This window comes from Pseudophryne corroboree, chromosome 8 (genome assembly GCF_028390025.1).
Source record: "Pseudophryne corroboree isolate aPseCor3 chromosome 8, aPseCor3.hap2, whole genome shotgun sequence".
Classification (NCBI taxonomy): Eukaryota; Metazoa; Chordata; class Amphibia; order Anura; family Myobatrachidae; genus Pseudophryne; species Pseudophryne corroboree.
In genome coordinates, this window is record NC_086451.1 from 348,963,981 (window position 1) to 350,117,413 (window position 1,153,433).

Here is a 1,153,433-nt window from a genome sequence, read left to right on the forward strand (position 1 = left end):
TTTCTTTTAGGATCCGGCGTTCAACCGCCATGCCGTCAAACGCAGCCGTGGTAAGTCTTGGAACAGACAGGGCCCCTGCAGCAGCAGGTCCTGTCTGAGCGGCAGAGGCCATGGGTCCTCTGAGATCATTTCTTGAAGTTCCGGGTACCAAGCTCTTCTTGGCCAATCCGGAACAATGAGTATAGTTCTTACGCCTCTTCTCCTTATTATCCTCAGTACCTTGGGTATGAGAGGAAGAGGAGGGAACACATAAACCGACCGGTACACCCACGGTGTCACTAGAGCGTCCACAGCTATCGCCTGAGGGTCTCTTGACCTGGCGCAATATTTTTCCAGCTTTTTGTTTAAGCGGGACGCCATCATGTCCACCTGTGGCCTTTCCCAACGGTTTAAAATCAGTTGGAAGACTTCTGGATGAAGTCCCCACTCTCCCGGGTGGAGGTCGTGCCTGCTGAGGAAGTCTGCTTCCCAGTTGTCCACTCCCGGAATGAACACTGCTGACAGTGCTAACACGTGATTTTCCACCCATCGGAGAATCCTTGTGGCTTCTGCCATCGCCGTCCTGCTTCTTGTGCCGCCCTGTCGATTTACATGGGCGACAGCCGTGATGTTGTCTGACTGGATCAGAACCGTCCGGTTTTGAAGCAGGGGCTTTGCTTGACTTAGGGCATTGTAAATGGCTCTCAGTTCCAGAACATTTATGTGTAGGGAAGTCTCCTGACTCGACCAAAGTCCTTGGAAGTTTCTTCCCCGAGTGACTGCCCCCCAGCCCCGAAGGCTGGCATCCGTGGTCACCAGGACCCAGTCCTGTATGCCGAATCTGCGGCCCTCTCTGAGGTGAGCACTCTGCAGCCACCACAGCAGAGACACCCTGGTCTTTGGAGACAGGGTTATCAACCGATGCATTTGAAGATGCGATCCGGACCATTGGTCCAACAGGTCCCACTGAAAAGTTCTGGCATGGAACCTGCCGAATGGAATCGCTTCGTAGGAAGCTACCATCTTTCCCAGGACTCGCGTGCAATGATGCACCGACACCTGTTTTGGTTTCAGGAGGCCTCTCACTAGAGACGACAGCTCCTCGGCTTTCTCCTCTGGGAGAAACACTTTTTTTCTGGACCGTGTCCAGAATCATCCCTAGGAACAGTATACGTGTCGCCGGAACCAGCTGAGACTTTGGAATATTCAGAATCCAACCGTGCTGGTGTAGCATCTCCTGAGATAATGCTACGCCGACCAACAACTGCTCTCTGGACCTTGCCCTTATCAGGAGATCGTCCAAGTATGGGACAATTAAAACTCCCTTTTTCCGAAGGAGTATCATCATTTCGGCCATTACCTTGGTAAATACCCTCGGTGCCATGGACAGGCCGAACGGCAACGTCTGGAATTGGTAATGACAATCCTGTACCACAAATCTGAGGTACTCCTGGTGAGGATGGTAAATGGGGACATGCAGGTAAGCATCCTTGATGTCCAGAGATACCATGTAATCTCCCTCTTCCAGGCTTGCAATAACCGCCCTGAGCGATTCCATCTTGAACTTGAATTTTCTTAAATATGTGTTCAAGGATTTCAAATTTAAAATGGGTCTCACCGAACCGTCCGGTTTCGGTACCACAAACATTGTGGAATAGTAACCCCGTCCTTGTTGAAGTAGGGGCACCTTGACTATCACCTGCTGGGAATACAGCCTGTGAATTGCCTCTAACACAGCCTCCCTTTCTGAAGGAGTCGTTGGTAAGGCAGATTTGAGGAAAAAGGCGGGGGGGGGGGGGGGATGTCTCGAATTCCAGCCTGTACCCCTGAGATACTACTTGAAGGATCCAGGGATCTACCTGTGAGCGCGCCCACTGATTGCTGAAGTTTTTTAGACGGCCCCCCACCGTACCTGCTGAGCCCCAGCGTCATGCGGCGGACTTAGCAGAAGAAGCGGGTGAGGACTTTTGTTCCTGGGAAGTGGCTGTATGCTGCAGCTTTTTTCCCCTACCTCTGCCTCTGGGCAGAAAGGAGGCGCCTCTACCCCGTCTGCTCTTTTGGGGGCGAAAGGACTGCACCTGATAATACGGTGCTCTCTTTGGTTGTGAGGGGACATGTGCACTGCAGGGGAGGCAGATATAACATGTGCAGAGAGAGTTAGATTTGGGTGGGGTAAATTCAATCTGCAATCTAAATTGCAGTGTAAAGATAAAGCAGCCAGTAATTACCATGCACAGAAACAATATAACCCACCCAAATCTAACTCTCTCTGCACATAATATATCTGCCTCCCCTGCAGTGCACATGGTTTTGCCCAACTGCTAACAAAGTTTCTGCTGCGATCAACTCGGAATTACCCTCCATGTGCAATGTGATTGGTGTCCCTATCATTAAGACTAATTAAGATGTCCCTAATTAACATAAATATATTATTTCTCCATTATTTAATTTATAATTAATATTCTAACCTCAATATTTATTTAATATTAAAATGTACCTAGAATTCAAATATTATTATTATTATTATTATTATTATTATTATTATGCCCAATAAACAATTAATTTAAGGATTGTGCCTCATAAATATATTCACAAAATATCTAAGTATTAAAGACATATATGGCTCTCTATTCTGTTTTGGGCAGATTACAGATTAAACTGAATGCATCTTGAGCAGTCTTGCTATCCAGATACACCTTTATCGTTTTACTTTTTTTTTTTTTGGGGGGGGGGGGGGTTTGACAGATTTGTGATCTTGTATCTTATTACATCAACAAGAAGTTTGGTAACTGCTCTTATCCAATTAGTAATGTCATCCGGGTGCATGAAAGGGAGGGGGTTATTCTGAACAAGGAACATTGGTATCCCCAGCACACTGGATGACATCAGCAACAGGATTTGATAACTACATGGTGTAGTTGATGGATGACATTACAAATTGGATAAGAGCAGTTACCAAACTTCTTGTTGCTGTTCTGAGAGGCACGGATGGGATCAGCATTAGGAGGGCATTCTGGTTCCTGCAGTGCCACAGGAGAATATAGGGGTATCTCCAGGTAATCTTGTGCCCAATTAGTTGCATTTGTGTATGTGCCAGTATCTATGGCCATGTAACAAGCAAATATATATGCTGTTATTAGTTTAGAGGATGAGTTTGGGGAGTGGTGCTCCCTGGACTGGTGGGGCTGGGCTGCTTTGGGGTAGCACACTGTAACATTTTATTTAGCAATTTATATATCACTTTCATACAAGTTTCTACTAATACCACTTTTTTAATTACACTTTTCATGTGTATCTTCTTTTATATATAGCCTCTGCTTCCTAATATTCACTTACACTTTAACCTCACACTGGTGTGCTGCCCTGGGGTGTCTGGCCCCTGCCTGTTTGTGGGGTTAGACTTAGACTTAATGTTAGGTACCCCCAGTACTCGGAGATGTCTTGAAGCGGCCTGGGGGCTTCCCATACCTTTGCAAATGTATGCAACTGAGATCTCTGAAAATTCTACCACCGTGTAGTTATCAAATCCTGTTGCTGATGTCATCCAGTGTGCTGGGGGATACTAATGTATCTTATTACATCCAAAGATGTGTATTCAGAACACCGAAAAAATTGGGAGGGCAAGACATGTTTGAAAATGACAGTTTTCTGGTGATTTTCCAATGATTTTACCTTTAATATATCATGCGTTTAGCAACTTGCATTTCCTCCTACATCAAACTGTCACAACTGATTGGTGGATAGTGGATGCTTGCCCGTACTTCAAGATGGCTAAGACCAAGAAGAGAGGCACAAGTCTACCGGTGGTATTCACCAGGGTCCCCCACAAGGAGATTTGGCCTTAGCTGCACCCGACACACAGGTCTCGTCTCTCTGTCTAGGTTTCCTTGTACAGGTGCTTGTATACACAGGATAGAGCTGGGGGAAACATACAGGGGTAGTTGATAAGCCGGGTCAGAACCAAATAGACAGTGAAGTACCAGGGAGAAGGCAGAATTAGGTCACAAGAAAGCCAAGGTCGAACCAGAAATCACCAAACGCAGTACCAAAGGATCAAGTGGAATCAGGTCACTAGGAATAGCCAAAGTCAAACACAAGTAGCCAATGTCACAAGGGTCAGGTACGCTGGAGATAGGTATGAGGCTATAATATGGCACAGGAGTGCTCCCAGGGACTTCAAATCTGGTGCAAGTCGGAACTCCACCTTTTGGCACACCTAGCCATTTACATCTCACATAGAACAGGGCACGAATCTCTATGGGAGCCACGGCCGCCTGTGCATTGAAGCTGATGGAGGGAGCCAGAAGAGGAGACACGAGCAATGTGCAGCAGGAACTTCTCACCTGCTGCCCTTCGCCGGCTGTAAACCAGCACCACCGGACACGGTAAGTGGGCGCTCGGTTTGGTCGCACTGTGATACAATCAGAGTTACCATTAGCCAAATGATTACTTGTACTACTAGGAGATGTTAATTAGAACATGAATTTGCTAAGAACACAAACAAAACCTTACTAAATTTTGTTTTTATACGAGATCATATTCACAATGCTTAAGATTAAAAAGGAATAATAAATGGAGAGAAGGGCAACAGAAAATCACTTGCAGAGGGCCAGGGATATTTTAACAATTTGTGGTTCCGATCTGTCGGAATTGGGCAAATCATTTAGAGAAAATGTGGCAACCATGTCTATGGATGAGGAAAGAAAGCAGTTCTAATAGAGAGAGTTGGGCATGGTATGATATCAGCAAGGAGTGGTTTAAGTGTGGAAGAAAAGAGCACAGGTTTGAGAGCATCAAGATGATGCTAAGGGAAGGGAGGTAAGGACATTCCACATCACCAAAGATAATTGTACTTGTGTTATACAACACAGACAGGTAAATGAGCAGTTGATAAAGTTCATAACGAGATGGGTGCTTCTAAACCCTTCATATACCCCTTGCCAACCTTGCCTATCCTACTTCTTAACTTTCATCTGCTTTTTCCCCCTCTTTTATTTTTCCCAGTTTACTCTAGTTATTCTCATATCATTCCAAAAATCTTAAATCAAGACCCCATCGACATAAAGGGCCATATTCACGGGCAGATGTGGGGAGAGATGCTTGCTGAGCGGTCCGCTCAGCACACATCTCTCCCCCCCGCTCAGCACAGCGCGATCTGTGCTGAGCGTGCGGGGGGAGACAGGGGGGCCGCTCATTTCACCCAGCGGGTGAAGTGAGCGACCTGCTAGATTGGCCTGCATGCAGGCCAATCTAGCACCAGCGATAGCGATGTGCAGGGCTGCGCATCGCTATCGCTGTGAGGGGTACACACGGAGTGATCGCTGCTTAAAACCTAAGCAATCTAGTCAGATTGCTTAGATTTTAAGTAGCGATCGCTCCGTGAGTACCCCCCTTAAGACATACCTATTAGAATTGTTTTAAATATGTTATTTTGATGCAGTTTGTGACGTTACATGATGGACATGTCTTTGTTGTCTTCACATAAAATCTTCGCTAAGTGCTCTTCTTTGAGTAAATATGTTATTCAAATACATTTCTACTCTTTTTTTTTTTTTTTTTTTTTTAATCAATGGTTACTGTAGTTTTGAGACTTTCACCTACAGTATATTAGTACATACTAGTGTACTGTTTGCTTAAGCATCGTAAATCTGGCCTGTTTTTGTAGTTCATGTGATTTCAGGGGATGGCAGTATTTGTATAACAAAGAGCAGGCACTTATTAAATGGTTTGTATGTTTACTTTTGTTACAGACCATGTTAGTCAAAGATCATTAAATGAACCCTGCAGTCTAAGACGTTACAATGTTTGGGATAAAAAAAGAACATTTTCCAAATAGACTAGAGAAACAGCGGCTGAAATAAAGATGTTTTAGGAGAAGCCTTTGACTAATGACCCTGTGTCACGGGTCAGTTCTCCAAGATAATTTTGTACCCTGCTGAAAATGAACTTTCAGCATTCATTGTCTCCAAAAGACACAAAAGAAAAGTTGTTGATTACCTTTAATGGAGATCGGTGGCCTTCAAGCACTATAAAGAGAAAAATGTGTATGTGGGGAGGGGTGGGGGGGAAATCTTACATAGAGTGAGTTACAAAAGCCAGATTTAATTCCAAGCCTTCGTATGGCTTTATCAGCAACACAGCGGAAGATCATCAACGAAAAGCCTTGTGCCGTATAGGTTTATATTATGACTAAAATTATTATTAATTTTTTATGAATTAATTGCTTTCATTTATTCTGCACGTTTGCAGCCAAGTTTTCAAAATGGCAAAATGGTGAGTAAAATTGCTGCATTTGAATGCTGTATCTAAATGTGAGCTATTATTTCTATAATTTGCTTCTAATTTAGGAATTTCATTTTAAAACTGAAAACTGGGGCACAGGTGACATGAAGTTTTGTCATTGCATAACTCTGAATTCTGAGTTGTTTAAAATAAGTGTTAAAATAGTTTTTACATTTAAGGTGGCCCAAGGATGTGACATATTCCCATAAAACATTAAAGCAGACCAAAAATCACCTTAAATATTAGTCATCAGGGCCACATTTATAACGATCCCCATAAGCACAAGGCTACAGATGGCAGTGTTTGAGATATGGATTACAATGAAAAGACTACCAGATGCAAACTCAAACAGGGATCTGAAGTACATTTGCCTCCACGCCACTACGATTTGTACTGCCTTGGGCCAATCCGCACAATTCTTAGCCATTCCTGGCTGGGTGGCAGAAAGAGAATGCTACCAATTCTTTCCTGTACAATTGCTTGCTTCTGCACCCGGGGCCTAATTCAGACCTGATCGGTGTGAACTGTGCCGACGGCTGTCTCAGCCCTGCGATGGCCTCGGCCTGATTGACAAGAGGGGGCGGACTGGTGGCATTTGGCTGCCGTTTAGGGGGCGCAGTCCGGGCAACGTTGGGCCTGACATGCGGGGCGGACTAGCCCTGTGCTGGGCGTCCCCCGCATGTCTGTGTGACTGATCGTAGATGTGCTAAATTTAGCACATCTACAATCAGGTCTGAATTAGGCCCCAGGTGCAGCCATGTCCTGTACAGTGTGTTACAAAGTAAATGTTCTGCCCATTAATCGTCAGAGCAGTGAGTGGTTCCCACATACTGTACTGATTGATATATTACTAAATCTATCCCCACCTTAGAGGTCTGAGAGTGGTGTACTGAGTAAGATAACAGCACAGGACAGCCAAGCTTCATCTACAGCAAATCAAAAGACTCTAGGGGGGTACTTACGGAGCGATAATCTAAGCAATCTGACTAGATTGCTTAGATTTTAAGCATGATCGCTCCGTGTGTACCCCCTACAGCGATAGCGATGCGCAGCCCCGCGGATCGCTATCGCTGGTGCTAGATTGGCCTGCTATACAGGCCAATCTAGCAGGTCACTCATTTCACCTGCTGGGTGAAATGAGCGGCCCCCCTGTCTCCTCCCGCACGCCCAGCACACATCGCGCTGTGCTGAGCGGTGGGAGAGATGTGTGCTGAGCGGTTCGCTCAGCATACATCTCTCCCACATCGGCCCATGAATACGGGCCTATAGACTATGGAGGACCACGGGAGCACAAAGTACGTTTATTTGGGTTGCCGCCATAAAGGTGGTTCTGCATTACAAAGAGATTACCAGAGATTAGACAAGATTCAAGTGGATCTGGGACCTGAATAGCAGAAACACTGTAGATTTGGAACATGTACAAGCAAGAAAGGAGAATTGGCTTATCTTGAATAGTAAGGCTTTACCCCTGCAGTGCAAATCATGCATTATTGATAACCATGAATATGAAACAAAACAAAGTATAACGTGCAATTGTGACTTCATCATCTACATACTTGAGTGGATATAATTAAGTAGCAAAGAGCAACTTGAGCACTTCAATATACAATTCAAGAACATCTTTCAAACATACGGATTGGTTAGCAAGAGCTTTTCAAATGTAAGTAGAGAGCAGGGTTGGACTGGCCCACAGGGATACATGGGAAACCCCCAGAGAGACCCACTTTCTAGGGGCCTACTTCCTCCTCTAGGGATCAGGTTCCAAACTGTGCACTTGAATTACACAGTACATTATACTGTATACATGTTACATTATACTGCACATGTCTGTGGTATACTCTACAGTGTTCTCTACAGTGTGGTGCTGTTATTAATCTGGTACATTATCATGCATGTACTAGCAGTATTATTTACTATATATATTTATCAAGGGGCCCAGACCATGCACTCTCTGATGGTTAGCCAAGCCTCTGTGGCATCTGGCTACACCTCCTCTGGAGACAGAGACCACACCCCTAAACATGGGCCCCTAGCACTGCATTCCCCTGGTGGGCCCTTCATGCCCCAGTCCGACACTGGTACAGAGAGTTTTCTTAGATACAATTCAGTAGTGAGCGCCACATAAGATCCTCACAACACCTTTTCCACATTGCCTAATGGTGGATATAGACTTGGCAGCCCTTTTATACTCATTTTTGTTTAAAAAAAAAATAATTTGTTTACAAATTTAATTTCCTACACTTGATCCTTTTTTAAACCTGTTACGGTCTCATTTTCAGATATTGAATATCTATTCACACATTATCCAGAATGTTGGATATTTAAAATTTTTGCTAAAAAATGACCTTCTCCCATTTAAATTTTTTTAACATAACTCCTCATATATGTGCACAGAAGCTGTGACGGATGTGCCTTAATGCTGCAGGGCTCGAGTGCGCTCTCCAAGCAGCATAAAGAAAACACAACTTATCTGAATATACTGGAGGGTCTGCCCACAGATGTTTCCAGCAGGGGGGTGCAGTTGTACAACCAGTGACACTGCACTGTGCAGGGTGAGCGCGGGGGACACACTGGCTCTACCCAGAGGCCGCTCTCACAGAGACCTTCTTTTATAATGGTGACATGCTGCAGCTGTAGCTGACTGGCTGTGCTCCGTGTCAGTGTGCTGTGTGGAACTGTTAGCGTAGGCCCCCACCCCTGATGTCAGTCACACCCTCAGCCCTTGCTCCGCCCCTTCTCCCTGAGGCTCCACCCCTTCTCACCATTAACTTATCTCTAGCCTCCTTTCCCTGAGGCCCCACCCCCTTCCCTCCTATAGAGGTTCACTATTCCTGCTCAATCTCCTCCTCTCCTCCACCCATGGGATGTCTCCAGGCTTCTGAGCTTCATAGTGTGCCCTCTGCAGAGATCAGAGAGCTTTCAGGTTCTTCCAGCTGATGTAAGCATATAGGGTTGGGGGAAGTGTCTTTTAATGCAACTTTTAGTTGGATTGGGGGATGTATGGGTATTGTGATGTTATTTTAGTGCTATCAGTGATATGTACTCTGTAGTTTGCATTTTTAACTTTTTATGTTTTAAGGTGTAGTCAAGGCTGGTGCAACCCACTCAGCAGAGTATAAAAAGCATTGAGAGCGCCAGGCAGGAGCGGCGCTCTCCCTGCTCTGCTACTCTGCTGTTGCTGCCAGATGCTGTTGCACCTGTCAAACTGTATCACAGGCAGCAGTGCCGGCAGCATGAAGCGCAGCTCCTCCGACGTCAGCTACTCTCTCCTCCCCCTCTCCCCACTACCTGCTCCTTTATGACGGCAGTACACCAGAAGCATAAAAGGGCTGTTCCGGCATAAGCTACCTCCCTCCCTCCTCTCTCCCCCCCCCCCCCCCCCCCCTACTCCCTGCTGCCTGCACCAGTATGATGGCAGTGGCGTTGGTAGTGCGAAAGGGCTCTTCTGGCATCAGCTACCTCCCTCCCTCTTCTCTCCTCCCCGCTTCCTGCACCTGTATGATGGCAGTGGCACCAGCAGCATGAAGTGGCTCTTCAATCGCAAGTCCAACCGGTGCTGATCTCCCGAGTGTGTACCGCACTCCTCCCTCTCTCCCATCCTGTAGACATATGTGTAAGGGGCACTACTACTGTGAGCATTATGTGTAAGAGGTACTACTACTGTGGGCATTGTGTGCAGCACTACTAACGTGGGCATTATGTGTGGAAGGTGCACTACTACTGTGGGTGTTATGTGTAAGGGTTACTGCTGCTGAAGGGCATTATGTGCGGTACTACTGTGGGCATTATTTGTGTAAGGGGCGCCAATACTGTGACAAAATCAGTTGTGCACATGTGTAGAAGTGATTTCCTCTCCCTTTTCGCAGAGGGCTAGATGATAGTGCTCAAAGAGAAGGGCTCTGACATCCCAAGTAGCAGTGAGCTCAACAGTACATTGCTGTGGTCACAGACATCGCATGCCCTTTGCGCGTACAAAAATGCCCAGCGATTGGCACTTAGTATACAATAGGAGATAGAGGGCAACTCAAATTACCATTAGAGAACTGTGTAGCTAATCCCACTCCATAGTGCTGAGCTCTGCGCCCAGAAGGGACTGATATGTGGTCATCCTCCCATCCGAGAGTAGGACTGCTTTCTGCTCTGAAGGCAGTGATTTGTTCCTCTGCACTTTGCATATTTATGGGGGGGGGGGGGGAGTGCTGCAGAGGAGATTTTACCGTCAACAGGGGTTGGAGACTAATCATAGAGGGGGATTTTTGGCTATTGAGGTGTGCACCTGTGCATTTGGGTGTGTGCTTGCTGCCCAGGGGTCCCTCCCCCAGCTCTTAAAATTCAGCAGATGGGAGGTTATAATGCTACATAACGGTAGGATAAGGCTACAGGAGTATTACTGGCTACAGGAGTTGGTGGATAAATTGATAATTCTGCAGGGGATAATGGTTACAGGAGCGTCATTTTCTACAGGGATAATGCTACAGGTGATACAGGGTATTAGTGACTATGGGGGGTTAGGTTACAGAGGGATCAATGGCTACAAATGAGGGGGCTACTGCTACAGGGGGATAACGTGTGTTGGAAGCAAAAGAGGAAGGCAGAATAATCTGCCACTGTAATGTACATTATTACTTGAAGTAAGGTAAGTATGGAGGGATGGAGAGCTCTTAATGCAGAGGGGATTGGGGTGTTAATAATTTATTAATAACTAGTGACTAATTAGAATAAGCCCAGGACTGTAACTAGGGTGTGTGAGCAGTGCCATCTCCTAAGCTGCAAGGCCCTGGGGACAGGCCCTTCGCTGCCACACAACACCTGCATTTGGCTTGTAGGACTCAGCCTGAACAGCCGCACTGAGTGTCCTAAGGATGCTGTGGGTAGTTCTTTACATCCTGACGCCAGTGGCACCGCCACTTTGGCATAACCTCATGATGTTAGTCTTTCAAAAGCGGAACCATATTAGAGTACAAAATCGCCATGCTTTGCACTGTCTCTCCCAACCCCCACCCCCTTCCATGCAGTGCTATGTGATATGCTAGCCCCTCCACAGGCGTACACTCTGATTAAATGATCTGTGCTCACCTATGGAACACTCTAACACAGGGTTGGGGAACCTTTTTTCTAGCAAGGGCCATTTGAATATTTATAAAATCCTTTGACGGCTATACAAAAATGATCTTAAAAAATTAGCCTGCCCCCAGTAGTTATGCCCCAATAGATATTCCCCCAGTAGTTGTGTCCCAGTATATGTGCCCCCAGTCAGTAGTTATGGCCCCAGCCGGTAGCTATACCCCCTGTAGATATGCCCCCTGTAGTTATGTCCACCGTAGTTATGCCCCTAGTAGATCTGCCCCCTGTAGATATGCCCCCTATAGTTGCGCCCTGAGTAGATGTGCCCCCTGTAGATATGCCCCCTGTAGATATGCCCCCAGTAGTTGTGCCCCAGTAGTTGTGCAACCAGTAGATAGGCCCCCTGCATTTATGCGCCCTGTAGTTATGCCCCCAGTAGATGTGCCCCCTGGTAGCGCTGCTTACACACACATGCAAAAAAACAACAACACAATACTCACCAGCCCCACTCCTGCTTTCGGACCGTGCTGCTCTTTGTCTGGTCACCCGCTCTTTGTAACGTCATGACGTTTCTCCCATAGTGTACAACTGCACACTGCCTGAGCCGAAAGCAGGAGCTCAGGAGTGAGCTCCTGCCTCCGGCTGCTGCTGAGGGGAAGGATTCGTGTGCCCGCTGGTAACACAATTTCAGCGGGCGCCCTGCATCTCCCTCCTGGGTTAGGTGAGCCGCGGGCCGGGTGAAGAGGCTGTGCAGGCTTTATACGGCCTGCGGGACGGACGTTCCCCACCCCTGCCCTAACTTGTGTACTGTACCTTTTTTCTGCAGTGCCATTGTTTTGGCCACTGTGGTTGATCAAGCATAAACACGTTAACGTTTGTTTTGATTATGTATTTACTGCTTCATCTAGTAAGCCTAAGTATGCATGCCCGAGCTATTGCAAATTATTATTATTATTATTATTATTATTATCCTTTATTTATATGGTGTCACAAGGGATCCGCAGTGCCCAATTACAGAGTACATAAACAAATAATCAAAACAGGAAAACATTGAGTTACAGTTGAAGACAAAATAGGACAAGTACAGGATAAATAAACATAGCTACATCCAGGGGCGGATTGGGATGGAAAACCAACCTAGGAAATTTATGGAGGCAGCCCTAATGGAGGTGCAGTCTGATGAGGTGTGGGGTCTGTTGAGTGGGGCAAGATCCGTCCTCATAGGGACTGATTGTACACAATGGCAGCCTTCCTTGTGTCTTTTGCTGTAGTTGTGTCTGAGACCAGGGATGGACTGGTAACTAAAAGTGGTCCTGTAAAATTTTGTATAAGTGGCCCGAAATGGGCAGCACAAGAGGTGTAACATACCGTGTAGCCATGGTAGCATCACTGGATGGCAGAGTTGTTGTACTGCAGACTGGAATAACAGAATTAATTGGAACAATGCAGTGTACTGAGTGCGGTGGGATGCCTGCCATGTAGGGGGTGGGGCCACATGACAACACACAAAACAGGCCCCACAGACACATTGGCCTACCAGGAATCTACCTGGTGAGCCCTATAGTTAATTCACCCCTGGCTACAGAATATCAGCCGATGACACTGAAATAAGTATCAGGGTGGCAGAAAACCACAGGATTTAGTGCCGTTGAAGATTATTAAAGTAAGAAAAGGATAAGCACATGAGGAAAGAGGGCCCTACTTGTGGGAGCTTACATTCTAAAGGGGAGGAGCAGACAGACAGGGGTGACAAAGATGGTGTAGACAGACAGCATGGAAAAGAAGGTTAGGATGAGATTAGGATGGGTTTGGTGAAGAAGTGGGTCTTGAGGGCCCGCTTAAAATGTTGTAGAGCGGTGGAGAGTCTGAAGAGGAGAGGTAGAGAATTCAATAGAAAGGGAGCAGCACGTAAAAAATCTTGGAGGTAGGAAGTAATCAGTAGGCAGGAGAGGAGGCGAGCATTAGCAGAGCGAAGAGGATGGGTAGGAGTGTAAAGGGAGATAAGGTGAGAGATGTAAATGGGAGAGGAGTCGGTGAGGGCTTTGTAGGCGAGAGTGAGAAACTTGAATTGGATTCTGAAAGGGAAGGGGAGCCAGTAAACGGCTTGTAGGAGAGGGAAGGTGAACATAGTGCATTTGGTGTGGAAGATGAGCCAGGTCACAATTTTGAGTGAATAGAGGCATTTGTCGGGGATGCCAGTTAGGAGGATATTACAGTAGTCTAGTCTGGAGATGACCAGTGAGTGGATAAGGGTCTTAGTAGCTTTGTTGGTGAGAAAGGGTCTGATCCTGGTAATATTTTTTAAATGAAAACGGCAGGTTTGTGAAATGTGCTGAATACATGGTTTGAAGGAGAGGATTACTCCAAGACAGCGCACTTGGGGCTAGTGGAGATAGTTGTGCCATCAATAGATAATGACATTGTGGGAGGTGAGGTTATTGTGGAGGGTGGGAAGATGATCAGCTCAGTCTTAGGGTGCCCATACACTAGACGACCTGCAAATTATGATTTCTTGTTAACGATTTCCCTTGAACTCCCCCGGCAGCTCCACAGCAGTCCTGGGAAAACGATATAGTACAATACACATACAAATTATATATCTTTTAGATATATCTGAAGATTTGGGAGTGGCTACATCCAGGAGCATGCTTTAGTTGACTATAGCTTCAGATCTTTCCTGACCAATGACCAGCACGACCGCGCATTGTGATCGTTATCATCCACACTGAACGATCTGCACTATTATGAACGATTTGTAGTTCCGATCCGTCGGAAATGGTCAAATCGCTCATAATATCATCTAGTGTATGGGCACCTTTAGACATGTTAAGTTTAAGAAAGCACTAGGACATCCCAGAAGAGATAGTAGAGAGACAGTTTGAGATATGAGTGAGGAGAGTTGGGGAGAGGTTCGGGGAGGAAAGGTAGATTTGAGTTTTACCAGCATAGAGATGATATTGGAAGTCAAAAGAACTAATGAATTGACCTAAAGAGGACATATAGAGAGTGAAAAGGAGAGGACCGAGAACAGAACCTTGGGGGGACACCTACAGTTAGTGGAAGTGTGTGGGGGTGGGGGTCATGAAGGGAGACAGAGAAGGAACGGTCAGAGAGGTAGAAGGACAGCCAAGAAAGAGCAGTATCACGCAGACCAATGGAGTGAAGGATTTGCAAAAGGAGAGGGTGCTCCACAGTGTCAAAAGGAGCAGAGAGGTCAAGAAGAATAAGCAGAGAGTAGTGACCCTTAGATTTGGCAACATGGAGGTCATTGCAGACTTTTGTGAGGGCACTTTCAGTGGAGTGGAGAGGATGGAAGCCAGTATAAAAAGGGTCAAGCAGTGAGTGTGAGGAAAGAAAGGCAGTAACGTTGTTATAGACAATATGCTCAAGGAGTTTGGAGGCAAAAGGGAGGAGAGAGATGGGTCAATAAAGCAAGGGTGCTTTTTTTAAGAATAGGGGAGACAAGTGCATGCTTCGAGGCAGAGGGGACAATGCCTGATGAGAGGAAGAGATTGAGAAGGTGGGCAAGATGGAAACAGGCAAAGGAGAGAGGTAGTGGAGGAGGTGGGGGTGGATAGGGTCAAGTGGGAACAGATGAGGTCCATGGCTTCCTTACCATATACAGTACATGGGAGAAAGATGTCAGAGGTGGTGAAAGAGATGGGGAGGGGTGGTAAGGGATATGAGGTGGCTGATTGCTGATGGTCTGGTGGGATGTGATGTCCTGAAGAATGGAGTCAATTTTGAATGTGAACTAAGTGGCAAAGTCAAGAGCAGAGAGTGAGGAGGGTAGACAAAGTGGGGGTGGGCAGAGGAGGAAGTTGACAGTGGCAAAGAGGCACTGGGGGTTGGAAGACTGAGAGGAGAGGAGATTCTTGAAGTATGACTATTTAGCGAGGGAAAGGGCAGCATTGAAGGACAAGAACATAAGTTTGAAATGGAGGAAATCTACCTTAGAGCGTGATTTCCTCCAGTGTCGCTCAGCAGTACGTGAGCATTTTTGCAGATATTTGGTAAATTTGGTGTGCCAGGGTTAAGGTGCTAATTTGCGAGGGTGAAGAGTGGTTGGTGGAGCGGAAGTAAGGGATGCATTACTGTATATAGGGAAGTTGCTTGTTCATGGCATAAGAGAGAGAGAATAGCAGAGAGAAGTGAGTCTAATGGTGCTTTGCCAAAGTTTTAAACATGTTTTGCTTGTCTGTGCTTGATGTTTGTTTTTTATTTGATCTTGTTACTTATATCTTTATTTTGTCTTTTGGGGTGTCAGTGCTTGTTGTATATTATTTATTTCACATTGTGATTATTATCTATAGTGATGTCATATTCTAGAGTTATCATATTTAGTATTACTTCTTGTGTTTTGTTAGTTTATATCTTTAAGAGTTCTAGTTTGTTTTAGCGTTAATTGTTCAATAAAAATGTTCAATAAATGTTCTCAAGCTTATAAGTGAAAATTACTGAGACTATGATGTAGCTTGAATAAGAGGTGTGTGTGTGTGTGTGTGTGTGTGTGTGTGTGTGTGTGTGTGTGTGTGTGTGTTTAATTTTGTCTGCATACAAAAAAATATTGTGTTACAGTAAGTGAGAAACAAGTTTAATATGTAATGCATGAACTGAACGTTTAAAAGGAAACCTATAGCCTATATCTATTTCATCTAGTAAGTAGAGTGTATCTAGTGATTAGACGTCTGCAGCTTATTCCATCTTTGCACTACATGACATCAGCAAGATGAAAAATGTGCACGAATATGCATATTATTGTTGGGGATAGCTTAGGGCACAAAAACATTTGTGCCTACAGCAGTGGTGCAAGTAGAATTTTTTTCTTAGTGGTACTGATAGTAAAAATGGGCATGGTCATGTGTCATGAGGGAGCGTGGTCACACAAAACTAGGGGAGTGGCTACATGACAATAGGGGCATGGCCACATTATGCCACACACCAAAATGCCCCTTATACTTTATGCCAAACACCGTAATGCCCATTGCACATTATGCCACACACTGTAATGCTTATTACACATTATGTGACACACTGTAATGCCCATTAAACATTATGCCAGTCACCAAAACACCTATTATACATTATGCCACACACTGTAATGACCATTAAACATTTTGCCACACCGTAATGTCCATTACACATTATGCAACACACCGTAATGCCTTACATATTATACCACACACCGTAATGCCCATTACATATTATGCCATACACTGTTATGCCACTGACACCATTTTATGTCCCACACACAAAAATGTCCCGAAATCATGCCCCAGCGGTGGGCTAGTGATACTGAGTACCACCACCATATTTCTTAATGGTACTCCGTACCACCCTACTTTCAGCACTGGCCTACAGCCACGACAGTTGGTAACATACAATCTTGTATACATATGTGAAAGACTGAAAAACAGCTAAAAACAAAAATCCCATGTGGTTGTTAATCTGTCTATTAGTGTGTACAGAGAAATTAGATAACTGTAAGAATGAAAATATTTTGAAAGAGAAAAGAGAGACTCTGTGTTGGGGCACGCTTAAATAAAACTTAACTTTTAATTAGAATAAGATAAGACTGTAGTACACCGACAAACACACATAAAGTATTTTAGGAGGAGGGCAAAAAGAATTTGAACCTCTCTCCACTCATATTTTAAGAATCTGGGAACAGATTCTGAGAGAATAATATAATAAATGAGGTGACAGTGACACCTAAGATGAAAGTATAAGAAATTAAATTTCTACATAAGAAGAAAGATTTCCAATATATGTCACAATGGCATTAGATATAAAAAAAATTATTTTTTGACTAGAAGTATGTGTCCATTGACCTATGCCAATTGTGATAATATATCCTGGTATCTTGGTAGAGGTTAAACTGCTAATTCTGGGTTTCTGGTAAATATATGGGATCAGAGATATAAGCTGTATGCAAGTCTGAGATCAGACAAATTTAAAGAAAGAAATCAGTAGAGTAAAAGTTGCTCCAACACTCCTGCTCTTCCTAGGAGGATAAAAGTATTTATTTGTGAGTGCTATGGTTTGCAAGTCTGAGATCAGACAATTTGAAGAGGAAAAAGATATGAGATCAGTAGGGTCAAAGGTTGCTCCAACACTTCTGCTTTTCACATAAGGATAAAGATATTTATTACTGCACCTGAGATTCCCTAGCGGTCTCCCATCTAGGTACTATTCAGGCTCCTCACTGCTTAGCTTCCAAGATCAGGCGAGGTTGGGCGTAACCAGAGAGATATGGCAGTAATATCACATAAGTTGTAAATGAGAGAGTGTGTGGTTATTGGCACATACCAAGAGTACTTCTGCTGTCCATTAGTGTGCACAGTCTCTCTGTTACTTGTGTATTGCAGAGAAATTATATGACTGGCATTTGGATAAGAGAGTACTGAATAAGTAAAGTATAGGAAACAAATAAGTACAGGGCCCGCCTTCTACTGTCCACTGTCATATAAAGTATAGCGGACAGTGGATGAGAGGGGCAGGTTACCTGGACTTAATGAAAATAAGTGTGGAATTACACAGATATCTTAAAGTAGAAAAAAAGACTAAATAACATTCACAAAATACATTGAATATTTGCCATTAAGGTCAAACAAACTAAAAGAAAATAGCAGATTACCAGATATTAGATCAAATGGGTATCTAAAATTACATAGATTGTACGATACCAGGAAGTAGGTGGGCTGAACCGTGCACTGTTCAGCACCACTTAACACAGACGGCCGTTTCACCTGAAGGTGGCTTGTTCACTGTGTGAGGTGATAGTGGAAGGCTGTCTATTTAAGGCCAATGAGGGGGAGTGGTCTTGTTTGGGGACCAATCACAGAAAGAGAGAGGTAGATCATGTGATATTCATGAGGTATTATGTGCCTCACTTCCGGTTTAGAATGAAAATATTGCAAATTGTAATCCAGCATTTTACAGAATCTCTAACAGTTGGTTACATAAATATTTGTGATTTTTTTTTTAATTATTATTTATAGTGATATAGATACTTTTTCACCTGACATTTTAATCAAGCAGTGTAATTTGGTTACCAATGTAGTTTCTTCAAAGGACTATCAATATCTATCCGCTACATAGATTTGGGGAACCTTGGCACTCCAGCTGTTGTTGAACTACATATCCCTGCATGCCCTGCTACAGTTTTAGCATGGCCAAATAGCAAAACTGTAGCTGGGCATGCTGGGATGTGTAGTTCAACAGCTGGAGTGCCAAGGTTCCCCACCTGTATCTGAATTCTTGTTGGGCTACATTATGGTGGGCAGCAGTCATGTTCAATGTACTTTTGGACTTCGCAAGTTGCATTATGTGGGCATATATATGGGTAAGAACCTAGGATCCAGTGACCATCAAGCCAAGGGCGCAGCTACCATAAGTGCAGGCAGTGCAATTGCTATGGGCCCAGAGCTGAGAGGGGCCCACCGTCCCTGTCAAAAATACATATGTTGTACAGTATACATTTTTCACCATTGGTAGATACATAGGGGCACTTACAAACGTTTACCTTGGGGCTACAATATATCTAATTATGCCACTGGACCTGCTCATTGTAATGTGGAGGGCATTATACTGTTACATAATATAAACTAAAGCAGTGTAATGTGGCACAATCTAAAGTTGAGGCACTATAGTGTAGCACAATATGAACTGTATCATAATGTTAATTGGGGGTACTGTGTGGCATAATGTGTACTGTCATCCCTACAATGTGACATAATGTGAATCAGAGCACTACTGTGGTTCATAAAATATACTAGCACACTACTATGGGGCATAACATTAAGGCACTATTATTTATTTATTTATTTATTAACAGTTTCTTATATAGTGCAGGAACTTCTGTTGCGTTTTACAACTGGACACAATAATAAGACAAAACTGGGTAATAACAAACAGTCATAGAGGTAGGAGGGCCCTGCTCGCAAGCTTACAATCCACTATTATGGTTCAGAAAATGAACTAGGGCACTATTATGGGGCAAAAAAATAACTGCTGTGGAGAGGTATCTCTCTTGAAGAATTAGGACAGGGGCCCTTCAAAATGTTGCTATGGGGCCCATTAAGTTATGACTACACCCCTGCATCAAGCAGTATGGTTTAGTACAGGGGTGGGCAGACTTTTGGAGTTGGCGATCTACTTTGAAAGCTGAAAAGCTTTTGTGATCTACATAGGTGGAATAATAGCACGTGCCGCAGGCGCCCCCCCCCCAAAAAAAGGGGTGTGGCATACCAAAAAGTGGGCGTGGTATAACAAAAAGTGGGCGTGGTATAACAAAAAAAGGGACGTAGCCTTGCTGCACAGAGTGTAATGACTGTCTCGCACGAAATAACACATTGGCCCCCACAGGTAAAAATCTCAAACACATATGCCCCCACAGTGCCAGATACACATATGCCCCCACAGTGCCACATATGACCCCACAGTGCCAGATACAGATATGCCCCCACAGTGCCAGATATGCCCCCACATTGCCAGATATGCCCCCACAGTGCCAGATACAGATATGCCGCCACAGTGCCAGATATGCCCCCACTGTGCCATGTGCCCACAGTGCCAGATATGCCCCCATATTACTGCTCACCATGCTGTGTGTGGAGAGCGCAGCGCGCGCTTCTCCTGCCTGCCGCCCTGCCTCTCAGTCTGATCTCCGGCGGTGACGGCAGCGTGTATATCTCAAATCAGGCACTGGTCCGCGAGCTCTGAATGGCTAACGAACCGGCGCCTGATTTCAGCTATACACTCCGCCGTCACTGCCGGAGACCAGACTGAGGGGCAGGGCGGCAGGCAGGAGAGGCGCGGCTTCGGGTGGATGGGCGGGGGATCGCGATCTACTGGTCGCATGTCCGCGATCGACCAGTCAATCGCGATCGACTGTTTGGCCACCCCTGGTTTAGTATAAAGACACAAAAACAAAAGTGTTGGATTTTAGGAAGGCTTACTTTGCAAAAATGGGAAGATGCATACCTCCCAACTGTCCCAATTTTGGCCAGACAGTCCCGTTTTTCTGGGACTGTCAAGCTGTCTCACCCGCGGGTTGCAGTGTCCCGCGGTGGGGGGCACTAGGAAAAGGGAAGGCAGTGTGGTTTACAAAAGAGATATCAACTATTGTGAAAGCAAAAAAGATGGCCTTTAGGAAATATAAGCAGACTCAAAGTAATGAAGACAAAGAGGTGTATCTGATCAGACAGAGATGGAGTCTAAGATATAAATCAGATGTGTAAAGGCACAAGCTGAGAAGAACTTGGCCCAGTCAGTAGATAAAGGGGGCAAAACTTTTGAAAATCAACTGGAGGAATAATAAGACTTAAGACAGAGAGTGAGAGTTTGGTTGAGGGAAACAAGGCAATAGCAGATCATCAAAATAATTATTTTTGCTCAATATTCACTATAGAGGAAGAGGGGAAGGGGCAAATGATAAGTTGCAAGGACATTCATAAAAATGAGTTAGAGGAAAGTACATTCACAGAGGAGAAGGCCCTGACAGAATTCTCAAAACTGAAAGTGGAAAAATCAATAGGACCAAATGGGATAGATACTGCCCGCGCCGCGTGTCACTGTTTTCTCCTTTATTACTCCTCTCCCTGATGTCACATTGAGATAATACATACCTCAGTTTCTTTCTAGGTGATTAAGCTATACAACAGTGAAAATGCAATCCAAGAAAGACAAACAAAAATTCTGGAAAAAAAAATTAAATAGATGAATAGTCTCCATAGTTCATACACAGTCCCAGGGAATAAATTTCTTCCCCAAAAATTCTATTTACAGACACACCCATTACAACCTTATTATAAGTATAGCCAGGGTCGGCGCTACCTGCTCAGCAATGGGATGCAAAGCAGGGAGACACCAGGCTTTAGAGGTACTCTCCCTGCTCTGCATCCCTACTAATGTTCCCTTCTGCTGCTGTGCTGTCATATTTTATGACAGGCAGCAGCACTGACAGCTTTAAGCCTCCTCCAACCCCCCCCTGTGAAAGCAGCAGAGCCCACATATGAAAAGTGGGCTGGGCTACATGGGACTGAGGGGGTGGAGCTACACGAGACCTGGACTGCTGTGTGTTACAGCCAAGGGAGAGGAAGGATGAGCTGCTACAGATTCAGTCAGCCAAACTGAAGGGGTCATTCAGATCTGATTGCTGGGCTGCAAATTTTGCTGTCCCGCATTCAGATAGTCGCCACCTACAGGGGAGTGTATATTTGCTATGCAAGTGTGCGATGCTATGTGTATGCCGGGCTGCTAAAATCCACTTTGTGCAGTCTCTGCGCAGCCCAGGACTTACTCATCCAGTGCAATCACATCAGGCTGATTGGGGCCAAAGCTGACATCAGACACCCCCCCTGAACACGCTTGGGCTCACTACTGTGGGCATTATGTATAAGGGCCTCTACTACTGTAGGCATTATGTATAAGGGGTGCTACTACTGTGGGCATTATGTATAAGGGATGCTACTACTGTGGGCATTATGCATAAGGGGCACTACTGTGGTCATTATGTATAATTGCACTACTACTATGGCTATTCTGTAGAAGGGGCACTACTACTGTGGGCATTATGTATAAGGGCACTGCTACTATGGACATTATGTATAAAGGGTGCTACTATTGTGGACAATATGTATGAGGCGCTACTACTGGAGGCATTTTGTGTATAAGCAGCACTACTACTAATGTATAACTACTGGGGGCATTATGAGTCTAAGCGGCACTACTACTGTGGGCATTATGTATAAGCAGCACTACTACTTGGGGCATTATGTATAAGTGGTACTACTATGGGCATTATGTATAATTGCACTACTACTATGGCTATTCTGTAGAAGGGGCACTACTACTGTGGGCATTATGTATAAGGGCACTGCTACTATGGACACTATGTATAAAGGGTGCTACTATTGTGGACAATATGTATGAGGCGCTACTACTGGAGGCATTATGTGTATAAGCAGCAATACTACTAATGTATAACTACTGGGGGCATTATGAGTCTAAGCGGCACTACTACTGTGGGCATTATGTATAAGCAGCACTACTACTTGGGGCATTATGTATAAGTGGTACTACTATGGGCATTATGTGTATCACAACGCTACTACTGTGGGCATTATGTGTATAAGCAGCGCTACAACTGTGGACATTATGTGTATATAAATGTCTCTGCTACTGTGGGCATTATGTGTATGTGTCACTACTATGGGCATTATGTATAAGGGGCACTACTACTGTGAGCATTATGTATAACAGCACTACTACTATGGGCATTCTGTGTAAGGGGCACTACTACTGTGGGCATTATGTGTATAATGGGAGCTACAGTACTACTCTGTGCATTATGTGTATAAGTGCCACTACTACTGTGGTCAATATGTGTATAAGTGGCACTACGGTGGGCATTATGTGTATAAGTGGCACTACTACTAGGGGCATTATGTGTATAAGCAGCACTACTACGTGCGGTGTAATGTAAATAAGATTGTGCTACTGTGTGGCATACTTTGAAAAGGGAGTACTATTGTGTGTCCACGCCCCTTCCTTGTGAGACCACCCCCTTTTCTCGGTATGCACTGTCCTTTTGTAAAGTATGGGAGAGCGCAAATTTATAGTTTGCAGGGGGGCGCCGAACACACTAGCACCGGCCCTGAGCGTAGCTAATAGTAATAACACTAATAGTAATAATTGTTATCAGAATGTATACACGTGTCAAGTTAACACTAAACTGGTTGGAGCAGTGATGCATGAATAGATGTACAGTACGTGAATTTAATATAATACATATATGTTGGATATCACATTAATGAGCTACGTATATGTTGGAGGCTTTTTACAAAAGATGAGCTTCACCAGGTGTGAGCAATAATGATAAAGTACTCACATGATTTTAGAACGAAGGGTAAATGTTCTGATTCATAAATGACCTCCAGTGACCTTCACATTACCCAAAATGGTATTCCATCAGTTATAAATCAATCTACATTACACTCTCCATGTATTCAGCTCAAGAAGAGGATATGTTTCTACTGAGTACTTTGCACACTGCTCTGTAATGTATGAGATAATGATATTAACAGACTTAAATAAATAACACCAAAGGAACATTATTCTTTATCCCTGGGAATGGTTATTGAACACAATGATTAAATAGAAGAGCAAATGAACTAAGCAACATTTATTTATTGTGAATAATTTGCAGAGAACTATTTTTTACATACGTATTCTGTAGAACATAACAATCAGACAGTGATATTAAATAAGCCTCAAAATGTTAACAAGAACATATGTACAACATGCAGGAAAGCCTAGATATAGCTACAGTTATCACAATCATATTATCCAAGACATACAGAAATAATAATGCCAAGAGGTCTTGAAGCTCACTTGAACTGCATCAAAAATACATACTTTCAATTTGGTAACTGTAAGCTATAAATAAACCATTCACAGCATTCCTCTACATTTGTATTCTAGACGTAAAGGTCCTGTAAATCTTACAGCCCTCTATTCCAAGGGTCTTTAATACCTTACTAGCTGTGTACTATGGGCCTAATTCAGAGTTGTACGCTATGCCGATGCTATCGCAACTGAGCGATTATCAGTATACTGCACATGTCACTGCCGCAATGATTGATTTGCAATTACGCTTGCAATGAGGATTGATTAGCAAGTGATTGGCAGGAAGTGGCATTTTGTGGGAGGTAACAAGGATTGGTGGTAAAAGACGGGCGTGTTGGGACCATTTTTGGGTTCTGGATCAGCCGCTGACTGTGATCCGGTTTGCAGGAATTATGTCTCCGGCATGTCACTTGCAGCAGCCATTCTGAATGACCATAGATGTACGCAAGAAGTTGATGTATTCCGAATCTGTGTTGATGCTGTGAATGTATAGGCAGTGCGGCCAGCTACGAAAGCTCAGGTGGTCATCTCTATAGAAATCCCAGTGGCTGGCAATAAGCAGATTTTTCGCACATCCTATGATTCAAAAATCGCATCTGCAGCACCATTAGGGTACAGCTATAAATCAGGCCCTAGGCTTATTAGTAAACAAACAAATGAAGCAAATTTCTCTATCGTCCTAGTGGATGCTGGGGTTCCTGAAAGGACCATGGGGAATAGCGGCTCCGCAGGAGACAGGGCACAAAAAGTAAAGCTTTTCCAGATCAGGTGGTGTGCACTGGCTCCTCCCCCCATGACCCTCCTCCAGACTCCAGTTAGATTTTTGTGCCCGGCCGAGAAGGGTGCAATCTAGGTGGCTCTCCTAAAGAGCTGCTTAGAAAAAGTTTAGCTTAGGTTTTTTATTTTACAGTGAGTCCTGCTGGCAACAGGATCACTGCAACGAGGGACTGAGGGGAGAAGAAGTGAACTCACCTGCGTGCAGGATGGATTGGCTTCTTGGCTACTGGACATCAGCTCCAGAGGGACGATCACAGGTACAGCCTGGATGGTCACCGGAGCCGCGCCGCCGGCCCCCTTGCAGATGCTGAAGTCAGAAGAGGTCCAGAATCGGCGGCTGAAGACTCCTGCAGTCTTCTAAAGGTAGCGCACAGCACTGCAGCTGTGCGCCATTTTCCTCTCAGCACACTTCACACGCAGTCACTGAGGGTGCAGGGCGCTGGGGGGGGGCGCCCTGGGAGGCAAATGTAACCTATATAAAGGCTAAAAATACCTCACATATAGCCCCCAGAGGCTATATGGAGATATTTAACCCCTGCCTGGATTCACTAAATAGCGGGAGACGAGCCCGCCGGAAAAGGGGCGGGGCCTATCTCCTCAGCACACGGCGCCATTTCCTCTCACAGCTCCGCTGGTCAGGACGGCTCCCAGGTCTCTCCCCTGCACTGCACTACAGAAACAGGGTAAAACAGAGAGGGGGGGCAAATTTATGGCGATATTTTGATATATATAAAGCAGCTATAAGGGAGCACTTATTATAAGGCTATCCCTGTTATATATAGCGCTTTTGGTGTGTGCTGGCAAACTCTCCCTCTGTCTCCCCAAAGGGCTAGTGGGTCCTGTCTTCGTTAGGAGCATTCCCTGTGTGTCTGCTGTGTGTCGGTACGTGTGTGTCGACATGTATGAGGACGATATTGGTGTGGAGGCGGAGCAATTGCCAAATATGAGGATGTCACCCCCTAGGGAGTCGACACCAGAATGGATGCCTTTATTTATGGAACTACGGGATAGTGTCAACACGCTAAAGCAGTCGTTTGACGACATGAGACGGCCGGACAATCAATTAGTGCCTGTCCAGGCGACTCAAACACCGTCAGGGGCTGTGAAACGCCCTTTGCCTCAGTCGGTCGACACAGACCCAGACGCAGGCACTGACTCCAGTGGTGACGGTGACGAATCAACCGTATTTTCCAGTAGGGCCACACGTTATATGATTTTGGCAATGAAGGAGGCGTTACATTTAGCTGATACTACAGGTACCACTAAACAGGGTATTATGTGGGGTGTGAAAAAACTACCTATAGTTTTTCCTGAATCAGAAGAATTAAATGACGTGTGTAATGAAGCGTGGGTTGCCCCTGATAAAAAGCTGATAATTTCAAAGAAATTATTGGCATTATACCCTTTCCCGCCAGAGGTTAGGGAGCGCTGGGAAACACCTCCTAGGGTGGACAAGGCGCTAACACGCTTATCTAAACAAGTGGCGTTACCCTCTCCTGAGACGGCCGCACTTAAAGATCCATCAGATAGGAGGATGGAAAATATCCAAAAAAGTATATACACACATGCAGGTGTTATACTACGACCAGCTATAGCGACTGCCTGGATGTGCAGTGCTGGGGTAGTTTGGTCAGAGTCCCTGATTGAAAATATTGATACCCTGGACAGGGACAATATTTTACTGTCGTTAGAACAAATAAAGGATGCATTTCTTTATATGCGTGATGCACAGAGGGATATCTGCACACTGGCATCACGGGTAAGTGCTATGTCCATTTCGGCCAGAAGAGCTTTATGGACGCGACAGTGGACAGGCGATGCGGATTCAAAACGACATATGGAAGTTTTGCCGTATAAAGGGGAGGAGTTATTTGGAGTCGGTCTATCAGATTTGGTGGCCACGGCTACAGCCGGGAAATCCACCTTTCTACCTCAAGTCACTCCCCAACAGAAAAAGGCACCGACTTTTCAACCGCAGCCCTTTCGTTCCTTTAAAAATAAGAGAGCAAAGGGCTATTCATATCTGCCACGAGGCAGAGGTCGAGGGAAGAGACAGCAACAGGCAGCTCCTTCCCAGGAACAGAAGCCTTCCCCGGCTTCTACAAAAGCCTCAGCATGACGCTGGGGCTTCTCAAGCGGACTCGGGGACGGTGGGTGGTCGTCTCAAAAATTACAGCGCGCAGTGGGCTCACTCGCAGGTAGATCCCTGGATCCTGCAGATAATATCTCAGGGGTACAGGTTGGAATTAGAGACAGATCCACCTCGCCGTTTCCTGAAGTCTGCTTTACCAACGTCCCCCTCCGAAAGGGAGACGGTTTTGGAAGCCATTCACAAGCTGTACTCTCAGCAGGTGATAGTCAAGGTACCTCTTCTACAACAAGGGAAGGGGTATTATTCCACTCTTTTTGTGGTACCGAAGCCGGATGGCTCGGTAAGGCCTATTCTAAATCTGAAGTCCTTGAACCTGTACATAAAGAAGTTCAAGTTCAAGATGGAGTCACTCAGAGCAGTGATAGCGAACCTGGAAGAGGGGGACTTTATGGTATCCTTGGACATCAAGGATGCGTATCTCCACGTTCCAATTTACCCCTCACACCAGGGGTACCTCAGGTTCGTTGTACAAAACTGTCACTATCAGTTTCAGACGCTGCCGTTCGGATTGTCCACGGCACCTCGGGTCTTTACAAAGGTAATGGCCGAGATGATGATTCTTCTTCGAAGAAAAGGCATATTAATTATCCCATACTTGGACGATCTCCTAATAAGGGCAAGGTCCAGAGAACAGCTAGAGATGGGATTAGCACTGTCGCAAGAAGTGCTAAAACAGCACGGGTGGATTCTGAATATTCCAAAATCCCAGTTAATGCCGACAACTCGTCTGCTGTTCCTAGGGATGATTCTGGACACGGTTCAGAAAAAGGTTTTTCTCCCGGAGGAAAAAGCCAAGGAGTTATCCGAGCTTGTCAGGAACCTCCTAAAACCAGGAAAGGTGTCTGTACATCAATGCACAAGAGTCCTGGGAAAAATGGTGGCTTCTTACGAAGCAATTCCATTCGGCAGATTCCACGCACAAATGGTCAGGGTCGCATCTTCAGATGCACCTGCGGATAACCCTGTCTCCAAGGACAAGGGTGTCTCTTCTGTGGTGGTTGCAGAGTGCTCATCTATTGGAGGGCCGCAGATTCGGCATACAGGATTGGATCCTGGTGACCACGGACGCCAGCCTGAGAGGCTGGGGAGCAGTCACACAAGGAAGAAACTTCCAGGGAGTATGGACGAGCCTGGAAACGTCTCTTCACATAAACTAAGAGCAATATACAATGCTCTAAGCCAGGCAGAACCTCTGCTTCAGGGAAAACCGGTGTTGATCCAGACAACATCACGGCAGTCGCCCATGTGAACAGACAGGGCGGCACAAGAAGCAGGAGTGCAATGGCAGAAGCTGCAAGGATTCTTCGCTGGGCAGAGAATCATGTGATAGCACTGTCAGCAGTGTTCATCCCGGGAGTGGACAACTGGGAAGCAGACTTCCTCAGCAGACACGATCTTCACCCGGGAGAGTGGGGACTTCATCCAGAAGTCTTCCACTTGCTGGTAACCCGTTGGGAAAGACCAATGGTGGACATGATGGCGTCTCGCCTCAACAAAAAACTGGACAGGTATTGCGCCAGGTCAAGAGATCCGCAGGCAATAGCTGTGGACGCGCTGGTAACGCCTTGGGTGTACCAGTCGGTGTATGTGTTTCCTCCTCTGCCTCTCATACCAAAAGTATTGAGAATTATACGGCAAAGAGGCGTAAGGACGATACTAGTGGTTCCGGATTGGCCAAGAAGGACTTGGTACCCGGAACTTCAAGAGATGATCACGGAAGATCCGTGGCCTCTACCTCTAAGGAGGGACTTGCTTCAGCAGGGTCCCTGTCTGTTTCAAGACTTACCGCGGCTGCGTTTGACGGCATGGCGGTTGAACGCCGGATCCTAAAGGAAAAAGGCATGCCGGAAGAAGTCATTCCTACTTTGATTAAAGCAAGGAAGGAAGTAACCGTGCAACATTATCACCGAATTTGGCGAAAATATGTTGCGTGGTGCGAAGATCGGAGTGCTCCGACGGAGGAATTTCAACTGGGTCGATTCCTACATTTCCTGCAATCAGGATTGTCTATGGGTCTCAAATTGGGATCTATTAAGGTTCAAATTTCGGCCCTGTCGATTTTCTTTCAAAAAGAATTGGCTTCAGTCCCTGAAGTCCAGACCTTTGTTAAGGGAGTGCTACATATACAGCCTCCAGTGGCACCGTGGGATCTCAATGTGGTTTTGGACTTTCTAAAATCTCATTGGTTTGAACCACTAAAGAAGGTGGATTTGAAATATCTCACATGGAAAGTGACCATGCTTCTAGCCCTGGCTTCGGCCAGGAGAGTGTCAGAACTGGCAGCTTTATCTTACAAAAGCCCATATCTGATTTTCCATTCGGACAGGGCAGAACTGCGGACTCGTCCGCATTTTCTCCCTAAGGTGGTGTCAGCATTTCATCTGAACCAGCCTATTGTAGTGCCTGCGGCTACAAGTGACTTGGAGGACTCCAAGTTACTGGACGTTGTCAGAGCATTAAAAATATATATTGCAAGGACAGCTGGAGTCAGAAAATCTGACTCGTTGTTTATATTGTATGCACCCAACAAGATGGGTGCTCCTGTGTCTAAGCAGACGATTGCTCGTTGGATCTGTAGCACAATCCAACTTGCACATTCTGTGGCAGGCCTGCCACAGCCTAAATCTGTAAAGGCCCACTCCACAAGGAAGGTGGGCTCATCTTGGGCGGCTGCCCGAGGGGTCCCGGCATTACAACTTTGCCGAGCAGCTACGTGGTCAGGGGAGAACACGTTTGTAAAATTTTACAAATTTGATACTCTGGCTAAGGAGGACCTGGAGTTCTCTCATTCGGTGCTGCAGAGTCATCCGCACTCTCCCGCCCGTTTGGGAGCTTTGGTATAATCCCCATGGTCCTTTCAGGAACCCCAGCATCCACTAGGACGATAGAGAAAATAAGATTTTACTTACCGATAAATCTATTTCTCGGAGTCCGTAGTGGATGCTGGGCGCCCATCCCAAGTGCGGATTATCTGCAATAATTGTACATAGTTATTGTTAACTAATTCGGGTTATTGTTGAAGGAAGCCATCTTTCAGAGGCTCCGCTGTTATCATACTGTTAACTGGGTTTAGATCACAAGTTGTACGGTGTGATTGGTGTGGCTGGTATGAGTCTTACCCGGGATTCAAAATCCTCCCTTATTGTGTACGCTCGTCCGGGCACAGTACCTAACTGGAGTCTGGAGGAGGGTCATGGGGGGAGGAGCCAGTGCACACCACCTGATCTGGAAAAGCTTTACTTTTTGTGCCCTGTCTCCTGCGGAGCCGCTATTCCCCATGGTCCTTTCAGGAACCCCAGCATCCACTACGGACTCCGAGAAATAGATTTATCGGTAAGTAAAATCTTATTTTTTTAAAGTTTAGGGTAAGCTTAGAACAAGGCCAGGTATGGTAGGTACGTACTGAAGCAATGTTCCCAAAAAGCAAATAAAAGTCATACACCTGTGTTTGGCTTTAAATTGTTAGTTGGTTGTTCACTGTTGGAAATGAGTGTACAGGTGGTGGGTTTAACTGAGTTATGTACACACCAGCAAATAGTGTCGGACTGGGGCATGAAGGGCCCACGAGGGGAATTCAGTGGTAGGGGCCCATGTGTATGGGTGTGGCCAGTCTCCAGAGGGGTGTGGCCAGCCATCACATTGGATTGCCTTACAAGCAGAGAGGGCATGGTCTGGGCCCCTTGATAAATATATATATATATCTATATATAAAATGATAATAATAATAATTTTATTTATATAGCGCATATAATGATAATAATAATAATTTTATTTATATAGCGCTCTTTATCCAATAGGACTCAAGGCGCCTAACAGATACATAGCATAATATAGTACAGAAACAATGAAGTACAGAAACGCTTTTCATAAAATACAGAAGCATGTAGATAATAAAGGGACATTTTGGAAATGCTTGAGTAAACCGGAAAGTCATGAGTCTACTTTTGAAGGATTGTATAGTTGGGGCCTCTCGCACTGTGCGGGGAAGTGAGTTCCATAGAGTCGGAGCCGCATGACAAAAGCTCGACCCCCAGATTAATTACGGGAGATTCTAGGCACTGCTAAAAGCAGGGCCTGCAACAGAAATCTTGGGGCCCGATACACTGATATCTATGGGGGCCCCCCACAACCGCCCTCGAGCCCCCCCTTATCATCTCCTCCTTCAAATATCCCACCCCTGCATGTGCATATAAGGTAGCATAAATATAAAAGAGGTAGAAGATCATGTATAAAATCTGTATTTAAGATGTATATAAATGTGTATGTATATATTATATTAAAAAATGTATAATGAAGTATAAAATGTGTACCAATTGAGTGAAAATATTAAAATACTTATAAAATGTAATAAACAATGTTTAGGCTCTTTAAACAAAAATTTGGACTCCAGCCCGCATGTAATGTGGCAAACTGTCCCTATCTTACCCTACAGATGTCTTCTCATACCCCACGGAGAGATGGTTCAGCGCTGCAGATCTCAATTTTTGCGCTCTCTGTGTGACAGTCTGACTGCCCTCAGTTAGATCTGCTCACTTAAGAGGCTCCCCCCAGCAATGACCTGTGCCTGATGGAATGCACAGTTTCCACGCAATGCGGGGGTCCTCTGTGTCGGTATCCTGCTGCAATACAGGTGTTGGTGCCACTGCCGTCACTATAGTGGCTCCTTCCAGCAGTAGTTGTACACAGTTCCGATGCTGTATGGGGGTCCACGGTGCCTGGTTCCTGCTGCCAGACAGGTGGAAGTGCCGTAACTGCTGCAACTCCTTTCAACAGAGCGGCTCCGAACGGTACTAGTACAGATCAGGATGACACAGCAGGGCATGGTGTACATTATACATAATAATGCTGTAACAGAAGGGGCATCATTTTTGGCAGGCAGGTTGTTGTGTGACTTGTGTGGTGCTGCTACATGTGGGTATAACTTGGTGCACACTATGACCCAGGACGGCACTGAGTATATCAGATCACTGTAATGGAAGAGGCATTATTACTATTAATATTACCAGGCAGGTTGCTGTGTGGCTTGTGATGCTGCTACATGTGGGTATAACTTGGTGCATAGTGTGCACCAAGTTATACCCACATGTACAGTAGCTGCACCAAAAGACACACCTTTAATTTAATTTTTACCTTTTTCATACTTAACAATCCACGTGGACTACAATTGGGAACGGTAACCTGTGCCGAGCGCAGCAGTAGTGGAGCGAGGCACCTTGCCCGAAGCCATGCAAGGGGACATGGTGCACTAATTTGGGTTCCCCACAACACCAAAAAAAGTAAAAAAAAACTCATGTCGACCTTTTCCCATGTCGACCTAGCACATGTCGACATAATGACCATGTCGACCTAGTGATCATGTCGACCTAATGCATGTCGACCAAACGTGGTTGACCCAATGTATGTCGACCTAACTCATGTCGACCTAATGAAACAAACACCCCTGTGGGCCAGTCCAGCCTTGCCAGTAGTCTGCAAGATAACCCAAGCAGTCCAGTATAGAGTAACCAAAGCAGTGTAGTTTATTGTGTAAGTACTTTTTTTAGAACCTTTGTTTCAATGGAATGGCAACACAACGTTTCTAAACCCTGTATAAACTTTATATACTCATTCTGAAAACCAGATCTTCCTTCAAGTTTCATATGTTAATGAGACAGGGTGTTGTCATGTCAATACCAAGAAACCTTACATTACAAGTGCCCTATGTTTGTGTTAGTGCACTGTCCCACACTCACAAACGACACATAACCATTCCCCTATTCAACCACTAAATCCTACCTATTTACAAATATTTCAAAGCATAACTTCTTCTTTTGTACGTTGAAATAATGACAGCCATTTTCACACTTTATTCAGATACAGTATGATGTCATCATACGCAGCAAGTTTTACACTGAGCAGTAATCATGGACTGCTGTTAGCTTCAATACTCCTGTCCATGAGGTCCTCGCTTTCCTACCATCCTTAGAACGCTACCCACTGTAAAGCAGACAAAAAGGCTTTAGAAAGAGTTAAGACGCAATTCCCGGGCCCTCACATACAGTAAGATGTAATGGTAAATAGAGGCACAAGGACAGTGAGTAAAGAGACAGCAAAGAAAGATAGACAGAAACTCTGACTCTGGCATGGGAGTTATGAAGTATCAAGTGAAGGCCAGATGCAAAAATAAGCTCATTCCTGTAATGCAGTCGGAAGCCCAAATTAGAGAGTTTTTGAAAAAGACCACAAACAGAGCTCAGTTTTATTTTTCTGCCAAGAGGAATGATACACAGCATGGGAGAGCCGTATCCTTCCCAGGACTGTCACTGCCACGACAAGGAGAGAGCATCTACATTCCCGGCCTCTTCACAGAATGCTGCTGGATTTCCCTCTCAGGTGCCAGTGAGCAGAACTAGAGTGGCACTTAAAGAATGTTAAGAAGGTTAAGAGGACAAAAGGAGAATTACATAAAGGTATTGTTAGGATGATAGCATTTGCCTTTCATGGCTTCTTTTGCAGCCAAGATTAGAGGCGTCAGGCTGGACAGTGGCTTAGCAAGTTTCAAGAAAGGGTGCTGTAGGAGCTGCCTGGTTGACCCTCACTTTTCTACCTCCCTCTCCAAGGAATGATTCAGGAAGTCTCGGAAGATTGGAGACAGGATTCTGCCGCTCTGGGATGCTGTTAGTAGCAATCAAATACAAAGCCCTTAGAGGGGCTCTCACTGAGGTAAGTTGGTTCACCTTGCACCATTTCAATAGTGACCAGATGTGTACCTTAGGACCAAAAGCTTTTCTTGTCACCATCTCTGATGCCATCCAGTGTGGGGTGCCCACCATATGGCTATGATTGCTCTGCTCAAGGGTGATATGAGAGCAGAAGCCAAAGTCAGTGAGTTTGACAGACCCATCCATTCCTAGGAGCACATTCTCACTTTTAATGTTTCTGTAAGTTACCTGATTGGTGTGTAAGAATTCCAATGCTTGCACTCTCTACACACAGCAGCTATCTGGGCTTCTTCCATGCAGTGGTTTAGGGTCCTCTGGAAAGGGGTCCCAGAGGATAATCATGTCAACAATTTGAAGGAATATTTTCTTACTAATCTTATTTAGTAAAGGAAAATCTGCTAGGCAACCTGTTCACCTATAGGTACAGTCACGCAGAAGGTGTCACCATGCAGATAACATGTGTGCCAGGTGCATCAGTATTCATTAGTGATCGCAGCAGGATTTTTGTTAGCAGTTGGGCAAAACCATGTGCACTGCAGGGGGGACAGATATAACATGTGCAGAGAGAGTTAGATTTGGGTGTAGTGTGTTCAATCTGCAATCTAAGTTGCAGTGTAAAAATAAAGCAGCCAGTATTTACCCTGCACAGAAACAAAATAACCCACCCAAATCTAACTCTCTCTGCACATGTTATATCTGCCTCCCCTGCAGTGCACATGGTTTTGCCCAACTGCTAACAAAATTCCTGCTGCGATCAACTCAGAATTACGCCCATAGGGACCCATTTATCAATAATTGCATATGCAATGCGATGTGGGCATGACATAAGCGCCCAATATCGCATTGCAGGATGTGATTACACAGGCCAGATGTATGAAGTGGCAACTGCAGGAACAGGTGATCCACTCACATGTGCGCCAGCCATTGCCGGGGCGTTCTGGTGGAACCCTCGCTCTCCCTGTCTTTTTTTCCGATCTATAGCCCATGCAGGGCTACAAAGGGCTAATGTCATCTTCGGGGTGCCAAGCTCGGGAATACCTTGCACTGGCAAATATGACAGCATTGCATACCCCATAAAAACCTACGGGGGTTGCGGCTGCTGGGAATAGAGGGACCGCAGCAGATACTTCATATGAGATATCTGCTGCAATACCGCCTTCATTCACCCCCCTCCCCCCCAAAAAAAAAAAATTACTGATGAATTACACCCCCCCCCCCCCCCCCCATTCTCATTGTTATAATGTTATAATTAAGCAAGTACAGTGCAGAACAAGCTCATGGCAGCATAGGTGCAGGGGCTGTCATACTCTAAGAGAAGGAGAGTAGCATTGACATAACAGGCGCAGGCTCATTTGGATCAGGAAACAAAAATAAAACGTTATATATTTCTCTAACATATTATTATAAAAATAAGACAGTGACAGATCCTATTAAATGGCTGACCTGACAGGTTCAAAATGATTTGTTGAGAGGTACTGCATGTGGACAGAGCACGTCTACAAGGTCATTATATATCATGTCAACTTGCAATATGTTGACTTTCACATTTTCAACATGTTCACAATGGCCCTCATTCCGAGTTGTTTGCTCGTTAGCTGCTTTTAGCAGCATTGCACACGTTAGGTCGCCGCCCTCTGGGAGTGTATCTTAGCTTAGCAGAATAGCGAACGAAAGGTTAGCAGAACTGCTACTAAATAATTATTTGCAGTTTCTGAGTAGCTCCAGACCTACTCCTAAATTGCGATCAGCTCAGTCCGTTTAGTTCCTGGGTTGACGTCACAAACACGCCCTGCGTTCGGCCAGCCACTCCCTCGTTTCTCCTGCCACTCCTGCGTTTTTACCTGGCACGCCTGCGTTTTTTTAGCACACTCCCTGAAAACGCCATGTTGCCGCCCAGAAACACCCACTTCCTGTCAATCACACTACGATCACGCGAGCGTTGAAAAAACGTTGCACGAGCCTGTGTAAATCTACTAAGTTTTGTGATAAATAACTAAGCGCATGTGCGCTGCGTACCATGCGCATGCGCATTTTCTACCTAATCTCTCTGTTGCGTAAAACGACAATGAGCGAACAACTCGGAATGACCACCAATGTTACCACCTTTTTTTTTAACCGTAACTTTAACCCTAGCATTTGTATTGTCAAAATCCTGACTAGGTAGTTTTGTCATATGTTGATATTTTAAGTGCATCGACACATAGCATATGTGTCAACATGCTGACTGATGTCATTTTAACAATTTCGACATGGTAACATTGGACTTTTTATATATATGGGTGTGGATCATAGCATAGACAGTAACTAGGTCGACAGTCACTAGGTCGACCATGATTGGTTGACAGTGACTAGGTCGACACCTGAAATAGGTCGACATGGTCATTTGGTCCACATGGACAAGGTTGACATGGAAAAAGGACGACAGAGTTTTGTAAGTTTGGCACAGGTTACCATTCCCAATTGTAGTCCACGTGGATTGTAAAGTATGAAAAAGCTCAAAAAAGGAAGAAAAAAAAAGTTAAAAACTTAAGTTGACCTTTTTCCATGTCGACTTTGTCCATGTCAACCTATAGACCACGTTGACCTAAGCCATGTCGACCAATAGTGGTTGACCTAATAAGTGTCTACCTAAGTACTGTCGACCTAAGGACCGGATACCACATATATATCTAGTCACTGTGTACTTTCTGACTGCATACACTGCTAACATGGGTGTGGATCATAGGGTCGACAGTCATTAGGTCGACCACTATTGGTCGACAGTGACTAGGTCGGCCAATAGAAATAGGTTAATGCGTTCATTAGGTCGACATGGAAAAAGGTTGACATGAGTTTTTATATTTATAGGGGGTCATTTTCTTTGTAAAGTGACCGTGAATCCCAATTAGTGCACAATTAGCTGCGGATGCTGGTGCTGGACTCTGGAGGGGTGAGTATTTTAAAAATGGGTGCAGCATGTGTGGTGGGGGCCCCCTCTGGACTCAGGGGCCCGTGTGCACTGCACACACTGCACCCATTATAGAAACGCCAGTGAACCCGCCTCATATTACCTGGGAACCACATTATTGGCCAGATTCAACTAACCACAGGCTCTGTGTCTGTTCCGTAGTAAGCAACTGTCATTCCGCATTATGTGACATGTATAGTAGAGTACTGATGTGGACGGTCACATGTGGGAAACATTAGTGTGTGCGCTTAGGGGATCATAGAAAACTCAGGGTTTTATATGGGGCATATGCACTACTTTAATGTTATTTTTGCTTAGGGGTGACAAATAAAACAGCTGTCATTCCATAGTAACAGCCGTCATTACGCATTATGTGACATGTATAGTAGGGTATAGATGTGGGCGGTCACATGTGGAAAAGCATTAGTGAGTGCGCTTAGGGGATCATAGAAAAATCGGGGGTTTATATGGGGCATATGCTCAGTTTTAATGCTACTTTTGCTTAGGGGTGGCAAATAAAATGGGTGTGGTATGTTAGGTAGATTAGAGTTAGGTTGACAGTGTCTAGGTCAACCACTATTGATCGACAGTAAGTAGGTCAACATGGTTTCTAGGTTGACAGGGACTCTAGGTCGACATGTACTAGGTCGACATGAGAAAAGGTCGACATGAGGGTTTTTTTTACTTTTTTTTGTGTCGTTTTCTCCGTACAGTTACAGGGAACCCCCATTAGTGCACCATGTCCCCTTGCATGGCGAGCAAAGGCATGGTGCCTCGCTGCGTTCGGCACAGGTTACCGTTCCAAGTTGTAGTCCACGTGGATCGTAAAGTAGGAAAAAGTAAAAAAATAAACAATTTTTGAAAAACTCATGTCGACCTTTTGTCATGTCGACCTAGAACATGCAACCGAGAGTCCCTGTCAACCTAGAAACCATGTCGCCCTACTTACTGTCGGCCAATAGTGGTCAACCTCGACAGTATCTACCTAAAGACCGGATCCCAATAAAACAGCAAAACAGCTGTCATTCCATAGTAACAGCCGTCTTTCCACGTCATTCTGCATGTAACATATGTGACATCACCTTAGGAAGATGTGTGCTGAAGATACAGTGCATACTGCAAGTTTAAGATTTTTTTGTAATATTCATAACACTTCAATCTGCTCCCATTATAGTCAATTGGCATTCCGTTTATGCAGACCGAAGTGTCATTCATTTTAGTATCTCCTAGGACAAGTGCCAAATTGTTAAACCTGTATTATCACTTAAACTCAACCTATGTGGTAATATTGCAGTATACGGCATCATTAGGTGGCATAAACTAGGAATTTTATTTGCAAAAGCACAAAGTACACCAGCCAGCTTTTCTCTGTGACAGGAATAATGTATTGGCTGGGCTGTTTTTCTTAGATTCACACTACAAAAAGCTATCAGAAAAGAAACACACACGCAGTGCTGATGTGAGAGTCCCCAGCAGCAGCTTTCTCCTGTGCAGACAGTGGCCTGGCACTCCATTTACCAAGGAGGCTGGGCACTGATGCTGAGGAGGGGCTGCCAGATACTGGAGGAATGAGAGGAGGGGAGTGTACTGAGTGTATGGATGAGTTGTGAGATAGGGGTGTGCACATTGCTGCTGCTGCTGCCTCAGTCTCCAGCCGTGTGTGCATTATTGTAGAAGGGACTGAACGCCTGGGCTGCTGCTGCTGCTGCTGAGAAGAAAGGGAAACATGTCCCAGTCTGGGCTTATTGTTCTGGAGCCATGATGCAGACCCCTCTTGCACCTTCCCAGCCCCCATGTAACCCAGCTTGGTCGTAATGCTCTTAGACCTCCGCTGGCACCAAGAACATGGATGACAAGTCCAACAAACTGGTGCTGGCCCTGGTGATAGTCTTTCTGTTCGCAGTGATCGTCCTGCAGTATGTGTGCCCGGGCACGGAGTGCCAGCAGCTGAGGTTGCAAGCCTTCAGCTCGTCTCTGGTGGACCCCTACTGGGCAGAAGATGACAGCCCCAGCAAATTCCTCCCCAGGTTCAATTTCACCGTGGACGACTTGCTAAGGAAGGTGGACTTTAATATCAACGGGGACGACCTGATTGTCTTCCTGCACATCCAGAAGACCGGGGGCACTACGTTTGGCCGCCACCTGGTCAGGAACATCCACCTGGAGCAGCCCTGCGAGTGCAAGGCAGGCCAGAAGAAGTGTACCTGCCACAGACCGGGCAAGAAGGAGACCTGGCTCTTCTCCAGGTTCTCTACTGGATGGAGCTGTGGGCTGCACGCAGACTGGACGGAGCTGACCAACTGTGTCCCAGCTGTGGTGGACAACAAAAAGGAGATCAAGCTGAGACCTCTGAGGTGAGTGTGACTTATCTCTCCCCTAACCCAGTGCCACCCCTTTGAGGGATCACCCCATTACCTGGAACACAGAGGGGATCACTGACCAATAGAGCATCTGAGGAGGTCGCCCAGGTGCACCCACACACTGGCTGACCCCCTAATTCACAGCCACATCACCAGTGTGGGGGGCACTGTGGCATAATGTGGATTTGGGATTATGTGTGGCATAATGAGAACTGGTGGTTCTGTGTGGCTTGAAAACTGGTGATTCTGTGTGGCATGAGAACTGGGGGTTGTGTGTGGCATTATGAGAACTGGGGGTTCTGTGTGGCATAATGAGAACTGGGGGTTGTGTGTGGCATTATGAGAACTGGGGGTTGTGTGTGGCATTATGAGAACTGGTGGTTCTGTGTGGCATGAAAACTGGTGATTCTGTGTGGCATGAGAACTGGGGGTTCTGTGTGGCATTATGAGAACTGGGGGTTCTGTGTGGCATAATGAGAACTGGGGGTTGTGTGTGGCATAATGAGAACTGGAGGTTGTGTGTGGTATGAGAACTGGGGGTTGTGTGTGGCATAATGTGATCTGGGGGTTCTGTGTGGCATAATGAGAACTGGGGGTTCTGTGTGGCATAATGTGATCTGGGGCACTTAACAGTGTTCAACACATTTACAGTGCTAGGAGTATTTTACACATTATACTTTTTAATGATATGACCCCTACCAATAAAATAGTCTATAAAACATGACCATTTTATTTTATTGACCATCTTATTGGTAGGGGCCCCTACAAATTAGTTCCCATAGGGCGCCCACACACCTTAACTCAGACCCTGCAGGGGATCCAGCCCCTCTCTGTAGTATTAATATAGCCATACTGTATGTACTGTATGTAAAATAAATGAGGCTGCAGCAAATGCATGTGAATGTGAAAGTTTGCATTATAGAGCAGGTGTCACAGCTATATGAATTGCTGAGAAAAAGGATTTCTCACTTGGATTGTCTCAGAACAAGCATGTTGTTAACCCACAGTGCTGCTGCCTACAGTCATTTTGTGATCACATAAAGTTCTATTGGTGTTTGGTAAAATATAACGCAATATGGAATGTCACACAATAACATATGTATACTGCGCTGTGAGAAATGTGATCTTTTTGTATCCGTATTTTTTTTCATCTTATTATGTATGTGCCCTAAACATTTTAGGCAGCGTTGTAACAGGTTATGTAGCAATGTACTAAATACAGCATTGGTATGATAGACCAATATGATTTTACAATCTTGTGGGTTGTGCTTCCAAAAAAAAAAAAAAGTTTCTATAAAGTCTTATGTATGCATTTATATTATATTGTTACGTTTGTAAATAAGTAAGTAAAAAATATCTTTGCAAATTCACTGCATGATGACACCAAACCTTTTGGATGCAGAGGCACATCGTTATATAATGCTGGCACCCAGATTCTCAAAGCATTGTTACCGTCTTTTGCCTCTTTATATGTAATCTATACGGTTAGTCCATATGCATTCACTATGCCTGCCAATTGTTCACTAGAACCGTAATCTGTTCTCCCTGTCAAAAATATTTTACATTTCCCATATAAATTCTATATTGCTGTTCTAGTTTTTGATATACTAAATTTCACCTCTTATATGTGGAACATTTTTAGTCCCTTTTCCTACCTTGCTAATTATACTTTGTCCTGCACAGCTGGGTCTACAAGGGTTAAAACTCAACTTTCATTACATCGTGTTAATGTATCAGTCCACAAATCCCCCGCTTTTTATTATCCCTTCATTTAGAATCCATATTGTTTTTACATAGGAAAATTCCAGATTTTCATTTGGCACTGCTAAAGAGAATAACTTAAGGTGCAGCAATTTCTTGTATGTATAAAAATAAATCTTAAGGGGCTTTTACAAAATAATGAAGTAACCTTAACAGTAGTTTGTGCACTATTATATGATCTTGAGGTGAGCTAATTAACACCCATGATAATAAACATTTCATCTCCCGCCATAAATGCGTAGGTCTGTGCACTGAATATTAAATTTTACTGGAACGTGCTTTGCAGATTAAGGACACATTGGCTGCCAGGAGTCTGTGCAGAGGGTGCAGGTGTGCTAGCATGCTGCTCAAATCCTCACATACGGTATCTGCACCTTTACTGTCTATGAGAAGGTTTATTGTCTGGGATGTCACTATTTAAAAGATATCCCACAGGCAGTTGTTGACGCTTATATAATCGCAGATTCTTAATGATCTAAATTACAATGAGTAGCATTATCTTCACCATGTACACAGTAAACATCTACCATCGTTAGTAAATAATATTGTGAATTTCTAATCTACCTCAGTTGTCCTGTAATTGGATATCATAGACTATAGTTGACTTGCGGCTGCCTTTGTGACATTGGTCTTGCTTCAGGTACTGAAATGAATGTTGATTTCTAAAAGGCGATTATTTGGAAATCCTTAGCAGTTTAAATCTGTGAAATACTCTGGTTATAAATGAATAAGGATAGAGGTTTCATGTAGGCATGCGTTTCTGCAAGTTCGAGTCCATACAACCTCTTACTTTTAGGCATCTCTTTGTTTTTTTCACCAAAAATTAAACATTCAAGTAGTAGCACACCTATATGCTGTTGTAATTAAGAGAGAAAATTACATTGAACAACATATATGGAAAATGCTCAATCGGTTTATTTGGTGTGGAAATATATATATATATATATATATATATATATATATATGAACAAATTTTGTTATTGCAGAATTCATGAACGCCTTGGCTTACTTTGATATATGAAAAACCAAAAAGTTTTCTGTATTTGCATGTAGATTTCAGTGGTGATAATATATACTGTACATAGAAAGTGTGGAACACGTCTGTTTGCTGCAGTAACATCATTTGTTTAGTATACAGATGTACTGTAGGAAGATACTTTTAACATCCTTATGATTTAAACTAGGAGTTATGTGGTATATGTATGTACAGTACATATACTTTTCAGCCATAAGTTGTGCATTGTACGAGTCCTAAATGTAATGAAGCAAATACAATAGGACTGTGTTTAGCTATCCTACTGTATGTCAATCCAATTCCACTTGCTTCAATAGACTGCTCACATTGAATGTACATCTCTGCGTTTATAAATACACACTTGATGTTTGCATTATATAAGTAAGGGTATAATGCCAGTATGTACAGTAAAAGAGAAAGCACAATGGCATGCAATGATATTACGTAAATGCATAATGTCAGATTTGCACAGTTTAACTGAAATCAGGCATAAGAGATGTCCAAACATATTAGATACTTAAATAGGCCATAGTCCATTCTGAATATGTTAACAGCTAACTTCCTCTGTATTGTATTGTATTGTATTGTATTGTATTGTATTGTATTGTATTGTGAAGCATACATACAGTATCTGTCTCATGGTTACGTTTTTTAATTATTTTGTTTTGTTTATTTCATTAGTGATGGCTTGAAGATATTTTTGTAAAATAATTGCTAGAAAATAGGAAACAGTAATGCAAACTAATATTAAAATATGTATATTATCTTTTTTATAGCGCCAAAATTATTGTATTAGTTGTAAGTAAAGTAAAAATGGGAGGGTATAGTGACGAACTATAATGAAATAATGCTTTGGGAATCATTTCTTGTGCGACCATCCAGACTTTAAGTGCATTAGTGTAGCATTGTCTTTGTTTGCTAATAGTATATGTATGTGGTGTTGTTGTTATTTTGTTGTTGTTGTTTCTGCTGATTTTTGTTTATTTTAGTGCAGGTCACTTTTTTCCCATGTTTTACTCCTGTACAGCACAAGTGAATTGTTTCGGCCTTAACCACAAATTTTATATTCTCTTCTTTAATATTTATTTCTTATTGTTGACAATATTTATTTTAACATGCATAAATATTGCTTGTTTTGTACCCATCAACTTTTGCAGTGCTGATAGGCAACTTGCGTGGGCCGCATAGCGTTGCCCAATAAGCTTCAAGAGGGCAGCCCGATAATCTTCAAAAGAACAGCACATATTTTTTTGTCTCAGTAATAAGTTCAAATAGTATCTTTAATAAAAAAGATATCAATTAGTAATAGCATATAAGCATGCATTTTATACAGATGTTACGATGTATAAGAAACTCATCTGGGTCATTCTCCAGAAAGTGAACAGAAAGTCCCATGCATCACATGCTTTTAATTTTTTTTCCTTTTAAACTGGTCTGTTAAGAAATTGCTCTTATATGAAAACTCAATTGTTTAGTAGCAATGCCTTACCCTATAACTTAAGACCCACTAAAATCTTGGTATTTTGGAGAAGTATGTCGCTTGAATTTGTGTAGCTGTTCCGTGCAACACAGAGAATCGCCCATCTGACAATAAAGCAGGAAGGACCTAGGGGCCGCAGGTGGAGGCTCAGAGTGTCAAATGTGGCCCTAGGGTCACCTGTTGCCATCACTGTTTTACATTAAGAGCATTTAACTTGTTCTAAGCCTTTTAACAGGAACTGAAATAAGAAGTTTATTCTGTGCATTATATATTTTTTCCAAGTTGTTTGCAATTTACAGGCATTTATAATTATAGATGTGCATTAAGGTAGTCACAAGAAATGAGCAACCTTAATGTTCGATTGTGATATTAAATGTTTTCATCTAATTTTCTAGTATTAGATATCTGTAGAATTACAGCAGTAAGGCCAAATGCAGACATATTATTTTTTCTGCATTGTACTTACATAGTTGGGTAGTATATATACCGTACTAGTATTTTGAATCAAAGTATACTGTAACTTTGGAGATCTTTTAGCGTGACTGCAGGATTGTAGTGTACTCTTGGCTTGCTTGGATGACCACATATCCAATGTCACTATCTCTGCTGGAAGAGGTTCATTTCACTCTTTAAAATCCAAATAAAAAATTTCTATGGCTCCTTTAGTTTTCCTTTATATAATTGAAAGGGGTGGTATTCAGTATGCTGGCTGTTGGGATCCCGGCGCTCAGTACACCGGCGCCGGAATCCCGACACCCGGCATATCAACAACTATTCTCCTTCTTGGGGGTCCACAACCCCCTGGAGGGAGAATAGATAGCGTGGGGTGCCACCGTGCCCGCAGATTGGCGAGTGCAGCGAGCCTGCAAGGGGCTCATTTGCGCTCGCCCAGCTGCCGGAATGCCGGCGGTTGGGATCCTGGCGCCGGTATGCTGGCCGCCTGCATAACATACTACATCCATTGAAAGCATGTGTCTTTCTTGACAGCAACTGATCCTAGACCGGTGTTGGGTGTACATGCCAGAAAAAAAAACTAGTCAATAATTTTAAATGTAAAGAAAATGTGAGACAATCTTATGTATGAGTATATATAATTTCTCTGACGTCCTAAGTGGATGCTGGGACTCCGTAAGGACCATGGGGAATAGCGGCTCCGCAGGAGACTGGGCACAACTAAAAGAAAGCTTTTGGTCTACCTGGTGTGCACTGGCTCCTCCCTCTATGACCCTCCTCCAGACTTCAGTTAGAATCTTGTGCCCGGCTGAGCTGGATGCACACTAGGGGCTCTCCTGAGCTCCTAGAAAAGAAAGTATATTTTAGGTTTTTTATTTTCAGTGAGATCTGCTGGCAACAGACTCACTGCTACGAGGGACTAAGGGGAGAAGAAGCGAACCTACCTGCTTGCAGCTAGCTTGGGCTTCTTAGGCTACTGGACACCATTAGCTCCAGAGGGATCGAACACAGGGCCCGACCTCGATCGTCCGGTCCCGGAGCCGCACCGCCGTCCCCCTTACAGAGCCAGAAGCATGAAGATGGTCCTGAAAATCGGCGGCAGAAGACTTCGGTCTTCAACAAGGTAGCGCACAGCACTGCAGCTGTGCGCCATTGCTCCTCATGCACACCTCACACTCCGGTCACTGATGGGTGCAGGGCGCTGGGGGGGGCGCCCTGAGCAGCAATATTAATACCTTCGCTGGCAAATAATCACAACATATAGTCCCAGAGGCTATATATGTGAAAAATACCCCTGCCAGAATCCATAAAAAAGCGGGAGAAAGTCAGCCGAAAAAGGGGCGGGGCTATCTCCCTCAGCACACTGGCGCCATTTTTCCCTCACTGCTCCGCTGGAAGGATCGCTCCCAGGCTCTCCCCTGCAGTTTCAAGCTACAAAGGGTAAAAAAGAGAGGGGGGGGGGGGCACTAAATTTAGGCGCAGCAATATATATATTAAGCAGCTATAAGGGAAAATCACTCAGTTACAGTGTTCATCCCTGTGTTATATAGCGCTCTGGTGTGTGCTGGCATACTCTCTCTCTGTCTCCCCAAAGGGCTTTGTGGGGTCCTTTCCTCTGTCAGAGCATTCCCTGTGTGTGTGCGGTGTGTCGGTACGGCTGTGTCGATATGTTTGATGAGGAGGCTTATGTGGAGTCGGAGCAGATGCCGATAAATGTGATGTCACCCCCTGCGGGGCCGACACCTGAGTGGATGGTTATGTGGAAGGAATTACGTGACAGTGTCGACTCCTTACATAAAAGGTTTGACGACATACCAAATATGGGACAGCCGGCTTCTCAGCCTGTGCCTGCCCAGGCGTCTCAAAAGCCATCAGGGGCTCTAAAACGCCCGCTACCTCAGATGGCAGACACAGATGTCGACACGGATACTGACTCCAGTGTCGACGACGATGAGACTAATGTAACTTCCAATAGGGCCACACGTTACATGATTGAGGCTATGAAAAATGTGTTGCACATTTCTGATGTTACCCCAGGTACCACAAAAAAGGGTATTCTGTTTGGAGAGAAAAAACTACCAGTAGTTTTTCCTCCATCTGAGGAATTAAATGAAGTGTGTGAAGAAGCGTGGGCTTCCCCCGAAAAGAAACTGGTAATTTCTAAAAGGTTACTAATGACGTACCCTTTCCCGCCAGAGGATAGGTCACGTTGGGAAACATCCCCTAGGGTGGATAAAGCGCTCACACGCTTGTCAAAGAAGGTGGCACTACCGTCTCCGGATACGGCCGCCCTAAAGGAGCCTGCTGATAGAAAGCAGGAGGCTATCCTGAAGTCTGTTTATACACACTCAGGTATTATACTGAGACCAGCTATTGCTTCAGCATGGATGTGCAGTGCTGCAGCTGCGTGGTCAGATTCCCTGTCGGAAAATATTGATACCCTAGACAGGGACACTATATTGCTAACCGTAGAGCATATTAAAGACGCAGTCTTATACATGAGAGATGCACAGAGGGATATTTGCCGGCTGGCATCTAAAATAAGTGCAATGTCCATTTCTGCCAGGAGAGGGTTATGGACTCGGCAGTGGACAGGTGATGCAGATTCTAAAAGGCACATGGAAGTTTTGCCTTATAAGGGTGAGGAGTTGTTCGGGGATGGTCTCTCGGACCTCGTTTCCACAGCAACAGCTGGGAAGTCAGCATTTTTACCCCATGTTCCTTCACAGCCAAAGAAAGCATCGTATTATCAGGTACAGTCCTTTCGGCCCCATAAGGGCAAGCGGGTTAAAGGCGCGTTCTTTCTGCCCAGAGGCAGAGGTAGAGGGAAAAAGCTGCAGCATACAGCCAGTTCCCAGGAGCAAAAGTCCTCCCCCGCTTCCTCCAAGTCCACCGCATGATGCTGGGGCTCCACAGGCGGAGCCAGGTACGGTGGGGGCCCATCTCAAAAACTTCAGCAATCAGTGGGCTCGCTCACGGGTGGATCCCTGGATCCTTCAAGTAGTATCTCAGGGGTACAAGCTGGAATTCGAGACGTCTCCCCCCCGCCGTTTCCTCAAATCTGCCTTGCCAACAACTCCCTCAGGCAGGGAGGCAGTGCTAGAGGCAATTCACAAGCTGTATTCCCAGCAGGTGATAGTCAAGGTGCCCCTACTTCAACAAGGACGGGGTTACTATTCCACAATGCTTGTGGTACCGAAACCGGACGGTTCGGTGAGAACAGAAAAAAGTGTTTCTCCCGGAGGAGAAGGCCAAGGAGCTGTCATCTCTAGTCAGAGGCCTCCTAAAACCAAAACAGGTGTCAGTGCATCACTGCACGCGAATCCTGGGAAAAATGGTAGCTTCCTACGAAGCAATTCCATTCGGCAGGTTCCATGCAAGAACCTTTCAGTGGGACCTGTGGACAAGTGGTCCGGATCACATCTTCAGATGCATCGGCTGATAACCCTGTCTCTAAGGACCAGGGTGTCTCTGCTGTGGTGGCTGCAAAGTGCTCATCTTCAAGAGGGCCGCAGATTCGGCATACAGGACTGGGTCCTGGTGACCTTCGAGGCTGGGGGGCAGTCACACAGGGAAGAAACTTCCAAGGACTATGGTCAAGTCAGGAGACTTCCCTACACATAAATATTCTGGAACTGAGGGCCATTTTCAATGCCCTAAGTCAGGCAAAACCCCTGCTTCAAAACCAGCCGGTACTGATCCAGTCAGACAACATCACGGCAGTCGCCCATGTAAACCGACAGGGCGGCACAAGAAGCAGGACGGCGATGGCAGAAGCCACAAGGATTCTCCGATGGGCGGAAAATCACGTGTTAGCACTGTCAGCAGTGTTCATTCCGGGAGTGGACAACTGGGAAGCAGACTTCCTCAGCAGGCACGACCTCCACCCGGGAGAGTGGGGACTTCATCCAGAAGTCTTCCAACTGATTGTAAACCGTTGGGAAAGGCCACAGGTGGACATGATGGCGTCCCGCCTAAACAAAAAGCTAGAAAGATATTGCGCCAGGTCAAAAGACCCTCAGGCGATAGCTGTGGACGCTCTAGTGACACCGTGGGTGTACCGGTTGGTTTATGTGTTCCCTCCTCTTACTCTCATACCAAAGGTACTGAGGATAATAAGGAGAAGAGGAGTAAGAACTATACTCATTGTTCCGGATTGGCCAAGAAGAGCTTGGTACCCGGAACTTCAAGAAATGATCTCAGAGGACCCATGGCCTCTGCCGCTCAGACAGGACCTGCTGCAGCAGGGGCCCTGTCTGTTCCAAGACTTACCGTGGCTGCGTTTGACGGTATGGCGGTTGAACACCGGATCCTGAAGGAAAAGGGCATTCTGTAGGAAGTCATTCCTACGCTGATTAAAGCTAGGAAAGAAGTGACCGCAAACCATTATCACCGCATTTGGCAAAAATATGTTGCGTGGTGTGAGGCCAGGAAGGCCCCAATGGAGGAATTTCAGCTGGGACGTTTTCTGCACTTCCTACAGTCAGGGGTGACTATGGGCCTAAAATTGGGTTCCATTAAGGTCCAGATTTCGGCTCTATCGATTTTCTTCCAGAGAGAACTGGCTTCACTACCTGAAGTTCAGACTTTTGTTAAGGGAGTGCTGCATATTCAGCCCCCTTTTGTGCCTCCAGTGGCACCTTGGGATCTCAACGTGGTGTTGGATTTCCTAAAGTCACATTGGTTTGAGCCACTTAAAACCGTGGAATTGAAATATCTCACGTGGAAAGTGGTCATGTTGTTGGCCTTGGCTTCGGCCAGGCGTGTATCAGAATTGGCGGCTTTGTCATGTGAAAGCCCTTATCTGATTTTCCATATGGATAGGGCAGAATTGAGGACTCGTCCCCAGTTTCTCCCTAAGGTGGTATCAGCCTTTCATCTGAACCAACCTATCGTGGTGCCTGCGGCTACTAAAGACTTGGAGGCTTCCAAGTTGTTGGACGTAGTCAGGGCCCTGAAAATTTATGTTTCCAGGACAGCTGGAGTCAGAAAGACTGACTCGCTATTTATCCTGCATGCGCCCAACAAGTTGGGTGCACCTGCTTCAAAGCAGACTATTGCTCGCTGGATCTGTAGTACGATTCAGCTTGCACATTCTGCGGCTGGACTGCCGCATCCTAAATCAGTGAAAGCCCATTCCACGAGGAAGGTGGGCTCTTCTTGGGCGGCTGCCCGAGGGGTCTCGGCTCTACAGCTTTGCCGAGCAGCTACTTGGTCGGGGTCAAACACATTTGCTAAATTCTACAAGTTTGACACCCTGGCTGAGGAGGACCTAGAGTTTGCCCATTCGGTGCTGCAGAGTCATCCGCACTCTCCCGCCCGTTTGGGAGCTTTGGTATAATCCCCATGGTCCTTACGGAGTCCCAGCATCCACTTAGGACGTCAGAGAAAATAAGATTTTACTCACCGATAAATCTATTTCTCGTAGTCCGTAGTGGATGCTGGGCGCCCATCCCAAGTGCGGATTGTCTGCAATACTTGTATATAGTTATTGTTTAACTAAAGGGTTATTGTTGAGCCATCTGTTGAGAGGCTCAGTTATTGTCATACTGTTAACTGGGTATTGTATCACGAGTTATACGGTGTGATTGGTGTGGCTGGTATGAGTCTTACCCGGGATTCAAAATCCTTCCTTATTGTGTCAGCTCTTCCGGGCACGGTATCCTAACTGAAGTTTGGAGGAGGGTCATAGAGGGAGGAGCCAGTGCACACCAGTTAGACCAAAAGCTTTCTTTTAGTTGTGCCCAGTCTCCTGCGGAGCCGCTATTCCCCATGGTCCTTACGGAGTCCCAGCATCCACTACGGACTACGAGAAATAGATTTACCGGTGAGTAAAATCTTATTTTATACAGGGGGCCACACTTAATGCTGAGGATGTGTTCCTCGGTGATGCAGTGCTATCTAAATCAGCGATATGCAGTGTCATTTAGACACGCACACCCTGAGCCATAACTAGACTTCTTGGTGCCCCGTACCAGAAAGAGAATTGGCTACCCCCCCCCCCCAAAATAAATAATTAAATAAATAAATACATTTAAATTAAGCCCAGAGAAAGCCCATGCTATGATGCCCCTTCCCACATAAATATATATATATATGTATATATATGTGTATGTATATATATATATGTGTGTATATATATATATATATATATATATATATATATATATATATACAAACAAAGAACCCAGCACTCACCAAAGTAAACTCACTTATCCTCAACAATTCAATAAATAAATGATGGGGGTTTAGTTGGTGGATTGGCCAATGCACGGAAGCCTGCATACCGATTTTCAAGGTACCCCACCTTCATGCAGGTCCTACACTATCACAGAGTCTTAAAACCTGACTACTTCACTGCTGTTACACAACTCATCTGCCTGCTAGATTTAATGTGTACCTGCCACAGACTTTATGGCTTTTAAAGACACACTAGTCACCTATTGCACTGGCTCAAAGATGATTGCTAAGAAACAGCTGAGACAGGTTCAGGATAATAAAGTCCACACAGGGGTGCATGAGAAAGCTAGTGGCCACGGTTAATAAGAGCTAACCATAGATTAACCCCATCGTATACACACAGAGAAAAAACCACAGCACTCACCACACCAGAAGCGGGGCACAGCTATGCACTTACCACTCACAGGGTGGGGTGCATGTAACACAGCACTCTCCACCACAAAAGCGGGGTACACAGCTGTACTTACCACTCACAGGGCGGGGTGCATGTAGCCCATGACCACATCGCTCTAATAAATACAAACAAAGAACCCAGCACTCACCAAAGTAAACTCACTTATCCTCAACAATTCAATAAATAAATGATGGGGGTTTAGTTGGTGGATTGGCCAATGCACGGAAGCCTGCATACCGATTTTCAAGGTACCCCATAAAAGCCATAAAGTCTGTGGCAGGTACACATTAAATCTAGCAGGCAGATGAGTTGTGTAACAGCAGTGAAGTAGTCAGGTTTTAAGACTCTGTGATAGTGTAGGACCTGCATGAAGGTGGGGTACCTTGAAAATCGGTATGCAGGCTTCCGTGCATTGGCCAATCCACCAACTAAACCCCCATCATTTATTTATTGAATTGTTGAGGATAAGTGAGTTTACTTTGGTGAGTGCTGGGTTCTTTGTTTGTATTTATTAGAGCGATGTGGTCATGGGCTACATGCACCCCGCCCTGTGAGTGGTAAGTACAGCTGTGTACCCCGCTTTTGTGGTGGAGAGTGCTGTGTTACATGCACCCCACCCTATGAGTGGTAAGTGCATAGCTGTGCCCCGCTTCTGGTGTGGTGAGTGCTGTGGTTTTTTCTCTGTGTGTGTATATATATATATATATATATATATATATATTACACATTTATAGAACACTGTAAGAAAATGGATTTGGACACAAATCCTCTCTATACCACATGCATTCACTCAACCCGAGAGCTTGCCGCCATTCAGTCACAATACCTCTCGCATTTCAGTATACTGCCACACCCAGGTCTCAAACACACATCCCGCTGCATCCCCAGCCAAACACACCACCCACCAAACCACTTGATCCCACATAAAAACAATGTGGTTTATAACTATATGAAGCTACCTGTACCCCAGTAAAAAATAACCAGCACCATAATCGAGCAGATCTATGTAGTGTGCAGCCACACATCCAATCCCTTGCAGCCACACACTACATAGATCTGCCCAGCCACAACGCTGATCACCCCTTCACAAAGTACAAGGTAAGCTTCAAATAGTTAAAACTCTCCAGCTTGTAATTCTCTGCCTTTCTATGCAATGGCAGATAGCTCAATGAATAGAGTGTCCGACTGCAATGTAATGGGCAGTGGGTTTTTATCCTGGGCACATCAGCATCCTGAAATGTAATAAAGGACAGTGCAACTGAACAACACAGAGCTATCAAGTCAAGTTCATGAATGCTGTATAGGTATTAGTGACGTAAGGGGTGGGGGTAGGAGACAGGGGAGGTCAGGAGATACTGGTCTTCAGAAAGGGGGGAAGTTGCAAGTGAAAGTAATTAGATAATTCATAATTGACAAGTGTTGCTAACAGCGCCCCCTACCTTGCAGCACTATGGGCAGAGCACACTCTGCACACACCTTGCTATGGCTCTGCGCATACCTTAATGAACAATAATCCTGTACATCAGCAGAGCAGCAAGTTCTTAGAGTCATGGGTGTAGGTATAGTGGGAGCAGGAGGTGCTATTGCTATGGGGCCCAGAGACATAGGAGCCTACCTCTGGGGCATGACTCAACTGCACCCAAATCATAAAGTTGTCTACCACGTTCCCAGAAATACCTGCCAAGCGCTGTGTACCGCAATGTGAACTGAGTGCACTGTGTGGTATTATGTGAATTAGGGCACTACAATGGTGCACAAATTTAGCTTGGGCACTACTGCTGTAGAGAAAAATGTCTCTCTAGAAGGTGGAAAGGGCTATTTCAAAATGTTGCTATGGGGCCCACAAAGTTCTGGCTCTGCCCCTGCATTGAGTTATAGATATCAACCTGATGGGGAGGGAGCATGCTTAGGAGCAAGCAATAGAATAAGAGTGAGCGAGACAATAAGTAAGAACATGTACACACATGCGGAGGAGGCAGAGCATGAAGTTAGAGTATGTGCATTCTCATTGCATGATTTCATTATGGACGCAAATGTTGAACCAAAGCTATGCAAGATAGTGTTAGGCGGGTTCTCCCTCTGTACTTTGTAGATCATCTATAAGGGCAGGCATATACATATACATACACATACATATACAGGCATCATTAACTCTTTTACAGATTTGTGCCATGTTGGGCAATATTATTATTATGTTCCCATGTGCTTATTTGTGTCTAGTAACATACCAAATGTTTCACTGAAGTCCATGGAAAACACAGTTATACCGCACAAAGGACCTAATTCAGACCTGATCGGTGCTGCGCGTTTTCGCACAGCAGCCGGTCAGGTCTGAACTGCGCCAGTACCGCAGTGCGCCGGCGAATGCCAGACAGCCGCTGGGCGGGCCGGCGGCGTTTGACCGCCGTTTAGGGGGCGTGGTCTGGGCAACGCGGGTGTGCGTTTGGGGGCGGCCCACGGTGGCTGCGTGACGTCACACGCAGCCGCTGCGACCTTCACAGTAACGAGTAGCTCCTGCCAGCGCGCAGGAGCTGCGCTGGTAGGGAGCTACTCCTAAAGTACAAAAGCATCGCCGATGTGCGATGCTTTTGTACTTGTGCGGGGGATTGGGCCTGACATGCGAGGCGGACTAGCCCTGTGCTGGGCGTTTCCCCGCATGTCTGTATGACTGATCGTAGATGTGCTAAATTTAGCACATCTTCGATCAGGTCTGAATTAGGCCACATTATGCACCTGGCTTGGTATTTTGGTCCAACTGACACATTAAGCGGTAATGCTGGAGTTGCCCATTTAGTTATGTTGTAAAACACATGCTGAAAAAAATCCATTATGTGATCTAAGTATATTATGAGGTTGGTTCAGTAAATAAGGTGACAAGACTCTCATTTTGTAAATGTATTCAACTTGTACATGTACTGTACATATGATCAATAGTATGAACTTGGGCCCTCATTCCGAGTTGATCGGTCGCAAGGCGAATTTAGCAGAGTTACACACGCTAAGCCGCCGCCTACTGGGAGTGAATCTTAGCTTCTTAAAATTGCGACCGATGTATTCGCAATATTGCGATTACTAACTACTTAGCAGTTTCAGAGTAGCTCCAGACTTACTCTGCCTGTGCGATCAGTTCAGTGCTTGTCGTTCCTGGTTGACGTCACAAACACACCCAGCGTTCGCCCAGGCACTCCCACCGTTTCTCCGGCCACTCCTGCGTTTTTTCCGGAAACGGTAGCGTTTTCAGCCACACGCCCCTGAAACGCCGTGTTTCCGCCCAGTAACACCCATTTCCTGTCAATCACATTACGATCGCCGGAGCGAAGAAAAAGCCGTGAGTAAAAATACTTTCTTCATAGTAAAGTTACTTGGCGCAGTCGCAGTGCGAACTTTGCGCATGCGTACTAAGCGGATTTTCACTGCGATGCGATGAAAAAGAACGAGCGAACAACTCGGAATGAGGGCCTTGGTTCAGATTATTTTTCCACATAGTCCCCATACTTGTCTAAGCATTTGTTCCAATGGTACACCAATGCATCTATTCCAGCATAGGAGAACTCAGTGTCAAGCACCTAAAGCCAGGACATGCCATCTTGTTGAACTCCACTGTCTGTTTCGTATCGCCCTCCACCCAGGTGCTTCTTCAATGATCCAAAGAGATTTAAAAATCAATTGGTGCCAGGTCAGGGCTGTAGAGAGGGTATTTCAGTATCTCCCAATAGTAGCGCCATACCAGATCACGTGTGCAGTTGGCTGAGTGTGGCCTGTCATTATTGTGCAGCAATACAATGCCTGTTTGCAATAACCCAGTTCATTTTCAACTAACTGCCCTCCGCAATCTCCTCAATTGGGGGGAATTCAATTGTTATGTTTGGGCACCCTTTGGAGCTTTTCAAATGTCCCCCCTCTCCTCCACCGGGCACACATTCCACATGTGCGCTTCCATTAGTACCGGTTTTAGTTGTGCAAAGCCATCTAGTGGCAGCCAGGAAGGTGGGGTGGGGAGCAATTGAATTCACCCCAGTGTGTCATAATAGCGATCAGCATTCACATTATCTCCCTTGGTAGGAAGTCAACAAGAAGCATTCCTTTTTGGTCCCAAAACACGGTGGCCCTGACCTTCTTTGCTGGTGTTGTTTTTAATTTCTTTGAAGGTGGGGACTATGCGTGTTTGCAATTTATGGATACTTGCTTCATCTCCGGTGTCACATGATGCACCCATGATTCGTCGCCTGTAACTAACGTTGCAGAAACTGCACTCCCTCCTCATGGTACCGCGTCACACAAGAGATAATCCCATCCTATTGGTTTTGTGAACTTCTGTGAGTTGCTTTGGTACCCAGCATGAACACCTTTTCCTGCACCCCAGTTGCTCATGTTGTGCACAGTTTATCAGCAGTATCCGTAACTCGAATCTGTTCTCCTGAATCAGACCTTCAGTGTGGCACAAATTGTCACCTGTGGTGAGGTGCTTGGCCGGCCAATCACTGCTCACCTTGAACGTCTGTCCTGCTGTTATCAAAGGCAGTGCACTAAACCCAAACCTATTTCTGTGTCATTACGTTATCACCGTACACCTTGACAAGTTGACAATTAATTTCAGCTGCTGATATGCCTTTTAGACTCAGAAATCTGACACACTATGCACCTTAATGTTTGACCATGTTTCTGTCAGCCCCGCCATCTTACACCTGATGATGGGACAGTATGAATGATATGAAGTGCAGGCTAATGGCCGTGAGGGGAAGCAGTGGTCTACCTGCTCTGGCCTGGCAAAAATTAGAATGGAATAAAGAACATTGCAGACGTGAGATGTCTTCTTACCTTACTTTTTAAGCCACCTTTGTATAATCCCCTAGGACTACATCTGTCATTGCTGCTATTCAGTATCTGTATATAAAGGGTGACTCGTTTAAAACAGACTACCCTAGGGCTTGAATTTGTTCGCCTTTATGTTTGATTAAAAAAAATAACATTTAGAAGCTGAAAATGAATTTTGTTTACCATTTTAAACTGGGGATGGGAGATGGTTGGTGTGAGCAGGATGGCCAATCACAGGCCGCAATATCTGGATTGCGGCTTACGATTGGTCCTCCATTCAGCAACCACCTGGATTTGCTGGGGGTATAGGAAGTAGTGGAGGAACCCTGGGAGAAAAGGTGGTATGGTAGCGTTCCAGCTATGGAATTGAGTATCTTTAGTGAGTCACACACAGTGGAAGCTGCTCAATCAGATTGGCAGCACTATATCAGGAGCATGAAAGAGAGGGGTCACAACTAGTGATGAGCGGCTTCGGTTTTACATCACAACAAAAAGAAAACTCTCTCTCTCTCTCTCTTTCTCTCTCCCAATCTTTGGATTGTGTCCCGGTTCCAGTGAACCAAATAATGGGAGGTTTGGTGCTGTAATATGCATATTCATTTATAAAACACCATGGGCGGGATGTATTAACATACATCGCAGCATTGTTGATCGCATATCTACTAACATATGCGATCAACATTGCAATGCGGTGACGGAGGCCCCCCGCGATACCTGGGAGGTGGTGTGCGGGGGGGTCTTCATCATCTCCCAGGGGTCTCCACTCTCCCTGCACGCCGGGATGCAGCAGCAGGATGTCCCCAGCACCTCCTCCTCCCCCCTGCAGCTGGAAGGACCTCTGACTGCGTTGCTAGGGGGAGGAGGGGTTTACCTTCCGGGTCCAGGCTGCCTGGAGGAAGGTATGCCGGGGGAGGGGGGTCAGCATCTGCGGCGGGGGACGGTGGAGGCGGCGGGTTGCAGTGGTTGGCGAAAAGAAGCCCATAGGCTTCTATAGGGTATCGCCATGCAAAGATTGTGATACCCTGGGCGGCGAAAACCCGGCAACCGGGTCTTAGTACATTTGAAAATGCGGTAAAACCCCCGGAAACGGGGGTTTTACCACATTTTTCCCTTAGTACATCCTGCCCCATTTGTTAGGGGGGGGGGGGAGGGGGGATTTGTGGTAAACAGTAAGGACAATTCCCCAAATTTACTGGAATCTACAGTAACTCTTCACCCCAAATTCACTTTGTTTTCTCATGCTCATGCTTTTACCACTGGGTGTGAGTGGAAAAGTATCTGCCTCCTTCCAGTATAGAGCCCAGGCTGCTATCCAGATCAGTTGCCAGTGGCAGAGGTGCCTTTTTGGTTAGCTCTGCATGGTTGGACTACAGAATAAGGAGAGTTAATCTAATACTTGTCATGTAACCTCTTAATTACAATGACAACTAACCTGCTGCCCATTCCATACGCCCTTGTAGTGACTGATCAGCTCGTTTTTTATTTTTTTTCCAGTTCACTTCAGTTTAGCAAATTCCTGAGCCCGTCTTGCTAATTTTTCAAAGAACTTAGTTGTCTTAACATTGGCAGCGTAATGTGTATGTTTTTATATGTAATTAAGTAGCTTAATTTTATTGCACTTAGCACAGACTTTCCAAGAGAATCAGTCCTTTGCATTAACTGCAGTACGTGACTCGCATACTCTGCAGGCCTCTCAGAATGACACTGTGGCCTAATTACACAAACATCACTGGTGAAAGAAATGGGACTGTTATAGAGAGACACCAGGTGATGCATGGAAAACAGGGACTATAATTCCTTAAGGTACCTTGTTCTACCTGTCATTATGAGTGTTCTGGGGGCTGCATACGTCAGCAGAGCATTGCTAGACGGCTCCTGGGCTTTGAATTATCAGCGTTTAATAGTAGAGCAGAATACAGAAAATGTAAATGTTTTTCATGTATCCATCTGCATATATTGGATGATACAACATTATAATAATAATCATAATAATAATAATAATAATAATAATTATTATTATTATTAGTATGATGCACTGCAAGCAGTAGATGAGGTTTGTCTAGATGGCACCTTTTGACTTTATATGGCGTAATATAAATCTGAAAATTAAATTAAACATAAATAAAACACCTCTGTCCTGTTGTTTTGTGTTGGACGAAATCCTCCTTGACCCAGCAAAACAGTATATCCTGCCTATACTAACAAATCATTTTTGAAATGTAAGAAATCATTTAGTTTAGTCAATTTACTAGGCCATATGTTTTTTTTCTTTCAGCTCTTAGAACTGCAACCGGTTGATTGCTGTGACGCATTGTGTCCACTAACCTAAAATGAAAGTTGTTTTAGATTAAAGAGCTATTAGCATCATTCACAAACGTATATGTTTGCATTTCGGGGAGCTTATTAGGTTTGTAGGTATTTGACAGAGACAGATGTGATTGTGGGGCAATGTTATTTTTCCCGGGAACAGTAGGCTTCATGTCTCTAATCATATTGTAGGACACACTGTAGTCGGTCTTTTAGGTAAAAAATGGATTATAATGTTCCTAATGAAATAAATGTAACTAAATGTGGGATTTTGAATTTACTTGTGATTCATAGATTACAGGAGAATCATTATTTTGCTTCTAGAAAAATAGGTAACTCAATCTATTACTACTGTAATGGAAACATTTATACTGATCATGTTACCTTACTCTCAGTTGTCTTCCTTGGAATCTGTTATTATTGAAGAATATACAGTATAATACCCTTTATCCTGTTTACCCCTCGCCTGCCCCTCTCCTTTAAACTATGTGTCTTTTCCTCTTTTCCTTCTCCACCCTTTTTACACTATTAACGAAAAGTGCATTTTACAAAAACACATGTTGCTATTTAAAAAATAAATAAATACAGTAACTATAGCCTGACCTATACTGCATACTAATTTTCTTTGCCCTATTCCCTTGTGAAATACAAGGGAATATGAATAACATTTATATGAGTTCAAAAAGACAAACAAAAAATATTCTCAGGAGTTTCTCCTTTGTGTGTTGGTAAAATAATGCTTTCAAACAGAACATTATAACAACATTTCCAAGTTTTTATATTTTGTATAATATTAATTATGAGCATTACAATTACGATACAATATTTACTTGTGTCAAATGGGTCTATTCATGAAGCAATGAAAAGAGTGGAGAACTGAGCCCCTGGAGAAGTTGCCCATAGTAACCAATCAGTTTTGAAGTAACATGTATCAAGTGCAGTCTATAAAATTGTATGTACTGTAGCAGCTGATTGGTTGCCATGGGCAACTTCTCCACTCTTTTCATTGCTTCGTGAATAGACCCCATAATATTTATGCTATGATGATATGCTTAGAAGTCCTTCTTTACATGTGAATGCTGGAGATACACTTGCTCCTCCTGGTTAGTGCACCACAATCAGATACCCTTACAGCCTGAATAAATTGTTCAAGAGTTTTTAGTCACTGACTAAATATTTCCCTCCTTAGTAACAGTGATGCCTTTAAGCTATGAGATGGTGCTATCCAACAGGTAAGAAAAAAGGTACAAAAATATCTACAGTTAATGCAACTTTTTGTGCTGAGATTAGTGACAAGGTTCAGTACTTTTTCATGGTGCATAAAATAGAAATTATGATATTGTAATTCTCCCTAAAAATATTTGATAGGGTTTTGTTTTGTTTATTTGCTATTATACTGTAAATGCTTTAACATTTTTTGTTTGGGTACAACCAATACACAAGTGCCCTGTTTTCCACCTTAGTTGCATCAGCTATGTGTTGGTGACGGGGTTATTTAAATGAAAATATATATTCAGAGATGTTTGGCATCAGTCTTGTTTATAATTATGGTGAATTGTGTTTGAATTTAATTTTCTAGACGTTTATTTAGCAGAATAAGACTTGCCAAGTGAACGGGTAGTGCTATGTCTGACAGATGTACTATTGATACAATTTGATAGATACTGATTTGTAATGCAAAGCTACTACTACCATTTTCAATGATTAATTTTAAAATTGGGGACACTGTTCTTATATAAAGTCTTTATAGAAATAAATATGCAAGAAATTCTAGTTCTCTGTCCAAAATGACGTATTTTGCAGAACATATATAGATTCAATAAAGCTTGGTTCAAAAAGGAAGTCATATATTCCATTTAACCAATCTGTCAGTCCTCATTTTGTGGAAGGAGTGTGCGCTGTAGTCTGAATGTAAATAGTACATTAATTGTTCTGTCCACATATCGTGATATAATTAAAAAATTATATAAAACCTATTTAAACTCCAGTATTAAAGCATTATTATGGAACCATATTTAAAAATGCTTTATGACTAGTGTTACTTACGTGCTATAACCCATGGTATCCAAATGATGCAATCAAGGATTTGTGATTGTCATGTACAAGATATGTGTAGTATTTACCAACAGATAAGCATGTTGCTCTATTAGCCTATGGAAAGAGTAAGTCTACTTACCACTTAACTGGCAAATATATATTTTCTATAAAACATAAAATGTATTTTTATTAAACATTAATGAGCTTAATAATATGTATTTAAAAACTTGCCAACATTGAGGTCAGTCCAGTTTGCTGCAATGAACTCGGAAGTGCTAGTCATTGTGGTAGTGGCAGCACTTTATGGCGGCCTGAATTTGCACAAAAGTGCTCGCTGCCCCATATGGCTCCGGGCAAATTTTGTGTGAATTCAAGCTGAAACCAGCCCGCAAAGGGTGCAAGATCGGGTGCCGTTTGTGGCATTGAAAATCAGTGGCTAATTGGATTGACTCCATTATCTTACAAAACAAATTGGGTGTGTCTAGCAGACCCTTGCACCGCCCTACCTTACCACTTAAGTACCTAATAAAACCATTCTAGATGGCAAAATGCTAATCTCAGATCGACAAAATAAAACTATGCAATTTGTTGATTTTAAATTAATAAATGAAAATTAATATCAAAGTATAAAACAATGCTTGGATTCCCTTAATAGTAACACTTCACTTTTCTGTTTAATTATTTTAATTATTTATTTAAATATTTAAAACGTATTAGCCAATTATTTAACTAACTAAAAAGAAGCACAAATACAACCAACTTCAAAAGAGGTTAAGTTTTTGTTTTTCTCAAAAGAAATGTCTCTGTTCAAGCAACTGAATAATTTTAACAATGTCAGCATGTAAGTTACATGATATAAGTTCATAACATAATTTATTCCACATCAGTTGTTAAAATTAAATTTTTCGTACCTACATGAAATCTATACGGTACCACGGTGTGAAACACCTGCGCTGAGGGTTCCTACTACTAGTCAGATACTCGCTAAGTGCTTCACAAATAAGTCAGTGGAGTGACAGGAGTGTATCTCTCTACTCCGGCATTACTCTTCTGTAGTATATCACCCCAGAAGAATTTGACCCTCATTAATTTAATCGGAATTGTCAAGAATCATGTTCTCCACTGATGTAAATGCCAGCAAAAAGGACTTATTAGTAGATCTGATTGCTGTTTAAATTTGCCTAGCAGAGATGCAGTGACGTGCCTTGGAGAATTGGTCTATTTCTCGTGAGTAGTTCAGTGGCTAATGAATCACTTCAATATACTTTTCTGAAGGAAAGCAGGGCAATTTAAATGTGCAATGCATTGATTTACATCAAATGGATTAGACCTCAGTGTGCAATCCCTTGCATTAATTTACTTTTTGCTGCAACTGTAATAATGAAGATGACACTTCAGTACAGTATCCTCTCAAATTAACTCTTGTGGATCATTTCTGCATTGCAAAAAAAATAAATCTAACTAGATGTCGTGTGTGTGTGTGTGTGTGTGTGTGTGTGTGTGTGTGTGTGTGTCAACGAAATCAAATCCAGCTTAAGCACCTAATGTTCACAGAATAGTCACCAGGCAATGTGGGAAGCTGTATGCAATCATTGTGATGTATTTTGTGTCTTTCCCTCTAAATACATGTAAACTCATCCTTGCAGTGTCGAACTGGGGCATGTAGGGTCCACCGGGGGAATGCAGTGGTAGGGGCCAATGTTAGGGGTGTGGCCAGTCTGCACAGGGGGTGTGGCCTGCCACCTCATTGGTTTGAATAGCCATTAGAGAGTGCAACATCTGGGCCCCCTTCATAAATATATACAGTAAATTCAGCTGCTGCATGCATGGTAATGTAAGAGATTAATAACAGATTAATAAACAGCAATGCACTGTAGAAAATTCACCATAGTCCAGTATAAACTAGTAATATATGTATAATGTATAATTCAAGTGCACAGTCTAGAACCTGATCCTTAGAGCAGGAGGTGGGCCCCCAGGCAGTAGGGCCCACCGGTGGTTTCCCCTGTACGCCTGTGGGCCAGTCCAAGCCTGTATCCTTGTATCTTATATTAAGCGCCCTGTTGTTGACACACCACAGTATGGAGCTATCCTCCTCTATCTTGTCAGTCTTGTTCAGTACGCTTACAATAAAAGATGCTATGTGGACAAGGTTCTAGGCATGGTACCAGGCTTGGGGATTCTTTTATCATCCCGATGGTCGGAACACAGATAGGCAACATCCCAAAGGTAAGTATTGGGGTTCTGGTTAGGTTTATTGGTGGAAGTTAGGGTTAGGCAATAGGGGGATGGCCCTAGCCACCCCCTTCGATGGTTAGCACTAGCTGCCACCCCCCAAAGGGTTAGCCCCAGCCGCCACCCCTAGGGGGTTAGGGTTAGAGTGGGGGGTAAAAATACTTACCCCCTCTGATGTCAGGATCTTCATTGTCGGGATGCCGCTGTCAGTCATGTGACCGCCAGCATCCCGACCACCGACATTTAATACTGAACCCCGGGATTGTTATTATTGTCTCTTTATGTTTTTCTATAAATAGATTTATATTTAAATTCTGAAGAATCTGTTAAGTATTTATTGCTTTATCACTAGAGCTTCCTACTGTGAGTTTCATCCATATCTTTATGTCCTTTTATATAATTGTTTATTCTCTTTGGCCTCGGATAAAAGTGGGAGAGGACACATTTGATATGTCTATTCTGTGGCAACAAAGAAAGGAAAAGCAGTGAAGTAGAGTAAGTGATGTAGTGAATGCTATATAAAGACATGTACAAGTCCATAAATGTTATTTTAAAACACCTAATAACTAGTTTATTATGGGAAACTGTCACTTTCACACCTACGGACAGGTGTAGTCATCCAATTAGATCGCCTCTACTCACTGTACAATTTCTAGGAATTAACACCTGAAAGAAAAATGATGAGGTTACATTTTGGGAAGAGGGATTTCATTGTCCAGGCACTTACCCATAAGCATTCTCTCCAGCCTTCTCCCCAATAAACTGAACGGAGAATACTGAAATTACATCTACTCTATTAGTTCTTTGTGTCAAAAATGAAGTTTCTGTCCAAATTGACTTCAAGGTTTCTCATCCAGAGACCCTGTTCTGGATTTGACCCTTCTCTGCTGAAGAATATTTGCACTTTCAAAGTCTTATCTGGTGATGCTCCATTGTCTAAAAATCTAAGCGTTCTGAGATGGAACTGGAACTCGTGTCCTCTGGCAACAATAGGACCCTTGGAGCGAGTAGATGATGAGTTCAAAGAGACCACTGCTCAATAGGCATTCATACCTTGTGAAATGCAGACGTATAAATGGCCTGTTCTGTGTACATGAGAGAGTTTACATTACATTGAATGGATACTGATTTGTGCCTAGTAGTTTTTATTTTTTGGATCCACTGTGGTTTCAGTAGCAGGCACAATGCCGGAGTCTACAGCGCCGAGCAGAGGAGGCGGCCCACCCGGAGGTGCACACGGGCCCCCTCCTCTGTAGAAACGCCCCTGTATGGGGTAAATGTATTATTTACCCCATAGTACCTTGGAGAGAATGTGTGCTATACCGCTTCTCCCCCATGTATGACTCTGGCGGTGCAGGCTTGTCCATATCGGCACTGCTATCTATAAGATAACATGCCGACATGCATTGGCAATGTATGAACAGTCAGCAGCACTGACTGTTCCGACACATGCAGCTGTCGATATCGACAGCTTCATGGTGTCGATGCCCTATCTCCACAGCAGTGTCAGAGCTGTCCTTGGCTGTGGCGGGCGCCGTCTCTGGACTGCGCAGGAGATATCATGTGAGTAGAGAGATTCCGCACATGTGCAGTCGAGCAGGCCGGGCATGGAGACACAGAGCGTCAGCACTGAGCTGATGCTCTGTGTGCTCTTGCAGGGATTGCTGGAGGGGGGAGGTTACACCTCCCCACTTTGGCAGACAAGATGTTTGTACATCTTGTCAATGTCCCATCCTGCTTCGCCTTGTAATGAGGCGAGGCAGGAAGTGTTATAGTGGCACGATCCGTGCCACAATTATACATTTACCCCTATTTATGTGGCATTTGTATGCTCTTCCTATGTTTGTGTGGGTTTCTTTCCACAATCTAAAAACGTACTGGTAGGTTAAATTGCTTCTGGCAAAAATTAATCCTATATGAAATATGGAATATATTAGAATTATTATTATTACTACTACTACTACTACTAGTTGTTTATATTGTGCACACATATTCTGCAGCGCTTTACAGAGAAATTTGGCCATACACGTCCCTGCCCCAGTGGAGCTTACAATCTATATTCCCTACCACAGGTAAGCACACATACACACTAGGGTTATTTTTTTTGTTGGTAGCCAATTAACCTACCAGTATATTTTTGGATTGTGGGAGGAAACCCATGCAAGTATGGGGAGAATATACAAACTCCACACAGTTAGGACCGTGGTGGGAATGGAACTATTACACCATCCGTACTGCCATTGTAAGATCCATGTAGATTGTAAAATCCATATAGATTGTAAGCTCTATTGGAGTACAGACTGGTGTAGATGACTGAAGACACTCTTTAAAGCACTGTGGTATATGTGTGTGCTATATAAATAACTGTTTATAAATAAATATTTATACAAATAAGACAGAACAAGATCAAGGTTTATTTACAATAAATATAGGGCCTAATTCACACCTGATCGCTGGGCTGCTAATTTTGCTGTCCTGCGATCAGATAGTCACTGCCCAAGGGGAGTGTATATTCGCCGTGCAAGTGTGCGATCGCATGTGTATGCCGAGCTGCAAAAATCCCTCAGTCAATGGATCGCTGCAAATCCGTTCGCACCACACTCACCATCTAATGATTTTTCCACTGTGTGCAGTCTGTGCGCTGCACACAGACTGCACACAGTGGAAAAATCCTCCATTGCGATGAGAGCAGGCTGATCGGATCCGGAGCTGACATCACACAGCTGCCCTGAAAACGCTTGGGAATGCCTGCGTTTTCCCTGACACTCCCAGAAAACGGTCAGTTGCCACCCACAAATGTACTCCTCCTGTCACTCAGCTTGCGAATGGCTGTGCGATAAAAAATTTTCGCACCAGCCTGTTGCTGTTCAGCCATGTCTGTTGTTGTTTGGCGACATGCGAAAATGTACAGCCGCGCTCAGGTCTGAATCGGGCCCATAGTCTCTCTCTCTACCGATCGATATATACTATACACGTAGAAATGCAACCATAAATCCAATATCTAAACATGGTGTATTTCCTGTTTAAATAGGTGCACCTAAAATACATTGCTTGAAGAAATAAAACACCTCTGGTCAGGCATTAACTGCGACACATTCTGTCCATTTGTGTGACCAATTATAGAGCTCCTTGGACCGAAAACCATAGTTACAGATGCTGGCTGCCAGGGCACAATATGTTACCAAAGTAAAAAATGGTGTTGTTGCTATGTATTCTAATCTAAGTGTTCTTAATAACTAGTTAGCCTTTGTACCTCTGTTCATTGGATCCATATTTCATTTTGTAGGAAGCATCTGCTGTACATTACATTACTGATGAACACCTGATCTATTAATATCCTTGCGGGGTGCTATGGTAATGGCCTCATACTGAGAAAGCTATACAGTACTTACACTTTGGATCTGCTGCATTAAAATACAGTGGCCGTACATTTCAGTAATACACTTGGACATGTACTAAGCAGTGATAAAAGTGGAGAAATGAGCCAGTGGAGAAGATGCCCATGGCAACCAATCAGCTGCTCTGTATACTTTTATTATATGCAAATTATAAATGTTACATCAATGCTGATTGGTTGCCATGGGCAACTTCTCCACTGGCTCACTTCTCCACTTTTATCACCGCTTAGTACATGTCCCTCTTACTCTGAGAGTTTACATAATCTGCGTGCAAAGTTTCCACCCAGCCATGTAAAAATCAGCAATGTTTCCTTATTCTCCAGTTAGCTGGAAAAACTTCCTTCTTGCTTCTTGAGGGATCTCGCGTCAGGGCGGATGTGGAAGTGTCAGTAAATCCCAACTAGCAATTACCCAATCCCAAGAGATCCTGCGTATTTATCTGGGAAGTGCATGGCTGTACTTTCATTTTTTATACCGTCTAAATAATCATTTGCAAAGGTGATTAATAAATATATTTATGTGGGAATTAAAATAAAAATAAATAAAAAAGAAACTACATCAAAAGGTATACACTTGTTTTCATAGAAACTCGTCAGTGATTGCTAGGTATTTAGCCCAATAAATGGAATTCTACTTTAAAATAAAGCTCTGTTGAAATAAATGGCATGTGATAATTACCACACAGTATGATGATTAAACTCTAAAGCTGAGTACACACTGTCCAATGTATCGGCCCTTTCAAGCGAACAGCCAATATATTGTGAGCCCGTTGGTGTTTGTGTATTTCCTCCGATATGTCTGTGAATGACATCATCCACAGACATATCGCGTCTGCTGTGCAGCACAACCGATTGCTGATATATCTGCAGATATATCGGACCATCTGACTGTGTGTACGGGTACCCGTACACTGGCTGCAGGGGCTAACGTCACAGTTAAGCTGACAAATTCTAATGCCCACCCATTGGGTATTGTATCACTTGGAATAGTGGTTTCTAGAGTCACCACTTTTACCTGCATTGTACTAAGATTACAAATGCTAGTGTGATGTTTTACCGGAATGTCATTTGCTGTCATATGTTCATGCACAAATCAGGCCACACCCCCAATCTATACAATCTGCACCCCCTGTCTCCATGCCATGATCATTTCCACTGAGGCAACTCCCCTTTTATGACTGGCCACGCCCCTTTGTCCTCTAAAAACTGACCTATCTTTAGGTATATTGGCCCTTATTCAGTATACTGAACTATTAATGCCCAGTGCACACGCAGTGAGATGTGTTCGCGGGATGGTCTGGGGTGGCAACATGGCATTGGGCGGCTGTGAACTATTAATGTCCAGTGCACATGCGGTGAGATGTGAGTAGATCTCACATATGCGAATGCCTCTGCCTGATTGACCGGCAGAGGTGTTCGCGGGGTGGTCGGGGGTGTCAACATGGTGTTGGGTGGGTGTGTCGGAAACGGGGGAAGGTTCGGGGTGCTGCATAACATAACACTTGGCTGCTACAACATGAATAATGCCATCTCTGCGCATACTTTCACAGCCTGGCTGCGGAGGCAGGGGGCATTCACAATTCAGCGCTCACATCGCTGCCGGGTATTTGCATGCAGGGCGGCCTTGCCATGTGCTGGGCGGCCCCCAGCATGCGATCGCAACCAGCTGCAGTTTTGCTAAAATAGCAAAACTGCAACTGATGCTGAATAATGTCCCTTGGCTTTCATTACTAGTTTGTTTTCGACTGACCAAGATAATGGCTAATTGGTGGATGACTGCACATATGCACTGCATTGATAAATCACTACTGTTGTATGCACCAGAAACGTAAAATAAGTTGAATATCATAAACTGTATCATATTTATTTGTTGGTTTTGGCCTTCTACCATATTTGCCTACTCCCTAAATTCATGGAGTTTGCAGTAGCGAATTTCCTATTAGGCACGTGAGGCACGTGCCTAGGGGCAGCACTTGTTTGGGGGCAACACTTGATGCTTATGTTGGTAATGTCAGCCCAAAAAGTAGCAGTAACTGCAAAATATTTCCACTGTACTGCACCATATGTCGTATTGAATGGAGTGTAAATGGGTAGGACATGCACACACTGCCCCTGTAAGCTGTCCTATTTAGTAAGTATGTATATATATATAATAAAAAGAAAAAACGAAAAAAGAAAATCATAGTTAGTGGCTTTTTTTAATCTATTAATTTGTCTATAATCAAATGAGATCTTATAACCAATCAATAAAAATAATACAATTATGTAGGGGGGGGGGACGGGACGTTACTGTTGTGCCTAGGGGTGCCCTCACCCCTAAATCCGCCCCTGTGAGTACGTACTTATCTCTCTAGTGATGTGATGTACTGTAGGTAAGTACGACTCCCATGGTCCTAGACATCCCGGGTATGCTTTGTTCATATGTTACTTTTTATTTTTAAACTTACCGCAGTGCATTTGTATCTGTTATATTATTCTAAGTTTCCATAGAAACGATTTACGGGCAATTTGCATAGACTCCGTGTTAAAATGTTCTTCTCTAGGCGAACTTCTACAGTCCCCACTTTTCACACTGAATGATTTAACTCCAGACAATTCAGAACAATTAAAATACCATTAGTGATGTCTTTTTTTTTTTAGACACATTTTGTTGTTTAATCCTTTGTGTCAGTATCGTTCAAAATCTCCATGATGTTTATAAGAAGCTATGGAGTCTATTTACTAAGCTTTGGATGGAGATAAAGTGGACGGAGATAAAGTACCAGCCAATCAGCTCCTAACTGTCATTTTTCAAACCCAGCCTGTGGCATGGCAAGTTGGAGCCGACTGGCTGGTACTTTGTCTCCGTCGACTTTATCTCCATCAAGGATTAGTAAAGAGACCCTTATATAACTGAATCAGTTGTGTGTAATTAATCCCATTGAGTTTACCAAGGGCTAGTGTATAAATGTGAGTACACTGTGTCATTGGTGTATCCTTAATGGGTGCAGTGTGTGCAGTTTACACGGGCCCTTGGGTCCAGGGGGGGCCACATCGCACACCCTGCACCTATGTTTAAATACATACCTCTCCAGAGTTCCATGCTTGCACTGCTGCAGCAGCAGAAATCACTCGGAAAATTGGGCAGCTGCCATTTTCCCGGTGATTTGCGCATGCACAGTAGTGATTACTCATTAGTCATGGTGCCCGCCATGTACCCGGAGACCTACGCATGCCCTCTCCCCTGTTAAACCACCCCTACACTGTGTGTATATGTGCATTAGCAGGTACAGGATACAGTGCACACAGGTTAACTCCTATAATATGCTGGCACCTCCACAATTTACTCTCCAGTGATCAATGTCCTTTACCGTTATGGTCCCAATGAAGCATCTGCAGTTGCCATAGTGACCAGGGGAGCAGTATATTTCCAGATGGGATGATAGCAGGCCCTTGTAAGTCATTAAGGGTAGTGGGAATATTTTAAATAAAAAACAGGATGGTGAAAATGATCATGTTGAAAACAATATTTAGGTGGCATGAATAAAACAAGGTTACTTCAGTGTCTTTGAATTTCAATAAAAATAAAGTTTAAAACATGCACCTATTTGTCTTCCTAGTGCATTGGTTTAGTCATGTGAACTGCCCCTGGAAACTCAGTCTGTGTCAACTTTTGTGGGAATGAAGGTATGACTGGATATATAGGTGGTGAGAAGAGTGAGAGTGTTGTTTCACCCCCGTGAACTGAAAATGCAAATGGGATTCTTCTGAAATTATAGGATGTCTCCAGATTACTTGCCCCACCCATAAGCATTGACTCATTTTTTTTGGAGAAAAAGAGGGATCATACCCAGATGGTTAAGAAAAAAAATATGAACTTAAATTGGGCAGAGGACTCTCTTTGTACAATACTGTGAGCATAATTTAGAGAGTTGGTCACATCTCTTGTCCCCTAGAGCCTGGGCATGTCCCATGATAAAGGCTTCGCCTACCAATGTCCTAGCTACTTATTGCTATGGGGAAACATCCCCAGCTATTGCATTGTGAGAAGAGTATGGAGAAGTTGCCCATGGCAACCAATCAGCTGCTTTCTATACGTTTTAGTATGCAAATTCTAAATGTTATGTCAATGCTGATTGGTTGCCATGAGCCACTTCTCCACTTTTATCACCGCTTAGTACATGACACAGAGCAGCTGATTGGTTGCCATGGGCAACTTCTCCACTGGCTCACTTCTCTGCCTTTATCACTGCTTAGTACATGTACTCCTTAATGTGTTAAAAAGTGGGTTTGCAGAGCTCACAATTTAGTATTTAGATATTCTTTTCCACTATCGCCCAATAATACCTTTATCTGCTCCCTGAACAGTTCTGTCAATCTAATTGATGTGTGATAATCTTCTCACAATGCAATAGCTGGGGATGTTTCCCTTTATCATGGGACATGCCCAGGGCCTAGGGGACAAGAGATGTGATCACCTCTCTAAATTATGCTCACAGCATTGTACAAAGAGATTCCTCTGCCCAATTTAAGTTCACATTTTTTTTCTTAAACATCTCGTAAGTAACATAGAAACATAAAAACATAAGAACTATTTGGCCCATCTAGTCTGCCCTTTTAGGGTGTGGTTATTAGGTTAGGGGTAAAATGGATAAGGGGTTTGGTTAAGGTATTAGTGTTAAAGTCTTAGGGTCAGGGTCAAGTAAATAGTCTGGAAAAAGTCTTGTTATATGCATATTATTATTTTATTTATAAATATTTCAATTTCAAAATACATTAAAAAAAAAAATCAAAGTCAGTGTTTTAGAATGCCTTAAATAAAAGTCTGCCAATCTAGAATTAGGAATTAGCTTTCCATTCTTCAAATGTTATATCGTGTCAGTTACTAATATTATTGAAGTACATACAAATTTGCAGCAGTGTTTTTTTATTTTTAGTAATTACATCTCAATAGTAATTTATGCGGGTGTACTTTGAATGTCTTGCCCGATGAAGTCACTATTTTTTTTTTTGCCTTTTCTTTTGATCAATGCATGAATCAATTTTGCTAACAGGTTTTACTGAAATGGAAACGTAATCTCCTGTTTTTCAGTAACATTTATTATCTCCTAATTTATGAACTTGCAGGGAGTGTTAGCGCCGATTACTTCAAAGAAAGAAATTGTACTGTATGGTGTGTTTTTTTTGTAAATTATCATCTCCAAGTCCACTGTGTATGGCATTCGAATAAGATAATTGCAATTATTGAACGACTGTAGCTGTCCCTGCAGGGGGATTTATTTCTGTTCTTTTATTTTTAACTCCACATTAAGATTTTGTTGTCTTAAGACTTATCATTTATGTTCTGTTATAGCCGTATACCCACAAGAGGCTGAGGGTACTGATGACTTTTGTTCAAACCTTACAGCAAGCTCAGAGTTTATTTTAGACCAGTTTTTATGGGCAATTGCTTTTGCTATGGAAGGGACATTAGGTCTGGCAAGCTGGGATTGTGATACTGGGCTGTCAGTGACACAGAGGCCACAGCTGTCAGCATCACAGCACAAGGTAGTGAACACACAGAGCAGGTCGTGAGCATATAGAAAGGATAGTGAATAGATAAAGCGGAGTGAACACATAGGGGTCAATTCAATTTGACGAGCAGGGGCATGCTGCTGTTGCAACGGTGTCGAAATTCCAGCAACAGCAGCTGAACTTGCCCCCCACACAGGTCAGTCTCGCCCATGGAATACACAACGCCCGGAGAGTACCGGCCCACTTAAAAAAAAGAACAGCAAACCATAAAAACAATTCTGAATAATTTGGTTCAAAATTCACAAGAGGATTTTAAATATTAAACTATTTACACAATTGCTGTCTATGTGAAAGACACTGAAGCATGGGGATGCAGTCAATTTGCCGAAATCCCGACAGCCAACAATGCAGCCAGCCGGAATCCCGGCGCACCAGGGCTATTACCACTCATAGGTGTCGACGGCACCCATAGAGTGGGAATAGATCCTGTGGCGTGTGCAGCGTGCCACCAAACCCGCAACGTGGTGAGCACAGCGAGCCCGCAAGGGGACTCTTAGCGCTCGCCCCACTGCTGGCATTCTGGCAGGCAGGATGCGTGCTGTTGGGATATGGACAGCCGGCATCCCGTCCGCCGGTAATACACACCGAACCGGAAGTAGGAAATGGGAAGCAAAAGCATGGCAATTTGGGTATGAGCATAAGTTTAAACATTTAGATGAACATGTGAAGTTCTGTCCTCAAACATCTTCTCTGCATTGACGCCAAACATCTCGCCACCAGGTGCCATGAGACTTTGATAGCGCTGAGCATCATTATTGCAATGCAATGTGACTAGGATGCACCAGGAGACTGTGCTGATTAATACGCGACAATTTGAATATCTGTGTGCGACTGAGTCTCTGAATCTGCATAAAATGCTACGATGCTGCAGCTTTATTCCATGCCAAGTTCCGTTGGGCTTCATTTACAGACTCAGTCACACACAGATATACAAGTATCACATTTCAAATGAATTTAAAAAAAGACGCCCAATGCTAGCGGAGTTGCAAGGAACCTGTCAGCTCACTCACGTCAGGCATCTCCCGCTTCATGTTGTGTTAAGGCTAGATGTATTGAGGACACATCTGTATCATGTACCACTATGTTGCAACATCTTCAGGGACAACCTTTAACAGTCGTCTTCCAGCAACAGGAACAACTGCTAGAGATCTGCTTGTGAATGTATCGTTGAATGACCTATAAGGTTGATGCTTTGTTGTTGCATCCTCAGGACTGATCTCAGAGCACTCTTCTTGTTTTATGTTCCTGTAGAGCTTTTCTTTTTTTTTCTGGTCTTAGTTATTAATCACTGCTCATGAGAATGTGATCTATGGTTTAACTCCGCTGTGACTTAATTGGCACATGGACGAAGATCTGTCATCGTCAACCAGTCCGGAAAACCTAACTCAGTTATTGAAACTGTCTCTGTTATTAAGTTGCTTGTACTTTTTCATACAGTAGGAGATGGTCAAGAAGATTGGAGATAAAACAAAGGCGGCCTGCTATCATTAACAGTGAGATTGTGTGAAGCCTCACTAGCTGTTTCATGGGCCTACTGTATAGTGGAATATAATTCTTAAACTGCCTCAACTGCTTGTGTTACTTTGAGACAACAAGGAAAAAACTTTGTGTGCACACTTCGGTGTGTGCGTGTGATATAACCTGCGTTTTGTGAGGTATCGCTTTCACTGGTGCCCAATGTGGCTATGGAGGCTGCGGGGAACCGATGCTGCCGGAAACTACACACCCCAGGATGCATTGCAGAAGCTCAGAAAACAGATTAGAACTGACAGAGGGAGGACGGGAGAGTCAGTTGGAGGAGAGAGGCAATCTCTATGGGAGTGGAAGTGCCACAAAGTGATACAGAGAAAACGCCAGACAGTGAAACCAGAGAGATATGGGTGCAGATTAGAGTGGTGCTGGAGTGTTTAGACCACATCAGGCAACCAGTGTCAGGCAACTGAGAATGGGCACTTTGTATGGTGGAAACAGAGACTTACAGACTGCATGTGAAAGCCTGAGCCAAGCTATAATGAGTTGAGCTTTAGCAAGGGAGACTGCTGAGACTTGTAATTCTATCCATATTACTGCAGCATACTTCCCAACATGACTGTCTCCAGGAATGCTATGCTTCTGGACTTTTCTCTTCTTTTAAGATTGCTGTCACCTGTGTTGAACAGGTTAATTGATAAGAAAGGTGTTTCAGCACAGGTGATGGCAATCATACATTTAGAGGGAAGTCCAGGAGCAGAGCATTTTGGGGCAGTGTTAAGCCTGGAGGCAGCATAAGGAAGTGATAAACCAGTGATAAGTTCAAGGTGATAAACCCACCAGCCAATCAGCTCCTAACTATTAATTTTAATATTGGAGCTGATTGGCTGGTGCGTATATCACCTTGAACTTATCACTGGTTTATCACTTCCTTATGCCTTCTCCAGGTTAATACATCTACCCATCCGTCCCTCCTGGAGAGGGTCATGTTGGGAGGTATGCTGCAGGTAGTCCTACAGAGTACATGTGCTTATCTTTCTTGAGGTGAGCCTGTGCCCCTCTTTAGATTGGGTGAGAGACAACCATTTGTTCATTCACACACGATCATTCAGTTGGTGTACAGACATAGCTGTTATTTATTCACGTATATCAGTGCTGCAGCTTTCAGGAAAGACTTTATATTGTTTTACGCATGTTAATGGCCCCAGCTGTGCACATAAGACCCAAAGGGTTTTGGATATTTTAGTTTTGTTAAGGGACCTTCATTTGTTATAACGAGTCCTCTTTGAGCTCACCGGTATGCACATTGTGACAGTACTGTTGGTTGCTAAATATATTTGTATGGTTATTGCTGTATTATATGCATTTGTGCAGTCAGTGAGATTTTATTTATTGCAGATGAAGAGATTATACTGTATATGTGACTGTGATATTGCTGTATTATATGTATTTGTGCAGAGTCACCGAGATTTTATCTATTGCAAGCAAAGAAATTATGTATGTGATATTACATTTGCTTTGTTCAGCACTGTCATTTGAGAAATCCTTGCTATTTACTTCTTTAAAACAAGTTTGCCATTTCAGTTCTCACGTGGGATCATTAGTAAAATAATAGATAAAAATACTTACATATGTTTTGTCACATTGTTGTGATTGCTTGGGGATCACTTGCCTCTCTGCTGGGGTGTGGTCTGAGTTGAGCATCATTGTCAAAGAAAAAAGTAAGAAAATGGATCCCCTGTGGATGTAACTCCAGCTTAAACCAGCATCACACCATCTATATCCTTACCTCTAGTCTACGGGCTATTACATATGTATATATAGAGCATACAAGTGACTACATACTGTATATCATATATTTGGAGATTAGCGTCGCATAGCTCCTTCATGAATTCTAATATTGAATATTTTACAATAGGGGGTACATTATTTCTAATATATGAAAAAGAGACTGTGGCCTCTATATTCCAGTATGAAAAGAGTTATAAAAACAAAAAATTTTACACCAGAGATAGGGCCTATTCACCAAGACCCGTAGCCGGCAATGACCATAGCCTTGTATCATCACCATTAGCCATCACTGGGGAGCTCTTGACAAAGGCTTCCCCATTCAAAACATGGCGAAGTTGGTTATCACATAAATGTATTTGCCAAGGGCAGCTGTGGTCACTGCTTGTCAATGGGAAAATAGCAGTAAAAACATATTTTTTCACCTTAGTAATCTAAGCCTGCGGCTGGCGATGGCAACTGCCAGGTAACGTCAGTAGTAGACAGACAAAATAGCAGAAGTGCTAGTGTGTGGCTGATTAAACAAGTTGCCTGCTGCCGTTGAGGTATGAGGTATGTCTTCCTCAAACTATTAAAATACAAAAGAAAAAACTCCAATGGCGCAAAGGCAACTTAAGAGTCTGACAACACGAATGTATAATACAAAACAATTTCTTAAAATAACACAATAGAAACTATTTTATCTCCGGAGTTACTAAGACATATTATAGACTGTATAAAAAAATGTAATGCTTCTCTTGTAACCATTTACCGTATATACTCGAGTATAAGTCGACCCGAATATAAGCCGAGGCACCTAATTTTACCACAAAAAACTGGGAAAAATTACTGACTCGAGTATAAGCCTAGGGTGGGAAATGCACAGTGCCAGGGGTTTTCATGCTCAGGGTGTCATGCTCGTTGCCATGGGTTTCATGCGGTAGGTGTTATGCTTGTTGCCAGGGGGTAATGCTTGTTGCTAGGGTTGTGCCCCCAGTGCCATATATACCCCCAGTGACCGATATCCCCCCACAGTGCCAGATAAAAACATGCCCCCGTTGCTTTGCCCCCAGTAGTTATGTCCCTTCTTTGCCCCCAGTAGTTGTGCCCCCTCTTTCATTGCCCCCAGTAGTTATGCCCTCTCTTTCTTTGCCCCCAGTAGTTGTGCCCCCTCTTTAATTGCCCCCAGTAGTTATGACCCCTCTTTCTTTGCCCCCAGTAGTTGTGCCCCCTTTCTTTGCCCCCAGTAGTTGTGCCCCCTTTCTTTGCCCCCAGTAGTTGTGCCCCCTTTCTTTGCCCCCAGTAGTTGTGCCCCCTCTTTCTTTGCCCCGTTGCTGTGCCCCCGTCGCCGCTTACAAACACACAAACACACACAAAAACAATACTTACCACTGCCCCGCTCCTGCTTCCCGACCGCTTCTTCTGCTGCTGCGCTGCTCCGCTCCGTCTATCCGCCCGCTCCGTCTGGCCACCGCTCCGTTTCGGCCGCCCGCTCCGGCGCCCGCTTCCCGGCACCCGATCATCGCTATGGGAGAGACATCATGACGTCTCTCCCATAGCAACGCCGCACAGACACTAGAGGTCAATAATGAACTCTAGTGTCTGTCCCTGGAGCCGGCTGCAGCGGACGCCCACACAGCCCACGGCGTCTGCTGCAGCCGTTGACTCGAGTATAAGCCGAGGGGGGCTTTTTCAGCATAGAAAAATGTGCTTAAAAAGTCGGCTTATACTCAAGTATATACGGTAAATGTTACTTAATAAAAATGTAACAGACTAAATATGTTTCAATACAAAACACAATGGGGGTAATTCCAAGTTGATCGCAGCAGGAAGTTTGTTAGCAGTTGGGCAAAACCAAGGCCCTCATTCCAAGTTGTTCGCTCGCAAGTGAATTTTAGCAGATTTGCTCATGCTAAGCCGCCGCCTACTGGGAGTGAATCTTAGCATCTTAAAATTGCGAACGATGTATTCGCAATATTGCGATTACACACCTCGTAGCAGTTTCTGAGTAGCTCCAGACTTACTCGGCATCTGCGATCAGTTCAGTGCTTGTCGTTCCTGGTTTGACGTCACAAACACACCCAGCGTTCGCCCAGACACTCCTCCGTTTCTCCAGCCACTCCTGCGTTTTTTCCGGAAACGGTAGCGTTTTTTCCCACACGCCCATAAAACGGCCTGTTTCCGCCCAGTAACACCCATTTCCTGTCAATCACATTACGATCAACAGAACGATGAAAAAGCCGTGAGTAAAATTCCTAACTGCATAGCAAATTTACTTGTCGCAGTCACAGTGCGGACATTGCGCATGCGCATTAAGCGGAAAATCGCTGCGATGCGAAGATTTTTACAGAGCGAACAACTCGGAATGAGGGCCCATGTGCACTGCAGGGGAGGCAGATATAACATGTGCAGAAAGAGTTAGATTTGGGTGGGTTATTTTATTCCTGTGCAGGGTATGTACTGGCTGCTTTATTTTTACACTGCAAATTAGATTGCAGATTGAACACACCACACCCAAATCTAACTCTCTCTGCACATGTTAAATCTGCCTCCCCTGCAGTGCACATGGGCCCTCATTCCGAGTTGTTCACTCGCTAGCTACTTTTAGCAGAAATGCAAACACAAAGCCGCCGCCCTCTGGGAATGTATCTTAGCATAACAGAATTGCTAACGAAAGATTAGCAATTCTGCTAATATTAGCAGAATTGCTAACGAAAGCAATTTCCTTGCAGTTTCTGAGTAGCTCCAGACCTACTCCTAGATTGCGATCACCTCAGTCCGTTTAGTTCCTGGTTTGACGTCACAAACACGCCCAGCGTCCGACCAGCCACTCCTCCGTTTCTCCAGCCACTCCTGCATTTTTACCTGGCACGCCTGCGTTTTTTAGCACACTCCCTGAAAACGGGCAGTTTCCGCCCAGAAACACCCACTTCCTGTCAATCAGCAGAGCAATTGAAAAGCTTTGTTCGCCTGTGAGTAAAATAGCATAGAACTGCCGGATTTTAGCCTATTAGCAATTCGGCTAAAATTAGCAGCGAGCAAACAACTCGGAACGAGGGCCATGGTTTTGCCCAACTGCTAACAAAATTCCTGCTGCGATCAACTTGGAATTACCCCAATGTTGCCACCATTATTCTCATATATCTTTGTAAGAAATATTAGATATATTGGGTGACATGTAATAGGATGAGATTTTTAGTAAGATTCCAAAATCGCCCCCTATTGCATGTTTTGAAATCGTTAATTTGTTGTCGAAATCGCAAATGTAGTAGCAAACGATTTCGGGACTGAAACATGCGATGTCATGCAATTTGACACGATATTATGGCCCGGTAAAGTGCGCTTTTCTGACCAACCAGAATGCAATTTCCAACACCACCATTACACACAAGCAAAGAACCCCACCTATTTCAGCACCCCAAAAGTGCGTTCCACAGTATTGCGGGTGGCAATGTGTGCATCGTTATATTGGTGCTGTGAAGGGCCTTGTGGATTACGCAGAGGTGTCATGAGCCACGGCAGACACCTGAATCCCCTGCAAAACATAAGTTGCGGTTGTGAATGATTAATTACATTTGTTTTCAGGTATTTGTTACACACTAAGATATAGTTAATTACCAGACCCTAACAGTCACTTATTACTACACATAAGCACACTCATTAGAGTAATGTAAGTTGACTTCATGGCACAAATAAGTGTGTTACTGACCAAATAAGCACACCATTATGGGTCAGGGTCATGCTGCATTGTTTGGCAGTAAAACAGTACTTTTAAAAGGACATATTAGGAAACACAATAAAAGATAACTTGAATGTACCTACCAAGTAGCCATCCGTCAGGCATGGAGTGCTGCTGGAAGCGTTCCCAAAGGGATGAGTGACGCAGGATATAGGCATCATGGCAAGACCCTGGGTAACCTGCAACCACACTGAGAGTTCTAAGGTTAGCGTCACACACCACCTGCACATTGAGGGAGTGATGCCCACGTCGATTGACAAAGACATACCCCATCACATGTGGTGCCCGAATCCCAATGTGGGTACAGTCTATGGCCCCCAGCACATTATGGAAAGCTGAGAGCCGATAGAATGCCACCTTCAGGTCCTGCCACTCGGACTCAGAACTTGGGAATGTGATATATGTGCACCACAGCTTCTTCAAGGCATATAACACTTGAGTCCTTGATATAGTGGCTTGTGTAACCCTCAGCGACCAAGAGCCCACAGACTGAGTGGTGCCTGTGGCAAAAAAGTGCAGGGCACACATTAATTTTTGCAGCCCAGACACTGCATAGTTGGCAGAGCCATATGGTTCCAAATCATGTCTCATCTGCTCAAATAAGCTCAAGATGTTTGTGCGGTTCAGCCGAAACACCTCCACCACCTCTTGATCTGAGAGGGAGTCCAGGTACACCCTCGCACGGTACCTACGTGAAGCATGAAGTGGTCTGGGGACCTGGATCTGGTACGCAGCCTGCGCCCTCCTCCTGCGCAGCTCCTCCAAACGTGCAATATCACATACACACAGCTCAACTCCTGACTGCAAAAACTCCATTGCTCAATCTCTCACAGGTGCCCTGGATGATGTAAGGGTATTTGTAGGGGTGTTTCTGATGAAAGTATGGCTCACCTGTGCAAAAGGTAACCCTTTTTTGGGGGGTTAGGGGGGATGGTGGAAGTACTCCAATTGTCCTAGCTCTACCTGGTCTGTTTTGTGTGCAGTTTTTAGTAAATTTTTAAGTGCGATTTCCAAAATTGCATCCTATTACATTTGCGATTTGTATACTTTTGAATGGGAAAACATCTGGATGCAATTTTAAGTGTGAAATAAAAACGACAGGTGAAAATGTGCGATTTTCTCTGGGAAAAAAATGCGAATTAGAGTGCAATTCGCATCCTGTTACATTTGCGAATTACTCAAAACAGGCGATTTCGGCAGTTTTTTGACTAAAAGTCTCAAAAGTCTAAAAATCTCATCCTATTACATGTCACCCATAATGTCCTCACAATGATGGTATTATACTTGCATAGTAAATAGTCCCAAAGGATCAGTACACATGCGGGTGTTAAGCGGAAAAACCGTGTAGGCTGCAAGGCACTGTTGGATCCTCCGGCTTGCTCAGTCCCTCAAGCCCCTTCTCCACAGTGAATGGTGGGTTTCTCAAGAAGCAAGGATCCTTGCTTCTTGAGAAAGTCACCCTTCAGTGTGGAGAAACCAGTTGAAGAGAGATGTTTCCTTGTTTGTTGGCCACCATTTGGTTAGCATCATTTTGCCACACGCACTGTGCCAGCTGTCTATTATTTCTATCCATTTATAACCAGCACCAAGTCCGGGATCACATAATGCTCACGCTCAAGAGCATCTGATGAGGAAAACTGCAAGGAGTGCAGCAGCGGCTGCGAGCAGATCAATGTACCAACATTTACCACCTTGCTGTCAGTGAGGAGATTCTGAGTCAGCCGGGCCGCCACATATTTACAGTGGGTGGGCCCGATCTCTCCCCTACTCATTTGCCGCTGTCTCCATTTTAAATTGTGAGCAAAGAGGCTTGTGGGACTGCGCAAGCTGGGGGATCCAACAGTTCCTTGCAGCCTACCCGGTCTTTTCACTTAACCCCCACATGTGTACTGATTCTTTGGTACTATTTACTATGCAAGTATAATACCATCACTGTGTGGACTGGACATTATATATCTAATATTTCTTACAAAGATATATGAGGATAATTGTGGCAACATTGTGTGTTTTGTATTGACACATATTTTATCTGTTACATTTTTATTAAGTAACATTTAAATGGTTACAAGAGAAGCATTCATTTTTTTATACAGTCTATAATATGTCTAAGTATCTCTGGAGATAAAATAGTTTCTATTGTGTTATTTTAATAAATTGTTTTGTTTTATACATTCGTGTTGTCAGACTCTTAAGTTGCCTTTGCGCCATTGTTTTTTTTTTTCTTTTGAACATCAGTAGTAGCCAACACTGGGGCTCTCGTTTTATAGCTGCTCTATGCAAAACATGGAATAGCTAATTACCCCACATTTCCCTAGGACAGAGGTAGTACCACCAGCTGCCATCCTATACTACCGACTTCTCCAGATGGCTATAACAGCGCGCTTTAAGAGTAATCTTACAGTCTTGTGCTAGTACTGTGTCTATTCCAAGTTAGTCAAGCACTGTGGAGTATGCTGGCAAATATGTATGTGAATGTTAAAAAAATACTCTGAATTTAGAAATATTGTCCCTTGTAAAAAAAAAAAAATATTTTGTTTGTACAAAATTTTACGATTTGGGCAAATTGTTTATAGCAGGCATTCCCAACCACGGTCCTCAAGGCACACCAACAGGACAGGTTTTAGTGATATCCAGGCTGCAGCACAGATGGTTAAATCAAAATAACTGAGCTACTAATTAAGTCACCTGTGCTGAAGCCTGGATATCACTAAAACCTGCACTGTTAGTGTGCCTTGAGGACCGTGGTTGGGAATGCCTGGTTAATACATTCTAACTCTCTAAAACAGTGGTTCTCAACCTCGGTCCTCAAGTACCCCCAACAGTTCATGTTTTCCAGGTCTCCTCACAGGATTGCAAGTGAAATAATTTGCTCCACCTGTGGGTCTTTTTTAATGTGTCAGTGAGTAATGAATACACCTGTTCAACTGCTAGGTGATCTGGAAAACATGAACTGTTGGGGGAACTTGACAGAGGTTGAGAACCACTGCTCTAAAACATCAGATTGTCCTATACAATAAAAGGTTAACAATGCTCCTCACCTTTCTGGGGGAATTCAAGTGTTTTGCCCACTGGTGGCCACTAGATGGCACTCAACAGAACAATTCCAGTGTTGCTACGTTCTGGGCTTGCACTTTTGTTGTTCCGTCATTTTGACGGGCTGGTAACTAGTGATAGATATAATGTAGTCATCTCAGTCGCAGCTACTGTTCCAGTAGGAAATGTTTACTCAGGATGAACAGCTGTATTTCATTCACTTGTAATCCAGTGTATTACAGAAAGATTTTAGTTGAACCAAAATTCTAAGTAAATAAGTTATATTTGACAATTATATGAAGACATGTTGCTGTAAAAGAATTGCCGCACTGATTACGGAATCCCTGCAATATTTCTCCCTGATCCTGGCGGCTCTGCTCTCATGCCCTTTTGATTCTTATTAAGCTCTAAAACTGGCTCCAGCCTTAGATGCCTGAATTTTGTTACCTGCAGGTCACAGGGCACCCAGCAGATGCTTCTCATAAACAAAATGAGCAAAGGGTAAAATAATTGGTTGGCTTTCGTTTACAGGATGCTGGTGGGAGGATTTAGCGTTGCAATTGACATTCCTGGATTTTGTTTTAAAAAAAACTTTTACATTTTTGCCATGTTTTGTCGGAGACAAAGAGGCACATTTTTATTATCCCATTACAGATATTCTCAACAGGACCAAAATAGCATTCTACGATTTTTTTTTGGTGTATATTGCTGAAATGACGCATCGTATTGCTGATAAGCATATCTCCTAATGCGGGTTGGTATCAATATCCTAATGACAAGGATCCCGACGGTCAGAATGCCAACAGTGGCATACCAACGGTCAAAGTTGTATTTCGGTATTTTAGCCTTAATTCTAACTAGAGATGAGCGGGTTAGTTTTTACTCGGATTTACTTAGATCTCCTTATTGGCTCACGGATGTCACGTGTTTTGGTTAGCCAATAAGAAAAATCCTGAAAAAAATAACTTGCGATAATTCTTGCGTTAAGAACCGAGTAAATCCGAACCCGCTCATCTCTAATTCTAACCCACCCTCCCATAGTCTAACCCTAACCATCCCCTCCCGCAGCCTAACCCTGTTCCTTGCAAACTTACTATAGGAGTCTATTTACCAACTATGGGTGGAGATAAAGTGAATGGAGTTAGAGTACCAGCCAAACAGCTCCTAACTTTCATTTTTCAAACACATCTTGGGACATGTCAGTTAAGAGCTGATTGGCTAGTACTATATCTCCAGCCACCTTATCTGCATCCAAGGCTTAGTGAAAAGAGAATATACATCTTTTACATTGCATCATTGTATTCATTATAGACCATAGTTATGTGACACAAATGGTCTACTTAAAGCCAAACTAGCAAATAAGTTACTGCAGACATAAAACAGACATCTGGATTATGTCATTTCCATGGCAGCTGCTTATAACAAAATTTTAACCTGCTGGGTTTTTATCTACTGACGAGTAAAAAAAAGAAGGAACAGAGGGAGGCGAAGACAGAGTTGAGAGTAACATGGCTGGAAATTGATGAAAGTACATGGCACAATAGCATATTTTCACACGTGTGCAGAGCTGTACATATTTAGAGATGAATACAGTATGTCTCCATATCAGCAGCATATTAACCTAGTTTATGACAAATCAGCTTCATCTGCATCTTTCTGCAGGTGCAAGTGATATACCTCCTAATAGTTGTTCTTGTTCAAACTGGCTACAATTTGCATGACCTAGACCTAGATTAGAGCGCCGCTCCCTTCCTGCTTCTCCAGCTGTAAGGAGTATTACTGTAAGTGTCAGATGCGGGCGGGGCAGGTCTGCAATAACACATATTCCTGCCTTGGATTTCTGAGCATCATAGAGTGAACGGAAGCAGGACCCGCCATGCAAAGTAGCCTAATGCTATCTCTGCATCCGCTCCAGGATGTCTAGAGATGTATAATCTTTTTGCACCACATGCCATTGCCATGCACTAAGAACCCTAGTGGGTAAATAATTCAGAGCTTGACCACCCCAATTTGTTTTATTGCAGTTTTTATGATTTAGTAAACACGTGAAAAGCACTTTTAAAAAATGAGTTAGAATCAGTGGTATGGTTCCTACTATTGTATTCTGACATTCTTATACTGCATGTAAAATTTGAGAATGCAACACAACTTATTTTATAATGCGTTAATGTGTGTTCCAAGAACAATAGGTACAGTATTGTATTTGTAAGAAAGCAATGCACTAAACGTGCATGGGAACAAAACTTTTTCCTGCCGTATACAAGTGAATGAGCTCAGTATTTTTATTATTAACCATACAATGGGCCTGATTCAGATTTGTATGTAAACCTAGTGGATTACGTACTAACCCAATGATGGATGCACTGCACATGCCCAGAACTAGTCCTGCATGATTTCTCGCAGTCCACCATTAGCCGGAGCATGAATGACATGCTGCAATGTTTGGGGGAGGCGACAAGGACTATTCTGCAGAACGGGGCATGTCACCACCTTTTTGTAGGCGTGTCGATCCCAGGGTCTGCATCGTCAGATATAGACTTCATGGAACCGATAGAGAAGTTCCGACGTCCAGTCTCAGTAACCTTCGACTTGCGCTGAAGGATCAGGGCTGCGACCATCACAACGCAGCTCTCGGAACACAGATTCTGTCTTTTCCCTACAGACACCTCTCGCAGCGTTACTATATTAGTTGTACAGTATTACATATCCACTTCCCTGCGGGCCCAATGTTTTTTTTGTTATACAGTGTGATTATTCAGAAGCAAAGAAACAAAAAAGATCTGACATGAACTCAACCTAAACATAATAATTCTTGACCTCTGGTCGTAAGAAATTGTACAGAGAGAAAAAAAACGGACTGCGGCTAAGTAACTAAAGTTTGAATTTATTTTTTTTTTTGGAGGTGGGGTATTACTCAAATGCTAACTTTAACTTTACATATTGCAGTGTGAGGGATTCTGGGTACTGGCATTCCACTGTGAGTATCTACAGTACCAAAATTCAGTAGATCATACAGCTATCCAAATAGCCTGAGATATATCTTTCTCTTACCACTGTTTTTGACTGATAGTCATTGACGTTATTCCACTGTTTCTATTTATAAATGTATGAAAATTCTAGTTTACATTGTGTACAAAGTGCAAGACTGGTTATCACTTGGAAATGATTAGAAAAAGAACCCAGAATAATTATTTTTATGTGTCTCACTTGCTATTGATACTGTGGTGCATAAGATGTAATTTAGCTTAATGATGCAATCCAATTACTGTTTACTCTTTAGAGAGGTATTGTATAATTCTTCAAAACTGGTTTACTGCAGGTAGTGCCGCGGTAATGGAAATTTACAAATTATCTTCCTAGATTACAGCGATAACCATAACATTTAAAATGAAAAAAAAAAAAAAGAAAGAAAACATACTGCGTGTCAGGGATATAAAATAAGGCATTGGCTGAACTATGGTAACTAGGTTTTTTTCAAGCATTTTGTGCCAGTGAAAATTGATTTACCGTCCAGGTTTCTTACATAAATTACAGCTGCGGCATAACTTATTTACACCTTTTGTCTAACTTTATTGCAGCTTCAATCAGCAATAAATTCTCAGAGTTTTTTGGACATCAATGTGTAAGATTTCTCTGCGCACTGTAAATTATCGTCAGTACAGTCATTCATAAAATCGTAGAGCCTGGAAAGTGCAGTATGGCTACAATGTAGGCATGACAGGGTTAAAGAGCTGTCATTTTTTTACTTACAGGTAATATATATATTGTTTTTTAAATTAGTGCTTAATGTAGTCAGGGAAAGCCAGGAAAAACAGTGAGCTTTGTATGTAATCAGTGGCGGAACAAGCAAGCGGTGGGCCCAGGTGCGACAAAATGCTTTGGGCCCCCCCCATCCAAGTCCACCCCAGGGGCAGTGCGCGCCGTAGGCGCGCGCAAAAATACATAGTGGCGTGGCTTCGTGGGGAAGGGGTGTGGCCACAAAATAATACCAACACAGTAGTCTCCATTATTCAAATTACGCCGCACAGTAGCACCACTACACCAGGTAGAGACCCTTTTACACCTTACAGCGAACAGATTCCTCTTTTTACACATTACAGCAGACAGCGTGCCCTTTTTACACATAACGGCAGACCGCGTGCCCTTGTTACACATTACGGCAGACAGCGTGCCCTTTTTACACATTACAGCAGACAGCGTGCCCTTGTTACACATAGCGGCAGACAGCGTGCCCTTTTTACACATTACGGCAGACAGCGTGCCCTTGTTACACATTACGGCAGACCGCGTGCCCTTGTTACACATTACGGCAGACAGCGTGCCCTTGTTACACATTACGGCAGACAGCGTGCCCTTGTTACACATTACGGCAGACAGCGTCCCCATTTTTACACATTACGGCAGACAGCGTGCCCTTGTTACACATTACGGCAGACAGCGTCCCCATTTTTACACATTACGGCAGGCAGATTCCCCATTTTTACACATAGCAGCAGGCAGATTCCCCATTTTTACACATAGCGTCAGGCAGTCCCCCTGTTTTACACATAGCGTCAGGCAGTCCCCCTTTTTTACACATTACGGCAGGCAGTCCCCCCTTTTTACACATTGCGGCAGGTAGTCCCCCCTTTTTACACATTGCGGCAGGCAGTCCCCCCTTTTTACACATTGCTGCAGGCAGTCCCCCCTTTTTACACATTGCTGCAGGCAGTCCCCCCTTTTTACACATTGCGGCAGGTATGCCCCCCTTTTTACACATTGCGGCAGGTAGTCCCCCATTTTTACACAGTGCGGCAGGTAGTCCCCCATTTTTACACAGTGCGGCAGGTAGTCCCCCATTTTTACACATTGCGGCAGGCAGGCACAAGAAAGAAGGAAAGAAGGAAAGAAAGAAGGAAAGAAGGAAAGAAAGAAAGAAAGAAAGAAAGAAAGAAAGAAAGAAAGAAAGAAAGAAAGAAAGAAAGAAGAATTATACTTACCCTCTCCGCTGGCTCAGGCTCCTCGGTGCAGCGTCAGAGACGATTCCCGGGCTGGAGAGAAGGAGGAGGAGGGAGGCTGAGAAGGGAGCCGCAGCAGCGCTGTGTTACTGGTGGAGGCGCTGCTGCTGCTGCCCCTCTGCTTCCCTATAGGCTGTTCTCGGAAGACAGCCTATAGGGAAGCAGAGGGGCAGCAGCACCAGCGCCTCCACCAGTAACAAAGCGCTGCTGCGGCTCCCTTCTCAGCCTCCCTCCTCCTCCTTCCCCCGTCTGTAGTACCGCTGCTCCTCTCCTCTCTTCGCCGGGCGGCTGTGCGCTGCGGGCAGCGGTTGCCCGCAGCGCACAGCGGCATGTAATGAGTCAGTTTGACTCATTACATGCTTGGGCCCCTGGACAGAGGCGGGCCCCAGTGCAGTGCACTGCCTGCACTGCCGGTAGTTCCGCCTCTGTATGTAATGTGATCAGAATCAGGTTGCATGTTGCTTTACACTAGCTCCTGGATGCCTTCCTTCCTTCGGCTTATAAGACATGAGAGCACTTGGGAGACAGAGGCATAGCTCCCACCTGTCTCGATTATCAAGGGATAGTCCTGTTTCTCAGGCACTGTCCCGTCATCACACCTGTGGGCCACAGTGCTTAACAGAGCAGCGGTGAATAGATGTGTCTGTTCATGGGAGAGAGGGACTGGGGGCATGGCCAGCAGTTCCCAGAGCGATGGTCATTCCCCCACAATGACGGAAAGCAGGGGCATGTCTCACGATCGTGGCATTCCTGTCAGGCCACGTCCCTAGCCACAACTGTCAGGCCACGTCCCTAGCCACAAGGCCATGTCCTCTATTTTCCAAGACGTTGGGAGATACGAAGGGGAGCTGTGTGGTAGGGAGGAAGGCTTCTTGGCCTGGGGCATAGTGCCATTCAGCTGCTTGCAACCATGATTGTCCTTTTACCATTTACAATAACCAAAACTCCTTCTTTCCTTGTTCTGGAAATGACTTTTGTGTATGTACTGCATGGACACTCTTATCCTCTTCAACAGTCACAATTGGCAGATGTGCGCGCCCTCTGGGATAATACGTGATGTAATGTGTAGTCTCACACAGGACCTTCTTCCAGGATTCGCCAACATAAGAATTTTCAGTTCTTCCGGAGAATTTTCATAACAATCCCTACTCCACTTCTTTCCCTCCAACAAAACAGAGATGGTGGAGTATATATAGTGAAGTACAGATTTATTTCCAATGTAACAACAACATTAATTCCAATAGAATGGACAATCACCAAATTATGGGGCAAGTATGCGTAGAGACGTTCACCCTTTAGCATATGTGTGATGTTAATACAGGTACCTCCTGGGATATCAGCACCGTCTCACCACTGGTTTGGCACCTTCTCTCCCTCACTCCTTGGTCTGCTACAGTCTGTCCCAGCAATCACCTAAGGTCTTCGTTTGTTGTCACCCCTCTTGATCTGGTACGCATACTTGCCCCATAATTTGGTGGTTGTCTATTCTATTGGAATTAATGTTGTTGACATATTGGAAATAAAACCAGAAGAACTGAAAATTCTTATGTTGGTGAATCCTGGAAGAAGGTCCTGTGTGAGACTACACATTACATCCCGTATTATCCCAGAGGGTGCGCACATCTGCAAATTGTGACTGTTATTGTGGACTAAGTGGAAGTGGGTGTGACCACTTCAGCAGTTGTTGCAGCACTATTGATTTGGAGCGCTGGTTTGAATATTATTTTTTCATTTATTTACTCTTATCCTCATCTGCCAGCTTAGAGCAGCTGTGTGCCTGCTATTTTGATTTAGCATCATGCAGGGGCTGGAGGGGCACGTGAGTAGCGGGGCCACCTAGTGTAGCAGGTCTCCCCATACCTGTTCCGGCACCTCCATCTTTACAGTGATGTATTTGGGAAGATAGCACATGCACAGTAGAGAGTGACAGCACTCCTCTGGCATCCCTGTAACGCGACAAAGCCGTCTTCTGAATATATCACCAAAAAGATGGCACCACTTAACGAGTATAGAGAGGATAGTACTACACAGGCATCCACAGTGGCAGAACCCGCAGATAGCACCGCACACCCTGCACCCATGACAGATACTAAATATTATAAATATTGCAAAATCGGCATCCACTATATGGGTTGGGTATGAGTGACCAGTGTTTGGGATCCTGCCAGTCACCATACCTACGCCAGGATCCCGAGGTTTAGATTGTTGGTGGAGGGGGTGCAATGATGCCCCTTGGAGGCTCGCTGCGCTCGCCACAGGTTCTATTCACACTCTATGGGTGTAGTGGAATAGTCCCTGGTAGTGGGCATGCCAACTATCAGTCTTTCAATTGTTCAGGATCCCGGCATCGGTGTAGTGAACGGTGGTTACATAACTACATCCCTATTATATGGCTGTAATGCTTTGGTTTGAATAGGAGATTATATGGTTTTCTCTCTCACATAGGCTTTGGCCTTAGAGACATATTCTACTTATGTCTTCAAAAATATTGAGTAATAAAAACTGAGCAGAACACTGTATAATGACTTCTCCTGATTTATATGCTAGATACGCATTTGTAAGCACTAGAGAGTATGAAAGACATTGCCTATCTGTTACTCGTCCAGCAGTTTACATTTACGTTGGGCTAAATGGACAGTTTCCATCTTTACCTGCCCAGTATGTGACAAGCTCGGTGTGCTATCCTTTGGATGACATTTCAAACAGATGCTCTTTTCTCCCTTGTAAAACTTAATGCTATTTTCAACATTTGATTTCCCGAAGGTGATAGTGAGGGTTTGAACATGTGCATTGTTAGTATTCAGGTGGAGAAAGCTTGTCACTACAGTGATATTATAACCTTACTTGTTGATGTTGTTGGAGATCATGCTAATCATTTATTGACTTGGTGCTGAGCAATGCTTAGGAGACTCCTGTGGTGTGGTGGCAAATATCAGTATAGAAAGGAGGAAAGCTCTCCAGCTCCCTCTGCACATATCTTCTGATATTTATTTCACAAAGCACTGATGCTTGATGCAGGCAGCAGACAATTTTGTCATCATATTGTTTTATTTCTTCTTCTTCTTCTTCTTCTTCTTCTTCTTCTTCTTCTGAGACCTTTAATGACACCACCTGCCCCATAGTTGTGCAGTCACAAATGATTCCTGGTCCCATGAATGTCAGGAGTAATGGGGGTTGCTTTGTTTCTTGGGATTGCTTAATCATTAAATGAACTGCAGATGACGCCAATGCCACTAGAAGGGGGACTGCACCTGAAGTTATCTGGCACTTGTTAGCAGAACTCTAATAACATAAAACACTCAATCAGAGACATAGGGGTCTATTTACTAAACCTTGATGGAGATAAAGTCTCTGGAGATAAAGCACCAGCCAATCAGCTCCTAACTGCCATGTCACAGTCTGGGTTTGAAAAATGTCAGTTAGGAGCGGATTGGCTGGTACTTTATCTCTGTTGACTTTATATACATCCAAGGCTTAGTAAATAGACCCCATAATGTCACTTGAGGTTTTTATTGTTCCTGTAACTCCACCACACTGAGCACAAGAACCACCTGCTGGCTGCTTGGCACCTGGCGTTCCTGCGTGCTTCACTTTCTTAACTGAGGTGCTGGAAAATTATGTCACTGCCAATCGCCACATTACCATTCTGAGGGAAGTCCTCCTGCCCATCTGCAGGGTTAAGAAGCGAGGGTAGGGGCAAACACACAAGAAGCTGGAGGCCTAAGGTGTCCACAAACATTACGCACTAATGACAACAGGTCATGATCCATGCAGCCACAGTGTACTATAAGGTCTTGTAAGCATGAGCATTGATATCTAGCCTTCAGCAGGCAACAACAACAAAGGCTCCTGTCTACACATACTGTATATGCATGGTAGTTATGAGATGCGTGCATAACTTCCTCTCAAAACTCTTCTGAAATGAGGTCGGTTTACAGAGGCTTCAGTAAGCAGTTTTACAATACCTGTGTTTACGTAGCCTTGCATGTGACTTGCTAGGCCATTTGTAATCACCAGCACCTATACTTACATCTGACTATAGGATAGTAATCCATCAGACACTCGGTTGAAGTATGCAGTATCTTCTCATTCGCCAGATGTAATTATAGCAGGCCCAGTATGTGACTGGCAGTTACATAAGGGCAGATAAGCTCTTTGCAACCCATCACAGGGCCCTGACTCTAAGCCCTTATCTGGAGTCCTCCATAAGATTACTCAGGAGCAGAACGTTATTTATTTATTTATTACCAGTTATTTGTATAGCGCACACATATTCCGCAACGCTTTACCGAGAGTACTTTGACCATTCACGTCGGTCCCTGCCCCAGAGGAGCTTACAATATATATTCCCTACAACACGTACACACACACACACACACATTCACGCTAAGGTTAATTTGTAGGGAGCCAATTAACCTGCCAGTATATTTTTGGGTTTGTTGGAGGAAACCGGAGTACCCGGACGAAACCCACGCAAGCACAGGGAGAATATACAAACTCCACACAGTTAGGGCCATGGTGGGAATTGAACCCATGACCACAGTGCTGTGAGGCAGTAATGCTAACCATTACATGTCTGTGCTGCCCAACATTGGTGAAATACATAAATAATATCATGGCTGCACTTATAAAGAATCATAATGTCCATTATTGTAACTAACTAGGTAATCTAAATGTCACTGGTAAAATAAGCATTCTCTAAATACTTCACTGTTTAAATAAGCCATAAAACATGATGGCATCAGAGGTAAACTTGGAGCAGACTTTATTGCAGCGTTTGGTACAGACCACTAGCCTTTGAAAAGGGAAATTATAGAACATGTCACTGGTAATTTCCCTATGTGTAGCTCTCTAATTGTACACGTCAGTGGAATTCTACAGAGACATGCATATTCAGGTTGTAAACATTTTCTTATATTCTCAGTAACAGCTACTTTTATAGGTGGCACTGTTGCTATTATTGACCAGTTTAAAAAAATTTCCAATGAGAAAACATAAATGCCTCAGTTTACTGCATTTGTGTAAATAAGCATATCAGGCAGGGATCAGCCAGTATATTTTACTGTGTAAATCCAAACTAGATATATTTGATAGATGAATTAATGAAGTGCCAAAAAAACAAGCAATATTATGTGTAGGTTCAATTTATGTTCTCTTACCAGATAGTCCAGAATCCTTGTCCAAACCATTGACCTCAGTTATACCACAAGATGCCAACATACAGTAATGGCTGTTTATTTATGTGTCTGAGTGTGAACATGGAGACAGATCTAATTATAATTTAACTTATTTTCTAATTATTCTTTTTTTTTTAAACTAATTAGGAGAGGCACTTTGGCTGAACAAACAAGGGCTAATTTTCTGAGTTTTCTGCTGCAGAGGTCAGTAATTATTCTACTGAAATTAACGTGGCTAATTTTGCAGCTGTTCTCCAGGTGTATCAGATGCTAGACAATGACTGGAAATGTATTTCTGCAGCTGGATGTTGTCCATGTTTATTACTGAGGATGGAGGGTGGCGGTTATGGATATTAAAAAGCAAGCCTTTTGGAAACCACTGTAGCTCAGTGTAGTGCAGTGGTTCTCAATCTCTGTGCCGTGGCACCCTGGGGTGCCACAGGACAATTGCAGGGGTGCCGTGGATTGATGGCCTAGGAGCAATTAAAATGATTTAAAGTCAATATAATAGACTAAACAAGTGCTGGTGGCTGCCAATCATAAAATATGTTGACAAACAGTAGCAAACCTTGTCCCTCACCCCACAATTGAACCTAAGGATGGCATATAAACACAGTTTACTTAATTTAATATTTCTTTCTAAATTGTTCAATAAGAACATTTTGGCCCAGGGGTGCCATGAATTTTTTTTGGATACCCTAGGGTGCTGTGATTAAAAAAAGTTTGGGAACCACTGGTGTAGTGCATTTTTTTTTTAAGATTATCAGGTTATTTTACAGAACTAGAGGTGGACAAGTCGCTTCCTGAAGTTATCAGCCATGTGCGTTCTTAGAAGGGAAGTACCAAGTCAAAAGTGTAAGGGGCTTGGTAATGTGCTTTGCATCCTTATGGACCCGGGCAGCTCACTTTACCGGTTTGAAGTGAGCAGGATCCAGTTGGAGGTCTCTCAGAAATTGTGAAAGAGTAGGGAATTATACTCACCTCAAACGCACTTTATCCGGCACAACTTCATTGTTTAAGTAATAGGCTGATTAAGTGGGATCACCATACCGATGCCGGCACCCCAATGGTCAAGATCCTGACAGGGGCATGGTAAGTATCCTAAACCCCCCCCCCCCCCCATCCCTCACTTACAGCAGCCTAACCCCAACCTCTGCCCTTAGTGGCTAACTCAACCTCCCCCTTGGTGCCTAAACCTAACCCCAAGCCCCCCTCCCCACAGCCTAACCCTAACCTAAAGCCACCTCCCCCAACCCCTCCCCCGACTGCCAAGATCCTAATAGCCGGGATATAGAACGTATACTGTTTAAGTTCCTCTATGTGATCACTTCCTGTTCTCCATTACAATAAATAATAAAGCTTAGTCATCCCAAAGATGACAGCTTAGACATAGGTGCAGAGTAAAGTGTGGTAGGTGGATGGTCTTAATGCAACAGTACATGAACTATAGTCACGTCTTGTCATGTAGTAAGAGAGAATTTCTAGCTCACAATATAAACAAGAGAAATAGTATTGCCGAGGCAATTAATTATCACTGCCTTCTTTATATTTTATTGATGAATTACGGTGATAACCGATTTTGAATCATCATAACAAGGGGCCATGAAAGAAGTAATTGTTATTGCCACTTGCAAATAAATAGACTTCACAGTCCTGGTTCTACCACAGATGAAAGGCTTGGTCTAGCAGAAGGAGGTACAGTATGGTGTAGCATGTCAAGTGTATATATTCCACTTGTTTTTTTTTAAACATGGAATTTGAGGAAGAGGACCCTCTTTGTATATATATATATATATATATATATATATCTTCCAAGTGTACATATTTTGGAAGCAGTCATCTCTGTTGAACCCAGATTCCCTGCCCCCCTTTTTATTGCATTTTTCTACTGACTTATTCTAGCTGTATGGATACGCTCCTTTTGAGGCTTCCGTTAATGGTTATTCTGATTCCTACTTTTAATATATTTTGCTTCTTGTGTATTTATCAATACTGTTTGCACATTGTGAAGAAAAAGAATTGTGATGGGGGATCACGTTGATGAATAAGGAAGGTCTACTGTTCTGTTTATGGCTTGACTTATAATTACATTTCTTTCTTTTTTCTCTTGGCATGCATTTGTATATTCCAGACCACTGCAAATGTTCTAGCCTGAGAGGATAAGAGGGAACTATTAATCTATATTATCAATTTACTGCATGGCCTGTGTTACCGATGTCAGATGCAAATTAGAATGCTACACTAGCTTCGTTTCGAAGGATGCAGTTGCTTTACTGTGGTCATATAATTAAGTAATCTAATTTTCCAAAATGGCCAATAAGCAATAACCAGGGTGCTAAGGACAAGGTCATCACTGACAAAGGTGTTAAGTCAATTGCTGGCTTGTCATTAATTTAATTCTCATCAGGAAGCCTGGGTTAAGGGGTGCAGTGTGGCTTTCAGCAGTGACGAGGTTAACTAGATTTGCAGCCTTAGGGCAAAGTAGTTTTAATTGCGGAGAAAGGTTTCGATGGCATGAGGAAATTGCATGAAAGGGTTTTCAACAGAAATGTATTTAATTTTTCTAATTTTGGTAGAACAAAACGACAGTTTATAAATTGTGCAATATAAAGGGGGAATTTTATTTTAAGCAATGTGTTGTTTCACATCACTGCGAAGCCCGTCAGGTTCCCTTAGCACCACTATAGGGTGTGAGGAAACATGACCAAAGATTTTTTTCGGGGAGTGTTTGTCAAGGCATTCCACGCACATCATTAAGAATTGAATTCCTCCATGTGTATGGGCTGGTGAACACCTGACTATGGTACATTATCCTGTAGTGTCACTAGTGGCACATATGGACAGCTTAAATACAAAAATAGTGATAACTACATAACTAGATACCAGGAAAGTACCAGTTTCCTAAAACAGTTAAGACATTTGATCACTATTCTAGAAAGAGATTATACATTTCTATGTGTATACTGCAGGGTAAATACAAATGGGGCTGAGATCCACATGAATAAAAAGCAAAATACATATACACAAAGTTCAAATGGGGCATGTACCTTCTGCACAAAGAGTATGATCAAGCACCTTCCATATTGATCAAAGACCATACTAATATTTATCTTATCTTCTTTTTTTTCCCACTAAAATAATGTGAAAACATTTTGGGTTTTTTTTTAAACCCTTTGCGCATTATTTCAGTATCACCTTAATATGTCAAAGGGCTGTAATGGGAAATAAGATATGTCCAAATTTGCTAAAGCCAAATTCTAAAAACAAAATTGAGGGAGCCTTGCGATAATAATGCCATATTCAGATGGCATTATGCAGGTTTACGTCCATTTCCCTACTCCTGCTCTGCCCTTTCTGCATGATGGCAGGCAGAGCAGAGCCCCGAGTCAGCTTCTGTGATCAGCCTGTGTCTTACAGACCACAGGCTGATCACAGAGAAAATAAATAGAAAAAAAATTGGTGATTGGTGGGCTCCTTTTGTGATCCGGTCAGCTGAGGTCTGGGCTGGGACTTTCACTGAACCTAAACTAACCACACAGATCAGTTAAAGGTGTGAGAGTAGCAGATAGGGGTAGCCACATAGATAATTGGGACAGGGAGATCTGAAACAGATGCATCAGGGAGGGTGGCAAAGCGGATGATAGCCAACATATGCACAGGCTCATTTTCACAGTCACAGTATATTTAAAATAAATAAAAACCTTAGAAGTATGGGTAGGGCATTCGCAGGAACAGAGCTTTCTTGCAAGCTCTGTTCCCTCATGCGGATTCTAATACACTCTTACGATACAGTTATTTGCAAATATCGTAATGCGAATGTAATTGATTTTTTAACAGTTGCATTTTATTTGCAAATATAGATAATATTGATGAAACAAGCAGTTAGCGTAGGCTGAGACAGTGGCTTTATAACAGAGTTTCCCTTGAAATAAGGCATATTGCACGCAACTGTCAGGAATGTTTGTCCATAATAACCGCGTTCTGTGGGGCTTATTTAGCAAATACAGATTTTCTATTGCTGCAAATCTTTTTTAGAACAGTTTAAAAGAATAGGCCTTGAGGCAGTTGAAGCGACGCTCAGCTCCCTGGTGACACAAGCCGGCAGTGGTATGGGAGTCTCAGGGGGGCATCCAATTATCCGCGGTCAGTGACTGAGGGTTATTGTATCACCAGGGGCTATCCTGATAGCTCCGATGCAGCATTCTCCTCCCCCTACCCTCCCTTTACCCCCACCCAGATGCCGGCACTTATCAGGGATAATGCTTCAGGCACCCAAAACATAATCCATGATAACTGGCCTACTGGAGCCACGATAACACATAGGATCGGGGAGGCAGGTCTAACGGACCCCTCTGAAAAGATTAGGGTAAGTCAGGGACAGCTCCCTTGCAGGGAAAACCTACTATATATGGACTTTGAAACTGTTTCAGCTCTGTGTGACCAATCGTCTCCAAGTCATCACCAAAAAGGCTGAAAACATTACTGTTTTTATCTAATTTATGCTTTTCTCTACCCTTCCCCCATCCAGTCTGTTTAATTTAAGTTTATTTTATTATTTTATTTATATTTTATTGGTCACAAACACATAACACACACCAACGTTTGGTTTTCAGGCCAATCAGTTGTTGAACAGCATATGTGAGGGCTGGCTTGGTCTTGGGCTTCCTTTCCCAGAGTTCACATAAAAGGCTACTTTCATCACCTTGGGCCAAATGTAACAGAGTGAGAGTTTCAGAAAGTGAGAGATTTGGTAAGGTTTTGCAGTTTTTTTTTTAAGTGGCAATCATTTACACAGCAAGATCAACCTGGTTTTGCAGTGTAAATGATTGCCACTTTAAAAAAAAACTGAAAAACCTTACCAAATCTCTCACTTTCTGAAACTCTCACTATATTACATTTGGCCCCAGGAGTGGGGCTTTGATAAACAGACTAGAATATCTAAATCCCCTGAAAATGCTCAGTGCTTTTGATAAAAATACCATCTCTATGTACATCATAAAATCAGCGACCAGATGAGCAATTCCTTTTTTGTCTTCAGGCAGTATCCAAGAGCTATGAACATAATCCAAATTCATACTTGCCTACTCTCCTGGAATGTACGGGAGACTCACAACTCGTGCGTGATTCTCCCAGACCCTAAAAAGAGTAGGCAAGTATCCCTGAACCTGTGCCCCGCTGACCGCCTCCGGGGGGTTTAATGATGCCATTCACTTTGCAAGGCCAGCAATCACAACATTGTGTAAAGAAGGGCAGGGTCAAATAGAGGGGGCAGCTAGGAAATTGGCATTTACAGTATGTCTAAAATGCACCAACACTAAACTACTGTAGTTGTTATCTACACCTGCCTCATACAGCATTTCGATTATTCATATTTTACAATTGCATGGAACACTGCTATAAGTGAGTGTCATCCTGCATGTCAGTTAGTAGTATTGTGGTCACCTATCACAGCCACAATTAAAGAACATATTTGATGTCCTTGTGGTGACTACAGTGTTTTCCTGGAGGGCGGATTATTGCCCACTCCTGGCATAGAACCTCCCCTGTTATCTACAGCTAGGAGCCGGATTATACCGCTTGCTCATGTGTGCTGCTACTGCTATCTGTCTCAGCTTCTAGCATTTTCGAGAAGAAAGGATGTATTGTGTCCTTCAGCACCGCTAGTTAACTCCCTGTAACATGGAAGTTGCCTGGGTTTGGTGCCTATGAAGTGTCAATTTATATTAAGGGTTTTACTCATACGTACCGACTTTCCAGCTACCCCATGCAGGAGCGGGCAGCCAGGTCTGTAGAAGAAGGGGCATGGCCTCATCATGGGTGGGCGGTTACGGGTGTGGATGCGTGATCACGTCATCATGCCCCCCCGCCTCGCTGACAAGACTCAGTGTGAATTGCGTCATCGGCCTCCCTGGACTGCCCACTTTCAAGGATGGGGGAGGTGGATGCAGGAGGCTGCAGGGAGTGAGGCCATATCCAGGAGACTTGCCTACCTTTCCGGGTGAGAAGGGGAGCGCCATCCGACTTTTGGAAGCCTCCCAGCCGATCGGAGTAGAGTAGCCTTGTATGCTGTTACTAATGTAAATTGAAACATGCTGTAAAGGCAGCATGTTTATAATTGTACTAGCTGCGCTGATAAAATACTCTAAGTAGCATTTACACCTTGTTAGCATAATAGTGCAGCAGCTTGGCTCCGATATATGCAGTGCTGACCTAATGAGTGTCGATTTCCCCACTACATATACATATGTGGGAGACTCCTTTTTTTTAGTGATGAGCGCCTGAAATTTTTCGGGTTTTGTGTTTTGGTTTTGGGTTCGGTTCCGCGGCCGTGTTTTGGGTTCGACCGCGTTTTGGCAAAACCTCACCGAATTTTTTTTGTCGGATTCGGGTGTGTTTTGGATTCGGGTGTTTTTTTTCAAAAAACCCTAAAAAACAGCTTATATCATAGAATTTGGGGGTCATTTTGATCCCATATTATTATTAACCTCAAAAACCATAATTTCCACTCATTTTCAGTCTATTCTGAATACCTCACACCTCACAATATTATTTTTAGTCCTAAAATTTGCACCGAGGTCGCTGGATGACTAAGCTAAGCGACCCTAGTGGCCGACACAAACACCGGGCCCATCTAGGAGTGGCACTGCAGTGTCACGCAGGATGGCCCTTCCAAAAAACACTCCCCAAACAGCACATGACGCAAAGAAAAAAAGAGGCGCAATGAGGTAGCTGACTGTGTGAGTAAGATAAGCGACCCTAGTGGCCGACACAAACACCGGGCCCATTTAGGAGTGGCACTGCAGTGTCACGCAGGATGTCCCTTCCAAAAAACCCTCCCCAAACAGCACATGACGCAAAGAAAAAAAGAGGCGCAACGAGGTAGCTGTGTGAGTAAGATTAGCGACCCTAGTGGCCGACACAAACACCGGGCCCATCTAGGAGTGGCACTGCAGTGTCACGCAGGATGGCCCTTCCAAAAAACCCTCCCCAAACAGCACATGACGCAAAGAAAAAAAGAGGCGCAATGAGGTAGCTGACTGTGTGAGTAAGATAAGCGACCCTAGTGGCCGACACAAACACCGGGCCCATTTAGGAGTGGCACTGCAGTGTCACGCAGGATGTCCCTTCCAAAAAACCCTCCCCAAACAGCACATGACGCAAAGAAAAAAAGAGGCGCAATGAGGTAGCTGACTGTGTGAGTAAGATAAGCGACCCTAGTGGCCGACACAAACACCGGGCCCATTTAGGAGTGGCACTGCAGTGTCACGCAGGATGTCCCTTCCAAAAAACCCTCCCCAAACAGCACATGACGCAAAGAAAAAGAAAAGAAAAAAGAGGTGCAAGATGGAATTGTCTTTGGGCCCTCCCACCCACCCTTATGTTGTATAAACAAAACAGGACATGCACACTTTAACCAACCCATCATTTCAGTGACAGGGTCTGCCACACGACTGTGACTGATATGACGGGTTGGTTTGGACCCCCCCCAAAAAAGAAGCAATTAATCTCTCCTTGCACAAACTGGCTCTACAGAGGCAAGATGTCCACCTCATCATCATCCTCCGATATATCACCGTGTACATCCCCCTCCTCACAGATTATCAATTCGTCCCCACTGGAATCCACCATCTCAGCTCCCTGTGTACTTTGTGGAGGCAATTGCTGCTGGTCAATGTCTCCGCGGAGGAATTGATTATAATTCATTTTAATGAACATCATCTTCTCCACATTTTCTGGATGTAACCTCGTACGCCGATTGCTGACAAGGTGAGCGGCGGCACTAAACACTCTTTCGGAGTACACACTTGTGGGAGGGCAACTTAGGTAGAATAAAGCCAGTTTGTGCAATGGCCTCCAAATTGCCTCTTTTTCCTGCCAGTATAAGTATGGACTGTGTGACGTGCCTACTTGGATGCGGTCACTCATATAATCCTCCACCATTCTTTCAATGGTGAGAGAATCATATGCAGTGACAGTAGACGACATGTCCGTAATCGTTGTCAGGTCCTTCAGTCCGGACCAGATGTCAGCATCAGCAGTCGCTCCAGACTGCCCTGCATCACCGCCAGCGGGTGGGCTCAGAATTCTGAGCCTTTTCCTCGCACCCCCAGTTGCGGGAGAATGTGAAGGAGGAGATGTTGACAGGTCGCGTTCCGCTTGACTTGACAATTTTCTCACCAGCAGGTCTTTCAACCCCAGCAGACTTGTGTCTGCCGGAAAGAGAGATCCAAGGTAGGCTTTAAATCTAGGATCGAGCATGGTGGCCAAAATGTAGTGCTCTGATTTCAACAGATTGACCACCCGTGAATCCTTGTTAAGCGAATTAAGGGCTCCATCCACAAGTCCCACATGCCTAGCGGAATCGCTCCGTGTTAGCTCCTCCTTCAATGTCTCCAGCTTCTTCTGCAAAAGCCTGATGAGGGGAATGACCTGACTCAGGCTGGCAGTGTCTGAACTGACTTCACGTGTGGCAAGTTCAAAGGGCAGCAGAACCTTGCACAACGTTGAAATCATTCTCCACTGCGCTTGAGACAGGTGCATTCCACCTCCTATATCGTGCTCAATTGTATAGGCTTGAATGGCCTTTTGCTGCTCCTCCAACCTCTGAAGCATATAGAGGGTTGAATTCCACCTCGTTACCACTTCTTGCTTCAGATGATGGCAGGGCAGGTTCAGTAGTTTTTGGTGGTGCTCCAGTCTTCTGTACGTGGTGCCTGTACGCCGAAAGTGTCCCGCAATTCTTCTGGCCACCGACAGCATCTCTTGCACGCCCCTGTCGTTTTTTAAATAATTCTGCACCACCAAATTCAAGGTATGTGCAAAACATGGGACGTGCTGGAATTTGCCCATATTTAATGCACACACAATATTGCTGGCGTTGTCCGATGCCACAAATCCACAGGAGAGTCCAACTGGGGTAAGCCATTCCGCGATGATCTTCCTCAGTTGCCGTAAGAGGTTTTCAGCTGTGTGCGTATTCTGGAAGACGGTGATACAAAGCGTAGCCTGCCTAGGAAAGAGTTGGCGTTTGCGAGATGCTGCTACTGGTGCCGCCGCTGCTGTTCTTGCGGCGGGAGTCCATACATCTACCCAGTGGGCTGTCACAGTCATATAGTCCTGACCCTGCCCTGCTCCACTTGTCCACATGTCCGTGGTTAAGTGGACATTGGGTACAGCTGCATTTTTTAGGACACTGGTGACTCTTTTTCTGAGGTCTGTGTAAATTTTCGGTATCGCCTGCCTAGAGAAATGGAACCTAGATGGTATTTGGTACCGGGGACACAGTACCTCCAACAAGTCTCTAGTTGGCTCTGCAGTAATGATGGATACCGGAACCACGTTTCTCACCACCCAGGATGCCAAGGCCTCAGTTATCCGCTTTGCAGTAGGATGACTGCTGTGATATTTCATCTTCCTCGCAAAGGACTGTTGGACAGTCAATTGCTTACTGGAAGTAGTAAAAGTGGTCTTACGACTTCCCCTCTGGGATGACCATCGACTCCCAGCAGCAACAACAGCAGCGCCAGCAGCAGTAGGCGTTACACGCAAGGATGCATCGGAGGAATCCCAGGCAGGAGAGGACTCGTCAGAATTGCCAGTGACATGGCCTGCAGGACTATTGGCATTCCTGGGGAAGGAGGAAATTGACACTGAGGGAGTTGGTGGGGTGGTTTGCGTGAGCTTGGTTACAAGAGGAAGGGATTTACTGGTCAGTGGACTGCTTCCGCTGTCACCCAAAGTTTTTGAACTTGTCACTGACTTATTATGAATGCGCTGCAGGTGACGTATAAGGGAGGATGTTCCGAGGTGGTTAACGTCCTTACCCCTACTTATTACAGCTTGACAAAGGGAACACACGGCTTGACACCTGTTGTCCGCATTTCTGTTGAAATACCTCCACACCGAAGAGCTGATTTTTTTGGTATTTTCACCAGGCATGTCAATGGCCATATTCCTCCCACGGACAACAGGTGTCTCCCCGGGTGCCTGACTTAAACAAACCACCTCACCATCAGAATCCTCCTGGTCAATTTCCTCCCCAGCGCCAGCAACACCCATATCCTCCTCATCCTGGTGTACTTCAACACTGACATCTTCAATCTGACTATCAGGAACTGGACTGCGGGTGCTCCTTCCAGCACTTGCAGGGGGCGTGCAAATGGTGGAAGGCGCATGCTCTTCACGTCCAGTGTTGGGAAGGTCAGGCATCGCAACCGACACAATTGGACTCTCCTTGTGGATTTGGGATTTCGAAGAACGCACAGTTTTGCCAGCTTGAGTCTTTTCATTTTTCTAGCGAGAGGCTGAGTGCCTCCATCCTCATGTGAAGCTGAACCACTAGCCATGAACATAGGCCAGGGCCTCAGCCGTTCCTTGCCACTCCGTGTGGTAAATGGCATATTGGCAAGTTTACGCTTCTCCTCCGACAATTTTATTTTAGGTTTTGGAGTCCTTTTTTTACTGATATTTGGTGTTTTGGATTTGACATGCTCTGTACTATGACATTGGGCATCGGCCTTGGCAGACGACGTTGCTGGCATTTCATCGTCTCGGCCATGACTAGTGGCAGCAGCTTCAGCACGAGGTGGAAGTGGATCTTGATCTTTCCCTAATTTTGGAACCTCAACATTTTTGTTCTCCATATTTTAATAGGCACAACAAAAAGGCACCTCAGGTAAACAATGGAGATGGATGGATACTAGTATACAATTATGGACGGACTGCCGAGTGCCGACACAGAGGTAGCTACAGCCGTGAACTACCGTACTGTACTGTGTCTGCTGCTAATATAGACTGGTTGATAAAGAGATGTAGTAGTATGTATAAGTATAAAGAAGAAAGAAAAAAAAACCACGGGTAGGTGGTATACAATTATGGACGGACTGCCGAGTGCCGACACAGAGGTAGCTACAGCCGTGGACTACCGTACTGTACTGTGTCTGCTGCTAATATAGACTGGTTGATAAAGAGATGTAGTAGTATGTATAAGTATAAAGAAGAAAGAAAAAAAAACCACGGGTAGGTGGTATACAATTATGGACGGACTGCCGAGTGCCGACACAGAGGTAGCTACAGCCGTGGACTACCGTACTGTACTGTGTCTGCTGCTAATATAGACTGGTTGATAAAGAGATGTAGTAGTATGTATAAGTATAAAGAAGAAAGAAAAAAAAACCACGGGTAGGTGGTATACAATTATGGACGGACTGCCGAGTGCCGACACAGAGGTAGCTACAGCCGTGGACTACCGTACTGTACTGTGTCTGCTGCTAATATAGACTGGTTGATAAAGAGATGTAGTAGTATGTATAAGTATAAAGAAGAAAGAAAAAAAAACCACGGGTAGGTGGTATACAATTATGGACGGACTGCCGAGTGCCGACACAGAGGTAGCTACAGCCGTGGACTACCGTACTGTACTGTGTCTGCTGCTAATATAGACTGGTTGATAAAGAGATGTAGTAGTATGTATAAGTATAAAGAAGAAAGAAAAAAAAACCACGGGTAGGTGGTATACAATTATGGACGGACTGCCGAGTGCCGACACAGAGGTAGCTACAGCCGTGGACTACCGTACTGTACTGTGTCTGCTGCTAATATAGACTGGTTGATAAAGAGATGTAGTAGTATGTATGTATAAAGAAGAAAGAAAAAAAAACCACGGGTAGGTGGTATACAATTATGGATGGACTGCCGAGTGCCGACACAGAGGTAGCTACAGCCGTGAACTACCGTACTGTGTCTGCTGCGACTGGATGATAAATAATGATATAAAAAATATATATATATCACTACTGCAGCCGGACAGGTATATATTATATAATGACGGACCTGCTGGACACTGTCTGTCAGCAGAATGAGTTTTTTATAGAATAAAAAAAAAACACCACACAAGTGAAGTCACACGACGAGTGTTTAACTTTTTCAGGCAATCACAATATAGTATACTACTAACTATACTGGTGGTCAGTGTGGTCAGGTCACTGGTCAGTCACACTGGCAGTGGCACTCCTGCAGCAAAAGTGTGCACTGTTTAATTTTAATATAATATGCACTCCTGGCTCCTGCTATAACCTATAACTGGCACTGCAGTGCTCCCCAGTCTCCCCCACAATTATAAGCTGTGTGAGCTGAGCACAGTCAGATATATACATAGATGATGCAGCACACTGGGCTGAGCAGTGCACACAGATATGGTATGTGACTGAGTCACTGTGTGTATCGTTTTTTTCAGGCAGAGAACGGATATATTAAATAAAACTGCACTGTCTGGTGGTCACTGTGGTCAGTCACTAGTAAACTCTGCACTCTCTACACTTCTACAGTACTCCTAAGCTCCAGTAAATCAGGTCAATCTCTCTCTCTCTCTCTCTCTCTTCTAATCTAAATGGAGAGGACGCCAGCCACGTCCTCTCCCTATCAATCTCAATGCACGTGTGAAAATGGCGGCGACGCGCGGCTCCTTATATAGAATCCGAGTCTCGCGAGAATCCGACAGCGTCATGATGACGTTCGGGCGCGCTCGGGTTAACCGAGCAAGGCGGGAGGATCCGAGTCTGCTCGGACCCGTGAAAAAAAACATGAAGTTCGGGCGGGTTCGGATTCAGAGAAACCGAACCCGCTCATCTCTACTTTTTTTGGGCCTGATCACACAATTTTGTTGTATTTTAAATGCTCCCCTTTGATCAATCTTGTTGAAATGACATACAAAATCTTAATTAATGCTGATAATTATATCTTACATATGGATACTGTATAGTGTTGGGTAATTTGGAGGCGATCGATTTTTTAAAAACTGAGACTATCCTTTGAAATTAGAGACTGCTAAATATTGTGCCTTAAATGCTCTCCATTTACCAAACAGTTGCAGATTCCAGCCACTGGAAATTATAATAACATAAATTAATTCATGTTGCTCTTGGATTCTCTGTCAGCGAAGAGCTTTTGTAGTAAAAATTCTTTGTTTTCTTTGTAAGCAGGATTTCTATAATGTCCTTTCATTCCTAATGCATTTAGAAAAGGACTGATACGCTTCTTTGCCTAAGGGAATATAATTCAAATCTTTCTCCTTTTTTTCCCTTCTTTCTTTTTTTTCACAATCATAAATCTCTATATGAAATATATTACACATTATGGTTTCAAAGGACTGCATGTAGCAGAGATTTCTCCGCATCCCTTTTGTTTCCTCTTTTGATGTGATGCCGTGCTGTGTCTTACCAGCAGGTTTTTAATGAAGAAGAAAGCGAAAAATGAAAAACGGAAAATAACTTATCACAATCAATTTGTTTTGCTCTTATCCAACACTAATCTCATCTTAAGTTTCTTATCGGGGGGAAAAAAATAATACATCAATTTTGCTCATCGGAATATATTAATAAATCATTTTTTGTCATAGTGGATGTCTGCAAAAGACAAGTGTTTGAGAGAACGCCAGAATTCCACTTGATGATGATGCAAATCACAACTAGAAGTGACTTAAAACCATGCCATGATTTCCTGTCACACAGATTTGTGGTTCGAAGATGCTGCACCGTAAACTATATGTTATTAATATTGCAAACTACTGTCAGTGTAAAATCTGGTGTGGCTAAATTAAGAAATGGGTTATTACGTTCTACTACAGGAGCGCCCCTCTCTTCATTGTTCCGCTAATACAGAGCTGTTCGATGTGAGCTAAGATCATTATTTTCGGTGCTTGATCCATTTATTCACCAGCTAGTCTGTCTGACGGCGGATGTCAGAGAAGTGTGCCATTACAGTAGAGCACTGCACAGAATTTCAATGGCATCTAGTGCTGAATAAAGAGCAAGAATAAAAAGGAGACACAAGCCACTTACCTTAGATACTAAGTGTAAGCATCCCATTGAGAAGCGGCAATTTGCTTTTTGTTGGCGGTTTTCGTTTTCTGTGCGGAAGCCTCCTGCAACTAAGGGGGAGATGTACTAAGCAGTGATAAAAGTGGAGAAGTGAGCCAGTGGAGAAGCTGCCCACGGCAACCAATCAGCACTGACGTAACATTTATTATTTGCATACTATAAACATATACAAAGCAGCTGATTGGTTGCCATGTGCAGCTTCTCCACTGGCGCACTTCTCCACTCTAATCACCGCTTAGTACATGTCCCCCTTAATCACTTATACTACCTTGCCCAACAATCCTGATTTCGGATGGGACATACCCGATTGGAGGACTTTGTGCTGCCTTCCATTTGGGACTGCATATTCTGGACAGTTGGGGAGGTACTGTAGATAAGGGATATTCTAGCACCATTTTGTTCAAGACATAAGCCTTGGGACGTGGCTCTTCACCTATATTATGCAGACACGCACCGCTGCCTAATGGGCCTAATTCAGACCTGATTGCTAGGCTGCGTTTTTGTACAGCCTGCAATCAGGTCTGAACTGCGCATGTGTATGCACCGCAATGCACAGGCGCGTCGGCCCACAGCGACGGGGAGCACTGGGCAGCGACGTGATGGTGCGAGAAAAGCGATCGTATGGGCGATCGCAAGGTGACTGACAGGAAGAGGCCGTTTGTGGGTGGCAACTGACTGTTTTTAGGGAGTGTCTGGAAAAACGCAGGAGGATCCAGGTGTTTGGAGGGAGGTGTCTGACGTCAGGTCCGGCCCTGATCATCGCACTGGAAGAGTAAGTCCTGGGCTGTGCAGAGACTGCACAAACTCCTGTTTGTGCAGGTCTCTGCACATGCGATTGCACACCTGAACAGCGAATTCCCCCTCCCCCTGTAGGCGGCGACTACCTTATCGAAGGGATGCAAAAATCGCACCCTAGCGATCAGGTCTGTATTAGGCCCAATGTGCTATCCTCTTCCTCCATTATGTTAGGAGGTATTTCTATACATGCATGCATGCATGCATTTAAAAACAACACTGTTTTAAAGCCTTGGCTTTGTCTTTATTTTTAGCAGAACATTATTTGTACCTTGTCTTTATTGTTAGTCTACTAAATGTTTGATACATCTCCTCCTATGTACTTAAAACTACATTACCACCTAGGACTAACTACAGTAGTTTTTTTTGCCGGGTCATAGTAACATAGTAACATAGTATCTAAGGTTGAAAAAAGACAATTGTCCATCGAGTTCAACCTATTTGTGGTCTCCTATGCACAATTATTTAGTAGAAAATTTTGACTGAAGTTGATGACTGCCGTTACGTTTTACCCCTCTTTTTTATTGGATTATCTCACAACCCAGCTGTAAAAAAAAGGAATGTGAAATATATAAGAGGCTTTTGAGTGGGAGAACCAATTTCATTAAACTTATCCATAGAGATGACGGCCTCTGATTGGGCATCGCACTCACCTCTTTCCCCATTGGTGCATTTCTAAAGTGTCAAATTCATATGTTCTCCACATTGGATGGCAATCCAGTTTTAATGAGCAGTTCCATAAAGTTCCATGTTGTACCAAGCATTATTGCCAATGAACACTTAAAGAAGCATTGAAATCATACTTATCTACATTGTTGTCCTCCCTGGGAGTAGTCCAAAGACAAGATGCAGGTTATCATTTCAGTCAAGCTCTTCATGTCATTAGGCCCTGCCCCAGTTGTGGCGAATCATGGGTCCGTCGGGAGGAGGCAGGGCTAAAATGATGCAATTTGCATTGAATCACTTCATGCTAGCCACAACCCCTTCCTATGGACCCGCGATTCGCTATATTATTGTCCCCATCCTGCCCACTTCTTTAGGAAGTGGACAGGATGCGGGAGATCTACCCACTGTGCTGGGGTTCTGGGGAATTACTTGAAAAATCGGGAGTCTCCCACACCTTCCTGGAGAATAGATAAATATGGTTGAAATTTACATAAAGCAAACATTTGTCCTAAAAGAGTGTTTGTATGGATTCATTCTCCTACACAGAAGTGGTGCTTCTGTACTTTCTAGCAAGGGCTTCCTATCATCATTCATAATATTTTATTGTTGTTGTGGGATTAGACGCAAAGGGCTGATACAGAGTTGAACATATACCCATTTGTGGAGTGTATTTTATGTGAAGTAGCACTGCAAATGCTCAGAAACGGGTCACGCAAGTATGGCAAATGCAGACAAGTCCATATTACGATGTCTTCTACGCTTATGGCTGAAGAACTGGGTTTTAACTAGTTATGTGCACCGGAAATTTTTCTGGGTTTTGGTTTTGGATTCGGTTCCGCGGCCGCGTTTTGGATTCGGACGCGTTTTGGCAAAATCTCCCTGAAAATTTTTTGTCGGATTCGGGTGTGTTTTGGATTCGGGTGTTTTTTTACAAAAAACCCTCAAAAACAGCTTAAATCATAGAATTTGGGGGTCATTTTGATCCCATAGTATTATTAACCTCAATAACCATAATTTCCACTCATTTTCAGTCTATTCTGAACACCTCCCACCTCACAATATTATTTTTAGTCCTAAAATTTGCACCGAGGTCGCTGGATGACTAAGCTAAGCGACCCAAGTGGCCGACACAAACACCTGGCCCATCTAGGAGTGGCACTGCAGTGTCAGACAGGATGGCACTTCAATAAAATAGTCCCCAAACAGCACATGATGCAAAGAAAAAAAGAGGCGCAATGAGGTAGCTGTGTGACTAAGCTAAGCGACCCAAGTGGCCGACACAAACACCTTGCCCATCTAGGAGTGGCACTGCAGTGTCAGACAGGATGGCACTTCAAAAAAATAGTCCCCAAACAGCACATGATGCAAAGAAAAAAAGAGGCGCAATGAGGTAGCTGTGTGACTAAGCTAAGCGACACAAGTGGCCGACACAAACACCTGGACCATCTAGGAGTGGCACTGCAGTGTCAGACAGGATGGCACTTCAAAAAAATAGTCCCCAAACAGCACATGATGCAAAGAAAAAAAGAGGTGCACCAAGGTCGCTGGATGGCTAAGCTAAGTGACCTAAGTGGCCGACACAAACACCTGGCCCATCTAGGAGTGGCACTACAGTGTCAGACAGGATGGCAGATTTAAAAAATAGTCCCCAAACAGCACATGATGCAAAGAAAAAAAGAGGCGCAATGAGGTAGCTGTGTGACTAAGCTAAGCAACCCAAGTGGCCAACACAAACACCTGGCCCATCTAGGAGTGGCACTGCAGTGTCAGACAGGATGGCAGATTTAAAAAATAGTCCCCAAACAGCACATGATGCAAAGAAAAAAAGAGGTGCACCAAGGTCGCTGGATGGCTAAGCTAAGCGACCCAAGTGGCCGACACAAACACCTGGCCCATCTAGGAGTGGCACTGCAGTGTCAGACAGGATGGCATATTTAAAAAATAGTCCCCAAACAGCACATGATGCAAAGAAAAATAGAGGTGCACCAAGGTCGCTGGATGGCTAAGCTAAGCGACCCAAGTGGCCGACACAAACACCTGGCCCATCTAGGAGTGGCACTGCAGTGTCAGACAGGATGGCAGATTAAAAAAATAGTCCCCAAACAGCACATGATGCAAAGAAAAAAAGAGGTGCAAGATGGAAGCTGTGTGACTAAGCTAAGCGACACAAGTGGCCGACACAAACACCTGGCCCATCTAGGAGTGGCACTGCAGTGTCAGATAGGATGGCACTTCCAAAAAATAGTCCCCAAACAGCATATGATGCAAAGAAAAAAAGAGGCGCAATTAGGTAGCTGTGTGACTAAGCTAAGCGACCCAAGTGGCCGACACAAACACCTGGCCCATCTAGGAGTGGCACTGCAGTGTCAGACAGAATGGCACTTCCAAAAATACTCCCCAAACAGCACATGATGCAAAGAAAAATGAAAGAAAAAAGAGGTGCAGGCATCGCAACCGACACAATTGGACTCTCCTTGGGGATTTGTGATTTAGAAGAATGCACAGTTCTTTGCTGTGCTTTTGCCATTTTAACTATTTTATGTTTTCTAGCAGGAGGATGAGTGCTTCCATCCTCATGTGAAGCTGAACCACTAGCCTTGAACATAGGCCAGGCCCTCAGCCGTTCCTTGCCACTCCGTGTCGTAAATGGCACATTGGCAAGTTTACGCTTCTCCTCAGACGATTTAGATTTAGATTTTTGGGTCATTTTACTGAGCTTTATTTTTATGGATTTTACATGCTCTCTACTATGACATTGGGCATCGGCCTTGGCAGACGACGTTGATGGCATTTCATCGTCTCGGCCATGACTAGTGGCAGCAGCTTCAGCACGAGGTGGAAGTGGATCTTGATCTATCCCTATTTTACCCTTCACATTTTTGTTCTCCATTTTTTAATGTGTGGAATTATATGCCAGTAATATATCAATAGCAATGGCCTACTACTATATATACTGCGCACAACTGAAATGCACCACAGGTATGGATGGATAGTATACTTGACGACACAGAGGTAGGTAGAGCAGTGGCCTACTGTACCGTACTGCTATATATTATATACTGGTGGTCAGCAAACTGTGCAAAACTGAAATGCACCACAGGTATGGATGGATAGTATACTTGACGACACAGAGGTAGGTAGAGCAGTGGCCTACTATACCGTACTGCTATATATTATATACTGGTGGTCAGCAAACTGTGCAAAACTGAAATGCACCACAGGTATGGATGGATAGTATACTTGACGACACAGAGGTAGGTAGAGCAGTGGCCTACTGTATCGTACTGCTATATAGTATATACTGGTGGTCAGCAAACTGTGCAAAACTGAAATGCACCACAGGTATGGATGGATAGTATACTTGACGAAACAGAGGTAGGTAGAGCAGTGGACTACTGTACCGTACTGCTATATATATAGTTATACTGGTGGTCAGCAAAATTCTGCACTGTCCTCCTACTATATACTACAATGCAGCACAGATATGGAGCGTTTTTCAGGCAGAGAACGTATAATACTGGTGGTCACTGGCCAGCAAAACTCTGCACTGTCCTCCTACTATATAATACTGCTGGTCCCCAGTCCCCACAATAAAGCAATTAGCACACTGAGCACAGATATTTGCAGCACACTGAGCACAGATATGGAGCGTTTTTCAGGCAGAGAACGCAGATATTTGCACTTGCAGCACACTGAGCACAGATATTTGCAGCACACTGAGCACAGATATTTGCAGCACAATTTGCAGCCCACTGAACATAGAAACTGAGAGGACGCCAGCCACGTCCTCTCACGATCATCTCCAATGCACGAGTAAAAAATGGCGGCGACGCGCGGCTCCTTATATAGAATACGAATCTCGCGAGACTCCGACCGCGGGATGATGACGTTCGGGCGCGCACGGGTTAACCGAGCAAGGCGGGAGGATCAGAGTCTGCCTCGGACCCGTGTAAAATGGGTGAAGTTCGGGGGGGTTCGGATCCCGAGGATCCGAACCCCCTCATCACTAGTTTTAACGGGACATTCTCATGTAGGAAAAGTTCAGTAAGGGCGTGTCTGCGCAAATGTGGGCTATGCAGAGCTGGATGTCCACTCTGATGTAGTAGTAACTCAGCTGCACACACAGATGCGGCATTATCATAAGATACATACAACTCATACGGGCAACATTTTCTTCATGCATGATTCTTTTGAGCAATAAAAGCCCTATTCACTTCCAGCTCACTATCAGGCCTAAAATCACCATCAAGATCCAACTAAGGGCCTGGTTCAAAGGTGGACACTGTTTTTGCAATATCGGTTGCTGTCGGAACAGCAGGAGTGATAATAAGAAAATGTTAATGTCAGCCTTCCACTTGTGCACCAGCGTGCGATGGAGAGTACAAATGCTTAGATGCCCACTTTCAGGGTCTTTGGACAGTGCAACTGTATCAGTGGTTCTGTACATTCCACCATCACTCGCATCACTGACACTTGCAACAGCCTATGGCCTGCTGAGTATTTCCATCTCAGATTCCTCTAAACATGGTTTCTGTGGCTGTGGAGTTGCGTTTGGGAATGACTGACACGCCCATGAGATGGGCTTTTTGTAGGCCACCCCACAGTCACCACCTAGGAACACTCATGGTTGTGCACAGCCAGCTCTATTGCAAGTGACTCCGTATGCACCAGCGGTCTCCGCGTAGTCATGGGAACACACCGTGGGGTTTTCTGGAGTTTTCACGCATGCACAGTAACAAAAAATTAGTAAACTGCGCAAACATCAGCATTGGGTCCACCTATGAAACAGGCCCGAAATCATTTGTTGAGAGCTCAGAAGATCTGTGTCATACTCAGTAATATAAATATTGAAGCCATACAGATATAGATGGGAAAAAAAAACAATCAAACAATAAAAAGGATTGCAATGCCTGTACCAGGTTAATAGATAGATAAAGCAAATAATGTATAGTATTTATTCTAATTCCAGTAAAAGCATTTACAGCACAAATCAATAAATGAATCTGAAGGTGAGAACCCATTTAGTGCAACGTAGTCTAAATCTTCTAACATTACTCTCTGTTTCTGTGTATGATGATGATAAACGTTTTCAAACACATTTTAAGCTGAATTAACTTTTATGTTTATAGGCTTATTTATTTCCCCTAAAGTTGGGTAATTCTTGGCAGAAACAGAAAGCAGTGGCTGAATTTGCTGGCCCTGTCATATTACTCTAATTCCTGAGTGATGCTTTCTGTAAGATCTTATGAATACCCCTTTGCCTTGTCCTATCCAATCATTCACTGATGTCCATATTACAGCACATATCGACATTTTGTCTCCTTTTATTACAGAAGCTGAATGCCACTGTGGACACCAACACAAAAAAAAAGAAGAGAATAGAAAGGATTGGTGCAAAGTATAAATTAGAGTTTTATATGTGCCTCATGCCTTCTGTGATTCCGTTGATTCTCTGTGAATTAATACTATACTCACCTACTCTTTGCTGCTCACTGACAGGAGATTCCTGGCGGAGGTCCGGGGACAGGTATGGGGGGCTGGGGGATGCAATTCACTTCATCACTACTCCCACCTTCCCCTGCTGCAAAAAGCCATGGTTCACTGGATTGGACTATAATGATGCAATTTGCAGCAAATTGTGACAGCTATTTGTGTCATTAACACCCTTCCCCCGACATCCCACCACACACACACACACACACACACACACACACACACACACACACACACACATTGCAATGCAGGACTGAGGTCAGGAAGACGCGATTCAGCACAAATCGCATTATCCGACCTCCACGTCACGTCACGCACTTCACTGGGAATTTAGGAGACTGACATTTTTCTTCCCGCACATTCCAGGAGAATAGTCAAAGCATGAAGTAATATATTGCCGCTGAGCGTCACCCAGCTCCAGTTTTAAGTATGAAGAATGCGAGCTGCTTTGCATTTATGAGTATAGATTTCACAGCTTGCATTGTTGAGCACATGGAAATGTGATTAATGTAAAAATTGTCAAACAACATTAATCACACTGGATTTCCTATCGATTTCTCCATACCTAGAATCTTCCGCTTGCTTTGTAGCAAAACCAACGCCTAAGATTTTGTAAACTGAGAACAATAATATTGGCATTTTGAAAATCTGCTTAAATGAGTTTATATAATGGTATTATTATTTTTATTATTGCTATTGATTTATAGAGTGACAACATCTCCTGCTGGGCTGCACATGGGACAGCAACGACAAGCGATGTGGTCCCTGTTCATAAGAGCTGACTATATGGGTAAGGGGATTGAAATGTAGGTTGTGGGAGACCTGTCAGTCAGCACACAAATGCATACCTCCCAACTCTCCTCCGTTTGTGGTCCGTTTTGCACAAGGCACACTACCGCTTGTGTCTATTGGAAGGTTAGAAACTATTAGGGGTTAAAAGTGAAGCTGGTTGTTATTGAATCAAGTCTGAACGTCAGCAGAATAAGTGCAGCACGAGAGAAGTCCTCGTGGCATGAATTTAAAAAGGTGATCCTAGGGGAAGAGGAAGAGAGGTCATGCTTGGAGCAATGCTTGCAGAAAAGAGAAGACATTTAAAGATGACCGACCACTGCGCTCCCTGGATCTCTGTTAGAGTTGACACTAAGGGCGATATCCTATTAGGTGCGGTGATATACCTAATACTATCCAATTACAGCCCATTTTTACTGGGTGGTAAATCACCTCTTATCGGGTGATAGCACATGGGATCCATGATAACTTCACAGAACCTTGTGTTACCATCCGATAATGTGTTTTTTTAGGCTGGTTATCGGGGATTGTGCACGCGAAGCAAAATCACGATAAGTGCCGGACTATGGGGCTAATAGGATAGCCCTGGGGGAATCCTTTATCTGCGGTAACTCACTGCAGCTAATACGATACTGCCCTAAATGTGTATGAGTGAGGATGAATCTGAAAGATTCGTTCATGTGGTGCTTGGGGCGATTGGCCGGTTCAGCTCAGCATCTTTAATCCTATATGACAATGACAACCATAATTGTGACTTGTTTTCATCTGACTGCATCTGTCCCTACTAACATCTGATCCATGTTGTTTGGGATTGTTGGTCCATGTGAGTCCAGCCAGTTCTGTACAAAATTACACCTTTACATGAAGTGACATTGTAAAGGGCTTTACAGTATATGCTGAGATTCAATAACATTTTGAAACGTATTCTGCACCACTTTAGAGACATAGGGGAGAGATACTGATCTTCAAATTGCACCAAAAAGCCTAATTTACCACGTTATGGACTTTGCTACTTAGCCACGCCATTACACAGATACTAAGTACCCAGGGCCCGATTCAGACCTAATCGCTGGGCTGCTAATTTTGCTGTCCTGGGTTCAGATAGTCGCTGCCCAAGGGAAGTGTATATTCGCTCTTGCAGTTGTGCAATCATATGTGTACACCGTGCTACAAATATCCCTCGGTCAGCGGACAGCTGCAAATCCGCTCGCACCTCACTCACCATCAAATGATGTTACCACTGTGTGTGCAGTGTGTGCGCAGCCCAGGACTTACTCCTACAGTGCGATGAGAACAGGCTGATCGGGTCCGGAGCTGACGTCACATACCCTCCCTGAAAATGCTTGGGGACGCCTGCGTTTTCTCTGACACTCCCAGAAAACGGTCAGTTGACACCCACAAACGTTCTCTTCCTGTCAATCAGCATGCGAATGGCTGTGCGATTGAAATTTTCGCAACAGCTTGCCGCTGTTAGGCGATGCCTTTTGTTTGGTGACGCGCGTGTGCATTGCGGTGCATATGCATACGCAGTTTATCGATAATCGCCCACTGTGCAAAAACACACAGCAGCGATCAGGTCTGAATCGGGCCCTTAGTACACTGGAAGCTAACTTACATTCAAAATTGAGACAAAGGGGGTAATTCCGAGTTGATCGCAGCAGCAATTTTGTTAGCAGTTGGGCAAAACCATGTGCACTGCAGGTGTGGCAGATATAACATGTGCAGAGAGAGTTAGATTTGGGTGTAGTGTGTTCAAACTGAAATCTAAATTGCAGTGTAAAAATAAAGCAGCCAGTATTTATCCTGCACAGAAACAAAATAACCCACCCAAATCTAACTCTCTCTGCACATGTTATATCTGCCCCCCTGCAGTGCACATGGTTTTGCCCAATTGCTAACAAACTTTCTGCTGCGGTCAACTCAGAATTACCCCCAAAAGTAGAACAATAGAGGAAAAAGTAGCAGCAAAAAGTAGCAAAGTTAAGGAAAAAGTAGCAAAATTGTACACAATCCATGTTAAACTTACAAAATATACTTTATGTCCTATGTGAGTGACCGCCATGTGTCATTATGTAGGGTGACCAGACTATCCCTTTAACCTGGGACACTCATGAATTACACAGGTTCCGTGGCTGGCTATAAGCCGCCTATATTTCACCTGGTTTTAATTTAGCCACAGAACCTGTGTGAATAATGAGTGTCCCAGGTTAAAGGGATAGTCAAGTCACCCTACATTATATTTAGTTTGCGACTTTATACAAATTCCTTTGCAACAAACTAGTACGCTGCATGGGACTTGCACCAGGCAACCCTGTAGTGCAAAAGTAATAGGTATATACAGGGCCGGCACCACCACTAGGCAGCTTTAGGCAGCTGCCTATGGGCGCCGGCCACTTGAGGGCGGAGCTCATGCTGCTGATGAACGCTTCTCCGTCCTCTTCCTTAAGAGGAATATTACAGGCGTTAGCGCGGCGAGGAGCGGAAGACAGTTGCTATAGCAACTGTAACAATATCCGACAGCACACTGCTTACGCTATGTGAATAGAGTATTAGAGCCGCTGCCGATAGGTCACACTGACACTGTCCGTGCAGCCGGCTGATAACAGATGGGCGGCCGTGTCATCCCTTTAGCACGGGCAGTGTCAGTGTAACCCATCGACAGCGGCTCTAATACTCTATGCACAAAGAGGAAGCAGCGTGCTGCCGGATATTGTTACAGTTGCTGTAGCAACTGTCTTCCGCTCCTCGCCGTGGTAATGCCCATCATACTCCCGCCCTGGCTGCACCATGAGGAGAAACTGCCACGAACTCACCCCGCACATTACACCCCGCCCCGTGCAATTGTAAGAGCTCCATTTAATATATAAAGGGAGGGGGGAAATACTTAGGGGGTGGGGGAATCATTAAATCTATATATCATGCACTTGGGTCTCAAAAACCCAAAGGCTAAGTATAGTATCAAGGGTACTATAATGGAAACTACTGAGGAGGAAAGGGATTTAGGAGTCACTATTTCAAGTGACTTGAAGGCAGGAAAGCAATGCAACAAAGCAATGAGGAAGGCAAGTCAGATTCTTGGTTGCATTGGGAGAGGAATCAGTAGCAGGAAAAAAGAAGTGATAATGCCACTGTATAGGTCATTGGTGCGGCCCCATCTGGAATACTGTGTCCAGTTCTGGAGACCATATCTCCAGAAGGATATAAATACATTAGAGCAGGGGTGTCCAACCTTTCACCTTCCCTGGGCCACATTAGAAGATGAAAATTTGGTTTGGGCCGCACATAAAATAAAATAACAGTAACGATACCTGATCGTCCAAAAAAACCATAGAAAACACAGTTAACATATTAAACTTACTTGTAGCTGTGCCCCTGTAGCTGCGTCCCTTGTAGTTGTGCCCTTGTAGCTGCGCCCCTTGTAGCTGTGCCACTATAGCTGCGCCCCTTGTAGTTGTGCCCCTGTAGCTGCCCCCTTGTAGCTGTGCCACTATAGCTGCGCCCCTTGTAGTTGTGCCCCTGTAGCTGCGCCCCTTGTACTGTGCCCCTTGTAGTTGTGCCCCTGTAGCTGCGCCCTTGTACTGTGCCCCTTGTAGCTGCCACCTTGTACTGTGCCCCTGTAGCTGTGCCCCTGTAGCTGCGCCCCTTGTAGTTGTGCCCCTGTAGCTGCGCCCCTTGTAGTTGTGCCCCTGTAGCTGCCCCCTTGTACTGTGCCCCTTGTAGCTGTGCCCCTGTAGCTGCGTCCCTTGTAGTTGTGCCCCTGTAGCTGCCCCCTTGTACTGTGCCCCTTGTAGCTGCCCCCTTGTAGTTGTGCCCCTGTAGCTGCCCCCTTGTAGCTGTGCCACTATAGCTGCGCCCCTTGTAGTTGTGCCCCTGTAGCTGCGCCCCTTGTACTGTGCCCCTTGTAGTTGTGCCCCTGTAGCTGCCCCCTTGTACTGTGCCCCTTGTAGCTGCCACCTTGTACTGTGCCCCTGTAGCTGTGCCCCTGTAGCTGCGCCCCTTGTAGTTGTGCCCCTGTAGCTGCGCCCCTTGTAGTTGTGCCCCTGTAGCTGCCCCCTTGTACTGTGCCCCTTGTAGCTGCCCCCTTGTACTGTGCCCCTTGTAGTTGTGCCCCTGTATCTGCGCCCCTTGTACTGTGCCCCTTGTAGCTGTGCCCCTGTAGCTGCGTCCCTTGTAGTTGTGCCCCTGTAGCTGCGCCCCTTGTAATTGTGCCCCTGTAGCTGTGCCCCTTGTACTGTGCCCCTTGTAGTTGTGGCCCTGTAGCTGCCCCCTTGTACTGTGCCCCTTGTAGCTGCCCCCTTGTACTGTGCCCCTTGTAGTTGTGGCCCTGTAGCTGCCCCCTTGTACTGTGCCCCTTGTAGTTGTGCCCCTGTAGCTGCGCCCCTTGTACTGTGCCCCTTGTAGCTGTGCCCCTGTAGCTGCATCTCTTGTAGTTGTGCCCCTGTAGCTGCGCCCCTTGTAGCTGTGCCACTATAGCTGCGCCCCTTGTAGTTGTGCCCCTGTAGCTATGCCCCTCGTACTGTGCCCCTTGTAGTTGTGCCCCTTGTAGTTGTGGCCCTGTAGCTGCCCCCTTGTACTGTGCCCCTTGTAGCTGCCCCCTTGTACTGTGCCCCTTGTAGTTGTGGCCCTGTAGCTGCCCCCTTGTACTGTGCCCCTTGTAGCTGCCCCCTTGTAGTTGTGGCCCTGTAGCTGCCCCCTTGTACTGTGCCCCTTGTAGCTGCGCCCTTGTACTGTGCCCCTTGTAGCTGTAAAAAAAAAACACACACACGCACAGACACATACTTACCGCTCCTGCAGCGCTGCCTCCGTCTCCGTCCGCCGCTCCACGTGTTCTTGTACAACCAACTTCTCCGCTGGGCTCCTCTACTCTCGCGCTGCTCAGTCACGTGTGCCGCTATGCAGCGGAGGAGGGCTACATTGTGACTGACAGCGGAGAGGGCGTGAGCTGGTGCTGGTCCCAGCAGCAGCAATCCAATCAGGATGTGCTGACAGCCTGCTGGGGCCGGCTCAGCCTCACATGTGGTGTCCGTACTCGGGAAAAAAAAAAAAAACCTCTGCTGCAGCGCTGCTCCTGGGCCGCATTACTAGCCGACTTGGGCCGCATGCGGCCCGCGGCCCGCGGGTTGGACAAGCCTGCATTAGAGAGTGTACAAAGAAGGGCAACTAAAATGGTGCATGGCCTACATCACAAAACTTACCCGGAAAGGCTAAAAGATCTTAACATGTATAGTTTGGAGGAGAGAAGGGAAAGGGGGGACATGATAGAAACTTTCAAATATATAAAGGGTCTTAACAAAGTTCAGGAGGGAAACATTCTTCAAAGGAAAAGAAGTATTAGAACTCGAGGGCATACATTGAGACTGGAGGGGGGGGAGGTTCAGGGGAAATTTAAGGAAAAATTACTTCACAGAAAGGGTAGTGGATAAGTGGAATAGCCTCCCATCAGAGGTGGTAGAGGCTAAGACTGTAGGGCAATTTAAACATGCTTGGGACAGGCATATGAATATCCTTACAAAGAATCAAGGTTAAAAAAGGGTTGAGATTGCCTAAAGGATAAAATAAAAAAGGGGCAGACTAGATGGGCCAAGTGGTTCTTATCTGCCATCAAATTCTATGTTTCTATGTTTTATATAGTAAAGGGCGGGGGTGAGGGTGTATATTTAAATATATAAAAGGTAGAGGTGATGGGTTGCTGGAAGGGGGAAAGGAATGACACATATATATATATATACACGCACATATATATATATATATATATATATATATATAATAAACTAGTTACCGGCCCGTCAAAATGACGGAACATCGTAACAGTAATGTCAGTGCTGGTGACTGTGTGCGCCCAAATGGAGCAACACTTGAACTACTCGATCGGGCACCATATAGTCACTGCCAGCACACAAAACACTTGAATTCCCCCCATACAGATGAGGAGCAGCATTAGTCTTTAATTACATAGTGGGTGTATATATATATATATATATATATAAATATCCCAAATGGGACTGGCACTCTCCTGACTGGCGTGAAGGTACCCCGGTGCCTTCTGTGGTGTAGATGTGGCTATCCAGAAAAAACAGCGGCACTCGAGGATTTAGTGAGAGATACAAACTGTATTCAAAAAAAGTTACAAGAAGCCGACGTTTCGGGGCTTACATGCCCCTTTGTCAAGGATAGCTATATATATATATATATATATATATATATATATAGTGGTCGAAGTAGCTGGTATGCGGCGGCATGGCATACCGGCACTTCTCCACAGACCCGGAAGTTTTTTTGTTTTTTTTAATGGCTGAGCGTGCTCATGTTCCCCACACCGCTGCTCCCAGTCATGACGGTCGGTGCCGGAGCTCTGAACCACACTACTCCCCAGCAGTTACGGCGGACACACACTCCCCCTTCCCTCCTCCAGCAGCCGCCCATGCACAGTGCAAAGATTCCTCCAATTATTCAACCGGGCGGCCACGTCACCATCGGTCTGCATAGACGCTGGCGCTCGAATCCTCCTGCTGCCGGCCTCCTCTTCGGGCTCTGCCTGGGTCCGCGCTGCGGGACTCCCTTGTTGACAGTGACAGCCCGCAGCTCAAGCTAAGGTTGACTGGACATGGCGGCGGTGAGTGACTGATGAAGAGCCCTGTGCCCTTCTGCCCCCCCATTCCCCATGTGTGTGGACCCTCCCTCTGTGTGCGTGACACCATGTGCCCCCCTGTCCGTCCCCCCACTGCCTTTGTGTGTATGTCACCCAGTGCTCCCCTACCCCTGTTGCCCTGTGTGATGACCCTCCTGCCCATGTATCGTGCTCTGTACACCCCCTGCATGTGACACCCTTTCCCCCATGTTTCAGCTCATACCATATAATGTCAATTTTGGCTCATTCCGTGTACTATAATGTGAATTTCGGCTCATTTTGTGTACTATAATTTGAATTTCGGCTCATTCCGTGTACTATAATGTGAATTTCGGCACATTCTGTGTGGTATAATGTGAATTTCGGCTCATACTGTGTGCGATAATGTGAATTTCGGCTCATACCGTGTGCTATAATGTGAATTTCGGCTCATTCAGTGTGCTACAATGTGAATTTCGGCTCATACTGTGTGCTATAATGTGAATTTCGGCTCATACTGTGTGCTATAATGTGAATTTCGGCTCATTCAGTGTGCTACAATGTGAATTTCGGCTCATACTGTGTGCTATAATGTGAATTTCGGCTCATACCGTGTGCTACAATGTGAATTTCGGCTCATACTGTGTGCTATAATGTGAATTTCGGCTCATACCGTGTGCTACAATGTGAATTTCGGATCATACTGTGTGCTATAATTTGAATTTCAGCTCATACCGTGTGCTATAATGTGGATTTCGGCTCATACTGTGTGGTATAATGTGAAAGGAGCACCAGTACTAGATAGTATAAGGGGTACTACACTGAAGGACACGCCCCCTTTTGAGTGGCCACTCCCCCTTGTGTGCGCATAATTCCAACCTTTGCTTTTCCATACACCCACTTCAAAATTTGCACTTCGACCACTGTATAGATAATACTGTATATAGGCTGCCTGAAGGCTTAATCCGGCACTGGTCTAGTAGTTCTCGTGCACCCTGGGTAGAACGCTTACAGCATTACAGCAGCAATCTGTCCTGAAGTTCCCACTAAGAGTCAGCTGGATGGGATGTATTAACATTAAAATGCAATAAAAAAACCTGTTTTCTGGGTTTTACCACATTTCCTGTATGTATTAAGACTCGGTGTGTGGTTTGGGGGGGGGGGGGAGGGAGCAGGCTGAAATTTTGCCTAGGATGTGGAGAAGCCTTGTACCGGCACTGGGTATATAAGGACACAGCTGTACAAAGCTGGCTGGAGTATTCATAGCTTAATGGAGTCAGTCAGTCCTTGGAAGAGGAGGGAGTCAGAGCGAGCTACATGGGAGATAAAAGCAAGAACGACTATATTTGTGAACATTCTTAAGTGCTTAACTAATCTACAGTACTGTGGGATGGTTATGTGCGTTTTTTTGTCATCTGATTTTAAATATATAACGAAGAAAACAGAAAATAGTTTTAAATTATTCTTGCTCCTTTAGAAATATATCCAGGGGCATTATAATTAAAGACTTTGGGGGCAAAGGTGACCCACCACCACCATGCATTGGACCTCCCCATAAATGTACCAGCAAGCCATCTCACTGTAATGAATTCTGAAAGATGCCTTACAGTATGCACAGAAGAGAGCAAAGACTCTGGCATAATGGCATAATACGTGAAAGTAGAAAAAATAAAATCCAATCATTTTGTGCCAAAAATAGAAATACAATATTAATACTAAAGATTTATGGCCAACTGTGTGGGCAGCTGGTCACCATTTGTCTGCCGTGATGATGGGCCACTTTTTAAATAGAGGCCTGGGGCTGTAGGCCCATTCAGCTCATTGCTAATCTGGCCCTGACTGGGCCGTTGCCTTTCCATTAGAAATAACACAGGAATTCTTTGCAGCACACATTCTCACAGTCTCATACAGGCGCTGTTTTTTTAATAACGCATTTCACTGGCAGCACAACATAGAAATAATACGTTCCCAGCATGAGCCCAGCTCTTGACCCGTAAAGATTGTGATTAAACAAGGGCTTATTTGCTCTATATGTTTTTAACCAGAATACCCTTTGTAAGACACAAATTATAGAAGGTGAGCAAACTGCTTATTAAAGCACGACAAAGAAGGGCAGGATTTATTTTCTTATTTTTTTTTTTTAAAGGTTAAGATGTAGTAAGAAACCTTGGTGCATCCTAAAAGTTATTAACATTACTCTAGAATTCACCAAGTGTGATATTTTTAAAGGCCATTGTAACCTTTTCAAACCCTGAGAAAGCTAAAGCAAATTTATTTCCACCAGAAAGTATAAAAAATTTTTATATATCTGCAATCATAAGGGCCTCTGAATCCTTCTAAACACCCCTCGTCCTTCCAGAAAATACAATAGAGTGTCTTCTCTTGTGGTTAGTACACAAATAGGCCTCAGTCTTGTGGCTAGTGTATGAAATGTGAGTCTATTCTGCTGGCTGTTGTGCAAAGCTGCATCAGTTTTGGTGAGTAGTTTACAAGGAGTAGCTCATTCAGGATGCGTTTAGCTGTCGGGATGCCGGCGGTCATGTGACCTACGCTGGAATCCCAACACTACTCGGGACACCGGCACCGTTTCACCGACAGCCAACATCCCGTAGGTGAGTATTGGGGTGGGGGTTAGGGTTAGGCACTGGGGGGTTAGGCACTAGGGAGGGGTTAGCCCTTGCCGCCATCCCCCGAGATTTAGCCGTAGTTGACATCCCTGGGAGGTTAGCCCTAGTGCAACACCCGAGGGTTAAGGTTATGGGCCGGGTGGCCGGGGGAGAGAGTTAAAATACTTGATAATCACAACAAAGCATATTTCTTATGGACAAATATTTACTAAACATCGCAGGATACCAAAGAGTCCAATTTCTAAAATGGAAACCACATGATCATCCAATAGCAAAAGGGAAGAGAGCTGAGCCACCAAACAATGTTCTTTTTCATTTTTGTTTTTCCTTAGTTTTTCATAACTGGGCACAATGGCAGGTCTAACAACTGACAGTGCAATGCCTTGTAGCCCTGCATTGTGGCTGATGAAAGTCTTGGGGGCTGAGGTAACTTGCCCCCTGTGATCCATCCTTACTGGCTCCCCCTGACACCCCCTGCCTCTGCAGTTGAAAGGAGCCGGACGCACTGCAATGCTGAAAGTAAACTACAACCCCTGCAAGGGCTGCTGGGAACTGTAGTTAATTTTCAATTTCTTCACTGCAAGGAGCTGGCCACATTCCTGTGAAGAAACTGAAAATAAACTACAGTTCCCAGCGGCGCTTGCAAGGTCTCTAGTTTACTTTCAGTTTAGTTCAGTGCAGTGCGTACGGCTCCTTGCAACCAAGGGGGAGGGGGGTGTTAGCTGGTTTAAGTGACTTACTGGAGCCCCCTTTGATCCAACGACCAGGTCATATGCCCCCTAGCCCCCCCCCCCCTCCTTCCCCAGTTGCGGCCATGACTATAGGATGTGCATTATGTCGCGCAGCTGCATTTTCTCTGGGCCCCACAGTTGTCCAGCTCTATAAATGACCTTTAATATGCACTGTATGACTCTAGCTGAGTACAAGGATACTTAGACACATCCTGTTGTTAGGACAACTTGGTAACCAGATGCAAAGTTCTATTGTGCTTGTTTTATATGTTTCTTCTGTAGATGAAACCATATGGACATACCAATTAATATGAAAAGTACAATTGGGTCTATTTATCATTGTCAGTACGCCAGAGAATCCTAATGGGAGTTTTTTCACAGGATTTGGGGATTCTGTCCATTTTTCAAAGCCTCCCCCCTGGTTGTGATCAGGGCTGCCAAGAGAAATCCTGGGCCCCAGTACAACAACTTTCTGGGCCCGCGCCTTCCCGGAGGGGGTGTGACCACAGCAGGTGGGGGTTATGGCCACACCTCTTTGAGGCGTGTCTAGCACATGAGAAGCACCCACTCACAGGAGCATGGCATGCCTCCCAGCCAGGGCAGTAGAGAGCCTGGCTGGGCCCAGGTACTTTTCAGGGGGCATGGCCTAATCACAGGAGGCGTATTCCTGGACGCCCACTGGGCCCCTCCATCAGACCTGTGCCCAGGTAATTTGTACCCTCCCCCCCCTCTCTCGGCACCACTGGTTGTGATTATCATCGCTGATAACTTTCACCTCTTGTGAAACCTATTGGGGATTCCCACTGAAAAAAAAGATGCCTTCTTTTAAAATAATGCAATTTTAAGTTGTTTTTTTTTCTTTATTTTTTTACAAACTAAATATTTTTTTTCCGTTATGAATGTGGCACTAAAAGCCCAATCCTGGCTTCCAGTTCCAAGGTGCGTGAGGAAACCGGAAAGCTAACACACATGACTGGCCTGGATACTTTTGCCACTGCAAGCCAGTGTTGTCAGGCAGATGAGCATCACTTATCTGTCCCTCCCAGTTACCTTTTTTTTCTTTATAAATAGCCCAAACAATAATTTCCGTTAATAGAAAATATTTAGGACTTGATGGATCGTGATATATATGCTCCTAAATCTGTATCTGGTGCTGCAAATCGATATACTAGCCAGTAAAAGATACCTTAAAATTACTGCTTTAAATCTCGCAGCTAAATCACTTTAATGCATACCTGACCCTCTCCATGAGGGAGAAAATGCTCTGTTCCTGGACTTTCCTGGTAATGTAGGATTGCCATCACCTGTGGTGAAACACCTTTCTTATCAATTAACTAGCTCACCACAGGTGATGGCAATCATACATTACCAGGAAAGTCCAGGAACAGAGCATTTTCTCCCTCATGGAGAGGGTCAGGTAGGCAAGTATGATTTAATCTCTCAGCTACTAAATTTAGCACCTAGTCTCTGTTTAGTTTAGTCTTCTTTATTCTGTATTTCCATCTTCTGGATTGTTTGCTTAGCTCGTTATGAGTTTACCTTATTACAGTGTTTCCCAAACTTGTTCCTCAAGGAGCACTAGTGGTTTAGGTTTTCAGTAAATCCATGGCTCAGCACAGATGGTTAAATCATATTGACTGCGGTGCTAATGAAGTCACCTGTGACCAAGTATGGATATACTTAAAACCTGGACGTTACTGCTCCCTGAGGACTGCCTTATTACATGATGTGGAAAGTGTATAAGTACATTCTACAAATATATATATATATATATATATATATATATATATATATATATATATAGCATTACTGCAGCAAATAGAGGATACCACTTAAGATTTGCCCAAATCATAATGGCCTTTGCAATCAAATCCTGATTTTCCTGCAATTTATAGTGTGCAAGACACATTTGGATGCTTAAGCCAGTGGTTCCCAAAGACGGTCCTCAAGTCACCCCAACAGTGTGTTTAAAGGATATCCATGCTAAGGCACAGGTGACTTAATTAGTACCTCAGTCAGTTTGATGATAACATCTGTGCACAAGCAGGGATATCCCTAACACCTGGACTGTTTGGGTGCCTTGAGGACGGTGTCTGGGAACCACTGGCTTAAGCTCATGGTAGGAGTAATGGGGGAATTCAATTAACCACAATAAAGCGTTGTTATGCAAGTTAGCTTAACCCACATATCACCCGAAAAATTCAGCTTTTCGCCTGTAAGCACACTCCCGTTTTTCGCATAATCCAATTAGAGATGTGCAAAAATGGAAATCGCCCAATAATCTTCACTAACAGTAAAAAGTCTAGGTGAAAATGGGGAAGTCTGCCTATACCCCCAACAAAATTAAAACTAATAAAGGATGACTGTGGGGGTGAGACTATGGGGTAAATTTGCTAAGATGGGAGTTCTATTTAAGATGGGATGTTGCCCATAGCAACCAATCAGATTCCAGGTATTATCTTCTAGAAGGTGCTAGATAAATGAGAAGTAGAAGCTGATTGGTTGCTATGGGCAACATCCCATCATAAATAGAACTCCCATCTTAGTAAATTTACCCCTATGTGTTCCATTTCAGCAGGGAAAAGGGATGGTAGCAGCTGGACCCTGGGGTTACCAAAAGTGCCTATTAGCAAGCATACAGATGTGCCCTCTTATATCTTTGGTTCGTGCACTACAAGTCACATTACACTTAACGCGTGAGTGCCGTGTGTCTCGGTAGAGCAATCGTTTTTTGTGGAGAGGGGTTCTGTGAAAATGTGTCTTAGACACAACCTAATGTAATATGACGCTCACATACTGTACATGCTATAACTGTATTAAATGGTACAAAACAGTTGTCCTTGACAGTAATAAGATTCAGTGCTGCAAGCTGCAAGTAAACTATTGTCAATCAGAGTAAGCGTTAGAGGTGGTGGTAGATCGCAAATGTCTATGATGTGACCATATACAGGTCTCTAGAAAATGGGTTCTTAGGTCTTGTATACTGAGGGGTCGGTGTCCCGTAGCCCACAGGTGCACAAAATATACCCTTTCAGTGCCCTCTGCGGGTGCTGGTCTCCGTGTGTCCACTCCTTTAATCCTATCCCCACTGTGGTCCAATTTTTGACAGTGTTCAAACCTGCACACTGGTTGGTAGCTACGGGGACTGCCAGTGGCCACACGACTTCCAGTCACATGGCTATGCGTTTTCATGAGTCGCAATAAAAACTATTTTTTAACACAAAAACTGTTTTTTTGCGGCTGATTGAATTCATCCTATGGGGTATATTCACTTCAGAAGTGAAGATGTTGCCCATGGCAACCAATCAGATTCCACTTAAGATTTATCTAGCACCATTTAGAAGATAGTAGCTAGAATCTAATTGGTTGCCATGGACAAGATCTCCAATTTTGAAAACCCGCACTTTAGTAAATATACTGTATCCCTAAGAGTTTATTATGCAGGGTCTGGTTCTTCTGATATATAAATCAGGGTATGGATTTTATTTATTATTTAACCATTTAAAAAAAAAAAATATTTAGTTGAATTTTAAATATGGATTTTAGTGCATGCAAAGTACATAACATGTATCAATATTTTATCTGCATATCAGTGCATCAGTCCTCTGACATTGTAAGCTGTGAGTGTCTATGAATTTCTATGTAGATGTCTGGTAAGTGGAATACCAGTAGAGTGCACTTGTTTACAATCACTGGGGGAGATGTACTAAGCAGTGATAACAGTGGAGACGTGAGCATGTGGAGAAGTTGCCCATGGCAACCAATCAGTTGCTCTGTATACTTTTTTAGCATGCAAATGATAAATGTTACGTCAATGCTGATTGGATGCCATGGGCAACTTTTTCACTGGCTCACTTCTCCACTTTTATCACTGTTTAGTACATCTCTTCGATTGCCCCAGTTTGGAATATCATGCTGTGTGTCAAAAACACTCTTTGGGGGCTTGATAAATACTTATTTTTTCTCTGGTAATTTCCCCCCACATTATTTTACAATATAAAATGTATAGTTTTGGACTCTGCTACAACCACTCAAATCCTCTGATGATCCGGGAAGCTTGAAGTTTAAATAAATGCTAGAGGTTATGCACACAGGACAATAGGTTGAGCTAAGATGGACTTTGCTAATTGAGATAATAAATCACAATTACTGGGCACACTAAACAGCAGGTGAAGTAGTTTGGTTCTGTTGGTACAGTTAATTGTTGTAACATGACAGCATCAGCTTTGAAAGTCTATTTTGATGTTAATGTGCATTATTTAGTACTTTTGTAAAACTGTCTTGTAGCTGAACTTTGAATTGAAACAGAGACTGCATGCAGCGTAGCAGTGTTTTATTCCATTTGTAATGGGCATTTTAAACTATTTATTGTAAACATGAAAAAGTCTTCCTAGAGTTGCATGTTATCCACTGTCTTCAATGTAAATGTATCTAAACTATAGGGGATACTTTTGTTTGTTAGCAATTATTGTTCAAGGTCATTTCTAGCTATCTTTTTTTAACATCAATAATATTTATTAAATTTTTTTTTTGTTATGCAAAACAGGGGTACAGAAAGAAGAAAAGGGAGGGAGGGGAAGGGAAGCAGTAAATACATAGATGAGAGAATGGGGGTAATTCCAAGTTGATCGCAGCAGGAAATTGTTTAGCAGTTGGGCAAAACCATGTGCACTGCAGGGGGGGCAGATATAACATTTGCAGAGAGAGTTAGATTTGGGTGGGTTATTTTTAGTGATGAGCGGATTCGGTTTTACTCGGTTTTACTCGGTTCTCAAAACGGCATCTTATTGGCTCACGGATGTCACGTGTTTTGGATAGCCAATAAGATGCCGTTTTGAGAACCGAGTAAAACCGAGTAAAACCGAACCTCGCTCATCACTAGTTATTTTGTTTCTGTGCAGGGTAAATACTGGCTGCTTTATTTTTACACTGCAATTTAAATTGTAGATTGAACTCACCACACCCAAATCTAACTCTCTCTGCAAATGTTATATCTGCCTCCCCTGCAGTGCACATGGTTTTGCCCAACTGCTAAAAAATGTCCTGCTGCGATCAACTTGGAATTACGCCCAATATGTATACTTATACATACAATTCAAAATCAATCAAACATGTGTATCAGGAAAACTACAATGGACGTAATGTAGTAAGGGGTACATAATAAAGGAGAGCAAAAAAACAAACAAAAAAAAACACTGAGTCCACAATAATACAAATTGCAACCATGAGCACAGAGCGATCCCAGACTCAGGAAGAGGAGGGGTCTCCATCTGGGGGAGGGGCGTGAGGGTGAATGTCCGGGGAGGAGGATCGCAGTACTAAATTGGCTCCCTCACCCTCCGTGGCAAAGATCAGCCAAGGCTTCCAACGCACTAGAGGGGACTTGACAGAAAAGGAGCAAGGCATATACTCAGTCTCCATCAAAAATTGCTTCTGAGTTTTATGTATGACTTTCATTAAGGGGGGGGGGGGTATGGATTGTTTCCAATTCTGGGCTAAGGCCGCACAGGCTGCAAGGCAAATATGACCTAAGACGTACTGCAAATTAGCACCTACGGTGCGCGGGTAGACATTTAGTAAAGCAATGAGGGGGGTGGGGGACAGAGTGAGTCCAAGTACTTTATTAATCAGCCCAAACACCTCAACCCAGTACAACTTAATAGAGGGACAGGAACAAAAAATATGAAAAAGATGGCCCACCTCACCGCAGAGGCGCCAGCAAAACTTCGAGCATGCAGGCCAAATCGTGTGCAACCTATCGGGTGTGAGATATAACCTATGCAGTAGCTTGACGTGCACTCGAAATGATTTAGGCATTTAGACATACAGATGTGTCCACTTACATCTTTGCTATTTTGCTAAATTTGGCACAACATGCAAAACACGGCTAAGCTGTTATCACGGGTAGCGAGTGGATGGATTTAAAAAAAATTATTTGCCATAATAGGATATGTATAAAGTAACATATTAAAGAAGTAAGTTAAGAAAAATCACAAAGCATGGCTAAATCTCTGAGTCTATGGCATGCAAAACCAAGCCATACATGGTGGGATATAGCAAAGATGTATGTGGACACATCTGTAGTAAAGGATGATATAAAAATGTGTTGCCATTGGGGGTCGGTAAGGGTACAGCCAATATCCACCTCCCACCTGATTTGGGCTCTAGTTTTAAGAACGGGAACCAATGCTAGTAGTGTTTTGTACCAGAAGGAGATCTCACCTGCAGAAGCATCCTTAGAAAGACGACCTAGGACCTGAGACATAGAAGGGTGCAATGGAGAGGGGGCAAGGTGGAGGCTGTTCCACCAATGTTGTATTTGATAGTATCTGAGCCTCTCAGATTCAGGTAAAGCAAAGCGTTCTTGAATGGCAGAGAAGGAGCTAAGCACGGGCCCATTAAACAGGTCTCCCAGTAGACTAATCCCCCTAGAACGCCAACCTGCCAAATTGAGATTAGGGACTAGGGCGGCTACTGTGCAAAGGGAAATTCGAGGCAAGGTATGAAAGGGAGAAGAGAAGCCCATGGTCAGTCTGTCCTAGACCTGTAGAGTGGCTCGGGTTGAGGGGAGAAGGCGTAGGTCTGAAGGTCGCATAGATTTGGGTACCCAAAAAAGATCCCTCAAGGGGAACCTGGGGCAGGCTAGTCCCTCCAAACACGTCCACTCCGAATGGGCATCACTAGAAAGAGCTTTGATCTGGGCTAAGAGGCAGGCTTCTTGGTATAGGGAAAGATTAGGCATGTCGAGGCCACCAACTCTCCTAGGCAATGACATCCTGGTGCGGGACAATTTAGGCGGTCGCGAAGACCAGACATAATTGGTGAGGATAGTAGTAGCCTTATCTAAATATTTCTTGGGGAAGACAAAGGGGATTGTGCGAAACAGAAACATTAATTTGGGAAGCAACGACATTTTAAAGGCGGCCAGACGTCCCAGCCATGATATCCCATAATTAAGCCACGATTTGGTGGACAATTGTAGCGCGGTCAGTAAAGGAGGGAGGTTAACGTCAAATACAGAAGAGGAGGATGGGGGGATATAGATACCCAGATACCGTATTGAGGTCGTTTGCCAATTGTAGGGATATTTGGCACGCAAAGGGACCATGGAGTGAGTGAGATTAATAGGTAGGGCATGTTTTAGTTGTGTTTAATTTGTAATAGGATGCTGCAGAGTACCTATCTAAAATATCGTGTAAATGAGGGAGTGAGGTGGAGGGGTCGGTTACTAATAAAAGAACATCATCGGCAAATAAACATAGTTTATGGGAGACGGTACCGAGTTGGAGTCCTGGGAACTGTGGGTCCGCCCGAATCTAAGCTGCCAAAGGTTCAATCGCCAGGACAAAAATGAGAGGGGAGAGGGGGCAGCCCTGACGCGTGCCTTTGTAAATTGGGAAGGAGGAAGACAGAAAACCATTACTAAAGACCCGGGCCGAGGGCGAGCTATACAGGGCTAGTATGGATGACAGGATACGGTCGCGGAAGCCAAATTTCAATAATACTTCCCGTATGTAGGTCCAGTTTATGCGGTCAAAAGCCTTCTCCGCATCTAAAGATAACAGGAGAAGGCCCTGGTCACGGGCTATGGAGTCTACGAGGTTAAATACCCTACGAGTATTATCAGACGCTTGTCGACCAGGGATAAATCCGACCTGGTCGGGGTGTATCAAAGAGGGAAGGAGGGCGTTCAATCGGTAAGCTATTAATTTAGCATATATTTTAATGTCTCCGTTTAACAGCGCAATGGGGCGGTAGTTTTGGCAAGAAGTCAAGTCCTTACCTGGTTTGGGGATCGTGACAATGCGAGCCTCCAGCATCTCCGTTGGGAGAGTGCCCTGAGAAGTGATTTCATTATAAACTGTCACCAGAGATGGGGTCAGAAGGTCCTGGAGTGAAACATAAAAATCATTAATAAAGCCATCTGGGCCTGGCGCCTTATCTTTAGGGAGGGATTTAATCGCCCTTAGCGTGTCCGTGGTGGACCAGGGGGCATTCAGCATTTCTAATTGGTCGTCGGTAATGGAGGGAAGTTTCAAATCAGCGAGAAAGGAGTTGATAGAGGAAAGAGTGGGCTGCAGGGTAGAAGGGTCAGTCGAGAGATTATAAAGCTGGGAATAGAAGTCAGCAAACTGATTTGATATCTCCAAAGGTTTGATATTTTGGCGCCTGTTGGGGACATACTAAGCTTAATTCTATTCCTAGCTTGTTGCGCTCTAAGCTTACGAGCAAGCAATTTTCCCGGTCTATTCCCCGCCAGGTAAAATTTCTGACGCATCCTGTTTAATGAAGCCTGGGTGTGTACCATAAGCAATGTCTGAAGCTGGGACCTAATGTCAGCTAACTCTTTCTGGAGGGATCTCGAGGGTCGAGCTTGATTTTTCTCCTCCAGTTCCTTTAATTTACGCTCCAAATCATTCAAACGTTGTTGATGTAGTTTCTTAAGCTGGGCTCCTGCCTGTATCGCCGCCCCTCTAGCAACGGCTTTCAGCGCGCACCCGAAATTTAGAGTGGACGTGTCCGAAGGAGAATTAAATTCCAAGTAGGACATGATGCTGTCTACTATAATTTTTTTAGATACGGGGTTGGCCAGTAAGTGAGGAGAGACTCTCCAAGGTCGGGGCGGGGCATGCTGAGTATTAAGATCCCATTTAAGAATCAGCGGGGCGTGATCTGACCAGGTTATTGGAAGGATATCTGCGGATCTAGCAAATTGGAGGGTCCATTTATCAGAAAACAAAAAATCAATACGGGAATAGGAGTTGTGAACGGGAGAATAGTATGTGTACTCACGGCCTGTAGGGTTTTGGACTCGCCAAATATCGTAGAGGTCAAATTCAGCCAGGAGATTGCGGAATGCTAAGCATGAGGCGTTAGAGGAGGCTAAAGGGGAAGGGAAGGGCCTGGGAGACCTGTCCAACCTAGGGTCAAGGACCAGATTGAAGTCCCCCACTAGGAGGAGCGAGCCTGTACGGTTCCTCTGGATAACTAAACATAGTTTACGTAAAAAAGCCACTTGATTTGAGTTAGGGGCATAAGCTGAAACCAGGGTAACCGGTTTGCCATTTAAAAGGCCACTCAAGAGAAGATAGCGGCCATTTTTATCGGCAACCTGGGAGTGTAAAGTGAAGGAGACGGAGTTTTTAAACAATATAGCTACACCATTCCTCTTAAAAGGGCCGTTTGCAAAATAACCGATAGGGAACCTGCGGTCTTTAAACGTAGGGGGCGCTAAGGACGAAAAGTGTGTCTCCTGCAGCGCAACAACATCTGCCTTGTGCCTAGCAAAATAGTCCAATGCTAACCTTCGCTTATTAGGGGAGTTTAATCTCTTAACGTTCATGGACAGAACCTGGAGCATCGAGACGGTCTAAAGCACGCCATGAGTGGTGAGATATTTCGGTATACATATAAGAATTTTTTTTTTGTCTCATACAGTTAGTGTTGCGAGAGGGGGGGGGGAATAACGGGGGAAGAAAGGGTAAGAACAAACCAAAATGACCCAGTGCATCGGGTCGGTATAACTACTGAAAGGAAAGCAAAAAAATGCAGTAGTACATTAACGGGGGGGGGGGGGGGGGACACATGTGGCCTAACGCCACCACCACCTATGAACCTAGATGAGGAGAGAAAAAAAAAAAGAGACATGTACAGATACAAATATGCCTACCAACCATGTAAAGAAATCAGAGAACATATACGCATGAACTAAACCATGAGCACGGAGCCGGGACTCCAGCAATATAACTACTAACAGGGTAACTCACGTGACCGCGTCAAAACGAATAGCTAAGACCCATCCGTTAGAACGGTACACAGTAACGTCCATATTCAAAGTCCAAATTCAAAGTGACGACTTCAGGCGACGAACCACTCCAATTGAAGAGTTGACTGTTTCTTGGATCCAGGCGGCATCGTGACAGGCATATCCCACTCCGATAGCAGCTTGACTCCAGCTTCCAATGAGGCAACTGTGTAGGATTTATTTTCATACGAGATGATGAGCTTTACCGCAAAACCCCATCGATAATTGATCTCTTGGTCACGGAGCGCCAGGGTAACAGGGATAAACGATCGTCTTTTAGCCAAAGTCAAAGCAGAGAAATCCGGAAAAAGTTGTAATCCACCAAGCGCATCAGAATCCGAGTCTCTTGCCGCCTTCAGGATGCGTTCTTTCGTCGTGAAGAAGTGCACTCTTATGAGCGTGTCTCGCGAGAGCGAGGGAGGAATCGAGCGTGGTTTAGGTAGTCTATGGATCCTGTCTATAAGCAGCTCCCTGGGGTCAGCCCTGGGCAAGAGCTTCCTAAATAACGCGGTGGCGTAATCTTCCAGCTCAGAATTTTGCACGGAGTCGGGAATGCCTCGGATCTTGATATTATTGCGCCGAGATCTGTCCTCGATATCCGCAATCTTGAGTTTAAATGCCTCAAGGTCATTCTGCTGTTGATCATGTGCCGCTATGAGGTCGTTGTGAGACAAGACCAATTCCTCGACTTTCCATTCCAGATGGTCTGTACGTTCCCCTATCTATAGCATGCAATTCCGTCTTAACCTCTCGGACAGCCGCTGTGAGATCTTGAGTCAGCTCTGTTTTAAACGCTGATAGAGCCTGATACAGAGTTTTGACCGTGAGAGGGGCGTCGGATTCCGGGTCAAACCCCAGGACAAAAGCAGGGCTGCAGGGAGGGTCTGTCGCAGAAGTGGCTACAGAGGACTTCTGTGCAGTAGAGGGGGCAGTAGCCGCTTTCTGAGACGGAAAAGATACTCTAGAAGGCAGCACCTCTTTAACCTTTTTCGGAGGCATTCTGAAGAGATGTAATTCTGTAGGCTAGGCAAGAGCGCTGGAGAGACCCCGGATCCCGGAGAATATATGGCGAAAGGTTAAGTAAGCATAGAGGCCAAAGGTGGTGGTGGTGTGTAAACGGTCTGGACTACATCAGAAGAACGGCATCACCAGAGGCCCGGCATCCGGTCATCACCCTCCAGCAGTGCCCAGGGGGCAGATCTTCAGCGAGCAGGGGAGAGGGGGAGCCAGGCACCCAGACAACAGCCAGCAGCACAGCGTCACAGGGGTCGGGCAGACCGTGCCTCCCTGGGCAATCACTCACCCCTCCAGGGATATTCCCACATTACTGTGCAGGGTTGAGGAGTATGAGGGAGAGCACAGAGAAGGAGCCAGTCCATCCACAGCTGCAAGTGGGGGTAGGTGGCTATTAACAGGCCTCCACACTAGCAGGGCTCATCAGGCGGGTGTGTGCAACTAATTTAGGCCCCGGATCCCGGATCTAGTGTAGGCCTCAACTCCCTGAGGCTTCAAAAAGGGCAGCAGACCCCTCGTTTTCCCTATGGAGGGGGTATTTATGTGGCAGGGGGGCTCAGGGGGATCAGGCTATGCCATTGGGAGCGGGGGAGTGCAGCCGACTGGCGGGTCGGGTGTAGTAAGATGGCCGCCGCCGGGAGGGGTGCAGGGGCAAGGAGGCCGCAGCCGCGGCTCCAGAGGGCAGGGAGCGGGAGCCTGATCCCCGCCGCTGTCCCGATTGGTCTGGGGCAGGTGAGGGGCCGTGGATGGGCCGGTTTGGAGGCAGGGGGGAGCCGCCAGGGGTCCCGGTGCGGCCGCGTTCCGGTTCCGGAGCCCGCGCCCGGGTAGGCCCCAAACTCGAGGTCCCGGCTTCGGGACGAGATGTAGGTCTCAGCTCTAAAACAGTGCCAGGGGGCACCTCTCCAGCCTCCCCGGGTCTCGGACGTGATCGGCACCCGCCAGGGGAGAGAATCAGGGGGGAAAGCCAGAGATAGATCCACTTTAAGTTTAAATGCAGGGCCGGCAGGAGCTCATGGAAGGCACGTCTTCTCAGGTTGCAGGTCAGGCCACGCCCCCCATTTCTAGCTATCTTAAGACCTAGCGTGAGCAGCAACCTGCCTCATTGCCATATGTTAATATAAGTATGTATTGCAGGGATGGCCATCTGTTATTAACATCGATGACATGAAACCACTGATGGTAAACTATCGATGGTTTGCACTATTGTATGCTGTCCCTGATGTAGGGAAAGTCAGGCAGCGGGCCAATCATGGAAGGGGGTGGGGCTTAGTGGACTATGGGGGTTGGAACTAAGGAGTCTATTTACTAAGCCTTGGATGAATATAAAGTTGCTGGAGGTAAAGTACCAGCCAATCAGCTCCTAACTGTCATATTACAGGCTGTGTTTGAAACATGGCAGTTAGGAGCTGATTGGCTGGTACTTTATCGCCATCCACTTTATCTCTCTCCAAGGGTTAGTACATAGACGCCTAAGCACCATTCAAAATAAATAGAGGTTTTCAGAAAGTGAAATTTGCTTCTTGATTATTTTAGTGAAGAAACTTAGTTTGGTTCATTAAAATTGTAAAGTCGGGGAAAAATGCAAAAAAAGATTATGGTTTGTTTATTTTTCTTGGGCATTTTTTTTTTATATTGTGGGATATTTTCTGCACTGTACAATTTCTTTTTATTTATTTATTTATTGATGTTCTGTAAATATAACATTGTTGCAATTTAAAAAAAAAAAACATTCCCAATAAATATTATTGATATATAGGACCCTATAGGTGTAGTTGTCTATACATTTTTTCTGCAGTATATAGTTTAAAAAAAACTAGTAATCCATTGCCTGTAAACTTCTAATATGACTGTACAAGGTTTGGTAATGCCACACAGATGTCATGAGCATATTGGGGTAGATGTATGAAAGGTTATTATGGGGGAGAAGTGGTATCAGTGCACATTATGTGTACCGATACCGCTTCCCCTCCTCCCCCCAAGTATTACAGAAGCAATGCGTGCTGAGTAACTAGCCCCTGTCTATATTTGCGCAGATATCTAAAAGATAGAATGTCAATATGTAGGGCAATGTATGACCGGTCAGTGGCACTGACCATTACGACACCTGCAGTTATCGATTTAAACAGCTGCAGGTGTCGCTGGCCATACACTACAGCCAGGGACAGCGCTGTTCCTGGCTGCTGCAGCAGCCGGACTCCGGGTTGCATGTGAGATCTCACGTGATTAGCAAGATCTTGCACATGCCCAGAGGAGCCGGACAGGGGAGAGACAGAGGGCATCAGCACTAAGCTAATGCGTTGTGGGTACTGGCTGGGATCGCTGGAGGGGGGGAGCTTTCACTCCCCCGCTTTGGCAGACAAGTCTTGTCAGTGTAGCTTCCTGCTTCACCTCAGTAATGAGGCAAAGCAGGAAATTATAATACATCTCCCCCAGAGACACTATTTTCACATACTAAAAGGTGTAAAAATTGGGGCACAGTTGGACAGCTCAGGGACATGGGTAGATGAGTTGCAGGGTGAGAAGAATGCCCATAGCACTCTATAGTAGTAGATGTTTTTACAGCACATTTCACATTATAACGAAACAGTATTAGATGTTCTAGTATCATAATAATAACTCAGGTTGGCGTGCTGATGGCAGGCAGAGACAGCCCCGCCTCCCATATTGTTCATCTTCTGACAAACATAAAACAGATATAAATGTGTGAAGCCAGTTGGAAAGTACATTGTGGCACTGAGGGGGTCATCACACCAAAGATAGGGAGGTTTTGAAGATCTACTGGATGCCATCTCACTTCAGCTGCTTGATCCAGTGAGTTCAGCTGTTAACTGCTGCTGCCATCTCTGCTACTCCTTTAGTTATCTCCTCTGCCTCCTGCAGGTATGTTTAACAAGTGTTCTAGATCATTTTCAAGCAGTGAGCATGATACCAAAAGAAAAAAACCCATAAAAATAACTGCAGGACAGCCCATGCAGTACCAAAGCCTTTTGCAAGAACCGAAAGAGGAACAAGATTCAGTTGTGATAAATGGAGGTGGGCACTTATGGCAGTAGTTTACTGTTTTGACAGTTCTACAGTGATTGGTTCATCTAGGCTTTCTATGATCTTTCCTCGTTCTCACCGGACCACAGGACCTAGCTTTGCAGTTCCTAATGGTTGCTTTAATATTGGTGGCTGGTAATTCTTCTACCTTACAGTAGTCATGCACAATCGCATCTACCAATGTTATTCCACTTACCTACATATCAATTGTACCCAACACCTCTTATATTGTAAGATTGTTTGGGTGGCTTTCTGTTTCATTTCCTAGTATGTTATTTGTTTTCATTATGATCTCTCAACTTAAGAGTACTATGTAATATGGTAGTTCTGGAGATAAGTGGCGTAACAGGGAGTCATTGTAGCATGTGTGAGCTGGGGTACTGACTGACCCATTAGTGAGACACGCTGTAAATAATAAAACCCTTTGTGACATTATTAGGTTATACAAAAACGTGTGTAACTTTTAGTTTGGATATGAATGTAGGTTGGCGTCCTACAGTTCCCAGGGCTGGGTTTAAGCCTTAAGGTGGGTACACACGAGGCGATGTGCTCGGTGTCCCCCTCCCGGGCCGGGCCGTCCGACGGCCGCATACACACTGTGCCATATCACTAGCGATATCGCAGTGATGTCACGCCGCGGCCGGCCGGAGCATGCAGCTTCGGACGATTAGTCCAAATTGAGCTGCATGCATAGTCGAGACCGCGGGTCGTTAAAGACCCGCAGGGCCGCGCATCGCTTGTCGTTTACAGCGTGCACACTAGTCGATATAGTAAACAACGTCACTCAGTAAGGGTCAAAATGAGCGATGTCATTTTTTTTTCCGACTAGTGTGTACAGGCCTTTAGTAGCATATTTATCAATATTATTTTTACTTACATAATGTAAAAATTGATGTTTTCCATCCCTTTCCTAATATTTTAGCATCACAAGAATGTATGAAAGGGCTATTGGAGGAAAATTCGCAAAATTCTCCTTCAAGTCCTTAAATTTTGAGTTTTTTTAATAATCAGATCAGTAATAATCAGATCGCATTTCCTATATTTGTAATGAAAATAGCGATCTGGCAATATTGACTAAAATGAAATTAAAATTAAGCTGTCGCTGGCGGTCACAGTCTCAGGGTATTTTTGTGTGTCTTGGAGAGGAGGATTCTCAGGACAGAGATTTCTCGCAAGCTCTGTCCCTGCATGTGATATATGATGCAATATTTTAATACATTGCAATCCTTACAATGTATTAAAATATTGCAATGCGAATTTGGCTGAATTTATCACATCCCAACAACATCTGAGATGCGGATTGTGATAAATACACCCCTTAGTCTTTCTCTTTTGTAACCGAGAATTGCACAAGAGTCTCAAGCAAAGTAGATATTTGCAAATTATAAATGTAACACCTGAAATGCTAGTAACTATCATTTGCTTACATTGGGTGGATCAATCAGTGATAATACACATGCCTCCCAACATCCTAAAGGGAGAAAACAGGACAAAATGGACTTAAAGGGAGATGTGTCAAGCCTTGGAGAGAAAAAAAGTGGAGAGAGATAAAGTACCAAGCAGTTAACTTCTGACATTTAGCTAGCACAGTCTTTGAAATTATAGGATCTTATTGGGTGCTTTGAGCATCTGCTCCACTTTGGCCGGTATCCAATTAGCAGCGGAAATTTGCTGTGGCTAATTAACTCGCCCGGGCTATTCAATTATCCTGGAAGCCGGCAGATATCGGAGACTTTATTCTGCCCGCCTGAGGCAGGTGAAATATAATCTGCGCTAACCAGCCCTATCAGCCCCGTTTTTCTTTTTTTTCACAAAAACATATAGGTTCTATTCTTATTCTGGATCCTATGTGTTTTCGCATGAAAATTGGGTAAAAGGTGTAGAATTGAATAGGCCAAACTAAAACATTGGGAAAATATTGCGATAGTACCCTGGGTTGTTTTTTTTGTGCAAAAATTTGTCAGGGACAGTTGAATACCCCCCTTTATCTCTCTCAAAGGCTTGATACATTTCACCTTTAGTCCCTGATTTACAAAGGCATATTTTATATGCAGCTTCACCCTTTTTCCATTGGTAATCTGGACTATCCAGTGAAAATCTGGATTCTTGGCTGGCATGAAAAATATTTCAATTAACATTAAGACTTTCTAGCTCTGATGATCACCATAGTAAAATAAAGCAAAATGTAGCAATGTATTTTTGCTGGTTCTCTAATAATTTAATTACATGGCAATTCCACCTGCTGTGGGTGCAGAGGCGATAAATCATAATGCTTCAGGGGTCTGCAACACATTTCTTTCTCAAGTATGTTTACACCTCTTGTGATAATGGTGAGGTGCAATATTGTGAGTGAGCTTATTTAAGTAATGCTGACTAGTAAAGTGCTAATCCTGTCACCTCCTAATAGTTATAAAGCAGTTTCTGAGCTGTTTGATCAGGGGATGTAAAACAAGCTGCCTAGTATGATGCCCTCTTTATATATTCTCTGCTTTTACATCTTGAAGAACAACATCAGGCCAAGCAAATTTATTGTCAAACATATTTGGCTATTACATGAAATATGTGGGACTTTGGCCTTTCGAGTCCACATGTCTTTATGTTTTCAGCAGACATGCTGATTTAAATATGACAAAATCCTTCTAAATTCCCCGATCTAGCAGTACACAAAAAATGGATAAATTTATTAAGCAGTGAGAATCCATCTCGACAATTTAAGGGGTTATCTTGGCTTTCTTCATAACATTTCACTATGGGCACTGGGCAATGGGGCAACCAGCAAAGCTGGAGAGGCTTTTCAAGATCCCCTCTGGGATCGCACATGTCCATATTGCTAGGCTGTGGGTGAGAAAACCTCCAAGAACAGCCCCTGATTGTTAGAATGTGTTCTGTACCTATCACTGCAGTGCTGTAAGCTACTAACCCACCAATAGTAAAAAGACCTTTCAGTATCTAAACATTAACAACAGCACAGAGTAGTGATACGGTCGCTCAGAAAGTCAATCGCAAGTAAACTCACGAGACGTTTGCGGCACTCATGCATTTGTCTTGCCACCAACCCATTCCTTCCCACCCATAAATGCTTGCTAGCTGTCTGTCACCCTGCAAACAAAGGGGGTAATTCCAAGTTGATCGCAGCAGGATTTTTTTTAGCAGTTGGGCAAAACCATGTGCACTGCAGGGGGGGCAGATATAACATGTGCAGAGAGAGTTAGATGTGGGTGGGTTATTTTGATTCTGTGCAGGGTAAATGCTGGCTGCTTTATCTTTACACTGCAATTTAGATTGCAGATTGAACTCACCACACCCAAATCTAACTCTCTCTGTACATGTTATGTCTGCCTCCCCTGCAGTGCACATGGTTTTGCCCAACTGCTAAAAAAAATCCTCCTGCGATCAACTTGGAATTACCCCAAAAGCTCAGCTGCACAAACATCGGCATTGCGAACGCTCTGTGTCCACCTCTGAATCAGGCCCAAAATTCATACAGTCAACCCATATATACTGTGTGTGTATATATATATATATATATAGAGAGAGAGAGAGAGAGAGAAAGAGATTTACACACTTTATATTCAGTTATGGCTGTGATGTGCCATTGTAACAGTGTTGAAAAGTCTTTAAATTACTCATTTGAGTTTGCAGATCCATAAGGATGCATATTAAAATGAGCAATATCGGGGCTACCATGTGTACGGCTGATCCCACATTGCCTGCATTGCACGTAACTGAATTGACCCCGTTTCATGTGCACATTTTTAATAAGACAGCCACTGAAGGCTCAACCTAATTTAGCAGTGAGTATAAATGATAGATGATGTCTACTGTTATAATGAATTACTTTTTATTTTTTTATTCATCATTAGCTCTTTTCATTAGTGGGAAAAACTTTTTATATGCTAGATAAGTTATCTTTGTATACATCCTATATACTGTGAATATCCTTTAAAGCAAACGGTTGCAAAAAAGGGAATTGATCAATCATGTGCTTAATAAGCAACAGCTGAAGACATCAATACGAACAGTAATCTGAAATATCATACAGAAAAGCAAATCCTTCAAGTTCTTTGAAGGGTGTGACTAATAAATAACAATCTCATTCCTCATTTGTGCAGATCAGTTGTTTTGTGGTCTCTTGGTCATTTTATTCCATAAGCCACAAGAAAAGGATCATAGGCAGATTTATTCGCATTAATATCTAAATGTCAAATCAGATTGCTGGAGGGGTTAAACTGGGAATTCTAGAACGTGCAGGGAAGAAACCGAACAAGCCACTTGGCATTACAACCAATTTGCTATCTCTTCTGGCTGAGGTTTGTTGGCATCCAGTTACAATCCTGTGTGGAGAAACAGAGGTTTAGTGTTTGATAGTGATCAGATGGGAAGAGAGGCTGAGCTCCATGCATCCGACAGGACATCAAAACTATCACTTTCCTTCACTCTTCTCCTGTGACAAGGTTACCCAGTGACTGACAAGGATACCAGTAAAGGCACAGGAACATTCCTGCAGGAGACTTTAATATGTTTGTTAGCCTGAATAACATCCCTTTCCCGTTCATGTCCATAGACAGGCATGCTCGGCAACTTTCAGGTTATTTTTAAATATCACAGATTGTGTTTGATGACATTTTGTATCTGTTGTTTTGTCTTTCCATGGGTCAGCTTTCTAAAGGTGTTTTGCTGCAAGTGTATTCCTTGACGGGGTTTTTCTAGTAAATGTCTACATGCTTTCACTATTACAGTATATAAAGGCTTTATGGCTCTGTTTGAAAGCAAAGACCACATTACTCAGGCACAAACCTATCTCGCAGCCTCATTGTAAGACTATTTGTGTCATTGTGTTGGTCCTCCAGGAGAACATTGCACCTGGATAGAAGGCAATGCAAGGATTCTCAGGGAGCTCATACATCCAGTGGCCTATTTGACATCAGGTGTCAGCTGCTGTCAGATCTTCTCTTCTCTCTCTACCTGATGAACTTCTTCCACCTCCGTCAGAGGCATTGATTTGACCTGACCCTTCTCATCGGGGAGACATTCGTCAGCTCCCGAATGTAGAATTGAATTTGTTACTGAATGAAGCTGAGCTCTATGAATTGGCAAAAAAGGCTCGTTTTCTAAAAAATAATCAAGGGAGCCCACGGTAATTCATAAAAAAAAAAAAATCATTGCTGATTTAGGGGGTAATGTATAAAACCTTAGAGAGAGATAAAGTGGGCTCTTTCCTGCAATATCGCCTATGGGGTCACTAAAGGCTTTTTTGCAATATAGATGAGTCTGGTGATGCCTGAGTCCAACAAAGGTTTATAGACTCTTTAGGTGAGATGTATCTAATCATCTTCCAACTGTCATTTTTAGACTAGACGTTTGATAGTTAGAAGACAATTAGTTGCTATGGTCAATTTCTCCACTTAATTTTTCTCAGATGTTTGATACAGCTCCCCATCAGTTTGGGAGTAGATACATATCTCCTGGATGAAATAAGACAGGTTGACGTGTGTGTTGGTAGAATATCTACCAACTGTAATGTAGGCTCTTGTGTACCTTTAGATGGGCTACTCTAAGGTCCTGTATTCAGGTATTTGCCAAAGGATTTATGCCCATCACACATAGTGCAGAAGGATATATAGACTAATATCCAACTAGCCTTGTCATGTGCACATTATACCAAGTCTACACTCTGACTGCCAGTTCAGATGAGAAGTTACTCCAAGGCTGGTTTGCTGACTCAGAGTTTAAATATCCGGGGGTCCACTTACATGAAAGAACACTTGGAGACGAATATTCCCACACACTTCTGTTCCTGAGACATAACAAAGTGCTTCTAAAACCCTTTGGCGTTCAGGCCATTTCTCTCACTAAGCCCACACCGTGGAATTTACAATTTATGTCCGTGTTGAATCCCAGAGGCACCATCCCTGGATTTATTTGCAAGCAGGCTAAAAACTCACCTGCTCGCTGAGATTTATGAGTGCACCTAAAGATACCTGAGAACTGTAATTCTGTGTAAATAGATCTCTAATTCTGTGCAATATGTTCTCTAAAGCACTATGTGTCCTAGGGGGCAAAAATGTGCTATACGAGAAGGTATTATTTTTAGTGCTTTTTTCATGTGTAGAAAATAAAGTCTACCAGTGTTTCAGTTAGAAGATTTGATATTTACAAAGTGATACAGTATACCTGGAATTGCCCACCTTTCCAGGTAATTTTCTTACAAAATAATTTTTTCACTTAGTGAAAAGTTTTTGTCTTGCATTAAATTACAGGTTATCAGAAATGAGTATCCAGCATATATTCTCCCACTTGGTAGTGAATTATCTACAGATAAAAATAAAAATTAATAAAAAGCAACTTTTACTTTTTCCAGTAATTTATTTGACAGAATAGCTGAGAAATGTATACTGTGTACACACATACAATCTCCATTTATTGTAGATCAATCCGTCTCATATCATGATTGGCTCTTCAAGTATGCTTATGGTGGGTACACATGGTATGATGTGTACCCATTGATGCGACGGATGATCCGAGGACCGACATATCGGTCGGCAATGCACACGACCGCCCACTATGCTGCCCCCTGCATAGCGCTGCATGGGATAGTCAGCCATATCCCCTGATATTTTGAACATGCAGAAAGATCAGAAGTGACGTATGACCCCACAGGAGCGCACCATGCACAATATCGTGTTTACACACAGAATGATTGGTCGTCTGATCGATCGGGAACACCCACATCGTTTGATAAATCATTCCGTGTGTACCCAGTTTTTGAAGATGAAATGCATTTGCTCATGGTATTGTGCACATCTTAAGCTTGGCATACACAACACAATTATCTGGCAGACCAGCTGTCCAATCTGGCAGGTTGGAATGAAAATCTGGTAATGCATGGGAGCAAATGACAATCGACCCTTTGCTCCCAAACACTGGAAATCAGACAAATATGGTCGTTCAGACAAACTGATTAAATCATGGATTTTAAAAATGTGTCTGAACAACAGTTTTTGTCTGTTTTCCAGTGTTTCGGAGCAAAGGGTCAATTGTCATTTGTTCTCATCCATTACCAGATTTTCATTCCAGCCTGCCAGATTGGACAGATGGTCTCCCAGATAATTGTATTGTGTATACCCAGCTTAACAGTGTGTATGGTCTGACCACCAACTTGCCAACAGATCCTCCAGTAGTTGTGAGCGTGTATATTTAAATTTCTATTCCTTCCGATCATTAGGACAGATAAATGATTGGAAGGAACAACTGAATAGTATGTACCGTACGCACGATACTGGATGTTTCCTTAGAAGGAATAAATATCAAGTTACATCACACCTTAAGTGAGCATTATATAGTGTGGGCTCAGCTTTAGACTTCACCCATTGATCCCATCCATGTTAACCCATGAAAAACATGAGATAAAAGACTTTTAACCCTTCATGTTTCTAATCTATATAGAGTAATACAATGTTTGTCTTCCATACTAGTGTGCATGTTTTCGGGAATTTACAGTGAAAATTAGGAATGCTGATGTCAACATAACATACCTCCCAAATTGGGACAGTCCCGAGTTGAGGTCACTGTCCTGGTGTCCTGTGATTGGGTCCGATTTGCACATTCTTGTATGCTGCTGCTGCCCCATGTCCCATTCCGGGATCACTATAGTTGGGAGGTATGATATTGTAATGCAATGTTGTGATGGGTTTGGGCTGTAATGCTGGTGGTCGGGATTCCGGAGATCAGCGTCCCGGCCGCCGGAATGCCGGTGGGGGGTGAGCGCAATGGAGCCCCTTGCCGGGCCATGCAGCGGGCTCGGTGGCTCGCCACAGGTGCTATTCTTATTCTATGGGTGTCGTGAACAATAGCCCCTGTGAGCCGGGATTCCGGCTACCGGCATTGTAAGCGGTCCGGATTCTGGCGTCGGCATTCTGACCACCAGAATCCCGACCGCCGGTAAAGCAACTACATCCCGTTATGATAACCTCAAAGTTGTCTTCTTAACCATTCTAGAGCACTTTTAGGGTTTTAGAGAATTCTATTCATTTTCATATACATAGGGTTTATTGGCAAAATAATATGTATGCTCAGGCCGTGCTTTGTTTTATTTTAAATATCTTTTTATAAGAATTTTAAACAGTATAAAAGTGGCAGGGTAATAGCGAGTGAGTGTTTCTTGATTACCTGTTTATTACTGTTTGTGTTTATTTATGACCATTTTTGTTAACTATATTTTTCAATTACTGCCAGTTGCTGAAACCTTGATGTTGGTTCTTACCAACAAAAAATAACTACTCATTTGATGATATTAGAATGACAGATTTTTAGGATCAAAGAAAATATTATATGTTTAGGGGTCAACTAGTTAGAAACTTCTTGGCTATGCCCTTCACACCCCATTTAACCACTCCGTTGGCTGGGGGCATGCTGGACCCAAAGACAAAGAATATTCAAATTAATTGGGCTGTATCTGGTGGAGAACATGACAAGAGAAAAATGACCCAATATAGAAATCTTACCACAGAAGCCACCGGGACATGAAATGCTTTTCTACGGAAATCTCTGTAGTGCCCGACAGGAGAGCAAAACACGACACATGCAGACAGTAATTTATTAGGCAGCTGGAGCTGATGTAATACATGGCCCTGGTAGGAAAATGTCATTTGAAAGAGTGCTTAAAAAAACCCCCAACAAAACCTTAATCAGTATAATACATTTATGCATCTGTTAGGATGCTATGGATTCCACCGCTAGCTTTAAAAATGTATGTTCACTTATTGTGACATTTTGGCGGTCATTCCGAGTTGTTCGCTCGCTAGCAGATTTTAGCAGCATTGCACACGCTAAGTCGCCGCCCTTTGGGAGTGTATTTTAGCTTAGCAGAATAGCGAACGAAAGATTAGCAGAATTGCGAATAGAAATTTCTTAGCAGTTTCTGAGTAGCTCCAGACCTACTCACAGATTGCGATCAGCTCAGGCCGTTTCGTTTCTGGTTTGACGTCACAAACACGCCCTGCGTTCGGCCAGCCACTCGCCCGTTTCTCCAGACACTCCCGCGTTTTTCCCTGACACACCTGCGTTTTTCCGCACACTCCCAGAAAACGGCCAGTTTCCGCCCAGAAACACCCACTTCCTGTCAATCACACTCCGATCACTTCAACGATGAAAATTCTTCGTTCGGACGTGAGTAAATCTACTAAGTTTTGTGCTAAAATACTCACCGCATGCACACTGCGTACCATGCGCATGCGCATTTTTGCCTTAATCGCTCCGTTGCGAAAATCGGCAACGAGCGATCAACTCAGAATGACCCCCATTATTCCTAAATTGTTAAATATAATAGTCACAGGCGTTTTTATTTTACTGCAAACGTGAATTAAGTGGGAGCAGTAGCAGAGAATTTTGTACTTGGTGGAAGGGGTCATGTCGGATAATCCAATTTGTCAAAGGAACTTGTGCTATACCTTATGTCCCTATAGTGTCCTACCTACCTACAGAATGTTGTTTTGACAAGAGTGTATCGAATGAATATAGATTGGTAGGTTGTGTCATTTTGTAAAAAGAAACCAAGGCTCTTTTTAGTTTAGTAATGATAAAAGTGAAAAAACAACAGCGTTATTTAATAAACCAGTTTCATATTATAATGCTGCAGTACAGTCATGAACAATATAAATACGCAATTATTTATTGGCCTCAAACATGTTGTAGATGGTATAAATTCTGTCTTTTATTATTACTGTAAATCTTTAGTATAGATTTCTCCTATCGCCATAGTAACCTCAGGTTAAGGGGCAAAGGTCACCATTCTTTGCAGTTTGCACACTGTCAGGAATAGAAAGCTGGATTGTTATATTAACATGTAACTGTTCTGTAGCCCCAAACCATCACCACGGTCTTGTGCTTTGACAGTTATGGTATTTAATGAGGGGAAAGTGTTAGCTCTGAGAACTTATGCCATTTAAATGCCCTCTTTTAGTGGCACATTGGGGGTGACGGAGACCGTTAGAAATGCTACAGCTCTCTGGTGATAACTAGTTATATATAAATATGAAGTAATTATTTCTATATTTCACCACACTCAAAAAGAGGTATGGATAGGTACATGTGACTGGATGTATTGTCATGGCTGAACAGGCAAAAAGACGGTACTGTTTGTTCCCTTACACATCATAATACATATGTGTTTTACATTGTACACCATAAAATGCTAATATTTTAATTTCTATCATTTGTTCAGTTAGCAGGGTACATGGTAGAAACCCATGTTTAACATTTTGCTGTGGGAAAATAATATATTTTTAAATTGATGCAGTTTACACTGCTCAGAAGTGCACATCTATTCTAACCGACTCTAAATTCAACAAATTACATCTTTGCTTTTTATAATCTATAGTAAGTGGCACAATACATATAACTTAGTTCTGAATGGCTCCTATTGTTGAGATTTGCCCCTATGAGCAATGTTAGTAGATAACCTCTGCATAGCTGCTAACAGTCCCATTATTTCAGTGACAGTCCAGGGGCTTCATCATATAGTTCCAAAATTGGCAAGGCTTGAGATAATTGAGCAGTAGTTTGGGATGATTAGGCATATGGTCTAATTTTCCAGTTGGGAATGGTGGTCCTGAATCATAGATGGTGGGTAATGCAGCTGAGATTGCAGCCACTCTCTCAGTAGCGGTTGTGGAATTATGCAAATGCTAATCTCAGTCTTCCCTTTGTTCTCCACCGTGCGATGGAGTGTACGATCGCTGTGAGGCCCACTTTCAAGATCTGTGGTCTGTGCCGTTGCAATGAAGATTGTAAACACTCCGACATCAGTTGCACTATAGGCAGTTGTGGTAGCTTAGGGTCTACTGTAGCTACTCTCCACAAACCAAACTAATCATGGCCTCTGAAGCAGTGGATTTGCAATAGGAAACATAGCATCTCAGGGATCGCAAACCCCTGTTCAGGCGTTAGCGATGCCGTACACAATTGCATACACCATCAGACACTTGGGTTCATGCATGCGCGGTACGGATTACTAGGACTTTTCGTGCTTGTGCAGTAACAAAAAAAATCATTAAACTGGGAACATCGGCCCTGTGTCCATCTCGGGGTCAAAGACAGTGACAGGTATGCCCATGGTGGACCTCATTTGTGAAACACCCTGTATGTGAACCTATTTTCCCTGTTTTTGGAAGCATCTCTGCAAACTTGATGTGTGCCTAAGTATGCAAACAAGAGCATCAAAATGAAAATACAATTTACCTTTTTACTCTTGATCACCTGTGCGACTAATCTGTGTTTACGGTGAAACACCATGCCTCTACCCAATTCTGCACGGGTGTGGTGTTGAAGGTAGATAGTAACTAGGTCAACAGTGTCTAGGTCGACCACTATTGGTCGACAGTAACTAGGTCGACGGGGTCTCTAGGTCGACAGGGTCTAGGTCAAAAGGTCGACATGAATTTTTTATGTTTTTTGGTGTCGTTTTCTTTGTAGAGTGACCGGGAACCCCAATTAGTGCACCATGTCCCCTCACATGGCTCGCCATGCTTCGGGCAAGGTGCCTTGCTCCGCTACCGCTTCACTCAGCACAGATTACCGTTCCAATCGTAGTCCACGTGGATCGTTAAGTATGAAAAGGTTCAAAAAAAGAAAAAAATTGTGAAGAACTCATGTCGACCTTTTGACCTAGAACCTGTCGACCTATAAACCCAGTCGACCTAGTTACTGTCGACCAACCGTGGTCGACCTAGAAAGTGTCGACCTAGTTACTGTTGACCTAGAGACCGGATCCCTTCTGCACTGCACCTGTTTTGCCCATCTTAAATTTACTCCAGCGTGTTGTTTTTTTTATGCTGTTAAATTGCCGTTATCTATTTAAACTAATAGCGAGAAAAGTTCAAGTAATGCTGTTTACAAAGCAGAGAGCCTTATCTCTCACACATATGGTTTGTGCTGGATTTTGGTTGCTATTTTCTGTTACTTAGTAAATGTGTCCCTAGTGTGTTTCTGTGGCTATGTATATAAAGTACTGTTATGATTAGTTTAACTAAACTCCCAACAGACTTCAAGAGTGTGTATATGAGGGTATAATTGGGTAAATAATAGGAGTGGCTTGGCCCAGAGCCGGATTAAGGGGTGTCTCCGGGGGTAAGTACCCCGGGTTCCCAATGTCTGAAAGGGCCCCCGACACATGCCGCAAATCGTATCTCTAATACGATCCACGGCGCTGCGCTCCCAGCTGACTGCCCAGCAATGACGCTCACAGCCGCCGGCACTGCAGACTGGGCTGCTTGCTGAGCGTCGGCTCAGCTGCCCAATAGTATGTCACGCTGCAGCCTGCGGCACAGTGACTGGCTAAGCACGCAGGCTGCACTGAAAAGGAGGTTCCCTGGCAGCATGTGGATTTGACCTGGGTGCCGATGGAAGTATTGTTTTTTTTGTTTTTTTTTAATGTTATAGATTCAATTTGGCACTGGGTTTTAGATGTACACAGTGTGTGTGTGTGTGTGTGTGTGCGCGTGTGTGTGTGTGTGTTTGTGTATATGTATATATATATATATATATATACTGTGTGTGTGTGTGTGTGTGTGTGTGTGTGTATATATATATATATATATGTGTGTGTGTGTATATATATATACACATACACACACACACACACACACACACACACACACACACACACACACTATGTATGTAAGTGTGTGTATATTTATTATATATATTTATATATATATACTATATATGTCTGTGTATATATATATGTATGTGTACACAGTATATATATATATGTGTGTATATATACAGTATATGTATGTGTATATATATATATGTACGTATGTATGAATGTGTTTGTGTATATATATATATATATACACACACATACTATGTATGTATGTATGTAAGTAAGTGCGTGTGTGTATGTGTGTATATATATATTCCCTGCACTGACCCCCTGCCTATTTTTAAAGTTAAGTCAGATCTCCTACCTTTTAAATAGAGATTTCTATGCTTTTACTAGTGACTAAAGTTTTTTTGTGTTTTATTAAACTCTTATGTACTATTAAAAACTTGTTTGTATTTTTAAATATTTTTTGGCTCATAAATTTTAGACATAGTGAATATTTTAACAACACAGGTCGCTGGTACCCTTATCCCCTCATCTTATATGTATACATATATACACTATATGTATGTATATATATATATATATATATACTGTATATGTGTGTGTGTGTGTGTGTGTGTGTGTGTGTGTGTGTGTGTTTGTGTGTGTGTGTGTATCTGTGTATGTGTATAGATATATGTATGTGTTTAGATTTTTCTAGCATCCATAAGGGATATTGGGGACAGATTTGTACGATGGGGTATAGACACTAGACAGGTCCAAAGAAGCCAGTGCACTTTAAATTTCTTCAACTAGGTGTGCTAGCTCCTCCCCTCTATGCCTCCTCCTACTGCTCAGTTTAGAAAAAAGTGCCCTCAGGAGAGGATGCACACTCTGCAAGCTGCAGAGTTTTTTCTTCAATTTCTTTTAAAGTTTTATTTATTTCGGTATGCTGTTTGGACAACAGCATACCTGCGCCGTGGGAGTTAGGGGCTGGGCGGTCACCGGCCTCTTGATGTGCAGAGCCGCTTCCCCGCTGCAGGACCACTGTCCTGAGGGGCTGTTTGTTCAGTGGGGCATTGCGCCTTGGCTGTCGCAGCCGCAGCATGCCGCACACCCCTAACGCTGCCTGAAGATGATCATCGGGAGTGAGTACCAACTGAGAGCCCCGCTAGGGGGGTCCCCCGGTTTAATGTGCGGCTGAAGCGTGGGTGAGGCGTATGGGTCCCTCCTGGGGGGGGACCCGCTGTAGCACCTGCGTGAGACTGGCTAATATCAGTTGGACCAAGCATTTATGTAAGGCTACATACATTGAGAGACATGGCCATCATAAATATTCAACGGTAGCTCCGGTGCCATGATGGGGAGCGGAGCTACATGAGAGCAGGCTAAGTGGCATTTTGGCGCCTTCCTCTGCATAGCAGCAGCCTCAACATCTCTTCCATATCAGTCCCTGGATCGCTGGTACCGGGTGTAGAAGGGGAGAGCCGCTATATTTGTGCATAAGTAACATCCCTCTGAGGAATTTTTAATATTACAGTTTCACTGTTGTTTAGACAAAAAACGCTGACAGCCTCACTGGGCTGTGCAGCGTTGGGTGCACTGGGATCCTCTCTCCTGTGTCTCCTCTCACATGCAATAGGGCAGGCTTGTAATATATATAAGGCTGTGTTCTGTGTGTATTATTCCTGTTTTTTCTGCTTCACAATGGTAAAACAGAAGTTATGCATTGTATGTAATGCTAGATTCTCTCCTAGTTTATCTGGCTCAGTATCATGTGAACAATGTAGTCAGTCATCTCAGAATGCTGATATCAATGTGAGGGAGAGCCCTCCTGGTTGGGGGCTATCAAAACTATGATGTCTGATATGTCATCTCATCTCACTGCAAATGCCAATAAGACTCAGGAACTGCAACAAGCAGTGGCTAGCCTAACTGCTAACCGTCTCCCCCTGTCTGCTTCAGGTGTACAAAAACGTGCTCTACCTGCACTCCTCTCAGACACTGATGATGATATACAGGATGATGGGGATGATGTGGACCCCATAAGTGGGGATTCCACCCCTGCCCAGGGTATTGAACCCCTCATATTGGCTATTAGGGATGTGTTAAAGCTCCCCCTGGAGGACGCTAATACTCAGCAGTCATTTTTTCCTCCCACAAGAAAAACTGACAGTCACATTTCCTGATTCCAAGGAACTGGATGACTTATTTAATATAGCCTGGAAAAATCCAGATAAAAAATATCCGATGTCAAAGCGGTTTTTGCATACATTCCCCTTTGCCCCCGAAGGCAGAAAATTCTGGGAAGAGTCTCCAGCAGTAGGCGTCTCAGTCTCTCACCTTTCTAAAAAGGCGGTACTCCCTGTTCCGGGCTCCTTTACAGTAAAGGACCTGGCAGATAGGAAAATTGAGACCACTCAAAAATCTATTTACATTGCTGCAGGTGTTGCTCAAAGGCCGGTCATTGCAGGTTGCTGGATGACACATGCAATTTATTCCTGGGCTAATCAAATTAAGGTGATATGACCTTAGTTAATACTGTTACTTTCCTGAATCACATTCAGGACATGGCAAGAGTCCTCTGTGACTCCTTTAAAGAGGTTGGCAATATTAATGCTAGGACCACGGCTATGGCTGTGTCTGCGCGCAGAGCCATATGGTTGCGTCAGTGGATTGCTGATGCTGACTCCAAACGTAATGTGGAATCTCTTCCCTTCACAGGTGAATGGCTCTTTGGAGGTGAATTGGATGCATGGATTTCCAAAGCTACTGCTGGGAAATCCATGTTTCTCCCTTCGGGGGCTCCACCTGCTAGACGTACCTACCCGGGACCGTCTACTCAGTCCTTTCGGTCCTCCAGATTTTGATCTAGGGCAGAGGGGCCTCCAATGCAGCTAGAGCCTCCAGAGGAAAACCTAAGAAACCAGCCAGTACCAGATCTTAGGACCAGAACACCAGTTCTACAGCAGCAAAGCCTTCGGCATGATGGTGCCCTCCCACCCTGAGGGAATCTCGTGGTTGGAGCTCGGTTACGTCACTACAGCCACTTCTGGGACGGTTCCTGCCAAGATGCTTGGGTAAGGGACCTTGGTGGTCACTCCGAGTTGTTCACTTGCTAGCAGTTTTTAGCAGCCGTGCAAACGCTATGCCGCCTCCCACTGGGAGTGTATTTTAGCTTAGCAGAAGTGCGAACGAAAGGATCGCAGAGCGGCTACAAAATATTTTTGTGCAGTTTCAGAGTAGCTCCAGACCTACTCAGCGCTTGCGTTCACTTCAGACTATTTAGGTCCTGTTTTGACATCACGAACACGCCCTGAGTTCGCCCAGCCATGCCTGCATTTTTCCTGACACGCCTGCGTTTTTTCGAACACTCCCTGAAAATGGACAGTTGACACCCAGTAACACCGTCTTCCTGTCAATCACTCTGCGGCCAGCAGTGCGACTGAAAAGCTTTGCTAGACCTTGTGTGAAACTACATCGTTCGTTGTAATAGTACGACGTGCATGCGCATTGCGGTGCATACGCATGCGCAGAAGTGCCATTTTTTTGCCTGATCGCTGCGCAGTGAACTAAAGCAGCTAGCGAACAACTCGGAATGACCCCCCTTATCTCTCAGGGCTAAAAGCTGGAGTTCGACGGTACTCCTCCCCAACGATTTTTCAAATCAAGCTTACCAGCTTTGGAAAATATGCATGGTATGCTACTACTGGCCATAAACAAGTTGGTCCAGTCCCAGGTCATTGTTCCAGTACCCCTACAACAACGAGGACAGGGTTACTACTCCAGTCTGTTCGGAGTACCAAAACCAGAAGGGACTGTGAGACCCATTCTGAATCTGAAGTCCTTGAATCCTTACCTGAATGTTTTCAAATTCTAGATGGAATCTTTGAGAGCAGTGATCGCAGGCCTGGAACAACAGGAATTCCTAGTGTCTCTGGATATCAAGGACGCTTACCTACATATCCCAATTTGGCCTCCTCATCAGGCCTACCTGAGGTTTGCCCTACTGAATGATCACTACTAGTTTCAGGCATTACTCTTCGGCCTGTCTTCAGCTCCGAGGGGGTTCACGAAGGTGATGGTGGAAATTATGTTTCAACTCAGGGTCCAGGGGGTCAATGTCATTCCATACCTGGATGATCACCTGATAAAAGCGAGTTCCAGAGAGCTTATATTGCTCCACATAGATCTCACTATCCAACTTCTGTCACACCACGGGTGGATCCTCAATCTGCAGAAGTCCCACCTGGAACCGTCTCAGTGGCTCCAGTTTCTGGGGATGCTACTGGATACTGTAGAACAGAAAGTGTTCCTCCCAGAGAAAAAAGTGAGAACACTTCAAGAAATAGTTCGCATGGTTCTCCGACCTACTCGAGTCTCCATTCATCTTTGCATAAAATTGTTGGGAAAGATGGTGGCCACGTACGAGGCGATTCAATACGGAAGGTTTCATGCCAGACCATTCCAATTGGACATCCTGAACAAGTGGTCTGGTTCCCATCTTCAGGATGATTTGGCTGTCACCTCAGGCCAAAATTTCTCTCTTGTGGTGGCTACAGTCCTCCAACCTGGTGGAAGGACCTATAGATTGTAAGCTTGCGAGCAGAGCCTTCCTACCTCTATGCCTGTCTGTTTTTACCCAGTTTTGTTCTATTACTGTTGTTCTAATTGTAAAGCGCAACGGAATATGCTGCGCTATATAAGAAACTGTTAATAATAAACTGTTAATAATAAGGTTGACACTTTGGGATTCAGGATTGGATCCTCCACACGACGGATGCGAGTTTGAGAGGATGGGGAGCTGTCACCCAAGGGGTGCAGTCCCAGGGCAGGTTGTCTGCTCAAGAGGCCCTACTTCCAATCAACATTCTGGAACTTTGGGCTATCTACAATGCTCTGATTCAGGCATCCCCTCTATACTGGGATCAAGTGATCCAGGTGCAGTCGAACAACGTCACGGCGGTGGCGTACCTCAGTCGACAAGGAGGGACAAAAAGCAGGGCCTGCATGCAAGAAGTGTCTAGAATACTCCTCTGGGCAGAAAGAAATGCAAGAGCACTGTCCGCAATCTTCATTCCGGGAGTGGACAACTGGGAAGCGGACTTCCTAAGTCACCACGACCTACATCCGGGGGAGTGGGGACTATAACCTCATGGCTTTCAACAGATCATCAACAGGTGGGGATGCCCATAGATCGACTTGATGGGCTCTCGTCTCAACAAAAAGCTTTGCTGCTATTGCTCACGAACCAGAGACCCTCAGGCAATCGCAGTGGATGCGCTGACATCGCCTTGGCCTTACCAGCTGGTCTACCTGTTTACTCCGATTCCGCTAATCCCAAGTTTCTCAAGCGGATCAGACATCAAAGAGTGGAAGCAATCTTGATTGCCCTGGATTGGCACCGAAGAACGTGGTACGCGGCTCTTCTGGACATGTCCATAGAGTACCCTTCCACTAAGAAGGGATCTTCTTCAACAAGGACTGTTCGTCTACCCGGACTTACGGCGGCTTCATTTGATGGCATGGAAGTTGAGCAGAGGTCATTGCCACTATGGTGCAAGCCAGAAAACCTGTGACGTCAAAACACTATGATCATATCTGGTGGAGATATGTCCTTTGGTGCGAGGAACGCACATATCCCTCTGCAGAATTCAACTTGGGAAGGTTCCTACGGTTCCTGCAGGCTGGAGTGGATAAAGGCTTTCGTCTGGGATCCATTAAGGTCCAGATTTAATCTCTTTCCATCTTCTTCCAGAAGAAGTTGGCTCTCTTGCCGGATGTTCAGACCTTCTTGCAAGGGGTGCTTCACATACAACCTCCATTCATGCTGCCTACCGCACCTTGGGATCTGGCTGTAGTGTTACGCTTTCTACAGTCCTCCTGGTTTGATCCTCTGATGATGGTAGAAGATAAGTACCTCATGTGGAAAATGGTGATGTTACTGGCCCTGGCTTCTGCTAAGCGTGTCTCAGAATTGGGGGCCTTGTGCAAAAGTCACTTGAAACCTATTGTGATTCCGTCCAGTTCTGACACCTCAGTTCCTCCGGAGGCATTGGATGCTGTGCGAGCCTTGAAAATCTATGTCAAGAGGACGGCTCGGATAAGAAAGACGGATTCCTTGTTTGTGCTCTATGATGCGCAGAAAAAGGGTTGCCCTGCTTCTTAGCAGTCCATTGTTCGTTGGATTAGGCTTACTATCCAATAGGCCTATGCGTCGGCAGCCTTACCTGTTCCACAGTCTCTGAAGGCCCACTCTACAAGATCGGTGAGCTCTTCCTGGGCGGCTGCCCGTGGAGTCTCGGCCCTACAACTATGTCGAGCTGCTACCTGGTTGGGGAAGAACACCTTTGTGTAGTTCTACAAGTTTGATACCCTGGCCGTTCTGGAAGTTTTGGGACATCCAAATCGTATTAATCTGTTCCCAATATCCCTTATGGACTACGAGAAAAGGATTTACCGGCAGGTATTTAAAATCCTATTTTATATATATATATATATGTATATATATATATATATATATATATATATATATATATATATAAATCCTGATAACAATGTACCCACATTGAAACGTTGATTCATTGACAAATTGCCTCCAGTGTTTTATTATGATGGAGTGCCGCACCGTGGTCTATATGTAAGTGTGAGGATTCATTTCCACATATGTGAAGGCACCCGCAGCAGTTCTCATAGTTAAGGGAGTGCCGAACACCACTGTCTGTGTGTGTGTGTGTGTGTGTGTGTGTGTGTGTGTGTATGTATATATATATATATATATATATATATATGGGATCCGGTCGGGAACCCGGCAGTCGAAATACCAATGCCAGAGTCCCGACACTTCTTTGAAAGCCAGTGCCGGAATCCCAACTAGGATCACAATCCCGACCGCCAGAAACCCGAACGATTGTTTGTCGGGCCGCCGGAGTGGTAAGCCGAGCGGGGAAAATGGGTAGGTTTATGCAGCGAGGAGGGGGGTTAGGGTTAGGCTGCGGTGAGGGAAAGTTAGATTTAGGCTGCAGGAAAGGGAAGTAAGGTTTATGCACCACCGGGGACGCTAGGGATAACAGCCCATTGCCTATATTTATGTGTGTATGTATGTATATATATATATATATATATATATATATACGTATATATATATATATATATATATATATATATATATACTTATTTTTATATATATTTTTTAATTTTAGATTTTAGGGCCCCCCTGTCTTAAGTACCCCGGGCCCCCCAATGCCTTAATCCAGCTCTGGCTTGGCCAGACCAGCACTGGATATTACTAATTTATTTATTAACAGTTGGGCATTACGGTTTTTAGTTGCCTTATGGCATTTTGAAATATTGAGAAGTGTGTAAAAGCAATTGCGTTTTGTTGTCAGAATATCTGTCAATACATTTTACACAGATTTGCTTTTCTATGGAGCCAACTATATATTTTCCCTCCTCTAAGGCAACAAAGGTGGTATTCTCACTGCCTGGGTGAATACAGACAAGCTGCATAATGACGACACATTGTTATACAGGTGCTCTGATTAGAGTAAGTTGTAGTTTTACATGTATTGTTGTATGCCCTGCCACATTAATTTCCAAAGCATTAGCAACTCCAAATCCAGACCCAAGGAGAGAAAGCATTTTGGTTATGTCTGATCAAGAACTTAGTTGCATGCCCAGGACTCGTCAGTCAGGAATCGGAGGTCAGAACTTCATGATCAGTGTTGTTTAGAAATGCTCTAAGCTCGGACTGTACAGCGCTGACGGCAGAGTGGAGGGGGCCCGGACAGAGGAGGCTCCACATGGGTCTCCTCCTCTCTTGAAACGCCCCTGGAAGGCGTATATATACTGAAGTGCGGATTTACAAAAGTGGAGATTTTGCCCATAGCAACCAGATTCTAGCTATTATCTTCTAAATTCTAGACTCTAGAAGGTGCAAGATGATAAGTAGAATTTGATTGGTTGCTCTGGGCAACATCTCCACTTTTATAAACCCGTATTTTAGTAATAGCAGAGTGGTTTCCAAACTGGGTGCCATGGCATTTGCATGGGTGCCATAAATTGTTGGTCCAGGACCTAATCAAATTCTTTATTGTTAATGTGACAGCCAAAATTCTAGAATAAATTGACAAACAGAAGCACAACCCTTTCCAACACCATACAGTTCAGTCTATGCATGACATAGAAGCAGGGACAGACTAGGGCCTTGAAGCAGCCCTGGCACGATAAGGAGGGCCGTGGTCACAGCTCACAGAGGTGAGCCATGAGTCAGGAAGCCTGGACTCGCAGCACACCCCCATCTATCTGTATACCTGCAACAGGTGGGGAGGGTGGAACTGCTGGCAGCTGTGCAGAGAGCCGGGAGTGTGAGCTGCTCGGCCAGCCACACTGTCTGTGGGGCTGTACCGGAAGGGGCAGATGACCAGTCCTACCCTGCATGGAATCACAGTTCACTTAATTCAATCAGCATGGTTTTGTCTTGTAAGTGATTCCTCTTTTAAAAAAAACATCCAAGTTCAACCGGCATCCTGCACGACCGCCGGACTCGGGCGGATTACATCCCACAGAATATGTTTTTCTAAATTTCTCAATAAGAAACTTTTGATCTAGGGGCGCTGTTAAAAAATGTTGATACTATAGGGGTGTCGTGATTCAAGAAAGTTTGGGAACCACTGCCTTAGCCTCTTAATACTGCTGCTATATGAGTTACGATCAGTGCCCCATCTTCCCTTTAATGCCTCCCCCAGTGTTCTAGATACTTGGATTCTGATTCAGTTTGAAATTCACATTATTACGCAAGGATAAAAACTAAAGTGTTGGTGTGGCTGTATGCATTCACCTACTGATTATTCTGTGTCAGTGCAATACAGGCTGATTGCATTTTCAGGTATTTATTGTCACACTGACACATCTCAGTGGGCAGATTTAAGTCTGCCAGCAGCTGCCCTAGTTTCCTTTGGTGCCTGGGGTGGATGTTTCATATTCATTAGGTTTCTCTAGGCACTGCATGGCAGGTGGGTGATCCCATTGTGAAGAGACACATCTCTTTAAGCCTACCTTAGCTAAAGGCTCCCTTTCATGCCATTGACAGTTTAGCTTTCAGCTATAAACTCTTTGTACAATGCCGCTATGTCACGTTGACGCATCAATGAAAGCAATCAATACAAATGCTGAAGGTTCAAAGCTATTGGATACTCTAATGTTACAATGAAACCACACATATCGATGAAGTGACAAATAAGTAATGACTTCAGACACCAAAGAAAGTCAGGTTGATAAAAAATAAAAAATAAAATCCTTTCTGTCACATGGACATTAATAATAGCTTGTTGGGACTGTTTTTGTACTACAGGTTGAGTATCCCTTATCCAAAATGCTTGGGACCAGAGGTATTTTGGATATGGGATTTTTCCGTATTTTGGAATAATTGCATACCATAATGAGATATCATGGTGATGGGACCTAAATCTAAGCACAGAATGCATTTATGTTACATATGCACCTTATACACACAGCCTGAAGGTAATTTTAGCCAATATTTTTTATAACTTTGTGCATTAAACAAAGTGTATGTACATTCACACAATTCATTTATGTTTCTTATACACCTTATACACACAGCCTGAAGGACATTTAATACAATATTTTTAATAACTTTGTGTATTAAACAAGGTTTGAGTACATTGAGCCATCAAAAACAAAAGTTTCACTATCTCACTCTCACTCAAAAAAGTCCGTATTTCGGAATATTCCGTATTTCGGATATTTGGATATGGGATACTCAACCTGTATATAAAAAAAGAATTAAATTAGTTGTATAAATTTCCATTCATCTCCTGTTTTAAAGTTACCAAGGGATTTATCAGCAGCACATAAGTGTGAATAAGCCTTTTGAGCATGTTTGATCTAGGAACAGCATAATAATTTATGGGTTATTTCTGCCTGGTATGTAAAAACAAACAGGTATCGCCAATTGCGCTATTCTATCTTGGTATACTGCCAATCTGTAAGTAAGCTGTTCCGTCTGTATATCAGGTGTATTATTCTATGTACACATAGGGGGTCAATCCGACCCATTCGCACGCAGCTGTTTATTGCTGCGGTGCGAACGGGTGCGGAATGCGCAGTGCGCGACGTTGCCCGGTGACAGGGGTCGCCGGGTTACGTCGTGACTTACAGATGAAGCGGTCGCAGAGCCGACCGCAAAGAAGATTGACAGGAAGGAGGCGTGCCTGGGCGGATCCGGACCGTTTGGAGCCGTTTTCGGGGACTGGTGAGTATAACGCCGGTGTGTCCAGCAGAACGGAGGGCGGAGGAGTGACGTCAAAGCCGGGCCCATCATAGCTGGATCCATGGCACAGGGTAAGTAGGTATAGGCCTAGTCTACTTCTGCTTGAAATTTTTTTAGCTTAGCAGGGCAGCACAAGCGATCGCAGCCCTGCTAAGATAAAATACACTCCCCCATAAGCGTGGACTAGTTGATCGCAGCAGCAGCAGCAAAAAGTTGCCGGCTGCGATCAACTCGTAATGACCACCATTTTGCAATCCCATACAATACAATATCGTATGATTGATATTGTATAAGATATCATATCGGATCGGATCGTGTGTACACACTACAAACGATGTCTAGAAACAAAGTCATCACTGGAGTACAAAACCACACAATATCACCTCATCAAGACTGCATGCAGTCCGACGTACGATGTTGCATGCGACCCGCGGGAGCGCGCATCGTACGTCAGATGCTGCGTACACATTATACAATATCATTCAGAAATGAACAATATCGTTCAAATCGTAAATGATATTGCATAGTGTGTACGGGCTATAAGTCTAAACATTGAAAATCCCTTCTCAGCAGAGTTCTGTGACCTGTGACACATTTTAAAAACAATTTCATACATTTAAAAATCATTATTTTCAAATAATAAATATCTGTAAATGGTTTGTATCTGTTGTGATTATAGAATGTGGGTGGACTCCTCTTAACCTTAAATCTGTGTGTGTATACTCAGCGCTAACAACCTGGCAGTGTGCAATGTGGGCCGTACATCTGATGGGTGATTCCCTGTTGACGATCTGATTTGCCATTCGGTGATCAGAAATGTAAATTGGTGGACATCGGTGATCAGTGATCCATAGCGGAATTGGGAAAAACTGCATGTTAACAATCCCAGACTCGCCGTTCCTTATCATTTTTTTGGTCGAAATCAGTACAACCGAGAATTTCCAACATATTAGATTTGGATCCAAGGACCCAAACATGATGCCTGGCGTGAGTGAGCCTGAAGTTCCCGGGCAGCTCTGCTAACTTCGGGCGCCTTTTTATGCAGAAAATGCGTCTTATTTGCATTACTATGTGAATAGGATGACCACACAGTTTATTCCAGGAAAACACTGTAACGCAGAATTTCATATGCAGATACAGCCGTAGTCACACATAGAATATAGGCATGCTCCACATCATTTTAATGAGCAAAAACTGCTTGTGCATCCTATACGTTCGGCGAGTCACGTCACGGCATGGCGTGAGTAGAAGGGCTGTTAAACGTTACTGCAGCAAGGATGTAGGAGGACACCTCTGTATGGGCCTCTTAAGACTAAATTAAAAATTAATGTAAGTGCAGAGAGTGTATGGGGAAATATAATTATAAATATGTAAATGTAGAAAAAAAGAAATTAAACGTATTACCAGCTCTTAAGGATGTGTGAACAATAGTCTTTATTATAAAACAGCAAGTACAGAATATGATGCAAAGCACAGTGTTACTTCTTTGAGCTTTTTTCAGGAACGTTTTGATCCAATTTTAGTCAGTAGTATTAACAATGATTTTAAGTTTTAATCACTCCACATGTCTTCCACACACTTGTAGTACTATTTCACTCGAGCGCCACAGGTTCTATTTCCACTCTATGAGTGTCGTGGACACCCAGGAGTGGGAATAGACCCTGCTAGTCCTCATGCCGACCGTCGGGAGTCTCAGTGGGCGGGATTTAGGGGGAGGTGTGACAGGCGGTCTCCTGACCGCCGGTCACATAACTACAACCCCTCTTTACCACCTTTGCTTGCTTCCTCTTAACCTTAGTTTGTCAAAATAGTAAACTGTTGTGTATTAAAAGTATAGGATGTGTTCAGCAGTACGTATTCCTAAAAGTATACAATGGAAGTGATGCTGATTTGAACCTATGCCTGCTGATAGAGGATATCGTTAGTTTCTCCACAGTATACATGCTGCGGAGTTGAGCATTTACAATTACGGTTATGGGCAATTCATTTCAATGGTACCTATACTTATGACTGAAGAGGAGTAGCTGGGCTGTAACGAGGTGTCCGCAAGATGATGCAGCTGCATGGTATGTGGAGTTTGACGGAAGTAAACATGCCTGTTTTCAGTTGTTTCTTTTGTAGCTAGCATTGGGGTGGCGCAGGTGTGCACTTATGAGTACACGCAGAGGTCAGGTATATAACTCTGCATACTGCTAAAATATATTCATATTCTCCATGCACTCAGTCACATACATCCAGTTACTCTCCATCAGGCAAAATGTGTGGACATTCTAAGGCAGGCTCTAAACATTCTAAGGCAGGCTCTAAACATTCTAAGGCAGGCTCTAAACATTCTAAGGCAGGCTGGCTCTAAACATTCTAAGGCAGGCTGGCTCTAAACATTCTAAGGCAGGCACTTTCAGTTATTATATTTGGATGTAGTACAAGTGGCCAGGTTTCGGGATGCCGGCGCACAGCATACTGGCACCAGGATCCCAACCGCCGGAATGCCAGCAGCGGGGTGAACACAAAAGAGTCCCTTGCGGGCACAGTGGCTCGCTACGCTGTGGGCTATTGTGACAGTATTTATTCTCCCTCCAGGGGTGTCATGGACACCCCAAGTGGGAGAATAGTTGTCGGTATCCTGGCAGTCGGGATCCCAGTGCAGGTATGATGAGCACCGGGATCCCAACAGCCGGTATATCGAGTGCCACCCATTATATTTCTGTAGTGCAACTGATTCATTGTCTGAATTACATATGATCGGCTATTTCTGGTAAGTGACTGACTTGACAAACTCATGGAAATTGGGGTTTGATAAAGGTCACAGCTGGAGAATGCAATGCTCTGGTCTAAAATAGCTCTAGAGAATAAACACTATATTTGACAGCAGAAACCTTAGAAGCGGGGTCTTATAAATATAGTGCATTACTTGTCTGAGTGCTCGCAACACCAGGTCTGTTTGTAGAAAGTCAGGTAAACGGATGAAACACTGGCGTCTGATGAGAGTACAGAAAATAATGACCTTGTACTGTAACTCAAATACAGCTGTGTCTTTAACTTGGTTAATGATCAATTTATTTTTCAAACCACAATTAGAATTCAATTAATTTGCCACTTACATTAAATATTTATGGAGCTACCAATATGATTGATGGTGTGCCCAGTATTCAAATTAAGTTTTAGTTTAAAATTAGTCTGTCTGTTTATTCATCTATCTATCTATTCATCTATCTATCTATCTATCTATCTATCTATCTATCTATCTATCTATCTAGCATAACCTTCCTGTGTTTTTCTTCCCCTGAAAGCACACAGCATTTTCTACATCGCCATACTGACTCACAACTGCCTCGCGTATGGCTTATTAGATATTCCCTCTAGAAGTAGAAACCGTTACGTGCATAGACAGTGAATTATTAACCAATCTATATTGCATTGTAAATAACGGATCTACTGAATTATGAATTAACCCAACTGCCAGAGAAGTAATTCCAGTCAACAGAATTCTGCTTTTTGCTTTTCATACTGTATATGGAGTTTTCTGTCCTTCTTTTTTTTTCTTTTCTTTGTGCACAACAGTGGACCAGTCACAGAGTTATCAAAATTAATTTAGCTTGACGCCAATTAAAAATTGCAAATGATATCAACAAGAAACAAATTCTGAAGGATGATTAATAAGTAATAATGAAAAAGCTGACAAAAAAAAGGGTAAGTTCTGCCGCTGTGCTATAGATTCATTAAATATTTATCATTATTTGTGAGATGCAACTTTTATCTTAAATCCTAATGTTTCATTCGAGATGATGTTTGTGCTCAGAATGGTGACAAATAAGGAAAAGTTTAAGCTGTAAAAAGTTTGTGACAGAAGAATGACTTGTTTATTTAGAAAATAAATTGTGTTGCCATTATCCATTGATTGGGTCTATTTTCCTATTCCCATTATTCTGAATTCTCCTTTAAGAAGATTCCTACAATTTCATGTTAATGATGTTTGTAAATTATTGTATTAGTAATTCTCCCTGTGAGTGTTGCCTCTCCATCTCTGCCCCCAACCGTTGACAGCATGTCATCACGATTTGGTGTCTGGGGCACCGGGAGCAGCGTTGCAGCTCCCGGATCCTGTGCATGCGCAGATCCAGAAACATAGGAGATGTACGTAAATATCAGAGATCTCTGAATTAGGTCCCCAGTGACCGATACCCACCAGCACTGGTGTTTAATACAACATCAGTGGGTAAGCAGTCTTACCTGCTCTGCAGCGATAAGAATTAATTGTGCTGCAGATGCCGAGTTGTTTTCTACTGGAAGGTTGCATAAAAGTCAGTAACAAGAATTTGCTGATTTTTTTTTTTTAATGTCAAGCAAGGACATGAGTTTCTTAAACTGTGGAGATGTCTTTTAGGATTTAACAACAATGTCTGACTTATCTGACACAATTCATTACTTTATTTTCTACCTGTAAGCAGCCTACATAACTGCACATGGATGTGACCACTTTGCTGCAGAGTATGTGCTGGTAAACTTTCTATATCTATGGAGGTTGAATTTCCTTTATACAGATGGGTCCACCTTTATCTTGACTTCTGTGCTGCGCCTAGGCACACCATGGTTTATTAACATAAACCCTTCATCTACTGTTCTCAGCTGCAATACAATACAGAGAACAATACATCAGGGGATTAAGTCATTACAGCAGGGGATTAAGTCTGACTGACCTGGCTCAGTTATTCCTATTAAAGGCCAAGATAAACGTGGACCCATCTGTATACTGGGAGAGAGAGAGAGAACACCAGGACACCTACTGTATCTGACTCAAGGTTGGCTCACTCCATAAACCCTACATTACTCTTCGGTTGGGTTACTGAGTTGCCACGCATTAGTTATAGGAATGTATTTGATTGTATCCTGAAGAGGTACACTGTATCTCTCCGTACCGCATGTACCAGTTTTAGCCAACCATTTTCACATTTCTAAACTTCTTGATATTGAACTAAAAGCTCTTAAAGCATCAATGAGTGAGCATCCATCTTACATTAATAGAGCCACTCTAATTTTGTCCTTTATTGGACCATTATCCATTCTTCGAGATAACTCTAATTGCTATTGACTGCACAACTAATATTCACCTTTCTTATGTCTTTTGCTAACTTTATATCAGTGTCAAATTAAGACTACAATCCTTGCAAACATATGTTAATGCATAAAGCGAGACCAGTAAATGGAACTTAACCCATTGCTGTATGGTAATGTATGATGCACTGTTAAATATAAAATGAGAGTTTAATTCTGTTAATATTTTGTAAGCCTATTGTTGACATGACCTATTGGTGTATAATCTGGGTGGTTGCACAAGGTGCCAACGGAATGTGTAATGGAGAACAGTTGTCCTTAACCAGGCTTGCAGGTTCATTTAGTAACAGCGTACACAGTGGTAAGGTAAATACATAGTGGTGGCTATATTAGCGGAATAGCAGGTAATATAAGCGGCATATGGTCTCACCTCTGAGGAGCTAGGTATGCATAACTGTGGAACACCGTGACGCTCAACGCAGTGATTTGCATCTGCTCTTGCATGCACAGTAACATCTTCCTGCCAGGGTCACTACTCTGAGAAGGAGTAGGAGACAGCGCTGGAGCCCCCTCCTCTCCAACATCTATTTCTCAAAGGGGGTATGGGATTATCTAACCCTGTTCCTGAGAGTTATTTATTAATCTTGTTCACCGTAGCAATTTATCAGCTACCGGCTTTCATTGTGTAACTTGCATTACATGTACAGTATAATAGCTGCCGATATACATTCTGCTAGCACTGTGAGCAGAAAGGGATCCAAAATATATCTATGCATGATAGCTGGATCCGGACTAAAGATGTAGCCACGCTCATCGTGGCTACATCTAGACGCCAATTACTGCTCATTTTACGCACACATCTCCATATGCGTGCATCTTAGTCGCGTGGTGCGGTGAAAGAAGCAGCTCAGCCGCGCCGGTACTGCACGTGCTGGCTAGATGTAGCCACGGTGAGCGTGGCTACTCCTGTAGATGAAGGTCGTCCTTGTTAATTTAAGAACCATTTCTCATTCCAATCCAGCTTCAGGCCCCCTCCTTCTTTTGGCACTCACTGAGCACTATGGGCCTAACTTAGAACTGCGCGCTGCCGCAAATTTGTTCTCTAATGGGCAAAACCATGTGCACTGCAGGGGGGGCAGATATAACATGTGCAGGGAGAGTTAGATTTGGGTGGGGTATATTGTATCTGTGCAGGGTAAATACTGGCTGCTTTATTTCAACACTGCAATTTAGATTTCAGTTTGAACACACCCCACCCAAATCTAACTCTCTCTGCACATGTTATATCTGCACCCCCCCACACACACACACACACCCGCTGTGCAGTAGCGGATCTTGCCACGGGCAAGCAGGACTTTTGCCTGGGGCGCCGCCTTCCGGAGGGCGCAGGGCGCCCTCCGGAGGGCGCCGCACCAGGGCAAGATCCGCTGCTGCTGTGTGCCCCCCGCTGCCCCCCTGCTGCCGCTGGCCGCTGCCGCTGGGAAGGGAAACTAGACGCGTACACGTCTAGTTTCCCTTCGTGGAGAGGTCCTTTACTGTGCGGTGCGCGATGACGTCATCGCGCTCCGCACATCATTTCAGTCTGTACAGGGGGCGTAAATGACCACGCCCCCTGTACAAAGTCACGCCCCCTAATGCCGCCCGGGGCGCCAGAAGCCCCGGAACCGGCCCTGCCGCTGTGCATATGTTTTTGACCATTAGAGACCTAATTTGCTGCTGCAATCAGGTCTAAATTAGGCCTTGTGTACTTACATTGCTTATTTGTGCTAATTTGCTCTAGAACTATAATGGCCAATCAGCATGGGCAAGTTATACGATGAAAGCAAATGTCTGATTAGATGGTTTGAGTGCCAATCAGGGTACTTTATTCACAAATATTGCCCAGTGTTGACATTTCCTCTGGCACTATGATACAGTGCTCTTAATATCCTAGGATGAGTTGTTGGTTGGCAAAGATTGGTATCTTCCGTTCCGCACCATCAAGAGTAAAAGGGTATCGGTGCTGTTAAGGAAACAAATGCCATTTTATTATGCACCATCCCTGGACATCTTCAAAGAATAGAGTTGTTGTGTCTTGGAGGTACAGTATGAAGATGCTAGCAAAGAATTTAATGAAAAGCTAAAAAAAAATCTCTTAAGTATTTCTAAAGCTTCAGTCAATAAATAATGCATTTTACTTTTCTTTTAAGAATCTTCTTGACATTCTGCTTCAGAGTGTTGCAGGGCAGAGAGTTTGAGATGCAGCTAGTGAGTAAAAGGCAGTGTTGCCCCATGCTGATATAGTGGCCTGGGGATGGGAGGACCTTTCTCTCAGATTGACTTATTCTTTAGACATGAATCGGAGGAAAAAAAGTGCTCCGGGATGCAAAATGGGGTTTTCTGTTATCACATTTTTCAAAAAATGTTTTTTTTTTTACGGGCGATGTAAATAAAAAGGAAAAAAATAACTATTGCTAAGAAACGAAACAAATGACTGGAAATATTTTGGTCTAAAAAAAATGGAGATTTGTATCATAAATTAGGGGATTGTGCAAAAAAAAAAAAAAGTCGGCAGGCGCTGCTTGGATCTCTGTCATGGAAAATATTTTCTCTAGAAAAGAAATGTTTCTGCAGGCAAGTGAGTATATTCCTGCTGAAATATTTATATTTACAATTTATGGCTGCTAGGCCATTTTCAATAGACATTAACACCTCGAGAATCCTGATAGGAGAATAATTTTACACCAGCAACAGGAAATAGATGGAATTAGATTTAGTGATCTGTCCTTTAAAATCTTATATGGAACTTGATGATTTTAGGACTCTCGGGGCAGATGTATTAAGCCTGGAGAAGTGATAAAGCAGTGATAAGTGGAAGGTGATAACGCACCAGCCAATCATTACGGGTTTGAAAAAGTACAGTTAGGAGCTGATTGGCTGGTGCGTTTTCACCTTCCACTTATTACTGCTTTATCACTTCTCCAGGCTTAATACATCTGCCCCCTTGTTGCTTACAGTTGTTTCCATGAGTAATACCCCTTTCACATGAAAAGTCAAATTACCGGGTGAAGAATTTATACCCGGTAATTTGACGATCAACATGGGTCCTTTTTCTGTCTGAAAAGGTCAAACCAGGTTGAAATTCCCGGGACTTCAACCCAGGAATATACCAGCGTCGGAGACCTGGCAATTTTGACCTAGGTTTACCCTTTCACACAGAAGAAATACCCGCGTTGATCTGCAAATTACCGGGTACAAATTCTTGACCCAGTATTTTGCTTGTCTGTGTGAACGGGGGTCAGGCAGGGACCTGCAAAATGACCTGACACTCACATGCTCCACAGCTATTTATAATAACTGCAGCTGTCTTTTGGCTCCGTGTCTCTTGTACAAAGTGGCGTTTTGTTAATGAGAGTAGGGCCCAGCGCTGCAAGTATGGCGGTACGGGGCGGTACGGCGTACCGGTGAGAAATTCCCAAGCGGTACGACGTACCGCCGGGCTGTCCACCATACTGCATCCCGCTGGCTTTTGTATGAGGGCAGGAGAGCGCAGAGCCTCTCCTGCCCCTCAATTCTCTGTGATGCCCGGTCTCACCGTCTCACTCTCCAGCGGCGGATCAATCTCAATAAGGCACCGGTTTGCTAGCCAATCAGAGCTTACGGACCGGCAGCCACGGCTCCTGATTGGCTGCCGGTCCGCAAGCTCTGATTGGCTAACGAACCAGCACCTCATTTGAGATACCGGCCGCCGGAGACCTCACCGGACTTCTGGAGCATTGAGGGGAAGGAGAGGTGCTGAGCTCCCCTCCCCTCACATAGCAGCAACAGAGGCAGCGGTGAGTGGGGGAGGTAGGGGGGACGACGTACACAGTGGGGCAATGTATATCTGGAACAGTGGGGCATTGTATATCTAACAAAGTGGGGCAATGTATATCTGGCACTGTGGGGCAATATATATCTGGCACAGTGGGGCATTGTATATCTGGCACAGTGGAGCAATGTATATCTGGCACAGTGGGGCAATGTATATCTGGCACAGTGGGGCAATGTATATCTGGCACAGTGGGGCAATGTATATCTGGCACAGTGGGGCAATGTGTATATGGCACAGTGGGGCATTGTATAGCTGGCACTGTGGGGCAATGTATATCTGGCACAGTGGGGCAATGTATATCTGGCACAGTGGGGCAATGTATATCTGGCACAGTGGGGCAATGTATATCTGGCACAGTGGGGCAATGTATATCTGGCACAGTGGGGCAATGTATATCTGCCACAGTGGGGCAATGTATATCTGGCACAGTGGGGTAATGTATATCTGGCACAGTGGGGCATTGTATATCTGGCACAGTGGAGCAATGTATATCTGGCACAGTGGGGCAATGTATATCTGGCACAGTAGAGCAATGTATATCTGGCACAGTGGGGCAATGTGTATCTGGCACAGTGGGGGCATTTGTGCATCTGGCACTGTGGGGGCTTTTGTGCATCTGGCACTGTGGGGGCATTTGTGTATCTGGCAATGTGGTGGCATTTGTGTATCTGGCAATGTTGTGGCATTTGTATATCTGGCACTGTGGAGGCAATGTATATCTGGCACTGTGGTGCAATGTATATCTGATACTGTGAGGCAACATGTATCTGGCATTATTGGGGTCATATGTGTATCTGCCCCCCCATATGTGTATCACACACCCCATTTTCATTGGCCACGCCCAGGTGGCATTTGGCCATGCCCATTTTTGCCGCGCACGCCTTAGGCGTGCGCACACAGTACCTATAAGACATTTTTTTCTACTTGCACCACTGGTAGGGCCACACATAGCGGCCAAGCGGGTCCCATTCAGCAGGACCAGCTTGACCGCAAGGAGATGCCTATGTAGGCACCCACACATGTACGGCAGTCCCGCCGCCGGCGGATCCAACTGTAGCATGCTGCGGTCAGGCCGGATGACAGGACGGCGGGATTTCAATGTGAACACATACATTTCAATGTATGTGTTCACACAGTGCGGCTGTCCCGCACTGTGTTCCATTGAAATCCTGTGTGTCACCGGCCGGATCCTGTTCAGGGTTCAGCGGGACTCACTTGGCTGCTATGTGTGGCCGTAGCCTTAAACTATAATAATTTCTGTGTCCTTCCCACCACATTCAGGAGGCTGGTACATCTTATTTATGTTTCTATAGAGAGCTCCATGCATTAGTGGCAATGTATAGATACATATCCTGCTTGTTTTTTTCAATCACATTGAGTCCACTGTGCTGCTTCAAGTCTTTTAAGCATAGTTGTTCACAGTTGTCAGTTTCTGACAGCTGAGTGATGGAAACACTCTGTAAAATGCTACGTTATAAATGCCATGTCTATTTTATATATTTTAAAATGTCTTGGCCACCTGGGAGGAATTTTACTTTCAGAATCAATAAGAACAATTTTCAAATGGAAAGGGAAAAAAATTACCCCTGCTCCGCTTTAGCTTGTCACTCAGAATTCCTACTACTATGCAACATGTATTTAATCAAGTGATTTATCTGTTCAGTACTGTGTGTACAAATGGGCACAGTTCTTTCTGCTGTGCTATGCCTGGTAATAGTGACAGCCTGCTTAGAAAACCCGGGTGCCCAGTGCAGTATGATAGTACATGTCTCTTCAACGTGTGCGTGTGCGTGTGTGTGTGTGTGTGTGCGCGTGTGTGTGTGTGTGTGCGTGTGCGTGTGTGTGTGTGATTATAGAGAGATTACAATAGATCTATCTGCAATAGATGTTGCTGATGAACGTGCACTGCATCGAAAGCAGTGGTTCTCGGGGCACTTGCAGGGGTGCCCTGGGTTGGTGGTTCAGGACCAATTCAAATTTATTCATGGTCAATATATAATAGGCAAAACCAGTGCTGGTGACTGTCAATCATAAAATACATGGACAAACAGAAGCAAATCTTGTCCCTCCCCACACAATTGAACCTAAGGATGACATATAAACACAATTTACTTATTGAGAAATGTAAAATTAAATATTAAATTAAGAAACTTTTGGCCTAGTGGTGCTGTGAAAAAAATTCTGATACTCTAGGGCGCCATGATTCAAAAAAATTTGGGAACCACTGGTCTAAAGCGGGATGCGGTTATGTGACCAGCAGTCAGGAGACCGCCGGTCACTATACCGACGCCGGGGGTATAGGTCGTTGGGTCAACAGTCATTAGGTCAACAGTCATTAGGTCGACCACTATTGGTCGACATGCATTAGGTCGACAGGGTCATTAGGTCGACATGTGCTAGGTCGACGGGTCAAAAGGTCGACATGAGTTTTTTTTTTTAGTTTTTTTGGTGTCGTTTTCTTCTTGAAGTGACAGGGAATCCCAATTAGTGCATCATGTCCCCTCGCTTCGCTTGCCATGCTTCGGGCAAGGTGCCTCGCTCCGCTACCGCTGCGCTCTGCACAGGTTACCGTTCCCAATTGTAGTCCACGTGGATCGTAAAGTATGAAAAAGTCCACAAATTGATTTTTTTTTTAAAAACTCACTGTCGACCTAGTACACGTCGACCTAATGACCCTGTCAACCTAATGACCCTGTCAACCTAAAGCATGTTGACCAATAGTGGTTGACATAATGACTGTCGACCTAAGTGGTGTCGACCTAATGACCGTATCCCGACGCCGGGATCCCGAATAGTTCCCAGCTCACGATCAGCATACCAACCAGCAGGGACTATTCCCACTCGTGGGTGTCCACGACACCCACGTAGAAGGAATAGACCCTGTGGCGAGCGAAACGAGACTGCAATGGGCTTCGTTGGGCTCGCCACCCCCCCGCTGGCCACCTAACAACCGGGATCCAGGCGTGGTGACCGACGGTCATCCGAAACCAACCCGTCTAAAGCATGTTTTAAGTTTCTGAATATTTGCCTCAATTCAAAGTATATTCTGCACAGTGTGTAGTACAATTATTTCATTGTTAGGCAAATAAAACAATTGCGTACTGCATGTGTTATATATGTGTGTGGAAATGTACAATAATGCTTTCATGCAAATATATTTTTATTTTTACTTTATAGGGATATAGGGGAGCCAGCTGCTATTGTGCAATTCAGCCAGAGAGCACTGTCTGAGATCACAGAGATGTGACCTTGGGCGAGGCAGCTGGTCCCTTTGTGCCTCAGTTATTAAATATGAGATTGCAAGCTCACGTCCTAGAGACACTGAATGTCTGCTTTGTACAGAGAAGTGCAGCCTTATGTCAGAATTAAAGGACCTGAATTGGTGATAATTGCCAGTTACAAACCGCAAAATAGCTTTGTAATGGAAAAGGACTGCTCTTAACGAGTGGCGTTCAAAGTTTAAGGTCTGCAGAAATGTGTGAGGGCTGACACTTTGCTTGTCTGTGTACCCACAGAAGAGGGGGGAGAGGACACTGTGGTGGGCAGACTGCCAGCAGGTGAAGGAGATAGGAGACATTAGTGGCCTGGCCAGGAAAGCTTAGAACTTGCTCTAAATAAGATGCTCTGATATATAATTTGCTAAAAGTACTGCAGTGGACATGCCTACATGGGAAAACAATAGCTTGTGCTATAAATGCCACCGTACTGCAAACAATGTATATCTTCCAACAGTCCCATTTTAGGTGAGACAGTCTGATTCCTTTCAACAGTCCCGCAGTTCCAAAAGTCACGATTACTGCTTGCGCAATGCAGGTGTGGTCCCCCCCCAATGCAATAAGGAGCATGTCATGGCCTGGTGCTTCACAATCTTTACACATGCTTCTGGGAACGTGGCCTGCCCCAATGTGACGCTTTGTATGCTTTACTTATGTAGATACTTACATCTATGCTTTACTTATGTAGATACTTACATCTATGCTTTACTTACGTACATACATATGTCTATGCTTTACTTATGTAGATACTGTACTTACATCTATGCTTTACTTACGTACATACTTTACTTATGTAGATACTTCTTACATCTATGCTTTACTTACGTAGATACATATGTCTTTGCTTTACTTATGGAGATACTTACATCTATGCTTTACTTACGTAGATACATATGTCTTTGCTTTACTTATGGAGATACTTACATCTATGCTTTACTTATGTAGATACTTACATCTATGCTTTACTTATGTAGATACTTACATCTATGCTTTACTTACGTACATACAGATGTCTATGTTTTACTTATGTAGATACTGTACTTACATCTATGCTTTACTTACGTACATACATATGTCTATGCTTTACTTATGGAGATACTTACATCTATGCTTTACTTACGTAGATACATATGTCTTTGCTTTACTTATGGAGATACTTACATCTATGCTTTACTTACGTAGATACATATGTCTTTGCTTTACTTATGGAGATACTTACATCTATGCTTTACTTACATAGATATATATGTCTATGCTTTACTTATGGAGACACTGTACTTACGTAAGTAGGGCGTGGTGAATGGTGTCATTATGGCCCCCTCCCCCGTTTTCTCCCATACTCCAAAGGCATACTGCTACTGGTATGTTTGGCTCCTGTGTGTCCGTGTGGTATGGAATATAGGAATAATCAAATCTATGTAACAGAAATATGGCTTTATAGCTGTAGAAAGTGATACTTTTATTTTCTATATATATAGCTATATGAATAGAGCGGAGCGATCAGTAATTTCTCTGCATTTTCAATTCTTCTGTCACATTCCTGTGTTCTTTAAATAGACCCCATAGCATAGATCGTATGTTCCAGCTGAGCAGGGACTGATGCTAATGACTAAGGGGCCGATTTATCACCATGTGATACAATCAACCGAATCCACACTGCGATAATTGATTACATCGCGCGGATGTATCAATTATCCTTACGATGATAATCTGCACAAGTACCGGGGTTACATTGCACAGATGTATCAATTATCCCTACGATGACAATCTGCAAAAGTATAGGGGTATATAATACCCTGATATCCTGCTGCGCATGCGCCACCACCGCCGACACAGCTGACACCGGATCGACGCTCCCGTCGTTACTACCCCCTCTGCACCGCAGCTTTCCCCTATGGTAAATATACTTACCAGTCCAGAGAGGCGGTGATTGCTGCTCCTGCAGAGTAGCCAGGCATCAGATCCTGGGCGCTGCTGTGACCATCGGTGCTGTAAAGTGAGCTGCCATTCTGCAGCTATACTTTACTGCACCGGGGATCACAGCATCACACAGGAGGACCCGCTGACCGGCAGCCAGCACCGGAGTACTGATCACTGACTCCTGGGACTGGTAAGTATGTATTTTTTATTTCTCTGACGTCCTAGTGGATGCTGGGAACTCCGTAAGGACCATGGGGAATAGCGGCTCCGCAGGAGACTGGGCACAACTAAAAGAAAGCTTTTAGACTACCTGGTGTGCACTGGCTCCTCCCACTATGACCCTCCTCCAAGCCTCAGTTAGATTTCTGTGCCCGGCCGAGCTGGATGCACACTAGGGGCTCTCCTGAGCTCCTAGAAAGAAAGTTTATTTTAGGTTTTTTATTTTACAGTGAGACCTGCTGGCAACAGGCTCACTGCATCGAGGGACTAAGGGGAGAAGAAGCGAACCTACCTGCTTGCAGCTAGCTTGGGCTTCTTAGGCTACTGGACACCATTAGCTCCAGAGGGATCGACCGCATGGAACTGGCCTTGGTGTTCGTTCCCGGAGCCGCGCCGCCGTCCCCCTTACAGAGCCAGAAGCAAGAAGAGGTCCGGAAAATCGGCGGCAGAAGACATCAGTCTTCACCAAGGTAGCGCACAGCACTGCAGCTGTGCGCCATTGCTCCTCATACACACTTCACACTCCGGTCACTGAGGGTGCAGGGCGCTGGGGGGGGGGGCGCCCTGAGCAGCAATAAAAACACCTTGGCTGGCAAATATATCACAATATATAGCCCCAGAGGCTATATATGTGATAAATACCCCTGCCAGAATCCATAAAAAAGCGGGAGAAAAGTCCGCGAAAAAGGTGCGGAGCTATCTCCCTCAGCACACTGGCGCCATTTTCTCTTCACAGTGCAGCTGGAAGACAGCTCCCCAGGTTCTCCCCTGTAGTTTGCAGGCTCAAAGGGTTAAAAAGAGAGGGGGGGCACTAAATTTAGGCGCAATATTGTATATACAAGCAGCTATTGGGAAAAATTCACTCAATATAGTGTTAATCCCTAAATTATATAGCGCTCTGGTGTGTGCTGGCATACTCTCTCTCTGTCTCCCCAAAGGGCTGTGTGGGGTCCTGTCCTCAGTCAGAGCATTCCCTGTGTGTGCGCGGTGTGTCGGTACGGCTGTGTCGACACGTTTGATGAGGAGGCTTATGTGGTGGCAGAGCAGATGCCGATAAATGTGATGTCGCCCCCTGTGGGGCCGACACCAGAGTGGATGGATAGGTGGAAGGTATAAACCGACAGTGTCAACTCCTTACATAAAAGGCTGGATGACGTAACAGCTGTGGGACAGCCGGCTTCTCAGCCGCGCCTGCCCAGGCGTCTCAAAGGCCATCAGGGGCTCAAAAACGCCCGCTCCCTCAGATGGCAGACACAGATGTCGACACGGCGTCTGACTCCAGTGTCGACGAGGTTGAGACATATACACAATCCACTAGGAACATCCGTTACATGATCCCGGCAATAAAAAATGTGTTACACATTTCTGACATTAACCCAAGTACCACTAAAAAAGGGTTTTATGTGTGGGGAGAAAAAGCAGGCAGTGTTTTGTTCCCCCATCAAATGAGTGAATGAAGTGTGAAAAAGCGTGGGTTCCCCCGATAAGAAACTGGTAATTTCTAAAAAGTTACTGATGGCGTACCCTTTCCCGCCAGAGGATAAGTTACGCTGGGAGATATCCCCTAGGGTGGATAAGGCGCTCACTAGTGATGAGCGGGTTCGGTTTTACTCGGTTTTACTCGGTTCTCAAAACGGCATCTTATTGGCTCACGGATGTCACGTGTTTTGGATAGCCCATAAGGTTCTGTTTTGAGAACCGAGTAAAACCGAGTAAAACCGAACCCGCTCATCACTAGCGCTCACACGTTTGTCAAAAAAGGTGGCACTGCCGTCTTAGGATACGGCCACTTTGAAGGTACCTGCTGATAAAAAGCAGGAGGCTATCCTGAAGTCTGTATTTACACACTCAGGTACTAGACTGAGACCTGCAGATAGTGCTGCTGCAGCGTGGTCTGTGACCCTGTCAAACAGGGATACTATTTTGCGAACATAAGAGCATATTAAAGACGTCGTCTTATATATGAGGGATGCACAGAGGGATATTTTGCCGGCTGGCATCCAGAATTAATGCAATGTCCATTCTGTCAGGAGGGTATTAGAGACCCGACACTGGACAGGTGATGCTGACTTTAAAAGGCACATAGAGCCTTATAAGGGTGAGGAATTGTTTGGGGATGGTCTCTGGGACCTCGTATCCACAGCAACAGCTGGGAAGAAAATTTTTTACCTCAGGTTTCTTCACAGCCTAAGAAAGCACTGTATTATCAGGTACAGTCCTTTCGGCTTCAGAAAAGCAAGCGGGTCAAAGGCGCTTCCTTTCTGCACAGAGATGAGGGAAGAGGGAAAAAGCTGCACCAGTCAGCCAGTTCCCAGAATCAAAATTCTTCCCCCGCTTCCTCTGAGTCCACCGCATGACGCGGGGGCTCCACAGGCGTAGCCAGTTACGGTGGGGCGCCGCCTCAAAAATTTCAGCGATCAGTGGGCTCGCTCACAGGTGGATCCCTGGATCCTTCAAGTAGTATCTCAGGGGTACAAGCTGGAATTCGAGGCGTCTCCCCCCCGCCGTTCCCTCAAATCTGCCTTGCCGACAACTCCCTCAGGCAGGGAGGCTGTGCTAGAGGCAATTCACAAGCTGTATTCCCAGCAGGTGATAGTCAAGGTGCCCCTACTTCAACAAGGACGGGGTTACTATTCCACACTGTTTGTGGTACCGAAACCGGACGGTTCGGTGAGACCCATGTTAAATTTGAAATCCTTGAACACATACATAAAAAAATTCAAGTTCAAGATGGAATCGCTCAGGGCGGTTATTGCAAGCCTGGAGGAGGGGGATTACATGGTATCCCTGGACATCAAGGATGCTTACCTACATGTCCCCATTTACCATCCTCACCAGGAGTACCTCAGATTTGTGGTACAGGATTGCCATTACCAATTCCAAACACTGCCGTTTGGACTGTCCACGGCACCGAGGGTCTTTACCAAGGTAATGGCAGAAATGATGATACTCCTTCGAAAAAAGGGAGTTTAAATTATCCCGTACTTGGACGATCTCCTTATAAAGGCGAGGTCCAAGGAGCAGTTGTTGGTCGGAGTAGCACTATCTCGGGAAGTGCTACAACAGCACGGATGGATTCTATACATTCCAAAGTCACAGCTGGTTCCTACCACACGCCTACTGTTCCTGGGGATGGTTCTGGACACAGAACAGAAAAAAGTATTTCTCCCGCAGGAGAAAGCCAAGGAGCTGTCATCTCTAGTCAGAGACCTCCTGAAACCAAAACAGGTATCGGTGCATCACTGCACACGAGTCCTGGGAAAAATGATAGCTTCTTACGAAGCAGAATTCCATTCGGCAGGTTCCATGCAAGAACCTTTCAGTGGGACCTCTTGAACAAGTGGTCGGGATCGCATCTTCAGATGCATCGGCTGATAACCCTGTCTCCAAGGACCAGGGTATCTCTACTGTGGTGGCTGCAGAGTGCTCATCTTCAAGAGGGTCGCAGATTCGGCATACAGGACTGGGTCCTGGTAACCACGGATGCCAGCCTTCGAGGCTGGGGGGCAGTCACACAGGGAAGAAATTTCCAAGGACTTTGGTCTAGTCAGGAGTCGTCCCTACACATAAATGTTCTGGAACTGAGGGCCATTTACAATGCCCTAAGTCTGGCAAGGCCTCTGCTTCAAAACCAGCCGGTACTGATCCGATCAGACAACATCACGGCGGTCGCCCATGTAAACCGACAGGGCGGCACAAGAAGCAGGATGGCGATGGCACAAGCCACAAGGATTCTCCGATGGGCGGAAAATCACGTCTTAGCACTGTCAGCAGTGTTCATTCCGGGAGTGGACAACTGGGAAGCAGACTTCCTCAGCAGACACGACCTACACCCGGGAGAGTGGGGACTTCATCCAGAAGTCTTCCAACTGTTGGTAAACCGTTGGGAAAGGCCACAGGTGGACATGATGGCGTCCCGCCTAAACAAAAAACTAGATATTGCGCCAGGTCAAGGGACCCTCAGGCAATAGCTGTGGACGCTCTAGTGACACCGTAGGTGTACCAGTCGGTTTATGTATTCCCTCCTCTGCCTCTCATACCAAAGGTACTGAGAATAATAAGAAAACGAGGAGTAAGAACGATACTCGTGGTTCAGGATGGGCCAAGAAAAGCTTGGTACCCAGAACTTCAAGAAATGATATCTGAGGACCCATGGCCTCTACCGCTCAGACAGGATCTGCTACAGCAGGGGCCCTGTCTGTTCCAAGACTTACCGCGGCTGCGTTTGACGGCATGGCGGTTGAATTCCGGATCCTAAAGGAAAAGGGCATTCCGGAGGAAGTCATTCCTACGCTGATAAAAGCCAGGAAAGAAGTAACCGCAAACCATTATCACCGTATTTAGCGAAAATATGTTGCGTGGTGTGAGGCCAGGAAGGCCCCAACAGAGGAATTTCAGCTGGGTCGTTTTCTGCACTTCCTACAGTCAGGAGTGACTATGGGCCTAAACTTGGGTTCCATTAAGGTCCAGATTTCGGCTCTGTCGATTTTCTTCCAGAAAGAACTGGCTTCACTGCCTGGAGTTCAGACATTTGTAAAGGGAGTGCTACATATTCAGCCCCCTTTTGTGCCTCCTGTGGCACCTTGGGATCTCAACGTGGTGTTGAGTTTCCTAAAATCACATTGGTTTGAGCCACTTAAAACTGTGGATTTGAAATATCTCACGTGGAAAGTGGTCATGTTATTGGCCTTGGCTTCGGCCAGGCGTGTGTCAGAATTGGCGGCTTTGTCATGTAAAAGCCCTTATCTGATTTTCCATATGGATAGGGCAGAATTGAGGACTCGTCCCCAGCTTTTCACTTGAACCAACCTATTGTAGTGCCTGCGGCTAATAGGGACTTGGAAGATTCCAAGTTACTGGACGTAGTCAGGGCCTTAAAAATGTATATTTCCAGGATGGCTGGAGTCAGGAAAACTGACTCGCTTTTTATCCTGTAGGCACCCAACAAAATAGGTGCTCCTGCTTCTAAGCAGACTATTGCTCGCTGAATTTGTAGCACAATTCAGCTGGAGCATTCTGCGGCTGGATTGCCGCATCCTAAATCAGTAAAAGCCCATTCCACGAGGAAAGTGGGCTCATCTTGGGCGGCTGCCTGAGGGGTCTCGGCTTTACAACTTTGCCGAGCTGCAACTTGGTCAGGGGCAAACACGTTTGCAAAATTCTACAAATTTGATACCCTGGCTGAGGAGGACCTTGAGTTCTCTCATTCGGTGCTGCAGAGTCATCCGCACTCTCCCGCCCGTTTTGGAGCTTTGGTATAATCCCCATGGTCCTTACGGAGTTCCCAGCATCCACTAGGACGTCAGAGAAAATAAGATTTTACTCACCGGTAAATCTATTTCTCGTAGTCCGTAGTGGATGCTGGGCGCCCATCCCAAGTGCGGATTGTCTGCAATACTTGTATGTAGTTATTGCCTAACTAAGGGTTATTGTTGAGCCATCTGTTGAGAGGCTCAGTTATATTTCATACTGTTAACTGGGTATAGTATCACAAGTTATACGGTGTGATTGGTGTGGCTGGTATGAGTCTTACCCGGGATTCAAAATCTTTCCTTATTGTGTCAGCTCTTCCGGGCACAGTATCCTAACTGAGGCTTGGAGGAGGGTCATAGTGGGAGGAGCCAGTGCACACCAGGTAGTCTAAAAGCTTTCTTTTAGTTGTGCCCAGTCTCCTGCGGAGCCGCTATTCCCCATGGTCCTTACGGAGTTCCCAGCATCCACTACGGACTACGAGAAATAGATTTACCGGTGAGTAAAATCTTATTTTTTTTTATCAGTGATCAGCTTTTGTGTCAGGGGGCAGAAAAAGCTGTGCAAAAGGCTGCATATCGCAGTGCTGCTCCGTGATTTTTCCAGTCTGAGCTGGCACACTGGAGTGTTTTTTAACATTTTTTTTCGTAAATTCGGGAAATGCGGTGTGCATTACTTAAAAAACAACAATTAAAGGGTTTGGAACAGTTTTTCAAAAAAACTGCTCCAAAAGCCCTTTAACCCCTTTAGTGGTATGTCTGGAAAATTTTCGGGGCCAGCTGCGCTGTGCAGACTTGAAAGCTCAGGAATTTTCCGGGGCATGCCACTACTCCTACTCCCTCCTCCTTGCACTTCGATCGGCCGGTGGACTTTGAAGAATGACGTGATTGCGTTGTAACGTCATGACACGTTTGCATCATTCCGCAAAACTCTGCCAGCCAAGCGGAGTACAAGGGAGGAGAATATGGGTTCACTACGATATGCCGGCAGTCGGGCTCCCAGCGACCAGCATACCGGCGCCGGGAGCCCGACCGCCGGCTTACCGACAGTGTGGCGAGCGCAAATGAGCCCCTTGCGGGCTCGCTGCGCTCGCCACGCTACGCGCGCCACACTATTTTATTCTCCCTCCAGGGGGGTCGTGGACCCCCACGAGGGAGAATAAGTGTACGTATGCCGGCTGTCGGGATCCCGGCGCCGGTATACTGTGCGCCGGGATCCCGTCAGTCGGCATACTGAAGACCACCCGGAGAATATTTCCGTGCTGGCAGGCTAGTGCCTGCCAGCCAATGCTACCCGGGGTGTGGCCATCGGTGGCGCATGCCATACAGCCTAAGGACGTCGTGCCACTATGATTGCCTCTGCCTGATTGACAGGCAGAGGTGGTCGCTGGGCGGGGGGGGGGGGGGAACGGAACGGTGGCGTTTGGCTGCCGCATCGTGGGCACGGTCCGGCCAACGCAGGCGTGGCCAGACCGAACGGGGGGGGGGGGGGCCCGCAGCGGCTGCGTGACGTCACACGCAGCCGCTGCGGGCCGGGGAGCGATGAGTAGCTCCCGGCCAGCACGCTAAAAGCTGCGCTGGTCGGGAGCTAATCTTGAAGTGCAAAGGCATCGCCGCTGTGCGATGCCTTTGCACTTCTGCGGGGGGGCCGGCACTGACATTTTGGGCGGGATAGCCCTGTGCTGGGCGTCCCCCCGCATGTCAGTGTGAATGATCGTAGCTGTGCTAAATTTAGCACAGCTACGATCATCTCGGAATGACCCCCCATGTACACTGCAGGTGTGGCAGATATAACATGTGCAGAGAGAGTTAGATCTGGGTGGGTTATTTTGTTTCTGTGCAGGGTAAATACTGACTGCTTTATTTTTACAGTGCAATTTATATTTCAGTTTGAACACACCACACCCAAATCTAACTCTCTCTGCACATGTTATATCTGCCACACCTGCAGTGCACATGGTGTTGCCCAACTGCTAACAAATTTGCTGCTATGATCAGGTCTGAATTACCCCCATTATTTGGTAGGGGTGTAGTATGAGTGGACAGCGGCCGGGATCCCAAGGGCCAGCATACCGGCGCCGGGATCCCGACCGCCGTCATACCGACAGCCGGGCGAGCGCTAATGATCCCCTTGCGGCCTCGCTGCGCTTGCCACACTGGCGCCACGCTATTTATTCTTCCTCCAGGGGGGTCGTGGACCCCCAAGAGGGAGAATATGTGTTGGCATGCCGGCGGTCGGGATCCCGGCGCCGGTATGCTGGTCGCCGGGATCCCGGCCGGCGGCATACTGAAGTCCACCCATTTGGTAGATGTTAGTGATGAGCGCCTGAAATTTTTCGGGTTTTGTGTTTTGGTTTTGGGTTCGGTTCCGCGGCCGTGTTTTGGGTTCGACCGCGTTTTGGCAAAACCTCACCGAATTTTTTTTGTCGGATTCGGGTGTGTTTTGGATTCGGGTGTTTTTTTCAAAAAACCCTAAAAAACAGCTTAAATCATAGAATTTGGGGGTCATTTTGATCCCATATTATTATTAACCTCAAAAACCATAATTTCCACTCATTTTCAGTCTATTCTGAATACCTCACACCTCACAATATTATTTTTAGTCCTAAAATTTGCACCGAGGTCGCTGGATGACTAAGCTAAGCGACCCTAGTGGCCGACACAAACACCTGGCCCATCTAGGAGTGGCACTGCAGTGTCACGCAGGATGTCCCTTCCAAAAAACCCTCCCCAAACAGCACATGACGCAAAGAAAAAAAGAGGCGCAATGAGGTAGCTGTGTGAGTAAGATTAGCGACCCTAGTGGCCGACACAAACACCGGGCCCATTTAGGAGTGGCACTGCAGTGTCACGCAGGATGTCCCTTCCAAAAAACCCTCCCCAAACAGCACATGACGCAAAGAAAAAAAGAGGCGCAATGAGGTAGCTGTGTGAGTAAGATTAGCGACCCTAGTGGCCGACACAAACACCGGGCCCATCTAGGAGTGGCACTGCAGTGTCACGCAGGATGGCCCTTCCAAAAAACACTCCCCAAACAGCACATGACGCAAAGAAAAAAAGAGGCGCAATGAGGTAGCTGACTGTGTGAGTAAGATAAGCGACCCTAGTGGCCGACACAAACACCGGGCCCATTTAGGATTGGCACTGCAGTGTCACGCAGGATGTCCCTTCCAAAAAACCCTCCCCAAACAGCACATGACGCAAAGAAAAAAAGAGGCGCAATGAGGTAGCTGTGTGAGTAAGATTAGCGACCCTAGTGGCCGACACAAACACCAGGCCCATCTAGGAGTGGCACTGCAGTGTCACGTAGGATGTCCCTTCCAAAAAACCCTCCCCAAACAGCACATGACGCAAAGAAAAAAAGAGGCGCAATGAGGTAGCTGTGTGAGTAAGATTAGCGACCGTAGTGGCCGACACAAACACCGGGCCCATTTAGGAGTGGCACTGCAGTGTCACGCAGGATGTCCCTTCCAAAAAACCCTCCCCAAACAGCACATGACGCAAAGAAAAAAAGAGGCGCAATGAGGTAGCTGTGTGAGTAAGATTAGCGACCCTAGTGGCCGACACAAACACCGGGCCCATCTAGGAGTGGCACTGCAGTGTCACGCAGGATGGCCCTTCCAAAAAACCCTCCCCAAACAGCACATGACGCAAAGAAAAAAAGAGGCGCAATGAGGTAGCTGACTGTGTGAGTAAGATAAGCGACCCTAGTGGCCGACACAAACACCGGGCCCATTTAGGAGTGGCACTGCAGTGTCACGCAGGATGTCCCTTCCAAAAAACCCTCCCCAAACAGCACATGACGCAAAGAAAAATAAAAGAAAAAAGAGGTGCAAGATGGAATTGTCCTTGGGCCCTCCCACCCACCCTTATGTTGTATAAACAAAACAGGACATGCACACTTTAACCAACCCATCATTTCAGTGACAGGGTCTGCCACACGACTGTGACTGATATGACGGGTTGGTTTGGACCCCCCCCCCCAAAAAAGAAGCAATTAATCTCTCCTTGCACAAACTGGCTCTACAGAGGCAAGATGTCCACCTCATCATCATCCTCCGATATATCACCGTGTACATCCCCCTCCTCACAGATTATCAATTCGTCCCCACTGGAATCCACCATCTCAGCTCCCTGTGTACTTTGTGGAGGCAATTGCTGCTGGTCAATGTCTCCGCGGAGGAATTGATTATAATTCATTTTAATGAACATCATCTTCTCCACATTTTCTGGATGTAACCTCGTACGCCGATTGCTGACAAGGTGAGCGGCGGCACTAAACACTCTTTCGGAGTACACACTTGTGGGAGGGCAACTTAGGTAGAATAAAGCCAGTTTGTGCAAGGGCCTCCAAATTGCCTCTTTTTCCTGCCAGTATAAGTATGGACTGTGTGACGTGCCTACTTGGATGCGGTCACTCATATAATCCTCCACCATTCTTTCAATGGTGAGAGAATCATATGCAGTGACAGTAGACGACATGTCCGTAATCGTTGTCAGGTCCTTCAGTCCGGACCAGATGTCAGCATCAGCAGTCGCTCCAGACTGCCCTGCATCACCGCCAGCGGGTGGGCTCGGAATTCTGAGCCTTTTCCTCGCACCCCCAGTTGCGGGAGAATGTGAAGGAGGAGATGTTGACAGGTCGCGTTCCGCTTGACTTGACAATTTTCTCACCAGCAGGTCTTTCAACCCCAGCAGACTTGTGTCTGCCGGAAAGAGAGATCCAAGGTAGGCTTTAAATCTAGGATCGAGCATGGTGGCCAAAATGTAGTGCTCTGATTTCAACAGATTGACCACCCGTGAATCCTTGTTAAGCGAATTAAGGGCTCCATCCACAAGTCCCACATGCCTAGCGGAATCGCTCCGTGTTAGCTCCTCCTTCAATGTCTCCAGCTTCTTCTGCAAAAGCCTGATGAGGGGAATGACCTGACTCAGGCTGGCAGTGTCTGAACTGACTTCACGTGTGGCAAGTTCAAAGGGCAGCAGAACCTTGCACAACGTTGAAATCATTCTCCACTGCGCTTGAGACAGGTGCATTCCACCTCCTATATCGTGCTCAATTATATAGGCTTGAATGGCCTTTTGCTGCTCCTCCAACCTCTGAAGCATATAGAGGGTTGAATTCCACCTCGTTACCACTTCTTGCTTCAGATGATGGCAGGGCAGGTTCAGTAGTTTTTGGTGGTGCTCCAGTCTTCTGTACGTGGTGCCTGTACGCCGAAAGTGTCCCGCAATTCTTCTGGCCACCGACAGCATCTCTTGCACACCCCTGTCGTTTTTTAAATAATTCTGCACCACCAAATTCAAGGTATGTGCAAAACATGGGACGTGCTGGAATTTGCCCATATTTAATGCACACACAATATTGCTGGCGTTGTCCGAGGCCACAAATCCACAGGAGAGTCCAATTGGGGTAAGCCATTCCGCGATGATCTTCCTCAGTTGCCGTAAGAGGTTTTCAGCTGTGTGCGTATTCTGGAAAGCGGTGATACAAAGCGTAGCCTGCCTAGGAAAGAGTTGGCGTTTGCGAGATGCTGCTACTGGTGCCGCCGCTGCTGTTCTTGCGGCGGGAGTCCATACATCTACCCAGTGGGCTGTCACAGTCATATAGTCCTGACCCTGCCTGCTCCACTTGTCCACATGTCCGTGGTTAAGTGGACATTGGGTACAGCTGCATTTTTTAGGACACTGGTGACTCTTTTTCTGAGGTCTGTGTACATTTTCGGTATCGCCTGCCTAGAGAAATGGAACCTAGATGGTATTTGGTACCGGGGACACAGTACCTCCAACAAGTCTCTAGTTGGCTCTGCAGTAATGATGGATACCGGAACCACGTTTCTCACCACCCAGGATGCCAAGGCCTCAGTTATCCGCTTTGCAGTAGGATGACTGCTGTGATATTTCATCTTCCTCGCAAAGGACTGTTGGACAGTCAATTGCTTGGTGGAAGTAGTAAAAGTGGTCTTACGACTTCCCCTCTGGGATGACCATCGACTCCCAGCAGCAACAACAGCAGCGCCAGCAGCAGTAGGCGTTACACGCAAGGATGCATCGGAGGAACCCCAGGCAGGAGAGGAATCATCAGAATTGCCAGTGACATGGCCTGCAGGACTATTGGCATTCCTGGGGAAGGAGGAAATTGACACTGAGGGAGTTGGTGGGGTGGTTTGCGTGAGCTTGGTTACAAGAGGAAGGGATTTACTGGTCAGTGGACTGCTTCCGCTGTCACCCAAAGTTTTTGAACTTGTCACTGACTTATTATGAATGCGCTGCAGGTGACGTATAAGGGAGGATGTTCCGAGGTGCTTAACGTCCTTACCCCTACTTATTACAGCTTGACAAAGGGAACACACGGCTTGACACCTGTTGTCCGCATTTCTGTTGAAATACCTCCACACCGAAGAGCTGATTTTTTTGGTATTTTCACCAGGCATGTCAACGGCCATATTCCTCCCACGGACAACAGGTGTCTCCCCGGGTGCCTGACTTAAACAAACCACCTCACCATCAGAATCCTCCTGGTCAATTTCCTCCCCAGCGCCAGCAACACCCATATCCTCCTCATCCTGGTGTACTTCAACACTGACATCTTCAATCTGACTATCAGGAACTGGACTGCGGGTGCTCCTTCCAGCACTTGCAGGGGGCGTGCAAATGGTGGAAGGCGCATGCTCTTCACGTCCAGTGTTGGGAAGGTCAGGCATCGCAACCGACACAATTGGACTCTCCTTGTGGATTTGGGATTTCGAAGAATGCACAGTTCTTTGCGGTGCTACTGCTTTTGCCAGCTTGAGTCTTTTCATTTTTCTAGCGAGAGGCTGAGTGCCTCCATCCTCATGTGAAGCTGAACCACTAGCCATGAACATAGGCCAGGGCCTCAGCCGTTCCTTGCCACTCCGTGTGGTAAATGGCATATTGGCAAGTTTACGCTTCTCCTCCGACAATTTTATTTTAGGTTTTGGAGTCCTTTTTTTACTGATATTTGGTGTTTTGGATTTGACATGCTCTGTACTATGACATTGGGCATCGGCCTTGGCAGACGACGTTGCTGGCATTTCATCGTCTCGGCCATGACTAGTGGCAGCAGCTTCAGCACGAGGTGGAAGTGGATCTTGATCTTTCCCTAATTTTGGAACCTCAACATTTTTGTTCTCCATATTTTAATAGGCACAACTAAAAGGCACCTCAGGTAAACAATGGAGATGGATGGATGCTAGTATACAATTATGGACGGACTGCCGAGTGCCGACACAGAGGTAGCTACAGCCGTGGACTACCGTACTGTACTGTGTCTGCTGCTAATATAGACTGGTTGATAAAGAGATGTAGTAGTATGTATGTATAAAGAAGAAAGAAAAAAAAACCTCGGGTAGGTGGTATACAATTATGGACGGACTGCCGAGTGCCGACACAGAGGTAGCTACAGCCGTGAACTACCGTACTGTACTGTGTCTGCTGCTAATATAGACTGGTTGATAAAGAGATGTAGTAGTATGTATGTATAAAGAAGAAAGAAAAAAAAACCTCGGGTAGGTGGTATACAATTATGGATGGACTGCTGAGTGCCGACACAGAGGTAGCTACAGCCGTGAACTACCGTACTGTACTGTGTCTGCTGCTAATATAGACTGGTTGATAAAGAGATGTAGTAGTATGTATGTTTAAAGAAGAAAGAAAAAAAAACCACGGGTAGGTGGTATACAATTATGGACGGACTGCCGAGTGCCGACACAGAGGTAGCTACAGCCGTGGACTACCGTACTGTACTGTGTCTGCTGCTAATATAGACTGGTTGATAAAGAGATGTAGTAGTATGTATGTATAAAGAAGAAAGAAAAAAAAACCTCGGGTAGGTGGTATACAATTATGGACGGACTGCCGAGTGCCGACACAGAGGTAGCTACAGCCGTGAACTACCGTACTGTACTGTGTCTGCTGCTAATATAGACTGGTTGATAAAGAGATGTAGTAGTATGTATGTATAAAGAAGAAAGAAAAAAAAACCTCGGGTAGGTGGTATACAATTATGGACGGACTGCCGAGTGCCGACACAGAGGTAGCTACAGCCGTGAACTACCGTACTGTACTGTGTCTGCTGCTAATATAGACTGGTTGATAAAGAGATGTAGTAGTATGTATGTATAAAGAAGAAAGAAAAAAAAACCACGGGTAGGTGGTATACAATTATGGACGGACTGCCGAGTGCCGACACAGAGGTAGCTACAGCCGTGGACTACCGTACTGTACTGTGTCTGCTGCTAATATAGACTGGTTGATAAAGAGATGTAGTAGTATGTATGTATAAAGAAAAAAGAAAAAAAAACCACGGGTAGGTGGTATACAATTATGGACGGACTGCCGAGTGCCGACACAGAGGTAGCTACAGCCGTGAACTACCGTACTGTACTGTGTCTGCTGCTAATATAGACTGGTTGATAAAGAGATGTAGTAGTATGTATGTATAAAGAAGAAAGAAAAAAAAACCACGGGTAGGTGGTATACAATTATGGACGGACTGCCGAGTGCCGACACAGAGGTAGCTACAGCCGTGGACTACCGTACTGTACTGTGTCTGCTGCTAATATAGACTGGTTGATAAAGAGATGTAGTAGTATGTATGTATAAAGAAGAAAGAAAAAAAAAACACGGGTAGGTGGTATACAATTATGGATGGACTGCCGAGTGCCGACACAGAGGTAGCTACAGCCGTGAACTACCGTACTGTGTCTGCTGCGACTGGATGATAAATAATGATATAAAAAATATATATATATCACTACTGCAGCCGGACAGGTATATATTATATAATGACGGACCTGCTGGACACTGTCTGTCAGCAGAATGAGTTTTTTATAGAATAAAAAAAAAAACACCACACAAGTGAAGTCACACGACGAGTGTTTAACTTTTTCAGGCAATCACAATATAGTATACTACTAACTATACTGGTGGTCAGTGTGGTCAGGTCACTGGTCAGTCACACTGGCAGTGGCACTCCTGCAGCAAAAGTGTGCACTGTTTAATTTTAATATAATATGTACTCCTGGCTCCTGCTATAACCTATAACTGGCACTGCAGTGCTCCCCAGTCTCCCCCACAATTATAAGCTGTGTGAGCTGAGCACAGTCAGATATATATACATAGATGATGCAGCACACTGGGCTGAGCAGTGCACACAGATATGGTATGTGACTGAGTCACTGTGTGTATCATTTTTTTCAGGCAGAGAACGGATATATTAAATAAAACTGCACTGTCTGGTGGTCACTGTGGTCAGTCACTAGTAAACTCTGCACTCTCTACACTTCTACAGTACTCCTAAGCTCCAGTAAATCAGGTCAATCTCTCTCTCTCTCTCTTCTAATCTAAATGGAGAGGACGCCAGCCACGTCCTCTCCCTATCAATCTCAATGCACGTGTGAAAATGGCGGCGACGCGCGGCTCCTTATATAGAATCCGAGTCTCGCGAGAATCCGACAGCGTCATGATGACGTTCGGGCGCGCTCGGGTTAACCGAGCAAGGCGGGAGGATCCGAGTCTGCTCGGACCCGTGAAAAAAACCATGAAGTTCGGGCGGGTTCGGATTCAGAGAAACCGAACCCGCTCATCTCGTAGATGTAACAGTCTTATAACGTTTTCTTGTATGTTTATGATGTGTGATGCTTGTGTTATTCATGTCTAATTTCATATTCTGGGTTTTTTTTATTTTTCATTTTACACTCTAATCACTTAAATGATGGCGTGGAGCACATGCTGACTTGGCAATACTGAATTTCATGATCAATTTGCACTGTATCCTCAAACCAGTGTTTACCCAATTTAGTTTTCACACCAGCTGTATGAATGTTTAATACTCTGGAGCTTTGTTTGCGATCAGGAGGAACATTGCGGGTTGTTTACCTAGACAATTTTGAAGTGAAATATTTGAATGCAAGAGGTTTTAAAGCAAATAGGTATTTCCACACAAATAAAAAGGTGTTGTCTACTGCAGACAGCTATACTTAATCAACTACACCCCTCATATATACACAGCAAATAGAGGTTCCATCCCAGAACATTCTTGTTACCTGGAGCCAAGAACCAGATTGTGCGACTTCTCTTGATGCTGAGGGATTTGTTCTCTCTCTCTGTATATGTGGGATGCAGTTATAATGCCGGCTGTCGGGATCCCGACGTTCAGGAGCCTGACGCCGGAATCCCAACACCCAACATAAAGCCAAGACCCGTCCGTAATTCCCACTTGGTTGGTGGGTCCACGCCACAAACCCAGTGGGAATAAAACCTGTGGTAAGCATCAACGGGCCTGGAGGGTAGTGAGTGGAGCGAGCCCGTGAGGGGACTCGTTGCCGATATACCGTTAGACGGGATGCCGCTGTTGGTATACTGACAGGCGGCATCCCATCAGCCGGGGTATATCATGCCCATTCCGTATATTTGTTTAAAGAGCAGTTAGCCATAAAGTACTTGGGCAACACATCATATCAGAACTGGTATTGGGAAAGTTATGTAAACCCTTAGGTGTCTATTTACTAAGCTTTGGAGAGAGATAAAGTGGAGATCAATAAAGTATCAGCTAACTGTCATGTGCTTGAAAAATGACAGGAGCTGATTGGTTGGTACTTTATTTTCATTTTTATTAATTATAATTAAAAATGCTGATTAACATACTCTTATCTTGTCCTATTTCCTAGGTCACAGCACTCACTAGCGCACTGATTGGCTGCAGTTTGGTTTCACTTGCATCCATTTTAGAGTTGCTGACATCGAGGCATTGCTTATACAGGTTGAGTATCCCTTATCCAAAATGCTTGGGACCAGAGGTATTTTGGATATGGGATTTTTCCGTATTTTGGAATAATTGCATACCATAATGAGATATCAAGGTGATGGGACCTAAGTCTAAGCATAGAATGCATTTATGTTACATATACACCTTATACACACAGCCTGAAGGTCATTTTAGCCAATTTTAGCCAATATTTTTTATAACTTTGTGCATTAAACAAAGTGTGTGTACATACACACAATTCATTTATGTTTCATATACACCTTACACACACAACCTGAAGGTCATTTAATACAATATTTTTAATAACTTTGTGTATTAAACAAAATTTGTGTACATTGAGCCATCAGAAAACAAAGGTTTCACTATTTCACTCTCACTCAAAAAAGTCCGTATTTCGGAATATTCCGTATTTCGGAATATTTGGATATGGGATACTCAACCTGTATAATGAATACAATTGGAGGCCCATGCCCTGCTAATAACAGTAATGGTCTGTATAATATGAAGCAGTGATAACAGATTTTCTGTCATCACTTAGTGCAACGATAGGAAATCTTTTCTCATTGCATTAACTCAGAAAACTTCCACGGAACAGCTGAGTGATACTCGTCTCCCAGGCAATACTGTCTGGCAGCAATGATTCGAGTCTTACTACTTCACCAGCCAGTCCTGCACGCACCTGCACATGCATGACCCAGCTTTGCTTGTTCATCCATATGCAGGGATTGGAAGCCAAATGCTTTATTTTAATATAATGCAGTTTTCTTCTAAAGATCCTAGATTTATGAGAAGGGGATTGCAAAAAGAGGGTTGCGCCAGTACATTTAAAGCTGCAATCCTGACACTGACAGGCAGGTGTGTCAACAGAAAGTCTAAATTGGAGCTTTACTGTATGTCTATAAGGAGATTTGGTCATAGACTAAAACAGAGACTTGTCATTTGTTTGTCATGGGGTGCCTCTGGCTGGGCCGTCATCAGGGGGGACAGCCGGCACTAGAATCCTGGACCCAGACAGAGAATGGGGCCTGCCCCTGGCTACTACTGCTGGAGAGCTGCACCAGGTTACTCAACAACAGCGGGCTGATGTGCAAGGAGGACTTCTTAAAAGCAAGCTGGCCCTTTGCATTGGCCCTTTGTGATTCGTTCCTGCAGGTCAGCGGCGCTCCCCTTATATGTAGCATCATGATTTGTGACGTCACATAGGGATGGAGCATCGCAGCAGAATTGTTTTTGAAGGGGGTCCTTGCCATTTTGTTAGTCCAGGGCCCCACAATTTCTTATGGCAGACCTGGCCCCTGGTATGTGTCCTGGCTTAATGTATGCATTGCAAATTCTGTTTAGGTACTCTGGGAAGCTTGGCTACATGTCCATTATACATGCATGCCTAATATTTTTTCTTCTTCCCTTCGTGAGATGCGACACTTCGAATCATGTTAATAAAGAACAGACTGCTCGCTACACTGGGGAAGTGGGTGGCATTTGGGAGGCTGATCTACTGTTCTGAAAATGTGGGAGACTATCTCTCAGATAGTCATGGAAAGTAGTCCAGTGTGACCTAAACGGCCCCATACACTACAACGATTTGTCTGAGGCTGAAGTCGGAGGCGATTTCCCTTGAACTCTCCCAGGAGCTTCCCGGGAGTGGTTCCATACGATTCCATATGATTTGGTACATTTTGCATGCGATTTATAGTATGCGATCCCAGCCATGCCTGCGGGAACCGTCATATCACGAGTGCAGCACTAATGATCTAGGGGAGCCGATCCGACCCTCACGGGAACGCGCATCGGATCGGAAACACCTCCAAAATGTCTGATTTCACCCAATATATCGGCCCGAATGCCCGAAATTGGATGAAATCGGGCATTATCGTTCTAGTGTATGGGTCCCTTTATAGGGTCATATTTTAACTTTTTATTGTTTGTTTGTTTGTTTTTGTATGGCCTACTGTAATAATGTTCCCCAGTACCAATTCAGTTATTTCATTAACATGTTTGCAGTTTCCTCAATAACCTTTCAAGGATACTTCTCTCTGCATCAAGTACAGTCCACCGGTCTATTGTTTTACATATCCATATTATTTCACCTTTTACTGTCTCTGTGTGGTTATTTTAAAGTCTCCTTTTCTTCTTTTTCCTCGCAGTCCTGACTGGTATTAAATCCACAAAGTGGAGTAGCCAGAAAAATGAAACCTCCTATTACTGAGGTTGATGGATCATTATAAAGATGTTTTACTTAGTTAATATAAGTTTTAAGTGCTCTCCCTTCCCCCCCTATACCTCTGTAAGACGATCGTCTTCTGATTGCACGAGGTTAGCTGTCTGATTTAGTATCTTGATTCCTGGTGGAATAGTTAATGTGTAAAGTTTGAAGGAAGCTCAGCACATTTTATGACATCTGGCAACCTTGTCTGGGTTTCCTGAAGACATGTGAATGAGTAATTGCTTTGCTCAGGATATAAATTTCTACCCTAAGACAACCACGACCCATTTGAATTTTGTAATGAGATATTTTTTTTTTATTACTATCTAACTTGTATTTTATCTAAATTGCTAACACGTATTATTATTCTAAAAAGGAGAAGATATTATACAGCGGTGCTCTGACTGTCTGCGAAGACGTAAGTCCATCCATGGTAGCTAACTTGGTCGCACTCAGTGAATCACATCTTGCCCTTCAATATGTATGTGGAGGGGAAGGATGATTTCTTGCTGCCTGCGCAATGGAGCACTAGAGCCTGTTTTTTAATAGAGCTGTTTCCTTCATTTCCCCACTCTGTGGTGCATACACAGCCTGCTCACTGGAGTTTTAACAGTCAATTATACCTACTTCTGATTAATTTAACTTCTGTCGCTGCCTAACAAAATGCTTTACACGCTGCAGCAGGTATTCTCACCTTGCATGTGTTTGCTGGAATGAAAAATAGAGTCACTGTAGTGTTGCAGAGACCTGAGCAAGTGAGCTTTTAGATTTTTCTTAAAGAAGAACTTCTCAATCTACAAAATGGGGTCTATTTATCTTCAATTAATATATACGAAAGCAAGTGGAAATGAACATTTTTACTTTCCCTTCTATAAATTAATTGTCAGGGCCATTCATTATAAAGGTAACACATCTCCTGCTTACCTTTCACCCCCCGGCCTAATTGCAGAGAGAGTTAGATTTGGGAGGGGTATGTTGAAATTAAAATCTAAATTGCAGTGTAAAAATAAAGCAGCCAGAAACAACATAACCCACACAAATCTAAAACTTTCTGCATATGTTATATACATGGTTTTGCCCATTAGAGAACAATTTTGCTGCTGCGATCAGGTCTGAATTAGGCCCTTGGCCCACTGTCCCCATACCCTAATACGCGGACCTAAATTCATCAAGCTCTGAAAATATTGTACTTACTGTAACTGCGGGAACATTTGCAATCTCCAGATGGTATTTGTTCTCAGGCATTGCTCCTTACTTATTGGAAAGAGTCTCAAATGCAAAGAGAGATCCATTCAGATCCCTCTGCCACTGGCCAGCTCCTTCTGCCAGAAGTGACGCATGCTTGAACCCAAGTCAGATTGTGCTAAATTTCAAAAGATTTGCAGGGACAGCTGATTTTCGTATGTGGAACACCATGGGGGAAATGTAATAGGGTCCGAGTTTGCTGAGGTCCGGGATTCGGCCAAGATTGCACATATTTTTGAAGCGTCAGTCGTTTACAAGGCAAAACCAACCTGATTTTGCCTTGTAAATGTTTGCTGCTTTAAAAAATATGTGCAATCTTGGCCGAAATCCCGGACCTCGGCAACCTTGGGCTATTTTTCCCCCATATATTAAACATATGAAATTCCATTTAGAATGACCTATGGTGAGGCAGAAAAATGCATTGTCAGCCCCATAGCACAATTTCATTATGCCACTGCAGCCTCCTGAGCCCGCTACTCTGCTCCAAAAGTTTTTTGCTGAGCCTTCTCACTTCTTCTCATCATTGCAGCTGCACCTCTGGAAGTTCTACTCATGGTCCCTGGCATTTCTTTCCTCACTGAACGGACTTCAGGAGGCCCCTGGTGATCCTGTCTGCATCTATGACGTCTCACTGGGAACAGCAATGAATGACTTTCTATTCTGTCTGTTTTCAGAACTTCCTAGATAACACGTTTTTTTCATACTTAATTATATTGCAAAATTTTATTTACATAGTATGAAAGGGATGCGTTTAATATGCCTGCTGTCGGCATCCCGGCAGTCAGGATACCGACACCGGAGTCCTGCCAGCTGACAATGGCGTCAGCCAGAATCCCGACGCCCCAGGGCTATTCCTGTTCGTAGGTGTCCACCGAGCCCGCAAGGGGACTTTTAGCACACGCCCCGCTGCTGGCATTCTGGCGGACGGGATGCCGCTATCGGAATATTGACAGCCCGTCGCCAGTAAAACATACTGAATCCGTACAAAATATGTGTCCTTACCAGTCCCAAAATAAAGCTTCCACAATTGTTTACAACCTAACAAGTAGTTTTACTCTGTCAAATGACATAATTAACAAGTGGGATTGTAATCTAGAGCTCTGAGTAAATTCAAGGATGATTATCTAATGCCTAATTAACCCCAGTTATGTACAAGTTTAAAACATGCATTCTTTGTCATATGTTACATATATCTTGAACAGATTCGTACCTTGATATAGACATAAATGTAGATAATTTTCTTTGGTAATTGTAATGAGATGATATAACATTATCTTTAATGGTTTAAGCAAATGTTTTCCCTCTCATGTCGCAATTTACTTAAAATTGCCTTATAGTCCCAAGCATATCTCTTGTAGTTTTGAGACTAATTTAAGTCAGTTAATTAAATATTCCTATGATGCAATATTACATCCATACCTTACTGCCTAATGCCATAGTCCATTAACTCATAAAGCCTTTACAATCGTATATTGTAATTATCATCTGTGTTAACGTAGGAAAATTCTGAGTTATGTATTCAATTAAAATCCCTTGATTACATATAACATACATGGCAATTTAATGCTAACTAATTGTAATTCTGTGTGAATGCTTGTGTACAAATGTGTATACTATTCCATTGTTAATCCACAGCCTATCATGAACTCTGTAACAACATGTCATGTACGATTAATAAGGATTATTAATAGTATAAATAGATTTTTTTTATTTCTTTAGTTTGAAAGCAGAAAATTTTTAAAATTGCAAATTAATTTTAAGTACAGAATATTCGTCCATATATTATTTATGTTTAACTTTAATTAACATTGCATTGAAAATATACTTCTAGGATTTATACCATGACATGTGAACATACTGTAATTTACTCTGTACAGAAAACATAATTTCCTTGTGCAATTGCATTTTTTATTAGGATATAAAACTGTCATGGTTTTGTTACCTGACATAAAATGCCATGTCATGTCATAGAGTGCAATCTAATTATAAATTATTCTAAAAATACGTTTTTACTAGCAGTGATGGAAAATAACTGTGTTAATGCAATTCGAAGCATTAGATTATACATATACTATGGGGATCATTCTGACCCGTTCACTCGCTGCGTTTTAACGCAGCTGAGTGAATGGGTCCCTACTGCGCATGCGCCGGCAGAGGCGATCGCTGGGCGGGAGGGGGCGGAACAGCGGCGTTTGGCCGCCGTTTCGTGGGTTTGGTCTGGCCAATGCAGGCGTGGCCGTACAGAACGGGGGGCGGGCCTGGGAGCGATGTCACACGCAGCCGCTGCGGGCCTGGGAGCGATGAGAAGCTCCCGGCCAGCACGCTACTCTTGAAGTGCTAAGGCATCGCCGCTGTGCGATGCCTTTGCACTTCTGCGAGGGGGGCCTGGACTGACATGCGGGACGGGCTAGCCCCCCGCATGTCAGGGAAGAAGATCGCAGCTGTGCTAAATTTAGCACAGCTACGGTCAACTCGGAATGACCCCCTTTATCAGGGCATTTGCCATAAACAAGCTATCACAAGTTAATACTTTTAAAAATAATGGTTGTGTGTTTGCCCATGTTGTTGGTGATAGCATATGCAGTACAGTATTATTTAGAACCAGAGGAGAGAGTGCAATATAGGCAGATATGAAACATTGGGGCAGATGTATTAACCAGGAGAAGGGATAAAGAAGTGATAAAGCAGTGATAAGCGCCATTCATTACGGATTTGAAAAATGACAGGAGATGACTGGCTGGTGCGTTATCACCTTGCACTTATCACTGCTTTATCACTTTTTTTATCCCTTCTCCAGGCTTAATACATCTGACCCATGATGAGGGAGAAGTATCAAGCAGGCTCTGGATGATAGGCCGACAGTCAGTAGGTCAACAGTCACTAGGGTTGACCCCATATGGTTGAGGTTGACATGCATTAGGTCAACAGGTACAAAAGGTCGATATGGTCAAAAGGTTAACATGTAACAGGTTGACAGTGCTTCAGGTTGGCTCAAATGGTCAACATGACAATGGTTGACAAAAGTCTTTTTGTTTCTTTTTTTGATTTGTTTAAACTTTTTCAACATTTACCATCCACCTGGACTACGTTTGGGAATAGTAACCTGTGCCAAGCGCAGAGGCAGCGGAGTGAGACACCTTCACCAAAGCGTGGAGAGCGCATCATTACACTAATTGGGGTCACATGTGGTTTAACATAGAAAATTACACCCCCCAAAAATATTGTCGACCATTTCCATGTCAACCTTTTAACTGTGTCGACCTTTTGTACCTGTCGACCCTTTCAAGTGTCTACATTTTACATGTCAGCATATTGACCGTCGACCTTTTGACCCTATTGACCTATTGCATGCTGACCACATGGGGTCGACCATTGACCTAATTCTGGTCGACCCAATGATCCACACCCATGCCCAGCCTTCTAAAAAGGGGAGAAGTGAGCAGTACTGACATTGCTTTCAAGGGCAGTATGGAACTCAGTAGTGATTGTTGCAACCGAGGACAGAAGATATTTATGGGGGGATGTATGAATCAGTGGAATGAGTGAAGTGGACAAAAGGAGAAATTGTCCATAGCAACCAATCATCTTATACCTATCATTATAAAGAATGTGCTTGATAGGTACTACCTCAAAGCTGATTCGTTATTATGGACAACTTTGCCACCTGTCCTATTCTACACTCTTTTCACAGACTGATACATCTTGCCCTATAAGCTATACTTTTCAACATTCAACAGCCCTGTTCTGTGATTTTGTGTGGCCCACCGCTTCACAGCTCAGGAGCTGTTGCTCTTAGATACTTCCATCTAACAAGAAGAGCACTAAAAGTTTATCAGGACAGCTCTAACAGGGCAGATATCTGACAAACCTAGAAGCTGATTGATGGATATACTGTAGGCAAATTCTCTCGCTTGATACATGTCTCTGTTGGGGATGGTACTCCATCAGAGGGCAAATTCAAAGCACAGTGTGCTTAATATCATTATCCACAGCAGCCTTGTTTGTCATTTAACCATTGCCCTTGTGTCTACTGTTTGTGTAGTAGACATTAACATCTGGTGAGAGTCCAACTTATCTATGTTATGAGTATGATTTTATATGTCATTTATTTGGAATAAAACTGTATTTGGAGAGTCCTATTTATTTCATATGGCTATACTGGAGGAGTTTTGGGAAGCTTAACTCTGAATATGGAATAAATAACTTGGATTTGGGTTGACCCTGCTCCCTCCGATGTGCGTTTGTCTGCTATGAAACATGGACCATCATATCTGGTAGGAGACTTACTGCAATATGAGTTTTTTTTCCTGTGTTTTGAACTAATTAACAGGATAAAGATTGGATTTGATCAGAGGAATTGGAGGTCAGACAGAGGTTGTTTCATTGGAGTATACATATACGGAACATCCTCCGGAGTTTAAGCGCCCATGGACTCTATTGGTGATATTTTTGATACGTATTGTTCTCATTGGGAGTGCTGGGTGACACCGCTACACCAAGAGGCCTATGTGGCAGCATTCAGTGTGCATTGTCCATTATACTGTACATTCTTTCATATTGGACGCCTGCATTTAGCATGCTAGCCATTTAATTAACATGATAAACAGCCTGATTAACATTCTAAAGGGAGATGTATCACAACTTCTGTGGTTGACTGTGACAGGGGTGGATTTGCTATTGACCTGACTGGGACTTTATATCAGTGTGCCAATGGCTTAAAGAGGCTGCCTGGAGCAGTGACAGGTTGTGCGCAGGTTCATTTAATCAGACCTGTAGAATGGCCTCTAATGAAGGCATTTTAGTGACAAGCAGATATTCGACATGCCCCTGAGTCTCCCATATCACACTGATAAAATGGTCCATTTTCAGGCATCTGAATAGCTACCACAAAGGCTTCGCCCAGGAATGCCCAGCATCTCTCCAGCAACTCACCGGAAATGTATTTCCAATACATTTTTTATGCTGTGCGTCTCAATTGCAGCATTGCACGTGACTCAGAATCAGGCCCATGGTGAGCGAGACAGACTGAGAGCTGCAAAAACAGGCTGAGATACACATAGGCTAGGGATGGACATTGACTATCAGTGGTTAACAACCATCAGTAGTTTGTCACCAATGGCCAGTGGCAGATATATGATAGCTCTAAGCCATCGATGGCTGACAGGCCTGTGAATTAGACAAAGTATGTAATCAATTTTAAACACACTATTACAGGTACAATATCAGACTCCTATTATCCTCTGGTATGTTCTTACTCTTTCTCCTGTAATGACCCTAATGAAGTGTCACTTTAAATGGAGAAAGCAAATGACATCCACAGCCCCCAAAGCAAACGACACCTTAAAGTTGAGCATAACACAAACACTTGGTTGTTTCATCACTCACACCTACACATATCTAATAAGTAAATACTGAGAAGATGTCAAGATTAGCAACAAGGTAAGCTATACTAATTTCCTTAAATCCTTCATGGATCACCTAGTGCTGTGCGGCTGTGTACATTACAGATGAAAGGTACAGTAACATGAGTGATATGTCCCCGTCACAAACATTACCATGCCGTTCCGACGGTACAACACCAGCATGAATTGATTTTCCCCTGAGAGTCTTACTGAAAACTCAGTTTATAATCATTTTGTCTTTTTTTTTTGCGGACAATTCACTGTCAAATATATCCCTTGTAGCAAAAATAGATTGTAAGATTGGTTGATCAAAGAAACTTTGAAAAGTTCTGTTTACATGAACATGTTAAAGGAATACGCACAGTCTAACATAAAATCTCAAGTATTATATGCTGTAGAAAGTGTAATAAACTGTTCAGAATTCTATTTTTTCCACAGGACCATCCTGATTTCTGGCATAAAAAGTTAGCGCTTCCCAGTGCTCTGGAGGTATCAGCTCTAGATTTTGTGAATGGTTTAAGTGGAGCTGGGTGTGTCTTGCTCAGATGCGGACAGTGATGATATTGCGCTGATATAAGGGGCCCATACATCAGGAGAGTGTTGGGCCAATTTGCGGTTCTCCCGATTGCTGGGGTTGGGGGATTGGCAAAATCCAACGTGTTGGAAACATGTGGAAACAACAGTGAGCCTGCAAGGGGCTCTTTTGCGCTCGCCCTGCTGCCGGCATGCCGGTGGTCGTGATCTCGGCACTGGTATGCTGGGCGCCGGGATCCGGACAGCCGGCGTAGCATAGTAGAACCCAAAAAATAGCTTCTTTAAGTCTAGTGACTATGGGGCAGATTTATTAAGCTGGTGAAGTGATAAAGTGGAAGGTGATAAAGGACCAGCCAATCAGATCCTAACTGCCATGTCACATGCTGGGTTTGAAAAATGTCAGTTAGCAGATGAGTGGCTGGTGCGTTATCACCTTCCACTTTATCACTTCACCAAGCTTAATAAATCTGCCCCTATATCTCAAAAATCTCAGCGCTGCCCGCATCTTGCAGGCTATTACATTTGAGCAAAGAGGCCCAACATTAAACATTAAACATGAAATATAACTTGTGAAAGTTAGAAAACCCAAGCTTACAGATGTGACACCCAGGAGCAGTATGGGTGTGGGATGGTTGTATTAGTGGGTGCCACATACAATCTCGCTAAAATTATGCGTGTCCCCACGCATTTTATACCTGCAACAATTCCATGAATACATTAATTCTTCAACATCTATATCATAGCATTTACTTTAAATATATTTTTCTATGAAATAAAATAGATCACACTTACTTGCAACTACCAGGAAAGTCTAGACCTTGCTATACTGTAACAGTGGCATAAAACATTTGTTTGTTGCATTTTCTTTATGAACTATCTACACGTAGTATGACTGATTACTCCATTTGACACCTTTGTTCCTCTTTCCTGACTTTCTCAATGCCTGTTGCAATATTGAAGCTACTTCTCTAGAGTCTATCGTGGTGTATTCACAGCCTGGGCGATGCCACTCTGGAAAAACATACGTCACAGTCTCTTTAGCTACACTAGGGGATTCCATAGAAATGTTAGATTTGGACTTCAATATAACTGAATCTGGGCCACTGGGTTTAGGGAGTCCCAATCCTGCCTTGGCCGTATCGATCTCTTCTTCAGCGTCTCTTTCCTGGTCAGCAGCACTTAAACCTACTTGATTGGGGTAGGTTGTGTTGGAATCAATGTCATCTATTATAGGTCCACACTGAGTCAACTCTTGCAGATTCTGTTGTATACATCCATTCAATACCACCACATTTTGGCCATCTGTTCTTCCCAATGGTTCACTTTTCACTTGACTATCAGGATATAGTTGTCTGTGTTCATATGGTCTCTTTAAATGGTATGGTGGGTAGCTATTCGTCTGATAAGACTGTTGTTGACTTGTACTTTCTTTTTCTTCAGACTCCCCTCTATCTTTGTGGAATTGGTAATTTTGCTGGTAATTATGTGGGGAACCTTTGCGATGTGGATAGTGCCAATAAAGCTTGTGATCTGCTGCATATTTGCTGCCTTGAACTGGAGCACCACCAGGACCTGTAACATTGGCAGCTTCCACACCTCTTTCTCCCTTTATCACATCAAACTCAACAATCTCTCCATTTCCCAGGCTGTGAAAGTTCTTTCTGGGATTGTTCTTCTTAATGGCAGTACAATGTACAAACACATCTTTCTTGGTGTCATCCCGATTTATGAATCCATAGCCATATCGCAAACTAAACCAAACGACTCTCCCCATAACTTTTCTTGAGCTTTTAGTCTCTGGGTCTGTAGCTGGTGTGGCAACCACTCTAATTTGTTTCTGGACTACTGGAGGAGGGTCCACATCTCTGGGCAGTCCTTCATATGATGACCTCTGAACCTCTACATTTAAAGACTCCAACTGATTGCAGGCACTTTCCATATTACCACTTCCATTGCAATGCCCACATACAGGGTGGCCATGATCTAAGAGGTGTCTTTTGCTGCTCTGTGGGTAGTTCCACCAAGAATCATTTTGCTGCCATCTCTTGAAGGGTGAGTCTGTCTCTTCTATACACTGGGCTTGTTTATTCATAAAATTCCACAATTGTTGTGACATTTCAGTTATCCCATGGGTCAGTTCAGCGACTTGCACACCTATAGCACTTAATAGATCAGTCCTTGGGGCCTGAGAACTCTGTACAGCAACTTCTTCCGGTGTGTGCATACCCATGATTTCATTCTTAGCGGTCTTTGGAGGAGATTTGTTTTCTTTGTACCCCATCATCTCAGGACAGGACATTTCTTGCCTCTGTAATGTTCCTACCAATTTAATGGCAGCATCTTTGAAGCACAAAAATGAGCTATTTGGTAACTGTAGCTGAAGTAGGCATAAATGTGCCTTCACAATCTCACTGTGGGACCCTTCTATAAAATGTTTAATCAATACATCATCGGTTGGTTGGACTTCTGTTGGATCAATGGCCTGTAGTGCTCGAAGTGCCTCCTGTAAACTGAGTGCAAAGTCACGCAGTGTTTCTCCTGGCTGCTGCTTTCTTGCATAAAAGTTCACTTTAAGCTCAGACAATGTTCTTGTATCAAATATAGTAGCTAATCGACTCAGGATGAGGCCAACTGTTTTCCTTTGATCCCCTGGCCATGAAGCCACCTCTCTCAAGGCTGTGCCTTTCAACTGCCCGATCAGAATCTCCACTTGTTGTGTCTCTGATAGCGGGTACAGATGGAACATAGACTTCATTTTGTTCTTAAATTCTTTCAGACAATTGCCGTCGGAATCTGAATCATCTCCACTATATGTTGGAAGCCATGGGGCTCCAAAGTAGTAGGGCAGGGTAATCTGATTTATACTAGCCATAGTTGGATGTGTACTTGATGAATCCCCAGCAGCTTGCTTGTTCGTTGGCATAGTGTGTTCGGATCCTGTTCTTAGTGACGCCAAATGTGACACCCAGGAGCAGTATGGGTGTGGGATGGTTGTATTAGTGGGTGCCACACAGACTTTCCACTTGCATTATTTTGTCATTTTACAGTTAGCTCATATATATTTCCTCAGAAAGTAAACTCTATGTAATCACCACACTGTGTTCAGTCTGTTGAAGCCGCACTTTAAATACTGTACATAGGGCCATATTAATTTCTGTGTGAGCTTGCAAAAAATCTTGCACCGCAGGGGTTTTCCCACAGGTGTGATATTTTTGGTATTCAAATGGGTAAGAGATTTCTATTTATTAAGGGGCACTATATATTTATTTTTTTATAGCACCTTTATAGCAAGTCCAATTTCCTTAAAATCGTTATTTTTAGAAAAAATTGTCGGGACTTGCTTTAGAACCCCTAAGACACCCCCCTAAATGACTAATTATGCATTTGAAATTTCCAGTTAGCTTAATTAGTGCAATTACATTACCTTACTGGTAGCCCTGTCCTCCTCTTCCAACATCCCGGCATGCTGAAGATCTTTTCTCTCTTCTTCTAGTGTCCACTTGTCAGGCTGGACAGCTCTCTACATCCACAGGCATTGGATTGGATCCCTGCACCCCTCTGATACCTGCACCTGGTCCCCACACCCTCCAGTCCTTCCACCTGGTTCCCGCACCCCTCCGTCCCTGCACCTTGCCCCCGCAACCCTCTAATGCTTGCACCCAGCCCCCAGTGACGTGCGGTGGGGTGAGGCAGGTGAGGCAGAGCTTTTCCTGTCATACTAACGTCCATGCCAGTTTTTTCACTGTATAAAGTATATGAAAAATACAAACAATATGTTAGAAATATCTTCTTTGTATTATTCTAATCATTTTTATAGTCAAAACTCTGGAGTTAAAAGTCTATGGTCTCACCTGCTTATCTTTTCCGCACATCACCCACCAAATTTCCAGGAGTTTATACCTCTGCACCTGTGTATAATACCCACATGCACCATTTGGCTCATATATTGTGTGTAAATCTGGCTCTGGTACTAACCAGTGCCTCCTGAGAAATTTACCTCACCGCACGTCCCTGCTGGCCTCTATACCCCTCCGATCCCTGAACCTGGAACCTGCACCCCTCAGATCCTTGCACCTGTCCACCACACTCCTCCGATCCCTGCACCTGGCCCACGCACCCCTGATTCTTGTACATGTCCCTGACCAAGTTTTGTTTTTGTGTCCTCAGCGTGATTTTTCCCACAAAAAAAATTGCGCCAACTTCTTTAAAATTGCTTACCGTGGATTTTGGGAGCACACATAGCCGTATTTGAAAAATGGTCATGCTGACCACATAACCTCTAGCTGTGAAGATTACACAGGCAATTTATTATGCCCCATAGTATCATGTTCCTTAGGCAGCCCGTTGTTGAAGTGCATTTCAAATGTTGCTCTGTATGATGTGACTTTTGTTGAATATTCTTTTGATTTTATTTTTATTACACAAATTGCATTGTTTTTTATTTCTTATTTGGCTGTTCATGTATAATGTGACAGTGTATGTAAAGAACTCAGGCTATGTTACTGAAAAGTCTATCTCCTATAAGATTTGCACATTTACAGTATAAGTAGGAAAGTATGAGATTAGATTAATAAGATAATTGCAAAACCAATAGCGTTTAATGTAACGCTGTTGTGCTTCAGGCGTTTCAATTAGATTCTCATGACATGGCAATTAATTAAAAAGTGATATTTTTTCTTATCTAGTATTTTGATTTTTTTCAGTTTTTTTTATTCTTTTTTTTTTTTTTAACCAAATATAAATATTAACAAGATCTAAATTAATTACATAGAGCTTGTATTTGTGTGAATAGATGTCGGCAGACACTGTGGAATGTTTGTTTATGCTACTTTAGTGTTTGCATCTTTTAGTACAGGAGAAGGTGCAGGTGCTACTGGGAGCCTTTCTTGTACTGTATGTTAAACTGGTGCTTTGATTCTACCGGAGCATATTTTATGTACTGTAGGTGCAGCTTAAAGAGGGAATCTGCTAAATATTGACTCTTTCTTCCCCCCACTAGCCTTAAATATATCAAAATCTCCATAAATCGTTAAAATAATATATTAATATTTTCAATTATTTGTTCAAGCAATTTTCTGATACTTTTTTAGCAAAATCACTAAAATAAAACTGCATTTTGCTTGATTGTCCACCTCAATTGAGGTCGCTCTTGGATGGCTTCCCTGCATGACATATGATAACATCAGTCAGGGACATCATTCATCGTAGCATTAAATAATAAAGATTTTATCTCATTAAATAATTAAGATTGAATATTATTAAATAATAAAGATCATATATCATCAGATAACTCTTGTACATCATTAGATAAATATTGTATTTTTTTCCGCATACTAGGATTATCTGGAATAAATAGTAACTGTTAATAAAGAATTTAGTAATCCCATTTTCAGTAAAAAATGATTTTGGTGCACGCTGCAGAATTTCTTGATCTTTAATTTAATCCATAATAATCTCTTTTATAGTAAATAATGCAGCAGCTTGCATTGACATCCCTGCAACACCCCCATAACACACCCATTGAATGGGGTTTGGTTTGTGATCCTGGCAGTCGGTATGCTGGTGGTCACATGACTGACAGTGGCATCCCAACACTGACAATCCCGACATCGGACGGGGTAAGTATTCTACCCCTCTCCCGTCTCCTACACTAACTTTTCAGGGGGGGCTACGGCTAACCCTCGAGGGGTGGTGGGTATGGCAAACCACCCCCCTAGTGCCTAAACCTAACCCCCCCATAGTGCCTTACCCTAACCCTCCCCCTCGTGCCTTAACCCGTACCCCGATACTCACATTCGGGATGTCGGCTGACGGTGTTCCAGTGCCAGTCTTCTGAGTGGTGTTGGGATGCTGAACGCATCCTAGTGAAGGTACCATTTTATAGTCACCACCCATGAACGCCTATCTCCTCATAACATTTCTGATACCATGTCTCCCGACTGCAGTAGCATCTTTGTGCTCTGTAACACATCTGCTGTGGGACTTTAAATAAATATTTCTGCATATCATTTAGAGTAAAAAATTGTTTTCTGGTGCAGTGCAGAATTCATAATAATCTATAATGATCTTTTTTTAATAATAAATAATATAACTTGCAGGATACAATGTGCATTATACTATTATTATGTTTAATGATTTAGGTGTTTTTGAGTTTGTTTTTTATTTTCACTAACATGAAGCAGGGCTTTTTAAGAAATGAGGGGGCTCGTGTTTTTCGTTTGTAAAGTCTCTGTGCTTATCTGCTGTGCGTGCACCATATTTCCCGCAATTTCTTTGGAAATTTAGCACTGGCGCCATATTTCCTGTGATTTCTTATAGTGCCATATTTCTATGCAACATTGTGTTTCTGATGTTATTGCAGCCTGGTTCCGTGTTGCTGGACAGACCTTTCTACTAAGTGCTTTCACCATTGCTCTGATAAAAACTGATGGTGATCAAGTGTACTGGTGGATTCGTGGTCATTTGTGATTGTTTCAGTCGCTACAGATACCTCAGAGCCTGATTCAGAGGTGGATGATAATCGCATCACAGCTGTGTCTGTTGCATATGTGAGAAAATATGCAAATGTCGCATCTGCTCGCTTTTGTATAGAGATGCCCGCCGCCGGCGCAGTGCGACTCTGACACATGCACAGTAGAAGAAACATCGGCCAACTGCACAAACATCAGCATTGCGTCCACCTCTGAACCATGCCCTCGGGCAGAAATGGAATGACCCTCATTTGATCTTGGCAAGGCGCTCTTTACTTCAGGGGGAAACTGAGCAAAATGCTATCCGGGCTATAGGTCAACCATGAAAAGGTCAACAGTCATTAGGTCGACCACTAATGGCCAGCATGCATTAAGTCGACAAAGTCAAAAGGTCAACATGGTCAATAGCTTTACATATAAAAGGTCGACAGTGCTTATGGTCAACAGGTACAAAAGGTCGACAGGTTCAAAAGGCCAACACAACTTTTTTGGGGGGTTTAGCATTATAATCAACTTTTTCATACTTTACCATCCACGTGGACTACGATTGAGAATAGCATGCGATGGAGGCGTGACGCGATACACTAACTGGGGTTCCACATGCTTTGATGGCTAAAATAACACAAAAAAACTTTAAAAAATGGTGTGTCGACCTGTTGTCACGTCAACCTTTTTCATGTGTCGACCTTTTTACCCTGCCAACCTTTCCTACTGGCTACCTTTTGTCATGTCAACATTTTCATGTGTCGACCTTTTGACCCTGTCGACTTAATGCATGTCTACCATTAGTGGTCAACCTAACGACAGCAGGCTTTTTTTCATGTAGAACTGATGATCCATACCCGAACAAAACAAATCTCCCCTGACAAGAGCTTATCTCCATGTGTGTTTCTGTTACCAGAGTTACTGTATGAAGAATAGGAGGGTGCAGTCAGAAGTTACTAAGTAGTGCATTGTAAGGTAACATTTGGAAGACAATACCAGAATCAGGCTTCAGAGAGTTCTAGAGCTGCTGTCAGTGTTCTCCGAACTTGGGAGAAGAAAAAAAGATTCTTCACTTCATAATTTCCACCCAATTTCACGCTTTACTGGTTCTTTCCAGTCTCATCATCCAAACACCGGAGGTTCAACGAGGACCCTTAATAATAACTTGTGTTTATAAAACACCTCTCAGCCCCTCGGTGTGTTACAACTATACTCCTCAGGCATTCATACAGACGGATCCTGTGGTGTTTTCTATGTTTTGTGCCCACATGCGGAATTGAAGTATGGAACTCATATAACATCTGTGACAGAGAGTGTAATATAAATATTCATCTATACATCCTTACAATGGAATTTGTCCATTCATGGAACTATTAATCTAAGTGCAGTGGAAGTAACTATTCGTATATTACTACAGCATTACAGTTGATTAGAACAGAAACGTGCAATATATATATAAATATTGATAGTGATGATATTCGGTGAGTATATTCCAGCAGTACATCCCAAGTGATGTGGACATGGCCGATTGCTACTGTTGCTTAGTAAATAACTGAATTCACAATGAAAATACCATAATTTGTATGTACACTTCAGCAGAAATGAGAACGCTTTGTAAATTAAATAGATTTAAATTCAAGCTATTAACTTTCTAAACGATTTTGTGGTTGTGTTGGAGAGGTGGGATGCTTTTGGCTGCAATAACGGTGATTGCCCACTATAAACGCTCATATGCACAGATGGACATGAAATGATACATCTGATTATAAATGAAGCCTAATTATTAACAGAATATATTGTAAATGAATGAAGCTCTTAGATACCTGTTTTTTTTTTCCACGTATGGAGATTTGCTATGGAACCTTGCTTTATTACCCCAGAGTGGGTTTCATTGGGCCTATTGGATGTGGTACTGTATGTTATGTCGACAGTGACCATGTCAACATTCATCAGATAGAATTAGAATGTTGACATAATGTCCCTGATAGCCCAGTGGGCACTTACCTGGTCCCTGTGGCAGCGTTGTCTCTAGCTACGTTTTCTGTGTTCCGTCAGTCATACGACAAGCTGTTTCGGTGCAGATTTTTGATGAGCTGCGTTCCAGTGAGTATTCCTTCACTATCACTAATCCTAGCTCTCCCCAAAGTGCCTTAGGGACCCCCCCCCCTTCCCACGCAGCCTAACACTACTAACCCTATCCCCCTCCTAGTGCCCATCCCTAACTTTCCTGTTAGTCAGGGCCGGTGCTAGGATGTTCAACGCCTCCCTGCAAACTATAAATTTGTGCCCTCGCTCCCATACTTTGCAAAGAGAGAATGTGCTGCAAGAATTGGGTGTGGTCTCACTAGGAAGGGGCATGGCCACATAATAATACACACATTTCAAATTACGCCACACAGTAGCACAATCTTATTCACATTACACCACATAGTAGTGTCCTTTATTCACATTATGACACACAGTAGTGCCCCTTATTCACATTACGCCACACAGTAGTGCCCCTTATACGTGTTACGCTACACAGTAGTGCCCCTTATACACAATGCTCACAGTAGTAATGCCGTTTATACACATAAGCCCAGCACCCTTATACACATAATTCACCTGTAGTAGCGCCACTTATACACATAATGCCCCCAGTAGTAGCGCCCTTTATACACATAATGCACATGGGTAGCAGGTCCCAGGGTAAGGCATGCCTGCCATCAGGAGACCAGTGCCGGAGTCCTGACACCTATCAGAATGCAGGCACTGGAATCCTGAATGTAAGTACGCTAGGGAAGGTAAGGGTTAGGCTGCGGGAGGAAGGGTTAGGGTGTGTTGAGTTAGGGTTAGGCTTGGACTGCGGGGGGAGGTTAGGGTTAGGCTGAGGGAAGGTTAGGGATAGGCTGAGGGTAGGGAGGGTTAGAGGGTTAGAGCTAGACTGCGGGGGGAAGGGTTAGGGTAAGGCTGCGGGGAGGGAGGATTAGGGTTAAATTGAGGGAGGGGAGGGTTAGAGTTAGGCTGCGGTGGGAAGGGTTAGGGTTAGGCTGTGGGAAGGGAGGATTAGGGTTAGGCTGCAGGTAGGGAGGGTTAGAGTAAGGCTGTGGGAGGGGAAGTTTAGGCTGAGGGAGGGAAGGGTTTGGGCAGTGGGAGTAGTGGGCGATGAGGGGGGTTAGGCAGTGGGAGTAGTTTGGGTTTGTCTGCGGGGGTGGGCTAGGATTAGGGTTACACTGCAGTACCTTCTGTCTGTTGGTGTCCTGGAATCTTCCATCAGCCTGAAGTCCTGGTACTTCAGGTTAATCTTCCCGGGCCGACTGTGAGCTGCTTAGCTGCAGGGTAAACCCACTCTGCAAACTACATCCTCTTTCACCCGCAGCCTCAGCTCCAGCAGAGTCCAGGCCAGGGCAGTGAACGACATCCCACCATGGGGCCTCTCCGGCCAGAGAACTGTCTCTTCCCCACTTACTGCATCCTTTGATGCTGCTCAGGGCTCCGTCTCCTGTACACTACAGGCAACCCTGCAGCGGCACTGACAGCAGCCTGCTAACTAATTAAAGTACTGCCCGGGCTACATATATGGAGACTTACAATGAAGCCCTACATTGCATCCAGCTACGGCTCCGCTGAACAATGCCTGCCTCCCTCCACATACCCGATAGTAGCCAGCAGTGTGGGAGAGGGGACCGCTCCCTGTCAGCAGAGTCATCCAGGGAGTGGATGATGGATGAGAAAGCCATGCAGTAGCAGGCTCCAGCAAGTCAGATGCCGATGACACAGTAAGCAAGACCGCTGCCAGCAATGAGGAGGTGCCGCTCTTCACATTGCCAGCATCACCGCCTGTCAGTCTAACTAGCGCAGCAGCAGCCGGCAGAAACGGTGGACCCAACTGCAGGGTAGCAGAGCGGGGAGAGCGCCTCTACTGGCCAGCGCCTCCCTGCAATGTATGCCGCTGAGCGGGTTCTGCCACTTCTGCTGGTGGTGTCTAAACAATCGGTTTAAACTGTTTTTTTTTTCTTTTTTCTGGTTTAAACCAGTTTTTTTCTCATTAATGTCTTAATGAATGCTTTCTAACATTAATAATATTTTTAGACTTTGATTTGATTTATTTTACATCTTTCAATAAAACCAATTTTTTTGCAGCTTATTATTCCTATTACATCTGAATATATGTGGATAGACTAAACATATTAATACATGCAAAGAGATAGATGAAATTTAAAATAGGAACAACAAGTTAATGTTAAGCATTAGTCAGACTTATTACTTATTATAATTAAATAAATCTAAATAGTAATACAAAATGGAAAATGCAAAAGCATTTTTCAGAGAAACACACACACACACACACACACACACACACATGTTAAGGCGATCGGTATGTGATCCCGCCGCACGGACTGGGCATGCCACTGGCATTAAACATTTAAAAAAATATATTTAAGAAGTCCAGCAAAGTGCCAGTAATCACAGCATTATAAAAAAAATACAACAGAGTGTTTTTTTATTTTGTTTTGTTAAAAACCATGTTTAATCCAAGGTTTAAACCAGCTAACCCTGTGTGAACAAGTTAACATTCTCAGGATGTTGACACAGTGCCTGTTGACAATGTGATTGGACACCATACATTTTACCCTAAGACCTGAGAGTTTCCTGGGGAGGGAAAGATTTGGTTATGGCTATCCCAGCTGTGCCCAGAAAATGCATCCACCATGTGCAAATCTAAATTTCCCCTCCTGCTCTTGGAGGTGCTTAAAATACTGTTTTTTTCAGTGTTTTTTTAAAGGGTACATGACCACACCTCCTGTGATTAGGCCACGCCCCTTGAAAAGTACCTGGGCCCAGCTCTCGACTGCCCTGCCTGTCAGATAATTTGTTCTGCATTCTCGGTCTCCTCCTATTCTCATGTACTACAATATTTCCCTCACTTGTTACTACTGTATATAATTGCGTTTTGTTTAATGCAGCTATGTTACACTTTATGATGCAGACGTCTTGTCTCTCTTGATTCCACTGTCTCCAGTTTTGCTGTGTATTGTATGTGAAATTCTCAAATAAAAATGTAATTTGAAAAAAAAAATACATATTTTTTTTTCCAACAGTCTTGTTTCTTCTTCATGGCATGAATATCAGAGACATGATCTACAATGCATGCCTCTGTGTAACCATTATACTGTACAATGCAAAAGGCATTGATTATAAGATCTGTTAACGACTGCTTCCAATAGGTGTCATTAGCGCATTCAGGTGACACAATATGTGTCCGTTTAGCATAAATAAGTAATGGAAAGTAATTAGGAAATCTTCAATATCATGATGGATGAAGCCCAAATGGGAAGTAGTCCATGCTTCAACCTGAGAAGGACTATGCAAAACCAAATAAACCAGATAGGACATGTTCAGAGCCGGATTTCCCACTAGGCACATGAGGCACGTGCCTAGGGGCGGCACCTGCTGGGGGCGGCACTTATTCCTTCCCCCCCTCATTAGTCTAGCTGATGTCCCACTGGGGGCTGCTGGCTGCTCCTGGCAGCCCTGCTTAGTAACGCAGCGTCGCAGCCCTGGTAATGATAATGTCCACCCATGAGCGGCACCGCTGTTGCGGGCGCTCGCTGCTCTCTCTTCTGCAGGCTCTGCTGCTGTTAATGTCCTCCCTGAGGCTGAGCCTGTGAGCAGCGCCTCCGGCGCGGGGCGGGTGCTTGCTGCTCTCTCCTGCTGTCATTGTCAATTCGAATCACCACAGTGTCAGTGGCAAATTGACAGCAGAGTAGGAGAGAGCAGCGAGTGCCTGGCGCGGGCGCTCGCCCCGCACTGCACTTCACATCATCCTAATAATTCTTCTACACAGCCTGTGTATAAGAATAATTAGGATGATGTGAAGTGCAGTGTATTAGAATAATTAGGGTGATGATGAGGGCTGTGTATTAGAATAATTAGGGTGATGGTCAGCCTCAGGGGAACATTAACAGCAGAGCCTGCATAGGAGGAGAGAGCTGCGAGCGCCTGACCGCTCCAGCTGCATTGCTCACAGCCTAAAGGGGACACACATTATTTACGGTGGGGGGGGGGGGAAATATTTTGCCTAGGGGCGGCCTGACCCTTAAATTCGCCACTGGACATGTTACATTTTTTTTGTTCCATATTTGAGATATTGTGAACATGTCGACAATCATCATGGTGCTCGTTGACATGTTGATCCATGTTGACATTCTAGGGTTGACATTGTTGTGTTGACATGGTAACTGTGGACAATGTGACCGGGATTTTGTATACAAGAAGACAAAATAAGATTTGCCACTTTACTCAGCGTTGTCTGGTCATAAATGAATCGATGTGCGCTATACACCACATTTTCCATTTAAATGCATCAAGTCTACAGGGGGTTCTTGTTCCGCAACAACCAGAGGGCCCCTATCTCATCAAATCCCAGTTAACAGGCTTAATGAGTGGCTTGCAAGGTACATGTCCAAGATATTCCCCCAAAGGGTTATTGCTGAAGCCATCTGTTTTAGCCTACACAATGTTTGTATCCGATTGCACAGTGCAGTCATTTATTCCCTGGTGGTTTTGTCGCTGCGGATGTTTACAGGATGTTTTCTGAGTCCATAAAGTTGAGTGCAGTCTCCCTGTAGAAAACACACCATAGCTTCCACTGGGACCTAATTAGGCAGCAGCACAATACAATTGTTTTCGAAGAGAAGGTTATCACACTATGAGTATCAGTCCACATATATTGACAGGATAAGAATATAATAAGCGTGATGCAATTTACTTGTCTGTATAAAAAGTTCTATTGATGGAAGTATGATGTGAGCTGGAGCACTCATTTAGGTGTATGGCCTGATATGTGACAGCGTGAATCGCATATGTTTTCAGAGGTGTAACAGGCCAGCCCCACCCCCTGAGCGCATGGCATCACTCAGAGGGGGCAGGGCTGCCAGCACCGGAAAGCGCAGCACTGTGCAGAGCATCTCTGACTACCGGGTATGTGGTTGGAGCGTCCAAAGGATGCCCGTGTGGCACTGCAGCAGCGATACTGGCTGCATAGTGCCATTCCAGTTACCCTGGTGGCCAGAAGCAAGGGCCAATGGGCAGTGACGGTGCCACGCCCAGAGCCCTGCCCACACACCCCTAGTTACAGCCCTGATGTTGTTTTATGTGTTTGTTCCACAACATTTGCCATTCTACATGCAAGTTTCTAATTATATCTGTAACTTAGTGTCCAGGGGTTTAGGTGGATTATCATATAAATATGGCAACGTGTAGTGAGCTATGTCAGTAGTACTATCTATACATAAAATAAAACTGTAAGGGTTGTGTCTGTACATAGCAATTTTTTTTTTTTAATAAATTTACTTCTAGAGACTGTTTCTGAACGATGGAGACGAAAAAATAATAATTCAGAATTTTTGCCTGTCTGCGCATTCCGGCATCACGCAAAACTACTGGATGAATTTGGACTGTGTTTTCACTATTGCATAGCTTAGTGGCCTAGAAAGAAACTGAGGTATGCATGATCTCAATGTGACATCAGGGAGAGGAGCAATAAAGGAAAACCAGGTGCTTGACACTCAGCGCTCTGAAAGTTGATGTTCCTATCATGCTTCTGCAGAATATGACTCCACCCAAGTTATGCAGCGGAACCTGACTTAAAGTGACTGCTCTGCAGGGGAACCTGATTGAGGCAGAGATTCTAACGGGATGTGGCGCAGGTGAGACTGTGTTTATACCTCGTATATCTCTTATCCCCAACGATTTTCCTTTACAGTTCAAGCACCTGCAGTTTCCTGTAAGCATCTGCTTCGCTATGGCGATCAGCAAATCACAGGGGCAAATGCTCAGGGCTGCAGGCATCGATCTCAGGACCAGCTGCTTCTCCCATGGGCAGCTTTACGTGGCTTGCTCACAAGTTAGTAGCCCCAAGCATCTTTTTGTGTAAATCCCTGAAGGAAAAAACTGCTGAGCAATAACAGACATTCCATGAGACCGAAGACGCAGGCAAACACTATTTTTTTTAATACAAAGCTGTCTATAACCAGTCCTCACATAATACCCTTCCTGCCACCCTGCCTTCCCCAAAAGCCAGATAGTTCAATTCCTGATACACTAACATAGCGGAGATGCCCAGTGAATGGTCAGAGGATATCATGGTTACTGTGCATTACTTCCTGTATCAGTATATAAGGAGCCAGTCGCAGATTTTATTCTAGAATATATTGTATAATAAAATATTTAGCTATAGACAGATTACAGTACACAGAAGGCACACATTGGAACACAGCCTGTGGGAATGAAAAAAGGGCTGGCCAATGTGACAGCGGTGTTCCGTTCAGTATACGTTCAGAATCGTGGCTGTTGGGATCCCTGCACCCGTAATACCAACATCGGAATCCGACAGCCTTCAGAACACCGACGATGGATTCCCAAAAGGATCAGAATCCCAACAATGGAATCCTGGAAGTCAGGATCCTGAAGGTAAGTATTAACGGGCGCCTTAGGTTTAAGCTGCGGGAGGGGAGGTTAGGTTTATACACATTCCAGGGGGGGTAGGGTTAGGGTTAGGCTGCGGGGTGGGGGAGGTTAGGGTTAGGCTGCTGAGAGGGGGGTTAGGCACCACCGGGGGAGTGTTAAGAATAGGCACTAAGGGAGGAGGGTTAGGTTTAGGCTGCAGGAAGGGGGGGGGGGGAGCTTTAGGCACTACCGGGGAAGAGTTTAGGGTTAGGCACCTATAGGGGAGATTAGGGTTAGGCACCTATAGGAGAGATTAGGGTTAGGCTGCAGACAGGGAGGGTTAGGGGGTAGGGGAGAGAGGTTACGGTACCTACAGTAATGCACCCGTCAAAGTGGGGATTCTGACTGCCGGCATCCGATTCCCGACCACCGGTTTTTCATATATAGTAATGTTTTAGGTATGGGGAAACAATGCAGAATCATCCATTTACACGTGTAGCATACCCTACTTGCTTGATGACATGTTCTCTTCACCATACACTAGGCTTCTTATTAAATAGCTGTTCGCCAAAATGATCATTTCATGTGTTTGTGGTCTTGTCATCCTGTATATTCTGCTGTCAGGCCACCTACTAAATCCTAATGTGAAACCATAAATAGTTATTCATATTCTTACTGCTGCTCATTGATTTAAAACACTAAAACAAAACCCTTATTCAACACTTCAAATAGGCATAGGCAAGAGAGTTATGGATATGCTATGGAGGAATATCTGCAAGTATTAATGTGTTAGAAATGAATGCACAAGAGTCACAGGCTCATGCAGACTCATTTAGGACCTTCCCTTTCTGGGGTCTGAACACCGCGCAGGTACTGCAAAACTGAGAGCACAGACTTTATTAATAAAAATAATAATACCAAAACCGAAAGTTTACAAATACTAAAAATAGAGTTACATTTATTTATATTGACCAAAGAAAATAAAGAATAGGATTTATTTATTCTACTCTTCTTCTGTTATCTCACTATTATTAAGATTAAGCAGAGGGCTTTCTCAATATATCAAAGCCACCAGCAAAGTACAGGGAAGCCTATTTAATAAGGACAGCGGCAGAGCACCTTAGGGTGGCAATAGCAAAGAACCTTACATGGAATAATGCTTTATTATTTCTATTTACACTTATACTAAAACCACAAACAAAACTTTCTGCAGAATGAGTGTAAATATTCAGAAAGAATTTTCCTAGCACTGTAAAGGTGTCCATACACTAGACGACTTGTAAACGATGCAATCTCATTAAAAGATTTCCCTTGAACTCCCCGGCAGCTCCCCGGCAGTCCTTGACAAACGATATAGGTGGTCATTCCGAGTTGATCACAGACAGCAACTTTTTGCTGCTGCTGCGATCAACTAGTCCACGCCTATGGGGGAGTGTATTTTAGTTTAGCAGAGCTGCGATCGCTTGTGCAGCCCTGCTAAGCTAAAAAAAATTCAAGCAAATGTAGACTAGGCCTGGACATACTTACCCTGTGCGACGATCTCTGCGATGCTGGGGCCGGCTTTGACGTCAGACAACCGCCCTCCGTTCTGCTGGACACGCCTGCATTTTCTTCTCCACTTCCTGAAAACGGTCTCCAACGGTCCGGATCCGCCCAGGTATACCTTCTTTCTGTCAATCTTCTTTGCGGTCGGCTCTGCGACCGCTTCCTTCGTAGGACGCGACGTAACCTGGCGACCCCCGTCGCCGGGCAAAGTCACGCACGCGCACTGCGGCCGCCACGCATGCACATTCCGCAGCGACAAACCACTGCTTGCGAACGGGTCGGCATGACCCGCATAGTGTAATACACAAAACACAGATCTAAAGATCTTGCAAAAGACCTAGGAGTGGTCACATCCAGGAGCATGCTGTTGTTAACGATATCTTCAGATCTTCCCTGAAGCAGGAAGAGCAGAAGCTCTGACCAACGATTCACAGGACTGACATCGTTATCATTCATAGACACTGAATGATCTGCACTATTAGGAACGATTTGTCATTCCGATCCGGCGGAAGCAGCCGCATCGCTCATAATATTGTCTAGTGTATGGGCACCTCAACACTCACCAGATCTGCAATGTAACAGCTATGGGGCCTATTTATGAATGTGCAGCAATAGGGCTGGTTCTCTGTTGTCACTTACCATGGTGATAAGTAATCGCTACGACTTATTAGGAAGAGCTTATGTCTTTGGGAATTTGGCTTCTCTGTGCTTTGCTTGGGGAAGCTATTACTAGATATCTGGCTATAATATTCTTTCATCGGTGGAAGGGGAAGGGGGGGGGAGGGGTTGATAGGAAAAAGGCTGAAAACACCCATTTTCTTGAGATTCAGGACTTTTATTCTGATAAGAAATATACCCCTAAATCATTCAGAACTGCGCTGATTGCAGCACCAATCTGTTAATTCTCATGATTCACGTGTTTTACAGGCATCACTCGATAAATATTGATCTGTTCAGCCAGGATAGTCCACCCATGCTGACTAGCATCTCATTTACATACTACAGCCATAGGCAGAATGAACATTGGTCATCATGACAAGTACACTTTAAGGATTATTTCTAAGAAGTAGAGATGTGCGAGTTTGGATTTACCCGGATTTACTCGGATTTTCCCGGATCTCAAAACGGCATCTTATTGGCTCTCGGATGTCACATGTTTTGGTTAGCCAATAAAAAAAATCCTGATAAATCCGTTAATTCTGGCGTTAAAAAACGAGTAAATCCGAACCTGCACATCTCTACTTAGAAGTAAAACTCCATTCAGATCTCTTTCTAGATTGCCGAACGGATTAGTACTTTTCTTTCCACATTTTATTATTTATCAAGTTTCTTATATAGCTCAGCATATTCCGTTGTCCTATACAATTAGAACACACATGAGAAATGGTCATGTTAAGTAGTCCTGCTATTGGCGGATTATAGTCATGATGTGTTTAGAATGAGAAATAAAATGCCAGAAAAGGTCTTGAGATGTAAATCAAAATTATTGTTACACTTGGGCTCCCTGATTTCATTTACTGTTTATTCACCTACTTAATCCCTGAATTGCAAGCCCAGTGACGTACTTAAAGTCTCGAGGGATCAGTTGGTGTTTCAGGTGCACCTGTTCATGTCTTCGGTGTAAATTACTCCTACTCATTAACCCGCTGAACTCCATAATGTAGTGTGCAGCAAACAGTAAGGAACCTATTCTAGACAGAAACCTCATACTTTAATTATAAACATTCCCTGTATTTTGATCTTATTTTTATATTGTGTCTATTGTGCTATTTTTTTTATTTTTTTATTATTTTTTAGGAGTATTTGATCTCTATACTCAGTGTATAACGAAATGCTGTTACTTCTCCTCCACCACCATCAGGCTAACAAACCTAGTTCTTGACATTGGGGAATGACACTGCTGGACTCCCAATGGAGGGGGTTATACAGGTTTGTTAGCAAACCAAAAAAAGTACACTAATATGCAAAACCATGTTGCACTGCAGGTGGGGCAGATGTAACATGTGCAGAGAGATTTAGATTTGGGTGGGTTATATTGTTTCTGTGCATGGTATATACTGGCTGCTTTATTTTTACACAACAATTTAGATTTCAGTTGGAACACACCCCACCCATATCTAACTCTCTCTGCACATGTTACATCTGCTCCACCTGCAGTGCAACATGGTTTTGCCCATTAGTATGCTTTTTTGGTTTGCTAACAAACCCAAATAGGGCTTAGAGTCCAGTACTAACAGCCACATATTTTCTCATATCCTTTTCATATTAAGGCACAGATATGTCAAGCCTTGTAGAGTGATAAATTGCACGGTGATAACACACCAACCAATCAGCTCCTGGCTGTCATTTTTCAAACACAGCCTGTAACATGGCAACTAGGAGCTGGTTGGTTTGTACTTTATCACCATGCAATTTATCACTTTCCAAGGCTTGATAAATATGGGCCTTAGTGATATTTAATATTATAAAATACATCATTGAGTAAATTATTAGAAACACTCACATTGTTTATTTTGTGCTTACTGTTTTGGTCCAATGCTCAGTCATTGAAAATCTGGGCCAATGGACCCAACTCTTTTGAACATAAAATTTCTATACATCATGAAAAATATATATTTATACTTATAATCATTGTTCATGTTGATGTATTTTTCTGTAGGTGTAGCATTAATTTTCTTCATTATACAAATCTTTAAAGCAATTACTTTCTGAGACCGTGGGTTGGAGTATAGAATATAAGTTCAATGCCTTTTAAATATTTTAAAATGCATAATTTTACTGAACATAATGGTTTATTTTGACAAATGCTCTTCCTGATAACATTACTTTAGAAATCCATTAATTAACCATTTTCTTTTTTCATTTGAAATATAATACGGCAGGTAATCTTTCCATGCGTATGATCAGCGGACATGAAATTACAGGTTTTATTGTTCTCTGTATACTGATATAATAAAAAAAGTCTTTGTTATTGGTAAAGATTACTATTTTTAGAGGTGTTTTAATCCTTTGGACTAGTTGATTTCTACTCATTCTCTAGTTTGGTTCATGGTTTTATGTTGGAGTTATGATTCATACACACAAGCAATAAAAACTGGGCTAGTTATAAATGTAGACAAAACCTTGTTCTTTATCCATGTATAGCACTGGAAGTATGTTAATTACCACAGCTATAAGCTTCTGTGCATGGTTGGTTCTAAATCAGAGTGGGAGAAGGGACCTGCTGATGTCACTAGGGGAGGAGACACGTCACCAGGGGGAGGAGCTACGGCCGAACAGGGTACCCGAAAAGTACCCTTGTGGGCTCGCTTTGCTCGCCACGCTTCGGGCTCGGTGGCTCGCTTCGCTCGCCACCTGATTACTAAAGGTAATAGTTGGTGGCGTGGATAGTAGAGGAACTATCCCGCTGGCCTAGCTCCTCCCCCTTGTGTCGTGGCTCCTCCCCCTGATGTAAAAGATCCCTTAGGCCACTTAAATCTAGCATCAACCTTCTGTGCATGGGCCTGATTCATGTTTGCAAGTAAAGCAAAAATAGCAGGTAACTTTGTGTTTGGAACAAACCTTATTGCCATTCAAGGGGAGCAAATACATCTATATTGTTTCTGTGTAGGGTAAATACTGGCTGCATTGCATGTAGCCCACAATTGTTAGACGGCTTTATTTTTGCACTGCAATTCAGATTTCAGTTTGAACACTCCCCACCTAAATCTAGATCTCTATGCACATGTTACATCTGCCCCTCCTGCAGTGCAACATGGTTTTGCCCAGTTGCTTTTTTTTTTTTTTGCTTTACTTACAAACATGAATCAGGTCTTATGTACTTGATGATTTTTCCCGTAGAATATTATTATATTGTACCAAGTGTCTTTGTAAAGCCTCTTTTTAAGTCTACTTTATTCTTGTGAGAGAATTTATATTTAATATTAAGGCACGTTTGTTTTTTTATTCATAGAAATATTTATTACGTTAATATATAAAAGTAATATAAGAGTACAGAATAATTATTTCTGCTCATACATAAAGCTACCTTACTATCTATTACTAATACAGTATGTTCCTTACCCTCCCCGGGCACCAGTGGTAGCTCTATGTAGTGCTCAGTGACCCATCCTTCGGCCCCAGTTTCTGTTATGATGTTGAGGGGAGAAGATGGGAAAATGGAAATGGGAGGACTAGTCAAAAGCTCCATCCTAGCTCACAGGCCCTATAACTCTCACAAAGTTCTGCCACTTAGATGGTATTGTGGTCATACCTCCCAACTTTCTTCTTACTGAAAGAGGGAGAAGGGGTGTGGCCTATGAAAAGGGGCGTGGCTTCACATGAGGACCCGCGATCTCGAGCCACGCCCCGTTTTCGTCAGTGAGGGGGCATTCCCAGCGCTCCGTGAGCTGCTGGCATGCCCCATCTCTTCCTGTCTCCACTGAATAGACGCTGTGCGCATACGCACAGCGTCTATTCACTGCTGCTCTGTTCAGAGCAGCGAGTGCAGGAGCCTCCCAACTGCCCCCCCCATCGTGGGACACTGCGGCCTGTGGGTGGGACAGCAGGAGAGTACAAAAAAAAACGGGACTGTCCCACGAAAAACGGGACAGTTGGGAGGTATGTTGTGGTTTTAGAACAGGGGATATTTATTAAAGCCTACGGAGAGATAAAGTGGAGAAAGATATCACCCTTCTAATGGCCATAATTCAAACACAGCCAGTAAAATGACTGGAGGGAACTTTCTTTCTCTTCAAGCTTTGATAAATCTCCCTCATGTTAGCAAATGTTAAAGAAATGTTACATTTCTTTAACCTTATAATTAAAAGCATATCACATTTAGATTTGATTCTGTTTTTTTTAATATATGTTGTTGGTTTTTTTTTATTACCACAATTTATATTTTTAGTTACTATATTTTTTGAAATCCACTCCTCACATACAATTTTCTGTTTCATGAAAGTCCTAAGTAATGGTAGCTCTTATAAAATTATTTCTCATTTTTATGTCTTATTTACGCCTTCAGATATCATTAGAGTTGGCTTTCCGTTAACAATCTCTCCTGGTGCTCAGGGACAGGTACAGTCTTGACAGAGGTTACATGACGATTAAAACCAACTGTTTGTGAACTTCGTCTTAAGGCTTGCTGGTACAGTACATTACCCATGCTTCTTAAATGCTATGGTGGAACGTACCAATAATACTATCCTGTGTGGAATATAGCTGGTTCGTTTTCTATCTGTGATTTTTTTTCTTTCTTTCTACAAAATCAGATTTGACATTTCTGATAACAGAGGCCCTTGCTAAGATTCACATTGCATATAAACACAATACTGCAATGTACATCCCGATTAAGACCTGTTTTGGAGAAAATGTATCTGCTGCTATTAAAGTGAATAGATATTGATTTTAATCCTTTGGGTGAGCTCTCTTTCTTGTTTCTGATGGATGACAATTTACAGTGTAACATAATCTCCCATTTGTGTGGAAATTACACTCAGGTGCTGAAGCTTTTTCTACGAGCCCACTCTCCTCCTCTGTTCTCAGCAATTAGCAGTAACAGGCTGAAAGTTATGCTTTCAGCTTGTGTGGTGTAAATCGTGTGCAGTGCATTGCTGATATATTCTGAAGTCAAGACGCTAGATGAACGACAAGGAATAAAAAATATACATACACATAGGCCTGCAAGTCTAGGCTGCTTTACCCCAGTGACCACCTGGATTACTTTCATACTCCGTCACTGTCATATTTTATCAAACTCAAAGGCGTACTATGCAAGGCATTCAGCTTTGTATTTAAGGAGATGTTATGCTGAAAATTACTTATTTTGAATTGTGTTCAGTGTGCCATAACTGCAAGTCTCTGGTGCAAAACCTTAGAAGTTAAATGTTAAAACGGTGTCACGACACATTTATGGATTAAAAAAACAAAACAAAAGCGCCAACAAAACACAAATGAGAAAAAAACTAAAATGAAATTATTTGTTTAGAGGTTTTTTTTTAATCTTTCCATGTTCCACTTAATAATTAGCTTACATCATCAAAAATGGCAATAAACAGACTATTTGATGAACATATATAGAAAACATACTGCAGCAACACAACGGAAAATTGTAGGAGCCAATGGCCTGTGAATGAAGTGAGAGGTGTTGGGGATAATGGTCTAGATTATAACAAATAGAAATGCAACGGATATATAATGCGTGATTGGAGAGGTTATGGAACACTGCTTATAGCTTTGAATACCAATTAAAACTACGAATGACCTCGTTTAACACCGTTCCTGCTATTTTGCCATGGTGCCCATAAATTATTGTGTAGTAAACTCTGGCCAAAGCTGTTGTGTGCTGTTTAATCTAAATCATGCATTCAGTGGTCATCTGTTAAATTGGCTTTCTCAGCTCCAAAACCTCATTTAAATTATGATTTGGTATTGAAAAATATTGACATCTGTGAAACAACTTTTGATTTTATTCCTGAAACACAATGTTTTATTTTTACAATGCTGGAACATAATACGTTTTTTCCCCCCCCATTGTTACACATAATGAAAGAAGACATTTAAAATATAGTTAAGAGTCATTTTAGACATAAGGCCAATTGTTATAGGTTTTGATATGAGAAAAGCAGTAACTTTTTGTCAATTTTGCTGTGGGATTTAAAGCAGCGATTTATAAAGGCAAAACCGTACGTTTTCTCAATAACCTATTACATTTGGCCTTGGCACATAGGGTCAATTATAGGATCTCATATGTACAGTATGTTTATTGCAAACTTTACTTAAATATTAATATATTTATATATTCAATTACAGAAATTGAACTAGGTCTAAGGGTTACATGATTATTAACATATTTTGAACCTCAATATCTTTAATTAATGACTTATTGTTTACTATCATTTCTGTTCAATAAAATAATGATTGTTTTAGGTCTAATCGGCTTTTAATGTCTTTTCGTTGAATTCCTTATATAATATATAATATTATATGTTAAGGTATTTAGATAGATTTCTCAAAGTTGATTTTCAATTCCTGCATAGAACTTCTGATCCTTAGGTTTAGTCCATAGTTTAAATAAAAAGACTGTTCTGTCGTTTTATAACTTGCAGCTAAGCACAGAACACTGTCTAACAATTCTCACAGCAACTAATGTACTCTTTAATTTGTTCCGAATAATAGCAATAATAAATATTGTGTTGTTGTATCTTTCTTTTTTCTTTTTTTTGTACTTTACTTCATTACAATATTGTGACATCTATTCCTTGTACTATTGTGGTTCAAAATATCACACCACAAATCATTGCGTATTTATACCTTTGTAAGAGATGCAAATAAACTACATACAAAAATTTGATTTAATAGAACATAAAATTTATTTGCTGATTTTTTTTTTCTTTTCTTTATATTTACCTAAGAGACATGAAAGTAAAATTACGTGCATGGGGAACACAATAGCAGAGTTTGAAGCTAGTGAAACACTATGATCACAGGGGTCTGATTACACTTCTCGCAGAGGTGCTCCAGGTTCCCAGCAGTTTCACCACTCTTCAGTTACACTGCATTGTAATCTTTTGTTATTCACCTCTTGTCTGCGGAGAAAAATGATGAATAGTATCACATATTTCAGACGATGGCATGCTCCAGGGTATGGTGTCCTAATGTCATCTTGGCTTGATTCAACTTGCAAGAACGTATAAAGTGTTGTTTTTTGTTTTTTAATTTAACGTTCTTGATTTTTGTTCTACCTCACTGTGAATACATTGTCATAATTGGATATAAATGCAGTGGTCAGGTTATTCCTATCCGATCCTGTACATGGTTGATTCAGGAATATATTCTCCAGTGTATCGCAAGCTCCTCCGATCTGGCAATGAGTAGGATGAGGAAGCTATATTTTATACGGGGAACCTCATGCCAGAGTGGACTTTTGCCAATAGGTATAATTCTGTGCTCGTTATTATACCTGGGAGAGCATTGTTTAAAAAGCAGCATCTTGGAGCAGAACCAGTCGACGTGTAAGGCATCCACATTGTTACGCTACCCCCAGCCGTATTATTATTAGGGCTGCAGAAGTTGGAACTGTAACAAGCAAAGCTAGACCGAGCACAATGCCAGCTTTCCACCTCTCCCCGGTCTGGTTATTATAGCACATTCTGTTGCTAGTTAGAGTGAGACAGGTGGTGCTCTATTACAGTTATTAACATTTGGACAGGTTAACTAGCTGATGTAAATGATGCTTTCCAGTGAGTGACTATGATTTTATGGGTGACTTTATTATTTTTTTTGTAGCAACTTTCAGTTTGTATTCTTTCCGTCTGTGGGAAGAATGTGCTGGCACAGTTCGGTTTTTCTATATGTACCTGTCTTTACCTATATTATGCTTGCAAAGCAGATGATGCATTACAAAAGTGTTTTCCATGTGTTGAAGTAGGCAGGAACCAGGGGCGGATTGGCAATAGTTCTCACCAGGTAGATTCCTGGTAGGCTGACATGGCTACACGGTATGTTGTACCTCTTGTGCTGCCAATGTCGGGCCACTTCTACAAAATTTTACAGGGCCACTTTTAGTTGCCAATCCGTCCCTGGTCTCAGAAACAACTCTGCAGCAAAAGACGCAAGGAAGGCAGCAACTGTGTACAACAGATTTTATGCATACTTACCGACTTTGTGGCTGCTCTCTCCGGGAGAGAGCAGCCACGTCGGCTCGGCAGGGGGCGGGACAATGAGGAACAGAGGAGGCGGAGGCAGAATGGGGGTGGGACGGAAGTGGTACGGGGGCGTGGTTGGTGAGGAGTGTTATTTAAGCCACACCTACTGGGGCGTGGCTATGATGACATGATTCAACAAGAATCGCGTCATCGACTGCCCGGACTGCCCACTTTACTCACTAAGTGGGCGGCCGGGCAGGGGGGACTGCAAAAATCGGGAGACTTGCCTGCTCTTCCGGGAGGGCAGGAGAGTCACCCGATTTTCGGGAGCCTCCCAGCCATTCCGGAAGAGTAGGCAAGTATGGTCTTACGAGGACCGATCATGCCCTCCTCAAAAGACCCCCCAACCCCTTATCAGACCACTCCCCTATTAGCGCTGCTTCCATAAATTTCCCGGGATGGTTTTTCATACCAGTCCACCCCTGGAAGGAACTATTATGATTGTTGGTGCGTTAATAATAATAATAATAATAATAATTTTATTTATATAGCACTCTTTCTCCAATAGGACCCAAGGCGCTTAACAGATACATAGCATAATATAGTACAGAAAATAATGAAGTACATTTTCATAAAATACAGAAGCATGAAGATACTAAAAGGGACATTATGGAAATGCTTGAGTAAACAGAAAAGTCTTGAGTCTACTTTCGAAGGATTCTATAGTTGGGGCCTCTCGCACTGTGCGGGGAAGTGAGTTCCATAGAGTCGGAGCCGCATGACTAAAAGCTCGACCCCCAGATGAATTACGGTAGATTCTAGGTACTGCTAAAAGTCCTTCATCTACAGATCGCAGTAATCGAGTGGGGCAGTATGGGGTCAGAAGCTGTTTCAGGTACCTTGGGCCTTGGTCATGTAATGCTTTGAAACTCAGTAAGCCAATCTTGAAGATGATTCGCCATCGTACAGGCAGCCAGTGAAGGGAGTAGAGGATGGGTGTTATGTGGCTAGAACGGGGCTGGTTGGTTAATAGCCTTGCAGCTGTGTTTTGCACCAGCTGTAAGCGCTGCAATTCTTTTGCTGGTAGACCAAGGTAGAGGGCATTACAGTAGTCTAAACGAGATGATACAAATGGTTAAAGGTTTCCAAATTAATTGATTCTGCTTTAAAGGACTATCACAATGTAATTTTCTGCCCCCCTATTTTCCGGGGAAGCCATGGTAGGGCAACATTATTTTACCATTAAAAACCCCTTATTTGGCCATTTCAAAACTATAATTTTTTAAGACAGGAGAAGAGTGGTGGTGAGTGTGGCCGTGATGGTGCAAGACTACAGCATACCTCCTGTTAATGCTGATTAACATACAGGACAGAAAAGCTATACCTTTTACACTAAAACCCTAGCCGCTGCGGCTGCTGGATGTAATCCTTAACCTACGTACTTTTTACCCAGTTAGCGTACACAGGCCCGTACCGTGTAAGCACTTTGCGTACACACGCCGCAACGGTCGTACAAAGTACACACTTTGCGTACACACACCGACACGCTGTAAGCACAATGCAGCTACACGTGTGGCTGAAATACACCTTAAACCTTAGCAGGAAAGGGACACGACACCAATTGTATTTAAATATGTTGGGATCCGACCCACCAACAGTTATTTACTAGCAGGGGGTTACAATAGTAATACAATTCACAGTAAGAGATACAGGCTACAATCAATGATACATACGTTTGTTCGGAATGCGCTACCCGGTCCCGGTCCTCGGTCAGTCAAGATAGATGACTTTCAGAGAATGTGTGGCTGGCCAGGCAGCTTGGCTTTTTATACATTTGTCCATTTCATGATACAATAGAAGCTGTAATCTCTTCACCCATAGGTCACAGGGCTGGTCATTTACAGTACAGGAGGGGTCATAGGTCGGTTTGAATAGGTGGGCGATGCCTGGCTCAGGTGCACTTGCAGATGGTCTCCACTGGGTTCCCGCCGAATATCAAAGTACAGTAAATACAGTGTAATATTAATATTCTGTTCCTGCGCATATTATTATTATTATTATTATTATTATTATCCTTTATTTATATGGCGCCACAAGGGTTCCGCAGCGCCCAATTACAGAGTACATAAACAAATAATCAAACAAGAAAACAGCAACTTACAGTTGACGACAATATAGGACAAGTACAGGGTAAATAAACATAGCTACATCAGCAGATGACACTGGAATAAGTATCAGGTGGCAGAAGACTGCTGGATTTGGTGCAGTTGAAGATTATTAAAGTAAGAAAAGGGTAAGCACATGAGGGAAGAGGGCCCTGCTCGTGAGAGCTTACATTCTATCGGGGAGGGGTAGACAGACAGGGGTGAGACAGATGGGGTACATAGAGAGCGTGGAACAGAGGTTTAGGATGAGATTTGGCTGGGTTTGGTGTAGAAGTGGGTCTTGAGAGCCCGTTTGAAGTTTTGTAGAGAGGTGGAGAGTCTGAGGGGGAGAGGTAGGGAATTCCAGAGAAGTGGTGCAGCGCGTGAAAAATCTTGGAGGTAGGAGTGGGAGGAAGTAATCCGTAGGCAGGAGAGTCGGCGAGCATTAGCAGAGCGAAGAGGACGGGTGGGAGTGTAAAGCGAGATAAGATCAGAGATGTAGATGGGAGAGGAGTGGGTGAGGGCTTTGTAAGCAAGTGTGAGAAGCTTGAAATGGATTCTGAAAGGGAAGGGGAGCCAGTGAAGGTCTAGTAAGAGAGGAGAGGTGGACGTAGTGCGTTTGGTGAGGAAAATGAGCCGGGCAGCAGCATTGAGGATAGATTGGAGTGGAGAGAGGTATTTGTCAGGAATGCCAGTCAGGAGGAGATTACAGTAGTCCAGTCTGGAGATGACCAGTGAGTGGATAAGAGTCTTAGTAGCATCCTGGGTCAGAAAGGGTCTGATCCTGGAAATATTTTTTAGATGAAAACGGCAGGTTTGTGAGAGGTGCTGAATGTGAGGTTTGAAGGAGAGGGAGAAGTCAAGGATTACTCGAAGACAGCGCACTTGGGGGGTAGAGGAGATAGTAGTGCCATCAATAGATAATGAGATTGTAGGAGGTGAGGTTATGCGGGAGGGAGGGAAGATGATCAGCTCGGTCTTAGACATGTTAAGTTTAAGAAAGCGCTGGGACATCCAGGAAGAGATAGCAGAGAGACAGTTGGAGATACGAGTGAGGAGAGTAGGGGAGAGGTCTGGAGAGGAAAGATAGATTTGAGTGTCATCAGCATAAAGATGATATTGGAAACCAAAAGAACTAATGAGCTTACCTAGTGAGGACGTATAGAGAGAGAAGAGAAGAGGACCAAGGACAGAACCTTGGGGTACCCCTACAGTTAGTGGAAGTGAGGGGGAGGTGGAGTTATGAGAGGAGACAGAGAATGAACGGTTAGAAAGGTAGGACGACAACCAAGAGAGGGCAGTGTCACGCAGACCAATGGAGTGAAGGATTTGCAGTAGGAGAGGATGGTCCACAGTGTCAAAAGCAGCAGAGAGATCAAGTAGAATAAGTAGAGAGTAGTGTCCCTTAGATTTAGCAGCATATCTAGCGTGCTATCTTCTGCAAACTGCTACCGGAATATTGCTCTTAAAATACTGTACAACTGGATACCAAACACCACCTCCTAACCTAATTCTGTCCCCTCATATCCTGTAAAGGTGAATTCCTTTGTTACTGTACCTTTTAAGCAAGTGTAACTCGCTGGTGTGGTGCATGTAGGCTATGTGTAAATCGTGCACTATGTGAATTAAATATGAAATGTGTCTTTGTGGCTTTTCCATGCAAATACATATGCTACCGTAATTACTCATACTGCGCGCTAATACGCACCACTGTGTGAGCGGTCATACACAACCTGCGAGTATGTGCATGCACGGCAGAACAAGTACGTGCACGGAGGCCATCTGTGTGGTGTTTGTACTTGGTGCGTGTGGCTGCAATATTTTCGACTTCGACACTCCCAACTATCCTGATTCCAGTGGGACAGTCCTGCTATTCGGACACTGTCCCGCTGTCCCATCCACGGCCGGCAGTGTCCCATGGGCAGAAGAGAGGTTGGAGGAGCCTTTGATCACCCACTGCTCTGCAAAGCAGCGATTGATCCCTGAATAGATGCTGTGCGTATGCACACGGCATCTATACAGTGAAGAGAGGTGATCCGGGGGCTGTCCAGCTGCACAGAGAGCTCTGGGCACCCCCCCAAAAATGCTCAAAATGGAACAGTTCTGTGACCCCACTTCCACTCACATTAGGCCACAACCCTCCCATCCAAGGCCACACCCCCTTTCTTGGTTATGCGTGCCTACGTTGTGCGAGGGTTCCGATCTATGGGAGACATACAGTATGCTACAATGGGCTTGCCATTTGCTTTAATACTCAATAATCAGGACTTATCATAGGGAGGATGGTAATATCTGTCACGTCGCAGGCATGGCAGCTCATGCTTTGGAAAAGATTTGCTGGGGTTTCCTTATGCAAAGTTTGGGGCAACTTATTTTAACATGGATTGTGGAGGGAAAAGTACTGTCTCCATCCTTCTTATGTTATCACCAGCTCAGGATTGCAATGCTAAAATCACATTTTAGTATTTTGCAAACTTTTTTTTTTAAGCAAGTGGAACTGAAAGCATAATTCTAGTTTTTGGTTCCTCAACAATTGTGTATTCAATAAATATTTTTTTTTGTTAAGGAAGAATATTAAAATCACATTTTAATAATTTCTATTCATTTCTAAACTTTTTTTAAGCAAGTGGTCCTGACAGCCCAAGTTTATGTTTTCAGATCCTCAGGACATGTGTGAGCGGTCTAACCATGTTGCAAAGCCACATACCCATGGAGACAGGACTGGCGATAGGGTTAACTGCTGCTGATGTTGTCAGCAGCATCACCTGCCTTGGCAATGTTATTTTGATAATTTGCATTTATAGGAGGTTTTCTAAATGAGTATAGAAAACCAGACATGACACCTAGTCTTGACAGTCATAGTATAGCAAACCTAATGCTGGGTACACACTTAGCAATATATGTCGGCCGATGTATCGTTCCACCACGGATCGGAATGATACATCGGCAACATCAGTAAGTGTGTATGCTCTATTTGTGCGCCCCCGCAGTCAGCAACATCTTATGGTCGGCCCCGCTGGTCACCCGAAGACATCGCTAATGAGGGCCATGCTGCCAAATGCAGAATGCCCACCACCGTCACTTCATCGCTCCTGGCATTGGCAAGTGTGTTTGCACTTGCCGATGCCGGCTCCTGGCACGCATCACCATGGTTGGGTACATACATCTAGCCCTGACAGTCACAGTACTCATATAGTAGTTATGGTGGAAATTACTAGATAATGATCTGCATTCATATTTAATTCACCACTGTCCAAGTATGTCTGATTAAGATGTCTAAATAATGTCAGTGTCAGCCCATTATCTTACTCTAGCCATTACACATATAAGGCATGTATGGAATTATGGAATCCATTTATTTAGTAATCCGTCCCTCCCCTGTACTCTGTGCCTTTTTTTATTAATCCACCATTCCCTGGGATGAATTCATAACAGTTGAATTTTCTCTTCCCATCATTTTGTTTTTAGATGACTTTGTTTTGTATGTGGGCAATTGGCATGAAAAGAGTCATCTCCCTATTCTCTCACCTTTAAGCACAGGCTTAACATGGTTAATACTAAACTTGTCCATGTATTATGTATTCAATTTTATTATTATTATTATTATTAATATTATTACCAGTTATTTATATAGCGCACACATATTCCGCAGCGCTGTACAGAGAATATTTGCCCATTCACATCAGTCCCTGCCCCAGTCGAGCTTACAATCTATATTCCCTATCACATGTACACACAGACACATTCACACTAGGGTTAATTTTTGTTGGGAGCCAATTAACCTACCAGTATATTTTTGGATTGTGGGAGGAAACAGGAGTACCCGGAGGAAACCCACGCAAGTACGGGAAGAATATACAAACTCCACACAGTTAGGGCCATGGTGGGAATCTAACCCATGACCTCAGTGCTGTGAGGCAATAATGCTAACCATTACACTATCCGTACTGCCCTGCAATGCACATTTATCCTCGAGTCACTTGTAATTCTTGGTTTACATTTTAGTTTCACGCTAAAAAATTCTGACCCTTCTACCAATCTATTTACCCTGGCCCACGGGCGCACCGTGTAAAGTGTAGTTTGATAGACTGTTTATTTCTGTTTACACTAATCACAACATGTCTAATACAACATAGAGCAATTATAGTAGTACAAGTCCTTTTGTAACATAAAATGAGATTTTAAAATATAAAGTGCAGGTAATGCTTAAAGGTTAGAGAAGAAATGATACTCCTATTACTAGGAATGCAATTTTCACTTTGTATCAACCCTTTTTGAATGTATGAGCGAGCCAGATGAGGTGAAGGTCAGTAATTATCTAATGAGAACATTTAACCACAAAAGCTTTCCTGATTGCTGCATTCTTCAAACTTCACTTCCTTTTCTTCTTTTCTCCTTTATTTTTTTTTATCCTCAAAGTTCAAGAAATAAATGAGCATCGATAATAGACTTCAGGACATGAAAGGCTTGCTGATGAGAAACAAGAGTGATAATGGCTCTGTGGGCTCCTCAGGTGTCAATAGGGCTTGGTACAGAGTAAGAGAGGCTCTCGTATACTTTGTACACGCATTTTGATCTCTGCGGTAGACTTTATTTAGTCATGAATGGTAAATGAAAATCTAGCCGGGAATCCATCTCAATACTCTCCTATGAATATTTGAACAGGGCACATGGATTTCTGGATTCATCACAACATTAGGAGTTGGCAGGTGTTTTGTTGTGTTATTTATTTACCGTATAGCATATGCTACTCCAACAAGAAAATAAATATTAACTTTTTGTTATTTTTTTTTGTGTGTGCATCTTCTTACTGGAATAGGAAACGGATGTTTTTTTATACGACACTGTATATTAAAGTGTCTGTGTATATACATTGTTATCAGTGAAAAGAACTGTGTAGAACATTTTTTTAATAAAATCAGCAAGTTTCTATTTTGTATCAGAAACAGAGATTTCTATTGGAGAACATCAATGGTGTCACCCTCAAATGATTTTCAGTTAGACCGCGGCATATATTTTGTTCTGCAGATGAATGCATGTGGCAGATAATATTGCAAATACTATGGACTAATTGTAGTAGTCTGCGAGAAGCAGAAAGTGCGGATTTCGAGTGAGTCTGGATGGATTTTTAAAGCGGCAATCATTTACCCAGCAAAACCAGTTTGGTTTTGCTGTGTAAATGATTGGCGCTTTAAAAATGAGGTGATGGGCATACATGGAAGTAAATAAAGAGATTTACACATCATGCAGTGCGCATACACCCAATCTGTATGTTTTTAATACATCATCAGGGTACACATGCAATAGTCTATACTTATGACACGCCTGGAGTCAGGAGTATTTTTACTTACAGTACTTCCAACTCTTCATAACCTGCATTTCTCACAACAAGCTTTTGGCTATGTGAGTACGTCCCATTACAGTTCAGTTATGCCTGCTCATTAGCAACTGAATATGCAGTTCCTGAGCATATGTAGTTTGAAAACACGCAAAAGTGCTCCACAGACAGGTGTAAGCTCAACTAAGCATCAGGTCTTGTGTATTTTGATAATAAAAGACAATTTTGAAAGCATGGCGGGGTATACTTGCCTACACTCCTGGAACATATGGGAGACTCGAATCTCGACTGGTTCTCCGGGACACCTGGAAGAGTGGACAAGTCTCCCAGAGGCTGTCCGCATCATTGTAGCCCCACCTCCACCTCACAATGCTTGTGATTGCAGTGTTGTATTGCAGGGGGCAGGGGTCATGATGACACAAGTGCTATATTACCCACACACACTGCCCACTTGGCAGCTCCACACCGTTTGCCACCAACCTGGCTGCCGTAGATGCAGTTTTTTTTCCTGCTGTTACATACCTCCCAACTTTTGTGTGAAGGGAGTCGGGACTATCACGCTTCTCAGCAGCACGCGATACGGAAATGGGGCATGGCCTCACCCGAGCAGGCATGGCCTCCCAAATAGGACCCATTTTCCAGCCTGGAATCCATCTCAATATTCTTCTATGGATATTTGAACAGGGCACGTGGATTTCTGGATTCATCACAACATTAGGAGTTGGCAGGTGTTTTGTTGTGTTATTTATTTACCGTATAGCATATGCTACTCCAAAAAGAAAATAAATATTAACTTTTTGTTATTTTTTTTTTTTGTGTGTGCATCTTCTTACTGGAATTGGAAATTGATTTTTTTTTATATTACACTATATTTTGAAGTGTCTGTGTGTATACATTATCATCAGTGAAAAGAACTGTAGAACATTTTTTTTTAATAAAATCTGCAAGTTTCTATTTTTGTATCAGAAATAGAGATTTCTACCAGAGAACATCAATGGTGTCACCCTCAAATGATTTTCAGTTAGGGCAGCCCCTTGCTCCTCTCCCAGTACTGAATAGATGTGCACGGCATCTATTCAGAGATCACTCGCTGCTTTGCAGAGCATAACAGTGGGTGATCAAGGCTCCCCCGCTTGCGGAACACTGTGACCCACGGGAGGGACAGCGGGACAGTGTCTGAATAGCGGGACTGTCCCACTGGAATCGGGACAGTTGGGAGGTATGCTGTAATGTACTTACATAAGGAATCTAAATAATGATTCCATTGTATTATAGAGAGATTAAACAATATATGGTATGTAGCTAAAGCTACGATGTATGTAAGAGAATAGAATGTGGAGCTTTGTTCTTCATAATATAAGAAAAAGACTGTGGTTCATCAGTTTTCACATTTCTACATGTGAGACAAGATGACAAAGGCCTAAACAAAATCTTGCAGCGCTAACACTTGTGTGAGTTAGTGAGACTGGTTGGAGAAGGACAGATCTCTCATGGAGATATTATTTAGAGCAGTGTGTCTGCCACTTTCTCTGAGTGTTTAAATTTAATGTGGAGAAGTTTAACAATTTAATAATGTGCTTTTACTCAAAGAAGTATTCACTGACTGAACAAAGCACCTCTCTTTAAGCACTAAAAATCATTTCAGTTCCAGATGCTGTAAAAGTGCTTACAATTGACTTTAGAAAGCAATCAAGACGGTGGAAAAAAATCAAAGAACACTTTAACCACAATGAGGTATATATAAGTGGTATGGTTTTAGAATTGATTTTTTTTCTTACTGATTGGAATCCCATAACCTTCCTACTACTGCAGTATAAGATGCTCAGGATAACGCTTCTCATTCCCACTACTCCTGTTCCAAAGGGGTTAACTGATTTAATACATAAATAATGGTTGCCTAAGTAAGTATTTGTTACTAAGTTAGAAGATTGCAGTGTATTAAAATCATTATGTACATTTATGGCAAATACAAATGATAAAATACAGATTGGCATAGTAATTGTGTGAATAGAATTTAAGGAAGTTTTCGGTGCTTGATAGATACCTGCACTATCCCAATATTTTTCCCCTTTGTATCTGTGCAATACAATTATTGGGTGATTAATGCATATTATTCTTCTTGCTAGATTGTGTGTCACTGCAGGGGGGGGGGGGGGGGGGAGTAGTTGGGTACAAAATACTGGCTCCTGGGCATGCCATAAAAGATACAGCATTGCTCTTGACGTGGTACAAAATCACCAAAATTTTGTGACCACGCCCCCACACAGCATGGACATGCCCCCCCCCACACACACACACACCCTTCTTTCATACTGTATGTGACCCAGCATTTCATGGTGAAAATCTAAGCACAATACAATGGTCTAGGTTTGTGTCTTGTATGTTCTGGTTTCTAGAAGGGTGTCCAAACCAATACTGGTTCTGCCTGCAATGTCTGACTATCGTAGTTGAGAGGTTGCATGCTACAATTCCATTGTTTAGTGGAACAAACTGTGGATGTGACTGCTACAGGGCTGGAGATGAGAAGTCCTGGGTTTCCTCCCCCACTGATGCCCACGCAGTACTCCCAGAGGCCCCCTCACTGCTCAAAAAAGGAGTACAGATTAGACGGGCTCAAAGGTTCCTATCCTCTCAGCAGTCAGAGAAGAACTGGTGGACTCTGTAGGCTGCAGCAGCATCTCCTTATTACCAGAAACTCCACTGTCTGGCTCCTGACAAAGCTCACATTGCTTCTTATGGATATCTACTCTAATCTAGCTCCTACTGTCTTTTATCATATCTGAGGTCTTCCATATCCATTATTTTAGCATCACTATTCAGTTCTTGGAGTATTTGTGAATGGCACCTAACATTAGTGTTTTTAAGATAAGGTCTCTAGAAAGAATAGTGGGAAAATAATTCCTCTTTGAATGTATCTATGAGAGTTGTACATATATTTTTACCCACCATACCACATGTTGAATCAGTACTCAGGGGTGTATCTAGGGGTCCGAGCACCCCATGCAAAGTAAGGGACTGGAGCTCCCCCATATTTGATATAGGGAAGGTGCGTGTAACTATGTGTGTACATATATATATATAGAAAAAAGATTCTCATGGGAGCTAAACCACCTCAGATGTCACGAAACGATGTATTTATTTTTAAAATTTAAACAGTAAAAACTGTAGCATTATATAAAAACATCAATAAAACATGCAAATGGCTTTGTACCATAAATGAACAATACAGACTAATAGTTATCTGACGAATTTTGTATTGGTAATATCCACAATGGGATCGAATATCAATTCTTCCAATAAAGCGTTCAGATGTATGTTCAAATTCATAAATGCGTGAATACACGCATTTATGAATTTGAACATACATCTGAACGCTTTATTGGAAGAATTGATATTCGATCCCATTGTGGATATTACCAATACAAAATTCGTCAGATAACTATTAGTCTGTATTGTTCATTTATGGTACAAAGCCATTTGCATGTTTTATTGATGTTTTTATATAATGCTACAGTTTTTACTGTTTAAATTTTAAAAATAAATACATTGTTTCGTGACATCTGAGGTGGTTTAGCTCCCATGAGAATCTTTTTTCTATTCCTAATTCTGTGCCTTGTCTGACAGGAGGCATTTCTCAGTGGTACGAGCTTCAATTTATATTAGCGCAAAAAAAAGGGTACTTTATTTTTTTGGTTTACATATATATATATATATATATATATATATATATACACACACACAAACGTAGAGGCGGCACTCAGATAAATAATGCAACAACAGCCAGTTGTAATTTCGACGTTTCGAAGTAAAAGTTACTTCGAAACGTCGAAATTACAACTGCCTTTTGTTGCATTATTTATCTTGAGTGCTGCCTCTACGTTTGTACATTGGACCCGCAGTGGTTTCTAGGAGCGCACCAGCCGGTTAAGTGATTATTGGGAGTGCTGATTTCTACACTAATATATATATATATATATATATATATATATATATATATATACACATTCAGGTCGGCTCCTAGAGCCGGATTAAGGTTACGGGGGGCTTGGGCACACAGGGGTGCCCCTAATAAAGAGGCAGACATATAGCATATAGGTATCCCACAGACAGGAAGAGGTGTCTGTCGGCGGACTTTTTAATTAGTGTAAATCTGTATTAATAGTTACTGACAGGAATCTTTCCCGCAGGGTGCAGATTTACACTAATTTAAAAGCAGGTTAGATATAGAAACTAGTCACTCAGAGTAAACTTACAGCAGTATTGCCAGGTGCCTTCCAAATCGCAGGTATATGTATAGAATAAACAGGAGAGCCCACGGACCTCACATGAAGGAACAAGACCACAATAACCATTCAACAGTTTAAAATAAAAGTTTAATTACTTACAGCACTGGCTATACGTTCCCTTATCCAGTCTTCATCGTCCCTCCTCCGGGTGTGGCTATACCCAGTGCATTATGCCCTCACTTTCTCCCACCCCTTACTTCCCTGCAGCCTGCGCGCCGTTCCAGTCAGTCAGTGAGAGCCGCAGGCTGCAACTAAAGAGGCTATTGGACAGCCGCCGACAGGAAGTCAAGCACTGCTATGCAGGCGGCAGCAGCGGTGGCTGTCAATGACGGCTGTCAGCGCTGCTGGTGCAGGGTGGCGGGGGCCCTATCAGCTGGGGGGCCCAGGGTTACTTGACTCCAGTGCCCCCCTTAATCCAACTCTGCCGGCACCGCTCCGCATTACAATAAAGAAACACTGCATAAACGACAGCTCCCACTAGCCCTTGCTTCTGTGAACTCCTGCAGCAAGGGCTGCTGGGAGCTGTAGTTTATGCAGCATTTTCTTTATTGTAATGCAATGTGGCGCCGGACCTCGGCGCCTTACAGTGGCTCCATCTGTTGCCTGCCGTGGCTGATGCTGGGGCAGGTGAGGAAATGCCAGGGGAAGGGGGAACAAAGCCGCAAAGTGTATCTACATCCTTGCCGCGGGTGGCACTGTCGGGTGGCGCCCCTCCTTGGCTGGCGCCCCTGGCGAGTGCCTTCCTGGCCAATAGGTAGATACGCCTCTGTCAGTACTATCATTTCCTCATCCAGAATCCCTTCATTACCATATGTAGAAAGCTGGTAATGATCAGCGCAATATGTATGTCTTGTCCTCCAACCTGCACTAGAGCCACCTATTACCTTTAAGTTGATGTAAAAAAAAAATGCCTTGGAAACCCAACATTGCTCATTCCAAAATACCCCCACACCGTATCACTGTTAAATTCCGCCATGTGCCCTCAGGTTCTGACGTGTCACAAAATTGTGCAAATGCTACTCAAACTTCTCCACATCCCTTTTACATACCACTAAGACTTCTCCAAATACGTCACTCTGACGTCCCTACATGCCACTCAATCTCTGTTCATGCCACTAAGACTTTGCCCGCCAGCCACTGAGATCTCCCCATATACCAATCGCATGCATCACCGGTTGCAACTTGACCTCCCTAAGTAGGGAGAGCAGGTTGTGCAAAATACACAGCTATAACTCCTCCCCTGATTGTGTGTGCTGCGTGAGCTCCCTGCAATGTGCAGAATTCAGCTACATTCTCATACAGATCTATAACACATCAGAGAATAAGTTAGATTGGGAGCGTGGAATTGGGAAGGCCGATCTGCCTGTTACCTACCCAGTGTCAGACTTGGCCATGAAGGGTCCACTGGGGAAAACAGTGGTCAGGGCCCATGTTTAAAAGCTTGGCTAACCATTAGCGAGTGCATGGTCTGGGCTCCTTGATAAATATACTGTATATAGTAAATACTGCTAGTGCATGCATGATAATGTATCAGAGTAATAACAGCAATGCCCTGTAGAAAACCACCATAGCCCTGTGCAGTATAATGTAATATAACATATGTATAATTCAAGTGCACAATCTGGAACCTGTTCCCTAGAGGAAGGGGTGTGGCCCCAAGGAGTAGGGCCCACCAGGGGTTTCCCCTGTACGCCGGTGGGCCAGTCTGACCCTGTGCCCACCACGGATTTAAACCATCAATATTTGAATATAATATGCCTTTTGCATTACATCTTGTCTTCTGTGCTATGTGATGTATACATGTGTATTTAAAATTCTTTAACCACCGTAATTTAACCGCCATAGACACACCTTGAGGAATTACCATAGGGTCTGATTCATGTTTGTAAATTTGTAAGTTAAACCTCATATAGTCTGAGGATTGTCCGTAACATAAACTATAACATCTTAACACTTAATTATAATAAATAAAGACACGGAGACTTGAATTTGGCAGAAAATGTTAGTTATTTATTTAAGTGAACCATTAACTGTGAATAATTAAAGTAAAGTATGGTGGCCAGAAAGAACGGCTAAACAACCCTATCCCATAGATAACTATCTTATAAAAAGAACTGACGTAAACCTTCCAACATACAAATAGGTATCCGCTCAACCTCCATCCTGACTACCCACCCGTGAAGGTGATAAGGCTGCCACCCGAGAAGGCGGTCCAGCAGATGTAAAACCAGTCAGCGAAGGAGAGCGCACCTAAAAATCAACCACCAAACGACCTCCAATCCACTCTTTAATACAACAAATGTTAACTTGCCGTTCTTTCCCGCCACAACCAAACCGTGACAACCCACATCACGAAAATAGCCAACGCAACAGCATAAAACAAACACCACCAGTAGGGAGGGAGGGTGGGACGACAAAAGCAGAAGAGGCTGACCCAGCCCCTTTCCCAGGCTTAAGAACCCATTCCACCTACCCCCAACATTCATTCCCATTGACTAACCATAAAACTCCCATAATGCCTTACCGTCCTGCCCCCAGACTAGCTGAGGTTTAACCCACTCCTCTCCTATTCTGTCAATTCGTTCTCCAAAGTTAAAAAAAAGCAAGTATCTGGGCTAGACCATGTTGCACTGCGGGTGGGGCAGATTTAACATGTGCAGAGAGATTTATATTTATATTTTTTCTGTGCAGGGTAAATTCTGGCTACTTTTGCATGTAGCCCACAAATACTAGACAGCTTTATTTTTAAACTGCATTTAGATATCAGTTTTCACACACCCCATTCAAATGTAATCTCTGTGCATGCTACATCTGCCTACCTGCAGTACAACAGCCCAGTTGCTTGCTTTTTGCATTACAACAAAAAAACATGAATAGTTCCCTCTCTCAAACTCCTTCCTGAGCTATGTCAGTATAAAAAAAAACACTTCTAGAGACTAAATGGTCTTGTTTATGTGAGTAGGGAAAGGATATCTTGAGATGTATTTGGATGTTCTGTGTTACCTCTATTAAAGTAAATAACACATGAATCAAACATTATGGTCAGCCTCACAAGCTTTCTTTAGGGAGAGCCGTAATCTCAGACCGGTTCTGAGTATGTATTTTATACTGCCCAGTAAAGGCTCCAAGCTCCCTGCTCACAGAGCTGTTTATTGAGCCCTTTGAATTACTGCAACCTCAGGTGTCATTTTTATTGGACATGCGTATCTGATAAATCAGGATCACTTTCGCGGAACACGCGCACACAAACTGCAGCACTGTTCTTTATATGAACAGGCTATTTTTGGTTCTGCTGTACAGTAAAAGGAAATCACCATGAAGAACACAAATGTTAACATGGAAAAAGAACAGAAAATAAGAGAGGAACTTGTATTGTCTGCCTCATTGACCGCTGTATTATTTCCCCCTTTGTGTAGGACTTTGTAGTGCATTCTTGTGTGCACGATGCTATAGCGCAGCTAATTCCGAAGAAGGTGACAACCACTTAGGGATTTCTCCAGATAACATGAGGGAGTGGTAACAAAGAAAATGTGAATATAGAACATTATCTACAGAATCCGCGCTGGTTCTGACACAGAGCAGTTAGTACAAAAGGACAAGGCACATGACTGCCATGATAAATAACTTACTGCAATTACTATGAAAGTTGATGACATTTGATCGTATTATCATCATCGTTTTGAGATTAAGGGGTACATTTACTAAGCAATGATAAGAGCGGAGAAGTGAGCCAGTGGAGATATTTCCCCATCAACCAATCAGCAGCTCTGTATCATTTTATAGTATGCAAATTATAGATGTTACTTCAGTGCTGATTGGTTGATGGGGCAACTTCTACACTGGCTCACTTCTCCGCTCTTATCACTGCTTAGTAAATGTACCCCTAACTCATGTTACTTAATTTTTTTAATTTTATGTCTGTAGTTCATTATTATATTTTATATAAGGGTAGTGTTTGAGTGGCTCCTGAGTCACTTAAGCATTACGTCATGTCTGCATAGAGAAACGGCAGCTCCACCTGGAGGAGGGCAAAGTCACAAAGGGAGATAACCAATTACACCACATCCACCCCGTCACATGAACCCCGTCCGACCAGGGGATCATGTGACGGGGTGGATGTGGTTTATGTTTATACGGTGGGCCATACTGGGGGCACTGTGGCATAATGTTTATTATACTGGGGCACTGTGTGACATACTGGTAGCACTGTGGAGCATGAGGTTTCTATTGCTGGCACTTTGGGGTAATATGGGGTCACAAATGGCATACTGTGGGAACCGTGTAGTATAATATTTATACTGGAGCACTATGTGGCATGCATGGGGGGGGGGCACTGTTGGCATAATGTGTATTATACTGGGGCAATGTGTGGCATAATGTTTATACTGTGGGCCATACTGGGGGCACTGTGGCATATTATTTATACTGGGGCACTGTGTGACATACTGGTAGCACTGTGGAGCATGAGGTTTCTATTGCTGGCACTGTGGGGTAATATGGGGTCACAAAGGGCATACTGTGGGCACTGTGTAGCATAATATTTATACTGGGGCACTATGTGGCATGTATGGGGGGGGCACTGTGGGACATAATGTTTATACTGGTGACACTATGGAGCATAATATTTCTACTGGCGGAACTGTATGGCACAATGTGTATACTGGGGGCACTGTATGGATAATGTTTATATTGGGGTCACTGTGTAGCATAGTGTGCATACTGGTGGCACTGTATGGCATACTGCGAGCGTGTAAGTACTGTTTGTATGGAATAATATTCTTTTATGGCCAGTTTCCCCAACAAATTAGTTGCAGTGGATCCCCCACAAACTTTAATCTGGGCTGGCACTGAAGTAGCTGCCTCTCTCATCCTTCCCTCACCCTTAGGCACAGGCTTACTGTGCCTAATACTGAATCTGGCCCTGTGACACTATAGACATGGAAGAAAGTCATTTTATCTGCTAGAAACATTAGTTCTCTGGTTCCATCATCATATCCATATGTTTGTTATTCCTGTGTTTGCTTAGCTTTCCTACGGGTGTTCCAGTTTACCACACACTCCAAAGACAATTGGCTTCTAGGTTAATTGAGTTCTGACAAATAAATTATAGTCTGTGCCCACACATACATGCATATTCTCTGTAAGGAACAGTGTATTACGTAGGTTTGTGTGTTGGCCTTGGGCATGTCAAATCAGGAGCATTTAATGTATTGTTTGGTTGGATATTCTGCAGAGAGTGTGAGGACACCATACGAGAAGCTAGCCTAGGATGGGATGAGAAGTAACCCCTGTTCTCGCTGTAGCAGTAAGCACAGTATGAAGCAAGCAGAACAAAGACAAAAAGAACAATGCAAAATATGAACATTTCATGACCACCTGGTATATGCAGTCAGAGCCACCAATTCCCTGTACAGCAGATGTAATGATAACAAAAACACAACGGCATCTTGATTTTGCAATTGCGCATGTATTTAATTTAATTTACCTTAATGTACTTTTAATTGAATTACAGCTGCTGTATTTTAAATGACCTGGAGGTGCTATGTGGAAAGAATAAAGATAAATAGCACTTCAGGAGTATATTTAAGAAATTAAATTGATTAGTCATCTAAAGTGGAACATATTGACACAAATGAGAGAGATTGTCTCCCATTGGCGAGTTGACGAGAGCACAATTAACTACTGTGATAGAGGAACAGCTATATTTCAACTGAAGGGAAAAGACACGTTTGAGGTTTTATTGCATTTAGCTGTTATTATTGTAATTAACCTAAATCCAGGCCAAGAATTAACTGGTTTCTGCCCAAGGCTGCTTTTGCTGCTGTTCACTTATGGGGCAAATGTTGGCCTAATGATATTTAAGGTCTTCTGCTTGCTTGAAGTGGAGGCAGCCATTCTGTGGGACAGGCAAATGGGTATATGGCTGCAGCCTAAGCTGCAGATGTGTCCTCATACATCCTGCATCAATACGCCATACAGCGGGAGATGCCTGGCGTGAGTGAGCTGACAGGTCCTGTGCAACTCCATTAGTGTTGGGATTTTATTTTTGCCGAAAATGTGCCTTATTCACAACACTATGTGAATAGGACCCACAAGCAGGCTCTACTAATTAAAATAATTCCTATATTCTCTGTGTGTCTGCAGCTGTAACTACATATGATATGGTATATTACAGTATTTACTAGAAAACACTGTAACATTGCATATCGTATGCAGTTACAGCCGTGGTCACACACAGAATATAGGCATAATGCATATCATTTTAATCAACATAAGCTGCTTGTGCTTCCTATCTGCATAATTTTGTGAAAACGTTGCTTTTTAATGAAAAAAGTTGCACGTAAAGATGCTCGGTACTACCAATTCACACCACGACATGTGTGACTAGACAGGTCTATTTACTTAGCTTTTGATGGAGATAAAGTGGACGGAGATAAAGGCCCAAATGTACTAAGCTTTAACAAGAGATAAAGTGGCGACGGATAAAGAGTGATAAAGTACCAGCCAATCAGCTTCCTAACCACCATGTCACAGTCTGTTTGAAAAATAACAGCTAGGATCTGATTGGCTGGTCATTTATCACTCTTTATACGTCCTCCACTTTATCTCCTGTTAAAAGTACCTATGAACCAACTCTTCAAACAAAGCATATAACATGGCAGTTCGGAGCTGATTGTCTGGTACTTTATCTCCGTCTACGTTATCTCCAAGGCTTAGTAAATAGACTCCAAGAAGGGCGGTTTGACATGCAGGGAGGCTAAATGAATGTGGACACAACTGTACCAGACACTGGGCTCCTCCCGCTGGCAGTGGGTGCTGTGTCTCTGTAACATATGGTAACCTGAGCACCCAGGATGTTTAGGCTCCGTACACCAGCTTCCGGCACCCTGCAGCCACAGTCATGCAGGATCCTGCCCTCTCTCTCCCCTGTATTAATGGTCACCCGAGTGTGCAGCGGTGAGGGTAGGGGAGGTGTGTCTCCTGCTGCTGGTGTGGTCTGTGCTGAGAAACAAGCTGCAGTGAGAGTCCCGGGGAGGCAAGCTAGTATGGAACGACTGCATTGTGTGTACTGTGTCTGCTCCCTGCATGAGTTTGATATGAACTGTCAAACCCATGACAGCCAAAGTCTACCACAGCATGCTCTACTCATGGAAAGAGGTGCTCCTTACCTGCCTGTCCGGGAGTGACCCCAGGAGGAGGAAAGGGAACCTTGTACTAGAGGAGGTGTCCTCTGTATGTATATAGGATTATTTCACCTAACTATCCTGTGCTAAAGGCACACAAATCAGTCACACAAACATTATCTGTCTGATGGGCGTTTTATGCATGGTTTTGGACTCAGGGTATTAACCGTGCACATTGGAGGCCATGATCTGACAGAGATTCTGCATCTAGCATGGGGCTGGTGCAAGTTCCGGTGTTGGTTCCAATGACTGCGTCTGAAGACGCTAAAAGTGGGCCTCCCAGTCCTTGCACATTCAGATGCACATTGATTTTAATAGTATTAGCATAAGGTCAAAGATGCATCCAGCAAAATATGCTAAAAAGACCCCTGAGTGGCAATAGATACACGCCCATGGGTGAGCTAGACACTTTCTTTGGGCGGAGCATGGCACAAAAGCTTGACGGCGTATAATACTACCAAAGTAGGCAAGTTTGCTGCATTGTACATATGGCTCTTCTTCAGAGGTAACTAATGGGGGTATCAAAGTGGCATGTATTGGGGGAAAAGGGGCTTGGTAATGCAATTCACTACATCACGCAGTAGGGTGTGGACCTTAATGAATCGGATAACAAGTTCCCACACCACCTACTACTTCACTGGGGAAGTTTAAAGGATCCAGGTGGTTGGTCTATTATCCAGGATGTCTTGTTGAATCTCATGAGTCTCCTGGACATTACCAGATAGCGTGCTAGTACAATATGCTGCCATAGTAGCTAGTGAGTTGATAGGCAGCATTCTAATGGGTATTAGCCCGGCACACAAAATGCCTCCACTGAGGTGAGGGGAATCACATCCTACTGAAATATGAATTTTCTAGAGATGAGCGCCTGAAATTTTTCGGGTTTTGTGTTTTGGTTTTGGGTTCGGTTCCGCGGCCGTGTTTTGGGTTCGAACGCGTTTTGGCAAAACCTCACCGAATTATTTTTGTCGGATTCGGGTGTGTTTTGGATTCGGGTGTTTTTTTCCAAAAACACTAAAAAACAGCTTAAATCATAGAATTTGGGGGTCATTTTGATCCCAAAGTATTATTAACCTCAAAAACCATAATTTACACTCATTTTCAGTCTATTCTGAATACCTCACACCTCACAATATTATTTTTAGTCCTAAAATTTGCACCGAGGTCGCTGTGTGAGTAAGATAAGCGACCCTAGTGGCCGACACAAACACCGGGCCCATCTAGGAGTGGCACTGCAGTGTCACGCAGGATGTCCCTTCCAAAAAACCCTCCCCAAACAGCACATGACGCAAAGAAAAAAAGAGGCGCAATGAGGTAGCTGTGTGAGTAAGATTAGCGACCCTAGTGGCCGACACAAACACCGGGCCCATCTAGGAGTGGCACTGCAGTGTCACGCAGGATGTCCCTTCCAAAAAACCCTCCCCAAACAGCACATGACGCAAAGAAAAAAAGAGGCGCAATGAGGTAGCTGACTGTGTGAGTAAGATAAGCGACCCTAGTGGCCGACACAAACACCGGGCCCATCTAGGAGTGGCACTGCAGTGTCACGCAGGATGGCCCTTCCAAAAAACATTCCACAAACAGCATTATGACTGACTATGACGGTATAAAGAATGAAAAAAAAACCACGGTTAGGTGGTATATATTGTAATACAATTATGGATGGACGGACTGCCTGCCGAGTTCCGACACAGAGGTAGCCACAGCCGTGAACTACCGCACTGTACACTGGTTGATAAAGAGATAGTAGTATACTCGTAACAACTAGTATGACTGACTATGACGGTATAAAGAATGAAAAAAAAACCACGGTTAGGTGGTATATATTATAATACAATTATGGATGGACGGACTGCCTGCCGACTGCCGACACAGAGGTAGCCACAGCCGTGAACTACCGCACTGTACACTGGTTGATAAAGAGATAGTAGTATACTCGTAACAACTAGTATGACACTATGACGGTATAAAGAATGAAAAAAAAACCACGGTTAGGTGGTATATATTATAATACAATTATGGATGGACGGACTGCCTGCCGAGTGCCGACACAGAGGTAGCCACAGCCGTGAACTACCGCACTGTACACTGGTTGATAAAGAGATAGTAGTATACTCGTAACAACTAGTATGACTGACTATAACGGTATAAAGAATGAAAAAAAAACCACGGTTAGGTGGTATATATTATAATACAATTATGGATGGACGGACTGCCTGCCGACTGCCGACACAGAGGTAGCCACAGCCGTGAACTACCGCACTGTACACTGGTTGATAAAGAGATAGTAGTATACTCGTAACAACTAGTATGACACTATGACGGTATAAAGAATGAAAAAAAAACCACGGTTAGGTGGTATATATTATAATACAATTATGGATGGACGGACTGCCTGCCGACTGCCGACACAGAGGTAGCCACAGCCGTGAACTACCGCACTGTACACTGGTTGATAAAGAGATAGTAGTATACTCGTAACAACTAGTATGACACTATGACGGTATAAAGAATGAAAAAAAAACCACGGTTAGGTGGTATATATTATAATAATACAATTATGGATGGACGGACTGCCTGCCGACTGCCGACACAGAGGTAGCCACAGCCGTGAACTACCGCACTGTACACTGGTTGATAAAGAGATAGTAGTATACTCGTAACAACTAGTATGACTATGACGACGGTATAAAGAAAGAAAAAAAAATACCACGGTTAGGTGGTATATAATTATACAATTATGGATGGACGGACTGCCTGCCGAGTGCCGACTGCCGACACAGAGGTAGCCACAGCCGTGAACTACCGCACTGTACTGTGTCTGCTGCTAATATAGACTGGTTGATAAAGAGATAGTATACAACAATATACTACTATACTGGTGGTCAGGCACTGGTCACCACTAGTCACACTGGCAGTGGCACTCCTGCAGCAAAAGTGTGCACTGTTTAATTTTAAATTAATATAATATTATGTACTCCTGGCTCCTGCTATAACAACCTGCAGTGCTCCCCAGTCTCCCCCACAATTATTATAAGCTTTTATACATTGATGTGCAGCACACTGGGCTGAGCTGAGTGCACACAGACTGAGTCACACTGTGTGACTGCTGTGTATCGTTTTTTTCAGGCAGAGAACGGATATAGCAGAGAACGGATATATTAAATAAAAGTTAACTTAACAACAACTGCACTGGTCACTGTGGTAAACTCTGTCTGCACAATCTCTCTCTCTCTCTCTTCTAATCTATTCTAATGGAGAGGACGCCAGCCACGTCCTCTCCCTATCAATCTCAATGCACGTGTGAAAATGGCGGCGACGCGCGGCTCCTTATATAGAATCCGAGTCTCGCGAGAATCCGACAGCGTCATGATGACGTTCGGGCGCGCTCGGGTTAACCGAGCAAGGCGGGAAGATCCGAGTCGCTCGGACCCGTGAAAAAAAAAGTGAAGTTCGTGCGGGTTCGGATTCAAAGAAACCGAACCCGCTCATCTCTAATTTCTATTAGTTTGGGAGTCTTGTGTTCTCCTTCTCTACTGTGTTCCATTAGTTTGTGCTCATCTAAACTTTTTTTTTCAATGGTTGACACAACAGTCATGCAATGAACAGTCTTGCTTATGTTAATTATAGGTATCTATCCCTAATTTCCTAGCAAAGTCCCAGGTTTTAATGGCCTTAAAATGTTATTAAATTTGGAAATTTAACAACTATACAGCATGATTCTTTAATATACAGTATAGAATACATTTTTCGCTACCTGCTCTTTTTTTGTGCTTTGTAAATGAATATTTATTAAAAGAAAGTATCTAATATGGTATTATATGAAATTATAGCTATGTGCAGCTTGGACTGTACATGAATAACATACTGAATTCCTTTTCTTACCAGCAACATAATTTCACAAGCTAAATGCACAGTTCATGAGGAAAAAAGCATTTATTACCTCTATTGCCTTACAGTTATCCCCGTCTGTATGTTACTGTACTCAGTGGAGGATTGTAATAGGGTTGTATGGGGCGACTACCCAGTGCCCAGGACAGTAGGATGGCCTGTGGCTTCAGCCCCATCACGCCTCTCTCCTGCCACTAAACTCTCTAACCTGCTGTGGTTGTTCAGTGGGGAAGGGGTCAGAATGCTGCACCTCAGTGCAGTGATGTGGGCGGTCTGTACACAGTGTGGATGGCATCACTAGTTACATACACAGAGAACTTCCCCACATGGAGCAGCGGTGGTAGTGTTCCTACAGCAGGTAGGCACATGTGATTGGGGGACGTAGGAAGTACATGACAGGAGTGAATGTTTGGGGGAGCATATGTGACAAAAGGAGTCATTTTGACATATTTGCCACCTCCATGCTCCCCTTGTCACATATGATCCCCAGCCACAGTTAACAATGTGGGGGTAATGAGTGACAAGAGGAGAGACGGTAGAGGACATAATGGGATAGATGGCCATGGCATGTTTACAGATCATTCATACCCCACACCAACCCTTCCTCTTCGCCCAGAGCTCCATGGCACAGCTCTGCCACATCCCATAGACATCAGATAACATGGTATGTATTCTCTCAATAGTTGTGATTTCTTTTATCTGTGTGTTTGATTATGCAATGCCGGCACACGCAGTGACTAAAGGTCACCTTCCTGCTATTGCTATTCCGTTTTGAAAGCAGGGTGTGGGGCACATTGACAAATAAAGGATCCCCCCACTTGGCATCCACATTTCGACATTAGTGCTATGAAATAACATGTATGATTTCAAATATGTGTTTTAAATTTGCACTGTTCCCTACATGGGAGGAGCAACTAGTACTAGAGGGCATAGAGATAACTATCTGACCAGTGACACCTAGAGGAGCAAATCTGTTATACAATTTAGAACATTCTTTCAGAGGGACTCCTGTGTACAATGAATGGTCTGTGACTTGTAGAGAAAAGCTGTAATCTATATAATATTACACAGATAGAAGACAAGTTAAATAATAGAAAACAGGGAAACAGTATGTGGGTTGTTACTCTCTTCCTCTGAAGTGTTTTCAAAGTAAAAATCACAAAATATAAACCAATTTACCTTTTTTTTTTTAAAAACATTCTGTAAAATGTTCATTTTATTTTTATTTTCACGTTGTGTCACTAGCATGTGAGGATCATTTACTATTTCTACTCCAATCTCATTTTTTTTTCTCTGTACATTATCTTAGCCATATTCCTGCACTAATCATATTATGCCCTTCAGGGAACCACAGTAAATTTGCAGAAGATGACTAGCATACCCAATAAATAAGGCGCATCTTCCATTAAAAAGTCCATTAATCTTCTTAAATTGTGCTTGTCACACTTAAAGGCAAAGTGCCACATACAGTAGTCACAACATGAACTCATGGCAATAACATATCAGGTTATTTCAATCTGTAGGCGATTAATGCATTTATATAAAGGTCTTATTTATATAGTATCTATGTTCTATTATCCATTGTGAGAATTTGTTACATAAATTAGGTCTACGCTTTATAAAAATATATTCTAGTGTCAGACATGCTACCTCGTTCATTGTTTGACAGTGTGATGATAGGGAACAAGTTAGCATAGCCACATATAGATGGATTCAGTATGATTGATCACCGGACGGGATGATGGCGGTCACAATACCGACGCCAGAATCCCGATCTGTGTAATCCCGATAGGGGCAAGGTAAGTATGTGCCCCCCTCTCCCCTACGCCCTAACCCTCCCTTTCCAAAACCTAACCCTAACCTTCCCACTTAGTGCCTAATCCCTAACCTCCCCCCCCCCCCCCCCGGTGCCTAAACCTATCTCCCCCGTCCCCGCAGCCTAACCCTCCCCCCATGGTGCCTATACCTAACCTCCCCAAGCCGCAGCCTAACCCCCCCCCCCCACCACCACCACCACCACCTCCGCGTAGCGCCTAAACCTTGTGCATGTGTCACCTGGCAGTGCTGGGCTACACATACGCAGTAGGAACATGGCCTGGCCAGGGGAGCGGCATATCTATTACCACTGTCGTCCAGTACTGCCGTGTAGCTGAGCATCATTTAGCTGCCTCGTCAAAGTATTTTTGATAGCTAATAAAAGATTTTATATCATTGTGATAAGCAGCAATCGATAATCAGTTCTATTCTCACACAATGATAAATACACATCTTAGACTAAAATTAGTAACAGAGCGAGTATTGAAGTGCCCAGCGTGTAAAAACTATCCTCAGAAATGCAAATTTGGTCAGCCTTGTCCTAAAACCTTGTGTGCAGCCTTCTCAGAAGAAGGTTGTTAGCAGCAAATGTTGGAAATGATGTGTGTGAGTGTTGATATTGCAGAATTTTATAGGCACACGCCGGTGGATGGCTGAAACTATGAATAGTCCAGTTACATTACCAGTGGCATTGGTTTATTTAAAGATACTGTAGCTGCTGCGGCTGTACTCACTGTTACACTCTGCTTTTTTATGGAGTGAAGCTTCCGCGTAGCAGGAGGTCATACAGCTCACCGACCAGTGAGTGATAGTGGTACTGGAATCATTGTGGATTGCAGGTAATCGCATATCTCTCTGGATCTGTGATGCTCTTACACAGTTAAAAGACAAGACGGCCCCTGCACAGTGGAGCTCTTGATGGCCATCATAGAATAGGGCATAAAGCCTCCCTGGAGAACAGTAAAGGGGCACCTTTAATGCCCCTTAATTTGGAATGAAAAGTTGGGTGTCCACATACTTCTGGCCATAGAGTATAATGGGGGTCATCCCGAGTTGTTCGCTCGCAAGCTGCTTTTAACAGCTTTGCACACGCTAAGCCGCCGCCTACTGGTAGTGAATCTTAGCTTCTTAAAATCGCGAACGAAAGATACGCAATATTGCGAAAATACATCTCTGTGCAGTTTCTGAGTAGCTCCAGACTTACTCTGCCAGTGCGATCATTTCAGTGCTTGTCGTTCCTGGTTTGACGTCACAAACACACCCAGCGTTCGCCCAGACACTCCCCCGTTTCTCCAGCCACTCCTGCGTTTTTCCCAGAAACGGTAGCGTTTTTTCCCACACGCCCATAAAACGGCCTGTTTCCGCCCAGAAACACCCACTTCCTGTCAATCACATTACGATCACCAGAACGAAGAAAAAGCCGTGAGTAAAATTCCTAACTGCATAGCAAATTTACTTGGCGCAGTCGCAGTGCGAACATTGCGCATGCGCACTAAGCGGAAAATCGCTGCGATGCGAAGAAATTTACCGAGCGAACAACTCGGAATGACCCCCAATGTGTTTCCAGATTATACATGTACTTTTAAAAATAAATTAAGGCTTTCGAATGGCGTTCCCAGTCCCCATACTGTAATATTATTGAAAATCTGTGGGAAGTCCTCAACCATGCACCACATACAAGGAGGTCTAAGAATATTTCTGAGCAACAAAAGTTCTGCAAGGGCGAGTAAGAAGTAATTTCTGAAGAAAGAATAGAAAGAAAATGTTTTTGAAGCAGTCCTTTCTGGCAAAGGGTATTATGATATTGGCCCTCATTCCGAGTTGATTGCTCGCTAGCTACTTTTTGCAGCCATGCAACTGCAAACGCATAGTCGCCGCCCACGGGAAGTGTATTTTCACTTTTCAAGTGTGCGATCGCATGTGCAGCTGAGCGGGACGAAATTTTTTTTTGCAGTTTCAGAGTAGGTCTGAACTTACTCAGCCCTTGCGATCACTTCAGCCTGTCCAGTTTCGGAATTGTTGTCAGACGCCTGCCCTGCAAACGCCTGGACATGCCTGCGTTTTCCCTACCACTCCCAGAAAACGGTCAGTTGACACCCATGAACGCCCTCTTTCTGTCAATCTCCTTGCGATCACCCCTGCGAATGGATTTGTCGATAGAAGCATTGCCCAGCAACGATGCTGTTTGTATCTGTACGATGAGCGTGCGCGTTGCGGTGCATATGCATGCGCAGTAGTAACCTGATCGCTGTGCTGCGAAAATCAGCAGAGTGCGATCAACTCGGAATGACCCCCATAGTGTCCAGACAGGGCGCTTTGCCTTATGCACATTTCATATTTGCTATGAAGTTTGTCTCTAAATGTGTTAAATTCAGAAAATATATAGTAAATGTGAATTAGAAAGCTCATAAATATGTTTGTTTGTACTCTGAGTTTGTTTTAACTTAATTTCTATTATATACGTATACACTCTAGAAAAACGGGTGTGGTAGAATGTTGACATTCAGAATGTTGACATGGATTGGAGGTCGACATGTCAAATTGCTTAATATTGACATTGTGATTGTTGACGGTCGGCATGTCAACTTTGCAGATTTTCATTGCTGATTTGAGTACGCCTAATCCTAACCCTAAAATCGTAAAAATAAAAATAAAAATCGACTGTTGACATATTGGGTGGAATTCAAATGTTTGAAAAGTCGGTTGGGTGTCTGTTTTTTCCTGTCTATTAGAAAACAGACTCCCAACTGACTTTACAAACATTTGAATCTCCGCCTCTGAATGTAAACATTGTTAATGTTAGCATTTTGAACGTATACCAGTGTATCATAGTGCTTATAGTGTATCAGTTTATAAACTCAAAACGCCTAGAACCGAGCCATGTACATGCATACAATAACTAATCACACTATGTGCTTACCTAAATAAACCAGTATTCAAAATCGTCACCATGTTTCACCTCATAATGATATACCAGAAAAAAAATGATTAAAAAATATGGCCACCAAGATCACAACTAAGCAAATAAGTGCAGGGGCATCTTGTCTTTACTATGCATAGTGACATGGTAGGAGACAGAAGTCTCCTGCTTAGCTCCTATAAGAGACCTGATTAATACATCACCCATTGGTAAGCTTTATATAACCTCTCTCCTCTCAAGCTCCACTTTATCACCAGTGTACATGTAACAGTGAGTACTGCTGTACCTGCTGTCTATCAACAAACCAACACCACTGGTTAAGTAACTGGGCAGGCTCTGCCAAAGACAAACCAGACAAAATGTATTCATCGCTCACTGACAGCATCCTATTTACATACATCCCAACTTTTTAATGGAAAGATGCGGGACACTCAGAAAGGGGGCATGGCGGGATGGGCGTGGCTTCTGCATAGTGGGCGTGTCCTTGTTATGCGTACCCTTTTCCCTTAATTTTGGGTCGTGCCCAGCACTCCCCGAGAAGCTGGGCAGCCCCCTTCTCACCTCCCAGCACTGAATACATGCCATGCGCGTGCGTATAGAGCAGCTGGTGATCAAAGGCTCGCCCGCTGGATACTGCGACCCGCAGGTAGGAGAGCAGGACAGTGTCCAAATAGCGGGCAATGGAATCGGGACAGTTGGGAGGTATATATTTAAGAATCAGCTCTAGAAAGGAATTCCAGATGCAGACAAAGCAGCCACACAATGTGGGAGGACATCCCTTTGAATCCAATGCCTTTAGAAGGATTCAGTTTTTCTAACTGTAGCAGGGCGATAGAGGGGGTAATTACTAATTAAGAGTTGACCGCAGCAGTAAATTTGTTAGCAGTTGGGCGAAACCATGTGCACTGCAGGTGTGGCAGATATAACATTTGCAGAGAGAGTTAGATGTGGGTGGGTTATTTTGTTTCTGTGCAGGGTAAATACTGGCTGCTTTATTTTTACACTGCAAATTAGATTTCAGTTTGAACACACCCCACCCAAATCTAAGTCCTGCCCCACCCCTGCAGTCCTGCCCCACCCCTGCAGTGCACATGGTTTTGCCCAACTGCTAATAAATTTGCTGCTGCGATCAACTCTGAATTACTCCCATAGTCTCTTGTACCCTTGTAATGACATTGGTGGTATTTAGTGTCTCTAAGCGACTGTATTGGCGCATAGTTGGAAGTGCAATACTAATGTTTTGCATTGTTGATAAAGCTAAATATTTATCTTATTTAAAACCCTTTAAGAGGCCTAAGAACACTGTACGCTATTGACGTATGGAGTACCGTAAGGGTACGCACGTTGCGTAGCAATTGCTTAGCCGAGGTCGAGACGCTCAAGCGTCACGTTCGCTCACGGCCAAGAGATCACAGGCAGGCACGCTATTGGCTGCCGACTAACGTAATGGTTCGCTATAGCGTAGCGGACGCTCGGGACCACGAGGAGATCACCAGCGGCGCAGACGCTCACAATGTTAAACCTTTATATCTAAACCATAAACAATGTAATATGCTGTAAAACCTTAGTGTAGAGATAGGGTGTAGATGCAACACAGTGTAACCTTATTAACTTAAAAGCTGTTTGAGCGTCACCGACGCTCTGTGAATACTTAACACTATAAGAAATACACAGATACCGTGCTTAGGGTCTAACGCCTTATATGAATGTTATACTTGCAAAAAGAAATAATACAGTACAAGTCACACACTACAATATAACATAGACTAACTAACCAGGTAACTACACAGGAAATACAATACAATACTATTACGTTTAAGAGAATACGAGAGAAAGAGAAGAGAGAGAGAGAGAGATATGGCCCATAATAACAAGAAAGACAATATGATTGCGGAGAAAACTTACGCACAAGGGGAACGATCGCATGCGCCTCTGGACATCCAGCTCCCGATTTTCAGCAATGAGAACCGTTGAAGAGTGAGAGCTGGATGTGATCGGCTTGTCTATTTATGCCCCACACACAATACAATTCAATGGTCCCTACAATCTCATTGTTCATTGGACACAGGAATTCCTCCTCGCATTATAACAAAAGGTCATAGGTTGATTCATACAGGTGGGCTGTGACAATTTCCAACTGCTCAGGTGGGTGGGAAACTAGGTTTCCCGCCGCATGGATAAGTAAGTGCAAATAATAGTAAATGGACATAAACTTCTTATGTCCATAACTATTCGCACGAGCGATTAATCCGCTTCAAACCAACACCGGAATATTGCTAATTAAATACTCTTCCGATGGATACTAAACACCACTGTATTACTCCTGTCTGACCCTTCGTATCAAACAAAGAGGGATTTCTCTGTCCATGAACATGCTACATTAACTAAACTTTCAGATTCTATCAAAGGGACCATTATCTACAAAATACATTATATAGTGAAAATATGTAACGATTGAGTCGCACGCTACGAACACATAAACTCTACCGTAAATGCACATACCGCGCGCCCGCGGGTGCCCGCAACAGCGAGTATGCGCACGCACGGGAGAGCGCACGCATGCGCAGCGCGGACCTGTATGAGGTGCAAATATGGCAGTGTGCATCGTGATATTTTTCTGACTTTGACATTGTTATTAAGTACAGTTTAATCTCGTGGGAGCTTTCTCTCTTTGTTGTATCCAGCTCCTTCAGTAATGCTCTGATTACAAGATTATCACACTACTGCAATGGCGTGTTTGTTAGACTTCACTGCTTGTAGTGACGGTATTCTCTATTATGTTGGTGCAGCTGATTTTGCTATCGAATTGTTATCCTCTACATCAGGCATTCCCAACCACGGTCCGCAAGGCACACCAACAGTGCAGATTATAGTGATATCCAGGCTGCAGCACAGATGGTTAAATCAAAATAACTGAGCTACTAATTAAGTCACCTGTGCTGAAGCCTGGATATCACTAAAACCTGCACTGACTGTGTGCCTTGAGGACCGTGGTTGGGAATGCCTGCTCTACATAATGGGTCTTCAACCTGCATCCCTCCAGCTGTTGTGGAACTAAACATCCCAGCATGCCCTGCACAGTTTTGCTATTAAGGTATGCTAAAACAGACAGAGCATGCTGAGATGTGTAGTTCCACTGCAGCTGGAGGGCCGCAGGTTGAAGACCCATGCTCTACATTGTTTTTTGTTATACAAGTTGAGTATCCCTTATCCAAAATGCTTGGGACCAGGGGTATTTTGGATATGGGATTTTTCCATATTTTGGAATAATTGCATACCATAATGAGATATCATGGTGATGGGACCTAAATCTAAGCACAGTATGCATTTATGTTTCATATACACCTTATACACACAGCCTGAAGGTCATTTTAGCCAATATTTTTTATAACTTTGTGCATTAAACAAAGTGTCTACATTCACACAATTCATTTATGTTTCATATACACCTTATACACACAGCCTGAAGGTCATTTAATACAATATTTTTAATAATTTTGTGTATTAAACAAAGTTTGTGTACATTGAGCCATCAAAAAACAAAGGTTTTACTATCTCACTCTCACTCAAAAAAGTCCGTATTTCGGAATATTCCGTATTTCGGAATATTTGGATATGGGATACTCAACCTGTAGCAAAAAAATAAATATATGTATTCTGGGATAAGAGATCATCAACTTACATAACTGTGGCTTTGAATTCCTACATTTATAGCCTCACAGCACCAAAACATAAACAGCATACAGCCCTATACATGGCTGTAGATTGCTCAGATGCGGCCCAATACTGAGGGAGAAAGGGGCCTGCCAATGGGGTAATTCAGAGTTGATCGCAGCAGGAAATTTTTTAGCAGTTGGGCAAAACCATGTGCACTGCAGGGGAGGCAGATATAACATGTGCAGAGAGAGTTAGATTTGGGTGTGGTGTGTTCAATCTGCAATCTAGATTGCAGTGTAAAAATAAAGCAGCAGGTATTTACCCTGCACAGAAACAAAATAACCCACCCAAATCTAACTCTCTCTGCACATGTTATATCTGCCTCTCCTGCAGTGCACATGGTTTTGCCCAACTGCTAACAAAAATCCTGCTGCGATCAACTCAGAATTACCCCCATGGTTTTGCCCAACGGCTAACAAATTTGCTGCTGCGATCAACTCAGAATTACCCCCATGGTTTTGCCCAACTGCTAACGAATTTGCTGCTGCGATCAACTGAATTACCCCCCAGGTCCCTAATTCATCACCAAATATAATAAACCACACCCTCTTTGTCTGTGGGAATTCCAGACTGTCAAGAAAGAATGGAACCAATTGATATTTTAAAAATTATAGTCAATTACTTGTTTACTTAGGGGTGAATATATGGTGTTTAAGTAATTACATCTTTCATTAATGTACATAAACTTGGGCATAGCCTTAAATGCTGTGTCATTTTCATAAATAACCCACCAAGGGTATCTGCTTATTGTCATCTGTTGTGTGACAGATGTCTGTAGCTGCACTGAATGTTAATTTTCACCTTTCTGCTTCAATTTATTACAGCTAGCTTCATAGGAATCCCCCTTTCTCCCTCTTGCTTCTTCCGTAACGCATAAACAAATGATCAGCCTCCTCCAGCTTTCAGATTTACTCTTTAAGGTCTGCTTTGCATATAGCATCATTTATTAATGCTAAAATGTTGCACTGCCGTCTGCCGTAATATTAGTAGCATGCAATTATAGTAATTCTTTTCCAAAGCAACACATGGAGACAAGTGTGCAGTAAACACATCCGTACCGTACGCACAGTTTTAATAGGACTATAAGAAGCAAGCACAAATTATACAGTTACCCAAGACGTATCACAATCCTCGGAGCATATTTAAGGCTTGTAATTCTTCACAATGTCATAAGAGCCGTTAGTATTTTGTCTTAGTAATTATACACGGGACAGATTCCTGTGCTGAATGTTAGCAGAGGGAACCATAGAAAAGCGTGTTGTGTGTGTGTGAGCTTTTTTTGTTTAAATTGCTGTGTTTGCAAAGAAAATACACACTGTAGCATTATTTGTCTTTTATGGAATATTCTGAGAGCTAAGCATTGCTAAATATTCCATTATTTCTCCCAAAATACGCTATTTTAGCCTAGAGGGAATGTGGTAACGTTCTCATTACAAGTAATCTCCTGCGACATTTGTTCTAAGCTAAACGTCTTTAACGTCTGTCATACTAGGGAGGAAGTTAAATACCGCAATCAGGAGATTTTATATATATATATATATATATATATATATATATATATATATATATTTATTATAAATAACTTTATATAAACACAGTGTATATATAAACACAGTGTATATATACACACACAGTATATATATATATATATATATATATGTATATATTCTTGTGGAAATATTTTTACTTGCAATGGATAACAGCATTCCACTTCCTTGCTTTATTGGAACAGACCTAATAACCTATAATCTCAAATCCTTCCTCATTTAACTCGAATGGTTATTATTGGTGCCCTGGGGTCTAATGGATATAATAGGGTAGATTTTATCTTTCACTCAAGGCTGCAATCACCTCAGGTGGTCACCAGATTAGAGATCAATCCATCTGTTTGGCTTTACAAACTCTTTCAAATGTGGAAATCCCAACTAGATAAATCGATTATATCTGTTTCTGGATGTTTTTCAGGAGTATCAGAGAATTTTTACAAGGGGATGGGGGGGATTCCAAGATCATTGCTATAGTCATAATATAGATCCCAACATGACCCTCTCCAGGAGGGACACAATGCTCTGCTTCTGGACTTTTCTCTTAATGTATGATGGCCAGCACCTGTGTTGGACAGGTTAATGGATAAGAAAGGTGTTTAAGCACAAGTGATGGCAATCATATATTAAGAGAGAAGTCCAGGAGCAGAGCATTCTGTCCCTCCTGGAGACGGTCATGTTGGGATGTATGTCATAATTATGCGCTGAAACTTCCTCACAATCCCCGCGAAGCAGATTTATATTTTGGTCACTGCTGACTTTGTAACAGTAAAGGTGTTTGCCTCTTATAATGGGACCATTGTTATAGGATATAGGGGTATCAATGTAATTCGTCAACTTGTTTTTGAAATACAATTGTTACATTTTATGTTACCCTAATCACATCCATGCCCTGTCCCCTTTAGATGAAAATGGTAAATTTCCTGTATTACCTTTGCAGGTGGTGGCAATACATGTTACGACACATCCATATGGACACAGATTTGGGGCACAGCCTGATCATTGAATAGCTAAATCTGTATACATTTATCCAGTGGCGGCTCCTACTTACGTTTGGTAACGGGGCTGCTGCTATCCCCATGCCCAGAGAGGAGACAGCCTCTCCCCGAGTCCCGGCACCTGCGCAATGGATCCAGCAGGTTCTGGGACCGACTGTGCATGGGCAAACCCTTGGCTTTTATGGACTGTACTGACTGCAGCCCCCAGGAAGGTAGGGAGTGGCTTCCTACAGGAAGCGATATCTTTGCTTATCGCAGACCGGTCTGGCATTTCCAGAGGGAGGAAACACCTCCCAATGGGACTGTCTTGTGTGTCTGTTACTGACAGATAGGACTTCCAATAGGAAGTCACTGCCAGTCACAGTGAAGCCTTTACAGTCACGGACTGCATCTGGCGATACATCTTTGGTGGTCTGTTCATCCACACATGGAGAATTTAGGCCAGCTTGTCTAAGATAGCACTGCAAAAAAAATCATCCTGTCACCCTGATTCCAAATTGCCTCAAACACACTGGCTACTAATCAGAAAACATATTATTCATCTAAATATTTATCTGAATACCATTAATATGTTCATGCAGAATGCAGTCAGCTTCCCGACGGACGGGATCCCGATGCTCGAAATACTGATGCCGGAATCCCGTCCGCAGGAGGAACACTGGCATCTAAATCCCGACAGGACTTGGGATCCCGGCATCTAAATACGAACCCGGAATCCTAATCCTTCTTTCGGCGGGACTTGCAAGGGGGATGGTTAGCCATTAGACTGTGGGGTTAGGGTTAGGTTTCAGGGATGGGAAGGTTAGGGTTAGGTACCGGGAAGGGAGACTTAGGGTTAGACACTTAGCAAGGGAGGTTAGGGTTAGGCACCAAACAGGGAGGGTTAGGTTTAGACAGCGGGGAAGGGAGGGTTAGGGTTAGGCACCAAGCGGGGAGGGTTAGGCACCACCGGGGAGGGTTAAGGTTAGGCACCACCGGGGAGGGTTAAGGTTAGGCACCCACAAGGGAGGGTTAAGGTAGGAAACAGGTGAGGGTTAGGGGGCTCAATAGGGTGCTGTTGAGATTCTAATGGACCGGATGCCGCTGTCTGTATTCTGACCGCTGGCATCCCGTCCATCGGGAAATCATACTGTACCCGTTCGTATTCTAGTTCTGAGCCTTATGCAGAGATATACGGTAATATGTTAGTGACACTTGTGTAAATGTAGGGTAATATGTTAATGATCTTGTGTAAATAAATGCCTCATGCCAGTTTCTCAGATCTGCTGCTGCGTCTGAAGATGCAGCGTAGGATCATCTGCAGGAACAACGGGTGTTTTCAATTTGGCGGGACCAGTGAAGCTACATCCAAGGATGCAGCCACCAGCTTCGGCATGCCCAAAAAATGGGGCTGACACGCCCCTGTCTTCTGAAACGCTGACTGTTGCCGCCCTTTCCTTGCCCAGAAGGGCTGCAGCATGTCAGTACGAGCGTCGGTGGAGACACAGATCTGTACACAAGCAGTACGGACTATGCGCATGCACCAATTGCCAGACACCATCGGCTTTGGGTATATGATATCTCTGAATTAGGCCCTCTAACCATTGACAACTAATAAAGAAGGTAAATAAATTTCTTCAGAAATTGGACAAATTGTTGTTCTTTCCCTCGACCTGCCTGATAACACACAGTAACATGACGCATCTAATTATTTTTTATTTATGCTTTAAATGCTTTTCTCATGTGTTTGTACTATAGTGCACAGGTTCATCCATGTTGTGTATGACATGTAATGTAGACAGGAATAGGGTCCTTTCCTAACTCTCCTCTCATTATCCCATTGCAAACCTTTACTAATTATCATTGTCTAAAGGTTTTATCTGTACCAGCATGGATTTTTTTTCTGTCTCATTAAGGAAGATGTTAAGTAAATTATTGATTTTCTTTTTTAATCTGACTCTACAGTGTATTGTCAGAATTAGAGGTACAGTAGCCCAAAGGGAATAGTAAAACAGGCAATTCATATGTAAACCTGTCGGTATATGGTGTACTTTTTTTTATATATATATATATATATATATGTATATATATATATATATATATATATATATATATAGTTAAACTTTGCAAAATAAGTTTGCAATAAATAAATAAATGAATTGGCCCTGGATCACCATCCTGAAGCACCCCTGCAAGTGTCTCGCGGCACCCCAAGGGTGCCACAGCACATAGTTTGAGAACCACTGCCCTATACTATTTAACCAAGGTAAACAAACCGAATTACGATGAAATTTCAAGATCCCCCCCCCCCCCCCCCCCCCATGGTAATCCAGAGATTTATTTTGTAAGGGTTGAATGTTATGAGTTCTACAGTAACGTGTAATACAATAACTTTTTGTCTACAGCTGTCCTCCCGAGCTTCCTCCTTCTTGGGATACCAGTCCACTTTGGGGTAGATGCAGGCATCTCCCTAGGTACTTGTAAGGGAACATCATAATTTTGATTGGATAATGCTGCTTACCAATCAGAAATTAACAAGGGGTTTCAGCTCTTCTGTCATATTAACATACTGTAGTAACATAGTTTTTGAGGTTGAAAAAGACAATTTGTCCATCGGGTTCAACCTATTTGTTGTCTTCTACTCTGTATTCATTTTTAGGATTAATTTAGTCTGTTGCTAATGTCGGCCGTTGTGTTTATTCCTCTTTTATTTTGTTTTTTAAATACGCACCATAACCCTGCATATCCTAATCCATTAGGTACTTATCTAGCCCATTACTACTCTCTCAGGCAGGGAATTCCAAACACGTATTGTCAATGAAGCAATGAAAAAGCAGTGTTTTAAGATGAACCACTTGTATATATTATCGTTGTTTCTTATGGGACCACTAAGAGGGGTGTTCTGGCCTTGGTATCATGTCCTCAATCTGCACATTCACTCACCCCAGTTATTCCTTCTGCTTTGCACAGAAAATATGGGGTCAGACTTGTAGACCCCCACGCTACTATGGCAGCAATATATACGGATGTAGCCACACTCATTGTGGCTGTGCCTAGTCTTGGTTGCGAGGCTGCCGCGATGCGCGTGTGTATATTCACAGCCGTGATGCATAAGCAGTTGCAGGTGCAAATAGGTGCAGCTAGTCATTGTTACGATGTGTATGCACGTCCGTATGCAGTGTGGCAACGATGAGCCTGGCTACATCTGTACTACTACACTACTGTGGGCCATTAATGTAGAAAAACAGTACCCCCAATCTTGTCACCATTTAATAACTTAATCTTTTCTTGTTTTGAGAAAATAGGTAACATTGGTGTAAACTAGTGTTTCTCAAACTGTATGATTTGGCACCGGGGGTGCCTCGGGATACTTGGACTAGTGGTCTAGGTCCAAATCAAATTATTTATGGTCAATTTGATAAACAAAACCAGTTCTGGTGGTTGTCAACCATAAAATATATAGACAAACAGAAGCAAATCCATTCCCTCACCACACAGTTGAACCTACAGTAAGGATGTCACATAAACACAATTTGCTTAATTTAATATTTTTTACTATATTTCTCAACAAGGAATTTTTGGCCTAGGGGTGCCATGAAAAATATTCTGATACTCAAGGGCGCCGTAATTCAAAATGTTTCGGAACCACTGGTGTAGATCAAAGCTTTTTTAGAAACAACAGTCAACAGAAACAGTATACAGTACATCGGAAGAAATCATTGGAAATTACCAAAACATATAGTAAACCATAATACAAGTACCATACATAGTATGCATAGAGACGAATTCCTTCATAAATTAAATATAAGAAAAGAAAAACCAAAAGTAAAAGCGAAAGAACATTTGGCTACAGACAGATTTTATTGTGGAGTAAATCAGGAAATGAAGAATGAAAAAAGAGAAGCAAAGGAACTAGAGTGAAGATGAGCGGAATCCGGAAGGGGTGGGGGGGCTAGGATTGAAAGCAGGGGGACCACATGATATGAAAAGGATTAAATAGGCACTCATATAAAATCTGATCGTCTTGCCACTCTGACCACTTATGGTAATACCTGAGTGCCCTACTTGGATGAATGTATACAAACTATTTTCCTGAACCTCTTGCATGGCTCTGCTGGAAAAAAAATTGGGGCGGCACTCTACGGATTTGTAGCAAAAAACATGTATTAAAAATTCACATCTAAGTCTTGAAACGTTATTGTGATGTAACCCTTATTTTGAGCATGTTTTCAGAGATGTGAATTTTCAATACAAGTTTTGTGTGTGTGTGTAGATAGATAGATAGATAGATAGATAGATAGATAGATAGATAGATAGATAGATAGATAGATACTGTGTATATACATACTGTATAATAGAGATGAGCGGGTTCGGTTTCTTTGAATCCGAACCCGCACGAACTTCACTTTTTTTTTCACGGGTCCGAGCGACTCGGATCTTCCCGCCTTGCTCGGTTAACCCGAGCGCGCCCGAACGTCATCATGACGCTGTCGGATTCTCGCGAGACTCGGATTCTATATAAGGAGCCGCGCGTCGCCGCCATTTTCACACGTGCATTGAGATTGATAGGGAGAGGACGTGGCTGGCGTCCTCTCCATTAGAATAGATTAGAAGAGAGAGAGAGAGAGAGAGATTGTGCAGACAGAGTTTACCACAGTGACCAGTGCAGTTGTTGTTAAGTTAACTTTTATTTAATATATCCGTTCTCTGCTATATCCGTTCTCTGCCTGAAAAAAACGATACACAGCAGTCACACAGTGTGACTCAGTCTGTGTGCACTCAGCTCAGCCCAGTGTGCTGCACATCAATGTATAAAAGCTTATAATAATTGTGGGGGAGACTGGGGAGCACTGCAGGTTGTTATAGCAGGAGCCAGGAGTACATAATATTATATTAATTTAAAATTAAACAGTGCACACTTTTGCTGCAGGAGTGCCACTGCCAGTGTGACTAGTGGTGACCAGTGCCTGACCACCAGTATAGTAGTATATTGTTGTATACTATCTCTTTATCAACCAGTCTATATTAGCAGCAGACACAGTACAGTGCGGTAGTTCACGGCTGTGGCTACCTCTGTGTCGGCAGTCGGCACTCGGCAGGCAGTCCGTCCATCCATAATTGTATAATTATATACCACCTAACCGTGGTATTTTTTTTTCTTTCTTTATACCGTCGTCATAGTCATACTAGTTGTTACGAGTATACTACTATCTCTTTATCAACCAGTGTACAGTGCGGTAGTTCACGGCTGTGGCTACCTCTGTGTCGGCAGTCGGCAGGCAGTCCGTCCATCCATAATTGTATTATTATAATATATACCACCTAACCGTGGTTTTTTTTCCATTCTTTATACCGTCATAGTGTCATACTAGTTGTTACGAGTATACTACTATCTCTTTATCAACCAGTGTACAGTGCGGTAGTTCACGGCTGTGGCTACCTCTGTGTCGGCAGTCGGCAGGCAGTCCGTCCATCCATAATTGTATTATAATATATACCACCTAACCGTGGTTTTTTTTTCATTCTTTATACCGTCATAGTGTCATACTAGTTGTTACGAGTATACTACTATCTCTTTATCAACCAGTGTACAGTGCAGTAGTTCACGGCTGTGGCTACCTCTGTGTCGGCAGTCGGCAGGCAGTCCGTCCATCCATAATTGTATTATAATATATACCACCTAACCGTGGTTTTTTTTTCATTCTTTATACCGTCATAGTCAGTCATACTAGTTGTTACGAGTATACTACTATCTCTTTATCAACCAGTGTACAGTGCGGTAGTTCACGGCTGTGGCTACCTCTGTGTCGGCACTCGGCAGGCAGTCCGTCCATCCATAATTGTATTATAATATATACCACCTAACCGTGGTTTTTTTTTCATTCTTTATACCGTCATAGTCAGTCATACTAGTTGTTACGAGTATACTACTATCTCTTTATCAACCAGTGTACAGTGCGGTAGTTCACGGCTGTGGCTACCTCTGTGTCGGCACTCGGCAGCCCGTCCATAATTGTATATACCAGTGACCTAACCGTGGTTTTTTTTTCTTTCTTTATACATACATACTAGTTACGAGTATACTATCTCTTTATCAACCAGTCTATATATTAGCAGCAGACACAGTACAGTGCGGTAGTTCACGGCTGTGGCTACCTCTGTGTCGGCACTCGGCAGCCCGTCCATAATTGTATATACCACCTAACCGTGGTTTTTTTTTCTTTCTTTATACATACATACTAGTTACGAGTATACTATCTCTTTATCAACCAGTCTATATATTAGCAGCAGACACAGTACAGTGCGGTAGTTCACGGCTGTGGCTACCTCTGTGTCGGCACTCGGCAGCCCGTCCATAATTGTATACTAGTATCCAATCCATCCATCTCCATTGTTTACCTGAGGTGCCTTTTAGTTGTGCCTATTAAAATATGGAGAACAAAAATGCCACTCCTAGATGGGCCCGGTGTTTGTGTCGGCCACTAGGGTCGCTAATCTTACTCACACAGCTACCTCATTGCGCCTCTTTTTTTCTTTGCGTCATGTGCTGTTTGGGGAGGGTTTTTTGGAAGGGACATCCTGCGTGACACTGCAGTGCCACTCCTAGATGGGCCCGGTGTTTGTGTCGGCCACTAGGGTCGCTTATCTTACTCACACAGCGACCTCGGTGCAAATTTTAGGACTAAAAATAATATTGTGAGGTGTGAGGTATTCAGAATAGACTGAAAATGAGTGTAAATTATGGTTTTTGAGGTTAATAATACTTTGGGATCAAAATGACCCCCAAATTCTATGATTTAAGCTGTTTTTTAGTGTTTTTGGAAAAAAACACCCGAATCCAAAACACACCCGAATCCGACAAAAATAATTCGGTGAGGTTTTGCCAAAACGCGTTCGAACCCAAAACACGGCCGCGGAACCGAACCCAAAACCAAAACACAAAACCCGAAAAATTTCAGGCGCTCATCTCTACTGTATATATATATACTTTTTACTCTTTAAAAGACCTCTCTTCTAACGAACTATCCTTTTGTCGTCTAGGAAAATATCTAGCTTTAATAAGATGTGTGGACCTGTAAAAAGCATAATAGTGACCATTGTCCATAGGGGAATGACTGGTGCTGTCACTGATCTGCAGTATTAATGTAAATTTATTCCAGGTTATGTTTCTGACAACTTCTTGGGAAAAATCACAGAAATATCGAGAAATATCACGGAATTCTGACACCTCTCTCACATTTGTGCTTACAACATAACACCTCATCTAGCTGTGTCAATGTGTCAAACTGCGTAGATATTTATATACAGATACATACGTGTCATTATCAGCAGTTACTCAGTAGATATAATTGCATGTTTTGTTTGTGTATTTTAGAATTGGGGAATTAGGAATGTAACAATCTGTAATGCCGCTGTAATGTGAGTTATGTGTGTAACTGAAGTATAATCATGGTACCAGTATAGCTGCAGGTTGTCTAATTTCCCTACATTCTCGCTTCTGTTTGCTATGTGCACAAATAAAATAAATACTGGAAGATTTTCTGTTTTTTTGTTTTATTTTACAGTTTTTATTAATAGGGTAACCTTTTTCGAAACGAGTTAATGTAGATCATTGTTTACTATTATTTATTTTTTGTTTAAAGCAGACTGTTAGTCTCATATTTTTGAATTAAACACCTTATGTTTTGTCTTTCTGTTTTTTTTCCGGTTCATATTGAATATTTACTTAACTACAAATTGGATGATTCCTGTTTCTCCATTCTCTACTCTTTGTAAAGGTAAGTGCGTGTCAATTAATATTAATATTTTCAACATATGTTGCAATGCAAAGATTGGTAAATTTACTGACATTCAGAAAATATTGAAAGATTTGTCCAGCATTAAAAAATCTATGGTCATCAGTAAGGATATAACATCCTATGATGGTGTAAAGTATACATGAAAATTACCCCATATCTGGTGATTCCACTATTCTATACTCATGTGAAGCCACAGCTAGCCTTCTGTATGCCTCTGGAATAACATGTGATAAAAAAAATGCAGTCTGTAACTTTTTGAAAATTGGCTGTAAAATAATATTTTCAAGGGTGGGGGCGACCTTGGTCTCTTAGCTGAGGTTCTTGCCTCTGTCTATACATGTAGGGGCTGATGCAGAGATGAACACTGATTACAGGTGTCTTGTATGTTTCTGCGCTGCGCACTCTCTTGAGCTGTAGGGCGGGGGATGTAGTTAGCATTCTGACACTCACAGAAGACCGGCGCTGGAATCCCGACACTGCAGAATTTTGACAACCTACATCCCGAACATAAGTATCAGGGAGAGGTTAGGGTTAGTCTGGGAGAGAGAGATGTGAGGTTAGGCAGTGGGAGAGGAGGGTTAGGCTGCCAGGGGAAGGTTAGGTTGTGGGAGGGAGGGTAAGGATTAGGCTTATGTTTCTTATGAAGAAATGTCGGGATTCTCACTGTCGGGATGCTGGTGTCGGTAAACTGACACCGGCATCCAGAACGCCGGGATCCCGTATCACACCCCGTAGGGGCTATGAAGTGTCATGGTCATTTAGCTTACATCTACACTTACAAATGAAGCACAGTAGTAGGCTTTAACAAGGCTTCTCTCACATTGGGGGAAATGTATCAAAATTTGAAGGGAGATAACATGGAGAGAGATAAAGTACCAACCAATCAGCTCCAATTGTCATTATTTAAACATTCAAGCAGAGCCTGTAAAATGACGTAAGCTGATTGGTTGGTACTTTATCTCTTCCACTTTATCTCACTCCTAGCTTTAATAAATCTTCCCCATAAACAGAGTGCAGTAATAATTATTATTTATTACCAGTTATTTATATAGCGCACACATATTCCGTAGTGCTTTACAGAGAATATTTGGGCATTCACATCAGTCCCTGCCCCAGCGGAGCTTACAATCTATATTCCCTGCCACATGTACACACACACACACACATTCATGCTAGGGTTAATTTTGTTGGAAGCCAATTAACCTACCATATATTTTTGGATTGTGGGAGGAAACCGGAGTACCCAGAGGAAACCCACGCAAGAACGGGGAGAATATTCCACACAATTAGGCCCATGGTGGTAATTTATCCCATGACCTCAGTGAGGCAGTAATGCTAATCATTACACCATCTGTACTGCCCTGGATGGTGTGATGGTGCCACTGTGGACCATGCAGAATCAGACATAACAGGAAATACGCCTTTTTTCAGACAATTTTGTCGCACCAGGATAAGGGTAGGTACAAGTGTACTCTAATCATGATGACTATTAGCAATTGTTACCTACTCTCCTTGAACATCTAGAAGCCTTCCAAGTTTCACAAAACGCTCAAGGACTCCAATGTGGGTGTCCCTCCTACATTCTTCTGATGGAATTCAGCGGAACGGAGTGCATAATGCCTCAAATTTGTGTCACATGGGGAGGAGGCGCAGTCAATGTGACACCATTCTTTGAGAATCACATCATTTTGGCTTCAACCCTCTTCTGGCACCAGGGGCGTATCCTTGGAGAGGATGGCACTTGCTAGGGAGCCTACCCGGTAGTGCCACCCGTGGCCAGGCGGTATAAGCACATAGAAGCAGATTACACTCACTGTGTTTTGTAATGCTGTCTGTGCAAAAAATGTGTAGTAGAACCTGGGCTTTCCCTCAGGGTCAGATATTACATTGTATTTTCTTAAATCACGGCATGTAGATTGTAAGCTTGCGAGCAGGGCCCTCCTACCTCTATGACTGTTTTTTTTTTTTTACCCAGTTTTGTCTTCTAATTGTGTCCAGTTGTACAGCGCAACGGAATTTGCCGCGCTATATAAGAAACTGTTAATAAAGAAATAAATAATGTGTATAGTTCATTATATCCGGGCCGCCTTGTGACAATGGTTCCAGCTTCCAGGGTAAATGTTTCAAAAGTGGAATACATATGAATAATGCGATGTGTAACTTTCAACTGAGTCTCACTATATTAATGTGTTCCTGAGAGCAAACAAAGTATGTTTTTCCTTAACGTTCTCACAGGTACATATTACTCTGTATTCAAGCCCACCTCAGTCGAGAGACTTTCCCTCTTTAAAGACTTTTATCTTCCATGGACACCAGGGGGAACTAGAGATACTATCGCTTTTATAGTTTCTTCTATCCAGATTCCTTTATTACAATGTTTATTGATGGGCCCCCTGTTCTGCTGAGCCTAAGGCCAAACATTTTTTGCCTCTTTATTAAAACAATCCTGCATAAGACCCTACATGATGGTAAATGTTTACCTTCCAATTTATTAATAATATTTTGCAGAGGCTGCCCTGGTAATTGTGGTCCAGAGTGCTAAGGGTTAAGTTAATCCTTCATTGCGCCAGTTAGAAGGGATAAACGTATACGTAACACAGCTAGCCGGTTTACGTATGTGCTGTGGAACTGAAAACCAATTTTCTTATGAATATTGACCATTGAAAAAATGCTGTGTTCAGGAACTATTTTTTTCATTGTCTTCTGTTATCATCATCCTGTGGTATATTTTATATCTATGTGACCCCTTGATGTATGGGGTGAAGTCTATCACTGACAATAGCAGTCATTTTTGACAACTGTAGGGCTTTTCGTCCTATAGTAAATGGATAAATATGTTCATATGATCAATCTGCCCTCCCTTATATTCACCCTATTCATGTTAGAGAGACCCAACCCATTGCTGTCACATGACTAGTTTTATAATGTGCCCAAATCACTTATTGGATTCACGGTAGTTATATCACCTAACTTTTAGTTTGTTCTGTATCATCAAATGAATTATTACGCAGTGTGATTAAAAAAATAAATTAAAAAAACCCAATGATCGTTTTTGGAGTCACCTTGTCTATATTATTAGTTGCTGGTTCGGAGTAGCTCTCTCAGACCAGATCCTGCAGCTGAGAAATTTCTACACATTCCTTCTATTGTTCTTTCAATCAGCTTTTTCTATTTCCATGATACAGCATTTTTTTTTCATCTGAACACGGATTGTCGTCCTTCTTTGTGAAAGGAGATTTAATTACAGTTCGAGTGAGCAGCATCCATCATTTCCAGTTCATGGCCCATCTAGAGCCCTTCCCATTACTTAGGAGACAGTGTCACATTCCATTTGAAGTCTTGTTGTAGTGGACTTTCTTCTTATGCTGTAACAGTACTTTGTGATAAGGAGAAGAACATTGCAGTGGATACAGCTATTTTAATAGAATTTGTTCTGTAAAGGGCACGTAGCATGAAAGGATAGAAGGACAACTGCCCATTAATATCTGTGATGCAGGAGTCCTAAAACTCTTCATTGCAAGTTTCAATGTGATCAGGTAGGCAACCATATTTCTTCCAGTAGCCATCTGGGGCACTTTGCTGGGGTAATTCTCTTTTTTGTGTACAGTAGAAGTTAACATGAGTAGTCATGTTGTGAGCAGGGGGCAGAACTCTTTGATGATTGAGCCACAATCCAAAATAAAATGTACCCGTGAGGTTAAAGGCACACACACATTACCATTATTACACACACACACACACACACACACACACACACACACACACACACACTGCCCATATAGCCTATATACAGTGGGGCAGAAAGGGAGGGTGGGTATTCTTTACCCGTGCCTGTTGGAGCAGCCTGGGGGGGTACGCTGCCAGGTCCCACTGCCCCTCCCCTTCCCCGATATAGACAGCGCCGGCATGGAGCCGAGAGAGAGAGGATACGCGCTGCTGCGTGCTGGGCTGGGGAGAGAGGTGGCTGCAGAAGTGTCCTCTCTCTGAACAATCGCACCCGCAACCCCCTTCCCCCCCGAAACAGCCATCGCCCCCCTTGCTGCTCACCCGAGTCACAGCTGTTGACTCACCTGCTCACACATTCACTGCCCCATAGCCTCACAAACATACACACACTGCCCCATAGGCTCACACACAGACCCACAGATACACACACACACACTGCCCCCAGAGCCTCACAGACACTCTGCCCCAATAGCCTCACACACAGGCTTCCCCCATAGCCTCAAATACACTCGCTGCCCCCACATACTCACACACAGACCCACACACTAACTGCACCCATAGTTACATACATACACACTGCCGGGATAGCCTCACAAACACACACACTGCCCCCATAGCCTCAAACATACCCATTGCTCCATAGACTCACACACACTGCCCCCAAAATCTCAAATACTGAGTGCACCCATAGCCTTACACACTCGCTTCCCCCACAGCCTCACACACAGACCCACACACACTGATTGCACCCATAGCTTCACACATACACACACTTCCCCCATGGCCTCATACACACACACTGCCCCCAGAGCTTCACACACGCTGCCCCCATATACTCACACAGACCCACACACTAGCTGCACTCATAGTTTCATACATACACACTGCCCCGATAGCCTCACACACACACTTCCCCATAGCCTCAAACATACCCACTGTCCCCATAGACTCACACACACTACCCCCCCCCCAATACCTAAGCACCCCTTAATGGGCACACTTAGCACCTCCCGCTACTGGGCACATTTAGCACCCCTGTCCCTTACTGGACACATTGGGTGAAATTCAATTGTTTGAAAAGTAGGTTGGGTGTCTGTTTTTTCCTGTCTATTAGATAAGAAAAAACAGACTGCCAACTGACTTTTCAAACATTTGAATCTCCCCCATTGAATACCAACAACCTCCCCCTCCTTTTTGGCACTTACAATTGTTCCCTTCCTCTATACACAGTTAGTCAGACAGCTGTAGAGCCACCAGTTGCTGGCCGCATCTCTCTACGGATCCCACTGCCAGCCACACAGCCACCACACAGCACGGACCCCCCGGAGCACCTTGGATTTAGATTGAGTCCTCTCCAGTCACCACCACTCTGACTCCCGCCGCTTTCTTTGGCCCCAACTCCTGGCTCCGCCCAGCACCTAACGTCAAGTAGGTCCTTCTGGTGAAGTGGATCTTGCAACAACTGTTCAGCCGGTGGTCGGGGGCACAGGACCATAAAGTGTTACAAAATGGGTAGAATGGGTGTTCTGGGTCGGTCACCTGGTGGACTCTGGAGGAGTGCATCCTTTTGATGACACTCAAACCATATGAAACTTCCCCCAGATGGAAGAGTGGATATGCTTACATGTTCAGCAATTCCTTAGCACAAAATATATATTTTGCTTAGAAGTGACCTCACCTCTTGTGAACAACCATGTTTATGGACCTAAAAGTTCTTGCTAAAGATGTCAGTCCCAAGGTCATGATTCCATCTGATTGCGCACGGGATGTACTACGCATTGCATTTTGAATGAGATCCATTCCACCAGTGATAGCATGCATACTAACACCATATTCATGTACAATTATGATTAAAAGGACAGCCGCACGCAGATATACAAAATAATCAGTACACTCTCCAGGTGTGTCCAAGTTGCTTCGCATTGTGACTAAGTCACATTTTTGGGAAAATAAGGCGCCCAACACTAGTTGTACCAGCCAACTCGTGCTGTGTGGCGAATTGAGGCTAGATGTATGAGGACACATCTGTAATAGTAATAGAGAATCTGGGGCTGTTGTTCAGCACATTAAAGTGCCACAGTACATACCTTGAGAAACAATGGTCTAGAATGATCCACTTGCAAATAAACACAGATCTCATCTGCCCAACAATAGATTTCATTCCAAGGATTTCTATTAGTAGTGAACTAAAAGTTGCCATTTCTCCATGATTTGCATCATTGATTTCTTTCCTGAGAGATAACTGCCATAGGCAGCAATATAGCAATGGTATCCATTGTTCAAATCATTGTAGAATATTGCCATATACTAGCATGGCATTCCCAGAAAGTCATTCTGCAACAAATAGTCTCTCTGCTATAGATATTCTGCTTTGTGCAACATGGAAACAAATATCTAAAAAACCTATTTCTTTTTTACATTTAAATAGACTTTGTTTATCAGTATAAATCACATTTAAATGGATACAACTCCTTATTTATAATTTCTATTTTACTGTCTTGCTGGTAAAGCATAAGTAATATAAAAACTCCATTTGTGATTATGACCAAAACTAATGAATGTTTACTAAAATGCCCATGATTTGAATTCATTTTATGTGCTATGTAAATATGTGTGTGTGTGAAATTCTGAATTGTTAAAACCTCTTCTGCCTAGGCTAGGCAATTTTGTCAACGAAATCATAACAGATTTGCTGTCAATTCATTTGTACAATTGCATGAATGTTTAATCCAGTCAATTTCATAGTGGCTTCTATCCACAGTATAAATGATTGATTAAGATGTTTTCATTTATTTCTGTACTTGATGCAGTACTACATAGTAAACAACTGTGACTTTTCCAAACAATTGATGGAGCGAAGGTTCATAATTAATAGCATCCGATTGATCACAAGCAAAAGAAAATATCTCTCCCTGCGTCATTACTGAGCACCTTGTCGAATCAGTTATTAGTATTAGCATTTTAACAATGATCATATGCAATGTACAGAAGAGATTTAAAGCATAAGTACGAAACAGTTTGGAGGCAATCCATTCTCATTGTGTGTGTGATTGCGCATGTGCCTGATAATTACAATAGAGGAAGATTGGAGATTTTTTTTTGTGCATCTCTTTTGACTGCAAAGGAAATATCTGATGTTTGTGGCTGCGAGTAGCCGGAGAAACGGTCAGAATGCTGGCAATATCAGTCGATGTTTCAGCACCACTGCATTTCTTACTACCATTGGATATATTTACTAAAAGTCGATTTTGGCCGATGTTTGGTCGATTTGTGATCGATTTTGGAACGATTTTGTGTTTCAGGGCCTAAATCACACATTTACTAACAGATTATTTTTGACGTTGTTTTAAAAAAAAAATGACAAAAATCATCTGTTAATAAATGTGAAATTTAGTCCCTGAAAAAGAAAATCGACCAAACATCGATCCAGATTGATTTCTAGTACCGCTAAATACCACAATTACTAACATATGATTTTTGACATATATTTTCTTAAAGGATTTCAAAAATATCCTGTTAGTAAATGTGTGATTTAGACCCTGAAACACAAAATCGATTAAAAAAAATATATAATTTTTTTTTACCAATCATTGTCCAAAAATCGCTCAAACTCGACCCAAAACGGCTTTTACTAAATATAACCCTGTATCTCTTAAACGGATCCTTGAAGAAAGCTGAGTTGGTGCAGTCACGCTGATTTACTGTTCTGTGTCCTTACAGAGATCAAGTCCTGTAGGGCCTGCTCAATGATTGGTTTGTGATGATTCACAAACTCCTATTAACTTAAACTCAACTGCAGTGCCATTTGGGATCAAAAAGCTGATTTTGCCTTAACTTCTGCCACTGTTTTCTTGAGACATTTCAAAGAATTATCATTTACGCTCCCCATAGGATATCTGCCCGCCAAGATAACGCCTGTAAAAGTCTTGTCAACACACTAACTCTTCTGAAAGATATTAAATGGCAGGTCAGCATTGAGGTTCACATCAAGACCTTTCATAAGAGCAGGTTCAAGCCGGGGCTGATCCATCGACCCGCTATTAAACATTTTGGTGAACCATGATCACCTGCAATGTTCTATTCTGCTTAGCGCTGTGACAACAAAATGATCTTTAAATGACCCACTTTCATATTCTCATTTCAACACCACAAAGGTTACTGGACAATTTGCTGCTTTTGTTGAAAGCGGGATTCTACAGTGAGCAAATTTGGCCTGGAGGCAGCTAAAAATAGGTTGATCATCTTATTGTCTGTGCGAAGGTAAAAATAATAGAGGCGCAATGAGCGACACGACTCATTACACAAATAGTTCCGCTTTTGTTTGCGAGTTATAGCGTGTTTCCGTGCCCTGTGCTAGTTATTATTGAGCACTAGATATGAAAGATGTTTGAGTCTTTTATCTTTTGCTGAGTTCATATCTGATTAGAGTCAGTTGAAGTCTCAATATAAAAAGGGCAACTTTAGAAGAGCAGAAAATGTCAGCACAACGAACCTGGCACCTGTTGCTGTAACCTTGCCAACAAGGACAGTAATTCAGTAATGGGCTTGCATGTGCCAATTTCAAACAGCATGGTTTTTTATTCTTAACTACAGAACAATGTCAGGCGCTGATTTAAAGCACTGTTGTGAATATATGCCTTCAGCATTGAAACAGCTCTCTTTTCATAATAATATAAAAGGGATTCCTTTGTAATACTTTCTTTTACGTGTTACCAATGACGTTCCTCCTGACTTACTGCATGTCAATTCATTTTTATTTTAATTAATAACATTTCTTTTTTTTCTGTTGGCATAAATAAATCCAAAAATGCACTTTATTAATGTGTAGGTTCTATGTTAAAACAAAATGTGATCTACATACTGTAGTTGTAGAATTGCATTGAAACGGGGCCTGGACTGCACACCCTAGCTTATTATAATGGGATGTACTACCTTGCTGGGACTAAGTACTGTAATACTACAACATAGGAACAAAGGGTGCAGGTGCACCATACACCATTAAAATTATTATAACCATAATATAATATTTGAGGTTCTTGGCATATATTGGCCAGTATATGAGCCTGCCCACCTGCTTCACGGTGACCTCATCGGACAGGTCCCTAACACTATAGGGGTTCAGTTGTAGAATTGCCACTAATACATTTATGCAACACAGCCCACCCCCCAATTCACATTGTGACAGTGTCTCCAGTTTATATTATGCCACATCAGAGTGTCCTCTAGTTCATATTGTGTCACATTACAGTGCCCCCTTACCATTATAACATCCACTACACACTCCTCTAACTGAAAATGTAATGTCACACAATTCAGGCTGAGCAATGGATCAGACCCAATTGCTTAGCAGGCAAATCTGAGAAATGCAACTTTATAACCTTGGTAAGTCTCTAGGCCCATAACAATGGCACCTCTTGCACCAACTATAGTTAAACCCATGCACGCAGTTCTGGTGGAACTTTTCCCTGCCAGCATTGGCCATACCCATCTGACAAATTGGGCAAGTCTGAATGAATACAAAGTTGAGCGCTATGTGTCAATAAAGCTGATTGTCCAAAAAAGTCAGCTCTTCAATCAACTTTATTAACACATGTCACTGAGCATGGCATTACTTATCAGATTCTTGTGTTTTTTTCTGTAACTGAAAGAGGTCTGATCATGACACCTCCATGGTTCTGCCAGGTAAAGGGGCAGTGCACGTGGGATGGGGGAGGGGTTCTTTCATTAGAGAAACATGTTTGCAACATATTAGCAGATATTACTATTCACATACAAGACTTTTATACAGGTATTATCTTACTTGAATAGTTTCATTGGTTCCTAATGAGATGATAGGTTGGATACTTATACATTGGTTTATCCCACAATTATTATTATTATTATTATTATTATTATTATCCTTTATTTATATGACGCCACAATGGATCTGCAGAGCCCAATTACAGAGTACATAAACAAATAAGCAAAAAATGTAAAATGGTGACATAGCTGAAGACAGTATAGGACAAGTACCTGGTGCATAAACATAGCTGCATCAGCAGATGATACTAAAATAAGTATCATGGTGGCAGAAAACAAAGAATTTGGTGCCATCGAAGATGGTTTAAGTAAGAGAAGGAAAAGCACATGAGGGAAGAGGGCCCTGCTCGTGAGAGCTTACAGTACATTCTAAATTAGCTGCTTCTACTGCATCTAGGCCATAAGTGCACTTTAAGACCATAAAATAAGTTATGAAGTATATATTTTGGGCTTGTACCTGCAAATATCTTTACATCAACTTAATGAAGTAACTCAACGACACTCACCCTTAGACAATGACATCTGGAATTCTATTGGCTTCAATGACTAATTACACTGTCTAAGCCTAATTGAGTTCTTCAAATAGCCATTAACACAGTAAAGCAGAAGAAGGGAAACTGAAGTGATTCTTTAAAGTTAATATTGATCCTGCTCAATACTGACAGCATTGTATGACTCAGGCTGTTCCAACAGAGCAGACATGTTTTTTTCTCAAAGAAAATTGACATTTGAAAAATGCAGCTACATTTGTAATAATGCCCTAATTTGAAAGAGTTGTAGTGCTTGGTTATCAATGGGGTCTTATACGTAAAGAAAAAGATATTTATTCCGAACCATTTCCTCTTCGAGAAGTCACCCACCTCGATTTGTGCTCCTGTTTGCAGTATGGCACAGGTGGGCCAATGCAGATTTTTATGCAACTATATTTTGCAGACAGAACTTGCAGTCATGTAATTTGCAGGCATTTATTTTGTTCTGTACCCGAGTATATGCATGGATAGGCTATTCATATGTCTCATAGTCTCATCTCCTCTGTGGCGGAGAAGGGGTCGCACATTGGGTGTCATTCAGATCTGATCACTGCTGTGCGTTTTTGCACAGCAGGCGATCAGGTACTAACTGCGCATGCGTATGCACCACAATGCACACGCGCGTCGGACTGCAACAAAGGGCATCGCTTGTCAGCAACGGGATGGTGCGAACAATCCGATCACACAGGCGTTCGCTAGGTGATTGACAGGAGGAAGCCGTTGGGTGGTAACTGACCGTTTATTGGGAGTGTCCGGAAAAACGCAGGCATTCCCAAGCGTTTTCAGGGAGGGTGTCTGATGTCAGCTCCGGCCCCGATCAGCCTAATGTGATTGCACTGTAGGAGTAAGTCCTGGGCTGCGCAGAGACTGCACAAAGGGCATTTTAGCAGTTTGACGTACATATAGGATCGCACACTTGCACGGCGAATATACACTCCCCCTGGAGGTGGCGACTATCTAAACGCAGGACAACAAAATTATCAGCCCAGCGATCAGATCTGAAGGATCCCCATAATGTTCTAAATGCAAGAGCCATGTGATTTTGGATGGATCTCTTGCACCAAATATAGCACTGGTACAATGCATTCTGATGCAAGTGGATGGATTGGAACAGCCCAGCCACATATACTGTATGTGAGCAACTCTGCATATGGATAAATGTGTGCAATTATTTCCATGTATGCAATGAGGCCCCTTGTGGTCAACTTGCATGCAACTGTAAATTCTTCCCAGAGATGGCATTCCTTGTTAAGTACGAAGTATACACTGGTGCACTGTGTAGTGCCTAGTGCACAGTCCAGAGACCTGGGTTGTTCATTTTTAAATACCTGATAATGGTATAGAAATAGCCTTCCATCATACATGCTTTCATACACTTTGGCAATTTAGGTGGCGTCTTTCATGCAAGGAAAGATAAAACTTCCGTACACATTATTTATTAGACACTGACAGAGAAATATAGATCAGTAATAAGCTTATGCTGATGTTTTATGGAATATTTATAGAGAATAACTCCGTAGAGATATAAATAATGTTTACACGCAGGATGAATTCTTCTACCTGGCTATCAGTGGCTGTTCTCTCAAAATTAAGTAAACAATATATTTGAATGTTTACAGTACATTTAGGTGTAACATAATATACCACTCTATAAAGTTATATTTAGTGTTCACTCAAGGGACAGAGGACTACAGTGTTTCTCTACAGAGAAAGGAAAAGTGACCTGATCTCCTTCTGTCCACATCAATATCAGTTAGCCAGTCAATATCTAGCAATAAATGCTATATTTAGTTAATGTTTATATCAGGGCTCAAAAAATCCCAGGGACCAGGTCGCCATGGCCCCTAGATTTTGCTGCCTGGCTACCAGATTATGCAGGGAGGGAGGGAGGAAGCAGATTCTCGTTAGCCCTACTGGAGATTCGTGGGCTTGCCTGGATTGCGGTGGCCATTTCATGTACAAGAGTGCATGTGCTGAGTGTCTGTCCCAGCCTGCGCTGACTGCTGTGCCTGTCCATCCTGACCTGCACTAACTGCTGTGTATGTCTGTCCCGGCCTGCGCTGACTGCTGTGCCTGTCCATCCTGGCCTTCGCTAACTGATGTGTATGTCTGTCCCGGCCTGCGCTGACTGCTGTGCCTGTCCATCCTGACCTGCTCTAACTGCTGTGTATGTCTGTCCCGGCCTGCGCTGACTGCTGTGCCTGTCCATTCTGACCTGCACTAACTGCTGTGTATGTCTGTCCCGGCCTGCACTGACTGCTGTGCCTGTCCATCCTGACCTGCACTAACTGCTGTGTATGTCTGTCCCGGCCTGCACTGACTGCTGTGCCTGTCCATTCTGACCTGCGCTAACTGCTGTGTATGTCTGTCCCGGCCTGCGCTGACTGCTGTGCCTGTCCATCCTGGCCTTCGCTAACTGCTGTGTATGTCTGTCCCGGCCTGCGCTGACTGCTGTGCCTGGCCATCCTGGCCTGCGCTAACTGCTGTGTATGTCTGTCTCGGCTCGCGCTGACTGCTGTGCCAGTCCATCCTGAACTGCGCTAACTGCTGTGTATGTCTGTCTTGGCTCGCGCTGACTGCTGTGCCTGTCCATCCTGGCCTGCGCTAACTGCTGTGTATGTCTGTCCTGGCCTGCGCTGACTGCTGTGCCTGTCCATCCTGGCCTGCGCTAACTGCTGTGTATGTCTGTCTTGGCTCGCGCTGACTGCTGTGCCTGTCCATCCTGGCCTGCGCTAACTGCTGTGTATGTCTGTCCCGGCCTGCGCTGACTGCTGTGCCTGTCCATCCTGGCCTGCGCTAACTGCTGTGTATGTCTGTCCCGGCCTGCGCTGACTGCTGTGCCAGTGCATCCTGACCTGCGCTAACTGCTGTGTATGTCTGTACCGGCTTGCGCTGACTGCTGTGCCTGTCCATCCTGGCCTGCGCTAACTGCTGTGTATGTCTGTCCCGGCCTGCGCTAACTGCTGTGCCTGTCCATCCTGGCCTGCGCTAACTGCTGTGTATGTCCGTCCCGGCCTGCGCTAACTGCTGTGCCTGTCCATCCTGGCCTGCGCTAACTGCTGTGTATGTCTGTCCTGGCCTGCGCTAACTGCTGTGCCTGTCCATCCTGGCCTGCGCTAACTGCTGTGTATGTCTGTCCTGGCCTGCGCTAACTGCTGTGTATGTCTGTCCCGGCCTGCGCTAACTGCTGTGCCTGTCCATCCTGGCCTGCGCTAACTGCTGTGTATGTCTGTCCTGGCCTGCGCTAACTGCTGTGTATGTCTGTCCCGGCTCGCGCTGACTGCTGTGCCTGTCCATCCTGGCCTGCGCTAACTGCTGTGTATGTCTGTCCTGGCCTGCGCTAACTGCTGTGTATGTCTGTCCTGGCCTGCGCTAACTGCTGTGTATGTCTGTCCTGGCCTGCACCGACTGCTGTGCCTGTCCGTCCCGGCCTGCGCTGACTGCTCTCTCGAAACTCCAGCTGTATAGAGCTCTCCGGTAAGAAGATCAGTGCGTGGCTGAGGATTGCAGCTTCGGAGGGGAGTAATGATATGGTCACAGGATGGATGGAGATTTTGTCTGGGGGTACTCCCCTAATTGTGTGGCTGTTGGTTTAACGGGGGGTGGGGCGGCTACGGGGAAGCTGCTCAGTAATGTGGATCCGAGTTCAGGGTTTCATTTTTTGGGGGAAGCGGGGTAGGGGGCGGTGGTCTGGCTCCTGCACTTATCCTGGCTCCTAGATATTAGAAGCATTTGTAAAGCCCAGGCTTATAAATAAATGTTAAAACATTCTTGGATATTACCTATTCTTATTATGATGAACTCCGCTAATTATGCTGTCTCGCATCAATGTAATTTCATTGACAGCACGTCTTAAAAGAAAATTACAGTACCATGAACAAAGAGGTTGTTTTTTTTATGTAGGACACTATCTGCTCTTGTTGTTCCAAACATAACTAACAACTGTCCGATTAACTAGGAATGGCTATACAGCCTTATTGTGTTTATCCAAAAGAACTAGGGTCCGCCCACTCAACATGGTGAGTGGGGATATGCTTCTAAATTTCCCAGCAGTTGGGGCAATTATCATCTTCCAGATATGGCTGGTTGGAATGAAAATCTGGTAGAGCAAACGATAAGCGACCATTTGTTCTCAATCACTGGAAAACGGACAAAACTTGTTGTTCAGTCAAACTGGTTAAATCTGTGATTTGCATAAACAACAATTTTTGTCCATTTTCCAATGTTAGGGAGCAAATGGTCGATTGTCATTTGCTCTCATCCATTACCAGATTTTCATTCCAGCCTGCCAGATCTGGCAGATGATCTGCCAGATAATTGTATAGTGCATGCCCAGCTTTAGTTATGCTAGCCTTCCGAATGTCCAACAACAGTCTGAATGAAATTATGGGGTCTATTAATTATCCCTTCATTTCTATGGGGGGAAATTTTACATTGTCCCCCACTTTTGTAGAAATTAAGTGATGGGTCAATTTTTTTATAAAGGTAATGTAGGAGATATCATGAATATCTTCAGTTTACCTTTCAATCCCGGTCTGGCCTGCAGTCCCCATACTATTGTACAGTGGCGGTACTTGTCAGTGGTGGGCCCAGGCACAAAAATATAATTTGGGCCCCAACTCAAGTTCATTATATGCCACATGGCAGTGGGTGACAGGTAGAGGCAGAGGGTGACAGCTAAGGCAGGGGGAGGCATAGGGTGACAACGGAAGGTGGGTGTCAGGGGGAGAAACTGGGTGACTGGGATACCACCATTATGTCCTACATGGGGCGGAGAACAGGGGCCATGTACCTTGCTGGTGGCAGGAACACGACAGCTTCTGCTCTGTCTGTGACAGGGGCCCCCGCCCCTTGTGCTTTCCTCAGTTTGGCCCTTGGCCACACTGCACCCATAGAATATGTTGACCCCTCCGGAAATCCGCGGCAGCGGCTCTGCAGTGCGGGCACAAATCACTTGGAAAAATGGCCGCCGCGGCCATTTCTGAGTGATTTACGCATACGCACTGGAGGTGTCCCCGGGAACAAGGCACAGGCGCCATGTTCCCGGAGACCTGCACATGGCCAGAGTCTACTAGCTGCTGGAGAGTAGGGGGCCGCGACGGAAGCTACACGCTGGTCCCGTCCTTTCTTAAAATGTCCCTGGAGAGAATTAACCATATAAATCAGCTTCAGTTCAAACAGGAAAACGGTAAATATTAAGTCCTTTCTTTGTGCTAAATATTTTCCACACAAAATAAAATATGGTATACTGTACCTCTTTACGTCTGTACTCCCAGAGAGACATGAGCGTTATTTCTGTGCAGCTTCTGATTGGTCCTGTCGCTGAAACGCTTCTCCAGTCTCCACAGTGTCACACTCTGATGCCTGAGGCAAAACATGGTAAAATCCTGACCGGAGCACCCTCCTGGGCTTTGGTGAATTTCACCCAATCTGAAAGTACAACTTTAAACATAAAAAGAAAGGACACTAGTTTGAGGGTAGTACACCTTTAACATGTATGGGCTGTAGCTAATGATAGGATCCTTTGAAATGTCTTTATCCAGTTTATATGATTGATTAAAAAATGTTACTCTTGGGCATTTCATAGTATGATTTTCTGCCTACAGAGAAATATAACCAAGAAAAAGGTCTGGGTTATAGCTGGCAAAACCTTCCACCAATCGATATTGTAGTTTTTTATATATATATATATATATATATACAGTATGTGTATAGACTATTATAAGATTAAATTCATCATCTTTATTACAGGTCAGGCTGCTGATATCAAGCACTATTTAAAAATATACAGCAAATGAACAAGATAGTTTTAAAGTTTAGCAAAATACAAAATCTCAGTTTTAACGGTCAGAAACCGGAGCTACATAAACATAATTTATGTATTTTATGTGAGTATTAAAAAGACATTGCAACAGTCCTTATAAAACATGAACTATTAAGACTTCTTTTTTTTTAATCCAATTCCCATTTATTACAAGTTGAGTGCAAACGATAAATTGTCATAGTCGGTGGGATATTAGGTCTAAGTCACTGCAGAAAATGCTTGTAAAATGTGCACTTACAGAAAATCCTACTGCCATAAAAAAAGACTTCATATATTTTTGCTTTACTGCTTCAGGCAGATTCTATTGGAAAGCACCTTGCAAAAGAGAAAAAAATGCTGCTATACTTTAACAATTTTGGCTGCAAAATTAAATTCTGGGCATACATCAAAGTGTTTCTGTTTGATAAGCTCCATTGCCGCAGTCCCCATTCAGGATAAATAAGCTAGTGCATTATTTAATACCTCTTTTTCTTTCCTTTTTGCTCCTTCTCTGATTGGTATTCGCCACAGGAGGTACTTTTTTTTTTTTTAGATTCATCTCTTCTGTTTCTCTTCTTTAAGCAGCTCTAATTAGGAACAATTAAACATTCATTGTGGAAACAATGATTATTTTTTCGAGGTTGTGAAAGACTAATGTATATGGGAATTATCCATAGTGTTTGAAATGTCCTTCGGTATGTGGTTTCCGGGTATGAAAAAAGTAATATAAATCTCACTGTATACAATCAACATTAATATCTGGCTCCAAAGTAGTTGTGCACAAATATTATTTATTGACACACAAGAAATGTGATTTTTTTTAGTACATTTTACTGAGCTTACTGGGAAGCGTGTGACTGATTGCTACAGGTTTACAACTTTTTGAAAACCATCATGATATACAGTAGTGACATCACCAAAGCAATAAAACCTTTTTGTACATAAAATGTCAATTTTCAAAATGAGTAACATTTGTAAAACATTAATAATAATAATAATAATAATATTTATATAGCACTTTTCTCTTAAAAGGACTCAAGGTGCTTTACATTTGTCTTTAAAGCACAAAATACAAAACAATCTTAACAGTAGACATTAGTAAAATGCTGAGTAAGTAGGTAAGTCTTTAGTCTATTTTTGAAGGATTCTAGAGTGGAGGCTTCTCGCACTGTACGGGGAAGAGAGTTCCATAGAGTCGGAGCCACAAAGTTGAAAGCTCGAGCCCCAGATGAATTGCGGGAGATTCTAGGTACTGTAAACATCTTAGTGATAATTGGTGGACCCCTTTCTTTGAAAGTAAAGCATTCATAACCATAACCAGAAATAACGACACTGAGACTTGAATTTGGCAGAAAATTGCTAGCTATTTATTTGTCCCTAACCATTGGGAAACCTGTAATAAAAGAGATTAATTTAATATGCCGCTCCAGCTGGCATATGGTGGCGGCCCAAAAGAACGGCTCCTTAATCTAACTTAACTTAAATAACTAAATCCTATAAATTTACCAAAAGCTTACCATAAACCGGTAATAGGTGACAACTCAACCCCCACAGTGACTACCCACCGCTCCTGGGTGCCCTGCCGCTGCCTTCCCGGATGGGTGGTCAAGCGGCCATAAGTCGATGGAGGTGAGTGCACCTAAACCAACAACAAACTGTAAAACACTACAGTTTTCTCTACCATACGAAACTGCCGTTCTTTTCCGCCAATAAATAGCCAACGATAAAACAGCCAACAACTTAGAGCCAAAGCACCACGTGCCATCATTTCCAACTACCAGGGCGGGTGGGTGGGAAACCGAGTCACCAAGAGACTTAAAATGGCTTCACCTTCCCTATATATATCAAGCCCTCCCCCTTAAAGAAGGCTGCACTTTCCTTACAGCTAGGTCCACCCCTCCCCAGATGTTTAACCCTTTCCTCTCCTATGCAGTCAATACTCTCTTCTAAACATCTTAGTGATAATTGGTGGACCCCTTTCTTTGAAAGTAAAGCATTCATAACCATAACCAGAAATAACGACACTGAGACTTGAATTTGGCAGAAAATTGCTAGCTATTTATTTGTCCCTAACCATTGGGAAACCTGTAATAAAAGAGATTAATTTAATATGCCGCTCCAGCTGGCATATGGTGTCGGCCCAAAAGAACGGCTCCTTAATCTAACTTAACTTAAATAACTAAATCCTATAAATTTACCAAAAGCTTACCATAAACCGGTAATAGGTGACAACTCAACCCCCACAGTGACTACCCACCGCTCCTGGGTGCCCTGCCGCTGCCTTCCCGGATGGGTGGTCAAGCGGCCATAAGTCGATGGAGGTGAGTGCACCTAAACCAACAACAAACTGTAAAACACTACAGTTTTCTCTACCATACGAAACTGCCGTTCTTTTCCGCCAACAGCGAAAGACTCATCCCCAAGATCTTTCGCACCGCCACCATAAACCTACCCTAACTCCTGCAAAGCGAAACCTAGATCCTCCAGAAACAACATCATCCCCTCATTGGATAGATGTACTCCATCGCGCCGGAAAAGGTGGCTGTCTCTGAACCGTATCCTCGGGTGGCGAACCACCCTCCCACCGTGGGACAGCACCCACTTTGCCACAGCTCCGTTCACCTTTTTCCGGGCCTCATCAATCCGGCGACCATCCGCCACACCCCTCCAACACAATCTCGGCACCATCATGGAAAAAACCAACACACAGTTGGTCCATTGCGCGGTCACACTTGCCAGATCCTGTATCATGGCCCACCGCAGCTCCAAGGATGTCCTCTTCCCCAAGTCGTTGCCACCTAGATGGACAACCAAAACCCTAGGGACTCCATGCTCTCTGGCCTGACTCACTAACTTACTCCTCAGCTCACCCCACATCATTCCTCGCCAGCCGAGCCATCTGACACCCTGAGATCCAAACAATGCCTGAGACCCTTCCGAGGCCACAAACCTGGCCGCCCAGTAAATGTAAGAGTGGCCAACCACCCAAATGGGCAAACAGTCTTCGAACCATCCTGAAGGGAAAAAAGAGGGGTAGAATTGATTACTAAGAGGCTTATTTAATGTTTATACTGAAGGATCTGCCAAAAAGAAAAACTGTAGATCTCGCCATTGCAGCAGTCACGGCCTAGCCGACTGCACCATGTTTCGTTGCCAATTTTAAAACGCAATTAAAGACACGAAAGGGAAAATCAAATAAAACAAACGAAATAAAAAAGGGGGGGGGGGTATAAAAGGGAAACACATGTAATAACTCAGCTGGAGGTGAACGTAAAGACCTGCTGAGGGACTCTGATTAGACCAAATTAGCCGAATTATAGATTAGAATTCAGTCCGTCAAGTCAGGCAAAAAATCGCAAATAACTCCAGACCCCCGTTGCCGGCTCATGCCAGCAACGGCGAGTAGCTAATCCCTGAGTAGGATAACAAAACGGGGGAAACAAACATTAACAAACGCACAAAGTCATGAAAACACAGAACTGAAACAGCATAACAAATTGCAATTAACAATGCCCCCAGCGCCGGGTGCCCTCTCAAGTGACAGGGCGAATATATCGCTTATAACTGGACGACTTCCATCGCCCTACCGCCTGGATCTCAGTTCTGGAGAAACCCGCCGCAGCTGCCGACGTCGCCGCGCCTATCCGAAAGGAATGGGTACCGAAAGCAGCAGGCGAGAGGCCCAAGCCCGTCAGACAGCGACCCAGCATCCACCGGAACTGGTATTTTGTGACTGGCAGCCCGTCATAGTGCAATAGCCATGACCCCTCCTTAGCGGGTCGTACTCCCAGATATTGCATTGCCAGACCCACTGGGCAGACGCTTACCTCTAGCGCCGGAACCATCGTAACCCAGCGCCCTCTGCCCACTTGATCCGTCTTGGATCGCCGCAATCTGCACAGCAAGGACCTCTCACCCACTACTACGTCCCCGACCAGCATGCGCGATTCCGACCTCTTGGAAGGCGCTACCAATTCCGAAACTCGAAAAGCCCCGTGGTAAGCCATCGAGAAAGCTAAACGGAACAAAAGCGCCTCAAACCTAGACGACGCTATTCGCCCCACCGCCTCGATGACGGCCGGCAACAAAGCCGCATCGATGGGCCGCCTCTTATCCGGCGGCGTCGGCGCAACTCGCGCCCAACCTTTCATAGCCTTCCGTAGAACCTCGCTTTTCGTTACATCCGGGACGCCTCGCAGCTTGCAGAAGAATGAGACGCCCGCCAAGTATCGGGACACCACCGCTCGTGACCTACCGGAAACGTAGAGCTGCCACATAAAAGAAAGCATCAGCCGATGCTTGCTCTTACCTTGGTGTTGACGACTCTGGACAAACTCCTCCCACTCGCTCCACGCTTGCCCGTACGCCTTGAGCGTGGCCGGCGCTACTGACCGCAACGCTAAACCTTCCAATCCGGCCCGATCACCTGCCAAACATAATCAGGACAGTGAAAACCCTGCTTTTCGGCTTCGGGTGCCAAAACCCAAAACCTCTCCCACTGTCCCCGCGACAATGCATCTGCGATTTCGTTTTCCAAGCCGGGAACATGCTGCGCCCGGAACCATAGATTCCTACGCAAGCATGTCAAAAGCAAATGCCCGAGCACCCTCAGAACCACTAGCGATTTTGCCCTCTGGTTATTAATCGCATGCACTACGCCCAGATTGTCGCATCTAAACACTATGCTGCGATTAGCCAACCGGTCTCCCCAAACTTCCAGGGCTACCATAATGGGAAACAGCTCCAGTAACAACAGATCCCTCGTAAAACCCTCGCTATGCCAGCTTTCCGGCCAAGATGCCACACACCACGATCCCTCCAAAAAACAACCAAATCCATAGGCACCTGCGGCATCGGTAAACAGCTGCAACCGGTCGTTGTCTACAGCTGGCGCTTGCCATATGCTCACACCGTTGAAATCCTCCAGGAACGAAGCCCATACGGCCAGATCCCTTTTTAATTCGGAGGACAATCGAACGAAATGATGAGGCCTGGCACACCCCGCCGTTGCCCTTTCGAGCTTCCGGCAGAAAACCCTGCCCATCGGGATTACCCGACAAGCAAAGTTAAGCATGCCTAGCAAGGACTGCGCCTGCCGCAGCGTGACCTTACGCGAGCCTTTGAACCGACAAATGGTTTCGCGGAGCTTCGACACTTTGTCCTGAGGCAAACGACACTCCCCCGCCACTGTGTCGATTTCAATCCCCAAGAACGATAGACAGGAGTCAGGACCCTCCGTTTTGTCCTCGGCTACAGGAACACCGAAGTGGTGAAAGAGAGCCTGTGTGCTAAACAACAAATCCGCGCACCTCGTGTCGTTCGCCGGACCTGCGCATAGGAAGTCGTCGAGGTAATGTGCCACCCCGTGGCCGCCTGACGTCGACTCCACACACCAATGAAGAAAAGTGCTAAAGCGCTCGAAAAATGAGCATGAAACGGAACATCCCATCGGCAGACATTTGTCGATGAAATACTCCGTCCCAATCCGGAAACCCATGAAGCGGAATGAGTCAGGATGTAATGGCAATAATCGAAAGGCTGACTCAACATCGATCTTAGCCATGAGGGCCCCGCTCCCGTAGCTGCGGACCATCTCTAGCGCCTCGTCAAATGACTGATACACCACCGAGCAAAAAGCCGGTGGTATTGCGTCGTTGACCGAAGCCCCCGGCGGGTAAGACAGATGCTGTATGAGCCGAAAAGCGCCCGGGGTCTTCTTTGGAACCACCCCGACCGGGGAGATGACTAAGTCCTCCACCGGGGTTGATCTAAAAGGCCCCCCCATCCTGCCCAACCTGACCTCCTTATCTACTTTCTCCCGCAGGACGGTCGGCAATGCCCGTGCAGACTGGAGGTTTCTCTGCGCCCGCACTGATACCTCGCTTGCAACAGGCAAGCGGAAACCAAACTTGAAACCGTCTAACAAAAACTTTGCATCCGTCCTATTTGGATACATATAAAGCCACTTTCCCATCGTTTCCAACTTAACTGGTGTTGGGGCTCTGCTGAGCGGTCCCGCTCGCGGCCTGTTTCGAGTACGCCTGCTTTCCTTTGCTTCCCTGTCGCCCCCCTTTAAAACAAGAGGAGGCTGGGTGGGCTCCCCCACAATGGTTGCAGGAGTGACGAAACCGACACTGCTTGCCATATGAACATGCTCCGCTATTAAACGCGAAGCATTTCCCCCTAGCAGCAGACCGTCCGCCCCCGCGAGCGGCCGATACGCTTGTCCTGGCCATTCCTACGTCCGTCGACGCCCCCTGGGCTGATGACCCCGCGCGACGCATACCTGCTCCCTGTTTCTGGGGCTCCACCTCTTGTTGCGATGCCCGGGTCACTTTAAGCCAGACCTCCACATCTTTAAAACCAAAATCCATGACCCGCAGCCCGTCCTGTTTCTCCCGAAACTCTTGGTCATATTGCCGCCATTCCGATCCCGCGGACGTGCGCTGCATGTCATGTACGAGATGCAGATACCGGATAATATTCATATGTTCTTCCGGCCTATCCTCCAAATAGCATGCCGCAAACACCCAAAAACCGGCCAGCCAATTATCAAAAGACCGGAAAGCTTCTGTCCCCATGCCCGTCTTAGCGGCCGCCGCTTTGTAGTCCCTTTTCATGGCCCTAGTTAAGACGAACAGGTCTACGAGGTCACCCCTACGTATCTTCTTGCGGCAGCTATCACGCAGCCCCCTCATGACTGCGGTGTACTCGCAGCGCACTACCCCCGGCAGGTCGCGCCGCTTTTTTGCCCTACGCTCCTCTACACTCATTCGCCTGCGTCGCTTGCGCCTCTTCTGCTTCTTCGCCGCCCTTTTGGCAAGTTTCTCGGCCTCCCTCCTTGCCCTAACGGTACTATCCGCGTCGGACGCTTGCGACACCAAAGAGGAGGATGAGGAGGAGGATGAAGAGCTACGCGAACTCGAGCTCGCGGTGGAATTTGAAACAGACTGCACCAACTCACCGGATGCCGTCGACCTCTCCAACTCGGATTGCTCGTCGTCTTCATTCCACTCTTCGTCCACTGCGAAGTCCACCGAGTCCCCTTCACCTTGGTCCCCTGTGGAAGACAAAACAGAAGAGGGCCCGGCCCCCACGTACGACGCAGGCCGGGCACCCCGTGTGGAATACGCAGCGCCCGAGCCTCCCTGCCGCTCGCGGTCTGGCTCTAGATCCAGCTCCGCCGCTGCAGCCCCCAGCTCTTGGCAGGCTCTTGATATTCGCTGCGCCGCTGACGACCTGCCCTTGTCCGAACCCCTGCGCCCTGCAGCTCGGCCGGAATCCGCCGTTGCTCTGGGGGAGGCCACTGCAGCTAATGGCACCAGAGCCTGCGCAACCGTGGCCAGTGCCGACGCTATGGCCCCGGGGGAATCCCATGCGGCACGCCCCCCGGAATTGTCGCCCGAAGGGCGACCGGTCCTTGGATGGGCGCGAGCCCGCGCCCTTTGACCGCCCGACACTCCCCGGGGGACCCGCCCCTCCTGTTCTGACCCGAAGGCAATATCCCCTCGGCCTATACGGAGGCTCCCCCTTTCCGATCCTTCTTCTTCCCTATCCAGGGAAGGAGAAGAATCCCCTGATCCGGGGGAGGACCCGCTGGCTTGTACCGCTGCCCGGGCCGCGGCCCTGCGGCCGCTGACCCATTCTCTGTCACTCCGCCTGCCGCGGGATCCACCGCGTCCGGCGTCAGTGACAGGGACCTGCTGCCCTCCCCTGCGTGCTCCCCCGCGCGTCACCTGACCCGCGGAGGGCGCACCCGGATGCCGTCGGTGGCCGCCCCTTGTGACACCTGCAGTGCCCCCTTCGTTCATATTTCCCAATATGCCCCCAGCGTTGCCTCCCTGAGGCACACGCCGCACCCCCCTCAACCTGCCTCTCCCCCGGCCGGACTCCGGCATCCGGGGAGAAGACGAGGTTGCTGACATGCTTCTCTGCCCTTCTGGCGTCGCTGCGCGCGCACGTGCGCGGCAAGCGGCGCCCGGAGCGAGCGGGGGCGCGCGCGCACCGCGATCGCGTGCCCCACGTCCACCCGCCAGCTGCCTCCCGGCCTGTTCCTCCTGCCCGGCCGCCGCGCGAGGCTCCTGACTAGTCCCCGCGCGGCGACCGCCAGCTCCCTCCACCCTCCTCGCCCCCCGCCCGGCCCGAGCAGCCGTCTGCGGCGGGGAAGGAGAGCGTGCCTCGGTCGTACCTTGGTGTCCCCTGTCGCGCGCCCGCGCGCGCACCCACCATGAAAGCGGGCTCGGCGGCTCCCGGCGGGGACGGCCGCCGCCCGCCGACCCTAGAGCGACTAGCAGGGACCTCCGATCCCCCACGCCGCCCCCGTCTAGCCGGAGTGTCCGACCCGGCACCCGGCGGCGAGTCCGCCCGGGCCCCGCCAGCGCTGCCTGTGGGCGCACCCGATGAGGCCCTAGGGGACGGAGCCCCGTCCCCCACACCGCCCACCGCCGCCTCAGGGCCCGAACGGCCGTCCGACCCACGGAACCGAGCCGGGGCCCTTAGCAAGCGCTGGGGGCGAGAGGACATAGCAGCAGCCTTGTATTCAAAACAACAAGGGACACCCTGGGCACTGGAGAGGAGAGCACACTCAAAGGGGGGGGGGGGCAGCCTATCTCTGTGACACAGCAGGGAATATAAATGAAACAAATTTTGCTGGCACTGCAGCACTCACCAAACCGAGTCACCAAGAGACTTAAAATGGCTTCACCTTCCCTATATATATCAAGCCCTCCCCCTTAAAGAAGGCTGCACTTTCCTTACAGCTAGGTCCACCCCTCCCCAGATGTTTAACCCTTTCCTCTCCTATGCAGTCAATACTCTCTTCTTAGTAGTCCTTCATCTACAGATCACAGTTTACGAGTGGGACAGTAAGGAATGTAGGGCTTTGAAAGTCAGTAAGCCAATCTTGAAAATGATTCGCCATCTTACAGGCACCCAGTGAAGGGAGTAGAGAATGGGTGTTATGTGGTTGGAACGGGGCTGGTTGGGTAATAGCCTGGCAGCTGCATTTTGTACCATGTGCAGGCGGGCATTGTAGTAGTCTAGGCGTGATGATACAAATGGGGATGTAGTTGATTTGCCGGCTGTCGGGATCCTGGCGGTCAGGATACCAACGCCGGTATCCCGACCACTGACAATGGCGACAGCTGGAATGCCGGCTAACAGGGTCTAGTCCACGACACACATAAAGTGGGAATAGAACCTGTGGCGAGCCTGCTGCGTGGCGAGCGAAGCAATCCTGCAAGGGGACTCGTTGCACTCTGTAAAGCGCTGCAGAATATGTGTGTGCTTTATAAATAACTTGGATAAATAAAAATAAATAATAATGTTTTCAAAGTCTGAAATCATCTTTTTTTTTTTTTTTTTAATAGCAGGTATGCTAGGGGTGTGATCTGTGAGACTGCAGATTGCAAAACTGCAGGTCATATCTCCAGACAAATGTATTTTTTATTTTTAAACATGACTTTTTAGATGCTGTTTGACCTATTTGCCTATAAAAGGGAAAAGGTGGCTGAGACCCTCAGCAGCAGTTATACAGCCAGAGTCTGTCTGAAGTACCTGGCGTTGCACGGGTTTAAATGTTCAAGTACTTAAGTTATAAATGAGTTGGATGTAACAGTCAACATTTAAAAAAGTAATTAGCAGTTTAACAGCTCTTCCAACACACCCATGAGGTGGCTGCCTAATGTCGTTTTTTTGGGGGGGTCGTCGCCAGTAGCCATAATACCCAGCTTTCCTAACGGTTTAGTTATATTGGTTATCTTTTTTCTGTGCAGGCTAAATACTTGCTGCTTTTGTATGTAGTGCACAAATGTTAGACACCTTTATTTTTATATTGCAATTCAGTTTCAACACACCCCACCCAAATCTAAATCTGTCTAAACATGTTACATCTGCCCCACCTGCAATGCAACATGGTTTAGCCCAATATCTTGCTTTTTTGCTTTACTCACAAACATGAATCAGGCCCTTTGCATAGTTTCATAAAGGGCCTGCAGAAATAGTGCCGACTGTAATCTTGCCAGTTCTGATGCGTATGTCACCTCAGAGAGGAGAGAAAGCAGTGACTGGAGGAAGGGAAATGCTGACGCACACTACTAGCATATCTCAAACCAAAGTATGATTCCGCACCAGTCCAAAGATCAAACAGAATTGTATGCAACCAGAATTATAACAATATACGGGTACAATCCCACTATAGTTACCTGGTGGTGCACCCAGAGTCAGAGAGAAACTTAGGAGAAAATTGGCTTGCAGAAGACTCTTGTGTGGGTGCACTCTTATGTAAATTTGTTTATGTAAAAATATTAAGACATAACTTTTAATAAATAATTAATTTAAGAAAAAGCTCCACACTATCGTATTCCACCACCGTTGATCAGTAAGGATACACTGGTATCTATGTACCCACAAACGTGCCAACTTATCTATATCTCTTAGGAGTAAGACAACACCAAAGGTGTGACTGCGTTAATCTGAATAGTGAGAACCATGCAGATTATAGTGTGAACCAATCAACTGATTGATGGGTTGAAAAATTGGAAATGTTCTGGTTAGTCTAAGGTATTAAACTTGTAGGGGGATGTAGACACTGGCTCTACACCCCAATCCTCTCCAACCAGCACAAGCTAGGCTTGTTTTAATGAGACCTCAATGGGTCACTGGACCGGACTGATATTAGGAGTATAAATCCTAACATATAGGTACGAGATCGACCTCTCTGGGACCGTGTACAAGTAAAAAAATATATTTAAATTGATCAGCTTCCCTGATTATTCAGAGACAGTGATATCTGAAAACAATTTACAGATTGAAACGGGGAAAAGATAAAGGGGTATATGCAATTCACGGCGAATCGCGGCAATTTTTCGCCGTTTTTTAATTCGACTTAATTCGACAGGTGAATTCCGGAAGGTGGCTGCCGGAATTCACCATATTCAATGAAAAACGGATTCGCCAGAACCGCGGGCGAAAATCGGCGGATTTGGCGGATTTTGCCGCGATTTTAAAAAATGGGAAAAACCCGAAAAAAAAATGGCGTGGGGTCCCCCCTCCAAAGCATAACCAGCCTCGGGCTCTTCGAGCTGGTCCTGGTTCTAAAAATGCGGGGGGAAATTGGGCAGGGATCCCCCGTATTTTTAAAACCAGCACCGGGCTCTGCGCCTGGTGCTGGTGCCAAAAATACGGGGGACAAAAAGAGTAGGGGTCCCCCGTATTTTTAACACCAGCATCGGGCTCCACTAGCTGGACAGATAATGCCACAGCCGGGGGTCACTTTTATGCCGTGCCCTGCAGCCGTGGCATCAAATATCCAACTAGTCACCCCTGGCCGGGGTACCCTGGGGGAGTGGGGACCCCTTCAATCAAGGGGTCCCCCCCCCAGGCCACCCAAGGGCCAGGGGTGAAGCCCGAGGCTGTCCCCCCCCATCCAATGGGCTGCGGATGGGGGGGCTGATAGCCTTTTGTGATAATGAAAAGAATATTGTTTTTTCCAGCAGTACTACAAGTCCCAGCAAGCCTCCCCCGCAAGCTGGTACTTGGAGAACCACAAGTACCAGCATGCGGGAGAAAAACGGGCCCGCTGGTACCTGTAGTATTACTGAAAAAAAAATACCCAAATAAAAACAGTACACAGACACCTTGATAGTAAAACTTTATTACACACTACCGACACACACATACTTACCTATGTTGACACGCCGACTGCCACGGTCTCCGACGATCCGAGGGTACCTGTGAAAAAATTATACTCACCTTCCAGCGTCCAGAGGTACATCCACGTCCAGAGTATAATCCACGTACTTGTTAAAAAAACAAACTGCAAATACCCGCTCCATACCGGACTGAAAGGGGTCCCATGCTGACACATCAGACCCCTTTCTCCCGAATGCCGGGACATCACGTGACTCCTGTCACTGAAGTCCCTTCAGCCAATCAGGAAGCGCTACTTCCGTGGCGCTCACCTGATTGGCTGTGCGCTGTCTGTGCTGTGACAGCGCATCGCAAAGCCGCTCCATTAGTTTCAATGGTGGGAACTTAGCGGCTAGCCGGGGGGTTACCCGCGGTCAGCCGCTGACCGGCGGGTGACCTCACCGCTAGCCGCTAAGTTCCCACCATTGAATAAAATGGACGGGGCTGTGCGATGCGCTGTCTGAGTTCAGACAGCGCACAGCCAATCAGGTGAGCGCAACGAAGTTGCGCTTCCTGATTGGCTTTAGAGACCTTTGTGTGACAGCTGTCACTGACAGGTCTCATTCGTGGAAAGGGGTCTCATGTGTCAGCATGGGACCCCTTTCAGTCCGTGTGGTCGGTTGTCCGGTTTGTTTTTTTCTCCAAGTACGTGGATTTATCTCTGGACCCTGGTTGAGGTGAGTATATTGATCTTTTATTTTCAGGTACCCCTGGATTCTACATGGAGAAGAGGACCGATGTCGGCGTGTGAACATAGGTAAGTATGTGTGTGTCGACGTATGAAATAAAGTTTTACTATCAAGGTGTGTGTGTCCTGTTTTTATTTGGGTATTTTTTTCCCAGTAGTACTACAGGTACCAGCGGGCCCGTTTTTCTCCCGCATGCTGGTACTTGTGGTTCTCCAAGTACCTGCTTGCGGGGGAGGCTTGCTGGGACTTGTAGTACTGCTGGAAAAAACAATATTCTTTTCATTATCACAAAAGGCTATCAGCCCCCCCATCCGCAGCCCATTGGATGGGGGGGGACAGCCTCGAGCTTCACCCCTGGCCCTTGGGTGGCTGGGGGGGGGACCCCTTGATTGAAGGGGTCCCCACTCCCCCAGGGTACCCCGGCCAGGGGTGACTAGTTGGATATTTAATGCCACGGCCGCAGGGCACGGCATAAAAGTGACCCCCGGCTGTGGCATTATCTGTCCAGCTAGTGGAGCCCGATGCTGGTGTGAAAAATACGGGGGACCCCTGCTCGTTTTGTCCCCCGTATTTTTGGCACCAGCACCAGGCGCAGAGCCCGGTGCTGGTTTTAAAAATATGGGGGATCCCCTGTCAATTTTTTCCCCGCATTTTTAGAACCAGGACCAGCTCGAAGAGCCCGAGGCTGGTTATGCTTTGGAGGGGGGACCCCACGACATTTTTTTTAAGGATTTTACCGTTCCAGCAATAAAATTTTTTTTTTTTTAAAAATAATATTTTAAAAAATATATAAATAATATTTGTGCCTCCAAAATAAAAATAAAAAGTACCTAATCCCTTCTAATATAAATAGATATGCTATTCCTAAAAAAAAACCACCAAAAAAAACATGTTTAAAATTTTTTTTATTGTTTTCACCCTCCAAAGTGTGGCGGATTGAAAATGACGAATTTGCTGTCTAAAAGCACTGCTGTCGAATTTCCAAACTTGAATTGAATATGCTTTGGTCGAATTGCAGCACTTGTATCATTGCAGAAAAGTCGAATTTGCAAAAATTCGAATTTCAAAAAGTCGTATTTTGAAAGTCCGTTTTTTGGTCGGAAAGCACTGAATTGCATAGGCGAATTTTTTTTTTGGGCGAAAATGACCCGAAATTCGACAATTTCGGGAATTCGACCGCAATTGCATATACCCCAAAGAGATTATTGTAGAAAAAATGTGGTGATCCTGCTGTTGGTGTAAAGTCGAGATAGGTCATAAATTACAACACCGGGTATTCTCTGGGGGTCCCCCTCACAGATACTGACCCAGCCCACCACCATTTTGCTTCCAAGATCGGACGAGATCGGGCTCTGTCGGTGGGGTATGGTAGTAATTTCCTGGACACAGGTGTAATCGACTTACCAATGAGAGTGCACCTAAGGAAGGTTTGCAAAGAACAGTAAACGAAAAAAGGGGGAAGAAAAAGGGAAAAAAGGAAAAAACTTGCGGATCTACTATCTACGTTGGACACAGGATTACCCTTGAATCATAGATGAGAGTCCGCAGATGTAGATAGGTGGGAAATAAGAAGGTAAGTAATAAGAGAGAATTAGGCCAAGGTGTGTGCCTGGGAAAAATATGAAGGCACTGGGTCAAAATTTGGACTTACAAGTCTGGATAAGGGTTTACAGTATTAAATGTATTCAATTGCTCTAAATTGTGAGTAACCACACACTGGCATTTTGGCCCATAGAATGTCAGATGGTCCCAACTCCTCACACACGCATATGTATTCAAAACTTCCTATTACTGGGCTGTCCAAGTTCTAATGGCCAGCTACCAGGGGAGTATGTACAGGACAGAAACGGTGTAGGTGGGTGCTTTAGATGCGGTAATTCCTTTTGATGCTGCCCCGTGATGTTTAATCAGTTCTCATTGCCTCCTGCTGACTGATATCGGCATACCGTGTCCAATAGACAAGGTATAATAAACTAGAGATGAGCGCCTGAAATTTTTCGGGTTTTGTGTTTTGGTTTTGGGTTCGGTTCCGCGGCCGTGTTTTGGGTTCGACCGCGTTTTGGCAAAACCTCACCGAATTTTTTTTGTCGGATTCGGGTGTGTTTTGGATTCGGGTGTTTTTTTAAAAAAACACTAAAAAACAGCTTAAATCATAGAATTTGGGGGTCATTTTGATCCCATATTATTATTAACCTCAAAAACCATAATTTCCACTCATTTTCAGTCTATTCTGAATACCTCACACCTCACAATATAATTTTTAGTCCTAAAATTTGCACCAAGGTCGCTGGATGACTAAGCTAAGCGACACTAGTGGCCGACACAAACACCTGGCCCATCTAGGAGTGGCACTGCAGTGTCACGCAGGATGTCCCTTCCAAAAAACCCTCCCCAATCAGCACATGACGCAAAGAAAAAAAGAGGCGCAATGAGGTAGCTGACTGTGTGAGTAAGATAAGCGACCCTAGTGGCCGACACAAACACCGGGCCCATTTAGGAGTGGCACTGCAGTGTCACGCAGGATGTCCCTTCCAAAAAACCCTCCCCAATCAGCACATGACGCAAAGAAAAAAAGAGGCGCAATGAGGTAGCTGACTGTGTGAGTAAGATTAGCGACCCTAGTGGCCGACACAAACACCGGGCCCATTTAGGAGTGGCACTGCAGTGTCACGCAGGATGTCCCTTCCAAAAAACCCTCCCCAATCAGCACATGACGCAAAGAAAAAAAGAGGCGCAATGAGGTAGCTGACTGTGTGAGTAAGATTAGCGACCCTAGTGGCCGACACAAACACCGGGCCCATTTAGGAGTGGCACTGCAGTGTCACGCAGGATGTCCCTTCCAAAAAACCCTCCCCAATCAGCACATGACGCAAAGAAAAAAAGAGGCGCAATGAGGTAGCTGACTGTGTGAGTAAGATTAGCGACCCTAGTGGCCGACACAAACACCGGGCCCATTTAGGAGTGGCACTGCGGTGTCACGCAGGATGTCCCTTCCAAAAAACCCTCCCCAATCAGCACATGACGCAAAGAAAAAAAGAGGCGCAATGAGGTAGCTGACTGTGTGAGTAAGATTAGCGACCCTAGTGGCCGACACAAACACCGGGCCCATTTAGGAGTGGCACTGCAGTGTCACGCAGGATGTCCCTTCCAAAAAACCCTCCCCAATCAGCACATGACGCAAAGAAAAAAAGAGGCGCAATGAGGTAGCTGACTGTGTGAGTAAGATTAGCGACCCTAGTGGCCGACACAAACACCGGGCCCATTTAGGAGTGGCACTGCAGTGTCACGCAGGATGTCCCTTCCAAAAAACCCTCCCCAAACAGCACATGACGCAAAGAAAAATAAAAGAAAAAAGAGGTGCAAGATGGAATTGTCCTTGGGCCCTCCCACCCACCCTTATGTTGTATAAACAAAACAGGACATGCACACTTTAACCAACCCATCATTTCAGTGACAGGGTCTGCCACACGACTGTGACTGATATGACGGGTTGGTTTGGACCCCCCCCAAAAAAGAAGCAATTAATCTCTCCTTGCACAAACTGGCTCTACAGAGGCAAGATGTCCACCTCATCATCACCCTCCGATATATCACCGTGTACATCCCCCTCCTCACAGATTATCAATTCGTCCCCACTGGAATCCACCATCTCAGCTCCCTGTGTACTTTGTGGAGGCAATTGCTGCTGGTCAATGTCTCCGCGGAGGAATTGATTATAATTCATTTTAATGAACATCATCTTCTCCACATTTTCTGGATGTAACCTCGTACGCCGATTGCTGACAAGGTGAGCGGCGGCACTAAACACTCTTTCGGAGTACACACTTGTGGGAGGGCAACTTAGGTAGAATAAAGCCAGTTTGTGCAATGGCCTCCAAATTGCCTCTTTTTCCTGCCAGTATAAGTATGGACTGTGTGACGTGCCTACTTGGATGCGGTCACTCATATAATCCTCCACCATTCTTTCAATGGTGAGAGAATCATATGCAGTGACAGTAGACGACATGTCCGTAATCGTTGTCAGGTCCTTCAGTCCGGACCAGATGTCAGCATCAGCAGTCGCTCCAGACTGCCCTGCATCACCGCCAGCGGGTGGGCTCGGAATTCTGAGCCTTTTCCTCGCACCCCCAGTTGCGGGAGAATGTAAAGGAGGAGATGTTGACAGGTCGCGTTCCGCTTGACTTGACAATTTTCTCACCAGCAGGTCTTTCAACCCCAGCAGACTTGTGTCTGCCGGAAAGAGAGATCCAAGGTAGGCTTTAAATCTAGGATCGAGCACGGTGGCCAAAATGTAGTGCTCTGATTTCAACAGATTGACCACCCGTGAATCCTTGTTAAGCGAATTAAGGGCTCCATCCACAAGTCCCACATGCCTAGCGGAATCGCTCCGTGTTAGCTCCTCCTTCAATGTCTCCAGCTTCTTCTGCAAAAGCCTGATGAGGGGAATGACCTGACTCAGGCTGGCAGTGTCTGAACTGACTTCACGTGTGGCAAGTTCAAAGGGCATCAGAACCTTGCACAACGTTGAAATCATTCTCCACTGCGCTTGAGACAGGTGCATTCCACCTCCTATATCGTGCTCAATTGTATAGGCTTGAATGGCCTTTTGCTGCTCCTCCAACCTCTGAAGCATATAGAGGGTTGAATTCCACCTCGTTACCACTTCTTGCTTCAGATGATGGCAGGGCAGGTTCAGTAGTTTTTGGTGGTGCTCCAGTCTTCTGTACGTGGTGCCTGTACGCCGAAAGTGTCCCGCAATTTTTCTGGCCACCGACAGCATCTCTTGCACGCCCCTGTCGTTTTTTAAATAATTCTGCACCACCAAATTCAAGGTATGTGCAAAACATGGGACGTGCTGGAATTTTCCCATATTTAATGCACACACAATATTGCTGGCGTTGTCCGATGCCACAAATCCACAGGAGAGTCCAATTGGGGTAAGCCATTCCGCGATGATCTTCCTCAGTTGCCGTAAGAGGTTTTCAGCTGTGTGCGTATTCTGGAAACCGGTGATACAAAGCGTAGCCTGCCTAGGAAAGAGTTGGCGTTTGCGAGATGCTGCTACTGGTGCCGCCGCTGCTGTTCTTGCGGCGGGAGTCCATACATCTACCCAGTGGGCTGTCACAGTCATATAGTCCTGACCCTGCCCTGCTCCACTTGTCCACATGTCCGTGGTTAAGTGGACATTGGGTACAACTGCATTTTTTAGGACACTGGTGAGTCTTTTTCTGACGTCCGTGTACATTCTCGGTATCGCCTGCCTAGAGAAGTGGAACCTAGATGGTATTTGGTAACGGGGGCACACTGCCTCAATAAATTGTCTAGTTCCCTGTGAACTAACGGCGGATACCGGACGCACGTCTAACACCAACATAGTTGTCAAGGCCTCAGTTATCCGCTTTGCAGCAGGATGACTGCTGTGATATTTCATCTTCCTCGCAAAGGACTGTTGAACAGTCAATTGCTTACTGGAAGTAGTACAAGTGGGCTTACGACTTCCCCTCTGGGATGACCATCGACTCCCAGCAGCAACAACAGCAGCGCCAGCAGCAGTAGGCGTTACACGCAAGGATGCATCGGAGGAATCCCAGGCAGGAGAGGAATCGTCAGAATTGCCAGTGACATGGCCTGCAGGACTATTGGCATTCCTGGGGAAGGAGGAAATTGACACTGAGGGAGTTGGTGGGGTGGTTTGCGTGAGCTTGGTTACAAGAGGAAGCGATTTACTGGTCAGTGGACTGCTTCCGCTGTCACCCAAAGTTTTTGAACTTGTCACTGTCTTATTATGAATGCGCTGCAGGTGACGTATAAGGGAGGATGTTCCGAGGTGGTTAACGTCCTTACCCCTACTTATTACAGCTTGACAAAGGGAACACACGGCTTGACACCTGTTGTCCGCATTTCTGGTGAAATACCTCCACACCGAAGAGCTGATTTTTTTGGTATTTTCACCTGGCATGTCAACGGCCATATTCCTCCCACCGACAACAGGTGTCTCCCCGGGTGCCTGACTTAAACAAACCACCTCACCATCAGAATCCTCCTGGTCAATTTCCTCCCCAGCGCCAGCAACACCCATATCCTCCTCATCCTGGTGTACTTCAACACTGACATCTTCAATCTGACTATCAGGAACTGGACTGCGGGTGCTCCTTCCAGCACTTGCAGAGGGCGTGCAAATGGTGGAAGGCGCATGCTCTTCACGTCCAGTGTTGGGAAGGTCAGGCATCGCAACCGACACAATTGGACTCTCCTTGTGGATTTGGGATTTCGAAGAATGCACAGTTCTTTGCTGTGCTTTTGCCAGCTTGAGTCTTTTCATTTTTCTAGCGAGAGGCTGAGTGCTTCCATCCTCATGTGAAGCTGAACCACTAGCCATGAACATAGGCCAGGGCCTCAGCCGTTCCTTGCCACTCCGTGTGGTAAATGGCATATTGGCAAGTTTACGCTTCTCCTCCGACAATTTTATTTTAGGTTTTGGAGTCCTTTTTTTACTGATATTTGGTGTTTTGGATTTGACATGCTCTGTACTATGACATTGGGCATCGGCCTTGGCAGACGACGTTGCTGGCATTTCATTGTCTCGGCCATGACTAGTGGCAGCAGCTTCAGCACGAGGTGGAAGTGGATCTTGATCTTTCCCTAATTTTGGAACCTCAACATTTTTGTTCTCCATATTTTAATAGGCACAACTAAAAGGCACCTCAGGTAAACAATGGAGATGGATGGATACTAGTATACAATTATGGACGGACTGCCGAGTGCCGACACAGAGGTAGCCACAGCCGTGAACTACCGTACTGTACTGTGTCTGCTGCTAATATAGACTGGTTGATAAAGAGATGTCGTAGTATGTATGTATGAAGAAGAAAGAAAAAAAAACCACGGTTAGGTGGTATACAATTATGGACGGACTGCCGAGTGCCGACACAGAGGTAGCCACAGCCGTGAACTACCGTACTGTACTGTGTCTGCTGCTAATATAGACTGGTTGATAAAGAGATGTCGTAGTATGTATGTATGTATGAAGAAGAAAGAAAAAAAAACCACGGGTAGGTGGTATACAATTATGGACGGACTGCCGAGTGCCGACACAGAGGTAGCCACAGCCGTGAACTACCGTACTGTACTGTGTCTGCTGCTAATATAGACTGGTTGATAAAGAGATGTAGTAGTATGTATGTATGAAGAAGAAAGAAAAAAAAAACACGGGTAGGTGGTATACAATTATGGACGGACTGCCGAGTGCCGACACAGAGGTAGCCACAGCCGTGAACTACCGTACTGTACTGTGTCTGCTGCTAATATAGACTGGTTGATAAAGAGATGTCGTAGTATGTATGTATGAAGAAGAAAGAAAAAAAAAACACGGTTAGGTGGTATACAATTATGGATGGACTGCCGAGTGCCGACACAGAGGTAGCCACAGCCGTGAACTACCGTACTGTACTGTGTCTGCTGCTAATATAGACTGGTTGATAAAGAGATGTCGTAGTATGTATGTATAAAGAAGAAAGAAAAAAAAACCACGGTTAGGTGGTATACAATTATGGACGGACTGCCGAGTGCCGACACAGAGGTAGCCACAGCCGTGAACTACCGTACTGTACTGTGTCTGCTGCTAATATAGACTGGTTGATAAAGAGATGTCGTAGTATGTATGTATGAAGAAGAAAGAAAAAAAAACCACGGTTAGGTGGTATACAATTATGGACGGACTGCCGAGTGCCGACACAGAGGTAGCCACAGCCGTGAACTACCGTACTGTACTGTGTCTGCTGCTAATATAGACTGGTTGATAAAGAGATGTCGTAGTATGTATGTATAAAGAAGAAAGAAAAAAAAACCACGGTTAGGTGGTATACAATTATGGACGGACTGCCGAGTGCCGACACAGAGGTAGCCACAGCCGTGAACTACCGTACTGTACTGTGTCTGCTGCTAATATAGACTGGTTGATAAAGAGATGTAGTAGTATGTATGTATAAAGAAGAAAGAAAAAAAAACCACGGGTAGGTGGTATACAATTATGGATGGACTGCCGAGTGCCGACACAGAGGTAGCTACAGCCGTGAACTACCGTACTGTGTCTGCTGCGACTGGATGATAAATAATGATATAAAAAATATATATATATCACTACTGCAGCCGGACAGGTATATATATTATATAATGACGGACCTGCTGGACACTGTCAGCAGAATGAGTTTTTTATAGAATAAAAAAAAAAACACCACACAAGTGAAGTCACACGACGAGTGTTTAACTTTTTCAGGCAATCACAATATAGTATACTACTAACTATACTGGTGGTCAGTGTGGTCAGGTCACTGGTCAGTCACACTGGCAGTGGCACTCCTGCAGCAAAAGTGTGCACTGTTTAATTTTAATATAATATGTACTCCTGGCTCCTGCTATAACCTATAACTGGCACTGCAGTGCTCCCCAGTCTCCCCCACAATTATAAGCTGTGTGAGCTGAGCACAGTCAGATATATAATATATACATAGATGATGCAGCACACTGGGCTGAGCAGTGCACACAGATATGGTATGTGACTGTCTTGTACTCCTGGCTCCTGCTATAACCTATAACTGGCACTGCAGTGCTCCCCAGTCTCCCCCACAATTATAAGCTGTGTGAGCTGAGCACAGTCAGATATATAATATATACATAGATGATGCAGGCATGCAGCACACTGGGCTGAGCAGTGCACACAGATATGGTATGTGACTGAGTCACTGTGTGTACCGTTTTTTTCAGGCAGAGAACGGATATATTAAATAAAACAACTGCACTGCTGGTGGTCACTGTGGTCAGTCACTAAACTCTGCACTCTCTTCTACAGTATCAGCCTCAGGTCAATCTCTCTCTCTCTCTCTCCTAATCTAAATGGAGAGGACGCCAGCCACGTCCTCTCCCTATCAATCTCAATGCACGTGTGAAAATGGCGGCGACGCGCGGCTCCTTATATAGAATCCGAGTCTCGCGAGAATCCGACAGCGTCATGATGACGTTCGGGCGCGCTCGGGTTAACCGAGCAAGGCGGGAAGATCCGAGTCGCTCGGACCCGTGAAAAAAAACATGAAATTCGTGCGGGTTCGGATTCAGAGAAACCGAACCCGCTCATCTCTATAATAAACGTTCCCAAATCGTGGGTCTGCGTTAAATGGTCAGGTTAGCTGTCAGTATAGTCATATAGTCAGTTTACTTTCAGTATGAATCTTGTTTTGGGCGACCTCCTGGGGACAAAATATGTCCCTTAGTCCCTTGATTTGCACTGCTAGTAATTAGGCAGTTGAAGAGTAATGTACATATACCAATACCAATGCATTTGGTGTGTAAGAATTGGATAAAGCGATATGAAAATACCGGTCCCTGCCCAGGTCCCTGGGTCAGTCTGAGGTTGATAGGATCTGGAAAGTACTCCTAGCGTCCTTGGTCCACAATGGAAACGCTGGAAAACGCGTTTCACCCATCCTGCGGGCTTGTTCACTTCCAATGCTGTTGTGTAAATGATAGCTCAGGTTTAAAAACCCTGTTAGGCAGTCACCAGCCAATCCCTGAATGTGTTTAATTGAATGACTGTGTCGTCATAGCTCGGCTCGGCGGAAATGACGCGCTTAGGCTGGTTGCACACTACTAGCACTAAGAACACTGACAGTAAAAATTATTTAGATAAACCCTCACAATTAACATTTGCGCAAATATGTGGGCCCATGTAACACAACCAGGTGACTTCATCACATGGGTCCCTAACATCTCTAATACTATCATATTATATACATTTATCTAGGTCTTACTGTCATGGACCGGGGACTCACCTCCGGTGATGGTCTCCGGGGGCTCTCTGTCAGATGACTAGCGATGCAGCGGAGGTCTGTGAGGGTCGCTGGTGTGCTGCAGCTGAGAGGGAGCTGGTGACTGTGCAGTTTGCTGCCATTGGAGCTCTGTGCAGGGAAGCTGCCTGTGTAAGATCCCATGCCATGCCGGAGCAAGGTCCCCTTCTCATGCGTGTCTGCAGTACTGGGGGCCACCATGTTGAAGACCAATTCATAGTATGCCAATGGGATTTGGTCTCTGGTCTCTTCCAGCCAATCACAGGCTATGCTCTCTGGTAAAGGGGGGCAGACCGGTTTCAAACTTTGCCAATGCTTTATGTTTCTGTCCCAGTACAGGTGTCTTAGCGCTGCACTCCCACAGGTCCACATGTGTGCCTTTGCAGTGTCCCTTGGATTTTCTGCTCCACGGAATTGTCACCTCAGCTGTCATTTGCTGCGCAACTGTGCAGTGGTTACCCCATCCCCACGGGTCAGCCTGCCATTTAGGACAGTGTCTCCTGGAGTCCTATTCGTAGAGGATTTCCCAGCAGTCCTGAAGTGCTATTCAGCCACTTCTAATAATCATCCGCTCTGCAAAACTCCTTCAGCGTTCTTCAGCCATGTCTAATAATCATCCATTCTGCAAAACTCCTTCAGTGTTCTTCAATCACGTTAAACAAACATCCATTGGGGGTAATTCAGACATGATCGTAGCAGCAAATTTGTTAGCAGTTGGGCAAAACCATGTGCACTGCAGGTGGGGCAGATATAACATGTGCAGAGAGAGTTAGATGTGGGCGGGGTATGTTCAAAATGAAATCTAAATTGCAGTGTAGAAATAAAGCAGGCAGTATACTATTTACTCTGCACAGAAACAAAATAACCCACCCAAATCTAACTCTCTCTGCACATGTAACATCTGCTACACCTGCAGTGCACATGAGGGGTCATTCCGACCCGACTGCACGCTGCAGTTTTTTGCAGCCATGCGATCGGGTCTGGAATGCGCAGGTGCGCCGCTGCTCGGTGAAGGGGAACGCCAGGTAGCGAATGTTCTAACGAAGATTTCGATTGCAGCTGCGATCGCAAGGTGACTGACAGCAGGAAGGTGTTCAGGGGTGGCATCTGACCGTTTTCTGGGAGTGGAGAGGAAAACGCAGGTGTGTCCAGGCATTTGCAGGGCAGGTGTCTGACGTCAATTCCTGGACCTGTCTGGCTGAAGTGATCGCAGTAGCTGAGTAAGTTCAGAGCTACTCAGAAACTGCACAAAATGTTTCTGTACAGCTCCCCTGCACAAGCGTTCACACACTTGTTATGCTAAAATACACTCCCCTATAGGCGGCGACTATCTGATCGCACGGGCTGCAAAAAGTTGCAGCGTGCGATCAACTCGGAATGACCCCCATGGTTTTGCCCAACTGCTAACAAATTTTCTGCTACGATCAGGTCTGAATTACCTCCATTGTACAAACTCTTTCAAGTGTTCTTTAACCACATCAATAATCATTCATTATACGAACTCTTGCAATTAACCCTGCCTCACAAATATTCTGCATTCAGGTCTTCCGGAATTCTTCATCTTTGTTCTTCAAATATATGCTCTTATATGTCTTTTCTTAAATAAAAGTATATGAGAAGAAATTACATTCGTCCTCCTCAGTTTCTCCTTGTAGAAGCATCTACTACTTCTGTTAGCACTCACTCAACGGATTTACAAACTCTGCAGTTTGTGACACTTACCTTCAAACAGAGCCCTTATTAATGTGTGATCTGAAACCTATGCTAATTAAAACACCTGAGGGTAAAAGGAAGGGGTGCCAATGCCAGAGTGAAAGATCCTCACCTTCAAGTGTACAATATATACATACATACAGAGGAAAGGGGGGGGGGGGGCCTAGACTGCACACCCTATTACTAAAGATATTAAGAGGTGCTATAATACTGAGGCTTCTAATACTATGCTGGAAGAAGAGAAATGCTGATGCACACTACTAGCACTAAAAGAACACTGTTAGTAAAAATAATTTAGATAAACCCTCACAATTAACATGTTACTGTATAGAAGCATGGAGAGAGATGGCACAGGGCCGCATAAGGGGTTTTGATATTTTTTTTTATTTATTCCTATGAGTGGGTGGTTAGAGGCCTCAGTACATTGCTTTGCCCAGGGCCTACAATGCTGTTAAGATGGCTCTGACACCATCGAAGATGTAGACAAACCATCTGTTTTGCGCAAACCTCTGGATTAGGCACTTTTTCCACACAAATGGAGTTTTACTTTGAATTATGATGCATATTATTCAGGTGCACTTTATAATGGTAATGGAAATCACCCATGACATACTGGGACAGTTTAGAGAATGGAGAACTGGAAGCTGTATCATATACAGGAGAAGATGCCAACTGCACAGCTGTTCAACTGGAACACAGTACATACTGGCCAGGAATGAGAACATAGCAGTATCATAGGTGGGAACAGCTGGACAGCAGCCATCCCTTTCTGGAGAACAAGATGATGATGTGGCTGCTTAAAGGGGTTGTCCACTGTTAGATACTGTAACTAGGATTGGACGGCATATACAGTATCTTCCTGTAACGTTTACTACGTACTTTACTTTATATGGCTTCATGTTGGGCCTTTCTAATATCACTTAACATGAGAATGCAGTTGTCCAGCAATACAACTCTATGAGTTTGCAGTTCTAAATGTCCGTTTTAGCGAGCAAAGAATGGAGTTTTCTAGCATAAAAGGACACTCAGATATGCATACTATGCTGGGCCTGGACAACCACCGGCTCTCCAGCTGTTGTGATACTACAAGTCCTAGAATGTTCTACCCAATCAATGGTAGCATATGCTGGGACTTGTAGTTTCACACCACCTGGAGAGCTACAGGTGGTCCATGCCTGTACTACACTGAGGACTTGGAATGACAATTGTCACTGTTATGTCCTATCTCATTTCAGGAGATGTAGCATAATTACAGGTGGATGGCAAAATTGAAAGACTTGAGATTATGTCCTGTTATATATGGTAATACTCCCACTAAAATGATGACACGAACAGCAATAATATCTACCCTTAGCTGGTGTTGGTCAGAAACACACAATCAAAAAATAATGTAAATATAGCTCCAGGACATCAAACACATGTAGGGCTGTCCAAGCGGTGGTCACTCCATGTTCTCTGACCTCAGAAAGCTTTGTTGTATCACTTTTTTTTTTTAACGCTAACAGCATTTGGTCCAACACCAAAGGTTTAAAGCAATATTAAAAGACATATTTTTTAGTCCAGTCCAATGGTAAGTAGTAGCCTTAACCTAGCTGTGATGAAAGCTATATTTGGATAAACCGATGAGCCAGCCATTTCCTCTTGTTGGTATTACTGCATTTTGAGTGGGACACTCGCTGCCAGATAAGGGCCTAAGTTAAACCTGATCGCTCCTCTACGAATTTGCAGAGGTTTGAGATCAGATAGTCGCCGCCCAGACAGAGAGAAATTCCACCCTTTGCAAATCTGCGTACTCCCTGCGTAAAGCTTTGCAAACGCCAGTCAGCTGCAAATCCGTTCACATCTCAATCACCATTGAATGTTTTTTTCAGTCTGTGCAGTCTGTGCGTAGCCCAGTACTTACTCCTACAATGCGAAAGACACAAGTTGATCGGGCCGGAGCTGACGTCACACACCTCCCTAAAAACGCTTGGGAACGCCTGCATTCTTACTGACACTCCCAGAAAACGTCCAGTTACCACCCCCAAAACGTCCGCTTCCTGTCAATCAACCTGTGTTCGCCTAGCGATAAAAAAAGATGCTGATTTCTTTTACAGTTTAGCCTAAATTAAAATCCAAGCTTCCGGTGGTACCGTAAGTATAGCTGCTCCTACACGCACCGATACAGGTAATTGGATTGTGTCACAAATGCACTAATCTTCACTTAGGAACTATTGGATTTAAATATGGATCGTGCTTTGTCCTTTCAAAAAAATAAGATATGTTTCGTACTGAAATTTATATTTTTTTATTTTTTTAATATGCTTTTTTTAAATTTTCCTCATTTTAGCTTTTTGTTTTGTTACATTAATCACAATTTTAGACAACCTATTTTTTTTACAGTAATATTAAGTTCTTTATACCTCTGGGAAGAGGCCATCTGCTGACAAACAGATTGATGCGTTTTTGTTTTTTTTAACTAACACAAACAACAGGAATGAACTGAAACATACAGTGAGACTGTGAAGACATGAGCTAATGCGTTAGTTTATTTAACTATTAAGCAATAGAGTCACTTCAGTAATACCCCTTTCGAACCGCACAAATATCCCGGTATATTGCCGGGTCAACACGGGTTGCTGTGCTGTGTGAAAGGGCCCATGGCGAATTCCCGGGTTGCCTGACCTGGTAATTCAACCCGGGAATAAAGCAATGTTATTCCTGGGTTGAATACCGTGTCAAGGGCAGTGTAAACGAGTTTCCAGGTCGATTCGACACAGGATCCGTTCACTACATGTTGAGAGACGGTGCGGAGATGATCTCATCTCCCAGTGCTACCTCCGCCCCCGCCCCCAATGCTGGCTCTGTCCTCCGCCACTATGGCAACCTGACTCGGCATATTGCTGGGTCAGGGAGCCAGTTGTTAGGGTCCAATCCCGGGTCCCACCCAGTAAGGACCCGTTTCCAATTCCTCGGGTGGGACCCAGCATTTGCGATGTGAAAGGGGTATAAGTAAGTATACCAATAGCAACATTTATTGACACTCAAAGTCCAAAATACAAAACAATGCTATGTTTTACTTCTAATGTGGCAGCTGAAGAGTAATACAGTCATGATTTATGTTCTCCGAATGAAATAACCCTATTTAATAAAAATCAAGCACAGGAATCATTATGACATCACTATTATACAGTATATAAAAGTGTGTGTATAATTATTAATGAGCAAATTATGCACATGAAACAAATACAGATGTCCTGTGCCTTCTGGAATGCCAGATCTGTTTGTAACAAACTGGTCCCCACTCATGACCTGTTCATTTCCAACTCCTTACACCTACTAGCCATTACTGAAACTTGGATTACGCCCTCTGACACTACTTCTCCTGCTGCTCTCTCTGCAGGGGGCCTCACATTCACACACACACCCCGACTTGGGGGTCGCCATGGGGGTGGTGTTGGGGTCCTTTTACCTTCTAGTTACTCCTACCAACTCATACCACCAGAACCGTCCCTTACATTCTCTACATTTGAGGTCCATGCCATACGCCTCTTTCAACCAGTCCATCTTAGAGTAGCTGTCATTTACCGCCCCCCTGGCACTGCTTCCAAATTCATCGACAACTTTGCCTCCTGACTTCCTCTCTTCTGACATTCCCTCCATTATCCTAGGCGATTTCAACATCCCTATTGACATCCCCACACAATCCCCTGCCTCTAAACTCCTTAACCTCACTTCTTCACTTGGTCTCTCCCAGTGGACCTCCTCACCCTCCCATGTGAATGGGAGCTCACTGGATCTGGTCTTCACTCACCGCTGTGATATTTCTGATTTTTCCAACTCCCCATTTCCCCTCTCTGACCACCACCTGCTCTCCTTTAACCTATCTCTCTCGACTTCCCCATCTCTACCTCCTAAGGCTACCATCACTAAGCGTAACATTGAAGCTATTGACACCACATTCCTTTCCTCCCTGTTTGACTCACTTCTCTCTCCTATTCTCTCTCTCTCTCTCATGCCCTGAACAAGCCACTTCCACATACAATGCATCCCTTACTTCTGCTCTTGACTCTGTTGCTCCACCAACCACTATTCACCCTCGAAAATTAACACCTCAACCCTGGCTCACCAAATGCACCAGATATCTGCAAAAATGCTCACGTAATGCTGAGCGTCAGTGGAGGAAATCACGCTCTAAGGCAGACTTCCTCCATTTCAAACTTATGCTCTCATCCTTCAGTGCTGCCCTTTCTCTTGCTAAACAGTCATACTTCAAGAACCTCATCTCTTCCCAGTCTTCCAACTCCCGGCGCCTCTTTGCCACTCTCAACTCACTCCGCTGCCCACCTCCACCTCGTCTCCCTTCCTCACTCTCTGCTCTTGACTTTGCCACTTACTTCACATCCAAAATTGACTCCATACGTCAGAACATCACATCACACCAGTCCATCAGTAACCAGCCTTCTCCCATCCCTTACCAACCCTCCCCATCCCTCGCACCTACTCTGACATCTTTCTCCCATGCATCTGGAGACGAAGTCATGGCCCTCATTCGTTCCTGTTCCCTTTACCACCTCCCCACTTGACCCTATCCCGTCCCGCCTCCTCCGCTACCTCTCTCCTTCTGCTTGTTCCCATCTTTCCCACCTTCTTAATCTCTCCCTCTCATCAGGCACTGTCCCCTCTCCTATTCTTAAAAAACCTACCCTTGATCCAAACACTCTCTCCAACTACTGACCCATCTCTCTCCTCCCTTTTGCCTCCAAACTCCTTGAGCATATTGTCTACAACCGCCTAACTTCCTTTCTTTCCTCACACTCACTGCTTGACCCATTCCAGTCTGGCTTCCGTCCTCTCCACTCCACTGAAACTGCCCTTACAAAAGTATGCAATGACCTCCATGCTGCTAAATCTAAGGGACACTACTCTCTACTTATTCTACTTGATCTCTCTGCTGCTTTTGACACTGTGGACCATCCTCTCCTACTGCAAATCCTTCACTCCATTGGTCTGCGTGACACTGCCCTCTCTTGGCTGCCCTCCTACCTTTCTGACCGTTCATTCTCTGTCTCCTCTCATGACTCCACCACCCCCTCACTTCCACTAACTGTAGGGGTACCCCAAGGTTCTGTCCTTGGTCCTCTTCTTTTCTCTCTCTATACGTCCTCACTAGGTAAGCTCATTAGTTCTTTTGGTTTCCAATATCATCTCTATGCTGATGACACTCAAATCTATCTTTCCTCTCCAGACCTCTCCCCTGCTCTCCTCACTCGTATCTCCAACTGTCTCTCTGCTACCTCTTCCTGGATGTCCCAGCGCTTTCTTAAACTTAACATGTCTAAGACCGAGCTGATCATCTTCCCTCCCTCCCGCATAACCTCACCTCCTACAATCTCATTATCTATTGATGGCACTACTATCTCCTCTAGCCCCCAAGTGCGCTGTTTTGGAGTAATCCTTGACTCCTCCCTCTCCTTCAAACCACACATTCAGCACCTCTCACAAACCTGCTGTTTTCATCTAAAAAATATTTCCAGGATCAGACCCTTTCTGACCCAGGATGCTACTAAGACTCTTATCCACTCACTGGTAATCTCCAGACTGGACTACTGTAATCTCCTCCTGACTGGCATTCCTGACAAATACCTCTCTCCACTCCAATCTATCCTCAATGCTGTTGCCTGGCTCATCTTCCTCACCAAACGCACTACATCCACCTCTCCTCTCTTACTAGACCTTCACTGGCTCCCCTTCCCTTTCAGAAACCATTTCAAGCTTCTCACACTCGCTTACAAAGCCCTTACCCACTCCACTCCCATCTACATCTCTGACCTTATCTCCCTTTACACTCCCATCCGTCCTCTTCGCTCTGCTAATGCACGCCGACTCTCCTGCCTACGGATTACTTCCTCCCACTCCTACCTCCAAGATTTTTCACGTGCTGCACCACTTCTCTGGAATTCCCTACTGTCACGTTTGAATAGAGAAAGGAGGATCACAAATTATATGTGATCTAAGGTGTGGTGATTACCTGCAGGAATAATCACCAATAATGTTTTCAAGTGACTGTATATATATATTTTTGTATTCTTTTCAACCGAGATGTGACAACATGGCTGACATGCAATGTCCTGCATTTGACCCCCATAAATCCAGGCCAAGAGAGATCTGCAGACCATAAAGTTTGAGATGACATTCCTACATCAAAAGCAGAGATTTGCAAGCTCTGGACATTGAGGGCTGATAAGGCCATTTGTTGTTGTGTCTACAGAGGGGCTGTAAACAGACCAGGAATCCTGTTTCCTGGCTAATATCATAAACCTTGCTTTCTTTGAAAGAGATTCCTACAGTATACCCACTACCTCCCCCCTTGGCTGTTGCCAAGCACCAAGTATGTAAAACCTGGGGGGCGTGGCTTGGACAGGCATGGAGTAGCAGTGGGAAGACTCAGCTCTCCATAGAAATCCTACTTAAACATCCGTTTCTCCCCTAACCCGTGGCTACTGTGACCTGCCAGCTGGCACAAGTAGGTGTACTGCACCTGTACATACCCGCACTGGTCCGGTGTGCGGCGCGGCTCCCTGCATCTGACACCTCCGACGTGCCGCCCCGGCTCCCTGCCTCTCTGTCCGGGAGGACGCGTGACGGCGCTCACAACAGCGGCGGACTTGCTGTGATCCTCCGGCCGGGGGACCGAGACGGGGGAGGCTCTGACTGGTGGGCATATCGTGGCAGCACTTGCCTGGAGCCCTGCGGAGGTGCTGCGGACGGGTGAGTGCGGGCAGGAAAGCCCGCGAAAACCGCCATCTTGCAGGCTCGCACATTTCTCCCTGCACCTGATATCCTCTCTGTCCTGTGGTGCCGTACGGCGGAGTGAGCTGCGGCTGGGGCTGCCCCTCTCTCTCCCTCCTGGGCTTAATAGACATGTACAGAGAGGTTCCCTGTACGTGGTTCCTCCCCACATATATTCAGAAATATATATAGCTGCAGGGGAGGGGTGAAGAAGGAGAAAGGGAGAATACTCTCTGTGAACGATTCCTGCATCTCTGCAATAGCCACACATGTGCCCATAAACTAGCTACCGTGCAGAAATACTCCTTGTACACAGAATACTCTGCAGTGTACCCATAAGCCCACTCTGCTCTGCTATATTATTGTTTATCATATCTGCCTGACCCAGGTGGCCCCCTGTGCTGACCCCATACTGATTGGAGACTTTTTTGCTGTAATATCCTTGGGGCCCTGACTCCGCGCCCAGTGCTGCAATGGTGAAAGGAGGTCATAACGCGGCTAACGCCGCTGCGAAACTGGAGAAATATGCTAGGTCGCAGCAGCCGTCTCATTCGGCAAAGCAGGGTGACACTGACCCATCCTCGCCTGCAACAGAGGTTGCTGCCTCTGATCCCGCTGAGCAAGTTCACTCTACACAGCAAATACTACAGGCCATTTCTGCGTCTGAACAGAGGGTCACAGACAAGATTGGGCAGGTGCAGACGGACGTCTCTCTGCTTAGACAAGATCTACAGAAAATCCGGGAAAGAGTGGGTGAAACTGAACATCGGATATCGACTCTGGAAGATAATACGTCACCCCTACAGACGAAAGTGGCCGACTTGTCTACCCAAATGGTGTCTATGCAGGCTAAAATTTCCGATATAGAGGGGAGACTGCGGCGCAACAACATTCGTTTTGTTGGACTCCCTGAAAGAGCGGAGGGCACCTCCCCGGAATTATTTCTGGAAACCTGGCTTATTAGTTTATTGGGCAGAGAAGCATTTACCTCTCAATTTGCAGTGGAAAGAGCACACAGACTCCCGCCTAGAATGCCGCCACCCGGGGCTCCGTCTAGAACATTTATTGCCCGTTTCCTACATTTTAAGGACCGTGACGCTATACTCCGTCTGGCCCGGACGCAGGGCCCTCTCCAACTGGATGGACATAATATATCCGTTTTCCCTGATTTTGCCCTGGAGGTACAAAAGAGTAGATCACAGTTTCTGCATATCAAACGTCAACTCCGTGACCGTAACATACAGTACTCTATGCTGTTTCCGGCCAGGCTGCGTGTGGTGTTTGATAACACCACTCATTTTTTTTCAACTCCTCAAGATGCTGCTGCATGGCTGGAACGACAGCCTCACCCTCCTCGATGACGTGTTACTGCACAATTGTTGGTTTATTGCTCTCCTAATGCTAAGCCTAATTGTCTCATATTCTTATTATGCTAGTCACACTGTGAGTGTATAAGCAATGCTTTGATGGGGCAATGTCGGGCAACCTACTATCGATGTGGGTTCTTGTGTTTTCCCTTTTTTTTTTTTTGATTATTATTGTTGAGGTACGCTGCTAGATATGTTTTTTCAGGGTTAGGGCACTACTTCTATCGGTATTCTATGGAGAGCCTATGCCGAAGATAGTGTAGGGGCTTTTCTCTGGGCTCTTGGTTAGGCCCCTATCCCTTAGTTTAGTTAATTTGGAAGGAATTATGGGATCCAGGCATACCTTAAGTTTCCAAGGTGATACAGGGTGGGAGTGGGGGGGGTTAGTTTTTTTTTTTTCATGCCATCAATTTTTGTTTATGTGTGTGCTCTGTTGTGTTGCGATGTTTACGAACGATATTGCTTTGATTTCCTCTGTTTCCAGGGACATGGGGGGACTGGGTGTCCCTATTCACAGCCTACACTGCTCTGCGACCCGGAACGGCCGGGCTCTGATATTTGTCTCTCTTTTATATCCTGCCACCCTTTTCTCGCCTACTTTCTATGTCTGCTGTATCTAGGGAGCTTCGTCTGCTCAGCTGGAACGTCAGGGGTTTGAACGAAAAAATTAAGAGATCGTTGATCTTGACTCAGGTCAAAAAATACCAGGCAGACATAATTTGTCTTTCTGAAACCCATTTGGTTGGAAGTAGGGTGTTGGCACTCAAGAAACCCTGGATTAGTCATGTTTACCACTCCACTTTCTCAGGTAGCGCTAGGGGTGTCTCTGTACTAATTAGAAAATCTATACAATTTCACCTAGACTCCTGTGAAACAGATCAATATGGCAGATACGTCTTTCTGCGCGCACATATTAATCGTAGATTATTCCACATATTAGCTGTCTATGTCCCCCCGCCATATAACAATGAGGTTCTGCGGCATGCTGCCCGATTTCTAGCCCAATCCCCTGCTGCCCCAGTGATATGCTTGGGGGATTTTAACAATGTGATGGATCATGCCCTGGACAGATGGAGAGAGTCGGTTGCTTCTCCCTCCCCTTCTGTATCCCCTACTCCATTTGCACGACTGGTGGGGGAACTGGGGTTGGTGGATGTATGGAGGAGTCGCAATCCCACGGCTACTCAGTTTTCCTGCCACTCCGCTACCTATCATGCCTTCTCTCGCATTGATTTGATCTTGATCTCTCCTGACTTGTCCCCTGATGTGTTGGCGGTGGACTATCTTCCTAGGGGTATATCGGATCACTCTCCTGTATCACTTACAGTTAGTGTTGGTTGGGAGCGCGGTGCAAAAATGTGGAAACTTAATCCCTTCTGGTTAACCTTATTAGGGGAGGGTGCGGATTTGGTTGATGCCTGGGAGGGGTTCCAGGTTTGTAATCTGTCTTGCACCGAACTGGCGGTCAAACATGACGCTTTCAAAGCGTTCCAGCGGGGCTCCTTTATAAAACGAATATCTGAGGTTAAATTATCTAGTAAAAGGGAGGAAATAAGACTGGAGGCCCTATGTCAGCAATTGGAATCCCAATATATAGCTACACATTTACGTTCTGATGAACTGTTGTGGCGAGACGCGCAGGGAGAGTGGTCCGATTGCTTATATGAGAAGTCCAGGCGTAGACTCCTTTTTGCGGGACATGCACACTATTTTCAGGCGGAGATGAATGGCAGTTATTTAGCTTTTTTGGCTCGGTCGGAATCTACTAGAACAATGATTCAATGTGTGAGGAACTCTGACGACCAAATGTGTTACTCTGGCTCGGCGGTGTCTGAGACATTTCGTAGTTACTATTCCTCGTTATATACATCCCGAGCCACTTACTCCAATGATCAATTGAGGGACTATTTGGCTCGGTTGGATTTGCCCTGTCTGTCCCGGGAAGACTCTGGGGCTCTAGATGCACCAATTACTCTGGAGGAGGTGAACGATGCGATCCTGTCCCTTCCAACGTCTAAGGCACCGGGTAGTGATGGACTTCCGGGTGAAGTTTATAAGAAATTTAGCAGCTTTTTTGCCCCCTATCTTTTACAATTATTTGACCTGTTGTTGGAGGGCGGGACTCTCCCTCGCTCTATGGCCGAGGCAAATATAATTGTCTTGCTGAAACCGGGAAAAGACCCCCTACGCCCCGAATCTTACAGACCTATTTCCCTCCTCAATACGGATGTCAAGATACTGGCAAAGATCTTGGCATCTAGATTGAACTTAGTTATCACAACAATCATTCACCCGGACCAGACGGGATTTATGCCAGGTAAGTCAACTGCCCAAAATTTACGTAGACTGTTTTGTCATCTACAGAGGCGTGATCTGGGGGAGTTGGATGCGGTGGTGGTGTCCCTAGATGCAGCCAAAGCATTCGACTCAGTGGAGTGGACATATTTGTGGGGGGTACTGGAGAAGTTTGCTTTTGGCCCTCGTTTTATTAAATTTCTCCAGTTATTGTATTTTTTGCCTGTGGCCCGTGTGACGGCCAATGGTTTCACGTCGGAGATGTTTGCGTTGGAGAGGGGCACTCGACAGGGTTGCCCCCTATCCCCTGCGCTGTTCGCAATTGCCGTGGAGCCGTTGGCCGCCTTGCTACGATCCCATGACGAGATAAGGGGTATTAAGGTTGGGGGTCATGTGGATGTTGTGGCCCTGTATGCAGACGATATGCTCCTTTTCTTGCAGGACTCTGAGGGCTCCTTGCAGACTATGCTGCGGGTAGTGGAGGAATTTGGAGTTTTTTCTGGTTTATTAATCAACTGGGATAAATCGCATATTTTTCCCTTGTCTGGTTCTCTCCCTGAAAATACCCGGGGAGTGTACCCCTTGCAGTGGACGCTGCGGTTTAAATACTTGGGTATCTGGATTACCCCTATGGCACGTAGTTATGTGGCCCAAAATATCGACCCCATCACGATGTCATTTAAAGAAAGGGCTCATAGCTGGAAAAAACTACCACTGTCTATCCTGGGTCGGGTTAATTTATTCAAAATGATAATGCAACCAAAGTTCCTATATGCCCTACATAACTCTCCGGTCTACCTCCCGAAAAAAGTCTTCACTATAATTGAGGGCGTTATGTCCTCATTTATATGGGGTAATAAACCAGCAAGAGTCTCTATTAAAACGCTGAGTAGGTCACAACTCTCGGGGGGTGCGAGTCTTCCCAATCTGAGACTATACTACGTAGCAGCACAAATGTCCCATCTTGGTGAGTGGACTGGAGATTCCTTGGATCCAACAATGGGAGGTCTTCTGGCTGAGCGGGCGAGGTGCTCTTCTGCTTTCTCCTTTTCTCCTCTTCAACTCCTTCTTTCTGGCCGTGCGGCTTCTGGTTTGCCTCCCTTGTTACGCCAAGCCTTGCTAATCTGGCGCTATGCACATACTCTATATGATTGGGAGGGGCAGGATGCCAGTACTCCGCTATGGTTTAATAGTACGTATTCAGAGTTGTACAAGATATCTCCAGATAATATTTGGATAACTAAGGGTGTAATCTCTCTAAAACAACTCTACCAAGATGGAGTGCTCAAGTCTTTTCAGCAATTGAAACTCGAATTTGATATACCTAACACTGCCTTGTTTCGGTACTTCCAACTTAGGCATGCTGTGCAGACCCAGTTTCCTCATGGCCCACCTCCAATTGCAGATTCGCCCGTTAAGTCGTTGCTCACTTCTCTTAGTCGAAGGGGAAAAATATCTGTCATATATACTGCTTTGAATAATAAATATGGTCACGACCATTTGAATACACTTCGCATCAAATGGGAGACTGATTTGGGACCTCTATCCCAGGAGCAGTGGATCCAGATCCTGGGCTCCATCAAATATACTACGCCATGTATACGATATAAACAAGTTTTTTTTTACATTCTGCACAGGGTGTATCGAACTCCTGTCACTATGCAGAGGGCTGGTATTAGAGATAACTCTTGCTGCCCCAGATGCCGGGAGACCGATGCCGGATTCTGGCATTTGTTATGGGACTGCCCTGCAATTTCCCTTTTCTGGCGTAAGGTATGGGGTGATATAACCATGACTGCCCCATCCCTCCCCGTATTAGACCCCGGCCTATGTCTGTTTGGATTAGATCTTGAGGAAACACACTCTGTGGTACTGTACAAGTGTGTCCTGTGTCTCACTACGCTGGCGAGGGTTGTCATTGCCAGGGTTTGGTTCTCAGCTGACATGCCTAGGGTGGAGCAGTGGAGGGCGTTGGTAAACTCAGTAATACGACACGAGAGATATATGTATAAGATAAGGGGTTCCTCCTCTCAATTTACAGAGAAGTGGGACCGCTGGTGCAGCACAAGGTTGGGCAGACCGATACTGGACACCTAGTCCTTCTTTACACAGATATCGTTTGATAAGAAACTTTAAGTGAATATAATTGACGCACACACTGCATGTTGAATTTTAACATATAATTTTATTGATGGCAATTGTTACAGTTAATAGAATGCTGATGTTTGTTTTGAGTTATGCATAAATGTCAAAAAAACAAATAAAAAATTACTTGATTTAAAAAAAAGTATGTAAAACCTGGTGTAGGTGTTTTGTCCAGCAGGAAAGTGGTTAAAAATCCCAAGGGAGGGGGCCTGATGAAGCTGGAGACTATATCTGTCCCACTCATGAAAATAGGAGTTGTGATCTCTTGGGGACAGCTAGTATGCTGGAGATGACCTGAGTTATTCTGTGAAGCCCCCACGGCAGAAATCTAAAATTTGCTTGCGTAAGTGAGTAAGGTTTCTTTAAGTTTTTATTTCCTTTTCATTTATTGAGATTGCTGTATTCTGTGTGTTTTTAAACTATTCTTAATAATCTTTGTAACCTTTTTGTAACCAAAGCTCTGAAGTATTCTTGAAATTAAAATCCTAATTTTAGTTCTGATTCTGTTTTTCTTATGAACTCCAACGCCTGTGTGTCTCACGCCTATCTATTTTTCTAAGTATTGCAGTGTGTGTGTGACAGGTAAAGCTAAAGACGCCTGTAACGTCCGTAATACGTTGAAAAGTCTTTGCTGGTGGCAACTGAAAGTATTTAAATAATCCCGTGTGTCAAAAGTGACCCCCGTACGGCGCATGCGGCAATTCTCAAATTGTCGTATTTGTGGAGTAGGCCGGCAGCGTCGTCACAAAGTGGTGGTAAGCGGTGGGATGATAATTGTTTGTTTTTATCTAAGAATTTAAGTGAAGGTGGTAATAATTCCGTGAGCGGAACATCCACTTCACCAGAATCAGAACTCAGAGCTTTATTATAATTTTAAAATCCACACAGTGAGTGGCAATCTCTGTTCCCCTCCCCTTCTCTTGTTTTTCTTTTCTATTATTTTATTTTGGCGAAAATGAGATCTAAGATGACTAAGTCTAAACATCTGATGAAGGATGATGGCAAATTCGTGTGTGGGAATGATGCATCGCCCTGTGCTGCCGAGACAGTAGGGGATGTAATGCGCACTGGACTGTTACGTACTGCGGGTAGTAATGGTGCCATGCTGATTTCTGATGTGGACTCTGTTATCGATGCAAGGTCTGTGCATATGGCCTTGGATGAATATTCGCCGACTGATATCAAGTATGGGAAAGATACAGAGTATCATGATGGCTGCAAACCTGTGCGTGGGAATGATACATCGGCCTGGGCTGCTGAGACAGTAGGAGATGTATTGCGTACTGGACTATTATGTACTGCAGGTAGTAATAGTGCGACGCTGGATTCTGATGTGGACTCTGTTATCGATGTGAGGCCTGCTGTGGCTGCCTCAAATGTGGATCTTATCCCCCCGTTCCTGGAAACTGTCGGAGCTGCGTGCTGGACAGGGAAAAAGTGTTCCAGTGCACGAGAGGAGAGAGAGATAGGGCCTGCCAGTGCTGCACACCTGGTGCAGAGGGAGAGTTCTATGGCAGAAACGACTTCTGCAAACCGAGTAGCTAAGAGAGAATGTGAGCTACAAATTGCATCGCGACAAGAAAGTGATTGCTCGCGATACCATGAGACCAGGGAGGTCACTGTTAAACCTTGCCTGGATCAAGCCCCTAGTATGACGGACTATGTAAACGTGGACAGTACTGCAAATACCCAGTGGAGGTCAGGCACCTCTTACAGCTACACTGAAGATTCTGACCTGGATAGGTATTTACAGAGTGCAATTGCATCTACGAAAACATACCCAGACTGGGCAACCCTTATGCAGCTGGTGCGACAGTTCCTTGCCGACCGCCAAGCAACTCTAGAACGTGAGGCTGCAAGGGAGATGGTAGAAAATTCCTGGCAACCATCCGAGACAGCGTCAGAAGAGCAATGGTGGGATGACCCAGCTGAACTGTTTGCCAGGATGAGTACAGATGAGCTAATTAGAGAATGTCTGCTGCAGGGTATCCCCTGCTGCAACCCTTCCCGCAGGGAGATGATCACGAAACTCACCTCTGCACAGAAAGATGAGAGCAACGCCTTCAGCCAGTATAGAATCTCATTTCTGTGGTTAGGACCAGAGATGAATCCTGGGTACTTGCTGCAGGTGCTGGAGGAAAGTTTTGAAGATGCATGGAGAGAGGCACACAGTTTGAGGAAGCTCGATACCCCATTCTGGCACGATCAGTGTCGCAGAGTGGATGATGAAAGACAACGTCTGCAAAAGCTTGTTTTATCAGCGGAAGAAGCAGTAGTCCAGCCTGCAGGGGTTCCCCAGGAGGAACAGGTACCCCCATCATCTACAGTCGGTGTGGACTATGTTACGGAGTTCTCGCTTCCAATGGTGCAGTGTACCCTACTGGGAGGAGATGTTGGTGCGAACAGCATATCACCACCGTCTGCGCAGAATTTGCAGCTGGAAGAAGCTGATTTTGCAGGAGAACCTGATTGTGGAGGAGATTATGTCGACAAGAGAGGTGGGAGTGTCAGGTATTATTCCCAAGAATGTGTTCGTGAGAACTGACTTTGGACAATTGATAGCACAATCTGTGCCTGGCATTTCTAAGTCTGTTGAAATATGTGAATCATCTCAGGTAGTATGTGATGATGCTAAACCTTGCAATGGTATTGCTCTGTGTACAGTACCTGTAATGATATGTGATACTGCTGGATCTTGCACAGAAGTGACTCTGGGTCAAAACGTAGTGCCCCATGAACATGTTGCATTTCCTACTGTGACAGAGACTTGTGATAATACCAGTGAAATGAACTGTATTGCTGCAGGAAATAACCCTTCTTTTCCTCAGGGGACCCCTGCTGATCCACACAACATTAATGCCAATGTATGTGATGCTGAGAATGTTACCAACCAGTGTGAACTAGAAAATAACATGCCAATGTCTATGTGTAGGGACAAAGAAATGACTCCCTGTATTGTTGAAAATGTTCAAATTGATTTGCAGGTACTGAGGGGCCCCGAAAACAGGCAAATGTCTATGTATAAAGGAGGGGCAATGATTCCTTGTATTGATGATAATACTGTGTTGAATACTTTATGTAATACCATGCCTGGGGTAGCAGTAATGACACGCAGTGCAGCAGCACAGAAAATCTGTGATTTAACCCCTGCAAGTGGGGAGGGTGGCTCAAAAGCCAGAGATTCCCCTCCGCCCCCCTCCCTCCCTGTGAAAGTTGCAAGCTCAGATACTGGCCTAGGGAAGGGAGTCAATGAGGATGATGTATTGTCTTGTATCCATGTTACCACCAGTACTTCTGATGATGCATGTATCAATGTAGGAAATAATGTGTCTGTCGGGGGTGCTGCCAGCATGTTAGGTACCAGGGTTGTGTCAGAGAAGAGGGCTGTGTCAACAGCTGAGAAGGGAGAAACACACATTGCTGTCCCTCCCCCTCAGACCCCCCTTCCTACCCTGCTCTTGCATGCAGACACCCAGCAGGGATTCCCATACACTGAGGCTTAAGTGGAAAACTTACCTCTCCAGGTTGAACAGAGAGCCAGTTCCAATACAGCACGAGGGCAGGAAGAAATTGTTTGGGAGAAGTGTCTAGGTGTATTTTCCCCAGTATGTGTTAATGAGGAAATTTCTCCCCATTGTGGTACCACTAGACCCACCGAGTTACAGACACCTGGGAATGATGTGGGCACACTGTATAGAGATGTGCCTGATGTGAGGTGTGACCTAGCTATAGGTACCAAGCAGAGGGCAATGCAGAAGGGCTGCACATTAACCCTTGGAAAGGAATCAGAAAGTATTTCTGCTGATAAGAGACTGTCTCCTTTCAACTTAGCAATGAAAGTAGAAAACTTATCAGTGTCAGGAATGGCTGTGCTTGACATAGGCACTGATGTATGTAAAAAGCCTGAAATTGTGTGTAATCAGAATGAGAATTCCCATTTACAAGTGCCAGGTGATAAGATGAACAAAAGGTTTGGACAGGAGTGTGATGCAATTCCTGCCATGCAAACCAGCCTCTGTCCTGACAGAGAGCAGCCAGGGATGGGCGGGCCACAGTCAGAAGCTGCAGAACCTCTGAGGGCGAGGGCCTATCAACCTTCTCCTGGGGCTGAGCCAGGAAAGGAACATGTTATTCTCTCTCCAGGTGTAGGTAACAGGAGTGTAGAAATATACAGTGGTTATTCACAGAGGTAGCGTATGGAGGTGGGCGACCCCAGTCTTGTGGAGATGGGGCAGAGTGAAAAAGGCTGTAGCTGTGATGCAGCTATAACACATACACTAACAACAGAGATAGCAACACAGGGAGCACCATGTACGAAAGAGTGTGTTCCCATCACAAAACACATATTTGCCCACTATACCAAGGAAGGGCAACCAGCTGATCCTGACTTAGCCTCTGTAAGGACGCAGATCAGTCAGACAGGCTGGGGAGATTAATCAGGAAGAATTTATCTCAGAAAGGGACATTTAGGTGAGGATCCCAATGTCCTAGGTATACCCCCAAATGATGTGCAGGGAAACCTGTCCAGAGCATCCTGTAGGACAAGATGCCCTGACCTCAGGGCCCATGTGTGTGAGGGGCAGGCCACCATATCAGGAAAGGGCACAAGGTGAGATTATGACTTTGCGGTCAGCGGTGAGGTTACTTTCGGTCAACCGCTGACCGCAAAGTTCCCACCATTGGATACAATGGAGCGCATAGGCGCTACATTGTATCTCTGCCGTGTGCAGCCTCACAGACACTAGAGGAGCACACAGCCAATCAGGAGAGTGCCACGACGTGGCGCTCCCTGATTGGCTGAAGGGACCCTCTTTGACAGGAGTCAGGGGGGGTCCTGGCAGTCGGGGAAAGGGGTCCCATGTGTAAACATGGGACCCCTTTCAGTGAGTGGTCGGGTTTCCGTTTTTTTGTTTTGCCAAGTACGTGGATTATACAAAGGACAGAATCTACACTGGATTATGTGAGTATAATTTTTTTCACAGGTACCCCGAGGATTCTACATAGAGAAGAGGACCGAGCCTCGTGGGAACATAGGTAAGTATGTATGTTTGGAGGTGTGCATGTATGTAATAAACTTATACTTTCACGGTGTGTGTGTCCTGTTTTTTCAGGGTATTTTTGTAGTAGTAGTACTACAGGTACCAGCGGCCCTGGTTTGCCACCGCATGCTGGTACTTGTGGTTCTCCAAGTACCAGCTTGCGAGGGAGGCTTGCTGGGACTTGTAGTACTGCTACTAAAAACAATATTCACATTTTGTAAACAAGGCTATCAGCCCCCCATCCGCCGCCCTTGGATGGGGGGACAGCCTCGGGCTTCACCCCTGGCCCTTGGGTGGCTGGAGGGGGGGACCCCTTGATTTAAGGGGTTCCCACTCCTCCAGGGTACCCCGGCCAGGGGTGACTAGTTGGGTATGTAATGCCAGGGCCGCAGGGACCACTATAAAAGTGTCCCCCGGCTGTGGCATTATGTACCTAGCTAGTGGAGCCCGGTGCAGGTTTTAAAAATACGGGGGACCCCTACGCTTTTTGTCCCCCGTATTTTTGGAACCAGGACCTGGCGCAGAGCCCGGTGCTGGTTGATGAAATATGGGGGAACCCCTGTCATTTTCTTCCCCATATTTTGTCAACCAGGACCGGCTCAAAGAGCCCGAGGCTGGTTGTGCTTAGGAGGGGGGACCCCATGCAATTTTTTTCAGATTTTTTAAGACTTTAAAAACCTTTTTAAGGTACACAATGAAGCCCTGCACGGATCTCACAGATCCGGCCGGGATTCCTTGTGTTTTGTCAGGCAGTGTTTTACTCATCACTCCCGTAAAACACTGCCTGATATTACGAATCACATCGACATCGGAAAATACGAATTGGGAAAAGTCGGCAGCTTAGTGAATGACCGTATCAGGATTAAAAAAGTTGCAGTAAAATGACCCGATACCATTCGAGATCAAACACCCTTCAAAACGGCCAAAACACGAATCTTTGTAAATATACCCCCTGGTGTAGGTGTTTTGTCCAGCAGGAAAGTGGTAAAAAATCCCAAGGGAGGGGGCCTGATGAAGCTGGAGACTATATCTGTCCCACTCATGAAAATAGGAGTTGTGATCTCTTGGGAACAGCTAGTATGCTGGAGATGACCTGAGTTATTCTGTGAAGCCCCCACAACAGAAATACTTAAAACTTGTTTGCGTAAAGTGAGTAGGGTTTCTGTAAGTTTTATTTCCTTTTCATTTATTGAGATTGCTGTATTCTGTGTGTGTTTTTAAAATATTCTTAATAATCTTTGTAACCTTTTTGTAACCAAAGCTCTGAAGTATTCTTGAAATTAAAATCCTAATTTTAGTTCTGATTCTGTTGTTCTTATGAACTCCAACGCCTGTGTGTCTCACGCCTATCTATTTTTCTAAGTATTGCAGTGTGTGTGTGACAGGTAAAGCTAAAGACGCCTGTAACGTCCGTAATACGTTGAAAAGTCTTTGCTGGTGGCAGCGGAAAGTATTTAAATAATCCCGTTATTGATTTATGGAATCTTATTTATGAATATTAATATTCAATATAACATATATGGTTATTAATATATGGATATATTTAAATTAATATGCGTTATCATATATATCTGCAAATATATTATGTCAGGCTTACAAATTAATTGGCTGATAAATATATGCAGTCCTTATATATATATGACTTATGAAATTATGAAGTTAAGATTCCTTAAAGAGAGTTCAAGCTTGAATATTACCGCTCTTTTTATATGATTCTTTATTTACAGGCAGATCAAATCGTACAGAATAAGATATACACAGTAGTGATATATATACTAATTATAATTATATTAAGCTATGCTATGTTTCCTTCGTTACATAACATAAAACAACATGACATAAGTTTCACAAACAGTTTCAATTATTATCATATTTATACTTGCAAGTTAAAGATTGCCATCCCAAGAATCATTCCTTCTGCATGTTCTCCATGACTTCTCCTCCTGACTGACTTCCTTCCTTCTCCTTCTTCTTCTCCCTCTCCCTCTTCCTTCTAACTCCTAACTACAAGTCTGGTCCTTTTATCTCATATTTTACCAATTCAAACTATCATATTCTCATAGTTTCCAATGGAATAGGTAATTATAGGTTTGTCAGATTCCAAGGTGTAATAAAACAAACATTGAACTGGGCTGTCGTGTCCTGTTCACGGAGGCATGGTGTCATAAAAGTGTGGTGTCCACACTGCCTTAAGCAAGTATAGTATTGTAAAATCTGGAATGTCTTTTCATCCAAAGTTCTGTTGTATTGACAAGTTTTCCTGGGGTCGGTTACACAATGTTTTATCAATGGATGTGATCTCTTTTCATAGTAGTTAATTTATACTCCCTAGCTTTTAACCTTCACTGGACAATAGACAAACCAGTAGATTCTGATCTACTGTAAGCACACCTGTGAATTCCAATGACCAACAGAGCTCTGTCACATACCTATTATCATTTATGGCCTAATACCTTTTCTCTACAATGACTCTTGATCTTACTGTAACCTCTCTGGCCTTATTTATGACTAGAGCAGAATAAACCTGTTCCCTACACTATTTTTTACCATCTTGCTGTAAAACACAAATATACAGTATATCTATATAAACACATACACAAACCTAATCTCTTAAATCAGCTAAACATTACCTCATACATTCAAACTTATTTCATATCTATTCCTTACTATATATATCCAGTATACTGTCCACTATGGTAACATCGCCTATTTATAATGAATTATATTTTGATTCAGACAATATCCATTGCCCTAATATTATACTAAGTGCAGACAATTACCTATAAGGCAACAGTCGCCCCCTTGTGGCCATGAGAAATTCTTTTGATTGGCCACACATTAAACTAGCGTAATTGCTTCCAAATACATTTCAAAATATTCCTTCAAACATAACTTTCGTTGTAACCATAATATATACCATAAGTGTAATAATAATAACCATTATGATTTTAAAAATCTCTAAAAATTCTTAGCTTACCTAACCTTATTCTACTTTTAACTAAAGCAGACAAAACTGAGGTTTTTATTCAGTATTCATGAGGAAAACTAATTTCTACAGACATTTGGAATACCATAGCCCAATTGTAGACCTTTTTTCTGTATCTGGATCAGTACGTTTGGACATTTTTGCTGTTCTTGTATGTAGCAATTTACTGGGATAAGACTGTCATCTGCGTGGTTTGCTTGCAATTGGAGATGCCTTGCGTTTGCATTATGGCCTTGCGTTTGCAACATTTGCACCATTACTAGAAGTAGAATTCTTCGTAGCAGCTGCTCCTTTGCTTGCCATTTCGCTGTTTGAGGCAGAGGGCTGTGTACGTCGAGTGCTGTGTCTTGAACATTCAGTACTTGTGACGACCCTCAGTAATAGTAATAGTCTTTATACAGTCTTTAGCAGTTCTGTTTCCTTTGCGTTTATCCAATGCCGCAGTTGTGACCAGTGTCCATATTGCTTTTGCACAAACAGGTTGTGATTTTGAATAGAACAGGCATATATGAAACAGTCTTTTTTTTTTTTTCTTTCTTTCTTTCTTTCCTTGCTTGTTAATAGTAGGTCTTAATTGTCTTCGGGCAATAGTACCACAAATGGCTGTGAGTAGTACACCTACTCTGTTCTGTATTTCCTCACTGAATAAATTACCATGCAGTCTTAAATCTCCTTATTCTACCTTGTACCTATTTATACATCTCAATCTTACATAAACTTATACCAGTTTAACCCATATAAAGGCGTTTTCTATCCTACCTATATTTTGACTAATAATTATTTAAAATGCTTTTGATGTGTATATAGTAACATCCTATCAATACAATAAATGAATATAATTTTGCTTCAAACAGATATTAAATATCATTTAGGAATGGCTTTAAATATATCTAATTCCATCCAATATTATTTTATATGCAGCCATGTGCATATACAGTGACCCTGTTATGCTACAAATAATTATCTTAGACTTGTGACAGTCTTTATTAAGAGAATTATTCATCCCACTTAATAATCTCGGCCCAATTTGTTATAACGCGGTATACCATCCTGTATTAGATATTTAATTACTTTTGAAGCTTTTACGAAGGAAGCATAGGTAGTATCTACTGTGTAATATTAAAAAAACATAAAATATTTACAAGGTATATAATACAATTACATAATATATATATATATATCAGACAAATGTTTACATATATGTGATTAAGGTATATGAAGGGATGAGACAGTTCTGTATAATCACAGTGATGAGATGTGCTGTACACTGTTTTGGGAGTGTACATGTAGTTTGAAAGACAAGTAATGATTACTTGTGATGAAAAGGTTAATGAAAACATTCCCCTTTCTTGTGAAACTAGAAAACTCCTTGAGGATTTGTCCATATATCAGTCTTTAGGGATGCTATGTAGATTTTGCTGGATAGCAGCGATGAAAGGGTTAATGAAGACCTTTTCCCTTGTAAATTGGAGTCTTTTTGGAGTCTTGCACCATTCTGTATACAGGTTGCCAGGATTACTATGAATCAAACAAAAATACATACAATGACTATCACAGATATTTATACAGTGATTTAACATAGCTTGCTATGCATTCTGTCCTATCTGCTGCATGTTATCAGGTACAGAATTTACAAATGTGTCTTTTAACGATTGAATAACAAACAAACAATTGTTTCTGGCCTGTGCCAATCTTTCCTGTCACATTGTGTGTCAATGACAGCACAATTGTCGCTGCAGATATGATGCAGGTTTAATTTGGAAACTGTGGCTGTTTGAACATCAAAGCAAACAATGGCTTCATTGGATCTAACAAGTAAAGGAATGATACTACCGTATTCACTTGTGACCATACTCCCTTGTGATGCAGCCTGGTCCCAGACTGTCTTTAACCATAGCGTTTGCTGCTTGGTGTGGCTCCTTAGTTTGGAAGAATCTTGGAGCTTCTGAAAAAACCTACTTTTGTGGGGAGAGAAACTTGTTAAACTTTGCCAAATATGTATTGCAGGTCCCAGGGCTTTCTGTCTTTCCACACCTGTAATAAAATGGTTATGGCACCAGGGCATAAAAACATTTTCATCCTGGTGATCCTTTTTGTCATTGTTAATTGGTGTGTGGTTTGCAGAATGACACTCTGCATGTGGTCTCTCTGAGAGCATGCAAACATTTGCACCATCACTAGAAGTCTCTGAGTGCTCTGTGGGGGTTACATAAGTTTGGGAACTTTGTTTGTAAACATGCATTCCTGAATTAATTTCATGGATTTTCCCTTTAAACATGTTTCCAGGTGAATACATTTCAAGGTTTGCAACTCTGGTTGCCATGGGAGTTTTCACCATGGGGAACTTCCCCACCCCTGTGTGCACTGTACTGCTGCTATCAGTGTTTAAATCTGCTGACAATTCACCTTTGCCTAAGGGCATAACAAATTCTTCATTTACATTGGGAACTCTGAGAGTGTATTCAGCAGAATACTCATAATCTGAGTTACAATGATCTTCCCCCTTACTAGACACAGTATAGGGGACATCTCCTATTGCTGCTACCTCCTTTACATTAATGTGCTGTCTGATGATAGACACATCCGGCACATTGCTACTTTCTTCCTTTACCACAGAGGCTGTTCTGCTGGTGGTCTGTGTGACCATAGCAGACTCCATGCGCTGCACATTGATGCAGTCCTGCAACATGTAACTTTCCTTAATTTTAGGATCTTGACTGATTAAGTCATTTCTGACTCCTGTAGACTCTGTGTACAGAGTTTCACATACCTCAACACTATTCCTGTTTGGTGTTTCTATCTCAGCTTGCTTGCTGGATGTTATCTCTTCATCAGAGATCTTGACAATTTGATTACAAACTGTCAGGCTTTTCGCTTCTGCCCCAAACTTTTTCTGTTTATTTTTCTGTTTAAGGGACTTAAATAACGAATGCATTTTTGCATTAATGGTCAGGCACGCCTTACGAAGACGTGAACCTGATTCTTCTTTACATTTCTGTTTGGCTTCTAGAGCCGCAGTTCTGCGCATTTTTCTAAATGCTACAGAAAACTTTTGCATTTTTAACATTTCAATGCTAAATTTATATATTCTTTGTTTTTAGTACTGAAGGTATCCTCTCCTTAAGATTGACCGGTGTCTTAAGGTTAAACTCTAATACCTGGTACATTTATACATTTATTTGGAAATACTCTTTTCCACTGTGCACATTTTCTATTCTAGGCCTTTAAATTCTTTATTCTCATTTGTAACCTATTCCACTGTGATCTTGTATTTTGCCAGCAGGCTTATAGCCTTTGGTGCTGCTTCCTAATAGATATTATGTTAGTTAAAATAACGTATATTGCACTAACACATTTATCCTAGGTTATACAGAATACAAAATTGACATTACACAATGGTAATAAATTTTCATAGATACATCCCCACCGTGATTCTGCAGATTTGGTAGCCAGCTTATAGCATTTGCTACTCCTCATAAATATTATAAATCAGATAATCAGATTCAGTAATAACAAGTCCAATTCGTGGTCGCCAATATTGATTTATGGAATCTTATTTATGAATATTAATATTCAATATAACATATATGGTTATTAATATATGGATATATTTAAATTAATATGCGTTATCATATATATCTGCAAATATATTATGTCAGGCTTACAAATTAATTGGCTGATAAATATATGCAGTCCTTATATATATATGACTTATGAAATTATGAAGTTAAGATTCCTTAAAGAGAGTTCAAGCTTGAATATTACCGCTCTTTTTATATGATTCTTTATTTACAGGCAGATCAAATCGTACAGAATAAGATATACACAGTAGTGATATATATACTAATTATAATTATATTAAGCTATGCTATGTTTCCTTCGTTACATAACATAAAACAACATGACATAAGTTTCACAAACAGTTTCAATTATTATCATATTTATACTTGCAAGTTAAAGATTGCCATCCCAAGAATCATTCCTTCTGCATGTTCTCCATGACTTCTCCTCCTGACTGACTTCCTTCCTTCTCCTTCTTCTTCTCCCTCTCCCTCTTCCTTCTAACTCCTAACTACAAGTCTGGTCCTTTTATCTCATATTTTACCAATTCAAACTATCATATTCTCATAGTTTCCAATGGAATAGGTAATTATAGGTTTGTCAGATTCCAAGGTGTAATAAAACAAACATTGAACTGGGCTGTCGTGTCCTGTTCACGGAGGCATGGTGTCATAAAAGTGTGGTGTCCACACTGCCTTAAGCAAGTATAGTATTGTAAAATCTGGAATGTCTTTTCATCCAAAGTTCTGTTGTATTGACAAGTTTTCCTGGGGTCGGTTACACAATGTTTTATCAATGGATGTGATCTCTTTTCATAGTAGTTAATTTATACTCCCTAGCTTTTAACCTTCACTGGACAATAGACAAACCAGTAGATTCTGATCTACTGTAAGCACACCTGTGAATTCCAATGACCAACAGAGCTCTGTCACATACCTATTATCATTTATGGCCTAATACCTTTTCTCTACAATGACTCTTGATCTTACTGTAACCTCTCTGGCCTTATTTATGACTAGAGCAGAATAAACCTGTTCCCTACACTATTTTTTACCATCTTGCTGTAAAACACAAATATACAGTATATCTATATAAACACATACACAAACCTAATCTCTTAAATCAGCTAAACATTACCTCATACATTCAAACTTATTTCATATCTATTCCTTACTATATATATCCAGTATACTGTCCACTATGGTAACATCGCCTATTTATAATGAATTATATTTTGATTCAGACAATATCCATTGCCCTAATATTATACTAAGTGCAGACAATTACCTATAAGGCAACACCGTGTGTCAAAAGTGACCCCGTACGTCGCATGTGGCAGTTCTCAAATTGGCATATTTGTGGAATTGGCCGGCAGCGTCGTCACACCTACCTCTCCCCCTCAGACTCTCCACCTCTCTACAAAACTTCAAACGGGCTCTCAAGACCCACTTCTTCACCAAACCCAGCCAAATCTCATCCTAACCCTCTGTTCTACGGTCTCTATGTGCCCAATCTGTGTCACCCCTGTCTGTCTACCCCTCCCCTTTAGAATGTAAGCTATAACGAGCAGAGCCCTCTTCCCTCATGTGCTTATCCTTTCTTACTTTAATAATCTTCAACTGTACCACATCCAGCAGTCTTCTGCCACCTGATACTTATTCCAGTGTCATCTGCTGATGTAACTATGTTTATTTACCCTGTACTTGTCCTATACTGTCATCAACTGTAAGTTGCTGTTTTCCTGTTTGATTATTTGTTTATGTACTCTGTAATTGGGCGCTGCGGAACCCTTGTGGCGCCATATAAATAAAGGATAATAATAATAAAATAAAGTGGCATATGCCACTTGGGGCAGGGATACTACTGTTACAGTATAACTGCAGTTTAACTTACAGATATGTTGAATTTCATGTTGTTATTGCTTTCCTGATTCAGTGCATGCCTGGTACTGAAAATCACTGTCCTGTTTGCTTGAGTGACTGTCAATACAGAACTTCAGTAGCATACAGTGATCCACAATGTTTTTTCCATGTAAAAATGGTACAAAGTATGCCTCACCCATTCCCTGCCACAATTCTCACCCAGTCATGTCCGCATACTGACCGGCAACCACACACATTTTCTGAAGTCCCACTCACTTTCACATTAGCCTTTTTTCTTTTTCAAGGTCTGCTAATTGAGACCTTCCCTTTAACAGGTATGTTTTAGCCTCTTCTGTCTAACCCTAGTTATCGTTCGGGCTGGTGATAGGTTGTTGGAGAAACCCCTGCCATAGTCCAGGCAAAGTGTCAGGAAGCCCCTTCATCACCTCACTGCTCATGTGTAAAAGAAATGCCACAGTACTTGTGCCATCGCTAGATCTGATACCGCTGTTCCACTCTTTCAGAGCGGAGGATTTGCAGGGTGGAAAAGCACCCTAGCTGCAAAATGATATACTGACCAGCATAGAGTGCCCTCCTTAGAGGCCAGTGCATCCAGCTTCCTCAGGAGCATGTTCCTGAGGAAGCTGGATGCTCTGGGGCCAGCAAAAGATGTAGCGCTTGAGAGCCTGAGCCTATTCCACTCTGCTGATATTTTGGACTCCTGCTTTTTACCTTGGCAATATTTGGACACTTGCTCCAACACTGGACTCTGTACCAAAGTACTTTATATCCAGATTTTCCCTTCAGCCATCTCTGGACTACTCCTAAGGCTGAGATAATGACAAGGGACAGGTACCAGCATATTTCCGGTAAACTATGCTTGCATACTGACTGTGTCATATTGGAGGAGGTCCTAGCCAAGTCAGAGAAATTGTACTTAGGAGCATTTTGAGTGGATTGGTAAAAAACCTAATATTTTAATTGGTGGCATTAGCTGTTTTTTTATTTGTCTTCTACACCAACAACACACGCATCTTTTTAAATGTTTTTACTATTTATCTTATAGTGAATAAATTGTGATCATTATATATTTTTTATATAACAAACCATCCATCTTTTTGATATATTCAATCTCAGCCAGCACTGGTATATCTACCTTTTTCTACATGCTGTAGCCAAGCTATCAAGTGTACTTTAGGTTATTTGGAATTGGTACACAGGAAACGGGATATAAAGCATAAGAAGTATATAGTCCCATAAGAAGAATATAGTCCTATGTCTGTCGAGGAAAGGAATGTCACAAACTGTAATTCCATGAACAAAGCTAAGTAACAATATATGGCCGCAGTGGAGCTTTTTCTTTGATAGATATGGAATTCTTTTTCCACATCATTAGTTCAAGCAACAAGTTTCCTTGTCCTGTATTTTTTTTCTGGTAGCTTTGCTCATAGTTTGCACTCCTCGCTCCCACTAATGAGACATTTCAAGCCTCTAGTTGTAGAACTGTGCTCCTGGCTACTTGCTCAGTCTGGCTATGTGAGCTGCTGAACTGGGTAAAAGTTGCAGATAAGATTGGCCTTCCCCTGAGTTCTTTCATTACACTATTGACGGGAGCAGTAAATCCTGTATTTCTTTTACAGCACATTGAAGGTCACTACTGCAGTCTGGTCATAATGAGTCTCATAAGCTAGTGTCTCATCTCAGCGTGATGCTCAACACATTGTCAAAAAATACCATTCATTTCTTAACGTTATTAGGATGCAAGAACTGAATGCATCTTTTGGGCTTAGAAGCTGTTATCTAAAAGAGGCTATTGCGCTATTTTTCCAAACATAATAAGAAGATAGACTAGCGTACTAATAGACATTGGGAACAGTGGGCATCTTAACAGAGTAAAAGCCAAGTTAATTGTGACGGTAGTGTTATATGTAGTGCAGTGTTATATGATGGCATAAGTCAAATAGGTTCTTGTGTCATATTTTTGTGAGTATTTATGTTTTTCAAATATTGTAATATATAGATATAAATGCAGAAAGACAAAGGGATGGATTGAATTAAGCGTGAGTGGACTTGTGTGTTCTTCTGCATGGTATGTATGTCGTGAACTTTACTCCTACACTGAGCAATGCTAGTATTACCGTAATTGTCGGTTTCTGGACATAAACATAGTGGATAATTGAATTACCTTACCACCATATTTTGATTCGATTCTGCAATATTTAAGTTAATTGATGTAACTTCTTAGCTCTTTTTCTAATTTAGTATATCTCACCTTAGCTTGCATTGTCAACAAAGAACTTACCTTAAGAACGATTCAGCTAGCGATGATGTGAACATACACTATATGGACAAAAGTATTCGGACATCTGACCTTTACACCAACAGGGACTGTAATGACATTGTATTCAAATACATACTATTTCATCCTTTTGCAGCTATAACAGCTTCCACTCTTCTTGGAAGGCTTTTTCCGCCATTTTGGAGTGATTCTGTGGGAATTTGTGCTCATTAATTCTGTAGATCATTTATGAGGTTAGGCACTAATGTTGGACGAGTAGGCCTGGCTCGCAGTCCCCATTCCAGTTCATCCCAAAGGTGCTTGATGGGGTTGAGGTCAGGGTTCTGTGTGGGCCAGTCAAGTTCTTCCACACCAAACTCCCTTGCTTTGTGCACTGGGGCACAGTCATGTTATAATAGAAAAGTGCCTTTCCCAAACTATTGCTACAGAGTTAGAAGCATAGCATTGTCCAAAATATATTGGTATGCTGAAGCATTAGGATTGCTCTTCACTTGGCTTAGCCCAAACCCTGAAAAACAGCCCCATACCATTGTCCCTCCTGCACCAAACTTCACAGTTGGCATAATGCAATCAGGTAGGTAACGTTCTCCCAGCATTCGCCAAACCCAGACTCACCCATCTGACTACCAAACAGAGAAGCATAATTTTTTAATCCACAGGACATGTGTCGAACGCTCCACTGTCCAATGTTGGTGTGCTTTACACCACTTCATCTGATGCTTGGCATTGGACCTGGTGATGTGAGGCTTGCATGCAGCTGCTCTGCCATGGAAACCCATTCCATTAAGCTCCTACCGCACAGTTTTTGTGCTTACATTAATGCCAGTGGAAGTTTGGAACTCTTGAGCTATGGAACATTGGCTACTTTTACGCACCATGCGCATTAGCAGTTGGCGACCCTGCTCTGGGATATTACGTGGTCTTCCATTTCATAGCTGAGTTGCTGTTGTTCCTAAACGCTTCCAAATTCTAATAATATCACTTACAGTTGACCGTGAAATATCCAGAAGGGATGAAATTTCACTCTCTTTCACTGGGCAGAGTAGTTGTGAAGGGATGCTACTGGCTAGGAATGCCCACCTCATGGTGTATAATGGGGGTGTGACATGTAGTCATGCCCCCAATGTGACACATAAATTCCCTATCCCCCCCTCCCAAATGTTAGGAGATGTGTCTTACTCATCAAGTAGCCGACGAGAAGTCTTCCAAATTTTTGAGTCAAATAAACAAGTATGAGTTCATATGTCGTGCTAACGAACAGCTTAAGCTACACTCTTAATGCCTGTGAGTTAAAGTGTATTAGCAAGACCACTATGCCAGCGTAGTCTTGGGTGTCCACATATAAACATGTGTTTCCAGCATCAGTAGTCACAATGACAGACGGTAACACTAAAGGTTACGTTTGTTATACTTTTTGACTTTGTGATGTATTTTGGCAATTTATTTATTTCAGTAAGTCCTGTAGATCTACTGGTTGCATAAAATGGAGGAACAGATATTGGGGCAATTTGCGCAGTTAAACGTGGCTTCTGGTGCCAACTTCAATAATTACCTACCGCTGCCATTCGTTGTTATCAAAGGCTTGGTATGGGTATATCTGACATTTTCTCCCGATAAAAATGTGCTGATTATGATCAATGGTCATTATTGAGTTATTCAATTAAAGCCTGTGCAATAACACATGGGATCCGTGATAAGTATTCGGACCCATGAGTTATTGCGGCTCCAAGGGCTGCTTATCGGGGATTATGCTTGAAGCACTCGAAGCATAATCCCCAATAAGTGCAGAGTATCAGGGCTAATTGGATAGCCCCTGCAAATCAATTCGATGCAGTAAATTACCACAGCGAATGAATACCCCCCACATGTATGTGTGACGTTTTGTAGAAAGTAGTGTTATGTGTATACAGATGTAGAAAAGGGAGTTGTTTTGTGTGAATGTATGATGTTAGTATTGGGGATACAGTATGTGCTTGGTATTATTTCTATGTTAATATACAATGTAGTAATATTATGTGAATGGGCTGTGGATATTTGTGGAGAGGGATTCTGTCTGTTATTGTGATATGTGTATAAGTGGATGTTATGGTTATATAAATATATACAGTATATGGGAGATTTAAGTTGACAGGTTAGTAGTTGTAGGTTTTCACTGTATAGTTATTGTTACTGTTATCAATTAATAATGAAAGTGTATTGGTTCATTTTAATAAAGAACATTTTAATGTAATTTTTCTTTTTATCTTTTTATAAACAATTTTATTAAAATTTGTTTAATACAGAAGCAATATGAGAAATTTACAATTGAAATATCATATATCTATAAAGTATATCAATATAATAAACAACTACAGTATATAACGTGTAGTTTAATTTTTCGTTTTGAGTCTGAAATACAATAACAGTGGAAATAAAAGAATGTTGAAAACAGTAAGGGGAAGGGAGGGAAGGGGAAGGGAAGGGGTTGGAGGGGGGAACAGAACTAGAGCATACAAAAAGTTCAATGTGTATATCTATAAGTGAATCGCTAAGAAAAACTCTGTAAGAGTGACCAGGTAGTATTTTCATGATAGATAATGAGATGTCTGATGGTAAGTAATTTAGGTATAATTACCGCGATTTTAATGGATTTTTAAACATTAACAGTAGCACTCAGCACATCAATATAATATTTTGTTCTTGAAATAAAATGTAAAATAATGTTTTACCTGATGTAAAAAATATTTTGAACAAACTATTGACCCAAACAGTTAAATCTGACAGTAATTAGACCATACCCACCTTTAGTGAGATATTTATAAACAGACCGTTCTGTTTAAAGATACCCCCAAACCCTTCAATTATACTTCCTAAAACCTCACCTATCCTCCTTCCCTTCTACTTCATCAACCCCATCATATCTCCCCAATAATCCCACTCCTTCTTCTCCCCTTTGCAAGGTAAGATCTCGCGAGCAGGGCCCTCCGTCTTCTAGTTTCATTCCTGCCTTTTGCCTAGATATGTAATTATGTATATATTAGTGATGTGCACTTGAAATTTTTCGGGTTTTGTGTTTTGGTTTTGGATTCGGTTCCGCGGTCGTGTTTTGGATTTGGATGCGTTTTGGCAAAACCTCCCTTAAAAAATTTTGTCGGATTCGGGTGTGTTTTGTATTCGGGTGCTTTTTTTCAAAAACCCCTCAAAAACAGCTTAAATCATAGAATTTGGGGGTCATTTTGATCCCATAGTTTTCTTAACCTCAATAACCATAATTTCCACTCATTTCCAGTCTATTCTGAACACCTCACACCTCACAATATTATTTTTAGTCCTAAAATTTGCACCGAGGTCGCTGGATGACTAAGCTAAGCGACCCAAGTGGCCGGCACAAACACCTGGCCCATCTAGGAGTGGCACTGCAGTGTCAGACAGGATGGCACTTTAAAAAATTGGCCCCAAACAGCACATGATGCAAAGAAAAGAGAAGAAGAGGTGCACTGTGGTCGCTGGATGGCTAAGCTAAGCGACACAAACACCTCAATATCGCAGGAATTATTCGTTCTAATCAATGGTATTATTGGGTCCAAATCACTGGAAGAAAATGACAAAATCACAGGAATTATTCGTTCTAATCAATGGTATTATTGGTCCAAATCACTGGAAGAAAATGACAAAATCACAGGAATTATTTGTTCTAATCAATGGTATTATTGGTCCAAATCACTGGAAGAAAATGACAAAATCACAGGAATTATTCGTTCTAATCAATGGTATTATTGGTCCAAATCACTGGAAGAAAATGACAAAATCACTGGAATTATTTGTCAAGATCACTGTAATTAATAATTATAAATCACTGATGTTAATTGGTAAAATCTCGCTATCTCCTGCCTAGTGAAGTGGAATCTAGATGGGATTTTGTACTGGGGACACAATAACTTCATCAATTGTCTAAATCCCAATGCACTAATGGCGGAAAACGGGCGCACGTCTAACAGCGCACTGATTATAATGAGAACTGATTATACTGATCACTGATGATACTACGGAGAACTGACACTGAGCAGCGATAACAGCACTGGACTATACTGTAGTATACTGGTCACCACAATGCAGCACTGACACTGAGCACAGATATTAAGCACTGATCAGGATACTAGAAGTGACACGGTGCAGCAAGATACAGCAATGGCCTACTGTACTGTAATACTATATACTGGTGGTCACCACAATGCAGCACTGTACTACTATATACTGGTCACAACAATGCAGCAGATATTGAGAAATGATCTGGATACTAGAACTGAGTCTGACATGGAGCTGCAAGATACAGCAATGGCCTACTGTACTGTACTACTATATACTGGTGGTCACCACAATGCAGCACTGGACTACTATATACTGGTCACAACAATGCAGCAGATATTGAGCACTGATCTGGATACTAGAACTGAGTCTGACACGGAGCTGCAAGATACAGCAATGGACTACTGTATTGTACTACTATATACTGGTGGTCACCACAATGCATCACTGTACTACTATATACTGGTCACAACAATGCAGCAGATATTGAGCACTGATCTGGATACTAGAACTGAGTCTGACACGGAACTGCAAGATACAGCAATGACCTACTGTACATACTGCACTACTATATACTGGTTGTCACCACAATGCAGCACTGTACTACTATATACTGGTCACAACAATGCAGCAGATGTTGAGCACTGATCTGGATACTAGAACTGAGTCTGACACAGAGCTGCAAGATACAGCAATGGACTACTGTACTGTACTACTATATACTGTTGGTCACCACAATGCAACACTATACTACTATATACTGGTCACAACATTGCAGCAGATATTGAGCACTGATCTGGATACTAGAACTGAGTCTGACACGGAGCTGCAAGATACAACAATGGACTACTGTACTATACTACTATATACTGGTGGTCACCACAATGCAGAAATGTACTACTATATACTGGTCACAACAATGAAGCAGATATTGAGCACTGTTTTGGATACTAGAACTGAGTCTGACATGGAGCTTTAAGATACAGCAATGCCTTCTGGACTGTACTGTACTACTATATACTGGTGGTCACCACAATGCAGCACACTGAGCACAGATATTGAGCTTTTCAGGCAGAGAACGTAGCCACGTTCTCTCCCCTCAATCGACAATGCACGAGTAAAAATGGCGGCGACGCGCGGCTCTTTATATGGAATCCGAATCTCGCGAGAATCCGACAGCGGGATGATGATGTTTTTCCCCGTTCGGGTTTTGCATGTTTGGCGGGAAGAACCGAGGCTGCCTCGGACCCGTATAAACCATGTGAATTTCGGGGGGGTTCGGATCTCGATGAACCGAACCCGCTCATCTCTAGTATATATGTCATTTTGTTACTTTGATGACCCGGTTTGCGCGTCCCTGCTCTGTGTGGCTGAACTTTGCAGCACATTTTAAATAAATACTAATAATAATGAAAGGTACTTGTTATTTGTGAATTATGTGTTAAAGAGAAAAACTGCTTAACATGTGTTAAAACACATTTAATAAACACTTCCACTATATTTACCGATGGCTCAAAGTAAAACTAATTTGAAGCGCTAAAAAAATTGCTTTGCATATTCTAATTATGAGATTCTAATGAAGTGTAGGTCAGTCTAAATAACAATACAGAGAGAGAGAATGAAAAAGATGATTATTTAAAGTAATTGTTAGTTATCTTTCAAGGACTTTCTGTGAATAGAGAAGCAAAAAACTCCCTGCAAATCCTCTTTCACCCATTTGTTTGTGTATGAACTGCTGTACACTCGCATCCCATTAAAATAATAATTTCAAGCTTGAACAGCTATGCTCTTGTGTTGCATTTCTGCCTTGATGTCATGGGAATCCCAGACAATATGCTTGTTTGATGTCTGTCTAAAAGTGATTTGACATCCAGAAGAAGCTGTATCGCAAACATTTATTATCTTGTAATTTAAGCACATGCTGTATAATTAATTAACACAACCAAGAAATTACAAACTGGGACGGATTCTACATCTTCATTTGGTTAGTGGGATGGAGGAGACAGCCAGTGAGTATAGTCTTGGCTAACGTATTTAAAGGGGGCAATTCAGTTTATAGCAAGGTTCCACTGAACATCACCGCCATGTCCAACTGCGCATATTACAGTCTGTTACAGCAGAAAATCCTAACTAATAGGGGTGTGAGGGGATGTTATGGAATATACAGGTAGTGAATTACTTTCTCTTGACTGTTTTAATCTAGAGGCACTTCACAGCCATCTCTGTGAATTTAATTACCCCAAAAAAGTACCTGCAACATAACACAATGCTCAACGTGACATAGAAACATAGAATTTAAAGTGACATATATTTAAAGCTTAGGTAACTCTAGGACTTCAAGTTCTCTTTACTCTTGTGGCCTGCCTCATGCTCCCATAGGTGGCATGCTTCATGCTTCCATTGGTGGCCTGCCTTATGTTTCCATAGGTGGCCTGCCTCATGCTCCCATAGGTGACCTGCCTCATGCTCCCATTGGTGGCCTGCCTCATGCTCCCATAGGTGGCCTACCTCATGCTCCCATAGGTGGCCTGCCTCATGCTCCCATTTGTGGCCTGCCTCATGCTCCTATGGAGACCTGTCTCATGCGCCTATAGGTGGCCTGCCTCATGCTCCCATAGGTGGCCTGCCTCATGCTGCCATAGGTGGCCTGCCTCATGCTCCCATTGGTGGCCTTCTTCATGGTCCCATAGGTGGCCTGTCTCATGCTCCCATAGGTGGCCTACCTCATGCTCCCATTGGTGGCCTGTTTCATGCTCCCATTTTTGGCCTGCCTCATGCTACCATAGGTGGCCTGCCTCATGCTCCCATTGGTTTCCTGTCTCATGCTCCCATAGGTGGCCTGCCTCATACTCCCATAGGTGGCCTGCCTTATGCTCCCATAGATGGCCTCCCTCATGCACACATAGGTGGCCTGCTTCATGCTCCCATAGGTGGCCTGCCTCATGCTCCCATAGGTGGCCTGCCTCATGTTCCCATAGGTGGCCTGCCTCATGTTCCATGTTGGTATATAATCTTTATTTTTAATGCACCTTTTTATGCAACTTAAGCACATTGGTGTGAGCAATTCCTTTCATTTTTCAAATTGGTCTGACCAACATTCTTTAACAATGGCTTAGTTATTCTGTCATTAGACAGTTTTGGAAACACTCTGGACTATTCTATAAATCATGGACTTTGAAGAAAATGTGCTACTGAATAATACATTTTTGCACAAAATTCTCTCAAAATTATTTTGTTTTAAGATGTAAAGATATTACTTTCTTAATTTTGTTTTGAGTCCTTGTCAGCAAACAGTTGCTTTTATAGTCTTTTGCTATACTGTTCAGATACTTGCCTACTCTCTTGAAATGTCCATTAGATTCACAAATCTAAGGGAGTTTCCCCAGCCTACAGCAAGGATAGACCAGCATCCTGCATTGCACCCACATACCCATTAAAACAGTTTGCAGCAAATTGCATCATTGTGTCCCCCCCCCCCCCCCTTCTCTCACTGCACAGTAGCATGTACGGTGGCATTGCACTGCAGGGGTTATGGTTGCGATTATACAAATCGAATTGCCACCATTCACCCTGAGCAGGGCTGTAAGTTCATCCCAGTTGCCCGGAGGCAAGTTGGAGTTTGGTGCCCCCCTCCTAAAAAAATCCACACACTACTTACAGAATTATATGGATAGCTTTCTCAGCGGTCCAGAGGCACCAGAGCTTGAAGTTAATTGGCAGGGCTCCAGCTATGCTGTGATTCACCCATCTGCATCATGCAGAATCAGCATTTACTGGTGGGTCCCATCTTCCAGTCCAGCAGTAGTGGCAGGTGTACCATTGCTTGCTGCAGCGCAGGCTGAGCAGTACCAGCCAGGAGCTGTCCTGTCCCCTACTGCAGGGATTAGCAGGGTTCCTGGGACATAGCCAATTAACTCTGCAGCAGCAGCGGGTGCGCCACAGAGTTCCGTTGGAAGAGCAGCAGTAACACTTGGATCCCGTTGTGAACCACACAGGTGCTGCTGTACATGCAGGTGCCCCTTCAGGGCTTGGAACCCAGAGGCATCTCCATTGCCTCTGGGAGTAACGCCCCTGACCCTGAGAAGGGCTATACAGAGTATTAATCTCCTATATATTAGCCCTGTGACTCGGTGCCTGGCCCTCTAACGCTGGGTGGAGTCACAGCGGTGGGCGGAGTCACACAGCCCGCCCACCACATGTGCAGCAAGTCTCTGCTCCTGCTGTCTGTCCATCTACCCCCTCCGTCATCAGCAACTCTGACTCCCTGGCTGCGGCGCCGGGCGAACAACTGTTGCTGCCGCTGGCATTCACGTTAGTAGGGACAAGTGGCGCAGTAGAAGGCTTCATAGCCCTCCCTGCGCCGCGTACACAGACCCGCCGCCTCCACGCTCATCCAGACACGGCGACAGGGGGGTCAGAGGCGCCCCGGTGATGAAGTATACAGTATTACAATTACCGCCCGCCGCCTCACCTTAGCCTCTCACTTCATTCGGGTCGTGCCGCTGCCCCTGCCCTTCACCACCGGAACTACTGCAGATGCCAGCCCTGCGGTGTGCACACTACCCGCAGCATCCCGATCCCGCCGGCGCCGAACACGGGAGGGGGGAAAGTACACACACCAAAGTACCAGCGTTTCTGCTGAGACAGGAGCCGAGTGAGATAATCCTCTGCAGCACTCGGCTCCTGCCATAGAGAAGAGCCGGCACACGCACACTCCAGTCTCCGGGGGCTGCCAGCATCTACAGGCAAGCTGGACACACCCCCGGAGCAAGAGAGAAAATACCTGTGAGGCCACGCCCCTTTCAAATTAAGCCACACCCCCTTTTCAGCCATCGCACGGCATGAGTGTGGGGGGGATGCATATATAAATGCATGTGTATGTATGTTGAGGAGGGGGCTAGGGTGGTATGGAGGGGAGGGTCCCAAGCTATCACTGTACAGGGCCCCAAGTATTCAGTTGCCGCCCCTGCGCACGCCACATTCCAACGCTGCCTCCCTCCATCCCCAGAGGTTCTAACTCCACAACACACGGCCGGCCCGACAGCCCAGAGACGGGGGATTAAACGGACAGAGTGCGTGATACTGTGGAGGGAGATATCTCTGGACGCTGCACCAATTTCACAGGTGAGAGTGCACTGCTGTGAGTGTCGGGGACAAACTGGGAGCCAGGAGAGAGCAATGCCACCCCGGTCTACCCTTCTGGTGTCCACCCCCTCCACTACTTTCCATGTTCTCTTCATCAGCTTCCTCACTGGGGACTCCCCTACCTACTGCCCTGCGTTTCAGTGTCCCCTCCCTGCCACCCTGCGTCTCTGTATGCCCTCCCTACCGCCCCGCGTCTCTGTATGACCTCCCTACCACCCGCGTCCCTGTATCCCCTCCCTGCCGCCCAGCCTCTCTGTATCCCCTCCCTACCACCCCGCATCTCTGTATCCCCTCCCTGCCACCCTGCGTCTCTGTCTGCCCTCCCTACCGCCCCGCGTCTCTGTATGACCTCCCTACCGCCCTGCGTTTTTGTATTCCCGCCCTGCGTCTCTGTATCCCCTCCCTACTGCCCCGCGTCTCTCTGTCCCCACCCTACCACCCTGCCTCTCTGTATCCCCTCCCTACCACCCCGCATCTCTGTATCCCCTCCCTACCGCCCCGCATCTCTGTATCCCCTCCCTGCATCTCTGTATCCCGTCCCTACCGCCCTGCGTTTCTGTATTCCCGCCCTGTGTCTCTGTTTCCCCTCCCTACCGCCCCGCGTCTCTTTGTCTCCTCCCTACCACCCTGCCTCTCTGTATCCCCTCCCTACAACCCTGCATCTCTGTATCCCCTCCCTACCGCCCCGCATCTCTGTATCCCCTCCCTACCGCCCCGCATCTCTGTATCCCCTCCCTACTGCCCTGCGTCTCTGTATTTCCACCCTGCGTCTCTGTATCCCCGCCCTACTGTCCCGCGTCTCCGTATGCCCTTCCTACCGCCCCGCGTCTCTGTATGCCCTCCCTACCGCCCCGCGTCTCTGTATGACCTCCCTACCGCCCCGCGTCTCTGTATCCCCTCCCTGCCGCCCAGCCTCTCTGTATCCCCTCCCTACCACCCCGCATCTCTGTATCCCCTCCCTGCCACCCTGCGTCTCTGTAGGCCCTCCCTACCGCCCCGCGTCTCTGTATGAGCTCCCTACCACCCCGCGTCTCTGTATGACCTCCCTACCGCCCCGCGTCTCTGTATCCCCTCCCTACCGCCCAGCCTCTCTGTATCCCCTCCCTACCGCTTTGCATCTCTGTATCCCCTCCCTGCGTCTCTGTATACCCTCCCTACCGCCCCTCTGCATCCACCCCCCCTCTCCCGCATCTACAGACTCCCTGCCTCATCTGCGGTCCCCCCGCCCCACCTGCTACATTCTGTACATCGTGCCCTGCAGCCACTCTTCACGCCATCGCAAGGGGCTACGCCCCCCTCACCATCGGACGCCCTTTCGTTATGCAATTTTTAACCACTAACAAACCTATACAATACAAATATTGAACCCCAGCAAGGCGGGCTGGGGTTAAGGGGCGTAGCCCCATTCGACGGTGTGAAGAGCGCCCGTAGGGCGCGATGAAGCACCTAGTGTATTAAATAAAAGTGATACTTTATTATAACAGTAGCTAAACCACTCTCACTTTGTGTTCATTAACATGAGAAGAGCCAAAAAAATAAAAAATTGTAACCACACAACATATTTTAAGCTTAGGGTGACTGTTTGATTTGTATTATTTTGTTAACACATTGATTAAGAACACACTTCCTCTAAACTTCAAACAGTCACTCTGAAACTATAATTTTTTTTTAGTTGCCAGTGACAAAGTTCCATCGATCTGGAAGTAGACTGATTGGTTCCCTGGAGACATTTGGTTTCTACGTTTGTTTAATGTTGTTGAACATTCAATAAATTAGGTTTTACGGGGGCAACACACACGCTCCAAACATATATCCAAGCAGTAAAGAGTGGCATAAAACTTAATTTTTAGCATATTTATAACGCTGGGTGACTGGTGCAGCACTGCAGCAAAATTAAGATGATTAATAAAAAATAAATGAAAGGTATGAGCTCATTCTTTATGGCAGATACAAACCTGAAACTGACAGTAATATCATCCATTTAAAGACTTCACTCAGTGAATAATTGTTGGCAATTATATTGCTGAGAGTCATTTATAAACCCATCTCTCTTTTTCTACTAACATGAGTGCATAAAAATGTTATAGTACAGCAAGCATATGTCTGTACAGCTATGTTTCATACAGTGTATGTGTTATGTTCACCAGGCTTTCTGTGATATATTGCTGCTGTTATCCGGCAACTGGCCCAATATTACATCGCAGCCCAATACAGTCCATAATGGACAATAATAATTCCATCAATTTACAATGCTTCATTATTGGGCATGTTGGTAAATGCAGTTGGCATATGGCAAATTACTAAGTGCACCGCGAACAGGCCACGGTCTTGTCAGAAATCATACTGTGAGGCCAACATTGACACCATTCCAGATTCTGAGCCGTAGTTATACAACATAGCTTATTTTAAAATCCTCTGTTTAGGAGAGACTTGGTAATGATATAGATAAAAGAATATACTCGGCTGCTCTACTGTAATGTCTGGGAAACTCCCAAATCCCGGATGTCTCACAGCCAGCCGAGAGAAGAGACCAGCCTTCTGGATCCCGCCTACCTCACTGTGGCCGATTACATAGATGTGGCCAAACTTTGCTGTAGAAGGGCACCAGTCATGCGATTGCACAATGAGAGCGGTGTCAAAATGATCCAAATCATGTCTGTTCTATCCCGTGACATCTCACTTGGACCTCCCATCCAGGATCTCCAGGAGGGGAGACAATAAAAGTTGTCAAGTGTGACATAAACATGTTCCAATTCAGTAGACAGAGAGGTTTAAGATTAATAATCGCCAATGTTTCATCAGGTTGGGATTGAAATGCCCGCTGACAGGATGCCAGCGGTCAGAACACCGACCGCGGCATCCCGATGATCAGAATTCCGACAGGGGAAGGTAAGTGTACTTACCTTCCCCAAATGGCCCCCTAAGCCTAACTGTCCCTCCCCGCAGCCTAAACCTAACCCTGCCACGCAGCCTAACCCTCCCGTTGGTGCCTAAACCTAACCCCCCCTTCCACGCAGCCTAAACCTAACCTCCCCCCTCCCTACAGACTAACCCTAACCCTCCCCGGGGGTGCCTCAATCTAATTCCCTGATCCTGCAGCCTAACCCTAACCCTCCCCGTGGATGCCTAAACCTGACTCCTCGGTCCCGCAGCCTAACCCTAACCCTCCCTTCACAGCCTAAATCTAACACACACACCGGCTTACCTCTCCAGCGGCCCGGCTGTGCATCATTCAGGATCCCGGGTGTCGGTATGCCAGCGCCGGCATTCCAATCAGTGTCGGGATTCCAGTGTGGGTATTTTGACAGCCGAAATCCCGACTGCCGGGATCGGTGACTGGATCCTGTTTTCTCATGCGAGGGGACGCAGTACACTTATACAGTGTCCATGTCATCCTATGTCAACATACACACGCGGAAAAAAATAAAACCGTGTGTCAACTTTTGACCTGTCGACATTTTAAATATCGGAATTTTGACCTTGTCGGTATTTTAAATGTCTGTATTTTGACCTTGCCGGGATTTTGAGCATCGGTCAATTTTTGTCAGGATTTTGTTTGTAGGTATTTTATACTAAACCCATTTTGACATTATCCATGGAGGAAAACTGAGTATCAACATAAAGCCAAGTTTTCTTGTCCATTTTCTTACTTATTTATTCATTAGCTATTTTTTCAGTAGCACATATATACAGTAGTTACAGAGAATGGTCATTGCCCACTGGAGTTTACAATCTCTATTTCCCTACCAAACGGATGCAAACCCCCCCTCCCCCAAATCTTTAATCATCAGAAGCCAATGCCCCAGCTAGTATATCTTTGGCATGTCAGATGAAACTGTAGCACCAGGAGGAAACCACCACAAACATGGAGAGAATATAAAAGCTCACTAATATAGGGCAATGGAAAAAGTAGAACTCATAACCCCACTGCTGTGATGCAGCAATGCTAGCCACATTGCTACAGTGCAGTGCATTTCTTTCTGTGCAGTGAGGAAATCAGAATTCTAATAACAGAGATAACATTACTTTTTTATGTACCGAATATTGGGGGTAATTCCGAGTTGATCGCAGCAGGAAATTTGTTAGCAATTGGGCAAAACCATGTGCACTGCAGGGGAGGCAGATATAACATGTGCAGAAAGAGTTAGATTTGAGTGGGTTATATTGTTTCTGTGCAGGGTAAATACTGGCTGCTTTATTTTTACACTGCAATTTAGATTGCAGATTGAACAAACCACACCCAAATCTAACTCTCTCTGCACATGTTATATCTGCCCCCCACCCCCCCTCGCTAGCTTCTTTTAGCAGCATTGCACTCGCTAAGCCGACGCCCTCTGGGAGTGGGAGCCTAGCAGAATTGCGAACGAAAGATTAGCAGAATTGCGAATAGAAATTTCTTAGCAGTTTCTGAGTAGCTCGAGACTTACTCAGCCATTGCGATCAGTTCAGTCAGTTTCGTTCCTGGTTTGACGTCACAAACACACCCAGCGTTCGCCCAGACAATCCCCCGTTTCTTCAGACACTCCTACGTTTTTCCCAGAAACCCCAGCGTTTTTTCGCACACTCCCAGAAAACGGCCAGTAGAGATGTGCACCGGAAATTTTTCGGGTTTTGTGTTTTGGTTTTGGGTTCGGTTCCGCGGCCGTGTTTTGGGTTCGAACGCGTTTTGGCAAAACCTCACCGAATTTTTTTTGTCGGATTCGGGTGTGTTTTGGATTCGGGTGTTTTTTTCAAAAAACCCTAAAAAACAGCTTAAATCATAGAATTTGGGGGTCATTTTGATCCCAAAGTATTATTAACCTCAATAACCATAATTTCCACTCATTTTCAGTCTATTCTGAACACCTCACACCTCACAATATTATTTTTAGTCCTAAAATTTGCACCGAGGTCGCTGGATGACTAAGCTCAGCGACCCAAGTGGCCTACACAAACACCTGGCCCATCTAGGAGTGGCACTGCAGTGTCACGCAGGATGGCCCTTCCAAAAAACACTCCCCAAACAGCACATGACGCAAAGAAAAAAAGAGGCGCAATGAGGTAGCTGTGTGACTAAGCTCAGCGACCCTAGTGGCCGACACAAACACCTGGCCCATCTAGGAGTGGCACTGCAGTGTCAGGCAGGATGGCCCTTCCAAAAAATACTCCCCAAACAGCACATGATGCAAAGAAGAAAAAAAAGAGGCGCAATGAGGTAGCTGTGTGAGTAAGCTAAGCGACCCTAGTGGCCGACACAAACACCTGGCCCATCTAGGAGTGGCACTTCAGTGTCACGCAGGATGGCCCTTCCAAAAAACACTCCCCAAACAGCACATGACGCAAAGAAAAAAAGAGGCGCAATGAGGTAGCTGTGTGACTAAGCTCAGCGACCCAAGTGGCCGACACAAACACCTGGCCCATCTAGGAGTGGCACTGCAGTGTAAGGCAGGATGGCCCTTCCAAAAAATACTCCCCAAACAGCACATGACGCAAAGAAGAATAAAAAGAGGCGCAATGAGGTAGCTGTGTGAGTAAGCTAAGCGACCCTAGTGGCCGACACAAACACCTGGCCCATCTAGGAGTGGCACTGCAGTGTCACGCAGGATGGCCCTTCCAAAAAACACTCCCCAAACAGCACATGACGCAAAGAAAAAAAGAGGCGCAATGAGGTAGCTGTGTGACTAAGCTCAGCGACCCAAGTGGCCGACACAAACACCTGGCCCATCTAGGAGTGGCACTGCAGTGTCAGGCAGGATGGCCCTTCCAAAAAATACTCCCCAAACAGCACATGACGCAAAGAAGAAAAAAAAGAGGCGCAATGAGGTAGCTGTGTGAGTAAGCTAAGCGACCCTAGTGGCCGACACAAACACCTGGCCCATCTAGGAGTGGCACTGCAGTGTCACGCAGGATGGCCCTTCCAAAAAACACTCCCCAAACAGCACATGACGCAAAAAAAAAAGAGGCGCAATGAGGTAGCTGTGTGACTAAGCTCAGCGACCCAAGTGGCCGACACAAATACCTGGCCCATCTAGGAGTGGCACTGCAGTGTCAGGCAGGATGGCCCTTCCAAAAAATACTCCCCAAACAGCACATGACGCAAAGAAGAAAAAAAAGAGGCGCAATGAGGTAGCTGTGTGAGTAAGCTAAGCGACCCTAGTGGCCGACACAAACACCTGGCCCATCTAGGAGTGGCACTGCAGTGTCACGCAGGATGGCCCTTCCAAAAAACACTCCCCAAACAGCACATGACGCAAAGAAAAAAGAGGCGCAATGAGGTAGCTGTGTGACTAAGCTCAGCGACCCAAGTGGCCGACACAAACACCTGGCCCATCTAGGAGTGGCACTGCAGTGTCAGGCAGGATGGCCCTTCCAAAAAATACTCCCCAAACAGCACATGACGCAAAGAAAAAAAGAGGCGCAATGAGGTAGCTGTGTGAGTAAGCTAAGCGACCCTAGTGGCCGACACAAACACCTGGCCCATCTAGGAGTGGCACTGCAGTGTCACGCAGGCTGGCCCTTCCAAAAAACACTCCCCAAACAGCACATGACGCAAAGAAAAATGAAAGAAAAAAGAGGTGCAAGATGGAATTGTCCTTAGGCCCTCCCACCCACCCTTATGTTGTATAAACAGGACATGCACACTTTAACCAACCCATCATTTCAGTGACAGGGTCTGCCACACGACTGTGACTGAAATGACGGGTTGGTTTGGACCCCCACCAAAAAAGAAGCAATTAATCTCTCCTTACACAAACTGGCTCTACAGAGGCAAGATGTCCACCTCATCATCATCCTCCGATTCATCACCGTGTACATCCCCCTCCTCACAGATTATCAATTCGTCCCCACTGGAATCCACCATCACAGCTCCCTGTGTACTTTGTGGAGGCAATTGCTGCTGGTGAATGTCTCCATGGAGGAATTGATTATAATTCATTTTAATGAACATCATCTTCTCCACATTTTCTGGAAGTAACCTCGTACGCCGATTGCTGACAAGGTGAGCGGCGGCACTAAACACTCTTTCGGAGTACACACTTGTGGGAGGGCAACTTAGGTAGAATAAAGCCAGTTTGTGCAAGGGCCTCCAAATTGCCTCTTTTTCCTGCCAGTATACGTACGGACTGTCTGACGTGCCTACTTGGATGCGGTCACTCATATAATCCTCCACCATTCTTTCAATGGTGAGAGAATCATATGCAGTGACAGTAGACGACTTGTCCGTAATCGTTGTCAGGTCCTTCAGTCCGGACTAGATGTCAGCATCAGCAGTCGCTCCAGACTGCCCTGCATCACCGCCAGCGGGTGGGCTCGGAATTCTGAGCCTTTTCCTCGCACCCCCAGTTGCGGGAGAATGTGAAGGAGGAGATGTTGACAGGTCGCGTTCCGCTTGACTTGACAATTTTCTCACCAGCAGTTCTTTGAACCCCTGCAGACTTGTGTCTGCCGGAAAGAGAGATACAACGTAGGTTTTAAATCTTGGATCGAGCACGGTGGCCAAAATGTAGTGCTCTGATTTCAACAGATTGACCACCTGTGAATCCTTGTTAAGCGAATTAAGGGCTCCATCCACAAGTCCCACATGCCTAGCGGAATCGCTCAGTGTTAGCTCCTCCTTCAATGTCTCCAGCTTCTTCTGCAAAAGCCTGATGAGGGGAATGACCTGACTCAGGCTGGCAGTGTCTGAACTGACTTCACGTGTGGCAAGTTCAAAAGGTTGCAGAACCTTGCACAACGTTGAAATCATTCTCCACTGCGCTTGAGACAGGTGCATTCCACTTCCTATAACGTGGTCAGTTGTATAGGCTTGAATGGCCTTTTGCTGCTCCTCCAACCTCTGAAGCATATAGAGAGTTGAATTCCACCTCGTTACCACTTCTTGCTTCAGATGATGGCAGGGCAGGTTCAGGCGTTTTTGGTGTTGCTCCAGTCTTCTGTACGTGGTGCCTGTACGCCGAAAGTGTCCCGCAATTCTTCTGGCCACCGACAGCATCTCTTGCACGCCCCTCTCGTTTTTTAAATAATTCTGCACCACCAAATTCAAGGTATGTGCAAAACATGGGACGTGCTGGAGTTTGCCCATATTTAATGCACACACAATATTGCTGGCGTTGTCCGATGCCACAAATCCACAGGAGAGTCCAATTGGGGTAAGCCATTCTGCGATGATCTTCCTCAGTTGCCGTAAGAGGTTTTTAGCTGTGTGCGTATTCTGGAAAGCGGTGATACAAAGCGTAGCCTGCCTAGGAAAGAGTTGGCGTTTGCGAGATGCTGCTACTGGTGCCGCCGCTGCTGTTCTTGCGGCGGGAGTCAATACATCTACCCAGTGGGCTGTCACAGTCATATAGTCCTGAGTCTGCCCTGCTCCACTTGTCCACATGTCCGTGGTTAAGTGGACATTGGGTACAACTGCATTTTTTAGGACACTGGTGAGTCTTTTTCTGAGGTCTGTGTACATTTTCGGTATCGCCTGCCTAGAGAAATGGAACCTAGATGGTATTTGGTACCGGGGACACAGTACCTCAATCAAGTCTATAGTTGGCTCTGCAGTAATGATGGATACCGGAACCACGTTTCTCACCGCCCAGGATGCCAAGGCCTCAGTTATCCGCTTTGCAGCAGGATGACTGCTGTGATATTTCATCTTCCTCGCAAAGGACTGTTGGACAGTCAATTGCTTGGTGGAAGTAGTAAAAGTCGTCTTACGACTTCCCCTCTGGGATGACCATCGACTCCCAGCAGCAACAACAGCAGCGCCAGCAGCAGTAGGCGTTACACGCAAGGATGCATCGGAGGAATCCCAGGCAGGAGAGGACTCGTCAGAATTGCCAATGACATGGCCTGCAGGACTATTGGCATTCCTGGGGAAGGAGGAAATTGACACTGAGGGAGTTGGTGGGGTGGTTTGCGTGAGCTTGGTTACAAGAGGAAGGGATTTACTGGTCAGTGGACTGCTTCCGCTGTCGCCCAAAGTTTTTGAACTTGTCACTGACTTATGATGAATGCGCTGCAGGTGACGTATAAGGGAGGATGTTCCGAGGTGGTTAACGTCCTTACCCCTACTTATTACAGCTTGACAAAGGCAACACACGGCTTGACAAATGTTGTCCGCATTTCTGTTGAAATACTTCCACACCGAAGAGCTGATTTTTTGGGTATTTTCACCAGGCATGTCAATGGCCATATTCCTCCCACGGACAACAGGTGTCTCCCCGGGTGCCTGACTTAAACAAACCACCTCACCATCAGAATCCTCCTGGTCAATTTCCTCCCCAGCGCCAGCAACACCCATATCCTCCTCATCCTGGTGTACTTCAACACTGACATCTTCAATCTGACTATCAGGAACTGGACTGCGGGTGCTCCTTCCAGCACTTGCAGGGTGCGTGCAAATGGTGGAAGGCGCATGCTCTTCACGTCCAGTGTTGGGAAGGTCAGGCATCGCAACCGACACAATTGGACTCTCCTTGTGGATTTGTGATTTCGAAGAACGCACAGTTCTTTGCTGTGCTTTTGCCAGCTTAAGTCTTTTCATTTTTCTAGCGAGAGGCTGAGTGCTTCCATCCTCATGTGAAGCTGAACCACTAGCCATGAACATAGGCCAGGGCCTCAGCCGTTCCTTGCCACTCCGTGTGGTAAATGGCATATTGGCAAGTTTACGCTTCTCCTCCGACGATTTTATTTTAGATTTTTGAGTCCTTTTTTTACTGATATTTGGTGTTTTGGATTTTACATGCTCTGTACTATGACATTGGGCATCGGCCTTGGCAGACGACGTTGATGGCATTTCATCGTCTCGGCCATGACTAGTGGCAGCAGCTTCAGCACGAGGTGGAAGTCGATCTTGATCTTTCCCTATTTTTGGAACCTCAACATTTTTGTTCTCCATATTTTAATAGGCACAACTAAAAGGCACCTCAGGTAAACAATGGAGATGGATGGATACTAGTATACTTATGGATGACGGGTGACTGCCGACACAGAGGTAGCTACAGCCGTGGACTACCGTACTGCGTCTGCTAGTATAGACTGGATGATAATGATATAAAAAATATATATATATCACTACTGCAGGACAGGTATATATTATATAATGACGGACCTGCTGGACACTGTCAGCAGACTCCTAAACTACTAGTATGAATAAGATAGAAAAAAAAAAAACCACAACAGGTAGGTATACAATTATGGACGAGCGCTGCCGACACAGAGGTAGCTACAGCCGTGGACTACCGTACTGCGTCTGCTAGTATAGACTGGATGATAATGATATAAAAATATATATATATATCACTACTGCAGGACAGGTATATATTATATAATGACGGACCTGCTGGACACTGTCAGCAGACTCCTAAACTACTAGTATGAAGAAGATAGAAAAAAAAACCCCACCACAGGTAGGTATACAATTATGGACGAGCACTGCCGACACAGAGGTAGCTACAGCCGTGGACTACCGTACTGCGTCTGCTAGTATAGACTGGATGATAATGATATAAAATATATATATATATCACTACTGCAGGTATATATTATAATATAATGAATGACGGACCTGCTGGACACTGTCTGTCAGCAGAATGCGTTTATAGAATAAAAAAAAAAAACACCACACGAGTGTTTAACTTTTTCAGGCAGACAATATACTGGTGGTCACTGGTCAGTCACACTGGCAGCAAAAGTGTGCACTGTTATGTACTCCTGCTATAACTGCTCCCCAGTCTCCCCCACAATTAAGCTGTGTGAGCAGTGAGCACTACTCAGCACAGTCAGATATACATAGATGATATTATCATGCAGCACACTGAGGCTGAGCACAGATATGGTATGTGACTGTGTATCATTTTTTTTCAGGCAGAGAACGGATTATATTAAATAATAAATAAAACTGGTGGTCACTAGTATAACTATCAGCAAAACTCTGCACTCTCTGAGTACTCCTAATGCTCCAGTAAATCAAGTGTCTCACTCTCTATCTAAACAGAGAGGACGCCAGCCACGTCCTCTCCCTATCAATCTCAATGCACGTGTGAAAATGGCGGCGACGCGCGGCTCCTTATATAGAATCCGAGTCTCGCGATAGAATACGAGCCTCGCGAGAATCCGACAGCGGGATGATGACGTTCGGGCGCGCTCGGGTTAACCGAGCAAGGCGGGAAGATCCGAGTCTGCCTCGGACCCGTGTAAAAAAGCTGAAGTTCGGGGGGGTTCGGATTCCGAGGAACCGAACCCGCTCATCTCTAACGGCCAGTTTACGCCCAGAAACACCCACTTCCTGTCAATCACAGTACGATCGCCAGAACGATGAAAAATCCTTGTTATGCCATGAGTAAAATACCTAACTTTTGTGTAAAATAACTAACCGCATGCGCTCTGCGAACCTTGCGCATGCGCAGTAAGCGACTAATCGCAATATAGCGAAAATCGTCAATGAGCGAACAACTCGGAATGACCCCCATGGTTTTGCCCAACTGCTAACAAAGTTCCTGCTGTGATCAACTCGGAATTACCCCCATTGTTCAGAAGAACTTAGTTTTGCGATGAAGCACAAGAAATGTCACAGGCTGCACAATGTCATTTGTTGGAGATGTTTTTTTTCTCTTAGAACCTTTTTTCCAACCTGTGTTTTAGCCTCTCTGCTGTAGAGCCTGCTGGGAAAGAGATCCGACGGAAGATGAGTCAGGACTCACCTGCATCAAGACACATATCTGCTGTCTCAGCTCTCGTGGCGCAGTCGGGCATGCAAAGCGGCAGCAGGATTATAAATCTTTCTCTGATAGCCATCACTGAAAGCTTTAAATACATTATTCTTACAGAACAGCCCATGTTAGCATTCCAGTGTAATGCAATCCTTAAGCGTGAAGCCCAGCTAAGGAATTTCATTATAATAGCATAGTAAGGAAAGAGATCCCTGCGATTGCCATGTATACGTTATTACAGAAAGCAGCGCATCACTGTACAGCTTCTTTTTCTGATACAGCTAATTATCTCCAAATTCTTACCATAGGGGCTGATTCAGAGGTGGACATTAATAGCACTGGCATTGCATCTTTTTAGCAGAGGCTGTGCGTAACTATGCAAATGCCACAGGAGGCGTCTTAAGTAATAAGGCTCCCACTGCTGGCTTACCAGATCTGCTGGCTGCATCCAAAGGTAAAGCATCAGATGCACTGTGTGACCATCAGAGTAACCCTCAGCTGGCATAATCCAACTGCCGGGGCCCCTGAAGGCTGTAACACACGCGACGGCTCCCGCCGCCCGGCAAAATCCCGGACAGCTTTTTGACGCGGCCGTGCTGCTGAGACACGTTGAGAGCAATGTGTCCTTTCATACGGCACGGCTGCCGGGTTGCAGCCAGAACTATCCACTGGAAGCCGTGCCGTCTTTAGAGGCAGTAAACCGTGTGTGTGAGGGAGAGCTTTCACACACAACGGTTTTTTTAGCCGCCGCTGCTGCTGCGCATGCATACAGCATTACACACGGCTCAAAGCCGTTGTGTGTGAAAGACCCTACCGGATGGCAAAAAGCCGGACAAAGTTTGTCCGGCTTTTTGCCATCCGGGGAAAACCGGAGCGTGTGTTACAGCCCTTAGGCTGCATCGCCCCAGTGAATGCCCCCGTTTTCCGGGAATGCTCTGTGTTGCCGCTCACAAATGCCAGCAGTGCAGGACCAGATCTACACAGGCGCAGTGCGGCTCCTGCACATGCGCCGATCATGAAGCATCTCTGAATCAGGTACATTGTCTTTCATGTCTAAAAAATGCGAGAAAACAGGTAAGTGTCCAGTTACAATCCATGGTCATCTCTCAGATTGTTTACATTTTAAATCATATATAATAAAAGTGACATTATACTTACCTACTTTCTTCATAGAAATGCGAGCGGGCACTATGGGGTGCATGCATTATTTTGACTGTATCCCCTGTGCATTTACGTATCTATAATGGGGGCAGTTTTAATTACTTAACCAATCTCGAGTTCCAAGTCACCGCTGCAGCTGCTGCAAAATATTACCGGGAAAATGGCCACCATGCATATGCCTAGTCACCGAAACATGCTTCAAAGGATCTGCGCATGCGCAGAAGGCTCTGGCACAATGCCAGAGTCTAATGCACCATAGAGAGGAGTGGTTGCAATGCCATGAGGCCTCACACATGGGAGACAGGTACATGATGAAGCAATTCTGCAAGAATCATGAACCCAATCCCATCCATTTCAGTAGGAAGTGGATGAGTTGTAGGAGGGTGAAATCTCTCCTGTGAGTCCAGGGGACTCCCCAAAATGTGGGATTCTCCCAGGCATCCAGGGAGAGTAGGAAAATATGATTGACATTAAAAGACAATGTGCAAAGCTGCACAAATGCAGTCCACAATGCAAAAAATGTAAAGTGATGCCTTTGTTAGCGTCTTGCACATATGTTTTTTTGTGCATACACCTGTTCTTATGGAAAAACTGTGTTGGCAGTATCTGTTGGTGCAAATGTTAGCATCTTCCAAGGCGTAGCTGGCTGGATCTGGGCAGATGTGTCCACATGCAGGGATAATGTTTCAGGTCGCAGTACAAAATATTTAAGGGAGTTTCAAGGGATGTAGACTTTTATCCTCCACAAAGGCCAGATTCTTCTTATTCTGATGCAGATTTCCGGTTGCCCAGAAACCCCCCCTCTGGCTGACAGAATGATAGACACTCTGGTCAGCCTATCAGCAGCATCACATGAGTGACAATGTCAGTCACGCACTGAATGTGCTGGATAGATAGATAGATAGATAGATAGATAGATAGATAGATAGATAGATAGATAGATAGATAGATAGACAGACAGACAGACAGACAGACAGACAGACAGACAGACAGACAGACAGACAGACAGACAGCCCTCATTCCGAGTTGTTCGCTCGCTAGCTGCTTTTAGCAGCATTGCACACGCTAGGCCGCCGCCCTCTGGGAGTATATCTTAGCTTAGCAGAATTGCTAACGAAAGATTAGCAGAACTGCTAATAAATAATTCTTTGCAGTTTCTGAGTAGCTCCGGACCTACTCACAGATTGTTATCAGCTCAGTCCGTTTAGTTCCTGGTTTGACGTCACAAACACGCCCTGCGTTCGGCCAGCCACTCCCCCATTTCTCTAGACACTCCCGCGTTTTTCCCTGACATGCCTGCGTTTTTTAGCACACGCCCGGAAAACGCTCAGTTACCACCCAGAAACGCCCCTTTCCTGTCAATCATTCACCGATCAGCAGTGCGACTGAAAAGCGCCTCAGAATCCACAGCAAATCGACTCTGCGTGCCTTGCGCATGCGCATTTTGCAACAAATCGCAGCATAGCGAAAATTGGCAATGAGCTAACAACTCGGAATGACCCCCGATGTGCTGCAGCAGGGGTATGTTTAGTGATGATGAGGGTGTATATATTATATATAGATATAAACTAGGTCATCGGACACAGCATATGCTGGGTCACTTCAGTCTTCGACACTTATTTTGCACCGCCCTGCCCTGCATTGTGCTGTTCACTCCCAACTCTTTGTCCTGCATTGTGCCACCTCTATGTCCTGTATTGTGCAGCCCCCCCATGGACATGTTCTGCATTGTGCTTTTTGACCCTTCCCCATCAGTAAGTCCTGCATTGTGCTGTCTGCCCACTTCACATCAGTGGGGTTCATTCAGGTGAGATTGTATCTGCACCCATCATTGCAAAGTACTGATTTTCATTACTTTGCGCTGTGTAGGACCCATTTTACTTGTGCGTAAATGGGTCCTGCAGCATAGGACTCAGGGTCACCGCAGACTGTCATTGATTGGCAGTCTGATGCCATCTCAGGGGTGGTAATAGACTTCATTTGGAAACACGGAGGCGTGCCACTGCCGTTTGTGGTGTGAGTAGCAGCCAAAGATCCCCGTAGGACGGAGACCTGTGACAGGCGGCTTGCGTGGCACTGTGGGTGCCGCAAGCTGCCCGATGGTGGGTGCTTTGATTCCATGCTGTGTCCCAGTATGCATGTCGGATTGCTACTGTAGCAGGCAGCGTTTCCTTGTAATAGACACCTCCTCTGCATCACCATACAGCGCTATCACTGCTGCTTCTAAGGAAGTAATAGCAACTCCAACCACACCTGAATGACACCAAGTATGCCCTTCATTGTATGTACCCCTCCATCTGTATATCCTGCATTGTGCTGTCATGTGTGTGCTCCACAACACAAACTGTAACTGATTGGCACTGGCAGTTCCTGCACACTACTATCCTTGACATCCTGGCATTGCCATACCTCGCTGATATGTCACCTCTAGGTATGGTTATTTTTGCTCCCTGAGGTCCCTGTTTTGAATTGTCCTTTCCCCCCTATGTTTTGCACCCCACTCCTCTCTCTGTGGATAACTTACCTTTGCATGCCCAGGTCCTCTAAAGCTCCACTACTGCTCCAGGTTCTGCCACTAATAGCCATCATACAACGTCTATGCCGCTGCCTGTGAGCACAGTGCTAGCCTCCCGGTCACGCTTCTTGGGGACTTTGGGAGGAGAAGTAGCGGATCACCATGGTGGCCCACTGGATACAGCGACACTTGCCAGCCGGGCGGCAGGTACCTGTGTGGCCAGGCCAGTAGGTAATATGGTATGGTGTACCACTGAAATTATGTGGGCCTATATTAAATTGCGGGCCTGGCAATGTAGCTTCACCTGCCCCTTTGTTAATCCAGCCATTTGTGTGTGTATATATATATATATATATATATACTGTAAACATAATTGCAGGATAGGATGATTTCATAGGGTTATTAGTGTATTATATGCTTAGGTAGTCAGTTTATTTAAAACAAATAGAAACATTGGTTAACATCGGCTTCACAGAACAATGTTTAGGACTAACCACTGTTAGTTTTTTTTTAACTGAGTTTTCTTTTGATGTCCCATCCCTAACAAGAATCCATCGTCCAGCATTAGTGTATTTACACATAGCAGCTGCATCCAGAAACATTACATCTCATTGAATCAGGCCTATTCACATTGACATGGATAATTTCATTTCTCAATGTCTAGTGGTCTATCCTCATTAGGAATTGTTATTGTGAACCCATTCTCCAAACAAATGAACTGATCATATTACACTATTGCCATGATGGACAGACTTCTGGTCTGATATACCAGTAGCAGAATAACTAATGTAACAAGGTATGCATTGCTAACATTCAGATCTGTCTATAGGCTGCAGCTAGCTCATTTTAGAAATAAATGCTTAATACCTTCTGGCGCATAACAGTTAACAAGAATAAAACTAGAGTAGGCTGCAGTTAGATAATGGCTATAATCTATCTCGTCTTGGCAACTAGAAGTAAAAATAACCATTTAAAGTAGGACACAAAAAGACCTTCTTAAAGTAAAAAACAAACCTGTTTATTATTATTTATTATTATTATCCCTTATTTATATGGCACCACAAGCATTGCAAACGCTAGGCCGCCGCCCTCTGGGAGTGTATCTTAGCTTAGCAGAATAGCGAACGAAAGATTGGCAGAATTGCTACTAAATAATTCCCTGCAGTTTCTGAGTAGCTCCAGACCTACTCCTAGACTGCGATCACCTCGGTCCGTTTAGTTCCTGGTTTGACGTCACAAACATGCCCTGCGTTCGGCCAGCCACTCCCCCGTTTCTCCAGCCACTCCTGCGTTTTTACCTGGCACGCCTGCATTTTTTAGCACACTCCCTGAAAACGGCCAGTTTCTGCCCAGAAACACCCACTTCCTGTCAATCACACTACGATCACTCGAGCGATAAAAAAACGTTGCTCGAGCTTGTGTAAATCTACAAAGTTTTGTGTGAAAGTACTTAGCGCATGCGCGCTGCGTACCATGCGCATGCGCATTTTTGCAGTTTTTTCACTTGATCGCTGCACTGCGAAAATCGGCAGCGAGCGAACAACTCGGAATGACCACCATAGAGATAAGTTCCAAGGTGGCCAAAAAACTGCGGGATCTGGGCAGTTGAGGATTATCAAAGTAATAAAAGTATAAGCACATGAGGCCCTACTCGTGAGAGCTTACATTCTAAGGGGAGGGGTGGACAGACAGGGGTGACACAGATGGGGTACATAGAGAGTGTCGAACAGAGGGTAATGATGAGATTTGTCTGGGTTTGGTAAAGAAGTGGGTCTTAAGAGCCCGTTTGAAGTTTTGTAGAGATGTGGAGAGTCTGAGGGGGAGAGGTAAAGAATTACAGAGAAAGGGAGCAGCACATGAAAAATCTTTGAGATAGGAGTGGGAGGAAGTAATCAGAAGACAGGAGAGCCGGCGTGCATTAGCAGAGCGAAGAGGACGGGTGGGAGTGTAAAGGGAGATAAGGTCAGAGATGTAAATGGGAGATGAGTGGGTGAGTGCTTTGTAAGTGTGTGAGAAGTTTGAATTGGATTCTGAAGGGAAGGAAAGCCAGTGAAGGGCTTGTAGGAGAGGGGAGGTGGACGTAGTGCGTTTGGTGAGGAAGATAAGCCAGGCAGCAGCATTGAGGATAGATTGGAGTGGAGAGAGGTAATTGTCAGGGAGGCCAGTTAGGAGGAGATTACAGTAGTCCAGTTTGGAAATAATCAGTGAGTGAATAATGATCTTAGTGGCATCCTGGGTTAGAAAAGGTCTGATCCTGGAAATATTTTTCAGATGAAACTGACAGGTTTGTGAGAGGTGCTGAATGTGTGGTTTGAAGGAGAGGGAGGAGTCAAGGATTACACCAAGACAGCGTACTTGGGGGCTAGAGGAGATAGTCATGCCACCAATGGATAATGAGATTGTGGGAGGTGAGGTTGTGTGGGAGGGTGGGAAGGTGATCAGCTCAGTCTTAGACATGTTGAGTTTAAGAAAACGCTGGGACATCCAGAAAGAGATAGCAGAAAGACAGTTGGAGGTACAAGTGAGGAAAGCGGGGGAGAGATCAGGGGAGGAGAGGTAGATTTGAGTGTCATCAGCATAGAGGTGGTATTGGAAGTTAAAAGAACTAATGAGTTCACCTAAAGAGGACTTATAGAGAGAGAAAAGGAGAGGACCAAGAACAGAGCCTTGAATTCCTTTGTTAGTTTGTAATAACAGAATACAGTTCAATTAAAGTTTTGCAAACGACTGTCTCTCAAAGTATCAGCAAGCATCCCGCATGATAGCGAATGCAAGTTCTATTCTGTGTTGAACTGTACAAGAGCTGAAAGCGAAGTATTGCTTAAGAAACTGAACTGGAAGAACTGTAGGTGGCGCTGGGTCCTAAGTTGTCACGGTTGTAGTTTCTCTTTGTTTTGTAAGTTTACTCTTTCATACCTCTCACAGATGCTTAAACTGTCTACTTGCAGTTAAGCTGTTTTGACATCACTGATTCCTCCCATGTGTAGAAATTCACCAGTACACAAAGTGCATTTCTAGAAAGCTACCTTTTCGTCAATGGGTGCCTGATTGGTTAAAGAAGGTTAGATATATGGTGTATCTTATTCGCCACAGTAATAGCAAATCTTTTATAAGTATTCATGTCAAATAGTGTCTTTTCTTGCTCTTTAAGTATAAATTTTAATTTCTCAATTTTATATGTAGTATGCATATTACAAACACCATATCCACCTTAATTTAAAAAATCATTGTGTACGGCAGTTGAGGAAATGGATTTGAAAGCCAAGAAAATCCAAGAGTATCAAAATAATGTCTGGAGTTCACCATGCATTATCCCAGTATGAGGCCTTCATAAGTCCGTCATCATTTCAGCTGTAACACTATGGATTGGAATGTAATTAGGTGCAAGATTCAATTATGTGCCCTTTGGAGTGACCTGGAGTACACCCAGACTTCAGAGAGGTAGCGAGCAATTTTCGCTTTGCATGCTGTTTAATAGCCTGGTTGGTATTGATTTGCTGAAGGCAAAGTCTTTATGAGGTAGTCAGCATTCTAGTAAAAGAAAAAAAAATGTTGAACATATTAACAAATTAAGTTTCAATGCTAGTCAAAAGTTCATGTGTTAATTACTAAAAAAATAATCAAATTTCAATTGGATTTTATGGATTAATGACCCTACTGATGGAAACATGAGTCATGATTACTCATAAAGGCAGACTTGCTAATTTAATTGCCAATTTGAAACTGGGGCACTATGGTTTGGGAGGCTGTGGATGTAGAAAAGCAGAGGAGTTCTGCAATCCGTATATTAATGTGTTTTGTGTATTCCAATTTCTGACCAAAGATTTTAACAACAGGACAGAACAGTATTAATTTATTATCATTCATTTATATAGCACGACCATATTCCACAGTGCTTCACAGAGACAGCTGTGACTGCCCCATTGGACATTGCAGACTAAATTCTCCAGCCGTATATACTGGGCTGCATATTTGTTAGCAGTGGTATGTTTTAGGACTGTGGAAACAAACATGAGGATAACAAACATAATCCACATAGATAAGGCCCTGATTGAATTTGGTGCCATGACCCCTGTAGTGCTAATTACTGTATTATCATGCTGTATCCGGTAAGAGCATCCATGTGGTTGTACTATCCCAGTGCAACAGCCAAAAAGAGGTTTTTCACCTTTGAGGTTGATGAATGTTTACACTCTCTTCCTTACCACACTGGTACTTTTTGCTTGGTATAACAGCGTTAGACAATTTACTGTCACTGGTTACATAATAGCTGACTCCTGACTGGATGCATCAAACGTCAGCTGCATTTCTAACAGCCCAACGCCTTATATAGGCTGTCCAGCAGAAGTCCCGCAGTCCCATGAAATAACGATGCACTGAGCAAAGAGTGGAGACCCAGGGAAGGGCCCCTGACAGTAATATAGACAGGTTATGAATTGAGTGGGAGCAATGGGAAAACATAGGTGCCATTCACACTTTGGATCCTGTTGTCTCTCCTGAGTCTCTCCTTTTCTCACAAGTTGGGGTCTTTTTATTTATGTTTCCTTTCTGTCATATGAGTTGGCAGGATCTCTCTTCTTGCACTTCTTGGGGAGGACCATGGTTGGAAACAATCAATGTCCCCAATACAATGGAAATGCTTTGTTTGATGCCAAGACTGCAGTGCTTACCACCATCGCATGCTTATTTGCAGTCTCATCTGATGTTTAATTATGTCCTTCAGCTGTAGACATCCAGAAGAGGTGTCCACAGCATGGCTCCAAATTTCCAGGTTCCACTGCGCATGTACACTAAATAAACAATGAAGGATAAAACCCATCAACTGTTTTCTATGCAATGACTATGTACCATCTCAAGGCATGTTGCAATGGGAGTAATGCAGCCACTGTTCAATGGCTATCCTTACTTTGTAGTAGTCGCACTGTCACTCCTTTTCTTATTTCCTCTTCACACTGGTCACCAGGCTTAACGAGAGACGCACTTTCTCCCCTAATCCAGTCAATGCTGACATCTTGGTATAGCCCGCAGAAGGTGCCATCATACTGTTGGTGGTGGTGGGGGGAGGCAGATGTAGCCTCCCTGGCAGCCCTGACTCACCTCTTGGTGCCCCTGAATCTGCATACCCACATTAATATTCCTGCTACGTTCGTAAAGTTAAATAGCAGGACGGCTCTGATCATGCATGCCAGATCATCCAGACTCATCCTAGACAATGCTTCTTCATTGTTTTATTTTAAACCATATCCATAATTATCACCCGGATCCACCTTGGCCATAACCTTACTTGACCAATTCTTATTATGCTGTGTTTTGTAAGGAGCAGTACTCTGTACACTTTTGGATTATTTTGCATGGTACACCTATGTATATAATTCATCAGCACAAACTATCCATGCAATTGGACAGTAGTCACAGTTTTCCCCTGGTATCTTGTAATATAGATCTAGACAGAGTTCTAATTGGATGATTTGCAAGACAATCTACAGTATATTGCATGATACAATCAAGTCTTATTGCAAATGCAAAAAACTCCTATCTGATTTCCTTAAAATACATCTGTAATTATTAGCCTGTCCAAACAGAATGCTGCAAAACAAGGTAAAAATCTAGCTTTGGTAAATTTTAAACGTTTAACAATTTTGTAAAAAAAAAAAAAAAGAGAAGAAAAACATGTGCAGACGCCCACTCCCTGGTATTTTTAGTTTTAATTATTTTCCACCAGAGTTGATACAAGTTCTTGATTAAGCCTGTCTATTACAGCATAATTGCACATTGGGAAAAAAAAAAACCAGGTTTATGTACCGTGTTTCAGAAAAGCCTTTGTTAAAGGAACTCGTCTATATCTTGATTGAAAAGACATTCAGAAAACAACCTGGAAAATTGTGACATACAGCTTGCTTGATTATAATTTAAACAATGTAACTACAGTACTTCTTGTAATTATGCCACTATTTGTGTATTATCCTGGGTTTGCAATTATACTTATTTCTTGATGTGAATGTCCTTACATATTAACATAGGGGGTCATTTAGACCCGATCGCACGTTGCATTTTTTTGCAGCCGTGCGATCGGGTCTGAACTGCGCATGCGTTCGGGCCGCAATGCACAGGCATGCCACTGTCCGGAGACAGGGGTCGCCGGACAGCGACGGTTTCTACGACAAAAGCGATCGCAGGGGCGATCGCAAGAAGACTGACAGGCAGAAGGCGTTCCTGGGCGGCCACACACCGTTTCCTGGGAGTGTTGGGAAAAACGCAGGCTTGTCCACCCATTATGGAGGAGGGTTCCTGACGTCACCAGCGGCCAGGATCGTCGCAGCAGCTGAGTAAGTCCTGGGCTGTGCAGCCGTTCACACCTTCACACCTTGACAAAGGGACCAAAAGTCCAGAAACTTTGGAATTTGATGTGACTACTTTTTATGTGTAATATACAGTTTTTCACCATAAGACCCTGAGTGCCACAGCATTATATATATATATATACATATATATATATATATATATATATATATATATTTATTTTAAATCCAAGGGCAATTTCTGCATTTCACCTGGGTTTAAAATTCCCTGCAAACGGCATTTATTCTTTTCCCTAGTTGGGACATTACCCTTATCTAGTGCACATATGCTCCATTTTCAGACAAGATTTATGTGTTAATGTTAACATCTGTGTTAGTATGTTAGGTATACAGAAAGGCAAACTGAGCAATAGATTAGGTTTGAGATCTCGCTCTAAATCATTGTGGGGGTAGGAAAGCTGTGCCTATTAATTATGCTAATTATTAATTGGATTTTTATCAAGTAGAGGCATATGAACTTCGTTGCACTGTTTAAAAAAAATGTTTTGGAAGAAAAACAAATTGGCTGACAGTTAGATTAAAAAAAATCCTGCATGGTATCCCAGAGATACTGATCATCAAAACTAGCAATGATTAAAGAGATGTTAGCCCTATCTGTATAGCCCAGGCTGTACAAGCTCTTTATTAAATCGGGGGTGCAATGCAGTGATAACACGCAGTACAGGCTAAGATTGTGTTCTTCAACCTTACATATTTAAATCAAGCTGCTTCTGCCAGTTACACCGTAAATTTTCCGATGAACTTTTGGTTGTGTGTTAGTGAAAATGAACTTCCATAGTGAAACTGTTTGGTTTGTGGAGCATTCTGTAAACAGAATATGATGATAATAATAATAATAATAATAACAAAAGAGAATGACAAAAATAAAGTTAGAATTTTTTTGCAGCTCACCTTTGTTGTAGTCTGGCTCTTTAAATTTAGCATGGTGAAATATTTTTTACTTTTTTTTTGTATTGCAAAATATTAAGGCTCTGCACAATACAATCGAAAAACATTTGAAGTATATGGATTGACAGAAAGTTTATAGGCTAATATAATCATAGAATGGACAAAATTACATAACCATCCTAGGCAAAATACTGTAGTAGAATGCAGAATGGAAAATGTGAAAAAGGACGAGGTATACAGTATTGCAGCAACCTAAAGGTGCATACACCACTTGCCGAGAAAATGAGCGTCGCCGCTCATTTTCACTTTTCCTGAGTGATGTTGCTCATTTTCTCTGCAAGTGTGTATGCCGCTGGTGACCATCGATGTGCGGGCCCGCGGGTTTGACCCTCAGGAGAGAGCAATGGACACTGTGGAACGCATTTCTGACATCATTTCCGGTCAAAACATCCTTTGAATGGACCGCAAACGTCACTTCCGGTCCAGACCGGAAGTAACCTTTTCCCGCCATTTACGGCCGTTTTTCACTGGATAAGAGACATTTAAAAGGATCCCCATCAAGCCACAAAGGTATCTTGCCTTGAAGAAGGGACCAACCTGTCCCAAAACGCGTTGGCGATACTTTGTGGCGCTGCCCACCGCCTGGACGTTTGACGGACTGTTTTCCTGATTGCCTGGAAGGGAATTCGATCAGAGGAGCCACCAGCAGGGTATTTCCCGGGGTACCCTGCCTTTATTTGACACCTGCGGCTCCTCCACCTGCATCAGTAGGATCACATTCCCCCCATGGCCTGTTCCCAGTCCACTTGTTTTTTTAATGTATTGCTTGTTTTTAGATATTGCATGTTAGTATTGTATTAAATTCCATTTTATTTATACCATACCAGTGTGTTTCAACATACCCTTTCACACCTGGGTATTATCTACATACATAGGTGACCATAAGAGAGACCGGCGCCATTGTAGAGAGAGCACAACCCCTTTTTTCCTTTGCACTTTTGTACTGAGCCCTTAGGGAGCTCTAGCACTCTCCACACGGCCAGCTATCTCAGTCTTATACAGCGCAGACTTGCTACCCCCGCCCTCCAGTTTGCATTGACCCTCACTGTTGGCCGTACAGGCAGCTCAATCTGGACTTTCGTCCAAGAGCTGCCTGCACGGCCTGGCCGCTGCGTGACGTTAGTGAGCGATATGAACGTCATATCGCTCAGTGTGTACGGCCGGCCACCGACCACCCGGCCCAGGAGGGGGAAATGCTAGGCGACTCGCTCATAGAGCACATCGTCTAGTGTGTACCCACATTAAGACTGTATGGACAGATAAGTAACATTAGCCAAAACAATAGAGAAAAAAACAAATAGAAAATTGAGAAATATAACAGATAAACACAACTGGTATTTACCCATGGTCCAGGAGTCCATCCATGGAACAGACCAAAGTTATATAGGAAATTAAAAGAGGAAAAAAGGGAATCAGAATAAACTTGTGAGAGAAAAATGAGAGTTATTGATTAGAGTTAAAGAGTGATGGGAACCTGGTTGGCCAATAGTTTGCTGGAATACCACGTAGTATGCTCAGGTCCAGATTAACAATGGGGTGGATGGAGCTCCAGCTCCATGCCTCCACATAAACATAGGCCCATCATGCTGGCAGCAGGATGATTACAGCTAGCCATACAATTATAAATCATTAGCATTAAAATTGTTTTTGTAGTTTTCGGACAAAATTATCCAATTTTTCTATGTTTATGTATTCAATGAGACATTGGGGCACATAGTGTACTGGGTGTACACCCACACATTACTCGTGCCACATCAACACAGCACTGGTCACAGCTCCGCTCCATCTCAGTATAGGCCCTGGAAAGTTTTCAGCTCTAGGCCCATGTAGCCCTTAATTCGGCCTGGAGTATGCTGGACGCATTGCTTGACAGCTAGTTTGGTAGGTAGTGGATGCATCTGGATGTATTTGCTGCAGCATTGAAACAATTTGGGTGTCCATAACTCTTTAACTCTCCAGCCAATCCATAGTAAATTAAAAGAGTAATCTAGGAATGGCCATAGCTAAATTGGGCTCAGAATCATGGATCCATTGCTGAAGTATAGCCTTCCGGCCCAAAGCTGCCAATAGGAGTAATCATTTTTTTTATCAGTTCTGAGAATACCAGGATTGGAGAAATCTTTAAAAAAAAAAAAAATGTAATAAATAAACGTTCTAACCCTTTAATATGTTTATCTTTATTTTGTATATTTGGCAAGTGATTTGCCTGAGGCATGATGCAATTAAAGTATACAATGGAAAACCTCCCACTCAAGAATGGTACTTCCAAAGTATATATTAGTCCTGTAACATGTGCACATAGATGAAGCTAACGATACCTACCTGGTGCAGTCCAGTGCTGTCTGATGTGCAGCTGTGCCACATCAGACCACATTAACCCTACCTAATACATTGTGTCACCATAAGTGTGCAGCAGATTGATGCAAGGTGGCTATTCGGCACTCCATTACATGGATGCCCAATGGTGCAATTAAGCTAAAATAAATTAGCTCCTTCTGTACATTGGGGGTAATTCAGACTGCTTTGCTGCAGCGGCAGCGATCGCAGTTTGAATTACTATACGCAGCGCACACGCGCAGCCAGTGAGATCTCACTGGAGCGATCGCCTCTGCCTGATTGACAGGCAGAGGCGGTCACAGGGCGGGAGGGTGCGTGCCCCCCAATGGAGGTGTGTCCAGACCGTTGGGGGGCAGGCCGCGGCGGTTGCATGATGTCACATGCAACCGCTGTGACCCGGGGGAGTGGCGGTTATCCTTCTGCCAGCGCACAGGAGCTGCGCTGTGTGTGTGGGGTGGGGCAGGGCCTGACATGCGGGGCGGACTAGCCCTGTGCTGGGCGTCCCCCCGCATGTCAGAGAAACTGATCGTAGATGTGCTAAATTTAGCACATCTACGATCAGGTCTGAATTACCCCCATTGTTAGGAATCAGATTACAGGCCATGTATCATGCTGATGATAATGTACAGAAGAACTTAAAAGGTTTGTGATGTGGACCGACGTCATGGAGCTATAAAAGAAACCCTCAGGTAATTAAATTACAGAACAGTGACTTAGACTATAAGGTTGGCCAATCTGGATCTCATAGCATCCGGATCTTTACCATATTTGACCATACACAGCAGGTCAGTAGGAGCTCCTTTACATGGCCAGACAATGACTGCATACATAGTCAAATTGCATCTATCATCCATCTCGTTTGGCATCTGGTGGCTTCCAATAAACCATAGATCAGGGACAGGGCTTTATTAAGTCCAAATTGCATAATATAAGGGCTTCGTCTACCATATCTAAACACTTTGGTCATTGTTTAATATTGGGAATAGTAACATGTTTTATACTTATTGCAGAAGACAGGAACTGATTGTTAGAGAATGACAGGCCGCAACAAAGGTGCGGAGTAGAGAAAGTGAGACTATTATCTGAGTGTGGCTGCATGGAATAGTGTTCAGGGAGGCAATGTCATTCAGACATTTGTGAAGGAACAGGACAGTGCAAGGATGGGAATATCCCAGAACTAGGAGACTTGTGGGGACAATTATAGGCTTGTGTGTGACCTCAGTGGACTATAGTGTGAGCCAGAGTAACACACTCTGTAAGGCGCGACAACTACCAGAAAACTGTTCACCTGAAAATCTCATAGTTAGTAATAAGGACTTTATTTTTTAATCTTATGTTACATTCACCTAACATCACTGCAAATCAAGATGCCTGACGCAGAGAGAATGAGATGGTTTAAAAATAGACATTACAGCCTTCCCTATTCCTTTTTCTAGGCAAGTCTGGAAAAGTGCCATAATTATTTGTTCTTTTACAGTTAAGAAATTGAGCTTTTAGTAACACTGTTGTCTGTGTTTAATGCCTTAGATTATTATTGATGCACTCTCTTTCTTTAAAGGCAATTATTTTGCAGTAGGGTGACTATCCCTCTATATAATAAGGAAATGATAACTTATCATCACAGTACTAAGATGACATACTCAGGCTTTGTATGATTTTGTAAAAAAAAAAAAAATCAAACACAGGTGATGTGTGCCTGTAGGAAGTCATTTGTAGGGACAGATTTCTGGAGATGTTCAAGAGGTGTTGGGTGAAATAAACTGTCAGACCTCCTTCCATTGTTAGTCTGCACATATTATTAGTGTCTTTTGTGGTTATACTGTAGGAACAGGGCAATACGATCTATATAAGATGTAAAGACTGCACTGCAAATATAGTAACCTACCTTAGCTAATTATTGCTTGTGTATGATAACTCTGCAACCATGGCTTTTTTATTGGTGCGACCAGAGATCTATCAGACCCTGGTACAAGGGGGTGTTGCCAGGGGCGTGGAAAGAAGCAGCATGGAGCTAAACAGCTACCATGGCATTCATATAATTCACAAGTACCAAAAGAAAAAAATAAACTTTATTATTATTTTTTTATATATTTAAAAATATTCTGAAGCTGAAATGCTATTATTATGCTCTCTGGACATTCAGGGTATTGTTCACGATGACCAGCCAAGTGGGCAAAGAGCCCGATATTCCTCTGGGACTTTCCAAAGACTTCTTCCAAGGAACTCCGGATCTCCTGGACAAGTTACCACAGGTTATGTATATAAGGACATTGGCAAATAACGTTGGGCAAATTACAGAATATTCTTGTAGAGTTCTAAGATCAATGCCTTAATGGGGCTTGGCTACTGCTTATATAACTACAGTATATCCACTTCTCTCCCTCATCTGGTGTTGGAGTTTCTGGTTTCCAAATAAGAATTATGCCTAGCATCAGTCACCATCTGCTAATATGGTTCAGCTCCTTCCTTGATGTAACCAAGGCTAACTGAAGACATACTTTACTATCGCTTACTCAGAAGTGTCGTTTAACATATTTGCTCACAAGTCATAATGCACTTGGGGGGTAATTCAGACCTGATCGCTAGGATGCGTTTTTTGCATCCCTGCGATCAGATAATCGCCGCCTACATGGGGTGAGTATTGTGTGTGTGTGTAGGTGTGCGGTAGCATGTGTTGCAGAACTGCACAAACATCAGTTTGTGCAGTTTCTGCTCAGCCCAGGACTTACTCAGCCGCTGCAATGAATGGGGCCGGAGCTGACGTCAGAATCCCTCCCTCCAAACGCCTGGTCCCTCCTGTGTTTTTCCGGACACTCCCTAGAAATGGTCAGTTGCCACCCACAAAGCCCTCTTCCTGTCAATCTCCTTGTGATCGCCGGTGCATTTGGAATTTTTGCATCATCCCGTCGCTGACCGACGCTCCCCGTTGCTGCGGTCCATCGCGCCTGCGCATTGCGGTGCATATGCATGCGCAGTTCAGACCAGATTGCAGCCTGTGAGAAAACGCGCAGCAGCGATCAGGTCTGAATTGGCCCCTTAGTCCTCTGAGCATATATTTGCCAAGCATTATTGGAGACCACCAATCTGTAAAAGATTGCGTTTCTCCGAATAATGGCCAGGTATGCGGTACTCTGCCCACCAGCTGTTGCTAGGTGACAAGCCTCCCAATGTTGCTCGACCCAGAATTGATACAAGAAAGGATTGCCTTTATTGTTCTCTCCTGGGAAGACCAAGGTACCATAAGAAATTAAAGGCATCAACAGTTATATATCAATTGATTTTTTTCTTTCTTACCATCTGGTTGTCTAAACAATGGTCATGTCAACCGTTCTTTCACTTTTATATCATTTAACCTTATGCTGTGCCTAGTTTGTGATAGGCTTTTCAGGCTGTTATGTTTTTCTGCATCATTCCAAACTATGCTGTTGTTTACAGTTCAGTAAACTGTTCAGCTTTTTCTTTTTTATAAATTTTTGTTTAGAATTTTTTTCCGTAAGCAGAAGTTGTGGTGACACGAAGTGTTCATAGCCACAACATCTTGGAAGTGTGGTTATAGCTCCTTGGCAGGCATAGCCCCTTGATGGACCCCCAGGCAGGGGCGTAAACTTGGGTTATTTCTAACCCAACAACTCCCTATTGGGACTTCTGTCTCTTTTAGAAGGATATTTCCTCTTTTGAATCCAAAATACACTATTCATCATTCCAAATAGTCCTCCTTTTGGGTCTGGTGGACAGATATATATGAATGAAATCCTCAGTTTGTTCCCAATAGTGGCTCCTAGATTTATTACCGCACATTCCAGATATATGATGTTTTTATATTCTTTTTTGCCTCATTCCCACCTGCACTCATGCTGTGTTACCACTGTGAGCGGTCTTACAATTAACTACAGTAGCATAACATGGAGTGAAAATGATTTCAGATGAAACTTGAAAGAGGGATCATACATCCTTATGAACGCTACAGGGAATGTACAGAAGGCAACACTGAAGGATGCTGGGACATCAATAGACAGAAAGAAAGAGTATTGTTTGTATTAATGTTTTATCTGGGGTTCCTATGTATAGCCCAGCCCATCTGGGTCTGTTGCCTCTGTGATCCTCATAAAGATTCATTGTGTATTTTTGTAGCCCCGTCTGATGTGTTTTTTTGTTCAAATGGAGAGTCTTTTGTGGTATGTGGGGTTTCTATCGGTACGTTTGTAATCATTTGTACCTAGGGCAGTACGGATGGTCTAATGGTTAATATTACTGCCTCACAGCACTGAGGTCATGGATACGATTCTCACCATGGCCCTAACTGTGTGAAGTTTGTACATTCTCCCCGTGCTTGCATGAGTATTCTCCAGGCACTCATCCAAAAATATACTGATAGGTTAATTGGCTTCCAACAAAAATTAACCCTAGTGTGTAATTGTACATGGGCAGACTAGATGTTTCTATGTTATGTACATTTGTGTATGATTCCATGAAAAAAGTTGTATTAATTTTGGCAATTTTTAGTTATAGTTGTGTACAGTAGCTAATATTCCTTGTTTACTCAGTTCTATGAAACATACAGAAATGACTGGATTCTTATTCCAGCAGTCAGTTTTCAGCAACTGGAGAGGTAATTTATAGGCTTATGTGAACAAGAGACACTCTCAGCTTGAGGTTTGCACATCCTTCATTGTGTTGAGATACGAGTTGAGACTTCCAACCTGTGTCTTTTAGCACAATATGTGTTGTAGGGATGGAAAATGTGTTTCTGTTGTTTTTTTTTTGTAACACCAAAAATTGTGAACATGAGGCAGCGTTTACACAGATGATAATTGCTAATTTCATTTTAGTGTGCATAAATCACAGTGGCCTTATAAAAAGTTCTTAAATAGTCTCTTTAAGGCTTCATAGACATGTCTCTTCCTTTAAATGCATTCCTATCCTAAAGCCTATTGAAACAATTTGACACAGACATGCTTTAAAATAAAGTAAGTGACTGTACACCGACAAATGCTTGAGCAAAATTTTTAAAACTGTTGAGTCCTTATTACACATCTGGGCACAGAAGTCCATTGGTCAAATTCACCTTAGTTTTGTTTCCCCAAGAATTTTTTTATTTTATTTATATATTTGTAAACAAATAAATATTTTCCCCAAACATTGGAACATCGGTCGGCACCATTGAAACATTATGACTTTCATTTTCACTGCCATGCAGCCACCAGGTACACACTAGGAGGGGGGTTAATTTACATTTCTCCATCGCCTGCTATTGTCTGCAGACGCTGGGTGGGGAGTCCTGTTGTGATGACTGATCAGCAGTGATTGGCTGCAAGGCAAACGCTGTGGGAGGCAGAGGGACCAACCAGTCCCTCTGAGAGTAGCAGCTGCGGGAAGTTTCTCTTGCATGCAGATGCACACACTGTGTATCTGACTGGACGCATCCTGTGCGACCAGATCAGATAAGGCACTTGCTGGTGTGGTCACATCTGATGCAACCAGGCCAGGCAAATGGTTAAACCAGAGTTCCCAAACTTTTCTGAATCATGGTGCCCTAGAGTATCAGCATTTTTTCCACGGCACCCTAGGATAAAAGTATTTTTATTGATAAATTTGGAAAAAAAATATTAAATTAAGTAAATTGTGCCTACCTGTCATCCTTAGGTTCAGTTATGTGCTTGTGTAAAGTTGTGCTTCTGATTGTCTACATGTTTTATGAATGGCAGTCACCAACACTGGTTTTGCCTATCACTTTGACCGTAAATAATTTGATTTGGTCTGGACCAACAACCTGAGTTACCCCTGCAAGAGCCTCGGGCACCCCAGGGTGCCTAGGCACACACCTTGGGAACCACTGGTTTACTTTAAACTATAGAAATGGCATTGAAATTCTGGTCAGAACCCACTGAAAGGTGTCATCTGTTGGCAGAGCCGGATTATCCTAGGGGCAACAAGGGCGGCCGTCCCAGGGCCCGCACACATTAGGTGCCACCACAGACTGCTTTATAGATCGGAGCAGTCTCCCTCAGCATCAGCCGAGGAGCTCCCTGTACAGAGTGTACACGGAGCTCCTCGGCGGCTGCTGACAGACTGCTCCGATTTAAAACGCAGTCTGTGGGGGCCCCTAACGTGTGACTCAGTAACGCACGCCGGAGGCTCAGTCAGTGTCTCGCAAGATTTCACTTCACTACCCCGCGAGACACTGACTGATCCGCTGGCGTGTGCTGCTGTAAAGCTGCTGCTCCGTATGTTGGTGAGTATGTGTGTGTGAGTCATTGTGTGAGTGAGTGAGTGAGTGAGTGTGTATGTATGCTAGTGTGTGTGTGAGAGTGCCTGGCGACCTGCCCACGCACGGGGGGGGGGGTTTCTTTGGCCGCAATTTTTAGTGGTGGGGGCCCCCACATGTTTGTTGCCCGGGGCCTCCACCAGCCTTAATCCGGCCCTGTCTGTTGGCAGAGAGGCATCAGCACTTTGATTCTGCCCCCCTAATGGCCATCCCTGGTGCAGCATGTTATTAAAGAGGATCTCAAAGATTGTGTACAAGCTAGAACTGCACAGCCCTGCCAAACGCCGGATCTACTGTCCCTTTCTCAAAAGTCATTGTTTTGCATGGAATTATACGTTTCTCAGTTGCTCTGTTCAGTTCCTATAAGAACAGAATGCTAATTCGTCATACTACAGCAGGGAGGCTATTACTAATAGCCTCCCTGCTGTAGTATGACGATGAACAGTAGTTGGCGGCTTAGTCATACGACCACACTTACCCTATGGCTGTGTATCCGCTAGGCATTACTCTACATCTTTGCTTTGGTGTTTCACCTGACGATGTAGCAGATGCATCTCTGCAGTGCTGTAATAGCCTCCTAGGTACCTCACTATGTATCATGTACTATACAATACATAAAACAGAGCGCAGCCCCTATTATTTATACCCTGCACAGTCACCTTTGTGGTTCTTTCTGGTAGTGCGAGAGTTAAGCCTGGATCCCCTGCTAGTTTGAAGTTTGGCAGACAATTTTACCTTCATATTTCATCTTTAGAACTCATTAGCTGTTATCCCTGGTGTTGTTATTCGTAAAGCTTTTATCCTATGCCTCTGATAAGTTGTTAATTAACACAAGAAAGTCTAGGCAAATGTTGGGAGATAGCCAGCTCAAGAATTATAATGTACTTGATCAATTTGGAAGTTGTATTCATGGCACAAAAGGGAAATTCTCTGCATCTGATAACTGGAGTGGTTCATTTTTTGCATATGTACACACTTCTATACCAATTAAAGACTATTATTATCATTATTTTATTTAATGTAGTTTAACCCCCAGGTGCAATATGCAATACTTCATCTTCATATCTATAGAGGAAAAGCTCAATTCAGTCTTTCTTTTATGTCTCCAGTTTGTTATATTTATTATTATTACATGAGTGCTTTGAAGCACTGAGCTCTGCAGAATAACGTAAAGTGTGTTGATCCACTTACTGTTATTCTTTCCCATCAGAATATGTAGTGCATTGTATCTTTACATCTGTACAGGCAACCTTGTTTGTTGTTGAACGAGAAAGCAAAGGGGGTGAAGAGCGTAATTGATTTCCATGTTTATGCTGTTCAATAAAAGCTGTGTTATCACAAAGCAATCCAAGTTATTGCAAATATTTTACTTTTATGCGCTTTATAAGTAATGAGCTGCCTCAATTATGCCTGTAGTCAAGAAAAGTAGTTGCTTGGAACAGTGCTAATTTTAGCAAGTTCGGGAACACATGCCTAAAGATTTCAGACTCTCTGTGCATAATGTTAAAATTAATTTTCACTGTTTGCAGTTTTCGGTAAATACTGACCAATTTCTATCAGATCCAGAGCTATAATTTGAAGTGATTGGGCCCCATAGCAACTTTGTGATATGCTTCATTGCCTCTAAGCTTAAAAGCTGCCTATACAGTGTAAGGTTTATGTTGGTCAAACAATCGAACCAACTGTTTTACTTGGCAATGATCATCACACAAGTGCAAAAGGGACACGTACTGCTGCCAGCCCATTGTGCCAGTGTTCAGCTGCCCTGATGATGTTAAAAATTGCTGTAATAGAACTTTTTGTATTGTTGCAATAAGTACTGGGGAGGGGTATCTATGTATAACACCCTACCCTGGATCTGCCCCTTTGCAGTGGTGTCACATATATATATATATATATATATATATCGTGAACTGGATTCCCGGCACTCACATGGACCAATAATGGAGTACTTGCTGGGGTGCCTTCCAAGTGACCAGAGTCACAACATACAGTGCAGGAATACGGCGGCACTCATCAGACTGGCAAGTTAAATTCCAAGTGATGTAATTTTAGTGACCAATACGTCAGACATGTTTCGGGGAATGTCCCCGTCCTCAGGGCCAAACAGCAGTGTTGCTTGGCCCTGAGGACGGGGACATTCCCCGAAACATGTCAGCCATATTGGTCACTAAAATTACATCACTTGGAATTTAACTTGCCAGTCTGATGAGTGCCGCCGTATTTCTGCACTATATATATATATATATATAGATATATATATAAGAATTTGTGGAACTTCCACATAAACCAGCACACCATAGGTAGCAGCAAATTCAATTCATTTTAATCCATATTGGTTTTTCCAAAAGTGCAATGTGCAAGCATAGACATAGATAATAAAGAGTGATACTTAGCAGTTCAATGCATCAAAACGAGTGGCAGCTCCTACAGCTGTTTCGGTGCCGAAGCACCTTCATCATGGTAATAGCCATCAGTATATTCTGCCATAGCCAAACACAACATATATATACACATACAATTAACAAATAGAGTGCACACACCTGTCCATTCAACCAGCGCCCAAGTGCTCACCAATCCCATGTAGAGAAGAGGGTAATCCCGCACCTCCCCCGCCGCTGCATTCCGCCATGGGTCCCCAGCATCTCATGTAGTGCCGGAACCAACATCACAGGTCAGGCTCTCAGGGGCAGCAATGCGTGTCGCGCCGCCCAGAAGTGACGCGGCATCCACTCCGTCATCACCCACGTCATACCCTGTTCATCTCCGACCACACTAACGTTGCTAAGCAACTTGGTTACACCCACCGGTGCTCACCGGCCAATAGCGTTACTACAGCGGCGGGGAGGTGTAGCAGAGCTCAAACTTCTCATGTCCACAATAAACAAACAAGTGCACTGTATAAACAGCGGATCTATAAATTCAAGCACTTGGAAGTTAATACATTCTAATATGGTTGAAATGGAATAAACCATGAGATCGTGTCTCATGAAGGAATTAGTAATCATGAACCACACTGATAATATTAATAAAGGAGGATGTGAATATTCATGAGGAGTTTGAGCTCTGCTACACCTCCCCGCCGTCCACTACATCTTATATATATGGTTGTGGGTATATAAGATGTAGTAGATTTGTGGTAAATATGCATGGATGGCTTCTAGGACATTTGCATGGCTCCTGGACCTTGATGAAGGTGCTGTGGCACTGAAACAGATGTTGGTGGAGCTGCGGACTGGTAACATGCATTTGGAACCAATATTCTTTTGTTTATTGACTGCCTATCCATTGAATTGCACAATTGCACGATGCACTTTATTTTCAAGATAATTATGGATTAACAATAAAAGGAACTTTTTCTGCTACTTCAGGTGTGCTGGTATAAGTGGATTTTCTACTTTTGCTATATATATATATATATATATATATATATATATATATATATATATTATTTATTTTTTTGTATTATTATTATTTTTGTATGGGGTATGGCCACCCCTCTGCACTTAGGCCACACCCCTACATCACCTGGGTCCAGCCCTCTATGGCCCTGATAAGCTGTGATACTAAATTGTTCTATTGCTGCACAAGTATGCCACACAATCTTGTTGTGGATTGAGGCCTCTGTACTGAACATTTTCTTGGGCCCATGCTAGTTTTAATTTCACCACTACGACCCAGCTTCTCGGGATGCAGTGAACCAGCCCTGAGGCCACATGTGCAGTGTAATACAGTTAGAGTATCCTCACAGGAGAACACGTAGCAGCTCTGCAATAAAGCTGAAAGATGCGGATGCAGATACATACATGCCTCGGTGTGAAGAGCTGGAAGACCTGCCGGCACTGTAGAGCTAGGGTTCTGGGGACAGGCTGGGACACATGAAGTGTACTTTGCAGTATTTATCTATAAAACCACATCCTAGTTGTTCTAAGTGCCTCAGTAGACCCATCTTCGCATATCGTATACATTGGATCAATAATCAAAAGATGAAAACCAGCCAGAATCTTATTTCTCCCTCTAAGGCAGTGTTCTACGTGAACTGGAACATGGCAGACCGGCTCAATGTCGATGGTGCATTAAATCGCCAGAACGCTAACTCGGCAGAGCTGTGGAGCAGAGCATCATCCTTCAGATGAGAATTATAGCTCCGACACGCATGAAAACAACTCGGCCCAGTAAATCTGCCACTATGCAAAAGCTGAATCTTTCCAATAAAGAAACAGCACACAAAGCTTCCCGAACAGATCAAAAAGAGAATTCTCCTTTCCATATGTTCCTTAACCCTGTACTGTAAGTACCTCTATGTAACCTCCTGTGTCAAAATATAGGTATTTATCTCATTTTAAGGATTATCGCAATCAGTATTGTTACTGTGATACTGATCTTTTATGGAGTCTTTATTAAAGTGAATATTTCTATTTCTTACTGCAACCCCAGAATAACCCTTTATTATATTTATTTCCCATGAGCCCTACACCTTTACCTGGCACTAATCTGCCTGCACCTCTAGGCAAGTGGAAAACCTGAGGCAGCTCTGTACTGCAAATGCAGACTGCATGATTCAATTAATTCAAATCATCTTCGGGAAGGGGTGGGGGTTAGTTGCAGTGAATCGGGCACCTGATTGGTCAGCAGCCCTGGCCATCCAATCAGCTACTGTATTCCATATTATATCCTCAGCTGTCAGTTTGGAAGGGTGATTATTACATTGTTGGATGATATCATAAAGTAGTAGTAACTCCTTATAATATTACTGTATTATATCTACCTAGAGGCTTTGAAAGGGTTTGTTTTGGGTCTCAGTTAGATAAGCCTTATCTGGGCAGTTAACAACATGCTTATATATTGAGAACAGTTATGTGACATCATTAAATTGTAGTAAGTGTTAGACCCTCTCAATTCACTAGAAAGTCTGACATCACTGGGACATAAAGCACCAAAAGGCTCATGTGTCTGAAGCAGCACTAGTTCCAGGTGAACGAATAGGCTGTATACTGGTACAGCCCGCAAAATAACTATAAATACCCTTTAAATCAATAGCAAATGTCACTTTATATTGAGTTGTGAAATGGAATTGACCAGTCAATCACAGGTTAACATCGATTAAATATTTTTCAAGGGCAGAGGGTTTTGTTGTTGGGCTCCCTGCTTGTGTTAAAATAGACTAGATGTATTCAGTTATTGAAACGTTTTAAAGTCAATTGGAGCTTGAGAAGTGCCTCTCAGCCTGGATGGCTGAAAGCGTAAGGCTGTCATTCAAGAGCGAGATGTTTTGTCTGCGTAGCCTGGAATTCAGAAAGTCTCTTGCCGGAGTATTTTAGGGAACCCATAACGTATACTGTTCACCACAACTAGTCCCCAGTTGTGAATTTTTAATTATGCCAGATCATTTTCAGTAAATGGGACTCTGGGCTCAATTAGTGCTGTCAGATCCAATTTTTCACTCACCTGCTATTGAGCTCCATCCTGTGTTGTTTGCAGTAATTGCCAAATCCACAGGATGATGAGTCTTGTGAAAGATGAATGGCTGCCACATTTCCCATCCTCCTGGCTTGTCTCTTATAGAGTAATAGGGATACTTAATCCTTGTGAAATTAGGACGCTGAGGAAAAATAAAATAAACATTTAACAGTCCAAAAATATTTTCACTAGGTAATTGTTCTGATGAATGTGTGCAGGGATTCTGGGTACATAATAATGTCAAATGATTTGCTAGTGTTGAAATTGTGGTTTAATTCTTGTATTCTTAGTTTTTTTGAATGTTCCGTTGAATATTGCAACAGAATTGGGAGTTTTAGAATAATGTCTAGAATGAATCATGTTGAAGGTGATGTAGCAATTTTCTCTTTCATTAACATACATCTGGTTACCTACCAATGTACGTATAATTTGTATGTTATGTGTGTAGAACAATGGCTTATCTATAATGGGTGCAGGACGTACAGTGCATTCACTCCCATCAGTCCAGGGTGGCCCACGCAGATCACATTGCACACCACAAGGCACAAATAGCTATACTTACCTCTCTGGAGTCCCATGTCGTCCTGTGGTCCGGCACTGCAGAGCAGCAGAAATCACAGGAAAAATGGAGTGGCGGCCATGTTTACAGAGACTAGTGCATGTGTAGTAGCCAGATCTTGCTACGGGCATGCAGGATTTTTCTTCTGGAGGGCGCCGCCGCCGTGGCAAGAACCGCTACTGGTCGTGCCCCCCGGTGCTGTGCGGTGCTAACTGTGCAGTGTGCGATGAAGTCATTGCACACCCGCACTGCATTGTGGGAGCGGCACATAGACACTAGAGGTCATGATAACTGGGGGCAATACTACTGGGGGCACAAACTAGGGGGCACAACTCTACTGGGGGCAATACTACTGGGGGCACAAACTAGGGGGCACAACAACTCTACTGGGGGCATAACTGACCATGCCCCTTCATGAAGCCATGCCCCTAGTTTTTTTGCCCGGGGCGCCACAAGGGCTTGCAAAAAGCGCTGACAGAGAGGTCTCGCATGGAGTCTCAGTACAGGCTCTCTTAAATCACTGATATTGAACTATGTACAGATGTGTCGACTGACATTAAGTCTCCCTGCACATTAAATAGCTAAATAGCCCTTCTAGTCACGAAGTGCCTTTTCCATAAAAATGCATCTTATTTGCAAAGTGATGCAAATAGGACTCACAGGCAGCTTATGCTGAGTAAAATTATATGTGGCATGCTATATTCTGTGTGTGACTGTGGCTTTATCTACATACAAAATGCTATGTTAGTGTTTTCCTAGAAAACACTGTAACGTAGCATTTCGTAAGCAGTTACAGCCGCAGACGCACAGAGAATATCGGCATGCCTCATATCATTTTAATCAGCAGAGTCTGCTTGTGCGCTCTATTTGCATAGTGATGTAAATAAGAAGCATTTTCAGCAAGAAAAGATGCCCAATGCTAACAAAGTTGCTCAGGACATGTCAGCTCACTCACACCAGACATCTCCTGGTGTGTGGCGTATTGAGGCAAGATGTATGAGGCCACATCTGTAACTGCTTTGGGGCTCATTTAACTTTGGATATAAGTGCAGTACAGGCCCTGCATGCATAGATGTTGCTTTTACAACCTCTCAGAAATACTTTTTCAGAATTAGGTAAGTATGAAAAATAGTCATTTTTTATTGATAGAATAACTGTCATTTAGTAAATAGGCCTCCAAGGCTGTATTTTCATAAATGTTCAGCCCATGAAGATGCTGCCTCCACAGGAGCAATTATCACAGCAACGTAAACATTATGGGGTCTATTTTTCAAATAGTTCTGAAAAGTCTTATTTCCTACGGCCACTCATAATGAAAATATTTTTCAGGCCACATAACATATGGCAGCAGTAGGCAGTACTTTACCACATAATCGGCCAGTCATGGTTCCTTCAGTGATGTATGTAGGGTGGCAGTGCTCCCTGTGCTAGCCCACCCCCTGAGCGCATGCCATTGCATCAGAAAGTGCAGCACTGCTCGAAGCATCCTGAGGATGCACAGATTGCAGGGAGCTGCACTACAGCTGCAATAGTGGCTGCAGGGCAATGTTCCGGCTCCTGCTAGTCAGAAGCAAGAGCCATGGGGTACAGTCAGTGCCGTCCCCTAGTTATGGTTCTGCTTTTGAGCATGCATAACCAGGTTAGACGTAAGTGCTGCATATTAAGCCTAGTCTTGAGCTTACAGGCTTTGATTCATCCACCATTACAAATCAAATATTTATTTATTTTAAATAGGGAAAAATATTGTTACAGTTTTATCGTAACTAAGTAACTCTGAGTCTATATTGGAGCCAAACAGTCACTGGGCACTAGGACCCAGCACCTTGCCAGAGGCACAACCTGTGACTTACTACTACTGTGCGTGCCCAACACTCTGCTGCATCTTTCCTCCTACCCGTGTGTAGCCTATGATTGTGATTCCTACTAAATAGCCAAGGGCTCTGACGAGCAAGTAGGTGGAGAGGGTGAAGGTATGTTACTTTTGACCCAATTCTTCCTAGTGCTGATGTATTCTATATACAGATTCTCACACATGGCCTGCCCGAGTCCTTCTCATCTCTCTCTGTTTCTCTCTCTCTCTGTTTCTACAGACATCTTCCAATTAATTGCTACCTCTCCAACAGTACTTTCCTTAGGTAATATACTGGGATATGGTTTGCCCATTTCATTTTACCTGCATATTGAAGCTTGGGTGGCCCCTTGACCCTGTGTAGCCATGTGTGTGCATTCACTGCTGTAATTCTGTATTTATACATGAGAATGCCATTCATTGCAGTGGGCATTCTCATGTATAAATTAACGCCATTCATTGCACTACTAGCACTTGCTGCCTGTCTCTCCTGATGGAGCAGAGCAAAGCACTGTTCTCACTTCCGATGTTAGAGATATGTCAATGTATCATTATGTCATCAATGTATCTATACATTCCAATGTCTCAGGTTTTTGTTTTCGGAATGTAGCAACCCTATACCAGAACGCCATGTGATGGCCTCCACCGGCAATAACAGGTGATTGCATCCTGCAGGCTTTGATAAAGAGAATCCCTAAATAAAGTAAAATGTGCCATTTACCCCAGATTTCAAAATCTTCTTCCTTTGATAAATAGGCCTGTATGTGTCACTTGCTGTCCCTGTCTGTGCTGAACATCTGAAAGGACATCTGCAAGAGCAAATGAAAAAAAAAATGCTTTGAAATAGACTCCTATACCTGCTGCGCACTTCTGGTGATATCATTCACATCCTCTAAATAGCAAAAAACATCAGCTTAATTTCCAATTCTTTGTAGGTCTCCTGTTACAAATACTTCAGAAACCTTGCTGCTAAGCTCCAGTTCTCTGTGGTCTTCTCCAGGACTGACAGGAGTTAAAAAGAAAACAATTTCGCAGCTCCAAAAAAAATCATTGCCTGTTGGCACTGCAGCTCTGTACTCATGTCCCCATTTTCTCTTGTTTACAGAGCTTGAACAGGAATTCATGCAAGTTGAAAGGTTGTAAATGGCTCGCTAATTTGTAGCCATCCTATGGGAACTCCTATGCTCCTGATAGCCACCTTCATAGACACTTTTAAAAATGACCTTGAAATGGGAATGCAAAAAGTGTGAAGCGGTAGAATTAGGAAGCTGGAGACTGCACAGTAAGCTCAGGCTGCATCACATAATACACAGCCAGTAACACTAACTGCACCTAGTGCTTACTCTGGCTGGGGTTAGAGATTTTATTTTTTTAAATTACTTATTGAACAAGGTATTTTTATAGGGGGTTATTTAAAAACTATGTATATTGAAAAGGTATACAATAGGATTCTAATACTATTGTTGATGGACAGATCATTTAAAGCAGGATGAGGTTATGGACATGATTCTGAGTTGGAACGTAGAAATGCACGTAGCAGTGTCTATTGGTGGACGCCCCTCTGTGACTTTATGCAGCTGCCACTAAACTCCCTCCATCCGTGTGGCTGAATGTGCCAGGACTGGGACGCACACTGTCAGCATCTGTACATATAGTCATGCAGATTGTCGCAGCCTTAGACACCGCCATCGCTCGTACCATTGAAACTTGTATCAGCCCTATGGCAGGTGTAGTGTCTGACTATGGCCTAGCATGCCTGTGTTTGTGCGTCTGTGTATGCAGTCACTGTCTCTGGCTCACCCGCAGGGGTTAAAGTGGTCCTGGTGAGGTGCTGGAACTCTTGGAGGAGGACCATGAAGGTACCAGGACCTGAGGAAGGAGTAGGTGGCTGCAGCAGATCAGCAACACTAGTGCCGCCTGTATCATCAATTGACGCAGATGATGGGGTGGGCTTTTCTGTTGGAATTACTGTGCAGGGCAATGAAGGAGGTGGTACTAGTTCCCCCTACCATTACAGGTGGTGGAACTCGGTTCCACCTCGTTCCCCCCCACTTTAACCCCTGCTCACCCGCGACACTCAAATGCATTTTTCTGTAAGCCTGAAAGGTGGCTTGCCACTAACTTTACCTGCCTAGCCTGTACTCAGCAAGGAAGACCATCGCCGTGTTGCCGCATGGGCTTACAAACCATTCTGCTTTCCCATATAGATTTCCCGTACCAGTCAGCTATTGTTTTCTGCCATATAACAAAGTTCTATTTAAACAGAACCAGGCAGGAAATCTGACATAATGAGTATGACACCAGAACTTTTTTTTACAATACATTTGCATAATTTACCTTTTTTGTTTATATAAAAGAGTATTTTGTTGTTTTATTTTCCATTAACTACTACACATATATTCATAATACTGCTGGGCAGAAATTTACAGTATGTCATAGTTGCTCTGTTCAACTACTCACAGCAAAAAAAAATTAACAATTACAGGGCTTGGCAGTAATTAACACTTCATTAATCAAACATTTAGCCTGTCATGTAATTGACACAAATCAGGAGTATTAGAGATTAAAAAAAGACACTGATTTCATGGGAAAGTCATATATTATGAGATATTGGCTGTGCTGCACAAGCAGAATAAGATTTGTTACTTATAAAGGTAGATTTCTGGGGGGGGTTTGTCAAATACTTAAATGGCATCTGTCACCGACATGTGGAGGAAGTCATTTTGTGGGCTGAAACCATATTCCATATAAATGCCAGGAATTTGTTCACTGTGTACCGGTATACCATGCCATGCCGTGCCAGCCTTTGGGAGCCTGCGCTGCTGAAGAGCCGGAGGATGCCTAAATCTTGTTCAGAGAGTTACAGTATCATCCAAAAGTGAATCATGGGAATATTGTGTATGTTTTGTGTAGTATTACCTCTTTCAGACCGCATTGCAGGGTCGCCCGGCAGCTGTACACGGGTGCTTCTCGGGTGCGACCATGCAGGAGAATCCTTCAGACTGCATCCCCAACCTGGCAATATGCCGGGTTGGTGATGCCACCGGAAACACGTCCCAGAGGCGGCGCTTGGGGCTCAAATGATCTCAAAGCGCTGCCTGTTCCCATACAGTGAATGGGTAATGGGTTGCATCGACCCGGCTTACCCGTTCATACCGCACAGTGATTCGGGTTGAACACAAGTTCAACCCTGATTGCTACCACAGTTGGGATACTGAGTCACTCGACCCGGATTATTCCAACTGGGCCCTTTCAGACCGCACAGCAACCTGGGTTATGCGCACTAATGTGCAATAAACCGGTTTACAAGTAGGCAGTCTGAAAGAGGTATTGCTCTAGCCTGCATATATGGATATTTTCTCCTTCCAAAGTCATTGATGTTTGCCAGTCAAGGCCCTTACCAGGTATATGATACTTAGGTCACTGGATGGCACTGTACTATGCCGCCTATGGATCTTAATGCATTTTATGTCAGCACTATAATTGCTGAAGTATGGTGTATGTGGATGGGGATGCGGTCAGCATCTCGGTGGTGTAGATGCCGGTACTCAGGTGACCAATACCAGAATCCCGACACTACACGGAATCCTGGTGCCGGAACCCCGAACACCGACATCCCAAAGGTAAGTATTGGGGTGAGGGTTAGGGTCGGGGAGAGGGTATGGATTTGAGGGTGGGAGGGATAAGCACTGCAGCTGGAGGTTAGCCATAGCCACCACCCACCAAGTCTTATCCCTAGCCACCACCCAAAGTGATTAGTCATAACCGCCACCCCCAGCTATCTTAGCCCTAGCCGCCACCCCTGGCATTAAAGTAGGGGATAAGTATGCATGGCTCATATTTTCCTGGTGGTGATTTTGAACTGATAATCTTCTACTGTATACTGTATTATTAATGTATATAGAGATAATGGGATGTTGCAGGGTTCGGTGAGACCCTAATATTTTTTGACTTCTATTCTATGTTCTGACTCTTTCCACGAGTGTTATTTTTCATTGACTCTCCTTAAGCTGGGGGTAATATTCTGTAGCAGATGAGCACCTCCTATGGGGTAGTCATTATATCTTTTGCTTCTGTCAAGTTCCCGTAGTGTGGCAGCTGTATCATACAGTCTACCTGTTAGCATTTGCTAGTTTGTGTATACTGTAGGTGTGGGTTGTTAGTTAAGGATTTGGGATTAGGTGTGTCAGTGTTGGGGTTCGACATGCAGAGAAGGACGGGGGACATGGTTGGGAAGTGTGTAGGTTGGGGATTTGGTTTGTTGTTTTTCTTGTTTCTTTTTTTTCATGTTATATATCAGCGGTGGCCAACCAGTGGCTCTTGAGCCACATGAGGCTCTTTCTTTATTTAAATGTGGCTCCCAACACTCTAAATCATGTGACCACAACAGATACAGAAACTGCTACACTCCAGCCAACATGCAGCAGCACTACAGGGACTGAAATTGAAGGAGCCAGATACTAGAGGCGAGACACCCACTGGCAAACAGAGAACACATTAGGGGCTGCAGCAATGGCACGACTTGGTGGGGGAACTTTATTGACACATGAGGGTGGGCTAGAGTGACACAAGGCAGAGCTAGCTGGAGTGACACAGAAGGGTCCTGGCAGGAGTGACACATGGATGAGCTGACTGGAGTGACATAGGAGGGTGGTAGCAGGAGTGACACATGGGAGAGCTGGCTGGAGTGACACATGGGGGAACTTAAGTTTATAATGTGAATCTGGCTTTTTCAATTATTTTATGTGAAAGTGGCTTTTTCAATGGATCTGACTTTAAAAATTTTTATTTGATGTCGTTCTGACTTTTTCAATGTATTTTATACCAGGGGTGTGGTCTAGCAGGCACAAGGCCACATTCCATTTTTGCATGCGCGCCTTTGGCTCCAGGTCGGCTCTTTGACGTACCTAACAAGGGTTTTTTGGCTCTTTGTCACTGACTGGGTGTCCGCCCCTGTTATATATGGTGTGCTTTATCTTGTTATATTTGATACCTGCATATATGACCTCCATGTTGTGCTCAGGATGCTCGGGACGGACATTCTATGTTTTCTTAGGCTACATTATGGCCTCTAATTCCCTGAAATTTTAGGGGGTTGAATGACAACCTTAAAAGTTCCATAGTACTTAGGCATTTCAAACAGTATAGTGCGGATATTATTTGTCTCACGGAGACTCATTTGGTTGGATGTGGGTGGGATGGTCTTACCACTCCACTCATACAACTCATTCTCGGGGTGTCTCGGTGCTAGTCAGGAGAACAGTCCCGTTTATCCTTGACCAGGTAAAAATAGACCAGTGGGGCAGATATGTCTTTTTGAAGTATCAGATATACTCAATGTCTTTGCTCGTGCTTGCTACTTATATACCCAGGGGTGTATCTACCCATTGGCCAGGATGGCAATGGCCAGGGGTGCCAGGCAAGGAGGGGGCGCCGCCTGGCGGTGCCACGCATGGCCAAAGGGTAGAAGAGTAGTACTGTCAGATTGTACCTGGTGAGAGTCTGTTACTGCCGGCACGGCACGGCACTACAGCTCCCAGCAGCCCTTGTTGCTGGGAGCTCCCGGCAGCAAGGGCTGCTGGGAGCTGTAGTTTTTTTTTAGTCTGATTACAACTGCGGTGCTGCCGGACACTAGTCTGATCACTAGTGCAGTGCAGTGCTGACAGACACCGGCAGTAACACACACTCACCCAGAGCTGGCCCTAGCCAATAGGCATTATAGGCAAATGTCTAGGGCATCTGAAATGCCCAGGGGCATCCGTTCCTAAGGCTAGGGCCAGCTCTGTTATCGCAGCCAGCCAGGAGAAGAGAGGAGAGTTAAGGGCCCCATACACTTATACGACATGACGGTCCATCATTTCGTCTAGGATTTCCCTTCAACCTCCCGGCAGCAGGATAGTAAAAGATACATTGTATGCAAAAGGACCGCATACAATGTATCTTTTAATTTCCCAGCCATTCCGGCGGGATCCGACATGTTACGAGTGCAGCACTCGTGATATGTCTGATCTAGGGTGATCCGATCCGATGCTCACGGGAACGCGCATCGGATCGGGTCGGGTGTAAAGCACAACGAAAATGCCCGATTTCACCCAATATATCGTCCCGAATGCCCGAATTGGGGTGAAATAGGGCATTATGATTCTAGTGTATGGGGCCCTTTAGGACGGAGGCTGCAGCAGCAGAGCCGTATTTCTGCTCACACAGGTAGGAAGTGACTTTACTTTCACTTTCTGCCTGCCCTGTGGCTGAGCACAGACGGCAGCTGCAGAGGAAGCCAGGCACTGAGCCTGCGGAGCCAGAACCCTTCCCCAGCACTGCAGCATCACAGCACAAAGGTAAGATATGGATGGGCTAATGGGGGAATTATGGGGAGAGGAAGGTGGCTAATAACTCGGTAATGGGGTGGGGGGGGGTGAGACCTATGAAGAGTGGGGGAAGGGGGGTAATGACACTGCTATTAAGGGGTAGGGCATGAGGCAGAGACACATGGGGAGGGGGGGCTCGGGGCTAATTGCTCTGCTATGGGCGAGGGGGCATAGGCATGAACACGGTGGGTGGCATGTGTGCACAGGCACACCCTGATGTTGGGCACCCCCCACATGCCTAGTCAGACACTGCACAAATATTTAATATAGAACCAGCCCTGGCCAGCACTTGCTGACTAATTACACATAATACACTATGATGTCACAATGTGCGGGTACCATCTCTTCCCTGCTCCCACTGTGACACTGTCCGCCGTGATTCCTAACCTACCAATGGATCGGACACCGCATACCAGGAGAAGGTTCTGTGTGTGAGCTGTACTGGCTGATAGGGGGAGATCTGTCTCAGGGGGATGGGGGAATCTTCTATATTGGGAGGAGGGGGCTATTCTGTGCTAAGGGAGATAATGTGTCTGAGAGGAAGGGGGATCCCTGTATTAGGGGGTAATAACCTGAGGGAGCAAGGTGCAGGTGTGAGAGATGGAAAGTGGGAGTGGGGTGCAGGGGAGATGGAAGCTGGGAGCAAGGTACAGGTGTGAGACATGGAAGGTGGGAGTGAAGTGCAGGTGTGGGGGATAGAAGGTGGGACCAAGGTACAGGTGTGAGACATGGAAGGTGGGAGTGAAGTGCAGGTGTGGGGGATAGAAGGTGGGACCAAGGTACAGGTGTGAGACATGGAAGATGGGAGCGAGGTGCAGGGGAGATGGAAGGTGGGAGCGAAGTGCAGGGGAGATGGAAGGTGGGAGCGAGGTGCAGGGGAGACGGAAGGTGGGAGTGAAGAAGAGGTGTGAGAGATGGAAGGTGGTAGCGAGGTGCAGGGTAGATGGAAGGTGGGAGCGAGGTGCAGGGGAGGTGGAAGGTGGGAGCCGGTGCAGGGGAGACGGAAGGTGGGAGTGAAGATGAGGTTTAAGAAATGGAAGGTGGGAGCGAGGTGCAGGGGAGATGGAGGGTGGGAGTGAAGAAGAGGTACAAACTACAGGGCTAAAGAGAGGTGCAAGGGGGTAAGTAAGGGAAGGAGGAAGTTCAGGCAAGGGAGACATATGAGACATTAAGGTGTTTGGCATCTTGGCGGTCGGAAAGCTGACGCCAGCATCCCGAAACTGCTTGGAATGCTGATGCTGGCATCCCAACATAGATAGCAATGCAGAAAGCCAAAATCCGGATCAAGTTGGTGCCAAAGTCTCCACTGGCAAGCCGTGTGGGAGGGTTAGGCTGCGAGGGTGGGAGGGTTAGGGTTAGGCTGCAGGGAGGCAGGGAGATTACTTTGCCAGGGGAGCTCGGACCCCTAGATACACTCCTGTATATACCTCCCCCTTTTTCTTCAGATGTTCTTAAAAAGCTGCAGATTTTATGGCGTTGTACCCTTTAATACACTTTAATAATGTCATAGACCCAACCATGGATAGAGCAAGTCTGTCTTCTACTACCGCTACTATGTGCCAAGGTACTTTTGCATTGCTGCTGGACAGTTTGGGCCTGATAGATTTGTGGAGAGTATGTTATCCGGACGTACGTCAATACTCTTGTTTTTCCTCTACGTACTCCTCCTTCTACAGGATTGACTTAGCTGTAGTGACAAACATTTTCTATGACTCTAGGGGAACTCAGATCACTCACCGATGGTTTTATGTTTGGACATGGGAGCTAGTAGGGGTCAGCTGTTTTGGAGGTTTAACCCCTTTTGGCTGACGCAATTGGGCACTGGTGCAGAGCTGGAACAAATGTGGACCGAGTTCATGACATTGAATGAGGATGCAGTATCTGTTCCTGTATTGTGGGACGCTTTTAAAGCTAACCAATGCGGAACACTAGTTAAAGCGGTTTCCACCTTGAAAACTAATTATAAACGTCAAGAACAAGAATTAGAGGCAGCATGCAGGATGTTGGAGATACAATACCTGACTGATAGACTTAGTACTACTAAGGAGAGATGGCTGAGTACGCAAACTGACTGGTGTACATACTTAACTGATAAAGCTAAATATTGTCTCCTTTATCATTATGTACAACACACTTACTACGCAATGGGTGACAGGCCTGCAAGTTTTATAGCAAAACTGGTGGCTACCGACAGGGCCTCTAACACTGTGATAGCTATCCATACTGTTGATAATGTAACGCACTCCACTACCCCAGGCATTGTGGAGGAATTTGCAACATACTATAGGAATTTATATGACTCCAGGTTAGTCTATAATACTTCTGAGGTGCTAGATTACTTGGATGATATCACTATGCCTTTATTGTCAAATGAAGCGGTAAACTTTTTAGAATCTCCCCTGACACTTCTTGAACTATAAACTGTGATTAAATCGTTCCCTGGAGGGAACACTCCTTGACTAGATGGGGTACTGTTGGAGCTTTATAAGAAGCATTTTCAATTTCTATGGCCCCAGACTTCTTAAGTTATTTAATGATTTATTTGAAGCAGGTACTTTACCCGATTCCATGTCTGAAGCCCTAATTATTGTCCTCTTGAAACCGGACGAAAACTCAGAAAAGGTGGAATCTTACCGCCCTATTTCCCTACTACCCACAGATATCAATATTTTGGCTAAAATGCTGGTGACCAGATTGGGCTCAGTGGTCACGCAAATGATTCATGAAGACCAAACGGGATTCATGCCGGGGCGGTCTACCTTGCTGAATTTGAGACGCCTTTATACTCACTTGCAGTCCCCTCGCGAGGACTCCTGCTCCTCAGTTATTGTTTCACTGGATGCAGTTAAAGCATTTGATTCAGTGGAGTGGGGGTTCTTGTGGGGGGCACTGGATAGATTTGGCATTGGTCCAAAGTTTATAAAGTGGTACAAATTACTTTATTCGGTACCTACTGCTTGAGTTTCAGTGAATGGTCATGTTTCTGCAGCTTTTCCTCTGAAAAGAGGTACGAGACAGGACTGCCCTCTGTCTCCACTCCTCTTTGTTATTGCAATAGATCCACTGGTTTGCATTATATGGTCTTCCCCGCAGGTGGTGGGGTTCCGACTGGGTAGCAGGACTGACAAAGTTGCACTTTATGCAGATGATAGTTTGCTATTCATATCTGACAACTCGAACACTATGATTTATGTGTTGGATATTATTAATACATTTGGAGGATATTCTGGGTTATCTATTAATTGGGATAAATCCTGTATCCTTCCTTTTTGAGGCTTATGTCCTGCTGAGCCGGTTGGGACCTGCCACTTCGTTGGGAGGACTCTTAAATATTTGGGCATATGGAAAACTAATAAATCCGTGCAATTTATTCCACTAAATTTACAACCACAAATAGATTATTTGAAATCACGTATTGGAGTCTGGGGAAACTGCCACTTACTGTCACAGGAAGAATTAACCTCATTAAAATGGTTGCCCTACCCAAATTGCTTTACATATTCCTACACTCCTCTGTAGATATTCCTCAGAAAATATTTGATAACTTGAGGGTCTCCTGTCTTCCTTGGTTTCGTCTCACCGCAGAGCTAGAATTAAATTGGATACTTTGACTATGCCTCGTGACTCGGGTGGTCTTGCTCTTCCCAAATTTAGGCTGTATTACTTAGCAGTAATATACAAATAATATACTCCACTTAGGCGCTCCCCGGATTTAACATGTCACTTAAATGATCCAATTCTTCAAAAAAAGCAACCTATATAATGTATGTCCTTATTGGCAATTACCACTAAGGTACATACACAAGAAACAGAAAAAACACAATAGTGTAGTGTAATAGTGTAAGGTGATAATGGATTCTGTTTTCAATACATCTCACTCACAAAACTCCAAATGGTTTTAGACACATCTTATTATCTTTGTATTATCCAATTCCACCGGATTGGTATTCAGACTTCTTCTAACGGCTCAATACCCAGCCACTTCCAATACACATATAACGAAAAAGAAAGCAAAATAGTGCAGTACACCCTTGGACAAACGGATATTTATTTTTACATAGGTGCACTCACATGATAGACAGATAAAAAAGGCATATCACAGAACGTCATCCCTTCTTTCCCAAAACAACACTACACTGGATCGCTGAGATGATTTTTACATCAGGTGTAGTCAGAGTCCCGGTAACTCACGGCTTTCCTTCCAGGAGGTAGATGAAGAATGTAGTGGGAAACGTCAGGATAGACAGCACAATCCCGCTTAACGCGTTTCGGTTGTAACCTTTCTCAAAAGCGGATTACTTAGCAGCTCAATTGTCGCATTTGATATCCTGGGTTAAGGATGTCAATGGTGATACGCTTCTATCACAACTTTTGACCATCCAGCACATTGGCCTTACTCCATTACAGTTATTATTGAGCGATAACACAACTGTTCTTGCAATGCCGCTAGTTAGACAAGCTGTTATGGTGTGGAGACAAGTTCATATAATGCTGCAGGGTGAGGGGTGGGACCCTGACACACCTTTGACTCATACTCGTGCTTTTCATTAATTTACTTCTTTACAAATTGGGTCAGTATGGGGACATTGGGGTGTACGCTTCATAGGCCAGTTATATTTGTTGGGTGCTTTTAAATCTTTTGACCAATTATGTACAGACTTCACTTTGCCTAGGTCGCACTTTTATACAGTAGGTATCTCCAGCTCCGTCATGCATGCTCATCTCAGTTTGGCACTACACCACCTGTACTACAATCCTCTCCGGTAAATTCACTTTTAGCGACTACAGGACAATCTAGAGCCATTTCTGTGCTCTATTCTGCTCTGCTCAGTGCCCATCATACTGAAACATTTACTGGCCTTAAATCCAAATGGGAATCTGATTTAGGTCCTATACCCTTAGATGTCTTGGTCGAAGCTCTGGGAGCCTCCCATTTGGCTACGACATCTGCTCGCTACCAACAAGTGCACTTGTTTATTTTACATAGGGTATATATTACCCCAACTAGATGGCTCGCCCTTGGATGGCACACACGGGCCTTGTTAATTTATGGATACCTCTGGTGAACTCAGTAGTTTCCCATGAAAAATTTGTATACATTTCCAGGAAAGCACCTGATAAATTTTTTCAAATATGGGACAGATGGCTTACCTCTCCATACGGACAGCCTCTTTCTCTCTTCAGGGTGTAATCTACCCTGTCAATAACACTTAGTATAATACTATATGCAGCTCCGTATCATTCTTCATGATAGTATATATTACATGCAAATGTTTTCATGCCATACTTCCGTAGATTGTCCACCATGAGTGTCCACGTTTCGATGCTACTGCGTATCTAACGTCCTTATCTATAAAGATTTAGTCCACACCGTGTTTATTTTCATATGACGCATCTTTTTTTTAAAATTGTTTTATTGTTTGCTTATATATATATTGTGTTGCATACATATTCGATTGTAGCAAATGCAAGTGATCTGTTGTGACAAAGCAAGTGTTTTTATTACTGTAATTGTTTGCTTGCTCTTAAAATACAATAAAAGCTATTGAATAAAAAAAAAAGTAGGGGATTAGTGAGGGGTAAATGAATTACCCTGTATGCATTAGAAATCGAGATGCCGCGGTTGGTCATATGACCACTGGCATCCCGAACGCTGGGATTACCTATCAAACCCGTTACAATCATTGCCATCCATTTTGTCATACAGGAAGTGTCTGTTATACAGGAAGTGTTTGCCTCCGCAACCATTGTTCACTTTGATTGCAGTGAATGAAGACACACTTCTCCAGAATCCTGTGGTGCGTTGCACATAGACCACTTTACAACAATAATTAGCACAGCTATAAATTGTATGCAATAATGCAAATATCTGGGGATATACAACTATCTGGTAACAATGTATCCCATTGCAAACAACTTGCCAACATTAGTTTTATTTCTTATTTTGAAAAAAAAAAAATGTGTGTAACCTATTTCCACAAGTGTAATTAGTGCGGATGCACCACCATATTGGTGCTTTGGCTTGCTGCACCTACCTCCAGCTCAGGGTACGTCTGGGCTTGTCAGTCTTTTTACTTTACTAGGCCCTGTGGTCTGGGATGTGGAAAGGGCTCTTGCACATAGAGTTTAAAATCCAGCCTGTATATAGGACACCTTAGATTTGACAATGTAGAGGGTAATTCAGAGTTGATCGCAGCACCAAATTTGTTGGCAGTTGAGCAAAACCATTTGCACAGCAGGTGTGGCAGATATAACATTTGCAGAGAGAATTAGATTTGGGTGGGTTATTTTGTTTCTGTGCAGGGTAAATAATGGCTGCTTTATTTTTTCACTGCAATTTAGATTTCAGATTGAACACACCCCACCCAAATCCAACTCTCTCTGCACATGTTATATCTGCCCCCCCCTGCAGTGCACATGGGGGGTCATTCCGAGTTGATCGCTCGCTGCAGATTTTCGCAGCGCAGCGATCAGGTAAAAAAAATGGCAAAACTGTGCATGCGTATGCACTACAATGCGCAGGCGCGTCATACGGGTACAAAGAGGATCGGTGCTGGGCGATGGATTTAGCGAAGATTCCATTCGCACAGTCGAACGCAAGTTTATTGACAGAAAGAGGGCGTTTTCTGGGAGTGTTTGGGAAAACGCAGGCGTGTCCAGGCGTTTGCAGGACGGGTGTCTGAAGTCAATTCCGGCACCAAAAAGACTGAAGTGATCGCAAGGGCTGAGTAAGTCCAGAGCTACTCTGAAACTGCGCAAAATGTATTTGCTGCGCTCGGCTGCACAGGCGTTCGCACACTTGCAAAGCGAAAATACACTCCCCCGTGGGCGGCAACTATGCGTTTGCACGGCTGCTAAAAGTAGCTAGCGAGCGATCAACTCGGAGTGACCCCCATGGTTTTGCCCAACTGCTAACAAATTTGCTGCTGCGATCAACTCTTAATTAGGCCCATACTTCAGTGTTAGTATAAAATTTTCACTAGACAATCTCTTGAATTAGACTCTTCTTTTAGTTCAGCGTACTATTGATTTATGGAATCATATTTATGAATATTAATATTTAATATATCATATATGGTATTTAATATATGGATATATTTTAATTAATATGTGTTTATCACATATATCTGCAAATATATTATGTCAGGCCTACAAACTAATTGGCTGATACATATATGCAGTCCTTATACATATGACTTATTAATTTATGAAGTTAAGATTCCTTAAAGAGAGTTCAGGCTTGAATATTACCGCTCTTTTTATATGATTCTTTATTTACAGGCAGATCAAATCGTACAGAATAAGATATACACAGTAGTGATATATATACTAATTATTATATTAAGCTTCCTTCGTTATATAACATAAAACAACATGACATAAGTTTCACAAACAGTTTCAATTGCTAACATAAAATGTATACTTGCAAGTTAAAGATTGCCATCCCAAGAATCATTCCTTCTGCATGTTCTCCATGACTTCTCCTCCTGACTGACTTCCTTCCTTCTCCTCCTCCTCCTTCCTTCTTCCTCTAACCCCTAACTAAAAAGTCTGCTGCTTTTTATCCTATATTCTACCAATTCAAAACTAGTATATCCCCACAGTTTCCAATGAAGTACATAATTATAGGTCTTGACAGATTCCAAAGTGTAATAAAACGTTCTCTGCTAACTCCGTCCCACGGTGGTGAGCATGTAGGGAATTTGGGATCATAAAATTTGGTATTTCTTTATCCATCAGAGATCTACCTTTGTATGGATGTGTAAACGATCTATTTCGCCTAGGCCCTAGGGTGTTAGCATAAATGATTGTGACCTGTTTATAGTGGGTTTGATCCTATATTATCATTGCCTCTGGCCAGCAGTATAACTGGACAATAGGCCAGCTGGTTGATATACTTTCTAAAGGTATGAAGATCTTTGATTGTGAATTCCAATGCACCCTGTTCATACCAGTAACTGTTTGCATATTATGAGGCCTGAGCTAGGTGACCTATTGACTTTATCCACCAAGTTATAATTATTTATTTGCTGTGTGTGAATCAAGTATACAGTATACATATATCTACATATCATGTAAACTTTGATTTAATTGTACTTGGTATAGCGCAGATCAGACATTAATCCTTTGATTAATACAGATATGAATAATGGCATGGAAGGGATGAATTTGTGTAATGCTCAATGTATTGTGTATTCTGGCTATATGGCTTACACAGAGAAAACCTGTCTCTTACATAATGACCCATAATCTTGCAGTAAAACACACAGAAATACATGCTACTAAATTCTCAAAACATAAGACTAATACATTCAAACCTATTTAAGTTATACCTTACAATATATATATCCAGTATACTGTCCACTATGGTAACATCGCCTATTTATAATGAATTATATTTTGATTCAGACAACATCTATTAGCCTAATATTATACTAAGTGCAGACAATTACCCATATGGCAACAGTCGCCCCCTTGTGGCCATGAGAAATTATTTTGATTGGCCACACATTAAACTAGCGTAATTGCTTCAAAAAACATTTCAAAATATTTCTTCAAAACATAACTTTTGTTGTAACCATAATATAAACCATTATGATTTTAAAAATCTCTAAAAATTCTTAGCTTACCTAACCTTATTCTACTTTTACTTTTAACTAAAGCAGACCAAGACTGAGGTTTTATTCAGTATTCATGAGGAAAACTAATTTCTACAGACATTTGGAATACCATAGCCCAATTGTAGACCTTTTTTCTGTATCTGGATCAGTACGTTTGGACATTTTTGCTGTTCTTGTCTGTAGCAATTTACTGGGATAAGACTGTCATCTGCGTGGTTTGCTTGCAATTGGAGACGCCTTGCGTTTGCATTATGGAGGCAGTTGAAGTAGAATTCTTCATAGCAGCTGCTCCTTTGCTTGCCATTTCGCTGTTTGAGGCAGAGGGCTGTGTACGTCGAGTGCTGTGTCTTGAACATTCAGTACTTGTGACGACCCTCAGTAATGGTCTTTAGCCTTGTGCGTCCTTTAAATGTTTTTCCAATGCCGCAGTTGTGACAAGTGTCCATATTGCTTTTGCACAAACAGGTTGTGATTTTGAATAGAACAGGCATATATGAAAGTCTTTTTTTTTTCTTTCTTTCTTTCTTTCTTTCTTTCTTTCTTTCTTTCTTTCTTTCTTTCTTTCTTTCTTTCTTTCTTTCTTTCCTTGCTTGTTAATAGTAGGTCTTAATTGTCTTCGGGCAATAGTACCACAAATGGCTGTGAGTAGTACACCTACTCTGTTTACTGTATTTCCTCACTGAATAAATTACCATGCAGTCTTAAGTCTCCTTATTTTACCTTGAACCTATTTATACATCTCAATCTTAAATAAACTTATACCAGTTTAACCCATATAAAGGCGTTTTCTATCCTACCTATATTTTGACTAATAATTATTTAAAATGCTTTTGATGTCTATATAGTAACATCCTATCAATACAATAAATGAATATAATTTTGCTTCAAACAGATATTAAATATCATTTAGGAATGGCTTTAAATATATCTAATTCCATCCAATATTATTTTATATGCAGCCATGTGCATATACAGTTGACCCTGTTACGCTACAAATAATTCCCTTTGACTTGTTACAGTCTTTATTAAGAGAATTATTCATCCCACTTAATAATCTCGGCCCAATTTGTTATAACGCGGTATACCATCCTGTATTAGATATTTAATTACTTTTGAAGCTTTTACGAAGGAAGCATAGGTAGTATCTACTGTGTAATATATAAAAAAAACATAAAATATTTACAAGGTATATAATACAATGATATAAAATATATATCAGACAAATGTTTACATATATGTGATTAAGGTATATGAAGGGATGAGACAGTTCTGTATAATCACAGTGATGAGATGTGCTGTACACTGTTTTGGGAGTGTACATGTAGTTTGAAAGACAAGTAATGATTACTTGTGATGAAAAGGTTAATGAAAACATTCCCCTTTCTTGTGAAACTGGAAAACTCCTTGAGGATTTGTCCATATATCAGTCTTTAGGGATGCTATGTAGATTTTGCTGGATAGCAGCGATGAAAGGGTTAATGAAGACCTTTTCCCTTGTAAATTGGAGTCTTTTTGGAGTCTTGCACCATTCTGTATACAGGTTGCCAGGATTACTATGAATCAAAACAAAAATACATACAATGAATATCACAGATATTTATACAGTGATTTAACATAGCTTTGCTATGCATTCTGTCCTATCTGCTGCATGTTATCAGGTACAGAATTTACAAATGTGTCTTTAAAGATTGAAGAACAAACAAACAATTGTTTCTGGCCTGTGCCAATCTTTCCTGTCACCTTGTGTGTCAATGACAGCACAATTGTCGCTGCAGATATGATGCTGGTTTAATTTGGAAACTGTGGCTGTTGGAACATCAAAGCAAACAATGGCTACATTGGATCTAACAAGTAAAGGAATGATACTACCGTATTCACTTGTGACCATACTCCCTTGTGATGCAGCCTGGTCCCAGACTGTCTCCAACCATAGCGTTTGCTGCTTGGCATGGCTTCTTGGTCTTGAAGCATCTTGTATTTCCTGAAAAATATTCTTGTGGGGAGAGAAACTTGTTAGACTTTGCCAAATATGTTTTGTAGGTTCCAGGGCCTTCTGTTTGTCCACACCTTTAATAAAATGGTTATGGCACCAGTGCATAAAAACATTTTCATCCTGGTGATCCTTTTTGTCATTGTTAATTGGTGTGTGGTTTGCAGAATGACATTCTGCATGTGGTCTCTCTGAGAGCCTGCAAACATTTGCACCATCACTAGATGTCTCTGAGTGTTGTGTGGGGGTTACAAAAGTTTGGGAACTTTGTTTGTAAACATGCATTCCTGAATTAATTTCATGGATTTTCCCTTTAAACATGTTCCCAGGTGAATACATTTCAAGGTTTGCAACTCTGGTTGCCATGGGAGTTTTCACCATGGGGAATTTCTCCACCCCTGTGTGCACTGTACTGCAGCTATCAGTGTTTAAGTCTGCTGACAATTCACCTTTGCCTAAGGGCATAACAAATTCTTTATTTACATTGGGAACTCTGAGAGTGTATTCAGCAGAATACTCATAATCTGAATTACACTGATCTTCCCCCTTACTAGACACAGTATAGGGGACATCTCCTATTGCTGCTACCTCCTTTACATTAATGTGCTGTCTGATGATAGACACATCCTGCACATTGCTACTTTCTTCCTTTACCAAAGAGGCTGTTCTGCTGGTGGTCTGTGTGACCATAGCAGACTCTGTGTGCTGCACATGGACAATGCTGTCCTGAGTCTCACCTACATCTACAATGTTCTCCCTTGTACTTTCTTTTATCTCCTCCTGAGAGGTCATGACAGTTTGCTTACAATCTGCCAGGCTTTTTGCTTCTGCCCCAAACTTTTTCTGTTTATTTTTCTGTTTAAGGGACTTAAATAATGAATGCATTTTTGCATTAATGGTCAGGCACGCCTTACGAAGACGTGAACCTGATTCTTCTTTACATTTCTGTTTGGCTTCTAAAGCCGCAGTTCTGCGCATTTTTCTTAATGCTACAGAAAACTTTTGCATTTTTATCATTGCAATCATTTACAATGCTAAATTTTTATATTCCTTGTTTTTGTACTGACGGTATCCTCTCCTTAAGATTGACCGGTGTCTTAAGGTTAAACTCTAATACCTGGTACATATATTCATTTATTTGGAAATACTCATTTCCACTGTGCACATTTTCTATTCTAGGCCTTTAAATTCTTTATTCTCATTTGTAACCTATTCCACTGTGATCTTGTACTTTGCCAGCAGGCTTACAGCCATTGGTGCTGCTTCCTAATAGATATTATGTTAGTTAAAATAACGTATATTGCACTAACACATTTATCCTAGGTTATACAGAATACAAAATTGACATTACACAATGGTAATAAATTTTCATAGATACATCATTATGAATATTAATATTTAATATATCATATATGGTATTTAATATATGGATATATTTTAATTAATATGTGTTTATCACATATATCTGCAAATATATTATGTCAGGCCTACAAACTAATTGGCTGATACATATATGCAGTCCTTATACATATGACTTATTAATTTATGAAGTTAAGATTCCTTAAAGAGAGTTCAGGCTTGAATATTACCGCTCTTTTTATATGATTCTTTATTTACAGGCAGATCAAATCGTACAGAATAAGATATACACAGTAGTGATATATATACTAATTATTATATTAAGCTTCCTTCGTTATATAACATAAAACAACATGACATAAGTTTCACAAACAGTTTCAATTGCTAACATAAAATGTATACTTGCAAGTTAAAGATTGCCATCCCAAGAATCATTCCTTCTGCATGTTCTCCATGACTTCTCCTCCTGACTGACTTCCTTCCTTCTCCTCCTCCTCCTTCCTTCTTCCTCTAACCCCTAACTAAAAAGTCTGCTGCTTTTTATCCTATATTCTACCAATTCAAAACTAGTATATCCCCACAGTTTCCAATGAAGTACATAATTATAGGTCTTGACAGATTCCAAAGTGTAATAAAACGTTCTCTGCTAACTCCGTCCCACGGTGGTGAGCATGTAGGGAATTTGGGATCATAAAATTTGGTATTTCTTTATCCATCAGAGATCTACCTTTGTATGGATGTGTAAACGATCTATTTCGCCTAGGCCCTAGGGTGTTAGCATAAATGATTGTGACCTGTTTATAGTGGGTTTGATCCTATATTATCATTGCCTCTGGCCAGCAGTATAACTGGACAATAGGCCAGCTGGTTGATATACTTTCTAAAGGTATGAAGATCTTTGATTGTGAATTCCAATGCACCCTGTTCATACCAGTAACTGTTTGCATATTATGAGGCCTGAGCTAGGTGACCTATTGACTTTATCCACCAAGTTATAATTATTTATTTGCTGTGTGTGAATCAAGTATACAGTATACATATATCTACATATCATGTAAACTTTGATTTAATTGTACTTGGTATAGCGCAGATCAGACATTAATCCTTTGATTAATACAGATATGAATAATGGCATGGAAGGGATGAATTTGTGTAATGCTCAATGTATTGTGTATTCTGGCTATATGGCTTACACAGAGAAAACCTGTCTCTTACATAATGACCCATAATCTTGCAGTAAAACACACAGAAATACATGCTACTAAATTCTCAAAACATAAGACTAATACATTCAAACCTATTTAAGTTATACCTTACAATATATATATCCAGTATACTGTCCACTATGGTAACATCGCCTATTTATAATGAATTATATTTTGATTCAGACAACATCTATTAGCCTAATATTATACTAAGTGCAGACAATTACCCATATGGCAACAGTACCCCCATTCAACTCTCTATGGGCTGTAGCTCAACTTGGATACACTCACACTTCAACCAGCCGCCTGGAGCTCCATAGGAATAGTTTCATTCATAGATTCAAGTTTGGTATGATGTGGGGATACATCTAACCCCATAGTATTCTAAGTGGCACCACTATGATAAGAGGGTAATAGTGGCAAGCTCTCTGTATACCTGCCAACAGAAGAATGAGGTAAAAATAATGAATAAGTGGAATTGCAAGGGCGTAACAAGTGTATGCGGCAGCCTAAATGTGTCCTAGTCCTGTCACCGGCTAGGATTAATATAATTACATTGAAAGAAAGAAGGATACTATCTGGGTGCTAAACACTTGATTATATACTATGAGAGACTAAATAACCTTTAGACTTCATGGTAGCATATAGTCAGAATACCATTTTGATATGAACTTGGGCCCTATTCAAGTCTTTATTGCTCCAGATCCCCTGTCTAAAGTGTGTGTGTATGTGTGATGGGGGGGGCGGAGGGGGGTTGGGTGCCATATTCAATTGTGCTTTTTTATTGCACTTGTCACCCCAAGGGAGGTTGGGTCTAGCTGCAAACTAATGGGCGTGGCGCGAAAAGTCCCATTCAAAACAATTGAATAGCTCTGGCGGGCACCATCTACTGGCTGACAGTGGGGCTAACAATTGACTCTCGCCCAATGACTGTGCTAAAATGTGAGAAAGCAGACTCATTACACTTATGATCAGTGAGCCAGGTGGTCTCAGCAAGGGGGCGTGTCACAGGAAAGTGGACAATGTGAATGAAGGGCAGCTGAGGGTAGATGGCAGCCAGCTTTGGGAGACTTGCCCACTCTTCCAGGCGGCCAGGACACAATGATAATGATGATGACGATGATGATGAAGACTAGTAGTACACTTGGCGCATAACTGCCCATGCCGAACATTTTATATTTTGCTGTGCATCTGTGGAAATGCGTTTTTTCCATGCAGTAATGTAACTAGTTTTAGTTCCAATTCTGCATCGTCCCCATTGTCAGGCATTGTGACAGATGACTCCCAGTGGCCAGTTATGCTACATACTATGAATGGCGTGTGATCCCCTGACTGGAGTAAACTGTAGCCCCTACATTACAGCAGGTAGAAAAAGTGTGGTTACTGATGGGAAAGTTGCGATTGATGTTCGGTTTTGATTTGTTACAGCTGAGAGACAAATGCTACCCTGATCAGAAGAAGCAAATCTATTGGCATTTTTTGTATAAGAGTCTGTGATGATGTACTGCCTTGCTTGCATTACCATGGGACGGACATTCCAAGGCAGGCAGAAATCCTTTCATGAAATACTGCCACGAGATTGTTACTTGTATCTTATGCTTTCCAAACATCAGCGACTTACGCATCAATCCTGCATACATAATGCAGGATAGAGACGTAACTGCTGACCATATTGTATAGCTATGCAGAAAACACAAAGCAAAGCACGGGTACTTCTGTGGTCCCTACATTTATCCTGGAATCTCTTTATTCATTGTCAGTCAAAACACACAGAGTGGTATGTACAGTATGCAAAAATAAAATGTAACCAATGAAAAATGGTAATTGGAAAAGATACAATATATTCTAAAGAACCAAACATTCAATTTCACTAGTCCTCCCCCAACATTGCCTGCAGAATGTTAGAATAAGTTTTGTTTGGGAGCTTTACAAGTGGAGAAGTAACCAAATCAGCTTCTAGATATCATGTAATATAGGGGCAGATGTATTAAGCCTGGAGAAAGCATAAAGATGTGATAAAGCGGTGATAAGTGCAAGGTGATAATGCACCAGCCAATCAGCTCATAACTGTCAATTTACATATTGGAGCTGATTGGCTGGTGCGTTATCGCCGTGCACTTATCACTGCTTTATCACTTCTTTATGCCTTCTCCAGGCTTAATACATCTGCCCACAATGTAATTTATAAGTGATAGCTAGAATGTTTGATTCATCTTCCCCTAGCGTGATACGCTCTGCGGGGCCAACAAGGAAACTGTCATGTACCAATACTAAGGGACATGGACAAGCATATGAGGGCATAGCCACACCCCTTAATTATATCGTAGCCCAATGCAGAAGCTGCACTCGGCAACATGCTGAAAGGGATGTGCCCAAGCCATCTTGAGTGAAGTCTCTCTGGCATGCACAGTACTAATGGTAGGGGCTGGTTCACTTTCGTAGGCATGAGCAGGCCTCAGTGGGTCATGGCTGCTAGGATCAGAGGTGTATCTAGGGGACCGGGCGCCCCTGGCACAGTAAGGGACTATCCTTCCAACCCCCCACCCCACCACCATATTTGAAATAGGGAAGGTGCATGTGCAAAAAAGGGGCATGATCTTGTGGGAAAGGGCATGACCACACAATAGTACTCCCAATTCAAATTACGTTACACATAGTACACCTTATACTCATTATGTCACACACTAGTGCTCCTTACACATCATGCCCACACAGCAATCCTTGTCACACTGTGGAGAAATCAGCAGTGCCTGGCGCGGTCAAGGAGGGGCACCACCTGGCGATGCCACCCGCAGTCAGGGGGTATAATCAAATATTAATGGCAGTGGAAAGTTATCTCTGCGCGCTACCTAGTAGTGGTGATGTAGTGATATATTAAGAATAGCATTCTAGTAGTTTATTTTGAGTTTCTTCTCTGTGGTGCATTGTGGTGCCGAACACCGGTGGCAGCTCTTGGCTGCTGTGTGACCCACCAGCCCAGGCACTGCCACTACTAAGTGATTCCACTCCCTGGCCAAGGGTGGCACCAACAGGCTGAGTTCCCTCCTCTGCCAATGCACCTGGTGAGTGTCATCCTGGCCAATGGGTAGATAACCTCCTGTCCCCAGCACATAGCTGTAGTCCCCGCCCCCTCCCAGCACATAGAAATAGTCCCCATCCCGATCTCAGCACATAGCCGTAGCCCCCATCCAACTCCCAGCATATAGCCATGGTCTCCCCCCTCCCTGCACATAGCAATGGTCTCCCCCAGGGCCGTAACTAGGTATGTGCAGACGGTGCATTGCCCACCGTGCACTTTTCGTGTGGGCGCATTGTGCGCAGCCATCCCTCTAATTGCTGGCTGCCATATGAAGCGCTTCCCGCTCTTTGCTGTGCGCTAGAACGCTGTTTAGTGAGAGTGTTAGGTGACCATGCTCCCGTGTGGCCGTCCCGCCTTGTGATGTCCTGTTCAAGCGTAGGCAGAATCAAGGAGGAGAGGGTTTGCACGATACGGATGTACACCTCTCCCCGTCGTTTATAGGAATTTTTTTTTTATTATTATTCATAATGCAGCTGCCCCGGTGGTTCAGTGGATTACGCGGCTGCACCGGCAGCCATAATCTGCTATCACTGTCTGGGCAGCCGCGAGCATGTGATCATACTCCCAAGGGGGCCCCAGCCGCAGCGTACATACAGTACTGCCGAGGCCGTCGCGATGCGGGAGCAATGCTGGACTGTGCTGGGCTGAAGAGGCGCCGTCCACGCTCCGCTGCGTCTGCCTCAAACTACACCCCGCACACCTGAGCCCAGAGAGAAAGGAGCAGCAGCAACTGCAGCCAAGCCGGAGAGGGACATTGCCCGGCTTCTTGTCTCCACTGACTCCTGTCAATGCTCTTGGCCAGATTGGGAGACACACTCCAGAGCATGCATGTGCTCATTGCCATCTGCCGCTGTTATAATGTACTGCCAAAGCTCCTCTCTACATGGACACTGTCACTGCAAACTCAGAGGACCCTCAAGTCAAGGTTTAATATTTCATTTAAATTGCAGCCAGAATTTTTTTAAACGCATACAACATCCGTGTGATCTACTATAGTATTTTCTCTAACGTCCTAGTGGATGCTGGGGACTCCGTCAGGACCATGGGGATTAGCGGCTCCGCAGGAGACAGGGCACAAAAGCAAGCTTTTAGGATCACATGGTGTGTACTGGCTCCTCCCCCTATGACCCCCCTCCAAGCCTCAGTTAGGTTTTTGTGCCCGGCCGAGAAGGGTGCAATCTAGGTGGCTCTCTTAAAGAGTTACTTAGAAAAAGTTTTTAGGTTCTTTATTTTCAGTGAGTCCTGCTGGCAACAGGCTCACTGCATCGAGGGACTTAGGGGAGAGATTTTCAACTCACCTGCGTGCAGGATGGATTGGATTCTTAGGCTACTGGACATAGCTCCAGAGGGAGTCGGAACACAGGGCTCGCCCTGGGGTTCGTCCCGGAGCCGCGCCGCCGACCCCCCTTGCAGACGCTGAAGATGAAGAGGTCCGGAACCAGGCGGCAGAAGACTCTCAGTCTTCATCAGGTAGCGCACAGCACTGCAGCTGTGCGCCATTGTTGTCAGCACACTTCACACAGCGGTCACGGAGGGTGCAGGGCGCTGGGGGGGGGGCGCCCTGGGCAGCAATGTATAATACCTGTATGGCGAAAAATACATCACATATAGCCCTTGAGGCTATATGGATGTATTTAACCCCTGCCAGATATCTAAAACTCCGGAGAAGAAGCCCGCCGAAAAGGGGGTGGGGCCTATTCTCCTCAGCACACAGCGCCATTTTCCCTCACAGAAAGGCTGGTGGGAAGGCTCCCATGCTCTCCCCTGCACTGCACTACAGAAACAGGGTTAAAACAGAGAGGGGGGGCACTGATTTGGCGATATGTATATATATTAAAATGCTATAAGGGAGGAACACTTATATAAAGGTTGTCCCTGGATAATTATAGCATTTTGGTGTGTGCTGGCAAACTCTCCCTCTGTCTCCCCAAAGGGCTAGTGGGTCCTGTCCTCTATCAGAGCATTCCCTATGTGTGTGCTGTATGTCGGTACGTGTGTGTCGACATGTATGAGGAAAATATTGGTGAGGAGGCGGAGCAAATTGCCTGTAATGGTGATGTCACTCTCTAGAGAGTCGACACCGGAATGGATGGCTTATTTATGGAAATTACGTGACAATGTCAACACGCTGCAAGCCGGTTGACGACATGAGAGGGCCGGCGAACAAATTAGTATCTGTCCAGGCGTCTCAAACACCGTCAGGGGCTGTAAAATGCCCATTTACCTCAGTCGGTCGACACAGACCCAGACACGGACACTGATTTCAGTGTCGACGGTGAAGAAACAAACGTATTTTCTTTTAGGGCCACACGTTAAGGGCAATGAAGGAGGTGTTACATATTTCTGATACTCCAAGTACCACAAAAAAAAGGGTATTATGTGTGAGGTGAAAAAACTACCTGTAGTTTTTCCTGAATCAGATAAATTAAATGAAGTGTGTGATGATGCGTGGGTTTCCCCCGATAGAAAATTATTGGCGGTATACCCTTTCCCGCCAGAAGTTAAGGCGCGGTGGGAAACACCCCTCAGGGTGGATAAGGCGCTCACACGCTTATCAGAACAAGTGGCGGTACCATCTACGGATAGGGCCGTACTTAAGGAGCCAGCTGATAGGAGGCTGAAAAATATCCTAAAAAGTATACACACACATGCTGGTGTTATACTGCGACCAGCGATCGCCTCAGCCTGGATGTGCAGAGCTGAGGTGGCTTGGTCGGATTCCCTGACTAAAAATATTGATACCTTTGACAGGGACAGTATTTTATTGACTATAGAGCATTTAAAGGATGCATTTCTATATATGCGAGATGCGCAGAGGGATATTTGCACTCTGGCATCAAGAGTAAATGCGATGTCCATATCTGCAAGAAGATGTTTATGGACACGACAGTGGTCAGGTGATGCAGATTCCAAACGGCACAAAGATGTATTGCCGTATAAAGGGGAGGAGTTATTTGGGGTCGGTCCATGGGACCTGGTGGCCAGGGCAACTGCTGGAAAATCCACCGTTTTTTACCCTAAGTCACATCTCTGCAGAAAAAGACACCGTCTTTTCAGCCTCAGTCCTTTCGTCCCTATAAGAGTCATATCTGCCCAGGGATAGAGGAAAGGGAAGAAGACTGCAGCAGGCAGCCCATTCCCAGGAACAGAAGCCCTCCACCGCTTCTACCAAGTTCTCAGCATGACGCTGGGACCGTACAGGACCCCTGGATCCTACAAGTAGTATCCAAGGGGTACAGATTGGAATGTCCAGAGGTTTCCCCCCTCGCAGGTTCCTGTAGTCTGCTGTACCAATGTCTCCCTCCGACAGGGAGGCAGTATTGAAAACAATTCACAAGCTGTATTCCCAGCAGGTGATAATAAATTTACCCCTCCGACAACAAGGAAAGGGGTATTACTCCACACTATATGGTGGTACTGAAGGCTAGGTGAGACCTATTCTAAATCTGAAAAATTTGAACACTTACAAGGGTTCAAATCCAGATGGAGTCACTCAGAGCAGTGATAGCAAAGAACAAGGGGACTATATGGTGTCCCGGGACATCAGGGATGCTTACCTCCATGTCCCAAAATTTGCCTTTTCTCACCAAGGGTACCTCAGGTTCGTGGTACAGAACTGTCACTATCAGTTTCAAGACGATGCCGTTGGATTGTCCAAGGCACCCCGGGTCCTTACCAAGGTAATGACCGAAAGGAGGATTCGTCTTCAAAGAAAATGGACGACCTCCTGATAAGAACAAGGTCCAGAGAACAGTTGGAGGTCGGAGTAGCACTATCTCAAGTAGTTCTACGACAGCACGGGTGGATTCTAAATATTCCAAAACCGCAGTTGTTCCGACGACACGTCTGCTGGTCCTAGGGATGATTCTGGACACAGTCCAGAAAAAGGTGTTTCTCCCAGAGGAGAAAGCCAGGGAGTTATCCGAGCTAATCGGGATCCTCCTAAAACCAGGAAAAGTGTCAGTGCATCATTGCACAAGAGTCCTGGTAAAAATGGTGGCTTATTACGAAGCGCTTCCATTCGGCAGATTTCACGCAAGAACTCTTCAGTGGGATCTGCTGGACAAATGGTCCGGATCGCATCTTCAGATGCATCAGCGGATAACCCTATATCCAAGGACAAGGGTGTCTCTCCTGTGGTGATTACAGAGTGCTCATCTTCTAGAGGGCCGCAGATTCGGCATTCAGGATTGGATGCTCGTGACCACGGAGGCCAGCCTGAGAGGCTGGGGAGCAGTCACACAAGGAGTGTGATCAAGTCTGGAGAATTCTCTCCACATAAATATACTGGAGCTAAGAGCAAATTTATAATGCTCTAAGCTTAGCAAGACCTCTGCTTCAAGGTCAGCCGGTATTGATCCAGTGGGATAACATCACGGCAGTCGCCCACGTAAACAGAAAGGGCGGCACAAGAAGCAGGAGGGCAGTGGCAAAACTGCAAGGATTTTTCGCTAGGCGGAAAATCATGTGATAGCACTGTCAGCAGTGTTCATTCCGGGAGTGGACGACTGGGAAGCAGACTTCCTCAGCAGGCACGACCTCCACCCGGGAGAGTGGGAACTTCATCGGGAAGTTTTCCGCATGATTGTGAACCGTTGGGAAAGACCAAAGGTGGACATGATGGCGTCCCGCCCGAACAAAAAAATGGGACAGGTATTGCGCCAGGTCACGAGACCTTCAGGCGATAGCTGTGGACGTCCTGGTAACACCGTGGGTGTAACAGTCGGTGTATGTGTTCCCTTCTCTGCTTCTCATAACCAAGGTATTGAGAATTATAAGACATAGAGGAGTAAGAACTATGGCCCTCATTCCGAGTTGATCGGTCGCAAGGCGAATTTAGCAGAGTTACACACGCTAAGCCGCCGCCTACTGGGAGTGAATCTTAGCTTCTTAAAATTGCGACCGATGTATTCGCAATATTGCGATTACTAACAACTTAGCAGTTTCAGAGTAGCTCCAGACTTACTCTGCCTGTGCGATCAGTTCAGTGCTTGTCGTTCCTGGTTGACGTCACAAACACACCCAGCGTTCGCCCAGGCACTCCCACCGTTTCTCCGGCCACTCCTGCGTTTTTTCCGGAAACGGTAGCGTTTTCAGCCACACGCCCCTGAAACGCCGTGTTTCTGCCCAGTAACACCCATTTCCTGTCAATCACATTACGATCGCCGGAGCGAAGAAAAAGCCGTGAGTAAAAATACTTTCTTCATAGTAAAGTTACTTGGCGCAGTCGCAGTGCGAACTTTGCGCATGCGTACTAAGCGGATTTTCACTGCGATGCGATGAAAAAGAACGAGCGAACAACTCGGAATGAGGGCCTATACTCGTGGCTCCGGATTGGCCAAGAGGGACTTGGTAACCGGAACTTCAAGAGATGCTCACAGAGGACTAATGGCCTCGGGAGCTAAGAAGGGATTTGCTTTCAGCAAGTACCATGTCTGTTCCAAGAGGAACCGTGGCATCGGCCTTTAAGAAAGGACCTGCTCCAGCAGGGACCTTGTCTGTTCCAAGACTTACCGCGACTGCGTTTGACGGCATGACGGTTTGAACGCCGGATCCTAAGGGAAAAGGCATTCCGGAAGAGGTCATACCTACCCTGGTCAAAGCCAGGAAGGAGGTGACCGCACAACGTTATCACCACATGTGGTAAAAATATGTTGCGTGGGTGAGGCCAGGAAGGCCCCACGAAAAAATTTCAACTAGGTCGATTTCTGCACTTCCTGCAAACAGGAGTAGGTCTATGAGCCTCAAATTGGGGTCCATTAAGGTTCAAGTTTCGGCCCTATAGATTTTCTTCCAGAAAGAATTGGCTTTAGTTCCTGAAGTCCAGACGTTTGTCAAGGGAGTATTGCATATACAGCCTTTGTGTGCCTCCAGTGGCACCGTGGGATCTCAACGTAGTGTTGGGATTCCTCAAATCATATTGGTTTGAACCACTCAAATCTGTGGATTTGAAATATCTCACATGGAAAGTGACCATGCTGTTGGCCCTGGCCTCGGCCAGGCGATTGTCAAAATTGTCGGCTTTGTCTTACAAAAGCCCATATTTGATTTTCCATTCGGACAGGGCAGAACTGCGGACTCGTCCCCAGTTTCTTCCTAAGGTGGTGTCAGCGTTTCACCTGAAACAACCTATTGTGGTGCCTGCGGCTACTAGGGACTTGGAGGACTCCAAGTTGCTAGACGTTGTCAGGGCCCTGAAAATATATATATATATATAATTCCAGGACGGCTGGAGTCAGAAAGTCTGACTTGCTGTTTATATTGTAGGCACCCAAAAAGCTGGGTGCTCCTGCTTCTAAGCAGACTATTGCTCGTTGGATTTGTAGTACAATTCAGCTTGCACATTCTGTGGCAGGCCTGCCACAGCCAAAATCTGTAAATGCCCATTCCACAAGGAAGGTGGGCTCATCTTGGGCGGCTGCCCGAGGGGTCTCGGCTTTACAACTTTGCCGAGCAGCTACTTGGTCAGGGGCAAACACGTTTGCTAAATTCTACAAATTTGATACCCTGGCTGAGGAGGACCTGGAGTTCTCTCATTCGGTGCTGCAGAGTCATCCGCACTCTCCCGCCCGTTTGGGAGCTTTGGTATAATCCCCATGGTCCTGACGGAGTCCCCAGCATCCACTAGGACGTTAGAGAAAATAAGATTTTACTTACCGATAAATCTATTTCTCATAGTCCGTAGTGGATGCTGGGCGCCCATCCCAAGTGCGGATTGTCTGCATTACTTGTACATAGTTATTGTTACAAAAAAATCGGGTTATTATTGTTGTGAGCCATCTTTTTTAGAGGCTACTTCATTGTTATCATACTGTTAACTGGGTTCAAATCACAAGTTGTACGGTGTGATTGGTGTGGCTGGTATGAGTCTTACCCGGGATTCAAGATCCTTCCTTATTGTGTACGCTCGTCCGGGCACAGTACCTAACTGAGGCTTGGAGGGGGGTCATAGGGGGAGGAGCCAGTACACACCATGTGATCCTAAAAGCTTGCTTTTGTGCCCTGTCTCCTGCGGAGCCGCTAATCCCCATGGTCCTGACGGAGTCCCCAGCATCCACTACGGACTATGAGAAATAGATTTATCGGTAAGTAAAATCTTATTATTAGAGATACAATATATACATGTAAAATGGTAGTCTGTGTGTAGCATTGGGTAGGAAATGTCGGCAGGTGGGATGCCGGCAGTCAGAAGACCGACTGCGGCATCCCGATGCTTAGAATCCCGACATGGGGAAGGTAAGTATACTTACCTTAACCCAATGCCGCCCTAACCCTCCCTCCCCGCAGCCTAAACCTAACCCTCTCCCCAGGGCTGTAACCCCAATTGGCCCCTCCTCATTGACTGATGCAGCAGTGCAGTGTCCCTGTACCATACAGGCCAGGCTGGAGACGTGCCTCCTCCGGGCAGTGAGCCGCTTAGGGGATGCCAGGAGGACGGAGTGGCGGTAGCTCCAGCAGCAGCAGCTGATCTGATTCCATAGTGTACCGCAGATATAGCAGTCACCAGGACAGGGACATCCCCCCGCCGCCATGGCTGCCTGCACTCCAGTCATCATCACATAGGTACCGCTGTGTGTGTCTCTCCCCCCTCTCTCTGTTTCCTCTCTCACTCCTCCCACCCCTCTCTACCCCTCCCACCCATCTCTCTATGTCACCTTCTCACCACTCTCTCTCTGTCTCTCTACCTGCCACCTTTATTTCTCTCTCCCTCCCAACCCTAACTCTTCCTTCCTTCCTCCCTCTATCTCTCTTATGACTCTACCTGCCGTAATGTGTAAAAGGGAACTCTACCTGCCGTAATGTGTAAAAGGGAACGCTACCTGCCGTACTGAGTAAAAGCGTAATATGAATTGGTATTATTTTGTGGCCACACCCCTTCCCCATGAAGCCACGCCCCTATATAGGTTTTTTTTGGGGGTGCCAATGCTATTTCTTGCACACTGCGCTAAAATGTCTAGTTACAGCACTGGTCTCTCCCCTCCCTGCACATAGCCATGGTCTCCCCCCCTTCCGGCAGATAGCCATGGTCTCACCCTTCCCTGCATATAGTCTTCTTCCCTCCCAGCGCAGAGTCTCCCCCCTCCCTGCATATAGTCCTCTCCCCTCCCAGCACAGTTCCCCCCCTGCATATTGTCCTCTCCCCTCCTAGCACAGAGTCCCCCCCATGCATATAGTCCTCTCTCCTGCCAGCACAGAGTCTCCCCCTGCATATAGTCCTCTCCCTTCCCAGCACAGAGCCCCCCTTCCCGCATATAGTTCTCTCCCCTCCCAGTACATAGTCTTCCCCTCCCTGCATATAGTCCTCTACTCTCCCATTACAGAGTCTCCCCCCTCCCTGCATATAGTCCTTTCACCTCCCTGCATATAGTCCTCCCCACTTCTTGCATATAGTCCTCTCCCCTCCCTGTATATAGTCCTCCCCCCTCAAAGCACATATCAATTAATATATTGCAGTACCTAGTGTGATGAGCTGGGCATCGCCTGGGCTGGAGGATTGCACAGTAGGCAGAAACACCACACTTCAGCACCGCACCACACTTTGTGAAGAAAGTAAAAGTAAACTACAGCTCCCAGCAACCCTTGCTGCCAGGAGCTCCCAACAGCTGCTGGGAACTGTAGTTTACTTGCATGTTCTTCACTAGTGCATTGCGGTGACGAACACCGGCGCCTGTTCTTGCCTACTGTGAGATCCTCCAGCCCAGGCGATGCCACTACTAAGTGATTCCACCCATTGGCCGAGGGTGGCACTGCCGGCCTGCGCCCCCCTCCTCGGCTGGCGCCCCTGGCGAGTGCCATCCTGGCCCCTGGCTGGGAGCTTCGGAAAGAGGGTTGTATAAAAGCATGGTTTAACTCTCTTTAATAAGCTGCTGCGCAGCTCGCCGTGTCTGTAAATCCCAGTCGTTGCTAAGCGACTGGGACGTCACTTCTACCAAAGGTCCCAGGGATGCTGGGCGTGTGTGAGCTGCACATGCTTGATAATTAAATCCTCCTTTGTGCGCTGCTGATTTTCTCCAGTATGTCTTTTAAGGCATTCTGACCAGCCGTGCCTTGCTGAGTGTTGGGCATGCCCCTGAGTAACAGAAATGGGAGTGTTATGTGAGTCACGCCCCTTCTGACTAGACTACTCCCCTTTTTGGGCACACACCTCTGGTACGTGACAAGTCATGTTTTCGAAGATACATTTTTTGGGAGATATGCCATTGTATTAGTTACCCTCGGACTCTCCTGCTATTGAATTACATGTCTCAGCATGCTTGGACTCCACACCAGCTGGTGAGCAGTAAGTTATCTGTGTTGCATAAATAACACAATACTGTTCCTTGCCTTCTTTTCTATCCAAATGCTTTTAAAAACCTTCTTGCACGTCAGTATATGGCACCTTTTTATTGACGAGCTGTGCGATAGGCCAGGTACAGTATACAGTAACTAAGAGCTGAATTATTCTCCCCATCACTGTATGTGTAGATGACATGCTAGCAGACAGCAGTGTGACCCGCTGTGCACTGTGAAGGAAGATGTTGCTGGTTTCCTGACTTTCACAAAGATGACATTTAAATTACATAAGGAGCTTTTGTGCTGTCTCTTTTGAAAGTGTGGCCTTCCTGTGTTAATAATATGCGTACAAAACAATAATAACGCTGATGATATCTCCCTTAGGCTTTTAAAGGTCAGTTAGCATTGGCACTATTTAGAAAAAGTCACCTGTCGCTGTAATTGAAAGGGGCAGACGGATGAAGGACAATGAATTTCAAGGGCAATGGCAACAGACTGAAGATGGGTGTTTTCTTTGACCAAATTAACATAATTTTCTATAGGAAAACAATGCAGCTGTCTACTGTAAGAAGCCATTTAAATATCCATGGACTTCTTCTGCGTTTCTAACAAAAGAGTACAGTACACGTTTATATACGTGTGTGCCAAAGTCTTGGAGACTCATGAACTTACTGTAAGGTAGGTCTCCCAGGCTCTCAAAGAGAATAGATCCTATCCATTGCCAGTGAATTGCAGCATTTTATAGCTGTGATTAAGCAAAACGCGTTGTCACACCCTCTGCACCTGCTTATTGGACGACCCTTCTAGAGTCTCCTGGAGAGGAGTCCTACAAAGTATACAAGTATGGTGTTATATAGTGCGCAAGGGAAACAAATATACACAAATATTTTTATTGCAATGATAGCTTTGTGATGTTGGAATATTGCAGACAATTCCTTCAGCTGTGTGATTTAGGTAAGGTAAGATTGGGAACTCAAGGTCACAATTTCAAGGGTGGCCCATTGTGGAATGAGGTGAATTTTCTGAGAAACAGTTTATAAAATGTAGCTCACCTATAATCATATTCAGGATTAAACTCTCTTTTGAGTACTGTTACTTTGAGGCTTCAGACAGTCAGAGAGCCCACTGACGCAACACAGTTGTCTTGTGCGTTTCATGGCTATCAGTTCACCAGTTTTGCTGATTCTGAGTTGCAGGCAATGTCAGTCTTCATGGATGTTAGCAAGTGTTTCCGACTCTGCATGCATGTAAATCACTAAAAAGTCACATGGAACATGCTTCCCGCAGTATCTATATCTGCTGTGGCAAAAGGGGCAGTGTGCTATAAAGGAATCAGGGGTGTTTAGCTATTAAGCCCACGGCATTTGGAGGATAAAAAAATGTGTTGATTTCAGTGTCTTTACCCCCTCCAGCCTAGCACAGCTGAAGGCGTGTGACTGATCAAAACAGAATAGTTGTGAAAAGCTTCCTATTAAAGGCAAGATGGAAGTGCCATTTGTCTGGGAGTGGGAGGAGGAGTCTAGGGTATATAAAGTCTGTTTGGGATATTTGTCTGGATGACCAAATAGCTGGCCGGTGGCTAGACAGAAGGTCTCAGTTAGTGACAGGGCCATGAACTTTTTCTGTGAAATGGTTACTGGTCTGTGGTCATCCTAGTTAAATAAAGCCATAGTGGAGAACTCCTGAGTCAGTGTGTGCTTCCACTACACAGCTTCTGTTTCACACTGCGTACAGAGACGCAGGACCGAGTGAGCTGCACTGACTGATAGGTGTGATATGGTAGTGTCGCAGGAGTGATTGCAAACTCGCGATTTATCGCACACATTGGAGGTCGTGCACGGACAGATTCTGCTCCTAATATGGGACTGGTGCGAGTTCTGATGGTGCTTCCGATAGCAGCATCTGCATAAAGTAGGTGCCCGAGCTCTTGTGCATTCATATGCATGCTCGTGCACCAGGGAAGGTCTTTTACGGACACAAAGTCACAAGCGCGACTGCGACAAAAGACACTGATCACAAATATGCTCTCAAGTAGTGAGTTGCAGATTTATTTCCAACGTGTCTCAGTCTAGCACTGTGCACCCCATCTAAGAGCTTTTCACGTATGTCCTTGAGAACAGCACATCTTTATAAGAGAGTCTACCAGACCAGCCATCTTCCCTTTGATTGGCAGTTTTATGAGAAGTGACCTAATGCCTTTATCTTAGAAAATCATCTCTGCACCTACACGGTTCCTCTGGTAAGTACAAGGCACTTTCTCCATCAGAACCCACGTGATTTCTCCTTGGAAAGGGCTCTAATACGTATTTATTGTTCTGCCTGTACACGGACTCATTACATCCTGACAGGACTTTTAGTCCTTATTTTCCACATCAATGACACATCTACACCACGCTAGATTCCAGAACAATAGCCTTCATCTCTGACTTGATGTGTAATGTACTGAGGGATATTGCACAATTGATGCTGTATTAGGGGACATTGTGTAAGTAAGTAATGGAATGTGTCACAGTACAGCTTATGGCGTTCATAGATTAGCATGTGTTAGCCACCATCAGCTCATTAGATTGCATGCTTCACTATTAAGTATGAAATTATTTATGGTCTTGTTGTGACCTAACACATTTATAGCATAGTACTGCGTAATCTGTTTATTTACCTGTGCTTGCCATAGACACAAATCGCCTTTTTATGTGTTCCTCTCCCACGTTCATTATTTTTAATCTTCCAGGCAGATTTGCTTTATTTCTGTTTATGGAAATATTTGACTATAACAAGATATGGACGTGTCCTCTAATTCCTAGCCTCAATACGCCATATGGCGAGACACCCTGCGCACCTGAGCCGCTCCGAGAGGTGTAGCTTACAGTCTTTTTCTTTACATTTCGCGTCTTATTATCAGGTGTAGCGAAACACCACTAAAATTGTACTAGAGAGACACATTCTGAAAGCCCCCAGCAGGTCAGCTTACACTAGTTATATATTTCAGGGTGAGCCATACCAGCTAGGCTCCTCATATTTGTGCAGATAATGCCCTGTATAAGAGCACTAGAATCACTAAGCTAACATCGGTATTCAAATCTCCCGCTGACTTGCTTATGACATCATTTATTCACTGCACTCAGCTAGGAGATTTGAGTAGGAGCTGTCATCTTCTTACCGACTGTTATACTTTACATTGAGGGTCATTCAGATCCTGAAGGACCTGCAACATAATGTGCAAAGTACCGATGTTCTGTACTTTGCACATGTACAGGACCCATATGATGTAGGAAGCAGGACGGCAGCAAACTATCAGTGATTGACAGTCTGTTGCCATTTGGTGGATGAGCAAGGGGTGTCGCCATCATTTAGGGGGAGGGAAGAGGCCTCTGCAATGGGTGGCTTGCACATCCCATCGGTGACTCAAGTCGCCCAATTGTGAGTGATCCAATGCTTGCGTCCTAAGATGCAGGTCGGATCACTACTGCAGCAGAAGGCATGTGCTTGTAATAGATGCCTCCTGCTGCATTAGCATACAGAGCAATCATTATTACAGAAAGCCTTGTTCTGTGATCAGGAGGATAGGCAGCAGGATCTCCTACTCACCTGAGCCCAGCGTAGCCAGATTTTTAAACACACATGGAAACCAGGCAATGTGATCAGAATTGGTGGGACCTGTGTTCAGTGGAGCATATGGGATCCGGTCTCTAGGTCGACAGTGTCTAGGTCGACAGTGTCTAGGTCGACCACTATTGGTAAGGGTTTCTAGGTCGACAGGGCCTCTAGGTCGACATGTTCTAGGTCGACAGGTGAAACGGTCGACATGAGTTTTTCAAATTTTTTTCTTTTTTTTAAACTTTTTCATACTTGATATCCATGCGGACTACGATTGGGAATAGTAACCTTGCCCGATCGCTCGCCATGCGAGGGGACATGGTGCACTAATTGGGGTTCCCGGTCACTTGATGAAGAAAACAACACCAAAAAAAATCAAAAGCTCATGTCGACCTTTTCACCTGTCGACCTAGACACTGTTGACCTAGTTACTGTTGACCTTCCATACCACACCCGGAGCATACGTATATACGCTGCTAAAACCTAGACACAGCAGACAGAGTGGAGGCTTTTTACGAGACCCAAAATGATCTAGGCGCAATGCAAAATGAGCTTTAACCCTTTCTGTGTGTACCCAGCTGGGTCTAGATTTCTGACAGAGCGCAGGTCAAGAGGAGAAGCTGGATGAAAACAGGTTTTAGATTGTTAAACTGAGATCATGGGTGAAGAGGATGATTTCTAAATTGTGACAAATTTTAAGGCACATTCCAAGATATTTAAAAAAAAATAAAAAAAAAATATATATATATATATATATATATATATACATATATATATATGCCAGCAGTTAGTGTACAAGTTTTTTATTGTGGTAGGAAATTTATCTTGTTCAGCAAAATGAATGATTTTGTGATTTTATAGTGGTAGCACACAACTTTTCTGTTCCATATACACTTTTGCACAGTGCACCTATTCAGATTTGCCACATTCCTGCACACTTCTAGATTGCGGCCTGTTTCCCAAGAGCAGATTAGGCACACAATGGGGTTGATTCAATTCAGCAACAGTTGAATAGCGCCGGGAATTAGCTCCCGACGCTATTCAATTCAGCTAAAGTTAAGTCGGAGAATGGCCGTTCTCGCGGACTAACCAGGTTGTTTTGTCGGGAGAACGGGCATTCTCCGACTTAACCACCCGTGGCGATGCTGATTCCCGACAGAAGGCAGCGGCAGCTCTTTTGTCGGTTTTCTTCTCTTCCCTCCTCCCCCCCCCCCCCCCCCCCCCGGGGCTGAGAAAGAATTCCCGACAAATGAGGGTAGCTACTAGCTAGTCGCTGTATTGAATAGCGCCGGGAGCTAATTCCCAGCGCTATTTAACTGTTGCTGAATTGAATCGACCCCAATGACATACTGTTAACCCCCCAACCTCCACCCCCCTCAAAAAAAAGGTGTTTTGCAATGCACATGATAAGTGGTAAGCGGTGCTTACGCGAGGTCCAGTGTACTTTGTTATACGCTAGTTATTGTTGTGCTGTTCAGGCTATAGCGTTGCAGCAGCACCCTTGAGAAGATATAACTAACTTCAGCTTGCGAAATCCATCCAAAAGGATAAGTTACATTTTGCATTTGGGATCTGAAAAAGCAACAGCTATTCAGTGTATCACAAAGAGTGCTGTGAACTGTGGCTCTGCTTGTTGGTTTGAGACGTAAACTCATGAGAACGTTATCGACTTGCTTTCAGAACCCTATAGATTATGTCTTTAGTTCAGTATTTTTCTGCTGCAACAATAGTTTAAAATGCAGCCGTGTCGCCAGCTACACTGGAACTTTGCTGGAGCTTGTTATGAACAGTAACATTAACCATTTCAGCAACGCTTACAAGTGCTGTTTATAGTTTACCATTGATAACATATTTGATATTCTGTTCATTTTGACTCCATGGCATTTGACAAGTGAATCCAATTTGTTCAGATTTAGATGACATACCTGCTGTTGTGTAATTCCATTAGGAGGTGCCTGCAGCAGTAGCTACGTAGCCAATCTCCGAAGACAAAACTGTAATAGGACATGTGGCGGCATTACTGTGTGGTTGCACAATGCTGATAGAGAGCATGACCTGTCTCAGAGCTGTGTTTCTGCCAGCTGAGAGGAGCAGAATTGGTTGGCTCTTCTCATTCAGAAGCCTTAATCAGGATATGATACACATCCATAGCAAGGCACGACAAGATAGGGGATTTATATGGGTTTTCTACATGGTTTATTAACTGAAATTAAAGTTGTTTTGAATATTTGAAAGTTGTTTTGAATATTTTATATTTGTGATGGAGAACAAGAATATAGTAGGATAATTTTAGACAATAGGGACTGGTAAATATTTCATGATACTGCAAATGCTTTATATCTGCATGAAATAAATATTATTACACTATTACAGTACACAGGCTTTATTTGTCTGGAAGGCACTCCTGAGGGCCACCGGGAAATGTGCTGCATTTTGTGCTGTTCTTGGTTCGGCGGTAGTAGTTACAGTACCCCTTAATCTAATCATGCTCTTAGGTTGTTGGGTGTAAATTATTAATTTAGGACTTGTGTATTCCCGAAGGGTTACGGCAACGCAGCTTTGATTAATACATTATTACCATTTACACACACTGCAGCGTGATCAGCAATAGCGGGTAATTAACCGGATTTAGCGGCATATGAGGCAACAGAATATCAGTGAAAATCGATTGAACTGTTATTATAGAACATGTTGGTAAATGCAGCTGGAAGATTGAAATCTGGGGCTCATTCTGCATCACAAGCTGCTGCAACCGTTGCAACGTCTGATGCTTTATGCTAATGCCAATGTCACCCCCTGGCATTTGAATGTACAAGGACTGAGAGCATCTGCAGACGCTGTTATACTGCTTGGCGCGTGTATAGACTCCATGCTACAGTAGGTGAAGATTCTCAAATTCTGCAAGTATGGCCTCCAATGTGAGCGATTGAGCATCTGAGTTTGCAACCAGCTCAGCGATACATCCGCAACACTCCCATTATACAACCATGAGAGGAACCATCTTTTTGCATCTAAATAACCACCTCCCATAGAATGCGTCTCAATCACAACTGTGACTCAGCGTCATACAACCCATTTGTTTGCTAATAGCAATGTGACTAATGGCTATTTATATTTCTGTCCATTTACATAGTTATCATCCTCCTTTTAGGAACAATAGATACAGCAGATCACCATATTTTGCTTTAATTGCTTTATTCAGGGAGAAAGTACAAAGCTGGTTGTCTTGAGTTTCTCCTGGGTTTCTGTTTTAAAAATTGTCCTCATCTCTTATTCTGTAGCTGTACCCCCAATATTGTCTCGGAACATCTTCTCTTCTTCATTCACACATTCCAGTAAATCAACATAGTAGTTATTTATTCATAAAAAAATCCCTGTAAGTATCAATGGATAATAGACCTCTCACATGACATGTCCACATATTTCTACCCAAGCTATCACCTTCAATGTATTTTCCTTTTGTGGTCAATAATATAGTATATAATTCTACTTCACATCCATAGTGTGTGCAGTTAGAAGATTCCCTTCTTATTTTCTCAACGCATTTCGCAGCAAAATCTCGATATTTCCAATTAAATGCAAAGATTCTACCTGTTCTGTGTTTTCACTATTTTCAGACTCTTTTTTCTGTGTTAATTGTAGTACAGTCCTCCATGCTAACCTGTCCATCTGCCCTCTTTACATTGTAAGAGCTAGTGATGTATTTTTTGTGTAGTGTTCCAATGGAGCATTGCACAAGACCTATAGCATAACCCACGCGCAAATATTTATTAATTTGCCAATTTTACATGGCACACAATAAACAACAATACAGACAGTAGACACAAACAGTGTCGGACTGGGACATGTAAGGCCCACCGGGGGGATGCAGTGGTAGAGGCAAATGTTTAGGGGTGTGGCAGTCTGCAGAGGGGGTGTGGCCTGCTACCACATTGGTTTGACTAACCATTAGAGAGTGCAACATCTTGGCCCCCTTCATTAAATTCAGTAAATTCAGCTGCTGCATGCATGATAATGTACCAGATTAATAACAGCAATGCACTGTAGAAAATACACCATAGTCCAGTATAAGGTAACATATGTATAATGTATAATTCAAGTGCACAGTCTGGAACATGATCCTTAGAGCAAAAGGTGGAGCCCCATGCCGTGGGGCCCACCGGTGGTTTCCCCTGTACCCCTGTGGGCCAGTCCAAGCCTGGACACAAATCTAACGAAGCAATAAAATGAAGTCACAGCATTCCAAGTAGTGATAGGCAGAACTTTTGGTAAACTACACACAAGGTAGAGAAAAGTGTCCTTATGGCAGTCAGGGTCACAAAATCCACCCAGATCAACAGGAGTGTTACCTGGATTAGCAATGTCACATAAGGATATGGCTCACTCAAGTTACTAACAAATATAAGGATGCCATACCTAAATTAATCCAGAGGAATCCACACCACACACCCTGCACACATTTTTTCAATACTTACCTCTCCGGAGTCCCGTTGCAGCAGCAGTGACTGAGCAGTGCACTAGGTGGTATGCAGGTCTACGGGAAAATGGCGTGGTGTCCATTTTCTCAGCATTCTGCGCATGCGCAGTAGGGGAAACTACCGGGAAAATGGGCACTACACAATTTTCCCAGAGACCTGCTAGAGTGGAGGGGGCCCAGACGCAGACTGCACACGGGCCCTCTCCTCTCTTAGTAGGCCCCTGCCCCTGTCTGTCACTCACTTTGCACCAAAATCCTCACAGCAGCCACCACTAAAGCCCAGTACCCATGGGCCGATGCAGGAGAGATGTGTGCTGAGCGAACCGCTCAGCACACATCTCTCCTGCCGCTCAGCACAGCGCGATCTGTGCTGAGCGTGCGGGGGGAGACGGGGGGGGGGGCGCTCACTTCACCCAGCGGGTGAAGTGAGCGACCCGCTAGATTAGAATCTAGCAGCAGCGATAGAGATGTGCGGGGCCGCGCATCGCTATCGCTGAGGGGGCTACACACGGAGCGATCATGCTGATATTCTAAGCAATCTAGTCAGATTGCTTAGAATATCGCTCCGTGAGTACAGGGTGCAACAAATTGCTCTACAGTGTACAACATCACCATTGCGTCCATTTCTGAATCAGGCCCCAAGCCCAGATCTGAACAGACAAGCCAGAGAGTAGCGAGAAGACTAGAGTTATTAGAACATTATAAAGTGACACTATTTGTTCACAATATAATAAGGTATTAAAGTGTCAGATATAAAGAGAGAATAGTAATTTCTCTGACGTCCTAGTGGATGCTGGGAACTCCGTAAGGACCATGGGGGAATAGCGGCTCCGCAGGAGACTGGGCACAAAAGTAAAGCTTTAGGACTACCTGGTGTGCACTGGCTCCTCCCCCCATGACCCTCCTCCAAGCCTCAGTTAGATTTTTGTGCCCGGCCGAGAAGGGTGCACACTAGGGGCTCTCCTGAGCTTCTTAGTAAAAGTTTAGTTTTAGGTTTTTTATTTTCAGTGAGACCTGCTGGCAACAGGCTCACTGCATCGAGGGACTAAGGGGAGAAGAAGCGAACCTGCCTGCTTGCAGCCAGCTTGGGCTTCTTAGGCTACTGGACACCATTAGCTCCAGAGGGACCGAACACAGGCCCAGCCTCGGAGCTCGGTCCCAGAGCCGCGCCGCCGGCCCCCTTACAGAGCCAGAAGCAAGAAGAGGTCCGGAAAAATCGGCGGCAGAAGACATCTGTCTTCAACAAGGTAGCGCACAGCACTGCAGCTGTGCGCCATTGTTACTCAGGCACACTTCACACTTCGGTCACTGAGGGTGCAGGGCGCTAGGGGGGGGCGCCCTGAGCAGCAATGTAAACACCTTGGCTGGCATAAATACACCACATATAACCCCCAGGGCTATATGGATGTATTTTAACCCCTGCCAGAACTCACCAAAAAGCGGGAGAAAAGGCCGCCGAGAAGGGGGCGTAGCCTATCTCCTCAGCACACGGGCGCCATTTTCCATCACAGCTCCGCTGGAAGGACGTCTCCCTGACTCTCCCCTGCAGTCCTGCACTACAGAAAAGGGTAAAAAAGAGAGGGGGGCACTAATTTGGCGCAGTTTTGATACTAACAGCAGCTATAAAGGGAAAAGCACATTTTATAGTGGTATTCCTGTCTATATATAGCGCTCTGGTGTGTGCTGGCATACTCTCCCTCTGTCTCCCCAAGGGGCTAGTGGGGTCCTGTCCTCTATCAGAGCATTCCCTGTGTGTGTGCGGTGTGTCGGTACGATTGTGTCGACATGTTTGAGGAGGAAAATGAGATGGAGGCGGAGCAATTGCCTATTATAGAGTTGTCACCCCCTAGGGAGTCGACACCTGAGTGGATGAGCTTATGGAAGGAATTGCGTGACAGTGTCAGCTCTTTACGACAGACAGTTGACGACACGAGACAGCCGGCTACTCAGCTTGTGCCTGTCCAGGGGTCTCAAACGCCATCAGGGGCTTTAAAACGCCCGTTACCTCAAATGGCAGACACAGACACGGATACTGACTCCAGTGTCGATGATGAGGAGACAAACGTGACTTCCACTAGGGCCACACGTTACATGATTGAAGCAATGAAAAATGTATTGCATATCTCTGATAATACAAGTACCACTAAAAAGGGTATTATGTTTGGTGAGAAAAAACTGCCTGTAGTTTTTCCTGTATCCGAGGAATTAAATGAAGTGTGTGATGAGGCGTGGGTTTCCCCCGATAAAAAACTGATAATTCCTAAAAGGTTATTGGCATCGTACCCTTTCCCGCCAGAGGATAGGGCACGTTGGGAAACACCCCCTAGGGTGGATAAAGCGCTCACACGCTTGTCTAAACAGGTAGCACTACCCTCTCCTGATACGGCCGCCCTAAAGGAACCTGCCGATAGAAAGCTGGAGAATATCCTAAAATGTATATACACTCACACGGGTGTTCTACTGCGACCAGCAATCGCCTCAGCCTGGATGTGCAGTGCGGGCCTGGCGTGGTCGGATTCCCTGACTGAAAATATTGATACCCTAGATAGGGACAGTATATTACTGACTATAGAGCATTTGAAGGATGCGTTTCTATATATGCGTGATGCACAGAGGGATATTTGCCGGCTGGCATCAAGAGTTAGCGCGCTGTCCATTTCTGCAAGAAGAGGTTTATGGACGCGGCAGTGGTCAGGTGATGCGGATTCTAAAAGGCACATGGAAGTATTGCCTTATAAGGGGGAGGAGTTATTTGGGGTAGGTCTATCAGACCTGGTAGCCACAGCAACTGCTGGAAAATCCACATTTTTACCCCAGGTAGCTTCTCAACCTAAGAAGACGCCGTATTATCAGGCGCAGTCCTTTCGGTCCCATAAGGGCAAGCGGGCAAAAGGCGCCTCATTTCTGCCCCGTGGCAGAGGGAGAGGAAAAAGGCTGCAACAAATAGCCAGTTCCCAGGAACAAAAGCCCTCTCCCGCCTCCGCAAAGTCCTCAGCATGACGCTGGGGCTTTACAAGCGGACTCGGGCACGGTGGGGGCCCGTCTCAAGAAGTTCAGTGCGCAGTGGGCCCACTCGCAAGTGGACCCCTGGATCCTTCAGGTGGTATCTCAGGGGTACAAATTGGAATTCGAGACATCTCCCCCTTGCCGTTTTCTAAAGTCTGCTTTACCGACGTCTCCCTCAGACAGGGAGGCAGTATTGGAAGCCATTCACAAGCTGTATTCCCAGCAGGTGATAATCAAGGTACCCCTCCTACAACAGGGAAAGGGGTACTATTCCACACTATTTGTGGTACCGAAGCCGGACGGCTCGGTGAGACCAATTTTAAACCTAAAATCCTTGAACACTTACATACAAAGGTTCAAATTCAAGATGGAGTCACTCAGAGCAGTGATTGCAAACCTGGAAGAAGGGGACTATATGGTGTCTCTGGACATCAAAGATGCTTACCTACATGTCCCAATTTACCCTTCTCACCAAGGGTACCTCAGGTTTGTGGTACAGAACTGTCACTATCAGTTTCAGACGCTGCCGTTTGGATTGTCCACGGCACCCCGGGTCTTTACCAAGGTAATGGCCGAAATGATGATACTCCTTCGAAGGAAGGGAGTTTTAGTTATCCCTTACTTGGACGATCTCCTGATAAGGGCAAGATCCAGGGAACAGTTGGAAGTCGGGGTAGCACTATCTCAGGTAGTGTTGCGCCAGCACGGTTGGATTCTCAATATTCCAAAATCGCAGCTGATCCCGACGACACGACTTCTATTCCTAGGGATGATCCTGGACACAGTCCAGAAAATCGGCAGATTCCACGCAAGAACCTTCCAGTGGGATCTGCTAGACAAATGGTCCGGGTCGCATCTTCAGATGCATCAGCGGATAATCTTGTCACCAAGGACAAGGGTGTCTCTCCTGTGGTGGTTGCAGAGTGCTCATCTTCTAGAGGGCCGCAGATTTGGCATTCAGGACTGGGTCCTGGTGACCACGGATGCCAGCCTGAGAGGCTGGGGAGCAGTCACACAGGGAAGAAATTTCCAGGGCTTGTGGTCAAGCCTGGAGACATCACTTCACATAAATATCCTGGAGCTAAGGGCCATCTACAATGCTCTAAGCCTAGCAAGACCTCTGCTTCAAGGTCAGCCGGTGCTGATCCAGTCAGACAACATCACGGCAGTCGCCCACGTAAACAGACAGGGCGGCACAAGAAGCAGGAGGGCAATGGCAGAAGTTGCAAGGATTCTTCGCTGGGCGGAAAATCATGTGATAGCACTGTCAGCAGTGTTCATTCCGGGAGTGGACAACTGGGAAGCAGACTTCCTCAGCAGACACGACCTCCACCCGGGAGAGTGGGGACTTCACCCAGAAGTCTTCCACATGATTGTGAACCGTTGGGAAAAACCAAAGGTGGACATGATGGCGTCCCGCCTCAACAAAAAACTAGACAGGTATTGCGCCAGGTCAAGGGACCCTCAGGCAATAGCTGTGGACGCTCTGGTAACACCGTGGGTGTACCAGTCAGTGTATGTGTTTCCTCCTCTGCCTCTCATACCCAAGGTACTGAGAATCATAAGAAGGAGAGGAGTAAGGACTATACTCGTGGCTCCGGATTGGCCAAGAAGGACTTGGTACCCGGAACTTCAAGAGATGCTCACAGAGGACCCGTGGCCTCTACCTCTAAGAAAGGACCTGCTCCAGCAGGGACCCTGTCTGTTCCAAGACTTACCGCGGCTGCGTTTGACGGCATGGCGGTTGAACGCCGGATCCTGAAGGAAAAAGGCATTCCGGATGAAGTCATCCCTACCCTGATCAAAGCCAGGAAGGATGTAACCGTACAGCATTATCACCGTTTTTGGCGTAAATATGTTGCGTGGTGCGAGGCCAGGAAGGCCCCTACAGAGGAATTTCAACTGGGTCGTTTCCTGCATTTCCTGCAAACAGGACTTTCTATGGGCCTGAAATTAGGGTCCATTAAGGTTCAAATTTCGGCCCTGTCGATTTTCTTCCAGAAAGAACTGGCTTCAGTTCCTGAAGTTCAGACGTTTGTCAAGGGGGTACTGCATATACAGCCTCCTTTTGTGCCTCCAGTGGCACCTTGGGATCTCAATGTAGTTTTGGGGTTCCTAAAATCACATTGCTTTGAACCACTCACCACTGTGGACTTAAAATATCTCACATGGAAAGTGGTAATGCTGTTGGCCCTGGCTTCAGCCAGGCGTGTCTCAGAATTGGCGGCTTTATCCTATAAAAGCCCTTACCTAATTTTTCATACGGACAGGGCAGAATTGAGGACTCGTCCTCAATTTCTCCCTAAGGTGGTTTCAGCGTTTCACTTGAACCAGCCTATTGTGGTACCTGCGGCTACTAGGGACTTGGAGGACTCCAAGTTGCTGGACGTAGTCAGGGTCCTGAAAATATATGTTTCCAGGACGGCTGGAGTCAGAAAATCTGACTCGCTGTTTATCCTGTATGCACCCAACAAGCTGGGTGCTCCTGCTTCTAAGCAGACTATTGCTCGTTGGATTTGTAGTACAATTCAGCTTGCACATTCTGTGGCAGGCCTACCACAGCCAAAATCTGTAAAAGCCCATTCCACAAGGAAGGTGGGCTCATCTTGGGCGGCTGCCCGAGGGGTCTCGGCTTTACAACTTTGCCGAGCAGCTACTTGGTCAGGGGCAAACACGTTTGCTAAATTCTACAAATTTGATACCCTGGCTGAGGAGGACCTGGAGTTCTCTCATTCGGTGCTGCAGAGTCATCCGCACTCTCCCGCCCGTTTGGGAGCTTTGGTATAATCCCCATGGTCCTTACGGAGTTCCCAGCATCCACTAGGACGTCAGAGAAAATAAGAATTTACTTACCGATAGTTCTATTTCTCGTAGTCCGTAGTGGATGCTGGGCGCCCATCCCAAGTGCGGATTGTCTGCAATACTTGTACATAGTTATTGTTACAAAAATCGGGTTATTATTGTTGTGAGCCATCTTTTCAGAGGCTCCTCTGTTATCATGCTGTTAACTGGGTTCAGATCACAGGTTGTACGGTGTGATTGGTGTGGCTGGTTTGAGTCTTACCCGGGATTCAAAATCCTTCCTTATTGTGTACGCTCGTCTGGGCACAGTATCCTAACTGAGGCTTGGAGGAGGGTCATGGGGGGAGGAGCCAGTGCACACCAGGTAGTCCTAAAGCTTTACTTTTGTGCCCAGTCTCCTGCGGAGCCGCTATTCCCCCATGGTCCTTACGGAGTTCCCAGCATCCACTACGGACTACGAGAAATAGAATTATCGGTAAGTAAATTCTTATTTTCTCTTTTTTTTTGTAAAAGTTGCATGTTCAATAAAAAATGCAATTACTGTAAATGCAAATCAAATGAAATATAAACATATGCTGTTTTGTTTTTCAAAATGAAATGTGAATGTTCGTACCTGCAGTATTCCAAATGGAAAAGGCATTTAAGTAATGTTAATAAACTTCAGCAATGTGATAAAATATAGCCGCCATGCAAATGACGTTAGTACTGGAGGGGTCAGTGTACAATCAGCCAATCAGAACTGTCTGATAATGCTGCTTATCATTATCATAATCGTGTATCGTTGTATCAGCCCCCCAATACCCAGAAGACTTGCCTCCTAAAAGGTGTATCTGCTGATGTCACCTGTACATGAACAGCCTGCTTGCTCTGGTCCTGCCTCTTCCTGCTTGATCCAGTGGGATTAATATACAAGCCATACTCCCAACAATAAAATCCATATCTCAGTATTAGTTTTTGACTGCCTTTTTTTTTTTTATTCAAATAATCATTTTTATGTGCCCGGCATCTGACTGTTAATGTAGCCATTAAAGTATGTTCCTTTATTATTTTCCATAAATGACTTGTATACGCTTCTCTCAACCGCTATCAGCTCCCATTTAATGTGTGGTTTCAGATATTTATGGCAATATAAAACAGTGATGAACAGTGCAGATTATAGCTTATCACTGATTGTTACTGGTTTATGTTATTAAACTTTTACATCCACACTAGAAACCCATTTTCAGGGGAAGTGTTACAGAAATACTGTACAGTTATGCAAAAGTAAAACACATACAATGGAGGTTAAAAAAAACCAACATTTTAATGATACACAGTTTAAGTTGCTAAAACAATTAGCAATTACTCCTGTAAGTGAGGTGAGAAGTTCTAAGACGTTGTGTGCGATAATTATATTGAATGTGTTATATGACGTGAACAGTTTTAATACAATTTAATCCCATTAGTATACATTCACATCTGGGATGCTGTGTAATATGGGGAGACCATTAATTGGCGTGTAGCAAATACAGGCATGGGATGTATTATCTCAGAATGCTTAAAAATAGAATTTAAAAAAATTATAAACAATTGTTACTGCTCCTTAATAGTGTCATACGAACAGTTAATACTTTGGTGCACCTGCGCACTGTGCCTTTGTGGATTGATCTGGTTAGCTGCTGCACACAATAGGTAATAACCAACCTGTATATAGACAAAGATTATAAATTGTGCTTAGCCTAATATGAGTGGTTGTGGTTCTCTTATGCTAATAACTTTCTGACAAATTAAGATAACTCAATTAATGGTAAATAACTTTTACTTAAAGTCAATTTAACAATTTGTATGAATTATTACATGTCCATGCTGAGTATTCGTAAACGAAAATTATGCAGGTATCGATAATATAATCTTTGAGTGTCATACGAACAGCCATTATCACAGCGCACTACCTACAATATATCCACTGGGAGTAACCCTAGGCATTGGCGATTTCAGTCTACCTTGGGCTGTGGCTGGTGTTCAGAGGTCGATTGGCCAAAGGGTTTACAGGGAAGATCCCCGGTGGGCCGACGCACCATTGGGGCCTATTTTGTTTGAGGACATGTGGTCCTTTTTATAGACATAATGAATAAGATGCAAAATAATTTGCATATAAGAAAATGACTTTGCCACTTAGCCTGTGATTGCAGATGATCTAGTGTATGCTCTCTCTGCCTGCTTGGCTGACATATAAGATTGAGTGAATAGTGATTGGGATACGGTTGGTGTAATAAGCAAGAAAATATATCTTTCTAAAGAATTATATAGTTTCCTAAATTCTGAAGGTGTATCATATAATGTGCTCATAATATTTAATTGTATTTCCTTTTAACTTCCCCCTTGATGCTGGACATGCCCACTATCTGGAAAGTCTTGGGGGGAGGGTGCTGCTGCCATGGCCCATGGCTAGACCTTACACCTCTGGTGCTGCCCATGTGGGGCCACTAGTAGAAATTTTTCCAGGGCCGCTTTTTGTTCCCAATCCGCCCCTGCTGGTGTTAATACATTTGTACAGTCATTGCAGGCCCCCCTACAGTTTTCCTATGGGGTCCTGCAATGTAATGCTACAGTATGCTTTTGCACCTAGGTGCAACATTTCATTCAAATACACAGTATACTGTATACCCTCACCTTTATATATGCAGCAAGCCTCATGCACCATGCAGTACACCAGAGGTTCCCAAACTCGGTCCAAAAGTCACCCTAGCTGTCCACGCTTTAAGGCTAACCATGCTTGGGCACGGGTGACTTATTTAGTACCTCAGTCAATTTGATTAGACCATCTGTTCTCAGCCATGGATAGCCTTAAAACTTGGACTGTTAGGATGTCTATAAGACCAAACAACTGAAATAAACTGTAATATCTATGCCCTCGGATATACAGCAAGGCCCTCAACCCAAAGTCACTGGACATGTCAAGTATGTATTTGCAACCCTCAATGTATGGTAAAAGACTGTTCCCTCTTAATTCCATAAGCCATTTTGGGGCCTACATATCAGAAAACAGTGCTGGGGCAGATGAGCGATACATACTCTCCGCCAATACTTTATGGAAATGATAACCAAAGAATTGTCACTTCGCTGGCCTGTGTAGCTTGCTCCTGTGCGCATGTAACCTGGCTTTGCCTAACATGTCCAACCTGGCCTACGTCAGATCATACCTGCCCTCCGCCATTCTCCCCACTAGCAAACTGGTGCAAGTGTCAAGTACAAGCAAAGCTGCATGCAGGCATATGGGTGCACCCTTTTTATGGGCGTGCACAATAGAAATATGCTTATTTTATGTTGTATTCCAACTCAGCATCACAGTGTTTATTTGGTTAATTAATTCCTTTTGATGAAATGTAATAGACATTTCATAATAAAATTAAATGACACAGAATGATCTCTGAGTACATCTGTTCAGGCCGGAATCACTATGCGGCAAGTACATCTGTCCAGGCTGGAATCATTATGTGGCAAGTACATCTGTCCAGGCTGGAATCATTTTGCGGCAAGTACATCTGTCCAGGCTGGGATCACTATGCAGCAAGTACATCTATCCAGGCTGGAGTCATTATGCGACAAGTACATTTGTCCAGGCTGGAATCACTATGCAGCAAGTACAACTGTCGAGGCTGGGATCACTATGCAGCAAGTACATCTGTCCAGGCTGGGATCACTATGCGGCAAGTACATCTGTCCAGGCTGGGATCACTATGCGGCAAGTACATCTGTCCAGGCTGGGATTACTATGCAGCAAGTACATCTATCCAGGCTGGAGTCACTATGCGACAAGTACATCTGTCGAGGCTGGAATCACTATGCAGCAAGTGCATCTGTCCAGGCTGGAATCACTATGCGGCAAGTACATCTGTCCAGGCTGGAATCACTATGCAGCAAGTACATCTGTCCAGGCTGGAATCACTATGCAGAAAGTGCATCTGTCCAGGCTGGAATCATTATGTGGCAAGTACATCTGTCCAGGCTGGAATCATTTTGCGGCAAGTACATCTGTCCAGGCTGGGATCACTATGCAGCAAGTACATCTGTCGAGGCTGGAATCACTATGCAGAAAGTGCATCTGTCCATGCTGGGATCACTATGCAGCAATTGCATCAGTCCAGGCTGGGATCACTATGCCTCAAGTGCATCTGTCCAGGCTGGAATCACTATGCCTCAAGTGCATCTGTCCAGGCTGGAAACACTATGCGGCAAGTACATCTGTCCATACTGGGATCACTATGCGACAAGTACATCTGCCAAGGCTGGAATCACTATGCAGCAAGTACATCTGTGGAGCTGGAATCATTATGTGGCAAGTACATCTGTCGAGGCTGGAATCACTATGCAGCATGTACATCTGTCCAGGCTGGAATCACTATGCAGCAAGTGCATCTGTCCATGCTGGGATCACTATGCGGCAATTGCACCAGTCCAGGCCAGGATCACTATGCGACAAGTACATCTGTCCAGGCTGGAATCACTATGCAGCAAGTACATCTGTGGAGGCTGGAATCACTATGTGACAAGTGCATCTGTCCAGGCTGGAATCACTATGCGACAAGTGCATCTGTCCAGGCTGGAATCACTATGCGACAAGTGCATCTGTCCAGGCTGGAATCACTATGCGTCAAACACAATTGGTCCAAGCAAGGTAGCACAACACATCTCAGTATATTTGCTTTGGAGGGAATTTTGCTCACTGCTCTTCAGCACTGCAGAGGTTAATGATTCCATCAGGGTTTTGTTTCATTGTAAATCACATCTTTGCATTCATTCAGTCTTTTATGCCCATGCACAATACATTATGAAGGCCGTTGCTATCTGTGCAAAACGTTTCCCAGTAAAGTGAAGGACAGGTTTTCATACAGTTCACTGTTCAGTTCAAGTCAAATGTCTTCATTATGTCATTTATTTGAGTGTGAGAATCCTCAGCAAACACAATTGTCCCCCTCCCTCCAACCATGTAAGGGACCCATCATCACTTCTAGTGCTGTTCTTGAAACACTTGTATCTACATAATTAGATAAAAGCCACTTTCCTGACCCATTTATTAACACGCATAAATGGTTTTACAGACACGCCTGTGATAAAACAAGCCTGCGGAATATGAAAAATATGTCCATACTATGCTTAGAAATGGCACAACATGACGCTACCCACTGCACCCCCCTGGAGTGTAATTGCTGCACTGAGATCTGCAGGCATAGATATATGTAGCACAGACAACATTTATAGCAAGTTTTAGCAGTATGATTGCTCCAGATGTAAGGAAACAGTTAACTGAGTTTAGGCTTCCCTGCTATGTTCTGTAATTTACCACTACCTGCCTATTACTTTTTTATTAGCTCTTTCATGGCTATGCAGCTGCATTGCAGTTATCCCTATTGTATTGTAAGAGCTGCATAGAAAGTGCCCAGTTAGATTTGTGGATACATAGTTTTGTTAATGAACATGAGCTAGTGTGACTAAACAGATTCACAACGTGTAAGAACCGGGTCAGCGCTGACAGGATGGATCCAAATAAAGTTTTCCCTATTCTAAACAAAATCAGCTGCACCTCCATTCCGGCTCACAAAGACAGACTATGGAGGGAATTCAATTGTTTTGGGCATTTTATTTTCCCGTCTAAATGGGAGAGTTTAGACGCCCAAACAAACGTCACTATTAAATTGCACATCGCGCATGTCTCCCCCAAACAGATAGGGTTTAGCCGCATAAAACGGCTAAAGCCGTCTAAAGTCTAGCTTTGGGTGTCCAAATTGCCGACTTAGCACACATTTCTCCTTACACATCAGGGGGCTGCGAGAAATCTAAATGCCCGGTAGCCACAGGTAAAAACAATTGAATCGGTCCCCCTATGTACGAATGCACGGGACAGAAATAGCGCAGTAGGCCACAGCTAAAGCATTTAGCATTTGTTAAGAAGTAGAAAAAAATAAAGCTACAGAATGAAGATGATATAAATAACATGTGAGCACTAGGCTGGTCCCCATGGACAGTATCAGTGGACCAACCAATATTACGCACTATGACTACGCATCTTGATACTGTCTCCCACTTATAAATCTAATATGACATGAAAGTACTAAGGGGCTTATTTCTCACAATCCACATTTTTAATGCGCATGTGATAAATATTTCTCTATCGTCCTAGAGGATGCTGGGGACTCCGTAAGGACCATGGGGATAGGCGGGCTCCGCAGGAGACATGGGCACTTTAAGAAAGACTTTAGTTCTGGGTGTGCACTGGCTCCTCCCTCTATGCCCCTCCTCCAGACCTCAGTTTGATACTGTGCCCAGTGGAGACTGGGTGCTTTTCAGGAGCTCTCCTGAGCTTTCTGACAGAAAGTATTTTGTTAGGTTTTTTATTTTCAGGGAGCACTGCTGGCAACAGACTCCCTGCATCGAGGGACTGAGGGGAGAGAAGCAGCCCTACTCTCTGAGTTGCAAGGTCCTGCTTCTTAGGCTACTGGACACCATTAGCTCCAGAGGGATTGGTACGCAGGATCTCACTCTCGCCGTCCGTCCCAGAGCCGCGCCGCCGTCCCCCTCGCAGAGCCGGGTGAGTATGAGAAGAAAAGAAGACTTCAGAGGCGGCAGAAGACTTCATGATCTTCACTGAGGTAACGCACAGCACTGCAGCTGTGCGCCATTGCTCCCATACACCTCACATACTCCGGTCACTGTAAGGGTGCAGGGCGCAGGGGGGGGTGCCCTGGGCAGCAATATAAACCTCTTTTTGGCAAAAATAACATATAAACAGCTGGGCACTGTATATATGTATGAGCCCCCGCCAATATTACAGTTTAAGCAGGACAGAAGCCCGCCGCCGAGGGGGCTGGGCTTCTCCCTCAGCTCTCACCAGCACCATTTTTTCTCCACAGCACCGCTGAGAGGAAGCTCCCCGGACTCTCCCCTGCTTATACCACGGTAGACAGAGGGTTGAAAAGAGAGGGAGGGGCACATAATTCGGCGCAAATTACATACATCAGCGCTACTGGGTAAACATTAAGTTACTGTGTTATTCCTGGGTTATATAGCGCTGGGGAGTGTGCTGGCATACTCTCTCTCTGTCTCTCCAAAGCGCCTTGTGGGGGAACTGTCTTCAGAAAGAGCATTTCCTGTGTGTGTGGTGTGTCGGTACTAGAGATGAGCGGGTTCGGTTTCTCTGAATCCGAACCCGCCAGAACTTCATGTTTTTTTTCACGGGTCCGAGCGACTCGGATCTTCCCGCCTTGCTCGGTTAACCCGAGCGCGCCCGAACGTCATCATGACGCTGTCGGATTCTCGCGAGGCTCGGATTCTATCGCGAGACTCGGATTCTATATAAGGAGCCGCGCGTCGCCGCCATTTTCACACGTGCATTGAGATTGATAGGGAGAGGACGTGGCTGGCGTCCTCTCCGTTTAGAATCGATTAGAGAGACACTTGATTTACTAATTTTGGGGAGCATTAGGAGTACTCAGTACAGTGCAGAGTTTTGCTGATAGTGACCAGTGACCACCAGTTTTATTTATAATCCGTTCTCTGCCTGAAAAAAGCGATACACAGCACACAGTGACTCAGTCACATACCATATCTGTGTGCACTGCTCAGGCTCAGGCCAGTGTGCTGCATCATCTATTATCTATATATAAATAATATTATATATATCTGTCTGACTGCTCAGCTCACACAGCTTATAATTGTGGGGGAGACTGGGGAGCACTACTGCAGTGCCAGTTATAGGTTATAGCAGGAGCCAGGAGTACATAATATATTATATAGTGAGTGACCACCAGACACACAGTGCAGTTTATTTAATATATCCGTTCTCTGCCTGAAAAAAGCGATACACACAGTGACTCAGTCAGTCACATACCATATCTGTGTGCACTGCTCAGGCTCAGGCCAGTGTGCTGCATCATCTATATATATTATATATCTGTCTGACTGCTCAGCTCACACAGCTTATAATTGTGGGGGAGACTGGGGAGCACTACTGCAGTGCCAGTTATAGGTTATAGCAGGAGCCAGGAGTACATAATATTATATTAAAATTAAACAGTGCACACTTTTGCTGCAGGAGTGCCACTGCCAGTGTGACTAGTGACCAGTGACCTGACCACCAGTATATATAATATTAGTAGTATACTATCTCTTTATCAACCAGTCTATATTAGCAGCAGACACAGTACAGTGCGGTAGTTCACGGCTGTGGCTACCTCTGTGTCGGCACTCGGCAGCCCGTCCATAATTGTATATACCACCTAACCGTGGTTTTTTTTTCTTTCTTTATACATACATACTAGTTACGAGTATACTATCTCTTTATCAACCAGTCTATATATTAGCAGCAGACACAGTACAGTGCGGTAGTTCACGGCTGTGGCTACCTCTGTGTCGGCACTCGGCAGCCCGTCCATAATTGTATATACCACCTAACCGTGGTTTTTTTTTCTTTCTTTATACATACATACTAGTTACGAGTATACTATCTCTTTATCAACCAGTCTATATATTAGCAGCAGACACAGTACAGTGCGGTAGTTCACGGCTGTGGCTACCTCTGTGTCGGCACTCGGCAGCCCGTCCATAATTGTATATACCACCTAACCGTGGTTTTTTTTTCTTTCTTTATACATACATACTAGTTACGAGTATACTATCTCTTTATCAACCAGTCTATATATTAGCAGCAGACACAGTACAGTGCGGTAGTTCACGGCTGTGGCTACCTCTGTGTCGGCACTCGGCAGCCCGTCCATAATTGTATATACCACCTAACCGTGGTTTTTTTTTCTTTCTTTATACATACATACTAGTTACGAGTATACTATCTCTTTATCAACCAGTCTATATATTAGCAGCAGACACAGTACAGTGCGGTAGTTCACGGCTGTGGCTACCTCTGTGTCGGCACTCGGCAGCCCGTCCATAATTGTATATACCACCTAACCGTGGTTTTTTTTTCTTTCTTTATACATACATACTAGTTACGAGTATACTATCTCTTTATCAACCAGTCTATATTAGCAGCAGACACAGTACAGTGCGGTAGTTCACGGCTGTGGCTACCTCTGTGTCGGCACTCGGCAGCCCGTCCATAATTGTATATACCACCTAACCGTGGTTTTTTTTTCTTTCTTTATACATACATACTAGTTACGAGTATACTATCTCTTTATCAACCAGTCTATATATTAGCAGCAGACACAGTACAGTGCGGTAGTTCACGGCTGTGGCTACCTCTGTGTCGGCACTCGGCAGCCCGTCCATAATTGTATATACCACCTAACCGTGGTTTTTTTTTCTTTCTTTATACATACATACTAGTTACGAGTATACTATCTCTTTATCAACCAGTCTATATATTAGCAGCAGACACAGTACAGTGCGGTAGTTCACGGCTGTGGCTACCTCTGTGTCGGCACTCGGCAGCCCGTCCATAATTGTATATACCACCTAACCGTGGTTTTTTTTTCTTTCTTTATACATACATACTAGTTACGAGTATACTATCTCTTTATCAACCAGTCTATATATTAGCAGCAGACACAGTACAGTGCGGTAGTTCACGGCTGTGGCTACCTCTGTGTCGGCACTCGGCAGCCCGTCCATAATTGTATATACCACCTAACCGTGGTTTTTTTTTCTTTCTTTATACATACATACTAGTTACGAGTATACTATCTCTTTATCAACCAGTCTATATTAGCAGCAGACACAGTACAGTGCGGTAGTTCACGGCTGTGGCTACCTCTGGGTCGGCACTCGGCAGCCCGTCCATAATTGTATATACCACCTAACCGTGGTTTTTTTTTCTTTCTTTATACATACATACTAGTTACGAGTATACTATCTCTTTATCAACCAGTCTATATATTAGCAGCAGACACAGTACAGTGCGGTAGTTCACGGCTGTGGCTACCTCTGTGTCGGCACTCGGCAGCCCGTCCATAATTGTATATACCACCTAACCGTGGTTTTTTTTTCTTTCTTTATACATACATACTAGTTACGAGTATACTATCTCTTTATCAACCAGTCTATATATTAGCAGCAGACACAGTACAGTGCGGTAGTTCACGGCTGTGGCTACCTCTGTGTCGGCACTCGGCAGCCCGTCCATAATTGCATACTAGTATCCAATCCATCCATCTCCATTGTTTACCTGAGGTGCCTTTTAGTTGTGCCTATTAAAATATGGAGAACAAAAATGTTGAGGTTCCAAAATTAGGGAAAGATCAAGATCCACTTCCACCTCGTGCTGAAGCTGCTGCCACTAGTCATGGCCGAGACGATGAAATGCCAGCAACGTCGTCTGCCAAGGCCGATGCCCAATGTCATAGTACAGAGCATGTCAAATCCAAAACACCAAATATCAGTAAAAAAAGGACTCCAAAACCTAAAATAAAATTGTCGGAGGAGAAGCGTAAACTTGCCAATATGCCATTTACCACACGGAGTGGCAAGGAACGGCTGAGGCCCTGGCCTATGTTCATGGCTAGTGGTTCAGCTTCACATGAGGATGGAAGCACTCAGCCTCTCGCTAGAAAAATGAAAAGACTCAAGCTGGCAAAAGCAGCACAGCAAAGAACTGTGCATTCTTCGAAATCCCAAATCCACAAGGAGAGTCCAATTGTGTCGGTTGCGATGCCTGACCTTCCCAACACTGGACGTGAAGAGCATGCGCCTTCCACCATTTGCACGCCCCCTGCAAGTGCTGGAAGGAGCACCCGCAGTCCAGTTCCTGATAGTCAGATTGAAGATGTCAGTGTTGAAGTACACCAGGATGAGGAGGATATGGGTGTTGCTGGCGCGGGGGAGGAAATTGACCAGGAGGATTCTGATGGTGAGGTGGTTTGTTTAAGTCAGGCACCCGGGGAGACACCTGTTGTCCGTGGGAGGAATATGGCCGTTGACATGCCAGGTGAAAATACCAAAAAAATCAGCTCTTCGGTGTGGAGGTATTTCACCAGAAATGCGGACAACAGGTGTCAAGCCGTGTGTTCCCTTTGTCAAGCTGTAATAAGTAGGGGTAAGGACGTTAACCACCTCGGAACATCCTCCCTTATACGTCACCTGCAGCGCATTCATAATAAGTCAGTGACAAGTTCAAAAACTTTGGGTGACAGCGGAAGCAGTCCACTGACCAGTAAATCCCTTCCTCTTGTAACCAAGCTCACGCAAACCACCCCACCAACTCCCTCAGTGTCAATTTCCTCCTTCCCCAGGAATGCCAATAGTCCTGCAGGCCATGTCACTGGCAATTCTGACGAGTCCTCTCCTGCCTGGGATTCCTCCGATGCATCCTTGCGTGTAACGCCTACTGCTGCTGGCGCTGCTGTTGTTGCCGCTGGGAGTCGATGGTCATCCCAGAGGGGAAGTCGTAAGCCCACTTGTACTACTTCCAGTAAGCAATTGACTGTTCAACAGTCCTTTGCGAGGAAGATGAAATATCACAGCAGTCATCCTACTGCAAAGCGGATAACTGAGTCCTTGACAACTATGTTGGTGTTAGACGTGCGTCCGGTATCCGCCGTTAGTTCACAGGGAACTAGACAATTTATTGAGGCAGTGTGCCCCCGTTACCAAATACCATCTAGGTTCCACTTCTCTAGGCAGGCGATACCGAGAATGTACACGGACGTCAGAAAAAGACTCACCAGTGTCCTAAAAAATGCAGTTGTACCCAATGTCCACTTAACCACGGACATGTGGACAAGTGGAGCAGGGCAGGGTCAGGACTATATGACTGTGACAGCCCACTGGGTAGATGTATGGACTCCCGCCGCAAGAACAGCAGCGGCGGCACCAGTAGCAGCATCTCGCAAACGCCAACTCTTTCCTAGGCAGGCTACGCTTTGTATCACCGCTTTCCAGAATACGCACACAGCTGAAAACCTCTTACGGCAACTGAGGAAGATCATCGCGGAATGGCTTACCCCAATTGGACTCTCCTGTGGATTTGTGGCATCGGACAACGCCAGCAATATTGTGTGTGCATTAAATATGGGCAAATTCCAGCACGTCCCATGTTTTGCACATACCTTGAATTTGGTGGTGCAGAATTTTTTTAAAAACGACAGGGGCGTGCAAGAGATGCTGTCGGTGGCCAGAAAAATTGCGGGACACTTTCGGCGTACAGGCACCACGTACAGAAGACTGGAGCACCACCAAAAACTACTGAACCTGCCCTGCCATCATCTGAAGCAAGAAGTGGTAACGAGGTGGAATTCAACCCTCTATATGCTTCAGAGGTTGGAGGAGCAGCAAAAGGCCATTCAAGCCTATACAATTGAGCACGATATAGTAGGTGGAATGCACCTGTCTCAAGTGCAGTGGAGAATGATTTCAACGTTGTGCAAGGTTCTGATGCCCTTTGAACTTGCCACACGTGAAGTCAGTTCAGACACTGCCAGCCTGAGTCAGGTCATTCCCCTCATCAGGCTTTTGCAGAAGAAGCTGGAGGCATTGAAGAAGGAGCTAAAAGGGAGCGATTCCGCTAGGCATGTGGGACTTGTGGATGCAGCCCTTAATTCGCTTAACAAGGATTCACGGGTGGTCAATCTGTTGAAATCAGAGCACTACATTTTGGCCACCGTGCTCGATCCTAGATTTAAAGCCTACCTTGGATCTCTCTTTCCGGCAGACACAGGTCTGCTGGGGTTGAAAGACCTGCTGGTGAGAAAATTGTCAAGTCAAGCGGAACGCGACCTGTCAACATCTCCTCCTTCACATTCTCCCGCAACTGGGGGTGCGAGGAAAAGGCTCAGAATTCCGAGCCCACCCGCTGGCGGTGATGCAGGGCAGTCTGGAGCGACTGCTGATGCTGACATCTGGTCCGGACTGAAGGACCTGACAACGATTACGGACATGTCGTCTACTGTCACTGCATATGATTCTCTCAACATTGATAGAATGGTGGAGGATTATATGAGTGACCGCATCCAAGTAGGCACATCACACAGTCCGTACTTATACTGGCAGGAAAAAGAGGCAATTTGGAGGCCCTTGCACAAACTGGCTTTATTCTACCTAAGTTGCCCTCCCACAAGTGTGTACTCCGAAAGAGTGTTTAGTGCCGCCGCTCACCTTGTCAGCAATCGGCGTACGAGGTTACATCCAGAAAATGTGGAGAAGATGATGTTCATTAAAATGAATTATAATCAATTCCTCCGCGGAGACAGTGACCAGCAGCAATTGCCTCCACAAAGTACACAGGGAGCTGAGATGGTGGATTCCAGTGGGGACGAATTGATAATCTGTGAGGAGGGGGATGTACACGGTGATATATCGGAGGGTGAAGATGAGGTGGACATCTTGCCTCTGTAGAGCCAGTTTGTGCAAGGAGAGATTAATTGCTTCTTTTTTGGGGGGGGTCCAAACCAACCCGTCATATCAGTCACAGTCGTGTGGCAGACCCTGTCACTGAAATGATGGGTTGGTTAAAGTGTGCATGTCCTGTTTTGTTTATACAACATAAGGGTGGGTGGGAGGGCCCAAGGACAATTCCATCTTGCACCTCTTTTTTCTTTTCTTTTTCTTTGCATCATGTGCTGATTGGGGAGGGTTTTTTGGAAGGGACATCCTGCGTGACACTGCAGTGCCACTCCTAGATGGGCCCGGTGTTTGTGTCGGCCACTAGGGTCGCTAATCTTACTCACACAGTCAGCTACCTCATTGCGCCTCTTTTTTTCTTTGCGTCATGTGCTGTTTGGGGAGGGTTTTTTGGAAGGGACATCCTGCGTGACACTGCAGTGCCACTCCTAGATGGGCCCGGTGTTTGTGTCGGCCACTAGGGTCGCTAATCTTACTCACACAGCTACCTCATTGCGCCTCTTTTTTTCTTTGCGTCATGTGCTGTTTGGGGAGGGTTTTTTGGAAGGGACATCCTGCGTGACACTGCAGTGCCACTCCTAGATGGGCCCGGTGTTTGTGTCGGCCACTAGGGTCGCTAATCTTACTCACACAGTCAGCTACCTCATTGCGCCTCTTTTTTTCTTTGCGTCATGTGCTGTTTGGGGAGGGTTTTTTGGAAGGGACATCCTGCGTGACACTGCAGTGCCACTCCTAGATGGGCCCGGTGTTTGTGTCGGCCACTAGGGTCGCTAATCTTACTCACACAGCTACCTCATTGCGCCTCTTTTTTTCTTTGCGTCATGTGCTGTTTGGGGAGGGTTTTTTGGAAGGGACATCCTGCGTGACACTGCAGTGCCACTCCTAGATGGGCCCGGTGTTTGTGTCGGCCACTAGGGTCGCTAATCTTACTCACACAGCTACCTCATTGCGCCTCTTTTTTTCTTTGCGTCATGTGCTGTTTGGGGAGGGTTTTTTGGAAGGGCCATCCTGCGTGACACTGCAGTGCCACTCCTAGATGGGCCCGGTGTTTGTGTCGGCCACTAGGGTCGCTAATCTTACTCACACAGCTACCTCATTGCGCCTCTTTTTTTCTTTGCGTCATGTGCTGTTTGGGGAGGGTTTTTTGGAAGGGACATCCTGCGTGACACTGCAGTGCCACTCCTAGATGGGCCCGGTGTTTGTGTCGGCCACTAGGGTCGCTTATCTTACTCACACAGCGACCTCGGTGCAAATTTTAGGACTAAAAATAATATTGTGAGGTGTGAGGTATTCAGAATAGACTGAAAATGAGTGTAAATTATGGTTTTTGAGGTTAATAATACTTTGGGATCAAAATGACCCCCAAATTCTATGATTTAAGCTGTTTTTTAGTGTTTTTTGAAAAAAACACCCGAATCCAAAACACACCCGAATCCGACAAAAAAAATTCGGTGAGGTTTTGCCAAAACGCGTTCGAACCCAAAAAACGGCCGCGGAACCGAACCCAAAACCAAAACACAAAACCCGAAAAATTTCAGGCGCTCATCTCTAGTCGGTACGCGTGTGTCGACATGTCTGAGGAAGAAGGCTATGTTAGAGAGGAGCGGGAGCAAATGAATGTGGTGTCTCCGCCGACAGCGCCGACACCTGACTGGATGGATATGTGGAATGTTTTAAATGCTAGTGTAAACTCATTGCACAAAAGATTAGACAAGGCTGAAGCTTTGGGACAGCCAGGGTCTCAACCCATGCCTGATCCTATGTCGCAGGGACCGCCAGGGTCTCATAAGCGCCCACTATCCCAGGTTGTTGACACAGATACCGACACGGATTCTGACTCCAGTGTCGATTACGATGATGCAAAGTTACAGCCAAAATTGGCAAAATCCATTTGATATATGATTATGGCAATAAAAGATGTTTTGCACATCACAGAGGAACCCCCTGTCCCTGACAAGAGGGTTCATATGTACAAGGGAAAGAGGCCTGAGGTAACCTTTCCCCCCTCACACGAGCTGAACGAGTTATGTGAATAAGCTTGGGAATCTCCAGATAAAAGACTGCAGATTTCCAAAAGGATTCTTATGGACGGATAGGTTACGATGGGAATCCTCCCCTAGGGTGGACAAAGCATTAACACGCTTATCCAAGAAGGTAGCCCTCCCGTCCCAGGATACGGCTACCCTCAAAAATTCTGCTGACCGCAAACAGGAGATTACCCTGAAGTCCATTTATACACATTCAGGTACCTTACTCAGACCGGCAATTGCGTCGGCCTGGGTGTGTAGTGCTGTAGCGGCATGGACGGATGCCTTATCTGAGGGGATGGATACTCTAGATAAGGATACAATTTTATTGACCCTGGGGCATATAAGAGATGCTGTCCTATATATGAGAGATGCTCAAAGAGACATTAGTCTACTGGGTTCTAGAATAAACGCTATGTCGATTTCTGCCAGAAGAGTCCTATGGACATGGCAATGGACAGGTGATGCCGACTCAAAAAGGCATATGGAGGTTTTACCTTACAGGGGTGAGGAATTGTTTGGGGAAGGTCTCTCGGACCTAGTCTCCACAGCTACGGCTGGAAAATCAAATTTTTTACCTTATGTTCCCTCACAGCATAAGAAAGCCCCGCATTATCAAATGCAGTCCTTTCGGTCACAAAGAAACAAGAAAGTGCGAGGTGCGTCCTTTCTTGCTAGAGGTAGGGGCAGAGGAAAAAAGCTGCACAACACAGCTAGTTCCCAGGTACGGAAGTCCTCCCCGGCCTCTACAAAATCTACCGCATGACGCTGGGGCTCCACTGGCGGAGTCCGGCCCAGTGGGGGCATGTCTTCGGAGTTTCAGCCACATCTGAGTTCACTCCCAGGTGGATCCCTGGGCAATAGAAATTGTTTCTCAGGGTTACAAGCTGGAATTCGAAGAAGTGCCTCCTCGCCGATTTTTCAAATCGGCCGTACCAACTGTGTTATATGCAATACAAAAATTGTATCTTCAACAGGTGGTGGTCAAGGTTCCCCTCCTCCAACAAGGAAAGGGATATTACTCGACCATGTTTGTAGTCCCGAAACCGAACGGTTCGGTCAGACGCATAGTAAATCCCTGAACCTATACTTGAAAAGGTTCAAGTTCAAGATGGAATCGCTAAGAGCGGTCATCGCAAGCCTGGAAGAGGGGGATTTTATGGTGTCCCTGGACATAAAGGATGCATACCTTCATGTCCCCATTTATCCACCTCATCAGGCGTACCTCAGATTTGCGGTACAGGACTGTCATTACCAATTTCAGACGTTGCCGTTTGGTCTCTCCACGGCCCCGAGAATTTTCACCAAGGTAATGGCGGAAATGATGGTGCTCTTGCACAAGCAAGGTGTCACAATTATCCTGTACTTGGACGTTCTCCTCATAAAAGCGTGATCAAGAGAGCAGTTGCTGAACAGCGTATCACTTTCACTGAAAGTGTTACAGCAACACGGCTGGATTCTCAATATCCCGAAGTCGCAGTTGGTTCCTACGACTCGTCTGTATTTCTTGGGCATGATTCTGGACACGGACCAGAAGAGGGTTTATCTCCCGATAGAAAAGGCCCAGGAACTCATGACTCTTGTCAGGAACCTATTGAAACCAAAACAGGTGTCAGTGCATCACTGCACTCGAGTCCTAGGAAAGATGGTGGCATCATACGAGGTCATTCCCTTCAGCAGGTTCCATGCGAGTACTTTCCAATGGGACCTACTGGAGAAGTGGTCCGGGTCACATTTACAGATGCATTGGTTGATCGGTGGGAACTGCCCCAGATAGACATGATGGCGTCCCGCCTCAAAAAAAAGCTACAGAGGTATTGCGCAAGGTCAAGAGACCCTCAGGCAGTAGCTGTAGACGCCCTAGTGACACCGTGGGTGTTCCGGTCGGTCTATGTATTTCCTCCTCTTCCTCTCATACCCAAGGTGTTGGGATAATAAGACAAAGAGGAGTGAGAACAATCCTCATTGTTCCAGATTGGCCACGGAGGACCTGGTATCCGGATCTGCAGGAAATGCTCACAGAAGATCCGTGGCCTCTTCCTCTAAGACTGGACCTGTTGCAGCAGGGGCCCTGTCTGTTCCAAGACTTACCGCGGCTGCATTTGACGGCATGGCGGTTGAACGCCGGATCCTAGCAGAGAAAGGCATGCTGGTTGAGGTCATCCCTACGCTGATAAAGGCTAGGAAGGATGTAACGTCAAAACGTATATGGCGAAAATATGTTTCTTGGTGTTTGGCCAGGAATGCTCCTACGGAAGAATTCCATCTGGGCCGTTTCCTTCACTTCCTACAAACTGGAGTGAATTTGGGCCTAAAATTAGGCTCTATTAAGGTCCAGATTTCGGCCTTATCCATTTTCTTTCAAAAAGAATTGGCTTCTCTTCCAGAAGTTCAGACTTTTGTAAAAGGAGTGCTGCAAGTTCAGCCTCCTTTTGTGCCTCCGGTGGCACCTTGGGACCTTAACGTGGTGTTAAGTTTTCTAAAATCACACTGGTTTGAACCACTTAAAACGGTGGAGTTGAAATATCTCACTTGGAAGGTGGTCATGTTGTTAGCCTTGGCTTCGGCTAGGCGAGTTTCGGAATTGGCGGCTTTATCACATAAAAGCCCATATCTGGTTTTCCATATGGATAGAGCGGAGTTGCGGACCCGTCCTCAATTCCTACCTAAGGTGGTCTCATCCTTTCATATGAACCAACCTATTGTGGTGCCTGTGGCTACGCGTGACTTGGAGGATTCCGAGTTACTTGATGTGGTCAGGGCTTTGAAAATTTACGTGGCCAGGACGGCTAGAGTCAGGAAAACTGAAGCGCTGTTTGTCCTGTATGCAACCAACAAGATTGGTGCCCCTGCTTCAAAGCAGACTATTGCTCGCTGGATTTGTAACACGATTCAGCAAGCGCATTCTACGGCTGGATTGCCGTTACCGAAATCGGTCAAGGCCCATTCCACCAGGAAAGTGGGCTCTTCTTGGGCGGCTGCCCGAGGGGTCTCGGCATTACAGCTGTGTCGAGCTGCTACTTGGCCGGGTTCAAACTAGAGATGAGCGCCTGAAATTTTTCGGGTTTTGTGTTTTGGTTTTGGGTTCGGTTCCGCGGCCGTGTTTTGGGTTCGACCGCGTTTTGGCAAAACCTCACCGAATTTTTTTTGTCGGATTCGGGTGTGTTTTGGATTCGGGTGTTTTTTTCAAAAAACCCTAAAAAACAGCTTAAATCATAGAATTTGGGGGTCATTTTGATCCCATATTATTATTAACCTCAAAAACCATAATTTCCACTCATTTTCAGTCTATTCTGAATACCTCACACCTCACAATATTATTTTTAGTCCTAAAATTTGCACCGAGGTCGCTGGATGACTAAGCTAAGCGACCCTAGTGGCCGACACAAACACCTGGCCCATCTAGGAGTGGCACTGCAGTGTCACGCAGGATGTCCCTTCCAAAAAACCCTCCCCAAACAGCACATGACGCAAAGAAAATAAGAGGCGCAATGAGGTAGCTGTGTGAGTAAGATTAGCGACCCTAGTGGCCGACACAAACACCGGGCCCATTTAGGAGTGTCACTGCAGTGTCACGCAGGATGTCCCTTCCAAAAAACCCTCCCCAAACAGCACATGACGCAAAGAAAAAAAGAGGCGCAATGAGGTAGCTGTGTGAGTAAGATTAGCGACCCTAGTGGCCGACACAAACATCGGGCCCATCTAGGAGTGGCACTGCAGTGTCACGCAGGATGGCCCTTCCAAAAAACACTCCCCAAACAGCACATGACGCAAAGAAAAAAAGAGGCGCAATGAGGTAGCTGTGTGAGTAAGATTAGCGACCCTAGTGGCCGACACAAACACCGGGCCCATCTAGGAGTGGCACTGCAGTGTCACGCAGGATGGCCCTTCCAAAAAACACTCCCCAAACAGCACATGACGCAAAGAAAAAAAGAGGCGCAATGAGGTAGCTGACTGTGTGAGTAAGATAAGCGACCCTAGTGGCCGACACAAACACCGGGCCCATCTAGGAGTGGCACTGCAGTGTCACGCAGGATGGCCCTTCCAAAAAACCCTCCCCAAACAGCACATGACGCAAAGAAAAATAAAAGAAAAAAGAGGTGCAAGATGGAATTGTCCTTGGGCCCTCCCACCCACCCTTATGTTGTATAAACAAAACAGGACATGCACACTTTAACCAACCCATCATTTCAGTGACAGGGTCTGCCACACGACTGTGACTGATATGACGGGTTGGTTTGGACCCCCCCCAAAAAAGAAGCAATTAATCTCTCCTTGCACAAACTGGCTCTACAGAGGCAAGATGTCCACCTCATCATCATCCTCCGATATATCACCGTGTACATCCCCCTCCTCACAGATTATCAATTCGTCCCCACTGGAATCCACCATCTCAGCTCCCTGTGTACTTTGTGGAGGCAATTGCTGCTGGTCAATGTCTCCGCGGAGGAATTGATTATAATTCATTTTAATGAACATCATCTTCTCCACATTTTCTGGATGTAACCTCGTACGCCGATTGCTGACAAGGTGAGCCGCGGCACTAAACACTCTTTCGGAGTACACACTTGTGGGAGGGCAACTTAGGTAGAATAAAGCCAGTTTGTGCAATGGCCTCCAAATTGCCTCTTTTTCCTGCCAGTATAAGTATGGACTGTGTGACGTGCCTACTTGGATGCGGTCACTCATATAATCCTCCACCATTCTTTCAATGGTGAGAGAATCATATGCAGTGACAGTAGACGACATGTCCGTAATCGTTGTCAGGTCCTTCAGTCCCGACCAGATGTCAGCATCAGCAGTCGCTCCAGACTGCCCTGCATCACTGCCAGCGGGTGGGCTCGGAATTCTGAGCCTTTTCCTCGCACCCCCAGTTGCGGGAGAATGTGAAGGAGGAGATGTTCCGCTTGACTTGACAATTTTCTCACCAGCAGGTCTTTCAACCCCAGCAGACTTGTGTCTGCCGGAAAGAGAGATCCAAGGTAGGCTTTAAATCTAGGATCGAGCACGGTGGCCAAAATGTAGTGCTCTGATTTCAACAGATTGACCACCCGTGAATCCTTGTTAAGCGAATTAAGGGCTCCATCCACAAGTCCCACATGCCTAGCGGAATCGCTCTGTGTTAGCTCCTCCTTCAATGTCTCCAGCTTCTTCTGCAAAAGCCTGATGAGGGGAATGACCTGACTGAGGCTGGCAGTGTCTGAACTGACTTCACGTGTGGCAAGTTCAAAGGGCAGCAGAACCTTGCACAACGTTGAAATCATTCTCCACTGCGCTTGAGACAGGTGCATTCCACCTCCTATATCGTGCTCAATTGTATAGGCTTGAATGGCCTTTTGCTGCTCCTCCAACCTCTGAAGCATATAGAGGGTTGAATTCCACCTCGTTACCACTTCTTGCTTCAGATGATGGCAGGGCAGGTTCAGTAGTTTTTGGTGGTGCTCCAGTCTTCTGTACGTGGTGCCTGTACGCCGAAAGTGTCCCGCAATTCTTCTGGCCACCGACAGCATCTCTTGCACGCCCCTGTCGTTTTTTAAATAATTCTGCACCACCAAATTCAAGGTATGTGCAAAACATGGGACGTGCTGGAATTTGCCCATATTTAATGCACACACAATATTGCTGGCGTTGTCCGATGCCACAAATCCACAGGAGAGTCCAATTGGGGTAAGCCATTCCGCGATTATCTTCCTCAGTTGCCGTAAGAGGTTTTCTGCTGTGTGCGTATTCTGGAAACCGGTGATACAAAGCGTAGCCTGCCTAGGAAAGAGTTGGCGTTTGCGAGATGCTGCTACTGGTGCCGCCGCTGCTGTTCTTGCGGCGGGAGTCCATACATCTACCCAGTGGGCTGTCACAGTCATATAGTCCTGACCCTGCGCTGCTCCACTTGTCCACATGTCCGTGGTTAAGTGGACATTGGGTACAGCTGCATTTTTTAGGACACTGGTGACTCTTTTTCTGAGGTCTGTGTAAATTTTCGGTATCGCCTGCCTAGAGAAATGGAACCTAGATGGTATTTGGTACCGGGGACACAGTACCTCCAACAAGTCTCTAGTTGGCTCTGCAGTAATGATGGATACCGGAACCACGGTTCTCACCACCCAGGATGCCAAGGCCTCAGTTATCCGCTTTGCAGTAGGATGACTGCTGTGATATTTCATCTTCCTCGCAAAGGACTGTTGGACAGTCAATTGCTTGGTGGAAGTAGTAAAAGTGGTCTTACGACTTCCCCTCTGGGATGACCATCGACTCCCAGCAGCAACAACAGCAGCGCCAGCAGCAGTAGGCGTTACACGCAAGGATGCATCGGAGGAATCCCAGGCAGGAGAGGAATCGTCAGAATTGCCAGTGACATGGCCTGCAGGACTATTGGCATTCCTGGGGAAGGAGGAAATTGACACTGAGGGAGTTGGTGGGGTGGTTTGCGTGAGCTTGGTTACAAGAGGAAGGGATTTACTGGTCAGTGGACTGCTTCCGCTGTCACCCAAAGTTTTTGAACTTGTCACTGACTTATTATGAATGCGCTGCAGGTGACGTATAAGGGAGGATGTTTCGAGGTGGTTAACGTCCTTACCCCTACTTATTACAGCTTGACAAAGGGAACACACGGCTTGACACCTGTTGTCCGCATTTCTGTTGAAATACCTCCACACCGAAGAGCTGATTTTTTTGGTATTTTCACCAGGCATGTCAACGGCCATATTCCTCCCACGGACAACAGGTGTCTCCCTGGGTGCCTGACTTAAACAAACCACCTCACCATCAGAATCCTCCTGGTCAATTTCCTCCCCAGCGCCAGCAACACCCATATCCTCCTCATCCTGGTGTACTTCAACACTGACATCTTCAATCTGACTATCAGGAACTGGACTGCGGGTGCTCCTTCCAGCACTTGCAGGGGGCGTGCAAATGGTGGAAGGCGCATGCTCTTCACGTCCAGTGTTGGGAAGGTCAGGCATCGCAACCGACACAATTGGACTCTCCTTGTGGATTTGGGATTTTGAAGAACGCACAGTTCTTTGCGGTGCTACTGCTTTTGCCAGCTTGAGTCTTTTCATTTTTCTAGCGAGAGGCTGAGTGCTTCCATCCTCATGTGAAGCTGAACCACTAGCCATGAACATAGGCCAGGGCCTCAGCCGTTCCTTGCCACTCCGTGTGGTAAATGGCATATTGGCAAGTTTACGCTTCTCCTCCGACAATTTTATTTTAGGTTTTGGAGTCCTTTTTTTACTGATATTTGGTGTTTTGGATTTGACATGCTCTGTACTATGACATTGGGCATCGGCCTTGGCAGACGACGTTGCTGGCATTTCATCGTCTCGGCCATGACTAGTGGCAGCAGCTTCAGCACGAGGTGGAAGTGGATCTTGATCTTTCCCTAATTTTGGAACCTCAACATTTTTGTTCTCCATATTTTAATAGGCACAACTAAAAGGCACCTCAGGTAAACAATGGAGATGGATGGATACTAGTATACAATTATGGACGGACTGCCGAGTGCCGACACAGAGGTAGCTACAGCCGTGAACTACCGTACTGTACTGTGTCTGCTGCTAATATAGACTGGTTGATAAAGAGATGTAGTAGTATGTATGTATAAATAAGAAAGAAAAAAAAACCATGGGTAGGTGGTATACAATTATGGACGGACTGCCGAGTGCCGACACAGAGGTAGCTACAGCCGTGAACTACCGTACTGTACTGTGTCTGCTGCTAATATAGACTGGTTGATAAAGAGATGTAGTAGTATGTATGTATAAAGAAGAAAGAAAAAAAAACCACGGGTAGGTGGTATACAATTATGGACGGACTGCCGAGTGCCGACACAGAGGTAGCTACAGCCGTGAACTACCGTACTGTGTCTGCTGCTAATATAGACTGGTTGATAAAGAGATGTAGTAGTATGTATGTATAAAGAAGAAAGAAAAAAAACCACGGGTAGGTGGTATACAATTATGGACGGACTGCCGAGTGCCGACACAGAGGTAGCTACAGCCGTGAACTACCGTACTGTACTGTGTCTGCTGCTAATATAGACTGGTTGATAAAGAGATGTAGTAGTATGTATGTATAAAGAAGAAAGGAAAAAAAACCACGGGTAGGTGGTATACAATTATGGACGGACTGCCGAGTGCCGACACAGAGGTAGCTACAGCCGTGGACTACCGTACTGTACTGTGTCTGCTGCTAATATAGACTGGTTGATAAAGAGATGTAGTAGTATGTATGTATAAAGAAGAAAGAAAAAAAAACCACGGGTAGGTGGTATACAATTATGGACGGACTGCCGAGTGCCGACACAGAGGTAGCTACAGCCGTGAACTACCGTACTGTGTCTGCTGCTAATATAGACTGGTTGATAAAGAGATGTAGTAGTATGTATGTATAAAGAAGAAAGAAAAAAAAACCACGGGTAGGTGGTATACAATTATGGACGGACTGCCGAGTGCCGACACAGAGGTAGCTACAGCCGTGAACTACCGTACTGTGTCTGCTGCTAATATAGACTGGTTGATAAAGAGATGTAGTAGTATGTATGTAGAAAGAAGAAAGAAAAAAAAACCACGGGTAGGTGGTATACAATTATGGACGGACTGCCGAGTGCCGACACAGAGGTAGCTACAGCCGTGAACTACCGTACTGTACTGTGTCTGCTGCTAATATAGACTGGTTGATAAAGAGATGTAGTAGTATGTATGTATAAAGAAGAAAGAAAAAAAAACCACGGGTAGGTGGTATACAATTATGGACGGACTGCCGAGTGCCGACACAGAGGTAGCTACAGCCGTGAACTACCGTACTGTACTGTGTCTGCTGCTAATATAGACTGTTTGATAAAGAGATGTAGTAGTATGTATGTATAAAGAAGAAAGAAAAAAAAACCACGGGTAGGTGGTATACAATTATGGACGGACTGCCGAGTGCCGACACAGAGGTAGCTACAGCCGTGAACTACCGTACTGTGTCTGCTGCTAATATAGACTGGTTGATAAAGAGATGTAGTAGTATGTATGTATAAAGAAGAAAGAAAAAAAAACCTCGGGTAGGTGGTATACAATTATGGACGGACTGCCGAGTGCCGACACAGAGGTAGCTACAGCCGTGAACTACCGTACTGTGTCTGCTGCGACTGGATGATAAATAATGATATAAAAAATATATATATATCACTACTGCAGCCGGACAGGTATATATTATATAATGACGGACCTGCTGGACACTGTCTGTCAGCAGAATGAGTTTTTTATAGAATAAAAAAAAAAACACCACACAAGTGAAGTCACACGACGAGTGTTTAACTTTTTCAGGCAATCACACAATATAGTATACTACTAACTATACTGGTGGTCAGTGTGGTCAGGTCACTGGTCAGTCACACTGGCAGTGGCACTCCTGCAGCAAAAGTGTGCACTGTTTAATTTTAATATAATATGTACTCCTGGCTCCTGCTATAACCTATAACTATTAACTGGCACTGCAGTGCTCCCCAGTCTCCCCCACAATTATAAGCTGTGTGAGCTGAGCACAGTCAGATATATATACATAGATGATGCAGCACACTGGGCTGAGCAGTGCACACAGATATGGTATGTGACTGAGTCACTGTGTGTATCGTTTTTTTCAGGCAGAGAACGGATATATTAAATAAAACTGCACTGTCTGGTGGTCACTGTGGTCAGTCACTAGTAAACTCTGCACTCTCTACACTTCTACAGTACTCCTAAGCTCCAGTAAATCAGGTCAATCTCTCTCTCTCTCTCTCTCTTCTAATCTAAATGGAGAGGACGCCAGCCACGTCCTCTTCCTATCAATCTCAATGCACGTGTGAAAATGGCGGCGACGCGCGGCTCCTTATATAGAATCCGAGTCTCGCGAGAATCCGACAGCGTCATGATGACGTTCGGGCGCGCTCGGGTTAACCGAGCAAGGCGGGAAGATCCGAGTCGCTCGGACCCGTGAAAAAAAACATGAAGTTCGTGCGGGTTCGGATTCAGAGAAACCGAACCCGCTCATCTCTAGTTCAAACACCTTTGCAAAATACTATAAGTTTGATACCCTGGCTGAGGAGGACCTCATGTTTGCTCAATCAGTGCTGCAGAGTCATCTGCACTCTCCCGCCCGTTTGGGAGCTTTGGTATAATCCCCATGGTCCTTACGGAGTCCCCAGCATCCTCTAGGACGCTAGAGAAAATAAGATTTTAAACCTACCGGTAAATCTTTTTCTCGTAGTCCGTAGAGGGTGCTGGGTGCCCGTCCCAAGTGCGGACTACTTCTGCAATACTTGTATATAGTTATTGCTTCAATAAGGGTTATGTTATAGTTGCATCGGTCCTGCACTGATGCTATGTTGTTTTTTCATACTGTTAACTGGGTAGTTTATCACAAGTTATACGGTGTGATTGGTGTGGCTGGTTTAAATCTTGCCCTGGATTAACAAAATCCTTTCCTCGTACTGTCCGTCTCCTCTGGGCACAGTTTCTCTAACTGAGGTCTGGAGGAGGAGCATAGAGGGAGGAGCCAGTACACACCCAGAACTAAAGTCTTTCTTAAAGTGCCCATGTCTCCTGCGGAGCCCGTCTATCCCCATGGTCCTTACGGAGTCCCCAGCATCCTCTATGGACTACGAGAAAAAGTTTTACCGGTAGGTTTAAAATCTTATTTTTTCGCTTACATTTGCAACATGAAAATTACTATTTTCATGCAGACTTACAGTTAAGATCTCTAGCTGTCCTGGCAGATAGCTAGAAGCAGAGAAAAAGCTTAACATTTGCAGTATATAAGCTATAGGCAGTGGTTAAAGTGGGCCGGAACGGGGCGGAACTACGTTCCGTCACCTCTAATTGCAGGCGGAACCAGTTCCGCCTCCGCCCGGCCACAGCAACAGGTCCCTGCTCCATTGTAAAAGTGGCAGCGGCCGCCAGCCAATCCCGGCTCGCGGACCGGCTGCAACACCAATCAAAATAAGGGGAGGCTTCTTTAAAATCTGGCGTGAGCCAATTACGGCTCGCGGACCGCCAGCCAATGAGAAGCTGCCAAGTGGCAGCTTCTCATTAGCTGGCGGTCCGGGAGTCGTGAATGGCGCACAGTAGGCGCCAGATTCAAAGTGCTCTCTCTCCCCCGTTGCCTCAGCCGCCGGAGTGTGAGCCGCGGGTTTTCACACCCGATCCCCACCACCACAGCTGCCGGAGTGTGAGCCGCGGGCTTCAACACCCAATCCCCCCCGCAGCCGCCGGAGTGTGAGCCGCGGGCTGTAACGCCCGACCCCCCCCGAAGCCGCCGGAGAGTGAGCCGCGGGCTTTAACGCCCGATCCCCCCGCAGCCGCCGGAGTTTACTGTGAGGCTGAGCAGCGGGCATCCTGCAGGAGACTCACGGTTCACTGTGGAGGGAGGAGAGGGGAGGGGTGGGGGACTGACGGTACTGTAATGGTGGTGACAGAGGCTGTGCTGTGTGACACAGAGGTGGAGCAGTTCTGTGGGACACAGAGGGATGTGCTGAATGCTTAGTGACACTGAGGGCCGCTGGATGCTGTGTGACAGAGGGGGTGTAGTGCTGGGGCAAACAGGAGGGTGCTGGATGCTCTGTCTCTCTTACTGTGTTATGGGGGACTCTGCCTGCCGTACTGTGTTATGGGGGACTCTGCTTGCCGTACTGTGTAAAAGGGGGCTCTGCCTGCCGTACTGTGTAAAATGGGGCTCTGCCTGCCGTACTGTGTAAAATGGGGCTCTGCCTGCCGTACTGTGTAAAATGGGGTTTTTCCTGCCGTACTGTGTAAAAGGGGGCTCAGCCTGCCGTACTGTGTAAAAGGGGGCTCTGCCTGCCGTACCGTGTAAAAGGGGCTCTGCCTGCCGTACTGTGTAAAAGGGGGCTCTGCCTACCGTACTGTGTAAAATGGGGCTCTGCCTGCCGTACTGTGTAAAAGGGGGCTCTGTCTCTCTTACTGTGTATAAGGGGACTCTGCCTGCCGTACTGTGTAAAAGGGGGCTCTGCCTGCTGTACTGTGTAAAAGGGGGCTCTACCTGGCATAATGTATGATAGGGGCTCTACCTGGTGTACTGTGTGTAAGGGTGTAGTATGGTATGCCGGCGGTCGGGCTCCCGGCGACCAGCATATCGGCGCCGGGAGCCCAACCGCCGGCATACCGACAGTGTGACGCTGCGGGCACGGTGGCGCTATTTTATTCTCCCTCCAGGGGGGTCGTGGACCCCCAAGAGGGAGAATAGGTGTCGGTATGCCGGCTGTCGGGATTTCGGCACCGGTATACTGAGCGCCGGGATCCCGACAGCCGGCAAACTGAATACCACCCTGTGTGTAAGTGGTGCTACTGTGTGGCGTCATTTGAATAATGGAGATTACTCTGCAGCGTAATATGAATTGGTATTATTTTGTGACCACGCCCCTTCCCCCTAAATTTTTGTCACTGGTCCTATTTTAAATATGGGGGGGGGCGCCGATGCTGTTTCTTGCACACAGCGCTAAAATGCATGGACTTATGAGGAGAGTGACAGTCAAAGGAAACAAGAAAGCAGAAGGGACACATAGAAGACATGAGAGAGGTGAACAAAGGTTGTTCAACATATACTGCTATATTGTGAACCAAATCTAAAATTAGGAGGGGGAGGACACTGCTGTGGGCATTGTGTGTGTAAGTGGCACTGCTATTGTGGGCATTGTGTGTGTAAAGGGCACTAGTATGTGGGGCGGGCAATGTGAATAAGATTGTGCTACTGTGAAGCATTATTTTTACTTGGTGGTACTTTTGTGTGGCCACGCCCCTTCCTTGCGAGGCCACACCCCTTTCTGCTTCGCGCGGGCCTTCGGCGCGCACTAAGCAGTAGGGATTGCGGGCAAGGTGAGTTCCCCCACCTCTCCAGGACCACTTTAAGCCCTGGCTATAGGCTACTATAGGCTAATGCCATCTGCAGATGAAGGACTATAAGCAGGATCTGGAAACGCCCGATCCCCCTCCCCCGTAGCCGCCGGAGTGTGAGCCGCGGGTTGTAATGCCCGATCCCCTTCCCCGCAGCCGCCGGAGTGTGAGCCGCGGGCTTTACCAAACGGATTTCCCCCCCCCCCGCAGCCGCCGGAGTGTGAGCCGCGGGCTTTAACGCCCGATCCCCCCGCAGCCGCCGGAGTTTACTGTGAGGCTGAGCAGCGGGCATCCTGCAGGAGACTCACGGTTCACTGTGGAGGGAGGAGAGGGGAGGGGTGGGGGACTGACGGTACTGTAATGGTGGTGACAGAGGCTGTGCTGTGTGACACAGAGGTGGAGTAGTTCTGGGGGACACAGAGGGATGTGCTGAATGCTTAGTGACACTGAGGGGCTGCTGGATGCTGTGTGACAGAGGGGGTGTAGTGCTGGGGCAAACAGGAGGGTGCTGGATGCTCTGTCTCTCTTACTGTGTTATGGGGGACTCTGCCTGTCGTGCTGTGTTATGGGGGACTCTGCTTGCCGTACTGTGTAAAAGGGGGCTCTGCCTGCCGTACTGTGTAAAATGGGGCTCTGCCTGCCGTACTGTGTAAAATGGGGCTCTGCCTGCCGTACTGTGTAAAATGGGGTTTTGCCTGCCTTACTGTGTAAAAGGGGGCTCTGCCTGCCGTACTGTGTAAAAGGGGGCTCTGCCTGCCGTACTGTGTAAAATGGGGCTCTGCCTGCCGTACTGTGTAAAATGGGGCTCTGCCTGCCGTACTGTGTAAAATGGGGCTCTGCCTGCCGTACTGTGTAAAAGGGGGCTCTTTCTCTCTTACTGTGTATAAGGGGACTCTGCCTGCCGTACTGTGTAAAAGGGGGCTCTGCCTGCTGTACTGTGCAAAAGGGGACTATACCTGGCATAATGTATGATAGGGGCTCTACCTGGTGTACTGTGTGTAAGGGTGTAGTATGGTATGCCGGCGGTCGGGCTCCCGGCGACCAGCATACCGGTGCCGGGAGCCCAACCGCCGGCATACCGACAGTGTGACGCTGCGGGCACGGTGGTGCTTTTTTATTCTCCCTCCAGGGGGGTCGTGGACCCCCAAGAGGGAGAATAGGTGTCGGTATGCCGGCTGTCGGGATTTCGGCACCGGTATACTGAGCGCCGGGATCCCGACAGCCGGCAAACTGAATACCACCCTGTGTGTAAGTGGTGCTACTGTGTGGCGTCATTTGAATAATGGAGATTACTCTGCAGCGTAGTATGAATTGGTATTATTTTGTGACCACGCCCCTTCCCCCTAAATTTTTGTCACTGGTCCTATTTTAAATATGGGGGGGGGGCGCCGATGCTGTTTCTTGCACACAGCGCTAAAATGTATGGACTTATGAGGAGAGTACGGATGGTGTAATGGTTAGCATTACTGCCTCACAGCACTGAGGTCATGGGTTCGATTCCCACCATGGCCCTCACTGTGTGGAGTTTGTATATTCTCCCCGTACTTGCGTGGGTTTCCTCCGGGTACTCCGGTTTCCTCCCAAAATCCCAAAAATATACTGGCAGGTTAATTGGCTCCCAACAAAATTAACCCTAGATTGAATGTGTCTGTGTGTACATGTGGTAGGGAATATAGATTGTAAGCTCCACTGGGGCAGGGAATAATGTGAATGACCAAATATTCTTTGCAAAGCGCTGCGGAATGTGTGCGCTATATAAAATAACTGGTAATAATAAATAAGGAGAGTGACAGACAAAGGAAACAAGAAAGCAGAAGGGACACATAGAAGACATGAGAGAGGTGAGCAAAGGTTGTTCAACATATACTGCTATATTGTGAACCAAATCTAAAATTAGGAGGGGGAGGACACTGCTGTGGGTATTGTGTGTGTAAGTGGCACTGCTATTGTGGGCATTGTGTGTGTAAAGGGCACTAGTATGTGGGGCGGGCAATGTGAATAAGATTGTGCTACTGTGAAGCATTATTTTGACTTGGTGGTACTTTTGTGTGGCCACGCCCCTTCCTTGTGAGGCCACACCCCTGCTTCTGCTTCGCGCGCACCTTCGGCGCGCACTAAGCAGTAGGGATTGCGGGCGAGGTGAGTTCCCCCACCTCTTCAGGACCACTTTAAGCCCTGGCTATAGGCTACTATAGGCTAATGCCATCTGCAGATGAAGGACCATAAGCAGGATCTAGAATCATGCTACATTGATTTGGGGATCATACTTTTTGCTTTGTGGCTCCGACTCACAGTGCGGGAGGCTTCCACCCGAGAAACCTTTCAAAATAGGCTCAAAAAGTACCCCTCTACTCAATCATTTCATTCATGCACCTTTATTTTTACTTTTTTTAAAGTGCTTAGCTCTGTTCTGTATTCTATTAATACTAAAGAAAGTTTATTTTGTATTGTGTGGAATTTTTTTTCAAATACAAATGTAAAGCACTATCAGGAGAAAAGTGCTATCTATATATTGTTATTGTTATTATTTGAATTTGCTATTTCTCTTACGTCCTAGAGGATGCTGGGGTTCCATTTAGTACCATGCGGTATAGACGGGTCCTTCGGGAGCCACTGGCACTTTCAGAGTTTAACAGTGTGGGCTGGCTCCTCCCTCTTTGCCCCTCCCACCAGACTCAGTTTAGAAAATGGGCCCGGAGGAGCCGGTCACAGCTAGGGTAGCTCCTAGGAGTTTTCTTAGTTTTATTGTTTTCTAGAGTTTGTTATTTTACAGGCAGGCTGCTGGCAACAGGGACTTAGGGGGGGAGTAGGATCCAACCCTTGAGGTTAATGGCCCCTATCTCCGCTGACAGGACACAGAGCTCCTGAGGGTGATGATCGTTAGCCGCCCAAGGCGACCGCTCACTCCCGCAGCATGCCGCCACCCCCTAACAGAGCCAGAAGAAAGAAGATCCGTGAATCTGACGCCGGAGTCCCGGTAAGCGGGTCCCCGGCGAGAATGGTGGCACAAGGGTTAGACCACAGTTCTGACAAGCTGCGCTCCGGAAGGCTCAGCGGCACACTGTGCACAGCGCTGTGAGGGGCGTCCTGGGCCAGCGCGATACCCTACACTGGTCAAACATAGCTTTCAAGGTCTAACTCACTGTTTGCTGCAAAAATTACCTCAGGCCAGTATAATCTCTAAGTGCGGGAAGACGCGCCGTTACAGGGGGCGGAGCTTCTCCTCAAAGCATACCCAGCACTAACCAGCGCCATTTTCTCCCTGCAGACACACGCTGACAGGGAACGCTGTCCTCCACATAATTACACTGAGGTAAAAGGTGTTATAAAAGGGAGGAGTGATATTATGTACTAGCTACCCTGTTAAGGTTACGCTAGTCAGCGGGGGTTTTATCTTTATAAAAGCCTATAAGGGCGCGCTGTGGCTGGCTTCTTGTGCTATGTGACTCTCTGAAGATATACCTGAGGGAGGGGGAACTGTGTTGACATTTTCCTGTATATGTGTAATCCACTTTACCATGTTTAAGGGGCTTTGTCCTGTACTGCAGAATGTATATCTTCTCTTGGGGAGTCCATACCATGCTCAAAACTGTACACATCTCAGGCTTCGGTGGCAGATCCCCCTGGGGTTGCCTCCATAAGGTGTACTTTAAGAATATATCGCTTCCGCAGTTTTGAGAAAAGTGGGGTTTCAAATCCCACTGCTGTGACTCTCACCCCAACTCCGTACCCTAGAAAGCGTACACTTGCCCATATAATGCATATATATGAGGGGTCCAACATATGTTTGAGGCTATTAGGGATGAGGAATATTATTACATGTATATAATGAATGCCTTCCCACTGTGTAGGGCGTTGAATCCTTATTTGGGAAAACCTGAGTACACCCAGAGTCATTATCCACATCCCTATAGAGTGTCTAAATTGTCAATTATGGTTGTTTTACCTGTCCCTGGTACAACCTCCATAAAGGCTGATCACCTATTGAGACTAATCTCTAATACTGTACACTGCTGCAGGTGTGACTCGGAGACCCACTTTTGCGTACATCTCTGGGGCTATTGTAACATGGTCAGGCTCCTTACTTGATGGTTTAGATTCTATGTGTAGAAGTGACTTGTACTTGTTTCTATGTCACATACAGGATTCTACAGGCTTCACGCCAAGACGCCATAAAGGAGATTGACATGCGTAACGCAGGGACCGCTTCTCAGGCAGTATCGACATGCAGGGGACGGTGGCTACACCAATGGACTGCGGATACAGAATCCGAGTAAGGTATGACAGGTCCGCCCTTCACAGGTAAGACCCTATTGGGACGCACGGGATACGTGTTTATCCATGTCAACTGCGGGTAAGTCGGAATGTTTTCCTTCCGCAGCTGCAAAGACCAGGAAATTATTTCCTACACCTACACTGCAATTCCTTAGAACATGGGGAAATTCAGAAAACCTGCGCCGCTAGGTTCCCGGGGACGGATTTCAAATTCGGCCTTTTTCAAACCCTTCGGTTTGTCGATGGACCTCACTGCCTGGGGCTCAGGCAGGTGGGAGCGGGACTAAAGAAATTCCGTAACACATCTGGGCGATATCCTGCCTAGACCCCTGGAAACAGTTGGGTTGCCCAGCGGTGCAGACTAGCTTCTCAGGCAGAAAGTGCACTACTGCTGGAAGCTATCATATAATTTGTCAAACTAATGTCATTATTCCAGTTCCACCTCATTTACATAACAGGGGCTACTATTCAAACCTGGGGTCATTGATTCCCTACTGGTGGGTGTTCAATTCAGGATGGAGTCTGGGAGTGGTGACCTCTGCTTGAGATATAGAGGAATTCCTGGTATCCCGGGATATCAGGGGTGCGTACTTCACATTCCAATCTGGCCGCCTCTCTAGGCTTATCTAAGGTTGCACTACAACTATGTCACTTCCAGTTCCAAACACTGAGCTTGGCTTCTACGCAACACCGGGGGTGTTCATCAGTGCCATGGCAGCCTTTATACTCCCGCTCCACAAACCAGAAGTGGACATAATTCCTTATCTGGGCGACCTTAACATCCTCCAGGGAGATGTTGTTACAGAGTGTTGCTCTCTCAGATCAGCTGTCCCGGGATCTCGGGTGGATCCTGAAGCTTCCAATTTCGCATTTGAAGCCGATAAGGAGGCGTTCCTTCCTGGGGATGATTCTCAACATGAAAGTGCAGAGGGTGTTTCTACCGGTGAAGAAAGTGTTGGTGTTCCAATCAATGGTCCGGGATGTCCTGATGCCAGCCCAGGTATCGGTTTATCAGTGCATTCGCCTTCTGGGGAAGATGGTTGCCAACTAAGAGTCTCAACGGTACGGAAGATTCCTTATACATTTTTTCCCACTGGATATCCTGGTCTTATGGTCAGGATCTCATCTTCACATGCACCAGCGAATACGTCTGTTGCCGAAAGCCAGAATTTCACTCCTCTGGTGGCTGCAAACTTCTCACCTACTTGAGGGCCGCAGGTTCGGGATTCAGAATTGGATTAATCTAACCACAGATGCAAGTATCAGGGATTGGGAAGCAGTCGCTCAGGGGGAAAACTTCCAAGGAAAGTGGTCAGTTCAGGTATCCCTACTACCAATAAACATTCTGAATCTGAAGACCGTGTAACAGCGGTGTCCTACATAAACAGGCAGGGCGGAATGAAGAGCAGGGCTGAGGTAACAATAATCCTCCTCTGGGCAGAGAAACATGCCCGGTCGCTGTCAGCAGTCTTTATTCCGGGAGTGGACAATTGGGAAGCAGACTTCCTTAGCAGACACGATCTCCATCCAGGAGAATGGGGCCTCCACCCAGAGGTATTCGCAGAGGTAACAAGCCGATGGGGTGTTCCTCAGATTGACATGATGGCCTCTCGCCTCAACGAGAAGCTTCGGAGATACTGTTCCAGGTCACGAGACCCACAAGCAGTGGCGGTGGACGCTCTGGTAACTCCGTGGGTCTCCCAGTCAGTGCATGTGTTCCCTCCACTTCCACTCATCCCATGGATTCTCAAGCTGATAAAAAGAACAAGAGTTCAGGCGATCCTCATTGCTCCAGACTGGCCAAGAAATGCTTGGTATGTGGATCTTCTGGAGTTACTGCTGGAAGATCCGAGGCCTCTTCCTCTTCGCAAGGACCTTCTGTAACAGGGCCGTTCGCTTATCAAGACTTACCATGGCTACGTTTGACGGAATGAAGGTTGAACGCCAGATCTTAGCTTGGAAGGGCATTCCGAACAAAGTCATTCCTACCCTGATACAGACTAGGAAGGGGGTAACGTCTAAACATTACCATCGCATTTGGAAGACGTACATGTCTTGGTTTGAATCCAAGAAGTTTGCTACGGTGGAGTTTCAACTAGGACGGTTTCTCCTCTTTCTGCAAGCAGGTGTGGTTGTGGGCCTATACTTGGGCTCCATAAAGGTCCAGATTTTGGCCTTGTCCATTTTCTTCCAGGAACAATTGGCTGCTCTCCCTCAGATTCAGACTTTCTTGATAGGGATTCTGCACATCCAGCCACCCTTTGTGCCTCCTTCGGCACTGAGTGATCTTAATGTGATGGTGCAGTTGGATTGGTTCGAGCCTTTACAGGAGGTGGACGTCAACTTTCTAACTTGGAAGGTGGTCACACTGTTGGCATTGGCATCTGCTCGACGGGTGTTGAAATTGGGGGCATTGTCATGCAAGAGCCCTACTTGTTTTTCCATGAAGAGGGAGCCGAGCTCAGAACGCGTCAGCAATTTCTTCCAAGGGTTGTGTCAGTTTTTCATATCATCAACCTATTGTGGTGCCAGTGGCTACTGACTCCTCAATTATCTCACAGTCCTTGGATGTTGTGAGGGCTTTGAAAGTTTCTGTGAAGAGTACTTCTCATCACATGTAGTCGGACGCTCTGTTTGTCCTTTATGGTCCCAACACGGTTGAGTGTCCTGTTACTAAGCAGACATTTGCTCACTGGATCGGGTTTACAATCCAGCATGCTTATTCTACGGCAGGCCTGCCGTGTCCAAGATCTGTTCAGGCCCACTCTACTCGTACAGTGGGTTGTTCCTGGGCAGCTGACCGGGGTGTCTCGGCTTAACAGCTTTGCCGGCCAGCTGCTTGTTCTAGGTTGAACACGTTTGCTGAAGTTCTACAAGTTCGATACTTTGGCATCTGAGGACCTAAAGTTTGGTCACTCCGTTCTGCAGGATCCTCAGCACTCTCCCTCCCCTACTGGGAGCTTTGGTACATCCCCATGGTACTAAATGGAATCCCAGCATCCTCTAGGACGTAAGAGAAAATAGGATTTTAATTACCTACCGGTAAATCCTTTTCTCGTAGTCCGTAGAGGATGCTGGACGCCCGCCCAGTGCTTCGTGTTCCTGCGTTGCTACTTGGTTAAGTATTGTTTTTTCTGTTGCTGTTCCTCTTTCATGTATGGTTACCATGGTTTCTTCAGGTTACATGCAGATTGGCATGGTTGCTTCATGTTTCATGCTAGATGACATGGTTTCTTCGTGTTGCATGATGGTTGGCATGATTTCTTCATGTTTCATCCTGGTTGGCATGATTTCTTCATGTTGCCTGCTGGTTAGCATGGTTTCTTCATGTTACCTGCTGGTTGACATGGTTTCTTCATGTTTCATGCGGTTTTGCATGAATTCTCCATGTTGCATGCTGGTCAGCATGTTTTTTTCAATTCGGTGCAAGCTGGTGTGAATCTCACCACTATCTGTGTATTTCCTTCTCTCGAAGTATGTCCGTCTCCTCGGGCACAGTTTCTAGACTAAGTCTGGTAGGAGGGGCACAGAGGGAGGAGCCAGCCCACACTGTTAAACGCTGGAAGTGCCAGTGGCTCCCAAAGGACCCGTCTATACCCCATGGTACTAAATGGAACCCCAGCATCTTCTACGGACTACGAGAAAAGGATTTACCGGTAGGTAATTAAAATCCTATTTTTTTGTATCAACTATCATATTTTAGACCTGATAATTGTCATTTCGTATAGCCCCTATGCATGGCAAAAAGAAACTAAGTTTGCCCATGCTAATATATTATACACATACAGGAACAGGGGAGCCATAGGAAGGCCTCGCTGTGTTTAATCCATTATAGTAAAAACCTGGCGGACAGTCTTTGTGCTGGAAGCATTTTCAAGTATTCATGATCCCATCTTGCCTCCTTTAGGGATATATGTACATATATCATTGGGAAAGGGAACTATTTTACAGCATGGGGTAAATTTAACAACCAGACACAACCAGTAAAGTGCAGTCAGGGGAGGCATACTCCAGTATAGTCCAATGATCTGTATATAAAAATGATTAGAATAATACAAAGAAGAATATATTATAGCTTATAAATATGATCTTTGTATTATTCATACATTTTTTGTGTTATTCTAATCATTTTTATATGTGTGAGTAATATGTCTCTGATACTAGCCAGTGCCTACCCAGGCATTGATCTCACCTCACTGCACCTTACTGGACACAACCCCTTTAGCACTCACTAAAGGGGTGATGTCCTCCATTCAGTATATAACATTACAAACAGCAGTAAGCTTAGCTAACCTCTGTTTGTCACTATACCGCTCACGCCATCTATATATAGCAATAGTGATACGATCCCTACTGCTGGCAATGGGAACCAGCAACAGATATTCCAGCTTCAGCAAGTCCCCACCGGGTGAAAGTGCCATGCGCAGACTGGCCGTCAGTCATGGCACATCAGCCCGTCATGGGCAGCGGTAGCCTGCCAGCGATAGTGTGGAGGATGCCTCGCTGGAGAGGAGGGGGGCGCTGCTGGACCTCGCTGGAGAGGTAATTAATGTTAATGTTTTTGTTAGTATCGCTGAAATACTAAACAAAATACAGTATGCTGCTGGTTCTAAAGGGCCCCATACACTAGAACGATTATGCACAATTTCAGCAACAATTCGGGCATTCGGCCCTATATATCGGCCCGATATATCGGTGAAATCTGGCATTTTGGCTGTGTATCCGATCCGATGCGCGGCCCCGTGAGCATCGGATTGGATCCTCCAGATTGATTGTGATGCACATTTAATCTGGTCCGACCCCGCATACGATGTATCTTGGGCGATCCTGCCGCCCGGGAGCCTGCCGGGGTGATTGCCAGCGATCGCCTGCGACATGTCAGATGGACATGTCACAGTAGTGAATGGGGCCCTTAAGGATCGTTATTAAATGGGGCCCTGTATGTCTTGGCAGTACACCACAGAGATTATTTGTAGACGGGCTATGGACAGAAACATAATAAAATCTCACAGGGCGGCTGTATCTAAATCACAACTAGCTCCAAACCCCCCCTCAATCACTACAAACACATTCATTACAGTATCTCTTGAATGAGTCCAGGTTTAATCCATAACAAAATAACATAAAACATACACATATAGTACAAGTATGATAAAGCTGTAAAATAGATATTTATGATGAATTCAGATAGCTTTATCCTTGCAGCTATATTCCTATTATATTCATTAGATGGCCTAAACGTAGCAGTGCCTGCCCTTGTCATACAACTCGAATGTATGCTGGCATAGTAAGGCTTGGTACACACCTGACCGACAACTGGCCGATCCAGGTAAGTATACACACACTTACCAATCGGCCACGACGTGTTTGTGGCCAGGACACCCAGCTGGGTAGCCATTTGAATTTGCCTGGCCAGTTGTGACGGTTACCCCCTGCAGCAAGTGTATGGCTGATATAGTGAGCAACTCAGCGGGTGTGTACCCCCCATATGTCTGTCAAAGATGTCATTCAAAGACATATCGTGGGGTACACACCCACTGGCGGGCTCGCAATATATCGTCCGTTCGCTTGAACAGCGGATATATTGCCCATTGTGTACCCTGCTTGACACAATGGGGGATATTCAATTGTTTGAAAAGTCAGTTGGGTGTCTGTTTTTTCCTGTCTATTAGAAAGGAAAAAACAGACACCCAACTGACTTTGCAAACAATTGAATACCCCCCAATGACTTTGAGAAAATGCAAAAGTGCATCAAGTAAAACATTTCATACATTCTACATGTATTGTTCCAGAGTAAGGCAAAGAAAACTCGCTGTATCAATCCTCCCAAATGCTTCATTATAACTACTGTATTGATACCATTGATTGTAAGAACGGTCATCTATTTTTAAATACATATATAACAACCCTCACAGTGGAAAGTCTTGCCGTAACAACCAGGCTGCCCATAATCCCCTACTAAAGGCCCATACACACGGTGAGATTCAGGCTATGCCCGATTCTCACTATGCGACAGGAGTTAGGTCAGCATCGCAAGCACATAATGACTGTGCTTGCGATACTGACTATGGCCCTCATTCCGAGTTGTTCGCTCGTTGCCGATTTTCGCTATATTGCGATTAGTCGCTTACTGCGCATGCGCAAGGTTCGCAGAGCGCATGCGCTTAGTTATTTTACACAAAAGTTAGGTATTTTACTCACGGCATAACGAGGATTTTTCATCGTTCTGGTGATCGTACTGTGATTGATAGGAAGTGGGTATTTCTGGGCGGAAACTTGCCGTTTTCTGGGCGTGTGCGAAAAAACGCTGGTGTTTCTGGGAAAAATGCGGGAGTGTCTGCAGAAACGGGGGAGTGTCTGGGCAAACGCTGGGTGTGTTTGTGACGTCAAACTAGGAAGCTGGGTGTGTTTGTGACGTCAAACTAGGAACGAAACTGACTGAACTGATCGCACTGGCTGAGTAAGTCTGGAGCTACTCAGAAACTGCTAAGAAATTTCTATTCGCAATTCTGCGAATCTTTCGTTCGCAATTCTGCTAAGCTAAGATACACTCCCAGAGGGCGGCGGCTTAGCGTGTGCAATGCTGCTAAAAGCAGCTAGCGAGCGAACACCTCGGAATGAGGGCCAATATGCGATTTTGGCTAAGTGTCAATTTTGACTATCTGCTCTATACAGATAGTCAAAATTTACATGCCTGCACAGTCTATCTAAGCTTGAGATGCCGACCGCACAGGGGCCGCGCATCGGCATCGAATCGGGATCGCAAGGTGACTTTCACCTTGCGATCTGCACTAACTTTTCCTACGATTTTGACTGTATAGTCAAAATCGTAAGAAAATATCTCACAATGGGGGTCATTCCGAGTTGATCGCTCGCTGCCATTTTTCGCAGCATAGCGATCAGGCTAAAAATCGGCTGTTCTGCGCATGCGTATGGGGCACAGGGCGCACGCGCCAAGTAATTTCACACATAACGAAGCAATTTTACACAGTGGCGAGCGACGCTTTTCAATCACTCTGCTGATCGGTGAATGATTGACAGGAAGTGGGTGTTTCTGGGCGGAAACTGAACGTTTTCCGGGAGTGTGCTAAAAAACGCAGGCGTGTCAGGCTAAAACGCAGGAGTGGCTGGAGAAACGGGGGAGTGGCTGGCCGAACGCAGGGCGTGCTTGTGATGTCAAACAAGGAACTAAACAGTCTGCAGCGATCGCAATCTAGGAGTAGGTCTGGAGCTACTCAGAAACTGCAGGAAAAGATTTTCGAGCAATTCTGCTAATCTTTCTGTCGCACTTCTGCTAAACTAAAATACACTCCCAGAGGGCGGCGGCTTAGCGTTTGCATTGCTGCTAAAAGCAGATAGCGAGCGATCAACTCGGAATGAGGGCCCATGTGTACGCACCGTAACACCCATTCATTGCCGTGCACGCACCAATGGCAAGTGTGCACAGCACCCGTTCACCATTACTCTGCTACTCTATGCAAAACAGCAGTGAACTGAATATATTTCCCAGCATTCCAATTGTGGGGTCATGTTGTCTTGCTCAGGAAGGCAATACATCGCCCTCAAACAGGAGTATCATGCGTAAATTGGGACATTTAGGGGGAGATTCAATTGTTTGAAAAGTCAGTTGGGTGTCTGTTTTTTCCTATCTAATAGACAGGAAAAAAAGACACCCAAACGACTTTTCAAACATTTGAATTCCCCCCTTAGAATGTATATTTAAATCAATTTTGCAGACTCTATTGATTTCCAGAGGGGATAATCTATTGCAGTAGGTGGGATTATGAGGTGAGGTGGCACCGCATTCTTGTTATTGTGGCCTCATTCCCAGCTGTTTAAAGCCACAATTCGCTGCATTTTACACCACGGGGTGGGGGCAAGTAAGATGAGAATTAAATAGTCATCCAGTCCACCGGGTGACCACTTTAGTCGGGAAGTGAGTGGCACCAGGAGATGGGCAAAATCTATCGGGAGACCCCCCCCCCCCCCCCCCCCCCCCCAAATTCAGGTCTCTTCTGAACCTTACAGGAGCCTTGGCAAATATGATTTAGATAGTGTATATAATGTCAAAGCATAATAACATTGAGACCATTAGCAGTGCTTCACTGATGTTATACTAAATGTGGTAGGCTGAATAAAATATAAGATGTAATACCTAATTTGGTAGGCTGAATAAAATGTTTAGATTTAATGAAAGCCTGCCAAGGAGAGAATCACTTTACCCAAGAAAAAGTGAAGTTGAGATAGAGAAAAATTAGCTGTTCAGTATGTGTATATGAATTGTCATGACTTTTTACTTACGGCCTTCATTTAAGACTGTACTGTATGTTATGCAGGAAAGTGGTGGCTGACTGGGGCTTGAGTGAGGCAATGTGTGGCAAGAGTATAATAATCTATTATAACTCCAAATATTCTGAGTAAAGGCCCCATACATCGAAAGTCTGTTAACTCCGGTTCCCCAATCTGATGGCACTGCCAATTCACCTGTCGGTGGCCATCGATGATCAGTGATACGTTGATGATATAGGGGCAATTATTCTTTTACAAAAATCCCAGATTTGCCGATCCCGTCTGAAATAAGACGGGGAATTGAGATTTTTAAATGTTTAATATTCCCGGTTACCCAACCTGCCTGACGAGGATTGGGAAATTGTGTCAATCCAGCGCTGATGTATGGGGGCCATAACATGAAAAAATGAAAGCTCTCATGTGGCTCTAGGCCAGGGGTGGGGAACCTTTTTTCTACCAAGGGCCATTTGGATATTTATAAAATCCTTCGGGGGCCATACAAAAATTATCAACTTAAAAATTAGCCTGCCCCCAGTAGATATGCCCCCATTAGATATGACCCCTAGAAGCACCGCTTGCACACACACCTTAAAAGAAAGAAAAAACACAATACTCACCAGCCACGCTCCTGCTTCCGGACCCTTGCCTGGCTGCCCGCTCCTCAGAACTATGGGAGAGACGTCATGACATCTCTCCCATAACACCGCATAGCAGCACACGCACACTGCCAGAGCCAGAAGCCGGAGCTCAGGAGTGAGCCGGGCACCCGCTAGTAACGAAATCTCAGTGGGCGCCCGGCATCTAGCTTGGTTAGGTGAGCCTGGGAGGGCCAGATCAAGTGGCTTTGTGGGCCTTATACGGCCCACGAGCCTGAGGTTCCCCACCCCTGCTCTAGGCAATTGCTGTCTAACAGATGAGACATTATTTCTGCCCTAGCATGGTAACTCCAGATCCTTTTGTGTCACAGTGCTTCCATATGTATCTTGTTCTTTCATGAAGGTTGGGAAAAACAAGGGTCCTACATACTGTAGGCAAATAAAACCTGGTATGTTTTCTTTACTACCATTGAATATAATGAGCTACAGTGTATACCATATCCTTAAACACATGTGATAGTAACAATGCTGATGACAGATTGCCTTAAACACGAGTAGGTTAGTCTAGGGAGAACAGTGACTGACTGTCCGCCTCTATCTCTTCAACCTTACTAAATATGTAACTTAGTAGATATGAAAGCGGGAGCGCGTTATTCCGCCAGGGTTTGGATTGAGCAGTCATGTAGCAAACGCTACATTCTCAGTGATATGAGCCATGGTGCCAATCTGGGAAAGATAGTTTAAATCTTAACTGTGTCACATTTTATATTGTGTCATTTACTGTAGCAACTTCAAGATGAATACTTCCCATTTCCTGCTGAATCAAATGCTTTTCTATAGAACCTAACTAATGGGCTTTAATAGATTTCCTTTTATTATCAGAGGTGATTATCTCTATCTGTGTCTGCTACAATTCAGTCTGAAAAAATAAAAAATAAAAAAAGTATGAGCGACCTGAGCGCTTACTGATGAGTAAACAGTAAATTTAGCCTGGGAAATGCTGGCAAGGCTATAAAATTCAGGACACCATCTGTCTCCGTGCTTGCAGCAAGACTTCTATGTGATAATTAAAATGTCATGCACATTTTTAACCGGAATAATCCTTACTAGTAAAGATTGGATCAGACTTGTTTACATTATAAAGATAATCAGACATGAGCATATTATGTCGCTTGCTTTATTGCCCTCATGTACTGAAGATGCATTTATTAGTTTTTATGCCGGGATCTCAGTATCTGCGAGACGTTGGTCATATCCCCATAGAGCTTACGGTTAGCGTTGTGTTATATTGCACAAATCCTAATCAAGGTCACAGGAGAGAGTGAAGGAATTTTAATTTTGTTGAACAACAGACGTAATACTTTAAATGAGTATATTTCTGTGTACGGGGGTTAGCAAACGTTACTACTTAAAATGCAGGTGGACTATAACTCCCAGAAAGACCACTGATTAGATATAGTTGATGCGACAATAACTCTTAGGCCAGTAGTTGCCAACCATTTTGGTGTCTGTGACCATAACAAATACTTTACACATACAAAAACATTTAGAACAAGAAAAATCTTGGCTGATTCTTTTAACAGGCTGCAAGACCAAAGGGATGACATGGTTGCTGTCCCAGCTTGCGGGGTTCCTGTAGACATACCCAGCTGCCTGGACAGACATTGGGGATGTCATTAGATTACGTCTGGTACATAGTTTGTTACTTCCTGTCCCTTCTTTCAGGCCTACCTGACATGATGATGTCACATGATTCACATCACATATACTGGTAAGGGCAGAGGGGCCCTACGGGATGTAGTTATGTGAACAACGGTCACTATACTGTCAGTCACAATACCGGCCCCTACACCTCGCCCCCATCAGAATCCCGACAGTCAGCATGCCGACTAACAGAGACTATTTCCACTCATGGGTGTCCACAACATGCACATACTCATTTCAATATTGTTTAAAATGTATCTCAAATTTGTACAGATTTTCCAGAACATACTTGTTGGGAATTGATGCCCATAAGGATTTGTTCACAAGTATGTATTCTCTTAAAGCTACCATTACTATTATCATTAAGTTTTATTTATAGGGCGCCACAAGTGGTTCACAGCGCCATACATACGGCAGACATTAGAACAGTACAGGGTACAAAGAACTTAACATTACAGTAACTTAAATACTAAAACAGAGCACAGGTAACAACAATTAGCAACACAGTTCTCAGAACACACTACGGCCAAGATGAAAGGAAGCAGAGGAGTAGTCGTCATACTCCTGGGGCAGGCAGCCACTGGAAGAGATAAACCGTAATGAGCGAGATGAGATTCAGGTATGTAAGTGAAGTATGAGAGAAGAGGGTTGTGGGAACAGGAAGGAAGAGGGCCCTGCTCCAAGGAGCTCACAATCTAGGGGGTGGGGGTAGACAGGCAGGTGACATGAGGTGCGTGCAAGCAAAAGGAAGCCTGATGGTAGGAAGTAAGTGAGGCATAGATGGCCAAGGCATGAGTAGTGGATTGGGTGAATGGCCTCAAAACTAGGTTTTGCGGAAGGGTATGCTTTGATAAACAGGTGGTTTACCATAAAAAGAATGAATAAAAGATGGTTTGTATAAAGAAACATATGGTTGAAATGGCAAATGCCCCCCCCCCCCCCCCCCATGCGGTCACACAGGAGCACTATAAATATTTCCTAGGGAGGGGGGCTGGCCATGCCTCCCTGCATTGGCCATGCCCCCTCCCCGTGCCTGGGCCCGGTATGGATATTGGTGCCCCTGCATGTGTATTGGCTACAAACAATATATTTGAACAAGACTATTGGTGAATGGATGACTTTCACAATGGGGCCACTTGGCATATTGTCATTTAGCCAGATAGGGGTGCTTTAAGAGAGGAGGAGGCCCGTGTGCTGCCTCCTCCATTCAGGCCCCCTCCTCTCTGCCTGCAGCGCTGCAGAGTCTGAGCACTAGAGGGCTCAGACTCCATGGTACTCAGACTCTATGGTACATGCGCAGATCACCGGGAAAATGGAGCAGTGGCCCAGTGATTTGTCTACTGCACATGCGCAGAACACCAGGAAAATGACTGCTGTGCAATTTTCACGGTGTTTCCATAGTGTTGCCGATGTTGGGCGCGGGACTCCGGAGGGGTACAAATTTAAAAAATGGGTGCAGCCTGTGCGGTGTGGGCCCCCTCTTTACTCACACTGCACCCATTATAGATACACCAGTGAGCGAGACCAATAAAGCACCACAATCTGATCCTTCCCGTTTGCAGCTAAATGGACTCAGATCAGCTTATGTGCCGAAAGACTACAATAACACGTGTGACCAGCCTTTCTATATCTATCAGTGACTAATATATGACCTAAAGGGTTAAACCAATCAATATTTCTTAACGTAGACTTTAACAGCAAGCACCATATTGAGGATGATGAAACGATGATAAGAAATGTTTACACTAGGGTCATGAGGAAATTGTTTAAATGAAGATAAGGAGCAAGACCATCCATCATCTCTAAACATGGGATTAGAGACAATGCTCAAGAATATGGTGCTGAACAAGATAAAGCTTCACATTGCACTGTAATTACACAGAGACTTGAAGTAAAAAAAAATTGTGAAGCTTCAACTGGTATCTATGGACTGTAGAGGCAATTGGAGTAAACAGAACTCATGGTCGTGTTCTTGTAACCTGCTTGAGATGACGTGTTTTGTGGCATGGCATGTTTCTTGCTGGAAGTAACCATTAGAAGTTGGCTAGACTGTGGACATAAAGAGATGCACGTGGTAAACAACAACCACACAGGCTATGGCATTTCTACGATGCTCAGTTGGTTTTAAGGGACATACTGCAGAGGTATATTTATCATTAGATTTTTTTTTATAAAATAATGTGAAAACAGGTGTTTTCACCCCATTGTCACATTATTTTAGTTTCACTGAAATGTACGAATGGGCTTTGGGAGACTTTGTAAATTTCTCCTCTAAGCTTAATATCACTTTTTTTGTAATCTTTTCCATTTCCTATACCTATAATGGGAATGTACTAAAGTTAAATTGTTAAAAAATGAGATAGTTGCTTTAGCTAGCAGGTGTACAAGTGTAACTAACAAAAGTGGTAACTCTGTATATATTAACAAAGGATCACATCATCTCTCTGTACCTTGTTGTGACCCATTGTTGTGCCTTTACTCATACGTTAGGAATGCTTGAAACTGCACATTGTATAAATGTCTGAACAGTTATAAAGGGGGCTGGCACTTGATATACCTGCTGTCGGGATCCTGGCGCTCAGCATACCGACGCCCGGAATCCCGACCGCCAATATATCGACAAGTATTCTCCAGCTTGAGGTGTCCATGGCACCCCTGGAGGGAGAATAAATGGTGAGCGCAGAATGGTGAGCGCAGCGAGCCCGCAAGGGGCTCTTTTGTGCTTGCCTCGCTGCCGGCATTCCGGCGGTCGGGATCCCGATGATGGTATGCTGGGCGACGGGATCCCAAGCGCCGGCAAATCATACCACACCCGTAAAGGGGTCTGTTCATCATCCCTTAATTTCTACAAAAAAAGGTAAAATTTTACCTTTTCACCTACTTTTGTAGAAATTAAGGGGGTCATTCCGACCCATTCGCACGCAGCGGATTATCGCTGCGGTGCGAACGGGAGCAGAATGCGCATGCGCGGCGGGCGCAGTGCGCATGCGCGACGTTGCCCGGTGACAGGGGTCGCCGGGTTACATTGCGACTTCCAAAGGAAGCGGTCGCAGAGCCGACCGCTAAGAAGATTGACAGGAAGGAGGCGTGGCTGGGTGGATGCGGAGCGTTTGTAGCCGTTTTCGGGGAGTGGTGAGTATAACGTAGGTGTGTACAGCAGAACGGAGGGCGGAGGAGTGACGTCAAAACCGAGCCCATTATCGCTGGATCCATCGCACAGGGTAAGTAGGTACAGGGCTGATCTTGTTCTGCGTGAATTTTTTTTAGCTTAGCAGGGCTGCACAAGCGATCGCAGCCCTGCTAAGCTAAAATACACTCCCCCATAGGCGTGGACTAGTTGATCGCAGCAGCAGCAAAAAGTTGCTGGCTGCGATCAACTCGGAATGACCACCTAAGTATGAAGGTAATGCAAAATATCAAAAAAATTTCCTGCTTACCATTTAGCCCTAATCTGGCTTGCTGTCACCATACATATTTTTGTTTCCTTTAAGTTGCTCTTTACTAGGCGTAAGCCGGCTAGCCTGATCTTAAAACAATAAAATGTGGTGAGAAAATAAAGATGGCCCATACTAGTCTGCTATGTGTGTAAGCAGGCAGTGTTTGCACTTCAGGCAATAAACAACAAAACGGCTTTGTACCGTTTGCATCAACATGATCTGTCCAAGTACAAACTTTAACTGGATTTGTCCGTAGGCTGCTGATGGCATATTCTTTATTGCTGTGCTTTCAGTCATCTATATTATGTTTAAGTGGACCATTCCTAGAGGAGGAATGCGGTTTTATTTAGTTGTCAGCTCTCTTGACAGATAAGAAGCACAGAAGATCTGATGCACAGGTGGGAGACTGATGCACAGGTGGGTGGCTGGCGCACAGGTTCAGAGGCTAGCACACATGTGGGAGGCTGGCACACAGGTGGGAGGCTGAGGCACAGTATTACTGGTGCCTCCTTGAGGTGGCGAACAGTCCCCCCTTAAAGGGCAAGACAACTTGTCCCACTTCAGTAGGGCAGTGCACCACGACCACATCTCACACTACCTGTGACTGCTTCATCTGTCCTACAGCTTAGCTCTCAAATATAAACCCCATGTAATGCAATATTTCAGCCACATACCTGGGCAGATATGTTCTCTCAGGTTTATGCAGCCCCGTTATCTTTAACTACAAACTGATTACATCACTGCACAAGCAACTCTACAGTATATACAGTAAACCAGTTGTAAGCTCAGAAAATGGCTGCCTACCCTGTCTGGAGACAACAGGTAAGGTACATTTTCAGTAAGCCTCTGAAAGTTCCTAACAATTATTCAATATTTGCATATGTCTAAATTAATTTGATATGTCAAAGTGCTCCATTTCAATTTTATTGTCCTGATTAACTTTCTTTTACTAATATATGTTGCATATCCAGTTCAATTAAATTGGAATCCTTTTTTCATTATTTAGTTAGGATCTGTGTGCTCCACTGAGCAAAACGCACAGTACAATGTTCATTTGAGACCGGCTCTGTGATTATATCATCCTACCAAATTAAATACAATAAGCTTGAGCTGAAATTATTATTCTGCCTGGGGTGAGAGGATGTGATTCAAATACATTTTTTTTCTTTTAGCTAAAAGGGAGGGTTATTTTCCAACGACTGAAAAGCAGACTTTAATATTAAAAAAAAAAAAATGTAAAAGGTTTGGCTTATGCAGTGCATGTCAGATACACACATAGTGGTATACCATGCTTCGCTACAGATTAGGCAAAATAAAACAATTAAATTGACTTAAAATGTATGTGTACGCCTTAAAATCCACTTGATACCTACACATAATGGTGGCTGCCATTTTGAGGATGAACCAGTACCTCATGAATATTCAGTCATGTGAATGATTCAAAATGAACACAATGGCTGCCTCAGCTGTGGGTAGGTGGCCTGCATTTTAAGTGTACCAAATAGATAACACTCTGCAACAATGTCAGACATTTTAATGCCACGTAAGAAGAAACATTTCAGTCAGGTCACACCCATGCACATTACTAATTACCTAAGTAACTGACCATTCCACTGTGTGTCACCTCATAGTGCAAAAGAAGATCCAGTTAGATCCAGACTGGTTTGTCAGGACAGTATATGTCAGTGGAGGCGATCTGTTGACCCTGACGTGGCGCAGAGCACAGAACAGTAACATACAGTAGATGCAATTAAATCTGGTCACCTGAATGGCCAGCAATTTAGCCAATAATATGATGTGGCCAATTTAGGAATAGATTGGTTCTATACAACTGATGTCTTATGTGTAGTCACCTTTCAATTAAAACACAGTGGTGCTGCAAAGAAGTGCCAGTAACTTTGCACCTTGATAAAGCCATATTGCACTATTTCCAACTATTTTTTAAATTCTTTCTAGTTTTTTAAATATTATTGATATCCTGGGCACTTCAGTGGGGTGGTGAGATGAATGGAGCTGTATGGAGCATACTTGCCAGGAGGGAGCAGTCAGGTGGTAGATGGTAGCTGCTGGGAGCGTGATGCCATGATCGTGTCATATATCAAATTAATCAGCACAGTCTCCTGATGCGTCCTAGGCAAATCACGTTGAGAATAAGACGCATTTTTGGCAAGAAAAATGACAACACTAGCAGAGTCTCACAGGACTGTATGGTGCGATGGCAGCAATGATATACAGTATAAGGGCACAGTATAAGGGCAGTTTCTCTCGCTGACATTTTCTTATATAGAAAGGATGGATATACAGACCATACTATATACCATCTAGCTTTAATTACATTTTAGCGTGGTGGTTTGTTCATGAAATAAGTAACATGTTTTTATAGAAATGGTGCTTTGGAATGACAGCTTCCCGTATGAGTAGAGGTTTCTCTGGGGCTCAGGATGGCAGAGACTGGGAAGAGATTTATTTATTTATTTTTGCTCCTCAATTTCCATGGTAAAGCGCAAGTCTCTGTTCCACCTAGATTATTGTCTTTTCTGTCCTCTCACTGAGTCAGCTGAGAGTAGAAAGTCAACATTTTAGAATTTCTATGACTAAACTTTATTACCGTTCATTAAATCCTACACAGTGCTTACAATAACTGTTTGCTCTAGAGAATTGTACATTTGTCATGGGTACACATGAAGAGATGTTAGATTAGACACGGCTGTGTTCAATATTTCTTCTGCAGAAAACACCCATTTCTCAAACCACTAAAAATAAAGTATGTTCATGTTCACCATTTTCCATAGGAAGGAGAGTCAGATTTATAATGAGGGGGAGATGTACTAAGCCTGAAAAGTGATACATTTCACAGTGATAAACTGCCAGCCAATCAGCTCCTAACTACCATGTCACTGGCTGTGTTTGAAAAATGACAGTTAGGAGCCGATTGGCTAGTACTTTATCACCTTGATATTTATCACTTTTCAAGGCTTAGTACATCTGGCCCAGAAGAGAGAAACACCAAAGTAAATGACAGACATCAAGCATATTGAAAGCTAGAGCTTCCACGGAGGTGTGGTCATATCTCCCAACTGACCACAGTTCCACTCCATGGCCCTACAAAGGAGTGGAGTTTCAGGGCAGAATGTGGGCGGGGTTTATTTTGTCCTGATTCAACAGGACGGAATTTTAGGAGGCATGGTATAGCTCATGTGTCGATCATATTAAATTGCTGCGCTCTTCTGATAATGTATGAAAATGTTAGATTGCCTTGGTTGCCCACATTGGCGGATCCTACCTTTGTTGAGTAGGGAGGAGGAAGGGGGAGCACAGGCTGTGCTGCCTTGTCTGGAGGAGGAGAGCCCCTGCCTCCGGCTGGGTTCCAGCACCTGCACAATGGATGTGGAAGGCCCCCGGGACTGGCGCATGCGCACAAGCAGCAGCTTAACTTCACATACGCAAAGCCCTGGCTTCTATGGTGCTTCTGTAGCCCATAGAAGCCTGGTAGGGCTGGTTATCAGGCAGGGAGTGTCTTTCTACAGGAAGCATGTTCTCTGTTAATCACAGCAGAGGGTGGAAATACCTCCCAATGGGACTGTCTGTACTGTGAGTGACTGCTGGCAGCCTGGATTTCCAATAGGAAGTTACTGCCAGTCAGTGTAGCCAGTGCAGTCACAGACTGCAACTGGCTCACTGCAGTGGTGGATTTTAATGGGGGGCTGCAGCCCTGAAGCCCATAGGTAAAATCCGCCACTAGCTACCCATAATTATGATGTTCTTGGCAAAGGGTTGTACCATCCAAATAACGCTTCAGCCCTAAGTGCTTGTTTCCAACGTGAAGGATTCCAGTGTTTCCACAATACTGTTGGATACATTTTCCTGGCATGGTTTCAGTTCAGCTATCCCTTGCAGAATACAAGGTTAGTGCTAAACACTACTGTATTTATTTTAATAGCACTGAGTAGCAATCCAGTGTTACATTCCTACAAGAGGGGTGTCTTCCAGGATATCAGTGCACCATATCTGGACATTTAGATAACAGGTACACAGATATGAGATTGCAAAGAGATAGGTACAGTAGATAGAAATAATAGAGACAATGACAATGGGGAAAGGTACTGTAGCAAGTCCTTATAATTGTAATTCAATTTGCATTTTGTAAATGCTTTAGAATTGCATAGTTGGATCATCACATGCTTTGCTTTTGAGTTTATGGTATCTGTGTTATGATACTAAGGCCCCTACGTATTATGCAGCAGCTATAACATTGATGTTACACTGATTAAAAATCAGTTATTTCCATTTAACAATAAAATATTGGCTGAGAAGCAGAGTATCACATGCCAATACTGTCTAGCAGAGGCATCTGTAATCTTACCAAATCGCCAGCCGGTCTTTAGTCTATCCATTCATGTATATATATATATATATATATATACATACATACTTTATTGTCCAAAAGTAGAGTGCACTCACCAGGGTCTATGCAAAAGAGAGAGAGAGAGTTTAATTACTCACACATACTTTACATATCAGCCTGACTGATGTGTATTTGTGAATAATTAAACTCTCTCTTTTGCAAAGACCCTGGTGGTGAGTGCACTCTACTTTTGGACAATAGAATTTGTGGATGTTGCCTGTTGAGGAACATTGAGTTTGCAACCCAGGCAGCTGGACATTATTTATATTTATGTGTGTAACCTGCGTCACTCTGGACTATATATATGTCTATTTATATAAACGAAAAATAATAATTTGTTTTATTAATAATAATAATAATGAGCTATTTTACCCTATAATAAATAGAATTCTTAGTCACAGTATGGTGATAGTGGTATTGAGACAGGTAGCAGTTGATTTACCGACGGACACAATACCGACGGTTATAATCCCGACAGCCATTGACCGACAGCCAAAATACTAACATTCATTATGCTGACACGATTCAAATGCTGATATAGTCAAAATACCGACATTTGAAATGCTGATATGTCAAAATGCCAACGTGCGTTTTTAAGGAATTTTTGCCCCAAAACAGACTTGTTCATACTTTACCATCCCAGTGGACCTGGAGGGGGAATATAATAGTGTGCCGAGCGCACCGAGGGGATGCGTAACACTTAGATGGTGTCCATGTTGACCTATGTTGACATTGACAAAAAAAACAGAAAAACTCATGTTGGTATTTTGAAATGTCGGCATTTCAAATGTTGGTATTCTGACTATGTTGGCAATTTAAACATGTCGGCATAATGAATGTTGGTATTTTGACCATGTCGGTATGTTGACTGTAGGTCAATGGCTGTTGGGGTTATGACCGTCGGTATTGTGTCAGTCGGTTAATTATACTGAACCCATTGAGACTTTCGGAAATCTACAGTATGCAAAACCATTGTTTCCTGATAATGTAGGTACAATGTGCTTATATACTGTAATTTTCCATTCATAGTCGTGGGCTTGAGCTTTCAATTTAAAGCCTAATGAGTACCTAAAATTAAAATGGGTTAACCTTTTATCCTGCTAATATTGTATTCTACCCCAGCAGTACTAAAATGTATTGCTTTAATACAAAGCCACACACACTAATACCTGATAACTGTGATAAGTGAACACACAGAGTGACATTGATTAGATTTGCCCTAGTGATCAGATCACAAGTAAAACAGATTACAACAGATATAGCAGTGACAATAACAAGCTATTTTTAGATATGAAAACCCAACCCAGGATCTCACTTACCATCTGACCTTGGAATATTCTTTCCCAACCCTCCATCTGTAAATCATAAGATTATAATTCCACCTTTAAACATACTGCTAGTCTGCAACTGTATTTTTTATTTAATCGGAAGTTAACTAAATAAGGTATTTTTTAATTTTCCGCTACCTGTAATATGCAAGTTATTAACTGATATATTTAACAGTGGTTCCATTGAGAGCGAGTGGCAATATCTACTTATTCAAAACGACAGCACACTATAATATTGTACCGCCTTTATATACTGTATATATTCAGTGATGTCACCAGATGCGATGACACGCAGTGCGTGGTGTGGCCCCCTAGTGTCTGCACACCTGGGGCCGTGGCCTCGTGCCTGCAAAGCTTCTCCCCCTGTTGTGCTTCTTGCCTGCTACTGTCCACGACATTGAAGCAGTCCATCTCCTCTGTGGCCATCCGCCTCCTCTGTGGAGACAACCAGGGCCTTGAGCATGCCTGCGTCTTATAATCCTCGTTTTATAATCCCCGGTGGGCAATGTTGCTGTTCCTGTCTTCTGAGAAAGGGAGGGTGGTCTGGTGTGCCACTTTGGGGGCGTGACTTCCCATATTGCCCAGCTCTCCGGCAGCCCCCAGGACTCCTGGACGATTGGTGACACAATTAAAGGGAGTGGCATCATAATAGCGGAGCAGCTCTGTTATTTTGGTGTCACCCGTTTAGATGGGGTCACCCAGTGCGGCCCACCATAGCTAGTCACAGTTGTGTCGTCCTCTGTGCAGGTTAAGGGTAACTTGAGGGAGATGTTGCTGCCACATGCTGACTGCAACATTTTCTGAGGTCTCTGAAACTTGCCATGACCCTAATGATATCACATATGTGACCACTTTAGACCACACCCCCAAGGTATTGTATTGTGGGAGGACTATTGAACCCATTAATTAGATTGATGAGAGCTCTGAAAGGAGGTAAAGAGTGTGGGCCTGATTGAGAGGTGGATGCAGCAACAACATTGGCTGCAAACTAGAGATGAGCGGATTCGGTTTTACTCGGTTTTACTCGGTTCTCAAAACGGCATCCGATTGGCTATCCAAAACACGTGACATCAGTGAGCTAATAAGATGCTGTTTTGAGAACCGAGTAAAACCGAGTAAAACCGAATCCGCTCATCTCTACAAGTGCAAACAACCAATTTTTCCCGTCTCTGTGTGCATCCAAGTCGCACTGGTTATCGCACAAAGATGCAGATACATGCAATTGCGGTGGGTGCTTCTGGGTGGTAATGGTGGTGGTGCTGGGGCCCATATGGGCTACTAATTCACATAAATTACTGGATGTGGGTTCTCTGGAACCCTCCCACACCAAAGGCCGCCACACATGCATGGTCTGCTGACCGTGCATGCGCAGAATGTCCACGGCTCCCAAAATAGAAGGGTAGTTATTACTTTTGTGATAATTTCACTTCTTTACACATTGCGGAGATGAGCTACTATCCCTATATGTGATTTTTAGAACATTCAGCCGAACGGGAATTTCTTATTATCGCAAATAGTGGCAATAAGAGATTCTAATTATTATGTCGGAATTCCAGTAATTAGTAAATAGGCCCCTCTGCCTCGCCAGATACATTATATTGTGAATGCTGTTGGGACGTATTAATGGCTAATCTATATCATAGTGTATTATTGTACTAATATGAGGTTTAAAAAAGATGTTATATTTTGCCTTTGATAATGATCTACATAAGCGTTCTGCATAGATGTAAGAAAAGACATCAGGCAAGTTGTTTTTCTTTTTAAGTGGAATTAAAGTGTTCAATTTCATCTATTATTAAAGCCTAATTGTGTAACTGCTAGTTTAGGAACAAGTGGATTCTCTTGATAAATTATTATCCTGACCATTAACATATACTTCTTAGAGCAACAATATATTGCCGTGTGATAGACTCATTCAGCGCTGAGCACGTGTGACTAATGCTAGTCATTACTGAGAGGGACAGAGACCTGAGGGGAAAGATCAATAGAGTACAGTGGTGAGTCTAAGGACATATTCTGCGGTAATCCAGAGATGTGTAGGATCTTTTATTATTAATCCACTTATCATGGTTTTGGCAGATAGAAGATAATGATGATGATGATGATGATGAGATAAGAATTACGAGACGGGCAGTATTACACATATTTAATCTCACATTATTGCTCTGTGAGTTCTGAACGACAAACACTAATCATAAAATAAAAAAGACAGAGCTCAGAGTACTCCAGCTAATGAAATTTTACACTGGGCTCAAGTCACAGTCAGAGGTGGCAGGAGATGGTGGAGTGGCTACTAGTTACCTAGGTCTGGCCTGCATCTGCTGGCTCCCCCTGTGCATTGTGCAGCACTGACTATTTTTTCTAACTTTTTTTGAGGGGGCAATGGTGACGCCTCCCTGGATTTGGCCATGCCCCCTGCAGCACCCGGGCACTTGGCCTTTCTCTGTGGCCCTGGCACTGTTCTGTCAGATACAGGGTAGACTTGGAGTTATCATTACCAGCATCTTCGTCAACAACACACATTGCGCCAGCCCTACCCCTCCTGCAAAAGATCTGACTAAAGTTGGACAGATCTCTGCAAACACTGAACTCTCATCAGCCTATGTATCTGTGAGATATGCCCACATTACACCTAAAACATGCCCACAGCAAACGCAAGTGTGAATTCCTCACTGCTGCCCAATTACAGGTACAAAGTCACAAGAGATCCGTCTGTAATCACCCAATGCCGGGCATACACAGACAGACCGACCGACAGGCATTATATCTGACCCTGCTGATATCCGGGACATACACCGCGAGATATTTTACAGATAATTTACCGCCACCGGGGAGGAGACATTTCCCAAATCCTTCCTATGTGAAGGAACAGCGAAAATGTCTATTGGTCGTCTGTGGTAGGGCCCAATGCGGCCGACATGACACGGGCGGATCTGCCAGATAATTGTAGCGTGTATGCCCAGCGTAAGTTGCGTAGGCAGACTCCAATGCATTTGTTTGCTAATAATCGTGGGTTCCGTAAGCAGACGGTATTGCATGCATGTCTGAACCAGGCAATAAACCTATGCTATGCACCTTGTCTCAGTGGCATATTCAAGGCAGTGGCAGGTTAATCTTCCTGTTCACCATCCTTCTTCCCAAATTCTAGTGGAGAGTGGCAGCCAGGGTCGGACTGGCCCACAGGGGTACCAGAGAAACCACCAGTAGGCCCCAATGCTTGAGTGCCCACTCCTTCCTCTAGGGATCAGGTTCCAGACTGTGCACTTGTATTATGCATGGTAGATATGTTGCATTACACTGCACTAGACTATTGTGTATTTCAAGCCTCTGTGGAGGCTGGCCACACCCCCTTTGTAGGCTGGCCACACCCTTAAGTATGGGCCCCTATCACTGCATTCCCCCGGTGGGCCCTTCATGCCCCAGTCCGATACTGGTGGCAGCTGTCTAATAGTAGTCGTCTACAAAACTTTAGACATTGCTTAGCAGATGCTGATGACTGCTGTGGGGTTACTAAGTGGACACTGTGTAATTGCAGTGTGGAAACAAGGTGTTAGAAATAACATCAGAAGCCTTTGCTTCAGTAACCGTCATTTTCCGATCAATGCTACCTTTTCTGTCCTCTGTGTCCTTGACAGTTGTGAATGGACACCGGTGGGCGGCTGCAACAAACCTAATGAAACCTAATGAAATATTTAGCACTTTGTAGGGTGCGAATTGTAATGCTTTCATTTACAATCTGACATTTTCTTTGTAGCATTTTTCAACTGAGTGTTTTCTCTCTTGGTGACAGACCTATTATTTAATAAGGGGATATCTTCCAGATGCTGTGCATAATCCATTTAAAGGCTCATGCCACTCACAACTGAAAATGGTTTTCAGAAGAATTAGATAAAATGAGTTGACATAAATACCTTGAGACCAGGGGCGTAGCTACTATAGGTGCAGGCAGTGCAGCTGCTATAGGGCCGAAGCTGAGAGGGGTCCACCTTCCCTGTCAAAGTTACATGTGTTATATCCATTTTTTGCCATTGGGTGGTACGTAGGGGCCCTTTTAAACTTCTTCCTTGGGGCCAGCAATATATCTAGGTATGCCCCTGGACCTGCTCATTGTAGTGTGGTATAAAATGAACTGGAGGGCATCTTAATGTTATATAATATGAACTGGGGCACTGTAATAATGAGGCACAATATGAACGGGTAGCACTATATATCATAATGTGAATTGGGGGTACTGTGCGGATAATGTGTACTGGCCGCTCTGAAATGTGACATAGACTGAACTTAAGCACTACTGTGATACATAAAAGAAACTAGAGCACTACTATGGGGTATAACATTAAATAAGGCTCTACTATGGAAATGAAAATGAACTAGGGCACTATTATAAGGCATAAAATTAACAACTGCTGCAGTGAAGTGTATCTCTAGAACAGGGGTGGGCAATTATTTCAGCTGGGGGGCCGCTTAACACTTCCAGCGAATATTCGAGGGCCACACACAAAATAGTCAAAAAGAGATCCCTTTTTACACATTACGGCAGACAGCGTCCCGTTTTTACACATTACGGCAGACAGCGCCCCCTTTTTACACATTACGGCAGACAGCGTCCCCTTTTTACACATTACGGCAGACAGCGCCCCCTTTTTACACATTACGGCAGACAGCGCCCCCTTTTTACACATTATGGCAGACAGCGTCCCCTTTTTACACATTACGGCAGACAGCGCCCCCCTTTTTACACATTACGGCAGACAGCGCCCCCTTTTTACACATTACGGCAGACAGCGCCTCCGTTTTTACACATTACGGCAGACAGCGCCCCCTTTTTACACATTACGGCAGACAGCGCCCCCGTTTTTACACATTACGGCAGACAGTGTCCCCTTTTTACACATTACGGCAGACAGCGTCCCCCTTTTTACACATTACAGCAAACAGCGCCCCCTTTTTACACATTACGGCAGACAGCGCCCCCTTTTTACACATTACGGCAGACAGCGCCCCCGTTTTTACACATTACGGCAGACAGTGCCCCCGTTTTTACACATTACGGCAGACAGCGTCCCCTTTTTACACATTACGGCAGACAGCGTCCCCTTTTTACACATTACGGCAAACAGCGTCCCCTTTTTACACATTACGGCAGACAGCGCCCCCGTTTTTACACATTACGGCAGACAGCGTCCCCTTTTTACACATTACGGCAGACAGCGCCCCCGTTTTTACACATTACGGCAGACAGTCCCTACCCCCTTTCCCCCCCTCCCTTAAACCCATATTGCAGTTTTTAACTCCCCTCCCTGCCCACCCCTAAACCTATATGGCAGCTTAAGCAGTGATCCAGGGGCTGGCTGGACAGGGGGTTTACCTGTTTGTCACAGTGGCAGACGATCCCCGCTGTCCGATGATCTGCGCTGCTGCCGGCCGGAGTCACTGCTGATGTGGCCTCTCCTGCTCCCGCTCGCTGCCCGCCGCTTCCTCTCCTCACTGGCCGCCGCTTCTCGGCCGCCGCTCCTGCTCACTGCAGTGCCCGCCCCCCGTGCTGCCCAGCGCATGATAACAGAGGAAATCCCGGTCAGCTGACCCTGTGACGTGACCGGGATTTCCTCAGCGGTGCCGCGTCTGAGAGCAGTGCAATGACAAGCGGCATGTCGGGCCGCTTGTCATTGCACTCTGGTGGGGCACATCGGGCCAGGCAGGATCGGTCCGTGGGCCGCATCCGGACCGCGGGCCGCCTGTTGCCCACCCCTACTCTAGAAGCATTGGGATGGGGGCCTCTTCAAAATGTTGCTATGGGGCCCACAAAGTTCTGTCTATATCCCTGCTTGAGACAGAAAAACCTTACCTGTTCTCAGCAGGTCTCCCATTGCCTCTAGCAGTCCCCAGCAGTATGTACTAAGTCCTGCTCAGGTGGACTTCTTTTCTTCAGGACCATGTCAGGGCCCGTTTGAATTATAGGATCGCAGGAGCTCAGTTAATCACATTTTCTGTTTTCAGTAACATAGCCAGATTCCACCAATACTTCCAGTTTCAGATTAAATTGGTTCTTCTCATTACTAACATATAGGGGCCGATTCAATGGTGCAGACAATTTCATGTGCAGCTGCAATTTAGTTTAGTATATACTAATGACTGGGTTAGTATCTTTATACCAGCGCCCGTCATCCCGGCAGTCAGAATCCCGACCACGGGATGCCAGGTGTCAGAATGCCTGCAGCGGGGCGAGCGCAAAAGAGCACACAATTTATTCTCCTTCCAGGGGTGTCATGAACACCCCAAGAGGGGGAATATGTGTCGGTATCCCGGCGGTCGGGATCCCGGCCCCGGTATGCTGAGCACCGGGATCCCGACAGCCGGGATATTGAATGCATCCCCTAATGACTCATCCGTCATCTTCTGCACAGAGACGGCCGCTGCAGGTGTCTTACATCTGCAGCTCAAGTACAGAAGCAGACTGCAGACAGGACCCTCTCTTCCTTTACACCACCTGGAAATTACTCTTCTGTTAAACTAATGTGGGAAGAATGTGGTACACTTTCATGCATCCAACGTTTAGATGCTCTTTAATTCAATACAAGGTAGAAATTTACCATTTTCTTTACATTGTGTGATAGAAGCACTGGTAAAGTAATAAACGGGATATATGTTTGATTAAGGTTTCTAGCCTATGTATTTTAAACCCCAGGAAATGTCTGTTTGTGCTAAACATACTTGATTAGAGTTTGGGGTTTTACTAAAAGCAAGATAAGGGGTCCTGGGGGTATGGGGGTGAGAGAGAAGGAGGGCTCCACCCATAAAGCCCATTTTAGGTTTTTAGGACTTCTGTATGAGAGCAGGCTAATTAGTGCCTGCGCCTGTAAGGGGCTGATATAAGCTGTGTCAGAGCTTGGCTCAGGGGCTCACTACCTGGGGAAACAGGCAGCAGGCCTATTATGAAATACTGTGATTCACTGGCTGTAAGTACTGTGCATGTGCTTGTGGTATGGGCATTAGGTCCTGCCACTCTAAGAGAGGGAAAATATCATGTTTAGTTAGTTCCCAGATGGGCTAGGATTTATTTTTATGTTTTGTTTTTATACTGCACAATAAAACTAGCCACGGCTAGATTGCACGAAAACCGTGGACTGGTGTGCTGTTTTCCTGGCTGCTGTGTGTTTGGAGGTCCTACCCTGATCTCCTCACAATTGGAATAGAAGGAATTTGTATGTATCCTTGGCAAACAATTGTTTCTTAGACATAGACCTGGTGCACTAACATAAAAAGAAAACATGTTTATCTTGGTTTTATATGTAATGCTGTTTAAGGATGGTAGTAATTCTGTAAATGTCAAACCAGCAGGATTTTTTTAATTTATTTTCCTTGGCAAACTTTTATTTATGTGACAAAATGCATTGTCTTCCTAATCTATCACTGTGTGCAGAAAAATGAAATCTCATGTACTGTATTATGAGTCAATGAGGCATTAAGATTCCTGTAACAGGGTGAGTGGACATTAGAAAATTAAAAACTGCCATAGTTCCACCTCTGTAGACCCTCTGTTACAAAGGACGGTCCCTTAGTACTCAGCTTATCTGTGACAGGAAGGCGCCAGGCTTGCTACACCATGCTGCAGTGATGTAAGTATCTGTATAAATCAGATGGCCGAGCGTCACTACTGTTGACAGTCTTCATCATAGTAACTGTAAGATGTTTATGGAAATGAATAATGCAGATGTTTCTTACTGCATTACCCTATAAGCTGAACTAGTTGTTAGAGTATCACTTTAGTGGACGTGACAATGATGAGAGACTTAGCGGCTGTACTTTGCATTCATCTACTCTAATCTCCTAGCCTTAATCAATGACTGGGTGGTTCTTGCCAAAACACAGATGAGACTTTATAAATGGTTACAATGAAAGTAAAATTGGTTTTCTCACTGCATTTTAAAAGCTCTCTCAAATATGTGTGTGTGTGCGTGCGTGCCTGCGTGCGTACGTGTAACATACATAGTAACTAAGGTTGAAAAAAGACAATTGTCCATCGAGTTCAACCTATTTGTGGTCTCCTATGCAGTCTTATTATAGGACTAGTTATTTTTATGTTAGGACTAGTTATATTAACTATAATGCGTGCCTACGCACCATTGAATAACCCTGAATAACTTTATCCAATAACCCTGAATATCTTTATCCAATAGGAATTTATCTAACCCATTCTTAAAGGTGTTGACTGAGTCCGCAGTTACTACTCTCTCAGGCAGGTGTGTGTGTGTGTGTGTGTGTGTGTGTGTGTGTGTGTGTGTGTATGTATGTGTGTATATATATATATATATATATATATATAATTACAACTAACCTGATGCCATCCACAATGTAAAATGCACAATCTTAAGTTAAGTGTAACTCTTGGGAAATTTTTTTAGCAGATAAAGAACAGCACTGCAGCCAGTTCCTGTGTGCAATCTGACGTTTTGGTCCTTCCTCAAAGACCAACAATTCATACAGAAACTCACCTTATAAAGAGACAAACACCCCTGGTTGTATGTTACAGACTAGCGTGCTTCCAGATTCAGCACAGAGCACGGCTGCCTGTAACGCACAACCTGGGGTGTTTGTCTCTCCATGTTTCTCCAGCCAAATGCACCCCTTGTATCTCTCCAAACTCATGCCCCTGTGTCCCTCCAGTCCCATGCCCCTTGTGGGTTCAGGAAGTCTGCGTCTGATGTCTCAGTTGCTGGGCTCACCATATAACTACAAAACGGGGACGATGTGCCCATATTTTGTAGAGGGGTCCCGGTGGCTGTATCCCCCCCAAATGCAGCAGCATGTCAGCCATGCTGCGACTTAGAGAGGACTGCAAGTGAACACGCAGGACCCGTTCTACACATGCACAGAGTGGGTTGTGCGCATGCGCAGTTCTCAAACATCTGATTTAAATGTAAACCATTCATTGTTAAAAAATGTATTAATAATGGCAAAAAAACTATTGATTTAGCGACAACCTGCTCTCACATAGACATACTGGACACTCATCATATACAGGTACACCACCGATTTTCCGGCAACCGATGATCCGGAACCTCTTTTAATCCGGACAATTTTGATTTGTCCGGATTAAAGGGGGTTAGGGACATCCTTTAATCCGGAACATTTTCTGCGCATGGGTGTAACACGCAATACGCGCAAGTGTCAGTGGGTACAGCTTCCACGGACACTGCAGGTGACACAGCAAGCATCAGTGGGGCTGTTATGGCGTCCAAGGTCACAGCAAGTACCGCACATGGGCGGAACACACAGCCTGAGCCTGATACCTGTTTTGCTTATTAACAGTTTTGCATACACTACTGTGTTTATTCATTAATTAATATTATACTGTAGCATATATTTTACTATTTATTGCTTTAGAAATGTTCTGAAGGTGCAAAATTAGTTTCCTCCGTTAATCCGGCAAAATCGATAATCCGGCACAGCACTGGAACCGAGGATGCCGGAAAATCGGTGGTGTACCTGTATTTATAATAGCTACCCAGGGGTACATTTACGTCTGTTTTAGCCACAGGGTTTGCAGTGCACGTACCCTTACCTTTGGAGCTTAACACACAGAGAAACCCATAGATTCCAGGCACTTAGCACTGAATCTATGGGTTAACGTGTTTTTTTACCTGCAGGATTCCCATGCAGGGAAAAATGCTAAATAATTGAATAGCTCCAGGCATTAAACTTGGAGCATTATCTGCCCCATAGTGTATGGCTGTTTAGAGTCAGAAAATGGACTATGCAGAGATTGCCAAAATGGTTTAGAATAATGGCCCTCATTCCGAGTTGATCGGTCGCAAGGCGAATTTAGCAGAGTTACACACGCTAAGCCGCCGCCTACTGGGAGTGAATCTTAGCTTCTTAAAATTGCGACCGATGTATGCGCAATATTGCGATTACTAACTACTTAGCAGTTTCTGAGTAGCTCCAGACTTACTCTGCCTGTGCGATCAGTTCAGTGCTTGTCGTTCCTGGTTGACGTCACAAACACACCCAGCGTTCGCCCAGGCACTCCCACCGTTTCCCCGGCCACTCCTGCGTTTTTTCCGGAAACGGTAGCGTTTTCAGCCACACGCCCCTGAAACGCCGTGTTTCCGCCCAGTAACACCCATTTCCTGTCAATCACATTACGATCGCCGGAGCGAAGAAAAAGCCGTGAGTAAAAATACTTTCTTCATAGTAAAGTTACTTGGCGCAGTCGCAGTGCGAACATTGCGCATGCGTACTAAGCGGATTTTCACTGCGATGCGATGAAAAATACCGAGCGAACAACTCGGAATGAGGGCCAAAGTCTTTGTATTGTTGTGTTGTTACATATCCTACTGGGAGCTACTAGACAAGTGGCACTGTGAATCGAACACATTCATGAAAGTTATTGGCAATAGAATAGTTTTGCCACTGACCACATTTTTCCCCAGGGACCTATATTAGTCCCTATCCTGGCAGACTATTATAATAAGATGGTCCTTTTTATTCTACCTATGACACTAAAGGCCCGTATTCACGGGCCGATGTGGGAGAGATGTGTGCTGAGTGAACCGCTCAGCACACATCTCTCCCACCGCTCAGCACAGCGCGACGTGTGCTGAGCGTGCGGGGGGATACGGGGGGGGGGGGGGGTTGCGCTCATTTTACCCAGCGGGTGAGCGACCTGCTAGATTGGCCAATCTAGCACCAGTGATAGCGATGCGCGGGGCGATCATGCTTAAAATCTAAGGAATCTAGTCAGATTGCTTAGCTTATCGCTCCGTGAGTACCCCCCTTTAGAACCAAGAAACCACAAGGGTGACCAACAGTTAATGATTAAGTGCATCTGATGTATGCAAGTCCATGGCTTTCTTTATTGTTGTAATTGTGGAGCAAATATACTGGTACTGAGTGTTTTTTGGAGTCCCGGTGAATACCCCGCTCCTACAGTATGTGAGGTTTTCTCACCCTCACTGCCACCCTATTGCTGCTGCACATGGGTAGTGGCATTTGACCCTAAGGTGATCCAGCAAGCCTCCCTGGCTTTAACATTTCCCATTGGCAGGTATAGGTAATAACTAACGGTATAAAATAAATCTTGTTAAATTGAACATGGCAGTCTATGGGGACATTGTTAAATGGAATTCAGGGACTTCTAGAGAAATCAGAGATTTTGCTTTCTCTTGTTAAATAAAATAAATCCATGATAAACCCTTTCCCTGACAAAAAATGCCACAGAAAGGCCTTACCACTGCCTCATAGTCAGACCTCTAAAGAAGCCACCGTTTCATTTCTAGTTAAAGCACCTGTTAGGCTTCTCCTAAAATATAGCTTTTCTGTTTCTAGTCCCCCATGCACTGGATGCAGTCTCACAACACTGAACAGTTTGTAATCGAACTTTGCAGCCAACATTGCAGTTTAAAGTTGAACAAATATCTGCAATGGAAATTCTCTCACCTGGGACTCTGAGCAGAACTGGGCTATATTTGCATTGCACTCACAGACATGACCAAGATTTACATCACTAACCATGCATGAAGATACATCTCTGCGTTGATATATTAATTCAAATAAGCACTGAGATTAATTATGCTTTCTATATCAGCTATAGCATACTGAATGACTGCAGCAGCAGAACCGTGTCTTTTTTATAGGTATGGATTGCGACTTGAGCAATCTCGCCTATCGGGGCCACATCTAGAATTAGTGCCTTTTATACTTGTGGTTTGATGCTTTATACATGGCTTGTGTAAAACTCTGCATGGCGGTTCCTGGCTATAATGTGCTTTGATGATGCAGTACAGCCATTAGTACATTGGGGGTAATTCCAAGTTGATCGCAGCAGGAAATTTTTTAGCAGTTGGGCAAAACCATGTGCACTGCAGGGGGGGCAGATATAACATGTGCAGAGAGAGATGGATTTGGGTGTGGTGAGTTCAATCTGCAATCTAAATTGAGAAACAAAATAACCCACCCAAATCTAACTCTCTCTGCACATGTTATATCTGCCTCCAACTGCTAAAAAATTTCCTGCTGCGATCAACTTGGAATTACCCCCATTATGTAGTTCACAAACTGCACATACATAAACCCAGGGATGCCAAGAGAAATCCTGGGCCCCGGTACAACAACTTCCCAGGCCCCCTGGAGTGGGTGTAGGCATAGTATATATATTTATCTATTTCAATATATAGGTGTATATATATATATATATATATATATATACCGTATACTCGAGTATAAGCCAACTTTTTCAGCACTTTTTTTTGTGCTGAAAAAGCCACCTCGGCTTATACTCGAGTCAGTGGCAGTGCAGTGTGACAGGCAGAGCAGTGTGAAGGAGGGACACGGAGCGCACAGCGCGCGCCTCTCCTGTGTCCCTCCTGCATCTCCGGCGGCAGCGGCGGGTCTATTAAAGGAAGTACCCGTTCGTGACCTCTGATCACGAACCGGCACTTCCTTTAATAGACCCGCCGCGGCCGCCGGAGATGCAGGAGGGACACAGGAGAGGCGCGCGCTGTGCGCTCCGTGTCCCTCCTTCAGAAGACAGCGCAGGATCGACGGAGGGGTAAGTAACAGGCACTGGGGGAGCATATTTGGCACTTGGGGAGGGGGCATATGTGGCAGCATGAGGGGCATATGTGGCAACATGAGGGGTATATGTGGCAGCATGAGGGGCATATGTGGCAGCATGAGGGGCATATCTGGTAGCATGAGGGGCACATCTGGCAGCATGAGGGGCATATCTGGCAGCATGAGGGCATATCTGGCACTGTGGGGCATATCTGGCAGCATGAGGGGCATATCTGGCAGCATGAGGGCATATCTGGCAGCATGAGGGCATATCTGGCACATCTGGCACTGTGGGGCATATGTGGCAGCATGAGGGGCATATCTGGCAGCATGAGGGCATATCTGGCAGCATGAGGGCACATCTGGCACTGTGGGGCATATGTGGCAGCATGAGGGGCATATCTGGCAGCATGAGGGCATATCTGGCAGCATGAGGGCATATCTGGCACATCTGGCACTGTGGGGCATATGTGGCAGCATGAGGGGCATATCTGGCAGCATGAGGGCATATCTGGCAGCATGAGGGCATATCTGGCACATCTGGCACTGTGGGGCATATTTGGCCGCATGAGGGCATATCTGGCACATCAGGCACTGTGGGGCATATTTGGCAGCATGAGGGCATATCTGGCACATCTGGCACTGTGGGGCATATCTGGCACACCTGGCACTGTGGGGCATAGCTGGCACTGTGGGGCATATCTGGCACTGTGGGGCACATCTGGCACTGTGAGGTCTGTGTACGGGTAGAGCTGCATTTCCCACCCTAGGCTTATACTCGAGTCAATAAGTTTTCCCAGGTTTTTGTGGTAGAATTAGGTGCCTCGGCTTATATTCGGGTCAACTTATACTCGAGTATATACGGTATATATATATATATATATATATATATAAAATGATTTATAATAATTACATTTTTTTTATCCCACACAAAAATGGCTACTGGTGTGCTCTGGCCTGGGCCCCCTGGCATGCCTGGGTCAGGGTAATCTGTACCTCCTCCCCCACTCTCTCGACACCACTGCATAAACCGCACTTAAATAAATCTCCCGCTTAGGCCTCCAATTTAACAATGAATATATGGATTCATTTACAGAAACGTTCACTTTTCTTTTCTCACAAAATACTATGGCCTTTGTTTTTTAATGTTGTCGCATCCATCTGGAAAAAGAAACCCGTTTTACACTTGCACCTGGCATCTTCTAAAATAAAAATAAATAAAAAAGGAAGACATGTCACTGGTGTTTATGAGCGTTTTATTGGTAATTCTATTTAGAGACATCATAAGAGCATATCTGCATCTTAAAACACTTCAACACAACACCAGCCTGATCTTAGTCTTGGTCTCCAAATACCGTGCAGCAATTCTGATTGGCTGATTTACCTTTTACTGTTCTCCTCTGCCACCTCTGTAGCATGGAGGGTGCTGTCAGAGCTTTGCTTATGATACTGATCAAGTGACAGCTGAAAAGAAAAAAAGGAATAATCAGTAGAACAAAAGGTTACGCTACAATATAGCGACGAGCAGTGACTGGCTCAGAATACAGATGTAGTTCTTTTAAGAAATGCAACACAAGCTTCCTCCTAAGGCTTGTAGAGACAGAATGGCAAATGCTTGTAACTCGCATATGTCCCGGTTTACCAGGTCAGTGCCAGTTTTGACCACTACAGATCATGAACTCTGTTTTGGGTCCTAGAATGCAGATTCCCAGTACACCTACTGTACATTATCAGGATTAATGGGAAAATTCACTTATAATTATGATTTTATTTAGGGTTTTTTTTTTCTAGAGTATTCTGTATAAAGAGTAGAAGGGGGGGAGGCAGTAATAATCTTACCTGCTTCCACAGAGAGAAATTCCCAGAACATGACATGTTGAGGGTACTTGAGAAGTGGAGTTGTAAACCACTGTACTAGACATAGAGTTTGAAAGTAGAGTGCTTGGTGGGGCTTATTATCAAAAAAAGGGACAGATCCTAAAAAACTCCTTTAGACTGAAGAATGGAAATGCCCCACTAAGTGGCAACAGTCAACCCATCAATGTATATTCAAAAAACAGACTCAACGGGATCCAGACTATAGATCTACAATGTCTAGGTCGACAGTCGATAGGTCGACACCATATGGTCAACATGCATTAGGCTGACATTGACAAAAGGTCAACATGGACAAAAAGGTCGAGTTATGAAAGGTGAACATGGCCAAAGGGTTGACAGGTTCAAATGGCCAACATGGCATTGGTTGACACACATATGGTCGACGCATGTTTTTTTGGGGGGGTTTCATGTTTTTGGACTTTTTCCATCCTTCACTATCCATATCACAAATCATAACCTTTAGTAACCTTGTGGTGAGCAGAGTGGAGCAAGACACCGTGCCCGAAGCATGGTGAGCGAACCGAGCCCGCAAGAGGGCACTTTTTTTTTTTACAAATGGTGGTCCCAGATGTAAAAACTATACACACAAACCCCAAAAATGCAAAAAAGTGTCAACTATTGCCATGTCACCCTAATGACTGTTCACCTAGACATTGTAGATCATCTGGACCAGACCCAGACTCAACTCCCTACCCTCCACCACCACCTATATGCTGGTTGTTCTTGTATCTATATTAGAATCTGTAACTAAGCAAATGCAACTCGCTGGCATCTACTGCCTGAGATTATGGCTGCTTGACCTTGCAAAAACAGCCACAAAGTGATGAAGATCATCCTGACACTGAAAATTTCCTCTGGGTATATTAACAAATGGTGTTATTAGGCAGGAGTGTATTAATTATGAGACACTGACGCTGAGTGGAGAACAGTCTTAGCTGATGTTTCCGGATCTGTTTCTTCATGTATTCTCTGTAGATTCACATTAAGCTCCAAGCAGTTTAAGCTGGACAGAGTCATTTTACTAAGCTGAAATTAATGCAACGCTAAAATTATTCCTTTGTAAAATAATGGCTGCGGATTTCAGCTCCCCGTGCGTGTGAGGATGTGCGCCGTGCCGTATTTTGATGAAAAAGGAAAATGTAAAGGTAAGGAGTTTCTGTGTGGTAGTCTCTGGGCACACAACAATATCATCACAAGTTTAATGTCTCGAGGTACACTTCTTAGAAGCTTGATTTATAACCTTACATAAAATACTTCCTGCGAGTGAGGCTGAGGGGTTTAATTGAAGTGGGTCAAGTTTCCAAGGCAATATTTTATTTAAGGTTGAGCTTGGAAAAACAAAGCATAGGAACAAAGCAGGAGATTACCATTTATCTTGGTCGTGTTTTTACAGTTGAGAACTTATAAAATAATATTGAAGGTATAAAAGTGTGACCTCTGTTACACAGATCGCCCAGCCTCAGCGACCTTTGTCCCAGCAGAGGTCATAATGTATAGTGCTCAGGGTTGACATGTACAGATCGTAAGTGTGTGCACTAAATCATTTTTCTAAAAATAAGTAGAATGGAAATTGTGCCTGCATTTTGTAAATAAATATTAACACCCCATCAATTGGTATGGGCCTAGAAAAGTAACACATTATGTAGCAAAGATACACTAAAATATCATTTACAAATAATAAACCATACTTGGTATTTACAATTTTTGGCAGATGATATAAAAAGAGTTTGGTAATATTCTATGACCACTTGGCTCACACAAGATGACTACCATGAATTGCAAGGGCTTCTCCACAGCAAGGGAGTGGCCATCTTGCTGCATTTAGAGGTGCGTTCCCTTTTAATACATGGGGTAGGCTGATTAAACCCTACTGGGGTTCGATGTCCTAACTAGGGATGTGTGAGTTGTGCTGCTGCAGAGCCCTGTGGGTTGCACAGACGCTCTCCCAAGGTCCCGTGCATCTGGCTAGCACCCTGCAGCCAGAATTGCTACTGCAACTCTTACAGCTCCCCTCCCCAAGCACCGTGAGGTAACTCCGGTCAGTGCTGTAAATCCTGGAGCTGCTGCCCCCTCAGCATGACATCATGGGCTCATGAGTGCAGAGCCCTGTGGGTGGTACAGATGCTCTCCCAAGGCCCCTGCATCTCCCAAGGCCCCTGCATCTAGCTAGCATCCTGCAGCCAGAAATAATACAGCAGCTCTTAAAGCCCCCCTCCCGGAGCATCCTGAGGAAGCCCCGTTCAGTGCTGTAATTCCCGTAACTGCTGACCCTGCACCCTCCTACACATGACATCACAAAGTCATGGACTCGGAGGTGTGGCCGGCACAGGTTGCTGAAAAGATCTATTGCGGCACTGCTGGGGTCAGCAGCACCGTTCGGCTGAATGGGCGTTATATGTACTAGTAAGTGTATCAGCCAAAAGGTACCTCTGACCCCTGTAGGCTGTAATCAGCATACTCCATGTATTAAAGAGGAGCACACCTCTAAATGCAGCAAGATGGCAACCAGTAGCGGATCTTGCCACGGGCAAGCAGTACTTTTGCCCGGGGCGCCGCCTTCCGGAGGGCGCAGGGCGCCCTCCGGAGGGCGCCGCACCAGGGCAAGATCCGCTACTGGTGTGTGCCCCCTGCTGCCCGCTGCCCCCGGCCGCTACCGCTGGGAAGGGAAACTAGACGCGTACGCGTCTAGTTTCCCTTCCTGGAGAGGTCCTTTACTGTGCGGTGCGCGATGACGTCATCGCGCACCGCACAGCAAAGGTCCTCTCCACGAAGGGAACTAGACGCTACGCGTCTAGTTTCCCTTCGTGGAGAGGACCTTTGCTGTGCGGTGCGCGATGACGTCATCGCGCACCGCACATCAATTCAGCTGTACAGGGGGCGTAAATGACCACGCCCCCTGTACAAAGCCACGCCCCCTAAAGCCGCCCGGGGCGCCACAAGCCCCGGAGCCGGCCCTGATGGCAACTGCACTGCTGTTCTGACCCACCAACTAAAGGGCAAAATTCAGACCTGATTGCAGCAGCAAATTTGTTAGCTAATGGGCAAAACCATGGGGGTCATTCCGAGTTGTTCGCTCAGTAAAAATCTTCGCATCGCAGCGATTTTCCGCTTAATGCGCATGCGCAATGTCCGCACTGCGACTGCGCCAAGTAAATTTGCTATGCACTTAGGAATTTTACTCACGGCATTTTCATCGTTCTGGCGATCGTAATGTGATTGACAGGAAATGGGTGTTACTGGGCGGAAACAGGCCGTTTTATGGGCGTGTGGGAAAAAACGCTACAGTTTCCGGAAAAAACGCAGGAGTGGCTGGAGAAACGGGGGAGTGTCTGGGCGAACGCTGGGTGTGTTTGTGACGTCAAACCAGGAACGACAAGCAGTGAAATGATCGCAGATGCCGAGTAAGTCTGAAGCTACTCAGAAACTGCTACGAGGTGTGTAATCGCAATATTGCGAATACATCGTTCGCAATTTTAAGATGCTAAGATTCACTCCCAGTAGGCGGCGGCTTAGCATGAGCTAAAATTCACTTGCGAGCGAACAACTCGGAATGACCCCCTATGTGCACTGCAAGTGACGCAGATATAACATGTGCAGAGAGAGTTAGATTTGGGTGGATTATATTGTTTCTGTGCAGGGTAGATACTGGCTGCTCTATTTTTACACTGCAATTTAGATTTCAGTTTAAACACATCCCACCCAAATCTAACTCTCTCTGCACATGTTATATCTGCCCCATCTGCAGTGCACATGGGCCCTCATTCCGAGTAGTTCGCTCGCTAGCTGCTTTTAGCAGCATTGCAAATGCTAGGCCGCCACCCTCTGGGAGTGTATCTTAGTTTAGCACAGGGGTGGGGAACCTGCGGTCCTCCAGCTGTTGTTAAACTACACATCCCAGCATGCCCTGCAACAGTTTTTGCATGGCCAAATAGCAAAACTGTATCAGGGCATGCTGGTATGTGTAGTTCAACAACAGCTGGAGGGCCAAAGGTTCCCCATCCCTGGTTTAGCAGAATAGCGAACGAAAGATTAGCAGAACTGCTACAAAAAAAAATCATGCAGTTTCTGAGTAGCTCAAGACCTACTCCTAGACTGCGATCAGCTCGGTCCGTTTAGTTCCTGGTTTGACGTCACAAACACGCCCTGCGTTCGGCCAGCCACTCCCCCATTTCTCCAGCCACTCCTGCGTTTTTACCTGGCACGCCTGAGTTTTTTAGCACACTCCCTGAAAACGACCAGTTTCCGCCCAGAAACACCCACTTCCTGTCAATCACATTACGATCACTCGAGCGATGAAAAAAACGTTGCTCGAGCTTGTGTAAATCTACAAAGTTTTGTGTTAAATGACTGAACGCATGCGTGCTGCGTAACATGCGCATTTTCCACCTTATCGCTCCGTTGCGAAAAACGGCAACGAGCGAACAACTCGGAATGACCACCATGGTTTTATCCATTAGCTAACAAATTTGCTACTAGGATCAGGTCTGAATTATAGAGATGAGCGGGTTCGGTTCCTCGGAATCCGAACCCCCCCGAACTTCACGCTTTTTACACGGGTCCGAGGCAGACTCGGATCTTCCCGCCTTGCTCGGCTAACCCGAGCGCGCCCGAACGTCATCATCCCGCTGTCGGATTCTCGCGAGGCTCGTATTCTATCGCGAGACTCGGATTCTATATAAGGAGCCGCGCGTCGCCGCCATTTTCACACGTGCATTGAGATTGATAGGGAGAGGACGTGGCTGGCGTCCTCTCCGTTTAGATAGAGAGTGAGACACTTGATTTACTGGAGCATTAGGAGTACTCAGAGAGTGCAGAGTTTTGCTGATAGTTATACTAGTGGTGACCACCAGTTTTATTTATTATTTAATATAATCCGTTCTCTGCCTGAAAAAAAATGATACACAGTCACATACCATATCTGTGCTCAGCCTCAGTGTGCTGCATGATAATATCATCTATGTATATCTGACTGTGCTGAGTAGTGCTCACTGCTCACACAGCTTAATTGTGGGGGAGACTGGGGAGCAGTTATAGCAGGAGTACATATTTAACAGTGCACACTTTTGCTGCCAGAGTGCCAGTGTGACTGACCAGCAGTGACCACCAGTATATTGTCTGCCTGAAAAAGTTAAACACTCGTGTGGTGTTTTTTTTTTTTATTCTATAAACGCATTCTGCTGACAGTGTCCAGCAGGTCCGTCATTTATTATATTTCTATCTTCTTCATACTAGTAGTTTAGGAGTCTGCAGTGCTGACAGTGTCCAGCAGGTCCGTCATTATACAATATATACCTGTCCTGCAGTAGTGATATATATATATTTTTTATATCATTATCATCCAGTCTATACTAGCAGATGCAGTACGGTAGTCCACGGCTGTAGCTACCTCTGTGTCGGCAGTCGCTCGTCCATAATTGTATACCTACCTGTGGTGGGTTTTTTTTTTCTATCTTCTTCATACTAGTAGTTTAGGAGTCTGCAGTGCTGACAGTTTCCAGCAGGTCTGTCATTATACAATATATACCTGTCCTGCAGTAGTGATATATATATATTTTTTATATCATTATCATCCAGTCTATACTAGCAGACGCAGTACGGTAGTCCACGGCTGTAGCTACCTCTGTGTCGGCAGTCGCTCGTCCATAATTGTATACCTACCTGTGGTGGTTTTTTTTTTTTCTATCTTCTTCATACTATACTAGTAGTTTAGGAGTCTGCAGTGCTGACAGTGTCCAGCAGGTCCGTCATTATACAATATATACCTGTCCTGCAGTAGTGATATATATGTATTTCTCTAACGTCCTAAGTGGATGCTGGGGACTCCGTAAGGACCATGGGAAATAGCGGCTCCGCAGGAGACTGGGCACAAAAGTAAAGCTTTAGAACTACCTGGTGTGCACTGGCTCCTCCCCCTATGACCCTCCTCCAAGCCTCAGTTAAGATTTTGTGCCCGAACGAGAAGGGTGCACACTAGGTGGCTCTCCTGAGCTGCTTAGTGAAAAGTTTAGTTTTAGGTTTTTTATTTTCAGTGAGACCTGCTGGCAACAGGCTCACTGCATCGAGGGACTAAGGGGAGAAGAAGCGAACTCACCTGCGTGCAGAGTGGATTGGGCTTCTTAGGCTACTGGACATTAGCTCCAGAGGGACGATCACAGGCCCAGCCATGGATGGGTCCCAGAGCCGCGCCGCCGACCCCCTTACAGAGCCAGAAGACAGAAGAGGTCCGGAAAATCGGCGGCAGAAGACGTCCTGTCTTCAACAAGGTAACGCACAGCACTGCAGCTGTGCGCCATTGCTCTCAGCATACTTCACACTCCGGTCACTGAGGGTGCAGGGCGCTGGGGGGGGCGCCCTGAGACGCAATAAAAACACCTTGGATGGCAAAAAATGCATCACATATAGCTCCTGGGCTATATGGATGCATTTAACCCCTGCCAGAATACATAGAAAAACGGGAGATAAGGCCGCCGATAAGGGGGCGGAGCCTATCTCCTCAGCACACTGGCGCCATTTTCCCTCACAGCTCCGTTGGAGGGAAGCTCCCTGGCTCTCCCCTGCAGTCACTACACTACAGAAAGGGTTAAAAAAGAGAGGGTGGGCACTAATTACGCGCAGTATTAAAGATACAGCAGCTATAAGGGGAAAAACACTTATATAAGGTTATCCCTGTATATATATAGCGCTCTGGTGTGTGCTGGCAAACTCTCCCTCTGTCTCCCCAAAGGGCTAGTGGGGTCCTGTCCTCTATCAGAGCATTCCCTGTGTGTGTGCTGTATGTCGGTACGTTTGTGTCGACATGTATGAGGAGAAAAATGACGTGGAGACGGAGCAGATTGCCTGTAATAGTGATGTCACCCCCTAGGGGGTCGACACCTGAGTGGATGAACTGTTGGAAGGAATTACGTGACAGTGTCAGCTCTGTATAAAAGACAGTGGTTGACATGAGACAGCCGGCTACTCAGCTTGTGCCTGTCCAGACGTCTCATAGGCCGTCAGGGGCTCTAAAGCGCCCGTTACCTCAGATGGCAGATATAGATGCCGACACGGATACTGACTCCAGTGTCGACGGTGAAGAGACAAATGTGACTTCCAGTAGGGCCACACGTTACATGATGGAGGCAATGAAAAATGTTTTACACATTTCTGATAATACGAGTACCACCAAAAAGGGGTATTATGTTCGGTGAGGAAAAACTACCTGTAGTTTTCCTGAATCTGAGAAATTAAATGAGGTGTGTGATGATGCGTGGGTTTCCCCCGATAACAACTGATAATTTCTAAAATGTTATTGGCATTATATCCTTTCCCGCCAGAGGTTAGGGTGCGTTGGGAAACACCCCCTAGGGTGGATAAAGCGCTCACACGCTTGTAAGGGCTCTACCCTCTCCTGAGATGGCCGCCCTTAAGGATCCTGCTGATAAAAAGCAGGAGGGTATCCTAAAATGTATTTACACACATACTGGTGTTATACTGCGACCAGCAATCGCCTCAGCCTGGATGTGCAGTGCTGGGTTGGCGTGGTCGGATTCCCTGACTGAAAATATTGATACCCTAGATAGGGACAGTATATTTTTGCCTATAGAGCATTTAAAAGATGCATTTCTATATATGCGTGATGCACAGCGGAATATTTGCCGACTGGCATCAAGTCTAAGTGCGTTGTCCATTTCTACCAGTAGAGGGTTATGGACACGACAGTGGTCAGGTGATGCGGATTTCAAACGGCATTTGGAAGCAACATGAGAAGACGCCGTATTATCAGGCGCAGTCTTTTCGTGGACAAGCGGGCAAAAGGTTCCTCATTTCTGCCCCGTGACAGAGGGAGAGGAAAAAGGCTGCAGAAATCAGCCAGTTCCCAGGAACAGAAACCCTTTCCCGCCTCTGCCAAGCCCTCAGTATGACGCTGGGGCTTTACAAGCAGAATCAGGCACGGTGGGGGGCCCGTCTCAATGAATTTCAGCGCGCAGTGGGCTCACTCGCAAGTAGACCCCTGGATCCTTCAGGTGATATCTCAGGGGTACAAATTGGAATTCGAGATGTCTCCCCCTCGCCGTTTCCTAAAGTCGGCTTTACCGATGTCTCCTTCTGACAGGGAGACAGTTTTGGAAGCCATTCACAAGCTGTATTCCCAGCAGGTGATAATCAAGGTACCCCACCTGCAACAGGGAACGGGGTATTATTCCACACTGTTGTGGTACCGAATAGAGATGAGCGCCTGAAATTTTTCGGGTTTTGTGTTTTGGTTTTGGGTTCGGTTCCGCGGCCGTGTTTTGGGTTCGAACGCGTTTTGGCAAAACCTCACCGAATTTTTTTTGTCGGATTCGGGTGTGTTTTGGATTCGGGTGTTTTTTTCAAAAAACACTAAAAAACAGCTTAAATCATAGAATTTGGGGGTCATTTTGATCCCAAAGTATTATTAACCTCAAAAACCATAATTTACACTCATTTTCAGTCTATTCTGAATACCTCACACCTCACAATATTATTTTTAGTCCTAAAATTTGCACCGAGGTCGCTGTGTGAGTAAGATAAGCGACCCTAGTGGCCGACACAAACACCGGGCCCATCTAGGAGTGGCACTGCAGTGTCACGCAGGATGTCCCTTCCAAAAAACCCTCCCCAAACAGCACATGACGCAAAGAAAAAAAGAGGCGCAATGAGGTAGCTGTGTGAGTAAGATTAGCGACCCTAGTGGCCGACACAAACACCGGGCCCATCTAGGAGTGGCACTGCAGTGTCACGCAGGATGGCCCTTCCAAAAAACCCTCCCCAAACAGCACATGACGCAAAGAAAAAAAGAGGCGCAATGAGGTAGCTGACTGTGTGAGTAAGATTAGCGACCCTAGTGGCCGACACAAACACCGGGCACATCTAGGAGTGGCACTGCAGTGTCACGCAGGATGTCCCTTCCAAAAAACCCTCCCCAAACAGCACATGACGCAAAGAAAAAAAGAGGCGCAATGAGGTAGCTGTGTGAGTAAGATTAGCGACCCTAGTGGCCGACACAAACACCGGGCCCATCTAGGAGTGGCACTGCAGTGTCACGCAGGGTGTCCCTTCCAAAAAACCCACCCCAATCAGCACATGATGCAAAGAAAAAGAAAAGAAAAAAGAGGTGCAAGATGGAATTATCCTTGGGCCCTCCCACCCACCCTTATGTTGTATAAACAAAACAGGACATGCACACTTTAACCAACCCATCATTTCAGTGACAGGGTCTGCCACACGACTGTGACTGATATGACGGGTTGGTTTGGACCCCCCCCAAAAAAGAAGCAATTAATCTCTCCTTGCACAAACTGGCTCTACAGAGGCAAGATATCCACCTCATCTTCACCCTCCGATATATCACCGTGTACATCCCCCTCCTCACAGATTATCAATTCGTCCCCACTGGAATCCACCATCTCAGCTCCCTGTGTACTTTGTGGAGGCAATTGCTGCTGGTCAATGTCTCCGCGGAGGAATTGATTATAATTCATTTTAATGAACATCATCTTCTCCACATTTTCTGGATGTAACCTCGTACGCCGATTGCTGACAAGGTGAGCGGCGGCACTAAACACTCTTTCGGAGTACACACTTGTGGGAGGGCAACTTAGGTAGAATAAAGCCAGTTTGTGCAAGGGCCTCCAAATTGCCTCTTTTTCCTGCCAGTATAAGTACGGACTGTGTGACGTGCCTACTTGGATGCGGTCACTCATATAATCCTCCACCATTCTATCAATGTTGAGAGAATCATATGCAGTGACAGTAGACGACATGTCCGTAATCGTTGTCAGGTCCTTCAGTCCGGACCAGATGTCAGCATCAGCAGTCGCTCCAGACTGCCCTGCATCACCGCCAGCGGGTGGGCTCGGAATTCTGAGCCTTTTCCTCGCACCCCCAGTTGCGGGAGAATGTGAAGGAGGAGATGTTGACAGGTCGCGTTCCGCTTGACTTGACAATTTTGTCACCAGCAGGTCTTTCAACCCCAGCAGACCTGTGTCTGCCGGAAAGAGAGATCCAAGGTAGGCTTTAAATCTAGGATCGAGCACGGTGGCCAAAATGTAGTGCTCTGATTTCAACAGATTGACCACCCGTGAATCCTTGTTAAGCGAATTAAGGGCTGCATCCACAAGTCCCACATGCCTAGCGGAATCGCTCCGTGTTAGCTCCTCCTTCAATGCCTCCAGCTTCTTCTGCAAAAGCCTGATGAGGGGAATGACCTGACTCAGGCTGGCAGTGTCTGAACTGACTTCACGTGTGGCAAGTTCAAAGGGCATCAGAACCTTGCACAACGTTGAAATCATTCTCCACTGCACTTGAGACAGGTGCATTCCACCTACTATATCGTGCTCAATTGTATAGGCTTGAATGGCCTTTTGCTGCTCCTCCAACCTCTGAAGCATATAGAGGGTTGAATTCCACCTCGTTACCACTTCTTGCTTCAGATGATGGCAGGGCAGGTTCAGTAGTTTTTGGTGGTGCTCCAGTTTTCTGTACGTGGTGCCTGTACGCCGAAAGTGTCCCGCAATTCTTCTGGCCACCGACAGCATCTCTTGCACGGCCCTGTCGTTTTTTAAAAAATTCTGCACCACCAAATTCAAGGTATGTGCAAAACATGGGACGTGCTGGAATTGGCCCAGATTTAATGCACACACAATATTGCTGGCGTTGTCCGATGCCACAAATCCACAGGAGAGTCCAATTGGGGTAAGCCATTCCGCGATGATCTTCCTCAGTTGCCGTAAGAGGTTTTCAGCTGTGTGCGTATTCTGGAAAGCGGTGATACAAAGCGTAGCCTGCCTAGGAAAGAGTTGGCGTTTGCGAGATGCTGCTACTGGTGCCGCCGCTGCTGTTCTTGCGGCGGGAGTCCATACATCTACCCAGTGGGCTGTCACAGTCATATAGTCCTGACCCTGCCCTGCTCCACTTGTCCACATGTCCGTGGTTAAGTGGACATTGGGTACAGCTGCATTTTTTAGGACACTGGTGACTCTTTTTCTGAGGTCTGTGTACATTTTCGGTATCGCCTGCCTAGAGAAATGGAACCTAGATGGTATTTGGTACCGGGGACACAGTACCTCCAACAAGTCTCTAGTTGGCTCTGCAGTAATGATGGATACCGGAACCACGTTTCTCACCACCCAGGATGCCAAGGCCTCAGTTATCCGCTTTGCAGTAGGATGACTGCTGTGATATTTCATCTTCCTCGCAAAGGACTGTTGAACAGTCAATTGCTTACTGGAAGTAGTACAAGTGGGCTTACGACTTCCCCTCTGGGATGACCATCGACTCCCAGCGGCAACAACAGCAGCGCCAGCAGCAGTAGGCGTTACACGCAAGGATGCATCGGAGGAATCCCAGGCAGGAGAGGACTCGTCAGACTTGCCAGTGACATGGCCTGCAGGACTATTGGCATTCCTGGGGAAGGAGGAAATTGACACTGAGGGAGTTGGTGGGGTGGTTTGCGTGAGCTTGGTTACAAGAGGAAGGGATTTACTGGTCAGTGGACTGCTTCCGCTGTCACCCAAAGTTTTTGAACTTGTCACTGACTTATTATGAATGCGCTGCAGGTGACGTATAAGGGAGGATGTTCCGAGGTGGTTAACGTCCTTACCCCTACTTATTACAGCTTGACAAAGGGAACACACGGCTTGACACCTGTTGTCCGCATTTGTGGTGAAATACCTCCACACCGAAGAGCTGATTTTTTTGGTATTTTCACCTGGCATGTCAACGGCCATATTCCTCCCACGGACAACAGGTGTCTCCCCGGGTGCCTGACTTAAACAAACCACCTCACCATCAGAATCCTCCTGGTCAATTTCCTCCCCAGCGCCAGCAACACCCATATCCTCCTCATCCTGGTGTACTTCAACACTGACATCTTCAATCTGACTATCAGGAACTGGACTGCGGGTGCTCCTTCCAGCACTTGCAGGGGGCATGCAAATAGTGGAAGGCGCATGCTCTTCACGTCCAGTGTTGGGAAGGTCAGGCATCGCAAACGACACAATTGGACTCTCCTTGTGGATTTGGGATTTCAAAGAACGCACAGTTCTTTGCGGTGCTTTTGCCAGCTTGAGTCTTTTCAGTTTTCTAGCGAGAGGCTGAGTGCTTCCATCCTCATGTGAAGCTGAACCACTAGCCATGAACATAGGCCAGGGCCTCAGCCGTTCCTTGCCACTCCGTGTGGTAAATGGCATATTGGCAAGTTTACGCTTCTCCTCCGACAATTTTATTTTAGGTTTTGGAGTCCTTTTTTTTCTGATATTTGGTGTTTTGGATTTGACATGCTCTGTACTATGACATTGGGCATCGGCCTTGGCAGACGACGTTGCTGGCATTTCATCGTCTCGGCCATGACTAGTGGCAGCAGCTTCAGCACGAGGTGGAAGTGGATCTTGATCTTTCCCTAATTTTGGAACCTCAACTTTTTTGTTCTCCATATTTTATAGGCAGAACTAAAAGGCACCTCAGGTAAACAATGGAGATGGATGGATTGGATACTAGTATACAATTATGGACGGACTGCCACGGTTAGGTGGTATAAAAAAACCACGGTTAGGTGGTATATATTATAATAATAATACAATTATGGATGGACGGACTGCCTGCCGACTGCCGACACAGAGGTAGCCACAGCCGTGAACTACCGCACTGTACACTGGTTGATAAAGAGATAGTAGTATACTCGTAACAATTAGGATGACACTATGACGGTATAAAGAATGAAAAAAAAACCACGGTTAGGTGGTAGGTATATAATAATAAATAATACAATTCTGGTCGGACGGACTGCCTGCCGTGTGCCGACACAGAGGTAGCCACAGCCGTGAACTACCGCACTGTACACTGGTTGATAAAGAGATAGTAGTATACTCGTAACAATTAGGATGACACTATGACGGTATAAAGAATGAAAAAAAAAACCACGGTTAGGTGGTAGGTATATAATAATAAATAATACAATTCTGGTCGGACGGACTGCCTGCCGTGTGCCGACACAGAGGTAGCCACAGCCGTGAACTACCGCACTGTACACTGGTTGATAAAGAGATAGTAGTATACTCGTAACAATTAGGATGACACTATGACGGTATAAAGAATGAAAAAAAAACCACGGTTAGGTGGTAGGTATATAATAATAAATAATACAATTCTGGTCGGACGGACTGCCTGCCGTGTGCCGACACAGAGGTAGCCACAGCCGTGAACTACCGCACTGTACACTGGTTGATAAAGAGATAGTAGTATACTCGTAACAATTAGGATGACACTATGACGGTATAAAGAATGAAAAAAAAACCACGGTTAGGTGGTAGGTATATAATAATAAATAATACAATTCTGGTCGGACGGACTGCCTGCCGTGTGCCGACACAGAGGTAGCCACAGCCGTGAACTACCGCACTGTACACTGGTTGATAAAGAGATAGTAGTATACTCGTAACAATTAGGATGACACTATGACGGTATAAAGAATGAAAAAAAAACCACGGTTAGGTGGTAGGTATATAATAATAAATAATACAATTCTGGTCGGACGGACTGCCTGCCGTGTGCCGACACAGAGGTAGCCACAGCCGTGAACTACCGCACTGTACACTGGTTGATAAAGAGATAGTAGTATACTCGTAACAATTAGGATGACACTATGACGGTATAAAGAATGAAAAAAAAAACCACGGTTAGGTGGTAGGTATATAATAATAAATAATACAATTCTGGTCGGACGGACTGCCTGCCGTGTGCCGACACAGAGGTAGCCACAGCCGTGAACTACCGCACTGTACACTGGTTGATAAAGAGATAGTAGTATACTCGTAACAATTAGGATGACACTATGACGGTATAAAGAATGAAAAAAAAAACCACGGTTAGGTGGTAGGTATATAATAATAAATAATACAATTCTGGTCGGACGGACTGCCTGCCGTGTGCCGACACAGAGGTAGCCACAGCCGTGAACTACCGCACTGTACACTGGTTGATAAAGAGATAGTAGTATACTCGTAACAATTAGGATGACACTATGACGGTATAAAGAATGAAAAAAAAACCACGGTTAGGTGGTAGGTATATAATAATAAATAATACAATTCTGGTCGGACGGACTGCCTGCCGTGTGCCGACACAGAGGTAGCCACAGCCGTGAACTACCGCACTGTACACTGGTTGATAAAGAGATAGTAGTATACTCGTAACAATTAGGATGACACTATGACGGTATAAAGAATGAAAAAAAAACCACGGTTAGGTGGTAGGTATATAATAATAAATAATACAATTCTGGTCGGACGGACTGCCTGCCGTGTGCCGACACAGAGGTAGCCACAGCCGTGAACTACCGCACTGTACTGTGTCTGCTGCTAATATAGACTGGTTGATATTTAAAGAGATATTAGTAGTATACAACAATACTATACTGGTGGTCAGGCACTGGTCACCACTCCTGCAGCAAAAGTGTGCACTGTTAATTAATATAATTGTACTCCTGGCTCCTGCTAACAACCTGCAGTGCTCCCCAGTCTCCCCCACAATTAATTATAAGCTTTTAATTTATACATTGATGACTGTGCAGCACACTGGGCTGAGCTGAGTGCACACAGACTGAGTCACACTGTGTGACTGACTGTGCTGTGTATCGTTTTTTTTTTCAGGCAGAGAACGGATATAGCAGAGAGAAGTGAACGGATATATTATATTAAATAAAAGTTAACTAGCAACTGCACTGGTCACTGACTGTGGTAAACTAACTCTGTCTGCGACTCTGCACAATCTCTCTCTCTCTATCTAATCTATCTCTATTCTAATGGAGAGGACGCCAGACACGTCCTCTCCCTATCAATCTCAATGCACGAGTGAAAATGGCGGCGACGCGCGGCTCCTTATATAGAATCCGAGTCTCGCGAGAATCCGACAGCGTCATGATGACGTTCGGGCGCGCTCGGGTTAACCGAGCAAGGCGGGAAGATCCGAGTCGCTCGGACCCGTGAAAAAAAACATGAAGTTCGGGCGGGTTCGGATTCCGAGGAACCGAACCCGCTCATCTCTAGTACCGAAGCCGGACGGCTCGGTGAGACCGATTCTAAATCTAAAATCTTTGAACACTTACATACAGAGGTTCATATTCAAGATTGAGTCACTCAGAGCAGTGATTGCGAACCTGGAAGAAGGGGACTACATGATGTCTCGGGACATCGAAGATGCTTACCTTCATGTCCAAATTTACCCTTCTCACCAAGGGTACCTCAGGTTTATGGTACAGAACTGTCACTATCAGTTCAGACGCTGCCGTATGGATGGTCCACGGCACCCCGGGTTTATACCAAGGTAATGGCCGAAATGATGATATTCCTTCGAAGGAAGGGAATTTTAGTTATCCCTTACTTGGACGATTCCCTGATAAGGGTAAGATCCAGGGAACAGTTGGAGGTCGGTGTAGCACTATCTCAGGTAGTGTTGCGGCAGCACGATTGGATTCTCAATATTCCAAAATCGCAGCTGGTTCCGACGACTCGTCTTCTGTTCCTAGGGATGATCCTGGACACAGTCCAGAAAAAGGTGTTTCTCCCGGAGGAGAAAGCCAGGGAGTTATCCGAGCTAGTCAGGAACCTCCTAAAACCGAGCCAAGTCTCAGTGCATCAATGCACAAGGGTTCTGGGTAAAATGGTGGCTTCCTACGAAGCAATCCCATTCGGCAGATTCCACGCAAGAACTTTCCAGTGGGACCTGCTGGACAAATGGTCCGGGTCGCATCTTCAGATGCATCAGCGGATAACCCTGTCACCAAGAACAAGGGTGTCCCTCCTGTGTTGGTTGCAGAGTGCTCATCTTCTAGAGGGCCGCAGATTCGGCATTCAGGACTGGGTCCTGGTGACCACGGATGCCAGCCTGCGAGGCTGGGGAGCAGTCACACAGGGAAGGAATTTCCAGGGCTTATGGTCAAGCCTGGAGACATCACTTCACATAAATATCCTGAAGCTAAGGGCCATTTACAATGCTCTAAGCTTAGCAAGACCTCTGCTTCAAGGTCAGCCGGTGTTGATCCAGTCAGACAACATCACGGCAGTCACCCACGTAAACAGACAGGGTGGCACAAGAAGCAGGAGGGCAATGGCAGAAGCTGCAAGGATTCTTCGCTGGGCGGAAAATCATGTGATAGCACTGTCAGCAATTCCGGGAGTGGACAACTGGGAAGCAGACTTCCTCAGCAGACACGACCTCCACCCGGGAGAGTGGGGACTTCACCCAGAAGTCTTCCACATGATTATAAACCGTTGGGAAAAACTCGACAGGTATTGCGCCAGGTCAAGGGACCCTCAGGCAATAGCTGTAGACGCTCTGGTAACACCGTGGGTGTACCAGTCAGTGTATGTGTTCCCTCATCTGCCTCTCATACCCAAGGTACTGAGATTGATAAGATGAAGAGGAGTAAGCACTATATTCGTGGCTCCGGATTGGCCAAGAAGGACTTGGTAACCGGAACTTCAAGAGATGCTCACGGAGGATCCGTGGCCTCTACCTCTAAGAAGGGACCTGCTCCAGCAAGGACCCTGTCTGTTCCAAGACTTACCGCGGCTGCGTTTGACGGCATGGCGGTTGAACGCCGGATCCTGAAGGAAAAAAGGCATTCCGGATGAAGTCATCCCTATCCTGATCAAAGCCAGGAAGGATGTAACCGCAAAACATTATCACCGCATTTGGCGAAAATATGTTGCGTGGTGCGAGGCCAGTAAGGCCCGACGGAGGAAATTCAACTGGGTTGATTCCTACATTTCCTGCAAACAGGAGTGTCTATGGGCCTAAAATTGGGGTCCATTAAGGTTCAAATTTCGGCCCTGTCAAATTTCTTCCAAAAAGAACTAGCTTCAGTCCCTGAAGTTCAGACGTTGTAAAAGGGGTACTGCATATACAGCCTCCTTTTGTGCCTCCAGTGGCACCTTGAGATCTCAATGTAGTTTTTGGGTTCCAAAAGTCACATTGGTTTGAACCACTTAAATCTGTGGAGTTAAAATATCTCACATGGAAAGTGGTCATGCTGTTGGCCCTGGCCTGGGCCAGGCGCGTGTCAGAATTGGCGGCTTTATCCTGTAAAAGCCCTTATCTGATTTTCCATTCGGACAGGGCGGAATTGAGGACTCGTCCTCAGTTTCTCCCTAAGGTGGTTTCAGCGTTTCACCTGAACCAACCTATTGTGGTGCCTGCGGCTACTAGGGACTTGGAGGACTCCAAGTTGCTAGACGTTATCAGGGCCCTGAAAATATATGTTTCCAGGACGGCTGGAGTCAGAAAATCTGACTCGCTGTTTATCCTGTATGCACCCAACAAGCTGGGTGCTCCTGCTTCTAAGCAGACTATTGCTCGTTGGATTTGTAGTACAATTCAGCTTGCACATTCTGTGGCAGGCCTGCTACAGCCAAAAATCTGTAAATGCCCACTCCACAAGGAAGATGGGCTCATCTTGGGCGGCTGCCCGAGGGGTCTCGGCTTTACAACTTTGCCGAGCAGCTACTTGGTCAGGAGCAAATACGTTTGTAAAATTCTACAAAATTGATACCCTGGCTGAGGAGGACCTGGAGTTCTCTCATTTGGTGCTGCAGAGTCATCCGCACTCTCCCGCCCGTTTGGGAGCTTTGGTATAATCCCCATGGTCCTTACGGAGTCCCCAGCATCCACTTAGGACGTTAGAGAAAATAAGAATTTACTTACCGATAATTCTATTTCTCGTAGTCCGTAGTGGATGCTGGGCGCCCATCCCAAGTGCGGATTGTCTGCAATACTGGTACATAGTTATTGTTACCAAAAATTCGGGTTATTGCTGTAGTGAGCCATCTTTTCTAGAGGCTCCTCTGTTATCATGCTGTTAACTGGGTTTAGATCACGAGTTGTACGGTGTGATTGGTGTGGCTGGTATGAGTCTTACCCGGGATTCAAAATCCTTCCTTATTGTGTACGCTCGTCCGGGCACAGTATCCTAACTGAGGCTTGGAGGAGGGTCATAGGGGGAGGAGCCAGTGCACACCAGGTAGTTCTAAAGCTTTACTTTTGTGCCCAGTCTCCTGCGGAGCCGCTATTCCCCATGGTCCTTACGGAGTCCCCAGCATCCACTACGGACTACGAGAAATAGAATTATCGGTAAGTAAATTCTTATTTTTTTATATCATTATCATCCAGTCTATACTAGCAGACGCAGTACGGTAGTCCACGGCTGTAGCTACCTCTGTGTCGGCAGTCGCTCGTCCATAATTGTATACCTACTTGTGGTGGGTTTTTTTTTTCTATCTACTTCATACTAGTAGTTTAGGAGTCTGCAGTGCTGACAGTGTCCAGCAGGTCCGTCATTATACAATATATACCTGTCCTGCAGTAGTGATATATATATATTTTTTATATCATTATCATCCAGTCTATACTAGCAGACGCAGTACGGTAGTCCACGGCTGTAGCTACCTCTGTGTCGGCAGTCGCTCGTCCATAATTGTATACCTACCTGTGGTGGGGTTTTTTTTTTCTATCTTCTTCATACTAGTAGTTTAGGAGTCTGCAGTGCTGACAGTGTCCAGCAGGTCCGTCATTATACAATATATACCTGTCCTGCAGTAGTGATATATATATATTTTTTATATCATTATCATCCAGTCTATACTAGCAGACGCAGTACGGTAGTCCACGGCTGTAGCTACCTCTGTGTCGGCAGTCGCTCGTCATCCATAAGTATACTAGTATCCATCCATCTCCATTGTTTACCTGAGGTGCCTTTTAGTTGTGTCTATTAAAATATGGAGAACAAAAATGTTGAGGTTCCAAAAATAGGGAAAGATCAAGATCCACTTCCACCTCGTGCTGAAGCTGCTGCCACTAGTCATGGCCGAGACGATGAAATGCCATCAACGTCGTCTGCCAAGGCCGATGCCCAATGTCATAGTACAGAGCATGTAAAATCCAAAACACCAAATATCAGTAAAAAAAGGACTCAAAAATCTAAAATAAAATCGGAGGAGGAGAAGCGTAAACTTGCCAATATGCCATTTACCACACGGAGTGGCAAGGAACGGCTGAGGCCCTGGCCTATGTTCATGGCTAGTGGTTCAGCTTCACATGAGGATGGAAGCACTCAGCCTCTCGCTAGAAAAATGAAAAGACTTAAGCTGGCAAAAGCACAGCAAAGAACTGTGCGTTCTTCGAAATCACAAATCCACAAGGAGAGTCCAATTGTGTCGGTTGCGATGCCTGACCTTCCCAACACTGGACGTGAAGAGCATGCGCCTTCCACCATTTGCACGCCCCCTGCAAGTGCTGGAAGGAGCACCCGCAGTCCAGTTCCTGATAGTCAGATTGAAGATGTCAGTGTTGAAGTACACCAGTATGAGGAGGATATGGGTGTTGCTGGCGCTGGGGAGGAAATTGACCAGGAGGATTCTGATGGTGAGGTGGTTTGTTTAAGTCAGGCACCCGGGGAGACACCTGTTGTCCGTGGGAGGAATATGGCCATTGACATGCCTGGTGAAAATACCAAAAAAATCAGCTCTTCAGTGTGGAAGTATTTCAACAGAAATGCGGACAACATTTGTCAAGCCGTGTGTTGCCTTTGTCAAGCTGTAATAAGTAGGGGTAAGGACGTTAACCACCTCGGAACATCCTCCCTTATACGTCACCTGCAGCGCATTCATCATAAGTCAGTGACAAGTTCAAAAACTTTGGGCGACAGCGGAAGCAGTCCACTGACCAGTAAATCCCTTCCTCTTGTAACCAAGCTCACGCAAACCACCCCACCAACTCCCTCAGTGTCAATTTCCTCCTTCCCCAGGAATGCCAATAGTCCTGCAGGCCATGTCACTGGCAATTCTGACGAGTCCTCTCCTGCCTGGGATTCCTCCGATGCATCCTTGCATGTAACGCCTACTGCTGCTGGCGCTGCTGTTGTTGCTGCTGGGAGTCGATGGTCATCCCAGAGGGGAAGTCGTAAGACCACTTTTACTACTTCCACCAAGCAATTGACTGTCCAACAGTCCTTTGCGAGGAAGATGAAATATCACAGCAGTCATCCTGCTGCAAAGCGGATAACTGAGGCCTTGGCATCCTGGGCGGTGAGAAACGTGGTTCCGGTATCCATCATTACTGCAGAGCCAACTAGAGACTTGTTGGAGGTACTGTGTCCCCGGTACCAAATACCATCTAGGTTCCATTTCTCTAGGCAGGCGATACCGAAAATGTACACAGACCTCAGAAAAAGACTCACCAGTGTCCTAAAAAATGCAGTTGTACCCAATATCCACTTAACCACGGACATGTGGACAAGTGGAGCAGGGCAGACTCAGGACTATATGACTGTGACAGCCCACTGGGTAGATGTATGGACTCCCGCCGCAAGAACAGCAGCGGCGGCACCAGTAGCAGCATCTCGCAAACGCCAACTCTTTCCTAGGCAGGCTACGCTTTGTATCACCGCTTTCCAGAATACGCACACAGCTGAAAACCTCTTACGGCAACTGAGGAAGATCATCGCAGAATGGCTTACCCCAATTGGACTCTCCTGTGGATTTGTGGCATCGGACAACGCCAGCAATATTGTGTGTGCATTAAATATGGGCAAATTCCATCACGTCCCATGTTTTGCACATACCTTGAATTTGGTGGTGCAGAATTATTTAAAAAATGAGAGGGGCGTGCAAGAGATGCTGTCGGTGGCCAGAAGAATTGCGGGACACTTTCGGCGTACAGGCACCACGTACAGAAGACTGGAGCAACACCAAAAACACCTGAACCTGCCCTGCCATCATCTGAAGCAAGAAGTGGTAACGAGGTGGAATTCAACCCTCTATATGCTTCAGAGGTTGGAGGAGCAGCAAAAGGCCATTCAAGCCTATACAACTGAGCACGATATAGGAGGTGGAATGCACCTGTCTCAAGCGCAGTGGAAAATTATTTCAACGTTGTGCATGGTTCTGCAACCTTTTGAACTTGCCACATGTGAAGTCAGTTCAGACACTGCCAGCCTGAGTCAGGTCATTCCCCTCATCAGGCTTTTGCAGAAGAAGCTGGAGACATTGAAGGAGGAGCTAACACAGAGCGATTCCGCTAGGCATGTGGGACTTGTGGATGGAGCCCTTAATTCGCTTAACAAGGATTCACGGGTGGTCAATCTGTTGAAATCAGAGCACTACATTTTGGCCACCGTGCTCGATCCTAGATTTAAAACCTACGTTGTATCTCTCTTTCCGGCAGACACAAGTCTGCAGGGGTTCAAAGAACTGCTGGTGAGAAAATTGTCAAGTCAAGCGGAACGCGACCTGTCAACATCTCCTCCTTCACATTCTCCCGCAACTGGGGGTGCGAGGAAAAGGCTCAGAATTCCGAGCCCACCCGCTGGCGGTGATGCAGGGCAGTCTGGAGCGACTGCTGATGCTGACATCTGGTCCGGACTGAAGGACCTGCCAACGATTACGGACATGTCGTCTACTGTCACTGCATATGATTCTCTCCCCATTGAAAGAATGGTGGAGGATTATATGAGTGACCGCATCCAAGTAGGCACGTCAGACAGTCCGTACGTATACTGGCAGGAAAAAGAGGCAATTTGGAGGCCCTTGCACAAACTGGCTTTATTCTACCTAAGTTGCCCTCCCACAAGTGTGTACTCCGAAAGAGTGTTTAGTGCCGCCGCTCACCTTGTCAGCAATCGGCGTACGAGGTTACTTCCAGAAAATGTGGAGAAGATGATGTTCATTAAAATGAATTATAATCAATTCCTCCATGGAGACATTCACCAGCAGCAATTGCCTCCACAAAGTACACAGGGAGCTGTGATGGTGGATTCCAGTGGGGACGAATTGATAATCTGTGAGGAGGGGGATGTACACGGTGATGAATCGGAGGATGATGATGAGGTGGACATCTTGCCTCTGTAGAGCCAGTTTGTGCAAGGAGAGATTAATTGCTTCTTTTTTGGTGGGGGTCCAAACCAACCCGTCATTTCAGTCACAGTCGTGTGGCAGACCCTGTCACTGAAATGATGGGTTGGTTAAAGTGTGCATGTCCTGTTTATACAACATAAGGTTGGGTGGGAGGGCCCAAGGACAATTCCATCTTGCACCTCTTTTTTCTTTCATTTTTCTTTGCGTCATGTGCTGTTTGGGGAGTGTTTTTTGGAAGGGCCAGCCTGCCTGACACTGCAGTGCCACTCCTAGATGGGCCAGGTGTTTGTGTCGGCCACTAGGGTCGCTGAGCTTAGTCACACAGCTACCTCATTGCTCCTCTTTTTTTCTTTGCGTCATGTGCTGTTTGGGGAGTGTTTTTTGGAAGGGCCATCCTGCCTGACACTGCAGTGCCACTCCTAGATGGGCCAGGTGTTTGTGTCGGCCACTAGGGTCGCTGAGCTTAGTCACACAGCTACCTCATTGCGCCTCTTTTTTTTCTTCTTTGCGTCATGTGCTGTTTGGGGAGTATTTTTTGGAAGGGCCATCCTGCCTGACACTGCAGTGCCACTCCTAGATGGGCCAGGTGTTTGTGTCGGCCACTTGGGTCACTGAGCTTACTTACACAGCTACCTCATTGCGCCTCTTTTTTTCTTTGCGTCATGTGCTGTTTGGGGAGTGTTTTTTGGAAGGGCCATCCTGCGTGACACTGCAGTGCCACTCCTAGATGGGCCAGGTGTTTGTGTCGGCCACTTGGGTCGCTGAGCTTAGTCACACAGCTGCCTCATTGCGCCTCTTTTTTTCTTTGCGTCATGTGCTGTTTGGGGAGTATTTTTTGGAAGGGCCATCCTGCCTGACACTGCAGTGCCACTCCTAGATGGGCCAGGTGTTTGTGTCGGCCACTTGGGTCGCTGAGCTTAGTCACACAGCTACCTCATTGCGCCTCTTTTTTTCTTTGCGTCATGTGCTGTTTGGGGAGTGTTTTTTGGAAGGGCCATCCTGCGTGACACTGCAGTGCCACTCCTAGATGGGTCAGGTGTTTGTGTCGGCCTCTTGGGTCGCTGAGCTTAGTCACACAGCTACCTCATTGCGCCTCTTTTTTTCTTTGCGTCATGTGCTGTTTGGGGAGTGTTTTTTGGAAGGGCCATCCTGCGTGACACTGCAGTGCCACTCCTAGATGGGCCAGGTGTTTGTGTCGGCCACTTGGGTCGCTGAGCTTAGTCACACAGCTGCCTCATTGCGCCTCTTTTTTTCTTTGCGTCATGTGCTGTTTGGGGAGTATTTTTTGGAAGGGCCATCCTGCCTGACACTGCAGTGCCACTCCTAGATGGGCCAGGTGTTTGTGTCGGCCACTTGGGTCGCTGAGCTTAGTCACACAGCTACCTCATTGCGCCTCTTTTTTTCTTTGCGTCATGTGCTGTTTGGGGAGTGTTTTTTGGAAGGGCCATCCTGCGTGACACTGCAGTGCCACTCCTAGATGGGTCAGGTGTTTGTGTCGGCCTCTTGGGTCGCTGAGCTTAGTCACACAGCTACCTCATTGCGCCTCTTTTTTTCTTTGCGTCATGTGCTGTTTGGGGAGTGTTTTTTGGAAGGGCCATCCTGCGTGACACTGCAGTGCCACTCCTAGATGGGCCAGGTGTTTGTGTCGGCCACTAGGGTCGCTTAGCTTACTCACACAGCTACCTCATTGCGCCTCTTTTTTTTCCTCTTTGCGTCATGTGCTGTTTGGGGAGTATTTTTTGGAAGGGCCATCCTGCCTGACACTGCAGTGCCACTCCTAGATGGGCCAGGTGTTTGTGTCGGCCACTTGGGTCGCTGAGCTTAGTCACACAGCTACCTCATTGCGCATCTTTTTTTCTTTGCGTCATGTGCTGTTTGGGGAGTGTTTTTTGGAAGGGCCATCCTGCGTGACACTGCAGTGCCACTCCTAGATGGGCCAGGTGTTTGTGTCGGCCTCTTGGGTCGCTGAGCTTAGTCATCCAGCGACCTCGGTGCAAATTTTAGGACTAAAAATAATATTGTGAGGTGTGAGGTGTTCAGAATAGACTGAAAATTAGTGGAAATTATGGTTATTGAGGTTAATAATACTTTGGGATCAAAATGACCCCCAAATTCTATGATTTAAGCTGTTTTTTAGGGTTTTTTGAAAAAAACACCCGAATCCAAAACACACCCGAATCCGGCAAAAAAAATTCGGTGAGGTTTTGCCAAAACGCGTTCGAACCCAAAACACGGCCGCGGAACCGAACCCAAAACCAAAACACAAAACCCGAAAAATTTCCGGTGCACATCTCTACTGAATTAGGCCCAAAGTCAATACAGAGAAACACAAGCCTTAAAACGTATTACAGGTTCAGTATCCCTTATCCAAAATGCTTGGGACCAGACATATTTTGGATATTGGATTTTACCGTATTTTGGAATAATTGCATACTATAATGAGATATCATAGTGATGGGACCCAAATATAAGCACAGAATGCATTTATGTTACATATACACCTTATACACACAGCCTGAAGGTAATTTTAGCCAATATTTTTTATAACTTTGTGCATTAAAGAAAGTGAGTCTACATTCACACAATTCATTTATGTTTCATATACACCTTATACACACAGCCTGAAGGTCATTTAATACAATATTTTTAATAACTTTGGGGGTCATTCCGAGTTGTTCGCTCGCAAGCTGCTTTTAGCAGCTTTGCACACGCTAAGCCGCCGCCTACTGGGAGTGAATCTTAGCTTATCAAAATTGCGAACGAAAGATTAGCAGAATTGCGAATAGACACTTCTTAGCAGTTTCTGAGTAGCTTCAGACTTACTCGGCATCTGCAATCAGTTCAGTGCTTGTCGTTCCTGGTTTGACGTTTTTTTCACACACACCCATAAAACGGCCAGTTTCCGCCCAGAAACACCCACTTCCTGTCAATCACACTCCGATCAGCAGAACGAAGAAAAAACCTTGTAATGCCGTGAGTAAAATACCTAACTGCATAGCAAATTTACTTAGCGCAGTCGCACTGCGGACATTGCGCATGCGCATTAGCGACTAATCGATCCGTTGCGAGAAAAAAATAACGAGCGAACAACTCGGAATGACCCCCTTTGTGTATTAAGCAAACTTTGTGTACATTGAGTCATCAAAAAACAAAGGTTTCACTATCTCACTCTCACTCAAAAAAGTCCGTATTTCTGAATATCCCTGTTTCGGAATATTTGGATATGGGATACTCAACCTGTATTCTAAAATATGGTTTCTCAGCAGTTTAGCTTCAGTTTTGAGCTTAAGGGCCCTATACACACGGCAATGTGCCGCTGAAGTGCCCGACCGCCGATATGGGGAGGGGGGAGTAGCGGGGGGAGTGAAGTTTCTTCATGTCCCCGTCACCCGGCCCCGTAGCCCTGCATGCTAATATGGGCGAGATTGTCCATATTGGCTTGCATGCATAAGCGACCCGGCACCAACGATGAGCGAGCGCGGGGCCGCGCATCATTCATCGTTGGTGCCTACACACTGAACGATATGAACGAGTTCTCGTTCATTAATGAACGAGAACGTTCATATCGTTCAGTTACATCTTTAAGTGTGAAGGGCCCTTAAGTAAATCTGTGGGTTGCAAATCTGTCAGTAAATCGCCTCTTAGTAAATTGTCCAACAAATGTTCAGTAAAACATATACTCATGTATTATTCTAAACAACAAAGATTATTTACTGTATATTTGCAGGTGTGTTTACCTGCCTATGCTTCCTATGGAGGTATACAATAAAATGTGTACATGGTTTCCTGCGGACACGTGACAGAGATCAGAAAATGGTGGCATATTTAGTAGGCAGGAAATTTGTGGGCGGAGACACAGTTATTGTTTTAGCCTACAAACACCTACCTGCACTGTGTGTGTTTGTGACAGGTATTCTTTAAAACTGACTAAAAAGACTTCAAATAACATTAGTTATTAGTAAATGAATACTAATTGTTTAGGATTTTCCTATTTATGGCCAAATCCACAGACATTTCTGAATATGGATTATAGTGTTACAGTTTAAAATTAAAGGGTCCTAAGTCCTAACCCCAAAAATGTTGTTTTCCTGGTGCAGTAGAGCAATGTACAGATGTAGCTACACTCCTCTATCGTCCTTATGGTGTGTAGTGGGAAAAACTAGTTGCATTATGTATGCCTGCGTCTGGTCTCAGGGTGGTGTTTTGAGTCGCAGTGTGGCGTATGCAGTCGCAGTGTAAAGAATTGAGTCGCCAGCAAGTGCAATACCGGTGTTCATCCACCAAGAGTCGCTTTTGAAAACTGACATTGCGCATGCGTGAAGTCTCTAATACTTGCAGGTAAGAACTACTTTTGTTTTTAGATGCTATTTTATTTCATTCTCATATGTACAGTATAATATAGCATGTTATAGGATATAGGGTTTTTTATATATATATATATATATATATATATACAAACAAAAAACCCAGCACTCACCAAAGTAAGCTCACTTATCCTCAACAATTCAATAAATAAATGATGGGGGTTTAGTTAGTGGATTGGCCAATGCACGGAAGCCTGCATACCGTTCATGCAGGTCCTACACTATCACAGAGTCTTAAAACCTGACTACTTCACTGCTGTTACACACATCATCTGCCTGCTAGATTTAATGTGTACCTGCCACACCCTTTATGGCTTTTAAAGGTACAACGGTATGCAGGCTTCCGTGCATTGGCCAATCCACTAACTAAACCCCCATCATTTATTTATTGAATTGTTGAGGATAAGTGAGCTTACTTTGGTGAGTGCTGGGTTTTTTGTTTGTATTTATTTGAGCGATGTGGTCATGGGCTACATGCACCCCGCCCTGTGAGTGGTAAGTACAGCTGTGTACCCCGCTTTTGTGGTGGAGAGTGCTGTGTTACATGCACCCCACCCTGTGAGTGGTAAGTGCATAGCTGTACCCCGCTTCTGGGGTGGCGAGTGCTGTGGTTTTCTCTCTGTGTGTGTGTATATATATATATATATATATATATACATAGGATATTGGGGGTTATTCAGAGATGAACGCAGATGACTACATATGCAGCCAGATCTGCGATCAGCTCTGCACATGTGGGGGCCACCCAGCACAGGGCAAGGCTGCCCAACAGGTGTGAGGCTGCACCCTGATGCGTTAGATTGTGGACGCATTGGATCGAAGGTTGACCCCTGGCATCGCAGCCATTGGAGCAGCCGCCTGAAAACGGTCCTGGCCTGCCCCCATTCGCCCCGCCTCCAAAACACATGCCTCTATCAATCCATCGGGGGTGCGACCGCAATGTGTATGGCCATGCAGCCGATGTGCAGGTGATGCGCATGTGTAGTTTACCACCACCGGCAAACTGCGATGTGGGCCGCATCACTCAGATTTTTTACATGTGCAAGCCTTACCACGATACCAGTTGCTTTATTACACACTGCAACTTGTGGCGTGCTTGTGCTGGGGCGCTTGCTATTACTTACAGTAGTTACAAGTATAAGCACAAAAAAGGTATTTTTGCATTGAGCTGACTGTGCGTATTTTGCCCATGAAAATGACAGTGCACAATTACCGTACACAGTCACAGCAAAATAAGATAAAAAATCATTGCAATCAGGACATCACTATGTCACTGAAGGTGTGCATGGCTTGACTTGCGTGTATATACTATCACTCTATTCAGGTTACAAGTAACCCAGGAGTATGTGTCTGACACTCTTTTCTTGCCCCAGCCCTTCTCGCATTCAGCTACACTGGGCTTCAGACTATTTTACTGTCTGAGGATTATCACGCGGCTCTGGGAAGAGATAACAGGATCATACGGAAGAGAAATGCAGCGCCATGCCAGGCACTAACACCATCCTCCTATATTTGTATGTATTTGGCAAATAAAAAAAGGGAAATGAGAAGTATAGAGTTGATGTCTAATTTGTTCACAGTTATAACATTTTAATGCTACTTTAGGGACTTTGAAAAGCCTAATGACAGAGCACTTAAATGTACACCCCTCATCCCTTAATCCTATGTTCAATACACATTTGTCTCAGAACAAAATACAATATACAGCACAGTGATACATCCCCTACAATGTGTTATAGGGCTCCTTAATGAAATCCCCCTATTTTTTTGGAGTCTGGCAGATGGTGACCCAGCTCTCTCACACTGTCTTCACAGAATCATCATTTCTCTAACGTCCTAAGTGGATGCTGGGGACTCCGTCAGGACCATGGGGTTTAGCGGCTCCGCAGGAGACAGGGCACAATAATAAAAGCTTTAGGATCAGGTGGTGTGCACTGGCTCCTCCCCCTATGACCCTCCTCCAAGCCTCAGTTAGATTTTTGTGCCCGGCCGAGAAGGGTGCAATCTAGGTGGCTCTCCTGAGCTGCTTAGAATAAAAGTTTAAGTTAGGTTTTTTATTTTCAGTGAGTCCTGCTGGCAACAGGCTCACTGCTACGAGGGACTTAGGGGAGAGAAGTAAACTCACCTGCGTGCAGGATGGATTTGCTTCTTAGGCTACAGGACACCATTAGCTCCAGAGGGAGTCGGAACACAGGTCTCACCCTGGGGTTCGTCCCGGAGCCGTGCCGCCGACCCCCCTTGCAGATGCCGAAGTTGAAGAGGTCCAGAGGTCCAGAAACAGGCGGCAGAAGACTTTCAGTCTTCATAAGGTAGCGCACAGCACTGCAGCTGTGCGCCATTGTTGTCAGCACACTTCATACCAGCGGTCACTGAGGGTGCAGGGCGCTGGGGGGGGCGCCCTGGGCAGCAATGTATTATACCTTTTTTATGGCTAAAATACATCACATATAGCCCTTGAGGCTATATGGATGTATTTAACCCCTGCCAGATCTCACAAACTCCGGGAGAAGAGCCCGCCGTTTTAGGGGGCGGGGCCTATTCTCCTCAGCACACGGCGCCATTTTCCTGCTCAGCTCTGCTGTGAGGAAGGCTCCCAGGCTCTCCCCTGCACTGCACTACAGAAACAGGGTTAAAACAGAGAGGGGGGGCACTTATTTGGCGATATGATTACATATGTGAAAATGCTATAAGGGAAAACACTTGTATAAGGGGTTGTCCCTGTATAATTATAGCGTTTTTGGTGTGTGCTGGCAAACTCTCCCTCTGTCTCCCCAAAGGGCTAGTGGGGTCCTGTCCTCTATCAGAGCATTCCCTGTGTGTGTGCTGTGTGTCGGTACGTGTGTGTCGACATGTAGAAGGACGATGTTGGTGAGGAGGCGGAGCAAATTGCCTGTATTGGTGATGTCACTCTCTAGGGAGTCGACACCGGAATGGATGGCTTATTTAGGAATTACGTGATAATGTCAACACGATGCAAGGTCGGTTGACGACATGAGACGGCCGGCAAACAAATTAGTACCTGTCCAGGCGTCTCAGACACCGTCAGGGGCTTGTAAAAACGCCCATTTACCTCAGTTGGTCGACACAGACACGGACACTGACTTCAGTGTCGACGGTGAAGAAACAAACGTATTTTCCTTTAGGGCCACACGTTACATGTTAAGGGCAATGAAGGAGGTGTTACATATTTCTGATACTACAAGTACCACAAATAAGGGTATTATGTAGGGTGGGAATAATCTACTTGTAGTTTTTCCTGAATCAGATAAATTAAAGGGTGTGATGATACGTGGGTTTCCTCCGATAGAAAATTATTGGAGGTATACCTTTTCCCGCCAGAAGTGAGGGCGAGTTGGGAAACACACCTTAGGGTGGATAAGGCGCTCACACGCTTATAAAAACAAGTGGCGTTACCGTCTCCAGATACGGCCGCCCTCAAGGAGCCAGCTGATAGGAAGCTGAAAAATATCCTAAAAAGTATATACACACATACTGGTGTTATACTACGACCAGCAATCGCCTCAGCCTGGATGTGCAGCGCTGGGGGGGCTTGGTCGGATTTCCTGACTGAAAATATTGATACCCTTGACAGGAACAATATTTTATTGACTATAGAGCATTTTAAGGATGCATTTCTATATATGCGAGATGCGCAGAGGGATATTTGCATTCTGACATCAAGAGTAGATGTGATGTCCATATCTGCCAGACGATATTTATAGACACGACAGTGGTCAGGTGATGCAGATTCCAGACGGCACATGGAAGTATTGCCGTATAAAGGGGCGGTCCATCGGACCTGGTGGCCATGGCAACAGCTGGAAAATCCACTTTTGTTACCCCAAGTTACATCTCAGCAGAAAAGGACACAGTCTTTTCAGTCTCAGTCCTTTCGTACCCATAAAGGCAGGCGGGCAAAAGGCCAGTCATATCTGCCCAGGGTTAGAGGAAAGGGAAGAAGACTGCAGCAGGCAGCCCATTCCCAGGAACAGAAGTCCTCCACAGCTTCTGCCAAGTCCGCAGCATGACGCTGGGGCCATACAAGCGGACTCAGGTGCGGTGGGGGGTCATCTCAAGAGTTTCAGCACGCAGTGGGCTCACTCGCAAGTGGACTCCTGGATCCTACACGTAGTATCCCAGGTGTACATTGGAAATTCGAGACGTCTTCCCCTCACAAGTTCCTGAAGTCTGCTTTACCAACGTCTCCCTCCGACAGGGAGGCAGTATTGGGAAAAAATTCACAGGCTGTATTCCCAGCAGGTGATAATCAAAGTACCCCTCCTACAACAAGGGAAGGGGTATTATTCCACACTATATTGTGGTACTGAAGCCAAACGGCTCGGTGAGATCTAAAAGATTTGAACAATTACATACAAGGGTTCAAATCAAGATGGAGTCACTCAGAGCAGTGATAGCGAACCAGGACGATATGGTGTCACTGGATATCAGGGACGCTTACCTACATGTCCAAATTTTGCCCTTCTCACCAAGGGTATCTCAGGTTCGTGGTACAGAACTGTCACTATCAGTTCAGACGCTGCCGTTTGGATTGTCCACGGCACCCCGGGTCTTTACCATGGTAATGGCCGAAATGATGATTCTTCCTAAAAGAAATATGGACGCTTTCCTGATAAGGGCAAGGTCCAGAGAACAGTTGGTGGTCGGAGTAGCACTATCTCAAGTAGTTCTACGACAGCACGAGTGGATTCTAAATATTCCAAAATCGCAGCTTTTTCAGACGACACGTCTAATGTTCCTAGGAATGATTCTGGACACAGTCCAGAAAAGGATGTTTTCTCCCGGAGAAGAAGGCCAGGGAGTTATCCGAGCTAGTCAGGAACCTCCTAAAACCAGGAAAAGTATCAGTGCATCATTGCACAAGGGTCCTGTGAAAAATGGTGGTTTCTTACAAAGCGATCCCATTCGGTAGATTTCACGCAAGAACCTTTCAGTGGAATCTGCTGGGAAAATGGTCCGGATCGCATCTTCAGATGCATCAGCGGATAACCCTGTCTCCAAGGACAAGGGTGTTTTCTTCTGCGGTGGCTGCAGAGTGCTCATCTATGAAAGGGCCGCAGATTCGACATTCAGGACTGGGTCCTGGTGACCACGGATGCCAGCCTGAGTGGCTGGGGAGCAGTCACACAAGGAAAAAATTTCCAGGGAGTGTGATCAAGTCTGGAGACTTCTCTCCACATAAATATACTGGAGCTAAGGGCAATTTACAAGGCTCTAAGCTTAGCAAGACCTCTGCTTCAAGGTCAGCCGGTATTGATCCAGTGGGACAACATCACGGCAGTCGCCCACGTAAACAGACAGGGCGGCACATGAAGCAGGAGGGAAATGGCAGAAACTGCAAGGATTCTTCGCTGGGCGAAAAATCATGTGATAACACTCTCAGCAGTGTTAATTCCGGGAGTGGAAAACTGGGAAGCAGACTTCCTCAGCAGGCATAACCTCCACCCGGGAGAGTGGGGACTTCAGCGGGAAGTCTTCCACATGATTGTAAACCGTTGGGAAAAACCAAAGGTGGACATGATGGCGTCCCGCCTGAACAAAAAACTAGACAGATATTGCGCCAGGTCAAGGGACCCTCAGGCAATAGCGGTGGACGCTCTGGTAACACTGTGGGTGTACCAGTCAGGGTATGTGTTCCCTCCTATGCATCTCATACCAAAAGTACTGAGAATCATAAGAAGGAGATGAGTAAGAACGATACTCGTGGTTCCGGATGGGTCAAGAAGGACTTGGTACCCGGAACTTCAAGAGATGCTCACGGAAGAACCGTGGCCTCTACCTTTAAGAGAGGACCTGCTCCAGCAGGGGCCTTGTCTTTTCCAAGACTTACCGTGGCTGCGTTTGACGGCATGGCAGTTGAACGCCGGATCCTGAAAGGGCATTCCAGATGAAGTCATCCCTACCCTGGTCGAAGCCAGGAAGGATGTAACCGCAAAACATTTTCACCGCATTTGGCGAAAATATGTTGCGTGGTGTGAGGCCAAGAAGGTCCCTACAGAGGAATTCCAACTGGGTCGTTTCCTACATTTCCTGAAAACAGGACTGTCTATGGGCCTAAAATTAGGGTCCATTAAGGTTCAAATTTCGACCCTGTCGAATTTCTTCCAGAAAGAACTGGCTTCAGTGCCTGAAGTTCAGACGTTTGTAAAAGGGGTACTGCATATACAGCCTCCTTTTGTGCCCCCAGTGGCACCTTGGGATCTCAATGTTGTTTTGAGTTTCCTAAAGTCACATTGGTTTGATCCACTCACCACTGTGGAATTAAAATATTTCACATGGAAGGTGAAGATTCTATTAGCCCTGGCTTCAGCCAGGCGTGTGTCAGAATGGGCGGCTTTATCATATAAAAGCCCTTACTTAATTTTTCATTCTGACGGGGCAGAATTGAGGACTCGTCCTCAATTTCTCCTTAAGGTGTTTTCTGTTTTTCACATGAACCAACCTATTGTGGTACCTGCGGCTACTAGGGACTTGGAGGACTCCAAGTTACTTGACGTTGTCAGGGCCCTGAAAATATATGTTTCCAGGACGACTGGAGTCAGAAAATCTGACTCGCTGTTTAGCCTGTATGCACCCAACAAGATGGGTGTTCCTGCTTCTAAGCAGACGATTGCTCGCTGGATTTGTAGTACAATTCAGCTTGCACATTCTGTGGCAGGCTTGCCACAGCCAAAATCAGTAAAAGCCCATTCCACAAGGAAGTGGGCTCATCTTGGGCGGCTGCCCGAGGGGTCTCGGCTTTACAACTTTGCCGAGCTGCTACTTGGTCAGGGGCACACCCTGACTGAGGAGGACCTGGAGTTCTCTCATTCGGTGCTGCAGAGTCATCCGCACTCTCCCGCCCGTTTGGGAGCTTTGGTATAATCCCCATGGTCCTGACGGAGTCCCCAGCATCCACTTAGGACGTTAGAGAAAATAAGAATTTACTTACCGATAATTCTATTTCTCGTAGTCCGTAGTGGATGCTGGGCGCCCATCCCAAGTGCGGATTGTCTGCAATACTTGTACATAGTTATTGTTACAAAAATCGGGTTATTCTTGTTGTGAGCCATCTTTTCAGAGGCTCCTTCGTTGTTATCATACTGTTAACTGGGTTCAGATCACAGGTTGTACGGTGTGATTGGTGTGGCTGGTATGAGTCTTACCCGGGATTCAATATCCTTCCTTATTATGCACGCTCGTCCGGGCACAGTATCCTAACTGAGGCTTGGAGGAGGGTCATAGGGGGAGGAGCCAGTGCACACCACCTGATCCTAAAGCTTTTATTATTGTGCCCTGTCTCCTGCGGAGCCGCTAAACCCCATGGTCCTGACGGAGTCCCCAGCATCCACTACGGACTACGAGAAATAGAATTATCGGTAAGTAAATTCTTATTTTTTTCTAGCTACACATTGCACACTGAAATCCCATGGCTGCAATCACAGATCATCTGTATGATTGAGTTGAAGAGGTTAAAATGTTTTCTTTCTTGTTTTTTTGTTGTTGTTTTGTTTTGTTTTTTTAAGTAAATGATGGAGAACACCACAAAATAATTAATCTGGTCTTTAATGAAACAGCTGTCCATCTTAATAGGTTGGCTTAGCACTAGCATTGCTTCTGCTACCCCTTCCTCCTGCTTCCTGCAGTTTTCTGCCAAGACTCACTCTTACAGGCATTTAAAGGCATGCAATCTGCCTCTCATGACAGTCCAGAACAGAACTCCAAAAATTCCTGGGGAGGGTTGCAGGGTGGAGTTGGGGAAAATAGTATTGGATTTTTACATTGCAGCTCTAGAGAAATAATTTCTTATGAAATATATGAAGGACGGGATGAAGCAGTCATCGCATCCCACCACTCTCCGCATGTATAGTGGCATTTACTACTGCCATATGCATGAAGAAAATTATGAAGGGCAGCTCTTGCGGTATGAGCTGTCCTTTGCGATGTGTGGTTTATGACCCGGGAGTCTGTCTGTACATGCGTCTAGTGCCTCGGGGGTTGCTGGGAGGGGTCGGTGGGATCCCTTTCAGTAGATACATTGCAATAGAAGCCCACGGGCTTCTATAGGACAATGCCATCTGAAGATGACATTGCCCATCGCATCCAAGCCCTCCAGAATCTATTGCATTCCGGGGCTTGGTGCATATGTGGTACCCGGACAAACCTCCGCTATTTTCAATGGTTTGGTTGCATTTCTCAGCTTGCTGCATCTCGCCCAATATCTGGTGAGTGCCCTGCTCTGTTCAAATACGTAATGGAGAATACTCACCACTCTATGGCTATACCAACATGCCAGAGGCGGAACTACCGGCAGTGCAGGCAGTGCACTGCACTGGGGCCCGCCTCTGTCCAGGGGCCCAAGCATGTAATGAGTCAAACTGACTCATTACATGCCGCTGTGCGCTGCGGGCAACCGCTGCCCGCAGCGCACAGCCGCCCGGCGAAGAGAGGAGAGGAGAGGAGCAGCGGTACTACAGACGGGGGAAGGAGGAGGAGGGAGGCTGAGAAGGGAGCCGCAGCAGCGCTTTGTTACTGGTGGAGGCGCTGCTGCTGCTGCCCCTCTGCTTCCCTATAGGCTGTCTTCCGAGAACAGCCTATAGGGAAGCAGAGGGGCAGCAGCAGCAGCGCCTCCACCAGTAACACAGCGCTGCTGCGGCTCCCTTCTCAGCCTCCCTCCTCCTCCTTCTCTCCAGCCCGGGAATCGTCTCTGACGCTGCACCGAGGAGCCTGAGCCAGCGGAGAGGGTAAGTATAATTCTTCTTTCTTTCTTTCTTTCTTTCTTTCTTTCTTTCTTTCTTTCTTTCTTTCTTTCTTTCTTTCTTTCTTTCTTTCTTTCTTTCTTTCTTTCTTTCCTTCTTTCCTTCTTTCTTTCCTTCTTTCCTTCTTTCTTGTGCCTGCCTGCCGCAATGTGTAAAAATGGGGGACTACCTGCCGCACTGTGTAAAAATGGGGGACTACCTGCCGCAATGTGTAAAAAGGGGGGCATACCTGCCGCAATGTGTAAAAAGGGGGGACTGCCTGCAGCAATGTGTAAAAAGGGGGGACTGCCTGCAGCAATGTGTAAAAAGGGGGGACTGCCTGCCGCAATGTGTAAAAAGGGGGGACTACCTGCCGCAATGTGTAAAAAGGGGGGACTGCCTGCCGCAATGTGTAAAAAGGGGGAATCAGCCTGCCGCAATGTGTAAAAATGGGGGACTGCCTGCCGCTATGTGTAAAAAGGGGTAATCTGCCCGACGCAATGTGTAAAAAGGGGAATCTGCCTGCCGTAATGTGTAAAAAAGGGGGACTGCCTGACGCTATGTGTAAAACAGGGGGACTGCCTGACGCTATGTGTAAAAATGGGGAATCTGCCTGCTGCTATGTGTAAAAATGGGGAATCTGCCTGCCGTAATGTGTAAAAATGGGGACGCTGTCTGCCGTAATGTGTAACAAGGGCACGCTGTCTGCCGTAATGTGTAAAAATGGGGACGCTGTCTGCCGTAATGTGTAACAAGGGCACGCTGTCTGCCGTAATGTGTAACAAGGGCACGCTGTCTGCCGTAATGTGTAACAAGGGCACGTGGTCTGCCGTAATGTGTAACAAGGGCACGCTGTCTGCCGTAATGTGTAAAAAGGGCACGCTGTCTGCCGCTATGTGTAACAAGGGCACGCTGTCTGCTGTAATGTGTAAAAAGGGCACGCTGTCTGCCGTAATGTGTAACAAGGGCACGCGGTCTGCCGTTATGTGTAAAAAGGGCACGCTGTCTGCTGTAATGTGTAAAAAGAGGAATCTGTTCGCTGTAAGGTGTAAAAGGGTCTCTACCTGGTGTAGTGGTGCTACTGTGCGGCGTAATTTGAATAATGGAGACTACTGTGTTGGTATTATTTTGTGGCCACACCCCTTCCCCACGAAGCCACGCCACTATGTATTTTTGCGCGCGCCTGCGGCGCGCACTGCCCCTGGGGTGGACTTGGATGGGGGGGGGCCCAAAGCATTTTGTCGCACCTGGGCCCACCGCTTGCTTGTTCCGCCACTGCAACAAGCATCTATCCGGGTGCCCTCCAGAGTATCAATCATATCACGACAGGCAAGTGATGGCACTCTCAAAGGTATATTTACTTAAGTGCGAGTTTTTAGAAGTGGAGATGTTGCCCAAAGCAGATTCTAGCTATTAGCTTCTAGACGGTGCTAGATAAATGATAAGCAAAATCTGATTGGTTGCTATGGGCAACAGCTCCACTTCTAAAAAAAACTAAATTTAATAAATATACCCCTGCATCTCCAAACCAGATAAACGGGTACATAGACCTCTAAACTGTTCAACATTCCTATTTACATCAAATTTGAAATGTTAAACAGTTTGGAGGTCTATGTACCCGTTTATCTGGTTTGGAGACCGAGGGTGCCACCACTTGCCTATTGTGAGAGAGAGATAGAAAGAGAGAGCGAGAGATGGCATTGATCCACTGTACTCACGACTCCTATATCTGGGGTACATGTGGTATGTGACCACATTGTTTTATTGTTTAAATACAAATCACAGAAGCTCTGCACTCACCATATATATTACTGTATAAACACTCCAGTCTATAACACTCTAAACTATATTCTCTATAATTTATAAACAGAGAATGTTAGTTACAATTGTAGCAACATTTGTTAAGCTGACCAACTGCACCAAAGTCTTCTCCATCTGGTCAGTCCTACCCTGTCACTCATAATTACAGTATAAACACTGCAATTGCTATCACTTTAGTGTTAAACATAAAACTTGCTTCCTTGTTTGAGGCTCACCTGCACGCAGGCTTTTAAAGGTGTGACATTCACCAAGCATATCAGCTATAGTACACCTAGGAAGGCAACTGGCACAAGTTGGATTAAACCAACACTGAGGTATATTAGAAGATGTCATCATAAAAAGATTAATTTAAAAAAATCAATCAAATGCATTTAATCGCTGTACTTACCATTCATATTTGGAGTGTATGTAGTATGTGACTGCATTGTTTAAATAAAAGTAATAGAAGCTCTGCACTCACCATGCAGTATATATGGCAGACACTCCAACATTAATTCTCTATAATTTATATACAGGGTATGTTAGTTACAGTTGTTGCAACATTTTTTATACTGACCAACTGCGCCAAAGTCTTCCCCTTATATATTTATGTGTAAACTTAACAGTTAAACATTGAACATCTGATAAACTGATAACAGGTAATTTTTGCGTATAAATCACTTAAATGTGCTTTATGGCATGCTTGCTTTGTCTGTAACAAATTAACATCCATCCATGACCTCTTTATCTCAAACAACCATAACCTTCTGGCAGTAATACACACATGGCTCACACAATCAGACACTGATTACCCTGCTGCACTTTCCGATGGTGATCTTAACTCACACAAACACACACACACACCTGCAAATAGTAAAGGCGGTGGGGATGGAATATTACTGTTGCATTACTATACATTCATAGTTCTACCACAGGTTCCATCACTCTCATTTACATCTTTTGAAGTACATTATAATATTACTGTCGCATTACCGCACATTCACAGTTATACCACAAGTTCTATCACTCTCATTTACATCTTTTAAAGTACATTCTATCAGGATTTTAAACCCATTTTTTCTGCATGCTTTGTTATCTATCATCCACTTGGACCACACCAACAATTCCTTGAATATTTTTCTGCCTGGCTCCTTCACTTCTTACATCCTCTCTATTCTCATTGGTAATTTCAATATCTTTATTTATAGTCCGCATTCTCCTTGTGCCTCCAAACTACTCTCTCGGCCTCTCCCAGTGGTCTGACTCTTCTACTGATCAGGATGGCCACTGCCTTGATCCTGTATTCACCAGACTGTTATCAGTTTATGAATTAATTAACACTCTTTTCCCTTTCTCTGATCACAACCTTATCAACTGAATGCTCTCCTCCATAACTTCAAGCTCACTGTTACTGAAGTCTACCAAAGCCGCTAAAATATTAACTCTTATTCATTTTCAAAAACTTTCCACCTGTTTGCAGCAACTGCTCTTACTGCCTTCTACATTCATTCCTTCTGAGATTGCTCTATCACATTATACCCAAACTTGCCCAAACTCTAGAAATAGCCCTCGATGAAGTGGCTCCAGCTACCCATCATACTTCATGTAGACTTATATGTCAACCATGGCATTCCAAAGTAACAAAATACCTACAAAAACTGTCATGTAAAAAATGTCAGTGGCGCAAATCTCATATTCTGAGTGACTTCCTCACATATTACATTATCTACTACTCCTATCGAAAAGCTGGGGTATGGAAGGTGCACTGATATCACCCCACAAATATGGTGCTTAATTATGTAAAGACTGGTTTAAAGCTAATTATCTAAATGCCAATAACTAGCCAGATATAATTTGTGATATAAAGTACTGGTGGTGCTCCCTAGAGTAATATAAATCTGAATTCATACAAGGCAGAGAAAACTCTTTTGGTTGGTGCATGCTTTATACAATTAAAACTTGACACACATAGGCCCTCATTCCGAGTTGTTCGCTCGGTATTTTTCATCGCATCGCAATGAAAATCCGCTTAGTACGCATGCGCAATGTTCGCACTGCGACTGCGCCAAGTAACTTTGCTATGTAGAAAGTATTTTTACTCACGGCTTTTTCATCGCTCCGGCGATCGTAATGTGATTGACAGGAAATGGGTGTTACTGGGCGGAAACACGGCGTTTCAGGGGCGTGTGGCTGAAAACGCTACCGTTTCCGGAAAAAACGCAGGAGTGGCCGGAGAAACGGTGGGAGTGCCTGGGCGAACGCTGGGTGTGTTTGTGACGTCAAACAGGAACGACAAGCACTGAACTGATCGCACAGGCAGAGTAAGTCTGGAGCTACTCTGAAACTGCTAAGTAGTTAGTAATCGCATTATTGCGAATACATCGGTCGCAATTTTAAGAAGCTAAGATTCACTCCCAGTAGGCGGCGGCTTAGCGTGTGTAACTCTGCTAAACTCGCCTTGCGACCGATCAACTCGGAATGAGGGCCATAACACACCGTAATAATCAATAATCACTAAACACAAAAGGGTAAATGAAACCTCTTGGAATTATAGAAAAATGCTTGGTTGTAGGTTTCCAATTTCTTAGTGAAAAAAAGAAATCACTGTGGAACCTCAATCACTATGGATAAGGTTATTCTGCTTGGAAATGTAAATATCCTCAATAGTTAGATCTTAAATGATCCAAATATATACTGTAAATGTAGTATAAGGGTAATTTTCACGTAGAAATTAGAAAACTACAACCAAACAGTGCTCTATAATTCACAAAGGGTTTATTTACCCTATTGTGTTTAGTGATTATTGTTTATTACTGTGTTATGTGTGTTGTTTTTTTAAATTTTATATTATTAAAAGTTAAGTTTTAATTTTAGAAAGCATGCCCCAACCAAAACAGTTCTCTCTTCCTTGTATGAATTCAGATTATTACTCCTGTCAAAAGGTTTTGGACAACTTGGTTTTGCCTTGTAAATGATTGGCACTTTAAAAATATGGACATACAGTACCAGAATTCCCACACAGCATGCAGTTTTGTTTTTGTTTTAACTATGTGTCAGAACCACATCACGTAGGCTCAAGTGAGTGCTAATCTTGACAAAGCTAAGGACAGCAGTTAGAGATTGGATTGGATATCTTAGAACTGGGTCCGTGACAATCTGTCTGATGCATTTGACACCATTGACCACTCTCTTCTCATACAAAGACTACAGTCTCAAGGTCCTAAGTACACAATGTTATCCTTGTTCTCATCCTACTTTTTCAGTGTCCGCCTCTCTGAATCCACCTACTTTTGGTTTCCTCTATCAGTTGGAGAACCACAAGGCTAGATCCTAAATACTCTGCTTTTCTATATCTGTACCATGTCCCTTGACAAACGTATCAGCTCTTTCATATTTAAGTATCATCGGTATGCTTATATTACTCAGATCTACCTATCCACTCACCACCAGATTTGTCATTTCATCTTGGCTGTCGGCTCGCCACCTCAAACTTAATCTTTCCAATATAGAATTAATATTTTCACTGATCTATAGTAGTTACCAGAAACAAAAAATGGATTGAAACAATAACTTGCGCCCTAGCTTCAGCTCGGCAGATCCCCAAAAGAGGAGCACCACTCCTCTATGAATACAATATACACGACAAAAGAGGTGATCTCCCAGCGACGCTATGTATGACTTCCTGATCCGTATATGTTCCTGTTCCTCAGAGAGAAAACACAATACGCAATATGTCCATTAGCATATGGTTGTACTTTGATGGACTTCTAAAGTCACTCCTCTTAGTGACTGACCTGGGTTAAATGAGATGCATTCACGTAACAGTTTCTTTAATACTGCATGCACTTGACCTTCATCAGCTTATCTACACCAGGCTTACCTTTCTTATAAGCCCTATGTGCGTTGAAAGGTATCTTTTCCGATCTTTATATCCACATCTTTGTTGTCTCCACTCATTTGGGATCCTTTTGAGTGGAGACAACAAAGATGTGGATATAAAGATCGGAAAAGATACCTTTCAACGCACATAGGGCTTATAAGAAAGGTAAGCCTGGTGTAGATAAGCTGATGAAGGTCAAGTGCATGCAGTATTAAAGAAACTGTTACGTGAATGCATCTCATTTAACCCAGGTCAGTCACTAAGAGGAGTGACTTTAGAAGTCCATCAAAGTACAACCATATGCTAATGGACATATTGCGTATTGTGTTTTCTCTCTGAGGAACAGGAACATATACGGATCAGGAAGTCATACATAGCGTCGCTGGGAGATCACCTCTTTTGTCGTGTATATAGTAGTTACCAACCTGATATCTCTATCACTGTTGATAACTTGATAATCAACCATACCCCTCAAGCTCACTGCCTTGGTGTCAGCCTTGACTCTGATCTAACCTTTGTTCCTTACATTCAATATGTTTCAATACTGTATGTTACATACATCTAAAAAAAACTTATCCAGAATGCATTCACATCTTACACAAGGCACTGTACAAACCATAATTCATGCTCTCATTTTATCCTGCATTAATTATAGCAATAGTCATCTTAAAACAGACTTTCACCACTATAATCCATTCGGAATGCAGCTGTGAGGCTGATCTTCCTCGCTATATGTTCATTGTCTGTCTCTCCGCTCTGTCAGTCCCTCCACTGGTTATCTGTATTCTACCGAATTCAAAATAACATACTTTTACTTACACATAAGGCTGTTACCCGAACTGCACCAACATACATCTCTTCGCTTATCCTAAAATATCTCCCAGCTCGACCTCTCGGCTCGACACAAGATCTGTGTCTCTCATCCACACTCATTATCTGCTCCCATTCATGGTCACATTACTTTTTTTGGGCTACACCTACTCTGTGGAGCATCCTCCCACGCACAATAATACTTTCCTCTAATCTCCAAACCTTCAAGCCTCTTCAGACAAGCTTATCAAATTCTAGTCTCCTTTGTCAGTCTGCCCAGCCTGTGCTATCCACATTCATCTGCGGCACCCTGTTTACATATAAACCTGGTCTGTTATGCTGGGATCATCACAGATGACAATGATTGCAGAGACACTCTCAGTGCCAGCCTATCTTCTATTGCACTCCTGTTCTCCAGTATGCTCCTGTGGTACCTTGTTCTCTGCCAATTGACCAAGTACTTCAGTTTGCAGCTGGTACCCGACCTTTACAGCACTCTCTACTGGTGAGCATTGTTCAGAGACTCCTGCCTTCATCCTGGCATCACTCCATGCTGCCAACTACACTATCTGCTGCTGAAGCAGCCTAGTGTTTCACTATCTATCCATTGGTAACTTCTTATCAAGGACTTCGGTTACCACAGAGATGACTATAATAAGTCCTGCTGGGCACTCTTCACAGTTCCCTGAGGTGATTAAATTCACCAGTGCCATTGGTAATCAGAGACTGTTCATTTTGCCCTATTTGAGATCTTTATCCATTGTGTTTAATTAACAAGTTCCATTTATCAGCTACAATATGAGGCAAAACCTTTTTAAACCTCCTAGAGTCTCTTACACGGCTGCCAGTCATATATCAACCTCCAATCTGATCCAAATCCAGACAAATCACAGATACTGACACTCCATAAGCTATCCCACCCAATTATAGCTCTTCTTTACAGTACACACATAACTTTATATATATTCTCTTTCTTCACTTTCACACCCTACTTTCCTCAGGCCAACATTTCTGTATGACTGGCTGATACAGCCCACCAAGATCCTCTACAATATGGCTGGTTCCATGTGCAATATGTAACACTTATCCTTGTGTATCAATACCAATTTCCCTATAGATTGTAAGCTTGTGAGCAGGCCGTCTTACCTCTTCATCTGTTGTTACCCAATCAATCTATCTATTATATATATATATATATATATATATATATACTGTATATATATTTATATACTATATATGTCTACATATTGTGTAGCTTTGTCTCATTGAATACTGAGAATGTAGCAATTAAATTAGAAATGTAACACATTATGAAAAGTGAGATTCTTCAGCTAATTATTTTAGACATCACCTTAGCATAACTGCGATTTTTTTTTTTATCACATGTTTGAGAGCATCTATACAATACCCATCCAGCATTATGCAGCTGAATAACTGTATGAGGTTTGCCGAGTGGAAATTTACTGCTGACATAATGCAGGTTGATAGCAAATAGAACCAAGGACAGCTCCTGAAATGTAGTGTGATGAAGAGGCTTAGAGGCCTATTTATTATAGAGTTGTAAGCCATGAATCCTTTAGTACTATGGCAAAATTGTGCAACAGAACTATTTATTACTGCTTTAGCGCCGATATATCATACATATCGCGCCATTCACAGAAGTACCCTCTTTCCTATAATTCTTTATAGGAACAGCTAAATGGGGTTATTTAACAAGCTCTGAAAAGCGTAACCTTTCGGAGCTTGCCTCCAATAGCGACCACAATCTGAATATGGTGTTAGCCTGTAGCTATGGGTCATACACAGTGGTAGAATAATCTTCTGGTTCCACCAAGGCCGGCTGCATGCTCCTCCCTTTCTACCCAGGTGTAAAGTAGTGCTAGCTATAACATCAGGACAGCCTCTTCATGCAATTCATCTATTACTGCAAATATAGATAATACGAAGCAGAGCCAAAGGATGAGGAGTCATAAATAGAGCCGTTAGAATTAAGCATTGTATTTATCACTAATTTACATTTTCTGCAATCTAGTCCCTGATTGTGTGAGTTTCATACCTTCTAGTTTTGTATTAGCTTTATAGGTTGAATTGAAGTTTGCTATACTTTCCAACAAATTAAGTTGGCAACACTGACTAAATACTGGTTCGCATACTGCACAAGTCACATCAGTGTGTTTAATGAACTATATGATAGCAAGAATATTGGACTTTTGTTACTGGACTGGCTCAGTAGTCAAGAGTGCTGGTAATGTAATCACACTAAGAACTGGCTCAGTAGTCAAGAACGTAAAATGCAATGCCACTGAGGATTTTTATAGACTTCTAATACCATTGTCAGCTTATTGTGACTATAGTCAAGTCTATGCCTCTAGTGCCAGCAGTTTAAAAAAAAAAAGCTTGGTCCTATAATTTGCATTTATTTAAACCTGGACACTAATGACATTAGAACAACACCTTATGCCAGAAAATAAATTGGTAAATTTATTTGCTTTTCGCTCGATCAACAGAAGAGGATTCTGGCAAATGTTCAGCTTGGTGTAATCTTTTTCAGCTGTAGTGTCCTAACTATTTTGGCTTGGAGAATACAGATAATGTCACAATTAAAATTAAAAATTGCACTTTATCTGTATATTACATTCTGTTTATTTTCTCAATAAAGAGATGTAAAAAATAATAGCACTTAATGAAAATATGAATTTTTTCAGAACATTTTTTATAAATCCCAGATATTTTACATCTATTTTCTTGTGACATATAAAGAGACATTTAAATACTAAAGGCCTAATTCAGGTTGGATCACTATTGTGATCCCCTGCCAGTTTCCTGATAGTCGAACACCTTTGTCTGATTGATAGGCAGAGGCGTTAGTGGGGAGTGACGGGGACGGCCGGCACTGCCAGAAATGTTGTCGCCCCTGTTTTCTGGGAGTGACGAGGCCAAGGACTGCATCGTGAGACACAGTTTCTTTGGTCTCGCAAGCCGCCCTGCAAATGAACATCACAAGAGATGGTCTCGATGTTCAGCCCTGACTGCGGCTTTGCAATTGCAATCCATGCTGATTTAGGCCCTAAATACACATTCCACTTTCTTGGTGCAGACATATTTTAAGTCCTACTCTGAGTCAATCATCGGGCCTCATAGCAAAATTTGGAAAAGGAGGGCGGGTGTGAAGATGTTGGTCTATATACTGTATAGGCCTCTGCTTTACTCTTCTAATCATGTTATTCACATATTAGCATATCATTCCCCCATAGCTGCTGCGTGATCTACAATAGCTGCGGTCTGTACAAAACAAAGGTACAAAACATTGTGATATAGGCAGACACTGTCCCCACTATGCTGTTGATACAAAGGGATCTAGTTAGCTGCTCTGAAGTTTTAAGACAGTTCTCCACAGATGACAAGGTCATCTATGGAGAAGAGAGGAGTCAGCAGGTTGAAGACATTTTCAGTAGGCAAAGGCCCTATCATACAAAAAGGGTGAACACAGCAAACTACAACACAAATTTGACTATCTATCTACCATTTTTATTAGTAGGCAACATATAAAATAAATCTGAACAACATAATGGCACAACCTCCCTAACCAGTAAGTCATCCTGCTCACTTATTTTGTTTATTGACGATGATTACTGTATGTTCAAACAAGTTGCTGATATTTCAGCACAAGCTTTACTCGGGCCAGATGTCTCCTCAACATGGCTTGCTCAATGCCTTCACTTGTAATCCAGACTATGTAGAATGGTAGAAAGAGAATGTTATAAAGGGTGAGAATTGTCTTTCCAAAATAATGTGTGTGTGTCCCACCTTCCAAACTAATGTTAAATTGCTATCCCAGAGCACATCAATGTCCCATCTCATTATTGAACTTTTGTTCTGAGCAGATGACTCCAGTGGAAGGATATTGCTGGAGATAATTCAACTCTGCAGTCTCTGACTGATTCCAGTTCTGAGTGAGCAGAACAGCTTTGAGCTCTATTTATCTGATTTTCCTTATCATCGGCACTGAAAAGTTTAAATACTCCAGCAGCCTGTGATAAAATTTATGCAGTATTGATTTTAGCAAAGGGTTTGTTTCCCTTTTTACATTAACTCCATATTGATTGGTGTTTTGACCTTAGAATGTAAGGTTTTGTTGGCCTTGACCATGCAGCCGAATTTTGGCATGCCTCCCTATGTAGTAGCCTTTCTGTAGCTTTTAATGAACTACTGGAAACTCTGCAAAACAGATTATATGTAATGTGTTTGAAGAAGAGAAGTATTTTTCCAAATGGCCTTAGTGAAATGGATAGCTTTTTAATTTTCTGTAAATGTGTGATGGACTTGCAGAATGTAGTGTACACAAAGCATCCACTGAAGATGCACTTCAATATTCCTAAAAGATCATTTTTTAGAAACAAGTGACTGAATGAAAGACAATGTTCCTCCTAGTTGCAGAGGGATCTGGTGTATGGGAAATCATTCTTACATTTATATTGTTACTGGTATCATACTTCTTCTGAAATTAGGGCAGTTTTGAAATAAGCATATTCAATGTTTAAGGGACCAGCCACTACTAGGGGTCACATTACCTGCTGTGTAATTTGTTGTTGGCTACATATGAAAATGCCTAGACTAGCTGTTTACAAGAGGGATTAATAGTCGTAGACTGGTGGTAAAAATAGGAAACTCCACTCCAACCATACACAGACACCACCTCAATGGGGTGGTCTTCAGTTTGCCGGCTGTCGGGATCCCGGCGCCGGAATCCCGACATCCGGCATACCGACACTTTTGCTCCCTCTTGGGGGTCCACGACCCCCCTGGAGGGAGAATAGATAGCATGGCGCACGTAGCTCGCCACCGTGGCCGCAGTGTGGCGAGTGCAGCGAGCCGGCAAGGGGCTCATTTGCGCTCGCCATGCTGTCGGTATGCCGGCGGTCGGGATCCCGGTGCCGGTATGCTGGTCGCCGGGAGCCCGGCCGCCGGCATACTCTATTACACCCCCTCAATGACCCACTGACATTCCCACAATTTCCACCAATTAGTACTCACCACAGACCCAACATTGAAGGAAGGAGTTATTACTGCAGATCCCATAGCCTGCAATAGGAACTGCAAAAGGACTTAATTTAACAAGCTACAAAAAGCACTATTTTCATCACTAGGTATTGCGTTCTTGCGATGGAGTTATCTTTTAATTGTCAATGGGGGTCCAGGATGAAAGATCAATGCGTATGAGCAGCCAGAAGCCATGCATACGCATTCTGCAGGAACTTCTCATAACTTAGCAATGGGGATTTCTCCAGGGTGCCAAGAAGACCACAGTATTGATAAATTGCAGCTGTAATACAAGATACGGCAATATGGGACAACACAGTGTCTCACCAACATTAAATAGACCCCTTAGTCATGTGATGCCCACACCCACCCCTTGTCCCTCACTGAACCACGCCCACAGGCTTCAAACTGCTGTGCGATATGGGTAATTTCTGACAGCAGTGCACACTGTTGAAGCTCTATGTGGGGAAAAACCAAAGGGCAGAGGACTCCTGCTGATGATGTCATCAGCCCTCTGCACAGAGTGGGTGTGTAGCCTATCCCCTCTGAAGCCATGTCCATTACCTTATACACACACCTACACTGTACATAACGGCTGTGGTGGGCGAGCCTGTATAGAGGGCCAAACGTAGATGCTCGCAAATTGCGGATCCGCCACAGTACCAGCGAGGTAGTCATTAGATTTAAAGTGGCAATACATTTTAAGGCAAAACTAGGTTGCTTTGCCTTTAAACTGATTGCCACTTTAAATCTAATGATCTCCTCAGAATCTCACCAGCTACCACAGATTGTGGGCCATTATGTCTGGCCCTCTGTAGATGAAAAGTGCTAATCCTAATAGATTGCAATTTGCTTATAGTGGCAACCTCATGGATGTTGAGTGTAGACTGAATGGATGAAAATGGCAGAATTGAGCCAACTACTGAGTCCTTAGTGATAGTTTTATGACGGTTGCTAAAGTCTGTATCTAGGCAGAAATGTGCAGATACTGTAAGGGCTACACACAAAATGATCTCTGATCTGTGCACCACAAGTCTCCTGGAAATCATTTTAAAAGCCATGGTCCGTCTGCTCCTATTTATTTATTTATTTCTTTGTGTGTAGCATTTTGTGTCTGGCATTAAGATAATTTATGTCTAGAGCATCATAAATTTCTGCTAAAAGCAGAGTCTCCAGTTTGACATTCAGTAATGTGCATGAGGGGAAAGTGCATGTCCTGGTCTGCTCATGTTTCCCTGTGCTCAGATGACTTGTGTACCCAACAGCCAATAAATATCACCAGTAGCCTGCTATTACGCAGTGCTAGAAAATGATAGGCTTTGTAAGGGTAAAGCTCTCTGCTCTCGTGTCCATCAAAGCCAGGCCATTGTACGTGAGGAAAGACGGTAACAGATGATGGAGGAGCACAAGAAGATGTTTGACAATGGCGGTCATAATGCCTAATTCAGAGTTGTGTGGAAACCCAATGGTTTGCTTCAACTACAATGGTGGGTGGTGTGTGCATTTGCCACAGCCGCTGTGCGCACATGGACAGTGTCAGGGAATGACAGGCTGCGGTCATTTGTGGGCGGGGAGGGTGACCATTTCAGAAAACGTGGGCTTGTTGGCCCCATTTTTTGGGTGTGCCAAGGCCACTCAGATTTACTGGCCTTAGCTGCAGAGTATGGGCTGACATTCTGAGTAAGGCTTATTTAGATCTCCGATGGTGAGCCAATGCTGCGTCTTCTGATGCAGCCTTCGATCTGCAATGCCGGCAGTGGGCGCCTACTGCAGAATTACCATATTTTCTCATTACCGCTGCGTCCAAAGACACAAATAGTGTACAACTTAGAATCAGGCATATAGGGCCTGATTCTGATTTGCAAGCTAAGCAAAAAAAAGCAAGCAACTGGGCAAAACCATGCTGCACTGCAGGTGGGGCAGATATAACATGGCAGAGAGACTTAGATTTGGGTGGGGTGTGTTCAAACTGAAATCTAAATTGCAGTGTAAAAATAAATCTGACATTTGTGGGCTACCAGAAGCAGCCAGTATTAACCCTGCACAGAAAAAAATATAAATGTATTTGCTCCCCTTGCATGGCAACATGGTTCATTCCAGACAGAGTTACTTTTTCTTTTTTGCTTTAATTACGAATCTGAATCAGGCTCATAGTATGAACTGTGAGAGCTGTGTTAGCAGAATGAATGGGAAAACACTTGTTATTAATGAAATACAATATACTGATTTATTTTGAGGTTTAAAGCCTAATCCACAATCGTGGACTATTATACATTTCCCCTTTTTGCTGGAGCTGGGTGCTTGCAATAGCAAAGGGGGTGGGCTATGTTTTATACTCCCAATCAGGGGTGTAGTGAGGGTGGCTCAGGTGGAGCGAGAGCTCCAGACGCCGGCAAGGTTAGAGGGCCCCATTGTGCCGCGGACCATTGTACAGGAAGCCGCAGAGCAGGAGGAGGAGGAGGAGTATAGGGGGTGCACACTGACTCGGACTCTGAGACTAGGTAGGGAACAGGGCAGACCAGAAACAACAGCAAGAGATACTGAAAGCTGGCACATGTTTCTACTTCAGATGTTGCAGCACCTCTCTCTGCTGTAGTTGCTGCAGCATTCTTTCTGTCCCTGCTGCTGCAGCACCTCTCTCTGCCCCAGTTGCTGCTGCTGCAGCACCTCTCTCTGCCCCAGTTGCTGCTGCTGCAGCACCTCACTATGTCTCTCAGGCAGCTGCAGCACCTCTCTCTGACCCTCAGGCAATTCTGGGATATTATTTTAATTGAGTCATAGTGGGATTATCAGGTCTGGGATTGCAGCTCTAGGGTATTATTTTCATTGAGGCATTGGGGAAATATCAAGTCATGGGGGGGACTTTTGGTGTATTATTTTCTTTGAGAGTTTGGGGGGAGAGTTCAGGTCTGCGGGAGAATCACATATTATTTTCATTAAGGAATTGGGTTGTTGTAAGGACAGGTGACTTGGGGCATACATAATGTTTTTAGTTTATGTGAATTAAACAAGTAAATAGTTAAATACAGTTACTTCCATAGTGACTCTACTGTGGTGTAATGTGTATAAGGGGCTCTACCATGGCATAACATGTATAAGGTTCTCTACCATGGTGTGGCATGATGTGTATAAGCAGCTCTACTGTGGCGTAACATGTATAAGCAACTTTACTGTGGCGTAACATGTATAGACACCTCTACTGTGTGACGTAACATGTATAAGGTGTAATACTGTGTGGTGTAATGTGAATAACGGACACTACTGTGGTGTAAAGTGTATAAGCGGCTCTATTGTGGTGTAACGTGTATAAGCAGCTCTATTGTGTGGCGTAACATGTATAAGCAACTCTACTGTGTGGCGTAACATGTATAAGAGGTACTACTGTGCAGTGTAATGTGAATTGGTACTATTCTGTGGCCACACTTTTATATTTTAGATGCGTGACTTCGGCACATACTGTCCATGCTTTTAACATGGAGGTCACACATAGGAAACCTTAACCCTTAGCTCCACAAAGGTCTACAACTCACCCTGTCACCAATTTTAGGATTTTTACATATTTTTTCTTTTCAAATGTAACATGTCACCATATGTTGGCCAGGCCCCCAATTCAGTACAGGTGAGGGGGTGCAAAAACATACCCTCCGGGCACCATGACAACTAGTACACCTCTGCCTCCGATGTCCCCTAGCATTATTGGGTACAATGTTAAATGCACTTTGTCCAATTACTAGTAGATTGCTGTTTATAATTACTATAGCTAAAACCTGAGAACTGATACACAAACACACAACAAACATTAAGTGCAGAATCTTCTGTGCCCTGTGCTTTTCCTATATTGTTACATTTTATCATGAATGGATGACATTTTTCTTTAAAGACTATATCAAGTCTATTACAAAAGCAAGCAGATCAATGGATAAATTCAATCATAAGAGGTAATATAAGCAAGTAAAGCAAAGTCAATTTACAGAAAAGAATGAAAAACCTAGTTCAGCGGATATATAGTATTTCCATTGAGAGAGGATGGATTTGTTACTCCTACTTCTAATGCTACAGAATAAGGGAAATACAGTCAGTCTCCTGCTGAACTCCATTGTCTTACTCATTGATTGTCCTCTTCTTTGTGACCCACTCTATGTACACAGACAAAGTAAAGCTTACTTCTGCCAAAGCAACTTATGTTAAAAAAATAGCTGATCACAGGAGAAATGAACTTCATTTTTGGCCAGAACTGATCCGCTTGTGGCAGTGAGGTTGCAGGTCTTTGTTTGTGCCTACGCTCTACATTTTGAATCTAAAGGTATAGATTGTAGCACAAGACTGGAAAATAATGGATCAGCGGACAGCAATGGGAAGAGTTTCCCAAAACATAATCATGTGGCCTCCATTTTGTGGGAGTGCCGAGGCTAATGTCCGCCACAGATTTACTGGCCTCTGCAGCGTGAATAACCTGGCCATCCTAAATAACCAGAGGGTTACTTAGATGACTGATGTTTACGCAGAGTGATCCAATGCTTCATCGTAGATGCTGGGTCACCTCAGTCTGCCTACTGCCCTGTCCTGCCCCCCTTGCTGCTCCAACCCCTGTGTCCACCTTGCCCACTTTCTGCTCACAACGGCCCTCGCTCTACCTACCCCTTCCTTCCTGTGTCTGCATACTGTTGCTTACCTGTTCCCAGCAGGTTATTCGCCTCACTGGCAAGGGTTTGTCCCATCACTCATTGGAGGGGTGGCATACACCTTGTCATCCACTGTGCAAAAATGTTGGAGACAGAACAGATTTTATCAGATTATTATATAGATATATACATATACAGTAGATATATCATACTTAACTACTCTCCCAGAAGGTGCGGGAGAGTCCTGACTATTCCAGTAGTTCCCCAGACCCCCTGTTGAATCCCCTGCATCTCACCCAATTCTAAGTGAAATATGCAGGACGGGGACATAACACCAGGAATCACCTGTCCATAGGGAGGGGTTGGGGCTAAATTAAACAAATCACATTGTTTTAGCAGTGCCTAATGATGTGAATAATCTGGCCCCACCCCCGAAGTAGGCAACTGCATCTCCTCTACAGTCCTCTCCCATAAACATAAAGTAGGCAAGTATGATTTATATACAGTATATACAAAAGAAGAGACTTTAATAGGAGGTCACCTGGCAGTACAGTAACACTTCTGTGCTTCATAAGCATGCAGTAACTAGCAAAACATGGAGAAGCTTTGGCAGAAGAGACACCTCCAGCCATACCCAGTGATGGCCATTGCAGACTGCGGGGAAAATCACTAAAATGGCCATTTGTGGTGGGTTTAGGGGTATTCACACTTTGACAAATAGACTCATTGTTCTTACTAATTGGAACCCTTGTCAGTACATTTCTGGGAAGTTTATCTTGCTCCTCTCAGACTGCATTGTCAATCAGCACTTGTTATATACAGTGGGACCCATGCATTCTTGAGCATAAGGCATCCATAATTGCTCCCATATTGCATGCATGATGTTCGCCCGTAAGCAGAGATTTCTGACCTCTGTGGCTGGACCACCCCTGTCTGTGTGCTTGGTATCGTAGATGTCATCAGTGTGCACTTGTACCAACTCTTTCATTGGTGCAAAGGATAGGTCAGGTGTATTCATGCTTCTGGCCCTCTCTACATAGCCCGCCAATCCTGCTGACATGTCCTCACTGACCTTTACCTATGAGTCACTGCCCTGTTAGAGACCAGCTTTGCCCCTTCAGTGATGATGTGACTGAAATACGTACCATATTTCACGTTTTTGCGGATGCTCGGCTCTGCGGCATGCAGTATGAAAACATGAAGGATACGCTCCAATAACTGACTTGCACCTAACTCTGCTTTCGCCATAGTATGTGATTTTATACACATAACTAGACCTTATTGTCTGTCATACCTGCTTTCTGTAAAATGTGCCTAGTTTCCATCCATCTGTGTATAGTAAGTTGTGTTTTCCTCAATGCGGGAACGCCCCTTACTGATTCTTTGAATACAGCTCACTGATTTAGTTTGTGTGGTTTTAAGTAACTATTAGTGAGGTTTCAGATTTTCTCTGCTGGGAAGATCTGTTATTTCAAGTTACATTGTCCATATTACAAAATGTGCAATTTTCTTATACAAAAGATCCTTTTGTAGAAATATCATATTTCTTTGGACAAGTATTGGGAATGTGAATTATATGTTCTTTCCAATCCTGTTAAATACATATCAGCTGTCTTATTTTAGCGTTTAATGAAAATGAATGGGTGAAGCCACAGACAAAAGATTAGATTGTTCAGAGAAGTAAATCACAGGAAACCTGATTCATGTTTGTACAGTAAGTAAATAAAAAAGTAAGCAACTGGGCAAAACCATGCTGCACTGCAGGTGGGGCAGATGTAACATGTGCAGAGAGATTTAGATTTGGGTGGGTTATATTTTTTCTGTGCAGGGTAATTACTGGCTGCTTTTGCATGCAGCCCACAAATATTCAACAGCTTTATTTTTGCAATGCAATTTAGATTTCAGTTTGAGCATATCCTACCCAAATCTAAATCTTTCTGCACGTTACATTTGCCCCACCTGCAGTGCAATATGGTTTTGCCCAAAGTATAAATGCCAAGGGCTATATTTACCATAGACAATTGTAGCTGGTGGTATGTTCAGTCTAGTATGGCTGCATCTTGCTGCAGGCAGTGTCATGCTGTGCCTTCTTCTGTGGCGTAGTCCTCCTCTAACGCGCCCTGCAAAGGGTTAATGTGAATTCCCATGCACGTAGCTCTTCAACCCAGTGGTTATATATAGATGGCTTTATCTAGCAGTGGAAAGCTAGGCTTTCTGCCATTTGGTAAATACAGCTAAGCCACTGTCCCCATAACGTCTATAGGGATGGCAGTAATTGATGTAAGTAGGGTAAGGCTCTTCTGATAACTGGTCCAAAGCAGTGATATACCTACAATATTTCCTGGAGGTTTGACCATAAAATTGGCTTTTCACTAAAAATGCAGTCATGCACATTATAATGAATGTGTACTAAATAATGTTTGCGTACATACTACTACTACTACTACTACTACTACTACTACTACTACTACTAAATGTGTAAGGCATAACAATAAAGCAGATGACGACATAATAATAAAGGTTGTGGTGTCAAGTTTCATAGATTGATTGATACAGGTTGAGTATCCCTTATCCAAAATGCTTGGGACCAGATGTATTTTGGATATGGGATTTTTCCGTATTTTGGAATAACTGCATACTATAATGAGATATCATGGTGATGGGACCTAAATCTATGCACAGAATGCATTTATGTTTCATATACACCTTATACACACACAGCCTGAAGGTCATTTAATACAATATTTTTTTATAACTTTGTGCATTAAACAAAGTGTGTCTACATTCACACAATTCATTTATGTTTCATATACACCTTATACACACTGCCTGAAGGTCATTTAATACAATATTTTTAATAACTTTGTGTATTAAACAAAGTTTGTGTACATTGAGTCATCAAAAAACAAAGGTTTCACTATCTCACTCTCACTCAAAAAAGTCCGTATTTCGGAATATTCCGTATTTCGGAATATTTGGATATGGGATACTCAACCTGTATACCAGTATTATGATGAAGTCATTTGCCAGGTTGCTAGCTGTCGTACCCAGCTTTCCTTTACCCTTTGCCATCTGACTGCCCCTCTTTGATCATCTGTTTGTTTCTCCAACCCCTCTTCTCTTCTTCCCCCCCCCCCCCCCATTTCACATGCTCTCTCTGTCTCTAGCCCTCCAGTCTCCAGTGTTCTCTTCTCCTCCTTTTTTTCCTCTCCCCCTCTTTTTTGTCTACCTTCTTTTTTCTCTCTTCCTTCCTTTTCTCTGCACTGGACAGTATCGACTCTGTTAGACGTTCTTTTATTCCTTTATACCCCTTACATTAAGTATCACACTGTACAGCAGAAAGGTCATTGTACACTGAATCCAGGTGTCTGGCCAGATAAAGGGCCCATGGACCAATAGACAGCATAGAAGAATCACAGTTGTACAGATAGCCAGAGACATTTGAAAGAGATGTAACATTCTATTTTATAGATGGTTGAAAGTAACTATAGTGGCATTTTGTTAGAGCATATGTGCTTTGTACTCTAGTCAGCGGCGGAACTACCAGCGGTGCAGCCAGTACATTGCACCAGGGTCAGCGGTAATGAAGAGGCCCAGAGCCAGCGATATATGGTGTACTAATAATGAGTCTGTGACTCATTATAGTACGCTGGCCTGCCAGTTGCTATAGTCCTGTAACCAAGGTAGCGGCAGTCCAATTGGTGGAGAGAGGATGACGGGTCCCCTCCCCTCATGGATCAGCTATTGTAGACCCAAACCCATCCCCTTCATCCCCTAGCCGGTCCCTTTCTTCCCTGCTGCTTCATGTCCATAGGGCCAGGCCCGCCCCCTTGAACCTCTGTAATCTGCTTCTTGGTGTCCCTAGAGCCTGGCCCACCCCTTTATTCTCCTCAGCCCGCCACCTAAGTGATGACGGGGCCTGGCAGTGACAAGATGGACCCCTGGATGCACACCCCCAGTACTCACAGGGCATCGGCCATTGCTGGTCACACACAACAGGGATACAGTGCAGGCCAGATACAGCGCTGTTTGCTGGGGAACTTCCTGTCTATGTAGAACCAGCTGCTGCTCTTCCTTGCTGGTTCTCCCATGTCCCGTGTTCCTCCTACTTAATGGGTCAGATAGCGCTACAAAAGCCATCCCTCGTCATCTCGGGGCCAACACAACTGTACATATAGCAAAGCCTGCCACATTCATTACCTCAGCCCGCCCCCTTCTTCCCTGCTCACTTGTGTCTGCCCCCTTCTTTCCCTCTGTCCTGCTCTTTCTCAACCTGGGGACAAGGTGTGCCCCTCCTTCCACTCTACCCTACTGCCTTCCTTCTATTCTGGAGTTCTGTTTGACAGATGAGTAATTCATGGTGCGTTCATGTGGAGGAGGAACTGGGATGTTTTATGGTGCATACACACGATGCGATGTAACCTTACGATTTTTACTATATAGTCAAAATCATAAGGAAAGTTAGTGCAAATCGCACCATGTGTACACAGCTTGTGATACCGATGCGCGCTCTTGTGGGGTCGGTATTGCATGAAAGGATAGACTGTCAGGCAAGTCAATCTTGACTATGGGTTCATTCAGACCTGATCGCTGCTGTGCGTTTTCGCACAGCGTGCGATCAGATCTGAACTGCGCATGTGTATGCACCGCATTGTGCAGGCACGACAGACTGCAGCAACAGGGATCGCTGATCAGCGACGTGATGGTGCGATAAATCCGATCGCACAGGCGTTCGCAAGGTGATTTACAGGAAGAGGCCATTTGTGGGTGGCAACTGACCGTTTCCAGGGAGTGTCCAGACAAACGCAGGCGTGTCAAAGCGTTTGAAGAGACAGTGTCTGACGTCAGCTCCGGCCCCGATCAGCAAGAAGCAATCGCAGCTGCTGAGAAAGTCCTGGGCTGAGAAGAGACTGCACAAAATCAGTTTGCACATTTGCACAGCGAATTCACCCTCCCCCTGCAGGCGGCGACTATCTGATCGCAGGGCAGCAAAAAACGTAGCCCAGCGATCAGATCTGAATTATCCCCTATATTGTATACAATCTAGTACATAGTATAGTCAAAACTGGCACTTCAAAATCTCACATAGTCAAAATCTCTAGTGAAGATAGTCAGTATCGGTGGTTCAGGGGAAATTGCAAAGTCAAAATCGGAGACAGTCAATATCCCACCATGTGTAGGTACCTTTAATGTTATTGTGGGGAATGTATGTCAGTGCAATTATGCAGTGTGGCGTGTAGGAGGTGTAGAGTAGCGATATAGTGTGGCATATAGGGTTGTCTACTGTAGCATAGTAATGCAGGTTGGCGTATAGGAGGGTCGTACTGCAGCGTGTAGGCAGTGTTGCGTAGTGATGTAGTGCAGCATGTAAGGGGGGTCATAGCGTAGTAATGTAGTGCATGGAGCGGGTGTAGTGTAGTGATGTAGTGTAGCGTATAAGGGGGGGTCATAGCGTAGTAATGTAGTGCATGGAGTGGATGTAGTGTAGTGATGTAGTGCGGTGTATAGGAAGGTTATAGCATAGTGATGTAGTGCAGTGTTTAGGGGGTGTAGCGTAGTGATGTAGTGCAGCATTTGGGGGGAATGTAGCGTAGTGATACGGTGTGGGGCATAGGGGGGTCGTAGTGTAGTGATGTAGTGTGGTGAGTAAGGGGGTCGTGGTGTAGTGCAGCATATGGGGGGATGCAGTGTAGTGATGTAGTGTGGCATATAGGGGAGTCATAGCATAGTGATGTAGTGCGCTGTGTAGGGGGGATATAGCGTAGTGATGTAGTGCAGAATATGGGGGGGTGTAGCACAGGGATGTAGTGTTATAACGAAGTACAGCATATGGGGGGGATGTAGTGTAATGATGTAATCTGTAGTGGGGATGTGGGGAACACGCTGCTGTGGAGGGGGTGTCAGGGAGACACCGGGAGCAGTTAGAGGAAACACTGCTGTAAAGGGGGCACAGGCACTGATAGCAACTTGTTACTATCTGCCTCATTTTTCTTTAGTGGGGAAGGGAGGGGTGGGCAAGAGTGTGTGTGTGTGTGTGTGTGGGGGGGGGGGGGGGGGGGGGCAAAGAATATTTTTGCATCTGGGCCCACCACTTGCTAGTTCCCTAGTTCCGCCACTGACTAGCTAGTAATCATTGCAACCACAACATGATAATATAAATACATAAAGGATTACAACCCATCATCGAAATAATCATGTATTTCCCCCCTTCTCCTCTCTGATTAAAATATGCACATGTGCATGTCAGGGAAAGATATTTTAGGACAATATATAGTAGGTGTTCCTCAAATAAAGGATAACAAAGAAAGACATAGCTACAGATGTGTCCTCATACATCTAGCCGGAATATACCATGCAGCACGAGACGCCTGGCGTGAGTGAGACGTCAGTTTCCATGCAACTTTGCTAATGTGGCCATTTTTTTTGCTGAAAATATGTCTTAGTTGCAACGCAATGCAACTAGGACACATGAGGAGACTGTGCTGATTAAAGTGATGTGATATATGACACTTGTATATTGTGTGTGACTGAGACTGTATACGGAGCAGAACAGAACTTGTATTGGAAAAAAACTGCTGCTACATTGTAGCACTTCATATACAGATTCAGAGACTCAGGTAAACTTACTAAGATGGGAGTTCTATTTAAGATGAGATGTTGTCCATAGCAACCAATCAGATTGTACGTCTCATTTATCTAGCACCTTCTAGAAGATAATACCTGGAATGTGATTGGTTGCTATGGGCAACATCCCATCTTAAATAGAACTGTCATCTTAGTAAATTTACCTCTCAGTCGCACACAGATATACAAGTGTCATCTATCAAATTGATCACCACACTCTCCTTGTGCTTCCTAGTCATATTGCGTTGCTACTAAGACGGATTTTCGGTAAAAAAAAAAAGGTAAAAAAAGATTCCCGATGCCACCAATGACTACTTTTGATATATCATCTCTTTCAATATTCTTGACTACACTCCATTTTCTTTGACACATTTGTTAGGAACGTTGAACACACTAATAATTACAACAACAATATTTTGAAAGAGTGAGGTTCACTGTGGCAAACTATAAGAAGCAGCTAACTTATTACTGTACCTCTTTGCTTTGTTTGTCATAATTGCTGTAAATAATTTATAATTGCTGTAAATCATTTAGAATATTACAAAGTCAAGGGGACTACCATGGCAACCACAGCCACGTGACACATGATGAAGCATATGAGGAGAAAGGGAGTGCCCCTTTGAGCTTTATTTTCACTGTAAAAGCCTCTCCCTCCTTCTCCATGCTCTGCTATCACATGACAAGACGAGAGAGAGGCTGTGTTTGTCTAGCCTGGCAGTCATACTTGTATTCCCTCCACAGAGATTTTGAAAAGGAGTCATTTATTTGTAGGATAGCTAAGAAAATTATGATTGAAAGGAGCTGAACTTGTGATTTGAAAAACAAACAAAAAACAATGGAAGATTGTTGTTTTAATGGTTGTTTCCCACAAAGGAGGCGATGGATATGATAAAGCAATTACACTTGCCTCTTGGATCTCCCTTCTAGAATATCCTAGAAGGGAGATCCAAAACATAGGTGGGCAAGATGGTGTCCCTTGTAGTTCAGCATCCAGGGACAAATGCCTTCATTTATCTCTCCCTTACCCTTACTGATTTCAGGTATCCTTGGCAAGTAAATAGAATCTGGAGGAGAGATTGTTTGCAAAGTACTTCTGTCTGTCACTGTAATTTAAACTCTTTCAAAATGTATGGAATACAAAGTGCATTATAAATGTTAGTAATGAGACTTTCATGCGGAGGGGTTCTTATCTGGTTTAGGAAAGTATGTCAGCTGACTAAATTCCATCCTCTCACTGCTGTTGTGTAATAAACACGATAATGCCTTTGTGCCATAGGTTAATGGCTTGTGCAGTGTGTGAGGCAGTGCTGGGAAGGCTCACAGTCAAATAAGCATTATATTGCAAAAAATTAATATAATGGTTCATTTTGTGCTTGATTCACAGCAGAGATGTGACATCTAGTGGGGATTTTAAGAAGATGAATGGTCGTTTGGCAATAACAAATCATTATTATTGCACAGTGTACTCATTCTCTAGGTTTTATACACAATACTATAAGAATTATTAGTATTATGTTTGTGCAGTTACAGTAGGGATAATAACAATTAGATTACATACCACATAATTATTGTTTTTAGGGTGAAATCTAGCGAAGATGAAATATCATAGCACTGACCTGCAGGCGTTGCAATAGAGTTTAACATTATTCAGCCTCCTTTGCTTTATTTCAGCTACTGTAGTTGTTTGCTAGACACAATCATTCTACGTGCAAGGCCAGAGTCTGAGGTGGCTGCAATACTGTAGCTGCAGTCTCTGTGTCTTTGTACACAGCAGCTGTGCTGAGTTATGTAACCAGCAGGAGACATCTGTAGTAGAAAGCCGGCTTCAGTGATCTGCATGCAAATACGCAGCAAAGGCTCCTCTGCGTGACCATCGGTCATTGAATAACCCTCAGGTTACTCAGGACGGGCGGGAATTCACACTGCTGAAGCCAGTGATGTTGCGTTGCCCCGTCGTCACCCCCTATCATCAGCCGCATGTCAATCATACTGCGCCATTTGGGGCACTGCTAACGACATCGCAGCCCTGAATCTGCAAATGCACAGTGCCCATGCTGCACATCTGAATTAGGCCTCGTGTCATGTGGAAAACTATCCAGTACAGGGCTGTAGAACTGTGGGGCAGATTTATTAAGCCTGGTGAAGTGATAAAGTGGAAGGAAACAGCCAATCAGCTTCTAACTTCCATATTACAGGCTGGGTTTGAAAAATAACAGTTAGGAGCTGATTGGCTGGTGCTTGATCACCTTCCACTTTGTCACTTCACCAGGCTTAATAAATCTGCCCCCGTGCGCCTTACTGGCCCTATAATACAGTATTTTTGGCCCATCATTTTTCTGACAATATTGAAAATTGTATAACATAGAACCAGTGATATCTTCATCTCCTGCTGGTCCAGTTGACCTGAGCTTTTACAGCAAACAGATAGCGCAAACTGCATCAAACAAGATGACTGGAGATTTAACAGCACAGAGTATTTGAGGAGATGAGTGTCCTGATCTTGAAGGAAGCACTGATTTGTTCACTTATGTGATTGATTGTAGGGCTGTTTGTTACAGTGGAAGTGTGTCATGATGGGAAATGGTTACTTACACAAGATAGTACAAAAGGGAAAAGATTAGGGGAAGAGAGGAAGATATGGGTGCTATCATTGTAGAGGTGGGCGTGGGGGCTAAGGGAACAATTTATATCCCTAAGAGAATAAGTGTACATTGAGAAAGGCATCGGGCCAAGAAAAGAGCTTAGTGGGACTACATAGATGGAAGGGAGGATGTGCCAGATGTAGATACACCAAAGGAGCTGTTATAGCAAGAAATGTGTCATGAAGGCCAGTGAAGTGAAGGTAGTACATGAGCCAAGGGTGAAAGCAGCAGAGAAGCCCAGCAAGATGAGTATGGAGAAGTGACCCTTGGACTGTTGGTGTAAGTAGATTATTGATCTCTTTTGGGAGTGGAGTTTCAGTTTAACTTTGGGAGTAGAAGCCCAACTGCAGAGAGTCTAGAATGGAGTGAGACAAGCTATTGTACACAGCAGTTTGAGGCAAGGCAGAGGAGATAAATAGCACTCTAAATGGGTAGATTGGCTGGGTCAAAATAGGTTCTTTAGTATTGGTTAATACAAGATGGAAACGCACCAGGGGAGAGAAACAGGTTGAACAGGTGGGCTAAATGCAGTGGGGGAGGGAGAAGAGAATTTATGAAGGAAAAATTATAAGGGGGCAGGTTTGTGGGTAATATAATGACATGAGGGCAGATACTTTGTTTCTGTTTACTAAAAAGAATCACCAGGAGAAAGTGGGTGGGGTGTACAGCATGAGGAAAAATCCCAGTATCGAACTGGTCTTCCAAATATAGGCGGCAAAATCTTGGAATTTGAGGGAGGAAGAGAAAGAATGTGCAGTTGGGCAGAGAAGGGAGTTGCAGCTGACAAAGAATATAGACTTTCTCATAAAACAGAGTTCTCCCCCTCTCTAATTTGTATTGATGTAAAAGTTTGTGGGGGCAACCCAATTAAATAACATATCCCTTTTATGGTCCCTCATACTCGCTCCAGTCCATTTGATAGCATCCTGCACTGATTGGTGAATAGTTCTAGCCATTCACCAGACAGAAAGCGGAGACCTCCTAGTTCTAGGAAGAAGATACTGCCTGGTTGATCCGATTGTATTCAAAACACAATTGGTGTGCCCACGTAAGAAACTCTACTACCTCTCAGCTGCCGGGCACATTTACGAAGTGTACAGGCATCAGCCACCACCGAGAGTTAAGTGGATTTGAGGGACTGCACCCTATCCTCCAATACAAACACCCCCCCTAGATCCACCCCTAAACAGATGATGGGATGTTAGAAGACTGAGTGGATATTAGGGAAGTGAAGCTTTTTATGTAGCTGAAGCAAGTGAGGATAAGGAAGGTCAAGGTAGAGTAAATCATATTGGGTGTGAAATGAAGTCCACTGGGAGAGACCAAAGAAGCAAGTAAGATAACAATGATTTCTGGCAGCAGATACAAAGGATATGAAATAATAAGCCAAGCATCAAAGCTATTGGGAAGTTGGGCATCATATGAAACATCATTAAAGGCTGGAGAAATGCATCAGAGGATAGATCTGGTCACATGTGACCATATGTACAATGGATCAGAAAACTACAAAATTCCACACCTAGAAACTGATATCTGTGCTTCTTGAGCTGCTGTGTTGCTTCTCAAAAGTACTGGTCCATTCCATGGTAACTGATCACCGACACACTGTGTTTCATCTCTGTGCTGCGGTTATCTAGCAGGTACATGAGAGCTGGCAAGAAAATGTTTACGCCACTTGACACAGCAGAGTGAGATTCATCTGCTAACAAGCCCTGTTGATAGGTGTAAAATGATGTTATTTATGTTAGTGCTTTGTATACATACATGTCTTTATGATTGCTTATTACATTTGCTTACTCTTTATAATCTCTGGAACGTATCATTTTTTTAAACTTTTTTTTTAATGAAGGGCCTTATTCCAAGTTGTACGCAATGTAGATTGTGTACGCAGTGTAGGGATTGTTTGCCACTGCACATCCGTCAGAGTTGCACTGCGATGGTGGTCACAGAGAGAATATATTCACAGAATGATTGACAGTAAGGGACAGTTTTTGGCAGACAATGGGGCGTAGTGTTTTGCAACCGTTACTGGGGCCTCTCACAGCTTGCAGCTGCCATCCTTTACGCAGTTACAATGACTCCGATATCTTCCTTCCAGTGGCCAAGCTGCATGACCATAGGTCGACGTTTGACCGATGTGCTTCTGATGTTTGCATCCTTATACACAAGCAACGGTTCAGAGGCATCTTCTGTGGGCGCCTCAATATGGCACCTGGAACATTTGCATATTTTTACACAGCCACTGTGTACAAACTAGCTGATGCGACGGCATCTGCGTACAGCTCTGATTCAGGTGCTAAGATCTGTTCTCCTCTGTTTTATATTTTTATTCTTTAGGGGTTTGACAGTTTTCTGTAGGGTTGGGGGGTTTGGGAGTATGAAGTTTTAGCATAAATCGAGGTACGTGAGCAGCAGAGCTGCCAAAACCTCTGATGGGCCCTGTTGCTAGAAAGGGTGTATCCTAGCATGGATTTGGCTACGTCCACTCATCAAAAGCTTATCTAAGATGGTTGTGTATGCAGAGAAGAGGGAAGCTTCTCCGCTTCAATGACTGGGCCTGAACCTGGGCCTGGGTAATCAGTACATGCCTCTCCCTCTTCATCCATTGCTGCAGGGCACATCGCACCTTATAATGGGCCTAATTCAGACCTGGTCGACGTGTGAAATCGCAAAGCGGACAATTATCGAACAGCTGTGCATGCGTATGGATCGTAATGCACAGGCGCAAGGCCAAACTGCAAAAAAATCCTGCATCTTTTTTGATCGCTATGTGTATGCAGATTCATTAACAGGAAGCAAATGTTGGGGGATGGTAACTGAACGTTTTCTGGAAGTGTCAGGAAAAATGCAGGAGTCCCCAAGCGTTTTCAGGGAGGGTATGTGACATCAGCTCCGGCCTGATCAGCCTGTTTTTCCTCACTGTAGGAGTAAGTCCTGGGCTACCCACAGACTGCACAGACAGGAAAAATCATTCGATAGTGAGTGAGTTTCGAACGGATTTGCAGCTGACAGTTGTTTGCAAAGCTTTTCGCATGGCGTACGCAGACTTGCACAGGGCGGATTTTCACTCTGGCTGGGCGGTGGATACCCGATCGTAAACCTCTGCAAATTCACAGAGGTGAGATCAGGTCTGAATTAGGCCCAGTGTGCATTGTGCACATAGTGGGAGCTAGGGCACTTGTTAGGTCATACTTACCGACAATCTGGCTGCCCCCTCCGGGAGGAGGCAGCCAGGTCGGAGCAGCGGGGGTGTGGAGATGCGTCTTGATGATGCTTAGGGGCGGGGTTGGGGGCATGGCTGCACGATCACGTCATTGTGGCCCCACCCCCTGTCTAGCAATGCCGTTAATATTGACATTGCAAGGCAGGGGGCGGGGCCAGGATGACGCGAATCGCGTCATCTGACTCCCGGAACGCGCACTTTGAACTGCACCGCTGGGGGTTATGCAGGTGATGCGGGTGGGTTGCGGGTGGTGGGCACTCGTCCGGGAGACTTGCCTTTTCTTCCGGGGGGCCGGGAGCGCCACCCGATTTTCGGGAGCCTCCCGGCCATTCCGGGAGAGTAGGCAAGTATGTAGGTGTTACGCACACACTGCAATTAGGTCATCATGCAAATGTGCATTATTACCTCATTTCTATCAGACATGTTCCATTTTATAACAACAGAGTAGCAGAAGTCCATTAAAGGTAAAAATAGAATCAAGAATTTTGCATGTCTCGATGCTGCGATTTAGAGTGTGATATTTATTGATATTACAGTGTAGATATTTTCTCAGCAGCGTGAGATTTACATCTAGAGCAGCCCCTGCAATAGATAATACCTTATAATGGTAAGTATAGGTTGGATGCTTTGGGGTAGGGCTGCATTGTTAAAGATTAATGATGCAAGGAATCTCACTAATGCTGTTAGACATTGCATGGTGTGATGCTCCAGTTATATCTCACTAAACCTATCTAGCATTTCTAATAAAAACTGAATGTGCTTATCGTGCACAAAGAACCACTCAATATTGTGCTGCATAGGTGAACGGATTGTACTGTAAATTAAAAATTAATCTAGGGTTAGCTGGCGACATCTAGTGGAAAGAAAGCTGAAGTACAAGCTTTTATTTTTACACAAAATTGCTAAACTCAAATGTTATTCTTATATTAAATTAGCATATATTGTCATAATATACTTGGCCTATTTTTTTTTTGTGCTAATGTGTTATATTTTGTTAATTTGTGTAATGTGAATATGGCTGTATTACACTGATTATGGAAACCTAATTCTACCCGAATCTATAACGACCATAAAAAATAAGGCAATATATTTTAATTTCAGTTTTAAATCATGTCAATCTACTAATCTATAAATACTAGATTACAACACAAGAGTACTGCTATGTGTAGCCACCGTGTCTATTCCAGCTGACACTATTTATTATTCATTGTCCTATCCTAGTATAGGCTGCACTTTAAAATGAATTATGCTAAAGAATATATTGACGGCAGGGACATAAATTCTAATAAAGCTAATTATTGTTATGGGCATGTATAATCACGCTGATTGTAAGTAAGTGCTTTCAGGATATGAACAGGCAAACCAGTGTGGTTTGTAGATACCACTAAATGATGATTGCAAAACACAAGTTTCCAGCTACAGTATAATAAGAGATGAAAAAAATTATGTTTTGAAGAGCACAGCTTACATGGAGATAGCAGCTTACATGAAGAGCACAGCTTATGTGGAGAGTGCAGCTTACATGAACAGTACAATTTACATGGAGAGTACATCTTACATGAAGAGTGCAGTTTACATGAAGAGCACAGCTTACATGAAGAGCATTACATGAAGAGCACAGCTTACATAAAGCGCACAGCTTACATGAAACGCACAGTTTACATGGAGATAGCAACTTACATGAAGAGCACGGCTTAAATGGAGAGTGCAGCTTACATGAAGAGCACAACTTACATTGAGAGTACAGCTTACATGAAGAGTTCAGTTTACATGAAGAGCACAGCTTACATGAAGAATATTACATGAAGAGCACAGCTTACATGAAGAGCATTACATGAAGAGCACAGTTTACATGAAGAATATTACATGAAGAGCACAGTTTACATGAAGAACATTACATGAAGAGCACATCTTACATAAAGCGCACAGCTTACATGAAGAGCACAGTTTACATGGAGATAGCAACTTACACGAAGAGCACAGCTTAAATGAAGAGCACAGCTTACATGAAGAGCATTACATGAAGAGCACAGCTTACATGAAGAGCATTACATGAAGAGCACAGCTTACATGAAGAGCACAGCTTACATGGAGAGTGCAGTTTATATGAAGAGCACAGCTTACATGGAGAGTGCAGTTTATATGAAGAGCACAGCTTACATGGAGAGTGCAGTTTATATGAAGAGCACAGCTTACATAGAGAGTGCAGTTTATATGAAGAGCACAGCTTACATGAAGAGCACAGCTTACATGGAGAGTGCAGTTTATATGAAGAGCACTCTTTGCCTATGCAGACTAGCTGTGAAGGCAGGTGACTACCCGCCATGTTTTTGACTGCAGCGGGTGCGCGTGACGTCACGTAGCCATCACGGCCTGCTCCACAAACGCAGCTGACACGCCCCCCCGATCACCTCTGCCTGTCATTCAGGCAGAGGCGATCGTAAAAGTGAGATGCCTTTGCATTGTAATTACTGGCTAGTTGTGCTCTGTAGGTGTCTACACTAATTTCTAGTGCACGTCTTGTGATGTTAATGCTCAATGCATGCTAAGGAGAGGTTTTTTTACTCTGTTTTATATTTGTTTATACCTAAATAGTCATATATGATAAAATATCTGACATGATCCCTGTAAGCATAAGAAGACATTGTTACTTGTTTTTTTCTCTGTCCATTACAAGAAAACGATTTGGGAGATATCAGATAGCTGAATGCGCAAACAATTATTTTCTCCAGTATTTTGTAATGGTGTGCATTGTCCTAATTTGTATTTAATAAACATTTACAAAAACGATTGTTAGTGTTGGTCCTGAGAGTTTCTAGTGACAGTTATTTGGGATTGTACCAAGTACAAGTCCTATGACACATTTACTGAGTAAACTGAATAACCCCTTGCGCTATTTAATTAGAGGCAACATGACATGAATACACTCAATAGAATAATTATAAGATAATTTTAATATCTATAAAATCAATCATGTCTAGGTTACATAGACATAATCATAAAAAATTGAGTTAATTAGTATGCGCATACAAGTAAAAAAGCTGAATGCTAAACCTACTAATTGAGCATAAGAGGTGGATCATATAGCTACTAGTGACCACATAGGGCTAATTCAATAATCATAAGTTGACAATGTCCTTATTTTTGTTCTCAGAATAGGACAGTCCCATTAGATGTGCTCATAGATATTTCATGATTAAATATCATGTGGTGTGATAAAAATAAATATGGAGCCTTTGTTTAGGTATATACCAATAAATGAGTTTAACCAATTGCTCATATATATGAATAGTTCTTTACATGTGGAAAAGCTATCCAGAATACATGGAGGAAATTTGTATATCACCCGGGGCTTGGTGCACAGCAAGCACCTGTAGGAGAAAGCTCCCGTCTTCCACAGTCCGTAAGTGGCGTCCTCCGTCTCCCACTGTGTCTGGCTCTCGTGCACACACCTTTGATCGCTTTGAGAGAGAGAGGTTGGTCCGGCTCCCGGAGCTCTGCGCACCGCAGGCGCTGATCAGTTGATTTTGCTCCCGTCTTCAAGCCGCCGCATATAGCGTCCTCCCGTCTCCCGCTTGTCAATCTCGAGCAGCGCTGCACATCAATGTGGACCTATAAGCAATGTCCACTGGGTCACATAGTGGACATTGCTTATAGGTCCACATTGATGTGCAGCGCTGCTCGAGATTGACAAGCGGGAGACGGGAGGACGCTATATGCGGCGGCTTGAAGACGGGAGCAAAATCAACTGATCAGCGCCTGCGGTGCGCAGAGCTCCGGGAGCCGGACCAACCTCTCTCTCTCAAAGCGATCAAAGGTGTGTGCACGAGAGCCAGACACAGTGGGAGACCGAGGACGCCACTTACGGACTTTGGAAGACGGGAGCTTTCTCCTACAGGTGCTTGCTGTGCACCAAGCCCCGGGTGATATACAAATTTCCTCCATGTATTCTGGATAGCTTTTCCACATGTAAAGAACTATTCATATATATGAGCAATTGGTTAAACTCATTTATTGGTATATACCTAAACAAAGGCTCCATATTTATTTTTATCACACCACATGATATTTAATCATGAAATATCTATGAGCACATCTAATGGGACTGTCCTATTCTGAGAACAAAAATAAGGACATTGTCAACTTATGATTATTGATGTGGTCACTAGTAGCTATATGATCCACCTCTTATGCTCAATTAGTAGGTTTAGCATTCAGCTTTTTTACTTGTATGCGCATACTAATTAACTCAATTTTTTATGATTATGTCTATGTAACCTAGACATAATTGATTTTATAGATATTAAAATTATCTTATAATTATTCTATTGAGTGTATTCATGTCATGTTGCCTCTAATTAAATAGCGCAAGGGTTTATTCAGTTTGTTTTTGGTACACCTGGTTTCAATCAGGTGAGATTTGGTTGGCTATATCCACAGGCCATTATACCATGCTTGCGGCTATCTAGATTGCATGAGTTGCGAGAGCAAGTTTAGATTTTTGTGTGGAGTGGGTGTGATTACAGATATAGACACCCATCCGCAACTGTTCAAATTTAACCAATATTAATAGCGCCTGACATTAGTATTAGTATTTTAAACATTTACTGAGTAAACTGTATATCCAGGGCCGTCTTAACAGCATTGTACTGTAGGCCCTGGGGCCCCTACACATCACACATTCATGGGAACCAATAAAATCATGCCCCTCCTGCAGTACTGTGTCATCTCTCCCCATGCTTCAATACAGTAATGTACTGACAGCACTCTGAGTGGTGGATAGCTTCAGCCATCCACCAATCAGCAAGCTGACAGCCATTCAGTGACCTGCTGCAGGCTGGGAGCCAGGTAGCAAATTCTGCCTTGCCACCATGATTGTGTGTCCACCATCCACCCCTGCTCAGAGGCCGCTAGAATTGTGGGGACCTGGGCAACTGCCCATTGTGCCATTAAAACTTCCAACTACAGCAATAGTAACTCCTCTCTTGGTCCCCAAATATATGTTATGTTCGCAGATTTCAGTATTAGTGTCCATATGTTGTTTCTTTACTTAGACTCAGCAGCAGACATCTAAATATTGTTTTATTTTTATGTTTCACAGGAATTTTTACTACATAACCATCCTTCGTGATCCCGTTTCTCGATATCTGAGTGAATGGCGACATGTTCAGAGAGGAGCTACATGGAAAGCTTCTCTGCATGTATGTGATGGAAGATCCCCAACTTCTGATGAGCTGCCTAGTTGTTACACTGGAGATGATTGGTCAGGCTGCTCATTGAAAGAGTTCATGGATTGCCCATACAACCTGGCCAATAACAGACAAGTCCGCATGTTGTCTGACCTGAGTTTGGTTGGATGTTATAACCTGTCTGTTATGCCAGAGGATCAACGGAACAAGGTTCTCCTAGATAGCGCCAAAGAAAACCTAAAACGTATGGCTTTCTTTGGTCTCACAGAATTCCAGAGGAAGACTCAGTATCTCTTTGAAAAGACTTTCAACATGAACTTCATCTCACCGTTCACTCAGTTCAACAGCACGAGGGCCTCTAGCGTGGAGATAGACGATCAAACACAGAAGCGTATAGAGACATTGAATTTTCTAGACATGGAGTTATATGAATATGCAAAAGACCTTTTCTTACAAAGATACCAATTCATGAGACAAAAAGAACACCAGGAAGCACGGCGGAAGCGTCAAGAACAACGTAAAATCTTACGTGCCAAACACGCTAATCACAAACTGGAGATGGACAACTCAACCTCTGATTACATAGGAAATGTGGAAAAATGGCGGTAGTAGATTTTACAGGCTTAGTCTACTGTGTGAACTGTACACTGACATCTAAAAAAACTAAAGGAAAATAAACTAAAAAAAAAAATATATAGGGGATGGTCTATTTCACAAGATTTAAAGATTTGAATAGACTTGGAGCCGGATATGTTTATCAGTTGCCTTTGCAGATGCCTTTGCATTACTTGTAATTGTTGTACATGGGGATAGTTTAATCTTGGTGTGTTTTAGTTATGACAGGTTGTAAAACTAATGAGCGTCTCTAGCTATAGACCTGCTTATATCTCAAAAGAGCGTCAAGCAAATATGGAATCCAATATTAATTTTAACTAATTAGAATGCCCATACAGCTAAACTTTACGCTCTGTCTTGGTTTAGAGAACCAGAACCAACATTGTAGGTCTTAAAAAAAATCTTACATCTGTCTACTCTCAGAAGGCAAATTTGATTCTGTATTTATTTCAAATTAACATTTTTTAACCTATTGCTATTCATTAGACTAATTTACGTTTTCATGCAGAGTAGAATTATCTACACTTTATTCTTCAATCACCATAAAATCTATTTAGTCTAAAGAAGATTGAAGATTCTATGAAACAACTGATGTTACAATAACTGTATGGCCAGCTAAACTGTCTCCAGATTGGTAATGACTGATTTGGCTATGTTGTGCCCAGATAGGTAATGGTGTATGGATGGCTATGTTAAGCTCAGATAGGTAATGGTGTATGGATGGCTATGGTATGCTCAGATAGGTAATGGTGTCTTTATGGCTATGTTATGCTCAGATAGGTAATGGTGTATGGCTGGCTATGTTAAGCTCAGATAGGTAATGGTGTATGGCTGGCTATGTTATGCTCAGATAGGTAATGGTGTATGGCTGGCTATGTTATGCCCAGATACTGTAGGTAATGGTGTATGGCTTGCTATGTTATGCCCAGATAGGTAATGCTGTATGGATGGCTGTGTTATACCCAGGGAGGGTATGGCTGGCTATGTTAAGCTCAGATAAGTTATGGTGTATGGCTGGCTGTGTTATGCCCAGATACTGTAGGTAGTGGTGTATGGCTGGCTATGTTATGCCCAGATACTGTATGTAATGGTGTATGGCTGGCTATGTTATGCCCAGATAGGTAATGGTGAATGGCTGGCTATGTTATGCCCAGATACTGTAGGTAATGGTGTATGGCTGGCTATGTTATGCCCAGATGGCTGGCTATGTTATGCTCAGATAGGTAATGGTGTATGGATGGCTATGTTAAGCTCAGATAGGTAATGGTGTATGGCTGGCTATGTTATGCTCAGATAGGTAATGGTGTATGGATGGCTATGTTATGACCAGATAGGTTATGGTGTATGGCTGGCTTTGTTAAACTCAGAAAAGTAATGGTGTATGGCTGGCTGTGTTATACCCAGATACTGTAGGTAATGGTGTATGACTGGCTATGTTATGCCCAGATACTGTAGGTAATGGTGTATGTCTGGCTATGTTATGCCCAGATAGGTAATGGTGTATGGATAGCTGTGTTATACCCAGGTAGGGTATGGCTGGCTATGTTAAGCTCAGCTAAGTAATGGTGTATGGCTGGCTGTGTTATGCCCAGATACTGTAGGTAATGGTGTATGGCTGGCTATGTTATGCCCAGATAGGTAATGCTGTATGGATGGCTGTGTTATACTCAGGTAGGTAATGGTGTATGGCTGGCTATGTTATGCCCAGATACTGTAGGTAATGGTGTAAGGCTGGCTATGTTATGCCCAGATACTGTATGTAATGGTGTATGGCTGGCTATGTTATGCCCAGATAGGTAATGGTGTATGGCTGGCTATGTTATGCCCAGGGAGGGTATGGCTGGCTATGTTAAGCTCAGATAAGTAATGGTGTATGGCTGGCTGTGTTATGCCCAGATACTGTAGGTAATGGTGTATGGCTGGCTATGTTATGCCCAGATACTGTATGTAATGGTGTATGGCTGGCTATGTTATGCCCAGATAGGTAATGGTGTATGGCTGGCTATGTTATGCCCAGATACTGTAGGTAATGGGTGTATGGCTGGCTATGTTATGCCCAGATGGCTGGCTATGTTATGCTCAGATAGGTAATGGTGTATGGATGGCTATGTTAAGCTCAGATAGGTAATGGTGTATGGCTGGCTATGTTATGCTCAGATAGGTAATGGTGTATGGATGGCTATGTTATGACCAGATAGGTTATGGTGTATGGCTGGCTTTGTTAAACTCAGAAAAGTAATGGTGTATGGCTGGCTGTGTTATACCCAGATACTGTAGGTAATGGTGTATGGCTGGCTATGTTATGCCCAGATACTGTAGGTAATGGTGTATGTCTGGCTATGTTATGCCCAGATAGGTAATGCTGTATGGATGGCTGTGTTATACCCAGGTAGGGTATGGCTGGCTATGTTAAGCTCAGCTAAGTAATGGTGTATGGCTGGCTGTGTTATGCCCAGATACTGTAGGTAATGGTGTATGGCTGGCTATGTTATTCCCAGATAGGTAATGCTGTATGGATGGCTGTGTTATACTCAGGTAGGTAATGGTGTATGGCTGGCTATGTTATGCCCAGATACTGTAGGTAATGGTGTAAGGCTGGCTATGTTATGCCCAGATACTGTATGTAATGGTGTATGGCTGGCTATGTTATGCCAAGATAGGTAATGGTGTATGGATGGCTATGTTATGCCCAGGTAAGTGGATTGAGACGTCACACAATTGCGTGCATGTTGTCTCAACTTTTCTTACAAGATATGTAATGTGTAACTTTGCCCCAAGTGATGTGTAATACCAATGCAGATTTCACTTATTTAATACAGTTAGGTAAACATTGCACACTTTACTTTATTATAATTCAAGAACCTACCTGTACATTTATCTGACTCAGAAGGTCAAGTCTAATAATGAAATAAGACAGGGCTGACCTACTCAAGATACCTTGCTGTCTCAAGCATTTATATGGCTACCATCTGCCGTTAGAACCCCATAACCTCTAATGAATATCATCATTCTCTAGCAGTCATGAGCCGCATGTAATGGCTTGTGAGACAGCCAGAGCTCCGAGGCTTTGGCCAAACTCGGATGTTTTTTTAAAGCAGCAAACATAGATGTATGATCCTGGCACACATCATGCCGGTATGGCCCTACCCGCTTTGCCTCTTTACCAAGGCAAAGCAGGAAGCACTAGTTGAAACTCCCCCTTCCCGGCAATCCCTGCCAGGCCCCCAGCAGCGCATTAGGACTGGTGAGCTGTGTCTTTCTCCTTGCTGGATCACTGAGCATGCGCAAGAGCTCACATGCAGCCTAGAGCCGGCAGCTGACGCAGCCAGGGACAGAGCTGTCCCTGCTGTGGTGAATGGGCAACGACACCTGCAGCGGTCAAATTGATAGCTGCAAGTGTCGGAATGGTCAGTGCCAATGATCATAAATACATTGCCCAGCGTATCAACGCAATCAATCTTCAGGATAGCAAAACCGATAATGACAGGGGGCATAGCGCCTCTGCCATTAGATGGTAATTACTGCAGTCATACATGGGGGACAAGCGGAATCAGTGCACATACTGGGACAGATGTATTAAGCCTGGAGAAGTGATAAGTGCAAGGTGATAATGCACCAGCCAATCAGCTCCTGTCAATTTACATATTGGAGCTGAGTGGCTGGCGCGTTATCACCTTGCACTTATCACTGCTTTATCACTTCTTTATGCCTTCTCCAGGCTTAATACATCTGCCCTACTGTGTGCTGATACCACTTCTCCCCCACAACGAGTGTTCATACCTCTACCCCAGAGGGTCTTGTAATACAGGCAATGTGCTAAGGCTGATTGCAGAATCACTGGGGACACATCTTACACAAGCTAGTGACAACATAATTATCATTTACAATATCTGACAAAGCTCTTTGAAAAAAGCCCAATTAGTTAATACATTTCTTTTCTTCAGTCTCTATACGATAGTAGTTATACAGAGACTGCATATGGAAACATCAATGTGTTCCCATTGCCTACACATTGTGGAGACATCCGCCGCGTGTTGGCAACAGGGTACAGATCAATTACTATGTCAGACGTAGAGGACATAATTGTTACAAATGTAAATGTACAGTGTAAATTATGAAAATGGCCATACTGTATATATGAACCTATGGTATGCAGTTACAGTGACTGACAGAAGAACCTGCCGAGATGTGAGTGTTGGATCCATACGTAACATTAAGGCAGGCAGAGAGGAAGAAGAGAACAGCAGGAATAAAGATGAACTCCATGTAATGATGATCTTTATTGCTGAACTGGAATTATCAACTACGTGCATTGAAATAAACAACTTCATTTGTTTCTTAAACTGTTGTATTGTCTTTTATTAAATTATAAGATTTGGTAGCAAAATTGTGTAAGCTTTACCATGGTTTGAGATAGGGTATTTAGTGATCTTAGTGGGCCTGTGGGCATGGGCAGTACCTGATTGTGCCCATCATAAGTGATAAGGGGAGAAAGTCCCTTTCTCACATATTGGGCTGGATGTAATGATGCCCAAGATTGCCTGTGGTGCGAGAGCCAGGGAATCTCTAAAACATTTTTAAAGGGTCAATCACTTACAAGGGAAAACCACGCCTTTTAAGTGATTGTCCCTTTGAAAAAAACATCCGAGATAGGCCGGCATCTCGCACCTCCGGCGATCTTGGGCATCAATACCTCCTGGCCCATTGTACCGTATACGGTGGCCCATGGAGTAGGGCTCTGCTCTTCACAGCAGTTTCCAACACAGCTACTTAATGTGAGAAGGAACCATGTGCCTCATTCATGTTTATAAGTGAAGCAATTTTATCAAGCAACTAGCAAAACCATGTTGTACTGCAGGTGGGGCAGATGTTAACATGTGCAGAGAGAGTTAGATTTGGGTGGGGTGTGTTCAAATCTAAATCTAAATTGCAGTGTAAAAAGAAATCGGCCAGTATTTACCCTGCAGAGAAAAAATATAACCCACCCAAATTTAACTCTCTCTGCACGTTATTTCTGCCCCACCTGCAGTGCAACATGGTTTTGCTCAGTTGCTTGATAATTTGATTTACGTCCAAACATGAATAAGACCCCATGTGCAGAGCGCTAGTACTACCAATGATGAGGTGCTCTGCACAGGTCACTCACATGATGGGGCAGTAGTGTGAGTGCTCTGACTCCTCATACACTGGACACGATAGCAGGGTAAGAGTTACAAGAGTAAAAGTTAAAAACTGCACCACCATTTATGGCCTCCAATGTGAGCGGCTGGGCATCTATGGGAGTTATTCAGGTTTGCTAGCAAACCAAAAAATTTAGCAATTGGGCAAAACCATGTTGCATTGCAGGTGGTGCAGATGTAACATGTGCAGAAGGATTTAGATTTGGGTGGGTTATGTTGATTCTGTGCATGGTAAATTCTGGCTGCTTTATTTTTACACTGCAATTTAGATTTTAGTTTGAACATACCCCACCCAAATCTAAATCTCTCTGCACATGTTACATCTGCCTCCCCTACAGTGCAACATGGTTTTGCCTAATTGCTAACTTTTTTGGTTTGCTAACAAACCTGAATAAGGTCTTTATGTATGTAAACACACTCTCACCAACATTCACAAAACGAGCCCATAAGATGGAATATGTCAGTGAGTGCACAAAGCAACCTCCCTGCAACCACTCAGGATCACCCACTACATTTTCATTGCACTTTTCCATGTGTGCATCTGAAATCACAACTGCGATTCTGTACGGACTTTGTACACAATTATACAATTATAATACATGAGCGGTGCAACTTAGATGGATGCACAGTAGTCAAAAATCGCTTCACTGAGAAGGAACTTAAATACCGGGAAGGAGCATTAATGCAAGGGACTGAAGTTGCCCAGCTCTGGCTAGTACCGGTGATAGCAGGTGCTGAGAGGTCAGCGGATGTGCACAGAGATGGCAGAGAGAGAAGCAGCCAGGAAGGTCAGCACAGGCTGCAGGCAGGATCGGAGAATATAATCTGGTCTTGCTCCCTGTACAGTCAAGCATCTGCAGTGCAAGCAAAACAGCTTGGTGAGGGGAGGATTGTGCACATGTCCCATTTAGAACCCACCTGTCACAGGGCCTGGTTGCGCCATGTAGACTCCCTTATACACTTTGCGCCAGGTAGAGCCCTTTATACACGTTATGACAGGTAGAGCCCCTTATACACGATACGCCCCATAGAGCCCCTTACACTCAATGTGCCAGGTAGAACCCCTTACACACATTGAGCCAAGTAGAGCCCCTTACACACATTGCGCCAGGTAGAGCCCTTCTATATATAGAGAGAGAGAGATTGAGTGTGTGTGTGTGGCCCCCATCACTCACCAGGTCTGGCCGTGGGCAGTAGGTCCCCCGGCTTCCAAACATCTCTGTTGACACATCATACCTCACTTCCACCCAACGTGAAGCTGGGTGAAAGTCATTAGCGGGAAGCATCCAGCGGGGTTCGCCCAGCAGGAGGCAGCAGCGCAGGAAAATAAATCAAGGGTTCCCTAGTACTTGTTGTTAGTTATAGTTTGGTTTGTGTGTCCCTGGTGCCCTTGGTGAGCAAATGACAATTGCCAAAGTGGTATGTAAATAATAAAACTAGTTTATTTTATATGAAGATGATATCAAATCTTTCTTAAGAAGACATATGTAAAATAATTCATAAATAATAGAAGCAAATGCAATTTGGAAGATTAAATTTAACACAGGTATTCTGCGGGTGAAAAATAGGAAAACTCTGTAATTAGAATTTTAATAAACCTCCCATAAGGGGATAAAAAGGGGATTGACATAATGACATCATTACCGATGTGTGGCTTGCGCTGCGTGAACAATAACACCCAAATGAACAATCGGATGAAAATTTGGATTGCACCTCCAGTGTGTAGAATTTAATAAACTACAAAAAATGGTCCTGTCACTTTTTACCGTATCTGCTACGGGTGATCCTCAGGTAATGCCAAGAACCATGGATTAATATTTACTTACATTAAGACTTCTCAAATTTACATCTCTATAGATTTACCAAATTTGTAACACTCATATAAATTTACCACCGTTAAAATCAGAAACTCCCGTGCGAAGAAGGCAAGAAAACTCTGTACTAGGGCATTCTCATCTAAAACTTAACTCTTAGGAATGTTGATTATAATAAGGCATAAAGGAGACTTCAATAGGCATAAATTATACAAACATGAGACATATGGGTAATTAATGCATGATCCGTGAGGTTGTGTTTTTTTCTATATTTACATATTTGACTTTAGGGAGCATCACGTGTACCTACCTTATACCCACTGGTGCAAGTAGAACATTTTTCTGAGTGGTACTGATAGTAAAAATGGGCGTGGTCATGTGTCATGAGAGGGCATGGTCACACGAAACTAGGGAGTGGCTACATGACAATAGGGGCATGGCCACATTATGCCACACACCATAATGCTCCTTACACATTATGCCAAACACTGTAATGTCCATTACACATTATGCCACACACCTTAATGCCCATTACACATTATGCCAGACACCATAACGCCCATTACACATTATGCCACACACCGTAATGACTATTACACATTATGTCATACACCGTAATACCTATTACATATTATACCACACACCGTAATGCCTATTACATATTATGCCACACACAAGTATGCCACTGACACCATTTTACAAAAATGCCCCTTATAAATGATGCCCCAGCGGTGGGCTGGTGGTACAGCATACCACCACATTTCTTAATGGTACTCCGTACCACCCTACTTTCAGCACTGATTATACCTCTGTTTTATTTAATAGCCAGATATTTGGGTGAGATCATTATAAACATCTCTCTCTGTCTATACATATGTTACTGGTTATCTATTTTCTCTCTCAGATATCCAGTGCAGGAATTAAAGGGAATAGTCCTGCTTTAATTATTTATTATTTATTTATTTATATGTCACCACATGGGATCCGCAGCGCCAATTACAGAGTAAACAAACAAGCAAAACATGAAGACAGTGACTTATAGTTCAATACAATATAGGACAAGTAGAGGGTATATAAACATAGCTGCGTCAGTGAACAGCACTTATCAGGGTGTCAGAAAACCGAAGGATTTGGTGCCATAAAAGTGAGTATTGAAAAGAAGATAGGTTAAGTAAGAGACGTAAAAGCACGAGGGAAGAGGGCCTGCTCATGACAGCTTACATTCTAAAGGGGAGGGGCACACAAACAGGGGTGACACAGATGGGGTAGAAAGTGAACGAGGGCCACAAACATCAAACAAAAAATACCAACGGTTTATTCCTTTTTTTTTAAAAACATTAAAAACTTTATTTTGCACCAATATATGTCCGGACTTCATAAAGTGCAAATAAAAGTAGAAATACCTCAATGGTGGTCTTTGAAGTTAGAAGAGGTTTAAACAGTGCCCAGTGGTTGTCGACGCGTTTCGGCTCAGCAGGAGCCTTCCTCTACTTTTATTTGCACTTTATGAAGTCCCGGACATATATTGGTGCAAAATCACGTATTTAATGTTTTTTTTAAAAAGGAATAAACCGTTGGTATTTTTTGTTTGGATGTTTGTCGATTTCTTGTCTGTATTTTTCTATACATCCCAACTATGGGAATTTTTGTATAAATAAACTTGTAAGAGATACGGATTAAGTGGCACATCCTTTCTTTTGTTTTTGGGACCATCAAAATATATGCTTGTTCTTGAGTTTGAGACGGGTGTGGATCCAAACGAAACCCAGATGGGAATGTCTCCACTTTCTTTCCTGTGAGTGTGGCACGCACTTTGTTTTGCTGTAATAATAGAGGAAAAAGATACCTTTATATATTTGACTCATCTATATCTTTAAGTGAGTTTAGATATGCTTTTCCTTGCATACTATTGGTGAAGGCTACACGGAAAGGGTGAAGCAGTAAAAAGAAACCTTTACACGCACAAACACTTACCTTGAATGTGAGTTGGGTACGCACCTCCCATAGGCCTTCATCTATCTATCTTTTTCTTCCATTATGATGGGATAAGGATAGTTCTAAACAAGAAAGATTGCTATATATAACGATACTACACATTGCATGTTTATCTACTTTTTGTCTTCGCATAAAAACTGTTGAGAACATCAAATTATGTGTCTGGTTTCCAAGTTTGAGACGTTAGTGGATTCAAAAAAGAAACCCAGATAAGAATCTTTGCTTCATTTCTCGTGAGTGTGGTACGCACCATTACCATTGCAACTATAGAGGAAAAAGATACCTTTATGCACTTGACTTGACTATACCTTTAAGTGAGTTTAGGTATGCGTCTCTCTGTATGCTAGTGTGGTGAAGGTCCCACAGAAAGGGTGAAGAAATATAAAGAAACCTTTACACGCATGAATACTTGCTCCTAGTGTTGAGTTTGCGGTACGCACCCCACATAGATCATTCTTTTCTGGTGTTCCTTCACTTTAATTGGACAAGGACTGTTTTAAACAAAGGACTATACAAAACGACATTACACATTGTACGTTTATTCATTTTTGTCTTCACATAAAACTGCTGAGACCAAATCATCAAAATTGAAATTCCAGACGATCAAGAAATTGAAGAAACCAACACTTCTACATTGAAAGGGACGTATATATCACATATGTTTTGTTGTATATTAGGGCGCTTATACTGGGAAAGATTGCCTTCTCTTTTGCAATTTCTGTTTCAGTGGGGTGTGGTGACACCCTGTTAAACAATCATCACCGGTTAAAGCTGCCTTGCGCACATTTTGAGTTCCCCACTCCTTTGCTGCCATTGTGTGAGGGCCACAGAAGGCTTAGCAAGAGAGACGGCTGGGTTTAGTGAAGAAGTGTATCTTGAGAGCCCGTTTGAAGTTTTGTAGAGAGGTGAAAGTCTAAGGGGAGAAGTTGAGAATTCCAGAAAAAGGGAGCAGCACGTGCAAAATCTTGGAGGTAAGAGTGGGATGAGGTAACCAGAAGACAGGAGAGGCGGCGTGCAGAAGAGGACGGGCGGGAGTGTAAAGGGAGATAAGGTCAGAGATGTAACTGGGAGTTGAGTGGGTGAGGGCTTTGTAAGTGAATGTGAGTAGCTTGAAATGGATTCTGAAGTGGAAGTGGAGCCAGTGAAGGGCTATTAGACAGGGGAGGTGGATGAAGTGCGTTTGGTGAGGAAGATAATCCGGGCAGCAGCATTGAGGATAGATGGAGTGGAGAAATGTATGTGTTAGGAATGCCAGTTAGGAGGAGATTACAGTAGTCAGTCTGGAGATGACCAGTAAGTGGCTAAGGGTCTTAGTGGCATCCTGGGAGAGAAAGGATATGATCCTGAAATATTTTTGAGATGAAAATGACAGGTTTGTGATAGATGCTGAATGTAGGCGCACTTGAAGGCTAGAGGAGTTAGTAGTGCCATCTATAGATAATGAAATTGTGGGAGGTGAGGTTGTGCGGGAGGGTGGGAAGATGATCAGCTCAGCTCTTAGACATGTTAAGTTTAAGAAAGCGCTAGGACATTCCAAGAAGAGATAGCAGAGAGACAGTTGTATACACGAGTGATGAGAGCAGGAAAGAGGTCATGGGAGGAAAGGTAGATTTGAGTACCATCAGCATAGAGATGATATTGTAAGTCAAAAGAGCTAATGAGTTCTCCTGGAGAGGATGTATAGAGAGAGAAAAGGAGAGGACCAAGAACAGAGCCTTGGGTACACCTACAGTTAGTGAAGTGGGGGGGGGGTGGAGCCATGAGAGGAGACAGAGAGGAATGGTCAGAGAGGTAGGACAGCTTGGAGAGGGCAGTATCACGCAGACCAAGGGAGTGAAGGATTTGCAGAAGGAGAGGGTGGTCCACAGTGCCAAAAGCAGCAGAGAAGTCAAGGAGAATAAGCAAAGAGGTAGTGACTCTTGGATTTAGCAGATAGGAGTTAATTTCAGACTTTTGTGAGGGCAGTTTCAGTGGAGTGGAGAGGGATGGAAGCCAGACTGGAAAAGGTCAAGTAGTGAGTGGGAGGAAAGAAAGGCATTAAGGCGATTATAGACAATACACTCAAGGAGTTTGGAGGCAAAAGGAAGGAGAGAGATGGGTACAAACCAATGTGACTAGTTTGTGGGGGTGGGAATTAGTAATGTACCTACTAGCTCAGGTGATGTAAATCAGCTGTAGCCCCTCACAAACCACATTTGCTCGTACTGTATAAAAGGGAGAATATATCATGTACTAGGGAATAAGATGATGTGTTTTACATTGCTGAACCAGCCACTAATACAGGTCTTCTATGGCATAATTCAAAACATCACAGGCTTTGGTAAAGTACAAGAAGAAGCAATTACTGGTTATCCCAGTCTACCTAATTGAACCTCACGTTGATAGATCGCTAAACTAAACCACTCATTATGCTAATAGCACAAAATATTCATCTCACACGCACCCCAGGTGAATTAGCTGCTCCCATTACAAAATGGTCTGTAATATTTAAGTTTCCACATTAATAGAAGAAATGGCTGTGTTGAAGAATCATATTACAGCTTTTGCAGCTAAGTCATGTACAAATGTTTAATGATCAATCCGGCAGTTTTAACAGAAAATCTAATTTAAAAAGGAACTGCCTTATAATTATGCAATAAGAAGCAATCTATAGGTAATTGTAGACATCATTTCCATATACTATTATAACGAGTGTTAACATTACCACAGTTTAATCTAATGTGCAGGTCAGGCCGATATTTGGAAAGGAATGCAATAGATGGGCTTGCTACTTTATCTAGCAACTTTTGGGCCAGAGGGATGTAAATTCCGGAGTACGATTGAATAATCTGTAGAGGAGGCATGTCTAGCTTAGACTGCCCTCCAATCCACACCCTCCTCTTTTCTCCCAACAGAAAAGCACACACTAAACAATGCACCCTCTCCACATGATATAATTTTAATCTCTTTCTGCAAAACTAGCACTGGCACCTGCACCTGACACATGCTAGGTCCAAGAGCTGTGTCAGAAACAGGCTTCCCTCCTCCGTACATGTGACTCAGAACCAGGGCTGGTGCTAGGGTGTTCAGTGCCCCCCCCCCCCCCCCAAACTATACATTTGCACCCTCCTTTACTTTACATAGGTGCAGCACTCGTCAAAAAAAGGCGTGGCCACACAATAGTACTCCCATTTCAAATTACGCCACACAGTAGCACAATCTTATGCACATTACACTGCAAGTAATAAGGTTGTGTATACACATAATGCCCCCAGTAATAGTGCCGCTTATTCATAATGCTCCCAGTAGTGGCACCACTTACACATCGCCCCCAGTAGTGGCGCCGCTAGCACATAATGACCCTAGAAGTAATGCTGCTTACACATAATGCCCCCAGTAGTGGCACCGCTTACACACATAATGCCTCCAGTAGTGGCGCCGCTTACACATAACACTCGCAGAAGTGCATCCTATCTTCTCTGCCCCTACACTACAGTGGCAGTCTGGAGCAGCCTCTCACAGCCACAGTCGGTGATGTGTCGAGCAGTGACTGTGGTGAGTCATCAGATCTAATTCTAGTCAGTCTAGTGAGAGCGTGTGAAGCTTTTGGTTGGGCAGGAAGTGTATCTGACTGAAAAACGTGACAGTCTGCAGTTAGTGTGTGTCTGTGTGGGGGAAGTGACAGTCTGCAATTAGTGTGTGTCTGTGTGGGGGAAGTGACAGTCTGCAGTTAGTGTGTGTGTTTGTGTGGGGAAGTGACAGTCTGCAGTTAGTGTGTGTGTCTGTGGGGAAGTGACAGTCTGCAGTTAGTGTGTGTGTGGGGGAAGTGACAGTCTGCAGTTAGTGTGTGTGTCTGTGTGGGGAAGTAACAGTCTGCAGTTAGTGTGTGTGTATGGGGGAAGTGACAGTCTGCAGTTAGTGTGTGTCTGTGTGGGGGAAGTGACAGTCTGCAGTTAGTGTGTGTCTATGTGGGGAAGTGACAGTCTGCAGTTAGTGTGTGTGTCTGTGTGGGGAAGTGACAGTCTGCAGTTAGTGTGTGTGTATGGGGGAAGTGACAGTCTGCAGTTAGTGTGGGTCTGTGTGGGGGAAGTGACAGTCTGCAGTTAGTGTGTGTCTGTGTGGGGGAAGTGACAGTCTGCAGTTAGTGTGTGGGGAAGTGACAGTCTGTGTGTGTGTGTGTGTGTGTGTGTGTGTGTGTGTGTGTGTGTGTGTGTGTGTGTGTGTGTGTGGGGGGGGAAGTGACAGTCTGCAGTTAGTGTGTGTCTGTGTGGGGGAAGTGACAGTCTGCAGTTAGTGTGTGTCTGTGGGGAAGTGACAGTCTGTAATTAGTGTGTGTCTGTGTGGGGGAAGTGACAGTCTGCAGTTAGTTTGTGTGTGGGGGAAGTGACAGTCTACAGTTTTAGTTTGTGTCTGTGTGGAGAAGTGACAGTCTGCAGTTAGTGTGTGTCTGTGTGGGGAAGTGACAGTCTGCAGTTAGTGTGTGTCTGTGTTGGGGAAGTGACAGTCTGCAGTTAGTGTGTGTCTGATTGGTGGGGAGTCCGTTTTCAGTCCAAGTGTGTGTGGGGGTAAGAGCGGTCCTGGTGAGTGCGTGGGATGGGGTAGTTTGCTATTTGAGTGAATGTGTGTGTGTGTTGGGGGGGGGGACATTGAAGGGACTGGTGGGCGAGGGGGTATTGTGGTTATTGAAGGGGGGGTTATTGAAGGGGGAGTGCTGTGCGCTGGACATTTCTTTTTAACTATGCTGTCTCCATTTTATTTTTACAACTGACTATAATGCACAGGCTGTGAAAAGAAGGGGCTAGGCTGACATCACTTGGAACAGTCATCCGGAAAGGATTGGTCATCGACTAGGAGACAAAAGACCCACTGCATGGCAAACACGTAAGTGAAATGGCCTTGTTTTTGTATGTACCTCCCAGTGTGACTATAATGAGAGGTGCGGTTCATGGGGATGGCATATCTTGTGAGGCCATGCCCCTTTTAGTGAGTCCACCCCACTTTTCTGTGAGCACGCACACAGAAAGTTCGTGCAAATACAACTGATACCACAGACATTCTCCTCTTCCCATGTCATGGTGCCCCCCCTTTCATTTTTTTCTGGATCCGCCCCTGACCGCTTACACATAACGCCCCCAGTAGTAGCACAGCATATACAAAAAAGGCCCCAGTAGTGGTGCCGCTTATACACATAACGCTCCCAGTAGTAGAGCTGCTTACACATAACACAGAAGCGCAGCTTACGCATAACACCCCCAGTAGTAGTGCTGCTAATGCATAATGCCCCCAGTAGTTGCACCACTTACGCATAACGCCACCAGTAGTTGCGCCACTCACACATAATGCTCCCAGTAGTAGGGCCATTTATACATAAAGCTCCAGTTGTAGCGCCACTAACACATAACACCCCAGTAGTAGCGCAGCTTATACAGTATATAACACTCACAGAAGTGAAGGTTACACATAACGCCCCAGTAGTAGCTCAGCTTATACATAACACCCCCATTAGTAGCACCACTTACACATAATGCCTCCAGTAGTTGCACCACTTACGCATAACGCCACCAGTAGTTGCGCCACTCACACAAAATGCTCCCAGTAGTAGGGCCATTTTATAAATAAAGCTCCAGTTGTAGCGCCACTAACACATAACACCCCAGTAGTAGCGCAGCTTATACAGTATATAACACTCACAGAAGTGAAGGTTACACATAACGCCCCAGTAGTAGCTCAGCTTATACATAACGCCCCCATTAGTAGCACCACTTACACATAATGCCTCCAGTAGTTGCACCACTTACGCATAACGCCACCAGTAGTTGCGCCACTCACACAAAATGCTCCCAGTAGTAGGGCCATTTATAAATAAAGCTCCAGTTGTAGCGCCACTAACACATAACACCCCAGTAGTAGCGCAGCTTATACAGTATATAACACTCACAGAAGTGAAGGTTACACATAACGCCCCAGTAGTAGCTCAGCTTATACATAACGCCCCCATTAGTAGCACCACTTACACATAATGCCTCCAGTAGTTGCACCACTTACGCATAACGCCACCAGTAGTTGCGCCACTCACACAAAATGCTCCCAGTAGTAGGGCCATTTTATAAATAAAGCTCCAGTTGTAGCGCCACTAACACATAACACCCCAGTAGTAGCGCAGCTAATACAGTATATAACACTTACAGAAGTGAAGGTTACACATAACGCCCCAGTAGTAGCTCAGCTTATACATAACGCCCCCATTAGTAGCACCACTTACACATAATGCCTCATTAGTAGCACAGCTTACACATAATGCCCCAGTAGGAGCGCAGATTATACATAACGGCCCCAGTAGTAGCGCCGCTTACACATAATGCCCAGTAGCAGTGCAGCTTATACATAACAGTCCCGATAGTAGCGCTGCTTACACATAATGCCCCCAGTAGTAGCGCTGCTTACATATGATGCCACAGTAGTAGCACAGGTTATGCATGACACCCCCAGTATTAGCACTGCATATGCATAACGCCTCCAGTAGTAGCACCGCTTACGCATAACACCCACAGTAGTAGCGCAGCTTATGCATAATGCCCCAGTAGTAGTGCAGCTTACACATAACGCCCAAGTAGTAGCGCCGATTACACATAATGTCCTAGTAGTGCAGCTTACACATAACACCCCAGTAGTAGCGCAGCTTACACATTACACCTCAGTAGTAGTGCACCTTACTCATAACACCCATAGTAGTAGAGCCACTTACACTTAACACCCCAGTAGTAGCACTGCTTACACATAAAGCCCCAGTAGTAGTGCACTTACACAAAATGCCCCAGTAGTAGCGCTGCTTACACATAACACCTTAGTAGTGCAGTTAACACATAACGCCCCAGTAGTAGCGCCGCTTACACATTACGCCCCAGTAGTAGCACAGCTTACACATAACTCCCACAAAATGGGAACTTATTCAAATCCCCCCCCCCCCATCCTGGCACCCGGGATGCCTGGCTGCTCTGCATTCCTTTGGTGAGCGGGTGGTGCCGGGCCTGCTCAGAATAGCACAGAAGTATACCTAAGCAGCCCCACATGAGTTCTCTTGAAGGCAACTGCAAGATTGCTGCCCAGATGCCACCCCAAAATGCCCCATTTCACACAAAGAAAGATCCAACCAAGATCCAACTGAATCAGAATCAGCTAGTGATACACAGCCCCTAAAATATATTAATAGCCCTCACAAACTCTACAATAATACCACCAGCTATTAACCTCCCTACACAAGTGCCAAATAACATTAACCTCCCAACACCACTAGTGTAGATGTATGTTGTGATGCTTTGGAGGACAGAAAGTTGTATCACCGCTCTCTACTTGTGATTCAGGAAGTGGCTCTGTAGCCATTATTCAGCATGATGCTAACATTCTCCCCAATACTTACCTTCGGGAGGTCGGCGGATGGTCTTCCGGTCCAGTGCTGGTCTACCGAGTGGTGTCGGTCTACCGAGTGGTGTCGGGATCCCGGCGTGGGTCAGATGATTGTCAGCATTCCGTACATTGTACTGATTTAATGCTTTAATGTGAAGTTGTATCGCTGCTCTCCTGCTCTCCACTTGTGATGCAGGAAGTGTCTCTGTAGTAATTTTTTAGCAAAATGCAGTGAGTAAAAACACACGCCTGCCGCTCTCCAGAGTCTTATGATGATTTGCACAGGAACTACTTTACAACCAGCCTTAGATAACATTAATTCTCCCACCACTTACCAGCTCTGTAAAATAAGTGAAGAGGGTGGAGATGGAATGGATGTTGGGAAGATGTACAATAAAGTGGTTGGATCTAGTGATGGGTCCAGCCACCGGGAAGTGCTACAACGGAAAGTCCAGTCAGCCAGGCCCCCTTCTGATTATTGAAAATAGACATAAAGATTGAAAAACCCTTGTTCTGTCAGGGTCCCTTGCAGCATCACACTCCACTAAAGGGCAGGCCCAGGGAGCATACGTCACCCTGCCCAGCTAACCACTAGGGTGCTGTGACCAATTACTCATTATGTTTAAAATAAACTATTTTAAGAATAGAGTGGGCTGATTTTAGATGTTCTAAATCAGGGGCTGTCATCTATCTTGCATAAATCCCAACAATGGGAGGTCACACTAGGGGTGTTTCCAAGTCATAGTGGCCACACCTATGATCAGCAATCTTAATATAAAACCACATATTGCTGTGGAGTACCTCCCTTAACTCCTCACCACAATTCAGAAATCTTGATCTCGGGACATTGGGACAGTCCTCTCAGGAGATCAGGACGATTGAAAGGTATGTATCCTGTGAAGTAAAAGAAAAAAAGAGAGGCAAAAAGACATTTTGTACAGATCTGCAAGAGAAATGATTGACAGACATATCAGACTGCAGGTAAAACCCACTTCCCAGAGAACTGAAAAAGGTGACATCAAGTAAAGCAGGCAAAGAAAATGATATACACAGTTCAAGCACATTACTGTGATTGGGTCCATTATACATGTGGACAGGTTTCTGCATGTTTTAATTAATGGACCAAATCAGAATGGTTGCAACACAAGAGATATCACTGATCCCGATATTGCACGATGCCCCCATAGACTAATATGAGGGCGTAGAATGTTTAAGTTCCAAACATGGACCTGGAGCCTGACAGCAGGAAACCAGCTTCTTACAGGCAGGGCCGGCGACAGGGGGGGTCAAAGGGGACAACTGTACCGGGCCCCAAGGGTCAGAGGGGGCCCCAAGGATATGCCACTTAGTGACCGTCAGGGATGTGAGTCGTCTTGTCCAAATAGGGCAGCGAGCTGTAGGTGGTGTGGGCGCAGCCTCAGAGTAAACAGGAGGGCGGGGGTAGCAAGTCTGCGCTGTATAGGACTGAGACAGCTGGCCATGTGGAGAGTGCCAGAGCTCCCTAAGGGCTCAGTACAAAAGTACAAAATGAAAAAGGGGGTGTGCTCTCTACAATGGCGCCTCAGAGTGACAGGAGCCTCTTACACACAGTCATGCGGCACAAGTGTGCACCTGCTATTCCGGGTCCCTATCTGTTGCAAGCAGTTATGGGACATGGCAGCAGCTCCGCTGGGCAGGATTCCTGTGCCCTGTGCTGGCCTCTTCTAGTGGGGTGTGAGGGCCGCATGGTACCTGCTGTGTGGTGTGCGGGTCTGGATAGTGGAAAGTGCAGCGCAGGTGAATCTCTCCCCGGGGTAAGAGTGGATTGGTGAGGGTATATATTGCTTTGGCATAGAGTAGGGGAGCTGGGAATGCAGCATGTAGTCATTTGGGACAGACAGACTGAGGGAGCCACAGCTGGGTTGGACACATGTCCCCAGCATGGACGTTATTTGTGAGAATATTCCAATATGCCATATGCTGACTTTGCACTAGTCGTGTCTTGGATGACATTAAATAACTTTATGCTATGAATGGAGTGCTGGTCTTGTCTGCAGCATAGCCCCTGCTGGAGCCTCTGTGTGTGGATAGATAGATATATATATATATATATATATATATATATATATAAAATTAGATGGGGCCCCACAGATATCACTGTACAGGGCCCCGAGATTTCTGTTGCCGGCCCTGCTTACAGGAAGTAGATTTCATCTCTCGCTGCATGCATGCATAACCTATGGGCTTCCATGTGCGGTAACACAGGGCCGTCTTTTCGTATGGGCTCAATGGGCTCTTTCCCAAGGGCCCCAGGAGTTTAAGGGCCCTAAGCTGATAGCTGAGGGTCCCCTCTTTCCAGGGATACCAGATTTTTGAAAATCGGACCTGGGGAACCAGAGTTATTGACTTCAAAGCAGTGGTCCCCATCTGAGCCTGTTAATTGCTCATCCCAGACAGATAACTCAGGTTCTGTCTTACTTAGAGTTTGTTTGAGGGTTTACTCCAAATGCTGGGACTCTCCCCTTTCGGTAGACACTGTCAACCTGTCTCTACCTTGCCCAGAACCAGAGATATCAGCCTTCCAGTAGCTGGACCCTGCTCCAGCTCCACATGCCTGGGATGCGGTTTTATAGATTTATCTAAGGATTGCTCTGGCTCCTGAACTCTGATCCCCAAGTCCCCAGTACCCCCTGGAAGGTGGGACTCTCTAGTTTTTTATCCCATTGAAAGCTTAGTAATCTATTTCCTGGAACTAGAGATAACTACAGTCAGGCAAGCTGCACTCCCACTGGAAAATGATGAATATTAAGCCCACTCCACTATCCACCCCTCCCCTACATATTAAACGCTGCCTACCACCTTGTAAGTTATGTACCAGGGCCCCTTCATTCAGCCCATTGCCCCCTTCTACAGTTTAGTGTTCCTCCTCCTGCTCCATCTTCCACCATCTGTGCAGTAAATGAGCAATTATCAGAAATTACTGCTCCAGGTCCTATATGCTGAGAAGAAGATAAAACACCCTCTACTACCTGCGGGACATTAAAAGCTGCCACTGATAGAACGCCCCCCCCCCCCCCCCCCACTCCTACCGCTGGAAGATAAGTAGGGGCCCCAGTGCATTGCTTTGCCCAGGGCCTACACTGATGTTAAGACGGCCCTGGTAACACTTCCTACTAGTATAAACTTTTAGAGCTAGCATTATCAGCAAAGGTGGCAGTTTTAGAGCTTCACAAGGCAGCTGCTTTTTGGAGCAGCTATACTCATTGTAAACAATACTGAATTGTTCCATAAGAAACAAATTGCAGCAAGTCAGATACATACTGTAAAGGGGAATTCAATTAAACGTGACAATTTACCTGAAGGGGTGTGGGAAGGAGTGTGTAGCCTTGGGTTATTCAATTGGAGCCCAGTAAATGACCCCGCTAACATGCATTAGCTCATAGAATCTGGAATAAGTTTCCAGACCTTTGGTTTAACACGTTCGTAGCACCCACGACCAGGCCATTTAACATAGATTTCTTTTCAAGCTTGCTCGGGCTCGAAAAGATATCCTTATTAACTGCAGCCTGCGGGCTGTCGCCAGCCCTAATTACATAGTCCCGCTGCTTCAATTAGGCCATATTGAATGACTGCATATAATTGAATTCCCCCCTTCATTTTCATGTGCCATCGCAAGAATTAATGAATAGGCCCTTGAGAGAGATAAGGACAAAGAAAATACCTCATAGAGGGGTCTATTCATCACTTGACCCTGATAATTAAGGGGTATATGCAATTGCGGTCGAATTCCCGAAAATGTCGAAAAACGGAACATTTTCGCCCCCAAAAAAAATTCGACAATGCAATTCAGTACTTTCCGTCAAAAAAACGGACTTTCCAAATTCGACTTTTTGAAATTCGACATTTGTCAAATTCGACATATCTGCAATGGTACAAATGCGGCAATTCGCCAAAAGTATATTCAATTGAAGTTTGGAAATTCGACAACAGTGCTTTTAGACAGTAAATTCGTCATTTTCAATCCGCCACACTTTGCTGGCGGAATCTAATAAAACATCTTTAAAACATGTTTTTTTTGGTGTTTTTTTTTTATTGGTAATAGCATATCTATTTATATTAGAAAGGATTAGGTACTTGGTTTGTCTATTTTGGAGGCACAAGTATTATTTATATATTTTTTTAAATATTATTTTTTTTATTTTTTATTTTTTAAATGGAATGGTAAAAATCAGAAAAAAAATGTGTGGGGTCCCCCCATCTAAGCATAACCAGCCTCGGGCTCTTCGAGCCGGTCTTGGTTCTAAAAATCCGGGGGGGGAAATGACAGGGGATCCCCCGTATTTTTAAAACCAGCACCGGGCTCTGCGCCTGGTGCTGGTGCAAAAAATACGGGGGACAAAAAGAGTAGGGGTCCCCCGTATTTTTTACACCAGCATCGGGCTCCACTAGCTGGACAGATAATGCCACAGCCAGGGGTCACTTTTATACAGCGCCCTGCGGCCGTGGCATTAAATATCCAACTAGTCACCCCAGGCCGGGGTACCCTGGGGGAGTGGGGACCCCTTCAATCATGGGGTCCCCCCCAGCCACCCAAGGGCCAGGGGTGAAGCCCGAGGCTGTCCCCCCCATCCAAGGGCTGCGGATGGGGGGCTGATAGCCTTGAGAAAATTGAAAGAATATTGTTTTTTCCAGTAGTACTACAAGTCCCAGCAAGCCTCCCCCACAAGCTGGTACTTGGAGAACCACAAGTACCAGCATGCGGGAGAAAAACTGTCCCGCTGGTACCTGTAGTTCTACTGGAAAAAAATACCCAAAGAAAAACAGGACACGCACACCGTGAGAGTAAAACTATATTACACACATGTCGACACATACATACTTACCTATGTTCACACGCCGACCTCTGTCCACTTGTCCATGTAGAATCCACGGTGTACCTGTGAAAAAAATTATACTCACCTGATCCAGTGTCCAGATTATAATCCACGTACTTGGCAAAAAAAAAAAAAAAAACGAACACCCGGACCAGGCGGACTGAAAGGGGTCCCATGTTTACACATGGGACCCTTTTCCCCGAATGCAGAGACCCCCCCGTGACTGCTGTCACAGAAAGGTCTCTTAAGCCAATCAGGAAGCGCTACTTCGTGGCACTCTCCTGATTGGCTGTATGCGCGTCTGCTGGCAGACAGCGCATCGCACAGCTCCCTCCATTAGTTTCAATGGTGGGAACTTTGCGGTCAGCGGTGGGGTTACCCGCGGTCAGCCGCTGACCGCGGGTGACCTTACCGCTGACCGCAAAGTTCCCACCATTGAATATAATGGAGAGGCTTTGCGATGCGCTGTCTGACAGCTCAGACGCGCATAGCCAATCAGCAGAGTGCCAGGACGTTGCGCTCGCTGATTGGCTGAAGGGACCTTTCTGTGACAGCAGTCACGTGGGGTCCCGGCATTCGTGGAAAGGGGTCCCATGTGTAAACATGGGAACCCTTTCAGTCCGTTTGATCCGGGTGTTCGTTTTGTTGTTTTGCCAAGTACGAGGATTATTTTAAAAGATCCGGACACTGGATTGAGGTTAGTATAATTTTATTCACAGGTACACGTGGATTCTACTTGGACAAGTGGACAGAGGTCGGCGTGTGAACATAGGTAAGTATGTGTGTGTGTCGACATGTGTGAAATAAAGTTTTACTCTTATGGTGTGCGTTTCCTGTTTTTATTTGGGTATTTTTTTCCCAGTAGAACTACAGGTACCAGCGGGCCCGTTTTTCTCCCGCATGCTGGTACTTGTGGTTCTCCAAGTACCAGCTTGCGGGGGAGGCTTGCTGGGACTTGTAGTACTACTGGAAAAAACAATATTCTTTCAATTTTCTCAAGGCTATCAGCCCCCCATCCGCAGCCCTTGGATGGGGGGACAGCCTCGGGCTTCACCCCTGGCCCTTGGGTGGCTGGGGGGGACCCCTTGATTGAAGGGGTCCCCACTCCCCCAGGGTACCCCGGCCAGGGGTGACTAGTTGGATATTTAATGCCATGGCCGCAGGGCGCTGTATAAAAGTGACCCCCGGCTGTGGCATTATCTGTCCAGCTAGTGGAGCCCGATGCTGGTGTAAAAAATACGGGGGACCCCTACTCTTTTTGTCCCCCGTATTTTTTGCACCAGCACCAGGCACAGAGCCTGGTGCTGGTTTTAAAAATACGGGGGATCCCCTGTCCTTTCCGCCCCCGGATTTTTAGAACTAGGATCGGCTCGAAGAGCCCGAGGCTGGTTATGCTTTGGAGGGGTACCCCACACAATTTTTTTCCGGGTTTTTTACCGTTTTTCCCGGTTTTTAAAAAATCGGATAAAAATCCGTCAAATCGGCCGTTTTTCGACAGCGGGACTGTCAAATCCGTATTTTATTGAATAGGTTGAATTCCGGCACCCACTTAAAAATTCGCCGGTAATTCCAAGTTGATCGCAGCAGGAATTCTGTTAGCAATTGGGCAAAACCATGTGCACTGCAGGGAAGGCAGATATAACATGTGCAGAGAGAGTTAGATTTGGGTGTGGTGTGTTCAATCTGCAATCTAATTTGCAGTGTAAAAATAAAGCAGCCAGTATGTACCCTGCACAGAAATAAAATTACCCAGCCAAATTTAACTCTCTCAGCAAATGTTATATCTGCCTCACCTGCAGTGCACATGGTTTTGCCCAACTGCTAAAAAAATTTCTGCTGCGATCAACTTGGAATTACCCCCCATATGTACTTATTTGTAGTTATGTATGTATGTATGTGTGTGTGTTTGTGTCTATCTGCTTGTGTATGTATGTATGTATGTTAGTGATGAGCGGGTTCGTTTTCCGAGAAACCGAACCCCCCCGAACTTCACCCTTTTTAGACGGGTCCGAGCCATACTCGGATTCTCCCGTATGGCTCGGTTAACCCGAGCGCGCCCGAACGTCATCATCCCGCTGTCGGATTCTCGCGAGATTCGGATTCTATATAAGCAGCAGCGCGTCGCCGCCATTTTCACACGTGCATTGAAATTGATAGGGAGAGGACGTGGCTGGCGTCCTCTCCGTTTATATAGTTATATACTACACAGTTGATCTGATTGCTTAGCTTATTGTGGGGAGAATTGGGGAGCAGCTGTTAGGAGGAGTACAGTGCAGAGTTTTGCTAATAGTGACCACCAGTTTTTTATCCGTTCTCTGCCTGAAAAAAACGCTCCATACCATATCTGTGCTCAGTGTGCTGCATGATATATCTGTGCTGAGTGCTCACACTGCTTAATTGTGGGGACTGGGGAGCAGCTATAGCAGGAGTACAGTGCACAGTTTTGCTGACAGTGACCACCAGTATACGTTTGTCTGCCTGAAAAACACTCCTGTGGTGTCTTTTTTTTTTATACTATAAACGCAGTCTGCTGACAGTGTCCACCAGGTCCATTATACTGTATATAGCAGTACGGTAGGCCACTGCTGTACCTACCTCTGTGTCGTCACTCATCGTCCATAAGTATACTATCCATCCATCTACATTGTATACCTGTGGTGTCTTTTTTTTTATATACTATAAACGCAGTCTGCTGACAGTGTCCACCAGGTCCATTATACTGTATATAGCAGTACGGTAGGCCACTGCTGTACCTACCTCTGTGTCGTCACTCGTCGTCCATAAGTATACTATCCATCCATCTACATTGTATACCTGTGGTGTCTTCTTTTTTTATACTATAAACGCAGTCTGCTGACAGTGTCCACCAGGTCCATTATACTGTATATAGCAGTACGGTAGGCCACTGCTGTACCTACCTCTGTGTCGTCACTCGTCGTCCATAAGTATACTAAGTATCCATCCATCTACATTGTATACCTGTGGTGTCTTTTTTTCTTTATACTATAAACGCAGTCTGCTGACAGTGTCCACCAGGTCCATTATACTGTATATAGCAGTACGGTAGGCCACTGCTGTACCTACCTCTGTGTCGTCACTCGTCGTCCATAAGTATACTAAGTATCCATCCATCTACATTGTATACCTGTGGTGTCTTTTTTTTTTTATACTATAAACGCAGTCTGCTGACAGTGTCCACCAGGTCCATTATACTGTATATAGCAGTACGGTAGGCCACTGCTGTACCTACCTCTGTGTCGTCACTCGTCGTCCATAAGTATACTATCCATCCATCTACATTGTATACCTGTGGTGTCTTTTTTTCTTTATACTATAAACGCAGTCTGCTGACAGTGTCCACCAGGTCCATTATACTGTATATAGCAGTACGGTAGGCCACTGCTGTACCTACCTCTGTGTCGTCACTCGTCGTCCATAGTATACTAAGTATCCATCCATCTACATTGTATACTTGTGGTGTCTTTTTTTTTTATACTATAAACGCAGTCTGCTGACAGTGTCCACCAGGTCCATTATACTGTATATAGCAGTACGGTAGGCCACTGCTGTACCTACCTCTGTGTCGTCACTCGTCGTCCATAAGTATACTAAGTATCCATCCATCTACATTGTATACCTGTGGTGTCTTTTTTTTTATACTATAAACGCAGTCTGCTGACAGTGTCCACCAGGTCCATTATACTGTATATAGCAGTACGGTAGGCCACTGCTGTACCTACCTCTGTGTCGTCACTCGTCGTCCATAAGTATACTATCCATCCATCTACATTGTATACCTGTGGTGTCTTTTTTTTTTTATACTATAAACGCAGTCTGCTGACAGTGTCCACCAGGTCCATTATACTGTATATAGCAGTACGGTAGGCCACTGCTGTACCTACCTCTGTGTCGTCACTCGTCGTCCATAAGTATACTATCCATCCATCTACATTGTATACCTGTGGTGTCTTTTTTTTTATACTATAAACGCAGTCTGCTGACAGTGTCCACCAGGTCCATTATACTGTATATAGCAGTACGGTAGGCCACTGCTGTACCTACCTCTGTGTCGTCACTCGTCGTCCATAAGTATACTAAGTATCCATCCATCTACATTGTATACCTGTGGTGTCTTTTTTTCTTTATACTATAAACGCAGTCTGCTGACAGTGTCCACCAGGTCCATTATACTGTATATAGCAGTACGGTAGGCCACTGCTGTACCTACCTCTGTGTCGTCACTCGTCGTCCATAAGTATACTAAGTATCCATCCATCTACATTGTATACCTGTGGTGTCTTTTTTTTTTATATTATAAACGCAGTCTGCTGACAGTGTCCACCAGGTCCATTATACTGTATATAGCAGTACGGTAGGCCACTGCTGTACCTACCTCTGTGTCGTCACTCGTCGTCCATAAGTATACTATCCATCCATCTACATTGTATACCTGTGGTGTCTTTTTTTCTTTATACTATAAACGCAGTCTGCTGACAGTGTCCACCAGGTCCATTATACTGTATATAGCAGTACGGTAGGCCACTGCTGTACCTACCTCTGTGTCGTCACTCGTCGTCCATAGTATACTAAGTATCCATCCATCTACATTGTATACCTGTGGTGTCTTTTTTTTTTATACTATAAACGCAGTCTGCTGACAGTGTCCACCAGGTCCATTATACTGTATATAGCAGTACGGTAGGCCACTGCTGTACCTACCTCTGTGTCGTCACTCGTCGTCCATAAGTATACTAAGTATCCATCCATCTACATTGTATACCTGTGGTGTCTTTTTTTCTTTATACTATAAACGCAGTCTGCTGACAGTGTCCACCAGGTCCATTATACTGTATATAGCAGTACGGTAGGCCACTGCTGTTCCTACCTCTGTGTCGTCACTCGTCGTCCATAAGTATACTAAGTATCCATCCATCTACATTGTATACCTGTGGTGTCTTTTTTTTTTATACTATAAACGCAGTCTGCTGACAGTGTCCACCAGGTCCATTATACTGTATATAGCAGTACGGTAGGCCACTGCTGTACCTACCTCTGTGTCGTCACTCGTCGTCCATAAGTATACTAAGTATCCATCCATCTACATTGTATACCTGTGGTGTCTTTTTTTTTATACTATAAACGCAGTCTGCTGACAGTGTCCACCAGGTCCATTATACTGTATATAGCAGTACGGTAGGCCACTGCTGTACCTACCTCTGTGTCGTCACTCGTCGTCCATAAGTATACTATCCATCCATCTACATTGTATACCTGTGGTGTCTTTTTTTTTTATACTATAAACGCAGTCTGCTGACAGTGTCCACCAGGTCCATTATACTGTATATAGCAGTACGGTAGGCCACTGCTGTACCTACCTCTGTGTCGTCACTCGTCGTCCATAAGTATACTATCCATCCATCTACATTGTATACCTGTGGTGTCTTTTTTTTTATACTATAAACGCAGTCTGCTGACAGTGTCCACCAGGTCCATTATACTGTATATAGCAGTACGGTAGGCCACTGCTGTACCTACCTCTGTGTCGTCACTCGTCGTCCATAAGTATACTAAGTATCCATCCATCTACATTGTATACCTGTGGTGTCTTTTTTTCTTTATACTATAAACGCAGTCTGCTGACAGTGTCCACCAGGTCCATTATACTGTATATAGCAGTACGGTAGGCCACTGCTGTACCTACCTCTGTGTCGTCACTCGTCGTCCATAAGTATACTAAGTATCCATCCATCTACATTGTATACCTGTGGTGTCTTTTTTTTTTATACTATAAACGCAGTCTGCTGACAGTGTCCACCAGGTCCATTATACTGTATATAGCAGTACGGTAGGCCACTGCTGTACCTACCTCTGTGTCGTCACTCGTCGTCCATAAGTATACTATCCATCCATCTACATTGTATACCTGTGGTGTCTTTTTTTCTTTATACTATAAACGCAGTCTGCTGACAGTGTCCACCAGGTCCATTATACTGTATATAGCAGTACGGTAGGCCACTGCTGTACCTACCTCTGTGTCGTCACTCGTCGTCCATAGTATACTAAGTATCCATCCATCTACATTGTATACCTGTGGTGTCTTTTTTTTTTATACTATAAACGCAGTCTGCTGACAGTGTCCACCAGGTCCATTATACTGTATATAGCAGTACGGTAGGCCACTGCTGTACCTACCTCTGTGTCGTCACTCGTCGTCCATAAGTATACTAAGTATCCATCCATCTACATTGTATACCTGTGGTGTCTTTTTTTCTTTATACTATAAACGCAGTCTGCTGACAGTGTCCACCAGGTCCATTATACTGTATATAGCAGTACGGTAGGCCACTGCTGTACCTACCTCTGTGTCGTCACTCGTCGTCCATAAGTATACTAAGTATCCATCCATCTACATTGTATACCTGTGGTGTCTTTTTTTTTAATACTATAAACGCAGTCTGCTGACAGTGTCCACCAGGTCCATTATACTGTATATAGCAGTACGGTAGGCCACTGCTGTACCTACCTCTGTGTCGTCACTCGTCGTCCATAAGTATACTATCCATCCATCTACATTGTATACCTGTGGTGTCTTTTTTTCTTTATACTATAAACGCAGTCTGCTGACAGTGTCCACCAGGTCCATTATACTGTATATAGCAGTACGGTAGGCCACTGCTGTACCTACCTCTGTGTCGTCACTCGTCGTCCATAAGTATACTAAGTATCCATCCATCTACATTGTATACCTGTGGTGTCTTTTTTTTTATACTATAAACGCAGTCTGCTGACAGTGTCCACCAGGTCCATTATACTGTATATAGCAGTACGGTAGGCCACTGCTGTACCTACCTCTGTGTCGTCACTCGTCGTCCATAAGTATACTAAGTATCCATCCATCTACATTGTATACCTGTGGTGTCTTTTTTTCTTTATACTATAAACGCAGTCTGCTGACAGTGTCCACCAGGTCCATTATACTGTATATAGCAGTACGGTAGGCCACTGCTGTACCTACCTCTGTGTCGTCACTCGTCGTCCATAAGTATACTAAGTATCCATCCATCTACATTGTATACCTGTGGTGTCTTTTTTTTTTATACTATAAACGCAGTCTGCTGACAGTGTCCACCAGGTCCATTATACTGTATATAGCAGTACGGTAGGCCACTGCTGTACCTACCTCTGTGTCGTCACTCGTCGTCCATAAGTATACTAAGTATCCATCCATCTACATTGTATACCTGTGGTGTCTTTTTTTCTTTATACTATAAACGCAGTCTGCTGACAGTGTCCACCAGGTCCATTATACTGTATATAGCAGTACGGTAGGCCACTGCTGTTCCTACCTCTGTGTCGTCACTCGTCGTCCATAAGTATACTAAGTATCCATCCATCTACATTGTATACCTATGGTGTCTTTTTTTTTATACTATAAACGCAGTTTGCTGACAGTGTCCACCGGGTCCATTATACTGTATATAGCAGTACGGTAAGCCACTGCTGTACCTACCTCTGTGTCGTCACTCGTCGTCCATAAGTATACTATCCATCCATCTACATTGTATATCTGTGGTGTCTTTTTTCTTTATACTATAAACGCAGTCTGCTGACAGTGTCCACCAGGTCCATTATACTGTATATAGCAGTACGGTAGGCCACTGCTGTACCTACCTCTGTGTCGTCACTCGTCGTCCATAAGTATACTAAGTATCCATCCATCTACATTGTATACCTGTGGTGTCTTTTTTTTTATACTATAAACGCAGTCTGCTGACAGTGTCCACCAGGTCCATTATACTGTATATAGCAGTACGGTAGGCCACTGCTGTACCTACCTCTGTGTCGTCACTCGTCGTCCATAAGTATACTATCCATCCATCTACATTGTATACCTGTGGTGTCTTTTTTTCTTTATACTATAAACGCAGTCTGCTGACAGTGTCCACCAGGTCCATTATACTGTATATAGCAGTACGGTAGGCCACTGCTGTACCTACCTCTGTGTCGTCACTCGTCGTCCATAAGTATACTAAGTATCCATCCATCTACATTGTATACCTGTGGTGTCTTTTTTTTTAATACTATAAACGCAGTCTGCTGACAGTGTCCACCAGGTCCATTATACTGTATATAGCAGTACGGTAGGCCACTGCTGTACCTACCTCTGTGTCGTCACTCGTCGTCCATAAGTATACTATCCATCCATCTACATTGTATACCTGTGGTGTCTTTTTTTCTTTATACTATAAACGCAGTCTGCTGACAGTGTCCACCAGGTCCATTATACTGTATATAGCAGTACGGTAGGCCACTGCTGTACCTACCTCTGTGTCGTCACTCGTCGTCCATAAGTATACTAAGTATCCATCCATCTACATTGTATACCTGTGGTGTCTTTTTTTTTATACTATAAACGCAGTCTGCTGACAGTGTCCACCAGGTCCATTATACTGTATATAGCAGTACGGTAGGCCACTGCTATACCTACCTCTGTGTCGTCACTCGTCGTCCATAAGTATACTATCCATCCATCTACATTGTATACCTGTGGTGTCTTTTTTTCTTTATACTATAAACGCAGTCTGCTGACAGTGTCCACCAGGTCCATTATACTGTATATAGCAGTACGGTAGGCCACTGCTGTACCTACCTCTGTGTCGTCACTCGACGTCCATAAGTTTACTAAGTATCCATCCATCTACATTGTATACCTGTGGTGTCTTTTTTTTTTTTATACTATAAACGCAGTCTGCTGACAGTGTCCACCAGGTCCATTATACTGTATATAGCAGTATGGTAGGCCATTTCTGTACCTACCTCTGTGTCGTCACTCGTCGTCCATAAGTATACTAAGTATCCATCCATCTACATTGTATACCTGTGGTGTCTTTTTTTTTAATACTATAAACGCAGTCTGCTGACAGTGTCCACCAGGTCCATTATACTGTATATAGCAGTACGGTAGGCCACTGCTGTACCTACCTCTGTGTCGTCACTCATCGTCCATAAGTATACTATCCATCCATCTACATTGTATACCTGTGGTGTCTTTTTTTCTTTATACTATAAACGCAGTCTGCTGACAGTGTCCACCAGGTCCATTATACTGTATATAGCAGTACGGTAGGCCACTGCTGTACCTACCTCTGTGTCGTCACTCGTCGTCCATAAGTATACTATCCATCCATCTACATTGTATACCTGTGGTGTCTTTTTTTCTTTATACTATAAACGCAGTCTGCTGACAGTGTCCACCAGGTCCATTATACTGTATATAGCAGTACGGTAGGCCACTGCTGTACCTACCTCTGTGTCGTCACTCGTCGTCCATAAGTATACTAAGTATCCATCCATCTACATTGTATACCTGTGGTGTCTTTTTTTTTATACTATTAACGCAGTCTGCTGACAGTGTCCACCAGGTCCATTATACTGTATATTGCAGTATGGTAGGCCACTGCTGTACCTACCTCTGTGTCATCACTCGTCGTCCATAAGTATACTATCCATCCATCTACATTGTATACCTGTGGTGCCTTTTAGTTGTGCGCATTAAAATATGGAGAACAAAAATGTGGAGGTTAAAAAAATAGGGAAAGATCAAGATCCACTTCCACCTCGTGCTGAAGCTGCTGCCACTAGTCATGGCCGAGACGATGAAATGCCATCAACGTCGTCTGCCAAGGCCGATGCCCAATGTCATAGTATAGAGCATGTAAAATCCAAAACACAAAAGATCAGTAAAATGACCCAAAAATCAAAATTAAAAGCGTCTGAGGAGAAGCGTAAACTTGCCAATATGCCATTTACGACACGGAGTGGCAAGGAATGGCTGAGGCCCTGGCCTATGTTCATGGCTAGTGGTTCAGCTTCACATGAGGATGGAAGCACTCATCCTCTCGCTAGAAAAAAGAAAAGACTTAAGCTGGCAAAAGCACAGCAAAGAACTGTGCGTTCTTCGAAATCACAAATCCCCAAGGAGAGTCCAATTGTGTCGGTTGCGATGCCTGACCTTCCCAACACTGGAGGGGAAGAGCTTGCGCCTTCCACCATTTGCACGCCCCCTGCAAGTGCTGGAAGGAGCACCCGCAGTCCAGTTCCTGATAGTCAAATTGAAGATGTCAGTGTTGAAGTACACCAGGATGAGGATATGGGTGTTGCTGGCGCTGGGGAGGAAATTGACAAGGAGGATTCTGATGGTGAGGTGGTTTGTTTAAGTCAGGCACCCGGGGAGACGCCTGTTGTCCGTGGGAGGAATATGGCCATTGACATGCCTGGTCAAAATACAAAAAAAATCAGCTCTTCGGTGTGGAATTATTTCAACACAAGTGCGGACAACAGGTGTCAAGCCGTGTGTTGCCTTTGTCAAGCTGTAATAAGTAGGGGTAAGGACGTTAACCACCTCGGAACATCCTCCCTTATACGTCACCTGCAGCGCATTCATCATAAGTCAGTGACAAGTTCAAAAACTTTGGGCGACAGCGGAAGCAGTCCACTGACCAGTAAATCCCTTCCTCTTGTAACCAAGCTCCTGCAAACCACACCACCAACTCCCTCAGTGTCAATTTCCTCCTTACCCAGGAAAGCCAATAGTCCTGCAGGCCATGTCACTGGCAAGTCTGATGAGTCCTCTCCTGCCTGGGATTCCTCCGATGCATCCTTGAGTGTAACGCCTAGTGCTGCTGGCGCTGCTGTTGTTGCTGCTGGGAGTCGATCGTCATCCCAGAGGGGAAGTCGGAAGACCACTTGTACTACTTCCAGTAAGCAATTGACTGTCCAACAGTCCTTTGCGAGGAAGATGAAATATCACAGCAGTCATCCTGCTGCAAAGCGGATAACTGAGGCCTTGGCAGCCTGGGCGGTGAGAAACGTGGTTCCGGTATCCATCGTTAATTCAGAGCCAACTATAGACTTGATTGAGGTACTGTGTCCCCGGTACCAAATACCATCTAGGTTCCATTTCTCTAGGCAGGCAATACCGAAAATGTACACAGACCTCAGAAAAAGACTCACCAGTGTCCTAAAAAATGCAGTTGTACCCAATGTCCACTTAACCACGGACATGTGGACAAGTGGAGCAGGGCAGACTCAGGACTATATGACTGTGACAGCCCACTGGTAGATGTATTGCCTCCCGCTGCAAGAACAGCAGCGGCGGCACCAGTAGCAGCATCTCGCAAACGCCAAATCGTTCCTAGGCAGGCTACGCTTTGTATCACCGCTTTCCAGAATATGCACACAGCTGAAACCCTCTTACGGCAACTGAGGAAGATCATCGCAGAGCACTACATTTTGGCCACCGTGCTCGATCCTAGATTTAAAACCTACGTTGTATCTCTCTTTCCAGCAGACACAAGTCTGCAGGGGTTCAAAGACCTGCTGGTGAGAAAATTGTCAAGTCAAGCAGAACGTGACCCGTCAACAACTCCTCCTTCACATTCTCCTGCAACTGGGGGTGCGAGGAAAAGGCTAAGAATTCCGAGCCCACTCGCTGGCGGTGATGCAGGGCAGTCTGGAGCGAGTGCTGACATCTGGTCCGGACTGAAGGACCTGCCAACGATTACTGACATGTCGTCTACTGTCACTGCATATGATTCTCTCACCATTGAAAGAATGGTGGAGGATTATATGAGTGACCGCATCCAAGTAGGCACGTCAGACAGTCCGTACGTATACTGGCAGGAAAAAGAGGCAATTTGGAGGCCCTTGCAGAAACTGGCTTTATTCTACCTAAGTTGCCCTCCCTCCAGTGTGTACTCCGAAAGAGTGTTTAGTGGGCCAGATGTTTGTGTCGGCCACTTGGGTCGCTTATCGTAGTCACACAGCTACCTCATTGCGCCTCTTTTTTTCTTTGCATCATGTGCTGTTTGGGGAGTATTTTTTTGAAGGGCCATTCTGCGTGACACTGCAGTGCCACTCCTAGATGGGCCAGATGTTTGTGTCGGCCACTTGGGTCGCTAATCTTAGTCACACAGCTACCTCATTGCGCCTCTTTTTTTCTTTGCATCATGTGCTGTTTGGGGAGTATTTTTTTGAAGGGCCATCCTGCGTGACACTGCAGTGCAACTCCTATATGGGCCAGGTGTTTGTGTCGGCCACTTGTGTCGCTTAGCTTAGTCACACAGCGACCTTGGTGCGCCTCTTTTTTTCTTTGCATCATGTGCTGTTTGGGGAGTATATTTTTTTGAAGGGCCATCCTGCGTGACACTGCAGTGCCACTCCTAGATGGGCCAGGTGTTTGTGTCGGGCACTAGGGTCGCTTAGCTTAGTCACACAGCTACCTCATTGCGCCTCTTTTTTTCTTTGCGTCATGTGCTGTTTGGGGAGTATTTTTTTGAAGGGCCATCCTGCGTGACACTGCAGTGCCACTCCTAGATGGGCCAGATGTTTGTGTCGGCCACTTGGGTCGCTTATCTTAGTCACACAGCTACCTCATTGCGCCTCTTTTTTTCTTTGCATCATGTGCTGTTTGGGAAGTATTTTTTTGAAGGGCCATCCTACGTGACACTGCAGTGCCACTCCTAGATGGGCCAGGTGTTTGTGTCGGCCACTTGTGTCGCTTAGCTTAGTCACACAGCGACCTTGGTGCGCCTCTTTTTTTCTTTGCATCATGTGCTGTTTGGGGAGTATTTTTTTGAAGTGCCATCCTGTCTGACACTGCAGTGCCACTCCTAGATGGGCCAGGTGTTTGTGTCGGCCACTTGGGTCGCTTAGCTTAGTCAAACAGCTACCTCATTGCGCCTCTTTTTTTCTTTGCATCATGTGCTGTTTGGGGACAATTTTTTTGAAGGGCCATCCTTTCTGACACTGCAGTGCCACTCCTAGATGGGCCAGGTGTTTGTGTCGGCCACTTGGGTCGCTTAGCTTAGTCACACAGCTACCTCATTGCGCCTCTTTTTTTCTTTGCATCATGTGCTGTTTGGGGACAATTTTTTTGAAGGGCCATCCTGTCTGACACTGCAGTGCCACTCCTAGATGGGCCAGGTGTTTGTGTCGGCCACTTGGGTCGCTTAGCTTAGCCATCCAGCGACCTTGGTGCAAATTTTAGGACTAAAAATAATATTGTGAGATGTGAGGTGTTCAGAATAGACTGAAAATGAGTGGAAATTATGGTTATTGAGGTTAATAATACTATGGGATCAAAATGACCCCCAAATTCTATGATTTAAGCTGTTTTTTAGGGTTTTTTGAAAAAAACACCCGAATCCAAAACACACCCGAATCCGACAAAAAAATTTCGGTGAGGTTTTGCCAAAACGCGTCCGAACCCAAAACACGGCTGCGGAACCGAACCCAAAACCAAAACACAAAACCCGAAAAATTTCCGGTGCACATCACTAAAGTATGTATGTATGCATGTATGTGTGTATGTATGTGTGTATGAATGTATCTATGTATGAATGTGTGTGTGCACGCGCGTTCAGCGGTCTTTGTGAGTAGATTCATGTATTAAAGTACAATAGGCATAGTGTACCGACGTTTCAGCACTGTGCAGGGCATTTTTTTCAAGGTGCTATGCTGCATCTATATATATATATATATATAGATATATATATATATACACATACATATATATATATATATATATATACACATACACCCACGCACCCACCCTCCCACGGAAACCCCCCTCATTAAATCCTGCGTTTGCCCCTGGAGGGGACTAGTCCGCCCCGCATGTCAGGGCCGACTCCCCCCTTCCATCCCCCCCACCCCCCGCACAAGTACAAAGGCATCGCACAGCGGCGATGCTTTTGTACTGTAGAAGTAGCTTCCAGCCAGCGCAGCTCCTGCGCACTGGCAGGGAGCTACCCGTTGCAGCCCGGGTCGCATCGGCTGCGTGTGAGATCACGCAGCTGCCGCGGCCCACCCACTAATGGTCTGGGCACGCTTGCGTTGCCCAGACCGCGCCCCCTAAACGGCGGCTAAACACCACCGGCCCGCCCCCTCCAGCCCAGCAACCGCCTTTGCCTGTCAATCAGGCAGAGGTGATCGCTGGGCTATGACAGCCGTCGACTGTCTGCCATGCGCTGGCACACTGCGGCGCCGATGCAGTTCAGGCCTGATCGGTGCTGTGCGAATACGCACAGCACGATCAGGTCTGAATTAGCCCCATAGTCAGTTGACTATGGAAGGCTGTGACAATCGCTGCGTGTTTGTATGCAGTTTCTGTATACGCTTCCATTAGCATATTGTCACACATTACTGCGCTTGGGATCACAGCTGTGAATGCATTAGAGCACCTCTGAATCAGGCCACTGATGGAACTACCCTTTAACTGTTCCTCTGGCCACTTCTATCCTTATTGTCTGGCCATTTTGGAAAGGACACGTCAATAGGATCGAATAATTCATTGTACACACTGGAGGCAGGATGTACTATACAATTTTTAAATGACGCTGCTCTATCCATTACCTATTTTAACTTAATAACGTTTTTTTATAATTATTTTTGAGTGGAGACCATAGGTGGCGTCAGAGACCGCATTATAGTATGTGTGAAAACCATTTGATTGCATTGGTGTCAATCACGCGGCCACGTCACTGGAAGTGACGTATCGAAACATACATCGTCACCAACGTGCACCCTGGGCACTGAATAAATATGAAATATAATAGAAGCCTAGAAGAGATGATGTTGTGGAGTTGTGTACTACAGAGCTGTGCAGCAAGCGGGACATGATTGCAGTGGCGGCTGCGGTGTACGTTCAGTGACCAGAAGTGACATAGAGATACCAGAGATCTCTGGTTGTCATGGTTTCCCTGGGACAAAACAATACAGGAAGTCCGGAGTGCACTATAGGATCATGGGACTTGTAGTGATTATGTGTATAGGATCCAGCTGCGCTCTGGAGGTTAGGATTGGACAATAGGGGTTTAAAACACCCGGTCACAGCAGCATAGCATTTAGATCATTCACCTTGATAAAGTACCCAGGAGGGGAGGAAACGCTTCGGTGTACAGGATCCACTGGCACAATTGCAGGACCAGACCCAGAATACTATCTGTATACATTGGATGGAATAACCGGGATTCCACCTGATTTATGCCTGTTTTGTACTGTATGCTAGCAGTTCCAGCTGATCTGGTAATTGTCCTAATTACATGCCATATGTGGATACCTATTTTTTGTGGACTGTGGATTATTCAAACATAAACAGTTGCTACACTATGTTTATGTAAAAATAATTTTTAATTGCATTTTATATTAAAAACTATACTTCACTATATACTGCACCTCTTACTCTGTCTATATACCATATGATTGGAGATTCATTGATAGAGATGAAAGTGAAGGAGATCCTCTATAAGCACTGGTAAAGTTTACTGTTGTCTCGTTGTGTGTGGATTATTCAGGTGAGAGGTGGAGGAGACCTCTTTTTGGCAACTTTTCTAACTAGCAGCTTTTGCACACCCATTCTTACTTCACATATTCTCTAATACATAGGATGTATTCAGCATCGCATCCGCTATGCGTGCATCCTGCCAGTTATCAGGTACATAACAGCATAAATAACTCTGGTATGTACCAAGAAATGGGGAGGGGGGGTATCGAGGGTATGTGCTGGGTGTGATATGATTGGATCCCTCTCAGGGGGGAATTGTGATAGTAGGCTTCTATTAGGCAATGCCACTGAAGATGGCTTTACCCTCTGGGACCAAGCTCCGGAAAGCATCGCATTCTGTGGCTTGGTATATATGGAAAATGCAATAAAACACCAAAAACTGCATTTGTGGGATAGCAACACTGCTATGATTATACTGTATTATAGTGGTGGTGGATGCTGATGGTGCACCCACAGCGCAAATGCGCTGTGTGCTACGCACCATCCGGCTACACCTAGTTACGGCTTTGGCCGGCTGACACATACTATATATATATATATATATATATATCTGCTGGAAATCCTGCACTCTCATCCAAAGTATAAGTTCATCAAATGGTGGGTGCTGTAGGTCCACACGTATATAACAAAAGTTCCAAAGATTTGGAGGTGCACTCTCGCAAGGAAACACTCACGATGGCTTCTTATTGAATCACCAGTAACTTTTATTGTCGACGTTTCGGTCTGGTCACAGGCCTTTATCAAGACAGGTGATGTAATTTGTCACATGTTCAAAGGTTTTGAAAAATGAATATAATCTGCAAATGGACAGTAATTACAATTACAAACAATACGCCTCACCGGCCCCTATAGGTGTCGACTAATCACAGAGACAGACCCACTACTAACATCCCCGTAGGGATGATGACAAGCAAAATAAGTGAATCAGACTCTCAAAAGTTGTCCACAGTTACCTTGAGAACATGCTGTTGTCCACACGTTCCTTCATAGGTCAAAGATTCCATACTATTAAAATTGCACTTGGAACATAGTCCATACTGTCAAGAAAATGACCACATAAGATGTACTAAATATCACCACGTGATTAGCAAACTACCACAGGTATATAGACAGGTATCCGTTCAGATGGTCGACCATGTTATGGTCGACAGTCATTAGGTCGACCACTATTGGTCGACATTGACATGGTCTACATGGACACATGGTCAACACATGAAATGTCGACACATGAAAAGGTCGACATGAGTTTTTTAACTTTTTTTTCTTTTGGGGAACTTTTCCATACTTTACGATCCACGTGGACTACGATTGGAACGGTAATCTGTGCCGAGCGAAGCGAAGGCACCATGCCCGAAGCATGGCGAGCAAAGCGAGCCATGCGAGGGGACGCGGTGCACTAATTGGGGTTCCCAGTCACATTACGCAAAAAACGACACCAAAAAAAGTAAAAAAACTCATGTCAACCTTTTCATGTGTCGACCTTTCACGTGTCGACCTTTTTCATGTGTCAACCATGTGTCCATGTCGACCATGTCAATGTCGACCAATAGTGGTCGACCTAATGACTGTCGACCATAACATGGTCGACCATTCATACCGGAACCATATAGACAATCTACATTACTAAAGACACATATAAAATCACACTCAATACCTGGCTCTGGTAGCCCTGAGATATAGATGCAGCGGTGTGGGTGGTAAAGCAACTAGTATAGCCATCCAACTACAGACAACAAACCTGTGCAGGGAACAATAGCATATATATCTCTGTAATACCACATTATTATTCATAGAAGCATAACCCAAAGGACAACTGAAGATACATTACTTACATCTGACAGGAGGCAAACCTGGGTGCTTTTCATGCGACAGTTGCACCACTTGCAGGTCCATGATCACTGGACCCATATTTAATCATCCGCATACAGGAAAGGTGATTAAACTTAAATATAATTTGCACTGCTGCCTTGATTTCGTCATATATATGCTGAAATGCCCGTGTGGTCTGTGCTATGTGGGACTCACCACACAGGTATTCCGCGACCGGATGGCCAATCATAGGTCATCCATCCACACGGCGATCCTCACTGGCCAGACGGACAAACCGGTAGCCCGCCATTTCCTGAAAGCCAGGCACCAAGTGGCGAGCCTCAAGTGCAAACTCATTGATTGGATTCCCCCGAATCCTATTGGTGGGGATCGCATTTTGGCACTCAGACAACGAGAGTGTTATTGGATCCATACCCTGGATACTGTGGCGCCTAGGGGTCTCAATGAAGCCAATCCGTTGAATATATTTCTTTGATGGGTTGGCTTCATTGGGAAACCAGCGTAAGAATTTAGATTAATTTAATTTACTTTTCTATAATATGTTGTAAATGGGTGTGAGTATTTGTTCTGATACTCAAGGATTGATGGTTTGCCCTGTACTGGCAGAATTCACATGCACAGATTTGTTTTTTTAATATGTATGTCATTATGTTTTGTGATGTTATGTTGGGACCTCCTATGTGATTGCCCCACCGGCCTCTTGGGTGTCTGCTTCGCAGCACAGACCTTGCTGATGACTGATATATGTAGTTTATTTATAACAGAATAATAATGGGTCAGCTGATGTCCCCAGAGGAAGGGGGGTGACCCACTATAAGTTGATTAAGTATTAATAAACAATTTATGTTCTTTTTGTTTTTTGATATTATAATATGTAGATATACTTTGCACCCTGTCTTGTGTACTTGAGGTATTATTACTATCTAGGGTCCTTTTATATTGGGAGTTGTAAGTCCAGGTACTTAATTATGGTTAGGTAAACTGGTGGTGCGCCGCTGAATGTGTCCCCGCTATTGACGGTGGAACGCACAGTGACGCGCTTCCGGGAGCTGACACACACGGAACGGAAGTGTCAGTTTTGTGAGATGGCCACAGTGATTGAGATATTCTCTGTCGGTGCACCGCAGAGCGTGTCCCCGCCAACAGCGGTGGAACGCATGGTGATGCGCTTCTGGGAGCTGACACGCACGGAAGTGTCAGTACACGAGGGGCGCTCGGTAAGCAGCGCTGACTTTTCGCGCTGCTTGCATTTGGCGCCGGGCAGCGGCTATGGCGTGGGGAGCCCTGACCACTATTATGTTTAATAGGTAGTAAACATTAGGCTATAAGACGTGTTTTGTACTCCGGAATATAGTGACTTCCGGAAACGGACGTCACTTCCGGTCCGGGGAGTTTAAATAGAGCATTCTGGCAGTGAGGCAGCATGCAGCTGTGTGTGCTTATGCCTCCTGTCAGATGTAAGTACTTGTATCTTCAGTTGTCCTTTGGGTTATGTTTCTATGAATAATAATGTGGTATTACAGAGATATATATGCTATTGTTCCCTGCACAGGTTTGTTGTCTGTAGTTGGATGGCTATACTAGTTGCTTTACCACCCACACCGCTGCATCTATATCTCAGGGCTACCAGAGCCAGGTATTGAGTGTGATTTTATAAGTGTCTTTAGTAATGTAGATTGTCTATATACCTGTGGTAGTTTGCTAATCACGTGGTGATATTTAGTACATCTTATGTGGTCCTTTTCTTGACAGTATGGACTATGTTCCAAGTGCAATTTTAATAGTATGGGATCTTTGACCTATGAAGGAACGTGTGGACAACAGCATGTTCTCAAGGTAACTGTGGACAACTTTTGAGAGTCTGATTCACTTATTTTGCTTGTCATCATCCCCACGGGGATGTTGGTGGTGGGTCTGTCTCTGTGATTAGTCGGCACCTATAGGGGCCGGTGAGGCGTATTGTTTGTAATTGTAATTACTGTCCATTTGCAGATTATATTCATTTTTCAAAATCTTTGAACATGTGACAAATTACATCACCTGTCTTTGATAAAGGCCTGTGACCAGACCGAAACGTCGACAATAAAAGTTACTGGTGATTCAATAAGAAGCCATCGCGAGTGTTTCCTTGTGAGAGTGCACCTCCAAATCTTTGGAACTTTTGTGATATATGTATATATATATATATATATATACATACACAGTACATATATATATTTTAGAGATGTGCACCGGAAATTTTTCGGGTTTTGTGTTTTGGTTTTGGATTTGGTTCTGCGGCCGTGTTTTGGATTCGGACGCGTTTTGGCAAAACCTCCCTTAAAAATGTTTGTCGGATTCGGGTGGTTTTTTTTTTTTAAAAACCCTCAAAAACAGCTTAAATCATAGAATTTGGGGGTCTTTTTGATCCTATAGTATTATTAACCTCAATAACCATAATTTCCACTCATTTCCAGTCTATTCTTAACACCTCACACCTCACAATATTATTTTTAGTCCTAAAATTTGCACCGAGGTCGCCGGATGACTAAGCTAAGCGACCCAAGAGGGCGGCACAAACACCTGGCCCATCTAGGAGTGGCACTGCAGTGGCAGACAGGATGGCACTTAAAAAAATTGGCCCCCAAACAGCACATGATGCAAAGAAAAGAGAAAAAGAGGTGCACTGTGGTCGCTGGACGGCTAAGCTAAGCGACACAAACACCTCAATATCACAGGAATTATTTGTTCTAATCAATGGTATTATTGGTCCAAATCACTGGAAGAAAATGACAAAATCACAGGAATTATTCGTTCTAATCAATGGTATTATTGGTCCAAATCACTGGAAGAAAATGACAAAATCACTGGAATTAAATGGCAGTAATGTCGGGAGTTATATCAAATGGCAGTACCACTGGACATATACGGAAGTGTCAGACAGGATGGCACTTAAAAAAATAGTCCCCAAACAGCACATGATGCAAAGAAAAGAGAAAAAGAGGTGCACTGTGGTCGCTGGATGGCTAAGCTAAGCGACACAAACACCTCAATATCACAGGAATTATTTGTTCTAATCAATAATATTATTGGTCCAAATCACTGGAAGAAAATGACAAAATCACTGGAATCATTTGGCAAGATCACTGTAATTAATAATTAATTATAAATCACTGATATTAATTGGTAAAATCTCGCTATCGCCTTCCTAGTGAAGTGGAATCTAGATGGGATTTTGTACCGGGGACACAATAACTTCATCAATTGTCTAAATCTCAATGCACTAATGGCGGAAAACGGGCGCACGTCTAACAGCGCACTGATTTTACTGAGCACTGATTTTTGCTGAGCACTGATTATACTGATCACTGATGATACTACGGAGAACTGACACTGAGCAGCGAGAACAGCACTGGACTATTGTACTGTAGTATACTCAGGGCCGGTTCAGGGGCTTTTTGCGTCACGGGCAGCAATAGGGGCGTGGCTTCATACAGGGGGCGTGGTCAGTTATGCCCCCTGTACAGTAGTAGCGCCGCTGAAATGATGTGCGGTGCGCAGTGACGAATAGTTCCCTTCGTGGAGCGGACCTTCGCTGTGCGGTGCGCGATGACGTCAACACGCACCGCACATCATTACAGTAAAGGTCCTCTCCACGAAGGGAAACTAGATGCGTAGCGTCTAGTTTCCCTTCACAGCGGGCAGCGGCAGCGGGACAGCGGGCAGCGGCAGAGGACAGAGCGGACATCGGGGGGCACAGCAGCAGCAGATCTTACCATGGTGCAGCGCCCTCCGGATGGCGCCGGTGCCCTCTGGAAGGCGGCGCCCCGGGCAAAAGTCCTGCTTGCCCGTGGCAAGATCCGCTACTGAGTATACTGGTCACCACAATGCAGCGCTGACACTGAGCTCAGATATTAAGCACTGATCAGGATACTAGAAGTGACACAGAGCAGCAAGATACAGCAATGGCCTACTGTACTGTACAACTATAAACTGGTGGTCACCACAATGCTGCACTGTACTACTATATACTGCTCACAACAATGCAGCACAGATATGGATACTTGAAGTGACACAGAGCTGCAAGATACAGCAATGGCCTACTGTACTGTAATACTATATACTGGTGGTCACCAAAATGCTGCACTGTACTACTATATAGTATATACTGGTCACACAACAATGCAACAGATATTGAGCACTGACCAGGATACTAGAACTGAGTCTGACACGGAGCTGCAAGATACAGCAATTGCCTACTGTAATATACAACTACATACTGGTGGTCACCACAATGCTACACTGTACTACTATATACTGCTCACAACAATGCAGCACAGATATGGATACTTGAAGTGACACAGAGCTGCAAGATACAGCAATGGCCTACTGTACTGTACTACTATATATACTGGTGGTCACCAAAATGCTGCACTGTACTACTATATACTGCTCACAACAATGCAGCACAGATATGGATACTTGAAGTGACACAGAGCTGCAAGATACAGCAATGGCCTACTGTACTGTACTAATATATATACTGGTGGTCACCAAAATGCTGCACTGTACTACTATATACTGCTCACAACAATGCAGCACATCTATGGATAATTGAAGTGACACGGAGATGCAAGATACAGCAATGGCCTACTGTACTGTATTACTATATATACTGCTGGTCACCAAAATGCTGCACTGTACTACTATATACTGCTCACAACAATGCAGCACAGATATGGATACTTGAAGTGACACGGAGCTGCAAGGGTTCCGGTATGAATGGTCGACCATGTTATGGTCGACAGTCATTAGGTCGACCACTATTGGTCGACATTGACATGGTCGACATGGACACATGGTCGACACATGAAAATTGTCGACACATGAAAGGTCGACACATGAAAAGGTCGACATGCGTTTTTAAACTTTTTTTGGTGTTGTTTTTTGCGTAAAGTGACTGGGAACCCCAATTAGTGCACCGCGTCCCCTCGCATGGCTCGCTTCGCTTGCCATTCTTCGGGCATGGTGCCTTCGTGCCGCTACCCGCTTCGCTCGGCACAGATTACCGTTCCAATCGTAGTCCACGTGGATCGTAAAGTATGGAAAAGTTCCCCAAAAAAAAAAAAAGTTAAAAAACTCATGTCGACCTTTTCATGTGTCGACCATTTTCATGTGTCGACCATGTCAATGTCGACCAATAGTGGTCGACCTAATAACTGTCGACCATAACATGGTCGACCATGTGAACGGATACCAGCTGTAAGATACAGCAATGGCCTACTGTACTGTACAACTATATACTAGTGGTCACCAAAATGCTGCACTGTACTACTATATACTGCTCACAACAATGCAGCACAGATATGGATACTTGAAGTGACACGGAGCTGCAAGATACAGCAATGGCCTACTGTACTGTACAACTATATACTAGTGGTCACCAAAATGCTGCACTATACTACTATATACTGCTCACAACATTGCAGCACAGATATGGATACTTGAAGTGATACGGAGCTGCAAGATACAGCAATGGCCTACTGTACTGTACAACTACATACTGGTGGTCACCAAAATGCTGCACTGTACTACTATATACTGCTCACAACAATGCAGCACAGATATGGATACTTGAAGTGACACAGAGCTGCAAGATACAGCAATGGCCTACTGTACTACTATACTGGTGGTCACCAAAATGCTGCACTGTACTACCATATAGTATATACTGGTCACACAACAATGCAGCAGATATTGAGCACTGATCAGGATACTGTCTAGAACTGAGTCTGACACGGAGCTGCATGATACAGCAATGGCCTACTGTACTGTACTACTATAATATACTGGTGGTCACCACAATGCAGCACACTGAGCACAGATATTTGCAACACACTGAGCACAGATATTGAGCTTTTCAGGCAGAGAACATAGCCACGTCCTCTCCGCTCAATCTCCAATGCACGAGTGAAAATGGCGGCGACACGCGGTTCTTTATATGGAATACGAATCTCGCGAGAATCCGACAGTGGGATGATGACATTCGGCCTCGTTCGGGTTAACCGAGCAAGGCGGGAAGATCGGAAGCTTTCTCAGACCCGTGTAAAACACGTGAAGTTCAGGGGGGTTCGGATCTTGATGAACCGAACCCGCTCATCTCTAATATATTTATTTACATGTACTAGCTGTTCTACCCGTTCTTCGCACAGGAGTTTCTGGATTTCATGGTTGTAAATATAAATGAGATGTAAATTTGAGACGTCTTAATGTAAGTAAATATTAATCCATTGTTCTTGGTGTTACCCGAGGAGCACCCATAGCAGATACGGAAAAAGTGACAGGACCATCTTTGCAGTTTATCAAATTCTACCCACTGGAGGTGCAATCCAAATTTTGATCCGATTGTCCGTTTGGGCCGTGGAGGTCATTCCGACCCATTCGCATGCTGCAATTTTTCGCAGCCATGCAAACGGGTCAGAACTGCACATGCGCGCGGGCGGCAATGTGCAGGCACGTCGCTGCCCGGCTACGGCCGTCATCGTGCAGCGACGAAATGGACAAAGAAGATTGACAGGAAGAGGCCAGCCGGGGGTGTCTACTCACCGTTTTGAAAGCGTGTCAAACTTTTGTTTGCACAGCGGTTCGCAGCCCTGCACAGCAAATCCCCCCTCCCCTGTAGGCGGTGACTACCTGATCGCAGCAGTGCTAAAAGTAGCCTACTAGCTAGCAGGTCAGAATCACCCCCCATATCGTTCACGCAATGCAAGCCACGCATCTGTAATGACGTCATTATGTCAACCCCCTGTTCATCCCCTAAGGGGAGGTTTATTAAAATTCTAATAACGTTGTTTTCCTATTTCCCACCTGCAGAATACCTATGTTACATTTAATATTCGGGAAGGAAAACAATTAGTGATGAGTGAGTGAGTGAGTGAGTGAGTGAGTGAGTGAGTGAGTGAGTGAGAGATACAGTAAAAAGTGACAGGACCATTTTTGTAGTTTATCAAATTCTACACACTGGAGGAGCAATCCAAATTTTGATGTAATTTTGTCAATCCCCTTTTCATCTCCTTAGGGGAGGTGTATTAATGCTAATAATGTAGTTTTCCTATGTTTCACCAGCAGAAGACCTACAGTATGTTATATTTCAGCTTCCTAACATACCGGAAAGTAAAAGAATTAGTCATGAGTTAGTCAGTGAGTGAGTGAGGGCTTTCACGTTTCCAGTCTGTCCCTCCCCAATGACGCCATGCTGCATTCCTAGTTCCCCCAACCTATCCCAAAACTCTGTATCTCCTCACCAACCCACTCTTACGCCAGGGAGAGACTTGCCTGCACTGCACTCCTCAGAATCCAGACCCGAACACCACACAGCAGGTACCATGCAGCCCTCTCACCCCACTAGAACAGTCCGGCACTGGGCACGGGAATCCAGTCCAAGGCAGCTGCTGCCATGTCCTGTAACTGCCTGCAATAGAGCTGGACGGTAGAGAGGGTGCACACACACGCCGTACAGTCACTGTGTGTGAAAGGCTACTGTCACTGTGCGGCAGCACTCACACCTTCTACAGCTCGCTGCCACATTTGGACAAGACAGCTCACATCCCTGCCGGGCACTAAGTGGCATATCCTTGAGGCCCTTTTGATCCTTGGGGCCCGGTATAGGTGTCCACTTTGACCCCCCCTGTCGCCGACCCTGAGTGGACTAGTTGGTTTGATTGGAATGTCACCTACAGTTTCCTGGGAGTTACAGAGGGAGATGTAGCTAAGTGTGTGTGTGTGTGTGTGTGTGTGTGTGTGTGTGTGTGTGTGTGTGTGTGTGTGTGTGTGTGTGTGTGTGTGTGTGTGTGTGTGTGTGTGTGTGTGTGTGTGTGTGTGTTTGCACCGTATAAGAATGACCAGGGCACAAGTGCTGCAATAACACTGTTTGATATATTTTTAGAGACATATTTGTGTCTGAAAGATCCCATAAAGATGTGAGAACAGTAAAATATTGCAAATACAACAAATCATTCCTCCAGGATGTCCTCCCTGGGATTGCCTATGTGCAGCGTATAGACTGCTATCAGTATTTCTTAGTGAGCCCGGCTATGACTTCTTGGGATAATGAGGGTTGTTACCTCCTGTATAGTTATCCTGTCTTATGACAGCAAAAGCTTTTCCTGGAACAGGGCATTAGAATTTCCAGTTATAGCTTTACATTCAAGTATACACTACCTAGAGGGGTTGTTCTGGATAATCACATTTGTTCTTTACTTCTTTCTGGAGTAATGTAATGTGGAGATCTGATGATTATATTAACACTTAATGAAATCCCCAAGTGCAGGCATTTTCTTCACAAAACCTCTGATTTTACTATTTTGGATTCTGTACTATATATTTTTTTTAATTAGTTTTTTTTACTTCATTGTACAATACATTTCTTATGTAGTGATACTCAGAGGTGAATTTCCCATGAGGCATGTGCCTAGGGGTGCCACTTGGGGGGAAGGGCAGCAAAGCCATCTTAAGGTGTGGGCACACTAGGCAGCTGCCCAAGGGCCCCACAATTCTAGGGGCCCTCGGGCAGGGGTGGGCTAGGTCATGGGGCCTTCGCCTCCTGAGTGGTGCTTCCACAGCTTCTTGAGAGGCCAGTGAAGAATGCTGTCCGGCCGCTCTGATTGTGTGTAATACACAATCAGAGTGGCCAGGGAGCAACTTTCCCTACCTATCTCTCAGCCAGCCGCCAGACAGTGAATCACTGTCAGCATGCTAAGTGGTTCTGTACATGGCTGGAGATATTCACCAATCAAGAGTGCTTACAGCCATTCACTGTATGGGAGCATGTGGAGAGATGGTGCAGGACAGCAGGAGGGATAAGTTACTATTTATTTTTTTCTATTACTTATTCCCATGAATGGGTAGGTAGGGGCCCCAGTGCATTGCTTTGCCCGGGCAGGTCTACAATGTGGTTAAGATGGCTCTGCTTAGATGCTTGTTTTATTACTGGCAATCCAAAATTTACCAGTAACTACAAAATATTTCCACTGTAGCACTCAGTATGGGTGGGGTAGGACATGTATGAGCTGCCCCTGTAATCTGTCCTACTAGGTAAATATGCCTACATAATTAAAAAAAAAGTAAAATCATATGTCGTAGCTTGTGTTATTATTGTATTATTATATTATCTTACACTTCCAATAACCAAATGAGGGCTTAAACCAAACAACGAGAATAATAAAGTTGGGTTAGGTAGGGAGTAGCACAGGGGCGACCTGAACCCTAACTCCACCCCTGGTACTATCACAGGAAAAACAGTTTACTTTGCATTTCAGTGATGGGGGGGTTAGCACAACTGCCCGTATTTATGGATGGGGTCATAGGTGTGCGCAGGGGGGGTGCCTGGTGCGCACAGGCACCCCCTAATGTCCGGCACCCCGATCTCACATGCCTGATGCAGCGATCGCCGAGCAGGCTGATTACTGTCCCCTCTGCGCTGCACCCTGTCAGGATTGCATTACTGACCGGACGTCTGGGTTATTCAAGGGTGCCACTGCCACCGGCTTTCAAACTCCCGGGTCCACCTCCATGTACAAAAACAGCGTGGTGTGACGTGATTACGTCATACTGCTCGCACGCCCACCCATCACACGCGCCCACCTCTCTCCTTCTATGCTATGCCAACGCCAGCCACTGATGAGGATCAGCATGCAGCCAGCGTTCCTCTTAGGAAGACAAATTCAATACTGGCAGGCGGTCGGCAGCAACATTGACACGTCACTCGTTTTTCCAGCAGCGTCAGTACTAGTCTGCGACTGTCAGTGTCAGTGAGTGACTGACTTGTAAGTAAGCTGCTGCAGCTTGCAGGGGAAAGAGAGAGGGGGCCAGACCAGGCTGAGGAGGAGCAGTGTAATTGCAGTGAGTGCCATCAGGGATGTTTGTTTGGTGCACACAACATCTGACAATGTATCTGCTTTATTAGGATTGGTACAAGGGTGGATATTTTATATTGCGTTGACCGTCAATAGATGGTGCTAGACACGGCCCTCCAACAGTGCACCCCCTAATAAAATGTGCTGCGCACGCCTATGGATGGGGTAGGTAAATGCTCTATAGGAATGGGACCATAAATCTGTGGGGTACATTTATTAAGGTGCTGTTTGTCAAAGTCGCTGATCAACGGTGGCTTTAACTGATAGTTTTAAAACGGTAATATATATAACTCAATGCTAAACAACCCTGGGTATGTATTTCTATTGCCTTTTTAAAACTATCAGTCTTCTTAACTGAGGATGATCAGTGACTTGGGCAAATAGCACCTTAGTAAATCTAGCCCTAGTACTCTGAAAGATAAAGAGCAACAAGTCTGCACCACATACATGTCATTATACACAGAAATAAGTATTTTATACCATAACAGATAATCCAGTGGGGATTACTCGGTTTCCTTAAGCATGATGTTTTTGTGGCGTCATGCAAATGAAAATGTAACAACGTCTTCCAAAATTACAGTACAGATCATTCACAAATAAGTTTTATAGGAAATTATTTCTAGTAATCCAGGATCTGTCATATCAGTAATGAATCATTGCCTGCAGCACTTACACTACTAGCCAATATCTGCTTTGCATTCACCATCACTTCCAGCCAATGCCTGCCTTGCATTCACCTTCATTACTAGCCAATGCCTGCCTTACATTCACCATTACTACTAGCCAATGCCTGCCTTGCATTCACCTTCACTACTAGCCAATGCCTGCCTTGTATACACATTCACTACTAGCCAATGCCTGCTCTGCATTCAGCATCACTACTAGCCAATGCCTGCCTTATATTCACCCTCTATACTAGCCAATATCCACCTTGCATTCACCATCACTTCTAGCCAATGCCTGCCTTGCATTCACCTTCCCTACTAGCCAATGTCTGCCTTGCATTCACCATCACTTCTAGCCAATGCCTGCCTTGCATTCGCCATCACTTCTAGCCAATGACTACCTTGTATACACATTCACTTCTAGCCAATGCCTGCTCTGCATTCAGCATCACTACTAGCCAATGCCTGCCTTATATTCACCCTCTATACTAGCCAATATCCACCTTGCATTCACCTTCACTACTAGCCAATTTCTGTATTGGATTACACTTTCCAGTGCTCCTCTCCCCCCCCCCCCCCTCCAGTATGGCTTTGGCTGACAGAGGGCTGTGAGCGGCAACGGTTAGGTTTGTGTACACTTATGAATTAGGCCCATTGGCCCGCAATACAACAAATATCCTGCAAGCGCTATAAGTGGTCCACAAATTCAATATAGATTTTCACTGGAATTTCATTCATTTAAATGGATGAAAGTAGTAATCTGCAACACGGGCGTCACGCAAGCTTTTATTCTGAAGATGACAGACTCCTTTTTTGTGCTATTTAAAAATGACATTTAAAAAGAAATAAATCGATACAACAAACATATTAATCATTTTTGTATAAAGATGACCTTTGCGCAATGCTTTGTATCTCTCAATCACCACGTCTCCTGACTGCAAATGTTTCTTTATGTATTCTCAGAATAGCTGGATGATCTCAGTCCGCCTACGATGCTATCTATTACATGCTATCAGTATGACACTACACTCTTCTGTATCCAGTTCATCGCTAGTTTGTGTTTCTAATTAATTTCAGATATGTAGATTCTCCTGGGACTGAGGAAGAGTCATTATTTTATAAATATATTGAAATAAGTGAAATGTAGCTGACCTTTCCATGTTATTCCTGGGCAGAAAAGCACAGATTCATTATTATCACTATAGTTTCAGTATGCTGGGTTGTAGATTTATCTAAGTGTGACTTTTGCCTGGTGGTCTATAGAAAACATTTCGTCATGGAGAAAACCTGTCTATACAAGAAAGCAGTAGCTGGTAGGACACCTACTGGCTATAAGAAGGTAATGCACAAAAATATTTATTTTATGCAACAAGATGCTCCTATACATCTTGCCATGTTATGTACTATTGAATTTCAGTGGCAGTCACTGTAAAATAGGTGGGAAACACAGAAAGTTGTCTCTGGCCATTAGGCAGCTCTTACACAATATGTATTATAGAAGGGCATATTAACTGATGATCACTCGTACACAGCAATACTGTATTGCATTGTACCTGTACCACAACAATACAGTATGAGGTACCACTGTAATTTGAGTGAAGATCACGCATGCACAGTGGGGGTCATTCCGAGTTGATCGCTCGCTAGCAGTTTTTAGCAGTCGTGCAAACGCATTGTCGCTGCCCACCAGGTAGTGTATTTTCGCTTTGCAGAAGTGCGAACGCCTGTGCAGCAGAGCGCCTGCAAAAACATTTTGTGCAAAACAAGACCAGCCCTGGACTTACTCTTCATGCGTTGATTCCAACGTTGGAGGGTTGGCTTTCGACCTCACACACCCGCCCAGCATTCGCCCAGCACCGCCTGCATTTGCACTGGCACGCCTGCGTTTATCCAAACACTCCCAGAAAATGGTCAGTTGACACCCAGAAACGCCCCCTTCCTCTCAATCTTCCTGTGTTGTGCCGTGCGACTAAAAGCTTCACTAGAACCTGTGCAAAACCACAACGGACTTTGTACCCGTACATCGTGCGTGCGTATTGCGGTGCATACGCATGTGCAGAAATGCCAATTTTTAGCCTGATCACTGCGCTGCGAACAACGCAGCTAGCGATCAACTCGGAATGACCCCCAGTATACAGTAGCTGAAGAATACGTTGGATGCAGGAACTCATGGTAAGTATACATAATGCTATCCTGAGTTGATGTTACAGTATGCTTTTATCAAAGTTTGAGATAAACAGAGCTTAACGTAGTATGATACATCACAGTCCCCATACCAGGCTATGGGACCGCAGGAGAAACTAGTGTTTTCTCTGCAGTCCATTTCTGGACTGAAGCAATAGTTTTGAGCATGCAGCCTACTGTATTAATGTTCTAAAAACTAGTGACATCAGTGATGCATTTCTTGCATCAATATCCATACAACTACAGCCTTTCCTTTCACCATCACCAGTGACAACCTTATTACACAGACATCCCCAGCTTATTTCACATGAAACAGGCCACCTACTGCACAGGTGTCTCATTGAAGATAACTTTTATAGTAAACCAAATATTATGGAGCTGTATGGTGCATCCCAGCAGTGTTATGTGCTACACTTCCAGTCTCTGCAGAGAGAGGCATGGGATACTACAGATGTGTCCTCAGACACTGTGGCTCTAGTCGTGACAAATAGTCAGCCCTGCAAGTGTGGCGGTACGCTTGGGTACGGCATACCATTAAGAATCTGACCACCGATACGTCTTCTGCTCACACTATAGCCGCCGTTAGCGGCTATTAAAACCGGCGCCGAGCTCCCGGGACTTGCTCGGTGGCAGCAGCTCTTCTTATTTCAGTGCTGTTGGAAGCGCAGCAAAACAGCAGGAAGGAGGAGCCTGCTGCTTCCTCCTGCTGCATGCTGCCTGGCTTGCTGTTCTCCGTCTGCCGGCACCTGGAGCCAGGAGGGTTAGTGAGAGAGACAAAGAATGAAGGGTGGGGGTGGGGGAACACAGGCTGAGAGGCACAGAATGAAGGAGGAGTGGAACGCAGGCTGAGAGACACAGAATGAAGGAGGGGGAGATGCAGGCTGAAAGACACAGAATGAAGGGGGGGGGATGCAGGCTGAGAGACACAGAATGAAGGAGAGGGATGCAGGCTGAGAGACACAGAATGAAGGGGGGGAACGCAGACTGAAAGACACAGAATGAAGGGGGGTGACACAGTCTGAGAGACACAGAATGAAGGGGGGAATGCAGACTGAAAGACACAGAATGAAGGGGGGTGACACAGGCTGAGAGACACAGAATGATGGGGGGGGACGCAGGCTGAGAGACACAGAATGAAGAAGGAGGAACGTAGGCTGAAAGACACAGAATAAAGGGGGGACGCAGGCTGAGAGACACAGAATGAAGGAGGGGGGAGACGCAGGCTGACAGACACAGTACGAAGGGGGGGCGCAGGCTGAGAGACACAGTGAAGAAGTGGGGCACAGGCTGAGAGACACAGTGAAGGGGGGGGGTCAAGCTGAGAGATGCTGAGTGACTTGGGGGCAGGCTGAGAGACACAGAATTAAAGGGGGCAGGCTGAGAGATGCAGGCGGAAGATGATGGTGTGGCTGAGAGATGCAGGGGGAAGATGATGGTGTGACTGAGAGAAGCGGGGGGAGAAGATGGTGTGGATGCAGGGGGGACATGATGTTGTGGCTGGGAGACGCAAGGGGTAGAAGGTGACACAGCTGGTATCAATCTGGTTGAAGCTCTATTGCGACCATGTGATTTCCTACATGAATAGTGAATACCAACTAAAGATGCTGTCTGACCAGGTTTTTGTGAGAAACCACCATAAAGGTAAGGTGTATATGGAATGTAAATGACCATGTGCATTTGGTCATGCCCAATTTTTCTACGCATACCTACAGCATGTGCACACAGTACCACTAGAATTTGTTTCTACTTACACCACTGCAAATAGCTCTCATGGCACGGCAGGTCCCAGGCGACTCGGTCATGCCGAGCATCTTTTTGATGAAAATGTGCCTCTTATTTGCATAAATAAAACAACTGTGGGGGTCATTCTGACCCGATCGCATGCTGCGTGTCTCCACAGCCGTGCGATCGGGTCAGAACTGCGCATGCGCGGCAGCCACATTGCGCAGGCGCGTCGTTGTTGGGCGACGGCCGTCGCCAGGCAGCGATGCCACTAGCGGAGAAAGCGGTCGCAGCGGCGACCACAAAAAGATTGACAGGGGGAAGGCGGATCCGGGCGGCAACTCACTGTTTTCCAACGCAGGTGTGTCCAGGCGTTTGGAGGGCGGATGTCTGACGTCAATTCCGGGACCTGCATTGCTAGATTGATCACACAGGGTAGGTAACTTTTACCCTGGTCTTCTAGTTTTCAGGAAACTTTTTTTGCATAGCAGGGCTGCACAAGCGTTCGCAGCCCTGCTATGCAGAAATACACTCCACCCGTAGGTGGCGTCTAGTTGATCACATGGGCAGCAAAAAGTTGTTACGTGCGATAAACTCGGAATGACCCCATGTGTGCGACAAAACTACATTGCTAGCTTACACTAACCGTTTGATGAGTGAGTGAGTCTGTATCTGTATAAAAGTGATACAATGCAGTGTCTGTGGCTTTTTCTCATGTAAGATACCGTTGTGCTTCATCTGTGACTTTGGGCCTGATTCTAAGGTGGGAATAAAAAACAGCATATAACTGTGCACCGCAGCTATCCACCAATCACAGTGCTGACAGCCACTCCCTGTATGGAAGCATGTTGGACTGCAGGAGGGGTAAGTTTTGATTTCTTTTTTATTTATTCCCCTGAGGTGGGTAGGGGCCCCAGTGCATTGCTTTGACCAGGGCCTCAGCCCTGGTAATGTGTGCATATTATTTGGCATATTAAACCTCGTTGAGCTTATTACTTAGCATGTTACATCTTGAGTTTATGATTTAGCACATAACATCTTATTTGATTTGTTTTAACATGTGCCAATCAAAACATTATTCCTGGGAATAGAGGTAGCCATGTTCATCTTTGCTGCGATGTGGCATGCTGCATCGTGTGCCGAGCTGCGAATAATCGGAGCCGGCAATCGATCTGATAGCCGTCTGTGAATAGTCGCAGCTCGCCACGCGATGCAGCATGACACATGGCAGCAAAGATGAACATGGCTATGTCTGTATGTATATCTTATAATAATATTATTTTTTTATTGAAGCAATGTACAAAATTTAATATAATAGTATTGTCAAAGTCAGAAAAATATCTCTATACACACTGCCATATTTGCACCTCATTCTGGTCCGCGCTGCGCATGCGTGCGCTCTCCCGTGCGTGCGCATACTCACAGTCGCGGGCACCCGCAGGCGCACGGTATGCGTATTTACGGTAGAGTTTATGTGATCGTAGCGTGCGACTCAATCGTTACATATTTTCAGTAATAATGTATTTTGTAGATCATGGTCCCTTTGATAGATTCTGAAAGTTTAGTTAATATAGCATGTTCCTGAACAGAGAGATCCCTCTTTGTATTGTACGAAGGGTCTAACAGGGGTCATACAGTGGTGTTTGGTACCCATCGGAAGAGTATTTAAATAGCAATATTCCGGTGTTGGTTTGGAGCGGATTAATCGCTCATGCGAATAGTTATGGACATAAGAAGTTTATGTCCATTTACTATTATTTGTTCTTATTTAGTCATGCGGCGGGAAACTCAGTATCCCACCCACCTGAACAGTTGGAAGCAGTCACAGCCCACCTGTATGAATCAACCTATGACCTTTTGTTATAATGCGAAGCCGAATTCCTGTGTCCAATGAACAATGAGATTGTAGGGACCATTGAATTGTATTGTGTGTGGGGCATAAATAGGCAGGCCGACCATATCCAGTTCACTCTCTTCAACGGTTCTCATTGCTGATAATCGGGAGCTGGATATCGAGGCGCATGCGATCGTTTCCCCTTGTGCGTAAGTGTTTCTCCGCAACTATACTGATCTTCTTGTTATTGTGGGCCAATTTCTCTCTCTCTCTCTCTCCTCCTCTTTTTCTCTTATTTTCCCTTAAATAGTAATTGTATTATATTTCCTGTGTAGTTATCTGGTTAGGTAGTCTATGTTATATTGTAGTGTATGATTTGTATTAATTCTTTTGCAAGTATATCATTCAAAATATATACATATTAGGCGTTGGACCCTAAGCCCAGGTATCTGTGTAATTCTTATAGTGTTAAGTATTCTCAGAGCGTCGGTGACGCTCGAACAGCTTTAAAGGTAATAAGGTTACTCTAGGTTGCATCTACACCCTATCTCTACACAAAGGTTTTACTGCACAATACACTGTTTATGGTTTAATATAGTGAGCGTCAGCACCGCTGGTGATCTCCTCGTGGTCCCGAGCGTTCGCTACGCTATAGCGAATCATTACTTTAGTCAACAGCCAATAACGTGCCTGCCTGTGATCTCTTGGCCGTGAGTGAACGTGACGCTTGAGCGTCTCGATCACGGCAAAGCGATTGTTACGCAACTAGCGTACCCTTACGGTACTTCATACGTAGATAGCGTACAGTGTTCTTAGACCTCATAAAGGGTATTATATACGATAAATATTTAGCATTATCAATTGCGGGCTCGTCCTGTCCTTCACATATCTGCACTAGGTAATTTCAGCAGACATTATCCAGCAGCAAAGGGCGGGAGATCATATTCCTCGTAGTGCTGTTTGGATAAGCGTCTGCTTCTCTTAGTAAAGGGTGCTGAAGGAATCCGGGAACCGGAGGTAAGAACAAAACAATAGTGTCTTTTTAAAACTGTTTATTTTTCTGTCTTGCGTACACACGCACACATATCTGCATTTCTTTTTTTCATTTGTGTATTTTCGTATGTCACTCTCCTGTTTGCCAGTTCTATAGTTGATAAACGTGCTTAGAGAGATTTGTCACTATTTCATAGTTTAAGAGTAAAGGTAATATAGTTAAAGTATAGACAAACACACAGCTGTGCCTGAGAGACAAGGCGAAGTCAGTGTGGTGCGCGGTAGATGATAAAGGATCATCTACATTGATAAACGTATAAATTGTGTTACGGTGGATCTTTGCTTTGCGTACACGTGTCTCTAACAAAAGACTGAGACTTGCGTACGCAATCCAAGGGCCGACGCACGCAGCGTATATTACGCAACGGAGCGTACGGGTACGCCCACGTAACTCAAATCACAAGTTTTTTTTTTCTCTCTCCTCTCAACGCGATAAGTAGCGCCACGCGGTAAATAACGCCAGGCGATAAATCGCGCAAATCTATTTTTTTTACATTCCAAATTTAAATTAACAGATCCTTCTCCTAATTGGTAACACATCTGGTCTAAAGAAAAAAATTTCTGCGCAGAAATAGAAATAGAAACAAAAGTGTATATGCGGTGAATGAGTGTTTGTTTTTACAATTTTAAAGGTTGAACCACAAGAAAAGTCGAGTACTCGTGAGGTACATGCGTGTAAGTGACGTACACGGTGGCTAGGGAGGCATCCCTGGTTAAATATACAATTTGAGCATTAGAGTGTAGCAGACCAGGAGGTCATACTGTAACAGACCAGGAGGTCATAATAGACCAGCAGGTTCAGGTACAGCAGACAAGGAAGTCCGCTATACAGTCCACAGGCACAACACCAAGAAAGGGTTGGTGCAACACCCATATAGGCCATATAAGCTCTGGCTGAAGGAATTCGCAGCCGAAATTTTCGATTCCGTTGGTCGCTCAGTACATAAGATTAGTTGCTTGTGTACTAAACGATTGTACCGCACGTAATTGTGTGCATTAGTAAACCTGACCGGTACTATTTGTGTACGAAGGTCATAAACGCTATTTGTACATTCTAACGTGATTTGTGTAATTTTTTTTTATTTTAAGGGAAGTTCACTGCTCACTCAGGAACTATCCAGCAACCAATAGTTACTGGAAAGAGTAAGTGTTCTTCGGATCACCCTCACAGGTTCCAGTAAATAGAGGTTCAGGTCGCAGGGGCCCTAGGTCGAGTACGCCAGCACCATATCGGTGTGATCAGGTCGTATTGGTCGGCGTGGGCGAGTGAGTGGGGTACTCGGTAAACCGCCACCGTCAGCCTATTTTGGACATTTGGTTTGCGTAAGGGTTGGCTGGATAAAGCAACACTTTCGAACTATGGGGGCCACTTGTTCAGGTAGGGGGCGATCAACCTCGGTTCGGTTGATTCAGTGAACCAACCAATTGGGTCGGCAAGGTATGTAATGTGTGAGAAATACGGAAGTCACACAGAAGCTTTATGTGATGAATGGGAGAGAATGACAGTACATGACGGGGAGAAATTCCCAAGAGTAGGTAGCTTCAGCTCAGAAGTGTTACAAAATTTAAGGAGGAGGATATGTCTCATTAAATCAACAAAGAGACGAATCAAACATTACGATTATTTGCAGTTGTGGCAACAGGAAGGTGACATACAGAGAGGATTGGCTCAAGCGGCGGGATCTGGCTCGATCAGAAAACTGATAGCCACGGCCCCACCGCCACCATATATATCAGGAGAAAAATTGGTTGCGGAGAATGACGCATTAAGGTGTAACAAACAACAAACTCTTAGCAACTGTGTAAATGTTAAAGATAATGTTAACCAATTAACCAATGCAAGTATTAACCCGTGCAAGTTGTACCCTGTTTTGAACTTTCCTCAGGAGTGTGATCAAGAGGACGAATCGGCAACAATTTCAGCGCTCTCTCTAGCAGCCACCATAGCAGAGACCACAGTAGGCACAGCTCAACCCCCGAGATTAGTAACAAAAGCCCCTAGCGGAGGGATAGGTGAGGTCGTATCAACGGGTAAGTACGGCACCATACACTATGCTGAAACTATTTCACCACAGCCTGTAGAATCTACACAGGATGAGGTTGTTAGAGTTAATCCCGTTAGAGTAATAGCAGTGCCAAATGGGAAAACAGACACATCAGGAGCCACTCCCATTAGAAACATTGCCATGTACACCCCATTTTCCCGAATGGAATTAAGGACCATAGTGTCTGAATTCCCTGACCCTAGAAAAGACTTAGTTGCCAGTCAAAAATACATCAGAGACTTAGGTAACACTGTAGAGCCCAACAATAAAGACTGGCAGATATTGCTGAGAGCATGTTTACCCTCCAATGTTGACGCAACTCAATTTTTAGCTGATTGCGGATTAGATCAGGATGTACCTCTTACAGATGTGTACAACAAAGATAATGTAAAAAGAATAAGCTTACAGTTAAAAGAGTATTTCCCAGCGGTAGTCAGATGGAACAAGATATTCTCCATTAAACAGAAGGAGTCAGAGACAGCTGCAGAGTATTTTCACAGAGCATTATCAGAAATGGCAAAATACACAGGCATAGAGGACATTAAAACAAACACAAACCATCGAGAAGTAGCAGTATCGGTACTGATGGATGGTTTAAAAGAGTCATTGAAGACTAGGGTACAGACCACACAACCATGTTGGCGAGGTCTGTCTGTGGCTACTTTGAGAGAGGCTGCTATTGATCACGATAGGAACATCACCAGACACAGGGAACAACAAGGTGATAAATTAATGGCCGTAAGTATACAGGCCCTGACCACAAGGCAGCCTTTGTTTGTATCACCAAACCCTGTGGGTAAGTCAAGTGTGGTTACTTGTTATTCTTGTCATAAACAGGGACACATGGCACGAGATTGTAGAATGAAGAATTCACGAAACTTATACCAACCCCCTAGACAACGGCACGACACACGACATTGGGATCAGGGTCCGCAGAAACGGAGTTATGAGCCACATACAGGGGAAACAAAAAGATACCCCCCGAACAGAGACTGGCAAGCCTCTGGTAGCTCCCAATTAACTCCATCACAAGTAGTTGCTGCCAGCGGGATTCAGGGAGGTCACCATACCCAATAGGGGTGTGGCCATACCTGTAATCTGCAGCCAGTAAAATTGATTGCAAGCCTTGGAAGTGAACCAGAAATTGCAATCAATGTAGCTGGTAAATCATTAAACTTTCTTGTAGACACAGGGGCGGCCAAATCAGTGATAAATTCGACAGTGGGCATGAGAACCACTGGTAAGACAATTCCAGCCATAGGGGTAACGGGAGTAGTCCAGCACTACCCTGTTAGCAAACCAGCCGAGATTACAGTAGGGCCTTTACATACCAAGCATTCCTTTCTGCTGGCTGCATCGGCACCGACTAATCTCCTGGGAAGAGACTTACTGTGTAAAATGGGGTGCGTCATTTATTGTACTCCTGAAGGTGTATTCTTGAACATACCTGAGAATCACGCTCAGGAAGTGCGAGACATGTTAGACTCCCCGTCAAAATTAATGTCACATACCGTTATGACAAATAGGACTCCCTCCCAAGTAGAAGAAATGACATCTCAGATACCAGAGTCACTTTGGACTAAAGATGGACAGGACACTGGATTAATGGCAAACGTAGCTCCGGTAGTTGTACAAGTAAAAGATGGTAGGATAGCTCCAAAAATCCCACAGTACCCTATGAAGCCAGAGGTGGAGTTAGGAGTTTACCCAGTAATAGAGCGCTTGCTACAACAGGGCATTCTGGTAAGAACGTCCAGCACTGCTAATAGTCCCATCTTCCCTGTGAAAAAGAGTGGGGGGAGGGGTTACAGGCTAGTGCAGGATCTAAGGGGGATTAACAAAATAGTTGAGAGCCAGTTCCCCGTAGTGCCAAATCCGGCTGTCATCCTAATGCAAATCCCTCCCACTGCGAAATTTTTCACTGTTATTGACCTCTGCTCCGCTTTCTTTTCGGTACCTCTGCACCCTGACAGTCAATATTTGTTTGCATTTACATACAGAGGAGTCCAATACACATGGACTCGATTACCACAAGGATTCATAGATAGCCCAAGTATATTTTCTCAGGCTTTGCATGATTGTTTACAGTCTTTCCAACCAGTGAGTGGATCAGTATTAATACAGTACGTGGATGATCTACTTAGAGATGAGCGCCTGAAATTTTTCGGGTTTTGTGTTTTGGTTTTGGGTTCGGTTCCGCTGCCGTGTTTTGGGTTCGACCGCGTTTTGGCAAAACCTCACCGAATTTTTTTTGTCGGATTCGGGTGTGTTTTGGATTCGGGTGTTTTTTTCAAAAAACACTAAAAAACAGCTTAAATCATAGAATTTGGGGGTCATTTTGATCCCAAAGTATTATTAACCTCAAAAACCATAATTTACACTCATTTTCAGTCTATTCTGAATACCTCACACCTCACAATATTATTTTTAGTCCTAAAATTTGCACCGAGGTCGCTGTGTGAGTAAGATAAGCGACCCTAGTGGCCGACACAAACACCGGGCCCATCTAGGAGTGGCACTGCAGTGTCACGCAGGATGTCCCTTCCAAAAAACCCTCCCCAAACAGCACATGACGCAAAGAAAAAAAGAGGCGCAATGAGGTAGCTGTGTGAGTAAGATTAGCGACCCTAGTGGCCGACACAAACACCGGGCCCATCTAGGAGTGGCACTGCAGTGTCACGCAGGATGGCCCTTCCAAAAAACCCTCCCCAAACAGCACATGACGCAAAGAAAAAAAGAGGCGCAATGAGGTAGCTGTGTGAGTAAGATTAGCGACCCTAGTGGCCGACACAAACACCGGGCCCATCTAGGAGTGGCACTGCAGTGTCACGCAGGATGGCCCTTCCAAAAAACCCTCCCCAAACAGCACATGACGCAAAGAAAAAAAGAGGCGCAATGAGGTAGCTGTGTGAGTAAGATTAGCGACCCTAGTGGCCGACACAAACACCGGGCCCATCTAGGAGTGGCACTGCAGTGTCACGCAGGATGTCCCTTCCAAAAAACCCTCCCCAAACAGCACATGATGCAAAGAAAAAAAGAGGCGCAATGAGGTAGCTGTGTGAGTAAGATTAGCGACCCTAGTGGCCGACACAAACACCGGGCCCATCTAGGAGTGGCACTGCAGTGTCACGCAGGATGTCCCTTCCAAAAAACCCTCCCCAAACAGCACATGACGCAAAGAAAAAAAGAGGCGCAATGAGGTAGCTGACTGTGTGAGTAAGATTAGCGACCCTAGTGGCCGACACAAACACCGGGCCCATCTAGGAGTGGCACTGCAGTGTCACGCAGGATGTCCCTTCCAAAAAACCCTCCCCAAACAGCACATGACGCAAAGAAAAAAAGAGGCGCAATGAGGTAGCTGACTGTGTGAGTAAGATTAGCGACCCTAGTGGCCGACACAAACACCGGGCCCATCTAGGAGTGGCACTGCAGTGTCACGCAGGATGTCCCTTCCAAAAAACCCTCCCCAATCAGCACATGATGCAAAGAAAAAGAAAAGAAAAAAGAGGTGCAAGATGGAATTGTCCTTGGGCCCTCCCACCCACCCTTATGTTGTGTAAACAAAACAGGACATGCACACTTTAACCAACCCATCATTTCAGTGACAGGGTCTGCCACACGACTGTGACTGATATGACGGGTTGGTTTGGACCCCCCCAAAAAAGAAGCAATTAATCTCTCCTTGCACAAACTGGCTCTACAGAGGCAAGATGTCCACCTCATCTTCACCCTCCGATATATCACCGTGTACATCCCCCTCCTCACAGATTATCAATTCGTCCCCACTGGAATCCACCATCTCAGCTCCCTGTGTACTTTGTGGAGGCAATTGCTGCTGGTCAATGTCTCCGCGGAGGAATTGATTATAATTCATTTTAATGAACATCATCTTCTCCACATTTTCTGGATGTAACCTCGTACGCCGATTGCTGACAAGGTGAGCGGCGGCACTAAACACTCTTTCGGAGTACACACTTGTGGGAGGGCAACTTAGGTAGAATAAAGCCAGTTTGTGCAAGGGCCTCCAAATTGCCTCTTTTTCCTGCCAGTATAAGTACGGACTGTGTGACGTGCCTACTTGGATGCGGTCACTCATATAATCCTCCACCATTCTATCAATGTTGAGAGAATCATATGCAGTGACAGTAGACGACATGTCCGTAATCGTTGTCAGGTCCTTCAGTCCGGACCAGATGTCAGCATCAGCAGTCGCTCCAGACTGCCCTGCATCACCGCCAGCGGGTGGGCTCGGAATTCTGAGCCTTTTCCTCGCACCCCCAGGTGCGGGAGAATGTGAAGGAGGAGATGTTGACAGGTCGCGTTCCGCTTGACTTGACAATTTTGTCACCAGCAGGTCTTTCAACCCCAGCAGACCTGTGTCTGCCGGAAAGAGAGATCCAAGGTAGGCTTTAAATCTAGGATCGAGCACGGTGGCCAAAATGTAGTGCTCTGATTTCAACAGATTGACCACCCGTGAATCCTTGTTAAGCGAATTAAGGGCTGCATCCACAAGTCCCACATGCCTAGCGGAATCGCTCCCTTTTAGCTCCTTCTTCAATGCCTCCAGCTTCTTCTGCAAAAGCCTGATGAGGGGAATGACCTGACTCAGGCTGGCAGTGTCTGAACTGACTTCACGTGTGGCAAGTTCAAAGGGCATCAGAACCTTGCACAACGTTGAAATCATTCTCCACTGCACTTGAGAGAGGTGCATTCCACCTAATATATCGTGCTCAATTGTATAGGCTTGAATGGCCTTTTGCTGCTCCTCCAACCTCTGAAGCATATAGAGGGTTGAATTCCACCTCGTTACCACTTCTTGCTTCAGATGATGGCAGGGCAGGTTCAGTAGTTTTTGGTGGTGCTCCAGTCTTCTGTACGTGGTGCCTGTACGCCGAAAGTGTCCCGCAATTTTTCTGGCCACCGACAGCATCTCTTGCACGCCCCTGTCGTTTTTTAAAAAATTCTGCACCACCAAATTCAAGGTATGTGCAAAACATGGGACGTGCTGGAATTTGCCCATATTTAATGCACACACAATATTGCTGGCGTTGTCCGATGCCACAAATCCACAGGAGAGTCCAATTGGGGTAAGCCATTCCGCGATGATCTTCCTCAGTTGCCGTAAGAGGTTTTCAGCTGTGTGCGTATTCTGGAAAGCGGTGATACAAAGCGTAGCCTGCCTAGGAAAGAGTTGGCGTTTGCGAGATGCTGCTACTGGTGCCGCCGCTGCTGTTCTTGCGGCGGGAGTCCATACATCTACCCAGTGGGCTGTCACAGTCATATAGTCCTGACCCTGCCCTGCTCCACTTGTCCACATGTCCGTGGTTAAGTGGACATTGGGTACAACTGCATTTTTTAGGACACTGGTGAGTCTTTTTCTGACGTCCGTGTACATTCTCGGTATCGCCTGCCTAGAGAAGTGGAACCTAGATGGTATTTGGTAACGGGGGCACACTGCCTCAATAAATTGTCTAGTTCCCTGTGAACTAACGGCGGATACCGGACGCACGTCTAACACCAACATAGTTGTCAAGGACTCAGTTATCCGCTTTGCAGTAGGATGACTGCTGTGATATTTCATCTTCCTCGCAAAGGACTGTTGAACAGTCAATTGCTTACTGGAAGTAGTACAAGTGGGCTTACGACTTCCCCTCTGGGATGACCATCGACTCCCAGCGGCAACAACAGCAGCGCCAGCAGCAGTAGGCGTTACACGCAAGGATGCATCGGAGGAATCCCAGGCAGGAGAGGACTCGTCAGAATTGCCAGTGACATGGCCTGCAGGACTATTGGCATTCCTGGGGAAGGAGGAAATTGACACTGAGGGAGTTGGTGGGGTGGTTTGCGTGAGCTTGGTTACAAGAGGAAGGGATTTACTGGTCAGTGGACTGCTTCCGCTGTCACCCAAAGTTTTTGAACTTGTCACTGACTTATTATGAATGCGCTGCAGGTGACGTATAAGGGAGGATGTTCCGAGGTGGTTAATGTCCTTACCCCTACTTATTACAGCTTGACAAAGGGAACACACGGCTTGACACCTGTTGTCCGCATTTCTGGTGAAATACCTCCACACCGAAGAGCTGATTTTTTTGGTATTTTCACCTGGCATGTCAACGGCCATATTCCTCCCACGGACAACAGGTGTCTCCCCGGGTGCCTGACTTAAACAAACCACCTCACCATCAGAATCCTCCTGGTCAATTTCCTCCCCAGCGCCAGCAACACCCATATCCTCCTCATCCTGGTGTACTTCAACACTGACATCTTCAATCTGACTATCAGGAACTGGACTGCGGGTGCTCCTTCCAGCACTTGCAGGGGGCGTGCAAATGGTGGAAGGCGCATGCTCTTCACGTCCAGTGTTGGGAAGGTCAGGCATCGCAACCGACACAATTGGACTCTCCTTGTGGATTTGGGATTTCAAAGAACGCACAGTTCTTTGCGGTGCTTTTGCCAGCTTGAGTCTTTTCAGTTTTCTAGCGAGAGGCTGAGTGCTTCCATCCTCATGTGAAGCTGAACCACTAGCCATGAAAATAGGCCAGGGCCTCAGCCGTTCCTTGCCACTCCGTGTGGTAAATGGCATATTGGCAAGTTTACGCTTCTCCTCCGACAATTTTATTTTAGGTTTTGGAGTCCTTTTTTTACTGATATTTGGTGTTTTGGTTTTGACATGCTCTGTACTATGCCATTGGGCATCGGCCTTGGCAGACGACGTTGCTGGCATTTCATCGTCTCGGCCATGACTAGTGGCAGCAGCTTCAGCACGAGGTGGAAGTGGATCTTGATCTTTCCCTAATTTTGGAACCTCAACATTTTTGTTCTCCATATTTTAATAGGCACAACTAAAAGGCACCTCAGGTAAACAATGGAGATGGATGGATTGGATACTAGTATACAATTATGGACGGGCTGCCGAGTGCCGACACAGAGGTAGCCACAGCCGCGAACTACCGCACTGTACTGTGTCTGCTGCTAATATATAGACTGGTTGATAAAGAGATAGTATACTCGTAACTAGTATGTATGTATAAAGAAAGAAAAAAAAACCACGGTTAGGTGGTATATACAATTATGGACGGGCTGCCGAGTGCCGACACAGAGGTAGCCACAGCCGTGAACTACCGCACTGTACTGTGTCTGCTGCTAATATATAGACTGGTTGATAAAGAGATAGTATACTCGTAACTAGTATGTATGTATAAAGAAAGAAAAAAAAACCACGGTTAGGTGGTTTATACAATTATGGACGGGCTGCCGAGTGCCGACACAGAGGTAGCCACAGCCGTGAACTACCGCACTGTACTGTGTCTGCTGCTAATATAGACTGGTTGATAAAGAGATAGTATACTCGTAACTAGTATGTATGTATAAAGAAAGAAAAAAAAACCACGGTTAGGTGGTACATACAATTATGGACGGGCTGCCGAGTGCCGACACAGAGGTAGCCACAGCCGTGAACTACCGCACTGTACTGTGTCTGCTGCTAATATATAGACTGGTTGATAAAGAGATAGTATACTCGTAACTAGTATGTATGTATAAAGAAAGAAAAAAAAACCACGGTTAGGTGGTATATACAATTATGGACGGGCTGCCGAGTGCCGACACAGAGGTAGCCACAGCCGTGAACTACCGCACTGTACTGTGTCTGCTGCTAATATATAGACTGGTTGATAAAGAGATAGTATACTCGTAACTAGTATGTATGTATAAAGAAAGAAAAAAAAACCACGGTTAGGTGGTATATACAATTATGGACGGGCTGCCGAGTGCCGACACAGAGGTAGCCACAGCCGTGAACTACCGCACTGTACTGTGTCTGCTGCTAATATATAGACTGGTTGATAAAGAGATAGTATACTCGTAACTAGTATGTATGTATAAAGAAAGAAAAAAAAACCACGGTTAGGTGGTATATACAATTATGGACGGGCTGCCGAGTGCCGACACAGAGGTAGCCACAGCCGTGAACTACCGCACTGTACTGTGTCTGCTGCTAATATATAGACTGGTTGATAAAGAGATAGTATACTCGTAACTAGTATGTATGTATAAAGAAAGAAAAAAAAACCACGGTTAGGTGGTATATACAATTATGGACGGGCTGCCGAGTGCCGACACAGAGGTAGCCACAGCCGTGAACTACCGCACTGTACTGTGTCTGCTGCTAATATATAGACTGGTTGATAAAGAGATAGTATACTCGTAACTAGTATGTATGTATAAAGAAAGAAAAAAAAACCACGGTTAGGTGGTATATACAATTATGGACGGGCTGCCGAGTGCCGACACAGAGGTAGCCACAGCCGTGAACTACCGCACTGTACTGTGTCTGCTGCTAATATATAGACTGGTTGATAAAGAGATAGTATACTCGTAACTAGTATGTATGTATAAAGAAAGAAAAAAAAACCACGGTTAGGTGGTATATACAATTATGGACGGGCTGCCGAGTGCCGACACAGAGGTAGCCACAGCCGTGAACTACCGCACTGTACTGTGTCTGCTGCTAATATAGACTGGTTGATAAAGAGATAGTATACTCGTAACTAGTATGTATGTATAAAGAAAGAAAAAAAAACCACGGTTAGGTGGTATATACAATTATGGACGGGCTGCCGAGTGCCGACACAGAGGTAGCCACAGCCGTGAACTACCGCACTGTACTGTGTCTGCTGCTAATATATAGACTGGTTGATAAAGAGATAGTATACTCGTAACTAGTATGTATGTATAAAGAAAGAAAAAAAAACCACGGTTAGGTGGTATATACAATTATGGACGGGCTGCCGAGTGCCGACACAGAGGTAGCCACAGCTGTGAACTACCGCACTGTACTGTGTCTGCTGCTAATATAGACTGGTTGATAAAGAGATAGTATACTCGTAACTAGTATGTATGTATAAAGAAAGAAAAAAAAACCACGGTTAGGTGGTATATACAATTATGGACGGGCTGCCGAGTGCCGACACAGAGGTAGCCACAGCCGTGAACTACCGCACTGTACTGTGTCTGCTGCTAATATATAGACTGGTTGATAAAGAGATAGTATACTCGTAACTAGTATGTATGTATAAAGAAAGAAAAAAAAACCACGGTTAGGTGGTATATACAATTATGGACGGGCTGCCGAGTGCCGACACAGAGGTAGCCACAGCCGTGAACTACCGCACTGTACTGTGTCTGCTGCTAATATATAGACTGGTTGATAAAGAGATAGTATACTCGTAACTAGTATGTATGTATAAAGAAAGAAAAAAAAACCACGGTTAGGTGGTATATACAATTATGGACGGGCTGCCGAGTGCCGACACAGAGGTAGCCACAGCCGTGAACTACCGCACTGTACTGTGTCTGCTGCTAATATATAGACTGGTTGATAAAGAGATAGTATACTCGTAACTAGTATGTATGTATAAAGAAAGAAAAAAAAACCACGGTTAGGTGGTATATACAATTATGGACGGGCTGCCGAGTGCCGACACAGAGGTAGCCACAGCCGTGAACTACCGCACTGTACTGTGTCTGCTGCTAATATATAGACTGGTTGATAAAGAGATAGTATACTCGTAACTAGTATGTATGTATAAAGAAAGAAAAAAAAAACACGGTTAGGTGGTATATACAATTATGGACGGGCTGCCGAGTGCCGACACAGAGGTAGCCACAGCCGTGAACTACCGCACTGTACTGTGTCTGCTGCTAATATAGACTGGTTGATAAAGAGATAGTATACTACTAATATTATATATACTGGTGGTCAGGTCACTGGTCACTAGTCACACTGGCAGTGGCACTCCTGCAGCAAAAGTGTGCACTGTTTAATTTTAATATAATATTATGTACTCCTGGCTCCTGCTATAACCTATAACTGGCACTGCAGTAGTGCTCCCCAGTCTCCCCCACAATTATAAGCTGTGTGAGCTGAGCAGTCAGACAGATATATAATATATATAGATGATGCAGCACACTGGCCTGAGCCTGAGCAGTGCACACAGATATGGTATGTGACTGACTGAGTCACTGTGTGTATCGCTTTTTTCAGGCAGAGAACGGATATATTAAATAAACTGCACTGTGTGTCTGGTGGTCACTCACTATATAATATATTATGTACTCCTGGCTCCTGCTATAACCTATAACTGGCACTGCAGTAGTGCTCCCCAGTCTCCCCCACAATTATAAGCTGTGTGAGCTGAGCAGTCAGACAGATATATATAATATTATATATAGATAATAGATGATGCAGCACACTGGCCTGAGCCTGAGCAGTGCACACAGATATGGTATGTGACTGAGTCACTGTGTGCTGTGTATCGCTTTTTTCAGGCAGAGAACGGATTATAAATAAAACTGGTGGTCACTGGTCACTATCAGCAAAACTCTGCACTGTACACTACTGAGTACTCCTAATGCTCCCCAAAATTAGTAAATCAAGTGTCTCTCTAATCTATTCTAAACGGAGAGGACGCCAGCCACGTCCTCTCCCTATCAATCTCAATGCACGTGTGAAAATGGCGGCGACGCGCGGCTCCTTATATAGAATCCGAGTCTCGCGATAGAATCCGAGCCTCGCGAGAATCCGACAGCGTCATGATGACGTTCGGGCGCGCTCGGGTTAACCGAGCAAGGCGGGAAGATCCGAGTCGCTCGGACCCGTGAAAAAAAACATGAAGTTCTGGCGGGTTCGGATTCAGAGAAACCGAACCCGCTCATCTCTAGATCTACTACTGTGTTCTGACTCATTGGAGGCATCCCTGAAGGATACGAAACAGCTCCTGTTTCATCTTTCAGACACAGGACACAAGGTTTCCAAAGACAAGTTGCAATTATGCCAAACTAAGGTAAAATATTTGGGACACTGTTTAACACAAGAACTGAGACACCTGACCGCTGATAGAATTCAAGCAATTAGAGACATGACTCTGCCACAAACCCAGCAACAGATCAGAACATTTTTAGGAATGTGTGGGTATTGCCGTAATTGGATCCCAGGGTTTTCCATTTTAGCGTTACCTTTGCAGGAGATGGTCTCCTCAAACAAACCTGATCGGATTTCGCATACAGACGAGTCTGAGGCAGCATTTGAGAGACTTAAACAGTGCCTAACGCAGGCACCAGCATTAGGTATGCCGGACTATGGGAAACCCTTTGAACTATACGGAACAGAAAGTGCTGGTTGCGCGGCAGGCGTACTAACCCAAAAGCACGGTGATGCCAGCAGGCCGGTAGCATATTACAGCGCTCAGCTAGACACGGTAGCGCGATCCCTCCCCACATGCTTGCGAAGCGTTGCTGCGATAGCATTGCTAGTAACGAAAAGCGAAGACGTCGTGCTAGGTCACAACCTCACAATTCATACACCACATGCAGTGTCAGCCTTGTTAAATTCTGCCCAAACCAGGCACGTCTCATCAGCGCGGTTTACAAGATGGGAATTGGCACTAATGGCCCCCGTAAACATCACCATAAGGAGATGCAGTGCATTAAATCCTGCAACATATCTCCCAGGTGTGTCTGGACAGACCCAAAGGGTGGAGGATGAGAGTACTGGGGAAGGAGGATTTAATACAAAGGAAGACACTCATGATTGTATGGAATATTTTACCCAAAATTTTACCGCAAGGCCTGACATCAGTGACAACCCACTGGAAGATGTAGAACTTACGTTCTACACGGACGGTAGTTGTCATAGACAGTCAGACTCGGGAGACTTGTGTACTGGATACGCAGTCGTAGATGACCAAGGCACCATAGAAGCGGAACCGCTAGGCCCACCTCACTCAGCCCAGGTTGCTGAACTGGTCGCCCTAACCAGAGCATGTGAATTGGCTAAGGGCAAATCAGCCAATATCTACACCGACTCTAGATACGCATTCGGGGTAGTCCATGATTTCGGAGCCCTATGGCGCCTCCGAAATTTCATGACGGCAGCTGGTACACCGGTAGCGCATGCAGCTCACATAAAAAGGCTTCTAACAGCGATACAGGAACCCGACAGAGTGGCTGTTATCAAATGTAAAGCACATACATATAGCCAAGACCCAGTATCACTTGGTAACAGCCGAGCAGACGAAGCTGCTAAATTAGCAGCTGCTACCCCCAGACAGACAGACACCACACAACTGATGGTATTTAATACCATCAACACACAGAAGTTGTGTGAGATGCAAAATTTGTGTTCCACACAGGAAAAGGCAGTCTGGAAGGCAAAAGGATATGGCCAGGAGTCCTCAGGACTCTGGACGGATGGACATGGTAAACCAGTGGCCCCCAGAGCATATCTTCCATGTTTGGATGAAGCAGCTCACGGGCTGACTCATCTAGGCAAGGAAGGGATGTGCAAGTTGGTAAGAGCATATTGGTGCGCCCCAGGATTCTCTTCTCATGCGAGTAAAAGAGCCATGTCATGCCTTACCTGTTTGAGAAAGAATATTGGAAAGGCAATACCTACAGAACCATCCCATATCCCACCTGCCGGCGGCCCTTTCCAGGTAATACAGATTGACTTCATTCAATTACCCCCTTGTCGAAATTTGAAATATGTACTTGTTTGTATAGATGTTTTTTCAAATTGGGTCGAAGCATTTCCGGCGGCCACAAATACCGCTATGTTTACTGCTAAGAAAATTGTGCAGGAATTTGTATGTAGATATGGTATCCCTAGAATTATCGAAAGTGATAGGGGTACCCATTTTACAGGTGATGTCTTTCAAGGAATGTGTAAATTGATGGGAATTGATAGCAAGCTGCACACTCCATACCGTCCACAAGCGAGTGCGAAAGTGGAAAGAGTGAACAGCACTATTAAAAATAAACTGAGTAAAGTTATGGCAGAGACAGGATTGACATGGCCAGAAGCTTTACCCATTGTATTGTACAGTATCAGAACCACTCCCAGGTCCCCTCTTAATCTGTCTCCCTTTGAAATCTTGTTTGGTCGACAACCGCATGTTATGATTAACCCTCAGGATGATTTGAAGTGTAACAATGAAGTGACTGTAAAATACTTGATTAACATGAGTAAACAGTTAAGGAATCAAAATGATAATCTGAAGTTAGTGATTCCTGATTTACCAGATAGTAATTGTCATGACATTGAACCTGGGGATTATGTAATGATACGGAATTTTCTACGCTCAGGTTGCCTTATTGACAGATGGGAAGGACCATACCAGGTCTTATTGACTAGCACTACAGCATTGAAGGTTGCTGAGAGAGAGACTTGGGTTCATTCGTCCCACTGTAAAAAGGTTGCTGATCCAGAGAGGCCCCGTGATAAGGAACAGACGGTAGAGGTTGTATCACTGGAGTGTCTGTTCCAGGAAGATTGAGGCGGCGCCTGAGCATTGAAAATCACAAGACCAAAAGCAGTTGTCGATCCCCTGTTCCCTTTTATTGTTTTTCTCCAACTTCCCATCCCCTCTCCCTCAAATTATTTTTTTTCCCCCTTCTCATTCTTCTCCGTTTCCTCCTACAAGATGGACTTGCCCCAAGAGACTGTGATCCGGATTTTCCTGTTGACCATGATGTTGACCAGAGCAGTCTGTTCCGGCGAGAGTACCATGGAGGTCGAGAGAGGTTCTGGAATGGGTTCTGATGACAGAGATGGAGGCGTAGTTTTCCAAGAACAACATAATCAACAAGCAAAGGCGAGTATCAGAAAACGATCCGATAACATTGACCATAGAAGGAATTGTGAAGGATTGTTAGCTGAAGAAAACTGTATCTGTCGGCTCTGTAACAATGTCATTGAGGATGGGTGCATAAAGAAATGCCAATCCAGTTTTAATATCCATATGGACCGGCATCCATTGAGTGACTATCACTCCTTAGTGGGTAGTGTGTTAAATAAAACAGATTGTTGGGTATGCTCCCAAGTACCTCAAGGTCATAGCAAATCAGGGCTAGTACCATTTCCTTTAACGATAGGGGAGGTACTTGAGTTAAGTGGTGGGAGACCGGTGGACAGAAGGTTTAATATCTCCAGTCCTCCTAGTTTGAAGCTCCACCAATACCATGTGGATAGGTCCCTATTATGTTTCAACATCTCCAATCCCCGAAAGCCGGGAAATTGGGAAGTGTCATGGAGTAACCAAACCATGACCTTTTCGCATAGAGCAGATAGAATGCCTACAGATACAGAGCTTGTACGCCACATAGCCAGTAGGGGAAAATCTTTCCGGTATAGGTATACCTTAGGAAATAGGATTACTAGAGTTGGAGAGGTATCACCAGGATACTGTGCACATATCGTACAACCTGATACGTGTACTAAGCAGATGGAAGAATTAGGGTTAGGAGATTTCACATGGAAGGTGTGTAATATGGTTATGTCCTACTCCGTCCCATATGTTCTCCCCGATGATGCATATTTCATATGCGGGAGAAAGGCGTACAAGTGGCTTGCCCCAAACTCTGAAGGATTGTGTTATATTGGAAAAGTACTGCCTGAAGTAATGACTGTATCACATGACAAAATGAAAGACATACACCGTGGTGCCCAAGCTCCTTATACTCACACCCATTACGAGCACGTTGTTAAAAGGCACCTGATAGAGAAGACAGAGCATCCGGCCTCTGATCTGATAAGTGAATCCACCGGGATTCAATTCTTAATCGCGTTAGATTTCACCCGCACCGCTAGAGGAGTGCTGAATTATAAATACATATCGGCGCTCGCAAATTTGTTAGATAATATCACTGAAATGTATGATGACACATTTAGGTATACTGGAAGGGAACTTCAAGCTTACAAAACAGAACTGGTACAGCATAGAATGGTTCTCAATTACCTCACAGCAGTGACAGGCGGATATTGTGTCACACTGGCAACACAATACGGCGTGAAATGTTGCACATATATTACGAATAGCACCGAGGATCCGGTCGAGGTCATAGACCAAAAGATGGACGATATTCTCCAACTGAAGTGGGAATTTCGCAGGAGACACAATCTCACTCTTGCTGCTGTAGGTAATGAGCTGACTGGTTGGGTGTCATGGTTGAACCCGCGAAATTGGTTCTCTGGTTTAGGAGACTGGGCTCAAGGAGTCATAATGGATGTTGGGAAGTTTCTCCTATGTATCTTAGGTGTTGTCATATCAATTGGTTTGATATTTAGATGCGGTCAGGCTTTAATGAAGTGCAAACATCGTACAAGGGTAATGAGTTTGAGGAGTGAGGAAACTGTAATTCCAATGGACTTGATTTACGACCCAACGGTAGAAACAATGATGTAATGAAAATGCGATTATACGGTCCGTTTCTTTCACCTGTTTTTCCGTTTTCTCCAAGGTAAAAAGACCCACTTGGACGAGGAATTTGATGAGCCGATATACAGACAACAGAGGGATTAAAGAAGAAGTTTTGACAACCTGATACACAAATTTTTGATGAACTATGCCATGGATCCCCAGTTTCCCTAGAAATTTTAAAATTACGCTAGCCCAACACTTTTGTAAATCTATGGACATTGACAGCTTTTGCTCGCACCTTATGGGCAAAAGCACAAAGAAGACTGCATTCAACAGACACCAAACAAGACCTCAATCGACGAATGTACATTTACCTGACATAGAATACCACTGCATTTACCGTAATTATGTCTTTTCTTCATCTCTACAACCTTCAGGTAATTACACACATAGTATAGGGAATACAGGCACAGATATCAGCAATCACATATTCCCCCATTCATGCATCATCAACTAAAATGTGCTCCCCATTTTGTTCAAAATCCGAAAAGAGCTCGGTAAAGTTTGACAGCCCATCCACAGACCCGTACCACGGGATAAGAAGGAATTCAAATGTATACTTCGCAATACCTCGAAGCTTGATTTAAAACACGTACGGCACGATGATACATGACCCCCAAGCACGGATTCATACACACATGCTTCTGCTATCTCACTAGGTCATACCCTTTTCCTACCTTCTCCTCTCCTCCCCTACCCAACCATGTAAATGTATTAACCCCTGACATATATTTTTCTCTTTTGAAATGTTTTAGAAGGTGGCAGTTATTATTGACTGCCAAAGGGTGGACTGTCAAAGTCAGAAAAATATCTCTATACACACTGCCATATTTGCACCTCATTCTGGTCCGCGCTGCGCATGCGTGCGCTCTCCCGTGCGTGCGCATACTCACAGTCGCGGGCACCCGCAGGCGCACGGTATGCGTATTTACGGTAGAGTTTATGTGATCGTAGCGTGCGACTCAATCGTTACATATTTTCAGTAATAATGTATTTTGTAGATCATGGTCCCTTTGATAGATTCTGAAAGTTTAGTTAATATAGCATGTTCCTGAACAGAGAGATCCCTCTTTGTATTGTACGAAGGGTCTAACAGGGGTCATACAGTGGTGTTTGGTACCCATCGGAAGAGTATTTAAATAGCAATATTCCGGTGTTGGTTTGGAGCGGATTAATCGCTCATGCGAATAGTTATGGACATAAGAAGTTTATGTCCATTTACTATTATTTGTTCTTATTTAGTCATGCGGCGGGAAACTCAGTATCCCACCCACCTGAACAGTTGGAAGCAGTCACAGCCCACCTGTATGAATCAACCTATGACCTTTTGTTATAATGCGAAGCCGAATTCCTGTGTCCAATGAACAATGAGATTGTAGGGACCATTGAATTGTATTGTGTGTGGGGCATAAATAGGCAGGCCGACCATATCCAGTTCACTCTCTTCAACGGTTCTCATTGCTGATAATCGGGAGCTGGATATCGAGGCGCATGCGATCGTTTCCCCTTGTGCGTAAGTGTTTCTCCGCAACTATACTGATCTTCTTGTTATTGTGGGCCAATTTCTCTCTCTCTCTCTCCTCCTCTTTTTCTCTTATTTTCCCTTAAATAGTAATTGTATTATATTTCCTGTGTAGTTATCTGGTTAGGTAGTCTATGTTATATTGTAGTGTATGATTTGTATTAATTCTTTTGCAAGTATATCATTCAAAATATATACATATTAGGCGTTGGACCCTAAGCCCAGGTATCTGTGTAATTCTTATAGTGTTAAGTATTCTCAGAGCGTCGGTGACGCTCGAACAGCTTTAAAGGTAATAAGGTTACTCTAGGTTGCATCTACACCCTATCTCTACACAAAGGTTTTACTGCACAATACACTGTTTATGGTTTAATATAGTGAGCGTCAGCGCCGCTGGTGATCTCCTCGTGGTCCCGAGCGTTCGCTACGCTATAGCGAATCATTACTTTAGTCAACAGCCAATAACGTGCCTGCCTGTGATCTCTTGGCCGTGAGTGAACGTGACGCTTGAGCGTCTCGATCACGGCAAAGCGATTGTTACGCAACTAGCGTACCCTTACGGTACATCATACGTAGATAGCGTACAGTGTTCTTAGACCTCATAAAGGGTATTATATACGATAAATATTTAGCATTATCAGTATACATACAATTTGTTATTGGTATGTAGGCCTAGTATGCCGGAATGTCCAAAACCGATGTAGCATGTATACATTGTGTGCAAATAGCATGTGGTTGTCAAACAATGAGAAAGGCTGATGTGGGCAGGCCTGTACATAATACAATAATACAGAACAAATAAGTGTGAGAATTACAATTAGTCATATGAAATGAAGAAAATAAAATTAAAAAAGAAAATAAAAAGTTTGCTCGCACCCCCCCCCCCCCCCACAGTTGCACAGAGACTGGAGGATCAGCCTCAACCATTCGTAGAAGATACCAGGAGGTGTTGCATAGAGAGCTTCAAATTTGAGACTGAATGTTTGTTGAGAGTGTTGTAATAAAACTTTCTCACATTTCAAATACATTTTTTGTTTTGGCCTCTTTTTCCTGCACAACATTCACCCATGACAAAGAGATAAAATAGTTTTGTTTTGAATAGGGACTGGGAAGGGGGTTCGTGGTGAATCCATACTTGTAGGATAGATTTTCGGGCCGCCGCACTAATTGCCAGCAACAGTCGACTGCCTCCCTTCAAAATTTGGAGGCCATTTGGAAGAATGCCAAACAGGGCCCATTCAGGGGTTAATGACAGGTACTTAAGCAAATGCTCCCGTGAGTAATTGAGCACCTGTAACCAAAATCTGCGGATTAGTGGACAGGACCATAGACAATGAAAGAGGTCGGCTTGGGACTGGCCACATTTGAAACATGAGTGAGTTGTTGGGATTCCAATTATGAATCGCCTATGTGGAGATAGGTAGGATCAGTGTAATATATTGAGGAACACCTCTGTATACATAGAGGATGAGAATGTGTGACATGATCTGGTGTGGGAGTTTAGTAAATCCGCTATCTGCAGACCCGGAAGTTGTGAAAGCCATGTCTGAAGGCCCCCTTGAGATGCAGTATAGTCCAAAAGGACTTGTAAATGACCGTAGGCCACAGAGATCGCCTTTCCCATATTTGGGACTTGCTGAAGAAATGTGTCAACAGTGTTGGACCAATCGGCTTGGGATAAGTTGTGAGTAATGGAGCCAACATAGTGTTGGGCCAAAAGGAAGGCTACAGGATATGCGGCTATGACTGGAAACTTTTCTATTGCCTCCTGGAACGTGAGAGGACTTTAAGCAGATGTGTCAACCAGGCATCCAATGTTAATTAACCCACCTGCCCTCCAGATATTAAAAGGGTGCCTAGCATGACTGTCCTGAAAATCAGGACTGGATATGAAGGGAAGATAAAGGGATTTATGAGCATTTACGTTGTGTTTGTGGCACAAAGTATGCCACAGTTTTCTAGGAGGCCAGAGCAACGGGTTCTCTCTCACATGTGCTGGGATCTCCTGATCGTGGAGGTGTAGAAACGTTATCAAATCGTCACCTTCCAAAAATTCTCTTTCCAGGGATGTATTTGTATACGTTTCTTGGTTATGCAGCCAATCTTTGAGGCAGCGTAGGACAGCTGCTTGGGAATACCACTGTACATTTGGAAAACTGATACCACCGTTTGTTTTGGGTTGTTGTAATATCAATAAGCCAATCCGTGGCCATTTCCCCTGACATATGAATCGTCGAAAAAGGAAGTGGGTATGCGCTATATCTTTGGGAGTTAATGGCAATGGTAGGACCTGTATTAAATACATCAAGCGGGGGAAATGTTATCATTTTAATCAGATTTGCCCTGCCATTTTAAGAAATGGGCAGAGATTTCCAGTTCTCCAGCTCAACAGAAATCCTGCGCAATTGTTGGGTGAAATTAAGGGTGTAAAGTAGCCTCGGATTTTTAGGAATCTTAACCCCCAAGTAAGTGAAGTCATCCAAACGCCAAGGTAATATGGCAGCCTCCCTTCCAGCAGGTCGAGGTTTGTCACGACCCAGATAAAGTGCTGTTGATTTTGCCCAGTTGACGGTAAAACCAGACACCTCTCCAAACAAATGTAATTTGTCAATTAAGTGAGCCATTGAGTCAGAGGGATTGGATATATATAGTAAGATGTCATCTGCAAAGGAACATATTTTTATTACTCTAGGGCCTATGGTGATTCCTTTGATAAGTGTGTCATTCTGCAGTATACGTTTAAGGGGATCAATAGCAATATCGAAAAGGAGTGGGGAAAGTGGACAACCTTGACGTGTGCCACGGGACATGAGTAGGGGTTCACCACAATGGGGCAGATGTATTAACCTGGAGAAAGCATAAAGAAGTGATATGTGCAAGGTGATAAAGGCACCAGCCAATCAGCTCCTAACTGTTAATCTACATATTGGAGCTGATTGGCTGGTGCCTTTATAACCTTGCACATATCACTGGTTTATCACTTCCTTATGCCTTCTCTAGGTTAATACATCTGCCCCAATATCCATTAAGTAAAATAGAAGTGGTCGGAGATGTGTATAGATAATGAATAAAATATATAAAAGTGGGGTGAAAGTTACGAAGTGACAGAACCAAAAATAAATGCGGCCAGACGACAGTGTCAAACGCTTTAGTGGTATCCAGACTGAATAAAGCGTTTTGAGTATGGACATTTTGGGAGAAAGCAACCACCACAGCCACAGCGGCTCGCACTCCCTTGACAGAATGTCGGGTGCGTACAAAGACAGGCTGGTGAGTAGTTAGGATATGGGGAAGGATAATATGGAGCCTGTCGGACATAATTTTAGCCAACAATTTAATGTCTGTGTTGAGCAGTGTAATGGGACGGTAGGATTCCAGTATTTGGGTGTATCGGTGAGGCTTAGGAAACAAGATGGAGTTGAAATGAGAAAAGGAGTGTGATTGTGGAGAATGTCATTAAATAATTCTACTAAAGTAGGGGGAATGTGGATTTTTTAAATTTTGTAATATTCGTTAGGTAAACCATCTGGTCCTGGAGTTTTGTGCAACTTAAGCTGGGAAATGGCTGCAGTAACTTCATCAATTTTAACATCTCCGTTTAGCAATTCCAATTGGGATTGGGAAAGAGGAGGTAAATCTGCCTCATTTATTAAGTTAGTATGTTTGATTTGGTCGAACGGGAGTGTAGAGTATAAATTAGTATAATAAGATTCAAAAAGTTTTAAAATCTCTGGGGAAGTAGTAATAGGAGCCCCCAACTGTGGATGTTTAACTGCTGTAATGAACCGGTGGGATTTACCTGATTTGGCCATGGTCACCAACAAACGTCCTGTTTTGTTCCCCCAACGGAAATATTTAAATTTAGAAAACACCAAATCTCTTTTGGCCTGGGATAGGAGAAAGTCATTTAAAAGCTGTTTGGCTTGGGTAAAGTGGTGTAAAGAGTCGTCAGATGGAGAAGCGAGATGAGTTTACAGTTGCCTGTGATAGGGCATTATGCAATGATTTAAATTGTTGGACTCCTTTTTTTTCATCTAGAGACAAAATAAATAATGTGGCCCCTAAGAACTGACGTGGACGCTCCCCAAAATATCATTGGTTTATCCCAGCTTTCCAGATTGTAATCTAAATAGTTTGCCCTTTGTGTGGTAAGAAAGTCTCTGAACTCTGAATTTTGGTAAAGATAACTAGGAAAACGCCATGTACGTGTTCCACCTGCCTGTAAGGAGCGTTTAAGAGATAATAAAACTGGTGCATGATCTGAGATTAAGATATTGTGAATTTCTGTATGGTGCACTGTGGCAACCAGGGAGTCACTGAGTAGAATTTTATCAATTTGAGACCAAGAGTGGTAAACACCGGAAAGAAAAGTAAATAACTTGTCCGTGGGGTTAAGGAGACTCCAGATGTCTCTGAGCTGAAGAGTTGGTTTGAGAGAATATATATGTCTCCACAAAGAAGGGCTGGAGGGGTAGGTTGTTTATCAATCAGCGGGTCTTCCGCAGAATTAAAATTTCCACCAACAATAAGGGGGTAGTTTGGGCGTTGTGCTAGAATGTGAGTAAGGTCTCTCAGGAAGTCTGAGAGAGGACCCACCGCCTGACACCCAATGTGTCTCCTGGAAGAAGATGATCTGAGTATGAAACCATTTTAGATGAGTAATTACTTGCTTTCGTTTAATTGGTGAGTTAAGGCCTCCCAAGTTCCAAGAGATAAGCTTGAAATGTGTATTAGAAGGAGAGGGGACTAAACAAGGGTGATGTGCAGACATGTCAGCCAATACCCCTACGCGGGTGAAAGATTAGGATAAATTGTACAATCACAAACCCCTCGTCCCAGCAAGCGAGGGGATATAGGTGTGGAAAATCATGGCATAATACCACATAGGATTTGAGTGGAGGGGAAGAAGGAGTGAGCAAAACATAACAATAAAAACAAAGAAAAATACATTGCTTCACACTACAGTTTTCAAATTTTCCCCAAAACAACCAGAACTAGGCGAGGACCATGTAGTTAAATGGTACTCGCAAGTAACAGTACAGCATGAGAAGATGTACAAAAGACTAAATCTGAGTAGCTCAATTTAATAACATAACTTATTACATTAAATAAAGCTTGAGGAATAGACCTAATAGAGTGAGTCATCCGTTAGAAGAATCACCCTGACCAATCATTCGAGTAACATGTGATTTAACTTGAGCAGGATCAGTGAAAAAAAATGTACGCCCATTATCTTGAATTCTGAGTTTGGCTGTGTACATCAGGGCAAATCTTTTATTATTGTTGTGAAGTAATATGCACACATCTGAAAACTCTCTACGTTTTTGAGACACCGATATTGAAAAATCCTGAAATATCAGGAGACGGTTGCCATTAATGGTAAGATGGGGGAGTTTGCGATAGGTGCACAAAATATGTTCTTTCATACGAAAATCTAGTACTTTCGCTATGACCGGCCTGGGTTTGGTAACAGTATCAGGGCAGTCAGGGCCTATACAGTGAGCACGTTCAATATGTGGGAGCAGTGAGCTCTCTTACAATTCAAGTGCCACTAGAACAGTGGATGAGAGAAATTCTGGTAATTGGGCATCTCTAACAGACTCTCTTCTGTGTCTATTTTCTAAGTCATCAATCTTGGCTTGTAACGCCTGGATAGATGTGGCTTGGGTGTCAGAGGAGATTTGAATTGCTTGGACCTTGTCTTCAGAGTCGCTAACCCTTTGTTCTAGTAAGTTTATTTTAGAGGAGTTAGCATCAATTTTTGTTAGTGCTGTGTCAAAGAGAGTTTGTATGCTCTCCAGATTTTTATCAATCAAGGGCATAATCATTTTTTACATTTCTTGGGCCAATTCTGTAACAGAATGGTGGCCAGGTGTCACATCCTCAAATTGAGAACTAGCAGAGGGAGGGGAAGGGGGATTTGATTTCCCTGCTGCTTTGGTTGCCTGACTCATTCTGGTAGTGGCAGAAGAATTTGATGATTTGTTAGCTGTGTGCGCACAATGCGTTATTAGGACGATGGCGGAAGTTGTACAAAAAGAATGAATACTCCCTCTATAGTTGTGTAGCTATGTAGTAAGAAGAAGTCTGGTACAAAGGTGTGGAGCTACTCAATTAATGTGCAATGTTACATTATTACCGTTAGAGCAGTATCTCTAGAAAAAATTACTGCAAAGCTTAAATCAATTATCGAGAATAGCAGTAAAAATGAAAGTACTGGCAAAATAAAAAGGACAATATTACATACAGCCGATTTGGTTATTTTTGTTAAAGCGTTAGGACTGCGTGATACAATAATAAGACCACTAAATGGTAGTATTGTGTAACATAAAACATACAATGCAGATGTTTTGTTCTAAAAATTTCAGTATGTCTACCGTGTGTGGTATTATTTAAGGTAAATCAAATCGGTAAGCCTCGCACAAAATTAAGTGCGGCCACTAGGTGAGAGTTATGTGTTACACGAGACTAGTCAGGCAGAGGAACACTGCAAAAGTTAGATACACCTATTTGGTATTAGTGTAAAAATGTATAAAGCAAACCAGGTAAGTAGACCTCACACAGACAGATACGGTCTCGAGGCGGTAGTGTTGTAATACATAGGGTAAGCCAATAAAGTGATCCCCAGTTGTAGATGTGACCACTGTGTGGCCGTGTTGTGTTACAGCAGATAATTCGAGTGAATGAACCTTATAGGTTGAAATGTAATCATTAGATGGTAGTGTTACTATACAGAATATAACTCAAGCAGGTTGTTGTCTCAGAAAATTAAAGTAGATACTAAGTGGCCTTGTTGTAATTCATAGAGTAAACCAAGCAGGCTATATTTACGCAGATTTTGGTGTAAGCCCTAAGTAGTGGTATTGTAATACATAAGATAATACAAGTCAATGATCATGAAGCAGGCTTAAATGTGACCACTAGGTGGCGGTGGTGAGTTATATAAGATATGTCAGGTAACAATGGACATTAAATAAGTGTGGCACAGTACAATACTGTCATCAAGGCAGAACATAAAATAGACTGAACAGGTACACAAAATATACTATGAAAAAAGGGTATGATCACTTGAAGCAGATAAAAGAAGAAACAAAACAGAAATTACTTGGCATCCCTTATGTGAAGTAATGCAGATAGACGCCCAAAATGTACAATACCACAGGTGTAACAATTGTTCAGGGCTGTTCAGGGAAATGGGGCAGATAGTGTACAATAAGTGCAGTTCTGCCGACAATCCAGGTACCTTGTTATCTTCAGCCACCAGTTCCCAGGGGGAGAGCTCAGGGGCGCACAGGTAAAGGAGAGGGGATCTAATGTGAAGAGGGTAAAGGACTAGGGATAAAGAGGAGGTGTTTTAGAGAATAGGGTAGGGAAGGGGGGTATGTAAGGGAGGAAAGCACCAAGGAGGAGAGAGAAAAGAAGTAGAGGGGTATTAGTGATAAATAAAAGAGGGTTACACACACACACACACACACACACACACACACACTATATTAGTATCACAAGTAAAAGGATGGTCTCCAGCTGCTTCCAGGAAACCCGAGGGTCAGATCACCACAGCCATGTCCATGGGCACCACACTGGATCAACTTGCAGAAGGGCAGGATAAAGGCAATATAAATATTCAGCTTCCACAGCATTTACAAACAGAGGGTGCAGACATGAACAGGGAGAGGGTAGAGGCGCCACTTCAGTAAACGGCGCCCTCCGCAGCTGGAATGACAGGATCCGATGAAGGTGTGCAGTTGTCAGCGGCAGAAGGGTCCCGCAGTGGTAGGCAGGACAACCAGTCCAGTACTGCAGGGGTGCAGCTGTCAGCGGCGGAGGTGTCCCACAATGGCAGGCAGGACAACCAGTTTGGTCTTGCAGGAGCGCAGCCGTCAGCAGCGGAGGGGTCCCACGGTGATAGGCAGGGCAACCAGTCTGGTCCAGGAGGGAATACAGTGGTCAAGGAAGGGAGCCCGCAGCAGAGGAAGGGAGCTTTGCAGTGAAGCCAGGGATCCCAGAGACAAGCCAGTCGAGCACGGCCGCAGCAGGCGGCAGGGTTCAGTGGCCGGAGTGACAGGCGGTCAGATCGCCCCGACACAGTTCAGGTCTCCCTCAGTGCAGGTGCAAGGTCCCCAGTCTCCTGATCACGGCGCACAGAGGCTCCGGGCATGTCACACTGACATGCAGCAGTCAGCGGGGACAGGGAAGGCTTCACAACTCGTACATACTGCGGAGCTCCGATAGCATGAACTTTGTGCTCCTACACCACCTCCGGGATGCAGAAGCCAGACGCAAGTAAGTGAGGGAGGGCACAGGGTTGGTTATATTGAAAAAAGGGGTACATAGAAGCAGTCCTTGCAGGTTCCAGTCACGTTCGCGACTGTCAGCATCACTGGCCGGACTCCGGCTCCCACTTCAAAAGGGTATCTCCAGGCTCCTTATATGCAGGGGAGCATAATGTCACTGTGAAGGGGCTGAAAAGTGTTAGAGAAAAGGAGGATGGTTTTTATCACGCCAAGAGGAGCCGATCTAAAAAGCAGCCATGCTAGATGGTCCGCCGACCGGAAGTCCTGTATGTATATCTTAGTGTGCTATTTACTAGTTATGTTACTTGTTGTTGGATTCATGACTTGGATTATAACATCACGTTAGGCTTATGAAGTTACACATATTTCTCAGTATGTTACATTATTTGGGAGAATGTAAATAGTAAATACCAAGTTGTATGTAGTAGCCAGAGGTTTTGTTTCCAAAATTGAGCCAAAATTACCACAAAACGACAACAAATTGCATTTTGCAGCTGAATAGCCGGTTCTGCAGAGCTGCGCACAGGGCCGGTGCTAGGGTGTTCGGCGCCCCCCTGCAAACTATAAATTTGCGCCCTCTCATATTCCTTTGGCGCGCGCCGGGAAAAGGGGTGTGGTCTCACAAGTAAGGGGCATGGCCACACAATAGTACCCCCATTTAAAATTACGCCACAATGTAGCACAATCTTATTAATCTTATACGTAATGCCCCACCCGTAGTAGTAGCGTCCTTATATGTAATGCACCCCAGTAATAGTAGCATCCTTATACATAATGCCCCCCAGTAGTAGTAGCGTCCTTATACGTAATGCCCCCCCCCAGTAGTAGTAGCGTCCTTATACGTAATGCCCCCCCCAGTAGCAGTAGCATCCTTATACGTAATGACCCCCCCAGTAGTAGTAGCATTCTTACATGTAATGCCCCCCCCCAGTAGTAGCGTCATTATACGTAATGCCCCCCCAGTAGTAGCGTCCATAAAGCGCGCGCACAGACATACCCACACACACACACACACACACACACACACACACACACACACACACACACAATTCACACATATATACACACACATACACACCCACCATACACTTCTCTCTCACCCTCCACTTACCTAAGCCAGTCTCCCTCTGTACATGAGCAGCCTGGTCCGTGTAGCTCCGCCCCTTCTGACCCGTTTAACCACGCCCCTTCCGTCCCGTGTAGCTCCGCCCCCTTCTGTCCCGTACTCGGCGCTGTCACACAGCACAGGTGAGAGGGGAGGGAGGAGGCTTTTCATGCTGCAGGTGCCCGCTGCCAGTGCCTGTCATACAGTGACAGACACAGCACTGGCAGCAGCAGCAGCAGGAGGGGGGACAGGACGGCGCAGCAGGGAAGGAATGCAGAGCAGGGGGAGCGCCTATCCGTCCCAGCGCCTCCCTGCACTGCATCCCTTCGCTGAGCGGATAGCGCCGGGCCTGGCTGCGCACTTCTGGCAATACAATATTTGAGTCAGGGCTGTGGACTTGGAGTCAATTTTGGGTGGAGTAGTTAGAAATATACCAACTCCTGCTTTAAAACCAAAAAGTATATTATACCATACTTGCCTACTTTTGAAAAAGCATTTCAGGGAGATTGTGAAAGTAACATCAGCGTGGACGTGTATTGCTACATCTGAGAGGTGTGTCATAAAAATGACTTCTGTCCAAATGTAAATGAGCCACAAAGTTAGTACTATCTACAAGATGCATTTAATTTGCTGGCTGTCGGGATCCACGACACCCATAGAGTGGGAATAGATCCTGTGGAGAGTGCAGCAAGCCACCAAGCCCGCAGTCGGCATTCTGGCGGGCGGGATGCCACTATCGGGATATGGACAGCCGGCATTCCGTCCGCCAGTAAAGCATACTGAATCCAAATCTACTTGTTGAAGAAAAGACACTGATATTTTCAGGATTTGTTTGTGTATTGTGTTTTACACGAGCTTCCATATAATGTAAGTGGCCACAAGAAACGTTATTTAAAATGCATGACATCTCACCACCTCAAACTTAATATTTTCAAAACAGAGTTAATTATATTTCCACCGGCCAATAGTAATTACCAACCTGATATCTCCATCACTGTTGAGTACTCAACAATGAGTCCTACCCCACAAGCTCGCTACCTAGGTGTCATACTTAACTCAGAACTGTCCTTTGTTCCACACTTTCAATCTGTCTCTAAATCATGTTACATACATCTAAAAAACATATCCAAAATACGACCATACCTTACACAAGACATTGCAAAAACTCTAATCCATGCTCTCATTATCTCCCGCATTGATTATTGCAATAGTCTTCTTACTGGTCTTACCAAAATCAGACTCTCACCACTACAATCCATTCTGAATGCAGCTGCGAGGCTAATCTTCCTCGCTAGACGTTCATCGTCTGCAGATCCACTCTGTCAGTCCCTCCATTGGGTATCTGTATTCTACTGCATTCAATATAAAATACTTTTACTCACACACAAGGCTATTAACCAAACTACACCAATGTACATCACTTTGCTTATCTTTGAATATCTCCCAACCCGGCCCCTTCGCTCTTCACAAGATCTATGCCTCTCATCCACACTCATTATTTGCTCCCATGCACGATTGCCGGACTTTCTTCAGGCTACACCCACTCTGTGGAATGCCCTACCACGCACAATAAGACTCTCCTCTAGTCTCCAAACTTTCAAGCGTTCACTGAAAACTCACCTATTCAGACAAGCTTCTCAAATTCCAGAACCGATCACATTACCTTCATAGCTCTACTATCCAATTATATCCACACTGTACAGTCCACGCATATCATCCACTTATTTTCTCTTTCTTCACTCTCCCTTCGTCCTAACCCTGGTTCATCACTGCTGTGATGTGATATGCAGCCCACCAAGAACCTTTGCAATTTGGTGGACAACTATGCAATAGATAGCACCTATTCTTGTGCATCAATGCCTGTTTCCCCATAGATTGTATGCTTGCGAGCAGGGCTACCTCTATGACTGTTTGCAATTACCCAGTTTGTCTTATCATTGTGTCCAGATGTAAAGCGCAATGGAATTTGCTGCGCTATGTAAGAAACTGTTAATAAATAAATAAATAATGTAGCCATAGGGATCTTTAGGGCAGATGTATGAAGCCTGGAGAAGTGATAAAGCGATGATAAGTGCAAGGTGATAACGCACCTGTGAACCAGCTCATAACTGTCAATTTACATATTGGAGCTGATTGGCTGGTGCGTTATCACCTTGCACTTATCACTGCTTTATCACCTCTCCAAGATTAATACATCTGCCCCATTGTGCCTTATAACCAATGCACAGAAATGGCACTGATGTTCCCATTTGAATGTATGTATCTCTGATTTATTCCCCACCCCCCACCCCCTCCACCAAGAATGTAACATGCTAAATAATGGTGCAATCGAGGAGGTTGCTGGTCTATTCTGGCAGTCAGGGAGATTGCTGCTATTTCAGGGAATCTCCTGTAGAATGCTGGGGAGTAGGTAACTCTGTATTATAACAATATCAGCGATAGCATTAACACATGTACAAGGGTGTTGGTAGTGGTACAGGTTATAGGATGAGTACTAATAATGGCCCCGATTTAGAGTTGGGACAAGTTGCGCTTTTTAAACAAACCATGGAGCACTGCATGCGAGGTGTGCTAATGCATTTTTTGTTTTGCAGTGAAACACTGCATGATTCACATGCTGCATGCACATTCCGCTCAGCTCTGTTTCTACATTGCATTTTAGAGTTAGGCTGGTCTGCGCCTCCAGACCACCTTTACATTATATTGTGCATACTGTATTTCATTTTCTCCCTGCAAAACAGAATGTTTTTGTTCCAGGTGATCCACTAGAGGGCCCCCTTGTCTTCTGATATTTGACTTAATAATGGAAAACAATGTCTATATTTTCCAAACATTTTTAGTCTTTACCACTTTTTTATTAAGTGGTAATGCCGATGCCTTTTCTGTATAACTAAAGGTGCCAGTACTCACCCAAAGTTGATACAAAATCTATTTTGAAATCTTGTTTATTTACAGAAAGTTTTCACATTTTACAAGAAATGAAGCATACAAAACACAGTAAACAAAGAACAGGATACACATAAATATGGAGTCACACAGGGGAGGGCAGTTCCGGTGGAGCTCGAGCTCCAGGCGCCCAAGACAGTACAGGGCGCCGCAGCTCGACTCCGCTGGAACCTCCGCCTGGTCGCAAGCAGCTCGCAGCCACAGCTGTCAGTCACTGACAGCTGAGAACCGGAGCTGCATCAACTCTCTCCCTCCTTCCTCCTCTCCATGTTCCGTGACTTGCGTGTGACGTCACGCATCACATGCACGGGCTTCTGACGTCATGACGTCAGATGGGCGGAGACGCGGCCAGACTCAGGGGGACTGCGGAGTTCCATCCTGAGCAGAGTGGGGCCGTGGGTTGCGCACTATTAATAATACTCATAATAGGTGCATGCGTTATTGCTGTGAGGCCATGCTTGCCTGCACCCTCATATGTCTTTTCCCAGCAGCCGGTCATTAGGTTTTTCAAAAGTATATATATATATATATATATATATATATATATAATATAAACTTAAATATATATATATCCATATATATATTTACATGTATAAATATTTACATAAATAAATATACAATATATATATATATATATACGCGTTTCCTTTAATGTCATTTATTTCACCGTTACTGTCAGTCTGCGAGTGCCAGCTAATTTAAATATATATATATATATATATATCTATATCTATCTGTGTACATATATATGTATATATGACATATATTTAAATATAAGTTATATATACTTGCATATAATTATATATATTTCTATGTGTATATAATTCTATTTTATAATAATTATATACTTTTTTCCAAGTGTAGCATGCCCTCACATGTTGGCCACGCCCCCAATTCAGTACAGGGGGGGGGGGCACCAATACACCTTGCTACACCTCCCCTGGAGTCACATCATAGCAATGCCGGGCATATACATGTATATGCACAATGGGGGTAATTCCAAGTTGATCGCAGCAGGAATTTTTTTAGCAGTTGGGCAAAACCATGTGCACTGCAGGGGAGGCAGATATAACATGTGCAGAGAGAGTTAGATTTGGGTGTGGTGAGTTCAATCTGCAATCTAAATTGCAGTGTAAAATTAAAGCAGCCAGTATTTACCCTGCACAGAAACAAAATAACCCACCCAAATCTAACTCTCTCCGCAAATGCTATATCTGCCACACCTGGACTGCACATGGTTTTGCCCAACTGCTAAAAAATTTCCTGCTGTGATCAACTTCGAATTAACCCCAATGTCGTGGACAGTCCAATCCCAACCAAAATACACTAAGAGGAAGTGGCCTGACAGCAACTGGGAGCAGAACAGCAAGTTAAGGCAACACAGGCATTACACATAAGTGCAGTAACAAATAAGAAATATGGTCCAATCACATTGTACAAGATACAAGTATTTCAGAACAGAGCAGCACTAATATACATAGCTGTCATTTCGGATAGGTATAGTAACAAATGTATTCAAGCCAGGCAAATGTTTGTTCATACTGTCAGCTAGAACTGCACTATGGTAGAAGGGCTCACAGGGATTCCAATGTATAGATAGACAGGGGTATATTTACTAAAAATCGTATTTTCCCGTTTGAGGTCAAAGTTCAATCACGAATGATATCGAAAGTGTAAATATGCAACTTTTTGAATTTAGTACGACTAATTTACTAAGCTGCCGTATTCTGCATTTTCGGTTTTACCGATGTCGATGTCATTCGTTTTTTTAGGCAGTGTTTTACGTGAGTGACTTGTAAAACACTGCCGACTTTAATACAATGAATCTCGGCCGGATCTGAGAGATCCGTGCTGGGCTTCATTGTGCACCTTTATAAAAAAAAAAAAAACAGTGTTAAAATAAAAAAAAAAATTGCGTGGGGTCCCCCCTCCTAAGCCAAACCAGCCTCGGGCTCTTTGAGCCGATCCTGGTTGCAAAAATATGGGGGGAAAAATTATAGAGGTTCCCCCATATTTAAACAACCAGCACCGGGCTCTGCGCCTGGTCCTGGTTCCAAAAATACGGGGGACAAAAAGCGTAGGGGTCCCCCGTATTTCTGAAACCAGCACCGGGCTCCACTAGCCAGATACATAATGCCACAGCCGGGGGACACTTTCATATAGCTCCCGGCGGCCCTGGCATTACATAACCAACTAGTCACCCCTGGCCGGGGTACCCTGGAGGAGTGGGGACCCCTTCAATCAAGGGGTCCCCCCCCTCCAGCCACCCAAGGACCAGGGGTGAAGCCCGAGGCTGTCCCCCCCATCCAAGGGCTGCGGATGGGAGGCTGATAGCCGTTGTGTAAAAAAATGAATATTGTTTTTAGTAGCAGTACTACAAGTCCCAGCAAGCCTCCCCCGCAAGCTGGTACTTGGAGAACCACAAGTACCAGCATGTGGAGGAAAACCGGGCCCGCTGGTACCTGTAGTACTACTACTAAAAAAATACCCCAATAAAAACATAAGACACACACCTTGAAAGTATAACTTTAATGCATACATACACACCTCCATATACACATACTTACCTTATGTTCACACGAGGGTCGGTCCTCTTCTCCATGTAGAATCCATGGTGTACCTGTGGAAAAAATTATACTCACAAAATCCAGTGTAGAAGGCTCCTCTTGTAATCCATTTGTAATCCAGGTACTTGTCAAAATAAAAAAACGGACACCCGACCTCGCACTGAAAGGGGCCCCATGTTTTCACATGAGACCCCTTTCCCCGAATGCCAGGAACCCCCTCTGACTTATGTCTAAGAGGGTTCCATCAGCCAATCAGGGAACGCCACGTTGTGGCATCCTCCTGATCGGCTGTGTGCTCCTGTACTGTATGACAGGCGGCACACGGCAGTGTTACAATGTAGCGCCTATGCGCTCCATTATAACCAATGGTGGGAACTTTGTGGTCAGCGGGTGACCGAAAGTAACCTCACCGCTGACCACAAAGTTCCCACCATTGTTTACAATGGAGCGCATAGGCGCTACATTGTAACACTGCCGTGTGCCGCCTGTCATACAGTACAGGAGCACACAGCCAATCAGGAGGGTGCCACAATGTGGCGCTCACTGATTGGCTGATGGAACCCTCTTAGACATAAGTCAGAGGGGGTTCCTGGCATTCGGGGAAAGGGGTCCCATGTGAAAACATGGGGCCCCTTTCAGTGCGAGGTCGGGTGTCCGTTTTTTTATTTTGACAAGTACCTGGATTACAAATGGATTACAAGAGGAGCCTTCTACACTATATTATGTGAGTATAATTTTTTCCACAGGCACACCATGGATTCTACATGGAGAAGAGGACCGACCCTCGTGTGAACATAAGGTAAGTATGTGTATATGGAGGTGTGTATGTATGCATTAAAGTTATACTTTCAAGGTGTGTGTCTTATGTTTTTATTAAAGTATTTTTTTAGTAGTAGTACTACTACAGGTACCAGCGGGCCCGGTTTTCCTCCGCATGCTGGAATTGTGGTTCTCCAAGTACCAGCTTGCGGGGGAGGCTTGCTGGGACTTGTAGTACTGCTACCAAAAACAATATTCATTTTTTTACACAACGGCTATCAGCCTCCCATCTGCAGCCCTTGGATGGGGGGGGGACAGCCTCGGGCTTCACCCCTGGTCCTTGGGTGGCTGGAGGGGGGGGACCCCTTGATTGAAGGGGTCCCCACTCCTCCAGGGTACCCCGGCCAGGGGTGACTAGTTGGTTATGTAATGCCAGGGCCGCCGGGAGCTATATAAAAGTGTCCCCCGGCTGTGACATTATGTATCTGGCTAGTGGAGCCTGGTGCTGGTTTCAGAAATACGGGGGACCCCTACGCTTTTTGTCCCCCGTATTTTTGGAACCAGGACCAGGCGCAGAGCCCGGTGCTGGTTGTTTAAATATGGGGGAACCTCTATCATTACCCCCCCATATTTTTGCAACCAGGGCCGGCTCAAAGAGCCCGAGGCTGGTTTTGCTTAGGAGGGGGGACCCCACGCATTTTTTTTTAAAGAAAATAACACTTTCCCATCCCCTTCCCACTGATAAACATGCACGGATCTCATGGATCCGTGCATGCCTATCCAAACACGGGATAAAAAAGCAGGTCTGTTTTTTTTTAGCACTTTTTCACGATTTGTATTTCAGCACGGCAGTGTTTGGCTATTGTCGGCAGTGTTTGTGATTTGTACTTTTTAGTAAATTACCGATTTCTACCAAATTGCAGGCGTATTTGACCGATGGTGTATTGATTCGTGATTTTTTCCTAGGACTTCCAAAATATTACGAATGCCCTCATCACTGCCGAGATTTTTGCTTAGTAAATTACCGAAATGACACTTTGAAGAAAAAACGGCATCTCGGTCAAAATCGGGACCTTAGTAAATATACCCCACAGTGTCTAGATAGACAGTTAATAGGTGGACACCATATGGTCGCTGTGCCGTTGATTGGGGCGGGCGAGCCGTGCAACTGCATGGGGCGCCCGCCACGGTACTTCTGCGGGTCCTTGCTTCCCCCTCCTCCCTCTTCCCGAGTACTCCGCTCGGGGGCGGAGTTTTGCGGAATGACGCGGTTGCGTCGTGACGTCACGACGCAATCGCGACATTCCGCAAAACTCCACCTACCGAGTGGAGTGCTGATGACAAGAGGAGGTGGAGCCAAGTTACTAGAAGGATGAGGCGGCCGGCGTGAGGAGGGAGAGGCGGGCCGAAGAGCGGGAAGAACCTCTGCAAATGTAAGTCTCTCTCTCTCTCTCTCTCTCTCTCTCTCTCTCCCTTCCTTCCCCCCCACTTAACACTTGCCTGCCTAATGTGTAAAATGGGGACACTTGCCTGCGTAATGTGTAAAATGGGGACTCTTGCCTGCCTAATGTGTAAAATGGGGACTCTTGCCTGTTATAATGTGTAAAATGGGGACTCTTGCCTGCCTAATGTGTAAAATGGGGACTCTTGCCTGTTATAATGTGTAAAATGGGGACAATTGCCTGCTGTAATATGTAAAAGGGGACACTTGCCTGCCGTAATGTGTAAAATGGGGACACTTGCCTGTGTAATGTGTAAAATGGGGACACTTGCCTGTGTAATATGTAAAATGGGGACACTTGCCTGCCTAATGTGTAAAATGGGGACACTTGCCTGCCTAACGTGTAAAATGGGGACACTTGCCTGCCTAATGTGTAAAATGGGGACACTTGCCTGCCGTGATGTGTAAAATGGGGACACTTGCCTACGTAATGGGTAAAATGGGGATTTAATGTATCAAGGGCATTGCGGTGTATGGCATAATATATATATATATATATATAGAAAAAGATGCTGGTCCGGCACAGCCACATAAATAGATAAAGACCTGGGTGCCCTCACAGGGAAGGAATCGATAGAATACAGATGGTGCGGCACTCCAAGGATTTTCTCACCAACAGCAGTTAAGTCACAACGTTTCAATGCCTTTTATTAATGTGGCATTTTCGTCAGGTAAAGTTGTTTAATTAATAAATTAATTAATAAAAGGCATTGAAACGTTGTGACTTAACTGCTGTTGGTGAGAAAATCCTTGGAGTGCCGCACCATCTGTATTCTATATATATATATATATATATATATATATATATATATATATTTGTAAAAAAAATTCCCTGTGGTGGCCGTGATCTGTTGGTGCAAGGTCAAAAACTGTGGTGTAAGGTAGTCTTTTCAGATGAGGCCACGCCCATTTCAACGAGGCCACACCCATTTCAATGAGGCCACGCCCCTTGCACAAGCGTGATTTTTCTTTTTATATCTAGGGGGGGGGCACTTTTTTTATGTCAATGAGGGGGGGGGGGGGGGCGCATTTTTATATCTCGCACTGGGAGCCAAATTGGCTAGAAACAGCCCTGTATGGTCGTTTTACATTAGCTCGACATGGTCAAGAAGTCCATAGGTACAAGGCGAAAGTGTTTCAGGCCAACAGGTACAAAAGGTCGACAGGTTCAAAAGGTTGACATGACAATGGTCGACACACATATGATCGACACAAATATTTTGTGGTCTTTCACATATTTTTCTAAATGTTCTTGATTAACCATACACATGCATTACGATTGGGAATCCTTGCCCGGAGAGTGGTGTGCAAACTTGGACCCTGGAGCACATGTATTAATTTATGAGACATTTTTACTCTTTATCATACCTCCCAACTACAATCTACAGTCGGAACCTTTGTGCAACTCACAAGCGTGGACACCCGAAAAGAAGGGAATGCACTTATTGTATGGGAGACATGGGGGTATATGCAATTGCGGTCGAATTCCGGCTGGAATTCGACCGTTTTTAAATTCGACACAATTCGACAGTCAGACACCCTCCCGCCCTGACCCGAATTCGACATATTCAATAAAAAACGGATTCGACAGTCCCACTGTCGAAAAACGGACCAATTGACGATAGTGTGCGTCCTGGATTCGACTTCATGGACGTCACAAAACTGTGTAAAAAATCGTGAAAAAAAATGCGTGGGGTCCCCCCTCCTAAGCATAACCAGCCTCGGGCTCTTTGAGCCGGTCCTGGTTGTAAAAATATGGGGGGAAAAATGACAGGAGATCCCCCGTATTTTCACAACCAGCACCGGGCTCTGAGTCCGGTCCTGGTGCAAAAAATACGGGGGACAAAAAACGTAGGGGTCCCCGTATTTTTCACACCAGCACCGGGCTCCACTAGTCAGAGAGATAATGCCACAGCCGGGGGACACTTTTATATCGGTCCCTGCGGCCGTGGCATTAAATCACTAACTAGTCACCCCTGGCCGGGGTACCCTGGAGGAGTGGGGACACCTTAAATCAAGGGGTCCCCCCCTCCAGCCACCCAAGGGCCAGGGGTGAAGCCCGAGGCTGCCCCCCCCCCATCCAAGGGCTGCGGATGGGGGGCTGATAGCCAAGTGACAAAAATAAAAAATATTGTTTTTTGTAGCAGAACTACAAGTCCCAGCAAGCCTCCCCCGCAAGCTGCTACTTGGAGAACCACAAGTACCAGCATGCAGGGGAAAATGGGCCCGCTGGTACCTGTAGTTCTACTGCAAAAAAAATACCCAAATAAAAACAGTACACGCACACCGTGATAGTAAAACTTTTTCTCTGACGTCCTAGTGGATGCTGGGACTCCGTCAGGACCATGGGGAATAGCGGCTCCGCAGGAGACAGGGCACAAAAGTAAAAGCTTTAGGATCAGGTGGTGTGCACTGGCTCCTCCCCCCATGACCCTCCTCCAAGCCTTAGTTAGGTTTTTGTGCCCGGCCGAGAAGGGTGCAATCTAGGTGGCTCTCATAAAGAGCTGCTTAGAGTAAAAGTTTTGATAGTTTTCTTATTTTCAGTGAGTCCTGCTGGCAACAGGCTCACTGCAACGAGGGACTTAGGGGAGAAGAAGTGAACTCACCTGCGTGCAGGATGGATTTGCTTCTTAGGCTACTGGACACTAGCTCCAGAGGGACGATCACAGGTACAGCCTGGATGGGTCACCGGAGCCGCGCCGCCGACCCCCTTGCAGATGCCGAAGTAAGAAGAGGTCCAGAAACCGGCGGCTGAAGGCTTTTCAGTCTTCATGAGGTAGCGCACAGCACTGCAGCTGTGCGCCATTGCTCTCAGCACACTTCATACCAACGGTCACTGAGGGTGCAGGGCGCCGGGGGGGGCGCCCTGGGCAGCAATGTTAATACCTTTTCTGGCTAAAAAGAATACATCACATATAGTCCCTGAGGCTATATGGATGTATTTCACCCCTGCCAGGTCTCAGAAAAACCGGGAGAAGAGCCCGCCGGAATAGGGGGCGGGGCCTATCTCCTCAGCACACAGCGCCATTTTCCCTCACAGAACTGCTGGTGGGAAGGCTCCCAGGCTCTCCCCTGCACTGCACTACAGAAACAGGGTTAAAACAGAGAGGGGGGGCACTTATTTGGCAATATGATTATATATTAAGATGCTATAAGGGAAAACACTTATATAAAGGTTGTCCCTGTATAATTATAGCGTTTTGGTGTGTGCTGGCAAACTCTCCCTCTGTCTCCCCAAAGGGCTAGTGGGGTCCTGTCCTCTATCAGAGCATTCCCTGTGTGTGTGCTGTGTGTCGGTACGTGTGTGTCGACATGTATGAGGACGATGTTGGTGATGAGGCGGAGCAATTGCCTGTAATGGTGATGTCACTCTCTAGGGAGTCGACACCGGAATGGATGGCTTATTTAAGGAATCACGTGATAATGTCAACACGCTTCAAGGTCGGTTGACGACATGAGACGGCCGGCAAACAAATTAGTACCTGTCCAGGCGTCTCAAACAACGTCAGGGGCTTTAAAACGCCCATTTACCTCAGTCGGTCGACATAGACACAGACACGGACACTGACTCCAGTGTCGACGGTGAAGAAACAAACGTATTTTCCTTTAGGGCCACACGTTACATGTTAAGGGCAATGAAGGAGGTGTTACATATTTCTGATACTACAAGTACCACAAAAAAGGGTATTATGTGGGTGTGAAAAAACTACATGTAGTTTTTCCTGAATCAGATAAATTAAATGAAGTGTGTGATGATGCGTGGGTTTCCCCCGATAGAAAATTATTGGCGGTATACCCTTTCCCGCCAGAAGTTAGGGCGCGTTGGGAAACACCCCTTAGGGTGGATAAGGCGCTCACACGCTTATCAAAACAAGTGGCGTTACCGTCTCCAGATACGGCCGCCCTCAAGGAGCCAGCTGATAGGAGGCTGGAAAATATCCTAAAAAGTATATACACACATACTGGTGTTATACTGCGACCAGCTATCGCCTCAGCCTGGATGTGCAGCGCTGGGGTCGCTTGGTCGGATTCCCTGACTGAAAATATTGATACCCTTGACAGGGACAGTATTTTATTGACTATAGAGCACAGAGAGATATTTGCACTCTGGCATCAAGAGTAAGTGCGATGTCCATATCTGCCAGAAGATGTTAATGGACACGACAGTGGTCAGGTGATGCAGATTCCAAACGGCACATGGAAGTATTGCCGTATAAAGGGGAGGAGATATTTGGGGTCGGTCCATCGGACCTGGTGGCCACGGCAACAGCTGGAAAATCCACCTTTTTTACCCTAAGTCACATCTCAGCAGAAAAAGACACCGTCTTTTCAGCCTCAGTCCTTTCGTCCCCATAAGGGCAAGCGGGCAAAAGGCCAGTCATATCTGCCCAGGGATAGAGGAAAGGGAAGAAGACTGCAGCAGGCAGCCCATTCCCAGGAACAGAAGCCCTCCACCGCTTCTGCCAAGTCCTCAGCATGACGCTGGGGCCGTACAGGACCCCTGGATCCTACAAGTAGTATCCCAGGGGTACAGATTGGAAATTCGAGACGTCTCCCCCTCGCAGGTTCCTGAAGTCTGCTTTACCAACGTCTCCCTCCAACAGGGAGGCAGTATTGGAAACAATTCACAAGCTGTATTCCCAGCAGGTGATAATCAAAGTACTCCTCCTACAACAAGGAAAGGGGTATTATTCCACACTATATTGTGGTACTGAAGCCAGACGGCTCGGTGAGACCTATTCTAAATCTGAAATATTTGAACACTTACATACAAAGGTTCAAATCAAGATGGAGTCACTCAGAGCAGTGATAGCGAACCAGGAAGAAGGGAACTATATGGTGTCCCGGGACATCAGGGATGCTTCCTCTATGTCCCAATTTGCCCTTCTCACCAAGGGTACCTCAGGTTCGTGGTACAGAACTGTCACTATCAGTTTCAGACGATGCCGGTTGGATTGTCCACGGCACCCCGGGTCTTTACCAAGGTAATGGCCGAAATGATGATTCTTCTTCAAAGAAAATGGACGATATCCTGATAAGGGCAAGGTCCAGAGAACAGTTGGAGGTCGGAGTAGCACTATCTCAAGTAGTTCTACGACAGAATGGGTGGATTCTAAATATTCCAAAACCGCAGCTGTTTCCGACGACAATTTGCTGTTCCTAGGGATGATTCTGGACACGGTCCAGAAAAGGGTGTTTCTCCCGGAGAAGAAAGCAAGGGAGTTATCCGAGCTAGTCAGGAACCTCCTAAAACCAGGAAAAGTGTCAGTGCATCATTGCACAAGGGTCCTGGGAAAAATGGTGGCTTCTTACGAAGCGATTCCATTCGGCAGATTTCACGCAAGAACTTTTCAGTGGGATCTGCTGGAAAAATGGTCCGGATCGCATCTTCAGATGCATCAGCGGATAACCCTGTCTCCAAGGACAAGGGTGTTTCTTCTGCGGTGGCTGCAGAGTGCTCATCTACTAAAGGGCCGCCGATTCGGCATTCAGGACTGGGTCCTGGTGACCACGGATGCCAGCCGGAGAGGCTGGGGAGCAGTCACACAGGGAAAAAATTTCCAGGGAGTGTGATCAAGTCTGGAGACTTCTCTCCACATAAAACAATGCTCTAAGCTTAGCAAGACCTCTGCTTCAAGGTCAGCCGGTATTGATCCAGTGGGACAACATCACGGCAGTCGCCCACGTAAACAGACAGGGCGACACAAGAAGCAGGAGGGAAATGGCAGAAACTGCAAAGATTCTTCACTGGGCGGAAAATCATGGGATAGCACTGTCAGCAGTGTTCATTCCGGGAGTGGACAACTGGGAAGCAGACTTCCTCAGCAGGCACGACCTCCACCCGGGAGAGTGGGGACTTCATCGGGAAGTCTTCCACATGATTGTGAACCGTTGGGAAAGACCAAAGGTGGACATGATGGCGTCCCGCCTGAACAAAAAACTGGACAGGTATTGCGCCAGGTCAAGAGACCCTCAGGCAATAGCTGTGGACGTTCTGGTAACACAGTGGGTGTACCAGTCGGTGTATGTGTTCCCTCCTCTGCTTCTCATACCCAAGGTACTGAGAATTATAAGACTTAGAGGAGTAAGAACTATACTCGTGGCTCCGGATTGGCCAAGAAGGACTTGGTACCCGGAACTTCAAGAAATGCTCACAGAGGACTCATGGCCTCTGCCGCTAAGAAGGGACTTGCTTCAGCAAGTACCATGTCTGTTCCAAGACTTACCGCGGCTGCGTTTGACGGCATGGCGGTGGAATGCCGGATCCTAAGGGAAAAAGGCATTCCGGAAGAGGTCATTCCTACCCTGGTCAAAGCCAGGAAGGAGGTGACCGCACAACATTATCACCACATGTGGCGAAAATATGTTGCGTGGTGTGAGGCCAGGAAGGCCCCACGAAGAAATTTCAACTCGGTCGATTCCTGCATTTCCTGCAAACAGGAGTGTCTATGGGCCTCAAATTGGGGTCCATTAAGGTTCAAATTTCGGCCCTGTCAATTTTCTTCCAGAAAGAATTGGCTCCACTTCCTGAAGTCCAGAAGTTTGTCAAGGGAGTACTGCATATACAACCCCCTTTTTGTGCCTCCAGTGGCACTGTGGGATCTCAACGTAGTTCTGGGATTCCTCAAATCACATTTTAAACCGCTCAAATCTGTGGATTTGAAATATCTCACATGAAAAGTGACCATGCGGTTGGCCCTGGCCTCGGCCAGGCGAATGTCAGAATTGGTGGCTTTGTCTCACAAAAGCCCATATCTGATTGTCCATTCGGACAGGGCAGAGCTGCGGACTCGTCCCCAGTTTCTCCCTAAGGTGGTGTCAGCGTTTCACCTGAACCAGTTTATTGTGGTACCTGCGGCTATTAGGGACTTGGAGGACTCCAAGTTGCTAGATGTTGTCAGGGCCCTGAAAATATAGGTTTCCAGGACGGCTGGAGTCAGGAAAACTGACTTGCTGTTATCCTGTATGCACCCAACAAACTGGGTGCTCTTGCTTCTAAGCAGACGATTGCTAGTTGGATGTGTAGTACAATTCAGCTTGCACATTCTGTGGCAGGCCTGCCACAGCCAAAATATGTAAATGCCCATTTCACAAGGAAGGTGGGCTCATCTTGGGCGGCTGCCCGAGGGGTCTCGGCGTTACAACTTTGCCGAGCTGCTACTTGGTCAGGAGCAAACACGTTTGCAAAATTCTACAAATTTGATACCCTGGCTGAGGAGGACCTGGAGTTCTCTCATTCGGTGCTGCAGAGTCATCCGCACTCTCCCGCCCGTTTGGGAGCTTTGGTATAATCCCCATGGTCCTGACGGAGTCCCAGCATCCACTAGGACGTCAGAGAAAATAAGAATTTACTTACCGATAATTCTATTTCTCGTAGTCCGTAGTGGATGCTGGGCGCCCATCCCAAGTGCGGATTGTCTGCAATACTTGTATATAGTTATTGTTACAAAAATCGGGTTATTATTGTTGTGAGCCATCTTTTCAGAGGCTCCGCTGTTATCATACTGTTAACTGGGTTTAGATCACAGGTTGTACGGTGTGATTGGTGTGGCTGGTATGAGTCTTACCCGGGATTCAAAATCCTTCCTTATTGTGTAGGCTCGTCCGGGCACAGTATCCTAACTGAGGCTTGGAGGAGGGTCATGGGGGGAGGAGCCAGTGCACACCACCTGATCCTAAAGCTTTTACTTTTGTGCCCTGTCTCCTGCGGAGCCGCTATTCCCCATGGTCCTGACGGAGTCCCAACATCCACTACGGACTACGAGAAATAGAATTATCGGTAAGTAAATTCTTATTATTACATACATGCACGCCGACAAACACATACTTACCTATGTTCACACGCCGACTCTGTCCACTTCTCCAAGTAGAATCCACGGGGTACCTGAAAATAAAATTATACTCACCATAATCCAGTGTAGATCTGTCCTCTTCTTTTTTGTAATCCACGTACTTGGCAAAAAAACAAAACAGAAAACACGATCCACGCACTGAAAGGGCTCCCATGTTTACACATGGGACCCCTTTCCCCGACTGCTGAGACCCCCCGTGACTCCTGTCACAGAGGGTCCCTTGAGCCAATCAGGGAGCGCAACGTCGTGGCACTCTCCTGATTGGCTGTGCGCGTCTGAGCTGACCGCAAAAGTTCCCACCATTGAAGATAATAGAGCGGCACAGTGCTATGCGCCGTCTGACAGCTCAGACGCACACAGCCAATCAGGAGAGTGCCACGACATGGCGCTCCCTGATTGGCTGATGGGACCCTCTGTGACAGGAGTCACGGGGGGTCCCGGCATTCGGGGAAAGGGGTCCCATGTGTAAACATGGGACCCCTTTCAGTGCATGGTCCTGGATTTTCGTTTTGTTTTTTTGCCAAGTACGAGGATTACAAGTAGAAGAGGACAGATTTACACTGGATTTTTGTGCGTATAATTATATTTACAGGTACCCCATGGATTCTACATGGAGAAGTGGACCGAGTCGGCGTGTCAACATAGGTAAGTATGTGTGTGTCGGCGTGCATGTATGTAATAAAGTTTTACTTTCACGGTGTGCGTGTACTGTTTTTATTTGGGTATTTGTTTTGCAGTAGAACTACAGGTACCAGCAGGCCTGTTTCCCCCCCCCCGCATGCTGGAACGTGTGGTTCTCCAAGTACCAGCTTGCGGGGGAGGCTTGCTGGGACTTGTAGTTCTGCTACAAAAATCAATATTCTTTATTTTTGTCACTTGGCTATCAGCCTCCCATCCGCAGCCCTTGGATGGGGGGGACAGCCTCGGGCTTCACCCCTGGCCCTTTGGTGGCTGGAGGGGGGGGACCCCTTGATTGAAGGGGTCCCCACTCCTCCAGGGTACCCCGGCCAGGGGTGACTAGTTGGGGATTTAATGCCACGGCCGCAGGGACCGGTATAAAAGTGTCCCCCGGCTGTGGCATTATCTCTCCAGCTAGTGGAGCCCGGTGCTGGTGTGAAAAATACGGGGGACCCCTACGTCTTTTGTCCCCCGTATTTTTTGCACCAGGACCGGACGCAGAGCCCGGTGCTGGTTGTTAAAATACGGGGGATCCCCTGTCATTTTTCTCCCCGTATTTTTACAACCAGGACTGGCTCAAAGAGCCCGAGGCTGGTTATGCTTAGGAGGGGGGGACCCCACGCATTTTTTTTCACGATTTTTAACCCATTCCCACCCCTTCCCACTGAAAAACATGCTCTGATCTCTCCATATTATTTTAGTCAGTAAAAAAATATATATATTCTTTTAAAAAATATATAAATAATACTTGTGGCTCCTAACAGACAAACCAAGTACATAATCCCTTCTAATATAAATAGATATGCTATTAGCAATAAAAAAAAACACAAAAAACCCCATGTTTTTTAAAAAATTTATTAGATTCCGCCAGCAAAATGAGGCGGACTGAAATTGACGAAATGACTGTCGAAAAGCACTGTTGTCGAATCGACATTCTTCAATTGAATATAGTTTTGTCGAAAAACCGCATTTTTACCATTGCAGACATGTCGAATTTGAGTAAATGTCGAATTGCAAAAAGTCGAATCTGAAACGGCAGATTTTTTGACGAGAAGTACAGTATTGCATTGTCGAATAATTTTTTTTGTGTCGAAAATGCCCCGTTTTTCGACATTTGCGGCAATTCGACCGCAATTGCATATACCCCATGGTCTCACTGTAAGGGTGTAGTTTCATAGGAAACTGCATACCTGCGAGCCATACCTCCCACCACCAATTTCCTCACATTGGGGGCATAACCAGCGGTCCAGGAGCTAGTAGCTATGCCCCCAGTGCTTCTCTACTGTAAATAGACACCGCTTGTATGCACATGGCATATATTCACCGCTTACAGAGCTGCAGGTGAGAGGCGTTCTTCCAAACTCCACTATGGGACACTGCGGTCCGCAGGTGGGACACGGCGAGACAGTGCCTGAAAAGCATGACTGTCCTGCCATCATCAAGCATTTGGGCATTCTTACCTAGTCTAGACCCGACCCCCAAGCCACCAGAAGAGTGGCCAAGTCTCCCGCAGCCGAGCGAAGAGAGCGGATCCAGAGGGTGATGATATAATTCGTGCCCACACCTCGGCATTGCATAGCAGGGGTGTGGCTACGATGATCTAATCACACAGCCACTCCCCTGAACCCCTTGTGCCTCCACACCGATCCTTATATTAAGTCACACCCCTCTCACACTTCCGCTGTGCCAACCTGGCTGCCCCAGAAAGTCATTAACTTTGCGGCTGGAAGGTGTGCTATTTTGCACATATTACTCTTCCATCTGGACCTGCAATTCTCCCGTCTCATAGAGAGATGACGGCTGAGGGCTGCCAAAGCAAATGTGTATGGCACTGGAGGCATATCTGGCACTGTGGGGGCATTTCTGTATCTGGCATGGGGGGGGGGGGGGGGCAATGTATATCTGACACAGTGGGGGCATTTGTGTATCTGGCACTGTACGGCAACGTATATCTGACACTCTGGGGGTATTTGTGTATCTGGCACTGTGGGGCAATGTATATCTGGCACTGTGAGGCAATGTATATCTGGCACTCTGGGGGCATTTGTGTATCTGGCACTGTGGGGCAATGTGTATCTGGCACTTTGGGGCAATGTGTATCTGGCACTGTGAGGCAATGTATATCTGGCACTCTGGGGGCATTTGTGTATCTGGCACAGTGAGGCAATGTATATCTGGCACTGTGGGGCAATATGTATCTGGCACTGTAGGGCAATGTATATCTGGCACGGTGGGGCAATGTATATCTGGTACTGTGGGGCAACGTGTATCTGGCACTATTGGGGTCATATGTGTATCTGCCCCCCCATATGTGTATCACGCCCCCATTACATTGGCCATGCCCCATGTGGCATTTTGCCACACCCATTTTTTGGCGCGCGCTCACAGCACCTATAAGACATTTTTTCTACTTGCACCACTGGGGGAGCTACTCCTAAAGTACAAAAGCATCGCCGCTGTGCAATGCTTTTGTACTTGTGCGGGGATGGGGGTTGGCCCTGATATGCGGGACAGACTAGCCCTGTGCTGGGCGTCCCCCCGCATGTCTGTGTGACTGATCGCAGATGTGCTAAATTTAGCACATCTACGATTAGGTCTGAATTAGGTCCAGTCGTTTTTACATGTTTTTAGTAGTGGACCTATTCATCATTAGTGACCCGATATGGCTGCATATTCATAAAGAGTTTGATTGCACAACTGACTCCATCTTCAGATGCCATCAGTTCCTGTCACCTTGTCACCTACAAAATAGGCTCCCTTCGCCCTCTGTGTGTGCATTTGTCAACTCAGTTTCACATGTGCATTTACACTATCGATCTAGGTAAATCTACTGTGCTAGGCAGGGCCGTAACTACGTGTGTGCGAAGTGGGCTTGGCACACAGCGCAGTTGACTCATTACATGCCTCTGAAGTCTGCGTCGTGTGCCGCCGCCGCGCTGTGGAGGAGAGCTACAGCGCCGGGCAGGTGAGAAGGAGGAGGAGGGAGGGGGACTGGAGCCGCAGCAGCGCTATTTCATTGGTAGTAAGCGCCGCAGCAGCATTCCCCTCTCCTTCCGTATTGGCTGCCCGGCGCTGCTGTGGATGCTGGGATGCGGTTCCTCCATCCCAGCATCGCCGGGCAGCCAATACGGAAGGAGAGGGGGATGCTGCAGCGGCGCTAACTACCAATGAAATAGCGCTGCTGCGGCTCCAGTCCCCCTCCCTCCTCCTCCTTCTCACCTGCCTGCACCGAGGGAGCTGCACGAGGAGCCTGTCAGCGGGGAGATGGTAAGTATGTATCTCTCTTTCTCCCTCTCTCAGGGGGACACCGTCTGCCATAATGTGTAAAAAGGGGGCCTGGCTGCCGCAATGTGTAAAAAGGGGGACTGGCTGCCGCAATGTGTAAAAAGGGGGCCTGGCTGCCGCAATGTGTAAATAGGGGGACTGGCTGCCGCAATGTGTAAAAAGGGGGACTGGCTGCCGCAATGTGTAAAAAGGGGGCCTGGCTGCCGCAATGTGTAAAAAGGGGGACTGGCTGCCGCAATGTGTAAAAAGGGGGCCTGGCTGCCGCAATGTGTGAAAAGGGGGCCTGGCTGCCGCAATGTGTAAAAATGGGGACTGGCTGCCGCAATGTGTAAAAAGGGGGACTGGCTGCCGCAATGTGTAAAAAGGAGGACTGGCTGCTGTAATGTGTAAAAAGGGGGACTGGCTGCCGCAATGTGTATAAAGGGGGACACCGTATGCCGTAATGTGTAAAAACGGGGACGCTGTCTGCTGTAATGTGTAAAAAGGGGACGCTGTCTGCCGTAATGTTAAAAAAGGGGACGCTGTCTGCTGTAATGTGTAAGAAAGGGGACGCTGTCTGCCGCAATGTGTAAAAAGGGGGACTGGCTGCCGCAATGTGTTAAAAGGGAGACTGTCTGCTGTAATGTGTAAAAAGGGGGACGCTGTCTGCTGTAATGTATAGAAGGGGCTCTACCTGGTGTAGTGGCGCTACTGTGCAGCGTAATTTGAATAATGTAGACTACTGTGCACCGTAGTATGAATTGCTATTATTTTGTGGCCACGTCATTTCCCCATGAAGCCATGCCCCTATATATTTTTCATGCGCCTACGGCGCGCACTGCCCCTATCTTACATGGGGGGGGGGCGCCAATGTCGTTTCTTACACACAGCGCTAAAATGCCTAGTTACGGCACTGGTGCTAGGGATCGCACTGGACCACTGTCCTGCAACCGGAGATATGCTGAATTGTTCCAGTGCTTTTGTATCCACTGAAATACGGAATGTTGAACACTTAATTAACAGGGGGCTTGATAATGAATAGGCCCCTACTGTATATGCCCTATTTTCTGCCCATAAATTCTTGGGGCGGTATTCATTTCTTTTCACCTCCTTCCACACCCATTCTGTTACTGCTGACGAGCATGGTATAATCGCCCAGCCCTTTACACAGCTTAACCTGATTACCATGGGTGCGATAGTGGAGATCACTTTAGCAAGGAGATTAGGCATAATATATAATTTGAATACCGCCCTTAATGGTACTTAGAATTTGGCATACAACTTCTGCTCCAGTTGCTGTATTAGTGAGTCCGTTATACTTTGGTTCAGTATAACTCAAGGGGGCCGATTCAATTGTTTGTCTCTCCGGCCGCCACTTGTTGCTGCCCAATGGAGCAATTCAATTGTTGTTCCATTCGGGTGCGCATGCAGCCGGGGAGACACATTTCAGCTTTCAACCTCCTGAGGTGCGAGATGATATGTGTGTAAACGGCGTGGTTTACGCGACTAAACATGGTACTAATGGGCGTGCATACAGAACATGCGCACCCAACGGGCACAACAAATGAATAGCCCTGGTGGGTACCCACAAAACAATTGAATCAGACCCAATAAGTGTTATGATCCATAAGGATCCTGCTATATATGATCACAGCACAGAACATCAGCATAAGCGATACAGCTTTCATCACATCGTCTGTGAGGTTTACAGCAAACAACTCCATAACATAAACATACCATGAATGGACTCAGCTGTCACAATATTTGCAGCAGCACTGCAGAGATACACACTTACATGATGACAGGTTGATATGGAACAACTGTTAAGGGGGGTACTCACGGAGCGATATTCTAAGCAATCTGACTAGATTGCTTAGAATATCGGCAGGATCGCTCCGTGTGTAGCCCCCTCGGCGATAGCGATGCGCGGCCCCGCACATCGCTATCGCCGCTGCTAGATTGGCCTGCATGCAGGCCAATCTAGCGGGTCGCTCACTTCACCCGCTGGGTGAAGTGAGCGGCCCCCCCCGTCTCCCCCCGCACGCTCAGCACAGATCGCGCTGTGCTGAGCGGCAGGAGAGATGTGTGCTGAGCGGTTCGCTCAGCACGCATCTCTCCTTGATCGGCCCGTGGGTACTGGGCTTTAAGGGGGGTACTCACGGAGCGATATTCTAAGCAATCTGACTAGATTGCTTAGAATATCGGCAGGATCGCTCCGTGTGTAGCCCCCTCGGCGATAGCGATGCGCGGCCCCGCACATCGCTATCGCCGCTGCTAGATTGGCCTGCATGCAGGCCAATCTAGCGGGTCGCTCACTTCACCCGCTGGGTGAAGTGAGCGGCCCCCCCCGTCTCCCCCCGCACGCTCAGCACAGATCGCGCTGTGCTGAGCGGCAGGAGAGATGTGTGCTGAGCGGTTCGCTCAGCACGCATCTCTCCTTGATCGGCCCGTGGGTACTGGGCTTTAATGCACTAGTTTGGGATGGAGATGTGGGAATGTGAAGTGACATGTATACAAACCTTTACAGCTTGGCAGCTGATATCTGGCATGAGACATGAGCTACAGTAGGCATGTGTGTGGGGTGCTGTGTTTGTGAATAAGGAAATACAGTACAGCCAAACAGGATGATCACACAGAGAGAATTAAATCAGCAGAAGCCAAAGTAAATGACAGATAGCAATGTGATCTGCCTAATCTGTTTATGGAAACTGCTTAATTCACTAAATGGCTTTATATATTTATACTACAAATATCAATCCCAAATAACCTAAGACAAATAATTATCCTAAAGATTCAGATGGGTCCCTTCTGTAAACATTGCTTACACCAGGTGATCCTCAGATGTAGGTTTTATGCTTTTACTACAGCTATGTATTATGGGGTCTATTCATGAAGCAGAGAAAAGAGTGGAGAAGTGAGCCATTAATTAAATTCTACACACTGGAGATGTAATCCAAATTTTGATCCGATTGTCCGTTTGGGTGTTATCGTTCACGTATCGGTAATGAAGTAATTGGGCGATGTCTGTGAGATGTCTGTGTGGAGCCTGAATACGGTGTTTAATTCTTTTCACCCATTTCCAGACCCGTTCTATTTCTGCTGACAGGCATGGTATAATCACTTCAGTTTGCTACCCCCAGGGGAGTGAGGGCACCCAACCCTTTACACAGCTAAACCTGATTGCTATGGGCGTGATAAGGGGGATTACTTTAGAAAGGAGATTGAGCGTGATATATCATTTGAATACCGCCCATTATGTTAACCGCCTTTTCATCCCATTAGGGGAAGTTTATTAAATCCTAATTACGCAGTATTCCTATTTCCCACTTGAAGAATACCATTGTTAGATTCCAGCTTCCTAACATATCAGGAGAAGAGAGTCAGTGAGTGAGTGAGTGAGTGAGTGAGTGTATATACACATATATATATATATATATATATTAGAGATGAGCGCCTGAAATTTTTCGGGTTTTGTGTTTTGGTTTTGGGTTCGGTTCCGCGGCCGTGTTTTGGGTTCGACCGCGTTTTGGCAAAACCTCACCGAATTTTTTTTGTCGGATTCGGGTGTTTTTTCTAAAAAACACTAAAAAACAGCTTAAATCATAGAATTTGGGGGTCATTTTGATCCCATATTATTATTAACCTCAAAAACCATAATTTCCACTCATTTTCAGTCTATTCTGAATACCTCACACCTCACAATATTATTTTTAGTCCTAAAATTTGCACCAAGGTCGCTGGATGACTAAGCTAAGCGACACTAGTGGCCGACACAAACACCTGGCCCATCTAGGAGTGGCACTGCAGTGTCACGCAGGATGTCCCTTCCAAAAAACCCTCCCCAATCAGCACATGACGCAAAGAAAAAAAGAGGCGCAATGAGGTAGCTGACTGTGTGAGTAAGATAAGCGACCCTAGTGGCCGACACAAACACCGGGCCCATTTAGGAGTGGCACTGCAGTGTCACGCAGGATGTCCCTACCAAAAAACCCTCCCCAATCAGCACATGACACAAAGAAAAAAAGAGGCGCAATGAGGTAGCTGACTGTGTGAGTAAGATTAGCGACCCTAGTGGCCGACACAAACACCGGGCCCATTTAGGAGTGGCACTGCAGTGTCACGCAGGATGTCCCTTCCAAAAAACCCTCCCCAATCAGCACATGACGCAAAGAAAAAAAGAGGCGCAATGAGGTAGCTGACTGTGTGAGTAAGATTAGCGACCCTAGTGGCCGACACAAACACCGGGCCCATTTAGGAGTGGCACTGCAGTGTCACGCAGGATGTCCCTTCCAAAAAACCCTCCCCAATCAGCACATGACGCAAAGAAAAAAAGAGGCGCAATGAGGTAGCTGACTGTGTGAGTAAGATTAGCGACCCTAGTGGCCGACACAAACACCGGGCCCATTTAGGAGTGGCACTGCAGTGTCACGCAGGATGTCCCTTCCAAAAAAACCTCCCCAATCAGCACATGACGCAAAGAAAAAAAGAGGCGCAATGAGGTAGCTGACTGTGTGAGTAAGATTAGCGACCCTAGTGGCCGACACAAACACCGGGCCCATTTAGGAGTGGCACTGCAGTGTCACGCAGGATGTCCCTTCCAAAAAACCCTCCCCAATCAGCACATGACGCAAAGAAAAAAAGAGGCGCAATGAGGTAGCTGACTGTGTGAGTAAGATTAGCGACCCTAGTGGCCGACACAAACACCGGGCCCATTTAGGAGTGGCACTGCAGTGTCACGCAGGATGTCCCTTCCAAAAACCCTCCCCAATCAGCACATGACGCAAAGAAAAAAAGAGGCGCAATGAGGTAGCTGACTGTGTGAGTAAGATTAGCGACCCTAGTGGCCGACACAAACACCGGGCCCATTTAGGAGTGGCACTGCAGTGTCACGCAGGATGTCCCTTCCAAAAAACCCTCCCCAATCAGCACATGACGCAAAGAAAAAAAGAGGCGCAATGAGGTAGCTGACTGTGTGAGTAAGATTAGCGACCCTAGTGGCCGACACAAACACCGGGCCCATTTAGGAGTGGCACTGCAGTGTCACGCAGGATGTCCCTTCCAAAAAACCCTCCCCAATCAGCACATGACGCAAAGAAAAAAAGAGGCGCAATGAGGTAGCTGACTGTGTGAGTAAGATTAGCGACCCTAGTGGCCGACACAAACACCGGGCCCATTTAGGAGTGGCACTGCAGTGTCACGCAGGATGTCCCTTCCAAAAAACCCTCCCCAATCAGCACATGACGCAAAGAAAAAAAGAGGCGCAATGAGGTAGCTGACTGTGTGAGTAAGATTAGCGACCCTAGTGGCCGACACAAACACCGGGCCCATTTAGGAGTGGCACTGCAGTGTCACGCAGGATGTCCCTTCCAAAAAACCCTCCCCAATCAGCACATGACGCAAAGAAAAAAAGAGGCGCAATGAGGTAGCTGACTGTGTGAGTAAGATTAGCGACCCTAGTGGCCGACACAAACACCGGGCCCATTTAGGAGTGGCACTGCAGTGTCACGCAGGATGTCCCTTCCAAAAAACCCTCCCCAATCAGCACATGACGCAAAGAAAAAAAGAGGCGCAATGAGGTAGCTGACTGTGTGAGTAAGATTAGCGACCCTAGTGGCCGACACAAACACCGGGCCCATTTAGGAGTGGCACTGCAGTGTCACGCAGGATGTCCCTTCCAAAAAACCCTCCCCAAACAGCACATGACGCAAAGAAAAAGAAAAGAAAAAAGAGGTGCAAGATGGAATTGTCCTCGGGCCCTCCCACCCACCCTTATGTTGTATAAACAAAACAGGACATGCACACTTTAACCAACCCATCATTTCAGTGACAGGGTCTGCCACACGACTGTGACTGATATGACGGGTTGGTTTGGACCCCCCCCAAAAAAGAAGCAATTAATCTCTCCTTGCACAAACTGGCTCTACAGAGGCAAGATGTCCACCTCATCATCACCCTCCGATATATCACCGTGTACATCCCCCTCCTCACAGATTATCAATTCGTCCCCACTGGAATCCACCATCTCAGCTCCCTGTGTACTTTGTGGAGGCAATTGCTGCTGGTCAATGTCTCCGCGGAGGAATTGATTATAATTCATTTTAATGAACATCATCTTCTCCACATTTTCTGGATGTAACCTCGTACGCCGATTGCTGACAAGGTGAGCGGCGGCACTAAACACTCTTTCGGAGTACACACTTGTGGGAGGGCAACTTAGGTAGAATAAAGCCAGTTTGTGCAATGGCCTCCAAATTGCCTCTTTTTCCTGCCAGTATAAGTATGGACTGTGTGACGTGCCTACTTGGATGCGGTCACTCATATAATCCTCCACCATTCTTTCAATGGTGAGAGAATCATATGCAGTGACAGTAGACGACATGTCCGTAATCGTTGTCAGGTCCTTCAGTCCGGACCAGATGTCAGCATCAGCAGTCGCTCCAGACTGCCCTGCATCACCGCCAGCGGGTGGGCTCGGAATTCTGAGCCTTTTCCTCGCACCCCCAGTTGCGGGAGAATGTGAAGGAGGAGATGTTGACAGGTCGCGTTCCGCTTGACTTGACAATTTTCTCACCAGCAGGTCTTTCAACCCCAGCAGACTTGTGTCTGCCGGAAAGAGAGATCCAAGGTAGGCTTTAAATCTAGGATCGAGCACGGTGGCCAAAATGTAGTGCTCTGATTTCAACAGATTGACCACCCGTGAATCCTTGTTAAGCGAATTAAGGGCTCCATCCACAAGTCCCACATGCCTAGCGGAATCGCTCCGTGTTAGCTCCTCCTTCAATGTCTCCAGCTTCTTCTGCAAAAGCCTGATGAGGGGAATGACCTGACTCAGGCTGGCAGTGTCTGAACTGACTTCACGTGTGGCAAGTTCAAAGGGCATCAGAACCTTGCACAACGTTGAAATCATTCTCCACTGCGCTTGAGACAGGTGCATTCCACCTCCTATATCGTGCTCAATTGTATAGGCTTGAATGGCCTTTTGCTGCTCCTCCAACCTCTGAAGCATATAGAGGGTTGAATTCCACCTCGTTACCACTTCTTGCTTCAGATGATGGCAGGGCAGGTTCAGTAGTTTTTGGTGGTGCTCCAGTCTTCTGTACGTGGTGCCTGTACGCCGAAAGTGTCCCGCAATTTTTCTGGCCACCGACAGCATCTCTTGCACGCCCCTGTCGTTTTTTAAATAATTCTGCACCACCAAATTCAAGGTATGTGCAAAACATGGGACGTGCTGGAATTTGCCCATATTTAATGCACACACAATATTGCTGGCGTTGTCCGATGCCACAAATCCACAGGAGAGTCCAATTGGGGTAAGCCATTCCGCGATGATCTTCCTCAGTTGCCGTAAGAGGTTTTCAGCTGTGTGCGTATTCTGGAAACCGGTGATACAAAGCGTAGCCTGCCTAGGAAAGAGTTGGCGTTTGCGAGATGCTGCTACTGGTGCCGCCGCTGCTGTTCTTGCGGCGGGAGTCCATACATCTACCCAGTGGGCTGTCACAGTCATATAGTCCTGACCCTGCCCTGCTCCACTTGTCCACATGTCCGTGGTTAAGTGGACATTGGGTACAACTGCATTTTTTAGGACACTGGTGAGTCTTTTTCTGAGGTCCGTGTACATTCTCGGTATCGCCTGCCTAGAGAAGTGGAACCTAGATGGTATTTGGTAACGGGGGCACACTGCCTCAATAAATTGTCTAGTTCCCTGTGAACTAACGGCGGATACCGGACGCACGTCTAACACCAACATAGTTGTCAAGGCCTCAGTTATCCGCTTTGCAGCAGGATGACTGCTGTGATATTTCATCTTCCTCGCAAAGGACTGTTGAACAGTCAATTGCTTACTGGAAGTAGTACAAGTGGGCTTACGACTTCCCCTCTGGGATGACCATCGACTCCCAGCAGCAACAACAGCAGCGCCAGCAGCAGTAGGCGTTACACGCAAGGATGCATCGGAGGAATCCCAGGCAGGAGAGGACTCGTCAGAATTGCCAGTGACATTGCCTGCAGGACTATTGGCATTCCTGGGGAAGGAGGAAATTGACACTGAGGGAGTTGGTGGGGTGGTTTGCGTGAGCTTGGTTACAAGAGGAAGGGATTTACTGGTCAGTGGACTGCTTCCGCTGTCACCCAAAGTTTTTGAACTTGTCACTGACTTATTATGAATGCGCTGCAGGTGACGTATAAGGGAGGATGTTCCGAGGTGGTTAACGTCCTTACCCCTACTTATTACAGCTTGACAAAGGGAACACACGGCTTGACACCTGTTGTCCGCATTTCTGTTGAAATAGTTCCACACCGAAGAGCTGATTTTTTTGGTATTTTCACCAGGCATGTCAACGGCCATATTCCTCCCACGGACAACAGGTGTCTCCCCGGGTGCCTGACTTAAACAAACCACCTCACCATCAGAATCCTCCTGGTCAATTTCCTCCCCAGCGCCAGCAACACCCATATCCTCCTCATCCTGGTGTACTTCAACACTGACATCTTCAATCTGACTATCAGGAACTGGACTGCGGGTGCTCCTTCCAGCACTTGCAGGGGGCGTGCAAATGGTGGAAGGCGCATGCTCTTCACGTCCAGTGTTGGGAAGGTCAGGCATCGCAACCGACACAATTGGACTCTCCGTGTGGATTTGGGATTTCGAAGAACGCACAGTTCTTTGCGGTGCTACTGCTTTTGCCAGCTTGAGTCTTTTCATTTTTCTAGCGAGAGGCTGAGTGCCTCCATCCTCATGTGAAGCTGAACCACTAGCCATGAACATAGGCCAGGGCCTCAGCCGTTCCTTGCCACTCCGTGTGGTAAATGGCATATTGGCAAGTTTACGCTTCTCCTCCGACAATTTTATTTTAGGTTTTGGAGTCCTTTTTTTACTGATATTTGGTGTTTTGGATTTGACATGCTCTGTACTATGACATTGGGCATCGGCCTTGGCAGACGACGTTGCTGGCATTTCATCGTCTCGGCCATGACTAGTGGCAGCAGCTTCAGCACGAGGTGGAAGTGGATCTTGATCTTTCCCTAATTTTGGAACCTCAACATTTTTGTTCTCCATATTTTAATAGGCACAACTAAAAGGCACCTCAGGTAAACAATGGAGATGGATGGATACTAGTATACAATTATGGACGGACTGCCGAGTGCCGACACAGAGGTAGCTACAGCCGTGAACTACCGTACTGTGTCTGCTGCTAATATAGACTGGTTGATAAAGAGATGTCGTAGTATGTATGTATGAAGAAGAAAGAAAAAAAAACCACGGTTAGGTGGTATACAATTATGGACGGACTGCCGAGTGCCGACACAGAGGTAGCCACAGCCGTGAACTACCGTACTGTACTGTGTCTGCTGCTAATATAGACTGGTTGATAAAGAGATGTCGTAGTATGTATGTATGAAGAAGAAAGAAAAAAAAACCACGGGTAGGTGGTATACAATTATGGACGGACTGCCGAGTGCCGACACAGAGGTAGCCACAGCCGTGAACTACCGTACTGTACTGTGTCTGCTGCTAATATAGACTGGTTGATAAAGAGATGTAGTAGTATGTATGTATGAAGAAGAAAGAAAAAAAAACCACGGGTAGGTGGTATACAATTATGGACGGACTGCCGAGTGCCGACACAGAGGTAGCCACAGCCGTGAACTACCGTACTGTACTGTGTCTGCTGCTAATATAGACTGGTTGATAAAGAGATGTAGTAGTATGTATGTATGAAGAAGAAAGAAAAAAAAACCACGGGTAGGTGGTATACAATTATGGACGGACTGCCGAGTGCCGACACAGCGGTAGCCACAGCCGTGAACTACCGTACTGTACTGTGTCTGCTGCTAATATAGACTGGTTGATAAAGAGATGTCGTAGTATGTATGTATGAAGAAGAAAGAAAAAAAAACCACGGTTAGGTGGTATACAATTATGGACGGACTGCCGAGTGCCGACACAGAGGTAGCCACAGCCGTGAACTACCGTACTGTACTGTGTCTGCTGCTAATATAGACTGGTTGATAAAGAGATGTCGTAGTATGTATGTATAAAGAAGAAAGAAAAAAAAACCACGGTTAGGTGGTATACAATTATGGACGGACTGCCGAGTGCCGACACAGAGGTAGCCACAGCCGTGAACTACCGTACTGTACTGTGTCTGCTGCTAATATAGACTGGTTGATAAAGAGATGTCGTAGTATGTATGTATGAAGAAGAAAGAAAAAAAAACCACGGTTAGGTGGTATACAATTATGGACGGACTGCCGAGTGCCGACACAGAGGTAGCCACAGCCGTGAACTACCGTACTGTACTGTGTCTGCTGCTAATATAGACTGGTTGATAAAGAGATGTCGTAGTATGTATGTATAAAGAAGAAAGAAAAAAAAACCACGGTTAGGTGGTATACAATTATGGACGGACTGCCGAGTGCCGACACAGAGGTAGCCACAGCCGTGAACTACCGTACTGTACTGTGTCTGCTGCTAATATAGACTGGTTGATAAAGAGATGTAGTAGTATGTATGTATAAAGAAGAAAGAAAAAAAAAACACGGGTAGGTGGTATACAATTATGGATGGACTGCCGAGTGCCGACACAGAGGTAGCTACAGCCGTGAACTACCGTACTGTGTCTGCTGCGACTGGATGATAAATAATGATATAAAAAATATATATATATCACTACTGCAGCCGGACAGGTATATATATTATATAATGACGGACCTGCTGGACACTGTCTGTCAGCAGAATGAGTTTTTTATAGAATAAAAAAAAAAACACCACACAAGTGAAGTCACACGACGAGTGTTTAACTTTTTCAGGCAATCACAATATAGTATACTACTAACTATACTGGTGGTCAGTGTGGTCAGGTCACTGGTCAGTCACACTGGCAGTGGCACTCCTGCAGCAAAAGTGTGCACTGTTTAATTTTAATATAATATGTACTCCTGGCTCCTGCTATAACCTATAACTGGCACTGCAGTGCTCCCCAGTCTCCCCCACAATTATAAGCTGTGTGAGCTGAGCACAGTCAGATATATAATATATACATAGATGATGCAGCACACTGGGCTGAGCAGTGCACACAGATATGGTATGTGACTGTCTTGTACTCCTGGCTCCTGCTATAACCTATAACTGGCACTGCAGTGCTCCCCAGTCTCCCCCACAATTATAAGCTGTGTGAGCTGAGCACAGTCAGATATATAATATATACATAGATGATGCAGGCATGCAGCACACTGGGCTGAGCAGTGCACACAGATATGGTATGTGACTGAGTCACTGTGTGTACCGTTTTTTTCAGGCAGAGAACGGATATATTAAATAAAACAACTGCACTGCTGGTGGTCACTGTGGTCAGTCACTAAACTCTGCACTCTCTTCTACAGTATCAGCCTCAGGTCAATCTCTCTCTCTCTCTCCTAATCTAAATGGAGAGGACGCCAGCCACGTCCTCTCCCTATCAATCTCAATGCACGTGTGAAAATGGCGGCGACGCGCGGCTCCTTATATAGAATCCGAGTCTCGCGAGAATCCGACAGCGTCATGATGACGTTCGGGCGCGCTCGGGTTAACCGAGCAAGGCGGGAAGATCCGAGTCGCTCGGACCCGTGAAAAAAAACATGAAGTTCGTGCGGGTTCGGATTCAGAGAAACCGAACCCGCTCATCTCTAATATATATATATAGTCGGGAAAAAAGACGGCGTCACTCCAGGTCTTGTGCAAACAATAAAAGTGTATTTGCAATGAATAAATCACATAGATTCTCCAACGTTTCGGGGGCCGTAGCCCCTTTGTCAAGGCGTGATAGTGTGTAAACTAAATCCCTCTTACCTTTAAAGCGTGTGCTGCTCACCTGTGAAGAAGGACGGCCCCTCCGCTTCCTGCCGCCCTGGGCGCCGGGGGCTTCCGGCGGATCGCGGAAGTTACGTAATCCGCGCCGCCTCTCTGTCTCCGGCGTCTCGTTGCTAAGCAGCACGCCGGGTCCGCGTCTCGGTTACCCAGGTAACTCCAGGCGCTCCCCACAGCGTGTCAGCGTCAGGGGCTGAAATGAATAGTGAAAGTGACAGAGTGTAAATACCTAGTGCCTTAACCATATATGCAATGCTAATGTCATTGATAAATAGTACCAGATGGACTGGAATATACATTTAGACTGTAATTAATTTACTAATTACAATTGGTTATTACTGTGGCAATATAGCTACTAATGTTAAATTCTATTGGAGAATCGTGGTCCCAGATCTAGGAATACATATGGAAAGAAAAAAGGGACGCCGACACCCCTATGGTGTTCCCAATCTCACAACCAGATTTAAAAGGAGAGCCCGTCACCATCAAATCTATGTAGATCTAAATGCATCAGTCAATGCTTATTAAGCGAGTTCCACAGGATCTGTTCATTCAGACCATAGGGTTGTATGGTCTCTAACTTGAAGATCCATCTTGCTTCCATCTTTAGTAGCCTTCCATTTCTGTCGCCACCTCTCTGGCTGTTAGGGACGTGGTCGATGATCATGTGTCTTAACCCACTTAGTGGGTGTTTTTTTATCCACGAAGTGTTTTGCCATTGGTTGGTCAGATCTCCCTACTTTGATGGCTGCAGAAATGGCTGATCTGTGTAAAGCCATTCTTTGTCTTAGATCTCTGATGCTTTTGCCCACGTACCCCAATCCACAGGGGCACGTGATGAGGTAAATAACATGGGTCGAAGTACATGTTAACACGTGTCGGATATTGAAAATCTGTTCTTTGCTAGGGTGTTTGAATTTGGATCCGGTTACCATATATTTACAGGTGGCACATCCCAGGCATTTGTAGCACCCGGGAGGTTTGGTTAGAAAGTTCACAGAGGGGGTATTGCCAAACCCAGTGATATCGGAATGTACTATAGTGTCTTTGATGTTTCTCCCCCTAGTGAAGCAACACATCGGTCTTTTTGACCTGAAGCACTGCAATTTCTCATCGCTTGCCACTATGGGCCACAGTGCTTTAGTGGCTCTTTGGACCACTGGACTTGAAGTGCAGAACTTACTGGTCCATGGGATAACATCCTTGGTTCCTTTATTCACTTTGGTTAGCAGCGTGTCTCTTTCTAGGGCAAGAACTTCCCTTTTCTGTTCCTGGAGTTTCCCTCGATCATATCCCCGCCTGATGAACCTCTCTACTACTTTATCCAGTTCCAATTCTAATGTACTACGGTCACTATGGATCCTTGCTGTTCGCATCAATTGGGATCTTGGTAATCCTTGAATGAGGGGTTTCGGATGGTGGCTATCTGCCCTGAGCAGGGTGTTTTTGTCGGTGGGCTTGATGTATAGGGTTGTGGTGATCTTACAGTCCCTTATGCTTATAGATACATCAAGATAGTTCATGGATGTCATGTCACATTGATACGTGAATCTAATACAGGTTGCTTTAGCATTAATACCGTCCATTACCGACTTGAATAACTCCACCCCCCCTGTCCATAGCATGAATATATCGTAGATGAATCGACAATATAGCAGTATGTGTTGGGCAATTTCCCTATTACCAAAGAACAGCTTTTTCTCCTCCTTAAACATGAAGACAGTAGCGTATGCCGGCGCTACGCTACTGCCCATCGCACATCCCTTTTGTTGAAGGTAATATTTCCCGTCGAATAAGAAATAATTCCTGTATAGAGTGAGGTATAGCAGATGCATATATAGATCTTTGTCCACCGCTGACATGTCTTCATCCTCCAGAAATTCTCTTGTAGCCTGTAGTCCCTCGTCATGGGGGATACTAGTATACAGGCTACAAACATCCATTACACACATCAATGTATTTGGTGGTGTCTGGCCTACTTCCTTGAGTCTTAACAAGAACTCGTGGTGTCCTTAATAAAGGAAGGTTGTCGTGTTACCAATGGTTGTATGGCGCAATCTAGGTATTGTGAAATTGGCTGGTAAAGGGAGTCCCTAGCAGATATAATCGGTCTCCCAGGTGGATTCTTACTGTCCTTGTGTATTTTAGGGGTCGTAAACAGGACTGGTACTACTGGATTTTTCTGTGTCAATGCTTCCACTGTTTTAGTGGTGATCAAGCCCTTAAGTCTGGCTTCATCCAAGTCTCTATCCAATTCCAGTTTGTATTGTTGGGTTGGATCACCTTCTAGACACTGGAATGTGCTGGCCTCTGCTAGTTGTTTGTATATTTCGCCCCGGTAGTCTTCTGTGTTTTGGATAACCAGGCCCCCTCCTCCCCAGCATACAGTCTAAATGTATATTCCAGTCCATCTGGTACTATTTATCAATGACATTAGCATTGTATATATGGTTAAGGCACTAGGTATTTACACTCTGTCACTTTCACTATTCATTTCAGCCCCTGACGCTGACACGCTGTGGGGAGCGCCTGGAGTTACCTGGGTAACCGAGACGCGGACCCGGCGTGCTGCTTAGCAACGAGACGCCGGAGACAGAGAGGCGGCGTGGATTACGTAACTTCCGCGATCCGCCGGAAGCCCCCGGCGCCCGGAGCGGCAGGAAGCGGAGGGGCCGTCCTTCTTCACGGGTGAGCAGGACACGCTTTAAAGGTAAGAGGGATTTAGTTTACACACTATCACGCCTTGACAAAGGGGCTACGGGCCCCGAAACATTGGAGAATCTATGTGATTTATTCATTGCAAATACACTTTTATTGTTTGCACAAGACCTGGAGTGACGCCGTCTTTTTCCCCGACTATGACAATTATACCACGGAGGGCACCCAGGCAAATATGAAAGGGAGGACCAGTAGTGCCGGGCACCACAACTAGTTTACATTTGGACCCAGGGAGCATCCCCTGCAAACAGCCCGAGTCAAGGCACACGTAAGAGCCCCCGAATCTAACCAGCATACAATTGGAATTACTTATACCAAGTCAAGCGCTGTGATGTTCACTCACCGGAGCACAGACACTTTATTTAATTAATCAATTTGCACAGACCCACGAGTGCACTTTAAAGCACACAGCACTTTATTATATATCCACCTAAGAGATTGGAATAGGCAGTGGATATGGAGGTATCTAATCCCAGTGACTCTAGGAGCACCTCTGGGAACCCAGTTACAGCACAATCCAAAATAGGTATATTTAGCTATGACGAAAGTGACGCAGAAAGGCTGTTATTTAAAGATAAAATCCCTGAAGCAGAATTACAACTAGATGCACAAGATATTTTCCAGCAGCTCCTGAAATTAAGGAAGAAAGAAACTGATTTTCTTATGCATGGCATCTCCTTGTCCCAATACCAAAAACGTACCAACACTGGGTAGGTACAATCCGGAATTTTGCCGCAAATGGACGGCAATACTCAACAAATGTAGTCTGGATTTGGTACTGCTGGTGGTGGAAGAAGTAGGACGCGAACTAAAAACCACTAGGGAGAAAATCAGTGCCTTTGAAGTTGAAAACCTGGAGGTCCTCCAAAATAATCCCACCCAGGATTGGATGAAAAAGCTCCATTCACAATGTGACCTATACAAGAAAGAGTTGGTGAAGTTTAAAAGAAATAAATACCTCACAGTGAAAAACGACTGTGAAGATAATCAGGTCTACAAGTGGCTTATGGGGGGTGATGCGCATAAAGGTGGCCCACGTGGGAACACCTTTAGGAGAGATTGGAGGAGAACAAAAGACAGAGGCAATAAGCTAAATTACTCGTCCAACAGTGACAGCGAATTTGCTGCACCCGACTCTGATGACAACACAGCCCTAGGTGGCAGCCCTTTAGGGGAAACAGCAACCAAGTCCAAGGAACCAAGGGGGCGCCCACCTGCAGAGGGGGCCAAAATAAGAGACTACAGAAGCCTTGCAGCGAAGAACAAAATGTGATACATAATCTGTCGTCCAGAACTTTTACACCATCCGAGATCAATGTCCTCAACAAAGGACTATCGTTTATACCGACTAACAGGCACAATGCCTTTACATGGAAACAAGATTTAAATAGATTCTCGCGGAAGTTAAGACTACAAGAATACTATCAAGACCAGAAAGACACACAAGCTAACGTGTCAGTATTTGACAAATTTTTCGCAACTCGTTCTTCTTCTACATTTGACCCACAGTCATCCAATAACTCATTGAAAACCTTCACCCGCCTGTTGGATAATTCAGTGACATGCTATACTAATACCCCGATCCAACAAAGGAACAACCTGTCCAAAGAGGAAAGGAAATCCCTCAAGAAATTGGACAGTTATAAAGATGTGATCTTCCGCCAGGCGGATAAAGGAGGGGGCCTGGTTATCCAAAACACAGAAGACTTCCGGGGCGAAATATACAAACAGCTAGCAGAGACCAGCACATAACGGTATCTAGAAGGTGATCCAACCCAACAGTACAAACTGGAATTGGATAGAGACTTGGATGAAGCCAGACTTAAGGGCTTGATCACCACTAAAACAGTGGAAGCATTGACACAGAAAAATCCAGTAGTACCAATCCTGTTTACGACCCCTAAAATACACAAGGACAGTAAGAATCCACCTGGGAGACCGATTATATCTGCTAGGGACTCCCTTTACCAGCCAATTTCACAATACCTAGATTGTGCCATACAACCATTGGTAACACGACAACCTTCCTTTATTAAGGACACCACCGAGTTCTTGTTAAGACTCAAGGAAGTAGGCCAGACACCACCAAATACATTGATGTGTGTAATGGATGTTTGTAGCCTGTATACTAGTATCCCCCATGACGAGGGACTACAGGCTACAAGAGAATTTCTGGAGGATGAAGACATGTCAGCGGTGGACAAAGATCTATATATGCATCTGCTATACCTCACTCTATACAGGAATTATTTCTTATTTGACGGGAAATATTACCTTCAACAAAAGGGATGTGCGATGGGCAGTAGCGTAGCGCCAGCATACGCTAATGTCTTCATGTTTAAAGAGGAGAAAAAGCTGTTCTTTGGTAATAGGGAAATTGCCCAACACATACTGCTATATTGTCGATTCATCGACGATATATTCATGCTATGGACAGGGGGGGGTGGAGTTATTCAAGTCGGTAATGGACGGTATTAATACTAAAGCAACCTGTATTAGATTCACGTATCAATGTGACATGACATCCATGAACTATCTTGATGTGTCTATAAGCATAAGGGACTGTAAGATCACCACAACCCTATACATCAAGACCACGGGCAAAAACACCCTGCTCAGGGCAGATAGCCACCATCCGAAACCCCTCATTCAAGGATTACCAAGATCTTAATTGATGCGAACAGCAAGGATCCATAGTGACCGTAGTACATTAGAATTGGAACTGGATAAAGTAGTAGAGAGGTTCATCAGGCGGGGATATGATCGAGGGAAACTCCAGGAACAGAAAAGGGAAGTTCTTGCCCTAGAAAGAGACACGCTGCTAACCAAAGTGAATAAAGGAGCCAAGGATGTTATCCCATGGACCAGTAAGTTCTGCACTTCAAGTCTAGTGGTCCAAAGAGCCACTAAAGCACTGTGGCCCATAGTGGCAAGCGATGAGAAATTGCAGTGCTTCAGGTCAAAAAGACCGATGTGTTGCTTCTCTAGGGGGAGAAACATCAAAGACACTATAGTACATTCCGATATCACTGGGTTTGGCAATACCCCCTCTGTGAACTTTCTAACCAAACCTCCCGGGTGCTACAAATGCCTGGGATGTACCACCTGTAAATATATGGTAACCGGATCCAAATTCAAACACCCTAGCAAAGAACAGATTTTCAAAATCCGACACGTGTTAACATGTACTTCGACCCATGCTATTTACCTCATCACGTGCCTCTGTGGATTGGGGTACGTGGGCAAAACCATCAGAGATCTAAGACAAAGAATGGCATTACACAGATCAGCAATTTCAGCAGCCATCAAAGTAGGGAGATCTGACCAACCAGTGGCACAACACTTTGTGGATAAAAAACACCCACTAAGTGGGTTAAGACACATGATCATCGACTACGTCCCTAACAGCCAGAGAGGTGGCGACAGAAATGGAAGGCTACTAAAGATGGAAGCAAGATGGATCTTCAAGTTGGAGACCATACAACCCTATGGTCTGAATGAACAGATCCTGTGGAACCCGCTTAATAAGCATTGACTGATGCATTTAGATCTACATAGATTTGATGGTGACGGGCTCTCCTTTTAAATCTGGTTGTGAGATTGGGAACATCATAGGGGTGTCGGCGTCCCTTTTTCCTTTCCATATGTATTCCTAGATCTGGGAACACGATTCTCCAATAGAATTTAACATTAGTAGCTATATTGCCACAGTAATAACCAATTGTAATTAGTAAATTAATTACAGTCTAAATGTATATTCCAGTCCATCTGGTACTATTTATCAATGACATTAGCATTGCATATATGGTTAAGGCACTTGTGGGGAGCGCCTGGAGTTACCTGGGTAACCGAGACGCGGACCCGGCGTGCTGCTTAGCAACGAGACGCCGGAGACAGAGAGGCGGTGCGGATTACGTAACTTCCGCGATCCGCCGGAAGCCCCCGGCGCCCGGAGCGGCAGAAAGCGGAGGGGCCGTCTTTCTTCACGGGTGAGCAGCACACGCTTTAAAGGTAAGAGGGATTTAGTTTACACACTATCACGCCTTGACAAAGGGGCTACGGGCCCCGAAACGTTGGAGAATCTATGTGATTTATTCATTGCAAATACACTTTTATTGTTTGCACAAGACCTGGAGTGACGCCGTCTTTTTTCCTGACTATGACAATTACACCACGGAGGGCACCCAGGCAAATATGAAAGGGAGGACCAGTAGTGCCGGGCACCACAACTAGTATATATATATATATATATATATATATATATCACAGTTTCTAAAACTCAGTCCTCAGGATCCCACACAGTGCATGTTTTGCAGTTCTCCTCACAGAGTCATAATGGAAGTAATTAGCTCCACCTACGGATGTTTTAAAATGTGTCAGTGAGTAATGAGTACACCATACTTGCCTACCCTCCCGGAATGGGCGGGAGGCTCCCGGAAATCGGGTGACCCTCCCGGCCCCCCGGATGGGCAGACAAGTCTCCCGATTTCAGCGGTCACCCCCTGCCCGGCCGCCCACTTAGCGAGTAAAGTGGGCGGTCCGAGCAGGCGATGACGCGATTCTTGTTGAATCGCGTCATCATAGCCACGCCCCCTGCTGTATAATGCCGAGAATAGCGGCATTACACAGCGGGGGGGCGTGGCTTACATGACGCGATCAATCAGCCATGCCCCCGTTCCGCCTCTGGCCTGCCCCGTTCCGCCTCTGGCCCGCCCCCCTCTGGACGTCACCTCACTTCCCGCCTGCCCTGATGAGCCGACCGGCTGCTCTCTCCCGGAGAGAGCAGCCCAGAAGTCGGCAAGTATGGAGTACACCTGTGCACCTGCTAGGTGACATAAAGTTTGAATTAAAACACCAGGAGTGAAAAAATCAAGGAAACTGATTCACCCTGAGGGAATGGAGGGATCCTTCACCCTCCCTTTGCTTAGGTCTGTGTAAACAGCAGCAAAAAACTTCTCTCTCTCGATCACAGACCAAATAGGAAAATTCTCCAAAGCCTCAGAGAAAATCCGTAACGGATGACAATAGGTTCACTTCTTAAAAAGCATCCTGAAACACTTTAAAGAGAGAGATACATAGTGTAGCAGTCCTTTAAGATAAAAAGTGGTTTTATTCCACAGACCGCACTTACTCCTGTAACACCAGCTGGACACGGTGTATGGGGAAGCCTGGTTCCGGATCCACAACTTCCACCAAAAGCCAAGAAGATCTTCTTGGCTTTTGGTGGAAGTTGTGGATCCGGAACCAGGCTTCCCCATACACCGTGTCCAGCTGGTGTTACAGGAGTTTCCCGAGGAGGAAAGATGTCATCTTGGTGATATGTCCATAGGAGTTGATTTTATGTGCCTGTTTTTAATCATTGTCTTGTAAGTGCGGTCTGTGGAATAAAACCACTTTTTATCTTAAAGGACTGCTACACTATGTATCTCTCTCTTTAAAGTGTTTCAGGATGCTTTTTAAGAAGTGAACCTATTGTCATCCGTTACGGATTTTCTCTGAGGCTTTGGAGAATTTTCCTATTTGGTCTGTGATCGAGAGAGAGAAGTTTTTTGCTGCTGTTTACACAGACCTAAGCAAAGGGAGGGTGAAGGATCCCTCCATTCCCTCAGGGTGAATCAGTTTCCTTGATTTTTTCACTCCTGGTGTTTTAATTCAAACTTGGTGGCTGGAGAGCGCTACTGTTAATACACTATTTTTTATTCTGTATCTGTTTCTTGTGTGTGGGGTGGATTCACACACGTGTGTATTGTGTAGCTGCACCTCAGTCTTGTGCGCACGGAATCTGAAAACCATTTGCTGCTTGCTAGGTGACATGGAAAAGGTTTACTGTTTGGGGTCCTGAGGGCTGAGTTTGAGAACCTATGATTTAGATCAGTGGTTCTCAAACTCGAACCTCAGGACTACACACAGTTCAAGTTTTCTAGATCACCAAGCAGGTGCACAGGTGTAGTCATTACTTACATTTTAAAAGATCCACAGGTGGGGCTGATTATTTCACTTTTGATTCTGTTAGGAGTCCTGCAAAACGTGAACTGTTCGGGGTCTCAGATGAGAACCTGTGATTTAGATAGAATTGTTAGATATCGTTTTCTTTGGTTACAGCACATTTATGGCATTTAACATTTTGTGTGGCATACCACATTATCTAACCCCCTTTTCTCCATGTGTATGCTGGTATACTTAAAATGATGTTGTATAATCCCCATGTATTTATGGCACTAACCCATAGGTGGCGCTGTTGTCTTTGTTGTGCATGTGATGCAGCATCCTGAATGGCTTGAAAGTCATTTGATTTCCAAGGTTTTTGATTTAGTAATCAAAGTTCAGGGTTATGAGTGGGCTAAAGTGTAATCTTGAGTGTAGAAGCCTTATTTAAGGCATCCATGCAGTATTTGTGGTTCAATTATTTCCATACAGTTCTTATGAGTGCAAAGGAATATTGCATTTTATCTTTCAAGAGCCTTGTATTTTATTTTATCCCACAATTTTATGTTTTGAGGTGTTATTATGACTAATACTGTACGTACACTGTTATTTATTAATTACCGGTTTGTTTATCAAATCCAATATAGTCATATCAAGAGAATCCCGACACCGAAACTCTGACACTGGACGAAATGCCAACCCCGACCATCGGCATCCTGATTGTAAGTATGCGGGGAATGACAGCGTTAGCACGTCGTGGGGGAAGTTAGGTTTAGACTGCAAGGAAGGGAGGGTTAGGCTGCGGGGAGGTGGGGGGAGAAGGTTAGGTTTACACACCACTGGGGAGGGTTAGGCTGCGAGGGGGAGGGTTAAGTTTAGGCTGCGGGAAGGGGGGGTATTGGGGGAGGGTAAGAATACTTATTTAGCCTCTGTATACTTACCAACTCTGAGTTGCTTCAGCACAAATCTTGGCAACACCAAAATTAAGGGGGTAACTGGGGCCTTTTTTCCTGCACCAGCCACCCCCTTATTTTTACTATACTGTACAGTGGCAATGATAGACAAAGCTGTGACCCCTAGTAAATGGTGAAAGTCTCTCTGATATCATTAGTCTAGGAATGTCCAACCTCAGCCCTCAAGGCACACTAACAGTCCACGTTTTACTGATATTCATGCTTGAGCACAGGTGACTTAGTTAGTACCTCAGTTCTTTTGATTTAACCATCTGTGCTGAAGCCTGGATATCACTAAAACCTGCACTGTTAGTGTGCCTTGAGGGCCGAGGTTGGGAATGCCTGGTCTCTGATATAGCATTTACTTTACAGATCTTGTACCTTCCTAATTAGCCTTGTTCCTAAGCACAGCAATTTGACCTATATGGTATCAAACACTGGATATGAGCCCACCATGTATTTGGGATTCTGTTAACATCTGTGAATCCGGCTGGGTATGAGATGTCTGTGTGGAGCCTGAATACATGCAAATTTACTTCACCTTAACCTGCACTGTTAATTGGTGCCTGAAAACTCAAGCGCTAAGTGAAACAGACTAACAAATGTAGTTTCCCATTATAATCAATAGAAAGCAAATAAATTTGTTCCCAAGGTCCTTCAGGGGCTCCCAGCCGCTGGGTAATGAAGAGCACTACTACACACAATACATAGATTTCACTGTTTCCTCCTGGTTCCCCTCTTCACTGTTCCCGATTACTTCAGCAACATCTCTGCCTGGTCGACAAATTCTCATTACAACCTTCCCCGACCCTTCTCCTTGTATGTCACAGTGTGATAACATTGACTGGGACGGGTGTGGTATAACACATAGTGTCTAGACAGTCAATAGATAGACACCACACGTTAGACGGTCAAAAGGTCGACATGAAAGTGGTCGACATAAAAAAAGGTAGACACCATTTTTTTTACATCTTTGGGGTTTGTGCGGATAATTTTGTCATCTGGGACCCCCAATTGTAGAAAGGCTTCGCTCGCCACGCTTCGGGCTCGGTGGCTCGCTGCGCTCGCCACAAGGTTTGTAACTTATAACCAACTCTATGCCGACATGGATAGAGAAGGTATGAAAAACTCCAAATACATGTAAAATTGAAAAAAACCTGTCTACCTTTTTTAGGTCTACCATTTTCATGTCTACCTTTTGACAATGTCGACAATTTCTACTGTCTACCATTTTCATGTTGACCTTTTGACGCTGTCGACCTAATGTCTGTCTAACATATGGTGTCTATCTATTGACTGTGTAACTAGACCCTGTCAATCTATCAACCGGATACCGACTGGGACAGAGTGTATTTGCCACTTATGATTCTTTTCACGATGATGCTACTTTTTATCATTCGACGCCTCAAAGATCAGTGTAACATCCAATTTTTAAAGCCTACAACAGATAAATAGCTTAAAAGAGTGTTAGAATTTTGTAGGATACAATAGGAGTATCAGGGGGAATCTAATTAGTATGACTAATTACCCGCAGTCGCCGATTCAATTAGCAGATAGTACCCCATGCATTAAACCACAGGTTCTCAAACTCGGTCCTCAGGACCCCACACAGTGCATGTTTTCCATGTCTCCTCACAGAATTGTGTCAGTGAGTAATTAATACACCTGTACACCTGCTGGTTTACCTGCAAAACATGCACCGTGTGGGGTCCTGAGGACCGAGTTTGAGAACCTGTGCATTAAACTACAGAGGGGGACTTTTCCCCGCAGCTTCAGGAGCATGATCACAGTCTGGGGCCGATCAGATAGTTAGCTAGTCAATAGAAGCTGTGGGGAACGGAGAGCCTGGGGGTGGTCTGATCCATCACTGCTGCTGCCCTGTGCTGCATCGGGTGGCAGCTGGCCCCTGGTGGCTTCACGCTGACTCCCAACCGGCAGTGTTGGCAGCATTTGAGTTGTGCGGTTGGTGTGGTTCCCCTCTATCAGTTTTGGGCTGTGCTGCAGCCCCACCTTTAAAATTGCCGCTGGTTAGCGCACATTAACCCTGTGTTTACCACGAGGCTGTTTTATTAAATAGCTGCGGACGTGAAACCCAGAGCTATTCCCCATGCAGCAAACACCACAATTGTATTCTCCCTTACTGAACTGGTGTATTTGTGAGGATGCGGTTATGGGATCCCGCTCGGTGGAAAGCCCGACAGTTGGCATGCAGACTGATAGGGACTATTCACACTCATGTGTATCCACAACAACCATAGAGTGGGACTAGAACCTGTGGCGAATGCAGCGAGCCACAGAGCCCGCTGCATGGCAAGCGCAGAGAGCCTGCAAGGGGCTTCGTTCCTCTCGCCCCCACCCCCGCCAGCAATCTAAACACTGGGATCCCGGCGTCGGTATGGTGACCGGCGGTATCTCAGCCGCCAGTCACCCATACCCAACCCGTGTTTGTGATTCAAAGTACACTGCACTGTGATGTTTTAATTTTTGTGTTTTTTGTTTACTAAAGATAGAAATGTAAAGATTTATTTTCAGGGTTCACAGACTTTGGGGGGGGGGGTATCCATATAGCCTCGATAACCTGCAGCTTATTTTGCGACCTGCAATATTGCAGCTATCCAATTACTTGCATGTGATAATTCTCCATAGGGTTTAATCGCAAATTTCTCCTCACCCACTCTGAGCAGGTAAGAAGTTGGGGAAAATAGTAAATACCTATTTTGGGGTAAAAAAGTCGAGACTTGGTTCAGAACCCCTTGGACACCACCAATTAGGCACTTTGAAGTTTTTCATAATTTTTAATTAGCCTATAATAAGATGTCAGTTTTGGGGTGGAAAAGTGCAAAGTGATGGAAATTGGGGTACAAGGTATGGGACAGGTATATGGGGGTGCTTTATGAGTGGGACAAGTGTTTTTAGGCTTGCAGGTGGGAGTAATTGGTCATTTTTGCAAGGTTTTTAAAAGAGCCTTTAATTGACCCAAATATAAACTTATACCCATTTCCATATACCCCAAAATTAATAAGAGCATTTATTTACACAAAAAGCTTGCTTTTGATCATTTTAAGTGTTTTTTTTTTTTTTTTTTTAAATACATATTGCAGCCATTTAACACATTTTAAGTCCCCAAAAGCTTTTTATTTTGCCCTCTAATATACTTCTATATTGTTATCCTATGTCACTTTGGCATTTTTGGGGGTACACGCTGATTTACCCATTTTTACCTGCACTTTTTCACGGGTTAACACATTGCAGGTCACGTGTTTAGGATAGGATAGGTCGAAAAACGGAAGCACGCATACCCGCGATAAGCAGGTTTTTTGGGGGGGCCATAGGTAAAATAGATTTACCTGCGATTGCGTATCCGGGCTAATTGGATACCCCTTTAGCTCTATTAGTTATATTTGTATCAATATTTAAATAGTATTCCAGTTTGTCAGTATTGCACACTATTTATTTCTTTGATAAAAGGGCGGTTATTCCAGTAGATCATTAAGGTGCCTATCTATCACCACCTGCGTGTGAAATGTGGTAGTGTTGTCAAATAATCGCTGCATCTCACAATGCAATATTCAAGCATATCAAATATCAGGTGGCAGGACAGAGCTCGCGAGAAAGCTCTGTCCCAGCAAATAAGGAGCACACAATCATTTATGGCCACATCCTGCCTTCACATTTGCAAACACCTTCCTGTGCTGGCATTCGGTCTGCGTATATGTCAGTTGTACACCGGGCCTGCGCAGTACATTTTACGTTTTTTTTCCTGTTAATACTAAAGGGCCCATTTATCAACGATCACATATTGAATGCGATCTTGGCGGGTTCGTACCACCCAGAATTGCATTGAAGTATGCTATCCCTTCGGGTGAACGTATCAACTTGCGAAGTGTTCTGCGGGCGGCCGGGGGTCCTGCGCATGGAACTTCTGCCCACGATCTGTAGCCCATAGGCTACAATGAGCTACCACAATCAAAAGATTGTGGTAGCTGCGGGGAACAATATCGAGAATGCTTTGCATTCCTAATATTGATACATCAGGCAGCATTGCATCCCCCATAGAAACCTATGGGGGATGAGACTGCGTGCGGAAATGGATATACCTGCTGCGGTCCCTCCTTCTTGCATGCAGGGGATACTTAATATTTGCAGGTAACCACGGGTGTTTTCGGGGACATAGCCGCAAATATTACTAGATAAATGGGTCCCTAAAGTTTACATGTAAGGCCAGGGTTGGACTGGGCAACAGGGGTACAGAAGAAACCACCGGTGGGCCCCACTGTCTGGGGGCCACTTCCCCTTCACCATGGATCAGGTTCCAGACTGTGGACTTGAATTGTACATTATACATGTTACCTTATACTGCACAGGACTATGGTGTATTACACTGGTACATTATCATACATGCATTAGCAATATTTACTATATACATTGTAACACTGTAGGTAGATGGCAGCAGGCAGCAGCTGAGAAATCATACAAGTCCAGTTTTTATGGTGCAACTGGCTACAACCAGTTTTATTAAACAGCAAATAAAACAAACGTCAAAAGAAAATACCTTGCCTGTCCGGCACTAACTAAACACAAGACGTTACTTTCTATCTCTAAACAAAAAAACACAGCGTTTTCCAGTCAACACTGTATGGCTCACTTGTATAAGGAAGCGTATTTCTCTCACAGAGATCCTGCAGTCTTCCCAGGCAGTCTGCCCACACTAATCAGCAGTGATGTGCAGTGAGGTCATTGGCTGGGGAGGCACTGATATTTTTTATATATATATATATATATATATATATATATATATACACACACACACACACACAGTGGTCGAAGTGGAAATTTTAAACTGGTGGTAAGGAAAAGTGAAGGTTGCAATCATGCGCGCGCCTCCGGAAAAGGGAGTGTGGCCACTCAAACAGGGGTGTGTCCTTCAGTGTAGTAGGACCCCTTATACTATCTAGTACTGGCGCCCCTTTCACCTGATACCACACAGTATACGCAGAAATTCACATTACAGCACACTTTATGAGCCAAAATTCACATTACAGCACACCATATGACCTGAAATTCATATTTTACCACACAGTATGAGCTGAAATTCACATTGTAGCACACGGTATGAGCCGAAATTCACATTACAGCACACGTTATGAGCCAAAATTCACATTACAGCACACCGTATGACATGAAATTCACAGTATGACCCACAATTCAGGGACAGAGAGAGAGAGTGACAGCAGGGACTGAGAGAGTGACAGCAGGGACTGAGAGAGTGACAGCAGGTACTTAGGGAAGCAGGGGAACATTACCTGATATGTGCAGCGGAGGTGCGGAAGGGACTGTGGTTGTCGGTGGCAGATGAGCCCATGGTCAGCGGGGGATGCGGCTGTACTAAGCCGTCCTTCGTTGCTGCGGCGTTGATGTCCCTCTGTTGTCTGTGGCGGTGCAGCGTGCGGGAGTGAGCGCTGGTCAGCAGTGGGCGGCGGGCAGCTGAGATACAAATATATATATTTTTTTACATTTATTTTATTTCTTTTTCCCTGTCCCTGCAGTCCAAGTGATCTGGGGGTGAGCTGCAGCCCAAGTGATCTGGGGGTGAGCTGGCCAGACACTTCCCACCCCACCGCACAACTCCCCCCCCCCCCCCCCCCCCGCGCCTCCTCGCCTGGGTGGTCAGGTACCAGCGCTGCCCGGCACCGCCGCGCTGACCCCAGCTCTGGTGCTCCAGTTATCTCCGGAGCTGCCGCTGCTGTAGGCAGCTCCAACAACGGGTCCCACCGCCTGTAGTGGCGGCTCCACTGTAGCGCCGGGTCCCGCCGCAGCTGCAGCTCAATACCTATGGGTGATTGGACCAGTGGATCCAGTACTGGATCCGCTGTCCAATCACATCTGCCTCGCTGCCAGGGGCGGGTTTCCCCTGTCAACGAGGCACTGGCATATGTGCCGCTTCCACCGCAGTTTTTTAATGGGCTTTCACAGCCCAGTGCTTGGCCCCGCCCCCCTTTCTCTCCCCCTTTCCAGCGGGAAGGTGACAATACGCTCCGGCTATCATCACAGGCTATGGAAAACAGCTGCGGGAGGCTGCGCTATGCTGCGACGAGTACGCATCACAGCAACGCCACACTATGCAGCCTCCCGCAGCAAGGATGTTGGAGGACACTTTTGTATATATGTGTGTGCGTGTGGTGTGTGAATATAAATATATATATATATATATATATACACACACACACACATACATAAATACACACACATACATAAATATACACACATATGTACAGTATATATATATATATATATATATATATATGTATAGACATTTTTTTGCAGGAGGAACTACAAATACAAGTACTGTATTTTGGAGCAATAATGATAAATACTTACAAGTATCTGGCACATGGATAGAAAACAGCAGGAAGTTGAGGGACTGGAGACTGAACAGAATGGAGACTGTCTGCAGCAGCTGCAGGCCAAGATACACGGCAAACCTAAAGTAAGTGCACAGCCCACGACTCGTGGGTCATTTGAAGAGGGTGGAGCCAATTGCCAGATGGGGCGGGGCTTAAATCGTGGGCCGCGGCGACGGCTCTTTTACTTTAAAGAAACAACTATCTGGTCTGTCAGGGGACCCCCCTGCGTGCGCTAGTGCAGCGCACACAGTCCCCTGTGTTCCACACCCACTTCCCCGTGTGTCCCAGCAGACAGCGCGCACAGAACCCTGTGTTCCCCCTTCCCCCTGGTCCAGAGGGAACACAAGGGTCTGTGCGGGCCGTCTGCTGGGACACACAGGGAAGGGGGTGTGGGATCACCGGGGACTGTGTGCGCTGGCAGTGGGGACACCAGGGGGATGGGGGAACAAACTTACTGAGTCAGGGTAAGTCGGGATGCGGTGCCCTCCTAAATGTCCAGGGTAAATGATAGGGCCGGCCCTCCCACTGCCCAATCATATGTTCTTTAGTCACAGGAGCGTGCTTTCAGATGAGCTGAAAGCACGTCTCTGTCAAAGCGGCAGTGCTATTAGGTGCCGCTTATTAGGCTTTTTTCAATGGGCTTTCACTGCCCAGTGCTTGGCCCCGCCCCCCGCTTCCGGACATTTCTCGCTGACGGCTGGAGGCACCGTGAAAGGTGCCTCCGATACACATTTAAAATAGTTTTTTTTAGGGTCAAATTATTAAAACAATACACAGCCGAAAGAAGATACTTATGACACAGAATATGTGTCATAAGTATCTTCTTTGCATTATTTTAATCAGTAATGACAGGGGAGGCGCTGACTCCCCTGCCTCCCCTGACTGCACGTCCCTGCTAATCAGGCTAGCAGCCCTATAACACACTTACACAGCTGAAACCCTGATTAGCCCTCTGTGAGGCCAAAGACCGAACTGGGCCCAATGTCTGGAACTTGCCCTATCTTTCTTTCAGGGCCCTTATCCAGCTTTTCCAATAAACTGAAAAGGTTCTGAAAAAAACAAACCTTTCCCTAGAAGTTTTCATTTTTCTAATACAGGTAAGACAAGAACCTGGGACAAACATACCTGCCCTCAAACACTATTCTAGTGTTCTTGTCACATATCCCCCTCCCTTGTTTCGACCTAGGAGCCGGAACACTTGTAGCCCCCAAACAGAAGATGCAGGACAATGCATCTGTGTTGGCCAATTGTGTACCCGGTCTATGTTCAACAGTAAACTTAAAATCCTGCAATGCTAGAAACCATCTAGTTACCCGAGCATTCTGACCTTTATTTACATCCATCCATTCATTTTAAAGGGGCGTGATCTGTCACTAGTCTGAATTGTCTACCCAAGAGGTAATATCTCAAGGTATCTAGTGCCCACTTAATGGCCTTTTCCACAATGGCATACCTTTTTTCATGCTCATTGAGTTTCCTACTCAAATAAATGATAGGGTGTTCGTCCCTATCTCTAGTTTGGGACAACACAGCCCCTATCCCTACCTCTGAGGCATCTGTCTGTACAACAAATTCTTTCGTAAAATCTGGTGTTATCAATACCGGTTGTGAACACAAAGCCACTTTTAATGTTTGGAACGCTTTTTCTGCATCAGGGTTCCATTTCACCATATTTGACTGCTTCCCTTTGGTAAGGTCTGACAACGGCACTGCTGTGGTCGCAAAATTGGGAATAAACCATCTATAGTACCCAGTTATTCCCAAAAAAGCCCTTACCTGTTTTTTATTCACTGGACGAGGCCAGTTTTGAATAGCATCAATTTTATTCAATTGGGACCTAATCAGACCTGTGCCTATGGTGAAGCCCAAGTATTTGACCTCCTCCATTGCGAGGCAGCACTTCTTTGGATTAGCAGTTAACCCTGCCTCTCTGAGTCCAGTACTGCTTGTACTTTAACCAAATGGGACCCCCAGTCTGTACTGTGAATTACCACATCATCCAAATAGGCAGCCGCATATTTTCTATGGGGCCTCAAAATTTTATCCATCGCCCGTTGAAAGGTTGCTGGAGCCCCATGCAACCCAAAGGGTAACATCTTATACTGGTATAGCCCCTCCGGAACCGAAAAGGCTGTTTTTTCTTTTTCGCTATCAGTTAAAGGTATTTGCCAGTAACCTTTGGTCAGGTCCAACGTGGTGAGAAACCTGGCTGTTCCCAGCCTTTCTATAAGCTCATCCACACGGGGCATGGGGTATGCGTCAAATTTGGACACCTCATTTAACTTACGAAAGTCATTACAGAAGCGTATGCTGCCGTCTGGCTTCGGGATGAGAACTATGGGACTGGACCACTCACTGTTAGATTCCTCTATGACTCCAAGTTCTAACATGGTTTTAACTTCTTTAGAAACAGCTTCTCGCTGAGCTTCAGGAATCCTGTATGGCTTTAAATGGACCCTGACCCCTGGTTCTGTGACAATGTCATGTTTTATTATGGTCGTTCGGCCAGGCAGCTCTGAAAATATCTCCCTATTTTGGATGAGAAATTCTTTAACCTGATTGTTCTGATCAGCTGATAATGTCTCTGACACCTTTACTGCGGGAAGCAATACGAGGTGAAGACACCGAAGGGCAAGGCTCCGCTGACAGAGATAACCTATCTTTCCAGGTTTTGATTAAGTTAACATGGTAGATTTGTTCGGGTTTTCTCTTTCCCGGTTGGTATACTTTGTAATTAACCTCATTCACTTTTTCCCTAATCTCAAATGGACCCTGCCATTTAGCTATGAACTTGCTTTCCACAGTGGGTACCAAAACAAGAACTCTATCTACGGGAGCAAAATCCCGTATCTTGGCACTCCGGTTATATACCCTCTGTTGAGCACTTTGGGCCTGTTCCATGTGCTCTCTGACAATCCTGCATTTGTGTTACATGTTCAATAACGCTTCTATAAGGAGTGGGCTGTCCTTCCCACGTCTCTTTGGCAATGTCCAACAGCCCTCTGGGATGTCTACCATACAACAAATCAAATGGAGAAAACCCAGTAGAGGACTGAGGAACTTCTCTAATGGCCATTAACAAGTAGGGCAACAAACAATCCCAGTTTTTCCCATCTCTATCAACAACCTTTTTTAACATACTTTTTAATGTTTTATTAAACCTTTCCACCAACCCATCAGTTTGGGGATGGTAGATGGACGTCCTGAGGTGAGTGACCTTAAATAATTTGCACAATTCTTTCATGATCCTCGACATAAATGGAGTACCTTGGTCAGTCAAAATTTATTTTGGTATTACCACTCTACTAAAAACCTGCACCAGCTCCCTAGCTATCGCCTTGGTTGTGATAGAGCGTAAAGGGACAGCCTCAGGATATCGAGTGGCATAGTCCATTATTACCAGGATATACTGATGGCCCTGAGCGGACTTTAACAATGGCCCCACGAGATCCATGGCTATTCTGTCAAACGGGACCTCTATAATAGGCATGGGAACTAGTGGGCTCCTGAAATGGGGTCTAGGGGCATGATAATAAGATTTTAAACCTACCGGTAAATCTTTTTCTCCTAGTCCGTAGGGGATGCTGGGGACTCCGTAAGGACCATGGGGTATAGACGGGCTCCACAGGAGACATGGGCACTCTAAAGACTTTAGATGGGTGTGCACTGGCTCCTCCCTCTATGCCCATCCTCCAGACCTCAGTAAAAGAACTGTGCCCAGAGGAGACGGACAGTAAGAGGAAAGGATTTTTGTTAATCTAAGGGCAAGAGTCATACCAGCCCACACCATCCACACCATATAACATGGAATATACGCAACCAGTTAACAGCATGAACAAAACAGCATCAGCCAAAGACTGATCTTAACTGTAACATAACCCTTATGTAGGCAATAACTATGGACTAGGAGAAAAAGATTTGCCGGTAGGTTTAAAATCTTATTTTCTCTTACGTCCTAGAGGATGCTGGGGACTCCGTAAGGACCATAGGGATTATCCCAAAGCTCCAGACCGTGCGGGAGAGTGCGGATGACTCTGCAGCACCGATTGAGCAAACACGAGGTCCTCATCAGCCAGGGTATCAAACTTGTAGAATTTTGCAAAAGTGTTTGAACCCGACCAAGTCGCCGCTCGGCAAAGCTGTAATGCCGAGACGCCTCGGGCAGCCGCCCAAGAAGAGCCCACCTTCCTAGTGGAATGGGCCTTTATCGAATTTGGTAACGGCAATCCAGCCGTATAATGAGCCTGCTGAATCGTGTTACAGATCCAGCGAGCAATAGTCTGCTTAGAAGCAGGAGCGCCAACCTTGTTGGCTGCATACAGGACACACAGTGCCTCTGTTTTCCTAACCCGAGCCGTCCTGGCTACATACATTTTTAAGGCCCTGACTACATCAAGGGACTTGGAATCCTCCAAGTCTCCCGTAGCCACAGGTACCACAATAGGTTGGTTCATATGAAACGATGAAACCACCTTAGGGAAATATTGAGGACGAGTCCTCAACTCTGCTCTATCCATATGGAAAATCAGATAGGGGCTTTTGTGAGATAAAGCCGTCAATTCGGACACCCGCCTTGCAGACGCCAAGGCCAACAACATGACCACCTTCCAAGTGAGAAATTTAAATTCAACCGTTTGAAGAGGTTCAAACCAGTGAGATTTTAGGAACTGTAACACCACGTTAAGGTCCCATGGTGCCACTGGGGACACAAAAGGAGGCTGGATGTGTAGCACTCCCTTTACAAAAGTCTGGACTTCTGGGAGAGAAGCCAATTCCTTCTGAAAGAAAATTGATAGGGCCGAAATCTGTACCTTAATGGAGCCTAACTTTAGGCCCATATCCACTCCTGTCTGTAGAAAGTGGAGAAAACAGCCTAGATGGAAATCTTCCGTAGGAGCATTCTTGGCTTCACACCAAGATACATACTTCCTCCAGATACGGTGATAATGTTTTGCAGTCACCTCCTTCCTAGCCTTTATCAGAGTAGCGATGACTTCCTCCGGAATACCTTTCCCAGCTAGGATTTGGTGTTCAACCGCCATGCCGTCAAACGTAACCGCGGTAAGTCTTGGAACACGCAGGGCCCCTGCTGCAACAGGTCCTCCCTGAGAGGAAGAGGCCACGGATCTTCTGTGAGCATTTCCTGAAGATCTGAATACCAGGCCCTTCGAGGCCAATCTGGAACAATGAGTATTGTCTGCACTCTTTTTCGTCTTATGATTCTCAATATTTTTGAGATGAGCGGAAGAGGAGGGAACACATAGACCGACTGAAACACCCATGGTGTCACCAGGGCGTCCACCGCTACTGCCTGAGGGTCCCTTGACCTGGCACAATACCTCTGAAGCTTCTTGTTGAGGCGTGACGCCATCATGTCTATTTGAGGAAGTCCCCAATGACTTGTTATCTCTGCAAAAACTTCTTGATGAAGTCCCCACTCTCCTGGATGGAGATCGTGTCTGCTGAGGAAGTCTGCTTCCCAGTTGTCCACTCCCGGAATGAAGACAGCTGACAGAGCGCTTACGAGATTTTCCGCCCAGCTAAGAAACCTGGTGGCTTCCGCCATTGCCACTCTGCTCCTTGTTCCACCTTGGCGGTTTACATGAGCCATGGCTGTGACGTTGTCTGATTGAATCAGAACCGGTAGGTCGCGAAGAAGATTCTCCGCTTGTCGTAGGCTGTTGTATATGGCCCTCAATTCCAGTACGTTGATGTGTAGACAAGCCTCCTGGCTTGACCATAGTCACTGAAAATTTCTTCCTTGTGTGACTGCTCCCCATCCTCGGAGGCTCGCATCCGTAGTCACCAGAACCCAGTCTTGAATACCGAACCTGCGACCTTCGAGAAGGTGAGAACTCTGCAGCCACCACAGGAGAGACACCCTGGCCCTGGGGGACAGGCTTATTTTCTGATGCATTTGTAGATGGGACCCCGACCACTTGTCCAGAAGGTCCCACTGAAATGTCCTTGCATGGAACCTGCCGAAGGGGATGGCCTCGTAGGCCGCCACCATTTTTCCCAGTACTCGAGTGCATTGATGGACTGATACCCTTTTCGGTTTTAGCAGGTCTCTGACCATGTTCTGGAGTTCCTGGGCTTCTTCCACTGGGAGAAAAACCCTCTTCTGTTCCGTGTCCAGAATCATGCCTAAGAAAGATAGCCGAGTCGTTAGAATCAACTGTGACTTTGGCAGATTTAGAATCCAGCCGTGCTGCTGCAGCACTCTCAAGGAGAGCGACACGCTTTCCAGCAATTGATCTCTCGATCTCGCTTTTATCAGGAGATTGTCCAAGTACGGGATAATTGTGACCCCCTGCCTGCGCAGGAGCACCATCATTTCCGCCATTACCTTGGTGAAAATTCTCGGGGCCGTGGAAAGCCCAAACGGCAACGTCTGAAACTGGTAATGACAGTCCTGTACCGCGAATCTCAGGTACGCCTGATGAGGAGGATATATGGGGACATGAAGGTATGCATCCTTTATGTCTAGTGACACCATAAAATCCCCCCCTTCCAGGCTGGAGATCACTGCCCGGAGCAATTCCATCTTAAATTTGAACTTTTGTAAGTACAGGTTTAGGGATTTTAGATTCAGAATGGGTCTGACCGAGCCATCCGGTTTCGGGACCACAAACAGGGTTGAATAGTACCCTTTTCCCTGTTGGACTAGGGGAACCCTGATAATCACTTGCTGTTGAAACAGCTTTTGAATTGCAGCTAAATTTATTTCCCTCTCTGGGGGAGAAGCTGGCAAAGCCGACTTGAAAAATCGGCGAGGGGGCACCTCTTCGAATTCCAGTTTGTAGCCTTGGGATATAATTTCCATCGCCCAAGGATCCACATCTGACAGAACCCAGACCTGGCTGAAGAGTCGAAGACGTGCCCCCACCGGCACGGACTCCCTCAGCGGAGCCCCAGCGTCATACGATGGATTTAGTAGAAGCCGGGGAGGACTTCTGCTCCTGGGAACTAGCCGTCGCAGGCATTCTTTTCCCTCTATCCATACCTCTGGCGAGGAAGGAAGAGCCCAGACCTCTTCTGGACTTATGCGACCGAAAGGACTGCATCTGATATTGAGGTGTTTTCTTTTGCTGTGGGGGAACATAAGGCAAAAAAGAAGATTTACCCGCGGTAGCCGTGGAAACCAGGTCCTCTAGACCCTCCCCAAATAAGACCTCACCCTTGTAAGGTAAAACTTCCATATGTCTCTTTGAATCGGCATCCCCCGTCCATTGGCAGGTCCACAGGGCTCGCCTAGCAGAAACAGCCATGGCGTTGGCTCTTGAACCTAGCAGCCCAACGTCTCTCGCAGCGTCTCTCATATATAAGGCTGCGTTTTTAATGTGACCCAAGGTCAATAAAATGGTATCCCTATCTAGGGTGTCAATGTCAGATGACAAGATATCTGCCCACGCTGCTACTGCGCTACATACCCATGCCGACGCTACCGCCGGTCTGAGCAAGGCACCCGTATGTGTATAAATTGATTTTAAGGTAGTCTCCTGTCTGCGATCAGCAGGATCCTTGAGGGCTGCCGTGTCTGGAGATGGTAGCGCCACCTTTTTGGACAAGCGCGTTAAAGCCTTGTCCACCCTGGGCGAGGATTCCCACCGTACCCTGTCCTGCGCGGGGAAAGGGTACGCCATAAGAATTCTCTTGGGAATCTGCATTTTCTTGTCTGGAGTCTCCCAAGCCTTTTCAAATAAAGCGTTCAGCTCATGAGAGGGGGGAAAGGTTACCTCAGGTTTCTTTTCCTTAAACATGCATACCCTCGTGTCACGGACAGAGGGGTCATCTGTGATATGCAAAACATCTTTTATAGCAATAATCATATAATGAATACTTTTGGCCACCCTAGGGTGTAACCTCGCATCATCGTAGTCGACACTGGAGTCAGAATCCGTGTCGGTATCAGTGTCTGCTACGTGTGACAGTGGACGTTTCTGAGACCCTGAAGGCCCCTGTGACACAGTCAAAGCCATGGATTGACTCCCTGTTTTTATCCCTGGACTCTGCTTTGTCCAATCTCTTATGTAATAAAGACACATTTGCATTTAAAACATTCCACATATCCAACCAATCAGGTGTTGGCATCGCCGACGGAGACACCACAATCATCTGCTCTACCTCCTCCTTAGAGGAGCCTTCCGCTTCAGACATGCCGACACACACGTACTGACACCCCCACACACCCAGGGATATATATCTATATGGAGACAGTCCCCCAATAAGGCCCTTTGGAGAGACAGAGAGAGAGAGTATGCCAGCACCACCGGACACTGGAATATAAACCCACTCAGCACAGCGCTTTTCTACATATATATATAATACACTCACTGCGCCAAATAAATGTGCCCCCCCCCCCCCCCCTCTTTGTGCCCTCTGTACTTGTGTTCAGCAGGGGAGAGTCCGGGGAGCCAGCTTCTCTGCAGCGTGCTGTGGAGAAAATGGCGCTGGTTAATGCTGGAGGATCAAGCTCCGCCCCCTCAATGGCAGGCTTCGGTCCCGCTCAAATCTTTATACTGGCAGGGGTTTGTGTAATATACTGCCTCCACAGCATATATATCTATGACAGTGTCCCTAGATTCTAGTTCATTTTGCTGCCCAGTGCGCGTCCCCCCCCCCCCCCCCTGCGCCCTGCACCCTTACAGTGCCGTCAGTGTGTGAATGTGTGGGAGCAATGGCGCGCAGCGTTACCGCTGCGCGGTACCTCAGTGAAGATCAGAAGTCTTCTGCCGCCTTTGAAGTCTTCTTTCTTCTTATACTCACCCGGCTTCTATCTTCCGGCTCTGTGAGGAGGACGGCGGCGCGGCTCTGGGACGAACAACGAGGGTGAGACCTGTGTTCCGACCCTCTGGAGCTAATGGTGTCCAGTAGCCTAAGAAGCAGAGCCTATCATTTAAGTAGGTCTGCTTCTCTCCCCTCAGTCCCACGATGCAGGGAGCCTGTTGCCAGCAGTGTTCCCTGAAAATAAAAAACCTAACAAAAGTCTTTTTCAGAGAAACTCAGTAGAGCTCCCCTGCAGTGCATCCAGTCTCCTCTGGGCACAGGATCTAACTGAGGTCTGGAGGAGGGGCATAGAGGGAGGAGCCAGTGCACACCCATCTAAAGTCTTTAGAGTGCCCATGTCTCCTGCGGAGCCCGTCTATACCCCATGGTCCTTACGGAGTCCCCAGCATCCTCTAGGATAGGGGTGGGCAAAATGCGGCCCGCAAACCGATCCTGCCCGGCCCACTGCCTCCCACCAGCGAGCAATGACAAGCGGCCCGACCGGCTGAGCTACTTGTCATTGCTCTGCACTGCAGTACCTCCAAGCTGCCAGCGGCGCCTCTCTCCCCTGCTGCTGCGTTGCAGCAGCCTCCTCCAGAGTCCCCAGTGACAACGGCTGTGTTCAGCCGAGAAGGGGGCGGGGTTACGTGCCGATGAGGGGGCGGGGCTACACGGGACCTCAGGGGGCGGAGCTACACGGGACAAGAGCCAGACTGCTACAGATCCATCCTTCCTGCCACTGCCAGCCAGATCAGTAAGTTAATGCGCTCCATTGTAGCCAATGGTGGGAACTTTGCGGTCAGCGGTTGACCGAAAGTAACCTCACCGCTGACCGCAAAGTTCCCACCATTGGCTACAATGGAGCGCATAGGCGCTCCATTGTATCTGTGCCGTGTGCAGCCTGACAGACACTACAGGAGCACACAGCCAATCAGGAGAGTGGCATGATGTGGCGCTCCCTGATTGGTGAAGGGACCCTCTTTGACAGGAGTCAGGGGGGGTCCTGGCAGTCGGGGAAAGGGGTCCCATGTGTAAACATGGGACCCCTTTCAGTGCGTGGTCGGGTTTCCGTTTTATTATTTTGCCAAGTACGTGGATTATACAAAGGTCTGATTCTACACTGGATTATTTGAGTATAATTTTTTTCACAGGTACCCCAAGGATTCTACATGGAGAAGAGGACCGAGCCTCGTGGGAACATAGGTAAGTATGTATGTATGGAGGTGTGCATGTATGCAATAAACGTATACTTTCACGGTGTGTGTGTCCTGTTTTTTTGGGGGGTATTTTTTTAGTAGTAGTACTACAGGTACCAGCGGGCCCGGTTTTCCACCGCATGCTGGTACTTGTGGTTCTCCAAGTACCAGCTTGCGGGGGAGGCTTGCTGGGACTTGTAGTACTGCTACTAAAAACAATACTCACATTTTTTTCAAAAGGCTATAAGCCCCCCATCCGCCGCCCTTGGATGGGGGGGACAGCCTCGGGCTTCACCCCTGGCCCTTGGGTGGCTGGAGGGGGGGACCCCTTGATTTAAGGGGTTCCCACTCCTCCAGGGTAACCCGGCCAGGGGTGACTAGTTGGGTGTGTAATGCCAGGGCCGCAGGGACCAGTATAAAAGTGTCCCCCGGCTGTGGCATTATGTACCTGGCTAGTGGAGCCCGGTGCTGGTTTCAAAAATATGGGGGACCCCTACGCTTTTTGTCCCCCGTATTTTTGGAACCAGGGGCAGAGCCCGGTGCTGGTTGATGAAATATGGGGGAACCCCTGTCATTTTTTCCCCCAGGCAGTAGCTAAGAAATCATACAAGTCCAGTTTTTATGGTGCAACTGGCCACAACCAGTTTTATTAAACAGCAAATAAAACAAACGTCAAAAGAAAATACCTTGCCTGTCCGGCACTAACTAAACACAAGACGTTCCTAACTATCTCTAAACAAAAAAACACAGCGTTTTCCAGTCAACACTGTATGGCTCACTTGTATAAGGAAGCGTATTTCTCTCACAGAGATCCTGCAGTCTTCCTAGGCAGTCTGCCCACACTAATCAGGCTAGCAGCCCTATAACACACTTACACAGCTGAAACCCTGATTAGCCCTCTGTGAGGCCAAAAACCCAAACTGGGCCCAATGTCTGGAACTTGCCCTATCTTTCTTTCAGGACCCTTATCCAGCTTTTCCAATAAACTGAAAAGGTTCTGACAAAACAAAACATTTTCCTAGAAGTTTTCATTTTTCTAATACAGGTAAGACAAGAACCTGGGACAAACATACCTGCCCTCAAACACTATTCCAGTGTTCTTGTCACAACATTTGTCAAGGGGCCCAGCCCATGCACTCTCTCATGGTTAGGCAACAATGTGGTGGCTGGCCATACCCCTTCAGGAGACTGGCCACACCTCTAAACATGGGCCCTTACCACTGCATTCCCCCAGTGGGCCCTTTATGCCTCAGTCCGACACTGTGTAAGGCACATGAAGCAACATGCTACATAGTAAACTTAAACATGAAAGATTAAATATTTAAATAGGTTAACGTTAAAAAACGAAATGTCCTAGGATGTGTTCTGTGATGGATAGGTGAGGTGCTGGCCAGATTGCTCAGTGCAGGTCAATCATCAGGGATGTCAGCTCTGCTGTGACCTGGGAGCCAGGGCAGAGGTGGAGAACGGGGAGGAATCTCCACAGGTGAAAAATGGAGGAAAGCCTCTGCTAACGCCAACTGGAGATTGCTTTGGAGTGCTCCCTCTGAAAAAAATAATAATAATACAATTTAAGCTTGGTAAATATGGACTGATTGTGTTTCCCATCAGAGGCATGGGAAATGAGATCCGCAATAGGAACTAATACGACTTTTAGGCAAAATTTCCCCCAAAAGCTTTATTTCTAATTCAGATACAAACTTTATATAAAACTGCGTGAAAAAAATATTTTTTTATGTCAAATTAACAGTAAAAACATGATTGATAAATATATCCCTAAGCATAGGCACACGCAGGGGGGGGGGTTCTGGTTGCCCGGAAACCCTCTCCTCTTGCCAAGTGGCTTAATTTATGACAATAGCAATGATATATAATACAAATACTAGAGCTGCTGTCACATCATGCAGTTTAAGATACAGAGCAGAGCTGCTACGCATGCCCAGTGTAGCAGCTTTATCTACCAAGTTTGCTGTGAGTGGAGCCGAGTCCTCAATCAGTGCAATGGACCAGAGAGCAGCTACCAAGTAGAAGAGACAGGAGCCTTATGATATGGGAGAATGTGTGCTTAGAAAGTGTAGTACTGGTTCTATTATGTTTGTGTATTTATTACGGTTTGTTTTTTCCTTTTCCTGACCACTTATTTATATTATTTAAATACAGCCTATACTATAGACCATCTATAATGTAAAATACTAATACTGTATTTCATACAGTAACCAGTGTATAAAAAGATCAATGTGAACATTAATGTCCAGGGTCTGTACTAGGTACTTCTACTGCTCCCACACTGGCTCCAATGTTCTACAGAGTGGGACATTATGAACTGCATTTGGAAACCCCCCCTCTAGAAATCCTGCGTTTGCCACTGCTAAGAACTTGCTGCTCAAGGAAGGACAGAGGGGGTAATTCTGAGTTGATCGCAGCAGGAACTTTGGGGGTCATTCCGAGTTGTTCGCTCGCAAGCTGCTTTTAGCAGCTTTGCACACGCTAAGCCGCCGCCTACTGGGAGTGAATCTTAGCTTATCAAAATTGCGAACGAAAGATTAGCAGAATTGCGAATAGACACTTCTTAGCAGTTTCTGAGTAGCTCCACACTTACTCAGCATCTGCGATCAGTTCAGTGCTTGTCGTTCCTGGTTTGACGTCACAAACACACCCAGCGTTCGCCCAGCCACTCCCCCGTTTCTCCAGCCACTCCCGCGTTTTTCCCAGAAACGGTAGCGTTTTTTCACACACTCCCATAAAACGGCCTGTTTCCGCCCAGTAACACCCATTTCCTGTCAATCACACTCCAATCACCAGAACGAAGAAAAAACCTCGTAATGCCGTGAGTACAATTCCTAACTGCATAGCAAATTTACTTGGCGCAGTCGCACTGCAGACATTGCGCATGCGCATTAGCGACTAATCGCTCCGTAGCGAGAAAAAAATAACGTGCGAACAACTCGGAATGACCCCCTTTGTTAGCAGTTGGGCAAAACCATGTGCACTGCAGGGGAGGCAGATGTAACATGTGCAAAGAGAGTTAGATTTGGGTGGGTTATTTTGTTTCTGTGCAGGGTAAATACTGGCTGCTTTGTTTTTACACTGCAATTTCGATTTCAGTTTGAACACACCCCACCCAAATCTAACTCTCTCTGCACATGTTATATCTGCATACCTCCCAACTGTCCCGATTTTCGCGGGACAGTCCCGTTTTTTGGGGACTGTCCCGCTGTCCCACCCGCGGGCCGCAGTGTCCCGCGGTGGGGGGGGGGGGCAGTTGGGAGTCTCTGTCACCCGCTGCCCTGCTTAGCAGAGCAGCGGTGAATAGACGCTGTGCGTGCGCACAGCGTCTATTCAGTGCAGACAGAGGGAGAGGAGGCATGCCAGCGGCTCACAGAGCGCTGGGCATGCCCCCTCAATGACGAAAACGGGGGCATGACTCGCGATCGCGGGTCCTCCCGCAAAACCACGCCCCTTTTCGTAGGCCACGCCCCCTTTTCGGGAGCGCGCGCGGCTTCGCCGCGCAAGTGTCCCGCTTCCCCAAAGAAGAAAGTTGTGAGGTATGTATCTGCCTCCCCAGCAGTGCACATGGTTTTGCCCAATTGCTAAAAAATGTCCTGCTGCGATCAACTTGGAATTACCCCCAGAGTGACCAGAAGACTCCCCTCTCCTTGCTGCGCAGGTATAATAAACCAGCATGCACCACCCCCTCTCCTTGCTGCACAGGGTAGTAACCAGCATGCACCCCTCTCTCTCTTTGCTACACAGGGATAGTAACCAGCATGCACCTCTCTCTCTCTCTGCTGCACAGGGATAGTAACCAGCATGCACCTCTTTCTCTCTCTCTCTCTCTCTCTCTCTCTCTCTCTCTCTCTTTGCTGCACAGGGATAGTAACCAGCATGCACCACCCCTTTCCTTCCTGCACAAGGATACTAATAACCAGCATGCACTTCTCTCTGTTTGCTGGCTGCACAGGGATAGTAAACGGAAGGCACCTCACGAGGCTGAAGTTAGCTTCTTATTCGGCCAGCTTCTTATTCACTTCTTATTCAAGCTCCAGCTTCTTATTCACTTCTTATTCGAACTCCAGCTTCTTATTCAGATCATTCAGTTTCGCAAGGGTTAATGAGTCTTCTGTCACAAATTTGACACCTGAAATCAACAGAGTAGGGTCCCTTGCATGTGACCCACTTGTATTTTGCCTGGCCCAACACTGTTTTGGGCATGAAATACACTGGCAAAGTGGGCACACACACCATATTTTGCCATTTTGAATAAGTAGCTGTAGTTTTGCAAGGGTTAACTAGTCTTGGGCCACAAATTTGACACCTGAAATCAACAGAGAGTGGTCACTTGCATGTGACCCACTTGTATTTTGCCTGGCCCAACGCTGTTTTGGGCATGAAATACACTGGCAAAGTGGGCACACACACCATATTTTACCATTTTGAATAAGTAGCTGTAGTTTTGCAAGGGTTAACCAGTCTTGGGCCACAAATCTGACACCTGAAATCAACAGAGGGTGGTCACTTACATGTGTCGCAGTTGTATTTTGCTTGGCCCAACGCTCTTTTGGGCATGAAATATACTGGCAAAGTGGGCACACACACCATATTTTGCCATTTTGAATAAGTAGCTGTAGTTTAGCAAGGGTTAACTAGTCTTGGGCCACAAATTTGACCCCCAAAAACAACAGAGGGTGGTCACTTATATATGACGCAGTTGTATTTTGCCTGGCCCAACGCTGTTTTGAGCATGAAATATACTGGCAAAGTGGGCACACACCATATTTTGCCATTTTGAATAAGTAGCTGTAGTTTAGCAAGGGTTAACTAGTCTTGGGCCACAAATTTGACCCCCAAAAACAACAGAGGGTGGTCACTTACATATGACGCAGTTGTATTTTGCTTGGCCCAACGCTGTTTTGGGCATGAAATACACTGGCAAAGTGGGCACACACACCATATTTTGCCATTTTGAATAAGTAGCTGTAGTTTAGCAAGGGTTAACTAGTCTTGGGCCACAAATTTGACCCCCAAAAACAACAGAGGGTGGTCACTTATATATGACGCAGTTGTATTTTGCCTGGCCCAACGCTGTTTTGAGCATGAAATATACTGGCAAAGTGGGCACACACACCATATTTTGCCATTTTCAATAAGTAGCTGTAGTTTTGCAAGGGTTAACTAGTCTTGGGCTACAAATTTGACACCTGAAATCAACAAAGGGTGGTCAGTTACATATGACCCACTTGTATTTTGCTTGGCCCAACGCTGTTTTGGGCATGAAATACACTGGCAAAGTGGGCACACACACCATATTTTGCCATTTTGAATAAGTAGCTGTAGTTTAGCAAGGGTTAACTAGTCTTGGGCCACAAATTTGACCCCCAAAAACAACAGAGGGTGGTCACTTACATATGACGCAGTTGTATTTTGCTTGGCCCAACGCTGTTTTGGGCATGAAATACACTGGCAAAGCGGGCACACACACCATATTTTACCATTTTGAATAAGTAGCTGTAGTTTTTCAAGGGTTAACCAGTCTTGGGCCACAAATCTGACACCTGAAATCAACAGAGGGTGGTCACTTACATATGACGCAGTTGTATTTTGCTTGGCCCAACGCTGTTTTGGGCATGAAATACACTGGCAAAGTGGGCACACACACCATATTTTGCCATTTTGAATAAGTAGCTGTAGTTTAGCAAGGGTTAACTAGTCTTGGGCCACAAATTTGACCCCCAAAAACAACAGAGGGTGGTCACTTACATATGACGCAGTTGTATTTTGCCTGGCCCAACGCTGTTTTGGGCATGAAATACACTGGCAAAGTGGGCACACACACCATATTTTTCCATTTTGAATAAGTAGCTGTAGTTTTGCAAGGATTAACCAGTCTTGGGCCACAAATCTGACACCTGAAATCAACAGAGGGTGGTCACTTACATGTGACGCAGTTGTATTTTGCTTGGCCCAACGCTGTTTTGGGCATGAAATATACTGGCAAAGTGGGCACACACACCATATTTTGCCATTTTGAATAAGTAGCTGTAGTTTAGCAAGGGTTAACTAGTCTTGGGCCACAAATTTGACCCCCAAAAACAACAGAGGGTGGTCACTTATATATGACGCAGTTGTATTTTGCCTGGCCCAATGCTGTTTTGAGCATGAAATATACTGGCAAAGTGGGCACACACACCATATTTTGCCATTTTGAATAAGTAGCTGTAGTTTAGCAAGGGATAACTAGTCTTGGGCCACAAATTTGACCCCCAAAAACAACAGAGGGTAGTCACTTACATATGACGCAGTTGTATTTTGCTTGGCCCAACGCTGTTTTGGGCATGAAATACACTGGCAAAGTGGGCACACACACCATATTTTACCATTTTGAATAAGTAGCTGTAGTTTTTCAAGGGTTAACCAGTCTTGGGCCACAAATCTGACACCTGAAATCAACAGAGGGTGGTCACTTACATATGACGCAGTTGTATTTTGCTTGGCCCAACGCTGTTTTGGGCATGAAATACACTGGCAAAGTGGGCACACACACCATATTTTGCCATTTTGAATAAGTAGCTGTAGTTTTGCAAGGGTTAACTAGTCTTGGGCCACAAATTTGACCCCTGAAATCAGCAGAGGGTGGTCACTTATGTATCACCCACTTGTATTTTGTTTGGCCCAATGCTGTTTTGGGCATGAAATACACTGGCAAAGTGGGCACACACACCATATTTTACCATTTTGAATAAGTAGCTGTAGTTTTGCAAGGGTTAACCAGTCTTGGGCCACAAATCTGACACCTGAAATCAACAGAGGGTGGTCACTTACATGTGTCGCAGTTGTATTTTGCTTGGCCCAAAGCTCTTTTGGGCATGAAATATACTGGCAAAGTGGGCACACACACCATATTTTGCCATTTTGAATAAGTAGCTGTAGTTTAGCAAGGGTTAACTAGTCTTGGGCCACAAATTTGACCCCCAAAAACAACAGAGGGTGGTCACTTATATATGACGCAGTTGTATTTTGCCTGGCCCAACGCTGTTTTGAGCATGAAATATACTGGCAAAGTGGGCACACACCATATTTTGCCATTTTGAATAAGTAGCTGTAGTTTAGCAAGGGTTAACTAGTCTTGGGCCACAAATTTGACCCCCAAAAACAACAGAGGGTGGTCACTTACATATGACGCAGTTGTATTTTGCTTGGCCCAACGCTGTTTTGGGCATGAAATACACTGGCAAAGTGGGCACACACACCATATTTTGCCATTTTCAATAAGTAGCTGTAGTTTTGCAAGGGTTAACTAGTCTTGGGCCACAAATTTGACACCTGAAATCAACAAAGGGTGGTCAGTTACATATGACCCACTTGTATTTTGCTTGGCCCAACGCTGTTTTGGGCATGAAATACACTGGCAAAGTGGGCACACACCCCATATTTTGCCATTTTGAATAAGTAGCTGTAGTTTAGCAAGGGTTAACTAGTCTTGGGCCACAAATTTGACCTCCAAAAACAACAGAGGGTGGTCACTTACATATGACGCAGTTGTATTTTGCTTGGCCCAACGCTGTTTTGGGCATGAAATACACTGGCAAAGCGGGCACACACACCATATTTTACCATTTTGAATAAGTAGCTGTAGTTTTTCAAGGGTTAACCAGTCTTGGGCCACAAATCTGACACCTGAAATCAACAGAGGGTGGTCACTTACATATGACGCAGTTGTATTTTGCTTGGCCCAACGCTGTTTTGGGCATGAAATACACTGGCAAAGTGGGCACACACACCATATTTTGCCATTTTGAATAAGTAGCTGTAGTTTAGCAAGGGTTAACTAGTCTTGGGCCACAAATTTGACCCCCAAAAACAACAGAGGGTGGTCACTTACATATGACGCAGTTGTATTTTGCCTGGCCCAACGCTGTTTTGGGCATGAAATACACTGGCAAAGTGGGCACACACACCATATTTTACCATTTTGAATAAGTAGCTGTAGTTTTGCAAGGATTAACCAGTCTTGGGCCACAAATCTGACACCTGAAATCAACAGAGGGTGGTCACTTACATGTGACGCAGTTGTATTTTGCTTGGCCCAACGCTGTTTTGGGCATGAAATATACTGGCAAAGTGGGCACACACACCATATTTTGCCATTTTGAATAAGTAGCTGTAGTTTAGCAAGGGTTAACTAGTCTTGGGCCACAAATTTGACCCCCAAAAACAACAGAGGGTGGTCACTTATATATGACGCAGTTGTATTTTGCCTGGCCCAACGCTGTTTTGAGCATGAAATATACTGGCAAAGTGGGCACACACCATATTTTGCCATTTTGAATAAGTAGCTGTAGTTTAGCAAGGGTTAACTAGTCTTGGGCCACAAATTTGACCCCCAAAAACAACAGAGGGTGGTCACTTACATATGACGCAGTTGTATTTTGCTTGGCCCAACGCTGTTTTGGGCATGAAATACACTGGCAAAGTGGGCACACACACCATATTTTACCATTTTGAATAAGTAGCTGTAGTTTTTCAAGGGTTAACCAGTCTTGGGCCACAAATCTGACACCTGAAATCAACAGAGGGTGGTCACTTACATATGACGCAGTTGTATTTTGCTTGGCCCAACGCTGTTTTGAGCATGAAATACACTGGCAAAGTGGGCACACACACCATATTTTGCCATTTTTAATAAGTAGCTGTAGTTTAGCAAGGGTTAACTAGTCTTGGGCCACAAATTTGACCCCCAAAAACAACAGAGGGTGGTCACTTACATATGACGCAGTTGTATTTTGCCTGGCCCAACGCTGTTTTGGGCATGAAATACACTGGCAAAGTGGGCACACACACCATATTTTACCATTTTGAATAAGTAGCTGTAGTTTTGCAAGGGTTAACCAGTCTTGGGCCACACATTTGACCCGCAAAAACAACAGAGGGTGGTCACTTACATATGACGCAGTTGTATTTTGCTTGGCCCAACGCTGTTTTGGGCATGAAATACACTGGCAAAGTGGGCACACACACCATATTTTGCCATTTTGAATAAGTAGCTGTAGTTTAGCAAGGGTTAACTAGTCTTGGGCCACAAATTTGACCCCCAAAAACAACAGAGGGTGGTCACTTACATATGACGCAGTTGTATTTTGCCTGGCCCAACGCTGTTTTGGGCATGAAATACACTGGCAAAGTGGGCACACACACCATATTTTACCATTTTGAATAAGTAGCTGTAGTTTTGCAAGGATTAACCAGTCTTGGGCCACAAATCTGACACCTGAAATCAACAGAGGGTGGTCACTTACATGTGACGCAGTTGTATTTTGCTTGGCCCAACGCTGTTTTGGGCATGAAATATACTGGCAAAGTGGGCACACACACCATATTTTGCCATTTTGAATAAGTAGCTGTAGTTTAGCAAGGGTTAACTAGTCTTGGGCCACAAATTTGACCCCCAAAAACAACAGAGGGTGGTCACTTATATATGACGCAGTTGTATTTTGCCTGGCCCAACGCTGTTTTGAGCATGAAATATACTGGCAAAGTGGGCACACACCATATTTTGCCATTTTGAATAAGTAGCTGTAGTTTAGCAAGGGTTAACTAGTCTTGGGCCACAAATTTGACCCCCAAAAACAACAGAGGGTGGTCACTTACATATGACGCAGTTGTATTTTGCCTGGCCCAACGCTGTTTTGGCCACGAAATACACTGGCAAAGTGGGCACACACACCATATTTTACCATTTTGAATAAGTAGCTGTAGTTTTGCAAGGGTTAACCAGTCTTGGGCCACAAATTTAACACCTGAAATCAACAGAGGGTGGTCACTTACATATGACCCACTTGTATTTTGCTTGGCCCAACGCTGTTTTGGGCATGAAATACACTGGCAAAGTGGGCACACACACCATATTTTACCATTTTGAATAAGTAGCTGTAGTTTTGCAAGGATTAACCAGTCTTGGGCCACAAATCTGACACCTGAAATCAACAGAGGGTGGTCATTTACATGTGACGCAGTTGTATTTTGCTTGGCCCAACGCTGTTTTGGGCATGAAATATACTGGCAAAGTGGGCACACACACCATATTTTGCCATTTTGAATAAGTAGCTGTAGTTTAGCAAGGGTTAACTAGTCTTGGGCCACAAATTTGACCCCCAAAAACAACAGAGGGTGGTCACTTATATATGACGCAGTTGTATTTTGCCTGGCCCAACGCTGTTTTGGGCATGAAATACACTGGCAAAGTGGGCACACACACCATATTTTACCATTTTGAATAAGTAGCTGTAGTTTTTCAAGGGTTAACCAGTCTTGGGCCACAAATCTGACACCTGAAATCAACAGAGGGTGGTCACTTACATATGACGCAGTTGTATTTTGCTTGGCCCAACGCTGTTTTGGGCATGAAATACACTGGCAAAGTGGGCACACACACCATATTTTGCCATTTTGAATAAGTAGCTGTAGTTTTGCAAGGGTTAACTAGTCTTGGGCCACAAATTTGACCCCTGAAATCAGCAGAGGGTGGTCACTTACATATCACCCACTTGTATTTTGCCTGGCCCAATGCTGTTTTGGGCATGAAATACACTGGCAAAGTGGGCACACACACCATATTTTACCATTTTGAATAAGTAGCTGTAGTTTTGCAAGGGTTAACCAGTCTTGGGCCACAAATCTGACACCTGAAATCAACAGAGGGTGGTCACTTACATATGACGCAGTTGTATTTTGCTTGGCCCAACGCTGTTTTGGGCATGAAATACACTGGCAAAGTGGGCACACACACCATATTTTGCCATTTTTAATAAGTAGCTGTAGTTTAGGAAGGGTTAACTAGTCTTGGGCCACAAATTTGACCCCCAAAAACAACAGAGGGTGGTCACTTACATATGACGCAGTTGTATTTTGCCTGGCCCAACGCTGTTTTGGGCATGAAATACACTGGCAAAATGGGCACACACACCATATTTTGCCATTTTGAATAAGTAGCTGTAGTTTTGCAAGGGTTAACTAGTCTTGGGCCACAAATTTTACCCCTGAAATCAACAGAGCGTGGTCACTTACATATCACCAACTTGTATTTTGCTTGGCCCAATGCTGTTTTGGGCATGAAATACACTGGCAAAGTGGGCATAAACACCATTTTATAAATTGCTATTTTGAATAAGTAGCTGTAGTTTTGCAAGGGTTAACTAGTCTTGGGCCACAAATTTTACCCCTGAAATCAACAGAGAGTGGTCACTTGCATGTGACCCACTTGTATTTTGCCTGGCCCAATGCTGTTTTGGGCATGAAATACACTGGCAAAGTGGGCACACACACCATATTTTGCCATTTTGAATAAGTAGCTGTAGTTTTGCAAGGGTTAACTAGTCTTGCGCCACAAATTTGACCCCTGAAATCAGCAGAGGGTGGTCACTTACATATCACCCACTTGTATTTTGTTTGGCCCAACGCTGTTTTGGGCATGAAATACACTGGCAAAGTGGGCACACACACCATATTTTGCCATTTTGAATAAGTAGCTGTAGTTTTGCAAGGGTTAACTAGTCTTGGGCCACAAATTTGACACCTGAAATCAATAGAGGGTGGTCACTTACATATCACTCATTTGTATTTTGTTTGGCCCAACGCTGTTTTGGGCATGAAATACACTGGCAAAGTGGGCACACACCATATTTTGCTATTTTGAATAAGTAGCTGTAGTTTTGCAAGGGTTAAATAGTTTTGGGCCACAAATTTTACCCCTGAAATCAACAGAGGGTGGTCACTTACATATCACCCACTTGTATTTTGCTTGACCCAATGCTGTTTTGGGCATGAAATACACTGGCAAAGTGGGCACACACCATATTTTGCTATTTTGAATAAGTAGCTGTAGTTTTGCAAGGGTTAAATAGTTTTGGGCCACAAATTTTACCCCTGAAATCAACAGAGGGTGGTCACTTACATATCACCCACTTGTATTTTGTTTGGCCCAACGCTGTTTTGGGCATGAAATACACTGGCAAAGTGGGCACAGACACCATTTTATAAATTGCCATTTTGAATAAGTAGCTGTAGTTTTGCAAGGGTTAACTAGTCTTGGGCCACAAATTTTACCCCTGAAATCAACAGAGAGTGGTCACTTGCATGTGACCCACTTGTATTTTGCCTGGCCCAATGCTGTTTTGGGCATGAAATACACTGGCAAAGTGGGCACACACACCATATTTTGCCATTTTGAATAAGTAGCTGTAGTTTTGCAAGGGTTAACTAGTCTTGGGCCACAAATTTGACCCCTGAAATCAGCAGAGGGTGGTCACTTACATATCACCCACTTGTATTTTGATTGGCCCAACGCTGTTTTGGGCATGAAATACACTGGCAAAGTGGGCACACACACCATATTTTGCCATTTTGAATAAGTAGCTGTAGTTTTGCAAGGGTTAACTAGTCTTGGGCCACAAATTTGACACCTGAAATCAATAGAGGGTGGTCACTTACATATCACTCATTTGTATTTTGTTTGGCCCAACGCTGTTTTGGGCATGAAATACACTGGCAAAATGGGCACACACCATATTTTGCTATTTTGAATAAGTAGCTGTAGTTTTGCAAGGGTTAAATAGTTTTGGGCCACAAATTTTACCCCTGAAATCAACAGAGGGTGGTCACTTACATATCACCCACTTGTATTTTGCTTGACCCAATGCTGTTTTGGGCATAAAATACACTGGCAAAGTGGGCATAAACACCATTTTATAAATTGCTATTTTGAATAAGTAGCTGTGGTTTTGCAAGGGTTAACTAGTCTTGGGCCACAAATTTGACACATGAAATCAGCAGAGGGTGGTCACTTACATATCACCCACTTGTATTTTGTTTGGCCCAACGCTGTTTTGGGCATGAAATACACTGGCAAAGTGGGCACACACAGCATATTTTGCCATTTTGAATAAGTAGCTGTAGTTTTGCAAGGGTTAACTAGTCTTGGGCCACAAATTTGACACCTGAAATCAATAGAGGGTGGTCACTTACATATCACTCATTTGTATTTTGTTTGGCCCAACGCTGTTTTGGGCATGAAATACACTGGCAAAATGGGCACACACCATATTTTGCTATTTTGAATAAGTAGCTGTAGTTTTGCAAGGGTTAAATAGTTTTGGGCCACAAATTTTACCCCTGAAATCAACAGAGGGTGGTCACTTACATATCACCCACTTGTATTTTGCTTGACCCAATGCTGTTTTGGGCATAAAATACACTGGCAAAGTGGGCATAAACACCATTTTATAAATTGCTATTTTGAATAAGTAGCTGTGGTTTTGCAAGGGTTAACTAGTCTTGGGCCACAAATTTGACACATGAAATCAGCAGAGGGTGGTCACTTACATATCACCCACTTGTATTTTGTTTGGCCCAACGCTGTTTTGGGCATGAAATACACTGGCAAAGTGGGCACACACCATATTTTGCTATTTTGAATAAGTAGCTGTAGTTTTGCAAGGGTTAAATAGTTTTGGGCCACAAATTTTACCCCTGAAATCAACAGAGGGTGGTCACTTACATATCACCCACTTGTATTTTGCTTGACCCAATGCTGTTTTGGGCATGAAATACACTGGCAAAGTGGGCACACACCATATTTTGCTATTTTGAATAAGTAGCTGTAGTTTTGCAAGGGTTAAATAGTTTTGGGCCACAAATTTTACCCCTGAAATCAACAGAGGGTGGTCACTTACATATCACCCACTTGTATTTTGTTTGGCCCAACGCTGTTTTGGGCATGAAATACACTGGCAAAGTGGGCACACACACCATATTTTGCCATTTTGAATAAGTAGCTGTAGTTTTGCAAGGGTTAACTAGTCTTGGGCCACAAATTTGACACCTGAAATCAATAGAGGGTGGTCACTTACATATCACTCATTTGTATTTTGTTTGGCCCAACGCTGTTTTGGGCATGAAATACACTGGCAAAGTGGGCACACACCATATTTTGCTATTTTGAATAAGTAGCTGTAGTTTTGCAAGGGTTAAATAGTTTTGGGCCACAAATTTTACCCCTGAAATCAACAGAGGGTGGTCACTTACATATCACCCACTTGTATTTTGCTTGACCCAATGCTGTTTTGGGCATGAAATACACTGGCAAAGTGGGCACACACCATATTTTGCTATTTTGAATAAGTAGCTGTAGTTTTGCAAGGGTTAAATAGTTTTGGGCCACAAATTTTACCCCTGAAATCAACAGAGGGTGGTCACTTACATATCACCCACTTGTATTTTGTTTGGCCCAACGCTGTTTTGGGCATGAAATACACTGGCAAAGTGGGCACAGACACCATTTTATAAATTGCCATTTTGAATAAGTAGCTGTAGTTTTGCAAGGGTTAACTAGTCTTGGGCCACAAATTTTACCCCTGAAATCAACAGAGAGTGGTCACTTGCATGTGACCCACTTGTATTTTGCCTGGCCCAATGCTGTTTTGGGCATGAAATACACTGGCAAAGTGGGCACACACACCATATTTTGCCATTTTGAATAAGTAGCTGTAGTTTTGCAAGGGTTAACTAGTCTTGGGCCACAAATTTGACCCCTGAAATCAGCAGAGGGTGGTCACTTACATATCACCCACTTGTATTTTGTTTGGCCCAACGCTGTTTTGGGCATGAAATACACTGGCAAAGTGGGCACACACACCATATTTTGCCATTTTGAATAAGTAGCTGTAGTTTTGCAAGGGTTAACTAGTCTTGGGCCACAAAATTGACACCTGAAATCAATAGAGGGTGGTCACTTACATATCACTCATTTGTATTTTGTTTGGCCCAACGCTGTTTTGGGCATGAAATACACTGGCAAAATGGGCACACACCATATTTTGCTATTTTGAATAAGTAGCTGTAGTTTTGCAAGGGTTAAATAGTTTTGGGCCACAAATTTTACCCCTGAAATCAACAGAGGGTGGTCACTTACATATCACCCACTTGTATTTTGCTTGACCCAATGCTGTTTTGGGCATAAAATACACTGGCAAAGTGGGCATAAACACCATTTTATAAATTGCTATTTTGAATAAGTAGCTGTGGTTTTGCAAGGGTTAACTAGTCTTGGGCCACAAATTTGACACATGAAATCAGCAGAGGGTGGTCACTTACATATCACCCACTTGTATTTTGTTTGGCCCAACGCTGTTTTGGGCATGAAATACACTGGCAAAGTGGGCACACACAGCATATTTTGCCATTTTGAATAAGTAGCTGTAGTTTTGCAAGGGTTAACTAGTCTTGGGCCACAAATTTGACCCCTGAAATCAGCAGAGGGTGGTCACTTACATATCACCCACTTGTATTTTGTTTGGCCCAATGCTGTTTTGGGCATGAAATACACTGGCAAAATGGGCACACACACCATATTTTGCCATTTTGAATAAGTAGCTGTAGTTTTGCAAGGGTTAACTAGTCTTGGGCCACAAATTTTACCCCTGAAATCAACAGAGGGTGGTCACTTACATATCACCCACTTGTATTTTGTTTGGCCCAACGCTGTTTTGGGCATGAAATACACTGGCAAAATGGGCACACACACCATATTTTGCCGTTTTGAATAAGTAGCTGTAGTTTTGCAAGGGTTAACTAGTCTTGGGCCACAAATTTTACCCCTGAAATCAACAGAGGGTGGTCACTTACATATCACCCACTTGTATTTTGCTTGGCCCAATGCTGTTTTGGGCATGAAATACACTGGCAAAGTGGGCATAAACACCATTTTATAAATTGCTATTTTGAATAAGTAGCTGTAGTTTTGCAAGGGTTAACTAGTCTTGGGCCACAAATTTTACCCCTGAAATCAACAGAGAGTGGTCACTTGCATGTGACCCACTTGTATTTTGCCTGGCCCAATGCTGTTTTGGGCATGAAATACACTGGCAAAGTGGGCACACACACCATATTTTGCCATTTTGAATAAGTAGCTGTAGTTTTGCAAGGGTTAACTAGTCTTGGGCCACAAATTTGACCCCTGAAATCAGCAGAGGGTGGTCACTTACATATCACCCACTTGTATTTTGTTTGGCCCAACGCTGTTTTGGGCATGAAATACACTGGCAAAGTGGGCACACACACCATATTTTGCCATTTTGAATAAGTAGCTGTAGTTTTGCAAGGGTTAACTAGTCTTGGGCCACAAATTTGACACCTGAAATCAATAGAGGGTGGTCACTTACATATCACTCATTTGTATTTTGTTTGGCCCAACGCTGTTTTGGGCATGAAATACACTGGCAAAGTGGGCACACACCATATTTTGCTATTTTGAATAAGTAGCTGTAGTTTTGCAAGGGTTAAATAGTTTTGGGCCACAAATTTTACCCCTGAAATCAACAGAGGGTGGTCACTTACATATCACCCACTTGTATTTTGCTTGACCCAATGCTGTTTTGGGCATGAAATACACTGGCAAAGTGGGCATAAACACCATTTTATAAATTGCTCTTTTGAATAAGTAGCTGTGGTTTTGCAAGGGTTAACTAGTCTTGGGCCACAAATTTGACACATGAAATCAGCAGAGGGTGGTCACTTACATATCACCCACTTGTATTTTGTTTGGCCCAACGCTGTTTTGGGCATGAAATACACTGGCAAAGTGAGCACACACAGCATATTTTGCCATTTTGAATAAGTAGCTGTAGTTTTGCAAGGGTTAACTAGTCTTGGGCCACAAATTTGACCCCTGAAATCAGCAGAGGGTGGTCACTTACATATCACCCACTTGTATTTTGTTTGGCCCAACGCTGTTTTGGGCATGAAATACACTGGCAAAATGGGCACACACAGCATATTTTGCCATTTTGAATAAGTAGCTGTAGTTTTGCAAGGGTTAACTAGTCTTGGGCCACAAATTTTACCCCTGAAATCAACAGAGAGTGGTCACTTACATATCACCCACTTGTATTTTGCTTGGCCCAATGCTGTTTTGGGCATGAAATACACTGGCAAAGTGGGCATAAACACCATTTTATAAATTGCTATTTTGAATAAGTAGCTGTAGTTTTGCAAGGGTTAACTAGTCTTGGGCCACAAATTTGACACCTGGAATCAGGAGCCTATCAATACAGTCTCTGCGTATAAAGCTTTTCTTAAATTCTGCAAAGTAGTGTCTGCGGGCCTAGGGGGTAATTCAGACTGCATCACTGCAGCAGCAGCGATCGCCGTCTGAATTACTTTGTGGAGTGCGCAATCCGGGAGCCCAGTGAGATTCTATCAGCATCTCAGGGCTTCGATCGCCTCTGCCTGATTGACAGGCAGAGGCGGTCATGTGGCGGGAAGGGGCATGCCACCGGCTTTAGAACCACGGTCCGGACAACGGAGGCCTGTCTGGACCGTTGGGGGGTGGCCCGAGGCAGCTGCGTGGTGTTACACACAGACTCTGCGACCCAGGATGTGGCGAGTAGCGGACTGCCAGCGTGCAGGAGCTTCGTTTGCAGGGAGTTACTCATCAGGTACAAAATCATCGACACCGTGCAATGGTTTTGTACCTGTGCGAGGGGGATGGGGGGGGGGCTAGGGCCAGTCATGCAGGGCGGACCAGCCCTGTGCTGGGCATCCACCCGCATGTCAGAGTACATGATTGTAGATGTGCTACATTTAGCACATCTGTGATTAGATCTTGTCTGGGGACTGTTTCCTCAGACATTCAGTGAATGATGCTGCCCTGTGGCAAATTCGCGCATGCACCTACGCAGTGGCGGAACAAGACCATGGTGGGCCGAGGTGCAACAAAATGCGTTGCCCCAGCCCGCCCAAGATCCAAAACGTGTGTCAAAAAATAGGGCATGGTCTCATTGAAAAGGGGTGTGGGCACACAATAGTACCACCAATTCAAATTATGCCACACAGTAGTGCAACCTCATTACATTACACTGATTTACATTACATTACACTGAACAATAGTACTCCTTATATACATTACGCTACACAGTACTGCTCCTGAAACACGTTATGCCACACAGTATTGCTTCTTATACGCATTACGCCACATAGTAGAGCTCCTTCTACACGTTACGCCACACAGTAGTGCTCCTGAAACACGTTATGCCACACAGTACTGCTTCTTATACGCATTACGCCACATAGTAGAGCTCCTTCTACACGTTACGCCACACAGTAGTTCTTATACACATTACAACACACAGTAGTGCCTCTTATACATGTTACGCCACACAGTAGTATCTTAATATACGTTATACCACACAGTAGTATCTTAATATACTTTATACCACACAGTAGTGCTCCTGATACACGTTACTCCACCCAGTACTGTTCCTTATACATGTTACGCAACACAGTAGAGCTCCTTATACACGTTACAACACACTGTAATGGTCCTTATACACTTTACGCCACACAATAGTGCTCCTTATACACGTTACGCCACACAGTGGTGCTTCTTATAGACGTTACACCACACAGTAATACCCCTTATACATGTTAAGCCACACAGTAGAGCTCCTTATACACATTACGCCACACAGTAGAGCTCCTTTTACACATAACGCCAATATAGTAGGCACTACGGTAAAGTTTTAGGGTTAGGCTGCTGGGGGGGGGGGGGGGGGTGAGGCACTGGGGTGGTGGCTAGGGTTAGGATGTGGGGAGGGGTAAAGGTTAAGGTTAGCTACTAGGGAAAGGTTTAGGGATTAGGGATAATGGGGAAAATACTCACCAGAACACTGCTGAGACATCGCCAATGCAATGTGATCCAGAAAAAGGCACTGCTGTCACCGGTATAAAGTACGAAACTGCTATATCACAAGGGACTGTTTGTTGACAGTTCTTTATGTCGACATAATGAATATCAATATGATAACTGTCGGCCAATTGTATCCAACTCCCACAAAAACTCAGAAGACTTCTCACTGTATAAAAATGGGACAATTCCTTTGTACAAGGATACACAAGGCCCATGGAGACAGATGTCCACACTATGCATCATGCAGCCAGCAGCAGCACATGCACCCTGGGTGACAACACATGACCCTGTGCCTGGCTGCCTTAGTGGGGTCACTCTATGCTGTGCTGTATGTTATATGTCACTGCACAGTCACCATTACTATTTGCAGAGAGACCACCGCCTCCCAATCTCCGCCCCCTCAATGTAGGCTCCGCCTCTTCGAGGTCCGCGATTCTGAGTTTGCAGGATGAAATGTACAATTAGAAAAATGTATAATAAAATAAAAATAAATAAACACACAGCTGCCTTACCGCCTTTACAAGGAATGCTGCTGCACTAACTCTACAGTTTAGCCGCATGGTCACGTGATGCTCCGGCTCCGGTAGCAAAAAGAAACAGCTGGGCTGCCCGTGAATGAGAGGGGAAGATGGCCCCTTCTCCTTCTCCAGACTCCTCCACTGCATCCTCCTCCCCCTCTGGCCAGACTGCAGCTCAGCCTCATTCTGTTAAGGGGAAGCGGCGGCTTGCAGCGCGCCGGCAGGTGGCATGTAATGAGTCAGTCTCACTCATTGTAGTGCCTCCGGCTGTGGGCCCCTTCATCGTGGAGGGGCCCTGCCGGTTGCACCGCTGCAAGTTCCACCCCTGAACCTACGATAATAGCCCACCAGACCAAAGAATATCCTGAGTTGCGACATACATTTTAGCTTAGGCCATGTGAAGACTGCTTCCACCTTGCCAGGTTGAGGTTTAACTTACCCTTGGCATACAATATACCCCAGATACTTTGCCTCCACAGATATGATGGCACACTTCTCCAGGTTAGCTGTGAACCCTTGTGCCTGTAGAGACTGTAACACTGCATCCACCTTTGGAAGGTGCGACTGGAACAAACCCACTGTGGTAGAGAAGGCTGTTGTTGCTTTTTCCATCAGAGGAATTTGCCAGTACCCCTTCAGTAAATCTAGCGTAGTTAGATACAGGCTTATTGCTAAGTTCATCAACCCGGGGCATAGGATAGGAATCAAACCGAGGAACTTTATTTAACTTTCTGAAGTCATTACAGAATCTCAAAGCTCCAAAAAGCTTGGGCTCTAAAAAAAAATGGGATTATTCCATTCACTGTTTGACTACTCTGTGACCCCCAAGCGCCGCATCACTTCCAGTTCCCGTTTTACTGCTGCCTGTTGGGCCTCAGATATACAATATTGCCTTTGTTTTATCACCCCCCTGGGTGGAGTAACATTGTCATGCTGTATGATTTGAGTTTTCCCCAGGAGGGCAGAGAACACAACCTGGTACTGTGCTACTAAGTTTACCACTTCTTGTTTCTGGCTAGGACTCAGTTACTTCAGTAGGCACCTGACATTCTGGGGTTTTCATGGCCACTAAAGAGGGATGACTGGCACTTTCCAAGGCTTCAACAAATTCACATGGTAGACTTTTACCTCTTTCCTTCTACCTTCCTGCCGTACCTAGACACAAGTATCAGTACCTTGTTGCCCCTATTGAGAGTCCGGTTGACAGCAGTAACGCCATGACTGCGTTTTTGATCCTGTTGAGCTCTTGCCATATGCTTGGTCAGAAGTGGCGCAATTTGCCTTAGACAGCCATATAATTGGGACACAAACTGAACGATGTTAGGCTCTTGGGACGGGATCAGTACTAAATCCCGCAGGATGGGATCCCGGCGGTCGAAATACTGACGCCGGAATTTCGACCACACAATCCCGACAGGGGTGGCGAGCAGAACGCAGCCCATTGTGGGCTCGCTTTGCTCGCCACGCTGCAGGCACGGTGCTTTGCTATGCTCAGCACACTTTTATATTCTCCCTCTATGGGTGTCGTGGACACCCACGGAGGCAGAATATGTCGGGATTGTGCCGGTCGGGGTTCCGGCGTCAGTATTTCAACCGCCGGGATTCCGTCCGGCGGGATCTTAACCGCATCCCCTTGGGACAATTGCTGCTCCCACCCATCTTTTAATAGATCTAGTATCCCTCTGCGTTGTCTACCATAGAGGAGTTTGAAGGGTCTAAACCCCATACAGTCTCTATATAAAGTCTCTATATAAATAAAGGATAATAATAATAATAATAATAATAATAATAATAAAAAAAGAGGCTTGGGGTACCTCTCAAACTGCCAACATTAGCTAAGGTAAGAGTAGGTCCTAATCTCGCTTCTCCTGTGACACTGCCCTTTTCATCATCTGCATAAGGGTTCTGTTAAAGCATTCAACCAAGCCGTCTGTCTGCGGGTGGTAAACCGAAATGGTAATTCTATCCACCTTTAACAGGCGACACAGGTATTTCATTAATTTAGACACAAAAGGGGTACCTTAGTCGGTCAGGACCTCTATTGGTATTCCTAGACGGGTATACAGCATCAAGAACTCCTGGACAATAGTGCTAGATTTCATGTTACATAGTGGTATGGCCTCCGGGTACCCGGTGGAGAAGTCCACCGTCACCAATATATACTGATGCCCATGATCCGATTTTTCTACTGGCCCTATCAGATCTATAAAAATTGGCTCAATAGGCATGGAAATTATAGTCAGGAAAACCAAGGTCGCCCTAAATTCTGTCTGGGGTGCATTCTTTTAGTACACTGGGCATTCCTGACAATATTCTTTTACTGCAGCATGAATGCCTGGCCAGGAGAAACATAGCTGGAGAGTTTTCCTCTCCCCTAAATGGCCACCCCATAAATGCATGTGAGCCGCCCTCAGTACCAGCTGCTCGTGTTTTCGGGGAATCAGCAACTGGTCTACCCTTTTACCTTGCAAATAAGTTACAAGGTAAAAAAAAATGTTTTTCACATAAAGTAAGGTACACCTTCAGGTGGTAAAGCAGAGTTTACCTTACCATTTACCACTACCACATTTTAAAAAGTATTAGACAAGTTGCCATCGTTATGTTGATCTCGCCTAAAGTCCTGCAAAGACACTCTTTCGCAAATGGGGGACTAATGTGTCTCAATCTCACTGGCAAGAGAGGGGTTTACAGTCATACAACCTTGGCTTCCAGTAGATCTTGGCCCCTGCGACAGCTTAACATTTGTCTGTCTGCCAATGTCATGCCAGGTAACAAACTCCTGCAACAGTGGGAAGTCCTGGCCCAGGATTAGTGGATAAAGAGGTTTGGAAGCTACTGTGACTACCATTTTTACTGGTCTTACTTTAATCACCACCGGCAGGTGCACTCATGGGCATTCTTCTATGTCACCAAGTATACATAGCATCTTTACCAGAAGCACAACCTGGCCAGACCCGGGAAGAACCAGGTTAGCAGAGATGATAGACAATTCATTGCCAGTATCAACCAAGGCCCAGATATCCCAGCCTTCAATCTGTACCATCAGATGAAATGGTAGTTTCAGCTGGGGAAATAATTCCAGGTGCCATACTGAATACAGGTTGTACTGTTTTCCCTGAGCTGCAATCCACTAGCTCACCCTGCTTTAGGAAGTACCGCTGTGCATGACTGGGCTCTCTGCACTCAAAACATATGACTGGAGACGGGCTGTTTGGTTTAACAATGGGGATCTGGGTATTGGGCTTATGTACTGGCTGTAACCCTTGCTTGGCTTTATTAAAATTTCCCAGGGTCAGGTACCTCTCAATCACCACTGCTAGCTCCTCAATTGTCTGGGGTCAGCCTGCAAAGGCCCAGTGTTTTACACCACGGTCTGATACCCGTATAGCCTGGTCTAGAGCCATCACTTCCACTACCCACTGAGAAGAGTTTTTATCTGTAACCAGGTTTTACTCAGTTTGGCCAATTATGCCAGTTTGACCACTGGAGGCTCAGATGGGTTCAGCTGCAACTCATAATATTCTTGGGCTTTGCTGGGACCCGTCACCCCAATCCTGCTGAGTATAGCTTCCTTCAAGCAAGGATAAGAGCTGACTTCAGACAACTTTAACGCAACATAGACTCTCTATGACTCCCCTGTGCGATAAGGAGCTAATCTAACCCTTGATTTCTGGTATCAAATATGTCGCCCAAGACTAGTTAACCCTTGCAAAACTACAGCTACATATTCAAAATGGTAAATCATAATATGGTGGTTGTGCCTACTTTCCCAGCGTAATTCATTCACAAATCAATGTTGGGCCAAGCAGAATACAAGTGGGTGATATGTAAGTGACCACATTCTGTTGATTGCAGGTCTCACAATTGTGTCCCAAGACTAGTTAACTCTTGCAAAACTATAGCTACTTATTCAAAATGGTAAAATATGGTGTGTGGGCACACTTTGCCAGTGTATTTCATGCCCAAAACAACGTTGGGCCAAGCAAAATACAAGTGGGTCATATGTAAGTGACTACGCTTTGTTGATTTCAGGTGTCAAATTTGTGGCCCAAGACTAATTAACCCTTGCAAAACTACAGCTACTTATTCAAAATGGCAATTTATAAAATGGTGTTTGTGCCCACTTTGCCAGTGTACTTCATGCCCAAAACCGCATTGGGCCAAGCAAAATACAAGTGGGTCATATTTAAGTGACCACCCTCTGTTGATTTCAGGTGTCAAATTTGTGGCCGAAGACTGGTTAACCCTTGCAAAACTACAGCTACTTATTCAAAATGGAAAATATGGTGTGTGTGCCCACTATGCCAGTGTATTTCATGCCCAAAACAGCGTTGGGCCAGGCAAAATACAAGTGGGTCACATGCAAGTGACCACTCTCTGTTGATTTCAGGGGTCAAATTTGTGGCCCAAGACTAATTAACCCTTGCAAAACTACAGCTACTTATTCAAAATGGCAATTTATAAAATGGTGTTTGTGCCCACTTTGCCAGTGTATTTCATGCCCAAAACCGCATTGGGCCAAGCAAAATACAAGTGGGTCATATGTAACTGACCACCCTCTGTTGATTTCAGGTGTCAAATTTGTGGCCCAAGACTGGTTAACCCTTGCAAAACTACAGCTACTTATTCAAAATGGTAAAATATGTTGTGTGTGCCCACTTTGCCAGTGTATTTCATGCCCAAAACAGCGTTGGGACAAGCAAAATACAAGTGGGTCATATGTAAGTGATACACTTATGCCAGTGTATTTCATGCCCAAAACAGCGTTGGGCCAGGCAAAATACAAGTGGGTCACATGCAAGTGACCACTCTCTGTTGATTTCAGGGGTCAAATTTGTGGCCCAAGACTAGTTAACCCTTGCAAAACTACAGCTACTTATTCAAAATGGCAATTTATAAAATGGTGTGTGTGCCCACTTTGCCAGTGTATTTCATGCCCAAAACAGCGTTGGGCCAAGCAAAATACAAGTGGGTCATATGTAAGTGACCACCCTCTGTTGATTTCAGGTGTCAAATTTGTGGCCCAAGACTAGTTAACCCTTGCAAAACTACAGCTACTTATTCAAAATAGAAAAACATGGTGTGTGTGCCCACTTTGCCAGTGTATTTCATGCCCAAAACAGCGTTGGGCAAAGCAAAATACAAGTGGGTCATATGTAACTGACCACCCTCTGTTGATTTCAGGTGTCAAATTTGTGGCCCAAGACTAGTTAACCCTTGCAAAACTACAGCTACTTATTCAAAATAGCAAAACATGGTGTGTGTGCCCACTTTGCCAGTGTATTTCATGCCCAAAACAGCGTTGGGCCAAGCAAAATACAAGTGGGTCATATGTAAGTGACCACCCTCTGTTGATTTCAGGTGTCAGATTTGTGGCCCAAGACTGGTTAACCCTTGCAAAACTACAGCTACTTATTCAAAATGGAAAATATGGTGTGTGTGCCCACTTTGCCAGTGTATTTCATGCCCAAAACAGCGTTGGGCCAGGCAAAATACAAGTGGGTCACATGCAAGTGACCACTCTCTGTTGATTTCAGGGGTCAAATTTGTGGCCCAAGACTAGTTAACCCTTGCAAAACTACAGCTACTTATTCAAAATGGTAAAATATGTTGTGTGTGCCCACTTTGCCAGTGTATTTCATGCCCAAAACAGCGTTGGGACAAGCAAAATACAAGTGGGTCATATGTAAGTGACCACCCTCTGTTGATTTCAGGTGTCAAATTTGTGGCCCAAGACTAGTTAACCCTTGCAAAACTACAGCTACTTATTCAAAATGGTAAAATATGTTGTGTGTGCCCACTTTGCCAGTGTATTTCATGCCCAAAACAGCGTTGGGACAAGCAAAATACAAGTGGGTCATATGTAACTGACCACCCTCTGTTGATTTCAGGTGTCAAATTTGTGGCCCAAGACTAGTTAACCCTTGCAAAACTACAGCTACTTATTCAAAATAGCAAAACATGGTGTGTGTGCCCACTTTGCCAGTGTATTTCATGCCCAAAACAGCGTTGGGCCAAGCAAAATACAAGTGGGTCATATGTAAGTGACCACCCTCTGTTGATTTCAGGTGTCAGATTTGTGGCCCAAGACTGGTTAACCCTTGCAAAACTACAGCTACTTATTCAAAATGGCAAAACATGGTGTGTGTGCCCACTTTGCCAGTGTATTTCATGCCCAAAACAGCGTTGGGCCAAGCAAAATACAAGTGGGTCATATGTAAGTGACCACCCTCTGTTGATTTCAGGTGTCAGATTTGTGGCCCAAGACTGGTTAACCCTTGCAAAACTACAGCTACTTATTCAAAATGGTAAAATATGTTGTGTGTGCCCACTTTGCCAGTGTATTTCATGACCAAAACAGCGTTGGGCCAAGCAAAATACAACTGCGTCATATGTAACTGACCACCCTCTGTTGATTTCAGGTGTCAAATTTGTGGCCCAAGACTGGTTAACCCTTGCAAAACTACAGCTACTTATTCAAAATGGAAAATATGGTGTGTGTGCCCACTTTGCCAGTGTATTTCATGCCCAAAACAGCGTTGGGCCAGGCAAAATACAAGTGGGTCACATGCAAGTGACCACTCTCTGTTGATTTCAGGGGTCAAATTTGTGGCCCAAGACTAGTTAACCCTTGCAAAACTACAGCTACTTATTCAAAATGGTAAAATATGTTGTGTGTGCCCACTTTGCCAGTGTATTTCATGCCCAAAACAGCGTTGGGACAAGCAAAATACAAGTGGGTCATATGTAAGTGACCACCCTCTGTTGATTTCAGGTGTCAAATTTGTGGCCCAAGACTAGTTAACCCTTGCAAAACTACAGCTACTTATTCAAAATGGTAAAATATGTTGTGTGTGCCCACTTTGCCAGTGTATTTCATGCCCAAAACAGCGTTGGGACAAGCAAAATACAAGTGGGTCATATGTAACTGACCACCCTCTGTTGATTTCAGGTGTCAAATTTGTGGCCCAAGACTAGTTAACCCTTGCAAAACTACAGCTACTTATTCAAAATAGCAAAACATGGTGTGTGTGCCCACTTTGCCAGTGTATTTCATGCCCAAAACAGCGTTGGGCCAAGCAAAATACAAGTGGGTCATATGTAAGTGACCACCCTCTGTTGATTTCAGGTGTCAGATGTGTGGCCCAAGACTGGTTAACCCTTGCAAAACTACAGCTACTTATTCAAAATGGCAAAACATGCTGTGTGTGCCCACTTTGCCAGTGTATTTCATGCCCAAAACAGCATTGGGCCAAGCAAAATACAAGTGGGTCATATGTAAGTGACCACCCTCTGTTGATTTCAGGTGTCAGATTTGTGGCCCAAGACTGGTTAACCCTTGCAAAACTACAGCTACTTATTCAAAATGGTAAAATATGGTGTGTGTGCCCACTTTGCCAGTGTATTTCATGCCCAAAACAGCGTTGGGACAAGCAAAATACAAGTGGGTCATATGTAAGTGACCACCCTCTGTTGATTTCAGGGGTCAAATTTGTGGCCCAAGACTAGTTAACCCTTGCAAAACTACAGCTACTTATTCAAAATGGCAATTTATAAAATGGTGTGTGTGCCCACTTTGCCAGTGTATTTCATGCCCAAAACAGCGTTGGACCAGGCAAAATACAAGTGGGTCATATGTAAGTGACCACCCTCTGTTGATTTCAGGTGTCAAATTTGTGGCCCAAGACTAGTTAACCCTTGCAAAACTACAGCTACTTATTCAAAATGGCAATTTATAAAATGGTGTGTGTGCCCACTTTGCCAGTGTATTTCATGCCCAAAACAGCGTTGGGCCAAGCAAAATACAAGTGGGTCATATGTAAGTGACCACCCTCTGTTGATTTCAGGTGTCAGATGTGTGGCCCAAGACTGGTTAACCCTTGCAAAACTACAGCTACTTATTCAAAATGGCAAAACATGCTGTGTGTGCCCACTTTGCCAGTGTATTTCATGCCCAAAACAGCATTGGGCCAAGCAAAATACAAGTGGGTCATATGTAAGTGACCACCCTCTGTTGATTTCAGGTGTCAGATTTGTGGCCCAAGACTGGTTAACCCTTGCAAAACTACAGCTACTTATTCAAAATGGTAAAATATGGTGTGTGTGCCCACTTTGCCAGTGTATTTCATGCCCAAAACAGCGTTGGGACAAGCAAAATACAAGTGGGTCATATGTAAGTGACCACCCTCTGTTGATTTCAGGTGTCAGATTTGTGGCCCAAGACTGGTTAACCCTTGCAAAACTACAGCTACTTATTCAAAATGGTAAAATATGTTGTGTGTGCCCACTTTGCCAGTGTATTTCATGCCCAAAACAGCGTTGGGCCAAGCAAAATACAACTGCGTCATATGTAACTGACCACCCTCTGTTGATTTCAGGTGTCAAATTTGTGGCCCAAGACTGGTTAACCCTTGCAAAACTACAGCTACTTATTCAAAATGGAAAATATGGTGTGTGTGCCCACTTTGCCAGTGTATTTCATGCCCAAAACAGCGTTGGGCCAGGCAAAATACAAGTGGGTCACATGCAAGTGACCACTCTCTGTTGATTTCAGGGGTCAAATTTGTGGCCCAAGACTAGTTAACCCTTGCAAAACTACAGCTACTTATTCAAAATGGCAATTTATAAAATGGTGTGTGTGCCCACTTTGCCAGTGTATTTCATGCCCAAAACAGCGTTGGACCAGGCAAAATACAAGTGGGTCATATGTAAGTGACCACCCTCTGTTGATTTCAGGTGTCAAATTTGTGGCCCAAGACTAGTTAACCCTTGCAAAACTACAGCTACTTATTCAAAATAGCAAAACATGGTGTGTGTGCCCACTTTGCCAGTGTATTTCATGCCCAAAACAGCGTTGGGCCAAGCAAAATACAAGTGGGTCATATGTAACTGACCACCCTCTGTTGATTTCAGGTGTCAAATTTGTGGCCCAAGACTGGTTAACCCTTGCAAAACTACAGCTACTTATTCAAAATAGCAAAACATGGTGTGTGTGCCCACTTTGCCAGTGTATTTCATGCCCAAAACAGCGTTGGGCCAAGCAAAATACAAGTGGGTCATATGTAAGTGACCACCCTCTGTTGATTTCAGGTGTCAAATTTGTGGCCCAAGACTAGTTAACCCTTGCAAAACTACAGCTACTTATTCAAAATAGCAAAACATGATGTGTGTGCCCACTTTGCCAGTGTATTCATGCCCAAAACAGCGTTGGGCCAAGCAAAATACAAGTGGGTCACATGCAAGTGACCACCCTCTGTTGTTTTTGGGGGTCAAATTTGTGGCCCAAGACTAGTTAACCCTTGCTAAACTACAGCTACTTATTCAAACTGGCAAAATATGGTGTGTGTGCCCACTTTGCCAGTGTATTTCATGCCCAAAACAGCGTTGGGCCAAGCAAAATACAACTGCGTCATATGTAAGTGACCACCCTCTGTTGATTTCAGGTGTCAGATTTGTGGCCCAAGACTGGTTAACCCTTGCAAAACTACAGCTACTTATTCAAAATGGTAAAATATGTTGTGTGTGCCCACTTTGCCAGTGTATTTCATGCTCAAAACAGCGTTGGGCCAAGCAAAATACAAGTGGGTCATATGTAACTGACCACCCTCTGTTGATTTCAGGTGTCAGATTTGTGGCCCAAGACTGGTTAACCCTTGCAAAACTACAGCTACTTATTCAAAATGGTAAAATATGTTGTGTGTGCCCACTTTGCCAGTGTATTTCATGCCCAAAACAGCATTGGGCCAAGCAAAATACAAGTGGGTCATATGTAAGTGACCACCCTCTGTTGATTTCAGGTGTCAAATTTGTGGCCCAAGACTGGTTAATCCTTGCAAAACTACAGCTACTTATTCAAAATGTCAAAATATGTTGTGTGTGCCCACTTTGCCAGTGTATTTCATGCCCAAAACAGCGTTGGGCCAGGCAAAATACAAGTGGGTCATATGTAAGGGAACCTACTCTGTTGATTTCCGGTGTCAAATTTGTTACCCAAGACTCATTAACCCTTGCAAAACTGAATGATCTGAATAAGAAGCTGGAGTTCGAATAAGAAGTGAATAAGAAGCTAGAGCTTGAATAAGAAGTGAATAAGAAGCTGGCCGAATAAGAAGCTAACTTCAGCATCGTAGGCACCTCCATCTCCTTGTTGCAGAGTGCAGATAGTGACCAGAAGACTCTGCACCTCTGCATGCTGCATAGGGACAGTAACTAGAAAGCTCCGCCCCTCTCCTTGCGCACAGGGAGTGACTAGAAGGCTCCTCCACTCTCCTTGCTGCTTAGGGACAGTTACTAGAAGGCTCCTCAGTCACTTCTTGCTGAGCCTGATAATGACGGACCAACCCCTTCCAAGCCTGCATGTGCACAGCCTGCTGCCTTCATGGGAAGATCACACCAGACAGGGGCTGGGACATTAACCACGCTCCTTCAGGCAAGTAGGTACCTTAGGGACAGACACTCATTTACAGCAACACAGATTTAGGAAGCTTATTTCCTAATGAAAATATTTATCACAATACTAAATCTTTGATCCTAATAATAGCCTCTGAGAGGCACCTATACTGTTTAGGGGGTCTACAAACTGGCTGGGCTCTCCAGCTGCTGGGGAACCACATGTCCCAGCATGGCATGTCAGAGACTGGAGTTACAGTACAGGGGGTATCACATGAAGTTTACCAGAGTTGGCGGTGGGCCATTCGGCCTGTGCTCATACAGTGACTCCAGCTGCTGCACATTGTCAGTGGGAGGTAGAAAGGAATCTGTTTATTAAAATGAAGCAACTAGAAAGAAGGACCCTTATAATATTATCATGGTCTAGGTGCAATCAGGTGCTTAAATGTTAGTAAATTCATATAGTTTAATCTTTTGATAATATATATAATATTACATGTAAAGTGAGTATTATATCTGTGCACTTTCATATAACCTATGATTGTCATACAAATATAATTAGGTATTTGGTATGTTTGTATCAGATCTATAATCAGAATATTTTTAGATGCAGCTAGCAATAGCACACTGCTTCGCTCCCGTGGACGTCTTCCAGTAAAATCTAATTGTCTCCATAGTTCATAAACAGCCCCTAAGTCATACAGCCGCCGCGGCCCCCGTACTTACCTCTCCGGGGGTGCTGGATCTCCGGGCGGCTGTCTTCGCTGGCGGTCTCCGGCTCCCGGCGCTCCGTCCAGCGCTCGTGGTGTGGACGTCGCGGGTGCGGGTGACGTCATCAAGCGCTCCCCAATCAGACGCTGGCGGGAAGTTCAAATTCAGACGCCGGGCAGAGTTCCGGTGCCTGAGTATCATTTATTCTGCCTACAGAAGTTGTGATCTCCAGTGCTCCCTCATTCCTGTGGTTTCCAGCCCTCCCAGACGGACTCCAAGCACCTCAGTGTCTTCAAGCACCTCAGCGCCTCCAAGCACCTCAGTGTCTCCAAGCACCTCAGCGCCTCCAAGCACCTCGGTGCCTCCAAGCACTTCAGCGCCTCCCCGCACCTCAGTGCCTCCAAGCACTTCAGCGCCTACAAGCACCTCAGTGTCTCCAAGCCCCCAGTGCACTTTAGCGCAGTTTGTGCCTCCAGCACCTGGTATTCTTCACTGATTCATCAGCGCCTTTCAAGTTCTGTCTTTCAGGAGACCTTCAGCGTCCACGCGTGCCTCCTGTCTGACGACCTAATCCTGCATGAGGAAAACTTACATTCGGCCATCTCTGCTGCGGTCCAGTTGCGGTTCCTCTTCCCGGTCACCGGAAGAACCCCCGAGTCCACAACACTCCCAAACCAGGTCAGTGATACCCTAGAAGTATATTTCTCCCCATACTTGAGGACTTGAGGATCCTGCACACTGCACTTGCCAGGTGTCAAGCGTCTGCTTCTTCCTTTATCACTCCTCTACCTGGTGTATGATTTAGATCATACATACATACCTCAGTTTCTTTCTAGGTCACTAAGCTATACAATAGTGTAAACGCCATCCAAATTCATCCAGTAGTTTTTACGTGGTACCAGAACGAACAGACAACCCAACAAAAATGACATCTTTATTATGCCTATAGATATTGGAAAGGGTGGTATTCATGTGACCGCCGGTCAGCTGACCGACAGTCACATGACCTCCACCAGCCCGACGGGTCACTGTCCCGATGGTCGGCATGCCGACCAACAGGGACTATTTCCACTCGTGGGTGTCCACGACACCCATAGAGTGGGAATAGAACCCGTGGCGACCGCAGGTCGCCTCCAAGCGCGCAGCGTGGCGAGTGCAGCGAGCCCGCAAGGGGCTTGCTGCACTCGCCCCTCCCCGCCGGGATTCCGGCATCGGTATGCTGCCGGGATCCCGGCGTCGGTAAGCTGACCTGACCGCGGGTCAGCCGTACTACACCCATTGGAATATATGCTGTACATTTATGTGCTGCTTTCTCTTTATTTTGTTGGTTTTATGTGAGAAATACAGAGGCATAACTCTGGGAGGCAACAGAGTCATCTGCCGCCGGGCTCCTGCTCTGAAGGAGGCACCTCTCCTCCCATTCAGTGACACCATTGAATTAAGTTAATTGATAGCTGCCGCTGTCTTTTCAGTGGCCGACTTCCTCACTGGTCCCTGCACCTTACAAATCACACACTTTATTTTATACTGTAGATACACATTTTACAAGTGTTGTACCCAGGACTAGAAACCATGACCTATTACACTGGAAGCAGACACCTTAATGATGAAGCTGTTTGCTCCTGTATAGGAAATATGAGAATTCTAACTATATAAAGTTACTTCTCTGACAATTACACGTAACTTCATATAGTTAGAATTTTCATGTTTACTGTAGAGGACCAAATAGCTCCACCCGTAAAGTGTCTGCTGCCAGTGTAACAGGTCATGGGTTGTAATCAGTAGCGGATCTTCCCACGGGCAAGCAGGACTTTTGCCCGGGGCGCCGCCTTCCGGAGGGTGCCGGCGCCATCCGGAGGGCGCCGCACCATGGCAAGATCTGCTGCTGCTGTCAGTGCTGTGCCCCCCACTGCCCGCTGCCCCACGCCGTGAAGGGAACTAGACGCTACGCGTCTAGTTCCCTTCATGGAGAGGACCTTTACTGTGCGGTGCGCGATAACGTCATTGCGCACCGCACATCATTTCAGCCACACCCCTATTGCCCGCCCGGGGCGCTGAAAACCCTGGAGCCGGTCCTGGTTGTAATCCTGGGTATGACTGGCAAGAAATGTGTGATTTTAAATAAAAGACAAATAAATGTATATACTTTTTTCACACACACACACACACACACACACACACACACACACACACACACACACACACACACACACACACACACACACACACACACACACACACGTGGGGGGGAGGGGGGGCACCAATAATTATCTTGCCTCCGAGCAACTGGGACAAACTTACACCACTGGAGAAATGTACTACAGCTGTAACAGCAGACATGATAAGCATGCACATGCTCGTCAGCAGACATATATCACAAGATTGGGGTACATGATAGTGTGAAATGCTATTTTGTCTGTGCGACAGAAAATTGTGTCTGTTGTAAATACCTTTTCTTCACTAAAATAACGTGTTAGATCTGTAGCCAAATATTCAGTGGATATAACTTATTACATAAACTTTAGTAGTCATTATAGAAAATCTCTTGTGGTGATAAGATCATTTATGAACCTTAAAATGTTTTCTTTCACAGTGGGAACAACATTACGCCACAGCTCAACCTACTACTACTACTGTATAATAATCAGCCCCTTTTATTCATTTTGGCTTTTCATTTCAACCTCTTATAAACAATGCTCCACTGCATCGGGCAGATAAGTATAATTACTGACATGTTACACATTGTTGCCATATTATATACTGTTGGGAATTAACAGTGGAATAATACATCACATTATTGTTTGTACATTATGTGTACCCTACTGGGCAGCATACTGGCATATTACATCATACTGGGAAGTATACTGGCATATTGCATCCTACTAGTAATTATTACTGGCATATTACATCCTAATGGGCATTTTCTTTTACGTCCTAGAGGATGCTGGGGTCCACATTAGTACGTGGGGTATAGATGGGTCCACTAGGAGCCATTGGCACTTTAAGAATTTAATAGTGTGGGCTGGCTCCTCCCTCTATGCCCCTCCTATCAGACTCAATTTAGAAAATGTGCCCGGAGGAGCCGTCACAGCTAGGGGAGCTCCTAGAGCTTCTTTAGTTTTATTTCTTTCTAAGAGTTAGTTAGGCACAGGGAGTCTGCTGGCAACAGCCTCCCTGCTTTGTGGGACTTAGGGGGGAGTAGTGTCCGCCCTGAGGGGTTCGAGCCACTATCTCCGCTGACAGGACACTGAGCTCCTGAGGGTGATGATCGTTAGCTGCCCCAGGCGACCGCTCACTCCCGCAGCATGCCGCCACCCCCTAACAGAGCCAGAAGATTCCGGTGGCAAATGAGTCACCGGCCCCCACAGCAAGTGGGGAGCCGGTGTGAAGATGGCGGCAACAGGGTGGGGATTGCAGTACTAACTGTGCTACGGAGGCTCAGCGATACACAGTGCAGCACTTTGAGGGGCGCCCTGAGCCAGCGCCTATACCCTACACTGGTCACCAAGGCTGTCAGGGACCTCAGTAACGCTGCCAGCACCATTCCTCAGGCCAGTATAAAGAAGTGAAGAGCGGGAAGCAACGCCAGGTTCAGGGGGCGGAGCTTCTCAGAGTGGACCCAGCAGCGTTCAGCGCCATTTTCCTTCCTGCAGATCCAGTACAGAGACGCTGACAGGGAGAGCTGTCCCTCCACACAACCTAGGGAAGCGCTGTGTGTGGGTTGGCTCCAAACTCTGTGTTTCTCTGTGGCATACTTGGGCGGAAACTGTGTCTGACATTTTCCTGTGTGTGTGGGTGTTTGTTTCTCACATAGCCATGTCTAGGGACTTATGTCTTATGCTGCAGAGGACATTTCCTCTCAGGAGGAATCCATTCCATGTACACAGGAATGTAATGTTTTGCCTCAGATCCCTATTACTGAGCCTGAGTGGTTGACCTCTATTAAGGGAATGATCTCTCAGATCTCTACTAGGGTAGCTCATACTGAGATTGAAACTCAGGTTTTAAAGAAGTCTATGTTAGTTTGGTCGGGTTCTGTCCCTATTCCTTCAAAATCCCCCAGTATATACCCACAAAAACGTGTACTTGCCCAGATTATGCAAGATGACACGGATACCGACTCTGACACTGCTGACGGTGATGGGGATGTGCTGAGGGGGACGGCATTCCTGGCTAAGGGGGTGCAGCTCATGATTGAGGCTACAAGAGATGTGTTAATCAATTCTGACACAACACCTGAGCAGGTTGAGGAGGTTTACTTCACAGATAATAAGAAAGCCTCGCTAACCTTCCCTGCATCTTAAGAATTAAACGCTTTATTTGAAAAATCCTGGGAGAACTCTGAGAAAAAATTCCAGATCCCCAAAAGGGTTTTGGTTGCCTTTCCTTTCCCTGAGGAGGATAGAAAAAAATGGGAAAATCCACCCATAGTTGACGCATCTGTTTCCAGACTGTCAAAGAAGGTGGTTTTACCTGTCCCTGGGTCTACCACGTTAAAAGACCCAGCTGACCGTAAGATTGAAACTACGCTCAAATCCATATACACTGCTTTCAGGGGTGGCGTTGAGACCCACTATTACCTGTGCATAAATTTCTAAAGCTATAGTAAAGTGGTCAGGCACGTTACTAGAGGATTTGGATTAAATGGATAGAAGTGGCATTGAATAGTTTTTACTTAACATACAGGATTCTGCGGGGTTCATGGTGGAATCCATGAATGACCTGGGTACGCTGACTGCAAGGGTATCTTCCATGTCTGTCTCAGCTCGCAGGGGTCTCTGGCTATGCCAATGAACAGCAGACGCGGAATCCAGGAGAAGTGTGGATAACCTACCTTACACAGGTCAGGCTCTATTTGGGGAAGCATTGGATGCATGGATTTCCACGGCAACCGTGGGTAAGTCACCTTTTTTTCCCTCAGCTACGCCTTCTACGAAGAAACCCTTTTCTTCATCTGCATCGCAGTCCTTTCGGACCGCTAAGACAAAAAAGTCCAAGCCTCCTACCACTTTCTTTAGAGGTGGTCGTGCAAAATCCAAAAAGCCTGCACCCGCAGGCTCCCAGGACCAGAAACCGGCTTTTTGTTCCTCAAAATCCTCAGCATGACGGTGGTCCGCGAAGCCTGGAAGATGGGCTGGTGGGTGCGAGGTTCAGACGTTTCAGACACGTCTGGGTGTCATCCGGCCTGGATCCCTGGGTACAGGATATTGTGTCCCAGGGGTACAGACTGGAGTTTCAAGTCCTTCCGCCGCACCGATTCTTCAAATCAGGCTTGCCAGTTTTGCTGGCAGACAGGGCTATATTACAGGAAGCCATCAAAAAATTGGAAAAGTCACAGGTCATTGTCCCTGTTCCACTTCATGTGCAAACCAAGGGGTATTATTCAAACATTTTTGTGGTACTGAAACCGGATGGTTTTTGAACTTGAACTCGTTAAACCCTTATCTGAGGGAGTTCAAATTCAAAATGGAGTCTCTGAGAGCGGTGATCTCAGGTCTGGAGAAGGGAGAGTTTCTGGTATTCCTGGATATCAAGGATGCGTACCTCCACATTCCGATTTGGCCGCTACACCAGGCTTATCTCAGATTTGCACTGTTGGACTGTCACTATCTGTTCCAGGCGCTGCCATTCGGCCTCTCCACGGCACCGAGGGTGTTCACCGAGGTGATGGCAGAGATGATGGTTCTCCGCAGACAGGGGGTGAACATAATTCCATATCTGGACGACCTGTTGATAAAGGCATCATCCAGGGAGAAGTTGTTACGGTCCATTGCTCTCACGACTCATCTACCCAGGGAGCATGGTTGGATCCTGAACCTTTCCGAAGTCACATTTGGAGCCGACAAGGAGATTGTCGTTCCTGGGAATGATACTCGACACGGAGGTGCAGAAGACGTTTATACCGGAGGAAAAAGCGTTGGTGATTCAAACAATGGTCCGGGATGTCCTGAAACCAGCCCGAGTATCGGTTCATCAGTGCATTCACCTTCTAGGGAAGATGTTTGCCTCTTACGAGGCTCTACAGTATGGAAGATTTCATGCTCGGTCATTCCAACTGGATTTCCTAGACAAGTGGTCAGGATCTCACCTACACATGCACCAGAGGATACGTCTGTCTCCAAAAGCAAGGATTTCACTCCTCTGGTGGCTGCAACTGCCTCACTTTCAGGAGGGCCACAGGTTCGGGGGTTTAGAACTGGATCCTTATAACCACGGATGCAAGTCTCAGAGGTTGGGGCGCAGTCACCCAAGGGGAAACCTTCCAAGGAAGGTGGTCAAGTCAGGAATCCCTTCTTCCAATAAACATCCTGGAGCTAAGAGCCGTGTACAATGGTCTTCTACAAGCAACACCACTTCTGCAAGATCAAGCCATTCAAGTCCAGTTGAACAATGTAACAACGGTGGCCTACATAAACTGACAGGGCGGTACGAAGAGCAGAGCTGCAATGTCAGAGGTAACAAAAATCCTCCTCTGGGCAGAAAGGCACGCAGTGGCGCTGTCAGCAATCTTCATTCCGGGACTGGACAACTGGGAAGCGGACTTCCTCACCAGGCACGATCTCCATCCAGGAGAATGGGGCCTCCATCCGGAGGTGTTCACGGAGGTGACCAGTCGTTGGGGCGTACCTCAAATAGACATGATGGCCTCGCGTCTCAACAAGAAACTTCGCAGGTACTGTTCCAGGTCGAGAGACCCACAAGCAGTGGCGGTGGTTGCCCTGGTAACGCCGTGAGTGTTCAAGTCAGTGTATGTGTTCCCTCCACTTCCACTAAAGCTTGTAAAAAGAACAAAAGTTCAGGCGATCCTCATTGATCCGGACTGGCCAAGTAGGACTTGGTGCGCGGATCTGCTGGATCTATTGCTGAAAGATCCAAGGCCTCTTCCTCTTCGGGAGTATCTTCTACAACAGGGGCCATTCGCTTATCAAGACTTACCACGGCTGCATTTGACAACATGGAGGTTGAACGCCAGATATTAGCTCGGAAGGGCATTCTGAACAAGGTTATTCCTACCCTGATACAGGCTAGGAAAGGAGTTACGTCTAAACACTACCATCGAATTTGGAAAAAGTATGTGTCTTGGTGTGAATCCAAGAAGTTTCCTGCGGTGGAGTTTCAACTTGGTCGGTTTCTCCTCTTCCTGCAAGCAGGTGTGGATATGGGCCTGCATTTGGGATCCATAAAGGTCCAGATTTCGGCTTTATCTATTTTCTTCCAGAAACAATTGGCTGCCCTCCCTGAGGTTCAGACCTTTTTGAAAGGGGTTCTGCATATCCAGCCTCCCTTTGTGGCGCCGACGGCACCCTGGGATCTTAACGTGGTGCTGCAGTTACATAGTAACATAGTATCTAAGGTTGAAAAAAGACAATTGTCCATCTGGTTCAACCTATTTGTGGTCTCCTATGCACGATTATTTTGTATAAAATTTTGACTGAAGTTGCTGACTGCCGTTCCGATTAACCCCTCTTTTTTATAATAACCATAGTGCGTGACTATGCCCCGTAACCCTTATCCATTAGGAATTTATCTAACCCATTCTTAAAGGTGTTGACTGAGTTGGCCATTACAACTCCCTCAGGCAGGGAATTCCAAACACGTATAGTCCTTACCGTAAAAAAAGCCTTTACGCCGTATTGTGTGGAATCTCCTCTCCTCTAACCTGAGCGAGTGTCCACGAGTTCTCTGTTTTGATCTAACCAAAAACAGGTCCTGCGCAAGATTTGTATATTGTCCCCTTATATATTTTTAAATGTTGATCATGTCCCCTCTTAATCTCCTCTTTTCCAGTGTAAACATGCCTAGTCTTGCAAGCCTTTCCTCGTATTCCAGCGTCTCCATACCCTTAATTAGTTTGGTCGCCCGCCTTTGAACCTTTTCTAGCTCCAGGATATCCTTTTTGTAGTAAGGTGCCCAGAATTGTACACAGTATTCAAGGTGTGGCCTCACAAGTGATTTATATAACGGGAGTATAATACTCTCGTCCCTAGCATCAATTCCCCGTTTTATGCATGCTAATATCTTATTAGCCTTCTTTGCTGCAGTCCTACTTTGGGTACTACTCCTTAGTTTGCTATCTATGAGGACACCTAAGTCCTTTTCCAGTACAGAATCCCCTAATGTTACCCCATTTAGTAGGTAAGTGTTATTTCTCTAACGTCCTAGTGGATGCTGGGGACTCCGTAAGGACCATGGGGAATAGACGGGCTCCGCAGGAGACTGGGCACTCTAAAGAAAGATTTAGTACTACCTGGTGTGCACTGGCTCCTCCCTCTATGCCCCTCCTCCAGACCTCAGTTAGAATCTGTGCCCGGCCAGAGCTGGGTGCTTTTAGTGAGCTCTCCTGAGCTTGCTAATAAGAAAGTATTTTAGTTAGGTTTTTTATTTTCAGAGAGCTTCTGCTGGCAACAGACTCTCTGCTACGAGGGACTGAGGGGAGAGAAGCAAACCTACTAACTGCGGCTAGGTTGCACTTCTTAGGCTACTCGACACCATTAGCTCCAGAGGGTTCGAACACAGGATCTTAACCTTGGTCGTCCGTTACCGGAGCCGCGCCGCCTTCCCCCTCGCAGAGCCAGAAGACAGAAGCCGGCGGAAGCAAGAAGACATCGAAATCGGCGGCAGAAGACTCCTGTCTTCACATGAGGCAGCGCAGAGACTGCAGCTGTGCGCCATTGCGCCCACACTACCCACACACTCCGGTCACTGTAGGGTGCAGGGCGCAGGGGGGGGCGCCCTGGGCAGCAATTAGGATACCTCTTGGCAAAAAGACACATATATACAGCTGGGCACTGTATATATGTACGAGCCCCCGCCATTTTATTTACACAGACCCGGGACAGAAGCCCGCCGCTGAGGGGGCGGAGCCTTCTTCCTCAGCACTAACCGGCGCCATTTTCTCTCCACAGCTCCGCTGAGAGGAAGCTCCCCAGGCTCTCCCCTGCAGTATCAAGGTAGAAAAAGGGTAAAAAGAGAGGGGGGGGCACATAAATTTAGGCGCAAATTATCATAAACAGCAGCTACTGGGTAAACACTAAGTTACTGTGTAATCCCTGGGTTATATAGCGCTGGGGTGTGTGCTGGCATACTCTCTCTCTGTCTCCACAAAAGGCCTTGTGGGGTCCTGTCCTCAATTAGAACATTCCCTGTGTGTGTGCGGTGTGTCGGTACGTTTGTGTCGACATGTTTGACGAGGACGGTTACGTGGAGGCAGAACAAGTGCAAGTGAATGTGGTGTCGCCGCCGACGGCGCCGACACCTGATTGGATAGATATGTGGAAGGTGTTAAATGATAACGTATGCTCCTTGCTCAAAAGGTTGGATAATCAGTCAGGGTCTCAACCCATGTCTGATTCTACCGCTCAGGGGCCGCCAGGGTCTCAAAAGCGCCCACTATCCCAGTTGGTTGACACAGATGTCGACACGGATTCTGACTCCAGTGTCGATGACGATGATGCAAAGTTGCAGCCTAAAATGACTAAAGCCATCCGATACATGATAATAGCAATGAAGGATGTATTGCACATATCGGAGGAAAACCCTGTCCCTGACGAGAGGGTTTATATGTTTGGGGAGAAAAAGAAAGAAGTGACTTTTCCCCCTTCACATGAATTAAATGAGTTATGTGAAAAAGCGTGGGATTCCCCTGATAGGAAAGTACTGATTTCCAAAAGATTACTTATGGCGTATCCTTTCCCGCCAATGGATAGGTTACGCTGGGAATCCTCCCCTAGGGTAGACAAAGCGTTGACACGCTTATCTAAGAAGGTGGCCCTGCCGTCCCAGGATACGGCCGCCCTAAAGGATCCTGCGGATAGGAAGCAGGAAGGTATCCTGAAGTCTGTTTATACACATTCTGGTACTCTACTGAGGCCTGCAATTGCTGCGGCCTGGATGTGTAGTGCTGTAGCAGCATGGACAGATACTCTGTCTGAGGAGTTAGATAACCTGGACAGGGAGACTATTTTACTGACCCTAGGGCATATCAAAGACGCTGTCCTATATATGCGGGATGCCCAGAGGGACATTTGCCTGCTGGGCTCTAGAATAAACGCAATGTCGATTTCTGCCAGAAGGGTCCTATGGACTCGGCAATGGACAGGTGATGCCGACTCTAAAAAACACATGGAGGTGTTACCTTATAAGGGTGAGGAATTGTTTGGGGACGGTCTCTCGGACCTAGTTTCCACAGCTACGGCTGGGAAGTGAAATTTCTTGCCATATATTCCCTCACAGCCAAAGAAAGCACCGTATTACCAAATGCAGTCCTCTCGTTCACAAAAAAGCAAGAAAGTCAGAGGTGCATCCTTTCTTGCCAGAGGCAGGGGTAGAGAAAAAAAGCTGCACCATGCAGCTAGTTCCCAGGAACAAAAGTCCTCCCCGGCTTCCACCAAATCCACCGCATGACGCTGGGGCTCCACAGGCGGAGCCAGGAGCGGTGGGGGCGCGTCTCCGAAATTTCAGCCACCAGTGGGTTCGCTCACGGGTGGATCCTTGGGCTATACAAATTGTGTCTCAGGGATACAAGCTGGAATTCGAGGTGACGCCCCCTCACCGTTACCTAAGATCGGCCTTGCCAGCTTCCCCCATGGAAAGGGAGGTTGTGTTGGCAGCAATTCACAAGCTATATCTCCAGCAGGTGGTAGTGAAGGTTCCCCTCCTTCAACAGGGAAGGGGTTACTATTCCACTATGTTTGTGGTACCGAAACCGGACGGTTCGGTCAGACCCATTTTGAATTTAAAATCCCTGAACATTTATCTGAAGAAATTTAAGTTCAAGATGGAATCGCTCAGAGCGGTCATTGCAAGCCTGGAGGAAGGGGATTTTATGGTGTCTCTGGACATCAAGGATGCGTACTTGCATGTCCCCATTTATCCACCTCATCAGGAGTACCTCAGGTTTGTGGTACAGGACTGTCATTACCAATTCCAGACGTTGCCGTTTGGCCTGTCCACGGCACCGAGAATATTTACCAAGGTGATGGCGGAAATGATGGTGCTCCTTCGGAAGCAAGGGGTTACAATTATCCCATACTTGGACGATCTCCTCATAAAGGCGAGGTCCAGGGAGCGGTTGCTGATCAGCGTAGCACACTCTCAGGAAGTGTTGCGACAGCACGACTGGATTCTGAATATTCCAAAGTCGCAGCTGATTCCTACGACGCGTCTGCCCTTCCTGGGCATGATTCTGGACACAAACCAGAAAAAGGTGTTTCTCCCGGAGGAAAAGGCTCAGGAGCTCGTGACTCTGGTCAGAGACCTCCTAAAACCAAAACAGGTATCTGTGCATCACTGCACGCGAGTCCTGGGAAAGATGGTGGCGTCATACGAAGCCATTCCCTTCGGCAGGTTCCATGCGAGGATCTTTCAGTGGGATCTGTTGGACAAGTGGTCCGGATCGCATCTTCAGATGCATCGGCTGATCACCCTGTCCCCCAGGGCCAGGGTGTCTCTTCTGTGGTGGCTGCAAAGTGCTCACCTCCTCGAGGGCCGCAGGTTCGGCATACAGGACTGGGTCCTGGTGACCACGGATGCAAGCCTCCGAGGATGGGGGGCAGTCACTCAGGGAAGAAACTTCCAGGGGCTGTGGTCAAGTCAGGAGACTTGTCTGCACATCAATATCCAGGAACTAAGGGCCGTATACAACGCCCTGAGTCAAGCGGAGCCTCTGCTTCGAAACCAACCAGTGCTGATTCAGTCAGACAACATCACTACAGTGGCCCATGTAAACCGCCAGGGCGGCACAAGAAGCAGGGTGGCAATGGCAGAAGCCACCAGGATTCTTCGTTGGGCGGAGAATCACGTACTAGCACTGTCAGCAGTGTTCATTCCGGGAGTGGACAACTGGGAAGCAGACTTCCTCAGCAGGCACGACCTCCACCCGGGAGAGTGGGGACTTCATCAAGAAGTCTTCACGCAGATTGCAAATCGATGGGTACTGCCACAGGTGGACATGATGGTGTCCCGTCTCAACAAAAAGTTAAAAAGGTATTGCGCCAGGTCAAGAGACCCTCAGGCGATAGCTGTGGACGCACTTGTAACACCGTGGGTGTTCCAGTCGGTCTATGTGTTTCCTCCTCTTCCTCTCATACCAAAGGTGCTGAGAATTGTGAGAAAAAGAGTAGTGAGAACAATACTCATTGTTCCGGATTGGCCAAGAAGGACTTGGTACCCGGAATTGCAAGAAATGCTCACAGAGGACCCATGGCCTCTGCCTCTCAGACAGGACCTGTTGCAACAAGGGCCCTGTCTGTTCCAAGACTTACCGCGGCTGCGTTTGACGGCATGGCGGTTGAACGCCGGATCCTAGCGGAAAAAGGCATTCCGGATGAAGTTATTCCTACGCTGATAAAGGCTAGGAAGGACGTGACAGCAAAGCATTATCACCGTATATGGCGAAAATATGTTGCTTGGTGTGAGGCCGGGAAGGCTCCTACGGAGGAATTCCAGCTGGGCCGGTTCCTGCACTTCCTACAGTCAAGAGTGACTATGGGCTTAAAATTAGGGTCCATAAAGGTCCAGATTTGGCCCTATCCATTTTCTTTCAAAAGGAACTGGCTTCGCTTCCTGAAGTTCAGACGTTGTAAAGGGAGTGCTGCATATTCAGCCCCCTTTTGTGCCACCAGTGGCACCTTGGGATCTTAACGTGGTGTTGAGTTTCCTGATATCTCACTGGTTTGAGCCACTTAAGACCGTGGAGCTAAAGTATCTCACGTGGAAAGTGGTCATACTATTGGCCTTAGCTTCGGCTAGGCGTGTGTCAGAATTGGCGGCTTTGTCATGTAAAAGCCCCTATCTGGTTTTCCATATGGACAGGGCAGAATTACGGACTCGTCCGCAATTTCTGCCGAAGGTGGTGTCATCTTTTCATTTGAACCAACCTATTGTGGTGCCTGCGGCTACTCGTGACTTGGAGGACTCCAAGTTGCTTGATGTAGTCAGGGCTTTGAAGATTTATGTAGCCAGGACGGCTGGAGTCAGGAAAACTGACTCGCTGTTTATCCTGTATTCATCCAACAAGCTGGGTGCTCCTGCTTCAAAGCAAACTATTGCTCGCTGGATCTGTAACACGATTCAGCAGGCTCATTCTGCGGCTGGTTTGCCGCATCCAAAATCAGTGAAAGCCCATTCCACAAGGAAAGTGGGCTCTTCTTGGGCGGCTACCCGAGGGGTCTCGGCATTACAACTTTGCCGAGCAGCTACTTGGTCGGGTTCAAACACCTTTGCAAAGTTCTATAAGTTTGATACCCTGGCTGAGGAGGACCTTGTGTTTGCCCATTCGGTGCTGCAGAGTCATCCGCACTCTCCCGCCCGTTTGGGAGCTTTGGTATAATCCCCATGGTCCTTACGGAGTCCCCAGCATCCACTAGGACGTTAGAGAAAATAAGATTTTACTCACCGGTAAATCTATTTCTCGTAGTCCGTAGTGGATGCTGGGCGCCCGTCCCAAGTGCGGACTTTCTGCAATACTTGTATATAGTTATTGCTTAATAAAAGGGTTATGTTATGTTGGCATCTGTTGTTTGATGCTCTGTTGTTGTTCATACTGTTAACTGGGTAAGTTTATCACGAGTTATACGGTGTGATTGATGTGGCTGGTATGAGTCTTACCCTGGATTCCAAAATCCTTTCCTTGTAATGTCAGCTCTTCCGGGCACAGTTCCTTAACTGAGGTCTGGAGGAGGGGCATAGAGGGAGGAGCCAGTGCACACCAGGTAGTACTAAATCTTTCTTTAGAGTGCCCAGTCTCCTGCAGAGCCCGTCTATTCCCCATGGTCCTTACGGAGTCCCCAGCATCCACTACGGACTACGAGAAATAGATTTACCGGTGAGTAAAATCTTATTTTTTGTTCTTGTTACCACAGTGCATTACCTTACACTTGTCTGTATTGAAGCGCATTCTCCATTTCGCTGCCCAAGCTTCTAATTTAACTAAGTCATTCTGAAGCGACTCAGCATCCCCCTCCGCATTTATAACTTTACACAATTTTGTATTATCTGCAAAAATTGACACCATGCTCTCTAGACCTTCTGTTAGGTCGTTAATGAAAATATTGAACAATAGCGGTCCTAATACTGAGCCTTGCGGCACACCACTTAGCACTTCAGTCCAAGTTGAAAAAGATCCATTAACCACAACGCGCTGCTCCCTATTATCTAACCAGTTTTTGACCCAAGTGCATATTGTGCTTCCTATCCCTGATTCTTGTAGCTTGTAGATAAGTCTCGTGTGGTACAGTATCGAACGCTTTGGCAAAATCTAAAAAGATTACATCCACCTCTTTACCCTGATCTAGGTTTGCGCTTACTGTTTCATAAAAGCCAAGTAAGTTGGTTTGACAGGATCTGTCCTTCATAAACCCATGTTGATTCCTTTTAATGACCTTATTGACTTCAAGGAACTTCTGAATACTATCTCTTAGAATACATTCCAATACTTTCCCCACTATAGATGTAAGACTAACTGGTCTATAATTACCTGGTTCATCTTTACTTCCCTTTTTGAATATAGGCACTACTTCCGCTATACGCCAGTCTTTGGGAACCATACCTGATATTACTGAATCCTTAAAGATCAAAAATAGCGGTTTTGCAAGTTCAGAATGAAGCTCCATTAGAACCCTTGGGTGAATACCATCTGGACCTGGTGACTTATTAATCTTTAAATGTTTTAATCGGTCACAGACTACTTCCTCGCTTAAATAAGTACCTATCAGTGGGATATTCTCATTATGGAGATTATATGTTAGTCCCTGAATTGGGTCCTCTCTAGTAAATACTGTTGAAAAAAACTCATTTTGTGTGTCCGCTATGTCATTATCATTTTTGCTTAAGACTCCCAACTTGTCTTTTAAAAGGCATATACTCTCCTTCTTTAATCTCTTGCTATTAATGTATTTAAATATTTTTTTGGGATTCGCTTTTCTTTCCTTTGCTACTAGTTTTTCAGTTTCTACTTTAGCTGCTCTTATTTCCTTTTTGCAATTTTTGTTACATTCTATATAGTGCTGAAATGACTCTGCTTCCCCGTCAGATTTTGTATTTTTCTTGCCCATAAGTTCCTTAATCTTTTTGTTAAGCCACATCGGTTTATGATTTTTATTCCTTTTTTTGCTGCTCGTAGGAATAAATTTGAGTGTATTTTTAGCTAGCAGGAATTTTAGTACCTCCCATTTCTCCGTAGTATTTTTTCCTAAAAACAAACCTTCCCATTCAATATCCCTGAAAAATACCCTCATCTTTTCAAAATTTGCTTTGCTAAAGTTTAGAGTCCTAGTTGAGCCAGTATAGGGCTGTTTATGGAAACTGATATTGAATGTGACCATATTGTGGTCGCTGTTTCCTATGGGTTCCCCTACTATAATACCTGATACCAAATCCCCATTGTTTGTTAATACCAGGTCTAAGATTGCATTGAACCTAGTTGGTTCCTCAATTAGTTGAACTAAGTAGTTATCATTAAGTGTGTTTAAAAACATATTGCCCCTAGCAGTATCACATGAATCGCTTTTCCAGTTTATCTCTGGATAGTTAAAATCTCCCATCACTACTATGTCTCCTACTCCTGCTGCTTGGTTTGAGCCGTTACAGGAAGCTGAGGTCAAGTTTCTCACGTGGAAGGCTGTCACTTTGTTGGACTTAGCTTCTGCTCGACGTGTGTCGGAATTGGGAGCTTTGTCCTGTAAAAGTCCCTACATAATCTTCCATGAAGATAGAGCTGAGCTCAGGATGCCTCAGCAGTTACTTCCAAAGGTTGTTGGCTTTTCATATCAACCAACCTATTGTGGTGCCAGTGGCTACTGACTCCTCAATTGCAACAAAGTCCTTGGATGTTGTGAGGGCTTTGAAGATTTATGTGAAGAGGACTGCTTGTCACAGAAAATTGGACTCTCTGTTTGTCCTTTATGATCCCAGGAAAATTGGGTATCCTGCTTCTAAGCAGATGATTTCTCGCTGGATCAGGTTCACTATCCAGCATGCATATTCTACGTCAGGATTGCCATGTCCAACATATGTTAAGGCCCACTCTACTCGTAAAGTGGGGTCTTCCTGGGCGGCTGCCCGGGGTGCCTCGGTTATGCAGCTTTGCCGAGCGGCTACTTGGTCTGGTTTGAACACGTTTGCTAAGTTCTACAAGTTCGATACTTTGGCCTCTGAGGACCTAAAGTTTGGTCAATCAGTTCTGCAGGAGCCTCCGTCCTCTCCCTCCCATTCTGGAAGTTTTGGTACATCCCCATGGTACTAATGTGGACCCCAGGATCCTCTATCCTTTTCTCGTAGGCCGTAGAGGATGCTGGCCGTAGAGGATGCTGGGCGCCCGCCCAGCGTTTCGTTATCCTGCAGTGGTTCTTTGGTTCAGTACTGCTTTGTTCTTAGTTAAGTACTGCGTTTCTTTACTGGGTTCAGTAATGTTTCAGCTGTTGCTGAGTTTTCAGGCTAGTTAGACTGGTTTGCCTTGTTATGTGTGAGCTAGTATGAATCTCGCCACTATCTGTGTATTTCCTACTCTCGAAGTATGTCCGTCTCCTCGGGCACAGTTTCTAGACTGAGTCTGGTAGGAGGGGCATAGAGGGAGGAGCCAGCCCACACTATTAAACTCTTAAAAGTGCCCATGGCTCCTAGTGGACCCGTCTATACCCCATGGTACTAATGTGGACCCGAGCATCCTCTACGGACTGCGAGAAAAGGATTTACCGGTAGGTATTTAAAATCCTATTATTACTGGCATAGTAAATCCTGCTGGTATTAGTGGAATATTACATCCTACTGGGTATTATTACTGGCATGTACAATCCTACAGCGCTTTATTACTGGCATATTACATCCTCCTGGGCATTATTACTGGCATATAACATTCTGCTGAGCATTATTACTGGCATACTACATCCTGCTGGTATTACTGACATAGATATTACATACTACTGGGCATTATTACTGGCATACTACATCCTTCTGGTATTACTGGCATATTCCATCCTACTGAGCATTATTACTGGCATACAGGTATTACATCCTACTGGGCATTATTATTGGCATATTACATCTACTGGTATTACTGGCATATTAGATCCTACTGGGCATTATTACTGGCATATTACATCCTACTTGGCATTATACTGGCATAGTATATCCTACTGGTATTATTGGCATAGTACATTGTGGTGCCAGTGGGCATTATTATATTCTAATTTACATTATTAATAGAACACTAGAGCCTATTTCTCTTACGTCCTAGAGGATGCTGGAGTCCATTTTAGTACCATGGGGTATAGACGGTTCCGCAGGAGCCTTCGGCACTTTAAGACTTTTCAACAGTGTGAAGTGGCTCCTCCCTCTATGCCCCTCTTCCAGACCTCAGTTTAGAAAATGTGCCCGGGAGACTGGCTGCACATCATTGAAGCTCTACTGAGTTTTGCTGAAAAAGACTTTGTTTGTTTTTTTATTTTACAGGAAAGCTGACAGGACACCATTAGCTCCTGAAGGGTACTGAACACGGCTCACTCCCACAGAACTGCCGCCACCCCCTAACAGAGCCAGAAGTCTGAAGGCTGGTGAGTATTAACCGGAGACCTGCACAGAGGGACCCTCCGGTCATCATGGCGGCATAAAGGTACCAGCGCAGCGCGGGACGCTGCGCAGCAACATGTCTCTCAGCACAGGGTGCAGGGCGCGTGGGGGGGGAGGCGCGCTCTGAGGGACATGATAAATCCTTACTCTCACTGGCAAGATGTACATACATGTGAGCCGCTGATCTACACTACCCCCGCCAGTATAAATATTACTGTGGCTGAACCGCGCCATTACAGGGGCGGGGCTTCACCTCAGAATTGCTTGTAACACTCATTTGGCGCTATTTTCTCCTCACAGAGACGCCGGAGCGCTGATCCTACAGGCTGCTTCTCCTCACACATCGCTGATACAAGTACCAGGGTGTTATAGAAGGGGAGGGGAGCACATAATTTATTGAAGTCTGCGGGCTTCACATTGGATATAAAGCGCTGTTTTGGTATATATGTATATTCATTGTATGTAATACATATAGGGCGCATGGTGTGGACTGGCAATTCCCTCTGGGTCCCTCTGACAGACATTAGTGTAGGTCTGTCCCCATTAGCTCCTGTGTGTATGAGTGGTGTGACTGTACACGCATGTATCATGTCTAGAGAAAGTAGTTCCCCAGTGGAACCCATTTTGGAGGCACAAGAGTGTTCTGAGCCTGTGTGGGTAAGAAAGCTGCAGAGTGATATGGCTAAACTAGCAAGGAAATTCTGAGTCTGAAGAATAGACAAAGCATTGGGGACTGTCTGTGGAAGATGCTTTATTTGCTGATTCACCTACAACATCCACTCGGGACCCCTCCAGTTCCCAGAAAAGGTCCCTGGTCCAAATTATGCAAAGGGACACTGACACTGACACAGATTCCGACACTGATGTCGTCACTGGGGATTTGAGGGGGGTAGATCCCAAACTGGCTAAGAGCATTCAATGTATGATAGTCGCTATAAAAGAGGTGTTGGAATTTCCTGACACAACACCTCCACCTGAGGAAAAAGATTATTTGAAATTAAATAAAAAACAGGTGGTGACTTTTCCTCCATCTAAGGACTTAAATACCTTTTTTGAGGAATCCTGGGCTAACCCGGAAAAGAAATTTGCTATCCCTAAAAGGTTGTGGGTAGCATACCCTTTCCCTGAAGAGGATAGGCGTAAGTGGGAGTCACCCTCAATGATAGACACCTCAGTCTCTAGGTTGTCAAAGAAAATCATTTTACCTGCCCCGGGGTCAGCTTCATTAAAAGAACCTGCTGACCGCAAATTAGAGACAACTTTAAAGTCCATCTACGGGTACATTACTCAGGCCCACAATTGCTTCTGCGTGGGTAGGTAACACAGTTGAAAATTGGGCAGATAACTTGATTGTTAATATTGACACGGTCGATAAAGATGACATGCTGCAAATTCTAGGTCATATCAAAGACTCTGCAGGCTACTTGGTTGAGGCTATGAAGGACGTAGGCTTACTGGGCTCATGGGCTTCTGCTATGGCGATTTCAGCCAGCAGGGCGCTCTGGATCTGTCAATGGAATGCTGACTCAGAATCCAAAAGAAATATTGAGGCGCTCCCTTACAATGGTGAGGCCCTCTTTGGAGAGAAACTAGATGTCATGATATCAAATACTACATCTGGCAAGTCGGCATTACTGCCGTCGGCAGCTGCACCGGCTAAAAAAGTATATCATTCTCATACTATGCAGTCCTTTCGGTCCAACAAGTACAAAAAGGCTAAAACTAACCCTTTTTTTCACAGGAAAGGGGATAGGAAAAGGTAGAAAACCTACAACACCCTCAGGCTCCCAGGAGCAGAAGTCAGCAACTACTTCTGCAAAAGCCACAGCATGATGGTGGGGCTCCTCTGCGGGAGTGCGATCGGGTGGGGGCACGTCTACTATTTTTCAGCCAGGTCTGGCTTCGCTCATACCTGGATCCTTGGATTTTACAGATAATATCCAGATAATATCCCAAGGTTACAAGTTGGAATTTCAAGACCTTCCCCCATGCCGATTTTTCAAATCAGCCTTGCCAGTTTCTGCAGCACAAATGTCCTGAACGCAATACACAAATCATGTCAAGACAAAGTAATTGCCTTGGTTCCTGCCGAACAAAGGAACCAAGGCTTTTATTCTAGCCTGTTTGTGGTACCGAAGCCGGATGGCTTGGTCAGACCGATTTTAAACCTAAAATCTCTGAATCTTTATTTGAAAAGATTCAAATTCAAGATGGAATCCTTGAGAGCAGTGATTTCCAGCTTGGAAGAAAAGGAATTTCTGGTGTCAGTGGACATCAAGGATGCTTACTTGCATGTCCCCATTTACCCACCACATCAAGCATACCTGAGGTTTGCGGTTCAGGATTGCTACTACCAATTCCAGACATTACCGTTCGGGCTCTCCACGGCTCCGAGAATATTCACCAAGGTGATGGCGGAGATGATGGTTCTCCTTCACAAACAAGGAGTCAACATAATTCCATACCTGGACAATCTCCTCATAAAAGCGAGATCCAGGGACAAGATACTCCAGAACATAGCATTATCCCTGAAGGTGCTTCAACAGCACGGTTGGATCATCAACTTTCCAAAATCCCAGTTGGAACTGACAATGAGATTATCATGTTTGGGAATGATACTGGACACCGAGGTACAGAGAATATTTCTACCAGTGGAAAAGGCTCAGGAGATCCAGAGCATAGTCAAACAACTTTTGAGACCAAGAACAGTATCAATTCATCAGTGCATTCGCCTGTTGGGAAAAATGGTAGCGGCTTACGAGGCGCTACAATATGGCCGATTCCATGCCAGGGTCTTCCAGTGGGACCTACTGGAAAAGTGGTCAGGGTCGCATCTCCACATGCATCAAAGGATAATCTTGTCAGCGAAAGCCAGAATTTCGCTCCTGTGGTGGCTACAAATTTCTCACCTCCTGGAGGGACGCAGGTTCGGGATTCTGGCCTGGATCCTGGTAACCACGGATGCAAGTCTCCGAGGATGGGGAGCAGTCACGCAAGGAGAAAGCTTCCATGGAAGATGGTCAAGTCAAGAAACTCGCCTTCACAGAAACATTCTGGAGTTGAGAGCTGTGTACAACAGCCTTCATCAAGCGGCACACCTTCTTCAAGGTCGTCCCATACAGATCCAGTCAGACAATGTAACGGCAGTAGCTTACATAAACCGTCAAGGTGGAACAAAAAGCAGGGCGGCAATGGCAGAGGTGACAAAGATACTCCCCTGGGCAGAAAGACATGCAAAAGCTCTGTCGGCAATTTTCATTCCGGGAGTGCACATCTGGGAAGCAGACTTCCTCAGCAGACAAGATCTCCATCCAGGAGAATGGGGCCTCCACCCAGAAGTTTTTGCGGAGGTAACAAGTCATTGGGGCATTCCTCAAGTGGACATGATGGCATCTCGTCTCAACAAGAAGCTTCCAACATATTGTTCCAGGTCGAGAGACCCACAAGCAATAGCAGTGGATGCACTGGTGACCCAGTGGGTGTTTCAGTTGGTGTATCTGCTCCCTCCACTTCCAGTTGTCCCAAAGGTTCTCAATATCATCAGAAAAACAAGAGTTCGAGCAATTCTCATTGCTCCAGACTGGCCAAGGAGGGCCTGGTATCCAGATCTTCAAGAGTTATTACTGGAAGATCCTCGGCCTCTTCCTCTTCACGAGGACCTGCTTCAGCAGGGACCATTAGTTTATCAGGATTTACCGCGGCTGCGTTTGACGGCATGGCTGTTGAGCGCCAGATCCTAGCCCGTAAGTGTATTCCCAATGAAGTCATTACCACACTTATTCTGGCCAGGAAAGGGGTAACGTCCAAACATTTACCATGTAGTTTCAATTAGGGCGTCTTCTCCTATTTCTACAGGCGGGTGTGGATGCTGGATTAAGATTAGGTTCTATCAAGGTTCAGATTTCGGCCTTGTCAGTTTTCTTTCAAAAACAATTGGCTTCTCTTCCTGAGGTCCAGACGTTCGTAAAGGGGGTTCTGCGCATCCAACCGCCCTTTGTGCCTCCTGCAGCGCCATGGGATCTTAATGTGGTGTTGCAGTTCCTTAAATCGGACTGGTTTGAGCCTCTACAAGACGTAGAGTTGAAGTTTCTCACTTGGAAAGTGGTCATGCTATTGGCCTTGGCCTCAGGCAGACGGGTGTCTGAGTTAGGAGCTCTTTCACACAAGTCCTTACTTAATATTTCATGAAGATAGGGCTGAACTGAGAACATGTCAGCACTTTCTTCCGAAGGTTGTGTCTTCTTTTCATATCAACCAACCAGTGGTGGTGTCAGTGGCTTCTGACACCTCAGCCGTCTCAAAATCCTTTGATGTCGTCAGAGCGTTGAGGATTTATGTTGCAAGAACGGCTAGGATAAGGAAAACAGAATCTTTGTTTGTCCTCTATGACCCCAACAAGATGGTGGGTCCTGCTTCTAAGCAGACTATTGCGGGCTGGATCAGGGGTACCATTCAGCATGCTCATTCCACTTCAGTAAAAGCCCACTCTACAAGGAAAGTGGATTCGTCCTGGGCGGCTGCCCGGGGTGTCTCGGCTTTACAAATCTGCCGAGCTGCTACTTGGTCAGGTGCAAACACGTTTGCTAAGTTTTATAAGTTTGACACCTTGGCTGCCGACTACCTAAGATTTGGTCAGTCAGTTCTGCAGGAACATTAGCACTTTTCCGCCCGTACTGGGAGCTTTGGTACATCCCCATGGTACTAAAATGGACCCCAGCATCCTCTAGGAAGTAAGAGAAAATAGGATTTTAATTACCTGCCGGTAAATCCTTTTCTCGTAGTCCGTAGAGGATGCTGGGCGCCCGCCCAGTGCTCATTTTTTCCTGCAAATTACGTTTTGTCTTTTTACACAGGTTCTCATGTGTTAAGATGTTTTACAGCAGTTGCTGTTGCGTTTTGCATGCTGGTTGGCATGACTTATGTTAAAGGCCATGTTAGCCGACATGTTGTTTATGGATGGTGTGAGCTGGGGTGAATCTCGCCACATGTTTAATAGTAATTCCTCTCTCGAGAATGTCCGTCTCCTCGGGCACAGTTCCTATACTGAGGTCTGGAGGAGGGGCATAGAGGGAGGAGCCAGTTCACACTGTTGAAAAGTCTTAAAGTGCCGAAAGCTCCTGCGGTACCGTCTATACCCCATGATACTAAAATGGACCCCAGCATCCTCTACGGCAGGGGTGGGGAACCTTTTTTCTACCGAGGGCCATTTGGATATTTATAATATCCTTCGGGGGCCATACAAGTCTGCCCCCGCGCGCGCCAAAAAATTGGGTGTGGCCAGTTAAAATGGGACGTGATACACATATGCCCCCAATAGTGCAGTGCCAGATCCACAATTGCCCCCACAGTGCCAGGTATACAAATGCCTCTCACAGTGCCAGGTATACAGATGCCCCCACAGTGCCAGGTATACAAATGCCCCCACAGTGCCAGGTATACAAATGCCCCTCACAGTGCCAGGTATACAAATGCCCCTCACAGTGCCAGGTATACAGATGCCCCCACAGTGCCAGGTATACAGATGCCCCCACAGTGCCAGGTATACAAATGCCCCTCACAGTGCCAGGTATACAGATGCCCCCACAGTGCCAGGTATACAGATGCCCCCACAGTGCCAGGTATACAGATGCCCCCACAGTGCCAGGTATACAAATGCCCCTCACAGTGCCAGGTATACAAATGCCCCTCACAGTGCCAGGTATACAGATGTCCCCACAGTGCCAGGTATACAGATGCCCCCACAGTGCCAGGTATACAATGCCCCTCACAGTGCCAGGTATACAATGCCCCTCACAGTGCCAGGTATACAATGCCCCTCACAGTGCCAGGTATACAATGCCCCCCACAGTGCCAGGTATACAGATGCCCCCACAGTGCCAGGTATACAGATGCCCCCACAGTGCCAGGTATACAATGCCCCTCACAGTGACAGGTATACAATGCCCCTCACAGTGACAGGTATACAATGCCCCCCACAGTGCCAGGTATACAGATGCCCCCCACAGTGCCAGGTATACAGATGCCCCCCACAGTGCCAGGTATACAGATGCCCCCCCCAGTGCCAGGTATACAGATGCCCCCCCCAGTGCCAGGTATACAGATGCCCCCCACAGTGCCAGGTATACAATGCCCCTCACAGTGCCAGGTATACAGATGCCCCCCACAGTGCCAGGTATACAGATCCCCCCCGTCCCCTTACCGCTCCTTTCGGCGGGACACGGAGGAGAGCGCGGCTATGTTGGGCGGCGGCGTGTAAGACTTGAAACCAGCCGCCGGTTCGAGAGCCAATCAGAGCTCGCGGACCGGCAGCCGCGGCTCCTGATTGGCTGCCGGTCCGCGAGCTCTGATTGGCTCACGAACCGGCGGCTGGTTTCAAGTCCTACACGCCGCCGCCCGACAATAGCCGCGCTCTCCTCCGTGTGGTGACAGCTGAGACACGCTGCCGCCGGACTGTGCGGCGGCGTGTCTCACTGAGAGGAGCGGGTGGGCCGGACCAAACGGCTTTGCGGGCCTTATACGGCCCGCGGGCCGGAGGTTCCCCACCCCTGCTCTACAGACTACGAGAAAAGGATTTACCGGCAGGTAATTAAAATCCTATTTCTCTGACGTCCTAGTGGATGCTGGGAACTCCGTAAGGACCATGGGGAACAGCGGCTCCGCAGGAGACTGGGCACAAAAGTAAAGCTTTAGGACTACCTGGTGTGCACTGGCCCCTCCCCCTATGACCCTCCTCCAAGCCTCAGTTAGATTTTTGTGCCCGGCCGAGAAGGGTGCACACTAGGGGCTCTCCTGAGCTTCTTAGTGAAAGTTTAGTTTTAGGTTTTTTATTTTCAGTGAGACCTGCTGGCAACAGGCTCACTGCATCGAGGGACTAAGGGGAGAAGAAGCGAACTCACCTGCGTGCAGAGTGGATTGGGCTTCTTAGGCTACTGGACACCATTAGCTCCAGAGGGACTGAACACAGGCCCAGCCTCGGAGCTCGGTCCCAGAGCCGCGCCGCCGGCCCCCTTACAGAGCCAGAAGCAAGAAGAGGTCCGGAAAAATCGGCGGCAGAAGACATCCTGTCTTCACCAAGGTAGCGCACAGCACTGCAGCTGTGCGCCATTGCTCCTCAGCACACTTCACACTTCGGTCACTGAGGGTGCAGGGCGCTAGGGGGGGGGCGCCCTGGGCAGCAATAAAAACGCCTTGGCTGGCAAAAATACATCACATATAGCCCCCAGGGCTATATGGATGAATTTTAACCCCTGCCAGATTCCACAGAAAAACGGGAGAAAAGGCCGCCGAGAAGGGGGCGGAGCCTATCTCCTCAGCACACTGGCGCCATTTTCTCTCACAGCTCCGTTGGAGGGAAGCTCCCTGGCTCTCCCCTGCAGTTACTACACTACAGAAAGGGGTTAAAAAAGAGAGGGGGGCACTAATTAGGCGCAGTATAACAATACAGCAGCTATAAGGGGAAAAACACTTATATAAGGTTATCCCTGTGTGTATATATATATATATATATATATATATATATAGCGCTCTGGTGTGTGCTGGCATACTCTCCCTCTGTCTCCCCAAAGGGCTAGTGGGGTCCTGTCCTCTATCAGAGCATTCCCTGTGTGTGTGCTGTGTGTCGGTACGTTGTGTCGACATGTATGAGGAGGAAAATGAGGTGGAGGCGGAGCAATTGCCTGTAACAGAGATGTCACCCCCTAGGGAGTCGACACCTGAGTGGATGAGCTTATGGAAGGAATTATGTGACAGTGTCAGCTCTTTACAAAAGATTGATGACATGAGACAGCCGGCGACTCAGCCTGTGCCTGTCCAGGTGTCTCAAAAGCCATCTGGGGCTCTAAAACGCCCGTTACCGCAGATGGCAGATACAGACGCCGACACGGATACTGACTCCAGTGTCGACGATTAAGAGACGAATGTGACTTCCAGTAGGGCCACACGTTACATGATTGAGGCTATGGAAAATGTTTTTACACATTTCTGATAATACCAGTACCACTAAAAAGGGTATTATGTTGGGTGAGAAAAAACTGCCTGTAGTTTTTCCTGCATCTGAGGAATTAAATGAAGTGTGTGATGATGCGTGGGTTTCCCCCGATAAAAACTGTTAATTCCTTAATAGTTATTAGCATCATACCCCTTCCCGCCAGAGGATAGGGCACGTTGGGAAACACCCCTTAGGGTGAATAAAGCGCTCACACGCTTGTCTAAACAGGTGGCACTACCGTCCCCGGATACGGCCGCCCTTAAGGAACCTGCTGACAGAAAGCAGTAAAATATCCTAAAATGTATATACACTCACACGGGTGTGATACTGCGACCAGCAATTGCCTCAGCCTGGATGTGCAGTGCTGGGGTGGCTTGGTCGGATTCCCTGACTGACAATATTGATACCCTAGATAGGGACAGTATATTACTAACTATAGAGCATTTAAAAGATGCATTTCTATATATGCGTGATGCACAGAGGGATATTTGCCGACTGGCATCAAGAGTAAGTGCGCTGTCCATTTCTGCCAGAAGAGGGTTATGGACAAGACAGTGGTCAGGTGATGCTGATTCCAAAAGGCATATGGAAGTATCGCCTTATAAAAGGGAGGAGTTATTTGGGGTAGGTCTAACAGACCTGGTGGCCACGGCAACGGCTGGAAAATCCACATTTTTACCCCAGGTAGCTTCTCAACTTAAGAAGACGCCGTATTATCAGGCGCAGTCCTTTCGGCCCCATAAGGGCAAGCGGGCAAAAGGCGCCTCATTTCTGCCCCGTGGCAGAGGGAGAGGAAAAAGGCTGCAGCAAACAGCCAATTCCCAGGAACAAAAGCCCTCTCCCGCCTCCGCAAAGTCCTCAGCATGACGCTGGGGCTTTACAAGCGGTCTCAGGCACGGTGGGGGCCCGTCTCAAGAAATTCGAGACGTCTCCCCCTCGCCGTTTCATAAAGTCTGCTTTACCGACGTCTCCCTCAGACAGGGAGACAGTATTGCAAGCCATTCACAGGCTGTATTCCCAGCAGGTGATAATCAAGGTACCCCTCCTGCAACAGGGAAAGGGGTACTATTCCACACTATTTGTGGTACCGAAGCCGGACGGCTCGGTGAGACCAATTTTAAATCTAAAATCCTTGAACACTTACATACAAAGGTTCAAATTCAAGATGGAGTCACTCAGAGCAGTGATTGCAAACCTGGAAGAAGGGGACTATATGGTCTCTCTGGACATCAAAGATGCTTACCTACATGTCCCAATTTACCCTTCTCCAAGGGTACCTCAGGTTTGTGGTACAGAACTGTCACTATCAGTTTCAGACGCTGCCATTTGGATTGTCCACGGCACCCCGGGTCTTTACCAAGGTAATGGCCGAAATGATGATACTCCTTCGAAAGAAGGGAGTTTTAGTTATCCCTTACTTGGATGATCTCCTGATAAGGGCAAGATCCAGGGAACAGTTGGAAGTCGGGGTAGCACTATCTCAGATAGTGCTGCGGCAGCACGGTTGGATTCTCAATATTCCAAAATCGCAGCTGATCCCGACGACACGCCTTCTATTCCTAGGGATGATCCTGGACACAGTCCAGAAAAAGGTGTTTTCTCCCGGAGGAGAAAGCCAGGGAGTTATCCGAACTAGTCAGAAACCTCCTAAAACCAGGCCAAGTGTCAGTGCATCAGTGCACAAGGGTCCTGGGAAAAATGGTGGCTTCCTACGAAGCAATTCCATTCGGCAGATTCCACGCAAGAACTTTCCAGTGGGACCTGCTGGACAAATGGTCCGGATCGCATCTTCAGATGCATCAGCGGATAACCCTGTCACCAAAGACAAGGGTGTCTCTCCTGTGGTGGTTGCAGAGTGCTCATCTTCTAGAGGGCCGCAGATTCGGCATTCAGGACTGGGTCCTGGTGACCACGGATGCCAGCCTGCGAGGCTGGGGAGCAGTCACACAGGGAAGAAATTTCCAGGGCTTGTGGTCAAGCCTGGAGACATCACTTCACATAAATATTTTGGAGCTAAGGGCCATTTACAATGCCCTAAGCCAAGCAAGACCTCTGCTTCAAGGTCAGCCGGTGCTGATCCAGTCGGACAACATCACGGCAGTCGCCCACGTAAACAGACAGGGCGGCACAAGAAGCAGGAGGGCAATGGCAGAAGCTGCAAGGATTTTTCGCTGGGCGGAAAATCATGTGATAGCACTGTCAGCAGTGTTCATTCCGGGAGTGGACAACTGGGAAGCAGACTTCCTCAGCAGGCACGACCTCCACCCGGGAGAGTGGGGACTTCACCCAGAAGTCTTCCACATGATTGTAAACCATTGGGAAAAACCAAAGGTGGACATGATGGCGTCCCGCCTAAACAAAAAATTGGACAGGTATTGCGCCAGGTCAAGGGACCCTCAGGCAATAGCTGTGGACGCTCTGGTAACACCGTGGGTGTACCAGTCAGTGTATGTGTTCCCTCCTCTTCTTCTCATACCAAAAGTACTGAGAATTATAAGACGGAGGGGAGTAAGAACTATACTCGTGGCTCCGGATTGGCCAAGAAGGACTTGGTACCCGGAACTTCTAGAGATGCTCACGGAGGACCCGTGGCCTCTACCTCTAAGAAGGGACCTGCTCCAGCAAGGACCCTGTCTATTCCAAGACTTACCGCGGCTGCGTTTGACGGCAGGGCGGTTGAATGCCGGATCCTGAAGGAAAAAGGCATTCCGGATGAAGTCATCCCTACCCTGGTCAAGCCAGGAAGGATGTAACCGCAAAGCATTATCACCGCATTTGGCGAAAATATGTTGCGTGGTGCGAGGCCAGTAAGGCCCCGATGGAGGAATTTCAACTAGGTCGATTCCTGCATTTCCTGTAAACAGGAGTGTCTATGGGCCTAAAATTGGGGTCCATTAAGGTTCAAATTTCGGCCCTGTCAATTTTCTTCCAGAAAGAACTAGCTTCACTACCTGAAGTTCAGACGTCTGTAAAAGGGGTACTGCATATACAGCCTCCCTTTGTGCCTCCAGTGGCACCTTGGGATCTCAATGTAGTTTTGGGGTTCCTAAAGTCACATTGGTTTGAACCACTTGAATCTGTGGAGTTAAAATATCTCACATGGAAAGTGGTCATGTTGTTGGCCCTGGCCTCGGCCAGGCACGTGTCAGAATTGGGGGCTTTATCCTGTAAAAGCCCTTATCTGATCTTCCATTCAGACAGGGCGGAATTGAGGACTCGTCCTCATTTTCTCCCTAAGGTGGTTTCAGTGTTTCATCTGAACCAACCTATTGTGGTACCTGCGGCTACTAGTGACTTGGAGGACTCCAAGTTGTTGGACGTAGTCAGGGCCTTGAAAATATATGTTTCCAGGACGGCTGGAGTCAGGAAATCTGACTCGCTGTTTATCCTGTATGCACCCAACAAGCTGGGTGCTCCTGCTTCTAAGCAGACTATTGCTCGTTGGAATTGTAGTACAATTCAGCTTGCACATTCTGTGGCAGGCCTGCCACAGCCAAAATCTGTAAAAGCCCATTCCACAAGGAAGGTGGGCTCATCTTGGGCGGCTGCCCGAGGGGTCTCGGCGTTACAACTTTGCCGAGCAGCTACTTGGTCAGGGGCAAACACGTTTGCTAAATTCTACAAATTTGATACCCTGGCTGAGGAGGACCTGGAGTTCTCTCATTCGGTGCTGCAGAGTCATCCGCACTCTCCCGCCCGTTTGGGAGCTTTGGTATAATCCCCATGGTCCTTACGGAGTTCCCAGCATCCACTAGGACGTCTGAGAAAATAAGAATTTACTTACCGATAATTCTATTTCTCGTAGTCCGTAGTGGATGCTGGGCGCCCATCCCAAGTGCGGATTGTCTGCAATACTTGTACATAGTTATTGTTACAAAAATCGGGTTATTATTGTTGTGAGCCATCTTTTCAGAGGCTCCTCTGTTATCATGCTGTTAACTGGGTTCAGATCACAGGTTGTACGGTGTGATTGGTGTGGCTGGTATGAGTCTTACCCGGGATTCAAAATCCTTCCTTATTGTGTACGCTCGTCCGGGCACAGTATCCTAACTGAGGCTTGGAGGAGGGTCATAGGGGGAGGGGCCAGTGCACACCAGGTAGTCCTAAAGCTTTACTTTTGTGCCCAGTCTCCTGCGGAGCCGCTGTTCCCCATGGTCCTTACGGAGTTCCCAGCATCCACTACGGACTACGAGAAATAGAATTATCGATAAGTAAATTCTTATTTTTTTCACTTGCATAATTCACATTGCTGATCCTTATGTCTTATGTATTACATCTTGATAGTCATTATACTGTATTTTCCATATTACGCCTTGATGAGTAATATCACTGGAAATATGACCGCATGCTGGGTGATACTGTTAGGGAAGGAATTACTACTTGCTGGGAATTAAGTTACATTAAATGTTACTTTTTGCTGCCCATTATTAAATGACAATATGACATCTGACTAGGTGTTACTGCAGATCACGTGACATCTGGCTAGGCAATATTAATAGACATATTACATCTCCCTGGGCATATTGTCACACTTAGACGCAGTAGTGGATTTACCACTAGCCAACCAAAGCAGCTGCTTAGGGCCCTGCGGGTCCCAGGGGCCCCACCAACAGGGCTGAATCATGGAGCCAGGAGGGCATTTCTGATTTCCAGCGGACCGCAAACTATACTAAAAATGTTTGAGCGCTGGACTTGCTGAATATTCTGGCATGCTGTCAGTGATTAGACAGCTGCTGGGTGCCGGCTCCAGCGCTTGTCTGTGTCCTATTCAGTGTGTTGTGCGTGTGACGTCATGAGGCATGCGTGTATGATATCACACGCACGTAGAGAAGAGTCGGCCCTGGAAGCATCCAGAGAAGAGTGAAGACTGAAGAGGGTGAGGTATGTGTTCTGGCACAGCGGTTACCTTCACTTACCTGCACCCAGCGCCTGCAATGTAATTTTAAGTACACTACTACCACTACCACCCGCCTGCTACAATCAGGGGTGGAGAGGGGTGCATACACTGACTGAGAGATGGCATACATGTATACACTGACTGGGCAGGCCCTGCCTGTCTGTTACAATCAGGGGAGAGGGGGCACACACTGAAGAATGTTTGAGAAAGGGGGGCCCCAAATCGTTGTCATGCTTAGGGCACCAGAAGATCTACATCATCCTCTGCTTAGATGCACCTACCCAGCTGAAAAGGTCTCTGGAAATTGTATTGAAATGCTGACAGTTGGAGTTAGGATAATGGGGTCGATTCAATTAGCCTCAATGGGGCGAGTTGCCGTTGCAACAGCATGGAAACACCAGCAACATCACCTTATCTCGGGCCTATCTTGCCTGGTAATTGCAGATTTTCTTTTATTCAGCCCTACCAGGCTGCAAACAAAAACTAGCGAGTTCCGAGTTACTCATATGATGAGCCGACTCACCCTTATTCAGTTTCCCTCCAAAGAGTACAGTTGTGTCCTCATATATCTAGCCTCAATATGCCGTGCACCGTGAGATGCCTGGCGAAAGTGAGGTGGCAGAACCCTGCTAACATCATGTGTCCTTTTTGCAGAAAATTACGTCTTATTTGCATCACTATATGAATAAGACGCACAAGCAGACTCTACTGATTAAAATGAGTCTGCATGTGCGTCGCTTGCCCACTGTCGCTAGGGGCAGCTTAGTGATGTGAATATAACGCATTTGGGGGAAATAATGCACAAAAAGACGCCCGGCGTGGTATTACACATACTGTACTGGAAACCGGTAAATATTGAGAAATTTATTCCACAGAATACATACTGAACATATAGATCACAATTGAGTGAACTATGGGGGTAATTCCAAGTTGATCGCAGCAGGAATTTTGTTAGCAGTTAGGCAAAACCATGTGCACTGCAGGGGAGGCAGATATAACATGTGCAGAAAGAGTTAGATTTGGGTGGGTTATTTTATTTCTGTGCAGGGTAAATACTGGCTGCTTTATTTTTACACTGCAAATTAGATTGCAGATTGAACACACCACACCCAAATCTAACTCTCTCTGCATATGTTAAATCTGCATCCCCTGTAGTGCACATGGGGGGGTCATTCCGAGTTGTTCGCTCGTTGCCAATTTTCGCAACGGAGCGATTAAGGCAAAAATGCGCATGGTACGCAGTGCGCATGCGGTACGTATTTTAGCACAAAACTTAGTAGATTTACTCACGTCTGAACGAAGAATTTTAACCGTTGAAGTGATCGGAGTGTGATTGACAGGAAGTGGGTGTTTCTGGGCAGAAACTGGCCGTTTTCTGGGAGTGTGCGGAAAAACGCAGGCGTGCCAGGGAAAAACGCGGGAGTGTCTGGAGAAACAGGGGAGTGGCTGGCCGACCGCAGGGCGTGTTTGTGACGTCAAACCAGGAACGAAATGGCCTGAGCTGATCGCAATCTGTGAGTAGGTCTGGAGCTACTCAGAAACTGCTAAGAATTTTCTATTTGCAATTCTGCTAATCTTTCGTTCGCTATTCTGCTAAGCTAAGATACACTACCAGAGGGCGGCAGCCTAGCGTGTGCAATGCTGTTAAAATCTGCTAGCGAGCGAACAACTCGGAATGACCCCCATGGTTTTGCCCAACTACTAACAAAATTCCTGCTGCGATCAACTTGGAATTACCACCTATATTTTCAGTATGCTTTTGTGTGGAATACATTTTTTCATATCTGCCTGTTTCCAGTATGTTTAATACCCTGATTCATTTGGTTATTTAAGGTGGAACAAGATTTATATATGTATTTGAATATACTTGCTCCAATTGGATAAAATATATCTATTTTGGCCTCTCCAGGAGGGACACAATGCTCTGCTCCTGGACTTCTCTCTTAATGTAGGATTGCCGGCACCTGTGGTGAAACACCTTTCTTATCCAGTAACCTGTTCAACACAGGTGCCAGCAATCATGCATTAAGAGGGAAGTCCAGAAGCAGAGCATTGTGTCCCTCCTGGAGAGGGTCATGTTGGCAGGTATGCATCCTTCATTAACATCGCTTAATGTGTACCCAGGTTCCGATATCTCGGCTATTTGGGCCAACATATTGGCTGGGTACACATCACTTCAATGTGTACCCAACTTTACTTAGATAAGTAGCAAGATCTGCATCCATCTCCTCACATGCTGGGCGCAGCCTCACGATGCATCAAACTAAGGTTGACCTCTGGTTGTGCAGCCCTAGATCAGCTCTGTGTCTTACCTCTAGGTTTATGGAATAGGAATACTCTATTACAGGCATTCCCAACCTCGGTACTCAAAGCACACTAACAGTGCAGGTTTTAGTGATATCCAGGCTTCAGGGCGGAGGGGGGGGGGGGGGGGCGGGGGCAAGTAAAGTCATACAGATAGGTATACCGTAGGGACACAAGTTAGTTACATGTACGTCTAGTCAGTCAATGGGGGGGGGGCAAGTAAAGTCATACAGATAGGTATACCGTAGGGACACAAGTTAGTTACATGTACGTCTAGTCAGTCAATGTTCAGGAGTTCAGCAGGCAGACCGCTTGGGGAAAGAAACTTTTAAGGCTTCTGGTGGACCTGGTGGGGACGGCCCTGTAACTCCTGCCTGAAGGAAGCAAGTTAAACATGCTGTGGCCGAGGTGTAGCTGGTCTTTTTCTATCTTCGTTGCCCGCTTTTTAGCTCTGGACAGGTACAGGTCTTGGACTAAGGGAAGGTCGGCCCCGATGATCTTCTCTGCGGTTCTGACCACATTTTGGAGCCTGCATCTGTCCCTCGCACTGGCGGAGCTGTACCATACTAGTATCGAGGAGCACAGTACCGACTCCACAATTGCGGAGTAGAAGAGGAGCAGAAGCTTCTGTGGGATGTTGAACTTCCTTAGTTGCCTGAGGAAGAGCAACCTCTTCTGCACTTTTTACCAACAGTGCAGTGTTGGACCCCCATTTTAGGTCCCGGGAGATTGTGGTCCCTAGAAACTTGAAGGAGTCCACTAGCGATACCACATGGTCAGCAATCGTTAGCAGAGGTGCACAAGGTGACTTCTTCCTGAAGTCCACTATCATCTAGACAGTTTTGAGGGGGTTGAGCTCAAGGTTGTTGTGGATGCAACACTGGGCCAACCGGTCTACTTCCCGTCTATAGGCCGATTCGTCCCCATCCTTGATGAGGCCGATGAGCGTGGTGTCATCAGCGAATGATGATCTTTGCTGATTGCGCCACTGAGGTGCAGTCATTTGTGTACAGGGAGAAGAGCAGGGGTGAAAGGACACAGCCCTGAGAGGCCCCTGTACTAATGGACAGCGCTTTAGAGGTGAATTCCCCCGCTTTCACCACCTGTGTCCTATCTGTCAGGAAGTCTACTATCCAGGAACAGGTAGCTTCTGAGACCCCTAGGCGAAGTAATTTGGGGTGGAGGATGCTGGGGACGATTGTATTGAAGGCCAAGCTAAAATTGACAAACAGGACTCTCGCGTAGGTACCGGTAATGTCTAGGTGCTGTAGAATGTAGTGCAGGCCCATCTTTTAAAATGTGTCACTGAGTAATGAGTACACCTGTGCACCTGCTGGGTGATTTGGAAAACGTGAACTCGTAATTCATGAGTGTCCTGGTTTAAAGGGACAGTATGGCAAGCCTAGATCTGAACCCATTATTTGCATCCAGTTTTGTCTTTTACAACTACAGTCTCATTGCTAACAAATTATCACTAGTGACTTGCGGCAGGCGCCAGTAATACAGAGCTGAAATTAATTGCACTGTTTAATTTCTATAACTTTGCAGAAGCAGAAAATTGTAATTACTTCCAGAGGAGATTTTGAATGACACTGAATCAGAATATAATTGTAGCAGAAAAAGAAAATAACAACTCATAACGAGTTTGTTTAATAAATTATGGGCCGGCATTGAAACTGAGATGTGAAAGTCATTGCAAAACAGCTCACTGCAGTATCAAGCAGAAGTCTTCAGCCTCTCAGTGTACAGAGAACAGGTAACAGGATTTTCCAATCTCTCTAACTGATCTGTATAACAAATTTAGATGTCATTATATTGTGCTAGGGACAGCGCTGGGTTTTGTAGGTGGGAGACGGGAACTAGCACAGGAAGATTATCATGGGCACATAATTTTTTATACATATGCATAGCATACAATCAATGGCTTAGCACACAGATGTTGCCCACCATAGCAAAGGAGACAGCATCCTGGTCCATCCGTTACCATACCTCCCAACAAGACCCTTACCAGGAGGGACAAAATGCTTTGTTTCTGGACTTTCATCTTAATTTATGATTGCTGTCACCTGTTTTGAACAGGTTGATTGGTGATGGCAACAAGAAAGGAGTTTCAACACAAGGAATTGCAGTCATACATTATGAGGGAAACCCAGGAACAGAGCGTATGTCCAGGGACCAATGCATGCACGGTGAAGACCTTCTGAAGTGAGTAATAAAAAAAACAGTAATCCAGGTTCTATAGCAGTTTCAATTGCATATACAGATGTGTCCAGTTATATTCTTGCTGCGGGAGGCAGCGTGTTACGGTGCTGCCACTATGCATAAGCATTGCAGCATAGCGCAGCCTCCCGCAGACATCAGGTCTCCCATTGTCTGCTATGGATAGTGGAGAGCGTGTGTACCCAAAGACACTTGCTTACTGCCTCCCCCACCGCATAACTTCTGGGTAGCGGGAGCACAAGCTCCCACTACCCCTGCTGAATAACCTGCGTCGGCTCCCTATACATACGGTTAGCGGGAGCTTCGCTTCCTGCTATCTTTCCCAGCTTTCCCCTCCCACCGATGTCCTTTGATTATTATGCTGTGATGCGACTTTTAGCCCATGATGCGAATGCATTGTGAGCAACAATATATAAGGACACATCTCAGATGTGTCCACTTACATTTTTGGTGCGGTAGCAGCATGTCACGGCACTGCTGCAATGCTTCCAAATAGTGCAGCCTCCCGCAGCCACCTGGTCTCCCATTGACTGCAATGGATAGCGGAGAGTGTGTGTACGCACACTCCTGTTTACTGCCTCCGCCTTCCCGTGCAAAACTTCTGGGTAGCAGAAGCACAAGCTCCCACTACCTCCACTGAATATCCTGTACAAACGGGTAGCGAGAGCATCGCTGCCCGCTACCTTCTCTGGCCTCCCTCCTTCCGCCCAATGTCCTGTGCTGCATTAATACGCTGTGATGCGACTTTTAGCCCATGATGTGAATGCATTGTGGGCAACAATATATAAGGACACATCTGAGATGTGTCCACTTACATTTTTGCTGCGGGAGGCAGCATGTCACAGCCACCAGGTCTCCCAATGTTGCTATAATTAGGGGAGAGTGTGCGTACGAGCGCTTTCTCTGCCACCACTTCCTACCCAAACAAACCTTACGCCTCCCACTAGCGCCTCTGAATAACCTTTGCCGGCTCTCTATACAAACTCCATCTCTCCTCCGCCCGATGTCCTGTGCTGCTAGCGGGAGCGTGCATACGTATGCTTCCACATTAATATGCTGTGCTGCAAATGCATCGCGGGCAACAATGTAATCTATAATATATTCATAAGTATGACATACATGAATGGCACACTAGTATAGATCTCTAACTAGTGAACTAACACAGCACAGGCTATCCAGACAGAAGACCTCATTTGTCTTTGCTTGGAACTAGTGATGAGCGGGTTCGGATCCTCGGAATCCGAACCCCCCGAACTTCACCCTTTTTACACGGGTCCGAGGCAGATTCGAACCTTACCGCCTTGCTCGGTTAACCCGAGCGCGCCCGAACGTCATCATCCCGCGGTCGGATTCTCGTGATATTCGTATTCTATATAAGGAGCCGCGCGTCGCCGCCATTTTTCACTCGTGCATTGGAAATGATAGTGAGAGGACGTGGCTGGCGTCCTCTCAGTTTTATTCAGGTGGCTGCAAATATCTGTGCTCACTGCTTTATTCTGGGGACTGGGGACCAGCAGTATTATATAGGAGGAGTACAGTACAGAGTTTTGCTGACCAGTGACCGCTAGTATTATACGTTCTCTGCCTGAAAAACGCTCCATATCTGTGCTCAGTGTGCTGCATATATCTGTGCTCACACTGCTTTATTGTGGGGACTGGGGACCAGCAGTATTATATAGGAGGAGTACAGTGCAGAGTTTTGTTGACCAGTGACCACCAGTATTATACGTTCTCTGCCTGAAAAACGCTCCATATCTGTGCTGCATTGTAGTATATAGTAGAAGTACAGTGCATAATTTTGCTGACCACCAGTATATAATATATAGCAGTACGGTACAGTAGGCCACTGCTCTACCTACCTCTGTGTCGTCAAGTATACTATCCATCCATACCTGTGGTGCATTTCAGTTTTGCACAGTTTGCTGACCACCAGTATATAATATATAGCAGTACGGTACAGAAGGCCACTGCTCTACCTACCTCTGTGTCAAGTGTACTATCCATCCATACCTGTGGTGCATTTCAGTTGTGCGCAGTATATATAGTAGTAGGCCATTGCTATTGATACTGGCATATAATTCCACACATTAAAAAATGGAGAACAAAAATGTGGAGGGTAAAATAGGGAAAGATCAAGATCCACTTCCACCTCGTGCTGAAGCTGCTGCCACTAGTCATGGCCGAGACGATGAAATGCCATCAACGTCGTCTGCCAAGGCCGATGCCCAATGTCATAGTAGAGAGCATGTAAAATCCAAAAAAATAAAGCTCAGTAAAATGACCCAAAAATCTAAATCAAAATCGTCTGAGGAGAAGCGTAAACTTGCCAATGTGCCATTTACGACACGGAGTGGCAAGGAACGGCTGAGGCCCTGTGGTTCAGCTTCACCTGAGGATGGAAGCACTCATCCTCCTGCTATAAAACTTAAAAGAGTTAAGATGGCAAAAGCACAGCAAAGAACTGTGCGTTCTTCTAAATCACAAATCCCCAAGGAGAGTCCAATTGTGTCGGTTGCAATGCCTGACCTTCCCAACACTGGACGGGAAGAGGTTGCGCCTTCCACCATTTGCACGCCCGCTGGAAGGAGCACCCGCAGTCCAGTTCCTGATAGTCAAATTGAAGATGTCACTGTTGAAGTACACCAGGATGAGGATATGGGTGTTGCTGGCGCTGGGGAGGAAATTGACAAGGAGGATTCTGATGGTGAGGTGGTTTGTTTAAGTCAGGCACTCGGGGAGACACCTGTTGTCCGTGGGACGAATATGGCCATTGACATGCCTGGTCAAAATACAAAAAAAATCACCTCTTCGGTGTGGAATTATTTCAACAGAAATGCGGACAACTGGTGTCAAGCCGTGTGTTGCCTTTGTCAAGCTGTAATAAGTAGGGGTAAGGACGTTAACCACCTAGGAACATCCTCCCTTATACGTCACCTGGACCGCATTCATCAGAAGTCAGTGACAAGTTCAAAAACTTTGGATGACAGCGGAAGCAGTGTCCACTGACCACTAAATCCCTTCCTCTTGTAACCAAGCTCCTGCAAACCACACCACCAACTCCCTCAGTGTGAATTTCCTCCTTACACAGGAAAGCCAATAGTCCTGCAGGCCATGTCACTGTCAAGTCTGACGAGTCCTCTCCTGCCTGGGATTCCTCCGATGCATCCTTGAGTGTAACGCCTACTGCTGCTGGCGCTGCTGTTGTTGCTGCTGGGAGTCGATCGTCATCCCAGAGGGGAAGTCGGAAGACCACTTGTACTACTTCCAGTAAGCAATTGACTGTCCAACAGTCCTTTGCGAGGAAGATGAAATATCACAGCAGTCATACTGCTGCAAAGCGGATAACTCAGGCCTTGGCAGCCTGGGTGGTGAGAAACGTGTTTCCGGTATCCACCGTTAATTCACAGGCAACTACAGACTTGATTGAGGTACTGTGTCCCCGGTACCAAATACCATCTAGGTTTCATTTCTCTAGGCAGGCGATACCGAAAATGTACACAGACATCAGAAAAAGAGTCACCAGTGTCCTAAAAAATGCAGTTGTACCCAATGTCCACTTAACCACGGACATGTGGACAAGTGGAGCAGGGCAGACTCAGGACTATATGACTGTGACAGCCCACTGGGTAGATGTATTGCCTCCCGCAGCAAGAACAGCAGCGGCGGCACCAGTAGCAGCATCTCGCAAACGCCAACTCGTTCCTAGGCAGGCTACGCTTTGTATCACCGCTTTCCAGAAGAGGCACACAGCTGACAACCTCTTACGGAAACTGAGAAACATCATCGCAGAATGGCTTACCCCAATTGGACTCTCCTGGGGATTTGTGACATCGGACAACGCCACCAATATTGTGCGTGCATTACATCTGGGCAAATTCCAGCACGTCCCATGTTTTGCACATACATTGAATTTGGTGGTGCAGAATTATTTAAAAAACGACAGGGGCGTGCAAGAGATGCTGTCGGTGGCCCGAAGAATTGCGGGCCACTTTCGGCATTCAGCCACCGCGTGCCGAAGACTGGAGCACCAGCAAACAGTCCTGAACCTGCCCTGCCATCATCTGAAGCAAGAGGTGGTAACTAGGTGGAATTCAACCCTCTATATGCTTCAGAGGATGGAGGAGCAGCAAAAGGCCATTCAAGCCTATACATCTGCCTACGATATAGGCAAAGGAGGGGGAATGCACCTGACTCAAGCGCAGTGGAGAATGATTTTAACGTTGTGCAAGGTTCTGCAACCCTTTGAACTTGCCACACGTGAAGTCAGTTCAGACACTGCCAGCCTGAGTCAGGTCATTCCCCTCATCAGGCTTTTGCAGAAGAAGCTGGAGACACTGAAGGAGGAGCTAAAACAGAGCGATTCCGCTAGGCATGTGGGACTTGTGGATGGAGCCCTTAATTCGCTTAACCAGGATTCACGGGTGGTCAATCTGTTGAAATCAGAGCACTACATTTTGGCCACCGTGCTCGATCCTAGATTTAAAACCTACGTTGTATCTCTCTTTCCGGCAGACACAAGTCTGCAGAGGTTCAAAGACCTGCTGGTGAGAAAATTGTCAAGTCAAGCGGAACGTGACCCGTCAACAGCTCCTCCTTCACATTCTCCCGCAACTGGGGGTGCGAGGAAAAGGCTAAGAATTCTGAGCCCACCCGCTGGTGGTGATGGAGGGCAGTCTGGAGCGAATGCTGACATCTGGTCCGGACTGAAGGACCTGCCAACGATTACTGACATGTCGTCTACTGTCACTGCATATGATTCTGTCACCATTGAAAGAATGGTGGAGGATTATATGAGTGACCGCATCTAAGTCGGCACGTAAGACAGTCCGTATGTATACTGGCAGGAAAAAGAGGCAATTTGGAGGCCCTTGCACAAACTGGCTTTATTTTACCTAAGTTGCCCCCCCTCCAGTGTGTACTCCGAAAGAGTGTTTAGTGCAGCCGGTCACCTTGTCAGCAATCGGCGTACGAGGTTACTTCCAGATGTGGAGAAGATGATGTTCATCAAAATGAATTATAATCAATTCCTCCATGGAGACATTCACCAGCAGCAATTGCCTCCAGAAAGTACACAGGGACCTGAGATGGTGGATTCCAGTGGGGGCGAATTAATAATCTGTGAGGAGGGGGATGTACACAGTGAAAGGGGTGAGGAATCGGACGATGAGGAGGAGGTGGACATCTTGCCTCTGTAGAGCCAGTTTGTGCAAGGAGAGATTGATTGCTTCTTTTTTGGTGGGGGCCCAAACCAACCAGTCATTTCAGTCACAGTCATGTGGCAGACCCTGCTGCTGAAATGATGGGTTCGTTAAAGTGTGCATGTCCTGTTTATACAACATAAGGGTGGGTGGGAGGGCCCAAGGACAATTCCATCTTGCACCTCTTTTTTCTTTCATTTTTCTTTGCATCATGTGCTGTTTGGGGACTATTTTTTTGAAGTGCCATCCTGCCTGACACTGCAGTGCCACTCCTAGATGGGCCAGGTGTTTGTGTCGGCCACTTGGGTCGCTTAGCTTAGTCATCCAGCGACCTCGGTGCAAATTTTAGGACTAAAAATAATATTGTGAGGTGTTCAGAATAGACTGAAAATGAGTGTAAATTATGGTTATTGAGATTAATAATACTATGGGATCAAAATTACCCCCAAATTCTATGATTTAAGCTGTTTTTGAGGGTTTTTTGTAAAAAAAACACCCGAATCCAAAACACACCCGAATCCGACAAAAAAATTTCAGGGAGGTTTTGCCAAAACGCGTCCGAATCCAAAACACGGCCGCGGAACCGAATCCTAAACCAAAACACAAAACCCGAAAAATTTCCGGTGCACATCACTACTTGGAACACATCAGTGGCGGCCCATGTAGACGAGGGAGAGGAGAGTGCCGGCCCACGGCCAGCTGGGTCCCAGTGCCTGCGCAATGGATCTGGCAGGTGCCAATTTGTCACTTGAGTGTGCATGTGCAAATTCCCGGCTTCTGTGGGCTGCAGCCCATAGAAGCCTGATTGGGCTGACGATCAGGCAGGGAGTGGCTTCCGAAAGGAAGCCAGCTCCCTGCTAATCACAGCCCGGTCTGGCATTTTCAGAGGGACTGCCTGTCATGCGGGTGACTGGCAGGTAGGATTCAAATAGGAAGTCACTGCCAGTCACAGTGACTGCAATCGACTCAGCTGGGCTCCCTGAAGTTGTGGATTTTACTAGGGGGAAGGGGGGGGGGGGGGGGGGGGGGGGGGGCGCAGCCCATAGGTAAATCCGCCGCAGGGGGCGCAGCCCATAGGTAAATCCGCCACTGGATCACATACAGGTCACAAAAAGAGTGAGAACAGTTTTCCTCCTGCAATTACCCACACATTACATGAGGTTCCGATTTAATCCACCCCAGTAAACTGAATGATAGAGCGAAAGAGCAGCGCTACTTTTTTATCTTTGTTTTTTTCCTGGCTTTGATGGAATTTTAGACACATGTAACCCTTCATGGTACTTTGGTCAAAAGAAGTGTTTCTCTAATCATACAATGTTACCCTCTCCGGGAGGGACAAATTGCTCTGCTCCTGGGCTTTCCTCTTACTGTATGATTGCTGGCACCAGTGTTGAACAGGTTAATGGATAACAAAGGTGTTTCAGCACAGGTGATGGCAATCATAAATTAAGAGGGAAGTCCAGGAGTAGAGCATTCTGTCCCTCCTGGAGAGGATCATGTTGGGAGGTATGCAATAATCAAGGGACCATTGACAGTGCATGTTTTCAATATTTCCTCCTAGAATCACAAAGAAAATAATTAGTACCAGTAAACACATAGGGCTAGATGCATCATCGCTTGGAGAGTGATAAAATGGAGAAATAGTAAGTGCCAGCCAATCAGCTCCTAACTGCCATGTTACAGGCTGTGTTTGAAAAATGGCAGTTAGGAGCTGATTGGCTGGTAATTTTCACTCTACATTTTATCACTTTCCAAGCGATGATGCATCTAGCCCATAGTGTCCGGTTATAGCCAGATCTGAGAAATACTCATCAAAATTACAGTCCATATATGTGATTAACATTAAATATCTACCAACACAGTAGGGGTTGGACATAGGTATGGCCACTGGTGTGTTTGCCATCGATAGATGCCATCAATGGTGAAACTATGAGTGTCCATCGATGGTCACCAACTATGCTATGGGAGACCATCAATGGTTTCACTTATTGATGGTCATCCCTGTTATTTCAATAAATTACCCACTGGTCAATCACAGCCTGGGGGCGGGGTTTCACGGGTATCCTGGCACCTTGCAAAAAAAATAGGATTTTGGTTACCTACCGGTAAATCCTTTTTTCGTAGTCCGTAGAGGATGCTGGGGTACCATGGGGTATAGACGGGTCCACCAGGAGCCATTGTCACTTTAAGAGTTTGAGAATGTGGGCTGGCTCCTCCCTTTATGCCCCTCCTACCAGACTCAGTCTAGAAACTGCGCCTGAGGAGACGGACATCTTCGAGAGAAGGATTTAACACAGATAGTGGCGAGATTCATACCAGCTCCCACATACAAGGCACATCAAGCTAACTTAGCTTGAAAACTCAGCAACAGCTGAAACAGTACTTACCAAGTAACAATGCAGTACTTAACTAAAAACAAAGTTGTACTGAACCAGATAACAATTGCAGGAAAACTAAGCACTGGGCGGGTGCCCAGCATCCTCTACGGAGTACAAGAAAAGGATTTACCGGTAAGTAACCAAAATCCTATTTTCTCTCTCTTTTTTACCCTCTATTGCACCTGTATACTGCAGGGGAGAGCCTGGGTAGCGTCCTTCCAGCGGAGCTGTGAAGAGAAAATGGCGCTGGTGTGCTGAGGAAGAAGGCCCCGCCCCCTCAGCGGCGGGCTTCTGTCCCGCTTTAATGTGTAAAAAATGGCGGGGGCTCGGGCATATATACAGTCCCAGACTGTATATATGTCTATTTTTGCCAAAAAGGTAATTAATTGCTGCCCAGGGCGCCCACCCCCCTGCGCCCTGCACCCTTCAGTGACCGGAGTGTGCGGTGTGCTGTGGGAGCAATGGCGCACAGCTGCAGTGCTGTGCGCTACCTTAAGTGAAGACAGGAGTCTTCAGCCGCCGATTTCGATGTCTTCATGCTTCTGCTGCTTCTGTTCTTCTGGCTCTGCGAGGGGGATGGCGGCGCGGCTCCGGGAACGGACGATCAAGGTTAGGTACCTGTGTTCGATCCCTCTGGAGCTAATGGTGTCCAGTAGCCTAAGAAGCGCTACCTAGCTGCCGTGAGTAGGTTTGCTTCTCTCCCCTCAGTCCCTCGTAGCAGAGAGTCTGTTGCCAGCAGAAGCTCTCTGAAAATAAAAAACCTGACAAAATACTTTCTTTTCTAGCAAGCTCAGGAGAGCCCACTAGGAGCACTCAGCTCTGGCCGGGCACAGATTCTAACTGAGGTCTGGAGGAGGGGCATAGAGGGAGGAGCCAGTGCACACCAGATAGTACTAACTCTTTCTTTAGAGTGCCCAGTCTCCTGCGGAGCCCGCTATTCCCCATGGTCCTTACGGCGTCCCCAGCATCCACTACGGACTACGAGAAATAGAATTACCGGTGAGTAAATTCTTATTTTTCTCTTACGTCCTAGAGCAGGCATTCCCAACCGCGGTTCTTAAGGCACACCAACAGTGCAGGTTTTAGTGATATCCAGGCTTCAGCACAGGTGACTTAATTAGTAGCTCAGTTATTTTGATTTAACCATCAGTGCTGAAGCCTGGATATCACTAAAACTTGCACTGTTGGTGTGCCTTGAGGACCGTGGTTGGGAATGCCTGTCCTAGAGGATGCTGGGGTCCACATTAGTATCATGGGGATGTACCAAAGCTCCCAGAACGGGAGGGAGAGCGCAGAGGCTCCTGCAGAGCTGATGGACTGAACGTCAGATCATCAGAGGCCAAAGTATCGAACTTGTAGAACTTTGCAAACGTGTTCGACCCAGACCAAGTTGCAGCTCGGCAAAGTTGTAACACCAAGACACCCCGGGCAGCCGCCCAGGAAGACCCCACCTTATGAGTAGAGTGGGCCTTGACAGTCGTAGGACACGGCAATCCTGCCATAGAAAACACATGCTGGATAGTGAACTTGATCCAGCGAGAGATCGTCTGCTTAAAAGCAGGACACCCAATTTTTTTGGGGTTATACAGGACAAATAGAGAGTCCGATTTTCTATGACGAGCAGTCCTCTTCACATAGATTTTCAGAGCCCTTACAACATCCAAGGACTTGGATGAAATTGAGGAGTCACTGGCACCACAATAGGTTGGTTGATATGAAATGCTGACACAACCTTCGGAAGAAATTGCTGATGTGTCCGGAGCTCAGCTCTATCTTCGTGGAAGATCAAGTATGGGCTTTTACAGGACAAAGCCCCCAACTCCGACACACGTCTAGCAGAAGCTAGACGTGACCAGCCTTTCATGTAGGAAGTTTGACCTCAACCTCCTGTAGAGGCTCGAACCAGTCCGATTGGAGGAACTGCAACTGTTAAGGTCCCAAGGCGCCGTAGGCGGTACAAAGGGAGGTTGGATGTGTAGAACTCCCTTCAAAAAGGTCTGAACCTCAGGGAGGACAGCCAATTGTTTCTGGAAGAAAATGGATATGGCCAAAATCTGGACCTTCACAGATCCCAACCTCAGGCCCATATCCACACCGGCTTGTAGGAAGAGGAGACACTGTCCCAATTGAAACTCCACCGCAGGAAATTTCTTGGACTCACACCAAGATACATATTTTTTCCAAATTCGATGGTAATGTTTAGACGTTACTCCTTTCCTATCCTGTATCAGGTTAGGAATAACCTTGTTTGGAATGCCCTGTCGAGCTAGTATCAGGCGTTCAACCTCCATGCCGTCAAACGTAGCCGCAGTAAGTCTTGATAGACGACCGGCCCCTGCTGAAGCAGGTCCTCCCGAAGAGGAAGAGGCCTCTGCTCTTCTTGCAGTAGATCCAGAAGATCCGCGTACCAAGCCCATCTTGTCCAGTTTGGAGCAAAGAGGATCGCTTGAACCTTTGTTCTTCTTATGAGCTTCAGAACTCTTGGGATGAGTGGAAGTGGAGAAAACACGTACACCGATTGGAACACCCATGGAGTCAATACGGCATCCACCGCCACTGCTTGCGGGTCCCTCGACATGGAACAATACCACCGAAGCTTCTTGTTGAGACGAGAGGCCATCATGTTGATCTGGGGTACTCCCCAAAGATCTGTTACCTCCTTGAACACCTCCGGATGGAGACCCCACTCCCCTGGATGGAGATCGTGTCTGCTGAGGAAGTCCGCTTCCCAGTTGTCCACTCCCAGAATGAAGATTGCTGACAGCACCAACGCATGTTTTTCTGCCCAGAGGATGATTCTTGTTACCTCTGACATTGCAGCTCTGCTCTTCGTTCCGCCCTGTCAGTTTATGTAAGCCACTGTTGTCACATTGTCCGACTGCACTTGAATGGCCCGATTTCTCAGAAGATGGGTCACTTGGAGAAGACCGTTGTTGACGGCTCTTAGTTCCAGAATGTTTATCGGCAGGCCGGTTTCCAGACTTGACCACCTTCAGTGACTGCGCCCCAGCCCCGGAGACTTGCATCCGTGGTTAGAAGGATCCAGTACTGAATCCCGAACCTGCGGCCTTCCAGAAGGTGAGGTAATTGCAGCCACCAGAGGAGTGAAATCCTGGCCTTTGGCGACAGACGTATTCTCTGGTGCATGTGTAGATGGGATACCGACCACTTGTCCAGGAGATCCAGTTGGAAGGACTGAGCGTGTAACCTCCTGTACTGCAGAGCCTCGTAAGAGGCCACCATCTTTTCCAGAAGGCGAATGCACTGATGAACCGACACCCGGGTTGGCTTCAGGACATCCCAGACCATTGTTTGAAGCACCGCTTTTTCCTCTGGAAGAAACACCCTCTGTACTTCGAGGATCATTCCCAGAAAGGACAACCTCCTGGTTGGTTCCAAATGTGATTTTGGAAGATTCAGGATCCAACCATGTTCCCTGAGAAGCTGGGTCGTGAGAGCTATGGACCGTAACAGCTTCTCCTTGGATGATGCCTTTATCAACAGATCGTCCAGATACGGAATTATGTTCATCCCCTGTCTGCAGAGGAGAATAATCATTTCCGCCATCACCTTGGTGAATACCCTCAGTGCTGTGCAGAGGCCGAATGGTAGGGCCTGGAACTGAAAATGACAGTCCAACAGTGCGAATCGAAGATAAGCTTGATGCGGCAGCCAAATCGGAATGTGGAGGTACGCATCCTTGATATCCAGGGATACCAGGAATTCCCCCTCCTCCAGACCTGATATTACTGCCCTTAGAGACTCCATTTTGAACTTGAACTCCCTCAGAAAGGGGTTTAGTGATTTTAAGTTCAGAATGGGCATGACCGAACCATCATGTTTCGGTACCACGAAAAGGTTTGAATAGTAACCTTTGTTTTGTATATTTGAGGCACTGGCACAATGACCTGTGCCTCCAACTTCTGGACGGCTTCTTGCAGGACAGTCCTGTCTGCCAGCAGAGTGGCAAGCCTGATTTGAAAAATCGGTGAGGAGGGAGATTTTTAAATTCCAGCCTGTACCCCTGGGACACAATATCTTGCACCCAGGGGTCCAGGCCGGATGACACCCAGACGTGACTGAAATGCCTGAGTCTTGCTCCCACCGGCCCCACCTCCGGGGCGTGCAGTCCACCGGAGGACTTTGGTGTACCTGAAGCAAGTTTCTGTTCATGGGAACCTGCAGCCGCAGGTTTCTTGGACTTGGGTCGACCTCCCCGAAAGAAGGTGTTGGACGGCTTGGCCTTTCTGGGCTTGGTAGGCCAAAAGGGATGTGATGTAGCTGAAGAAAAGGGTTTCTTCGGAGTAGGTGTAGATGAGGGAAGAAAAGGTGACTTACCAGCCGTAGCCGTGAGATCCACGCATCTAACGCTTCCCCAGAGAGCCTGACCTGTGTAGGGTAGGGTCTCCACACTTCTCCTGGATTCCGCGTCGGCAGACCACTGGCGCAACCACAGTCCTCGACGAGCTGATACAGACATGGAAGAAATTCCCGCAGCCATAGAACCCAGGTCTTTCATGGATTCTACCAGAAATCCTGCCGAATCCTGAATGTTACGTAAAAACAATTCAACATCACATTTCTCTATAGTATCCAAGTCTTCAAGTAACGTGCCTGACCACTTTACTATAGCTTTGGCAATCCAAGCACTGGCAATAGTGGGACGTAGTATTGCCCCAGAAGCCGTGTACATGGATTTGAGCGTATTATCAATTTTACGATCAGCCAGCTCTTTCAAGGCGATAGATCCTGGAATAGGTAATACCACCTTTTTTGAGAGTCTGGATACTGACGCGTCAACTGTAGGCGGGTTTTCCCATTTTTTCCTATCCTCTACCGGGAAAGGAAATGCCACCAGAACCCTTTTAGGTATCTGGAATTTTTTATCCGGGTTTTCCCAAGCCTTTTCAAATATAGCATTTAATTCCTTTGACGCAGGGAAGGTTAGCGAGGCTTTCTTATTTTCAGTGAAAAAAGCCTCCTCAACCTGCTCCGGTGTTGTATCTGCAATATTCAACACATCTCTAAAAGCCTCTATCATCAACTGCACCCCTTTAGCAAGAGATGCTGCCCCCCCCCCCCCCAACACATCCCCGTCACCATCTGCAGTGTCAGAATAGGTATACGTATCATCCTGCATGATCTGCGCAAGCAGAGGCGGAACTACCGCCAGTGCAACCAGTGCGTTGCACTGGGGCCCGCCACTGTCCAGGGGTCCAAAGCATGTAATGAGTCAAACTGACTCATTACATGCCGCTGTGTGCTGCGGGCAACCGCTGCCCGCAGCACACAGCCGACCGGAGAGGAGAGGAGCGCAGGCAGCGGACACAGGGGGAAGGAGGGAGGTGGAGGAGGGAGCCGCAGCAGCGCTGTTTTATTGGTTGAGGCGCTGCTGCTGCTGCTGTCCCTCTGTTTCACTATAGGCTGTCTTCCGCCGCTGTGAAGCGCATCCCAGCATTCACAGCGGCGGAGAACAGCCTTATGGTGAAGGACTGGGACAGCAGCATCGCCTCCACCAATAACACAGCGCTGCTGCGGCTCCCTCCTCCACCTCCCACCTCCTCCCTCTCTCCTGCCCGGGAATCGGGATCTCTGCCAGAAGCTGCACCGAGGAGCCTGAGCCAGCGGAGAGAGTTAGTATCTTTCTTTCTTTCTTTCTTTCTTTCTTTCTTTCTTTCTTTCTTTCTTTCTTTCTTTCTTTCTTTCTTTCTTTCTGTGCAAAAAGGGGGACTGTCTGCCGTAATGTGTAAAAAGAGGAATCTGCCTGCTGTTATGTGTAAAAAGGGGACGCTGTCTGCCGCTATGTGTAAAAAGGGGCACGCTGTCTGCCGCTATGTGTAAAAAGGGGCACGCTGCCTGCCGCTATGTGTAAAAAGGGGCACGCTGTCTGCCGTTATGTGTGAAAAGTACACGCTGTCTGCCACTATGTGTAACAAGGGCACGCTGTCTGCCATGTGTAAAAAGGGCCACGCTGTCTGCCGTTATGTGTGAAAGTGCACGCTGTCTGCCGCTATGTGTAACAAGGGCACGCTGTCTGCCGTTATGTGTAAAAAGGGCACGCTGTCTGCCGTTGTGTAAAAAGGGGGACGCTGTCTGCCTTAATGTGTAAAAAGGGGGACGCTGTCTGCCTTAATGTGTAAAAAGGGGGACGCTGTCTGCCTTAATGTGTAAAAAGGGGGACGCTGTCTACCGTAATGTGTAAAAAGGGGAATCTGTCCGCCGTAAGGTGTAAATGGGTCTCTACCTGGTGTAGTGGTGCTACTGTGCGGCGTAATTTGAATAATGGAGACTACTGTGCACCGTTTTATGAATTGGTATTATTTTGTGGCCACACCCCTTCCCCATGAAGCCACGCCACTACGTATTTTTGCGCGCGCCTACGGCGCGCACTGCCCCTGTTTTGCATGCAGGGGTGGGGCTCCGATGCCGTTTCTTGCACACAGTGCTAAAATGTCTAGTTACGGCACTGTTGCTAGGTATCCATTTCTCTGGCCCTGAGCAGGTCCCCCTCACCACATCCTCTCCAGGGGTGAGGGGGTGGACTTGGATGGGATGAGGGGGGGGGCCCAAAGCATTTTGTCGCACCTGGGCCCACCGCTCGCTAGTTCCACCACTGTGCGCAAGAGCACGTTTATGTGAATATACAGCGGGGAGCCCTGAGGTACCAGAATTGGGCCAGACTGCCATAGAGTTCTGTAAAGCCTGAGTTGCACATTCATTTTGTGCAACCCTGTTTGAAATCTGAGAAATCATAGATTTGATAGAGGATAACCACTCAGGCTCCCTTGCTGGTATCTGTGCTAAACCAGTGCAATCCTGATTACATGGAATGGGATCATCCTGAGAGGACATATCCTCTGCAGCATATGACACAGAGACCCTGGACATGGCTTAATGGAGACCACAGACACTCCACACACACACACACACAGGGGAGGACAGACAGAGTTTCACCCCAAGAATGGCAAGAGACACAGAGATTGGAGCCAACCCACACACAGCGCTTTTAATGTAAAGGGAGACCCCCTACTAGCGCTGACTGTGCACCTTAATAGGTTACACAGTCTTAATGCAGCCTCCCCCCCCCCCCCCCCCGTCCCCCTTCTACAACCCCCTGGTACCGTGAGAGATGGCTGGATTTGCTGTGGAGGGATTTGCTCTTCCTGGACAGCGCTGTGCAGGCAGGAAAATGGCGCTGAACGCTGCGGGGGTACGCTCTGAGGATAAGTTCCGCCCCCAAAATGGCGCTGTCTTCCCGCTCTTCACAAGGATTATACTGGCCTGAGGTAAAATGCTGGCTGAGATCCATGGACCCCGACAGGCTTGCTGACCAGTGCAGGGTTCAGGCGCTGGCTCAGGCCGCCCCTCACAGCACCGCACTAAGTGCCGCTGAGCCTCCGGAGTGCAGTTAGTACTGCGCTTCTACCCTGTTGCCACCACTTTCACACCGGTCCCCCGTTTGCTATGGGGGGTCGGTGACTCACTCGCCACTGATCTTCGGCTCGGTAAGGGGGTTGGCGGCATGCTGCTGGGGTGAGCGATCCCCTGTGGCGGGGAACGTTCTATCCCCTTAGGAGCTCAGTGTCCTGTCAGCGGAGATAGTGGCTCAGACCCCGCAGGGAGGACACTACTCCCCCCTTTGTCCCATGAAGCAAGGAGGCTGTTGCCAGCAGCCTCCCTGTAAAATAATAAACCCTGAAAAAATAACTTTACTAAAGAAGCTCTGTAGAGCTGCCCTAGCTGTAACCGGCTCCTCTGGGCACATTTTCTAAACTGAGTCTGGTAGGAGGGGCATAGAGGGAGGAGCCAACTCACACTCTCAAACTCTTAAAGTGCCAATGGCTCCTGGTGGACCCGTCTATACCCTATGTTACTAATGTGGACCCCAGCATCCTCTAGGACATAAGAGAAATAATAATATTTGTTTATGCTGTGCCATCGATGGAGGGAAATCATGTGGTTCTCTCCCATTTATGGCAAAAGCATTCGACATCGGCCATAAATCATCAATGATTCGGAATCATCGGTGGTCGATGGCCATCCCTAGTTGGGTATGAAATACCAGCATTCAGTATCCCTATGGTCAGGATACCAACAGCAGCATCCCAACAGTCAAAGTCCTGGCGAAACCCAGTAAGTATTTAAGCCTTAACCCAGCCTAACACAGACCCTCTCCCTAGTGCCTATCCCTAACTCCTCATACATACCGGCAGGATCTGTCTGGATTCTGACTGTCGGGATCTCGCTGTCTGGATTCTGACTGTTGGGAATCTGACCGCACCCCCACACAAGTGCAGTGAACACGCATATGTGAGCTGCTCCTTGCATGTGGCTATTTCTAAAATGTGTTACATCTGTTTGCAGCCATAGACCCTCCTTTACAGGCAAATTAAATGTGTTTCTTTTTGCAGTGAGGACAAAGTAGTCATACTTTCAAATATCCAATTGACAGCAGTAATTTTCAGCTGATAATAGATTTGAAGGAAGCTATCCTATTAGCCCCTTTTGCCGGCATGCTGATCCCACAATACCGACACTTATTATGGAGGCACACAAAGCGTAATCCCTGATAAGCAGCCCTTCAGAATGGATGCGGTTATGTGATTCCGATGCCGGGATCTCAACCGGTGAATAGCCCGATGGTTGGCATGCCGACCAACAGGGACTATTCCCACTCGTGGGTGTCCATGACACCCATAGAGTGGGAATAGAACCTGAGGTGAGCGCAGCGAACCCGCAAGGGGCTTTGTTGCGCTCGCCGGCCTGTTACAATTTGGGATCCCAACGTCGGTATGGTGACCGGCATTCTCCCAACTGCCGGTGACACAAACCCAACCCCTTCAGAGCCGTCATCACACGAGTCCGAGACAGTGGCGGAACTATCAGCAGTGCAGCCTGCATTAGAGCAGTACTTTAATGAGTCACCCTGACTCGCTGCAGTACGCTGCTGTCGGCTGTGCACCAAAGCACTCTCCTCACCTACCGAGTACCCGCCCCTTCTCTCCCCACTTCCTTTGCCGCAGCCAAGCTCGGTCAAAGCTGCTATCACACAATCCACTCCTCCTGTCTCAGAGTGCCCGCAGTGTGCCGCCCATTAGATGATGTGGGCTGCGCCGTCTCCTAACTAGTGCGGTAACGTGTAGGGGATACGGCTGTCAGTGTCACACTACCGCAGGTCCCGCACAGAAGGAACGGAACCTCCCCCCATGGCCACAACAACTACAGCGACCAGCAATGGCCGGACTGCAGATGCAGCACTAATATCAGCCCTCTGGCCAATAACTTTAAGTTAGTTTACATTACAATCGTGAAGCAGTATAAATTGTCAGGAGGGCAGTGACTGAACAATTCAATAATTACACATAGAGGTGGGGTGAAGGGGGGCAAGGGAGCAGTACATCAATAAAATATACATCAAATGCTGGATGGACTGGAGAGTGTGGAGTGAAAGGGGGATGGCGCTGGTGAGACACTGGGCTGATAAGAGAGGGAATGGCACTGGTGAGACCCAGGAGGGATGGCACTGGTGAGATGCCGGGGGAATGGCGCTGGTGAGACGCAGGGGTATTGATGTTAGTGAGATACCGGGGGAATGGCACTGCAGAGACACAGGAAGAATGACTGGTGAGCAGCAGGAGGGATGGTATTGGAGCGATGTAGGGGAATGGCGTTGGTGAGGAGCAGGAGGGATGGCGCTGGTGACAAGCCCGGAATGGCGCTGGTGAGAAGCTGAAGGGTGGCACTGGAGAGACATAGGGGTATAGCACTGGTGAGAAGCCAGGGAGATGGCACTTGAGAGACATAGGGGTATGGCACTGGTGAGAAGCCAGGGGAATGGTGCTAGTGAGAAGCAGGAGGGATGGCGCTGGAGAGACGCAGTGGGAATGGCACTAGTGAGTAGCCAGGGGAATGGTGCTGGTGAGAAGCAGGAGGGATGGCGCTGGAGAGACGCAGTGGGAATGGCACTAGTGAGTAGCCAGGGGAATGGTGCTGGAGAGACGCAGGGGGAATGGCACTGGTGAGAAGCCAGGGGAATGGTGCTAGTGAGAAGCAGGAGGGATGGCGCTGGAGAGACGCAGTGGGAATGGCACTAGTGAGTAGCCAGGGGAATGGTGCTGGAGAGACGCAGGGGGAATGGCACTGGTGAGAAGCCAGGGGAATGGTGCTGGTGAGAAGCAGGAGGGATGGCGCTGGAGAGACGCAGTGGGAATGGCACTAGTGAGTAGCCAGGGGAATGGTGCTGGTGAGAAGCAGGAGGGATGGCGCTGGAGAGACGCAGGGGGAATGGCACTGGTGAGAATCCAGGGAAATGGTGCTGGTGAGAAGCCAGGGAGATGGCACTTGAGAGACGCAGGGGGAATGGCACTGGTGAGAATCCAGGGGAATGGTGCTAGTGAGAAGCAGGAGGGATGGCGCTGGAGAGACGCAGGGGGAATGGCACTGGTGAGAATCCAGGGGAATGGTGCTAGTGAGAAGCAGGAGGGATGGTGCTGGAGAGACGCAGGGGGAATGGCACTGATGAGTGGCCAGTGGAATAACTTTGATGAGACGCAGGAAGAATGACACTGGTGAGATGCGGGGGGGAATGGCACTGGTGAGAAGCCAGGGGAATGGTGCTAGTGAGAAGCAGGAGGGATGGCGCTGGAGAGACGCAGGGGGAATGGTGCTAGTGAGAAGCAGGAGGGATGGTGCTGGAGAGACGCAGGGGGAATGGCACTGGTGAGAATCCAGGGGAATTGTGCTGGTGAGAAGCAGGAGGGATGGTGCTGGAGAGACGCAGGGGGAATGGCACTGGTGAGAATCCAGGGGAATTGTGCTGGTGAGAAGCAGGAGGGATGGTGCTGGAGAGACGCAGGGGGAATGGCACTGGTGAGTGGCCAGCGGAATAACTTTGATGAGACGCAGGGGGAATGGCACTGGTGAGTGGCCAGTGGAATAACTTTGATGAGACGCAGGGGGAATGGCACTGGTGAGTGGCCAGTGGAATAACTTTGATGAGACGCAGGAAGAATGACACTGGTGAGATGCGGGGGGAAAGGCACTGGTAAGAAGCAGGGAGGATGATGTTAGTGATATATGGGGGGTGATGGTGCTGGGGGGAAGAAGAGGGATGGTTCTTTGGAGAAGCAGGGGGTGATGTTAGTTATATATGGGGGGAATGACACTGGGCAGAAGAAGAGGGATGGCGCTGGAAAGACACGGTGAGTGACATTGGTGAGATGTGGAGGGGGTTGGCACTGGAGAGATGCAGGGGGAATGATGTTGAGATACAGGGGGAATAGCGCTGGTAAGAAGCAGGGGGAATGAAGTTTGTGAGATGCATAAAGAATGACACAGGTGAGAAGTGGGGGGGGGGTGTTAATGTTAGTGATATAGGGGGGAATGGCGCTAGTGAGAATCAGGAGGGATGGTACTAGAGAGATGCAGGGGGAATGCCGGTAAGACATGAGAGAGTGGCACTGGTGAGACGCAGGGAGAATGGTGCTGCAGTTCTGGTGTGGTGACAGCATGCACCTGCCTGCCCTGCACTCCATTCAGCGATCAGGCAGGCACAAACAATTTGAATTCCCCCCTATGGGTGTGCATATAGTATAATAAATGCAAGAAAAATGTAATTGTTTTTGTTTTGCGTGGTTTGGGTATGGGGGGCCCAAAGCATATTGTTGCACCTGGGCCCATCACTCGCTAGTTCCACCACTGGTACGGGAACTTATCCCAGATCCCATGTGTTACCTCCTGAAAATGGGAATTTGTCGTTGGAAAAAAACGGGTTAGGGGCATAATTCAAATCTGGTCGCAGCAGACAATTTCTTAGCTAATGGGCAAAACCATGGGGGTCATTCCAACCCGTTCACATGCAGCGGTTCTTCGCTGCGAACGGGTCGGAAATGCACATATGCGGCAGACTCATTGCGCACGAGCGTCATTGCCTGGTGGCAATCGTCGCAGGGCAAAGACGCCGCCAGCGACAAATGTGATCGCAGCGCAAGAAGACGGACAGGCGGGAGGCGTTCCGGGGCGGATACTCACTGTTTTCCAGGCGTGGTCAGTCCAACGTAGGTGTGTCGAGGCGTTTGGAGGGCGGATGTCTGACGTCATGACTGGGACCTTCATCGCTGGATCCATCGCACTGGGTAAGTAACTGCAGCCCTGGTCTTGTTTTACGTGAAACTTTTTTAGCATAGCAGTCCTGCACAAGCGTTCGCAGCCCTGCTATGCTATAATACACTCCCCCATAGGCGGCGTCAGGTTGATCGCACGAGCAGCGAAAAGTTGCTACGTGCAATCAACTCGGAATGACCCCCCATGTGCACTGCAGGTGTGTCAGATGTAACATGTGCAGAGAGAGTTAGATTTGGGTGGGGTGTGTTCAAACTGAAATCTCAATTGCTTTGTAAAAATAAAGCAGCCAGTATTTACCCTGCACAAACAAAATAACCCACCCAAATCTAACTCTCTCTGCACATGTTATATCTGCCCCCCTGCAGTGCACATGGGGGGTAATTCAGACCTGAACCCTCGCTAGCTGTTTTTTGCAGTCCTGCGTTCGCATAGTCGCCGCCCACCGGGGAGTGTATTTTAGCTGTGCAAGTGTGCGATCGCATGTGCAGCCGAGCAGTACAAAAAGATCTTGTGCAGTTTCTGAGTAGCCCAGGACTTGCTCAGCCACTGCGATCACTTCAGCCTGTCCGGGACCGAAATTGACGTCAGGAACCCTCCCTGCAAACGCCTGCATTTTTCCAACCAGTTGTCATGCCACCCACAAACGACCTCTTCCTGTCAATCACCCTGCGATCGCCAGTGCGATGGATTCTTTGCACAAATCCATTGCAGAGCAACAAACCGCTTTGTACCCGCGCGATGCACCTGCGCATTGTGGTGCATACGCATGCGCAGTTCTGACCTGATCGCAGCGAGCGATCATGTCTGAATTAGGCCCATGGTTTTGCCCATTAGCTAACAAATTTGCTGCTGCAATCAGATCTGAATTAGGCCCTAGAATAGGATAGCCGATACTCACCATCAGGCTAAAATCATATTATTGACCCATTTTTTCTATCCAAAAATGTAATGAGGCTAATAGGATATGGCCCATAGTGCAAAACTATTTTTTTTTTTTTAATTTAAGTAAATTATGCACCAATATCCTGCTGCTGCCTTTCAACCCTTATTTAAAATGTTAGTAGTCTGGATAAAATTTGTATTTGAAGGTGTATTTTTAACTTGAATGAGATCATTTTCTATGGTAAAATCAGTGAGCAAAACAGGAACAGAACATTGTGTCCTATTGACATGTTATAAGGGCTGTACTTGCCCATTTCTGCTCTATGGGGGTCATTCAGATGTGATCGCTAGGCAGCAAATTTTGCTGTCCTGCGATCAGATAGTTGCTGCCTACAGGGGGAGTGTATTTTCGCTGTGCAAGTGTACGATCGCGTGTGTAGCAGAGCTGTACAAACTGATTTTCAGCCTTCCGGGATCATATTTGACATCAGACACCCTCCCTGCAAACGCTTGATCTCGCCTGCGTTTACCCGGACACTCCCTGAAAATGGTCAGTTGCCACCCACAAACGGCCTCTTCCTGTCAATCTCCTTGCGAACGCCCATGCAAATTGAACCTTTGCACAATCCCATCGCTGAACGGTGATTCTGTTGCAGCCATCCGGCGCCCCTGTGCATTTCGGTGCATATGCATACGCAGTTCGGATCTGAGCGAAAACTCACAGCAGCGATCAGATCTGAATGACCCCCTATCTCCTTACACTTTATCTTGAAATTGTTTACCTCAAGGTTTCCAAGTCTTATCCTCAAGTAACCCTAACAGGCTATGCTTTGAACATATATTTAATCAACCACATGTGATTTATTAAAATCGACTGGGCTAATTCATATCCCATATGCTCTAAAACATGAGTTGTATATTATACTGTACAAGTATTATGGACCCGTCATTCGCTGGGTTGCTCGCTCTCTCTCCCTCCCTACCCTTCTATCTCTATGTATATCCCTATTTACCTGTCTTTCACTTGCCCTCACTCTGTCTCCTTCCAAACTACTTTTTTAAGCTCAGATGGTTGATATGCTTTTGTGCAGGCCTCTCCGGTTGTTGTGAAACTACAAGTCCCAGCATACCCTCCTACTGATCAGCTGGTAAAACATGCTGGTACTTATTTCACAACAGCTGTATAGCCACAGGTTAGCCAGGCCTGGCTTAAGGTGCATACACACGGTGAGATTATGAGTTTGTGATTTCCCCTGAACTCCCCCAGATCCCAGAAGCACAGATTTTGACTATCTGTCCTTTCGATTTTGACTAAGGGGGTCATTCCGAGTTGATCGTAGCTGTGCAAAATTTTGCACAGCTACGATCAACTTTCCTGACCTGCGGGGAGACGCCCAGCACAGGGCTAGCCCGCCCCGCATGTCAGTTCCGGCCCCCCTCGCAGAAGTGCAAAGGCATCGCACAGCGGCGATGCCTTAGCACTTCAGGAGTAACTCCCGGTCAGCGCAGCTTTAGCGAGCTTGCCGGGAGCTACTCCTCGCTCCCTGGCCCGCAGCGGCTGCGTGTGACGTCACGCAGCCGCTGCGGCCATCCCCCCGTTCGGTCCAGCCACGCCTGCGTTGGCCGGCCCGCGCCTATGAAACGGCGGCCGAACGCCGCCGTTTCACCCCCTCCCGCCCATCGATCGCCTCTGCCACGGCCGTCGGCTGTCCCGCATGCGCAGGCACACAAAGGCGCCGGCGCATGCGCAGCAGGGACCCGTTCGCTCTGCTGCATGAAAACGCAGCGAGCGAACGGGTCGGAATGACCCCCACAGTGGCAATTTTTACTATACTTTGTACTAGATAGTACTAGTGATGAGCGGGTTCGGTTCCTCGGAAACCGAACCCCCCCAAACTTCACACTTTTTACACGGGTCCGAGGCATACTCGGATTCTCCCGTATGGCTCGGTTAACCGGAGCGCGCCCGATCGTCATCATCCCGCTGTCGGATTCTCGCGAGATTCGGATTCTATATAAGCAGCCGCGCGTCGCCGCCATTTTCACTCGTGCATTGAGTATACGTTGTCTGCCTGAAAAACACTCCATAGCTGTGCTGCATTGTAGACAGTATATAGTAGGAGTACAGTGCATAATTTTGCTGACCACCAGTATATAATATATAGGAGTACGGTACAGAAGGCCACTGCTGTACCTACCTCTGTGTCGTCAAGTATACTATCCATCCATACCTGTGGTGCATTTCAGTTTTGCACAGTTTGCTGACCACCAGTATATAATATATAGCAGTACGGTAGAGTAGGCCACTGCTGTACCTACCTCTGTGTCGTCAAGTATACTATCCATCCATACCTGTGGTGCATTTCAGTTTTGCACAGTTTGCTGACCACCAGTATATATTATATAGCAGTATGGTACAGTAGGCCACTGCTGTACCTATCTCTGTGTCGTCAAGTATACTATCCATCCATACCTGTGGTGCATTTCAGTTTTGCACAGTTTGCTGACCACCAGTATATAATATATAGCAGTACGGTACAGTAGGCCACTGCTGTACCTACCTCTGTGTCGTCAAGTATACTATCCATCCATACCTGTGGTGCATTTCAGTTTTGCACAGTTTGCTGACCACCAGTATATAATATATAGCAGTACGGTACAGAAGGCCACTGCTGTACCTACCTCTGTGTCGTCAAGTATACTATCCATCCATACCTGTGGTGCATTTCAGTTTTGCACAGTTTGCTGACCACCAGTATATAATATATAGCAGTACGGTACAGTAGGCCACTGCTGTACCTACCCCTGTGTCGTCAAGTATACTATCCATCCATACCTGTGGTGCATTTCAGTTTTGCACAGTTTGCTTACCACCAGTGTATAATATATAGCAGTACGGTACAGTAGGCCACTGCTGTACCTACCTCTGTGTCATCAAGTATACTATCCATCCATACCTGTGGTGCATTTCAGTTTTGCACAGTTTGCTGACCACCAGTATATAATATATAGCAGTACGGTACAGTAGGCCACTGCTGTACCTACCTCTGTGTCGTCAAGTATACTATCCATCCATACCTGTGGTGCATTTCAGTTTTGCACAGTTTGCTGACCACCAGTATATAATATATAGCATTACGGTACAGTAGGCCACTGCTGTACCTACCTCTGTGTCGTCAAGTATACTATCCATCCATACCTGTGGTGCATTTCAGTTTTGCACAGTTTGCTGACCACCAGTATATAATATATAGCAGTACGGTACAGTAGGCCACTGCTGTACCTACCTCTGTGTCGTCAAGTATACTATCCATCCATACCTGTGGTGCATTTCAGTTTTGCACAGTTTGCTGACCACCAGTATATATTATATAGCAGTACGGTACAGTAGGTCACTGCTGTACCTACCTCTGTGTCATCAAGTATACTATCCATCCATACCTGTGGTGCATTTCAGTTTTGCACAGTTTGCTGACCACCAGTATATAATATATAGCAGTACGGTACAGTAGGCCACTGCTGTACCTACCTCTGTGTCGTCAAGTATACTATCCATCCATACCTGTGGTGCATTTCAGTTTTGCACAGTTTGCTGACCACCAGTATATAATATATAGCAGTACGGTAGAGTAGGCCACTGCTGTACCTACCTCTGTGTCGTCAAGTGTACTATCCATCCATACCTGTGGTGCATTTCAGTTTTGCACAGTTTGCTGACCACCAGTATATAATATATAGCAGTAGGGTACAGTAGGCCACTGCTGTACCTACCTCTGTGTCGTCAAGTATACTATCCATCCATACCTGTGGTGCATTTCAGTTGTGCGCAGTATATATAGTAGTAGGCCATTGCTATTGATACTGGCATATAATTCCACACTTTAAAAAATGGAGAACAAAAATGTGGAGGTTAAAATAGGGAAAGATCAAGATCCACTTCCACCTCGTGCTGAAGCTGCTGCCACTAGTCATGGCCGAGACGATGAAATGCCATCAACGTCGTCTGCCAAGGCCGATGCCCAATGTCATAGTAGAGAGCATGTAAAATCCAAAAAACAAAAGTTCAGTAAAATGACCCAGAAATCAAAATTGAAAGCGTCTGATGAGAAGCGTAAACTTGCCAATATGCCATTTACGACACGGAGTGGCAAGGAATGGCTGAGGCCCTGGCCTATGTTCATGGCTAGTGGTTCAGATTCACATGAGGATGGAAGCACTCATCCTCTCGCTAGAAAAATGAAAAGACTTAAGCTGGCAAAAGCACAGCAAAGAACTGTGCGTTCTTCTAAATCACAAATCCCCAAGGAGAGTCCAATTGTGTCGGTTGCGATGCCTGACCTTCCCAACACTGGACGGGAAGAGCTTGCGCCTTCCACCATTTGCACGCCCCCTGCAAGTGCTGGAAGGAGCACCCGCAGTCCAGTTCCTGATAGTCAAATTGAAGATGTCACTGTTGAAGTACACCAGGATGAGGATATGGGTGTTGCTGGTGCTGGGGAGGAAATTGACAAGGAGGATTCTGATGGTGAGGTGGTATGTTTAAGTCAGGCACCCGGGGAGACACCTGTTGTCCGTGGGACGAATATGGCCATTGACATGCCTGGTCAAAATACAAAAAAAATCAGCTCTTCGGTGTGGAATTATTTCAACAGAAATGCGGACAACAGGTGTCAAGCCATGTGTTGCCTTTGTCAAGCTGTAATAAGTAGGAGTAAGGACGTTAACCACCTAGGAACATCCTCCCTTATACGTCACCTGGACCGCATTCATCAGAAGTCAGTGACAAGTTCAAAAACTTTGGGTGACAGCGGAAGGAGTCCACTGACAACTAAATCCCTTCCTCTTGTAACCACGCTCCTGCAAACCACACCACCAACTCCCTCAGTGTCAATTTCCTCCTTACCCAGGAAAGCCAATAGTCCTGCAGGACATGTCACTGGCAAGTCTGACGAGTCCTCTCCTGCCTGGGATTCCTCCGATGCATCCTTGAGTGTAACGCCTACTGCTGCTGGCGCTGCTGTTGTTGCTGCTGGGAGTCGATCGTCATCCCAGAGGGGAAGTCGGAAGACCACTTGTACTACTTCCAGTAAGCAATTGACTGTCCAACAGTCCTTTGCGAGGAAGATGAAATATCACAGCAGTCATCCTGCTGCAAAGCGGATAACTCAGGCCTTGGCAGCCTGGGCGGTGAGAAACGTGGTTCCGGAATCCACCGTTAATTCAGAGGCAACTAGAGACTTGATTGAGGTACTGTGTCCCCGGTACCAAATACCATCTAGGTTCCATTTCTCTAGGCAGGCGATACCGAAAATGTACACAGACCTCAGAAAAAGAGTCACCAGTGTCCTAAAAAATGCAGTTGTACCCAATGTCCACTTAACCATGGACATGTGGACAAGTGGAGCAGAGCAGACTCAGGACTATATGACTGTGACAGCCCACTGGGTAGATGTATTGCCTCCCGCAGCAAGAACAGCAGCGGCGGCACCAGTAGCAGCATCTCGCAAACGCCAACTCGTTCCTAGGCAGGCTACGCTTTGTATCACCGCTTTCCAGAAGAGGCACACAGCTGACAACCTCTTAAGGAAACTGAGGAACATCATCGCAGAATGGCTTACCCCAATTGGACTCTCCTGGGGATTTGTGACATCGGACAACGCCAGCAATATTGTGCTTGCATTACATCTGGGCAAATTCCAGCACGTCCCATGTTTTGCACATACATTGAATTTGGTGGTGCAGAATTATTTAAAAAACGACAGGGGCGTGCAAGAGATGCTGTCGGTGGCCCGAAGAATTGCGGGCCACTTTCGGCATTCAGCCACCGCGTGCCGAAGACTGGAGCACCACCAAACATTCCTGAACCTGCCCTGCCATCATCTGAAGCAAGAGGTGGTAACGAGGTGGAATTCAACCCTCTATATGCTTCAGAGGATGGAGGAGCAGCAAAAGGCCATTCAAGCCTATACATCTGCCCACGATATAGGCAAAGGAGGGAGAATGCACCTGACTCAAGCGCAGTGGAGAATGATTTCAACGTTGTGCAAGGTTCTGCAACCCTTTGAACTTGCCACACGTGAAGTCAGTTCAGACACTGCCAGCCTGAGTCAGGTCATTCCCCTCATCAGGCTTTTGCAGAAGAAGCTGGAGACATTGAAGGAGGAGCTAAAACAGAGCGATTCCGCTAGGCATGTGGGACTTGTGGATGGAGCCCTTAATTCGCTTAACCAGGATTCACGGGTGGTCAATCTGTTGAAATCAGAGCACTACATTTTGGCCACCGTGCTCGATCCTAGATTTAAAACCTACGTTGTATCTCTATTTCCGGCAGACACAAGTCTGCAGAGGTTCAAAGACCTGCTGGTGAGAAAATTGTCAAGTCAAGCGGAACGTGACCGGTCAGCATCTCCTCCTTCACATTCTCCCGCAACTGGGGGTGCGAGGAAAAGGCTAAGAATTCCGAGCCCACCCGCTGGCGGTAATGCAGGGCAGTCTGGAGCGAGTGCTGACATCTGGTCCGGACTGAAGGACCTGCCAACGATTACTGACATGTCGTCTACTGTCACTGCATATGATTCACCATTGAAAGAATGGTGGAGGATTATATGAGTGACCGCATCCAAGTAGGCACGTCAGACAGTCCGTACGTATACTGGCAGGAAAAAGAGGCAATTTGGAGGCCCTTGCACAAACTGGCTTTATTCTACTTAAGTTGCCCTCCCTCCAGTGTGTACTCCGAAAGAGTGTTTAGTGCAGCCGCTCACCTTGTCAGCAATCGGCGTACGAGGTTACTTCCAGAAAATGTGGAGAAGATGATGTTCATCAAAATGAATTATAATCAATTCCTCCGTGGAGACATTCACCAGCAGCAATTGCCTCCAGAAAGTACACAGGGACCTGAGATGGTGGATTCCAGTGGGGACGAATTAATAATCTGTGAGGAGGGAGATGTACACAGTGAAAGGGGTGAGGAATCGGAGGATGATGATGAGGTGGACATCTTGCCTCTGTAGAGCCAGTTTGTGCAAAGAGAGATTGATTGCTTCTTTTTTTGGTGGGGGCCCAAACCAACCAGTCATTTCAGTCACAGTCGTGTGGCAGACCCTGTCGCTGAAATGATGGGTTCGTTAAAGTGTGCATGTCCTGTTTATACAACATAAGGGTGGGTGGGAGGGCCCAAGGACAATTCCATCTTGCACCTCTTTTTGCTTTCATTTTTCTTTGCATCATGTGCTGTTTGGGGACAATTTTTTTGAAGTGCCATCCTTTCTGACACTGCAGTGCCACTCCTAGATGGGCCAGGTGTTTGTGTCGGCCACTTGTGTCGCTTAGCTTAGTCACACAGCGACCTTGGTGCGCCTCTTTTTTTCTTTGCATCATGTGCTGTTTGAGGACAATTTTTTTGGAAGTGCCATCCTGTCTGACACTGCAGTGCCACTCCTAGATGGGCCAGGTTTTTGTGTCGGCCACTTGTGTCACTTAGCTTGGCCATCCAGCGACCTCGGTGCAAATTTTAGGACTAAAAATAATATTGTGAGGTGTGAGGTGTTCAGAATAGACTGAAAATAAGTGTAAATTATGGTTATTGAGGTTAATAATACTATGGGATCAAAATGACCCCCAAATTCTATGATTTAAGCTGTTTTTGAGGTTTTTTTGTAAAAAAAACACCCAAATCCAAAACACACCCGAATCCGACAAAAAAATTTCAGGGAGGTTTTGCCAAAACGCGTCCGAATCCAAAACACGGCCGCGGAACCGAATCCAAAACCAAAACACAAAACCCGAAAACTGTCCGGTGCACATCACTAGATAGTACACTAAATAGTCAAGATTGACTTGCCTGCACAGTCTGTCTATCCTTGCGATACCGACCCCGCAGGAGTGCACTAACTTTCCTTGCGATTTTGACTATATAGCAAAGCTAAATCTCACCGTGTGTACACACCTTAAGTGGCTCATTTGAATTCTGATTCACACACCCCTGCACACCTGCCCTGGATACTACAGGATACCAATATTGCTTTGTACCAAGCAGCAGTATTTATATTGTATATATGGCTATAAACTACAAATGCTGAACACAGTGTAGAAAGCGAACATACAGTATCTTCTGCTATGTAAAATGCTAGAAAATCACACTGTCCTGCAGGAGAAGGTGCTAACTTTTGAGCATTTATAAGAAGTGGCAGCATAACAATTTCTCTTAATATCTAAATCAGTCTTTCAGGTCCTGATGGGGAATCTGGGTCTGGAATTCCCGCTACCTCCTTGCTTGTTGTTCTGTGCTAGTGATGCGTACAGTAGTTCTGATTTCATTGGAAGGTGAACGCACTTTAATTACTTGTTGAAATATTGATCAATAGGTCTCTATGACAAATACTGCTAAAATTCATGTCATGATTGTAACTTACTGAATTTCTGCTTCTTCCAGGCGTTAAACTGCCACGTCTAGTATACTGTAGCTTGGTATTGTCTTAGTGATGGATTGTTTTCTGTGTTGATAAGTGCTCAAGCTGCATTCATCTACCAGGCAACACACTGGGCTTGGGCCCTCATTCCGAGTTGTTCGCTCGCTAGCTGCTTTTAGCAGCAGTGCACACGCTAGGCCGCCGCCCTCTGGGAGTGTATCTTAGCTTAGCAGATGTGCGAACGAAAGGAATGCAACGCTGCTACAAAAAAAGATTGTGCAGTTTCTGAGCAGCTCGAGACTTACTCCTAGCTTGCGATCACTTCAGTCTGTTTAGTTCCTGTTTTGATGTCACAAACACGCCCTGCGTTCGGCCAGCCACGCCTACGTTTCCCCAGCCACTCCTGCGTTTTTATCTGGCACGCCTGCGTTTTTACACAAACTCCCCGAAAACGGTCAGTTACCACCCAGAAACACCCACTTCCTGTCAATCACTCTGCGACCAGCAGTGCGACTGCAAAGCGTCGCTAGAGCTTGTGTAAAACTGCATCAGCTTTTGTGAAAGTACGTCGCGCGTGCGCAGTGCGCCCCATACGCAAGTGCCGATTTGTAGCCTGATCGCTGCGCTGCGAACAACGGCAGCTAGCGATCAACTCGGAATGAGGGCCTTGGTTCTGAGTTACATGGAAGTTATGCATCTTCATCTGGCAAATTTTAGCAAACTGCACACACGTTGTAGCCAACATACAGAACTTAGAGCAGCTGTAAGCAGCATGGACTTATCTCATGTGCTTGGCGCTGACAGGTGACTAAGAGTTGGTTGGTGGCAACTGGGCAGCAACTGAGAGCTTGCACGTAAAAGTAGCTTCATGGTGTGTAGTTGGGGTTGTAATACATTCTGAGTAGCGCATATGCAGAGTACACACCATTGTCAGTTGCATCTCCTGCACCAAGTATGGTGTAGGTGTAAGCAGGGTTTAAAGTGGGTGGGGGGACGAGATGGAATTGAGTTCCACCACCTGTATTGGTAGGGAGAACTAGTTCCACCACCTCCATTTTCCTGCACAGTAATACAAACAGAAAAACTTGCCCCATCACCTACATCAATAGATGATACAGGCGGCACTAGTGTTACTGATTAGCTGCAGCCACCTCCTCCTTCCTCAGGTCACACTGTGTCTGTTGGACAGCATTCATCCCTTCCTCAGGGCCCAATGGCTTCCTTTTCCGTCACGGCCTATGTGATGTCATGCCGTCACTGTTGCTGAAGTGAAGAGGAGCAGGCTCTCTATGCATCTTGAAGACAAGATGAGAGGGGGCTGGAGGGATAAGAGGTGGGGAAGCTACTGGAGGGATACAGGGCATATAGCTGCTGGAGGGACACAGGCAGTGAGCTGCTAGAGTGACAGAGGCAGAGATGTGTATAAGGGGCACACTGTGGGCATTATGTGTATAAGCGGCACTACTGTGGGCATTATGTGTAAGGAGCACCACTACTGTGGCAGTTGTGTATAAGAGGCACTACTGTGTGGCATAAAATGTATAGAGGGTACCATTGTGTAGTGCAATGTGCATAAAGGACACTACTGAGTGATGTAACCTGAACAAGGGGCAGTACTATGCGGTGTAATGTGAAAAAGATTGTGCCACTGTGTTGTGCAATTTGAACTGAGGGTACTATTATGTGACCATATTGCTTCTTTGTGAGATCAATGTCCCTTTACAAAGTATGGGAAGTAGGGCACTAATTTATTGTTTGCAGGGGGGTGCTGGAAACGGGATCAGTATGTAATCCCACTGGACGGAATCCCGGCGGTCGAAATACCGACGCCGGAATCCCAACCACACAATCCCGACAGGGGTGGCGAGCAGAACGCAGACCCTTGCGGGCACGGTGCCTCGCTACGCTCGGCACACTATTATATTCTCCCTCTTTGGGTGTCGTGGACACCCACGGAGGGAGAATATGTCGAGATTGTGGCGGTCGGGATTCCGGCGTCAGTATTTCGACCGCCGGGATCCCGTCCAGCGGGATGTTGACCGCATCCCGCTGGAAACACTAGCACTGGCCCTGGCTATGCTTAATGTTGGGAGGGGGGGTTTACTGGGTAAATGAGTTCCACCACCTCTCTAGAACCACTTTAAGCCCTGGGTGTAAGTGCCATTACTAGTAATGACACTGCTCTCACGTCTGGAGGCCTGGAAGCAGTGCTATTTATAGACGGGTCTGACTCAGAATAGTCACATGGAACATTACATGTGACTCAGAATTAGAGATGTGCACCGGAAATTTTTCGGGTTTTGTGTTTTGGTTTTGGGTTCGGTTCCGCGGCCGTGTTTTGGGTTCGAACGCGTTTTGGCAAAACCTCACCGAATTTTTTTTGTCGGATTCGGGTGTGTTTTGGATTCGGGTGTTTTTTTCAAAATACCCTAAAAAACAGCTTAAATCATAGAATTTGGGGGTCATTTTGATCCCAAGGTATTATTAACCTCAATAACCATAATTTCCACTCATTTTCAGTCTATTCTGAACACCTCACACCTCACAATATTATTTTTAGTCCTAAAATTTGCACCGAGGTCGCTGGATGGCTAAGCTAAGCGACCCTAGTGGCCGACACAAACACCTGGCCCATCTAGGAGTGGCACTGCAGTGTCACGCAGGATGGCCCTTCCAAAAAACACTCCCCAAACAGCACATGACGCAAAGAAGAAAAAAAAGAGGCGCAATGAGGTAGCTGTGTGACTAAGCTCAGCGACCCAAGTGGCCGACACAAACACCTGGCCCATCTAGGAGTGGCACTGCAGTGTCACGCAGGATGGCCCTTCCAAAAAACACTCCCCAAACAGCACATGACGCAAAGAAAAATTAAAGAAAAAAGAGGTGCAAGATGGAATTGTCCTTGGGCCCTTCCACCCACCCTTATGTTGTATAAACAGGACATGCACACTTTAACCAACCCATCATTTCAGTGACAGGGTCTGCCACACGACTGTGACTGAAATGACGGGTTGGTTTGGACCCCCACCAAAAAAGAAGCAATTAATCTCTCCTTGCACAAACTGGCTCTACAGAGGCAAGATGTCCACCTCATCATCATCCTCCGATTCATCACCGTGTACATCCCCCTCCTCACAGATTATCAATTCGTCCCCACTGGAATCCACCATCTCAGCTCCCTGTGTACTTTGTGGAGGCAATTGCTGCTGGTCAATGTCTCCACGGAGGAATTGATTATAATTCATTTTAATGAACATCATCTTCTCCACATTTTCTGGAAGTAACCTCGTACGCCGATTGCTGACAAGGTGAGCGGCAGCACTAAACACTCTTTCGGAGTACACACTTGTGGGAGGGCAACCTAGGTAGAATAAAGCCAGTTTCTGCAAGGGCCTCCAAATTGCCTCTTTTTCCTGCCAGTATACGTACGGACTGTCTGACGTGCCTACTTGGATGCGGTCACTCATATAATCCTCCACCATTCTTTCAATGGAGAGAGAATCATATGCAGTGCCAGTAGACGACATGTCCGTAATCGTTGGCAGGTCCTTCAGTCCGGACCAGATGTCCGCATCAGCAGTCGCTCCAGACTGCCCTGCATCACCGCCAGCGGGTGGGCTCGGAATTCTGAGCCTTTTCCTCGCACCCCCAATTGCGGGAGAATGTGAAGGAGGAGCTGTTGACCGATCAAGTTCCACTTGACTTGATAATTTTCCCACCAGCAGGTCTTTGAACCCCTGCAGACTTGTGTCTGCCGGAAAGAGAGATCCAACGTAGGTTTTAAATCTAGGATCGAGCACGGTGGCCAAAATGTAGTGCTCTGATTTCAACAGATTGACCACCCGTGAATCCTGGTTAAGCGAATGAAGGGCTCCATCCACAAGTCCCACATGCCTAGCGGAATCGCTATGTCTTAGCTCCTCCTTCAATGTCTCCAGCTTCTTCTGCAAAAGCCTGATGAGGGGAATGACCTGACTCAGGCTGGCAGTGTCTGAACTGACTTCACGTGTGGCAAGTTCAAAAGGTTGCAGAACCTTGCACAACGTTGAAATCATTCTCCACTGCGCTTGAGACAGGTGCATTCCACCTCCTTTGCCTATATCGTGGCCAGATGTATAGGCTTGAATGGCCTTTTGCTGCTCATCCATCCTCTGAAGCATATAGAGGGTTGAATTCCACCTCGTTACCACTTCTTGCTTCAGATGATGGCAGGGCAGGTTCAGGCGTTTTTGGTGTTGCTCCAGTCTTCTGTACGTGGTGCCTGTACGCCGAAAGTGTCCCGCAATTCTTCTGGCCACCGACAGCATCTCTTGCACGCCCCTCTCGTTTTTTAAATAATTCTGCACCACCAAATTCAAGGTATGTGCAAAACATGGGACGTGCTGGAATTTGCCCAGATATAATGCACGCACAATATTGCTGGCGTTGTCCGATGCCACAAATCCACAGGAGAGTCCAATTGGGGTAAGCCATTCTGCGATGATCTTCCTCAGTTGCCGTAAGAGGTTTTCAGCTGTGTGCGTATTCTGGAAAGCGGTGATACAAAGCGTAGCCTGCCTAGGAAAGAGTTGGCATTTGCGAGATGCTGCTACTGGTGCCGCCGCTGCTGTTCTTGCGGCGGGAGTCAATACATCTACCCAGTGGGCTGTCACAGTCATATAGTCCTGAGTCTGCCCTGCTCCACTTGTCCACATGTCCGTGGTTAAGTGGACATTGGGTACAACTGCATTTTTTAGGACACTGGTGAGTATTTTTCTGAGGTCTGTGTACATTTTCGGTATCGCCTGCCTAGAGAAATGGAACCTAGATGGTATTTGGTACCTGGGACACAGTACCTCAATCAAGTCTATAGTTGGCTCTGAAGTAATGATGGATACCGGAACCACGTTTCTCACCGCCCAGGATGCCAAGGCCTCATTTATCCGCTTTGCAGCAGGATGACTGCTGTGATATTTCATCTTCCTCGCAAAGGACTGTTGGACAGTCAATTGCTTGGTGGAAGTAGTAAAAGTGGTCTTACGACTTCCCCTCTGGGATGACCATCGACTCCCAGCAGCAACAACAGCAGCGCCAGCAGCAGTAGGCGTTACACTCAAGGATGCATCGGAGGAATCCCAGGCAGGAGAGGACTCGTCAGAATTGCCAGTGACATGGCCTGCAGGACTACTGGCATTTCTGGGGAAGGAGGAAATTGACACTGAGGGAGTTGGTGGGGTGGTTTGCGTGAGCTTGGTTACAAGAGGAAGGGATTTACTGGTCAGTGGACTGCTTCCGCTGTCGTCCAAAGTTTTTGAACTTGTCACTGACTTATGATGAATGCGCTGCAGGTGACGTATAAGGGAGGATGTTCCGAGGTGGTTAACGTCCTTACCCCTACTTATTACAGCTTGACAAAGGCAACACACGGCTTGACACCTGTTGTCCGCATTTCTATTGAAATACTTCCACACCGAAGAGCTGATTCTTTTGGTATTTTCACCAGGCATGTCAATGGCCATATTCCTCCCACGGACAACAGGTGTCTCCCCGGGTGCCTGACTTAAACAAACCACCTCACCATCAGAATCCTCCTTGTCAATTTCCTCCCCAGCGCCAGCAACACCCATATCCTCCTCATCCTGGTGTACTACAACACTGACATCTTCAATCTGACTATCAGGAACTGGACTGCGGGTGCTCCTTCCAGCACTTGCAGGGGGCGTGCAAATGGTGGAAGGCGCATGCTCTTCACGTCCAGTGTTGGGAAGGTCAGGCATCGCAACCGACACAATTGGACTCTCCTTGTGGATTTGTGATTTCGAAGAACGCACAGTTCTTTGCTGTGCTTTTGCCAGCTTAAGTCTTTTCATTTTTCTAGCGAGAGGCTGAGTGCTTCCATCCTCATGTGAAGCTGAACCACTAGCCATGAACATAGGCCAGGGCCTCAGCCGTTCCTTGCCACTCCGTGTGGTAAATGGCATATTGGCAAGTTTACGCTTCTCCTCCGACGATTTTATTTTAGATTTTTTAGTCCTTTTTTTACTGATCTTTTGTGTTTTGGATTTTACATGCTCTGTACTATGACATTGGGCATCGGCCTTGGCAGACGACGTTGATGGAATTTCATCGTCTCGGCCATGACTAGTGGCAGCAGCTTCAGCACGAGGTGGAAGTGGATCTTGATCTTTCCCTATTTTTGGAACCTCAACATTTTTGTTCTCCATATTTTAATAGGCACAACTAAAAGGCACCTCAGGTAAACAATGGAGATGGATGGATACTAGTATACTTATGGATGACGAGTGACTGACGACACAGAGGTAGCTACAGCCGTGGACTACCGTACTGCGTCTGCTAGTATAGAGATGATAATTAATGATCTAAAAAAAATATATATATAACTACTGTAGGTATATATATAATATAATGACGGACCTGGTGGACACTGTCAGCAGACTGCTAAACTACTAAAACTACTAGTATGAAGAAGATAGAAAAAAAAAACCCCACCACAGGTAGGTAGGTATACAATTATGGACGAGTGACGACACAGAGGTAGGTACAGCCGTGGCCTACCGTACTGCGTCTGCTAGTATAGATAATATACTAAATATATTACTACTGTAGGTATATAATATAATGACGGACCTGGTGGACACTGTCAGCAGACTCCTAAACTACTAGTATGAAGAAGATAGAAAAAAAAACCCCACCACAGGTAGGTAGGTATACAATTATGGACGAGCACTGACGACACAGAGATAGCCACAGCCGTGGACTACCGTACTGCGTCTGCTAGTATAGATAATATACTAAATATATTACTACTGTAGGATTATAATGACGGACCTGGTGGACACTGTCAGCAGACTCCTAAACTACTAGTATGAAGAAGATAGAAAAAAAAAACCCACCACAGGTAGGTAGGTATACAATTATGGACGAGCACTGACGACACAGAGATAGCCACAGCCGTGGACTACCGTACTGCGTCTGCTAGTATAGATAATATACTAAATATATTACTACTGTAGGTATATAATATAATGACGGACCTGGTGGACACTGTCAGCAGACTCCTAAACTACTAGTATGAAGAAGATAGAAAAAAAACCCCCACCACAGGTAGGTAGGTATACAATTATGGACGAGCACTGACGACACAGAGATAGCCACAGCCGTGGACTACCGTACTGCGTCTGCTAGTATAGATAATATACTAAATATATTACTACTGTAGGATTATAATGACGGACCTGGTGGACACTGTCAGCAGACTCCTAAACTACTAGTATGAAGAAGATAGAAAAAAAAACCCCACCACAGGTAGGTATACAAATATGGATGAGCACTGACGACACAGAGATAGTCACAGCCGTGGACTACCGTACTACGTCTGCTAATATAGAGATGATAAAGATGATAGAGATGAAAAAAAGATGAAAGATGAAAAAAAAAAAATATAACACTACTGTAGGTAAATATTTATATAATATAATGAATGACGGACCTGCTGGATACTGTCAGGAGAATGCGTTTATACTATAGAATAAAATAAAAAAAAACACCACAGGAGTGTTTAACTTTTTCAGGCAGACAATATACTGGTGGTCACTGGCAGCAAAAGTGTGCACTGTACTCCTGCTATAACTGCACCCCAGTCTCCCCCACAATTCAGCTGTGTGAGCAGTGAGCACTCAGCACAGTCAGATATACATAGATGATATATCATGCAGCACACTGAGGCTGAGCACAGATATGGTATGTGACTGTGTATCGTTTTTTTTCAGGCAGAGAACGGATTATAAATAAAACTGGTGGTCACTATCGGCAAAACTCTGCACTGTACTGAGTACTCCTAATGCTCCCCAAAATTAGTAAATCAAGTGTCTCTCTAATCTATTCTAAACGGAGAGGACGCCAGCCACGTCCTCTCCCTATCAATCTCAATGCACGTGTGAAAATGTCGGCGACGCGCGGCTCCTTATATAGAATCCGTCTGCTCGGACCCGTGCAAAAAAGGCTGAAGTTCGGGCGGGTTCGGATTTCGAGGAACCGAACCCGCTCATCTCTACTCAGAATCAGACCCAATATAAGTGAATATGAATTGGGAGGATATTAAACCATGCAATGCAGGATGACAAGTGCCTAAACTCTCAGTGCTTGCAAGCCTTTCTAGTCCATGCCTTCATACATAAGTGTATCTTGGTAAATACTCCAATATATTACCAATATTTCAGTAACAGACCACCTATAATCATAATACTAGTTACCAGCCCGTCAAAATGACGGAACATAACAGTAATGACAGCGCCGGCGGCTGTGCACACCCGAATGGAGAAACACTTGTATTGCTCCATTGAGCGCCATTTAGTGGCCACCGACACGCACAACACTTGAAGTCCCCCCATAGAGGTGAGGAGTAGTGTTAGCCTTTTAATATATAGGATTTTTTATAGTTGACGATCTAGTCTATTGAGTCCTTGAATTTAAAAAGTCTGTACATTCCTAAACTAACTTGGCCCTGACTATAAAGCAGAACAGGATATGCAAAAAGTCTGACATCTGTTGTGAGAGAGAGAAAAAAGCAATGGCTTATAGGATAGGATATGATAAATCTGGACAGTAAGCCAGAGTATGGCATTAACTATTTTATTACAATGGGAAAAAAACAAGGAGTAAAAGCATGTGTCCATGCATACAACTCTTTCTACAGAAGTCTGTGCACTGGCTCACCAATACTTGTGACTACAACCAGAGCTATTTTTGTGCCGGAATGCTCCGTAACGTCATTTCTGAATCTCTTTTTGAAAGTGACGTCACCTGGAACGGTGTTCCTGAACGTCCGCGGCCCTATCTGCCCTGCTGTCGCTGCTGCCTATGGCGCCCCGCTTCCCTTGCCTGAGCCTAAGGGGAAGAGAGTGCAGGTTGCATCTCTTTCCCCTCGCTGTTTCCCATCTCCGATGGCCAATCAGGACTTGCGGACCGGCAGCAGCGGCTCCTAAATGGCTGCCGGACGGCAAGCTTTGATTGGCTCACAAGCCTGCGTCATATTTCGAATGGCCACCGGACCGGAGACCGGACACAGCGAGGGGAAGGAGAGATGCTCGCTGCGCTCTCCTTAGGCTCAGACAAGGGAAGTGGGGCGCCATAGGCAGCAGCGACAGCAGGAGAAATGGCAGCAGAGGCAATAGGAGTAGCGGACAGAGGGGTGAGCAGTGAGCGTTATTATTTTGGGCAATGTGTAACTGGCACTCCTGGGGGCAATGTGTTACTGGCACTACTGGGGGCACTGTGTAACTGGCATTACTGGGGGCACTGTGTAACTGGCATTACTGGGGGCACTGTGTAACTGGCATTACTTGGGGGGCATTGTGTAAACAGCACTACTGGGGGCACTGGGTAACTGGCACTACTGAGGGCAATGTGAAACTGGCATTACTGGGGGGCATTGTGTAATGGGCACTACTGGGGGGCAATGTGTAATGGGCACTACTGGGGCACTGTAACTGGCACTACTGGGGACAATGTGTAATGGGCATTACTGGGGGACAATGTGTAACTGGCATTACTAGGGGCAGTGTATAACTGACATTACTGGAGGGTTAATGTGTAACTGGCATTACTGGGGGCAGTGTATAACTGGCACTACTGGGGAGCAATGTGTAACTGACAATACATGTGTATATACGGCACTGCTGGGGGCATCATGTGTGTTTTTTTTTACTAATAATTTATGCACCAATTGATGCCCTGCCCTTTGGTAGCTCCACCCACATCATCGCCCACTTCGGCCTCGCCCACAGTTCCTGAAACTATTTTTCTACAAAATAGCACTGACTACAACTCTTTATTTCTATAGAAAGCTGTGTACTGGCTCACCAATACTTGTGAATGCTTGTCACTAGAGCTGGGCATACACTATACAATTGTCTGACCGAACCATCCAATATCAATCAGACGCCCAGATACAGTAATTGTACAGTGTATGTAAGTGACCAATCCAAAAATATCAATCGGTCGGACATTAGGATCATTCAGCATGTCCGTCTGATGCAATATTTAGAAGTTGCAAGTTGACCACATCAGGCAGTGTATCTTCTTCCGCTGGCGACAGATGGACATTTCCCCTGTTCTTTCACTGGGGAGGAATGGGAAATGTCTACTCCTCAGGGGAGGAACCCACTCAGATATCATATGGTCATACACTGTGAGATATCTGCTGGATGTCATGGTCTCAGATAAAATGTCTGTCGGTCTGACAGGCATTTTATCTGATCATGTATGTTCAGTTTAAGCAATGTCTATAAAGTTACTGACACATAGGAAAATTGTATCAGTGTTCGTATGCAACTGAACATCATGAGACAAAGGGGTCTATTTACTAATCCTTGGATGGAGATAAAGTTGATGGCGATAAAGTACCAGCCAACCAGCTCCTGTCATTTTCAAACCCAGTGTATAACATGTCAGTTAGGAGCGGATTGGCTGGGACTTTATCTCCAACCAAGGCTTAGTAAATAGACCCCAAAGTCTCATGGATTGCAAGAGGTTCACATGCCTATGGACAGAGGTTATTGGACTCTCTTAAATCACAGCACCCTAGAGTATTAGCATTTATTTCATGGCATCCCTAGGACCAGAGCCAGATTATCAATGGGGCGGGGCTGCAACTCCAGCACCCCCTTCCCCCCTTAAAATAGGCACACAGGATCCCTGCAGTGCAGCCAATGTTGTCAGGAACACTAACAACCCAGCTCACTCACCTCCTGGCCACCCAAAGTAGCATCACTCATTCACCCCCGCCACCAACCGGCCGGGCGAAGCTCCACCTACCCCGCCCCAGGACAAGCCAGAAGCTCTGCTCCATGCTAAGTTCCACCCCTGGGTCATCCAAAATTGTTCCCCACCCTCTGTTTCCCCATTCCCAGTACCATAAGTGAATAAATCATGGGTAATTGCATTATCCCCATACTGTATGAATAACTTGATTTGGTTTATATGGTCTAAACAAAATTGTCTCTATGAGGAGTTAATGCATGTAGTATAACTTAGTATTCCCTCACCAGAGGTCTGTAAACAGACATGCCTCCAAGGCTTTCGCAGTACATAAACTACAGCTACAGGCTTATACCAGACGCGTCCTGCCGCTCAGGCTGGGCGATAGGATCAGAGTACAGTCTTGCTACAGACACCAGTGTGAAATGACAGTATATAAGATCTTTCCGATTTACAGTGATATCCTTACCAGGTCCCCACACAGTCTGTTAGTGTGCTTTTATCAAGTCTGCTAATGATCTGATTGATTCCGATAGGATTATTATAAGGTGTTGGGTTGTTTTAAAAATGCACATTTTGTGCGATCACGCTGGTAGTCTGAGATCGCAGTGTGCGTAAATGCTACCTTTGACGCAAAGCTTGTTATATAGTCATAGAGGAAAAACAAGACCTACCATAATATGCATTAAATTAGTGTATTTCTGCTGTTGAGCAGAATCTATTCTCTAAATAAAGCATTGCCAGTAAAACCATACTTTTAATTGTCTTTTGAGCATTTTTGTGTAAATTGGTGCCAGATTGTCTCCTGAAAGAGGCCTCGTCCTTGAGAATCACCTCTGCATGTAAAAAGAAACACAAATGCAGACATATGAAGTTATGCAGAGGAGAGAGTAGGTAGAGAACAAAGAATGAGAAAAATCAATGTTGTGATTATAAAACCAAGCAAGATTCGGCTGTTGGCAGGTATGCAAATAAAGATCTAACAAACGTAGTAATCATTAAAATGAACATCTAGTAGGTTTACTTCTTTCCATGAAGTCATGAACCTATTTCCATAATAGTTTATCCTAAGTAGTACAGTGGAGAAAACATGTGACCCAGGGCCAAGATCCAAATTGGCAGAAGAGGTCGATGGACGCTAATAGGCTGCTAGACAAAAATAACAAAAGTATAAGTTACTCTATAACAATAGATGCTGCAGTCATTGGGCCCATTCACCATGTGTGGCCTCTGGTGACACTTTGGCAGAGAAGCATACAGTATTTCTAGGTATACTTTGTTCAACCTAAAAGAAAGCTTTAAATGCACAGGCGTGTCCCATGTAAAAAGAACAGTCCAGTATCGCCATGATGAATTTACACCATAAATAAAAAAGGTTTAGCATTAAAGGATTTGTTCTAAAGTGCTGGAAGGTTTGACTTTAAATGTGGTGTTTAAACTTTCTCTTACGTCCTAGAGGATGCTGGGGACTCCGTAAGGACCATGGGGTATAGACGGGCTCCGCAGGAGACATGGGCACTCTAAAGACTTTAGAATGGGTGTGCACTGGCTCCTCCCTCTATGCCCCTCCTCCAGACCTCAGTTAGGTCCTGTGCCCAGAGGAGACTGGGTGCACTGCAGGGTAGCTCTCCTGAGTTTCTCTGAAAAATACTTTTTGTTAGGTTTTTTATTTTCAGGGAGCACTTCTGGCAACAGGCTCCCTGCATCGTCGGACTGAGGGGAGAGAAGCAGACCTACTTAAATGATAGGCTATGCTTCTTAGGCTACTGGACACCATTAGCTCCAGAGGGTCGGAACGCAGGTCTCACCCTCGCCGTTCGTCCCGGAGACGCGCCGCCGTCCTCCTCACAGAGCCGGAAGATAGAAGCCGGGTGAGTATTAAGAAGAAAAGAAGACTTCAAAGGCGGCAGAAGACTTCAGATCTTCACTGAGGTAACGCGCAGCGGTAACGCTGCGCGCCATTGCTCCCCCACGTACACACACGGCGGGCACTGTAAGGGTGCAGGGCGCACTGGGCAGCAATATAAACCTCAAGGGACACTGGCAGATGGATTAGATACTGCAGAGGCAGTATATAAAAAAAAAAAACGCCAGTATAAATAATTTGAGCGGGACCGAAGCCCGCCGGTGAGGGGGCGGAGCTTGATCCTCCAGCACTAACCAGCGCCATTTTCTCCACAGCACACTGCAGAGAAGCTGGCTCCCCGGACTCTCCCCTGCTGAACACGGTTACAGAGGGCAAAGAAGAGGGGGGGGGGGACATTTAATTGGCGCAGTGAGTGTATATGGGATCAGTACGTAATCCCGCTGGACGGGATCCCGGCGGTCGAAATACCGGCGCCGGAATCCCGACCACACAATCCCGACAGGGGTGGCGAGCGGAACGCAGCCCCTTGCGGGCACTGTGCCTCGCTACGCTCGGCACACTATTATATTCTCCCTCTATGGGTGTCGTGGACACCCACGGAGGGAGAATATGTCGGAATTGTGGCGGTCGGGATTCCAGCGTCGATATTTCGACCGCCGGGATCCCGTCCAGCGGGATGTTGACCGCATCCCGTGTGTATATATATATATATATATATATATATATATATATATATATATATATATATGTAGCGCCCTAGAAATAGAAGTATGGAGGAGTACTGGGTAATAGGGGAATATGTGTAAATATATCAATTGTGTATAATTGTGTAAGGTAGATAGGTATGGTTGTAATGCCGGTAATTTATATAAATGGTCATAATTATATGTATGGAGCCTTGATGGTCTGGAGAGAATCTTCCAGAACCCTCGTGCCGAGAAGGGGACCGCGAGCCAGCAAGGACAGTTGGAGCAAGGACGGTTGAGCTGGGACTCTAGGACAAGGACGTGACGCAGAGAGAGCGGCAGCGAAAGAGGACCCGAACGGAGGCGCGGCAGAGGGAAGCAAGACGGACCGCTAATATAACCGGACACCGATCCTGTGCCACTGAGAGTAAGCAACGGAGGTCGGGCCGGAGGAGAAGTACAAGATGGCTCTCTCCTGCCGAGTCTATTGAGCGCGTATAGAGCCGAGCGACGAGGTGCTGCAGTGCGGAGACCTGCCGGTGGGCTAGTGGAGGAGAGATGGAAGGAGCGGTGGGGAGCGCTGCGCAAAGAGGTACAGGTACCTTGTACTAAAAAGCCGCGAAGAGCCTCGTAGATCCCTGCTTACCGGAGCGCAGCTCTGTGCTCACCTTGGGATGGATTAGATGACACATCAGGAGGAGGTTGGTTTAGGAGGAGTCAGGCACCATATGCCATACTTTACCAAACTGGGCCCGCCCATATTCAAGTGCATTGAGTAAATTGGGAAATACTCATTGCCAGCTGTATTGCTAGAATAGTAAATTCAACTCAGCTGCAACCTCTGTTACCTATCAATAAATCCACATCTGTTCAACTTCAGTGATGGGGGAGAAGGTAGTTATTGCAGCATAAACTTAGGGTGGGAGCCGGTGCAAGAAACGGTAGCTCTGCAAAAGTATTAAGCCGCACCAAGAGGACAGTAAAAAGGGGGTACTAATCATCATAATACCTTCACACTATAGGGACTACAACTGGGGATACTGAAAGAGCACCCTACAAAAATTGTGAGGCTAACACCAATATTCCTTGGTTACAGAGACTGTATGGTGCACCATTGGGTCTGCAGGGTGGCCAGTATTATTCGATATTATCCCGTGATAGCCCTCACTATAGAGGTAAAGATATATGTATTGATAGACATTGTACTAACGGGGATATGATAGGACGTCTATATGCCACTGCATAGCCTACCAAGAACTTGAAACGCCATCATTCCCAAAAAGGATTATTTGATGGTGGTGGGTGTCTTGATAGAGACTACTTCTGATAGAACACTAAAAAGGCTACCACTGAGGAGAGTTGGGCGTTAGCGAAGTGACCAGGACTGTTTGGAGTACCGCCAAGGGTGCTGCACCGAGCATAGTAGCACCTAGTTAAGCTTTTGAATACACTCCTAATAACGGTGTTCCCTTCCTAGCTGTAATCGGCGGAATATTCAACTGCACCTACTACATTTGATCAGAGACAGAGGAAAGTGTACAGAGGAGAGGCGGTGGAGCAAGATATATCTGTGAGTCCCTTGGATATAACTAGTTAACCCTTTGGGTATAAAAAAGACCTCTATAACTAACTTTGGATAAATATAAACAAGGTACACTGGTTTAATACTAAGCTCATATATTTTTTGGTACCAAGGTAACATTGTTTTTTTTGTACTGCATGCAAAGGAACTTGTATAGGTCCACGGTTGAAGTCTTAGTATTGTTTATGTGAACTACTAATATACTCATTGAAATATAACTTCATGCACGGGTGGTGTTTTATTGTGTACTACATACTTACCAGGACGGACATCGAATGCAGGTGACGGTATCCCGAGAAGAGCTGAAAGACAAAGTAGAAAGCAAGGTATTAAAAAAGAGTATGTTGATTATTATGTATTAAAGTATACTTAGTATAACTTTACTGGCTTTCCCAAGCAAGCCCGATTATATTTAGTGCTTGGGTGGAGGCACGCCATAGGAGGTAATAAAGTAACTGTTAGGATCTCCTGCTCTGTGCTCCCACGTCGCCATGGCAACCGGGAGGCAAGTGTTAGCGAAGTAACCTGAGTTACTCCGGTCCGGGTTTTTACTGTGTAGTGGTTACAGGCTGTGTGCACGGCAGGGAATCCGGCGCTGGTTTTGTGCTCACAGTCTGTGAGGTCTGAGTGGGACGTGGACAGCACCTGCTATATAAACCATCCTCTCAGGCTAGGCAAATGCTGCTGAATCTTTGTTTGTTAGTCAGTTCCAGAGAGTTAGCTAGTACTGTGTGACTTTGTATTTACTTGTTGCTTACTGCGAATGGGCCTTGGGATTCGGTACTTCATTCTGCCAATCCAGACCTAGCAGTAAGACTGGAGTCAGTTGTTTGACCTGCTGGGGTTCTTTTGCTATTCTGTGAACCCAGCAGGTTTGCGGCTGTACTCTCAGACCTGCTTGCTTTATCCTCCCTCACTGTGCAGGGCGTCCAGGTGTCAGTTTAGTGGCAGTAAGCTGAACCTGTGCCCTGCAAGTGGGGGTTAGGATTGTGGATACTCTCCTTGTGTCTATATTCCTATCTCTGACTAAGGAGTTTATTCCCACACCCGTTGGTAACCCTTTGGGGTTTTTTCTGTTGCTCTTAGCAACATCATTTCAGGTGCTCCACATGTTAAATCACTACACATCGCTTCATTGTCCGCTCTATTCCATCTGAGCATTCCTGACACTAGGGAGACACCCAATTCCTGAGCCTTTGGGCTTCTCCGTTCACTTTGTGTTTATTAGTTATTCCATCACCTCCTGTGTATGTTATACTGTCTGTGAGTTCGTTTGCTTCGCTTCCCTCTCTGTTCATACACCGGTATACTCCTGTTAGCACTGGTGTGCGTAACATATTCAGCAGCCTTACTCCTGTTGAAATTTTGTGGGAATATGGAGCATACCCCTCAAAATACTTTGCAACAGGTGGTCGATCAGGTGCAGGTCCTGACTCGACAATTTAATGAGATGTCCATTAAAATGAACACCCCGCAGGCCGCTAGCGGAGCTCCCGCAGCAGCAGCGGCAAGTTCAGGGGTTAAGGAGCCGAAAGTAAATCTCCCGGATCGTTTTTCTGGAGATCGCTCGCAGTTCTTTTGTTTCAAGGAGAGCTGTAAGCTATATTTCAGGCTTAGGCCCCAGTCTTCTGGGTCGGAGATTCAGCGGGTGGGCATGGTGATTTCCTTGCTACAAGGAGACCCACAGGTCTGGGCATATGGGTTACAGCCTGACTGTCCGTCGCTTAAAAGTGTTGATGCTTTTTTTACGGCACTGGGCATTTTGTATGATGACCCTGACAAGATGGCTTCAGCCGAGGCTCAGATTACGGTTCTTAAGCAAGGGCGACGGCCAGCTGAGGTTTATAGTACGGAGTTTCGGAGGTTGGCTCATGATACCCAGTGGAATGACCCAGCCCTGAGAAACCAGTACCGAAGGGGCCTTTCTGACCAGATAAAGGACCAACTGGTACAATATCCCTCGCCTGATAGCTTAGATCAGCTCATGCAGTTATCCATCCGGGTGGATAGATGGCTGAGAGAGCGTAGGCTTGAAAGGGAGACCGCAGTTTCCTTTTTTCCCAAGGGAACCTCAGACTCTGAGGAAAATTCCGAGGAGCCTATGCAGATTGGGGCTACCCGCCTCTCCTCGCGTGAGAAGACGCGGAGGAGACAGCAGGGTTTGTGTTTGTACTGTGGGAATAAAGGTCATGTTGTAGTATCATGCCCAGAAAAACCGGAAAACTTCAGGGCCTGAGGGTGATGGGAAATATCCTGTCAGGCCAGAAGTCAGAATTTCCTAAAAAGACTTTTCTCATTCCGGTGACTTTGGAGATCCTCGGTCAAACTGTCAAGACTGAGGCCTTTGTTGACAGTGGGGCCGATGGGGTTTTCATGGACCGTCAATTCGCCCTGGAACACTCTGTTCCCTCAGTACCTTTGGCATCAGAGATTGAGATCTGTGGGTTAAACGGGGAACCATTGTCCCAGGGTAAAATTACCTCCTGCACCAGCCAAATTCCTTTGTTTATTGGAGCCACACACTCTGAAAAATTGTCTTTTTATGTGACTGTCTGTTCTTTTGCCCCATTGGTTTTGGGGTTACCCTGGTTAAGGGCCCATAACCCTCAATTTGACTGGGTCTCTGGGGAGATTCTTAGTTGGGGTAGTGATTGTTTCAGGAGTTGCTTGAGCCTTCCAGTCAGGCTCTCGCAGCTAAGTTTGACAGGATTGCCAGGATGTTATGCAGATTTTGCGGATGTGTTCTCCAAAAAAGTTGCGGAGGTACTACCTCCCCATCGCCCCTATGACTGTGCCATTGATTTGTTGCTGGATGCTAAGCTTCCCAAGAGCAGGTTGTACTCCCTGTCACGTCCTGAGACTCAGGCTATGGCAGAGTACATTCAGGAGAACTTGGCTAGGGGATTTATCAGACCCTCACAGTCCCCAGTTGGGTCGGGGTTCTTTTTCGTGGGTAAAAAGGACGGTTCGTTGCGACCCTGCATCGACTTCAGGGTATTGAACCGTATCACGATTAAAAACTCGTACCCACTGTCTCTCATTTCGGTTTTGTTTGACCAGCTTCGTACTGCCACCATTTTTTCTAAGATTGACCTACGCGGTGTTTACAATCTAATCCGAATAAGAGAGGGGGATGAATGGAAGACTGCCTTTAATACCCACTCAGGGCATTATGAATATTTGGTGATGCCTTTTGGGCTCTCTAATGCCCCGGCAGTCTTCCAGGAATTCATGAACGATGTGCTCAGGGAATATTTGGATAGATTCTTAGTTGTTTATCTAGATGACATCCTAATCTTCTCTCATTCCCTGGAGGAACATCGGAAGCATGTACGCTTAGTCCTCCAGAAACTCAGAGACCACCAGCTTGGGGCGAAGCTGGAGAAGTGCGAGTTTGAAGTCCAGCAAATCGCATTTCTAGGGTATATTATCTCCTCAGAAGGTTTCCAAATGGAGGGTTCTAAGGTACAGGCAGTCCTGGATTGGGTGCAGCCCACTAGTTTGAAGGCGCTTCAGCGTTTTCTGGGCTTTGCGAATTTTTATAGACGGTTTATCGCTGGATTTTCGTCTATAGTGGCCCCCTTGGTGGCACTCACTAAGAAAGGGGTGGATGTTGCTCACTGGTCTTGTGAGGCCAAAGCGGCCTTTGCCCGTCTCAAAAGGGCATTTGTCTCGGCCAAGGTGCTGCGACACCCAGATCCAGAGCGTCCTTTTGTGGTAGAAGTGGATGCCTCTGAGATGGGTATTGGGGCAGTGCTCTCTCAGATGGGAGTGTCTGATAATCGCTTTCATCCCTGTGCTTACTTTTCCCGTAAATTTTCGTCTGCCGAGATGAATTATGATGTGGGTAACCGGGAATTGTTGGCTATAAAGGATGCACTTGGGGAGTGGAGACACTAGCTTGAGGGGGCTAAGTTTGTGGTCTCAATCCTCACCGACCATAAGAATCTGGTATATTTAGAGTCAGCGAAGCGGCTCAATGCCAGGCAGGCACGATGGGCTTTGTTTTTTGCTCGCTTTAATTTTTTGATAACATATCGCCCTGGGTCAAAAAACATCAAGGCTGATGCGCTCTCGCAGAGTTTTGCTTCAGTTCAAGAGACCACCGAGGAGCTATTGCCCATTGTGTCCCCATCATGTATTAAAGTGGGCATTACCCAGGACCTCTTGTCATTAGTCCTTAGAGCACAGGAGCAGGCTCCTCCAGACCTTCCGGTAGGTCTCTTGTTTGTGCCTCCTAGGTTAAGACAGCGAGTGTTCCTAGAATTCCATGCCAAGAGGTCGGCAGGGCATCCGGGTATTGCCAGAACTCGGGAGTTGCTGTCTAGGGCGGTGTGTTGGCCCTCGGTGGCTAGGGATGTGGATCAGTGGGTTCGGGCATGTGACGTTTGTGCCCGAAATAAAACTCCTCCTAGAGGGGTTCCTGTCGGCCCATTACATCCACTCTCTATTCCGTCTAAGCCATGGACCCACATTTCCATGGATTTTGTGGTGGACTTGCCCAAATCCTCGGGGATGACAGCCATTTGGGTTGTCGTTGACAGGTTTTCGAAGATGGCGCATTTCATTCCACTGGTTGGGTTGCCATCGGCCGGACGCCTGTCTGAGTTATTTATGCAGCATGTTGTGCGCCTCCATGGGTTGCCACTTGATGTGGTCTCTGACCGTGGATCCCAGTTTGTGGCCAAATTCTGGAGGGCATTTTGTTCTGATCTCCAGATTTCTGTGAGCTTGTCGTCAGGCTACCATCCACAGTCTAATGGGCAGACTGAGAGGGTGAACCAGTCCTTGGAGCAGTTCCTCAGGTGTTATGTCTCCAAGTGTCATACTGACGGGGTTGCTCATCTGTCCATGGCGGAGTTTGCCTATAACAACGCGGCTCACTCTGCTACAGGGATCTCTCCCTTCCTTTGTGTGTATGGGCATCATCCTAAGGCCAATTCTTTTGACCCCCTGGATTCCACGTCTGGTGGTTCCTCTGTTGTTTCGGTCCTTAGGGGTATTTGGAGGAAAGTGAAGAAAGCCCTTGTGTCTGTGTCATTAGTGACCAAAAGGGTTTTTGATAAGCGGAGAAGACCCTGCAGCTTCAAATTAGGAGACTTCGTCTGGTTGTCCACCAAGAATTTGAAGTTGAGACAGCCATCTCATAAGTTTGGCCCCCGGTTCATCGGCCCTTATAAGATCACCAGGGTTATCAATCCGGTGGCATTTCAGTTAGATCTGCCCCGTTCATTGGGTATCAATAAAACATTTCATTGTTCCCTTTTAAAACTGGCGGTTAGTAATCCTTCTTCCAGTGGAAGACCTTCTCCTCTTCTGATACGGGGTCAGAGGGAGTTTGTGGTTGAAAGGGTTCTTGACTCCAAGATGGTTCGGGGTCGGCTGTCATTTTTGGTGCACTGGAAGGGGTATGGCCCGGAGGAGCGGTCGTGGGTGCGCAGTTGTGATCTTCATGCCCCCAGACTGATACGCTCTTTCTTCTCGCAGTTCCCCGATAAACCCGGTGGTAGGGGTTCTTTGACCCCTTGTCAGAGGGGGGGTACTGTTAGGATCTCCTGCTCTGTGCTGCCACGTCGCCATGGCAACCGGGAGGCAAGTGTTAGCGAAGTAACCTGAGCGCAGCTGATACTCCGGTACGGGTTTTTACTGTGTAGTGGTTACAGGCTGTGTGCACGGCAGGGAATCCGGCGCTGGTTTTGTGCTCACAGTCTGTGAGGTCTGAGTGGGGCGTGGACAGCACCTGCTATATAAACCATCCTCTCAGGCTAGGCAAATGCTGCTGAATCTTTGTTTGTTAGTCAGTTCCAGAGAGTTAGCTAGTACTGTGTGACTTTGTATTTACTTGTTGCTTACTGCGAATGGGCCTTGGGATTCGGTACTTCATTCTGCCAATCCGGACCTAGCAGTAAGACTGGAGTCAGTTGTTTTACCTGCTGGGGTTCTTTTGCTATTCTGTGAACCCAGCAGGTTTGCGGCTGTACTCTCAGACCTGCTTGCTTTATCCTCCCTCACTGTGCAGGGCGTCCAGGTGTCAGTTTAGTGGCAGTAAGCTGAACCTGTGCCCTGCAAGTGGGGGTTAGGATTGTGGATACTCTCCTTGTGTCTATATTCCTATCTCTGACCAAGGAGTTTATTCCCACACCTGTTGGTAACCCTTTGGGGTTTTTTCTGTTGCTCTTAGCAACATCATTTCAGGTGCTCCACATGTTAAATCACTACACATCGCTTCATTGTCCGCTCTATTCCATCTGAGCATTCCTGATTCCTGACACTAGGGAGACACCCAATTCCTGAGCCTTTGGGCTTCTCCGTTCACTTTGTGTTTATTAGTTATTCCATCACCTCCTGTGTATGTTATGTTATACTGTCTGTGAGTTCGTTTGCTTCGCTTCCCTCTCTGTTCATACACCGGTATACTCCTGTTAGCACTGGTGTGCGTAACAGTAACCCCACATTTAATGTACCATAGAGTATGGAAGGGTTACATCTGGAGGCACTGCTGAGATCCCAACGAGAGGATACAATCAGGGTGTATAACCTATAGTAGAGACTATGGAAGAAGTAACCGTAGCCACCATTTATCGATGGTGTAGAGATAAGGGGGTGGAACCTCTTTGTAGTTTCGGATTAGAGGGGACTTTGTCAGCTGTTAATGATGATGTAATTCTTAAAGCTGTAAGGAATCTATATGGTATCGACCAGCCCTCTATAGTCGATCGGTGAAAAGGGCAGTATGGGGATACTGATGCAGTGTTGATTAGCAATCGGAACCACTTAGATCCCAGGTTAATTCCAAGTATGGTGGTATTGGAAGGGGATGTAGTGCAAAAAGCACAATTATTATGGCCCGAAGCGGGGGGTTGTGCCGATGAAGAGACCCCTAATGGGGGGGACGCTGGTGTTAGGGCTACAACATCTCGGGGGTGTCTTCGCACTAATAGTGATGACCAGTAAGTCCACGAAACCAAAGGTGAAACTACTGGGACTGGAGTCGACATGGTAATAGACAAAATGGTTAGTCAACTTGAACGATGACACTACAAGGGTGGATATAGACGATTGAGAATATTTTCGGGGATTACTCCTGTGCCAGCTGGGGAAGAAACCTATGACAACTGGCGAGAAGCTGCTATTCAACATTCTGAGGAATGGCAATGCCCAGAGTCGATTAAGAAACAGCGTATAGTGGAGAGTCTTCGGGGACCAGCTATGGGGGTTATACAGGCCACCCGGAGAAGTAAGGCAGCGGCTACATTGAAAGACTATATAGAGGCACTGGATTTTTCGTTTGGCACTCTGGAGGATGTGGGGGATTTAATGGCGAGATTGACTCGTACTTATCAAGAGCCCGCGGAGACCCTAACGAACTACATATACCGGGTGGATAGATTGATCTACAAAATTGTGGATAAAGGGGGTATTGCCCCCGAGTGTGTTAATGAGGGTCGCCGGAAGCAGGTATTAAAAGGAGCGTTAACTAACCACCCTGTGGCTCAACGTCTCCGATGTACTATGGCGTCTGCCCCCCCCCCCCCCTTCCTTAACGGAGTTAGTAAAGGAAGTAAAATTAGAAGAGGTACAGATCGAAAATCGAGAGAAGACCATTAAGAAAGTAAAGGTAGTATTACCTACCATGACTCCATCAACCCCAATTCTTGAAGATCGGTTGCTCAAATTGCTGGAGGAGCAAAATAAGAAAATAGATCAGTTAATTGCCATCCAAGCAAATAACAACCCTAGGTCGTATTGGACCCCCGATGGGGAAAGGGGGAGGAGTAGGGGAAGAGGGAATCGATTCCCCATCATCTGCTATAGTTGCGGACAACCCGGACATCGGTCCTTTGAATGTCCAAGTGGGAGGCTGGAAGGACGGGGAAGTCAGCAAAACCAGGGTCGGATGATGATGGCTCAGTGGGAAAACCCCAACGGGAGTGCTGTGACCCCCTCACAGGCTCCCCAATCATAAATGTGCGAGCAATGGGGAGTGCCCAGTGGTCTTCCAACATCCCAGATGCCCTAATGGGGCATGCACCACTGGTGAAAGCTATGATAAATGGGCAAGATTGTACAGTATTGATGGATAGTGGATCCCAAGTATCTATAGTTTTTGAAACTTGGTATAGGGAACATTTGTTCGATGTTCCCATTCATCCTCTCTGTGGTTTAACTGTGTGGGGTCTGAGCGAGCAAAAGTACCCGTACCTGGGTTATATCATTGCCCAGATTACTTTCGATCCAGGATTGATTACCCCAAATGAAACCGTACAATTAGTCGCCTTGGTTTGTCCAAACTCGCTGGGAGACAATGGCCAACTCTCTGCAATAGTAGGGACTAACACCAATATGTTTCGCCATCTCATGCGATGGTGTGAGAAGCAAGAGTGAGGGAATCATGTAGCCTCAAATAGTTTCCCTGTGAGAAGTAGTTATCAGAGTTCAGTAATCGAAAGCCTGGTTGTAAGGGGTACAGAAGAGGAAGTAGATCCTGATATTGAACCCCAACCCATGCAGTACAGACTGGATAGCTGTTTCGAGGGAAGTGACATTGACCAGGAGAGCAAACATAGATTATTAGAACAGCTCAAACTGAGGGAAAACGTGTTTTCCAGGAGTGACTGGGATCAGGGGACTGCCTCTGGAGAGGAACATCACATTAAATTGAACAATGATACTCCATTTAGGGAGAGATCCAGGAGGTTGGCTCCAGCCGATTTTGACGATTTAAGGGCCCATCTACGTAACCACTTGGAAAACCATGTTATAGCAGATTCGGAGAGTCCGCATGCTTCGCCTATTGTGGTGGCTCGTAAGAAGAGTGGAGAGATTCGGTTATGCATAGATTACCGCACTCTGAATAGTCGAACGGTGCCCGACCAGTACACGGTACCAAAGGTGGATGAGGCTTTGGATTGCATCCAGAAGAGCCAGTGGTTCTCTTTTCTCGACCTTCGGTGTGGGTATTATCAGATCCCCATGAGTGTGGCTGACAGACAAAAAACGGCATTCATCTGTCCAATAGGATTCTTTGAATTTCTGAAGATGCCTCAAGGCATAAGAGGGGCTCCGGCTACTTTTTAGAGAACCATGGAAAAAACTGTTGGTGACATGTGTTACCGTGAGGTTTTGGTATACTTGGACGACATCATAGTATTTGGGAAAGATCTAGAGGAACACAACGAACGGCTACTCAAGGTGCTGGACAGATTGCAGGCTCAGGGTTTAAAACTGTCTGTAGAAAAATGCAAGTTGTGTAGGTCCTCGGTCAAGTATTTGGGGCATATAGTGAGCCGGCATGGTATAGCTACGGATCCGGACAAGGTGGCTACAGTGAAGAACTGGCCCAGACCCGAAAATCTTAAGGAATTGAGGTCATTTTTAGGCTTCTGTGGCTATTACCGTAAATTTGTATCACTGTACTCTAAAATTGCTAAGCCATTAACCGAATTGACAAGAGGGTACCCGCCTGTCACTAAGAATCCTCAATCCAACTCAGAGGGAGGAAAACTCTACTATAAACCTAAAGAACCTTTCGGGTCCAGGTGGACGGCCCAATGTGAGGAAGCCTTTGTCACCTTAAAAGATCGTCTCACTCAGTCCCCGGTGCTGGCCTATGCTCAACCAGATCTTCCGTATGAGGTGCATGTTGACGCATCGTTTGAAGGTATTGGCGGGGTATTATACCAGGAGCAAGATCGACAGTTACGACCCATTGCGTATGTCAGCAGAGGATTGTCCAGCAGTGAAAAAAACTATCCAGTCCATAAATTGGAATTTCTGGCGCTTAAATGGACGGTAAGCGAGAAGTTTCATGATTACCTTTATGGCGTTCCGTTCGTTGTCCAAACAGACAATAATCCCTTGATTTATATCCAGTCATCGGCAAAACTGGATGCAATGGGTCATAGATGGTTGGCCGCGTTAACCAATTATGAGTTCACTATTAAATACGTCCGGGAATTAACAACCAAGATGCGGATGCGTTATCCAGAATGCCACATGAAGAAGGGTGTGCTTCATCTGAAGAATGGATTGAAATACCAGCGGCCGCTGTGAAAGGATTGTGTTAGCAGATTAGAATACACAGATTTAGTACAACAGCAGCTATACTGGTGACGGGAGCATCAGACTTAGCCATTCCGTCTTCCTACTGTCGTTTGGGACGGGGTGCGTTAGAAGGAATAGGGGTTGTAACCCCTGAGCAGCTGTATCAGGAGCAACGGAATGACCCGGATATCTCCCCGATTATCCGAATTATGGAAGATACAAAGCTCGGTACTAAACATTCAAGACTGTCAAGGGAGGCTATAGTGTTGTTAAGACAACGTAAGAAGTTGAGATTGAAGAAGGGAATCTTATACCGAAGTATACAGAAGGGTGATGGAACTAGCAAATTACAAATAATACTGCCCCCTAAATATAGGATGATGGTCTTAGAGTCGTTACATGATCAACACGGGCATTTAGGCTATGACAAGACGCAGGGATTAGTGGCTGATAGGTTCTTCTGGCCATTTATGAACCGTGACATTGAGAAGTACTGTTGAACCTGCGGAAATTGCATCTTGAGAAAAACTTTGCCTTCACGATCCGCCCCCTTAGTGAATATCTGCAGTTCCGGACCAATGGATTTAATATGCATTGATTTTTTGACCTTTGAGCGATCATGAGAACAGGATAGCCATCTGCTAACCGACCATTTCACCCACTACGCTCAGGCATATATCACCAGGAATCAACGAGCCGTGACAGTTGCCAAAACCTTGTGGGAAAAATTCTTTGTACATTACGGTTTACCCGCCCGGATCCATTCCGATCAAGGAAGAGAGTTGGAAAGTAGACTAATTCGAGAATTGTGCCAGTGTTGTGGTATCCAGAAATCCCGTACTACACCATATCATCCACAAGGGGATCCCCAGCCTGAGCTGTTCAATCGGACATTATTAAATATGTTAGGTACTCTGGGAGCTCAGAGAAAACAGCAGTGGCGACATTATGTGTCTAAGTTGGTTCACGCATATGACTGCACCCGGAATGAAGCTACGGGATTTACCCCATATTATCTCATGTTTGGCCGGGAGGCTCGATTACCAATCGATGTCTGCATGGGCACCCGGATAAACACCTCATCCACGTCGTCTCACTCGCAGTATGTCAAACAACTTAGGCAACAGCTAAATGAGGCCTATCAAAAATAGCACAGACAGCTGCCTGTAAACAAGGGGAAAGGAACAAAGCCCAATATGATAGTCACGTTAAGGAGCACCGCTTACTTCCTGGAGATCGAGTGTTAATACAGTCACTAGGACTACCGAGAAAACAAAAATTGAATAATCGATGGAGATCAGAGCCCTATATAGTAGTGAAGCAGTTGCCAAATATCCCCGTATATCAGCTTACACCTGTCAATGGACATGGACCAATGGTAACCTACCATCGGCAGCATTTATTGCCTATTCCGCAGGATACCCGATGGGAAGGCATGGAGAATCATAGACCCTCAAGAGGACAGAGTACTATATGTAGTAGGAAGGAAGGGGAAGATACCCATAATAATGAAGAAGAGGAGGATGAGGGTAACCTGGATGATTATCCTCTGGGATATTATTATTGTGAGGAAAATGATGAAAAGACAGATCATGGTCTATCCATGGAAAATGTAGGATCTGAAGGGGGGTATTCCATGCAAAGTGCGGGAAGAGATGATAGCAGAGTGATGGACGATGAGGATAGTTGGGGAAACAGTGAAGATTCCCATGGTATGGGGAATGCTGGGGGAGAGGTGGAGAACGTCCCAGATCCTGCAAGACTGCCCCCTAGACCACAGAGAGATCGCAGACCCCCAAGCATATTAACATATGAACAGTTAGGACATCCTACCAACATTCCATTGGTAGTTAAACCTCACCTGGTGGTGTCCTGGCCATACTTTGGGTGTTCCTCAGCCAATTATTAGATAGAACACTAGAGCGCTGTAATAGATGGTGATGTCCACAAGGTTCTAAGTGTACTCACCAGGGGGAGAGTGTAGCGCCCTAGAAATAGAAGTATGGAGGAGTACTGGGTAATAGGGGAATATGTGTAAATATATCAATTGTGTATAATTGTGTAAGGTAGATAGGTATGGTTGTAATGTCGGTAATTTATATAAATGGTCATAATTATATGTATGGAGCCTTGCGGGTCTGGAGAGAATCTTCCAGAACCCTCGTGCCGAGAAGAGGACCGCGAGCCAGCAAGGACAGTTGGAGCAAGGACGGTTGAGCTGGGACTCGAGGACAAGGAGGTGACGCAGAGAGAGCGGCAGCGAAAGAGGACCCAAACGGAGGCGCGGCAGAGGGAAGCAAGACGGACCGCTAATATAACCGGACACCGATCCTGTGCCACTGAGAGTAAGCAACGGAGGTCGGGCCGGAGGAGAAGTACAAGATGGCTCTCTCCTGCCGAGTCTATTGAGAGCGTATAGAGCCGAGTGACGAGGTGCTGCAGTGCGGAGACCTACCGGTGGGCTAGTGGAGGAGAGATGGAAGGCCCGGTGGGGAGCGCTGCTCAAAGAGGTACAGTTACCTTGTACTAAAAAGCCACGTAGAGCCTCGTAGATCCCTGCTTACCGGAGCGCAGCTCTGTGCTCACCTTGGGATGGACTAGATGACACGTCAGGAGGAGGTTGGTTTAGGAGGAGTCAGGCACCATATGCCATACTTTACCGAACTGGGCCCGCCCATATTAAAGTGCATTGAGTAAATTGGGAAATACTCATTGCCAGCTGTATTGCTAGAAGAGTAAATTCAACTCGGCTGCAACCTCTGTTACCTATCAATAAATCCACATCTGTGCAACTTCAGTGATGGGGGAGAAGGTAGTTATTTGCAGCATAAACTTAGGGTGGGAGCCGGAGCAAGAAACGGTAGCTTTGCAAAAGTATTAAGCCGCACCAAGAGGACAGTAAAAAAGGGGTAATAATCATCATAATACCTTCACACTATAGAGACTACAACTGGGGATACTGAAAGAGCACCCTACAAAAATTGTGAGGCTAACACCAATATTCCTTTGTTACGGAGACTGTATGGTGCACCATTGGGTCTGCAGGGTGGCCAGTATTATTCGATATTATCCCGTGATAACCCTCAGTATAGAGGTAAAGATATATGTATTGATAGACATTGTACTAACGGGGATATGATAGGACGTCTATCTGCCGCTGCATAGCCTACCAAGAACTTGAAACGCCATCATTCCCGAAAAGGATTATTTGATGGTGGTGGGTGTCTTGATAGAGACTACTTCTGATAGAACACTAAAAAGGCTACCACTGAGGAGAGTTGGACATTAGCGAAGTGACCAGGACTGTTTGGAGTACCGCCAAGGGTGCTGCACCGAGCATAGTAGCACCTAGTAAAGCTTTTGAATACACTCCTAATAACGGTGTTCCCTTCCTAGCCGTAATCGGCGGAATATTCAACTGCACCTACTACATTTGATCAGAGACAGAGGAAAGTGTACAGAGGAGAGGCGGTGGAGCAAGATATATCTGTGAGTCCCTTGGATATAACTAGTTAACCCTTTGGGTATAAAAAAGACCTCTATAACTAACTTTGGATAAATATAAACAAGGTACACTTGTTTAATACTGAGCTCATATATTTTTTGGTACCAAGGTAACATTGTTTTTTTGTACTGCATGCAAAGGAACTTGTATAGGTCCACGGTTGAAGTCTTAGTATTGTTTATGTGAACTACTAATATACTCATTGAAATATAACTTCATGCACGGGTGGTGTTTTATTGTGTACTACATACTTACCAGGACGGACATCGAATCCAGGTGACGGTATCCCGAGAAGAGCTGGAAGACAAAGTAGAAAGCAAGGTATTAAAAAAGAGTATGTTGATTATTATGTATTAAAGTATACTTAGTATAACTTTACTGGCTTTCCCAAGCAAGCCCGATTTATATTTAGTGCTTGGGTGGAGGCACGCCATAGGAGGTAATAAAGTAACCCCACATTTAATGTACCATAGAGTAAGGAAGGGTTACATATATATTTATATAAAGCGCTGTACTGACTGGGATTTTATTCCAGTGTCAGGTGGCGCTGGGTGTGTGCTGGCATACTCTCTCTCTGTCTCTCCAAAGGGCCTTAATGAGGGACTGTCTCCATATAGATATATCCCTGAGTGTGTGGGGGTGTCGGTACGTGTGTGTCGGCATGTCTGAAGCGGAAGACTCATCTAAGGAGGAGGTGGAGCAGATGATTGTGGTGTCTCCGTTGGCAACGCCGACATCTGATTGGTTGGATATATGTGGAATGTTTTAAATGCAAATGTGTCTTTATTACATACGAGATTGGACAAAGCAGAGTCCAGGGATAAAGCAGGGAGTCAATCCATGGCTTTGACTGTGTCACAGGGCCCTTCAGGGTCTCAGAAACGTCCCCTGTCCCAAGTAGCAGACACTGATACCGACACGGATTCTGACTCCAGTGTCGACTACGATGATGCGAGGTTACACCCAAGGGTGGCCAAAAGTATTCAGTATATGATTATTGCGATAAAAGATGTTTTGCATATCACAGATGACCCCTCTGTCCCTGACACGAGGGTGCGCATGTTTAAGGAAAAGAAACCTGAGGTAACCTTTCCCCCATTTCATGAGCTGAACGCGTTATTTGAAAAAGCTTGGGAAACTCCTGAAAAAAAACTGCAGATTCCCAAGAGGATTCTTATGGCGTATCCTTTCCCTGCACAGGACAGGGTACGGTGGGAATCCTCGCCCAGGGTGGGCAAGGCTTTAACGCGCTTGTCCAAAAAGGTGGTGCTACCGTCTCCAGACACGGCAGCCCTCAAGGATCCTGCTGATCGCAGACAGGAAACTACCTTAAAATCAATTTATACACATACGGGTGCTTTGCTCAGACCGGCAATAGCGTTGGCTTGGGTTTGTAGCGCTGTAGCAGCTTGGACAGATACCTTGTCAGCTGACATTGATACCCTAGATAGGGATACCATTTTATTGACCTTGGGTCACAATAAAGACGCAGTCTTGTATATGAGAGACGCTCAGAGAGACGTTTGGCTGCTAGGTTCGAGAGCCAACGCCATGGCGATTTCTGCTAGACGAGCCCTGTGGACCCGCCAATGGACGGGTGATGCCGACTCAAAGAGGCATATGGAAGTTTTGCCTTACAAGGGTGAGGTTTTATTTGGGGAAGGTCTCGCGGACCTGGTTTCCACAGCTACTGCGGGTAAATCTACTTTTTTACCTTATGTTCCCCCACAGCAGAAGAGAACACCACAGTATCAGATGCAGTCCTTTCGGCCGCATAAGTCCAGAAGAGGTCGGGGCTCTTCCTTCCTCGCCAGAGGTAAGGGTAGAGGGAAAAGAATGCCTGCTACGGCTAGTTCCCAGGAGCAGAAGTCCTCCCCGGCTTCTACTAAATCCACCGCATGACGCTGGGGCTCCACTGAGGGAGTTCGCGCCGGTGGGGGCACGTCTTCGACTCTTCAGCCACGTCTGGGTTCAATCAGACGTGGTTCCTTGGGCGATGGAAATTGTATCCCAAGGATACAAGCTGGAATTCGAAGAGGTGCCTCCGCGCCGATTTTTCAAATCGGCTTTGCCAGCTTCTCCCCCAGAGAGGGAGATAGTTTTAGGTGCAATTCAAAAGCTGTATCAACAGCAAGTGATTGTCAAGGTTCCCCTGTTTGTGGTTCTGAAACCGGATGGCTCAGTCAGGCCCATTCTAAATCTAAAATCCCTAAACCTGTACTTGAAAAAGTTCAAATTCAAGATGGAATCGCTCCGGGCGGTTATCTCCAGCCTGGAAGGGGGGATTTTATGGTGTCACTAGACATAAAGGATGCATACCTTCATGTAAACATATATCCTCCTCATCAGGCGTACCTGAGATTCGCTGTACAGGACTGTCACTACCATTTTCAGACGTTGCCGTTTGGGCTTTCCACGGGCCCGAGGATTTTCACCAAGGTAATGGCAGAAATGATGATGCTCCTGCGCAGGCAGGGAGTCACAATTATCCTGTACTTGGACGATCTCCTGATAAAAGCGAGAGATCAGTTGCTGAAAAGCATGTCACTCTCCCTGAGAGTGCTGCAGCAACATGGCTGGATTCTAAATCTACCAAAGTCACAATTGGTTCCAACGACTCGGCTATCTTTCTTAGGCATGATTCTGGACACGGAACAAAAGAGGGTTTTTCTCCCGATGGAAAAAGCCCAGGAACTCCAGAACATGGTCAGAGACCTGTTAAAACCGAAAAGAGTGTCAGTCCATCAATGCACTCGAGTACTGGGGAAAATGGTGGCGACCTACGAGGCCATCCCCTTATGCAGGTTTCATGCGAGGACATTTCAGTGGGACCTTCTGGACAAGTGGACCCGGTCCCATCTTCAAATTCATCAGAAAATAAGCCTGTCCCCCAGGGCCAGAGTGTCTCTCCTGTGGTGGCTGCAGAGTGCTCACCTTCTAGAGGGTCGCAGGTTCGGCATTCAAGACTGGGTTCTGGTGACCACGGACGCGAGCCTCCGAGGATGGGGAGCAGTCACACAAGGAAGAAATTTTCAGGGACTATGGTCAAGACAGGAGGCTTGTCTACACATCAAAATACTGGAATTAAGGGCCATATACAACGGCCTACGAAAAGCAGAGAATCTTCTTCGCGACCTACCGGTTCTGATTCAATCAGACAACATTACAGCCGTGGCTCATGTAAACCGCCAAGGCGGGACAAGGAGCAGAGTGGCAATGGCGGAAGCCACAAGGATTCTGCGCTGGGCGGAAAATCACGTAAGCGCTCTGTCAGCAGTCTTCATTCCAGGAGTGGACAACTGGGAAGCAGACTTCCTCAGCAGACACGATCTCCATCCAGGAGAGTGGGGACTTCATCAAGAAGTTTTTGCAGAGATAACAAGTCAGTGGGGACTTCCACAAATAGACATGATGGCGTCACGCCTCAACAAGAAGCTTCGGAGTTATTGTGCCAGGTCAAGGGACCCTCAGGCAGTAGCGGTAGATGCCCTGGTGACACCATGGGTGTTTCAGTCAGTCTATGTATTCCCTCCTCTTCCTCTCATCTCCAAAATATTGAGAATCATACGAAGAAAAAGAGTGCAGACAATACTCATTGTTCCAGATTGGCCTCGAAGGGCCTGATATTCAGATCTTCAGGAGATGCTCACAGAAGATCCATGGCCTCTTCCTCTCAGGGAGGACCTGTTGCAGCAGGGGCCCTGCGTGTTCCAAGACTTACCGCGGTTACGTTTGACGGCATGGCGGTTGAACACCGGATCCTAGCCCTCACTGGACTTGCTGTACAATTTTGATAAGGTTGTCTTACTGTATGTTTTTACTGTTGTTATGTGTATTGCACTTATTATTTTACAGGTAATCTATATGTTATTTTCATCACAGCATGAATCAGCATTGCAAACGATCACTGCATGTAGTTACAGAATGGTTCGTTTGTTATTGTTTTGACCATCACCTTGGTTACCTACCCACAGAGCCCCAGAGCGCCGGCCAGACGGACCGGAGCCGCGTCATTTCCGGTGGGCGGAGTGACGTCAGGACCGGAAACCGGGCAGCGCGGCTGGAGGCGGCGGGATGGACCTCACTGCACACAGGTATTTAAGTTTGTATTGTCACACTGTTTTGTATCCTGATGAAGAGGCTGCGACCCGGCCGAAACGTTGCTACTTTAATAAAAGCACTTACTTTTTTCACTGCCATTGAGAAGTCTCCCAGTGCCGCCCTTATTCGCTGTGTCTATGCTGGGAAAGATTGCCCTGAAGGAGAGGGCACGGGAGCACCTTTGTGAATGCTGGGGAGCGTGAGGAGTGCCGGGCCGTATTGGACATTATGGTAAGCTGGGGACTCTGATGCTACAGAGTCTTTTCAGCGTGGACCAAGGCACCCTGCATACCCTTTTAACTCGCAGGAGATTCACCCGCACTTGCACTCAGCACTTTCACATCCACAATTGGTGGAGTTTTGCACTATTGGCACTTTTTACCACTGACAAGCATGTCCAGCGCCAGTGAGACAGCAGCTGAGGGAGCTACCCTGTTTTTGCAATGCGACACCTATGAAACTTTGAGTTTCTCGGAGGCTGAGGCAGAAAACATCCTGTATAAAGAAGCTGCTTTTGATGTTGATACCGGGACATCTAGGCCAGTATTTACTAAAAATCCGAGTTTGCCCGATTTCTGTTTTTTTTCTAAGTCCCAATCCGGGAATTCACTAAGCACCAATCTCGGCAGTGTTTGGACTATTCGTAATGGTTTGAATGACAACGTTCACAAATACGAATGAATAGACCATCGGTCAAACGCGGCTGTTATTTCATAGAATACGGGCATTCACTATTCATTCGTATTTGGGTGTTAGTTTCTGAGTGCTCAAGTGCGGGTCTGTTTTTTTTCGATTCGTTAAAAAAGCAGCAATAAAATCGACCTGCTTTTTCCAGTCGTTTGGATAACCATGCACGGATCAGTGAGATCTGTGCATGGTTATCTATGGGAAAGGGTCTGTTTAGTGTAAAACCGGAAAAAAATTGCATGAGGTCCCCACTCATAAGCCGGTCCTGGTTGAAAAAATATGGGGGGAAAAATGACAGGGGTTCCCCCATATTTAATCAACCAGCACCGGGCTCTGCGCCTGGTCCTGGTTCCAAAAATACGGGGGACAAAAAGCGTAGGGGTCCCCCGTATTTCTGAAACCAGCACCGGGCTCCACTAGCTGGGGAGATAATGCCACAGCCGGGGGACACTTTGATATCTGTCCCTGCGGCCGTGCCATTAAAACCCCAACTAGTCACCCCTGGCCGGGGTACCCTGGAGGAGTGGGGACCCCTTCAATCAAGGGGTCCCCCTCCAGTCACCCAAGGGCCAGGGGTGAAGCCCGAGGCTGTCCCCCCCATCCAAGGGAGGCGGATGGGGGGCTGATAGCCAAGTGTGAAATTGTGAATATTGTTTTTAGTAGCAGTACTACAAGTCCCAGCAAGCCTCCCCCGCAAGCTGGTACTTGGAGAACCACAAGTACCAGTATGCGGTGGAAAACCGGGCCCGCTGGTACCTGTAGTACTACTACAAAAAAAATACCCCAATAAAAACAGGACACACACACCGTGGCTGATAGCCAAGTGTGAAATTGTGAATATTGTTTTTAGTAGCAGTACTACAAGTCCCAGCAAGCCTCCCCCGCAAGCTGTTACTTAGAGAACCACAAGTACCAGCATGCGGTGGAAAACCGGGCCCGCTGGTACCTGTAGTGCTACTACTAAAAAAATACCCCAATAAAAACAGGACACACACACAGTGACAGTACAACTTTATTACATACATGCACACCAACATACACACATACTTACCTATGTTCCCCAAGAGGCTCGGTCCTCTTCTCCATGTAGAATCCTAGGGGTACCTGTGAAAAAAATTATACTCACATAATCCAGTGAAGAATCCGGCCTTTGAATAATCCACGTACTTGGCAAAAAAAAAAAAACGCAAAACCAACCACGCACAGAAAGGGGTCCCATGTTTACACATGGGACCCCTTTCCCCGACTACCAGGACCCCCCCTGACTCCTGTCAAAGAGGGTCCCTTCAGCCAATCAGGGAGCGCCACGTCGTGGCACCCTCCTGATTGGCTGTGTGCTCCTGTAGTGTCTGTCAGGCAGCACACGGCAGTGATACAATGTAGCGCCTATGCGCTCCATTGTAGCCAATGGTGGGAACTTTGCGGTCAGCGGTGTGGTTACTTTCGGTCAACCGCTGACCGCAAAGTTCCCACCATTGGCTACAATGGAGCGCATAGGCGCTACATTGTATCACTGCCGTGTGCTGCCTGACAGACACTACAGGAGCACACAGCCAATCAGGAGGGTGCCACGACGTGGCGCTTCCTGATTGGCTGAAGGGACCCTCTTTGACAGGAGTCAGGGGGGTCCTGGCAGTCGGGGAAAGGGGTCCCATGTGTAAACATGGGACCCCTTTCAGTGCGTGGTCGGTTTTGCGTTGTTTTTTTTTTTTGCCAAGTACGTGGATTATTCAAAGGCCGGATTCTTCACTGGATTATGTGAGTATAATTTTTTTCACAGGTACCCCTAGGATTCTACATAGAGAAGAGGACCGAGCCTCTTGGGGAACATAGGTAAGTATGTGTGTATGTTGGTGTGCATGTATGTAATAAAGTTGTACTGTCACTGTGTGTGTGTCCTGTTTTTATTGGGGTATTTTTTTAGTAGTAGCACTACAGGTACCAGCGGGCCCGGTTTTCCACCGCATGCTGGTACTTGTGGTTCTCCAAGTACCAGCTTGCGGGGGAGGCTTGCTGGGACTTGTAGTACTGCTACTAAAAACAATATTCACAATTTCACACTTGGCTATCAGCCCCCCATCCGCCGCCCTTGGATGGGGGGGACAGCCTCGGGCTTCACCCCCGGCCCTTGGGTGGCTGGAGGGAAAAAAATGACTTGATTGAAGGGGTCCCCACTCCTCCAGGGTACCCCGGCCAGGGGTGACTAGTTGGGGTTTTAATGGCACGGCCGCAGGGACCGATATCAAAGTGTCCCCCGGCTGTGGCATGATCTCCCCAGCTAGTGGAGCCCGGTGCTGGTTTCAGAAATACGGGGGACCCCTACGCTTTTTGTCCCCCGTATTTTTGGAACCAGGACTAGGCACAGAGCCCGGTGCTGGTTGATTAAATATGGGGGAACCCCTGTCATTTTCCCCCCCATATTTTTTCAACCATGACCGGCACAAAGAGCCCGAGGCTGGTTGTGCTTAGGAGGGGGGACCCCACGCAATTTTTTACAGATTTTTAAAGACTTTAATCAACTTTTTAAGGTACACAATGAAGCCCTGCACGGATCTCTCAGATCCGGCCGGGATTCCTTGTGTTTTTTTAGGCAATGTTTTACTCATCACTCCCGTAAAACACTGCCTGATATTACGAATCACATCGACATCGGAAAGAACGATTGTGCAAAACTCGGCAGCTTAGTGAATGATCGTATCAGGATTCAAAAAGTTGCAGTAAAATGCACCCGATACCATTCGAGTTCAAACACCCTTCAAAACGGCCAAAACACGAATATTAGTAAATATTGCCCCTAGTGAGGACACGTACAGAGAGTTCCTCAAACTAAAGAAAAGGGAGACGGATTTCCTTTACCACGCGATGACCCTCTCAGATTATTATAGGGCCAAACAAATACCGCGTGGGTTCAGGATTCACAACATGCCCACTATTGGTCGCTATGCTGTCAATTTCTGCAAGAAATGGATAGCAGTCCTAAATAAATGCTCGATGGACTTACTATTACTAGTAATTGAAGAATCCACCCGTGAGCTGACTGTTACCAGGGTCAAGATAGCAGTGTTTGAAAATGAACACAATTTAACAACGGTCCCGGTTCCTGACTGTCTTAGTAAACTCTCTGATGAAGTAGAGCAATATAAACTGAACCTCATCAAATTTAAGAAGCAAAAGAGGGTGCGAGTCCAGCAGGACTATGATCAACACAAAGTGTATGCGTGGCTAAGCAATCAATCCACTCAACCCCGCAATGGGCCATCGACATACAGGAGAAGGTCTCAGCGTCCCCAGTATTCTAGTACCTCGGCTAGTGAAGCAGAAGATGCCTCCCAGGTCACCCCACGCAATAGGAGGGATATCCCTTTAGGGGTACGAACCCGTGCTATCATAGCAGGAAGAGAGGTACTCCCACGAGGCGAGGGGGCCAAGCAAGGAGGCAGACGAGGAGCCAACACGGGCACCAATCCACCAAAGGGGAGACACAATTGATATTTGACTTATCTACCAGTCATCTGTCTGACATTGAGTCTAAAGTCCTGAGCAGTGGGCTTTCGTTTGTCCCAACCTCTACACCAGACCGGTTTCAGCAGAAGATTGAGAACTACAAACTCATCAGATCGCTGAAGCTGAAAGAATACTTTACTAAGCACAAAGCAGAGGATTTACCAGCAGGGACAATCTCAGTACCACCTCAGTGAGGAAATTGTTCAAATCTTCTTTTGAACCACATACCACAAACACATCCATTAAGACTTTCAGCCGCATGCTGGAGACATCAGAACAGGTCGTGAGAGATAAGGTGTATCCTAATCTCTCTAAGGAAGAGTTTGATGCCCTTAAAGCTCTCAGCAGTAGGGAAGACATTGTCAATCGGCAGGCTGATTAGGGTGGGGGTATTGTGGTGCTTGACACTGAGCAATATAAGGCGGAGTGTCTACGGTTATTGTCTGATGTTTCCACCTATACCAAGTTATCCAGAGATCCTACCAATGTATTTAAGAGTGAGTTGGATGTAATACTTAGACAGGCTGTGGAAAATGGTATTATTTCTGCTGGTATTTCTAAGGCGCTGAGTGTTGAGTGTCCAGTGGTTCCCGTATTCTATGTGATTCCAAAGATTCACAAGGATGCGGTGAACCCCCCTGGCAGACCTATAATATCTGCCAGCGGCTCTTTGTGTGAAGCCATTTCTATTTACTGTGACAGTTTCCTGCAACCATGTATACAGAAAACACCGACTCACCTGAAAGACACATCTGCGCTTCTCAGGCTGTTTGAAAACATGGGGGTGTTAACACGTGAGGTAATCTTGGCATCAGTTGATGTGACAAGCCTGTATACCTGTATCCCGCATGGGGCAGGTATACAGGCCGTCGAACACCTTATCACTAATAACCCCTTGTATACAGGCCCCGACATCAAGTTCTTTCTAACACTTCTGGACTTCACGTTGACACACAACTACTTCCTACATGATAGTAATTTTTACATACAGCATACCGGCTGTGCCATGGGGACGGCAGTGGCCCCGGCATTCGCCAATACTTTCATGTGGGAAGTAGAACGAGAGATATTCCTACAAGATAGTTCCATCTCCTCCCAACTGTGCCTTTACCAGCGTTACATAGACGACATGTTGATCTTTTTGGCAGGATCAAAATCGCAACTGGTAGACATCATTGATCTGCATAATGCCACTTCTAGCCCCATTAAGTTCACTATTGAGGTGAACGAGGCACAGATTAACTTTCTTGATGTATGTATCACAGTTATTGAAGGTGTGATTTACACTAAAATGTTCTCTAAGGCCACTGATAGGAATAATTTATTCAAATTTGATAGTTTTCACCCCAAGTCCACCATCAGGGGTCTTCCCTACTCCCAGTATTTGCGTGTGTGCCGAATAACCAACACAGAGATTGAGAGAGATAGGCAACTGGACGCAATGACCAGCAGATTTAGGGATAGAGGTTATCCAGCAGACCTGCTTGAACAGGCCAGACTTAAAGCTCTGAGCCTATCACGGCAGGAGTTATTGATACCCAAGGACAAAAAAACTCTCATGAGTGACACAATACAACAGTGGTAGTGCGAACAGGGTTAAAAGAACAAGACGGTTATGGCCCATAGTATCATCAGATGAAGATCTAGGGGATGCACACCATTCTAGATTGTTACCCAGTTACTCCAGGGGTCGTAATATCCGAGACTATGCGGTTAAGACAGACATCCCGAAATTTGCTAAAGAACGCACATCCAAGAATTTTTTGCAGAGAAAAAATGGGTGCTTTAGGTGTAATGGCTGCACTACTTGCAGTTACCTTGTTCAGGGTGACACTTTCCAACATCCCCACACGGGTAAGAAGTACACCATTAGGTACCCCCTGTCATGCGATTCCAAATTTGTTATCTATTTGTTGACTTGCGGATTAGCCTATGTGGGCAAAACCGATTGTGCCTTCAAGACTAGGATGGCACAGCATCGTTATGCCATACGGGAGGCTATCAAAACTGGCAGCAGTGATCAACCGGTGGCTCGCCATTTCATGCTTGCTAAGCATGGGATGACGACCCTGAGATATAAGATCATAGATCAGGTCCCGTTCTCACTACGTGGGGGGGGCCGTTCTAGAAGGTTATTACAGGTTGAAGCCAAATGGATTTTTATACTTAACACGCAATTCCCTAGGGGTTTAAACGAAGCATTGAGCCTCAAGTGCTATCTCTAGATAGTTGAGCTTTCATTAGTATGTTTGACTGGTGTTATGGCTCTTACTACGTGATCGCAATTTTAATGCAGCAAGGGTAGCTAACTCCTTCACAATTGGTGTAGGTGTATATGATGATATTATTATCCCCATGTATTGCCCTCACTGGACTTGCTGTACAATTTTGATAAGGTTGTCTTACTGTATGTTTTTACTGCTATGTGTATTGCACTTATTATTTTACAGGTAATCTATATGTTATTTTCATCACAGCATGAATCAGCATTGCAAACGATCGCTGCATGTAGTTACGGAATGGTTCGTTTGTTATTGTTTTGACCATCACCTTGGTTACCTACCCACAGAGCCCCAGAGCGCCGGCCAGACGGACCGGAGGCGCGTCATATCCGGTGGGTGGAGTGACGTCAGGACCGGAAACCGGGCAGCGCGGCTGGAGGCGGCGGGATGGACCTCACTGCACACAGGTATTTAAGTTTGTATTGTCACACTGTTTTGTATCCTGACGAAGGGGCTGCGACCCCGAAACGTTGCTACTTTAATAAAAGCACTTACTTTTTTCACTGCCATTGAGAAGTCTCCCAGTGCCGCCCTTATTCGCTGTGTCTATGCTGGGAAAGATTGCCCTGAAGGAGAGGGCACGGGAGCACCTTTGTGAACGCTGGGGAGCGTGAGGAGTGCCGGGCCGTATTGGACATTATATATATATATATATATATATATATATATATAATTTCCAGGACCCTGCACCACCATGTCAGTTTAATTTGATTTTTACGGAGTGCTGTCATTTGGCTGTTTTGTTTCTACATTCTTTTTTTGACTTGCACCAGTTGATGTGGGTAAGATATTTGCTTTGCTGATCACTTTATTACCCACCTGTTTGCGAAAAATTATTATAATTTATTTATTTTTTTCTGTAAGGAATAAACCCCTTTTTTCTTTTCATCATCAAAACGTGAGTGCTGGTCTTTTTTTCTTTTCTTTTGCAAAAGTGAGTGTCTGTGTGTATGTGTGTGTATGTGTATATATATATATATATATATATAATAAATAAATATATATATATACTTGAGGTACCTATACAGTATGTGACACTTCGGGAGACGGCGCCATTTTTCTGTATGTCCCCGCCAAAAGACAGTGCAGGGGCACAGTGTTTAGTGCTATATAGTGTAGATATAGCACTATTTAAGCATCTGGACATTTACTCTGTATATTATGCGTGTGGATGTATATATATTCCCTCATGTGCTTACCCTTTTCTTACTTTAATAATCTTCAGCTGCACCAAATCCAGCAGTCTTCTGCCACCTGATACTTATTCCAGTGTCATCTGCTGATGTAGCTATGTTTATTTACCCTGTACTTGTCCTATATTGTCGTCAACTGTAAGTTGCTGTTTTCCTGTTTGATTATTTGTTTATGTACTCTGTAATTGGGCGCTGCGGAACCCTTGTGGCGCCATATAAATAAAGGATAATAATAATAATAATATATAGAGATCGGTGTACTCCCTGTCGGTTATCCAATATAGCTTAATCGACATGTGTCGTCAGGAGTTAGAGCTCTGGCATTGAGGTCACTGTCGACATCGTCGACGCCTGTTTCAGTGGGTCGGTAGTTGTGTACTTGTCGACAGTAATCACTGTAGGGGAGACACAGTATGTGACCGACTCTGTCGGCACCAGCTGTTTTTACTGGGTGTAAATTAACATGCAGTAACTAGCTTAGACCGGTATATATGTTTATATGTATGTATAGATATATGGTGTGGGTGCCATGGGCCTGTAGCCCGAACACAGACATGGGGGAGTGTTATTAAATTTAGTTATGTATACTTCCCTCGGTCCCCTCGGGGTTGCATGACTGTTTTGCCTGCTTACTACTCCCGGCTGTCGACTAATACTTGTTTTCTGTCAACCATACTGTTTCCTAGTAGATCCACGCCTGGGGCGTTCAGTACATGGTCATACACATTCAGAACACAATAATGTCACTTGGGACCTGATGGTTCCGGATTACCCGCTTATATGTATGTATGTATGTGTGTGTGTATGTATATATATATATATATATATATACAAACAGAGAACCCAGCACTCACCAAAGTAAACTCACTTATCCTCAACAATTCAATAAATAAATGATGGGGGTTTAGTTGGTGGATTGGCCAATGCACGGAAGCCTGTATACCGATTCAAGGTACCCCACCTTCATACAGGTCCTACACTATCACAGAGTCTTAAAACCTGACTACCACACTGCTGCATCATCTGCCTGCTAGATGTAATGTGTACCTGCCACAAACTTTATGGCTTTTAAAGGCACACTAGTCACCTATTGCACTGGCTCAAAGATGATTGCTAAAAAACAGCTGAGACAGGTTCAGGATAATAAAGTCCACACAGGGGTGCATGAGAAAGCTAGTGGCCACGGTTAATAAGAGCTAACCATAGATTAACCCCTTCATATACACACAGAGTAAAAACCACAGCACTCACCGCACCAGAAGCGGGGCACAGCTATGCACTTACCACTCACAGGGTGGGGTGCATGTAACACTGCACTCTCCACCACAGAAGCGGGGTACACAGCTGTACTTACCACTCACAGGGCGGGGTGCATGAAGCCCATGACCACATCGCTCTAATAAATACAAACAGAGAACCCAGCACTCACCAAAGTAAACTCACTTATCCTCAACAATTCAATAAATAAATGATGGGGGTTTAGTTGGTGGATTGGCCAATGCACGGAAGCCTGTATACCGATTCAAGGTACCCCACCTTCATACAGGTCCTACACTATCACAGAGTCTTAAAACCTGACTACCACACTGCTGCATCATCTGCCTGCTAGATGTAATGTGTACCTGCCACAGACTTTATGGCTTTTAAAGGCACACTAGTCACCTATTGCACTGGCTCAAAGATGATTGCTAAAAAACAGCTGAGACAGGTTCAGGATAATAAAGTCCACACAGGGGTGCATGAGAAAGCTAGTGGCCACGGTTAATAAGAGCTAACCATAGATTAACCCCTTCATATACACACAGAGTAAAAACCACAGCACTCACCACACTAGAAGCGGGGCACAGCTATGCACTTACCACTCACAGGGTGGGGTGCATGTAACACAGCACTCTCCACCACAGAAGCGGGGTACACAGCTGTACTAACCACTCACAGGGCGGGGTGCATGGCGGTATACAGGCTTCCGTGCATTGGCCAATCCACCAACTAAACCCCCATCATTTATTTATTGAATTGTTGAGGATAAGTGAGTTTACTTTGGTGAGTGCTGGGTTCTCTGTTTGTATTTATTAGAGCGATGTGGTCATGGGCTACATGCACCCCGCCCTGTGAGTGGTTAGTACAGCTGTGTACCCCGCTTCTGTGGTGGAGAGTGCTGTGTTACATGCACCCCACCCTGTGAGTGGTAAGTGCATAGCTGTGCCCCGCTTCTGGTGCGGTGAGTGCTGTGGTTTTTACTCTGTGTGTATATGAAGGGGTTAATCTATGGTTAGCTCTTATTAACCGTGGCCACTAGCTTTCTCATGCACCCCTGTGTGGACTTTATTATCCTGAACCTGTCTCAGCTGTTTTTTAGCAATCATCTTTGAGCCAGTGCAATAGGTGACTAGTGTGCCTTTAAAAGCCATAAAGTCTGTGGCAGGTACACATTACATCTAGCAGGCAGATGATGCAGCAGTGTGGTAGTCAGGTTTTAAGACTCTGTGATAGTGTAGGACCTGTATGAAGGTGGGGTACCTTGAATCGGTATACAGGCTTCCGTGCATTGGCCAATCCACCAACTAAACCCCCATCATTTATTTATTGAATTGTTGAGGATAAGTGAGTTTACTTTGGTGAGTGCTGGGTTCTCTGTTTGTATTTATTAGAGCGATGTGGTCATGGGCTTCATGCACCCCGCCCTGTGAGTGGTAAGTACAGCTGTGTACCCCGCTTCTGTGGTGGAGAGTGCAGTGTTACATGCACCCCACCCTGTGAGTGGTAAGTGCATAGCTGTGCCCCGCTTCTGGTGCGGTGAGTGCTGTGGTTTTTACTCTGTGTGTGTATATATATATATATATATATATATATTTATTTTTATTTTATTTTTTATATATATATATATATATATATATATATATAGGATATGTGTGTATTTGTGTATTGCTTTATGTTTATTCATATTATGACTCATAATGAATGCTGAAGTAACATGATTCCTTCTCATGTGCTGGTCGCTCTGTTGATAAAGCTCTAGGTCGGCAGTGACGAGTTGGTATCAGATCGTCTCAAGGAGTCCGAAAGGTTATTCTTTTCCCACCGCGGATAGAATACTGCGAAGGCCAGCTCCTGGTCGACACGGGGCCCTGTCCAAAGGATCGTATACAGGAAGCTAAGTGATATTTTTATTTCTATGCTTTGATGTTATTGGCATTACATGCGTAGGGGGGAGTGTTTATATTCGGATACGCATCCGATAGATTTACCCTAAGAGGAGAGGGGATGTTCCTTATGTTGGTTCTTCTCTATAACATTGCGGCAGACTGCCGTGCGTATACAGGAGGTATGGCCGAGGGACTGCTGAGGCTAACTCCGAGAGATACGGGAGTTTTCCCTGTAACGGTGTACCGCTGTTTGGGGTTACCTCAGTTCAGTCAATCTCAGCGGATACTGCTGGTGATTCTAACTCGTTAGTTAGTTTCCTTCACAACGGTTGGTGACGCATTCTATTGTGGGATGCCTTCCTTTTAACCGGTTCGATACCGTCCCTTTTTATTTTTCTGTACAGACAGTAGAAGGTGAAGAGTTCTGCAGCCTTGTTAGGTTCGCAGGAGCGGATGTCGTTTTCAGTTTCTACCACATCCACCACATGTCGCGGAGTCTATCTGACTGGAGCCCACTCCGGTGGGAACTCGTCTACAACTTTTCAGTCAGTCCGGGAATAGACCGGGACCTGTGAGTTAATTATTGAATCCAAAGGGGGGACATTCTGGTGTTACAGATGTTTCCCCTCACTAAATTTTCTAATAAATTTTGCCATTCCCCTTGGGAAGGGGAGGTAGTACGTGACGCCATACCAGAGGTGCGTCAGGTTCAGGGCATTGTCCTGCTGGCCCTGTTTTATAAAAAAAAAAAAAAAAAAAAGGCAACACTAAGAGATTTAAATGCGTTGTTCTCCGCATTCAGTTTCCCTGGGTGTATATCCAGGATTGTTTTTGCCATTTCACCGGAGTGATGGCAGTGGGATGGTATTCTTTTAATAGTAAGAGCCATTGTTGTTCTGTACTGGGACACTCTCCTGATTAAGGCGAGGTCAAGACACAAGTGGTGCGAATCGTTGTTGTCTCTCTGACTGTTCCTCAACACAGGGGAAGACTGTTATTCCCAACGACGCAGGCGTCGGAGGTGGATGGCAGTGTAGATACGGAACGGTTGTAGTTCTGTGGGTTCCTGTGGAAAGAGATCTGAGGATCCGGGGTCGGATCAGATTGGCAGTGTAATTCCATCAATATGTTCCGTTGATGAAGAGATAGGTGCGGCCTAAGAGGCCTTTTCCGTGAGCAGGTCAAATGCCAGACTGGTTTTCAAGGGGCCTGTTGGGAATGTGGTCCGGGTCTCACCTGCGCATGCGCTGGAATATAATCCTATTGGCCAGGTTTTCAATCCTGTGGTGTCGGCTAAATTCTCATCTCCTAGAGGGATGAAGTTTCCGAATACAGGATGAGATCCTGGTGTCCATGCATGTAGACCTCCGAGACTGGGGTGCAGTCTTTACAGGGGAAGTATTTCCGGAATAAAATGGTCAAGTTGGGAGGCTTGTCTGAAATGAGCTTTCTTGAATTAGGAGCTATTTTCAAGGGACGTATGCTTTATGATTTTCCGTGTTAATTCTGCTGGACGACTTGACAGCAGTGGTGTAAGTAGGCCGCTAGGGCGGAACAAGGAGCAAAGCGGCAATGGCAGAAACCGAAAAAAGTTTTCCGTTGGGTGGAAAGACTGGTAAACGCTATATTAGCAGTCTTCGTTCCGGATGTGGACGACGGAGAAATAGATTGCTCTGCGGACGCGATCTCCTTCCGGGAGCAATACAGTCGTCATCGAGAAGTTTCACTAAAGTGACAAGTCTTTGAGGAGTGCCTCAATTGGGCATATTGACGTCTCGCCTCGACGAGGGATCTCAGCGATATTGTTCCAGGTATGGGGACGCTCAAGCTATATCAGTGGACGTCCTCGAGACACCTTGGGTGTCTTCAGTCGGTTTAGGTGTCCCCTCCGTTTTCACTCTTCTGAAGGTGATAAACGTAAGACGAACGAAGGTTCAGGCGATCCTCATTGTTCCGGTCTAGCCACGGAGGGCTTGGTATCCAGTCTTCAAGATTTACTTATAGAAGATACCTGGCCTCTTCCTCTACGTGAGGAACTGTTACAGCAAGATCCGGGCGTGTATCAAGACTTATTGCGGCTGCGGTTGACGACGTGGCGGTTGAACGCCATATCCTAGCCAGAAAGGGTGTTACCAGTGAAGTCAGTTCCGCACTTCTTCAGGCTAGGACAGAAGTAACGGCAAGGCCTTGCCGCCGTGTTTGGAGAAAATAGGTGTCTTGGTGCGAATCCAAGAAGGCTACTATGCAAGGCTTTCAGCTGGATGGTTCTTCTCCATTTTTTGCAAGCAGGCGTGGGTGTAGGCCTAAAGTTAGGCTCAAGTTAAGTGCGGGTTTTGGCCTTATAGATTTTCTTTCAAGAAAGATTTGGCAACCTTTCCGGACGTTTGGTCCTTTGTGAAAGAGTACTGCACATCCAACCTCTATTTCTGTTCCAATTGGCACCATGGGACCAGGACGTAGTGTTGCGTTTTCTTGTGCCACACTGATGGGAACCTTATGAAAGGTTATGTTAATATTTCTCTCTTGGAGAGTGGTCATATTTTTGGAGTTGGCATCCTCTGGGTGAATGTCGGAAGTTGCGGCTGGGTTTTACAAGAGCCCTGTTTGATCTTCCAGTATGGATAGAGTGGTTTGAGAACTCAGATAATAGTTCTGCCAAAAGTGGTTTCGGTGTTTCACAGGATCCTGCCTGTTTGGCGCCTGTGGTTGCTTAAGCATTGTCTGATTCCAGGTCTCTCGATGTAGTCAGGGCTTTGAATATTTCTGTCACCAGTTTGGCTCAGATTGGGGAATCAGAGGCTCGGATTGTCCGGTATGCCCCAGCGTGTTTGGGGCGCCTGCGTTTCTGTAGTCTGTTACAAGCTGAGTCTGTGATACAATTCGGCGTTCTTGTTCTACGACTGGATTGCCGTTACCGAAGTCAGTGGTGACCCATTCTGCTAAGTAGATGGGGTCTGCTTGGGCGGATGCCCGAGGAGTCTCGCCGGTTCTACTTTCCCGGGCGGATAATTGGTCGGGTTCAAACGCTTTGGCTAAGCTATACAAGTTTGATACCCGGGCTGATTGGGACCTCATGTTTGCTCAATCGGTGCTGCAGAGTCATACGCACTCTCCCGCCCGGTCTGGAGCTTTGTTATAAACCCCATGGTCCTTACGGAGTCCCCAGCATCCTCTAGGACGTTTGAGAAAATAGGATTTTAATACCTGTCGGTAAATCCTTTTCTCTTAGTCCGTAGAGGATGCTGGGTGCCCGTCCCAGTGCATACTGTGTCTGCAGTTATTGGTTTTGGTTTCACTCCGGTAGTGTTTTCGTTTATGTCAGGCTGTTGCTGGCGTTGTGCATGCCTTGGCAAGAGGTGTCTTATTATTGGGTGTGTTGACACACTGCTTGTGTTACATGTTCTTTCAGCATGTGGCTGTGTATTGTTCATGCCGTGGGCTGGTATTCTTTTGAATGCCACGCTCTGCGGTATAGTCGTGGTGTGAGCTGGTATGACACTCACCGTGTTTAAACAATAAATCTTTCCTCGAAATGTCCATCTCCCTGGGCACAGTTTTCTAACTGAGGTCTGGAGGAGGGGCATAGAGGGAGGAGCCAGTTCACACCCATTGAAAGTCTTATAGTGTGCCCATGTCTCCTGCGGATCCCGTCTATACCCCATGGTCCTTACGGAGTCCCCAGCATCCTCTACGGACTAAGAGAAAAGGATTTACCGGTAGGTATTAAAATCCTATTTTTTTAATAATAAGAGTAAAGGTGCATATACACCGAGCGTTTTTGCCCAGCGTGTATGCACAGCGATGATGGCTGACATCGCTGGGCTGAAAATCGCTCAGTGCATACACACTGAGCTCTTTTCCCCCCTGCCCAGCAATGTCAGCGGGGGTGAACGGCTTTCCATAGCAGGACGCTATGGAAAGCCGCTCACCCCGCCGTTCATCTCCTGGTAATACCAGCAGCTGAACGGTGGCCGCCGATGATGAAGTGGGGGCGTACATCACCGCTCATTGCCGGGGCATACACACTCGGCGGCTTTGAGCTGTAAGCAGCTCAACACACCAAAAGTGACCTGCTTTCTGCTCAAAATCGCCAAGTGTGTATGGGCCTTTACGCCAATGCTCCAGATTCCTATGGGAAGTCCGGCGCTTCTTCGCAGCCGACAGGTTATTATTCCAAAGTGGCCATATAGTTTTTCAAAGAAAATTCTGGAGACCCCCACTTTGATCTTCTGAGTGTGTAGTGGGGCTGCATTTGGGCTTTCAGTTTCATCAGTGATGGAACATCTAAAGAGCACAGTTGAGAGCAGATGGACATACAGTATTACTGAATCCCACTGATAACAGATGCAGTGGCTATGTGATCAATAACCCAGGATCGTATGTTTAACGGATCAATACAGAAACTTCTATATTCCTTCAGCTAATTCTGGGATGATGTTGTTTTAGTGGAATGACCTGTCTGGGGATTCTGTGTTTGTTCCTTGTGACCTTGGAAGCGTCATCTTTTTTTTTGCCATGTGCATTGTGTTCTATAAATAGATGATAATGGATTCAGTGTACCTGCATTATTGTAGACTGCAGAGTACAATATGCCCTGTTAGACACAATGTTAAACAAATGGAAAGTTAATCATAGCAAGACACAGAATTATGCTGGTATTTAATACTGAGAGAGACTGGATTTGTCACTACACTGTAAAGAATCTGCTCGTCTAACAACCGTTTATTGCACATGTGTCTAAAGCAAGGCAACTGCAGTACATATTAGATCACATCTTCAGATGAATTCAATTACTGCAATGCATCTCCTGCAGCCAGTGTACATATGTAGAGTTTATACTGTTAGAGAAAAAATGATCCTTTGCCAGAAAATAATTTTAAAGGACAACTCCACTAATAATTTTATTAAGCCTAATGTGTGATTTATGTTAAAAACCCCATGCTGAGTCTTTCCTACCCCTGAGCTGACAGCCTCTCACTGCCTCTGGATATGAGCAGTTGTCACTGCGGTCACCCTTAGCTTGAATGATACCTGCTTTAAGTATCTAGCTTAGCAGTAAAACATCAAACACATCAAACACATTAGCAAGGCAGGATGGGACAAGATGCTCTCTGGATGAGAGCAGCCTTCTGAGCCAATGGATAAAAGGAGCTTTAAATAAACATCACCCTCCCAACCTATGATTTAAGAAGATAAGAAAAAAGGTAGAAATGGTGCCACTTGTCATTATGTCAATTTCAGATTACAGACCCAGAAAACTATACTGCAAGGTCCAATGTAATAAATAAAAATGGTACAATGTGTTTTTTTCCATGGAAATAATGGTCTTAACTGCTTCTTCTCCTCTTACTGTATACTAATAGGTGCATTTATCAATGAGTGAAACATTTCACTGAGAGTTGTGAGTGATAAATTGCACCAGCCAATCACCTCCTGTCATTTTTCAAACACACAGTCTGTAACATGGCAGTTAGGAGCTGATTGGTTATCGCTCAAAGTGAAATTTATCACTCATTGATAAATGAGCCCATAAATACCCAGCCTAGCAGCCAGTGGCATATTTATAATGGGTGCAGTGTGTGTGGTGCACACAGGCCATCTGGGTCCAGGGGGGGGCCGCACCGCACACCCTGCATCCATTATTTGCAACACTTATATGCTGCATAAGCAGTAGCAGCGCTGCACAAATCGCTGGTAAAAAATAGCGCGGTGGCCATTTTCCCGGCTTTTTGCGCATGCGCAGAAGGAAAATCATTGGTGCAGTGGGCATTTTTCTGGGGACCTGCACATGTGCTTTAGACTCTGGCCCAGCACTAGAGTCTACTGTGCTCCTAGGGGGTTATTCAGAGATGAATGCAGATGGCTGCATATGCAGCCGGATCTGTGTTCATCTCTGCACATGCTGAGGGGCGCCCAGCACAGGGCAAGGCCGCCCAGCATGTGTGGGGCTGCCTCCTGATGCGGTCGCAATCTAATTGCGAACGCATCGGATGTAGGGAATTTTTAAACTGACGAGTTTGGCAGGCTTTAACAAGCCAGGGAATTTCCATTAAAATATTATTCTGGCTGACGTTAATGATGTTCTTTACTGATATAGTGCCAACATAATATGCAGTGCTATCCATGAAGATGATAATCTTACAAACAAATTACATACACACCAGCTTTCTCTTACGTCCTAGAGGATGCTGGGGTCCATATTAGTATGATGGGGTATAGATGGGTCCCTTGGGAGCCATGGGCACTTTAAGAGTTTAATAGTGTGGGCTGGCTCCTCCCTCTATGCCCCTCCTACCAGACTCTGTTTAGAAAATGTGCCCGGTGGAGCCGGTCACAGCTAGGGGAGCTCCTAGGAGTTTTTATAGTTTTATTGTTTTTATTAGCGTTAGGCACAAGGAGGCTGCTGGTAACAGCCTCCCTGCTTCGTGGGACTTAGGGGGGAGTAGTGTCCAACCCTCTGAGGTTAATAGCCACTAGCTTCGCTGACAGGATACTGAGCTCCTGAGGGTGTCGATCGCAAGCCCGCGAGGCGACCGCTTGCTCCCGCAGCACTGCCGTCACCCCCTAACAGAGCCAGAAGACGTCGGTGGTGAGTTGGACACCGGCGCCCTGCCAAGCGGGGATCCGGTGAGAATGGCTGCATCAGGGTGGGAGCACAGCGCTGAGGCTGCGCTCCGGAGGGCTCAGAGGCACAGTGTGCGGCATTGTGAGGGGCCAGCGCAATACCTTTACACTGGTCACAGAAGCTATCAGGGACACTGTAATGCTGCTAGCAACCATTACCTCAGGCCAGTATAATCTCTAGAAGTACGGGAAGATGCGCCATTTTAGGGAGCGGAGCTTCTCCTCAGAGAGGATCCAGCACTCACCAGCGCCATTTTCTCCCTACAGATCACACTACAGAGACGCTGACAGGGAGCGCTGACCCTTCCCATAACTACAGCTATCCTGTGCGGTACCAGGGGATTATAGAACGGGGGGGGGGGAGAGTGTTTATTCACAATACTGTGTAGTCTATTAAGGTTGCACAGTCAGCGCCAGGCATTTATTATATTACGGTCTACTGGGGCGCTGTGTGGGCTGTCTCCATAACTCTGTGTTTCTCTGAAGGTACATGGGGAAAACTGTGTCTGACATTTTCCTGTGTGTGTATGCTATATATTTCACATTACCATGTCTAGGGACTCTGTGTCTTGTGCTGCAGAGTATGTATCTTCTCCAGAGGAGTATTCCATGTACTCAGGAATGCAATACACTGTCTCAGCCCTCTGAAACTGAACCCAAGTGGGTAGCTTCTATTAAGGGTATGATATCCCAGATTTCATTTAGGATAGCTCATCATGAGACTGAAACTCAGGTTTTAAAAAACACTGTAAAGGTTTTGTTGTATTCTACTCCCACTACCTCAACATTCTCCCCTAGTATATGCCCAAAGAAGAGTGCTCTTGCCCAGGTAATGCAAGTTGACACGGATACCGACTCTGATATGGGTGACGGTGATGGGGACATACTGCGGGGGGAGGCATCCCTTGCTAAAGGGGTGCAGCTAATGATTGAGGCCATTCGGGACATTTTACACATTACTGACAAGTTAGTTGAACAGGTCGAGGAGGCTTTCTTTACAGACAATAAGAAAGTCTCCCTTACCTTCCCTGCGTCTAGGGAATTAAACACATTATTTGAAAAATCCTGGGAAAACACAGAGAAAAAATTCCAGATCCCAAAGAGAGTTCAGGTTGCTTTTCCTTTCCCTGAAGAGGATAGGAAAAAGTGGGAAACCCCTCCTATAGTAGATGTTTCTGTTTCTAGATTGTCTAAAAAGGTGGTTTTACCTGTCCCTGGGTCTACCGCTTTGAAAGAGCCGGCAGACCGCAAGATTGAGACTACGCTCAAATCCATATACACTGCTTCAGGCATGACGCTTAGGCCCACTATTGCTTGTGCATGTATTTCTAAAGCCATAGTAAAGTGGTCGGGCACGTTACTAGAGGATTTAGATACTAAGTGACATTGAAATGTTTTTACGTCACATACAGGATTCTGCGGGTTTCATGGTGGAGGCCATGAAGTACCTTGGTAATCTGACTGCATGGACGTCTTCCATGGCTGTCTCGGCACGTAGGGGACTCTGGCTGCGCCAACGGTCTACGGATGCGGAAACCAAGAAGAGTGTGGAGAACCTACCCTTCACAGATCAGGCTCTATTTGGGGAAGCTTTGGATGCATGGATCTCCACGCCAACCGCAGGTAAGTCAATCTTTCTTCCCTCAACCACTCCGACGCCATAGAAATCCTTCTCTGCATCTACAATGCAGTCCTTTCAGATCGCAAAGGTTAAGAAGTCCAAGTCCCCTTCCACCTTCTACAGAGGTGGTCAGGGGAAAATCCAGAAAACCTGCATCAGCAGGTTTCCAGGAACAGAAGCTGGGTTCTGTTTCCTCAAAATCCTCAGCATGATGGTGGACCTCCCAGCCTGGAGGTCGGACAGGTGGGAGCACGTCTACGAAATATCAGTCAGGTCTGGGCGTCCTCAGGCCTGGACCCCTGGGTTCAAAATATTGTATCTCAGGGGTACAGACTGGGGTTTCAAGAGCTCCCACCTCACAGATTTTTCAAATCAGGCTTACCAGCTTTGCTGACAGAAAGGGCTATCTTACAAGAAGCCATTCAAAAATTGGAAAGGGCAAATGTCATTGTTCCAGTTCCATCTCACCTGGAAAACAAGGGTCACTACACAAACCTTTTTGTGGTGCCGGAGCCGGACGGTTCAGTCAGACCAATATTGAACCTCAAATCATTAAATCTATATTTGAGGGAATTCAAGTTCAAGATGGAATCTCTGAGAGCGGTGATCTCAGGTCTGGAAGAGGGGGAATTCCTGGTATCCTTAGAAATCAAGGATGCATACCTTCACATTCCTATTTGGCCATCACACCAGGCTTATCTCAGGTTTGCGCTGTTGGACTGTCACTATCAGTTCCAGGCGCTGCCATTCAGCCTATCCATAGCACCGAGGGTGTTCACCAAGGTAATGGCAGAGATGATACTTATACTCCGCAAGCAGGGTGTGAACATAATTCCATATCTGGATGATCTGCTGATAAAAGCATCGTCCAGGGAGAAGTTGTTGCAGTCTATTGCTCTCATAACTTGACTGCTCCGGGATCATGGTTGGATCCTGAATCTTCCAAAGTCACATTTGGAGCCAATGAGAAGACTGGAGATGATTCTCGACACAGAAGTGCAGTAGGGTGTTTCTACGGGTTGAGAAAGCATTGGTGTTTCAATCAATGGTCCGGGATGTCCTGAAGCCAGCCCGAGTATCTGTTCATCAGTGCATTCGCCGTCTGGGGAAGATGGTTGCCTCCTACGAGGATCTGCAGTACGGAAGATGTCATGTACGGTCTTTCCACCTGGATCTCCCGGACATATGGTCAGGATCTCATCTTCACATGCACCAGAGGATACATCTGTTGCCGAAAGGCCATTCAAGTTCAGTCGGACAATGTAACGACAGTGGCCTACATAAACCTACAAGGCCGAACGAAGAGCAGAGCTGCAATGTCAGAGGTAACAAGAATCATCCTCTGGGCGGAAAAACACGCGGTGGTGCTGTCAGAAATCTTCATTCCAGGAGTGGACAACTGGGAAGCGGACTTCCTCAGCAGACACGATCTCCATCCGGAAGAGTGGGGCCTCTACCCAGAGGTGTTTGCAGAGGTGACAAGTCTTTGGGGCATACCTCAAATAGACATGATGGCCTCACGCCTCAACAAGAAGCTTTGGAGGTATTGTTCCAGGTCAAGGGACCCACAGGCAGTGGCGGTGGGCGCCCTGGTAACTCCGTGGGTGTTCCAGTCAGTGTATATGTTCCCTTCACTTCCTCTCATTCCAAGGATTCTCAAAATAATCAAAAGAACAAGAATTCAGGCGATCCTCATTGGTCCGGACTGGCTAAGAAGGGCTTGGTACGCGGATCTTCTGGAGTTACTGCTGGAAGATCCGAGGCCTCTTCCTCTTCGACAGGACCTTCTGCAACAGGGGCCGTTCGCTTATCAAGACTTACAGCGGTTACGTTTGACGGCATGGAGGTTGAACGCCAGATCTTAGCTCAGAAAGGCATTCCGAAAAAGGTTATTCCTACCCTGATCCAGGCTAGGAAAGGAGTAACGTCTAAACATTACCATCACATTTGGAAAAAGTATGTGTCTTGGTGTGAATCCTAGAAGTTTCCTACGGTGGAGTTTCAACTTGGGCGGTTTCTCCTCTTCTTGCAAGCAGGTATGGATGTGGGCCTACGTTTGGGCTCCATAAAACTCCAGATTTCGGCCTTTTCCATTTTCTTCCAGAAACAGTTGGCTTCCCTCCCTGAGGTTCAGACTTTCTTGAAAGGTCTGCTGCACATCCAGCCTCCCTTTGTGCCTCCTACGGCACCTTGGGATCTTAACGTGGTGTTGCAGTTCCTGGAATCAGATTGGTTCGAGCCTTTACAGGAAGTTGAGGACAAGTTTCTCATTTGGAAGGCGGTCACACTGTTGGCATTAGCTTCTGCTAGGCATGTGTTTGAATTGGAGGCATTGTCCTGCAAGAGCCCCTACTTGATTTTCCACGAAGATAGAGCTGAGCTCAGGACGCGTCAGCAGTTTCTTCCAAAGGTTGTGTCGGCTTTTCATGTCAACCAACCTATTATGGTGCCAGTGGCTACTGACTCCTCAATTACCTCAAAGTTCTTGGATGCTGTGAGGGCTTTGAGGATTTATGTGAAGAGGACTTTACGTCACATAAAGTCAGACTCTCTGTTTGTCCTTTATGATCCCAACAAGATTGGGTGTCCTGCTTCTAAGCAGATGATTTCTCGCTGGATCAGGTTCACTATCCAGCATGCTTATTCTTCCTGGGCGGCTGCCCGGGGCGTCTCAGCTTTACAGCTTTGCTGAGCGGCTACTTGGTCGGAGTCGAACACGTTTGCTAAGTTTACAAGTTTGATACTTTGGCCTCTGAGGACCTACAGTTTGGTCAATCAGTTCTGCAGGAGCCTCCGCGCTCTCCCTCCCGTACTGGGAGCTTTGGTACATCCCCATGGTACTAATGTGAACCCCAGCATCCTCTAGGACGTAAGAGAAAATTGGAATTTAATTACCTACCGGTTAATACTTTTCTCATAGTCCGTAGAGGATGCTGGGAACCCGCCCAGTGCTTAGTTTTCCTGCAGTAGTTACTTAGTTCAGTACTGCCTTGTTGCTTGGTTAAGTACTGCTTTAATACTTGGTTAAGTACTATTGTTCAGCTGTTGCTGGAGTTGTTCAGGCAGGTTAGCCTGGTTTGCCTTGTTATGTGTGGGGATTGAGACACTGGTTTGGGGACTGAGTCTCTATTCATAAACTCATCCACAGTCTATCTTAAGTATTGCGTCTTTCTCATTGCGGGATAATGTCGTAGAAATATTGGAGATCATTCCTTTAATGGAATTAACCCACTCCGGTTCAGCCCCACTATTCTGGGAAGGTGCACTGCCCTGAGTACCTAGTAGTGAGCCCCCTGGTGAAGAGAAACACTCCGCTGTACAAGAAACACACTCTTTGCCTGACATAGGGGGTAATTCCAAGTTGATCGCAGCAGGAATTTTGTTAGCAGTTGGGCAAAACCATGTGCACTGCAGGGGAGGCAGATTTAACATGTGCAGAGAGAGTTAGATTTGGGTGTGGTGTGTTCAATCTGCAATCTAATTTGCAGTGTAAAAATAAAGCAGCCAGTATTTACCCTGCACAGAAATAAAATAATCCACCCAAATCTAACTCTTTCTGCACATGTTATATCTGCCTCCCCTGCAGTGCACATGGTTTTGCCGAACTGCTAACAAAATTCCTGCTGCAATCAACTTGGAATTACCCCCATAATGTAAATGTGACAACACACACACACACACACACACACACACACACACGAAAAGATTAAGCACAATTAACCCACAGCGGAGCCCTTCAGGGAGACACAGAGATATTTGGAGCCAACCCCCATAGCGCCCTTATCGCTAATGCCACGCTTAGCCAGGTCGCAGGCTAAGTACCGATAGGGGACATTGGGGGTAATTCCAAGTTGATCGCAGCAGAAATTTTTTAGCAGTTAGGCAAAACCATGTGCACTGCAGGGGGGGATGATATAACATTTGCAGAGAGAGTTAGATTTGGGTGTGGTGAGTTCTATCTGCAATCTAAATTGCAGTGTAAAAATAAAGCAGCCAGAATTTACCCTGCACATAAACAAAATAACCCACCCAAATCTAACTCTCTCTGCAAATGTTATATCTGCCCCCCCTGAAGTGCACATGGTTTTGCCCAACTGCTAAAAAATATCCTGCTGCGATCAACTTGGAATTACCCCCTTAGTACACTAATAATCGCTTACCCCCTGCTATGACCCCCTGGTACCACTGAGGTAAACTGGAGTCACACCGGAGGAGCTGCGCGTCCCTGTCAGTCAGCGTCTGTGTCCACTGCAGAGGGAAAAAATGGCGCTGGTGAGCTGCTGGATCCATTCATAGTGAAGGCCCTGCACCCACAATGGCACATGGTCTTCTCTCTTTTTCATACTGTCTGAGGTAATCTGGTGCTTAAAATGGAGAGGAAACCGTTTTAAGGCTGTTTTTGCCAGTGTGGGTACTGTGTACAGTGTACTGAAACGCAGCTGTGTACTGTGTCTGGAGACGCATTTCGCCCGGTTAGAAGCCATGCGTCTCCTTACCCTCATGCCGCCATAATGGCCAGCGCCCCGCTAACTGGGACACCGTCTTAGTACTCACCACTCTTCATTCTTCTAGCTCTGTTAGGGGTGGCTGCGTGCTGCGGGAATGTACGCTCACCGTGGTGGGGCTTGCGAATAGTTCCCTCAGGAGCTCAGTGTCCTATCAGTGAGGAACGGGACCATTAACCCTTCAAGAGGCTGGGCCGTTTCATCCCCCTAAGTCCCACAAAGCAGGCAGTCTGGTGGTCTCCTGCCTGAAAAAAACCAACATATAAAATAAATGCATGCATGACCGACTCCTCCGGGCACATTTTCTAAACTGAGTCTGGTAGGAGGGGCATAGAGGGAGGAGCCAGCCCACACTATCAAATTCTTAAAGTGCCCATGGTTCCTAGTGGACCCGATATACCCCATGGTACTAAATGGAACCCCAGTATCCTCTAGGACGTAAGAGAAATACTGTATATCAACAGCATCTACCCATATGCCTTCCAAATTCAAAGTCAATATGATGCAGGATAGAGGCAGCACTCAGCAGGATTCATGAAAAAACTTGCAAACCACACAATTAGAATTATATATATTCCACATTGTGTGGTTTGCAAGTTTGTTTTATGAATCTTGCTGAGTGCTGCCTCTATCCTTCATCATATATATCACTTACTGTCTGTGAGCTTTCCCCGGCTGGGGTTGACAGCAAGTTCGTTTTCCATCAGGCCCGTTAGGGTCAAGAAAGATATGTGTCATAAGTGAAATATAACCCGCTTTTTAAAGTAAATTAATGTTTTATCTGTGAAAAGTTAATCATTTAATTTGGGTTTATCCCAATATAAGGGTTTGTCAATCAGTTCTTCTCTATCCCTATACTTTAAAAAGATTCATATAAGATTATTATAGAAATTTGCGGTTTTAGCAATTGTAATATTTTCGCCGCTCTCCAAATACTGTTTCCAATTTGTATGTTATTGGTCTTTGGCAAGGGACAAATTGGGGACAGCAGCCTATCTTTATAAGGACAACATCCTTATGTACTCCTTATTTACGTTCTATATACACTGCACAAAAAAATAAAGGGAACACTTAAACAACACAATGTAACTCCAAGTCAATCACACTTCTGTGAAATCAAACTGTCCTCTTAGGAAGCAACACTGATTGACAATCAATTTCACATGCTGTTGTGCAAATGGAATAGACAACAGGTGGAAATTATAGGCAATTAGCAAGACACCCCCAATAAAGGAGTTGTTCTGCAGGTGGTGACCACAGACCACTTCTCAGCTCCTATGCTTTCTGGCTGATGTTTTGGTCACTTTTGAAAGCTGGCGGTGCTTTCACTCTAGTGGTAGCATGAGACAAAGTCTACAACCCACACAAGTGGCTCAGGTAGTGCAGCTCATCCAGGATGGCACATCAATGCGAGCTGTGGCAAGGTTTGCTGTGTCTGTCAGCGTAGTGTCAAGAGCATGGAGGCGCTACCAGGAGACAGGCCAGTACATCAGGAGACGTGGAGGAGGCCAACAACCCAGCAGCAGGAACGCTACCTCCGCCTTTGTGCAAGGAAGAACAGGAGGAGCACTGCCAAAGCCCTGCAAAATACCCTCCAGCAAGCCACAAATGCGCATGTGTCTACTCAAACGATCAGAAACAGACTCCATGAGGGTGGTATGAGGGCCCGCCATCCACAGGTGGGGGTTGTGCTTACAGCCCAACACCGTGCAGGACATTTGGCATTTGCCAGAGAACACCAAGATTGGCAAATTCGCCACTGGCACCCTGTGCTCTTCACAGATGAAAGCAGGTTCTCACTGAGCACATGTGACAGACGTGACCGAGTCTGGAGACGCCAAGGAGAACGTTCTGCTGCCTGCAACATCCTCCAGCATGACCGGTTTGGCAGTGGGTCAGTAATGGTGTGGGGTGGCATTTCTTTGGGGGGCCAAACAGCCCTCCACGTGCTCGCCAGAGATAGCCTGACTGCCATTAGGTACCGAGATGAGATCCTCAGACCCCTTGTGAGACCATATGCTGGTGCGGTTGGCCCTGGGTTCCTCCTAATGCAAGACAATGCTAGACCTCATGTGGCTGGAGTGTGTCAGCAGTTCCTGCAAGACGAAGGCATTGATGCTATAGACTGGCCCGCCCGTTCCCCAGACCTGAATCCAATTGAGCACATCTGGGACATCATGTCTCGCTCCATCCACCAACGCCACGTTGCACCACAGACTGTCCAGGAGTTGGCGGATGCTTTAGTCTAGGTCTGGGAGGAGAGCCCTCAGGAGACCATCCACCACCTCATCAGGAGCATGCCCAGGCGTTGTAGGGAGGTCATACAGGCAAGTGGAGGCCACACACAATACTGAGCCTCATTTTGACTTGTTTTAAGGACATTACATCAAAGTTGGATCAGCCTGTACTATGTTTTTCCACTTTCATTTTGAGTGTGACTCCAAATCCAGACCTCCATGGGTTAATAAATTTGATTTCCATTGATAATTTTTGTGTGATTTTGTTGTCAGCACATTCAACTATGTAAAGAACGAAGTATTTTATAAGAATATTTCATTCATTCAGATCTAGGATGTGTTGTTTAAGTGTTCTCTTTATTTTTTTGAGCAGTGTATTATTTGGCAAATTGTGGTATTTTAGTGCCATTTTGGTATTGTGTACAATGTGTGTGTGTGTCTTTTTTTTCTCACAATGTGCGGCTTATTCACACAAATGAAACAACTGGAAGTGATAAAACTACTCTGCTAAGTTGCACAGAGCAATGTGATGAAACTCCGCTCACAATGTAGTGCAGGAGCTGGGCTAAGTGATTAGTGTTACACACGTACACAGTCACAGATACAGCACAAAGGAACTTGGGTGGGTGGTGGTCGCACAATCAGAGCATCAAGGCAGCATTCTCCCAGCCTGCAACCAGATGCAACCGGCTGTCAGCATGCTGATTGGTGGATGGTTTGAGCTATCCATCAATCAGAGTGCTGACAGCCATTCACTATATGGAAGGATGTAGAGAGATGGTACAGGACCACAGGAGGGGCATGGGATGATTTTTTATAATTGGTTCCTGTGATTGGGTATGCAGGCAGTGTCACCCTGGGTCATGAAGGGCCCATCGGAGGAATGCAGTCGTAGGGGCCCATGCTTAGAGGTGTGGCCAGTCTCCAGAGGGATGTGGCCAATCACCACAGAACCATGGCTTATCATTAGAGAGTGTATGATGTAGGCCCCTTGATAAATATGTATACAGTAGTAAATACTGCTAGTGCATGCATTTCTGCAGAGTCTAGTACCGGATCCCTAGAGGAGGAGGAGTGCCTTCCCCCCATATTGTAGTAAAACAGGGACAGAATCATTGCGATCTCAGAAACGAAGGGTGGGCGGCTAGCTAATACGTATATTATATATTGAAAGTGATTAATTTATATAAGTAGTTTACTTCTGGATTGTCAGGTGAAAGGTGTCAGTACTTTCTTCATTTTGACAATTATTTACTTGTACTGCACAGGATGCGTATCTAACCTCTGCTCCGACAAGATACTGCCAAGCTGTACACACTGGGTAATAGTCATATCAATGTGATGAAAGTAGTAGTATGGAGAGAGTTAAAACTAATAAGGCTCCTGCTGTTTCATACGTAGTTGGATAAATAAATCAGCATGAGTTTTCATCAAAACAACTCTTGCAAACGTTTGAATAATATAAATGTTATTGTACAGGATTACGAAACCCTGCATGCAACAGATGGCAGTTAGAAGAATTGATTAGTTTGAAGGCTTTTTGTTATAGTTAATGGTCAGACGTAAAGGATTTAGGATATAATGCATAATGTGAAACTTTAATAGCCTAATTTATTGTGAAATTGGGGCAAATCGCAGTAAATGTGACTATATAATAAATAATGCACTGAGGAAGGGAAAGGTATACCTTATGGGTAGGAGTGTTTATAAACAAGCATTCTCAGAAGTGTCTGTCAGAGAGGTAATCGCTGGTGGCTGAGATGTGGTAACGAGTAAGCTGGGCAGAGTATTGTGGGGTAAATGTTGCTGTAGTATGAGATTAGTGACCTATACATACAGAGAGCTTATTCCAGTTTGTAATTGACATAACTGGGGATCATGAATAAACCAGAAAGTTTTATTACAAGAATCCATGAGGTGACCATTAGTCTGAGTACTGTCCACCATGTGGTTTGTTCCGGGAAGCCCGCTTACACTTTTCCACCCAGCCGTCTAGAACAAGGTATGGAGAGTGCACAAAAATGAAGACTACTAGGGGTAAATTTACTAAGATTCGTGTTTTCCCGTTTGAGGTCAAAGTTCAATCACGAATGACATCGAAAGTGTAAATATGCAACTTTTTGAATTGATTACGACTAATTTACTAAGCTGCCGTATTCTGCATTTTCGGGTTTTCCGATGTCGATGTCATTCGGTTTTTTTGGCAGTGTTTTACGTGAGTGACTTGTAAAACACTGCCGACTTTAATACAATGAATCTCGGCCGGATCTGAGAGATCCGTGCTGGGCTTCATTGTGCACTTTGTTTAACAAAAAAATAAAGTTTAAATGTAAAAAAAAAATTGCGTGGGGTCCCCCCTCCTAAGGCAAACCAGCCTCGGGCTCTTTGAGCCGATCCTGGTTGCAGAAATATGGGGAAAAAATGGACAGGGGTTCCCCCATATTTAAGCAACCAGCATCGGGCTCTGCGCCTGGTCCTGGTTCCAAAAATACGGGGGACAAAAAGAGTAGGGGTCCCCCGTATTTTTGAAACCAGCACCGGGCTCCACTAGCTGGACAGATAATGCCACAGCCGGGGGTCACTTTTATACAGTGCCTTGCGGCCGTGGCATCAAATATCCAACTAGTCACCCCTGGCCGGGGTACCCTGGGGGAGTGGGGACCCCTTCAATCAAGGGGTCCCCCCCCCAGCCACCCAAGGGCCAGGGGTGAAGCCCGAGGCTGTACCCCCAATCCAATAGGCTGCGGATGGGGGGCTGATAGCCTTTGTGAAAAGTGATTGATATTGTTTTTAGTAGCAGTACTACAAGGCCCAGCAAGCCTCCCCCGCAAGCTGGTACTTGGAGAACCACAAGTACCAGCATGCGGCGGAAAAACGGGCCCGCTGGTACCTGTAGTACTACTACTAAAAAAATACCCCAATAAAGACAACACACACACACCTTGAAAGTATAACTTTAATACATCCATCCACACCACCATATACACATACTTACCTTATGTTCCCACGCAGGTCGGTCCTCTTCTCCAGTAGAATCCATGGTGTACCTGTAGAAAAAATTATACTCACATAATCCAGTGTTTTCGGCTCCTCGGTAAATCCTTTTGTAATCCACGTACTTGAAAAAATAAAAAAACGGATACCCGACCACGAACTGAAAGGGGACCCATGTTTTCACATGGGCCCCCTTTCCCCGAATGCCAGAAACCCACTCTGACGTCTAAGTGGGTTTCTTCAGCCAATCAGGGAGCGCCACGTTGTGGCACCCTCCTGATCGGCTGTGTGCTCCTGTACTGTATGACAGGCGGCACACGGCAGTGTTACAATGTAGCGCCTATGCGCTCCATTGTAACCAATGGTGGGAACTTTCAGGTCAGCGGTGAGGTCACTTTCGGTCAACCGCTGACCTCAAAGTTCCCACCATTGGTTACAATGGAGCGCATAGGCGCTACATTGTAACACTGCCGTGTGCCGCCTGTCAGTCAGTACAGGAGCACACAGCCGATCAGGAGGGTGCCAAACGTGGCGCTCCCTGATTGGCTGAAGGAACCCTCTTAGACATCAGTCAGAGGGGGTTTCTGGCATTCGGGGAAAGGGGTCCCATGTGAAAACATGGGTCCCCTTTCAGTTCGTGATCGGGTGTCCCGTTTTTTTATTTTTTCAAGTACGTGGATTACAAAAGGATTTACCGAGGAGCCGAAAACACTGGATTATGTGAGTATAATTTTTTCTACAGGTACACCATGGATTCTACTGGAGAAGAGGACCGACCTGCGTGGGAACATAAGGTAAGTATGTGTATATGGTGGTGTGGATGGATGTATTAAAGTTATACTTTCAAGGTGTGTGTGTGTTGTCTTTATTGGGGTATTTTTTTAGTAGTAGTACTACAGGTACCAGCGGGCCCGTTTTTCCGCCGCATGCTGGTACTTGTGGTTCTCCAAGTACCAGCTTGCGGGGGAGGCTTGCTGGGCCTTGTAGTACTGCTACTAAAAACAATATCAATCACTTTTCACAAAGGCTATCAGCCCCCCATCCGCAGCCTATTGGATGGGGGGGACAGCCTCGGGCTTCACCCCTGGCCCTTGGGTGGCTGGGGGGGGGGACCCCTTGATTGAAGGGGTCCCCACTCCCCCAGGTACCCCGGCCAGGGGTGACTAGTTGGATATTTGATGCCACGGCCGCAAGGCACTGTATAAAAGTGACCCCCGGCTGTGGCATTATCTGTCCAGCTAGTGGAGCCCGGTGCTGGTTTCAAAAATACGGGGGACCCCTACTCTTTTTGTCCCCCGTATTTTTGGAACCAGGACCAGGCGCAGAGCCCGATGCTGGTTGCTTAAATATGGGGGAACCCCTGTCCATTTTTTTCCCATATTTCTGCAACCAGGATCGGCTCAAAGAGCCCGAGGCTGGTTTGGTTTAGGAGGGGGGACCCCACGCAATTTTTTTTCTGAAAATGTATAACATTTCCCCCCCCGTTCCCACTGAAAAACATGCACGGATCTCATGGATCCGTGCATGCCTATACAAACACGGGATAAAAAAGCAGGTCTGTTTTTTTTAGCACTTTTTCACGATTTGTATTTTAACACGGCAGTGTTTGGATATTGTCGGCAGTGTTTGTGTTTTGCACTTTTTAGTAAATTCCCGATTTCTAGCAAATTGCAGGCATATTTGACCGATGGTGTATTGGTTCGTGATTTTTTCCTAGGACTTCCAAAATATTACGAATGCCCTCATCACTGCCGTGATTTTTGCTTAGTAAATTACCGAGATGACACTTTGATGAAAAAACGGCATCTCGGTCAAAATCGGGACCTTAGTAAATATACCCCCTAGTATCTATATATTATTAATAGAAGAAGGATGACTTTTATGAGTGACATATTTCTATAATAACGTTGTCTGACCAGGGCACATTATATAGATGGACTGGGGCATGAAGGGCCCACTGGGGGGATTGCAGTAATAGGGGACCATGTTAGGTGGCGTGGCCACTATCCAGAAGGAATGTGGCCTGCCAACACAGAGGCTTGGCTAACCATTAGAGAGTACATGGTCTGGGCACCTTGATATCTTTATATAGTAAATACTGCTAGTGCATGCATGATAATGTACCAGAGTAATACCAGCAATGCACTATAGAAACTTAGGGGGACATTTACTAAGCAGTGATAAGAGCGGAGAAGTGAGCCAGTGGAGAAGTGCCCATGGCAACCAATCAGCACTGAAGTAACATCTACAATTTGCATACTACAAAGTTATACAGAGCTGCTGAAAGGTTGATGGGGAAACTTCTCCACTGGCTCACTTCTCCGCTGTTATCACTGCTTAGTAAATGTCCCCCATAGTCCTGTGCAGTACAAGGTAATATATGTATAATGTAGGATTCAAGTGCACAGTCTGGAACCTGATCCCTAGAGTAAGAGGTGTATCCCTGTGGGCCAGTCCGACATGGTATAGCTCATATAGGTCATAAAGTTCTTGGGGCCTGATTCATTATGTATCGCTTAAGCGATCCTATGTGCAGTTACCCGATGGTGTGGAAACTGCACATGCGCAGAACTGGTCCTGTGGTTGCGGCGCAGATATGCAAACGTCTCTGCCTGATTGGCAGGCAGAGGAGTTTGCGGAGAGGGGTGGGGGCGGCCGGTGTTTGGAAAAACGGTGTTGCCTCCATTTTCTGGGAGTGACGAGGCCAAGGGCTGCGTCATGAGACGCAGTTACCTTGGCCTCGGAAGCCACACTGTGATGGCAAGGCTGAGTAAGCTGATGGTCCGATGGTCACAATGTTCATCTGATATGTCCCTCCTCTCGAATTTGCATTGCTAAGGACTTCAAATGCAAAGTTGCAAGCAGCTTTACATTTGCAATCCTTAATGAATCAGACCCTTGGTCTATAGATTTGCTGAAAAATATTGGCGCAGTAATTGGTTGCTTCGTTTTGGAGTTATGTGGCAAAACGTCCACCTGCCATTTACAATGCATCACCGTTGTGCTCTGGAAAATGTGACACACTCTCCGTGTGCATCTGCTGAATGACCTGGAACATGTGACCTGCTAGGTGGTCTGGAAAGTGTGACAGTTTTTTTGCAGCCACCCACTAAGCAGGGATTTTTCAAAATGTAACTCCTAAGGGGTGAAAAGAGGTCAAATGTTCTGCCCAGCAATTCTTTGCCCTGTTGAAACCAGGCATGTCAGCTTGTTTGTTTTAAAAGAGACAACATTAAGAACAGTTGGTTTATCTTTTTCAGTGTATGTAAAATCCTGAATGAGAATTTTGGGATTTGAATTTTGTAAATGTTACTGTGTTATGCTTGATGTGAAAGGGGGTAAAGTACTGCAGATGTGTCAGTTCGTAAAGCCGCGTGTCACTAAAGTAGGTGCTGCACAGAAACGTAGGCAAGAGAGAAAGCTAGAAACTGGAGAAGGTGTGTTGCATGACAGTGATTTGACATTTTTGGAGCAAGTCTGCACTACGATAGAATATAAGGCCTTATTCAGAGGGGTACGCAAACCTGATTGTTTGCATACATAGATAGGAAATATTTATATGATCACTGTACATGAAGATTCCAATTGACGTGACTACACTCTCTGTGAGTTTTATTTGCTGTTATTGATCTGTGGTGTATTGATTATATAGTGCCATTGGCCTTCCATGTGTACTATTTTTTATCAATGTGTCTTCTATTAATGTTTTTAATAAAGGTAGATACTTTTTGAAAAATATATTCATTTAATGTATATGTTATTAACCATTTAACCGTCTATTCTGTTTGTATAAGAAGAAACACAGTCAGATTATTATTGCTTTAAAGTTCTAAGAGGGTATGTTTACGAAATTGCAGGCTGTGCAGATTTGAATGGAGATGCAAATATTTCTGTGCCCAGGTGTATCATTTACACCAAGTATAAACTGATTCAGGTGCACCAAGATGATGTTGACGGCTATCATCCTAAGCATATGTGAGTGGGCGCAGGGCCAGTTGTAGCCCTTGTGGCACCCGGGCGACAATAGGGCGTGGCTTCATAAAGGGGCGTGGTCAGTTATGCCCCCTGTAGAGTTGTGCCCCGTTTGTGCCCCCAGTAGTTTTGCCCCCAGTACAGTTGTGCCCCGTTTGTGCCCCCAGTGGTATTGCCCCCAGTACAGTTGTGCCCCGTTTTGTGCCAACAGTGGTATTGCCCCAGTACAGTTGTGCCCCCTAGTTGCGTCGCTTACAAAAACATAAATAAATAAAAAAAAAAAATTTTTTTATTAATACTCACCATCCCCGCTCCTGATTCCCGACCGCTGCTGCCCGCTGCCCTCTGTCTCCGTCTCCGGTCACCGGCGCCGCTCCTCTGATCTATGGGAGAGACGTCATGACGTCTCTCCCATAGCACCACATAGACACTATAGGTCAATCATGACCCCTAGTGTCCATGTGCCGTTCCACAATGCCGTGCGGTGCACGATGATGTCATCGCGCACCGCACAGCAGTGACAGCCAGCACCGGGGGGCACCACCAGTAGCGGATCTTGCCACGGCGGCGGCGCCCTCCGGATGGCCCTGGCGCCCTCCGGGCAAAAATCCAGTGTGCCCGTAGCAAGATCCGCTACTGGGTGGGTGATCTGCTTGCAAAGAGGCGTACAACTTTGCATACAGCAGAAGAAAATATGCATTTAGTTGCGTGCACGCAAAGCGGGAGCAATTCCAGTCAACTTGCATCCAATTCTGCATCAGCCCACCTAGAACAGCTGTCTCTTGCAGCTACTGTACGAAGGCAGAGCTACAACAGTTAGATTTACATCTTAGTCTCAATGTCAAATGAATGGACAGGCCATAGCTAATGCACTGCAATAAAATTTGGGGGAGAAATGTGATGGAATAGAGGCATTTTAAGGGGAGAATTCAATTGCAGCTATCATGGCCTAAAGTGGTCCTGGAGTGGTGATAGAACTCATTTCCCCTGCCACTTCCATCCCCCCTCATTAGGCGGTGCCAGATCCAGTGCTAGGGTGTCCATCGCCCCCTGCAAACTATAAATTTGTGCCCTAGCTCCCATACTTTCTAAAGGAACAGTGTGTGCAGTTGGCACGCAGTGCAAAAAAAGGGTGTGATCTCACAAGGAAGGAACATGGCCACACAATAGTACCCCAATTCAAATTACGCCACACATTAGCACAATCTTGTTCTCATTACACCGCATGTATTGCCCCTGATTCATATTACATTACACCACATAGTTGTGCCCCTTATTTATGTTACAACACACAGTAGTGCCCCATATTCATGTTACATCACATAGTACTGCCACTTATTCACATTATGCTACACAGTAGCACCCTTTATATACATTATGCCACACAGTAGTGCCTCTTATACTCAATACCCTCAGTAGTAGTGCCCCTTACACTTAATGCCCTCAGTAGTAGTGCCGCTTTTACACATAATGGCCACAGTAATAGTGCCCCTTACACATATTGCCCACAGTAGTAGTGCTCCTTATACACATAATGCCCACAGTAGTTGTGCCACTTACACATAATACCCACAGTAGTGCCCCTTTTGCACATAATGTCCACAAGAGTAGTGCCCCTTAAACAAATTGCCTACAGTAGAAGTGCCCCTCACACATAATGCCAACAGCAGTGGTGCCCCTCAGACATAATGCCCAGAGTAGAAGTGCCCCTTATACATAATGCCCACAGTAATAGTGTCATTTATACACAGCTCTCCGCCCTCCCTTACACAGTTTACACCTCATACAGTTCCCCCGTCTCTTATCCCTTACAAAGCTCTCATCTAATACAGCTCTTTCTTTAAACATCTTATCCTCTCACAGCTCTACCCCCCTGACACAGCTTGCCTTCACACATCTCATCCCTCACGCAGCTTTACCCCCTGACACAGCTATCCACCAAGCAGCTTATCCCCTCACTGCTCTCACCCTAACACAGTTTATCTATTACACAGAATTTTATCCATTCACAAAGCTCTCCCACCTCAGATTTCTCCTCTCATGTGGCTTCCCCATGCAGCTTATCTCACCTCATAGACTAACCCGTTATGCAGCATTGCAACCTATCTTAAATCATGTGGCTCCCCCATGCACCTCTTTCTCCACATGGGTCCTGTGAAGTCTCTCCTCTCAGCATACTGGCGCTCCTCTTCCCGCGACAGCAGAAAGACGCGTGTTGATGACATCACTGCATCATCACCACCAATGCCTAGAGGGGACTGTGGGAGGCGGGGCTAGGGGAGACACACACACTGTCTAGCACTGTCTTCTCGGTTAAACAGTAATGACCCACATTGCGCAATAAGTCTTACAAAGAGCAGCCTGTTAAAAAATGGAGATTTCACTAATTCTCCAGATATTTCCTAGATAGGTATATAGATTAAAACCACAGTGGCGCTAAAATTATTACGCACTCTCCTAAATACACAATATAAAAACAACCTTAAAAAAGTCCTGAATTTTGTTGAAAATCAGTTCCAGAACATCAAATCCAATCAAGGAAGGTATGTACAGTATGGTGCTCCAGGTAGAATTTGTATCTAAAAAAAAAGAAGGAATATATATTGTACAACATCGTTTTTCAATTAATAGAATTCTGCTAATCAGGCACACTCACATTTGTATAGAATGTATCAGGCACTTCATATAAGTTCTTTAGACAGCATCAACTTTCTCATGACGTGCGCTTTCTCCAAACAAATGCACGTGACTCAAAAAGAGAAAAGAATATAGTGCAGGACCACTTAAAAGGTAAAACAAAGCATGTAGTAAATGGTTACCCCTCCAATGGATAGACAGATGCTGTTAGCCTCATACAAACAATGGATGAAATAGTAGATACTCACAGGTTCAAAAGTCCATAAAACCACTCAGGGGCGTCAGAACATTTTCAGGTTGGGGGTGCAAGATATAGGGGGTCATTCCGAGTTGTTCGCTCGTTGCCGATTTTCGCAACGGAGCGATTAAGGCAAAAATGCCCATGCGCATGGTTCGCAGTGCGCATGCGTTTAGTATTTTAGCTCAAAACTTAGTAGATTTACTCACGTCCGAACGAAGATTTTTCATCGTTGAAGTGATCGGAGTGTGATTGACAGGAAGTGGGTGTTTCTTTGCGGAAACTGGCCGTTTTCTGGGAGTGTGCGGAAAAACGCAGGCGTGTCAGTGGAAAACGCGGGAGTGTCTGGAGAAATGGGGGAGTGGCTGGCTGAACGCTGGGCGTGTGTGTGACGTCAAACCAGGAACGAAACTGACTGAACTGATCGTTATTTGTGAGGAGGTCTGGAGCTACTCAAAAACTGCTAAGAATGTTCTATTCGCAATTCTGCTAATCTTTTGTTCGCTATTCTGCTAAGCTAAGATACACTCCCAGAGGGCGGCAGCTTAGTGTGTGCAATGCTGCTAAAAGCAGCTAGCGAGCGATCAACTCGGAATCACCCCCATAATCTGAGTTTGGCGCCCCTAGCTTCCCAGCACACTGTGACAGTGGGTGACATGAAAGGCATATGTGTCGGTGCATTATTATGATTATTAGCATTACCAGCAACATGGTAAGCACGGGATCTGGTTTGGATCGCGGCAGTCAAAATACCTACGCCGGAATCCTGACACTGCTCGGAATGCTGGCGTTGGCATCCTGAATAGGATCACAATCCCAGCGCCGGATCCTGGACGTCTGTCTGTGTGCTGGGCAACCGGAGTGGTAAGCTGCGGAGGGTGGAAGTGTGTGTGTGTGTGTGTTGGGGGGTTGGAGGAAGGCCCGGCGCTAGCCACTCAGCAAAGGTTTGCAGTGCAGGGAGGCGGCAGGAAGGAGAGGTGCTCTTCCTGCTCTGCATTCCTATGCTGCGCCGTCCTGTCCCCCCTGCTGCTGCCGGCTGCTGCGCCTGTCACACTCTGACAGGCAGCAGCGCCGGCAGCACGAAGCCTCTCCCCCTCCCCTCCCTTGTGACAGTGCACAGACCTAAAAGGGGGCGGGGCTACACAGGAACAAGGGCTGGGGCCACACGGGTCCAGGCTGCAGCAGGAGGATGAGCTGATACAGCTCAGGCCAGCCAGACTTCCTTAGGTAAGTGTCTGGAAAGACAGTGAGTGAATGAAAGTGTGTGTGTACAGTGTCTGTGTATACTGTATATATATATGTGACTGTGTATGTGTGTAATGTATGTTCAGTATGTGTGTGTGTGTGTGTGTGTGTGTGTGTGTGTGTGTATGTATATGTGTATGGGGTGTATATCTGTGTGTGTAAGTGTGACTGCGGCATAATTTGTGTAAGCGTCACTGGTACAGGGGACGTTACGTGTGCAAGTGTCACTACTACAGGGGGCGTTACGTGTGCAAGCGTCACTGGTACTACGTGTGTAAGTATCACTGGTACAGGGGGTGTTACGTGTGTAAGAGTCACTGCTACAGGAAGCATTATGTGTGTAAGCGGCACTGGTACAGGGGACGTTACGTGTGCAAGTGTCACTACTACAGGGGGCGTTACGTGTGCAAGCGTCACTGGTACTACGTGTGTAAGTATCACTGGTACAGGGGGCGTTACGTGTGTAAGAGTCACTGCTACAGGAAGCATTATGTGTGTAAGCGGCACTGGTACAGGGGGTGTTACGTGTGTAAGCGGCACTACTACAGGGGGCATTATGTGCGCTGTCCCTTTGTAAAGTATGGGAGGGCGCAAATTTATAGTTTACACCAGCCCTGGTTGGAGGTTAGGTTTAGGCTGCGAGGGGGAGGGTTAGGTTTAGGCTGCGGGAAGAGGGGGGTGTTAGGGTTAGACAACCCTGGGGAGGGTTAGGCTGAGGGGAGGGGGGTGGGGTTTAGTTTTAGGCTGTGGGAAAGAGGGGATTAGGGTTATGCACCCCCACAGGGAGGGTTAAGCTGCTGGATGGGGAGGGTTAGGCTGCGGGGAGGGAAGGTTAGGCACTAAAGAGGGACAGTGAGGCACTAAAGAGGAGGGGAGTTTGGGTTCGACTGCGATGAGGAAGGGTTAGGGTTAGGCTGCGGGAATTGGAGGGTTAGGGTGATGCTGCAGGTAGGGAGGATTAGGGGGGTAAAGGGGGATGGTTAGGCAGTGGTACAAGTAGAAAAAATATTCTATAGGTACTGCGCGCGCGCCAAAAAAATGGGTGTGGCCAAATGCCACATGGGGCATGGCCAATGAAAATGGGGGCGTGATACACATATGGGGGGAGGGGCAGATACACATATGACCCCAATAGTGCCAGATACACGTTGGCCCACAGTGCAAGATATACATTGCCCCACAGTGCCAGATATACATTGCCTCACTGTGCCAGATACACAAATGCCCCCAGAGTGCCAGATATACATTGCCTCACAGTGCCAGATACACATTGCCCCACAGTGCCTAATACACAAATGCCCCCAGAGTGCCAGATATACATTGCCTCACAGTGCCAGATACACATTGCCCCACAGTGCCAGATACACAAATGCCCCCACAGTGCCAGATATACATTGCCTCACAGTGGCAGATACACAAATACCCCCACTGTGTCAAATATACATTGCCCCCCAGTGCCAGATACAGAAATGCCCCCACAGTGCCAGATATGCCCCCAGTGCCAGAAACACATGTCCCCCCAGTGCCAGATATGCCCCCAGTGCCAGAGACACATGTCCCCCCAGTGCCAGATATGCCCACAGTGCCAAATATGCCCCCAGTACCAGATAAACATGCCCCCGCAGTGCCAGATATGCCCCCAGTGCCAGATATGACCTCAGTGCCAGATATGCCCCCAGTGCCAGATATACATGTCCCCTGCAGTGCCAGATATGCCCCCAGTGCCAGATATACCCCCAGTGCCAGATACACATGTTCCCTGCAGTGCCAGATATGCCCACTGTGCCAGATACACATGTCCCCCAGTGCAGATATGCCCCCAGTACCAGATACACATGTCCCTACAGTGCCAGATATGCTCCCAGTGCCAGATACACATGCCCCCCCCCCCAGTGCCAGATATACCCCCCAGTGCCAGATATGCCCTCAGTGTCAGATATACCCCCAGTGCCAGATACACATGTCCCCCACAGTGCCAGATATGCCCACAGTGTCAGATACACATGTCCCCCCAGTGCCAGATATGCCCCCAGTGCCAGATACACATGTCCCCCCAGTTCCAGATATACCCCCAATGCCAGGTTCACATGTCCCCCCAGTGCCAGATATGCCCCCAGTGCCAGATACACATGTCCCCCCAGTGCCAGATATGCCCCCAGTGCCAGACACACATGTCCCCGCACTGCCATATATGCCCCCAGTGCCAGATACACATGTCCCCCCAGTGCCAGATATGCCCCCAGTGCCAGATAAACATGTCCCCGCAGTGCCAGATATGCCCCCAGTGCCAGATACACATGTCCCCCCCCCCCAGTGCCAGATATGCTCTCAGTGCCAGATACACATGTCCCCCCAGTGCCAGATATGCCCCCAGTGCCAGATATACATGTCCCTGCAGTGCCAGATATGCCCCCAGTGCCAGATACACATGTCCCCTGCAGTGCCAGATATGCCCACAGTGGCAGATACACATGTCCCTGCAGTGCCAGATATGCCCCCAGTGCCAGATATACCCCCAGTGCCAGATATGCCCTCAGTGTCAGATATACATGTCCCCGCAGTGCCAGATATGCCCCCAGTGCCAGATACACATGTCCCCTGCAGTGCCAGATATGCCCACAGTGCCAGATACACATGTCCCTGCAGTGCCAGATATGCCCCCAGTGCCAGATATACCCCCAGTGCCAGATATGCCCTCAGTGTCAGATACACATGTCCCCCGCAGTGCCAGATATGCCCACAGTGCCAGATACACATGTCCCCCCAATGCCAGATATGACTCCAGTGCCAGATAGCCATGTCCCTCCAGTGCCAGATATGCCCCCAATGCCAGGTTCACATGTCCCCCCCAGTGCCAGATATGCCCCCAGTGCCAGACACACGTCCCCCCCAGTGCCAGATATGCCCCCAGTGCCAGATACACATGTCCCCCCAGTGCCAGATATGCCCCCAGTGCCAGATACACATGTCCCTGCAGTGCCAGATATGCCCCCAGTGCCAGATACACATGTCCCCCCAGTGCCAGATATGCCCCCAGTGTCAGCTATGTCCCCAGTGCCAGATACACATGTCCCCCGCAGTGCCAGATATGCCCACAGTGCCAGATACACATGTCCCCACAGTGCCAGATATGCCCCCAGTGCCAGATACACATGTCCCCCCAGTGCCAGATATGCCCCCAGTGTCAGCTATGTCCCCAGTGCCAGATACACATGTCCCCCGCAGTGCCAGATATGCCCACAGTGCCAGATACACATGTCCCCACAGTGCCAGATATGCCCCCAGTGCCAGATACACATGTCCCCCCAGTGCCAGATATGCCCCCAATGCCAGGTTCACATGTCCCCCCAGTGCCAGATATGCCCCCAGTGCCAAATACACATGTCCCTGCAGTGCCAGATATGTCCCCAGTGCCAGATACACATGTCCCCCCCAAGTGCCATATATGCTCCCAGTGCCACATATGCCCTCGGTGTCAGATATGCCCCCAGTGCCAGACACACATGTCCCCCCAGTGCCAGATATGCCTCCAGGGCCAGATGCACATGTCCCCCCAGTGCGAGATATGTCCCCAGTGCCAGGTATACATGCCCCCCCTTCTCCTGCTGCTCACCACTGCTGCTGCGGTCCTGTGTGTGTGTGAGGGGAGGAGAGCGCAGCGTGCGCCTCTCTTGCCTCTCAGTCTCGGCGGTGCGGGTGACTTCCTTCAATTCAGCGCCGATCCATGTGCCAATCAAAGCTCGCGGTGCAGCAGCTCTAAATTGGCTCACGGGCCGGCGCTGAATTGAAGGAAGACATTGAGGGGAAGGAGAGGCGAATGCTGTGCTCTCCTCCCCTCATGCAGCAGCGGCGGTGAGCAGCGGAGGGAGGGAGCGGCGAGGAGTGGCAGCCCGATGGCGGTGGGTACGGCGTACCCACGGCTAAATTCTTAAGGGTACACCGTACCCACCCGTACCCGCCCACTTGCACTGCTGGGGTTAGGACACTAACTCTCAGGTGTTGGATTCTGCACATGGGAATGCAGCTTTAGGTGTTCTGACCACCGGCATCCCTATACCATCCTATAAAAGCAGATGCTACTATTGTGTGAGTAAAATAGTAATACATTTTTTGTAAAAAGCAGCTTGTTCCTCACTTCTCACAGAGTGGACAGTGTGCAGGCAGTTGAATAATATATACTGTACTCTGGCTGGTCTCTGTGTCAGCTTGACAGTTCAGCACTACATACATAAGTTAATATTTCATGGTGCTTAGGTAAGCACTGGCTGGTTTTTGGTATATTGCCAAACTTTCAAAAGTTGGTATCTCGCGGTGGGCGTCCTCTCCTCAGTTTTTGCACTGGGGACGTCATGAGATCAGACGTCACGGTCAGACCCTGGCCAGAAGCAGCAGCAGGGCCGGACAGGGACTAAAAATAGTCCCTGGCATTTAACACACACAGGCACACCTCGGTGTCTGCATCTGGCTCCTGGCATAGACTTCTCCCCTTACTATTCCTGACTCCTCCTACTTATTATTCTTTTACAAATATCATTAATATTAGAACAACATACAAGTATACATCATTCTCTGTATTCAAATCTTACTTGCCGATATTGCTGCCCCCTCTTCCGGGAGCGGGCAGCCTGGTCGGCGAACTGGGGGGGGGGGGGGGGCATGTCCTGTAGTGAGGTGGCGTGTTAGGGGTGTGGCGGCATAAAACCATTATTGTGCTCCGCCCCCTGCTAGGCGTGGCGGCATAAAAACGTCATTGTGCTCCGCCCCCCGCTATTCAGTGCCGTGGAAACAGGGACTGAAGTGTGGGGGGTGCAGCATTTTGCAAGAGATGGTCTCTCATGGCATCATTCATACAATAGAAAAAGAAACAGATGAGACATAAATACTTGAACCACAGTATAATGTGGGCCTTTACATACTAGATATAATAGATGCACAAAAAGAACATAGGAAAAACATTTAGATGCAAAATAATAATACACAGAATTAATCTCACATTTATTAATACACGTATGTATTATCTGCATAGTGATATGTGGGTAAGCGTTGCACTCAGACTCCTCCTCCTCACCCAGGTAGTGGACATGACACAGTGACACTGAGCCCGGATTGACGCAGTGACAGCAGGCCTGATGCTGGAACCTGCGGTGATATCACTGCCTACCTGCCTCCCAAACAGATGTGTACTACACAACAGGGTCCCCAGTGTAAAGCATGGTACACAGCAGGACCCAAAATTCATAGTAAGCCACACTTAAGGACCCCCAGCTCATAGTAACACACAGTAGGATACCCAGTTCATGTTATGCTACAGATTAGGGCCCCCAAATTCATAATATGCCACACATATTAGTAATGATCCTTATAGCACATTATGCTGCACAGTAGTAGTGCTACTTAGAACTAGTGATGAGCGGGTTCGGTTCCTCGGGATCCGAACCCCCCCCCCGAACTTCACCAATTTTACACGGTTCCGAGGCAGCCTCGGATCTTCCCGCCTTGCTTGGTTAACCCGAGCGCGCCCGAACGTCATCATCCCGCTGTCGGATTCTCGCGAGATTCGTATTCTATATAAGGAGCCGTGCGTCGCCGCCATTTTCACTCGTGCTTTGGATATAGCGAGAGGACGTGGCTGCGTTCTCTCAGTTTTTGTGTTCAGTGTGCTGCAAATATCTGTGCTCAGTGTGCTGCAAATATCTGTGCTCAGTGTGCTGCAAATATCTGCTCAGTGTGCTGCAAATATCTGTGCTCAGTGTGCTGCAAATATCTGTGCTCAGTGTGCTTGCAAATATCTGTGCTCAGTGTGCTGCAAATATCTGTGCTCAGTGTGCTGCAAATATCTACATTCTCTGCCTGAAAAACGCTCCATATCTGTGCTGCATTGTAGTATATAGTAGGAGGACAGTGCAGAATTTTGCTGTGACCACCAGTATATATATAATGGAAAAATAGTGTGTTCAAAGCCCGCGCACAACTGCTTGAGACATGTATACCCTTCACCTTATTAAAACAGAGTCACAAAAATGTATACTGAGCTTGATATAGCAATCCGACTCCTTTTTCCCAGGTTGTTCACAAAGGTAAGCTTGAAAGTTCGTTCAAATTCAAATCACAGTAATTCTGTAAAAATAAATGTGTTCCAGACCAGTGCTTGATAGCAGAGGTGAAGGAGCCACAAAAATGGAAACGATAATAGTGCAGTGGTAAAAACAAAGCTGATGTTTTATTAGTGATGAGCGGGTTCGGTTCCTCGGAATCCGAACCCGCCCGAACTTCACCTTTTTTTTATACGGGTCCGAGCGACTCGGATCCTCCCGCCTTGCTCGGTTAACCCGAGCGCGCCCGAACGTCATCATCCCACTGTCGGATTCTCGCGAGACTCGGATTCTATATAAGGAGCCGCGCGTCGCCGCCATTTTTCACACGTGCATTGAGATTGATAGGGAGAGGACGTGGCTGGCGTCCTCTCCGTTGTATTAGAAAAAAAAAAACTGAGTGACTTAGTTTTAATTGTGGGGAGGATTGGGGACGGGGAGCAGCTGTTAGGGAGTTCAGTGCAGGGTTTTGAGTTTAATCCGTTGTTTCTCTGCCTGAAAAAAAACGCTCCACCATATCTGTGCTCACTCAGTGTGCTGCACTGCTGCATGATATATCTGTGCTGAGTGCACTGCTCACACTGCCTAATTGTGGGGACTGGGGAGCAGTTATAGCAGGAGTACAGTGCACAGTTTTGCTGACAGTGACCACCAGTCCAGTATACGTTTGTCTGCCTGAAAAACACTGTGGTGTTTTTTTTTTTCTTTCTTCATGCTAGTTTGTTTAGCAGTCTGCTGACAGTGTCCACCAGGTCCGTTATACAGTATATTATATATATAATTAAGCACTAAGCAGCAGTACGGTAGGCCACGGCTGTACCTACCTCTATGTCGTCACTCGTCGTCCATAAGTATAAGTAATACTATCCATCCATCTACATTGTATACCTGTGGTGTTTTTTTTTTCTTTCTTCATACTAGTTTAGCAGTCTGCTGACACTGTCCACCAGGTCCGTTATACAGTATATCATATATATAAGCACTAAGCAGCAGTACGGTAGGCCACGGCTGTACCTACCTCTGTGTCGTCACTCGTCGTCCATAAGTATAAGTAATACTATACTATCCATCCATCTACATTATATACCTGTGGTGTTTTTTTTTTTCTTTCTTCATACTAGTTTAGCAGTCTGCTGACACTGTCCACCAGGTCCGTTATACAGTATAATATCATATATATAAGCACTAAGCAGCAGTACGGTAGGCCACGGCTGTACCTACCTCTGTGTCGTCACTCGTCGTCCATAAGTATAAGTAATACTATACTATCCATTCATCTACATTGTATACCTGTGGTGTTTTTTTTTTCTTTCTTCATACTAGTTTGTTTAGCAGTCTGCTGACAGTGTCCACCAGGTCCGTTATACAGTATATCATATATATAAGCACTAAGCAGCAGTACGGTAGGCCACGGCTGTACCTACCTCTGTGTCGTCAGTCGTCGTCCATAAGTATAAGTAATACTATCCATCCATCTACATTGTATACCTGTGGTGGCTTTTAGTTGTGCGCAAAATATGGAGAACAAAAATGTGGAGGTTAAAAAAATAGGGAAAGATCAAGATCCACTTCCACCTCGTGCTGAAGCTGCTGCCACTAGTCATGGCCGAGACGATGAAATGCCATCAACGTCGTCTGCCAAGGCCGATGCCCAATTTCATAGTACAGAGCATGTAAAATCCAAAACACAAAAGATCAGTAAAAAAATGACCCAAAAATCAAAATTAAAAGCGTCTGAGGAGAAGCGTAAACTTGCCAATATGCCATTTACGACACGGAGTGGCAAGGAACGGCTGAGGCCCTGGCCTATGTTCATGGCTAGTGGTTCAGCTTCACATGAGGATGGAAGCACTCATCCTCTCGCTAGAAAAAAGAAAAGACTTGCGGCAAAAGCACAGCAAAGAACTGTGCGTTCTTCGAAATCCCAAAGGAGAGTCCAATTGTGTCGGTTGCGATGCCTGACCTTCCCAACACTGGACGGGAAGAGCTTGCGCCTTCCACCATTTGCACGCCCCCTGCAAGTGTTGAAAGGAGCACCCGCAGTCCAGTTCCTGATAGTGAAATTGAAGATGTCACTGTTGAAGTACACCAGGATGAGGATATGGGTGTTGCTTGGGCTGGGGAGGAAATTGACAAGGAGGATTCTTATGGTGAGGTGGTTTGTTTAAGTCAGGCACCCGGGGAGACACCTGTTGTCCGTGGGAGGAATATGGCCATTGACATGCCTGGTGAAAATACCAAAAAAATCAGCTCTTCAGTGTGGAAGTATTTCAACAGAAATGCGGACAACAGGTGTCAAGCCGTGTGTTGCCTTTGTCAAGCTGTAATAAGTAGGGGTAAGGACGTTAACCACCTCGGAACATCCTCCCTTATACGTCACCTGCAGCGCATTCATAATAAGTCAGTGACAAGTTCAAAAACTTTGGGCGACAGCGGAAGCAGTCCACTGACCAGTAAATCCCTTCCTCTTGTAACCAAGCTCGCGCAAACCACACCACCAACTCCCTCAGTGTCAATTTCCTCCTTACCCAGGAAAGCCAATAGTCCTGCAGGCCATGTCACTGGCAAGTCTGACGAGTCCTCTCCTGCCTGGGATTCCTCCGATGCATCCTTGAGTGTAATGCCTACTGCTGCTGGCGCTGCTGTTGTTGCTGCTGGGAGTCGATCGTCATCCCAGAGGGGAAGTCGGAAGACCACTTGTACTACTTCCAGTAAGCAATTGACTGTCCAACAGTCCTTTGCGAGGAAGATGAAATATCACAGCAGTCATCCTGCTGCAAAGCGGATAACTGAGGCCTTGACAACTATGTTGGTGTTAGACGTGCGTCCGGTATCCGCCGTTAGTTCACAGGGAACTAGACAATTTATTGAGGCAGTGTGCCCCCGTTACCAAATACCATCTAGGTTCCACTTCTCTAGGCAGGCGATACCGAGAATGTACACGGACGTCAGAAAAAGACTCACCAGTGTCCTAAAAAATGCAGTTGTACCCAATGTCCACTTAACCACGGACATGTGGACAAGTGGAGCAGGGCAGACTCAGGACTACATGACTGTGACAGCCCACTGGGTAGATGTATTGCCTCCCGCTGCAAGAACAGCAGCGGCGGCACCAGTAGCAGGATCTCGCAAACGCCAACTCGTTCCTAGGCAGGCTACGCTTTGTATCACCGCTTTCCAGAATAGGCACACAGCTGAAAACCTCTTACGGCAACTGAGGAAGATCATTGCAGAATGGCTTACCCCAATTGGACTCTCCTGGGGATTTGTGACATCGGACAACGCCAGCAATATTGTGCGTGCATTACATCTGGGCAAATTCCAGCACGTCCCATGTTTTGCACATACCTTGAATTTGGTGGTGCAGAATTATTTAAAAAACGACAGGAGCGTGCAAGAGATGCTGTCGGTGGCCAGAAGAATTGCAGGCCACTTTCGGCGTGCAGGCACCGCGTACAGAAGACTGGAGCACCACCAAGAAAACCTGAACCTGCCCTGCCATCATCTGAAGCAAGAGGTGGTAACGAGGTGGAATTCAACCCTCTAGATACTTCAGAGGATGGAGGAGCAGCAAAAGGCCATTCAAGCCTATACATCTGGCCACGATATAGGCAAAGGAGGTGGAATGCACCTGTCTCAAGCGCAGTGGAGAATGATTTCAACGTTGTGCAAGGTTCTGCTGCCCTTTGAACTTGCCACACGTGAAGTCAGTTCAGACACTGCCAGCCTGAGTCAGGTCATTCCCCTCATCAGGCTTTTGCAGAAGAAGCTGGAGGCATTGAAGGAGGAGCTAAAACAGAGCGATTCCGCTAGGCATGTGGGACTTGTGGATGGAGCCCTTCATTCGCTTAACCAGGATTCACGTGTGGTCAATCTGTTGAAATCAGAGCACTACATTTTGGCCACCGTGCTCGATCCTAGATTTAAAACCTACGTTGGCTCTCTCTTTCCGGCAGACACAAGTCTGCAGGGGTTCAAAGAACTGCTGGTGAGAAAATTGTCAAGTCAAGCGGAACGCGACCTGTCAACATCTCCTCCTTCACATTCTCCCGCAACTGGGGGTGCGAGGAAAAGGCTACGAATTCCGAGCCCACCCGCTGGCGGTGATGCAGGGCAGTCTGGAGCGACTGCTGATGCTGACATCTGGTCCGGACTGAAGGACCTGCCAACGATTACTGACATGTCGTCTACTGTCACTGCATATGATTCTCTCACCATTGAAAGAATGGTGGAGGATTATATGAGTGACCGCATCCAAGTAGGCACGTCAGACAGTCCGTACGTATACTGGCAGGGAAAAGAGGCAATTTGGAGGCCCTTGCACAAACTGGCTTTATTCTACCTAAGTTGCCCTCCCTCCAGTGTGTACTCCGAAAGAGTGTTTAGTGCCGCCGCTCACCTTGTCAGCAATCGGCGTACGAGGTTACTTCCAGAAAATGTGGAGAAGATGATGTTCATTAAAATGAATTATAATCAATTACTCCATGGAGACATTCACCAGCAGCAATTGCTTCCAGAAAGTACACGGGGATCTGAGATGGTGGATTCCAGTGGGGACGAATTAATAATCTGTGAGGAGGGGGATGTACACAGTGAAAGGGGTGATGAATCGGACGATGATGATGAGGTGGACATCTTGCCTCTGTAGAGCCAGTTTGTGCAAGGAGAGATTGATTGCTTCTTTTTTGGTGGGGGCCCAAACCAACCAGTCATTTCAGTCACAGTCGTGTGGCAGACCCTGTCGCTGAAATGATGGGTTGGTTAAAGTGTGCATGTCCTGTTTATACAACATAAGGGTGGGTGGGAGGGCCCGAGGACAATTCCATCTTGCACCTCTTTTTTCTTTCATTTTTCTTTGCGTCATGTGCTGTTTGGGGAGTATTTTTTAGAAGGGCCATCCTGCCTGACACTGCAGTGCCACTCCTAGATGGGCCAGGTGTTTGTGTCGGCCACTTGGGTCGCTTATCTTACTCACACAGCTACCTCATTGCGCCTCTTTTTTTTCTTCTTTGCGTCATGTGCTGTTTGGGGAGTATTTTTTGGAAGGGCCATCCTGCCTGACACTGCAGTGCCACTCCTAGATGGGCCAGGTGTTTGTGTCGGCCACTTGGGTCGCTTATCTTACTCACACAGCTACCTCATTGCGCCTCTTTTTTTTCTTCTTTGCGTCATGTGCTGTTTGGGGAGTAGTTTTTGGAAGGGCCATCCTGCCTGACACTGCAGTGCCACTCCTAGATGGGCCAGGTGTTTGTGTCGGCCACTTGGGTCGCTTATCTTACTCACACAGCTACCTCATTGCGCCTCTTTTTTTTCTTTGCGTCATGTGCTGTTTGGGGAGTATTTTTTGGAAGGGCCATCCTGCCTGACACTGCAGTGCCACTCCTAGATGGGCCAGGTGTTTGTGTCGGCCACTAGGGTCGCTTAGCTTACTCACACAGCTACCTCATTGCGCCTCTTTTTTTCTTTGCGTCATGTGCTGTTTGGGGAGTATTTTTTGGAAGGGCCATCCTGCCTGACACTGCAGTGCCACTCCTAGATGGGCCAGGTGTTTGTGTCGGCCACTTGTGTCGCTTAGCTTAGCCATCCAGCGACCTCGGTGCAAATTTTAGGACTAAAAATAATATTGTGAGGTGTGAGGTGTTCAGAATAGACTGAAAATGAGTGGAAATTATGGTTATTGAGGTTAATAATACTATGGGATCAAAATGACCCCCAAATTCTATGATTTAAGCTGTTTTTTAGGGTTTTTTGTAAAAAACACCCGAATCCAAAACACACCCGAATCCGACAAAAAAAATTCGGTGAGGTTTTGCCAAAACGCGTTCGAACCCAAAACACGGCCACGGAACCGAACCCAAAACCAAAACACAAAACCTGAAAAATTTCAGGTGCACATCCCTAGTTTTAATACAAATCGCACTTACAGAAACAAATAATTAAAATCACATAGAAGGGACCCAATGGCACACAGGAACACAGCACAGAAGCTCACGGACATCCACAGATGACTTCCAAGTGGTAACGACGGCCTCAATACCGGAATTTGAAGTCGCCAAGTCCTCGAGATGTTATGCAACGTCCCCCAGTGTCCACAAGAATGGGTAGTCCACAACCACACTTAACGCGTTTCGGATCACATAGGATCCTTCATCAGAAGTGTGGCAAGAGTCCAACAACAGTCCTTTTAAAGACCTCCTAATGACTATAATCACATGCACATGCATGGGTCAATCAACTTCCTGTTCTTCCGGCGGATATGACATCACCCGGAAGTCCTATGTGCGTTCCATCGCCGGTTTGTATATCAGTATTCCCTTATATATAAAGCGCTCCTCTACCATCCTAATAGGGATGACATATATGAAGGGTCAACAACAAACCAGCGTTGATACGCACCGCAAGACAAGTGCCACTAGTAAGAAAAATAAAATTTCTAAAAGTCCGGGGGGATATGACGTAATCCGGAGGTCCGGCATGCGTTCCAGCGCCGGTCTGCGTGTCATCGATCTCTTCCGTCTCAGGTAAATCGACTCTCCTTGCTTTTGAGGAAATGACCCGCTCGGACGATCATGCGCATTCCGGCGCTGGCTTGCGCCTCACGGATGCGTTCCACCAATTTAAAGATGGTCTATAAGCAATAAAAAGATTTCTTTGTAAACATCAAACAAATAAAAAAATCATCACCTTTAGTTCATAACACAAGGGAATACATATTGTTAGGTGCCGCGGTCCGCGGCGCCGCTCGGTCTGCTTCCGAGCGACGCTCACGGTCGCCGCACCTCCCTTCCTGCCCGCCCGGCGCCTAGCAACGCCAAAACGCCGTGCGCTCTGAGCCGCCGGGTCCCTGGCAACGCCAGGACGCCGTGCGCGCTGAGCCGCCGGGTCCCTGGCAACGCTGGGACGCCGTGCGCGCGTAGCCGCCGGACCCTTAGCAACGGGGACGCCACAGACGAACCGCGTTCCCCGTTGCTTCCTATCAATCAATACACCTGTTAGCTCTGGTCGTGCAGCAGGGCAGCTGCACGACATTACTAATTAAGCTTCGCTGCAGCTATTGGAGGGCTCCCTGTTATATTCTCCCTCACTACCTGGCACCGACGCCGGTGATAGCTTCCTGTATGTTGTTCCTGCCTTGTAACGTCTGTTCCTGGTCAGCTGTATCTGGTCGATCCTGCTCCCTGTGCTCCTGAGTCCTGGAGTTCTGAAGCCGGTCCTGGGAATCCTTCCTGTTCAAGTGAACCTGTTGCAGTCATCTGGGGGTTCTCGTTTGTTGGGGTTCTCTCCCGGTTTCGTGAGTATCGGCTTCTGCCGCGTGTTGCGGCCTAGGCCGCTTAGTCCTTTTGGTACTTTTTGTATTGGTGGTTTTTGCGGAGGTTTCCGCTTTTCACTGTCCTCCCCGGAACTCGGCGGTGCCATGTGGGGGAGTGGACAGTGATATCTTTTGTTGTTCTTTTCCTTTGGCGGCGTGCCGCACATATATTTAGTTTTAGGGTAGTTAGTAGCCCCTAGCTTCTGTTTGCTTTAGTTAGAGGTCCCCTTGTTATTATCCTGTCTCGGTTCACGCTTTGTCTCACTCTAAGACCTGGGGGCATCGGAGTTGGGCAGACCTAATCTGCCCTTCAAACGCGGCTGCCGTGGGCCCAAGAAACCATAGTCACTCAGGCGTGAACTGACCACACGGGTAAAACAACGGAGGTAGGGTGCTAGGGGCTATTCCCGTTCCCTCCCTATTTCAGCGTCACGTCCTGGTGCTCTGGACTCACTTCGCAACATCTTTCTAGTTCTGAGCATCAGGAACGTAACATTATCACCGGCCCAAAAACACACACACACAAAAAAAAAAGTTATTTGTATTTGGTGGGCTTTGAAATTCGGCCTCATGAATCCTGCAGTATTAGGACCGAATCCCAGCCAGCTTTTGGCCAACCAGATTCAGGAACTAACTCAGATGGTTCAGGATCTTACTCTTCGGGTGAGATCGCAGGAAGATCTTTTGCGAGCCTCCCCGAGTATGATTCCAGAACCAAAGATGCATCTACCTGACCGTTTTTCGGGTAACCGAAAGGATTTTTTTAAATTTCACGGAAGCTTGTAAGCTTTATTTTCGTTTAAGGCCCCGATCCTCTGGTACTGAGTCTCAACGGGTCGGGATTGTGATGTCATTACTACAAGGCGATCCGCAAACCTGGGCTTTTGGGCTAAAAGCCGATGATGTTGCCTTGCTATCTGTAGATGCCTTTTTTAAGTCCTTAGGCCTTTTGTATGATGACCCTGATAGAGAAGCGTCAGCTGAGAGCCACCTGCGTGCACTTAAGCAAGGGAAAAATCCAGCAGAGGCGTATTGTACCGAGTTTCGCCGTTGGTCGAACGACTGTGGCTGGAATGACCCGGCCCTGCGCAGTCAGTTTCGCCTCGGTTTGTCTGAAGTTATTAAAGACAGTCTCCTTCAGTACCCCGCTCCAGAGACTCTAGACAAACTCATGGAGCTTGCTATTAAAATTGATCGTCGTCTCCGGGAGCGGAGGGCTGAAAGAGGAGCTAGTTTCAGGCCTAGTCCATGTGTGTATACTTTCCCTGAGGACGTCGAGGAGCCCATACAAATGGGTCTCTCCCGGCTGTCCCCAGAGGAAAGAACCAGAAGGCTAAATTCTGGTCTTTGCTTGTATTGTGGTGGCAAGGGACATATCGCACGTAATTGCCCGAATAAGCAGGGAAACGCTCTGACCAAGTGAATAGTAAGGGGGTTCACTTGGGTCTGCAGTTAATCTCCTCTAATGATTCCTTATTAGTTCCTGTAAAAATTTCCTTTGGTAGCCTCAGTTCGTTGGTGTCGGCCTTCGTCGACAGTGGAGCTGCGGGAAATTTCATGGATCTTGGTTGGGCTCAGGCTTTGGGCGTTCCACAGATACCTATGGATAAACGTATCACCATGCACGGCTTGGATGGTGGTCCGCTTTCTAACGGGGTAATCACTCACCGCACACCTCCAGTACAACTGACAGTGGGGGCCCTACATTCAGAAAAAATCGAATTTTACCTTACCCATTGTCCGGCTGTCCCCGTAGTTCTGGGTCACCCCTGGCTTGCCTTTCATAATCCCACCATAGTTTGGCAGTCTGGGGAGATTTCCCGATGGGGTCCCTTTTGTGTTAAGGAATGTATTTCCCGTCCAGTCCGGGTTGCGGCAGTCACCCCAGAACTTATTCCTTTGGAATATCAGGACTTTGCCGACGTTTTCTCCAAGGGTAATGCGGATATTCTGCCTCCTCATCGGTCCTATGACTGCGCTATTGACTTAGTTCCCGGTGCCTCTTTACCTAAGGGGAGACTATATGTCCTGTCTGGGCCGGAAACTACGGCAATGAATGATTATGTACAGGAGAGCCTAAAAAAAGGCTTCATTAGGCCCTCGAAATCTCCATTGAGTGCAGGGTTCTTTTTTGTTGAGAAAAAAGATGGGTCGCTCAGACCATGTATTGATTTTCGGGCTTTGAATAAAATCTCTGTTAAAAACACCTACCCCTTGCCACTGATTTCAGTACTATTTGATCAGCTCCGGACTGCCGTTATCTTTTCCAAGATCGATCTTAGAGGGGCTTACAATCTCATCCGAATTAAATCTGGGGATGAGTGGAAGACGGCTTTCAGCACACAGTCGGGACATTATGAATACCTGGTGATGCCGTTTGGGCTGTCAAATGCTCCTGCTGTATTTCAAGATCTCATTAACGACGTCCTTCGCGACTTTCTAGGAAAGTTCGTGGTCATTTATTTAGACGACATTTTGATTTACTCCGAGTCTTTAGAACAACATATTACCCATGTGCGACTGGTCCTTCAGAAGTTACGGGAAAATCATTTATACGCCGAACTGGAGAAATGTGATTTCCACATCACAGAAGTGTCCTTCCTGGGGTATATTATTTCTCCTAAGGGGTTTTTCATGGAACCAAAAAAACTCCAGGCCATCCTAAATTGGGCACAACCCACGAACTTAAAAGCAATTCAGCGCTTTTTAGGGTTTGCAAATTACTATAGGCGTTTTATTCATACCTTCTCTGATTTGGTTGCTCCTATAGTAGCATTGACTAAAAAAGGAGCGGACCCTTCCAATTGGTCGCCTGAAGCCAAGTCTGCCTTTCTGGCCTTAAAGCAGGCCTTTGTCTCAGCTCCAGTGCTCAGACACCCTAACCCGGAGCTCCCCTTTATTGTCGAGGTAGATGCCTCAGAGGTTGGAGTGGGGGCTATCCTTTCTCAGGAAGACCCGGAGTCTCAGGAATTACACCCATGTGCCTTCATGTCCAGGAAATTCTCCTCCGCAGAATCCAACTATGATGTTGGTAATCGAGAATTGTTGGCAGTTAAATGGGCTTTCGAGGAGTTGAGGCATTGGCTGGAAGGAGCTAGGCATACCATTACGGTGTTTACTGACCACAAGAACCTGCAGTATATTGAGTCAGCTAAACGGCTTAATGCTCGACAGGCACGTTGGGCGTTGTTTTCTACTCGTTTCAGGTTTATTATCACCTTCAGGCCCGGTTCCAAGAATACAAAAGCCGATGCCCTGTCACGTTGTTTTCTTCCGGTTCACAACAACCACCCGGCTACTACCCCCATAGTTCCATCGTCTGTCATCCGGGCTGGCCTCACACAGGATTTATTTACACAGCTAGTCCAGCTTCAGCAGCAGGCTCCCAAAGTCACTCCTGCAGATCGTCTCTTCGTCCCTGAATTTCTGAGAGGCACTGTTCTAGCTGAGTTTCATGATAATAAGGTTTATGGTCATCCGGGTATCACTAAGACCTTGGAGTTAATCTCTCGCTCAGTGTGCTGGCCTAATCTTTCTAAAGATGTAAGGGAATTTGTCCGTTCCTGTCAGGTTTGTGCTCAGTACAAGGTATCTCGATCGTTGCCGGTCGGGCAACTCATACCTTTAGCCATTCCTCTCAGGCCATGGTCACATATATCCATGGATTGCGTGGTGGACCTTCCTCTTTCAGCTGGATTTCGAGTCATTTGGGTGGTAGTAGACCGTTTTAGTAAGATGGCCCACTTCATTGCTCTCCCATGATTACCCTCTGCTCAAGGGTTGGCAGTTTTATTTCTCCGCCATGTGTTCAGGCTCCATGGTTTACCCAGGGATATTGTCTCTGATCGGGGACCGCAATTCATCGCCCGTTTCTGGAAACGTTTTTGTGCCTCATTAAATAGGAAACTCTCTTTAACATCTGGGTACCATCCACAGTCTAACGGACAAACTGAACGTGTTAATCAGTCGTTAAAACAGTACTTACGGCTATATTCGGCCAAACTTCAGAATGATTGGTCTGAATTTCTTCCTTTGGCCGAGTTTGCCTATAATAACTCTTGTCATTCTTCCACCAAGGAGTCCCCATTCTTTTCGGCCTTGGGCTTTCATCCTAGAGCCAATTCTTTTGACCCTCATTTTCCAGTCTCCTCGTTGACCTTAACTTCCCGTCTCAGAATGATTTGGAAAAAGGTGCACCTTGCCCTTAAGAAGGTTGCCTCCGAGAAAAAAAAAAATTCTGATAGGTTCCGACGCCCATGCATTTTTAAGCTGGGAGATAAGGTGTGGTTGTCAACCCGCAACATCAAGCTCCGACAACCCTCGGCTAGATTGGGACCCAAATTTATTGGACCGTTCCTTATCATTAAGAAGGTCAACCCAGTTGCTTTTCGGCTACGCTTGCCTAAATCACTCAAAATTGGCAATACTTTTCACTGTTCCCTTCTAAAGCAGTATTTTTCTTCCAGGAGATTCCCTCGTAAGACTTCCCAGGGTAGACCTCCGGTGGATGTTCAGGGGCAACAAGAGTTCTTGGTGGAGAAGGTTAAGGATTCCAAAGTTTTCTCGGGGCCGGCTTTATATTTTGGTTCACTGGAAAGGCTATGGCCCGGAAGAAAGGTCTTGGGTCCTGGATAAGGATCTACATGCCCCTAAACTTAAGAGATTATTCTTTCAGGAATTTCCTCAGAAACCCGGCTTTAGGGGTTCTTTAACCCCTCCTCAAGGGGGGGTACTGTTAGGTGCCGCGGTCCGCGGCGCCGCTCGGTCTGCTTCCGAGCGACGCTCATGGCCGCCCGGCGCCTAGCAACGCCAGGACGCCGTGCGCGCTGAGCCGCCGGGTCCCTGGCAACGCCAGGACGCCATGCGCGCTGACCCGCCGGGTCCCTGGCAACGCTGGGACGCCGTGCGCGCGTAGCCGCCGGACCCTTAGCAACGGGGACGCCACAGACGAACCGCGTTCCCGGTTGCTTCCTATCAATCAATACACCTGTTAGCTCTGGTCGTGCAGCAGGGCAGCTGCACGACATTACTAATTAAGCTTCGCTGCAGCTATTGGAGGGCTCCCTGTTATATTCTCCCTCACTACCTGGCACAGACGCCGGTGATAGCTTCCTGTATGCTATTCCTGCCTTGTAACGTCTGTTCCTGGTCAGCTGTATCTGGTCGATCCTGCTCCCTGTGCTCCTGAGTCCTGGAGTTCTGAAGCCGGTCCTGGGAATCCTTCCTGTTCAAGTGAACCTGTTGCAGTCATCTGGGGGTTCTCGTTTGTTGGGGTTCTCTCCCGGTTTCGTGAGTATCGGCTAGGGGCTATTCCCGTTCCCTCCCTATTTCAGCGTCACGTCCTGGTGCTCTGGACTCACTTCGCAACATCTTTCTAGTTCTGAGCATCAGGAACGTAACACATATAAGAAAAGATGTGATCCAAACACCAAAAAGAAAGGCACAAACCCCCGTGATATCAGGATAGAAAGCAACCCAAATCAAAGTCACTATTCAGACCTTTGGGGATTAAAGTTTTTAATTGATAGATCCAGCGGGTTTCCGCCATAGTCAGTCTTTTATCTATGTCCCTAGTTCTAGATCTAGGAAGAATCAATTCAATTCCATAGAATGTTTTTATATGACATTCATTTTTACCATGACATTTTTTAAAATGTGCTGGAACGGTGTGCGTATCAAGTCCTTTTCTAATATTGTATATGTGTTCGGCCAGTCTTGTTTTTAGTGCCCTGGATGTTCGACCCACATACCTGAGTCCACAGGTACACACGAACACATATACAACATTACGAGAGTTGCAGGTGATGAACTGGTTGATAGAATATGATTGTCCATCTACAATGAATTCCTTAAATTTATTGGAATTACTTTTCACTGTTCTGCACATTAAACAGCATCCACAACGGTGAAAGCTTTTTGTGCGTATACTTTGACGAGTATCAGTCTCCAAACTACTTTTAACAAGTTTATCCTTCAATGCCGGGGCTCGTCTGTAAATAAAGGATGGGTGTATAGGTAAATGATCAGAGAGGACAGAATCTTGCAACAAAAGCTTCCAATTAGATTTGAATATTCTTTCTATATCTTTGAAGCTATTGCTGTATTGGCTAATAAAAGCCCATTGATATTTCTCATTTTTTTCCCCAGCAATAGTTTTAGTTTTTAATAACTCCTCTCTCTCTACCTTAGCAATTCTATCTCTAGCTTTTTCAATAGTGGATACAGCATAACCCTTTTTGGAAAAGCGTTCTGAGACATCATTTAGTTGTTTTTCACACACTTTAATATCACTACAATTACGCTTAATCCTTGTAAATTGACCAAAGGGAATCCCCTCTAGCCAATTTGTGTGATGCAGGCTAGATCTTTCTATAAAATTATTGGAATCCGTAGGCTTTCGATAATTTTTAGTTTTCAATAAGCCTTGTTACAGTGGTCAATTTACAAGGATTAAGCGTAATTGTAGTGATATTAAAGTGTGTGAAAAACAAAGACACTGGGGGACGTTGCATAACATCTCTAGGACTTGGCGATTTCAAATTCCGGTATTGTGGCTCCTTCACCTCTGCTATCAAGCACTGGTCTGGAACACATTTATTTTTACAGAATTACTGTGATTTGGATTTGAACAAACTTTCAAGCTTACCTTTGTGAACAACCTGGGAAAAAGGAGTCGGATTGCTATATCAAGCTCAGTATACATTTTTGTGACTCTGTTTTAATAAGGTGAAGGGTATACAAGTCTCAAGCAGTTGTGCGCGGGCTTTGAACACACTATTTTTCCATTGTTTGTACCTTTTAAGTATTGGGTGATTGCTCTTTGTGTGTCTTCTGCTGCAGAATATTGTTTGTTAACAGCGCACTATTATAACAACAAAATATTTCACACCAGTATATATATATAGCAGTACGGTACAGTAGTCCACTGCTCTACCTCTGTGTCGTCAAGTATACTATGCATCCATACCTGTGCTGCATTTTAGTTGTGCGCAGTATATAGTAGGAGGAAAGTGCAGAATTTTGCTGACCACCAGTATATATATATAGTACGGTACAGTAGTCAACTGCTCTACCTCTGTGTCGTCAAGTATACTATGCATCCATACCTGTGCTGCATTTTAGTTGTGCGCAGTATATAGTAGGAGGAAAGTGCAGAATTTTGCTGACCACCAGTATATATATATAGTACGGTACAGTAGTCAACTGCTCTACCTCTGTGTCGTCAAGTATACTATGCATCCATACCTGTGCTGCATTTTAGTTGTGCGCAGTATATAGTAGGAGGACAGTGCAGAATTTTGCTGACCACCAGTATATATATAGCAGTACGGTACAGTAGTCCACTGCTCTACCTCTGTGTTGTCAAGTATGCTATGCATCCATACCTGTGCTGCATTTTAGTTGTGCGCAGTATATAGTAGGAGGACAGTGCAGAATTTTGCTGACCACCAGTATATATATAGCAGTACGGTACAGTAGTCCACTGCTCTACCTCTGTGTCGTCAAGTATACTATGCATCCATACCTGTGCTGCATTTTAGTTGTGCGCAGTATATACTAGGAGGACAGTGCAGATTTTGCTGACCACCAGTATATATATAGCAGTACGGTACAGTAGTCCACTGCTCTACCTCTGTGTCGTCAAGTATACTACAAAAGTTCAGTAAAATGACCCAAAAATCAAAATTAAAAGCGTCTGATGAGAAGCGTAAACTTGCCAATATGCAATTTACGACACGGAGTGGCAAGGAACGGCTGAGGCCCTGGCTATGTTCATGGCTAGTGGTTCAAATTCACATGAGGATGGAAGCATTCATCCTCTCGCTAGAAAACTGCAGTGCCGGGGGCATGGCTACTGCTGAGGAGACTGGATGTGCCTTTTGAGAGCTCCTTCAGCCTGACCCTTTAAACCCCTCTCTTGCTATATTTACCCCGGTCTACCCGCTGCCCCTTGCCCTCTTGTACTCCCTGGGGTGCCCGGGTGGATGCTGCGGAGTCAGGGAGCACAATTACAGTTCCTGCGGACTGCGGCCTACCTGGACTTTCCGGACCGGGGCCTCAATTTCTGGGCCGACCTGCCGCGGACTTCCGGAGGTGCGGATGCGAAGGGGCCCGGGTTGTCTACATCCCACGGGACCCGGGCCGCTGCTGGACCCTGCCCAAGGTACCATCCTGTCCTCCCACCCTGCTTTCTCTGCCAGAGTCTGGTGGGACGCGGCTCGGCCTGCCCGCTCGCTGGGACGCGCGGCGGCCATATTAGTGGAGCCATCCTTCCCTGCTCCCCGGGCGGTCTACACGCCACTGCACACCTGAGTTCCTCTCTACCTCTGGGAGGCCTCCGGAGCTAGCCGCCGCTGTCTATACCGCCCGGGGCCTGCATACTGGATCTCTGCGAGCTTCGGCCTGGGGAGCCGGGACATCGAGCCTGACGCCGCCCGCCTCCTGGACCTGCGACCACCACGACTTGCGGTCCCCGTGCGCCGGAGTCACGGGCCTCTCCTCACGCAGCCCTGCCAGCCCTGACTGCCTTTGGAGCCCTCCGCTGTTTTACCTGGAGGCTGAGAGGGGATATCTGCATGGCTCATCACGGCACCAGTGCAGTACCCCTGCTGTGGCAACCGGCTTGCTCTCCCCCCCCTTCCTGTCTTAACTTATACGTACCCGGCGGTGCCTATCCCTGGATGTCCCTATACTGGTCCGTGACCCCTGGCCGAGTACTCCCGTGATTCCGAGGTAAGGGGAGCACCTACCCTCCTGCACGCATCCTTGTATACCCCCCCAGGCCTATTGCTAGGTCCACCTACTCCTCGGCTGGCCCGGGAGGCCTTCTGGATGACCGGTGGCCCCGCCACCAACTTCTGCAGTGCCGCAATCTCCGGCACTTGCCGCGGGCTGACTAGGGTGTTAGCTCAGCCTTTTCTAAGCTTCTTCATTCGCTCCTTGAGTCACAATATGTCTCTATTTCCCTGATTACAGCGACCACTCAGTGACAGGGGGCTTCACAGCATATATTGCAATACACTACTATATTGATTCAGGACTCTAAGCCAAACATGTCTCAGAAAAACGTCAAAAACTCCCAGACGCCTAAACCTAGTATTCTACACGCTTGGGAAAAGGCCGGTTCCGCTGCCCGGAACTCTCCGTCGGCTGAGCAGGCACCTGATCCTGATGACTCTGCTACCCTTTCTGCCCCTCTCTCTACGCAAGATATTGTGGCCATTGTTACGAAATCGATCCAATCTAAAATGAGGGCGGTTTTAACTGAATTTAGGTCTGAACTGGCGGACCTGGGCTCCCGTACTGACACCTTGGAACATAAGGTTGACGAAGTCTGTCACTTCCAGACCGTAGTTGAGCAGGAACTCTCAGACATTCGGGCCGATATGGAAGCGTACAGAGACCACCTAGAGGATATTGACAACCGCAATCGCCGGAATAATGTCCGCATTCGCAACATCCCTGAGAGTGTGCCGTTTGAGTCTCTCCCCGATTATCTCGAGAACCTCTTTCTGCAACTAGTCCCTGGTATCTCCAAGGCCCTTCTTCACTTGGACCGTGCTCACAGGGCGCTCCGTCCTAAACCACCTCCAAACCAGCCGCAACACGACGTTATCATACGTTTACATTATTACACCACTAAAGAACGCATTATGTCTGCGGCTAGGGATGTACCCGTGGTTTCCTACGCTGGCTCACAATTGCAGCTTTTTCAAGATCTTGCCCCCTCTACTCTCAAGAAACGCAGAGACCTCGTCAATGTAACAAAGACACTCCGCAACCATTCCATCAAATATAGATGGGGTTTCCCCTTCCACTTACAAGTTACGCGGAATGGTACCTTGTTTACCGTCAAAACCCCAGATCAAGGCTACGACCTGCTCAAAACCCTGGACATTGCTGATGACATCCCTGAGTTCATCCGGAGCCAACAGTCGCCCTCTGCCTCTAGACCTAGGGCCCCAGCTCCGGTTTGGCTCACTGCTTAATCATTTCCTGGTATCTAGTGACATCGTTTTCGCCTATGTATTTGCTGTGTTTTTTTTTTTGTCACGGGCTGGTTGAGTTTTTTCAAATGATAGCATGCTGTGAATGCTGCCTTGGCCGCACGCCGTCGGTCATCAGCTGACGTCGTGCGGCCTCCTGGTGTTATTTCTGCTCCTCGCCCCCTCAGCACCTCATTAGATATAAGACCCTATACGGGTACCCTCTCACCGGGCTCACCTCAATTTATGCACTCCATTCTGCTGTTGGGGGCTCCCCACTACTGGGCTGCCCCCGTTATGTTACTGTTTTACTAGCTTATTATACAGATGTGAGAAGTTTAGTTTTTTTATTTTCCTGTGTATCGTTCCTATTGTTACGGTACTGTTTATACCTGATTAACCCCCGATGTCATTGAATGTTTTATCTTACTTTCTGCCTATACCTAGGTTGCTTGCAATTTTCGAACTTGCTTATATGCTGCAATCTTATCAGCCTCTACTACCCCCCCTGTCGCTTGGTCGCTTTCCTTATACCTTTCATTGAATGTTTCTCCTCTGTATATTTGCTCTTTTGCTACAAGCCCGAACCCCCTACCGAAGGATGCACCCGGACGGTGCTTATCCTTTCTTTGTTGAACCCGGCCCTTCTATAGGAAAGGGTTTCTCCCTCTGTATACTTATACAGATTCTTCTCCCTTTTCTCTCTCTCCTCTCCTCTCTTCCCCTCGCTCTTATCTTCATAGCCGGCGCGGTCCCCTCCTGCCCCCCACTATGCATCACCCGCATCTTTTCCCGCCATGACTTTGAACGTTTTGTCAGTTAATGCTAACGGCCTTAATTCTCCCACCAAGCGAGCCATGGCTATCCAATTTTTTAATAGACGGAAGTCCGACATTGTCCTAACTCAGGAGACTCATTTTAAATCCCCCCACCGCTCTATGTCCTGTAAGTAATTTCCACACGTCTACTACTCTAATATGCCTGCTAAACGTAGGGGCACTGCTATCATGATACGTCTGGGCCTTCCCATAGTTGTCCATGATACTGTGTTGGACCCCCAGGGCCGCTACATTATCCTCTCATGTTCCTATAACCAGGCTCCTCTTATTTTGGCTTCTGTTTATGCCCCTAATGTGCAGCAGGGTTCCCTTTTTGACTCTAAAATATAGAAGCGCTTGTAATTTGTTTAAGAAATGCTCATACCTAAAAAAAGAAAATTGTTAGTTATAATGAATACAGCTCTTTTGGGTAATATGTGGAGGTATTTTGTAGGTTTTTTAGATACCGCAATGAGTTGTGGTATACGTTCGTTGACATCCTTGACAAAGGGCGGAAGGCCCGAAACGCGTTGGAGAGAGACGGAGGCAGGAGTAGCGGAAGCGGGATCTGACGTCATCACCAAGCGCCGATCTCAAAACGAACGGATACCGCAACTCATTGCAGGAGGGAACCAGAGCCGGGACGCCACTAGTGAGCCGCGATTGGCGGCTCACAAAAGGTAGGGAGAGCCAGGGTCAGCTAATTACTGGACAGTAAAACCTGGATCACTAATACGGAACCCCCAGCAATTAAAAAACCTACAAAATACCTCCACATATTACCCAAAAGAGCTGTATTCATTATAACTAACAGTTTTCTTTTTTTAGGTATGAGCATTTCTTAAACAAATTACAAGCGCTTCTATATTTTAGAGTCAGTATTGTTTATCCTTACAGAAGCTGCTAAAAATCACACAAGCGCAGTGAAAAATATATATTTTAAGGGTTCCCTTTTTACTGCCTTGTTTGACAGCCTTTCCCGGCTCCCTACTGGTATGACTATCATTGGTGGAGACTGTAATGTTACTATGGACCCACTTATGGACAGATCCCACCCTGGCGCTACTCTGGCTACTCCCAACAACTTAGCTAAACGGCTACAATCTCAATTGTCACTCTATAACCTATACGACGGTTGGAGAACTCTATACCCCTCGGTGAGGGGATATACCCACTGCTCCCCGCCTCATGATCTCTATACCCGTATTGACTATGTATTTGTCGACCGCGGCACGACCCAAAAACTCCTCGGTGCTCAGACGCTCCCCATCTCCTGGTCGGACCACTCTGCGGTGCTCTTTGAGATAGAGGCCCCTTCCTCGCATCCCCCTCTCCGCTCCTGGCGCTTGAATGAATCCCTTCTCCTCAAGAAAAGCAATATTGTGGATATTACTACCGCACTAACACATTGTTACTCTGATAATGCATCTCCGGACATCGCCCCTTCCGTGTTGTGGGAGGCACACAAGGCTACCATTCGCGGTTTCCTTATAAGCCTTTCATCTGCCCAGAGGAAAGCCAAAACACAGCGTATCCAACTACTAGAGTCGGAGCTTGTCGCCCTGACCCATCTTCATCAACGCCGCCCCAAGAAGAAAACATACTCCAAACTTTTGGCAGTTAAGGGCAAATTGTCCCAAATCCTAACCAAGAAGGCAGTCAAGGCGCTCTTGTGGACACGCCAGAGATTCTATGAGAAGTCTGATAAGGCTGACACTTTACTGGCCCAGAAGCTGCGAGCAAAGCGCACCCAAAACCGGATTGTCTCTCTACTATGCGCTGATGGTTCCACTACGTTTGACCCAACGCATATGGCCTCCCAATTTCGGGGCTTTTATACATCTTTGTATAATCTTCCGCCTGCTGCTGACTCTGACTCAACCCTGTCCTCGGACTTCAACACTATCTTTCCTCTTGTAAGCTCCCTAAGCTCTCCGAGTCAGACGTGTCAAAGCTTAATGCCCCTGTCTCTATAGAGGAAATTTCGGCGGCTATTAAACAACTACGCCGTTCTGCAGCCCCTGGCCCCGATGGCTTCACCGCCCTGTACTATAAAAAAATTACGACCCCTTTGCTCCCCATGATTCAATCTTTATTTAATTCTATCCTAGAAGGGGGCTCCTTTGATGAAGCCACCACCAGAGCTAACATTATCCTCATTCCCAAACCGGATAGGGATCCCTTAGAGATGAAGAGCTACAGACCTATCTCACTCCTAAATGTTGACCTAAAGCTCTTTGCTAAAATCCTGGCCAACAGACTTGCTCCCTTCTTACCCTCCCTTATTAATCCTGATCAAGTCGGCTTTGTCCCGTGTAGACAGGCTGCGGACAACACCAGACGCCTCATTGACCTTATTCACCTGGCGCAGGACAAGTCTCTCCCGACCCTGGTGGTGGCCCTTGACGCAGAAAAGGCCTTCGATAGGGTGGCCTGGCCATTTTTGCAACAGACGCTTATCAACATGGCAAAGGTAATGAAGCTGTGCGCTCGGTGAGTGGTGGTGTATATGATTGTCAGCAGCGACTTGGAGAGGGAATGCCAATCCCTCCAAGAAACACTAAATACAAACCGAAACCAAGTTGCGCTCAACAATCAGAATAGAAACATTTATTATAAAATTTATAAAATAACAGCAATTCTCCCGGGAGTGCAATTAATATAAATGAATTTATCATAAAATATATACGGTACAGAATCACTGTGTCCTAATGAATTATAGTAATGCAAGTATTATTTGGTGATTGTAACAATTTGGCCACAAACGATATGATGTGTTGAGCAGTAGTGATAATAATTACACTCTTAAACACCATATAGGTCTGTGTGCCAGTAACAACTCACTTGCTATGTAGAAGTCCCCAAACAGTCCTTATTCCATGCAAACATATATTAGTTTCCAAATTTCTATGGATAGAAGTTATCCTTGTGGAAGGTAATAAGCACTCAAATAAATGCAGGGATGGACAGATGAATTATGTCCACCAAAACCAAACCGCTGTAGTGGTGTTTAGCAGGGAGAGCCCGGAGTGATGTTTCTACAGCCAGCCGTTTTGCCCCCGCACGAGGGAGGGGAGAGCGGTGTCAACATGGGCTTTCATTGGGCCTTCTACAAAGGCGTCACCTTGCTTTATCATAATCCCTCAGCCTCCATCTTAGTCAACGGTTTAGCCTCTGACCCCCTTCCTATAAGAAATGGCACCCGACAGGGTTGTCCCCTATCCCTCCTGCTTTTTGCCCTTATTATGGAGCCATTGGCAGCTAGAATTCGATTGAATCGTAATATATCGGGTATTGTGGTGGGCACTCAGAATCATAAAATAGCACTGTATGCCGATGACGTTATTCTTACCCTTACGGACCCACATATCTCCCTCCCAAACTTGTTGGAGGAAATCTCTACTTACAGCCGTTTTTCAAATTATAACATAAATTCAGATAAGACCGAAATCTTGGCCTTGCACATTCCAGACCCGGACCTCCGACTTCTTCAGGCTTCCTTCCCGTGTACTTGGCAATCTGATAAACTCAAATACCTGGTTATCTATTTAACTAAATCTTATTCTGGCCTCTATGCTGCCAACTTTCCCAGATTATTCTCTTCTCTTAAACACGATATGACCACGTGGAATAAATATATCCTATCCTGGTTTGGGCGAATGACTGCTGTTAAGATGACCCTGCTAACACGTCTGCTGTACCTGTGGCAAACTCTTCCCATCCATATCCCTACTAATATTCTTAAAAATCTTCAAGCTGATATTACTAAATTTATCTGGGCGGGAAGGAAACCCAGGGTGAAAATGCGTATTCTCCAAAAGCACCGCCTAGCGGGAGGTTTGGGAGTTCCCGATCTCCTTAAATATTATAGAGCTACTCACTTAACTGCGTGTGTACTTTGGCACGCTATCCCTGGCCATAGGGTCTGGACGCATCTAGAAGCAGCCTCACTTCAAAAGTACTCTTCTTATAGCTTATTATGGTGTCACCCGAAAACCCGCCCACCTGCTTCCTCTTTATTGGCCACTATACGATTTACTCTATCCATCTGGGACCTTTGTTCGCGGCTTTACCAGTTGCGCTCCTTCCACCCCCTCCTCACCCCTCTGTGGAACAACCCTAGCTTCCCGCCGGGTGAAAACCACTCAGCGTTTGAATCTTGGACTAACTATAATATACTATTCCTATTAGACGTTGCTCCCCTTCATTCGTTCCCATCGTTTGCTGATTTACAATCCCGCTTCTCCCTCCCACACTCAGCTTTTTATCAATTCTTACAGTTACGCCACTTTGCTTCCTCTCTCCCAAAACCATCCTCCCCGGGAGGTAAATCGAGCTTTGAATCTTTGTGCTACACTGTCCGATCTACCAGGGGATTGCTTTCGGCCATATATCAAATTTTGCTTGCTCATAATTTGCCGCAAAAGGAACCGCATGAATTGGCCTGGGAAAGGGAGGTGGGTGAGACTCTGACGACCAAGGACTGGTCCGCTATCAAAACGGAAATCTCCACGAGCTCCATCTCAGTTCGAATTAAAGAGAATTCCTACAAATTATACTATCGTTGGTACTTGGTACCTGCACGTCTTCATTCTGTCTACCCCTCCTGCTCAGATAGATGTTGGCGCCTATGTGGTCAACGTGGTACCCTGCTGCACATATGGTGGAGCTGTCCACGGATTAAGATTTACTGGACTAAAATCCATAAATTAATCTTTGACATTCTGGGGCTATCAGTTTCCGACATCACCTCTCTACAATTTGCTCTCCCGTCCGCTACCTCACACCCCCCGCCAACAGAAGAAATTAGTTAAGCATATTTTGAACACCGCTAAATGCCAAATTGCGGCTAACTGGAAACCCGTGTCACCCCTTACTGTTCCTGCCACTATAAACGCTATCTGGCAAATTTATAGGCTAGAACGTATCACAGCAGTGCTCCACGATACCCCTGTCCACTTTACTGCAACTTGGACTCCCTGGACGTCGTTCTTTGGTGCTGAACCGCCGTTAGCTACCATATAATACACTATGGCTTATGCCGCTGCTTGTGAGTTCTATTACTCCGTGTTTATATTCACTACATATCAACCGTTTGCATGGCTTCGGCTGGGGGGACCGCCCGGCTATTCCTTCCCCCCCCCCCCCTCTTTTATCTCTCCCTCCCTTTTCTTTTCTTCTTCTCTCTGCTACCCCCTAATTCTCTTTTCTCTTGTATTCCATGTTGTTATTCTAATAAGAGGTATTCTCTACCCCTTCGCTGGCTTTCCAATGTGCCTTCTTCCACCCTGTCGTGGTTGCATATACTAAGACATGCCTCCTTGTTTGTTCTGTTTCAATACCTCTATCATGTTCATGCAGATACGGTGTTATTGTTTCATTGTCACCGAGCGCAATGTGTACTCTTTTTGTTGAATGTATCTTCTACTATCCACATGCGTTGTTAAACGATAAAAATTAATTTAAAAAAATGTTCTCAAAAAAGAAAACTGCAGTGCCACTCCTAGATGGGCCAGCTGTTTGTGTCGGCCACTTGGGTCGCTTAGCTTAGCTATCCTGCGACCTTGGCACCTCTTTTTTTCTTTGCATCATGTGCTGTTTGGGGACTATTTTTTAAATCTGCCATCCTGTCTGACACTGCAGTGCCACTCCTAGATGGGCCAGGTGTTTGAGTCGGCCACTTGGGTCGCTTAGCTTAGTCACACAGCTACCTCATTGCACCTCTTTTTTTCTTTGCATCATGTGCTGTTTGGGGACTATTTTTTAAATCTGCCATTCTGTCTGACACTGCAGTGCAACTCCTAGATGGGCCAGGTGTTTGTGTTGGCCACTTGGGTCGCTTAGCTTAGCCATCCAGCGACCTTGGTGCACCTCTTTTTTTCTTTGCATCATGTGCTGTTTGGGGACTATTTTTTTAAGTGCCATCCTGTCTGACACTGCAGTGCCACTCCTAGATGGGCCAAGTGTTTGTGTCGGCCACTTGGGTCGCTTAGCTTAGTCACACAGCTACCTCATTGCACCTCTTTTTTTCTTTGCATCATGTGCTGTTTGGGGACTATTTTTTAAATCTGCCATCCTGTCTGACACTGCAGTGCCACTCCTAGATGGGCCAGGTGTTTGTGTCGGCCACTTGGGTCGCTTAGCTTAGTCATCCAGCGACCTCGGTGCAAATTTTAGGACTAAAAATAATATTGTGAGGTGTTCAGAATAGACTGGAAATGAGTGGAAATTATGGTTATTGAGGTTAATAATACTATGGGATCAAAATGACCCCCAAATTCTATGATTTAAGCTGTTTTTGAGGGTTTTTGTAAAAAAACACCCGAATCCAAAACACACCCGAATCCGACAAAAAATTTTCAGGGAGGTTTTGCCAAAACGCGTCCGAATCCAAAACACGGCCGCGGAACCTAATCCAAAACCAAAACACAAAACCCGAAAAATTTCCGGTGCACATCACTACTTAGAACACAAACTGTAAGTACTTCACTGGGACAGCTCCCACTGTGTCCGTCATGCACATACTGTATGCACTCTTTTGCCACAGCAACAGGAATGAAAAGTATCGGGAATGAGTGGGTTATAAAGGTACTGGCATGGGACAAGGTTGCAACAACAGGCGTGGTGGAGCGACTAAGGTTACCTGGCAGATAATATACAGTACAATAAATAGATAGATAGATCTGGCTCAAGTTCAGAACATTGGACCTCTGGGTTAGCAGTTTTTTCAATGTTATTTCATCAACATTTCCATCAGGACATTATATATATATATATATTAAACACACACACACACACACACACACACACACACACACACACACACACACACACACACACACACACACAAATAGTAAATGGTGCAGAGTGGTACCAATTCTGCAGTGGGAGCAAGGTTGTATGAGCCTATGGGGGTATATTCAATAAGAGTCGGATCCATTCCGACATGCATTTGTCTGAATGGTTCCGACAAGCCCTATTCAATAGATTGGCCAATCCGACTATCGGATTTGAGCCTAATCCTACTGTCGGATTTGGCCGGCGTCTGTGCAGCTGCTGTCGGCAGCTCCTCGTGTGTGAGATCACAGGGAGCTGCTGGAGGGAGCCGCATATCACAGCACTCAGCCGTGTATCCCAGTGCCAGCCGGGGAGCGCTGTAGGGGGGACGCCCGTCAGGTAGCTGCATGCCATGCTGCCCCTAGCCCGCTGCCCCGGTCCCCATAGCCCGCCACACCGCTCCCCCGTCTCCTCACCTCAATCCGACTTTTTTAAAGTCAGATTGAGATTGTCGGAAACGGGGTCAAAACCTGTCGGATTTGGCTCTGTTTCCAGCAGAATTAAGCGGATAGGCGGCTACAGGATCTATCTCTATGGGTGTCGTGGACCCATACCGGCGCCGGCATTTCACCACCTGTCGGGATTCCGGCGTCAGCTTTGTAACCACTGCGATCTCGACAGACAGTCTCGTGATTGCCTCCCTTACAGACAGGTGCACAAAAATTGTATTACATTTTTTTTTTTACTTCAGAAAAATAGATGCAGGTTGCTGTATGTGAGCATCTTTGTAAAAAATGACACAACGGCATATATATTAAGTTACTGTATCCAGTCTCTAGGTCGACAGTCATTAGTTCAACCACTATTGGTCGACATGCATTAGGGCAACATGGTTTATAGGTCGACATGTACTAGGTCGACATGAGTTTTTTATTTTTTTGAACTTTTTCATACTTTATGATCCACGTGGACTACGATTGGGAATACTAACCTTGCCCGAAGCATGGCGAGCGAACACGGTGCACTAATTGGGGTTCAAGGTCATTTTACAAAGAAAACAATGCCAAAAAACATAGGGGGTCATTCCGAGTTGTTCGCTCGTTGCAGATTTTTGTAACGGAGCGATTAAGGCAAAAATGCGCATGCACATGGTACGCAGTGCGCATGCGCTAAGTATTTTAGCACAAAACTTAGTAGATTTACTCACGTCCGAACGAAGAATTTTCATCGTTGAAGTGATCGGAGTGTGATTGACAGGAAGTGAGTGTTTCTGGGCGGAAACTGGACGTTTTCTGGGAGTGTGCGGAAAAACGCTGGCGTGTCAGGGAAAAACGCGGGAGTGTTTAGAGAAACGGGGGAGTGGCTGGCCGAACGCTGGGCGTGTGTGTGACGTCAAACCAGGAACGAAACGGCCTGAGCTGATCGCAATCTGTGAGTAGGTCTGGAGCTACTCAGAAACTGCTAAGAAATTTCTATTCGCAATTCTGCGAAGCTTTCGTTCGCTATTCTGCTAAGCTAAGATACACTCCCAGAGGGCGGCGGCCTAGCGTGTGCAATGCTGCTAAAATCTGCTAGCGAGCGAACAACTCAGAATCACCCCCATAGACAAAAACCTCATGTCGACCTTTTTCCATGTCGACCTTGTTCATGACGACCTAATACCTGAGTCGACCTATTTCAGGTGTCGACATAATGCAGTCGACCTAAGTGTGGTCGACCCTATGATCCACACCCATATAATAACCATATTTTGCAGAACATTTGTATTTCTGCATTATTTAAATATTCCCTTCAATGTATTAAGGGAGTAATACAGTACATATTCCAAAGGATACATTTTAATATTTAATTATTATTTTTTAATGCAGGAGATACTGAGCTACAGGGACAAGGACAGGCTTGAATTTGTGGTTCTCCAGTTGCCATCTTGACTTTGCAAACGGACCATGTTTGGACCTGTAATTCACAGTAAAAAAAAAAAAGTGAAGATAATCCCAAAGTTTTGCTTTATCGGAGGTTTATAGACGACCTCCTGATTATTTGGGTAGACACTGAGTCAGAATTGGTCCAATTATTAGAATCCCATAACACCTCCTCCAGTCTGGCCAAGTTTACGTTTAATATTAGTAAGGAATGCATACAATATTTGGATGTTAATATCCAGTTATGCAATCAACAATTGCAGACTAGCATCCATAGAAAAAGTACTGACAGAAACACTTTATTACGTAATGAAAGCTTCCATCCCCTACCTTTGCGTAAAAGTCTACCCTATTCCCAATTATTAAGGGTTAAACGTTTAACCTCAGACCCGGTACAGGTAGAACCAGAGCCGGATTAAGGGGGGGTCACAGGGGGTTAGTACCCCGGGCTCTCCTCCCTGAAGGGGCCCCCCGGACAGAGCTGCTTAGATCCATCTGACCCTACTACCTGCACAGCATACACAGTCACGCTGCACAAAGGGTTACTCACAGCAGTAGCTACAGCAGTAGCAGCTGCCTGGCTTGCAGGGACCATGCCTCTTCCCAGCGTCACCGAGGAGAGAGGGACCCGGATCAGCGGACTGGACAGGAGACAGAACAGACCTCTCTGCTGCACTGATAAGGAGGGCTGTCAAGCAAGATAGTCCGGAGGTGAGCGCCTACCCCACACAGTAATGAGTTTACTGTTATAGTCCGTGGCAGTGCAGACTGGATACTGTGTTAAATCTCAATGGGCAGGGACTTAAACCTTTATAATAGTTACCCCATATCCCTATGAAGCAAGAAAAGCCCCCCCCGTTAAAAAGCACTAAACAAAAAAAACACTACCCCACCCTGCGGCCAATGTATTTTTTTTATTATTATTATTTTGACCTGCCATCTCCTCCAGCATAATTTAACGGTATATTATTCCTCCCTCACCCCCAATAGTTATTGATCCCCCCCCCCTGGGAGTTGCCCCCCCTCCTCCACCACCACCCTAGGCATACATGATTCCCCCCCCCCCCACACACACATGCAGGGGCCCCCTATTTTAGGTGCCCTGGGCCCCCCAAAGGCTTAATCCGGCTCTGGGTAGAACCAGCTCTGGATCAGATGATGCAAAGATTCAGTGAACGGGGTTATGACAAGAGGGAATTGCCTAAGCATAAACAAAAGGTGATGGGCTTACCACAAGAAGCACTGCTAACCCCGAAAGTAAAAAAAAACAGCTGCCCAATACTATCATACCATGGGTGAATAGGTATACCACCCATAGTACTGGGCTTACAAAAAAGGCCAAACAGTGGTGGCCTATGGTTAGTTCAGATAAGGATCTCCCCCGATTTAAAGAGACACGTCTAATGCCTAGTTATATGCGTAATAAAAATGAAAAAGACAAAATGGTTAAGTTAGACATCAGTGGGCTGGATAGTAAACGTCAGACTAATTTTTTGAGCCGGAAGCCCGGATGTTTTAAGTGCTTGGGCTGCACCACATGCAGCTCTATGACGGCCAACAGCTCATTTAATCATCCTTATACTGGAAAAAAGTTTCAGATCAAATTCCCTGTCACATGCACCACAACATATGTGGTTTACATGTTGACATGTCCTTGTGGACTATCCTATGTGGGGAAAACCCAGCGCCAATTCCGAGAGCAGATGGCAGTGCCGTAACTAAGCATTTTAGCGCTGTGTGCAAGAAACGACAGTGGGCCCCCCCCCCCATGCAAGACAGGGACAGTGCGCGCCGTAGGCGCGCGAAAAATTTATAGGGGCGTGGCTTCACGGGGAAGGGGCGTGGCCACAAAATAATTGCAATTCATACTACGGTGCACGGTAGTCTACATTATTCAAATTATGCTGCACAGTAGCGCCACTACACCAGGTAGAGCCCCTTTTATACATTACAGCAGACAGCGTCCCCCTTTTTACACATTACAGCAGACAGTCCCCCTTTTTACACATTGCGGCAGCCAGTCCCCCTTTTTACACATTGCGGCAGCCAGACCCCCTTTTTACACATTGCGGCAGCCAGTCCCCCCTTTTTACACATTGCGGCAGCCAGGACCCCTTTTTACACATTGCGGCAGCCAGGACCCCTTTTTACACATTGCGGCAGCCAGTCCCCCCTTTTTACACATTGCAGCAGCCAGGACCCCTTTTTACACATTGCGGCAGCCAGGACCCCTTTTTACACATTGCGGCAGCCAGGACCCCTTTTTACACATTGCGGCAGCCAGGCCCCCTTTTTACACATTGCGGCAGCCAGGACCCCTTTTTACACATTGCGGCAGCCAGGACCCTTTTTTACACATTGCGGCAGTCAGGACCCCTTTTTACACATTGCGGCAGCCAGGCCCCCTTTTTACACATTGCGGCAGACGGTGTCCCCCTGAGAGAGAGAGAGAAAGAGAGAGAGGGATATACTTACCTTATCCCCGCTGACAGGCTCCTCGTGCTGGCATCTCCCTCTCGGTGCAGGCAGTGAGGTGAGGAGAAGGAGGAGGGAGGGGGAGCAGGGAGCCGCAGCAGCGCTATTTCATTGGTAGTAAGCGCCGCTGCAGCATCCCCCTCTTCTTCCGTATTGGCTGCCTGGCGCTGCTGTGGATGCTGGGATGAAGGAACCGCATCCCAGCATCCATAGCAGCGCCGGGCAGCCAATACAGAAGGAGAGGGGCATGCTGCAGCGGCGCTTACTACCAATGAAATAGCGCTGCTGCGGCTCCCTGCTCCCCCTCCCTCCTCCTCCTTGTCCGCTGCCCGGCGCTGGTCTCTTCTCCCTCCAGCGCGGCGCACGGCGCACACAGCAGAGGCGGCATGTAATGAGTCAATTTGACTCATTACATGCCGCTGGCCGTGCGCCCACAGGGCAACTGCGCTGTGTGCCAAGCCCACTTGGCACACACGTAGTTACGGCCCTGGCGGATGGCCATGCATAGGATGTTCATTAGACCAGCTTTGATATCAGGTCGGAGCGACCAACTGGTCCCACGACATTTTCTGAAGGCTAAACATAGCATAGCCTCACTGAGATCCATTATAATAGATCATATACCGATTCCTAGGCGAGGGGGTGATAGGGCTAAAATGCTGTTAAAGAGTGAGAGCCAGTGGATCTTCACACTGGACACAACAGCACCTAGGGGATTAAACGAAACAATGGGGTTGCAGTGCTATCTTTAGGTCTGCAATTAGTTTCTGTTCACTAATTAGGTAGCTCTCTGGCACAGGTCCATTATGTCTTAGGTTCTGTTGAATATGCGCTTTTTTAGTGACATTGAATTAAGTAGTATATTATAGTAGACAGGTGAACGGTGGACCTGTGCTAAAATACTTATGGAATAGCTTGTGTGCGGCAGATGGGTGATATCATGTTTAAACTGTGATCCGTGTTTTTAACGGACGTATTTGTTGTAGCAACCGGGTATCCAGGAGCTGGCCTGCCCGGCGGCGCGGGGTGACGTCAGAGTTCTGCGACGGCCTATTCAGACGCGTGGACCTGGGGGCGCCGGGCACCACCGAGCAGGTGGTCGCACTCATGTTTTAATTCTGTAGTGTATGTATTTGTATTTGTTGTATTCAGTGTTTGTGAGTCCTGCCCTGACGACGGGTGTATGCCCGAAACGTAGGTGTGAATAAAGGCATCTGTTAAACTATACTACAAGTCTGCTGAGTGACGCCGATATTAATACTGTTTATGATGAGCGTGCAAGCTCACGGATGGCACCACAGCAAGTAACGCCATACTTCACTAAGAGTGCCGGACGTTTGGGTGAATATATATATATATATATATATATATATATATATATATATTCATTCAAAATATGCAGACGTGGGCAGACATTGTCCACCTACTTCTATGACATCACAAGTTTGAGAGAAGTTGGCCGGTTTGATGAGAATGTTGGCTGGTCTGGTGAAAAAGTTGGTTAGGTGTGTGGGGCAGCATTTTAGGTGGACAGACAAGTTGCACGGTTGGTCAGTTGGATGGTTGGAGAAAAATTGGTCTGATGTATATGGCCCACATCAAATACTCGTTCTCCGCTGGTTCCTCATCATCACTCATAGGTCTGTTGTGGATAGGCATGTGTTACAAAGTTCACCTGATGGTTTTAGAGCAGTGTTTTCCAAATTCCATCCTCACACACCACTAACAGTTCAGGTTTTAAGGATATCCATATTTTAGCACAGATGGTAAAATCTAAATAACTGAGGTACTAATGAAGTCACCTGTGCATGAGTATGAATATCCTTCAAACCTGAATTGTTAGAGAGATGTGAGGACCGAGTTTGGGAAACAGTGGTTTAGCATAAACGTCAAATTAAAAGCAGGAGTTATAACCTGTGTGCATTTGTGCGAGGCGATTGATGCGTGTGTGTTTGGTAAGCTTGGATGCAGGAAGTGTCTGTCAGAGAGAGCTGGGAGGACTTACAGACTTCGGGCAGAGGTGATTGACATCAGAGAACCAACTGGCTTGTGGCGAGAGTTCATTGTTCATCACCATTTGAAATAGTTTTTTCTTTATTGTAATTGTTACTATAGTAACTGGGCTTTATGAATAATCCAGAATTGTTTACTGCAGCTGTTGTGATAGTCTGGAACATCTTGCTTCTGGCTTGTGTTTTAGACCCACTGCAACACGTTGCTGCTGGATAATGCTATGTTTCTCATGAATGCTTACTTTAGATAAGGACTGCTCCTGGGTATTAGGTTGAATGCTAAAGCAAGACACTGAGCTTAATGTAGGAATGCTGAGAGTAATGTTAGCAGGATTTAAGATAGTGATTATACTTAAAGGGCTTAAAGTCCTTGTATACAGTGTTACTCGATATGCTGGTAGGTGAGTAAATCACTCACTATCCTAACCAGTCCAGACCGATCATCTCATCTGGCATGTTGTTCATTCTGACAGTGATTTCATTTTTCACATTGTACATGGTGGCAGGGTGGTTTGTTCACCACCTTGGACATATGCAGGCAGCCAGAGTTACATGAGTCAGAATCGGGGGGCATAGCCCATAACTGCCATGGCACCACTCTGTGTAGGCTGGCAAAGTTTTATTTTTGTCCCCTGGTTCTGGTACCTTTTGTAAGAGGGTGGCGGTGCGATGCAGTGCCTGCTGCCGTGCAGGTGTAGACTCACTACTTACCAGGCGCCGCACTCTCTCACCTTCAGGTCACAGAACCTTCAACGGACCTGGAAACTGCACTTGGACCTGGACACTGAGATCCCCTTCCAGATGTTGATGACTGACGAGCTGGGAAGGAAAGGAAAAGAGGATACTCCCGGGGTGGCGGCGACTTTCACCGGTTAGGTGAAAATCATCATCGGCACGAAGCCTCAGCCACCCAATTTTCACACACTCGCACTCCCGTGTGATAAAGGGGTTCTCACGTCCGTGAGCAAACCCAGTGCCGTAACTAGGCATTATAGCGCTGTGTGCAAGAAACGACATTGGCGCGCCCCCCCATGTAAGATAGGGGCAGTGTGCGTCGTAGGCGGGCGAAAAATATATAGGGGCGTGGCTTCATGGGGAAGGGGCGTGGCCACAAAATAATAGCAATTCATACTACGGTGCATAGTAGTCTCCATTATTCAAATTATGCTGCACAGTAGCGCCACTACACCAGGTAGAGCCCCTTTTATACATTACAGCAGACAGCGTCCCCCTTTTCACACATTACAGCAGACAGTCCCCCTTTTTACACATTTCGGCAGACAGCGTCCCCTTTTTACACATTACGGCAGACAGCGTCCCCTTTTTTACACATTACGGCAGACAGCATCCCCCTTTTTTATACATTACAGCAGACAGCGTCCCCTTTTTAACATTACAGCAGACAGCGTCCCCTTTTTACACATTACAGCAGACAGCGTCCCGGTTTTTACACATTACGGCAGATGGTGTCCCCCTTTATACACATTGCAGCAGCCAGCGTCCCCCTTTTTACACATTACGGCAGCCAGTCCCCCTTTTTACACATTGCGGCAGCCAGGCCCCCTTTTTACATATTACGGCAGGTGGTGTACCCCTTTTTACACATTATGGCAGACGGTGTCCCCCTGAGAGAGAGAGAGAAAGAGAGATACTTACCATCTCCCCGCTGACAGGCTCCTCGTGCTGGCAGCTCCCTCGGTGCAGGCATCGGACAAGGAGGAGGAGGGAGGGGGACTGGAGCCGCAGCAGCGCTATTTCATTGGTAGTAAGCGCCGCTGCAGCTGTCCCCTCTCCTTCCGTATTGGCTGCCCGGCGCTGCTGTGGATGCTGGGATGGAGGAACCACATCCCAGCATCCACAGCAGCGCCGGGCAGCCAATACGGAAGGAGAGGGGACAGCTGCAGCGGCGCTTACTACCAATGAAATAGCGCTGCTGCGGCTCCAGTCCCCCTCCCTCATCCTCCTTCTCCGCTGCCCGGCGCTGCTCTCTTCTCCCTCCAAAGTGCGGCGGCGCACAGCGCACACAGCAGAGGCGACATGTAATGAGTCAATTTGACTCCTTACATGCCGCTGGCCGTGCGCCCTCAGGGCAACTGCGCTGTGTGCCAGGCCCACTTGGCACACACGTAGTTACGGCCCTGAGCAAACCCCTAATCCGGCGCTCTGGGGACAGACAGACAAAGGGACAGACGGACACAGATGTTGGTCACCGCTGCCAATCTTGCACTGTGATCTTCCTCTCTACTTACAGGTCACTGTAAGGAGGCAAACAAACAACAGCCGTGCAGGGCCTAACTCTACCCTAGTGTGCGTCCGCTACACTAGCTACATGAACAGAGCCCTCAAACTAGCTCAGGTGTGGGTGGTACAGGGCACATCTCCACACCTCATCTAAGCCAAATCTGGCTGTGAGAATGTGAGACAAATCCCAGAATGGTATGTAGGGCTCCATTATAATGCTTTGCCTCCTGGAATTTTGGGGAAGGAATAGGCTGCCTCTCTTCCAAAAGAGCATTATTGGTTGCTAGGTAATGCTTATTGTTATGCTATTTAGCTTTGGTTGATCTTAGGAGGAGGCTGCTTTTACAAACCTCTCTCCATTAAACACTGGCAATATTAATAACCTCCCCTCCTTCCCACATGTACTAGTTATAGGAGTCTATTCATGAAGCAGTGAAAAGAGTTGAGAAGTGAGACAGAAATAGCAGGGATGACCATTGATGAGTGAAACCATTGATGGTCTCCCATAGCATAGTTTGTGAGCATTCATGGCCACTCACAGTTTCGCCATCGATGGCGAACACACCGATTGCCATCCCTACCAGTAAGCAGCCAGTCTGTTATTAACTCCATCCAGGTTGTAATGCAACACTACGGATGTCACTCGGCTCCTGTCACAGTGTAGGAGCCAGTGTCCCTGGGACCCCCAAAGTGATGAAAACAGGGGTCGGGCCATGAGGTCACACCTCTCCCCATGACGCTACACCCGTTATATGAGGTTACGCCTTCTTTTAGCAGCATTTAGTCTTTAAACCGCACTCTGTGTCACCAAGACTAGTGACGCCCCTGCCCAGATGTTAGTGGTTCCAGGTGCCAGTACTCAGGAAGAGTGACCTACCCCATTATGTAACAAGTGGTGGAGGCCCGTCCGTCACAGCAAGTACTTCTGTCTGTTTAAATACCTTCAACACACTTTCTACAGCATGGAGTACCACCATTTATTTTTTGTCTAGGATTTGTTTTATTGCTTTTAAGGAGCCACAAAAAACTAAAATAATTTAGTGAAATGAAAGGCAGCATTGTAGTATATTAAACGATAACCTGTCACCATTTATAAATCCACAGTTTTACTGAGTGCCTGGTATACTCGGCATGTGTTTTTACAGACAGTAGGGAGATAGCATCCTGCATTTTAGTCTGAGGCAGCCTCTGTCATAGCTTACTTCTCTTGTGAATGCTTGTGTGGCCAGGGGGGAGCTATGATGCAGGTAAAAAGCCACCTGAGATAACATAACTCCTGATGGATGACAGAAGATATTTTGTCTGCACACCAGCGTAGTATATGATTAACTTTGTAGAAAAAGATTTTACAAAGGGTACACCTGTTGCCTGCAGTCAGTGGAGGCTGCTATGTTGACGGCTGAATTAATATTTATGAAAATGCAGGCTATGAATTCATTATACTGTGAAGTTGTCTTTTGAGACACTTCATTCTTTAGCTTCCTGTATATTTGAATTAAGTTTCAATAAAGCTATGTTTCTTTGAATAAACAATAACATTGCATTGTATTACTCTGTCTGATGGCCTGTCTTGCATTGATGATAAACCAAAATCATCACCTTTAGTTATTGAATTTCATTCACATGAGGGTTAATCTAACAGAAAATCGTGTCGCCCAGATTTTTCCATGTGGTCTTTTTCCATGTGGCCAATCTAGGAGCAGGTGCAGTTGTTTAGGCTGAACTGGATTGTCACATTAGACACACTCCGGCCAGACCTCTTAACCATCTGGATTTTGGTGGGACAGTCCTGCTTTTCAGGCACTGTTCTGCAGGATGCATAGTCACGCAGGGGGAAAGGTTGGGAGGTCTCCCCCTCACCTGCTGCTCTACGTAGCACGACAACAATTATCCGTACACTAGGTAGCGGGATTATGAAGCCCAGCACCTTGGTAAGCGCTGGGTATGCCCAGTGTGACATAAAACTCGGGGTCGTGATGCACAAGCATGACACGTAACGCGACACAAGGGCCAGTGTTAGGATGTTAGCAGCCCCCCTGCAAACAATACATTTATGCCCTCCCTCCCTTATGGGATGCACAAAATGGGTGTGGTCTCACAAGGAAGAAGCGTGGCCACACAATAGTACCCACAGTTCAAATTATGCCACACAGTAGCTCCTGATTCATTTTACACCACACAGTAGTACCCCTTATACACATTACGTCACACAGTAGTTCCCCTTATACACAATGCCCACAGTAGTGCCCCTGATACACATAATGCCCACAGTAGTAGTGCTCCTTACACATAACACCCACAGTAGTAGTGCCACACATAATGCCCACAGCAGTAATGCCTTTTACACATAATGCCCACATACACTATATGGACAAAAGTATTCGGATGCCTGATCATTACACCAACAGGGACTGTAATGACATTGTATTCAAATACATATACTTTTAATATAGAGTTGGTCTCCCTTTTGAAACTATAACATCTTCCACTCTTTTTGGAAGGCTTTTCACAAGATTTTGGAGTGTGTCTGTAGGAATTTGTTCCCATTCATTCTGTAGAGCATTTATGAGGTCATACATTGATGTTGGAAAAGTAGGCCTGGCTTGCAACCTCCATTTCAGTTCATCCCAAAGGTGCTCGATGGGGTTGAGGTCAGGGCTCTGTGTGTGCCAGGCAAGTTCTTCCACACCAAACTCATCAAACCATGTCTTTATAGTCCTTGATTTGTGCACTGGGGCACAGTCATGTTGGAATAGTAAAGGGCCTTCCCCAAACTGTTGCCACAAAGTTGGAAGCATAGCATTGTCCAAAATTACTTGGTATGCTGAAGCATTAAGAATGCACTCCACTGAAGAAAAAACAGCCCCATACCATTATCCGTCCTCCACCAAACTTCACAGTTGGCATAATGTAGTCAGGCAGGTAACATTCTCCCTGCATCCCCCAAACCCAGAATCGCCCCTCTGACTGCCAAATAGAGAAGCATAATACGTCACTCCATAGAACACGTTTCCTCTGCTCCACAGTCCATTGACTGTGTGCTTTGCACCACTCCATCTGATGCTTGGCATTGGACTTGGTAATGTGAGGCTGGCATGCAGCTGCTCGGCCATGGAAACCCATTCCATTAAGCTCCTGCCGCACAATTGTTGTGTTGACTTTAATGTCAGTGGAAGTTTGAAACTCTTCAGCTGTGGTATCAACAAAGTGTTGGTAATTTTTACGTACCATGCGCTTTAGCAATCGATGACCCCGCTAGGTGATTTTACGTGGTCTTCCACTTTGTGGCTGAGTTGCTGTTGAACCTAAATGCTTCCATTTTCTAATAATATCACTTACAGTCGACCATGGAATATCCAGCAGGGATGAAATTTCACAAACTGTCTTATCGCAAAGGCGGCATCCTATCACAGTACCATGCTTGAAGTCACTGAGCTCTCAGAGTGACCCATATTGTATTACAAATGTTTGCAAATGGAGACTGCATGGCTAGGTGCTTGCTGTTATCCACCTGTGGCAACGGGTCTGATTGAAACACCTGAATTCAGCAATTAACAGGTGTGGCCAAATACTTTTACCTATATAGTATATGTCCACAGGAGGGAGGGGTGAGTTCGGTACTTACTTGGGAGATCAACGTTCGGATGAGAGACTGAAAAGCCGCCACTTCAAGCTGTTAGCGCTACTGCCACAGGTGCAGCAGGGAGAATAGAGGAAGGAGTAAGCCAGAGGGACCTGACATGGGGAGCCACGTTTCACACTGCTGGCGCACTGCCTGTCATACAGTTTGACAGGCGGCGCGGCAGCCGGTAGTAACAGTAGGGTAGCAGAGCAGGGAGAGTTTCTCTTCAGCCCGGCGTCTCCCAGCTTTTTCATACTCTGCTAAGCGTGTTGCGCTGGTCCTGCACGAGACCATGCCCCTTTTTCATGCATGTGCTGAAGGCAATTTCCTGCTCCCCTCCTCTACCAATGTTGGGAATTATGCCTCAGGCTGTGGCCTTGTGACAATATGAGCCTTATTAGGCCACACATACATACATACATACATACATACATACATATATACATACATATATTTATCTAAATTTTTTTTGGGGGGCACCAATATTTATCTTGCCTCTGGGCAACTGGCACGAACTTATGCCACTGATTCTACTTGTAGGTTTTAAGCAATAAATCTGCATTTCAAAATGATAATGTATTTATAGTTAATGAAATGCACACAATGGGGTATATTTACTAAAATTCGTATTTGTACCGATTTGGAGTGAGATTCATCACGAATGACATCGAATGTGTGAATTTGCAACTTTTTGAATTTGTTACGCCTAATTTACTAAGCTGTCGTATTTGTATTTTTCGTGTTTTCGATGTCTATGTCATTCGTGGTTTGTGTGTCGTAAAATGGCATATTGGCAAGTTTACGCTTCTTATCAGACGCTTTCAATTTTGATTTTTGGGTCATTTTACTGAACTTTTGTTTTTTGGATTTTTACATGCTCTCTACTATGACATTGGGCATCGGCCTTGGCAGACGACGTTGATGGCATTTCATCGTCTCGGCATGACTAGTGGCAGCAGCTTCAGCACGAGGTGGAAGTGGATCTTGATCTTTCCCTATTTTAACCTCCACATTTTTGTTCTCCATTTTTTAATGTGTGGAATTATATGCCAGTATCAATAGCAATGGCCTACTACTATAATATACTGCGCACAACTGAAATGCACCACAGGTATGGATAGATAGTATACTTGACGAATGACGACACAAAGGTAGGTAGAACAGTGGCCTACTGTACCGTAATGCTATATATTATATACTGGTGGTCAGCAAACTGTGCAAAACTTAAATGCACCACAGGTATGGATGGATAGTATATAAGCAGCCGCGCGTCGCCGCCATTTTCACTCGTGCATTGGAAATGTTAGGGGGAGGGACGTGGCTGGCGTCCTCTCCGTGTATTGTTGATGCAAAATATTTGTGCTTGCTTATTGCTTAATTGTGGGGACTGGGGAGCAGCTGTATATTAATAATATAGGAGGAGTACAGTGCAGAGTTTTGCTGATCAGTGACCACCAGTTTTATCCGTTTTTCTGCCTGAAAAAAACATGCTCCTTATCTGTGCTCAGTGTGCTGCATATATCTGTGCTCACACTGCTTAATTGTGGGGACTGAGGAGCAGCTGTATTATATAGGAGGAGTACAGTGCAGAGTTTTGCTGACCAGTGACCACCAGTATACGTTGTTCTGCCTGAAAAAACACTCCATATCTGTGCTCAGTGTGCTGCATATATCTGTGCTCACACTGCTTAATTGTGGGGACTGGGGAGCAGCTGTATTATATAGGAGGAGTACAGTGCAGAGTTTTGCTGACAGTGACTACCAGTATACATTGTCCTGCCTGAAAAACACTCCATATCTGTGCTCAGTGTGCTGAATATATCTGTGCTCACACTGCTTTATTGTGGGGGACTGGGGACCACCAGTATATTATATAGGAGGAGTACAGTGCAGAGTTTTGCTGACAGTGACCACCAGTATACGTTGTCTGCCTGAAAAACACTCCATATCTGTGCTCAGTGTGCTGCATATATCTGTGCTCACACTGCTTAATGTGGGGACTGGGGAGCAGCTGTATTATATAGGAGGAGTACAGTGCAGAGTTTTGCTGACAGTGACCATCAGTATACGTTGTCTGCCTGAAATACACTCCATATCTGTACTCAGTGTGCTGCATATATCTGTGCTCACACTGCCTATATTGTGGGGACTGGGGACCACCAGTATATTATATAGGAGGAGTACAGTGCAGAGTTTTGCTGACCAGTGACCACCAGTATACGTTGTCTGCCTGAAAAACACTCCATATCTGTGCTGCATTGTAGTATATAGTAGGAGTACAGTGCATAATTTTGCGGACCACCAGTATATAATATATACAGTAGGAGTACGGTACAGAAGGCCACTGCTGTACCTACCTCTGTGTCGTCAAGTATACTATCCATCCATACCTGTGGTGCATTTAAGTTTTGCACAGTTTGCTGACCACCAGTATATAATATATAGCATTACGGTACAGTAGGCCACTGCTGTACCTACCTCTGTGTCGTCAAGTATACTATCCATCCATACCTGTGGTGCATTTAAGTTTTGCACAGTTTGCTGACCACCAGTATATAATATATAGCATTACGGTACAGTAGGCCACTGCTCTACCTACCTCTGTGTCGTCATTCATCAAGTATACTATCCATCCATACCTGTGGTGCATTTCAGTTGTGCGCAGTATATATAGTAGTAGGCCATTGCTATTGATACTGGCATATAATTCCACACATTAAAAAATGGAGAACAAAAATGTGGAGGTTAAAATAGGGAAAGATCAAGATCCACTTCCACCTCGTGCTGAAGCTGCTGCCACTAGTCATGGCCGAGACGGTGAAATGCCATCAACGTCGTCTGCCAAGGCCGATGCCCAATGTCATAGTAGAGAGTATGTAAAATCCAAAAAACAAAAGTTCAGTAAAATGACCCAAAAATCAAAATTGAAAGCGTCTCATGAGAAGCGTAAACTTGCCAATATGCCATTTACGACACGGAGTGGCAAGGAACGGCTGAGGCCCTGGCCTATGTTCATGGCTAGTGGTTCAGATTCACATGAGGATGGAAGCAATCATCCTCTCGCTAGAAAAATGAAAAGACTTAAGCTGGCAAAAGCACAGCAAAGAACTGTGCGTTCTTCTAAATCACAAATCCCCAAGGAGAGTCCAATTGTGCCGGTTGCGATACCTGACCTTCCCAACACTGGACGGGAAGAGCTTGCGCCTTCCACCATTTGCACGCCCCTTGCAAGTGCTGGAAGGAGCACCCGCAGTCCAGTTCCTGATAGTCAAATTGAAGATGTCACTGTTGAAGTACACCAGGATGAGGATATGGGTGTTGCTGGCGCTGGGGAGGAAATTAACAAGGAGGATTCTGATGGTGAGGTGGTTTGTTTAAGTCAGGCACCCGGGGAGACACCTGTAGTCCGTGGGACGAATATGGCCATTGACATGCCTGGTCAAAATACAAAAAAAATCAGCTCTTTGGTGTGGAATTATTTCAACACAAATGCGGACAACAGGTGTCAAGCCGTGTGTTGCCTTTGTCAAGCTGTAATAAGTAGGGGTAAGGACGTTAACCACCTCGGAACATCCTCCCTTATACGTCACCTGCAGCGCATTCATCATAAGTCAGTGACAAGTTCAAAAACTTTGGATGACAGCGGAAGCAGTCCACTGACCACTAAATCCCTTCCTCTTGTAACCAAGCTCCTGCAAACCACACCACCAACTCCCTCAGTGTCAATTTCCACCTTACACAGGAAAGCCAATAGTCCTGCAGGCCATGTCACTGGCAAGTCTGACGAGTCCTCTCCTGCCTGGGATTCCTCCGATGCATCCTTGAGTGTAACGCCTACTGCTGCTGGCGCTGCTGTTGTTGCTGCTGGGAGTCGATCGTCATCCCAGAGGGGAAGTCGGAAGACCACTTGTACTACTTCCAGTAAGCAATTGACTGTCCAACAGTCCTTTGTGAGGAAGATGAAATATCACAGCAGTCATCCTGCTGCAAAGCGGATAACTCAGGTCTTGTCAGCCTGGGTGGTGAGAAACGTGGTTCCGGTATCCACCGTTAATTCAGAGGCAACTAGAGACTTGATTGAGGTACTGTGTCCCCGGTACCAAATACCATCTAGGTTCCATTTCTCTAGGCAGGCGATACCGAAAATGTATACAGACGTCAGAAAAAGAGTCACCAGTGTCCTAAAAAATGCTTTTGCAGAAGAAGCTGGAGACATTGAAGGAGGAGCTAAAACAGAGCGATTCCGCTAGGCATGTGGGACTAGTGGATGGAGCCCTTAATTCGCTTAACCAGGATTCACGGGTGGTCAATCTGTTGAAATCAGAGCACTACATTTTGGCCACCGTGCTCGATCCTAGATTTAAAACCTACGTTGTATCTCTCTTTCCGGCAGACACAAGTCTGCAGAGGTTCAAAGACCTGCTGGTGAGAAAATTGTCAAGTCAAGCGGTACGTGACCCGTCAACAGCTCCTCCTTCACATTCTCCCGCAACTGGGGGTGCGAGGAAAAGGCTAAGAATTCCGAGCCCACCTGCTAGCGGTGATGCAGGGCAGTCTGGAGCGAGTGCTGACATCTGGTCCGGACTGAAGGACCTGCCAACGATTACTGACATGTCGTCTACTGTCACTGCATATGATTCTCTCACCATTGAAAGAATGGTGGAGGATTATATGAGTGACCGCATCCAAGTAGGCACGTCAGACAGTCCGTACGTATACTGGCAGGAAAAAGAGGCAATTTGGAGGCCCTTGCAGAAACTGGCTTTATTTTACCTAAGTTGCCCACCCTCCAGTGTGTACTCCGAAAGAGTGTTTAGTGCAGCCGCTCACCTTGTCAGCAATCGGCGTACGAGGTTACTTCCAGAAAATGTGGAGAAGATGATGTTCATCAAAATGAATTATAATCAATTCCTCCGTGGAGACATTCACCAGCAGCAATTGCCTCCAGAAAGTACACAGGGACCTGAGATGGTGGATTCCAGTGGGGACGAATTAATAATCTGTGAGGAGGGGGATGTACACAGTGAAAGGGGTGAGGAATCGGAGGATGATGATGAGGTGGACATCTTGCCTCTGTAGAGCCAGTTTGTGCAAGGAGAGATTGATTGCTTCTTTTTTGGTGGGGGCCCAAACCAACCAGTCATTTCAGTCACAGTCGTGTGGCAGACCCTGTCGCTGAAATGATGGGTTCGTTAAAGTGTGCATGTCCATACAACATAAGGGTGGGTGGGAGGGCCCAAGAACAGTCCTGCCTGACACTGCAGTGCCACTCCTAGATGGGCCATGTGTTTGTGTCGGCCACTTGTGTCGCTTAGCTTAGTCACACAGCGACCTTGGTGCGCCTCTTTTTTTCTTTGCTTCATGTGCTGTTTGGGGACTATTTTTTAAATCTGCCATCCTGTCTGACACTGCAGTGCCACTCCTAGATGGGCCAGGTGTTTGTGTCGCCCACTTGGGTCGCTTAGCTTAGTCACACAGCTACCTCATTGCACCTCTTTTTTTCTTTGCATCATGTGCTGTTTGGGGACTATTTTTTTGAAGTGCCATCCTGTCTGACACTGCAGTGCCACTCCTAGATGGGCCAGGTGTTTGTGTCGGCCACTTGGGTCGCTTAGCTTAGCCATCCAGCGACCTTGGTGCACCACTTTTTTTCTTTGCATCATGTGCTGTTTGGGGACTATTTTTTTGAAGTGCCATCCTGTCTGACACTGCAGTGCCACTCCTAGATGGGCCAGGTGTTTGTGTCGGCCACTTGTGTCGCTTAGCTTAGCCATCCAGTGACCTCGGTGCAAATTTTAGGACTAAAAATAATATTGGCCCTCATTCCGAGTTGATCGGTCGCAAGGCGATTTTAGCAGAGTTACACACGCTAAGCCGCCGCCTACTGGGAGTGAATCTTAGCTTCTTAAAATTGCGACCGATGTATTCGCAATATTGCGATTACAAACTACTTAGCAGTTTCAGAGTAGCTCCAGACTTACTCTGCCTGTGCGATCATTTCAGTGCTTGTCGTTCCTGGTTGACGTCACAAACACACCCAGCGTTCGCCCAGGCACTCCCACCGTTTCCCCGGCCACTCCTGCGTTTTTTCCGGAAACGGTAGCGTTTTCAGCCACACGCCCCTGAAACGCCGTGTTTCCGCCCAGTAACACCCATTTCCTGTCAATCACATTACGATCGCCGGAGCGAAGAAAAAGCCGTGAGTAAAATTACTTTCTTCATAGTAAAGTTACTTGGCGCAGTCGCAGTGCGAACATTGCGCATGCGTACTAAGCGGATTTTCACTGCGATGCGATGAAAAATACCGAGCGAACAACTCGGAATGAGGGCCATTGTGAGGTGTTCAGAATAGACTGAAAATGAGTGGAAATTATGGTTATTGAGGTTAATAATACTATGGGATCAAAATGACCCCCAAATTCTATGATTTGAGCTGTTTTTGAGGGTTTTTTGTAAAAAAAACACCCGAATCCAAAACACACCCGAATCCGACAAAACATTTTCAGGGAGGTTTTGCCAAAACGCGTCCGAATCCAAAACACGGCCGCAGAACCGAATCCAAAACCAAAACACAAAACCCGAAAAATTTCCAGTGCACATCACTAGTTAGGAGTTGGTGAGTAGTTTGGAGTTTGTGGAGGATTTGAGGAGGTTATTTTCGATTGTTGAGTGCTGTACTGTGTGTGTAAGTAGTCTTGTCATACTTGTTGTGTAGTTATTTAAAAGTCTGTCTATTTTTTTGTCATTGTTTTTTTTTTAAAGTCTATTGTCATTGTTTGTGAGTGAGTGAGTGAGTGAGTGAGTGAGTGAGTGAGTGAGTGTTTGGTGTGTAGTGGTAGTGGAGGAGTGTGTTTACAGTTTTTTTTTCTCAGTGTTATTTGTTGTTTGTCCTGATTATGTCCCAGTCAGAGGTGAGTGTGGTGGAGGAGGTGAGTGAGAGGGAGGAGGTGAGTGAGAGGGAGGAGGTGAGTGAGAGGGAGGAGGTGAGTGAGTGGGAGGAGGTGAGTGAGTGGGAGGAGGTGAGTGAGTGGGAGGAGGTGAGTGAGGTGGAGGAGGTGAGTGAGGTGGAGGAGGTGAGTGAGAGGGAGGATGTGAGTGAGGTGGAGGAGGTTAGTGAGGAGGAGGGGGAGGTTGCTGCTGCGGCCTCCAGTAATAGTGACAGTGATGGTGCTGTGGCTCCGCAGCCACGCACCACTACAAAGACGGGCCGCAATGTTAAATTCAGCTACGCTGAGAATATGGCTTTGGTGCGGGAGCTGATGAGGCATCATCGACAGTTGTTTGGCCATGATGCTGCAAAGGTGTCGTCACGCAGAAAGACTGTTCTGTGGGGGAAGGTCGTTGCGGCTGTGAATAGTGAGGGTGTGGTGAGGCGGACCGAGGACACGTGTCGTAAGCGTTTCCACGACATAAAGCGCCGTGTCAAAGCGAAGATGGCCAAGGAGGCTAAATCAGCCCGCCAAACCGGTGGTGGACACTCCTTCCGAGCGTCTTATCGGGATTGGGAGGAGCCTGTGCGTACTCTCATTCCGCCAGAAGTGGTTGGTGCGAATCATGTCCGGGATTCTGATCGGCCAAGGCAGGATGGTGAGTTTTTTTTTTTTTATTTAAACATCTGTGCTTTGTCCTTAGTTGTCTGAAATGTCTTCTAGCTAATTGTGGTTGTAAGTTGGTTCTTCTAATGTGTTGGTGATGTATTGCAGGCCTGGCCAACCTGTGGCTCTCCACCTGTTGTGAAACTACAAGTCCCATCATGACTTGCCACAGTTTTGCAATTACAGAATGCTAAAACTGTGGCAGGGCATGCTGGGATGTGTAGTTTCGCTACATCTGGAGAGCCACAGGTTGTCCAGGCCTGATGTAGTGTTAATCTCAATTATGTATGTTTTAATCCTTTGTATTGTTAAATTTTCTGGTTGCCTTGGCCTTTTTCTGGTGTCTTATTTCAAAAGTAAATGTTTGTTGGTGTATTTTAAAGAAGTGTGATTAATGTTTTTTTTTTGTTGTTTTTTTTTAATTTCAATGGACTTATGTTTATTGTGTGTTGTTCTGGGTTGAAATTTGTGTTGTTGATGTGATTTAGCATGCATATTTGGATTTGATGATTTCAATTTTGGCCACATATTTGTGGGTAGTGTTTTCTTGTTAGCATTAAAAATTGGTCACTTAGCGTGCAATATTGTGGTTGTGTCAAGCTACGACGTTTGGGTTTTAAGTATATAATATTGCGCATTATGTCCCTTTGTGTATGTATTGTTTGGTAAAATTGTTTATTATTTAAAGTATACACACCCAATTAAGTCACGCAGAAATGCATAAGCATCATTTAGTTTACTTCTCATCAGGTTCCACATATGTTTACATCACAATAATGAATTTGCATAAACATTCTTAAACAAAGTATGTTCATAAGGACAATCTTCATATTTCTACAGTACGCAAGAGAAGCAGCTGTTAGGTTCCTGGTGCTCAGAACAAGGGAGATGTTGCGTAGTGAGTCCAGAGCACCAGAACGTGACGCTGAAATAAGGTGTGGTGTGGAAATAGCCCCTAGCTGCCTACCTCCATTGTTTCACCCGTGTGGTCAGTTCACGCCTGAGTGACTATGGTTTCTTGGGCCCACGGCAGCCGCGTTTGAAGGGCGGATTAGGTCTGCCCAACTCCGATGCCCCCAGGTCTTAGAGCGAGACAAGGTGTGAACCGAGACAGGATAATAACAAGGGGACCTCTAACTAAAGCGAACAGAAGGCTAGGGGCTACTAACAACCCTAAAACTAAATATATGTGTGCCAAAGGAAAAGAACAACAAAGGAAATGCTGTCCACACGCCGACACAATACTGTTGTGTACCGGCGGTGACACCATAAGCAGAACCCTCTGCAAAACACCAGTAACAAAATATAACCAAAGAATACTGCGGCCTAGGCCGACGGACACGGCAAAGCCGCTACTCACGGAACCGGTACAAATACTGGCAAACGGACAGGAACCCCCAATGCAGCCGACACAGACTCTCAGAACCGCAGGATAGGCAGAATCCCAAACGACAGACCGGTGGACACCAAGAAGCCAGACACTCGACCAGGCACAGACAAAGCCACAGGACTTCTGGACAGGAACGCTTCACGGCAGGACACGGGATCAGACACTGGAACCAACACTGGAACCGACACTGGAAGCAGCTAGACAGACACTGCTAGACAGGAGCTCAGGAACTGGCAGGGACTAACTCAGAACTCAAGAACTCTGGAACTATCACCAGCGTCTGTGTATTGCACTGAGCCAGAATATAACAGAGAGTCCTAATTAATTATGTCGTGCAGCTGCCCTGCTGCACAACTGAGAGGTGCAATTAACAGACAGGTGAGGCTGAACACATGGGAACAAGCTGCAATTACACAGACTCACCACCGGCAGCAAACAAGAGTCTTCTTAAACCAGAGCAACGGGAAATCCTGGCCTGCAAGACAACTATAAACATAAAATACGGAAAACAGGAATGAACCACTACCTGTGGTTCATAACAGTACCCTCTCCTTAAGGGTGAGCTCCGAACACCCCATGACACCCACGGGGAACATAAACAGAAGTATAACATAAAATACATAACCAAAATGCAAAACAGGAATGAGCCACAGCCGTGGCTCATAACAGCAGCACAGCCAGGCCACATCCCACACTGCCAAGAGATGCAGATGGTGGCAATGCAGGTAAGATTTTACTGTAAACACATATTCTGCAAACACATAGAAAAACAAAATGTTAATGTTTATCTTATCACATAGGTTCTTCTTCTGCAAACGCCCCTCCACTAATGCGCCCATCACAGGGCTCGGTTACTGCGGCTAGGAGGCCAAGCAAAAGACGCCGTCTTCAGGCTGAATCCCCAGCACCAGCATCACCACCCCAACGGCGCATCTCCGCAGTGTCGGCCCTGCCACCACTAGCTATTTTGGCCAGCCCACAAAGTGAGGATCCACAATCCCTCAGTTGTCTGGTGAGTAAACATAACAATTTTCTGTGAGGAAGAATAAAAACAGTGGGGTAGATGTATTATAACCTGGAGAAGGCATAAGGTAGTGAAAAACCAGTGAGATGTGCAAGGTGATAAAGGCAGCAGCACAAAAACATCATAACTGTTAATTTACATATTGGAGCTGTTTGCCTTGTGCCTTTATCACCTTGCACATATCACTGGTTTATCACTTCCTTATGCCTTCTCCAGGTTTATACATCTGCCCTACTGTTTGTGCACAGCAAAAATAAAAAAACAAGTGAACAGTCATCCTTGTAATAATCACCAACAGCAAGCACATGGTGGTAAGGTTTTTTTAGATGGTTAATTGTCAGATGTCATGTTGGCCATAGCAACAAATATGTATATTTTGAATATTTTGGAAAAACACCAACATAAATGTTAAGTCTCATCCAATATTTTTGCAGGGCCAACATCACCAGGTCTAAACTTAGGCCACCTTAAGACTTTTTCACCCATTGTTAATGTTTACATTTTCTAGCAACATTTTTTATAACGTTTTGGGCAGACCACTGACTGCCTTGAACAATGTATGAGTGTATTGGTAAACACATTTATTGTATTGTGTGTGTTGTTCCAAAGGAAGCTTCATACCCAATATGTAAATATAGTAATTTGTATTTGTTCGAGTTCTTCGTGGTCGCACATTAATTATGGCTCAGAGTCCAACAATTCCAACAAACTTTTTACAACTGAGTAGTGAAGGTTAGAAGCAACATATTTATACAAAAAGGTGAACAACATAGTTAAGTTTATGCCACAATCTATCAATTCAAACATGAATATTAAGAAGTAATGCATGTTGACGTAAAGCTATAGTAAGACCAATGCTAAAAAGTTACTAAATACTGGCTGTCTACAACCCCATACAGAACCAGCCATCATGCCCGAGGATGCCCAGCAGGAAAGTGACTAGCAGGATACATACACTCTTCACCTGCAACCCATAGATGATACCCAGACAACCACGCCGCAGGACATACCCCAACCACCCCAAACATCCCACAGCCCCCAATTGAGCACAACACCAGCCTAGACACCAATGAGCCCTGAGTTTTGGAGCGGTTGGGCCAAACAACAGGCACAAAACTATGCGTGCCTTAACACCCACAGCCAATACCTGGCAAGTCTGCCCCATCATCTGCCTAGACTGGCTCGAAACTCAGTGGGAAGAATAGCCAATTCAATGGAACAGATGAGGGCAGACAACTGCCAAATGCAAGCAAATCTCATACGCATCATGGATGAACAACAGCGCCAACAACAATCCCTAATTCAGATCATCCAACACAACCAATTTATCAATGACAACATGTCCCGAATAATAGCAAGCCACACTGCAGCTAATACGCAACTCACTGCCAGCCTCAATATACTCAGCCAAAGCCTTAATGTTTTGGCATCACACCAAGTCAGCTCTAGCTCGGGGACAACTACACCAAACCAGACCCCAGTTCAATCCCCAGTTAGACGCTCCAGTAGAACCAGGAGCAACGAGCCAGCACAATCCTCGGCACCCAGCACACACAAAAAAAAAATTAATCTGGCCTGCAGCTATTATTTTTTCCAAAATTATATTATGTTGATTTGTTGTGGCAAAAATGCCTTTGTTGTAGGTAATAAATTGCTCACACGGAATATGTGTCTTGTTTAATTAGCTACAGAAACCACCTGTACATTAGTGTCTAGGCCCAGATGTGTATTGGTATAAATATATTGCCTGCCCCTAGGTGGCCTCAGCTCAACGTGTGTGTAATCTATGGCACCCAGCACATTGGGCATGGCCGCAAGCTCATAGAAAGCTACCCTGACTGCATGCCACTGCGACTTCTGGGTAGGGAAGCAGAGAGAGGCATCTATGTGTCCATACAAGACATCCAAACCTGAGTGGACATTCCTAAATTTAAGGTGAGTGTCATAACCTGTAATCAATACAATACTGTGTTATATTACATTACAGAAAAACAACTTAGACATAGACGTGTATGTATATTTTAAATCACCTGAATTAAATATTTATAAAAGGTGGCCTGTGAGATAATAATGACATCGCCAGTCACAGACTGGAAGCTGCCAGCAGCCATATAGTGCAACACAGCCAGGAGTTTGTGCAGGCCTGAGCCAGAGCGAGAGCGTGCTGGCTCGGGGTCTAGGTTCAGTTTGACAAGGTCATACAGACGGAAAAGGTTATTTACATTTAGTCGGACCATCTGTATAACCTGGTCATCAGACAATTTGTTAAAGTTTAAACGACCACTAAAAAAACCAGGCATGTCCAGCCTACGCGGAACCTGTACAACCTGCTGACCATGTTCATTTTCCTGGACTTGGTTTATTGTAGCCTCATGGAGCACTGTCAGGTATCCCCCAGCAAACAAGAAAGCAGTACTACACACGGTAGCAGCCATTTCAGAGTGAGAGAGGAGAAAAATGTGTTTGGGCCCCTTTTAAAGGCCCAAAAAGTCAGGTGTGAGTAATGTAGAATTGGCAACACATGTAAACACGCTTCTCAAAAGCAGGTCTACTTTTTTTAGGCTTTTTGTACGATTAGTATTTTTTCACGGCCGCACATGCATTTTCACGGAAGAGATTTCAAATACGAATGCTTAGTAAATGACCGAGTTCTATACCTAAACAGCCGCGTTTGACCGATGGTGTATTCATTCGTATTTTTACTACACAGCCGTAATAAAAATACGAATGCCCTCATCACTGCCGAGTGTTGTGCTTAGTAAATTCCCGAGATGACACTTTGAAGAAAAAACACCAAATCGGTCAAAATCGGGACCTTAGTAAATATACCCTAATGTGGAAGATTAAATTATCCGCTGTGTTACCGAAAAGGGTAAAGCTTAACACCTAGAGCTGTCAAATGTTTCTGAATTTTCCCCACATGGAAACCCCATGGTGCACAGTAACCCACAGATTCTTCACAAAGTGCCTGAATCTATGGGTTTCCTTCACGTTAAGCCCCAGAGGGTGAATTTACAGCAACATTTTCCTTGCCCCTCCTAAGGAGATGCGGCTTGTAATTGAATTGCTTATGGCAGAGCAATTAGCTGAGGGTAAACCCCTTGACTAATTGAATCTGCCCCTATGTGTAGAATTGTATGAATAGCTTATTTTCTGCTGCGGGGTACACTGGGCTCCACAAGGAATGGACAATGGGGTGTAGAGTAGGATCTTGATCCGAGGCACCAACTGGCTCAAAGCTTTGACTGTTCCCAGAATGCATAGCGCCGCCTCCTATATCACCCCGCCTCCCTGCACAGAATCTCAGTTTTGTAGTTGGTGCTGCAGTAGCCGGCACTTAACAGAGGGGCTGCTCCAGGCAGCCCTAAGAAGAGCTTTTTTTCTGAGGAAAAAAGTGAAGACTTCAAGGGCAGCAGCAGTGTTACATGTCAGTGGACATTCACGGCTGCAGCTCCGGCTCTCCCCAGCGGCGCTGTACACTCCCGAGCCCTGGTTGCCGGGTAGCTACAGCAGGAGGCTCCGGTTTGCTTCATGTCAGGCACACACGACGGGGGCTCTCCGGGATCGCGTGGCCGTGCTTCGGGAGGTGGTAAGTGGGTCCCGCTTGCGGGACCCGGTCTTTATCGCGATCCGACGCGGTCAGTGGGAGGCGGGCCGCGCGCGCTGGCGGTGGACACTGTGGCAGTACAGGCGATCCCACTAGATCACCAGGGCATGGGACAGGTCAGGTTTTCTCTATAAACCATTTTATTAGAGCCCGCAGTACCCAGTGGTTTTGCCAGCAGGGGGATAGAGCTTGGACCTGAAGCCCCTCCCCCAGCCCCAGGGCGCCATTTTCTGCAAATGTTCCCGCCCTGGAGCTGCATATCTGTCTCTCCCTCACTCCCTGGCAGTGTCTGCGGCGCCATTATCCCTCAGCTCACTGTTCCTGGGGCTGCTTGGGCAAATCCTCCTATGTAAAGCCGCCTGGTTGTCAGTGCTGTGACTTTACAAGACACTTAAGTATTCTACCTGCCTTTTTTAGTCAATGTTAGTTAAGAAAGAGTGCACTTAGTCAGGGTTTTCTAGTATAATTACCCTGTGATATACATCCAGTTCTTACTGTGTACTGTTGTTAACTATTGTTATGTACCTGTGTAAGCTAGTCCAGTGCAGTATTATTGTTAGTAATAACCTCTGCATTGTACAGACTGTGACTATTTGTGTGTGCATTTGATAGCTGAGTGGTGTCCATTTCGTGTCTTTCGCTCAACCTGCGTCAGGTTTTATCTAATATAGGATTTTCACAAAGATATACTGTATTACGTATTTTTCTCTGTGATTTAGTCACCATATCTCTCCTTTATCTCTGCTGGTGCTGACTACACTGCGCAGGGGTTTGGGCTAGAGGTATTGTGCTGCTGACAAATTGTACTGTGTTACCTGATACTGCAAGTTATATCATGTCTGCTTCTGAGGGTAACGGTCCTGGAGCTGAACACACTGCCGGTGTTGCTGAAGCGACAGATACCTATGAGGAGAATATAACAGCTTTGGGCTCTGGTTCTGGGGGCTCCTTGCCCCCCAGTGGGACGGTGGCAACGGGGGCATATAATGACCCGCCGTGGGCCGCTTTTTCCACGCTTCTGCATACGCTAGTTCATAAACTAACACCCCCTATGGGACCCCCAATGCCGGTGCAACCGTTTGTGATCCCTGCAGCTAACCCGCCGTGGGCGGACGATTTATCTGCTCAAATAAAGAAGTTGAACCAGTCCCTGACTACTAAAAAGTCTGACCGTCGCTCGCCTGGGTGTGGTTCATCAAATCGACAGTGTCTAGGTCGACAATGTTTAGGTCGACCACTATAGGTCGACAGTCACTAGGTCGACATGGATGGAAGGTCGACAGGGTTTCTAGGTCGATATGTGCTAGGTCGACAGGTCTAAAGGTCGACATGAGGATTTTATTTTATTTTGTGTCGTTTTCTTCGTAGAGTGACCGGGATCCCAAATTAGTGCACCACATCCCCTCGCATGGCTCGCTTCGCTCGCCATGCTTCGAGCATTGTGCCTTCGCTTCGCTCGGCACACTTTACCGTTCCAATCGTAGTCCACGTGGATCGTTAAGTATGAAAAAATTCAAAAAAAGTGAAAAACTCATGTCGACCTTTAGACCTGTCGACCTAGCACATGTCGACCTAGAAACCCTGTCGACATTCCATCCATGTCGACCTAGTGACTGTCGACCTATAGTGGTCGACCTAAACATTGTCGACCTAGACACTGTCGATCTTCAGACCGGATCCCCGCTCGCCTACGTCCAAGGGGTCCTCTAAGCGAGCGCTTGTCTCCTCACAATCCACTACTGTCACTGACACCTCGTTGGATGAAGACGGCACTTACACTGACCCCACAGGTTCTGACTCAGATACGGCTGATGGGGAGGGTGGTTCACATGTGGATGTTCCTGATCTTTTGGAGGCTATTAAATTAATTTTACAGATTACGGATGATCCCGAGCCATCCGTTCCTCCTAAGAAACCAGATAGGTTCAAGCGTCAGAAGGTGATTAAACAAGTTTCACCTCACTCTGACCACCTAATTGATATACGTCAGGAACCCTGGGAAAACCCGGGTACGAAGTTTGTGCCTCAAAAGAAGATGCTAGTTCGCTATCCCCTCGCGCCGGCGCTGTCTAAGAATTGGGAAACGCCTCCTCCAGTGGACTCACATGTGGCTAGGATGGTGGTTTCCTCAGCTCTACCGATCACCACCGTCACGTCTCCAAAAGAGCCTACGGATAAACGTGTGGAGGGTTGTCTGAAAGCGATTTACACCCTCACGGGTGCTGCACAAAGGCCCACTATTGCAACTACTTGGGCTGCAAAGGCCATTGAAGCATGGGCCTTGGACTTAGATGCTGAAATCTCCTCTGACCATGCTAGACAATGCTTGTCTTATATTGTCACAGCTACTCGTTATATTAAAGAGGCGGCTTCTGATGCCGGTATCCTTGCAGCCAAGGCCTCTACTACGTCAGTCCTGGCCTGCCGGATATTGTGGCTGAGATCCTGGTCTGTGGATCTGGACTCTAGAAAAACCCTGGAGGTACTCCCTTTTAAGGGAGATATTCTGTTTGGGGAGGATTTAAATAAGATTGTGGCTGACTTGGCTACTGCCAAAACTGCCTGTCTGCCAAGTACTGCTCCTTCTGTGTCGAAGGCTCGCCCCTTTCGCCCTTCAAGTAAAGCAAAAGGTCAGGCGTACAACAAGCAGGCCCGCACTTCCAAACCTGGTAAGCCTAAGCCCAAAAGAGCCTGGGCGGCCCGTCAGCCAGCTTCCAAGACAGATAAGCCTGCCGCATGATGAGGCGGGCCTCCCTCTGGGGGATCCCAGGATGGGGGGCCGGCTTCTAGGGTATACCCAGGAATGGTTGAAGACCATTTCAGATGCCTGGGTACGGGAAGTCGTCACTCGAGGTTACGCCATAGTCTTCAAAAACCGACCCCCTCATCGATTTTGCCAGACAGATGTCCCGTTGGACAAGACAAAGGCAAACACTCTACATTCGGTGGTACAGACCCTCCTGGATACAGGAGTCGTAGTACAGGTGCCTCTTGCGCAGAGGGGCCGGGGGTACTATTCTCCGCTGTTTCTAGTCCCGAAACCGAATGGGTCCTCCCGGCCCATTCTCAACCTCATGGCATTGAACAGGTTTGTGAAGGTTTCCAGGTTCCGGATGGAAACCCTTCACGCTATAGTTCTGGCCTTGGAACCTGGGGACTTCATGGTCTCCCTGGATATACAGGATGCTTACCTGCATATTCCTATAGCAGTGTCTCATCAGCAATACCTGAGATTTGCGATTGGCAACTGCCATTACCAGTTTCGGGCGTTACCTTTTGGTTTAACAACAGCTCCGCGAGTCTTTACAAAAGTCATGGCGGTGATGGCGGTGGTACTCCGCCGTCAAGGGGTCAGGATACTGCCGTATTTGGACGACTTGTTAATCCTGGCAGATTCCCCAGAACTTCTCCTGCATCATCTAGATGTGACGGTCCGGTTTCTGCAAGCCCACGGGTGGCTCCTCATCAACTGGAAGGAGTCATCCCTGATCCCTGCTCAGAGCATGGTGCATCTGGGAGCACTATTGGACACTCACAACCAGCAGTTGTTCCTGTCTCAGGAGAAAGTCCTGAAACTTCAGGACAGGATTCGTTGCTTCCTATCTCGTCCGCAAGTGTCGGTACATTCGGCGATGCAGGTGCTGGGCCTCATGGTGTCAGCATTCGACATGGTGGAGTACGCTCAATTTCACTCTCACCCTCTCAGAGGCTGATTCTAGCCAAATGGGACGGCCTGCCTCACCGGATCAGGTCTCAAATGATCTCATTGACTCCGGAGGTCCGTCTGTCGCTGCTCTGGTGGCTCCGGGACCAAGAACTGTGCAGGGGCCGTCCGTTCTGGATATCCAACTGGGTCCTGTTGACAACAGATGCCAGTCTAAGAGGTTGGGGCGCAGTGCTGGAGCAACACTCCCTTCAGGGGTGGTGAACCAAGGAGGAGTCCCTCCTCTCGATCAATATTCTGGAGTTTCGGGCAGTCTTCAATGCCTTGAACCTAGCCCAGCATTTAATTCAGAACAGTCCTGTTCAAGTACAGTCGGACAACGCCACCACAGTGGCTTACATAAATCATCAAGGCGGCACTCGAAGCCGCCTAGCAATGAAGGAAGTCTCACGGATTCTACAGTGGGCAGAACGCCATCTACCGGCCATATCGGCAATATTCAATAGTCCTGAATTGGGAAGCGGACTTTCTCAGTCATCAGGATGTGCATGCCGGCGAGTGGGGCCTCCATCCAGGAGTGTTTCAACTCCTAGTGGAAAGGTGGGGCCTTCCAGACGTAGATCTGATGGCGTCTCGACACAATCACAAGGTTCCGGTCTGCGGAGCAAGGACAAGGGATCCTCAAGCAGCATTCCTGGATGCGCTGGCGGTACCGTGGAGGTTTCGGCTGCCGTACGTGTTCCCTCCGGTGTCACTCCTGCCCAGGGTAATTCGGAAGTTCAAGCAAGAAAAAGGAATTCTGCTTCTCATAGCTCCAGCGTGGTCCAGACGGCACTGGTTCTCAGACCTGCAAGGCCTATCGTCAGAGCGTCCAATTCTACTTCCACAATGCCCAGACCTTTTCGTTCAGGGCCCCTGTGTCTACCAGGACCTAGCCCGGTGGTCTTTGACGGCGTGGCTCTTGAAGCTTCCGTCTTAAGGGCTAAAGGGTTTTCTGAGGCGGTCATTCAAACTATGTTGCGGGCCCGGAAACCGGCTTCGGCTCGGATTTACTATAGGGTCTGGCATTCTTACTGTGTTTGGTGCGCATCTAACGATTATGACGCTTCCAAGTTCAGTATAGCCAAGTTGTTTGCTTTTCTTCAGCAGGGCCTGGACTTAGGCCTGCGTCTGGCCTCCCTAAAGGTTCAAATATATGCCTTGTCGGTGTGGTTTCAGAGAAAAATTGCGACCTTACCTGATGTGCATACCTTTACTCAGGGCGTGTTGCGTATCCAACCTCCCTATGTCCCGCCTGTGGCTCCTTGGGACTTGTCAGTGGTTTTGGAGGCGTTACAAGAGTCTCTGTTTGAACCTCTTGGTTCAGCTGACCTTAAGTGGCTTTCCCTTAGGGTGGTGTTTCTGCTGGCTATTGCTTCAGCTAGAAGAGTGTCGGATTTGGGTGCCTTGTCCTGTAGTTCCCCATATCTGATATTTCATCGTGACCGGGCGGTTCTTAGGACTCGTCCCGGCTATCTACCTAAGGTGGTTTCTTCGTTCCACCTTAATCAGGAGATTGTAGTTCCGGCACTTGTTTCTGCTGATCTGTCTCCCAAAGAGCGGTCTTTGGATGTGGTACGGGCTCTCCGTATCTATGTGAAGAGAACTGCTCCTATTAGGAAATCGGATTCTCTTTTTGTTGTGTTTGGGTTTCACAAACGGGGCTGGCCTGCTCACAAGCAAACTCTGGCCAGATGGATTAGAATGGTGATTGCACATGCTTATGTGAAGGCTGGTCTCTCTGCTCCTGATCACATTAAGACCCATTCTACTAGGTCTGTTGGACCTTCTTGGGCGGCCCAACATGGTGCGACCCTTGAACAATTGTGCAAGGCGGCTACGTGGTCCTCTGTGAACGCGTTCATGCCTTCGATACTGACGCACTTAGCTTCTTTGGGTTGGTATGGCATTAGCCGCTGACACGCCTCCTGTCGTGAGAATGCGGTCTTGTGGCTACTAACCATTGTCGTCTCTTTTCCTGCTACCGCATTAGACTGGTTAACTAAAAACTGAAATCCTGTGCAGGGAGGCGGGGTGATATAGGAGGCGGCGCTATGCATTCTGGGAACAGTCAAAGCTTTGAGCCTGTTGGTGCCTCGGATCAAGATCCTACTCTACACCCCATTGTCCATTCCTTGTGGAGCCCAGTGTACCTCGCAGAAAGAGTTTTAACAAAGGTAAGTTCTTACCATAAAACTCGTTTTTATAAACAATCTACCACATAAAGGGGCAAATGTATGAAATCCTCTAAAGAGTGGATAAGTGAACAAGTAGAGAAGTTGCCTCTATAGCAACTAGAGATGTGCACCGGAAATTTTTCGGGTTTTGGTTTTGAATTCGGTTCCGCGGCCGTGTTTTGGATCCGGACGCGTTTTGGCAAAACCTCCCAGAAATTTTTTTGTCGGATTCGGGTGTGTTTTGGATTCGGGTGTTTAAAAAAAAAAAAAAAACCTCAAAAACAGCTTAAATCATAGAATTTGGGGGTAATTTTGATCCCATAGTATTAATAACCTCAATAACCATAATTTCCACTCATTTCCAGTCTATTCTGAACACCTCACACCTCACAATATTATTTTTAGTCCTAAAATTTGCACCAAGGTCGCTGGATGACTAAGCAAAGCGACCCAAGAGGGCGGCACAAACACCTGGCCCACCTAAGAGTGGCACTGCAGTGTCAGACAGGATGGCACTTAATAAAATTGGCCCCAAACAGCACATGATGCAAAGAAAGGAGAAAAAGAGGTGCACTGTGGTCGCTGGATGGCTAAGCTAAGCGATACAAACACCTCAATATCACAGGAATTATTCGTTCTAATCAATGGTATTATTGGTCCAAATCACTGTAAGAAAATGACAAAATCACTGGAATTATTCGTTCTAATCAATGGTATCAGTGGCGTCATGACGGGGGTGCGGGGGGTGCGTCCCGCACCCGGGTGTCACCCTTCAATGGGGTGACACCAAAACGAGCCGCATACAAGGTCCGTGCACCGTGGCTGCGAGCACACCCCCTCCTCCTTTTCACAAAGTGCCGCACACCCGCCGACCCCATGTCAGTCCCACCCGCCTGTACAAGCAGCAGAACACCGCTGCGGGAGGGTCCAGACTGTTTCACAATAAACTCTCCGGATCCCGGGCGCTGTGACGTCACCATGAACTTCAGTGCCGCTTGCAATGCTGGGAGGGAGAAATGGAGGACACTGCAATCTGTAGCGCTGACGCTGTTTTAACGGGGAGGATCTGTTCTGCAGTGGCGATTGTCTCCTGCTGCTGTCACACCCTGGCGGCTGCCAGTCGTTTCACCTGCCAGTGTGGTAAATTTGATCAAGTCATTTAAATATATATTTTGGTATATAAGCGGCTCCAATAAATAAAAGTAATAATAACATTTTCAATAGGAGCGCTGAATAGATATGAAAGTGCTAAAACCTGTGAAAAAAAACGGTGGTTAGTAAAGCAATGTTTAACAGCCCTTTTAGATGCAGGTGTTTTGAGTCCGTCATTGATCCGTTTTTGTGTGTTTACAGGTTCCGTATATTGCTGGGGGTCAGGACCGCATGTAGGTAATAGGGACAGAAAGTTAGGATCCCTTTGCTAACCTCTGCATACTACCTACATGCGGTCCTGACCCCCAGCAATATACGGGACCCTTAAACACACAAAAACGGATCAATGACGGACTCAAAACACCTGCATCTAAAAGGGCTGTTAAACATTGCTTTACTAACCACCTTTTTTTTCCACAGGTTTTAGCACTTTCATATCTATTCAGCGCTCCTATTCATATTTTAATATATTTTTAACCCCCTCAGTGCTCGAAGTGGGCCATTATATAACAGTATGGCATACCGGCACTTCGAGCACCAACTCTCGCTGCTGCCTTTCAAATTCTGCGCTGTCAAGCATTGGAACCGATCTGCGGGAGATTTCAAATGGTGGCGCCACGGTCATAGGGACCGAAGGCCATCTCCACATCACTGCTGTTCCCCCGGGCTTTCTGCCCTTCGCCGCTGCTGCCCACATCCTCCGCTGCTGCAGCCCACGTCCTCCGCTGATGCCTGCCGCCGACGTCATCCTCCACACCGCTGCCCAGGGCCTTCTCCTGGTCACCGGCGCTGCCCAGGGCCTTCTCGCCGCCGCTGACTTCAGCCTCTGCACCACCGCCGACTACAGCCTCGTCCGCTGCTCATTAGGTACTGTCCCTCTGTCACTGCTGTCACTCTCCCTCTCCCTGCTGTCACTGTCTCTGTCACTCTCCCTGCTATCACTTTCTCTGTCACTCTCCCTGCTATCACTTTCTCTGTCACTCTCCCTGCTATCACTTTCTCTGTCACTCTCCCTGCTGTCACTCTGTCACTCTCCCTGCTGTCACTCTCCCTGCTGTCACTCTCCTTGTTGTCACTCTGTCACTCTCCCTGCTGTCACTCTGTCACTGTTACTCTCCCTGTCACTCTCTTCCTTCTGTCACTTTCCCTGTCCCTATGTCCGTGCTGTCACTCTCCCAGTCCCTAAATTTTGGATCATACTGTGTGGAGTAATGTGAATTTTGGATCATACTGTGTGAAGTAATGTAAATTTTGGATCATACTGTGTGGGGTAATGTGGATTTTGGATCATACTGTGTGGAGTAATGTGAATTTTGGATCATACTGTGTGGAGTAATGTGGATTTTGGATCATTCTGTGTGGCGTAAAGTGAATTTTGGCTCATTCAGTGTGGCATCATTTATAAGGGGCACCAGTACTAGATAGTACAAGGAGTCCTACTATTGTGGTGCATAATGTGTATAAGGGGTATATGGAAGAGGACATAATACAAATTGAGGATTCGTGTGTGGAAGTGGGACAGGATGAGGGTGATATGTGTGTACTATCGGACAGTGAGGATGTTGATGATGATATTGTTTGTGTAAGTCAGCCACCAGTGGCTGCAGTTATTGACCGTGATAAAAAGAAAGACATTGGATGCCAGGGCATGAGACCAAAAAAGCCACCTCTTGGGTGTGGGATTATTTTTACTCCAATCCTGGCAATGTTTATGAAAGCATCTGCTCCATTTGTGAGGCCAAATTTAGTAGAGGTAGGAACGTTAGCCATCTAGGCACCACCTCCATGTTACATAATTTGCGGCGAAGACATTACATTTATTGTACAATATTATAATGCAATTAACACCTCATCATTAACATCCTCAGAGTAATTACTTAAAGGAGGAAGTCCTTCTAAAAAATTGTTTTGTGGGGGCCCAAACAAACCAATCATTTGAGCCACAAGTGACGGTCCCTGTCACTGAAATGATTGGTTTGTTAAACTGTGCATGTCCTGTTTAATATATACAACAGGGCAATTCCATCTTGCACCTAATTTCTTTGCATTAAGTGCTCTTTGGAGCATTTTTTGGGCATAGTTTCTAAAACTGCCATCCTGTCTGCCACTGCAGTGCCACTCCTAGATGTGCCAGGTGTTTTTGCCGCCCACTTCTGTCACTTAGCTTAGTCATCCAGCTACCTCGGTGCAACCTTTTGGCCTAAACTGGTTAAAAACAATATTGTGAGCTGCGAGGTGTTCAAAATAGTCTGGAAATGAGTGGAAATTAATGTTATTGAGGTTAATAATACTGTAGGAACAAAAACAGGCCCAAATGCTTTGATTTTAGCTGTTTTTATGATTTAAAAAAAAAAAAATAGAACGAAAAGCAAAACACACAAGGGCGGTTTTGGCAAAACCAATCCAATACCAAAATATTAAAAAAACAAATCAGAAAAATGGCCAGGCGCACATATCTACTAAGTATTCCGTGGGGTGTGAAGCGGAAGAAGGTCCATAGGGAAGGGGGGGGGGGGGGGGGGGGGTGACACCATGAGTTACTACACCGGGTGGCACCAACCCTAGTGACGCCTCTGAATGGTATTATTGGTCCAAATCACTGGAAGAAAATGACAAAATCACTGGAATTATTTGGCAAGATCACTGGAATTAATAATTATAAATCACTGATATTAATTGGTAAAATCTCGCTATCGCCTGCCTAGTGAAGTGGAATCTAGATGGGATTTTGTACCGGGGACACAATAACTTCATCAATTGTCTAAATCCCACTGGTGGAAAACGGGCACACGTCTAACAGCGTACTGATTATACTGAGAACTGATTATACTGATCACTGATGATACTGCAGAGAACTGACACTGAGCAGCGAGAACAGCACTGGACTGTTGTACTGTAGTATACTGGTCACCACAATGCAGCACTGACACTGAGCACAGATATTAAGCACTGATCAGGATACTGGAAGTGACACAGAGCTGCAAGATACAGCAATAGCCTACTGTACTGTACTACTATATACTGGTGGTCACCACAATGCTGCACACTGAGCACAGATATTACCAGGTGTATCTCACACATCGCTCAGTACAGATTACAGGATGTATAATCACCAGGTGTATCACACGCCACACAGTACAGTATACAGGGTGTATAATCACCAGGTTTATCACACGCCACACAGTACAGTATACAGGGTGTATAATCCCCAGGTGTATCTCACACATCGCTCAGTACAGTATATAGGGTGTATAATCCCCAAGTGTATCTCACACATCACTCAGTACAGTATATAGGGTGTATAATCATCACCAGGTGTATCATACGCCACACAGTACAGTATACAGGGTGTATAATCATCACCAGGTGTATCACATGCCGCACAGTACAGTATACAGGATGTATAATCCCCAGGTGTATCTCACACATCGCTCAGTACAGTATATAGGGTGTATAATCCCCAGGTGTATCTCACACATCGCTCAGTACAGTATATAGGGTGTATAATCCCTAAGTGTATCTCACACATCGCTCAGTACAGTATATAGGGTGTATAATCCCCAGGTGTATCTCACACATCGCTCAGTACAGTATATAGGGTGTATAATCCCTAAGTGTATCTCACACATCGCTCAGTACAGTATATAGGGTGTATAATCATCACCAGGTGTACCATACGCCGCACAGTACAGTATACAGGGTGTATAATCATCACCATGTGTATCACACACCTCACAGTACAGTATACCGGGTGTATAATCCCCAGGTGTATCTCACACATCGCTCAGTACAGATTACAGGGTGTATAAAATCACCAGGTGTATAACACACGTCGCACAGTACAGTATACATACTGGTCACTAAAATGCAGCAGATATTGAGCAGTGATCTGGATACTAGAAGTGACAAAGAGCTGCAAGATACAGCAATGGCCTACTGTACTGTACTATATGTATACTGCTGGTCACCAAAATGCTTCACTGTCCTACTATATACTGCTCACAACAATGCAGCACAGCTATGGATAGTATACTTGACACAGCTGCAAGATACAGCAATGGCCTACTGTACTACTGTATATGTATACTGCTGGTCACCAAAATGCTGCACTGTCCTATATACTGCTCACAATAATGCAGCACAGAGATAGTATACTTGACACAGAGCTGCAAGATACAGCAACGGCCTACTGTACTGTACTATATGTATACTACTGGTCACCAAAATGCTGCACTGTCCTACTGTATACTAGAGATGAGCGGGTTCGGTTCCTCGGAATCCGAACCCGCCCGAACTTCAGGGTTTTTTACACGGGGCCGAGCAGGCTCGGATCCTCCCGCCTTGCTCGGTTAACCCGAGCGCGCCCGAACGTCATCATCACGCTGTCGGATTCTCGCGAGGCTCGGATTCTATATAAGGAGCCGCGCGTCGCCGCCATTTTTCACACGTGCATTGAGATTCATAGGGAGAGGACGTGGCTGGCGTCCTCTCCGTTTATAGAGATTCGAGAAGAGAGTGAGACAGTCTCACTAGAGAGAGAAAGAGAAATGTAAATCAAAATTGAAAATACATTGACAGCAGATTAAAATAGTAATAATAATAATAATAATAAGGATGGTTTGTTCTATGTAAAAAAGTAACAATTTATTTATATATCACATATAACACTGCTAAAAAGAAGGAATTCCTTTTGCCACAAAGTGGCAGTAAAACTGAGATATATCTTTATCTGGTAAACTTTCATAGATTTCACATTCTCCTATATTAAAGTTTGTCCATTCCTATAGGCTAGGACAGCCTCCCTTTGTGCAATTCACTGTAGGTAAATAGTTACCGGGTCCCCACGTTGGTAAGCATCAGCCTCGGAGCAAGTCCATTTGTAGCTGTAGGGGTGTTGGTTAAACCGGTTAAAAGATTTGATTCAGTGATGGGAGCGAGGTCCAAAGATGTGCCGAAGGAAGACAGGCTTGGCAGGCCAAATGGAGAGTGGAGTCCAGATCGGATGAAGTAAGCTCAACGCGTTTCACTGGTACAGTCCAGCTTCCTCAGGAGCATATGATCCATAAGTATGGGATATCACATTTATACCCTGCTTAATGAACTTAATGAGCACCATCTGTTTAGGTGATTGTTAATACATGAGAACAAAACCATCCATAATAATAATATAAAAACTAACAGCCACAAACATAGTCTTGATGTTTATCTAAAGGCTATATTAGATCATTAAAACGAGTATAATAACTTCATTTAAACAAGAAAAGAATATAAGATAGTGCCGGTCACGTGATGTATCTCATCATGTGATCGGCAAGAGAGCAGTCCCATTGGTCCGTATTGAGTAACAACGGTCACATGATCTCCCCCATGTGACCGTATACTTAGATCCCCTTCTTGCGAGGTGCGTTACTATCCCTGAATATGACTCGGCAAACCGCCGTCCCATTGGTGGTTCTATGCCACCTGATACTGCGCCCACGTAACACACGTCACTGTCCGTCCCTGCACGTGAGCGCACCGAACATGCCGTGAGTTCCCCTTCGTAACGGAGACCCGGAAGTCTATAAGGTCTCCTGATTAGAGAGCCTAGACCGCCCCGGACTTCCTCCGTATTCATCTCTAGGTTCCCTAATTGTCATGGCAACACATTCGGCTTGACTGATCTTTTCAACTTATATAAGATTTCTTATTTTCATTATTAGAGGCTTATTTTGACAGTATAAAAGACAATGATCAATAGACAAGACATTGAAGATTAATCAAGACAGGTTACCTTCCTTTTTAACAAATATGTACATATTTTTCATGATCTCATATATTTCATTATGGACCCACATAAAATTACAGATTTTAACTATTGCTACAGTTGGAAAACGGACAAAATATATATGTGTATACATTAAGATACTAAATTTCTAATACACATATAATTGTAGATAACATCCCAAGCATTATACCATGCTAATTGGTTAGTTATAATTGATCTTAGACCTAAATGACAGAGTTCAATTCTATGGCCTCGTTTAGTCCGTCTGGATGTAACGAATTGTATTTCAGCATCCAGAAGACTTCCCTACGGCATAATTGATTAAACCTGTCACCCCCTCTATCTGTTGGTGTGATGTGCTCAAGACTAATGATGGAAAGGCAAGCAGGATTACTTTCATGTTTCTCAGAGTAATGTCGTGAGACACTATGGGTCTCTATTTTACGTAATATGTTTCGACGATGTTCCATAAAACGTGTATGTAACGCTCTCGTGGTTCTGCCTACATAATTTAGGCCACATCCACATGTTAACACATAAATCACGAATTTTGAGTCACAGTTCATGAAAGATTTAAGATTGTATTTTTCAAAAGAACCAGGTATAGAAATATGTGTGGTTTTACGTTCCATGTGATGACACATGGTACATCTATTTTTTCCGCACCTATGAAATCCTACTGGTTTGGTAGTTAACCAATCTACTCCATCGCCTCTTTCTTTCGTTATTGCTGGTCTAAAGTGGCTAGGGGCCAAAATGGTCTTTAGGGCCCTATTTTTCTTGTAAATAATTTGTGGCTTATTAGGTAACAGACTCCCCAAGACATTGTCCTGTTTGAGTATCCTGTAGTTCTTATTGACAATGGTCTTGATCTCATTGGCACATCTATTATATTTGCATATAAAGGCAACTTCTCTATCCTTGGTATCTTTTTGAGCATTTTTATTTTTTGACGGGATAAGTAAGTCTTGTCTATCCATATCTAAAACCTCCTTAAGAGCCTTATCAAGAATATATTGTGGATATTCCCTATTTATGAAAGAGTCTATAAGTTGATTTGCCTGTGTTTTGAAAGTGTCTATATTTGAACAGTTGCGTCTAAGTCGCATTAGTTGCCCCTTGGGAATATTATTCTTCCAGGGGGCATAGTGAGCACTCCTATAATGTAAATATGAATTGGTATTCACTGGTTTAATAAAATTGGATGTGATAATTGTATTATCTTTTATCTCGAGGGTCACATCCAGGAAGTTAGCACGGTCCCTATCATAGGTGAAGGTGAAATTAAGATTGTGCTCATTAGACTGTAAGTGAGAAACAAAAGCATTAGCTGAGAGAAAATCCCCATCCCAAATAATAAATAGATCATCTATGTACCGTCCATAGAAAACCAGGTTCGCCTCCCAGTCCGCGCCCCACACGCGGGCATCATCAAAGTCCCCCATGTAGAGATTGGCGTAACTGGGGGCGAACCTGGTTCCCATGGCGGTACCTGTGAGTTGTAGATAATATTTGTGATTAAAAATAAAATAATTGTGTGTAAGAATGAAAGAAATACATTGAATAAGGAAAGACTGATGCTGTTCGTCAAGAACCTGTGTCGTATGTAACAGATCAGCAATAACTTTAATACCTGTAATATGGGGTATATTCGTATAAAGAGCCTGAACATCCAGTGTAAGGAAGGCAAATGTTTCCTTCCACTGTATGTGTTGAATTTTGTTTAAGAAATCTTTGGTATCTTTCAAATGTGATTTCAATAATGGTACATGTGGTTGAAGAAATGCATCAATGTAAAAAGAAAGATTTGATGTGAGTGAATTAATGCCAGAAATAATTGGGCGTCCCGGTGGTGCAGTTTAATCAATTATGCCGTAGGGAAGTCTTCTGGATGCTGAAATACAATTCGTTACATCCAGACGGACTAAACGAGGCCATAGAATTGAACTCTGTCATTTAGGTCTAAGATCAATTATAACTAACCAATTAGCATGGTATAATGCTTGGGATGTTATCTACAATTATATGTGTATTAGAAATTTAGTATCTTAATGTATACACATATATATTTTGTCCGTTTTCCAACTGTAGCAATAGTTAAAATCTGTAATTTTATGTGGGTCCATAATGAAATATATGAGATCATGAAAAATATGTACATATTTGTTAAAAAGGAAGGTAACCTGTCTTGATTAATCTTCAATGTCTTGTCTATTGATCATTGTCTTTTATACTGTCAAAATAAGCCTCTAATAATGAAAATAAGAAATCTTATATAAGTTGAAAAGATCAGTCAAGCCGAATGTGTTGCCATGACAATTAGGGAACCTAGAGATGAATACGGAGGAAGTCCGGGGCGGTCTAGGCTCTCCAATCAGGAGACCTTATAGACTTCCGGGTCTCCGTTACGAAGGGGAACTCACGGCATGTTCGGTGCGCTCACGTGCAGGGACGGACAGTGACGTGTGTTACGTGGGCGCAGTATCAGGTGGCATAGAACCACCAATGGGACGGCGGTTTGCCGAGTCATATTCAGGGATAGTAACGCACCTCGCAAGAAGGGGATCTAAGTATACGGTCACATGGGGGAGATCATGTGACCGTTGTTACTCAATACGGACCAATGGGACTGCTCTCTTGCCGATCACATGATGAGATACATCACGTGACCGGCACTATCTTATATTCTTTTCTTGTTTAAATGAAGTTATTATACTCGTTTTAATGATCTAATATAGCCTTTAGATAAACATCAAGACTATGTTTGTGGCTGTTAGTTTTTATATTATTATTATGGATGGTTTTGTTCTCATGTATTAACAATCACCTAAACAGATGGTGCTCATTAAGTTCATTAAGCAGGGTATAAATGTGATATCCCATACTTATGGATCATATGCTCCTGAGGAAGCTGGACTGTACCAGTGAAACGCGTTGAGCTTACTTCATCCGATCTGGACTCCACTCTCCATTTGGCCTGCCAAGCCTGTCTTCCTTCGGCACATCTTTGGACCTCGCTCCCATCACTGAATCAAATCTTTTAACCGGTTTAACCAACACCCCTACAGCTACAAATGGACTTGCTCCGAGGCTGATGCTTACCAACGTGGGGACCCGGTAACTATTTACCTACAGTGAATTGCACAAAGGGAGGCTGTCCTAGCCTATAGGAATGGACAAACTTTAATATAGGAGAATGTGAAATCTATGAAAGTTTACCAGATAAAGATATATCTCAGTTTTACTGCCACTTTGTGGCAAAAGGAATTCCTTCTTTTTAGCAGTGTTATATGTGATATATAAATAAATTGTTACTTTTTTACATAGAACAAACCATCCTTATTATTATTATTATTATTACTATTTTAATCTGCTGTCAATGTATTTTCAATTTTGATTTGCACAGCCAGCGCTGGTATACATTTCTCTTTCTCTAATGTCTAGTTTTTGAGGAATTGACCTTCCTCTTACCTGCTGCTGTTGGTTGCGCACTTGCACATATACTATTTTCACTAGAGAGAGACACAGTAGTAATTTTGGGGAGCATTAGGAGGAGTACTACTACTACTAGTACTTGCTGAAGTGAAGTGATAGATAGTGTGACTGTATTGTATTATCTGACTTGTGGGGGAGACACTGACAGTGGGGAGCAGTTAGAGTCTGAGAGCAGGACTCAGGACTCAGGAGTACATAGTACATATAACGTACAGTGCACACTTTTGCTGCCAGAGTGCCACACCAGTATATATTGTGATTGTATGCTTAGGAGTACTACTTGCAAGTTGCTGATAGTGTGACCAGTGACCTGACCACCAGTTTAATAATCACCACCAGTTTAATTAATATATATATATATATAATTGTATATAATTAATATATATATAATATTATAATTGTATACCACCTACCCGTGTTTTTTTTTTTTTCTTTCTTCTTTATACATACTACTATAGTAGCTTACTGTAGCAGTCTGCGGTGCTGCTGAGCTGACAGTGTCCAGCAGGTCCGTCATCAGTCATCATTACCTAATATATATCTACCTGTCCGGCTGCAGTACTAGTGATATTATATATACATATATATATTGATTTCATATCATTATCATCCGGTCTATATTAGCAGCAGACACAGTACGTTAGTCCACGGCTGTAGCTACCTCTGTGTCGGCACTCGGCAGTCCATCCATAATTGTATACCACCTACCCGTGGTTTTTTTTTTTTCTTACTTCTTGATACATACTACTATAGTAGCTTACTGTAGCAGTCTGCGGTGCTGCTGAGCTGACAGTGTCCAGCAGGTCCGTCATCAGTCATCATTACCTAATAAATATATATCTACCTGTCCGGCTGCAGTACTAGTGATATTATATATACATATATATATTGATTTCATATCATTATCATCCAGTCTATATTAGCAGCAGACACAGTACGGTAGTCCACGGCTGTAGCTACCTCTGTGTCGGCAGTCGCTCGTCCATCCATAAGTATACTAGTATCCATCCATCTCCATTGTTTACCTGAGGTGCCTTTTAGTTGTGCCTATTAAAATATGGAGAACAAAAATGTTGAGGTTCCAAAATTAGGGAAAGATCAAGATCCACTTCCACCTCGTGCTGAAGCTGCTGCCACTAGTCATGGCCGAGACGATGAAATGCCAGCAACGTCGTCTGCCAAGGCCGATGCCCAATGTCATAGTACAGAGCATGTAAAATCCAAAACACCAAATATCAGTAAAAAAAGGACTCCAAAATCTAAAATAAAATTGTCGGAGGAGAAGCGTAAACTTGCCAATATGCCATTTACCACACGGAGTGGCAAGGAACGGCTGAGGCCCTGGCCTATGTTCATGGCTAGTGGTTCAGCTTCACATGAGGATGGAAGCACTCAGCCTCTCGCTAGAAAACTGAAAAGACTCAAGCTGGCAAAAGCACCGCAAAGAACTGTGCGTTCTTCGAAATCCCAAATCCACAAGGAGAGTCCAATTGTGTCGGTTGCGATGCCTGACCTTCCCAACACTGGACGTGAAGAGCATGCGCCTTCCACCATTTGCACGCCCCCTGCAAGTGCTGGAAGGAGCACCCGCAGTCCAGTTCCTGATAGTCAGATTGAAGATGTCAGTGTTGAAGTACACCAGGATGAGGAGCATATGGGTGTTGCTGGCGCTGGGGAGGAAATTGACAAGGAGGATTCTGATGGTGAGGTGGTTTGTTTAAGTCAGGCACCCGGGGAGACACCTGTTGTCCGTGGGAGGAATAGGGCCGTTGACATGCCTGGTGAAAATACCAAAAAAATCAGCTCTTCGGTGTGGAAGTATTTCACCAGAAATGCGGACAACATTTGTCAAGCCGTGTGTTGCCTTTGTCAAGCTGTAATAAGTAGGGGTAAGGACGTTAACCACCTCGGAACATCCTCCCTTATACGTCACCTGCAGCGCATTCATAATAAGTCAGTGACAAGTTCAAAAACTTTGGGCAACAGCGGAAGCAGTCCACTGACCAGTAAATCCCTTCCTCTTGTAACCAAGCTCACGCAAACCACCCCACCAACTCCCTCAGTGTCAATTTCCTCCTTCCCCAGGAATGCCAATAGTCCTGCATGCCATGTCACTGGCAATTCTGACGAGTCCTCTCCTGCCTGGGATTCCTCCGATGCATCCTTGCGTGTAACGCCTACTGCTGCTGGCGCTGCTGTTGTTGCTGCTGGGAGTCGATGGTCATCCCAGAGGGGAAGTCGTAAGCCCACTTTTACTACTTCCACCAAGCAATTGACTGTCCAACAGTCCTTTGCGAGGAAGATGAAATATCACAGCAGTCATCCTGTTGCAAAGCGGATAACTGAGGCCTTGACAACTATGTTGGTGTTAGACGTGCGTCCGGTATCCGCCGTTAGTTCACAGGGAACTAGACAATTTCTTGAGGCAGTGTGCCCCCGTTACCAAATACCATCTAGGTTCCACTTCTCTAGGCAGGCGATACCGAGAATGTACACGGACGTCAGAAAAAGACTCACCAGTGTCCTAAAAAATGCAGTTGTACCCAATGTCCACTTAACCACGGACATGTGGACAAGTGGAGCAGGGCAGGGTCAGGACTATATGACTGTGACAGCCCACTGGGTAGATGTATGGACTCCCGCCGCAAGAACAGCAGCGGCGGCACCAGTAGCAGCATCTCGCAAACGCCAACTCTTTCCTAGGCAGGCTACGCTTTGTATCACCGGTTTCCAGAATACGCACACAGCTGAAAACCTCTTACGGCAACTGAGGAAGATCATCGCGGAATGGCTTACCCCAATTGGACTCTCCTGTGGATTTGTGGCATCGGACAACGCCAGCAATATTGTGTGTGCATTAAATATGGGCAAATTCCAGCACGTCCCATGTTTTGCACATACCTTGAATTTGGTGGTGCAGAATTTTTTTAAAAACGACAGGGGCGTGCAAGAGATGCTGTCGGTGGCCAGAAGAATTGCGGGACACTTTCGGCGTACAGGCACCACGTACAGAAGACTGGAGCACCACCAAAAACGCCTGAACCTGCCCTGCCATCATCTGAAGCAAGAAGTGGTAACGAGGTGGAATTCAACCCTCTATATGCTTCAGAGGTTGGAGGAGCAGCAAAAGGCCATTCAAGCCTATACAATTGAGCACGATATAGGAGGTGGAATGTACCTGTCTCAAGCGCAGTGGAGAATGATTTCAACGTTGTGCAAGGTTCTGCAACCTTTTGAACTTGCCACACGTGAAGTCAGTTCAGACACTGCCAGCCTGAGTCAGGTCATTCCCCTCATCAGGCTTTTGCAGAAGAAGCTGGAGGCATTGAAGGAGGAGCTAAAAGGGAGCGATTCCGCTAGGCATGTGGGACTTGTGGATGGAGCCCTTAATTCGCTTAACAAGGATTCACGGGTGGTCAATCTGTTGAAATCAGAGCACTACATTTTGGCCACCGTGCTCGATCCTAGATTTAAAAACTTCCTTGGATCTCTCTTTCCGGCAGACACAAGTCTGCTGGGGTTCAAAGACCTGCTGGTGACAAAATTGTCAAGTCAAGCGGAACGCGACCTGTCAACATCTCCTCCTTCACATTCTCCCGCAACTGGGGGTGCGAGGAAAAGGCTCAGAATTCCGAGCCCACCCGCTGGCGGTGATGCAGGGCAGTCTGGAGCGACTGCTGATGCTGACATCTGGTCCGGACTGAAGGACCTGACAACGATTACGGACATGTCGTCTACTGTCACTGCATATGATTCTCTCACCATTGAAAGAATGGTGGAGGATTATATGAGTGACCGCATCCAAGTAGGCACGTCAGACAGTCCGTACTTATACTGGCAGGAAAAAGAGGCAATTTGGAGGCCCTTGCACAAACTGGCTTTATTCTACCTAAGTTGCCCTCCCACAAGTGTGTACTCCGAAAGAGTGTTTAGTGCCGCCGCTCACCTTGTCAGCAATCTGCGTACGAGGTTACTTCCAGAAAATGTGGAGAAGATGATGTTCATTAAAATGAAATATAATCAATTCCTCCGTGGAGACATTGACCAGCAGCAATTGCCTCCACAAAGTACACAGGGAGCTGAGATGGTGGATTCCAGTGGGGACGAATTGATAATCTGTGAGGAGCGGGATGTACACGGTGATATATCGGAGGATGATGATGAGGTGGACATCTTGCCTCTGTAGAGCCAGTTTGTGCAAGGAGAGATTAATTGCTTCTTTTTTGGTGGGGGTCCAAACCATCCCGTCATTTCAGTCACAGTCGTGTGGCAGACCCTGTCACTGAAATGATGGGTTGGTTAAAGTGTGCATGTCCTGTTTATACAACATAAGGGTGGGTGGGAGGGCCCAAGGACAATTCCATCTTGCACCTCTTTTTTCTTTAATTTTTCTTTGCGTCATGTGCTGTTTGTGGAGTGTTTTTTGGAAGGGCCATCCTGCGTGACACTGCAGTGCCACTCCTAGATGGGCCCGGTGTTTGTGTCGGCCACTAGGGTCGCTTATCTTACTCACACAGCTACCTCATTGCGCCTCTTTTTTTCTTTGCGTCATGTGCTGTTTAGGGAGTGTTTTTTGGAAGGGCCATCCTGCGTGACACTGCAGTGCCACTCCTAGATGGGCCCGGTGTTTGTGTCGGCCACTAGGGTCGCTTATCTTACTCACACAGCTACCTCATTGCGCCTCTTTTTTTCTTTGCGTCATGTGCTGTTTGGGGAGTGTTTTTTGGAAGGGCCATCCTGCGTGACACTGCAGTGCCACTCCTAGATGGGCCCGGTGTTTGTGTCGGCCACTAGGGTCGCTTATCTTACTCACACAGCTACCTCATTGCGCCTCTTTTTTTCTTTGCGTCATGTGCTGTTTGTGGAGTGTTTTTTGGAAGGGCCATCCTGCGTGACACTGCAGTGCCACTCCTAGATGGGCCCGGTGTTTGTGTCGGCCACTAGGGTCGCTTATCTTACTCACACAGCTACCTCATTGCGCCTCTTTTTTTCTTTGCGTCATGTGCTGTTTGGGGAGTGTTTTTTGGAAGGGCCATCCTGCGTGACACTGCAGTGCCACTCCTAGATGGGCCCGGTGTTTGTGTCGGCCACTAGGGTCGCTTATCTTACTCACACAGCTACCTCATTGCGCCTCTTTTTCTCTTTGCGTCATGTGCTGTTTGGGGAGTGTTTTTTGGAAGGGCCATCCTGCGTGACACTGCAGTGCCACTCCTAGATGGGCCCGGTGTTTGTGTCGGCCACTAGGGTTGCTTATCTTACTCACACAGCTACCTCATTGCGCCTCTTTTTTTCTTTGCGTCATGTGCTGTTTGGGGAGTGTTTTTTGGAAGGGCCATCCTGCGTGACACTGCAGTGCCACTCCTAGATGGGCCAGGTGTTTGTGTCGGCCACTAGGGTCGCTTAGCTTAGTCATCCAGCGACCTCGGTGCAAATTTTAGGACTAAAAATAATATTGTGAGGTGTGAGGTATTCAGAATAGACTGAAAATGAGTGGAAATTATGGTTTTTGAGGTTAATAATACTTTGGGATCAAAATGACCCCCAAATTCTATGATTTAAGCTGTTTTTTAGGTTTTTTTGAAAAAAACACCCGAATCCAAAACACACCCGAATCCGACAAAAAAAATTCGGTGAGGTTTTGCCAAAACGCGGTCGAACCCAAAACACGGCCGCGGAACCGAACCCAAAGCCAAAACACAAAACCCGAAAAATTTCCAGTGCACATCCCTACTATATACTGCTCACAACAATGCAGCACAGAGATAGTATACTTGACACAGAGCTGCAAGATACAGCAATGGCCTACTGTACTGTACTATATGTATACTGCTGGTCACCAAAATGCTGCACTGTCCTACTATATACTGCTCACAATAATGCAGCACAGACATAGTATACTTGACACAGAGCTGCAAGATACAGCAATGGCCTACTGTATTGTACTATATGTATACTGCTGGTCACCAAAATGCTTCACTGTCCTACTATATACTGCTCACAATAATGCAGCACAGAGATAGTATACTTGACACAGAGCTGCAAGATACAGCACTGGCCTACTGTACTGTACTACTTTAATTATATACTGGTGGTCCCCAGTCCCCACAATGCAGCACATTGAGCACAGATATTTGCAGCACACCAGGCACAGATATGGAGCGTTTTCAGGCAGAGAACGTAGATATTTGCAGCACACTGAGCACAGATATTTGCAGCACACTGAGCACAGATACGGAGCTTTTCAGGGAGAGTACGCAGCCACGTCCTCTCCGTTCAATCTCCAATGCATGAGTGAAAATGGCGGCGACGTGCGGCTCTTTATATAGAATACAAATCTCGCGAGAATCCGACAGCGGGATGATGACGTTCGGCCGCGTTCTGGTTAACCGAGCAAGGCGGGAAGATCCGAGGCTGCCTCGGAACCGTGTAAAATAGGTGAAGTTCGGGGGGGTTCGGATCTCGGAGAACCGATCCCGCTCATCTCTAATAGCAACCAATCAATTTCAAGCTAGCATTTATCAAGTACATTCTACAAAATGATAGGTTGATTGGTTGCAGTGGACAAGTTCTTAAATTGTCAACTTCTCTACTCTTTAGCAGCTGTGATAAATTTCCCTGAAACTGAAGGTATCAATGAGTTTATAGATGTGGGAGATCTGGGCAGTAAAACCTCACCATCTCTGGACTTCCTAACACTTTCTGTAGGTGTCATTGTGTATTGAGCACCAGGCAAGAACTACTAAGGGACCAAATTGTTTTTGTTTTTATTTTTGTTTTTTAAGCATAAGCGAATTAAAGAAATTACATCCACATATCAATGACAAAAGTAGATAATCCAGGTACATTGTAAAAAATCATGTACAGTGTGGCAAAGGGGTGATTACATAACACATATCACAAAGCATATAGAAAAACAAGCATAATCTCAAAATGTAGATAGAAAATGGCGGGTCTTGCAAGTGCATATGGGTCTTATACAAAAGAGTGGTACGCAAGCTGCAGTGTATAGATTCTCTAATAGCGTGAGGGAAAATAGCAATACAACTTTTCCACATAGCAAAGAAACATTTTGTATGAGTTTCCTTCTGGAAAAATGCCTCCGACCAGTCCATATGAAATTGAAAAAAAAGTTTTTTTTCATAAATAGCTCCAGAGCAGGTGGAGAACTTTGGACATGCAAAATACTTTTACAGGCAGCTGAAGAGTCAGCCAGCAATCATTTTTTGGCATCCTTGGAAACTCTGATACTGGGCAGCAGTGTAATGAAGAGTACCCATTCAAGAGTCAGGGAAGCATAATTAATTAAGTGGGTAGAGGTAAATCTCCAGACAGATAACCAATAGCAATTAAGGGACAAGCCTATATACAATGGTATAAAACAGCGGAAGGTTGGTGACACTTGGGACAAATAAGCTATCCAAAATACCCATAATGAATCACCTATAAGGGGAGATCTAAGAACTGTGAAATATATTAAGCACATTTAGCAGCAGGGAAAATGGTCATAGAATACGCAAGCATTTTAAGGAGGTCTTCTGTTGACAAAGAGGGGAAGTGCTCCAACCATTGAGCAATACTTGTCTGAAGGGCCAGGTGATCTAGAGTTGTCCTTAAAACCCCATAAACCCCAGAGAAATTGCTCCCTGGATTGGAAGAGGTTTCAATACTAGATTGTCCAGAGGGCTGTCCCAAACACCAGCTGGCATTGATTTCAAAGCATTGTTAACATAATATTGGGCCTGAAGGAAGGAAAGGCCAAATGTTCAGAGAAAAGGAAACTTAGTGACAGCCTCAGAGTAGCAAAGTGGGGATCAATAAGTTAGCCAACATAGGGGGTAATTCCAAGTTGATCGCAGCAGGATTTTTGATAGCAACTGGGCAAAACCATGTGCACTGCAGGGGAGGCAGATATAACATGTGCAGAGAGAGTTAGATTTGGGTGTGGTGTGTTCAATCTGCAATCTAATTTGCAGTGTAAAAATAAAGCAGCCAGTATTTACCCTGCACAGAAACAATATAACCCACCCAAATCTAACTCTTTCTGCACATGTTATATCTGCCTCCCCTGCAGTGCACATGGTTTTGCCCAGTTGCTATCAAAAATCCTGCTGCAATCAACTTGGAATTACCCCCATAGCGAAGTCCCTTCCCACTCCATATGTGGAAAAGTAAGAAGCCTCCCCTCTCTGAAAATCTGGGCTTTGCAGAAATGGTAAATGGATGGTGTGATGGGAGTTCAATTTTTAATGTATGTGGTAAAATAAGTCAAATTTTAGGGAGTAGTCATAAGAAGGGGATTATCAAATAAATGAGGTGGGATATCGGTATTAGCCATATGTAAAAATTCCACTAAGGACAGGTTAGGTTAAGTAATTTTGCTCGAGGGAACAATATCGTGTGTGTGTGTGTGTGTGTGTGTGTGTGTGTGTGTGTGTGTGTGTGTGTGTGTGTGTGTGTGTGTGTGTGTGTGTGTGTGTATATATATATATATATATATATATGGAAAAAAAGGGATAGGGGTATCAGCGACTTGCAGTGTCTAATATATTGATATAAATATGAAGAATATAGCGGGATACGGTTTAGAAAAAAAGGCAACAATATATTTATTTATACAATTTGAAACATAATGATGGGATAAAAATAGAAGGTAAAAGCTTGGTAATACAAAAAAAATATATAATAGATAAAAAAATGTATAATTTAGCTAGAACCCAGAATCACATAAAATCAGTAAAAACAATATTGTACTGATAAAAAGTATTTTAGGATAAGAGAATAATGCTTATCTTTAAAAACGGAGAGTCAGTAGAGCTACATCCAACGCGTTTCGTCCATCAGACTTCATCAAGGGGTAAGGGACTAGTGTGCAAACACTCTTATTTATAGCAGCTATGATTAAGGATAAGTGACTGTGACATCACTTACTGTTAGTACTAACATTCAGAATTCTAACACAAAGTTTAATATAAGTGTAGGTAAGGAGTAGGGCTACTAATGATGAGCCCAGATATAGTTTATCAAATGAAAAACGAGAGCAGTACATGGAGAAATAGTGAAAAATCGGCCAGGACGCTTCCTGCGTCATTTCCGCCCCACTTCCTGTGTCCTCAGTTTCTTATTGCGCATGCGCACCATGCGCTACTTCCGGTACAACGTCCTCATAATGTAGTTGTTTTGCCCTTCTTCCGATTGGGCGTGTGCGTCCTTCTGCCCTTCTTCCGGCTGGGCGGGTACGTCATATCCTGCCACGGCTGGTCCCAGTATCTCTATGGTGATTGTGGTTTGGGGCTGGATATACAATGATGCGGCGGCCATCTTTAAGTTGGTTTTAGACTGTGCTTTCAGTCCATGCGGCGGCCATCTTTAAGGAGCCTTTGAATCGCGGACATTTCCTTACATTTAAGGTGCAGGAGCAGCTCAGATAAATGAAACAAATGCAAATATTAGTATTTGTTATTGTAATGAGCGTACATGAGAGTTACATTACCTTAGAAAGACTAATGTTAATAAATACGGCTTGGATGTATTAAATGCATGGTGGACCCAAAAGGACTATGTTATTTATACCCAGGATTTATATAGTGCTGATTCAGGCATCCGGATATTTAGTAGAATTAGCATTATTGCGCAGAGAGTACTACATTTATTAGATGTTGTTACACCTTTGATTAAAGAACAAGGGGGATTTATATGCATATTAGGGATAAATTAGGTGAATGGTGATATAGGAGTGTCAGTATAGTATTACGTGGAGTAAAAAGACCATTAATTAGCTGGTGCAGAAGTGCTAGGATAATATGGGAGATAAAAAGATAAGGGGGAGGGGGTATGTGACAGAGTGCTTCCAGAGAAGAAATGAAGGTCGTCAGTCGTAAAACATTTATTAGTGGTGTGTCTGAAAATTGTGTATTTGTTTACGACTAGACGTTATGAATAATTAGCGAGAATAAAAATAAATATAAAAATAATATCTGTGCAGAAAGTGGATTGTACGTGTGTCAATATTCCCTACAATATTGCCGTTACGAGTCCGCTGGTCTACCCTTATACAGTACCCAATCTTCTCAAGTGGTTACCCACTTGGTACTGATTGTGCCCAACACTGCTTAGCCTCCAAGATCGGACGAGATTGGGCGTGTGCCAGTGCGGTGTGACTGTATTCATTGGCGAAATGACTTATTCACACAGTAACATGTTTTTATTAGGAATAATTGACATTCTATCTTATCATATTTGTTAAAGTGCAGAGTGCCAAAAGATAATAAATTGTAATATACAAATCCACATATGCTTGATTGTCGATACTTCTGTCAAAGAAAGGGTGCAATTTCGTATCCTTCAATAAAGCCAAGAGGGTGTGTGGTTTTTAATTGAAAAATCCAGAACATTTCTCTTTGGGAGAGCTTCTTGGCCAGGTCTCCACCCCTGTCACCGCTGGTCACGTGCTCGATGGCTTTGAAGGACATCTCTTCTGGATTGGAGTTATGTTCAAGTTTAAAATGTCTATAAAGTAGATGAGTCTCCAGTTTATTCTTGATGCTCCTCACATGCTCTTGTATCCTAATTTTAAGAGTTCTTTTTGTCTTTCCCACATATTTCTTGTGGCACGTGCATTCTATTAAGTAAATTACTGATGTGATATTGCAGTTCATGAACTTTTTGATTTTGAACTCCTGGGTGCCGTCCGTAGTACTGAAGGTTTTCCTGTTGGGGTTAAGGTACTTGCAAATGTTGCAGTGTCCACATTTATAGGATCCAATGCAATGTGGTAGTTCCCGTAGCATGCTGGGTGCAAGGATGTCTTCGAGGTTTCTTGATTTCCGAAACACGAGTTCTGGTTGGGTCGGGAGGATTTCCTTAAGGATTGGGTCCATAAGAAGTATGGGCCAGTGGTTTCTTAGCGATGTCCTGATGGCATGTTCGTGGTTGCTATAGGTTGTTATGAATGAAACCGTCTCCTTCTTCTCTGTCTTGTCCTTGTATATCAGCAGGTTTTTCCTCTCCAGATTCCTTGTCTTAGTGATTGCTTTGTCCAGAATTGCTTTGGGGTACCTCTTCTCCTCGAACCTTTTTCTATATATTCCCAATTGTTCCTCGCAGTCTTCAGTTTGGTTACAGTTCCTCTTGATTCGGTGAAATTGAGAATATGGTATTTCTCCTTCATCCACTAGGGGCCACTGGAGCGTAGTTACAATGGGAAATAGTAGGCAGTAATTGGGAGCTGGCACTTTAAAAAAATTCTAACTCTGTGGCTAGCTCCTCCCCTACTATCTCCCCTCCAAGCCAGTCTTAGTTTAGTGCCCAAGGGAGCTGGTTCACTTGGGTTTAGCTGAAGAAATTTTTTCTTTTTTCTTTATTATTTTATTTTTCTTCACACACACGCACAGACTGGCAGCTCTGCCACTGCCAGTCTGCACCGTGGGAGCTGCCGGCGGGGTCCCATCGCAGCTGCGTGCGGCTCGGGATGGGCCCCAGCTGAGGGAGACACTGAGCTCTCTTGAGTTGGCGGACACCGCTGCGTGCGGCGCGTGTCGGGACCACTCCATCCAGCAGAAGATTACGGCAGCGGTGAGTATCTGACGGCCGGACACCGCTGCGTGCGGCGTGTGTCGGGGCCACCCTCCACCACTGAAAGGTGTGTATATCCCCCCCACCCAGACTGTTGGGATGAAGGGGTGACAGGGGGGTTCTGAAGAATTGATTTTATTATTGGTGACTACAGGGGGACAGTGACTGAGCACCCTTACAGCACCCTAACAACACCCCCAACCCCCCCCCCCCCCCCTCGGATTATTATTATTCATTTTTATTTATTTAAGAAAAAAAAAAGTAACAGCGCTGTGCCGCGCTCCCGCTCGCCCGCCAGCCGCCCGCTCTCCTCACTGCTCGGATCCCCGCCAGCGCGGCTCACAGAGCCGCTACAGGGATTCGACATAAGCATTGCAGTTTTAAATTTGGCGCCGTCAAGGAGGGGGGCGGGGCTTAATCCCGCTCTGCGCGCCCGGAAGTACAGCGCGCCGGGGACCCGTTCTTTTCCTGTCAGCAGCGCGGGACGGAGGCCACGCGACCACAGCAAAAGTAGTTACAGTGGGGAAGGGGGGCACTCGGGGGCACTACAGGTACAATATTTGTTTATTGCAGCCTGTCACTGCACACAGTATCGTGCAGGACAGATCGGCTGCTGTGGCTGAATTCTTTTCCCTGCTTCCCTCCCCTCCCTCCCATTCTGCCTATTGCTGTCTTCCTGTGGGGGAAGGGTATCAAGTTTAGGTGCTGCCATGGCCACTAAAGGCTCCAAGGCAGCTCAAAAGCAGGGTCAGGTTTTAGGTGAGGAGTCACAGCTATCAGCTCAGCCCTCCTCAGAACCCCAGAGCGCCCCGACATGGACGACACAACTCACAGAGGTGATGTCCCTGCTGACTGGGGAACTTAAAGCCTCTCGGGAAGATAGAGAGGCGGCCCGGTTCCGACAGCTTGTCCCGGTACCGGCGCCAGAACCTGCATGGGCAGTCTCATTGGCAAAGTCAGTGGAAGGGCTTTCCAGGGCTGTAATACCTTCCCAAGCCCCGTCCTTTAGTCCCCCCCAACAGGCTGCAAAAAAGAGATTGCTAGCCTCGGTGTTACAGGACTTTGACGATGATATGCCTCAATTAGATGAGGCGGGGTTAGATGTGCAGGATATACAGGATGTGGATATCCAGGATACTGACGATCAGGTATATGGGGACTCTGAACCAGTAGCTCAGGGTATAGAGGCTCTTATTACTGCTATTCGCTCAGTGTTACAGGTGGAGGAGACGGAAGACATCTTACGCCCTTCAAGGTTTGGCACCGACCAATACCTGCCGGTGACTTTTCCAGTTTCGGAGGAGCTGGATGCGCTTATAACAACAGCCTGGAAGCATCCAGACGCGAAATTTCAGGTATCAAGAAAAATGTTGTCTTCCTATCCTTTTCCCACAGGTAGCAGAACGCGCTATGAGAACTCTCCGATCGTGGATCCTTCGGTGTCTCATCTGTCCAAAAAGACGGTCCTGCCTGTTCCGGGGGCAACTTCACTTAAGGAGGCGTCAGATAGGAAGTTGGAGTCTACCTTAAAGAATATTTACTCTGCGGCAGGGGTTTTGCAGCGCCCGGCGCAGGTAGGTTGTTGGGTCAACAAGGCAATCGAAGCTTGGGCGGAACAATTGTCCTCTGGAATTCGTGACGAATTACCGGCGGATCAATTGATAGACTTGGCGGAACACATCCGTGAATCAGCCCTTTATCTTTGCGAAGCGTCCAAGGACATAGGTGTTCTTGGAGCTAGAATTTCCGCTTTAACAATTGCGGCCCGCAGAGCGCTATGGCTCCGGCATTGGCATGCGGATACGGAATCCAAAAGGGCGGCAGAGGCGTTACCCTTTACGGGTGAGGTTCTGTTTGGTAAGGATCTGGATGCCTGGATCTCTACGGCCACGGGGGGTAGGTCGGCTTATCTTCCTTCTGCTGCTCCAGCCGCTCGCAGACCATATAGGGGTCCCTCTTTTCGATCCTTTCGTGCCCCTTCCAGGTTTCGAGGACAGGCCAGGGGTGGAGCTTCTACCTTCCGTGGCCATAGAGGTAGAGGCGGCGGCAGGGGTAGAGGTTCCGCAGCCTCAGCCCAGTCAGACGTTAAGTCTTCTGGCACTGCCACCGCATGACGGGCCTTCCTCCCACCTGGGAGATCACAGGGTGGGAGCTCGTTTGTGGGATTTCAAGGAGGTCTGGATACAGTCCTGCCCAGATGCTTGGGTCCGGGATCTCATCACTTGCGGTTACAAGCTCGTATTTCAGGAACAACCACCCCAGCGGTTCTTTACCACGGGTTTGCCAGTTTCCGACAACCGGGGAGTTGCCTTACAAACCACGGTCCAGAAGCTTCTGTCTGCAAGGGTTGTGATCCCTGTTCTCTCGCATCATCGAAAACAGGGCTATTACTCAAGCCTGTTTCTAGTACCGAAGCCGGACGGCTCAGTCAGACCAATCCTGAACTTGAAAGATCTCAATCCGTATTTGAAGGTGTTCAAGTTCAAGATGGAGTCCCTCCAGTCTGTTATTGCGGGGTTGGAAAAAGACGAGTTTCTGGCATCCTTAGACATCAAGGACGCATACTTACATGTTCCCATTTGGCCTCCTCACCAGGCCTTTCTCCGGTTCGCAATACAGGACGCTCATTTACAGTTCCAGGCCCTTCCTTTCTGTCTCTCTTCTGCCCCCAGAGTGTTCACAAAGATCATGGCGGTCATGATGGCCCTGCTTCGGAAGCAGGGTGTGACAATTGTTCCCTATCTGGACGATCTGCTAATAAAAGCAAGCTCAGCAGAACGGTTACTTCAGAATATCCGGATGACACAGGACCTTCTGATCCGACACGGGTGGGTCCTGAATTTTCCGAAGTCTCACTTATGCCCCGCACAACGGCTGTTGTTTCTGGGAATGATTCTCGACACAGTCCATCAGAGGGTTTTCCTTCCGCGGGACAAGATACTTTCTCTGCAGACACTGGTAAGACTGGTCCTTCAACACCGTCGGGTGTCAGTATATCTGTGCATTCGCCTGCTGGGAAAGATGGTAGCAGCGTTCGAGGCTCTTCTGTACGGTCGCTTCCACTCTCGACCGTTTCAGCTATGTCTTCTAAATCAATGGTCAGGATCTCATCTGTTCCTTCATCAGCGGGTGACGCTATCTCCAAAGGCACGGTCATCTCTGCTCTGGTGGCTCCAGTCGACCCATCTGTTGGAAGGAAGACGGTTCGGCATATGGGATTGGACTCTCCTCACCACGGACGCCAGTCTGCGAGGCTGGGGAGCAGTGACCCTGGGACATCAGTTTCAGGGGCGCTGGTCAATCCACGAATCCGCTCTCCACATAAACATCCTCGAACTAAGGGCGGTGTACAACGCCCTGCTGCAGGCACATCACCTCCTGCGAGGTCGAGCGGTCAGAGTTCAGTCCGACAATGCCACGACGGTAGCATACATCAACCGTCAGGGCGGCACTCGCAGCCGCGCAGCGATGAGGGAAGTCACCAACATCCTTCTCTGGGCGGAGAAGTATGCTCTGTCCTTCTCGGCAATATTCATTCCGGGAGTGGACAATTGGGAAGCCGACTATCTAAGCCGGCAGGACATGCACCCGGGAGAATGGTCACTACATCCCCAGGTGTTTTGGCAACTGGTCCGCCGGTGGGGAAAACCACAGATCGATCTCATGGCGTCCCGCCTGAACCATCAGTTGCCTCTTTACTACTCTCGGACGAGGGACCCGGCGGCGGCGGGCGTGGATGCTCTCACGGCTCCTTGGAATTTCCAGTTCGTTTACCTCTTTCCTCCGTTCCCGCTGTTGCCGAAGGTTCTGCAACGCATCAAGAGAGAAGACGCTCTGGTTCTCCTAGTGGCTCCAGATTGGCCACGCAGGGTTTGGTACTCCGCTCTACATCTGTTGTCGGTGGCCGAGCCTTGGACCCTACCACTACGAGACGACCTTCTACAACAGGGTCCTTTTTGTTATCCAGACTTACGCAGGCTACGTTTGACGGCGTGGCTGTTGAGAAAGCCATCTTGACAAGGAAGGGGATTCCTCGTACAGTTATACCTACTATGCTTCGGGCTAGAAAGTCGGTTACATCTTCTCACTACTACCGCATTTAGAAGGCTTATGTAGCATGGTGTGAACGTCGAGAATATTCTCCTTCCGTGTATAGCTTAGCCCGTCTTCTCCGTTTTTTGCAGGCGGGTTTTTCAGCAGGCCTAAGACTGGGCTCACTAAAAGTGCAGGTCTCTGCTCTTTCGGTTTACTTCCAGAAACGGTTAGCCTTGCTGCCTGAGGTTCAGACCTTCTTTCAAGGGGTTCTTCGAATACAGCCTCCCTTCCGTCCTCCGACAGCGCCATGGGACCTCAGTCTGGTCCTGTCCTTTCTGCAGTCTTCATTGTTTGAGCCCCTGGAATCAGTAGAGATAAAATATCTCACCTGGAAGGTGGTTCTGCTCCTGGCGCTGGCTTCAGCTAGACGGGTGTCGGAACTGGGGGCTCTCTCTTGCAGGTCTCCTTACCTGGTGTTTCATGCGGATAGGGCCGAGCTTCGTACTCGTATGTCCTTTCTACCAAAAGTGGTGTCTGATTTTCACATCAATCAGCCGCTTGTCGTACCGGCCCTCTCAGGGGACTCTCCGGATGTGAGATCATTGGACGTTGTAAGAGCGCTCAAGATCTATGTGGATAGGACTTCGGCTATTCGGAAGTCTGATTCCTTATTTGTGCTGTACGACGCTGCCCGCCGTGGTTGGCCGGCCTCTAAGCAGACCTTGTCTCGATGGATTCGACTGACCATCAGACAAGCTTATTTGGCGGCTTCTCAGGAACCTCCATCTTCCATTTCAGCACACTCCACACGCTCTGTGGGACCTTCTTGGGCGGCTGCCCGGGGGGTCTCTATAACTACTTTATGTCGGGCGGCTACTTTGTCCGGCCGTCATACGTTTGTCAAATTCTACAAGTTTGACACTTTTGCGGCCTCTGCATCTCACTTTGGCCGAGCGGTTTTACAGGACTCTCTGCGCTCTCCCACCCGTTCTGGGAGCTCTGGGACGTCCCCATTGTAACTACGCTCCAGTGGCCCCTAGTGGATGAAGGAGAAATCAGGATTTTGGTACTTACCGATAAATCCCTTTCTCCGATTCCACAGGGGCCACTGGACGCCCGCCCAGCGCTGTTCCTCCTTGTTGTTTTTTGCTTAACGGTTTGCGGTTCAATTAATGACCGCTTGTTGAGTTCAGGTTAACCTGTTTATTATTAGGTTCGATTCCAGGGTTAGTTTGGGTTATCCTGGTTGAGTAGACGTCAATAACCTCCTCTACCTTATGGTTTTCTCTATTACAGCTCTCCTTGGGCACAGTTTTACGTAGACTGGCTTGGAGGGGAGATAGTAGGGGAGGAGCTAGCCACAGGGTTAGAATTTTTTTAAAGTGCCAGCTCCCAATTACTGCCTACTATTTCCCATTGTAACTACGCTCCAGTGGCCCCTGTGGAATCGGAGAAAGGGATTTATCGGTAAGTACCAAAATCCTGATATTATCTTTCCATTTTTTTGAGTGATTGCTCTTATAATGTAAATAGCTGTTCTTGTCAACAGATTTAATGTAGTTTTTGGTGGAAACCGTACCTTGCTCTCCGGTTAGAATCAAGTCCAGGAATTCAATAGAGGTTTTATTTAAATTACAAGTAAATGAAAGGTTAAAATCATTGATTTGTAAAAGTCTAAAAAATCCATAAATAATTCTGCACTCCCATCCCATATGATCAGGATGTCATCAATGTACCTCCTGTACATGATGATTGATTCCTTGAAGTACTGTGTAGAGTAGGGGTGGGCAACATGCGGCCCGCGGGCCGGATGCGGCCCGCGGACCGATCCTGCCTGGCCCGCTGTGCGCCACCAGAGTGGAATGACAAGCGGCCCGACAGGCTGAGCCGCTTGTCATTGCACTGCTCTCAGACGCGGCGCCGCTGAGGAAATCCCGGTCACGTCACAGGGTCAGCTGACCGGGATTTCCTCTATCATGCGCTGGGCGTCACGGGGGGCGGCGCTGGGCGGGCACTGCAGTGGGGACTCGGAGCAGAAGCGGCCAGTGGGGAGCACAAGCGGAGGCCAGTGGGGAGAAGAAGCGGTGGCCAGCGGGGAGAAGAAGCGGCGGCCAGTGAGGAGAAGCGGCGGCAGCAGCGGCAGCGCGGATCATCAGACAGCGGGGATCGTCTGCCACTGACAAATAGGTAAACCCCCTGTCCAGCCAGCCCCTGGATAAAGCTAAAGCTGCCATATAAGTTCAGGGGAGAGGAGTTAAAAAACGGTTATATGGGTTTAGGGGAGGGGGGGGGAGGGTAAGGACTGCTATATAGGTTTAGGGGAGGGTGGGGAAAGGGGGGTAGGGACTGCCATATAGGTTCAGGAGAGAGGGGAGGATAGACTGCTATATGGGTCCAGGGGAGGGGGGGGGGGTAGAGGCTGCAGCATTACACAGGGTGCTGTTTGTTTTCAGCCCCGTGGTTTGTTTTTTTTATTACTGGATTACTGTGTTTTTTGGACATATGTATTGTGCCTGTAAAAAAAACTATGTATTCTACGTAATGTATATTGTATTGTGGTGTGTGTTTTTATAGTTATATATACTATGTTTTTATAGTTATATACATAACTATGGGCCTTATTCAGACCTGATCGCTAGCAGGCGATTTTTGCACTGCTGCGATCAGGTAGTCGCCGCCTACAGGGGGAGGGGGTAATCGCTGTGCAGGGGTGCGATCGCATGTGCAAGAGAGCTACACAAACAGAAATTTGTGCAGTCTCTGCGCAGCCCAGGACTTACTCAGCCGCTGCGATGATCGGGGCCGGAGCTGACGTCAGAAACCCTCCCTCGAAATGCCTGGTGCCTCCTGCGTTTTTCCGGACACTCCTATAAAACGGTCAATTGCCGTCCACAAACGTCCTCTTCCTGTCAATCGGCTTGCGATCGCCTGTGCGATCGCTTTGTTCGCACCATCCCGGCGCTGCAGACTGACGTGCCTGCACATTGCAGTGTATGCACAGTTCAAACCCGATCGTCTGCTGTGCAAAAATGCAGAGCAGTGATCGTGTCTGACTTGGGCCCTATAGCGGGTCTTATTTTAAGTTGGTTGCATTTGCATTTTGCTGCAACTGCTGATTAAGGGGCTGATGCAGACTTGATCACTGTGCTGCTAATTTTGCTGTCCTGCTTTCGGGTAGTCGCCGCCCCCAGGGGGAGTGTAAATTCGCCTATGCAAGTGTGCGATCGTATGTATACGCAGAGCTGCAAAAATCTACTTTGTGCAGTCTCTGCGCAGCCCAGGACTTACTCCTACAAATATTTGTCATTCATATCAGTCCCCTCCCTTTTGACGCTTACAGTATGAATTCCGCAACACCTCCCAGTATATTTTTGTGGTGTGGGAGGAAAGCCATACAAATATCGGAGAACATAAAAACATCATACAGATGTCAGTAATGCACACCACTGTGTGAGTCTTGTTTATATTTATTGCCTAAATTTTGATTTTGATTTAAAATCAACAGACTAAGAAATGAGTTTCACAAAGAAAAGAAAGATAGACGGTGAATGCAGAAAATTCAACAAAGAATGGACTCCTAAATATTTTTTTTTCCATGTTGGTGAAAAAGCAGTGTGCTTAGTTTGTAAGGAATCCGTGGCAGTATTCAAAGAATATAATTTAAATCGCAATTTCGAGACAAAGCATGCTTTGAAGTATAAAAATGTATCTGCTGAAGACAAATTGGAGAAAGCCAATGAGATGGTTGCTCGAATCCAAAAAGAGCAAACATTTTTCACAAAATTGTCATCTGCACAGGATGGAATTACAAAGGTGAGCTATTTAATAGCACACAAAATCACCAAGAACAGTAAGCCGTTCACCGAAGGAGAATTTATAAAGGAATGTATGGTTGACTCTGCTGCAATATTGTGCCCAGACAAGAAAAAAATGTTTGAAAATATTAGCTTGTCACGGCGAACTGTTGTGAGGCGCATCGAGGACATATCCGAGAATATGGAACTGCAATTAAAAAAGAAAGTCAACAATATGTCATATTTTGCGTTAGCACTGGATGAAAGTTGTGATGTTAAAGACACAGCCCAGTTGATGATTTTCATTCGAGGTATCAATGAAAATTTTGATATTACAGAAGAACTGGCATCAATGCAGTCCATGAAAGATACAACAACTGGAAAGGATTTATTGGAGGCTGTAAATCAGTGTGTGTCCAAACTTGGAGTGGAGTGGAAAAAATTGGCTGGTGTGACAACTGACGGAAGCCCCAATCTAACAGGAAAAAATATTGGATTGCTATAAAGAATTCAAGACCAAGTCAGTGAAAAGAATCCAGAACTCAAAATTGTCTTTCTACATTGCATCATACATCAAGAGGTCCTTTGTAAAAGTGTTTTAAAATTAAGCAACGTTGTGGACACAGTTACAAAAGTGGTCAACTACATTCGCGCAAGAGGATTAAATCACAGACAATTTGTAGCTCTGCTAGAGGAGACTGAAGCTGAGCACACAGATATCCTGTATCATACCAATGTGAGATGGCTTAGCTTGGGGAATGTTTTGAAAAGAGTGTGGGAGCTGAGAGAGCAGATTGGGGTGTTTCTAAACATGAAAGGAAAAGAACCCGATTTTCCCCAGCTGAAAAATAAGGATTGGCTATCTGATTTCGCATTTGCTGTTGATGTTATGGGCCACATGAATGAATTAAATCTAAGATTGCAAGGGAAGGGGCTTTTTGCTCATGATCTGCATTTCAGCGTGAAGTCATTTATGACCAAATTGCTGCTTTTCTCCCGTCATTTAAGGAACAAGCAGTTCACTCATTTCTGCACTTTGCATCAAGTTGCTGTTTCAGATGAAAATCTGGAAAAATATGCATCATCAGTACTCGATTTACATGGGGAGTTTTCACGGAGATTCAATGATTTCAAAACAATAGAAAAAGATTTATCTTTGGTCTCCTCACCTTTCACATTTGATGTCGACAATGCTCCTTGTGATCTTCAACTTGAGCTTATTGACCTGCAGTGTGATGCTTTGCTTAAAGAGCAATTCAAATCAGTACCTCTTCCACGGTTTTATGCCTCTCTCAATGGTCAAAACTTTCCAAAGATCAAGGCTCATGCGCGGAAGATGCTTGTGCTATTTGGTTCAACCTACATATGCGAGCAGGCATTTTCTGTGATGAAATTTAACAAGTCAAAACACAGATCTTCCATGAATGATGAGCACCTTGCAGCTGTGCTCCGGATTGCGACAACAGAGATGATGCCTGACTTCGCTTCTCTGGTTAATGCGCATCAGAGGTTTCAATCATCTCACTGACTCTTTTATGTAATTGTTAATTCCACTTTTGATTGTTAGTCTTTTTTTTTTTTTTTAAACGGACACTCCATTTGATTGTACGAAGGCTTGAGTGTTTGTTATTTTTTCTCTCTCTTGTTTTCTGTCTTCTTTCTGTCTTCTCCTCCTCTTCCTCCATTTCTGTTCCTTGTACTCCTACCTAGACATTTACTGTTTTCTATATTGTATCAGTGTTCATTTTCTTATTCTGTTTGCTTTGTATAATAAAATATTTTTTTATAAAAATCTAACAGCATTTTTGTGATAGATATTGTATATACAAGATATTTTGTGTGTGGCCCTCGAATATTCGCTGGAAGTGTTAAGCGGCCCCCCAGCTGAAATAATTGCCCACCCCTGGTGTAGAGTAAACATGTTTCTCCCCCCACTGTCCCATAAACAAATTAGCGAAACTGGGTGCAAAAATAGTACCCATAGCGGTGCCGCACTGTTGTAGATAAAATTTTTCTAAAAATGTAAAATAATTGTGGGTTAAAATAAATTCCATTAGGTTGCAAATAAATTTCTTATGGGGTTCTGTGAGGGAGTCATCTTCATTTAGGTACTCTCTGCTTGCTTCAATTCCTTTATTGTGTTCTATACAAGTGTACAATGATTGTACATCGATAGTCACCCATAGGTATGATTCCTTCCATTCCACATTTTTCATTTCGTTCAGTACCGTGGTAGTGTCTTTAAGAAAGGACGGAAGTTTCTTAACGTATGGATTTAAAAAAATGTCCACATATTTGGATAGGCCGGACGTAAGAGAGTCTATCCCTGCGACTATCGGTCTCCCTGGAGGATTCGACATGTCCTTATGGATCTTTGGTAAAAAGTAAAAAATGGGGGTCGTGGGGTTGGATGACATTAAAAAAGAGAATTCATCTTTTGTAATAATATCCCTTCTCAGGCCTTGTAGGAGTAGTGATCTCAATTCTTCCACATATGAATCTTTGGGATCGTCTGGGAGCACACTATAGGAGTGGGAATCTCCTAGGAGTCTTTGTGCTTCCTGGACATACTTATCACGATCCATGATCACCAACCCCCCCCCTTTATCAGCCGGTTTTATAACAATCTGCTTATTCTTCTGAAGTTTTTTCAAGGCTACTATTTCTCTGTTGCGTAGATTTTTATTCATAACTGGTACAGGTTCCGTTTCACAGAGGTCTTTTTTTACCAAATCATAGAAGATACTTAGGTTGCTTCCTTTAGATTCCACTGGGTAATATTTACTTTTTGGTTTGAGTCCAGATTTAGACCTATCTTCATAATTTGATATAATGGCATGGTCTTTCTTCCTAAAATGTCTTTTTAGCGTGAGTTTTCGCACAAATTTATTAAGGTCAATGAAGGTGTCAAACTTGTTCAATCCTTCAGAGGGTGCAAATGACAGTCCTTTGCTTAGAAGGGTCTGTTCAGGGTCAGTAAGGATGTGGGAAGATAGGTTGAAGATTCCTTTATCTGCTGTATTTATAGGTTTCTCTTTTTGACATCTCTCCCTCCTACCGCCCCGTTTTCCTCTACTTCTGCGAATCTTCTTTTTAGAGGAGAAGCGTGTTTGACATCCTCGCAAATTGTGCTCCTGGGAGGGTTTTTCGGTCTTGCTCCTTGTCTTACAGATAAAAAATCCTGTTCGTTGTTTGATCTAAGTCGGTTCAAAGCAGTAAATCTATTGAAGGTTCTTGTGTACGGTGTTGATGGTGATTCGTCTCTCCATACGGGTCTCGTTTTTAACGGTATGGTTTTCCACTGATACCTGTGGTCCGTTTTCTTGGGTTTGTCAAAGGTTTTGAATCTGCTCCAATTCTTAGTGTTCCCTTGTTCATAGTCCCTTTTATCTCTGAGAAATTTTTTCTCTTTCCCTCGTATGACTTCCTCTGTGTTCCAGTTTCTTGTTAAGAACAGTCTCATTGATACGGTAGTCTTCTTTGTTCTTATGAGGTTCTAGCTCCACTTCCTTATCTTTAATCTCTTTCTCAAGTGCCACTGCACTACTCTTTCTTTCATTAATTAAAAGTTTCATTAAATTTATAGAGCATGTATGTAGGATGGAATCCCATTTCTCAATAAATTCAGGCTCAGTGTTTCCAAGGGTGGGTTGTTTCAATATTCTTAGTCCTCTTGGTATCCTGTCTACTTCAATTTAATGCTCTAGTCCTTTAATATCCCACCATGTTTTTATTTCTTTAAGCTAGTAACCGTTCCATTCCCCAAAACAGGTCATCTAGGTCGCCAGATGGGGGTGTGGTGCTGCTCTGAGTTTCTTCATTAAAAATCTTTTGGCACCAGTCATTCCGTTTGTTGGTGCGTTCATTAATCCTGAACATGCTGCAGATCTAAACACAGACACCAGGCTGCCTTACAAGTCTTATCAATTGGATTGGGTAGTGGGGGTATGGCGCCACAGGTATGTGTGAGCAGATACTTATTACAATATAATACTTTGGTTAAAGACACTCCTTTTAATAATATAAGGTGTCAGCTAACCCCTAAGTACTCAGCAGTGATAAGCTGCCTTTAGAGTTAAAATGTGGAAAAAAAGGGGGGATAGGGGTATCAGCGACTTGCAGTGTCTAATATCGTGATATAAATATGAAGAATATAGCGGGATACGGTTTAGAAAAAAAGGTAACAATATATTTATTTATACAGTTTGAAACATAATGATGGGATAAAAATAGAAGATAAAAGCTTGGTAATACAAAAAAAAATATATAATAGATAAAAAAATGTATAATTTAGCTAGAACCCAGAATCACATAAAATCAGTAAAAACAATATTGTACTGATAAAAAGTATTTTAGGATAAGAGAATAATGCTTATCTTTAAAAACGGAGAGTCAGTAGAGGTACACCCAACGCGTTTCGTCCATCAGACTTCATCAAGGGGTAAGGGACTAGTGTGCAAACACTCTTATTTATAGCAGCTATGATTAAGGATAAGTGACTGTGACATCACTTCCTGTTAGTACTAACATTCAGAATTCTAACACAAAGTTTAATATAAGTGTAGGTAAGGAGTAGGGCTACTAATGATGAGCCCAGATATAGTTTATCAAATGAAAAACAAGAGCAGTACATGGAGAAATAGTGAAAAATCGGCCAGGACGCTTCCTGCGTCATTTCCGCCCCACTTCCTGTGTCCTCAGTTTCTTATTGCGCATGCGCACCATGCGCTACTTCCGGTACAACGTCCTCATAATGTAGTTGTTTTGCCCTTCTTCCGGTTGGGCGTGTGCGTCCTTCTGCCCTTCTTCCGGCTGGGCGGGTACGTCATATCCTGCCACGGCTGGTCCCAGCATCTCTATGGTGATTGTGGTTTGGGGCTGGATATACAATGATGCGGCGGCCATCTTTAAGTTGGTTTTAGACTGTGCTTTCAGTCCATGCGGCGGCCATCTTTAAGGAGCCTTTGAATCGCGGACATTTCCTTACATTTAAGGTGCAGGAGCAGCTCAGATAAATGAAACAAATGCAAATATTAGTATTTGTTATTGTAATGAGCGTACATGAGCGTTACATTACCTTAGAAAGACTAATGTTAATAAATACGGCTTGGATATATTAAATGCATGGTGGTCCCAAAAGGACTATGTTATTTATACCCAGGATTTATATAGTGCTGATTCAGACATCCGGATATTTAGTAGAATTAGCATTATTGCGCAGAGAGTACTACATTTATTAGATGTTGTTACACCTTTGATTAAAGAACAAGGGGGATTTATATGCATATTAGGGATAAATTAGGTGAATGGTGATATAGGAGTGTCAGTATAGTATTACGTGGAGTAAAAAGACCATTAATTAGCTGGTGCAGAAGTGCTAGGATAATATGGGAGATAAAAAGATAAGGGGGAGGGGGTATGTGACAGAGTGCTTCCAGAGAAGAAATGAAGGTCGTCAGTCGTAAAACATTTATTAGTGGTGTGTCTGAAAATTGTGTATTTGTTTACGACTAGACGTTATGAATAATTAACGAGAATAAAAATAAATATAAATAAATATAAAAATAATATCTGTGCAGAAAGTGGATTGTACGTGTGTCAATATTCCCTACAATATTGCCGTTATGAGTCCGCTGGTCTACCCTTATACAGTACCCAATCTTCTCAAGTGGTTACCCACTTGGTACTGATTGGGCCCAACACTGCTTAGCTTCCAAGATATATATATATATATATATATATATATATATATTTATATATATATTTATTTATTTATTTATTAGGAAAAGGAGATAAGGTAATATTAAGCGACCAATGGTGTCATAAAAAATAGGAGACTATGTATAAATTATAAAAGTAATAAATAATTAACAGAACGTGGCACTAAAACAAAATATCACTGGATAAAATTAGTTGTAAAAGATCACATATGCATGTAAAAACTAGATGATTAAAAACAAAAAGTGAAAAAATATTAAAAAACACAAGATACATTAAAAAACAAGAGAGGAGATAAATATCTTAACTTATGAGGATGAGTTAGATCAAGTGGCAACCCACGCGTTTTGTCCTAACAGGACTTCATCAAGGGGTAGTTAGACAGTGAGACAAACCATATATATATCTAGTTTAATTGGGAAGTGGTCATTACATCACTTCTTGTTAATTGGTTAGAAGGTATAGATTTATTGAAATACACATTAATGATAAGTCACACAAAAGTGTGGTGTTATGGAGGAGGAATGCTAGCCAAGTGTCTTAAAACTAGCAATACAAAGTGGCTAAAACACATTGAATTCATAAATGCCACTGACTTCCTGCCTGGGCAGCGTGTGACGTCACATCTGCCCCACATCCGGTGTCCGTGGCCCTGCTGTGCGTATGAGCCCGCTCCATATAGCGGGATACAGGGATCTCCGTGTGTCTTATTGTCACGTGTGATCCCTGTATCCCGCTATACGGAGCGGGCGCATGCTAATACTTGTTTAAGCACTTATACCGGTTCTTAGTTAATTTAAGGTTTTAGCGGACTCCCTATGTTATATAGGGAGTGTCTACAAGAAGACATTATTTACTTATTATCATTTTGTGGTTCAACTACTAGTGTTTTTTAGTGGATACTGCATTTTGGCGCTGTTGGCCTTCTTTGTACATATATATATATATATACTGTATATATATCTCCAAACGAGAAATCAGCAGTCTCCTCAATAATTCATTTATTAGCCCTTAAGGATAAATGTATTATAGTGGCACACTTCCTGCTTTGCCTCATTAACGAGGTGAAGTAGGAAGGGACACTGACAAGATGCATTAACATCTTGTCTGCCGAAGCGGCTCCCCCCCCTCTGGCGAAGTCCCCCGAGCACACAACGCTACAGCTCAGTGCTGAAGCGCTATGTCTCCATGTCCCGGCCGGCTCCTCTGCGCATGTGCTGGATCTCATTACTCACGCGAGATCCCACACGCAGTCCGGAGCTGGCACCCACCACAGCCAGGGACAGCTCTGTCCCTGTTGTGGTGTATGGGCTTTGCCACCTGCAGCTGTAGAAATCAACAGCTGCAGGTGTTGCAACGGTGAGCGATGCTGACTGTTCATACATTGCTCACGCTTTTCGGCCTGCTAACTTTTAGGACGATAAGCATAGCGCCCCTGTCACCCTGCAGACACTGCTGCCTTCATACATGGGGGAGAAGCGCTAATACCGCTTCTCCCCCATAACGATGGGTAATACATTTACCCCTAAATACCTTCAGTGTCCCCGCTGTATTATGTTTGTTTCACTGTTTGTAATTCCAGTGCCTCACTGCGGGCGTCTGGTTGCGGTGGGGAGCAGCCGCAGTTGGGCATGACTGTGTATTCACCGGAAGTTTGGCTGGGGCTGCAGGAAGCGTGGTTGGTGACTCTGCATCTGCAGTGGGGACACTGAAGGTATTTAAGGTAATTATATGTCCACTTACTTGTTTGTGCTGCCTGAAGACGGGCTAATAAAGCCCGAAACATTGCTGAATACGCTGGCCTTTATGTGAAATATTGAGGAGACTGCCGAGTGCCATTTCTCGTTTGTATGCATTTACTCTAGTGAGCACCGCGGCAGGTTGTTAGTAGAGAGAGTGCGCACTGATCGATATATATATATATATATATATATAATATATTTGTTGATTGTGTAACCAATCAGCATAGTTATAGGCCGCCACAGCTGGGAAATTAATACCTCTGTTAGTTTTAGGCTGATATAGCTTCACAACATGCTGTCCCCATAGCCTCACACACACACTTTCGCTGTAGCCTCACACACTCTGCCCCCATAGCCTCACACACACTTGCTTTCCCCACAGCCTGAAGTACACACTTCCCCATAACGTCAGACATACTACCCCCATAGCTTCACACACACTCTACCCCCAGAACCTCACACACACTCTGCCCCCATAGCTTCACACACACTCTACCCCCAGAACCTCACACACACTCTGCCCCCATAGCCTCACTGCCCCATAACCTCACTTCCCCAATAACCTCACACACGCCCCCATAACCTCACTTCTACCATAACCTCACACATGCTGCCTCCCTAGCCTCACACACATGCTGCCCCCATAGTATCATACACACACACTGCCACAATAACGTCACACATGAACCCTAGCTTCACACACACACATTACCTCCATAGACTCACACACACTGCCTCCATAGCCTCACACATACATGCTACCCCCATGGCATCACGCACTCACTGTCCCCCTAGCCACATATTGAATAATATTATTACTGGGTTTGTATTTTTAGCATAATCCCTCACCAATTCTTTAGCATTTCTTATTTATTTTTATATAATTCCCTGTAACAGTTGACCCCAAATAGCACCCCCATCCTCATGTGATGATAGCTCCAGATATTATCCCCACACTTCTGTGGCATATTCCTATAGGTTTGATTCCCCCAGTATTATAACACCTTCCCCACCCCAGTGGCCATATATCCCTAGGGAATGATGTCTGCTCCACCCCATTGATTATAGATCACCCTATTTTGACCTCCTCCTATATGTGCATAGCAGAGCACTCGGAGGGGTAGATGATCATACTGTGAGTGTGTTATGCAATGTTTGCCTCCAGAATGCCGGTCACAAGACATTCGGGGGCGCACAAACCACATATGATGTCAGCGGTCACAGCGGCCCAGTGGAGGAGCAGAGCTTACAGTTACAAGTGATGTGACTGTGACAGAGAGATCCCACCGGCCTGTGTTCATACCCCATGGCTTGGGGCGCAAGGCTGCCCCTAGTGGCAGCCCTCCACATCTGCTGGCTCTGCAGTATAAATGACTGGGAAGTGGTGGAGCTTGATGAAGCAATTGTGTACCAGTGCAGTGATGTAATCAATAGATCTCCTTCAGTGCTATGGACACATGGGACTCCTCTTCATTAGGACTTTTGGATATATGTAAAGGATAAGTCCTACATATCCTTGGAATTGTAGACATTAAAGGGGTTGAATTAAGTGTATATACAAACCCACCACCACCACCCCACCCCACCAGTTCTTTGCTAGGGTCACTCCGTCACTTGTTCAGTATTAGTGACGGCATCCATATTCCTTCCTGGTTCCTGAAGAACATGTGCACATGGCGCCAGGCTAGTAAAGGGTGCTCACTAATGACTGAAAGAATGTTGCGTCTTTCCATCAGTAAGCCGATCATCATCTCTACCGATGTATCGGATCTTCGGGCGCTCAGCAGTGGTTGCAGAGGCTGACCAGCAGAGGTCTCCATTAGTTGTAAGAAACAACCCTGCGGAATTGAATAAAAGGCATTATTTTAGTTGGGGATGTTTAAAATAATGTAATGTGCAAAACCCCTTTTTCAGAAAATAATACATTTATCTTGTGAGTGGAAAAGTAAAGTACTTGAAATTAAAATCAGAATTATTTTAAAACGAACTTCTTTTTTTTTTTTTTATATATATATATATATGCTTACGTTGACTAGTGCACTACTGTAGCTTGGATCCTGGGCTTTTGGTACAGAAGGAGTTAATGTTCCCTTCATGTCGGACATTAGAAATGATGTTCTATTAAAGGTCATATAGTTTGTCCATTGTATTTGTTCAGCTTGCTCACTGCTGGTGGGTAATGTGAGGACAAGGTGACACAGCATGACTGTGTACCCCTTCCTGCATGGCAAGCATATTATGCCATTTTGGCAACAATGTGACTTGTTCTGTGCTGTGTTGCATCTTGCAGATGGAATGGTGTATGCTGCTAGTGTGTATTAAGGAAAGGAAGTGCTTGTGCCATTTTTCATATACCACTGTAGCACGTGCAGCCTGCAGGTTTCACATTAACTAGTGAATTTGTTTGCACTAATTGGTTTCAGCCATAATATATTGTGCTGGTGGATTTATTGTGCAGATCTAGTGTAGGTTTTAGCTATGTTGCTATGGCAGCAGCCAGCCTGAGCTACAGAATACGACACAGCTCCCAAAGGCCATTAGGTGCTCTGTTTTGCGGAATGTACCAAGTCAGGAAAGAAGAGGGAGACAGGAAATAGCTTATTAATAGGAGTGTACACATTTAGCTGCAGCAACGCGAGTTAACAAAACACAACACAGTATGCCTTTAAATATTCAAAAGTGTAAATGATCCAGAGACTCTCTGTAAGGCAAAATCTACATTCTCTTCCGTTTGCTGCTTACGAATGAGATTTTCTCTCTGCCTGGCTGACATTTCACACCCCACAGCTGCATAGTTTCATCCCAGATGCACGTCCCAGCAATGAAGTTATGTACGTGGGGCGTGCTTTAATTTCGTTATGCCTAGTGATTTCAAGAGCCAGGCTTTAAAATGGCGGCATTCATTATACACCCATGCTAAAGCCTCACCCAGCACTCTGTCTGTCTCGCTTAATGCTGCTTCTGCTTTTTCCATATGGCATTCTGCAGCTGAGGATTGGGTCTTCTGGGGTCACTGGATCAGCATATAAGCGTAAGGTAAGCAGGTCCCTAATTTCATACAACAAGCACGATGCTAGCTTCTGAGGGAAAAGCATCATTGCAGTGTGCAGAGGTGCCTCGGATTTTCCAGAGGTTCCCGTAGATGTACAGGGGGGGTGAGAGCAGCAGCATGTGGCATGTGCAGGGAGATGGTGCCTGCTTTAGTGGAACAAGCTGACAGAGACGAGGAATGGATCTCTCTCTGCAGAATTTGGAAAGTGGCTGATCTGCATTTTAGTCCTAAAATACCGTTTCACTAGGTTGCTGTTGGTCTGTAAACTATTTTATTACCTCCGTTTCTGCATGAAAGCTAAACAGGCTCCATGTTATTTCAAGTTTAATATTTACATGTCAATAAATAATATGGGAGTGTAGTGTTTGCTTTACGGGAATATTTTCGAGTGTGGTTTCACATTTTTCGTCGTAATAAGCCATATGTTTCTTCAGCACGCAAATCTTATTTTTTGTGTATTATGACCATTGATGCATTGCGGTATTTCCGTAGTCAGACCCATCCATTCTATCTCGTAATATTAGCAATGTTCCTCTACTTTAATTCTATTGATAGGTTTTATTTTATATGTGTGTGTGTGTGTGTATATATATATATATATATATATATAGAGTGTGTGTGTGTGTGTGTGTGTGTGTGTGTGTGTGTGTGTGTGTGTAATATGAAATGAAGTCCAAATGGAATATGTCTATTCTGACACTATTTTAAACTTATTAACTCTTTCAATAGTTTACCTGGCAGATATTACAATTGGAAGCATTATGGAATATTGTGTACTGTTCGTGCTGACATGACTTTAGAATGATCTGCAGAAAGTACCTAACTGATTACTTTTGGGAGATGTTTTTTTCCCCCCCTGAATTTTATGCATAGTTTCAGCGTGCATGCGCAGTATGGCAGAACTCACATCTGCACTGTAGTCTGCCTGGAAACAAAGAATGGGATCATAGCTAAGGTGAAGCTTGCATTGATTTAACCCTTGTAGCTGATTAGTCCTGTGCCGAGTATTGCAGAGCCTGGCTGGTGCAGACCTCTGCAGGTGTGGAGGAGTCATGTCACTGCCAATCACATTTGTTTTGGATAAGTCATTAGCTCATGTTCAGATCATTAGATAACTATCGAAACCATCACCATTTACCATGTGCTTTATTACAGCATATTATTTAACGCTGTTTCAGCTTGTTAAATGTCTCAAGAACACAATCATATTTAAATACAGCAGAAGTCTGTAGAAGCAAACTACAAGTCATCTAATTTAATTTGTAGATGATGTGGAACAGAAACGTTCACTCTACAAGTTCCGAAACTTTGCCTTTAATTTATGCAGTTTTAGCTAAATCAGAATAGATTAATGATATCCTTAATAAATGTGTTAACGGCTTTCTTGGTGTGGATTTAGTTTGCTACACGTGCAGGCGTGGACATAGTTCAACCAGGCTATTATTTTTACAGATAAGAGTTTGTAGTGCCAGCAATCCATCGTGTGTCAAACATATGGTAAATATATTGTTAATTACTCCGTTAACGATTTATTATATATTTTTCTCACATTTTATATTTAAACGCCCAAAACGCCCATTCTTGAAAGCAAAATGGTGTCCTCTTCTTTGCTGAATCATTCTAGGCTAGTGGTTTTCTGCCCAGTTTGACAAGTAGCCTGTATTATTTATCACTGCATTATGACATCCGTATTGGTGTTTATAATAATTCTATTTTTCTTCAGTGTATATAGCGTGCATGTTGTAGCAGTCTATTCACCAGCCCAGCATGATTAACAAATGCATTTCACGTTAAATACTTTACTTTGAATGTTAATATATAATATAACGGCAAAAGAACAGCATATGTACTTATTAAAAGCACATTTTATTGCATTTATAGTCTATACTTAACACGTGACATTATATGTAACCTAAATCTTTGTTATATTTAAGGAAAAAGACCACACCTCTTTTCCACAAAGCTCTATAACACGAGGGCGCTGTCTGTAGCATGTCTGGTTGTCTGAGTCTATAGTGAGCAACAGTCAGTACAATATACTGTACCTGGTTATAGTTTGCACTGTTTACCTCATTTAATGCGTAATGCAGGGGCCCTTTAAATATACTAGTTAGCGTTTAGTATAATATTGTTAGGAATAGCACATGATCAGCAGCCTCACCATTCTTTGTTAGTCATTATGATTGTCAGTATCACATTTGGCATGACTTGCTCAAGGTAAGACCTTAACCCTTCTTCAGAACCCCTCTCTGGATGTCACATATATCCTGCACTGTCAAATCACAGCAAAAGAGCAGACATCCATTTGGCAAAAGCATGTTGTCTTGGATCCAGATATCCAAATTGCTCACGCTCTAAAGATACAGCTCTCGGCCTGGAAACATCAAGTCTCGGTATGAAAGTTACCATGTTTGAGACTCCTCCTAAGATGCTACTGCAGTGTTTTATAAGTAGTGCAGAGATAAAAGACACACTCCTTTTACCTGAGTAAGTCTATCCCTTCCCGGTTCATGGACATCTGAAACATTGTTAGTCTATACTTTGTGACAGATTTCAAGCCTCAGGATTTTTTACTTACATATGTAATGCAGGGTTGTTAAACAGTACTTTATCTGCTTCCTAAATACATTCTCCATACCCTCCAACATGACCCATTCCGTACAAAATGTTCAGTTTATGGATTTCCTTGCCAGTGGCAGTTGCAGAGGTGAGGCTGCAGCACAGTCCAAAATTCAAATAGGTGAGCCACGCCAACTGCCAATAAGTTCCAGGAGCAGGTGTTTGGCAGTTTGGGGTGGCAGTTGGTGTGGCTCCCCTATCTGAATTTTGGACTATGCTGCAACCCCACCTTTGGGGCCGCCATTGGAAAGGACATCCAGGAACAGAGCATTTTGTACCTTTTATAGGTTAAGTTAAAAAAAAAATTACAGGAACTGACTGGTCAGTGCTTTATCTCTCTCCACTTGATCTCTCTCCAAGGTTTGATAAATCTCCCCCATTATGTAAAATGCACAGCTATTTGATGCTTTTCTGCTGTTGAATGTAATGGGAACTTGCTGCAGCTTATAAAATACAGCAATGGGCATGAGCACATTACACAGAATTTGTGATTGCCTTTCTGACATTGTGATAGATAAAACATTCGTATATAATATTCTGGGTAACTACAGCTAGTGGTTACATTTACATATGTCCTTAACGGACGTAGCACCATCCGCAACATAACCACACAATACAACATGACGATATTGATTTATGTGAATTCTATAATTATTCGATTATACCAACACGGGGTAATTCTGAGTTGATCGCATCAAGATTTTTGTTAGCAGTTGGGCAAAACCATGTGCACTGCAGGGAAGGCAGATATAACATGTGCAGAGAGAGTTAGATTTGGGTGTGGTGTGTTCAATCTGCAATCTAAATTGCAGTGTAAAAATAAAGCAGCCAGTATTTACCCTGCACAGAAACATAATAACCCACCCAAATCTAACTCTCTCTGCACATGTTATATCTGCCTCCCCTGCAGTGCACATGGTTTTGCCCAACTGCTAACAAAAATCCTGCTGCGATCAACTCAGAATTACCCCCATAATGCAGTGGAACATGTACTGAGAATTAACAATGAGTTGTGATTGTACATTATGAAAAAGGCAAATTGTCAAGGTCTAAAACTAAAAACTTCCGAGGATGACTTTTACCAGCCGCTATTGTTCCTGGCAACCCGGGCTACAGTAGTTGGTAATTCTTGGACAATAATGTTACCACTAACTACAGTGTATACAGCTGGGCCAAATAGTCAGTAGTAGGAATTTTCTGTAGACTGGTTGCTCAGTATGTATCCCTGCACCAGACTGAGTCAGGCTTTCTGCATAGCCAGACATTGGTTCCTATGAGCACAATGCCAAGAATCTATTGTTGTCAGTGAACAGAAATAACTTTTAAATGTGAAGTCCTTTCAGTCGTTTTTTTATTTCATAGCCCCATTGCAATTGGTCTTATTAGCATTTTATTTTTCAACCGCAGCACTAAGGGGTAACGATATTGCAGAGTGCAGCAACATTGTTTCAACAAAGCATAAAAGTGAGCAGTCTCCTGATTGGGGAGTAGTATGATTTGTTGACTACAATGTTAAAGCATCATGTTTAAAGCTATAATGCTTGAAATGGTTTAATTAGCATTAGCACCAGCATTATGCCGTAGTCATTATGCCGGTCGCATAGTAATTATCGACATTGTAAGTAACCGTCAACAAACCAACTACTTCCACCTGATTGCTCCAATTCCTCTCACTCCATTACAGCTCGCCCGTTTTGTGCTGTGCTGAAAAACAAAAGGTGTATGGTAAAATTATTTATGCAATGTAAGGTTAGCCTGCAATTAAATTAATAAAACAGGAGGTATGACTATCTTTTATAGGGGGTAATTCCAAGTTGATCGCAGCAGGAAATTTTTTAGCAGTTGGGCAAAACCATGTGCACTGCAGGGGAGGCAGATATAACATGTGCAGAGAGAGTTAGATTTGGGTGTGGTGAGTTCAATCTGCAATCTAAATTGCAGTGTAAAAATAAAGCAGCCAGTATTTACCCTGCACAGAAACAAAATAACCCACCCAAATCTAACTCTCTCTGCACATGTTATATCTGCCCCCCCTGCAGTGCACATGGTTTTGCCCAACTGCTAAAAAATATCCTGCTGCGATCAACTTGGAATTACCCCCATAGTATCTGCACCAAACGGAAACCTGCTAAATACTAAACAATATACCTAAACAGTAAATGACAATAAGAAAATAAACTGTGTTTGTTATTGTCATTTGACATTGAAAATACAAATTTAACATATAATATCTTATGTTTATCTTTTTAACCTGGATAAACAGAAAAAATGTAAATACTGCGCTTTGTTCTTTTGCGCCGTTTTCCTATTTTGTCTTCACTGTATGTCGTTTGAGTTTTATTCCAAACTCCTTTTTGTTTTAAAGCTAATTCCATATGCGTGTTTACTTACTGTTACAGTCTCTGAATGCTAATCCTAAAGTCTCCGTAATGGTGACTGAATTTAAAATAAAATGGTAATTAAAAAAAGAAAAGGTTTTGTGCATCGACCACACTTGCCATCAATTCTCCTGACAGCGGCTTCCATAAATATGGACAAACTACATCTGGCCACACAGCTGCTGCAGAAATGCTTTTTACCTGAGTGACAGGGCAGGATTGCAGAGGATGCTGTGACACAGCTCTAGAACTGTACCAGTCAGCAGCTTCGCCCTGTCTGATGGGAAAAGCTGACAGGAGTCATAGGCCATTATGTCAATAATTTGGAGCAGCGGCTGGACAGATTACAGTTCTCTGTGTCTGAGACAGTGAAAGGGATTAGACTGGATAGATTGTAGAAACAGCAATTCAGATCTCCATTTTGGTCAGGTAAGATGTTGATAACCTGTACATACGGTAGCTTTAGTAACATCTAGCTGAATTAGAAATTCTAATAACTGTGTACCTGGCTGGACAAAGCAAGTTGCAATGCAAATATATATATATATATATATATATATATATAAATATATATTATTATTATTATTATTTTTTTTGTTGCATGCAGGGTAAACAGTGGTTGCTTTGCATGTAGCCCACTAATGCTGGAAAGCTTTATATTTACACTGCAATTTAGATTTCAGTTTGGACACACCCAGGGACGGACCAAGGGGCAAAATCGTCCCAGGCATGTGCGCGCATGCGTGTGCAAATGCCAGGGGCACCCGCACCGTGAACAGCGACGCACGGGCACTAAAGATGGGGGACAGCCCCCCATTTCCATGGAGATGGGCGGGGGCGCATGACACGCACACAGGGGGCATGCCGCGAGTCAGAGGGGTGTGGACTCGCGGCACGCCTCCATTTCTATGGAGACGGGAGGGGGGGTGGGGGAGCGTCCAGACCAGAGAGCCGGTCTCTGTGTGACAGGACCGGCCCTTCTGGCATTTGCCAGAAGTGCCAGATAGGCAGTCTGGCCCTGGACACACCCCACCCAAATCTAACTCTCTCTGCACATGTTACATCTGCCCTACCTGCAGTGAAGCATAGTTTTACCAAGGTGCACAGTTATACCCCTATCAGACTTGCAGAAATATTCTGGATTACTGTACCTGAACGGGCAGCAACCCAGATTTTGTTGTTGTAGTCTAAAACGATCCTTTAAAAAAAAAAAAGGGTAGTGACCAGGGTTGAATACGGTGTTCGGGTAACCCGGGTCATTGCAACACACGACCCATTCACAACCTAGGAAGAGCCAGCACTTGAAGATGATCTGTGTGCAGTGATGCCACCCCTGACGCAAGCCTGAAAGGGGTCTCTGCCTTTCAGTCCCGTGTACAAAATCTCGGGTGTGACCCAGCTCCTGTAATCTGAAAGGGGTATCATTTGCTCTGTTTTACTGTATTCCCAACTCAGAATCAGGCCCATGGTCCCTAAGGTGTGTGAAATCTAATAAAGCCGTTTATGTGAAGAGCACCGTAGCAGGACATCTCTCTCAGAAAGAGGAATGACTGCCGAGTGATTATGTTATTGTCCTCTACCCAGGAGGAATAACAGTGCAATCAACAAGCTCTTCAATAAGTGACATGTTTGATGCCCGCAACACTTGACTTTTGACATTGGCTGATTGTTCCCTTTATTAAGCTTCTTTGATACAGATTGTATTCTCCCATATTATACAGGTCTCCCAGTTCTTTGCTATGTGCTCGCAGCTTATTAAGTCTTGATCCTCATGTAGTGCTGTGTCTCCATGTTGTGAGCCCCTAGTTACATTTTTTTTTTCAAAACAGGAGCAACAAATGAATACTATACCAAGAAAAGTTGGCATGATACTGATTGCAATAACATTATGTCCACATGAAACGGAAAGTAGCAGGGGGTTTAGGGAGGAGGAAATAATAAACAGAATCATAGAGCATTAAATACAATGTGTGTGTCCTAAACAACTTATGTCCCAAGTCAACGTTTGTTCTAAAGTACTCCAGTGATATCGCAGTCTCCTAGTGAATTGGTAGACTACATCCTCATTACCCAACACACATCAAAGGGCACGTCCAGCCTCTACTCCCGGGAGACACCTGTGTAATCTAGACGTATACTTGGGGGGGGGGGGGGGGAGAATTCAGTTGGGTGCGAGTGTAGCAAGGTAAAAAACCCTGCTGGCCTTGCACCCAATTTTGGATTACTGCAGGTGTGTGCGCTCCCGATACCCACGGTATACAATTTTTAAAAAATGGTCGCTGGATTTTCAGGGGTCACACACTGGGGGCCACACATATGCTCACACACACTAATGCATACACACTTTCAGACACACATCCATTACACTCACAGCTTCTGCAGAGGACTGGATCCTGACGCTGGAGGAGAAGACATTCCAATTGTTTAATTAGTCCTTAGGAGGGTGATGCTGGAGTCCCAGAGCAAGTCCTGGCGATTTGTCCTAAAATTAACAATTTTAGGAAAACTCTGACTTGCTCTGAAGGTGCGAGAAAAAAGACGCATTTTCAGTTCTCTAATTGATGCAATACCCCACGACGCCTGACGGCAATTTCATTCCTCCCTTAGTTCTGTGGAAATGGTAGTGCGACCACCTGCATATCAAGACCAAAAATGCTCCTTTCATCTCCTTTTACTAATCAGTCACTGCAAAAGAAAATCTAGTTTTGCGCGGGCCCAATAACTAGGCACGCAATTCCGGGGAATGTGCTTCTGCCAGGCTCCTTCCCCCAGCCAGCGCATACTCCCACTCATCTGCTAATAAACCCATGCACACCACTGTGTATCTATAATGGGTGCAGTGTGTGCGATGCACATGGGCCCCTGGACCCAGAGGGGGCCCACACCGCACACACTGCGCCCATTTCTTCTATACCTACCTTTCCGGTGTCCTTGTTGACCGTCTGTGGGCCCCCTCCTCTCACATAGCCGGCACCGCCGATGGTAGCGCACTGAGCACTAGAGATTCTGGCACTGTGCCAGAGTCTCACCACTGAGAGCGCTAACAGCGGCGCTGCCGGCTACGGGAGAGGAGTGGGCCCACACACGGAGTCTGCACACGGTCCCCTCCTCTCTAGATACCCATCCGCCTTAATAGAAATTATTAGTTGCTCAAATCAAAGTGTGTGGCAGGTTCAAGACTGAGTTGTGCCGTGGAGATGATGTTTTGCATTTCGTACAGCCATCCATTCTGTCATACTGCCTAATTAATTACTAATAATGTTTTTTTAGTCCCAAGTGTCTTTTTTGTTTTAAATCCTATTTTTATCTACAATATGCATTATTCATAGGAACACTTATTTAAATTCAACAAAGTACTGTATATTCTTAATGGAAAATTGGACAAGACAATGGATATTGAGCATGATTCAGACATACTGTAGGCAAAGAATCAATTAAGGGCGAGTCAGCTTACCCTGCGAGTAAGTGCCTGCATATACCCTGGACTTGCTGATTTTTGTTTGTAGCCACATAGGACTGCGTGCAGAGATCTGCGAGATTGGGGCGAACAATCCTCTATGCAAGATCTCCTTCACGGCTATTGTGTTAAAGCAGCACACAAGAGCCTGAGCCTCATGGCTAACTGGTTCTCCACCATAGGGGTCTATTCAGTTCTTATCGGAATTTCCGTCTTTTTTAGTTCGAATCTGGATTTGACCTATTCAAGTCCAGTGCCGTTTTTTTCCAACTTGTTGGAAATTCTAACTTGTTGGAAAGCAGGTGGATCGGCGAATTCGCCTGCCGATACACCTGTTTTGTTGAATTTGCGGGCATTTCCGACAGGTTTTTGGCCCATTTTCGACAATGCCGATTTGACTTTAAAAAAAAGTCGGATCGGCATTGTCGGAAACGAGCAAAAACTTGTCAGAAATGCCCGCAAATTGAATAGTGAAGTGATGAATCTGACACTAATTGCATATACCTCATAATCTGGATCCAAATCATCAGTTTAATCATTCTGGGTACAGATACGAGCAATGCAGCTTTTTACAGCTTTTGATTTGAGAGTTACTGGAAATTCTAGACCAGAGGTATTAAAAATGTTTCCCTCCAGCTGCTGTAAACTACACATCCCATCATGTTCAGCCACAGTTTTAGCATATCCTAATAGCAATACAGTGGTAGGGCTTGCTAGGATGTGTAGCAAGGCAGCTGGGGAGGTAGCTGCATGTTGAATACCCCTGTTCTCAATAATCAGAATTAAGTTGAATTTCCAGAATAGCATCATGTTTTCTGAAGCCTTTTGTGGGTATATCTTTTTTTTATTTAGCTACTTGTATATAAAGTGTTTACACTTCTCCAACTTTTGTTTAATTTCTTCTCTGTGTCATCTACAAACGTCAAATATCTGCTCAGCTTTTCTCTATGAGGGAATTCAATTGCTGGTGAATATCTCGCCTGGACGAATCAGCATGGCACCTGCTGCAGTTTACGGCAACAGGATCTCGCACAAAAGTGTTTGCTACCCTGCAGAGTCAGGGGTAGCAAACACGGCCGGCTTGGTGAAGGGTGCGAGATGGGGTGTATTTCCCGCATTTAAACGCCACGGCAACGCGAATTTGCACTCTTCGCCAGCAATTGAATTCCCCCCTGTGTGTGACCTTTTTTAACTATAATGATGTCTGGTCCGCTGGCACGTCTGAGGTATTATTTTTGTTCTTTCTCAGGATCATTTGTGAACTACAAACCCTGTGGTGTAGTATAGCAGTTTTTTCTTTTAATTTGCACATTATTCGCAGCGCAGACACAGCGAAACACCACTCAAAGTGTACTAGATATGCTGGGCTGCGACAATATCTGCACAGGAATTAGTTTTAAATACTGTATGTGCAAAGTAAGTAGAACTTGGCGTGACAAGCTGCGGCAACTGCATCGTAGCACTTTGTAGATTTAGACTCATTGATGTACAAGTGTTGCATGTCATATTAATCAGTGCAGTCTCGTTAATCAGTTTTGTCCCATCCGATTGTATAATTTGTGTGAATAAGATGCACATTACAGCAAAAATTACGCTCAACAAAAGCGCAGTTGTAACAGTAATAATTGTGCGTCACCTTGACCGTTTACTACCACCTACTATATTCACCCTTATATGCATTTCATCTCTTCGGATTGCGTTCTAAAGTACTTTTTGGTTTAGCTTAATTTTTGGCCTAGATAAATACTGAGCAGGATTGTTGTGTTACGCCTCACGTCAGCCTGTTTAAAGATTTTTCTTTATTACATTCCAGCGCATCTGGAAATGTGCTTTCCTGCAGACGTGCATGTGGAAAGAACAAAGTGTGACCCGTTCTAAATATGGGGTAGACCCCATCTCTGGGAGCTCAGCGGTGATGGACAATTCAGGACCTTTTGCAGACCATGTACATGTGTATTCTAAACCCCTTCATCCTGTATAAATGTTGTTCTGCACAGTTAAATCTTATTTTGCACCTCCGTATAAAAAATAGGTGAGCTCATGTGCCTAATAGAAAGGAACACCCTTAAATCACCCAACACCCTCCCAGTGCAAACCCACTTCAGATATGCATTTCCCTTATAAAATGGGTACAGCTGCGCAAATGTGGTGTGTGACGTCACAAGAGGGTATTTGCTCTGCCGCTTTCTACTTTTGTGCTTCTTATTTGAACTTTATGGGGTAAAGAAAGTGAAGGTTTTATACTAGTCCTCCTTGCTAGTGATTACAAGAGAAAAACCTTGCTTTCACCTCTATGGGGTGTAACCAGAATAAGCAAGGTTATCCTATCAGGATAACCCGCGTAGTATTATCATGCCAGGTACTGATGGAACCCTCGCCCCCTGAGTAATAACTTTATAACTGGGAACATAGGGGGTCATTCCGAGTTGATCGCTAGCAGAAAATGTTCGCTGTGCAGCGATGATGAAAAAAAAGGCACTTCTGCTCATGCGTATGCGGCGCAATGCGCACGCGCGACGTACTTTCGCAACAGCCGATGTAGTTTCACACAAGGTCTAGCAAAGCTTTTCAGTCGCACTGCTGACCGCAGAGTGATTGACAGGAAGTGGGCGTTTCTGGGTGTCAACTGACCGTTTTCAGGGAGTTTTCGAAAAAATGCAGGCGTGCCAGGAAAAATGCAGGTGTGGCTGGGCGAACGCAGGGCGTGTTTCTGACGTCAAAACAGGAACTGAACAGTCTGAAGTCATTGCAAGCGCTGAGTAGGTCTGAAGCTACTCTGAAACTACACAAAATAACTTTGTAGCCGCTGTGCGATCCTTTCGTTCGCACTTCTGCTAAGCTAAGATACACTCCCAGAGGGTGGCGGCGTAGCGTTTGCACGGCTGCTAAAAACTGCTAGCGAGCGATCAACTCAGAATGACCCCCATAGAAGGCTCCTTTCAGCTGTTCTAAACTTTGCTGCTAGCAGGATGCATAAAGTCATTATACACAGCCATATTAGCATTACTTGTCTCCTACCTGGTGACAGAGAAGGTGTGTTCTAGATTTTCTGCAGTGTTAAATTGTAGTTTAGTAATGGTCAAGTATCAGTTTACATATCAAGCAAGAGTCAATTACACTACATGTTGAACCTGTGATTTGATCCTGTAATTAGAGTGAATCAGCCACTCTTACTCACACTATTGAATGTCTTGCAATACTGTACTTGGCAGGGCTTGCAATGCTTACCTGTCTGAGATGCTGAACACAGTAACATGAACTTGATGCCAAATTCAATGATTATATGTGCATGTATGTAACATGCTATTGTTTTCTTTTTTTATATTATATAGATTGGTTTCATATAATATATGAGCGTATAACATGATTAACCCCAGAATGGATAGATTTATGTTTAGTCTTGTGACACTGACTATATTTCATCATCCAGTTTTTAGTTATTTTCAGAACACCTTCATTTTAGACACATTACACAATGGTTTAGCGCACACTGTAATCCTTTTCAGGTCAGTGATATCCATCTGTCCTCTTTTTTTGAACCGTTCATGTACTTTTGAATTCTAGGGCAGGTGATAAAAGTCCTGGAGAAAAAAAATTAGATACACCATACCTCCCAACACTTTCATGGCTGAATTCAGGACTCCTGCGTGCGTTTAAAAAGGGGAGTGGCCTTGGCAAAAGTGGTGTGTCTTTTCTGGATTGTCGCAATTGCGAGCTACGCCTCCCATTAGCTGTCACTTCTGGGGCATGACCAGCGCTCCAGGAACTGCTGGCATGCCTCCCATCATGCCTAACATGAATAGACACTGTGCGCACAACATCTATTCACCGCGTTCCTGTTCCCAACTACGCCCCCCACTACCACTCCCCACCACCTGCGGCGGGACATTGCTGCCCGTGGGTGGGATAGTTGGGAGGTATGGATATACTGATGTTTGCTTTTATATTAAACAAAGTTCAGAAATCCAACTTGTTTTACTTTTCTTCTAGCACCTCTAGATATATGCTCTGATTTACAGCCTTCTTGACAGACATCTGAAGATTTATTCTGCATAGCACTGCACTTAAAAACCTGGACTGCACCACACCTTCACTCAGATTTTTACCCCTGAATATCTTAAATTCCTCACCCTACCCCATTGCTGCTTACTTGTTTTGTTTACACAGCTACAGCATACCTCCCAACTGTCCAGTTTTTTTGGGACTGTCTCGCTGTCCCACCCGTGGGCCAGTGTCCCGGGGGAGGGGCAGTTGGGAGGCTCTGTCACACGCTGCTCTGCAGGGGTGAATAGACGCTGTGCGCACGCGCTCAGCGTCCATTCACTGTAGTCAGGGGGAGAGGGGGCATGCCAGCGGCTCACAGAGCACTGGGCATGCCCCCTCAGTGACGAAAACGGGGGCGTAGACTCCCGAAAAGCCACGTCCCCTTGTTGGAGGCAATGCCCCCTTTTCCCAGGGGGCACGGCCGCGCCAATATCCCCCTTTATGCAGGATGAAATTTGGGAGGTATGCTACAGTACTGCAAGATCTTTCAGGATGTGGTACAAGGCCCCGTATGTGTGGCCAAAGCTCAGTGTAAACATTGCTGGGGGAATGGATGCAATTCCTTGTCACGGGCATTTTAAGAGAGGAGGAGGCCCATGTGCGACCCATGCGCAGCCTCCTCCGCCCAAACCCCCTCCTCTGTAGCCAGAAGCACATAAGAGTCTCAGCACTAGGGGCTCAGACTCTAATGCGCATGCGCAGATCTCCCAGTTGTTTCTCTAGTGCGCATGCGCAAAATGCCGGGAAAATTCCCACCGCCGTGCCATTTTCCCTGTGATTATTTGAGTGCTTGCTGCCAAGATGGGGGACTCCAGAGAGGTGAGTATTAAAGAAGTGGGTGCAGCGTGTGTCGTGGGGGCCCCCCTGGACTCGGGCACCCACATGCACCACACACACTGCACCCATTATAAATACGCCAGTGCCTTAGGCCTGAATGTTTTGTATCTCCTCAGATCCCCTGTTTATTGGTAAATAGTGATATTTGCCCACTAAACCACTTGTCAGCATCTAAATTCTGGTCAATCTCATCCAAAGCACTCTTCTTTCCAATAAAGCAAGCAGACTTAAGGGGTTATTCAGGTTTGTTAGCAAACAAAAAAAAGGTAGCAATTGGGCAAAACCATGTTGCACTGCAGGTGGGGCAGATGTAACACGTGCAAAGATATTTAGATTTGGGTGGGTTATATTTCTGTGCAGGGTAAATACTGGCTGCTTAATTTCTACACTCCAATTTACAGTAGATTTCAGCTTGAACACACCCCACCCAAATCTAAATCTCTCTGCACATGTTACATCTGCCCCACCTGCATGCAAAGCAACATGGTTTTGCCCACTTCCTAACTTTTTTGGTTTGCTAACAAACCTGAATAAGGCCCTCTTATAGGCCCTACACACTTGGCGATATTCTGAAAGATATGAACGATCTCGTTCATAAATGAACGAGAACTCGTTCATATCTTTCAGTGTGGAGACTTAAGCGATGAACGATGCGCGTCCCCGCGCTCGTTCATCGCTGGTCTCCCGTCGGCTGTGCATGCAGGCCAATATGGACGATCTCGTCCATATTTGCCTGCACTTCAATGCAGCCGGGTGACGGGGGGAGTGAAGTAACTTCACTCCCCCCGTCACTGCCCCCCGCCGCCGGATCGCTCGTCGGCCGTCGGGCACCTCGGCGGCACATCGCCAAGTGAGTAGGGCCCATTAGTGCTTATAGGAAGGCAGACCAGGAATAGATTCAGTGTTCAGACAGTCAGGGTCAGCATGGTCACAGTCCGCAAGGTGCAGAGCAGATTTGGCAGAAAAGTAGTCAGGCTCAAAGCAGAGGTTAAAGCAGGTGACAAGCAATCTAAAACAAAGTAAAAGTACTTTCCAGGTGCAGTACTTACCACATGAAATAATGTATGAAGTTGTATAACATTAGCTGTGACTGCATGACTCCAGTGACTGCAATTTAAAAAGAAAAAAAATGTTGGATATTGTATTTTTTTATGGCCATAAGGGGTAATTCAGACCTGATTGTAGCAGCAAATTTGTTAGCAGTTGGGCAAAACCATGGCCCTCATTCCGAGTTGTTCGCTCGCTGCTAATTTTAGCAGAATTGCTAATAGGCTAAAATCCGGCAGTTCTGCGCATGCGTATGCACAGCAGGGCGCACGCGCTAAGCAATTTTAAACAAAACTATGCTATTTTACTCACGGGCGAATGAAGCTTTTCAATCGCTCTGCTGATCGTAGTGTGATTGACAGGAAGTGGGTGTTTCTGGGCGGAAACTGGCCGTTTTCATGGAGTGTGCTAAAAAACGCAGGCGTGCCAGGTAAAAATGCAGGAGTGGCTGGAGAAACGGAGGAGTGGCTGGCCGAACGCAGGGCGTGTTTGTGACGTCAAACCAGGAACTAAACGGACTGAGGTGATCGCAATCTAGGAGTAGGTCTGGAGCTACTTAGAAACTGCAAGGAAATTGCTTTCGTTAGCAATTCTGCTAATAATAGCAGAATTGCTAATCTTTCGTTAGCAATTCTGCTATGCTAAGATACACTCCCAGAGGGCGGCGGCTTTGTGTTTGCATTTCTGCTAAAAGCTAGCGAGCGAACAACTTGGAATGAGGGCCCATGTGTACTGCAGGGTGAGCAGATATAACATGTGCAGAGAGAGTAAAAGGCCCCATACACTAGAACGATAATGCCCGATTTCATCCAATTTCGGGCATTCGGACCGATATATCGGTTGAAATCGGGCATTTTGGAGGTGTTTCCGATCCGATCCTATGCGCGTTCCCGTGAGGGTCGGATCGGTTCCCTTAGATCGTTAGTGCTGCACTTGTGATATGACGGTTCCCTCAGGCACGGCTGGGATCGCATACGATATATCGCATGCAAAATGTACCAAATCATATGGAATCGTATGGAACCACTCCCGGGAAGCTCCTGGGAGAGTTAAAGGGAAATCGCCTCCGACTTCAGCCTCAGGACATATCGTTGTAGTGTATGGGGCCCTTTAGATTTGGGTGGGATGTGTTAAAACTGAAATCTAAATTGCAGTGTAAAGATAAAGGCATAAAGCAGGCAGTGTTTACTCTGCACAGAAACAATATAACCCACCCAAATCTAACTCTCTCTGCACGTTATATCTACCCCACCTGCAGTGCACATGGTTTTGCTCAACTGCTAACAAATTTGCTGCTACGATCAGGTCTGAATTACCCACATAATCTACAGAGCACATATGCACCTTCCTATAAGGTTGTGTTTCTGGACCATGGTGTTACAGTAACTCATTCAGGTCTCTGAGATCATTCCTAAAGCCAATTCTACAGAGGTCACTTGTGGATTGGGAACTGCCGTGACTGCCTGCCTTCCTCAGAGAAGCTACTACTGTACTTTGTATATCGAGGGTGGCATTTGTGGCAGCAGAAAGTACAGTAGCTGTACTAATTCCACTTCTAGATGGTTACATATGGCAGAGTAGAGTAAGCTTCCACTATTAATTCATACGTATATAAATATGCTGTAGAGAAAGCATGTTCTTTGTGCAGGATAATACATCTTACTGAACACAGAGAATGATATTGTGATATACAGTATATGATATAGTACTGTTGTAGTTCCTACATATTTGGCAGCTGGGTGAAAATACACACATGTATGAGATTGCAGCATAATAGAAAGCGTAACTCACAGTTGCATAAATCCTTTTATATCGCCGCAAATACCCCATGCTGTAGCCAGATGAAACAAATGTGATTTAAGGAGGTTTTAAGAAATTCTCATTTAAAAATCAATTTCCTACTTATGACAAAAACAAACACAGGAATTAAAATCTTAATACTGTACATGACACACAAATAAAATGGATTGTTCATTCTGAACTTTGTTTTATAGCTACAGAAATCATTGAAGTGGGTAAAAAGAAATCTGATATAGGACAAAAAGCTCAACTGGTAAAGCTTAGCATTATTTTTGCTATGACATGAGATAACTACCAAAATCTTTGTATTTGACTCAAACTACCCGCCTGTCCCTGAGGTCCTAGAGATAAAGTGCATGCAACTGTTTTAAAAAGCTTCAAACACGTGTTATAAGTGGCACAAAAATAATACAGTGTCTTCTCGCTGTAGTGTTTAACGAATGGGGTGGTTCTAAACTGGAGATAGGTTGGAGTTTGATGGGACTTACAGTATTACTGTTTTATGTCAGTTTTCAGGTGTATATGCCAACCTGTAAAGGTACGTGCAGATTGGGTTTACTGGGGTGCTTATAAAGACTTTACCGCAGTCATACAACTGGCAATCCACTTGGTAGACACATTTTAAAATGCATTGCAGGACCACACTTACTGAGTACTGTTATTATTACTGTCATTGTCAGGCAGAAATACAGTTACACATATAAAATGCATTGCAGGACCACACTTACTGAGTACTGTTATTATTACTGTCATTGTCAGGCAGAAATACAGTTACACATATAAAATGCATTGCAGGACCACACTTACTGAGTACTGTTATTATTACTGTCATTGTCAGGCAGAATTACAGTTACACATATAAAATGCATTGCAGGACCACACTTACTGAGTACTGTTATTATTACTGTCATTGTCAGGCAGAATTACAGTTACACATATAAAATGCATTGCAGGACCACACTTACTGAGTACTGTTATTACTGTCATTGTCGGGCAGAATTACAGTTACACATATAAAATGCATTGCAGGACCACACTTACTGAGTACTGTTATTAATACTGTCATTGTCAGGCAGAATTACAGTTACACATATAAAATGCATTGCAGGACCACACTTACTGAGTACTGTTATTATTACTGTCTTTGTCAGGCAGAATTACAGTTACACATATAAAATGCATTGCAGGACCACACTTACTGAGTACTGTTATTATTACTGTCATTGTCAGGCAGAATTACAGTTACACATATAAAATGCATTGCAGGACCACACTTACTGAGTACTGTTATTAATACTGTCATTGTCAGGCAGAATTACAGTTACACATATAAAATGCATTGCAGGACCACACTTATTGAGTACTGTTATTATTACTGTCATTGTCAGGCAGAATTACAGTTACACATATAAAATGCATTGCAGGACCACACTTACTGAGTACTGTTATTATTACTGTCTTTGTCAGGCAGAATTACAGTTACACATATAAAATGCATTGCAGGACCACACTTACTGAGTACTGTTATTATTACTGTCTTTGTCAGGCAGAATTACAGTTACACATATAAAATGCATTGCAGGACCACACTTACTGAGTACTGTTATTATTACTGTCTTTGTCAGGCAGAATTACAGTTACACATATAAAATGCATTGCAGGACCACACTTACTGAGTGAGTACTGTTATTATTACTGTCATTGTCAGGCAGAATTACAGTTACACATATAAAATGCATTGCAGGACCACACTTACTGAGTACTGTTATTATTACTGTCATTGTCAGGCAGATTTACAGTTACACATATAAAATGCATTGCAGGACCACACTTATTGAGTACTGTTATTATTACTGTCATTGTCAGGCAGAATTACAGTTACACATATAAAATGCATTGCAGGACCACACTTACTGAGTACTGTTATTATTACTGTCATTGTCAGGCAGATTTACAGTTACACATATAAAATGCATTGCAGGACCACACTTACTGAGTACTGTTATTATTACTGTCTTTGTCAGGCAGAATTACAGTTACACATATAAAATGCATTGCAGGACCACACTTACTGAGTACTGTTATTATTACTGTCATTGTCAGGCAGAATTACAGTTACACATATAAAATGCATTGCAGGACCACACTTACTGAGTGAGTACTGTTATTATTACTGTCATTGTCAGGCAGAATTACAGTTACACATATAAAATGCATTGCAGGACCACACTTACTGAGTACTGTTATTATTACTGTCATTGTCAGGCAGAATTACAGTTACACATATAAAATGCATTGCAGGACCACACTTACTGAGTACTGTTATTATTACTGTCTTTGTCAGGCAGAATTACAGTTACACATATAAAATGCATTGCAGGACCACACTTACTGAGTACTGTTATTATTACTGTCATTGTCAGGCAGAATTACAGTTACACATATAAAATGCATTGCAGGACCACACTTATTGAGTACTGTTATTATTACTGTCATTGTCAGGCAGATTTACAGTTACAGAATTTTTTAGCACAAAGTAAAGTACATGTTGCCTCTTTCAATACAATTGTGGCAACTGTCTCTGCTCACAGGTATCCACATCAGAACAGCCTCACACTCTGCTTGATACTTTATTTTCTGCTGGGCAAAACTGTCAGATCATTGGCTGCAATGCCCAAAAGCAATGGAACTTATTTGCTGGTTCAACTGTACTGCAAAACACTTGTTTAATAACAGCAATCAGTCATTGTTTTGTTGTTGTTTTTGTTTTCATTCCGTAAACTAGTTTTATTGTCATAAATAATTATTCAGTAAAAGTTACATACAATAAACTTAATGCACCTTTCACCTATACACCATGCAGGCAGCCACTGTGCTGGCTAATCAAACACAATGAAGTCGCAATACATGAAGTAGCCATGTCAGGCTTTCACTATCAGCTCTGATTCAAAGACTGTCCATCTTAGGAGGTATGCTAATGGGCCCTACACACTTGCCGATGTGTATGAGCGATATGAACGATCTCATTCAGTAATGAACGATAATATCGCTCAGTGTGTATGCAGTAACAATGAACGATGCGTGTCCCCGTTGGTTTTCCCTCGTTTAGCATAGCAAGCCAATTTGGACGATGGTCATTAATCGTTGAAACAAAATATGGCCCAAATCTGAAACATCGGCAAGTGTGTATGGCCCATAACAGTCAGTATTCATTAACCTACCATTATATTTATGAAGTGTGGGAGGAAACCGGAGTACCCGGAGGAAACTCACGCAAGTACGGGAAGAATATACAAACTCCACACAGTTAGGTCTGTGGTAGGAATCAAAACCAAGATCGTGAAAACTAGCAAATAAAATTAGCAAAAAACAAAACATCATTATCAATTTCATGTACAGATTCTGTGTAACCTACAGAGTCCTGCTGGTTGGAAAAGTGGATTCATGTAGAAGCAAGAACCGCAAAGTATTTCTTTGTGATGTTTATAATAATAATAATAAAAAATATATATTTGCTTTTTTGTTTGTTTTCTCAAAATTTCAAAAAATAATATACATTTTGTTTACATTTCATTTGATGTGTTAGAGCAAAAAGATTACTGGTATTTCTGGGAAAATGCATTGTCTTCTTAGCAAAAAAAAACAAGTTACAGATGTGTCCTCACTTCTCACACACTATTGCCACAGTCGCGTCAAACAGCCCCTCTCGGAAGGCCAGGTCCTGTGCGACTCAGCTTACGCCAAGCAACTTTTTTTTTTTTCTACTCGAATGCGCGACAAAACCACTTAACGAGACCGCACTTGTTAATTTAAATTGTGACACTTGTACATCTGTATGTAAACGAGTCTGAATCTGTATACGAGGTGCTATAATGTAGCGCCTGTGGCTTTTTTCACATCAAGTTCCGTTGTGCCTCATCTGTGACTTTGTACATATTGAAAACTAATTCCTGTGCGGTTAAAGTCGCAGCCTGGCGTCTCTAGTACAGTTCTAATGGCCTTTTACTGCAGTTGTGGAGTGAATAAGAAGCAAATTGAAATAAAAAGTCACTACACTACTACACTGCCTGGTGCAGCTCAGTCCCACCAGGCGTCTCGCACTGCGCCGGATACTGAGGCTTGGCGTATAAAGACACATCTGTATCATTTGTGTGGGTACTGCAAATTGGTGATATAGATTTGGAATATGATGAACGCAAATATTGATAAGGACTGAAGAAAACCCTCAGCAGTGCAGGGGTTAAGCCCCTGGGCGCTGCTTTCTGATAATGAAAAAGGAACAGGCACTACAGTGGAGCTGTATTTACCATGTGCTGAGTCTTTGAGTTATGACGAGGTTTAATATTTATCACTGGAGAATTCACACATCTGCCCTTTAATATCTTTCTAAAGAAAACTGACAGGCTCCCAAGCCTAGCGAATTATCCTTAGATCTACACTTTTTAATGCCAACTTATCTCTGCATAGGAGATGAGGATACATTTTGTAGTCATTTAGCAACAAGAAATGCATGTGTCAAGCAGCATCAGGATGTCTGAGGTATTGCTTTGATCAGTGCTGCCTGTGCACATACATATTTTATTGAATTCATTTTGATGAGTGAGCCTATAAAACTGGCTTAGCAAATCTGTAGCTCTCCAGCTGTTATTGGACCAGAACTCCCAGCATGCTCTGGAAGCTATGGCTGCTGTAAAGCTGCATATGTGCATCACAAAGAGTTAAAATATAAAGACTATATCTAATACTTAACAAGGTCTCCATGACAACGATTTTCACTCACCAAAGCAGATACCTCTGTAGGCCCTGTGTAATAAAGAATTTCTCTGTTTGTTTGTCAAGCAAGTCATTTGATCAGTGATGTAATGTGTGCAAGAAGGACGCATTGTTTGTGTGTTTGTTTTAGGCAGGAAAATTACACTTGAGGGTGATGAATGGCAGGTCTTCAGGTATAGCGTTACATAATTTTATCTTGCTGACTAAATATCTCATAACTGCAAGATGCCATCATATAGTTTTATTCTATATTATACAGTATGAATGGAGATTGCAAACAGATATTCTGTAGATTCAAACTTCATAATAATATATGGTTTTGTGGAGTCGTTTTGGCCAAATACAACACCAGTACTTGCCTGCCCTGAAGGGTTTTGTGTTCTAAAGCTGTTACTTGACAGAGCCAAGAACATAACCAGTTTATCTGTACGAGCAGTTGTCCAGTGTTGTACAACACCTCCCTTGAGACCCTATGGGATGGTCAAACCGTGAGACTTCCACCATTACTTGTACTGAAGCTCTGGTCAGCGACATCCATAGGCAAGTGCAGGAGGAAGGGGGGTGTTTCCAGTTGCCCGGGTCCCCCCTTTCCCACATTCTGGCCAGCGGCAACTACATGCAGTATAAAGGGTGGAATGGAGCTACTGCACCTGCCCATTGCCAGATTTTCCTAACAAGGCTGGTGTGTGTGTGTGTGTATGTGTGTGTGTGTGTGTGTGTGTGTGTGTGTGTGTGGTTCTGAGTGCACAATCATTGCACCAGAGAGGAAATCTGGGAAGTGGCTAACCGTGATCATTGTGCCTGCCTGAAGTACTGTATCACATAAACTGCACTTTGTTTGGATAGACAATAGCTTATTACATGCTAATTATGCATCTTTCATGGGCTGGCGCAATCTCTCTAAAACCAAACATTTGGAAACTCCCTTCCAGAATTCTTTCATTTGCCCTTGATGCCTAACAGTATAGAGAGGAAATGGGTGACGTAGAAGATTGAAACTATGTATTGAGTGTGTCTTAGTAGTGAGTGAGGCATCTGGTTAGACAGGAGCCAAGGCCAGTCCAGTCATGTGTCACATATGATGCACACACCCCGCACTACCTTCGTAAATAGCTGGACAGTTCAGTCTTGTAATAGCCATTGATGGCTGGGTGCTGTACAGATCTAAGACATCAGGCTATTGGCGATGTTCTTCAACATTGTTACTGCAGCATCAGTGGCCTGTCATTGATTGAAAAACACTTGCCATCTCCAACAGAACACCAATGTTTGCAAAATCATCAATGGTCGATGGCCACCCTTAGTTCAGTCTGCTACTGCTCGTGGCTTCTTTCTTTCCATCAGTCTAAACTGTACAATATTTAACTAACCTAATTGGGGAATGGTACAATGGCCACACATCATTGCTATTTAATAAGATATCCACACAAGATTGAAGATGATCTCATATCAGCAGTCATGGTCACCATTGGGGGGGCTCTTGTGATTGGGAATCATAAAAAATTCTTGCTAAATTTCACCCAGATGTTGATGTTGGCTCTATGGACGATGAACTTTGACAGGGGAGAGAGGATAGGAAACTGTGTGACAGATATATTTGTTATGTTACGGTCATCCCCACAGGCACCCACACCTTGAAGTGACAGGGAACCAGGATAAATATTAAGAGTAGTAAAAATAACGGGAGCTTGCAGGCAGTTATATTATATGCATGACAAGTTTTAATACAAGGGCTCAACTTAGGTATGCCTATTGTCTTATAAACCGTTGTGGTGGATCTATACGTATTCCTTGTTGCCTGCTTACACATCTGATATGACAATAATGCTTACAGGAATCTGTGCTTGTACACCTTTGCCTGTACAGTGTAATTCTATTGTTTTACTTTCTTCTCATTTTCTGTTGTAAACATTATTTTATAGAACCTTTTGAGTGTATACAGGGGCGTAACTAGAACTTTGTGGGCCCATAGCAACATTTTGAAATGGCCCCCCTTCTACAGACAGGTTGTCACACACACACACACACACACACACACACACACACACACACATGTAGAGGGGGGTCTATATTACTATTATTTTTTGTTACTGTTTATTTTGCTCCACCCCCTCCCTCAGCTTTGCTTGCTGACAGGCTATAGGGCACAGGGAGGGACCAGACTGACCTCAGGTACCATGACACAGCAGCGACCTATGTCTGGTGCCAGGCAGCAGGAGCCCGCATCTGGCCATTCCTGAGGGCACCGTAGTCCTCCCTCCCTGTATCTGCCCCCTCCTGAGGGCACTGCACACACCGCATGATAGTGAAGACGCTGAGACTCCCTGGCACCGCCAGCAGACCTCTTCCGGAGCAGCATGGCGTTGGGCAGGGGGACGGCGATGAAGCCTCGCTGGGCCCACATGAAGGGAGATCAGTAATAGCAGAAGAATGAACAGAGCTAGGAGCCATCCTCAAGTCTCTGCTTCTCTACAGACTGGGAGGGATCAGCCCATGCAGCGTGCTCTCGGGAACAAGCGCAACGTTTTCCTCTCTTCTCTCCTAAACCTTGGGGCCAGTACCCCCATGCCTGCATGGCCCCGGAGCAGGACCGTTTCTATTGGGGAATGTGCAGTGTTACTGAGTGCAGGGGGTGCAGGCCCTAGAGGCAGTCCAGGCCCCATAGCAGCTGCATCCCCTCCACCATGGTAGTTACGTGACTGAATGTATATGTGTGAATAAGATGGGTTTAGGATATATATTTCAGATTGACACTGTATGCTTTGCTTGACATCATATTATTTTATGACCTATAGAAGAGAAGCATGGTTGTCATGGAGTGTTACTGTTGGTTATTTAAGATGATATACTGTCATAATATTAATTGTTTTAAGTTGTATCAATGACAGTAAAGGTCATTTTTAAATATGAGGACTCTGCACATTTATACACAGTGATGCACACCATCTGTTGTTTATAAATATGCAGTGCCATGATCCATCTAGCATTTATTGTGCGAGATCATTGTGGTTCTGAAGATTTAACTGAAAGGTGCATGTCATACATAAATCATACTTTCCAACTGTCTCTCATTCAGCAGTACATGTCATACATGTCATACATGTACATGTCATACATAAATCACACCTTCCAACTGTCTCTCATTCAGCAGGACATGTCATACATGTGCATGTCATACATAAATCATACCTTCCAACTGTCTCTCATTCAGCAGGACATGTCATACATGTACATGTCATACATAAATCATACCTTCCAACTGTCTCTCATTCAGCAGGACATGTCATACATGTCATACATGTACATGTCATACATAAATCATACCTTCCAACTGTCTCTCATTCAGCAGGACATGTCATACATGTACATGTCATACATAAATCATACCTTCCAACTGTCTCATTCAGCAGGACATGTCATACATGTCATACATGTACATGTCATACATAAATCATACCTTCCAACTGTCTCTCATTCAGCAGGACATGTCATACATGTGCATGTCATACATAAATCATACCTTCCAACTGTCTCTCATTCAGCAGGACATGTCATACATGTACATGTCATCAGGGGCGGAAGTCCGGGAGGCAGCGGAGTCGGCTGCCGCCGGGCTCCTGACCCGCAGAGGGCGCCTCGCAGTGGCGCCTCTGACATTACACAGATTGACATGCGGACGAGCGCCCGCATGTCAATCTGATGTCTCCCTCCCTGCTGTGTTGGAGGGACATGGAGCGCATCGCGCGTCTCCTGTGTCCCTCCCTGGCTCTCTCCCGGCCGGTCTAAGGAAGTGCCATTCGTGAGCTCTGATTGGCTCACGAACCGGCACTTCCTGTATTAGACCGGCCGGGGGAGAGAGCCAGGGAGGGACACAGGAGACGCGCGATGCGCTCCATGTCCCTCCAACACAAGGTGGGAGCAGGCACTGGGGGCATATACCTGGTACTGGGGGGCATATACCTGGCACTGGGGGGGGAGGAGACCTGGCACTGGGGGGCATATACATGGCACTTGGGGGCATATACCTGGCACTGGGGGGGAAGACCTGGCACTGGGGGGCATATACCTGGCACTGTGGGGTATATACCTGGCACTGTGGGGTATATACCTGGCACTGGGGGGGGGAAGACCTGGCACTGGGGGGCATATACCTGGCATTGGGGGGCATATACCTGGCACTGGGGGGGGGGAGACCTGGCACTGGGGGGCATATACATGGCACTGTGGGGGAAGACCTGGCACTGGGGGGGAAGACCTGGCACTGGGGGGCATATACCTGGCACTGTGGGGCATATACCTGGCACTGGGGGGCATATACCTGGCACTGGGGGGGAAGACCTGGCACTGGGACGGGGGGCATATGTGGCACTGGGGAGGGGGGTATATTTGGCACTGGGGGCATATACCTGGCACTGTGGGGGAAGACCTGGCACTGGGGGGCATATACCTGGCACTGGGGGAGGAGACCTGGCACTGGGGCGGGGGGCATATGTGGCACTGGGGAGGGGGGTATATTTGGCACTGGGGGCATATACCTGGCACAGTGGGGGAAGATCTGGCACTGGGGGCATATGGGGGAAGATCTGGCACTGGGGGCATATACCTGGCACTGGGCGCATATACCTGGCCCTGTGGGGGAATATCTGGCACTGGGGGCATATACCTGGCCCTGTGGGGGAATATCTGGCACTGGGGGCATATACCTGGCACTGGGCGCATATACCTGGCCCTGTGGGGGAATATCTGGCACTGGGGGCATATACCCGGCACTGTGGGGGGAATATCTGGCACTGGGGGCATACACCTGGCACTGTGGGGGAATATCTGGCATTGGGGGCATATGCCTGGCACTGTGGAGAAATATCTGGCACTGGGGGCATATAGCTGGCACTGAGGGGGCATAGGTGGCACTGTGGTGGAATATTTGGCACTGTGGGGGAGTAGGCACTGAGGGGGCATATGTGGCACTGTGGTGGAATATTTGGCACGGGGGGGAGCAGGCACTGAGGGGGCATATGTGGCACTGGGGGGGTATATTTGGCACTGGGGGCATGTACCTGGCACTGGAGGCATATACCTGACACTGTGGGGGAATATCTGGCACTGGGGGCATATGTGGCACTGGGAGCACGGCCCTAGCAACACGCACTACCCCCTAGCAATGAGCATGACACCCAGTGCATGAACCCCCTGGCAACGAGCATGACACCCTGAGCATGAAACCCCTGGCACCGTGCATGGAACCGCTGGCAACGAGCATGACACCCAGTGCATGAAACCCCTGGCAACGAGCATGACACCCTGAGCATGAAAACCCCTGGCACCGTGCATGGAACCAAGAGCATGAAACCGCTGGCAACGAACATGACACCAGTGCATGAAACCCCTGGCAACGAGCATGACAACCTGAGCATGAAAACCCCTGGCACCGTGCATGGAACCAAGAGCATGAAACCCCTGGCAACGAGCAGGTAATTTAAAAGTAATTAGAAGCCTTACTGTAGAACTTAATGTATAATGGGCATTACGGTGTGTGGCATAATGTATCACGGACATTGCGGTGTGTGTCATAATGTGTCGGGCATTACGGTGTATGGTATACTATATCGCGGGCATTGTGATATGTGGTATAATGTCTCAGGCTCATTGTGGTGTGTGTTATACTGTGTCAAAGACATTGTATGTGCTATAATGTATCAAGGGCATTGCAGTGTGTAGCATAATGTATAACGGGCATTGTGATTCCTGTCATAATGTGTCACAGGCATTACGGTGTGTGGTATAATGTATCAGGGGCATTGCAGTGTGTAGCATAATGTATAACGGGCATTACGATTCCTGTCATAATGTGTCGGGGGCATTACGGTGTGTGGCATAATGTGTCGGGGGCATTATGGTGTGTTCATATTGTGTCATGTGCATTATTGTGTGTGGCATAATGTCTAAGGGCCACTGCAGTATGTGGCATAATGTATACTGGGCATTACTATAAGGAGGAAAAATTACAAATAATGTAAGGGGCATGAATCAGGATTAATTTTCTTTCCCGCCTGGGCGTGCAGGTTGGAAAACTGGGGTATAACGCAGTCTTTTCCTGCAATGTTACACCCCTTTATGGTAAGCCACGCCCGTCCCAATGAAGCCACACACTCTATACTGCCAATTATGGAGGGGGGGGGGGGGCGAATAATTTTTTGGCTTGGGGGAGAAAAATTTCTAGTTACGTCACTGAACTGACTCATTCCTGTAAGCCGCCACTACAGCGCAAACCCCAGGAGAGTACGCTGGTGCGCGCCTGCTGTGGGAGGTAGGAGAGGAGCTGCTGCTACCGTTGCCCCGCTGCTGTGGGGAAGGGGGGGACGGGATGGATGGACACACGTGCGAGGCGGAGTTTAAGAGCTGGTACCACGCTTGCCTTGGATTACACTTCTTATTGCGCTCTGCCTCTGGTAATTGGGGAGGAGAGAAGAGCCTTCTTTCACTACACAAGGTATCCATCTATGCTCCCTTTCTCCCTGCATAAGTGCACTGCCAGTATACTGTATGTATGTTTGTATATATAGATTGAGGTAGGGGTCTGGCACAGCCACATAATAGACTAATACATTGGGTGCCCTCACAGCAAAGTAGTTTAGCAAAATAGAGGTGGTGCGGCACTCCAATGATTTGCACACTGACACCAATTGAAGTAGTGCAACGTTTCAATGCCCGTTCAATGAATCTGCATTTTTGTCATATATACAATGACCCCCATTCTGCCTCATCCCGTCCTCCAGACCTCTGTTACTCCATCTGCCCCCCCCCCCCCCCCATTTGCCAAGTCCTTCTGCCCGCCCGCGACCATCCCTCCCCATCTTCCTCCCATAATTAATTGTCCTCCCGCAGGGAATACATATGTTTTACCGACAGACGGGATGCCGTCTGTCAGCATCCTGACAGCAGCATCCCGTCCGTCAGAATTCTGGCAGGGGGCGTGCGCAATGAAGGCCCTTGCTTGTTGCGCTCGCAACGCAGTGGTCTCGGTGGTTCCCATCCCACTCTATTGGTGTTGTGGACACCCACGAATGGGAATAAGACCTGTGAGACGGTATTCTGGTGTCGGTATCCTGACCGCTAGGAATCCCGACAGCCAGCAAAATGATTGCCTCCCCTCCCGCAGTATCGGTCACATAATAGACTCACTTTCAGCTCCAGGCCCATGTGGACCCCAAACTGGCACTGGTCTGCAGGGATGTATCATTGGCACAAGGTTAAAAATGCAGCCAAACCTCCAAAAATGCAGTTTTCAGAGGTTTGGCGGCTTACTACTTATCCACCAAGCCTAGACCCCAGGGCTTGGATGCGGTGGGCAACACCATCTTTAGATGGGCTTCTATCACATTACCCATTGGACCCCTCCCAGCACCCCCTAGTGGGGCGCATCAGCCCACGCATGCACAGATAGGACTCCGGATCATACACCGGGAAGTTCTACTGTATCATGGCAAAGAATAGCTCTCACCGCAAGAGCTGTCCTTTGGAAATTTCTTCATGCATACGCCATTATGCTTGCAAAGAATGGCAGGATATATATATATATATAAATATATATATAGCCTGCAGGATCAATATTGGTGTGGTGTGTGTGTATGTATATATATATATATATATATATATATATATATATAAAAAAAAATTTTTTGCCTCTATATAGGGGGGCACCTGTATTTATATTGCCTCCGGGCGTCTAGGACGAACTTACGCCACTGCATGTCATACATAAATCATACCTTCCAACTGTCTCTCATTCAGCAGGACATGTCATACATGTGCATGTCATACATAAATCATACCTTCCAACTGTCTCTCATTCAGCAGGACATGTCATACATGTACATGTCATACATAAATCATACCTTCCAACTGTCTCTCATTCAGCAGGACATGTCATACATGTGCATGTCATACATAAATCATACCTTCCAACTGTCTCTCATTCAGCAGGACATGTCATACATGTACATGTCATACATAAATCATACCTTCCAACTGTCTCTCATTCAGCAGGACAGTCCCATTCCTCCCGCAGGCCGCAGTGCCCCACTGGGGGAGGTTTTGGGGCGGGGATCGCTGTCATTGCACACCATCTATTTGCAGTGCAGAGAAAGCCAAGGGGCAACCCAGCATCTCAAAGAGTACTGGGCACGCCCCCACAGTGACGCAAACAGGGGGTGCCACGAGACTCCACCACTTTCCCATGGGCTCCGTCCCATAGTCCTGAATCTAGAGGCACCAATGTTTGGAAGTATGCATAAATAAAAACATCCCCATAAAGCATTTCCTCCGCACGCCCATTTAGTTATACGTCTGAGCGTTTCTCATTTGGACTAATTTATGTTTGATTTATGTTGCTAATTTATTTATATTGTGCATTTGTTGCACCCAAACGGCACAAGGTACTTGTTTGGTTATACCTCCCAACTTTGCGTTGGACAAGGGAGGGACATCCTCGTGCGCCTCCGGCGTGTGGTCAAAATGAGGGGGCGTGGCTTCACGGCAAGTGCCATGATCGCAAGCCACACACCCCGTTTTCATCATTATGGGGGCATGAACAGCGCTGAGAGAGCTGCAGGCCATGCCCCCTGTCCCTCCCTGCTGCGCATAGCATCTATTCACAACTGCTCTGCTCAGAGCAGCGAGTGGCATGGGGGGAATCTCCCAACTGCTGCCCCTCCCACCAGCGGGACACTGCGACCCGTGGGTGGGACAGCAGGACAGACCGTGAAAAACTGGACTGTCCCGCCAAAATCAGGACAGTTGGGAGGTATGGTCTGGTATTGATTGGAAAAAGTACTGATCTGACCATCATCCTGCTTACAAAATACAATCATCTCAGGAGCAAATTGTAGTTTTGAGATTTTTAGCAAAACTACATCTCTTGCTGAATTAAGCCCAAAGGCATACCTCCCAACTTTCGCCTGGATGGAGTCGGGACTAACGCGCGGCTACGCTGCGCAGTGATCTGGAAAGGGGCGTGACCCCAGTCATGAGGGGTGTGGCCTCACCCAAGTGGCCTCATCAGACAGACCGTTTTCCAGCCTTTTGAGGGCATACCCAGCACTCCTCGAGCAGCCGGGCAGCCCCCTGCTCCCCTGCACTGAATACATGCCGTGCGCACAGCATGTATTCAGAGATCACTCGCTGCTTTGCAGAGCAGAACAGCGGGTGATCAAAGGCTCCTCCAACTGCCCCCCCGCCCGCCCGCGGGACAATGTTGCCTGCAGGAGGGACAGCAGAACAGTGTCCGAATAGCAGGACTGCTGGAATCGGGACAGTTGGGAAGTATGCCAAAGGGCCTTATTCAGGTCTGTTAGCAAGTAATAAGAAATAGCAGTTGGGCTAGACCATGTTGCACTGCAGGTGGAGCAGATGTAACATGTGCAGAGAGATTTTGATTTTGGTGGGGTGTGTTAAAACTGAAATTGTAATTGCATTGTAAAAATTAAACATCGAGTATTTAGTATGCACAGAAACAATATAACCCACCCAAATTTAAATCCCTATGCACATGTTACATCTGCCCCACCTGCAGTGCAACATGGTTTTGACCAATTGCCAACTTTTTTTTTAGTTTGCTGACAAACCTGAATAACCCCCTAATTCTTGTATTTGATCCTGTAGTCACTGTGCTCCAAACAGGCAATATCAAATTTGAGTTTAATGTCCTTTGTGTTTTGCATATTATTATTTTTTTATTCTGACAGTATATTATACATTTCAAAATTTCCTAAACTTTTATGGTGAGCCACACAAAGTAAAATAATGGCAACTCATATTTTAGATCATGACTCGTAAGTTGAAAACCTGCTTAAGGTTTGTGTCAGCTGGATAGTGAGGGGAGGGGTTTCAATGCTGAGTGAGGACCCACCAGACATGGAAACATATAATATGATGGCAGATAAAGACCATTTGGGCCATCTAGTCTGCTCTAAACACATGTACATGCACACACATTCGCCCTAGGGTTAATTTTTGTCGGGAGACATTAACCTACCAGTATATTTTGGATTGTGGGAGGAAACCGGTGTACTCGGAGGAAACACACACAAGAACTGGGAGAATATACAAACTCCACACAGGGTCATGGTGGGAGTTGAACCCATGACCTCAGTGCTGTGATGCAGTAATGCTAACCATTACAACAATATCCAACTAAGCACATTAACATTTAATATAGTGGGCTATCATTCCTGCGCACCTCTGTTTGTCTTTTCCCGAGCTGTAGAACATTTTCTGAGCATAAACAATCCCGTGTTACAGGGAATAACACTCCTGTTCCCAGCTCCATCAGCAGTGACACTCTTCTAGCTGGAACATTGCCAGTTGCCAGTGCAGCACCAGGTACATAGACACTCTCACTTTTTTAAATGTGGGCTACATAAGTTTTTAACGTTTTTGAAATGATTGTTAATGTGTCTTACACAATAAATCCTTGTTTCTTGTATTATCATAGCGATAGTCATTATCACTTGTGTTGTGTTACACTTTTTAGAATTAAAAAAAAAACACATACGTAAAAAAAATGCCAGCGGGTGGGTATGTGGCCTGAGTGAATTCTGCTTATTCAAAGGCCAGAATTCTGTTTATTGTTACTGAGTAGCAACTACACGGTGCACTTCAGCTGTGATTGGTGTTAAATAATGTAGCAAATGTTTAGAATTCTGCTTCTCTTTGCTTTACTGCGAGTACCTATGTGCATATCAGTCATGTGTGCACTGTATAAACACAGGTCACTTGTGCAGATTTATTTCATGAGCGCTTAAAAATGTATTCTGGGAAACATTGTATTTTATGGCTGTCCCTAAATGCAGAAAGAGAGAGACTGTAATTTGATATGTTCTTGAAAGCTTTGCTGAGGATAGCATGCTGCAGACATAAGCTGTGTCAATAGGAACTCTATTCAGTCTGTGCAAACAGCCTCATGACCCATGCTTGATTGGCAGATTGTACAAGGGAGGGCCTTTCTTTAGAACCAGCTCTCGTTTTTTGGCGGCACTTCTGACTGACTGATTTCCTGACTGCTTACTTACTTTCTTTTCCCCGGGACTGTGAGACCTTGTGCACACTAATATTTCTCGCTTCTGTGGGTTATCGCTGGAATACAAATTATTGGAGTTTGCAGAAGATGGTCGGTTGTTTTTGTTCATGCTAATCCCTGGAAAATGCAGTTTGGCGAATGAGAGGCTTCCAGTCGCAGAAGAGAATGATGTACAGGATCACTTTACCAGACCAGTTGCCAGGTGTGTTTGTATGGGAGCCAAGAGCAGAAATACACATGTATACATGAAATGTTTAGACGGCAGTATTTACACGTTAAGGGGAGAGAGAGAGAGAGAGAGAGTGTGTGTGTGTGCACTCATGTTCTGTAGGCTGGTCAGACATCAACTTTTATACAGCATATATTCATCTACAACAGTGATCGGCAACCTAAAGGTGCATACACACGGTGCGATGTGTACTTACGATTTTGACTCTATAGTCCAAATTGTAAGAAAAGTTAGCACATATCGCACCGTGTGTATACAGCTTGTGTTACCTATGCACGCTCCGGTGGGGTCAGTTTCGCAAGAAAAAACAGACTGTGCAGGCAAGGCAATTTTGACTATATTGCGTACAATCTAGTTTCTAGTATAGTTAAAATTGTATATAGTCAAAATTGCACATAGTCAAAATCGCAAGTAAATATAGTCAAAATTGGAGGTTCTGGACTCCGGGGATTTCAAGGGAAAGCGTATAGTCAAAATTGCCACTTAGTCTATATCTCACCATGTGTATGCACCTTAACACTTAACGTGCCGCGACCCACTGCCACTCTTCCCTTAATATCAGTAATAAGTTAAAGCAATATATTTAATCAAAGAAAGCAACAACTATTTGTAATAACAGAGCAGGAAATTAAAGTGTTACAATCTATAACAAATATGACAATGAAACAGCGTGGCACGTGAAGGGCTCAAGGGCCATATTGGGCCCTAGGGCCACCTGTTGCCCTTCAGTGATTTAGAAAGCTTAATCTGCACAACTCCACTATAACTGGAGCAGCAATACTTAAAAGCGAGTCCTGGTCCAAGGTAATAGCATAAAGAATATATTACACGCTGAACAATATCCAGAGACACTTTATTAGAATTGCATTGTTCTCTCCCTCTATAAGCAAACGGATGCATATACATTATACACACTTACACATCTGTTTTGAAGGAGTTCATATTTAGCAATATAGATTTTTACACATGCCCATATGGAGAACTGACGAACAATTTGTGTATAAATAAGCACAGGCTTCCCGTATTGTCAGAACATGTGCTCAGCAAGCCTCCCCAAAATAACATATGTGAAAGTGTTTGTGTGTGTGAGAGTGTGTCTGCCAATAGTACGTGCTTGTGACACAACATTAACTTGTTATTTTACACTGCAGGGAATACCTGCTCCTGTTAGGTGTGTGTATTGTTTAGCAAGCCCTTTCAGTGCAGAAATAGTAATGCCAAGGCGACACAAGCTAAGGAGGGGTTAATGAGACGGTCTGGTACCTGTAAAAGGAAGGGCGCTTTTAGAGAAGATTTTATTTATTGTTTTGTTGTGGAGCAGGAAGTGCAGCTATGAGATCCAGCGTGAGCGGAAACACTGCTCTGTGTGTGTGTGTGTGTGTGTGTGTGTATGTGTGTGTGTGTGTGTGTGGTGTGTGTGTGTGTGGCGCTCACATAAAGGTTGTCTGTGAGGCCACAGCTGGGTGGCTGTTTCTCACTTCCTCTTTTCGCAATATACGAGCAGTGTAAATGTGATCTCTTTCAGGTGCACGTTAAGGGCTCGTTCACAACCATATGCTTGGTGTTATCAGGTGAACACATACAGTAAAACCTTAGGAGAATAAGGGGGACATTTACTAAGCAGTGATAAGAGCGGAGAAGTGAGCCAGTGGATACGTTTCCCCATCAACCAATCAGCAGCTCTTTCTCATTTTATAGTATGCAAATTATAGATGTTACTTCAGTGCGGATTGGTTGCCATGGGCACTTCTCCACTGGCTCACTTCTCACTCTTATCACTGCTTAGTAAATGTCCCCCTAAGATTTAGAGCACATTTTATTTTGGAAGCATATACTTTACATGTGGTAATCAGGAAGTCATTAAACAGAACAAATGAAAAAATACACAATGATGGATTGGCAATGAAACGCGCTGTATTGTATATAAAGGACACATAAATGTTGAATAGGAATCACTGGAAGAGGCTCATCCAAAGAAACTTTACACACCTGGGTTATGTGTTTCACATTTTAACCTCCTTGGGGGCCATGTGCTAATTGTTTTGGTGTGGTTCTCCCATTAGGCTTTGTGGTTGGAAAAGTCACGAAAATCATTGTTTACTTGCTTGTTTGGAACCCCCTCCTCCACTCCTTACATTTAACTTTTTGTAATCTTATCATAATGAACTGCTTGTATAACACTCATTAAGTTATTAACATGGAAAAAAAATCTGCTTTTGTGCTAGACAATTCTTAATACACTGAGGGGTCATAAACCAACATCATAAATTGATTTCAAAAGTGCAGATTAGGTAAAAATCTATCAAGTATTTATTTTATTGATATTCCTCAATGGTAATAATACAGGTTGAGTATCCCTTATCCAAAATGCTTGGGACCAGAGGTATTTTGGATATCGGATTTTTCCGTATTTTGGAATAATTAGATACCATAAAGAGATATCATGGTGATGGGACCTAAGTCTAAGCACAGAATGCATTTATATTTCATATACACCTTATACACACAGCCTGAAGGTCATTTTTGCCAATATTTTTTATAACTTTATGCATTAAACAAAGTGTGTCTACATTCACACAATTCATTTATGTTTCATATACACCTTATACACACAGCCTGAAGGTCATTTAATACAATATTATTAATAACTTTGTGTATTAAACAAAGTTTGTGTACATTGAGCCATCAAAAATCAAAGGTTTTACTATCTCACTCTCACTCAAAAAAGTCCGTATTTCGGAATATTCCGTATTTCGGAATATTTGGATATGGGATACTCAACCTGTAATATATTTTAGCTAGAATTTTATACTGTGAAAGGAACCAGTACTTTTCATACTCAGGGCAGGATGTACAGTATCAAGCAAATGAAACTTACCGAATATAAAGCGGGATAAATAACGCTGGTATGCATGTAGATTTGTGAGTAAAATCGCAAAGGACATCTCTAACAATAAGCGCTGTCCTTTGCGGTATAAGAGACATTTATGATCCGTGAGTCCTTCTGCACATGCACCAGCCGCAGGGGACACTGGGAGGGGATCCTGTTGGATTCCTCTCAGGGAACAATGTGGAAAGAACCCCATAGGCTTCTATTTGGCAACACTATATATAGATGGCGTTGTTCATTGGGTACCAGCTCTGGAAAGTTTCATTTTCTGGAGCTTTGTACATATGGGAAATGTAGTTAAACATTGTTTTCAGAGTTTTGATGCCATTTTCAAGTTAGTACATCTCACCCTCACGCTGATAATTAGGTACTGCCTTTTTATAGAGCTTTGTATTTAGTTTTTTGCCTTGTTTGTCTTATTTTTATTATGATTATTTTAGTTTCTTTATTTTTATTTCTCAGTGTCCTAGTATAAAATAATATGTACAAAAGAAACATTATAACAGTAATATAGTGGTATTAAGATAAACAGCAAGAAATTAATTTGCTAAGCATGTAACATTCAGACGAAGACACTTTGCAGCCATTAAAGGCCCGTATTCAGATGTGGCCCGTATTCATATGTGGCCCGTATTCAGATGTATTCCCCCCGCTCAGCACAGCGCGTTGTGTGCTGAGCGTGCGGGGGGACGCTCATTTCACCCAACGGGTGAAATGAGCGATGTGCTAGATTGAGCCTGCATGCAGGCTCAATCAAGCACCAGCGATAGCGACGCGCGGGGCAGCGCATCGCTGTGTGGGGTACACACGGACAGATCATGCTTAAAATCTAAGCAATCTAGTCAGATTGCTTAAATTATCGCTTCGTGAGTATCCCCCTTAACACTGCTAATCTTCCCCTTCATCCTATAGAGTGAGCAGAATGATTAATGAGGTTGGGGTACTGTATTCTACCATGAAGCATAAACATTGCAACAGTATATCATGGAGTATTGAATCCCCCCCCCCCCCACCACCACCACATACTGTACAAGGTTACGTTTTTCATGATTCTTAGTAGTGCCTAACTAGTGATGTTGCATTAGTGTAGTTATAGAAAGTACAGTTTATCTTACATTGGCCCGGTTTTCTTAAAAGTATAACATTTTGCTACTTAACAGCTGCCTGGAAATGTGGAGAATTTGTGTTGGGTCACACAAACGGTTCCATTCCCAATATCAAACTAATTGGTTCCTTGTTTATCATCTTGCAAATGATCCTGTGTTGTCTAGTAGAGGCAGACGTTTCATAGGCAAACGCGCGGAGGGGGGTTCTGGCTCCCCGGAAACCTCCCTCCGCCTGGCCAGCGGCTCAAATTATGACCACAATAGCAATAGTATATAATACCAACACTAGGGTTGCCGCCACAACATGCAGTTTAAGTGACAGAGCAGAGCTGCTGCACATGCCCAGTGGTAGATGCTTCTTCTACAAGGTTTGCCGTGTGTGTGGATTTAAGCTCTCAGTCAGTGCACTGGATAAGAGAGTAGCTGCCAGGAAGCACAAACAGGCACCTTACAATGAGGTGGGAGAATGTGTGCTTAGAAAGTGCAGCTCTGTCTTACTGGTTCTATTATGTTTATGTATGTATTTATTTCCTAGGGGATGATGAACCTTTTCCTGACGGCTTATGTTATTTATTTTAGTTAAATATGTTTTATACAACTTATACTACAGACCATATATAGTGTTAATTATTAATATTGTAATCCATACACTATCCAGTGTATTTAAAAAAAATTAGGTCTGTACTAAGTTATTCTACTGCTCCACCATACTGTCACACTTAGGGTCTACTTCAGATCTGATCACTGGGCTGCATTTTTTGCTATCTTGCGATCAGATTGTCGCTGCCTCCAGGGGAAGTGTATTTTCGCTGTGCAAGTGTGCGATCCCATGTGTACACCGAGCTGCAAAAATCCACTGTGTGCAGTCTCTGCTCAGCCCAGGACTTACTCTGCATTTTTCCGGACACTCCCTGAAAACGGTCAGTTGCCACCCACAAACGGCCTCTTCCTGTCAATCACCTTGCGAACGCCCGTGCGAATGCATCCTTCACACCAATCCGTCGCTGACCGCCAATGTCCTTTGTTGCCGTCCGATGCGCGTGCGCATTGCGGCTCTGATGCATGCGCACAGCAGCAATCAGATCTGAATGACCCCCTTACTCCATTGTTCCGCAGAGTGGGAGACTGTGGATTGCATTTGAACCCCCCCTAGAAATCCTGCGTTTGTAGGGTGAACTAAAGAGCATGTAGCCAGCTGTTTACTGCCAGTGATCTCCCTGACTCATAGTAACTGAGCTGATACTGCTTCCACCTCTTTGCAGCAAAAGGCTCATTTTGCAAACGAGTTTAAAAAAAAAAAAAAAGGTAATTTAAATCTTGTGTCAATAACTTTGGCAGCGGTTTTAAATGTGTGTTTAAATAAAAGGGCTATTGTTGCACTTTTCAGGAAGTGAGTTTACAGTACTAGCAGTTCTAAGAACCTGGTGCCCGAGAGACGTTTTACCTAGTAAGTATATATAATGAGTTTGATACTGTTTACCGACAGTCTTTAACCAGTTAAAAAAAAATTCTAAAAGGGAAGCAAGCATTATTGGTTACAATGGAATCAATTACATATATAAAATTACAAAACTCATGCCAATATGTATTATCAGAACTGCTTTTCATGACGTTCTCACCTATAACAACCCTTGTTACAATTAGTGATGTGCACCGGACATTTTTCGTGTTTTGTGTTTTGGTTTTGGATTCGGTTCCGCGGCCGTGTTTTAGATTCAGACGCGTTTTGGCAAAACCTCCCTGAAATTTTTTTGTCGGATTCGGGTGTGTTTTGGATTCGGGTGTTTTTTTCCAAAAAACCCTCAAAAACAGCTTAAATCATTGAATTTGGGGGTAATTTTGATCCCATAGTATTATTAACCTCAATAACCATAATTTCCACTCATTTTCAGTCTATTCTGAACACCTCACAATATTATTTTTAGTCCTAAAATTTGCACCGAGGTCGCTGGATGGCTAAACTAAGCGGCACAAGTGGCCGACACAAACACCTGGTCCATCTAGGAGTGGCACTGCAGTGTCAGGCAGGATGGCACTTCAAAAAAATTGTCCCCAAACAGCACATGCTGCAAAGAAAAAAAGAGGCGCACCAAGGTCGCTGTGTGACTAAGCTAAGCGACACAAGTGGCCGACACAAACACCTGGCCCATCTAGGAGTGGCACTGCAGTGTCAGGCAGGATGGCACTTCAAAAAAATAGTCCCCAAACAGCACATGATGCAAAGAAGAAAAGAGGCGCACCAAGGTCGCTGTGTGACTAAGCTAAGCGACACAAGTGGCCGACACAAACACCTGGCCCATCTAGGAGTGGCACTGCAGTGTCAGGCAGGATGGCACTTCAAAAAAATTGTCCCCAAACAGCACATGATGCAAAGAAAAAAAGAGGCGCACCAAGGTCGCTGTGTGACTAAGCTAAGCGACACAAGTGGCCGACACAAACACCTGGCCCATCTAGGAGTAGCACTGCAGTGTCAGGCAGGATGGCACGTCAAAAAAAATGTCCCCAAACAGCACATGATGCAAAGAAAAATGAAAGAAAAAAGAGGTGCAAGATGGAATTGTCCTTGGGCCCTCCCACCCACCCTTATGTTGTATAAACAGGATATGCACACTTTAACGAACCCATCATTTCAGCGACAGGGTTTGCCACACGACTGTGACTAAAATGACTGGTTGGTTTGGGCCCCCACCAAAAAAAGAAGCAATCAATCTCTCCTTGCACAAACTGGCTCTACAGAGGCAAGATGTCCACCTCATCATCATCCTCCGATTCCTCACCCCTTTCACTGTGTACATCCCCCTCCTCACAGATTATTAATTCGTCCCCACTGGAATCCACCATCTCAGGTCCCTGTGTACTTTCTGGAGGCAATTGCTGCTGGTGAATGTCTCCACGGAGGAATTGATTATAATTAATTTTGATGAACATCATCTTCTCCACATTTTCTGGAAGTAACCTCGTACGCCGAGGTGAGCAGCTGCACTAAACACTCTTTCGGAGTACACACTGGAGGGAGAGCAACTTAGGTAGAATAAAGCCAGTTTGTGCAAGGGCCTCCAAATTGCCTCTTTTTCCTGCCAGTATACGTACGGACTGTCTGACGTGCCTACTTGGATGCGGTCACTCATATAATCCTCCACCATTCTTTCAATGGTGAGAGAATCATATGCAGTGACAGTAGACGACATGTCAGTAATCGTTGGCAGGTCCTTCAGTCCGGACCAGATGTCAGCACTCGCTCCAGACTGCCCTGCATCACCGACAGCGGGTGGGCTCGGAATTCTTAGCCTTTTCCTCGCACCCCAGTTGCGGGAGAATGTGAAGGAGGAGATGTTGACGGGTCACGTTCCGCTTGACTTGACAATTTTCTCACCAGCAGGTCTTTGAACCTCTGCAGACTTGTGTCTGCCGGAAAGAGAGATACAACGTAGGTTTTAAATCTAGGATCGAGCACGGTGGCCAAAATGTAGTGCTCTGATTTCAACAGATTGACCACCCGTGAATCCTGGTTAAGCGAATCAAGGGCTCCATCCACAAGTCCCACATGCCTAGCGGAATCGCTCTGTTTTAGCTCCTCCTTCAATGTCTCCAGCTTCTTCTGCAAAATCCTGATGAGGGGAATGACCTGACTCAGGCTGGCAATGTCTGAACTGACTTCACGTGTGGCAAGTTCAAAGGGTTGCAGAACCTTGCACAACGTTGAAATCATTCTCCACTGCGCTTGAGTCAGGTGCATTCCCCCTCCTTTGCCTATATCGTGGGCAGATGTATAGGCTTGAATAGCCTTTTGCTGCTCCTCCATCCTCTGAAGCATATAGAGGGTTGAATTCAACCTCGTTACCACCTCTTGCTTCAGATGATGGCAGGGCAGGTTCAGGAATGTTTGGTGGTGCTCCAGTCTTCGGCACGCGGTGGGTGAATGCCGAAAGTGGCCCGCAATTCTTCGGGCCACCGACAGCATCTCTTGCACGCCCCTGTCGTTTTTTAAATAATTCTGCACCACCAAATTAATGTATGTGCAAAACATGGGACGTGCTGGAATTTGCCCAGATGTAATGCACGCACAATATTGGTGGCGTTGTCCGATGTCACAAATCCCCAGGAGAGTCCAATTGGGGTAAGCCATTCTGCGATGATGTTCCTCAGTTTCCGTAAGAGGTTGTCAGCTGTGTGCCTCTTCTGGAAAGCGGTGATACAAAGCTTAGCCTGCCTAGGAACAAGTTGGCGTTTGCGAGATGCTGCTACTGGTGCCGCCGCTGCTGTTCTTGCTGCGGGAGGCAATACATCTACCCAGTGGTCTGTCACAGTCATATAGTCCTGAGTCTGCCCTGCTCCACTTGTCCACATGCCCGTGGTTAAGTGAACATTGGGTACAACTGCATTTTTTAGGACACTGGTGACTCTTTTTCTGAGGTCTGTGTACATTTTCGGTATCGCCTGCCTAGAGAAATGGAACCTAGATGGTATTTGGTACCGGGGACACAGTACCTCAATCAAGTCTCTAGTTGCCTCTGAATTAACGGTGGATACCGGAACCACGTTTCTCACCGCCAAGGCTGCCAAAGCCTGAGTTATCCGCTTTGCAGCAGGATGACTGCTGTGATATTTCATCTTCCTCGCAAAGGACTGTTGGACAGTCAATTGCTTACTGGAAGTAGTACAAGTGGTCTTCCGACTTCCCCTCTGGGATGACGATCGACTCCCAGCAGCAACAACAGCAGCGCCAGCAGCAGTAGGCGTTACACTCAAGGATGCATCGGAGGAATCCCAGGCAGGAGAGGACTCGTCAGACTTGCCAGTGACATGGCCTGCAGGACTATTGGCTTTCCTGTGTAAGGAGGAAATTGACACTGAGGGAGTTGGTGGTGTGGTTTGCAGGAGCTTGGTTACAAGAGGAAGGGATTTAGTAGTCAGTGGACTCCTTCCGCTGTCACCCAAAGTTTTTGAACTTGTCACTGACTTCTGATGAATGCGGTCCAGGTGACGTATAAGGGAGGATGTTCCTAGGTGGTTAACGTCCTTACCCCTACTTATTACAGCTTGACAAAGGCAACACACGGCTTGACACCTGTTGTCCGCATTTGTGTTGAAATAATTCCACACCGAAGAGCTGATTTTTTTTGTATTTTGACCAGGCATGTCAATGGCCATATTCGTCCCACGGACAACAGGTGTCTCCCCGGGTGCCTGACTTAAACAAACCACCTCACCATCAGAATCCTCCTTGTCAATTTCCTCCCCAGCGCCAGCAACACCTATATCCTCATCCTGGTGTACTTCAACAGTGACATCTTCAATTTGACTATCAGGAACTGGACTGCGGGTGCTCCTTCCAGCACTTGCAGGGGGCGTGCAAATGGTGGAAGGCGCAAGCTCTTCCCGTCCAGTGTTGGGAAGGTCAGGCATCGCAACCGACACAATTGGACTCTCCTTGGGGATTTGTGATTTAGAAGAACGCACAGTTCTTTGCTGTGCTTTTGCCAGCTTAAGTCTTTTCATTTTTCTAGCGAGAGGATGAGTGCTTCCATCCTCATGTGAATCTGAACCACTAGCCATGAACATAGGCCAGGGCCTCAGCCGTTCCTTGCCACTCCGTGTCGTAAATGGCATATTGGCAAGTTTACGCTTCTCATCAGACGCTTTCAATTTTGATTTTTGGGTCATTTTACTGAACTTTTGTTTTTTGGATTTTACATGCTCTCTACTCTGAGATTGGGCATCGGCCTTGGCAGACGACGTTGATGGCATTTCATCGTCTCGGCCATGACTAGTGGCAGCAGCTTCAGCACGAGGTGGAAGTGGATCTTGATCTTTCCCTATTTTAACCTCCACATTTTTGTTCTCCATTTTTTAATGTGTGGAATTATATGCCAGTATCAATAGCAATGGCCTACTACTATATATACTGCGCACAACTGAAATGCACCACAGGTATGGATGGATAGTATACTTGACGACACAGAGGTAGGTACAGCAGTGGCCTACTGTACCGTAATGCTATATATTATATATACTGGTGGTCAGCAAACTGTGCAAAACTGAAATGCACCACAGGTATGGATGGATAGTATACTTGACGATACAGAGGTAGGTACAGCAGTGGCCTACTGTACCGTACTGCTATATATTATATACTGGTGGTCAGCAAACTGTGCAAAACTGAAATGCACCACAGGTATGGATGGATGGATAGTATTCTTGACGACACAGAGGTAGGTACAGCAGTGGCCTACTGTACCGTAATGCTATATAGTATATACTGGTGGTCAGCAAACTGCAAAACTGAAATGCACCACAGGTATGGATGGATAGTATACTTGACGACACAGAGGTAGGTACAGCAGTGGCCTACTGTACCGTACTGCTATATATTATATACTGGTGGTCAGCAAACTGTGCAAAACTGAAATGCACCACAGGTATGGATGGATAGCATACTTGACGACACAGAGGTAAGTACAGCAGTGGCCTACTGTACCGTACTGATATATATTATATACTGGTGGTCAGCAAACTGTGCAATACTGAAATGCACCACAGGTATGGATGGATAGTATACTTGACGACACAGAGGTAGGTACAGCAGTGGCCTACTGTACCGTACTGCTATATATTATAATATATACTGGTGGTCAGCAAACTGTGCAAAACTGAAATGCACCACAGGTATGGATGGATAGTATACTTGACGACACAGAGGTAGGTACAGCAGTGGCCTTCTGTACCGTACTCCTATATATTATATACTGGTGGTCAGCAAAATTATGCACTGTACTCCTACTATATACTGTCTACAATGCAGCACAGATATGGAGTGTTTTTCAGGCAGACAACGTATACTGGTGGTCACTGGTCAGCAAAACTCTGCACTGTACTCCTCCTATATAATATTATACTGGTGGTCCCCAGTCCCCACAATAAAGCAGCACACTGAGCACAGATATGGAGTGTTTTTTTCAGGCAGACAACGTATACTGGTGGTCACTGGTCAGCAAAACTCTGCACTGTACTCCTCCTATATAATATTATACTAGTGGTCCCCAGTCCCCACAATAAAGCAGCACACTGAGCACAGATATAGAGTGTTTTTCAGGCAGACAACGTATACTGGTGGTCACTGTCAGCAAAATTCTGCACTGTACTCCTGCTATATAATACAGCTGCTCCCCAGTCCCCACAATTAAGCAGTGTGAGCACAGATATATGCAGCACACTGAGCACAGATATGGAGCGTTTTTTTCAGGCAGAGAACGGATAACTGGTGGTCACTGATCAGCAAAACTCTGCACTGTACTCCTCCTATATTATACAGCTGCTCCCCAGTCCTCCCCACAATTAAGCAATAAAGCACAATCAAGTTCAACAATAAACGGAGAGGACGCCAGCCACGTCCTCTCCCTAACATTTCCAATGCACGAGTGAAAATGGCGGCGACGCGCGGCTGCTTATATAGAATCCGAATCTCGCGAGAATCCGACAGCGGGATGATGACGTTCGGACGGGCTCGGGTTAACCGAGCCATACGGGAGAATCCGAGTATGCCTCGGACCCGTGTAAAATGGGTGAAGTTCGGGTGGGTTCGGTTTCCGAGGAACCGAACCCGCTCATCACTAGTTACAATAGAACACTATGGGGTCAATCCTATTAGGTGATGAGTGGGGGAAGAATTGCCTTTGCAGTGGTACGAAAACACCAACACTGCAGCTCACCCCCTCGCACTCTGATTTCAGGTCTTGCAGACTTTTGTACGCAGCCCTGCAGGGTTGTAAACAAAAAGAGAGTCTGGAGGTACTGTAAGTGCGGTAAATAGTCTCACTTAAAGCAGAGTCCTATTGTGTTAGAAAAGGGAATAAGAGGGTGCTTAATATTGAAGCTCTCGGTTAAAAAAAACCCCATAGATATACGCAATCTACTGCTATAAATCGGAATAACTTAGTAGAACATGAATTATTAATGTTGAAGGATAGTTACAGTAGACCTAAGAAACTTAACTTTGCTGGATGAGATGCATAACGGATGGTGAATGTGGAAGGGCATTGCATGTTACCCTATTAAGGGAGTCTACCGAAATGTTATTTTAAAACTTCCTTGTGTCCTTATACATAGATAAATGGTGAAGGTGATACTAAATAAGTGCTCATTGGCGTTAGTTCTATGTCACCCAGAATATTACAGTGCAGTGCGCAGGAAATTGGGTATTAATGTATGGTAATAGAAAAGGCAACAAAGCACACTAGAGGGAGAATTCAATTGGACGTGAGGTTTAACGAGGTAGAAAACCATGCATACCGTGTGCACAATTTTGGATTACCTTATGCATGTACCTGATAACCGCGGTATCCAATAAAAAAAAAAATTGTCACTGGGTTTCCAGCGCTGAAATCCCACGGTGCCTGCATGGTAGTCTCCCCTCCATCCATCCATGGTGGTCTCCCATCCATCTTCTCACTGGGTAGGTGGCTGATGGCTGGCTCAAAGGCTGCTGGGAGATATAGTTCTCCCAGCGGCCAGCTCCAGGGGGAATGACACTGCACGAGGGGTCACACACACACCAAGGGTCACACACAAACACTTAAGGGGGGTACACACGGAGAGATCTGACTAGATTGCTTAGATTTTAAGCACGGATCTGCCGTGTGTATGCCCCCCAGCGATAGCGATGCGCGGCCCCGCGCATCGCTATCGCCGGTGCTAGATTGAGCCTGCATGCAGGCTCAATCCAGCGGGTCGCTCACTTAACCGTTATGTGAAGTGAGCGGCCCCCTGTCGTCGCCCCCCACCCCCCTCTCACTCAGCACATCGCGCTGTGCAGATCGGGGGGAGAGATGTGTGCTGAGCGGTCTGTGTTAAGATCGCTCAGCACACATCTCTCCAGTCAGTACCCCCCTTTACACACACTCAAACAACACTACATACTCAGTACTGCTGCAGGGGACCATATCCTGATGCCGTAGGAAGAAGACACTGGTTTGGAAGGTGAGTAATTACAGACTAATTAAGCTAACTGGAAACTTCAAATTGCTTAATTACTCATTTGGGTGCGGTCGGGGGACCAGAGCAAGTCTCGTGATTTTACCTAAAAATAAAAATTTTAGGACAAATCAGACTTACTTGGGAGGTGCGAGGAAAAATATGCGATGATTTCTAAATTTCAGTCCTCTAATTGAATTGGGAAACCCAGCGGCTATGGGACAAAAACCCACGCCGCGTGAATCCTAGTAAATGTCTTACAATGTGATTGCAGGCTTCACATGGGCTCTATAGATAGTTACCTTTACCTCCATTAGAACAAGTTGTAGCCTCTTGTATGCACTGTGGTCAGTATTGTGTACACATATGTTAAGGCTAAGCTCTGTGCTAGGCTGGGCATTAGTTTGTTGTATATATTACTGAACATCTATCTAAAAATAAAGTAACCAATATCTGTAAGGGATTTGTTTTATCTGTGGAAATCAGTTCTATAAAAGTATCTTGGACTTGTTTTGTCTGCACAGCTATATATATATATATATATATATATATATATATATAAAACATATTACAAAACATATAACCTACATGTAACATACATACACTGCAACTGTTTATACATATACATTGCATGGCCAAGTACATCTGTCATCTGTCATTGTTCTCTGTGTTTTACGCTTTGACAACTGGCATAAATATGGTTTCGGTCCATGTACAACAGGAAGTCCTTGTCAATATATTTATAGTAATTTCTAAGTGTCAGAGTTGTGGTATTGACAGATTCTGGTCTAGACAGTGTCTCTATTTCAGTATTGCCCTTAAGTTAGGGACTTGGAGAGGTCAAGTCTAGATCAAGGTTTAAACAGCTGATTCCACTAACAAATGTGGCATCTCTTGTCTATAATGAGCCTGCTATGTACGGGTCAAATTTGATTGCCCTTCCCCATCCTATTTCCCTGTTGCAGACAAAAGGTTATGTGTCACTCACTAGTAATTACAAAGTGCTGCCTGTTGCAGGTTTGGCTATACTTATAGGGATTTTCATTCTGGTGCTGAAAAATATTTTTGTGGTCATTTTAGAACTGATATTCTTGAAATTGTTATCAGTGAGAGATGTACTTAACTGGTCCCAAGCTCCATATTTACCAGTCAACTGTTGAGATCCTTGTCACCCCCAACTGCCAGCCAGATACCTGTTTTGCAAAGGGTCCCACCATATCAAGCAACTTAACAGTGCTGTTCTGAAATCAGGGGCTGGCTGGCAACTTTCAGCCTGGGGGGCAGACTCAAGCAAGTGCCCTATATTTCCACAGGGAATCTGTAGTCAGTTGGCCCTGGAACACTTAAATTGCCCTGGTCGGGGGGGGGCAGATGGCACCCTGCCCTCCAGCCAAGCAAGCCCCTGTCTGAAACACCCAGCATCTCCACGTAGCTCTCCCAGATCCTGAGTGGAAATTGTTTCCAAATTCAAAATGTGTAACATACTGTAATAACTGAGCCCTTGCAGAGTATACACAAAGTGTAGCAGAGTGCCATCCACCTGCAATGAGTGGGGGTTTCCCTTTTGTGGGCTGAATCACTATCCATGAGTGAAGACAGTGATTTTTCACTAATTTTGGTGAATAACTGGCTCCTGACCACCTTTGTTTCAGCATTGCAGGGTAGCAGGCAGAGCACTGACTCAGAGCACTGGGTTCAGCAAAGCTATGGCAGCCAGGAAAGGGACTGGAGTGCAGGCATGTGTAATGTTTATTGCTCAGTCATAAGTAGTTTTTATAAGATCTGTTACACATCCTGCACCCTACACACTTCCTCAGACCTTCACCTACTCAGACTTGTGGCTTGGTCAGTGACATGCATCTCCATAAGCTGACTTGTGGTCCTTATTGCAATCCATGTCTTCCCACACTGCCCCATCAACCAGTTTAAACCCTTAAATAAAATGACCCACATGTTTCTATGCTCTCTCCCACTCCTCTGCAGTGTAAGCTCTCATGGGCAGGATCCTCTCTACCAGCTGTCTCGTGTGTGTCCACTATTTGTCTGCCCATATGTCCTGTGTCATGTCTGATGCTGATTTTCTGTATGCCTTGCAATCTCATTAGTTAATTGCATCCTTGCATTTATTATTCAGCTCACTTCAGTGGTGCAAGTAGAAATATTTTTTTAGTGGTACTGAGTGCCGAAAAATGGGCGTAGTCGTGTGTTGTGAGGGGGCGTGGCCACATGTCACTAGTGGGAGTGGCTAAATGACACTAGCACAGACCCTTTTCTTTGGATTCTGGGGGCAAGGATAGAAATATATAGTAATGGCTCCAGGATGCTTTGTGGTGCATTATAATTGTGTTAATGGCGGTCAAGTGTGCAAATTGTGTGGCAGGTGGTACTGCGTACCCGCTGCCAAATTTTTAAGGGCACTCCGTACCCGAGCGTACCCGCATACTTGCACCACTGGCTCACTTTAACTAGCTGCCTGTTGTTATTCTTACTGTTTTATGCATTTCATATGCATTAGTAACTATGGAATACAAATTACAATAAAACTATGATGATGATGATGATGATGATGTCATCCCTATGCAGTAAGGATTATACACCCAGAAGTACAATAGTGTACACACAGAATACAGCGACAAACCCAAACCAGCCACATACATTAAAATAAGCACTTGAAAAACTGCACCAATCCTAGTGGATGCTTTTACAAAGTGGCTTATCTGGGAGAAATGCTAGACGGCACCGAGCCTGCTGATCATGACTACATTGGGATGTTGAACATAGTAACCAATCAGATTCTACTTCTCATTTATCTAGCACCTCCTAGAAGATAATACCTGGAATCTAATTGGTTGCTATGGGCAACATTCCATCTTAAATAGAACTCCCATCTTAGTAAATTTACCCCCTTGTCTGGTCAAATGGGGTGGAACTTTATACTTATGACATTTATATATTCCATTAACAGATGTGATAGTAGACATTTCTGACCCTAGAGTAAACCATCTGACATGTAGATCTATCTCAAAGAATGAGTCACAAACTACTCGTAGAAGGTGCTACACAAGTTGAGTCGCTAGTGGAAAAACTAGGAAAATAATTATTTTTGGGGGCTTGTTTATGAGTGTTCAGCATGTGATCACTAGCATGTTGTAAAAGACTTTACTTAAAACCACAAACAAAAACACAACAACAAAAAAACAGCAAAATTTTGGAGCAATTGAAGAAAATGTTTTAGGGAAACAAACTACATGTGATTGAAGATCCTTTTCTTCCTACACTATACTTTAGATCATTGTTGAAAGGAATTGCAGTGCTACTTTATGGAGCGTTACAGTGCAGCCAGCAGCCGGGACAGTTATTGTATATAATCTCCATAGAGTTTTTTTTTTAGCAATTGCAATGTATGAAAAAAATTCAAAGAATGCGCAGAAAGAATGCATAGTCAGAACTAGGCATTTCTCTATATTCAGCTGAGATTCTTAATCCCACCATTTCCGGTCTGTTATTTTACTACACTACTTACAAGCCAAGTGTTGGGAAAATAACAGATCTGTCAGTTATTGTCAAGGGGCCTCATTCATATTTTTACGCTAACCCGATGGATTGCATACAATCACAATGTTTGTGGGTCTGCGTTGGTGCAAGACCCTTTCTGCGCATGTGCAGTACGGGTCTTGCAATATTGTCCGCAGTCCCCTGTCAGCCGCCGCATGATTGACATGTTGCAGCGGTTTGGAGGCCGGATCGGGAGTGGCGGATCAGGAGTGACAAGACCCTTTCTGCGCATGTGCAGTACGGGTCTTGCAATATTGGCCGCAGTCCCCTGTCAGCCACCGCATGATTGACATGTTGCAGCGGTTTGGGGGCCCGATCGGGAGTGACTGGTCCAGGGTCTGCATCGTAGGATGCATACTTCCTGGACACGGGTGTCCCGAACCTACGGCCAGCCTGAGTAAGCTTCAGCCTATGCAGACTGGGAGGTGCCTGTAACCATCATGAATCGTGACAGATCTGAGGCTGCGTCCTCAGCTGCAGTACTCGGAACAGACTCCTATCTCCAACATACGCCTCTTGCTGCGTTAGAATTGTAATTAGATGGAATTGCACAGCCGCTTCCTTCCATATAGACATGAATCGGGCCCGGTGTTTGTTGGATCTGTTCTGCTCCTAACCAAGAACACCTTGCCATGAGCTGCTACTTACAATAGTTTTCTCCTGTTAACAGGATGGCTTGGCACTGAAGACTGGTTTTAGCTTCAAATATGGAACAGAATGTTAAATTCCACAAACTGTATCTCTTACACTTTCTATATAAACTATCCAGATTTCAAAGATGTACTGTAAGATTCCATTTTTTTTTCAAGTGTGTTATTTTATTTTTTGCTCCTGAATTAGATGATGAAGTCAGTAAAAAGCGCTTGACCAGAGCATTTTTAAAAAGATGTCTATAAATAATAACCAACAGTTGGAGCCCCATTCTTGGTTTTAACTATGTACAATATAAGAGTCAGGAAGGAAGCTAAGAAGAGTCGGTTCCACGCTTCCAGCTACCGCTTCAAAATGTGCCCTCCGTCTGCATATAGTGAGACACTCTACTGCTCATGAATGAAAATCCATGATGGAACTTTCCCATTAGACAATAATATCATTAGGAAGTTTAGGAACCAGTAACATCAATGAAGCTATTCTTGGCTAATTATCTTGAGAGACTATTTCACACAGAACTGATAGCCCTCATTCTCATGAATATTTTTGTACTGTAGCCACAATATGGCCACCGTCACTGGGTGTGCGCAATGGACTCGCCTCTTAAGCTAAGTGATTGTGTTTCTGACATCCTGTCTATAGATTCATGGTGGTAGCAAATTAGCAATTGTATAATTCACCCCACACAGAGACCTTGTTGTTCAGAGACTTCTGTCCATTATGACTACACTATTTAAACTAGATCACTTGTGACTTGGTAACTTAGGATGACTTCATTATTATTTTTTGTTGTATACCTGATCCCAGCCAGGTTTTGGCTGACGACTGATACAGTTTATATTTTAATCACTGTGTGGTCAGCGTCTGAGATGAAATTAGGCAGCCAAAAAATAACCTATGTTTACCACATTTTCTCACTTTCTGATAGATAAATAAATATGCTTGCTTAGTAGAAGTGAGAGCCACGGAGACCCCTAAGGGTACTGCAATTCTTGGAGACTCTCTTCCAATCTCAAAGCATACCGACGCTGAGATCCCGGCCGCTAGAATGCGGGGGAAAGCACAACGAAGCCCCTTGCGGGCTCTGAGTGTCGTGGACTCCCACGAGTGGTGTGACCCGGGATCCCGACTGACGGCAATGTAACTACAACCCCAGTGAAGTATTGACTACGTGGAGACATGTGAGGCAACTCGGATATATCTTCATTTTTTGCTCGGACAGCATTCACAGTTTGCATTTTGGATCTAATATTGGGCTTAATTCAGACCTGATCGCTTTTGTGCAAAATCACACAGCGGATGATTATCGAATGACTGCGCCTGTATATGCACCACAATGCACACGCGTGAGCCCAAACTGGTGTACGCAAGGTGATTGACAGGGAGCCGATGTTTGTTGGTGGTAACTGGCCGTTTTATGGGAGTGTCAGTAAGAATGCAGGCGTTCCCAAGTGTTTTCAGGGCGGGTGTGTGACATCAGCTCCGGCCCCGATCAGCTGTTTCTTTCGCACTGTAGTGGTCATTCTGAGTTGATCGATAGCTGCCGTTGTTCACAGCGCAGCAATCAGGTTGTGCACAGGTTCTAGCGAAGTTTTCAGGCGCACTGACGGCCGCAAGAAGATTGACAGAAAGGGGGCGTTTCTGGGTGTCAACTGACCGTTTTAAGGGAAGGTTTGCAAAAACAGAGGCGTGTTTGAAAAAAACAGGTGTGGCTTGGCGTTCACTGGGCGGGTGTATGACGTCAAATCCGGACACGAATAGGCTGAAGTGATCGCAAGCGCTGAGCAGGTTCAGAGCTACTCTGAAACTGCACAAACTGTTTTTGCAGAGCTCGGCTGCACATGCGTTCACACTTCTGCTAAGCTAAAATACACTCCCCAGTGGGCGGCGGCATAGCGTTTGCACGGCTGCTAAAACTAGCCAGCGAGCGATCAACTCGGAATGACCCCTTGTAGGAGTAAGTTCTGGGCTACGCACAGACTGCAGAGAATAAAAAAATCATTCGATGGTGAGTGAGTTGCAAACGGATTTCCAGATGTCCGCTGTCTGGCAAAGTTTTTGCACGGCGTACGCATGCATTCACAAACTTGCACGGGGTGCATTTTCACTCTCTTAGGGCAGCGACTATCTGATCGCAGACCTCTGCAAAGGAGCGATCAGGTCTGAATTAGTCCCCAGGCCCATTGATTTACCAACACATTGTGTAAAAATTCTATCAGTGTGTTCCATACCACAGGAGCCAACTTTTTTTTTAAATGAATGGGGGTGATTACGTTACCGCACCCCATGTGACAGAAAAATGCCATGCCTTGGCAATGGTAATGACTGCACAAATATTGAGAATACTCAAGCACCCGCACAGCTCCTATGTTCCATACTAAATTAACCCTTAGGGCCTCATTCTCAGTCAGATGCTAGTCAGATATTTGCACAAATGGTGGATGTTTTTCCATCTTCACCATTCATGCATCCTGATTTTGAACATACAGAGTCACAGTACAGATTTGGATACACTGTAGCAGAAATGTAAAGGATGCTGCTGGACTGTGACTGGGAGGTAACAAGGGGTTGTCCATGACAGGGCTGTAACAAGGGGTTGGCTGTGACTGGGAGGTAGCAAGGGGTTGGCTGTGACTGGGCGGTAACAAGGGGTTCGCTGTGACTGGGAGGTAACAAGGGATTGGCTGTGACTGGGAGGTAGCAAGGGGTTGGCCACGACAGGGCTGTAACAAGGGGTTGGCTGTGACTGGGAGGTAGCAAGGGGTTGGTTGTGACTGGGAGGTAACAAGGGGTTGGCTGTGACTGGGAGGTAGCAAGGGGTTGGCGTGTCACGAGCATGTTGCTGATGCATGCAGAGACACACCGCTACTTACATGAATGGCTATCCTGAAGCATAAAAACAGCACCTTGCCATAAGGCAGATGCAAGTATCGATGGTGCATCTAAAAAGTGGTATTTCAGTGTGTGTGGATGCTGACAGTGGGCGCCTCATTACTTGAGAAACAGATCTACACCAGCGAAGGAGATTGTAGTGGCATTATCATAACGATGCAGACACGACCACATCATCATCAGACCCCTGGTGTGGTAGCACTCCGTACTAAGGGCCTGATTCAGACCTGACTGCAGATCTGTGTCAGCACGGTCTGTTCTGCTCATGTAGAATGGGCCTTGCAATCTCGCCTGCACTTCCCCAATGCAGCGGCGTTGAGGGAGTGTGGGAGACATGTGACGCCCCCATTTTCAGAGAGGGGAGAACCAGTGGTCTGTGTGTTACCACGCAAACGTCCTGTCATCGCAGTCCCTGCTTCCGCGGGGGTGCTGAGTAAGTTTTGATGGATCCCAACTTGTGGTCACTATGCTAAGATCGCAATTACATGTAGGAGATGTCTCTTCTACTGACTCTGTGTTGATTTTGTACACTGTGGAATGATTTTTTTTTTGTCATTGCACATGCATGTTAGTCACACTGCACATGTGCTGCTATGGTCTTGTGAGGACAGTCGCAGTGAGGATTTATTTGCAAAGTGATTGATAGTCAGGCACCGATTGTTGGAGCTAACCAGTAAGTGGCACCTCAAACACAGGCATGCCGTGACATTTTGGGGGCGTGTCACAGGGCACCGGTGTCTTACATCCAGCAGCCATGCTGCACAATCATAAGGTTACTCTGAAGGTAACAGAATTGCGTCCAATGGCTGCGTCTTTGTACACCACCATCGTCTCAATACAAATCTTGGTGGCTATGACATTTGTATACTCTCGCACAGCTGCTTCGTACAAATTCCCAGCTGTGAATCAGGCCCTAAATTCTCACAATTTCACTGTATATTTGGTCTGCAGTCTGCTTACGTTATGATTTTGACTCCTTGATTTGTTTTTTTTATATGTTTTTTATGTTTTTCTGTTTAGATTACGTTTTAATAAATATAAATGTATTAATATTAAGCTACATAGATTATTATTCATAGTCAAAGGAGATGGAGTTTAGTTGTAGCCAACCTATCAAAACTTGGACATCTCTGAGGTATGAGGCATTTTTAAAGCAGTACTTCCACCACCATCAAACTCTTACTGAGCTGCCTCTCTCCCTAATCGGAACCCTAAGAACTGCTACAAGCCTCTGTCTTTCCCAGGGCTCTGCAATTATTCAAATACAGAGACTGGCCAAGATGTTTAGTTCACCTACTTGAAATTGATTGCAGCTTATGATTGGTCTTCCCGCTACTCTGTGCAGCAGCATTTCCTGGGGCTACAGCTACTCTCTCCCGGATTTCCGGGATTCTCCAGGATTTGGTGGCAACCCTCCAGGAGGCTTTTCCCCTCACCCGGATTCAGGGATTCTCCCGGAATAAGGGGACCCTGGGAGCGGAGAGCAGGCGCAGCGTGTGGCTGGCAACACACAGACCTGTTAGTCTTAGCGCGGAGAGCTCCACCTCCAGCCCACAAAGCAGTGCTTGCGGAGGGACTGCTGGGGGCGGCGGTGCACACATAGGGGACAGACATCACGTCAGCCCCCAGAATGTGCAGTGCAGGTGCGCTCTGAGACTGAGCGGCGCCACTGTACGTTAAAGCCTCTCTGTAGCTGCTGAGCACAGCCTGGCATAGGCGGCATCCGCACCGCAGGGCGCCGGTATTTTTGGTAAAGTTAATTACATTGCCCTGCTCCACCCCCCTTCATTTACTTGATGTGTCCTATATACTGCTCCTCATGAGCTTCTCAATTTAGCATCCACTGGAGGCGCTGCTTATAAGTTATCACACCAGTTTGTCACACACTTGTGCAGGTTGTGCTCCATTTTCAGCAATGTTCTCTTCTCTTCCAATTTCATGTGCGTCCTCTGATTTGTGTGTGGCATATTCCTGTGTCATTATGTTGTAGCCAGAAGTATAGGTCTTGTTCCTCACACACTGTGCAATGTCTCTTTAAAGATGCGGAGTATCACTCCATTGTGTGGTGGAGAATAGTATGTCTCCATTAGTCAAACATAGTCTATATGAAAGTAGTTTTTTCAAAATTTGGTGTATTTCTAATAAAATACATATTTAGTATTTTATAAATATGGTACATTATTTTATGTACACGAACATTGCTTGGTGTCGGGAGGGGGTGGTTGGGATTGGGGGGGATCTCCAGGAATCGATGATGCATGAGGTGGCAACCCTAGCTACAGCTGGTGTAAGGGGGGACCCTTTGTACTCTTACTAGATGGTAGTACAGCTTTAAGGTATGTAATGAGATCTTAAAGGTTTGTATTAAAATTCTTACTCTTGTCAATCAACTTGTGCTCGATATTGAAGCCATGGCATTGGGACTACCAAAAAAGTTTACACAGAAACAGGCCACATTGGTATTTGTTGCACAGAGGGGGTAAATTTAGCACAGCTACAATCACTTACACTGACATGCGGGGGGGACGCCCAGCACAGGGCTAGTCCGCCCCGCATGTCAGACTGCCCCCTCCCCAGCACACAAGTACAAAAGCATCGCACAGCGGCGATGCTTTTGTACTTGAAGAGTAACTCCTGGCCAGCGCAGCTCCTGCGGCTGGCCGGGAGTTACTCGTCGCTGTGTGTGATGTCACGCTGCTGCTGCGGCCCGCCCCCTGCACGGTCTGGCCACGCCTGCGTTGGCCAGACTGCGCCCACAAAACTGCGGCCAAACGCCGCCGTGCCGTCCCCTCTCGTCCAGCGACCGCCTCTGCCTGTCAATCAGGCAGAGGCGATTGCTAGGCAATGACAGCCATCGGCTGTCAGCCATGCGCCGGCACACTGCGGTGCCGGCGCATGTGCAGTTCTGACCTGATCGCTGCGCTGCAAAGAACTGCAGTGAGTGATCAGGTCAGAATGACCCCCCAGATAGGCTTGTTTTACTACAATAAACATAAGTGCTCTGTAGCTGCCAGGTAAAGGAAAGACTAGGATGTGGTTTGTGCTGTGTAGACAATTCACCTCGGGCAAGATATAATGTAAATACTGCCCTGCCCACATTTTTTCGCAAAACAACTTTTTGGAAACGGCTGAAAGGAATGTACACTTAATAAAAGTAATATTGTCTACAGGCCCAGGCTCTGGCCTAATGTATTTCACCAGTGGATGCTTCCCATGTTACTGAATTTACCTGTTATGGGTTATTAATGCGCCGTGGGACTGATTTGTGCATCCCTCTGTCCCCTCCACTAATGGCTCCCAATGTAACAGAGGTCACACTAGTCATCATTATGATGGTGTCAGGTGTCTCACTAGGATGATGGTGCACCTGTCCATGTGACTCAGTGTGTGCTTGTGTGTGAATAGAACGTGCAACAGCATTTTTAGTCGGAAATGCATCCAGCTTGGCGTCAGTCCCGCTGTAAGTAAAGATTTCAGAGCTGATTCTTATGACTTAAGGCCCATACACACTAGAAGATATTGTGAACATTTTGGGCTTTATGAGCAATATCGTTCACAATATAGTCTAGTGTGTATGCAATGAACGATGAATGATGCGTGCCCCCGCCCGTTGTCAGCTAGGATTTTTATCTTCTGAACACGCAATTTTGGCTATATCTTTCATGTAAAAGTATCGTTCAGTGTGTACGCGGTGAATGATGAACAACGGACGATATGAACGATACTCATCATAATAGCCACTCTCTCATGTCAGCCCATTATTTCAATTAGCCACCATTAGTGTCCCAGACGATGCTAGCAATATCGTTTATCGTTCATATCGTTTGAAAAATCGTTCAGTGTGTATGCACAATATCTTTCATCAAGTATGCCTGGGAGCTCAAGGGAAATCGTTCACCAATATCTTTCATCGTCCATATCGTTTAGTGTGTATGGGCCTTTAAGTATGGGGGAAGCATTCCCTATTGACATCATACTGTCATTATACTGGGAAACTTCGCTCATTCTTATGTGTGACAATAGTATTATTATTTCCATTTTAAAGGAAACTCCCACCCTCATTTGTGAAGGGATTCCATATCATCATGAGACATTGGGCTTGATTCTGAGGCGGAAGTAACTGTGCACCTGGACAAACCATGTTGCAATGCAAGGGGTGCATATACATACCTTTTTTGCATGCATGGCAAATACTGGCTGGTTTTGCATGTAGCCAACAAATGTTGAACATATTTATTTTTACACTGCAATTGAGATTTGGATTCGCCTCTCTGAAATCTAAATCTGTGCACATTTAAAAATTTGCCCCATCTGTAGTGCAACATGGGGGGGGGGGTCATTCAGATCTGATCGCTAGGGAGGGATTTTTGCTGTCCTGTGATCGGATAGTCGCCGCATACAGGGGGAGTGTAGTTTAGCTGTGCAAGTGTACGATCGCATGTGTAGCAGAGCTGTACAAACAGATTTTGTGCAGTCTCTGCGCAGCCCAGGACTTACTCAGCCGCTGCGATCACATCAGCCTGTTCGGGACCAGATTTGACGTCAGACACCCGCCCTGAAAACGCTTGGACATGCCTGCGTTTACCCGGACACTCCCTGAAAATGGTCAGTTACCACCCACAAGCGCCCTCTTCCTGTCAATCTCCTTGCAATCGCGCGTGCGAATGGATCCTTTGCACAATCCCATCGCTGACCGGCGATCCCCATTGCAGTCATCCGTTGCGCCTGCGCATTGCGGTGCATACGCATGCGCAGTTCGGATCTGATCGCCCACTGTGCAAAAACGCACAGCAGAGATCAGATCTGAATGACCCCCATGGTTTTGCCAAGGAGCAGAGTTACTTGCTGTGTTTTTTGCTTTACTCCCACCTCAGAATCAGGTCCATTGTGTGTGGGGTCCTGAACCTAGGAAGCTGTGGATCTGTTACTTGGAGAGAAAGGGATTGTTTTTATTATTATTATTATTATTATTATTGTTGTTGTTGTTGTTGTTGTTGTTGTTGTTGTTGTTGTTATTAGTAGTAGTAATAATAATTATGTTGTTGTTGTTAGTAGTAGTAATAATAATTATGTTGTTGTTGTTGTTATTATTTATTTATTATTTAACAATAATAATGAGATTTTTTTTTTGTATTATCTGTGACTCAGTATAAGGAGTAAATCATGAAATGATCTAATAATGGCTGCTGTTATTCGTTCCAAATTTGTGCAAAACATTTTTGAGGCCCACAATTTAATGCAGGGTGTATAAAATATTGCTTTCATACAAGTGGCTCTAAATAAAAAATGAGCAGAAAAATCATTAATTTGTACATTTGGCTTTGATGTGAGGGATGAGGATGGAACAGGAAGTTCTAGAATACCTTCTGAAATACATTTAGCTGACAAAACTGACATCTCCCTCACAAATGCCCCCAGGTGAGGGAGGGACATCATGAAGCATTAGTCCTGTCTGAATGCTTGTACGACTAAATCTGCTTCAGTTTCAGTGCATAGTCAGGACATGTAAATGCAGCTAATAAATGACGTGTAGGTTCAGTACATGAGGTGATTCTACAGAGTCAATAACTTTTACAGTCAACTCCTCAATGTTACATGTTGCCGGTTTAAGTCTTCCATAAGAAATGTATTTATTTTATTGGGCAGAATCTTTCACTTAAATATGTTCGTTTTAGAGGAGAAATTGTTCTAACAATCTTTGACATACAGGTTGTGTCTCCGATATCCAAAATGTTTGGGACCAGAAGTATTTTTAGTTTTTGGACTTTTCTGTATTTTGGAATATTTGCATACCATTAAGAGATATCTTTGGAATGGGACACAAGTCTAAAGATGAAATGCATTTGTTTCCTAAGCACCTTATACACATAGCCTGAACATGATTATATACAATATTTGTAATCATTTTGTGCCGGAAGCAACGTTTGTGTACAATGAACCATCAGGAAGCAAAGTTGTCACTATCTCAGCTGCACTCAAAAATGTTGGGATTTCGGAATATTTTGTATATCTGCTTTTTCGGCTATGGGAGACATAGGGGTGTATTCAATTAGGGTCGGATCCATTCCGACATGCATTTGTCGGAATGGATCTGACAACCTCTATTCAATCTCATCTCAATTCGACTTTTAAAAAGTCGAATTGAGATGAGGGACCCAGAGGAGGAGATGGGGGGGGAGCCGCAGGGAGACCAGTGGGGACAGCCGCGGGCAGACTGGAGGAGATCAGTGCTAACAGCAGCGCTGCAGGAAGATGTCACACAGCCGCCCGACCTCACGGCAGTGTCCACCCGGCTCCAGCAAGCGTGACCTCACTTGCTGGAACTGGGTGGACGCTGCAATGAGTGGCGTGGCTGTGACACATTCTGCTGCTGTGCTGTAGCGCTTCTCTCCCCTGTATGCCCGCGGCTGTCCCCCGTCTCCCTTCGGCTCCCCCCCCCCCCCCTCTCCTCCTCTGGGCCCCACATCTCAGTCCGACATTTTTTTAATGTCGGACTGAGATGGTCGAAAAGGTGGCCAAAATGCCCCGTTTTCGACATTCCGCTATTCCGCCGATCCACGTGCTTTTCGACAAGTCGAATTCCTCGACTTGTCGAATATATTGAATAGGTTGGAACCCCTTTCCGACCTAAAAAAAGTCGAAAACTGACATCTCTTCGACAGACAGCAGATTTCGACGTCAATTGAATATACCCCATAATCTGTATAATTAATGATAATTATAATTGTCTTTTACATTGAGTATGGGTAGTTCGACAAAGTCACTGTTCTGGTAATTTATTTGTTAGATATAAAGGTGGGAGTTTGGGACCCACATTGACCTTATCAGCACAGGTGCCTTTGGGTAATGATAGGTAATGTTAGTCAAATATCACAAGATAGTAGAAGTGTTGTACCTTCCATGATGTCACGACTTCATATAAAGACAATATACAAAGATAAACCCATGCAATAAAAATATAAAAACTTTTAACTCTTGAAATACAGAACACTTATGTAATGAGCTACATAATGAATAAATGGGGGGTGGGTCAAATGAACAGGATGTAGTTGGCATCCCAAAGGTGACTATACGGACGGTCAAAATACCGGCATCAGAATCCCGACAGCGCTCACAATACTGTGTATGGGATCCCAACGGTCACAATCGTGAAGGTAAGTATTAGGGTCAGGGTTAGGGTTAGCACTAGGGGAATGGTTAGGGATAGGATGCAGCGGCGGAGGGTTAGGTTGCAGGAGGGGTGGGTTTGGGGGAGGGTCATGATTAGAGTACTTACCAAAATGTGCCTGGGTTTCTGACCGTCAGCATACTAGCTGTCGGGATCGGGTATCCGACCCAAATGAACTATATTTTAAGGGGGCAAGGGGAAAGTTAAAATGAATTAGGGATATAATGAATGTGATTATTGGGTATACTTCGAAGTGAGATTTATATGTTTGCAGACAGGCGTCACAGTATGCTGTTGCAGCTTCCTTAATTACATCTAATGACCGAGACTGATGAAAGAGCTAAAATAGTGTTTCATTTTTCAGGACTTATTTGGACATGGAAAAACTGGATTTCCAATTACAATTTGATTACGTCTGTAACTCTGACTTTTTATTTAATGGGCGGGATGTACTAATGTACATCGCCGCCCATCGCCGCCCTGCGCCACGATGCTGATCACATATGTACTAACATATGCGATCAGCATTGCGGAGGACAGCTTTACCGATAAGAGCTGTCCTCCGCGATGCACAGCGGCAGCCTGACTTCCAGGATTCGGCCCCAGAAGTCAGTCTGCGCATGCGCGGGGTGACGGGGGCGGCCGCAGGGCATGCTGGGAGGGATCCGATCGGATCCCTCACACAGCGCCGCGGAGAGAAGCCCATAGGCTTCTATGGACTATCGCCAGCTAAAGCTGCCGAACCCCGCCGAGGCGCTGACCTGGCGGCCGGGGGATAGTACATCAGGAAAATGCGGTAAACAGGGCGTTTACCGCATTTTCCTTTTAGTACATCCCTCCCAATATGTGGATGGAAATGACCACATAGGGTATTCTATGTAAGTTGTAGGTAGCTGCCCATCTGACTGATAACAAATGTAGAATTGGGCGGCTGAGTTATAACGGAACGGAGAGCGCGGTGATTTCTCTCCATGTGTGTAGGGCTATTGAGATAAGCATGATAAATCTATTAAAACACAGGGGAATGATCGTCAATACCTTCCAACAAGATTCCATTAAAATGTCAGCTGCTTCTGATCATTGTGTTTATCCGCTGCCAAATGTTAGATTTGAAGATATTTTGGCCTTTGTATTAAAAGCAACGAAATCAGATGATGCACAGTGCATATGGATTTGTGTATTATTATTTTTTATTCTTTTGCCTTCTTTTTTTAAATATTATGACACATTCATGGTGATAGAGCATATGTTCTGGCTTCTTACAGTTCTGTTGTTTCAAGCTATATAATACGTTGTTTACTGCTATGCAAATGTGACTTGTTTTAACAGGCCGGAACATGGCTGAGCCAGTTCAATGTTCTATTTTTTGTTATTTGTTCTAAAATTTGAGAAATGCCATTGAATGTTTCAGTTTGTAGAAAGGGTTCTCTGTAGCACTTCAGCAATCTAATCAAAACCTGGTCAGTTTGAGCATCTCTAGAAGGAACAGTGTTTTACTATTTGCTGCTTTTAAAAAAAAAAGTAGATGAATATATATTAAGAAATTGTTCATTTAACCACTGTATTATTGTGGTGGAGACTGAACCATCCAGACGTAGAATAAAACCAACAGGTTTCTAACAGTGCTGGCTTCAATGTGATAAATCACTGCAGATATCAGATGTGTCCTTTTTGCAGGCTCCCATGCTGATGCCACAATGTTCTCTGTGTTATCGCGTCTGATCTAATGTTACCATTCTCAAACTGCACTCGTTAGCTCCTAGTCCTTTCTCCTTGAGCTTTCATTAGTGCTTTTTGTCTTATTTTGTCTTCGTGCCAGCACACTCGACATTGCCCATGTAAAAGTCTCCGGCCTGTGCTTCATTGTCATTGATATGCACTTTGCAAGGAGATTCATTTACCCAGAGCGCAAAGCAGATATGGAGCGGGAAGAGGGTCAGATTGGCACAACTGAAGCCACAGTGTATGAGGACACTGGTATTTCTGTATTTCACTTTGATTTTGTAAAGCACACTACTTATGTTATGTAGCTGTTGTATTATTTTTGGGCTGGGGAGGAAGGGAGGGATCAGCGATATATACATTCAAAAAGAATAATCAGTCCCATTTTCCCATGTTGGTTATAAGGCATGATGATCCCTATGGCCAAAGGCGTAGAGAGCCACGCGAGGTAATGAGCAGGCGGCGTGACCTAAAAAGCCGCATCCACACTCCCCCAAAAATAACAGAATGTTAAAAATTAATAATCACACAATAGAGGGAACCTAATGCAGGGGGGGCTGGAGGGGGCCCAAGGGAGGACACCCGCTTCCTACCTTGCTTGTGGGAAGCGGGGCCCTCCTCCTCGGCCAGCGCTGCCACCCTCAGTGTACACTAGAGAGCAAAGGCTCTGGAACAGTGCCAGAGACTTTGGTTTCTATGTCTGGGTGCCATCTTTCAAAAGATATCACTGGGAAGATGGTGAGAAGAAATAACTGTCATTTTAGATACCATTTTCCTTTAATGTTATATTCCTGTTTTGTTACCTGAGTGCCAGGAGCAGAGTGATCTGTGCTGTACCCCACCTACTGAAGCTTGCACTGACATGTCATTTGCAAGTGCAGAGGGAGAGATCATGGTGTTTTTATACTGTGCTAGGTTGAACGGCTTCGAAGATTAACACGTACACACGCAAAGAAATGGTTTTGAATTAAATCAAAACAATTTGGTGTTATGATTTTCACTTTCAGGGGCAGATGTATTAACCTGGAGTAGTCATAAGGAAGTGATAAACCAGTGATATGTGCAAGGTGATAAAGGCACCAGCCAATCAGATCCTAACTGTTAATTTACATATTGGAGCTGATTGGCTGGTGCCTTTATCACCTAGCACATATCACTGGTTTATCACTTCCTTGTGCCTTCTCCAGGTTAATACATCTGCCCCTCAGTTCCTTATATTTTAGGTCTAAGGATGTAATTCCTTTCCAGTTTGGACTGGTAGCAAATTTGTCTTGCCGATTGCAGATTTAGATGCAAAATGTACGCGTGGCCACATTACCCAACCAAAATTGAGCTTTTATCTGTATTGTGCAAATAAGACAGTGAAACTGTCTGATTGGTAAATATGGTTAAGCACCAATTTTTAGCCTCATTTCTTCCACCCTGGTAGTAAAAGCCTCTAAAATATAGAGGCAGCAATTTTGTCTTCCAAGTGCTATCCAATCTAAATGAACAATTCCATTGGCTTTGTCATTAGCAACTGGAACCACTTGCTTTAGTGTGGTGAATGTGGCTGCTGCATCACCTCTTTAATGGTGACAGTGGCTGCGTGCTTCTACTGGTGATTGTGGCTGGGTGCTCCTGCTATCAGGAACAGTGGGTTGCAGCTGAGTATTGACTCATGGGGGGGGGGGGGGGAATCAATTGTTAACGCAGCCTGATCTCCCGTCTAAAGTGATGGGAGATTGTAGGGGCGATATTGAATTGATGCCCATTATCCCTCCAATTGCGCCCATTAGTCCGAGTTTAGCTGCGTAAAGCAGCCAAACCCATCAAAACTACTGGGCGCGATTGCGAAAAGTGCCATTTGGGCATCCAAACAGGTAACTTTTTCACACATTTCTGCATGCCACCCCCAGGGGCTGTGAGCTGAAATGCAGGCGCCCGGCAGCTGTTGTTCCATTAAAAAGCTCAGTAGGGCGCCCAAGAGTGACAGCTGCTGGCGCTATCAATTAAATCCACCCCCCTCATGGAGCCAGATACAACTCAGGGCGGCTGGGGGATGAATTAAAGTGTTAGCACTTATCAGTAGGTCACCGGAAGTTAGTAAGTGTGGCTGTCTTGCACAGAAAGAGCAGTAGCTTATAGAATAGTATTGCCTTCAAAGAGCTGTTACTCATTTACTTTCTGTGGAGCTTTGTACAGTTATTACACATGTTGACAAAGGTATTTCAGTCCCGGCCCGCCCCATTAACCACTCCAGTCTGATTCACTTATTTCTACTCAACCTGGATTTTGTTCACACTCAGTGGCAGCAATATGCGCTGCCTTGTTCACGCACTATGGTCCTTATTCATGTTTGTACGCAGATTTTCGCGATGGAGCATTTATCAGCAGACTGACACTATCACACTGCGCACACACTGAGATCACAGGACACAATTCAGTAGTTTTTTTTTGTGCTGATTGCGCCCAGATAGGTTGGGTTTAGCCACGTAAAGCGGCTAAACCCGACTTAACTAATGGGCGCAATGCGATAAGACCCATTTAAGTGTCACTTTTCTCGCATTTCAGATCACCATCCCCGGGGATGGTATGCGGCCAAGATCCCGCCAGACGGAATCCCGGCGGTCGGAATACCGACACCGGGATCCCGACCGGCACAGTCCCGACATATTCTCCGTCTGTGGGTGTCCACGACACCCACAGAGGGAGAATAAATTAGTGTGCCCGCAAGGGGCTGTGTTGCGCTCGCCCCCCTGTCGGGATTGTGCCAGTCGGGATCCCGACCGCCGGGATTCCGTCCGACGGTAATACGTACTGATCCCCCAGGGATGCGCGCTGAAATGCTGGCACCAGTAGCTGTTCACGCCTGATCGGAGCTCCATCTGCTGGCTGCCGGTGAAAATAACAATTTAATTCCCCCCTAAGTGTGTATGGGGTGGTGCCTCCCTTCACCATGGCATTAATAAGTCTTTGCTGTTTTTTTTTTTTTTAAGGGGCACTCATCAATATTCGCATCTGCATTGAGATCTGGGCATGATAGTAGCGCCCAAAATCGCATTGTAGGATGCGATTACACCACTCAGATGTATGAATGAACATACAGTATGCAGAGACAGGGTCTCCGAAAAGGAGCCTGTCCCTGCAAAATATACATTTCAATGCTGGGACTCAGTGCTGTCTACTGACCACGTATGCGCGACGGCCATTGCTGGGGTGGGTACGTTTACAAAGCTAAGTTTATGAAGTGTAGCCCACAGGCTGCAACAGGCTAATGCTATCTACATGCGGCATTAGCTGCGAGAGCAAATCTTGGTAAATCTGACAGCATTGCATCCCCCATAGAAACCTATGGAGCCTGCGTCTGCTGTCGTAAATGTAGAGACTTCAGCAGATATCTCTCCTTTATACATGTGGGTGATACTGAATATTTGTTGCTATCCCCCAAAAATGGGTGTTTTCTGGTAAAATGCCAAATTATTTATTGAGAAATGGGTCCCTAAATCTACCACATAATTTATCCTTCAGGAAACCTGTTCTGGGGAACAGGGCAGTCGAGAGCCGGGCTTGGCCCAGGTACTTTTCAAGGGACGTGGCCTTATCACAGGAGGTGTCGTCATGTAACCTTAGAAAGAAATACTGAAAAAAAAAATAGTATTTTAAGCACCTGCATGGCCACACTGCAGCCCAGTACACAGCAGAGTGTGCTGGGCTGAGGAGAAGAGCTGCGGCTGCTACTGCCAGGTAAGGGGGAGGGGCCCCGGGGCCCTACTGGACCCTCACTGGTCCCCTCCATTAGACCTGGGCACTGGTAATTTGTACCCTCTCCCCCCCCCCCCTCTCTTGGCACCACTGCTGGGGAATAGCAAACCTGTAACCTCCTCATGCCAAAATCTGTTCCAGATGGCTGCAGAGACTTCCAGCGCTACCTTGTGCGAGAGGGTAAAGAAGCCCAACCAGGCCTGGACCACTGGCTCTACTTTATACCACCAGGGATGGAGAACACTACTAACCTTCAGGCTTTGTATTTAAGGATTGTAGGAATCCTGGCCCTCATTCCGAGTTGTTCGCTCGGTATTTTTCATCGCATCGCAGTGAGAATTCTCTTAGTGCGCATGCGTAATGTTCGCACTGCGCATGCGTCAAGTAACTTTACTAAGAAGAAAGTAATTTTACTCACGGCTTTTTCGTCGCTCCGGAGAACGCATTGTGATTGACAGGAAATGGGTGTTACTGGGCGGATGTACGGCGTTTTAGGGGCGTGTGGCAGGAAACGCTACCGTTTCCGGAAAAAACGCAGGCGTGTCTGGAGAAACGGTGGGAGTGCTTGGGCGAACGCTGGGTGTGTTTATGACGTCAGCCGGGACCGAAAAGCACTGAATTGATCGCACAGGCAGAGTAAGTCTGGAGTTACTCAGAAACTGCTAACTCGGTTTTGATCGCAATATTGCGAATACATCGGTCGCACATTTAAGATGTTTAGATTCACTCCCAGTAGGCGGCGGCTTAGCGTGTGTAACTCTGCTATAATCGCCTTGCGAGCGAACAACTCGGAATGAGGGCCCCTATACATTTAATGCCATATAAATCTAATTAAAATATTAGATAACATATAACTTTTTTTTATTATTAGAAGTGTATTATGTTATTGTCTGCTAGTGTTATCTTTTTGCTAATTAAGTTTGTGGATCACTATTAGTCATTCATTTAGTTCCTTGAGAGACAGAAATAGCAATGATAAAAACAACCCGCCTAAAATGCTGACCAAAAAAAGCAAACTATAATAAACCTATATGCTGATGGTACTCCTCTGAGCAGTCTGTAATGTGTGGGAGTCCCATTCCAAGCATTGCAGCAGTGTTAGGTTATGTTACCGCAGGTGTTCTGTAACTCCCGTGCTCTTTTGCTCTTTTATTAAAGTACAGTTGGCACAGCCTGAAACACGATTTGCAGTGTTGGTAATTCTCAAGCTACCTTGTGCAGCACCAGTTAAGCAGAACACATTATACTGTGTGGTGGTGGTGGTGGTGGTGGTGGTGGTGATGATGTGATTTTTTTATCCCCCCCCCTTTGTATCTCCAGACTTAGTACATAGCAAATTGTTAAAAATAGTAGGGACATCCAAAACTCTAGTTTGCCAATTCTGCCCGAAATTTGGACATAACTTTGTAATAACACTTATTTTGTATTTGGATAGCCCTAAGTCAATTGCATTAAAAAAATTAAAAAAACTGCCTGTACTAGACTTCAAAACCTTGCCATGAATCTTCTACTTTTAGAAGTAGCACTAAAAGTACTAGCATGTCCTGCCACCTGCCTAGTGGCAATGCAAGCTGGGTCATTTTACATTAAGCCACTATTTGCATTTGCCTAACTCCAGTCTTGAATTAATTACAACTACTGTATAGCTACATTCCACAAACAATGAAAAAGTCTGAGGATAATGGCTAATGACACTGTATATGATGAAGGGCCAGTCTGCTGTCCGTCGTACTGTTGGCAACCAGCAACCTCCTATCCCTTACCACCCCACCCCATCCCTCTCACCAACTCTGACATCTTTCTCCCATGTATCTGGTGAGTAAGTTATGGCCCTCGTCCCCACCTCCCCACTTGACCCTATCCCCTCCTGCCTCCTCCATTACCTCTCTCCTTCTGCCTGTTCCAATCTTGCCCACCTTATCAATCTCTCCCTCTCATCAGGCACTGTTCCCTCTGCCTTCAAGCATGCACTCATCTCTCCTTTTCTTAAAAAACCTACCCTTGATCCAAACACCCTCTTCAATTAGCGACCCATCTCTCTCCTCCTTTTTGCCTCCAAACTCCTTAAGGGTATTGTCTACAACCACCTTACTGCCTTTCTTTTCTCCCACTCACTGCTTGACCCATTCCAGTTTGGCTTCCGTCCTTTCCATGCCACTGAAACTGCCCTCAGAAAAGCCTGCAGTAACCTCCATGCTGCCAAATCTAAGGGCCACTACTCTCTGCTTATTCTTCTTGACCTCTTTGCTGCTTTTGACACTGTAGACCACCCTCTCCTTCTGCAAATACTTCACTCCCTTGATCTGTGTGATACTGCCCTCTCCTGGCGGTCCTCCTATCTCGCTGACCTTCTCTGTCTCCTCTCATGACGCCACCCCCCACACACACACACACTTCCACTAACTGCAGGTGTCCCCTAAGGTTCTGTTCTTGGTCCTCTCCTTTTCTCTCTCTATACGCCCTCTTTAGGTGAACTCATTAGCTCTTTTAACTTCCAATATCATCTCTTTGCTGATGATACTTAAATTGACCATTCCTCCCCTGACCTCTCCCCTGCTCTCCTCACTCCTATCTCCATCTGTCTCTCTGCCATTTCTTCTTAGATGTCCCAGCGCTTTCTTAAATTCAACATGTCTAAGACTGAGCTGATCATCTTCCCACCCTCCCGCACAACCTCACCTGCCACAACTTCATTCTTTATTGATGGCACTACTATCTCCTCTAGCCTACAAGTGCGCTGTCTTGGAGTAATCCTTAACTCCTCTCTCTCCTTCAAACCACACATTTAGCACCTCTCACAAACCTGCCATTTTCATCTCAAAAATATTTCCAGGATCAGACCCTTTCTCACCCAGGATGCTACTAAAATCATTATCCACTTACTTGTCATTTCCAGTCTGGACTACTGTAATCTCCTCCCAACTGGCATCCCTGACAAATGCCTCTCTCCACTCCAATCTATCCTCAGTGCTGCAGCCTAGCTCATCTTCCTCACCAAACACACTACATCCACTTCCCCTCTCCTACAAGCCCTTCACTGGCTTCCCTTCCCTTTCTAGAATAAAATTCAAACTTCTCACACTCACTTACAAAGCCCCGACCCACTCCTCTCCCATTTACATCTCTGACCTTATCTCCCTTTACATTACCACCCGTCCTCTTTGCTCCGCTAATGCACACTGCATCTAGTGCCTACTGATTACTTTCTCCCACTCCTACCTTCAAGATTTATCATGTGCTGCTCCCTTTCTCTGGAATTCTCTACCTCTCCCCCTCAGACTCTCCACCTATCTACAAAACTTCAAATGGACTCTCAAGACCCCACTTCTTCACCAAACCCAGCCTAATCTCATCCTAACCCTCTGTTCCACACTCACTGTCTACCCCATCTGTGTCACCCCCGACTGTTTGTCTGTCTTTAAAATGTAAGCTCTTACGAACAGGACCATCAACCCTCATGTGCTTATCTTTCAATTACTTAAACCATCTTTGACGGCACCAAATCCCCCAGTTTTCTGCCACCCTGTCAGTTTCGTCTGCTGATGTAGCTATGTTTATCTACCCTGTACTTGTCCTATATTGTCTTCAACTGTAAGTCACTGTTTTCCTGCTTTAATTATTAGTTTATGTACTCTGTAATTGGGCGCTGCTGATCCCTTGTGGTGCCATATAAGTAAAGGATAATAATAATAACAACACAGTATAATAAGTGCCTACAAATCCCAGATATTGGTGGTTTAGCTTTAGCAGCCAGAACAAAAGCTACATTAATGACAAATACTTCTCAAAAAAAAACAAATGTCCAATATCATAGCTTTTTGGAAGCGAATTTACAGCACTTTTCCTGCAGTTTTAGTATCCAAGAGGTTAAACAGGAATAAAACTTGTCTCTGACACATTGGGGCAGTCTGTGCCAAGAGCTCATGAATCCTCTGAGCAGAATTGCGTAACTTTGCATAAAACACACAATTCTCAAACAACAAGCAAAGTATGTGAAACCATGCTCACTGCCAGAGGAGTCTGCAGTGTTATGCCACTTGGCATAGAATCGTCCTGGGAATGCATTAGTTAATTTGTGACCAGCCTTGGCAACTTCTGCTTTTCCTTATAAGAATATTAATATGTGGTTCTGCTTAATAGAATGTGTTAGCAGCCCAATGAGTTGCTTAAATGTACAATGCTACCAAAATGTATCGCATCTCAATGACACGTATTCATTACCTTAACAAATAATGGGGATGTTTCATTTAGCTAAATCCTACCAATGATTGCAGCTACTGTATGTACTTTTTACAAATGACGGGCACAGTTATGAAAATGGGTGCACACATACAGTATTGATGCAGTAATGCTACTGTGGTCAGAGCCTTGCTTTGTACTAGAAAATGACATTTAGAATCTGCTTGCTATGGGTTAAACTCTGCATTATCTGTCATATCTGTCAATTTAATTGCGGTTGCAGCAACTGTGGATGACTCCCTGCAGCTAGGCTGCGTAAGCAGGCAGTCTGCCGCCATTTTCTTGATCATAGCGGCAGCCGCCCCCTGTAACTTTCTGAACCCAGCACACTCCGTGAATGCCTCTTCCTGTCAATCAGGCAGGGGCGTTCGCAGCCAATGCGATCAGATCGCATGCGCACTAGCACTGCCAACAGGGTTATTGCGGTCGCATCGATTAGCGATACAACCTTAAATACGCAGCAATATTATATAAGTTGTATCAAGTGTTCTGCAGTGTTGTTGTACTGTTAGTCTGTTGCACTTCTTGTTTTGTTTGCACTGTTTATGTACTGTGTAAGACGCTGTGAACTCCTTGTGGCACCATATTACGGGTAATAATAATACTGGAATGTAGTTCAAAATGTGCAGTATAAACTTATACCCCTTTTCCACTAGCTCAAAAAACACGGGTAAATTCACGGGGACGCGCATTTACCCGTGTTTTATGCTAATGGAAAAAGGTCCCCCCGCAAAAACCCAGATCAAGTGACCCGTGAATCCTACCCGGGTAAATACCTGGGTAGGACACAGGAATGATCCGGGTAGGGTTGTAGTGTAAACGTAAGCCGTGTCGATGCGACACGGCTGCCGTTTACACTGTATGGAAGGGCGGTGCTGGGAGATCATGTGATCTCCCAGCGCCGCCCCTGCCACGTCACTAGCAGCGTCACCAACCCGGCAATATTAGGCTAGGATCTACCATATACCCAGAGTGTGCCTCTGTTTCATTTCAAGTGTATAGGTTTGCAGAGCAAGGAGGCAGCAACCGCAGAGCAGCAGCACAGGCCGAGGGAAAGCAGGGGCGCCAGAAAAATTTGGATTTAGAGAAAAAAAATTTTGAGTCATTTAAAAACTAATTTCAATATACACACTAAATTAAACACAAAAAATGAAATTAAGGGTAGAGCACATTATAGGGGTTCCTAGCTGTGTGGAGGGGTTTGTTTGCACCAACTCAGAGCTGGTAGTCTTCAAATCTCTTCCTACATTTATAAGGGGACCCATTTTTCTACTTTATGTTGCACGTCATCAGCACATTTACAGGCATACTATCAGCTGATGTAATGAAAAGCTTAAAAAATGAAAACAGTCTCATGATTTATTATTGAAGTCATAAGTGAGGCTGAACTGAGGAGTATGGTAGGAGAAAAGCTGGAATGTTTTATTTAATGAATTAGGTGGCAACAAAGTTACAGTATATCCCTTTTATATCAAAAACCCAGGTCCGACCTGGGTATTTGAATGTGGTATCAAATTGTTTCACAGCAGCTTGATACCCCGTTCACACTGCAGGCTGGACCTGGGTTAATAATATAAAAAGGTAGCGATACTTTTCAGGTACATGAAAGGGAAGGGCTATTCTGAACAAGAAAAAGAGAAACATTTTTCCCCAGCACACCAAAAAGCATCAGCAATAAGACTTGAACACTACATGATAATAGAAGATTCAGAGATCTTACTTTCATATATTTGCAAAGATATTCTTAAGCCATCAGGCCTCGGCAAGGCTTTTCTGATACTGGCGGGCCATATAATTGCTTATTGTTATGCTACGTGATAATGGCACATACGAGAATATATCTGAATTGAGAGCCAACTCACCTGTAGTCACCCCTGGATCCTCCAAAGGTCACTGCAAGAACCAGCATGCCCCCAAATGTACCTAAGCTAGTGGCAGGTCTTCCTCCTCCATAGGCTTTTAGCATGATCTGGTTTGAAAGACGCGAGTCGCCCGTTTACACCGCAGGCTACCCGACTTCGACCCTTATATCTACCAGAGTCGGATTCCCGGGTAACCCTTTTACACCAAACGTTAAAAGGAAAAGGGGTATTATAGGATGTTGGACTGTGACACTCACACTTATGTGAAGTACGGGGATGCATTTAGTTTCCCGTCTGTCAGAATCCCGCCGGTCAGGATACTGACGCCGGAAACCCGGCAGCGGGTGACATGCAGGGGCACGGAATCCCGACACACTCCCAGTATTCCCCCTAGAGTGGTGGTCCACACCACCACCGAAGGGGGAATAAAATAGTGTGGCGAGGAATGCTCGCCACCGGGCAGGGATTACACCTGTCGGGATTCTGACCGCCGGGATCCCATACTGAATCCGATGTATGTATCCAATTTCAGACAGACTTCCAGATGGTAGATGATCTCACTAGAGCTGGAGAAATGTCATATTGTTATCTGTGCACTGGGCGGACGTACATCAGATCACCATCCTAAAATCATAATGCATCATGTGTGCTATGTAAACGTGGATAAATACACTTAAATATGACGTTACTATTACAGCTTTTCTTTTTTATTATTATTATTATTATTATTATTATTATTGTTGTTGTTATTCTATTACTATTATGATATTAATGTTTTTGTTGTTTTTACCGTGATACACTCGTTAAATAAAGTCAATATGTCGCATGATAAAGTACTTCAGTGTCAGTGGAATCTCATTTTTTTCTGCCCAGCACATACAACACAGAGTAATTCAGACAGATGTTATTGCCCACCCATGTGATAATAATTGTAACTTAGTTTGCACAAAGGCAGATTCCTGTATCTGCATAGCGCTTCATTGATTTTGTGCCACTGTTTAATACAGAGGTTCCAAAACTCGGTCCCCAAGGTACCATAGCGGTCCAAGGGCCTAATTCAGAGTTGATCGCAGCAGCAAATTTGTTAGCAGTTGGGCAAAACCATGTGCACTGTGGGGGGGGGGGGGGGGGGGGCAGATATAACATGTGCAGAGAGAGTTAGATTTGGGTGTGGTGTGTTCAAACTGAGATCTAAATTGCAGTGTAAAAATAAATCAGCCAGTATTTACCCTGCACAGTAACAAAATAACCCACCCAAATCTAACTCTCTCTGCAAATGTTATATCTGCCTCCCCTGCAGTGCACATGGTTTTGCCCAACTGCTAAAAAATTTCCTGCTGCGATCAACTTGGAATTACCCCCTTGATCTGCTCAAATCCTCTTTGCATCAACACACTGCCATACTTACCAACATTTAGACATACAAAATAAGGCACACACCGATCTGCCAAAACTCCAACCTGATCTACCCGGAAATGCCCATTTTGAGGTCCGCAGACTGGGACTGTCCCCTCCAAATCAGGTGCAAAAAAACAGATGAGTTGAAGTGGCTGTATTTGTGTCATGATTGCTTGCAATGTTCATCAAATATAAACAGTGCACAATTTCTACTAGTTAGATTTGGGTGGGTTATATTGTTTCTGTGCAGGGTAAATACTGGCTGCTTTATTTTTACACTGCAATTTAGATTTCAGTTTGATTACACCCCACCCAAATCTAACTCTCTCTAGTGCACATGTTATATCTGCCCCTCCTGCAGTGCACATGGTTTTGCCCAACTGCTAACAAATCTGCTGCTGCGATCAACTCTGAATAACCCCCCAAGTTTTAAGGATATCCATGCTTTACTACCTTAGTCATTTTGATTTAACCATCTGTGATCAGCCATGAATATCCTTAAAACCTGTACTGTTAGGGTACCTTGAGGCCACGAGTTTGGGAACCACTGGGTTAATGTGTATCCTGCCTTGCTCTGTACTTATCTGGTTCCCCAATCCTGTGGCACTCAGCCGCCAACTGAAGGATAGATTCTGCTAATACAGCACTTATGTATTATCATTTCCTTGCCTATTTTCTATTTAGAGCCAAACACAGTCCATACCTGGATATAATCAGTCTTAAAATTATTATTTAAAAAATCAGAGCACGTGTTAGACACTAGGCATTCTCTTACTGTGCAGCGAGGGGGAAAAAAAAAAAAAGATTGCCTGCCAAAATAGATTAGTATACATCGAACACTACTATTGGGCAGCAGCCCAGCCTTCTATTGCTACAGGGAATGCAATTGGCTCCTCTGTTTCACCATGCGCAGATACATGTAGGAAATGCCCCTTTTCTATCTACAATGCCTGACTGCACTGTGCTGTAGTGTCAGTATCTAGGAGGTTTAACTTTTATTTTTATTTTTAAAGATCCTTGTTTTGTTTTTTTTATGAGCTGGTGATAAAACAAAAGTTGTTCCTTTTTCTGATTATATATATTTTATTTGCTCTTTTTTTGCAGGTTGCTGAAACGTGCCTTTTTTTCCGAAGCTAACGCTGCTTGGATTTCTGTCTAGTGCTGCCTCTGTTTTTCTTTTTTTCTCCTTTTTTTTTCTTTCTCTTTGCCGTTGCTTGCAGACCAAACCCTGACGGCAACTTACTTTTAATTCAAATACAACACTTTGAAACGAAAGTCAACACACTTTCATTAATAGTCACGTCTGTGCCCGATTGTAACAATATTTTATTCATCTGAACTAAAAAAAAAAAAAAAAGAAACACGACAGTTTGTTTGAAGAACTGAATTTCTGCCAATTGCTGATGCATTTTCACAACCATAATTGGAACCATTAAGTGGAGAGCACAGAATTATTTTAAAAGACTGCATATTCTAACCCCCACCGATTTCACAAGTGGCACAAAAAGCCAACACATTCAAACTTTGACATTTGCACTTTTTTAAGAGCTGGCCTCGAATTAGATTTATTTTTATTTTCAATTTATCTGATAAAACATCTATTTTATGGTTGGATTTTTATGTTTTATTCTTGTCTCAACAACAGATACAAATTGACTTAAAAAAAAAAACAACAAAAAAACCTTAAGTGCTGACAATTTTTTTTTTACCAAAGTGACAAAATAGTTATTTTATTCATTTAAACTTGAATTCCACGATTCCTTGTCCCACTTATTTTAAGAAGAAAACGATTGTAGTAAGAAATAAAGTGTTCTCTTAGGCTTGGGCAACCTATCTTTTAATATGGCCGTCAACGTCTCATTGGTGCGTGACACAAAATGGTTGACATTGGAAGTATGTCGGGAATTCCAGAGAGGCACTTGTTCAAGGTCTGATGCAGAGTGTAGGTTTGCTCATCCATCACGGAGTTGTCACGTGGAAAATGGGAGAGTTATTGCCTGTTTTGACTCACTGAAGGTAAGAGAAACCTTTGTGTGTTTTATATAATTTTAGAGCTAAACCATTTGATTGTATTTTAAGATTTATTACAGTGTAGCCATTGCTCTCATGTAGTGAAGGCAGCCATTTTGTGGCCTGAACCAATATTCATGACAAGTGACATCACTGAGGGTTAGCCCACAAAATTCTCTTAAGTGAATAATAATTTGCTGTAGCAACTTTGTGTATTGATTTGATTCATTTCCACTGTTTTGAACCAAAACAGACCGATGTTTGTACTGTAAAGATTTTCATGGTTTCATAGAGTTAAGCAAGGTGTGTTTTGTTATTCATAGACATATTTGTTAACGTGCTACATATGTGATATTTTTCTTCTGCAAAACTGCATACAGAGGAAAAGGGACAGATAACAATAAGGAAAATACAGCTAAAAATATGTACTATAGGACAAGGTTTTACTCTTTTTCTACTAACGCAAACCAAAGTAGCCAAAAATAAAAATGTGTGTGTGTGTGTGTGTGTGTGTATATATATATATATATATATATATACACACACACATATATATATATATAATAATAAATAAGATAGAGAATATGCAAGCGCCACAAATGTTATAAATAATACACCCAACTAAAAACACTCCCAATGATTTTGGGCGTCTGCCGTCCCTTAAGTATGCAGTAGTGGTAAATTACTGTAGTAATGGTTTATGAGCAATTGGTATAAGGGTTCTGGCGACCACCGGTGTTTTAAAAATATGTATCAGTCCATGTATATAATAAAATAAGATATACAAATTTATTTGGTACAGATAAAATACAAATAGAGTAACAGTAAAAAATGTATAATACTAAAAAAAATGTACTCTTAAAAAAGTGGGAAGAGGGGATGGATTGTGCTATAAAAACACATAAACAAGGTTCTAAAACCAGAAATTACATAAATAAATAAAAATGTTCCAATAACTAGAATGAATAAAGGAGAGTCTTAACTTTTAGGTAGAGGGTCACAGAGGGAGAGCCCAACGCGTTTCGTCCTGATGACTTCTTCAAGGGACGTCATCAGGACGAAACGCGTTGGGCTCTCCCTCTGTGACCCTCTACCTAAAAGTTAAGACTCTCCTTTATTCATTCTAGTTATTGGAACATTTTTATTTATTTATGTAATTTCTGGTTTTAGAACCTTGTTTATGTGTTTTTATAGCACAATCCATCCCCTCTTCCCACTTTTTTAAGAGTAAATTTTTTTTAGTATTATACATTTTTTACTGTTACTCTATTTGTATTTTATCTGTACCAAATAAATTTGTATATCTTATTTTATTATATACATGGACTGATACATATTTTTAACACACAGGTGGTCGCCAGAACCCTTATACCAATTACACATATATATATTATTATTATTTTTTGCACATTCTGCAACATAAGTAAGAATATTCATATGTACTCCACACTAACCTTGAGATCCAGTTTGTACAGAATGAAAGTAAAATAATAATGGCAAGCCATTGAGACTTAGTATCTGACAGGGTTTTTCTGGGAACTCACTAGACAGCGCCGACACAGAGGATCCTTTACAAAATGACCAAAAAAGCGGACCAGTATTGCTTCTATTTTTTTTCCGCCTAGTGCAACAAATTGCCCGAACAGGGCCTTTCGAGCTGTAACTGCCCTTGAAAACAGGCATCCTTCCACTGGCTTGCTGATGCACCTGAAAATGTGCGTGGTGTAAGCGACACAAAAGTCCAGCCTGCTACTGCTTTAGGACTGCCCACCAGGGCCGTAACTAGGGGTGTGACCCCGCATGGCCGCAGCCACTGTCAATACTCCACTGTCTTCTGCCGGCCGCTGGAGCCCGCCGGGACTCAGATGAGGGTGAGTATAACTATCTCTCTCCCCCCCCCCACATAAAAGAGGGACTGTCTGCCATAATGTGTAAAATAGGGGGACTGCCTGCCATAATGTGTGAAAAAGGGGGACTGCATGCCATAAAGTGTAAAATAGGGGACTCTGCCTGTCTAATGTATCAAAAAGGGGGAATCTGCCTGCCGTAATATATGTAAGGGGTGCTCTACCTGCCGTAATGAGTAAAAGGGGACTCTGCCTGCCGTAATGTGTAAAAGGGGACTCTGCCTGCCATGCCATGTAAAAGGGGACTCTACCTGCCGTACTGTGTTAAAGGGGGCTCTGCCTGACGTAATGTGTAAAAGGGAGCTCTGTGGCCACGCCCCTTCCCCATGAAGCAACGCCTCCATATTTTTTGTGCGCGCCTGCAGCACGCACTGGCCCTTATTTGTATATGGAGGGTGCCGATGCTGTTTCTTGCACACAGCGCTAAAATGTCTAGGTACCGCACTGCTGCCCACTTATTAATTTTAGCTTTTCACGTTGTTTTGTAGACTGTTCTGATTAACTTAATTTCAATTATTCTTGAACGTGAGGGGATAGTGGTGTCACTTTTGTGTAGTTTGAAAAATTTTATTACGTTGGTTCTAGAAATACGCTTTCCTTAAGGCACAAAAGGGATTTCCTTAAAGTTTAGGACAAGGTCTGGTTTTACACCACCGCTGATTAGAGCAGAAATTCATTTGTCGTGGAAAAGACAGTGTGCTCCCACCTGTAGTTCTTGGTACACCTTCCTCTGTATGCCTCCTCAAGCCCCGCTAGCTAATGTAAATAATCCCATATTGCAACAAAATAGCATTTTCCCCACATTTGTGTGCATATCAAAGCTTAAGAAATCTGTACATGGTGGGTAATTCCAAGTTGATCGCAGCAGGATTTTTGTTAGCAGTTGGGCAAAACCATGTGCAATGCAGGGGAGGCAGATTTAACATGTGCAGAGAGAGTTAGATTTGGGTGGGGTGTGTTCAAACTGAAATCTAAACTGCAGTGTAAAAATAAAGCAGCCAGTATTTACCCTGCACAGAAACAAAATAACCCACCCAAATCCAACTCTCTCTGCACATGTTATATCTGCCTCCCCTGCAGTGCACATGGTTTTGCCCAACTGCTAAAAAATTTCCTGCTGCGATCAACTTGGAATTACCCCCTTGATCTGCTCAAATCCTCTTTGCATCAACACACCGCCATACTTACCAACATTTAGACATACAAAATAAGGCACACACCGATCTGCCAAAACTCCAACCTGATCTACCCGGAAATGCCCATTTTGAGGTCCGCAAATTGGGACTGTCCCCTCCAAATCAGGTGCAAAAAAACAGATGAGTTGAAGTGGCTGTATTTGTGTCATGATTGCTTGCAATGTTCATCAAATATAAACAGTGCACAATTTCTACTCTAGGCAATCATATAAATGAACACATATTTGTTAGGTAAACCCATGATTATGGCAGTTTTAAGTATTCTGCCAATTTAACAAATGTCAACGTCAGGAAATATCAGAGATGTGCAGAAGATCAGAGTCAACATGATTCTCAGTTCCTCAAGCTCAGCTTTTCTGAGCTCGACCCTAGTAGCTATCATCAGATGGCAATAGCAGCTGTTGTCTGATGGCTAAAGTTTTACTGAGGGGGATCTTTGGATCTGTCCTCAGCTACCTGGAAAGGGTGCAAGCAGGTTCTGATGGCTGCGAATGTACATTAGAAGCTCCTCCATTGCTGCAATATTAAGCACTTTCTATCAGAACCCCTGTCCAGGCTTGATGTCAATGGTAAATTGCCAATTAATTAATTAATTAATCAATCAATCAATCAGGTATGGTAGAGCTTAAATAATGGGGCAAAATGACAGCCATTAATAAATAATTCCCATTATACCTTAATGCCAGAGGCTGACAGGTCATACTTGCACTCAGGGTTGCTGTCTGACGTGCTTTGAATGTTAGCCCCTTTCCAGGAAAAAAGTGACAATTTTTCATTGCTCTTAAATAGCTCTGTGCTGACAGAATGGAATAGGGAAGACTTATCCCCTATCACATGGGAGTGATTGAGTTCTGAAGATGCTGCATGCAATATTTTCGGCATAACTGCTCCCTTGTGTCATGGATGAGCCTCCTCCAATCTCTCCAATGTATAAAACAGGGAAGGATTTGCACTTGTATTTTATAGCTGAAAAAGAGCTAGCATTCAAAGTGCCCATCCAACACCAGCCTTAAGTTTGACAAAGCTGGCGAGGCACTTGTAGAGGCTTGGGAGGTGTGCTGAGACTTATGGCCCATACACACGGTGAGATTCGGGCTATGCCCGATTCTCACTATGCGACAGGGGCTAGGTTGGCACATAATCAGTATCGCAAGCACACTCATTATGTGCTTGCGATACTGACTATGTGCGATTTTGGCTAAGTGTCGATTTTGACTATCTCTTCTATAGAGATAGTCAAAATTGACTTGCCTGAACAGTCTATCTATTCTTACGATGGCGACCGCGCGGGACAGTGAATCGAATCGGCATGACAAGGTGACTTTCACCTTGCGATCTGCACTAACTTTTCTTACGATTTTGACTATATAGTCAAAATCGTAAGAAAAAAATCTCACCGTGTGTACACGCCATTAAATCATCTGTGGTTCGGTAGCTACTATGGAACTGTACCTCCAACTTCGCATATTGGAACACCGTTCCTTGTAGAGGTTGGCAGTGCCTGTATGGATTTCAGCAAAAGCTAGAGAGCCACAGAGCACACTGATACTTATGGTACAAAACCTAGAGAGCCATCGGTTATGTACCTCTGCATTGTGTACATGGAAGAATTTTAAAAAAGCATGTTTACCCTTTCTACCTACACAGTATATCAAAGGCTATGTAATACTGAGCTGAATCATGTAACTGAAATGACTAAAGGCTATAGAAGTCCAACATTCTCTGTTGCCCCTCTGCAGCAGGATGACATGCTGGCAGGGTGGTACTCCTTAACTGTGAAAGGCAGAGTGTAAATGACAGACGTATTTTGCAGAAGAAAGTCACTTTTCCCCACGTCGGGAGTGAACTGGACACTGCAGACTCTCATTCTGCCAGTGACATTAAAGTAGCTCAAGTGACTGCAGTCTTCATTTTTCATTAGGGTGTAGGAGGGTGGGGTGGAGAATGGATTTCCGTTCTCTTGGGTTCTCTCATATGCTGCTGCATTGAGATACATGATATAGCTATACATGGGGTTTCTTACCACTTAAGATGCACAGCTCTTACACAATACATTTCATGGACACTGTCAGATGTAGGGAGACCAATCCCAGACCATTTTTTCAATCCCGGGTATTGGGATTGAAAAATTGTCAATCCCGGGATTCCCGGGATTGGCGTTTATCTGTGTGGCCGCCCCCCTCGCCCCGCCCACCACGCACAAAACACCATACACCAGGGGCGGGCGGGGCGGACACATCTTCTCCTATCTCCCAGCGGCTCCCAGCAGCGTATGACGGCGCAGCGTGACCTCTCGCTGCGCTGGGGAGCTGCTAGGAGGAAGCCGGGCAGCGTCTGAGTGTCCTGAGGACACTCAACATTCATCCCTTAATCCCCGGGATTGGAGTTTACAATCCCGGGATTGAATCCAGGTAATTTTTGGGCCTAAATCCCTGGATCCTGCCGATCCCGATCCCGGGATTGGCCTCTCTAGTCAGATGTGATCAGCCAGTTTAGTAGATCTTGACCAAATTGGGCTGCTACTGATTACTGTACCATGGGGGTGATTCTGAGTTGTTCGCTCGCCAGCAGATTTTAGCAGCATTGCACACGCTAGGCCGCCGCCCTCTGGGAGTGTATTTTAGCTTAGCAGAATTGCGAACGAAAGATTAGCAGAATTGTGAATAGAAATTTCTTAGCAGTTTCTGAGTAGCTCGAGACTTACTCCTACACTGCGATCAGTTCAGTCAGTTTCGTTCCTGGTTTGACGTCACACACACGCCCCAGCGTTCGCCCAGCCACTCCCCCGTTTCTCCAGACACTCCCGCGTTTTTCCCTGAAACGCCTGCGTTTTTCCGCACACTCCCAGAAAACGGTCAGTTTCCGCCCAGAAACACCCACTTCCTGGCAATCACACTCCGATCAGCAGAACGATGAAAAAACTTTGTTACGCCGTGAGTAAAATACCAAACTTTTGAGCTAATTTACTTGGCGCGCTGCGTACATTGCGCATGCGCAGTTTGCGACTAATCGCTCCGTAGAGGAAAAAAATAACGAGCGAACAACTCTAAATGCCCCCCATATCTGGCCTACCAGCCACTTAATCTATATCCATTCAGATTTAGATGAAGGACAATGTAGTCAGCCGGTAGTCCTGAAATGCCTGAGTGTGTCAGAGAGTTTTGGCCATCCAGAATGCAGTGCTTTGCTTACATGATCATCTGATTGTTTGGCCAACAGTCTATGGGGTATATTCGATTGAAGTCAGATCCATTCCAACATGCATTTGTCGGAATGGATCCGACCAGGGCTATTCAAATGGCCATCTCAATTCGACATTTAAAAAGTCGAATTGAGATGAGGGAGCAGAGAGGAGGAGACGGGAAGGGTGGGGACGGGTGAGAGCCGCGGGGAGACTGGGGAGAGCAGCGCTACAGCGGCGTTGTAGGAGGATGTGGCACCGCCGCCAGACCTCACTGCAGCGTCCACCCGGCTCCAGCAAGCGAGACCCCGCCGGGTGGATGCTGCCGTGAGCGGCGGCTGTGACACATCCTCCTGCATATTCTGTGCTGTAGCCGCTGCTCTCCCCCGTCTCCCCTCGGCTCTCCTCTCCTCCTCTCAGCTCCCTCATGTCCCTCATCTCAATTCAACTTTTTTTAAAGTTGGATTGAGATGGTCGGAAAGGGGGCCAAAACGGATTTGGACCCATTTCCAACAGAAGCACTCGAATCTGCAGCTATTCCGCCGATCCACGTGCTTTCCGACAAGTCGAATTCCCCAACTTGTCAGATAATTTTGGGGTATATTGAATTGGTCGGAACCCCTTCCGACCTAAAAAAGTCGAAAACTGCCATCTTTCCGAAAGACGGCAGCTTTCGACTTCAATTGAATATACCCCTAAGCAAAATACCACACAAGGACTTAATCGGGTGAGATGTATTCTAGATGGGGTGTTAATAAAAATATCACCTATGTACCAGCTCTGAATTCGGTAAGCAGTCGTATGGTCGGGTGAGGCTACGGTTAGTGTTATGCTGTGGTTAGGGTTATGCTGCAGTTACAGTTAGGCTATGGTTACAGCTAGGCTGCTGTTACGGTTAGTCTGCAGTTAGGGTTAACTAGTATTGACGACATTTACACCATCAGCAGGCATAATGTAGACATGTTGAACATGTTGAGATTACATCAGTGACGACCTTGTAAATGTTGACATGTCATTTGTCGACATGGAAACTCCTTTGACATTCAGACCATGCTGACATTCTGATTGTTTAACTCGTATACCACACCCCTGAATTCATACCCACAAATCTGTTTCATCCTAAATAAATCTGGATGCATGTAACCAATAGCGATTGATAGCGATGCATAAAGCATACTGTATGCATTCAGTTTCCACTCAGCAGAGGGGAATCTGTTTTGCTGAGTGAATATAATACAACACCAGGCTCTAGTTTCAGGCCTCCTTTGCTGGTAGGCTCAGAGCAGTACGATGTGCTACTGATACAGTAGTCACATCCAACTGATCCTTTTTGGTAAATACTTGTAGATCATTTACAATATACTCATATGCCAAAGGGAAGCTATGTGAGAGGGAGGGTCTACCAAAATGATATACAGAGTAGTATGTTTATGTGAGCAAACAGAGCTGAACATATAAGGATTGCTTGAATTCGCACTGCGTATGCTCAGGAAATGAGTGCATGCAAATACAAGAATGCGGAGTCAGTCGCATTATAGGGGTCATTCCGAGTTGATCGCTAGCTGCATTCGTTCGCTGTGCAGCGATGAGGCTAAAAAACTGCACTTCTGTGCATGCGTATGCGGCGCAATGCGCATGCGCGGCATACTATTACAATGAACTATGTAGTTTCACACAGAGTGATTGACAGGAAGGGAGCGTTTATGGGTGTCAACTGACCATTTTCAGGGAGTGTTCAGAAAAACGCAGACGTGCCAGAAAAAACGCAGGGCATGTTTGTGACGTCAAATCAGGAACTAAATGGTTTGAAGTGATCGCAAGCGCTGAGTAGGTTTTGAGCTACTCTGAAACTGCACAAAAAACTTTGTATTCGCTCTGCGATCCTTTCGTTCGCACTTCTGCTAAGCTAAAATACACTCCCAGTGGGATGCGGCTTAGCGTTTGCACGGCTGCTAAAAACTGCTAGCGAGCGATCAACTCGGAATGACCCCCTATGAGCACATCTTTACTTATGAACAGAAAGGTGAAATGGGCGTGTCAGGGCATTCTCACAGAGTTATTGTTCTAATTCAGGGCAAGCACATTAGCACACACAGATGTGTCCTCATACACCCAGCATCTATATGCCACATGGCGCAAGATGCCCAGTGCGACAAAGCAGCTCCGAGAGGTGTAGCGTACAGGTTTTTTCATTCAATTTTACAGCTTATTTGCATTGCAGACACTGCAAAACACTGCTCAAAGGTGTACTAGAGACGCTATGACTTTAACCACACAGGAATTAGGCGTGAGAAACATAAAAGTTGTGGCTGCTGCATGTCAGCACTTGGTACACAGATTCCAGCTCAATCGCACACAGATGTACAAATGTTTTGACTCTCCCACTTGTTTTATTTATCTAAATAAGACGCACATTTTGAGCGACAAACATGCTCTGCACAGCCCAGCCGCCCGGGACTTAGCATGCCGAGAGTGGCTGTTTGGACACATCTATAAGTGTATATACAGTACACCTGTCACCAACTAGTAAAAAGACTATTGCGAATACACACTGATAACGATGAGGATCAGGCACATATGTTGCCTATGCAGAGGTGTCGGCATCTGGAGATTTATACAGGGCTGCCTATTTTCAGAAATACACTATTTTTATGTGCATTGTTTCTTTTTCAGTATTTTATGCCCATTTTACTTCCAGCTGGAGCCAGGCCATTGTCCTTGAGACGTCAGTTCTGCAATATTCCAAATGAAAGGATTAATCATTTACTTAAGGTTTGCCAATTACTTAGGCAATTTAGAATTAGAAGTAATACGTGTGCTAAAGTTTACCCCAAACATCAATGACAAAATCTGCAGATTTCCCAAGAGCAAGATTCTATAAATAGGACGTTTTTCTTCTTATAATGTAAATATTGATTCATTGCTGTAGTGCCTTGTCTGTCATCTTCTATAGGTGTAATAGGCCCTACACATTGAGCGATCCGCCGCCTAGCTGCCCGACGGCGGATACGGCCGTCGGGCGACCCAGCGGAGCGGGGGCGGGGCAGTGACGGGGGAGTGAAGAGTCTTCACTACCCCCCCCCCCCCCCCCCCGTCACCCGGCTCCATAGAAGTGCAGGCGAATATGGACAAGATCGTCCATATTGGCCTACATGCACAAGCGACGGGGCACCAGCGATGAACGAGCGCGGGGCCGCGCATCGTTCATCGCTGGTGCCACCACACTGAAAGATATAAACGGTATCTCATTCATTAATGAACAAGATCGTTCATATCTTTCACTAATATCGCGCAGTGTGTAGGGCCCATTAGGCCGGACACATGTTAACTGCAACACATCCATTCCCCAGATTTTTCAAGTGTACTTGTTATTATCACAGTGGAGGCAGCCATTTTTTTGTGACACTAACATCAATTTTTTAGGGAAGTATTCCCTCTGACCTGATTAATTTTAGGTGAGCTGATAGGCTGCAGTTTCATGAAGCTTATGTAAGATATGTAGGAGCTGCCTGCGAAGTGGTCTGTGTACAAATCACCACAGGACTCTGGAGAGCGGCAGAAATGTGACTTTACTAGCTGCAGTCATGCTAAACAATGGCTGTAGAGGCACTTCCTAAATAACAAATGGATGTTATTGATGTAACTTCCACCGTCCACATTAAAGCAACACAGCATACATCTACACTGCTGCCTATACACATTCACTTTGGCTGAAAACTGGCTCAGCCCACTATGCAGTCACTGGAAAGACATCACTGAGGTATGAGGCACTACCATGAACATTTGGTTAGCTAAAAAATGTCTCCAATATAATTTACAGGTGCTTATCATGAGAGAGGCCTTTAATCTCTATTATCTAGACCTTTCATGTTTTGCAATCATTGTACATTTTTAAATTATTTTTTCCCCCTCAAAATTCTACACACAATACTTCATAATGACAACGTGAAAAATTTAACATAACACAATGTGGAAAAAGTGAAGCGCTGTGAATACTTTCTGGATGCACTGTAGGTGATAAATGCAGCATAGAGTCCAGAAAAACAAAATCAGAGTAAGAAACAATAAAAGGTGAATAGGTGAAGTTCAAAGGTCACCTGTCTGTGCATTCCATCAGTGTCATCAAGTATGCTGGGGTATGTACCCAACCTTAGTCATTAAGATGAGACGCCACCATTTTCACATTTTAACGTCCAGTATTGAAAGAAAAATTAAGTAATGACTTCAATAATAAAAAGAAAATAAATAGTAAGAAGTGTACTTGAGGAGGAGGGAGGAGGAAAGAAAGGGAGAAAGGGTGGGAAAATGGGGGAAAAAGGGAAGAGCCATGCACGCCTAGGCCCAGCACCAACACTACCTCAAGTGTAGACAGTTGGGGAGTCTTGTAATACAGGTTGAGTATCCCTTATCCAAAATGCTTGGGACCAGAGGTTTTTTGGATATTGGATTTTTCCGTATTTTGGAATAACTGCATACCATAATGAGATATCATGGTGATGGTACCTAAATCTAAGCACAGAATGCATTTATGTTACATATACACCTTATGAACACAGCCTAAAGGTAATTTTAGACAATATTTTTTGTAACTTTGTGCATTAAACAAAATGTGTCTACATTCACACAATTCATTTATGTTTCATATACACCTTGTACACACAGCCTGAAGGTCATTTAATACAATATTTTTAATAACTTTGTGTATTAAACAAAGTTTGTGTACATTGAGCCATCAAAAAACAAATGTTTCACTAGCTCACTCTCACTGAAAAAAGTCTGTATTTCGGAATATTCCGTATTTCGGAATATTTGGATATGGGATACTCAACCTGTACCAGTCTTGTTTCGTACCATTGTGTTGATTTAAAATAATGTTGTACTTATCTTTTGATATCAATATTTAAAGTGTCACTAAAGCTGTCCTAAATTGAGAAAAACTGTGTTGTCTTCTTTTCTTTATAGAGGGAAGATTCTACCCAATCCATTTTGAAAACATAAAATAATGTATCTTTGAACATAGCTAGAGAAGGGAGAGTAGGATAACTCCAATGTGGAAAATAATTTTTTTAGCTACAGCAGAGGGGATCTGGTCTCTAAGTCGACAGTAACTAGGTCGACAATGTCTAGGTCGACCACTATTGGTCGACAGTAACTAGGTCGACAGGGTGTCTAGGTCGACAGGGTCTTTATGTCGACATGTTCTAGGTCGACAGGTCAAAAGGTCGACATTAGTTTTTCACAATTTCTTTCTTTTTTTGAACTTTTTCATACTTATCGATCCACGTGGACTATGATTGGAACGGTAATCTGTGCCGAGCGAATCGGTAGCGGAGCGAAGGCACCATGCCCGAAGCATGGCGAGCGGACGCGGTGCACTAATTGGGGTTCCCGGTCACTCTACGAAGAAAACGACACCAAAATAACATTAAAAACTCATGTCGACCTTTTGACCTGTCGACCTAGAACATGTCGACCTAAAGATCCTGTCGACCTAGACACCCTGTCGACCTAATTACTGTCGACCAAGTTACTGTCGACCTTCAATACCACACCCACAGCAGAGAGGATCAATAATAGTTTTTTAGAGCCCATAGAAAAACTAGTCGTCCCCGGGAGATGCCCCAGCACTGCCCATTCAAGTGACAGCGGAACATAATCAACTAGTTCTCTCCTCGTTCTTAAAACACACTGCCAGATTCCTGGCCAAAACACTGCCCCATTAAATATGAGGTTCTAAGCTATTTATAGCAGTGACCCTTCCATTTTTCTACAACTTTGTGCCTGTGACTTTTACCCTATAGCTGCTTGTTCTTTTTAAGGTGCTAGGAGTCCATCCCAGCATGTGATGGTCACATACACCCTTGCACAGGAGGGGCGTGATTCACCACCTGTGCATTGTTAACTTGTTTCAATAACCCCCACTCCATCTGTACTTCTGATTATGTTTAGGAAAGGAAACATGTTCAAACGTTTTTTGGGGGGGTTTCTGGGGTTGTTGTTTTTTTTGGGGGGGGCAGGGGGGGGGGGTGATGCTGGGTGCAAGCAGATATTCTACTTTCCCGTTTGTTGTTTTATTAATTAGCTACTGAGTTTATACTGGGCTACTTTGTTCTTTTGATGTCTGAAGTAACGATGGAAGTGCAATATGCTTGCAGAATGTATTTGCTTACGCTGTTATGGTATTATGGTATAGGGTATTACAATTAATGTTTAGGATGAAGTTTAGGTTAGGGTACTAGGGTGAGGATTATGGTAAGGATACAGCATCTGTTTTGGGGAAGGTGGTGTAACCGGGGATGTGGACCTGTTTGATTTAGGACTTCCTAGCACTGCAGGCACTCTGATCTTACCTGCACACTTGGATGTCCATGTCTGTTGTGGCTCGCTCTTTACAAACAATATATATTTTTGAAAAAGACACCAGTTTCTTGTTGTGAAACTTGACTTCGTCTCAGCCCTTAGTCAAGCTTCACACACACAAAATAAAGGAAAATTCCAAAGGATAAATGATACTCAGTCCACTGATGATACTTAGTCCAAATGGCAAATGTCAATTGTCACAATACTGTAAACTTCCACAATCTGTTCTTCTCTTTTTAATATGTTATCATAAAAGAATAAAAACAATTCATGGTGTAGTATGTAATCTAAACCCTAAAGACCTGTACACAATAGTTGATAAAGTAAACAACTTCGCACATTTTGACCCTTTCTGAGCGATGCATGGCCCCACAGGTCATTAACGCCCCTCGGTGTAGGCTGTGCATGCAGCTCAATTTGGACTCATCGTCCAAAGCTGCATGCTCCAGCCGGCCGCGGCATGACGTCACTGTGCGATATCACACACTGTGTATACCCGCCAATCAGTGAGGCCATTTCACTCCCATAACAGTTTCTTTGGGCAACACACCAGTATCCCTATTTGACACAGCCATTATGGCCCAGATGCTGTGAACCAGAAAATGGATAACTAAGTCAGTGCTAAGTTTTCCACTATTTTTCAGGATGAAAACGACCTAAGTAAAGGTTGTAACGCATTGGTATCATCACGCCTAAACTACTGCAATGCCCTCTACTTTTGGTCTCCCACTATAAGAATTTGCCACGCTTGCAGATGGTACAAAATGCAGCGGCCAGGCTACTGACCAACCAGCCCAGTTCCAGCCACATTAACACCCATCCTCTACTCCCTTTTTCACTGGCTACCTGTAAGATGGCGAATCATTATCAAGATTGGCTTACTCACTTTCAAAGCCCTATATGACCAGGGCACAAGGCACTTGAAGCAGCTTCTGATTCCTTCCTGTCCCACTCGATTACTATGATTTGTAGATGAAGGACTACAATACATAGAATCTCCGGCAATTCATCTGGGGGTCGAGCTTTCAACTTTTTGGCTCTGACTCTATGGAACTCTCTACCCCGCACAGTGCGAGAAGCCTCCACTCTAGAATCCTTCAAAAATAGACTAAAGACTTTCCTACTTACTCAGCAGTTTACTAATGTCTACTGTTAAGATTGTTTTGTATTTTGTGTTGTAAAGACAAATGTAAAGCACCTTGAGTCCTATTAAGAGAAAAGTGCTATATAAATATTATTATTTCCACAAACCATACCACTCAGGGGGCTTTGAGGACCAAGTTCGTCTTAATCATCTAACAGTCCAGGTTAGTGCTTGAGCACTGGAGACCTAATTAGTGTCTCAGTTATTTTGCTTTAAACATCTGTACTCAAACATGGATATCCTCCAAGCTTGGAGTGGTAGGTGGCTTTCAGGGGAAGTAGTTATGTGACCGGCAGTCAGGACACAGTACCTCCCCCTACATCCCGCCCCTTTAGAATCCCGACAGTTGGCATGCCGACTAGAAGGGACTATTCCCACCCCTTGCAGCTCGCCACGAGCCTGCAGCATGGCGACCACAGTGAGCATGCAAGGGGGTTGATTCCCTCACACATCCCTGCCGCCCGCGCCCCTCCCCCCACGAGCCATCTTGATGCCGGATTCCTGACGTCGGTATGGTCACGCGTACCCAACCCGCTTTGAGGCCAGGTTTGTGAAACACTGATCTATAGCTGTGACAGTCATTCAGCTGTTCAACTGCTAGTTCCTTGTGTTCTAAAAAAATCTGCAGGGTTACATGAAAATGTCTAGATTTGAATACAAATGTTACCTGTCATTTCATGCACCCTGTAGACCAGTGGCTTAACTAGGAATGTTTCTCCCCCAAGCCAAAAAAATTCTCTGCCCCCCCCCCCCCCCATACTAGTAAAGTGCCGAAAGGGGGCGTGACCTAGCTAAAATGGGTGTGGCTTCACTGAAAGGGGTGTGTCATTGCAAGAAAAGACTACCTTATACCCCTGCACGCTGAGACGTTAGCCACCACAGGAAAAAAATAATCCTGATTCATGCCCCTTACATTATTTGTCAATTTTCCCCTTACACATTAAGCCACACACTGCAATGGTCCTTAGACATTATGCCACACAACATGATGCCCATTGTACAATATGTATGTCACATACCATAATGCCCCTGACACATTATGACACACACTGTAATGTCTGTGACACATTATGCTACGCATCGCAATGCCCATTATGCATTATGCTACACACTGCAATGCCCCTGAGACATTATACCACACACTGTCATGCCTGTGACACATTATGACACACACCGCAATGCCCGTTATACATAATACCACATACCAGAATGTCCGTGATACATTATGTCACACATCATAATGCCCGTTACACATTATGCCACACACTGGAATGCCCATTACACATTAAGCCATACAGTAAGGCTTCTAATTACTTTTAAATGACCTGATCATTGCCAAGGGTTTCATGATCTTGATTCCATGCACGGTGCCAGGGGTTTTCATGCACTGGGTGTTATGCTCGTTGACAGAGATTTCAATGCTGCCCAACCCGCCCCCCCCCCCCCCCGCTGTTTAGTGAGCCACGGGCAATGCTGCCCGATCCCCCTTTCCTGCTGAGGGTTATAATGAGCCACGGGCACGGCTGCCTAATCCCCCTGCTGCTGCTGCAGCCAGAGTTTAAAGTGACCTGCGGGCAATGCTGCCCGCCCCGCCCTCCGCTGTTTAGTGAGCCATGGGCAATGCTGCCGGATCCCCCCTCCCCCATACACTGAGCTGCGGGCATTCATGTCCTCCACCCCCTCCCTGCGCAGGTTACAGAGAGCTGTGGTCTATAATGCCCGACCCCACCCCCCTCAGATTTCTGTGCAGCCCCACTAACCCCTCCCCCACATCCAGGATACACTGAGCAGCGGGCATTCATGTCCTCCACCCCCTCCCCACGGAGGTTACAGTGAGCCGTGGACTGTAATGCCCGATCCCCCCCCCAAGGTGGCAGGGTTGCAGGGTGCCCCGGCCAGCGCCATGCGCTCCCAATGGTCCCGGCACGTCCTAGACGCTAGAGGTCAAGTATGACCTCTAGCATGTCTCCTCCATGGCAACGGCCATTTTGGAAGGGACATTTAGCAGATTGACATGCGGACAGCTAGTCCGCATGTCAATCTGTTCTGAATCACCGGTGGTGCCCCCACAGCCCTGCTCCTCCAAGCCTCCGCAGTGGCTGCGGGGGTGGTAGTTACGCCACTGGTGTAGACTACCATCATGTGGACAGAACTAATAATTCCAACCATCAGTTCACTAGCACTTTGTCCCATACCATAATGATATGTTACCTTTACATTTTTATCGGTTGGGTTACAGAAACATTTATTTTCCTTCTCCTAACAACTCAGATAATATTTGTACTGTTAATGGACAATGAACTATGGTGGGCAAAGTCCAGGGGAAGGCGTGTACTCATACAGGAAGATATCCCCAACAGTCCGACAGACAGAAGCCATAAAATCTGAGGCACTATGTTTACTTGGCTCTTTGGATTTGTTGAACCTGGCACAAACAATGGGAACTGTGCCTGGTTGCTATCTGAACTTATTTCCCCTGTGGTAGAAACAGCTCTGGGAGGGCATGTCTCCTTCACGTGTGGAGCAGATGCAAGATAAGGGGAAAGTTGAAGCTTTGTATAAGCATGGTTCACACGAGAAAGCGCAAAGTTGTGTCATAAGGGACTGGCTGTAATTTGTCCTCTTGCATTGTACTAGCTTCCCTGCTTGGTCGCAAGTATCACGAGATGGGGCTTATTTGAAACCTGCTGTATTAAAGATGTAAAATTATCTGCTGATATAGTCTTAAATTTAAACATCAGAGCAAAAATGCTGTATATCATTTTCTATAGTGAACCTTAATCTGCCGCATCTGTGCATTTGTTCAGCAGTATGGAAGTTCTAACACTCCAGGCATACGGCTCACCTTGTGGCCAAACATTTTTTTACACAGGAGAAACTTCTGGACCAAGAAACTGTCAGACATAGGCCTGCATCTGTTGTATTCACAAAGAGCTGCATAACGATAATAACATAATGATTTTAAAGCAATACATATGTATTTAAATTGTGTTATGGTGGAAGTCTCTTTTAGAAAATTAGTGGAATTGAAACTTATTAGAATACACATTTGATTTTGTTTTAAGATTGTTTTGTATGCACATCAGGCGTTTTATGGCTCTCATTCCGAGTTAATCGCTCGCTAGCTACTTTTAGCAGCTGTGCAAACGCATAGTCGCTGCCCACGGGGGAGTGTATTTTCGCTTTGCAGGAGTGCGAACGCCTGTGCAGCCGAGCGGCAGCAAACACATTTTGTGCAGAACAAGACCAGCCCTGTAGTTACTTATTCTGTGCGATGATTGCTGCGACGAGTGACACGTTAATAACGTCAGATACCCGCCCAGCAAACGCCCGGCCACACCTGTGTTTTTCCAAACACTCCAAGAAAACGGTCAGTTGCCACCCAGAAACTCCGACTTCCTGTCAATCTCCCTGCGTTTGCCAGGGGTTCAGTATGGTATGCCGGCCGTCGGGCTCCGGGAGACCAGCATACCGGAGCCGGGAGCCCGACCGCCGGCTTACTGACAGTGTGGCGAGCGCAAATGAGCCCCTTGCGGGCATGGTGGTGCGCTATGCGCGCCACGCTATTTTATTCTCCCTCCAGGGGTGTCTTGGACCCCCACGAGGGAGAATAAGTGTCTGTATGCCGGCTGTCGGGATTCCGGCACCGGTATTCTGTGCGCCGGGATCCCGTCAGTCGGCATACTGAAGACCACCCGTTTGCCAGTGCAACTGAAAGCGTTGCTAGAACCTGTAAAAAACCATGATGCTCTTTGTACCCGTACGCCGCGTGTGCACATTGCGGTGCATGCGCAGTTTTGCCATTTTTTTAAATGAGCGCTACGCAGCAAACAACGGCAGCTAGCGATCAACTCGGAATGAGGGACAATGTCCATTAAAAGACACTGAAGTCAGGGCCGTCTTTTTGTATGGGCTCAATGGGCTCTTGCCCAAGGGCCCCAGGAGTATAAGGGACCTAGGCTGATAGCTGAGGGTCCCCTCTTTCCAGGGGTACCAGATTTTTGAAAATCTGCCCTGGGGAACCGGAGATATCCAACTTGATAGCAGTGGTCCCCATCCATGCTTGTTAATTGCTTTTCACAGCCAGATATCTCGGGTTCTGTCTGATTTAGGGTTTTTCTGAGACTATAATCCAAAAGCTGTGACTCTCCCCTTTTGGTGGACACTGGCAGCGTGTCTCTACTATGCCCAGAACCAGAGATATCATCCTTCCAGCAGCTGGTCCCTGCTCCAGCTCCACACGCCTAATATGCAGTTTTAGATTTTCGTTGGTGAATTGCTCTGGCTCCTGAACTCTGATCCCCAAGTCCCCAGAACCTTCTGAAAGGTGGAACTCTTTAGGTTTTTATCCCATTCAAAGCTAAGAAATATATTTTCAGAAACTGGAGATATCTGCAGTCAAGCAATCTGCCCTCCCACCGGAAAATTATAAATATTAAGCCCACTCCACTATCCACCCCTCCCCTACATATTAAACACCCCATACCACCCTGGAAGTCATGTACAAGGGCTTCTTCATTCAGCCCAATGTCCCCTTTTACAGTTTACCCCCATCTGTGCAGTAAAGGAGTAATTAGCAGAAATTACTGCTCCAGGTCCTACATGCTGAGCGGTAGATAGAACACCCCCTACCGCCCACAGGTAATCAAAGCAGCCACTGATAGCACCCCTTATCCCTACCGCTGGAGAATGGGTAGGGGGCCCAGTGCATTCCTGTGCCCAGGGGCCTACACTGCTGTTAAGACAGCCCTGACTGAAGTCAGGCAGTGAAATGGCTGGTTACAGAAGATAAGAAGCTAACAGGTTGCAGTTAGTGAGATAAGGTCATAGAATGCAAGGGACCAAAATGGTTGAGTGGTGCGTGCCCCCAACGTTTCATTTGCAGTCCATGCTAAGTAGTTCATGCTAAGTAGTTCTTAACAAGTAGCCTCACTGTTCACCATACTGTGGGCCTGATTCTGAGTTGGGAGTAAAGTAAAAGAAAAAACACAAGTAACTCTGTACCTGGAACAAACCATGTTGCAATGCAAGGGTTACAAATGCATTCTTTTTTTTTTGTATGCAGGGTAACTAGTGGCTGCTTTTGCATTTAGCCCACAAAAGCTTCAGTTTTATTTTTAAATTGCAATTTAGATTTGTTTAGACACGCCCATCCCAAATCTAACACTCTTTACACATTTTACATCTGCCACACGTGCAGTGTAGCCTGTTGCCAAAGTGCAAAGTTGTTGTTTTTTGCTTTGTACTTAAATTAGAATTGGCCTCTATAGTTGTCTGATCACTCTTCACAGAATTTTAGTTTTCTAGTCCGTCTGTAAAAGAGCAGTGAATTAAGAAAATTAAAGAGGTTGGACAACCCCTGGTCATCTGTTCCCCCATTACCCTTAGTATGTAAGCTCCTATACATGTGACTTTCTCCCTTCTCTCCTTCTCCCCTTCAGTGACTGACACTGTTGCCCACACATGTGTTGGGTACGTACAATGGGGGTAATTCAGAGTTGATCGCAGCAGCCAATCTGTTAGCAGTTGGGCAAAACCATGTGCACTGCAGGGGGGCAGATATAACATGTGCAGAGAGAGTTAGATTTGGGTGGGGTGTGTTCAAACTGAAATCTAAATTGCAGTGTAAAAATAAAGCAGCCAGTATTTACCCTGCACAGAAACAATATAACCCACCCAAATCTAACTCTCTCTGCACATGTTATATCTGCCCCCCCCCCCTGCAGTGCACATGGTTTTTCCCAACTGCTAACAAATTTGCTTGTGCGATCAACTCTGAATTACCCCCTATATCTTTTGAGTACTGAATTCACTTCCTCCCCGCCACTCACCACATGTTGAGTATGGGTGACTGGCGTTTGGGATCCCGCCAGTCACCATACCAACGCCGGGATCCAGAGGTTTAGATTGCTGGGGGGTGAAGGCAACAAAGCCTCTTGTGGACTTGCTGCACTCGCCACGCAGCGGGCTCGGTGTCTTGCGCTCGCCACAGTTTCTATTCCCACTCTATGGGTGTAGTGGACACCCACGAGTGGGATTAGTCCCTGTTAGTCAGCATACCGACTGGCGGGCTTTCAAGTGTTCGGGATCCCGGTGTCAGTATAGTGACCGGTGGTTTCCTGACCGCTGGTCGTGGTCGCATAAGTACCTCCCCCCCACCCTTGCCCCTGTTACTTGTCCTACATGTCTGATGTCATAGTGATGTATCTACCTTACGATAGGGTTACCTTTTGCGTATTGTACTCATGCTTGTAGTCACCATTATTTTGCAGAGTTTTTATATTTACCTCATGTATGGCTCTGCAAACACTTTGTGGCACCTTAATAATAATACAGGTTGAGTATCCCATATCCAAATATTCCGAAATACGGAATATTCCGAAATACGGACTTTTTTGAGTGAGAGTGAGATAGTGAAACCTTTGTTTTTTGATGGCTCAATGTACGCAAACTTTGTTTAATGCACTAAGTTATTAAACATATTGTATTAAATGACCTTCAGGCTGTGTGTATAAGGTGTATATGAAACATAAATGAATTGTGTGAATGTACACACACTTTGTTTAATGCACAAAGTTATAAAAAATATTGGCTAAAATGACATTCAGGCTGTGTGTATAAGGTGCATATGTAACATAAATGCATTCTGTGCTTAGATTTAGGTCCCATCACCATGATATCTCATTATGGTATGCAATTATTCCAAAATACGGAAAAATCCCATATCCAAAATACCTCTGGTCCCAAGCATTTTGGATAAGGGATACTCAACCTGTAATAATAATAATAATAATTTAAAACCATTGGATCAACCTAGACATTGGCTAAAAAAGGTGTCATTTGATTCATCTTTTCTTCAATAAAAACAGATTGTACTAAAAAAAAAAAAAAAAGGTGTCACTTGAGTGGGTGACATCACGTAGTGCACACAGCCATATATAAACCTCCCTCTTTGGCTAGGATCGCCCTCTGTCTCCTGACTGTTGATAAATCTTGCAATAGTTCAGGGGTACTTTAAACGCTTTATCAATATATATAGGCTATATCAACTTGCTGTGCAAGGCGTATTTTATAAAGATGGAGGACTTGCACACAAAGGGGCTCAAGTGGCGTCTGGCCAAATTTCCATTTGAAATACCGACCGCCGGTATTTCAGCTGGTGTCAGGATTCCGGCATCGGTATCCTGACTGCCATGATCCCAACAGGCGGTTAATTGACTGCCTCCAGCGCCTGCTTAACTGCAGGAGAGAGCAGTAGTATACGTGCATGGTTTAGGCCAGGATATGTGGCTTTATATTTTAGCTTAAACAGTGTTTAGAGTGTTGTTTTCTTTTTCTTTTTTCTTTCAAAATATAATCACCATTAAATGCCGCACTTTCTAACTGGTGCTAGCATCACTTAGGCAAACTCCTAGGGAGAAAAGTATCAATCCTTGGAGACAGTGGCGTTTCTAGAGAGGAGGAGGCCCATGTGCAGGCTCCGTCTGGCCCCCCTCCTCTCTAGCACGCAGCACTGTGGGCACTAGGCTCTCCACTGTCCCAGAGTCTACAGCGCATGCGCAGATCTCCGGGAAAATGGCGCAGTGGCCATTTTCCCAGTGATTTTCCTTCTGAGCATGTGCGAAACACCTAAAAAATGGCAACGCACCACTTTCCCAGAGATTTCTGCAGCGCTGCAGGACTCCGGAGGGTAAGTATTAAAAACAATGGGTGCAGGGTATGTGGTGTGGGCCCCCCCTGGACCCTGGGGGCCCATGTGCACCTGAAGCAAGATCCAGGACACGCTCTCCACAGCCTTTCACCTATTACGGAACCAGACAGCTTGTACCAATCAGAAACAAGCAGCCAGTCCTCCTATACCAACACGTTTCGACATGACTGTCTTCCTCAAGGTAATATCTCTACTGGTCATTAGTCCCATTATACCGTCCAAGGATCTCACCCCTTTCTTTGGGATGGGCATTAGAAGTTTCAAATGTGATCTCTAAACTACATATATTACACACAAGTATATTCATACATTCATAACACAAAGAAAGGGGTGTGATCCATGGAGAGTTTATAATGGAACTAATGGCTAGTAGAGCTATTGCCTTGAAATAAGGCACAATTAGATAATGTTTCTCATATTCTTAATCTGGGGTGGTGTGTAACATATGTTTGGTACAGTACATGTTTCCACTTGAATGTTATAGAGGTATGATGGAATGCTGGATGATTGATGTATCTGAGCGGTCTCAGTATGTCTGACTGGTGGACAGGATGCCGGCAGTCACAATACCGATGCCGGAATCCCGATCTGTAAAATCCCGACAGGGGTGAAGTAAGAATACTATACTCTAACCCTCCCTTCAAGCAACCTAACCCTAACCTCCCCCCTAACCTACCCCCAATGGTGCCTAACCCCCCCCCACACACACACCCCAGCAGCCTAACACTAACCCTCCCCCAGTAGTGCCTAAACCCAACCTACCCCCCCAGTGGTGCCTAACCATAAACCGCCCTCCTCGCGCAGACTAACCCCTCCCCTCTCCTGCAGCCTAACCCCCCTGGGTGGTATCTAAACCTAACCCCCCCCCCTCCGATCCTAACCCGCCCGCTACACTTACAGTCTCCTGACTCTGTCGGTATGGCATCAGCATTCTGATGGATGTTGGGATTCCAGTGTCGGTATTCCAACTGCCAGGATCCCGACAGCAGGTATCTTAACCATGGGCCCGATCGCTAGGCTGCCTTTTTGTACAGCCTGCGATCAGGTCTAAACTGCGCATGCTTATGCACCGCAATGCGCAGGCACGTCGCGCGGGTACAAAGCAGATCACCGCTCAGCGATGGGTTTTTGCGAAGAATCCATTCGCACGGGCATTCACAAGGAGATTGACAGGAAGAAGCCGCTTGTGAGTGTCAACTGACCGTTTTCTGGGAGTGGTTGGAAAAATGCAGGCGTGTCCATGCGTTTGCAGGGAGGGCTTCTGACGTCAATTCCGGTCCCGAACAGGCTGAAGTGTTCGCAGCGGCTGAGTAAGTCCTGGGCTACTCAGAGACTGCACAAAATCTGTGTGTACAGCTGTGCTACACATGCGTTCGCACACTTCCAAAGCGCAAATACACTCCCCTATGGGCGGCGACTATGGGAACGCAGGACTGCAAAAAAAACCCTAGCGAGCGAACAGGTCTGAATTAGGCCCCATGTCCCATCTGAGCTTTACCCTAGTCACCCAAGCAAAAAAAAAAAAAAAAAAAGACTTTGTGCAGACAAGCTGTATAAATGAACCACAAGGGGAGGAGTCAGGGTAATCCTGAAATTGCATTTTCACCATGCAAATTTATACATTATTTTTTTAGCCAACTTGTATATGCTTTAGACAAGAGTTTTCGGAGGGGGTCATTTACACATCCCTGGGTGGAAATACAGCGCAAATAGACTAATGGATGAAGTAATGCTCACTACAAATAGGAAAGCCCCGTTGTCACCTTACTACCCTGAGTTAATGAATACATATCTGATGTGTACTGCTAGCAATTTATTGTTGGAAATCAGGTAGTGTTCTATTTAAAGAGTGGGTCAGGAGGTGGTGGGGGTAGAATGGGAAAGAGAGCACAGTGATGTGAGCATACTTTGCACCACAGTGCACAGGAAGGGGTGTATTTATAAAATTTTGAGTAAAGAACCCAAATGGAAACTGTTGACAAAGCTGGTGTCACTATAGGTGACTTGCAACTTTGCTGTAGGATGTTTTGTTATAAATATAGTCTTATTTGGTAATGGCAACTCACAATGGAAAAGCAATATCCCAGTCCATAAGATTCCAGGGTACTGAGAAGCACCAGCTGGACCATACATTTGTCTTACTGGCTTCTACATCCTACCACAGGTTTTCCTTCAAGTTGGATGACAGAACTTTAGAATATACAATGTTGCAAACATTCTCTCTTCCTGGACATGCCTCTGAATTTCTCTCTTCCTGGACATGCCTCTAATTTCATGCATATTTTTGCATTTGTCAACTTATATACAAGTTCCAGTTTGCTAGCAAATGCAGATACAGTAAGACAAGGTAAATGGCTATAGTGTGTGCCTCTACTCCACAACCTCTCAACTCTGGTTGTGGAGGTCCCAGAGGCAACTGCAGAGGCTGTAGTGACACCATGAAGTAAGTAATCTCATGTTCCTACTGCAAAGTGCCATTAGCTGCATTTCCCAGCTGTGTGATTGACCACAATGACACCACAATTCATGCCATGAAGGCACTGGCCACTTCCCTGTAGAAGGAATGTGGGAGGTTTGTCTACACTTCCACGATCCCTGGAGAGTACCTTTCAGGAGAGCAGGCAAATACTGCATGTCAATGGCTGGATCATAATAGGACCATGAGTTATTTATTGGTTTTGGCTTGTCCCTGATTGCAATTAATCCATCCTCTGAGTTTGAACTACTATTTTAGTTTAAATTTAAATTGTAATCATTCTCTAGTATTGATATATATTTAATGCCATACATATAGAGTATTTTCAAAACAAACTCAATTAAATATGTAAACCGCATTAATGAGATCTTATTGCTGGTGTATCCGCTTCCCTGGATTTTCAGCATAATGAATCCCTGTAATTATTCACTTTCAAAGAGTCCCAACTCTTAAGGTGGGTACACACTAGGCGACGTGGGTGGTACATACTAGGCGCCATGCTCGCATAGTGTTTTTCCTCTCGACCCGGGAGCGCTCGGCGGCCGGGCATACACACTGAGACGTCACGCAGCGGCTGGGCAGCAGCTCTTGAACAACAGTCCAAATTGAGCTGCTTGCACAGCTTAAGGCCCATACACACTTGACGATGCACACATCGTTAACGACCGTCGTTAACGACTTCCCTTGAACTTCCCTTGAACAGCTGAGCAAACGACATGAGCATACAAACTACCAACGACCAAAGACGAAAGACCAAAGACGAAAGACCAAAGACCATTCATCGTTGAAGCATCCAAGCTGAACAGTTTATTAAAATAATGAGCTGGGAACAGGGCTGGTGAACAGTGGCTTGGTCGTTGGTCGTTGGTCTTTCACACCATACACATTCAACGACGTCTCTGGTCGGTAACGACCATAGTGGAAATTGAGCATACATGCTCCACAGATAAGCGAGGGTCGTTAACGTCCCACGGGGCCGCGCATCGGTGGTCGTCGGATGCATACACACTTGACGATATAATGAGCGACGTCGTTGATGAGGGCTGAAATGAATGACGTCGTTCATTTTATCGTCAAGTGTGTATGGGCCTTGACAGTGAGGGTCGTTAACGACCCGCGGGGCCGCACATCACTCATCGGTAGCGGCATACACACTTGCTGAGAAAGTGCACAACGCCGCTCAGGAAGGGTGAAAATTAGAGACGTTGCTCATTTTCTCTGCAAGTGTGTATGCACCTTTACAGAAGAAGAAAATACAGAGAAATACATGATGAGGTAGAGGAGTGCCACTAGTTGATAATTTAAAAAATAAAATAAAAAAGTGCAGAGTGCATACCAAGCTTATTTCCTGAAATTCATTGTTATGGAGTAAACGTCTTTATCAAGACACATAAAAGAAACAATATAAAAATCACGTAAAACCAGGAGTGTTTCTGAAAATTGGTTCACCTTTAAAAGCCCTAAACTATCAGCATGGTTCAACATGCATTCCTATTAACTTCAACATGCTTTGCTATTGACTTACATCTACTTGCTACATGCTTGTAAAAGACTCCATACTGCACTTCTGGAGGGGGTCACATTGCACTTGGGAGAAAATTCCCCCTTTTGACTATTTGTAACTATTTTTTTGTGTACAATTTATTGAATAAACAATGACACTGTAAAAATATCACAAGGGACAGAAACAAATATTTATCCCTCTATGAGTTTTTCTTTCTATCTAATTATGCATGGTATTTTGTCTGGGGGGGGGGTGTAGGGGGGGGGGAGTTAGTTTTAGGCTGCGGGAAGGGAGGATCAGGGGTTGGTGGGGAAGGTAAGTATACTTACCCGTCCCCTGTCAAGATCTTTTCCATCAGGATGCCGCTGTTGCTCATATGACCACTGGTAAATTGTATCACACTTGTATATGTGTTTAGTGCTACACTGTTTGTCTATTTGAGGAAATGTTGTATAGGGTTGACCCCTGTACTTTGATTTATGAAGAAGGAGGTGAGGACAGTGTAATTATATTACTGATACTGGCCAGACTACACTAGTATTTGCATATAGAGCACATTGGTTGTACACAAACTCAGTGTCTAGCCCTTGGTTATTGTTGAGCCATATGAGGGTCTTTATGTTCACTGGCAAAAGCCTAAGAAGTGTACCTGCGGAGGCAGCCATTTTGTGGTATGCGCCAATATTCATGGGCCTACAGACAATTCTAAGATGCCATCACTGGTTCCTATTGAATTGATGGGATGATTGGTCCCGCACACAGAATGGCTGCATCCAATGCATGTCGGGGTACACATACAAATCTGTGTCTGTTCTAATTAATATTAAGACTGATTGAGGCATATATTTTGCTTCTCTAAAGTCTAAAGTTATATATTTTGGTGTTTGTACCATTGTCAGAAAAGGCAAATCGCTTCCTAAACAATAGATTCTAAATTGTCTAATTTATTTTTTTCAAAGTTTAAAACAGTCTTTCCTTTCCAATTATTCTTCTGTACTTATCTAATTCTGTGGTGAGGATTCCCGAATAAATGAGTATTTAATGCGCTATGACAAAATGTAAAAAAAGGCAGAGCTGCACAAATCTGTCAGATAAATAGAAACAACGCAAAGCTATTTCCTAGTTTATTGCAAATCAAAAATGGTCAAGTAAATACCCCTGTGTTTTAACCCTTGTTTTAATACTTGATAGAAACACCTTTAGCTGTAATTACGTCTAGGAGTATGATTGGCTACCAGCTTGCAGCACTGTCTGAGCTCCAACGGATTGGATGGGAACTACAGTAGAGGTCAACCAATGAATCATTACACAAAATCTCCTGCTGAATATACATTTTCTTCAAGTCTTACAGTACATTACTTGATGACTATGGGGTCAATCAGAGATGAACCAGGATTGCTGCGAACCTAGCCCGATCTGCGTTCATCTCCTCACATGCTGGAGCTTGCCTTGCACGTGGGAGGTCATCCAATTAGATTGCGGACCCATCAGAACTAAGGTTGACCCCTGGCGTCAGGCAGTCACCGGACTTTTTTTTTTTTTTGGGGTGGGGGGGACGGATGCATGTGACATCGCACAGCCGCCCCAAAAATGGTCCCAGCCCCTGTTCGAGATGCCTTGCCCCCCTCAATGCCACAATGCTGCCCGCCGCTGTCAATCACACTGCGGCCGCAATGTGTAGGGTTGCGCACACGCACAACGGCCGGTGCATGTGCACAGACCACCTGGATGCGGCCGCTGCGAGCGACCTCCGGCTGCGTCATGGTCAGAATTAGGCCCATAGCAGGTTTCCTCCCAAAATTGTTCTAGATCTTCTTTCCTACATCCATTTTACTTTTTTGTTTCTTTACTTTTTGTTGGTCAAGTTTTTCAGACACTGAAGCAGAGAACATCCAAACAATGTTTTCAGAATATGCACAGTACTAATATTGAGGCCAAAATGTTCAGGTTTGGGGGTAGATTTGCTAAAGCTTCTAAAATGATATTATTAGCTGCTATGGTGGTGTTGCCCATAGCAACTAATCAGATTCCTTCATCATTTTCTAGAATGCAATAGAGAAATTCTAGCTAGAATCTGAGAAAAACTTCATTTGTCATGTTTAGAAAGTATTTTAACTCTACCCTTTGGTCTCAGGAGACTGAGGGGTCTATTAACTAAGCCTTAGATGGAGGTAAAGTGGTCATAGATAAAGTACCAGCCAGTCCGCTCCTAACTGTTAAGAGGTGATTGGCTGGTACTTTATCTCCGTCCATATCTGGGTGTCCGCCCGTATCTCCATCCTTTATTTCCTCCGTATCTGAGTGTTTCAAACACCCCAACTCCCACCCCCTTCAACTGGGGTGTTTTTTGCCACCCTCCCATAAACTGGATATATATGAAGCTGCAAGGCTTTTTCCCCATGGACATTGTCTCTAATCTCTGCAATGGAGACTGTGCGATAGGTTCTAAAAATAAAAACCTTAAATCAACTGTTCATTTTGGACAACTGATTAGTTTGTGACCTGTTCTAGACATTTACAATTGTGCCATATTCTCTCCACTTCTTCATAACTAGAGGCTGAGGGCTATTAAATCTTAAGTCTATATGGTATGCAGTTAGCATACCGCTCATCGGGATCCTGGCAGTCTTAATACTGATGCTGGGATCCCGACAGTGTCACCATACAGCCGCTGGAATAGAGGCGAGGTAGGTGATTCCCCCGCATGGGGCCTCTATTGCTCTTGTCTTCCCTGACGGCATTTTGCGGCACGGGATCGCATACTGATCCCGTCTACAATATATACTTTAATTCCTCTGATTTATGCTTTTCTATAACTTTTTTTCTTAGATATACTTTGAATGTTCTTTAATATTCATGATGAAGTTCATATTAGCAAATGCACTAACCTGGGGTGTCTTTCAAAGATAGGTGTAAATTATTTGTAACTCAATTAAAACTTGAATTTTACACAGATGGACCCTAATAAATGAAGTATGACTTTTGCAGACAACTTATTGTTCTAAATTTTACCCTGGTGCTTTTACGTATGCTATTGTTATTTTCTTCTATTCAGTGCTTGAAGTGTGCTGGTATGAAATGAACTGGTATGGCATACCAGCACTTCACTTCGGCGGCCAGCGCTGGGACAGTGACAGTATGACTGTTCCCAATGCTAGTTAAATGTGACGTTTTAATTTGGTGCCAGTCATGAGACAATTATGGCATGCGAATCAGGGGAAGCTGGTGGCATTTTGAATTTGGCTCCAGCCGTGAGTCAATCATGGGTCGTGGATTGGCAGCTGGCGGATGCTCCTGATTAGTGGCTGGTATGGGAGTCGTGTTTGTTTTTGGTCTCATGGCCTGCGCCGAATTCAGAATGCCGCGAGGAGTAGGGCTGTCCCAACTGCCAAGGGTGACTGTGAAGGTGAGCTGTTGTATGAGGGGAGCTGTGGTGTAGTGCGGTACGGGGAGCTGTGCTGCAGTGCGGTGAGGGGAGCTGTGTGGTGAGCAGAGCTGAGGTGTAGTGCAGAGAGAAGAGCTGTGCTGCATTGCAGAGCAAAGAGAAGAGCTGTGCTGCATTGCAGAGCAGAGAGAAGAGCTGTACTGCATTGCAGAGGGGGGAGCTGTGCTGTAGTGCAGAGAGGGGAGCTGTGGTGTAGTGCAGGGAGGGTAGTTGTGCTGTAGTGCGGAGCATCATACAACAGTTGCCATATTTCTTTAAGTTTCAACTGGGATAATAGTTTACTTCACATTACATCAGTGTTTCCGGGGGCCATGCATGTTTTTCCTTGACATTTATCATCCAGAAATATTTTCTTTGCCTTTATCCCTTGCAGACAGCGAGCATATATATTAAACTCCGTATGACCTTATTAGCACTAATAGTCTATCTAATTATAACTTGCAGTGTAAGCAGGCCATCTGCTCCAACATCATGTACAAACCTTGAAAAATGCAGCTGTTTAGTTCATTTTACTTTTAGACAAGGTGCAGGCCGCAAAGCCTAGAGCTTAACATACAGAAATATAGGAAGGGGCAGCCTGAAACTTCAGGCATAGGACAGTTAAAGAGCCGACATACCAAATAGAGAATAGTCACTTATTCTCAGCGTTGTGTTGGTTTGCAGGAGCGTACTAAGGGGGTGATTCAGACCTGATCACTCTTCTGCTAATTTTGTTGTCCTGTGTTCAGATAGTCGCCGCTCAAGGGGAGTGTAAATTTGCGTGTGCATTTGCATATGTACGCTGCGCTACAAATGTCCCTCAGTCAGCGGACAGCTGCAGATCTGTTCGCACCACACTCACCATCGAATGATTTTACCACTGTTTGCAATCTGTGCGCAGCCCAGGACTTACTCCTACAGTGCGATGAGAACAGGCTGATCGGGTCCGGAGTTGACATCACACACCCTCCCCGAAAACGCTTGGGTACGCCTGCGTTTTTCCGGACACACCCAGTAAACGGTCAGTTATCACTCACAAATGGCCTCTTCCTGTCAATCACCTTGCAAATGCCTGTGCAATCAAAATTTTCACACCAGCCTGTCGTTGTTTGGCAATGCCTGTTGTTGTTTGGCGATGCGCGTGCGCATTACGGGGGAATATGCATGCACAGTTTATCAATAATCGCCCGCTGTTGCGAAAACGCACAGCAGCAATCAGGCCTGAATCAGCCCTAAGAGAGAAGGGGCACATGAGCAGCCTCTGTCTGGACTCCCTAGCCAGAGGCACAAGCTAGTAGACTCTGGCCCTGTGCCAGAGTCTTCAAGAAAATGGCACAGCAGGCATTTTCCCAGTGGTCTTACTATTGCACATGCCAAATCGACAAAAAAAATGCCCGCTACACCATTTATATGATGATTTGTGAGGCACTGCCGATGCGGGATTCCAGAGAGGTAAGTATTGAAGAACAAGGGTGCAGGGTGTATGGTTGTATGCTACAATGGAGGAATCTGTACAACTCTTGATGATAAATTGTGAGATGACATTACACAATGCAATGCTCTTCCCTGTTGTGCTCTCGCCGTTGTGTTCTGTTGTTGATTTGGGAAAACTATTTTTTGTTGTCCTAGTCACACACCTGACTTGAGATATGTATGGAGATGTTTATGTTCAGCAGTCGACTGTTGCTGATATTCTCAGTGCTTGTCAGCTATTTTATAGACAGTTGGGGGGAATGTAATAGGGCAGTGGTTACCAAACTTTTTTGAATCACTGCGCCCTAGACTAGAGTATCAGAATTATTTCACGTCATCCCTAGGCCAAAAGTTTCTTATTGAGAAATGTAGAAAAAAATATTAAATTAAGTAAATGATGTTTATACTGTATGTCATCAAGGTTCACTTATGTGGTGAGGAACAAGATCTGCTTCTGTTTGTCTACATATTTTATTATTGTCAGCCACCAGCACTAGTTTTGCCTATTATATTGACAATAGTTTAAATTGGTCCTGGAGCACCAATCTGAGTCACCCCTACAAGTGTCCCATGGCACCCCAGGGTGCCACGGCACACAGTGTAAGGACCTCTGTAATAGGGTGTAAGAATCAGGAAGTGAGAGCTTTTGTGGGAGTTCTCCTGTTTTTTTTTTTTTTTTTTAAAGTGGCAATCATGTACATTGCAAAATCAACCTGGTTTTGCAATGTAAATGATCACCACTTTAAAAAAAATAAAATAAAAAGGAAAAAATCTTTCCCTTCTTGATTCTCACGCCCTATTACCCTATTACATTCCCCCCTTTGTGTCAAAAAGGGAAGATACCAAGCAAATAGCTTGCAATGACAATTTTCAACAGCGTGGACAAGCCTTATTCTTTTATTTAACAGTAATGGTAAATTATTTCTTACATTACAGTATGTATAAGTTTGAATATAAGCTGGTTGGTATGACATGACTACTCATAATAAAAGTGTTTGAAATATATCAATTTCACTCGCAAATTATAAATTGATATGTTTTTAAATGCTGTTTAGAAATGCGTTTCGTTATGGCTAGGGAGGGATTGAATAGGCAGTGTACAGAAGCCTGAGCCTAATACCACTTTCAGACAGAAAACCCGGAAATTACCGGGTCGTTTTGCCGGGCTCTGTCTGACCCCTCCCCTTCACATAGACAAGCAAATTACCGGGTTGAGAATTTTGACCTGGTAATCTGCAGATCAACACAGGTATTTTGTCTGTGAGAAAGGGTCAACCTAGGTCGAAATTCCCAGGTCTCCAACCCTGGTCGAAATTCCAGGGTCGAAATCCCGGGAATTTCAACCCCGGTTGACCCTTTCACACAGAAAAAGGACACGTGTTTTTCATTAAATTACCGGGTAGAACTGCGTCACTTGGCAATTTCAGTTTCTGTGTGAAAGGGGTATAAGTTTTATCTAGGCTGCCTACTTTCCTGATCCAGTAGTACACCTCAAATAACTGTTGAACCTTTTTTTGGTGATTTTATTCTCTTATTAATGGATGGTGATGAGTTTACATTGTATCACCAAAGTAGTATAAAGTAGAAGATTTTGGACATCTCAGGGTTACACAATTGTTCCTCTCATTGCTTTTTCCGGACACTGACATATAACACAGAAGTGCCATTGTGTGCCCAAGTGCTGAATTCTCCATCCAGGCCAACATCAGATGCCAACCAATTATTGCATTCAACTCAACAGCTTAGGCAGCAAGAAAAGAGACAGCCAAAACCCGGTGCTAGGGAGGGGCAGACAAGTTGAAAGCTGTATTTTGTGGCATTCATTGAGAAACCTTTCATTTCTGGAACATAAAACTAGCACAGCCTATAATTAAGTAGCGTATATTGACTGTAGGAAGCCTGTCATTTCATGTTTCCCCTGTCTTAGTGTCACAGTGTAAAATAATGATGATAACACATTTATGCATTATTAAATTAATGCCAGTCTGGATCCTGCTATTTAATACACTTACAGTATTTACATTTGGAGACTTAGCAATAGGAAAAAGCTTTTGTTACAGAGTTTTAATGAAGTAGACCTGTTCTCTCATCTGTGTATTATCATGTAGCTTTTTGTATTCAGGAGAAATGTTTATTTCCCCCAAGTGGTTATTCTTACATAGCAGTAACAGACCTGAGCGTAGAATAAGAATGATGGAAAGTGTATTCTTTCCTCCAGCCACGTTTTTGTATTTGTATAGATGTGTGTTTTGTTAGGATTACATTATTTAATTTTACTACTGGCGTCTTATATCCAATGTCCCCAGAACAGTGACGCCACCTGCTGGTTTCCCAAACTCAGACACGCGTATAATATATATAGGTGCATGAAAGTAGAAGGTGTTTTACTAGGATCTGAACATTATTTTGTGGGTCCAATTCAGCAAGGATAGCTAGTCTGAGAAATTGCAGTTGTCTGTGAGTAGAAAGGCGCCGCCCCAACAAGAAGAAAAAACGCCCCGTGCCAGTTTGCAAATGCTATCACTCACAGATGCATACGCAATTTCCAGAACATTGAAGATCTTTTGCTGTGTGAGTAAATGTAAGTACAGTTGGTCTGTGGCTGCAATTAATCTGCAACTGAGACAGGCTGGAAGTGGTCTGCGCTGATGTCAGAGACCCTCCCCAGAAAACGCCTGGGCACATCTGCACACCCAGAAATGCCAAAACGCCTGGGCACGCCGGGCACACCCAGAAATTGCAAGGTTTCCGCCCAGAAATGCTGGCTTCCTGTCAGTCAAAAGGTAACCACATTGCGTTTACAATCTGTACGCATTTTCTGTCGTTATTACCCCTCGCACTTGCGCAGTTCAATAATCGCTTGATTTGCAAATTCTCTCATGAATTGCCGAATTAGGCCCTGTGTACAGTCTTTGGAAGAAATGTGTCAAACCTTCTAAGGAGTAGAGAAGTTGACAAGTGAAGAAGTTGCCCATAAACCAATCAGCTTCTAGCTAGCATTTATCACATACATTCTATATGATAGTTAGTAGCTGATTGCTTTGGTCAACTGCTCTACTTGTCCACTTCTCCACTTTTTAGAAGGCTTGAAACATGGATACAGCAACTGACAGCCAACCATATAATGAAAATGTTTATAGTATCAGCCTCAGGAGATGAGTCCCTATAAATAAGAACACAGCTGCATGTGACAGGGACAGTGTCTTCAAGCGATGGGGGAGTGGTATGGATGCCAGTGAAAAGTCACAGACTGTAGAAGGAGCAGGGTCGCCAACAGAAAAGAGGGGTTCCTCCACAGTACGGAAAGGAAGTGATGATACAATGATCCCCAAATAATAACCCTTACTCATACCATGCAGGACCCATTGAAAAATCCACCTTCACCACCATACCTTCATCATATGTAACCACCTCCAGAAGGATGCAACCAACCAGGCTTATCAGTTTAAATTAATGTTATTCTCCCATTAGGTATCCTCAGCATCCCAATCAGCAAACACTATTTCTCAACCACTACCAAAAAAAAGGTACTATTGCCATTTTACATAATAGACACATTCCTCTTCACCAGCATTGCAAGTTACCAAACGAGTGACGTCATACCTACTGTATGCTGATCAGAGAAATGGCTGGGGATAGAAAAGAAGTGCAAGCTGGCAAGGGAGTGTGGGGGAGCCAGCCGAGCAGTGGAGGAAGCAGGTGGAGAATGCCTTTCCCTGCTTTCCTCCATTTCCACAAGTAAGAGGACATCTACAGATTGCATTAGTGGCGGAACTTGCGAAAACAGGTAGAGACAGTGAGTGATGGGGAGAGGCAGAGGGTGACATGGAGAGACAGAGCGTGACACGGAGGAAGTGGGTGACTGAAGAGGCAGTGGGTGATGAAAAAAGGTAGAAGGTGGCAGGGAGAGACAGAGGGAGACGGGGGGGGGGGATGCAGTGGCTGACTGGGGAGGCAATGGGTGATGGGAATAGGCAGTGGGTTACAGGGAGAGACGGTGGGTGACATATATTTACACAGTGGTAAGCTCAGCGCTGGATTTGTACATAACATACAATAAATAACTTTTGTTCAACAGTAATCTGTATATGAATATGTATGGTACTTTGCTGTCAATCTCCCAAGGGTTTTTTGGTGCGCTTCATATTGCAAATGGAAATGACACTTACAATAAATCCCCCTTGGTTTGTTCCAATAATGGTATCTTTATCATCAATGGGACTTCTCTCTTTCACCACTTAGTCTCTTATACTGCAGTGTTAGTAACCCAACAGCCTAAGTATGCCGTGAATGTCCTCACTTAATCAATGCTCTCTTCATAGCATGGAGTGACATAGAGAGGCAGTGTGTGATAGAGAGAGGCAGAGGGTTATGGGAATAGGTAGTGGGTGACAGGGAGAGACAGTAGGTGACAGGGAGATAGTGGGTCACTGTGTGTCTTTTGTGTCCGGGGTCTGGGCCCACAGCAGAGCAGCGTGGCTGGCTCAGTCTGGGAGAAGGGCACAGGAACTACAGACAGGGGCAGGGCGATTCCTCCTAACCGAACTGCCGAGATCATGTTGTCATCCAGGCAGCACCTCCTCCACTTCGGCATCCAGCCAGTCCCAGCCACTCAGGAGACAGAGAGGATGAGTCTGGGAGAGATGAATGGAGGCCTCCCTACCATTCCCATACTCCACGTCCTCCTCCTCTGGCCAGAATGCATCCTTTCTGTCATGGTCCACGGTGAGTCGGCATACTATTGAGCCAATTTGATGCATTATGTAGCCACTGGCCGTGGGCCTATTAATAGTAGCGGGCGCCTATACAATACACCGTCAGACTACAACACTCTTAGTTACGCCCTTGTGTGTTATGTTTTTAAAAACAAATTACAGAAGCTTCTGCTTCTCCAAGCAAGATTCCACCAAGCATCATGGTTTCCTTCCACGTTTGTTCATCTGTCTCCTGCTATGTGACCTGCACACCAGAACTTCTCCAGCAGGATGGCTGGGATGGTCACTCTATGATAGCTGATGCATCCATGGAACAGCATCAGTACCGGCATCAGGCAGCATTGTGCATGTGACGTATGCACAAATATTGTATGGTGAAAAAAATACTGTATGTCAAACTATAAGCAAGGTATTATGTCATGCCTTCAATAGAACTTCAGCAGCTTCAACCGCGCCAGCACCAAAGGTTATGTACCAGAGTGTATGGTAATGCGGCACTGAATTTCTAACTGAAATGTGTTACAAGCTAGAGGTAAAGTTGTGATGTGTGATTTATACATTGATGTCACACGGCTTTGGTACACACTCACTGCTACATACAAATGACCAAATTGAATTATGTTGGGGAACTTGCATGCAGGCGTTGGAAGGGGCAATGGGTATATAAGTTATGCCTACCAGTATGGGTCTTGTGTGTCATTTATGTTGTTCTGGCTCACAACTGTGCATCTAGAACACCAGTAATAGGCAGCATAGAGCAGACACAGAGGGTGATTCAGGCCTGATCGCTGGGCTGCTAAATTTGTTGTCCTGCGTTCAGATAGTCGCCACCCAAGGGGAGTGTATATTTGCCCGTGCAAGTGTGAGATCGCATGTGTACACCGTGCTACAAATATACCTCAGTCAGCAGACAGTTGCAAATCCGTTCGCACCACGCTCATCCATCTAATGATGTTACCACTGTGTGTGCAGTCTGTGCGCAGCCCAGGACTTACTCCTACAGTGCGATGAGAACAGGCTGATCGGGTCCGAAGCTGACGTCAGACACTCTCACTGAAAATGCTTGGGAACGCCTGCGTTTTCTCTGACACTCCCAGAAACGGTCAGTTACCACTCACAAATGGCTTCCTCCTGTCAATCAGCATGCGAATGGCTGTGCAATTTAAATTTTCGCACCAGCCTGACGCCGCTCGTCGATGCCTGTTGTTTGCCGACGCGCGTGTGCATTGCGGTGCATACGCATGCGCAGTCTATCGATAATAGCCCACTGTGTGAAAAAGCACAGCAGAGATCAGGTCTGAATCTGGCCCATAATACAAGTGTAACATACTTAGATCCATAGGTATATACAGGTATACTAGAATCATACACCATCTGCCAAATGTAATAGCCTTTGAGTTCTGAAGGTGCGGGATTTTGGGGGTCATTCCGAGTTGATCGCTAACTGAAAATGTTCGCTGCGCAGCGATGATGCAAAAAAATAGGCACTTCTGCGCATGCGTATACGGCGCAATGCGCACGCGCGATGTACTTTCACAACGAACTATGTAGTTTCACACAAGGTCTAGCGAAGCTTTTCAGTCGCACTGGTGGCCGCAGAGTGATTGACAGGAAGAGGGAGTTTCTGGGTGTCAACTGACCGTTTTCAGGTAGTGTTCAGAAAAACGCAGGCGTGCCAGGAAAAACACAGGCGTGGCTGGGCGAACGCAGGGCGTATTCGTGACGTCAAAACAAGAACTGAACAGTCTGAAGTCATCGCAAGCGCTGAGTAGGTCTGAAGCTACTCTGAAACTGCACAAAATTATTTTGTAGCCGCTGTGCGATCCTTTCGTTTGCACTTGTGCTAAGCTAAAATACACTCCCAGTGGGAGGCGGCATAGCATTTGCACGGCTGCTAAAAACAGCTAGCGAGCGATCAACTCGGAATGACCCCCTTTGTGCGAATCTGACCGTTTTTTTTTTTTAAAGCAGCAATCCTTTACAAGGCAAAACCAGGTTGGTTTTGCCGTGTAAATGATTGCTGCTTTATAAAAACGGTCATACTCGCACAAAATTCTCACAGCTTCAGAACTGGGAGGCTATTACATTTAGCTGTATAAGTTCATTAATGAACTGCTATACTACATATGTGGTTTATTTGATCACGTGCATCTGTGTTTAGTTTGTTTAGGACTAAAAGGAGATAAAGGATTTCTCAAAAAGAGTTTTCAAAGCAATAAACATTACATTTTACCAAATTAAGTGTGACATAGTTTATTTAAACCTGTAATTACCAAACACCATGTAATCCCTGTTACAACCATCCTAGCATCAATTATGTAGTGTAAAAGGACACATTTAAAACCTTGTATCAAAGGGAGGATTTTCAGACTGAAGACCATCAGATCAGAGGTGCTCAACAAAACCAGATCAGCCTTTTAATCATAAGAGTTACAGTACTTTGTTATATAGGCCTTTCTTACTTTGCTTTGTTACGATTCTAATTTAGTGATCAAGTGTTAGAACTTTATTAAAGTGAGTTATTTATATTATTTCTCAATGTATAGGTTAAACTTTGCCACATAATGTGTGCATACCTCCCAACATGACCCTCTCCAGGAGGGACACAATGCTCTGCTTCTGGACTTTTCTCTTAAGGTATGATTGCCGGCACCTGTGTTGAACAGGTTAATGGATAAGAAAGGTGTTTCGGCACAGGTGATGGCAATCATAAATTAAGAGGGAAGTCCAGGAGCAGAGCATTGTGTCCCTCCTGGAGAGGGTCATGTTGGGAGGTATGTGTGTGTGTGTATAAGTAACAGAGGTACCTGTAACCCTTCTTTTCTCGTGAGTGCCGCCTCTTGTCCATTGTCCTGTCCACAATTTATTTGTACATTTTAGTCCCTTACTTTGTTTTTGATTTTTTATAACCCATTATTTGTGATTCATGTTTTTATAAATCTTATTGTTAGTTTTCTTTTGACCTATGTAGAATTGCCATAATGCTAAGACACCGCCTTTACCCTTGGTACCACTATTGTTCCCATCAGTTTGTGGCTATATAATGTTCTACACCTGTTTTTTTTACGCTTGAAAGTTTTCCATTTCCAAACTCCCTCCAGAGCGATCTCTCGATATACCCTCAATGTACTTATCATGTCATTATCATCTTTGCCAACCAATCTCTCTTTTGCTTAACCAAACTGAAAATCACCTCCACTTTTTCTTGTAATCACCCACTCAGCACGCATCACTTTTAGTCATTATAGATTCTCTCCACCTCTTTTCATCTCCACTTCCCACCAGATCACTTGTTTGCATTTATACATTTCCTCCAACCCCTATTTTGTTTTTCACCCCTTCCGATAGCTATTAAAATGCATGGTTTTTTGTTGTTTACTTATTAGGATATATCCTTTATTTATAAAGCGATGATATATATTAGTGTTATAGCCTAACACAATTAAATGACACACAATGCCATGAACAGTAGGTTATACATGAGTACTACTCCAAAGAAAGTGTGTTAAGGGCCCTACACACTGGCAGATAAAATGCACGATATGAACGTTCTCGTTCATCAATGAATGAGAACTCGTTCATATCATGCAGTGTCTAGGCACCAACGATTAACGATGCGCGGACCCCCGCTCGGGCAGCTCGGCGGCGGATCTGCCAGTGTGTAGGGCCCATTACGCTATCCAAATCTCCAGTAGTTTACCAGCTATCATGCCTGCCATTGCCAGACTTTTTTTTAACTCTCCCCATCTTACCCCCATCTCTCTATCTCTCCACTTCTCTTATCCCATCTCCCCATTTTCTCCCTCCCGTATTGCTCTCTCCCTCACTCTTTCATTGTCTGTCTCTCTCCCCCTCTTCCCACATAGCTGGAGGACACATGGCTGGAGCCCTGGTCATCCCACCGTTTGGGCAATATATAATAGCCTGCGATGTGCACGTGGTTTGGGAATTTCTGCGGGTTTGTCTATATTTGGAAATCTGAAATAATTCCCAAGGCAAAGCCAGGCAAAAAAAACGGGCAGACTCTCAGAAATTCCCAAACAGCTTGCACATCGCAGGCTTTTACATAATACCCTTGCTCTTCTTTCAGCATGTAAATCTTCATCTGATAAACGTTATAATTTTCTCATAATCTGCCTCTGCCGTAACACAGCCCAACAAGTGAATAAATAATGTAATATGGGCGATCACTAGTTAATGGGATCAATTACTATGCCTTAGGGAAGACAAAAGATTAAAGTTAGGTAAGGTGATTTTTCCCACACATCTGGACCTGCTTAGGATGCTTAAAATCTGCTGCTGTAATAATTTATTTTTGTTGTATGTGCCTCAGTAAGTTAGTCAATAAACCAGTGAGTTATTGGATTTTGCCTATTAGAATGATTACAATAAGCAGTATGAGTATGTTACTTTCTGTAGGTTTGCAATTGTACTGTATGTCTACTTTCTCTCTCTCTCTCTCTCTCTCTCTCTCTCTCTCTCTATATATATATATATGGTATGTAATTTGTGAACAAATATATAACACAATTATTAAACTACAGCCAGGGTATATACAGAATAACAACAGATCCTTCCTTTTTAAGCAAGAAACTGTACACGTACTGTGTAATTGCCATATGCTGCTGGTACACCCTCCAAGGACATTATGAAATCTAGATCTCGTGGTGAAACTTGTGCCTATTCCGTGGTCACATCTGTATATTTGAAGGGTAGTTTATTTACTAGGGTAGTTTGTTTAATATCCCTATAGTAGTTTTATGACCTTGTTAATCTTATCACGTACATATTTTGAGCTAACTGCACTTTCCCCATGTCATTCCTCAGGGTCGGTGTACGAGAGAAAACTGTAAATATCTGCACCCTCCTCCGCACTTAAAAACTCAGCTAGAAATCAATGGACGGAATAACCTTATACAGCAGAAGACCGCGGCTGCTATGCTCGCACAGCAGATGCAGTTCATGCTCCCCGGCACTCAGCTACAGCCAATTGTGAGTAACTTGTCTATGCAGCATATTTACCTTTTAATAGAACTATAGTCATTAGAAATAGTAGGAAAGGAAACTTATCTTACTACACTGCACGACGCAAATTAGGAGGAACTGCCAAAAATCGCTTTTTTGTGGGGAGAGTTGGCAAATCATTAACACAGCAGTGCACATCTTGATCAACCATTATTCATATATAATAATTCTATACCCTAGGTCAGTGGTTCTCAAACTTTTTTAAATCACGGCATCCTAGAGTATCAGAATTTTTTTCACGGGACCCCTAGGCCAGAAGTTTCTTAATGAGAAATCTAGAAAGAAATATTAAATTAAGTAAATTGTGTTTATATGTCATCCTTAGGGTCAATTATGTGGTGAGGGACAGGATTCCCTTCTGTTTGTCCACATATTTTATGATTGGCAGCCACCAGCACTGGTTTTGCCTATTACATAGACCATAAATAATTTGAATTGGTCCTGGACCACCAACCCGAGGCACCCCAACAAGTGTCTCGTGGCACCTCAGGGTACCACAGCACACAGTTTTGAGAACCACTGCCCTAGGTTTTATTCCTTGTACACCTGTTTTGACTTGTTAACGTGTTCATTGTATTCTAGCTATTATTCCAGTGCTGCTTTTCTGTTATTGCTAACATTTTGCAGATTTATTTAGTTGGTTTAATTGTTAATTATTACTTCACAGATACGTACGTATTCTTATTATTATTCCAGAATAGCCAATATGAATAACATAATAGCCATAATGAGTAACTTCAAACTGGAAGTGTCGTACTTGCTTATTTGCGAGACCTCTGCATTTCAGTAGTGAATGTCCCTGCCAATATTATTTTGCATTCTCAACCCTTCACCTCTGTCTGCCTCAGTTCCCCTGTGTAACCCTTCTATTTCTGCTGCATGCTGGTATTTTCTCCTTTAGGCAGTGGTTGCTGCAGTGTGTCTTGTTTTTCGCCAACTCAGGCAATGATAAATGTCCATCTTGTCCCAAGCATTCCTCATACTTTAATATGGGCAGATCTACAGGCTTTTATACAGTTTCTAGGCTGTTTGGGCACTTTGTGTAAGATCTCCCTGTATTCCTACAAGCATATACTGGAAAAAATCCAAAGGTTATGCTTTAGTCTTATCTGCACCTCCGCTAAGTATTTACTAAAGGGGTGTACTGACTGTGCGGAAAAAGCTGATTACATTTGCTTCGTTTTTTTCGTCAGTTTGGTGAACACACCGGACTTAAAGTCTAACACCCCAAACCCCTCCCCCATGTGCTTTGGTTAGATTTATTAAACTTTTTTTTTCTGTAGTCTCTGTTTCCATGTTTAACTAGGGGCATTCCTCCCACATACCGCAAATAGCCATCACTGCAGCTCATAACATCATGGGCAAGACTCCGAGCTACCGTCGTTGGGTATATGTGATGTGATGATGAAGCATCAGTGTCCTTAGCTAATTAATTTAAGTTCTGAGCCATAATTAAACTGTAAAACTATCCAGGTGATTTACTGTACATAATGAATATACAGCTCCACTGTTATACGATTAGACGTGCAGAACAGCCTGGAAAATTCAGGGATTTGTTATTTTGAGGGAACCTTGAATATCAGTAATTGTGGATAATTGTGTAATACCTCCCTAAGTTGTACAACGCTTATGGAGAACTATTAACAGTTGGGGAAGGTGTTTGGATAGCATACAGGCCCACTAGTCAGCACCTGTCAACACAGGATTCATTTGTTAATAATTCTAGCTGGTAAAAGGCTACAGAGCTTTATCAGACTCATTGGGTGTTCTACACGTTGAACACTTATTACTACTATGGATTACATACACCAGATATGGGAACAGAGACACCCCATCGCCCTGTTCCAACAAACACTATTTTGCTTAAGAAAAGGTCACTCCAATGTGTTATACTGAACAGTATCTAATTCACTGTATATGTACTGTATCTAATTCACAATGTGGCCCTGTTGTTAGAAAAGTAATACTGTATCAGGATTGGACTGGGCCACAGGGGAAACCACCGGTGGGCCCCACTGCCCTGAGCCCACCTCCTCCTCTAGGAATAAGGTTCCAGACTGTGCTCTTAAACTGTACATTATAAATATGTTATATACTGAACAGGACTATGGTGTATTCTCTACAGTGCATTGCTGTTATTACACTGGTACATTATCATGCATGCACTAGCAGCATTTACTGTATACATATTTATCAAGGGGCCCAGCGCATGCACTTTCTGATGGTTAGGCAAACCAATTTGGTGGCTGGCCACACCTCTAAGAATGAGCCGTACCACTCCGTTCCCCCAGTGGGCCCTTCATGCCTCAGTCCGACACTGTACTGTATTATGGGTTAATGCTGGAGTGATGCACAATAAATAATGTCTTCTTATTTCATAAGCTTTAAGAATTTGGTAGAAGGAAAAGATCTACAGAAAAATACTTGGGGCAGATTTAGTTGTGAAGCTGCGAACAGAATCTTCCTACTGTCAGCGGCAGATAAATGCACAGTGCAAGCAGCTGACAGCAGCTTATGTTGAAGTGGATCTTAGCGGAGATTATTTATTGTAAAATGGGTAAACCATAAGCCATTATCAGAGCACCCGATTGCCCTCATGGTCCCTTAAAGATCACAGGAAAACGCTGATGAACTGATGTGTATAAACAAAACACTGATCCTAAAGCTACAAGTAGTGAACAAACAAAATGGAAACACTTTGGTAAACTAAAGCACATTGAAAGCAAGTGCTTCCATACAGGTGCAGGTCATGTACTGGTTAGCTACTTTCCCTCTCTTTCAGGCTCATGTATAGAACAGCTTGGGCTGCCCATATTGCCTGTAATAATGGCTGGCATGACTGCAAAACAAGACCTTGGTAAAGAGGACTGATTGCAAGGCATATTTAGCACTAGCATCGGGGACCAAGATAGCTCAGTTTGATAATGTTTCATAAAGAACGGTGTCTAAGGAGATGTTGGCATGGAACTCTGAATTATAAACATTGGCAAAGGACAACAGTGGGTAGCAGTGCACAGCACACTCCAGGTTCTTGATATTCATGCATTAATTCTAGTGCAAAACACGCAAGCAATTGCAGATCAATTGACTACACATTTCAACCTCTTGCACGCCCAGCCAGTTTCACCAAGAATTTGTCTGACAAGAACGTCACAGAGCAGAATATTATAGCCTGGTTGCATTATAAAAACCACTGGTCATACTAAGCAATGCACTTATGTCAGCTTAATGGTGCAAAGAGCATAGCCATTGGACAATCAGACAGGAATTTTATATGATCAGATGTATTATCCCTCTGTGTTCTTGATATATGTACAAGTGCACGTTGTGGCACCAACTCAAACAACTCTACTGCCTTTGTTTTCAACATAGTAGTGTTGAGGTGTTTTTGTGGAGTTGTGTTTGCATTTTCGTGGCACGGTTTGGGTGCACTGATTCCTTTAACAGCTACGATGATATTGAGTGATCCTCTAGCACCCATGATGCTGAATATCTTTCCTGCCGAGAGTGGTATCTTCCAAGACGATAATGAACAATGCATAGAGCACATGTCGTTTGATGAGCATGATACTGATGTTTTCCATGTCTTAGTCTACTCAGTCACCACATACAGTATAAACCCAATTGACCATTTATGGGATATTCTGGAGTAATGCCAGATGTAAGTGACTTTCTTGAAGAAGAATTCTCCTGCACCCCTCCAGCTCAATTACAGACTTTTGTAGACTCAATGCCTGAGCACAGACTGGCAGCACCCTATTCAGTGACTTTAACTCAAATGTTTCTATTTTTTTGTCCACTGCCTGTAGAAGACTCTGAATTTCAGGGTCAGACCAGAAACTGTCCAGCTAAACTAGTTGGCGATCTAGAAAATCATCACAAAAATGTTTGCTTTGTTGGCCTCCTTGAGTCATTTAAGGCCACAAGCCTATGAAACTTTCAAAATGAAATACACTGAAATTATTAAAACATGAAGCGGCCCAGAATTAGATAACAATGAGAGGGTACGGGTCGTTGGGTCAACTCAACTTAGGTCGACAGTCATTAGGTCGACAGGGGCAATAGGTCGACATGGTCATTAGGTCGACATGTACTAGGTGAAAAGGTAGACATGGGCTTTTGGACTTTTTTTGGTGTAGTTTTTTTTTCGGAAAGTGACGGGGAACCCCAATTAGTGCACCGTGTCCCCTCGCATGGCTCGCTTCGCTCGCCATGCTTCAGGCTAGGTGCCTTGCCGCGCTCAGCATACGTTATCGTTCCCAATTGTAGTCCACGTGGATCGTCAAGTATGAAAAAGTAAAAAAAATGAAGAATTTTTTTTTTTTAGAAAACTCATGTCGACCTTTTGACCTGTTGACCTAGTACATGTTGGCCTAATGGTCATGTCGGCCTATTTACCATGTCGACATAATGCATGTCGACATTCATTGGTCGACCTAATGACTGTCAACCTAAGCTGTGTCGACCTAACGGCCGTATCCCCAATGAGATAAACCTAGTTACAGAATACTGTGTCCTAACAGCATAATGCACAGAGGGAAATTTGCAAGTGGGAGAATAGAAGTAGTCTGGATGATCCTGTGCTTCTCAACTGTCTTAAATATGGTCTAGTTTCCAAAAATGTCTGCAGTTTGCAAATCACATTTTACTAATAACAAAAAGATTGCCTTCCTTTATCCGGCTAATCTAAGGGTCTCCGACAATAGACACACCAAGCTGTTGGCCTGCATAAAACCAGATCATGTTTTTTTGTGGGCTCTGCAACTTCTAAGTCAAATCCTTAAAGTATCTATTGGATACACAAGGGATGCTACTGAAGACATAGTTGGTCATTCCGAGTTGTTCGCTCGCTAGCAGTTTTTAGCAGCCGTGCAAACGCTATGCCGCCTCCCACTGGGAGTATATTTTAGCTTAGCAGAAGTGCGAACGAAAGGATCGCAGAGCGGCGGCAATTTTTATGTACAGTTTTAGAGTAGCTCAATACCTACTCAGCGCTTGCGATGACTTCAGACTGTTCAGTTCCTGTTTTGATGTCACAAACACGCCCTGCGTTCGCCCAGCCACGCCTGTGTTTTTCCTGGCACGCCTGCGTTTTTTCGAACACTCCCTGAAAACGGTCAGTTGACACCCAGAAATGCCCACTTCATGTCAATCACTCTGCGGCCAGCAGTGCGACTGAAAAGTTTTGCTAGACCTTGTGTGAAACTACATCGTACGTCGCGCGTGCACATTGCGCCGCATACGCAGAAGTGACTTTTTTTGCCTCATCGCTGAACAGCGAACGAATGCAGCTAGCGATCAACTTGGAATGACCACCATTATGCTCTAGCAGTATTTGGTGATAAACAGTCTAAATGGTTATATGAGTTGACATGTGTAAAAAATAAAAACTTTTTTTTAAATCTAACTTGTATTCTTCTATTTTGTAAGTATCTGGCCTGGCACGGCCGAGACATGGTCCTAGGGAATAGGAGGGACGCATCTCCTGCTTGCTGGGACGGGGGATCCCCTATACCTTTTGAAGTTCAGCATTCCTTTGCACACCACAAAGTAGGTATTGGATAAGCATGCAATCACAACCCCATGACACAATCTCTCAATACATTACATCTTCATTTCGTATTGTTTCATGGAATGAAACTGCACACTCCAGCCAAAAGGGAAATAAGTGCTAATACTCGCCATATCATAGCCCCACACCCAGATATAGTCATGTAATTATATTAAACTGCTCAAGAATGGCACGACAAAAGTCTGCTAAGAAATACAGAGGGGCATATGTATTAAGCCTGGAGAAGTGATAAAGCAAGGATAAGTGAAAGGTGATATCGCACCAGCCAATCAGCTCCTAACTGTCATTTTTCAAACCTGTAATGATTGGCTGGTGTGTTATCACCTTCCACTCATCACTGCTTTATCACTTCTCCATACTTAATACATCCCATAGTTTCAAAATGGTTTGACAAGTTATCCCTTCATTAAATGGGCAAGTAGAGGAATCTAATCCTTTAGAATTTTGATAGACCGCTTAACTAAAATAAACATTGTTGTATGCTCAAGTCATAAACAAATGACATTTTCTAAACTTTTTCTTGAAAGCAGCATTATTCCATATATAAAAATAATAATAAAAATGTTGTTAAATTTCCAATAAAGACATTAGAATTAAAACAAATATATCAGAATAACTTTAGATTATTCCCCAAATACTTTATCAGCAAATACCGTATAGGTAATATACAGCTTGTAGACTTTCTGATATGTCCTAAATGCCATGCACAATAAAGCCAATCTCTATCAGTGTTTGTGGAATTGCCCTAGTATGAAATGAGTTTTAACAAAAAGAACACAAAATGCAACGGAGACATAGAATGATTTTGGACGCAAATAAAATAATATGCGTATTCTATTTAGTTATATTCCATTATCCCCTCAATTACCTGTGCTAGGTCACAGAAAACTGACATTACCATGCACTGATAGGAGGAAACATATTCTGCACATGTGGATGTATAACTTATTACCAACTGGATGTATTGACTCCCGAAGTCGGTGGCCGTGCGAGATACTGGCTGAACTCAGATGTTTTTTTTAAAAGGGCAATCACTTACAAGGCATGTTTTTGCTTTGTAAGTGATTGCCCTTTTAGAAAAACGTCTGAGTTCGGCCGGCATCCTGCACAGCTATCGAACACGGGCGTCATTACATAAGGCTCATTAACTTTGTTTAAACAATTTGTTTATGTATTCTGCATGGATTAGAGGCTCTTTATTAAGGGAAAATGCATGTGATTTTTTTTTTTTTTCATAATTACGTTGCAAGTATCCAATGCACTTACTGCATTATTAAGAGACGCCATAGGGGGTCAACCTTGACAACTATAGAATAATCCATTTTACCACACCTCTTCTTCTTTTTTTTTTTTTTATATTGTTAACATTTAAAAGGCTTTCCACCTGAGTAATACTCGGCCGTGCCAGCCGATTTTGTCCATTGTAAGATGCTGATTTTTCTGTTTGTGATATTATCAGTGGTTATTGCTATGTCTATTTTTCTTATGTATTGTCCATAGGATTTAGAATTGTGTACTTGTTAATGCAAATAAAACATTTTTTTTTTTCTAAAGAGGGTACTGTACCATTAATCAAAAATAATATAAATATGGACAAAGACAAACATTTTAAAAGTAACGGGAGCGTAGAAATCAAAGCTAATTATGTACTAAAATGAACCAACCTTCACTACATTTGGGACTTTTGGTGGATTGCACGTGGGATTGTGTTGTAGGTTATAAAGAGCATTCTGGATGTAGAACACAGAATCGTGCCTTTTACTCACAGTAAACACATAATGATTATGCCCACCCACACAAATAAGAGCATAAATATGATAGATGTCATTACTGCAATGTAGCAAGATGGAGCACAGTCATCAGCTACTGCCTAATAAATGGGACTGTTTTGTCTGCTGCGGCTGTACGAAATCATGAATAATCATTTGCATGGATCCCACTTAACCTCCAAACCGCCTTCAAGTTGTCTATTATTTTTAAAGCCTTGCACTCAGAGCTTATCAGAGCCTGAGCGAGGGCTCCCAGAAAGCAGCGCCAATTTAAGATAATGTCACTAAGTGATAAGTTACATGCACAGAGTTGCTGTAATTAGCTGTTCAATTCATTTAAAATGCGCCGATAATGCTGCAGTTTGCATTTGTCAGTTGTGCCCGCTGTAAGTAATGTGCATATACGATGATCGTTTAGTGCTACGTACTCTGTTTATTTAGCTGGGCAAACCCGCCTGCCTGGAAACGTATTCATTTACTGATTTACATTTTCCTTATACCCGATGAGAGTGGAGAGGAGATTTTCTGTACTGTCAGACACTTGTATAGTGTATATACATCAGATGAAGCCATTTAGGATATGACTTACCTGCTCAGTACGCGTCTTTTATTGTAATTACCTGTAGAATAATGTATAGAAATGAACACAGACGTGAGACAGGGGATGAACTTGTTTGAAGTAACATCAAAGGTAAAGCAAAGAAATGTGAATTGTATTGATTTCATTTATGAACATAGGGCCTGATTCAGACCTGATCACTACTGTACTTTTTTGCACAGCGGGCGGTCAGCTATTAACTGCACGGCAATGCGCATGCGCGTCGGCGAACAACAACGGGCGACATGCCGGTGTGAAATTTCTAATCGCGCAGCCATTCGCATGCTGATTGACAGGAAGAGGCCGTTTGTGGGTGGTAACTGACCGTTTTCTGGGAGTGTCAGGGAAAACGCAGGCGTTCCCAAGCGTTTTCAGGATGGCTGTGTGATGTCAGCCCCTTGGGCGGTGACTATCTGATCGCAGGACTACAATTTTAACAGCCTAGCGATCAAGTCTCAATCACCCCCATAGATTGTACAGGTAAATGTGTAGAATAGAAGGTGTCCATATCAACCAATCACATTCTAGTTGTCATTTTGTAACTAGTACAACATAGAAAGCAAATGGCGGTTACCATGGGCAATATTATAAGTGTATAGACAAAACCTGATTAAAGACAAAGATTGTAGTTTGATCATCACTGTGGTTTTGCTAAACCACAGTGATGAGTCTGTGATCATTTATTAAGAGCAGCGAGTGCCGCATCTTTACGCTGTTATCCAGTTACTATGGGGGCACCGGCTACAGTTACCCTGCTGACATAGGAGTGCCAAACACACACACACACACACACACACACACACACACACACACACACATATAGTTGTGCTATGTTCCCTTCGTGATCAGGACCAGGAAGTGACAGCACGTGAGGGCAGTAGATACTGTAACTTCCGCCCTGAGGTTATTTTGTTTCATCTTTGCACCATTGTCCCCTCGCGGGCTCGCTTCGCTCGCCACAGGCTATTCCAAATGGTTAGTGACATGGACCCAGAGGCTTATGGGAAAGGTCCTTTCTACGAAGGGTAACTAGACGCTCCATATACATACATATATATATATATATATATATACATACATACATACATACGGGTATGGGTCGTTGGGTCGACTCAACTTAGGTTGACAGTTATCAGGTCAACCATGGAAGGTCGACATGCATTAGGTCGACAGGGACAATAGGTCGACATGGTCATTAGGTCGACATGGGTTTGACTTTTTTGGTGTCGTTTTCTTCGTAAAGTGACGGAGAACCCCAATTAGTGCACCATGTCCCTTCGCATGGCTCGCTTCGCTCGCCATGCTTCGGGCAGGTTACCGTTCCAATCGTAGTCCACGTGGATCGTTAAGTATGAAAAAATCCCCAAAATTATTATTTTTTTTTTTAAACTCATGTCGACCTTTGACCTAATGACCATATCAACCTATTGACCATATCGACCAAATGCATGTCGACCTTCAGTGGTCGACCTAAGGTGTGTCGACCTAACGACCGTATCACATACATACATACATACATACATACATACATACATACATACAGTACATACATACATGTTTAATAGTGCATGGATAGGATTTGGATTTATGTCTGGGATTGTCTTGGTGAATTTTGGTATCTTGTCTTAAAGAAAGCACTGACAGTAATAAGCTCTGGTCCAGTGGGGCCAACTGTCTCAAATAAGGTCATTTGTTTTATTCTCTCATAGTAAAGCGCACCAGAGCATCACAGGATGATGAAGCTCTAATTGGTGTTTGGACAGTCCTAAAATTGTACGGATTTAGATAAGTTCATAACCATCTGTTTTGAAGTACGTGTGCTATTGGATATTGTGTGATTGATATTTGTGTTCTGCTGAGTACTTTTCCCGCTCTGTAAGCCTTTCTTTTGAGAAATACATATTATCATGGGTGGATTTAGGGGTGAGGATGCCCCTAGGCACAATAGTAACGGCGCCCCGCGTGCCTAATTATATTATTTTTGATTATGTATACATATGTATACAAGTAGGACAGCTTACAGGGTCAGTATGTGCACCTACCCATTGACGCTCCATTCAAGATGGCATATGATACAGTACAGTGGAAATATTTTGCAGTTACTGGTACTTTTTGGGCTGACATTACCAACATAAGCATCCATGTGCCGCCCCCAAACAAGTGCCGCCCCTAGGAACGTGCCACATATGTCTAATGGGAAATTTGCCACTGCATATTATACTTATGTAATACAAATATAGCTGCATTTAATCCCCACCCCATTCCCTCTTATTTGTGATAGTTATCATCTAAATATAAAGACCACAAAATCACAGGTTTAAAAAAAAGAAAGAATTATGGAGATGTGGAGATGGTTTGAGTGCTTCCTTTCATCATACGTTTTGTGTTGTTTTTAGTTGCATTTATATGTGTTAATGATCATATTCAGCAGAATGATCATCTGTTTTTTTTCCGGGTGATTCTTTGATAAAACAATTGGTATTTGAAGAAAATTATAGGGAAACTACAAGGAATCCAGTCTGTATTCCAGTTCTCGTATCATAGTCATTGTGAAATCAAATGCCTGAAAGAATGACATTCATTATATGAAGATAGAGATATAAAGATGGGAAAAAGTCAATCTTTTAGGAAGCCTTTGTTCTTTTAATTTTTTAAAATAAAATGACAAATATTTTTCATTTCTGAATTTTACTGCAAAAGGGATTTTTTTCCAAGATCATATTCATTACCGTAAAGGAAAAGCTTTTATGAAGGTAAAAACAAAAGCTAAATATATTGTAGTCCTTTTTACCCATCACACCTCTAGGTATAACATACGCAAGGGCGTAGCTACCATAGGTGCAGGTAGTGCAGCTGCTATGGGGCCCAGACCTTATGGGGCCCACCTTCCCTGTCAAAATTACATGTGTTATACAGTATACATTTTTCACCATTTGTAGATACACAGGGGCACTTACAAACTTTTACCTTGGGGGCTACAATATATCTAGTTATATTGGTCCCCTGGATCTGCTCATTGTAATGTAGTATAAAATGAACTGGAATGTATTATACTGTTACATAATATAAACTAAAGCACTGTAATGTGGCACAATATAAAGTGGAGGCACTATAGTGTGGAATAATATAAACTGTATCATAATGTGAATTAGGGATACTGTGTTGCATAATGTGTACTGGCAGCCCTAGAATGTGAATTAGAGCACTACTGTGGTTCATAAAATATACTAGGGCACTACTATGGGGCATAACAGTAAATAAGGCTCTACTATGGTTCAGAAAATGAACTAGGGCACTATTATGGGACATAAAATTAACAACTGCTGTGGAGAGGTGTCTCTCTTGAAGCATTGGGACAGGGGCCCTTCAAAATGTTGCTATGGGGCCCATTAACTTCTGGCTACACCCCTGAACATACTGTATATACAATGAGGGTCCAAATGTAGATTTCAGCTATTTGTCCTCAAGACTATGGGCCAAATGTGACAGAGTGAGAGTCTCAGAAAGTGAGAGATTTGGTAAGGTTTTTCAGGTTTTTTTTTAAGTGGCAATTATTTACACTGCAAAACCAGGTTGATCTTGCTGTGTAAATGATTGCCACTTTAAAAAAAACTGCAAAACCTTACCAAATCTCTCAGTTTCTGAAACTCTCGCTCTATTACATTTGGCCCTTTGGGCTAGATTTACTACTTTTCAGTGGATTTGATCACAAAATTTCTAACTGCACTAATATTAAGTGCAAAATAGGCTGCGCTTTGCCCTTAATATTAGGGCAACTTTAAATTGTTAGTGCCAAGGGAAGCTATTTACACCCTGTTTTTTTACTGGAGCACAACAGAACCAGCAAAAATCTTAGCCTGGATTTTGTGTGGGCTGTAGACGGGACTCCTGGAAAAGCGGCACCATTGACCAGATCTTGTGTCTTCAGATAGGGTTTTGGTGGTTATACTTTCACCTTTTACTAGGTTAAGCTTTAAGCACCGAGTCCTAAACTCATTCAGTTTTGCTTCCTAGAGCCTTGACATGTATCCATGATAAGATTTTACCTGCGCTGAGTGAGGTGTGGTATACACACATATACACTGTAATATGTACTGTATATTATACTAATAACATGATTTTATATATATAATAACATCGTATTTGACAGCAGATAAGAACAACTTTGCCCATCTAGGCTGCCCTTTTTTTAACCATATTGTTACCTCAAACCCTATTTGATCCTTATTTCTTTGTAAGAATTTCCCTATGTGTATCCCATGCATGTTTAAATTGCTCTACTATGTTAGCCTCTACCACCTTTGATGGGAGACTATTCCACTTGTCCACTAACCTTTCTGTAAAGAAATATTTCTTAAAATTTCCCCTGAACCAACCTCTCCCCAATCTCAATCTCATGTAAAGTGTGAGAGTAAATAACTATTTGGATTCCAGATAAAATGAAGGATTGGGATTAATAAACCGGGTGAGCCGAGGGGGAGGATACTGAGTAACCTGGCAGGGGCTGCGTGGGCCATAGTCCCCCTTTGCAGCACTCATGAGGGAAACAAATATCTCCCGTTGCATGTCGTGGCACAAGCATGGCTATGCTTCCAGATTTGCTCGCCCACGTACCTGGGCCCCGTTCAAATCTCAACGACTCTGTGTGCAGCAGATCATATTCTATAGGGGACACTTCCTGTGGCATCATCTAAGCTTCACCCCAGTGCCAACAGATATCAGTCTGGCCATTTGAAAGTATTTCAAAGCTACAGACTAATGTGGCAGGAGCTTACTTTCCACTTGTGGTCTTCTATCATGGAGGCTCAGTTTCATCATGGGGGTACAGTAGGTATATTTGCAGAAGGTCTTTATAGTTACAAATATGGCATTTCATTGCAGCAGTTCTACACTGATATTTAAGGTGTTGTGAATCAAATGCTTTATTATCCCTAAAGCACTTGCGGTTCAGTAGGTTTCACATCAAAGTTCACATTAGCATGGCCAGATAATTCTGTAACCAGGCATGGGTTGGTAATTCTGGCACAATGGGCCTAATTCAGACCTGATCGCTGCTGTGCGTTTTTGCACGGCGGGCGATCAGGTCTGATTTGCGCATGCGCCGGCACCGCAGTGCGCTGGCGCATGCCAGAGAGCCGATGGTCATCTCAGCCCTGCGATCGCCTCTTCCTGATTGACAGGCAGAGACGTATGCTGGGCGGGGGTTGGGGGGGGGGCAGGCCGGCGGCGTTTGGCCGCCGTTTTGGGGGTGCAGTCCGGGCAACGCAGATGCGCCCGGACCATGCAGGGGGCAGGCTGCGGCAGCTGCGCTGGTAGGTAGCTACTCTTCAGGTACCTGTGCGGCGAAGGAAGGGCCAGACATGCAGGGCGGACTAGCCCTGTGCTGGGCGTCCGCCCGCATGTCTGTGATACTGATCGAAGCTGTGCAAAATTTTGTACGGCTACGATCAGGTATGAATTAGGCCCAATGTGTGGAGTGCATAGGTGTATCTGCGAGCTGGACACCAAAACATTAAAACAAAAGTCACACCTGCATTTAATAAAACTGTCACAGCCTGAAGGCTGGAGCCCTCTCTGACACTAGGCAAGGCAAAACGACTGAATTCAGGCCCATGAACCCCGACTGGTGTACTTTTTTTATGCAGCTGCTACCCTGATATTACTGATTTCTGTTTGCAGATGTTATGTAGTTTTTTGTTGAATATCAGTGTTTTACCACATTAGCCTGACAAAACCATTTCATGATTATAAGGTTTTAATTCTTATATTAATGTGTATAATATACTGATAAAAAGAAAAGGAATACTCTGTTTCCATTGATTGTAATGAAGTTTACCATGGTATGGTGAGCAGTATGATTATGGAATAATGCAGTCTTGTTTCTTTCCGCAGACCCCTTTCCCTGTGACCCAATCCCTTGCAACAAGCCCATCAATGGCTTTTAGCCCATACCTGAGTCATGTCTCTCCAGGAATGGGTCTGGTTCCTGCAGAGCTTTTACCAAATACCCCTGTCCTGGTTTCTGGAAATCCGGCTGTTACAGTACCTGGCTCTGCTGGTCAGAAACTGGTGCGCACAGACAAACTGGAGGTATGTGACAGAATGGTCTCATGCATGTAAAATTGGCTTGAAGGGCTTCTTATCCTCAGACAGACTAAAAGTAATAATTGAAATGATCAATTACAGAACTATTTGTTCTGCGAGTGACTGTAGGTCTGGCCAGAAAATACATTTGTCACACTCACTCTGATGTGTTTTATTAGTATTAGAACCTGTCAGTTTTGTAGTGCTTGTTTTTTTCTGATCAAGTCTCCTCTAGCGAAGAGTTAGGACATTTAATAATGGGTTTTAAAGTGAGACCATGACACTTTCATTACGCTATGTAATCCACATACTGGAAATACACCCCTTTCACTTTAACCAGTGCTGGATTTCTCATCTAGACACTGGAGGTGCATGCCTAGGGGCACCAATTGTTGGGGGTGCCACACCAGTCATCACTGCATCAGAGCTTCTTAGTACCCTAATTGCAGTATCAGATTACTGTCCACATGGGCCTAGAGCTGAAATGATGAAAAGAGCCTATTGTGTGTCACCACAGGGGGTATGACCAGTACCCCGGGGATTGGCTAGTGATGGATGGGGGTGTATACACGCACTTACATATATACACGCACATAAACACATATGTGTTTGTGGTTACATAGCATAGATACCAACATTCTGGCTGCCTCATCTGGGAGGCGTAACTGGGAGGAGCAGGGGGAGTGGGAATGAGACTGCACCATCGTGGCCCCGTCCCCGCTACACTATGCCGAGATTACCGGCATAGTGGGGCAGGGGGCGGGATCACGATTAGGCAAATCGTGTCATAGGCACCCCCGCTGCGGGGGATACATGAGTATTTCCCCAGGTGGTTGTAGACGAGTGATGGATTATTTTAAAGATATAAACACACACATAATAATTTTGTGAGGTCTGCCTTGTCTCCTAAATGCATATGCAGTGGAAGCCTAAGCGATTGGGGGTCAGAACAGCAGAGACAGGGGTGAGGCCAGCCACAGCAGAGGGCGGTACGCGGGCGGTGAAGACTGAGGTTACCCAGGTCCATTATGCTAGTGTGTGTGTGTGTGTGTGTGTGTATATATATATATATATATATATATATATATATATATATATATATATATATATATATAGACGTATGTGTGTATGTTCCAGCATAACTCCAGAATGCCTGGAGCAATTTACACCAAACTTGGTACACATATGCCTTACAATCTGGAAAGAAATAATTTGGGGGTAAGGCACCCCTAGCATCCTTAGAGGTGGGGGTGGGAAGGGGGTGACATGTAGAAATCCATAGTTTTCGGTAGGGAGGCAAATCCCGGGCAATTTTTTCAATCCCGGGTATCGGGATTGAAAAATGGTCAATCCCGGGATTTGGCTTTCCACTGTGTCCACCCATCCCCCACCTCTGCATTCAGCCGCGGTGATGCAGGGGGAGCCGGGAGGAGGTGGCGGGTGACAGCCGCCATACTATCGGGCTCAGCAATTGGTGACTGCGCAGCGTGACCTCACAGTCAGAGGTCATGCTGAGCAGGGGAAGCCGGGAGGAGGGAGCCGGACAGCACGCTCAATGCTGCCCAGCTTTAATGGCCCGCCTGATCCCACTTTCCCGGGATTGGAGCTTCCAATCCCGGGATTGAATCCCGGCCTATGTTTGGCCTAAATCCCGGGATCCTGCCGATCCCGGCATAACTCTGGAATGCCTGGAGCAATTTACATCAAACTTGGTACACATGACTTACAATCTGGACAAAAATACTGTGGGGGTAAGACACCCCTAGCACCCCTAGGGATGGGGGTGGGAAGGGGGTGACATGTAAAAATCCATAGTTTTCGGCATAACTCTGGAAGGCCTGGAACAATTTACACAGAGGCACACATGGGTAGGGAAGAGGCACCCACGTGTCAGGGCAGAGTCACCCATGGGTAGGAGCAGTGGCACCCACAGGAAAGGATAGAGGCACCCATGCGTAGGGGCAGAGGCAGACACGGGTAGGGTCAGAGGAACCCACAGGTAAGGATAGAGGCACACATGGGTAGGGGCAGAGGCACACACGGGAGCGGCAGAGGCACACACGGGTAGGGGCAGAGGCACACACGAGTAGGGGCAGAGGCATCCACAGGTAAGGATACAGGCACACACAGGTAGGGACAGAGGCACACACAGGTAGGGGCAGAGGGTAGGAGCAGAGGCACCCACAGGTAAGGATAGAGGCACCCACAGGTAGGGGCAGAGGCACCCACAGGTAAGAATAGAGGCACACACGGATAGGGGCAGAAGTACACATGGGTAGGGGCATAGGCATACGGGTAGAAGCAGAGGCACCTATGGGTAATGGCAGATTCACACACGGGTAGGGGCAGAGGCACACATGGGTGGGGGCAGAGGCATACTTTAGTGTGAAAGCTAAGCAAGAAGACCTAGGGCCCTTTGACATACAGTAAGCCTGCAAACCTAACATATTAAACATACAGCGGGCAGAGCTTGGCCTGTCATCCCAGCATTTACAGCACTGAGCAGGGCAGCATCAGAGGCAGGACGGGGCACAGAAGGAGGCGGATTATTCTCCTCAGCACCAGTATTTTGACAGCATCACTCCGGGGAAGCCCAGAGGTGCGGCCTGAGAAAGATTGGCATTATTCTTTAAATTTCGTAGCGAAGCACGGGTATATAATGGCACTGCATACACAGGGGCAGCGTACATCACTCACTACACTGAGGATCAGGCTAAGGGACATCACGTTCCCAATCAGAAGCAGCAGCCAGACAGCTCAGTCATGATGACCCGGGCTGCTTTCATGGAGCTGAGCTTAGCTGCTGTTGGACATGATGGTCAGACGGTGCTTGTTTGACGTCACGCAGTGTAATGTCACATGGCAGGGCATATAAAGCCTTCCACTGCCTCGCCATGCCAGTATTATATCAGGTGGCATTTGAAACACCGATGGGCGAGCTGGCAGGGGGTTGTGTTTTCAGTGGGCAGGTCTCGGGTGGCTGCAGATAGCCAGGCAGCAACAGGAAAACATTTTATTCCTGTGTCCAGCAGCACTGTGGGCGGCAGCCGTGGGCCTATTTTGATGGGAGGACCATTGATAATCCGGCCCTGCCTAATTGAGCAGTGGCTATTTGTATATAGAACAAAGGCTACATCCCTAACGGTGCATCATGGGGATTCTCAGGAGCCAGCTCGTGCAGTCCAGGGGCACGAAATATTAGGCTTGTATAAGAGGGGGGGTCTCGGGAGCATTTGCATGTGCAATCTGGAAACCTGGAAAAGGAGATTCTTAGCCGATGACAGAAGCCCCATGCTTTTATCGTTTATTTCTCTAACGTCCTAGAGGATGCTGGGGACTCCGTAAGGACCATGGGGAGAGACGGGCTCCGCAGGAGACATGGGCACTTTAAGAAAGAATTTAGTTCCTGGTGTGCACTGACTCCTCCCTCTCTGCCCCTCCTCCAGACCTCAGTTTGATTCTGTGCCCAGAGGAGCTGGGTGCTTTTCAGTGAGCTCTCCTGAGTTTGCTGATAGAAAGTTTTTTTTTTGTGAGGTTTTTTATTTTAAGGGAGCTCTGCTGGCAACAGACTCCCTGCATCGTGGGACTGAGGGGAGAGAAGCAGCCCTACTCTCTGAAGCTAGGTCCTGCTTCTTAGGCTACTGGACACCATTAGCTCCAGAGGGATCGGTACGCAGGATCTCACCCTCGCCGTCCGTCCCAGAGCCGCGCCGCCGTCCCCCTCGCAGAGCCGGAAGACTGAAGCCGGGTGAGTATGAGAAGCAAGAAGACTTCACAGGTGGCAGAAGACTTTGTGATCTTCACTGGAGGTAACGCACAGCACTGCAGCTGTGCGCCATTGCGCCACACACCTACACATACTCCGGTCACTGTTAGGGTGCAGGGCGCAGGGGGGGGGGGGGGGCGCCCTGGGCAGCATTTGGGACCTCATTCTGGCAAATGAACACATATATACAGCTGGGCACTGTATATATGTAGGAGCCCCCGCCAAAGAAATAAAATTTAAGCGGGACAGAAGCCCGCCGCCGAGGGGGCGGGGCTTCTCCCTCAGCACTCACCAGCGCCATTTTTTCTCCACAGCACGCTGAGAGGAAGCACCCCAGGCTCTCCCCTGCTGATACACGGTAGAAGAGGGTTGAAAAGAGAGGGGGGGGCACATAATTAGGCGCAAAAAAGTATATAAACAGCAGCTACTGGGTTAACATTAAGTTACTGTGTTATTCCTGGGTTATATAGCGCTGGGGTGTGTGCTGGCATACTCTCTCTCTGTCTCTCCAAAGGGCCTCGTGGGGGAACTGTCTTCAGAAAGGCTCCGCCGACGGCGCCGACACCTGATTGGATGGATATGTGGAAGGTTTTAAATGATAATGTAAATTCCTTGCATAAAAGATTAGACAAGGCTGATGCATTGGGACAGGCAGGGTTTCAACCCTTGCCTGATCCTATGTCACAGGGACCGTCGGGGTCTCATAAGCGCCCACTATCCCAAATTGTTGACACAGATACCGACATGGTTTCTGACTTCAGTGTCGATTACGATGATGCAAAGTTACAGCCAAAGTTGGCTAAATCACTCCGATATATGATTATAGCAATTAAGGAAGTTTTGCACATCACAGAGGAAACCCCTGTCCCTGACACAAGGGTTTATATGTATAAGGGAAAGAAACCTGAGGTAACTTTTCCGCCCTCACACGAACTGAATGAGTTATGTGAAAAAGCTTGGGAATCTCCAGATAAAAAACTGCATTTTTCCAAACGGATTCTTATGGCGTATCCTTTCCCGCCAACGGACAGGTTACGATGGGAATCCTCCCCTAGGGTGGACAAAGCTTTAACACGCTTATCCAAAAAGGTAGCCCTGCCGTCCCAGGATACGGCTACCCTCAAGGATGCTGCTGATCGCAAACAGGAGGGTACCCTGAAGTCCATTTATATACAATCAGGTACCTTGCTTAGACCGGCAATCACGTCGGCCTGGGTGTGTAGTGCAGTAGCGGCATGGACTGATACCTTATCAAAGGAGTTTGATACCCTAGATAGGGATACTGTTTTATTGACCCTGGGGCATATTAAAGACGCTGTCCTTTATATGAGAGATGCTCAAAGAGACATTAGTCTGCTGGGTTCTAGAATAAACGCTATGTCGATTTCTGCCAGAAGGGTCCTGTGGACTCGGCAATGGACAGGTGATGCCGACTCTAAACGACATATGGAGGTTTTACCTTACAGGGGTGAGGAATTATTCGGTGAAGGTCTCTCGGACCTGGTCTCCACAGCTACGGCTGGAAAGTCAAATTTTTTGCCTTATGTTCCCTCACAGCCTAAGAGAGCACCGCATTATCAAATGCAGTCCTTTCGTTCACAAAGAAACAAGAAAGTCCGAGGTGCGTCCTTTCTTGCCAGAGGGAGGGGCAGAGGAAAGAAGCTGCACAATACAGCTAGTTCCCAGGAACAGAAGTCCTCCCTGGCCTCTGCAAAATCCACCGCATGACGCTGGGGCTCCACTGGCGGAGTCGGGGCCAGTGGGGGCGCGTCTTCGGAATTTCAGCCACATGTGGATTCACTCCCAGGTGGATCCCTGGGCAATAGAAATTGTGTCTCAGGGTTACAAGCTGGAATTCGAAGAGGTGCCTCCTCGCCGGTTTTTCAAATCGGCCCTACTGTCTTCCCCCCTAGAGAGAGAGATAGTGTTAAATGCAATACAAAAATTGTATCTTCAGCAGGTGGTGGTCGAGGTTCCCCTCCTTCAACAGGGAATGGGTTATTATTCGACCATGTTTGTGGTTCCGAAACCGGACGGTTCGGTCAGACCCATATTGAATTTAAAATCTCTGAACCTATACTTGAAGAGGTTCAAGTTCAAGATGGAATCGCTAAGTGCGGCCATCGCCAGCCTGGGGGGGGGATTTTATGGTGTCACTGGACATAAAGGATGCGTACCTTCATGTCCCCATTTATCCACCTCATCAGGCGTACCTAAGATTTGCGGTACAGGACTGTCATTACCAATTTCAGACGTTGCCGCTTGGTCTCTCAACGGCTCCGAGGATTTTCACCAAGGTAATGGCGGAAATGATGGTGCTCCTGCGCAAGCAGGGTGTCACAATTATCCCGTACTTGGACGACCTCCTCATAAAAGCGAGATCAAGAGAGCAGTTGCTGAACAGCGTATCTCTTTCACTGAAAGTGTTACAACAACACGGCTGGATTCTCAATATCCCAAAGTCGCAGTTGGTTCCTACGACTCGTCTGCCTTTCTTGGGCATGATTCTGGACACGACCCAGAAAAGGGTTTATCTTCCGATAGAAAAAGCCCATGAACTTTCTTCCGATAGAAAAAGCCCATGAACTTATGACTCTGGTCAGGAATCTTTTGAAATCAAGACAGGTGTCCGTGCATCATTGCACTCGAGTCCTGGGAAAGATGGTGGCCTCATACGAGGCCATTCCCTTCGGCAGGTTCCATGCGAGGACTTTCCAATGGGATCTGTTGGACAAGTGGTCCGGATCACATCTACAGATGCATCGGTTGATCACCCTGTCCCCCAGGGCCAGGGTGTCGCTCCTGTGGTGGCTGCAGAGTGCTCACCTTCTCGAGGGCCGCAGATTCGGCATTCAGGATTGGATCCTGGTGACCACGGACGCAAGCCTCCGAGGTTGGGGAGCAGTCACACAGGGAAGAAATTTCCAGGGTCTTTGGTCAAGTCAAGAGACTTGTCTGCACATCAACATCCTGGAACTAAGGGCCATATACAACGCCCTACGTCAAGCGGAGGCCTTACTTCGCGACCAACCAGTTCTGATCCAGTCAGACAACATCACCGCAGTGGCTCATGTAAATCGCCGAGGCGACACAAGGAGCAGAGCGGCAATGGCGGAAGCTACCAGGATTCTTCGCTGGGCGGAGAATCATGTAAGCGCACTGTCAGCAGTGTTCATTCCGGGTGTGGACAACTGGGAAGCAGTGGATGGATGCAGAGTGTGCAGTGTGGGCCCTGCTGGACCACCAATGGCTACCAAGCACCCTGCACCCATTATAAATACGCCTGTGGTACTTAGTACTCTTGAGATGTAACTTAGAAGTGTGCCTAGGCCGTGGAGAGGCAGAATGTGACATAAATGTGCATCCTGCTACGTTCATATAGAACTTTTCAGTTTCTCTCCTAGAATTCTGATAATAAGAGTCAGAAAAGGCCAGGGTTGAAGAGAGAGACACTGTAGTTCTGCTACTTGGTTGTTTGGTGCATTCAAACTGATCTATTTTATAATCAGGAACATCACTATAGCTTACTGAAACATAATGGCTGTACCATAGTAAATTGATAAGCTCCATTATTGTGACCACTGTTTTAGCCACAAGATGGCTGCCTGCCTTACGTGGTGGTGAATAGTGCACTGTAATACACTGACATGCATCTCCTGCAACTCTTCCTACAACAAGTGTCATTTATTTGTAGATTTGTTCAAAGTTGTAAGACAGTACAATCAGGGGCGTAGCCAGAACTTTATGGGCCCCATAGTAACACTGTCCCAGTGCTTCTAGAGAGACACCTCTCCACAGCAGTTGTTAATGTTGTGCCCTAGTTACTATTTTGCCCCATAGTAGTGCCCTAGTTCATATTATGTCACATTGTAGGGCTGTAAGTACACATTATGCCACATTAGAGTATCCCCAGTTCATATTATGCCACACTATAGTGCATCTAATTCATACTGTGTTATATTACAGTGCCCCAGTATATATTATGCAGCATTATAGTGTTATCCAGTTCATTTTATACCACATTACAATGAGCAGGTTCAGAAACATAATACATTTATTACAGGCCCTAACATTTGTAAGGCCCCTATGAACTGTATTAGAGAATGGTGAAAACATATATAAAAACACATGTGACAGGGAAGGTGGGCCCCTTTTAGCTTTGGGCCCAATAGCAGCTGCACTCCCTGCACCTATGGTAGCTACACACTTGAGTACAATACTTTTTTCTTATTTCCCCAACCAATAGGACTCCCTATTTATATACCTGCAATCATCAAAAGAGAGCACTTACATCAACTCTGTGCTAGTAGCAAAAGAGATGCTTCCGAGTTGATCACTAGCTGCATTCGTTCGCTGTGCAGCGATGAGGCAAAAAAACGGCACTTCTGCGCATGCGTATGCGGTGCAATACGACGTACTTTTACAACAAACTATGTGGTTTCACACAGGGTCTAGCAAAGCTTTTCAGTCGCACTGGTGGCCGCAGAGTGATTGACATGAAGTGGACGTTTCTGGGTGTCAAATGACCGTTTTCAGGGAGTATTCGGAAAAACGCAGGCGTGGCAGAAAAAACGCAGGCGTGGCTGGGCGAATGCAGGGTGTGTTTGTGATGTCAAAACAGGAACTGAACAATCTGAAGTGATCGCAAGCGCTGAGTAGGTTTTGAGCTACTCTGAAACTGCACAAAAAAAAAAATTGTAGCCGCTCTGCGATCCTTTCGTTCACACTTCTGCTAAGCTAAAATACACTCCCAGTGGGAGGCGGCATAGCGTTTTCACGGCTGCTAAAAACTACTAGAGAGCGATCAACTCGGAATGACCCCCATAAACCGCAGTTCTGTCAACGCCCTCTCTGTACTTTCTCTACCTGGCAACTGCATTCCTATGAATATTGATTGGTTTAGACAAATATTTTATTTTGCTATAAAAGTTGAATATGTTTTGATTTCTCTTACGTCCTAGAGGATGCTGGGGACTCCGTAAGGACCATGGGGTATAGACGGGCTCCGCAGGAGACATGGGCACTATAAAGAACTTTTAGTATGGGTGTGCACTGGCTCCTCCCTCTATGCCCCTCCTCCAGACCTCAGTTAGATTTTGTGCCCAGAGGAGATAGGGTGCATTACAGAGGAGCTCTCCAGAGTTTCTCTGAAAAAGAATTTTGTTAGGTTTTTTATTTTCAGGGAGCACTGCTGGCAACAGGCTCCCTGCATCTTGGGACTGAGGAGAGAGAAGCAGACCTACTTAAATGATAGGCTCTGCTTCTTAGGCTACTGGACACCATTAGCTCCAGAGGGAGTCTGAACGCAGGTCTCACCCCGCCGTTCGTCCCAGAGCCGCGCCGCCGTCCTCCTCGCAGAGCCGGAAGATAGAAGCCGGGTGAGTATAAGAAGAAAAGAAGACTTCAAGGCGGCAGAAGACTTCAGATCTTCACTGAGGTAAGCTGCGCGCCATTGCTCCCTCACGCTACACACACAGAACGGGCACTGATGGGTGCAGGGCGCAGGGGGGGCGCCCTGGGCAGCAATAAACCTCTGGTCTGGCAAAAACGGGTACATTAGGCTGCGGAGGCAGTAAATGAAGAGATCCCCCGCCATTTTTTGTATATTGAAGCGGGACCGAAGCCCGCCGCTGGAGGGGGCAGAGCTTGATCCCTCAGCACTAACAGTGCCATTTTCTCCACAGAACGCTGCAGAGAAGCTGGCTCCCCGGACTCTCCCCTGCTGAACTCGGTGACAGAGGGCTGAAAAGAGGGGGGAGGGCATGTTTAGGCGCAGTGAGTGTATAACATTGATTATATATATAAAAAGAGCTATCTGGGTTATTCCAGCGTCAGTTTGGCGCTGGGTGTGTGCTGGCATACTCTCTCTCTGTCTCCCCAAAGGGCCTTGTTGGGGAATTGTCCCCTTATAGATATACTGTATCCCTGTGTGTGTGGGGGTGTCGGTACGTGCGTGTCGGCATGTCTGAAGCGGAAGGCTCGTCCAAGGAGGAGGTGGAGCAGATGTGTTGTGTGTCTCCGTCGGCAACGCCGACTCATGATTGGATGGACATGTGGCATATGTTAAATGCGAATGTAGCCTCATTACATAAAAGACTGGACAAAGCAAAGTCCAGGGAGAAAGCAGGTTGTCAATCCACGGATTGGACTGGGTCACAGGGCCCTTCTGGGTTTCAAAAACGTCCCCTATCCCAAATAGTGGACACTGGTACCGACACGGATTCTGACTACAGTGTCGACTACGATGATGCAAAATTACACCCAAGGGTGGCTAAAAAGTATTCAGTGTATGATTATTGCAATAAAAGATGTTTTGCATATCACTGATGACCCCTCTGTCCCTGATACGAGGGTGCGCATGTATAAGGAAAAGAAACCTGAGGTAACCTTTCCCCCATCTCATGAGCTTAACGAGTTATTTGAAAAAGCTTGGGAAACTCCAGATAAAAAACTGCAGATTCCCAAAAGGGTTCTTATGGCGTATCCTTTCCCTGCACAGGACAGGGTACGTTGGGAATCCTCTCCCAAGGTGGACAAGGCTTTAACGCGCCTGTCCAAGAAGGTGGCGCTGCCATCTCCGGACACAGTAGCCCTCAAGGATCCTGCTGATCACAGACAGGAGACTACTTTAAAGTCTATTTATGCGCATACGGGTGCTTTGATCAGACCGGCAATAGCATCGGCGGGGGTATGTAGCGCAGTTGCAGCATGGACAGATACCTTGTCAACTGACCTTGATACCCTAGACAGGGATACCATTTTATTAACCTTAGCCCACATTAAAGACGCAGTCTTATATATGAGGGACGCACAAAGAGACGTTGGGCTGCTGGGTTCCAGAGCCAATGCCATGGCTATTTCTGTGAGACGAGCTCTATGGACCCACCAATGGACGGGTGATGCAGTCTCGAAGAAGCATATGGAGGTTTTACCTTACAAAGGTGAAGTGTTGTTTGGGGAGGGGCTCGCGGACCTGGTTTCAACAGCTACCGCGGGTAAATCTAAATTTTTACCTTTTGTTCCCCCACAGCAAAAGAAAACTCCACAGTATCAGATGCAGTCCTTTCGGTCGCTTAAGTCCAGAAGAGGTCGGGGCTCCTCCTTCCTTACCAGAGGTAAGGGTAGAGGAAAGAGAACAGCTGCTTCGGCTAGTTCCCAGGAGCAGAAGTCCTCCCCGGCTTCTACAAAATCCACCGCATGACGCTGGGGCTCCCCTAAGGGAGTCCGCACCAAAGGGGGCGCGCCTTCGACTTTTCAGCCAGATCTGGATTCTTTCAGGCGTGGATCCTTGGGTGATGGAAATTGTTTCCCAAGGCTACAAGCTGGAATTCGAAGAGGTGCCCCCTCGCCAATTTTTCAAGTCGGCCTTGCCAGCTTCCCCCCCTCGGAGAGGGAAGTAGTGTTAGCTGCGATTCAAAACCTGTGTCAACAGCAAGTGGTGGTCAAGGTTCCCCTGGTCCAACAGGGAAAAGGGTATTATTCAACCCTGTTTGTGGTCCCGAAGCCGGATGGCTCGGTCAGATCCATTTTAAATCTAAAATCCCTAAACCTGTACTTGAAAAAGTTCAAATTCAAGATGGAATCGCTCCGAGCTGTAATATCCAGCCTGGAAGGGGGGATTTGATGGTGTCACTGGACATAAAGGATGCATACTTTCATGTCCCCATATACTCCCCTCATCAGGAGTACCTGAGATTCGCTGTACAGGACTGTCATTACCAGTTTCAGACGTTGATAAAGGCGAGATCGAGAGACCAGTTGTTGAAGAGCGTGTCGCTCTCCGTAAAAGTGCTACAACAGCCCGGTTGGATTCTGAATCTGCTAAAGTCACAATTGGTTCCAACGACTCGGCTATCATTCCTAGGCATGAAAAGGGTTTTTCTCCCATTGGAAAAAGCCCAGGATCTCCAGAATATGGTCAGAGACCTGCTAAAACAAAAAAGAGTGTCTGTTCATCAATGCACTCGAGTTCTGGGGAAAATGGTGGCTGCCTATGAGGCCACCCCCTTCGGCAGTTTTCATGCGAGGACTTTTCAGTGGGACCTTCTGGACAAGGGGTCCGGGTCCCATCTACAAATACATCAGAAAATACCCTGTCCCCCCAGGGCCAGGGTGTCTCTCCTGTGGTGACTACAGAGTGCTCACCTTCTAGAGGGTCGCAGGTTCGGCATTCAAGACTGGGTTCTGGTGACCACGGACGCGAACCTCCGAGGATGGGGAGCAGTCACACAAGGAAGAAATGTTCAGGGACTATGGTCAAGCCAGGAGGCTTGTCTACACATCAACATACTGGAATTGAGGGCCATATACAACGGCCTACGACTAGCGGAGAATCTTCTTCGCGACCTACAGATTCTGATTCAATCAGACAACGTCACAACCGTGGCTCATGTAAACCGCCAAGGCGGGACAAGGAGCAGAGTGGCGATGGCGGAAGCCACCAGGATTCTTCGCTGGGCGGAATATCACGTAAGCGCTCTGTCAGCTGTCTTCATTCCGGGAGTGGACAACTGGGAAGCAGATTTCCTCAGCAGACACGATCTCCATCCGGGAGAGTGGGGACTTCATCAAGAAGTTTTTGCAGAGGTAACAAGTCTTTGGGGAATTCCTCAAATAGATATGATGGCATCACGCCTCAACAAAAAGCTTCGGAGGTATTGTGCCAGGTCTCGGGACCCTCAGGCAGTAGCAGTAGACGCCCTGGTGACACCATGGGTGTTTCAGTCGGTCTATGTATTTCCTCCTCTTCCTCTCATCTCAAAAATATTGAGGATCATAAGACAAAGAAGAGTGCAGACAATACTCATTGTCCCAGATTGGCCTCGAAGGGCCTGGTACTCAGATCTTCAGGAAATGCTCACAGAAGATCCGTGGCCTCTTCCTCTCAGGGAGGACCTGTTACAGCAGGGGCCCTGCGTGTTCCAAGACTTACCGCGGTTACATTTGACGGCATGGCGGTTGAACACCGAATCCTAGCTGGGAAAGGTATTCCTGAGGAAGTTATCCCTACTCTGATAAAGGCTAGGAAGGAGGTGACGGCAAAACATTATCACCGTACCTGGAGGAAGTATGTATCTTGGATGTGAAACCAAGAATGCTCCTACGGAAGATTTCCATCTGGGCCGGTTTCTCCACTTTCTACAGACAGGAGTGGATATGGGCCTGAAGTTAGGCTCCATTAAGGTACAGATTTCGGCCCTATCTATATTCTTTCAGAGGGAATTGGCTTCTCTCTCAGAAGTCCAGACGTTTGTGAAAGGAGTCCTGCACATCCAGTCCCCCTTTGTGCCCCCAGTGGCACCGTGGGATCTTAATGTGGTGTTAAGTTTCCTGAAATCTCACTGGTTTGAACCTCTTCAAACAGTACAATTAAAATTTCTCACGTGGAAGGTGGTCATGTTATTGGCCTTGGCATCTGCAAGGCAGGTGTCCGAATTGGCGGCCTTGTCCCACAAGAGCCCCTATTTGATTTTCCATGTGGATAGAGCAGAGTTGAGGACACGTCCTCAATTTTTGCCTAAGGTGGTTTCTTCATTTCATATGAACCAACCTATTGTGGTGTCTGTGGCTACGGGGGACTGGGACTCCATGTCCCTGGATGTAGTCATGGCCTTAAAGATTTATGTAGCCAGGATGGCCAGCGTTAGGAAAACAGAGGCTCTGTTTGTGTTGTATGCAGCCAACAAGGTTGGCGCTCCTGCTTCTAAGCAGACTATTGCTCGCTGGATCTGTAACACGATTCAGCAGGCTCATTCGACGGCTGGATTGCCGGTACCAAATCCGGTAAAGGCCCATTCCACTAGGAAGGTGGGCTCTTCTTGGGCTGCTGCCCGAGGCGTCTCGGCATAACAGCTTTGCAGAGCAGCTACTTGGTCGTGTTCAAACACTTTTGCTAAATTCTACAAGTTTGATACCCTGGCTGATGAGGACCTTGCGTTTGCTCAGTCGGTGCTGCAAAGTCATCCGCACTCTCCCGCCCGGTTGGGAGCTTTGGTATAATCCCCATGGTCCTTACGGAGTCCCCAGCATCCTCTAGGACGTAAGAGAAAATAAGATTTTAAACCTACCGGTAAATCTTTTTCTCCTAGTCCGTAGAGGATGCTGGGCGCCCGTCCCAGTGCGGACTAAATCTGCAAGACTTGTATATAGTTGTTGCTTACATAAGGGTTATGTTACAGTTGGAATTGGTCTTTGACTGATACTGTTTTTTGTTCATACTGTTAACTGGTTGCATATATTCCAGGTTATATGGTATGATTGGGGTGGGCTGGTATGAATCTTGCCCTTAGATTAACAAAATCCTTTCCTCATATTGTCCATCTTCTCTGGGCACAGTTCTCTAACTGAGGTCTGGAGGAGGGGCATAGAGGGAGGAGCCAGTGCACACCCATACTAAAAGTTCTTTATAGTGCCCATGTCTCCTGCGGAGCCCGTCTATACCCCATGGTCCTTACGGAGTCCCCAGCATCCTCTACGGACTAGGAGAAAAAGATTTACTGGTAGGTTTAAAATCTTATTTTTTCAGCGATGTTTCTCTAAATTTGCCTCGTGTACATATACTAGTGTATAATCAGGCATGTACGCAGGCAAACTGGTTATTTGTTTTTACTAGGTTCCCTACTTTATTTCAAACTGTATTTGCTGGCTTTCCAGAAGTGATTTCAGTGTCCTGCACAGTGGGGGAGATCTATTAAATCCATACTTACCTACATTTTATTTCTCCTCTCCGGGAGAAGCCCGGAGAGGAGACGCTGCAGGTGTCTTCTGGGGGCGGGGGCGGACTGTGACATCACTAAGACCCGCCCCCGCATCGGGAAATGCCGCGATTCGCGGGTCCGCGGGAAGGGGGCGGGGCTAAAATGATGCGATTAGCGTCATTTTAACCCTTTCTCCACCCGACGGTTCCGCGAATGCGGGAGGTTATCTCTCCATCCTGCTCGCATCACTTGGGTGCGAGCAGGATGCGGGAGACCTGCCCACTCTTCCGGGGGTGCGGGGGGCTACCCCAAAAAACAGGAGCCTCCCGCAGCTTCCGGGAGAGTAGGTAAGTATGATTAAACTACCATTTTATGGAATGTACTAGGTAAAGGACAGCTAAAAGCTGCTTGGTTACTATGGGCAACACCTCCTCTTTTCCTCTGTAAAAGGTTTGCTATTGCTACCTATTCCCCAGTGTCTCTGATTTGGAACAGAATGTGCATGGGGGCAGATGGATCCCAAACATGCAATAGCACTTTACTTAAATGAGCCCAAAAACATGTTTTATTTCTTTCCCTAGCATTAACATCTCGCACTAAGGGGGTCATTCCGAGTTGTTCGCTCGCAAGCTGCTTTTAGCAGCTTTGCACACGCTAAGCCGCCGCCTACTGGGAGTGAATCTTAGCTTAGCAAAATTGCAAACGAAAGATTAGCAGAATTGCGAATAGACACTTCTTAGCAGTTTCTGAGTAGCTTCAAACTTACTCGGCATCTGCGATCAGTTCAGCGTTTGTCGTTCCTGGTTTGACGTCACAAACACACCCAGCGTTCGCCCAGACACTCCTCCGTTTCTCCAGCCACTCCCGCGTTTTTCCCAGAAACAGAAGCGTTTTTTCGCACACACCCATAAAACGGCCAGTTTCCGCCCAGAAACACCCACTTCCTGTCAATCACATTACGATCACCAGAACGAAGAAAAAACCTTGTAATGCCGTGAGTAAAATACCTAACTGCATAGCAAATATACTTGGCGCAGTCGCACTGCGGACATTGCGCATGCGCATTAGCGACTAATTGCTCCGTTGCGAGAAAAAAATACCGAGCGAACAACTCGGAATGACCCCCTAAGGGCCTAATTCAGCATGGAACATGGTACGAATGCGTTCGCATGTGGAATCTTTCTGGAGTGTGCGCGTGCGCAGAAGCCGCACAGTGTGATGCAATGGCACCTGTCAACCAGGCAGAGGCGTTCGCGTGGTGGGAGGGGGCGGGATTTTATGGGCGGCTTTGGGGGGGGGGCGCAGTCCGGACAATGCAGGCGTGTCCGTACCATTTGCGGGGTGGGCCACAGCGACGGCATGATGTCACACGCTGCAGGTTGACGTCTGCCTTAACAGCTAGGCTGCATAGGCAGAGGGCAACCCTAAACATGTGAGAGCATTGCTGCTGTGCGATGCACTCGCATGTTTGTGAGGGGGAGCTAGGACCTGGCATGCGGGGCGGAGTTGCCCTGTGCTAGGCGTCCCCCCCTGGATATTAGTGTGCCCAGTCGCTCCCTCTCTCTCTGGGCTGTAGATGTGCGATGTTTTGCACATCTACGACTCATGCTGAATTAGGTCCTAAGTAGTATGAGCATTATCTATATAAATATTATACATGTATAAATTATAGTGACCATTTTATCCCTTTTACCTGGGACGCTCATGGATTACACAGGTTCTGTGACTGATTAAAACCAGCTGAAATGTAGGCTTGAAGTCAGCCAGCCACAGAGCCGTGTAATCCATGAGCATCCCAGACAAAAGGGATAATATGGTCACTCTAGTATAATAAATAAAAAAATCTACTAATAAAAGAACCTAATTTGTTTATTCCTGTTAAGGTTTGCAGAGAATTTCAGCGTGGGAACTGCACCCGTGGTGAAAATGACTGCCGCTATGCGCACCCGATAGACATCAACATGATCGACACCAACGAAAACACTGTAACAGTTTGCATGGATTACATCAAAGGGCGATGCTCTAGGGAGAAATGCAAGTACTTTCACCCCCCTGCACACCTGCAAGCCAAAATAAAGGCAGCTCAGCACCAGGTGAACCAAACAGCAGCAGCTGCTATGGTAAGGGCTTGCCCAGTCGCTCCCTCTCTCTCTGGAGCCTTAGTGTCTGGGGGCTAATTAAAATGTACTTAACCCTTGCAGGACTTGCAGCTGTTAGGTCGTATCTCCCTGATGAAACATGGTATAGGATAAATAATTCATCATTTCCTATTTATGTGTATTTTACTATATGCATGTGTTTGGGAAATCCAGATGTTATCATAACTTTATTTGTTTCAATAGAAAAATGCATTGTTTAAAATTGTATGAATAGTTTCCGAGATGCCCGTCATTAGGTCGACCACTATTGGTCGACATTGACATGGTCGACATGGACACATGGTCGACACGTGAAAATGGTCGACACGTGAAAAGGTCGACATGGTTTTTTTTACTTTTTTTTTCTTTTGGGGAACTTTTCCATACTTTACGATCCACATGGACTACGATTGGAACGGTAATCTGTGCCGAGCGAAGCGGTAGCAGAGCGAAGGCACCATGCCCGAAGCATGGCGAGCGAAGCGAGCCATGCGAGGGGACGCGGTGCACTAATTGGGGTTCCCAGTCACTTTACGCAAAAAACGACACCCAAAAAAGTAAAAAAACTCATGTCGACCTTTTCATGTGTCGACCTTTCATGTGTCGACCATTTTCATGTGTCGACCATGTGTCCATGTCAACCATGTCAATGTCGACCAATAGTTGTCGACCTAATGACTGTCGACCATAACATGGTCGACCATTCATACCGGAACCCCGTCTTGAATACTAACTTTTTCCTACAGTCTTCATGTGTCAAACTGGCTACTCTCTGGAACTTTAATGATTACTTTTTTTAACAAATGTATTATTTTGAATCAACTAGAAACTGGTAAAACATACAGGGGCCTATTCAACCACCGATAATAAAGTATTCTACTTACTGCCAGTGCTGGAGCAATTCAACATTGATCTGAAGATCAGCTGTCCCTGCAAATCTATTTTACCTTAGTACTGTGGAGCCTGACTAAGCAGTGTTAGTGCGCATGCGTAAACTTGGGTTCATGCACACACGACTTCAGGTGGAAGGAGCCGAGCAGTGGCGGATGGATCCCTCTTCGCGAACGGGACTCCTACCAGTAGGTAAGCAGTGGGGATACGGGAAGCAATGTCATCTGATGATGACAAATGCCCCCGCAGTTAAGCTCTGAAAATGGGATGTAGTTAATATTAGAGATGAGCGGGTTCGGATTTACTCGGTTCTTAACGCCAGAATTAACGGAAGTTCAGATTTTCTGGATTTTTCTTATTGGCTAACCAAAACACGTGACATCCGAGAGCCAATAAGAAGATCCGGGTAAATCCACGTAAAACCGAACCCGCTCATCTCTAGTTAATATCCCAGCTGAATCCCGACAGACGAGAATGGCGACAGCCTCGCCAGGGCTATTCCCACTCATGGGTGTCCACGACACCCATAGAGTGGGAATAGAACCTGTGACGAGTGCAGGTAGCCACCGAGTCCACAGCATGGCGAGCGCAACGGCCTTCAATGGTCTTTATAGCGCTCACCTCACTGCCAGCATTCTGGCTGGTGGGATGCCGCTGTTGGGATAATGACAGCCAGGATCCCGTCCGCCGGGATTTCATATCCAACCCCTGAAAATGTTGTATTTTTGAAGCTTGATAAATTTAGCTTCCCATACTAGTGTATGGCAGGGATGAAAGGGAAGCAGGAGATATCTGTGATATTCATGATATCTACTGGGTTACTTTTATAATAAATGGCACTGATATTTAATTCATACAAAAGTTGGCAAAACGTTCATTTTCATCTACTTTTGTATCAGTGAAGTGATGAATAGACCCCATAATAATTTCATAGTCCTAACATTAGGGGCGCTGCGTCAGAAATTCTGTGGATTTCACAAAATCCACATAATCTCTATTATGCAGGAAGCACCAGTGGTCATGTGACTGTATTTTCCTGCCTGGTATCAAGGACGTACTGTGATGCTTTGTGGGTAAGGATCCTTAGGACACTGTTTTCCCTTTATGACTAATTATCACCTAGCTGCCCCACCACGCTATTACAGAACATTGTCTGCATGAGCCCTGAATGAGTACCCCTGGGAGTACTGGTATGCAGTAGCGGATCTTGCCACGGGCAAGCAGGACTTTTGCCCGGGGCGCCGCCTTCCGGAGGGCGCAGGGCGCCATCCGGAGGGCGCCGCACCAGGGCAAGATCCGCTGCTGCTGTGTGCCCCCCGTTGCCCGCTGCCCCCCTGCTGCCGCTGGCCGCTGCCCCCCGCTGCCGCTGGGAAGGAAAACTAGACGCGTATGCGTCTAGTTTCCCTTCGTGGAGAGGTCCTTTACTGTGCGGTGCGCGATGACGTCATCGCGCACCGCACAGCAAAGGTCCTCTCCACGAAGGGAACTAGACGCTACGCGTCTAGTTTCCCTTCGTGGAGAGGACCTTTGCTGTGCGGTGCGCGATGATGTCATCACGCACCGCACATCATTTCAGTCTGTACAGGGGGCGTAAATGACCACGCCCCCTGTACGAAGCCACACCCCCTAATGCCGCTCGGGGCGCCAGAAGCCCCGGAACCGGCCCTGCTGGTATGCTACGTAGATAAAGCTGCTATGATGAGCTTTATAGGGGTCGTTTTCTTTTTTTTTCTACTGTCCTATTTTTTAAATAAATGGTATAAGTCATTCTGTATGTTTGCAGCTAATTGTGTTCCCCATGCAAGTAACAAGCACACAGCCCCCATTATTTCTGAGTTTTAGAACAGTCCCAGTAAGAGTGCTCTGTGTTGGCAATGTCTTAAGGTGTGTACACACGGTAAGATCTTTTCTTCCGATTCTGACTATATAGTCAGAATCGGAAGAAAAGATAGTGCAGATCGCAAGGTGACAGTCACCTTGCGATCCCGATCCGATGCGCGGCCCCGCGCGGTCGGCATCGGCCTAAAAAATAGGCTGTGCAGGCAAGTCAATCCTGACTATCTCTATAGAAGAGATAGTCAGGATTGACAGCCAAAATCGCACAGAACCAGGATCGCAAGCACACTAATTATGTGCTTGCGATACTGGCTAAGTGCCGACCCGGCCCCCCGTCGCACAGTGAGAATCGGATAAGTCCGAATCTCACCGTGTGTACACGGCCTTAAGATACGTGTCACTTGTGTGTATATTTAAAAGTATACCTGGACATTGCAAAAAAACATTTGATTGGAGGTACTCCCACCTACTGTCCAGCTTTACTCATCACAAGATGTTATATTTTCAACCCAAGCAGACACAGCTACCATGGTGCAATAAGCCCCATGCTTTCATATAAAAATGGATGCTTTTGTGCAAAAATAAACACACAGGGGCCAATTCAGAGTTGAAAGCAAGTTGGCTAAGTGTAATGAGGATATATCAATGTAACTACAAGGGATTATATATACGTTTTACCGGCGGACGGGATGCCAGTTTTCAATATCCCGACAGCGGCATCCCACCCGCTAGAATGCCGACTGCGGGGTGAGAGCTAAGAGTTCCTTTTCAGGCTCGGTGGCTCACTGTGCTCGCCACTGGATCTATTCCCACTCTATGGTTGTTGTGGACACCCACGAGTTGGAATAGCCCTGGTGCGCTGGGATTCCTCCTGTCGGCATTGTCGGCTGTGAGGATTTCGACGTCGGTATTCTGCACGCCGGGTTCCTGACAGCCGGCATTGAATTGTACTTGAATAGGATGGTGCAGTCACACAACTGCGTACAGCTCAGCATACAGGTGAATATACGCATTTGTCTCTGTACACACAGTGGAGGCGTAAGTGCACAGCAGACTTGTGTTCATCTATAAATCTGCCCCATGGTGTCACAAAACAGCATTTGCACTGCCAGACTGCTTGAGGATTTTTACTGTCGGAAAAGACCTGTGATGTTAATGTAGACAAGAGTGGCACCTACAGGCTAGAATATTCCCACACGGACTACTAGATTATTTACACTGTACGTCTGAGTTTAACCAATGGGATAATCCTTACAATATAGGGGGTAATTCTGAGTTGATCGCAGCAGCAAGTTTGTTAGCATTTGGACAAAACCATGTTCACTGCAGGGGGGGGGGGGGGGGGGGGGGCAGATATAACATTTGCAGAGAGAGTTAGATTTGGTTGGGTTATATTGTTTCTGTGCAGGGTAAATACTGGCTGCTTTATTTTTACACTGCAATTTAGATTTCAGTTTGATTACACCCCACCCAAATCTAACTCTCTCTAGTGCACATGTTATATCTGCCCCTCCTGCAGTGCACATGGTTTTGCCCAACTGCTAACAAATTTGCTGCTGCGATCAACTCAGAATTAGGCCCATAATTATAATTTTAAATAAAACAATAGAATAATGTTTAATTAATTCACCAAGTCCGGTGTGCATTCACAAAAGTATGGGCCTTGACAGATCTAGCTATGTGAGATTGTGCTAAAGACAGGATGCAATGATTGGGATACGGTCGTTAGGTCGACACAGCTTAGGTCGACAGTCATTAGGTCAACAACTGTAGGTCGACATGGTCATTAGGTCGACAGGTACTAGGTCGACAGGTCAAAAGGTCAACATGAGTTTTTCACAAAAAATGTTTTCATTTTTTGAATCTTCCATACTTCACGATCCACGTGGACTATGATTGGAACGGTAACCTTGCCCGAGCGAGCCATGCGAGGGGACACGGTGCACTAATTGGGGTTCCCTGTCACTTTACGAAGAAAACGACACCAAAAAAAGTTCAAAAACTCATGTCGACCTTTTCACCTGTCGACCTAATGCCCATGTCGAACTTCAGTGGTCAACCTAATGACTGTCGACCTAAGTTGAGTCGACCCAATGACCCGTACCCCAATGATTTGGGATTAATATGTTTACTGTGGTTATGCTCTGAAATGTTTAAGGGAATGTCATACAGCTCTGCCTCTGACTGGGTGTGGTTCAGTCAGACCCCAGTGTCACAGGATCATGTCCTAAAATGGTTACCACAGTACAGTACTGCTCCATTGTATAATGTATAATGTATATATGGGCAGGCGTGGTTAGACATTAACCTGCCCGCTGCGCCATCCATTCATTTGATATGTTAGTCTAGCCCCAGTACATCCTTTTGAAACTGCTGATCTATTAATCCTCTCTCACAGCCATGATTGGCTGACTTGTACTCACCCCTTGGGGGAAAGGTGGAATTAGAGGGAATATACATAGAGGAGATATTGTTCCTGCTGAGTTTAACAGGCAATAGAACACATCAGTATATCTGCTACCACCACAACATCAAAATCCCCAAACTTGTGGTGGCCACAGAACAAATGCCTGATTGCCAGACGTGGTCATAGTAATGACGCCACAGAACCAATGCACAGGAGAACTGAGGGAATATCACATGTGCAGGTGACAATGGCATGATACTACACACTGATTTTCATATACCTTATGTTCTGACAAGGCACATGGTTGCGTTATCTGAAATGCAATATAGCTTTGCTGCATGAATACATCTTTTGTTATAGATAATCATTAGACATGTCTTTATATCACCCAAAACATACTAAAATATTGATGTCTTTTGCTACCATTATCACTTTTAAAATGGAACTAAACACAAAAAAATCGTATCTTAAATCTACCTGTGGTAAAATTATTATTATCATTTATCTAGCACTAGCTATCTGTATAATACTGTGTGTGTATGTATATATATATATATATATATATATATATATATTTAATCGATAGGGATTATCACTCACAACCAGTACACCGGCTCATTAGTTAGCCCCTGCTGGGTGAAACCCCAAACTAACCAGTACAGTACTCGGAGTGTGTAACTCGATTAATAATTTGCATCACCCAGTAGGTGCTAGAAGTATGGAGACGCTGGCCACTGCCTACTCTGTTTCCACTCATGGGGCAAGTGGTTGATGATGGAATTTGCTTCATGTCTGATATAAGCTGTGATTAAAAAAGTCCATCATCCATGCTGGCAAGTGGGCCCTCTGCTGGAGATGTGCTTACTGTCACATGGGAACATATCCCAGGAATTCCAGGAGAGTAGCAACTATGTACTAACGGGGGGGTCCCACCAATCACCCCAAACGCAAGATCTCCTTAGCCAGCTATTTAATGAATTGACACACCCCCTCCCTGACAACTCATCCATCATTTAGTAGCAGGAGCTATATATTCAGTAAGTTTGTGTGTTTAGTTCTTTTTTAAGAGTAAGAATTGTTGCCGGGAATATTTCGCTATTTAAAATACAATAAGTATTTAAAATGTGTTTTAAAAGAAATTAATTATCTTAAAATGTATTCTTTTCTTGAGGGGGAAGGGGGTGGGGTAAATGAGATTTATTACGATATTGTGTGAAATAACATACATTATGTACATTTCATCCTTCCACATTGAAGTTAACTCTTTGAACGTGAATGTGTTTTAGTTATTTGTCAGCATAAAATGTTTTGCATATCTTACAGCAGCAACCTTTTCTTCATCCCTATCTCTCTAGAAGCCTGACTTACTTTACAAGCTGCTGATTCTCTGCGGGTTTGACCCCGAAATGAAACGCATAACCCAGCGTGTTTTGCATCTAATATTACTGTTTTAAATTTCAGTGTCAAAATTGCTGCGAGTCAGTGGCTTGCAAAAGCTGCCGCTTAGTAAATCTTTCCCTAAGTTTTAACAACTCTATTATCCTAACCTAACTTCTAATGATTGTCACAATTAACTGAGGTATTGATGTTCACAGGAGATTATTAAATGGTCACTCAGTACACACTTATACAGACACATACACCTAATTGATTTCCTCTAGATTAGGCACATGCATTTTTTTTTGAAGTGTTAAAAGTGACAATGATGTGTGAGAGGATGCAATTGGATTGGCAGTGAAGGTTGAGAGAAGACAATTGGATTGGCAGTGAAGCATGAAAGGAGGCAATAGGATGAGAGGAAAGTGTGAACAGAGGCAATTGAAATGGCTGCGAAGCGTGAGAGGAGGTAATTGGATTGGTTGAGAAGCATAAAGCAGGGTACACACGGAGAGATGTGTCCCAGTGATGTGTGCTGAGCGTTCTAGCACAGATTGCTCAGCACACATCTTAGGACACTCAGACATCTTAGGACACTCAGCACACAGAGCGGTCTGATTAGATTTGGCAAGAATGCCAATCTAGAGTCAGCAATAGCGACACGCGGAGCCGCGCATCGCTATCACAGATTGCTTAGAAATTAAGCAAACATCTCTCTGTGTGTACCACCCTTAAGAGGAGGCAATTGGATAACAATGAAGCATTAGAGGAGGTTGATAGCAGTGAACCATGACAGGGTGCAATTGGAAGCAGTGAAACCTAAGAGGAGGGAATTGGATGAGAGTGAAGTGTGAGCAGATGCAATTGAATTGACTGAAGCATGAGGGGGGGGGGGGGGGGGCAATTGGATGGCAGTGAAGCATGAGAGGAGAGAACTGGATAGCAGTGAAACATGAGACTGTATAACTGGAGGACAATGACCTAGAAGGGAGCAATGAGGAGGGGCATTGAGCTATATGAGGGAGGCAATGAGATATAAGGAGGCATACAGAGACATGAGGAGGGTAATTACAGGGAGAATAATGTAAAAATATAAAAAATGTAAATTATAGTTAAAGGTTGCATTTCTGCCCAACCACATACAGTGATATAGAATAACCATCTAGAATTCCTTACTTATTTATTTATTTTGGCCCTTGTTAGCCATTCTAGTTGGCCTGAATGAGGCCTACGTGGCAGCCACATCTATTTATCATATCAAAAATGTAAGATGGCTTTATTATCTTCTAGTACATCGCCTATACGAACTCTGTGAGCTAAAGAGTAAATCAAGAACAGATGGAATGTTGTGGGTTGCTGCTCTCTAAGAGAAAGCAAAATCAAGCTTGTTTAGTTTTATTATACTGCATTAACAATAGTCACCATTCCGTGCATGTCTGGCTTTAAATATATTATATAATGCATTCTTTTTTTTTTCCTTTTCACCTCTTCACAATGTTACTACTCTTATGACATGCCTCTGCTTGCTGGTCTTTGTTGTTGTGCTTGACCCCTTTCGGCCCATTGCCATCATGTGCTCCCTGCCTGCTAATTAAGACTCAGCCAGCTGTTACATCACTGAAGCGATCCCTCAGCACCACCCTTGACCTGGTACTTGAACCTATGACCTTCTTGCTTTGCATGTAACCATCTTCAAGTGCATGAATTCTTGTTTGTGTTATTATCTACATGAAAAGCTGTTAACATACATTTAATGTTGTCTGTTGGTTTGAAGCCAATGTATTAATCTTAAACTTACCCAAAACTCCTATGAATTTAATGTTAAGCAATCTGTCTCATTCATACAGAGGAAGCAGCCGTTTTATTGGCTGACCAAATATTAGACCTGTTAAGAGAAGAGAGAAAATGATCTAGGAATGAATAAGTTCTTTTATTGTTAGTCTCCAAGCCCAAATGATCTTACTATCTGATACTAATTTGCTAGGGAATAGGGGGTACTGCCACAGACTAAACGAGACACGTGAGGAGAAGAGGAAAAGGGCCTGTTTGAGGCACACAAAATATTAAGATTTAACATTTGTTTAAAAATGTACATACATATAGATAGTATGGGGTATATTTGCTAAAGTGCGGCGTTTCAGATGTGGAGGGTACACTTTTTAATGTCCTGAACAAGTTTAATGATGTTCTGAAGCAGGTTAGTATGCTGATCCGGGGGGTCCCATGTTCTGAACTTGAACCATATATGCCCATTAATTAAATTAATTGTTGACGTAGTCTAAAGGTGCCCATACACTTATGCTGCCCATACACTTATGCGACTTCTCCGAGGGAGAAGTCGCATAAGATTTCCCTTGAACCGCCCGGCAGCTTACCGGGCGGCAGGATCGCATACGATACATCGCATGCGGTCCTTTTGCATACGATGTATCATATGCGATCCCAGCCATGCCTGCGGGATCTGGCATATCTATAGTGCAGTACTTCCGATCTAGGTGCTCCGATCCGATGCTCACGGGACCGTGCATCGGATCGGATCTGAGGTAAAGCACATGCGCTTTGCCCGTTTTCATCCGATTTGTTGGCCTGAAACATCGGAATCATATGAAATCGGGCAAAATCGCACTAGTGTATGGGTACCTTAAGTCTATTGCAAGAGCCTAAGAAATTACCTACAATCCTCATATATACACATGTTCTGTACTTTAAAAGAAGACCAAACATGGGCACACAGTTGAACTTTATTACATTTCATTTCATTTCACATACAGTATATTTCGAATCTTTACAGATATCTAGTATTACTATGTTTTACTAAACATTTTGCTATCTGTATGTATGTTTATTTTTAAACAAAAGTTATGTTTAATTGGTATTTTGTGCACCTCAAACAGGCCCTCATTTCAGATATTAGGCCCGCCATTTTACAGAGAACCAGTGACATCAGAGAACTTATACTTAAGTGATGTCCCTAGTTCTTACAGAATTAATAGGCTGTATTCTCCATGTTGGTTCAGCCAAACAAAATGGCTGCCTCCAGGGACTATTGCTGATAGCTACATTTTATTAGTAATGGGAGGATGTTGCTTTTTCATAAACTATTGGAAACTGAAAGCAAAGTCTCTATTTAGTGAATGGCTAAGAAGTCTAGGTTCTGTGCACAGCATACATTGTTCCTTACACTGTAGACTAGGCGTAGGTAATGTGTAGAGCTCCTACTGCTGTGGAATCAAATGTCCCAGCATATCCTGCCACAGTTTTGCTGTTAGGCTTGCTAAAACTATGGCAGGGCATGCTGGGACATGTAGTCAGTGCCAGATAAACCACAGGATGGCAAGGTTTCCTGGGGTCTCCATACTGAGCTGCATCTCCAGCATGGGAGGTATTATGGCATATGTAAATTAGGGTTTCTGTTGTGTGTCATAATGTGAACTCGGGTCACTGCAGTGTGTATAACACATTTGCGGTGCTGGGAGTATTTATACATTGCACTTTTTAATAACATTGCCATCATATTATTTCATAATGACAGGATAGTTGCCCCGGGGGCCCCACAAACCTAAATCCGGCCTTTGTATAGTTTGCCAGCCACTAGAGTGCTACAGTACATGTTGTTGTCAACAGTAACTATACGGATCAAGAAGAATTCCATTGAAAACAGAGAAATTACTTTGTGGAAAAGTTCAAAGAATTAATAATAAAAAATAAATTTGCATAAATAAATCTAAATAAATGATATTTACAGTGCATCACATCTTTAGGATACGGTACACCCAGGTCCTTGATGGCTGTAAACGTGTCACACTGCACTTTTCTCCTGTTTATTCTTTATTGCTAAAACTAAAATAGTTATAAAAAAATATGTTGTTTTATAGTCAAGTGACTTTTATTTGGAGAGTAGTTATGATTTAGATATAAATTCCTGTCACTTGTATAACATGTATTTGCGCCTGCTTTATATGATAATTATGGAGGGCTTACTCTAACCTGACAGTCTATATGAACTTTCAGCGTACAGCATTGAGCTACAAACCAAGTTTCTTACCTTTGCAAAAATGGGTTTAGATATGCTTTATCTCTGTCCAAGACATCCCTTCTTCCTCATTTATGAAGTATTTACCTTCTGTATTTGAAATGTTTCTCTGTGCTTTGTCCTGGGCATGCACCAAGTTGGCTACAATTGCTTCTATGTACTGCTGACTAGGCAAGCAGGATGCATTTTGGCTAGTTCAAAAATTGTATGACTGCCCTAATGACTATGGGGCTTAAGTAATAGCCTGCGAAATGCAGTCTGTGAGGGAATTCTGTGAGTATGCATGTATTTTTAAAGTGGCAATCATTTACATGATTGGTGCTTTAAAAATACAGGCATACCGGCCTGGAATTCCTGGCCAGAAGGCCTAATTCAGATATGGTTGTTCTTGGTACTGCTGTTGCAATCCTTTGCTGTACGCAACTGCAGTATATGCTAATATGGACAGAAGCTAACCTGAGCATAGGGATGTCCACTGCTATTGCATCATTTCCAGTCCGAAGGCATATTATTGCTGATACATCGTTGCAAATCGGTTAATGTTGCAGTCTGAGTGCCTCTGTAGACCTGCTCTTCAGGGATGCAGAGGGCTCTCCAGGAGCAACTGCTAATCTATGAACACCCAGAAAACGCCATCTGAACTGCCATGACATGCCTGTGTTTACCTAACCACTCCCAACACCACCCCCAAACGCTGTCTTCCTGTCATTCACTTTGCGACTAATTTCTCGGTGCGACCACAATCGCATTTCACTCGCTGAGCGTGCGCACTGCGTCTCAGATGCATGACGGTAAGAAAACATTGTCCAATTTGCATACAATAGCAGCTCTGCAACCGCATCTGAATTAGGTCCAGACTGCATTTCGCAGCCTATTACATAAGCCCTATATTTCTTTTAGCGTGCATTTACTTAACGTAATTGGTTATATATTTAAAATAATGTTGCAATGTGTGCAACTTAGTGCATGGTCAATACAGTATATCTTTGTATAACTGGTTAACGAGTATAATTGTGGGCCACAGGATGTGCACAAAATTATTAGCTGTATGTACTAGGATTGATGGATACTTTATTAATACGATTGCACAACCGAAGAGTTGTAGTGGTGAAAAAAATATATTTTTAGTTACTTAAAAAAGAAAAACATTATATAGCATAAATATTTGTTTGTACTTTTCATTAGATTTCCTTCTTGCAGACAGGTGATGTCTACAATCAGTGTGTTAAATATACATATCTTGGCTTAACTAACCAGTTTCATGTTTCACAACAACAGTCCTCAGCAGCGACGTTTCCTACTTACGTTTGGTAGGGGGGCTGCTGCAACCCCCGTGCCTGGAAAGGAGAAGAGACAGCCAACCCCCGGGTCCTGGCATCTGCGCAATATATCCGTCACGTGCCAGTACTAGCGTATGTGCTGCGGTGCATATTGGCCTGCATGCATAAGCGACCCGGCACCAACGATGAACGAGCGCGGGGCCGCGCATCATTCATCGCAGGTGCCTACACACTGAAAGTTATATATTTTCCATGCTCTGTACTAGAGCACAGGTGTCTTTATTACCAACTGACATATTCTAAAAGATCCACAGCTGCCACTTGTTGTTCTGTGAGTAGGCCTGGAAAGCATGGTTCCCTGAGGACTATAGTTGAGAATCATTGAACCACTTATACTGTATGAGCTACTAGTCACCAGTCCGTCAAAATGACGGAACAATATAACAGTAATGTCAGCGCCACCCAAATGGAGCTACACTTGAATTGCTTCGTCGGGCGCCATCTAGTGGCTGCCGGCGTGCAAAACACTTGATTTCCCCCGATAGAGGTGAGGAACAGCGTTAGCCTTTTATTATATAGGATGCCTTGACAACATCACATATTGCAGTTCAGTTGTCATCCCAGCCCTCTTCCTCGCTGTAATGTTTGATTGGTTGTTCCAGGTGTCAACTAGAATAGTTCATTGCATTTCAGAAGGAAGGGTGTGAAACTTCACTGCCGAGACAACTGTTGAGGGACATTATAGTTATGAGGTTATGAAAGAAAGCTATCCCTTAGTAGCTCCTACCTTTGTGCTACTCTGCAGTATGTGCATGGCTTTTCCAGCACGTCCCTGCTTTATACTCACCCCCGTTGGAACCAAATTGGAAGCTGCCTGGATCCTTGCTTCACCTCTGTGGTGTAGAACAAAGTGTTAACTTGCCCCTTCTCCTGGATTTCAATTTTATTGTCCTCCTGCCCAAACATAAAAATGTAATAATAACCAGGCATGGGCATCTTACTTAGGATACAATTGGAGCCATTTGCTGGGACATGTGCTTATGCAATGGTAGAAGACCTACAGAATGCCAGCTGCTGCTTTAGACCATTTAGTCAGTGGTAATAGGTTACCAGTCTATTCATCAAATGCTTCCTTTGTTGCGGTAGAAACACTGTTGAATAAGAACATAAAATGTAAAGCCATTTGCTTCTAGCTGTTTTCAAGGTCAGAATAATTTTTATTGAAAGGGTCCTATTGTTCCCACTCCTATATTTATTACCATTAAATCTGTTTACATAGGAAAGCACAGAAGAGGTAGATGATAGATTGTAAAAAGAGTTATGACGCAAGATGTCATCCCGTAGGCATTAGAATGTATCCCTGATCAAGGGCAGGTATTGTTGTGTTAGATCACCTTCACTTCATCAGAATTATTTTCTGTAACCTCGGTCTCTCTTCTCATATAGCTGACATTCACTTATAGCACTCTATGTAGAATTTCTCCTTCCTCCTTCTGTCTAGATGCTGCAGTGTTTTGTTGAGAGGTGCATAGGTTTATTTTGTGCTCATTAAAAATCCAGAGCATATTTCTGAAACGGTGAACGTTCTACAAATAACTCTATGGAACTTATTTTTTTATCTTTCTAAAAGTATATGTTCCTCTCAGAATAAACACAGATTTAAGTGGTTTGCACGTCTAACTAGAGATGTGTTGCTGAGCCTAAGCCAAGGTCGCTATTAGCGTTTCATTTGCTTGCATTCAGGAGGTCGTTGTAGGTCACTCCGTTCACCTCAATGCTTTTAACTTGTGTTAAATGCAGCATCATCCATGAATGTAAGTAAATACATGAGTGGATATGCTAGCGGTGGATTCATGGGATTCCACTGTCAGGCCCAGTTATGGGCCTTGTACTAGCTTTAAAAACGCGAGTGAGGTCTAAAGAGGTTCTTACCTAACAAAGGAGGTAATTCAGAGTTGATTGCAGCAGCAGATTTGTTAGCAGTCGGACAAAACCAGGGTGATCATTCCGAGTTGTTCGCTCGTTGCCGTTTTTCGCAACGCAGCGATTAGGTGGAAAATGCGCATGGTACGCAGCGTGCATGCGCTAAGTAATTTAACACAAAACTTTGTAGATTTGCACAGGCTCGAGCAACGTTTTTCCATCGCTCGAGTGATCGTAGTGTGATTGACAGGAAGTGGGTGTTTCTGGGCGGAAACTGGCCGTTTTCAGGGAGTGTGCTAAAAAAAGCAGGCGTGCCAGGTAAAAACGCAGGAGTGGCTGGAGAAACGCGGGAGTGGCTGGCCGAACGCAGGGCGTGTTTGTGACGTCAAAGCAGGAACTAAACGGACTGAGGTGATCGCAGTCTAGGAGTAGGTCTGGAGCTACTCAGAAACTGCAGGGAATTATTTAGTAGCAGTTCTGCTAATCTTTCGTTCGCTGTTCTGCTATGCTAAGATACACTCCCAGAGGGCGGCGGCCTAGCGTTTGCAATGCTGCTAAAAGCAGCTAGCGAGCGAACAACTCGGAATGAGGGCCCATGTGCACTGCAGGAGGGGCAGATATAACGTGCAGAGACAGTTAGATTTGGGTGGGTTATTTTGTTTCTGTGCAGGGTAAATACTGGCTGCTTTATTTTTACACTGCAATTTAGATTTCAGTTTGAACACATCCCACCCAAATCTAACTCTCTCTGCACATGTTATATCTGCCCCCTGCAGTGCACATGGTTTTGCCCAACTGCTAACAAATTTGCTGCTGCGATCAACTCTGAATTAGGCCCAAATTACAATAATTATTATCCCTTATTTATAAAGTGCTAAAATATTATTCAGCGTTGTACATTGAGGGATCATACGTAAAACATTTTTTATATTAAATGGTTCAATGAAACGGAAGGCAAAAGATGGCCCTTACATTGTAGGAGGTGCGAGGAACACAATACAAAAGATGACTGAATAACAGTTGAAGCTGCTATTGGGGAGAGTGCATGGCTACTGTAAGGCAGCAGCATCATCACCCACCAACAGTAAAGCAGCTAATGGTTAGTGGCATTTCTGTGCAGGTACCACGGGTTCAGTATGATTTACTAACGGACACAATACCGACGGCCATAATCCCAACAGCCATTGACCTAGTCAAAATACCGACATTCATTATGCCGACATGTTTGAAATACCGACATAGTCGGAATTTCGACATTTGAAATGCAGGCATGTCAAAATACCGACATGAGTTTTTCTCTTTTTTTTTGTGTCAATGTCAACATAGGTCGACATGGACACCATCTAAGTCAGGCATGTCCAAACTGCGGCCCTCCAGCTGTTGTGAAACTACATATCCCAGCATGCCCTGACACAGTTTTGCTGTCAGAGAATGCTAAACCTGTGTCGGGCATGCTAGGATGTGTAGTTTCTAAACATTTGGAGGGCCGCAGTTTGGACATGCCTGGTCTAAGTGTACCGCGTCCCCTTGCATGACTCGTTTTGCTCGCCATGCTTCATTATATTCCCCCTCCAGATTCACTGAGATGGTAAAGTATCAACAAGTCTGTTTTGGGGCAAAAAATCCTTAAAAAAGCATGTCAGCATTTTGACATGTCAGCATTTCAAATGTTGGTATTCAATTTCTTACTATGTCTGCATTTTGAACATGTCGGTATAATGAATGTTGGTATTTTGACCGTGTCAGTATTTTGACTGTCAGTCAATGGCTGTCGGGATTATGACCATGGGTATTGTTGTCCGTCTGTAAATCAACTGATACCCGGTACCACCAGTGGAATACAGATTAATGATAAGAAACAGCGAAAGGTGAAGACATGAACTAATCGTTGTAAAATCTTAAGACCTTCAGCTGCTGTCAGCCATGGGGTTCCATCTCCGTTTGCATTAATCAATCATTGTGGTCATGTACCAGCTCATAGTCCCTGTGTGACTGGTAGGTTTCACTACTGGACACTGCCATGACACTTGATCGCCATGTTCACGTAGATTGTGGCTGCTGCTGCCAAGTGGGCTGTAGAACTGACCTGAGATGGTGTTGCAGTAGATATTTGGAACAGCCCCATCTTTGGTGTGATGACACTCCTCAATAACACTTTCTTAAGTACAACCATCTCTTATTGCCAGCCATGTGTTACCAAATTCACAACCTACAGCAACTCAATCAGAAATAAGCTTTAATCTAAAATAAGTTACCGCGATGAAAGCAATATCAATTTAGATGCTGCAAGGTACTGCGCATTTGCGATTTTGCACTTTGGAGGATATTCAGGTTGGTTAGCAAACCAAAAAAGTTAGCAACTGGGCAAAAACCATGTGCACTGCAGGTGTGGCAGATGTACCATCTGCAGAGAGAGTTAGATTTGGGTGGGATATATTGTTTCTGTGCACGGTAAATACTGGCTGCTTTATTTTTACACTGCAATTAAGATTTCAGTTTGAACACACCCCACCCAAATCTAACTCTCTCTGCACATGTTACATCTGCCCCACCAGCAGTGCAGCATGGTTTTGCCCAGTTGCTAACTTTTTTGGTTTGCTAACAAACCTGAATAACCCCCTTTGTTAGTAAATCTCCTACAATGACTAGATCCGCTAAGACAATTTTGTGGCAATAAGGATTAAATTAATTAATTGAATTAAAATTTGTTTTGTTAAGATTAGTACATAAAGACCAGATTCAAGTAGACAGGAGCCTTGTACTATGGCCCTCATTCCGAGTTGATCGCTCGCTAGCTGCTTTTAGCAGCAGTGCAAACGCTAGGCCGCCGCCCTCTGGGAGTGTATCTTAGCTTAGCAGAAGTGCGAACGAAAGCTTAGCAGAACAGTGCTGAAATTTTTTCAAGCAGTTTCAGAGTAGCTCCAGACCTACTCCTTCCTTACGATCACTTCAGTCTGTTCAGTTCCTGCTTTGACGTCACAAACATGCCCTGCGTTCAGCCAGCCACTCCCCCGTTTCCCCAGGCACGCCTGCGTTTTTACCTGACACGCCTGCGTTTTTTAGCACATTCCCGGAAAACAGTCAGTTACCACCCAGAAACACCCACTTCCTGTCAATCACTCACCGATCAGCAGAGCGACTGAAAAGCGTCGCTCAACCTTGTGTAAAACTGCATAGTTTTTTGTGAAAGTACTTCGCGTGTGCGCACTGCGGCCCGTACGCATGCGCAGAAATGCAGATTTTTTAGCCTGATCGCTACGCTGCGAACAACGGCAGCTAGCGATCAACTCGGAATGACCCCCTATGTGCTTAATGTGTCCACTTCCAGGTATTACAATACAGAAAACACCAAAGCAAAAAGAATCAATGTTTTCTACCAGCAATATCCCGCAAGGCTGGTACAGGTCCTCACCTTTAATTGAGATGATCCTAAGTGTACCACATATAGCCAGTGGTGCCAAATTGCCCAGGTCTGATGGAGGCGCCCCCAGGGGGGGTCCCAGGCCCCTTCTTACCTGGCAGCTGCAGCTCTTCTCTTCAGCCCAGCACACGCTGTTGTGTGCTGGGTTGCAGTGTGGCCAGGGAGGCACTTAAAATAAAAAAAAATCTGTATTTTTTCTAAGGGTGCATGCAGGACCGTTGAGAGCCACGCCGGGCCCCGGTAAATGATTGGGGGTGTGGCTTATTAAGTGGGTGTGGTTATGTCCACTTAATAAGCCGTGTTTAAAAATTTGTGAATACTAAAATAATTGCTGGGCCACTTACAAGGGGGGCACCGTTTTACCATAGGGGGAGAGGGGGAGGGCACCCACTTCCTACCTTACTTGATCTGAAAGTGGGTCCCTCTTCCCTAGCCACTGCCATCTTCTCAGTGAGATTTGGAAAGATGATGCCAGCCACTAGAGAGAAAAGATGAGTCTTTGCTTTCTATGTGCAGCACCATCTTCCCGACGATATCACCGGGAAGATGACGCCACAGTACAGGTATCTGGGGGGGAGGGGGTTAGTGACCCGGGGCTCCTCCAGCAGGCCGGGCCCGGGTAATTTGTACCCTCTAACCCTGCCTCTCGGCACCACTGAGTGCATGGCCCATGCCTCCTTTGAATAGGCCACACCCCCTGAAACGTACCTGGGCCCAGGGCAGTATCTACATAGCAATGTACAATACAGACATGTGACTGCAGCCTATCACGTCACTAGATGCTAATGCCACCAGTGTTCTTGTTTCCCAGTGAATTCATACGCTGAATTCTGAAAATTGCTGCCGGTGCTGTGTGTAGGTAATGGGTACTCTGTAACAGGGGCGTATCTAGCCATTGGCCAGGATGGCACTCGCCAGGGGCGCCAGCCGAGGAGGGGGCGCCGCCTGGCAATGCTACCCTTGGCCAATGGGTGGAATCACTTAGTAGTGGCATCACCTGGGCTGGAGGATCTCACAGTAGGCAGGAACAGGCGCCGGTGTTCGGCACCGCAATGCACTAGTGAAGAACGTAAAAGTAAACTACAGTTCCCAGCAGCCCTTGCTGTCGGGAGCTCCTGGCAGCAAGGGTTGCTGGGAGCTGTAGTTTACTTTCACTTAGTTCACGAAGTGGGGTGTTCCTGCCTACTGTGCCATCCTCCAGCCCAGGCGATGCCCAGCTCATCACACTGGGTACTGCAACATAGTAATTGATATGTGCTTTGAGGAGGGAGGACTACTGTATATGCAGGGAGGGGAAAGGACTATATGCAGGGGAAAGGGGGGGGGGACGACTCTGTGCTGGAAGGGGAGAGGACTATATGCAGGCAGGGGGGAGACTCTGTGCTGGGAGGGGAGAGGACTATATGAAGGGAGGGGGGAGACTATGTACTGGGAGGGGAGAGGACTATATGCAGGGAGTGGGGACAACGACTCTGTGCTGGGAGGAGACAGGACTATATGCAGGGAGGGGGGAGACTATGTACTGGGAGGGGAGAGGACTATATTCAGGGGGACAACGACTCTGTGCTGGAAGGGGAGAGGACTATATGCAGGGAGGGGGGAGACCATGGCTATGTGCAGGGAGGGGGGAGACCATGGCTATGTGCAGGGAGGGGGAGACCATGGCTATGTGCGGGGAGGGGGAGACAATGGTTATGTGCAGGGAGGGGGGAGACCATGGCTATGTGCAGGGAGGGGGGAGACCATGGCTATGTGCAGGGAGGAGGCAGACCAAGGCTATGTGCAGGGAGGAGGAAGGGGACTATTGCTATTTGCTGGGAGGAGAATGGAGACTACAGCTATGTGCTGGGAGCGGGATGGGGACTACTTCTATGTGCTGGGAGGGGGTGGGGACTATGGCTATGTGCTGGGGAGAGGAGGTTATCTACCCATTGGCCAGGATGGCACTCACCAGGTGCACTGGCCGAGGAGGGGGCACTGCCTGGTGGTGCCACCCTTGGCCAGGGAGTGGAATCAATTAGTAGTGGCAGTGCCTGGGCTGATGGTTCGCACAGCAGCCAAGAGCTGGCGCCGGTGTTCGGCACCACAATGCACCACAGTGTAGAAACTCAAAATAACCTACTAGAATGCTATTCTTAATATATCACTACATCACCACTACTAGGTAGTGCGCAGAGATACCTTTTCACTGCCATTAATATTTGATTATATCCCCTGACTGCGGGTGGCATCGCTGGACAGTGCCCCTCCTTGGCCGCGCCAGGCACTGCTGATTTCTACACAGTGTGACAAGGATTACTGTGTGGGCATGATGTGTAAGGGGCACTAGTATGTGACATGATATGTATAAGGGGTACTACTATGTAGCATAATTTGAATTGGGAGTACTATTGTGTGGTCATGCCCCTTTCCCACAAGATCATGTCCCTTTTTTTGCACATGCACCTTCCCTATTTCAAATATGGGGGGGGGGGGGCGGGGGCATCAGTCCCTTACTTTGCCAGGGGCACCTGGTCCCCTAGATACACCTCTGCTCTGTAATCAGCTGCATAAAACAAATAATGGATAAATCTTCCATCAGCTTGTATTAGTTTAGAGAATCTATTCTTTGGACAATTATTTCTTATTGTGTGCAACATACATTGATGATTCAAGGGAATAATCAGTACCTTTAAAGAAGAGACTTAGATAATATTACAATACTTACAATATCCTGTTGCCCACAAATACTTGTTGTAGTTAACCAATCTACAATCTTCTCTAATGTGTAATCTGCTTTCCAAAACTCCTTGTGTTTTTCCACGTGTGTCCCTGTTTTGCCCTGTTCCTCAGACATTGTGTGATTTGTGTGTCAATTCTCTTAGTTTTACCTGTGACCTAATTTTATTCCTGTCTTTGACAAATGATAGTGTCGGGTGACTTTGTGAATCAGACTTTGTATAACGCATGCAGGATGTGTCTCTTTCTCATCTATAGTTTATTGCATCTAATTCCTTCCTCATTCACAGGCACTGCAGCCTGGAGCACTTCAACCTTTACCAAAGAGGCCAGCACTTGAAAAAAGCAATGGGGCCACCACGGTGTTTAACCCCAATGTTTTCCACTACCAACAGGCTCTAGCAAATATGCAGTTACAGCAACCTGCATTTATCCCGACAAGTAAGAAACATTTCATGAGAAAACCTAAACATCATGCTTAGGCTACCGGTGGCTGCCCAGCTGTTTGGGAACTCCCAGCATGCCATGCCTGAATAGGGAAGTACATGCTAAGAGTAGGGGCAGATGTACCTTAGAGAGAGATAAAATACCAGCCAATCAGCTTCTGACTGCCATGTTACAGGCTGTGTTTGAAAAATGACAGGAGCTGATTGGTTGGTACTCTATCTCCAAGGTTTAGTACTGTACATCTACCCCAACGTTCCCTAACATTTGGAGAAGCACTGGGTGCCCAATACAGCATTACTCCTGTCAAAATTATTGAATATATCTAGCCTGATTCATGAAAACATTGATAAAATGAATAATAAGTGGTAGTGCTGTAGGATTGATCATACTCTGTAGTGTATCAACGACATGCCTTTTACTCCTAGCATTGAGTTTGAAAACTGGGGATGTATATTTGGGTGATGTGGTGCAATGTAGAGGATTTTTGACACGTCTTTTTGTCAGTTTATGAATGTAACCACTACTGAAAATTATTATTAACAGTTTCATATGTTACCTTGTACTTTACAATGGGAAACAACAGTTATAGAACAAAATTGGGTAATAAGTTAATAACAGACAGACATAGAGGTAGGAAGGCCCTGCTCGCAAGCTTACAATCTATAAGGAAATAGGCATTGATACACAAGGATAGGTGCTACCTATTGCTTAATGGTCCAGCCAGATTGCAGAGGTTCTTGGTGAGCTGTATGATATAGTCACACAGCAATGTTGGCCAGGGATCAGGAGGATGTGAGAGTGAAGAAAGAGAAGCTATGTGAGGATATGTGTGGAATGTACAGAGAGAATGTAATTGGATAGGAAAGCTAATGAAGGTTATGTGGGCGGTTCTGGAATTTGATAATGCGCTTATATAAAAAAAAGTAAACCGTGGCAGTAGAGATTCAAGACACATCAAAATAATTTGATATAGATAATTTCTTTATATAAAAAAAATAAATTAATATAGAGCCGTTTTTGCACTTAGACAGGTATAACTGAATTAGCAAGTGTGGCACTAAAAATGGTAAATGAATGAATGAAATATTAGCAACTGAAAATCACGGTAATTAAATAGTGTTCACACACTAATCACAGGAGCAGGGTCCAATTTACCAGTATGATTCGGCTGTATTCATCGGATGGTGCGTCCAGAAAATGGTGGTCGCTGTACAAGGTAAATGCAGCTACCAACCAATACCGGTCTCAGTGCTGTAAGCAGCTGTATGGAATTTTTGGAGTGTCTGCTCATAAATATTGGTCAAGTCCACAAAATGGCTGCCTCAACTGTGCGGCATACAGGTATACTAGGAATACTGTAGTGCCACGTTCTGACAATGAGCTCCATTGAAATAGTTTTATTATTTTGCATGCATCTCCTCTGTTCACCTGCAGATGCACCAGAAATATTATTGACCATGTCAAACAAAGGAGCCCTAAGACCAGTTAAACCTCCAACAACATTGTCCACTTGTCAAGGTGAAATACAGTTCCTGAGATGAGTGTATAAAGTGTATCTGCTGTTCAGCCTTAAACAAGTACTGTTTGGACATACCATTATCTCTACTTAAAGATAAAGGAAACCACATACAGTACATTGTAATATTAGAAGCAGAGTAGAGAGTAGACAGGTTCCAAATGGGGTTTCTCAGCTGAAAAGATTTACAACTCTGTGGATACTCACATTTTGCCTGGATGATATTCTGATCTGTGAGGAGGCCAGTTAGCATGGTGAGAGTGACCAAATCTGCCTATATGTGAACACCTGTATGTGTGTTTCTGTAACTGGACATCTCTTCCGCATATCACTAGTACAGGATAACAAAGAATGCTGTCTGCTGTGAGAGATTATTGGCTCCAGACTGTTGACCAGGACTTAGATGCCCAAAGCCCTGTAGAACCTGGCTGTACGTTACCACTTCGCCTATGTACAGTAACATGGCTGACACCAATTGCAGCAAATACATGCATTGCTGTGTGTCTGCATGATGTACACAAAGATGTGCCTAAATCATGCTTGCTACTTGTTGCATAAATCTAACTTCACTTATGTATCCGCTAAAGAGGAACTTTGCCCAGCTGTTCAACTATCTAAGAAACCTCTTCATGGTGTCGATGTCAGCACTTCTCTTGACTTCCTAGAGCTGTGATAGGGTGCGGCCACAGCCAGCCAGATGCAGCAGCCGATTACACTGCAATCAGTGATGTATAGCAAAGCTTACAATTGTAGTGTTCTATAGTGGAGTGTTCCCCTTTATATCTTATAATAGGAGCCCACCCATGTGATGTATAAAGTCATTAGACAGTTTGTGTGCAAGTTGCTGTTATCATGGAGTCATCCGGAGGATTCACTTATAGCTCCCGCCCTTAGAATAAGCATGGTGGGTAATGAGACCTGGCTCTTCCCTCTTACAGGGTACATTTCAGCTGAACCCGGTGTGAAATGGGGTTAGGTGGTACCGCAAGGTGGGTGGGTGTTGGATCCAAAGTGTGGAGAAGGGAGAAGGAACAAAAGTGGAGCTGAGGGGGAATAGGGGAGCTCAGCCCAGAGTAACTAGGAGCTAGGTGCAGGGGGGAGTAGGGCCCAGGAGGCAGGAGGAGAAGGGCTGTGTGGTGGGAGTAAGTGGTACAGCCAAGATGAGCTGTAGTCTGTAGTCCAGAGACTACAGACATACTGCCTGTGGTAACCCTAGATGGCACCCTGCAGCCCAGTACATTGACTGGCTCCCACTCTATTCCAACACCTACTGTATGCCTCAGTTACACTTGACTTTTATAAACACTTGCTCTTTGTGTGAGTAGACTCAATTAAGAAAGCCACTAATATACATGTAATTGACATCAGGTCTAACATATTTAAGTGTCCGGTACAACATTTCCACATGCAGTCAATAATAGGAACATAGAGAATGAAACAATGATTTTGGGTTATTTTAATATAAATATTCAGGACCACCAAATCTAATGGTTGATACAGTCATGGAGAACAGCTAGTATATTTCGTTTCTTCATACTAAGTAGGGAGACAGTTACTAAGCAGTTATAAGAGAAGTGAGCCAGTGGAGAAGTTGCCCATGGCAACCAATCAGCGCTGAAGTAACATCTATAATTTGCTTACTATAAAATGATACAGAGCTGCTGATTGGTTGATGGGGCAACTTCTCCACTGGCTCACTTCTCCGCACTGACTGCTTCGTAAATGTCCCCCTAAATATAGATCTTCAGCAGGACTATTGAATACCAATGCAGCAGAAAAAAGAAGGGAAAGTAGAAATCTCAACAGTATATAGTTTATCATATGTTAGACTATATGGCCACTGTGCTGTTGTAAATCTACAGTACATCCGGCAGTTAGAAAAGTGCTGGGGAGCCCATGATGTTCATGCCCCTTATATAGAACATATGTTATATCCCATAAACTACATTCCACAGCCCTGGAGAAGTAAGTAAAGACTTCCATCTGTATATGAAGCTGTTACCGTAGGGTAGTTGTATTGTAGTTTTGATTAGGCATCAGGCAGGAACAACACACATCATATATATGTGCTTATAATTGTATTTGTTTGAAATGTTTCCGTTTCCTTAATTATAATTAGCTTTTCCCTTTTTTCTCTTTTTTTTGTTTTGTTTCTTTTCTTTTGATAATGCTGTCTTGCTTTGCACTGTGATTGCATGCTGCTCCTGGTATAACCTTCATGGTGATGTCACATGGCTTGCTGCTGTGATACCCACCACGCTCCTCCAACCCATGTGTTGCTCTGGTTACCATTAACCTGCCACCCTCCTGTATGTCGCTTCCATGGTTCCCTTTTGAAAGTACCCATGATGCACGGTGCTACGCCCACCACTGTGTCCGCAGCAACAACACCTGCCACCAGCGTGCCCTTCGCTGCAACAGCTACAGCCAATCAGGTTTGGCCCTTTAAATAGCTTTATTTCACATATAAAATCCTGGCAAACTGTTCTAATAGAGCATTTTCTATGCATCATTTAGATGGGTGATGAGTAAAATGTGATTTTTCCGTGTTGTATACAGTACATATTAACTGGACGTATTCAGTGTAGTTATAATAGTCTATAAAGCATACACTACTCCATTATTCATCTCAAAAAATGGAAAATATGTACAGCCTCACTCGTCCTAAGGTGGATATAGTTTACGCTTGTGCAATAATAACAATATAAAACCATATAAACTATATAAAGATTTATAGTCATATAACTGTCTACAGTATATTAGTGTTAAATTAATTTACTACTGCATTATTAATGTTTTCTAGATTAAAAATCATGATATAACTTTAGCTTATTGAAATAAGAAAATATGTTGTACATTGGCCATAAAATGCAACATTATAATGTACTTAATAACAGATTTGCATGCAATCAGTAGGTGTCTATTTGCTAAGATTGTTATTTTATGTACAGTATGGTGTGGTTTTGTGTTGCTGTGGAAATTGTGCATTGAACTTGGAACATATTTTCCTATGTAGAGTATCAATACTGAAGCACCCTGCCAAGCAATAGACTAGGGGTAAAACGGGGTACCAAGTTTAAAAAGATAAAACATAAGAAGCAAAACTAGTGCTACATTAGTAAATAGACCCAACTGAGCCTGTAAAAACAGAAAAAGAAAAAATTAATTAAGCAGGTAGAATGTAACACTTTTTTTTAGCCAATCAAAGCCCTAGCCTGTTTGCATTAGCCCCAAATCCCTTCTCCAGGAAGCAGATGGACCTGACTTCTAGGTCCCAGACCTGGCTGCCATTCACCACCATTTAAGGCAATCATAAATAGTACTCTCTGCAGAAAAACATTTTAATTTGAAATCTTTTCCACTGTAGATGTCCCAATTTTCACTAGATGAACTGAATAACAGCATGTATGTATCACAGATGTTACCAATAGAACAGTAAGTTTGTTTTCATCTTAACATTAACTTCTAAACTGATTTCATACTTTTTTTTTAAGTATTTCCTGTCGCTACTTGTACAACTAACGATAAATTATAGAAAATATTTACATTTGATTTGCATATATTATTTTGGGATATATGTAATAAGTTTACTTAGCCAAGGCCTTATTTTTATGATCACTAAGTAGGATAAATTTGCACTATAATGAAATAAAAACATTTATTGTAAACCCACAAAAAGCTTAAGGTTTATGCTGCGTTGCTGTTAACATTGCAATGATTGGCTTTAAGGTTGCAACATGTTATATTGTATGCTTTTTATCAGAGTGTTGCTTCCATAATACGTTGCTTTGTGTTGCTTTTCATGTACAAAAAGACCTCTGTACTAGATTTCAGATATTCTTCTAAACATAGTTTGTCAGATGTATAATTAGATTATTATTATTTTATTTTTTTTGTAATTTAATCTGTAGCGTTCGATATTTGAATTTCCAAGTTTTTAAGTGTGTACACGTGTTTGTCAGAAATTCTATCCCATGTTTGGACTATAAAGTCTTTTTTTTCTGTATATTCTGTACAGAAAGTGTATTATTACTAAATTAAGATCTAGAGAGATGTATTACTGGAAAGTAATCCCACAAATTCTATTAAATTTTACTGTTTTACTGTGCATTATATCCATAGCGTTCTACTTGGAATATGACTGTAAAACATAGGCCAGCCCCTTAATGGGATATATATATATATATATATATTTAATTCTTCATTAGTGAAGCATCTCCTTAAATGATCACAACAAAACCAGAATTTCCAAATAGGAATCACTCTAAAAAATGAATAATAATTAAACTGTAATAAATAAATGTTGAGTAATATCCATACATTTTACTGCAGTTTTGTAAAAAAGTAAAGTATTACATTAATACTTCATTAATTAGCTGAAGAAAATGTCAAAATCATTACAACAGTGTCATGAGGTCTTTCAAGCTGCTGTGACTTCACTAGTGCTAATTCTCTGTGTGAATCGACCAAACCACATAATACATTTTTGCTGAGCTAATCTGTAAGCCTGGCACTCATATTTTGCAGGCACAGATAGACAAGCACCCCTGTCCGTTTCAATCACACTACTTGTCTGCACAGCCATATCACACCCTTACTGTACTTTGGCTGCATCTGCACACCCACAGCCCTGTCCCCTCCCCCTAAAAAAAAAAAATGAAGCAGATTACCAAAATTCGTACAATAAAAGAAAGCAACATGTAGATAAAAAGGCACAAATTGGGTTAGGTCTCACTCTAACTAGGGCCCACAGTGCTGACAATCAAACACTAACAAAATTGAATACAAAATGAAAACCTACCCATATTACATGGTAGGTTCCACTGATGCTTGTTAGAATAAACCTATGTTTATATTATTTTTATTTTTTACTTAAAAATTGGTATTGAGGCTTTCTTTCATACCTGCCACATGAAATCCTATGGCACAATTGTATTCCAAGCATTTGCATTGCCAATGGAACCAAGAAAATGGCATTATGCAGAAGTGGGTTTGTTTTCAATAAGCAGGGCACAAACATGTCAGTAAATATATGTAATGTTTCCTTTTTTCTTCTTCTACTTCTTCTTCTTCACTAAATAGCATGTTCTCACTGTGGTAACGCCCTGTCTCTTCTTTTCCCCTTCCCTCTAGTAGACCATGTTGAAATTTTGAACAGCAGAATTGTGGAGTACCAGAATTTATCCGTGGGAAGTTACACATTGCCTTTCTGTAAATACCCATTTATGGCATCCTCCACCAACTCGACAGTAAGCCTGCTGCAGTCTACATATTAACCAAAAAGAGAAAATTATGGGAATGTCTGAAAACAGCACTATGAAAAAAAAAAAAAAAAAAAAGAAAACCATTAAAAAACAACATCACTCTCTCAAAGCAGTTATACACTTAGGATACTATACTAGACTTTTGTAACACATTTACGTTTAACTCATGTAATCATTCTGTGTGTACCATGATAGATGTGTACACAATGCAGATGCTTGTTTTACTGCATAATATTGATGGTTCACAATTTTAAAGTGTTATCTTAACTTTTGTTTACATTGTAGTCAATTTTATTTTTATGTGTGTACCATTATCATAAGTATACTCAAGACCATCTTTTCCATTGTGACTTATTACCTGGATTGTTGTTTTGTCATATTCTTAGTATTATGCCAAACAGGGACAAAGTGGTTCTCAAATTAGGTCTAAGTATACCTTAGGGACTTATCAGAACATTATCTATGATAAATGAGATTTTAGAATGTTTTCTGAAATTTAAAACACCAAATTTTATCTCCTTAAATGAAAGAAAAAAGAAAATAGAATTTGTAAAAAAAAATTACAGAATTATCCAGTACAATGAACTGTTGCACTTTCCAAAGTCAGGAACAAGAGAAGCTCATTATAGACACAGTTGCAACAGCACCTCCACTAGTAAAGTTCATGGGAAATATTGCAGCCTCTAAGAGCATTGTGTGTTATGGTAATTTTAGGATAAGACTCTCCAGCCTTTGCAATAAAGGGTTCACCACGTTGAGATGAATTTGCGTATTGGACATGTCGTCTTACAACTTACCAAATACATTGTTTTCGTTTTTAGTTTCCATCTTTGATCAACTTTGTGTTTATATAATCAGCCAGTTGTTGCTCTAGGTCAAGGATGAGCAACCTAGTACACTTCAAGGGACTCCGTGTGGCTGCCCTTACTTAGGGTCACTCATTACCTTTAATTTCACTAATGAGAAAACAGTCCTAAATTCACTAATTTGATGCAGCTCAAAATGTCTATTTATGGCACTCATACCTGAAATATGCTTCTCAGACCTGCAATTACCTTAAAATGCCCTACATGGCCTCAGACCATCACAGACCCTCTGATCTTCATTCATTCATGTGCCACTCAGAGCTTCCCACATTACACTCAGACCTCCCCATGTGCCATTTTCACCACCCCACATTACACTCAGACCACACCATATGCCACTCAGATTTCCCCATCTGTCGCTTAGACCTTCCCACATTACACTCAGTCCTCATCATGTTCCACTCAGACCTTCCCACAATAAACTCGGGCCTCACCATGCTCCACTCAGACCTATCCACATTAGACTCAGGCCTCACCATGTTCCATTCAGACCTTCCCACATTACACTCAGACCTCCTTAAGTGCCCCCAGTCTTGTTCTCTGCTGTATGTCATAAAGCAGAAAATAACTTTAGTTGGGGACACAGAGCTGGCTGCTTTCACCTATTACCCATCATTGCTCTAGTTTATAAAACAGATGCACTGTGCTCTCATTTAATCCATTTGTATCAGGTTTATGTTATATGATAGGACGTCACCAATGATGGGCAACAGGTGGCCCGTAGGTCTGCATGCAGGTATCAGTGCTTTAACCTGTGTTTCCCATCATTTTAACCATACTGTTGTTGTAAAGTAACTGCTTGCATGTTATCACTGATACCGTCCTCGGAGAGTATGAGGTTGCTTAACATAGGCCTACAGAGATTAAAAAAAGCTACATAAGTATATCAATACATGGCTTGAAAGCATAGAAGGAAACTAAACTACTCTACAAGCAATGTATTACTAAAGGTTGCAGAAAGACATGTACCATACATGATAGTATGATGATAGAATTTCACCAGATATAGAATAAATGTTTCCTATTTGTGCATAAACACAAGCCCTGTACAGACATTTTAAAAACTGCCGCCTGATAGACTTAGATTTTTTTTTTTACTTTATTTTACAAATTACCTATAGCACTTGGCATCCTATAACGTTTTATTGTGCCACAGTGTGACGTTCCTGAAGAATTGGGATGTGAATTATTTTATTGTAGCACAATGTAATTCTCATGATGGGTAAATGGCAGTTGTCACTCTCCTACCAGCAAATTTCTCCAAGAATGTGAATGTAACTAAAATCTCAGCTGAGCAGTTTTGAAAAAGGCAACTTGTTCACAATCTTCAAGATGTTTTCTAACAAATTCAATGTTTGACACAATAATTTCCAGATTGTTTACCGGGAACAGTGTTATATGCATATCCTCAATGCTTAAAAACGAGGATCTTTGGATTTGTTTGTGCTGTAGAGAATCTGGGCAAACCCATTAGCACTTATCATAATTTATATATAACCCTGGTGACCAAAATGAGTAGATGGAACATTTATCAAAATAGGCAGTCCTTCATGGACTGTTAAAAATAAAAAAAATGGTTTGGGTGTTAATATAACAGACACCTCTAAAATTACGGATGTATCTTTTGTCTTTGTACATATTAATAGTATGGACCTGGTTGAAAAACTTATTTAAGTTCATATATCTATCTACAATGTTATGAGCTTTTGCTAGCAGAGAATTCTGGGAATTGTAGTTAAATGCACCCTGGAGGCCCTTAGGCAGTCTAGTACTGCCAAAAATCTGCAAGCAACTCATGCATTGCCAATCATTGTAAACCTAAAGCAATCACAAATGTTATAGCTTTAAGAATCTGGCGTTGCATAAACCTAGACAAGTTGCACTCAGTTTTATACTGTGTAGCTCCAACCACTTTGGCTCCTGTTTTCCAAAATACTGCCACAACTACCGTAAAATGTGGACTGATAAGGGTTTTTGTTTCTGTTGCAAACTATTCGCATTATTGGAATGATTTTTGCACAGTGCGTGCCAGTGCCTCAACAGTAAGAAATGTGATGGAACCAGATCTGATGCATTCACATGGTATATGGCTTTATGAATTTTAAAGGATGTTGGAACTTTCAGTGCTAAATAGTTTATTTCTTTTTATTTTGTATATTCTGACACCGTATTGTAATCCTTTTGTGTATAAATATATACATATATTTTAAATATCCAGAAGAAATGTATATAGAATGTACACGTAAGGGTTTGATTGTTAAAGATGTGCGTTGATCTCGCATCTTAGTGAACAGACCTCTTAGCTTCCTATTCTAAATCTACATTCACTGCATCCCTCCCAAACTGAAAATCTAAACTCATTTCTAATTTTCAGCCATGAACTATGCTATAATACAAAGTCAATTACGTCAGGCATAATGGGGCTTATTGAATACAGTCGAACGTATACTGTAGCCCTTAACAATGAGTCAGAGTTTAGATTTCTTCAGTCTTATGTGGGCCATACTCCTGAGCCACGATTTCCCGTTCTGCAGATTCAGCAGACACCGATGATCTGTGAGTGGATCGGCAATATCCTACAGTCTCAAAATCCTGCATGCTGATCCTAAACATTTTTTGGTTTGAATTGGTGAAACGAGGAATTCCAACCGTTCCCTGACTCATGGATCGGCAAATGGGTTAATGGTCCCGATACTTGCCAGATGTAAGGGCCCCATTACTGATGAAATCTGAAAATGGCTATTGATTACAGATCATCGCTCTTTGTGCTATGTTATGAAATAAGCCCCTTTTCTGGAATTAAAACATATTTCTGTTCCTTGGTAAAATCAATTTAACTTTTTACAGAGGGGCATTGCTAGATCTGTAGTGCACCTTCTTAAGAAACCAGCATTATACTACATGGATGATGTCTATTGCTTCAAAAGCATGTGTCACCGCGTGTATAGATAGGTACAGTACATAAGTGAGTACATAACTAACCCGAGGGCATCCTCATGACATTGGTGTATTACAGCAACAACGTTTTAGGATCCTTTGAATTGTCCAACACAAAATGTTTGGGTTTTTTTCAGCTATTGTACTCAAGATAACATTGATATATGAGCAGTAAAGTTATCAACAAATGCTGGGATTTCATTAGGTGGCTTCAGGATTGATTCAATGCATATTGCTGCATGTGTGCCCAATAAGATTTCCTATCCCAGTCAATATCTAATTCAGATCTTTCAGAAATTGATTGGGATGGACTTCAAATCCATTTGATGATGATAGCATCTGATCATATATGCAATCTTCATCTGACTGCTCTGTAATTGGACCCTGCCAAATCTGGTTGACAGTTAAATGTTTTAGATCAGGCCACAAATGTAGATGGTGAAATATGACAGAGACCATGGACACTTGTTCAAATTGCCATGTACGGGTACCTACAGTTAAGGTTTTACATATTCTTAAGTATTGTAAGGCTGATTTAATAATATTTTAGCACCCCAATGGGCTATGCCCATTATAAACCAATCACCTGTTATCTTGACGTCAGTGCAAGTTAGGTCAATCAATGCAAAAGTTTGATTTGTTGATGATGGTTGCAGCTCATCTACATTTATAGCCACATTTTATTACTTAACTTTTTTTTTTTAAGTACATTTTCTTTTTTTTTGTGTGGCATTTTTATCTTTTTTATGAGTGGATGCATCTTTAAAAATGATACAGGTCCTGTATGCCTCATATACGTTTTAACTGGTTCATTTAGATTGTAACTTAGATTGTAACTAGAGATTAGTGAAATTGGGGGCAATTTCTGTGCAAACTGAATTTTGCAGCATAGTAGTTTGTTTCCCACATGTTCAGGGTTCTATTGCGACCATGTTTGAATTCCACTTTCACCATTCCACTCTGTTTCTGTACATTTATTATCTATGTACCCAGTGGAATGACCACTAGCATTTCATTTTGCTTTGTGGTGTGGTAGGGGTAGGATTGGGGAACATGCTAAAAATTTTTGCCAAATGTGTAATAAGTCCAGTATATTGCAGAACGGTATTTATTTATTTTCTAATTGCAACCTTCCATATCAAAGCTGAAAGTGCCGGTCAAAGTATCCACCTTGGTCCCTTTGTAACATTTGCAACATGTTTTTTTTTAATAGACAAAAACCTTTTATTTCATTAAACTGTACACTGACATTTTTCTTTCAGACTTGGGACAGTATTGAATTGCTGGCGCTAATTTACCTGATGGCAAAATCTGTCTTTCTAGCCTGTTTTTTTTTTTACTGTGTGGTAAATTACCCGTTTTCGGCCGATAACCCATGTGATTCAGGATAAGTTCCCGGACCCATGTGTTATCACTGAAAAACAGGTGTCTGATGGTTACCTATCAGGGATTCTGCTTCATGTGCCTGAAGAATGCAAAGCCTAATCCCCGATAAATGCTAGTGGTTAGTGTTAATTGGCTAGACTCCAAGGGATCCATTAGCTGCGGTAATTTACCGCAGCTAATAGGATACCCCGCCCCTAGGCCTTGTACACATGGGCATAAATGGAAGCGTTTAACTGAACTTACAGACTGATAAACGCACTTTGTTTAGTTTGAAAAAAAATAATGTAAGTAAAAGGTTTTCTCTCTCTCTCTCTCTCTCTCTCTCTCTCTCTGTCTCTCTCACACACACACACACCCGGACTACCCATCTAGCACTTCTGGGCTGGTGGGCCTTTCCGGTCACACACAGAGCTGGGAAGCTCTCGACTCTTTGATTGTCCCCTCCCGCCACCTGAATATATTGTCTATATCATTTATATATACAATGTATATTGTCTACAAATGTAGTTCTATGAGAGTGCTCAGCACCCAGTCATTAAGTACATAATGCTGTAGGGGAGAACATGCTTCTAATGCCCATGTGTACAAGCCCTTAAACAACTATAGGAAATTTGTTCCGCTTAAAGGAAAGGTATTGTCACTTTCTATATAAAAAAAAGTTTTTACTTGGATATGAAGTATGAGTTATATCTACAGAGAGAAGATGACTACATTTCTGTATGCATCTACACATTTGAAATAAACAAAGAAAATTAATGTAGTTTTGAGGTAGCACTATAAAATACATGTTGTGCATGGCTCAGATTGTGTGTCGGCAGACTCTAAATGCCCTGTTTTTTTTAATGTTCTTTTTCTTTCCAGTCACAAAACCAGTGACTCTAAACAGACTTACAGATTTTCAGACACAGTGCTATGTGTGTTGGGGGGGTGGGTAGGGGATAAACCCTTCTAGAATGTCTCCATCAACTCCACACAGTAAAGGCCTCTGCTTACTGAATTAATGGGCAGCATTCTTATGATTATTGGTTCAGAACACCAAAATGGCTTCCTTAGGCAGCCATTTTGTGAGCTGAACCAATAACCATGAGAAAGCAGCCAGTGACATGACTGAAGTGCCTAATTTCTCGGTAATGTTGCTATTTCCTAGTGAGCAGATTGGCTGAATACTCAGTAGCTGCCTCATCTGTGTGGAGTATCTGGTGTACTTTAAGAAACCTGTGTTTTTTGTTATCCAAAGTTGTTTTCTGTTAGTCCATTTCTATCAGCCTTATGCAAATATTATGCAACAATGCTGAAACTTGGATATAACGGGTCTCTAGGAGGGAAAGTTTTATATATAACTTAGGAGTTAAGATTTTCTTCTGAATGATAATGTAGATAGATGCGATGGAGTGAATGAAACTAAAGGAAAAAAAACAAAACAAAAACAAAAAAATGACAGTGTTTTTTTTATGTGAAATATGATTTTATAATCAGCCATGTTATTTTTTTTCTAGTTTGTAAATTGATTTATACTTGCCCCAGTATTTGAGTATAGCCCATCATAAAACATGCTAGCATAAAGACAAGTTAACAAACTGGAGTTTTAAAAATTCTTACTAAGTTTTATTATTTTTTATTAGTAGAGTATATGAAATGTTGATAGCAAACTTTATGGGATTATTATAGTTTCCTTTGTAAGTGGAGTTTAACCTGTTTTGTGCTATGTTTTTGAAGTGTTACACAGTATATATTTTGGTTTTCTGAATTAATTTATTTTCCGTAAGTATACACATGATTTGAAACATGCATTTGCAATGTAGTTCATATGTTTCTTTGACTTTGATGTCTAGATCATGTGATGTCTTAAAGCAAATGCACGATTGACACATTAACACAGACAATTGGAATTGCATTCTACTATGTCAGTGTGGGTGGGCACATGCTGCCCTCACTTATGCTTATGTGATACTGGTGGGATTTATAAGTCCTATCAAGGTAAGATTCTGGAATCAGCAAAATCAGGCTAGTGAGATGGTGCTTTGTTGTGATAATTCATTTAGCGGATGCATCTTTGGCCTTCACGATTTGGTGTTTCTATAAGAATGATATGTAACACCTCCAGGAGGGACAAAAGCCCAGTGAGGTCTACAAAAAAAATCATGTTGGACACATTTCTGACAGAGGAGAGGAACATGGAAATCTTACTAACACAGCCCACTTTAAAAATCTGATGACAGAGCAAGGACAAGGGAAAGCAGAGCGTGTCCTCTTTTCTTCCCCTGAGGACAGTTATGTGCTTTTCACCACTAGTGGTCATTTCAGTTGTCAAAAATAGGATGGAGATGAGATGCAAATTAAGTGTCCATGTGCATTGGCCTTTGGATTCATTGATCGGTCCAAAAAAGCCTTGAACTATATAACCTGTTTGTGTTAGCCATACTGTGATCATTTCAGATTTATTAATAAAATAATACTTCTACCCATTTATTAGATCCCACCAGAAATATCTGAGTCCAAAGCATATTTAGCTACATCTAGTATAAAACCAATTTACCTTTAAAGGCAATGGCAATATAAATCACTGCCTGAAACTCAAATATTTTTGCCCTCGCCTAAAAACTTTTTCTGGGCAGTACTATAAAGACTTGTAGCAAGCAGATAAAGAATAAGATACACTTACGTAGAGAACTTATTTCTGACCCTAATTAGGCCAATACATCTGAAATTCCCCAATTTCCTGGGGTTGGGGAGTCGGGGGTGATCCTACATGTTGGTTTTCCCCCAATATGTAGATTTCGACCACAAAATTATCGGGATCAGGGATTTTTAATGTGCAGAGTTTCCCGGGCTTCCCGATGGATCACTAATCATCGTTGGCTACCGATTTCTATTTTTGATCAGCGAATCAGATTGGGGAATCGCAGCGTTGTTGTATGGCCCGCGTAAACTAGGAGAAGACAAATCAGTATTGCTTAAAAATAACAACCTAAAGAAAACCTAAAACAATATTCTGTAAACACTAAAAACAGAAGCCCATAAAGTACTGCTAGAAAAGTGGGAAAGGGGGGGGGGGGACCTATTTATACAATTTTAGAATCGATTTATCACTTTCAAGGCATTGTTGCTACAATTTGTGCTCATCTTCAATTTCATGAATAAGCTGTTCTATTTAGCACAGATTGTGGTGACTATGTGGATCATTTTAACTATTATCTTTATTTTAGTGTAAATATACAAAATATATAAATATACAACTGCATTACTGTTGGTCATGAATGTGACGGAATTCATATCACATACACTCTCTTTTAAAGAATTTCTGTTTCATTATAATTAGTTTGAGATTTTCTAGTACCTGTAACTAATGAATTTGAAGGACTGAAGCTAGGTAAATTTTTAATACACATATCGTACTTAAATTAGATATATTTTTGCCATGTCCATACCGAAGCATGATGTAGATTACAGTTTCTATCTATATTGCATCATAAACAGTTTAAGAATAAGATCATCTGTGGATGTAAATGCCTACAATGATAGATTCATTGTTACATAGTTATATTAAGTTGTTGTTGCGACAACAAGTACAACATGTCTACCTTTTGTATACATTATTTGTGATCATTTTCACATAGCAATTTACGTGGTATATCAGTATGAGGTTAATAACAGTACAGTTCGCTACTGTTAAATAAATACACAATTTACCTTTCCCTAAGACTCTTGTTCCATTAGAAAATGTACATTGTGACTTTGTGTTTATCCTATAAACTGTAGGCTGAGACATCCTATAAATTACCACATTGTAACCAAATTAGAGATCCCACCGTATACTGTAGAGTCTTGTTTGTTGAGGCCATCTGGGACATGCAGTTCTACAACAACCATGGGATTCCTACTTCTGCGGTAGTCTTTGGCCAAATCAAAAACACCAGGCTCATTGGGTAATTTATCTTGGTGGATTTGTCTGTTTTCAAATATGTCCTTATATGTCACATGGTTGGTGAAAGCAGCTATTGAATCTTATTTGTAATTCGGTAATTGTGCTGTCATTGGCCTGAAACCTAAAGGTGATGTTATTAACTGGCATCATTGGTATTTAGTGAATAGTC

General features: G+C 45.2%; 2 protein-coding genes, 1 long non-coding RNA gene and 1 pseudogene across 16 annotated transcripts in view; 2 read left to right on the forward strand and 2 right to left on the reverse strand.

The window, feature by feature from the left end:
* Positions 1 to 17,470: 17,470 nt before the first annotated feature.
* LOC134950205 (5S ribosomal RNA) lies at positions 17,471 to 17,589 on the reverse strand (annotated as a pseudogene).
* Positions 17,590 to 37,888: 20,299 nt separating this feature from the next.
* Positions 37,889 to 567,996, forward strand: HS6ST2 (heparan sulfate 6-O-sulfotransferase 2). Its single transcript, XM_063937481.1, has 2 exons — positions 37,889 to 38,667; positions 562,951 to 567,996. The coding sequence occupies exons 1-2, from the start codon at positions 38,159 to 38,161 to the stop codon at positions 563,645 to 563,647; spliced, it is 1,206 nt and encodes a 401-aa protein (XP_063793551.1). The 5' UTR covers positions 37,889 to 38,158; the 3' UTR covers positions 563,648 to 567,996.
* A 403,496-nt stretch (positions 567,997 to 971,492) lies between these two features.
* On the forward strand, positions 971,493 to 1,144,914 carry MBNL3 (muscleblind like splicing regulator 3). 14 transcript variants are annotated; one of them, XM_063937483.1, is made up of 11 exons: positions 971,604 to 971,813; positions 1,045,392 to 1,046,303; positions 1,086,216 to 1,086,380; positions 1,091,844 to 1,091,963; positions 1,100,227 to 1,100,442; positions 1,116,783 to 1,117,019; positions 1,125,145 to 1,125,198; positions 1,137,214 to 1,137,364; positions 1,141,227 to 1,141,321; positions 1,142,254 to 1,142,321; positions 1,144,020 to 1,144,109. In XM_063937483.1, the coding sequence occupies exons 2-11, from the start codon at positions 1,046,130 to 1,046,132 to the stop codon at positions 1,144,030 to 1,144,032; spliced, it is 1,293 nt and encodes a 430-aa protein (XP_063793553.1). In that variant the 5' UTR covers positions 971,604 to 971,813; positions 1,045,392 to 1,046,129; the 3' UTR covers positions 1,144,033 to 1,144,109. The 14 variants fall into 14 exon arrangements, with proteins under 14 accessions (XP_063793557.1, XP_063793553.1, XP_063793562.1 ...); XM_063937482.1 differs by lacking the exon at positions 971,604 to 971,813 and adding an exon at positions 1,003,772 to 1,004,063; XM_063937485.1 differs by lacking the exon at positions 971,604 to 971,813 and adding an exon at positions 1,003,775 to 1,004,063 and having other exon boundaries at positions 1,100,245 to 1,100,442.
* LOC134949108 (uncharacterized) overlaps positions 1,144,064 to 1,153,433 on the reverse strand; it is a 174,817-nt gene continuing 165,447 nt past the window's right edge. The window contains exon 4 of the long non-coding RNA XR_010183100.1: positions 1,144,064 to 1,144,151. This is a non-coding gene — a long non-coding RNA (uncharacterized LOC134949108). The remainder of the gene's footprint in view (positions 1,144,152 to 1,153,433) is intronic.

What these genes read in the sequence shown, in the direction of transcription:
- HS6ST2 (XM_063937481.1), top strand. Translation starts at nt 38,159, where the DNA reads ATGGATGACAAGTCCAACAAACTGGTGCTGGCCCTGGTGATAGTCTTT. An exon ending in ATCAAGCTGAGACCTCTGAG is followed by an intron (nt 38,668 to 562,950) that starts GTGAGTGTGACT and finishes TATGTTTCACAG; the next exon opens with GAATTTTTACTACATAACCA.
- MBNL3 (XM_063937483.1), top strand. Translation starts at nt 1,046,130, where the DNA reads ATGGCCGTCAACGTCTCATTGGTGCGTGACACAAAATGGTTGACATTG. An exon ending in TCAGCACCACCCTTGACCTG is followed by an intron (nt 1,125,199 to 1,137,213) that starts GTACTTGAACCT and finishes CCTCATTCACAG; the next exon opens with GCACTGCAGCCTGGAGCACT. An exon ending in ACCTGCATTTATCCCGACAA is followed by an intron (nt 1,137,365 to 1,141,226) that starts GTAAGAAACATT and finishes CCCTTTTGAAAG; the next exon opens with TACCCATGATGCACGGTGCT.